The sequence below is a fragment of the Anomalospiza imberbis genome, chromosome 25 (assembly GCF_031753505.1).
Source record: "Anomalospiza imberbis isolate Cuckoo-Finch-1a 21T00152 chromosome 25, ASM3175350v1, whole genome shotgun sequence".
Taxonomy (NCBI): domain Eukaryota; kingdom Metazoa; phylum Chordata; class Aves; order Passeriformes; family Viduidae; genus Anomalospiza; species Anomalospiza imberbis.
This window is the reverse complement of record NC_089705.1, coordinates 4,790,095-5,876,025: the sequence shown is the minus strand read 5'-3', so window position 1 is coordinate 5,876,025 and position 1,085,931 is coordinate 4,790,095. Positions and strand designations below refer to the sequence as shown.

The window sequence follows — 1,085,931 nt, the reverse complement described above, 5'->3', positions numbered from 1 at the left end:
AAACCCTCCACCCAAACAAACCAACGAAAAAAAAAAATCATAAAACCCTCAACAAAAACAACAAAAAAGACACACAACAATCCCCACCCCTAGAAACTAGAGACTGGTAAATACTTCAGAAGGTATTTTCTCAAATAAATAGATATAAAATTAAACCAGATTCCTATAGCTGCTGTTAGATTTTGTTGGACAGAGGCAGAGCAGCTTCGCTTTAGACATAAGCCCCATGTGTCAGTTTTAGCTGGTGATAAAAAAGTAACCAGGACCGTGATTTTTAACAAGTCCCAGATGAAAAGGAGTGATTCCTAAGGAGCGATTCCTCCCCCGAGCAGCACCAGCTCAGGCAGCGACAGAAAATCAGGAAAACCTTCCCGTTTATTTACTGCCCTCACCAGCAGCTGGCCAGGCAGAGGAGCAGCCCAGGAACCTCATCCAGCTCCGGCAGCGAGAAAGTGGGAAAAAGGCAAAAGCCGTGCACTTACTCGAGCTCATTGGACATCCCCGCGGTGGCGGAGCGCAGGCGGCGCTGGCTCTGCTCGGGCTCAGGCAGACATCGCCTGCGAGGTGTTTGATTTATGGCAGCAGCGCGGCCGCGCTCGCACAGGTGGGGCGGCCGCGCCGGGATTGGCTGCCGGGACAGGTGCCCTGGGACAGGTACACCCAGACAGGTGCAGCGTAACCCTGTCCCTGCCGGCCGCCAGGGAAAACCCCCCGGGGGACAGGGTAAAGGGGCGGAATCGGGGATTCATCTCGGGGATAATGAGTTTCAGTTTGGTGGATGGGTTCCGTGCCTGCCGTGCCAAGGAGCTGTCGTTTCTACGGGTTGGTTCTCATCCTTTGCTGTTTCTTTATATATAAATACACTCAAAATACATGTATTTATAAAGGAATGAATTAGGGAAGGAGAAAGTTTCCTCTCATTCCTCCGTGGTAGCTGTACTGACAGGAAAGCCTTTTCCTGCCTCTCCTCACCTCCTCAGCCGCTCACTCCAGAACCACGAGGAGGTTTTTTTCCCTCCCTCTTTAAAAATCAACCTTAACCCTCCTAACTTTAGGTACCAAGTCATTCCCCTAAATATCCTGGCTCAGGGAGCCCTTGCACTGCTCTGGATCTGTCAGGAGCAGGGCTAACCTGTGGGATAACCTTTCTCTATGAGCGTTATTCCAGGGAGGTTTGGGAAGGGGCTGCGGGAATACCACCCAGGCAACAGCTCTGCAGCAACTCCCCTGCACACGGGGAAAAGGTTTGTGCAATAGAACAAAACTCATCAGGGATTCAAGCCCTCTTGCTGGATGGTTTCTGTCATCCGTGTTGCAATGAGGAGGCAGAGGATGGGCTCAGCCGTGACTCACGGTGACTGGATTTGGAAGGCAGGAGAGGATTTTGCCAGGCAAGTTGATACAAGCCTTAAAACAAAGGGAAAAAGAAAGGCTTCCACCCCTCGTTCTCACCCCTCCATCGTGTCTCACTCCTGCCGCCCCGCTCAGCTCATGCCCTGCACGGCTCTGGAGGTGTCACAGCTCTGGAGGTGTCACCCAGCACTGAGTGTGGCTCTCCCTGGGGACACAGGGGCTCCCAGCCCAGCGGGGCAGGCAGGAGTCGTGTCCACACAGGCACCTGTGAGCACAGAGCTCTTTAATTTGGGTACAACACCCTCCAACACCTCCCTGGCTGCTGGCTCAGGACGAGGAGTGACCGTGGGGTATCTGCTGATAACTCCAGGACGTGCTGGGCTCCCACTGGCCAGGATTCAGGGCTGGGCAAAGGCTGAATGAAAACCAAGGGGCTGGAGCAATGCAAACTCCACTGGGGACTGCTGGAGAACACCAGGAGCAGGGGACAGCAACACCCAAAAGCTGAAAGAACCCCTGGAGAATCGTGGAGTGGGTTGGGTTGAAGGGACCTCCAAGATCACCCAGTGCCAACCCCCTGCCAGGGCAGGGCCGTGTCCTGTTAAGCCAAGGACAGCACTAATCTGTGGCAGCTGTGGCAGCAGTTGATCAATACTCTGATTGTATCTCCAAATTAATGAAGCCCTGCCGAGTTCATGGTGCCCGCAGTGGCAGCTCTGAGTCCTTGTCCTTTACCCCATCCAGGCAGAGAGGATTTCACTGGCTCTGGTTATTGCACAGCTGCAACATCCCCTCGGGGGATTTCTGAGTTTCTTCCAACCTTTACAGACTCCAGCAACAAAAGTGAAGGATGAGAAAACATAGCCAGAGCCAGAGCAGGCAGGGGAAGGACAGGGCTCTGACCTCTGCGGGGAAAAGCCCTGACGAAGAAAAGAGACAGAAATGTGTCTGGCAGAGCTGAGCAGGGCCAGGTTTTGTCTCAGTGAAAGGGGCCCTGTGCCACCTCTGGATCTGGTTCAGCCTTTGAGGCTCAGCCCTTTGCAGGGCAGCAGGGCTGGTGCTGTCAGCTCCCCCAGGACAGGCACAGGAGAGGAACAAACCCTGCAGACCCTTCTCCTCTGCTGGCAAAGCCCTGGTGCCACCCCTGCCAGGAGGCTCAGGACCAGCCCAGCCCAGCGAGGCTGTGCTGTGTCACTGGGCACTGCCCCTGCCAGACAGGACCACCCCTGTCCTGCCTCTTCCATGCTTTGGGCACCTTTTGTGTCTTTTTTGTGATAATGTGAGTTTTGTGGCGCCTCGGAGGCCTCCAGGCCTGGACGCCCAGACAATCCCTTTGACTATGATTTCAGGATTTCTAATTATTATTTTCTCTCCTTTTCTTTTCTTTTTCTTTCTTTTTTTTTTTTTTTTTCATTTATACTCCACCCTCCAAGAGTATCTGGTGAGGGGGTGGGATAGAAGAAAGAGACCAAGAGATACATTCTCTGTGAACAAAACCCTCCCACTTCCCCTCCACTCCCCTGTTAAATATACCCTGGAACAAAAGCCTTTTATGATGCTCTAAAAATAAAGCATGCAGCAGTCAAGACAAACTGCAAAGTCTAAAAGAGAGGGCCAAATTTTGCTCACAGCTACACCCTCTCTAAGGCAACAGGGTTGCTCTTGTGTTTGGCTTGTTAAACCCTCTTTAAACATCCAGGGGCAGCCTGGGATGAGCTGCATTTCGTGAGGGACACAGCAGCAGCCCCAGGATGGAGACAGCATCACCCAGAGGGTCCCCAGCCCTGCAGAGCCAGCTGGGGCTGCCCCTGGATGTTTAACTCATCCCAGGAGCAGCGTGGCCCTGTGTCCCTGACACCCAGTGTTCCTGGTTCTCCCTCTGCCACCCATTTGTGGTGTGACCTCACCTGAGCCGTTCCACACTCCCTGTTCCCAGTCTGGCTTCTCTGCTGTGTAACTTGTAAGGAACTTCAAAGCAAGGACTCTAATCCCTTTAGGATACACGGCTTTTCCCACTGACAGCTGTCAAACATCCTTCCCAGCTGTCCTGTGATGTGCCAGGAATTGCAGTTGTCTTTGACCAAGGGTTATTAAAACACTTCAGCAATTAATACAGAGCAAGAGGAAGCAGCCTGGAGCAGGTTAAAGTGAGATGGGGCTGCTTCAGGTGCTTTTCCAGCAAAAAACACACCTTGTGCCATTCAATCCTTTGATATCCAAACCAGATCATCTCTCCCAGTGAGGCTCCCTGTGTCTCCCAGAGCCTTTTCCCCAGGAAGGCAGAACAAAAAGATGAACAGAAACTTCCTTGGGCTGCAAGGCTCAGTCTGGCAGCGCTGCCCTCGCCTCTGTTTGCACAGCTCAGGCACAGCAGAGCTCCACAACGAACAATGAGGCAAAGGAAAAGGAGCATTTGGCCTTCTGGAGAAATCAAGAGGGACGAACCCCTCACTGGCCCTTTCCCACCAGTTTTCCAGCCTCTATCTGCAGGATTCCTGGGAATCCAGCTGGCTCTGCTGGATCCCAGTACCACTAAACAATGTGACCCGATGCTTAAATGTGTTTTTAATAGAGTCAGGCCAGTTTGTTATTATCTGTTGTAGCCCAGGGGGCTTTAGGAAAATTCCTGTTGTCCTCAGCGAGTTCTACCAGTTCTCACCCAGTAACAAGTTTGGGTTGCAAACAACTGACCCAGCTCAGGGACTGCAGGGCACGCAGCTCCAGTTAAACAAACAAACATGACCCCCAGCCCAGCCACCTTCTCCTGCTGGAAGAAGCTTCACTTTCTGTGCATGCTCTGCCCCGAGCTCACGCCGTGCTGTCCCTGGAGCTGGCCTGACAGCTGTCAGTCCAAGGGCAGCAGGGAAGTGGGAAGAGCCCATCCCAGTTCAGTCTGCCAGGGGAGGGAGCTGCCTGGAGATGTCACAAGCATGTTCCCCATTCCAGCCCAGGCTGCTGCCCAGACTTCCTGTGATGTTCAGCTCCAAATATGCACAGGGAAGGAGCCAGGGGAAGGTTTCACAGAGAACTGTTCCTTTCTAACAGGAATTTCAGCCTGGCTCTAAGGAAGCTTCATTTTCTAAGCCCAGCACCCAGCAGGGAGCACATACCCAGCTCACGGGGCTTCCCTCCCACCTGCTGCCTCACACCTGCAACTCCAAACACACATTTCCTCCTGGAAAACACCCAGGAGCTGGATTCCCCCCCAGTGATCCCCATGCCAGGAGCCAGAGGTGCTGGCAGTGAAGCCAGCAGCACCAGGAAGGGCTCAGAGCTGGGCCCACACTTCCTCAGTGCTGCCATTCCTCCCCGAGAGAAACTTTCAAACACGAAAACAGTTTTGAAAATGGACCAGATGCAAAACACCAGGGATTGCTCCCAACCATTTCCCCCAGTGCTGCAGCCTGATCAAAGCTGCCTCCCCTGAGGAAGTTATCTGATGTCAGGCAGTGACGCTGCAGCAGAGATGAGGTTGCTCTCGGGTACCTCAGTTGACTCCGCTCCTCCTTGATCAGCCCTGGCTGAGCAGAGATATGGAAATGCCACTGGCAGAGGTGTCCTGGGCTGCTCAGAATAAATTTCCCTTATCAGGAGTGTGGCAGATCCCAGCAGCACGGCTGGGCTCAGGTTCAGGCTCCAGAGGGTTGGGATCCTGTGTCTGCTCCCATCACCCAGCTGTGGATCCCCAAATCTGAGCACAGCACAGAAATGGGGCTTCATTCAGCAAATTCCTGAGTAACTAATGAAGAAAAAGCAAATATGAATGGATATCAGTCCTCCCTGGACCATAATGAATGTGCTCAGGGAGCCTTGAGAGGCTCAGTTTCTGTCAGTAATTAGAAAAGCTCAGGCCAGAGATATTCATCTGTGAGCAACATCTGGAACTAATAACATCTCAGCCCTGTCAGCCTCCCTGGTTTCATCTCAAATCTGCTGATACTTGCTGTTATTAGTTTATTTAGTTGCCTCTTCAAGCCTGGCTTCCTGTAATCATCCCATCATGTGAAAGTGTTCTCTACACAAAAATCTCAGTCCTTCAGGATCATTGCAAAACACTCCAAACCCCAATTTCTACAGGCTCAGGAATGAAGAGACAGAAAGGAAAATAACTCCCTCACACACCCCACAAAGTGAAGCAATTTTAAAGCCAATCCTCCACCTAGCAAGGGCCTGGCTTGTGGTTTCCAAGCAGAACCAGGGCTCAGGACACATTAGTGCTGTGCTGGTCAGTATTGGACTCATCAAAGCACTGCAAATTTTAATTATTTCTCACTTCAGCTCTACACCTGTCATTACTCATCTGAATCACTCATGGGATACTGGACCGGGGGATGTTTTGGGGTGGCCAGAATGGGCACACAGCAGAACTCATCCTCCCTTTCTCTGCCTCAGCACTTTGCAGGAGATGACTTTCCCACAACAGCTTGAGAAAACAGCTGTGGGACCTGATTACTTATAGAGAAGAGGAAGAAGTCGGCTCCACAATCTTGATTTGACTCTGAAATTGTCCCTGGAATTGGGATTCCATGCTTGGATGCCAGGCCTTGTTTGGAGACACCCCCTGCTCTTGAGGCATTCAAATGAAAAGGCAAAGGCAGAGGCAGGGGAGAGGCTGGGCAGGGGCTGGGGACAGCACCTGTGGGAACTGAATCTCATTCCCAGGGAGCAAACTGGAAAGCCCAAAGGCCCCGTGTGAGTCAGAGCTGTCCTGGGACCCCTCAGGGAACACAGCCCCAGCTCCTGGCCAGGCCCACGTGGGAGAAGCTCCAGGTCCTTGGAGTTCTCAGCTCTCTCCAGGCACAGAGGGATTGGATTTCCCTTTGCAGATCTCTTGGGAGCATCCCAGTGTTGGTCCTGCTCCTTCCCACCAGGGGCTCCAGCTTTGTCCTGCCAGCTGCAGCCACCAGCCCCCCAAAATCCTGCAGGGACAGAATGTGGGTGATGCAGCAAAGGCCAAGCAGAGCCAGCAGGGCTGAAGCCTCCTGTAAAAATTAACAGTAAAAATTAACAGTTCTGGGCTGGAGAAACTTTTGGGTTTTATCTCCTGATTCAAGGGAGCTGCTGCAGTGTGTCCCCTTGTGTGACAGCACGAGGAGCCAGTGGCTCTGGCTGGGCCCAGCTCAGGGAAAGATTTATCAGGGAATGACTCTGGAGTCATTCCAGCCCCCTCCATCCACACTGAGCTGCATCCAGCCCTGCACGAGGTGTGACCCAGGCAATCCCACACTCCTGAGCCCATCTCTTGTGACACCAGAGACCAGAAGCTGCAGGGAACCCAGGCTGTGCCCCAATGGCTCCTGCCAGAGCTGGAGCTCCCCCAGCACCTCTGCCCCAAACATCCTCCCTCCCAAACATCCTGCAGGGCTCTGGAGGAGGCAAGGAGCCCCAGATACCCATCTGCCCCACCCTCTGCTGGTGGGCAAGCTCAGCTTCCTTGCTGGCACCTGTCTGTCATATTTGATCCCAAATAAAGACCCATTCAACCCTGACTCACTCCACCTGCTCCTGCTTCATCTCCCTGGCCAGGCCAGAACCCAACATCTACAGTGAAAAATCTTCCATTTGAAATGAAACCCAAATCCAAATCCTATCAGTGCATCGCCTGCTCAGATAACAAATCTAACCGAAGCTTGTAGGAACTTATTGGATTGTTTTTGGCTTGCCCAGCATGTAGGTCAAATGTACAAGCCAGGAGCCTTCCTGCACAGCAAATCCAGAAGGTAAATTTATTTTTTTCAGCCTCTGCAGGGCTGGAATTTGCTTCTCGAGGCAGGCTGTTGTTGTGGGATTAAGAGAAAGTTCACTGCAAGGTACCAGTTATCCCATGGAGTGGAAAAATAACAGGTATTTTGCAACATTTCCAGAGATGCACCAAGAATGTCCTGGGTGGCAGGGAGCACATGGGAGCTGCTGGCCCTCGGGGCCTGGGGATTTTCCTTCCTCTGAGAAAATGTCTCCTGCAAGAAGCACATGCCTCTTACAAAACCAACTGTTGCTTGGGCTTTGTTAAATCAATCAATCAACCCTCTTTTACTCCGTGATCTGAGACCCTGCCTCCCTTCTGAGCTGACACTGTCATGTTTTCCCCTCACTTTTATGGCCCTGCAAAAATCCCAGGCACTGATGGCCAGGTGGGACCATCGAGAATGGGAAACCTGATTTGTCTGCATCAGTGATACTCAGGGAGGATAAAATGATGGAGTATCCCAAGCTGGAAGGGATGAAGGATCATAGAGTCCAACCCCTGGCCCTGCAAAAATCCCACCCTGGGCATTGCTGGAGTGGTGACCAAACACTCCTGGAGCTCTGGCAGCCTTGGGGCTGTGCCCATCCCTGGGGAGCCCGGGCAGTGCTGAAATGCCTAAAATCCAACCTAAACCTCTCCTGGCCCAGCTCCAGCCCTTCCCAAGGCGCTGTCCCTGTCACAGGAGCAGAGGTCGGAGCTGCCCTTTGGGATTTGAGGATCTGCTGCCATGGGGTGCGTGCAAGGCCCTGCAGTGGGGATCAGGAGCCCCAGACTCCTCCTGCTCCGTGTCCCCGTGCCTGGGCTCTGCCTCCCAGCACCTCTGAGCCTGTTCTGGTGCCAGGCCTGTTTGGGCAGTCCCACACGGAGCCCCAGGACAGGAGCCACCCCCGGGGCTCTCATGGGATTCGCAGCCCTGACCCTACTGGGAGTAATTTCATTTCAGTCTTAGGAAAATTTGCCTACCCTGAGTGTCTCCTCACCCACGCAAACCACTGGGGGAGATGTGACTTTTAGCAATGCATTTTCACCCCAGTTTGAAGCTAGATCAAACAAATTAGGCTGCACCAGCACAAACTGTGTCTCTGCTGCAGCAGGAACTGCTCCTGGCCAAAACCCGAGCACAGCTGAGTCCTAAAAAGGCACAAAAGGAAGCTCAGATTTCACCTGAACCTGGAGGATTTATGGCTTTGACAGTGAGACCTTTTCCTGTGAGCTCCTACAGCAGCTTTAGGATTAATCACTGCCAGTGAAAGCAGTGCCTGCTGCTCTGATTTTCAGCATAGAATGAAATCATTTTAGGATAAATTAGAAAAATGTAATCTGAGACAACACAACCACCTTCAGAGCTCAGTGGAGGGTCAAAGTTGAAGACTGGGCCCAGATAAAGGATGCCAGATGGTTGCTGAAAGCCTTGCTGTAAGATTTTCAATGTATTTTATCCATTCTTGAGTAAAAGGTCAGAGAAATGAGACCTGAGGCTCCCACCTGGCCTGTCTGTGTCTCCATTTGGGTCCCTGCACCTGAAGGTGCTCAGGGGGCAGAAATAATGGGACATTCCCTGCCTTAGGTCGGCACTGCCTTTGCATTCCAGGGATGGGACTGATGGCATAACCTTGCCCAGGACCAGGGATGGGGAACACAACACGACCTGGGGAGCTTCCCTTGCTCCCAGCTACTGAATCCCATCCTGTGAGAGGCTCTTTGGGGAGCCCAGCCTTGAACCTTCAGTAGAGACAAGGCCAGACAGGGCAGTGCAGGGCCCTGTGAGCCTTCCCCAGGGGATTCTGGAGTGGGGATTGTCCTTCCACACAAGGACAAAGTGCCCCTGGCAGTGGCAGGTGAGGGTACTGGGAGCTCTCCCCTTGACCCCAGCGTGACATCTGGCTGACATTGCTCCAGAGCCCATCCCTGCAGTATCTGATCCTTGTCCCTGTGATCTCCCCAGTCCCAGGGACCCCGGGCAGCCCCCATGGCTACCAGGAACCCAGATGGAATTCTGGCCCCAGGGGAGGCTGTAAAACAATCCCAAGAGTGCCCCAAAAGGCAGATGTACCAATTAGAGAAACCTTGGGTGGCAGATCCGAGCACGGCGCTTTTAATAACTGCAGGGATGTTGAGAAGCAAATAAATTATATGATGAAAGTCTAGCAGGCTGCAGAACCCAGATATGTAATAAGCAAGACTGGCACCAAGACTGAAATTTTGCCCCCTGGGCTTGGCATTTGGTCTGATTGCCTTTCCAGATGGGAAGGGATCCGGAGCTTCCGGTCCTGCTGACTGCTTGGCAGGAAAGGATTTCTCAACAACAGCCTGGAGAATGCTCCTGGGAAGGCTGGGATTAGGGAGCTCACTGGCACTCAGGGAAGCACAGCCAGGTTTTCACCAGGAAAGAGGGGACAAGGTTTCCCTTCTTTGACTTTTGGGTTCAAAGTATGGATCTCAATGATACAGAAGCTTTAAATGGGTTTAACATTGGAAGGAGCCAGTGGGGTAAGGCTTTCTTCTTCCCTTTGCTGCACAGATAAGGGCTCCAGGGGTCTGGGTTGATTGATCTCCATCTCCTCTGATCCCATCGAGTGTTCCATTCTTTCATGTGCTCTCTTCCCAGCACTGTCGGGGCAGGGACACCTCCCACTGTCCCAGGCTGCTCCAAGCCCAGTCCAGCCTGGCCTTGGGCACTGCCAGGGATCCAGGGGCAGCCACAGCTGCTCTGGGCACCCTGTGCCAGGGCCTGCCCACCCTCCCAGGGAACAATTCCATCCTAAAGGGGATTTTAATCCCAAAAATCACCACAGCTTTCAGCCAGGGTGGATTCTGCTCAGAATCAAATCTCCCCATGTACAGAGCCCACATCAGACGTCAGGACCAGCTCTGCTCAGGAGCCAGGCAGGCTGGAGATCCTCCCCTGCCTGGGGAAGGAGCACAGCAGTGTCTGCAGCCATCAGAGCTCCCATCCCATCCCAACCCAGCCATACACCGTTCCTGTCCATGGCAATTATAGCTCTTGTTTCCAGGGCTGGACAATGAAAGGAGGAAGAGCTGCCCTGACCTTCCATTGTGTCAAGGAAATCGCTGCTTGGAGAGATGCTCAGCCCGGCTCCAATTCACTTTTAATTCCTCTGTCGGAAGAACACGGGGAGCTTGTGGCCTTTGCAGGGGATTTGCGAGCAGCACCTGTTTTGGGAATAATCAGCCCAGCAGGAGGAAGGTTCTTCTCGGCTGCTCTGGCAGTATTTACATTTTTGACCTCATCTCAGCACCATAATGGTGCACTTTGTCAATCTTGCAGGGGTCTGTGAGTGGCTGCGCTGACTCCTGCTTGGCTCTATTATGATTTCTCAAAAGACCTCCCATAAGGGTTAAATGACCTCACATTAGCGCTAATTTGGGGCTAACTTTCCTATTCAGAACATAACAAAGCCACGGCTGTTTACCCAAGTCCCATAAAGCGACAGGGACCACACACAACCCTCTGCGCTCAGCCTGGACACCGACAAGTCTCCAGAGGGGGATGGAAAATCTTCATCCAGCCTGAATGAACACCCAGCAGAGACCCCGAGGCAGCTCCAGTGCTGTCCCCAGCGGGAAGGGACAGCGGCCACCCCTTTCTTCCCCTGCATGACCCAACTGCAGCCCGCTGAGTCACGGAGCCTCAAGCCACCCTCTGCCTCATTCCTCGGCTGCTTTTCTGCTCCACAGGCTCGCTGAGAGCAGAACTCCGGTTAATGCCCTGGCAGTAAATCACCAACACAGCCAACACATTCAATGTCCCGCTGCCCCGTGCCTGGGAAAGGCTCAGGGAAAGCTGCACCTTGAGACCGAAGGGATCTCCAGCCCCATCCCAGCTCCTGGCCGGGATTAGCGGCACGCGAAGTGGGGCAGGGTGGAAATAACGACAAACCCCACTTGGTGCTCCCCAGCACTGAGACAGACCCGGGTCTTTGCTCCGTGGAATTGGGGCTGAGCACCTGGCAGGGAGCCGGGAGACACCCGGCATCGAGCCCGGAGGTTTTCCCCCTTCCCGCTGCAATTAAAGGTCAAAAAAGCCAAAGAAAGAGGGAGCACAAACATGTTATTGGCCGGGTGAGTAAACATTTCAGGCTCTTGTGCAATCGCTAATGACAGCGCCAGGCGTGTGTGAACTTCCTGTCACTGTCCTGCACTTCATCCTCCATTCACCACGGCAATTAGGCTGCCTTTTATGCAAGGGCTGAAATTCGCCGGCATTGATTTAACGAGGATAATTTCCTCTCTGGGACTGCTGGAAATTAATCATCACCTCTCCGGGCTCCATCTGGAATTCACTCGTCAGCACCACGCGGGGCTCTGGTGGTGGCACCTTCCCGCTGCCCCACTGGGGTTGGCTTTGGGAAGGTATTTCCTACACTGGGACCAGCAAATATCCCAAAAATGCAGCAAAGCCAACGACCCCAGCACAGCACACAGGCAATAAACCCAATTCTCTCCTTGCTCATAGCAGTTTTCACTGAAGATGCAGTTTAATTACACTGACCCTAATTTGCAGCAAGTGAAAGTGGCAGAAGGAACTGCTGGAGTATTTGAAAGATAAAATAAATATACACCTAAGCAGTTACATATCCAAGAAGCTGTACTTGCACATAGAAATGTCAATTTGTGCATGTAGAGTGGGTAAGTAGCAATTCCCTATTTTTAGAGCTCCCTGCCCCGTTTGGGTGTCCAGCTGAAGGATTTGGAGAGCTGCGAGCAGTGCATGTCTCTGAGAAAGCACTGGACTCCCAAAAAACCACCTCAAACTCAATAAAAATCTAAAAACTAAGTCAGAGGAAGGAAAAACAGAACAAATCACAGCATAGGGAGACACAGTCAGAGACTGGCAGCTAAAAGGGCAGAATGCTCTGGAAAGAAAACTGTTTTGTTTATTAAAACAATTACTACAGCTTAAAAGGAAGAGCTCGGGAGGAGTGTGAATGAACTGCCCTGCTCAAAACTGAGGTGTGGCTGCTCCAGAGGTTTTCCCAGCATTTTGGCGTCTTTTGATGTAAACCACAGAAACTAAACTATATGAATTAAAATCAGAGCTCCTTAAAATTCACCAGTTCCAGGATTATTCTCGGGAGCTGACCCATCCCTGAACACCCCACAGGGGTACAGTCACAAAGGAACTGACATGAAAGTTGGAGCAAGTCTTTGTTGACTTCTTCCACCCCAATGTTGACCCATTTCCAGCCATCAGGAGTTTTCAACCTCTCTTGGATGCGGAGCTCTCTACATTTCCCATTCTTGTCTATAAAACCAGTTCAAGCCAACTGACAAGAACGTTCCTTTTCCCAGTTACCATCTGCAGAAGCCATGCAAATCCTCTGGGAGTCTGTGGTTCAAAGGAATTGATCCCCATCCCTTTATTCCTTCTCTCTTGGGAAGAGCCAGGGCTGCCTCCAGAATATTTTTTCTCTGGAAAATAAAAGTTAGCTCTGCCTCAGAGAGCTGCAGATTGGAAATGCTTTACCTAATTAAAGATTCCAGCATCCCTGGGATATTTATCAATTATTGATTCTATTGATAACTGGGAAAACAGAGTCAAAGCTGAGAGAGCAGCAGAGCCAAGATAACAACTCCTGTTTCCAGATTCTGGCTGGGGGACTGGGGAAAAAAAATCCTCAGATCCTCCTTCTGCAAAGCTTCTGCCTCTCTTTGGAGCAAAGACAGCTGGAAATTACATGAAAATATCTTCCTCTTAAAAGACCTCCATCTAGTTTTGCAAATAAACACATGAGCAGCCACCCAGTGGGGGAACAAGATCATAACCAGCTGGGGCTGGGATGCAGAAAGGTGTGGAGGAAAAGTTTTTGAAGGATGGCAAAATGGATGTGTAGGAGACGGAATTACAGACGTTCCTAATAAGGGAAAGGAAAGTCTGAACTTCCTGTGAAAAATGAAAACCACAAACAAATCTGGGAGATTCTCAGAGCCAGGGAGAAAGGGGAGGCGGGGTAAAACTGCCACAGAAAACGGAGCTTTAAACGTCTCCCCTTTTGTCTGGAGGGCTTTGGGTAAGAACGGAGCAGGAGGGACTAATGAGCATAGGTGCTAATGGCGTGGAGCATCTCCATGGAGCTGGCGATTAAAGACCGCAGCACCTCGGGGCTGAGGGCATCTGTTGATCTCGGAGTCAGTTCGTGGGGCAGGCAGCTGCAGCCTTTGTTACCAACCTGCCTCCCTTCCCCATCTGAGCATGGAAATGGGAGCTCCAAATGCTGCAGTTTGCAGCCCCACATGGGAGCTGGCACCTCCGCAGAGATGGATTTATTTACATAAATAATCCGAGTTATCGCTGCCCAGCATCTGAGAGGGGCCCTCCACATCTGGAGAGCCCTGATGAAAGTACAAACACGGCACTGGGGATTTCTGTTTGTGCTCGTGGCACTGAAGGGCAGAGCCTGAGCCTCTTGCACACCCCCTCAGCACCAGCTCTGGTTCCTCTGCTCCCAGAGCACATCCTGACACCGAACCTGAGTTTTCAGGGGACAGCCAGGGCCAGGTTTGGCCTGGTCTGCTTCAGGGGTCCCCCTGCCACGGCAAAGGCTGGGATAGTGGGAGAGCCAAGCAGGAAAAACATCCTCCGCCTTCAGCTGGGCTCTGGGAGTCGCCTGCCTGTCCTGAGAGGTCTCAGAGGTCTCTGGCTGCAGGGTGAGGGCAGCCCAGCACTGCTGGATCCATCGCTGCTCACATCACTCTCTGGCCTCTGCAGCCCGGCCAGGCTGTGCTTTTGGAGAGCCAGTGAACCCAGCAGGGCTTCCCCTGCCAGCAAAGCATCAATCCCAGCCAGCGCCTCACTGCCAGGAGGGCAGCAGGGCAGAAAAAAGACAAAAGCAGGACCAGGAAAACAGAACAAACTCCACTAAAGCAGCCCATGAGAGCCTGTGGAGCTGTGTGTACCAGCAGGGCTGGCAGCTGTGCCAGTGCCTCCCGGGCAGCTGGGCTCACAGGGCCCTGCCCCTCTCCAGCAGCAATTCCCAGCTTTTGCCCCCATCCCAGGCCACCGAGGACCTTCCTTTACTCAATGTCCAGCCCCTTCCCACCCTGGTGCTTCCCCAAATCCAGCAGTCAGCAGCAGAAACACAGATACCGTGGGGGACCCCTACAGCAGCTCCAGTCCCTGTGAATCCAGAAACTCAGGGGAGAGATGGGAGCAAATCCCTGGATCTCTTCCTTCTTTCATCCTGTTCCTTTCCTTTCTGTGTAGATTACTCCAGAGAAATGCCTACTACAAAGTAACTCACACCTGCCCTGCCACACTGGCTGCCAGTCCTGGCTCACAGGACATTCCATGTGCTGGAGAAGCTGCTTGTGCTTCCCATTCCTACCAAAGCAGCCACTCCTGGCCATCCTCGTGGGTGCTCTTGCTTTCCATAGTATTTTTCCTTTGGAATAAAAAGATTCCATGTGCTTCTCTCCACACCCTTGCAAACCCCTCAGCTGGGAAGGGAAAAGGGGGAAAGGAGTTCCCAGCCTTATTTATTGGAAAGGAATATAAAATCTAGAACCAAAGAACAAATAAAGCTAAATTAATCCCACAATTCCTACAGTGTTTCCTGGCAGGGTGGGCTCCCAGCTGTGTCCAGAGCACAGGAATTTGCAGCTGTAGGAAGGAGACTGAGACAAACAACAACGTTTGGGTTTCAAACTTGAGTTGGAAAGTTTTACAACTGCAAATAACACTGGCAGTCCTGTAACCCAAGGGGAAAATGGGGGTAATGAAAGCTCCTGCTTGAGGGCACGAGCTGGTGGCAAGGGAGGAATTTTTCCTCCCATTCACAGCATTGCTCAAGAGGCTGGGTATGTTCTGCAGGAGTTTCACCATCCGTGGAAATACCAGGTAAAAGACAAAGGTCCTGCACTGGACAAGCCACTGGCTGTGGGACTGATTTTAAATTCCCACCTTTGGTGGTTGAAGATTGGATCTGTGGCTGGATCTGGGCTCCTCTTCCTCCTGAACACTCCCCATCTACTGACACAGGGAGGGCAGGAGGTTTGCTGGGTGTCTCCAAAATGTTTCATCTGTGGTGGGCAGAAAAATCTGTCAGTGTCATCCTAAATTCACTTCGAATTCATTACATCACAATTGTCCTTCCTCTGAAAAGTGTCTTTTCTCCCTGCCAGAGCTCAGATCTCACCACAGCACTCCCAGGCCCTTCCCTGCTTTTGTTGTCTCCAAATTAAACGTTCCCTGTTAGCAGCTGATCAGTTATTAATCCCTGAATACCTGAATGTGCATTTTTGTGCTTTGAATGCCATGTGTCTTCTGCTGCTCTGGTCCTGAGGGTGACACTGCTCTTTCCATAGAATGCTCTGACTCTGCCCTGCTTTTGATGATAAAATCTGGACAAGAGTCATCAGATTTTATCAGTCCACACTAAAAAAATGCATAAAATTGAGGCAAAAAAATTATCCTGGAAGTAGCCTTGTTCCTGCCCAGTGCTTTCAACATTTACCTATGGGATGAATCCCTTTGCCTCAGTTTCCCTGTCTGCTTTGAGTGAATTTCCACATCCAGATCAAATCCCATTTTGACGAGGTCTCAGGCACACGCTCCCCCATAAGAAATGGATTAAACCCCAGACATCAGGACTCAAGAGCCCCACAACAGCTCGTGCCCCAGAACACTTCCAGCAGCTCCAAAGCCACCGGGATCCAGAGGGATTAGGTGCTTTTTGGGACCAGCTTTCCCTGCAGGGCCCCAGCTCTGTCGCTCATCATTCCTGTCAGGCCAGTTCAGAGCGTCTCTGCCCTGGTGGGGTGGATTAAGGGCTGCCTGAGCAGTTATTGTCTCCTGCTTTGTTGTTTGGAGATGGGGCTGCAGAGGGGAATGAATTACACCAGGTAAACACATCCAACTGTCACCCCGAGCACTCACTGGGAACCTCCTGGAAATCAGCACAAATGGCAAGAGAGGAAAGTGCCACAGAGGGAATCCCTGCTCTCCTTCTCACGGATGGATCAACACAGCCATTATTTTTCTCCCCAGTAATTAATTTCAGTGTATGGTTAATTGTAATAAGCATCAATTTCTAATGAACACACGGGATCCTGGAGCACAGCTGTCCCAATTAAAGTAACTGTAGTGTGCCCTGAGCAGCGGCTCCGTCCCTCCGGCTCCTCCCTCCAGATCCCAGCCCAAAGCTCCTCATGGCCAGGAAGAAACCCAGGAATTCCAGCATCATCCCAGAGCCCAGGGTCTCTGAAGATGATTTTATACAGGACTTGGAGGAAAAGTCTCTTTCCCTCCATCCCAGCTAGTTTATTTGGAGGTAAATTTGTTCAAAATGCAGGGATGATTCAGATAAAAAAGCAAACAGGATCCACAGGTTTCCAGGATCCACCATGGACTGTCTGCTGAGAAGAAACCTCCTGGGGAATCCTGCTGAAAATGTCTTCAAATAAAAGACCCAACTTAGAACCACAGAGTCACAAAATCATGGAATCATTAAGGTGGAAAAATATCTCCAAGGTCACGGAGTCAACTTGTGCCCAGTGCCCACCTTGTGCCCAGCCCAGAGCTCTGAGTGGCACCTCCAGCCCTTCCTGGGACACCTCCAGGGATGGGCACTCCAAACCTCCCAGGGCAGCCCCTGCCAAGGCCTGAGCACCCTTTCCATGGGGAAATTCCTGCTGCTGTCCACCCTGAGCCTGCCCTGGCCCGCTCCCTCTCCTCCTGTCCCTGTTCCCTGAGAGCACAGCCAGACCCCACCTGGCTGCACCCTCCTGTTAGGGAACTGTGGAGATGTCAGGAGACAATGACACAGCTGAGAGCTTAATCCAGACTCCCAGAGGGGTGTTTGTCACTTCCCCTGCACAGCTTCATCAGCTAGAACCAAAACAAGGGATTGCTCCATGTGCCATCAACCTTCTGCTCCTCACACCACGCACACTGTAATCAAACACAGAGAAACAAGCAGCAATTACAGCATAAATATCTTAGTCACTGGCCTGATCAAAACAAAACCCAGGAATTCTAGCACCAAACACTCCAAGGAGAAGCAAGAAAGCTACAGGAACAGGTTGATGACACATCCCATCGTAGCTGAGCTCTTTGGACAGGGATTTCTGAGCTGGTCCAGCTCCAGACAGGGGTCCTGTGCTACAGCAGCAATTAAGTTCCCATTAAGATACATTTCCTCATTTTCAGAGGTAATAGTTGCCATTATTACAGCAAAATACACAAAGGCAAATCAGTGAACGTATTAATTAATGATTTTCCTCCATGTTGCTTCAAAGAAAACGTTCTGGGAATGGCATCAAGGAGCCAAAGCAGTCAAAAAGATCCATAGTTTTCGGGGCAGAATTAGGGATGTGATGTTGAAGCACATCCCCTACACAGCAGAAATCCTGACTGTGTGAGGCTGTGAGGAGCCCTCCTGCAGATGGGAAGGTTTCAGTCAGGCAGGACCTGCAGTGAGGGGCGTTCTCCCTCTCCAGGATTCCACAGTGCACTTCAGGAAGGCAAAGATTCCAAGTGAGATGTGTTATCTTCCCCAAACCACTCTGCTCCCACTGCAGAGCAGAGATGGGCACTCGGACACACATCTGCATCTGACTCCAAGCAACAAATTTCAAGCAGTTTTCAGGCCAAGAAAATTGTTGTTGAGTTTAGGGAAATTGTGGTGATCAATGAGGCAAACAGAGACAAAGTGGTGGATGTTTGTGCCTGTCAGCACAAGCTCCTGGGATTTTCCTGAGGCTGATGGACTCCCAGGCTGAGAGAGCTGCACTTTTTGTTGGCTCACAGGTGAGGCTTGGGCAAGTGTGGCCTGAGCTGGGCAGTTACCGACTGGTTGGAGCTGTGGGCAGCTCTTCCCTTACTCATTTCCGTGCTCTGACACTGCTGATTTACCTGCTCTCAGTAGGTACAATGTTGTCACCTCCCAGTGTTGTTTTAATGAAATTTTCGGGTTCTGCACTATGACCCAACCATTTGGTTTAGAGCAACAGGTGAATCTCAGGATCTGTGCTGTTGTAACCTCCCTCCTCCCCTGCGAGTCTCCTCCCCTCTGTTTACTGCAATCCCTCGGATTTTGGGGTGGTTCAAGCAGGGCTGTACCACCTTGTTCCTCCTGGGATTCATAAAGAGCCATTTGCATCCAGTGGGAGACTTCCCTGACCCAGGACTCACTCAAGAGCGGTGGGATCAAGATTAAACTCATTTACATACATGTAAATTTTTGCCATTTGGCTGTGCAAAAAATATCCTGTCTCTGAGATACGGGAAAACAGGGTTCTGACTCAGAATTGATGCTATCGTTGCTGTCAAGATTAGAGTCTGAATTGTGCAATCCAACTTAACTCCCAGTATCACTTGCTATGCAAAAGACAGTGTTTCATACAGAGGCGTGGCCTTTCCAGCGATTGCAGCAAATCCACACCACAGCTGGCACTTACATCCAGTACAGTTGGAAAGCACAGCCAATTTTTCAGCTTTGATCCTAAAAGAACTTGATTGTTCCTTGTGAGGTGCAGGGAGAACCATGGGGGAATTAAGAGAATGAAAAGATTTCTAACACCTGTCATGAAACTGTCCTTAGAGGGAAAAAAAAAAAAAAACCAACAAACCAAAAAACAAACAGAAAAGGTGAAAGCACTTAGGGAAAAAAAAAAAAAAAGAAGAAGAAGAAAAAAACCTTTTTTCCCACAGGAAACTTCCATCAATATTGTATTTTCCCTAAGGACGTTTCTGTATCTGTCACTAGAAATTACTGCTGTCAGCGGGAATGCATCAGCCCAAACCAGAGGGCTGGGCTTTGGTGGGCTGAAAAGGGATGTAAACCACAGCTGCTTTTAACCACCAACTCACCTTAGCTATAGTGAACACGTTGTTTATGCAATAAATCAAATTTTGTCTGGAGGAAAAATAATGTTGGAAGGGCAAAGGGAGCTGTTGTTTTCACAAGCAAATGCCTGATGCCTAATCAAGGCTGAGAGAGGCATTTCACTCACGTAGGGCTGAGAAGGTGCCTAAACACAGGTAGGAGAAAGGTATTTCATAGGGAAACAGCTGCAGGTGGATGCCAAAACATCCAGAAACAGCAGAACTCTCCCAGCAGAGCCCCTCAACTTGTGCCCTACAGTTTGAGTGGCAAAAGAAACAAGCCTAAAACAGATTATCTCCATAAAGTGAAATGACACCCTAGAAAATTACACTCCAATAAAAAGCTAATGAAAAGGTCCACTGGGAACAGTTTTGCCCTACAGATAACTTGTCCCTCCTGATTTTAATGAATTCACTGGCAACTCTGACAAGCTTTTATTACAGTGGCACTCAACGCCCTGGAACCTGGGTGCAAGTGCTGTTCAAAGAGATGGTCCTTGTCCCGGGGAACATGATGTAACCCTGCAAAGGCAGGGATGGAGGGTGCTGATTATTCATTGTCTGCACAGGGAATAAAAAAGGTTTATATGGAACTAACGTATGGGTAAGTGTCAGTGTCATTAGCAGTAATTACAGTAAGTGCCTCTATGATCCTCCTCTGGTATATCTGAGGCAGGCTTCATTTCATAACTACAGGTTTGGCTGCTAAAAATCCTCTTTCACAACAGACAGCCCATGGCTGCTCCACTCTGCTCTCCTCTGGGCTCTAACTAGAGGGGAGCCGCAGCAGTCGGTGCCACATTGCTCTCCTCAGATGTGCTCATGGAGGGTTGTACACGGAGAGGTTGAATGCCAGAAATGTGGATTTCAAATCATCCAAGGGAAGGGGCAGTGGAAGACCCTGGCCTTCTGGTTTTGTGCAGGTCCAGCTCTCCTTCAGACAGGAGGAAAGGTTCCCTCTGCCTCCGTGGCTGTTGCTGGGTAAGGGCAGAATGAGATGAGATGGAGAGGGCATGGAGTGGGACAGGGAACGGGATCTGCCCTGACGCAAGAGCATCGCTGGAGGGGCACGGCCCCGGGGGGGCTCAGCACCATCCCCTGCCCCGGGCAGGGACAGAGGCTCCCTCTCCGTGCCTGGAGAGCTCCGGACATCCCTGGGGGGCTCAGCACCATCCCCTGCCCCAAACAAGGACAGAGGCTCCCTCTCTGTGCCCACAGAGCTCCGGACATCCCTGGGGAGCTCAGCACCATCCCCTGCCCCGGGCAGGGACAGAGGCTCCCTCTCCTTGCCTGGAGAGCTCCGGACATCCCTGGGGGGCTCAGCACCATCCCCTGCCCCAAACAAGGACAGAGGCTCCCTCTCTGTGCCCGCAGAGCTCCGGACATCCCTGGGGGGCTCAGCACCATCCCCTGCCCCAAACAAGGACAGAGGCTCCCCCTCTGTGCCCGCAGAGCTCCGGACATCCCTGGGGGGCTGGGTCCGGTCCCTGCCGAGCCGGTCCCCGGGCAGGAGGGCTCTGCAGGTGCCAGGGCAGGGGACAGAGGGGACAGAGGGGTCAGAGGTTCCCTCTCTGCCCGGAGAGCTCCGGACACAGCCCGGCCACTCCGCAGGTGGCCGGCAGGAGCGCTCCGCTGCCCCGTGCCCACCCCGCGGTGCCCAGGGCGGGGCTGTTTGTCCTGCAGGGCCCCAGGAACCCACAAACAGCGCGGCCCCAGCGCCCCTGAGTGCTCTAATGAGGTTAATTAGAGCGGCTAATGGGCTGCTCGCTGCTGATTGTGCAGCCGCTTTTGTAATCCCTCGCCTTGTTTTGCAGAGGCTGCGGGAAACAGGTAAAAAACCCACGTGGCTTTGCCAAGAAAAAAAAACAAAGGACATTTTTATCCAATTCAAGGCAGCGACTCTGTAGAAATGAGGGCTGGTGATATAAAACTGCAAATATATAATCAGCACGCAAACAGCCACATACATGTCCAGAAGAAATCTCTAACATGTAGGGTGGGAAGCAATAAAAAAATTTGATTTTCTGTTTTTGCTCAGAAAGAGGACGAAATTTTTAAAGGCAATTTGTCTTTGGTATTTATTTTAAACAACAAAAGAAAATTATTTTCCCTTAAAATTTTCTTACACCCTTTATATAATGGGGGAAATATTGTTCCGACAGGGTGGTGGCTTGCCCCAAACCAGAAAAAGGAGGAGGGAAAACCCAATGGTTTGATCCATGAGGAACACAGAACTCCCTCTGCCATGTCCAAGCTTCCGTAGTGATAAAAATACAGCGTTTAACGGCACTTAAGTAATGCTGCCTTGGGGGGCAATGCCTCAGTGTAAGGCATTCCCAAAGCAGCCCTTGCTGTTCCCATGCTTTCCACTCCGTTCTGCTTTGGGCTGGGCTGGAAACCAAGCCTGAAAGGCTCTTTCAGAGTTTTCCCAGCAGAACCACTTGGCAAAGGACAGAGCTGCTCTCCTGAGGCTGCAATAACTCTTGTGTCCCTGGCCAGCCCCCTGGGTGTTCACAGTCACTCTCCTGTGATGTATCCCAGGGTGAACAAACACCAGCAGGTTCAAACTGCCACATTTCTGCACTGGGGCTCAGCAGAGCTCAGGGCACAGATCCAATGTTGTCTTTGTGTCTACAAACCCACCGCAAAAAAAATAATTAAAGCACTGAGACCTGATTCTCTTCCCTTCGTTCCTTTCAAGAAAGGTTAGAACTGCAAACTTGAGGCCCCTTTAAAGTCTCCCCCTGGATTATTTTTGCAGGACAGGTGACGCTTTAGATTTCATTTCATTTTCTCAAGACGTGACATTTTTGTTGGCTGGTGTAAGGGGAAGGTGTCTCCTGCCTTTCTAAAGATCTTCTCATGCGTGAGCACGGCAGAGAGCGGGCACAGCCCCTGCCCTGCCCACGAGGGGAAGTGCTGTGAGGGGGACAAAAGGCTTCTAAGCAGGGTCCAGCAAGAAGAAAAAGCAATCTCTGGGGTGAGGGCCCATTTGCTGTAAGATTCTGTGGGAATTGTGTCACAAGCAGGGTGTGAGCAGCTGTGTCCTGCTCCTGTGCTCAGCATTCAGTGGCAATGTCCAGAAGGCTGCTTGGTGGTTGGGCTCCTTCCCTTCTCCTCATTTTCCACCTTCCCCCACGCCTGGGAGGTGCCAGGGGATGTCCTGGCTACCAGAGGCTGCCTGGCTTGGGGACAGGACGCATCTGGTGGCAGCAGTGCTGATGTTCCACTGAGTCAGCTGGGACAGAGCTGTCCCTAAAGGACAGGGACAGGAAACCCCTGCCTGCCCCATGGGAGCAGGAAGAACGACCCCACTCCTGAGCAGTGCCAGCTCCCTCAGGCAGGCTGGGCAAGGCCCCTGTGAGCTGCTGCTGCTCTCTCCCCACTCAGAGGCCACAGGAACTGTCCCTTTCCGCTCCCATGAAGGCACAGTGGCTGTTTTGGGGTATTTCCCAAAGGTCACACCAGCACCTCCTCCACTCCTGGCTGCCTCACTCCTCTCCCAAGGAGCTGAAGGCTGTGAAAAACTCTGGAGGTCCAGAGGAGTCAGTTCAGATGGGTCCTCAAACTCCCTGAGCTTGCTGGAAATCCAGGGGAATAATCTGAGTTCATGAATGTAATTTAAACTAGGTCAGTAAAGTGGCAGTGAACTCAGGGCAGAGGCTCCAGTGCAAAATCATCACCAAGTAATTTAATCTGAAATCACTTTCCATTAAATTACAGCAAATCCAAGGAATTCCAGTTGGATTTTTGATTTTAATTGAGCCTCCAACTCTAATGGAATCCAAAGGGATGTGAGTGGCTCCTTTTGAATTCATACTTCTGAGACACTGCCAGAGGAAGGCTGGGAAACACAAAACACAAAATATTCTCAAAGAAGGGACGCAAAAGTGCAGAATCCCAGAATGGGTCAGGCAGGAAATGACCACTGATAAGCAGCTATCAGGATGAGTTGGATCCATGAGGAACCAGTGGCAGCAGGGAAGAATGATCATATTGGGACCCCACTGGGCTGAGCTTGATGCACCCAAGCCTGGTCATAAAGATTTTGTGTTCCCACAGCTGCCTCACCTCCAGGTTAACCCCACACACCACCTGCACAACAAATCTGTGTAAGAAATGTGGATTTTTAATGCAAACACGTTCCTAGGAGCACAAAGGCACCCGGGAGGACATTTCCTCCTTGCTGGGTGCCTGTGCCCAGGTGCCACTGGCACTCAAGAGCCTGGGAAGACCCATCCTTTTGGGTGGAGATTTTAGGGTGATTCTCAGAGATCAAGACCTCCCATTTCAAATCTCTGACATTTCACACTTCCAGTTCACCTGTGAGCTTGTAGAGCCTCTGAAGAAAGTGAAAATCAGCAGCAAAAGAAGAAGAAATAGGTGCAATTTCCCTCTCAGCATTGGCAATGCCCCTGCTCTCAGTTAACTGAACTCTTGAGCAACTTTTTGTCTCTGACCATTCCCAAATTGGTTTCTTACAACATCAAAACTGATTTTCTTTCGACTTATCTGATAGAGTTAAAAGAAAACACCCTGGCAATGCCACTGCATCACAAGGGAGGCTTTGATCATCTGGGGCTGCCAACAGCACCTTGAAGTGTGTTAAACACATCTGACTTGGCTGATTGCATCTGCCTCTTCCCATTAAGTGTCCCTGCAGGAGCCACCCTCGGGGAAGGGGCACCAAGGGCACAAATGACCTGGGACTGGCTTCCTGGGCACTCCTGGAGGTTTTTCCTAGGAGGAACTTTAGGACTTTGTGCTTAGCAGGTCACCCAGCTCAGGTGAAAGTGCATTTCTGCATTTTGGAAAGAGCAGACCTTTGCACTGAGGCTGTGAACAGAGGAACCTCCCAGCAGTAAAAATCCTCTTTGGTGCTCATGTAAACTCCAGGGATGGGGTTCAACTCCCTGGGTAGCAGATCCATGTGGGGGATCCAGAATTCCACTGCAGTGTTGGGGATTCATCCCTCCCATCCCCTGCAAAGGCTCTCCCAGCTAAAACCCGCTCTAACCCTGCCAGAGCACAGATTTTAGACTCAGCTTTGAAAGATTCAGATTAGGGGAGCAGATACGAGTGGGAGACACGCTGCTGATGAAATGCTGACACTTCCAACTCGATCCCTGTGTCTCAGAAACCACATTTCTGGTTAAAAAAGAAGAGTAACCCATTTGCATCAGCATTTTATTTCCTGATAAGGGTTCAAGACTTCTCCCAGTTATCCTCTGCAGCACGAAACACCAAGGCCACCCCATCCCCTGCCCTCTGGGAATGGGATTCTGCATTTTGTAGGTTATCAGGGGTGGGGGAGGAAGCAGGGGAGAAGAAGGCTGGGGTGCCGTGCAGAGGATCCTCATTAATTTTGGAAGGAGTTTTAAAAAGCGAGCTTGAAAGTCTGTCCTAAAGAGGAGGATTCAGCTGATTGAGAACTCATCTGCTTCTATCTCTTGGCTAATCGTGAATGCGCTTCTGCTGTGTCACTTCAAAGGCCCAGCACAGCTGGGAGGGTTTTCATCAAAGCTCCTGCATGTCTGGGGGAGGTTTTCCCCCCCATGAATATACATCACTGGAGGCTCCTTTTCCCAGCTTTTCCCATGCCTCTCTCTGATTGATCCTCATTTCATTCAGATGAGCTCTTCCTCGCTGGATGGCTAAAGGGCAAGAGACAGCTCTCTCCAGAGCTTTCCCACTCGCCTGGATGCCTCTCCGAAAGACTTTCCTCTCATCAGTGGGGGAGGGAGGGAGCTGTTCAGACAAGAGATTGAGCCTTTAAATTAAATTCTTGTCATCTGAGGGCTGGGCCTGATAGCAGCGGGGGTGGGAAGAGCATTCTCCCAGTATCAGGATTCTGGCCAGACCCTGGTGTGGTGTAAATGTGCCATGGACTGATCTCAGCAGTCCTGTCATCAAAACTCTGAGCTCTCAGAGGTGCCAGGCAGCAGCTTGGCAGTGACAGCAGCCTCGTGCCCTGTGTGGCTGCCTGGGCTCTACCTGGGCTCCCCAGGCTCAGAACACTCGCTGGAATTGCTCAATTCCCCTCTTTTTTCGGTGGGGAAGGAGGGCCGGGCAGCTGGGAGGAATTTCAAGCACTCAGCCACCCTCAGCCAGGCTGGGATTTCACAAGAGCCCGGACCCTGGGTGCACCCAGCACGTGCGGAGTGCCGGTGGAAATCTGGGCCCCTCTGGAGCTGGGATGGGAGCTCAGCCCTCCTGGAAATTCTGGGCCCGGTGCCACTTGGTTACAGCACGTCTGTCTGCTGGCTGGGGGCCAGGCAGAGCAGCTCAGCTCAGCTCTCTGCCCTCCACCCTGTCATTGCCTGTTCCCCAGGGCAGAGTGACCCCAGCCCTGCCAGGTCAGGGCACTGCTCGTTCCTACACCCTGGCAAGGCTGGTCCACAGCCATGGAACGTGATGATCCTTTCTAAAAACGTCACAGATCTCCTGGGCACTGATGATGCCTTATGACACTCAGAGAAGTGAGATGATGGGAGATGGCTGGAGATTATCCATGGCTGGTTGTCCAGTGAGATGTCTCCCCATTCCACTGGAGCCCTCAGCAGTCAGGGACCCTCTCTGGGGGCAGAACTGCAGAGCCACCAGCCAGCGCCACACTTGTGTCCTTACAGCCTCCTCTCAGCTCAGAGTCCCATAAACCCCGTCCTGGACCTTTACCAGGAAGGTCAAACCAGGTCCCCAAGGATGTCACCCTCATGGGGACCCTTCCAGCACCATAACCTCTCCTGGCACCTGTAAATCCTGTCATGCTCCCTCCACAGCAGGATCCTCTGGAGAGGCATTCAAGGCTGGTCAGTTGTGGTGGTGCTTTATGGGATCAGGACCTTCCTTCCCCCCAGCCAGTGATGGGATTTTCCCTCTGCAGTCCCAGAATAGTTAATTGGATTGTGAATGGTTTATCACTTCTTTCACTGGGGTGTGTGGCTGGATTCACTTCGACACAAGCCCCTTTCTGAATTGCAAGTTGGCAACAATAAAAGGGAGAAGTCTTTAATTAGTTATCTGGCTAATTAACTTTTACAGCACTGCATAGCTTTGGCATCCAAATACTGCAATGCAAAACATTGCAAACATTCAAAGACTTCCCACCCCACCAGGAAGCTGCTGCCACTGGTGGTTGCGGGGGAAAAGCATCTCCCAGACTTGGCCTGGAAATCCTCCCTGGGCTCCCTGCACATCCTCCTCTGCAGGTAACTCACCTGCTCCTGCTGGTGCTCGAGTTAAAGACACAGAACATTCATGGCATGCCAGTGTTCTGGAATCCTTAAGGGTGGAAAAGATCTTTAAGATTGTCATTGACCCAGCAGTGCCACCATGTCCCCAAGTGCCACGTTGACCTGATCATTCCAGGGATGGTGACTCCACCTCTTCCCTGGGCAGCCTGTTCCAATGTTTACACCCCTTCCAGTGAAGTTTTCCTTAATATCTGACCTAAAACTCCCCTCTGCAACTTGAAGCTGTTTCCTCTTGTTGTGTCCCTGGGAGGAGATTGAAACCACCTCACTGTACCCTCCTGTCAGGGAGTTGTGGAGAGTGAAAAGGTGCCCCCTGAGCCTCCTTTTCTCCAGGCTGAGCCCTCCCAGCTCCCTCAGCCTCTCCTGGTGCTCCAGCCCCTTCCCAGCACAGTTCCCTTCTCTGGACACCCTGTGCCACACTCCTCCTTCCCAGTGTGTGCATTCACTTTGGTAAAATCCATGCAAGACCAAGGTAATCTCCTGCTTGTGAGGGCTGTGCAGAGATCCCTGCTCCCTCCTGCCACACAGGGCAGGATTTCAAAGTCAGGGCCAGCATTCCAGCACCCACTGTCCTGATCCAGGAGAGAAACCCCTCACAGCGGGGTGATGTCAGATCCCCCAGCCAGGAGATGCTCCCAAAGCTCAGAAAGCTGTGGGATGACCCCCAGGAGCACGGTTTGGCTCAGGGAGCACAGGAGGCTGGTGTTAAGCCTCTCTCTGTCGGGACATGCAGGGTCCCCAGCAGTTTTCCCACGCTGCTGGGGGGAGCGGGGGTTTCGGGAGGCTCGGTGCCCCCGGGCCGTTCCCGTGGGGCTGGATCTGCTCCTTGTGGCCAAGCACGTGTTGTGTTCCCCTGGCTGTGCTCGGCAGTTTCGCCGGGGCTGCGTGTCCAGGCAGGCTCCCTGCCTGCTCCCAGCCCCAGTGGAAAGGCACTGGGAAGGGAAGGGAAGGGACAGGTTTCAGGGGAATCGAGAGAAGCAGCCTAAAACAGGTGATCAGCTGGAGCCTGCTGGCTCATCCACACATCCCAGGGAAAAGTCTGCCTGTGAGCAAGGCAGGATCCAAACTTGTCTCCTTTGTTGTAGTTTGGAATTTAAGTGAGACCTATTTAACTTACCTATTTAGTGGTAGAAAAGGATTCTGCTCATTGGCAGAACTCAACCAGGAGCCCCCTGTGCCCTCTTCCTGTGCCAGTCCCTGTGGGATCTGGGAATCAGCTGAACTTCCAGAGGTGCTGCCTTTGCTCGAGAGTTGTGCCTTTAACGTTCCACAGACACCTCCAGGACTCCAGATTCCGTGTTTGCACACCTCAGATTGCACCAAAAAAACTGCAGGTCCCAGCCAAGGTAAACTGGAGCCAGCTCAGAGCTGCAGCACCAGGAACTGCTGCTGCCAAGGGTGCAGGGCCCTCCCAGCATCCCAAGAATGTGGCCCAAATATTGTCCCATAAATCCTGACCTACAGGGTCCAGGGGTCCTTACAGGATTCCCTGTATTCTCCTCACCTTTAGGAACTGTTAAATGTACAGACTCTTTAATTGTGGCCAGCTCCAGTTCCTGTGCCCAGGCAAAGCCCCAAGTTCCTGTAAAAATCCTTCCCCAGAAGAGAAAATAAAGGAGATTAAATGATTCATAGCATTTGTATGGGGAACAAAATGTATGGGTTTGTTTTTGCTTTTGCTTTTCATTTTAAGTCTTTTCAGACTCAAAAAACAAACCAAGCCCGTTCTCTTCCCTTCCTCCTGGTGACAGGTTGCCCAGATGCCTGTCTGGGTCAAGGGGACACTGCTGTATTTTGTTTTACCATCTGGCATCACCCAGCTCTGCAGATTTTTTAACCTTTTAATTCTCAGTAGCATTTCATCCTTTGCTAATCCCATCATTTCCCCCATGTTTGCTTTGTGAACTTTCCAGAATAATTCCCCTCAACTCCAACCGTCAGCAGCCTGTGCGTCAGGGCTGGTCCTGAGCAGGAGGAGGAAAAAAATTCCCCTGCTGAGCCACAGAAGATCAAGTGCCACATTCAAAGTCAGAACTAAGCCTCCAACAAAGATTTCCCAGGGGTAGAGAAGAAGGTTGAGGTTCCCTGCAGCCAGGATGGGGCTGCTGGAGCTGCTGGAGGTGGCAGTGTCAGGCTGTCACTGGGATCTGTCTCCTCCTGCCAGGGCGGGGCTGTTTCCAGTTCCTGGATGGCTCTGGTGTCGTGGCTGCACAACTCGTCCCACAGAGCCACAGGAGCCAGGGGTAGGAAAGGAGAGCTGGGCACAAGAACTGCCAGAGGTGTCCTCTTGGTGCAAGAAACTTGGGACAGGGGAGAAAACCAGGGGCTTTGTGTTGTTTGAAAACTTTCTGCTCTTCCCCTAAGCGTCCTTGACAATCAGCATGTTCATCATGTTCTCCCCCAGCATTACAAGAGAAAACTCTGGAGCTGAGTGAGGTCTCACTTTCAGTCCCAGAATACGTCTTTCTGTTTTGTTTTGGGGCTAAGGGATATTTTCTCATGCTCGTTCACCTGTTGCACTTATGGATCAGAGGTTTGGTTTCCCGTGGTGCCATCCGTACCAGGCATGCCCGGTTCCAATTTTTAATCTGATTTTTTCTCCCTGGGCTCAGTCTCTGTCCCCAGCTCCCAGCTTGCAGCACACACAGCTCTGCAAGAACAGCTCTTGGGTGGGCTGAGAGCAAAGGGAAGGAGCTGGGGTGACAACACTTGGTGCTGCCTGTTGCTTCCAAAGGTTTCACAAAACCCAACCACGGCCCCAGCTGTGCCCTCCTCACACTGGATTTCCTGCAGTGCCCTTCCTCAAGGAGGGCAGATACCTGCCAGTCTGACTCAGGGAGGGTTGCAGTGTTTGCCCTCCTGTGCTGAATCAGCTGCTGTATGCAGGGAGGGAGGAGGTGGAAAATGGGGGGAGTCCCCTGGGGATCCTGAGTGTCACAGAGCGAGGGGTAGGTGAGACATTGTGCCATGGAATGACAGCCAGCATTCCAAAGCATTTCACAGCACCACAGAGTGACTCAGGGTGGAAAGGACCACAGGGGGGCCAAGCAGGGTCACGCTAAAGCACATTGCACAGGATTGTGTCCAGCTGGTTCGTGGATAAGAATATTTGAATATTTATGCTCCACAGGAATAAACCAGTGGGAGAACACGGGCACAGTTGCGTGATTTGCCCAAGGATGAAGGCTGTTACCTGTCCTGTGCAGCAGCACCACCCCTGCCTGCATCCTAAAGGCATCACAAGGCTCCACAGCAGGGTCCCAGAGCACTGATGGGTACAGCCGGGTGTCCTCCTGTCACACACAGCTCACAGTCCTGCTCCTGCCAGCCCCTGATCCGGCCCCTTCCTGGGCACCCCCAGCCAGAGACAGAGGCTGGAGGGGCAGGAGAGCAGAACCTTGGGTGTGCTGTGCCCCCTGTGCCATGAGAGGATGCTCTGCGAATCGCTCCAGGCTTAGCAGGAGTTTTTGCGGTTCCCGAAGTCTTCAGCCGGTGTGGCGAGGAGAAAAGCACGTTTTGTTTGACAGGCAGCGACACCTCGTGGCATCGGCCACCCCAGCGCGGGTGGGGACAGCGGCACATCGGCCCCTCCGGGGACAGCCCCTCCGGCAGCCGCAGATCGGGGCAGTTCTGCCAGGGCGGCCGGTGGAGCCCAGAGTCCAGCGCGGGTGCTCCACAGGAGACGATGATGATGATGGTGACGTGATGATGATGATAAGATTCACCTCGTGTGAACGCTTACTAAAAATCCCAGTCACCTTGGGGAGGAGCTGCCCGAGGGCTCTGAGCCAGAGCCGAATGAGTGGCCCTGGAAGCGCTGCCGATGCTGTCCAGGCAGCCCCGGGAAGCACGGGAGCCGCGGCGAGGGCGCTCCCCGCCAGCGCTGCCGCTCCCCGTGCCCGGCGGGACGCGAGTGGGGCCGCGGACCGGAGAGCGAGGATCGCCCGCTTGTCCTGGGCAGGCACGGGCTGTGCCAAGAACCCCAAACCCAGGGGTTTCACATTCCCGGGAAAACCTCTCCTTTCCATTAGCCAGTGCAGTTCAATATTCCCGGGAAAACCTCTCCTTTCCATTAGCCAGTGCAGTTCAATATTCCCGGGAAAACCTCTCCTTTCCATTAGCCAGTGCAGTTCAATATTCCCGGGAAAACCTCTCCTTTCCATTTGCCAGTGCAGTTCAATATTCCCGGGAAAACCTCTCCTTTCCATTTGCCAGTGCAGTTCAATATTGAAAACCTCTCCTTTCCATCTGCCAACACGGACCAGTGGTCCTGGAGAGAGTGGCAGGAGGAGGAGGAGGCGTTCAGTCAGGGAGTCCATCCCTTCAGCCACTCCTGCAATCTTCCTCTCCCCGTTCTGGCATGGGGATCTGGGGGAAAACAAGAGACCGAACACGTCTGGGCTCCACGGAGAAATCGCTGCTGCCGGCCATGGCCAGGGCCGGGGCCACCACCCCTGGCCTCTGGCTTCTTGGCCTGCTGCCTTCTGAGAGAAAAGAAAAAAGAAAAAAAGAAGAGAAGAGAAGAGAAGAGAAGAGAAGAGAAGAGAAGAGAAGAGAAGAGAAGAGAAGAGAAGAGAAGAGAAGAGAAGAGAAGAGAAGAGAAGAGAAGAGAAGAGAAAGAGAAGAGAAGAGAAGAGAAGAGAAGAGAAGAGAAGAGAAGAGAAAGAGAAGAGAAGAGAAGAGAAGAGAAGAGAAGAGAAGAGAAGAGAAGAGAAGAGAAGAGAAGAGGAGAAAAAAGAAGAAAAGAAAAGAAAAGGAAAAAAAAGAAAAGAAAAAAAAAAGAAAAAGAAAAGAAAAGAAAAAAAAGAAAAGAAAAGAAAAGAAAAGAAAAGAAAAGAAAAGAAAAGAAAAGAAAAGAAAAGAAAAGAAAAGAAAAGAAAAGAAAAGAAAAGAAAAGAAAAGAAAAGAAAAGAAGAAGAAAAGAAAAGAAAAGAAAAGAAAAGAAAAGAAAAGAAAAGAAAGAAAAGAAAAGAAAAGGAAAAGAAGAAAAGGAAAGAAAAGAAAAAAAGAAAAGAAAAGAAAAGAAAAGAAAAGAAAAGAAAAGAAAAGAAAAGAAAAGAAAAGAAAAGAAAAGAAAAGAAAAAAAAGAAAAGAGCATTGTCTTCATAGATGGCTCGGAGCACTGGAATGTCACCTTCCTTTGCCATTATTTTTTGTGTTCAGATTGTGAGGGAATCTGCTTCCCCTGCAATTTTAGTGGTCTCAGTTGAAAGAATCCCTGCCTTTTCTATGCTGTTAGGGGTGTAATTGACAGGGAATCCCAATTTTCCATTATTTTCCAGTTTAAATAGAAGGGGGAAACCTTGATGATGTTTTTTATGGGTTTGAGTTAAGGGTAACTGCCCCCTTTTTGTTGTCCTTAGTCTTTAATTGAGGGGGAAGCCTAGCTGTCCCTCCTTCTTAAGGGTTGTGTCAAGTACAACCCTTTTTTCAGCAGATTCACCACGTCACAAAAGGGATCTGCCCTGTGTCAAAGATGATGTTTGAGACTGCGGCTTTAGATGAGTTGAAGATTGTGACTAGGAGAGGAAGGGTGAGCAGGGTACACTCTCTTGGAGGGGGCCTCCCCTTGCTCCTTGGGGTTCCCAACGGGGCTCGGGGTGCCTTGCCCCTCCTGCCCTGCAGACTCGAGCTGAAGGGGGATAGACCCTCCAGACCCTTCACTTTGCTGTTTTCCTTAGAAAGGATTACAATTCTGGTTTTTTCACAAGAAAAAGAAAGTCCATAAAAATTTAATGAAATTAAACAGAGGAAGCAAAACAGCCGCAGAAACAGAAGCCCGTGGTAAGAGGAAATGGAGATTTTTGGAGGAAATTGTGACTTTGTACCCAGAACCTGACACTCCCAGGTTCCAAGGGTTGTCAAGGGCTGTCTGCTGGCTGGGAGTTTTCCACCTGGGGAAAACACGGGAAAACCCCTTTTGTCCAAGCTGCTGGAACTCTCCTGTGAGGTGAATTCACTGATCCATTCTCACTGCTGATGGCACAGGCCTGGGGTGCCTGTGATGGGAAGGCAGGAGAGCTGAGGTGCCAAACAATCCCCGATCCAGGGATTTCCTCCCTTCTCCTGCAGTGGCACAGCCATTCCAAGCACACACCTGTGCACCCCACACCTGGCAGCGTGGCAGAGATCCACACTGGGAGGGGGCAGATCCCTGTCCTATCTCTGCACTTTACCCCCCCAGCTGTAAAGTGGAGTAATTCCCTAACTCCCAAAAAACATTGTGGTAGCATAAACTGAGAGAAACTCTTCGGTCTCTGTAAACACCAGGCTACCAGAGCCTCCATCTCACTGTTTTTATTGTTGCTAGGTTATTAATAACTCTCTCCGGCACTGAAACCTTACCGAAGTTCTATTAATATTTCACAGCCACGCAGGTAAGTACCAAAGGTCAGAGTTTTCCTGAGGTGTCCCACAGCTCTTCCCCTGTGCCAGGGCTCAGCCGTGCCCCACTGGAGGGCGCAGCGCTGCAGCCTCTGCAGCCTTTACCTCTCCTGTCCCCCAAAACCCTCTCGCACCTGCTCCTCTCCCCGTCACACGTGCAGGGCTGTACCAGGAAGCGAGGCAGGGCGCATGTGTGCAGCTCCTGAGCTCCTCAATCCTCTGGAATTCACACAGGAAACACGATGAGAACGGATCAAGGAAAAGCATTTATGACAAGTGGGAAGTTCTGCTTTGCCGTGTGTGGCTGGAGAGTGGGAGCCCTGATGGCTCTGTGCCTCCTGCAGCAGGCTCGAGGTACGTGCACACCTGAGTGTTACTTTTCTTTTCACTATATGGCTTTGTTGGTAGGAAGAGAGATAAATTTAAATCCGTTTAAATGGGAATGATTCGCATAAAGTGGAATATTCCATGCTAAAGAAGCGACAGTTTAAAATCTGTCTGTGGAAGGTGTCTTGTTGAGGGCTAGTGATGGACATGGTGATCTACTGGAAAAAATAGGGGCAGGAAAATATACAGGACAATATATAGGATAATATACAGGATATATAGACATGCAGCTCTGAATTCCTGGTAGGATCTGCCCTTGGAGGATTGGGATTGAATGAGAAGCGTGGGACAGCTATGTCTGCCCTGTCCAGAGAGTCAGGAGTTTGTGGGTTGCAAATCAGTGAAATTTGAGAGCACAGGGAAAACCACTCGAAATTATAAAACAGATTGTTCACACAAACACGAGTCCTAATTCTAAAAGCTGTTGAGATGAAGATGTTTTATGAGAGATGAGGAAAACGTTGCATCACATCTGCTTCCAGAGCCAATTTCCAGCCTCTAATGAACGCCTCACCTTAGTGAGAACCAAGTGGTACTTCCTGTCCCCAAAGATACCTTGAAATCATTCACCTAATTTTCCCTTTTGACCAGGTCGTGTTCAACTTCTCCCTCCTCAAAATGTGACCCTGCTGTCAAAGGATTTTGCCATGATTTTGACCTGGGCTCCAGGGGAAGGCTCTCCCCCAGATGTGACCTACACTGTGAGGTATGAAAGGTAAGAGCTCCCAAACCATGTCTGATCAAAGGGCTGGCACAGGGACAACTACTGGGCATCTCTCCTGATTAATGACTGTCCTAATCATCAGTGACCTTCCACCAAAACGACACATGATCCATCTGGGAAGTGTTCCAAACTCTGAGCACCACTTGCTCCCCCCCCTCCCAATTCCTTCCTTCTCTTGCTCTATAAATCACAGCAGAACGTGTTTAATATTTTGGTATGGTTGTTCCTTCCAGCCAGGATCGCCTGGACAAATGGATTAAAGTTCCTCACTGCAGAAACATCCCCAGATCCTTTTGCAATCTGACTTGTGCCCTCTCCAACCTCTACGTTAAAGTCCGGGCTCGGGTGAAGGCGGTTTGGGGACGGTCCCAGTCGCCGTGGGTGAAATCCCAGTTCAAGGATTACTACTCAGATGGTGAGTGCCTGCCAGGTGACAGCCTGGATGGAAGGACATTCCCACAAACAGACAGACTACACCCCACAGGTATCCAGGAGCTTTATGTTTGGCAGAGACTTGAGTGAGCACAAACAGTAACGAGCTGGGATCATTTGAGGATGAATTTTGTAGCAAGTGTCAGAATTTGTTCAGCTGAATAAAGTGGCTCCAAGCTCTCTGGGTTGTTTTAGATAAAGAGGTGTCCTTTGCCTCCCTCTTATCACAAGATAACTGCTGGAAGTGAGGACCAGCCATGGAAAGTGTGACTGCTGGAAGGTAAGAGCCAAGCCAGCTCCATTCTCACACCTGCTCGCTCAATTGCAGTGGAACTGGCTCCCCCCGTGCTGACCCTGAATGTCAGGGACAATTCCATCCATGTCAGTGCCTCCTTCCCTCTGCCCACCTGTGTGGAGAACCTCACTTGGAAGTATGACTTGAACCTCTGGGAAGCAGGATCTGAAGACAAGGTCAGTACAAGTGGCTCTTTTTAGATGAAATGGAGGAACTGAAAGAGCTTCAAAGTTCTGGGCAGAGAGGGAGGGACTGGATCCAGGGCCTGGAGGAAATGAACCAGCCAAACCAGAGCTAAACCAAAGCTGGAGACAAAAAGTAGAAGTGTGTGTATGCAACCTTATTTTTTTGGTAGTTCCCTATTTTTATCAGGAAGAGGAGGCTACATTACAGTCAGTCTAAAGATTTGAGGTTTAAAACACCCAGTCCATGTGCCACTGGCAGCATTCCCTGGCAGAGCAGAGCCCAGCAGAGCTGGAATTCCCACCTGGATCCATCAGCCCTGGGGGAGATGCCAGACATGGGGTCACACAAGGGATCCATGGGGTAAGGTGATACAGAAACACCACCCCAGTAATGAAAGAATCACCTCTCCAATCCTCTGCTTTGTCTCTCCACAGAAGAAATATGAGGGTTACTTCAGGAAGGACACAGTGACCATCAACACCACTGCCCTCAGAGGCAATTACTGCTTCAGTGCCAGGGCTCTCTACGAAAGCATCAACTTGAAGCACAGTGAATTCTCCCAGCCCGTGTGTGTGCTGTTAAACCACAAAGGTATGGCCCTTCTCAGGAAAGGATGTGGGAGACATCCAGTGGGATGAGGGTAAGGCAAAGATTTCCACTAAAATCAGGTTTTCACCACAAAAAAAAAGCTTCCTGTTAAAGGGACTGGTTGGATTTTCTGGTGAGTGGTTCCTGCCTTCTGTAGAAATAATTTCATTTTAAAAAACCTGAAATGTTTTCTGAAAACTCTGAGTATTTTGTGTCAGTGTAGAGCTTATAACTCCTATAAAAATACCACTCACAAGAGATAATTTCTGTCTTTTTCATCAGCACAGTGGAAGTTCCCACTTCTGGTTGTGATCCTTCTGTTTGTCCTCCCCATCTTTGTGGCCGGTCCCTTCATCTGCTGCCTGGTGAAACACGAGGTCAAGCAAAGGAAGATGCCTCAGGTTTTGGTATGGCCTAAGTTCTGAGGTCCCCTCCTGACTCAGAGTCTTGCTGGTTTTCAGAGGGCAGCTGGGGAGGAGTGGGGGGTTCTGCACTTCTCAGTTTTACATTTGTAATTCCCATTTTTGAAATAACCTTTTTGACATCCAAACTTTTCTTCTGAAAGCATCACAGGCTCACTGTCTCATTCCTTCTCCCTGGTAGGATTTCTCTCAATTTAAAGCTGCTGGACCAACCTTCCACTTGCAGCTCAGTGAAAGGGAATTCTGCAGTGATGATCTGAACTGCTCAGAGAAGTCAGTGCCTCAAAGGAGGACAAACAGAGCTTTAGGAGGACACCACCTGCCATGGATGGCTTCTTTCCCATCATCATCATCATCGTCGTCGTCGTCGTCATCGTCATCATTGTCATCATCATTGTCATCGTCATGGTCAGAGGATGAGGAGGAAGAAGATAGCAGTACTTTGATCCCATACCGTGAAATGCCTCGGTATCCAAAGAGACATCTCAGCTCTCAGCCATCCCCAGCAGCTCCAGGGGAAAGCAGCTTGGATTCAGGATCTGGAGGTCTCTCTGTGACCAGTGGATCTGTGCTTGACCTCAGAGCCCTGGGTTTCACTCTCTTTGCAGAGAGGGAGGGTGAGATGGACACCTCGGGATCCCAGGCAAACGAGGAGCCATCCCTTTATCTCTGCTCCTCTTTGGAAAGAATATCCCTCACTGAAGTGAGATTCCCAGGTGCCAGAGAGCAGGGGCAGGATGATGGAAACAGGGATGAGAGGCTGGGAATGACCTCCCTTCCCCCCGTGCTGGGGGGGACTGGTGCTGAACCCGATGAGCACAGGAAGGCTCCTCATTCCTCCAGGGATTACCAGAAATCCATCCTTGATCTGCAGCTCCAGATGGACTCGAGATCCCAGGCCAGAGAGGATCCCAGCGTGCAGCTGCTCATCCCCTTGTGGACACTGCAGGTGGCAGAGGATGAAGGCATTGCAAGTGACTGTGGCAGTGACAGTTTTACAGAAGGGACCCTGCCCGAGTCCACAGTGCTGAGTGAGGCTTTTGAGACTTCAAACACAGAGGAAAAAGGTGATCCAAAGTTGCAATTCCCAGGCTACGAGCACTCCCATTACTTGGGAAGGATCTAAAGTACCCAGCAGGTCTGGGGAGTGCCTGGGAAATGCTGGAGAGCTCCAGATATCCAAGCAAGGATCCTTGAACAAGGACAAAAACCTGATGTCTGGCCTGTCAAGGCAATGGCTTTAGGGACACAAAAGGTGCGTTTTATTGCTAAGTCACCTCTCTACTGTCACTGTCCCTCTGATAAGGTGCTCGGCCAGGGGTGAGGGAGGCAGGGACATCTGAGGGACCACGCAGCAAACAGGCACTGCCTGGGGCTCACCTGAGACTTCAGAACAAGGGAAGTGCTGCCTGTGGGCTGTGAAAGGCAAAAGCACAACCCAGCCCTGGGTGGAAGCATCAGCTGGGGCCTGAAAATGCAGTGGTGTGACTGCACGTGGATTTGGAGCAGATTTTGAACTGCTTTGTGTCACCTTTGCTTCCCTGGAACTTCCTTACAGAGATATTCAGCAAGATCTGTTTTTTTGTGGGATGAAAAGTTCTCCACCTCATCCTGCAGAAATCACCTTCAATGTTCCAACAGAGGGAACCAAAGCCAAAGTGTGCAGCATGTTTGTTTATTTATTTTTTATTTTATATTTATTGAAGCTGAAATTCCTCCTGCTGTGCAGAATGTCTGAGAGCAATTATATTTTGATATAAATCCCCATGTGTACGTGGTTTTGTTTTCCACAGCTACAAAGGGGGACTGCAGCTCATCCTGACAAAAAACATTACCTTTAAAACAAGACCCCATCCTGGGCTGGAGTGGAATTCTGAGACTTCCCAGCCAGGTCACTTTGGTCACTGGAAAACCAGGACTGAACAAAGGATCACAGAATGGTTTGGTGGGAAGGGATCCTGAAGTTCATCCCACTGCAACCCTGCCGTGGGCAGGGACACTTTCCACTGTCCCAGGTGCTCCAAGCCCTGTCCAGCCTGGCCTTGGGCACTGCCAGGGATCCAGGGGCAGCCCCAGCTTTTCTGGACACCCTGTGCCAGGGCCTGCCTACCCTCCCAGGGAAGAATTTCAGTCCAGTATCTAATCTAGAGCTCCCCTCTGGCAGTTTACAGCCATCACCTTTGTCCCATCACTTCATGCCCTTGTACAGGCTTTTTATACTCCACTATCAAAAGGAGCCTTTGTGTAAAGGACTCACAGGAAAGCAAAGCATTAAAAGAAAGAGGGAAACACTCCCCAGCCATTCTCTGCATTCAGGGAGAGGGCTCAGATGAGGGGAGGGTGTTGATGGAGGGTATGAAAGCTGAAATCTTTTGAGAATAGGAAAAAAAGAAGTAAAGGGTGATAACAGGGACTGGGAACTGCTTTGCAGCAAGATGTACTTGTTAAGGTCCTGAATTAAAGTCCAGAGGAAAGGTGGAAGAAAGGCTTCACCAGCTGGACTATTCCTTTTTCCTCTGCAAAGTGTCCTTAGGTACATCCTGCATTGTTATCCCTCCAGTTCATTTGGAAAGACACAGATGATCCAAATATAATCACCACCCAATTTCTTATGCAATCAAGGAAAACCCCCCCAGGCTTTGACTTACAGGAAGCTCAGAAGTTGTGTAACCTCTACAAAATGATTTTGACATGTCCCAGCTCTGCAAACACAGCCTGGGATCCGTTCTTGTCTTGTCCAGGGAACTGAGGGACAGGCTGCTGGCCAGGTGAGCTGCACAGCTGGTGGCAGCATCCAACTCCTCATTTCCTTTCAGCAGGGCTTGAGAGCTGTTTTCCTCTGCAGAAGGGTCAGTCATGGCCAGAGCACAGTGCTCCCTCTCCCAGAGCAGCTGCTCCAGGTCTTATCACAGCATCAGGGAAACATTTCCTTAGGAAAACACCTTGGAGATCATCGAGTCCAACTGGGAACCCACCCTGTGCCCACATCCACACATGGGAGGGCTCATGCCCAGCACTCAGCAGGTTTGCTGCAGTCTCCACACACTGTGAGGACATCGAGAGTTTGGAAGATAGAATCCTAATTTTAAACTTGAAAGTTGAGTTTTGGACATCTTCAGGTCCCCAAAGATTCAGAGAAGTGTTTCCTGGGCTATTCAAAAGGTGACACCTTGCTAGAAATAAGGGCAGAGGTAAAGTTTGAAGTTCTATTCTCAGAACTGAAGGCTCAGGTGCACGCCAAGGTCCCTCAGCTCTGCCCCATCACCCAGCAGGAGCATGAGGGAAGGGAAAATGGTTATTCAGGAAACACCCTAACAAACAGTTGTACCTAATTAGACACTGGTGGATAGGTGTGTCTGGTTTAACAAACCTGAGGCCTCTGCCTTTGTCCAGGTGAGCTGAGAAAGACCAAGTGCCAGTGATGCACCATGGCAGGCTTGGAAGCACAGAGCCCTTCCACACCCAGGCAGGGCAGGGAACAGAAACAGCATCAGGGACAGGAAATCCACAGATGAGGAGAGAAGCAGAAGGGGTTTGTGTATTCTGTCACATGTTTGGCCACAAGGGTAGAGCAGTGAAATCAACATTCAGCCTCAGAAGCACACAGGGTTTGTATTTTGAAACGTAACAACACCTTAAAAGCTGAACACATTATGGAAAAGGGACTGTATCCCTTTTTTCTTGTCCACGCAAACTCCCAGATCTTATCACGTGGATTCAGTAACAGAACTTTACATTGTAAACAGCCACAAAAATAAACATTGTAGGTGTACAACAGTCTCTGTGGAGCTGTGGGACAGCAGGTGCTCCTCCTGTGAAATGGCCACCACTCTTCTACCTCTTGCCCACATCAGGTGAAAAAAAACCCCAGTGCTCTGGCTGACTTTCATACTAAGAAAGTATTCAGAAGTTTTTTTTAAGGAAATAGGTGCATTGCTTGCAGCAGATATTAAACCAACTAGCTGCACAGCACTAAATTTTAATGTCCAGGGTTGTAACGAGCTCAAGTTACCCAACCAGAAAAGCAAACCTCAAACCCCAGGAACCTCAGGGAGAGCTTTCAGGCAGGAAGCTCTCAGCAAAAAGGTATTTGGCTCTTTTTCAGGATCTGGGGATTTTCTCAGCCTCTGGCTCGTGCACCTTTGTACAGTCAGGTGTGCACTGGAGGGGAGAGGTGCTCCTGCTGTCACCCCGCGGTGTCACACATGCGCAGGGCTCCGAGCACCTGGGAGCTCAGAGCCCAGGGAAGGCAGGACAGGAGCTCTGCTCTGTTACTGAGCAACAAATCCAACCTGGCCTGGCGAGAAAGAATTCAGCCAAAAGGTGATTCACCTGCACACAGCAGCAGCTGCCTGCCCTCGCAGCCCAGCCTGCAGAGTCATTCATGAAGGGATTTCTGATCGTCCTGGCTGGAGTTTCAGTGGTCGGTAAGTCCTGAGCTCTGCTCTGCTCTCGCTGATCCTGGGATTCTCTTTGATCTGGAGTCTGCACTTCACTCCTGTTTCCTGAATTATCACCTAGAGAATGAGCTGTTGTCTGAGTTCTCTTCTGTGTCGATCTCTCCTCATAGTAACTCCCATGTGTGGCTGGTATGCTCGAGGGATTAGTAGGGAGAGGGAAAGATTCCTTCACTTCAAAGGGTTTGTCACTGTGCTATGACCCAAACCCTACAGTAGTGAAGGATATTCATTGGTATCAGGGGCTTTGGATCAGTCTCCTATTGTCTTAAGCAAAGGCACAAATTAATACAAGCACAGTCCTGATTTTAAAGGAGGCACAAATAATGTAATCTTAAAATGAGGGAGTCACCATAGAGTGGTTGGGTTGGAAGGGACTTAAAGCTCATCTCATCCCACCCCTGCCATGGCAGGGACCTTCCACTGTCCCAGGCTGCTCCAAGCCCTGTCCAGCCTAGCCTTGGACACTTCCAGAGATGGGGCAGCCCCAGCTTCTCTGGGCACCCTGTGCCGGGGCCTGCCCACCCTCCCAGGGAACAGTTTCTCCCTGATATCTAATGTAGATCTACCCTCTAAAAGCCATTTAATCCTACTCCAGATGTGACAAGCTCACTGCTGGGCGAATGAAGGATAAACCTGCTCTTTCCAGGCAGCTTTTCAGCATTCAGCCGTGTCATTCACCTGCTCCTGTGTGGGATCTCATCCTGTGAAACTCCTCAGCCCAAGGGACTGTCACACTGTGAAATATCCTGGTTTTCCCCTGCCCACACCTGACTGTGCTTGTGTTATGCTGCTTTGCATAACAGTGTTCTAGCATGGATAAATGTGGGAAGAGAGAGATTTCCTACTCCTGATAAGATCGGGGTATTTTGTGACTCAGTTTTCAGGGTGCTCAGGGAATCCCACTCCTTCATACCCACACTGCTGCCTCCTGCTGAGCCTGGGATGAGCAAACGTGGAGCTGCAGATGAAGTCAGGACAAAATCTGGAGTAGCCAGCAGCCCATTTCTGCACCACTTCCCTGCCCAAATGCCACACACAGGACTGAGATGGGATCTGTGCCCTTCTGCCTAGCCCTCCTCCATTCAGCCAGCAGTTTGAGCTGCTCACACTCAGTTCTGGTCCAGGGGGTGGGATTTAGTCTCTGTTCGATGTGATCTTGTCCAAGTCAGCCCCATCCCAGTGCTCAGTCTGCCCATCTGTGCTATTTTCATTTGCTCACCCCACTTTTTCACCAGGGGTCTCATTGTTCACTGGAGGCTGAAGGCCTCACATGCCCCAGGTGTTTATCAGTGCCACAAATCAAGAGCTGAATAATGTATAAATTATTTACTTTTGAGGGTCTGCCTACATTCTGAATTCAGTGTTTATAAATCCTGAAGTTAGAAACTCTCTTGGATCAGCCTTGGGAAAATTTTGCACTGTGTTTTCTTGTGACAAGAGAGACACAAAATCCTCGAGGACTTTTCTTCAGCACCTCAGAGCCAGTTTGCTGCAGGAGGGCCACGGTGGGGTCCTGCTGTCCAGGGACATGTTTGCAGGAACATGTGACATTCCTGACCCTGAAGGAAGAGCAGCAGGGCTCGGGAAGCAGGGAGCTGGCTGAGCTGTGTACTGTCACCCGGCACACCCAGGGCAGAGTCCAGACACCCAGTGTCACTCTGTACAGGCACTTTCCATCCAATAGAACATGGAGCACGAGAGGAGAATGGGGCCACATCTTCAGGAGGTGACACTGAGCTCTGCAGGTCACTTCCTTAAGCAGGGGCAGAAAGCAGAGACATTCCCAGACCTGATTCTGGGCTTGAAAGCAGGTTATTGGCCTTATTTTATCACCCATTTAACAGTGCTTAAAGAAACCCGACTAGAAAATCAAGGATTCTCTTTCTGATTCGAGTTTTTGAGGCTTTTCTGTATAAATTCTTGACTTGTATTTCTTTGGGATGAGTCAGTTGTCTGCAAGAGTGTGATGTGAACACAGTTTGAAGTCTTGTTCTGCTCAAGCTCCTTCTTTTCAGCCCAGGTTTAGGAAAATACCACAGGATCCATTTTCATCTGAGGGCTGAGATATCAGATGCTTTTTAATACCCATTTCTCTGCTCCTTCAGGTTTTGTGGCTACAGAGAGATCATCATGTCTGAAACGTGCAGCATTTTCTTCCACAAACTTTGAGAACATCCTGACATGGGAAACAGAGGCAGATATTCCCCCTGGCACTGTGTTTGATGTCCAGTACAAACAGTATGTGAAGTTTGCTTCTTTTGGGCTGTTCTTAGGGGTCGCAGAGAGAGAAAAGTTGATTTTGCTGTTTCTCCTGCCTGTATTATGGTTCTGCTCAGAGGAGAACTCAGTGAGGGACAGGATTATTCAAAGTGGGAGATGATGCTCATTTAAGCAAATATTTTACATCTTGGGTTGCTTTGCTCCATTACTGAGCTACTCTTGCCTTCAGCAATTTCCTTCTCTCTACGCCGTTTTCCTCCGGTCCTGTTCAACCAAACGACCCCAAAGCCTTGTTTTGTCCTCAGGTATGGAGAGAAATCCTGGCTCACCAAGCACGAGTGCCAGAGCATCACCCAGCTCTTCTGCAACCTCAGCAGGGAGACAGAGAACTTCACGGAGCATTTCTATGGGCGGGTGAGGGCGCGGGGCTGCTCCTCCAGCTGGCTGCGCTCCGAGCGCTTCGAGCCCCGCAAGGAGAGTAGGTACCACCAAACCAACCCTGCTTCCTGCCACCTGCAGGGCAGCATTTCCTCACATTTCAGTCTTGCAAGGCTGTGCTTGGTGGGGGGGACTGAAGGTATTTTGGGCAGCTGAATCAGCTGAGAGCTGAGTAATGTGTTACTCTTCCAGCCAGGTCTTCTGAGCTCGCAGAGAACCTATCACACCCGAGATAGCTCTGCTACTCCAAATGGCATAATATTAGCAGGATGGCTTCTGAGGTAGTGTTGGAAACAGAAAAAGGTTTAATAAAAGGCAAAATAACAAAGCTCTTACAGAAGAAAACCAAGCCAGGGACAAGAGGCTCTTGCTCCTGCTAAAACACCCCACAAAAGCGATTATTTCCTTTGTTCTCTTCTCTGTCTAGTGAATTACCTAGGCAGGACCTCTTGGCCTTTGTCCACTTGGCAGCCCCAGGTCGGAGGTGAAGTCCCAAAGGTCCTATGAGGTGTCTTTGTACTTAATTTGGGAGAGAAACTTCTGGGCTTTTTGCCTTTTTAAGCAGACAAAGAATAATTTGGTCCCTTGGTCAACAGGGGACGCATTCCTACAGTGGGGTCAGAGCAGAAAGGAAAAGCCAGGTGTGATGGAAGGGAGAGCTGCTGGTGAGAGGAATAGAGAAATGACTAAGGGACATGATGGGCAACCTTGAGGACAGCGAGTCCCAGGAGCTGTGAAATGGGAACACTGGGATGAGCATCCATTCCAGTGGATACTTGGTGTCCCAGCCCCAAAGTGAGCCCCACTGCAGACACAGCGCAGCCTTTGGGGACCTCATTGGCTCTGTGGCTAAAATTTCCCACTGAAACACCAAGAATAATTCAAGGTGGCATCAGCAGCCGATGGTTGTGTAGAGCCTTCAGACCTTGGTACCAAGAAGCTGTGAAAACTTGGATCAAAGCCCTTTTCAGTGCTGGGTGTAGCGTGTGCCTGTCACCAGAGAAAAGTGCAGGCACAAAAGCCCTGTAAGTGTGGTGTAGGATGGGAATTGGGATTTGGGCAGCTGTTACCTGAGTACCTGTGGTGGGATTTCACCCCTCACACACACTGAAGGAGGATATCCTGCACGGGGACAGGGAACATGGAGCTGGAAAAGCCTGGGATGAGAATTCCTGGGAACAAACACTGTGAAGGTACAGAACTCCAAACCACCTCTGTCTGCAGTGGCCTGACTCCTGCCATGCTCATACAGCTCAGACACCTTTTTGTAGAAACAGAAGTAACAACTTCAGCGAGTCTGGGGTGTGGTTAAGATATCAGATGGTGTTAACACGGCTGACACTGCCTGTTGTGCCTTTCCCAGCCATCATAGGGGCCCCACAAGTGGAATACATTCCCTATGTCCGCTCCATCAAGTTCCTGATCCGGCCCCCCCTGACCCCCCTGCGGGGTGAGGACGAGCAGCAGCTCACCGTGGAGGACGTCTACAGCAAATTTGGGGCTGTGGATTATCACCTGACAATATTCAACCAGAGGACACACCAGCAGGTAAAGCACAACCTCGGGCACTGGGATGCTGCTGTAAATCCCATTTCAGCTGAGCTGGAGAAGGATCTCAGTTCACACAGAAAGGGGGAGATTTCTGATGTACAAGGGAAAGTCCTGGAGTCTTTGATTCTCAGGACAACAGGAACTCTAAGCTTTCTTCTTAAATTCTGGGGAAAAAAGGACTTTCCAAGAGAGCTGTATAACTAGCCAAAAGTAAAACCGTTGGTGACTAAAAATTACTTAAGTAGTTCAAGTCTTAAGAAACTGAAATGCAGAATTGAATACAGAAATAATGGAAAACAAAGTAATATAAATATGATTCGGGAAAAATCAGAGTTCCATACATACAGAATAATTCGAGCCCTGTGGGACTTCATTAGTAAATAATCTTTTATGCTGAATTTTGCAATCTGAATTGAAGAAAATTTCATCTTGCCCAAATACAGATTTTACCATTCTTTTCAACAGTGGACAAAGAATGAGCACAACAAAGAATTTGAAGTTTCCAACTTGGACCCAGACACTGAATACAACGGGACAGTTTATATCTGTCTGTTCCAGAGAAGGAGCAAACCTCAGGTGTTTTGGGTCAAAACACTGGCAGGTGAGGCTCTTAACTCTGCTGAAAGTTGAAAAGTCCAGCTGACTATACACAAAATGCATTGATTTTCCGCATGGAACAATTTAATAATTTAAAAATTCATTCCTGTGAGACCAAACCTGTGATATCACCTAGCTAATTGTGATATTTTTCTAATCCAGCTCTTTTTCCACTTGTTCTTTTCCCAGATAAGACGTGGATTCTCTACTGTCTGGTGGCCCTGGCGTTCTGTGCCGGGTTGGTTTTTGCTGCTACTGCTTATGTGATCTACAAATACATCAAACAGCGCAGTGCCCAGCCCAGGGCCTTGGTGAGTGCCCTCAGCCACTGCAGCTCAGCTTGGAAATCACAGAATCACCCCTGCCTGGGGCTGGAAGGGACCTGAAAGGTCATTTAGTCCGTGCCCTGTATGGGGCCCACACCTGCCACTGTCCCAGGCTGCTCCAAGCCCCGTCCAGCCTGGCCTTGGACACTGCCAGGGATCCAGGGGCAGCCAGAGCTGCTCTGTGCCAGGGCCTCAGCACTCTCTGAGTAAAGCATTTCTCCCCGGTACCCAATCTAACCCACCCTCCTTCATCTAAAGGGTTAAGGAGCTTGGTCTAGGCAATCACTGCAGATTACTGATACTTTAGGATGCTCAGAACCTGCCCCAGGCTGAGCCCCTTGGGTTAGGCAGCTAAACTTGAGGCATCTTAAATTCCCTGTTCCCCTTGAAACCCTGGGATTCTCACCTATCCCTCATCTCCCGCAGCAAGAACTGGGTTTTCATGCTAATGAGCTCAAGGATTTTCATGCTATTTCCACGCTGCAGGGCTTAGGCTAAATCTTGCAGAAGTGAAAGCAGGAGATTTTCTTCCTCATATTTCAAGACTGCTCAGTTGATACACACTGAGAAATGTCTGCATTCCTCTGAATGGTCATTCTCCAGGAGAAGAAAAAAAGCAGAGTTCTTCTGTTAGCAGAGCAGATCCCTGGTGGTTGTTACTGCCTTTCAGTGACACTTCTCCAAAGAAAATGTTAGAGTAACTAAAGCAAACCTTCGAGGTCACAGCTTCTTGTTATTAACTCGTGCTTTTTTATCTACTCCACCAGGACTTCAGAGGGATTCCATCGTTCCAGCCTCTCACACTGACAGTGGAGCACATCATAAAGCCCCTCAGCTTACCCAAACCTTCCCCTTTCATCCCTGAAGTGCAGCTGGCCCAGATGAGCCAACATTTGGACTGGGCCCTGGAGCCACCACGGCCTTCCTGTCCCTACCAGCAGCAGGTGGATGTTGCAGCATTGCAGCTGCCCCCTCAGCCCTCCCAGGTGGAAATCCCAGCTCCCATCACAGCTTACACTCCTCAGAGAGCTGAGCAGAGCATTGCTGCGCCCACAGGCGGCTCCAGCCTGGCCCTGACCTACGGGCTGTGCGTGGAGGGCACGGACGGGAGCTCACAGCCCGAACAAAGGCTGAAAGAAGCTTCTCCAGATCGTTCTGAGCATGGAGAGCTGCGAACCCATGGGCTGGGAAAGAGCTGCAGCCGCTGGGATTACAAAGAGCAGCAGCCAAAGGTGGGCCTGTGGAAGAGCAGAGACAGACTGGAGTCAGTTGTGATCCAGGGGAGGCCTGGGCAGACCCAGCTGCTGCCGCAGAGTGAGGGGCTGGAAGATCCAGAGCGTGTGTCCCAGCTGTCCCTGTCTCTGCTGGAACAGGGAGGATGCTACAGACAACAGGCAGAGCTGCCCCTGCTGCTGCCTGCAGGGCCAGCTGCCCCAGCCTATGTTGCAGAGGAGGAGCTGCTGGCACCTCTGTCAGCAGCCCTGCTGCTCTCAGTCCGGACTGGGAACGACTTGCCCGGAGAGAAGCACGGGGAGCAGTGGGTGCTGCCAGGGCCATTCCCACACCCTGCAGACAGAGTGCAGCTCCCAGAGACTGCAGCCATGGAAATGTTCCCAGCAGCAAAGGAGCTGGGCTGCACAGAGCTGAGCGTGTCCCCAGGCAGCAGCCCAGGCCAGGACAGGGGCACTCCTCTCACCATGCTCTTCAAAGATTTGGACTTGAAAGTGCAGTGGGATGAGGAAGAGAGCACAGAATTTTATTAGGATGACTTGATGGTATTTAAATCCAGATGATGTTTTCTTGCATGAAATGGAAGCAATGCAAAATCACAGCTGATCCTGGCTGTATTAACACAGCTCAGGGCTGTCAGACTTCCATCGTGGAGTTTGGTGCCTTCACTGATAGAATTGCTCCTTGCTACACTGCCATACTGTACCTTCACACTTAAACAGCAGGTCTTTACTTCTTGCATATTCTCGAATTTATTATGAATTGGATTACTTTAAAAGATCAGTTAAGATTCAGTTTCACATCCCAGATTCAGTTTACTGAAAATTTAGCAAAATTCACAACAGAAACTGTGTTTGCTCTTTACCAACACCAAAGATAGAGGGCTAAGATGTAACTCCCTTTGAAGTAATTCAGGTATGCAAACCTAGAAGTAAAAGATGTAAATAGCTGCTGGTGTTCTACCCTTGGATAAATGACTTGGAAAAGAGTATTCCGCTTCCCTGGAATGGACTTTGCCTTTAAAGGAGTCCTTGAAACTGGGTAACAGCTCCCAATGCAGTAGTTCTGTGAAATGTGTCCTGTCCCCTGTGGTTTTTACAAAGATAAAGCCTTTTTTAATACCTGTACAAAGATAAAGCCTTTTTCATCTCAGCAACAGATTAATGCAGCCTTGGCCCAGTTGTGAGCTTTCTCAGCTGCTGCTCCTTTCTTTCTCTGCAGTAGTCACACGTTCTCTTCCTCCCCTGAGATCCCCAGGGATGAAGCACCTGGGATCACATTCCAGGCAGGCAGGGATGTGAGGATTTGCAGCACTCCCAGTTCAACCCTCAATCTCAATTTATCCCAGTCCCAATCCATGCACTCAGTAATGCACAAAGGAGACCAGGGAGGTCTGGAGCTCTCCCTCCCACCCCTCCCTGCCCATGAGGAACCTGTTCCAGGTTCCTGACACATCCTCCAGAGCAGCCATGACCATTTTTTGGGAGTCAAAATCCTTGGAGCACTTGGACCTCCACCAAAAGGAAGCTAAATTCTAATTCAGGGGCCAGAGGAGGTGATTATTTTTCATTCAGAGGAAAGCACTGTTCAGCCTGTTCATTTCCACTGCTGTGGTGAAAAAAATGTGTCTGAGGACATTGGTTTTAGAGAAGTGAAAGCATTTACAGGAATAAGCAAGGTTTGACTGGTATGGGGAAGTATTTACTCAAAGAGACTGATGATGACCAGAGGTGAATTCAGCTGCTGCCACTCCAAGTGCAGCTGGGGCTTTTCTCAGCCCAGGAAAGCTGAAGCTAAAGGTTAAATTCCACTTGCTTTGGGGTGATTTTGTAAATAAGCCATAGGCTCATGAAGTGAAGATTTTTGATGATTCAACCCAGGATTAAAGGAATAGTCTTAGAAACTTTACAGGCCAAGGTTCAGCTCTGAGCTCCAGCACCAACAACTGCTGAATTACCACAGCCCTGTGAGGCCAAATGGTCAAAATTCCAAGTGTGCTGAAGAAGTGTGAGGGTATCAAAGACTGAAATACGTGCATGGCTTGGGCAGTGACCAGCAGGACATTCCCAGGGAGCTCCCTCCATACCATTCACTACCAAAGGGTTTGTGGAATGTCCTTTGATCTCTTTCCTGTACTCTGTGCCCCAAAAAACAACACACAGAGAAATGCTGCAGCTCCTGGAGTTGTTCCCAAGGACTGGGAGACCCCAGGGGTAACAATTTTTTTTCCACTAAACCCTCCAGGAGAGGCATTTAAAGCCAGTGATGCCAATTACCTTATTCAGAGTTGCCTGTGAGCTGCATATCTTGTGTCAACAACATTCCCAGTGATGCTACTAAGGGAATAATCAACATTTTGGGTTGTGTTGTGAAACACAACCCCCAGCACAGGATGAGTATGGGCAGAGTTGTGTGGAAGGGATGAGGGCCTTGGGAGAGCATCTGAATCTGCTGCTAAAATGATGTTATTTTCTATTTTAAAAGCCCTTCCAAATCCCTCTGCAGAACCCCTGCCACGGGGTCTGATCATGCCCAGACTGCAATAAATGTGTCATCCTGCTGGAGGACAGGTGGGAACTGAGGAGAGTCTGGGAATGGATTTTTAGAATGCACACAGGTGCCTAAAGATGTAAAGTGTCCCCGAGCTGGGACATCCACCTCTCCTTCAGGCCCTTTAATACCTTCAGGTCTGCATTAACCCTGCCTGAACAAAAGGCAGGAATGATTCCAGCCCCAGCCCATCCTCTCTGTTCCACCCTCCCAGCAGCTGCAATGCCCAGGGATCACAGGCAGGAGAGCCCTGTCCTACTGCAATAGCCTCAACTTCCTGCTTTCGTCATGGCTTAGTCAATATTGATCTTTGAGGCCTGGATCTTCTGAACAGAGGGAAACTGATTCCTGTCTCATGAGTCACCTCCTAAATTTAACACACAGAACATCCCTTCTCAAGCTATTTCTCTTTGGAAAAGCTTGGAAAAAAATGTTGATGCTGTTGAATTTTATTGGAGCAAGGAACACGTCACCCCTGCTGACCTCACTGCCTTCCTCTGCTCAGAACCAAAGGGATCCACTTGTGTCAAACAGCTGCTCCAGGACCTCCCTATCTCCATCTCCTTCTGTGTAGGAACATTTCCAGATAAACAGCAGGATTTCAACCTTGCTCCAAAGGGCTCCCCATGCAAGCCACCTGTGCCCAACAACGCTCTCCCCCTCAGCCATGCTGGCTGATAGCAGCTCTGATAGCTCGGGGCAATAAAAGCTGGAGGTGCCTTGCCGCAGGCGGCGTGTGTCCCCAGCAGATGTCACATCCGTGACAGGTGAGCGCTGCAGCCTGTCACAAGGACAGCAGAGGAGCAGGTGGCAGCTGTAACCCTAGAGCAAAGCCCTGCTCTTTGTCTTCTCAGCTAAATCTGGGAGCTGGCACTCGCTCACTCCCCGAGCAGCCCCGCTGGAAGCTCAGCAAGGATCCTTGCCCAGGGGTGAGCGCTCTGCAAGCCAAGGATCCCATTCCCCCTCCCTGTCTGTTCCTTTATTTTGGCACTGGAGGGTGTTTGAACACCATGAAAAATCACTGGCGAGTTTTTAACAAGTTCTGTGAGGAAAATTTTACATGAGGGACAAAAGGAAAGCTCGAGATTCTGCAGACAGGATGAAGGAGAGCTCATGGAATCTCAAAATATCCTGAGCTGGAAGGGACCACAGGGATCATCAAGTTCAACCCCTGGTCCCTCACAGACACCCCAACAATCCCACCTTGTGCTGAGAGCATTGTCCAAACGCTCCTGGAGCTCTGGCAGCCCCGGGCTGTGCCCGTTCCCTGGGGAGCCTGGGCAGTGCCCAGCACCCTCTGGGGGAAGAACCTTTCCCTAAATCCAACCTAAAGCACCCTGAACCAGCTCCAGGCATTCCCTCAGTTCTGTCCCTGCTCACAGTGATGAAAGATCAGTGCCTGCCCGTCTAAATAAAATAAACTTTATAACAGAGGGTTGATGTGACAAAATGAATGAAATGATTAATTTGAAGCAGAATAGATGATAATTACACATTACTTCTCATAATACAATATTCAGGGAAGCACTCGAGTGGCCATGAATTCAAAACCAATGAAACCAGTGACTCCTTCCCTTTGTCAGCTCAGCTCACCCCAAAGTGCTTCAGACATGCCAGCCCAATCCTTCCTGTTTATTGCTCTCCCAGGAATGTCACAAACACAGCCACCAAATGAACTTCACACCTGAACTCCTGGGAGTTCTGGTGCTGATCCTGCTGGGTTTTTTCTTTGTTTGGATGGTGAGGCAAGTAAGGCTCCTAGAAATGGCTCCTACTGGTATTGTGCCAGATTTGATGGTGGAATTCATTCTCACAGGGCACCACAAGAAACATCACCTGCTCCTCACATTGCTGGGAAGGGTTTTCCCCCCATTATGGAACTGCAGGACCGCCTCAAATAAATGGAAAATCAGCAATCTCTGTTCTCTGCCCCTGCCCCAAACTCTCAGACACCACCATGGGCTGCTGGATGCACAAAGCTCCCCTGCTCTGAGGCACCAAGCCTTTCTTTGCTGGAAAAAGGAACTAAAACAGTCACAGGCCACCAAAACCTGAGAGCTGCTGGGGCTCCTGGTGTAATCAGACACTGCCAGGATTTGCCTGGAGCTGGCATTCATTAAAGAGATGTCAAAGCAAATGACATCACTCTGTTAGGCAGCAATGGCAAGGTTACCCCAAGGGCCATTCCTGGACAGGGTTAAAATATTCAAAATTCAGTTTAGATGCTTTGTGAGCTTCTCTCCTTAAAGAGCAGAGCATACCCCAGTGCTCTGGGTTTCGGAGGCACCCGTCCCTCCTCAGATCATCTGGCTGAGGCAGTGATTTGGCAGATTGGTGGGCACTGCAGTGAGCAGTGAGTGTCCCAGCTGGGCCATCCCCATTGTCCGGGGAGGGCCTGGCAGGGCTATATTTGACTGCAGGATGGGCACTCCAACATGGGGAACATTCTTTTGGGGAGAGTCATCCTCGTGTCATCAGCAGGGAGAAGGAAACCTCCTTTGTCCCTTGCCTTGCCTGGGGACAGGGGCTCTCCCTGCAGCCTTCACGGGTGAGTTTGGTTTATCTGCAAATAAACTGCTGTTTATTCTGGATTTTGTAGGATCTTCAGAGCGGCATCAGTTGCTTTGTGTGACAGCTTTGTTTGACTTGCACTGCAGAAGTAGATTTTGCTTTGTGATTTTATCTGTTTTAATGATTGTTTTTCCAGTGTTGTTATGATGAAAATCCTCGTTTGCTTCATGTTTTCTCACCAGAATCTGCTCTGTTTTACTGGCATGTTTAGAAAATAATCTGCATTTGAATTGAAAAGTGTAGGTTTTAACAGTGACTATAAAACAATGAAATTTGTTTAGGGAAAAATAAAATCCATTATTTAGTAAAAACGAGACTGTATCAGTAATTATTCATGAGCATGGAAACAAGGCTCTGATGCTCAGGATGACAGGACTCATTCTGCAGCTGAACCACTTCTGAAGACACCAAAAGCTATGAAATTACAATGATTTTTTTCCTCATAAAAGCCTGCTTTATTTTTTTCTTCTTATCAGCATTTATTGTTTCTACCAAATTTAATGCTGACAAAGGAAACATTATCAAGATAATTCTGTATTTTTATTTGCATGTTGGAATATTTTGCATTTACCACAACAACCCTGCTTTTCCATGGACTGTTTATAAGGAATTTATTTACATCAACAGAAAACTCTACAAGTAGAAAAATTGTATGAGAAAATTATACTGGGAAAAGCTGAGGGTTTGTATTTTTATCAAGTTCAGATTCGAAAGCAGCAACGCTCAAATCCTGGTGGAAGATTTGCCAAGGGAAAATTTCAGTCATGGAACACGAGCTAGGGAAAGATTTGCAACTATGCTTGAACAAATTCTATTCAGCAACAATTACATTTGCAAGGCTGCTTTTCCAAAGTAACCCGAGCTTTTAGACCCTGTGCAAGGATCGTGCTGGGTGGTTGGGATTTAACTGCAGGGAGAGGGAGATGAGGAGGGATCCGCTTTTAAAATTGCCTTTAATGCCCACCCATTAGTCAGAGGCTAAAAGCAGCGAGCTGTGGGTTCCCAGAGCAGGGCTGGGAACAGCCAGGATGGGAGCCAGGAGTGCCAACGTTTGCTCCTGTGTTTCACCTGTGCAATGGGATTTCTCTGGGAAGCTTTCCTGGTCACTCTCTGGGAGAATCCTGCTGTTCCTGAGCCACTCCTTGTAGGCTGACATTTGGGAGGATGCTGTTTTCTCTGTGGTTTTCCAACCTTTCCCTAAGAGCTCGGGAGAAATACGTGATCCCTCAGGATGCAAAGGAGTGGATAAAGCACTCTCCTCTGGGAGTGCTGAGCTGTGACTGTTCTGTGTGCAGCCTGGGCATGGTGAATCACAGATTTGTACATGGAGCATGAGGGAGAGCTCTGTTTCAGCAGCCGGAACTGCTGGAGCACCCTGGTTTGGTGAGAGCTGTCCCTGCCCATCAGATGGGCTTTAAGGCTCCTTCCAACCCAAACCATTCCAGGATTCCTGATGAGATCCTGGAGAAACAAATCTACCCACAAGGGACTGCCTGTTCCCTGCTCTGGGACAGCTCCAGCTGCCTTGAGAGACTCCATTCCTCCCCCTGATCCCACTTTCCACAGAAACATCATGAAGCAAGCCACTCTCATAGCGTGGATGTCAGAAAATATTTTTATATGAACCTCCACTCGCAGCCCCTGAATGCCAAAGCAGAGCAAGGACTTAAAAAGATTCTGTTAAAGTGTCTGATTTGAATGTTTCAATCTATTCCAGCAAGAAAGTTTGGCTTTGATATCCCACCATGGGAACCCGAGCCTTTTTCCACCACAGAGAGGAGGAACAGAAGGAGGAGAGGAAACAGAGCTTGGAAATGACCTCCACAACCAGGAAAAAAAGGTTTAAAACCAGGTAAGTCCCAGAGTCAGGGACAGGTTCAGCCCATCAGGTGCACACAGGGCTTTCTACACATTCATGGATTTGTAGAATTCTGAGTTTGTGAAATGATGGAACCTCATCTGGATTCTTTTCCATGAATCTGCCCCTGCAAGTGAGGAAGAGGAGACCTTCAGCCTTTCAGACCTATCGATAGCAGCTGCCCTTGCCTTGACCTCTGAAACAGCAAAGTAAGTCAGGAATGATTATAACTCCAGTATAACCACTGTGGGCAACATCACAGCTCTGTATCAGGGTCACAGCTTCCAACTTATTCTGCTGGAAGTAAAAAGAGGCTCTTCCTTTAAAAACACCAGGCCTCAACTAAAATGCAGGAAATTAAATGATGCTGCCATGTGATAATGAGGAACATTGCCCTGCTTACATGTAGATTTTATAGGAATACATAGAAAATACTGACAGATTAATAAATGTATAGTTACAGATGGGACTCTCCCTCTTTCCCAGAAAATCTCAGCCACATCTCTCCTCCCTTTGATCCTTTTCCCATCTTCCTCCCTAGGATTAGAAGTGGCCAAACAGTAGGTCCCCGTGGAAGTTTGATCTCTTCTGGGAGTGCTGGTTCCTGTGGGGGATAATTCCCTGACATTCCTACCCACACTCCATCAGCTGGTGTTTCTGTCCTTACCACTCCTCATTTAACCAATAAGTGTGCTATCAACAACAAAAAACACCCTAAAAAAAGAGAAAAAAAGTTTTATCTTGTCTTCTGTCAGCTTTTATCATCATGTAGTTCCAGGGAGTACAATCTAAGAAGGGAAGCTGAGATCCTGGAGCTGGAACAGAGGGGGCAGAAGAGGATTCGTTTTGGGAACGACATGGAGAAGATGGAAGAGGAGCTCATCAGGATCTGCAGGCAGCTCCGAGCGAGGGCTGACCGGAAGGGCCTGCGCAGGAAGGTCAGAGCAGACACCTCTGCTGGCAGCCGGGGCCAACAGGGCTAAAACTGTGATCCTACCTGTTACAGATGGATAATGAGACGAAGGGATGCATATTATGTGAATATTAAGAGAAGCTTTATTGATGTATAGTTATGTTCTTGTGGTTCAGACGTCCTCCATTCTCCCCATAGTTCCCTTTCCCCCCCACTTTGTATTGTGGCCATCAGCCACAACAAACAGCCTGGGTTGTGTGGGACAGGCAGGAAGAAGGTGTGCACATGGGCCCCTTGCATGGGACAGGAAGGAATGGAAAAGCTTGTTGCAAGGGGGGCATGGCATGACAACACCTGACCCTCCAATCAAGTTACAAGAAAGCAGTCTCCACCAGTAAACAACAAAAAAGAGTGAACTAAAAACTCTGAGAGGGGCCAGGGTTGGCTAACACAACTCCCAAGAGTATAAAAGACTAAACATCCATCTTAAAAACAAACCAACCACTTAGTAGGCAACCACGAGGGCAATTCCCAGCACTACAACTTTTCCTTATTTACTCCTTTTAATATTTTTTTTATTAAAGTGTAATAAACCTTTCAAATTTTTAAAGTAAATAATTATCTCTCACATACACCTAAGCAGGTGTTAAGACAACCCCAAAATCCCTCTAACTAAAGGCCTTGCACCCCTGCCACTGAAACGTTACCACAGGTCCCTGGTGCAAGAGAATTTGTGTAACAAATTCCCCCTCTGCAGTGCCTTTGGCACTGCAAACTCCCCCTCTGCAGTGCCCTTAGCAGTGTCTCCCTGGCACAGGCTCTGGAGAAGGCCAGCCTGCAGAAGGAGCTCCTGGAGCTGCGCGCGGGGCGGGCGCCCCTGCTCTGGATCCCGCTGCGGGCACACGCCGTCTGGGAGAGGATGGACGTCACCCTGGCATGCACCACCCTGGGGACCCCTGTGCCACAGGCCACCTGGTATGGCACTGCCAGCACGGCCCACGGGCACGGGCACACGGCAGCGACAGCCCTGTCCTGCCACGAGGAGGGAGGGAGAGCTGCAGAGGTCACAGAAAACGCCTCCGTGTGCAGAGGTGTCAGACCAGCAGGGACACGGGGGCCTGGAGGCAGAGGCAGTCCTGTGGGATCCTTCTGGGACAGGGCTGGTGTTCATGGAGGTTTCCCTGTTTCCTGGACATTCCTGTGGGATCCTTCTGGGACAGGGCTGGTGGTCACTGAGGTTTCCCCATTTCCTAGAGATTCCTGTGGGATCCTTCTGGGACAGGGCTGGTGTTCATGGAGGTTTCCCTGTTTCCTGGACATTCCTGTGGGATCCTTCTGGGACAGGGCTGGTGGTCACTGAGGTTTCCCCATTTCCTAGAGATTCCTGTGGGATCCTTCTGGGACAGGGCTGGTGTTCATGGAGGTTTCCCTGTTTCCTAGAGATTCCTGTGGGATCCTTCTGGGACAGGGCTGGTGTTCATTGAGGTTCCCCCATTTCCTAGAGATTCCTGTGGGATCCTTCTGGGACAGGGCTGGTGTTCACTGAGGTTTCCCCATTTCCTAGAGATTCCTGTGGGATCCTTCTGGGACAGGGCTGATGTTCATGGAGGTTTCCCTGTTTCCTTTGCTTTTCCCACAGGCAAACTTGGGATTTAAGTCTCAAAAAGCAGAACCTCCTTTCAGCACTAAATCAGCACAAACACGCCCCAACAAGGCCTGGCTGCCTTGGACACCATGAGAGTTTCAGCATTAAACTGCTGCTGCTTCTACAGTTTGTAGAATACAACACAACTGTCATTTATTCCCTTTGTATATGAACCAGCCTCAGGGGGAGAGTGTTATGGACTGGGCCTGAGTGCAGCACACTCCATAAATACCAGAAACAAATGAAAGACCACCTCAAAAAAGCAATTTGCAGAGTGTATTTCGATAAGTTTGAAGTGATTGGCCATTGACCTCTGGAAGGTTTAAGTGTGCAAACATTTGCATTACTAATGACTCGTAGGCAGCAGCTCTGCCACTGTGGGAGCTCTGCATGTCCTGTGTCCTTCCAGAACGACCTCTCTGATTTATTCAGAGAGCAAAGAGAATCTGAACCTCCCACACATCCCTGGGAACACAAGGAAGAGACATCTGTGAACTCGCTCACAGGAGCTGCAGGGCAGGGGATGTAAAGCCAAGGCTAAGCAGCCACACAGGACCATGGAGGGGTCTGGCTTTAGCTGCCAGACTGGTTTGGATTGAAGAGGGGGATCTGTAAAAGAGGGAATTGTGTCTACTCCTCTCTGCTGTGGTGGTTGATGTGGGTCCTTTCCTAACAGCATGTTTCCTTCTTTTCCACCAGGTATAAAAATGGAATCCCCATCGATCCCCGCCAAGCCCCAGCAGGAAAATACAAGATCAAGAATCAATTTGGGATGCTGACCCTGCACATCAGCAGGTAATGGCTGTGCCCTTGGCTGAGCTGCTTTTTCAGCTGAGTGAGACCGGCTCACCCTAAATTCCCAGTCTGTGTATGATAAACAAGCCAAGTAATTCTTCTGGAATCTGACCTTGCCTGCCTGTAGGCTGTTGTGTTTGAGCTACACCTTTGCCAATCTCCACAGCAGTTCGCAAGGTTTAAAAAAAATCTATGAAAAATAAAACAAAAACAAACAAAATTTAATGGCTTCATTTACTTCAGCTCCTCTTTTTATATATCAGCAACATTTTTTCCTTCAGGGTAAGGAATGAACATTAAGCACCTCATGAGCAGACAAAAAGTGTGATTTGGGATGGATCAGTGTAATCAAAACAACATTAGTTCTGATCTATGAATTATCAGTGACAGACAAATGCAAATCTTTAGTGCAATCAAGTGTTCCACAGGCCTTTTGCTTCTTCAGTACTTAAAATGTTCTCCTTCTGGGTCTCAAGAGAAAAAATTGACAACAAAGTACCAGAAATCCTTGTAATTGAAAGGAAAAGCAGCTTCTGGATGAAAAGCAAACACCCTTGGGATTAAAGGGGAACCCCTTTGAATTTGTCCTGTGAAATGTGAAGGAAGGGATTTTTTTTTCAGATGCTCCATGGAAGATTCTGCTGAGTACAGTGTGGAGGTAAAGAACCAGTATGGTGAAGCTTATTCCTTTGCTACAGTGCTTGTCAGGAGTAAGTACAAATATTCCTTTGGGTTTAAACTTTCCAGTACTGCAGAGTCTTCCAAATATTTTCATTATTTGATAGGCACACACAGGCACTCTGGAAAAGGCTAGACCAGCTTCTCTTCCTTAAGTCACTTCTGGGCCCAGGCAAAGGTTTTCCTTTCAGATTCCATAAGGACACGGCTGTCCTTTCACTGGGATAAAATTGTACTAAATTTAGGTGCTTATTTCTTCTGGACTGCTATGAAACAGCCCCACAGTGGAACTCAAGAGGCTTACAGAGAGTCTGCTAAAGATCAGCAAGAAATGGTTCCCCAAGAACTGTGGCTTTCAGTGGGACCTCTCAGTGCATTATTGCAGATAATGCCACGTTCTTCCCTGAAATCAGTAACTACCAAGGGCAAATGCAAGATTTTCCTTTTGGATTTGTGCTGTTCTTAAAATAACTGGCACAGACTCCACAGATACACATTGTGCACAGCCAAAGCCAGACGTGGGGAAGGAAGTAAATAAACCACCAGCACTTAAAAAGGGAAATAATCTCAAGCTATAGGAAATATGCAGAGCAGTCTCACAGGATCACAGTTTAGCTCTTCATATTTCATCTATTTATATCTAAATTACGATTTGGTAATAAAAGGCATGGACAGAACAGACCTACAGGACTGTGGACAATTTCACCCTTTAGTGGGACTGACAGAGCCCTCTGCCATGGGTTGTGTTATTATCACACTTATTTTCACATGCCATATTTTGAGCTGAATCCTGTCTGGGATGCAGATCCCTGAAGGAGACTTTGACTCCAGGATTGTAAAAGCAGTGTATTATCACACCTTTCAGGTCCTTTAATCAAACAGTGCCAAAATTCAGCATAACTGGAAATATGCAACAGGCATTTACCAGTTCTAAAGGGACAGGCACAACAGCCCAGAAAAACCTTCTTTTGAATCCTTCCCAGATTCCTAAATTCCCCCTACCCTAATGCAGGCAGACAACAAAAGTTACCAGGAGGTTCTCTCAGTATGGCCACAACAGGAGCTGCCCTTTGCCACAAAGCAGCAGCCTGAAGGAAAAAATTCCATGCCAATAATAACCTGCTTCTCTCAATTCCCTGTGGGATCTTTAGGATCTTTAGGCATGAGGATGGAACAGGGGCTGTGGTCTGGCACAGAAAGGCCTGGCTGGGACAGCTCTCCTCACCTCTGAATGCCTGGTTAACCTGTCCCTCACCAGGGACAAAGCCCTGCAAATACTGCAGACACTGCTCCTCCCCCAGACCCTTCCCAGTAACCCGAGCCTTCCTTCTGCTATCTGCATTTACTGCTCTGAAAATAGAGATTACAGCCAGGCCTTAATCCTGCCTCCCCTGGAAACGTTCCTGGTGCCCAGGCAGGCCATGGCATCTCCTCCCCTGGCCCTGGCTGCCTGCAAAGGCCTCGATGCCAGGGGAGGGTCCCTGAGATCCACAGTTCCCTTTTCCTGAGACATCACTGAGGGTCTCACAGGGCTGCTTTATCTCCAGGGCTTTGTATTTCCCTCCTCTCCGATGGTCACACTCACATCTCATTTTTTGGTCTGCTACTGCCAAACTTCAGCCACTGGAAGATTTTATGGGCATTTGTTGCATTTGTTGTTGAGAGAAAAGTACCTCAGTTTCATCCTAAGTGCATGAGTTCTTGGGTTTCAGCTCCAAATGATTTCACGTGGTGCTGTGAGGCCAAGAGGCCAGAGCAGGTGGATCTGTGATGCCTCCAGAGAAGCCAGGAACAGCTGATTTGGGGATATCCTTCCCTGAGCTCCAGGAACTTTCTCGGTCTCAGCACAAACATCCTTTCCTTTGATTAAATCCTGAAGTCCCAGTCACTGGTAGTTTCCAAGAATCCCACATCATCCTCTGGGAACACTGTTAGAACCCAGGGCGTTGCTTTTATTCAAATCTTGATTTTCTTTGGCTTTAACTTGCCTGCTTGAAAAGGCAGAAGGCAAAGTGACAAAGCCCTCCTTAGCTCAGAATAACTGAGTGCACGTGAGCATTTGGAGCAGGATTGCTTCCACTGGAACAGTCATGGGAACAATTTCCTCTGCAGACACATCCCCAGAGGCTTGTGAAGGGCATCAGCTGTCAAATGAATTAAAGTTTTACCCCATGGTGACACTTTAAAGACTCAAATTAAGGGCTGGCTTGAGAGAAAAACAGTTTGTTGAGCATCACTGGGTGTTATTAAGAAGATAAACACTCCATGAGATTTGCTAAATGTATTTTCCTCTTGTCTTACAGAATATTATGGAAAGGAGTCAGGATTTGATTCAGAAATATACAAAAGTGAGTAAATCATTGATGTTATTACTAATTATTTTTATAGCCTGATGCAATTTGATTATTTTTTCCCTGAGAGCTTTTCCTGTCAGCCTGACTGCACATGCAAAGTGCAAGGCTCACTCTAAATATTTGACAATAAAAATACTACAGGAGGAAGCTCTGGAAGTCTCTTTATCATGCTGACTTTCATTCCACAGGGTCCCTTTTGGCCAGAGAGGCAGATTTTGCTTTTCCACTGAAACCCTTATTTGCAAGAGAAAAGGAGCCTTTCACCCTGTCCTGTTCCTTCTCCTCTGATTTACTGGACCACCAACGAGGCATCACCTGGTTCAGAGATGGTTTGTAGGCAACAGCAGTTCATGTGCATTTATCTGTGGGAATATCCCACTGGAATTCACAGCTGTGATTAAATGTTCACAGGGGAAAAAAAAAAAAAAAAGAAAACTATTAAAATTCAGGATTCCTGAGCTGTTCTCAGCTCTGCTCAAGCTACAGATGTTACAATTTAACGTTTGCCTTTTCCCCGTTTGTAAAGGATGATACATTCAAAATGTTTTGGAGGTAATGACATTCCTGTTCATAAGAATATTTGAAGAGCCTTACTTTGAAAAGGCTGTGGTTCTCCAGTGAGAAAAACTTCTGGCTAGTCTGTGTTGTTCTGCTGGCAATCAAGGATTTGGGTCTTTCTGTGGATCAGAGTCCATGGCTGCAATTTGGAGGCACAAAAACAACACCAGGAATGTCTTAGAGATCCCTTATCTCATTCTGTGCCTTTTTGAGACATTTGGGAATAAATATTGCCATTCCTAACCAGGCAAATGCAGGTGAACTTCCTTCCCCCCTTCTCCTGCTCCACAGGGGAGCTGCTGCAGGACTCAGAAGGTCAGGAGCTGAGGTCCCAGGAGCGTGAGGCCTCTCTGACAGTGCTGTGTGCTCACAAAGAGGATGAGGGGTTCTACACCATCCGTGTCCCCTCGCTGGATGGATACAAGGAGCAGACCACTTATGTGTTTGTTAGAGGTACCTGCAGATCCTACAGATCTCCTTTCCTAAGACCTTGGCATAAAGAAATTCCCCCCTCACACACAAGGAAACAGCTCCTAATTTTGTGTGTGGATACAATTATCACAATGACCAAATCTTATTTTCGCTGGTGATTTCAGTATCAGAAAATTGTGTTACTGGGATAGGCCCTTAGACACTTAAAACTAAACTACTCAGTGAAAATTCTGGAAGAGAAAAGAACAAAATCTACCCCTCCCTCACTTGGTGTTTTGCAGACGCTGCAGCACTAACAGCTGGTGCCCCAGGATCCCCCCTCAGCGTGAAATGCCACGATGTGAACAAAGACTGCTTGGTCCTTTCTTGGGTAGCACCCAGTGATGATGGAGGAAGCCCCATCCTGGGATACCTCATTGAAAGGTGTGTAAGGCATCATCCTGGAGCTAAGAAACCTCATTTTATGGTGGAAATAGAACAAAGGAGCCCCGTGCGCTGTGTGTCCTTGCAGGTGTGTGGCTGGCTCAGAGGAGTGGGTGCAGTGCAGTGCCCAGCCTGTGAAGGGCTGCAGGTGCCCAGTGCTGGGCCTGGCCGAGGGACAGACGTACCAGTTCCGCGTCAAGGCTGTCAACAGGGCTGGCACCAGCCACCCTTCAAAGGCCAGTGACCCCGTCACCACCCACGACCCCAGCAGGGACAGGAGAGTGACAGGTTGGTACCAAACCCAGGAGAATCTGTTCCCTCAGGGAACAGGAATAACTGAGTGCAGATTGTCCAGATCCTCCCCATCCCCACAAATGTCTTTGCTGAGCCCATCTTGGGAGCACTCTGAACAGAAACAGCTCAAAATACCATTGTCTGGGACATAAAATGTCTGTAATTGTGCACAGAACCAACAAGCCAGTCCTGGGTTCTGTCTTTCTCCCCAAGCACCTCCTGTGGGTGGGTAACACTGCCCTGTTTGTCATTGCAGTCATTCCATACGACGAGGGCAGGACCATAGAAATATCCAAGGATGACCTGGAGGGTGAGTTCAAATTTCCCCAAAGTGTTTGTCTCCTTCGTTATATTGAATGATCTGAATTTATAGTGGGAGAACAGAACCTATTTTAAAAGAACTTTTATTTTCCTGCCACACTATCACTAAAGGCTTTTCTGCCTTCCCATAGGACACATTAAAATTCCCTTGCCACCCACCAATGTTCGTGCAAGTGAGGTCAGAGAAGATTATGTGGCTTTGGCCTGGGATGAACCAGATCCAAGAGGCAGAGAGCCACTGAATTATTATGTGGAAAAGGTAAGAAAATACTATCACACAGGAGGGGAGCTGCAGAGCAGGACCATTTCTTCCTCAGGTGGGCCATGGCACAGCTGAGGCCATTCCCAGTTAGGAACTGGGAAGATCCAGCCTCCAACCCAGCTGGCTCAGCCTCCTCCAGCCCCGCAGGTGCCCTGAGCCATGGCCCTGTCTCTGATACCAGCTCAAGGGCTAATGATTAACAAGGAATTTTAACACCACAGAACAGTGGCAGAATTTTAACAGAAAGAACTGTTCTGGCCCTGAAAGATGGAAAAGCTGTGTAGAACTGCACAATACCTCACTGTCCTGTTCCCCACTAATCACTCTGTTGGCTAATTAGTATCTTCTGCCAATCTCCTTTCATGCATTCTTCTTTCTCACCTCCTGTAGCAAAGGGGCCCTCTGCTGCCAAGGGTGGAAAGTGTGGGTACATGAACAAGAAATACGTAATTTATGGCTTTGGTTTGTGTTTTGTTTGGAGCTTTTTTCAATTCCGTTCCTACAAAGCCCAGCTTTGTTATTGATCAGGAGGGTTTTGTGCTCACATTAGGAGTTGTAAATCATCACCTTTTTTCTTGCAGTTGCTCGTAGGCAGCAGCTCCTGGCAAATGGTGAACCTGGAGATGCCAGCGAATTCCCCAAGATTTGCACTCTTCGATCTGGCTAAAGGAAAATCCTTCCGGTTCCGCGTGCGATCCGTGAACAAGTTCGGGATCAGTGAGCCCTCCCTGCCCAGCGCGCCCGTCACCGCCGGGGTACCGCCCGGTAATTCCTGCGACCAGCACCAGCCCTGGGGAGAGGGCATGGGCTGGAAGGAATGAGGGGGATCCCCTGCCCACGCTCCCCTCTAAATTTCATGGTCTACGGTTACACAGCAGTACTTTGATATAAGGAAATCTCTTGAAGCCCTAAATCCTTCTTTAATTGGTTTGCAGTTGGTCAGGGCAGTGTTAATCTGAGCAAGCGGTGAGCGGGGAATTACATTTAATAAAATAGGAACAGTTGAAGCCTGTGTTTAATCCAAGGATGCTTCCAGCATGGTGTGAGGGAGGTGATAGTGTGGAAGGAATGGCAGGAGGCTGCAGCAGCCTGGGCTGGGGGGCTCAGCCAGGACAGCAGCCTCTGCAGGGGTTGTTTTCTCCCTGGACTGGGCTGACAGTAAGAGGGCCACGGGCTCATGTTGGTGTTTCTCTTCTGCAGAGGGATGAGTACCAACTCTTTATTTGTGTATTGTCTCACACTGAAGTTGCTCCAGTGTTCACTCATAAATGGAAATGCAGAGGGAAGCAGGTCCCAGTTCAGGGTAGAGCCAAGGACAATCAAGAGATGAGCTCTGTTCCTCCTCTGCTTCAGAGGAGGTTGTGTAGGGGAACTGCAGAAATCAGTGGGAGAGGAAGAAGACATCTGGCAAATCCAAGCACAAAAACAGATCCTGTAGAGTGGGCCCCTGTCCATGGCATTTTGCTCTAATTTCACAGAACCCCAGAATGGTTTGGGTTGGAAGGGACCTCAAAGCTCATCCATAGGCAGGGACCTTCCACTATCCCAGGTGGATCCCACTATCCCATGGTGGTACCCATCCAGCCTGGCCTTGGGCACTTTCCAGGGATGGGGTAGCCACAGCTTCCCTGGGCAACAATTTGAAAATGGTGCTCTGGAAAAGGTGACTAAGTCAAACAGGCCAACACATTCATAATAGTTTTGTCTTTTTTAAACTATAGATTTTAACCCTCACTACTTTTGTCTCTGTTGTTTGTTTCTTCCCTTTTTTAGCTCCTCCGCCTCCACCATCTCAGGTTTTGGCATTCAGAGACACCAAGACATCTGTTGTTGTGCAGTGGGACAAGCCCAAGGATGGCCTGGAGCCCCTTGGCTATTACATCTACTGCCGGGAGACGGGCACGGAGGAATGGCAAACAGTCAATAACAAGCCACTGACAGGCAATGAGTGAGTGCAGCTCCTCTGCTCCGCTGAGGGATCACAGGGGCCCAACCTGGATTCTTCTGTTTCTGCCTGGAGTCGTGTTTCAGATAAAAAAAGAACTTCCTTCAGTCCCCACACACAGGCTGGCAGGCACACCAACACCAGGGCCTCTTGGCGGGTTCAGGATTGCTCCAAGGCTGTGTGCTCTCCACGGGCTGGGCTGTACAGCCCCACAGAGCCTGGGGCACCAGCAGAACCACATTCCATGGGTTTGCCTGTTTTCCACTGGAGTAAGTCGCTGTCAATCACATGCAGAAATTACAGTCACTCTCCAGCTCTGGGGGTCACATGTCAAGCAGAAAAAGTCCATTAAAAAGTCCTGTTTATCTTCCTGCCAATGGCGATTCCTCTGCATCTGATCCACACTCATCTGGAGCCATTTCATGTCACACATTAATTTGTAATGACAAATAATGATTTTGAAAGAACTAAGCCTCATGAAAGTGTGTTGCTGTCTGTTTCAGCACTGTTTACCTGTGCACAGGCAAACACAAACATACTAATTTGCTCTCCCAGATTTACTGTTCCTGGGCTGCAGCCTGGAAAAGAATATGTGTTTTGTGTGAAATCTGTCAGTGATGCAGGACTGAGTGAGAGCTCACCAGAAACAGATCCCATCGTTGTCAGGCCGGCGATCGGTGAGTAGTGACCCCAGTGAGACCCCTCCAACCCCGTCTGGCAGGCACAGCCACCACTGCCTGCTGTGGTGACAGTGTCTGAGAAATGAAACAAAAGGGAACTCATTTTCTTGTACCCTACAGCTTCTGCCATCAATTACACTTGTCAAGCGTGGACAGAGTTAATTAATCAGTATTCTGACCTAGCAGTGTGTTACATTTGTGGTGTTAATTTGGCTCTGGGTACAAGTGACCATTTTAAGTGCTCAGTTATGTGATGTCTGGAAATCAACATTAGGAATTTCACAGGGAAATTAGAAAACCCTACACCCACACCATCCAGGATCTAACCCTCCATATTCCCCATTTTATCAACCCACTGCTCCCATCTTTTCTGCCACACAAACCATAAAGCACCAGGCAAGAGACCTCCTGAGACACATCCAAGGCTTTTGCTGTGACTTCCAAATGAGAATGTGGACACTGTGTTGACATTGCTGTTCTGTCTGTCCCTCTGTGCCCAGCCTGTCCCTCGGCCCCGCGTGGCTTTGTGCTGCTGCACTGTGGCAAGGCTGAGATGACCATTGGCTGGAAAGCCCCGAAGCACAAAGGAGGAACAAAGATCCTGGGATATTTCCTGGACCAGCACAACCACTCTGAGCCAGACTGGCACGAAGTCAACACTCGGCCGATTCCTCAGCGCGTTTGCACGGTATCCATTTGGAGCACAGCTGGGAACAGCTGCACCAAGGGTGAGCTGGGTTTTTTCTACTTCTTCAGTGTCCTGCTGAACTGACCACGTCTGTCCTTCTGCACCCCAAGGTCAGCAGCCTGCAGGAGGGGCACCTGTACGAGTTCCGTGCCCGGGCCATGAACAGGGCTGGAGTTGGGGAAGTGTCCGAGCCCAGCGACTTGTTCAGATGTGAGGAGTGGACAATGCCAGAGCCAGGTATCCCTCATGTAAAACCACCCAGGAAAATGTCACCAGCTGTATTTGTTATCTCCTTACTCTTTCAAGAGGTTTCTACCTCTACCTCTAGGTTTCTACAGAAAAGCACAAAACATTTCCAGGGGTGTTGTGATGCAGGGTGTTATTCCTGCATTACACAGATAGAGCACCCAGGTATTTTTAATAATATTGTTTCCAGAGAATGAAGAATCAGGATCTAAACTCTAAATCCCTTTTAGCTTACACCACAGCAAATACCATTAAAGCAGCTGGTTATGCTCCTTCATATTCTAACTTCAATATTCTAATTACCATAGAAAGCATCCCCTGCAGACCCACTATGCTCTCTGATCCCCACCCAACTGCATTTTTCCCTGTTCCCTCTGTGCCAGGCCCTCCCTACGACGTCAGGTGCACTGAGGTGAGGGACTCCTCCCTGCAGCTGCACTGGGAAGCTCCTCTGTACCTGGGGGCAGGGCCGGTCACAGGGTATTTCATCGACCTGTGTGAAGAAGGCTCAGAGGAGTGGAGACAAATAAACAAGCAGCCTACACCCACCACCCACATGAAGGTCTGTACCTGCTCTTAGTGTCCAAGTGCTGCTTGTCCTAGTCTGACATTAATTCCTGGCTGTGTTCCCTGCAGGTTTCAGACCTGGAAACAGGGAAGTGCTACGTTTTCCGAGTACGAGCACTGAACAAGGCTGGAGTTGGACCCCCTTCACTCCCCTCAGACCCTGTGGTGGCTAAAACCAAACCTGGTATGAAGCTAAAAGCCATGAGACTGGGACAGTCTGTAAATAAATATATGATTTGGATGAAAATCTGCTTTGTGATGCATCAGCTACTTGTTTCACAGCAAGAAACACCCTCAGTACAACAATGATGAACAAATCAAGCTGCCCAAATTAATTAGCTCTAACTGTGCTCTGTGTGGCTCGGTTTTGGGGGTTGTTTTTGAGTTAGATGTACAGAAGCTCAGCCCTGATCTGCTTTGGTAAGGAATGTTTTGTGGGTTTTTCACATATCCAGGCACAAATGAAATTGAACTCGGGGTGGATGAAGAGGGTTTCATTTATATGGCCTTTGAAGCTCCTGAAAAGAATGACTCCTCTGAATTTATCTGGTCAAAGGACTATGAGGGACCTCCAGATCCTGACCGAGTCCAGACTGAAGAGAAAGGCAATAGGTGAGTATCAAATGCACACTGAGAAAATGAACTGGTGAGTAAAGATCACATTAAACACCAAGAAAAATGTGAAGCCAAATGTTTCCCTATCCTTTCCCTGGTTCCCAGCCCTGGAGTCCAGGAAATGAGCTGGTCAGTGCAATCTGGGGAGCAGCTGCCATCCTTTTCCCAATATCTTTACCTTGCTCCTCAGAGTCACTTATAAATTCCAACGAGTTCTACATTTCCTGTTCCGAGTGTATCTAATTCTGTTACAGGAGACGTCATTTCTGAGGAAAAATATAATTTTTGCTATTATTCTTTTTACTTCTAGATCAAAACTGATACTGAAAGAGCCCTCAGAAAAGGACCTGGGTGTGTATTCAGTGGAAGTCACGGATGTAGATGATGATATCTCTGCCAGCTGCACTTTAACAAAAGAAGGTAAAAATTGCCAACAACAAAAAACTAATGTGCCCTCGTTTTCTAATCTTAGATGTTTAGAGGAAAGTTTCCTGCAGTAGAATAGTGAGTGACTAATGTCACTTAATGGTGTCACTAAAAAGATGTTTCCCATTCCTTGAAGGCTCAAGGGCAGTTTCTTTTACAGTCCCCTAAGGAAAGATTCCGTGCTCCTGCAAAGTCATTTTTCCACTGCAGTTCAGATTTCACATTTGGCTACACTGTCACAGGGATTTACAGCTTCTTTAGCACACTCCCTGAATTCATCCAACCAATGTTTTTTCAGATAGAACCAACAATTCCCTTCACCACCTTTTCTAGTCCTCCTTTTATTGAATGTTTTATCTTCTCTTTGACATAAATAAAGTTTACCAACAAAGTTAATTAAATTGATACAATTAATTTGTTTTGGCCTAGTGTTGACTTTTTCTTCTCTGCATTTCAGATCTGGACAAGTTATTGAAACGTAGCCATGAAATCAGGAACCCATGTAAGTTGAAGCAGCAAAAAGCCACGAGCAGGGGGCCAGCCTGGGAAAAGGGAACCCAGCAGTGCCCTGGCTGGGCCAAATCCTGTAGCGTGCCTGTGATTCCCCTGGTGGTTCTCTCTGCTTGCCAGTGATCAAGCTGATATCTGGCTGGAACATCGACATTCTGGAGAAAGGGGAAGTGAGGCTGTGGCTGGAGGTGGAGAGGCTGTCCCCAAATGCTGAGCTGCACCTGATCTTCAATGACAAGGAGCTCACCAGTACCCCAGTAGGTTTTATTCTGCATTTCATCTTGACTTACTTTCCCACTGCTGAGCATGGCACATTCCCAGTTTTCTGAATTCCCAGATATTTTGATGGGGATTTTGAACTGAATACAGGCAAATCTCACGAATTCTAAGAGCAGATGGAAGTGATTTATTTCTCAGTCCAAAGCACTGGAAATAACCCCATGTGTAACTGCACCCTCCAACCTCCTCAAACATCCACAAAAATGTTCAGGCCTCCTCCTTGTCCTCCCATATCAAATTAATATTAGAACATTTAAAAAATACTTGGAATGAGAGGACCAGAGGGGAGAACAGTTGAGAATGAAGCATAAATATAAATCATGGGTTGTCAGCTCAGTGCAGAGCAGCAATGCCCAGATAACAGCCAGGATCCCCCAGAACAAAGGACAGGTCCAGGCCAGAGCAGTTCAGAGCTGTCAGTGCCCTGTTGGGGGGGTTAAATCAACATGTAACAAGTTTATCCAAGGCTTTATCTCTTCTAAAATCTGTCTCCTCTCCACTGGAGAACTGACAGGGATCTGCACAATTTATCAGGCTCGTTGGAAGGACAATATTTGCTCAGAGCAAACGGGGCAGGGAGGCAGAATGATGGTATTTGTGTTTAGGCACCTGGCACTTTCGGGTGCAGGAGCTCCGTGGTACCTGCACCTCAGCAAGAGGGGGAAATTTTCCTCACCCTGGCCAAATATGGAACTACACGTCACAGATTATGACCAAGTGCAACACTTCCATGCCACTGAAAATCACAGATATTCTGGTTTCAGCTCTGTAATACCCATGAAGGAAGGATGTTTTGGGTTAGGTGGTTTAAAGAACTTTCTCTCTGCTGGAAGCAATTCTACCACTCCTGAACACATAAATAACAGATGAATCCCACAGCCTGGCACAGCACAGTGCTCTGCCTTCCTCATCCTCTAAAATGAGGGGAGTTTATAAGGATACAGGTACAAAATAACTGCAATATCTGCTGTAGAAGATGCTGTGCCAGGAGCAGTTCTACGGTGGAAATCTCTTCAGTTTATCCTATTTCCTTTGTTATACACAGACACACAAAATCAACTTTGTCAAAGAGAAAGGCCTCGTGGAACTGATAATCCAGGATTTCTGTGCTAGTGACAAAGGGATGTACACAGCCCAGCTCAAAGATGGGAAAGCCAAAAATCAATTCACCCTTGTTCTCATGGATGAAGGTAAGTGAAATTCATGATCAAATATAGGCTGCCATGCTCAGTGGAAACTTTGTGAGGCACTTAAGGCCCCAAAGTATTTCCAACAGTTCTAATGGCACACTGGGAATGGGGAGAGCAAATTTTAGCCCAGATTTAAAATCCAGGAATCATTTAAGAAATGATCTGAATCTCTCTTTACCATAAATTAAAGCTTTTGGTCTTATAAATAGGTGCTTGATGATAAAAGCAGTCTGCTGAAGTGGAATGCTTAGTTCTTCCTTCCAAATGTTTTACATATCAGCTTGCAGTGGTGAATTGTGCCTTGGCAGCACAGTGCAGTGTGTGCAGTCATTCATCTCAGGGCAGGAACAGGCTGGAGATTCAGTGTATTTAGCAGCTGGTTCACTGCACTAAAGGTAATAAAGAAAGCATCAGCTGCGCTCCAGGACAAGGCACAAAAGCTCAACATGGAACACACAGCTCCCTGGACATGCAGTACAGAGAGCCTCCTAACATTAATGAAAAATAGGAACAAGATTCTCATCTAAATCCTTCTCCATCGAGTGCCTATCCCTGGTTTCAGTTCTCTGCATTTTGCTTTCAAGTGATCTTCTAAAGCTTCCCAAGTTTATGAATGGAAAATGTCTATAAAATGTCAGATCTCCTTGACTCCTTGGAGAGACACAGGCCTTTCCCAGAGAGATTCAGCACTTGCTGGGTTCAGAGCAGAAATTCATTTGATAATCTGTGCTCTAGAAGTGCCCATTGTCTTTACTGACAATGTAAATGCAGATACTAAAGTTAGATGGGGTTGTGCTCTCTGCTTTCTTCAGTGTTTCTTACTTTTAAAATATTCTAATTTCAGATTTTCTAGCCTACCTTTTTATAAGGTGAAATCCTGTATTTAATTTGCTGAATGCTCAATGGCCGAGTCTTCAATGGCTCTTCTGTTTTAATGAAAATAAATGTTAGGCTCTCAGCATGAACAAACAGCATAGCTCTAATGATAACACCTTTTGTACAGGAAATATCTAATAAAGGGGTGTTGTTGACTTTGTCCTTTGCTGTTCCATAGCTTTTGCTAAAGTGGCAGAAGAAGCTGAAGCAAAACGGAGACAATGGAAGAAAAAGCAGGGTAAGATCAGCCAAAGGTTAAGGACTTGTCAGAATGAGGCCAGGATGGCAAAACCCAAGCAAATTTATTTCATTTCATCATCTTTTTAAACACATTATTCAAGCTGATTAAGACACTGGGATAAGACTCCTTATTTTCAGCTGCTTTCTAAATAATGACTACACAGATTTATCAGTAGAGATTTTCTGCATCAGTGCTGTGGCACTGAACACTATCAAACTCTGAAAATTGTCCAACCTGAATATACATTCTGTAATTAAGATCCACTTGTAAAAAAACAGGATTTCTAGCTAAGTTTGTAAAGACCCATGCAATTTACTTTCACCTCCCACTTTATGCTGATGAATAAATAACTTTCTAAAACAAGTTCATTGGAAAAATAATACAATTTGAAAGTGATTCCCTGCTAGTGAGGATAAAAATATTCACTTGATAGTGACTGTGACAGCACATTATAAATCCAGTCTCCTCGGCTTCAGAGTTGCCCAGTGTGGGATGAAAGGATCTAAAGTAATTTATTTCAGTTTCCCCTCCCTGTTCCCTAGAAACTCGGGAGTTCCCAGGTGCACTGCGGGAATCCAGCACTAGATGGAAGCATTCCCGCAGGAAACACGGCAAAGGCACCACGAGAGAGATTTAATTTCTTTTCCAGGTCCACATTTCATAGAGAACCTGACATGGAAAGTTTTGGAGAGCTGTGAAGTGCTCCTCACCTGCAAGGTAACAGAATTCCTTCAGCATTCCATTTTAGGTGTAATTTTCAGAGGATATGAGCAGTGCTCGTGCAAATGCTTTGCTGCAGTGACAGTAAGGAGATGATGTCTTTTGGGCTGAAATTTTAACAAAGAAGGGAAATTCTCAGATTCAGGAGCAATGTAAGTGATGATTCATATTAGGACATCCAAGAATTAAGAAATCAAATGGATTTTGACTTCTAAATGTTGACTTAAAACAGGCAACAAACCTGAGGAAGGACACCAACTTCCAGTGGTTCTTCAATCACAAGGCACGAGCTGGTGGAGTGTTTGAGCCACAGACTGGGATAGGAACTCTGCAGATCCCAAAGGTGAAACATCAAACAGCTCAGAGGTCGACAGGAAAATGGCAAAAAAATGGGCTGATCTTACTCATATTCCACGTGGGTTTTGGGTAGTGCCCACTGAGTGAAAGAAACATTGAGAAAAGCAAAAGAGACGAGACTTTTAATGTTACAATCAGGATCTGAATCTGAGTTCTAGTGGAGTTAATGGCAGGGGGTTGGAACTAACCAATCTTTAAGGTCCCTTCCAACCCAAACCAGGCTGTGATTCTGAGATCCTAATCAGAAATAAAATGTTTTTAACAGTGGGTGGCTGCTCAAAGTTTAACACATCCTGAGAGGCTGAAAAGAGCCAGTTTCACACAGGGACTGAGGCAAAAGCTGAGCTACTGACCCCCTAAAACCAACAGTTTCCGAACCAGACCCTCCCTATCCTTTCACAGGTTTTGGGGCAAATTGACCCTTCCCCCCCCCCTCTTTCTGCTCAGTTCAACCAAATTCATAGGGAAGGAAGAAGAAAAATCTCAGCTTTTTCCTCTTTTCCAAACCCTGCCCTGTTTCAGTGATATGGGAAATTTCTCTGGGAGAGATGTTGTTTGTTTTGGGGCTTGTTTGGGTTGTTTTAATCAATATTACACAAGCACACATGTATGTGGTAGGTAACCAAAGCCGATGAGGGCCTGTACAAAGCAGTGGTTTCAGATAACCGAGGAGAGGACTCCACCCAGCTGGACCTCACAAAAGGAGGTAAGAGAACCTTGGATCACACAGCAAGACACATTCACACCCCTGCCCTGAGTTCATTTTGGATTTAAACCCAAATATCCTCACTTTCTATGAAACCTACACGTCCTACGTGCTTTTATAGGAGTTAAAACCTGCTTTAAAAAGTTACTGGTCAAATTTAAAGAGTTTCCTGCTCCACATGCTGATGTCATTTCCACTTGCAGTCATTTCTCAAGCCAGGACTGCATTATAAATTCTGCCAAGCCCCACAGAAATATCAGGGATATTTTGGTCACTTCAACGCAGAATCAATCAGACGGTTCTGCTGCCCAAGATTAAATGCTGCCCCGACATCTGGAATCCATCATTTAAACCTGGTACATAAATCTCCTGTCTGGGAGGCACGTGGTGAGTGTGAAGGAAGATAGGAGTATCTAAATTTAGTAAGAAATGCCCAGCATCTGAAAACAAATGAATCAGAGGCAAAAACTCCATTCCCAGGGAGTTTTGCCACAGAAAACGACAGCAAATAACCCGTGGATATAAAACATCCTAACCACAGTGAAATGAATTGGCAGATCGGGTGTGGTTTGCTATGATTTGTATTTATAGACACTTAAATCTTTGTCTTTCAGCCTTTGAGGAGCTTCTGAAGGAGCTGTGCAGGATCAGTGGTAGGTCAGCTCTCAGCATTGCAGCAGAGGGGAAAGGTGGGATGGCACAGCTGTCCCTGGGTGTGGAACAAGCACAGCACCACCCCCTCCCTGCTCCTTTGGCTGGGATTTTGATATGGAACAGGTAAATCTGGGCATCCCTCCCCAGTTTCAGTCTTTCTGTTGCACCACCAGCTCTTTCTGCCACACCTCTGAAAATCCAGCCTACTGAGGAAGGCATCAAAATCTACACAGATGTCAAGTACTACACAGACTACATGAAAACCACCTGGTACCACAAGTAAGTCCCCAAAAAACATTTGCAAAGCTTCTGGAGCACTGTTCCTTGTAACTGTTCATCCAAAATTAAACATTTGGGCCTGAGCCCATACATTTTTCAGGTAACTGTGGATTTGTCTGAGTAAGGGCTGAAATCCACAACTCATTCCCATCCTGGAACATGTCTGGGAATTCCAGAATGAAAAGTCATGTTATTTTTATCACAGCACTGCAGAAATATTTATAAGGGATCATCTTTCCTAGAATAATAATGATGCTGCACTTATGATACTGCTCAGTTACAGCCTCCTTGGTTACAGACAGAATTTTTCAAACACTTTATTTTTACCACTTCATGTTTTCCTAAACCATTCTCTCCCCCCACTCTGAATAAAAAATATTCCCAAAATTACAAAATTCTTCCTAAACACTGACTAATTTAGCCTCATAATGTCTTCCTAAATAGAGAGCTAGTGTTTTATTAGATACCACCTACACATGTAGAGAAGGAGGTGAATTTTTAATAACATTCAAGGGCTAAACACTTAAAAATATTCAACATCTAAATGGCATTTAATCCCTTAAAAAAGAACTAAGAGGTCTTTGCAGAGTTTGTGAGGTTTTGGCAAACTGCCTCAAAGTACAGCCCCATGGGATTTCCTCTCTCCATGAAATGAATCCTGACTCCCACACTTCCAACCACTACAGGTCTAGAAAAAAGTGATTTCTCCAGCTCTGCTAAATATGACTGAAATGACATCACTTGCTTACTCAGGGAGAAACAACTGGAAAGCCGTGACAGGATGAGAGCTGGGAGCACCATGAACCAGATCTGGCTGCACATCCTGGAGCCCAGGGAGGCTGATAAGGGCAAATACACCCTGGAGTTATTTGATGGCAACAGCTCCCACAAACTGTCAACAGACCTGTCTGGGCAAGGTGAGCTGAGTCACACCTGAGCTGCTTTCCAGGAGCCCTTCAAACCCTGGGCAGGGATTCCTCTCTCCCTTACTGGGGCTGATTTCCATGTGGAATTGGGGTGAAGAGGACGGTGGAGAGCCCACAGAAGCACAAGGAGAGGGGAAGGGCAGGAGAAAGGATTGAAGTTTTTAGGGAGCCTTAGCACTGCTGGGGAAAGTATGAGAAGGGGGCAGCTGTTCCTGGGATGTGTCCAATTCCTCCACTGGACGACAGAGCTCATAGGTGGCATCTTGGAAAAGGGAACTTTCAGGTTTATAAAGGCTTTTCCAAACTTTTGGAGTTTTTTTTCCTCCTCTGAACTTCTCTTTGGAAAGAGAGAAGTCAGTCCCAAGTATTTCAGCAGTACTCAAACAGAGCTGAGTTTCCTTAAGGCAGGGACAGATACCATCTAGAGGATAATTACATTTATCCATGTAATCCCAGCACTGATAACAACAACATTATGCTAAATCTACTGAGTCAAACAAAACAAAAGGCAACTTTCCCTAAAACCTTTCATTCTTGCAGTTTTCGAAGATGCCCTGGCTGAGCACAGGAGGCTAAAGTAAGTTCCTGCCTAAACACTTTCACAGCTTAATTTATTTTGATTTGACAATCTAAATTGTTAATATAATGGCTAATAAATAAAACCACAATCATTTTCTCTGCCTTTCAGGGAAGCAGCAATAGCAGAAAAGCGTAAGTAAAAGAATCTCTTCCCTTCAGTGAAACAAAGGCAAGTTTGCTGATAAGAAAAACTAAAAGGTTCTGTTTGTTCATTCCCAGGTCGTGCCAAAGTCGTTCAAGGTCTGCCAGATGTTGCCACCATCATGGAGGACAAGGTAATATTGAGTAACTCCATTAATTGGTCCTTGCACAGACACAGAAGGATCACTGATGGGGAGGAAAGATCCTTGTTTTACCCCCCTGTGCATTGCCAGCAGCTTTTCTGAGCTGCTGCATTGCCAGAGGTGGGAAGTGGTGCCCTCCTGGGTCACCTTCACAGCCAGAGCCTTTCTGTTGTCCTCCCATTTCACAGGATTGGACTTTGAAGGCCTTTAGGTGCTGGGTCTGATTCTCCCATCAGCCCAACTCCCTGCTTTCATTTCTGAGTCACATCCCTCTTTACTCAGGCAGCACAAAACCCCTGCAAAGTAACTGCAAACTCACCACGTGCCTGTTTAAGTGCCACTTTACAGCACAGGAAGCTATAAAAAGACAGTAAGACAAATATGAGTCAGGCAGGTTAATCCTGATTGTACTGGAGGATATCAGGAAAAGGAATATCAGATATCCGTGTTGGAATGTCACCTAAGGAAAACGTGAGAACTGATTTTTATTGTTCTTAATTTAAAAGATGCGTGGATGTGGCACTTGGGGACAGGGTTCAGCGGTGGCCTTGGCAGGGCTAGGTTAAGAGCTCACTTTTAAAGGTTTTTTCCAACCTAAATGATGCTGTGATTCTATGAACTGAATTTCCCTGCACATTTACAGCTCCATAATCCATTTCTGTTCTCTGTTTCACAACAGACCCTGTGCTTAACTTGTTGTGTGTCTGGAGACCCCTACCCAGAGATCACCTGGTTCAAAAATGAGAAGGCCATCGTGTTTAAGGACAGATACAAGATGGATGTGAAGGGCTCAATGGTCACAATCACCATAGAGAGAGTCTGCAATGAAGACACAGGAAAATACAGCATCTATGTCAAGAATAAATATGGGTCTGAAACAGGGCAGGTCACTATCAGTGTCTATAAACACGGGGAGATCCCAATAGGAACAGAGCAGGAAGTCCCAGCTGGGATTACCACAAAAAAGCCTAAATGAATTAATTGTCTCCTTCAATTTGAAAGGAATTTTACTCCTTCAGATGCCTTTCGGTGTCTCTGCCCTAAAATTCAGGCTTGTGTATCCGTGTTTATTTTAGCAATATTTCAGTATTTGTTAGAGAACAATTCTCATGTGTGTGTGTGTGTGTGTGTGTGCTCACACGTGTGTACACTGCATGTTCACCTTCCAGAGAGACTCTGCCCTGGTAAATCTGTGTGGGAAGTACCAGAGGATCCACACATGAGGCTTTCTGTGGAGGGTTTTTGTATTAAATCACTACATGTAACAGATTGCAGCCTGTGTGTGTGTGTCATTAAACTCAAACCCTTGGTGACATCTCAGCACTGCTTTGAGTATATCCATGATGAAATCACTCCACCTGTGGGTGTATGGGAAGTCAGGACACACTCCACACATAAAAATGACCCTGCAAATCAGGAATTCTCCCAGGTAAATGTAATTACAAATCTGGCTCTTTCTGTGTGAATCTTCTTTAAAATTACCTACTAAAAAAAGGGTGGTGAAATGGTAAAAAAAAACCCTGAGCATTGGGTTTCTATTTAAATAGAATGAAAAGTTAACTTGGAAAGGTCACCCACCCCTGGGATACAGGCTCTGTTTGAATTAAGCAATAAAATTGCAAGACACATCTAATGAAAGTCTTCCAAAATCAACAGCCAGGCTTGCACAGACAGCAAGGAACATCACTCAAGGGCTGGAGTGAGTGAAGAATTCCTTGTGCAGCTGGGGAGAAGATAAAATAACACATCCTATTTGCTTCCTGCATTCACTCTCCAATCAGTATTCCATGTTTATCTTTTATCTTCTATTAAAATAAAAAGGAAACTGAATTTAATTCAATTCGGTTAGGTGCGCATCACTGACATCTGCTGGATAAAATAATCACTCATGTCCCACTCCAACATGATTTTGCCTGTCCTCAAGCAACGGGAGGCCCATAATTTTGAAAGAAATAGAATGATTTTATTCATTCTTTATCCACCATTTAAGGTTCAAGTGCCCACAGCAGAGAACACTGTTATAATTAGGAAATTCCCGCTGTACAATACCAATTACCTTGATCTACTACAACTTTATCTGAAGAATTCTACTCAAGACACAGAGAATGTGCTAAACACAGAAGTTGTGAACAAAAAGCAAACAAATGAAGCTGCACTGCAACACTTTCCAACAAGGATGGACAATCACCCGAGGTCAGTAACCCACAACAAACACAACATCCCGGCCCTCAAGGTAAGAGCACCATGAACGAGAGGTTATGATCATTAAGAACAAATAATTGATTAATGATTGCTGTTTCCCAGTTAATAATTCGCCCTCTGACAATTTTGGGCTGGCCTCTCTGTTTCCATAAATAGCACCCCCGTGAGCAGGGGGAGCCCTCGCTGTGTCACACGATGGCGTTCACTGGCACCTGGCAGATCTACGCCCAGGAGAACCTCGAGCCCTTCCTCAAGGCTCTGGGTAAGTGCCTGCTCCCTCCTCCAATCATGGGCACCACAGCTCTTACTGCTGCACTTCCAGGGATTTTGTCCTTTTCTTTCTGTGACAAACTGCCCTGCTTGGTTAAATCTGTTTGATTTCATTTGGATGTGAAAAGAAGGTGAAAGTTGTATAAATTGATGGAGAAAGGTTACAGATAACCCCCAAACCCGTGTCTTAATGTTAGATGAGCTCCTAAAGACGGAAGAGTTGTTGTGTTGATTGACTTGTAATTTTATAAACACGTGTAACTAGAAACAAGCCATCAATGACTTATTCAGCTTCCCAATTATTGGTACAGAAGCCCTTTCTGCAGCACAAATGCTGTCGGTAATCTGTGAATAATTAACACGTGTGAAAAGTGGTCAGTAACCTGTCAGTGATTTTCACGTGTGACAAGTAATCTCTGAGTGATTATCAGGTCTAATCTGTGAGGATTAGGAGGTGCTACACCAATAAACATGCACTTCCCTTTGCCAGCAAAGCGTTCCCATTGGAGTCTTTAAGAGTAAATAGGAGATATTCAGGACAGTAAGATCCAGTTCCAATTGAAAAGCCTGGTCTGACAGTGTGCAGAACCAATCCCTCTCCTGGTGACAATGACACCTTCAAATCACGCCAGGGACACCCCAAAAAGGGAGTTTGAGGTTTGTAGCTCTGACTGGACAGACAGTCCCCCAACTCCCATCTCCCTGGGAAAATAAAAGTCATGCACACGTGGTTCTTTTCATGGAGCATCATCACCCCATGGCCAGCCCTTAGGAAGACAAACTGTGCATAATCTGACACATCACCAAATATAATACCAAAACCTAACCAGACTAGAAGGAATGCAGCAAAAAGCCCATTGAGAAGAGAGGAATCCAAAACAGGATTGTCTTTTAACTTGGACATCAGCTGCTAGTACTGGTTTGGATCTTTTGTGCCTTTGTTGGAAGGCACAATGTGATATTTTGCTATTTCCATAACAAGAGGTCTTGTGTTGCCTATTTTTGCAGGGTTGCCAGATGACACCATCAAAATGGCCAAAGATATTAAGCCTGTTGTTGAAATACAACAAAAAGGCAACGACTTTGTTGTGACATCCAAAACACCCAACAAATCTGTAACCAACTCATTTACACTCGGCAAAGAGGCTGACATCACCACCATGGATGGCAGGAAGCTAAAGGTAAAGCATTCCAAGAATAGGACATCTCTTTATTTACCCCTAAACCTCAGTTTATGTGTGAGTAGAATCTGTTTTTACCATTTCCATTTGCAAATATTTCTATCACTTTAACAAACAGAAATGTTCCTAAAACTCCTATTCAAATGCTGTACTGTCTAGTTTAAATTAACAGCTGTCATCATGAAACATCAGTGTAATTTATTAGTCCTCTACTTACTCAAATTGAATTCCAAAATCTAATTTTTAAAAATATTTTTAAATGTTCCAACAGTGCACTGTGAACTTGGTCAATGGGAAGCTGGTGTGCAAATCAGATAAATTCTCTCACGAGCAGGAAGTTAAAGGAAATGAAATGGTGGAGGTAAGTGCTAGAAAATAAGGGCACTTGCAGAAAAATGCTGAAGGAAAAAATGCTGATTAGCTTACAGTGTGTACAAAGTGTCCCTGTGGATAAAGACTGCTTCAAGGAACACAACCAACTCCAACTTTTCCTTCAAGTAAATGTTGTACATATATTTATAGGCAGGTACTGTGATTGTATTTTCTTGTGGACTAGGATGGATTTATGCATGAGTTACAGATGCTTCTGCCACTTAGCTGTAAATAGATTTCCAAAAGTTCAAATGTGCATTTGTCTCCCACAGACTATAACATATGGTGGAGTAACACTTGTCAGAAGAGGCAAGAAAGTCTAAAGCCAGATGCCCTCCTCTGTGACACCTTTACATACCTGAAATAAAGTGCACTTTCCACAAGGTGTGATCTCTGTTTTATCTGAACAAACAGTACAGGAAGTCATGATGATTTCTGCTCTCCTTTCACACGGCACTTCTTGTTACAGGACTGTTTTCCCCTCTGTCCTCAGAGTGACAGAAATTTGCCTCCCAGACAACCCAACCTGGACATAAATCACACTGTTCCAGTTCACCACAATAATCCCTGGGAGCAGCCAAAAGCTACAGAAATGCTCCTTGATTTCTTACACACAGACTGAACACACTCAGCTTTAGTTCCTGCTCCTACTGAAGGTTAGTCTTTAAGCAAAGCCCGTTCTCTATGACCTGGCCAACAGAGAACAATCAGGCATTTGTTGAGCTGATCTGTACCACATGGCCCGGGAATAGAAACAGCAATATTTTAAAAGCTGTGAAGCACTCACCAGTTATTAGCAATAGAGATGGCTGTTCTTAAACTGAATTACACAAAAGTACAATTAAGAGGCACTACAAGAGCAAAGAGAAGTAAACATTCTTCCAAGTTGCAGTGAACTCCCAGTGTCTTGTCATGGCCCAAGTTTGTGAAGCTCAAGTAAACCAGACTTTGTTCAGACCCTGTGTCTCTCTTAAGTATAAAGCACACAACGGCTGTGCCTAGAACCATTTCTCTGCTGATTAGATGCTATTATTATATCAGCAGCCCCATTTCATAACTTAAGTCGCTGCAGATTTGTTAGAATTGGTTTTAGGTGCAAGACCTCCATGAACAAAGTTGCTGGACTGATAATGCCATTTCAAATCCTCACTGGGAGGTTTTATCCCAGTGAAGAGTGCTGAGTTTCCATCTCCCCATGCCAGAAGAGCAGTTTGTGAGGGGAGAGGTTGTGTTTTAGTTAACAACACAATGTGACACAAGCAATTTGGGAAGTGTATTCTTATTCTGGGATAAGGCTGTTCTCAGGGGGAGTTTCACTGGCATAAAGGATCACTGTGCTCTTTTTGCTTCCCAGGCAGCTCCAATGCCAAGCACAGTCCTGCAGCCAGAATTAAATTCCATGTGAGTTAGAAATAAGATCAACAGCACAGAAATCAGGGCTGGTAAAACTCAGTGAGGGGGAGGAGGAGGAGGAGAAGGAGGAGGCTGCTTCAAGGCACTGGCGCTGGAAAAGCCACCCAAGAACTCAGCACCCTTCTCTGTGGGAGTTGCTGGGTAACTGCTGCAAACACACCCTGAAACCACACGCACGCTGTGGTTTTCCAGCAGGAAATTCACGGAATGCTGCAGGTCTGCAAGGAGCAAAGGCTGTACCTGCAAACTGGAGGATGGAACATGCAAGACACTTCAGGTTTATTTCTAAACCAAGGCAGAGATCCTTCATTGCTCATTTCAAACCCGTCATAAAATGATTGTTGTAGATACTACACACTAAAAGCACACTAACCTTATTTAGAACTTAAACTCATGCTAAGTCATCCTAATGGCAAAAATTCTAAAAAATTAAAAGAACACTTCACCTGGCTTTCTTCACTAGTGCGATGATTTCATTTTTCCAGCAATGGTGCCAATCTTTCCCATCCTTCTGGCAATGTCCTTCTGCCACGGGGCACCCCAGGTTTGGGTGGAATATTCAGTGCAGGTCCTTATGTGAAGCAGTCAAAACCTGAAGGATTTTGATCAGACTGAGATCTGTGTCCCATGGCCCAAGGGAATTAGCATTCCTAGATGGCATTAACAGGCTGGGATGGTAGCTCTGGATTCACTATTCCACAAAAACAAGTGCATTTTTCTGTGAAGGACTCCACTGGAGTATTTATAATCCAACTTGGATCTTGTTCATAATTTTGACTCCCAATCTGACAAGCTCTGACAAGGTAATCCTGGCAGCACGGATTTCTATCCATCAAAGTCCACTCTTTGGTAAATTCACTGTTTGAATGAATTTTACAGAATATGTGTAAAATATTTTTTTTCCTTTTTTGCTTTGTGCCAAGCACTCCCACCACAATTCCAGTCTCTGATGTGCATTCTTGTCTTGATTTTTAGGGTCTTTTAATGATTTGTGTGAGCAGATCTGTGTTTATACTGCACAAGGTAACAACTCTACTTGCTGCTTGCATACAGAAAAATGCTAACGGTAAATATTAAATGCAAAAAACATGGTCAGAGATCCCCATCCCTTCTCTGTCGAGTCCTGCACACAGAACCTGAACATAAAACCACATAAATTCTTTTTTTTTTTTTTTTGGAAGTGTATGTGTCTGCACATCTCCTGTGTTAGTGACTGAACTTCATCTTCCATTCAAACTTGAGTCATCTGTCATTCCAAACCTGCAAAAATCAGGCACTTCTTAGTGTGAGATTGCCAAGATATGAACAGCAATGTCCTCCCACCAGTTTCCATTCATGAATATTAAAAATAACGATGAAAATACACTGGTGGCAGACACAAGCATCAGCTTGATGTCTTTCTGTCCCTGCAGAAGATTGCTGAAAATCCCTCACATGAAAATGCAGATATTTTCATTGAACTCTTCACCAAACCCTGTGGCTGTTGGGTCAGGTGGGCCTTTTATCCACCTTTATGTGAGTCACACACGAGCGTGATGAGAAATAATCTCTCCACCCACCGCCTGTATTGTTTTCATCACACAAACAGCTTTAATGGAAAGGGCTGGTCCTGTGCAAACAGTCTGATGAAAACTCCTGGGGCTCAGCAGGGCTCCGGGTAACCGTGTTCTCCACAAAAATTGGATTAATTACTCCGTGTACAACAATAGTTACACACTCCAGAGAGACACTGGTCATTTATTTCAGTGTTGCACAGTTGGGGCCCAGTGGGATTCCACAGATGGAGCACACCAACGATCAAAATTTATTACTATGTACACATTTTAGCAAACAAAGGAATTAGTGTGCCTTGGCTACAAGTCACATAGTTCTGAATTAGTATTCTATCTTCTGTTGGTTAATTATTCTGCTGTTTCTCATGCTGATTAGTCCTGTTCTCTCCTTTTGGGCCAGTGGTCTGTGGGTTGGTGGTCATGACCTGCCCCTCCAGATGTAAAATTACATTTTACCCAGATGGAGACCATTTCAGCACAGTCGCTGAGTTGGGTTTATTAGTTTCTTCCTTACCTTGGGAGTTCTTGCCAGATGGCCCATAAATTCTGCATTCTTTGTGTCCCCTATCAGCGGGCATCCTTTTTTCTCAAGCTTTGTTAACCTCCCCCTAGGCCTGAGATCATCGAAGCATGTCCAGCCCTAAACCTTAACAAGGCAGTTCTACCAATCTGTTATTCTAACTCAGGCACATCACTTAAAGCTTGCTGGCTGCCGTTTGCGCGGGTTACACCTCCCTTCTTGTTGATTAGGCTTGAAAGCATGAAAACATCAAAGAGCATCTTTTCCTTAACAGAACTCGTACAGCCTCCACATTTCGCAACAGCGAGGCCACAGGACAGCGATCCCCCGAGCCTCGGGAAGGGCGTTACAGCCCGAGGCCGTGTCAGGAGGGAGCCCCGGCGCTCCGAGGCGGCTGCACAAGGGCCGGGCCGCGCTCTGCCCTCACGGCGGGGGCGCGGCCGCCATCTTGCCCCGCGCGCGCTCTCTCTTTTCGGCGGGAAAAGCGAGGCCCCGCGGCCACGGGCGGGGAGGGCAGCGCGCATGCGCGGCGCGCGCCGGGGGGGGGCGGGGGATGGGGCCCGCGGGCTCCCGCGCGGCGCCGGGGCGCATGCGCGCTGGCGGAGCGGGGCAGGATTTTGGCGCCGCGCTTCGCTCTCGCCGGAAGCCGCCCCCCCCCCCTCCCCTCTCCCCCGCGCCGGGAAGTCTCGCGAGAGGCGGCGCGCGGGCGGGCGGGCGGTGCAGCTCCCCCAGGGTCGCCTCAGCCGCTCCCGGGCCGCGCTCGCTCCTTCCCTCCCTCCTTCCTTCCTTCCTCCTTCCTTCCCTCCTCTCCTTCCTGCCGTCTGTCCCCGCGCCGCCGACATGTCCCGCTACCTGCGGCCCCCCAACACCTCGCTCTTCGTGCGGAACGTGGCCGACGACACCCGGTGAGTGGGGGCGGAGCGGGGGCTCGCGCAGGCTTTGGCGGGCTCGCTAGGCCGCGGCCGCGGGGGTCCCCCCGCAGCCGGGGGAGGGAAGGGGGCGAGCCCGGCCCGCTCCCTTCCCCCGCTTTGCCTCTCCTCCCTGCCCTGCCTTCCATTTTCCTCGCGATGCTGCTCGTTCCCCGCCTCTCCACGCGGGTTCGTTTCCAAACAGCGTCCAGAAAGAACAAAGCTGGGCCGCAACAAAGTGAAACTCCCCGCAGCCGCCTTGGAGTGTGTCCAGCGGGAGAGCCGGGCGGGATGTGCCACCGGGGCGATGCTGGACAGCCGCTGGCGTTTGGGATGCTCCTCTGGAAATGCAGTGTTGCTGCTAGATGGCAGAAAATAGAGCATTTATGCCCAAAATTCCTGGCGTGGCCGGTCCCGTTAGCGTGGGAGCTGCTGCCAGTGCAGTTGGAATGTTGCTGCCGTGGTTGTTGTGTATCGGGGCCTCCCGGGACGCTCGGTCCGCAGCCGAGGGAAGCAGTGCTTGGTCTCCGTTGTGATCGCGTGGTTCCGAGAGCCCATAAGGACTAAACACGTGCGGTGAGAGAACTTCCCGTAGGGAATTGAGGCGACAAAAACAGAACGTTGCACAGGTTCTTATTTATTCCTTATATGCTTCCAGTGAGCTGCTGGTTTTCCTCATTTCACCTGGGGCAGGTTAGTGACCAGAAACACCTTTGGTGTTTGCTATCAGCTGTGGAACATTTACCGAGCATCGTTGGCACGGAATGCATTTGTCAGAGCGCTCCTGTGTTGTTATTTTTGTGTAGAATTTGTACGGAGATCCCTGTAAGGTCCAGTTCTATAAAATGTGAGTTTTCCAGCTCTGCCTGGGCGACTTGGACCAAAGTTGTTCAGCAGTCAACACTACTGTGGGCACGATGGAATGGAATGAAACTAAATTTTTTACTTTTTTTTTTCCCCCGTGAATTTGTTCATTTTTCCAATAATTTATTTTACTTTAAGAATACCTGAGGATGATTGCTTCCAAAGTCTTTACAAGGATGTGGATCCTGTTGAGGGTTCACCTTAAGCACAGAGTTCTTGGAGGTTGGTTTCATTGTGAGATCTCCATGCTGGTGGTCGTTCCCCTCTGCCAGCACTGACTGCGGAGACTTGTTTCCCAGCTGGTGCAAGAGAAAGGAAGAAATACTAAAAACCAGTAGTAACTCTCCCATACCACCCAAATACAGTATTGCATCGATCTTCTCATGCAGGCTTTTGTCCTCAAATTAAACGTGAGGAGCTGATGTGAGTAAGAAGCCTCTGTTGAGGAGAGGCTGCTGTTCCAGGGGTAGGAGCAGCTGAACAGTTTTGTCTCAGCTCTCTAAAGCCAACTCTTTGGAAAAACTACCCCGAGGGCATGACTGGCTGCTCACTGAGATCCGTTCTGTTTGATGTGGTTGTAAGTATTGATTATTCTATGGAAATGAGTTCGGGTGACTGGTTTGGTCTCATAATGTTTATTTGGATCTCCTAATTGATGTTTGTGTGTTGCAAAATCCCTGTCGAGGTACTTGAATCATCATAACGATAATTTAACAATCCTTTCTTTCACTTTGTGCCAGTCCTGGCTGCAGTGAGTGAACTGCTGTGGATCACTTCTCAGGTTACATTTTTATTTGAGGGTTAAGCTGAAGGCTGGTTTCAAACTGCCTGGGTGTATCTTGAGCATCCTGAGACTTGAGTGTTTCAGAAAAGCTCCGTGTGCTGCCAACAGGGAACTGCCCAAACACCTTTTCCCCCCAAGAAACATTTTCCTACTTTCATCCTCCACCAGATGCGTCCAAAAACCAGGGATGGTGATATCAATTGTAGATTTGATTCTTGCTTGTTTTGTTTCATTTTGGTGGCTGTTTTGTGGCACCTCAGGCAGTGCCGAAGCCATATCAGGTGTTTGTGGTGTTGCAGGTCCGAAGACTTGCGCCGGGAGTTTGGTCGTTATGGGCCTATAGTTGATGTTTACGTTCCACTTGACTTCTACACCCGTCGTCCCAGAGGATTTGCCTATGTTCAATATCCTTTCTTCAGATGGCTCATTAGTGAGGGGTGTTGAAGTTTGAAATTCAAGTTTGTGTAAGAGGTAACCAATCTAAATGAAAAAGCAGTTTACTTTTGTGTTGTATCTAATAAGTGTCTTACTTATGTCGTGGTGTTTCGTTATTTTTGAAGATTAACTTCTCTCAATTGTTCTTTGCCTTTTTTGCAAAACTTAAGTCCAGTAATCTAAAAGCTTGCTTATGTCGCTGAAATTAATACTCTATGATTTAAATGAAAATTTATCACTGACTCAAAATTGTCTAGCACGTTTTTATTATCACTGGTGTGTAAGTAAAGTTGTGCTTAGCAAAATGTGGCTGCTGTTCATTGTTAATTTAAGAAATGGAAACTGGAATCACTTGATCAAAATCAGATTGTGTAAAAAATGAGGTGAACTTCTTTCTTTAATATTGTCCCCTAATTTGCTGTCCTCTGTTGTTGCCTCAGAATGTAAAGCTGTACAGTAATGGCGACCCCAAAGAGAAAGCATGAAAGAACCTTTAGAGTAGAGTTCAACAATTAAGGCAAGTAGACAAGCCAAAGACCTCTTAAGGATCAGGCTTGAAGAGAAGGGAGAGTTTGGGAAAAGAAAAAATAAAGAAAAGCTGGAAGAAGGACAAGCCATAATGGGAGACAAAGCTTCGCTTTATCTACAAAAGGGGGAAAAGGTTGTTTTTCAAAGTTAAAGATAAAGCCATCTGTCATTTTTGGCCAAGCATCTCATGACAAGTCCTTCTGACAAGCACTTAAAGAGTTAAAGGTCAAGATGAAGTTGAATGGTGGCCAAGATTAAAGGAGTCATACCTGATGTATCCTACAGAATAACAGTTTCTCTTCTGTCTGTCATGTAAGCAGTAATTTGATGAATTATTCTGGTTTAGTCCAGACAAAACCTGTAATATTTCTCTTGTGAGTGCTACTGTAACTGTGGTCTGAATGAAATGGAAGTTTCTCTCCTGCAGAGATGATGCTGCTGAGAAATGAGTGGCCTGGAGGGGAAAGGCAGCTCATTGTTTTGGGTCCCACAAGCTGGAATTAAGGGTGTAAATTCCAGCGTTAAAACAAACGTCTGTCACTGTACCTTGGCCCTGAGTGGCAGTGCAGGGCTCCCAGAGTCTGCTCTTCTCTCACACTGGGGAGGCTCTGCACACAGGGCTGTGACACGACATCAGTTAAACCTAAAATCAGTTGTTTAAACCAGAAAAGGAAACCTTTATTCCAATTCCAAAGTTAATAATTAACAGTTACTGTTGGTATCTTCAACATAATTTAAGAACTAGGGCTTAATTTTAATAAACTCAATGTAGTGGAGAGAACTAAATGACCATTAACAAGTGTGTTTTGAAAGGATACCTTTGTTTTCTTTGCATAAGTACAAGTGGGAGAAGAAAAAAAGTTAAGAGTATCACATAGCAAGTGCTTGCTGATGGATAAATTCATAGTCATATTACAAGATTTTAATTTTATAATAGGAGTTCTCAGATAGCTGGTGGTTAATTAAAAAAAAAAAACACTAGTGTGTAGAGTATCATGACAAAAAAACTTAAAACGTGGCTGTAAAATGAGAAAATAACTTGAAATTTTTTATTTTAAATACCAAATCTGTTAAACTGCTCAAATTCCCAAGTACCTTAACACTGGCCACATTTGAAGATGTCCGTGATGCAGAAGATGCTCTCCATAATTTGGATCGAAAGTGGATTTGTGGTCGGCAAATAGAAATCCAGTTTGCACAGGGGGACCGCAAGAGTAAGTGCCTGGATTTTCTCTCTCCCTGGATTTAGCCTGGGTGTCAGCACCCAGCACTGCACGTGCTGCTAATTGTTGTGAAATGCTCTGATTGTGTATAAATAGCACGTGGATGTTCTGCCTTTCATCCAGTAACTGCTAATGACTCGTTTAATTATAAATGGCTAACTAAGTACAGCAGTCACCACAGTCTTCTTCAGAGCTTTCTGTGCAGCTCTGTGTGATTTCCAGGATTGAGGTCATGTCTTCATTTTCTTTTGGCTTCATGATAAAAGTCAGTTTCAAGTTATCTCGATTTAAGGTGGAGCAGAACTTGTGTTTTTTGAACAGATAAATGTAAAGAGAATTTAGGTCTTTTAAACTGTTGTTTGTGTGCATAGTCTTCATTTGCAGGGAGATACAAATTTGTAAAACCTGGCTCAGCCCTGTTGGTCTAAACCAGGACTGTAATACTCATGTGATGCCTGGGAATAAAAAGAACTTAAAGGTCTTTAGTTACAGCTCTCAGGGAAACAACCTGACTGTCCAGTTCTCCCTCGAGTCCTCACAATTAACTTCAATGGAGTCAATGGAAATTCTACACTCCAAAGGACAAGTTTCTGCCCTGTGTGTATAAACATTGGGATTTCTGACAAGTTTCGGAAAAAAATTAACTAAATCCACCTTAATGTCTTGCAAGCAGCTCTAAAAACTTAAAATTTGAAGCCGTTTAGTACAGAGGATGTTTGTTCCAGCGTGTTTAAAATACTTAGAGCATGGTCTTTGGGTTTGAATTTGATACAGAGGAAGGATAGCTGTGCTGCTTAGAGGAAATACAGTGGAAGACTAATAGTTTCATTCATTCTTAATTACTTTAATAACCAAGCTGTAGAGTGAAAGTGAATTGTTATACTGAGGGGTTCCTTTTGAATCAGACTTCCCTTTGTGTGGCATCCAGCAAAGCTTTTGTATAAGCTGGGCCTTTAATCATTGAAGACAGCTGTGGATCAGGTGTGATGATGGTGCTGTGCAGTCAGGAAAAAGTGTTTAATTAGCTTTCACTCATTGGGTAAATTCAGGAATGTCAGAATGTGTCAGTCATGGGTCTGACCAGCCATACCAGTTTCCAGCTGGCCTGAAATCACCTTGGGCAGCTCTGTGTTCTGGTTTTATAGAGAATTAGTCCTTTCTAACTGGTTTTGAGGGTTTTTTTTTTTGTTTGTTTTGCTTTCTAGATTTACAGTGCCCCCAAGGCTGCATTAATTTGTGTCCAGTGGCTCAAGCAGCACAAAACAAGTGGACAGAGCAGCCTCTCACCTGTCCCTTCATAAACATCAAATCCCAAATGAACCTTTCTGCTGAACACCAAATGCATGGCTTAGACCGTGAGGGCAATAAGTAGGGCATCTTCCTCACCTGTAAATATTGCTATTTTTACAGCACCAAACCAAATGAAAGCCAAGGAAGGGAGAAACCTGTACAGTTCTTCTCGTTACGATGACTATGACAGATACAGGCGGTCTCGGAGTCGCAGCTACGAGCGCAGACGGTCGAGGAGTCGCTCCTTTGATTACAGCTACAGAAGATCCTATAGTCCCAGAAAGTAAGTGTAGTGTGTGGGGCTGGCCTCAGCTGCACAGCACAGACACACCACGCTGACTATTTAATTGTTACGCTTCGGAATAATCTTTTTTTTTTTTTTTTTTTCTATTGTGGGAGTAACCGCTGGGAGTTGCGTACCTTGCATGCTGCATCTGATCAGGAGTAATGAATGAAACGATTCTGTGCTGCATTGGAGAATAACTAAAAGCAAATGCACAGCTTGAAAATAGAATTAAGTGTTAAGCATTTGTACATTTACGTAGGTATTTGTCACCGTTTACTTTTTCTGATGTACCTTTTTAGCAGTAGACCTACTGGAAGACCTCGTCGTAGCAGAAGCCATTCGGACAATGATAGGTAAAAAACCACTTTTTACACCCTTTAAATTGCAAGCTAGATCACTGTATTCCTTTAACTATAGGTTTAAAAAAAAAGTTTCTCCTGCAAAAACGGTAAACAATTTTTGATGTACTAGATGTCTAAGAATAGTGTTTTTACATTCAAATCTCCTCTCTCCCCTTTATTCTGATAGGTTCAAACACCGCAATCGATCTTTTTCAAGATCTAAGTCCAATTCAAGATCACGATCCAAGTCACAGCCCAAGAAAGAAATGAAGGCTAAATCACGGTCTAGGTCTGCATCTCACACCAAATCTAGAGGCACCTCTAAAACAGATTCTAAAACACACTATAAGTCCAGCTCAAGATATGAGAAGGAGTCGAGAAAAAAAGAACCAGCTAGATCCAAATCACAGTCAAGATCACATTCTAGATCTAGGTCAAAATCCAGATCGAGGTCTTGGACTAGTCCCAAGTCCAGTGGCCACTAGCAGTGTATCCATGTTGGTTTAGGCATGTGAGATTCATTTACACACAGTTCAGTTTACTTAAATTATCAGGAATATGATGTTGCAACAGTGCTAAAAAATATTTTCTTTGTCAGTTTTCCCTGTAGCCGACAATGGTTGAAATTAAAACAGTGTTGAGAAGCCACAGAGAGAGAGAGAGGGAGATTGTCCACTTGGTTAAATGTCATGGGCAGCTACTGATTCGGTTGTGGTGTCTCTATGTATATTTTTGTAAAGATTTGCATTTTTAATGCTTAGATATTTGGTGATGACTTGATTGATCGTAACTTGCAACATTGTCCTTTTACAAATGTCACACCCATAGAGAAATTGGTACCAGTTTGTGCTGGGCAGTTAAACCAGCTTTTTAACTGGTTCTTCAACTCTATAAACTTTGTGAGAAAAAGGAAAACTGGACAGCTGTAGTGCAACACTGGCTGCTGGGAAATCAGACTGGCAGTTTGTTTCCATGGCTCCAGGGCAGGTTTCAGTGTTCTCCGTGGCCACCAGCACCAGCAGGTTGGCACATGGAGCTCTGTGGAGGGAGATTTGGGAGATTTCTCTTTAGCCTGCAGTCTGGAGAGATGGTACTAACCTTGCATGTACGACATGGGCAGAGAGCTGGTCTTAGAGCTCGCTCAGAGCCTGTGCAGTGTTGTGACCCCTCGGGACAGAGGCTTCACTGCCTCTGCCCTGGCTGCTGGTGCTGAATGTGAGGGAAAAACCCACCTTGAAACGCAAGATCTAAATTCAGATTTCAGCAAACAGCAGAGCAACTAAATATTAGGTCGTGTGTACATTTTATGCAGTTTTTTGTATCTATTCTCAATTTTAGTGAGCAGTTAACCATAAAGTTGCTTAGTTTTCCTGCTGTTAGATACAATTAGATTGTTTCGAGTTGTGTGTGTACAGTATATAAGAACTAAACTTTTATGCCAATGACTCCTGTGGTTAGTTGGTGTATTCATAGGTATCAAACTGTAGCCATCTCCCTGGGTTACCAGGCTTGCTTGCTTTTTACACAGCAAAAAAGCGGTTGGTCAAGCAAGTCTGAATCACTCCTTCCTCAGAATGGATAGTGGTTTGGTTACAAAATTTCAGTTTCCTTCAGAACAAATGTTTGAAGTTGGATATGAACAAGAGCTGCATCTCTAGTTATGTAGTTTATCACTAATACAGTATATTTAGAAAATTGAACGTGAAAAATAACAAGCCCAGTGTGTAATCTTACCAGTATTTCTAGAAGGCAAGATCCTTTGTTGTGGAAATGGCTTTTGGCATTGTTTTGGTTTTGGTTTTTTTTTTCTCTTTACCTTCAAAAGCCACCATCAAACACTTAAGTGTTCCTCTCTGTCTGATGTCTGTAGCATACAAAGACATTGATTTCCAAAAGTTCCTTTTTAGAGAAATGTTTTAGGGTTTGGGTTTAGTGTTTCAGCAGGGCTTTTCAAGAAGCGCAGATGGCTTTGGGATCTTGTCAGCGGAACGTGCTTAGGGGCTGATCCTAGAACCTTTGTACATTTAATAGTATTTCTAACTTTTTCTTTACTGTTTGCAGTTAATGTTCATGTTCTGCTATGCAATCATTTATATGCACGTTCCTTTAATTTTGTAGACTTTCCTGGATGTATAGTTTAAAAACAGCAAAAAGTCTATTTAAAAACTGTAGCAGTAGCGTGCAGCTCTAGCAGAGGAAAGTTGTGGGATTAAACTTTGTATTTCCTTTCTTATAGAGGCTTCTAAAAAGGTATTTTTATATGTTCTTTTTAACAAATATTGTGTACTACCTTTAAAACATCGATGTTTTGATCAAAATAACTAAAGACCCAGCTTATTTTCTGCTTGCTGTAAATTTAGCAAACATGCTGTAATAAAAAAATGAAGGAAATACTGATCCACTGGAATTATTGTAGCTTTAGAATTTGACTCCAGAGCATGGTTAGGAGTAGAGCTATGCATCCCTTATGGAGTAAAATCCTTACTATGGTATTTCAGTAAAGGCAGGAATTTTTTTCATTTAGTGTCTGAATAAATGTCGCTTCACATTTTTGAAGGGGTACAAGACAAACTGAGAACACTAAGCAAAAGTTGTACTCTAATATATTGAATTTTCTTTGCCATTAACTTTCATTATTGCTGGATGGACTTGCCCCATAGGTTATAATTCAGATATTATTAGCCAGGTTATGAAACTGCTTAAAAGCAATGACCGAAGGTTCATACAGAATCAAAATTACAGTATCACCATAACAATTTATATCAAAACTGGTGCCAGCAGTGGTTCTGTGGGAGCTGGCAGCAGGGATGGAGCTGCCTCCTGGCACTGGTGTGTGCCCAGCTGAAAGACAGAAATGCTCTGTAAAGCACTGAATTGCTTTCATAAACCCACTGTCACCCTTTGGAAGTTGAGCTGTGATTATTTCTGCTTCTAGCAGCAGAAACCCACAGTCTTTTCAGCTTTATAGATTTATTTATATAAATATAGTCTTCATGACTAACTCCTGCTTGAGAGGGGTCCTCGTGACTGAGTGGTGGGGGAGCGTGGCTGTGGCTGTGTCAGGGGCCTGCAGGCACTGCTGTGGTCGATGGTGCTGCTGGTCCAGCTGGAATTGGAGCTGGAAGGGTGGGAGGAGGGAGGAGAAATCTCCATGTCCAGGCCGAGTAACAGTAACTGTTCCTTAACTGTTGTGTCAGCATGTCCTTATATTGTGTGCCTCAGCATTTATGTATAGCACAGTTTAATTTTTTGTTTTGAAAAGCCAGATCATTGCAAGTATAATGTAGTGTCTGCCAGTTCTGATGGTTCTTTCTTTCTCTCCCAGAGGTAGGACTAAACTTTGACTTGACTTGTGTATATGAACAAGCCAGAAAAGCCGAACACAAACCCACGATGTTTCAAGAGTGCATGAATAAAGATGTTGTCCTAGTTCTTGCTCCCATGGAAAAATTGTGAAGAAGCTGTTCTGTGGGCCTTTCAGTTGGGGAAGAGTTAGCAGGATGTGGCCAAAAGGGCAGGGAATGTTTATGCATTCATGCAAATCAAGCCACAGCCCATCTAGATAACATCTCCCTCCCTTGATGCAGGTATCCCAGTCCTGCCCTAAAAAAAGCAGGAGCCTGTCTTGTGCAAGCTTCCTGCAGGTTATGCACAGCTGGAATGCAAGAACTTTGCAGGCTACAAAAGATCATGTCTAGATATCTTTCTTTTGGAGTCTCAAGAATGGTGGGAATTACGTTTTTCTGTGGTAAATCTAGATTTTGTCATTCCTGCAAAATTTGTAGAATTGAAGTAGTGTGTAAAAAAAGAAAAAAAAATAAAAGAAAAAAAAAGAAACAAAAAAAAAGAAACAAAAAAAACCACCACCTCTGCTGAAATGGCTGTGCTCCAAAATATCTGCAGCGAATCGATTGGTGTCAGCAGTCATAGAAGGCTCTATTGGAACTTCTTTTTCACCTAAAGTCCATGCACCCAACTGGTAATTAAAAATCTTCAATTTAGTGGTTAAGTAGCTGGGTGTTTAATTAGGGACTCTGATAGACTGGTCTCTGAAAGCTCAATGTTATCCTTTCTATGTCTTATCAAGATGTTCAATGTACAGTATCATGGTTTTACTCAAAGTGGAATCTTTTGGTTTCAATGTTGTTTGGAGCTCTCTGCTTGGACAGAGCTTTTTTTTCCTGCCTGGTGACAGCTCGGGGTGCTCAGAGGAGGGCAGTGCAGCCACCACAGCGCAGCTGCTCGGGCCTTGCCAGGGACGGGGCAGATGAACATTCTGAAGTACAAAGGGATAAAATTGACACGTTTTTAGGACATAGTCACCCATTAAGAACTGCTGGTTTTCTCCATTTATCTTGTAACTTGCTTAAAAAAGTCTGTAGTCCATTGCTATAATACTTGTCTAAAAATGCTCTTGCTGCTGAGATTATTGTAGGAAGGGAAGACTCTGTACCCTGTAGTGTGTTTGATCGGAGATGCTGATGTTTTATTCACCCACATCCTTTCTTCTTGAGTTTTGTGTTCCATCTGTGCAAATAACCCTGTGAATTGGGAATAAAATGTACAAGTTTTGACTATAACTTGAGAGCACCTTCTGACTTAATTAATCCAGCTGTAGCGTGTGGTAGACGGAGCCCCAAGCTGCTTCCCAGCCTCGCCAGCTTTTGGTTTTGTCAGGAACGTTAATTAGTGTTAATTCTCCAGCCCCGTGTTCCCTAACCACTGGAAAGGCATGATGGAGAAGGCTGCAGTTAAAGAAAGCTCCCTTGGAGAAGGGAACTTCCAAAATGAGGTCATCCCACTTTTCCATTTCCATCTGAAAACAAAGAGATGCTTTTAGGGGGTAAAAAAAAAACTTTATTTAAATGTTTTGTTTCCAATTTGTACACACATCATCAGTAATTGACAATTAGAAGTGGAGAATAGATAATTAACTGGGATACAGCTCAGACTCTGGTGAAGGTCCACGTCACAACACAAGTTTAGAGACTGCCAATTCCATGTGATTTGGAGCAATAGTTTTGTAAACATCCAGATCAGCTGCCACTGCATTTGGAATGTACAGAAAGACACCTCCAAACATTTCACAATCTGCAAAAGGCCTGTTCAAATTAAAGCACTTTTTTTTTAGTAATCCTTGTATTTCGAAAGAACTGGGGCTGCTCCTGTTGTCACCCTCCAGCAGGATCAGCTGGAGGGTGACAGCACAGGAGCCTCCTGCCCTGGCCCTCTGCCGAGGGATTTTAGCAAAGATTGGGAGAAAATGTTGTTTTACAGAGCACTGATGCATTTCAGGAACACAGAATGATTACAATCCTTCCGTTTTATCAAGCACCTGAGCCCAGGCATTTGCATTTCTTGTGAAACACTTGATTTGGAACATTTCGGTGTTTTTTCATCACTGAACACACACCTCTCCTACACATTCACAACAGGAGGATCTGAGACTCCAGCAGCTTTTTTTTTTATCTTTTTTTTTCTTTAATTAAAAAAAAATCTAAATAAGCCTTTTTTTGCACTGGTTTTACTTTAAAAAAATGAGATTAGAATCAAATACAATGTGCATATTCATTGCATGTGAAGTGTAAGGGCACAGCCACAAATGTCTTTTTTTTTTTAAGTTTTTTTTTTTAAACAAAATATCTTTTTTTTTTTTTTAAACCAGGCCACGTACTCAACATGGTCATCTTACATTCAGCAGTTTTGTACTAAAAATACTTCTGTGCAGGAAAGCCCAGCAGAAATTTACATATGCTACAATGTTTTACATGTATTTACATGGCTCTGTCTTCCCTGTGAGAACATCTAACACCTGCCCCAAACTGTTAATTGTTACAGGGGAACCAATTTAAGACCTAACTAAAGAACTACTCCACCTTTTTTTAATAGAAACTGATACAAATATGTGGTTTAGAACTCCTCAGTGCAGCAGGCACACAAAGGATTTGGGGGAGCTTTTTTGGCAGTCACCTGGCAATGCAAGCTCTTTAGTTGGCACTCACGGAGATTCCTGGGAAGCACAGCGGGATCTGCCTGAGGAGTTCTTCCACCCCCTTCCAGAACATTCCAGATGGGAGCCACGGGCTTCCAACGCTCACCCACCACTGCAGGAGTGCCACTAAAGCTCACAGGGACAGGGAGGAGAGTCAGCTGTGCCTCCCTGTGTGCCCAGGTGGAGGTTTCTGCTCTGCAGAGTGTTTAGCAAATCTCACACCAGTCTGAAAAGCAGCAAATAACCTGACTAAAGTTTTCAGTGCGTTTTTAGTTTCAGTTCATGCTGCATTAAGTTAGGTAAAAGGTGGTTTTCTAACAATTCAAAGCCACAATTCCAATTTTGGCACACAGTCCCACTTGTTCTTAAATACAGTAAATGGTGACTGCTCAGGATTTGATTGATTTTCAAGAAACTATTTCACAGTGAGGTGAACACAGCACTGAACTTCTGAGGTAAAAGATGAGGGGAATGTAAACTTTCACCCCTCTCCAAGTGACTAACTACATGCAGCAAGAACACCTGGTCCTGGCACACCTGGAGTTTGGAATAGCAATGCTCAAATCTGAAACCCTGACAGTGAAAATCACTTCTGAAAATCACACAAGTTACACCTCAGGCCTGGACTTTCAGTAAGGTTTTGAGCTGAAATGTCATTATTTCTTTATCAGAAGGTTTAAAAGAAACAGGTACCCAGTGGCTTGGTGGCTTAGGCAGAACACTTGGGGAGGGTGGCTCGCTGAACTTGGCTCCAGCATAGTTCTGGTTGCTCTGAGGGGTGAACAACAGGTTGTGATTGGACAGAGCAGGATTCCAACTGGGATTCTTGGGGAAGTGAACGTTGTTCTTGCCCCCTTTCTGCATGGCCTGCCATGCACCAGGAGAGGAGCTGCAGCTGTGGCCTCTCTCCTTCTTCACGTAGGTTTTCATCTGAGAATTGGGGTCTTTGCTCTTCTGCCTGTTTTTAAGTTGTTGATGGTTCTTGGTGGTATTTCTTGACTGGGGAACGGGAATGTTGTATCTTTCTCCACCACCCATCTTCAACTTAAATGTCACCTGTAAAAACAAGTCAGGGTAAGTCTTTATTATTCTTTTTTTTTTTTTTTAAACAAAGTATTTCAGAGAATGTTTAGATTTCAAGCAAAGGGACAAAAGTCAACCTAACCAAAACACACCACTTCTCTCCTCAGAAAAGGTCTAACTGCAGGAATGGGACTGACAAAACCTTGCTAAGAAAATGCAGAGCCAGATTTAATCAGTCAGTATTGAGTGCTAGAGACACTTAAATTCAGCCTGTTAGCACCTAAAGACTGGGCAAAGTTTGCACTGATAAAGCCACTCCCTAGACTTCCTGCTAAGTTTGAGAATTGCTCTGATAAACTTAAAATGAACTGAAAAGCACCTCAAGTGGAGCAGGTTTCATGCAATTCCCAAAGCCCAGCCCAGACTTCAGCACAGCATACTCAGCACTTCCCTGCCATGTTTATTTCCCCTTTCCCACCTCCATTTACCTCTCAGTGGTCTTCTCCGATTCCACACTCTCCAACTCTTGCCCCCTTTCTTGCTTCCAAGCCTGAAAGAAGAGGTGCTGCCTTGTGCTGGACTCCTTCCTTTGGCTGGGAATAGAAGTTTTCATGGGCTGATCTGCTGTCTTCAGCCAGGGAGCCGAGCCCAACATCGGATTCTCGGCACAGAAGCTCCAAGGGAGAAGTCCTGCTGCAGAAACGAGAAACAAATTTCAATTCAGACTATGGAAACAATTGTTTCACTTTGGGGTGGGGAAAAAAAGGCAAGCAGAAATAATTCAGAGTCAGCTGCGTCTGTTTATATGTTAAAGATGAAAACATGCGACACACAAAACCCCACCCAAAAAGACACAGCTCTGTTTTTCTCTACTTACATAAAGTTCACCACCATACTTAGCATATCCCAAGTAACAACATTTTGCTCATGCTCTGCCTTACAAAGCGTTTTAACAGACAATCAAGACCCTTATCCCTTTCGTTTCAGTACAGAAAAAGTAGAGTACAACAGAAAATACTTTGGGAACTGGGACCAATAGAGGAGCTGCCCACAGTGTGCAAACCCTTCCCCAGCTATCAGAGAGCTCCATTTGTCATCTGTCAGCTGTTTCTTTAACCTTCGTTAGTCAAGTAATTCCTTAATAACTCTTACACTAATTTCCTGTTTTGCTCATGGCTTGCCTTGTCCTGGGATCTCAGAGATTTTAATCTTGACGCACTCGAGTCTGCTCAGCTCCTGTCACTCTCCCAACTCAGCAGCCCCCTGCCCATCCCTCCCAGAGCTCCAGAGGAGCCGCCCATCTCCATTTCCAGCTTCCGCCTTGTTTGGACTGAAACCAAAAGCCGAGATAACGTCACCGGCCCAGCTGCCCTCTGCCCCCGCTGGCCGGAGCTCCTTCGCCTCCGAGCTTTGTGCCTTCTCTCACCGACACCCGGGGGAGCCGGGACCCCCCGTCCCCCCTTCCCCAACAACGGAGCACAACATGGCGGCGGCCGCGCCCGGCCCTGCCCGCGCCGCTCCGCCCTTACCGACTTCTGTCCGCTCCGCTCGCCCACAAGCACGGACACGCGCACGGCCCTCCGGGAACCGACCCCGCGCTGCTCCGCCGTTACTATCCGACCTCCGCCCCCAGAGCTCGCTCCGATCCGCCCCGCTCCGCTCCGCACCGTCCCTCTCTCTCCCTCACAAAATGGCGGCCGCGTCCCGCGCCGTTTAACACCCTCTCCCTCCTCCCCCCCCCCTCCGCGGGGGCCGCGAGCCGCAGCCAATGGGAGCGCGCCGCTCGCCCGCTCCGCCAATGGGAGCCAAGCCCCGCCTGTTGCCAGGCGGGCCCGGGGCAGAGCGGCCGCGGCGCGCGGGCGGGCGGGGCCGCCATTTGAATCCCCTCACGAAGGGCAGCGCGGGAGCGGCCGCCGCCCTTTGTCCCGCCCGGGCCGGCCCCGCCGCTCTTTGTCCCGCCCGGGCCGGCCCCGCCGCTCTTTGTCCCGCCCGGGCCGGCCCCGCCGCCCTTTGTCCCGCCCGGACCGGCCCCGCCGCCGGGCACCGCCCGCCGGCCCCCCGGCCTCCTCTCCGCATCCACCCGGACACGCTGCCAGCCCCGCCCCGCCCGCGAATCAGCACAACAAACACCGTAGGGACCGCCCGCGCCAGCTGCCGCTGCGGGCTTCAAAGGGGTGAAATAATTAACCAGAAAAAAAAAAAAAAAAACAAAAGGAGAAACGCACAAAACAGCCGGCTGTGCGAGCGAGGGGCGTCGAGAGAAGGGATTCGGCGAACAAAGAGTAAAATCCAGCCCCCCGGAGATGGCCGCAGCGTTCTGATGTCAAATGGACGGTCTCGGGTTTGTTGAAGCCATTCCCCAGCCTGCATTCAGTTAAACTATTTCATGTTTAAATTTAAAGTCTTGAAAACGACGTAAAGGGATGTTTCTGGTCAAAAGACAAGGAAAAGATTCCCCAGGTTTAAAACAGCACAGTGGTTGCAGTTAGGGTTTATATTCGCTCATTTTGCCTCAAAGGATCATTTCGAAGAAAAAAACCCACAAGATTTGGCCTTCACCACGTGTAGGATGATTAAAAATCAGGTATACATAAGAAATTGCACGTATGGGAGTGTTCCCTGCCCACCACTGAGAGGCCAGTCTAGCACTGTACACCACATTAAAGGCTGAAAAAAGGAAGTTTCAAAGAAAATGGAAAAGAACGAGTTCAGTTCCAACCCCACCAAGTCACGGCAGTACTTAAAAACAACAGATGAACATTCAAGAGTTTTTATTTTGAAGTAAAGACCCTGGTTCCACTGAGTTACCCTGCATTTTTAGCTACAGGAGGGAAAAAAATGCTGCTTTATCCCTAAAACCAAACGGATTCCTTACTGACCTGATGTTACAGGGCTGTCACCCAACCCAGGACAAGGTAAAGACTCTAAAAAGAAGTTTGTATTCATCGTGAAGTTATTTTAAAAGCCAGCATATATTTTAACGCACAAGACGTGTTGACATACCCAAGCCCAGACCTTTGTTCCCGTTCTTTATTGTATGTTAGCACAAAGCCAGCTGAAATTAATTTGTTTTCCTCCCTTTGCTCGGGATTTCTTGGCACAATGTAGTGGCTGAGGTCCTTACAGCAGCTTTTTTTGTCTTTAGATGGAAGACAACAATATCTGCTGTAAGCCTGGAAATCCCACTCATTAATTAACAACTCTCCTACAATGCACATCAGCAGATTTCTGCTTTGTTTCTATCTCTGGTGTGTTTATTTCTGCTCAAACACAATCTCACCCCTGCATGTGGATGTTCTCAAGCCAGGACATGTCAGTGGGATTAAGAAACAGCATTTTGCAGGCTGCAAATGTTCTGCTCTCTCATCTGGGGAGCACAGCAGCGTGTACTTTTCAGTTCAGAACAAGGATTACACAAGGTCTGGCTGTTTGTCCTCACTATGGTTGAGATAATTAAAGAAACATCTTGTCTTTCTGAGCTGGTTTTGGGGTCAGGCTGACACATTTCGCCTGGGGGAGCAGGAAATGTCAGTGATAAGCCATTCCTGTACTTGTGCAGGAACTGTTCCACTGAAACAAATTGAGTCATTTGGAGGCCGAGCGGGAACACCGAGGGTATTTTTTAAATCAAAGGGACAAATACCCCAAACACCACAAAGTCCAACTTGCAAAGTTCTGTGTTTCACCCTTGGGCGGTTAGAGCCCTGGGCTGGTTTCCTGCCCTGCAGTGGAAGGCAAGGAGATGTTCCCAGAGCTGTGGAAACCACAACAGACACAAGCACTCCACTTCCCGCCACGTCCTAAAGACACGGCACTGACTGAGTCCTGAGGTTCTGTCTCAATCCCTTATCATCACCACCCCAGATTCCTTCAACAGGAGCTTCTTCACTCCTTCAAACACTGATTTTTAAACGCTCTTCCTTTTCAAAGGTCTGGATGTAACATTTGTGACTCCTAAGCATGTGACACTACATCAACCTCAGGTACTCATGGGCAGACTGGGATATTTTAGCTGCCTCCAGGATCACGCTGTGCTTGCCCTGATGTCCTGCAGCCCTGCGGGTGCTACAGACCCACTTCCAGAGGCAGAGCCCTCAAACACAGCGCTTCCAAACCCAGCCTGCTGTGCCACGTGGTGACACAGACTCGGTGACCTCCACTACACCCTCTCATAACCTGTACACAGCGCGGACAGGAGTTTTCTGTTGTGCAAGTGTCTGCTCTGTCTGGATTATTCCACTTCCTCCAGGTAGTCCAAAGATGCCTGCAATAAATCCCAGCTTCCCTCGTGTTCCCAGGGCGCTGCATTACCCAAATCCCCCTCAGCTCCCCACCACGCTTCTGCTGCCACGGTGACAGCACCTCAAGGATTTCCCCAGCCACCTTTATTTTTCACTCAGCACCTCCACTCCCTCTCACAGCAACCATTAATCCAGCCCAGGGAAGCAGCTCCATCTGTGCTGGCACTGCCACAACCAGCAAGTCCCAGTGAAGACAAAGCCTCCAGAGCTTCATTAGCCCCAAATTAAGATGCTCCCAGCTGTGGCAGAGATGGATCTCAGCACACACGTGCTCCTGCCCGAGTGTTTCAGTGGAGCTGCTGAGCGTGAATGCTGCAGGAAGTCTGCAGCTCGGATGACTCATTTGTTAAATCAATAGTGAACCATTGCCCCAGTTTTATTTCACAGTGACGAGTTTCCGGCAGTGGGTGACTTTCAGTAAACCCAAGATGTTTACTTTTAGTGGCTCCAAGAGTCCCATGACACCCTTGAAACTCGTTAGACGTTTCCACCTGAGCCAAACATTAACCAGATTGTTAATCTAAGTTTTCTTATGAGGGAAACGTGCATGTTTTCTGTAAAATCTGCATGAAAGCACCGGGTATACAGCAATGCTTAGAATATCCTTTATTCTGACTGGCAGAGGACCTGTGTTCATTAAATAAAGCTCAGGATATTCACAGCAGTGAGCTACAGGAACTGAGCAGATATTTGAACCTCTGCAGGGTAATTCTTTAAAATTAACCAGATTGTTAATCTAAGTTTTCTTATGAGGGAAACGTGCATGTTTTCTGTAAAATCTGCATGAAAGCACCGGGTATACAGCAATGCTTAGAATATCCTTTATTCTGACTGGCAGAGGACCTGTGTTCATTAAATAAAGCTCAGGATATTCACAGCAGTGAGCTACAGGAACTGAGCAGATATTTGAACCTCTGCAGGGTAAATAGAGAAGAGGCCCAAGAACCCAAACAATGTGATACAACTACACATTTTAATCGCTTAAATCTCCTTATAAGTATATTGATATAAGCTTTAGACATGAATTAATTCGATGTCCACCAGCACCTGAGTTAGATCAGCTCCAGAACACGAGTTCCCTCCTCTGCACTGCTGGAGCTCGTGAGTGTGAGATCCCATCCAGCACTGCGTCGTGCATTGGTGTGTGGGACACAGCACCCAGCAAACAGCACTACGCGTGCACTAGTCCACCCAGCAGAGCAGTTAGCCAAACCCTGAGCCTGGGGGGTTTAAAGGGCTTGTGCTGAAACGGCTCTGTCACAGCTGACAGCTTTTCCCACTCTGGAAAACAAACACATCCAGGCACGACTGCCAAGACACACACCCTGTTTTCTGCCTCAATGACTCCCGTTCGAAGCCACACCGGCTCTGAGTCACAGAGCCCTGCAGGAACCTTCAGCCCATGTAAATCAGTGTGCCTGCTTCAAGTCCTATCAGCAGGGAAAACAGTTTTACCCGAACGCTCCTCATTCCCCAAGAGCAGCACAGGTGTTTGTGCTGCAGGCCAGGGCACAGGAGAATCCCTCAGACAAGCCCTGTTTGTTCTCAGGAGCTGTGCTAGGCACGGCAGTAAATCTGAGGTTTTTTTCTGAGCATTTTCTCTAGGAGTGAGTAGAGAGTCACTCACCGTGGCTCTCTGAGCCACACCTTATCAAGGTGAGCAGTGCCTGACCCTCAGCCCCATCTGCACCACCCAGTTTTCAAATTCAGCCCCAGCAAGAACAGCAGTCAGAGGAAGAGGAGCAAATCCCTGTCCTCCCACAGTGCACAGACACACTTCCAGCAGGGGCTGGTGGTGTCTGAGTGTCCCATCACATGCTGTGTCCCCAGGGCTCTTCACTCTGCTCTGGAGACAGAAAGTCCTGCACTGCTGAGCAGCACCAGGCTCACAGTCCCTTTCCCCAGGACCTGCCCAGCATTGCTTCGACCCAGGGTATGGGGGGGTTCCCAAAGCAGGGTTATTCCAGCAAAAAAACACCTTTACATTACATTAATCAGCTTTGATAGTTTTCCTTTAGTGTGGCAGGACAATTTTTGCTATAAATCAGAGTCAAAAGCTCCTCACTCTGCTGCCATAATAATATTTCTTTCCTATAAGGCATTCATGTGACACAACAGTTCTCCCTGCAGACAGAGGAAACTTGGGTCCATGTTTCACAGGATGCTGCTGGATGTGACGCTGTGTCAGGGCAGGGAATAATTTGGGGCTGGGTGCTGCTGTTGGAACTCAGGACCAGCATTAAGAATCTTTCTGTTTCTCATCTCCTTTTTACAATCTCGTACCTCCTCCTGCAAATTTCTCAGTTTGGAACAGGAATGGAAGAATTATTTTTTGAGACAGAGCTGACAACCCATCATCTCCTGTGCTTACACCACAGCCCGTGATGCCTCTCATCGTTATTGCTGTTTGCAGACCCCGTCCCAGGCCCGGAAGGGTCGGGCAGGTCTCTGCAGAGCCAGGGAACCCCCTTTTCCCGGCCGGGGGCCAGGAGGAAGTGCTGAGTTCCCAGTTCTGCCTCCTTCTCAAGCTTTCCCCGGCCGCTGTCCGGGTTTCCCTGGAGAGGGCAGCCGAGCACCGCTGAGCTCCGGCGGCTCCTGCGCAACCCCTGAGCCGCCCGCGGTGCCCAAGGGGAAGGAGGCAAAGCGGCATTTGGAGAGGACAGGGTGGAACCGCTCGTGATGCCGCCGAATGAGGGAACTGGGATCCCAGCAGGAGGAAAAGTTGAGTTCCCAGCTGGAGAACCGAGTTGCTGGTGCTGGGATAAGGCTGTGGGGTGGCTCTGTGGGTGGCAGAGAGACGTAAGGAGCATCCAGGGGCTAAGGATCACGTCTTTGCTTCACCTCCAAGCCTCCCCACTGCAGCCTGTATGGTCTACATCCAACCACAATGTGGCCGGTTCCTTTGGGATCTGGGGCCAGCTTGCCTGTCCCCACTGACCGGTGATATTGTCCCTGGTGTCAGCCGGCAGGGGAAAGCTGTCCCTGCTTTCCAGCGGCACCAGCACAGCCCAGCCCAGGCAGCCGCTGCCCAGCCGAGGGGGGAAGTGGTTACGGGAGGAAGGATGGATGAGAGCAGGTACAGCAGCGACCACAGCCTCTGCAGCCCAGGGTCCTTCCTGACCACAGGGATTGTGTAGCTGAAGACCTTAAGGCATTTTCCTTCCACTTGAAGAGAGAAAATCACCTCGTTCCTCTGGCATGAGCTGACTGTGTACAGAGAAATTCAGGGACACAGGTGAGGTTTGTGCTGCTCGAGGAGCTGCAGGCACAGACAGCAGAATTCTGAGCTTGCCCTTAGACCTGCACACAACCAGGTACACCCACGTTTTTCCACATCTGCCTCCTAGCTTCTTTCCTCCCCATACTTTTCCATGTTCCCAGAGAAATCAGGAAGAGAACCTGAATGTCTCTTGCCTCAAAGTCTGCCATTACATGGAGAAATGAGAGAGACTGGGAGGATTATTTCAGCAAGCCAGAGGGTTTGGGTGGTTGTAGATGTGGCACGAGCAGGCAGCAGAACACAACACCCAGAGGAGAAGGGAGGAAGGAAAGAAAACCCGACACACATTCTCCAAAAGAATGTGACAGAGAGCAAGGAAGCAGAGGAAGGATTCACACTGATGGATTTCCAACACAGGGGAATAAGCCAGAATGGTTCAACAAACCCAGATGAAACCAGAAGTGCCGTGAGAGGAGAGGGAAGCAGGCACTGTCTACAGCTGCACCAGCTGCCCTGAGAGCCGGAGCGATGGGAAGCCCCAGAGCATGGGTGGGGAGGTGAGTGGTTTGTGTTTGCTGACCCACAGCATCCTGCAGCCCTGGGCCCTTTTTTCACACTGGAGCACATCACCCCTGGGAGCCCTCGGTGCTGCCATGCACAGGGCAGGCTGGGGAGACTCTGCTGCTCGGGGAGATTCCCGGGATTCACTATCAGCTATTCGGGATGAACTGCAAGGCAATGTGCAACAGAGGGTGGGAAATAGGTTTTTAGGATGGATTCTTTCTTAAGGAGAAGGTGAAAGGTAAGTGCTTCATAGCAGGCTGTGGGTTAACTCTTAACAGCTGATTTTGGGAATTGTTAATGTTGGATCAATTCATCAGGAACTGGAGTGACAGGACAAGGGGGATCAGGTTCCATGAAATTCCTCCCTGTGAGAGTGGGGAGGCCCTGGCACAGGCTGCCCCATCCCTGGAAGTGTCCAAGGCCAGGTTGGATGGGGTTTGAAGCAACCTGGGACAGTGGAAGGATGGCACTGGATGGGCTTTAAGGTCCCTTCCAACCTAAAGCATTCTTTGATTCTCTGTCAGAGGTATTTCCAAATGCCTCACGAGGATAGGATGCTGAGTTCAGTGGTTATGATGGTTTTGGTGCAGTGAGAGCAGCGCTGGTTTGCCCTGCTTTGTACCCAAACTGGCATTTGCAGCTGCTCTGCACCCACCCTGTCCTGGGTTTCACTGTCCCCTCCGGCAGTCACACATAGGCAGAGCTGATAAATAATCAAATCATCTTCAGTGTGACATTTGAGGCTGACAGGTCTTACATCAGGGAGGGAATTCCACTTGGTGTCATTTAATGTGGTCAGGACAAACCAGGGTTTACAGGTAATTCCAAAATAATGGAGAAACTTCTGCAACTAAACCAGAAGATCGTGTATAAACTAAAATGTTTGTAAAGCAAAAGATGCTTTGCTTCTTCAGCAAGTGAAATTTGCAAGCATTAGTGACAATTTTTTGCATAAATCACCACACTTGTTCCTAGTAGGTGATAATTTAAGACATTTTATTATATTGTAAAGCTCAAAACCCTCAGATATTCTGAACATGAAATATTCAAGAGCAGTGCTTTCAGAGTGCTGCAGGCACAATGCACTGGCTGATGGCAGCAGGAAAATTTAATTTTACATGATCTAAGCAACTGGTACGTAACTTTTTAATCAGCAGGGTGCTGTGATGGCTCGGTGAAGGCAGAGCCCATCCCAAGTGAAGCAGGAATGGTGCTGCTGCGTGCAAGGCACCGCCAGCCCGACAGCTGGAATCAATCGCAGCGAGGCACTGAGAAGGAAAAGGACTTCTTCATTTGTAAATTTAATTTCCCCCGAAGCCAGTTGGAGCTATTAGGCTGGAGGGAGTGGGCCAGCAGCAGATCTGATGGGAGGGGAGGTTTCTCTGCTGCTCTGGGCACTGTGCAGTCACTGAGGCTGTATCAGGAATATGTTGCATTCCCAAGTATCTTATCTGGGTTCTGTTCCTATCACTCACTCCTCGTTCATTCACTATTGTTTGCTGGGGCTCTGCTCTTGTTGCTGGGGGGGTTCCCTACTGCAGGGACACATTATTTTGACAAAATATTCCCTATCCTGGGCCTTCCTGCTGGCAGGAGATGCTGTGTTTTGATCAGATAGTTTATCCTGTGCAGAAGCCCAGGGAATCTCAGCTCAGCTGCTGCACTTCCAGGGAACCAGCCCCTGGGTGCCACAGCCCCTGGAGCTAAAGGAGGGCCAGAAGGCACTTGGCTCTTCCTTGTTGAGCTGAGCTGTCAGCCCACGGGGCTGGAGCTACCTGGGCTTGCCAGACTGGATGCACAGCCATGCCTGGGGCTGGAATTCCCGAGGAGGTGGAGATGCTGCTCTTGGAAAGGGGGTTTCCACCCTGGAAGTGGGACTTGTCCCATGGAGGATGCTTCAGGTCAGCTCTCCCCCAGGAACCAGGTATGGGCTGGCCCTTTTCCCAGGAGCTAAGCCAGGCAGGGGGCAGAGGCCATGGACAAACAAATCCAGGGGCCCATCTGACAAGAGGAAAATGTCCCCTGGGCAGGAAAAAGCAGCTTTGGGGTCAAAAAACCAAAAAAACAAGGGGCAAGCAGTGCAAGGAGAGGAGCTCTTGGCGCTGCCCGTGTTTTGATGCTCGTACAGAAGAGACCTTTTGCTGGAGCAAGCCCTGTGCTTCCCTCATGGACACAGGAGCTGCAAGGAGGGTCTGGGGGAGCAGAGATCTGTCCTTGTCATTCAGCCTGAGACAGAACATGTGGGAAAGGAAGGCTGGGGCTGGCTGATTGCTCTGAGCCCAGCACAGGACTTTGAGCTGAGGCTTATCTGAGTTTTTTCAGCTTAGTGGAGAGAGCTGCGCCAGGACAGGCAGCACAGGAGTTATTTTAACATTATAAGCAGATTCTCTCCCCAAGCAGCATAACATCAGGGATGGCATTTTGCTGCCTTCACTCCCCTGCCTGGTTTTCAGTGGTTTCCAGGCTCCTAAGGATGTTAGTTGGATATTGCACAACTGCAGGTTTGAGGATTTATGGTGGTCCTGGGAATGCTGGCTTCAGGTAATGGATGCCAAGGTGATGCTGGAGGCTGCTTAATGAAGAAATGTCTTGGTTTGGATGCCGGGGTTTGGCTGGGGAGGTTTGGAAACTCGAGGCAGTTGCTGCTCCAGTTGTCCCTGGTGAGCCCTGCTATATGAGAAGTCCTTCTGTCTGCTAAATCCATCTCTCTCCAGAGGAAGGGATGTTGTCAGGTTTAATAACAGCAGTTGGTAATTCCTGCTGCCTGTGTGGTGTTCCTGGGAAGGGCTGCAGGAAAGGAGAGCACTGAGATCTGAGGGCAACATCCTGCTCCTGTGTTGTTACCCCATGCAAGAGCCTGATGTAAGAGGAGGGCAGCTTGCTGCAACACTCAGCCACACGTCAGCCCAAAGTCCAGGACTCCTCCAGCCTGGAATGCCAAGCAATCCTAATCAGGATTGCCCTGCTCTGCCTGTGATTGGCACTGAACTCCCTACAGCCACCGATGTCCCAGCCCTGACAGGCAGCAGGAGTCAAATGTGAGGCTGGGGCTCTTCTCTGTCACCTCCTGGGCAGCCTCTCAAGTCACTGGGGGTATTTTGCAACTCCTGAAACACAGGAAGAGAGATGAGTGTAGGGGAAGATCAGTGGGGAAGGAAGTCCTCAGGCCAGTTATAAACCCCATGTTTTATAAACCCATCTGCTGAGATGTCACAGACAGAGGTTTGTTGGGCAGTGCTGGCTGTTGTCACCTCCAGCAGCAGCTGCATTTCACACAGCAGGCAGGGGAGCCACAGGTGGAGGGGTACAGGTGGCTGGAACCCACAGCCCTGCCCCTGCTCTGTGGCTGTCACACACCCTGGCCATGGCTCGTGTGTTTGGGACATTTCCTCTTTCACAAGAGAGCCAAGGGCAGGCAGGGACAGTGACTTGTTTGATCTGGGGGAAAGGGAACACTGTCAGCTCAGTGCTCTCCTCCAGCAGAGGGAACTCACCATCCCATTGCCTGGATGAGAGATCCTGGAAGCTTTTGGGAAGGGGGATCCTGTTCCATGGGCTTGGGCACAGCATTTTGCTGTAATCCAGGCAGGTTTGGGGTATCCCACAGCTGCCTCTTTACCTGCTCTCTAACCCAGTCCAGGATGACCTTGTTCCCTGAAATCCAAGGCTGCACAACTTGGTTTAAACACCAGTGCAATCCACAGAAAGGAGAGAAAATAACACCTGAAGGACAGGGTACGAAGATGAAGGGGGTTAAATGCATTGAGCTGCAGAACTGCAGAGAAAAACCCAGCTCTTGTTGCAGGGTGCACAGCATCTGCCCTGTGTAAAAGCAGGCATTTCCCTCCATCACACCTCTGCTGATGCTAACATTATTGATAAAATTAACCTAATTCTGGGTATGGACAGGGGTTCTTAGGCTCAGGTGGTCTCAGTCCTGCATGTCCCCATTTGGATGTCCAAACTGTACTCTAATATCGATCTCTAATTAATCTCTAATTATATCTGTTAATCACTCTGACTGTGGCACATGGAAGATGGAGGGGGAAACACAACTGCAATGAGCTTTGCAAAGCTGCAATGGGCCAGCTTAAATATAAAACCAGTCTTGTTGTTTTATATGTTCAAGCAGCTTTGGTGAGGAGTAGATCCTTCAGAGTGCACTTTGTGTTCCCAGATGAGCTGCACCGAGTCCCTGGCAGGGCAATATCTCCCATCCTCCTCCATCCAGCCATCTCCCAGGGCAGCTGCAGGGGGACAGGCTGTTCTGCAGGGCCTGTCTCTGCCCGTGGCTGTCCCCATGAGCCGTTCCTTCCAGTGCTGCTGGCCCTGAGCGGTGAATCCTGGAGGAGTGCTAAGAGCTGGCTCAGGATTTGTACAATTCTCAGCTTCCCTTGCTGCTTCCCTCTTGTGGTGAGGAACCAGCCTGGGAAACCCGGGTGGTACATCCAGGGTGCCCCTGGGCTGTGGGAAATGGGTCTCAGCCACACGACCAGTGGAACAAAGCCTGGGAAAAGCGTGGAAGTTGGCTCCAGCCTTTGGGCTGTGGACTTGAAAGCAGCTCTCTGTGGGCTGATTTCATTTAGCTTGCTTCCCTCTAAAGGGAAGGAAGTCTGGGTTGAATTTATTGCTTGTTAAGTCCTCTTCACCTCCACCTTTTTCAGAGCATCTGAAGAAATGAAGAAGGAAGCAGAAGGCTCTCTGTGAGCTCCCAGCTCCAGGTAACCACCATGGATACTTGCAGGATACCTGCAAATGCTTCCAAGTGCAGTGGGAACACCATGGAGTGCTTCATGGTGCTCAGCACGCGGGCACAGAAGATAAGCATTGGCATCCTGTGTGGCCTCTTTGGGACAATGTGTGTTTTTGAGAACTCCCTGGTGCTCTACCTGATTTTCTCATCCCCCGGCACCAGGAAGAAGCCTTCCTACCTCTTCATCGGCAGCCTGGCCCTGGCTGACATCCTGGCCAGCATCATCTTTGTCTGCAGCTTCGTGAACTTCCACGTGTTCAACGAGGTTGGTTTCTCCAAGGAGGTGTTCCTGCTGCAGCTGGGAGGGGTGAACACGTCCTTCTCGGCCTCCCTCAGCAGCCTGCTGCTCACAGCCCTGGACCGCTACATCTCCATCAGCCGGCCCTCGGAGTACAAGCTCCTGATGACCAGGAAAAGAGCCTGGACAGCCCTGGCGGTGCTCTGGGTGACCTGTGCCACCATTGCTTGCCTGCCCCTGCTGGGCTGGAACTGCTGCGTGCTGGATTCCGCCTGCTCCGAGCTGTTCCCCTTTGTGGATGAAAATTACCTGTCGGGCTGGATCTGCTTCGTCGTGGTCCTGCTGGGCTGCATCGTCTACGCCTATGCCCACGTGCTCTGGAGGGCTCGCCAGCACGTGGCCTACATGGAGAAGCACCAGGCACAGGCAGGGAAGCAAAACACCCGGATGAGGATGGACGTGATGCTGGCCAAGACCCTGGTCATGGTGCTGGCTGTCCTCATGCTCTGCTGGTCCCCCGTGCTCGTGCTGATGATCTACAGCATCTTCGGCAGGCTGAGCGATCACCTGCGCAAGGTGTTCGCCTTCTGCAGCACCCTCTGCCTGCTCAACTCCATGGTGAACCCCATCATTTACGCCCTGAGGAGCAAGGAGCTGTTCTCCTCCCTGAGGAGGGTGTTCTCCCACTTCAGGAGGCAGCTGAAGGCCGCTGAGGAGAGCCCAGAAGCAGAGAGCACACACAAGTCCTCCGTGATAGAGACCGTCTGCGAGGACACGCACGCCATGTAGGGAGGCACCAGTGGGAAATCCACCCACTCAGCCTGGAAGGAACAGTCTGGATCACTTTTCTTTTTATTTTCTCTTCTGATGGGAGTTGAGGGATCAGCTGTGATGTGGAGACAGCTCCTGCTGATGTTACTCTTCGATGCTGGGACAAAGTGCACAGACTTTGCTCTCAGGCACAGGTTGGGATTGTTGGGGTGTCCTGTGCAGGGCCAGGACTGGATGATCCTTGGGGTGTCCCTTCCAGCTCAGGATATTCCATGATTCTGTGATAATCTCCCACCAGGGGAGGTTCAGGTTGGACATCAGCAGGAATTTCTTCATGGAAAAGGTGGTCAGGCTTTGGAAGGGGCTGCCCAGGGAGATTTGGAGTCCCCGTCCCTGCAGGTGTCACCTGGACATGGCACTCTGGGCTGGTGACAAAGTGGAGACTGGGCACAGCTTGGACTTGATGGTCTGGGAGGGCTTTTCCCACCTCTCACTTCGGCTTAAGGACTTGGCCAGAGCTGAGGCAGACAGGACCTTGCAGGCAGCACATTTCTTCCAGCCGATTTCAGGAGAACTGACTGAACCATGCAGGTGTTTCTTGGATGTTATGTGATTAAACATATAAGCCATTTCCCAGGTTTTTCTTCCTTTTCTTTCCTGGTGTACAAAGTTCTCCAGGTGACAAGTTTAAGCCCAAACTGGGGCAGATACTTTGAGCATGAGGAACTTGATTGGGGTTGTTTTTTTGCAAATTACGCAAAAGCAGCACTTTTAGCTGAATGGACAATGAAGTGGGACAGGGCCCTTCGCCAGTGACCTGGAGCAGCTGGGCTCCTGCCAGCTCCCAAAATGCCTCCAGCAGGAATGAGCCTGCCTGGGGCATGGCCACGAGGCCCTTGCACTCTGCCCTGTGTCCCAGAGGATGCGCTGCCCAGGCTCCCCAGGGAATGGGCACGGCCCCAAGGCTGCCAGAGCTCCAGGAGCCTTTGGACACCGCTCCAGGGGTGCACAGGGTGGATGGTTGGGGTTATTCCTCAATGTCCCTCCATCCCTCCCGGGATATTCCCCGATGGTTGGGGCTATCCCTCCATCCCTCCCAGGATATTCCCGGATGGTTGGGGCTATCCCTCCATTCCCGGGGTATTCCCGGATCGCTGGGGCTATCCCTCCATCCCTCCCGGGGTATTCCCGGATCGCTGGGGCTATCCCTCCATCCCCGGGGTATTCCCGGATGGTTGGGGCTATCCCTCCATCCATTCCCGGGGTATTCCCGGATGGTTGGGGCTATCCCTCCATCCATTCCTGGGATATTCCCCGATGGTTGGGGCTATCCCTCCATCCCTCCCGGGGTATTCCCGGATGGTTGGGGCTATCCCTCCATCCATTCCTGGGGTATTCCCCGATGGTTGGGGCTATCCCTCCATCCCTCCCGGGGTATTCCCAGATGGTTGGGGCTATCCCTCCATCCCTCCCGGGGTATTCCCGGATGGCTGGGGCTATCCCTCCATCCATTCCCGGGGTATTCCCGGATGGCTGGGGCTATCCCTCCATCCATTCCCGGGGTATTCCCGGATGGCTGGGGCTATCCCTCCATCCATTCCCGGGGTATTCCCGGATGGCTGGGGCTATCCCTCCATCCATTCCCGGATGGTTGGGGCTATCCCTCCATCCATTCCCGGGGTATTCCCGGATGGTTTGGGCTATCCCTCCATCCATTCCCGGGCTATTCCCGGATGGCTGGGGCTATCCCTCCATCCATTCCCGGGGTATTCCCGGATGGTTGGGGCTATCCCTCCATCCATTCCCGGGATATTCCCGGATGGCTGGGGCTATCCCTCCATCCATTCCCGGGGTATTCCCGGATGGTTGGGGCTATCCCTCCGTCCATTCCTGGGATATTCCCGGATGGTTGAGGCTATCCCTCCATCCATTCCCGGGGTATTCCCGGATCGCTGGGGCTATCCCTCCATCCATTCCCGGGGTATTCCCGGATGGCTGGGGCTATCCCTCCATCCCTCCCGGGCTATTCCCGGATGGCTGGGGCTATCCCTCCATCCATCCCCGGGCTATTCCCGGATGGTTGGGGCTATCCCTCCATCCATCCCCGGGCTATTCCCGGATGGTTGGGGCTATCCCTCCATCCATCCCCGGGGTATTCCCGGATCGCTGGGGCTATCCCTCCATCCATTCCTGGTATATACCCCGATGGTTGGGGTTATCCCTCCATCCATTCCTGGGATATTCCCAGATTGTTGGGGCTATCCCTCCATCCCTCCCGGGGTATTCCCGGATCGCTGGGGCTATCCCTCCATCCATCCCCGGGCTATTCCCGGATGGCTGGGGCTATCCCTCCATCCATCCCCGGGGTATTCCCGGATGGCTGGGGCTATCCCTCCATCCCTGGGGTATTCCCGGATGGCTGGGGCTATCCCTCCATCCCTCCCGGGCTATTCCCGGATGGCTGGGGCTATCCCTCCATCCATCCCCGGGGTATTCCCGGATGGTTGGGGCTATCCCTCCCGGGGTATTCCCGGATGGTTGGGGCTATCCCTCCATCCATTCCCGGGGTATTCCCGGATGGCTGGGGCTATCCCTCCATCCCTCCCGGGGTATTCCCGGATGGCTGGGGCTATCTCTCCATCCCTCCCGGGGTATTCCCGGATGGCTGGGGCTATCCCTCCATCCATTCCCGGGCTATTCCCGGATGGCTGGGGCTATCCCTCCATCCCTCCCGGGGTATCCCCGCCGTGGCCCCGGGCAGCGGTCGGGCCGCAGTCTCGAACCCGCGGCCCGCGGGGAGCCGCGGCGTTGGTGACGTCACGGGGCCATGGCGGCGCTGGCGCTGCTCGGTGCGGCGGCCGCGCTGGGCCCGGGCCTGGCCGCGCCCCGGTACCGCCCGGACTGGGCCAGCCTGGACGCGCGGCCGCTGCCGGCCTGGTTCGACCGGGCCAAGGTGGGGGTGTTCGTGCACTGGGGGGTGTTCTCCGTGCCGGCCTGGGGCTCCGAGTGGTTCTGGTGGCACTGGCAGGGCCAGCACGATGCCGCCTACGAGCGCTTCGTGCGCCGCCGCTTCCCGCCCGGCACCACCTACGCGGAGTTCGCGCCCCGTTTCACCGCGCACGACTTCCAGCCCCGACAGTGGGCACAGCTCTTCCAGCGGGCCGGGGCCAGGTCAGCGCTGGGATGGCCGGAGTTGGGGTCCCTGAGGGGATGGGGGATCCCTGAGGGGATGAGTGCCATGGCCAGGGGTCCCTGAGGGGATGGTGGGTCCCTGAGGGGATGAGTGCCATGGCCAGGGGTCCCTGAGGGGATGGTGGGTCCCTGAGGGGATGAGTGCCATGGCCAGGGGTCCCTGAGGGGATGGTGGGTCCCTGAGGGGATGAGTGCCATGGCCAGGGGTCCCTGAGGGGATGGTGGGTCCCTGAGGGGATTGGGGGGTCCCTGAGGGGATGAGTGCCATGGCCAGGGGTCCCTGAGGGGATTGGGGGATCCCTGAGGGGATGGGGGGTCCCTGAGGGGATGAGTGCCATGGCCAGGGGTCCCTGAGGGGATTGGGGGATCCCTGAGGGGATGGGGGATCCCTGAGGGGATGGGGGGTCCCTGAGGGGATGAGTGCCATGGCCAGGGGTCCCTGAGGGGATTGGGGGGTCCCTGAGGGGATGAGGGGTCCCTGAGGGGATGAGTGCCATGGCCAGGGGTCCCTGAGGGGATGGGGGGTCCCTGAGGGGATGGGGGGTCCCTGAGGAGATGGGGGGTCCCTGAGGGGATTGGGGGTCCCTGAGGGGATGAGTGTCATGGCCGGGGGTCCCTGAGGGGATGAGGGGTCCCTGAGGGGATGAGTGCCATGGCCAGGGGTCCCTGAGGAGATGGGGGGTCCCTGAGGGGATGGGGGGTCCCTGAGGGGATGGGGGATCCCTGAGGGGATGAGTGCCATGGCCGGGGGTCCCTGAGGGGATGGGGGGTCCCTGAGGGGATGGGGGGTCCCTGAGGGGATGAGTGCCATGGCCAGGGGTCCCTGAGGAGATGGGGGGTCCCTGAGGGGATGGGGGGTCCCTGAGGGGATGGGGGATCCCTGAGGGGATGAGTGCCATGGCCAGGGGTCCCTGAGGGGATGGATGGTGGGTCTCAGCGTCCCTGAGGGGATGGAGGAGCCATTTCTGAGGCAGTGGAGGCCCCTGGTCACTGAGCCGATAGAAGAGCGTGTCTGGGAGTCCCAGAGGGAATGAGGGGGGAGGTCTGGGAGTCCCTGAGGGGATGGAAAAGCTTGGGAAGCATATGGGGCTGTTCCCAAGAAGATGCAGGGGTCTCTGAGGGGGTGGAAGGGGAAAATTCGGGGATCTCTGAGGGACTGGGGGTGCCTGAACAGTGCTGGACATCCCTGAGGGCTCATGCCCAGGGTGCTGAGGAGATGACAGGTCTTGCTTCTTGCTAAGTATTGACTGTTCATTCTTTCCCAGCATTAAAATCCACTAAAATCCTCTCTTATTCTTGTATTTGCTTCTAAATCCCAAGGATAGTGTCAGAGGGCTCCTCACAGCGTGGTTATCCGGTGCCTTGTGTTTTAGTGGCTGGTTTGCAGTGGGGGTGGGAAATATCTCAGCTGTTCCTTTCTCCTCTCAGATACGTGGTCCTGACCACCAAGCACCACGAGGGCTTCACCAACTGGGGGTCACCAGTGTCCTGGAACTGGAATTCAGTGGATACAGGGCCCCACCGGGACCTGGTGGGAGAGCTGGGAGAAGCCCTCAGGGAGAGGTACGGCCCTGCCAGAGAGCTCTGCTTTGAGAGCCGTGAATCCTCCTGGCTCTGCCTGACAAACAGCAGAACACCCCGAGCTCAGTGTGAAAAACAGAGTGCTTGCAAATGATGAAAAATTACAAAGCCAGTAATTTAATTTCCACTGCTTTTTAATCCCCACTGAAGCCTAACTCTTCCCTCTGTGTTTTGTCCTTCAGCAACCTCCGTTATGGGCTGTACCACTCCCTGATGGAGTGGTTTAACCCTCTCTACCTCGCTGACAAACAAAGTGACTTCAAGACCCAGAGCTTCGTTTTAAAGAAGACGATGCCAGAACTTTATGACCTTGTCTTAAAGTAAGAGCCACAACCAGTTCAGAATCACCAGCGTTGCCTGGTTTCAGTCCTGTAGAGAAAGGTGCAAAGTGGGTGCAAAGAAGAGAAATGTGGAGTTTTGCCAAGGAAAATCCTCTTTGCTAAGCAGTAATAATTTGTGGTAATTAGAAAAGGGGTTCACTTTTGATGTGTGGAAGGTCTAATCTGTAGAATAAGGCAGGGACAAATTTTTCCTGCAAAAGCAATTCCCTTTAATCCTGCCCTTGTGCATGGTGGCTGGAGGTGGAACAAACTGTTCAGTATTTAGTAGAACAGAAAATTGTTTTCAGTGTGAATTTGCATCCTCGCCTTGCTTCCCCTTGCTGACAAAAATAAAAGGCTTGGGCCTGTGGCTTGTTGTCCCAGCTCAAGAATGTGCCTTCTAATCTCCTTTGAGTGCCAAATTCTGGGTTTTTTTGAAGAACTGCACCCTCTCTTGAGCTGTGGATCAACACCTTGTTCTTTGCTGCTGCAAGAACCTCCCTTAGAGCTTTGTGTGAAGCAGAAAATGAAGCAAAAGCCTCCTGGTGATGCCAGACAGTGGGAAGGGGAAACGAAACGAGCCCACACCCAAGAAACACAGTGTGGCAGGAGCAGATAAGCCTCCTTGAAACAACATCTATCTCCCTTAGATACAAACCAGACCTGATCTGGTCGGATGGGGACTGGGAAGCTCCGGATTCCTACTGGAATTCCACCTCTTTCCTTGCCTGGCTCTATAACGACAGCCCCGTCAAGGTACCGGTGCCTGCTGCCCCTCCTGGCACTGGGTGGGTGTGGAAGGGCAGGAAGCTGTGGGATGCGTGGTCAAACCAGAAACCTCCTTGACGTTTGGCAAATGTGTTTTATCCTCTGACAAAAAGAGAACCTTGACTGTGCTGCTGTGGCAGCTCCACTGACCTTTGGTGGATGCTGGTGGGAGGCTCAGGCCAGGAGCGAGCAGAGGGAGGGATCCAGCCTTCTCAGGAGGGCTTTCCATTACACTGGGAATTTCTAGGTGCTTCCTCAGAGGGGTGGCTGCCAGCTGGACAGCCCAGGAAGAAAAGGATCTGTGTCCTGAGCTGTTTTTCTCCTCTCAGGACACCGTGGTTGTCAACGATCGCTGGGGTCGGGGCTGCTCCTGCCGCCACGGGGGTTTCTACAACTGTGCTGACAAGTACAGGCCAGGCACCCTGCCAGATCACAAGTGGGAGATGTGCTCCTCCCTGGACAGGCTCTCCTGGGGCTACCGCAGCAACATGAGCCTGGCTGAGGTGATGGATGAAATGAGTATGATTGAGGTGAGAAACCTGAAATGGAAATAGCCTGGGGGAGGGTTGCTGGCAGTTAGAGGCTTCTGGAGTAGCTGATGAGGATAAAACGCTTTAGTTCCTGTGTTGTCTGAGGTGAAGATAATGTTACCTTGCTTTATCTGCCACAGGAGCTGGTGCAGACTGTGAGTTTGGGTGGCAACTACCTCCTCAATGTGGGACCTACAAAGGAAGGGGTGATTGTCCCCATCTTCCAAGAAAGACTCCTGGCCCTTGGGAGGTGGCTGGACACCAATGGGGAGGCGATTTATGAATCCCAGCCTTGGAGGGTGCAGATGGAGAACACCACAGACACAGTCTGGTAAGGGCTCTGCTCTCAGACCGGCTGAGCTGATGTTTATTTCTTCTCTTTTCCTAAATTTGGAGTCAGGGGGAGTAGGTGACCCCTGTGTGGTGACAGAAGGCAAGGCAGTGTTCTCGTGCTGTCTGGAAAGGTCAGGTTTGTGTATGGTGCCCTTCACCCGCTGAACTCCATCTCTCTCAGGTACACCTCCAAGGGACCAGTGGTCTTTGCCATCTTCCTGCTCTGGCCTCTGGACAGTGTCCTGCACCTGTCCTCGCCCATTCCTGCCCCAGGCACACAGGTGAGGGACTTAAGACACACTGAGAGCCCCTTTGGGGGCATTTGTGGGCTGGGAAGGGCCAGCCTGGATTTGTTTAGGAGCTGGGGGCAGTGGGGAGCTGTTCGCTGTGTGCTCCTTGCAGCACCCCAGGCTGTTCCCCAGGCTTTGGCTCACGTGGAACGTGGGACAGGAGTTGCCAGGACAGGCTGATGGCTGCCAGGGAAGATTCCTGTTCTGGAGTGTTTTGATCCTGTTGTTGCAGGGGAGGGAAGCAATACCCCCAGAGCAGGAGTGGCTGTCCTGCAGCCCAGCTCCAGCCCAGGTGCAGTGCCCTGCTCGTGGCAGATGTCACCGTGACGCAAATGTTGCAGTGTCCTTTGCTCTGAACAAACAGGGGCAAAGCATCAGCAACAAACAAACCCCAAACAACAAACTGGAGCCTGGCGTGGCCTCAAAACACCCCCTGTGTCACCCCCTGTGCCACGTGAGCCACGGCTGGGGCCCTGCAGGGCCTCTGGGGAATGCTGGGCTGTGCCGAGGGGGCCTGCTGAGCTCCAGCTGAGTGTCCCCTTCCTTCCTCTGCAGGTGACATTGCTGGGGTTTGGTGGCACTCTGAAGTGGCAGAACCAGCCAGGGAAAGGGATGCTCATAACCCTGCCCTACGTGCTGCCGTCTCCTCTCCCTCCTCAGTCTGGCTGGGTGGTGAAGCTCGAGGGTGTGAAGTGATGCCTGTGGGGGGGACACAGCATCTCCCACTGCCTCTCTTTTTGATTGAACCCAAGAGGATTTTTATGTTTCATGTTGAATACATTATTTTTCACTTGAGAGAATCTCTCCTGCAGTCTCTGTTGCCTTGTGTTACTTTGGTGTTGGTTGGAACAGTTGTGATCAGCTGCTTCCATGATGAATAAATCTAATGGAAGCTTGCTGGAAGTGATCTGGAAGAAATAATCTGTTAAAAATATGATACAAATCCATCAACAAACTTTTATTGATGTTCTGCTGGAGACAGCTACAACAAAAGGATTTGTTATTCATGAACTGAAGAGACTCCACCGTTCTGAGTTGCACTTGTGACTTCTGCTTGCACTCCTGAACTTGTGAACTTTGAGTTCCAGTGAGAGCAGGTTTCCTGCGTGGATGCTGAGCTTCTCAAGAAGGGTTGAACAATGTGTGTGTGAGTGATGGAACTGCTCCCAGGAGCACAGCTTGTCCTGAAGGCAGGCTGTGTTTTGTTCCCGTCCCAGCAAAACCTGCCAGGACACTCGGAGCTGAGCTTGAGCAGAGCCCCAGGGCTGGGCCCCGTGCGGAGCTGGTGCCGTGGGGGCCGTTACTCGCTGACAAACATCCAGAGAACCGGCCGCGGGGGCCGGAGGGACCCGCTCACAGGAGCGCCGCGCGGCTCCGCTGATGACGCCGCTACAAACAAAAAAAATGGGACAAAAAGCGACAACAGAGCGATGGCCTCTTTGCCTCACAACCCCATCACGCCGGTGACCCCTGGCGCGGAGCGGGGCCCGCCCCAGAACAAACAGCGCCCGTGTTTGCTCAGCGCGCCGGGCAGCGCCAAAGCCGCCGCTATAAGTGCGCGGCGGGTGGCGCCGCCGGGCAGTGCCGGAGGGAAAGATGCCGCGCTGCGACACGGGCTCCGCGCCGTGGGACGGCGCCTGGGGACAGGTACGGGACGGCTGCGGACGGCGACAAGGGACCGGAGGGGCGGACGGGACCGGACGGGCCCCGGGGACAGCGCCCCGCCGGTGCCACGTGGGGAGCGCTCACGTGACCGGCGGGGCCACGCCTACCATGCTATCACGTGTTGGGGGTGTGTGCGGTCACGTGAGCGCGGCGGACATGGCGGCGGCGCGGCGGCTGCTGCCGCGCTGGGCGGGATCGCTGCGGCCCGTGAGGGAGCGGGGCACCGGACAGAGCCAGGCGGGGCCGGGGAGGAGCGGGGCCAGCCGGGGGAACCGGCACCGGACAGAGCCAGGCGGGGCCGGGGAGGAGCGGAGCCAGCCGGGGGAACCGGCACCGGGACGGAGCCGGGGAGGAGCGGGGCCAGCCGGGGGAACCGGCACCGGGACGGAGCCAGGCGGGGCCGGGGAGGAGCGGGGCCAGCCGGGGGAACCGGCACCGGACAGAGCCAGGCGGGGCCGGGGAGGAGCGGGGCCAGCCGGGGGAACCGGCACCGGGACGGGGCCAGGCGGGGCCGGGGAGGAGCGGGGCCAGCCGGGGAACCGGCACCGGGACGGAGCCAGGCGGGGCCGGGGAGGAGCGGGGCCAGCCGGGGGAACCGGCACCGGACAGAGCCAGGCGGGGCCGGGGAGGAGCGGGGCCAGCCGGGGGAACCGGCACCGGACAGAGCCAGGCGGGGCCGGGGAGGAGCGGGGCCAGCCGGGGGAACCGGCACCGGGACGGAGCCAGGCGGGGCCGGGGAGGAGCGGGGCCAGCCGGGGGAACCGGCACCGGACAGAGCCAGGCGGGGCCGGGGAGGAGCGGGGCCAGCCGGGGGAACCGGCACCGGGACGGAGCCAGGCGGGGCCGGGGAGGAGCGGGGCCAGCCGGGGGAACCGGCACCGGGACGGAGCCAGGCGGGGCCGGGGAGGAGCGGGGCCAGCCGGGGGAACCGGCACCGGGACGGGGCCGGGGAGGAGCGGGGCCAGCCGGGGGACCGGCACCGGGACGGGGCCGGGGAGGAGCGGGGCCAGCCGGGGGAACCGGCACCGGCACCGGGACGGAGCCAGGCGCGGCTGTGGCTGGGGCACAGCGGGGCCGGGGCTCCGCGGGCTCGGCTGACTCTGCCCTCCGTGCCAGGTGAGCTCCGCTGCGGCGGCGAGCGGGGCGTACCCGAAGCGAGTGAAGGTGGTGGAGGTGGGACCCCGCGACGGGCTCCAGAACGAGAAGGTAGCGGCGGGTCCGGGCTCCCTGCACCTCCCGGGGGGCGTTCTCCGGCCAAATCCCCCAAACACCCCCCTGTGCCCGCCAATGGGCAGTTTTTCTTTAAATGCTGCTTTTTTGATGTCAAAAATGCACTTCTTTTTTTTTTTTTTTTTTTTTTCCCAGTGGTGCAATAGTTGATTGTGGAAACAATAATAACTTTAGGCCATTTTTCTTTTCTTCTTAGAACCTTGTGCCCACCCCAGTGAAGATCAATTTAATCAACATGCTGTCAGAGACGGGGCTGCAGGTCATAGAGGCCACCAGCTTCGTGTCCCCCAAGTGGGTTCCTCAGGTCAGTGTCAGACAGGATTTGCAGTGGTGTGGTCTAAAAGCACAGCAACCCAGTGGTTCTGCTTGCTCCCAAATCCCTGTTACTGGGCAGGACCAGCAGAGGAGTTAAAATGTCCCAGAGCTTCCCTTTGGACCCTGGAAAGAGCGGAGGGACAGACAGGTCGCACACAGAGCTGGCTGTGACGTTGGCCTGGCTGGGTGACCCCTGGCCCCTCACAGGCTGCACTTCTGTTTGCTTGGAGAGGCCCTGATCCCTACATATTTCTGTTCCCTTCGGAAAAAGGAAGTTCAGTGATGATTTTCTGGCAGAAGTGGCCCCTGTGACCCTGAGAGAGCTTTGTGGCTTGCTTTGCAGATGGCTGATCACACCGAGGTGATGCAGGGGATCAATCAGTTACCTGGGATCAGTTACCCCGTGCTGACTCCAAACCTCAAGGGCTTCCAGGCAGCGGTAAGGGCTGGGAAAACCTCAGTATCCACTCTGCAATCCCATCTGATCCTTTGCTCCTGTGGCTTCACCCTTTCCAAGGCAAGCTCAGATGTGTCCCGGTGGTTTTGCTGCAGAATGAGCTGAGGGAAGGATTGGGTTGTTTGGGGGAAAAATGCTTCTCTAAAGTGAGAGAGCTGTGGGCAGAGATTGTAGATCACAGAGACGTGGAGGTGGAGAGGAGCTCCAAGATCTTCAAGTCTAAATGAGCAAGGCAGATTTATTTAGGAACAGAAGAGCCTCTGTAAGGGAGGTGTTTTATGGGGCTGGTTTGAGACATCCCTACCAAGAGATGCCACTGAAAGCCTTGGATCAACTCTTGGCCATGAAATCATGAAGTTGTGGCTCTGTTTGTCATTTCCCTCACAAGAAAAATCACCTGGCTTTGATTTAAGAAGAGCTGGGGTAAGGCTTGGACCTGCTGATCTCAGGGGTCTTTTTCACCCTCAGAGGTCCTGGGGTTGCAGTTTAGGATTTTTTATTTGCAGGTGGCAGCAGGGGCCAAAGAGGTGTCGATCTTTGGGGCAGCCTCTGAGCTGTTCACCAGGAAAAACATCAACTGCTCCATCGAGGAGAGCCTGGAGAGGTTTGAAGAGGTCATGAGGGCAGCGAGGGAAGCCAGCATTCCTGTCAGGGGGTAAGGAGTTCCTGCTGGAATTCGCCCACATTCGTTCTGGAATAACCCAGAACCAGTTTGGATCAGATTTTCTTGGCAAACATCCCACATGGAAGTGCACAGATCACACCCCCAGCAGCCCTGTGGGCTCATCTTGGCAAACTTTACACCCATGGAAGGAGAAATTGGTGAAATCCTGTAACCTTGGGCCACTAGAGTAGAAAATTGATTCTCCCAACTTAAAGACATGGAAATGCACAAGTCCTGACTGGTTTGTCCAGTAGAATCCCACTGCCCTTTCCAGATAAAAGTATGGGGTTTATTTTTTTGACCACAGATACGTTTCCTGTGTCCTTGGCTGTCCCTATGAAGGGAAGATTTCTGCAGCTAAAGTTGCAGAGGTGAGTCAGTCACAAATACAGCCAGAATTCCTGAGGTGGTTTTGATTTATTTTTAGGGATGTGAAGTGGGCACTGGGGGATGCGCCAGACCATTTAACCTAAGGAAGTATCCAGGTTCTCAGAGACTGAATCCAGCTGAAAATGGGGAACTGAGGGAGGTTGGGGCACCTGCAGGATTTTAATCCCAGAGAGGAGTTTCCAGGGGATCGTGGTGCAGCAGGAATCAGCTCTGGGGAGTGGAGGAGGAGTGTCCAGGGGATCATGGTGCAGCAGGAATCAGCCCTGGGGAGTGGAGGAGGAGTGTCCAGGGGATCATGGTGCAGCAGGAATCAGCCCTGGGGAGGATGGAGGAGTGTCCAGGGGATCGTGGTGCAGCAGGAATCAGTTCTAGGAGGGGAGGAGGAGTGTCCAGGGGATCGTGGTGCAGCAGGAATCAGCTCTGGGGAGGATGGAGGAGTGTCCAGGGGATCGTGGTGCAGCAGGAATCAGCCATGGGGAGGGAGGAGGAGTGTCCAGGGGATCATGGTGCAGCAGGAATCAGCCCTGGGAGGGGAGGAGGAGTGTCCAGGGGATCGTGGTGCAGCAGGAATCAGCCCTGGGAGGGAGGAGGAGTGTCCAGGGGATCGTGGTGCAGCAGGAATCAGTTTTAGGAGGGAAGGAGGAGTGTCCAGGGGATCGTGGTGCAGCAGGAATCAGCCCTGGGAGGGGAGGAGGAGTGTCCAGGGGATCGTGGTGCAGCAGGAATCAGCCATGGGGAGGGAGGAGGAGTGTCCAGGGGATCGTGGTGCAGCAGGAATCAGTTTTAGGAGGGAAGGAGGAGTGTCCAGGGGATCGTGGTGCAGCAGGAATCAGCCCTGGGAGGGGAGGAGGAGTGTCCAGGGGATCGTGGTGCAGCAGGAATCAGCCATGGGGAGGGAGGAGGAGTGTCCAGGGGATCGTGGTGCAGCAGGAATCAGCCCTGGGAGGGGAGGATGCCCTCTCAGTGCCCGTGCTGGCTGTGGCCCAGGTCTCCAAGAAGATGTACTCCATGGGGTGCTACGAGATCTCCCTGGGGGACACCATCGGCGTGGGCACCCCGGGCAGCATGAAGGAGATGCTGGCCGTGGTCATGAAGGAGGTGCCCGTGGGGGCTCTGGCTGTCCACTGCCACGACACCTATGGACAGGCCCTGGCCAACATCCTGGTGGCCCTCCAGGTAGGATTCCTGCTCTGCGTCACAGACTCGTGGCCGGGTTGGGTTGGGAGGACCTTAAAGCCCATCCTGTCCCACCCCCTGCCCATCTCCCGCTGTCCCAGGCTGCTCCAAGCCCCATCCAGCCTGGCCTGGCACACTTCAGGGATGAGGCAGCCACGCAAATGAGGCAGCTCTGCTTGGGGTTTTTTGGGCTTGCTTGGGAATTGCAGATTTTGTGCTTCCAGAGCAGCTCCTGACTCGGGGTTTGTTTGCAGATGGGGGTGAGCGTGGTGGACGCTTCCGTGGCCGGCCTTGGGGGGTGTCCCTATGCCCAGGGAGCCTCTGGGAACGTGGCCACAGAGGACTTGGTGTACATGCTCAACGGGCTGGGCATCCACACGGTGAGTGGCAGCTCAGGGCCCTGCTCAGGCCTCAGCACAGGCCTGGGGAGCCTGAGAGGGGTGGGGGCAGCTGGGGGGCCTGGGCTGACAGGACAGGGGGAATGGCTTCCCCTTGACAGAGGGCAGCATGAGATGGAGAAATACTCCCTGGGAGCGTGGGCAGGCCCTGGCACAGCGTGCCCAGAGCAGCTGTGGCTGCCCCTGGATCCTTGGGAGCGTGGGCAGGCCCTGGCACAGCGTGCCCAGAGCAGCTGTGGCTGCCCCTGGATCCCTGGGAGCGTGGGCAGGCCCTGGCACAACGTGCCCAGAGCAGCTGTGGCTGCCCCTGGATCCCTGGAGCGCCCAAGGGCAGGCTGGACGGGGTGTGGGGCACCCTGGGGTGGTGGGAGATGTCCCTCAAGGCATGTCCTGGGCCTTTCCCATGCAGGGGGTGGATCTCCAGAAGCTGATGGACACAGGCACCTTCATCTGCAATGCCCTGAACAGAAAAACCAATTCCAAGGTGTCTCAGGCCTCCTGCAGACTGTGACACTGAGTGGGATTTCTCCTTGGATCAAGAAACTGAGGATCCAGCACTGGCTGGGATTCCTGTCTGACCTCCCGAGCTCCTTCCTGGCTCAGCATTTGAGAGGAAGCTCCAAATCCACCAGAATTAGGAAGAAATGAGAGAATACCCCGTTATATTGTTTAATATTGGACCTTGAGGCTGTCCCCATGTGCCTTGGAGAGGGGAGGACGTGGAGGAGCAGCGGAGAGCTCTGGGCAGAGCAGCAGCTCCTGCCCGCAGAGCCAAGGACAAGCTCAGGTTTGCAGTTAGGGCCCGGCTCCAGCTCAGGCTGTCCCTTCCTCCCTTCTCTGCCCTCCACAAACAGCCAAAGGCTGAGCCCAAACCTCCCCTGGCGCTCAGCCTGGGGCCACCTCCGCCTTCAGGGGTGTGCTGCTGCACTGTGTATCTGTTGTAAGATACCTCGGCACAGCAGGAGCGAGAAACACATTATTTAATAGCCTAAACTACGAAAAAATCGATTCAGCTGGACCAGCAGAGGAGCTTTTGCTGCTGGTTTGGTTCCAAGTGCCTCTTGTACGTGGAAACTGCATCATCGTGGGCTGGGGGGGTCAGGAGTTCCTTCCACCCTGAGAGCTCCTCAGGTGCTCAGGTTCTTGGGAACCGCCCCCAGCTCTTCTTTGTAAAGTAATTTATTGAACAGTTCAGTTGTGGGGGCTGGGGAGGAGGCAGGAACTTCATCCTTTCAGGGGGCAGGGCAGGTGTGAAGGCTGCGTGTGCTCCTCTCCACATGACTTCAATAAACTCTTAACAATTACCAAAGCTGCGCTAATGAACGCTGCAGAAATGAGGCGGAATGGGGCAATATCTGGGGGTTGTGAGGTCACCGTTCGGGGGATTGAGGCAGGAAATCGGGATTTTGGGGCACTGAGTCAGTAATCGGCGTTTGGTGCAACGGCCTCCTCCCGCCGCCAGGGGGCGCTGCGGCACCGGGCTCCCCGCGCCGGCTCCGCCCCCTCTCGCGCGCACCAGCGGCCGCCGTCCCTCGCGGTGTTTTGTCCCCGCTGCCGCCCCGTAGCACTGACACGTTTCCATGGAGGAGCCGCGCGCGTGGCGCCGGGGGGGGGCGGGGCCAAGGCCCGGCCTTAAAGGGGCCGCGCCCCTCACGGGGCTGAGCGGGAGCGGCGGCAGCGGCGGGTGAGAGACCGGGGGAACCGGGAGGGATCGGGCAGGGGCACGGGTGTGCTGCTCTGCCCTGCTTCCTTTGGTAGGGACAGCCCAGACCCCCGCGACTTGGGGTATCCCCGGGCTGCGGAGTAATTCCGGTGCCCGGGTCCGTTCTGCCCCTCGGCCCCCGGGACCCTTCCGCTCGCTCCCGGCCCCGTCCTCGCTCCCCGGCTGAAATCCCCGTGAGCTTTGCCCTCCCCGCCCTCTCCCACCGGGCCCCGGGACGGGGCGGGTCGGGGGGCTCAGGCTGGGTCCGCCGCTCCGGGAGGGAAGTGTCCCGGTCCCGCTGCTGCCCGGCGCTCTGTCCCCGCCCCGGGCCGCAGGGTCCCGCTGCCGTCCCAAAGCCCTTCCTGCGCAGGGGCCAGCCTGGGAAGCGAGGCTGGGGAAAACAGGGAACGGCTGCAGGGCAGAGCTGGTACCCCTGCGGAGACCACCCCCGTTGATTAATTAGTTAATTAACACTGAGAGCCGCTGCCCTGGGGGACTGGGGTGAACCCAGGACCCGGGCTGGTTTTAACAGGAAGAACCAGGGCTTGTCTCCGGGATGTGCCACCTCCGTGTCCGGGAGGTGTGACCGGCCCTGCCCCGCCCGTCCCTCGGGCAGGACCGACCTGGGGCCGCGCTGACGTGACCCGGGCCGGGCTGAGGGCTCCGGGCCGAGGGCTCCGGGCCGAGGGCTCCGGGCTGTGCCCGGGCCGGGCTGAGGGCTCCGGGCCGGGCTGAGGGCTCCGGGCTGAGGGCTCCGGGCCGGGCTGAGGGCTCCGGGTTGAGGGCTCCGGGCTGAGGGCTCCGGGCCGTGCCCAGCCCGGGCTGAGGGCTCCGGGTCGGACTGAGGGCTCCGGGCTATGCCCAGCCCGGGCTGAGAGCTCCGGGTCGGGCTGAGGGCTCCGGGCCGGGCTGAGGGCTCCGGGCCGTGCCCAGCCCGGGCTGAGAGCTCCGGGTCGGGCTGAGGGCTCCGGGCCGTGCCCAGCCCGGGCTGAGGGCTCCGGGTCGGGCTGAGGGCTCCGGGCCGTGCCCAGCCCGGGCTGAGGGCTCCGGGCTGAGGGCTCCGGGCCGTGCCCAGCCCGGCCTGAGGGCTCCGGGCCGTGCCCAGCCCGGCCTGAGGGCTCCGGGCTTTCCGCCGCAGGGAGCCATGGCAGAGACGATCCTGGTGACGGGCGGCGCCGGCTACATCGGCAGCCACTGCGTGCTGGAGCTGCTGCAGGCGGGCTACGTGCCCGTGGTCATCGACAACTTCCACAACGCCATCCGAGGTACGGGGGGCCCCGCCGGGCCCGGCGCCATCCCCGCTGGGCCCGGCTCCAGCGCTCCCTCACTCCCCTCCGTCCCCAGGCTCGGAGGAGCTCCCCGAGAGCCTCCGGCGGGTGCAGGAGATCGCGCACCGGCCCGTGCTCTTCCAGGAGCTCGACATCACGGACGAGGCCGCGCTCCAGGAGCTCTTCAGGAAGGTGAGAGCAGCAGCTGCAGTGCCCGGGGTGGCTCCTGGGGTCCCTGGCAGGGGTGGGAGCCACGGGAGCAGGGAGGAAACGCAGTGCCCCCGCTCCTGTGCGCCGTGGAGCCCCCCGGGCTGGCTGGCCGGAGCTCCTGGGGGAATCCAGGCTGGTTCCTGCTGCCGTGGCTCTGATGCCCAGCCCGCTCCCTGCTGCAGCACCGTTTCTCGGCCGTGATGCACTTTGCGGGGCTCAAGGCCGTGGGGGAGTCGGTGCAGAAGCCTCTGGAATATTACAGAGTGAACCTCACCGGGACCATCCGGCTGCTGGAGGTGAGAGGGGCCGGCAGTGATCCTGGGCTGTTCCCTCTGCCCTCCCCGTGCCCAGGCCCTGCCCTGGGCCCTGCCAGCGCCCGTGGAGGGCTGGCACAGGGCACAGAGCTGGATCAGTGCTGGCCGTTGCCCCTCCCAGACCATGAAGGCCCACGGCGTGAGGAACATCGTGTTCAGCAGCTCCGCCACCGTCTACGGGGACCCCAAGTACCTCCCCCTGGACGAGAAGCACCCGGTCGGGGGCTGCACCAACCCCTATGGGAAATCCAAGTTCTTCATCGAGGAGATGATCCGGGATCTCTGCAGAGCAGAGAGGGTGAGGAGCCGCCCCGCAGGGCTGGAGCCCGGCTGTGTCCCCAGGGGGGTGACCGGGCAGCCCTGTCCGTGTGTCCCCAGGACTGGAACGCCGTCCTCCTGCGCTACTTCAACCCCATCGGCGCCCACGAGTCGGGGATGATCGGGGAGGATCCTCAGGGCATCCCCAACAACCTCATGCCCTACGTGGCTCAGGTAGCGCCCCCACAGCCCTCGGGGTTGGCAGGGAGGGGACTCGGGGTGCTGGGGCTCCATGGGGCTGTCCCTCTGTGCAGGTGGCAGTGGGACGCCGGGAATTCCTGAGCGTCTTCGGGAATGACTACAAGACGGACGATGGAACGGGTGCGTCACGGGACGGGGGAAGTTTGGGATTCCCAAAGCCCTGGCCCTGCCCTCACCCTCTGCGTCCCCACAGGAGTCAGGGATTACATCCACGTCGTGGATCTGGCCAAGGGCCACATCGCTGCTCTGAAGAAGCTCAAGGAGAACTGTGGCTGCAAGGTAACAACCTCAGGGTGCTGCCAGCCCTGGGAGGGTGTGGGGGTCCCAATGGGGGCTGAAGGGGTGCCTGGCCCTTCTCCCCTTGATCCCTGTCCTTTATCCTCCTCCCAGATCTACAACCTGGGCACAGGCACCGGCTACTCCGTGCTGCAGATGGTCCGGGCCATGGAGAAAGCCTCGGGGAGGGAGGTAAGGGCAGAGCTGCAGGCTCACAGGCACAAGGGCAGCTGGTCCCACAGGCCCCCTGCCCCCCAGCCCCCCTGGGAGCCCCCCGAGCTCAGGGTGCTGCTCTCCCTGCAGATCAAGTACCGGATCACGGCCCGGCGGGAGGGGGACGTGGCCTCCTGCTACGCTGACCCTGCCCTGGCCGAGCGGGAGCTGGGCTGGAAAGCTGCCTTTGGCCTGGACAAGATGTGTAAGGGCATCCCCTCCCTGGCACAGCGGGCATTGCCGGCCCCCTGCCCTCCCTCACCTCCTTTCTCCTGTTCCAGGTGAGGACCTGTGGCGGTGGCAGCTGCAGAACCCCACGGGCTTCAGCAAGAACTGAGCCGTGGCAAGGGCTGGCCGGGCCCAGGGCTGCTCTGAGCCAGCCCTGCCTCCTTCCCCGAGGGCTTTCACCATCTTGGGAGGGCACTTCCAGCTCCCCCTCCTGCCTCTGGCACAGGGCAGGAAGGCTGGAGCATCCTCAGCCTCCCCCCTCCTCATCCTCATCCCCATCCCCCAGGTCTTTGCATCTCACAGAGCAGAACCACAACAAAGGGAGACCAGAGCCAGGGCCTGGTGTGGCACCACGGGCATGGAACCCCTCGTGGGAATGCCCAGGGCTGCAGCCAGCCCGGGCTGGGAGCAGGTGCTCCTGGTCCCTCCCTGTGCCCTGGGCATCCACTGGGACAGCTGAGTCCTGCAGCAGAGCCCCTGCTCCCTCCTGGCTCGTGGGCTCAGGGAGAGCCCAAGGCACCTCTGCCCCTGCCCTGGCACAGAGAAGGCACCAGGAACCTCCCACAGGGACCAGTCACATTCCAAGGCTTCCTCCACCCCCCACTTCTCCCTACCCCCAGCATGGTTTTGGGGACCAAATCTCATCTCCCCCCTCTCATGCTGAGCCAGAGAAGCCCCTGTCCAGGGCTGTGCCAGCCTGGCCTGGCTGCCCACAGCCCCCCCGGGTGCCTGGTGTGGCCTCCTGTGGCAGCCACTCCCCAAACCCCATTGCCAAAGGCTGCCCAGGAGCCAGCTCTGCCCCTTGTCCCACACTGCTCCTATTTATTCTGGCAGCTCCCAGGGCAGGGATGACGCAGCCGGCCCTGTGTGCTGTCGGCTGGATGAATAACTTATGCTCCTAAATTATGAATTGAGCTTTTGATTTGTTTTTAAAATAAACTTTCCTACTTTCTAAGTGGCAGCTTTGTTCTGCTTCCCCTCAGCCAGAGCTGCTGCCTCTAAAAATGGCACCCTGGGGCCTCATGGAACACCGTTCCCCCAAAATCTCTTATCCTGCCTGGCCAGGGATGACGCCAGCTCAGCTCCGGGATAAGTTGATTTATTTCACCTTGATTCTCTGTGGAACGCACACACACACACAAAAAAAAAAAACCCCAAACATGTACAAGGAAGACAAGAGAGAGAAGAAAAACAGAACAAAAAAAAAAAACAAAAAAAAACCCCAAAAAACCAAAAGAAAACCCCCAAAGCTGTATTGAGGAATGGAGAGAAGTCCTTCTCCCTCCCGTGTTCCGCACTGCTCGGGCAGGGAGTGAGCAGGAATGCTCTGCAGAGGGGCCCCACGGGCCCCCAGGGATGGTCCCGGGCCCCCCATCACACACGGTTCCAGTTCACAGTCACACAGGTCAGTCTGTCCATCACCAGCCCTTGGTACCCCCAGGGAGCTGCCATCCCACCCCTGCCAGCCCCTGGTGGCCCCAGGGAGCTGCCATCCCACCCCTGCCAGCCCCTGGTGGCCCCAGGGAGCTGCCATCCCACCCCTGCCAGCCTCTGATGCCCCCCAGCCAAGCGTGGGGGGCGGGGGCACAGCAGCATTAAAACACAGCATAGGAGAGCCAGCAGGGCAGAGCCCAGGGCAGGGGCAGAGCTGGGCTGCCCCCAGTGCCAGCAGCAGCTCTGCTGCTTTCGGATTCCCAAAAGGATCAAGAACTAAAAGCCCAAGCCAAGACCCGAGCCGAGGCGGGCCCCACGATCCATTCGGTTATTGCTTTGCGCAGCCCGGGCAGGAAGGGCAGGGCTGGAGCAGAACTGCTGGGGCTGAGCCCCCCCAGAGCAGCCCCCAGGGCAGGCAGGGGGAGCATGGTAGCCCTGGGGCCAGAGGAATGTGGGGGTGTTTTAAAAGCCATGATCTGCCCCGGGGGGGGCTCAGCCCAGGGAAAGAGGGGAGTGAAGGCAGAGCTGCTCCACAGCCACTGCCCCGGGCCCTGTGGGAGGGGAGGGTCAGCCTGGAGCCCCCCCAGAGGAGACATTCGGGGCCCCAGCACGATGCCAGCAGTCGGGAGGGGACACGCCACAGGTGAGGGACACGGGTGATTGTACATGGTGGGGGGACATGAGCCCCCAGTCCCGGGGAGCGCCCCGGGAGCACAGAGGGTGGGGCACAGCAGCACCCGGGGCTCAGATGCTGGTCAGATGATGGCCGGGAGCAAAGCTGCTCCTTCCAGCTGCACCAGGAGCCAAACCCGGGGTCCAGGGCCCTCCCCCTCCTCAAGCCAGCCCCAGGCCAAAGGGAAGGACAGGTAGCAGCAAGAGAAGACATTGAAGATGGGGCCGGAGGCTCCATGAGTGTAAACGAAGCTTTGGGGCTCCGAGGGTGCAGAGCTGGGCTGGGAGGGGGGGAGATGCCTCTGGGATGGAGATTGTAAAAGCAACAAGAGGAGGAGGGGGAGGAGGAGGAGGAAGGAGGTGATTATCTCAGGAGGGCAGAGCTGCCCCAGGCCCATGGCTGAGGGGAGTGTGCGTGTGTGACAGGCGGGGCTGTGCGGGAGGTGCGGGAGCTGCACTGACCCTCCCTGCCGGCCCCGGGCAGCCTTCGGCCGTGCCAGCCCAGGGCAGAGCCTGCCCCGGGGCCTGGAGGCGTCCGCAGGGGAGTCCCGGGTTCCTGAGCTCTCACTGAAAACCCGTGAGTCGCCTGAGCGGAGGCAGAGAGCGGCCACCGAGGGCAGAGCTCCGAGCCCCAGGGGTGCCCCAGGCCCGCCCCGCTCCTCCCACCGCAGCCGGGCGCATCCCGCCCCTAACACTGGTACAAAAACCCCAAACGCAACCCGAGAACCTCAGCCGCGCCGTGCCAGCCCCGCGGCGGGCCGAGGGGACGGTGACCCTCCCCCGGGCACCGCCCGGAGCCAGAGCAGGAGAGAAAAGGCCACTCCCAGACTCGCCTTAGGCAGCTCCGATGATGCCGGCTCCGGGAGCAGCGGGAGAGCCGGGCACCCCCGGCCGGAGGGGACGCGGTGCGAGGACGCGGGCACGGGTGGGTGTGGCGGGAGGTGCGCTGGGGGGGCCATGGCTTCCGTTCGCAGCGGGCGGGTCACAGGGACAGACGGGCGGCGGTGACCTCGGCACCCTCCCCTGCGACAGTCCCGAGGGGCTCGGCTCAGATCCGGGGCAGCAGCTTCTCGATGAACTCCTTCACCGCCATCATCTCCTGCGGGCAGCGCGCGGCCCGTCACACCAGGGCTCCCCAAGGGCCGGGCTGAGCCCCGGGAATGGGAATGGGAATGGGAATGGAGGCTCGGCAGCCTCCCCAAAGGCCGGGATGGGGCACAAGGGCTCTGCAGCCTCCCGGAGCAAGTCAGGAACAAGTACAGCTCGTGTGTTCCCCACCCTGCCTGACCTACAGCGCTGGCGTTGGTCCCAGAGATCCCAAAGGGAAGGGACCCACAAGGATCATCCAGCCCAGCCCTGCCCACACCCCCAACAGCCCCACCCAGCCCATCCCTGGCAGCGCCGTCCAAACGCTCCTGGAGCTCTGGCAGCCTCGGGACCGTGCCCCTTCCCTGGGGAGCCTGGGCAGTGCCCAGCACGCTCTGGGGGAAGAACCTTGCCCTGAAATCCATCCCAGCCCTCCCCTGACACAGCTCCAGGCCATTCCCATGGGCCCATCACTGATCAGCACCCAGGGGGTGCCATCCCCTCCCTCCACGCCCAGCACTGACCTGAGGACAGGAACTGTGCATCACGCCGGGGTAGGTTTTGAACTGCACCTTGGTGGGGGTGACGACAGACTTGAGCTTCTCGGCAGTGAGGGCCCCGAAGCGCACAGGGATCATGGGATCCATCTCCCCGTGGCACTGCAGGATGGCGATGTCCTTGTTCACGCCGTTGTTCGCCGCCTGCCACGAGGAGGGGACGCTCAGGTGAGGGGACGCCAGCGGGGCAGGTGCTTTGTGTCCCCAGCACGCCACCCAGCAGTTCCCCCCGCCATGAGGGAGAGCTGCAGTGGGACAATGCCCATGCCAAGGGGGTACCTGTGGGAAGGCCTTGTGCAGTGGGAGCCAGCAGCTGAGCGCCACGATCCCGGCCAGCTGGTGCTGGCAGGTGAGAGCCGTGTACAGCGACAAGGCACCGCCCTGCAGGGGGGAACATGGGGTCACTGAGGATCCACGGGGGATGCAGGGACACCCTCAGGCCCAGCTCACACCCACCCACCTCCCTGTGACAGGTGGAGCAGGCATTGGGGTCCCTCACCTGTGAGAAGCCCCCCAGGATGATGCGGTTGGGGGGGATCCCGTTCTTCATCTCGTGCTCAATGATTGCTTTAACTGGAAGGAGATGGGAGAAGTGGGTCAGTGGAAGGGGAAAAGGGCTGAAAAGCATCATCCCATGCTTCAGGGTGCACATCAGGGACAGGGAGGTGCCAGAGATCCCAGGGCAAAGGTTTGCTCGGATCGCAGGACAGCAGAAACAAAGGACAGGTGGAAGGAAGACACCTGCTCCAGTGACAGCGAGGGAGAGGCACACAGCAGCTCACCACCTCCCCCTCCCCTTACAGAGCTCCTTACTGTTTTCTGCAGCTTTCTTGATCCCAGCTTCATCCTCAGGTGCATCCGGAGTCAGTCCCATCAGGTCAAACCTGGGGGAAGCAGCAGGGTCAGCCAAAACCTCTCCCAGCACCACGAGTGTGGGGAGGCAGGAGCTGGGTGTGCTCTGCCCTTCCCTGGCCCCCACAGGGCAGTGGGTTTTGTCCCCCCCATCCCTCTCACTCCCCAAAAGGGTCCCACATCCAGCCCTGTCCCCCACAGCACTGACCAGGAGGGCATGACCATCTTCATGTTGAGGGTCACCGGGATCCGGGGCCTGTGGAGGAACATTTTGGGTGGTTCAGCTCCAGTCTGAGGGGAGCAGAAGACTGACACCTCTCCCCTTCTTGCTGAGCCCCCTTCCTGCCTGACATGGGGATGCACAGGGAGCTCCAGAGCCTTTGTCTTTCTTTCCCTGCAGCCATCAGAGATAAACGAGACAGGAAGGGAAAGAAAAGAGCCTCTGGTGCTGCTCACCTCTGTGGGAACAGCTCTGCCTGCAGCAGGAGCTGACCACGGCAGCAGAGCCAGCCTGGCTGGGCAGCCCTGCTGGGCTCAGGCCACCACCCGCCTCCCCCAGCAGCCTTGGCAGCCTCAGGGCCCCCCAAGAAGCCCCCCAGGAAGCCCCCCCAGGGCAGCACTTACGCGTGAGGGCAGATGTACTTCACGTAGGGGAGGCGGATGGAGGAGAGAGCATCTGCCCAGCTGTGCCTGGGGAGGGACAGGAGCAGGTGAGTCCAAGGCTTGTCCCAGCCGTTTTGCCAAGGCTGCTGCCCCCCAACCCCTCCCCTGAGCTTATTTTCCCCACCCCACCAGCCTGAACCCCCCATGAAGCCCTCCCCAGCACCGATCCCATCTGAGGGGAGCACACAAAGCCCCGAAGCTTCAGGCAGGGAGGACAGGGAGGAGGGAATCTCCTGGGGGATGTGGAAATCTTCTGGACAGGGAGGAGCCCTTTGTCACCACCATGGGACCTCCGAGGTGGCCTTACACAGCAGAGATGCCCTCGTGCAGGCCCAGCCCAGCTGCCAGCCCTGCCAAGGCCTGGAAAAGCCGCAGTGCTTATCAGCAGTGCTTATCAACAATCCCCCAGCAATCCCCGAAGGCAGCACAAAATCCACCCGCGGGGGGTGGGGGGCTGCCAGGCTGCCGGGATCATAAATATTCAAGAGCAGACAGCTGCTGGCAGCAATTCCCTGCCATTCCCTGCGAGGCTGGTGCAGGAATGGCTGCAGACCCCAGCCCAAAGCCCCGCACAAATCCTGGAGATGCCCCGAGGGAGAGCAGAGCAAAAGGCTGGGATCTGCATCTGGCAAACCACACATCCCAGCCAGAGCCAGCTCCAGGGACACTCACCCCGTGTCTCCAAGGCCATGTAGGAAAATGACCTGTTAAACAGAGGAGGAAGGGAATTAGCTGGTGTGAGAGTTGGAGGGGGCAGGGCTGGGCCGGGCTGGGCTGGCAGGGAGGTGACAAATGGACACTTAGTCACCAACTCCAAGACGCTCAAATTAGCTTGGAGCACGGCGGATGGGTGGGTCAGGGATGTGGTGTCATCCTGCCACGGAGCTGCCACGGGCAGGTCCCAACTCCTCTGCACAGCACAGGGACAAGGAGTGACAGATCATCCCACCAGGAGTGGCACCAGAGCAGAGGCCCAGCCTGAATCCCAGAATGGGCTGGAAGGGACCTTAAAGCCCATCCAGTCCCAGCCCTGCCACGGCAGGGACACCTCCCACTGTCCCAGGCTGCTCCAAGCCCCATCCAGCCTGGCCTTGGGCACTGCCAGGGATCCAGGGGCAGCCACAGCTGCTCTGGGCACCCTGTGCCAGGGCCTGCCCACCCTCCCATGGAGGAATTCCTTCCCTGTATCACCAAGGACTCACAAATCCACCTCCACAGGCTTTTCATCTCAGGCTCCAGCAACCCCTAAGCCTCGGGGAGCAGAGGGAAGGCAGCCTGCAGATCCCAGGGAAGGACAGAGGGGGGTTCCTTTGGGAGATTTGCTTTTAAAAGCTTAAACAGCCCAATCAGCCCTAAGTCCCACTGCTTTGACAAGCTGAGCTCTCACACCGGAGCAAACAGCCCAGCCCAAGGAATTGCTGGCCCTGCCTCCCGCCATGCTGGAGCTCATGGAAGCAGCTCCCTGTTTCCCACTGGGAGCAGCAGGGAAAGGAGGGAGGGAAAGGAGGGAGGGAGGGGGCAGCCCTTACCGCGGCGGTCTCCCGCTCTGCCCCTGACACGGTGACAGCGTCGGCGAGGAGGGGGACAGACATGTTGTTACCACACATACACCGAGAGGGATCGACACTGGCACCTGCGGGACACAGCGGTGAGGCAGGAAAACAAACCTCTCACCCCCCTTCAGCAGCTGCTTCATCCAGAGGAGCAGCTGTCTGGGGGGAAATTGAAGAGCAGGTGAAGGTTTCGATGGTGGAACACCCCACACTGTGGCCTGGCAGTGCTGGAGAGTCCAGGAGCAGCCAACGCTCCCCGCGTGGCAGCGCGCGTGGGGTGCTGGAAGTGTTAAAATTAGCCTGGAAATGACACCTCAGAGCCAAAGTTATTCCTGTGGCTGCAGCGGCGTGGGCAGAGGGCGGCCTCAGCATCCCTTCATTCCTTCACCCCTCATTCCTGCCCGGAGCTGTGGGCCAGGCTCCTGACCCACATCTGCTCCCGCCGGGAAGCAGGAAACCCTGGGCACGCAGCAGCAACGCCTCTGCTGCACCAATAAAGGTCCAGCCCTGCTTTATGGGGCTGTTTGGGATGAACCAGAGCACTGGGAGCTGGTCTGAGCCCCTCCAGTGATGGAAGACACCCTTGTGGCTCCCCGGGACAGGAGGCAGGGTCACCACCGCTGTCCTGTCACCTCCCAGATCCCACGGAGCTGACAGCACCCACGGCGCTTTAGCCACAGCAGTCCACGGTGTTTGTTCCCATGGCATCACAGGGAGCTCCTGCTCTCCACGAGGCTGCCCTGACCCCACTGACCCACCAGCACTAATTAGATCAGAGCTTGTTTAGGGCACTGCCTTTATCCCCCAGGAACAGGATCAGCCTCCGGAGCACGATCACAGAATATCCCGAGCTGGAAGGGATAAAGGATCATCCAGCCCACCCCTGGCCCTGCCCAGACCCCCCAACAATCCACCCTGGGCATCCCTGGAGTGCTGTCCAAACACTCCTGGAGCTCTGGCAGCCTCGGGGCCATGCCCATTCCCTGGGGAGCCTGCACCCTCTGGGGAAAAACCTTTCCCTGAAATCCAGCCTGAACCTCCCCGGGCACGGCTCCGGCCGCTCCCAAGGTCGCGTCCCTGTCACAGAGAGCAGAGCTGCCCCTCGGGAGGCCTTTCCTCATCCTCCACACTCTGCCCCAGCCTCCATCCCCAGCGGGTCGGGGCGACACAGGATCACCCCAAACCCCCCCAAAAAGCCCGGAACGCCAGCAGCCAGCCTTACCCACGAGAAACAGCCCGCTCTGTCTGCCAGCCCGGCCGAGACCTGCCCGACTCGTTCCACCGACTGCTCGTCAGCAGCTTCCCCACTCAAATAAAAACAGCGGGGACTGAGCTCCCCGGATCTGACACAGCCACACGGCCCACGTGCTCCTGAGTACTCCAGGGGCAAAACAACCGGCCGGGAGAGACCGCACCTGCCAAAAACCCTGGCAGGGAGACAGAGAGGGAGCCAGAAATAACAGCATCTTCCTGCCCTGGCACCGACGGGATGCGCTCCCTGCTGGGGAGGCTCCAGCAGGAAAACGTGGGATGCTCAGAGCTGCCCCGAGCATTCCTCCTGGCAATCCCGGGATTCCTCCCGGGATGCTCCTGCCCAGCTCCGGGAGGGAACACGACGGGAACAGCCCCAGGATGAACGTGTGGGGGCAAAGAGCAAACACAGAGCCAGGAGGTGAATTTGGCTCCGGTCCCGCCGTGTCGCTCCCCAAGCCGACCCCACCAGTGACACCGGCCCGGAGTGTGGGGGACGCGTTCATCACTCGTTAATTAGCGTCAATTACCGTGCCTCAGCCTCCCCCCCCGGGCCCGCAGCCCCGCAGGGAGCGGAATCCAGCGGGGGGCTGGAGGAATCCCGCCTGGAAGCGGATGGAGGCGGGATCCCCACGGCCCGGAGCGCCAGAACCGGGGCTCTGCGGGGGTTGGGGGGGGGTCCCTGCAGGCAGGCTGCGACTCCTGAGGGCCCCCGGGGGGCGGAAAGACGCGGCCCCGTTACCGCACGGGGACGCGCCGAGCCAGAACCGCGGCCGCTCCACCGCCGCTCTCCCCGTTACCCTCCCGTTAAAGGCCCCGTCGCCACCCCCACCCCCCACCATCCCCGCGGCCCTCACGGAATTCCCCCCCCTCCCCCCCCGGCAGCAGTGGTACGTCCCCCCCGCCGCGCCGCTGCCCGGTCAGCGCCCCCCCCCCTCCCCCTCCCCCTCCCCCTCCCCCCCCGAGCCCGGTGGTACGCGCCGCCCCTCCCCCCCCCCCTCCCCGCACCTCTCCCGCGGCCCGGCGCGCGCGCTCCTCGCGGCTGCCCCGACGCGCTCCCACCGGAACTTCCGGCAGCGCGGCGGAAGTGACGCACGGCGGCGCCGGTGCGCGACCGGGCGGCCATGCTGGAAACGGGCACCGGATCGCGCTCCCGGAACCCGCGGCGCGGCCGGCCCCGACCCCCGGCAGGCCCACGGGGGATTATCGGCGACACGCCCCGGCCCCGCCCGTCCCACAGCGCCCTGCCCCGAGCGGCTGACGGGTTATGGGGACGGGCCCCCGCCGCCCTCCCCGCCGGTGCCGCCCGCGAGTCAGGGACAGCGCACAGCTCTGCACCGCAGCGTGTTTATTGTCAGTCACAGCCGGTACCGGGCCCGCACACGGCTCCAGAGCGGCCCCGCCGCCCCCGGGGCCGCCTCGCAGCGCGCCGCCGTGTCCGCCCCACGAACGCGGAGCTGCTCCGGGAAAACGTTCCTGCCCCGGGCAGGCTCCCGTTAGGAGATGAAGTGAGTCTGGGGGGTGATCTGTTCCAGCTTGTGGTCGGCCGGGTTCGCCGAGGCTTCGTAGTTGCAGATGGTGACTTCGTGGCGATGAGCCTGGGTGGGGACGGAATGTTTTCAATCCAGGGGAAGCAGGACTCCAGCCCTTCCCACACCCTGCTTTCTCTCTGCTCTCACTCACCTCCGTCCACTCCCCTTTCAGGCCTATGTAAAAAACCTTGGTTGTCTCCGCTCCGAAGTTCTTTGGGAAGTGCATGGAGAGGTGGTAAACGTTGGAGAAACGGGCAATTCTGGAGGAAAACGCACCCTGAGACCACAGCTGCTGCTGCTCCTCCTCCCCAGGCTCCCACGCTGCTCCCCCAGTCCCAGCCAGCCTTGGCAGCGAGGGGGGTTCCCCTCACACCACCACGGGGGACAGGACACCGGCATGATTCTGCAGCCCAAGGATTCCCGGGAGGGAAGCCAGCCCCAGGCTCTGGGATGGAGGTTTCAGAGGGCAGCACAGAGCTGGGGAGGATAAATCCCCCTGAGGGCAGCTGTGGGGCGCTGCCCTGTGCTGACCCTTCCCTAAATCTGGAAGGCTGGCAAGAGCTCCTGTGGCAGGCAGGAGCAGCCCCCGGGCCCCAGGCTCTGGCTCGTACTTGGTGGGATATTCCAGCTCTCCCAGGGGATCCCGGCTCAGGCTGAACGCCTGCTCTGGTTCCTTGGCTGTGTCATCAAAGGACATGTGAGGAATGTTCCTGAACCTGGCAGGACAAGAAGGACAACCCAGGCAGTTAGGAACAGCAGGCCAGCTAATTGGTTTCCATCCATGAACGCTGCCCAGGTTCTTCTCCACCAAGAAATGGATTTACCTGGTCTCCAGCAATGGCACCAGAGCCCCCAGCCCCGGTGAGGAGGGGGAGCTGCTTTTACTCACAGCCTCATCTCGGCCGGGTGTGTGTCGTCATCCTCGCCCATCACAATGACTCCTTTCAACTTCACGCTGCCCGTGAACCTGCCCAGACACACCGAGCAGGGTTTTCACCCCTGTCCTCTCCAAGGCAGCCCCAGTGCCCCGTGCCCAGGCGAGGAAGGAGCCCTGCCAGCAGCCGGCACGGTGCCAGGGGCGCTGGGGGATGGAACTCACGGGATGTTGAAGAGCAGCTCCTCGTCATCATCGCTTTCCACGAACTGGGGAGAGAGAAGAGCAGGTCAGGGCTGGCCCGGGGTGTGCAGGGGACAGAGCGGGGAGTGTGGGGACAGCTGGAGGGATCACCCCACTGGGGCTCAGGGGGCCCCGAAGTACCCTCGCTCAGAGAATCCCAGGATATTTAGGATTGGAAGGGACCTCTGGGGATGTCCCAGCCCAAGCCCTGCCCGGGCAGGGTCACCTGGAGCAGGTGGGTTTGGGATGTCCCCACAGAGGGAGACTCCAGCCGTCCCCGGGCAGCTGTTCCAGGGCTCTGCCACCCTCATGGAAAGAAGTTCTTCCTCGTGTTGAGGTGGAACTCGTGGTTCACTTTATGGTCTTTACTCATTGTCCTGTCACTGAACAGAGCCTGGTTCCTTGGGGATATCCCCTGGGGATATTTTATGGATTTATGGGATCCCCTCTCAGCCTTCCCTTCTCCAGACTGACCGGGCCCCGCTCCCGCAGTCTCCCCTCATCAGGGAGACGCTCCAGACCCCAAACCATCATTGTGGCCTCCACCGGACCCCCTCCAGCAGCTCCTCCTGCCGTGCTGAGAGGCCCAGGCCGGGGCACCGCACCGAGCTGTGCCTCCCCAGGGCCGAGCCGGGGGACAGGCTCCCCTCCGTGCCCTGCTGCCCGTCCCCTCCCGGATGCCAGCGCCGCTCCCGGCCCCACCTGCGAGCGGTCCCCGCGCTCCTCCCAGGGCCGGAACACGGTGGCTCCGGAGCCCTCGCGGCGCTCGTTGAGGCACTGCAGGCGCTGCCGGTCGATGCGCAGGTACAGCCCCCAGGCCGCGCCGCGCTCCGCCGCCTCCTCCCCGCAGCAGCGGCACCGGCCGGGCCCGTGCCCGTGCGCCATGGCCGCGCCGGTACCGCCCAGCGCGCATGCGCGGCGGCGAGGACACGCCCACAGCGCCTCAGGGCACGCCCCCGTGCCACCTAAGCCACGCCTACTTTGATCATGGACACGCCCAAAGGGGCGTGGCATGGCTCTGCGCGTGCTGAGCCCGCGAACCGCGCGCTGCTCCCGGGGAGGGGTCCCGGGGGTCCCGGGGAGGGGTCCCGGGGGTCCCGGCCCGCCCTGACCCCCCCCGGGGGATGGCGAAGCTGCTGCCTTCCCGCAAAGGCTCCGGGGGTATTATCCGCGGGGATGGTTCCAAGCAGAGCAGGAACGGGAGCAGCAGCACAACCGGGATACCGGGCGGGATACCGGGCGGGATACCGGGCGGGATACCGGAGCATCACCCTCCGAGGAGCCACGGAGTTTCCCAATGGCGTGTTTAACACTCGTCAGTGTCAGGAAAGAACGAGCAGCCACAGTCCAGTGTTTGGCTTTTATTGAGACATGATTCTCCTCTTTTTCATATAACTTATCTAATTAAAATATTCATCTGAGTTACCACAAAAAAAGGAACATAGAAAATTGTATATATACACAGTTTGGGACCAAAATACAAATACGAGTCCGAGTCACTCCCCCCTCCTCCTCCCGTTACTCATCCTGCAGGGATGGGGAGGGGGAAGAGGCAGCTCTGCTCCAGCCTTCAGCGTGTGCTGGAGCACAGAGCAACCGCACGAGTGTCACAGCCCGAGGCCGGGGAGGAGCACTTCCATGCCAGACCTTGCGTAGTGTGTCCCCCAGGGAAATATCCCCGCTCTGCTCCCAGCTGAGGGCCGCTGCCCACCTCTCCCCAGGCTGGATTTAGTGCCCGAGCGAAAGGAAGGGAAGGGAGAGGGGTTGGCATCGCCCCCGTGAGAGCAGAGTCACGCCGGTGTCACCTCCCTGCAGTGCCACAAACAAAACACGGACACAGCTGGCAAAGCCTGGAGCAAAGGGGGTGCTCGGAGAGGGAAAGAGCATCGCCCCAGAACAGCCATGCTTGGGCCATCGCCACAGCTGAGTGTGGAGCTGTGAGATCAATTGATTGGCAGTTTAGCAGTGCCCTGAATCGCTCTTGGGCATGGCCCAGATCCTTTGCTCAAAGCTCCATCGGGTCCGAACAACACCAGGCTCTGCTTCCCTCCCCCTCTGCCCCTACCCCAAGTACAGAGGAGAAATAAACAGTAGCACAACGGTCAGCAGAAGAGGATATATTGTTAACTAATTAAAAATACAGCAAAATTAAATACAGCAAAAACACAGGAGAGTAAGGAGCCATTATTTTACAGCACAACACACACTGAAATGCTGCACGGGAACATTAAAGCATCTGGGACTGTAACAAACTTACAGCACATGAGAGTCTGAGAACATTTTTCCAAGAATTTCAAACTAAACAAAAAACAGGAGACAGGTGTCCAGAATGGTTTTAAAGAAAGACACGTCTTCTAAAGGAGGAGGGAAAAAAAAGAGGAAAGAAACAAACAACCCAACAGAAACCAGAAGCAAAACAGGGATTTTTCTAGAGCCCTCCAGGGAGGACCCTTCACAGCAAGGTTCCCCCCGGTCAGTGCACACAGACAACTCCACCGGTTTGGGATTTGGCAGCCACGGAAAGCCAGCAGCAGAGCTTCTCAGGAGCTGCCAACAACAACAGCATCCACTACCAGCATCTTTTCCACCCAGACAGCAAAGTCCTAGGGCAGCAAATATGGCTTGGAACAGGAGAATCCCTCCCCTCCCCGACCCAGTCGGACCCCGGAGCCCTCCCAGAGAGGCCTGGGGTCTCCCCAGCCCCATCCTCTGCTTGTACCACCCCTGGGGTTCCCTTTGAGGCAGACAAAACACAGGCAGAAACCCTCCCCAGACACACCCCACAAGCAGAAACCTTCCCAGCAGCACAGCACAGCTCCTGGCTGTGTGCAGCCCTGGCGAGCCCAGCTGCCATCCCCACATCCTCAGCAGGGCTCTGACCTCTCCAGGAGCTCCAGGGCACTCCCTGACACTCCCACCAGCCCCATCAAGCCCCTTGTCCTTCCTGAGCTCCAGCTCCTCACACAGCAGGTACAAGGGAGCCTTTGGAACTCCTGCTCTGAAGGACGCACACGTGTTACAACAGCCACATTCTGTTTGCTCACTTCCCTCCAGCCTCAGTCAAGTGGTTTCAGGTTCAAAGACCAAAATCCTTGGATTTTTCCAAAGAAGGGACAGAGCAAAACATACAGGGAAAAGACAGGATTTAGGCACCAGCTTCCCAGCTGGAAATAAATCCTTTGCAATTCCACACAGAAAACATGACAGAAGAATTCCTTCCTTCTTCCCACTAAAAGAGGCAAACAATGCCTTCACTGGTATTTAAAAACAGTTTTCCATTGCAAAGTCCCCTATCTCTCTCCAGATAAAAAGTTAAAATCTGACATGATGCACAGTAAAACTTCTCCCAAATCCCTGGCAGTTTTATTCCCAGTAGCCAGCAGAAGACAACAGCAGCAGAGGAAACGTCCCCAAAGGCTCTTGGCATCCCTGCAGGACCACAAAAGCACCTGTACAGGATCTACAGCAACAGCACAGAGCGGGTCAAGAGCTCAGATTTTATTGACACACACGAGCAGGGAGCAAAGCCTCAGGGCTGGATGCACTTGCCAAAGGACTGGCAAGTGGCTGGGCCACTGGTCCTACCTGTCCCAGCGTCTCCAGGTGAGACTTTGGGCCCAGCAGGTAGCAGAGGACAGGAAAGGCTCCCGTGACACCCAGTGTCCACTCAGATGGATTCCAGCTCGAGTCACCAAGGCTGACCCCGGGACTGGGTTGGCAGGGGAGGGACTACTGGGAGCAACATAAATAATACAACAGGGTAGAGGGGCAAAATATTAATTAAAACCATTTTATAATTTATTAAGAGGTTAAATAGTAAATAAGTCTCTGGATCTTCCACTCTCAGCAGGTGCCAAGATTTCACATTTTCCTGTGTCAGGAGATTCTGTACACCCTTCTTTCGATGGATGACAAAGCCAGAAACAGAATGTTGAGGACAGTAGGTAAAAGAGGGGGGCTTGACACTGAGAAAGGGACCAGAATAAAAGATAAAATACTGTGCCATCATCTTGTGCAGATTGAAGCTTCTCCCAGCAGCTGCAGCCTCCAAAGAGTTCAAAAATAAGGAAGGACTGTTTGGGTACCTTCTCCCCCTCCAGTGCCACTCCTCCTCAAGAGAGAAAGGCCCAGCTCAGCACTGCAAATTTATCTCCGAGAGAACCTGTTTTTGAAAGCTTTGATAGTCTTTGCCATCATTGGTGCAATTTCTGCAAAAGAGAAAGAAAGGAAAAAAAAAAACCACCACTGAATCAAACAGAAAAGCCTCCACATGAAAGGAAAAGTGATAGAAGAAGAGCTGAGAGCAATTGAAAGCCACAGCCCTGGCAGACACGAGTGTTTGAGCAGGGCCCATCAGAGTTTTCAGGTCACAGACTGAGGAGAAGCCACTGCTTTCTGCACTGCACCAACACAGATCCCTGGTGAAACCCTCCCTGCTTCCTTCCCGAGAGAGCTGCACTCCAATTCCGAACAGCTGACAGACACAGGGCAGCAGGAGGGCAGAGGCAGAGGTTCTGCCTCAACGGTACCATTAGGACAGGCTGATACAGTCAGCTCTGAGCCGGTGAATCTGATGTTTCATGCAACAAGTTTGAAGAGATTTCTTAGAAAGAGGAGAGATACCAACATCAACCCTCCTGCACAGCCTGGAATTGTCCCACAGCAGAAGCAGCTGTTTGTGAAGGAGAAGCTCTGCGAGAGCACAGGGATGTCCTGCAGGTTGTACTTACTCTTCACAGGGGGTTTCCTGGGGTCGTAGGAGGAGAAGGTGCTACCTGAAGATGGGACCGAGTGGGCACTGCTGGTGCTGGGCCCATCGTAGGACTGCTCGTCACTCGCCCGAGCGTGGCTTTTGCTGGATGTGTACAGGACTGGTTTTATTCTGCAACAGACACAGGACAGGCATTTCCATAAAGGACTCACCCTGGTTTGGGGCAATTCTACAGACAAAAGCCACGTTTGTAACAGCAGCAGGGCTGATACAAGGTGGAACCAGCAGTGACCTGGATCTCTGCCTTCCCAGCAGGAAACAGGTAATCACAGTTACAAATTTCCCTGCAAAAGTAGCTCCCAGACACACAGTATTCTTTCCTGAGCTTCAGGGGGCAAGCTGGCAGGAGGCCCTGAGCAGCAAGTGCTACAGAGAAACACTCACTTGGTCTTCTCTGGCAGAAGAGGGCCTCCAGTTCCAAACTTCTCCTGTCTCCTCCGGACATCCCGAGGAGGCTTCACTGCAGAGTTCACAAATGCCATCTTGGCCACTCTCCCTGCAAGAGGCCAGAGGGAAACATCACTTACATCCAGCTACCTATAAAGGAGGCTCCTCACTGCTTGTCTTGCTACTGACAGTTCATCCACCTCTCACCAATCCATCCACTCCAAAGAAACAGTGACACAGTGACAGTCTCCTTCCTAAGGTCTGAACCTCTCGCAGTGAGAAATCACACTGATCAGCTCAGCAGTTCTCATTATGTCCACCCAAGAACCAGAAATGTTTTTCCCCACCCTCGTTCTCTTCCGTGCCAGCATGGAGAAGCCACATGGATCAGGAGCCTGCTCATCATTACTGTAAAATATTGAGCTGCATCAACACCATCACGGATGGAAGCAAGACACCGCTAAACCACGAAGCAAATGAGCACACGGAGCTAAGCAGCTCCTAAACTGGACTGGTGTTAAGCCCAAATGGCCTCCCCCAGCCCCACCTTTGGGTTTGTTGGCGTGGGCAGAGCCGATGTTGCGTGCCAGCATGAGCAGGCGCTGCTCGCGCGCGTCGTGCAGCCGCAGGTACATCTCCCGCCACGACTCGAACTCCTCGGGCTTCTCGTTCTTGAAGTCTCGCAGGCAGTGGTTGTGCCACAGCTGATCCGTGTCCTCCACCAGCACCTGAAGCAAACCCACACAGAGCTGGGATCCCTCCTGACTCCTCCAGTCCCCTTTCCCTTGGCACCAGCTCAGTGCTGGTGTCACCGGAATTGCAGCAGGGCCCGCGTGCAGCAAAGCCAGGAGCTCAGGACTTAGCAAAAGCCACGTCTTGCAATGAAAAGGCTTTGTTTGCTATTCTGCTCTCACAGGCCAGGACAGCCCTGCACATCACATCCCTTCTCCCAGGCCAAGGCACTCACATGGTTACATTCCTCGATGCGATACAGCTGCTCCGGGGTGCACCTCTCCAACACCGGCTCCAGCACCGAGAAAGGGACACCACCCACTTCGTAGATTGCTAGAGAGAAGCAAGAAGCACAGGGTATTAATTATCCTGCTCCTTCCTTGCCAAGGAAAGGGCTTGACACCTTGAAACACAGTGAAAAAACTGCAATGTTGCACAATACCATTCAGGATGAGGGGAGGAGAAAGGAACCTCAGGCATGAATATTTCCAAGTTGAGAAATATCTTTGCAAGCTCCGTTTGCCATTGTCCCAGTGCTTTAGCACTGCTTGAAAGCATTCTGGGCGTTGATCCCTGCAGCACCTGGGCTTCCAGTGGGATTTATCCCATATTTGTAACAAGGGGGAACTGCTGGGGTCTGCACCAAGTTGCCAAAATTTCAGTGCACGGTGACTCTGAGATGAGGACAGGTACTTACAGTCGATGTTGTTGCTGAGGACCCTGATACACTGCTGGTACAGGGACATCATCTTCGGGAGGTAGGCAGTTTTGGAGCCAGAGTACACCTGCATTTTGGAATTTAATCGTCGGCCTGTGAAACCAGCTTCGCTCTCCTCCACTGGCGAGGACACTGCTGTGGAGGGAAACGCTTGGAGTGAGGAGGGGACAGAGAAAAGGAAGAGCCTGTCCTGATAAATGGCACAGGAGGCACAAATTGGAGTCACCCAGAAGTGACCTAAATGGCAAAGTCTTCTCCAAGAGACCTGCAGAGCAAGTTCAGGAAGGGCAAGCCCAAAGCCCGAGCCCCAAAGAAGCGTCAGAGAAGGATTCTTCTCATTTCTGATGGAGCACGTGGGAAGCAGCTGCTTTTTTATCTGAAACCCCTGCCCTTGGCAGACCCCACCAGAAAGACTTGAACCCAGCCAGCACCCACCCCTGCTCTCTCCCACAGTCAGGCTCATTCCAAACCCATTTTCCTGCCCAACATACCTTTCCTTTTTGTCTGGGAGCAGGTGATGGACTCGAGCGAGGGAAGAGGACGATAATTGGCCTGGATGGGGGGCAGGGGGATGTCTGGTAACGTCGGTACCACATCTAAAATTATCTGGAAGGAGAGGATGGACATGGAATAAGACAGGAATACAGAAGATGTGACGTTCCACCAGTGTACAAACAGCACTGAACTGTGGGGTTTTTTGCATATTTTGCATAAAACACTCAATGCTGTTCAGTTTGCACCAGGGGACAACCTCAGGGGGTCGCTGCCAATAGGAAGAAGATGAAATTTGGGACATGCTGAATCATTCAGCACCTTCCAGAAAGAGGCACCCATGTTTTTAACCTATACAGGACAAGCAGAAGCATTTCCTTGATCTCAAATACTCATTTACCAGTTCTACCTCTTCTCCTCTTCCTGCAAAAATCTTTGCACTGGTGGAGGAGAAGGGAACCTCAGAAACTGAGGGAAACTGAAAATTTTGATATGGAGTTTTATGAAGCACTTATTAGAATGAATGGCAAAGCGGGATTTAAAATGCTGTTAAACCTTATAAAAACCACTGTGTGAAGAGCCAAGTGTTTCAAAGTTGAGTAAAAAGATGAAACAGTAAAGATTTTACATATTAGTCCCCGTTTATACACCAAACCCTGGCACCCATGTGACAAAGGATCTGTACAGAAATATTGCTCATTTTCCAGGCTTTCACAAAAGAAGGTTTGTCTTCTGGAATGAGCAGCCTTGTACCACCAGTTCTCCCATTTCTGGACACTAAAAAAGGTCAATTTTAGAGAAGCGTAAATACTTGAGAGGGGAGATATGGGAGCCTCTTTAGCAGGAGATGCACTGCAAACTGGGCTGGATTCGAAGCTCACATCCACAGATACTCTGCTTTCTTACCAAACCTTACCCTCTTTGGTTTAGGAGGCTCTGGGGTTTTCTTCTCTGCCTTTTTCTCACTTGCTCTCTTGTGGCTTGGACTCTTCTGACTGGAGCTCGAGCTGTTGGTACTGGCTTTGGATCCGTTCTGTTTGCTGTGTCCTCGGTCTTTGTCCCCAGCTGACCCAGCCGAGGGTTTGACCACTTTCTTTTTCTTTTTCTGGGGCTGGTCATAGCTGAGATATGACTCAAACGACATTGTAGGTTGTTCAAACTCATCCTCTGCTTCCCCCTCCCCAGAATTTGAAGAAAAACCCACTGATTTTTTGTCCACATCGGAGATTTTGCGCTTCCCCTCCGAAGACTTTAAGCTCCCAGAACTCCCCTTTTCCTTGATCCTATTGCCTGAGTCACTCTCAGCTTTCCGTTTCTCTGAGTTAGAGCTCTCCAGGCTCTGCTTGGACTTTTCCAATTTGCTCTTCTCAGAGTCCCGATGCTTTTGCTTCTTGACATGGTTGTCCAAAGATTCCTCCGAGTGCGGCAACAATTGCGACTTCTCCTTCCTGGAGGTGCCGCTTTCCCGATTCTTCTCCTTTTTGGTGCCCTCTGACGTCCTCTGCTTCTCCTTGCCAGCCGCTGCCACGGGGGATTCTCGGAGCTGCTCTTTGAAAGAAGCCTTGTGCAACCTCTCCAGGCTGAAGGCAGAGGTCCTCTCATCCCCTCTGCCATCGAGTCGCTGCTTCTTGTGCGAGGACTTGTGCTCTTTGCTCCGGCTCGCGTTCCCTTTGTCGCAGAAATTGCCGGAGCCGCGCTCCCGGCCTGCCCCGAGCTTCTCCTGGAAGCTGTGCCCTTTACTGGCCTTCTGATGGAATATTGCTGGTTCTTCCTGCTCCTCAGAGGCGTAAGGGTCAGTGTCCACATCCTGAGGGCTCTCACTGGGCCCAGGTGACACAGCCTGTCCACAGTCCGAGTATTCCTGGTCTGAAGAGAGCACTGGGGAGGATCTGCCCCAACCCTTCCCCTGGTGGCTGCTATAGCTGTAAGTCTCATAGGCTCTCTCAGGCCTAGAATATCTTTTGGACTTCTTTTCCCTATGATCTGGGCTATAGGACTGGCTGCAAGAAGGCTGGAAGGGTTCTGAGTATTCCTGATCAGCCTCCTCATCCTCTCTGAGGGAGGATTCCTGATGCCTTTTGCTCGAGCTGCTCCTCTCATAGTCACGGTCTTCAGAGTCCAGGTTATTTCTGAAGGGAGAAGAAACCAAAAAGAGTTAGATTAATACTGCCCAACATGAACTGGAGCACCTCTCACGCAAGACCAAGGTTGTATTTGGTAGCTTTGTGGCAAAAATCCCACTGAATCTCTGAGGAATGGCAACAATCAGGGATTTAAAAATTGCATTTCTAGTGCAAGAATTGATGAAGCACTTTTATTAAAACTAGAGACAGAACCTTGTCTGTGCCTACACACTCCTGGCTGCGTGATGCTGTGGGAAATGTCCCCCAGTTCAACACGTGGGAATATAACTCCTTTAAATTCCCATTAATAACTGGGCTTTTATCACTCAAATCTATTTGATCTCTGCCGGGTTCAACACAGCTTTGTTACTGCCACATGCCTGCTAGCAATAACTTCCAGTTTCCATAGGATTCTAGCTCATAAAAGCATTCTTTCAATTTACTTGGGCCTAGAACATCCTGCCTTCAGAATCATAACATGGGAAGCAAGCAGATTGCATCTTTTGCTTTATTAAGGGCACTTTTTTTGGCATCTCCTGTTAATCTCTTCATCAAACTGCAAATTCTTGAAGGTTGGCCCCAACTTCCACATGAAACTGCAGCTGTCATCATCCCAGCACTCCAGAGCCAGCAAAGGCAGGAAGTTTCTGCCAAAACAAGGCAAAACCCCCAGGCAGAGTTTGAATATTGGTTTTACAAGATTTTCCAGAGCCCTGGCCAGAGAGGTTTGAACTATCCACTGAGAAAACATTCCCAAAACTCATCCATGGGGCTTGCTCACCGCTCTGCCTCCTGGGCCACCGGCACCAGCTTCTTCCACCTGGCCACGAGGTCCTTGGCAAAGTCTCCCACCAGCTCGTGTTTCCTCAGGCTGTTCACAGTCTTCCCAACTCCTGTCTCCTTCAGGAGAGAGCCACGAATCCATCTTAGCGAAACAGGAATTCTCACCCCTGCTAAACTCCCTAAAGAGTCAATGAAATCAACACACTCCCTGCTGCTGCGAGAGAGAAAGTTCCTTGATCTAACAGCAAAGATATCACTTTTATTATGTCTTCAGCTGCTTTACAGCACTCACTGCATGTAAAACAGAGGTTAATTCTACCTTAGACAAACACTAACCATTCGTATTAATAACCCAAGCCAGTATTTACCATGAGAGCTGGCAAGTTTGAAGACAGAAGCTATTAAAAACTGTAAGGATTAGCATTTCCTCATTTCCTGCTGATTTGTTACTGCTGGGATCTGCTCCAACTCTCTTATCCCAGTCAGGTGTTAAGCTTTTGGGAGAACCGAGCGTGACAAACCGTCCTCCACGGCTTCCCTCCTGCCCTGGCACGCTCCTTCCCCGTGCCTGGCACTTCCAGAACCTTATCACAATCACGCCTGTGTCACTGGGCTGTAGCAGGTGGCTGAGGCAACACACCCTGTTCCAGGGAAAGCAGCACTGCCATGGAAAACAGCCCTCCCTGGGACCCGACAGACACGATGAAAAGCCCCAGAGATTTCACAGCTCTTACCACGAGGATGTCAACTGTGATGGGTAACTCTGACAGCCTCTTCAGACTCTTCAGCAGCTGCGGAGACAAGAGGAGAAGGGTTCAGAGTTGTCACACAGAACCACAGACGGGGACTGGGGAGGAAGAAAATGCTGCACTGCCTGAGAGCTCCTTAGGAAGATCCAAGTGGCTGACAGCTGCTGTCTCGCTCCAAAAAAGCTCCTGAGAAGCTGAACACGAGGGCCAACTGCAAAAAAAAAATCTCATCTATGCCCACAAGAACCCTCCAGAAAGTCTTGTAACACACTCAAATATTAACGTTTGCTTCACACGGGACTGCAACTTCAATCTGGCTTAAAGCACTGGGAACAGAAACACACAGCAAGAGGAAGAAAGGACTTGGAAGCCTGTGACTCTGAGAAGGTGGTGGTGGAATCACACCCCCTAGTAATAAAAAGGGGAAGGAAGATTTCTAGATCCTCTTAAAGACCTAAGACGGGAGCCTGTGTCTCCACGCTCTCTTCAATCAGGTGCTAAAACAACACCTGATCCCTTCCAAATTCCCTCCCTCTTGCTCCGCTCTTTTCTCTTCCCTTCACCAAACACCAGAGAAGTGCTTTTTCCTCCACACACCCCCAAGCAAGGTTCTGCCAGCATCTTCAGCTGCTCCATGGGACAGGGTGGGACAAGGAGCTTTCTCCAAAGAGGAGCTGGAGGACTTTGGCAAGGATAAACAGCCTCAAGCTGAATCAGGGGAGGTTCAGGTGGGACACCAGGAGAAACTTCTTCAGGAAAGGGTGGCCAGGCGTGGGAATGGACTGCCCATGGAGGTGGTGGAGTCACCATCCCTGGAGGTGTTGAAGGATTCACCGGACACGGGGCTCTGGGCTGGCTGACAAGGTGGGGATCAGTCACAGGCTGGACTCGATGATCCTGGAGGTCTTTTCCAACCCTAATAATTGTGGGATTCTAAGTGAAGGGGATGTTCCTGTACCTCTGCTAGCCAGGTGGTTTGGGACATGGCCTCTCCACGATGCCCGTTGGCTCTGTAGCTAGAGTACATGGTAGAACACATCTGACAGCACTGTTGCCCCTCACATCATTTCCCACAGCTCAGCTATAGCCACAGTCCAGCCTGATCAGCATTCCCATTATTATAGCCCCTATACAGCCCGGGCTGTGCTCAGCACTCCTATGCTATATGCCATACAAAGGGCTGCCCCTGATCCAGATCTTCTCTTTAAAGCACTGTGCTCGTGCTCAAATCAGCACTGTCAGCCTGAGCCGACACCCAATCACCCTCAGAGCCACCGTGCAAGGACCAGACAGGTTTGCAGGTCTCCTTCCTTCGGAGGGAAACGAGTTCCTTTAACCTATTTGAGGAGCGCTCTTGCTTTCAGAGAGGAAACACTCCTCGACACCCAGAGAAGGGTTCCTCTGACATAAGCAAAACCACAACTTCTGTTCACTAGAAACCACTCCTTTATATTTAGGACCTAATAACTGTGACAGAAGGTTTCGCTTTTCTTGGTTTAGAAGAGTGAAACACTGATACCAAGAGTGGCTGCTGTTGCCTTGCCAGCACAGCTGCTCAACAAGTGCACTGGCAACTGAAGGCATCAAACCAAAGGCAGCAGAGACAGAGCCCAACTCTGCTGCCTCTCCTCGGACTGCCTGCCACAGTTCAGGGATCAGGATCCCTCTGGGAAGGCCAAAATCCTTCAGAGATTGGTAATAAAGGAGTTTGGACTTGTGTACGCAAAGGGGACAGGAAGGGAAAGAAGGATGGATTTTTGTACTGGATAGAAAAAGAGTAAACCAGGACAATATTAAAGCAACAGCATCGCCGTGAGCTAATTAAATTCATAGAAAGGTTTGTTCAGAGCTTACAAAATCCCACTGTGAGAGTAAGAACCAAAGGAGAACTCGTTCTGGTGTCCCTAAATCCTCCCAAATATTTTCTAGCTACACCCCACTGCAGAATCTCCCACAGTTCTGTTTGCTCTTTAGTTATTTGTTGCCTTCAGGGCTGAATTCCAGGAAGAGAAGTGCTGTTCTCAATGGGAATGCTGTTCTCAGTGTGGTTGGAGACCAGGGGAGCCACACACTTGATCCAGAACACGTCTCACGAGGAGCTGAGTTATTCCACAGCCACTGCAGTCGGTTCCTCCGTGGAACACAGGTCCTTGTGCATGAGATGCACCAAGTGAGACAACTTTGATGCAGCGAGGCTTAAAAACTCGTACTAAATGTTATTTCCTTTGGAAACTAGCTGATGAATCCCACTGAGGCTTACAGGGACATCAGGAAGAATTTTGGACAACAGGAGGAATTTCTTCACAGAAAGGTGGTCAGGCATTGGAAGGAGTCCTCATCCCTGGACGAGTTCAAGAAACAACTCAATGTGGAACTCAGTTGATAAGGAAGGGTTCAATCAAAGGTTGGACTCGATCCTGGAGGTCTTTTCCAACCTGTAACAATCCTGGGATTCTAAATCTGGCAGCTCATCTTGGAAACAACCAAGATCATACAAATCCTGCAAGGAAAAGGCAACCAGGTGGGAGACAGAAAACACCAGGCTCGTGTCTTGTGAGATAACAAAGCTCTTCTAAAACACCCCAGCACAGGGCAGGGCTTCTTTTAATCAAGACACAACCCACAGAAGTGAGCTCCAGCTCCATTCGGGTTCTGTTGAACATGGGTGGATGGTTTTCTTTCCCTGAAAGAAGGCAGCCAGACCATTACGACACTAAAAACACACACTAATATCAAATTGCTCCAGCACAGCCCGGCTGCTGCGCCTCCATGAAGATGCTCTCGCTCAGGTTTTCCTTCTCCTCTTTCTCCCCATAGCCCTGGGGCAGAGCTTGTACCTCCTCTGCTGGAAAGAAAGGACATTTTCCAAACCATGTCAGCACTGTCCAAGATTTCCCTCGCACTGTTCCTTGCCAGCAGCCCGATTTTCACCCAAAACCAGGAATAACAGCACTTCACCTCTTCCAGCAAAGCAGTGAGTTGTACATGATACTGGGCAAATATTATTCTTTCACATTCCTGATAAAATATTTTGAAAGGACCAGGCAAGAAAAGTGAGGACTGGAAATGGTGTAAGGGTGGGCAGCACCCAGGGATGCCGTGGATTTGTCCTGAGGATGGGGTAAAATGTCTTCAACAGGAAGGCCCTTACAAGATCCATCAAGACAATGCAGTGGCAACTAAATTCAGGCTTTAAACCACTAATGTTTCCGAGGATATGGCTGGAGAAGTATCAGAAAGAAAGAATATAGGTCACAGGGCCTTTCTGCTGGGGAAGAAAAGAGCTTTTCAAGTGATTACCCTGCTTTACCTCCTCTGCCTGCCCTTGCAAAACCGCCCAGGATCAACAGAGCAAGAAACGACTTCACACCACGAGGTCACTGGAGAAAGAGTCGGGCTGTGCAAACACTGCCCTAGGCTTGCAGTGCTCCAGAAACACACCAGCAGTTCTTGCCCCGAGCTCACACAAGGGGCAGGGAACAGCAGCACAAATTCTCTGTGCAAAGAGCGCTGAGACAATATTCTCTTGCCCATGGTCTCAGCACCACGAAGCTCAAACTCCCTGGAGCTGACTCCTTGGCAGTCCCTCAGCTCCATGTGGGGCTCCACCAGTTAAACCCTGCTCTGGTCGTGGCTGAGAGGGTGAGAAGAGTAACCAGATCCCATCGCATCACCCCCAGCCAGGCTGGAGCTCCTGCAGGGGCTCCCATTTCAAAGGGTCAGCACTCCAGCATCCTCTCCTCCTCCTCCTCCACCTCCTGGGTGGTGGGAGATCTTGGGAAGCGAGTTCTGCAGGTGTTTGTTTCGGTGAAACAGAGCCAGCCCAGCACGGAGCAGCTGCACAGCCCTGCCTGCCTCCTCTTTCACCTGAACTACACAAAACGTGAACCCAACACGTGTGAATACTCTCAACGGATGCTCCCCCTTCCAAACAGGAGAATGGAGCGACAGCATGCCGGACTTCAACCAGAATTCCAAATCTCACTAGAAAAAGCAGCTCTGGTGCCCAGCAGGACAGTCACTGTCACCAGCCGAATGTCACCGAGCACAGCGAGCCCAAGGCAGCTCGGGGCAGCGGCGCAGCCGCTCCACCACAGCTGCTGCGGGCAGAACATTTTGGCAGCGGGCACATTCCCTCGTGGAGAGAGGCAAGAGGAGCCAAGCGAGTCCCCCAAGGCCGGAGGGAACGGAGGCGACAGGAGGCAGCCGGGAGCCGTGTCCCCCCAGCCCCGCGGCGGTGCCTCCCTGCGTGGGCTCGCACGGCACCGCCACCCAACACGTCACCAGAGCAAGGCTCTTCCGGAGAGTTCTCCGCTGCCCGTCTGCCCAGCCGGGTCCCAGCCCTGCCACGGGGCACCCCACGCGGGACCCCTGCTTGCCACTGCCACGGGGGCCCCCAAAAGGGACCCCTGCTTGCCACTGCCACGGGGGCCCCCAAAAGGGACCCCTGCTTGCCACTGCCACGGGGCACCCCAAAAGGGACCCCTGCTTGCCACTGCCACGGGGGCCCCCAAAAGGGACCTCTGCTTGCCACTGCCACGGGGGCCCCCAAAAGGGACCTCTGCTTGCCACTGCCATGGGGGGACCCCAAAAGGGACCCCTGCTTGCCACTGCCACGGGGGGCACCCCACGCGGGACCCCTGCTTGCCACTGTAACGGGGGGACCCCACGCGGGACCCCTGCTTGCCACTGTAGTGGGGGGACCACAAAAGGGACCCCTGCTTGCCACTGCCACGGGGCACCCCACGCGGGACCCCTGCTTGCCACTGCCACGGGGGCCCCCCAAAAGAGACCCCTGCTTGCCACTGTCGCGGGGGGACCCCACGCGGGACCCCTGCCACCACCCCAAGCCTGCCACGGGGGGACCCTAAAAGGGGACGCCCGCCCGCCCACCCACCACTGCCGCGGGGACACCCCACAAAGGACACCCGCCCGCCGCAGCGGGACCCCCAGGGCCTGCGAGCCGGGGACAAGCCCAGGGCAGCCCGCACGACTCAGCCCACGCACCGCGGCCCCGGCCGGGCACGGAGCCGCACGCAGGGAAAGCCCCGGCGGAGGGAGGCCCTGCCCCGCGCCCCGCGCACTCCCGACCCCCGTCCCCACCGCTGGGGCCCCGGCGGGCTGAGGCAGCCCCCATCACCTTCTTGGGCTCGGCGCTGCCCGCCAGCCGCGCCTGGAGCCGGCCCACAACTTCCAGCACCGATTCCGCCATTTTTACTGCTGGAGAGCCGGCGGCGGCGGAAGCGGCTTCAGCGGCCGCCGGGCCCACGGCGCTGCCCCGCCGCCGCCGCCATCTTGGCTGCGGGCAGGAAGCGGAAGCGGCGCGGCCTCGGCCGTGGCGGCTGCGGGCAGAGGGCGGCGGGCGCCATGTTGGGGGCTGGCAGCGGCGCCATGTTGAGTGCTGGCAGGGCAGCTCTGAGGGGAGCGCGGCCACCGCGGCTCGGTCAGCTCCGCCCTCGGGATGGGCTGTCACACCGTCCCGGGGGAGCTGCGGCTGGCAGGGACCTCTGCAGTTCGTCCAGTCCAACCCCCTGCCCAGACAGGGTCACCTGGAGCAGGTGGGTTTGGGATGTCGCCACAGAGGGAGACTCCAGCCGTCCCCGGGCAGCTGTTCCAGGGCTCTGCCCCCCTCATGGAAAGAAGTTCTTCCTCGTGTTGAGGTGGAACTCGTGGTTTAGTTTACGGCCATTGCTCCTCATCCTGTCACTGGGCACCACTGAACAGAGTTTGGCACCGTCCTCTGGCAGCCCTGGGGATGTTTGTATGGATTGATGGGATCCCCTCTCAACATTCCCTTCTCCAGACTGACCAGGCCCAGCTCCCAGCCTCCCTTCATCAGAGAGGCTCCAATCCTTTAATCATCTTTGTTCCCTCTTTTACACCCACTCCAGCAGCTCCTTGTCTTTCTTGACCTGAGGAGCCCAGAACTGCATGCATTTTTTCCCTGAGGAAATGTCACTTCACACGTATTCCTGTTGCCTCCCAATGGCTGCTTTTCTTTGGGATTGTTGAGGACGTTCTTGCAGTGCTGTGTCTCGGCTGAGTCTGGACCTGAGTCCAGTCCATTCCAGGTCTCAGTCTGGACCTGAGCCCAGTCCATTCCAGGTCTCAGTCTGGACCTGAGTCCAGCCCATTCCAGGTCTCAGTCTGGACCTGAGTCCAGCCCATTCCAGGTCTCAGTCTGGACCTGAGCCCAGTCCATTTCCAGGTCTCAGTCTGGATCTGAGTCCAGTCCATTCCTGGTCTCAGTCTGGATCTGAGTCCAGCCCATTCCAGGTCTCAGTCTGGATCTGAGTCCAGCCCATTCCAGGTCTCAGTCTGGATCTGAGTCCAGTCCATTCCTGGTCTCAGTCTGGATCTGAGTCCAGCCCATTCCAGGTCTCAGTCTGGATCTGAGTCCAGCCCATTCCAGGTCTCAGTCTGGACCTGAGTCCAGCCATTTCCAGGTCTCAGTCTGGACCTGAGTCCAGTCCATTCCAGGTCTCAGTCTGGACCTGAGTCCAGCCCATTCCAGGTCTCAGTCTGGACCTGAGTCCAGCCCATTCCAGGTCTCAGTCTGGATCTGAGTCCAGCCCATTCCAGGTCTCAGTCTAGATCTGAGTCCAGCCCTTTCCAGGTCTCAGTCTGGACCTGAGCCCAGCCCTTTCTGTGTCCCTGGGACTTGGCTGACCTCACAGCACCCCAAAAGGCTGCTGTAAGTGTAGAAGTGATAAGAGCAGTCAGCTGGCTGGGAGGAGGGAGGAGGATGTTGTATGGGGAAAGTTGAAGGTCTGTGTGCCTCAACCTGCAAATCCTGGCGCTGGGCAGAGCTTCCCCCTGGACAAACCTGTCTGAGAGCAAGGTAGGAGCAGCCCCAGCCTGTGGGTGAGTCACGGAGAGCCAGGACACACCTGGCAGGATCAGCCGAGACCTTGTGTGGGGCCGGGAGCTGCTGAATAATGGAAAATGGGGAAAAAATCTTTGTTGCTTTCTAAAACGGAGCTAGAGGAATTATTAGCAGCAGAAGAGTGCCTGGAGCTGCAGTGCCCAGGTAGTTTTCCAGGCTGGCTGGGAGTTGGCTGTGACTCAGGCTCTGATTGAACCCACCTGCAGGAAAAGGAGCTGGTGTCAGAACCATTTCACATCCAGAGAGAGAGCAGCAGCTGGGTCCCAGCTTCAGGACCCACTCCAGGATGTGACACCGTGATAAACGAGGTCTCAGGGGTGCAAACTGGGGTAGCCCCGTGAAACACCACAATTCCAGGGATGGGACTTTGCTCCTGAATCCCTGTGGCTTCTGAGTCACCTCTGCTCTCCCTGGCACACTGAGCTTGGCCACGCTGGCACTGCCACTTTCCCACTCCAGCCCAGCCTTGAGTCCTCTTCCCTGACAGGGACTTTTCCTAAACTTTTCCCTTCTCCATGTTCCTGCTGGAGTCTCCTAACGCCCCCCTTCCCTCCCGGTGCTAAATACGAGCTGATTAATCAGTTCCAAGAAACCTGATCTCTGTGGCCAAGCGCAATAGAGCCCCAGACATGTGAGCAGAGCAGTAACAGCTATTTCTGTCCAGATCTGTTCCCTCATCTGCTGCCTGCTCCCAGCTCCCTCGGAGGAAGCGAGGTCACTGCTGAGTTTCAGACTGGACGTTCTAATGGGATTTGGGAACATTCAAAAGCCCACGCTGGCTCTGCTGGAGGGGTGCCTGTGCCTGCTGGGAGGCTGGAATGAGAGAGGGAAGAGGTACCAGAAATGTTTGCAGTGCTACAGCCCCAACCTCCACGAGCGTGCTGAGGATGAGGAGCTCGTCGAGGCCATCGTGGGTGTCTCGTGCTGCACCATCTCACTCCCACCATCCCTCCAGCTCCAGCTCTGTGGCCTCGGCAGCAACCAGCACGTAAAGAGCCGAGTTCCACGTGGCTTCTGCCACCAGCAAGGGAAGCACACCGAGCTCCGGGGTGTGGGACAGCTGGATAAGGAGGCACGCTGATGTCTGGGGTCACTGCAAACTTTGGGAGCTAGGAAATTGTCCCCTGAGCTGCCTCCATCTCCATCTCGAAGCTTAAGCAGGGAATGCAGATAGATGCAGGACAGAAGAGCTTTGCAGCACTGGATTGCAGCATGGATTGGAAAATACAAAGGGGGAAAAAAAGAATAAAGCCAAACCATAGTAGTGGAGAAGGACCCTCACTCCCATCAGCTTCCCCACAAAATTCACAACACAAGTTAGGGGTTAGAAAAATTTATTTACTTCTCTGGTAACAGGAACTGCTCATTTACCAGGAAGGATGATGCCATCATACTGTGAGGGGAAAAAAAACCAAAAAAACAAAATAAAACAAAAAAACAAGTGAGAAATCACCATAGGGTAAAAGTGCAGTGCTGCTGTGCAGAAAACTTGAGTCACTATAGCCATTCCAAGCCAACACAGATATGGAAGCTCAGTTTTCCTGCAGCCAACTGCCTTTGTGCTGGGCTGGAATGTCCAAGGGGGCTGTGCTCAGATGAGCAGGAAGATCTGCTCAGCAGCTCCCTGAAACAAGCAGCCACACCCTCCATGGGCTGGTCTGACCAGCCCAAAATCTGAGCCCTGAGGGTAACTGTGCCACACTGAGCACAGGCAGGATGGGAGAAACAGGAATTCAGCAAGATCAGGCAGGAGGCCTCCCTGCACAGGGTGTGACCCGTGTAGGTCCAGGCAGACTCCACACTTTCTATCAAAAAACCCCCCCCAAGAAACTATCAGCAGTCCCCACCTCTGAGATTTCCAACCCAGCTTTCAGCAGTTCCCATTCTTTATCCTATCATTCATTGTATGGACAGATAAGCCCAAGAATTTGTTTTATTTGTGGATCTCTCCATCCTCCAAGTGTGTCAGACCAACAAATCCTAACCCTGCCTCCTCACTCATGATCCACAAACATGCAGCTCCTCCAAAATCTGTGGGAGCCATTTACACCAGAGCTGGTAATTCCTCCCAGCTCTCCTGCCAAGAGCTGCTCTTTCAGTTCAGCACACCCAAAAAAGCAAAACTTGTGCTCAAACATTTCTATTTAGTAGCAGCAGCTTCCACTGCTGTGGGACAGTAAAAATCTACAATTTAAGCACTCAAGATCTGCCCAGTGATTTGCTCCAGCCTTTCCACGAGGCATTCTGCTGCTCCTTGCTGGGAAACTCTTGGGATACAGAACCAAAGATGGGCTGTACCTTTTGCTGGAACCAGCGCATGGCTTCCTCCTTCCCAATCCTGTGCTTGGCCCCGATGTTGCCAGTCCTGCGTTTCTTGTCAGCAATGCTGAAGCCTGGCCTGCCCAGCACCTGCACGACAAAGCCGACAGCACTGCTTCACCCTGGCACTTTCTGTTTTCTTAAACTAAACAGTTTTCCAGGAGGGAAGCCTGGAATTTCCTCATCAGTGATGCCTTGCTGCTCTCTCCTTCCCCAGAGCCAGCCCTGCCGTTTCTGTGTTATCCCAGGAGGTGCTGTCAGAGCAACAGCATTTGTTTCTAAAGAGGCTTTGTGAGATTTGTCATAAATCAGGGATTTTATGGCAGCTCTGGGAATCTCAGATTAGAAAAATATCAACAAAACCCACGTTCATCTTCCAGCAAGTCCATGGGAGCCAGTGCTCATTCTGGGCTCTTTCTGGAGCTTTCCCACAAGCCCAGAAAACAGGGAGTACTCACCACGTAGAAATCCAGGCCGTAGATACCGATACTGGGGTCATATTTAATGCCCAGGTCGATGTGTTCCTGGATTCCAAAGCCAAAGTTCCCCGTGTCTGAGAAGTTGTTTTTTCTCAACTCGTATTCTCGCACCTGAAACGTTGGTTCTTGGTCATTATTTTGCTCCTGACTGGAAGCAGAACTAAAACTCCTGCCCACTGCTACCAGACCCCCAACTCGCTCACAAGCTACTTAGTCTTTATCCCAAAAATTTTATCCCAACAGCAAAGTCAAAACCCCAAAAGAAATCAGCTGCTGCACCAATTGGTTCTTAAAAAAGGCTGAAACAGCACCCAGATAAACAGGGTGAACACTTCATTCCGTGCATCTGACCTGGACCTAGATCTGCTGCAGCATTTCGGGGCACACACCCCTTCAGTCAGAAAGGAAAAGTTCTATTCTTTCACAAACCAAAGATCCAGCCCGAAATCCTCACCTTCAACCCCTTCTCCAGAATCTCCTCTGCTTTGGCCCCGCGAACCGTGCAGTGAACAGCGATTTTCTCGTTTCTCCTGATCCCGAAGGATCTCACCGTGTACCGGGCTGTGGGCAGCAACAGTCACACTTAGGGGACAGCCACAGAATTCCCACCCGGGGGATTCCGAGCTTCCAAACACCCAATAAAAAGGGAATTACAAAGAACCGAGGCAGCCTCACATCCCGGCTTAAGAGATGCTGACAAAGCAGCGGCCCGAGTTTGGAGAGAGAACTAAAACAACACAAACGCGCACGAGTCCCTGAATATTTAAGCCGCCCAGTTCTCCAGCAGCTCTGCCAAGGAGCCCCTTCCCGGGAACCGCGCAGCCACGGGAAAGGGAAAACAGCCGAGCCAACAGCCCGGGCTCCTCCGCAGCCCCTCACCTTTGGAGAACACGGGGGTCTGCCCCGTGAGCTGCTCCAGCACTTTGGCGGCGCGGGTGAGCCGATCCCCGCTCTCCCCGACGCAGATGTTGAGGCAGAGTTTGCGGATCCGCAGCTCCCGCATCGGGTTCTCCTTCTCACCTTGGTCTTGCTGCGGAGAGACCACACCGGGAGTAACCGGGGGTGCACGGGGCACGGCCCGCCGCTCGCCCCGGCAGCCCCACGACGGTTCGCCAGGGGTCTGGAGAAAGGCTTCCGCAGCCGGACACCGCGCCCCGCTCCCCGCCGGACCCGAACCCCGGCGCCGCGGCCCCTTCTGGAGCACCGCCGCCACCGGGCGGGCCGCGGCCTGTCACGGCAGCCGCTCCCCCGCAGCGCCCCACCGACTCCTGCGCGCCCATCCCGCCCCCGCGCCTCCCCCGCCGGCCTTCCCCGCTGCCGTCCGCACGGTCCGCGGCAGGGCGAGCCCCGCCGAGCGCGGATGGCGGCGGATGGAGACGGCGCGGCCCGGGCCCGGCCCGCGGCTGCGGCGCTCACCGCCATGCTGGAGGCGGGGAAGAGGCGGGCCGGGCGCGGCCGCGGGGGATTGTGGGGGCGCGCGGCGCGGCGGCGCCCCCTGGCGGGCGGAGGGCGGCGTTGCCATGGCAACCGCCGCTCATTAGTGCTCCTCATTGAAAACGGAGTCAGACGCGGTAATTAGGGTAAATATTGCCGCTAATTGCAATTACCCGAGAGGGGAGAAAACAACCCAAACACGCGATGCGCAATGCAGCCCTGGTTGATGGCAGAACCCTTCCTGATCCCCAGTTTCTGTGCTGGGAATGACTTTCCCTCTGTGGGGTATCCCTTTGGCCCGCTCGGATCAGCTGTCCCAGCTACACTCCTTCTCGCTTTCTTCTGGGAACCCCCTCACTGGCAGATCATGAGACCAAAAAAATAGGAGAAATGACAGGTCTTGTCTTAGGATAGACGTGACTTAGCGAAAATCCAAAACAAAGTTCATTCTTTCTTGCAGCAAGGATCGGGGGAAGTCAGGCTCAGATCCCCAGAACTCCTTCAGGAAAGTGTTGGTGGGTTTTAAGAGCCCTGTCTGGCATCTGGATCCTCTTTTTGTACCGTGTGGGAGGGTTTGGGCTGGCAGCCCATTCCCTGCTTCACCCAGGGGACAGCAGAACTTCCCAGCTTCTCTGGGAAGGGGGCAGCCCAAACTCACACCCCTTTGGAGTCCAAGCTTCTCCTCAGTGGCCGCATCCTGAGCAGAAAATGCCGCCAATGAAGCTCCCACTCAGTAAGGATGGCACCAGCTCAAGGCTTTCCCTGTTTATCCCCTTTTCCTGCCTCCCAGAGCCGTGTTCAGGGCTGCCAGCCTGAGCTCTGTAATGCCATCAATTATTTTTTGCCCCAGTTGCTTCTAAACGAGGATGAAGGATAAATGAATAATCAGCTTGTCTCATTAAGGAGAGAAAAAAAAAAAGTGTCAGGAGTCTCCGTGCAGAGGGTGTGAAAAGCCTCTGGTTAAAAAGTAACATTGCTGCTTCATTATGGATTTCCTTGATCCAAGAACAGCCGTGCTGGAAATAGCTGCAGGCTGGGCTGGCTTCCAGCAATCCATGGATGCCGTGTGGCATCTGTCCGTGCTGCAGGGCTGCTCCCCACGGGCACAGCACGGGGCCAGGGGAGCCGGCTGGCACCAGGAGCTGGGCAGAGGGGGCTGAGGGTCTCTGCTGTGCCCCCTCCCCTCCGTGGCTCTCTCTCCTCAGCAGGGCCCTCCTGTGCCCAGGCCTGCATGGCCTGGCTGTGGCCAAGATCAGGCAAAGAGGCTGAGGGCTGCAGAGGGGGAGAAGGAATTGTTCCAGCCACGCTGGCGATCCTGGGGGACCAAACAGAGCTCAGGGGTGTCCCCTTCCCTTTGTCTCCGTGTAGAGGCCGCCCCACCGTGCCACGTGAGGGTGTTAACTCGTCCCTTCCTCTGCTCCTGACTCCTGCCAGCAGCAAAGAGCTTTGCTCAGCTCCAGACACGAGAATCATGGAGTGCTTCGGGTTGGAAGGGACCTTAAAGCCCATCCAGTGCCACCCCTGCCATGGCAGGGACACCTCCCACTGTGCCAGGTGCTCCAAGCCCCATCCAGCCTGGCCCTGGGCACTGCCAGGGATCCAGGGGCAGCCACAGCTGCTCTGGGCACCCTGTGCCAGGGCCTCATCACCCTCCCAGGGAAGGTCTTTCCACCCTCCCGTCTTTTTGGAGAGACTTTTCCTACGCTGGCATTTCTCTGCTGAATTCAGGAAGCTTTTCCTGCCTGGCACAGAGCTTCCCACTCACCCACTCCCTCGACCCTCTCCCCATCTCCAGATACATCCAGACGGGGTCCCATGTGGAGCTCTTCCTGCTTTGAGTCATCCCCGTCCCCAGAATAGTCCAGAGCTCTGTTTTGCCAGGTGCTACGACACATTTTCTCAGGGAGAGGGGGTGGGCTCGGTGTCATTCTTGATTCAGTGCAAGGGAAGGAATGCGTTGCTGACAGCAGGTTTGGGTTTCACCCAGGGATGTGCTCTTGGTTTCTGGCCCCAGATTTTCACCCGGCTGATGAGAAGCCCAGCTGCAGTGGGGGCACTGATCCCTGCCACGGCGCCGGAGGTGTTTGTGATTCCCAGCAGGAGCCCTGCGTGGCTGGGGAGAGAGACAGCAAAGATTTCCTGAGCGAGGCAGGGAGGAAGCTGCTGCAAGGAGGGAGAGGAGCGGCTGCTCCCTGTCCTTTCCCCTCACCGCGGGAATGCTGCCTGCGGTGCTGAGCAACGTTAGCATCGTCCCTGCAAGAACGGGGAGGAATTTAAACCTTTATTTCACCCCCTTCCAATGCCAGCAGAAGAAAAGGGGAGAGCAGGAATTGCAGAGGCCTCGAGGGACTGGGAAAGGGAAGGATGCAGAGCCAGGGAGGGCAGCGATGTGCAATATCCGCGTGGCTGGTATTGATGCCTGCCCCTGGCATGCTGATCTCTGCCAAGGCCAGCGTGGGAAGGAGCACAATGACCGCGGGACTGCAGCCCAGCCGCGGCGAGCAGCATCCCCTGGGAGGAATTGGGAAGTGCTTTACAACAGGCCACGCGAGGCTGTTGGGAAGGCTGGGTGGCAGACGAAGGCTTGTCCTTCCTCGGCGCTGAGAAGAACTTCCTGACGGCTGCTGCGCCGAGCGCCCGCCTCTGCCGGAGGAAACCAAGCCAGGATGTGCCCCAGCGCACTGCCAACGCACGGCGGGGCAGAGAGGATGCAGTGCCGCGTGGGCGACACGCAGGCGGCGGCCTCGTGGCTTTCCTGGCTGCGTGTCCCGGGCGGAGCGGGACAGATTCGGGATTTCTGGGCGCGATCGGGATCGGCGGGACTCGAACCCGCGTACCGGCGGAGCGCCACGCCCCCGCCGTCAAACCACGCCCAGTCTGCGACCCCGCCCCTGCTTGGCCACGCCTCCATTGCCGCCGGGGGTCATGTGACGGGCCAAGATGGCGGCGCTCAGGGCGGCGGTGCCGGTGCTGGCGCTGCTGGGGCTGTGCCTGGGCCCCGCGGCCGCCGCCACGCCCCTGGTGATCTGGCACGGCATGGGTGAGCCGGGACCCTCCGCCAGCGGCCGCGGGGGCGGCGGGGCTTGGCTGGGGGCCGGGCAGGACCGAGGGGCGCTCGCTCCGGTGTCCCCCTCCTCCGGACCGCCGGTCTCCGCGGGGGCCGGGAGGTGCTGCCCCTCCCGGTCCCGTGGCAGCGGGGCTCGCGGTGTGTTTGTGGAGGTGAGGTGAGGCCCGCGGCCGTGGCGTGGTGGCGCATCCCGGTGTTCCCTCTCGCAGGAGACAGCTGCTGCAATCCGGTGAGCATGGGCTACATCCAAAAACTGGTGGAGAAAAAAATACCGGGGATTTACGTCCTGTCGCTCAAGATCGGGAGCAACCTGATCCAGGTGAGCCGGGTGTCACCCGCGGGTCTGCGTGCAGGGGTGGGGCTGACGCTGCAGCCCGTGGTTTTAACAGGATTGCACGAGCATTCCTGCTGTGCTTCCCTGCTCATTTTCTCCTCTCAGTGAGCTAAACAGCTTTGACAGGTAGAACCCGATAAAGTCCAGCTAATACCCGCAGAAAAGCACTGGGGGAAAACAAATCCCTGACCTAAATTGGATTAATATGCAAATCCACTGATTAGCACACTCTAAGCACTGCAGGTAGTACGTGGGATGGATGCTGTGCTGAGGCAGAGCTTCATCCCTGGCCGTGCGTCTCGATTTGCAAACATTTATTTACCTCAGTGTGTAATGAATTACACACTTCTGCACCTTCACGGGTTTTGACAGGTTTTTGTAGTCCTGTGGAATTTCTTTCAATAATAATGTGCAGTGCAGGTGGTTTTCTGGGTTCCCGGAGAAGTGTGATTTTTAAGTTTTATATCTATAGGAACAAAATCTGAAGAGATTCAAGTTGTGAAGGAGTTTGGGGAAATGTCAGTGTCCCACATGAGACAGTTTTGCCGAGCAGAGCAGGAAGGGAAAGGGAAGTGAAGGTAAAGGGAGTGCTCAGAACTGGAATTTCACTTCCGTCCCTGTGAAAGCTCAGGTCCTCTTTCTGAACCACAAATGCCAGTGATCTGTTTGCAGAGCTGCAAACAGCACCAGCCACAGCCAAGGTACAAATGATCCATCCTGATCTGCCCCCCCAGGACATGGAGAACAGCTTCTTCATGAACGTCAACGACCAGGTGAGGGAGGTGTGCAGCCAGCTGGCCACGGACCCTCGGCTCCAGGGAGGCTACAACGCCATGGGCTTCTCCCAGGGAGGCCAGTTCCTGTAAGTCTGCACTCCTGCTCCAGCTCCAGGGGCTCTGCTGCCTTCAGCTCCTCCTTGAAGACCCTTCAGAAGTGCTCAGCAGACACAAAGTGCTCAATTCCTGAAGGCAGCAGCGCTCCAGGGGGGCAGGTTGTGTTTTCCTGCTCTTCCAGGCAGGGTTAAATCCCCTGGCAAACGTTGCACAAGTGCCCAAGCCCACACAGAGGCTGCTCCTGTGGCCTGGGCATGCTCTGCTCAGCTCCTTGCTCTTCCCCCACAGGAGGGCTGTGGCCCAGAGGTGCCCTGCTCCTCCCATGCTCAGCCTGATCTCCATCGGGGGACAGCACCAAGGTAGTGTCCCCTGCAGCTGTCACACCTCCTGGGCACCTTCTGGGGCTCTTTCCTAAACTCTGATCACTTTCTTACCAATTAAATCGTCCCTTTGTTAGCTGTCTGGATCTGGTGATGTGTTTGGCCCAATTAGTGTTTGCTGATTTCAATATCTTGATCTTGCTTAATTGGCAGTGGAAAGGGATCTCTGTCAGCAACTGGCTTCACTGCCTGGGTAGGATTCTTACACACCTTGGGAGCTCTTGGGATGAGTTATTTTGTGGGGAATTTCTGAATCTGAACCTTCTGGGACACGAGGGTATTTTACAATCAGCATCTGGAAGGCCAAAGCCCCAAGGAAAGGGGGTTGTGAAGAGGAATTAAGGATTTTGGAGTTAAGAGTGGCTGGCAATGAATTCCAAATACTCTGCCCTGTGAATCCCACAGCTCCTCGAGGTTGTTTGTAGTGGAGAGGGAGGATTTGTAGGGAGGACCCAGCAGTCCCCATCCCGTATCTGTGCCGCAGCTCCCAGGGCAGGAGGGCTGTCTGAGGAGCTTGCAGGGCTAAAAGCTGCCTGATTTCCTGGCTAACTCTTGCTCCTGCTGTGCAAGGGGTGGTTCTTGTGCAGCAGGAGGGATCCAGGCCCCAGTTAGGCTGACTGAGCTGTGTCCTGCCCAGGGGTGTACGGCTTCCCACGCTGTCCCGGGGAGAGCTCCCACCTCTGCGACTGGATCCGGAAAACCCTGGATCTGGGAGCCTACACAAAAGCTGTGCAGGAGCAGTGAGTACATCCCCCGGGCCAGGCCAGGTCACAGGAGCAGCTCTGCCTTTCCAGGCTGAGCCTTGGTTTGTCCCCTCTGCAGCTTGGTCCAAGCAGAGTATTGGCACGACCCGCTGAAGGAGGAGGACTACAGGAAAAACAGCATTTTCCTGGCTGACATCAATCAGGAGAGGGTAAGGACACTGCTGACCTGTGGGCAGGACAGCAGGGGCCTGGGAAGGTTGAAGCTGAAGAGTTTCCCTGTCTCTGGGCTCTCCAGTGGCTTGGATGTGTTCTCCTGCTTCCCTCCAGGGCATCAACGAGACCTACAAGAAAAACCTGATGGCTCTGAAGAAGTTTGTGATGGTGAAATTCCTCAACGATACCATGGTGGACCCTCCAATCTCTGAGGTGAGGAAGGCAGGGCAGCGTTTGGGGCTTCCTTGTCTCTGGTTTGTCCTTTGGTGGCAAAAGTGGAGGTTGCAGAGGGCAGGCTGGGCACAAACACAGGCCTGACACTGCCCTGGAAGCCCTTCAGCAGCTGTTCCTTCATTTTTTACCCATTTTTATGCAGTGGTTTGGGTTTTACAAAAGTGGCCAAGCCAAGGAGACCATCCCACTGCAGGAGACCTCGCTGTACAAAGAGGTGAGTTCTGGGGGCTGGGGGCTTCTGCTGTGTCCCCTCTTGGCTGTCCCTGGGTCCCACAGCTCTGCTCTCGTCACTCCTGGGGCATTGCCTCCCCCTGCCAGGAGCTGTTTGTTTGGGGGGACATTTCCCTCCAGCCATTCCTGGCACTGGTGGGACCGAGGGGATGACACTGGAGGTTCCTGCCTGGCTCAGGGCGCCCCTCAGTGTTTCATGAGCTCTCCTCCTGTTCCAAGAGGCCCCTGGAATCCCTTTTCCCCTCCATGAGGAGAAGAGCAGAGGTGGAATCTCCCCCTTCTCCCCACAGGATCGCCTGGGGCTGCAGGAGATGGACAAAGCAGGGAAGTTGGTGTTCCTGGGGGTGAAGGGGGATCACCTGCACTTCTCAGAAGAGTGGTTTGACAGCAACATCCTCCCCTTCCTCCAGTGAAGCTCCCCGGGAGCCCTGGGCAGGGTTTTTCACCGTAACTAACACCAGCCACTGTGCAACAGCACTCGGTGCATCCGAGCCTGCGGGGATTTGGGGAGGGGGTTGAGCTCAGGGGGGTTCGCCAGGGTGGAATTCCACTCCCAGCTGGGCTGAGCCTTGCCCTGACTCTGACACACTCCAGGGCCTGGTGAATCCACCTCAGTTCTCAGAGCTGTTCTCCACCCCCTGTTCCTGCAGGGCACACTGGCAGTATTAACCCAACTCAGTGCAGGGATCAGCAAGACTCTCAGGGCTGTATGCAGGGGAATCATGTTACAGCCCATGCTTCAGGATGGGGGAAAAGGCCAAAGTTAGGGGTTTCTGGGGAAAAAAAAAAAAAAAAAAAAAAAAAAAAAAGAGGGTTTGGAATTCAGCAGTAGTAACAGCTTGAACAGTTTTCAACTAATGGCTTGGTTTATGTCCTTTTGTACAACTGAAATCAATAAGGAGCTTGCCATCTAACCAACTAAATAAAAGCTTGGACAACTGCTGACTGTGTTTGGAGGGGAGCTGAGGAAATTCTGGGAAAGTATTCCAAGGAATCAAGGCAGGGTCAGAGGCAGAGAGGGGCACCTTGTCCTGCCTGAGCTCCCCTGTGCCCCCAAAAAGAGACAAGAGGCACAGTAATGAGCAAGTTGGCATTAACTTTATTCTATCTTCTGTATAATCTTAAGTACATAAGAAAGGTTTTTTTCACAAGCCTCAGGAGAAGACAAGTACAAGTCACAGGACAGTTTCAAAATAAAAAAAAAAATTGCATAATTTTTTCTTTTTTTTTTTTTTTTGTAAGTTTTGTACTAGAGAAAAAGAACATTGACACTTTACAGAAGAAATGCATTTAAGATATGCTTATGCCACCCGAGGCATTGGAAAAATGAAGGTCAAAGCACGTGCAGCTCCCTTTATGGGTCAGTACAGTACTGTGTGATCCATCACTCTGCTCCAGGGCCCTGGAACAGAGGCTACGAGCTTCCACCAAAATAAAGAGCCAAGCAACAGGGGGAAAAAAGGGGGAGGATTCAGTGGGGGCTGATTGCAGATGAGGAAGAGAGTGATGAACCGACTTGATCCAACTCGGGTATTTACAGCTCTGCACTACTGACCTGGAATGGAGGAGCTCCTGCCTCTGGGGAAGGGCACAGGTTCAGAAAAGCCATCCTGGGAGACTGAACCTGAGTCCAGCTGCTCCAGGAAGGAAGCCCTGGGGCAAAGGTTCCCTTGTGAAGGTGGAGGGCTCATGGAATGAGAGGTGCTCAGCTCCAAGCTACCAGCCAGGCTGCTGGGTGGCCCTGGTGACACCGCTGCAGCCTTCCTGTGGCACTGGGGAATGAAAGCCTCCTGTCATGGCACAGTCAGGAATGCACTGAGCTAGTGGGAATGATGGAAGAGAAATCAGGGTGGAATTGGCCCAGGTCCTCAGCCTTTGGTCCGACAAAACCGTTCCCATGTCCTGTGATGGCACCAGCTGCTCCAGAGAGCTGGAATGAGCAGCTTAGCAGCTTGCAGGAGCTTCCCAGGACAGCTGCTCTAGGGCTGGGTACTGTGGACTCCGACAGACACCGTTACTCCTTAAAAAGGGGACAACACTCCTCTCACATGAACAGTTTTGCTTAAAGGCAATAAGAAAACAACACTCTGAAAGCCAACTGCCAGGACTGGCTGTGAAGTTCACCGAGACTCTGATCGATTGGTGCAGTTAGATGGGACAAGGGGAGAGAAAAATACACCTTCCTGCTGAGAGAGGTGGACAACCACTGACCCGCCACCTACCCCAAGCCCCAGGCAGAGGAATCTCAGTGATGGCAGGCAGCTGTGTCTCTCGGGTAGAAGAGAAGCAGTTTGAGAGCAGAAAGGTACAAGAAATCTAAGAGAATCATCTGAAAGCAGATTTGTCCCACAGCAGGGCCAGGGGAGGGCGTGAGCCTTGGAGCTTTTCGGCTTAGCCAGCAATTTCTGTCACAGTGGTAACCAACTTCTGACCGTTCCACACTGTCTTGAACTGTTCTGGGACAGGGAATTCAGTCTGGAGGGTAAAAACAGAAAGCTGTTGTCAAAAATCAGTTTATGGCTGACGTTAGTAACCATTCCCACTGCCTCAGGCATTTCCTTTCTCAGCTTTGTGCTGTTACCTCCTGTGCTATCACTGGTGCCTGTTCTGCTCCCAAGAGATGCTGAGGAAGAAGCAGCTCTTACAAACCAGCAATAATCTTATTTACAGCTGTTTTTTTTTTAATCAGACCATCATTCACAACCTCCAAACTCTACAAACTTTGCCCCACTGTAACCAACACTCCCTGCAGGGCTTTATCAAGACACAGCTCCAATACCCCCCAGCCCCACCAGGGCTGCAGGGGCATTCCTAAGCAGCACTTACAAAGTCTCCTCCCTCGGTGGGGATGAGCACGTTCATCTCCGAGGACTTGGCACTGACGATCTCGCAGTCGAGGGAGCTCTTGCTCAGGTACACGTGGCACCCATCTGTCTTGTTGATGGAAATCGTTGGCACTTTACCCATGACCTGGCAGGGCCAGAGCAGAATTAGGTTAAACTGGACAGCCACAGCATTTTTTGGTGTGTTTTCTTTCAAGGCAAGAGGTTTGACTCCAAGCCCTCCCCGTGACGATCGCACAGGATTCAAATATTCCCACCTTTAGCAAAAATCCAAAGGTTTTGTTTGAAATTTTCCCCAATTTCATGTTCTGACCTCTTTAGAGCAAAACTTGAGCCAGCATTGGGCAAAATGACCATCCCAGATCAGATGCCCAAACTGAACTGGAATAAATCCTACTGCTGGCCTCCTGCTTTGGCAGCCAAATGTGCTTTCTACCCCTCAGAGCCTCAGCTCTTACCAAAACCCTGAAACAGCTCAAAGACACGAATTTCAGCCCTTTCTAAAGGGTGTTTCATGGATATTCTCTACAGCTGCACACTCCTGGTCTGGAATACAACTGCTCCAGAGCCAGGAGGGAGAACAGGTCACTCACCTGAACTTTAACATCCCTGCTGTTGATGATCTCTACAATGCCCACCACGTCATCAAACACCAGACCCAGCTTCTTGCAGTTATCTGCAAAGAAAAGCAGATCAGGGCACAGAGATTTTGGAGGCTCCAGCTCCTGCACACACACCAACAGGCAGGAGCAGCCTTCAGGGCTCTCCCCACTCACCAAGGGTGATGGAGTTGATCTTGCCTTTGATTTGGAGTGTACTGTTTGTGCACTTGAAAACATATGCTACCTGCTTCAACTCTGTGTCACTGATGACCAGGTTAGTGGCATTCTCCTGGTTTTCCTGAAAAGGCAGGGGAAACACACTTCATTTTCTGAATGCAGAGCAATTAATCCATTAAAATCCCTTTAAAAACAAACAGGTGCCTTCAGGCTGGTGCCTCTTAGGACAAAGTTCTCCAGAAGAGCCCCTTTTGGTTCTCCAAAGCTCCCATCCCTCCAAACCCACTCCTGCCAGCACCAGGCACTCACCACTCTCCACTTTTTGCCTTCTAATTCTAGCAATGGAGGTGCCTTCGGGGAGGGATTAGCATTACAGGCTGGTTTGGGAGCAGTGAAAGGTTTGGGGCCGCTTCTCACGGGGCCCCCTTGGTTCTTCAGGGCTGGATTCTTGTGGGTTTTCATGTCATCTGAGACGTGCCTTAAGCCTGCAAGAGAAGGCAAACCTGAGAGCCAGCTCCCCTCCAGGAATGCAGCTCCACAAACACCAGACATCAGTGGTTACACCAGTCAAGATAACACTTGTGAAAACACAAAAAAACTCCTGAGGCTGGGGCTAAGTTGAGCCCAAGCGCGAGTGACAGGAAGAGAAGGAGGAAGCAGGAAATGCTGGTGCAATATTGACAAGAACACAACGTGAACCACAGAACCAGAGTGTGCCAGCTCTTCCACTCTGCAGCTGGAAAAAGCCCCAAGCCCAGCACCTCGTGAACTGACGTACTCACCAGGCAACACAAAAAAGGGAAAAATTTGTGCAAACAACACCTGCCAAACTGCACTTTTTGTACCAGGAAGATGCAGGCAACCAAAGGGCTCAGCCTCAGGTATTTACAGCTGGAAGTTCATGCTTTGCCCCGCCTGCCAGATGAGGGTGACAGTTCTTCCCCAGGAGCGCTCCCTTTGTCCCTGGGAAAGCGCTGCCCCTGGCTGCCAGCCCCAGACTGGCACCAGGTGGGTTTTTATGTACTTTCTAAGCAGGTGCATTGAGGGGCAGCAGGAAAACAAGGAGCAGCAGCAGCACAGCAGTCCCTCCCTCCCTCCCTGTGCCCCTGACGTACCCGAGGTGATCCCTTCTCCCCGGTTGATCTGGGCGAAGAGCGCCGAGCGCGAGGCCGAGTCGTCTGTGCTGCAGCTCACGGGGGCAGGAGGAGGGGGAGGTCCTGGAGGTGGGGGTGCAAGCCCAGCCGGGGGGGCAGGTGGTGCTTTAGCCCCTGCTGTGGCTACAGGACCCTGGAAGAGCAGGGAAGAGGAAAGGCGCTCGCACCGGCCCCGTTCCTGCCGCGGGGAGCCCAGGCTCGCCCCGGGGCTCCCTGCTGGAGCCAGCACTCACTGTTTTGCTCCAGGTCAGCCCTGTGGTGTGGTACTCTTTGATGTAGGCCTGCAGCTCTGTCCAGATGCTCAGGTAAGCTTTGACCCAGTCCACTTGTTTTTTATCTCTGAGAACACAAAGAGGAGGAATTAAAGGCCGAGGAAGGCGGCTGTGGTTGGATGCTGGAGCAGCCCCAGCAGTTCAACACCATCCCTGAGAGAAAAGGTGAACTTACACATCCTTGTACTCCTTGAGGATCCGGTTGGTGTAAAACATGGCAGCATCAGTCATTTCCTTCACGTAAGGACCAGGCTTTGGAGCCTAGAGCAGAAAGAACACGTTGGCACTGAGCAGTCCACCAGACCCCCCAGCAGCCCAAGGAAAACCCCTTCCCACTGGAACCAAACCCCTTACCATGGCCACCCAGCAGCCCAAGGAAAACCCCTTCCCACTGGAACCAAACCCCTTACCATGGCCACCCAGCAGCCCAAGGAAAACCCCTTCCCACTGGAACCAAACCCCTTACCATGGCCACCCAGCCCAGGGCTGGGATGCTCTCGCTGACTGCTGATAAGTGGTTGAACAGTTTGCTGCCACGGTTCTTCTCCCTGAAATTCTGCACGGCCTGGATCTGCTCCGAGATGGGCTTGAGAAGCTCTGAGAACGCGTTCTGCACAACGACACACGGGGACAGCAACAATTAAGGAGATTAATCAGCACGGCTCTGGAATGGCTGCACAGCTGAGGTGATGCTGGCTCGGAACAAGATTCCAACTGGCACCAGTGGCTGCTACAGCTCCTGTCCAGGCCTGGCCCTCTCCGAGCCAGGCTGGGTCCCACAGCCCAGCTCCTCCAGGGCTGAAGTCATTGCTCCCATCGGATCGGCGCCGTGGGAGAACGCCAAGAACCGTGACTCATGTTCAATCCAGGAGACACTGACAAAGCTTGTTAGTAACGAGGACAGAAATAGCATTTGCCTTTCCTGGGTTCTTTTGTTCCAACAGAGTTTGTTAAATTTTTCCTCTCCTCCACGAACCCTAGGAGAAAGGGGTGCTGGGCAGGTTTGGTACCTACAGCCTGCCCCACAGCCAGAGTCCCAGCAAGCTCAAAGGTCACTCCCATCAAGCCAAATTTGAGGATTCCAGTTACTTCTCAAGTCAATCCTTAAGTATTTGGATGGTAAAATTTTACTTCTGTGTGCTGTTCCCTTGGAATGCTGACTGGAAGTGCCAGAAGTGCTCTGGGGTCAGAGCACAGCAAAGAGCCAATTCCATGTTTCCAGAGATGCCTCTGAGGCAACTTTTCCATCCTTTAGCATCGGAGAGTCTCCTGCTGGTGGCAGCAGAGAGGGACAAATTTGGGCAAAACTTGCTTTCCAAAGCCTCAGCTTTTGCTTTTGCTGCTTTTTCATCTCTGTTTAGATGAAAACTGAGAGGTCCCAAGCACCGCTGGCCAGGCCACACTTTCAGAAGCTCCAGCCCAGCAGCACATTCCAGTCACAGGATGGGGAAATTCTTCAGCACAAGCACTGAGAGTTCACACATTTTGCATTTTAAACTGGCTGCTCCAGAATTAGACTCCTGCTAGACAACCTGCACAAAGAGCTACCCTAGATTAGGGCTGTTCTTTGTTCATAATCCTTTATTTAAATAACGTGTCCGTGGGATTTGTACGCAGAGTCTCAGGCTAGAGGCTGCACAGAGCTGCACCCCAGCAAGCCTGGTGGAACGTAACAACCCTGCAACCCTGCTGATTTTGGGAAAAGAGATGCAGATCTGTTTTGCAGTGAATAGGAAAGGAGCACAGAAATCCAGCTCCCACAATGTAACAGTAGAAGCCACGACTGAGCGAGATAATAACTGCAAAGAAAAGCAAGGTGGGATCCTGTTGCTCGGGAAAAACAGTTCTCAGCAGGGAAAAGCCAATGCATTCAGGATCAGATTCTCAGCCACACATCCTGCTGAGAAGCAGCAGCCCAGGGTGAAGTGTTAAATTACCTGCTAAGGACAAATCAATCCTAAAAGCCCAGCCATTATTCAGAGGCCATTCAGTAGATTCAAGTGTCTGCTCTGCTCCTGGAGGAGTTGGATGCCTGAAAGTGTCTGAGCATCACGTAATGAAAAGCAGGAGCTACACAAATCCCAGGGTGGCTCCTGGCTCAGACAAGATCCTGTCTGCAGGTTCTCAGGGAGCACTGATTGAGCAGAGCTGGTGCCAGGTGAAACTGGAGACAGAGGCTGCCAGCCGACAGCCCCGGGCTGCTCTGACAGCTCCACAACACGCTGCTCTAACAACTGGGAAACGCCAGTTCTGCAGCTCCCACAACCACCATCCAAGGTTCTGCCCAATGTTGGGCAGCACCCAGAGCAGTTCATGCCTTCAGCAAGTGTCCCCAGTCCTCCTCCAGTTCCTCTTTTGGCCCAGCTGTGACAGCCCAGCTTCCCCCAACACTTGCAGCCACCCCTGACCCCGAGGGCAGAGGTTTCTGATCAGGGATTTCCCCACACTCACCTCTGCTGGCTGCTGATGCTGAGATGCCACCACCAGAAGAGCCCTCTCGCTCATCAAGCCTGCATGGACCATCTCAGCCTAAGGACAGACACAAACGTGAGGGAGATTCCCTTGTGCCACATGAACAAATCATCCCACCAGTGAGGAACCAGCCACAGCGACCCCAAAGCACATTCCTAGAGAAAGCCATCCCCAGAGGAACCTCACCAGAGTGTCACAGCTCAGGGCTGGGGAGTTTCCAGGCCTCCTAAAGGCCTGCCCCAAGGTCTGTACACAGCCAAGCACTTAAGGATTTCCAGGAGAAAGTTTGATTCATCCTGAGTGTGTAGGTGGCAACCTGGAGGTTATCTGGGCATCTGCTTTGAATCCTCAGGGATTATAAAGATCCTGGGGTACAGTGCTAGAGGAATGCAGACTCTGACAGCAAATTTGGCCCTTCCAGCCCTAAGGACAGGCAGCACCTCCAGAGCAGAGGGGGAACAGGAATCCTTACGTGCTTCTGCACGTCCCCACCAACTTCTCTGCTGATCTTGGTGTACTCGGCCACTGGCCCGGCCAGAAGGGCATCGAAAGCCTGCACGTACTGAGCCACTCCTGTGGAAAAAACCAGAGCACAGGAATCACCAGGAGCACCCCACAGGCTGCCACAGCCCTGGGCTGCACCTCCCACCTGCAGGAGGCTGAGCCTGGAGCTGAGGAAGTGCTGCAGCCACAGAGTTTTCATCTCCAAAGGGCAGCCCCCTCCAGCCTGGCTCCCCTGCCCTCCCCAGCTCCCCCAGTGTGCCCTGAGCCAGCTCTGCACGGCTGCTGGCACTGCCCTGGGCCTCACCTTTGGCAGGGGCATCTCCACACATGCCAGAGCCTTGGCACACGGTCTCCAGGCGCTCCACAGCCTTCTCCAACCGCTCCACCAGCCTCTCCATGTCTGCTGCTGTCCACAACCTGCACAGAGAGGAGACAATTACCGCCATCCCCAGGTGCCACAGAGGGTTTATGGCTGTCTGGTACAAGCTCTACCAGTTCCAGGAGAATCGTTCCTGGCCAGCTCTGCACCCTGAGGATGGCCAGCAGTGCACCCTCACATTAGCAAAGACAGCTGGGTTACACAACAGCCTCTTGCTGTTGCCCCACTCGCTCCTTAATAGCTTCTATTCCATTTTAAGGACTCCTTACATGTGTAAGGACATAAAACTTCCACCTTCTAACCTCGCAGTGACACCAGGTTCTCACTGCAGTCAGCTCCTGGCCAAAGTCCCAGCTGTGACCACACAGCTCAACTGCTTTGCTTGGAGCTCACACAGTCCTGGTGAAAACAACCAGGTTTGAATCTCCAAATGCATCTGGAAGGACCTCCTGGAGTCCTGAACTGCTCCCAGGAGCATCTGTAAGCCCAGCACCACTCCAGGACAGAGCCTGAGCCACCCTGGCACACGCCAAGGGGAGCAGCTGCACGAGCTGAGGCGGCAGAGCTGCCTCTGCAACAACAGCCCCTGTTCTTCCTCTGCAGCTCTGGTGTCTGCAGAACCTCCTCTGCAGCCACCGCACAGGAAAGAGACTCAGGCACACAAGCCATTTGCTGCATGTCATCTGGAAAAAGTCTTAAAAGTCACATAAACTTTCCATTAATTACTGCTTTGCACCAAGCAACAAGACAGGTCATGCTCCTGTCGTGCTCCAGCAGAGTAACGCCCAGGGAATGCAGGGAGGGAGCAGCAAAGTCACCAAGGGCATTTTTATCTTATCACCACTCATCAAAAGATTTTACAGCATGAATCACGATGGTGGCCTGGACACAGCCTCCTTCTGAAGGGGTTGCTGCAGCCTGCAGAAGCTCAAACCCCTGCCTGGAGGAGGGGGTCCTTCCCAAAACATCCCCTAGAATGCTCCAGGAGGAAGGCAGGGTTTACTCAGCTGAACTGACACTGGATCCCCTCTGAGAGGAAACCTCAAGTTCTCACTCGAGTTTTGCTTTTGTTCACCAGCCCTCTCAGCCCTGCTGCTTCAAAGTGCACGTTTTCACCTCATTTCCAGAGGATGTGGGGCAGGTCCAGCATTAGTCACGAGCCCAGCACTGATGTCACAGGACAAACAAGGCCTTTTTTCACCCCTTTTCTGCCTGCTTGCAGCAGGAGAGGCAGCTCTGCTGCGGGGGGCAGGGGAGAGGCCACCCCCCTTCCAGGAGGAAGAGAAGCGGTTTCCTCCTGTCCGCGCTGAGCCAGGGACAGACTGTGCACAAAACGCGACAGAGCGGCTGGATGGCTTCCAGATACCCGCACAAAACAAGAGTCCGGAGAAGCTGAGACTCCGCGGCAGTCCCCCCCTGTCATCAGAGTAACGATCAGCTCTGCTTCTTTAATTCTGAGCCATGCAGAAAGCCCGACCGCAGCTCCTCCGTCCGCGGCTTCCCGTGGGAGCGCAGCCAGGAGCGAGCCGCGCTGGCTCTGCCGCCCCCGCTGCCAGCACGCTCGCACAGGGTGGGCTCTGCCCCCAAAGGAGCCACCTGTTAGGGTGGCTGTGCCATGCTCGGAGAGGGATGTGGGTGGCTGTGCCATGCTCGGAGAGGGATGTGGCACAGGGAGAGGACAGCGGGCGCACGGAGCCGCCCGTTCCGCAGCGCTGATCCCCGGCGCATTCCAGGCGAGGCTCTAATCTGATCAGCCCCGTTACCCGGTGGCAAACTGCAGCTCGGGTCGGGATTACCGAGCAGAAAGCCCAGATGGAAAGCTGCTTCCGACCCCCAGCAGCAAAGGAAGCTGCTGCGGGGAGCACATCCCCTGAGCTCTGGGTGGGATCAACGTCCCCAAACCACCGGGCACCGACCTTGGGACTCGCATTCCTCCCTCTCGCTGCCATTTGACAAGTCCTGCCTTGTTTTCCCTGAGCCCTCAACTCCCAGTGCTCCACAGCAGCTCTGCAAACCTGCTGCTGTCAGGCAGATGGTGAACTCATTTTAATTTCCTTTTAATGGGTGGCATTAGGGCAACTTAAAAGATAAGTCAGTTGGCAAATTGGCAGCAAAATGAGAGCTAAGTGCAGGCAAACCAAAGTCCTGGATCTCAGGGCCCTCCTCTTGACTCACCCTCCCTGTGCTCTTTGCCCTGTGGATGCAGCTATTTCTGCTGCCTGGATACCCTTAGGGTGTGAAATAAAAAGATTGAGCTGTAAGTAAATCAGAGATTGCAACGCAGAGATTAACATTCAGCAAGGAAAATATAAACAACCTGCCCGGACTGCACCTAGACACTGTTTTGTCTTCTGGCCTGTTAGAATGTAAAATAATTCGACAGAAAGTGACAAATCGACTTCACAGGTCTCGGTGCAAACAATCAGATGTCATTTCCCTTCTCTGAAGAGGAAGATGAGACAAACAGACCATCCAGGAGGCTTTTTTTTTTTTGTTCTACAGATCATCCTGGAGTAATTTTTGCTCTGCACATCACCCCGTGCTCCAGAGGGATGAGGGAGACTTTTCCAGCTCCCTGCGCAGGGTTGGAGATGCAGCTCTCCCTTCCAGGACCACAACACAGGATTTAATTCTTGTTCAAATTCAATTGAACTTTGATTAGCAGTGGAGCGGAAGCCGCAAACACAGCTTCACCCAGGGCCAGAGGGGCCATTCCTTTTTTCACAGCACATTTGTTCATCTATCAACTGCCCTTTATTCCCATCACAGCCTGGGAACGCGGCTCTGGACACGCTGTGCCACGAACAGGCTGAGCAGAGCAACAAAAGGAAGGGATTTTATTGGTGAAAACATCAGTTTACCCCAAACCCTGCACATCACAGCAAGAGCAGCTTCCTGTTTGGGGAACATCAAGGAGCTGGCCTGTCCCAGCCTCAGAGTGAGCAAATTCTCAGAAAACACACCAAAAATGAAATCATTTGCTTGCCTGAGACAGCGCGTTAACCTGAGCCCTTCCTTAGACATTCTGGAAGACACAAATGCTGGTTTTATAGCCAAAGCAAGTCAAACCTACGCTTCTGCTCACACCGAGCCCGACACACTGCTGTCAGCACCACGGAATTTGCATCAGCTACTTCCTGTTTCTACAGGCAAAAGAAATAAAGATGGGACAACTAAATTAGGAACATACCACAGTTTATTTCTGAGCTGACACTGGAATATCTCAGGGGATCAGCTACCAGATGATTTCCAACATTTATGTCTGCCAAAAGCCCAAAGAAATTTATTTTTTTCCTTTTTAAACAGTTCAGCTCCTCAAGGCAGGAATGATTTGAAGGAAGGTAGGAGTCAAATGCTTGAATTTAGCCAGTGGTCAGGAGCAGCCATGAACACAAGACAGCTATTGCTGGTCCCAGCAGCTGCCAGGACAGAGATCTCAGCTGTTTACAGTCCAACAATACTTGCTGACATTGCGCCAGAACCCGTGCTGGCTGCTCCTGCTATTTCAGATCCACTTTATTTAGAAAGCCAAGAGTGTTTAAAAAAAAAAATAAAAAATCCATCTGGCCCCTGTTCCAGCTTTCCCATACAACAGATCCTCCTGAAGCCATTAAAAATGTTATTTGGTGCTTTAGTCACAGGTTAAGAGGGGGTTAAAGCTTGGCACTGGAGCAAAGGCTCCTTTCTCAGCACAGTTATGTGAATTAGGAGGTTTGTGCCTGCCAGCCTCAGCTGCCACACTCCTCTCACTTCCCTTCCCTGTCAGGGAGATGGATCCAGCAGGGAGGTAACCAAGGATCTGAGCTAGGCTGGATGCAGCAGCGAGCTCCAGATCAGCAATTCCGAGCATGGAAGCTGCTCAGCACCCCTCCTGTGCCTGCTCCAGCACGGGCCGCTTGGCTGAACTTTCTGCATGAATAATTGGGGGTATTTTTGGCTTTCAGAGAGATCAGCAATATTCCAGGGACACAAGGCTGGCCTCTGGAAGAGAACGGGCACACACAGCAGCGTCCTGACGCCACGGATTCCCGGTTTTTCAGGGCATCCGGGGGGATTCCAGGACCCGAGGTGCACAACAACGCCTGAAATTAATATTTTCCCACTTGGCTATCACGAAATCCGATGGAACCACACGCTTATCCCATCCCAAGCACCCGCAGAACGCCGAGGAGGAGCCAGCAACAGGCCGAGGACGGGAACCACCCCGGGGACATGGAGACGGTGCCCGGGGTGTGGAGCACAAAAATCCTCGCGGGGAACAGCAGGATCAGCCAGCTGGCAACCCCTGCCTGTCCCGGTGAGTCGGTGCAGCCCCGGTAACCGAGCCCCCCGCTCCGGTGAGAGCCCCGCGGGGGCGTTCGCACCGTTCTGTCCGAATTAGCCCCAAACCGCCGCCTTTAGGGGATCTACCTCCTCAACCGGGCCGGGGCTTCTCCCGCCTCCCGGCCCGGGATCCCGCCGCTCTGCGGCACCCACCGGCCCGGGGGTCCTTCGGTGCCCGGTCCCTGCTCACGGCTCGCCGGTACTGCCCCCGGGGCTGGGCCGTGCCCCCCGCCCGGTGCCCAGTCCTGATCCCGGTGCCCGCTCTCTCTCGCCGGTACTGCCCCCAAATCTGGCCGTATCCCGGTGCCGATCCGCGCTCAGCCCCGGCCGTGCCCGGTGCCGGTGCCGCTCCCTCCCACGCTCGGATCCCCGTGCCCGGTGCCGGTGCCGCTCCCTCCCACGCTCGAATCCCCGTGCCCGGTGCCGGTGCCGCTCCCTCCCACGCTCGGATCCCCGTGCCCGGTGCCGGTGCCGCTCCTTCCCACGCTCGGATCCCCGTGCCCGGTGCCGGTGCCGCTCCCTCGCACGCTCGGATCCCCGTGCCCGGCCGTGCCCGGTGCCGCTCCCTCCCACGCTCGGATCCCCGTGCCCGGCCGTGCCCGGTGCCGCTCACCCCGCGCCGCTCCCGCTCCGCCGCTCCCGGCGCCGCCCAGCCCCGCCGCGCCCGCCGCTTCCGGCCCCCGCCCCGCGCGCCGGATGTGCGCACGGCGCGCGCGGCGCGGCGCGGCGGGGGGCGGGGCTTCGGGACAGCCGCGCGCGATTGGCGGACGGCGACGGAGGCGTGGTCAGAGCGGTTGAGGGCGTGGTTGGGGCGGAGCTTCGGGTCGAATGCCGCTCTACGATTGGCCGATGGAATGGAAGGCGTCTGCGATGGGCGGGGTCATGGGCGGGGGTCTAATCCATGGGCGGGGCCAAGGGGCCGGATGGGGCCGGGGACCCCCGGGGGGATTTGGGACCCCCGGGGGGATTTGGGGACCCCCGGGGGGATTTGGGGACCCCCGGAGGGGCTGGGGGGGCTCCGGGACCCGCGCGGGGTCACACACAGCGGCTGGTGGGGGGTTCGCGAGCCCCAGCAGGGCCAGCTAGGACCCCCCCGGGGTGCGCTGTCGGGGTAGGGGTGTCCTCAGGAGGTTTGGGACCCCCCGAAAGGGGTTAGGGGTGCTTTGGGATGAAGCGGGAGCCTCTGGGGAGGGGCAAGGCTGAAGGTTGGGGTCTTGAGATGCCGCCAGGGTGGGATTAGGTGGGAGGAGACCCCCTTGGGGAGGGGTCCGTCCCCCTCCTGCAGCGACAGGGTTTGTTTGGGGGGGTGGCCTCTGTTGGGGCTGGGAGGAGGCCGAAGGGGTCACTGGGTCCCCCAAAACCTGGCTGCAACCGCGGGGGCTGAGGTCAAGGCCCCTCTGAGCCTGGTGAGTGCAGGGTGGGAGAAAGGTCCTGTGGGACCTGTCCGGCAGAGGAACGGGACACTGTCCCGGGAGGGCTGGGACACTGCCCCGGTAATGGCTGGGACACTGTCCCGGTGAAGAACGGGACACTGTCCCGGTAATGGCTGGGACACGGCCCCGGTGAGGACTGGGACACTGCCCCGGTAATGGCTGGGACACGGCCCCGGTGAGGACTGGGACACTGCCCCGGTGAAGAACGGGACACTGCCCCGGTGAGGACTGGGACACTGTCCCGGTGAAGAACAGGACACTGCCCCGGTAATGGCTGGGACACGGTCCCGGTGAGGACTGGGACGCTGCCCCGGTAATGGCTGGGACACGGTCCCGGTGAGGACTGGGACGCTGCCCCGGTAATGGCTGGGACACGGCCCCGGTGAGGACTGGGACACTGTCCCGGTGAAGAACGGGACCCTGTCCGGTGAGGACTGGGACACTGTCCCGGCGAGGAACGGGACACTAATGGCTGGGACACGTTGTCAGCCTGGGGAGGAGGAGGAGGAGAAGCCCCGGCCGCCGCTTCCTGCCCGGCTGCGCTACCAAAGATGGGCACGGCTCGCCCCGAGCCGGCGGCGGGGCTCTGCTGACACCTAGCGCGGCTCCGAGCTCCCGGCTCCCGCTGCGGGACATCCAAACCCTCCGCGGCTCCGAGCTCCCGGCTCCCGCTGCGGGACATCCAAACCCTCCGCGGCTCCGAGCTCCCGGCTCCCGCTGCGGGACATCCAAACCCTCCGCGGCTCCGAGCTCCCGGCTCCCGCTGCGGGACATCCAAACCCTCCGCGGCTCCCAGCTCCCGGCTCCCGCTGCGGGACATCCAAACCCTCCGCGGCTCCGAGCTCCCGGCTCCCGCTGCGGGACATCCAAACCCTCCGCGGCTCCCGGCTCCCGCTGCGGGACATCCAAACCCTCCGCGGCTCCCAGCTCCCGGCTCCCGCTGCGGGACATCCAAACCCTCCGCGGCTCCGAGCTCCCTGCCAGCAGCGGGTGCGGCATGGGGGAGCACGCAGCTCGGTTATCCCCTTCCCGCTCCCCTCGGAGCATCCCCGCAGCTCCCCGCACGGAGCCCGGCAGAGCCGCACCGCCCTCGGCCCGTCCTTCCACAGAATCACAGAATGATGGGGTTGGAAGAGACATCTAAGATCATCGAGTCCAATGCCCTGACACCTCAACTAGACTATAGCACCAAGTGCCATGTCCAGTCTTTTTTAAACACATCCAGAGATGGGGATTCCACCACCTCCCTGGGAAGACAATTCCAGTGCTTTATTATTCTTTTGGTGAAGAATTTTTTTCCTAATATCCAACCTGTACCTTCCCTGATGTAGCTGGAGGCTGTGTCCTCTTGTTCTGTCAGTGCTGCCCGGTGGAAGAGACCGACCCCAGCTGTCTGCATCCTCCCTTCAGGGAGCTGTGGAGAGCAATGAGGTCCCAGCCGGGCTGCGGCTCCCGCACTCACCCAGGCTGCTCGCTGGTTTGCTCGGCCCGCTCTCCACCTTGCCCACACCCGCTGTGCCCCCTGCCCTGTCTCCGTCACCATCAGACGTGATGCAAGAGAGAAAAATCAGACACCACCGCTGCCTCGTGTTTTACAGCGTCTAAAAGGCGCTGTAGGGAAGAACCAGCCAGGTCCTGCCTCAGCAGGGCAGGGCAGGGGGAATGCAGGTGGGCAGCATCCATGGGGAGAGGAAGGAGAAATCCCAGAGAACGCGGAGAGGAACAAAAAGTAACTTGAGAATGGGGAAGAGGAGAGCAGGGCTGCCTGGGGATGGCCCAGCCCAGCCCCAGCGCTGTGTTTGCTCCTGGGGTGGGTCTGCTCGGCTGAACGCAGGTCCTGGAGGAAAAAAAAATCGAATTCCTGGTAGGGCTGGGTGTGTTTACAGTCTGGAGAGTCAGCGACCTGACCTGCTCCATCCCTGCCCCGTGTCTGCTGCCTCATACCCCTTTTCTGCAAGCACCATGGGAATATTTGCTTCATGTTTCAGCCATGTTTTGTCTAAAATGTCTCTGCGTCCCTCAGACAGCAGCCTTTGGCTTTTTGCAGCCACAGGAGAGCACTTGTCCCTTGTTGCAGGGTGAGGAGGGCACTGCAGCCCAGCTTCATTCCTGGGAAAATGGATTTATGGGTTTGTTTTGGTGGTTTTTTTTTCAGCAGTAAACCACGCTGCCCCAGCATTTGTGTCCATGTGCAGTAGCCCTGGGGCTGCTAACAAACTTGGCAACAGTGGCTTCTGCAAAATATTAACCAAAGCCCACCAAAAACCCTCCGCCTGTGTTTGCAGGTGACAAGAGCGATGTCAGCCTGGTGGCACAGACAGGGTGACCCCTGGGGACAGCTGTGACACCCATCCTGCACAGCTGGCCTGGGTTAACACTGCTGTCCCCAGGTGGTGACAGAGCCCAGCCCTTGTCCTGAGCACAGCCCTGCTCCAGCATTCCTGCTGCTCCTTCCCAGGCTGAGCTAACTTCCAGCTGGATGTGCCCCCTGATCCAGCCTCCCTGGGGACTCTGGGGTGACACCCCTTCCTGTGGGAACCTGGGCTTGGTTCAGCCTGAGGTGTTTGAAGCCAGCCCTGGGCGATTCCTGCTGCTCCTGGCTCCTTCCAGCCCAGGGAAATCCATCCTCTCCACTGGAATGTTTCACAAACCCTGCTGCCAGATAAACCCGAGGCTTTTTGCCCTTTCCCTGCTGATAAGGATGGGGTTTATTCCTCACCCTCTGCGAGGAGAGACTCTTCACACTTCCACTTTTTCCCTGCAGGATAAATAGACTCAGCGTGGCCGCTGTCACCTCTGGAATTGTCCCTGCAGTTGCTTCTCCTGCCTGAGCCACTGAGGTCCTGCCCCTTGGTGCCAGAGGATGGAGTCCTGAGGCTCATGTGCTGCCTTTTGTTTGTTTGGTTTCGTCCCCGTTGCAGTCATCTGCTCCCCAGAGCAGACCAGAAGCCCTCTGCTCCCCTCCTGCACAGGCCCCCCAAGGTCAGGGCTGGCCCAGGAGCCTGTGGGACCCCTCAGCTGGGATCCAGGGCTGATCCTGAGCCCTGGCAGCTGCTGGTTCCTGGCAGGCACAGCCCAGCCCATCTGCCCTGAGAGGCAGCAGCCCTGCAGGTGTGAGCACACAGCTGAAAATGCACCCTGCCTTTTCCACCTCCTGCCTCTGATTCCCTGCCCCTCACCTGGAGGACACAGCATCCCTGCCAGCCCAGCTCTGCAGGGAGGTGCTTCCCAGCACTTGGATGCATTTTCTCCACATCCAAGGCGTGTGTGGATTAAGCCAGAGCACAGCTGTAGGTACAGGCAACACCTCCCTGTGCGTTTTTTGGCACCCCTTTCTTCTCCATGCTTGGAGTGAAACCCTCTCTAACCAAACTGGAGCACAATCCCTGCTCCCAGGCCGGAGCTCTGCCCAGGGCTCGAGTGTTATCAGCTCTCATGGTCACTTTCCCCCCACACATCTCATTTTCTTTAAAGCCTCAAACACGGGAGGCATGCTTAGTGAGGAATATCCAGCCCCTAGTTCAAGCTCCTCTGGATGGTTTTAGTCTCTTGGGCTGGCTGCAAAAAAGCCCAGAGACTCCTCCTTGTGAACTCCACAGAGCCAAAAAAACAAGGAGGCAAAGAATAAAATGTCCCTGATTCCTGTTGAAACTCTCTGAGAAAAAAACAAAGGCTCACAGCAATCTTTCAAAGCCTTGGAGGCAGCAGCACTGCCCACACTGCTCAGAGACAGCCAGGTCGTGGCCATGGCTGGGAGAACTCCTGGCCAGGAGCAGTGCAGGGGTCAGAACATTCCCAACAACCCTGAGCTCTGTGTTGGCTGGAGCCTTCCTCCTCCTCTTGCAGAGGGTGCTCCTGACACCCACCTGTCCCACCACAGGGGCTGCAGAGAGCGCTGGCTTTGTCCCCCTGGTGTGTCCTGCCCTTGGGAGCTGCTTTTGAGCACAAAACCAGCTCCCATCCCATCCCATCCCATCCCATCCCATCCCATCCCATCCCATCCCATCCCATCCCATCCCATCCCTCTGCCTTCTTTCCCTGGCCACAGGGGCAGAGTGGGGCCCGCTGGAGCATTCCCAGCTGATCCCTCTGGCTATTTTTAAAGCCCATCCTCATTCCTGTCCTTTGTACCCAAATGTGGAACAAAGGATGAGCCACATCCATCCCCCCAAACCCCCCACTCTCAGCTCAGCCCTGGCCCTACCAACTTCTCAGTGTGACCAACAAAAGGCAGCAGCCCTGTCCCCTGCTGCAGCGGCCTTGGGGACAGAGCAGAGCCGGCACAGGCTGGGAATTCACCCCATCCATGGGGGTGGCTGCTTCCAGCCCCTTTTCTCCAGTTCCACTTGCTGCTGGAGGAGTTGGGGAGGGCAGGGCTGTCCCCCTTTCTGCTGCGGGAGCAGGGAATGCGAGAGGGGGGTATAAATATCCAGGGAGATTAGTGCCCCCCAGCACTCTGCCCCGGCAGCCAGTGTTGAGTGTCACCCACAGCCCACATTCCCTTTCTCTCCGCTCCCCAGCTGCCTCTCCTGTTTCCAGCCTCGAGTTCACCATCTCTGCTGGCAGCACTTTGATTTCATTCCTCCCTCCACCCCCTCCCTGTTCCCCTCTTGAAAAGGAGGAAATAATGGAGCCTTTGTTGGGTGGCTGCGACACAGGCACCGAGCAAGGAGCTGCACGGGGGCAAGGGGCTGAGCACAGCCTCCTGCCTGGATTATGGCATTCCTGCACCACGGCTCAGGAAAAGTCAATCCTGCACCCCGTGGTGTCTAAAGGGACCCAGGGCTTGCTGACAGCCGTGAAAAATCCCAGATGAGTGAAAAAAAAAACTCTTCACGCCCGCTACCGACTTCCCCCACTTTTATGTAAATTAATATTAACAGGTCCTCGGGTTTGGGCTCTGTACAGATATATACAAACAGGAAATGGCTCCATATTTACATCATTAAGTTAATTAGGCTCTGTAAAAAAAGCACAGGTCCCACATTAGTGCCCTCTGTAGAGACAGCAGAGGTGAGCTCACGTCCTGGGCGCGGGCACACTGACAGTGTAATGTACACTAACGATCACCCCCAGGCAGGGCACTGGGCACGGCTGATCCAGGCAAAACCATCCCAGTCCAGGCTTCCCTGCCCTCCAGAGCCCGGCAGGGAGAGTGCTTGTTCCTGGTGAGGCACCACCATGTGTGTAATGTACACTACCAGTGCTCTGTGGGCCCCGTGCAAGGCACGGGACGGGCACAGATCCCGAGTTCGAGGCAGTGGATGCTCCACACGGCTCCCCCAGCACCTCCAGTGGCCCCAGGCTGGGCCAGCCCGGAGGGGACGAGCCCCTGGGGAGCCCCAGTGTGAGCAGACATGCCCAGCCCGGGTCACACGATGCTGGCCAGTTCTGTGTTGTCCGACTCCGAGCTGCTGTTGCTCTCCTCCCTGGGGGAAAGAGTTGGGAATGAGGCATGGATTAATCTACAGGAGCAAGGTCTGCATCCCAGTAATATCTGCCTTAGGGAACAGGAGCTTCCAGAGGGATATCAGCACCTCGTGCAGCCCCCACACAAGCAGATGGGGCGGGTTCCTGCTGATCTCCCAACACTTCACACCATCCCTTTGGAAGCTGGGATTGGGAAAACAAGTCAGCCCTTTCCTCACGCCACCACCCACAAGTCCTGGAAGATTCCTGGACGAGTCCCAGTGTGTCCCAACCCGTCTGATCCTGCCCCCAAACACACCCCCACAGGCCATGTTTGCTGCCTGACACTCACCTTAAATCCTGCAGGGCTTTCTTGTTTTTGCTCCGCTTCTCCTCGTCGATGGGATACAGCTTGAACAGCAGCAGGCTCAGCAGGATCAGCCCCACGGGCACAGCAGACACCAGCATCTTCAGGGTGAAGTTCACCTGGCCAGGCTGGGAGCAGCCCCGGGTCTGGTACCCTGCGAAGCTGTGGGCAGAAAGGCACCTTCAGACAAAGGAGACAGGGTTTGCAGGGGCTGAACTGCTCCCTGCGGGGAGAGTTTTGGGGTAATAACCAGATTTAGAGCCCATCAGCCCCCTTCCAGAGGTTGGGAAGTGCCTCCCTCCTGGCCTCCCCTCAGCTCCCACGCAGGAACTCACTCCAGGCTGAGCGTGGAGATGCCCAGGGAGACCCCAGCAGTGAACTTGGTGAAGAAGACATAGAAGGAGAAGAAGATGGCTTCGTGGCCATGGGAGCTGGGGTGCTGCAGCTTGAAGTCATCGATGACATCTGGCAGCATGGACCTGTGCAGAGAGAGGGGTGGTGACCACCAGGACTGGCACAACAAAGCCCCCTCCTCTCTGCTGAGAGCATTTCCCTCAGGAGCCCCACCTGGGGCTGCAAACACTGCAAACAAACCCTTCTGGGGGGGGGGGGTTTAACCCCTCTGGCAGGCTCTGGAAGCCCCCTGCCCAGCCCCTCACACTCACCAGGGCAGGAGGAAGGCAGCTGCCACGCTGATGCCGGCGGCGACGGCCACGACGTAGGTGACAAAGAGGTTACTGTCCAGGACAACCACGGCGATGAGGAAGGGGATGGCAGACTGCAGAGGGGACAGACGCCAGGTTGGCATCCCCAGGGCCTGGCCTAGACCCCCTGGTTTTTCTCCCCTCCCACATATCCCGGCCCTCCAGGGAACCAGAGGTGCAGTGTCCCTCCCTGAGCCCCACGACACACCCAGGACAGCACAAACAGCAGCAGGAGGGACAGGCACCAAGCTGTCATCAGCAGCAGCTCCTGCCCAGCTCTGTGCTCTCCTGGGGGAACTCTGCTCATGCCATGTGGTAAAGACCATCCCCACATGCACCCCACACCTGAGGGCACACTCACTGAGATGCCCACGTAAACAGCTGTCTTCTTCCCAAAACGGGTCAGGAACCACTGCCAGAAGGGAATGGTCAAGGTGGCCGAGAGCTGTGGGAAGAGAAGGGACGTGGTGTTGGCTCTTGGCTGCTGGAAAGGCCCTCCCAGCAAGGAACGGCTCCTGGCAAGGCCTCCTCCCATCCCAATTCCAGCACCTGTGATTGCCACATGCTCCCGGGACTGGCACAAAGCCACACGTGGTGTGTGGGGCCACCTCCTCCCCCAGAGCAGAGCCCTGGCACCACACCTGCCCCGACAGAGGGAGGATCTGGCTCAATCCTCGGTGCTGGGAAGGGACCTGGTCTTGTCACTTGCCCAGAGTGTGGCCAGGAGCCAGGCTCTGCGGGCACCACGGCACCTTGGGCCTTTCCACCCCATTGAGGAGAGGGTGGGACGTGCTTCCAGGAATGAGGCAAGCTGCAAAGAGCTCTCAGGGAGCTGTTTTGCTCCATGTTCCTGGCAGTAAACACTGAGATCCTTTTCTCAAAGCAGGGAGGGGAGGGAGACAAGTGGCAGGATTTGGACAAAGGGCCCCCATGGCTCCTGGTGTCCCCCATCGTTGGCCTTGTTCACACAGGAACAAAGGCCCCGCTGTTCCTGCCAACCCACCCGGCCTTTGCGGGACATTTGGCAGCTTCTTCTCCCTCCCCTTGTCCCACGGGACCCCTGATCACTGTCCCCGTGTGCCTGTCCCTCCCCTCAGCCCATGCCAGCTCCCCCTGGACCCCACCACAGCTCCAGCCCCCCGAGGGCTGCAGGGCAGGGCCGTACCCACCATGATGGCCAGGAGAATGTTCTGGAACTCGTTGCGAAAGCCCAGCGTGTAGGTGCAGAAGAGGGCAAAGTTTCCCTCCAGCAGCTGTGGAAAAGGCAGGCAGGGCTCAGGGGGGGACAGCCAGCCACCCCGGGGGGACACGTCTGTCCTCACACGGCCGCACCCCCAGCGCGGGCAGGGGAAGAAAGCGGCCATTGACCGGGGGCACGGGGCCACATCCTCCGCCCGGGGCAGCTCCGGCTCATCCACCACGTGCTGCCAGCCCTGGGATCGTCCCCACAGCCACCCCCACTGCTGCTCCCTGTCCCCAGCCCTTCCCGCTCACCATGAAGGCCAGCGAGGTGAAGAGAAAGCCGGCGATGAGCTTGATGTAGGGCCCGTGGTTCATCACCAGCTTCAGCCCCTGGAAGAAGGAGACAGGCTCGTCCGACTGGAGCTCGGAGGACTCTGGGGAGCAGAGATCAGCCCAGCGTTAGAGCCCCCCCAGAACAGCACCCATGGGTGCCCCATGCCGCTGCTCAGCACCCTCCACAACCCCTGCCCACCCACAGCATCCCACCCAAAGGAGCCAGGGCAGCTCCTGCCCTCACCCGGGGGTCCCTCAGCCCCCAGGACAGGCAGGGAGAGGGAAGGACAGAGGTTTGGATATCACGTCCCCCCGGGATGCCCTGGTTGGCACTGGCAACCCTGGCCAGCCAAAGATGGGCGAGATAAAGGTTATCTAACAGACCTCAGAGGTGCTCTGGCCTCCTGCAGCACCTCCCCAGACCCAGAGCTCAGCTCCACCTGCCCCTCTCCTCGGGGAGACCCACAAATGAGGGGCCAAAAGCTCAGCCAGGCTCCAGGAGAGGAAGGAACAGCAGCATTTCCACAAGCATTCCCAAGCATCGCAGCCCCTCTCCAGCCTCACCTCTCCTCTCCCTCACACCCAGCAGCAGGATGAGGGCACAGAGGAGGTAGAGCCCCCCGATGACCCCCGCAGCGATCATGTAGGCGTTCCTCTGTGCAAGAGAGGGAGCAGCAGTCAGGGAAGGGACTCATCCCTGCAGTCAGGGAAGGGGCTCATCCCTGCCCTGAGGGCAGCACACATCAGGGGACCCCCAGCTTACGGTGTCTGTGAGAGAGCCGGTGTCGTGGGTCATGTTCAGCTCCTCCATGGCCACCGAGGAGTTGGTCAAGTCGAAGAAGAAGGGGCTCCCAACGCAGGGAGTGTCCACTTTGCCAACGATCTGGCCCTGGATGGCAGTGCCCAGCACGGTGCCCAGCACCTCCACGGTCATTCCTGGAGGGAGAGGCCATGCAGGGCTGAGCACAGCCCGTGCCCACAGCAGAGCATCCCCAGCTGGGATTCACTGCCCTTCCCGGGGAGAAACGAGCCAGCTGTGCTACAGCTGCCCCCAAATCCCCAAGGGATAAAGGGGAGGAAAAGGGGAGGAAAAGGGGAGGAAAAGGGGAGGAAAAGGGGAGGAAAAGGGGAGGAAAAGGGGAGGAAAAGGGGAGGAAAAGGGGAGGAAAAGGGGAGGAAAAGGGGAGGAAAAGGGGAGGAAAAGGGGAGGAAAAGGGGAGGAAAAGGGGAGGAAAAGGGGAGGAAAAGGGGAGGAAAAGGGGAGGAAAAGGGGAGGAAAAGGGGAGGAAAAGGGGAGGAAAAGGGGAGGAAAAGGGGAGGAAAAGGGGAGGAAAAGGGGAGGAAAAGGGGAGGAAAAGGGGAGGAAAAGGGGAGGAAAAGGGGAGGAAAAGGGGAGGAAAAGGGGAGGAAAAGGGGAGGAAAAGGGGAGGAAAAGGGGAGGAAAAGGGGGAGGGGCAGCTCTTACGGTAGGCAGTGGCCGAGTCCCGCTCGCTCTGCTCCCTGCTAATGAACATGGTCAGTGCTGAGTAAGGCACGTGGAAGCACTGCAATGGCACAAGGAGAATTGGCTCAGGGAGGATGCCACAGCCCAAGGGACCTGGGGCAGGGTGGTTTCTGCCCGTCTGTGCAGCTCAGGGATTGGCAGCCTCCATGCCAGGTGTGAGCAGAGCCTGACTCACCGTCACGAGGGTCTGGAAGGCACAGTAGAAGACAAGATACCACATCACTTGTCCTGTGGAGATGTCTGGCACAAACCAGATGAGGAAGTAGGAGATGATGGCGAAAGGGGTGGAGAACATGATCCTTTGAGAGAACAAAGTGTCAGCCTTGTGGGCACAGCCTGAGCAGCCCAGCTCTCCCTGCTTCCCCACATCCTGAGGGGCTTCAGGCATCTGGTCTGGGGGCTCCTGAGCTGCCCCAAGGCTGATCCAAACCAGCCTGGAGGCAGCAGCTCAGGTGTTACAGGGTCAGAGGAGCTGACTCAGAGTTCCAGGGAAGAGCTTTCCTTGCACTAACAGAGGTGTTTCCTTCCACATAAGCGATTGATCTGCTCTTGCCTTGGGCTTCCACCCCCAGTCCCAACCTCTCCCCTAGGCAGCACTGCTGTGTTCAGCAGGATGTAATCACCCCCCTCATGCTGGCAAGGGATGGGGAGCAGCTGGGGAACAGCCAGGCGGCTCAGCCGTGCTCCCCAGCAGCCAAAAACCTCTCACCGGCTTGGCTTTGCTGCCAAGGCCCCCCAAGCCCTGGTGCTGGGGTCAGCCCTGCTCTGCTGGCAGCAGTGGAGCAAATCAGAGGCCAGCAGCAGGCTGGCTCCTTCCTCCACCTCTGTCCAGCCTTCCAGAGCTGCGGGAGCAGGGACATGGGATGCAAAATGCAACAGAGGATCAGAGGGGACTGCTCAAGTGCTGGGCCTTGGCAGCAATTCCTGCAGGATCTGCCAGCAAGGACATCTGCCCTCTTCATGCCGTGGATCTCATAACCCCTGTCCTGCTGCAGGACAGCCAGGGCACAGCTCTGCCCCGCTCCAGCACCCCGGGGACACCACAGGCACCCAGAGCCCCCCATCACTCAGGGGAGGAGGGGAGAAAGGAGGAGGGAAGCGAGCCAGGTGTTGAGGTTAGACCCACATCTGTTCAGGAGATGGATTTTGCTGGGGATTTGTGAGCACCCTGAGCTCCACAAACACCAGGACAGAGGCTGTGAGGTCCTGGGGCAAGTCCAGCAGAACTGGACATGGGACAGAGCCACTCACGGCCCGGGCTGGCCCTCCCCTGCCAGGGTACAGCGAGATCTTTCCATCTGGGCTGACGTACAGGATGCCAAGCTTAAACTGAAAGTCGGGGAGGGAGCGGGGAGAGCGAGCAACAGAAATGGATGGAGAGCAGCGACAGAGGCTGCACAGGACCCAACACATGCACATTTTTCTGCACCAACGTCACCCCGCTGGGGAAGGAGGGGGGAGGAAAGCGCCGAGCAGCTCCAGCCCCTCCTCAGCCCCTCCTCTCTGCCGCTTATCTGCGCGCCCATACGCGGAGCCGAGAGAAACGCGGAGCCAAATGTTGAATGAAACCACCGGAACAGAACAGCGTCACGCTCTCGCCATCGCATGAGCGTCAGATGTGCCAATTCCCCCCAGCATCGGGCAGCTGAGCCTCGGCCAGGGCTGACCACAGCTCCTGGCAGGCAGGAGTGACTGAGAGTAACCCCTGACCCAGGGCGAGGTGATTAAGGAGCACGGAGGCGGCTGTGACGTGCCCCGGGCTCATTGGCCTCGCTGGATGGTGTGTTCCTTTGTGCACACCCCTTCCCAGCCGGCTTGAGCTGCTGGCAAAAGGCTGCTGCCCCCGGAGGAGGTCAAAGCCAGGGGTTTCTCACTCACAGACACCTCAAGGAAAAGTTCAGTCAGCGGGAAGTCCGCTGTGGTCAAGGAAATGCGGATCCCAGCTCAGAGATGGGGACAGAGTGACGTCCACGAGGCTGGTGGGAAAGGAGGAAGCAGACAGTGGATGAGCTGGTGGAAGGAAATGAGCCAAAAAGGTGTTTCAAAAAGAGATGACTGAAAGGGGTGGTCCTCAGGGAAGGTGTCCTCTCCCTTCCGAGGAACTGGAACAGCCACAAGCTTTGTGCTGGAGCCAGCTGGGCTCGGTCCCAGGGATCAGCCCAGCAACAAACCCTCACACACGGCGGGGTCACCTCACAGGTGTTGAGGGTTGGGGTCAGGCAGCAGCCTTGAGACCACCCCAGTGCCTGCAGCTCCTGCCTTTGCACGCAGGGAAACTGAGGCAGCGCCAGCAGCAACACCGGCCTGGGGCTGCGCAGCCCCGCAGAGCCAAAAAAAACTGGGTTTAAGAGGTTTAAAATCAGCTCGACTCCATCCAAATTGGGCTCAGCGGGCAGCCCTTGAGCCGCGCACAATAGCAGCGAGCTGCGGCTGCCCCGGCGCTGCCGAGGGGCCCAGCACGAGCAGAAACTCTGGCTAATTTTAACGAAGCGGGAGCTGCTCGGAGGAATGCGGCCACTTCAGTCCCACCCCCTGCCTGGAGATTAGGGCGAGCGGAGCCATCCCCGTGGCCGTCCCACACAGCCCTGCCGCACGCCCCGCGCTAATCTCCGGACCCCAGACCCTGCTGCAGGCAGGGAGAAGCTATTTCAGGCCACGTGTGTGTGTGTGTGGAGCCTGCCTTCAACAACTGCCTGCTGCTGCTGCTGCCCTGAGCTATTCCGGGAAAGCCAGGAAGCAGAGGGTATAATTCTGTGGGGGAAAGCACTGCGTCCCTCCAGCTCCGCTCCCCCCACGCCCACCCTGTCTGTATTCCAGCCATCCCACAGGCGCACGAGGTTATTTTAGCCACCCCGTCCGCACTCAGGCATTAATGCTGCACATCCCGTGCAGGAACAGGTGCTCAGGGGTGTCCTAAGCCTGCCCCGGGTGCAGGCACGAGCCATTTCAGGGCTCACAAAGCCCACCCCATCCGCTCCCGAGGGCGGAGGCAGCACCCGTGTGCAGACACCCAGATCCAGGACAGCTGTTTCCCTGCCCAGGGAGCATCCTCGTGACTGTCAGCCAGCGCTTCCACCACCACAGATCTGCCCCACACACACCCCCGACCCTCCTCCCTGTGGCTGTGATGCCACCTGCTCTGGCTGTCACCACGGCCCTGCCACCAGCCAGGGCTCTGCAGCCACCACAGGAACAAAGTCCACCATCGCTGGCAGGGACGTTGGAGTTTGCAGGTGCAGTGACATTGAGGTCAGCCAGGCCCAGCTTGGGAACAGCAAAAGCAACAGGCACAAACTTGAGGCCACCCAGCTGTTGGTGGCACCTGGGGCTTTTTGGAGCTCTTGACACCACACCTGGGTGAGCCAGGGCATCAGCACATCCTGCCCTGCCCGCCTCATGCCAGGGGACACCCAAAGCTGACTGGAAGAGCTGTGCCACATCAGGCAGGGAATGCAGGGTGCTACCAGCAGCTCTTACCAGGGCATCAGGCGGCCAAAGCGGGTCCAGGAGGTTTTGCTGATGAAGAATCCCACCATGGGGTCTGTGATGGCATCCCACACTCGTCCAGCAAATAGGATGATGGAGGCATAGAACGCGTCCACCTGCAGGAGGAAGAACTTGTGTCAGGAAATGCAAACCCCCGGCGCTCCCAGCCACCCTTCCTGAGCCCCTCAGGACCATCCCAACCCTACCTGCTGTGACCCCACAACCATTTAGGAGCAGTCCCTCGGTCTCTCCCCCTCGTTCAGAGGGATTTGAAGCTCCCAGTACTTCCGAGCGCTGCCCCACCATGGAATTCCCACACCTCAGAGTCCCCACATCCAGCACAAGGGAGCCCAGGGGCTCTTCTCCCATAGTTTCCTTCCCTCCGTGTTCCACACCGACCCAGCACGCTGAGGGTCTGTAGGACCGGTCCTGTGCTTCCCAAAAACAGCCAGCACGACCCCGCTTTGTCCCGCACAACCCGCGTGGGACCGGCCCGGGGGAAAGCCGCAGCCCCCGGGGGTCGGGGCACTGCCAAGCCCCGCGCAGCTCCATCCCCCGGGCAAAGCGGCACCGGGAGCTCCGGGACGCGCAGCCCCACCGCCAATCCCGCCCCCCGGCCCGGCCGTACCTGCGCCACGTCCAGGAGGTAGATCTGGAGGAAGAAGCCGAGGGCGCAGCCCGTGATCTGGTACGGAGCCCCGCCGACGGCGTAGCACAGCTTGCTGCACACCGACAGCCGCTCGCGGCTCTCCTGCGACCGGGATGGGCGTTAGCGACCCCGGGAAGCGCCCCCCGCCCCGAACCGGCCCGGACCCCCCTCCGCGTGCCCCGGGGCTCACCTTGCGGCGGTGCTGGCGGAGCGCGGGCGGCAGGAGCCCCCCGGCCCCGGCCCGCTCCGCGCCGCCGCCCCCGGCCATGCCGTGCGCGATGAATGGGCCGAGCCGCCGCCGCTCGCCCTTGTACCGGGAGACCCGCCCCGAGCTGGGCCGCACCGCCCCCAGCCGCCTCCTCCTCCTCCTCCTCCTCCTTCCCTCCTTCTGGCCCGGCCCTTCCCCCCGACGCCGCTCTCCCTGCGTCCCGGTGCTTTCCTCACCTCTTCTCTGTCCCACTTCCCTCCATTCTTCATCCCTCAGCCCTCCACTCCATCCCTGCCCTCCATCCCAGCCCTTCATCGCTCAGAATCGCAGAACGGTTGGGGTTGGAAGGGGCCTTACAGCCCATCTCATGCCACCTCCCTGCCACCTCCCACCCGGGTTGCTCTGAGCCCCGTCCTCCCTGGCCTTGAGCACTTCCAGGAATGGAGCATCCAGCACCTCTCTGGGCAACCAGTGCCCCACCGCCCTCATCGTTAAAAACTTTATATTTCACCGAAATCTCTCCTCTTTCCATTTAAAGCATCACCCCGTGTCCTGTCACCACAGGCCCTGCTAAAAAGGATGCAGGGGACACTCGCAGTGTCCCCCTCGCTGGATGGCCACATGGACCTCGATCCCAGCCCCTCTCAGCTGCTCCCGCTGCTGTTTGGCCACGTGAGCACACCCAGACCTGTATCAGTGTCCTGTCACCGCAGTGACAGCCACCAGCTGCCCTTGGCTCAGGCCACCAGGGTTCAAAGATTGCCCTGAGATGAGGCTGTGGAGCAGGGCTGTGCCAAAGGGGCCAGCGTGGCACCAGTGCCATGCCCTGGGTGCCACCTGGAGCTGGGCGTGGGGGTGGGAACAGGCAGGGAGGACAGGACCTGGGATGCAGCAGAACCTGAGAAGTGAGCAGGGTGGGTGGCCCAGCAGCTCCAGGCACTCCCAGTTTTCGGGAGCACCGAGCTGGTGTCACCACTGACTCACAGTTTCTGGCCCCTCATACACCTGCAGTGGGTTCTCCTGGCACTGCCTTGTGTCACCGGGATGCCACCCCCTGGGGATGGGGGCCTGTGTGAGGCTTCAGGGTGTCCAAATCAGTGACACAAAATACCTCAAAACAAGAGAGGAGTGAGTGGATAAAGTCTCCCTTCTCAGGGAAAATCTCTTGCCCAGGAGCAGAGGGGACTCCTGTGGTGGCACTTGACCATGCTCTAGGGACCAGACTCCCCACCGTGTGTGACCCCAGCACCATTAACTCTGTTCCCTTTGTCCCGGGGGCTCCTTAGCTCCCGGGAATGCTTTTGGCGTTCCTGTCCTTGAGCAGAGCTGCCTCCTGGGCAAACAGAGCTTTAGGGGAACAAAGAGAGGCCTTTGAGACCGAGATTGTGCAGAAAGACCACAGATAGGGGAACCCAGCCCTGCATATGAAGAGGAGAAGTAGACAGACCGGGATTTCCCTGGATTAGGAGGATTTTCTCCCCCAGATCTGGTATTGCAAAATTTCCGTTGGGGGATTTGAGCCCTTCCCCCCCAGCAGATGCTCTGGGGGATCTTCATGGTGATGAATGACCCACCGAGGGCTGATCCCAGCGGGAATGTCCATGCAGCAGCTCCTGCCAAGCCTGGGGACTCTGGGGACCCACAGGTGGCTGGGGTTGGGCCACTCACAGGGTTACCCTTGTCACCAGAACCACTTCAGTGACACTACACCAGCCTGGCCTCTACATGTCCCAGCTGGGGACACCACTGGGGCCTGTTGGGGGATGGGACCCAAATGCTGGCCCTGGGGACATGGAAGGATGGGGACTCCAGTGCAGGATGCCACCCCTCCTGCCACCCACACCTCCCACTGTCACACATCCGGCACAGCCTGGAGCGGGTTCTGAGCAAGTGTGAGAGCACCCGAAACCAGACAGCCCTGCCTGGCTGGGCCAGCCCCGACAGGGAGCGTGGGCTTGGGGGCAAACAGCAGAGAGGTGATCCCAGAGCTTCTGGGGGGCCACAGACCTGCCTGAGCGTGGGGATAGCGCTGCCTGACAGCGCAGAGCTTCTCCAGGGCTCAGGGCACCTCCTGCTGTCGGGCAGGGAGTGACAGTGACAAAACGAGTGGAGGGAGTGAGGAGGCAGCAGGGCAGGAACCGGGGGTGCGTTTTCCTCTCCTTTTCTCTGCACTCTCAGAGTGGGTGGCTGCACGCCCAAGGAGCTGGGGCTGGCGTGACCCCGGGGCTGTGGGCACTGTCCCCCTCCCTGTCAGGCTGGGCAGCTTTTAGTGCTGTTCCTGCAGCCCAAAGGGGTTTGGGATGGCATTCTGCAAACCTCCAGCCAGACTCTGTGCCTGCTGCCCAACAGCTTCTTGGGGACAAAGGGGACTCGTTGCAGGGTTACACGTGGCATGTCATAAGGCAGAGGGGGATGAGATAGGGCCAGGATGCTTTGGCACAGCCTCTGCTCCCTCTCTGAGCATCCAAGGCTCCCATGGGCATGGCAGAATGGCTCGAAGGCTGCGGTGGGATGGGGACAGCCAGAGGCAGAGCCCAGGACACCCCTGAGACACCTGCCAGGCTCCGGGGGCGGCCGCCCACTGTGGGGAAGCGCTCCAGGATCTGGAGCTTCAAAGCCCAGCCCTGCTGGAAGTGGGGATCCAAAGGGCACAGGGCCACCAGAAGCTGCCCTTACATCATGTGTGGAGCCGTGCCAACTGCCAGCAGGGCCACGGCAGCTCCCGTGGGGCTGTGCCAGCACCGGGGGCACGCACTCGGCGCTGGCTGGGGACCTGTGCCAGCACCCTGCAGCTTTGGGGCATGGCCAGGGTTATCCTGTCCCTCTGTCGCTGTCACCGCAGCCCCCGGGGCAGTCACCCACCCTGTTTGCACAGTCGGTGGCTCTCGGGTGCTGTTTGCCCAGCGCCTGGAGAGGCCGGAATCAAAGAGCTGCGCGGCCTCCCCGGTGCTGCTGCTGCACCTTCAAAGCATCCGGAGCCCCTTGGAGCCCGGACAAGCTCCTGCCTCGCCTCGCCCTGGGAAAAGCTGTCCCAGAGACCACGGGGAGGAAGGAAAGAAGGGCGAAAGGAGACGTGGCCGGGCGCTGTAGGCTGGAGGAGGGCGTGCTCCTGTTGGAACAGGCGGCTGGGGGCAGTGCCAGCCGTGTCCCCAGCCATGGCCACTTGTCACTGCAGGTGCTGGGACAGCGCAAAGCGGTGTGGCAGCTCGGTCTCTGCCCTCAGTGCAGGGCGATTTGTTTCCTAAAGGGGAAGAGAGGGCTTCACCCGTGCTTCCCAGGGAAGGAGAGGGACACGCCGGGACACACAGGGACATGTCACCCTCTTGGGGACCGCGGGACAGCCGCCAGCCCAGCGCCCGCTCCCAGCCCTGCTCCTCTGCTTGCCCGGTGCCCGCTGGCAATGGGGAAACTGAGGCACGGAGTGATGGGCAGCGCTGTCCCCCGGGCGGGAGGTGCCCGGTGCGGTGTCACCCGCGCGTCCCCGTCCCCGCTGCCCACGGACGCTGCTCCCGGGGCCCAGCAGGTGGCGCCCCGCGCCCGCCGGTGGCGGCGGACGGGGACCGGGACCGGGGGGAGCTGTGCTGGACCGGACCGGGCTGAACTGGGCTTGTCTGTACTGGGCTACACTGGACTGACTGCACTGGCCTTTACTGGGCTGTGCTGGTCCATGAAGAGCATTGCAGCGCTGGGCTGCACTGGGCTGCACTGGGCTGCACTGGGCTGTATTGGGCTGTACTGGTCCCTGGACTGGGCTGTACTGGTCCCTGCACTGGGCTGCACTGGTCCCTGCACTGGGCTGCACTGGGTTGCACTGGTCCCTGGACTGGGCTGCACTGGGTTGTACTGGGCTGCACTGGGCTGCACTGGTCCCTGGACTGGGCTGCACTGGGCTGCACTGGGCTGCACTGGTCCCTGGACTGGGCTGTACTGGGCTGTACTGGTCCCTGGACTGGGCTGCACTGGGCTGTACTGGTCCCTGGACTGGGCTGCACTGGGCTGCACTGGGCTGCACTGGTCCCTGCACTGGGCTGCACTGGTCCCTGCACTGGTCCCTGCACTGGGACAGTTTCCTCCCTCCAGGGCCGCTGCTGCACCCCGGGCACCAGCTCCCAGTCCCCCCAGGGCTGCCGGCTGGGGCAGACCCCGTGGCCTCATCCACACCGAGTGAAGAAAGGAGGGTGCTGGGGCTGAAGTGGGTTCACACACACTGTGAGGGGAATCTGTTGCTTCAGGATGGACTTTGTACCTCTGTGTGTGTGTGTGTGTAACAATGAAGTGCAGGAGGGAAAGCCCTACTGTGTTTTCACATCATTTATTGCCCTTTCTAAGTGGAACTTGCTGTTGGAGAGATGCAGCATCCTGTGCTGCATGGACAAAATGCTGCTGGTGGGAGCTGTGTGTGTCCCAGACACCCCAACTTCCCTCCAGCCCATCGCTCCTGACATCCCCAGGGGCTCCCAACCCTTCCACGGCCCTTCCCGTGTGCACAGACCTTGTTCCTCATGAGCACTGTGTCCCCCAGCTCTGTTTTTCTGGTGTCCCCACGGCCCCTCCTTGTTTCAGCTGGCTTTTTGCTGGAGTTGGTGGCTTTCAGGGGGGAAATGCTCCCAGCTGGGCCTGTGAGGGCTTTTGGGAAGGAGTGGGGATGTCTCTGGGTGGCATCCAGGGTGGCACCCTGAGCTGGACACAAACACGAAGTGACCCCACTGCTGCCCAGTGCCGGGGCCACTCTCCTGCCCGTGGTGTCAGCGTGGGTGTGAGCTGGGCAGCCCAACAGGAGCTGGGGTGACAGCCCAGCAGAGGAGAGGGAGCCCTCAAAAACCATCTGGCAGCAGATGATGCTCCTCGTGTCTTGTCCCCTGTTCTCCAGTTGCCGTTGCGTTCGTCCCCAGCCTGGTGGCACAGCTGCGTGTCCCTCCTCAGTGCTTGCAGAGAGGGGGACCCCCCAAACCCTGCCCCTCCCGTGGGGGCTAAGGACGGCGCTGGGAGCCCCCGGGGGCAGCGAGGAGCCCCCAGCCCAGCGCACGGGGTGGCTGCTGGTCCAGAACGCCGTGAGCATCCCCGGTAGCGACATCGGGGACCCTCGGGGGGGCGGCGCACCCCCCTCACCGTATCCACCCGGGGGGCGGGGCACCTAGCAGGACCACGCCCCTTATGCAAATCATCGCGCGGCGATTGGCGGGGGCGGGCTCCGCGGCCGGGCTATAAGAGCCGGGGAACAATGCGCCCTCGGTCCCGGCTCGGGGGCTGGCGCCGGGGTGGGGGTCCCCCCTCATCCCTGGGGCTGCCCCTCTCCCGAGTGCCCGTTCTTGTCTCGGCCGCCCCCTTCCCCGTGCCGAGATGGAGTTTGACTCGTACCAGCACTACTTCTACGATCACGACGCCCAGGAGGATTTCCACCGCTCCACGGCGCCCAGCGAGGACATCTGGAAGAAGTTCGAGCTGGTCCCCACGCCCCCGCTGTCCCCGCTGGGCACCCCCGGGGACAAGGGGGGCTGCTCGGCGGCGGAGGAGCGCCCGGGATGGCTCTCCCGGTACTGCCTCGCCGGGGAAGAGCCGGAGTATCTCATAGGGACGGGGCAGATCTTCGGGAACCTGAGCGCTTTCATCCTCAAGGATTGCATGTGGAGCGGTTTTTCGGCGCGGGAGAGACTGGAGAAGGCGATGACAGAGAAACTTTCCACGGGCACGCAGAGAGCCACCCCGCACAAACCGTCCTTCGCGCAGGATTTTGGGTTCAGCAGCTCCGTCAGCGAGTGCGTGGATCCCGCTGCCGTGTTCCTTTGCCCGCTGGCCGAGAGCAAGATCCCCGCATCCTCGGGATCCGAGGGCCAGAGCGATTCCGGTAAGGGATGGAGCCGCTCCGCCGCCGAGCTGCCAGCTGCCCCCAGCCTGGCTGGAGCCCGGCGTGGGGAACACGCGTGTCCACACATGTGTGTGCAGGGAGCCTCCCAGCCGGGCTGCGCCTTTGTTGAGACTCCAAGCAAGCCCCGGTCCCGGCCCCACGAACAAAGCGGGCTGGGCTGTTCCCCTTTCCCGCGGGGTTTCTGCTCGGGAAGCCCCTATCCCTCTCGGGAGGGTGCGTGGGGCTCCCTCCGGCTGTTGCGTGGGACTCTGGTGGTCCCTTTCCCTCCTCCCGGCCCCACGCAAACCTCGTGGGAAGGTTGAAGGGCAAGTTTGCAGCTCACCGTGCGAAGTTTGGGGGTTTGAGCGCTGCACCGCGCTCTGCCGCCGGCTCGCGAATTCGGCTGCTCCCCGTTCTTCCTCCCACGGCCCACCCGGGACGGGCTTCCCTCGGGACAAAAGGCAAAATATGCCCTGGGGGCAGCAGGTTTGGGATCAGCGGCGTGTCCCCCGAGGCGCTGGCTCTGTAGGACGGGCAGGAACAGCCGCCCCGGCTGTGGCGCGTCCCAGCCCAGCCGCGGGGCACGTCTGCCTGTCCCGCGTGGGGTGTGTGCGGGTGTTTGGACGGGGATACCGCCGACACCCCCCAGCCAAGGGCAGAGTGGTGCCGCTGCCCCGCATCTCTCCAGTCTCACGCCGATTTTCGGTGTTTTTTGCAAACACCCTGCGGCTCTGCAAACACCCCCCCCGCCCCGTAGCCCCGCCGGGGCCCGTGCGTTTCTTCCCTCGCTCCGGCGGAGGCCGGGCTGACTCCACTGCCGTGGGAGCGCTGACGCGGTGCCGTGACCCCGTTAATAAATCTGCCGGTGGCCGCCACCTGCGCCGGTGAGTCACGGCGCGGGGCTTAATGCCATTAGTAGCCCGGGGACTGTAAGCCAGGTCGCGGGCGTTAAGAGGCTTAACACAAATATGCGGGGGCCGCGGGGATGCCGGTGGGGTCCCGGTGCCGCGGGGGTCCCGGAGGGGTCCGGCCGCGCCACGTGGGCGCCGAACAAAAAGCAACAGATTGCAAACAATGAGAGGGGCGGCCCTGATGGACAGGAGCACGGACCAATGGGATGGCAGAACAGCCGGCCGGCCCCGTGGGACAGCCAATGGGCGCCTGCGGGAGGCGGGGCTAGGCGGTTTTTATTGAGTTTTTATTGAGGAGCGTGTGCGGGGCTGAGGCCGCGCGGGCTGTGACCCTGATGGATGAGCGGCCACGAGCTCCAGCATCGGGGGGAATTCGGGCTTCCTGGGCCGACCCCCAAAGCCTGGAGGGTTTGGGGTGTCGGCTGGGGCCGCTATCAGAAGCCCACCACTTGCCCCCTCAGGCCACCCCAGGCCCACGATGCTGGTGGGGTTTGAGCATCTCGAGGGACCTTTAGCAAGTGGCTGTGTTTCCTTCCAAAGCTTAGGGAAAAGTTGGCGGCCCGTCCCCTAAAGTGAGAGCGATAGTGGTGGATGTGTCTGTAGCCTGCTCTCCTCGCTGTCCCCAAAGCCAGCTCCCTGCCACTGGGCTTTGCTGGGATGGGACAACCGCAGTGCCAACAGGCAGAATGGTGTCAATTATGCTTTATTTAGGTCTTTCTGTTCCTGGGCTTGAGATGCCTTTGAGGTGCAGAGACTGCTGTAGGGACCTCTTCACCTCTCCCTCCCTCCCTGCACAGTGGGGGATTGTCCCCTCTGTCCCCGGGAAGCCGGGGCTGAATGGGCTTTATCACTTGTGAAAAGTAACAAGTCACCGAGGTGGGAAGCTGCAGCCAAGGGGAACAAAGGGTACTTCTGCCCTTGTATCCCTCATTTACAATTCCAATGGGCCATGAAAGCACCCGACCGGGATGAACTTTGGAACTGGGCTGTCCCAGCATCCTGCTCCTCCAGTTCTCCCCCACCTCGCGGGAGCGCTCGGTGTTTCTTTCCTGATGATCCTTTATGATGAACACATGTTGCTCCTGGTGCTGAAGTGAGGCGGAAGTAAAGCCTCCCAGTCCATTTTTGGGGGACCAGGCACATGAAACAGGGAGGGAATTCCACTCCTTCCCACGTGATGGTATTGAAGGGGCACTTAAATCACTCAATCCCTTCTGGAGGTCGCAGAGTTCGCAGTGCACGAGCAATCTTTAGTGGGGACGTTTTCCAGGGAGCTGTGGGGACCCCCAGAAAGTGACAAAGGGTGACTGGGCATTCCCGGCTGATGGGAATTTGTTCTTTCTTTTCCACGAGAGCAGAAGGTGAAGAGATCGACGTGGTGACCGTGGACAAGAGGCAATCTCTCGGCCTGAGGAAGCCGGTCACCATCACGCTCCGTGCCGACCCCCTGGACCCCTGCATGAAGCGCTTCCACATCTCCGTCCACCAGCAGCAGCACAACTACGCCGCCCGCTCGCCGCCGGACTCCTGTCCCCCGCCCGAGTCACCCCAGCAGGACCAGGAGGAGGACGAGCCCCCCAGCGCTGTGGAGCCGGCCCCTGCCGTGACCCTGCCTGAGCCTGGCTTGCCAAAACCCAGCAGCAACCCCGGCTCGGACAGCGAGGACGTGGCCAAGAGGAAAAACCACAACTACCTGGAGCGCAAGCGGCGCAACGACCTGCGCTCGCGCTTCCTGGCCCTGCGGGACCAGGTGCCCGGGCTCGCCAGCTGCCCCAAGACCCCCAAAGTGGTGATCCTGAGCAAATCCTCCGAGTACCTGCAGTCCCTCATCAGCGCCGAGAGGAGGATGGCGGCCGAGAAGCGGCAGCTGCAGCTGCGCCAGACCCAGCTGCTCAAACGGATTGCTCACCTTAAGGGGCACTAGCAGCCGGTGTGCCCCCCACCCTGGTCCCCACAAACCCCCAGCTCCTTCTCAATTTGCACATTTTTTTTTTTTTTTTTTTTTTTTTTTTGGTTCCTTGTTGAACTGTTGGCACCGGGGGCTGGAGCATGTGGCAGTGGCTGTGGGAATGGGTCCACAGCAGAGACCCCAACAGCATCACCTACCTGGGGTTGGTTCCTGGCACTGGGTATTCCAAAATTTCCCTTGTCCCGGCTGTGAAGCTTCCTCAGTGACTGCTCCAGTTCAAGAGCTCAGATTTATTGCCCCTCCCCAGCAGCCCCTGCACCCCTCTCTGCCATTTGCCACCAACAGCGTCGCTGGGATCTACCCCTGGGCATCCACCTCACCCTAAAAATCCCAAGCAACCACGTCAGCCTTGGCTCACCTCTGGATAGATCCCATGGAGGTGGTGATGGCAGGATGTGCCTCTCTCTGGGATGAACAGCACCCCATGGGCAATCCCCTTGCTCGGCTGGACCGTACCTCACTTCCTCGTGTCACTTCATGCAGTAGCTGGTCCTGGATTTTATGTTCTAGAAACTGCTGCTGTAACTGCAAGTCTTATACTGGAGCCTGTGTTTTTATACTGTATTTTTGTACCACTTTTTGAGAAGTATTGGTAAAGAGTTTGCTTTTTTATATATATATATAAAAATATATAAAAACTTTTTTTTTTTAAGGGGAATTTCCTGCTGTGGGGGAGGGCTCAGTCCTGCTGCACTTTAGGGAGATCAGGAAGGGGCTGGCTCCTGCTGGACCCTTGAGCTGAGTCCTCGCAGAGGCCATTCATCCCCTTGCAGCTCTCCAAACCGCCCATTTGCAATAACAGGGAATTTTATCCCTTTTCCCATCCTTGTGACCCCTTTTCCCCACCCTTCTGGGTTCTCCTTCACCAGCAGCCACTTAAAATCCCCAGCGAAGCTTTGGGCTTTGCAGGGGGCTGCTCTGCCTTCCCTGTCTGTGCCCTCCTGCTGCCCAGTCTGTGGTAGGGGTGTGTGGGTGGCAGAGTCCCCTGTCCCCTCCCAGGGGTGCTGGCAGGGGTGGTCCCACAGGATGGCACCCTGGGGTCCCTGCTGACCTGCTGAGAACCGTTAGAGTTAACACTGGTTGGATTTAGCACTTTCTTCATTACCTCATACTTCATAAATAAATAAGTTTGCAACAGCCCGGGTTGGCTTTTTCCATGCAGTTGGCTGTGGGTTTCCATGCATCACCTTGGTGCTCCTGGGGGGGCTGCTCTGGGTTTTGGGGTATCCTGGGCATGAGTAAAAATTAATTAATTAATCTATTTTGCCCCAGGGCTCAGCTGCACCGAGACTGAGCTCTTTGTCCCGGTTTTCTCCCAGTGCTCAAAGTGGTGGTGGTGGGGCCAGGGAAATGAATCACCTGGATTATTTTTCCTCCTTATAAGTGGTTTTAGTGGCAAGGAAGGGCAGAGAGCCCAGGCTGGGCTGGGAGAAGGCTTTGATGTAACTGTAAACCCCCCTAATGGGGTTTTGGGGCAGGGGGCGTGGGGTGATCGCTGCCCCACAGGTCAGGGGCTGTGTCTGGCAGTAACCCTATAGGGAGGGGGGAATGCAATCCACTGGCTTCCGGAGAGCTCCACAGCCCAGATCTGCCAAGCGGATGAAATGATAGATACGTGTGTTCTCCCTGCTGCCCCCAAACCTGACACGTTTGGGTTTCCTTTGTCCTGGCAGCAAAAGTCGCACTCTAAATGCAGGAGGGATGTGGGATTGTGTTACTGCTGAGGAGTCAGGAGCCAGGAGCTGCTGCTGGAGCCTCGGTCACCCGGGAGAAACCAGCCTTAAACAGCAACGGCGGCACACAGAAGCCCGTAAACACCCATCCCCTTCGGTTCCAGCAGCGTTTCACGCTCTGTGTTGCATCACACGCTGTCACAGCCTTTCAGAGCTGCATTAAAAGGTGCTCCCATGACCCACAGCTTAACAGGGAGCGGGGTGACCTAAATCTGACACCTCGCCCATGCGCAGGAGACACAGCCCAGATGTACCAGCCCCTCAAACCGTTGTTTTTGTTGTGGTTTTGTGACGCTCACCCTCGCAGTCTGCTGTCTTTTCTCAGCTCAAGGTGACCCTCCCGAGAAGGTTTTTAGCAAATTGGGTTTTTTTCTTTTTGTGCTGAAGGAAGTTTAAAACATTTAATTATCTTTCTTGGAAGTGATGAGCAGATCCACGGACTGAACTGAGACCGTCACCAGTGGGAGATGTCCCCAAAGCCCAAATGAAACTGAAGAACTGAGTTGCAGCTTGTAAACACCTTTGAGTTCTCCTGCCCAAAGCCTGCATTCATATGTATCTACCTGAAACTTCCCTGGTTACTGGAGCACGTGTCTCCTCTCATATTGTCATGGTCAGGATGAGGGAAGGAGACTGACAGTGCTCTGAAGTGAAGAAAATAAGCACACAGGGCTTTCCTTCTCGCTTGTTCAGCACTGCAATTTGTGAGTGTCAGCTGCAATCATCACAAGTCGGCACTGCCAGGGCCTGAATTAGATTATTTTTAATACACCCTGCTCTTTGCTGTACCCCCCAAACCACTTCTGCTTGCCCACCACATCTTCCCTCCCGTCCCTACACTGGCCCGGGGGTGTTGTGGGCACGATGCCGCCTTCACGCCTGGGCTGGCAAATTTTTAGGACAGTTTCCCGAGGCGGCGATAATCCCTTCCCTGCCGAGGGGGGCCGGCTGCCCGCACCCCCCTGGCCCGCAGCCTCCCTCTCCCTGTTGCCATGGCGAGGGATGTGTGTTGCCAGGGAGAGCAGCACCGCGGAGGTGCCATGGCAACGGCCTCCCCTTTTCCCTCCCCTCTGTTGCCACGGAGACAGCGGCCCGCTCCCCATCTCCTCCTGTTGCCGTGGCGATGGGAAGGACCAGCCTCGGTGGAAGCTGCGGTCGCCACGGTGACACGCTCCTCTCCGTTGCTATGGCAGCAGCCCCGCGCATCATCCTACTCTGCCCCGTTGCTATGGCAACAGCCCCGCGCCTCATCTCTTTGCCCCGTTGCTACGGCAACAGCATCCTTCCCACCCGGTCCTGAAAAAGGGACCACGGGACAGAGCCCCACGCGTGGGCAAGGGCGTGAGGGGCTTGGTTGGGTAACGGGGGACCCGAAAAGGGCCCACGGGAGCGGGGATGGGTTTGGGCACCCGGGACACCGGGAGGGGACCGCGCTGGGCGTGGGGACCCGGGGCACCGAGCGGGGGACAAAGGGGCACGGAGGGGGCCGGGACTGCGGAGGGGAGCCCCGGCGGGCAGCCGCACGCGGAGCTCGGGGCCCGGCCCCGTCCTCCCCGCGGGCGGCCCCGGCCCCGGCCCCGGCCCCGGCCCCGGCCCGCCCCCGTCCCGCCCGCGGCCGGGCCATGGCGGCGGCGGCCGCGCTGTGCCTGGGCCGGGCCCCGCGGCCGCCGCGGCCGCTCGTGGTGATCCTGGGCGCCACCGGCACCGGGAAATCGGCGCTGGCGCTGCAGCTCGGGCTGCGCCTCGGCGGGGAGATCGTCAGCGCCGACTCCATGCAGGTACGGCCGGCGCCGGGCACCGGGGAGGCCGCGGCCGGGCCTGGGCCGGGGAGGAGCCGCGCCCGGAGCCCCGGCGGGGCCCGGGCCTGGGCCGGGGTGTTGGGAGGCGGCTCGGCCTCTACCGGGAGCGGCCTGGGCTGCACCGGGAGGGCTCTGAGCTGTACCGGGAGCGGCCTGGGCTGCACCGGGAGGGCTCTGAGCTGTACCGGGGAGGTCCGGCCTGTACCGGGGGCGGCCTGGGCTGCACCGGGAGGGCTCTGAGCTGTACCGGGGGAGGTCCGGCCTGTACCGGGGGCGGCCTGGGCTGCACCGGGAGGGCTCTGAGCTGTACCGGGAGCGGCCTGGGCTGCACCGGGAGGGCTCTGAGCTGTACCGGGGGAGGTCCGGCCTGTACCGGGAGCGGCCTGGGCTGCACCGCGGAAAGTCCGGCAGGGCCCGGTCGGGGCCTGGAGAGGTTCAGCCCCGGAGGCTCCGGGCAGGTTCCCTCCGGTTCCCCCGGGCCCCTGTCCGGGTGCGTGTAGGGGAGAGCCCACGGGATGGATCCTGCCTGCTGAAGGCGCTCCCGGTGTCCCTGTCGTGTCCCCGGTGCCCCTGTCCCGGCCCTGGAGCCCATCCTGGTACCCCCGTGCCCGCTCCAGTGTCCCTGTCCCAGTTCCCCAGTCCCAGTGCCCATCCCACTGGGCAGGTGTTTGGTTCGTGTGACAGTGCCTCTCTGTCCCCTCCCTGCCCTGTGGGCTCTGAACAACCAAAAACTGCGGAGTTTGTTCAAAGTGTTTGTTTAAGCTCCCAGTCCCAAATAAATTCACCCTTTGGAATGAAACCAGAGCGAAGGTGTTTTAATTTTAACCCACCAGAAGCTACAGGGAGGTGTAAAGGGTTGAGTAAGGGGAGGCAGCAGCTGGAGTAACTTGGTAGTGAGCAACACACAGGGCGGTATCCTCTGGCATCAGCAAAGAGACACCAGGAGATTTGGGGGGGAAGAGTGTTAAAATTTTTACTTTCTACTTGCCAGTGACAGTGTCTGTGGTCTCACATCTCACTGCAAGCAGCAGTGTGGAATATATCAGTTGTGTGGTTGGGATAAGTCAACATCGAGGAGCCAAAACTCTTCTTTTTGGTCTTAATTTTGTTCAGCTACAAGAGCTTTGTCACAAGATGGGTATTTCAGCCACCACAAGAATAACAATTTTGCTGTTGTTTAGCAAAATATTTTCCTTCCTGATCCACACTTTCACTGTTCACTTCCTATAGTGCCTGAACTTTCCATCAAGTTTAATGTTAAATGTGTTTATTTTTCTGTGTAAAAAGGTGTTTTCTGCCAGCAGCACCCTTTGTGCTGCTCGGAGATCAACTCCTGCTGTCCTGTCACTGTTTGTGTCCCACTGAGCTAAATTTAAAACCTCAGTCTCCTGAATTTGGGGCAAGCAATCAGAAACTAATTTCATGGACTATATCCCTTAAGCTCTTGGGGAAGGAGTGAGGCTTGAGCTGAACTGAAATCCTGAGAGGGCAAAACGTGAAGGTTGGGAGCTTTGCCCATCTTTAACACTGGGGAAGCGGCTGCTGGCTTCAACCATGCTGTGGCCACGAGGCCGCTGCTGCATCCCGAGCTCTGCAGGCGCCTTTGGAGCCTCTGGCACGCCGTGAATCCCTGCTGGTGGGGGTTTTGGAGCTGGATCCCCACTGGTGGATGCTGTGGAGCTGAATCCCCCGCTGGTGGCCCTTTTGGAGCGTGCGTTCTGTGCTCTGCTCCTTTCGGGCCCCACCATGGGAATGCAGGCAGCGCGGGGAGGACCCTGCTGCAGGCGCCCGAAGGCATCCAGCCTCCAGTGGCTCTTGTCCTGCTTTCCTTTTAATCTCGTTCTAGCGTGACTGTGGAGCCAGGGCCGAGCAGCTCGGCCGCTTTATCCCGTAATGCAGCGTGCTGGCGAGGCGCCCCGGCACGGCCCCCACCGCGCTCCACCGACCCCCGGAGCCCCCCAGCCGGGGCTCCTTTCCCGCTGCCTCTGTTCCCCGTGGCGTGTCCCCCTGCCACGCCGCGCTGGCTCTGCTGTCCTCGCAGGAGACTTGCCGGGGTTTGGAAATCCCGGTGCTCACTGGGGATTGACAGCTGCCAGCGACCCTCAGCCCCCTCTGTGCATTCATTGCCGGGCTCCGAGCAGCGCTGACAAATGCTGGCAGTGTTTTGGGCAGCTGCTGCAGCGGGAGCCAGGCTGGGGAAGGGGCTGGGGAGCCCTGAGCCCACCTGTTCCCACACACAGGCACCCCTCTATCCATCTCCCGGGTGTTTTCGTCATGGCTCTGAGTCGCTGTGCTCAAATTACAGACTTAGCTGCTGCCTGCTTGCAGCTCAGGAGCTCTGGTTAATCTGCTGGCCTCTTAATCTTTCTTTTTGTCCTTTCTGTTGCTGTTTGTCATCCCAGTGAGTTTGGTTGAGGAGTAAATAATTCCTTGGAGAGCCAGGCAGGGTGAAGCCAGTGCTGTTTCTTCATTCCTGGCAGTGAACATGCAGGGATCCCTGTGCCAGCTTGATGAGGGCCCCATCCAGTCACAGTCCCACTGTCCCTTCTGGATCCCACTGTCCCTTCTGGATCCCACTGTCCCTTCTGGATTTCTGTATCCCACTGTCCCTTCTGGATTTCTGGATCCCACTGTCCCTTCTGGATCCCACTGTCCCTTCTGGATCCCGCTGTCCCTTCTGGATTTCTGTATCCCACTGTCCCTTCTGGATTTCTGGATCCCACTGTCCCTTCTGGATCCCGCTGTCCCTTCTGGATCCCACTGTCCCTTCTGGATCCCGCTGTCCCTTCTGGATTTCTGGATCCCACTGTCCCTTCTGGATCCCACTGTCCCTTCTGGATCCCGCTGTCCCTTCTGGATTTCTGGATCCCACTGTCCCTTCTGGATCCCACTGTCCCTTCTGGATTTCTCCCTTGGGAGTGGTGATGCAGTTGCTGTAGCACACATTTGCCAGTCAGTGTGTGGAGTCAGGACATCTCCAGAGCCTTTGCAGGGATCAGGGTAGGGAATCAATCGTGCTCTCCTTGCACCCTCTCTTGGTTTGGGTCCTCCACGCCCCTCTCCTGCATGGCCCCTGTGAAATCCTGATGTTTTCCTGGACGTGGATGACCTGGATGTGTTTGGGGTCTGTCGTGTCACCTCCTACACTCCTTGCACTCAGGGTGAGCGTGGTGACAGAGTTTGGAATGATGCCCAGAACTTAGTGACAGAACAAAGGTTTGGGAGAGCCTGCCCTTCCCGAGCTGCAGGTCCTGAAAATCACGGGGGGGTTGTGTGTCCTGCCTCAGTTTCCCCACCTTTTCCAAAGGGGCAGCGCTGACCTTCCAGCCCGGCGCGGGGGCTCAGCGCAGAGGTGGGAGGACGCCGTCAAGGCTAAGCATCTTTAGTGCTGCCTTGTGCTCCGTGTCTCGGAGCCCGGCTGCTCCAGGCTGCTGCTAATCTGTTTTGGGGCCTTAGAAAGCAACAAAGGCTTATCTGAGCCGCTGGCTGAAAATAGAAATGAGTGTCAGGAGGACGCCTCGGTGCGAGGCCCTGCCGACAGCCAGCTGGTGGAAACCTTCTCGGGGCTTACTGCCTGTGTGTAAAAGGCTGCCTTTGTTTCCTCCCAGCCCACACACTGACACCGCATTCCTCCCCTTGTTGCCAGATATTCGGGGAGGCTCTCGGTGTTTAATCTCCGGGAGAAGCCGGGGATAGCAGCCTGAGCTGTGTGTCCTCGATGTGCCCGCGCAGGGCACTGGGAGCTGCTCTCTGCGCTCGCTGTGATTTCAGGCAGGCAGTGGGAATTGGAGGAGCTGGAGGGTTGGAAATGGGGAGAGCAGGCACGGAGCCAAAGCTGGCTGAATTCAAAGCCTTTCTGTGCCGGCTGGAGCCCGTGTTGAATGGAGCTGCCAGCCCAGGGATCAATAAGCTGCCCGCAGCCACGGGGCACGTTGGCCCGTCCTGCCTGCTCAACATGCCCTGGGGCGGCTGCCTTTCTGCAGGCTTTGCTTGCCCTCCCTCTCCCCCTGGCTTCCTGCCCCCCGGGCGAGCCTTTTGGGATGGGAGCAGGAGCCAGCCCTGGCTCTCCCAGGGCTGGAGTTAAACAAGGTGGGAGCAGAGCTGGTTCAGCCGCCCCGGCAGCTCCAGCAGCTCGCATGACTGCTCCAGGCAGGGCTCGGGCTTCCCTGCTCCACTAACCCCGAATCGTCCCTCGCTGCGGCTCCTGGTGCCCGTGGGTCACCTCTGTGTCACCTTGTCCTCCTGTCTGGGACCAGGGGAGCAGTGGGTGGAGGCCGTGCTGCAGCAGGAGGCTTGGCAGCTTCTCAGAGGGGATTAAGGGGAAATTTATTTCTTGTAGTCTGGCTGGGGTGGTTTCTGGGGGGGATGGAGGAGGAAATGAGTACAGCCATTTCCAGTCCTTTTCCCCATCATCCCGGTTTATCCCATGCTGGGAGACTTCTCCTAAGCAGGAAGGCTCTGAGAACTAAACACATCTTTCCAAAGCACCTCCTTTGCCATCTCCTGCTCGATCCTGGGCACAGCACAGAGCTGGGCTGGACAGAGAGGCTTTATGTGCCCCACTGTGAGCTGCCAGCTCCCCACGCTGAGGAGGGTTGTGTTTGCATGGGAAGCAGGGTGGAATCTGCTCTCATGGGGAAGGACTTTGCTGGTGGAACTCCCAGCTGAGGCAGCTCCAGCCCTTGCAGCCCCTGGATGTGCAGGCTGAGCTGTGGCCAGTGCTTTACACAGCCTGGAGGGTGGATTTGGTGCATCTCCTGGGATCCAGGTTGCCTTGGCTCTTTACCAGGAACGCTGCAGAGGAGTTGGTTTGGGTGGTTTTGGGTGGTTTTGGTTGGTTTGGGTGGCTTTTCTCCCTGCTCTGCTCTCAGCTGAGGGCCAGCATCTCTCAGCAGTGCTCTCACAGGCTGTGTATCCCCATTTTGAGGATGAAGACATAGGAGATGCTGCTGCTTGTGCTCACCAGTGTCTCCTGGTACCTTGGCCAGGACAGTGCCTCATTCCCCTGGGATCACTGACCTGCTGCCTTCTGTATCTGTGAGGCTCAGGGAGAGCAGGCAGCATGTTACAGGCTTTTTGAGACTGTTTGTGTGTGTTTAGGAGGCTCCATGGAGTTGTGTGTTGCATCCACAGAGATCTCTGTGTGTTGCAGGAAGCAGCGATCCTTGTCCTTTGTGCTGTGCTGGAAACGTTTGGAGTACAGCACACCTGAGCTTTTAGCTGCAGCAACAGACGAGGAGATGGCAGCTTGGAGGCCCTAATTTTGGAGCTCTGTGCTGGGTTGGTGACACTGTCCAGGCTCTGACTGCCCTGTCCAAGAGCTCAATCAGCCCTCCCACCCCTAATTAGAGAGTTGTATCAAAGCAGGAAAGCAGTCACGAGCGGTTGGACTCCACGGTTCATCTCCCGTGGGCAGGAACAAACAGCAGAGAGAGGCGGCTTGGCCCTGGCAGGAGCAGCTGTTGGCAGGATTCCTGCTGCCCTGCCTGAACGTGGCACGTGCCCCTGCCATGCCCTGCCTGTGCTGCCTGCCCCAGCCACCGGCAGGGGCTGGGAGGGGTGACTGGGACAGGGGGAAGTGGTCAGCGCAGGTCTCAGGGGACACAGAGGTGAAGGACAGGCTCTTCTCTTCCCCAGGTGTACAAGGGCTTGGATATCATCACCAACAAGGTTTCCCCGCAGGAGCAGCGTCTCTGCAGACACCACATGATCAGCTTTGTGGATCCCCTTGTCTCCAACTACACCGTGGTGGATTTCAGGGACAAAGCTGTGCCTCTGATATCCTGTCATGCTGCAGCCTGCCTGGCTGAGCAGGAATGGGCTTCCCCCCTCCATGGCCAGAGGGATCAATGTTTGGGCTTTCCACATCCCAACTGACTCTATTTTTCCAGAAGATTTTGCTGGTGAGAGGGGCTTGGGGCTTCTTTTTACCCAGCTAACCCTCAGGACAGCCCAGGGAAGATCTGTGCTGAGAGTTGCCCTCCCTGACAGTCCTGGGGTGTCCCTGAGTTTTAGTGGTGTCTGGCAGAGGTGACAGAGAGGAATGAGAGATGAGGGACACCTTTAACCTTGTCCTGCAGCCTTACTGGTTCCCTGGGGCTGGGAGAGTGGGATCTGAGCCCCAGACTGCTGCTCCCACATCCTGCCCCTGCTCTGCATCTCTGCTTACGCTCCTTGACTCTGGCACATTGAAGATATCTTTGCCCGGGACAAGATCCCCATTGTTGTGGGAGGAACCAACTACTACATCGAGTCCCTGCTCTGGAAGGTCCTTATCAACACCAAGGTACTGTGGGGGGCTGTGAATCCCTTCGGGAAAGGATGAATCCCGGGTTTAGGGCAGACTTCTTGCAATTTGGCACGGTGCTGTCCCTGCTAGAGAGGGGCAAGGAGAACCTAAAACCCCTCCTTCACCCCATGGCTCTGGGGGATCTTGTTGCTTACACAGGGTTTGGTTCAGGGCTGTCCTGTGCCCCACAGGAGAAGCCCAGCAGTGCTCCTGGGCCAGATAGTGACAGGAAAGTGGAGCTAGAGCAGCTGGACAGTGCTGAGCTCCATCGGCGCCTGAGCCAGGTGGACCCGGAGATGGCGGCCAAGCTGCACCCCCACGACAAGCGCAAGGTGGCCAGGTGAGCTTGGCGTGCCAGGGGCAGGAGGTGCCAGGGCCCAGCACCCCTTCCCGAGGGAATTGTGTGCCTGGGAGCACGGCAGGGTGAGCACTCCCACCCCAGGTGGATGCTCCTGGGTTCTTAGCCAGTGCTGGGGACTCGCTGGGATCTGAGCCCTTTGGCCACACAGCCCCAGCCTAGGCTGCCTCTGGGGTGCTGGGCTGTGCTCTGGGGCTGCTCCCGCTCCGTGCCGCAGCAGCAGCAGGGTTTGTCTGGAGCTATTTAAAGAGCAAGCTGCCCTGCTGGCTGAGTAACATAGCTGAGCTCTGTGGGAACAGCACGGCAGCAAGACCAGGCTTGCTGCTCGGTCCCAGCCGAGCCCTGGCCCCGGGGAGCAGAACACCGCCCACCCCATTCGCACGGTGCAGGGGGATGGAGGGTGGGGCACCAGTGCAGCTCCTCCAGCTCCCTCCCTGCATGAGCCGGGCTGGGCTGGTGGTAAAGCTCCACAGCAGCATCTCAGCGCTGGTCCCTTCCCTGCAGCCCCGCCTGGCTGGAAAGGGCAGGGCTGGAGCCAGATCCCTGTCCCCTGCAGGACTTGTCCCGGTGCCAGGCAGGAGTGGGTGGCTGTGCTCTGGGCTCCTTGGGTGCCAGCACTGCACCCCCAGGACCTGGGTGTGCGTGGATGCCGGGCACGGGACGGGGCTGGAACCTTCCCTCCCCCAACATGAGAGGGTTGGATCTCGCGAGTGTCTGTGGCTCCCTTTGCTGGAGCCCCCGGGGCTGCTGGGGGAATGGGAACGCTCATTCTCACCCACCCTCTGAGCTCTGTGTGTCTCTGCTTCCAGGAGCCTCCAAGTGTTTGAAGAGACAGGGATCCCCCATAGTGAAATCTTGCACCAGCAGCAGGAGGAGGAAGGTGGGGGGCCCTTAGGTGGGCCCCTGAAATACCCACATTCCTGCATCTTGTGGCTTCATGCAGACCAGGCAGGTGAGAGCTGAGGAAGGGCTGACTCCCTTGGCATCAGTGGGTGTTCCTCTGGCATCAGTGGGTGTGACAGAGAACTCCCTGACCTGCCAGGCTCTGCCTTCCTCAGCTGGAGCAGCAGCCTGGCAGTGCTGACTCCTGTCCTGGCAGGCTGTGCAGCCCCCCAGGACACGGCTCCCTGCAGCTCAGCGTGTCCTGCTCTCCTCCTGCAGCTCTGGATGCACGGCTGGAGAAGCGGGTGGATGACATGGTGGCTGCGGGGCTGCTGGAGGAGCTGCGGGACTTCCACCGCCGCTACAACCAGGAGAAGGTGGCAGAGAACCGGTGGGTGAGCAGCCAAATCCTCTCTACTCCTCCCTCTGGAGGTTTCCCACTGTGACCCCTGCCTTTGGTTCTCCAGGCAGGATTACCAGCACGGCATCTTCCAGTCCATTGGCTTCAAGGAATTCCACGAGTACCTCGTCAGTGAAGGGAATTGCTCACCCGAGACCAGTGCCCTGCTGCTGGAAAAAGGTGGGAGGAGCACTCTGTGTGCCCCACGAAGCTCCAGGTGACACCACAAGATGCTCTAAACCAAGGTCACAGCCCCAACTGCCCCTTTGTCTCTGCATTTCCCACTTGTGCCAGCCCAGAGGGGCAGGGACTCATTTTCCAGTGGTTGGAGAGCATCTCTGAGCACACCCAGAGCAGCCCCCCCTCCCCTCAGGCCTCCTTGCAGGATGCACAGGGTACAGCACGACTTGGGATCTGGAGCAGGTCCCACTTGGGTGATGGGATCCCGGCCGGAGTGTGGAGAGCAGGGCTAGAAAAGAGGAATGAAGCAGAACTCAGCATGTCAGCAGCTCTGTGGTGACAAGGAATGTGGGGATCAGTCAGCAGGGATGCGGCCTTTGGTGGTGTGTTATTCTGGAATGTCTGCACTGATGTTGGAGGGGAGATGCTCTCCACACGGGGAGGGCCCAGGCAAAGTGCATCTGTGCCAAGGAGGGCTCAGTGTGGAAGTGGAGACTGAAGAAACCACAGAAATGATAAAAAGCTTGAAAACAAGTCTGATGCAGAAGGAGCTTGTTGTGTCTGCTCAGGAGATGATTAGGAGGGATTTGATAAGCCTGGTACTAAATATTGATCAGTTGTAGAGCGGTAAATCATCCTCTGCTGGGTGGGATGAGCAGTCCTGGGCTCCATTTGTGCAGAGAATTGGGCATTATGAGAGCAGTGCAGCACTTGAACAGGTTGTCCTACCTGCTAAAAGCTTCAGGGTGAAGGGTTTGGGCTCTTTGTATCCTCTGTTTATTCAGGGGTGTTCGGGGTACCTTGTCCAGCCTCTTCTCAGTGCAGGCACAGACCCCCCAGACTGACAGTAAAAATAATTCTTATGGTGCCACCCAGCACAAACTTCTTTCTTGTGTGATTTCCCTCCCCTGGAGCTGACAGCCTCTTCTCCCTGACCCTTGGGGTTTTTTTCCTTCTGTTTAATCCCTCTGTTCCAAAGGGATCCAGGCCCTCAAGCAGGTGACCAAGAGATACGCCCGGAGGCAGAACAAATGGGTCCGGAACCGCTTCCTGAAACGTGAGTCCTCTGTTCCCACCTCTCCTCATGCCCCACTCCAGCCCCAGAGGGGACTCTGGTGCTTCGGGGCAGCCTGTGTTTGGGAATCTGCTCCCACCCAGACCCTCCAGGGGCCACCCAGTGTCGCCATCCCCCCACGAGGCTCTGCCTCCCCCAGTTCCTTCCTGCTGGTTTGGGTTGCAGAGCGGATCTCCTGCCCCTCCTGAGAAGTGTCCTGCCCACAGGACAGACACTCAAGAGCCAGCTCCTCCTCCTGTACCTGTGTACCCCATCCCCTCACAGCAGCAGTGCCATCAGGAGGGATAAAACCCCAAGCAGAGGCTCGGCCCCGTGTCAGGCACCGCAGGATGATGATGATGGTCACAACATCCCTGCAGCTTATCCTGCCACATGCTCCTGAGGGGCTCAGGGAGGGGGTCCCCACGCACCCACACATGCTCCTGGCAGGGAGCAAAGCCCATTTGACAGCTGCCCTCCAGATTAGGAGCCGGAGCCCCGTGGCTGCTCCGTGCTCTGTGCAGTGGCAGGGAGCCAGCAGGACTTCCCCGTCCCAGCCCCAGCCTTGGAGCAGGGCCAGCAGCAGCAGCTGGGAGCCGGGCACTTGTTGAAAGGTGCTCAGTAGGGGCAAAACAACAATAAAATAAATAATAAAAATGAAAAAAAAAAAAAAGGGAAGGCGGGGAGAAACTCGAGTCAAAAAAAGACAGACTATGAAGGAGGTGCAGTTTTGGCAGAGCCGTGTGCTGGGTGGCTCGGCTCACCTTTCTGGTGGCAGGTGTGCTTCAGATGGGCCTGTCAGGGGCTTGTTTGTGGGCACAGCAATAAAACCAGCACCTGCTGGGGACTGGCACGTGGAGCCTTTGATGGCTTTGTCCAGGCAGGGACAGCCAGGTGCCCATGGAGGGCAGGTGAGCCATGGAGAGCAGCCAGGTCACCCAGGGAGCAGGTGCTGGCAGCTCTTTCACCCTGTCCAGGCTGCAGCAAGTGCCCTGTGCCAAAGGGGAGACCAAAGGGGTGGCTGTGAACCTGTCCCTTGTCATTAGTAAAGCATCTCCTGCCAGGAACCAGGAGCGTCAGCTCCTGTACAGTCAGTTCCAGCTCTGAGTGGGAATCTGCACGCTCAGATCCCTCATCCAGGCTCCTTGCCTGCATCTCCTTGTAAGCGTGGTGTGGTGGCTTTGTGCCTGGATCCAGCTCTTTCATCCTCCCAGCCTCCTGTGGACCAGGGCTGGGCTGAGGTGCTTGTTGCTGTGATGGGCTGTTGGCACACTCAGATTCCAGAACGCTCTCCCAAGGGCAGCCAGCTGTGAAGGTGCTTCCCTGAGTCCTGAGGTGTTCCTGCTGCCTGCAGGAGAGAATTTTGTCCCTGGAGAGCCTGGTGCTGCTGGCTTCTGGATGCTGATAGGAAAAAGCAGATCCCTCTGCTCCCCCTGGGTTCTAGGAGGGGGTGCTGAGGGTTTCTGGTGCTGACCTGCCTCGTTGTGTTTCTGTAGGTCCTGGGCCCAACGTGCCCCCAGTTTATGGCTTGGAGGTGTCTGATCTCCAGCGGTGGGAGGAGGATGTGCTGAAACCTGCCCTGGAGATCGTGGAGAGCTTCATCCAGGTACTGGGGAGCTGGGCTTTGACTGACTGACTTCTCTGTGGTCTCCAGGCCCCCTCACTTGGCACGCAGTCTGTCCCTGGAGCAGGCCTGGCTGTTCACATGCCCAACCTTGGCATTTCCTTGCAGTAGTAGAAGTTTGTTGTCTCAGCTGAACATTTTCCCCAATGCCCAGTGCTGCACATGGTAAAACTCCACTGTCTGCCTTGCCAGCCTCAGTGTCTGAGTCTGGCAAGCTCCCATCCCAAACTGTGGAAGTGAACACAGGCAAATTTTTGTGGCAAAGCCCGGTTTGAGGCATTATTTGATCTGCAGGGCCGTGAGCCCCCGGCAGAGCCCCTGAGGATGGAGCACGACGAGAAGGAGAACAAGCGGAGCCATCGCGTGTGTGAGCTCTGTGACAGACTCATCATCGGGGACAGGGAGTGGGCAGGTAGGGCCCAGACTGGGCACGGGAGGGCACCTGGGAGGGTTGAGCTTCTGTGGGGTGATGGAGCAGCTGCCCTGTGGCCTGATGACCCCCAGCTCGTGATCCTGGCCTTTCCAGGATTGTTTGCAGGAGCTGTGCCACAGGAGCCATCTGTCAGGATTCCCCCCTTCCCTGGGCTTCCCCCCCTTCCCAGCACCCAGAAAACACAGAGAGCATCACACCAGGGATCTATGGGTGGCATCAAGCTCAGAGCTGCTGTGTTTAGTCAGGGCTTCTGGTCCTTCACAACACTGCGGATGCTTCCTCCAAAAGCACAGAGCAAATCTCTCTCCTCTAAAATTCTGTTGTGTAAGTGAGTGTTTCCTAATGTTTTTAATAGTTTCATTTTGCTCCAATATTTCCTACTTATTTGTGGTTTTTTTTTCCTTTTCTTTTTAAACCACTCCTAGCTGTAATAGTAATAGAAAGGGATTTTCTATTTTCCATAGATTTACTTTAAAAGAGCTCAGCTGGAATCAGATTAAGTCAGTGAATTTATCTGTGCTGGGAGGCTCATGCTGAGAACCAGAAACAAAAAGTCATGGAGAAACTGGCTGCAGAAATGAAACTGGTAAATCTCCATGTGTCGCCCAAACACAGGATGTGCAGGGTCATGGTTTAACCCCAGCATCTGAGCCCCCCACAGCCACTCACCCACTCTCTGTGTCTGGGAGAGAGAATTGCAAGGGTAAAAGTGAGAAAATTGGTGGGTTGAGTTAAAGTTTAATAGAGAAAGCAAAGCAAAGCAAGGAATTAATTCACTGCTTGCCATGGTTGGGCAGATGCTCAGCCATCCTCAGGAAAACTGGGCTCCATCACATCTAACACGACTTTGGGAAGACAAATGCCATCATCCCCATGTCCCTCCCTTTCCTCCTCCTTCCCCCCAGGAAGCGTGAGCTTTGTGGCCTGGGGTAAGCTGGGGTCAGCTCTCCAGCTGTGTCCCCTCCAACCCCCTGTGCACCCCCAGCCCCCTCTGTGTTGCTGTGAGGAGCAGAAAAGGCCTTGACTCAGTTCCAGAACTCCCAGCAACAACAAAACATCCCCAAGTTATCAACCCTGTGCTCAGCACGAATCCAAACACAGCCCCAGAGCAGCTACTGTGAGGGAAATCAACTCTGCCCCAGCCAAAACAAGCAGATGCAGACACAACCAAAGATAAATTTCCCAGGTGGTAGGGTTTGAAGGAGTTGCTTATTCCTGACTGAGGCAGGAAAGTGCTGAAAGCAAAGACTGGAGCTGCTCTGAGTAGGAGGCTCCTTGCAATGAGATCAGTTAAGTGCAGTTGTTATTTTATCTAGTCCCAGCTGTCTCAGGAGGTGCTTTGAAGGAGCTCTGTTTGTCCAGAACTGAAACCTGTCGGGGCCCTGTCATCCTTGAGGTCCAGAAAGTTCTGTGACTGAGTGGGAGCTCCTCGAGGTCCCCCCAAATCCCTCCATGTCCTTAGGGATGTCACCCCAGATACCAGTCGATGGTGACAATGCCTCCCTCAGCCACGACCAGCTGTTATTCTCTGTATCCAGCTGAACTGGGCTCAGATCCCCAGGTGGTGGGAGAAAAATGCTCCAAATCCTGGGTGTTACTTGTGCCTGCAAAATGGAAAAGGAAGGTGAAAACAGTGGTAGGAACTGGGTGGATCTGTACTCTGGTCTGTTTTCTTAGGTCAGGTGACGAAGAGTTTTGGGAACTTCTTCCCAGTGCCCTGCTGGCTCTGGGGGATTTTAAAATTGTATCTGATTTTACAATTTATATTGTAAAAAGAGCACAACTCCCCAGAGAGCAGCAGCAATTGGCGCTTCCTCAGCCAGCCACTGTAGCTTTGGTGTTGCTTGTGACAAATTGCAGGAGGTGAGACTTTATCTCAGGCTGAGGGTGACCCTCCAGCATTGTGATAAAGCAGCAGCTTTGCATGTGATTTCATCCTTTGGCAGAAAAAGAATGGCTGGAAAACACCTGAGGGCCTTGATTCAGCAGAGCACATACCCTCGTTTAATTAAGGCCCTGCTTGAAAAGTTTGTGCTTTAATTGCTGCTCTGATCTCTTGGAAGAGGCAAAACCACCCCGCCAAGATGGTCAGACAAAGCCTCCCCTGAGATAAAACCGCTGATAAGGAGGTTTGGCTGTCCTTAAGGATGTGATTTCACCGGGAAATGCAGCTCCTGCTGCTCCGAGCCGAATCCCTGGGATTACCCCTCTGTTCCCATCTGACTCCTGCTGCAGTGCTTTCATGGCTGGGGCACTGCCCTGGAGTTATTCAGAAGTTTAATTCTGCTCCAGGCTTTTCCCTGGCTGGCCTGTAGGATGCACAGGATATTCCCCGTGCTGTGGTGCAGGGATCCAGGACTACAAATGATCCTGGCAGCTCTCCATGGGGAGCAGGGAGTTGCACAACCTCACCTGCAGCCTGCAAAGTGCCACCTCTTGGGAAACACATTCCCTCTTCCCTGGAGAGGCTGGCAGCAGACTTGTTGGGAGTGACAACCTGGAATCTTCTGCTTACACAGAACCAGGATTTTTCCCTCTCTCAGTTCTTCCTGAGGAGGTTTGGGAGCTTTGTCTTCTTCTGAGCCCTGATAGTTTGGCCTGGAAGTGTCCAGAGGAGCAGCCAGGGCAGGGTTTTTGGGAGTTCACTTTTCTTCGGGAGTGAATTGTGCGGGAGGCTGAGAAGGGAGGGTGCTCTGCCCTGCGTGGGAGGTTTGGCTGTTTCCTCCTCCAAATTCCACAGATTCAATGCTCTGTTTGCCTCTTCCTCCAGCTCACACACGGTCCAAATCCCACCTGCACCACCAGAAGAAGAGGAGGAAGCTGGAGGAGTCCGGCCGTGCCAGAGGGACCGTGGGGGACAGTGGGGACGCAGAGACCTCGGATGAGGATGGCAGCCTGCCTTTGCCTTGAGCCTGGAAGAGGGAGCAGCTGTGCATCCACCTGCATGGAGAGGAAGCTCCTTAGTCCTGGGCAGCCTTGAACCAAGGAGCTGAGTCATTTTTTTTTGGGGTGAGGCAGGTGTGTGACGGCAAAGGCCGCCGGCTGCATCGGATCCTCTTCATGTGGCCTCATCCCGCTGCGTTCCCATGCTCCCCCAGCCCTGCCTGGAACGGGCTGGGCCTGGGGCAAGGCTGCTGGGAGCTTCTCCCATGCAAAGTGTGAATTCCTGCCAGAGCTGCACCCTTGGAATGGCTGAGCTGCTGGTATGTGGTTGTGTAGATCTCAGAGACAGAAATACCCCGACTCCTCCAGCTTGGCCGGGAGCGAAGCTCCGGAGCCGAACGAGCTCTGCCTGCCTTTATTGTGGAGAGGATATTTTTTTTTTTTGTTCTTTTACATGCAAATAAAGCTGCAGGATTATTGTGGGTTCCCCTCCCTGTTAACAAGCGTGGTTTCCTAGCTCTCTGATTCTACCTGGCCCCAGTTCCCTGCTCAGGGCACAGGGCAGGAGATCTGGTTCCTTCTCCCAGTCACCTTTTCCACAGCTCCTGAGGGAGCTGAGCAGATGTTCCCAGCGTGGTGGGGGCAGGGAGCCCTGTGCACACAGCAGGTGCAGGAGGAGCTGGCACCTGTTAAACAGGAACTTGGAAATGATCTCATCGAGTTTGCAACAGATGAGCCTGTCCTAGTTAAGGCAGAATTCCCGGGGGGTTACACTGTGGTTTGGCACTGGGAACTGGCCCCGAATTTGAATCCAAGCTACTGAGCAGCAAATTCCTGGTGCTGTGTCCGCCAGGCAGTTGATGTCCCGTTGTTGTTCCTGGAGGATGTGAGTGCAGTTTGTGCCTGGAATGCCACTCTGGTGAAACCAGGACAGCCTTTCCAGGCCGTTTGGAATTCTCCTGGCAAATGCAAACCTGGGAGGGTGTGAGGGTTGGTAGAACACAAGTTTTGCCTTGTGCTGTGCCATGTGGCAAGAGCCAGGACTCATCGTGCCAGGGAAGAGCTGCGTGGGTGGATTTGCCGGCACGGGCTCTGGAGATTCCTGCTTTGGTGGGGATTAGATTAAACCTCCGGTTTGTGTTCCTCGGCGTGGAATTATTCCTGTAGTGCCCCATGGGGCGGCTGCCTCGGGCTGAGGGATGGCGTGTGGGAGCTCGGACTGAAGGGAATGTGCAGGGAAGAGCTGGGAATTTGGCACTGGGCAGAGCCGGGCACCAGCTTTGGAATGCCGGGCACTGCGGTGCTGCTGGGTCTGTGCAGTGCCAGCTGAGCCTCTTCTCCAGCCCAGACTTGTTTGCCATCCATGCTGACTCAACCCACGGATGTGGGCTCAGCCCAGTGCTGGAGCACGTGGCCACAAGGTCGTGGAATTGTGTTCTCCCAGCCTGGATGGACCAAGTGTGAGCTGGGAATGGAGCCCCCTGTGCTGAGCTGGTTGGTGACAGACAGCTCTGAGATGTTGAGTCATCTCCCCAGGCCAGGCTGGGATCACTGGGGCAGCACTGGGAAGGAGGGCTGGGATTATCTGCTCGGGCTCCTGAGTGCAGTCAGATGTCCATACTGTTAGAGGTGGATTAAATATCCTTAATCGGTTTAATATGAACTTTGTTATCCCCATGGATTCGTGTTATTCCTCTTCCACAGTAGCCTGTTCTCTTCAGGAGCCTGCTCGGGATGGGCTGTGCTGAGCAGGGGGGGCAGGGGCTCCCAGGCCTTTTCCCCCTTGGTTCCCAGGTGTTCCGGGTGAACAGGGAGTGCCACACTTCCTTGTCCATGCAGTGGAGGGAGGACACGTGCCCTGATGCTGTCAGCACCACGATGCAGGATACAGGTGGGGTCTCTTCCTTGGAGAGCTGGGGGCTGCCACTGAGAACAGTTTATTTGAGCAGAGCCAGGGCAGCATTCCTGTTGGGGTTGCTCTCCAAGGGAGGTCACTCTCGGTGTGTTGTACCTCTGCTGTTTTAAGGTCTCCAGGCAGGGACTGGGATCGAGCTCCTGGCAGGGTCACACCAGTTCCTGGTGCTGGCAGCAGCTCCTGCTGCTCTGGGCCCTGCAGAAGGGACAAACAATGCAGGAATCGCTCGCCAGTCCCAGCCAGGGCTCGCTGAGAAAGTTGTTGTGGTCTCAGGTTTCAGGCTGCTGTCAGTGCCGGGAGGTTTGGGGATGGGGAATGGCACTTCACTCCATCTGCCCTCCGCTAATCCCCAGACAAACGCGGCTCTTCCATCTGTGCAGCCGGAGCCGCCGAGCCCATCACACCAGCCACTTAATCTAAATGGCTTTGGCCAAAGATAAGGTCATTAATTACACTGGGATTAGAAAACAGGCCCGGCTTGGCTTGGCTCGCCATCAATTAAAGTCCTCGGCACCCTGGTCTGGCTGAGCACGGAGCCGAGAGCTGGGGGAGCTCCGCGGCCTTGCTGACCGGGCACCGTGCCGGTGGCACTGCCTGTCCCCGGGGCAGCCCCCTCGCTTGGACACCGGCATTTTGACACGGTGCCCGTGTGCTCCTGCCCCCGGCCGCTGGCAGAGGCAGATCCAGGGGTTCCCCTGGCACCGTGGCAGCCCAAATCTTCGTGTCCAGCAGCGAGAGGTGCGCGGGCAGCACCTCCTCATCTGCATCCTGCTGTGTGCTGCCAGGGCTCCACGCCGAGCTGCCCCTGATTGCTGCCCTCATGGGTGGCACTGTCCCCAGAGCTCCGTGATGATCAAGGTGTTGTACATCCCTTTTGGTTCCCTTTTCTCCCCCGGTTTTGGCTCTAAAATGCTCCGACAGGAAAAGCCTCATCCATACAGTGCTGCCCTTTGCCAGGGTGGCATGTGCCACCTGCTCTGCCCTGGAAAGTGCCACGCTGGGGACAGTCAGGGCTGGGATGTGGCACGAATTTGGCCTCATCCGCCCCCTCACAAGCACCACAGCGGGGATGTAATGGGGTCCGCGCCAGGACCCGACCAGCACTGGGACACCGGGACACAGCTGCCACCTCTCCCAGCACCGGTGACCAGCTGGTGTCTGTGCCCGTGCTCACTGGTGGCTTTAAAGGATCCGGCTGTCCCCTGACTCCTGTTGGAGAGTCCCGGGTGGCGACGCTGTCCTGCCTCTTCCCAGCCCAGTTCCCACACTGCAGGGACGCTCCTCGGACGGGCCAGGGACCGTCTGGGGGACAGTGTCACCCGGGGCCATCAGCTCCTGCAGACACGCAGCAGCTGCAGCCTCCGCACTGAGCCGTGTCCTGGCCCCGTCCTCAGCTCCCGGGTGGCATCCTCGTGCCGTGGAGCACCGGGGGGATTTAACGGGGCCCTCGGGGTCCATTTGGGCTCAGCAGGGCTGGCTGGCACCGCTGCCATCACAGCGCCAGTGCGTCAAAGGAAATCGTGGGGAAACTGAGGCACGGCTGGGGCATGGAGCGGCTCGGGAGCAGGGCAGGGCGTTGGGGAGCCTGTGGCCCATCCGATGCCTTGGCAGCACTTCAGGTGGCTGTGGCAAAGCCAAATGTTGCAAGAGCCTAAAAATAAAAGGAGCTGTTGGCCGGGGTTGTGCAAGAGCGTGTCCCCGTCCCGCCCCGCGCGGGAGTTCGGCGGATTTGGCGGCAAACGCGGCCGGGCACGGCGGGATCCTGGCACCGGGCCCGGGAAATGCCAGAATCCAAAGGGCTGGGGGCTGTCCCCCACCCCCGCCCCCGTCCCCTCTGGGCAGCCCTGGGTCTGGGGAAGGGGTCCATGGAGGTTTGGGGACATGGGGGCTGCAGGTGGGTGGGATGGGTGTCCCCATGGTGGCACCCCGAGGAATTCCAGCTCGGGGAGCCGTGGGGACACTGCCCATGTGCCCCCCAGCACACACAGCGGGCAGTGGGGAAACTGAGGCAGAGCCTGCCAGAGCCGCCTTGCACGAGGCTCTGGCTCCGTGGTGTCACGCGTGGGGTGTCCGTTGTCACCCCCCCCCCCGGACGGGCAGGGCAGAGATGGGGCACGGTGCCCGTAGCTGCCGTGTGCCCGGCGGGAAAGGCGGCGGGAAGGAGCGGGCTGGCAGGACACCAAATCCCGGGGGACTCGGCTCTGAGCCACCCTGAGGACAGTCCTGGGGGTCCCCTGGGGGGTGACACAGCCCCAGCCAAGGGCTGGCACGGCGCCGTGCCCTGCGGGGGTCTCCCGCAGCTCGGGGGGCTGCGGGTGGGGGTGCGAGGCCGAGCGGGTGCCCCCAGGGCTGGCTTGGCACGGGTGGGGCCGGCGTGGCTGCGTTGTCGCGGTGTCACAGGGCCATCTGCCGGCAAAGGCACCGGCCCTGGCAGCCAGCACCGGCCTCCAGCAGCCCCAGGCTGCACTGGGGAAGGAGGGGGTCCTGGCCGGGCTGACTCGGGGGGCACCTGGGCTGTTGGCCCTCCTGCTCACTGTGGGAGGTGGGGTTTGTCCCGCAGGTGTCACAGACAGGGGACACGGGCCCTGGGGCGGCACGGGATGGGAGACAGCAGAGACGGCCCCGCTCCGGCCACGAACAGATTAAATGTCATTTTATTTCACACCCAAAAAAAAAAAAAATGTAGAAAAGAAGAGGTGAGTGTGGATTTAATTTCTCATATTAAAAATCTACCAGGTGAGACAGAGCCTTTTCCTCCAGAGTCAGTGCAGATCCACAGGGATACTTCTTCCTTCTCCTCCTCATCCTCTCCCTCCTCCTCCGCTTGGGGACCAGCCTGGGGACAGGGGCACCGCCTGCCCCCTCCCCAAGGTGCCCCCGTGCCATGGGCACCCTGCTGCCAGCCCCATCAGCACTTCCCTTGCCCGGGTCTCTCCTGCCCTGGCCCCGGCCCCCCCGGCGCGGGGTCCCCACGGTGCCACCCCACCTCGTGTCCAGGAGCGGGTGCTGATTTGGGGGTGGGAAGGGGGAACGTGGCGGGGGAGGGCGGCCCGGGGCCGTCTTGATTTGCTTTTAACATTTCTGTGCATTCCTCGTTGTCCCTTTTCCCTCTGTACAAAATGAGCTGTATGGTCATGGGCGTCGGTGACACGGTGACGTGCGGCTCCGGCGGCCGCCCCGCGCTCACTGCAGCAGGGCCCGGATCTGTTTGGACGTGGTGTCGTCGTTGAGGTGCCGAGTGGTGTACCTGGACGGGGAGGGGACACAGGTCACAGCCCCCCAGCCGCTCTGCTGCCACCCCCCAGCGCTGCCGGGGGACGCCACCTCCCCGCTGTGTCCCCGAGCCCCCGTCTCACCTCAGAGCGTTCAGGAGCCCCTCGGTGCTGGTTGAGGGTTGGTCTTTCAAGACTTTAATGCAGCCTTTCATCTGATGGGGGCACAGAGAGGGGCTGTGAGATCCCTGACATTCCCCCTTCCTCCCCATGCTCCTCCTCACTGCTCAAGCCAGGGAGAGGGACCCTGGTGGATCACAGCCATGGCTGTGACCCCACAGCTGTGACCCCAAGGCCACTCACGTCGATCTTGGAGGTCTTGGCGAAGGCCCCCACAGGGTGGACGTGGTCGTAGAGGATGATGACGCCGACCATCACCCTCATGCAGAAGAGCAGGGTCTCGGTGTTGGTGAAGCGGCTCCGGTACTCCCTGGGCCGTGAGAGAGAGAGAGGCTGCCTGAGCCTGGGTAGGGTGGCAGAGGGACCCCAGGACCGAGATGTCCCCCCACACCCCAAAGTGAGGCACTCACGGGGTCTCCAGCATCACCCTGCACACGCAGGCCATGGTGCTCAGGCAGTCGGTCGTGTCCTCGATTGGGAGGGTCTTGTTCTGAAACCCAACAGGTCCCAGTTGCTGTTTTCCCCCCATGTGTAGTGGCTGGAGGGGGTTTCTGCCCACCCTGAGGGTCCCCCCAGCCCCCCTCACCTCCGAAACAAACTTGGTGGTGGCATTGCTGAGTGTTTTCAGCATGGGGGTGGCCTCGGCGTAGAACAGGGACATCCTGTTGGCCATCTCGTTGTTCACCTCGCTCTCTGCATCCAGCTGGGGAGGTGTGATGGGGGTCACTGGGGTGGCTGAGCCCCCCCAAGCCATTCCCAGCCCTGGGAGCCAGCCCCTGGGGGAGGCCACCCCTGGCTGGGGGAGCAGCAGAGTCCTCTCACCTGCAGGTTGTTGATGCGATTCCGGCTGATGGTCCGTCTGTAGTAGCTGAAGTCGTTCTGGATGGCGGGGTTGGTCATCTGAGGGGGGGACACCAGGGTTAGGGGTCCCAAGGGACTCTGCTGGCTCACAGCTTTGGCAGGGTCCCGGCGTGGGGACCCCCCTCGCTGTCGCCCCGCACAGGGAGGCACCTTGAGCTCATCGAAGCTGAGGGTGAAGTGCAGGATCTCGGCGAACTGCTTGGCCAGGGCTTGCTCCCGCTCCAGGTGCTGGGTCGGGGCGTAGGGGGGGCTGGTGAGGGCCTCCAGCAGGCTCCGCAGGGCGTTCTCTGGGGACAGAGCACTCCCGGTCCCCCTCTGCACCTCCAAACCCCCGAGGGGAAACTGAGGCACAGCGCAGCATCCCGAGCTGAGCACACACTCCGCGGCCAGGACTCCCGCACCGGGGAGCTCAAGCACTCACCCAGCCGCAGGGAGAACTCGTAGAAGCGTTTCAGCTTGGCGACCAGGGGGCACACGGCGCTCCAGGCGCGCTCCTGCAGCCGCAGGTCCCCGGGGTTTTGGATGGCCTGGGAGGGGAGAGCGCCCGCGGTTGCCCCAAGGCACGGAGGGCGGGCGGGCAGCGGGCGCCGGGGCTGCACCCACCTCTCGGATCTCCTGCCCGGCGCCCGTGTAGGACTGCAGCTCGGCCAGGATGGTCTGCGCCTCCTCCAGCACGGCGTTCACCTGGTTCCACACCGCCGTCTCGGCCTCCGTCGGCTGCGCATCTGCAGGGCAGCGCCCCGGGGAGAGAAACCCGGAGGGCTCTGAGCGGGGCCCGGGGCGGCGAGAGCCAGAGCGGGGTGCCAGCACCCCACGCCACGGCTCCCCCGCCGGCCCGCAGCCCTTCCTGGCCGGATTGTCCCCCTGCTCCGTTCTCCTTGCCCGAGCTCAAGTCAAGCCGTGGAGCGGGGGGCGGGTGGGGGTGAGTCCTGGCTGCCCTGTGCCCGCGGTCCTGCTCACCGCGAGGGGTCCCCGAGCAGCCCTCGGCCCCAAGAGGCTGCGAAGTGCCCCGGGGGAGAGGTGCGGAGCGACAGCCCCCGGCCACGGGTCTGGCCCCCCTCCCCGGGGACACCCCCGGATGGCAAAGGTGGGGGAGGACGTCTGGGATGGGCGCGATGCGATGGGCGACGGGGGACAAAGAACTCAAAATGGTGTGGATGTGGAACTCAGGATAAGTACGAAACAAAAACGGAAAATAAAAATCCCATCTCACTTTCAAAGTCAAGGAAAAAATTAGGGCCTTGGTCAAGTTCGTTATAAGTCAACACTTTTAGAAGGTTCCCCATGTGAAACCTGCAAGAGAAGAAACAAGAGGAAAAAAGCATGATGGTGAGGTGGAGCCCGGGGAAGAGGTGCTGGGCTGCGGGCAGCGGCGGTGGCCGGAGCCCCGTCCTCCCCCCGCTGCTCCCCGGGGGCTCGGGTGGCTCCGGGGGTGACCCCGCGGCTGCTCCCGGCCCCGGGTGCAGCCTCTTCCCCCCCGATGGTGATGAGCGCTGGCGGATGGGGTGATGGAGAGGGAGGAGCGAAGGGAGGAGAAGCCGCAGGGAAGTCCCTGAAGTCCCTGGAGTCTTGGCTACAGCCAAACCCCCACTCTAGTGCCGAGCCAGCCTCGAAATGAGGGGTCCTGGGGAGCCCCCAGAACAGAGCCCCAGGGGGCTGTGGAGGGGACTGGAGACAGGAGAAGTTTATGACGCCTCAAAGGAGCCAGGAGGAGCAGGAAAGTCCCTCGCTGTGGGAGTGGGGGGCTGTGTGACCCCAGGCCTGGGTATTTTGGGGGGTCCCGGAGTCAGAGGTGGTGTGGGGAGCTGTGCACAGCCTGTCCCCCGCTGGGGATGGAGTTGGGGCGGGGTGCCACTGCACTCTTTTCACCCTCCTCACTCCTGCTCTGAGCTGTGCCCTGGGAGGAATTGCGGGAGGGGGAGCCGGGGGAGCCTTGGGGCTGTGCCCGGCCTGGCATCCTGTCACAGTGGCCACCGTGTCCTGTACCCCCCCGTGTCCAGCCTGGGGGGCCGAGAGCTGTCCTTTCCTGGCCCTTAGCCCGGATCCATGGGAAGCTGAGGCAGGTCCCTGCTCCCCATCCCTCGGTGCAGGCTGCAGCCACCGCACTGACCTTCCCCAGCAGCGCAGGTGGCACGGATCATTCCCTCCTCCTTTCCCAGCCTGCAGGCTGTCCCTGTCCTGGCGGTGTCACCAGACATGCCACACGGCCACCAGCGCCATCAGCTAACAGCAGTGGGTGTGTGCCTGAGGTGGTCCCGGGCCAGGTCCTGCTGCACCCTGCATCCCACCACTCTGCCAGGACATCTGCTCCACTCTTTGAGGGATGGGGCATTTCCTGGGGTCCCGGTCCCCTGCCCCATTTTGGAGACTTTTTCAGTCAGTTGGGGACACGGGGCTGCTCAGGGACACTGTGCCTGTCCCCATCCTCTGGACAGCAGCTGCCATGGCAGCCCTGGCACCCTCCCCATGCCCACCCTGCTCATGGGACTTACTTTCAAAATCCAGGAAAAAATGAGGACAGTTTTCTAAATCTTTGCCCAATACCTTTATCAGGTTGCCCATGGCCAGCAGACCTGAGCGAGAGAAACAGAACAGAGTGGAACAGCACCGGTGCCACCAGCCAGACACCCTGGCTCCCCCAAGCCCCCAAGGGCCACCACCATGGCACCTCCCTGTGCCCACCCCAATCCCCCCTAGCTGGGCACACAGCTGTGAGCATTCCCTGGAATGTGACAGCTCTCCCAGCACTTCTGCCAGTTCCAGAGGTGGGAAGGGAAGAGGGCTGAGGGTCTGGGAGCCTTGTACTCCTGGGGCACCCCTGGCCAGGTTGCCACCCCTGAGACACCCCAGCTCCCCAACCCTGACATCCACAAGGGATGGGGGGCAGCCCCAGGTGACCCCCATGCTGTCATGCCATTCCCCTGGGTTATGGGGCCGGGCATCCCCCATGGACAGGGGAAGACCCCACAGACCCGGTTTGGGGGTCTGGTGCCTGCACCAGAGCATCCCACCCACGCCACGGCCGTGCCCTCGGGTCCTTACCTCAGTGCCTGGTGTGGCAGCGGTGGCTACGGCAGGAGCAGGGGCTGTGCCACCCGCCTGCGTTACTTCATGGGCCGGCGGGGACCTGTGGGCAGGAGGGCAAGCGGGTCAGGGCACCCCACTGACCCTGCCCTGGGGACCCATGGGTGGGTGACCGGGAGGGGAAGCACGGTGGGACACTGGATCTCCCCTCCATCTCATGCTGCCACCAGCCTTCGCCTTATTTACCTTGATTATTTTTTACTGCCACCGGGAGCTCAGCAGGCATCGGGCTGAGCAGCCCCGTCCCTCTTCACCCCTTGTGGGACCTGCTGCAGCTCGGGGATAGCCCCAGAGTGGAGCCATCTGTGCCCATCTCTCCTTGGAGAGGCCAAGATCCCCAGGGATGACTTTCCCAGCTCCAGTGGTTGGGTTTTGCTCTTTCCTGAGCGCTGTGTGATGATCCCTTTATGCCGCCGATGAGCCACAACCCAAATCCTGCAGGCAACGGGATGCTCCCCCAGTTCCCTGCATCCCACCTTTCCTACTGGGATGAGGGGGGGTCGGGATTTGCCCCACGGTGTCAGCAGGCACCGGGAAGCAGCTGCGGGATCAGCAGGTTGTAATTAAGCACTTGGGTTTAATTAATGAGGCTGGGGCAGGGGAGAGGGAGAGCTGGAGCAGCAGGGGAGGGATGGGGTGGCTTCGTGCCTGGAATGGGGTTGTGACCCCCGCCCCCCTCCCCAGCCCAGAGCACCCCGCTCTGCCCCAGCACAGACCCTTGGCATCAACAGTGATGGCTCTGCCTTCCTCCTCCTCTTCCTCCTCCCAGGGCCAGTAAGTGGTGGCTTTGCACTGGGGCTGCACAAGCCCGAAATGCAGCTGGTTTTTGGGGTAACTGGGGTACGCCAAACACACTCAGAGCTGCTGTGGTGCAGTGACCCCGAGGTTCATCCTGCTGAGCACTGGGGTGTTTTGAAAGGGTGCTGGGGGGGTGCCTGGGGTGCTGGGGGGTCCCTGGGGTGCCAGGGGGGGTCCCTGGGTGCTGGGGCAGTCAGTGGGGTGGGAGATCGGCTCCTGCTCTGCTCTGGTACTGGCACACAGGCTGTGACTAGGGTGTGGGCATCCTTGTGCCCGTGCCGCCGTTGTCCTTGACGGGCAGCTTGGGGCTGGGATTTGTCCCTGCTGAACTCTGCCTGTGCCCAGGGAAGGGGCACGGATGGGTTCCCAGTGTGAGGACACCCCGGGGTGACTCCAGAGCCGTGGTGCAGGGTTTTGGTGCCAGGTGCTGGTTTGGGGATTGCTGCAGCCCCTTGGGTTGGGGAGTGGCTCCTCTTGGGGTTCAGCCCCTGTTTTACACCTTTTCCTTGGTCCCAGGTGCTTAAACCCCCCGGTGACACTTGGCCCGGGGGGACACAGCACATCGCTCCCAGGGGCCTGTGGGGGGGGGCGAGGGGCTCCCCCCAGTGCAAGCTGCCCACTGCTGAACTGAGGGAATTGTGCGCCCCAAATCCGCTGGGAGAGTCACCCCCAAACCGGCAGCGCTCACAGAGGAGCGTGCTGCCACAGGAGGGCTGGGAACAGCAGGCTCCCTGTCCCCAGCCACACCCGCGGTGGCCCCGGGGTCTGTCCCTCCCTGCGGTGGCCTCGTTGCACCTCAGCCCTGCTCCAGAACCTGCCCCTCTTCCCGCAGCGCCGCCTCTCCCTGCTCCCCACGAGCATCCCGCCCCATGGGGACCCACGGCGTGTGTCACCTCCAAGGGGACAACCCAGCCGACGGGGTGAACCCCCGCTGCTGCTCCAGGCAGGACCAAATCCCGCATCCAGGAGCATCCTTCCCCCGAGCCGGCAGTGCCCGGGCTGGCCACGCCGGAGGGGCAGGGATGCCCCGGCGCTCAGGCCGGTTTGGGGCTGTGCCCCTTTTGCTGCCGGCGCAGCATCGCCCTGGGCACCGCAGCCTGGTGCAGCGCCGCAGCCCCGGCCGGGGGCTGCCTGCCCCTTCCCCTTGACCTGGCGCCACTCCCCGCAGCCCCTCGCCCGCCGGGCGCCCCCCGCCGCCGCCCCCCTGCCGCTGCCCCCCGCCCATGGCCGCGCCGGCACCGCCGCAGCCGCCGCAGGGTCGGGCGCGCGGTGCCTGAAGGATTCTCCATGGGGGGGCACAGCTTATCCTGGGAATCGGGGTGCCGGGGCCAGACCCCAGGATTAGCCGGGGTACCCCCAGCCCTGAGCAGGGTGGAGTTGGGGGTCTTGGCGCGTTGACACCTCCCCCCCCACCCGCACCCCCGGTTTGCGGAGCTCCCTGGCCGGAGGGATGTGTGAGCCCCCCATGGGGCTGAGCCGCCCTCGAGTGGGGTCGGGGGGGTGCAGGGGGCTCCCCCGTGCCTGGCTGCGGCTGCGGCTGAGCAGCCGGATTTACCGCAGGGCTGCCGGGAGCCGAGCCGCAGCACCCCGCCGGCGCGGGCGGGCACCCACCCGTGCGCCCGCACCCGCCCGGGGCCACGGCGGGGCTGCAGCAGCCCCAGGTGGGGCGAACCCACCCCCCAGCATCGCCCACCCCACCAGCACCCAGCCCACCACCCCCGGTCCGTCCAGCACCGCGCCGGCGGTGCCAAGAGGAGAGAGGGGCGGCTGCGAGGGGCTGCTGGCGGGGTCCCGGGGGACACCCCTCGCCCTGCTCTCAGGCCTGGTGGCAGCCCTGTCCCCGTGGCCGCGGCGGCCCGCGCTCACCGTGGCGGTGGGAGCCCGCGGCGTGGGCAGGCGGTGGCGGCGGCCGGGAGTCTGCGGATGCTGCCGAGCGCGGGGTGCGGGGACGAGCCGCCCGCCGTGTGCGTGAGCCGCCCTGCGCCAGCTGCCGAATGCACCACAAAGACCACCATAGCCCCCCGGCCCCCCCACGCCACTGGTGACGGTGACGTCTCAAGTGTGAGGGAGACGGGGATGCTTAACCCCCTGCGTGCCGGCCGGCAAAGCTCTGCGGCCTGGCGGGGAGAGAGCTCCGGCGGCCGCTCCCTGGGTTTGGGGGACACGGGGACATCGAGAGGGTCGCCCCCACCCCGTCAGATCCAGCCCCAGCTCCCGGCAGGTGGGGGGAAAACCCAGATATTCCTTTGCTGCTGCCCCAGCCCACGGGTGGCACCGCTTCCCCCGGTCCCCTCTCGGGGGAGGGGGACAAGCACCGACCCCACCTGGTGCCACCGCAGCGAGGGCAAACCAGGCCCACGTGCCGGGACCCCTGTTTTGGGCAGGCAGCACCCTCTGTGCCTCATCAGCTCCGCCAGGACGGGGCAGAAGGGGTTTGGGTGGCATGAACCAGCCCAGAGCTGCTCCCGCAGGGGTGATATAGGAGGAAGGGAACCCCAAATTTGGGCTATTTCTTCTTTTCTACCCCGACTCCTCCCTTTTCCCAGGCCAGCGCTGGGTATGACAGTGGGGACAACAAAAGGGACCTCCAGTGTTAGGGTCACCCCAGGTCCAGCTTGCCCAGTGGCACCCAGAGCTGTCTCTCAGGAGCACGGGCTGGGTGACAACAGCTCCTCACCCCTTTACAGGGAGGGGTTCTGGGGGGGTCTCACAGGAGCTGGCTGAGCCACCAGTGCCCCGAGCACCGGCAGTGTCACCGCTGGGTGACCTGGCAGTGCAGAGGGACAAGAGCTGTCGGGATTCTGGGATAAGCGGCCGCGACTCCTGCTCCCCAAGCTCCCCGCGGTTTGTGGGGGGCTGACCCGGCTGCAGCAGCCCGAGGCAGAGGGGGCTGCGGGGTCGCCCCCATCGGGCACAGCCCCCCGGGCCGTGCTGCTGCAGCCCGTAGCCGCTGGGGGAAGCTGCAGCCCTTTGCATTCCTTGGAGCCGCTGGGTAGGGAGGTTTTCAGGAACCGGCAGCGCCCTGGCAGCTCTGCGCCCCGGGGCTGGGTGTTGGGGGACTGCTGCAGGAGTGGGGAGGGAAAAGCTGTCGCGGAGCCGGCGCTGCCTGCACAGCGGTGTCCCCCCCAGACACCCTGTTGTCCCCTCTGCAGACCCAGGGCCAATATCCCATTCCAACCTGGGCTCATGCAGGTTTTGGGGTGCCTCTGTCTGGGTGCTGGGCTCAGCTGGGTGCTCCAGCGGGTGATCTGCCAGTGTGGTCAGTCCTCCATGACCCCCTGGCATCATCCCAGCACCACGACTTTGGGGTGTCAGGGCCCCAAAAAGGAAATCCCAGGACCACAGAGTCACCCTGATCCTCATCCCAAGGGCATCCCCGTCACCTGGGGCTCCCCTGCCTCTTCCAGCCGCCCCACGCCCCTTTGGCTCCCCCTTCCCGTGAGCTGAGCCGGGCCGGTCTCAGCCCTGGCAGCCTGCGCTGCTTCAATTAAACCCTCATTAACTTCTCAGTCCCCCTGAGCACCCCGGGCACGGGAGGTTTGCAGAGCTGCTAATTGGTGTCTTCTCTACCCCACATCCAAGATCCGCCAGCGGGGCCGGGGAGGGGCTCATCCTCCCCCAGCTCTCGGCGACGCTCACGGAGAGGCTTTGGGGCCACGTCCCGTGCCCAGCAGAGGCTGTGGAGGTGACCCAAAATCCCTGGGGCTGAATCACCTCATTCCAGGTGGGGTCCAGCCCTGGCCAGGGACAGGGCACAAGGATGACACGTCCAGCCGTGGGGGGGTCCCAGCCCTCCTGCCCCCAGGGTGGGGGAGGATGAAGTCCTTCAGCCCCACTGCTGCAAATATTTGTGGTTTTTGTAACCCAACCCTGTCTCACCTCCAGCTGGGGCAGTTTCTGCTGCTTCCTGCAGCCACCCCAGCAGAAAAGGTGGGTGCACCTGAGGGCAGGTGCCTTGGAGAAGGGCTGAGCACCCCATGGCACCCCACAACCCCACTGGGATGGGATGGGGAGCAGCCCAGGCAGGCTGGAGACTTCATCCAGGCTCAATGGCCACCAGACGCAGAGGGGCAGCTTAGGACGGGCCCAGTGGCACTGGGATCACAGCAGGATGCCAAGGTCACCGGGAAAAGCGCTCGGCGATCTCCATGGAAACATTCCACCTTTGGTTCTGGAGATCAAAGTGGCTTTCTTGTCCCTCTCTCCTCTGTGCTTCAGCCGTGCCTGTGCCAAGCGGAGAGCCACTGGCGTGTCCCAGTGTCCCCAGTGCAGGGCGTGAGGGACCAGCATCTCCAGGATCCCACTGCCAGCATCCCCCTGCCCCCCGGTGCCAGCACCCCGGCCCCATTTCCCTTCCCAGCATCCCAGTGCCCCCCAGTATCCCACCTCGACCCCCACCCCGCGGCCCCTCCCGCCTGATTGACAGCGCTGCCAGCCAATGGACGAGCGTCGCCGCCGGGGGGGCGGGGGGCCCGCGGCTACAAGAGGGGCGGGAGCGGCGGGGGCTGAGCCGGCGGCTGGACCGCGGCCCCTCCGGTACCGGCAGCGGCTCCGCGCCCCGCCCGGCCCCGCCGAGCCGCCACCTGCCCGCGCCGCACCACAGGTAAGGGCCGTCGGGGCTGGAGCCGCACCCCCGGGGCCGGGAGCCGGCTCCCCCCCGGTGCGGAGCCGCCGTCGGGGCAGGTGTCGGGAGCTGCTCCCGGGAGCCGCTTCCCGCGGGTGCCGGGGCCGGTGGCCCGGAGTTATCCCACAGTGCGGGTGGGCAGAGCATCCCCGAGCCCGTCCCTGCTCCCTGGGGTGCCATCCAGGGGTGCTGCTGCAGGCTGGGGTGCTCTGTGCTGCCCTGGGGGGCACACCCGTAGTGCCACCCCTCTGTCCGGTTTTGGGACCAGCAGCCGCTGGCCAATTGATGCTTTGGGGCGAGCGTGTGGTTCCCTCCTGGGTGCTGTTCCCTGCCCTGGCACGGCTGTGTGCCGCTTGGAAAAGGGAATGGTGGGCTGTGGACTTCAGGGTGCTGCTCTGGAGTCCCGGCCACTGAGGGCTGAGCTGCGGTGAGGGGCTGCATCCTCCTGCCGTGGGAGGACTTGGATCGTGGCAGGTGTGTCCATGTAGAGTGCCTGGCATGGTTCATGATCAATGCCAGCTATTTAGAACCAGACCGTGGTGCTGGGAGGCTCGTGGAGCCGAGCTGGGGTCGCTGGGGAAGCCTTGTGCTCTGTGGGTGTCCGGACATTCCCCGGGCTGCCGAGGGCTGGTGGGTTCGGTGCTGCCGTGGCAGACGGTGACAGATGCTGGTGGGATGATGGGGCAGGAAGGAGCTGCTGCCTGTGGGATTTGCCGGGAGCGGGGCTGGCTGGGAGCACGAGGAACCCCACATCCCCCATCCCAGGGTGTGCCCCAAGCCCACACGGCCAGGACATCAGATCCCTGAGAGGAGACGGTGTTGGTCGGGCTCCAGGTGAACTTCTCCTCAACTTCATGGAGAGAGAAGCTCCAGGAGCTCCCGGAGAACCATCTGCTGCTCCGGCTGAGCGGCGCTGGCAGCCAAGGCTGCGTGGGAGCGGGCACGGCGCGTATCGGAGCAGCTCCGCTCCCTGCCCACACAGCCAGGCCCTTGCCAGGGCTCCCTGCTGCTGCTGCAGCCCCCTGGCCAGACCCCGTCCCCACCAAGGAGCAGGATGGCCGTCCTCGCTGGGTGCTGCGAGGTCAGCGGTGCCAGGGAGGTTTTTATGTGCCCTAATGGCAGATTCTTCACTGTCCCATCCTTAGAGAAGGGCTGGTGAAAGGTGTTCCTGCCCATGGCAGCGTGGCTGGAACTAAATGAGGTCCTTCCCAACCCAAGCCATCCTAGGATTCTATGATCATGCTCTGGCAAAGGCAATGGGAAGAATTCTGAAATTTCAGTTGCGTTTTGAGTGTTTTCCTGCAGCCCAAAACGAGCCCAGGGGATGGGGGTGATGCTGCTGGCTGCTCTGGTGGGCTGTCCCAGGGCCAGCTCCTGGACACCTCCAGCAGCAAAGGCCACAGCCACATTCCCAGTGCCACAGCTGCTGTCCTGCATGGACACCCATCAGCTAGGTGGATCAGCTCCAGCAAGGAGAAGAGGGATGCAGGATCAGCCAAGGTGGAGGACGGCCTGGAAGGACCATCCCTCTCCAGCCTGGTGGGGGTTTTCCTTTCCAGGGGCAGCCATGGGCAAGCACAGCAGCAAGCTGGCCCCAGAGATGCTGGATGACCTGGTGAGGAGCACGGAGTTCAGCGAGCAGGAGCTGAAGCAGTGGTACAAGGGCTTCCTCAAGGACTGCCCCACCGGCATCCTCAACCTGGAGGAGTTCCAGCAGCTCTACATCAAGGTGGGCTCCAGCTGGGGGTCTGAGTGCTGCCTGGGGGGCTGGAGCACCTCAGGTGCAGCCTCCATGCTGAGTTCCCCCTCCTCATTTCAATTCCTCTTCTCTCCTTCCCGCAGTTTTTCCCCTACGGAGACGCCTCCAAGTTTGCCCAGCACGCGTTCCGCACCTTCGACAAGAACGGGGACGGCACCATTGACTTCAGGGAGTTCATCTGTGCCCTGTCTGTCACCTCCAGGGGCACCTTCGAGCAGAAACTCAACTGGGCCTTCGAGATGTACGACCTGGACGGGGACGGGAAGATCACACGCCTGGAGATGCTGGAGATCATTGAGGTACCGGTGCTTCAAACCAGCAGGGATTGGTTGCTTTTTCCAGGCTTTTCACACATATTGGGTCCCTTTTAGCACCAAAGATTGAGTTTTCCTACCCAGAGCCTTGTCGGAAGGGTGCTTGATGTGGATCTGATAGAACAGGGTCCCAACAGAGCAGCAATCCTGTCCCTGTCCCCTGCCTTGCCCTGGGATCTTGTGTCCTTCCAACATTCCCTCTCATTCCCACTCTCACCCTTCTCCAGGCCATTTACAAGATGGTGGGGACTGTGATCATGATGAGGATGAACCAAGACGGGCTGACACCCCAGCAGCGAGTGGACAAGATCTTCACAAAGATGGACAAGGACAAGGATGACCAGATCTCCCTGGAGGAGTTCAAGGAGGCTGCCAAGAGCGACCCCTCCATCGTCCTGCTCCTGCAGTGTGACATGCAAAAATAGAGCCCTGCGACTCAGGGCTGGACTGGCTGCAGCCAAACTTTGCCCCCTGTGATGGTTTCAATCCCCATTTTTCCCCCATTTGGCCCCAGGCATGAGCCACATTCCCTCCCTCCTGCTGCCCCTGCTCCGGCTGCATCCTGGGCAGCCCACGTTCCACTCCCTCGAGGTCAGAGCCTGCTCTGAGCGCTGTCAGCCCTCTCCCACCCTGGAGATGGATGCCCTGCAGCCCCTGGTGTGTCCTGGCTGACCAGGGCCAGCTGTTCCCACATCCCTGCTGCTTTCTCCCTGCTTTCCCCCGCTGCTCTGCCTGCCCCATTCCCTGATCCTAGCTGAGACCAACTGTGTGTCCCCCTTCTGCTGCTTTCCCCCACTTCATGGCTTGTGATGTCTCCAGGGAGGCTGAAAAGTCCCAGGTCCTGCTCCTGGTCCCTCCTTCACTGGCAATTCCCTGGAAGGCTGCCTGGGGAGGCCAGGGCAGGGTCTTGCACCGGCTTTAGCTCTTCCACCTCTATTTTTCCTGCTGGGAACAGCCAGGCTTGGTCAGGACACTTTAGCAGAGAGTAGAAGTGTCCAAAGCCAGCCCTGGATGTGCCCAGTGTCCCATCCCAGCAGCCACGTTCCATCCCATCAGGTGGGTGATGTCCCCAGCTGCCCCGGGTGCTCTGTGGCATTTCTGACCCTCCTGGATATTGAGGTGAGGCCTTCAATCCCAAACTGGAGGCAGGGTCAGGAGTGTGGGTGCGGAAGGCAGGTTCTGGTGCTGCTCCTGGTTGTGTGGCACTGCTGTGGGGACAGCTGGGTGCTGGATGGGGGCTGTAGGGAGGTGTGGATGGGTCCTGTCCCTGATGAGCCTCCTGGCAAAGCTCTGAGGCCACAAGAAACAAATCTGTCTCCTTCCTCCCCCCTCCCAGCCTGCTGCATCCACCCCTCCTGTCCCAGGCTGGTGTTTGGTCTGCACCAGGCTGGTGTTTAGTCTGCACGTTGTGGTGTTGGTGGCTGTGGTGTCTGTTAGGAGATGGTGAAGTCGTCACTTATTTTTTTAATGGAAAAATAAACTGTCCCCCGTGTGTGGTGTCCCCCCTCTGGATGGTTTATCGGGGGGGCAGCTGGCTGGGGACAGTGAGGTGACATCACTGCACTTCTGAGAATATTTTAGGGGTCTCACCTGAGCCTGTGACACCCCAAGGGGTGGAGAAACCCTCAGGGACAGCACAGTGGGGCTTAGGCTGGGGAGCCTCGAAGGTGGGTGGAAATGCTACCCTCCAGTCATGCAGGCAGCTCTGGGGAAGAGAATGTCACTTTTGGGGTGGGGAGACCCAGACCCCAAACCTCTGTGGAAATGGGTTTCATTTGTCAGCCACGAGCTGGCCCCTGGCTGTGCCCTTCCCTCAGGGCTGGTGGCTTTGTCCTGGGCTCCATCTGTCAGCAACTGGGACCTGCTCTCAGTGCATCTTTGTCCTTCTTTTCTCCACCCCCATCTTTCTCGCACAGATTTTCCTCTGGCCTTTCTTCTCCCTCAGCAGCCTGCACAGACAGTGACTGTTGCTAAGGAGCTCTCACCAAATTTTCATCCTTCTCTGGAATCAATCCGGCAGGGCTGGCTCCCAGCTCGCCCCATCCCACCTGCATCCTGCAATCCCCCAGCCTTTGGTGTGTCCTGCAGCAGCCAGCACGGGAGCACGGGGATGGGAGGGTGCCAGAACCACGGCAGGGAGTGTATTTTTAGAAGAGCTCTGCACCTCGGTTCTGGCCGCTGTGCTTTCCAGGAGCGCGCGTGTGAGTTTGCAGCTCAGCAGTGCCTGGGAAAGAGGGAACGGGGCAAGATGTCCCACTCTGTGGGAGCTGGGGACGTGCCAGGGCTGCTGCCTGAAAGGGCAGCAACTCAAAAGCTCAAAAGAGAACTCCAAGAATAGTCTGGTGATCCCGCAGCCCTCCAAGCTTCTGCTTCCCCAGGGGCCACCCCAAAGGAAGCTCAGGTGTTTCCCAGCAGGGAGCTGCAAAGGCCCTGGGGAAAGGAAGTCTGTGAGGCTGAAATGATGTTGAATCCCCAAAGGGTTTGGGATTCCTGGAGCCAGCCCTGCTCACCAGCTCACAGCTGGCTCTGCTCTCCTGGTTGGACCTCGGTGCAGGTGGGGGGGTGTTGGATTGGTCTCATGGACCACATGGGGGTCCCCGAGGCTGTCGTCTGTAGGGATGGCTTTTCTTTAGCCAGGATTTGGGTAAAAGCCTGTTCTGTGACCTCCCCCAGGGAGCTGCCCTGTTCCAGGTGAGATCCTTCATCCCTTGCCCCTTTTCCTGGCTCTTGGGTTTTGGTCTCTGGGATGCACCCCTTGCTCTCCAAAGGCTTCTGGGGGGGTCTGCTGGTGGCGGTGGAATTTTTAGCCTGAGCTGAATGTGCAGCTCTGCGGCTGCTCCCACCAGCACTCCTGGGAGAGGAGAGCCTCAATTAACACCCACTAACCAGTGAATGGCACAGGTCACCCTGGCACGGAGCAGGGTCCCACCACACCTCTGTCCTCCCCTGGCTGCTCCATCCTCTGCAGCTCCCAGCCCTGCCCACCCTGTGCTCCCGAGGATGGCCAAACCAGAGACCCGCGGCTGGCGACGAGCAGGAGCTGGTGTCCCCAGCGCTGCCCCATGGCTCCTGCTCCGTGTCCTCCCGCGGCTCTGCTGAGGCCACCTTTGTCCCCAGCGCCTTCCCCTCGCTCCCGGCCGCTCGCTGCCCCCGCCGCTGGCTCTGCCCTGGAGCGGGGGCTCCCTCCTGCATTCCCCGCAGCTCCCCGGTATCGCCGGGGGGAGCGCGGCGGCGGCGAGGAGCGCTCGGTCCCGAAGAGGTTAATCCGTGCCCCGGTGGACTGAAACCCCGGAGCTTCATGGGATGCCATATAAAGCGCGTTCCGCCGGGCCGGCCCCGGCTCCGGGAGCTCCCGGGAGGCGCGGAGCCGCCGCCGCGCACGGAGCGGAGCCGCCGGTGCCGCGGAGCCGCCGGTGCCGCGGAGCCGCCGCGCCATGGAGCCGCCGGGCCCCGCCGGGGCGCCGGGGCGGCCCTGGGATGAAGCCAAGGCTTTCTACGACAACCTCGCCCCCAAGAAGAAGCCCAAATCGGTGAGAGCCCCCGAGGTGCCGCGCAGCGCTCCCTGCCATGGGGGGCGACCCCCGCCCCGCCTGCCCCATCCCCTGCGGGTGCCCCGGGGCTCTCCAGGTATCCCATCTCCCGCAGGTTCTCCTCATGGATTGCCCCATGGAAACCCCCGGGTGTCTGTGGGTGCCCCATCTCCTCCAGGATCTCTGGGGTCCCTTCCGTTGCCCCATTTCCTCCACGTGTTTTGGGGTGCCCCTGAATTTCTCCATGTTCTCCATCTCCTCCAGGCTCTGTGGGGTCTCCCATGGTGTCTCTGGTGTTTCTTTGACTCCCCCTGCCTCCATCCAGGTCCTTGGGGATGCCCTGGCTCTCTCCAGGTGCTCCCACTCCTCCATGGCATCCCTTGGTTGCTGGGGTCTCTCCGGCTCCCCCTGGTCTCTCTGGGTTCCTGCAGGTCCCTGTGGTGCTCCTGGCTCCCTCCTGAGCTGTCCTTGCAGAGTGGCCCGGTGCCCCATGAGCTGCCTGTCCCCTGTGCCAAGGCGGGAGGCCCTGGCAGGGACAGGAGGGGTGGCACTGGCAGAGCCGGGGGACAGTCAGGAGCCGAGCCGCTGCCTGGGCCAGGGGGTGTCACAGGGGTGTAGCTGCCCCTCGCCTGCTCCGGGAGATTATCCTGCTCCTGTGTTATCTAAGGAGGGCTGAGCCTGCCGGCTTTAAACACGGCCGTGTCCCGGAATGGCAGCGGGAGAGCAGGGCTGGCAGCCCGGCAGGGCTGGGGGCTGTGCCCACCTGCAGCCTCTGAGCCCCCCAGGCACAGCCACAGCCACCCTCGGAACCGTGGGACCCCCAGAACCTGGGGTCTGGCAGAGGCACTGGACCTGGTGACAACTGGCACCTTCTGTGACGCTTTCCTTGCTGGCACCTTCTGTGGCAAAGCTCTGTGTGCCACCTCTCCACGAGGGGACACGTCCAAGCCCTCACTTGGGGCAGCCCTTGTGCTTTCCCTGCTGGGGACCAGACTGCCACCCCTGGTCCTGGACCCGCAGCCAGCTCACGTTGCTGCTGCCTGTGCCCTTCCCAGAGTCTTTCATGCCGTGCTTTGCCCATGGATGCCATCCCGGCCTCCTCCTCTTCCTCTCCTCGCAGCCAGCTCGCTGACCAGTAACTGTACAACTGGGGAAACTGAGGCACGGGGGCAGCCATGTGCTTTGCAAACCGAGATCCAGACGCTCACATCCTGAGGGCTGGGCTGTGCCACCACGGCCTGTGGGGCTGGGGACGATGCCAGGCTCCGTGCCCCTCTTCTGGGGCAGGCTGGGGGCCCTGTGCCAGGCAGCTGGCAGCCTGTGATGGATGGCTGCAGGGCGCTTTTCTGCAGTATAAATAATGTTCTTGGAAAACTCCAAACCACCCCGGCCATCGCCCTGAACTTTAATCTGATCCTGAGCAGGGGGCTGCTGGTGCCCGGGGCTCCTTCAGGAAATGGGGTTTGGTGTTGTCTGTCTGCACCCTTGGGGTGCAAGGTCTGTCTGTCTGTCTGTCCTCCTGGCCCAACAGGAGCAGGAGAGAGCTGTGGGAGCTGCGAGGTGACAGGAGAAAAGGTGATTTTGGGAAGCCATTCCTGCCTGGGGAGCGGGTTAATGGGGCACTCCTGCTTTGCAGTGGTCGCAGCTCTTCCCGCGGCTGCTCCTGCCAGGGAGGTCAGCAATGAGACCTGTCACCCTTCAGCAATGCTGGAAATGTCCCCAGCCTCTCTGGTGACACCGAGTCGGGCCAGAGGGAGCTGGTTTTCTGCTGGCTCCCCTCCTCTGGGCACCCTCTGGGACCCACTCATCCCACCCGTGTGCGATTTTTGGGATGCTGGAGTGGGGACAATGCTTGACCCTGGGGCAAACCCTTCTTCTTCCCTTTCCGTGACCAAAATCTTCTGAACGTTGAATTAATCACAAGAGTTTGGTCTTCTGCAGCATCCAGGGAAGTGCCCAGAATTCCTGCAGGGTTTTAGGATGGAGTTGGGTCCAGCCCCAGGCAGCTCAAAAGGATCAAGGGGTGCAGAATGGGGTCCCCACTGTGGCTCCTGCCAGTGGTGGCCTCCAGGGGTGGCAGTGAAGCTGCTGGGGTTGGGTGGCACTGTGGGCACCTGTGGCTCTCGTGGGAGGGGTGACACAGTCCCACTGCACATCCCAGGAGCCTGTGGGATTTCCAAATATCTGCCTCTAATCCTTGGGGGGCTGCTGGGGATTTACATCTGATTAGAGCGGCGATTTAAAGGCTGCCAGCTGTTGGATCTGCAGGCAGAAAATTGGGCTGTTTCCAGTCACTCCTGAAATACGCCTTCACCCCAAAACTGGGGGGTTTGGGGTCTCGGGTGGGGTTTGCACTCAGTGGAGCTGGAGCCTGCTGGAAAGGTCTTTTTGCACTTCTGAGTGGGGGTTTGGACCTTGTGGACCTCCTGGAGCTGTGCCAGTGGCTGATGTTCCTCTTCAGAGGGCTTGGCTGTCAGGACTTGGCCCTGGTTGTCCCTCCTGCTTGGCTGACCCTAGGGATGGAGCCAGGATTGGGATGGGACCTTCCCCCACCCTGTTCACACTCCTCCTAAACCCATCATTAATCTCTTGCTCGAGGTCCCGGAGGGGGCTGGATCTGACCTTCCCATGGGAAGGAAGAGGAGCTCACCATGAATCCCCAGGCAGCAAATTCAGTTGGATTCGGCTGAGCAGAGCCTGGACTTGTGTTGGATGAGCTTTCACTGACCTTGGCTGACCTTGGATGCTGCTCTGAGGGGAAAACAGAGTTTGTGATTCAGCCCAAACCCTCCAGGGCTGAGGCAGCCAGAGCAGGGGGCTGTGGGACCAAATCCATCCCAGGACTCGGAGTGGGACCTCTCCCAGGCACACATTTCCTCTTACAAAAAAGGAGTGTTTGCCTTGAAACATCTCAATTTCTGGGGAAAAGTGGGGTTGGGTGGGTTGTTAGCAGCACTCAGATGGAGGATTTGAGGTGCTGTGGTTCCTGAGGCTTTTTAAAGCTCATTTTTGAGCGTTGTAATGACCATCTGCAGCACTAATGGGGACGGAGAGGCATCCAAACAACCTTGAGGAGGGAACGCTTCCAAATGAAACCTCCACTTCAAAGAAATGTCAAAATGCAGATCCCTCCTTGCAGTGCAGAATCGCCTCATTTTCCAAATGTCAGCATTTCCCAGGGAACAGCAGGGCCGTTCCAGCCCAGCCGGAGCTGGGAGCTGCTTTAGCACCCGGGTGAGGCTTCCCTGCCCCGAGTGCTCCACAAGGTGCAAATCTTCCTTGGCAGGATCCGGCAGCTCCCATTCCCAGGGGCTCCCTGCCCGCAGGCACCTGGGGCTCCAGCAGCCCACGCTGGGGCAGAGGCAGGCCTGGAGCTGAGGGTTATTTTTATTGCTGTGTTTATTGCCTCTTAAATGAACCTCCCGGAGGGCTGGTGCCTTTCAGAGGCGGGGAAGGGACCTTGAGCAGCCGGGGCTGTTGGGCAAGGTGTGGAAGGTGTGCGCTGGAGGGAGAGGGAGATGGAAATTCCCTTTGGGCACCCGGCTTGGCTTGTGGCCCCAAACATCCTTCTCACCCCCTTGAACACGCCTCAGTGCTGTTACATCTGGGCTGCTGACCTGTTTTCTCTGCTGGGAATCTCCCTCCAGGGCTGACCCTGGCCCAGGATCAGGGAGCAAACACCTGGAAGATTTCCTGCACACCCAGCGCTGCAGGGACTCGGGAGCAGGATGGAGCAGCAGGACTCCAGCTAATGGCCGGATGTCCCAAGACCTTTCAGAGTTATTAATATTTTCAGCTAATAAATGGCCCATGACACCAGAGTTACTAATTAATGAGCTGAAGTGCCAAAGGCTTGGCCCGTGACCAGTTTATAGCTGACACTCCTCGGGGACATGGCTGTGGTTCACTTGGAGCCGTGCTGGTGTCCTAGATCAGGTCCTGCCTGTCCTGGGGGTTGTTCCCCTGCTTTCCTGAAAGAGCCACTTCCCAACCTGATCTGATTCCCCTGAAAATGCTGTGGGAAAGGGATCCCTGTGCCCGCAGTGATCACCCCAGCCCGAGCTAATCTGGGTCTCGTCCTAATCGCTTTGCTGGGGATTTGGGGGATTTTGGGGACGGATGCAGCCTCTGGAGAGGCGCCTGGGACGGACCTGCTGTGGGGCTGGGAACGGCGTGGAGGCTCCCACTGACTCATTCCTGGGTGGGGCTGGGGGCAGAGCGAGCCCTGCGGGGAGCGAATGCCAGTGTGGATGGGGCACCTCAGCCTTGCCAGGCTGCTGCTCCGGGAAAGTTCAGCCCCGGGCAGGGTGGGAGCTTGAACTTTGGAGCACCTGGGTGTGCAGAGCAGCTGGAGGAGGCACCCTCCACCCTGAGCAAATGGCATTGCCGGAGGATTACTCATGGATAGCATGGCACAGAGGATCCTGGAAGGCACAGAGCAGCAGGGGCTGAGGTGTTCCTGCAGTGCTCACAGCCAGGATTTCTCAGAGCCCCCAAGCCCTGTCCTGCTCGCTGGACTCCTCTGTAGGGGACAGAGGAGTGCCACTGTCCCTCTGTAGGATTTGCTGTCCTGGCAGCCAGGGTTTCTCACTGGCCATCGGTAATTAACTTATTTTTGTGCTTGCAAGTGAGTGATGGGGATTAATTAACACCCTCCCTGCCCTGCAAGGGGAGAGAGGGAGGACAGGTGGGGGTCAAGATGAGCTTGACTTTCCTGCTGTCCCCTCTGTCCCTGCCAAGCCACTCTGGAGGTGCCTCGTTGGCTTCAGCTGGAGGAGGTTTTGGATTTGGGTTTTGGACGGAGCCGTCGAACATCAATAATAATGACTCATAAATCGTTGCTTGCACCACCTGTTTGTCATGTTTCCACCCACAATAACTGTATCAAGTGTTTGGAGGAGCTGAGCTGGCACGGGCTGTTTGTCACATCTGGACGGCATCACGGGATGTGGCTCTGGCTCAGCCGCAGAGCGCGCCTCGTTCCTGCCTGGGGGGTGGGAAAAGCCACACAAATTCCTTCTGCACGGGCTTCAGCAGCTCCTCCTGGGGTCTGCACGGGTTCTGGGAGCCTGTTTGCAGTGGGAGGGCTTGGCAGCGGCATCTGAGGTGGCCCAAATGTGTGGGGATGGAGCATCAGGGCTTCATGGAAGCCCCGGGACGTAGCTGCTCTGTCATTCTCCTTGGCCTCGTGGCCTTAAATGCCAGGAGATGCCACCCAGGGGCTGCCTCCCTAATTTGTCCCTCTGCCCACAGCCCAAACCCGAGAACGCCATCACCATCGCCGTGTCCTCGCGGGCGCTGTTCCGCATGGAGGAGGAGCAGAAGATCTACACGGAGCAGGGCGTGGAGGCCTACGTGAAATATCAGCTGGACCACGAGAACGAGCCCTTCCTCCCCGGGGCCGCCTTCCCCTTCGTCAAGGTGAGCAGCCACAGCGCCGTGCTCCCCAGAAATTTTGGGGAGAGGACAGAGCTCAGGTGGGGCCAGGATGGACACGAGCCACAGAGCAAACACAGGGCAGACAAACCTCCCAGCAGCTGACGTGCTGCTTCCAGGGCTGGATTCTCCATCTTGAGCCCAAGAATTGAACAGATCATCTCCTTGGATCACATTTAAAGTGTTTCCTTTAGGGAATTGTCTTTTTTTTTTTTTTTTTTTTGTTATGATTATTATTGCAATTGATTTATTCTTGTAAATTGGCTGAGTTTTGCCTTGCTCCCGAGTCGGCCAATTTCTAATCCTGACGTGTTGAAATGAGGCATTTCAAACTTGAAAAATATTTTCTAACCCCTGTGGCAGTTAGTGCAGTTCTGGGTGCTGGAGTCTGTTCCCCAGTAAACAGATTAATCAGCTCTGTGGGGCAAGACTTGGTTCTGACTGCTTGAAAAAACACTCATCTGTAACTTGGAGCTAATTTATCCTCATTTAATAACTCCAAACCTTTTGTGTTTGAAAACGGAAGAGTAGCTAGGTGGAATTATTCCCCCCCTCTAAGATGAATCTATTTTTTCCCGGCTGATGTCAGCTTGGCTCGGGGTGTAGTTGAGGTGGGGGTTTTGGTGACCAGGAGTGTTTTGTTGGTGGGAAGGGGCGAGGACCGCACCTGGGGCTGGGCAGATTTGTGGATTTGGTGACCAGGAGCCTTTTGCTGGGTGGGAAGAGGGTCAGGACCACGCCTGGGGGGAGCTGGCTGACACCCACCCCCTCTCCCCGGGGTGCTGCAGGCTCTGGAGGCAGTGAATGCTCAGCTCCGTGAGCTCTACCCCGACAGCGAGGAGCTCTTCGACATCGTCCTCATGACCAACAACCACGCCCAGGTTGGGGTTCGTTTGATCAACAGCATCAACCACTACGGTGAGATGGGGACAAAGCTCTCCTCGGTGGCTTTTGGGTGGTGGCGTTGCTTGGCACCAAGAAAAGGAGATGTTTTCTCCCATTTTCCCCCGCTTCTCCCGGATTTTCTGGGTGATGAGCAGAAACTGGCTGGTGGGGAGGAGCTCTGGCTGCTGGCCCTGCTGTTGGGCAGCAGAACCAAAATTAACCTCAGCCCTTCCAGCACCCAGGCTGGGTTTGGGGGGCAGCCAGGCTCACCCCGGGTTCCCTCCTGCCCCCAGATCTGTTCATCGAGAGGTTCTGCATGACGGGAGGGAACAGCCCCATCTGTTACCTCAAGGCCTATCACACCAACCTCTACCTCTCCTCCGACGCCGAGAAAGTGAGTGGGGCCATTGAAGAGGGTGAGTCTGGGGTCCAGCTCAGGGGGGGCAGCGGGGGGAGCCTGGAGCCCTCAGGGGGTTGATCCCAGGAAGGATAAATCCAATATCCCTGTCCCTAAGCCGACGTGCACCTGAGGTTTGCCGAGCCCCACGTCTCTGACGCTCCAAAGAGCCTCCAGTTTCCATAGAAATGAACCTTTCCTCCAGCTCCACAGCTCTCCCGAGGCAAAGGCGGTGTTTTTCCTCCTTAATTCTTGTATGCAAAGGGTGATTTGTCATCTGGGGGTTTGTTTTTGCCGTGGAAGCTCTCGGGGGCCAAGCTGCGGGTGCTCCCGGGCGCGTTTCCTTGGGGTGTTTTGCTCCCAGCCCGTCGTGTTTTGCTCTGCTCCTCGGCGGCTGAGCCACGAGGACGGATCCTTGGATAACTGCCACCTCTTGCCTCATCCTCAGGGATTGCTGCAGCCACCATCTTCAGCCCCAGCAGGGACCTGGAGGTGTCGGAGAAGCAGCTGCGGGTGGCGTTCGACGGGGACGCCGTGCTCTTCTCGGATGAGTCGGAGCAGATCGTGAAGGCTCACGGCCTGGACATGTTCTTTGAGCACGAAAAGGCTCACGAGAACAAGCCCCTGGCACAGGTAGAGCTGGGCTGAGGGCAGGAAAAGGCTCTGGGAGAGAGGCAGCCCTCATGGGATGCTCCCAACCCTGGGGTCAAGCCAGAGTGAGGTGCGAGGTGGGCTAGGGCAGCAGCTGCTGGCCCAGGGGACGGCTTTGGGGTCATTTTTGGGGGGCTCACGGGGTGGAGGGGTGGCGAGAGGAAGGTGGGGATTGGAAGGCTGACAGAAAGTTTCTTCTTGCTCCGGCAGGGCCCCCTGAAGGGCTTCCTGGAGGCGCTGGGGAAGCTGCAGAAGAAGTTCTACTCCAAGGGGCTGAGGCTGGAGTGTCCCATCCGCACGTACCTGGTGACGGCGCGGAGCGCGGCCAGCTCGGGGGCCCGGGCCCTAAAGACTCTGCGCAGCTGGGGCCTGGAGACGGACGAGGCTCTGTTCCTGGCCGGGGCTCCCAAGGGACCTCTGCTCAGGAAGATCCGGCCCCACATCTTCTTCGACGACCAGATGTTCCACGTGGAGGGAGCGCAGGAGATGGGCGCCGTGGCCGCCCACGTCCCCTACGGCGTGGCCCAGAAGCACAAGCGGCCGGCGCAGGAGAAGCAGCAGACCCCAAACAGCAAATAGTGGGGCTGGGGGATCCCCCCAACCCCCAGCACGGACCCCATCCCGTGGGCCACGCTCCCTGCTCGTGTCTGTTCTGGGAAATGGGAGCTCATCCCCCGCTCAGGGGCTGCAGAGAGGAGGAAAATGCCCTCGGTGCCTCTGTTCGTCGGGGTCTTGTGGCATCGTCGCTGTTCCTCGTGGGGCTGGGGGCTCCTCTGTGCCAGGAGATGTTTTCCCAGTTTATCTGTGCACTCTGCACTTGCTTCAGGCAAAACCCCTCGAGGATGGGTCTGCCTTGTGTGGAATCTTTGTGCCAGGAAGGTTTAACCTATTTATTTAAAACCCCCAGTGATTCCCAAAGCCTTCTGGCTTTCCCAAGCAAATGGTGAACTGGAAAATTGGGAGCACTCAAAAACCTTCCAAGCAGCTTTGAAACAAAAGTTTGTCCCTTTTAACTGGAATTAAACCATGATATTGTTCCTTCCCAGCCCCAGCTGCTGCTCCCCGACCAGAAAATACTCAATATCTGTCCTTTCACCAAGATTTTGCCAGCTTAAATTTGGAAAAATAGAAACAAATACTTAACATACTAAAAAATCCTGTTTCCTGCTTGGAGCTTTGGGCTGGTGTATTGTTGGCCCAGGTTTTTGTATTTGGGTTTCACACCTGCATGATTTAGCACTTAAAACTAATAATCTCAGTGAGCATCCAAAGCCCAGCTTGTCCAAGGGCTGCAGACGCATGCCCAGGGCTTGAATTAAGTTAAAAGCAGGACTTGATATATTAGGGACATCATTTGAAGTCCATTTAGGTAAATCTGCAGAGAATTTCAGCCTGGGGATTTCAATTAAATGATTTTTTTTCTCCCTTTCTAGGCTGAGCCCATATGAGTTGATAATCTTTTTCTCCTCAGCTTCTTACAACCTCTGGTGTTTCCTGAAATAGACACCTCTGGTAGCGATGCTGTGAGAGAACCAAATCTCTGATTAAAAAACAGGATGGGAAATCAATGGGAGAGAAACTGGTGTGAAAATCACACTGACATTTCTGCTCAAAGGCCTGTCCCAAAGGAGACACTCGGGAGGAAAATTTAAAGATTATTTCTTCCTTGTGGGTTTTTCTTTTCCTTTTTTTTTTTTTTTTTGCATGACATCCCACGGCTGAGCAGGAAGGGTGCTCAATATTATCAGGCAGTTTTCTACAAATTCCATGGGCTGAAATTTTCCAACTTGTGTGTCTGGCTCTTTCCAGGGACGTTTCAGCTCAAACGGTGGAGCTGGAGCTGGAGTTATCACCCTTTTGAGGAATATGTAAATAACCAAGCTGGTGATGCCTTCAGTGGCTCGGGAGACTTTTCTCATTGCACTAAATCCTGCTCTAGCAGTGAAAAGCAAATTGAAAATTGCACTTTTTCCCCCCCCCCCCAAAAAAAAATTCTTTGGCAGACTGTTAACTGTCACGTCTGGGTGACAAACACCTCGGAGGAAGGTCTAAAATCCAAACAAACAAACGAAAAATCTTGGGAGAAACGAGTGTCTGAGTGTCACATCCGCCAGCACTCAGGTTTATAGAAAGGTCTTGTCTTTTTTAGTGTGAACCCAAGATTTTGGGATCTGGGCTGGATCTTGGAGCCCTTTTTGGCAGCTGGGAGGGGGAGCAGAGCCAGTAAACATTTCCAAGGTGTTTCCTGAAGATGGTGGAAGCCCAGCCAAGCCCGGCTTGTGCAGGGGAGAGGATGTTGCAGGAGGAATGGAATTGTCAGCCAGCCCTGGGGAACAGGGCAGGGTGCCAGTGGGACTGGGGACACGGGGATGTGTCCGTGGGACCATCCAGAGGTGATGCTGGTGTTGGCAGGAGGAGATGGATGCCCAGGGAAGCAGTGGGTTGTGGTTTTGGGGCAGAACGCTGGATTTCAGCAGATTCCTGCTGCCTCTCCAGGCCCTGAGGTGCACAGGGAGCTGGGTGCAAGCTGGGGACAGGGTTTTAGTGACCCTGCTTTGGGTCCTCCTGCTGCCAGGGCAGCTTAGGGCCTCCCTGGGAGGTGTGGGGCTCAGGAACTGGGCCCCAGGTGAGCCAGACCTCCCCAAATCCTTCCCAAGCAGGGAGGATTTTCCATTCCCACCATGGCTGCCCCTTTTTGCTTTTCTCCACGTGGCTTCCTCTGCTTTTGTTTGTATTTTTTTTTTTTTTCTCCTCCATCACTACAACTGGAAGACAAGGACTTGCTGCTTGTGCAGTCCCGTTGGGCTGGGGAGTGTCCCTGGGATCATCCCTTGGGATGGGCACTTCTCCCACAGGGTCCTGCCTCTCCTGCTGTCCTGGATGACAACTGGACTTTTCCTGCTGTGTGTTGTTGCTGTGGATTTCTCTTCATTGTCCTCCGGTGGGTTTTTTTGCCATGTTAATGGGATCCCTCGGGGTGTTTTTCCGTAATAAACCGTGTTGGTCCCAGCCTGGCTCCCTCTGTTCCCACAGTGAGAATTTGGCTGCCTGGTGCAGGCTTGGGACCTCCCAGGTTTTATGGTGATGGGGCGGGCGTGACAAGAAGGACAAAGGGGGTTTGGGGTTTAAGGGGATTCAGAAGATGTGATTAAAGCTCCTGCTTTGGGACTGGAGACCTGTGGGAGAGGTGGGATCCCAGGGGTGGGATGTGCTGTGGTACAACCACCTCCCTCTGCTTCGTGAGCGGCTTTTGTGGGGCACCTGGGCTCGTGATGGAGCCCCGGATAAAAATACAGCTTGGCAGGAGGCTTTTGTCAACTTGATCTTCTCCCAGCCAACAGGTGGGAGGCAGCACAAGCTCAGCAGAGGAGATTTATGGCTGCTGAAGTACCGGCTCCATCCGAGCAGCGACACTGCAGCGCCGGCTCCTCCCCGCCAACGAGGGGAACAGATGGACTGAGGGGAAGTAACAAATTCTCCATCCATCACCAAATATAGCCAAGGAATGTCCGTAGGCCCCAGGGCAGCATCCCTGCTATGGGTGTTCATTTAAGGGATGGATGGCCCTCAGCAGAGCGTTCCTGCTCTGCTGGAGTGCCTTCCCCCAGCCCTGCTGTGTTCTTCCACCAGATGCTTGGAGGGGAAAAAAAAAAAAAAAAAGGAAAAAAAAATAGAATTCCAGCACGGATTCCAGCCTGAGATGCACCAGAGAAAGTCCAGGTGTGTCCATGCAGCCCTGGGAGGTCGGGATGACCACGGCAAAGCCAAAAGCTGCAAGGACAACCCCAAGGCCTTGGTTGTGAGACGCTGAGATCGGGGAGGGACGGGGAGAGCTTTGTGCAGGTGGATTTGGGATGCCTGGCTCGGCTTTGCTGCAAGCGTGAGGTTTTGATTCTGCTGCCTGTCTTCCAAGCTTTTCCCTCGATCAGGCATGGCAGGGCTTTGCAAAGAGCGTGCTTTGAAATAAAGCCCGTGGAGGAGGAGGAGGAGGCGGAGGCAGAGCTGGTGGGAATTATGCTGCCACTCAGCAATTGTCAGCACAGATGTTCCCGAGGTAATCACCACCCTGAATAGCAGGAGCTGCTTTTCCTGACGAACCCAGGATTTAACCCCAAGAACTTGTGGGGTGTCTTGAGAGAGTGGGACACCTCTGGTGAGTGTGGCAGGCAGGTTGGGCAGAGCGTGCACTCTGCTCTCCTGGTCCTTTGTGTGCACCTGGGGAGTTGTGACATGTCCCTGCCTCAGTTTCCCCATCACCATGCCAGAATTATGGAATCCCAGACTGGTTTGGGTTGGAAGGGACCTTAAAGCCCATCCAGTGCCACCCCCTGCCATGGCAGGGACACCTCCCACTGTCCCAGAGTGCTCCAAAGCCCATCCAACCTTGCCTTGAACACTTCCTAGGATAGTGAATCCAGAACTGATGAATGATCCAGAGGGAACAGGGGATGATTCCAGCTCCTTAGGGAGGGAAAGCAGAAACCCAGGAGTGCTCTGAAGTGCAGTGAAACCCCTGCAGATCCTGGTGTGTGGGGACCACGCAAATCCAGGTCTGTCCTGTGGTCCAGGTGGGAACTCCTCTGCAGCACGTTCAGTTTTACATCCTCCCTGGAGGGGGGAACAGGCGCCAACAACCCCGAGCAGGAACCTGCAGCCGTCCCAGGGGGACAAAATGTCAGGGCAGGGGACCTGGTGACAGGGTGACAGAAACACCCGGAGCTGGAAGGACAGATAAGGGGACCTGGCGGCAGGAGAACAAGCAAAGGGCACTTGCTATCAGCACCGGCGGGGCCGTGCCAGGATTTGAGCAGCCCGACCATCTCGTCCCTTCAACACCGCTATTTTTAGCCGTGGTTGCTAACACCTCTGTCACCAGTGCCTAAAATGGTCCCCGCTGAGCACACCCAGGGCCAGCCAGCGCCGCTGGGGCCACCAACGAAGCCGTGACTCAACGGGGCGGGCGCGGAGCCGCTCACGGCCCCGCTGGCCGGCGGAGGCAGCCGGAGCCTCGCGCTGCCAAGAGGCAGCTCCGTGCTGGGCCAGCTCCGTGCTGGGCCAGCTCCTCGGGAGATGCTCCGGGAGGTTCGTGTTCAGGGCCTGGCCCCTCGCCAGGAGGGGTCAGTGGGGTACCTGTGGCCACCTTCCACCTCGCCAGAGCTGGGAAGTGCCCAGCCCTTGTTGTGTTGCACCAAGTGTTTGTTCCAGGTCAATCTCACGAGCCCTGGCTGGGAATTGTTGCTGTCCCTCGGGTGTTGGTGCTGTGGGGATGGATCTGTGGGGATGGATCTGTGGGAGCTCCCAGCCGTGCTGGTGGGAAAAACCCTTTGGCTGCTGGGCTGGAGCTACACGTCAGAGGGCAAAGATCTTGGACCCGCAGAGCAAACCCACCCTGCTCCCTGCCTGGAGATCCCCTTGTAGAAAAAACGGCCTCGTTTTCCCAGCTCTGCCCAGAGCAGCGAGCGACGGGGGATGGAGATCTCCCTGTCCTGGCGCTTTCCCATTCCTGCAGCGAAGGCTCCGTTACCGGGGCTGCACTTCAAAGCTTTGCTGGCAGCGCTGTGCCGGATGGGGCTGTGCCATAATCCTCCCTGGGAGGAGAGCAGAGCAGAGGAGGGGTGTCTCAGGACCTTCTGGGCCTGCAAGAGAGCTGGAGAGGGACTTTGGACAAGGGTATGGAGTGATAGGATGAGGGAGGATGGGTTTAAACTGAAGAAATATAGATTTAGATTGGATATTGGGAAGAAATCCTTCCCTCTGAGGCTGGTGAGGCCCTGGCACCAGTTGCCCAGAGAAGCTGTAGATGCCAGGGAGGATAAATGAGAGAAAATCTGCTCCGATTGCACTAGGAGGGAAGCTTGGCTTCCCCGAGCCGCGCTGTCTTTGGGTGGGAATTGGAGCACGAGTGGACACTGTTGTCCGTGTGCTGGAATTCAGGTCCATCCTGATGGGGATGCGTTTGCCCCAGGGGGAACACTCCTCGTGGGGACGGGGACAGCTGTGGTGCTGAGCAGGTGCCACGAGAGGGCGTGGAGGGCTGTGAGTGCCGCCAGCGGTGACCTGGTGGCCGCTGTCCCCCTCCTTGGTGCCCTAAACTGGCATCACCGCCTTCCCCGGTGCCACCTGGTGCTCCTTCCCTTCAGGTGCGTGTTTTGGGCGGTGTGAACGGGCAGCTCTGCCTCAGCACAGCCCCGGGGCCACCTGAGCCCCCGGACTGTCCCCAGCCCACCCCCCTGCAGGGTTTGACCTCCATGGGGAGGGGCAGCTGCTTGAAGCCCACCAAGCTGTGCGTGCAGAGATTTTCCTCTGCATTTCCAATTCTGGCGTGGGACACGCGTCCTTAAGTGCCACCTCAGGCGATTTGTCACCCAGGGTGACCTGGCTGGGGAGGCTGTGTGGCCACCCCGCATGGCAGGGGTGGGGTGATGGGGGCTTGTCCTGCTGGCTGCACAAACAGGCCCCGCTTCCTCGCTGGCCTCCTCCAGGTGCGGCTGGGAATCATTAGGAACTCTCTGCGCCGGCTGAGTGTGGGAACTGGAAGAGAAAGCTGGAGAGAGGCCTTCTTTCATCTCCCCACTCCCTCCTCCCCCTGCGTCTGCCAAGCCTGGCTTCCTTTTAAATCCTTTAGCTTGTGCCAAGCGAGGGAGAAGAGGAGGGGGGAAGAAAGAGAAAAAGGGGAAAAAAAAAACCCAACAACAACAACAAAAAAAAAGCAACAACCACAGGAATGTGTCCAGGGATCTGGCTTCATTCAGGCTGCCAAGCCCTGAATACCCCAGCTCCACTTGGGGAGCTGGAGGGAGGGCGGCAGTGGGAAAACAAACAGGGAAGCGCTGTGAGTGTCACCAAAGGGAGTGACAAAGGTTATCAGGGCAGGGGACACGTCCCCTGCCATGGTACCGGGGTTTGGGAGCACCCCTGGGTTAGGGTGCCACAAGTCCCATGCTGGGACAAAGCTGCCATGTCTGGGTGAATCCCAGCCGTGTTCCATCCCGGGATGGGGACACGGTGCCCAGCGCGTCCGCATTCCATGGGGCACCGGGGGGACGTGGTGCCCGTGTGCCAGGCCTGTCCCTCCCGACGAAGGCAGCAGGGAGGGCGCCAGGCGAGTCTGGGAGCCTTTTCTCCAGCACGTCGAGAGAAGGATGGTTTTTGACTCGCTGCCGACTTTATTCCCAGCAAATTAATAATTTCCTCTTGTGGCAGCAGCGTTGGCCTGTGCGTGTGCGTGCTGGTGGCTCCCACTGCCCTCCCAGCCGCCTCTCCCCCTTCCCGGAGGGTCAACGCCGCACCTCCCTCCATGCCCGTCCTCAGCTGGGCTCCTTCCAGCTGCGCGGAGCTGTCAGATCCAGCCCAGCTGTGCCGGCCGCGGCCTCGGGAGCATCCCGGCGGGAGCAGGGGCCCGGCTGTGAACTGATGATGCGAGTGCCGGAGGTGGCGGGGAAGCGCCTTGGGTGGCGGCGAGGGAGGCGCAGCTCCAGGAAGGAGCTCTCGCTGCCTCTTGGCTTCGCAGCCGCTCTGGCAGCGCTCGGAGAAACGGGAGAAAAGCAGCGAGGGAGCCACCAACACACGCCGGACTCTGTCCTGGAGACACGGACAGTCTGCCGGACAGCCCCAGCGCCGGATGGGAGCACTGGGCACCCCGGCGTGGCAGTAAGCTGGGCACGGGATTTGTCACCCGAGTCCTTGCAGAGCTCCGCGGACGCGCTCGCCGCCCCTCCCCGTGTGCCGTGCGCTCCGAGCAGCCCCTCCTGGCGCTGGGCGCTCCTTCCCAGCCGCTCCCGGGGCTGTCCGTGTGTCCGGCCGCGGCACAGACACCTCTCCCGTGTGCGGGCACGCACCGTGGCACTCGCTATCGGCAGATCTGCTGGGAACGCCAGCCATTCCTCGGGCAAGCGATTGTGTTTTGTTCCTTATTTATATCCCCGGGGTGGTGCCACAGGTGGGCGATTGTTCCAGCTGACAGCCTGAAAGGCAAAGGAACAAGATTGAACTTCCTGCTATTCAATTAGAGAAAGTGAGCATTCAGCAGCAGCTGCTGGCTGCTGGCAGGAGCCGAACCCCGCCGCGGAGGGCGCAGGAAAAGGCAGGAAAAGCTGCCTGATGCCATGGGCACGGCGGGTTCCGAAGCACCCCTGGCTGTCACTGCTTTCCCCCGAGTTTGTTTTTTAGGAGGAGATTTCCTGATCGAAGCAGCTCCATGGAGCAGAAGTCGGATGAGGAGGAGCTGGGGGAGCTGAGCCTGGAGAAAAGGGGGCTCAGGGGGCACCTCCTGGCTCTGCACGACTCCCTGACAGGAGGGGACAGCCAGGTGGGGGTCAGGCTCTGCTCCCAGGGAACAGGATGAGAGGAAACAGCATGAAGTTGTGCCAGGGGAAGTTTAGGTTGGATAATAGTTTAAAAAAATCTTCACTGAAAGGGCGGTCAGGCACTGGAATGAGCTGCCCAGGGCAGTGGAGGAATCACCATCCCTGGAAGTGTTCAAAAACACGTGGATGTGGCACTCGGGGACAGGGTTTGGTGGAGAGCTGGGTTAATGGTTAGACTCGATTTTAAGGGTCTCTCCCTACTTTCATGGCTCTGTGGGAAGCACCAGCATGGAAAACAGCAGAGTGTGGTGGGGGGGGGGACACTTCAAGTGGGGAGAAGCCATGCCAGGAGGCAAAGCCAGGAGCTCCAAGTGCCCGAGGGAGCAGCTTTCCTCCCGGGCCAGCCCGAGAGCTGCAGCTTCGCCTCTGCCCTGAACTCTGCGTGATCCCTGACCCTGGGGCCTCTGTGGCGGAGGGCTGGTGGCTTTGGAAGCCCTCTGGATGTGCACTTCCCCTCCTCTGTGCTGGAAGGGCCAGGGGGATGATCCCTTCCCCTGCTGACTGGGAGCCTCCTTGTCCCTGTTTCCCCAGACACATCTGCATTCCCTCCCGGAGGCCGGTGAGGGAGGAAGGAGCGTGTGCTCCTGTGAGCTCCACATTGTGAACAAACCTCTCTCCCTCCTCCCCTCGCTGCCTGGGCCCCCTCTGAGGCATCCACAGCCTCGTGGAAACCCCTGCAGCACCCAGGGTGCAGTGAGAGCTTCAGGGTCTCCATGCGCCAGGAGCCCAGGGCATCCCTGCTCCATTTCTTTCCCTCCCTCCTGGGGCTGATCCAATTGGAGAAGTCTCCCGCTGCCGCCTCTCCCTGCCCCTGTCCCCGTGTGCCATCTGTCCCCAGCACAGTGACAACCTCACTGGTGGCGTTGCTGCTCAAGATCCTCCCGTGCACCCCTGAGCTCGCTGTTTTCAATCCATCTGTTTCCACGGGCTCGGGGTGTCTTCCAGGCTGGTTGCGATCATCGGGGCTGCAGTTGGAATCCGTCTGGCACGGCTGCAGCGCACGGAGAGCCCCGCATGCCTCCACGCACGCCAGACCCCGCAGCTCCGTCACCCCGAGGGTGGGACCGGGCTGAGCTCAGCGCCTCGCACGAACATCGGGGAGGTGACACTGCAGCCGAGGCAATCAGCAGCGATTAGCCCCCTTTGGGAACTCGCTGTGAAAGCTGCAGAGGCTTTTCCGTGCGTGCCGATGCTTTGGAAGTGGCGGGGGTTGGGCATGCCAAAGCACCGGCCACGTCTGAGCGGGGCTCGGTGCCTCGTGTCATTTCCAGGAGGCTGGGAGGGCTCGGGGGTGATGTCTGTGAATGTTAAAGGCACTTGTGTAGCCAAGCAGCACAGGCACATGCTGTCATTGCCTCTGCAGTGCCATCTGGCCAGCAGCAACGCAGCGAGAACCAGGGCTGTGTGCAGGAGAACATTTTACAACAGAAAGCAATTAACAGAATAAAGCCCTTTTTAAAATCCAGTAATTAAAAACAGTCCCTCCCCCTTGTTTTCCTTTTAAGCTGAAAGTTGCTGTTTACTCATTTGCTTTACAAAGTGTGCCTTGTTGTGGCTTCAGAAGAAATGAAAGTTTGAAGTGGTTAGAGAAGAAAGGCTTCGGGGCTGGTGCGTTCCAGGCAGGGCGGAGGGGCAGGGGCTCTCCAGCCCGGCTTGTTTGTATTTGTTCTTGTCTACTCACAAGATCGCTAAACACACATTTAACAAGTGGTGAAACTGTCTACCAGCCTGATCTCTCCCAGGGTTCATGAGAAGAGGCCTGGCACATTAGCATTGCTGGGGGAAGGGGAGGGGGAGGACAGGCCTTTTGAAGGGTTGGTGTTTTGGGGCTGAGCGAGGGAAGGGCTCCTTGCAGCAGGCCAAGTCCCAAACAAAGGCATTGTGTTCCCTGGAGCCCCGGGGACTGGCCCCGGGGGAAGGCCAGGACCTTGCCTCACCAACCACGGGTTTTCCCATCCCATCTCCTCGTTTCCTAGCAGTGGTGCAGCCCTAAAGCCATCCGAGGCTTTGCAGTGGCCAGAGGTGGGAGCTGGCACTTCCAGGGCTGCCTCATCCATCCCTGAGAGCGAGAGCCACGGAACCCACGGCTGCCGTGGTCATGGGGACCATCCTGTGCCACAGCAGCTCACCTTGTCCCCACCACCCTCACATTGTCCCCACCACCCTCACCTTGTGCCCATCACCCTCACCTTGTCCCCACCACCCTCACCTTGTCCCCACCATCCTCACCTTGTCCCCACCACCCTCACCTTGTCTCCACCACCCTCACCTTGTCCCCATCACCTTCACCTTGTCTCCATCACCCTCACCTTGTCCCCACCACCCTCACCTTGTCCCCACCACCCTCACCTTGTCCCCACCACCCTCACCTTGTCTCCATTACCCTCACCTTGTCTTCACCACCCTCACCTTGTCCCCACTACCCTCACCTTGTCTCCATCACCCTCACCTTGTCTCCATCACCCTCACCTTGTCCCCACCATCCTCACCTTGTCCCCACCACCCTCACCTTGTCCCCACCACCCTCTCTGTGTACCAGACAGGAGCAGCCCAGTGTCCAGTGGCAACAAGTCTTCAGTCCTCTCTGTGAGGCCACAGGGGAGCCCTGATCTCAGGGGGCTCCTGGACACACAGTGACTCTGTCTGTGGGCAGATTCGGTGCAATATCAATTATCACTCATTGTGGCTTCTCTGTAAAGCAAGTGGCCAGTGCAGCAGCATCATTATGGGTGGGGAAACTGAGGCATGTCAAGGGCCCAACCCACTGTTTGTGCCTGATGCTAAACCATCAGGATGTTCTGCTGATTCCAGAGCAGGATGGTGATCCTGTCCCTGGCTGTCCCTCAGCCCCACTGACCTGGTGACACAGAGTGGCACAGACCCAAGGGGACAGCAGCAGCTCCAAGGTGTCCCAGCCGTGAGCTCGGCAGGTGCAGCCTCGTGGAGCTCCATCCCATGGGATTGCAGGGCTGAGCCACATTCCCAGACCTGCCATGGGGCAATAGGTGTGAAGACACAGACAGCCCTGCCAGGGTGGTGAGGGCAGCGCCGAATTCCAGCTCCAGGATCTGCCCTGTCCCTGCCTGGGGAAGGGTGAGGCCACGGGTTTGTGGGAAAATGTTGTTTTTCCCTCCCCTGGACTGCCCGTAGCAGTCGCCTGGGCGGGCTCTGGATTGCGTGGGCCAGGGAAGTGGGGGGGAGTTTGCAATTGTGGTGCCTCTGGCTTGGAGCAGAGCCACGGCAAACAATCCTCTCCTGGCCCTGCTCCAGATCTGACAGAGCACGGAGGTGATACCGTATTCATCCCTCCACGCTTTCATCCCGAATCACCTCCTGAAAGCCCTGCCTGGTTCCCCCGCCCGTGATGAATCTGCTTAGCCACAGAGCGAGGCAGCCTGTCCACAGCCAGGAATCCTGTCCAGCATCCCCGTGAGGCCTCTGCTTTGGAAATTACAGCTGTGGCTCTGGCAGGCGGCGGCGGCGGTGGGACCTGAGGTTAGGAGGTGATGTTGACTGAAGATGTGAGGACAGGGCATTCCAGGCATGCACGGGGTTAAACCAGAGGTGTCAGTTCACGGGGAGGTAACAGATAAGTCCTGCTCCTCGGCTGCCTCTGGCTTTCCAGAAGCCTTGCCCTCCCTCCCACATTCCAGCTGCTGCAGCTTTTCACAGCTGGCCGCTCTCCTGGGACATTTCCCAGAGCTGGGAAGGCGGGAGGGGAGGGAGCAGCAGCGTGGTCCCAGCGTGGGAGGGGGGCTGGTGGCTGGGCTGACCATTGCCCCTCCTGGGACACTCAGTCTGGAGACCTTCACCCTCAGGACAGGCCCGGCACAGGCAAACCGAAGCAATCCCAGGTCCCTGGCAGGGATCCACCCTCAGCCCTGGCCCGGAGAGTTTTTCCTGCTGTAGGGAAGGGACATCAATCTTTGCAGCTCACTTATTCCTTGGCCTCTGAAGCAGGGTAGCCAATTAGTGCTGGGTGTGATGGATGGCTTAGCCCCGTCCTCGTGACACCCATCCTCTGGAAACAGTTCCCACCGCGGAGAGGCACGGCCAGCCGGAGCGGGGGACAGCTCTCACCAGCTCCTGAGTCCCTGAGGGTCTCCCAGGGGTCCCAGGGATGGGGACACGCATTGCAGCAATGCTCGCTGTGATTCCAGAGGGGAAACAGCCCCGAACACGGGGCCAGCGCTGTTAATTCAGGGACTGGGGAGAGATTTCCTCTGATAATTCCCTGGCTTGGCTGTGGCAAAGCCCGGAGCTCTCCAGGGAAGAGCAAATCAGCTCTGGGCAGAGGTTGGTCACCCACTGCTTGTGGCTCTGCTCTCAGGGTCACGGTGCCGTGGGAATTGGCTGCAAAGATGCCCAGTGAGAGGCCAGGAGGGGCAGAACCCCCATTTCTGCACCCCAGCTCCCCTTGCCCGCAGTGGGGGAGGTCTGGCTGCTCCCTCCCGTGGGACATGGGTGACACTCCTGAAATCCAGCTCCCGTCACGCAGCTAAACTCGTTTAATCCTTCCCTGTCGTCTCCACTGAACCGGCCCGTGAGGGGTCTCTGCTCGGTCTGGGGTGGTTCAGATGTCCCTCACAATCCCCCCGGGGATCCCTGGGGTCGATTATAAACGACTCTCCAGGAGCACAGGCTGGAGAACAGATCCGATTACAGGAGAAGTGGGTTTTGGGGCCCCCGCTCTGTTCATAATGAAGTGTAATCCTAGAAAAACATGTTGCCAATTACACTTCAATTGAACCCAGATAATGATGCTTAGACAGGGCCCAGAAAAGATGGAGTCTGGACAGTGAATTCCTTCCTAATGGAGAAGAAAAGTGTTCCTCTGTGGCAGGTCTGGGCTCGGCTTGGTTCAGGCTCGCTGTGATATGAGCAAGAGCCTGAAACAACCAATCTCAGGATCCCATTTAAATGGTTTTATCGGTGGAAAGAGTATTAATCTCTCAAAAACACATGTTTATGGGAAGTTTGGTTTGGGGATGTATGTGTTTCTAACTGAAATCACTTTGGAAAGGGAGGAGGAACGGGTCTGAAAACTGCTAAAATAACACTTTTCTAATTCTTCTGGTTCAAAGTAACTTTTCATTTGGAAATGTAAGCTAATAACAGCTCGGCTTCTTGACCACTTCTCATAGTGAAAACAAAACAGCAGAATGAGAGTAACAAAGTGCTGTGACCTAAAGCACGGGTTTCACTCCCTTTTTTCAGTTTACAAACACTGCCGAGATGTCAGTTTTCCGCTCCAGCCCAGGACGGCTGGTTCAGGTCCCCGCTGCTTCACTTCAGAAGGGCGGATGGTGTGGTTCAGTCCCAAAAACTGCTCGGTGGGGGGGTCCGTGCTTTGCTCAGCTGGGGCAGGCGTGGGCGAAGGGCAGGCAGGAGCTGGGATTTGGCTTTTCCGGAGCTGCTGGCGAGGTGCTGGGGAATTGCAGACACCTCGGTGTTGGCGGCTGCAGCGTGGGTGAGCTGGCAGAGATGGCTGAGGGAGATAGGGAGCACCCCAGGAGGCCACGGGAGACGGGTGGCTTGGCTGGCCCGAGCGGCGACGGGGCTCTTATCGCCGCCACGGTCTCTGCAGAAGGGCTTTGGGAAACCCACGTGTTGCCAGATCTCAGCGCCGATTATTTTCTTCAAAATAAAAGGCATTATTTTCGTACTGGGAACCTCCACTTCAGCGCTCTCCCTCCTCCCCTCTCTCTGTCTCTCTCCCACACGCACACGTTTTTTGCTGCCTTGGGGGATTTTAGCAACGCAGGGCTCTGAAAAACAGATTCCTGCCTCCTTCCTGCAGGAGCGGGGAAAGGGAGATGCTCGCTCGATGCTGGGCTGTGGCTTAAAGTTTCCAGCTTTGTGGAAAGAGACCAGAAAACAGCGATTCATCCCAGCGTTAGCCTAAAGTTGGGCTTCGGCCGTTTTGTCTCCCGGGGAAGGTGTCAAATGCCCTGGTGAGCTGGCACTTGAAGAGGCTCCAAGGCTGTGGGAGCGTGGCAGGAGGCCGAGCTCCCGGCGGGACCACCGCGCTGCGGTGCCAGGCCTGGCCCGAGTGCGGTGCCACCGCTGCCACCCCGGCCCTCGGCGGTGGCCGCTGATCGATGCCAGCCGAGGGCCCTTTGAGCGGCGTCCTCAAACAGCGCCGCGCTCCGAGGGAGCCGCTTCCCACCCGAGCCGTGAGCCTGCGAGGTGCCGGGCAGACATGTGTGTGCGTGTGGGGCTGGATGTTGATTTTTCCCTGAAACAACTCAAGGCTTTATCAGTCCCATCTCTTTCCCACGGTTTTCTGTTGCCAGTGAGGTCACTGGTCCCTTTAAACTGGGGCTGAGGCCAATGTGCAGCGGGTGGAAGGGGGGCCGTGGGCAGGAGGGGGGGACATGAGACGGTTCACACAGACTGTTCCTTTTACAGGAAGACTTGGGATTTCGACCAGCGAGCGGGAGGAGGCGGCGGGGCGAGGAGGGGGGGCCCTGGGAACCGGGGAGCGCCGGCGCGGCCGCGTAATCCGTCACTCCCGGGAGATGGTGGCTCATTAACCCATTACCCGGGAGGTGGGGACGTGCCGGGAGGGAGCCAGGGAAGGAGAGCCGGGGGTGGGAGAGGCAGAGCGGGCAGGGGAGGAGCCGTGCGGGGCCGGAGCGGCGGAGCCCGGGCAGGGACAGAGCACTGCCCCGAGCACGGCGGGCAAGGACGGCGGCGGCCACCGGGGCCACGCGTGGGGCAACCTCGCCGAGCCCACCGGCCTCTCCCCACGCCAGGATGAAGCGGCTCTGCGAGGAGAGCTCGTCCGACACGGAGTCTGACGGCACCATCGACGTGGGCCGGGAGGAGGAGTACAGGTGAGGGCAGGCTCCGTCCCACGCGGGTTTCTGGGGTCCCGGCACCGCTCCCCGCCAGCTGCTCGGGGCGGCAGCGCCCGGTGCCTGCCTGCCGGGGCACGGCACGGGAAGGGCACCGGTGCTGCCACTGCCGCACCGGCAGTCCCTCGCACCTCGCTTAACCCCTCGGGCTCGGGCTGGTCCTGCGGGGAACAGCAGGATGACCCCAGAGTGCTGGGTAGGGCTGGTGCTGGCCATGGGGCTGACCCCCAAGGAAACCGAAGTGGCCATGCAAGTGTTAAAGCTGCGCTGGGAGCTTCAAGAGAATCCCGTCAAAGCCAGCGCGGTGGCCTTCTCCTGCCAGGTGGCAGAAGGGCACTGGGAGCCCGTTCTCTGCACCCCGACATGGGGCAGCCCCCCCAGAGCAGAGGCACCCACGCTCCTGCGCTCCCGGCAATCCGAGGGCTCCCAGGGAATGTGGAAGAGACGAGAGGTTTTGCGCGAGAAAAACGCTTCTGCTGTGCTGATGCATTCGTAACGCAGCAGCTGGGGCTGCGATGTGTTAGGGAGGGAGCCCGAGCAGGGAAGCGCTGCCCCGGTGCCCCTGGGCAGTGCCGGCTCTGTCCCATCGCTGCTGAGCTGCACTTTCGGCTCCGCGGCTTTGCAGTTTGTGAGGGAATGGTGAGGACAGGACCCGTGTGTGGTTCCCCAGGTGATGCCCTCAGGCTCCCCTGGCACCAGGCATCCCCAGCGATGCCCGGTTCCCAGGCTGGGTCAGCCCTCCCAGGCTCTGAGGGTGCAGATGGCACAGGGGATGAAGGAAAGGCTCTGTTATTTGTTCCCATCCAAAAATCAGCTGCTTTTGAACTCTTGTTTCAGTAGCCAAGTGTTTCCACTCCCTCTGTGTCCAGCAAGGCCTTGGATTAATTCATTCCCTCTTGCTCTTTGGTATCCTGAGTGGAGAAACTGCCTGGCTGGTGCCAAGTTCAGCTTCTCATGGGACTAAATTAAGGAATCTGCTTCTGATACAGTCGCAGCAGAGTCGGGCACGTCTTACACAAAATGTCCTGCAGAAATTCCCCGAGCCCTTATGCGTTTCCAAGTGCATCAATATTTAAGCTGCTTTCCTGCTGCAGCTGAAATGTATCTCACCTCTTCACATCAGTGCAGCACAGAGTCCACAGGACCCCAAGGGATAAAATACTGGAATTGTCATAATATTTTATCTCAGTGACCAGTAATGATGAACTTTTAATCTCCCTCTGGTGCTGCTAATGTGTTTGTCTTCTCGAGCCGGTGGTGGAACCAGGCTGGCTGTGATCTGGTGATATTTGTATAGGTGGATGTTGTTCCTCATGTCACGCAAATCTACGGCCAAAAGAGCTGTTCCTGCCCTGCTGAGGTCACACCCCAAGTAATGCCATCCTGCATGGGATGCTGGTGCACCCAGAAAAATCAAACATTTCCAGGTGGGAAGTGAGGAGGAGTGATTAGAGCAGAGAGAGGCTGCCTGGCTGGGGTTCCCAGCCCATTACCCATCGGTTGAGTGCTTTGGGCAAACCAGTTTCCCTGTAGTGAGGGGATGAGTCACGCCGGGTGTGAGGCTTGGATCGGTTTGTGGAGCAAGTTTAGGCTCCGGGGTCACTGCAGAAGTGCAAGATCTGCCCAGTTCACAGCCAAAGTTATGCTGTGGATGATAAAACCAAGCAAAGAGCAATGCAGAAATGTTAATCACCAGAGAATATACTCACACCATCTTTTATGTGGTTCAAATCCACCAGAAGTATTTTTAAAATACATTTTGTAGTGAGATGGGTGTTGATATCCACATCTGGACCTGAAGCTCACCAAGAGCAATGCATCCAGACAGCTCTACAGAGTTTCAAAAATCCCTATTCCTCTTTGGGTGCCTACTTTGCATTTCCAGGTGAATTCAGCACCTACCCCCTGCACCTAAAACACCCATGTGTCCATACAGAGCCTGTTTTCACACCAAACTTGCTCATTCTGTGTGTGTCTGTGTAGCTGGCGACGCGTGTTAGTACTTGTGGAGCCAGCCAGCACCTCTGCCCAGAGAGAGCCCACCCAGCAGACATTCAAATAGGGGACTTGTATGGAGACGAGCAGAGCAGGCAGTAGAAGAACGTGTTATTGTGTAAAACCACTTCTGAAAGCACCTCGCTTGGGCCTATTTTTAATAGGCTGCGCTGGGTCGGCTCGCTGCAGACAGCAGTGTCTGTGCAGGAAAATCCTTAACAGACTCTTATTAAAATGCTTTGTCAAACTGAAGAACATTAGGATTGGGGTGAACCCAAGTGCCCCTTTCCCAGATTTGGGTGTCTGACACCAGCTCTGGTCCCTGCGGCGCGCTTGGCTGGCCGGGATTGCAGGCGGGTGCGTGTTCACATCCCTGCTCCGAGTTTCGTAAGGCACAGAAACAGCCCTGAGCCAGCTGCCCTTTCCAGAGGGACAAACCCTGCCTGGGGGAGGTGGGAGGTGGCCCAGCCAGCCTCATCCCCCTCCTCGGCCACAGGGTCTTGCTGCAGGGAGTTTCCCACGCCCGGTTATCCATGGTTATGGAGATTTCACCTCCATGGGGACCTAAGGGTTGAACTTTGGTCCCTCTGCATGTCTAGTGCTGACCTTTGGTGCCTTTAGCTGGGCAGGCACAGGGTGGGTTGTGAGGCCCTGTTCCTTAGACTGTCCCCACGATGTCCCTCGTCCCCTGGGCAGAGCTGTGAGCCAGCAGGAGGGTCCCTGCTCTGTCACCTCCTGCCAGGTGTCCTCCCTGCCCAGCTCCCGGCCCCTCTCCGGATGGTTCAGGGGTGTCCGTGAGTTCAGAACATCCCAGCCCACCCCGAAAATTGTGGTTTGGGAAGCGACTCTGTGGGAAGCCCTCGGAAACCACATCAGTGCCACCACTGGCCTCACCCTGAGGAGCAGCCAGCCCTCCCTGGGTGGGAGCTCGGATCCCAGAACTCAGATCCCTCCTGCTATCGCGGCTCCGGGATGCAAAGCCCTGCAGACAGGGCAGGCTCAGACACGAGAGACGGGAGGTTCACACATGGAGGAAGAAAGGCCATGACTCCAGAGCTCAGATCGTTGCTTTCCCAGCTCTGTGGAGATGCCATCACAGGTTGGGATGGAAGAATTGTGCTTGGGAGTGGGTGGACAGTTTGGTGCAGAAATCTGTCCCAGGCTGGTGGGAGATTCTCAGAGGGAAGAGAGTGGGATTGAAGTCTCTGCTTTGCTCCCCATCCCCAATTCCTGAGCTCTGTGTTCTGGGTAAAAATGAGATGGGAACCACAGAAGACATTTTTTGGGGTGGGGGGAGGAAACCGCAGATGGCAAATGTGTGTAGAACATATGTGCAACAGAGGTTGCTCTCCAGCCAGAAATGATCCCCTCTCCTCCCTTTCCAGCCATGTTTCCAGGTCTGTGTCTCCCACCACGACATCTCAGATACAAGCCAGGAAGAAGAGGAGAGGGGTGAGTGTCCTTTCAGGGCAGCTGTGTCCCCTGGTCAGGCTGACCCTGTGTGCCAGGGGTGTCCCACTGTGTGCACTGGGGGGCTCTTGGCCCATCCTTACTGTTAAAATCACCTTTACACCGCTCCTGCTGCACCTCCTGAAGAAGTCTCCCCAAACCCAATTTTTTCCCCAGAGATTTGGCCTCAAACCTGGCAGAAAAGGGGAGAGCCATTTCACCTGGGCTTATCACACCAGTCCACGTTTCTTCACTCAACTTCTGCACCCCAAAACACTCACACACACGGCCCTTACAAAGCACCTGGAGGGCTTTAGATCTGTGAGCTGTGCCTGCAAGTGACTGTGGTTTCTTCTGTCTGCTTGGAAATCTCCCACAGATCATCGAGAAGCGGCGCCGAGACCGCATCAACAGCAGCCTCTCGGAGCTGCGGCGCCTGGTGCCCACGGCCTTCGAGAAGCAGGTGTGTGTTTGTGGGAGCCCCTGGTGCCCCCCGTGAGGCCTGCAGGGTTTGGGGTACAGCCCCCAGAATGAGGAAGTCTGGAGCAAGGCTATGCCTTTCTTATCCTCCTCACTCCGGGGCGTTAAGTAGGTGGTGGAAATGGGGCGGTGAAACGATATTAGCAAATATTCAGGAGCCCTGGGGAGGATAAAATCAATCTAGGAAGCGTTTTGCAGATATGAGGAAGCACAGAAATGGGGATTTTTTTCAATCGGCATTGGGAAGGAGCTCTTTTTCCTGCTCCCTTGATGTAAAAAACAGAGCCCTGGTGGATGCCCTGTGGCATTCTGAGCACTCCTGGGCTTCAGGGAGGTTTCAGGGAGGAAATCATTGGCCAGACCTTAGCTCCTGAGAGGCACAAAGCCCTGGACCATGAAATGACAAATGGCTTTTCCTTTCTGCTCCCAACACAGGGGTCTTCCAAGCTGGAGAAGGCAGAAATTCTACAAATGACAGTGGATCACTTAAAAATGCTTCACGCCACAGGAGGAACAGGTAAGAACAGCTCTTATGAGCACATGGGTGAGGTCAAGGTGCAAACCTGGAGCGAAAATTCCCCAGCAGCAGCAGCAGCAGCAGCAAGCTGCCTCCAGCCAGCTCTGCCTGCTTCCCAAGGGAAATACCTTTTCAGGGAGGGCAGACGGGCATTTTCCTTCAGATGGGTCAGCATCCCATGCATCCATCTGGGAGACTGGGGTATGTGGGATGGCAAACCCCCAGCTCCACAGGGACAGCAGGGGTGTCTCAGCCCCTGCTAAAAGCTGTTTTGCCAGAGACTCTATTCCTGCTCAGAAACGGAGCCCGCTTCCAGAAAAACCATATTAAACTCTTTACCTCCTCCCTGGGATACATTTCCTGCGGAGGCTGGATTCTGCATGAGGACTCTGCAAATAAACAAGGCTTTTTTTTCCTTTTCTGTTCTTTTTTTTGTGTGTGTGTGTCTCTTGGTTGTTATAAGAAGAGACAGGGAGCCCTGTGCAAAATCCAACAAAGGTTTTATTTGTACTGAGACTTCAGTACAGACCCTCTGTCCTGTTCCAGTTAACAGGATGGAGATCACAGCTCCAGTAAAGAAGCCTCTGGCTTGCTTACCACCCAGTTTTGGCTTGCTGGGGACATTGCTGGCATCCAGGCTTTGGTTCAGGGCTGTAACTTGGTCTGGAACATTTGTTTAGATATTCAGTTTGACTGCACTGCAACAAAGGGCTGCATTGTCACGCGAGACCCCATCAAGCACAGTGGTCCAGCGCTTCACTGTGCTGTGACATTCTCTGCTTTATTGCTTATGGTCTCATGAAGCTGCAAGTTGGGAGCAGAAGCCTGAAAATCAGCGGTTGGTTGCTGATTTCTGTGGCTTCGAGCTTTCTCAGCCCAGCTGTTTTGGTTCTGCCACTGCCCTGTGACATTGCTTTAAAGGCAGTGTAAACTTTGGGAGCCAGGCAGAGGGAAGTGGTGCTCAGCTGTGCGTTGAGGAGACACCGTCCTGAGCGGAATATCCCACTGGCAAAGGCAGCCCAATCCCAGTGCCCATCTAGCCCACGGCCACGTCTCCAGCATCACTGATAGAATCCAATAGGGAAAAAAACCCTTCCTTCCTGAGCACAGCTAATGAAACCTCTTTCTGGTCTCACACCAGTGGGAGGCTCCCTGACCCTGGCGGGTTTATCCCGGTGAGATAACCGCAGATGCCGCTCTCATGCACACAAACCTCCAGTCCCTTGGGACACCCACTTGGCTGCCTGCTTCAGGAATATCACACGGCAGCAAAGTGCCTCAAGTGAAAAACACAGTGCATTAGAGAGGGTAGTGAAATCCAGGCGCATTCCTAAGCTCTGCACGGTTTTATTGTCACCCATGTCTTCTCCCTCCAGGCTTCCTGGATGCCCGGGCTCTGGCTGTGGATTACAGAAGCATCGGCTTCCGTGAGTGTCTCACCGAAGTTGTCAGGTACCTGGGCATCCTCGAGGGCCAAAACGCTGCCGACCCCATCCGGCTGCGACTCCTCTCCCACCTGAATAATTACGTGGCAGAAATGGAGCCTTCACCCGTGGCCACGTCCCTGCTGCCCATCCAGACCTGGCCCTGGTCCTTCCTGCACGGCGCCGCCGGCCCTGTGCAGATCCCCAGGAGGGAGGCTGCTCCCGCTCCGGTTGTTTTGACTGCATCTTCCCTGGCTTACCCCAGCCCTGCAGTGAGGCCGGCCCCTCTCCGCCGCGTCCCCGGCGAGATGCTGCCGTCCCGCCGGAGCTTCCTGGCCAGCAGGATGGGCTCCTCCAGCCGGAGGGCCCGCGGCGCCAGCTCGGCCGCAGCCGTGCCAGCCGTGCCCAGGATGCCGTCGCCAGCGGGAGCACTGAGAGAGGGCTCGTCCAAGAGCAGCCAAATCGCCACATTCCTCTTCTCCCCAGCCTCTGCCGGCATCCCTGTGCCGCCAGCTTATGCAGCGCCACCCATCTTGGGCGCTGCCGCGCAGGGACCAGGGATCAGGGTTGGGACATCCAGGATCTGCCGCTCCTGGGCGACGGAAATCGGGGCTTTCTGACCCTCCCTTCCCCTCCGGAGACAGGAGTTCTCCAGCGCTCATCGCCCGCAGGGCTGAGAACAAACTCGGTTGAAAAGGCATCTTTCCTGCTTTGCAGAAGCCAAGGATCCATAGAGAAAATTCTCTCTGCTCTTCCCTCCCTCGTTGCACCACCCTCGTCGCCTCACCATCACATGTCCTCTCCCTCGTGATGCCTGCAAACGTAAATCACATCCAATTCCATGCACTTGTCTGCACGAGGCCACGCTCCAGACCCTTCTGGATACAAGGGAGTGGGCACACGCAGATCCCAACCCCGTTCCTCCTCCAGCAAACCCCTCTGCAGAACCCAGCCTTGCTCTCCTTTGGAAAACAGCCAGCCTTGAAATACTGTCTTTATTTCCCCGGGGACTCGGAGCTGCCAGCCAGACTTGCTCGTGCCGATTCCCCGCGACACATCCCCCAGCTGCAGCACCTAATTTTGGTGTGGTGGGATGAACACAGCTCACACCCCTTGCCCAGCACTGCTGGCACCCACAAGGCAGGCTCCAGGCCCCCCAGCTCCCGAAGAGAACTGGCTGCCTGCTAATCCCTGTGCTTTCCTCTCTGCATTACCAGCTTTTCCCACTTATGTGCCCTTAAGGTGGAGTGAGGCAGCGGCTTAGCAGGGCTCGTTCCCACAGCCCGGCTGAGATCCCGCCGTGGCTGCAGGGCCTGTGCTGGGTTCCTGGCACAAACCCTGCTGGAGCAGCCGGCCAGGCCACCCGGGCACAGCCCCTGCCCCGCACCGAGATGTGAAGAGGTGAGACAGAGGATTTCAAAGGGACGCCTGTCACCGAGGGCAAGGCTCTGACTGCCAAAGTGAGAAGAAAATGCCTTTCCCTCTGCCAGCCGCCCTGCTGGAGCTGTCTCTCCTCCACCCCCTGCTGAACAGCCGTGTCTGCAAAGGGGGAAAATGGGTTGGAGCAGCCTGAATTTGAAGAGCCTCCCTCGTTCTCGCTGAGCCCAGCATCCCTCACCCTCCCCTCCCACAATGTCTCTGTTTTCTTTCTCCAGCACTATGTTTGGGTCTCACACCTCTCATCCCCCTCCCTGGGCTGGGACCAAAACCCACTGAGGTGTCACTGCACTTGTCCCGAGTCCTGAGAGCTCTCCCTGCCTTGCCCTGTGTGCCCCTAGATGACTGTCACAGCAGACCACACCTCTGCTCCTGCAGCTGGCCTCCCCTCCTCTCTTCTTTGGGCCGAAAGAACAGAAGCTTGAAGCTTTCAAGCCACCCTCCCGTGGTGGCAGGGCAGGGTGTCCCAGTGCTCCCCCCAACCTGAACAGCTCCCTGCATTTGTGCCTTGACTTGCTGGGATACACGTGCAGAATATTCTGGACCCAGCTGCATGCCCAACCCTTGCCCACCTCTACAGCACTCCTACACGGAAAGAGAGAAGAGGTCAGTGCAAAGAAAGGTAAAAAAGAGGGAGAAGATCTCTTTTGAATGGGAGAAACTCTTCCCATGCCTCAGGTCAGAGGTGCAGCCGGTTGGGCTGTGTGGATGAGCTGTTGTTTTCCTTCCTGCAGATGGTATCTGCCATGTGCATGTCAATGTATGTATCTGCCATTGTTTGGGAAGTGAGCCCCTCCCAGTTGTTTTGGTGGAAGTCATCGCACTTAACACACAGAAATGCCTCTGCTGCTTCTCACCCTTGTCCTCAAGTGCCGGAATCAGCCAGGAACAACATATTCCTTTTTAATAAAGTCACAGGAGGGAAATCCTCGTGGACCCTGGCCGTTCCTGCAGCTGGTTTGTGCACTAGAGCTCACGGCCTCACTTTACCCTGTGCAGTGCTCTTAGATTCACGAGCTGTGACATCAGCAAAGGTGTCAAATAAAGTCTTTCAAACCCCTGTCCTGGTTGTGAAATTTAGTGTTGAAGTGAATCCCATCTGCTCATCCAGCCTGCCTGGATCACAGAAGGGACCTGGGAAGGTCATTGATGAGTAATTTTGATCCCTGAAAAAAAATAAAGGTAAGATGCAGCTTTTAAGGTGATAGCCCCTCTGATTCTTTTATAGCTCTTGGTCATTCTGGCCCCAAGACTTTTTACTTTGGAAAATGAGTCAAAATCAGATGGGTATTCACCGAGGCTTGCCCTGAGATTGGCAATAACCCGTCACTTGAGAAGAAATAATTTCATTTAGGGTCTACAGAAGTGTCAGGGAACAGATGGGGTCTGGCAGAGCCTTGCAGCCAGACTGAGGGCTCGCCCTGGTCTCCTGACCCTTTGCAGCCAGGACCAGAATAACCCCTGTGGCATCTCGCTGTTGGGAAATGCTTTGGACTAAACAAAGAGCCACAGCTGAGAGCCTGTCTCTGTTTTGAAAAAAGGACCAGTAAATGATCCCTCTTCGTGAAAGATGCTTGGGAGAATTTTACTGGGGAATGGTGGGAATTCAACTTCCTTTCCCATAACTCCTTCTCGCTGCAAAATGCCTTTCAAAACCACCCATTAATCCCTTCCTTAAGTGCTGTGTGGGGAATTGCTGGAAGGGAGCAACTGCAGCTGTGATGGAGTAATGCAGCATCCGTCTGGAAGCTCTGGAAGCGGGGAGAAACTTCAAGAGCAATAATAGGGCTATTGATGACGGGTCGTCCCGCTGGTGCCTGGGCTGCCCTGACCCGGCTGGAGCTCAGGGCTCTGCTGTGACCTCGGCCAGAGATTGGAACCAAATTACCCTCCGTGGGAGGCAGGCACACAAACCGGCCCCGCGGGCTACAGCGCTAAAACAAAACAGAGACAGTGGGGAAAAAAAAAACAACAAAAAAAAAACCCCAAGAAATAAAAAAGCCAACCCCCACTTCCTCATCTCCGCAGATCAAATGGGAGCCAGGGCGGGTGGAAGGGCATGGGTTCAGGCCCGTGGGGTTTTCTCCCCACAGCAACACGGTGATTACAGAGCAGTAGGTCGGGACTGCAGCTTCATTTAATTTTCTTTTCCCAGGGTTTTCTTTAGCCTAAACTCTAATACATCCTGGCAGCTTTTGATCTACCCTGCAGGGGAAATCCCCGAACTCTCCGTGCACTCCCTTCATCCTTGTTCTTCAGGGAAAAAAAAAAAAAAAACCCTGATGGAGAGACCTGTGGGAAGGCGTGGGCTGCTGGTGGCACAGCGGTGTTAAACAAGGCTCCCACCCCGCCACGGCTGGAACAAAACAGGGTCCTGATGAACGAGCTTGGAGCGGACGGGGACACTCCCAGGCTGTGGGAGATCTGCTGTGCAGCAGGTGCTGCAGGAGCCAGCCCTGCTCTCCCAAATTCCCCTGCATGAAAAAACATTGCTTATCTCAGCTCTGCCCTGGGTGAAACGTTCTCCCTCCTTTCTGCTCGTGGAGCAATCCCGCCCTGCCATCTGCTGGTGAAATCCTACAGCCGAGGAGGAGAAATCCTAAACCAGGGGCAGCATTTGGTGGAAAGCCTGCCATCTGTGCTGAGAACTGGGCGATCTTTGGGGGTGACCGCCAGCCACCGAGGCACAGCTCAGGCGCACGGTGGCACGGCAGCTTGGGAGACCTCTGGGTGATGGATGGCTCACCCACCAGCACCATCGAAGGGGATGGATTGGCCAGATAAAACCATTAACAGATGTCCCCACTGCTCCAGGCGCTGCTGAAGGTGCTGGGAGGGCCAGCTGGGAGGATCTCAGGTATCGCTGGTCACCAGGAGCAGCTGCACCCGTGTGTGGAGGGCACCAAGAGCAGGGGGGCCCCTGGGGCAGTTGTGTACCCCCAGCCCGTCAGTCCGTGTGGGGAGTGAAGAGGATGGAGCAGGACGCAGGACTGTGGCTGGCTGCACAGAGTCCCCTGGGAGGGAGCACAAATGTCACAAAATATGTTTCCAATCAGAGCCACAGCGGCTGCTGCAGCCAAAGGGCGTTTTGTGTGGAAACGCGCTCTTTGAGCTGGGCTGTGTTTTGACTTTAGCTGTCAAAGCAGGAGCTGAACACTTCCACAGCGACATGCCTGTGTCAGTCCCTGCTTTCCCAGCGGAGGAGGTGACAGCTGTGAAGGACCAAGCCCAAAACAGTGGCAGGTGTGATCCCGCCAGTGCGGCCTCGTGGCACCGCCAGCTGTTGGGAGAACGATGCGAGCAGGAGGAGGAGGATTTGTGTCATTTGTGTTTTTCAAGACAGAAAATATTGCAAATCACCACAATTTGCTTTGCTATTTTTACCTTTTTTCTGCTACTCTTGATTATTCCACTGTAGTGAAGGGGAAGATATTATATCCCATTTTTATGAAAACGTTGTGTCCCGCTTTTAAAGCAAATTAAAGGCAATTTAGCAACTGAAAAGCCACAATGCCCAGCTAACCAGTGTCTACAGACTTAGTCCCCCTTAACAGGACAACCATGGAGCCTGAAGGTCACTGATGAATCACTGAATCCTGCACCGCCGTGTCCTCACGCTCCACTGAAGATGCTGGAAATAGATAATTACGGATAATTACGGATCTCCCATGAGCTGATCTCCCAGCAGCAGAGGGAGGTGAATCCCTCTCCCATTCCAGCAGCTTTCTGTTGGGAGCCGTTGAAGCCTTGTCCTGGGAAGAGGGACTGACAGCTCGCTTCTGTGAGGAGACCCCAGGACCCTTGGTCCCGCTTCAGGGCAGCCCATGATGGGAGCTGGAACAGGAACTCGCACTTATTTGGGGAGGAACGATGCTCTGAAGAGGAGGAGGCTGTGGGAACAGCTCCAGCTCCGACCGCTCCTCATCCCGCTGCCAGCGACACCTCCAAAACCAGAGCTTGGGAGCCGTGAGAAGAAAAAATCCCAGAGGAATTGTTCGCTCCAGCTCCGACCGCTCCTCATCCCACTGCCAGCGACACCTCCAAAACCAGAGCTTGGGAGCCGTGAGAAGAAAAAATCCCAGAGGAATTGTTCGCTCTCCTGGTGCATTCCTCTGCTCGACCTGCTCCTTGCCCTGTCCCAGCCCCATGGCCCCGCTCTCCACGGGAGGCTTCCCTGGATTTTTTTTGTGTTTTATGGTGGGACTGAGCTGCCCTGTGAGACATCTGCACATGTAGGATGGGGTGGGAGGGAAGACAACCCCAAAAACTCTTCTGGGGTTTGTTGCTGTGGATCCACGTCCCTGCCAGCGGCCCACAGGGGATTGATTGTTCATCCCTAAATCTGTTGAGGTGAAACCTGTGTTCCAGCTTATGGCTGTTGCTCCCTGTTGGGAACACTGAACAGTCTGGCACATTCCTCTGACACCACCTGGGGATATTTTATGGATTTATGGGGTTCATAATCCCACAATTTCTGGGATCCTTCTCCAGACACACCAGGCCCAGCTCCTGCAGCCTCCCCTCATGAGGGCGATGCTCCAGACCCCAAATCATCTTTGCGACCTCTGCCGGACCCCCCTCCAGCATCTCCTTTCCTTTATTTCCCTTAAACTGTTATAAACGCCAATCACTTGTTTCAAAAATTTAGAAAGTTTAATAAAAATAAAATAGTTATAAAAAAAATAATACAAATGTAGTAATAAAGGTTACACAATTAGAGTTAGGACAATTAATGAGACAATAACAGCAAAGAGTTACAGCCCGGGCTGGGTACCCCTCTCTGGACAAAAGTAAGCCAGGAAAAGGGGGGACCCTGTTAAGAGAAATTTTACTCCTTAAAAAGGGTAATCTGTTGCATATACAAAACACTTTATGAATATGCATATATTTTATTTAAAACAAGAAATCCATCTGGTACGTGTCAAAAATTTTCTATAATCCCCAGGTGCCTTCCAATCTAAGTCCAGCTTGAAAAAGTTCGTTTCCGTTGATAAGGAAAACCATAAACTCCTCTCCTTTGGAAAATTTATGGGTTTCTGTAATTGTTATCTCTGTGCAAAGAATTTTTTTATTATCTTCTCCTTTTCTTGAGCTAATTAAAAGAATACACACATAACTTCTATTTTAACTGCTAAAGCTTACAAAACTACATTTACTATATTATTAAAATGTTAATACAACATAACTTTCCAACCTAGCATAACACATGTAGCAAATATCTGCGCAGAGCCATATAACATGCATTTTTCACAAAACTAATTAGGCAAGCCAGACAATTTCCAACAACGAGTGAATTTAACCACCTCCAACGCGGGCCGCTCTCCCCTGAGGCCCCCGAAATGGCGGGAGCCGGGCGGGTCCTCCCGCCCGCTGGGGGGCGCTGCGAGCGGCGCGGGGCGCTCCGGGCCGGGCCCGGCCGCCTCCTCTCGGCGGCACCGCGGCCCACTCGCGCCGCCGCGGCGCCTATAAAGGGCCGCCCGCCGCCCGGACCCGCCGCCTTTCCGCCCTCCGCGGCCGCACCGCGTGAGTCCGGCTCGGCACCGGCGCTGCTGAGCCCGCCCCGGGTCGGCGCCGCGGGGTAGGGAGCGCTTCGGGGCAGCGCGGCGCGCCGGGAGAGCGCGGCCGGCCGCGCCCTGCCCGCCCGCCCTCAGGCCAACGCGTGCCGCGCTGGTTTATTTATAATACCTTTAGGCCATCTAGCCGAGCCGGTTTTAAGAGATGTAGTTGCGTTGGTGCGTGTTACAGCCTTATTTATTGATTTGTTTTTTTTTTTTTTTTTTTATTTCCTCAGAAAAATCAACGGGCCGCCGCTCTGCAGAATCCGGGCTAAGTCGAAGCAAGAGACGTTGGGGTTTTAGGAGGTTTTTTTGGTTTTTTTTTTTTTTTGCCTTAAAGCTCTCGGGAGCCGGCGTATGAGTTTTGTTGTCTTATCAGAGCCCTGCTGTCCAGGAGGCGTAACTTCGGGGTGTTTTTGCTGATTTTCAAGCTTGCACGGGCCTCTCAGCTGCTCTGTGTCCTGGTGCCCACCCTCCCTTATCCCGAGCTTCTGCCGGCCGCAGCTTAGGCTTTAATTAAGAGTTTTGAGTGTTCCCCCCGGAATTAATATTTATAAGGAGCTTCACTTGAGGACCCCCCCCTCAAAGTGAAAAACCCCCAGCGGTTGAGAGCGCCGAGGGGAAGATGAACACGGCCGCCAGCAGTTACCCCATGGCCTCGCTGTACGTGGGGGACCTGCACCCCGATATCACCGAGGCCATGCTCTATGAGAAGTTCAGCCCCGCTGGCCCCGTGCTGTCCATTCGGGTCTGCAGGGATATGATCACCCGCCGCTCCCTGGGCTACGCCTACGTCAACTTCCAGCAGCCCGCAGATGGTAAGTTGACAATTGCAGCCACATCCCTGGCTTTTCCCACCTCGTTTTTCCTCGTTTTTCCCCCCACTAATTCACTTGTTGCCGTGTAGCTGCCCATCACAAGGTTACAGGGTGAGTCGTCTCTTTCTGGTGATTGCAGCTGGAGTATTATTTACTGCTTGGTGACTACAAAATGCTCTGCAAAATGCACTTCTTACTGACATGTCTAATTTTGGACAGGCCTGTTTCTTGCACTGATAGTAAATTTCAGAGATTCGTGATTGCTCCTCGCATGAGAAAATAATCCCTGCTGTGTTTCCCTTCATTCTGGGATAGTTTGGGGCTGTTTCTGTGGGGGTTTGTGCAGCCAGTCCTAGCAGAGAAACTTCAGAGTAGGCTGAGCGCCCGGTTAGGTGACGGATCCTGTGGCTGCTCCGCACACTCCCAGTTTAATAAATTTAATGTCTCCTGTTGTTCAAGCAGCTGGATGTGCCTCCCAGTTGGGGAAGTGGTGTTCTTGCTTTAAAGTGAAATAAAACGCTTTGTTCAACGTGTGGAGAGCCAGATTGTCTCATGTACAGAAGCCACATTTGCTTTGCTCTTGCCAGACTCTTTTTTTTCACACTTTGCTTCCTGCTCAAAGGCAGGTGTTGCAGAGCTGAAGCAGCACATGAAAGATGGGACAGGAGAGGTCATTTTGGAACACGTCTTTTCTGGAAGGAAAATGGGTCAGCGTTTTCTGCCCCAGTTTTCAGAGCTCTGCCTGCTGACTGCTGCAAGTTTATTGCTCCGTGCTGGGGTTTAACAGCATCTCTGTGTGATAGAGGCATCCAAGTGGAGATGAGAGTGAGTTCAGAATCAGTTTACAACAGCACAGGCTTTGTAAGCTTGCCTTTAGCCTGTAGTAGGTTTACTTTACATTTTTGCAGAGCTTCTATCCTCTCCCAGGGCAGTTCCCTGTGATGCCATTTCCTTGGACTGATCTGACTGAGCACTTTTGATCCTTTCCCTTGTCATGGTGATTAAAAGCCGACTTGCACCCTAACTTCTCATTAATGGCACAAAAAAGTTTTTTGTTTTTTTTTGGGGGGCCAGTGTATTTGTGTTTTAAAGATTCTCAGTGAGAAAGAAGGAACCTGTGAGCCTCTGTGTGTGGTCCTACCCTGCCCTGAGTGCCTCTTATAAAACCACCTTGGTACATTTATCAAAAACGAAGTTATCCCAGCCCACCTGCCTTCCTTAGGCTCTGATCTCGTTTTGCAGGATCAGAGACATAAAAACAAGCAGCAGAAACAAAGGCAGGAAGGAACTCCAGCATGGATTGGATCAGTTTTGGGGAGATGGGGTGCAGAAGTGCAGATGAAGTTCTCTCAAAGCAGAGAAGAGTGATCTGAGAAGGGATCAGTGGCTGGTCCCATGTGCTTTAGCAGAAGCATTCTGCACCTCGCACAAAAGGGGGCCTTCCCAATTTATTCCAAGGTAATCTTTTATGGTAATAAATAGGCAGGTATTTAGGGGGAGGCTGCACCATTCTGGGCTGCTGGGGAGGCAGCAGACATTTTAGGAAGCTCCTGGGCTTGAAGCGATACTTGCAGCAAGTAGGTGGTGTCTTGTTACTGGTAGGTCTTAGAAGGTCAAGTGGTTTAAACCTGATCATTGAGTGAATGTTGGGACAGGGAAATAGTCAAACTCCTCCTGCCCTCATGAAGAGATGTGAATTTCTGAATTTCCCTTGTCAAACTGCAGCGTGTGTTACCCTGCATAAATAAAAAACCCAGCTGCTGCCTTCCGTGTGTTGAATTCCAACCACTGACAGTCACAAAAAGACAGCTCAGGGTAATGAAGCAGAGAAACTTCAGTTTGGCTGCAGAGATAAGGTGTTCTGAAAGTGTAGGAAAAACAGAATGTTTCCCAAGCTAAGGAGGATCCCAGGGCTGGAAATAGATACGTGTTTCTGTAGGAAGCTATAGATAAACTTGTTTGTTCTCCTCCTTGAAGACAGTGTAAAGGAGGAGCTGTGTAAGGCAAATTGTGAAGTTAAAAGGGAAGAGTTGGTACTGATGCAAGCTTCATTGCAGCAGCCTTTTGTTGTAACCTCAGTGATTGAGGAATTTAATTCTTTTGAATATGCACCATCTCTTTTTAAAAAAACTAAGTGGCTAAATTTGCACTGTGTACTTTCCTTGTCAGGACTTTTTTGCTCAGTGACCTAAGTGAGAGCCTGGAGGTCTGGGGAGAATGAAACTCCTTGTGTGGAGTTTCTCGTGGGTGAATCTTGGTGATTGATCTTCATGCTGCTCAACCACAGCCACTAATTCCACGTTGTGTTAACTCTGCACCTGTAAGGGAGGCTGATTGCTCTTGGGGCCTGAGGCAGACTGCAGTGAGTGTTCAGGTGCTCTCCCTGTCCAGAAAGGGAGTGAAAAGGAAGCCTGAAAGGGGCTGTGAGTGTGTTTTATGTTCTGTATGAGCCGCAGTTGAGTCTGCTGGAAGGATGACAGGAACCAGTGGGAGAGAAACAGATACAGGAACTGAAATGGCTGAAGCTTTGTGGCTTAAATAGAAGAAAATGAGAAGGTGTTTGCTCAGATGAAGGAAATGAATCAGATGTGCTTGGTGTGAGTCATTCACAGAACTCTTGCAGATCCTTTACAGGTTTTTGAGGTCCTGGTGTGGAGGGGTTGCATCTCCACCTGTGGGTGTGGCACACATCCCTCGGGGAATCCTTGTAGGGCTTTCACCTCTCACCAGAAGTGTCTGGGTGTAATAACGGAGTGGAACAGTAGCAACCCGTTGAAAGAGCAGTGCAATAGTACCTGCTCAGGGAGCTGGGGAGAACCGGGAGGAACTTCCTAACTGCTCTGGAGCTGGGTGGTGGCTCTGGAGCCTTCACACTCCCCCTGGTTACAGCCACTGCTTGATCTGCTTGTCACCTTCCAGCAGGAGCCTGTTCCTGCTGCAAATGGTATTATCCACCCAGTTTGTGCCCTTGCCAGCACATGCTTCTGCAGGACCTCTGCCTGCTATAAATAAACACTGCCAAATTTGACGAGCTGCACCGGGTCGCCTGCTGAGCTGCCTACACCAGGAAAGGACTGCAGGAAGAACCTGGCTTGCATGGACTTGGAGCAGCAGCTGAGGAATCATTTTAGCCTGGCAGTTAATTGCATTTAACACCTTGGTCTAAGCAGAGCTGTTGGAGTCCTTAAATTATGTATTTTTTTTTTCAAGCAGAGCGTGTTTCCAACTGGATTTGTGTGTGGGGAGAACAGTGATGGTCCCATTTCAATTAAAAAAGCAGCAAGAACAAAAAACCACATTTCAAAGCACATGAAAAATTTGGAGGAACTTCCATGCAGTAGTGGAGGCTGGCATTGGGGGTAGGGAGTGCAGGCTTTGGAAGGCAATATTCCATTGGAATTTCCAGGAGGTAGTTTTGGGACATGCTGAGTAGTTAATCAGGCTGCACGAGCCAAGTCACGTGCAAGGTGCTCAGATTGGTCTTTTCCTTGAATTTTCTGCTCCTGAAATCTAATCAGCAAATACCACAGGGTGAAGGTGGCCTGGGAGAACTGAGCCAAACAAATTTGGGGAACTTGAGTTCTGCCCTGTTAATTTTCCTTGATTTTAATGCACGTCTTTCCATCTCTGCCTGCTCCATGCTGGGAATTAAGACTCTTTCTTTCTTCTCTGCTCGCTCCATGCTGGGAGTGTTTTCTGGCACAGAACAGTGCAAGCATCTCAATTTTATGAACAAGATCCTGATGTGTGTATGTAATTATCCTTTTAATACACCAGCAGGCAGCAGAAATAGCCTCGTGGAGGGGGGTTTCAGTGCAGGTTAGAATGACAGTGCTGGCGTTTGAGAGCTTAGATAAACACTTCCCTGTTAATCAGATGGGGTGTACAGACTTTTTCCCCCCAGAATTTTCTCAAGTCTCTTGTCATCTTTAGCTTGAACAACTTGGGAATCATTTTTTGGCCACATAAGTTATGTAGAGGCTGACTCATGTCCTCACAGCCAGCCATGTGTTCGTGCACATTTTCCCTGACCTGACAGGGAGATGATCCTTCTCTCTGAATAGAAATGAGGATGGGGAGATGTGAGCTTCATGAAAAGCAAAACAGCCACACAGTCACTCTTCATTTTTTTTTTTTTTACCAGAGTTTCCTGTTTTTCCTTTCCTTCTTTGGGTGGAGTAATTTACCTTTATAATCATTCTAATAAACCTGGCATTTTGATAACAGTTTTGCTGTGGTGGTAAATATATTGCTATAATGTAAATTTAAAGTCTGTGAAACCTTTTATATACTTATTAACTGCGCTGCAAAGACCTCCCTGGAAACATTGAGTTAAAAGTCATCGATCACCTCTGGTAATACCCCAAATGCCTCCATGAGCTGAGTCAAATTCAGAGAAAAGGATCACCCACCCACTGGATACCTTTATTTTCTAACCAACCACGGAAAATCTGTTCTTGGCTTCTCTTGCAGCTGAGCGAGCTCTCGATACCATGAATTTTGATGTGATCAAAGGGAAGCCCATTCGCATCATGTGGTCTCAGAGGGACCCTTCCCTGAGGAAGTCAGGGGTTGGGAATGTCTTCATCAAGAACCTGGACAAATCCATTGATAACAAGGCACTTTACGACACATTCTCGGCCTTTGGAAACATTTTGTCCTGCAAGGTGAGATGTGGTTGCATTGTCCAGTTCTTTTAGGGTGGGGACATGATCAGAGATTTGAGTGTAGATAGTGAAAGGGACACTTGTCAAGTGTAAGGAGCAGATTCACAGAATTTTCTGAGTTGAGACACACAAGACTCATTAAGTCCAACTCTTTAAATGAACCGTGCCTACAGAGATCAAACCTGGTGTTAAAATAGAATCTCTGAAAGGCAGAGTTGACCCGAAGCTGAAATTACATCAGATTTGGTCGTGAAGTGCAGGAATCTGACACTCAGGTGGTGTCTGCCGGGTGCTGACCCTTGTCAGGAGCTGCCTGGTGCCAACCCTTGGCAGTGACACGTTTTCACCCGTGGCAGAGGAGGGACGCTGACAGCTGGCTTTGCTCCCTCTCCTGCAGGTGGTGTGTGATGAGAATGGCTCTAAGGGCTACGCCTTTGTGCACTTTGAGACCCAGGATGCTGCAGATAGGGCCATCGAGAAGATGAACGGCATGCTGCTCAACGACCGCAAAGTGTGAGTGTCACAGGCGGCAGCAGCAGCGCTCACATGCTCCGGGATGCATCTCGGTATTAACAGGGACACACAAGGCACTGGTTCTCCTGGCCCAAGCCTTGGCCTGCTACCTCTCCACTCCAGGGCTGGTGAGTGACCCTGCCCAAGCCATGGCCTGCTACCCCTCCATTCCAGGACTGGTGGGTTTCCCTGACCGAGCCTTGATTTGCCACCTCTCTGTGAGCGGGCTGGGGTGGGTTCTGCCTAGGACCAGTGGGAATCCTTGGCCAGCCACAGCACAGGTGATTTTTCTGGTTGGTCTGTGGCCTGTTTGTTGTCTTCTGCTGTCACCCTTTCTTGTCCCCATTCCCAGCTCCTACTGCACACTCATTTTTTTTGCCTCGCCGCAAGTCACACATTATTTTTTTGCTCTTGAAAACGATCTGTTTATTGGGATTTTCATTTTTTTTGTCTTACAGATTTGTTGGGAGATTCAAGTCTCGTAAAGAGAGGGAGGCTGAGCTGGGAGCCAAGGCGAAAGAATTCACCAATGTCTATATTAAAAACTTCGGGGATGACATGGATGATGAAAGACTAAAGGAGCTCTTTGGCAAATATGGTAAATACAGAAATACTTTCACTGAGGCTGTAAATTTCATGAAATGTGGTAGTTTGAGTGCTGCTGTGTAGCCCCTACCTGGCTCACTTTAAGGCTGAGGACTGGAGATATTACATGGAATTTAATAATCTTGAAATACTTTTGATATTTTACTAACCCTGTTCCTTGGTAACAGGTAAAACTCTGAGCGTTAAAGTGATGACAGACCCCACTGGAAAATCCAAGGGCTTTGGCTTTGTAAGCTTTGAAAAGCATGAAGAGGCCAACAAGGTAGGACCGACTTTTATGTTGCTTAGATAACTTCAGAGAAGAAAAACTTGGTTTATCTCGGGAGCCTGTTTCTGAAATGGAAGAAAATTCTGCCTTGGGCATGACCTCTTCTCGATGTGGGAACTTGGAAACCTTTTGCACCTTAATAGCTTGACATTCAAGGGTAACTTGGCATCCCTCCAGTTTCCTAGATCCACACAGAGTGCAGTGGTATAATCAAGAATGTTAATTGCCAAAGAAATACTACAGTGCAGGGCTGAAGGAGGAGGAGGGCACCTAGAGTGAGAACATTGCTCAAAAATGGTCTTTTCTGAGCAGAATGCCTGTTAAAATGTAGTTTCAATTACAAGAAAGGGTGGGGATGAATTTCCAAGTTAGTTCAGCACTCCCTGGTGTGTCAGCTTGATCTGTGTGATAACTTCAGCTTGTCTTTAACGAACCTGCTGTTAACAGGAAAAGTGCAAAGGTAACGTGCAAACTCTGGTTTATTGGCTGACAGGCAGGAACACAGCTCTGGGCAGTCCTGCTCTGACAGGATCGGGGGCTGTCCTGCTGCAGCAGCTGAGAGTTTCCTCTTGAACCCTCTGTGCAGGCAGTGGAAGAAATGAACGGGAAGGACATCAATGGGAAAATGCTCTTTGTGGGCAGAGCACAGAAGAAGGCTGAGCGCCAGGCAGAGCTGAAAAGAAGGTTTGAACAGCTGAAACAGGAGAGACTCAGCCGGTACCAGGTGAATAATGTTTCTTTTCTCAATTTAAGCACTATTTCTGGTCTGTTGAAGGAATTGCCAGAGCAGTTATTGTCCTGTGAGACATCCTGGGTTAAAACACAGAGGTGTTTCCGTGGTATTTGGTGGCAAAGGGGGCACCAGAGCTTAGTCTTGGTACTGAAAGTGTTTAGGAGGATGTGAGACAACAGGCATGAAGTCTCCTTGACTTTCAAATGGGGATCCCTGGAGGGATGGGAAGAGACAGCACAACTCTGCACTGCTCTCTGTAATTTGTGGCAGAACTGGGTCGTGTCAGAGGTGGCATCTGAAACTCCCCCACTCCCTGAGGTGCAGTGCTGGACTGGGGACACGTGATGATGCCACAGGAAGGCAGAGGAAATCCAGACAAGCTCCCTTTCACCACAGTGGGACTTGTCTCTACGCCTTTGCAACATTTATCACCTTCGGGTGGTGTGGAAGGAACATGATGCTAAATTAAGAGTTTTCAGATAAATTACAGCTCTGGCAGATGGGTAACAGTTGATGAGATTAAGATATTTTTTTTTAATGTTATGAATGTCATGCTGTTCTCTCCCTTTCCAGGGTGTTAACCTGTACATTAAAAACCTAGATGACACTATAGATGATGAAAAACTGAGGAAGGAGTTCTCACCTTTTGGGTCAATAACGAGTGCCAAGGTACTGTGGGATTTGGGGGTTATTTGGATTTTAAAGCCTGAAGAAGGAGTTGTTGTCTGACATGTGCTTAAAGGGCTGTTCTTGACCTGTGGTTATTGTGATTCTGAAAACACCTTGGCTAGTGAATAGTGGGATTTTACTGGAAACTTCATTCCCCTACTAAAAGGGGAGGCAGGAAGTGACAAACATGCTTGCTTGAGGTGGTAAGCATGAAATGGCATTTTCCTCTGTGCATTTAGGACTGCACCAAATCTTTCCCATTCCTTACTGTGCAGTGTGGGCCTGGGGACACATGGTGCTGACAGCAACGCAGAGCAAATCCAGACAGGTGACTCTCCATGAGAACCTGTCTCTACACCTCTGCAACAAGTTATGTGCTACCTAAAATCTAAAAAAAACCACAGATTCTTCAGCTCAGTTGTACTGCTACTGCACTAGCAATTGATCTTTACTGCAGGTGATGCTGGAAGATGGACGGAGCAAAGGGTTTGGCTTTGTCTGCTTTTCCTCTCCAGAGGAGGCCACCAAAGCTGTGACAGAGATGAACGGGCGCATCGTGGGCTCCAAGCCCCTCTATGTGGCACTGGCACAGAGGAAGGAGGAGAGGAAGGCCCACCTCACCAACCAGTACATGCAGCGCATCGCTGGCATGAGGGCCTTGCCTGCCAACACCATCATCAACCAGTTCCAGCCTGCTGCTGGTGGTTATTTCATGCCTGCTGTGCCCCAGGTGAGCTGCTGTGGGGTTTTTAATCTGTGCTACTCTCACTGAGCCTTTCTCATGCCTGTAAGCAGCAACTCCTAATAAGGGGTGCAGCAGAGGAGTCAATTCTGTGACTTGCCAGCTGCCTGTTCTCTTAATCCGACCTGAGTGTTGAGTCCTGGCAATGGCTGCCAAAACACGTTGTAAAAAATGTTTGTGATGCACTTGGATGTTGCCTCTGAGCTTATCTGATCTTCCTCCAGGCTCAGAGCAGACCCACTTACTATGCACCCAACCAAATGACACAGATGAGACCCAACCCACGATGGCAGCAAGGAGGGAGACCTCAAGGTGAGCGCGCCAGAGGCTGCTTTGGTTGTAGAACCCTTTGGGAGCTGTACTTCCCAACAGGAACAATTAATGCTTTCCTCTGTGGGAATGGTCCTGTGCAGGGCCAGGAGCTGGGCTCTGATCCTTGTGCGTCCCTTCCAACTTGCCATATTCCGTGATTCTCTGATTCTTCCCGTGCACCACCCCTGTAGCTGACTGTCCTGCCTTGCCAGGTGCTTCCCTTTTGAGGATTTCCCCTCTTTCCATCCTCTAGGCTTCCAGGGAATGCCGAATGCCATGCGCCAGTCGGGGCCCCGGCCCGCCCTGCGCCACCTGACCCCTGCCAACGCTCCTGCCTCCCGGGGCCTCCCCGCTGCTGCCCAGAGAGTTGGTAAGAAGGGGTCTCTTCCTGGGCTTTTCCCCTTCTCTGGGAGGGAGGAGGATGCTGTGGAGACTTGGCTTCTCCCGAAGATGCTCATCAGACCTGGGCTGTCTGCAAAGAGCAGAGCCAGCACCTGCTGCTTTCCTGTTCCTCGCTGTGCGGTGCAGGTCTGGGGGCACTTGGTGCTACAGCACAGCAGTGGAAATCCAGATGGGTTCTTCTCCACTGGTTTGGGACTCATCTCTACACCTCTGCAACACCACCCAAAAATCTCTGTAGCTTCTGGGTTTTGCTTTCAGAGGAGAGCAGCCAAATTAATTTTTTCCCCAGTGATCAGCTGTAGAACAAAAGGTGTGGATTCTATGGGTTGGTTCTAGGGAGACCAGCCCTTTCCTGAAGTAGCCAGCTACACTTTGGTTTCTGAAGAATTATCACCATGCCGAGCATAGTTTGAATTAAAACCAGACATCCCAACTTGTTAGCATGTTGCTGCAGGTGTTTGTCACCGTGTTCTGTTCCTTTGCAGGTGTTGGCACAGCAGCACAGAATTTGGCTCCCCGTCCTCCTGTAGCTGCCCCTGCTCCCAGGGCTGTCCCTCCTTACAAATATGCCTCAAGTGTCCGCAGCCCACACCCAGGTGTCCAACCTCTGCAGGTACCACCAGGGCAGGGCTGGGCTGGGAAGTCCCTGCAGTTTCACATGCAACTGAAGTATTTTTGTAGAAACTTCAAGCTCCTTTTATGACCCAGACAGTGTTAATTTGGAATTTAAAAACCTGGCAGCTGTGCCTTTGCCAGGGGCACTCTGGTTGGATGATCTGTCTTGTACTCACAAGCCCTTTTGTAGCCAGACTGGCTGTAAGGATATTTCTCTTGGTTCTTTGTTCCCGTTTTGCAACCACTGAAGTCACTCTCCTCTTTGCCAAGTTCTCACTGGGCTATCTTTGAAAGAAAGAGCACCCTCTACACCTGGCTTTATCAGCATCTCGTGATGTTTGATCCAGTTTTTGTAAGATATTTACGGTGCTCCTGTGTGACATTCCAGGGTTTTGAGCTCAAGACTTGCCTGGAGTGTTTGTGAACCAAGGGCACGTTACCTGCCCTTTTCTGAAGCTGAGGTGTTGTGTAGGCTTGACAAAGATTGTGTTTTAGGAGGGAACATCTTAGAATTGTCTAAATATGAAGCAATCAGCCTCATCCTTATTTCAGAATTGTTTTCTGCCCTTTTCAGGCACCTCAGCCTGCAGTGCATGTGCAGGGCCAGGAGCCGCTGACAGCCTCCATGCTGGCTGCTGCCCCTCCCCAGGAGCAGAAACAGATGCTGGGTAAGTAAAACTCCACTGCTCACCAGTCATTTTTCATCCCCTCAGGTTTCAAAGATCCAAACTCATCCACCTGAACTCCTTTTTCTCCCTCAGGAGAACGTTTGTTCCCTCTGATCCAAGCTATGCATCCCAGCCTGGCGGGGAAGATCACAGGAATGCTGCTAGAGATTGACAACTCAGAACTGCTGCACATGCTGGAATCTCCAGAGTCCCTCCGCTCCAAGGTGAGCTGCTGTGTCCCTTTTTTGTCTTGGGGGGCCTCTGAGAAGGGAGAAAATCTCACTGGATTCGTTGTCCCCAGGTGGAGGAGGCCGTGGCAGTGCTGCAGGCTCACCAAGCTAAGAAAGAAGCTGCCCAGAAAGTGGGTGTGGTTGCTGCTACCTCTTGAACCAGGACGCCTGGTGAGTGTCTCAGGCCTCAGCTTCAGCAAAAAGCTTCCAGAATCAGTAAATAAAACACAGTTGTTAGTGAACAATTCATGTGGGTCTGTGACCAGCACTTACCTGATTGTAGCCCATTCTTCATCAACAAAAAGCTCCTGATGTAGTTTCTCCCAGCAGAATACTTATGTGGAACTTAAGAAATCTTCATTCTGATGCTCATTTAAGGGATCTAAAGATGTTGAAGTCCCTGAGGTGTTCCTTGGAGCTGACATGCTGGGGATGAGTCTTGTGGAACTGCTAGTCTGGGAAATAGCCACGAGGAGCTCTGGTGATTTTTGAGGCTAAACAGGCTCTTAGTGCCCATTCCTTATCCTGGAAACCACCTGCCTTCTGGATATAATAAATGTTGGAAATGTTTCACTGGATATGTCTGTCCACACAAGTGGTGTCACCTGTGTTTGGGCTTGGCTCTTGTTTTGTTTGTGGATAAGGATTTTGATTCTTGGCATGCCTCTTCTGTTTCTCATGATCCACTTTTCTGGGGGTTGTCTGGAATTGCCATCTCCAGGACTTGCTCTGCTGCTGTTTGTGATCAGATGTCACAGCTCAAGCTGGTGAAGAATGATGAGTATTCTTATTTTCACTGGGTGGTCTAGCAAAGAATTAGAGTTTCTTGTGGATAATAACAATTTCTGATCATCTGACCACCACGACCAGCTTCTCTGTACCTTCCCAATTATACTGGAATCCCTATTCCTTGGAATGCTGGAATATTCCCTAGCCTGGAGCAGGGAAGCTGTCAATAACTTCTCTCCCTTTTCCCCCCTCTAGGATACAAAGAAGCCAAATAGCCCCTTCCTAGACATCAGCTCAAGATGTGTGAAGATCCTTCACTGTCCTGCGGATCTCAAGGCCATGCGTTGTATCACATAGTTATATTGCATTTTGTAAATTAATCTTAAAGTTCTTATTTAAAAAGCCAACTCTGAAGCTCGAGGTTTCCAAAACCAGAATCTGGGGGCGTTGCAAGCTTTTCCTTTGCCCCTTGTATCTTCTACAGAGGATGTTGAGGATTTTAGGCTGGAAGTATTTTTGTGAGTTTGTGTTTAATTGAACAATCCAGTTTGGAAAGTTTGGGAAACATTTATCAATAAAGGAATAAACTTGCACTGTGTTTGTCATCATTTCTCTCTGTTGGATAAATAAACGCGGTGTGGCTTTGTGAAATTAAACGGATGGGCAGTTAATTGGGGGGTGAATGCATTAAACAGGGATTTGACTTACTCTGCTTGCTAATTTTGGATAATGAGTATTTAAAGTCATGCCTGAGGCAGTATCTGAAGGGGTGATGGCTGTAAACAGTGACCGAAGAAGGGTTGGGGAGGTACTTTCAAGTGAGGGGTACAATGGTTTGGCCTGTTTCTGTTGGGGGCTGTTCTTTTGTTTACATTTCTCCATTTTCAGCTGGATTTTTAGTGGCCCCGCTGGTATTTTATACCTGAGATTTGCCACTGGGCTCCATGAATCATTTACAGACTTTCTTTGGGTGCTCCTTTGAGATAAAAATCATTATTCAGACGGCACAGACCACGCGCTAAGCTGCGAGAAGTCCTCCGCAGCCCAAGCTCGAGGCTGGAGCTGTGTCCCGCAGTGGATGGGAGGCTTTGGGAAAGCCTGGAATGGGCTGGAAGGAGCGCGCAGGGCTGCACCAGGGGCTCGGCTGGGCTCCCCGCTACAAACGCGAGCCGTGCTGAGCCGTTCCGAGCTGAGCCGTTCCGAGCCGCGCTGAGCTGTTCCGAGCAGAGCCGAGCCGCACTGAGCCGTTCTGAGCCAAGCCGTTCCGAGCCGTGCCGAGCCACGCTGAGCTATTCCGAGCCGAGCCGGGCCGTTCCGAGCCGCACCGAGCCGTTCCGAGCTGCTCCGAGCCGTGCTGAGCCGTTCCGAACCGAGCCGTGCCGAGCCGCTCTGAGCCGTTCCGAGCCGCTCCGAGCCGAGCCGTTCCGAGCGGTGCCGAGCTGCTCCGAGCCGTGCCGAGACGCTCCGAGCCGTTCCGAGCCGAGCCGAGCCGCGCTGAGCCGTGCCGAGCCGAGCCGAGCCGTTCCGAGCCGTGCCGAGCCGTTCCGAGCCGCTCTGAGCCGAGCCGAGCCGCTCCGTGCCGTGCCGAGCCGTTCCGAGCCGTTCCGAGCCGAGCCGTTCCGAGCCGTGCCGAGCCGCTCCAAACCGTGCCGAGCCGTTCCGAGCCGTTCCGAGCCGAGCCGCGCCGAGCCGTTCCGAGCCGTGCCGTGCCGAGCCGTTCCGAGCCGAGCCGAGCCGCTCCGAGCCGAGCCGAGCCGAGCCGCTCCGAGCCGAGCCGTTCCGAGCCGAGCCGAGCCGAGCCGAGCCGTTCCGAGCCGAGCCGTTCCGAGCCGTGCCGAGCCGTTCCGAGCCGAGCCGCTCCGAGCCGAGCCGAGCCGAGCCGAGCCGAGCCGAGCCGAGCCGCTCCGAGCCGAGCCGAGCCGAGCCGAGCCGAGCCGAGCCGTTCCGAGCCGAGCCGAGCCGCTCCGAGCCGAGCCGTGCCGCGCCGATCCGCGCTCCGCGCCGGCCGAGCCCCGGCGGAGGGCGGAGCGATGTCGCCGTTCCGGGGCGGGCCGGGCCGGGCCGAGCCGTTCCGGGGGACCGGGGCACCATGGCGGCCACCAAGCGGGTGCTGTACGTGGGTGAGTGGCCGGGCTGGGGGGACCCCCGAGGGGCCGGGGCCGCCGGCGGTGACCGCTGGCCGCCCCGCAGGCGGGCTGGCCGAGGAGGTGGACGAGAAGGTGCTGCACGCCGCCTTCATCCCCTTCGGAGACATCACCGACATCCAGATCCCGCTGGACTACGAGACCGGTGCGTGCCTGGGCGGGCTGGAGCATCCCCGGGGTGCGGCTTTGGGGTGGGGGCGGTTTTCCCGGGATGGGAGCCCCCCCTCGCACCCCCGGGGCACCGATGTGTCCGTGCTGGCCCTGACCCCTCGCTTCCTTCCCTCCAGAAAAGCACCGCGGATTCGCCTTCGTGGAGTTTGAGCTGGCAGAGGTGAGGAACCAGCAAGTGCTCGAGCCATTTGGGGTTTTTGCCCCGCCTTGGGGTTTTGGGATGGATCCTCTCTCTGCTGGGGAAATCTGTGTGGGTTACCTGCCATAACATTCTGCTCTTCCAAGTCCCCACTTTTCCCATTTTCTCTTGGGCTGAAGTTCCCACTTTTCCTGTTTCCAACCCAAACTGCTCCCCTGCCACCGTCCCTGGCTGGGTTCCTTGGTTTCATGGGCTGTCATATATTTGTCCTCTGATCATCTGTCCTGGGCTTCGTACACAAATCTCTCCCCTCCCAAATGCTCACGGCAGCAATGAAACATCTTAAATATGAGGGGTTAGTGGGAAGATGAGACCCCCATGGGTTTGGAAACCCCACATGGATGGGGTTTGGATATGGCTTTTACAAAACCCATCAGTTCACACATCCCTGGGACAGATGAGGTTTAATAAAACCTGGCAGTTTTCTTTATGCTGAGATGCTGGGACATGGCTATGCTGGACCTTGACAATAAATGTTAATAATGATTTTTTATTGATTTTTCCTTTTGGCAGGATGCAGCAGCAGCTATTGACAACATGGTATGGACCCTGCTCCCGCTCCTGCTCCCTGTTCCTTGGGGATGTGTGGATTTGCTGCCCTGGGTGCTGTGGGTTAATAGAGAGAGCTGTGTCCTCTGAGCTCTGCAGGGCTTTGGGGGCACGGTGGTTTTATACCTTTTGGTGGGCTTTGCTGTGCTTTTTTGCCCTCTGCAGAACGAGTCTGAGCTCTTTGGCAGGACAATCCGCGTGAACCTGGCCAAACCCATGAGGATTAAAGAAGGATCATCCAGGCCTGGTGAGCTGGGGAGCAGAACATCCCTGGGCATGCTCGGAGCTCTGTGCATAAGCTGAGCTGTGGCCCTTTGGGTCAATTCCTGTGCTCTGACCTTTCCTTTTGTGGCCACAGTCTGGTCAGATGATGAGTGGCTGAAGAAGTTCTCAGGGAAGACTTTGGAGGAGAACAAGGAGGAGGGAGGAGCAGAGGCCCCCAAAGCAGAGGCACAGGAGGTAGGAAAAACAACCGGAGCCATCTGTATCCCCATTATCCCAAAGGATGAGAGTGCAAAGCAGAGAGAAATGTCACCTCAACTTGCTTTACTTTCTTTTCCTGCCCAGGAAGAGCCTCCTGCCAAGAAATCCCGGGTGAACCCCCAGGTCTACATGGACATCAAGATCGGGAACAAGCCCGCGGGGCGGCTGCGGATCCTCCTGCGCTCCGACGTGGTGCCCATGACCGCAGGTGAGGAGAAGGCTCAGCCTCCCCTCCTGGCTGTGGTGCGGAGGGTCAAAAATGGGACATCACACCCTGATCAATATGATCAAGTGAAGCCACTTTTGTTATACAGAAGCCTGTATTTATAATAAGTTCTGCTGTTTATGCTCCTTTAGCTAATTCATGATTGGTTAATCCTGACTGTCCACGTGTCTAAAATTAAATGCTGAATTGGATCACCCGATTCTTCACGCGTCCTGGCCCACCCTGAGTTCTCTTTTTTACTTCCTCGAACTTTGCTGACAACTTTTGCTGATTCTCGCTGACTCTTCTTCTTTTCCTGTCTTCAGGGACTCACTGACCCCGTTCCTTGAACTGATTATTTTGTTACCAGCGAGGCTGGATTGTGCATCTGCTGAACGTGTGTCCACTGTCCTGCAAAAAAAGCCTCAACACCTGGTGACCCCCAGGGGGGCACAGCTCTCACCTCCCTCCCCTTTGCCCCCCACACAGAGAATTTCCGCTGCCTCTGCACCCACGAGAAGGGATTTGGCTTCAAAGGCAGCAGCTTCCACCGCATCATCCCCCAGTTCATGTGCCAGGCCGGAGACTTCACCAACCACAACGGCACCGGCGGCAAATCCATCTACGGGAAGAAGTTCGATGACGAAAACTTCATCCTCAAGCACACAGGGCCAGGTAAAGCCCATTCTCCAGGAGAGAAAATGGCTCGGCATCATCCAGGGACCCCCTTTGGGCTGTTTTGGCCGTGTTGATAGCAGCAGCCCTGAATTATAATTATAATTATTATCATCTACATTGGCCAGATTTTTCTGCCACATTCAGACCCTTGTGTCTCACCAAATGCATCGTTCCCTCTCCATCCACTTTATTTGCAGTATTACATAGAGGAAAAACAATTCCAAAGCTGCTTTTCCTGCTTGATTTTTTAAACGAGGGTTGTCACAGCATGACTGTGAAAGGCAGGAGCAAGCAAGCAGGTTTATCTCCATACAAACAGCTTTGCTGTTACTGCAGCTAAAAATAGCTGAGTATCTTTCACATTTGCAAGTGTTTCTCAGCAGAATTGATTTCTGGTAGCTTCTGTGGGTTTTGATACCCAGCAGCTCCCCTGAATCCAGCAGGGGACACGGGACACGGGAACTTGGCTGGGCTGAGGCAGCAGCTCCTGAGCTCAGCCATAACTCTGCGCTCTCTGATCCCAGGGATGGTGTCCATGGCAAACTCGGGCCCAAACACCAACGGCTCCCAGTTCTTCATCACCTGTGACAAAACAGACTGGCTGGACGGGAAGCACGTGGTGTTCGGGGAGGTGACAGAAGGCATGGACGTGGTGAGGGAGATCGAGGTAGGTGAGGGCAGGGGGGAGCTGAGGGCAGAGCCCACTTCCTTCCTGCCCTGAGGATTCACGTCTGGAATTCCTGCTGCTCTTTTCTGCAAGGCTCAGGGCACCAAGGACGGGAAGCCGAAGCAGAAGGTGATCATCTCGGACTGCGGGGAGTGCGCGTGAGCTCGGTGCTTGGAGGGGCTGCAAGGGGGGAGCCTGGCCTGGAGGGACAGGGAACCAGCAGGGATGGGACACCCCAGGGACTCCCCAGCACTGCCCATCCTGCAGCTTCCATAGGAATTCCCCCACAAAGGTTCCTGTGGGCAGGATTTATCCTTCCCGGGATAAATCGCTTCCTAGCCTGCGCTGCCCGAGCTGGGCTGGGCTGGTCCTGCTGCCGAGTTCTGCAAAAAAAATTATGTTTGGTAAAAATAAAGCCTAGTTTTGAACATACTGAGGGCCTGGCTGCTGAATTCCCTCAGTGGGAGGCTGGTCTTTGAGCAAAGATGCTGGTTTTTTTTTTTTTGTATTTGTCCTCATCTTCATGAATCCCGTGCCTAAATCCTGGCACCAGGGGAAGGTGCCTGGGCCAGGGAGAGAAGAGCGGGGCTGAACCTCTCGTGTTTGTTGCACAGCAGCATCTCCTGGAGCTGTTTTTGCCTTTGTAGTGTCCTTTTCCAGCAGCAGAGGGAGGCAGGTCCCTGGCTGGTGCCTCTCCTGCTGGGAAGGCAGGTCCAGCTCCATCCCCACCCCAGAGGGAGGGCGTTCTCTGGGGTGTGTGAGCTGGACAACTCGGTCAGGACAAGGAACACCAGGAAGTGAGGGAGCTCTTGAGGTGATGAAGAAGAAAAAAAACCCAGAGTGATGAGGCTGTAGGAAGGGATTTCCAGCCTGCAGGTTGCAGAGTGGGATAAACCACATGGATTTATAGTTGCTGTGGTGGGCAGCCCTGGCTCTGCACTTAAAGGTGACCAGGAAGTGATGGGTTTTGGGTTTCCAGTGAAATTATGGAAAGGATGTTTGGTTCTGAGCTTGTGCAGGTATTGGCAGGAGGGATGAGGCTGCTGAGGTGGAGAGGAAGAGCTGATGTTTGGATTTTGGGGATGTTTGGAAATGCTTGTGCCATTGGGGATTTGGGGTTTGCCCAGCCCAGCCCAGCCCCTCACAAGCCATGGTGTTTTTTTTTCCGTAAGGGTTGCTTCTTTTTGGTTTCCTAGGGTGCTTGGGGGTTGTGCAAACTGAGACAAGGTGAGATGCACAGATGTGATTCCTGACAGACAAACCAGCCCAGCTTTCCCCTTCCTTGCTCCCTTCTTTTTCCCTAAATCCCACATTTTAAAGCCAGCCCTTGCAGGCAACTTCAGCAAGACCAGAGAGGGAGAGCCCAGAGTCAGTGCACGGCCTGGGTGTTCTCTCTGCAGGAGGCACCACATCCCACAGAGCCAGGATTGCATCCTGAGCTGGATTTCGTGTGGAATTAAATACCCAGACAAGCAAAGACCTTTCCTTGGGAAGCTGGGCACTGACAGGGAGCAAATCTTCCGTATTTTGGTGGCGTTTCATTGGGATTTTTCCCCGACTGTGCCAGCTTCTTTCCTTGTCTGTTGATGTAAGGCTCCCCAGGTATCCGAGCTGAGAACCAGGACAGGCCTTTTCCTTTTAAAATCAGAGCAAATAAATAATTTAATTGTGCAAATAACCTGGGGAAGCTGCCTGGGACTGGTGCGGTCACAGCCCTGCTAGGAGCCCGCGGTATGGGCACAGCCTGACCTAAAACTCACATCAGGGCTCATTTTCAAGCAAATAGCTACAATTTTAGCCAGTTCTGAGTATTTTTTCGTTGCAAAAGGCCCTCTGAACAGAGCCCTGTTGTGCTGTGACATTAAAAAACAAAGAGCAAGAGAAACTCTGTGTTTACTTTCCAAACTTTGCGTTTATTTTATAACAGTGCTGTAGCTCAATATGGATATTTTATTTTTTTTCCAACTGGCTGAGTTTGGTGAACTTTGGGTAAACAGGAGGGGGTTAGTCAGCCAGCTACTTAATTGGCTGATGATATTTTCATTAAGGGAATTAAAAGCACTTGGGTAGAGGAGGGTTAGTGGAGAAATACACAGCTAGAAACAGCTCAGTCCCAGAGCAGCCTGGATGCTGCCTTCCCCCCCGAAACTGCCTCCACCACAGGGAAAACACATCAGTCACAGACAAAACAGAATCAGCCAAAAATCCTCTCTTTCCCATATATATATATGTTTGTATATATCTGTGTGTCTCATCAAGCAGGATAAGAAAAAGGAAGTTTTATATTATTTACATCCACTTCTGGAAAGGGGTGGGAGGGGTTTAATTTTGGTTTTTATTATTGTTGTTGTTATTATCAATGGATTTTGCTCTGATGCAGCCCACAAAGCTCCTCTTCCATGCATGCAGCAGAAACCCAGGGTGACATTGCTCTGGTGGGAACGGGAGGGGACACTCAGGGACGGGAATGGGACATCCAGGGACAGGAATGGGACATCCAAGGGTGGGAATGGGACACTCAGGGACAGGAATGGGACATCCAGGGACAGGAATGGGACACTCAGAGGTGGGAATGGGACACTCAGGGACAGGAATGGGACATCCAGGGGTGGGAATGGGACATCCAGGGGTGGGAATGGGACACTCAGAGGTGGGAATGGGACACTCAGGGACGGGAATGGGACACTCAGGGACGGGAATGGGACATCCAGGGACAGGAATGGGACACTCAGGGGTGGGAATGGGACACTCAGGGACAGGAATGGGACACTCAGGGGTGGGAATGGGACATCCAGGGGTGGGAATGGGACATCCAGGGACAGGAATGGGACACTCAGGGGTGGGAATGGGACATCCAGGGGTGGGAATGGGACACTCAGGGGTGGGAATGGGACACTCAGGGGTGGGAATGGGACATCCAGGGGTGGGAATGGGACACTCAGGGACGGGAATGGGACACTCAGGGACAGGAATGGGACACTCAGGGGTGGGAATGGGACACTCAGAGGTGGGAATGGGACACTCGGGTGGGGATGGGACATCCAGGGGTGGGAATGGGACACTCAGGGACGGGAATGGGACACTCAGGGACAGGAATGGGACACTCAGGGGTGGGAATGGGACACTCAGGGGTGGGAATGGGACACTCAGAGGTGGGAATGGGACACTCAGGGGTGGGAATGGGACATCCAGGGGTGGGGATGGGACACTTAGGGACGGGAATGGGACACTCAGGGACAGGAATGGGACACTCAGGGACGGGAATGGGACATCCAGGGACAGGAATGGGACATCCAGGGGTGGGAATGGGACATCCAGGGGTGGGAATGGGATGTCCATGGACGGGAATGGGACATCCAGGGGTGGGAATGGGACGTCCAGAGGTGGGAATGGGACATCCAGGGGTGGGAATGGGAATGGGACATCCAGGGGTGGGGATGGGACATCCAGGGGTGGGAATGGGAATGGGACATCCAGGGGTGGGGATGGGACATCCAGGGGCAGGAATGGGACATCTAGGGGTGGGAATGGGACACTCAGGGACAGGAATGGGACACTCAGGGGTGGGAATGGGACACTCAGGGGTGGGAATGGGACACTCAGGGGTGGGAATGGGACGTCCACGGGTGGGAATGGGAATGGGACACTCAGGGGTGGGAATGGGACACTCAGGGGTGGGAATGGGACGTCCACGGGTGGGAATGGGAATGGGACATCCAGGGGTGGGAATGGGACGTCCAGGGGTGGGAATGGGACCTGTCCATCAGTGCCACCATCAGTGGCAGCCGCAGGATTTCACCACCATGTTCCGATGCTTTTTGAGGATGACGTTGTTGTTGCTGTCGTAGTAGAGGACAGAGGTGGCACTGAGCTTGGTGGGGGCACAGCACGCCTTGGGCACGGCCTCAGGCTTCATCAGGTGGACCTGGGGGATGGATGGAGCCCGTCAGAGCCAGCAAACGTGGCTCCAGGCAACAGAAAAAGCGTCAGACCGACCAAAAAACCCTGGGTGAATGGGGGGATTATTTCCATCTTTTTGCAAAAATATTTATTCTAAACTCCAGGCAGTCCCTGCTGCGGTTTACATTGGATCAGGGCTCATGGCACTGCGTGGGCCAGGCAGCCCCTTCATTTATTTGGGATTTCAGGGCCCTTTTTCTCACAAAAATAGACAAATGACTAAAATAAACCCCATAAATCAGCGCAGGGTCAGGCTCCGGTGTGGGCGGGGGGCGCTGGGTGTTGTTCCGACAGAGATTCTCCACCCCAAACTTAAAACCTAAAGTCCACAGCAGCTCTCTGACCAGGACTGCACTCTTGGATGGCTTTTCCCTGCTGGGGACATGGTTTATCCCGGTGTTTTCCTGCAGGGCAGGAGCCGGAGGGAGGCTGGCAGGACGCGCTGGCTGCCCCGACATGTGCGATTAATTTACAGCAGGGGCAGCCGAGCTCTCCCAGCTCGGAAGTCCGGTGTTTTTGCGTTCCAACCCTGCTATTTGCAGCTCAGGCTGGGGCTGGCACGGCTCCGCAGCCGCCTTTGCCCTGGCTCTTCCCAGAAGGGCCGGATCCAGGTGATTCACATCCTGCCCCAACGATTTTGGGAACAGCGCTGGGTTTGGGGGCGATGGGTGGGTGTAGAGGGGGGAAAGAGCCCCTCCCTGCCGCTGCCAGGATGGTTCCCAGCCCCTGGATGGGCCCTGGAAGTTTTGTTAATGTCAAAATTAAACCCAGCCAGGCGACACCTTCAAAGGCTCGGCCGAGGGCTCGGCGCTCCCTGTAATTAACCGCGAGCACCGGAGCCGGGGTGGCTCTGCCATTGGGAAACCAAAACACTCACAGGGCAGGAAATTCCAGAAATTAAAGCGCTGGCTGGGATGTGGGGTGGGTTTGGGAAAAAAACAAACCCAAGGCATTAAAGGTTTCTTGCTCGGAATATGCTGAGCCCAACGTTTGGGTGCCGGGGCTGTGGATAAACCCTCGAAGCAGCTGGAGAGGAGGATGCAGGGATGACACAGAGCCTTTTTTGGGGGGCTCTGGTGTGCCCTGGGCTTGTCCCTGCTCCCCAGGTCTGTGCCAGGGGAGAGGGACCATTGACCTGTCAGAAATCATCCGTTTTGCCCCAGCTGCTGTGAAACTGGAGCAGGATCGTGTCAGTCAGAAAATCAAGAGGTGAGGGAGCTCTGGGATCACAAAACCCCACTGGCTGAGGATGAGGGACAGAGCTTTGTGCCCTCACTCTGGGTCTCTCCACGAATGCCTTGAAATTCTGTATTGGAACCTCCCGTGAGCCTGTGGTGGGGGCCAGCCTGTGAGCACCCATCCGGATGTGTGAGCACTCACCCAGATGTGTGAGCACCCATCCGGATGTGTGAGCACCCATCCAGATGTGTGAGCACCCATCCAGATGTGTGAGCACTCACCCAGATGTGTGAGCACCCATCCGGATGCGTGAGCACCCACCCGGATGTGTGAGCACCCATCCGGATGTGTGAGCACCCATCCAGATGTGTGAGCACCCATCCAGATGTGTGAGCACCCATGCAGATGTGTGAGCACCCATCCGGATGTGTGAGCACTCACCCAGATGTGTGAGCACCCACCCAGATGTGTGAGCACTCACCCAGATGTGTGAGCGCTCACCCGGATGTGTGAGCACCCATCCGGATGTGTGAGCACCCATCCAGATGTGTGAGCACCCATGCAGATGTGTGAGCACCCATCCGGATGTGTGAGCACTCACTCAGATGTGTGAGCACCCATCCAGATGTGTGAGCACCCATGCAGATGTGTGAGCACCCATCCGGATGTGTGAGCACTCACCCAGATGTGTGAGCACCCACCCAGATGTGTGAGCACTCACCCAGATGTGTGAGCGCTCACCCGGATGTGTGAGCACCCATCCAGATGTGTGAGCACCCATCCAGATGTGTGAGCACCCATGCAGATGTGTGAGCACCCATGCAGATGTGTGAGCACCCATCCGGATGTGTGAGCACTCACTCAGATGTGTGAGCACCCACCCAGATGTGTGAGCACTCACCCAGATGTGTGAGCGCTCACCCGGATGTGTGAGCACCCACCCAGATGTGTGAGCACCCACCCAGATGCGTGAGCACCCACCCAGATGGGCGTGAACCCACCCAGATGTGTGAGCACTCACCCAGATGTGCGAGCACCCACCCAGATGGGCGTGAACCCACCCAGATGTGCGTTCACCCCCGAATTTAATTCTCTATTTCAATCTGGAGCCCAACTGCACCCTCCCACCTGAACACCCTCAAACCCAGCCGTGCTCATCCCAAAATCTCAGCTCTTGCTTGGGTCCTGCCGGGCTCTGACTGCCCCCCAGGACCCTGGATGTCCCCCCAGGGCTGCCCTCGTGGGCTGCACTGACCAGGGACTGCAGGATGGCGTGGTTGGTGGCGTTCATGCAGGAGTCCAGTGGGAAGGCACACTCCCCCTCGCAGTAGTAGGCTGAGTATCCCTGCGGAGCAATCACCCAGTCCTGCAAAAAAAAAAAAAACAAAAAGGGATTACATGGAGGGCTTCACCCTTCTGTGCCCCCTCATCCATTCCCCACCTGCATAAACAGCTCAGCCACCTCCTCCCCACGGGGCTGTGCCAGCAGCAAGGGTTTATTTTGGTTTTCTGGATCAGCCATGGGTTGTTCGGGGTCACCGGTGGGGTTTGGGGTTGTGGCAGTTCATGTTTGCCTTCCCAGCTCCCGGGATGGTTTCACGGGCAGGAGAATCCAGCCTGGGAGGGAGCCCAGGGTGGGGGAATGGAGAGATGGGTTTGTTTTTTTTTTTTTTTGTCATTTACTTCTCCCAGCAGACAAGTACCAGCCAGCCGAGGTCCTGGAAGCTGACGTAGAGCTCGTGGCGCCGGCAGACCTGCCGCCCATCTGTGGTGTGGACATCATCTGTGGGAAAAGGGATCAGGGATTTCAGCCCTGGAATTCCCCCTCAGAGGTGGGATCCAGCCCCTGGGATTGGGATTAGCCCAGGAGAGCCAAAGGAGAGGAGCCTTTGTTGCTGCACAAAGGGAAAAGCAGCTCCAGACTGGCCTATAAATTGGTATTTCAATACTGGGATGAAGGAATTCAGCCTTGGAAGGGTTAAACCCCAGCTTTGCTCACTTTGAGGGTTTCCCAAATTCAGGCCTTCCTATTCCCCTCCTTCCTGAGCTTTCTGAAGCTGTGACACCTTCCCAGGGCTCCAAAGCCAAGGGCAATGAGGCAAAAATTCCAATATTCAGTAATCCTGACACGCTCACAAAACACCATTTCCTTGAGGGCATCCAACCCAAACCCTCTCTGCACCTCCCAGACTGCAAAAACCTCCAATCCTAAAACCTCAGAACTTTTCTCTCTGTTTCCCTTGGGCCAAAAAATTGGGATTTCAAGTTGCTGACAAGCAGAGCCTCGTGTTTTCCGCAGGGAGATTCCCCCCTCCTCCAGTAAACACCTTACCAAAAATTCCCGGGAGCTTGTTGGGGTGGGGGAGGTCGTTGGATTTCTTGGGCTGTCGCCTCCTCGGGGGTTTGGCTGCTCGTGTGACACGGGAGGGGCTGGGGCTGGCCCGGAAAAATGTCACCATGAAGGGCTGCTTGGAGCGGGGTCCCCGGCGCCCCAGGAGCCCGGCCGAGCCCGGATCGACGCTGTGCCCTGCGGGGACAGGACCGTGGCTGGGTTTGTCCTCAAACAGAACTCGTTTGGTTAAAGCAGAGGTTAGAAATACAGGAAACTTGCAGCAGGAGATGTGGTTTTGGCATCCCAAGGGGTTGGAGCCCCCTGAGGGTCCTGCTCCAGCACGAAATGGTCACACGGGGCTATTCAAGGGTTAAAATGGATTTTCTCCTTCACCCCAAGGAAGGGATGGGGCTTTCCTGGCTGTGATTCCTCCTCCCATGGAAGAGGAGCTGCTCTTTGTGTGCCTTCCTACCTGGAAAAGGCACTGCTGGATTTAATCCCGTGGGGAAAAGAGGGTTAATCCTCTGCCACACACGCAGAGGATCCCTCCAGGTAAGGAGTTCATTAAGTATTAATGAGGTTAATTACAGTCCACGGCCTTCAGAACCTGCAAACCCAGACTGCTGGCACCCATCACAGCTGGAAATTAAAAACTGCACTGAGATCAACCCCCCCACCACATCCATGGCACCGAGAGGACTCCAATTCCTGGGAATTTGTCCCCAAACGCTGCAGGCAGGGCGGGCAGGCTCACCGTCATCTGTCTCCACGTAGAGCCGCAGCCCCAGGTTGTATTTCTGATCCACTGACCAGTGGTTGCTGGCGGCCGTGACATCAAACACCAGCCAGCCCTCTGTCCCAGCACGCAGGTCCTGCACATCCAGCAGGAACAGGTCAGACTCCCTACAGGAGCAGGGGGAAAAGGAGCAGGTGAGTAACAGCACCCAAGGGGCTCCAGCAGGAAGGATAATTAATGGAAATGACTCCTCGGAGCTGTGTCCGGGCAGATCCCGGCTCTCAGTGCCACTGGCTGTGCTGGACACGACTGGGGTGTCCTGGGAAAAGCTCCCTCCCTGCCCAGGTGGAAATGCCAGGGCGTGGCACTGCCCTGTGGGAAGGTGTGGGAGCAGCCGGACACGGTGGTGCCGCTTTGGGTGGGGTGGGAAGGGAAAGCCTGGGGCTGGTCCCCACACCTGTCTCCATCTTCATCCCAATTCCCATCCCCATCATCTTCATTTCCATCGCCATCACCCCATTCCCACCCCCACTCTCCTCTTCTTCACTTCCATTCCCATGCCCATCTTCATTCCTGTACCCACACCCATTCCCATCATCTCCATTCCCATTATCTTCATTCCCATTCCCAATCCCTATCCCCATTAACCTTGTTCCCATTCCCATTCCCAATCCCTATCCCCATTAACCTTGCTCCCATTCCCATTTTCTATCCCTATCCCCATTAACCTTGTTCCCATTCCCATTTTCTATCCCTATCCCCATTAACCTTGCTCCCATTCCCATTCCCAATCCCTATCCCCATTAACCTTGTTCCCATTCCCATTCCCAATCCCTATCCCCATTAACCTTGTTCCCATTCCCATTTTCTATCCCTATCCCCATTAACCTTGCTCCCATTCCCATTCCCATTCCCATTCCCAATCCCTATCCCCATTAACCTTGTTCCCATTCCCATTCCCATCTTCTTCATTCCCTTACCCATTCCCATTTTCATTCCCACTCCCATCATTCCCATCCCCCACATTCTCACCCCCATCCCCATCATCTTCATTCCTATCCCCATTCCCTTCCCATCTCCTTCATCCCCACACCCTTTCCCATCCCCGTCACCTTCATCCTCCCCCCCAATTCCCATCCTCTCCACCCCATCCCCATCACCCCACACCATTTTCTCCACGCCATCCCCACTCCCACCCCCCTCATCCTCACTCCCACCCCCCTTCCCACCATCCCTGCCGTTCCCAGCCCCTCACCTGTTGGAATGCTGGGCAGCTACCTCGTAGATGCTGATGTGGAGGCTGCTGTTGGCGTGGCCGGGGACACCCCGGGATTTGTAGATGCGGAACTCGGCGGCCGTCACGGCCTCTCCCGCCGGCACCTGGGTCAGGTCGAACCTGAACTCCTTCCAGTAGGGCTTGGGTGAGAACAGGTCCCGGTCCTGCTCCACTGAGGAGAAAAAAGGGGTCAGGGATGGCTGAGCCAAGCCTGGAACCTCCCCACTGAGCCCCACCACATGGATTTTGGGGATGAACTCGCTGGTTCTGAGCCGCTCGCCCTTGGTTGGAAGTTCCCATCTCCTGCGGGATTGAATCCGGATCAGCCTCCCCTGTTTCTGCACTTTATTTTGCTGTAAACCCACCAGCTTCCCCTCCCAGCCCTCCTCCTTTGTTATTAAGTAAAACAAATTAAAATTAAAAGCACAAACGCTGGCTGTGGGAGGAGCACACAGAATGTGACGGGCTTTAGGGGCTGCAGCCTTCTGTGCTTCATCAAAAGGTGAAAAACACATTCAAAATGTTGAGGTTTTGGGGGTCAGCAGGACCACGTGGAGCAGGAATTGGGGTTTTCCAAAGTTTTCTTGCAGCAGACAAGCCCAGGACTCATCAGAGCCATCACTGGATATTACAGGTCCACAAGTAAAGATTTGTCCACAAGCAAAAATTTATCCACAAGCAAAGCTTTTCAGCCTGTGTGGTTTTGGGGAGCTGGCTGGGGGATTATCAGGTCACTGCTCTGTAAAAAAAACCCTCCCTTTTTCCTGAAAACACCTTATTTCTCCACCACACTGGGACAGGAAAAATCTGATTTTATTTTGTTCGTCCATAAAGAATAAACCTTCCTTTCTCCATGGTAATGCAGCCTCCACAGTTTTGTTAACGTGCAATTATTTGCTTCAAATTGTTCTTTAAAAATACCCCAATCTTCCTAGTCTAATTAAAGTTTATGATTAAATGTGATTCAATGTGACTAAAGCTTCTCCCGCTTCAGGCGCAAAAGCGACGTAACCTGGCGCTTACTTTTAAAACTAAAACAAATAATTAACTAAATAAAAACCAAACATTTTAAATACATTTTTTAACCAGTTCCAGGGGGGGAATACTCCAAATTTAATCCACCATAAACTTGCCATTCCCATTTCCACGGAGGGAGCAGCGCATCCCTCCAAACCCAACACCGAGATTTTACTGGCCCACAAGTTCTTTTCCTTCTTATTTTTTCCTCTTTTTTTTTTTTTTTTGCCCCCTTTTTTTTGTTTTATTTTTTGTTTTGTTTTTCAAATCCCACATTCCCTCCAGCTCCTGGCCTCACCACAAGTTGTGTTATAAAAAGAGCCCGGGGCCAGGCGGGCAGGGCGGATGCGGAGAGCGCTTCCTGCTCCGGCGGGGCGGCTGCCAGCTGGACAGGAGGATGCTGTGGGGACCTGACCCAACCCCTGCCCCTCTCGGGGGGGACACAGAGCCCCCCAAACCCTCAGCAGTCCCTCAGGCTCTTCCCTCTTTTCCATTTCTTCCACCATCCCGTCGTGGGGTGGTTTTATTCTCCTGGATTATTGGTGCTGCCAAAGCTGCCGAGGCCTCGTGGTGCTTGCAAAAATCCTTCAATTCCCCCCAAAACGCAAGCAGAGGAGTCGCCTCTGGTTTTTTAGCACTGACAAGCCACCAGTGGATGTCCCAGTCAGTCCAAGGGACAATCAGGTACAGAGTGGGGTCCCCTTGGGTGTTTTTGGTCACTTGGGTGACCCCTTTGCCCCAAAATCTTTGGCTGTAGCTGGACCCTCACCCAGGGATGGGCAGAGGGATTGTTTTTTGTCAGAGCCAAGGGAGTCACAGAGACCCGCTGTCAGATAAAAAAGCCAAAAACGTGGGTTTTGTCCCTAAAGAAGAGTGAAAGCCTCTGTTAATTTTTTTTTTTTATGAAAACTTCCTGTTGCTGTGGAGGTGATGGAGGGGTCCAGGGGTGAAGGCAGAGGAGGGGATTTGGTGGGAGGAGAGCCCAGGGACACCTTGGCAGCAGGAAAAATGCAAAAAGGGCTGCAATTAGCTGAGCTCCTTGATGAACCAAATAAGCTGGATCTGACAGCAATCTGTCTGTCTTTGGGATGAAATTCGGGGAGGAATCCCTGAATTCCCCGCTTCTTCAGGGAGGAAAAAAGGGAACCCCTTCGGGAAGGGGAGGACCGAGGGAGAAGCTTCCCCTTCTGTGCCACGACTGGTGCACAAGCTTGGGGAGGGCTCAACATCACCGTGCTTGCTGCTGAAATCCAAAGGGTTGTGGAATGAGAGCCCTGCAGTCCCCCCTGAGCACCCAGCAGAGCCGTGGGTGCTCAGATGCTGCTGGGGGTGTGCTGGGGGTGCCCCCCCCGGCTGGTTTGGGGAGCCCACGGTGCCTGGGAACCTGCCCCTGATTCGGGTTGACTCAGCCACACCAGCAACCCTCAATTATCTGTGGGCGGATTATCCGGATTGCAGAGGAGACGCACTAAAAAAGCCCAACCCAAGCGCTTTGCTCTCCTTTCCCCCTCCTTTGGCATCATCTCCAGGAGCTGCTGCATCTCCCCCCGAAGCTGAGTGTCCCCCTGTGCTCCCATCACCCCCAAAAAATGATATAAAAATTATTATAAACCAATACAAACAGCCTTGGGGCCGTTCCCCAGGCAGGGGATGCCCAGCTCCCTCTCGACTGAGCCTCCTGGTGTCTCCCAGTCCCTGAGCATTCCCAGATCCCTTCCCAGATCCCAGCCTTCCTCCTGCTCCCCAGGTTATTCTTAGCTGCACGTTTTTCATTGTGCACTTTCTGGGCTTCTATAAACTGTGCATCAGGGGTAATTACCGGTCCTGGCTGCTCCCGATGGGTCCCCACGATCATTTCAGACACCAAATTAAAAGGAAATGCCAGGATATTCAACCACATCAAGTGCTCTGGATCCTAAAATAGGTTTAAAGGAGATGCAGGGAAGATGCTATCCTTCACTAGCAAGCAGGAAAAAATAAGCTCTGGAGGCTTTCTGAAGTGGGAAGGGATTTAGGAGTTATCCCAACACATCCAGGCTCCCAGTTTGCCTCATGAGTGCTTCCTCCATCCTCCTGGGAGCTGCAGGACACAGAGCTTGGCTCTGGACACCCCCAGCCCAGCCACTTTTGGCCTTGGCCCCTGCCCTACACTCATCCAGCTGGGAGCACCGTGCCACAGGTGGATCCCAGGATTTATTTGGGAAGCTTTTCCCACTAAAACACACACGGAGGGTCCATAGAGAGCACTGACACCTTGGCACAGGGCTGCCCTCGGGTGGATGCCCAGGAGAGGAGGCTCAAATGGCTGCAAAATGAAGCCAGGGGTGGGAAAATCCTGAGCCAGCTGCTGACAGCAGCTGGATTTCAGTGTAATTGTGTGGGGGTGAGGGCAGTGGGTGATGAACTTCCAGGGTGGAGTGGAGCAGCACTTCCCAACTCCTAAAATTCAATTAAAGAGGCTGCCCTGAGCTCCCGCCCCACACTTAGGGCTCCCTGAAGTGCCCAGGGTGCTGTGGCTGTTTTTGCCAAGGTGTCCTGCGTTCCTCTCCGGTGCTCCCTGGATTTTCCAGGAGGATGTGCGGCTGTGGGCACAGCTTCATCCGAAACAGCCACGGGGGAGTCCAGCCACAGGGAATCACAGACTGCTCTGGGTTGGAAGGAACCTTAATGATCACCTAATTCCAACCCCTTGCCATGGGCAGGGACAACTTCCAATAATCAGGAGCCATGGATGCCAGGAGGGAAAGGGGGGATGCGTGTGCCGTGGTGCCCTGGGCGGCTCGGGAATGCTGTGAGTCCTCACCCCCTTCCCATTACACATCTCTCTGCTCCACAGTTACACCCTGCCCGTATCCATGACTCGCAGCTGAGGAGAAATCCCAAAGCCCATCCTCACCCCGGACTTAAAAACCCACCATCCCGCCCGACTGCTGCAGCCAGGGCACAGAAACAGCACGGGCCGGGCTTCATCCTCGCTCCGGGAGGAGCAGAAGGGGTGGGATGGGTGGATCCAGCATCATCAAACACAGCTGGGGGTGCCCAGCGGCCCTGGCTGCCCGTGCCCCCCCAAAATGAGCCGTGTTTGTGCTCCAGGGAGGTTCGTCACTCCCCCTTGCCAGGAACAAGGAGTGCCGTCGGGAGCCGCGCTCCAGCCCGGCTCACACAGGGATGGCTGCGAGTAAAGAGGTCCAAGCGCCCAATGGGGCACAGCCTTTACCCCATTTGCATGTCCCATCAGGATAATTGTGCAGCTAATTATGTATGCAAATGAGAGCTGGCCTTCTCCCACCAAAAAAAAAAAAACAAAAAAAAACCAAAAAAACCACCAACTCCTTATTTAATTAACATGAAGGGGCTGACGAAGCCGCAGAAATCAAAGCCATTCAAATTGAAGGCTGGAGCTGTGCTCCCCAACTCTCCTGGCTGCTCCAGGAGCACTGGGCAGGGCAGCAGTGCCCCCGTGCCTGCACCCCTGTACCAGCAGTGCCGCCTCCCAAAGGCTCCCCTGAGCATCCCACTCTGGCTGCCCCCAAACCCGACCATTTTAAAGCCCATTTTGGTGCTTGGGTGTTGTCCCAGGTGCTGAGGGGATTTGGTGTTTCAGTTTTTGTCTCCATCACTCTCAGCTTTCCCAGGATGCTGAGCTTCACCAGTTGCCTCAGGACTCTGGAGGGGAGCTGGGTGCCTGCACCTGTGGGCACCCCAAGCACCTGGGTCTGGCCCAGGGAGACTCCTCACACCCACACGTGGCACACGGGGAGTAGGAATGAGTGGGAGACACCCCTACAGCCCCTCCCTCGCCTAAACCTCCTCCCAAGGGTGCAGATCCCCCTCCCTGCCTCCAATCTCCAAGGAGGGATTCTCCCCATCCTCAGAGGTTGTGGTGGATTTTGTACTCGGGGCATCCAAACACCCTTTAAAGCAACGAGCAGGGGCAGGGAAAAGCTCCATATCCGAGCTCCCAGTCTGCGAATCCCACTGGGTTCAGGCCACCCCAGCGCCTGCCCTGGGAGAGGACTCATCTCATCCCGAGGCTTGTGGCCCCGCTGATGCTGGGAACAGCTCTGCTGCTGCCTGGAAATACGAGGGATGCTGGAGCTGGAGCCTGGTAAGCAGCTGGACGGGATTCCAGCAATAATTAGCAGCCTCGAGGATTTTATTTGGAGCCGTGATTCAGTGTCCCATCGAGGGTCACCCAGAGCTGCTGTCCCGCCTGTCCTGAGCCCCGTTCGCTGTCCACCGAAACGGGGAGAGCCTCCCTCAGCTTCCCCCTTGCTGCAGGACATTCCCCTTCTCCATTTCCCCCTTTTAAGCGGAATTGGGATTCAGCCCGGCCACTTTGAGCCAACACTCGTGTCCCTCACCGCCACCGTGTCCCTCACCGCCACCGTGTCCCTCACCGCCGCTCTCCCCGTTACTGAGCTTAACTTTGGGCAAAAGAGCTCCTTATCTGAACAAGGACTGAGAAACCACCCCGAGGGATGCCCGGAGCTGCCGGTGCCACAGTCACGGACCGGGACTTGGGGTTGGGGTCAGCTCAGCCCCGTGCCCGTCCCGCCGGGGCTGTCCCCCGGTGTCCCCTCGGTGCCTTCCCGGCTCTGCGCTGTGCGGGCTCAGCCGCCGCCTCCTCGCCGGTCCTGCCCGTCCACCCCTGTCTGCTTTTGTCCCCCCGGTCCCTCCGTGCGGCTCGGTCCCCTCCGGTCCTGCCTAAACCACCTGGATCATCCCCGTGCGCTCCGATCGTCCCGGTGCCCCCGGTCCTGCCAAAACCGCCGGGATCCCGCCCGCACGTCCCGGTATCCCCTCCCGGTACCCTCGGTGAGCCCCGGTGCGCTCCGGTCTTCCCGATGCCCCGGTCCTATCAAAGCCGCCGGGATCCTGGCCGCACATCCCGGCACCCCCGGTGCGCTCCGGTCCCCCCGATGCCCCGCACATCCCGGTGCCCCCCGGTCCGCCCCGATACTCTCGGTGCCCCCCGGTCCTCCCGGTGCCCCGCAGCGGTTCTCACCCATGTTGACGAGGCTGACCACGGTGTCTGCGCGGCTCACGACGCTGCCGGGCGGGGGGCTCTGCGTGCTGAGCCCGGTGAGCACCGGGCGCGACACCGCCGCTTCCTCGCCCTCCTCCTCCTCCTCCTCGCCGGCCACGGCGTGGTACAGATCGAGCATGAAGAGCGGCGCGGCGGCGGCGGGGGCGCGGGCGGGGGCGCGGGGCCGGGGCCGGCCGGGCAGCCCCAGCACGGCCAGGATCTCCCGCTGCACGTCCCGCCGCTCGCCGCCGCTCAGCCGCCGCTGCGGGACCCCGGCGGCGTGGAGCCGGCGGCGGAGGACGCTGCCGCTGCCCAGCTGGCACAGCACGGCCGCCACCCACAGCAGCGCCACGGCCCCACGCCGCCCCCCGCCCGCCCCGCGCCCCGGCCCCATGGCACCGCCGGGACCCCCCGCCCGCCCGGTGCGGTGCGGCCCCGGGCACCGGCACGGCCCCGGCTCCGGCCCCGGCCCGCCCCGGCGGGGCGAGGGAAAGGGACGGTCCCTCCAGCGGCACCGCCCCGGCCCTCCCCGCCCGGCTGCTCCGGGGCACGGGGAGCATCGCTGGGCACCCAAAGCCGTGGAGACACAAATTCATGGGAACACATCCCCGGGGATGTTTATCCTCGTGGGCACCCAAAAGCCGTGGGTTTCCAGCCTCACTCACACCCAAAACCATGGGGACCCATCCCTAGGGATGCTCCTGCTCGTGGGTGCACGAACGCATGGAAATCCATTCCTAGGGATGCTCACCCCATGGGCGCCCACTTCTAAGGAGGCTCCCCCTTGTAGGCAGCCGAACCCAGCGGCACCCACCCTCACTGGCACCCAAATCCCTGAACATCCACACCTGGGGATACTCACCCTTGTGGGAAACCCAACCCAGGGGCACCCAAATCCATGAATACTCACACCTGGGGACACTCACCCACTTGGGCATCCACTCCCAAGGCCACCCAAACTCTTGGACACCCCCTTGCATCCCTTCCCCTCACAGGCACCCGCTTCCCCACCCCACTGAGCAGCTCACCAGCCCCACCCACCCACCTGGACCATTTCATTTTGGGGCTGGCTGGCTCCCTGCTCCATCCCACAAGAAAACCCAGGTGCGAACACCCCCTGACTTCCACAGCCACTGCCTTCCCACACGGGATAACCAGCTCCAGCTCATCCTTACAAAGCTAACACTGGGGAATAAAGTCGGAGGCAAGATCGTTTATTACCGCAAGCAATTTTAATACAAAAATGTGTCTGGTTCTTTTAAACAATTCATTGGTAGAGCTTCAGTTTTGCCTCAATTTGAAACCAATTGAGAGAATCACACAGCAACACGGTCAGAGCCGGAGAGGAACAATATTTAATAAATACAGGAGCTGTGGAGAGCCCTCGGCCCCGGCCCGTCTCCTGGTCACTTGGTCAGTTGGATTTTATTACAAAGAAAAAGGAGCGTACAAAAGCGAGACAGGACTTGCAGCGAGTGTGCTGGTGAGACTCATTTCAAGGACAAGCAACTGTGCGTGTAAGTCCAGATTTCTCCTAGGAGCAGAGTTCACATCAATCTCAGCCTGGCTGGAAGTGGAATGACCAGTTAAATAATAAATAGGAAACAAAGAGATGCAGATAAAACAGTGATTGTGTAAGGAACGCCTCGGGGAGGGCTGGTCAAGCCATCAATCCAGAAGAATCCTTGATTTTGGAGGGCCCACCACCTCTAAGGGATGCATCCCAGTGATCCAGACCTGCAATCCTACCCCGTATCCTCTGGTGTGAAGCTCCTCCTCAAACCCTTCCCCAAACCCTTCACCCTCGGTTTGTTCTTTAAAAACAAAGTTGTCAGGACAGTATTTTCAAGACAGCAAAATTGTCACGGCCTTTGCTGTAGTGTGTGCAAATTTTATTAAAGTCAAACTCCGCTTTCTTCAGATAAAACCACATAGCTTTAAAAAAAATGGAAACATAAGCCCCAAGTCCCCTCACCTCATGTTTCTCTGGTTGAGGTATCTGTGATTTACAAAAAGAGAGTTCCTTGAACACTGCAGGATTCAGGTCTTTGCTTTTAAATATAATTTACCTTGCTGAGACAGCAAGTTAAGTTTATAAAGATGCATTTAGGAAACAATCCTAAAAGATAAAGCAGGTTCACACCCTGCACCGCGCAGAAATCCTATTTATATTTTAGTTTTTCTTTACACTTTCACATCTTGACCTTTTTTTTTTTTTGCTTCCTTTTTTTTTTGTAATCTTTTTCTTGTTTTTTTTTTTTTTTTTCTTTCTCTCCCACATTTCAGTTTTCCAGGCCCCTCTCTAAACAGGGGTCACCGAGAGGCAATTTTTTTATCTACATAAATATTCACATGAAAATAGTAACTTACAAAAAAGAAAAAAAAACCCAAAAACCAAAAAAAAAAAAACCAAATAAGGCAGCTTCATAACACAACTTTTCTTTTACACTTTTAACAATATAGTTTCTCCCATTTAGAATAAATATACATCCAATGTACGGAGCAGGGTTAAAAACTGGACACGGGTCGGGTGCGTGGGTTTGTTTTTTTTTCCCGCTTTGTTTTGTTTTTCCTTCCTCTCTCTCAGGAGGGCGGCGGGTACAGTATTATCTCTTAGGGCCTGGAGTTTTTGGGGTGGCAGTGGGCGTTTTCTTGGACATGGTGGGGATTTTGGAGGGCTTGGCCGCGCCCCGGCGCGAGCTCTGCCCGCCGGCCGCGCTGCTCTCCGAGGTGTCCGAGCAGGCCGACTGCGTCTCCAGCAGGTCGAAGTCGGAGGCGTCGCTGCCCCGCCGGCTGCTGGCCCGGCTCCCCGTGCGGCTCCCGGCGCGGCTCGTGGGACGGCTGGCTGCTTTTTTAGGGTCTGCAGGGAGAGCCCACAAAGCTGTGAGAAGGAAGGTTTGTTCCTCCCAATGCCCTAAGTTTTGCTCTTCCTGAGATGCCCTGAGTTTTGTCACTCCTCATGCCCTTTGTTTCTCCTGCTGCCTTAAGTTCTGCTCCTCCTGATACCTTAAGTTTTGTTCCTCCCAATACCCTAAGTTTTGTCCCTCCTGATGCACAAAGTTCCTCCTGATACCTTAAGTTTTGTTCCTCCCGATGCCCTAAATTTTGTTCCTCCCATTGCCCTAAGTTTTGTCCCTCCTGATGCCCTAAGTTCCTCCTGATGCCTTAAGTTTTATCTCTCCTCATGCCCTTTGTTTCTCCTGCTGCCTTAAGTTCTGCTCCTCCTGATGCCCTAAGTTTTGTTCCTCCCGATGCCCTAAATTTTGTTCCTCCCATTGCCCTAAGTTTTGTCCCTCCTGATGCCTTAAGTTTTGTTCCTCCCAATGCCCTTTGTTCCTCATGATGCCCTTTGTGCCTCTCGATACCTTAAGTTTTGTGCCTCCTGATGCCCTAAATTTTGTTCCTCCTGATGCCTTAAGTTGTTCCTCCCAATGCCCTGTTTTGTCCCTCCTCATGCCCTTTGTTTCTCCTGATACCTTAAGTTTTGTTCCTCCCAATACCCTAAGTTTTGTCCCTCCTGATGCACAAAGTTCCTCCTGATACCTTAAGTTTTGTTCCTCCCGATGCCCTAAATTTTGTTCCTCCCATTGCCCTAAGTTTTGTCCCTCCTGATGCCCTAAGTTCCTCCTGATGCCTTAAGTTTTATCTCTCCTCATGCCCTTTGTTTCTCCTGATGCCTTAAGTTCTGCTCCTTCTGATGCCCTAAGTTTTGTCCCTCCTGATGCCCTAAGTTTTGTCCCTCCTGATGCCCTTTGTTCCTCCCATTGCCCTAAGTTTTGTTCCTCCTGATGCCCCAAGTTTTGTTCCTCCTGGTGCCCTAAATTTTGTTCCTCCCATTGCCCTAAGTTTTGTTCCTCCTGATGCCTTCGGTTTTAGCTTTCGTGTTTTCCAGATTCTGTACTGCATTAGTGTTTTAACTCTGAACTTCATATAAAGTGTTAACAGTCAGACAGTTCAGTCACACCAAACAAACAATTTCCAGCCCCAGAACCAAGGACACCGCTGCAGCTTCAGCCCAAAAAGTGCAAACAGCAGGGAATGGAGGAGAGCAACCTGGGAGGATGGGGCTGCAAAACCTGGAGCTGGAATTCGACAATTAACCCCAATATTTAAATGGACCAAACTTAGAAAAGTGTGAGAACTCGTGACTCTGAGTCCATCTTGGGTGGAGCCATGGCCAGGCTCTTGTGCTGCCCGAGGTGTATCCTATAAAGGGCTTTTAATAAATCCCTGCTTTATTCCTTTAACCCTAACCCTAATTCTGTCCAGCCTCTGTTCCAGGGAGCCTCTCCAAACATCACTCCCCCATCCCCAGATCAACAGCAAAATCCCCAACCCCTCTCTGGGCGCCTCCACCAGCACCCCTGAGATAGGAGGTTCAACATCAGAGTTGATTCCTGCCCGAATTTCAGCAATTCCTTGGAGTGCAGAGCTGTGCCAGCATCTCCTCCCCCACCGCCCATCCCTCAAATATTCTGTACTTGCTCCACTGCGCCGGGGGGGAGTTTTTCCATCTTTTCCCTTCACTCACCTGCCCGAGTGGCTTTGGCACCTGTCGAGACTGGTGAGGAGCTGTTACTGGTGTCCCCAGCCAGGGAGGTCCGGCTGGAGTGGAAGGTGGGGCGCTTCAGCTTGCTGCCCGCCGAGGGGGTCACCTTGGGAGGAAGCACACACAGGACATCCTTCAGCTGTCACCTGCACCGTGACGGGCCCAGATCACATCCCAGATCAGATCCTCAGCAAAAATTTGGGCACTTAAGGAACACCCCCATCTCAATGGTCAGGGAAGGCACAAGCTGCTGTTTCAGTTTCAGTTCCCTTGTTCATAAAATAAGGGAAAAACCCAAATGCTGAAAATTTGGAGGGGAATGGCAGTTTGTGAGCTGCAGGCTGATGAAAGGGAATTTGTTGGGAAAAAGAAAATTCCAAGCAAAGCTGTTAAGAGGCAGCATCAGCTGGGCTTGAAACCTCCACAAAGGGAATATGGAAAAATAGGGAATTTAGCATCCAAGCAGCTCAGGAGCATTTTGGAAGGTCAAGTCCAACTCGGGAACTCGAGTAGCACAACCCAATGTGGGCAGAGGTGCAGGGACACCCTGGTGCTGATGTCCACGCCACTCCCAGTGCCCAGAGGCAGCCAAACTGGAAAAGGGATGGACAGGGACACAAACCACAGCAGATGAGCTCTGGCTGCATCCCAAAACTGTGCCTTTTCCTGACCTTTAAGATGTTGGAAGTGCAGCTGGTGTGGGGTGAAGCAGCACAACAGGCAACTCTGCTCCCGCCGCTGCTGCAGGAAGCCAAGGGGAAGGTGCCAGCAGGGCAAGGGCACCTGGATCCAGCTGGAAAAGGCAGCTCCAGTTCCAGTTCACCATCCAAAGCTCTGGGTTTGGGGCAGTGCTGCAGGAAAGCGCCTGCCTGTGGCGTCCCCAGCCCTGCGGGTTTTAGGGGTGCTGCATCCCTGGAGAGGTGGACACAGATCCCAGAGGGCATTTGCCACAGCTGGAGGGGTTTTCCTCCATCCCCTGTGATTTTGTGATTTTTGGGAACCTTAGAAATGTTGGAATGTGATGAAACTGGAGCTGCAGGGGGAGAGGGGCAGCTGAGGGAATCAAAATCCATTAACACACGATGTTCGAGGTACCATTGTCATCATCAGAGATTTCGATTCTCCTCCTTGATCCTATTTTAAAATAGGCAGCAAGCATCAATTTGGGGCAATTGGGGAAGTGCTCCTGACCTCCTGGTGAATCAAATTAATCCATTTTCCACATGGAAGCACCGCTGAGCAACACACAGTTACCTCACCAGAGCAGTGAACCCCCGGGATCTACCCAGCGCTTCTCATCACCCACTCGCAAGGGCAGGAAAAGTTCATGAGGAGGCCAAAAACTTTAGGGAAACCAAAGTCTCAGCCCAAATTCATCCTCCTGGGAGCATCAAGGCGGTGGCTGGGCACACCAGACGTGCTTCAACACGGTGAGAAACACAAGCTCTCCATAAAACTGAGGCGGTGTGCTTACGGTGCATGCGCTGTAGCTGATTTTCAAGTCTCAACTCGGCTGCTGGATTTCAATTTTTGGGAAGCCAAACGCGGCCCCTTTCCAATACAGCTCGGAAAATGAACACATTTTTCAAAGCACAAGAGGATTAGCACGGTTTGGAAGCAGGTGAAGGTGGATTGAGAGCATTGTGCTTCGCTCTGAAGCCGATATTTTAATTTTAATCCGAGTTGGAGACCCATGAAAAACGCCAACAGTCGGAGCGTTAGCGGTGCTACAAGCGCTGCTCTACCACGAGGAAAGCGTTAAGAGCAGGCAGGGGAGTGGGATGACTCCGAGCCAGGGGCACTCCAGCCTGCCAGCAGCTCCTTGGGGCTGGCAGACCATACTCTACCTCGGCGCTCGGGAGCTGGAAGTCGGAATAATCGATTCCCCTCAGGGGGGTGCCCGCTTTACTGTTTATCAACCAGGGTTTGTCATAACATCGAGAGAAGTGATGTGGAGTCTGTGAAATGGAAAAGCCAAGGAAGAGGGGGGAGAGGTGGGATGAGTGGTAAAAAAAAAAATAAAAAAAAAGAAATGGGAGAGCATCCGGAAAACGGCACTAAAACGGAGCGAGAACCAAACGGGAATTACATAAATTAAAACAAAGGGAAAAAACCCAAAAGGTGATGAAATAATGACGTGGTGGGGAAGGAGAGGTGAGGGGTGATGGCTTCCTCCTGACACCACAGCCCTGCCCCGGGCACCAGGAGCCTTCGGCTGCACGGCGAGCACTGGGGACCCTCCTGTGGAGCCAATCTGGGCTGGAAACCTGGAAACCCGTCCTGCAGCAGCCCACCCCCATCCCCCTGGACACCAATGAGCACCTTCTAGAGCCCTCCTCAAGCCCCCAAGCCCCAACCTTCCTCCTCCCTACACCTGCAGCTCCTCATCTGGGTTTTGGAGACCGCCGGTTTCTAAAGGGAAGGGAAAGCTTCACCCCTGCCCCCACCTTGGCTCCGCTGGCCGGGGTGGCCGGAGAGGAGGGCATGGAGGCGCAGCTGTGGTTGCTCTGGCTGGCGCTGGAGCTGGACCGGGTCGGGGAGGCTGCCCGGGAGGAGGGTTTGGATCTCCGGCCCCGCGACCGGAACGGGGTCATTCCCTGCGAGGCTCCTTCCGGCAGGATGAACTTCTCCCGCAGCTCCAGGTTGGTCCGTCCTCGTGCTGGAAGGGGAGAAAGGAGAGGAGAACTCAGCTTTGGAGGGACCCAACATCCTCAGTGGGGCTCAGGAGGCTCCAGGGCTGGGAGCAGCTTCCTTGGGCGTCTCCCCACGCCCATCTCCGAGGGCAGCGAGGCCGCCCTGGTTCTCCTGCTCTGCCTTAAAAACACCTCCTGCCACGGATCAGCTCTTTGAGAAACTGGCTGATTAAAAGCTGCCCCAGGGCCTGGAATTCACACGGGATGCTCTGTTCCTCTCTTGTGGAAAAGCATCCTGATGGCCTTTAAACTCACCATGTCACAACAGCGGCCAGTGTGGTATTTAACGTGGCTTAAAAATAGCAAAAGCAGCTTTGAAGGGTTGAGATTCTCGAGAATCTGAGAGAGATTCTGCTCTCTTGCAACTCTGGGCAGCTCTCCACACATTTTTTGGGGAGAGAGGAGAGAAAACCACCTTCCCAGCTTTTCCAACCAGCCACTGAAAACCGACTTTTCAAAAACTTTCATCCAAACGCCTCAAAGAGCTGGAGTGTCTCCCTTCGACAAGCAAGGGGCAACCAAGCAGGGAGGAGGTCTGTGGGCTTCAGCTGACGTGTGCCAGAGTGCTTCATGCTCAGGGGTGTTCAAACAGAGAGCGAGGGCATGCACCGAGCCTTACGGGACACCGGAGGAATTCTGGGGCCGATGGATTATGGACCAGAAAGCCAAGAAAGCAATTGCAGGAGGGAAGCACCACGCTGAGATAACCAAGGGATAGAAACAACCTCGATGTCAGCGCTGCAAAACATCTGCTGCAAAGCGTGAAGGGCGGAGGAGGAGCAGGAAAACCCTGAGGGCTCTCCCCGGAGCTCGCTGTAAATCATGCTGCTTTCAGCAACAGCCGTCGGGCAGCCGGAGCACGGAATACAGCAGCTTGAACAAGACATAGCCGAAGCAATTAACATCCCAGAGACCCCAGAGAAACGTGGAGCACTCTCCAAAACTCGCTCCAGTCCTGGCCAGCCCCTGGCTAATCCTGCTCTGTCCGCTGGGCATGGCTCTTGTCCAGCCCAGTGGCTCTGACCGCTGTCAGACCTCAAGGTTTTGGGGAGGAGGTGACCCCAGCTCCACTTGCTGAGGCCCTTAAAACCAAGGAAAACACAACCCTTCCCTCTTTCCCTGGATAAACACTGCCAGGTTAGCTGCAGCATCACCAAATCTGGTGATTCCAAATTCTTGGTTTGCTTTGGATCTGTTTTCTCCAGCTCCTGCCCATCTGGACAATGGCCCATGCTGGTCACCCAGCCACAGCATCCAAACTCCCCTCCGTGGGTGAGGAGACTCTGACTGCATCAAGCCTTACCTCTGCACGGGTCATTCTTGACTAGAAACTCGTCCAGGGCCATCCAGCCTCCGCCCACACGGACCATGACCGTGCTCCTCAGGATCCGGACCAGCCGCAGCTGCTGGGAATCGCCAAACTGTGGGGCAAGGAGAAGGTCAGGGAAAGGGGAACAACCAGGGCAAGGTGGCTCCTTCCCTCCCCAGGCTGCACCAAAGGCTTTCATCCACCTATTCCACAGTTTAAAGGCTTCTCCAGACAGGTTCTTCTGGAATAAGTGAGAGGTAATCCCAATTGATGAGTTTTCCTGCCTGGCATGGAGATGATGCAACCAACCCAAATCCTTTCATTTTAAAGCTATTTTCTTAGAGCAGCAAAGGAGATTTTAGATTTTGGGGTTGGATGGGTTTTCTCAAGCAGAATTCTAGTTTTTTTCTCCTTTTTTTTTTTTGTTTTTTTTTTTTTCTGTGAAGGAAATAGAGGCTGGCAATGCCCTGACCCTCCTGGTGCAGCCCACGTGGGAAGGAGCCGGCTGATTCAGCAGGACAAGCCGAGCCAGACACCTGTGATCACCACCAAGTCTGAAATCCAGGGATTCCCCTGAGCCTCAGACTTGACCCCACCAGCCACAAAGCCCCTGCTGCAGCAATTGCCCAGTGAGGAGGATGTTTGGGTGAGTGCAGAGTGATGGGAATCCAGGCAGGAACCCCCAGCAATGCTGATTAGTGATTGCGATGTTCATTAGTGGTTTGAAATGCCTGTGATATCAAAAAAGTGCACCCCAGATCAAAAGCATGTGTTTAAAAAGCTCCCCTAAATCTCCTGGACACCTGAGCCCAGGCTCCTGGGTGTCTGGCAGGCATGGGAGGGACATGGAGAGCCTGGCTTGGATGTGGCAGCTCTGCATCCAGGTCTGCAGAGCACCTGCTGGGATGGGAAGACAGGAGAACCAGGTTTTGCAAGCAAGACCCTCTCCAGAATGATTTAAAAATGGGGGAAAAGACCTCAAAAAAGGAACATTTTCCATGGGTGGAGATGCAAAAAATAAGAGATCCAATGAAAACAGGGAGTGCAAAGCGACTGGGATGGGTCAGGGCAGGAGGTGACATCTCTGACCCACAGGGATACGGGACCTGGACCATTGGTGGATCTCCCTGCTCAAGGGTCCCACCAAGCTGTCCTTGTCCCAGTCAAAGAGCTGCCAATGTGCTCACAGGCAGGGAAGGGAGCAGGGAAACTTTTTCCCTCTCTCCAGGCTCTCCATGAGATGTCCTTCAAGAGCCAACCCCAGGGACAAATAAATTCTCATTATTTTTCAGTTTTTGTTGAAGACATTTCTATAATCACTGCCTAAATTAAAGCCAGAGCTCTCAGGAGTCATCTGCTTCCAACATCCAAGTTTGTTTCATTTTGGGCATCTTTTGGGGCATCTTTTTGGGTGGGCACCATCACTGCATGTGAAAAAGAAGCTTTTTTTCATCTGGGCAGGGGCAGTGGGGACATCAGAGGGACACAGGGTGCTCCAGTTCCACTCAAAAGGAGGCTGGGCTTATCTCAGGTCACGACACTCTCAGGATACATGCAGGTTCTGGGAGGGGAGCCTTGCCCCCGTGAGGAGTTACTCAGTGGGAGTAGCAGGGATGAGGGTTTAGTTGTCCTACAGGATTACTCAGCGCTCTCATTCCATGGTGATTGCAGTCCAAACCCACCCTGAGCCTGGTGCAGGTTGTGCCCCCTGGGCTGGCTGTGCCCCTCAGGAGGACACATCCATCTGCGCCCCAGTGCCACGATTCACCACCATGAACCTCCCCAGTATATCCAGGGGAGGATCCCAGAGAGAAAAATCTCTCTGCTTTTGCCAAATCCTGCTTTTTCCATCTGATTTTTTTTCTCTTTTCTTCTGCCCAATTATGTTTTTTTTTTTTTTTTTGCGGGGGTGGGTGGCACTCCTCTGTACCAGGCTCTGCTGAGCAGAGCTCCCAGATCACATCCTCCCACAGCACCACAGGACAGAGCAGCATCACAACACACAGAGCTACGGTGGTTAAAAAAATTCCAGAGGTGAGAGACAGCACCACAAGGTAAACTAAACTGTACCTGATTGCCGAGGAAGAACTATGGAGGGACAGGAGTTGTGTAGGGAGGGGGAACGGGGAGAGGGGAGGAAAGTCCAGAGGAAGAGGAAGGGAAAGAAAAACAAGAAAAACATTTATGGGATTAACAGTGCAATAATCATGAAATCTGTTAACTGCAGGAGTTAGAAATCTGGGGGGGTTTGGGCTGTTTGTGGGGAAGGAGAAGCTCTGGGAGCTTGGGGCCGGTGCTGCCGGAGGGGGATCAGCTCCTGCTGGCTGGAACATCAAACCCAAGCCCAGCTGGGGCAGGAAAGTGGGAATTCTGCCGCCACTTCACCTCGGTGAAGGGTTTGAAACACAACCAGCAGCTCGTTACAAAGAGATTCTGTCAGGAAATTATTCTCCCTTCTTCGGGAGCGAGCTAAGAAAAACACAGGCACAAGGTACACTCATCCAGGAGGGAAACTTCAAGGGCGGCTCCGGCCGAGTGAAAGCGGCGTTTCACGGGGGCCCCCGGGCTGCCTGCCCCAGAACAGGGACACTTTTATGTTCTCCCAATCCAGGGAACGCCCAGGGGCCAAGGATGGAGCTGGGAAAACACATCCCAGCCACCTCTGCCAGTGCCAGGTTCGAGGTCTCTGCCTCACCCCGGGTCCCCCCGCGCCAAGCTGGGCACCCCCTGGGTGATGCCCCCTCCCTCGGTGGGAAGGGGGAGGAGGATTTGGGGAGGTTTCCATCCCCCTCTGCCTTACCCGGTATTTGTTTTCGCCGATCTGCTCCACTTGGAATCTCTTGGCACACTTGCACTGGGCCACTTGCCTGGTGACCTGCCACCACCAACACGAGAGGTGAGGAACCAGGATTTTGGGAGTCTCCCGCAGTACAAATCACTGCTTGGATAAAACAGCCCCAAGCAGCCTTTCCTTCTAAAACACGCTCACTTCCAACCAAATAATTTGGCTCAGCACCGCCAAACTCCTCTTTTAATCGAATTTTTCTCTTCCCTACTGCCAACCCGCAGCCTGAACCACCCCCAACCCTGCTGAGCACCCCCTTTTCTTGGTGCTTCACCTCATCCTCGATCTTGTCAGCATCAGTGGTGGGTCTGTAGGCGTCCTTGTTGGGATGGAGGGCAGCCACAAACTCGTAGTAGTCGATGTAGCCGTCACCGTCGCGGTCGAAGATATCGGCCACCGCCGTCATCTCCAGCTTCGTGGTGGGGAATTCTGGAAGGAGAAGGGAAGGAGGAAAGGACGAGCTCCTCAGTCAGAGACAGGCATGCAGGAGCAGCAAGGCGGTTTCCCAGGCTGCCTGCAGGGACTCACTGGAAGCCAGGATGCCGTCGATGAATTCCTGCCGGGTGATCTTCCCGTCCTGGTCCTTGTCGATGCGCCGGAAGAAATCCATGACCCGGGATTTCTTGTGGTTCATCCAGCGCATGTACTTCTTCCTCCAGACGTCAAAGTCGAAGTTTGCAAACTCCTTCAACTGGAAGGAAAACCCACAGAGAGTCAAGTGGGGGAAATCCCAAAGGGGCAGCACTCACAGAACCACCCCAAAACGCCTTGGGTGAGGCTCCCGGCGCCACCGCTCCCTGCCCGCCCTCCTGGAAAGGTTTATCTGGATTTATCCAGACAATTCCCAGTGCAGGGCTTGCCCAGACTGAATTCCCAGCACAGGACACACAGCGGAGCCAACAGCCAGCACGAGGATTGTGCATCCCAGGAGCTCGGGATGCAGCGCTGCCCACGCTGCTGTGGGGACACACAGGCAGGGAAGATCAGCTACAGGCACACAGACACACACACACCCCGTCTGCTCGGCCTTCTGGGGAGGCTTCCCCACCCCAGGGACATGCCAGGGAGGAATTCCCACTGCCAGCAGCAATCTGGGCACGGATCTCCCCTCTCCCTTTCCCTCTGAGCAGCCAAGAAGGGATTTCTTGCTCATCTTCCAGCTCCACAAGTCCCAGCCTAATTTAGACCCTCCAATTTAAACACCCTTCTTATCTCCCCACCCCAAAAGGACCCCACCAGCTCAAGCAGCTCACACCAAGGTAGGACAGCAATTTTAAGGTTGTTTTTTTTTTTTGTTTTTTTTTTTTTTTTTGTCTCTCTCTAAACACTCTTGGGGTGAAAAGCAACAAAGAAAAAACATGAATACGAAGGAACTGAACTGACCTACAGCAAAAGCAACAGAAAACAAAAAAAAAAACCACTCACTTCTGGGCATAGCTGCTTTGTTAAGCATAAATAAAAACAAAAATGACATTAGATGGTTGGATAAAATAGAGACAGTAATTGTTAAACTAATTACTAGGAGGAAAGCAGGGCCTGGCAATCATTAACTCTACAGATACCAAATACAGGGGCACAAAGCTGGTTAATGTGCAGTTAATTACATAATTACCAAAAGGTGTTTAGCCTTAAAATTTTAGGAATATTTGATTTCTGAAAAGGCAGCAGGAAGAGCTATCTGCAAGAGCTGGGGCAGCACTGATTTAAAATGCTTCTTGCACCTCTCCGGGGATGAACTCCCAGCTCCCCCCCTGCCCAGAGCAGCCAGGGGCCGTTACCTCCTCCAGCCTGTCCAGGGCATCGTTGAGCTTCCTCTGCCTCTCCAGGGCCAGCAGCCAGACCTGCTGCCAGCGTGCTGAGAGCTGGTTTATCCTGGGATTCTTTGTTTCTGACTGGGAGATAATGGGCATGCTGGGGGGAGCAGCCTGCCCCAAGCACTTCCCTGGAAAAGAGGGAGAGAAGTTGTTTGAGGTGCTGTTCATGGAGTCTGAAGAGCAGCAGCAAAATGTGTTTTGATTTTTTTTTTTTTTGGCAGGGAAACCCTCCCACGGCCTTGCTGGCTGCTGTCCCCAGGTAGGAGGACAGGGTGACAGACAGCTCTACACCCACATCCCCCAGCACCCAGGAATTCACACTGGACTCTGGCTTCACGAAACCACGTAAAAAGACCCCAAAACTTCATCCTAAAGCAACTGCAGAGAAAGAGAGAGAGAGAGGGGAGCAGTGCTGGCCCAAGCACCCCCAGGAACAGCACACCCAGCACGGCTGTTTTGGGAAATGTCACCTGGATTCTCCCCTCCCGACGAGGCTCAGCCGCCTTCCTGGTGGCTGTTAGCGCAGGATGCCTTGTTAATTGATAATCAAAGCTAATGAGCTTCCTAGGAATTTCATTTCCTGCCAGGCTAGGACCCAAAGCAGACTCACTGTTGCTGCGGGATTTGTCGATGAAGGGCCCGTGGGGAGGCTCAGTCGCTTTCCTTTTGTAAGTTTTCGTCACCCGGTCCACATCCGGCTGCTTCCGTGTCATCTCCTCCATAAAGGACTGTCAAAACACAGAAAGGAGAAAAAAAAACCTTTTTCAATTTCAGCCTTTTTGGCTTTCCAGCCCTCACCGGGACATGCCAAGCCTGCAGAGGGAGGTGAGCATCAAGCACCAGCGATTGGGGATTGTGGTTGAGCCGCTGCTCAGAGCTGGCTTGGATTTGCCAGGAGATCATCCCTGGGCTGGTTTTGCTCCAGCTGGGAATAGGGAATTCCAGGAGAAGGCAGTGCCTCCTCCACCCAGGGAGCCAGGGGAAGGCTCCCTCCCCTGCCCCTCTCCTGAGCTCAGCTCGGGGCTCACCTGGTGTTCGGAGATGAGCGCTTTGACCTGATCAATATTCTGGGGCATGGGGTCCTGGTCCCGCTGGATCAGGGTGGTCTCAGCCCACTGGATCCAAGCCAGGAGCTCCTCCAGAAGCTCTGCATTGGCCACCAGCTCGGAAAGCGCCGACTCCAGCCTCTGCTGGTGCTGCTTTGCCCACGTGAGAACCTGTTGGAAACACGGGGTGACCACCCAGCGTGGGAAACCTGGAGCAGGACCCACCACTCCGTGGCCATCCCTGGAACCACCATCAGCCTGGAACTAGCCCTGCAGGACTCACCTCCTCGAACCTGGCTCGGATGATGGTGATCCAGTGCTTGATGGTGGTGATGCAGTCGGGGTGGCAGGCGCCCAGGATCACCTCGCCCATCCCCACAGCCGCGTTCACGTCCACCCTCTTCTCCTCCACTTTCTTCATGAACTCCTGGAAGCCCCAAAGGAATTATTTGCTGATGTTCCCCCTTCTAAACTTGGCCTGGGTCGTGTTTTGGAGCTCCCCTTTACCTTGTGGGCATCGATGAGGGCCTGCAGCGCCTCGGCGTCATCCGGCAGCGCTCCCCGAAAGCGCAGGGACTGCTCCGCTTCCGAGAGCCACTCCAGCAGCATGTGCACGGCTGTCCTGAACTCCTCAGCCTGCAGCAACAACAGCACAGGCTTTTGTCAGCCCTCCTCCCCCCCAAACAGGCTGCTGCATTCACTCCTGGCGGCTGGAGTGACAACAGGGCTGAAAAGGGCTTTAAAAATACGTAAAAAAGTGGGGGAAAGCCATGTTTGGGGCTGGGGTTTGGGCTGCCGGGCCCTGCAGCACTCTGGCACCTCCCTCCCCTCGGCATCAGCTGCACTGAAGAAGGAGATGTTTTTAAAAACAGCACAAGTGCTGTATCCTGAGCAATTTGGCACCTGGGTAGTTTATTCTGTAAATTGCCTACTTGAAGTAAAAGCTGCTGAAGAGCCTTTGACCTTTTTGGTTGGTTTTTTTTTTTTCATTTTTTTAGCTTCAGTCGAGTCTCTCTGGACACTGGCAAACACCAGCCTGGCCTGTCTGATCACCGTTGTGCACATCAGTGAGATCTTTCCATCCTCCCTTTTCAAACCAGCCTTTATCTGCTCATTTTTTAGGAAAAACAACCAGTAACAGGCTGATACCACCCCACTGCTTCACAGGAACCACTGCAGGGCTGGCGTGTCCTGCCTGGAGAAGGCAAAACCTCTTCCCTGAGCTTGGTGTGGAACAAACCTGGAGCCCAGCAAAGCACCCCAAGAGAGTTTCCCAGCCACGGATTTCTCCTCACCTGCTTCAGGGCCTGTTCCAGGCGGGTTTGTTTGGACACAGACAGCTTGCACACCGTGTCCCAGCGGTTGCTCAGCTCCTGCAGCTGCACCTTCACCCAGGTGGTGTCGTCCCGGCTGTTGTCGATCAGCTCCCGGCCCGAGCGCTTGAGCACCTGCACTGTGCCCGTGCGCTTCCCCAGCTCCTTCTGGAACACCTGGAAGGACACAGCAGAAGCTGAGCAAGGTCAGGCAGCTCCACTCCTGTCGCCTTCCCAGTAATGTGGAAGTTCTTCCCGTTTTTTTGCCGTTTTTCCCCTTTTTATCCACTGCAGCAAAGCAGGACAGGCATTCCTGCAGCAAAGCACCAACTGCGTGTCCGCTCTATGGCTCCTGGGGAGGACAAGCCCCACTCAGGTCTTGCAGAAGAGCTGGGGAAAGGTGCTCTCACCTTGTGAGCATCCATCAGGTTCATGACCAGATCCAGGTCCCCGTGGACAGGCTGATCCTCAGCCAACTGGGGCTCCACCTTGTAGAGCCAGTCCACCAGAGCCTGCAGCGCATCCATGAACTGCCCAGAGAACAGCAGGGCCTCCTCCAGCTTGTGCTGCCTGGAAAACAAACATCCCAGGGACCTCCCATGAGCAAACTCACCTCCTTTTGTCACATCCCAGGGACCTCCCATGAGCAAACTCACCTCCTTTTGTCACATCCCAGTGACCCCCACGCCCACCCTGTGGCACGCCAGCACCGCTGGTACAACCCTGGGGCTGGGCTCACCTTTCCACGGATTTTCCACACACCGTGTCCCACTTATCCCGGACTTCTCCCAGCAAATTGTCCAGCTTTTGAGTGTCATCTGAAAGCAGGGCTTTTTCTTTGAGGGCTCTGCCTGTCCTGATGGTGGTGTCGTACACAGGCTGCTTCCCACCCAGAGTCTTCTGGAACTCCTGGGAAATGGGGAGAAAACAAAACAGCTTCAGAAAGCCTGGCCTTGGCTGTGAGGATTCCCAGATTTCCACGGCAATGGGAGGCATGGACATGCTTTTCTCCTGTCCTGGCAGAGGAGATACTGCCCTGCTCACCCTCCCAACAGAGCCCCTTCCACCCCGTCCAGCACCAGCCTGGCTTTGGCAGAGCTTCACCTTGTGTTTGGAGAGCTGCAGCTTGATTTTGTCAGGATCATTGGAGATCTCCAGCTCCGAGTCCAGGTGATTCTCTGCATCCTCCAGCCAATCAATCAGCTTCTTCCAGGCTTCGTGGAACTGCAAGGCAACACGAGCAAGCCTGAAACTTCACCCTGGTGGTGCCCCCAGTCCCTCTGTGGTCCTGGGACCTCCTGCTGGCCGTTCCTTGGGGTCTGCCACACCCTTCCCACGCCCCTCACCTGCTTGGCTCTCTTCCTGGCGTCGTCAAGAGCCCGTCCCCGCTCCACCGAGCGCTGCACCACCTTCTCCCAGCGGGACTGGACGCTGACCAGCAGGTTCTTGATCAGCACCACGTCCTGCTTCTGGCTGAGGAACTTCAGCTGGTTCCCGGTCTGATCCAGCTCGATGATGCGGTCCCGGTGCGCGTTCACCTCGTTGGCGAACACCTGCCAACAACAAAGGGTGTCCCACGTGTCAGAGGAGACGGACGTGACCTCGAGAAGCCGCAGACGAGGTGAGGAGCCAGCCTGGCTCCCTCCATCCCGGGGATGGAGCCCTTGGGTACCTTGTGCTCGTCGATCTGGGCCAGCACCGCGGCGAGGATGAGGCTGGGGGGTGGTGCAACGTTCAGGCTCTGCTCAGCCAGGGTCAGCCAGTTGATGAAATCCTGCAGGGAGTTCTGGAAGTCCGTGGCCAGGGCCAATGCCTCCTCCAGCTTCGCCTGTGGCAGCGGAGAGGGAGAGAAAGAGAGGAAAAAACACAACACGGAGGGTGAGAGCTCTGATCTGCAGACAGAGGCAGCCTTTGTGTCCCTGCAACAAGAACCGCATCGCCCCGGCCCGGGAACGCCACTGCTTTGCCAAGGGGAGGGGGCTGCAGTGAAAGGCAAGGCTTTCTCTCCAAACAAGAATGGTCCCTGAAAGAGGAGACCTTCCTCGGCACACGAGCAGCTGCGTCACCCTCAGCTTCCTGGGAAAGGGATCTCCGTGGGGACGGGGCTGGGTGGATGGGGGATGAGGTTCTGATGGCAGCAGCTGCAGTGCTGCAAATTTATTCTGGGCCCAGGCCACCACGGCCCTTGTTTTATCTCATCCCCAGCCAAAAGCTGAGGATGGAGTCAGCTTGGAGGAGGGTTTGGCTCGACCAACAAAGCCTGCCTTTGAGAGCTGCAGGAGGCTTCTTCCCACCTCCCTGAATGAACCCAAAATGCCATTTCACCCTCATTTTCTGTGTGATTTAACCAATTCTGATGACTATCTACAAAAAAAGCCCCACGCTAACAGCTTGACACTCAGCACCACCTGACAAACAGACTCAACCTTTACAGCCAAGGGAGACGGATTAAAAAAACCCCAACTCCCAAGTTTGTGTGGGAAAGCAGAGTGGGAGCAGCTGCTGTCAGACCATGGGGCAAGGCTGGATGCATTTTTCCCTCAACGTTACCTTTCTCTCCTCCATCTTGGTGCTGACCAGACACCACTTCTGCTCCAGCAGGGCCACGCTCTGCTCTGTCTTCGAGCTGGAGCCGGAGTCGTCACGGTTGAGCAGCATCAGCCTCCCCTTGGCCAGCAGTTGGCTGTAGACATCCTCCTTGGCTTTGAGCTGGCTGTACAGCTCCTGCAAAGAGCCACCAGCCAAGGGTTAGGCAGAGAAAAGCTCAGAGAGGGAACATGTCGTGCTGCAAGGCTGCAGGTGATGGGAACATGAGGTTGGGAAGTGACAGCAGAGCGATGCTTTGAGCTGAGAAAAGGTGGTTAAAGCATCCTGATGGCTGTTCCAGGCATCAAGAGCAAAATTATCTGTAAGAGGAGACCAGAGCAGCCTATTCTCCCCATCACACACAGAAAGGAAAAGTTTTGATGCTGACATTTGACAGGAACTTGCTGAATTAAAAGCATTTTAAGGAAAAAAACCAAAAAACCCTCTCCTGAGAAATTACCATGTGGGCATTGAGCTGTTCCCGGGCAGTTTCTGGCAGACCTCCTGTGGGTTTCGACGCCGACAATTGGCTCTCCATCCTCGTTAGCCACAGGAGGAAGTCTTCAATCTCACCATGGAAACCCTGAGCCTGTTGGGGAACAGAGAATCGTCCCCGGATCAGATGACATCAGCCACCATTGATCATGTGCCAGGGGTAACGCTGTGTTTGCTTTGAAAGCAGATAAAGAGGCAGAGCTGGATGTGCCAGCGTGTTCAGGAGGGTGAGACTGGTGTGTCCACAACCCACAGGTGTGCCTGCTCCCCACTGCACTTCTGGGCAGGCACTGAACCACAGCAGTTACAGAAAAACCTCCATAAAAAAATCCCAGCGTCGCCCCAACTCTTTCCCCCCTTTTATTTCTCCCTAAAACAAAGGGAAAAAGTGGCACCCCACTGCACAGGGGGGTATTCCCACTGCCTCTTGCTGACCTGCTGGAGCGTGGACTGCAGCTGCTGCTCCCTCTCCTCTGTCTTCTGCAGCACCGATTCCCAGCAGGAATTCAGCTTCTCCAGGCGGTTCCGCAGGCTGCTGGCATCATCCCCTGCGCTCGACTCCAGCAGCTCGTTCCCTGCTTTGTTCACTGTCTCCACGGTTGCTTGGTGGGCCAGGACGTCGTTCTTCAGCACCTGGACGAGGTGGGCAAAGGTTGGACACCTCTCCTAAACACCCTGCCGTGCTCCCAGGGATCAAAACAGCTCAAACCCTTCATGAGAAATTGAGTCCTGCCACGGGAATGGGCTAAAAATGTATCTGGAGTGGGAAAATACTCACGTGGTGCTTTGCAAGTTCAACCTCGATGACTTTCGGGTCCCCGTTGATGGGTTTTTGGGCATCCAGCAGCTCCTCGGTGTGGGTCAGCCAGGCCATCAGCTCTGCCAGGGCGTGCTGGAACTGGCCCAGTGCCAGCAGGGCGGCTTCCAGCTTGTGCTGGGCAAGGACAGGGATGGAAAAGGGGAGTTTTAAAGGGCTGGGGAGCACCGCAGCCAGTTTCATCCTGTGACAGCCCCAGGTGTTCACTCTACCTGTCTGTGAGCAATTTTCTCGCCCAAGTTCTCCCAGAGATGTTTGAGCTCTGTCAGTGGTTCCTTGATGATGTCTCTGTCTGTCTCATCCGTAGCCTTTTTTAGCATCAGTTCACCTTGGTGATTAAGCTTTTCCATCTCAATCTGCTGCTGGTAAACCTCCATTTTAAACTCCTGCCAAGACAAGCAGGACAAGAACCAGAAGCGAGTGAATCACTGGAGCTCTGTGAGGCGAAGCAGCGCCGCGGAACCGCTCCCTCCCCTCCCAGGTACCTTCATCTCGTTCATCTGCTCCTTGACCGTGCTGAGGTCGGTGCCCACAGGGGACATGTTGCACAGCTTGATCACAGCGTTGTCCAGCCAGTCAAACATGGCCTGCAAGGAGCAAGGACAACGTGAGGGAATGGCAAAGTGTCCCCCCTGCAGCTGGTCAGGGGACAAAGATGGTCCCTCCACCACCCCAGGGCCATGAAGCTCGTCCGTCCGGGCAGCTCTGCCTGCCCAGCTCCCTCTTGCCTTCCCTCATCCTGCTGCTCTGAGCAGGAGTCAAGATTTGGGAAGACCAATGCAATCAAATATCTGCTCCTCCTCGGAGCTGGTGGTTGAGCTCAGGCTCCCTCAGAGCCTGCAGACGCTCGCCCAGGAGATGCTTCCTGCTTTAAGGAAGGGCAAATCCCAGCAGAACTCCAGGGAGAGGGCTCACAGCGTGCTCCCAAGGCCCACCCACTCCACACCAGCAGCCCTGCCTCTTACTTGGAGCGTATCCTGGTACTGCACAGCTGACTGCATGGCTTCCTCCAGCTTCTCCAGCCTCTCCTTCCATGTTTTGTTTAGGTTTTCCCACGCGTTGTTCATCTGCGGAACACAAAATTCGTTAGGCTCCTCAACCAGAGCTCCCACTTGCTCCCACCTGATTTTATCTGGAGGGGAAGCTCTCCCTACCTCATCAATGCTCTTTTTCACTTCTGGCTTCTCAGTCTCACCGCAGGCAAAGATCAGGTCGGTCCCGAGGAGGCGGATGAACTCCAGCTCTTCGTGCAACCCGTCTGTCTCCTCCTTGATAGTCTGCAGAGGCACAGCCACAGAAGAAAAACCTTTATGATCAAACCCTCTTCCAAAATTGCTCCATGAGCAGGAGGGTCCTTCCTGCTCCAGTGCCCCACACCTTGGCCAACAGCCCAACTCCAAACCCCAAGAGCAGGTGACACAGAGTGTTGCCGTTGAGACGGTTGCACAGAAGAACAATTCTGAAAATAATAAATTCTGAAATTGATGCAATTTCGGAAGGCTTCTCTCTTCTCTCTTTGTTTCAAGATTCCCAAATCTTGATTGCAACAGCATGCTTTTTATACCTTCCCACAAAGTTTATACTTTACTAATTGGTTACAACAGATCAACACAGTGTTCATTGGTACAAAGCAGTCTCCACCACTGTTTTCAGCTAACACCCAACTGCAGGTTTTTCTCGTTTATCTTTTTCTTCTTCTCAGTTTCCATGTCAACGACCTTGGTAGAATTCCTTTCGGGGGTAAACGTGAACCTTATCAGCTTCTTCTTCAGCTAACTCTTCCTGGCTCACAGACCAGCTGTCAGCCCCTTCCACATCAGAGGGCAGGTGGCCATTTTTGTCACCACCACCACCACCCTGGTCTGCTCCCACCTCTGGGACTAAAATAAGAACATCTGTATTTAGCTGTGAGCCTGAACTGTCCTGGCTGAAGATGCTGTTTACAGGAGATGTGCTGTTTACAGGAGCGTTTTGTCAATACAGGAGTGAGGCTTTTGAGGTTCAAAAGGTACAAACCAGAGTTAGAATGGTTATGAAAAGGGAGCAGCAAGGCTAAACTTAGCAAAGCATAAAGAAACATCCTGCTCCTCATGGCCTGAGTCAACTCAAATCTACCTGAAGTGGATTTTGCCACTTACTTGAAGCAACCAGCAACAGACAAATCCAAGCACTTTTATCTCTGGTCTGACCAAAATCTAAATATACTCCTCCCACGCCAGCCAGCCTCTGGCTTGGGTTGGGAGCAGAGCCCTGCAAGCTTCCACATCACTCCAAGCAAGTGGGCACAGAGCTCTGACCACACAGTGCTCCGTGTGCTTCCCAAAAGAGCAGCAGATAATGTGATTTAAGGTGAGGGATATGTGAAATCCACTTTTTCCTTGCAGCTCCAAACTGCAATGGAAATAACTCTTCATAATCTGACTGACCGCCTACAAAACTGATTTACAGCCACCTCTGGCCACAGTTATAATCTAAGATCTTCCCAGTTTAGCAGATGAGCTGAGGGCAGACAAGCTGCAGACTGAGGAACAGCCCCATGGGCCTCACCTCTGCTGCTTCCACCTGCTGCTTGATGATGGAGGGGTCAATGCCTGGGCTCTCCAGGTCGTGGACAATGTCCTGGGTGTCCTTGATGGTTGTCAGGAGCGCCGCCATGTCGTACCAGAACTTCTCTGCAAGCTCCAGGACATCAAGGAACTTCATCTCACGTTCCTCGGTCCGAGCCTTGATGTCTTCCCAGAAGAAAACCATCTGATCCAACTTGTCCTGGATGACTGTGGAAGGAAATCGAAGCATTCAGTGAAGAAGGAAACCTTTTGGCAATGCAAGAGCATTTTGAAAACACTCAGGAACAGCCAACAGAATATCCTGAGGGGAATAAAGATGGCCAGGGCTATCAGAGCATTCACTCTGGGAGACGCTGGGGGACGTGAGAAACTCCAGCCTGCAGAAAAGCCTTTATTTATGTGCAAGCTCGGGGCAAATTTGCCCACACACTCTCCCTCCAACAAACCTCTGTTCTGGCCACCTCTAGCATGAAGTCCCTGCTCACTCAGTGCATGAGCTGCCTGTTGCTCTGCCAAGGAAGGTGCCAATTAGTGCCAATCGTGCTGATGGGCTTTTTGTGCTGGGGGATGTTCCTCCCCTCCATTAGATGCTGAAGGGATGTCAACAAATCCTGTCCCAGGGGCCACCAACAAGAGGCCAGCTGGGCTGAGAGGCCACAAATAGTTCTTTTCTCTTCTGACTGATGCCACCCTGTCTGCTCCAGATGGAAGCAGGTGCGTCCGTCCATCCGTCCATCCATCCATCCATCCATCCATCCATCCATCCATCCATCCATCCGACTCATCCTCCCTCCTAAAGCCAGGAGAACCTCCCAAATCCAAACTGAGGACTCAACCTTGGTCCTAAGTCTAGGAGAACCTCCCAAATCCACCCAGAAGACTCATCCTTCCTCCTAAAGCCAAGAGAACCTCCAAAACACACCCCTGGGACATCAAAGCCTCCCCAGCAGTGACGGAGCCATGGTGCGGGGAGAAGTTGGACACTTAAATCCACCCAGAGCTACCTTTGGCTGCCAGGTCCTTGTCTGCTCCCTGGGAGCGGGCGATGAGCTCTTCCCCACGGCGTTTGAGGGCCTCGAAGGAGGGCTGCAGCTTCTCCAGCTCCACCGTGGAGTTTTTGTTCTCGCTGATGCACTCCCGGATCTTGTCGACCTCGGCGGGGATCAGGGGCGGCAGCCGCAGGCGGGAGGAGAGGCTCTCCAGGGTCTCCAGCATGGGCTCGATCTTGTCGTGGAACTGGAGAGGAGCAAAGCCATTAGGGCAGGAGGGAGGGGACAAGGTGACACCGCGGGGCCGCCAGCGCGAGCCACGGCCCCGAGCGCTGCGCCGTCCTGGAGAGGGGACGGACAACGCCTGCGACAGCAGCAACGACGCCTCTGCAGCAGCAACGACACCTCTGCAGCCTCCTGCTCACACCTGCCCTGCTCCAGCAGAGCCCACACAGAGCCACCACCAGCACTTGTCACCCAAACACGGTAGCGCCCTAAAAATTCACTTTTTTTTTGCTGCCGTCTCTGTTTTGGTGGCTGGGCACAAAACCTCAGTGCTGGTTGGGGGAATACCCAGGTAAAAAATGCTGCTGGAAAAGCGCCCGTGTTTGGTGCTGATGGGAATCTCCACGTGGTGCAAGGCCAGTGGAAACCCATCCCAGTTTTTAGGATCAGCAGGAGCTGCATGCGGGTGGGGAGGAGCTGCCATGGAGCTGCGGCCTCAAAAGCAGAACCAGAAAGCCAGGAGTGAGGGAGGGAGGGGGTCTAGCAGGGTTTATTGTTGGGTTTTTTTAGAGAGAAGTCAACTTTGGCCTTAAAGATCCCAAACTGTCTCTGCTGGTGGGAAGGACAGCTCAGCACTGGGGCTGCTCTTGTCCCTCTCCGAGTTCCTACTGGGAACACAGCGGTGCAGGTGCCCACCAAATCCCAGGCTCTCCCAGCAGAGAGGAGCCGGGGCTCTCGGTGCAAAGTTGATCAGGACAGGCTGGCTCAGCCAACAAGCAGGAGCAAGCCAGCACATCCAGCTGGAGCAGTGTGAGCCCTTCCAAAAGCAAAACCTCTGCCCTGCAGGAAGCATTCCCAGCGGAAGCTGAGACCAGGCGGCGACGCAACGAAAGCCATCCCAAAAAATGTGATTCCAGCCCCCGCCCCCGGCGTTAAATTTGAAGCATGTTCTGCTGAGCTGTGCATGGACCAGAAATGAAAGTCTGGGTGTCAAATAGAATCAGGCCAGGGAGGGAAAATGAACATCTGTGGTGGGGGGACTCGCTTACCTCCGAAATCTGCAATGGTGGGGCGCAATCAACACAAGAATGAAATGGGACCATGTGGGGAGGACGGGCACAGGCAGCAACACACACAGACAACACATTCCACAATGGGAGTGAGAGATGAGAGGGGAGGGGAATGTGGGGGGGAAAAACTCGGAGTTAATACAAGTGCAAACCAAGAGAAGTGACTACACAATACAGGAATTAAGAAAATAAACACCCAGGACGTGACAAAAACCAACTGCGCTACGGTAACACGGGGTGAAATGAAACATAACTGGGGGTCATCAACCCTCAGCAGCAGGAGCACTTCACCCCCTTTCTGGACTTTAGCACCTCCAGTCTCTGCCCTTCCTTTCCTATTTCTCCTCCTGCACTCACCCACCTCCTCAGGAGATGCCCAGACCCCGGAGACATCCGTTACCTCTCCCATACAAAGCATCCCATGGCTGCTCACTGCACTCACAGCTTATCAGAACTGAAAATTATCTCTTCAAGCTCTTTCAGGGGGCCCTTCCAACCTTGGGTGGATGCCAGAGCAGCCCCTTTGAACCAGCATCATTATTGAGGCCGTAAAAATTTACGACCCTATTTACTGTGCGGAGCCTCAAACACCTTCTCCTCTGCTCCCACAGCCAGCAGGAAACTACCCTGGAGGTGCCTGACCACGTTATGCCTTATAAAGGGGTTTTACAGGGGGAATAAAACCACATTCCAAAGCATGTGGCTGTCTCAGGGGACCTTGAGAGGAAGATTCAGCTCCCTGGCACCCCGGCGTACCTGGGTGGACTGTGAGAAAGCCTCATCCAGGGCCAGGGCCCGCTGGCAAACCTCCTCCTTGATTTTGGCATACAAGGCCTCAGCCCTGGAGTATTTTTCCTGCACCATCTCTCCCTCCTCGGGGTTGAGGTCCTTGAGCTGGGGCCCGATTTTCAGCAGCTTGTCGATGTGAGGTTTGTGTTCAGCGATGGACTCTCTCAGTTGCTAGGGAATAGAAGGAGGGGGGGAAAAAAAAAACCACATTTGTTTAGAAATCTGCTGCGAGCTGCTGCCTGTTTATTCCAAACAGCACTCCAAGAGCAGTGATGGTATCTGGGAGGAACTCACACCCTGGATTTCATGCCCCAGCATCTGCCAAGCACATGGCACTCGGCTCTTCCCAACATGGCTATGGCACAGCGCCTGGCACGGGTCCTTCCCCAGCCTCCGACCCTCCCCACAGCTCCACGGGGGACCCCACTGGGAATTTTTTTTGCTTTGCAGTCTCTACCCTAAAAGCACAAGGTGCTTTTTTCCTGCCATGAACAGGAAGGAGATCCAAAAGCAGCCAAGGTTTCCTTGGGAGCAAGCTGAATTTTGGTAAGGAGTGCTCCAGCACAACGAGGGATTTTCATGTGGCACTCTTGCACGACACAAGCAAACTCCCCAAAAAGAACAGAAAAGGGGGGCAAATGGAGGAAAATTCAGAAGAAAAAGGTGCTCTCGCCCTCTGTTGATGGACAGGAGGTGCAAACTCTGCATCCTCTTACCCTCATGTCATCCTGCTGCTGCTTGAGCTGCTCGTGGTCGATGGCTGGGGGTGGCAGCTGGGAGATGAGGGCTTGGGTCTCCTCAATCCATGGGTTCAGCTCCTCGTAGGTCTCCCAGAACTGGTTGACCAGGACCTGGGCACGCTCCAAGCGGGCGTAGCGCTCCGAGTTGAGCTGGCTCACAGCCTCATACTGCTGCACCAGGGACTCGGTTTTCTCCTGAAGAAAAAACAGGGAGGAGAGTTATGGGGAGGGATGCAAAAGGGCCCAGAAAAAGGGCCAGCTCCATGCTGAGAGCTGGAAGAGAAGGAGGTGCCTTTGGTGGCCTTCCACATTGCAATTCCAATTAAAGCAGCCTCGGGAATCTCCCCCTTCCCCATCCCCAAACCTTGCAATAAAAATAGGCAATAAAGGAGAGTCATAAATGTAAAGAGATTTCTGCTAACGCTGGTGGGAATTACTGAAGATGGAGTAATTTTAAACTCCTTCAGCCCGTGCAAGGGCTGAGGATTCACCTCTCTGCCCTCTCTGTGCCCCCCCTGTTGCAGTAAATAGCAGAGGGGGCTCACCTGGAGAACAGCTTTTTGCTCCTCGCCACAGGTGCCGAAGATCTCATTGCGCTGGCTGAACAGCTCATCCATGGAGTCTTTGTGCCGGATGATGTCGATGGAAAATGCCTGCAGGAAGAGAAAGGGGAGAGCTCAGAGCTGAGCCCAGCCTCCCCCAGCCCATCCACAGCATCCTCCTGCCAAAGGGACCCCGCAAAACTCAGCCCAAGCGTCCTGTGGCAAACTGAAAGTCTGGCTGGGAGTGCAGATTCCTGCCTGTTTTCCTCATCTACAGCAACCTCTCTCTTTCAAAGACCCAAAAAACAGCTCTTAAAAATAGCTATAATCCACACCCAAGGTCCTCACTGGAGGAAAAGCTCCATCATCCATTTGTTAGTGAATGTTAGCCCACAAAACGATGCTCTCCAGAGCTGCATCCACCAATAACTTTGCCATTCCCAAGGCCCACGAGATTAACAGCGGGAAGCTGAGCTCAATTTGACTTAATGCTCGATGGTTCAGTCCCCCCTCTCTTATAACACTGTCTCATTTTCCTTTTCTTTCTTTAATTTTAAATCCAATAAGCCTGCGTGCTGCTCTGATTGCCCAGGCAGGGGGAAGAAAAGGGCCGTTTATTTAAAGTGCACGTTCTTTCAGGCATGAGCTCATCTCAAAGATACACAGGGAAAAAAAAAACCCCAACCCCTCCAGCACCTCTTTGTTCCACGTCTGGCTGCCGGGAGGGAACTGTGGAGTACCTCACTGCAGGGAACAATGAGCAAAAAGCAAATGGAAACCACCCTCATTAATCAATATATACATTTCTCTAAACCCTTCCTGCTGCCAGATCTGGTGAGACCCTGGCAGGGCTTGCTCTGGTGGCCACCAGGAAAGGCTTCCACAGGAGCAGTTCTCCCAAGAGAGATCAAAACAAAGCACCCATCAAGCCCCAAATGGCTCCTGCAAACAGACGGGAAGATTTTTCATTGGGAAGCCCAACACTTGGATGATTTAGAGCAATTTTTTCCTTTGTTTTTTTTTTTTTTTTTTCCTTTCACATCTCAAGGACAAGTGTTGCATCCCTCCTGCTGCTCTGAGCTCAGCACTGCACACCCCAGGGTAAAGCTGCTCCCCCAAAAATGCATCCCATGACCCAAACTGGACCACCCCTCCTTGCTGCCCACCCCACAGAACCCACCAGGGAGTGCACACAGACCTTCTGCACCTGCAGCTGAGCCGTTGTCTGGTCCTGCTCCAGGCGGATGGGACCCAGAGCCATCAGCTTCCTCTTGGTCTCAGCCACCCAGGCCAGCTCTGCGTCAGCTGCCTGCTCGTACTGGCACAGGGGAGAGGAGGGGCAGTGGTCAGTGCTGGGCAGCAGGGATGGAGCACAGAGCAGGAGAGAGCTGGGGACAGTGGGAACCACAGAGGGACCAACCCAGCAGGGACAAACCCCTCACGCCGGCGTGGGGAGAAGAAGGGGACACTGGGGTGGGGGCTCAGGTTTCTGACTCCATGCTGCCCTCGTGGCTCCTGCTGCTGGTTTTGGGGCAAGCTGGAGCAGCCACCTCTCCCCACGCCCTCCCTGCCTGCAGGGAAAGGGGCATCCCTATAAACAGGAGCATTTCCTTTGCTCCTCCATGGAGAACTGACTCCACAGCACTCCAGCACTCCACAGCCTCCAGTTCATGCAGAACAAGCCTTTTTGGGGAGGACTGTTGGCATGGAACAAATCCCTGTGCTCTCCCAGTGGGGGATGATGTTCTCCCAGCTTTGACAGTCACTCATCACCAGTTTCACACCATCTACATCACCCCTGCAGGCAGAAATCCACAGGCAGGATACCACAGTGCTGCTCCAGAGTTACCCCATCCCAAAAACACACACCAGGACGGGTCAGCCACCATCCCTGCTGCCACATGCTGCTGCTGGGGTCCATCCCATCCCTTGGCATCCCTGATGGGATTTGCCCTTTGTGTGGCTGTGCTTGCCATCCCTCCCACTGCCAGGGCCCCGTGTGACGAGCAGTGCCCGGCTGCTCGCTCCTGCTCTCCCAAGCAAACCCTGCAGGGGCTATTCACTCACCTGCTGAGACCTCTGAATAGCAGCATCGATTTCCTCCACCCTCTGCTTGATGGTGTCACTGACCAGCTTGTAGCGCTCGTTGGTGTCCGACACCAGCTTGTCCAGCCCCTCCCGGGCTCTCCAGGGAACCAGCTCCAGCAGAGCCCGGCTCACCTCATTCACCGTGTCCAGGACGAGCCTGTGCTCCATCACCTCCTTCTTCAGCTCCTGTGGGAAGCACCCATGCATGTGTGTCCTTCCCAGCTCCTCCCCAGCCTCCCAAAGCAGAGAACAAACCATCCCCACCCGGGCTGCCGCTCCCGCACCTTTTGCCGCTGCTGGAACTGGGGGATCTGCTCGCCAGCAGGGGATTGCGCCCCGCTGGAAGCCAGCTCGTCCTCCACCTTGCTCATCCACCCGGTGAGCTCCTCGTGGGTGGACTGGAATTTGGTGGCCAGCTGCCGGGCCTGCTCCAGCGTGCGCAGGGCCTTGGAGCTGGCGGCGGTGATGTCGGAGTAGCGGGTCTTGATTCCATCCAGCTTCTCCTGGATCAGCAGCACCTCCTCTCCTGAGGGACAGCAGCAAGGGGAAAATGATGCTGGGCTCTGGGGGCTGAAGGAGCCACCCCAGGAGGCTTCAGATGCCACTTTTTTCTGTCTCTCCCCCTTTTAAACAGTGAATCCCAGCCTCACTTTTCTTTGTATTAATGCAACTGTTTTTATGAAGAGCTGACACCTTCCACCAGCATGACATCCACTCATCATGGGATGGGATGGGATGGGATGGGATGGGATGGGATGGGATGGGATGGGATGGAAGTGTGCTGTCAAGCCCAGCTTTGCCACAAGCCCCAAAGCCACCGCAACTCAGTTCTCATCAACGTGTCAAAGCTCCAAGGAAAAAGGGTCAGTTCACCCCTCACTGCTGTTTCCAAGAGGACACAGAGCTGCCTGCCAAATCCTTTGTAATCACTCTTCCTGCTCCACAGCTCCCACAAGGACACAGGGCTGTACATCTGCTCTGAGCAGACCACATCTGAAGGAAACGCAGCGCCCCGACCTCTCTTCCCACTCATAAACATAAACTCACACCCACGTGGCAACAGCCACAACTGCTCAGTCTGGGAAAGCAGTATTAGGAGAGGGCTGGGGGTATTTTTAACCTCTTTTCCATGTGATTTAGCAGCTGGCTGCAGTGAGAAAAGCCTCCCTCAGCACTGAGCATCCCCACAGCAGCAGTGGGAATCATCCGCTCCCCAAGCTGTGAGGTTGGGATTTTGGGACCAAGCAAATCCTAAGCTGGAGTGTTTGTGGCTTAGCATCCAAGGCTGGATGCAAACCAGCTACTTTGGGAGTTTCCAAAAGGAAATGAAGACCTGAGGGAGAAAAGCCTCCACCCAACAGAGCATGGACTTCCCAAGGAAAAGCATGTGGAGGATGGATTCCCAGACCCCCCACATTTCCCAGAGCATGCCAAGATCTCCTCTGTGTTACCTGTGGTTTGCTTCAGGAGAGCTTGTCCATTTCTAATGGCTTGGTCCACGTTCTTCTTCCTGTTCACAATTTCCTCATTCAGAGCCTGAAGAAAAAGGCAAATTTGGGTTATCCTGCTGCAGGCAGGTCCTGCCAGCCAGAGATGCTATGGGGGGGCATGAACTTCCCTACTGAGCACAGGCAGGCTGGAAATTGTCCAGTCATCCTGCTACGGGAATTATTGGGATTTCTGGGACTCAAAGACCCAAATCCAGAGCATACCCAACCCAACCCATTGGATCTGTGTCACCAAAGGACTTGTCCTTGTATTAGACAGAACCTCACTCTTGAAAAGAGCCTGCACAGCCTCAGGGAGCGGATGCAGAGGCTTCCTCAGTGGCCAGCCCAGCTCCAAAAACCCACCAGACTTTTCCAGCTCTGTTCTGGAAACAGCATCCAGCTTTCTGAAGGCACAGGGTGGCCAAGCTGGCTCAGACACTGTTCACAAATCAAACAAACCATTTGAAGTTCCCCCACCTCAAGAAACCCATTTTTTGGAGCGGGGGGGGGGCCACAATTGTTGTTTATAACACATGAAATCTCTTTACACTCCTCTCCAAGCCTCACAGAGACCCAGCAGCAGAACTAGCTTCGCAAAATTAAAACCAGGCCAGAAACATAAACAAAACCAGACAAAATGCAACAAAACAAACAACAGAAACATGGAAAAGAAAAAAAAAAACAAACCAAAAAACAAAAACGGGAAATACCAGCTGGTCGGCATGCTGCTTCTGCAGGACGTCCCGTTTGTAATCCTTTATGGACACTGAGCCCAGCTTGTCCTCCACCTCAGCCAGCCAGTTGAGCACTTCCACCTCCTCCTCCCCAAAAAGCCTGGCGTTGGCCAGAGCCTGGTCCAGCAGTGCTGCCTTCCGGCCGCACCGGTCCCGGACCTCGCCGTAGCGGCTCTGCAGAGCCTCTAATTTCTCTGCCAGCAGCCTCTGCTCAGCAGCACAGCTCAGGGAGGACAGCGACTGCCCGACCCCCAGTGCCCGAGACACGTTGGTAGCGTGGCTCTCTATCTCTTCCTCAAGAGCCTGAATGGTGGAGGGTAGAATGGACAACAGAAAGGGAAAAAAAAATAAAAAATGAGTGGAGAATGAGGAAAATGAAAGAAAGGGAACATAAAAGGGGAACACAACAGTGAATGTAACTGAAAAATGGAGGAGACATAAAAGCCACCCGTGAATGGGCAAACTGAGTAGAAATCAAAAAGAAACACACGAATGGGAATGGTTTTTTTCTATCCAAAGCTGCTGGGAGGTGCAAGGACATTGGTTTAATGTTTACCCACGCGGATGGGTCAGGGCTTGCAGCCTTCTCTGTACATAAAACAGCCCGGATAACTCCTCCAGTCCTTGTTTGTGCCAAAAAACCTCTCTGGCTGTGGTGGAAACAACCACTGGAGCGGGACCTGACTCCAACCACCTCCATCCTGCTCCTGCACAGGTCCTACCTTGTGGCGGCTGATCTGCTGCTGGATTTTGGCAGTCTGGGTACCAATGGGCTCAGAGTTGGCCAGTTTCTTCTCAGTCACCGACAGCCAGTCGGACACGGGCTCCGTGGTTTCATGGAACTGCTTTGCCAGCACCAAGATATCCTCCAGCTGCTTCTGCCTATAAAAAGGAATCATAAAATTAGAAGGAAATAATTGTTCAAGGCCAGGTTGGATGCGGCCCCGAGCGTCCTGGTCTGGTGGAAGGTGTCCCTGCTCTCAGCAGGGGGTTGGAACAAGATGGTTTTTCGGGTCCCCTCTAACCAAAATCAGTCTGTGATTCCTTGAGTCAATGAAAACACTAAGGAGCAGCTCCCAGTTGGAGCCAGGCATGGGAAGCAGCTTCAGGTATTTGGAAGAAGCAGCTCTGTTCAGAGCAAGGTGAGACACCATTGTCAGGCAAGCTACAATGGCAAAGATAAAAATCAATGTGGAGGAACTGCAAAATAAGCTTTTCCTGCAGCTGTGCCTTTAGTTCATTGCCCTGTGAAGGTAGCAGAAGGGCTTCCCCATTGTGCAGCTTTTCATGAAACAGTTTGAGATGGAAAGAACCTTAAAGATTATTTAGTTCCATTTATTCCAGCTCTATCACTGTCTTGCAGATCCCTCAGCTTGTGGCCAGGCTCTTGGTCTTTCAGAGCCTCTGGTTAAAGACAATCCTGGATGGACAGTCCAGCTTGCTGGCAATGATTTAAAACATGCAGAAAGGTCCAATCTGGCCTCAGAAGTGACTTCATAACCTCAAACATCAGCTTAGGTAGAAATAAGTAACTCATAAACAAGATTCTGGCAGCATAAAGGTGTCAACAGGATGTTGCTAAACGTTAAAGCTTACAGGAATAAAAATAACATCCCTCCCCTGCAGGGAAATTATTTAATCTCAGCTCTTCCCTGCCATTGTAAACCACTGCTATCAGCATCAGCTCCCAGCCAGCCTTTGATTCCTCATGTTTTCCAGCTGTTTCCAGGATGTATCTGCACCGAAATCTCCGCCAGCTTCCCGAATGCTGTCACCCCAGGCTCCGGGGCACCACAACTGGTGGGATGAGCTGGCCCCAGTGCCTCTCACCTGGCAGCTGCCCTGCCCAGCAGCCCTTCCCAGCGCCGTGCCAGGCTCTCCAGCTGCCCCACGATCTTGTCCCGGTCCGCGGGCTCGGCCGACTGCGCGATCCTGTCGCCCTCCGCCTGGATCATCTCCACCGTGGCTTTGCGATCGTCCAGGAGGCGCTGGAGCAGCTTTGGGGAGGCAAAGGAAGGGGGGAAGTCACCAGATTGGGGCAGCAGAATCAAATCCAGCCCTTGGAGGGGTCAGATCTCTAACCGTGGCTCAGAACTGCTGCCAGCACTGGGCTGAGACCAGGCCCAGCCCAGAGGGGCGGCTCTGCCTTCAAAACCAGTTCAAAAAATTATAGAGTTATATTATATTGTTATATTATATTACATTGTAATAATCACATGCTTTGATTTGGGCAGCCCTGAAGTGGTCAAGCAGCTGGACAGGGTGATCATTGTGATCATCCAATTGAACTTTCATTTTTTCTATTCTATTCTATTCTATTCTATTCTATTCTATTCTATTCTATTCTATTCTATTCTATTCTCTCCTGTTCCGTTCCATTCCATTTTCCTTTCCCTTTTCACTTTCCCCTTTTCTTTCCCTTTCTCTTTTACACAACTCAAGATCCAAACCACTTCTGTGCCAGAAGAGTTTTCCCAGTCTTTCCCACCAACCCCCTCCAACTTATCAAGTTTTTAACTTCCACTTGTAGCACATTTCCTCTTCCAACCTCCACACGCCGGACCAAGCCTGGGTAAGAATTCATTTCTAAAATATTTCCCCATGACCACACTTGACCTTCCCTCCTCCCACTCCAAGGGCAGGCGCCGACCCCGGGCTGTTATCTCAGCAAACACCGGCACACCTTGGGCCTGCTTTGCAACGTTCCCTTTGTCCAAACACCCAAGCCAGGCCCTGCACCACCACCAGCTCGCTCCTGACACAGCAGAATTAGCAGCACAAAGCAAAACTCAGGGCTGGAAAACCACGGCCAACCAGCAAAACCAACTTCAAGAGGCAGCGGGACAACGACGGCGATGGAGATCGTTGAGTGTGGGCAAACTGTTCATTACATCGGGATGTGAGGAACTGAGATCCACCAGGAGAGAAGCATGGACATCCCAGCTGCACCCCCAAAATACTGTCTGGCTGTCCTGAGCTCCCCTCCCATAGAGCCACCCAGTGCTCACTCACCTTCTGCTCTTGGATCTGGGCTTTCACCACCTTGTACTCGGCAGAGGGAGGTTTCTGGTTGGAGATGAGCTCCTCGGTGTCTGCCAGCCAGCTCAGCAGTGGCTCCAGGGCGTCCTGGAACTTCCCGCAGTGCAGCAGGGCCTCCTGCAGCTGAGCCACTCTCTGGGCCACCTGCAGCCCAAAAACAACCCCACTGCAGTGTCAGGCACCGGCACTGGAGCCTCGGCTCCTTGCCCCAGACCCCAGAAAAAGCAGGGACAGCCCCTCCCCACGCTCCCACCTTCTTGTTGAGGGTGTTCCAGCGGGTGTTGATTTCTTCCATGTCATGCTCCAGCCCTTGGACATCACAGTTTTTCCCGGCGCTTTGGATGAGTCCCTGACCAACTCCATTGACTTGCTGCAGCTTTAGCTGGAGGGGATCCACTTGCTCCTTCTGGAATTGCTGTGGGGTGGAAAAGGTGGGAGAGAAAAGGTGATTTATAAGCCATGAGCTGCTCTTCCAGCTGCTCAGTCTTTCCATGGATACTACAGGCTTTCCTCTCTAGGGAAGATGCAGTAGCCACTTGCACTGATTTTATTGGAATTGTGCAAGTTTGCCTAAACTCCTCCCTTGCCTTGACCCAGTGACACAGATGTCACAGGAATCTGCTGGTTTGGAGCACAACTCGGGGTCTATCCACACCCACCTCTGGTTTTAAATGGGTAAATCCCATTTTTCCAAGCACTGGAGTGAGGTAAAAAGAGAAAACTGAGGAAGAAATGAGAGCATTGGCTCCAACTCGCCATCAGATTGGGAAATAATGCTCCTGGGGAAAAACCCCAAGCAATTCTCACAGTGAAGCTATTGAGAACGGAGACCTGACATCATATGAGTTTTGTTAACCACGAAATTACAGGCAGCGAGGAGCTCGCTGTATTTCGAAAGACAAAGGCAATAGGCAATTAATGTGCGAGTCGTTTACCACGGATTTGGCACGGTCCTGCCTGGGAATCCTGTGGGGAAAAGCTTTCTAAACCAAAAAAGATTTGATAGGGAAGGGGGAGGAGAGCGAATGAAGCTCCCCATTGTCAGGAGAGGCAGCAGGGAGAATCCTGTTTCTCCGGAGGAGATAAATGCTCTTTATCAGAGCTGGGGATCTGCTGGAACCACGCGCTGCCCGTGCACCGTCCCTCTGCAGTCCTTCCCCACCGGTCCCAAGGGACAAGCCTGCCCTGTCCCCCACAACAAACACCCCAAAAATAGGGAGCAGATTCCTGGCTCACTCTGCTCCCCTGGCCCAGGAGCCCATGCAGAGCACAGGTCACCCCGCAGCCGGCGCTGGGCAGGAGCAGAGCCCTTGGCCCTGTCACGATGTTTTCCCATTGGGAAGCAGAGGGGATGGCAACCAGCCACCTGCTCCCTGTGCCCAAGAATGCACGGGCACTGCCTGCACTGAAAAATTCCCACTTGGATGCAAGATCTCCCCCAGCAGAGCAGCAGCTCGTGGAGGACACGGCTCTGCGCCTGGCAATTGCTTTGCTCCGGAGGAGCACGAAGCAAAACCCCCTAAAACCACCAAAATCCCCCAAAACACACAGGCACAGCTCCCAGCCTGAGCAAGAGGCACTGCTTTGACTTTCCCTGCCTCATTTCCAAAGGAAAAAAAAGCTACTTTTTCTCAGCAAGAGCTCAGCAACCGGAGGGCAGGGAGGTCCCTCCAGGACATGAGCAAAGGGTGAGCTGGCAGACACTGTCCAGAGCTGTTCGCTCATGGAGAATTCTGCCACGGTTATAAGAAATAAATGGGGACTTGGAATCACCAATTCCCGGGCTGTTCTCCTGTTACTGTTTATATATGGAGCTGCTGGGTAGAAGAGCCAAACCCACAAAAGGATCAGGCTGATAAGCCTGGCATGCCAGGCTGGTCCGAGCTCTCCATGTACTGCAAAACAAACTCCAAAGGAGCCAGGCAGGGAGGGAGCCCTGTGGAAAAGCCTGGATGATCCAGCCAGGGGTACCTGCAACACAGGTATCAGCCAGCCTGAGAGCCCGATGCTCCCTGAGAAGCCTGACAAAAATAATCCCAGCAGCAGCCTGAGGGTGAGCGTGTCCAACACACTTGTTTTCCCTTGCTCATAAAAGATTCCAGTGATTTAGCTCATTAACCTCACTGTGACTCAGCTTGGAAACAAATATTTAACGACTCCCCTTTGCTGTGGAGCAAGGTGTCCTGCCCTGGGGAAGAGCTGGACAGACATTTTGGGAGAGCAGAAGGACATCTGCTCCACCACACCTCCTCCTCCTCCTCACTCCCAGAAAGGCTTCCCAAAGCATCCCCTTGCTTTCTGCTTCCCTCATCTCCCTTAACCCCTCTGCTGCTGGATGTGGAATTCCAGGAAGCATCTCCAGCAATGCTTGGAGCGAGGGGAAGGTTTGTGGGGTTAACAATCAGAGGTGCTGAACCTAAAATAAAGATCCCCCCGTTGAATTTCAAGCAACAGACAACAATGGCAAGAACCCAATGGTTTCTCCCTCACCCAGGTCCCCTCTGGGTGTCCCAGCCGATGCTCACGTGGACCCCCATGTGAAACCACCTCTCCAAGCCCCTCCACGTGGTTATCTCAAAGGGGTGGTACAGCCCAAAGGATGAGTAATTGCCACCAAATCGGGATTTTTGGTGCTGACTAACTTCTGATGTCTCCTTAGTGATATTTCTCCTAATCCAGATGGCAGGAAATCAGCGCTGGGCTGTGGGAACTCCAGCACCGAGGTCTCTCCAGGCAAGAGCCACGAGCAACACAAATCCCCAAAGACCAGAGAGAATCTGAGCCCCTTCCCAAGCGCCTTCCACGCCTCAGCACCTCAATGCTCACAGAAAAAACTACAGACAGCAATGACTGCACGGGACAGGAATTGCTTGCACTTAATTCATTTCACAGGTTTCTCTTTCCTGATATATTTTCTGCTTCAAAAATGGGAACTCCCTGCCAGGAGCCAGCGAGAAGGTTTTTCTAAAGTCCGTGATCTCCATCTGAGTGACCATAATGTACTTTAATAAGCCAAAAAAGTGTAAGTCAACATTTCAGGTCATCGAGCAGCAAGAATCTTTTGCCTCCCTTACTTACACAATCACACAATTCCACCCCCCGCCCGTCCCCCAAAAAACTTTTTGCCTGCCAAATTCAAGCCGATCTCAGGAGGGAGAAGGCTGTTTGGAAGCCCAGATCGTGCGTTACTGAGTGGGCTCCCACCTCCTACCCATCCCTGGAGTGCAAAATAAAGCGATTTCTGTGCCTGAAGCCCCGGCTGCGGGAGCCTGAGCAACAAATACCTCGTTATCTGGAACGAATCCATCTGGGAGAGCAGGGGGCCCTTCTGCCATGAGAGCGGCGCCGAGGGGTCCCTCCGTGCCCGATGTCCCCTCTCCCTCGCTGGGACAGAGGGAAAGGGCACCCCCACAGCTGCGGGGACGGAGGGGGCCCCTCAGCGCAGCCCTGGGGAGGGTTTGTGCCCTGGGTGCTGTGGCAAAGGGTGTCCCCAGCAGCTCTGGGGTGGTGGGACCTTCTGGGAGGGGTGAGAAGGCACCAGGGGGACCCTCCCAAGCTGCCACCCCTGCAGCAGGTAAGCTCGCAACGGGGTCATCCTCCAAAGCCACTACTTCAGCGGGCAGATGCTCCAGGATGGGCGGCACAACCATGATGGCAAAGTCATCTGTATCCCCCAAGGCCACTACCAATGGCACGGGGTCACCACTGAGGTCCCCGGCACCTGAGGCGAGTGGCTCGGCCGCTGGTGGTGGCACAGTGGCAACAGGCACGTCAGCAAAGGGTGGTGGGGCTTCCAGAAGCTCCTCCACCATCAAGGGCATGGCGGTGGTGGTGGCTCCTGGAGGTTCCTCGGCGTCCATGGCAGGATCCCCGGTGGCTGGTGGCATCCCCTGAGCCTGAGGCTCCAGGACAGCCACATCTCCTGCTGAAAGTGGGTGGGTTGGAGCAGAAAGCCCCCCAAAATCCCATGGGATGGCAGACCCTGCAATGGACAATGTGCCAGGAAGCTCTTCAGGGGCGGCTGGGCTGGCAGGACATGGGACCTCCCAGCTGGAGGCAAACAACAAGTCCACATCTCCTGGCTGCAGGATGGCTGCTGGTGTCCCCCCATGTGTGACAGCCACCTCCACGGGGCACCCCTCTATGTGGGCAGCCCCTTCCAGAGACAGGGCACGGCCCAGGGAAACCATTTCCCACGGGGGGTCCTCAACAGGCAACGGGAATGTTGTCGGAGCCTTGGAGCCTGGCTCTGATGCAGAGCCAGCGTGGAAAGGCAGCAGAGAACCACAGCAAACATCCCTACTCCCTGCTGGATGAGTCCAGCCCTCAGCTCCACTCCCTGATCCCAAATCTGTGGCTTCATCCTCAGAAACCAGTTCTGGGACATCCCAGTTGGCGACCTCAGTCCTTCCAGGCAGAAGGTGATGGGTCCTGAATGGATCCATGGCCTCAACGCCAGCCTGGCTGTGCTGTGGGGGGGACCCCAGCTCCTCCATCGCTGTGTCTGGAGCTGGGGGCTGGCAGGGGGACACTCGGCCAGGACAGGTCCCCTCAGGAAGCAAGTCTTGGTTATCTTCACCCCACCCCACCGGAGCACTGGGGTATCCATCTCCCCCCAGTCCAGCAGCTGGATGTGCCCCTGTGCCAGGACACGGCATCCCACCAGCCACAAACTCTGGGTCCATGAGTGGGTCAGGATCAACCTCCCCCAGCAGCACTGGGGAGCACTCCAGGAGGGACCCCAGCCCTGCCATGGCCACGGGGCTGGGGGAGGCCCCTCCGTCCGAGTCCGTCGGGGTGACAGCCAAGGTGTCCCTTTCTGAGAAGGGCTCTGTCAAGGGCTCCAGCGTGCTCAGCACCTGTGAGCTGCAGGTGACATCAAAGTCCTCCAGATCTGACACAACGGCAGAGTCCGAGGCGCTGATATCCAAGGGGGCCCTGTGCTGACCCCCTTCAACCACCAACCCGGCCAGTTTGGCCGAATCTGGGTCCAGCCCCTCTGAGTCCACTGGGGACATTTGAATCTCCAGGCAGCTGGGGACAGCTCCATCACCCCCGTCCTCATTCAGGCACTGCTCTTCCAGCTCCAGGAACATCTGCACCGAGTCTGTGTCGGACAGCTCGGGGCCCGTGGGGCTGGTTGAGCGCTCCAAAACTGGAGCAAAGTCCTCAACCCCACACTGCACCGCCACGTCCTCCGTGCAGCACGCGCTGCCACCACCACCCCCAGGGGACGTGCAGGACTGGGAGGTCCCTGGGCTGGGGGCAGAGCCATCCTCTGGAGCCGTGGATTGTTCCCTTTCTTCAGAAATATCTGCCAAGCAACAGCTCCTCTTCTCCTCTGCCACCAGAACAGCCTTTCCTCTCTCTGACAGCGTCGCCTCCTCCCACTCCTCCATCATCACCCAGCGCTCGTCCTCCTCAAATCTCAGCTCAGACTCCGTTTTCTCCCTGAGATTGGAGGTGATGAGAATATCCAGTCCCGTATCCAGCAGCTCTTCACTAAGGCACGGAGAGAGGTTGACGTTCTCCACCGTAGAGTCTGACTCGGAGGCCTCCAGGGTCTCCTGGTGCCCATCGTTGAAGTTCCCCCTGATGAAATTCTTCCTGGCTCGTGGCCAGGTGGCACTGGGGAGCCGGCGGGCCCTGGCCAGGTCCCTGACACGGCCGTCACCGGCGTTCAGCAGGGCCTGGCGCTCATCCCGGGGACCGCCGTAGCCATCCACGCTGAACTGCTTGGCCACCAGAGCCTCTGCCGTGCCAGACGACTTGGAGACGTGCTCCAAGGTGAGAGACTCCGACATGGGCTCGCCGTGGTCGGGCTGGCCCGGCTGCTCGGCAAGCATGGCACTGGAATCCCGCTTATCCCGCAGGGAAGGGTTGGAAGCGCCTGCCTCCGATACCTCGCTCAGCGAAGCCCCCATCCTTTCCGCAAATTCGGTGAAGTTGGGCGGCATAAAGGACTTCCACGAGCGCCGGTTGACGTTCTCCTTCTTCTCGGGGTTCGGTCGCCTCTTTGGCGGAGCCGGCGCCGGCTTGGAGACGTCGCTGCTGAGCTTCAGCTGGTCGAAGATGACTCGCTCATCCAGCTTTTTGGGTTCCGGCGGCCTGGACTCAAAGACGTTGGCAGCTCCCAGCGTCCCGTTGCTGGATATGGTGCTGCCATCCCCCTTGCCCAGGGTGCTCTTGGAGAGCTGGTTGAGCTTCGATCCCTGATCGATCTGCTCGTTAATTCTCATCGTGTCATATATCGATCTCTGGGGCACGTAGCAATCCTCTATATAACCATCCTCATCCTCGCCCTTCCCCAGGCAAGTGCGGTTCTGCCGTAAACAGTCTGGCCGGCTCAGTGGTTTGCCCATACTCTCGTCCTTATGGATGACGGAACCACCCCGGCAACCTTTCGCCCGCCACGGCAGGAAGCATCACACGGCCAGCAGGTCCCAAACCCTAATCCCAAAGTGACACTACGGGGATGGCAAGGGGGACCGGCAGCACCGCGCCGGCTCAGCAGCCCGACCGGCAGACTCGAGCAGTGAAACGACCCATCTCATCCCCCTGGCCCCCCTAGAAAACCCCATCCAACAGCGGATCATCCAAAATCCAACAGCTCCGGTAAAATATTCCAAGCGGTTTGCGACAGAAAGGGCGGAAGAGTTTGAAGCTCTTAAATTATCCCGTCTGTCCTTCTTTACTAACAAAGGCACTGCTTGTCCCGGCCGTTCCCGGCTGGCAGTGGCGAGCGGCTCCGCGCGTTTTCTGCCCAGCCCCGAGCGCCGTGGAAGTCCAGCTGGTCCGAATTAGCCTCTCCCCCCGACTCTCGTGTTTTCATTTGAACCGAGCTTGTCAGCGGATATTCGTACAACTTTAAACACAGGAAGTTCTTCATTCAGGGCAAACTCGGAGGTTTCCTGTCTCAAAAACATGATGGCATTGGCGCTGCCGTCACCTCGCCCGGTGCCACCGGCAGTGGCGGAACCCCCAAAATCCAGCCGGTGAGTGCGCGGCGGTGGCGGCACGGCCGCGGAGTCCGGCCGTGGAAGAAGGCTGCTGGGTCTTCGCTTTTTTTTTTTTTTTTCGCTTTCTCCCCAGGAAAAAAAAAAAAATTGGCTATAAAACGCATCCAAAAATGGCAAAGGGACGGAGCGGGATGGAATCCCCTGAGTTGCCTCCGGGAGCCGACGGGAGGGACTGGGAGCAGCCGCGGCTGGAGGCGGCTGTTGCCGCTGCTGCTGCTGCTTCTTCTTCTTCCTCCTCCTCCTCCTGCTGCTGCCGGCCCCGCTCGCACTAACTTTCCCGGCGGCCGGTGTCGGGCTGCGGCGGCTCCGCGCCGCCGGGCGGCCCGGCCATGGCGGGGCGGGCGCGGGGCCGGTACCGGCGGCGATGCGGGGCGGACCGGGGCTGGGGACGGGGCGGGCACACACACACACACACACACACCCCGGGGCCGCCCTCCCGTTCTCCTTCCCCGCCGCTCTCGCCCCTTTTGTGCGCGGCTCAGCGGCCGGGCCGGGGGCGGGGGGCTCCGCGCCGCCCCCGCGGGCAGCCCCCGGCCGGCGCGGCGGGATGCATGGCCGCTGCCTGGCTTCCTCCTCCTCCTCCTCCTGTTCCTGCTCGTCCTCCTCCTGCTCCCGGCCGCCGCCCGCCCGCTCTCCTTCCCGCCGGCGGAACAAAAGGCCGAGCCGCACAGGCCGCCGCACGCCCCGGCCCCGCCGCCGCCGCCAGCACCGGCTCCCGCGGAGCTCCAGCCCCGGCGGAGGGCGGGGGGACGCGGGGGCGGGCGGGGGGCGGCGCCGCGGGGCGGGGCGGCAGCGCCGGGGCCGCCCCCTCCCCGAGCGCCGCGGTGCCTCCCGCACCCCCCCCGCACCGACCCCCCCACCGGCCCCGGGAAGGGGGGACCGGAGCGCGACCCGGCTGGGGAGCGGGGGGGATGCTCGGTGGCAGCGCGGGGGTGGTCCCCGCCCGCCCCGCCGGGGATGGCCCCTCCTCCGGGGGGAGGCGGCAGCCCCCGACAAAGAGCAGCAACGCCCTGGCTCGGCGGCGGCTCCGGCTCCGGCTCTCACCGCCGCCGGTCCCGCTCCCCGGGCCCTTTGTCCGCTGTTCCCCGAGCCGGCGCTGGCAGGGAGATGGCGACCCCCCCCCCGCGACACACATCGGGTGTCCCTGCTCCTCACAGCCGTCCTCGCACAAAGAACCGAGTTTCGAATTCACCGGAGAAACCCACCCGAAACACCCCCAAAGTACCAATTTTGCCTTCCCCCATCGCTCTGCCAAAAAAGCCACCCGGCAACTTGCCACCGTTCCCCTCAACCACTGCAGGCTCTTTTCCTAAAAATCATGATTTTTATAGCCCCAGCTCTTGGGTAGCATCCCGCTCCTCCCATCCTGAGTCCTGTCACCCTCTTTTCCTCCCCCAAAACCCTTGGGTTTAAGAGATGGGGAACATTGGAAGTGGGGAGGGAGGCAGCCCGGGCGCGTGAATCACCGCTGCGAAGTGATGCTGAGGGAAGTCACAGACTTGGGAGAGAAAACAGGAGGGTTGGGAACAGCCTCCACGCATCTCCAGGCAACAACCCGCCCCACCAGCCACCCGGCCTGCTACTTTGGGATGAATTATGGCATCGGGATAAAAATACAAGGTGTTTAATACAGAAAAACGTGCAGCATTGCACTCCGAAAGCACCAACACCGGGAGAATCAGATCTCGGTCTGTGCCTTGCTGTGCCACAGCTTCACCAAAAGCCTTCCCACCTGGCCATGGTGAGCCACAGCCAAGGAAGATGAAATCCCGAATATTTTTTGATGCACTGCCATCCTGAAAACGCTGAGGTTTTGCCAAAGTCATGGTATGGTGTGGTGGGAGCCCAGCTCCCACATCCCCAAGCTCTCAGACCCTGCATCCCCACGTCCCGGCACCAACTGCACATGCAGCAGCTCCAGCCCCGCATTCCCGAAGCTTTGTTTTGCTTTGGAGAGATGGGAACGGATGTTTTGTGGAAGGGGAGGGTTCGGGGGAAATTGCCCATTAAATGGCCCGAAGTGCTCCTCAGATGGAGATTTCTTGCCCAGTGGGAAACCTTCGGAACCCCTTTTTTCCACCATCAAATACAACCAAGGAAAAGAGCGGGAGGCGGGGAGGGAGTGGGGACCTGAGAGGGGATTCCAAACATCCCCCAGGGAGCCCCTCTGCCCATGCAGGGCATGTCCCCTCCACGTCCCCCCCGAGCCCTCCTGGACAGACAGCCGGACATTCATCCCTGCAGCCTCCTCCAGCCCCAGCTGCCAACTCTGCCAGAGTGTCCCAACGCCTGGATTTTTCCCCTTGGCGGGGGACACACCGCTGCTCCCGGTCCCTGGTATTAATCCAGAGCAGCTGAAACAACAAGAGGACAACGGTGCCGTGCCAAAAACGCCGCCCCGGCTCCTCCGCTACCACCTTGGCCGGGAGCTGGCGGAGCTGCACCGTTACCGCTCCGGGGCCCCTCCGCCAGGAATCCCAGGCATCCGGGCTGGGGCGAGGAGGCTTTTTTGTTCCACTGCGAAGAAGGAACGATCCCTCTCTCTCTCTCTCTCTCTCTTTCTCTCTCGACGACGTGGAGCTGCCCCGTTTCACAGCCAGAAATTCTTTTCCCATTTCCTCACCGAGTCACGTGCCAGGAGCGAGCCGAGTCTTCCTCCGACACATTCCCCCCACCACCAATTTCCAAAACCATTAGGGAAATACTGGGCAGGGACGAAAGCCAGTTGGAAGCCTGCTGCTCCCGGCCCAAAGATCCCGGCCACAGCTCGTGCAGGTTCCTCAACTCACGGCTTTAAGCCTCCAAGTGCCACTCCAGCGATGGGGACAGGAGCCAAACAGTGCTGGGAATTGCAAGGTCAGGGCTTTGCTTGAGCTTTGTGTCGGTGCAAGGGATGGATGTGGAAGGACAAGAAGGACCTGCCTGATTTTTGTCCTTTCCGGTGTTTCCAAGACCCCTCACTTGGCTTTTGCTCAGTCCCCAAACCTTCCACAAAGAGCTCCTGTCACCCAACCCAGACCTGGACCCACCCCAGGCCACGTCCTGCAGATTAAACACCCTCAGCTAAAACCCACCCAGAGGCTTTCCAAGACCTTCTCCAAGCAGGAGCATCCCCATTTTTCTCCTGAACCTGCTGGTTTCAAGCTTTCCTCACATGGCCACCGGCCCTGGCGCGTGGCGACGCGCGCTGTCCCTGTCACGGGCTGATGTCACCCTGTTTATGGCTGTGCTACATCCTGCCACCTCTGCCACCACTGTTTACACGGCACAGCACTCTTTGGAAACCAATGTATTTTTAGCTGTCTTTTAATGCATCTCAGCAGCTGGAAGCGAGGGACCTGTGTTATGTGACAAGCAAAAGAGCTCAGAGGCAGCTCAAGGTCTCTGATGGACGGGTCATTTATGAGATCAGGGTGAAACCAAGGATTGTCTTCATCCTCAAAGCTTCTTTAAACTTCACCTTGGTGCCCTTCTGCCCTGGGAGTGCAAGGCTGGATGGAGGAGAGCTCCTAGCACTATGAGCTTTGTCCCTGCAGGTCTTGCTGACCGTGTCATAAAATCATAGAATAGTTTGTGTTGGAAGGACAGGAAAACTCATCTTGTCCCACTCTCTGCTCTGAGCAGGGACACTTTCCAGGCTGCTCCAGCCTGGCCTTGAGGGATGGGGTAGCCACAGCTTCTCTGGGCAACCTGTTCCCTGTGTCTGACATTGTGTGGGTCACTGTGTCCCCCATATGTGACTCCACGAGTGCCACCCCTGGGCTGGGACACTGTGCCATGTCCAAGCAAGGCAGAGTGGATAACCCCAAGTGCCTCCAGCCCAACAGAAGGACTGAGGGCGCATTCCACCCTCCCTCAGACACTGCAATAAAAGCACAAAGCCAAATCAAGCACACACAAAATCTCCCTTAGAAACGGCGCTTTAGGTTGCGCTGGGATTTTTAGCAGAGGATTCATGTTTTTTTAAAGCCTTTGCTGTGTTTGTCAGAAGGTCAGAGGGACTTCTTTCTTTCCCTCTTGCTCTCCTAACTCATTCCTTTCCCCAAATCTTTGTGATTGCCATTCCATCTCCTGATCCAGGCAGGAGCACTGGGGCTATTCCCACCCCGCTGTGCTGCTCTGGGTGCTCCCTGATCCCTTTGGCTCACAGCTGACTTCAAACCAACCTCACATCAGGGCTCTGCCACCACTCAATCCCTCTTCAAAGGCTACAGCTGCTCGGGATGCAGGGAGCCAGCACATCTTTAAATCAGCCATTTGGAACCTGGAGCCTGTTCATTCAGGACTCTCCTCCACAGGGCTGTGGGAGGAAACCTCGGCAGGCTCCGTGGGGGTCTGCACCTCCACGGGGAAAGTTTTAGAAAGAGGTTAAAATCCAAACTCACAGAGAAACCTCCTGCACTTTGGATGCACAGCTGCAGTGAGCAGTATGTTAAAAAAAAAAATAATTTATTTTGCTCTTCCAAGAGTGCAGGAGCTGCGCCGCAGCGCTTTCCCTGCAAGGCAGCTAATATAGATGTTGGTATAAATAATTCTCCAGAATGAAGCCTGGAGCCCACGTGTTACAGCAGAGCTCAGGCACAGCCCCACGGCACTCAGCGTTCCCATGGAACCCCCAGAGCGCCCAAAAACTCCCTGGCAGCAAGCTGAGATGGGACTGTGAGACAAGGGTAGAGCCCCGTGCCAGGGCCCTCGTGGCCAGGAGGTGAAAGCTGCTGAAATGCCCATTTTTGTCCTCAGCTGCTCTGTTTCCCTGCAAATTGAAGCACCCTGGGCTCTCTGGGCATCCCACTCCCACCCCAGAGCCCACGAACTGCAGAAGCTGCTCCCCAGAGCAGAGGGGGACAACAGGGATGGGGTGAGTAAGGAACTGTTCTGAGGCTCTTTAGGAAGTGAGGTAAGTGTGTTATCATCCTGAGAATCCTCTGGATGGGAGACATCTAAACCACTCCTGCAGCAGGAGAATTGGCAATTGTTCTTGAAAGGCTGCAGTGACTAATCCAAGCCTGAGTCCTTCCGTGCTTGCTCCCGACCCAGTGGCCACAGTCCCTCCCTTCCCAAGCCTGGCTTGGACGCTGTGGGTGATGGCAATGTCCCCACAGATCCCCCCTCCACGGCTGCATCCTGCCAGGACCAGGCTCCTCTCCCTCCTCTGCTCAGCCCTTGCAGACAAAAAGCTTCCCATCTCCTCCTCCCTCGGATCCTCAGCTCTCCTGGTCTTATGCAAAGCTGGTATTTTTAGTATCTCCTGGAAACACTGTGAAGTGTCATCACCACCAGCTAACGAGCGCTCCGGAGAGAGGACATTCCTCCGGCCATGTCCCTCGGCTCAGACCTGGCAGGGTCACCAAAGCATCTGCAAGTGGGTGGCTTTTGGAGCACTGACCCAAGGCAGCTCCTGAAAGGCACCATTTGATCACAGCCTGATTGTTTCACGGTCAAGAAAAGGAAAGGAAAGGAGGAGGGGAAAAAAAAAAAAAAAGAAAGAAAAAAAAAGCTACGGTTTGGTCGATCTCAGCAACTCTTGGCTTAATTTGCTCTTGTTCTCAGGATCAGGGAAGCCTCTGCTGACACGTCAAGGTCAAAGCCCACCCGTGGTTTGCTGATGAACCAGCACACCAGCAGCATTCTCTCTGGGAAGGAGGAGCTCCAGGGCTCCATTTCTCTCCCCTCACTGCTAAAATTTACTCCCAAGGAGCGAGGAGGCTGCCAGGGCCACTCATGCTCCTGGGCAAGCACAAGATTGCCAGGTTAGAAATGCACCCAGCCCCAGCAGGGCTCTGCAGCTTGGGCCACTCTCGGTGACAGCCCTGTCACCCAGCACAGCCCGTGTTTATCACCCCCATTTATCATCCCCTTCCCCAACGAGGGGAGAGGGTGCCTTTAAGGCAGCTTAACAGCTGTCAGAGAGGAGGCATTTCTGCGTGTGCTGCTGATGCTGAAAATACAAGCCAGAGATACTTTAAGTAGGTCTGGAAAGCTTTCAACGAGAAGACACCGTCACGCAGCCTGTCCCCACTCCCAGCCCAGTCCCACCCAGCTGCTCCCAGCTCCACGACTGTCGGGAGCCGCACGCATTCCTCCGGGGGCACAGAAGGGTTAAAAATACCCCGGGCCAGGCTGGGGCACAGCAAGTGGCAGAGTGTCCCTTCCCTGCCACATCCCATTCTCAGAAACCCACCTCCCCTCGCCCACCTGCCGGGGGCTTGGCTGTTTGATGGGGTGTGGAGTGCCCAAAAAAGCCACCCCGGAGGCGTGGGCTGGGCGCTCGGGCATGGCCTGTGTGACCACTTGTCCTGGCTAAGGATCACTCTTGTCCTGCTGCCTCCAGAAATTAAGGCTCTGAGCGTCAATACCTTGTGACATCAGCACATGGAGTCACTCCTGCCCTGCAATCCCAAAACGGGATGCTGCTTTTCCTCTCTGCCCATCCTCTGCCCTCCTTAGGAGGGCTGGAATGAGGTGATCGTTAAGGTCCCTTCCAAGCCAAACCATTCTCTGATCTTCAAGAGAAGCTCTGCAGTGGCAGGAGCAGAGCTAACAGTCCCAGGGAGAACCACAAAATCACTGAGGTTGGAAATGATCCTCAAGATCACCCTACAAAGGAAGGTCACAAAAAGCCCCTTGTGCACCCAGGGACCACTGAGGGACCACAAGCATCAAACCTAAATGGGCTAAAACTTCTGGGGAGAAACCCAAACTCTGATCCTCCTGCGAAATATCCTCGATGAAAACACTGCAGGATGCTGGGCAGTCCCCATCCCATCCCTCCCTGCCTCTGACATCAATGGCTTAGGAGGTCACAGCAGTGGCAGCCCCCTCTCCAAAACCATCACCCTCAGGCAGCGACACCTGGGAGAAACCCTGGGACACAGGCACTGGGAACAGGCACCAGTGGCACGGTTGAGTCAGCTCCCTGGTGGAAAGGTTGGGGGGATTACGAGTCATAAAGGAAGTGCTGAGAGAAGCTGACATGCCCCAGGCAGGAAGGGGAGCAGAGGAGGGCACGGGAGCTGGCGTGGGCTCCCTGGCCCTGGCTAACTGCTGCCTTCTCCCAGGAGCAGGGTCAGACAGCAGCATTGGGATGGCCAGATGAGTAATTCTGGTTTGGGCCTCACTCAGTGCATCACCACTCCCGGGATTTCTTTCCTGATTTTTTTTTTTTTTTTTAATTGAAGCAGACAAAGAGGGTGCTGGAGGCACAACGGCTGCGCGGGCCCTGGCCGACCTGACCTACTCTAAAATAAAGCAGTGAGGCTTCAGTTATTGCTGTCTAGGGATTCTCCCTCCCCCTCTTCACCATCCAGCATTAAACCTTTATTGGTGTGACACAGCACTGCCAGAGTTCACCGCATTGAGCAACTCCAGTTTCCAAAAACCTCCCCAGAAATGCCAGGAGGAGAGGCAGGATCCCAAAATCCCATCTCTTCCCTCCGCTGCCTTGGCTAAGCCATCACCCACTGAAGGCTGGATGCGGGAGCCCCCTCCTGCTCCTCCCTCCTCTCCAGGGTGGGGTTTAATTAACTCTGGGAGGCGAGATCCGGGATAAACAGCCCGGCTGTGCCAGCTGCAGCAGGTCCTGGCTCGCCACATTCCTGTGCCGTGCCCCAGCGCCACCGAGCTCAGCTGTGGTGACAACGGGAGCCACCAGCCCACGGTGTCCAGCCAAGCACGGACACATCACCAGGTGTCCCCCCCCCGAGCCAACTGCCCCTGCACCCGCCCCAAAGTGACGGCGACCTTTGGTTGTGTCAAGTTTGATGCTTTTTTCCCTTGGGTTTCGTTTTGGGGGAAGCGCCCCAGGTTCTTGCAGGGATCCTTTCTGGCTGTTGAGCAGAGCTCGGGAGGAATGCAGGATTGATCCTGCTCTCATCTTCCTCGTGGGGACAAAGTGTCCCCCAGCAAAGCAGAGCACGCTGGCACGATACAGCTGAGATTCTTCCTGGAGGAAATGCCCACAGAAGCTGTGGCTGCCTCATCCCTGGAAGAGTTCAAGGACATGTTGGACAGGGCTTGGAGCAACCTGGGAGAGTGGAAGGTGTCCTTGCCCCTTCCCACCCAAACCATTCCATGATTCTGAGACTGGGGACGCACCAGGATCCTTCACTCCTGAGCACTGTAAGGCAGAGAGCCCAAAAATCCCTGCCAGCTGACCCAGGGCTGAGCCTTAGTGCTGTGAATTTCGTAGGTGAAATGTGACAACGTTAAGAGTTTGTCCAAAAACAACATCGGGAATCAAAGAGGGTCCCAGCTCAGAACTGCCAACGCCAAGCACAAGCCACGCTTTGAAACCCAAGTTCAAAATCCACTGTGTAAAAGATAAACAAAAGCCAAGCTTAAGCTTGCTTAGCCAGGAGGCCGAGCTACCCCAGCACACATGTCTCCCCCAAAACACCCAAGAATTTGATTCCATCAGCTCCGTGGCCCAGGTTGATGGGTGCTCTTTGGCCAGACAGGACAAGCCCATGCCTGGGGCTTTCTGGCACCTCTACTCCCAACCAGCAAACCTCACCTCTGCTTCTTCAGCGTGTCAAGGAGGACGAGCCACTTGCACTGAGCAGCACAAGCTTCATCCCATTAGTTTCACCATTTTTGGGGTGAGAAGTTCTCATTCACTCACTCACTGATGATGGAGACAAAGCCATGCAGAAACCCCCTTCACGTGAGTGACCCCCCTGTCTCATCTGTACCTGGGGAATCACTTCCCTGGGGAATTCTGCTGTTTGCCAAACTGAATCCACAGAGCTGTTATGTTTAGAAACATCTCAACTGTAGCTCACTTGATTCCAGTCATTAAAATTTAATATTAGCGTAAGCTTTGAGAAACCTGAGCTGACAGCAGAGACAGTGGAGGGGGAAGAAGTGCCCCAGCCTGGAAACTCCTACGAGCAGCCCTTGCTGGTGCCTGGCACTTGTCCCTCGTGCTGAAGAGCCCAACTTGGCTGTGTGAAGCTCAGCACAAAGATTCTCCCGACTTTTAGCACCTTTTTACACAAAACAGAGGCTCCTCAGAGAAGCAGCAATGGAAGGAGAGCCACTTGGGTTAAACTCCTGCTGGAGATCAGGAGTTAAAGCTGAGGATGCTTTGCTCTGACAGCTTAACATGAGCTAAACCCATGTTGTTTCTTCTGTGGCACAGCTGGATCCGAAGCGATCCATCGGGATGTCCATATAAGCACAGGCTCCAAACCACAGAAATGCCTTTCAGCTGCACTTGATCTCACCAGAAAACTCAGGGCTGAATTCGATGACCCCTTGGAGCCTCCTCCAGATGGAGTTTCTTACAATCTTGCTACAACCAACCAGTCCCTGCCTGGTTTTCCCACACTCCCAGAACTCCAGCTCCACCCTGGATCGTTGTCCTGGCTCCTGATGGGAGCTGGTGAGGACCAGTCCCTAAAAATGCATCCACTCGCTGAAGAAAAACCCCTCCTGCAAACAAAGCTTCCCCCTGAGCACAATCCGACAGCTGCTTCCCAGCCTCCTGCCTCGCAGGAACCCGGCCAGGAGGAAAACTTACAGCAGGAGAGGGCTCATCCATCCCAAAGCCAGGATTAGTCCCTCTGTGACCTGGGAAAGGGGCTGGGGGGATAGAGAGGAAATGCACAAATGGCAGCTTTCCAAAAGTTAAGGAGGTTGTGGCCTTTTGGGGAAAGAAAAGGGAAAAGAAAAATACATGGGAAGCTTCAAATATGAGCTGCTTCCAAAGTCATCCGTTCCCAGCCTCCACCAGAGCCTTCAATGTATCTTCTTTATTAAAATCTGGACACAATGAGTCCAGAAGTGCCCACCTTTGTCAGGGCTCTATTGGCAACTTGCCTGGAGCCCTGGGGCCATGCCTAATTTGCATCTCATTTACACAGATGTTCATTAAAATTAATGCCTTAAGACATAATATCTGCCTGCATTTGAGCCTTCTGGACAGACAGAGCGCGACCGCTCCCGGAGAGCCCCGGTCACCCCATCCCTCACCCCATCCTCCCCCCGGAGCACTGCCAGCATGAGGAGCTCCTCTGCTCCACCAGGACACTCCGGGCACGCCCCTGGTTTGCAATCCGAGGAGGGCAAGAGCTGTGATATTGTCTTAGAGAGAGAATTTGTTGAGAAATAAAAGCAAGAGAAGAACCCCGAGCTCCCCACAGAGCACGAGCCAGGCTTTTCCACAGCTCTCCCTCCAGTCCCTGCTGATGCCCTTCCTCGTGCAGACCAGGGGCTGGGGTTGTATTCCCCTTAGGTAGGAGCAGAAGGTGAAGCTTTGCCAAGATCAGCTCTGCAACCTTTGGGATTTGTGTAAAAATCCCTGGGGATGAGCCGTGCACGGGAGGAGCGGAGGAAAGGAGGAATGAAGGAATGCTGCTGCAACCACCATTGCTCCATCCTCCACTCGTGCTTCTCCCCCATTTCATTCCCAGCCATTACATGGCAAAACCTTCCCACCACTGCTGCAACTTTCACTTTCCCACCCACAAAGGCCCCAACTGCTCCACGTGGCCTCGATGGCCAGCGAATGACTCTCGCTAAGGACACCTCAGACCCCCAAACCCCCTCGGCCCAGGTCACCCACGCCTTAAGGGGTCATCCTCAAGGTCACCGAGCTCTGGACCACGTGCAAACCCCACGGTGGGTTAAGCTGCTCCTGCCCAGTCTGGGTTTTGTCATCGTTCCTAATGAGAGCTGCTCAGCCAGGAATAATCCCGTGTTCTGCAGGAAAGGTTCACTGATTTTAAGGAGTAAAATCTCCTTTTTGGATATGTTTGCTCCAAGTGACTCGGTGGTGTTTAATGATGAATTTAAATCCTTCCCATTGACATCAGCTTAAAGCAAACTGCCCAACTCAAGCAACACCATCAGGTGAGGTTGAATTTGCCCCATAAATACACTTCAGCTCTTTTTTTTTTGGGATAGGCAAACCCCAAACCAGAAACACCTTGTCCTGGTGAAGGTTTCGCAGAGCTGCTCAAATGATGGAATGGGATCAATTAGCCATGAGATGAAAAATAAATGGCTGTAAAACTGCCTCTCCCTCCCACCCTCCCATTAACACCAGGAAACAAGCAGCCAGATGTAAATCAGCCCAATCATCAACTCCTGAGCACATCAGGAATAGAAGTTTCACAGCAAGAGAATTTCTAGGCCGTGTTAATGTAATTAATATAGTGTAACAGCATGACCCACCATCATAATACTGTACAGAAATATATCAAACACACTCCAACTCTTCCCTCTCTCAGTGCTTCATGCAAGCCTTGATGGGCTCCATCAGCTCCTTGCTGGAAATGTGAACAGCCACATAAAACTCCACGTTGGTTTTATTTCCTGGGCGCACTCCTTGTCTCACAGTTTATGTGTGGCTCTTTTTATACCCAAGGATCCCAAAATGGATGTAACGTGTGACCCAGATGGAGGGAACAACAAACAGGAACAGCGGGCCAGGCAGATTCAGACCTACAGGATGATTCGATGTGGACTAGACTCTCAAACAGTGCAAATTCACAGCTCAAGTGGACTCAAACCCCTCCCTTCCTCCCCCAAAATCTAAATGCCACCCACCTCTACCAGCCCACGAGGTGCTGGCATGCCAACATCACACATCACCAGGAGAACAGGGATTTTCCTGCCAATCCCAGAATCTTTCCACACCTTTTCACCACAGACTATCAAGTCCACCAGCAGGATTTCACAGCCTCCAGAGCAAGGACGTTTCAGTGCAGACCCACTCACAATCACAGCAACCAAAACAACGGAGACGCCACAGCTTGAAGCCCATCAAAAAAAAAAAAAAACAAACCACAATGCCTTCGTAACGCCAAAAACCACTTAAAAAAAACCCAAACCATCATGGAATTAAACTTACCTTGAAGTCTGCCAGCTGCTGGCTGATGGTTTCCACCTCTGTCCCCACCACCCACTGCAAGGCCTCGCTCTCCTCGGCCGCCGCGGTCATGTGGCTCAGCTCCTTCAGGCGGCTGTAGAAGTCCTCGACGCGGGACAGCGTGGTCTCCACCTGCTCCTGCCGGTTCCTCCCCCTCTCTGTCAGCTTGCTGCACTGCTTGTTCAGCGTCTCCAGCTCCCGCTTCAGCCCCAGCAAGTCGGGGCTGCCCTCGTCCTCCAGCATCTTCTTGCACTCGCTCTCGGAGGATTCGATGTCGCATTTCAGCCGGTGGAGCTTGCCCAGGAAGGCGTGGACGTCCTCGGCCTGGGACTGGAGGCTGTCCGAGTCTCTCCCGATGGGGCCCATGCTGTCCAGCTCATCATCCAGATCCGCCAGCTGGGAGAACATCTCCCTGACCCTGCTGTTGAACTGGCCAATCCCTTCCAGCTTGTTTTCCATGAGAGCACAGCAATCGTTGACTTTCTGCTTCACAGCCGTGAAGTCCTGCTGAGCCACCTCAGCTTGGCTTAAGAGCTGGGAGCAGTCGGATCCATCTGGAGCATCTTCTACCAGACCTTGAGTGAGGTTTCTCAGATAATCCACTTGTGGCTCCAGGGCCTGCAGCACCTCCTGCTGTGCCCTGAGCTTCTCCAAATTCTTGTTGCTGCAGGCTTGTGGCCCCAGGGCATCGTAGATCTCCAGCTGGTGCTTCGCCCCTTCCAGCTTCTTCTCAATGTTCTTGAAGCTCTCCTGGAACTCCTTGAGCCTCTGGGACATTTCTTCAATGGAGCCAGTCTTGGTTTGCAGCTCTTCTGTGATGGCATCCATCTTCTGGTTGATGCTGGCCTTCTCATCCCGGATGTCATCCTCGTCCGTTTGGGAAGTGTCAGTCAGGATGTCAGCAGCACTGTTGAGCATCTCCAGCAGGGACCGGCGCTTCTCCACATCACTCAGCATGGCCTTGGACCTCAGAAGAGTGGCCTCCAGCTGCACTGGATCCAGGGTTACCTCCAGCTCTGCCATCCTCGCCTTGCAGTCCTCCACCCAGGGCAGGAGATCATCCGCGTGCCGCTGGTACTTCTGAGCTTTCTGCAAGCAGTCCTTGAGCTTGGAGTGCCTGTCAGCAGCCTGCTTGCTGAGCTCCTCCCAGTGTGTTTTCAGGCTGACCAGCTGGTTCTGCAGAGTGGTCTTCTCCTCCCCAGGTTGGACTGAAAGCAGCAAAGATTCTCCCTCGGCCACAATCATCTCGTAGGAGCCGCTGTGTTGGTTGAGGCTCTTCTGGAACTCTTCTTGCTCCTGGATTTGGCTCTGCAGCCTCTCCAGTTTAGCAGAGATTGGTTGACTCTGGGCTTGCTGGCACCTTTTGTCATCCAGCCAGGTCCTGAGTTCATCAAACATGTGCTGGAACTGCTGGGAGCTCGCAAGCGCAGTCTGCAGCCGGTTCATCCGGTCGGCTGGAACGGCAATGAGATTAGAAGGCGACAATTAAGCTCAAATCAAATAAGCTAAGTGCAATTATTTAAAATAATCTCAGATGCACCAACTGTGTTTTGATTAACAGGAAGGAGCTTTCCATTGCATCACCAGCCCTTTTTGCTCATTGATTCATAATTTTTTTAAGTAGTAAGAGGCAGCGGTAACGCAGAAGTCTCAGCTCTCCTGACCAGTCTCTAAATGTAATCTCTCAGGAACCAGAAGATGCATCCCAAGGTCACAGGGTGGCCACTGAATTTAGGAACCTGGTTTGTTTCCCAAGCACGTGCCACCCTGCTTGGTGAAGAGTCGCATCAGTGGGGATAAACACCTCTGTTCCCTCTCCAGGCTCAGGTATTTCTGGAGTGGGACTCTCCCATGCTTGGTGCCTCATAAAACACCCAAGAAGAACCCTAAAAAGTGATAAATGGTGCTTCCCCTATTATTTTCATAAACCCAGTGGTGGGAGAGCCCTTTAGCAAAGAGCAGGGGTGCAGCTTGACATCCTAACATTTTAAGCAACTCCTCCTCTATCTCACCTGCCAGATCCTCCAGCCCTTTGAGGGGAAGTGCCACCGTCTCCAGACGTTTCCTCAACTCATCTTTGAGGTACTGCTCCCCAATCAGGACAGAGAGGTCATCACAGAGGGTCTGAGCCTCTGAGATCTCCTCTTCCAGCTGCTCCAGGTCCGAGCGGATCTCGCTGGTCTCCTCCAGCTGCTGTTTGACAGCATCAGGCTGGGTGCTGATGGCAGACTGGCTGCTCAGGCGCTGCCCAACAGCCTTCACCTTCTCTGAGAGGCCCTGGAGAAGCTCCTGGTACTGGGTGCTCTTTACGATGGCTTGGTCGATCTGGCTGGAGCGGGAGTAGAGGCGCTCGGTGAGCTCGGACCATTTCTGGTTGACCCCTTGGAGCTCATCCCGCACCTGGCTGGTGGATGGGGAAACATCTCCAGGGCCAGTCAGGATGCTCTGAGCTGCCTGGTTGAGCTGCTCGTGCTGTTGTTGGCGAGCTTCAAATTCCTTCAGCATAAACTGGAACAGAAATAACATAAAAATGTTTGCATAAACCTGACAGCTCCGAGTACACACAGTCAAAACAAACCAGACCTCCAGGGGCTTTATCCAGCCCATGGAATCAGCAGGAATAGGCCCTGGGGTGGGACAGCAGTTGGGCTGGGTAGCCCAGGATCTACTGTGACCTTGGAGGTTAAAAAATTGGAAGGGATCTGTGACCCCAGGACTTTGCTCTCTCTCTCTTATTTGTCTTATAATGTAGCATAAACCACTTAGATGAGATGAAAATCTAATTATCTCCACTGGGGCTTTTTTGCTCCATGATGTGGCTGGTTACAGCCATGTTAGGATTTGGAAGCAGGAGGAATGGAAGGTCAGGCTGGCAGGCAGAGGGGCAGCATTAGCAAGTCCTGCAGAGCATCAGCACAGACCTTGTTTAAAGCAATTTCACTCTCCAAGAGGGGCCGAGTGATTCACTGCTGAGTCAACCCAGTGCAGGAAGGGAGCTCAGCACTGCACCCATTTCAAGTTCCTCACAGCGGCTTGGGCTCAGCGGGGTTTGGAGGACTTGGAAGAGGAGCCATGAGGTCTCTGAACACTCACTGCACGCCAGAGCGCTCACAAGACAAACACAACCTTCCACCTCCCTCCTGGGCGGGACACTCTGCTCCATCCTGCGCCCACCATGAAGGCACAAACCCCTCTCACCTGCACCTGCTGCTTCTGAGCGTTCAGCATGTTGGGGTCGATGGAGAGGGGGCCCAGCACACTCATCATCAGCTCCTTCTCCATCAGCCAGGGCCGCAGCTGGGCCTCAGTGGCCTGGAACGTGGCCAGCTGGGTCGCTGACTCCTCCAGCTTCTGCTGCCGCGCGGCCGTGGCCTGGCTGGCCCTCTCCCACCTGCAATCTGAAGCACCACCTCTGTTGGCCGTGGTCAAGCTCCTGGCCAGCCCACCCCTCCACCACCAAGGTTGTTTTCCCCTCCCCGTGGTTTTCCCAATGGGAAATCTCTGTTTTTCAGTAAAACCAGCGTGGCTCAATCCACTCTCCATCTAAGAAGCCATTACCCAAATCTAGTGGCTACATGGTCTGGAAGCTCCTAGGAGAAAACCTTGCAAGCAGGATTTCTGTGCTCTAGTCGCTGCTGCCATCACCTTGGGTGAGCCATCTCACATCCCTGGGCCGATAAATGAGGGTACTCTCACGAGTGCCCATCCTCACACAGCACACTCAGATCTCCTGCGATGGAGTCAACACGTTCCTGCTACTTCAAAGAAGGGAATCTCTGGGCTTCTTTCTGAACACACAGCCTTGTTTAGTCAACACCTAATTACCTAGGGTAGCCTCACTAATGACTAGAATTTTATATCAAGCAGTGAAGCTTTTAATCAAAACAATCAACCTGTGCCACTAACACATTTCCCCCCTGCCTCCCCCCCTTTTTTTTTTTTTTTTTTTAAGAAGCAATTTAAGGAGGCAATCCTTTAAAATCCACATCCATCACAGAGATTTCATTAATCACGACAGTGCTCATCTCAGGAACACCTTCCACACCAGACAGCTCAGAGATAGGTTTGCTATTTACTGAATTTTAATTAGAAGTGACTCTGCCCTAGCGTGACTTTGGGATCGCCCCACACTCCTGAACCACATCTAACGTGATGTTTGGAGACAGAAGCCTCATTAATGCTCTAGGCACTTACTCAGGTCTTCCTGCATCTTCTTCCAGTTCGCTGCTTCTGGGGAATCTGGATATTTCTCCAGCAAGCCAGAAAGTGCTTCCTTTACCTTCTGGATCTTCCCAGAATTCTGTTCCAATTCAGCCAGAAATGCCTGGAAAAGAATGATTTGAACTTCCTCAGATACAGGGCAGGAGTATGAATGAATAGCAATGAAGCAGCACCTACAAGCTGGAGCCGGGTAATTTCTGTTCTTTGCTCTTTAGTTAAATCAATTTTTTTAGCACTGTTGTGAGCTAACTTGGCCACAAGGGCAGGGAAATGCTGGGAGTTGCTTTCCAGGAGAAGCTGGAGTGACCCAGCAGCAAGGGCTCCAAATAATCTCTTTTTCCCTCAGCCTGACTTCAAGAGGTCTAAAAGCAAAGGGGAACTTTGGGCTGCTGCTCCAACAATCTGCCTGGAATTCACAGAATTCAAAGAATGACCAGGTGGGAAGAGACCTTCAAGATCATCAAGTCCAACCCAGCCCCAACACGGCACCCAGTGCCACATCCAGTCTTTTTTTAAACACATCCAGGGATGGTGACTCCACCACCTCCCTGGGCGGGCCATTCCAGAACTTTATCACTCTTCCCATAAAAAACTTTTTCCTAATATCCAACCTGTATTTCCCTTGGCGCAGCTCAAGACTGTGCCTGGGAATGCCCTTCGTTAGCCCAGGGCAAACCCTTGTGGCTAATTCTGTGCAACAAAGCCCATCCCTGGGATCCTGTGGGGGATGCATGGCAGAGGGGTGGAACTGGATGACCTTTAAGGGCCATTTTGTGACCCCATGATCCCAAAAAGCCGGGAAGAGCAGTCACCTTGTTGTGCTCAGCCTGGGCTCTCATCGTCTCCGTCTTGGTGGGCGAGGAGGAGGCGTCCAGCTCGGACAGCGTCCGTTCCTTGGACTCCAGCCACTTGAGCATGGAGCTGGCCTCCTCCTGCACCTCCTGCATCCTGTCCAGCATGGCCGAGAGCTGCTGCTGGCGCTCCCGCAGCGCCGCGCCCAGCGCCTGGTACCGCCGGCTCACGTCCGCCACGTCGCACTGGATCTCCGTCAGGTCTGCCCCCAAAAAACCAGCCCGGGGTCAGCACCACTGCCCCCGTTCTCCACCTCAGACTATCAGGCTCTCAGCCAGCCCCAGGCAGCCACAGACAGCTGAGATGAGGAGCAAGAGGCCACGCTCTGTCCGCCCGCCTGCGGAGCGACGTCGCGTTATCCTCGCCTCTCCTGCCACGGGGGATTTTCCTCTTGTCCCCTCTATGCCCTTTGACAGTTTACAAACAAAGCTCTCTGTTGGTGAGCTTGATGCAAACTGAGCCCCCTTTTCATAAAGCCACTGCTAATACAAGGTTAAATAATTTGGCACCAAGATGTGAAGCCATTTTTATGCACCTATTATCTTGTTGAACCGGCGAACTAACAGCAGATAACGGGCAATAATTAAAATTGCTCTTCAAACTGGAGGGTTGGACGCCACTATAATCCCACAGAACCAATAAATTTAATTGCAGGCCTTAAAATGATCTCCCATTTACCAGCTCCTAACACCACCTGACGAGGTGTCAGGGTGCTGTCACTCCCCAGGGCTGCCCCTCTCCGTCCTTCAGCCCGACCTCCACCCTCCATCACAGCAGCTGAGAATCCCCAACCCATTGCCAAGCTCATTTCCCTTCTACTGGGATGCTGATGGTGTCACACTGAGGTTTGTATTCCCAGGGCATGGAAATGCATGGACAAAGAAGGGACAGGGGGACGGCTCAGAGGTGTTGACAGCGAGCTCTCTCACCTTTGCACGTGTGGTATCCGTTCACGCTGCCTCCTGAGCCTCCTGGAGTGGGCAGAGTGGCACCTGGGCAGAGGGGACAGGGACAAGAGGGACAAGACAGAAGTGTTAGGGATGCAGACAGCAAGTGATGAATGGCTGCTGCATGACAGGGACCACCAAGCACTGACATGGCATCTCCACCGCCCACCTGCCCAGCACTGGGCATTAATTTGGTTTGGAGCCCCTTTATCTCTCCTCCTCCTGCTCCCCTCACTTTCCTGGAGCTGTCCCTACCTTTATGGAGCTTCTGAAGCTTCTGGAGCAGCTCTCCCAGCATCCCAACATCACCCAGGGAGCAGGGATAATGTGCCTCCTGCATGGGCTGCAATGCTGGGGACCACAGGCCTGGGAAGCTGCTACCCTGAGCACGATTTTGTGGCTCATACCCAATAAAACTGCTGAATGCCTTCCCTGAAGGGATTAATTCCCCCATATCCTCCTTTTTTTATGGGATGAAACGATTCAAACCAGCCCTGTGCTCATGCTGTCTTTGCCCAGAGATGCAGGATGCACCAGTGTCCCTTCTCTGGACACCAGAGGTCACAGCCAAAGGGAGATTGACATTTTCAGGCAAGTCTCCCTTTTCTAACCACATATTTTAAAGCTTTCATGGACATAAGGGGCTGCACCTTTGGTCACCCACAAGCCTCTCCTCACTTCTCCTGATGGTTTCCCAAAGAACTGCTCGTGAACTTAATCCTAACAAACAAATCCAGACCGTAAATTCCCATAAATTCCCATCAGTGATGAGAGTCCAGGGACTTGTTCTCACAAGCTGGAAGGCATCTTTGAGCTGCTTTCCAAACGAACCAGACATAATCTCATTGCTTCACAGACTTGAAGCCGAAAGGGAGACCAGTAAATCACATCTGACTATTGCAGCCCCAAATGTCATCCAGATACGAAACCCAAATGCTGGAGGTTGATTAAAACACTCCAGCCCTCAGGAGGCTTGAAGAGCATCACCAGGAGAGAGCACAAGCCACTTCCATGAGCTCCCAAGCTCCGTCAGAGTGATATGTGTCCCCACAGCAAACACGGGGCTCGTTAGGCTACAATTAATTAAGCCAAGTGAGGATGATGCATTAAAGCAATGAGTGCCAGCGACTCAACCACTGGGCTGAGCCCCACGATACTCAGATCACCACAGGCCCTCTGAATTTGCTTAAAAGGGGGAAATAACCCATTTTTGGTGAAGGCAGGCTCAGAGAAGATGCAGTGGTGACAGCAGAGCTGTCGTCAGGAGTGCTGGCCACAACTCACCTGCCTTGGGCGGGGTGTTGGGGGCCGTAATCTCCACGATCAGGTTCTCCAGGAGGGTCCCTCTGCGGCCAATCTCCTCCACCTGGGGCCCCTTCCCCTTCCATTCCTCCAGGAGATCCTGCTCAAAAGCAAAGCTTGGGATCGGAGGCCACGCTTGCCCGGCCACAGCCCTTCCTTCCTCGCCTGTCCCCTCTGAGGTGACACGGTGACACCAGGACACAGCACCCAGGGAACCAGCTCATGGCTGCACCGGGGGAAGTGGGTGTGACACATCTATTTTTGCCAGGGGGGAATCAAGCAGCAGAAAAAGGCTCTTCCCAACTGATGGGTCTGTGGAAGGAAACCTTCTCCCTCCCACCATTCCGGGGACATCCCTCCTCCCCCTCCCTGCAGAGCCCAGTCCTGGGTGCCGTGGGGTGTGAGGGCTGTGTGTGACTCAGCAGAGCTGCTCTGCCTCTGAGTCAAAGCCCAGCACATCCCGATTTGTCACATCCCTCTGCTGGAGCACAGCGTGGGCTCGGTGACAGGAGGCCACCTTCCACGGGAAACATTCACAAAAAAACCAGTGTGCTCGGGTCTCCCACTCCCAAATCCCAACCAGAGCAGGCACAGGGAGTGACAGGAAACCAGGCGGTGCCCAAGGAAGCTCTCACACTGCTCCCTGCTCTGCAATCCACTGGATGCACGCTGAGACCATAAACCACCTCCCAGGCCTCTGCTTCCTGGGATTTGTTTCACATTCCAGCATTTCAGCGCTTTCCCAATTTGATTCCAGCTTCCCTTGGCCCACCTGGATCTGCTGCCTGTGCTGCTGCAGCTCCTGGGTGCCCAGGGAGGTCTCAGCAGGTGGAATTTTGCCTTCGCTCTCCCTCAGCCACTTCCTCACGGCGGCAACCAGATCCCGAAACTCATCCAGTTGCTCCTGGCAGGATGATGCATCCTTTTCTCTGGGATTGAAAAGGTTTTGGAGAGTCAGAGCTCGTGCTCTGCCTTGCAATTACCCCCTGCTGAATGCAGCACGGTTGTGTCTCTAGGAGCCCTTTTTAAATTATTATTATTATTAGATGTTGCCTGGGAACAGCACAAAATGGGGTGCAAGCAGTGCCAGCCCCCTCACGGCTGCTGACCCCCTCAAATCCTGGCTGGTAGCAATTTTGGGCACTCCAGTGGTGGCCAACAGCCACGGGACCACCACTGCCAACCTGCCCAGGCTCTTTGTCCTGGGAAAAGCGAGGCTTTTGGGAAGACAGGGCTCATTCATGCCGTGTCCCCCCCAGGCACCTGCATCCCGGGGGAGCACAGGCTGTGCTGCCCCTCCTCCCCGGCCACAGCTCCATCCATTCAGCCCATCCTGGAGGAACAAGGCAGCCCCTGGATGGGAGTCACGGGCCCCTCTGGCTCGTCCTTGCTGGCCACAGCTGCGAGCAGCCTGCACAGCCCTGAATTACTGGGGGTTATTGGGAGTTTCATCTGCTTTTCCCCACCACCTTCCCTGCATTCCGCAGGGATTTTGGAGACACAGCCAGACAGGGGTGGCTCCCAGGGATGCTGTTGCTCTAACCCTGCTCAAGCTCCCTTTTATCCCCATTTCAGGGCACTCCAGGAACAGGCTGCTCTGCTGTCACCTCACTTCCCCATCCTCCCAGCACCCAGCAGGCTGCTCTGGGATGGAGCTGTGGCACCCACACGCCGGGAGCTGGGAAACGCAGAGCTCCTGCTCCTGCTGCAGCACCAGGAATTTTTCACAACGCCCCCAGCCAAGGCTTTTTTTAAAGCGTCAGCTGGAGCAGAGCTGCCTCAGGATCCTGGCGTGGGAGGAGGGCGGCAGGAAGAGCTGGCTCATGCCCCCCCTCCTTGGAAAGGAGATCTCCACAGGGTCTTGCTCGGACCATGAAGCCACCCCCAAGCTCCCCTCGGTGGGACTCACCTGTCTTTTGCCACCTTTTGTAGCTGCAGGAAATCTTTCTTCAGGCTCTGCAGCTTCTCCTGCTGCTGGAAGGCGCTGGGGGCAAAGCCACAGGAGCTCAGCTCTGCAGTGAGGTGCTCCAGGGTGGCCAAGTCCTCCTGGTGCTGCCTCATCTCTGAATTCAGCTCCTGCCAAGAGCAAAGCGTGATGCTGACCACGTTCCCCAGCAGCAGAGGGGATGAGCTGGGCAGTCCCACACCCTGCTGAGATGGACAGACCCTCTGTGGGCAGTGCCATGCGTGGCACCAGTGCCAAATGTTGGGCACAGCTCACTGCCACCTGCTCCTCCAGCTCAGCAAATGCTTTGAGCAGCTGCAGGGGCAAATCCCACTTTCCCCAGTGCTGGTGACTGGGATGGGATGGGGAGCCCTAGACCAAGCCAAATCAACCCCTGCCACAGCACAGGTGTCTGGTTCCATGTCATCTTCCAGCACTTCTGAGGCTGTGGATGAGCCACCCCCTCTAGCAGAACACTTGTGGGAAGCCAGAGGGAGGAATCCTGCACAGCCACCATGGCCCACAGCACCCCTGAAAGTGTCCAAGACAACCCTAAACAATCCAGTCTAGTGGAAAGCGTCCCCGTCCCTGAGAGGGAGCTTCGAATGAGACGTGGTCCCTTCCAACCCAAACCATTCCAGGATTCTCTGGCTCTAAGACCTCCAAGGTCTCTGTCACATCCTGCACTGCCCTCACCGCCAGCACAGGGGTATTTTGCTGTATAAATCCCACAGAGTCTTTAGGTGGTAAAATCCTGCTACATTTGGACTGGATCCTATAAGATCCCATCTGAAAACCAGCCTGGCTCCTGGGAAATGCCAGCCTGGACCTTCCTCAGACACCTGGTGCAGGTAGAACTCCTCCCCCAGGGCCTCACCTGGATGTGCTGGGAGAAGCGAGCGATGTCGCGGTCCGGCTGATTCCCGGACGCCAGCATCCGCGTCCTGCTCTCCGTGAACTGCTGCAGCTTCTCCCACAGCTGCTCGTACTGCTCCACCTTGGGGAGCAGGCCCTTGAGGGCGTCCTCCCGCTCCTGCTGCTGCTGGCACAGCCTCCCAAAGTGCTCTGTCACCTGGGCCAGCTTGTCCTGCAGGGCAGAGGCCGCGGGGCTCTCGGCGGCCTCTGTGAACCGTGTCACCATCTCCCGGGTGGCTTCCAGGCAGCTCCTCTGCCTGGCAATGTCCTGCTTCAGCTTCTGTGGGGAGCACAGGAGGAGAGGGAGGGTTTTCAAAGGAAGTTTCTTGAGCAGAACTAACTGGGCTGCCCTCGGGAGCAGCAGGAGGTGCTTTGACACAACCAGAGTTGGGAAAAAAAATAGTTTTATATCCCAGTTTTCCTTTCTTTTCTGACCTGCCCAACATGCTCCGCTTTTCCCTGTGTCTGAAATCTTGTTAGGAAAGAAAAAAGGAGATTTTCAACAAGTCTGCGACCTTGCACAGTTTGCCCAGAGATGCTGGAGCCGCCCCATCCTTGGAAATGCCCAAGGCCAGATTGCACAGGGCCCTGAGCGACCTGGTGCAGTGGAAGGCGTCCCTGCCCAAGGCAGGGCGTTGGCGTTAGAGGGTCTTTAAGGTTCCCCCCCACCCAAACCATTCAGTGATTCTATGAAAATAAGAACACTCTGCTCATATTCCTTTTTAGGGTTTTTCTGGGCGCTTTCAGCACTCAGTAGTTATCCCTGCACGGTGCAGGTGCTGCTCTGGGGTGTTTGGGGTGAGGGAGCCGGGCCCAGCCTTACCACACTGGTGGCAAGCGAGTCCTGGATGGAGGCAGAGGAGAGCTCAGCTGGCTGGTCCTTCTCCAGGCTCTTCTCAATCTCAGCCACCGACTGGAGGAGGCTCTCCAGGCTCTCCTGGACGCTCTGGGACTGGGCGATGGATTTCTGCAGCAGGTCCGAGCGCTCGGACATCTGCTGGGAGAGGCTCTGGAAGCGGCTCACGATGGCATCTGCAGGGTTCAGCGCAGAGGACACTCAGTGGCACAGAGCTCCAAGTGCTCAGAGAGCAGCCAGGGTCGCCTTTGGCTCCCCCAAAACTCTCAGTGATGACAAATCCCTGTCCCCAAACTCAGCAGCGAGACGGGGCACGCAACACAAGTGGCCACATCCCTCCCCCCACATGCAAGCACAAACCCAGAGGATTGCACTGCCATGTGACTACCCAAAAATTCCCCAAAGAAGTGATTTATCTCTGTGGCTTGATCCCACTCTCTCCAGCCCTCCAACACTGGCAGCTGCTTTGCTCTGTACCTGTTGTTTCCTGAATGTGGCCGTGGTCTGGGGCTGGCTCCCCTTGGATGTCCAGCAGGCTCCGAGCTGCTTTCTGGAGCTTCTCCACTGGCACCTGGTGCTCAGCCAGGTCTCCCTGCAGTTGCTGTTTTCACACAAGACAAGCCAAAATCAGAGATGGGTCCCAGGCAGGATTGCCACACTCATGGAGCTCAGGGCTCCTTTTACACCCTCTGAGGGATCCTCTGCACTTCATCACTAAATAGTTAAGAAATGATGGAAAAATCTACCCCCACACTGCAGGCAGAGCTGGATCAGAGGGTTTGGGCTGTGCCAGTGCTCTGGCACCCTCATGGGGGAGCAGTGTCCCCCTCTGTGTCCCTCGGGGGTGTCTGTGCCTGCAGCCCCTGCTCCTTACCCTAAGCACCTCTCCCAGAAGTTTGACCCCACCTGACCTGCAGCACCAGAACCTGCTGCATCTGCAGGTGCATCTTTGCCCTCAACCAGCAAAAAAAACCCACCAACAGGTGAAGTCTTCTCCCTGCTGCTGACTGCTCAGAGCAGCCAAAATCCCATCCAGGCTCCAGCATTTCCCAGGAAATCCCCCAAGTGTACCTTGGTGCTGGCGAGCTGCTTCTGCAGCACGGCCAGGTCTGACGAAACCGTCTCTGAGAGCAGCTTCCCAAGGGCGGCTTCACTCTCCTGCAGCCACGTCCTGAGAGACTCTGCCACCTCCTGGAACTGCTGGTAGTGATCCAGCAAGGTGTTCAGGTGGGAGCCCAGCTTGGAGCACTGCAAGGGAGCAAGGAGAGGTGACAGGGATGCACACAAGCACTGAGCGACCCGTGGGAAAAGGCACAGGAATCAGCAAGAAAGAAAAAGCAATTTAAAAAAATCAATCTTGCCACAGGCTAAATTAATTACCAGAGGTAACATGCAGACCAAGAGCAACACAAGGGTGTTGCCCAAGCCCTGAAGAAGACAATTCTTGACCTACAATCTATAAATTTGTCCCCTGGCAGCTGGGACAAATATCCCTCCCCAAATATCCTCTGCACAGGAGGAGAAGAGGACGCAGCTCACAGCCCTTCCCATACCTTGGAGTGCAGCGTGGTGTATCTCTGCGTGGCATCCTCCAGCTTGCTCCTGACCACACCCCTGGACATCAACAGCTGGGATTCAGCATCCCCAGCATCCCCACCCAGAAACTTCTCCCCCGACATGGTGACGAAGCGCAGATCACCCTTGTGCGAGATGACATCCTCCGAGAAGCTCCCCTGGCGCCGGAGCAGCTGCCTGAGGGAGGCAGGGTCGCCGTCCCCCTTGCACATCCCCTGCAGCTCCTGCTCCGCCTGCTCCAGCCAGGCCTCGAACTCGCCGTGGTCCCGCAGGAACTTCTGGAGCTCCTCCCGCAGGAGCTGCGCCCGCTTCAGCTGCGCCTCCGCGCGCGCCAGCGACGCCGGGTACCGCTCCCTGAGCTGCGCCAGCTGCGCCTGCAGCCGCTCCCGCTCCTCCCCGGCCAGGCCGGGCCCCTGCTTGTCCAGGAAAGCCTGTGCTGCCTGCGAGGCCAGGATGACGTCCTGCTGCTGGGACAGCAGCTCCTGGTGCTGCGCCTGAAAGGGACAAAGGTGAGGCTCGGCACTGTGGCAGCAGCTCTCTGGCCACAGAGAGCAGGCACAGACTTTCCCAGGTGTCTTCCCGGGGTGGGGGGAGATCAGAGAAAAGAATGAGGAACAAATCTTATCTGCACTTGTTGCACCTGAGGAATGTGCCATGGAGATTTGTGTAGCAAAGGGTGATTTCTTAATGGGACACTGGATGGTGTTGGGATGGATTGACCAATTAGGTCAAAGCTCTATGGGACTGGCTGGAAGGGTTACTGAGTTTCTTAATTAGTATAGTATGACATAGTAAAAGATGATATAATAAAGCAATTGATCAGCTTTCTGCAACCAGGGAGTCAATGCTAATTATTCCCTGGCTGGGAGCCTGTGGTGACACGGCACAGCCCGTCCGAGCCTCTGCGTCCCCCAGCAGCTGTGGCTGGGCCATTCCTGGAAGGGCTCAAGGCCAGAGTGGAGCAGCCCGGTCTACTGGAAGGTGGGAGTGGAACAGGATGATCCTTAAGGTCCTTTCCAAAGCAATTATTTTCATGATTCTGTGACAAAGCACCAGCAAGGTGGGGAAAACTGGGAACGCCCCGGGTTGGGTGACAGAAGTTCTGCCCACAGCAGAGTGACTCCTTCTGTGGCCATCATGGGCACCTTCTGGACCCTGATTACACCTTGCCATGGCACACACCCACCACACATTCTGCATCTCCTGCAGGAAGCCAGGCAGGGCCTTTCTGAGCTTCCCACTTGGAGAATCCCGTGTTTCAGAGCCAGCTAACAGCAGGGTCAGGGCGTGGGCCAGGAGGCTTTGGGGGGGACAAGGTGTCAGTGCTGACCTTCAGCCTCTCATACTGCTCATCCAGGCTCTCAGCAGCACTGTCTGCTCCAACAGCGTGGCCATCAGGGACATCCCCAGTGCTTTTTCCTGCTTGTGTCCCTGTGCCTTGATTGACAGGGTGTGGTCTGTACTCTGGGAGCCCTCCCTTCTGCTCCAGCGATGCCACCCAGTTCAAAAGGGAATCAATCTTATTGCTGTTCTCCTCCAGCTCTTTGGCAGCTTTCACCTGAAAGCACAAAGGCTCCAGATAAGAATGACCCAGTTCTTGCATGTTCAGCAAACTGCTGCATGGGGGAGGGAGACAAAAATCAGCAGAAGGAAAAAACAAAAACAAAAAAAAAAAAAAAAAAAAAAAAAAAAAAAACCACCCAAGGAGTTTCCCAGCCTCAGCAAATGCCTGAGACACCCCCAGACCCTTTGTGGCTCTCTGGAAGGTACAAAGAAGCTGAGAAAATCTCAGCCCCGCTGCTGCACTGAATTTCTCATCCTCATACAGCCCAGGGCCCCCACCTCAAAGGGGCTGGGATGTGATTGACAATCCTCATCCATTAGGGCTCACCCCAAAGGCAGAGTAAGGGACCTTTTCCTCCCCCATTCCCTCCACAACCAGCTCATCCCTGGCTGCAACTCCCCAGGCATTTCATGACAGAAATATCTGGGGGAAACCTCGCCGGGGGAACACCCAGGAAGGAACCACAAATTGCTCTGTGCTGCATCGCCCAGATGGGCTTCCAGGACCTCCCAGTCCCCCTCAAGCAAAGCCTGGAGGCTCTACAGCTCCTGGCACGTTACCTTCTCAGTCTCCTGCTGCACTGCAGCACTCACAGCACTCTCCAGCTCCTTCTGGGCCACCTCTGTCCTCTCCTGCAGGTACTGGTACTGCTCCTTGGCACGCTGCAGGTCCTGCTGCAGTGCTGCCAGCTCCCCGGGCTCCAGCTTGGCCTTGTTGTCCTCCAAAAACTGCTCTGTGCTCTTGAGGACGCCGGCGAAGGAGGCGGCTCTGCTGTGCATGCTCCTCTGCAGCTCCTGGGTGCACAATACCGTGAGGCTCTGGCCACTCCCGAGGTGAAACCTCTCCACCTCTGCCCCCCGAAATGTTAAATATCACTGACCTTAACATCACTTTGCCTCTGCTGCAAGGCAGGCAGGTCCCCTTCTGCTCTCTGCTGCTCTGCCAGCGTGTCCTCTGCCTGGCCCAGCCAGCGGCTCAGCTCGGCCAGGCTCTGTGCCCGGGCTGCCTGCTGCTCCTGCAGGGTCTGTGGGCACAGGAAAGGGGACAGGGGGACAGTCAGTAGCAGCCCTGCACCTGCTCTCACGCTGCTGAAAGGCAAGGTGAGGTTACAGCTGGAGCAGCTCCTGGAGGGGAGGATGCAGCACAGAAAACTTTGTGGCTCTCCAGGTGCTCCCCGTCCGGCAGCAGGTGCCACGTCCCTGCCGAGCTGCTGGCACCTTTGTCACCATTGGAGGTTTCTCTCTGAGGAGCCTGTTGAGCTGCAAGATGGAGCTGCACTGCTCTCCCAGGAAAACTCAGCCACGAGTTTCTGTGCCTTTTCCATTCCCCCTTACAAACATTAAAACAGCAGCAGAAACTCACTGAATGAGAGGCAACAACGACCTGAGTCAGGCAGCGCCACTGTGGAGCCCCAGACAACCCCAAATTAGGGTTTTTTCTAAATGATTTGGGGTTGGAAAGGGAGCCCTGGAGAGTGAAAGTGTTTCTGTGGCTGATCCAGCTCCTCTTTTTGCTGCCAGAGCACAACACAGAAGCGCCTGTTTGAGCAATTGAGCATGATGTGACCTGAGAGTCCCTGTGACACCCCTGTCCCCCTCTGCCACGGGGGATTAAAGGTGTTTGAGTTTTTCACTGGGCATTTCAGCAGGTGATGTACAAACTTGTGCAAAACACTGTTTTGTGCCTGTTTCTCCCAGTCATAAGATAAAACAACAGAAGCAAATTGCAAGAGCCTTCTTAAGAGCTCTTCAGCTGCAAAGCGAGTTCTTCCTGGGTTAGGATGGGCGCACACTCAATCTGAAAAGGCAAAGCAAACTGGTTAATACACACACACACTCCAGAGAGGACAAGCAAGAGTCACAGAGAGCAAATTGTTAATAAAAAAACACATTAATCCTGTCTCGGGTGAGAGGATCCATGCAGTGGTGGGTGCTGCAGCAGTGCAGCACAGATCTGAGCACTTGTTTTTGTCCTTGACGGCTGTTTCCCTGGGACAGCAATGCCTGATGTGTGCAGTGGAAATAGGACATTGGGTGACTGTGGTGGCCCCTCTGCACAGGGATTTTGGGGCTATTTACAGGGTTTATTCCACCCAGCCCCAAACAATTCCACATCTAGCAGAGAACTGCTACCCAGAACTCGGCAGGGCTCCGTATTTTGGGAGCAAAGCAACCTTCTGCCTGGTAGGAAGAAGAAAGACTTTTAGAGGAAGCTCATGATGTGCAGTGAGAACTCCTAAACTGGGAGTGGCATGCAAGGGAAATCCCAAATTTGAGGTGCCTCAGCTCCTGTTCCTGTGGCTGGGAAGCGCTTCAGCGAGCAAAGGGCAGCCAGGGAGGAGATGTCTCACAACCTTCACCTGCTCCGTCTGCTCCACTTGCTGGAGACAGACCTGCAGCACCTCCACCCGTGCTGTCACACGCTCTGACAGGTCCCTGAAGGCTTTCTGCAGCTCATTGAGCAGCCTCAGCAGCTGCCTGCTCTGCTGGGGGGTTAAATCCTGGGCGTGCTCCGAGATGAGGAACTGGATGTCGAAGGCGGTGGTGTCCAGCTCAGCCTTGGTGTCAGCAAGGGGCTCCTTCAGCTCCTGAATGGGAGAGAAAAACAGCTCAAATGACCCTGCAGCCAGGGCTGTGCTGCACTGCTTCCCATCTGCAGGTGCCTCAGGAAATATATTCCAGAAACACCAAACTCTCCCAAAACAACACTCAGCATGGAGGTGAGAGCGTCTCAGCACGGGGATTTTTCCAACTTCCCTCTGCACTGGGTGCTGGATGCACCTCACCAAGAGGTTTCTTGGATGTGTCTAGGGCTGCCCTTGGGTCTGAAGATGACCCAGACCTGGCCACAGTGACTCCATGTGCCACCACCAGCTCTCAAAGCCTTCAATCCCCTGATTTCCATGCCAAGATGCCACCACCAAGCTTGGAAATAATCTTTATTGCTGGAAGATGGATAAGGAGACTGGGCTCCTCGTACAGGTGATGGAGACCAGGGCAGGTGTGATGGAGCAGCTTCCCAGAGGATGCAGCTCTCTCCTCAACAGCCTGACAGGAATCTCCCCAGGTCACTCAACCACTCCCACACCCTTGCACAGGAGCACATCCAAACAACCAAACCAGGCTGTGTATTATGGAAATAAATGACTTTGGAGAACACCCAACACAGCGGCTCCTGCTGCAGCACAAGCTAAGGGCAAACTCTTGCTAGGCTCTGGGAGAGAAGCAGGATTAAAAGCTTCTCCTCTGTGCAGAGGGCAGCAAGTTCATCAGCCTGCAGGATTAGGGGCATTGCCATGGTTACCTTGTAGTGCTGCAGGCAGTGACTCAAGCTGCTGGCATCGGTGGCCTGCTGGAAATCGCTGTCATCCAGCGACTCCGTGGTGCCAGAGACCCAGCTCAGCAGCTCCTGCAGCTTGCCCTGAAGAGTCTCGTGATGGGCCAGGATTTTAGCCTTAAAAGCAGAAATTCATCGTTTAAAGGAGGAATTTTAGGAAGCTTGTGAGGCAGCAGGGGGCAGTTGCCAGCTCTACCTTTTCAGCTTCTGCCGCCCCACGAAGGTTTTGCAGCCGGGACTGCAGGACTTCACTTGCAGAGCTCAGAGACTTCTGGAGGTTCTTGGCATCCTTCTCCAAAGCCTTCAGTAACTGCTCAGGGACTTCTTCAGGGGGGTTGGCCACAATTCTCTGCACAGCATCCAGCTCCTGATTCACTGAGAAGCTCAGCTCCTGCAGCTCAGCTCCCAGGACCTGAGACAAAGACAGCGTCGACAGGGTGACTTCACCTCCCTGCTGCCAAAACCCAGCAGGGGTTTTGGAGAGGCAGCTCCAAACACCGAGTCTAGAAAAATTCATCCCACCCTCCAGCCCTGCTCAGCTGCCAGCACTCTCCTGCCTTTCTCCAGGCTGTAAAATTCATGTCAGCCAAGCTCAGGCTGTTGTCTGGGCAGGGTGGATGGATCAGAAGGAGGGATGAGGTTTGATATAAAAGCCTGTTAAACCTGAGACAAAACTCCCAGAAGCAGGGAAGGGTGCAAGGGCTGTGCAGGAAGCTGGGGAGAGGGGGAAAAGCTCTGTCTAACACCAGCCAAGCCTGGCCCAGCCTCACTCACCTCTGCTTGCTGCCTCAGGTCGTGCAGGGCTGCCAAATTCTGCTCCACTGGCTGCACCCGTTTGATTCTCATCTCGATGTCTCGAAGCATGGAGAGATAAGATATCAGCCTCTGGTCGTGCTCCAGACACATCTTCTTGCTGAACTTGATCTGCAGAATCAGACAGGAAATCAAAGCTTCAAACTCAGGCAGAAAAGGGGACAAAGTGTTATATAAAATTCTTTTTTTTTCCTCCAAAGGAGAAATTTGTTAATAACGTTCCCGCTCATGGACTTGCCACTTGCCAGCCTTATCTACAAGATTTACTACAGGAAAAATAAAACACATGGTTCTTTTTCCGACATAAGCTTATAAATGGCAAGAGATCTCGGAGCTGCAGCAAAAGTGCCAAAAAAAATAAAGAGTTCTACTTGTTAGTCATTTAGCAGTAATGCTCCAGCAAAAGGAGCCACAACTCAGCCCTGAATGTTTCCAGTTGTACATCACCAGTTCCTTTGCCAAATGCACTGCAGCTGATACTGCAACATCCACTCCTCACGCTTCAGCTGCCCTCTGCGCCGAGGATCTCAGACAGATTTAGCACCAAACATCCACAAATAGCTCAGAAAAATTGCCAAAATAGCAAAAATATTCACTGACCTGGGCTGGTCTCGTGGACTCCCTCGAGGTTTCCAGCAGCTCTCCCTCCACGATCACAGGTAAGAGCAAACCCCGATCAACTGGACCTGGCTGCTTGGTCCTCTCCTGGGGGGTTTCTTCTTGGGATTTTGGGGGAGCAGGGGCTTGGTCTGCTCTGAGCTCAGCTCTTTGCTCGTGCTGTTTCTCCTCTCCAAGCTCCAGGACTGCAGAGGTTTCCTGAACTTCTGTGGGTTCCTCTCTGATAATTAAGTCACGGGGCAGTTCCTGTGCCACGGTGGCTGTGCTGGACACATCCCGGGCGGTTTCCACCCTGATGTCTTCCTGAGCCATCCTTTCCTCCGGACTCAGGGTCACCAAGGATCCGTGACCATCCTTGATCCCACCTTTCACCACCTCTTGAGCTTCCCCGTGCTCGGGGGGCACAGGGAACACCTGATCCTCTCTGGGGGTTTCTGTATCTTTCCCAGGAATTGTTTTCTTTCCTTTTCCACCCTTGTGCTTGGCTGTGTCTCGTGCCAACCCAGCAGCAGTCTCAATGCTGGATTCATGTTTTGGCTCTGGCACTCTGGAGACAAAGTGCACCTCCTCACCCTTTTTCCTTGGAATTTCATGGGAAACCAGAGAAGGAAGGAGCTGCTTTTCTGCAGGCTTCTCTGGCTGAGTGCTGTCTCCTGGAATGCTGCCCTGCTTTGCTTTCTTTTTCTTGCTTTTCTTTTTCTGGGTAGGTTTTAGCTGAGTTTCACTTGCTTTTTCCTGATCAATTGGACCTTCTGTGCGAGAGGTTTCTCTCTCTGTGTGTTTCACAGCTTCTTTCCCTCCAAGCTCATCTCCCACAGGCTCCAGAGGAACACCAACCTCTGCAGGACCCATCCCTCCCTTCCCTGGGCCCACTCTGACAGATTCCCTCAGAGCTGCTGGTGTCTCCTGGACCACGCTGATCACCCTCTCTCTTTGCCCAGAAGTCACCACTGCACCTTCTCCACCTGCCACAACTCCCTCTGCACTTACAAACACTCTCCTCCTCCTCCTCTCCTCACCATCCTCCTCCTTGTGAAGCACCTCTGTGCCCAAGAACAACTGCTCCTTCTCCAAGCCCAGTCTCTCTATTTTCTCTGTCCCTCCATCCACTTCTTCCCTGGATTCCTTGCCCCGGGCTGCTCTCACTTGGGAACTGCCTTTTGGGATCCCTTTTTCCAACACTGCCCCTGCCACCACTGCCTCTTTAGGGAGAGATGCTGTCCCCAACACTGAGGGGTGCTCTGGAGCCACCTCAGCCTTTGCCTGGGGGTGATGAAGATGATGATGTTCATCTTGGGGATGGACACCACCCTCTGAAGCTTCCTGGGGTTTTACTTTCCTTTCTGTCTGTGCTTTGGGGGATTTCTCAGTGGCTGCAGCTGCACTCTGAGCTGTGTCATAGCTCACAGGTTCAGGTTGAGCTTTGGGCTCAGCACCATCAGACCTGGCAGATCTGGCAGGGAGGATGACACCTTCCTCTTTTGGAGACAGTTCTTCTACTTTTTCCTGCGAAAGTTGCTTTTTTCCTACTTTGCAGACCTCAGAGCCAATTTCCTCTTCAGATATTTGCACATCCCGAAGACCAGCAGCTAATTTTTGGCTAATCAGTCCTTTTCCAACAGCTTCCTTCACAGTCAACCTTTTCCCACCGGGGGCATCAACAATTCCCCCAGCCCTGAGCTGGTTGGTGGCGATGACTTTGGCCATGGGCTCATCCAGCATCCCCTGCTCCACAGCTGCCCTCAGGGACAGCCTCTTGCTGACACTGCCCTCCACCACCCCTCCACTGTCTGCCTGTGCCTGCAGCAGCCTCAGGGTGGGCAGGGGGTCCACCTTCCCCAGCCTCACCGCCTCAGCACACGGCAGCTTGGTCCCTGTCACCTCATCCTTGATGGCCTGGAAGGGATGGACCTCCAGGTACCTCTGGCCGGATTCGATATCGATTTTACACTTCTTCAGGAACTCCGAGTAAGGAACGATCATGCAGGTCTCGGGGTCTACAATTCCTTCTCTCATTTCTGAAGAAGATGACAGGACTTTCTCCACCACCTGCTGGGGTACCAAGCCCTCCTGCACCGCTTGACTCAGCGCCAGTCGCTGGCCAGAAGCTGGATCAAGAATGCTTCCGCTCTCAGCCTGGATTTCCTGCACTTCCCTCTGGAATTCTGGGCTAACGAGCCCCAGTGACACTGCCTGGGGCAAGGGCAGCTTCTCCTTTGTAGCTGGATGGACAAAGTCCTGCAGGACCACACTTTCAGCTTTCCTGAGCTCCTTGCATAGATCTGGATTGATCAAACCGTGTTTCATGGCGTTGTCCACCGAAAGCCTCATCCCAGACACGTGATGGATGATTCCTCCATCAGCAACCTGCTTGGTCAAGAGCTGAAAAGCTTTTTCCTTCTCCAGGAGCCCTTTTTCAACAGACTCTGCCACAGTCAAAGGCTGTTTGGTTTCAGGATCCACAATTCCACTGGTCTCAGCCTGTAGATTAATGAGCTTCTGCCTGGTCACCTCATCAGTGCCTTTCCCCTTGGAAGCCTTCTCCAGCTTCACCAGCTCTGTCTGACCTGTTGGCTCTATGAGGCCCAGATTTGAAGCCAAAGTCACCGACATTTTTTTGCCACGTTTCAAGTCAACAATCCCCCCAGTAACCACCTGCCCTTCCAAGATCCTCATCGCTGTCTCCTTGTCCAGAAGGCCAACAGCAGCAGCATCCTTGATGGAGTAGACAAAGTTGTTGCCTGGGTCAAGGACACCACTTATGGCTTTGTCGGACGCGAGGACCTTCTGGAGCAGCTTCTCATCCATCAGACCTTCTTCAATCACGTCCTCGGTGGTCAAGGATTCACACACCTGAGAGTCAAAGAAGCCACTGAACATCTTCATCCTCTCCATGAGTTTCACGGCCGTGTGGCCGGACACCACTCCAGAGGCCACCGCCTCGTCCAGCAGCAGCGTCCTGCCCGTCTGCTCATGGATGATGCCACCGCTTTGGAGCTGCATCAGGAGCTTTTCCAAGGTGTCCTCTGCTTCCTGCTCCTCAGGGGCTGGCAGGGATGGTTCCTCAACGCCCTCATCACTCAACACTTCTTCCCGCTCTCCTTCTTCCACTTTCAACACAGTTTCCACATCCGTGCTTTGCCTCTCTGCCGGCGCTGCCTCCCCACGTGCAGGGAGCACAACCTCCTCTCCTCCCAGCACACCATTTTCAACTGTCCCCTCCTTTGGCAAATAAACCTCTCTAACATCTTCTGCCTCTCGTTCAGGTTCCCTCACACCCTGAGACCTCTCTGCCATGATTTTCAGTCTGTCTCTACTTTCTGGAACACCCATTGTTATGCAGATTTCACTTTTCACAACCACTGCCCCACTTTCCAATGCCCTCTTCTGGTGTTCGGGACCTTCCACTCCATCTACGGCAGGAGGCTTCGACTCTTCTTCTGCCTCAGTCATCATTTCCCCTGTTTCTCTGATTAATCCACTGTCGAGGTCACTGGGAGGCTCTGGCATCAGTAGTTTTACCTGATGTTTATCCTTGGTTGTAAAAGTGACCCGTTCTTTCCCAAATTCAGCATCAGTTTCACTCCTGATGGTCTCCTGTTCAGTGGAAATCTGCTCCCGCTCTTCCACACGCAGAAAATCCTCTGCATCCTCCAAGAGGAGACTTTCAGGTCCCACTACCACCTCCCCATTCTCCAAAGCAGTTCTGGGTGGTAGGATCTTCTCGCTTTCACCTTTTGAAGGAGCAAATTGAAGCTCAAGCTGCTGCAAAGCCAAACCATTGCAAGGTTCGCTTTCAAGGGCTGCGTCTGCCTCTGTCTTCTCAAAGCCTTCCAACACCTGTGCACAGGATCCATTTTCTTGGCTTTGGATGACAGCCTTAGTGAGATTGTTCAACTCTCCATCCACTAAGAGCACCTTCTGGCCATCATGGATGTTGATGTAGCTGTGGGTCATCAAGTGGAACATCAGCCTTTCGTCGTCGCTCCTCAGCAGAGGCTCCTCCTGACCTGTGGGGCTCCTTCCAGGGGAGCTCTGGCCGTGGCAGCTCCTGCTTGGAGATCCAGCGAGCTGCACGCTGGCCATGACATCAGGTATGGCTGTTGATTTCAGCTTCTTCACCACCTCTCTCTCCAGGATGCCCTGTTCTACTGCCTTCTGCCAGGACAACACCTCCATGGTTTCCGGTATAAGAACAGCCTGAAGGAGCTGCCTCTTGCTGAGAACCTCCTGAATCAACTCTGTGGAGAGGATCCCCTGCTCCAAAGCATCTGCAACGGGGATGATCTCCCCCGTCTCTGGCCACAGCAGCCCCACGAAGGACCCCAGGGATTCCAGGACCAGCAGTGCAATCCTTGGAGCTACCAACCCCTTCCTTAAGGCTTCATCCATGGTCAGCCTCTCTCCCCTGAGGGTGTCCATGATCCCACCCGTCTGCAGCTGCCGGATCAGAAGCGTGCAGGCCAAATCCTGGTCAATCAAATTGTGCCTGACAGCCTCATCCACGGTCAGCCTGTGTCCTGTCCTGGGGTCAACAATGCCACCAGCAAAGAGGTGGGCTTCCAGCAACCTGATGGTCACCTGCCTGTCTATCAGCCCCTCCTGGACTGCACGGAAGATGCTGACCTCCCTGCCTGACCTCAAGCTCACCATCCCACCTGCCAGCTGCTTGACTGGGAGCAGCCTCAGCCCAGTCTCGTGGTGGATGATGCACCTGTCCAGGAGCTCGGGCAGACTGATTTTCTCAGCAGTGTTGGGGTCAATCAAATCCCTGCCACCTTCCAGGTGAGACAGGAGCCTGGAGTGAAGCTGGGGGGGGAGGAGCCTTTTTTGCACTGCTGTCTCCATGCTGATTCTGCCCTGCTGGAATTTAAAGCCCCCAGTGACGAGCTCAGCCTCAAGAATCTTCAGCCCAACGCTCTCAGTGATCCTCCCCTCTTCTATGGCAGCGACGACGGGGAGGAGCTGCCTCCCTTCACATCTGACTTCTTCCACCTGCTGGAGAGCATCCTTCAATTCCTGCAGCACCTGGAATGCCCTGAGATCAATGATGTTTCTTGCCAGAGCTTTCTCCAAGGAGAGCTTCTCACTGGTCTCTGGGACAACTAAGTCAGAGGAGATCACCTGGGCCTCCAGGAGGACCAGGCCCGTGTCCTGATCTATAAGACCTCTCTGCATGGCACCAAAGACAGGGAATATTTCTACCGTGCCAAGATCGATCACTCCTGCCACGGCTTCGCTGCCCTGGAACAGAAAGAGAAGGAAAATAATTAAATCAGAATCCAGCATTTCCAGCACTCACTGCATGAGTTTCAGGGTGGCCTCATTAAAAAAAAAACAAAAAACAAAAAAAAAAACCCACAAAAAAACCAAAAACCAAACTTAAAATCCCCAAACAGGCTAGAAAGTCCTAAAGTGTTTGAAATCTAGTCCATCACCAGGACAACACCAAGATGCTTCAAATATCCACCAGCAGCAATGCAGCAAAGCAGCAAGCACCAAAACTCAGAATCATTCCTAATGCTCCACAGAAAAGAGGGCAGGAGACCAACAAGCACAACAAAGCCCTTCAACAAGTCCAGCTTTAAAAAGTAAAGACAACACAAATCCCACTGTGCACTCATGAGGAAGAAAACCCCCCCAAAACCACCCACTTTGGGGTAAAGAGGAACCTTTCCCAGCACAGCCTCCATGCTGATTCCTGCCATGCTGAAAATCCTGCACTTCCCAAGCAAATCCCAAGTGCCAGGATGGGTGGGGAACAACAGAGAGCCCCGTGCCATGGAGCAGCTCCCAGCCATGCATCAGGGCAGGAGCAGGACAGCTCCCCAGGCATGACCATGGCCCCTGCTCTGCCACTCCAGCACCTCCAAGTTGCTCCTCAGACAGGGCCAGGGGAGAAATGGAACAAGTTGGAGGTTCCAGCATGGGAACAGTGACAAACTGGGACCACACCAACTACTGTGGTGTTTTTTGGAGGGGCTTTTCTTGCTGCTGTCTCCACAGGGAGGGTAAAAATTTAGGTGATAAAGTGTCTTTGTTCAAAGGCTCTTTGGACGTTTGCGTTTCTCCCAGTGCCACTGGTTGGGTATAAGGCTGGCCCAAGCACTCCACGATTTTTGTGGGGATAGCAAGGAGGGAATCAGGACTATGGAATGAATTCCTTTTGCATCCCAACACCCTGCTGTGGGGACAGGAGGAACCTTCTGGGACAGCCTAAGCTCTCCACCACCATCGCCAGACCCTGACGTGCGTACTCAAGAGATGAACAAGCCGTGGAAAGACAGAGAAGAGGGAAAGGGGGGAAACAAAAGAGAGAGCTATCAAAGGAGATGGATGGGAGGGAGGGGAGTAAAAGGTTTTTACTTACCGACTTGCAGGGTGTGCCTGGAGCAGTTAAAGACAGAGCCTTATGGAGCAGTTCAGCCGTATCACACACAGTGTAAAGCTTGGGGTTAGCGTCCAGCATGCGACTGTTTTGTTTTGCAAAAAGAACCCCCACACACAGGTCCGTCCTCTTTCCCTTTTGTGTGTTTTGTTTGTTTAAATCCCAGGGGGGTTAGTTAAACTTGTAAGCAAGGATGTCAGTTAATCTTAAAAACAGTTGACATGAAACACAAACCATACAGGGACACATCATGCTCAATTTAGCGCGTTCTGCTTTGCATTTTTTGGTCTTTTGTAACTTCTTTCTGACAGTTGGATGTTTCCAGCAAGCAAATGTTAAAAGAGTTCTTCATGCTCCCTCTACAGTGAAGCAACAGCTCTGCACCAGAGCCGCAGGGATGGTTTTGCAGACGGGGATTTAAGGTGAAGCCCCACTGCCATCTCTTGTTTTGCTGCTTGGGCTTCATCGAGTCTGTGAGTGAAAACTGTTCCAGCCCCAAAGCAGCCTCGTGCTGTACCAAAACAAGCCCTGGAGAAGGCTTTTGCTCTGAAATAATTTTCCTGACCAAAAGGTAGGAAAAGGGAAAGGAAAAAAAGCATCCATTCCACAGGGAGGCTGCACCAAATCTGTGATGGCTTAACAAAATTATGTGGTCACCTTTCTGCTGCCAGCAAAAGGGCTAAAGGGCTTGCAATAAAATAAATAATTTCCTGCTCTGAAACACCTGGAATGTGCTGTAAAGTCCAGTCTGGAGCAAAACACTACATATTTAGGTGAAAGCTGGACAGGCAGATCTCAAAAAAAAGCAGCTCTGCCACCTTCTCCCCTTGAGTGGCTTGAACAGGGCTTCACTCACAGACCTGAGAGCCAAAACCTGCGTCTCACAGCCAGATGTGAGCGGGCTGTTGCTTCAGGGTACAGGGAGCCAGCAAGCAAACACACAAAAATATCCATTGACACATGAATATACACTTAGAGAACAGGCACACGTAAATCTGTGAATGACAGCTCGTAACAGAGGCAATAAGGATGCGCTTCCAGCCCTCCCTACAAGGATGGGACCTGGTGGATGTGAACAGGGAGCGGGTCCTGAAGGTCCCCCAGCTCAGCTGAGGGGCTGGATAATGCAGTTGCCTTCCACAAGGAAGAGCTACTTGGTTCAGCCACCACTGAGAAAAAGTCTTGGCCAGACCCTGAGATCCCTGAGGCCACGTGAGTCCCACCTTCCTGCACCCCCTGCCCGCAGGCAGCCTGTGGGACTGAGCCCTCAGAGGACACAGATTTCCTCGAGGGGACACAAATTTCCTCAAGGGGACACAGATTTCCTCAAGGGGACCATTTCCAGGGCAGAATTCCATCTGCCACCCTGCTCACCGAGCACAAACGAGCTTTGTGCAGGGGGCAGAGCCCTGATGGCAACCAAAGGACAACTCTCCCATGGAGCTGGAAGGCAGCAGGAAAACAGCTCCTGCTTGGTCTCCAGGGACCACCAGATGCTTCGGCTGACCATGAATAGGAGAGAAGGGAGGGCAACCAAGAGGCTATGAGTGGCCAGTGGCCAGGAGACACACAACAAAATGAAACCTTCTCCACAGCCTGAGGAGTGAGCAGGGCGGAGCAGGGAGCAGTACCTTGTGCTCTGTCTCCTGAGCCAGCTGGCTCTGGAGCTGCTGGAGCTGCTCCGAGGAGTTGCTGCAGAGAGCCTGGTAGGTCTCCTTCAGAGCACCAATCTGAGCAGAAATCTGGTCCTTTTCTGGCTGGGAAAGCCTGCAAGGGGAAGGGGAAATATCTCAGGATACTGCCCAAACCAGCTCCACAGAATTACCACATCCTTCCAAGCGCAGGAAAAGGCCAAATCCACCAAGAGCCCCTTCCTCTCCCTGCCCTGCTCAGCTAAAATCTTCAAGGATAACTGAGCAAAGGCTGGCCTGCATTGTAAAAATCAAATCCCCAAACATATGGGGCTGCATCTCAACTAAAGAGGATTAATATTGTCCCACAGCATAAATGGGTTGCCCATTTCACAGATCTCATTGCAGACAATAAAGAAGACAACTGTTGTGTGCAGCTCATTGTTTTTAACTGGAGTCAGGCACTGGATCCCATGGATCCACCAGCCCTAAGGAATCCCATCTCCAGCCCCTGTTCTCTCCCTGGTCACACTCACTTGTGGCTGTGTTTTGCCAGGAAGATTTGGGAAGTTTTGATGGCCTCAGAGACCTGCTCCTTCTTCGCAGTCAGCTCCTCATTTAGGGCCTGGAAAAAAATGTGAAAAAGAAAGAAAGGAGCTTAATGCAGCTGTGAAAAAAAGAGCAGAAGTTAAACCTCAGGGTCTGGTGTCAGTCCTGCTTTACCTGCTGCTCCGAGATGGATTTCTCGATATCTCCCAGCTCTCTGCTGCCAGCAGCAGCTGTCCTGCCCTGCACACTCTGCTTCAAGCCCAGGGCCCAGCCCAGGAGCTCCTTCACCTTGTCCACGTGCTCCTGCTTTTCCTCCTCCACCACTTTCTGCAAACAGAGGAGGAAGGAGGAGGACAACCACGTCAAAAGGGGTTTCCGAAGGGGGAGCAAAGGGAGATGCTGCTCCCTCAGCACGGAGCAGCATCCTTGGGGGTGGGGGGGATGTGGGGACAGAGTCCAGGTGTGCCCCACGGCCTCACCTCCTCCTCCTCCAGCCGCCGCAGCGCGTCGCTGATGTACTTCACGTGCTGGGTGGTCAGTGTCACCAGGGCCGTGTAGCGAGTCCTCAAATCCATGAACTGCCAAGGGACAGAGGGGAAAACAGAGGGAAGAGGGGGTGCATCAGTCCTGCTGGCGGATCCAGAGCGTCACCCTTCACAGTACATGACATGGATGAGGCACCTCTGGCTTGGGAACCCCCCAAGGCACCTGGCAGACCCGGGATGGCACCAATGGAATGCAGCAAGTCTGCTGGGGAGGGTGGTGGCCACACAAGGCATGCTGCACGACACTGGAGCGAGGGCACACTCCGGCCACGGACACTGGGGCGGATGCTCAACTCTTACAGAGGGCTACCGGGATCTTTAATATCCACACAGAGCAGACAGGACCTCGGGTCCCTAAAAGGTTCTCATCCCAAAGATGCACACACAGCAACACTGCATGGTGCTCTGGTTATTTACCTCGCAAGGCTGAAGGGCTGAGCCGACCCCGCTGGATTTGACCCAGGGGTTCCCAGGAGTCTAGGTATGGCATACCTGGTGCTTAGGGCACTAAGCCATCCTCTCTGGCTATTGGAAAAAACAGCGAGGGTGGAAACTTTATTTATACAAGAGAGTTCAGCAGGAAGGAGCTCATTTCACAGAGGCTGCTGGGTGGTTTTGCTGGGCGTGGAAGAATCCCCCCCAATGAAATTTCCCCCCTGTTGAGCTTAGGTGGGTTCCTACCTCCTGGGTGATGGCATCTGAGGAGGAGAGCATCCGCCGGCGCTTCATGGGGGACTTCTGCTGCGACTCCACGAAGGCCCTGTAGGTCATCAGCTGCAGCTCATAGTCCTGAAAAGGTGGGGAGATGTGGAGCTTGTGAGATCTGCAAACTCTGCCAGGGCTGCTCCTGCCCAGCCCACCCTACCCAGGAACTGTACCTTGACGGCGGCCGAGTACTGCTGGGAGAATTTCTGACACTGGTCCAGCTTGGCTTGGTTTTTCTCAATTTCTGCAGCCAAAGCCTTCAAGGAAATTCAAAGCAGAAGTGGTTGTCAGAACAGGTTGGCTGAGCTGCTGCCCAGAGAAGCTGTGGATGCCCCATCCCTGGAAGCGTTCAAGGCCAGGTTGGATGGGGCTTGGAGCAACCTGGGGTAGTGGAAGGTGTCCCTGTCCGTGGCAGGAGGATGGAAACAAGATGATCTTGGAGATCCCTTCCAACCCAACCTGTCTGGGGTTCTATGACAGCAGCCATGGGCACATGAGCAGAATTCTGGTTCACATCCCTGCACTTTTGGGTAAAATCTACACTCTCCAATTTTTCATGCAAGACCTCATCTGCACCTCGAGCCAAGCAGAGTTCCTCCACTTCCCACCCAGCTCAGGCCTGCAGCCTCTTCCCTGCTGCTTTTCATATTTCCAAGCTCAGAGATGAAAAGAAGTGACACGGTCACAGCAGCAAGGAGACATCACGAGGTCCTGCCTCACCGTTTGCTGGCTGAGCTGCTCCGACAGCACCCGGCTGTCCTCAGCCTGGCCAGGCTTCATCAGCTCCTGCTGGGCTGTGATCTCCTCAATCCACTGGATCAGGGCGCTGTGGCACTGCCGGTAATCACTCAGCACCTCCTGGATGCTCTCCAGCTCCGTGTGGCTGAGAAAAAAAACCACGACAGGTAAGAGGAGGGGGTGAAACACCACCAGCAGGAATCCCAGGCAGAAAGATTTCACCTCCACCAAGCCTGACCCAAGGTCTCAGCTGAAGGATGAGAGTAAATCTGGGAGAGGAGGCAGGAGGTCTCTCACCGGGTCTCGATCTGGGCGCAGACTCGCTGCCAGCGATCCCACAGCTGGCTCCCCTTCTCCTGGAAGCGCTCCAGGTCGATGCTGCGCTCCTGCCTCAGCCTGAACAGCTGCTCCCCCACCTCCTTCGCCTTCGCCATCTCCTCCTCCAGCGTGGAGAACACGGAGCCCTTGTCCTTCACCTCCCCGAGCCATTGCTGCAAAAGGAGACAGCACCAGGGTCAGTGTCACTGAAAGCAGAAGGGACCAAGACAGAGATGACCTCCCAGCCAGAGGTGACAAAGCTGCAAAGGGGTTAATGGGTTTATTTTTCCCACTCTCCTTAAGCTGCAAAGAACTGGGAGGTGTAGAATGAAGGGGAAATGCTCCCAGGTCAGATTGGTTGAGGCCCTGTCCTACAGCAGCAGACAGAGCACAAGCCACAGCACCTCCTCTACACTCACAAAGCAATCAGGGCCCTCACAAAATCCAATCAAACGTACCAAGGCAAGAAAAATGTCCCACAGCCCAAAGTCAGCAGAAAAAAGGGAAGGACACTGCTTGACAAACCAACAGCACCAACCTGCAAGGCCGTCCTGTGAGTCTGAATGGCTGCCAGGTCAGCAGGAACGGCCTCCTCCTGGCTCAGCTTCACCTCGTAGCCTTTCACCAGGGATTCTGCTCCTTGGGTGTTGCGGATAATGATGTCAACCGTCTTCAACCTGGCAAATCAAACAGAACACAATGACATCCCAGACGTGGCAGGGATCTGGAGGCTGCACCGTGTGCTGCAGGGGGGTGGATTCAGTTACATCCACCACAGGGTGTGTTGGAGGGACAGAACAAGGCCTTTAGTGAACTGGGAACACTCAAAAAGGGTGTTTGGGAACAGAGGCACATCCCTACTCACTTTTCCAGGTAGATGGAAGACAGCCCATGTGTCTGCTCCATCTTGTTCACCACCAAGTCCAGCTCTGAACGCAGGTGGGGCGTGCTGGGCCCCGCAGGAGCTTTGTCCAGGAAGCTGTAGCACCTCTCGGACACAACCCGGAGCTCCGACTGCAGCTGCTGCAGATCCTCCTGCGTGCGCTGCACAGGGAGGGAGACAACGTGAAGAGAGAGCCCAAACGGGCAGGGAAAAGGCAGGAGTGCCCTTGGCAAAGGAGCTGGTAGGAAATGAGGCAGGGAGCCCACCTGCTGAGGCTCCCCGCTGCCTTCTGCGCAGCGAGATTCCCTCAAACCCACGCAGAGGAGCCACAGCTAATTTTGGATCTGTGCCCACCTCAGCCCTCCCTGCCCACCTCCCAGCAGCAGGCCTGACCTCCTGCTCTGCCATGCGGATGGCGTTTTCCTGGATGGTGTCACCGTCTGCTCGGGCGCTGCTCGGGGACTGGATGCGGCTCACGAGCCGCTGCTCGCACTCCTCCAGGCGCAGGCGGATGTTCTTCAGCTCGGACAGATAGGTCCTGGCAACGGTCTCATCCTTGTCTTCTGCAAGCCAGAGACACACAGAAGAGCAGCTCAAGCACCACTGGGCAGTACCTGTCCCAAACGGGACCTGCTGGAATCCCCGGAGCCGAGCGCAGCCGAGCGCTGACGCCGGGATCTCTGCTCAGGTGGAAAACACCTTAATTAAATCATCTCGTTCTGGAAATGAGTCCAGCCACAGGGAACCTCAGTCCTAGTGGGACTCACGGGGTCACAAGTGCCACCAGCACGTGTATTTTCCCAAAGACTAAATGCAGGAAGAGCTCCTTGCTTGGAATGCATCCCCGTTGCCAACACTACAAGGGGAAGAGGGCTCAGCTCAGCAGCTCAGCTGAAGCTGCAAAGCCAAGGCCTCTCTGCAGGAATAGTGCTGGACAAAGGCCGAACACTTGGAGGGATAGATGGAGAAATAAGGAGAGCAGCTGCTCACACCATCAACCAACTAGCTCAGGAAAAGAAGTACAGGAAGCCATCCCATAAATCCTTTGTTTATGAGTTCCCACAGCTCCTGGTTAAACCAGCAGGCCCTTTGAAGCTCACCGTTCTCCATGGACTCCAGCAGCTGCCGGATGCGTTCCTTGGAAGACTCCACTTCCTCCTCCAGGCGCAGCCGGTCCGACACGGAGAAGAGCTCCGAGTCCCGGCTGTCCTGCAGGAAATCCTCGTAGTGGGCCTGCAGGCTCTTCAGGGCTTGCTGACACTCCCCTTGAGCCAAGGATCTGAGCTGTGGGTGGAAAAAGAGGCACATCCAAACGTCAGGAACAACCTCCTGCACACCAACTGAACCGCCTTCATTTGCCCAAGGAGTATTTTCGGAGGGGGAGAGGTAAATCCTCGGTATCAGACCCGTGCCTCCCTCCAGCTGTGCTCACTCCCTAATGAAATGCTTAATCCACCATCTCTCAGCAGCAGCAAACTCCTGATGCTCTTTTTATTGGGAAAAGCTGCAATCCTTTTGCAGAGCACCCCCAAGCTCAGGTTTTCAAGGTGTGAATTGTTCCTCTTTTCCCCGAGGCTGTAAACTTCGACCCTTTTCAAGGTGTGCACTGTTCCAGGTGTAAAGACCCTTGATTTCCCCAGTCTTGCACTCCCTGGTTTTCTCCTCTTTTTGGCCACACAGAGAAGCCTGGAGAGCAGCACAACCCCAGCACCAGGCAGGGAAGCTCCTCTGTACCTTTTCCATGCTGAAGCTCTGCACCAGGGCTATGTCCTTCCTCAGGTAGTTCCAGGAGATGAGGCTCTTTGTGTTCACGTGGAGCTGGTGCCAGAGAGCCATCACTTTCTGGTACAGCTGCTCCACCCTGCAAGGGGAAAGGAGCGGGTCCATCAGCCCTGGATCTTCGCAGCAAAGCCAGCCCTGACCCCGTTAATCCTCCAGCCATCGGTGCCAGGCAGCAGCCCATCAGTGCAGTGACCCCAGTCTGGCAGCACGCAGGGAGTGATGCTCCTGCTGTTCAGTGCCAGAGATCCCTGCGGGGATCCCTCCTCCCAAATTGCCATTTTTTCCATTTTGCAAGCTACTGCAGCAGTCTCTGCAATGGAGTTTGCAGCTGTAGAACCATGAGGGATTCCTTTCCTCACCACAAACCACTTTCATACCTCCATCCCCACTCTTCCCATTCCCACCCCAAATCTGTCCCCTCCCATCTCTCTGTGACTGTCACCAAGTTACCTGTTAGCCATCTCGATGGCCTCTTTGTTGGGTGGGGGGATCAGGAAGCAGACAGAAGGCACCATGGCCTCATTCCCCGTGGGGCTGATCACCTTCCACTTGGTCCTCTGGGAATTGTCCTCCAGGACACACTCGTCGTTCCTGCAGATGGTGATCTGCAACAGCACCAACACCAGGAACCCATCAGAAACCAGCAGCAGAGCCATGCTCACCTGCCCCTGCTGCCAGCCCTGCTCCCGGGGGCGAGCCAGCTCCCAGAAATACACAGATGGATGTGTTTTAATGGAGCAACAGCCTGGAATGGTGCCAGGCAGTGCGGCGCGCTCGTGCCGGGAGAGGAAGGGACAAGGAAGTTACAGGGAGTTGGCTGCCACCCACGTGCTTGTTTGGCTGAGGCTGATGAAGCCCATCCTCCTTGGAAGGGGAAAGTACTCCAGCTCCTGCCCAGAATAAATCTAAGACATGGAAATCTGCTCCAGGAAAAACACTCCTGCTGTTTCCCTCCCCCTGCCTTCCCACTCCGCTCCCGCTTTCCGTTGACAGATCCTATGGCGCTCATCCTAAACCACCCCGGGTGCCACTCCCTTGTCCCTGACTTCCCTTCCCAAGGGCCACCAGCACCCTGCCAGCCCTCACCTCGATCTGCCGGTAGTCACAGACAGCCTTGATGGGGATGGTGCTCTTCACAGCGTGCTCAGGGTTCCTGGGCCGGAGCTGGACGATGGTTTTGGACCGTCCCACCAGGCTGGCCACCGAGCTCTTGGACTGGATCAGCTGCTCCTTCTCATCCTGGCAGGGACAAGGAGGATGGGTTGCTCAAGGATGGTGAGGGGAGGTCTGTCCCGGGCATCTCAGCTCGCCCCCCACCCCAGTGCTGGCCTGCAAGGGCTGAGCAAACACGTCACGAGGATCCTGCTGCCCTGGCAGGGTGGGAAGAGGGCTCAGGAGATGGGATGGGACGACGCTGCTACTCCCACTGCCCTGCAAAGCCACATGCACACCTCTGGCTCTCTGGCTGGTAGGACAAGAAAATGTTTTCTTTCAAAAGGGGAAAAAAAAAAAGAGAACACAACATCCACCAAAGCAAAGTCCCAGCAGCTGTGAGGGGCTGAGAGCAGGACAATGTCCAGCCCAAAGCTGGTTTAGCTGCCTGGAGGAGAGCTCAGGGAAGCATGCTCCCTTCTCTAAAGCAAAGGATGGAGGGGTGTTTAAACCAATGGCTGGAATGGGAGATGATGAATTATGGGGATAAAACATCTCAGGAGAAGGGGCTCGGGGTGGAGCGACCGCACAGGCCTCCGGCTCTGGGGAGAAATTGGCCAGCTGGAGGTAATTGACTCCTACAAATCCCTGCTGGGTTTGGTGATGGCACCAACCCGGGGGGAACGGTGGCAAAGCTGCCCTGGAACAGCCTCTGGCACCGTGGAGACGTGTGCGGATCACAGCACTGGCAGCTCAGCCCCCGCTGGCTGTGGCAAAGGTTTCAAAATTTAAAAAAAAAAAGGATAAAAAGGATCCCAGAAAGGGTTCTTCCCTCATGCTCGGTACTCTGGAGTTGGTTAGTGTGCTACGACAGTGGAGGAGAATTTAATGGTTAAAAAAAAAAATCAAATCAAATCAAATCAAATTAAAAGAAAAGAATAAATGATTAAATAAACTACCTGTGCCTGTCCCAGGGAGCATGATTGGAAGAAATACAACTTTAACTTATTAGGTAAGAAAGAGTAATATAGCTGAGCTCAGGGCAGCTGCCCCAGTCCTGGGTTTGTGGCCACTCTCTGGCTGCCCAGCACAGCCTCTCCCCCCACAGATGGCACCTGCCAGACTCCTGATGTTCCAGGGCCCCCAGACACAGACCCCAGGAGCCAGCCTGGCTGCTCCATGTCCTGGCAGCACCAGAGACAGGCCAGGACAACCCCGAGACCGTGACAGAGAGGATGGGGGAGCCCCCAGGCCTCCAGGAGAGAAGACAGTGCTGATGCACCCATCACCCCCAGTAAGGGCACCCCAGTGCTACTGGGGAGACCCTGATGTGCACTTCTTAGTGACCACCTGCCTCCACACGTTCAGTGTCACCTCCTGACCCTGCCACCACAGCTCAGCACTTCAGCCACAGCCCAAATCCTCCCCTGACCCTGGTGTCAAACACCAGCTGATGCTTTGCTCCTTGAGGGTTGGTTTTAGGTTGGTTTTTTTCAGGCCAAATCAGGCAAGAAGGTGACAGTGCCACGGCCTGGGCTCTGCTCAGCTAAGCCAGGCCACGTGTTCAGAGATCAGCCCCTGGCACAGCCAGGCTGCCCTGGCTCTCCCCCATGCAGCAGGATGGATTAGCACAGGATTTAGGCTGGATAAAGAGCAGGCATTTCTCCACCAGCTCCAAAGCAGAACAAGGAGCATCCTAGAGGCCCTGCCTTTGTCAGCAGGACTCGAGCAGGATGGGCTCGGCTGGGGCAGGAGCAGCTCACTCGTCAGGCTGTGACCCTGCACAGCCAGCACAGGCTGCCTGCTCCTCACCCTGAGGACACAGAGAGGTCAGATGATGCCTCTAAACGACAGTGACCAACTCCAGCTACACCACACAGCTGGGGCCACCACAGCCTGCAGCTCATTCAGCAGCTCCACGGCAAAGCAAATCACTGCCCGAGGTGGAACACAAACCACATCCCACCAAACTGTGGGGATGAGGAGCCCAGTTCTCCCTGGAGAAGAAAGAGGTGTCCCAGGCAATGCTGCTGGACCGGAGCAGGGTGGTGGGGTGCCAGAGAACCCACCATGGAGTCCTGCAGGAGGTCCTCCAGCCGTGTCAGGCTCGTGTTGTGGTCGCAGGAATATTTCCTTTTGATGGAGTCCTGCAGGTTCCGCAGGTACGTCTCCGACTCCCGGGCGTCGCTGAAGAACTGCGAAGGCAAAAAGGGTCACAGGGACCTGGACAAGTCCCCTGAGCAGCCTGAAGGCAGGCAAGGAGCACCCCAAAGGCTCAGCCAGCAGCTCCTGACACTGCTCTGGCTTTAGGGCTGCAAGGGCAGGGTCACCCCAGGTGGATGACCAGAACTACAGGGAAGTTGATCCCTTTTCCCCCCCTAGCAATGCCCAGGGAGCAGCTAACAGATATTCCAGAGAAAACACAAATCCCTCCTTCCCTCTCCATCAAGGACAACAGCAGTGTGAGGAGCTCATGCAGCTCATGGAGTGAGATTCAGGGAATTTGGCCCCAAATACCTGGAAATAGGCAGCGTTCTCCTTCACGTGCTGCTCCACGCACAGGCAGAGCTGCTTGATCCACTGCCACTGGGTGTGCACAGCAGCGCTGTAGGCCTGTGGAAAACACAGAAAAGGGCACTGGAAAAGGACATTCACAGCCGGGAGGGGCACAGCAAAGACACAGAAGATGGAGGGAGGTACAGAAATGACCAAAATCTGGCTGCAGCCAGGAGGGTTTGGACATAGGAGATGGCAGACCCTGTCTCAGTGTCCCCATGTCACCCACGATGCCAGAGGCGGGAACAATTTTGCTTTTACCCCATGGAAAAGGTTCCCACAGCCCTTTGCTTCACCCCCACAGTGTCCCTGGAAGCCTGGATGACCCCAGGGCAGCCAAGGCCGTTCCCTGCATCACCTCTCTGTGGGAAAGGCCCATGCTGTGTGTGTTTGTGTCTCAATTTGAGGTGGCGATTATTTGGGAATGGCCACTTCCCACCACTGCACTGATGTCCTGCCACCATAAAACACTTCATCAGGCCCTGTGGGGTGGGGCAGTGAGTCTCCCAGTTCCAGCTGAGGTGATCTGATCCTTGGGAAGCCCACAGCTCTGCCAGGTTCCTGCTCACCTCTACGGTTTGCTTGGCCGGGTGGTTCTCCAGGGAGAGCAGCTCAGCCGTGTCCTGGAGGGAACGGAAGATGTCCTGCTTCTCTTCCAGCTCTGCTGTCAGCTCCTGCAGGAGGGGAAAGTCCAAATCTCAGCTCTGGGACCTTGCTCAGACCATGTGTCCAACTAACACAGTGTGGAAGTTCTAAAGGAGGTACCAGTGGATGCCAGGGAATCCAGCACGGCACCACAGCCCCATTCCCAAGAGGAATCTGCCTCCTGTGTGCCAAACAGGCACTGGAAACCTGCCCAGGGACCTCCTCACACAGGGTGATTGTGGAAAGATGGGAATTTGTTTATACTGCTGTACAGAGGAATCAATTTTCCTCTTTGTCTCAGACCTACACCCCTCGCCTCCACTAGTTCAAGATGCCTTGAGCTCCAAAATAATGCTAAAAATACATCTTTTGATGCCTTTTTGATTGCAATTCAATGGAACCCACACGTTCATTTCACCTTCTGCTCTGGGGAGAGCTTCCATCAGCTCTGTTCAGGAGCAACAAGCTCAGTGAGCTGGGAGGGAGCATCCAGCCTCAGGATTTCGGGTCTGTTGGGAGCTGAGGGCTCCACAGAGAACCAAAAGCAGCACCTGCCCTCCCAGCACTCACCGAGAAGTAATTCTTCTTGGCTGCAATGTTGGGGTTGTTGTCACTCCAGTCGTAGGCCAGTTCCTCCTCCTCCTTCTCATTCAGCCAGATCAGCTCGGCAGTGGCCCGGGACACGAATCCATGCAAGCTCTGGAGGTGCCTCAGCCTGAAGCTCGAGGTTTCCTGGACACAAAGAATGACTTATTATTCCTCCTCCCTGCTCTGTGGCTGATGGGTTTTTGCCCCTCTCCCCAGCCTTGGAGCAGGGAGGGACCCCAGGCTCCCTGGGCAGTGCTGGGAGCCCGCTCACCATCAGTTTGCAGTACTGAGTCTCCAGCTTGCCCAGCGTCTCCGTGTAGCTCGCGCGGAAATTCGGAGACATCTTACCCTGAAGGATGAGAAACGCTCCCGTTACCCATCACAGGGCAGCATCACTCAGAGCCCCATCCCCAAATCTTCCTCCACAGCTCTGCGTGAGGAAGGGGAGGGTGGAGAGGATGGCTCAGGGCAGCACTGCATCAACTCAGAAGCTCCATCCTTAAAAATCACCTCTGTCCCAGGAATGTGACCCACACGAGCTGATCCTAATGCCCTCAGCCCCCATGTGGGGCCATGCCTGGTGTCCCCCACCATACCTCATACATCCTGGCCTCCTTCACGCTGGAGCCCAGGTCCTCCACGCTGGCGTGGATGTGCCTCTGGCTCTCCAGCTGGGATTCCACGCTCGGCAGGTCGGTGCCCCACTCTGCCCGCTCCAGTCTCATCTGAAACCAAGAGGCTCAGGTCAGCACTGCTCATTCTGCTCTCAGAGGGACACCAGGAATCCTCCCAGGTCACCCCAGAGGGAACAAACACCTCCCAGTCTTGGTAGAAGATCCTAAGCCAATGCTCCAACACTGAATATTTCTGGGACAGCCCACACAAGCTTCCCACCCACGTAAAGACCAAGCGACTGCATCAGCACAGATCTGCTTCCAGCTTTGAAAGGCTCCTCTGATCCCCACTGGCCAGCAGGACCACAAGAGAGAAAACCCAGCTCCAGACAGAAGCCTCAGATCTCCAAAAACTACAAACCATCAAAGCAACTATTCACAGATAAAGGCAGGAAAAGGCCCGGGGCAGCTTCCCACATCAGCCTGAGCACAGGCAGGAGGTTTGGCCCAGCACTCACCTGCATCTCCTCCACCCAGGCCAGCAGCTCGTAGACGAAGCGGAGGCTGCCTTCATCTTCGGAGGAGGAGATGGCCACCAGCTCCGTCCTGGTCATCGGCTTCCGGAACCAGGAGGCCGAGGAGGTGTGGAGCCCCTTGGTCAGGGACTCGCCCTTCAAGTGCGTCGTGCTCAGCGTGGACGTGGGCACCAGCTCCAGGGTGGAGAAGTGGCCTTTCCTGTACAGGTTGGTGCACTCCAACCTCAGCGTCACCAGCTCGTCCTGCAGCCTCATGATCCTGGGGAAGCAAGCAAGGAGAGGGTAAGGAGATGGACACGTGCTCCCTTCCTTGCCCCACACAGAGCAGATGTGCAGCCCCTGAGGAAGCTTCTCCACGGTCACCTGAACACCAGCTCCTCCAGCTGGTAGTAGTTCTCGTCCCGGAGGATCTGCACGTCCACCTGGAGCTGGCGGAGGAGCCCCTCGCACTCCTGCAGGTACACCACCACGTCGGACTCGTACTGCACCGGCTGGCCCGACTCCAGGTGAGCAGCATCCTGAGGGGACATGGGACACTCAGGGCCGAGACCCCTCAGCCCAGGAGGGGCAGGCAGAACACCACAGCAACCCAGCTTGGAGACTGGAAACACCTTTGGATCCACAAGCTTACCTGGAGCAGAACGTGAATCCATCCCCCCACACCACACCCAGGACAGCCCCTTTAGAAAAACTTCTGGAGATGAACTGAAAGCTCCCAGGAATAGATGGGATCACCATTTTTAGCTCTCAACCCTTTCAGCCAACAACTCTTTCTCCCATAACGAAGAAAATCTCTTCAGAAACCTGCTCCCTACCCAGGGCCTGCCACTGAGTCCTTACCACCACTCAAACAAAACAGATTTTGGGGGTTTTAAGCCTCATTATACAACAAAAAACATTCAACAAGCTTTTCCAGAAGTGCTGGTCTCCCCCACACCAGCACCTCTGCAGACGTCTAGCCTCACTTGCTGTATTCCCAGAGACAAGACCATTCCCCATGCCCCTGTCCTCAAGGTGATCTGTGGATCACCAAACATCTACCACCACCCCTACAGCACCTCTGGGACAGGCTCAAGGGCAGAAAAGAAAGGAAAACTTTCCAGGGGAACCCATCACCCCAGGCAGAAGAGAGGAGAGGAGATGGGTACAAAAAAAGAGCAGGAAAACAAATAAATCAATAAAATCAGGAGGGGGAAACCCCACTCCCCACTCACAGCCTGTAGCGTGTTCTTCGCCAGGGTGAGCTTTTCTTCACAGCTCAGAGCACCATTCTGGATTTTGTTAGCGATTTGTAGCAGCAATTCCAGCCTGGAATGACAGAGGGAGATGAGAGAGGGGGTTTGGATGTCCCTCTGGCCAGAGGGAGGAGCAGGGGATGTCCTTGCCATGGGCACAGCACCGACCTCTCCACCGCCGGCCGCAGGAGCTTCTCGCGCTCCAGCATCTCAATGATGAGCTTGCCCCACTCCTCCTCCACATCGTTGGGGTGGTAGCCCTGGGGCAACTTGATGCGTCCAAATTCGATCCAGACCTGGGGGAAACATCAGCAGAATGGCATTTCCCACCTCTGCCTTGAGCTGGCTGGGGATTCCAGCGAGGGAAGAGGGGCTCTGCCTCTGCTCCTGCAGTGCGCTGCTCCCTGCCTCGTTTATCCTGAGGGGTATTCCCACTTCTACACTCCAAAATAAAGCTGAACTGAGCAAGTTCAGTCTTGCTAAAAAAGCACAACATACCCACCTACCAGCCTCTGGGCAGCCATGATGATCCTTACCTCTAGCAGTTTGTAGAGCTCCTCTATCTGTCCTTTCTCCTGCTCTTTTGCTGGGATTTCAGTTTCTTTGAAGTGTATGTACTGGTTATAAAGTGCCTGGGATGAGAAAGGCTCATCAGGAACCACCCTGGGGAATGCCACCACCCACCCCTCAGCACTGGACACAGGACACACTGAGGAGAGACCTTGTCCAGCCCCTACCTTTAGCTCTACAGGGTTCTGGGGGAAGGATTTGTCTGACATGAGTATCGTGTGCTGCTTGATCCACGAGATGAGGGACTCCACACGGGTCTGGTACTCCAGCCACCTCGAATCCACCTCCTGTGGGGCGAGAGTGTCTTTGCAAGCACTGCTGGTGGGCAGATCACAGAGGGAAATGAGGTGCCACAGACAAGCTACAGGGTGGATCATGTGCCAGGGGCTCCCTGCTGTGATGCCATCCCAGGTACAGAGAGGAGGAGGAGGATCCTCCTTGCCAGCTGCTCTGTGGAAGCTCAGCTTTTTTCCTGCAGAGCCTGGGCAGCGCTGTGGCCTTACAGACACCCCAGCAGGTCACAGGGCAGATACCATAATGGGGACTTCCTCCCTCTCCTCAGTCCTCTTCCACAGGGAACAGACCCTTTCCCAAACCCTACCCACAGCCCCCAGCTGCCTCCCAAATGGCTGTCCCAGCCCCCCAGCCCTCAGCAGTGCTTACGATGGCGCTGATCCCTTCTCCTCCCTCGGGGACTTTGGGAAAGGCATCGTAGATTGAAGACACGTAAGTTATCACAGATTTCTCATCTGGAGAGGGAACGTCCACGTCTGGCAGGAGGGAAGCAGAAAGGCAGTGAGGAAAGGGAGTGGGAAGAGAGGCTGGCATCTCCTTGCACTGGTCACACGCCCTGGCCACCCACCTTCGGCGTCCAGCAGCCGCGTGACCCCCAGGCGCTCGGCGATCTCAAAGGCCTGCTCCAGGTTCTCCCGGTTACTCTGGATCTGCACCCTCTCCATGTCCACCAGATCTGGCCTGCAAGACATGCCCCAGAGTCACAACCAGCCCCAGGTGGCCAGGGCAGAGCATCCTGGATGGGCACTGCTGCCATGGGTGGCTCTGAGCCCCTTTCCCAGGGTGGTGGCTCTCCAAGGGGACCTGGGCTGCAGGACTTCCCTGTCTCATCCCCTTTGGGAAGGGGAGTTCAGGCTGCGAAGAAAAACCTCTTGGTCCCAGCTGGGGAAGAAGGAACCAAGAGAGGTTTAACTGCTGCTTGTGAGACCTCGAAGATCCTGGGATAAAAGCATGGGTGGAAGTGCTGCTGTTCATGGAGAGCGAAAGGGCAGCACTGCAGCACTCATGACTTCAAAAGCTTTTCTTTTCTGCCTATCTCCTCAACGTCATTAAGATTTTTTTTTTTCCTGCAACCTGATGTATCTTTTGCTCATTCCAAGTATCCCCCCCTCCACAGCTACCTGGCAGAAGAGAGAATTCCAGGTAAAAAAGACATTGCTCCCTGCCAGCCTCACCCACATCTCCAAGCACTCCAGCCCATCACTGACCACAGCGGTGGGCAGAGACCCCTGGGAGATCCCCATCCCCCCTCCCACCCTCATGACACTCCCCATTGCTTCTTCCTGCCTACCTGTATCTGTGGATGAGGGCGTTGAACATCTTGCCATCGCTCCAGCAGGAGGAGAAGTTGGTGCATTTCAGGCCGATGTAACCTGCTGTCACCTTCTGTGTCCACAGCAGGAGCTTCTCCTTGGCTGACATATCCCCCAGCTCCCCACTGATGTAGATGTCAGAGATCTGTAAGGAAGCAGCACAGCCATGGGAGGATGCAGGAGCAGGGAAACCTCCACCAGGCACATCCAGCTTCTGTGAACTTGCCCCAGACCTGGCTACCAGAAAGGGCAGGAGGCAACTTGTGGTCACCACGGGGGAGAGGGGGCCCTGCGGCCAAGGAACTTGGGAAGGGGTCACAGGACCTGCATGGGGTTTGGGCAGGCTGGAGAGCCAAGCAGGCAGAGCCAGACATTTTCTAACCCCATTTCACAGGAGCACCAGGTGCTGCTTGGCCACACAGCCCAGCCCAGCTGGGACACGAGCTGACCACACCAAACCCCAGCTCCCAACAACCACCAGAGCCGCTCCCTCCACACCATCCCTGTCCCCACAGACAGGGACACACCTCACTGGGAACACAATGTCCTGGAGAGAGGAGGCTCCAGGCAGGTCCCTTCCTGCCTCTCCCTGCTCCAAACACGCCGTGCACCCTCCTGTACCCTCGCTGTCCCTGCCCAGCACCCACCACGAGGAGCCCCAGCATCCTCAGACACCCAGGGCTCCCTCAGGAACAGTCACTGCCACCCAGCAGCACCCAGGGTGGGCAATGAGAAGGGACCACCACCAATATCTCTTGTTGGGGCTGCAGGTGTGGCAGGGGAGCTCCACCTGGAGCACCCTGTTGTAAAAAAAATACCAATTTAACAAGTGAGAAAACACTTGGAGAGGAGGTCTCTCCTTGACCTCCAGCCATGGAGCAGCTCCATGCTGGGGGAAAAGAGAAGGATGGAGAGAAGGATGTGACATCCCTCCTCTGGCTCGCTGGTGCCAGGGGGTGCTGTGACCCAATTCCCAACAAAAGACAGCGACAGTCACGGACCCTCAGACAGGACTGGCTGCGAATCCCAGACTGGCACGTGACTCCACGCACGTGTCCCCACATGCCAGCATATTCCTGATTGGCACGGCTTCCTCCTCACCCTCCCCTCTCCAGCTCCCCACTTAGTACAATCGCCTCCCCTTAACTAAGGGGAGGACAAAGAGGAGGATGGGAGCCACTCGGATTTTCCAGGGTGCCCACGGAAAGGCAACACAGGCTGCTTGCTCCCCGGATTCCTCCACCCGGCACTGCGGGGTGCAGGTGTGCCCTTCCCACCGCCCCGAAAACACCCAAATCCCTCCCCAAAACACCCTCAGCTGGGTGCTGGCGCCGCTCAGGTCCCGGCTGTCAGGCATCCCTTTGCAGGCAGGAGACAGGGACCTGCGGGATTATCCCTCCCGCCGGCGGGGCGGATGCTGCCGGTGTAATTGGTATGCTGCAGCTCACCTCCCTCTCCAGCCTGACACGCTCATCACACATAAAACTGCTCTTTGTCAGCTGCTGCCACACTGCCGGAGCTGTCTTTAACTCCTCCAGCCCCGGGGCTGGCTTTCCCCAGGGATGTCGGGAGCCGGCACCTGGCAGCAGAGCCAGGATGGATGGGATGATGTGCTGGGTGAGCAGCAGGAGGCAGGATGGGACCCTCCACGCCTGCAGGGAGCAGGGGAGGACCCACAAAGCTCCCTCTGCTCAGCACCCCTTTATTAATTACCTGATGGCTCTTAATTAAAGAGCAGAATGAACCCTTCTTTGAACCCACCCACCAGCTGTGCCCCACCCGGGCTCTCCAGCAGTGCTGCCCATCCAGGAGCACCTCACAGCACCCAGATCTGATAAATCCTTTATTTTTAATCCCTGACACAGCACTGGGGTTCTCCAACCACTGGGCCTGTTCCCTGAGAGCATCCTGGAAGGAAACTCTCCTAGAGATGTGCTTATGGAGGTGCAGGGTGCGGCTCCAGCTCCACCCTCCTTTCTTCACATGTCTGTGACAGGACAAAGATTTAGGGAGGCACCAGCAAGAAAAGAGAGTGGAAACTCGCAGGACTCAGGGCCAAACCCTTCCAGCATCAGCTTCGTGCATCAAGCAGCTGCTGGCAGGATGCTGAAGGCCACATGGTGGCTGTGACAGTGATCTCAACCTGGCAAAGGTATCAGGGCCACAGCCCCTCAAACCACACACTTGTCCTGGGGAATTCACAGCTTGACCAGACACAAAGGCACCTTTGCCCACACTGTCACCCCAAAAAGAGTGACCAGCAAACAGCAACAGGCTCTGAAACTCAGCATCATCCCCTCCTGTTCCTCCTGGAGACCCCTCAGAGCAGGCAGAGCCCCCGTGTCTCCAGGTTCATCCTGCTGCCGTTCATCCTGCATAGGCAGCAAGAAGGGGACACCACAAATTCACACCCTGAGGGCACGAGTAGCACTGGTGACAGCAGCCACCAGCCGCACCCACTGGATCCAGGGACTGTCACTCCCAGCCTGCCTGTACCAGGAGCAGGGGACAGGACAGGTCAGTCCCCAAGGGATATTTTCCCAGTGGAGATGCTGGAGGGGAAGAGCTTCAGGAGCTTTCTTCTCCAGCATCCCGCCACCCCGTGCTCAGCACGAGCTTGCCCCTTGCCGAAATGACCGTGCCCAGGAGCCACCAGGATTTGGGGTCCACTGAGCCATGTCCCCCCACCCCGCTCCGGAAAGGGGGCGAGGGCACACTCACACACTGACCATTGCTCCGGCTGTCCCCGAGCTCCCCCTCCAAGCCCGGCCCTCCACAGCGAGCCTGAGGCCACCATCAGAGGGTGACACCGTGGTCCCACCAGCTCCTGTGCCCTTGGCCGGCCGGTCGCTGCCGTACCCCGAGGAGCTCCGGGCCGCGCTGCCGCTGAAGGAGGACGGGCTGCGGGAAGCGGGCAGCCCGTGACCATCTCCCTCCCCGGCCCCCGACGACGGCAAGCCCGAGCTTCTCCCCACGCTGGGGTTTTCCAGCTGATCCACCATGGGGGACGGCGTAGACAGCTCGGACACGGTGCCCGGCTCTGCTGCGGAGGAGCACGTCCAGGCGGCGCCGGAGCTGGGATCATCACTGCCTCCTTTCCCCCAGGCATCCAGGGCACTGGCGGCCTCCGGCTCCCGGCCGGGCGCTGGCTCCTCGCCGGACGCGGCGCTGGCCGGGGACAGGAGTCCCCCCACACGGCCATCGGTCCCTGCGCGCAGCGGCAGCAGCACGGCCCGGCAGCTGCCGCTCCTCTGCAGCTCGACCAGCCGGCTCACCGCCTTCTCGCAGTCCTTCTCGGCCGGGTTCTCCAGCAGGCGGGCGATGACGGTGGTGCCTTCCTCCCGGGAAGCTCCCGCCACACCCGGCCGCTGCGGCTCCAGCACCAGGCGCGCTTTCTGCACCTCCCCCTGGAAGCGCTCCTTCACCTGCACGATGATCCCGGGGTGCAGCGCCGCCGGCTCGGGGTCCCCGCCGCGGGGCCGGCTGCCGGAGGGCTCCTCTCCTCCCTCCTGCCGAGGGGCTGCCTTCGACTTGGGCGCCTCCTCATCCTCGGCCACCTCCAGCGCCGGGGGCTCCTCCTGCGGGGCTGCCTCCGGCATCGCTCTCCTCTTCCCTCTCCGCCTCCGTTTGAAGCGCACCCTTTTTTTGGGAGACAGCGGTGCCTTCCCCACCGCTTTTTCCTTCTGCTCTTTAACGCAGCCCAGCGAATTCCCCATCTCCTCCTGCTCGGTGCCGGCAGGAACGCAGCTGAGCGAGTCGCCGGCTCCCGAATAAATCCCAAGCCGGGCTTCATCGGATCAAACGCCCGGCGCGCAGCGCTCCGCGCACTGCCCCTTGTCGCCGTCCCCTCCCGCCAGCCCTGCCGCCACCGCCGCCGCTCCAGACAGCCATCTTACAGCCTGGGCGCTGCGAGAAGACAAATTCAAAGCATCTCACTGCAGTTCAGAAATCACTTGACCTAAAAGCAGAGGGAGCGGGGATTGGCTGCGGCGTCCTTCTCTCCAAATATGAGGTAATTGGAGCACGGCCCTTGCCAACACAAACAGGGAGCAGGAATCAGGCAGCGGAGCGAGGAGGGGAGTGGGAGAGGGTGGGGAAGACGGGGATAAAACACAAAACCTAAGGAAGGTTGGCAAAGGTAGAATAAAGGAAGGGGTGGGAGAGAAATGGGAAGGAAAAAAAAAAAAAAAAAAAGCAGGGAGGAGTCAGAGTGACTCTGCATGCTCGCCAGCCGGCTCCGCAGGGCTGTTTCTCTCCGGTTCGGAAGGTTTGCTCCTTAATTCTTAATTCCGGGAGCCCCAAAAGCCCAACTCGTGTGCTCACGCTGCTGCCAGGCTCACCCAGTTTGGGGCACAGAGGTGCCCTGGAGACCCAGCATCGCTCCAGGGAGCCGCGGTCGGAGGGTCCCAGCAGGAACGGGAGCGGGATGCTGCCCAGCCCAGTCCGGCCCCAGTCCTGCCTCTCTCCTGTGGCTCCTGCCCCAAGCGCTGCCCAGGGCAGGGGTTTGAGGAGCATGGAGCACCCCAACTCTGCCTGCCAGCTCAGAGGGACCAGGGCAGGGTAACACGCACCAAAAGTGGGGGTGAGACAAAAACTGGGGAGTAGGGGGCATAAAGATGGGGGGACTGAGCTCAGCCCCAGAAAGCAGGGAAACATTCAGTGAGGAAATGCTCAACGGGGAAACGCTCAACGGGGAGTAATCCAGAAGATGACTAAGGGAAACCAGTGACCACAAGAGCTCCCAGGGCACGGGGAAAAGCCCCCAGAGCAGCAGAGCACCCCCCTCATCCTCACCACACGAGAGCTGGCAGAGCCTGAGCTCCACACCAGCACCATCCCACCCCAAACCTCTCCCGGGGCTCTCCCAGCCGCCTGCCCCCAGGCAGCAGCACTGGGACACGGGAGATTAAGAGGTTCACAATGGAGCTACAACCCCAGAAAAAATCCCGTTAGCGCAGCCGGAGACGCGCAGGCTCGCCAGCACCGCCCTGCTCCCGTGTCACCCCACGCCAGGGTGGCAGTGTCCCCTCCCAGCCAGGCATGGAGGGGACCCAGGACCTCCTGATGTCCCTCTCCTGCAACAGAGGATGCACCAGGGCTGGTTGACCACAAGGACAGCAGGGACAAGATGCCACAGCCAGGGCCCCACCGGAGATGATGGTGACTCATCAGCATCCAGAGCCTGCTCAACCCCGGCTGCTTCCCAGGGCCAAAGCCTGGGAAGAGCCTCGTCAGCAGCCTTACACCCAGCTCAGCCCCATGCTCCCCCCAAAAGCCTCTCCCTGAGGCACTGCCCATCCTCCAAAAGATCCAGTCTTCCAGTGCAATTTTCCCTAAAGCTAGCACTACTCCTGTCTGGAAGATGCCAGCAGGAATAAAGCAGGGAGCTGGGATACAGCAGATCCCGCAGGCTCAGGCCCACAGAGCTGATGCCACATGGCCAACGAGCTGCTGACAGCAGCACTGCCCAGCAAACCCCAAATGCCAGCTCACTGATGGCCACATGTCACCCCCCTGAAGCCATCAGAGCTACAATTGGATCATTTGAAGCTACTAAAGACCCAAACTCGCTTTTCCAAGAGCAGCTCTAGCACACAATTTCTGGAGTCCCCGGTCAAGGCACTTCTCCCATCCCTGTGCTGTCACCCAGCTGACACATTCCATCCCAGTGAAAACTTCTGTGGCTGCACTGACCACCCAAAGGGCCGGGAGTGCCTTGGGATAACAGCCTGTGGCCCCTTCCAAATTTGCTCTTCTCCTCCAGAGACTCCAGCTGAGCAAACAGCCACGGCCAACAACCCCAGGAGGCCACGGCACACAACCCATCATTAATGATTTCATTATGCAAATGACGAGGGGAGGCTGTTGCTGTTCTCCCAGCGTGGTCTCCATGACACTGCCATGAACCTCCAGACCCATCCATGTGCTGACATCTCCATGGAAAATGCAGAAAACAAGGATTCCACTGCCCCGGAGAGACAAGGCGCTCCCGATGCCCGCCCCGCGTCCTCCGGCGAGAAAATTCCATGTCCTACCTGGAAGTGGAGGATGATGGTCCAGATGAGCCCCAGGGTGAGCTTGGGGTTGCCATCTGTGATGTCATCATTGCGGATATTCACCAGTTTCACCTGGAAAAAAGGCAAACAGGGTTCAAGTTTCTCCATCAGCCTCACCCGGAGAGCAGTGGGACGCGTCCCCACCGCGCTGTCCCCAGGGCCACCCCGGGCACTCCGGTGAGGAGCAGGCACACCGGAAGATCCCAGTGCTTCCCAAAGAGGCAGAGATGCCACCTCATCTCCTGGCTCGGGGAGGATTTTGCCATGTTTCCAGCACTCTCCATCCAGAAGTGCTTTCCCAGCACTTAATGGCTTTAGTTCAGCTCACAGAGCAGCGTCCCCGAAGCCCTGAGCACTGGTGCATAATTGAACAGCTACAGACCACAGAGAGTGGGGAAAAGGGGATGACCAAGCTTTAACTCCAGCCTGGGCTCAAACCCAAGCTCTAATGAAGGCAGGAACACCCTCAGTCCTCCCCTGGGGGAGTCCCCTCTCCCCAGCACTCCACGGGACCCCACGGATCATTCCCTGGCAGGAGTGTCTGGGGTAAGGCATCCCAGCAAGGCCACCACACTTCAAAGGGAAAAGCTGTTTCATCCAAGTGGAGAAACAAGTTCCCCAGAGCCCTTGGCAAAATGTCTCTATCAAGGAGCTGAGGAGGAGGAGGAGGGGGGCTGGAAGCAGCTCACCCTCCCTGGAGTAGGGAATGTGCTCAAATTTATTCCATGCCCTCAGGCCAGCAGCGAGGGAGAGAAGTCTCTGCTTCAGCATGAACTGGTACCATTTATCATCATCATCACCTTGGCATATCTGGGAGCATCACGGTGGGGAGAACCTGACCCAACAGGCAGAACAGGACACCCAGCCCCTGGGGCTGTGGGGGTTCCACCTGCAGAGCCAACAAGTCTCAGGATGCTCCGGGCAGGACCTGCCCAGGGCTGTGCAGCTTGGCACTGAGGGGCTAGCAGCTCCCAAAAGCCTGGTGGAGAGAGCCTGTCCTCCAAAAACAGAGGGATAATAAGCCCATGCTGATATCCAGAGGAGTGGTGCCACACAGTGCCAGCCCCGAGGTCAAGGCTGCGTGGGCTGGGAAGAGCCAGCTGCCACATCACCCCAAAAGTTGGTGGGAAGGCACAGACGTGCCACAGCCACCCATCCCCACAGCAGGGATCTGCCAGGGAGCCCCAGGGGAGCCTTTTGGGGTGCAGAAGTGACATTTGCCAACCCCTTCTCAGAGCTGGCGTCAGGCCCCTTTTTCACAGTGGTTTTTGTGTGCAGGGGTGGTTTCCAGAGGCACAACACCCACAGGGAAAAATCCCCCTGAAATCCATCCTCCATCAGCACCACAGAGACAGGCACACCCCAGCACAGGCTGCTTCTTGACTCCTTCCAAAGCCTCAGACAAGACAAAGAATGCACAAACCACCCAGCTCTGCTGGAGGAGCTTTTATCAGCCCTCACCTGTCGCTGCTTCAGGAAATCCAGGGCAATCTGCACGTTCTGCAGGCGGTGGAAGCGCATCCGCCCCTTCTCACGCGGCTGCAAGAGACAGGCAGCAGTTTTAGGTCAGGCTCGTGGGGCTGGGCTGGCAGCACCCCACATGCACAGTGACCCCCCTGGGAGGTGTCAGCGTGCTGCTGTGACCCCCTGTGCCCCCACACATCCTGCTCTACCTTGTTCTGGAGTAAATAAGGTCATTGCTATGCACAACCCTGCTGGGAGAAGGTTAAAATGCCCTGCTGGGAGATGGAGGTGGGAAGATGCTGAGATCCGGACCTCTGCTGAGGCCCTGAGGGTCTGGGTGCAGGCCTGGCTCAGCCTCTGAGACCCCAGGGCAGGATCTTGCCCAGCTCATGGACAGACAGACAAGCTGGGAAGAGGGCTCAGCAAAGAGGTGGACTCAAACAGGTACAGAGTCCAATCTGTCCAGGTGGAAGCAGAGGCAGGACAGGGGGAGTCAGGACAGGGGGACTCAGGACAGGGGGACTCAGGACTGCAGGTCCCCACTGATGGCAGAGGAACCCTGACCTCAGCACCAGCCCCTCCAGCTCTTCCCATACCTGGCAGGGGCTGCTGCTCCAGGTACCTCTGAATCCCCTGGGATGAATCCCCTGAATCCCCTGGGAAGGGGCACATGAGACACCCTGGGTCTTGCCCATCTCTGCTGAAGTTGAGGGATTTCCAGAGGTTTCCATCAGCTGAGCCACAGCCAGGGAAAGTGGATGGGAGGCTTTGAGTCAGCAGGAGCGGGAAGAGCAACACCCAAACCAAACCCCAGCCTCAAGATGAGGAACCACCAGGATGTTCACAGAATCAGAGGAGCTTTGGGTAGGAAAGGACCTTAAAGACCATCTCATTCCAACCATGGTGGGGGAACACACCCTACAGCCACGTTCTGAACTGCTGGGACACCCCAAGTGCTCCGAGTCCCCTTCCTTTTCCAGCCTGAAGGGAAGAGCTGTCCCAGCAAGGGAAGAGCTGTCTTTCCAAGGGGAAAAGCTGTCCCAGCAAGGGAAGAGCTGTCTTTCCAAGGGGAAAAGCTGTCCCAGCAAGGGAAGAGCTGTCTTTCCAAGGGGAAAAGCTGTCCCAGCAAGGGAAGAGCTGTCTTTCCAAGGGGAAAAGCTGTCCCAGCAAGGGAAGAGCTGTCTTTCCAAGGGGAAAAGCTGTCCCAGCAAGGGAAGAGCTGTCTTTCCAAGGGGAAAAGCTGTCCCAGCAAGGGAAGAGCTGTCTTTCCAAGGGGAAAAGCTGTCCCAGCAAGGGAAGAGCTGTCTTTCCAAGGGGAAAAGCTGTCCCAGCAAGGGAAGAGCTGTCTTTCCAAGGGGAAAAGCTGTCCCAGCAAGGGAAGAGCTGTCTTTCCAAGGGGAAAAGCTGTCCCAGCAAGGGAAGAGCTGTCTTCCCAAGGGGAAAAGCTGTCCCAGCAAGGGAAGAACTGTCTTCCCAAGGGGAAAAGCTGTCCCAGCAAGGGAAGAGCTGTCTTCCCAAGGGGAAAAGCTGTCCCAGCAAGGGAAGAACTGTCTTCCCAAGGGGAAAAGCTGTCCCAGCAAGGGGAAAAGCTCCAGGGCTGCAGGGGACAATGGGGAAGGTGCTACAGCCCTCTCCAGGGAGGTGACACTGCACAAGGGCATCATCACCCCGAGCACAGGGGCTGAAAAACACATCTGGGCACATTTTGGGGTCTGACCCTCACCTGGGGCTGTGCTGTGCTCGCTCCCACCCCCAGTCCCATGCAGGATCCCAGAAGGTGCCTGTGTCCGGAGCCTGTCCATGCAGTGCCAGGTGTGCAGCCCTCACAGCGGCCCCGAGCGGCGTGCAGGACCCGTCCCTGTCCCCTCCCGCCCCGTGGAGGGGACACATGCTGGCACAGCGGGTGGGTGGCGTGCCCTGCCTGCAGGCTGACCCCGCAGTGCGCACACAGAGACAATCCAGACCCCGGGAACACAGCCCTTGCTCCAGCAGAGCACCCGGGCTGGGTTTTATCCCAAACCCCGCTGGGATGGCACTGGATGATCTGGTGGCACTGCCAGGGAGCTGCTGAGGCCGGGGCAGGCTCGACCTACTTCTTCATCATCATCATCTTCCTCCTCCTCGCTGCTCGCACGGCACCAGGCCGGCGCTGTCACCAGGCGAAGGCTCCGCTGAGCTGGTGGCTCTACGGGCTAAGGAGGATGGGGAGGGTGGCACGGCAGGGACACAGAATGGAAACCAAAATGTGACACCCAGGCACGAGGAGAAACGGAGGAAAAAAAAAAAAAATAAATGACAGCAACAGCACGGGGTGAAGGAGGCTGGGTCTCCAGAACAAAGAAAAATTCCCAGCACTGGAATTTCCTCCTGATTTTGGAAGCTGAGGAGCAGGAAGCTGTCTGGATCACAAGTAGAGTGATCCAAGTTTTCAGCCCCCACAAAATCCGATTTGGCGGCTCCGGAGGGTACGGAGGGACGTAGGAGATCTTTGCCCAGATCCTATTTTTGGGGGGAACTAAAATAATTCCTGCTGTGCTACGGCAATCGGGATCTTCCCAGAGCTGAGGGAATGTGTCAGTCAGAGAGGGAAGAGGAGGAGGAGGAAGGAGGGGGAACTCTACGATGCTCCAGGCACCAATGACTGCTACAAATCCAGGAGCTGAGCATGAGGCAGGAGTGTCACATCTGAGATAAACTGCTGGGCACGCTGCCACAGAAGCAGTTTTTGGTCAAATTCTGCTGTTATCCATGATTTTAAATATGGAGCCACACCTGGAAGGTGAAGGTGTGCAAAACTTGGCAAGAAGAGGGCATTACCCAAGGCACCATAATCAGGTGAGAGACCAGCCTGGGGAAGAGGGGTTTGAGTAAAAATAGATAAATAAAAAATACAGAGATAAATATAATAGTAAATAATAATATTCATGATAATAAAAGAAACAATGACAGACATTTGAAACTGAAACCATGGGGTGAGAAAAGACAGCTGATGGCTGGGGGTGAAGGGGAGCAGGGAGAGGATGGAGGGGGTTTAGGGGGACTCCAGAATCCCTGCCCAGCCCTGGGGACTCACCAGCTTCACTCCTGACAGCACTTCCAGGAGGGAGATGAGGTTGTGACCATCTCTCAGGTCTTCATAGAGGTCATTGATGTGCTTGCGCACCTGGGGACGGGAAAAGCCATCAGTGATGCCAAAATCATCACCAGGGCAAACAAAATGATCACCAGGAAAAGCAGCCTCCCCCTTCCCAAACGGCCTGGCAGAAGCTGCTGCCAATTTCACACACAAAATCCAACCGTGACACCATCTGTAGCCCAGGTAACCCCGCGATACTGCAGGAAGGGCAGCCCCTCCTGAATTTAACTTCTCACATTCCTCACAGCCCCTCCCAAAACACAGCTGCCACCTGGCAGCAGAGCAGCTTTGCATGGGCACCAGGTGCAGCCGCTCCTCCCCCAACACCCAGACCTTGTCCTGGGGTTTTACCCCCTTGGGAATCCCCGGATGTTTTCCCCCAGCAGCTTCAAGATTTTTCTCTGTTTTCCCCTCCTCTGCAAGGTTTAGGAAGCAGCCAAAAGCTTGGCACAGAGCTTTGCAAAGCTGGCAGGAAAACACAGCTGGGACACCTAGTGCTCAAACCATTTTTATTCCCTCCTTTTTTTTTTTTTTTTTTTTTTTTTTTTTTGGCAAATGGAGAATTAATTAAAACCCACCAGCATTAACCAAGAAAGCAGGAGGCACCTCGTGGTGCCATGTTAATCCTGCTTAATAAACTTTGGGTCTTGCCTCCATCCTGGAGCATCCTTCAAAGGACAAAAATGCACCTTTTTCCTGGCAAGGGAGTGTGAGGGGAGATTCGGGATCCCCTCCTTTCCTCCAGGACGCACAAGCCTCGTGTTAAACAAGGATCAGGTGCCCAGGAGGGAAAGGTAATAAAAGAGCTGAGTGGTGATGCTACAGTGCCCTCCAAAGGCTCCAGCACATTTCCAGCACATCCTGCTCTGCTCTGACTCATAGGAACACTCAAAACAAACAGTCCTGGCACAAAAAAAAACCCTTAAAAACCATTAAAAAGGCATTTATCTGCCAGTCCCGAGCTGCAACAGACAGGGAGATGGTCACTCCGGTGGCTTTATAACAAAATCCGTGACTCTTACCTTCATCAAGTGTTTATTGACCCATTTAGTGAAGGTTTTCTTTTGGACTCTGTCCCGTTCATCTGTCAAAAGGAGACAAAGGCAGCTCTTGGTCAGTGGTTCTCATGCAGAAAAACTCAAACGACTTTGAAATGACGGGAAGAGACAGAGGGATCGCCGGCGGTGCCAGCACGGATCCCAGGCGGGCACAGGGAACAGAGGCAGCTTATTCAGGGAATGCTGCGGGATGGGGCCGCTCACGCGGCTCCAGCATGCCCCCCCGGGCAGGGAAATGCGGGTCAGAACAAAATACACCGTGTTTTTACTGGTGAGAATGAGGAGATCTAACGAAAGCAGCGTGGATGACTGGGCCAGGTACCACCGGCAGCACCGACTGAACGCCCGGAATTCATCCCCTCCGTGCCCCCCCACCTCCCCCCGAGGCAGCACAGGGGGGTTTGCCCAATTTTAGGAGGGTGTCCCCCTCCCCTGCCCACTCCCGGAAGGCTCTAGGGTGTTACATAAACCCCCAGATGTCCCGTAACAGGTCCTGGCCGGGCACACCAATTAGCAGCTTATTCTGCCACTGTATTTTAGGTTCATTGGATTGCCAGGATTTAATGTTTATTTCTGTCCCACAGCTCAGCCCCGGCCGGACACTGGGAGCTCTGAGTGCTGCCAGGACAGGGTGACAATGTGGGTGTCATCCCCAGGGGGTCCCAGCCCCCAGGGGTGGCAGGGGGACGGGATGGGAGGTTTGTGGTGAGGCCAAGCAGCGATGGGGGAGCTGTAGGCAGGCTTTTTGCTCCATGAAAAAATAATATCAGAGGAAAAACACAGGCAAACAGGCGAAAGGAGATGGTCCCACAGGGCAGGGGGGACCCACTCAGCTCCCCAGGCAGCGAGGGGGGCTCAGGGCAGCCCTGGCAGCCAGTCCTGTGTCCAGCAGGATTTTAACAACATCATCTTGGAGCACAGAGAGATCCCCAGCACCAACCCATGGCACACAGCCCTGAGCACTGCATCTCCAGCCCACAGGACCCCATGGATATTTCAGTAAAGACGAGCCCTGCTCACCCAAAACTCATCTCTGACATCAGGATCTACCAGGCAGCCACACCCCTTGCCTTGGTTTCAAGTCAAAAATGGAGAAAAAGGAGAAAACCAACATCTCCCAGGCCAAGCTCCCCAGGACAGCCCCAGAACACCCTCCTGGGGTGGCGAGGGTCGCTGGGGGTCCCTGCACAGCCCCAGGGACCCTCGGGTAAACCTCCCGATGTCTCCATCCGCGCAGATTGGAAAGCACCACCCAACGTTCTTCCTCTTCCTCACCCACCCTGCGGCTTCCCCTCCGAAAGCGCACGTGGCACAGGGTGACACAAGAAGTGTCACCTCCCTGTGCCCCACTCCGTCCCCAGGCCACGGCACGGAACCAGGTGCCACAAACCACCCGTAGGCTGAGCCACATCCACCCTCACTTCCCACCCCGCCAGGCTCCAGCCTTGGCACGGCTTCGCAGGAGCCTCGGAGCCGCCGCCTGGCACCGCCGGCCATAGGAACTGTGTCACTGCCACGTGTTTTTAGGGATTTTCCTTCTCCAGACCCCTCCAGAGCCGCAGTGTCGCGTCCCTTCCCAGCTCCGGTGTCCACTCGGGATGGATGAAGCCCGTGTGCCCGGGCAGGGGGTACTAACCGATGCAGCACATCCGGCACACCAGGCAGGCGCTGAGCCGCCTCTTCTCCCCGGAGAGAAGCCGCCTCTCCATCGCCCCGGCCCGGGATGGCGAGCGCTGGTCCCGGCAAAGCGGCAGCACCTGGGGAAGGGTCTCCCGGCGGCACCTCCCGCTCGCCGACCTCGACCCCGGCGGGTGTGGACGGATGAGTTCTGGGCCACAGCTCCTCCCACCGAGCCACTTCCTACCCCCGGTGCCCCCGGCGCGGGCAGCGGCCGTTCCTCCTCCGCGGCATCGCCACCAACCTCGCACCGTTCCCGGCTCCTCCGGGCGCTCCCAGCTCTGCAAAACCCTCACCAGCCGGCAGAGCAGCTTGGAACAGTCCCAGCAGCGAAGGGCAGAGCCGCTGCTCCGTCCGGCACGTGGGGACGAAGCGATGCCGAGCGCGGCGCGGCTCCCGCAGCCCAAAGCCCGGCGGGACCGGGATGCGGGCACAGGCTCGTCCCGCAGAGCCGGGCACTGCCCGCTGGCCGGCTCTTGGCTTGTTTTTCCTCGTCTTGTTTTCCAGTTAATTGCACCAGGGCCAGCAGGGACAATGCCGGGCTGTTCTCCGCGCTCCCGCCCGCCCGCCCGCGGCTTCTGCCCAAATCATGTCCCCGGTCCCAGCGCCGGAGCCGGGACGCGGCCCCGCTCGGCACGTGGGGAGATAACGGGGGCCGCCTTATCACCGCCTCTCTTCCTCTTCTTCTAAATATAATCCCCCTGCAGCCCTTCTGCCGGCTGCTGCCCCGGCCTGGAGGGCGAGAGGAGCCGGGCTGCTGCCCCGGGGAGGTGGGAGAGCGTCCCCGAGCATCGCACGGAGCACGCGGGGACAGAGGATGGATGTCACCATGGATGTCACCGGGTCCCACACGGACAGTCGGCAGCCAGCCACCTCCAGCGCTGCATCCCAGAGGTGCTCACAGCCCAGAGGCTCCTCCACGAGATCCCTCTTCCCATGTCCCGCAGAAATTGGGGGTTTTCCTCCGTTTTTTATTTGCCCTGACTCACTTCCTCCGGGTGGTTCCCGGGCTCTAACCAGATTAAACCTCCCCAGCCCTGGACCCGTGCTATCAGCTGAGCTAATAATAATGCTGGTTACTGCTTACTAACAATATTAAGGCATTGCAAGCTTATCTCTGCCCAGCTAATCTTTACCAGAGTCACCCTGACAAATAATTTGTTGCAATCCCCCCCATGCTCGTCCTCTCCCTGGTCTAGCAGAGGTTTGCTGGCCCCAGCCACCCAAAAACCACCCTGTCACCATCCAGGGACATTCAGCAGAGGCACGGCAGGCAGGTAGGGAAGGGACAGAGGGGGAAAGGAAAGGAAAACCTTTCCCACTCCAAAGACAAGCTGGTGGCAGGAAAAGGGACTGCAGCGCCTCGGGTCCCTCCCACACAGGGCATGGAGCAAGGGCTGGTGGCAGTGACACAGGGAACGTCAGCAGCAAACAGAGACCATCAGCCTCTGCAGGACCACACGTGGTTTAATTCCCTCCCCACCTGCTCTCCCAACATTGCTCATCAGAGCTCACGGCATCCCCAAAAACGGGGATCCCAAAGGAACCAGGGCGCTGTAGCACAAATCCCCCACAGAGGCCCAAGGGGCATTGGTGGCTGCACAAGGGGAAGGTGAGGCTTGGGGGCTTTCCTCTGCTACTGAACTCACCTAGTGAAAGGAAACAGGGAAAACCATCCTGCCCCACAGCTGCTGAGGCATCAGCTGAGCACAGAAAGAAAAACTCCCACTCAGCATCCCCAGGCACTTTCCATCGTCACAGGGATGGCTCCCACAGGTGCTGGGTGCCAGAGAACCCCCCCAGCACCACCACAACGCCCTGCACAGACAATTCCCTCCCTGTCTGCCTGCAGCAGCCTCTGTCCTGGCAGCCTGCCTGTCCCCAGCAGCTCCCAACACGTCCAGCCAGGAGCTGTTGCTCCCCCCCAGATCTCTCCTCCATCATCACCGGCCTTGCTCGCTGTCACTCTCCATCCCTGTGTGCCTCCTCCTGCCTCAGGCTGCTGCCAGAGTCCAGCCCCAGCCCCAGGAACCAGCGGGATAAAAGGTGCCTGGCAGGCACCATCCCTAATCCCAACCCTGCCTTGGCAGCATCCATCCCACCGACACCCGGTGCTCCCTGGCGTGGCCTTTTGCCATCCTTGGGAGGAGACCAGGGGGTTTCATGTTGCCCACCAGCTCCTGGAATAAAGTTGGGAAGTGGCTCTCAAACTTTCTCCTGCTGTTAAATCCAGAGGAACACAGGAGACATCAGACAGGGCACTGATCTCACAGAGATCTCGAGGATAGGTCCAAGCCCACGCTCAGTGTGAAAGTGGGATTAAACAACTGTGGGGTAAAGGAGGGGTTGGTTACTTTAAAAAGCCAACAACTCCAAATTTTTAAGCATTGAAACCCAGAGTTTTCCCTTCAAAACAAGCAAATAACGAGAATGTGCAGGGGGCTTTTTGAACCTGGCACTTTTGAGAGGGGGGGAATATGCAAAAAAAAAAAAATCTGGCTGGCTGAGGAGCACAAGGTATTTAAAACATGCTGGCTGCCAACTTGAGAGCTGACATAATCCATCATGACAACAGAGCCAACAGGGCAGGATTTACAGAGCCTTTCACCCAGGGAGAGGAAACGGAGCCTGATTCAGCCTGGAAGAATGCACAAGAGATACCTGCGGTGGAAAAGTATCCAACACCCGGATATTTAATGAGGGAGACACCTGAGATGTGGTGATGCAAAGGAGAGCAGGGCAGATGCTCAGCAGAGCTGGCTGAGCGTCACAGACCAAAAAAACCTGCTGCAAAATGATTCTGGTCTTCCAGGATTGGGCTTTACCTGCCCTTTTCTGGGGAAAAGTAGCGGAAAAACCCAGGTTTTGAATGTAATGCTGCTTGCAACACTGACTCCAGGATTTTTGCCAAAAGAGGTGGATTTGGGGGAGGGGGAAACATCCCTCCAAGTAGGATGAAGCAGCAGGTCAGCATGGGGAAGAGACAGTCCAGTTGGGAAGCATCTAGGAGGCCCCCAAATGGAGCCAAGAACATCACTGGACAACACTGCCCAGCCATGGAGATTAATGAAGTGGACAGGTCAGCAGGAGGAACTGCAGCAAGGCTGGGTTTAGTGGGTGACAGGGTGCATTGTGCACGACGTGTTTGTGCAATTCCCTCGCAACCTCCCTCTCCCAGTAGCTCAGAGGGAGAAAGGAAGAAGTGTATCCCAAAGCAGCATCCAGGGAAAAGTCTGTGCTGCACAGTCCCGCCCCTTCGCATGGAAAAAGGGAAAGAAAAGAGGGAATCGGTCATGGACGCGGGGAAAGGGCCCCATGCGGAGGCACCGGCGAGAACAAGCACGGCTGGAAAGAAAGAGCGAGGAATCAAAACAAACAGATCCCAAGGGGAAGAGGTCGGGACGGAGAAGGCGTTACCAAGTCCTGGTCTGGGGCCTGGAGCTATCCCACAGCCCTGTAACGAATCCTTGCCCTCCTCGAGCAGTCATGTGCGGGCCCTATTTTGGGAAACTGAGGCAGGGTCAGCCCCAGCTGCTCGGAGAGGCCGTGCCAGCTCCAGGAGAAGCTCCCAGGGCCGCGTCTTGCCGGTGCCGGGAGCTGACGGAGACGCCGCTGTCACGGAGAGGGTTGGGAGCCACCGGGGCAGAAGCGGGAGGCAGAACCCAGCCACGTGTCGGGGGATCGTGCCAGACAAAAAAGCAGCCTCATCCACCCCATCCCAGTCACCCCCAGCCCCACACAGGCCGGGAACGGGTGGTGAGGCCACATTTAGGCTCTCAGACCTCTGTCCCCCCTCCCTATTCGGGTTCAGAGCCCACTGAGGGCTCCCCGTTGCCGTGTCCTCCTCCCTCCTCCCCACAGCCACGCCTGTCCCTGTCCCTGTCGCTGCCACGGCTCCTGGGGAGGGAAAACAATCCGTGCCCCGGTCGTGCCGGCCATCTTAGAGCTCCGTGCCCCCCCGAACACCCCCACCTTCCCTGCCCCTACCTTCCCTGCTCCGGCTCCTCCAGTACAGGACGCCGGCGATGCCCAGGACGTGGCTCAGGACAAAGGCAGCGGGTGGCAGATAGGAGCTCTCCGAAAGAGGCATCGCTTCCTATTCCCGGCCCTTCATCCCAAGCCTGGCTCCGACTTTCCTGCTCCTGCTGGAGCCCGGCATCGCCGGCGGGGGGTGAGGGGATGGGGGGCTCAGCCGCTGCCTGGAGAAACTTCCAAAACTTCCAAAACTTCCCGCCTGCGGCTCTGCCCGCAGCCGGCTGCGTCCTGCGGCGTCCCCGGAGCTGGCGGGGCTCGGGACAGCCAGCGCCGCTGGGACGGGGAGATTTGGGAGCTCCGAGAGGGGGCGGGTAAAGGGAGAAAAAGCGAGCGTCAGGCCGGCTCTAACATCTTTGCTCGGAGTTCTCGCGGCCAAACTTCGTTGTCGTCCCCCCCTCCGCTTGGTGGGGAGAGACGTCATCTCCTCAATATCCATTCCCAGCCCCGCCGGGAAGGAGCCGCAGCCGAGGGGATATCGGCGGCAGCAGCTGCCATGGCGGCATCGCCACAACGTCCCCGGACCCACCGGGGCTTTGGGACAGGCACAAAAGCTCAGTTCCTCCCCCCACGATGGGGGACAGTCAGCAGCGTCCCCTGCCAGCAGGCAGCCGGAGGTGCCAAGCGCAGCCGGGAGCGGCTGGGACGCGGAGGCAGCACTTCCATGGGCTCCCGGGGTACTCGGGATCCAGCCAGCAGTGCCTGCCCGCAGGAAACTCTGCCCAGCAAGGGGCTGAAAGCAACGGTGATAAAATTTGGCCTTCTGGGGGCTGAGGACCACAAGCACATCCCCATCATCACCCTCCCTGGATGCTCTGGATAACGGAAGAACATTCCCCCATGAGGAAACACCCCAAAAGATGCTCTAACAGCAGAGGTTTGTGCACTTCCCCACCCTTCCCGTGGCTGGGTGTCCCGCTTGCCCTCAGCGTGGCAGATTTTGCAGCCCGGCCCCATTTACCAGCGGTTTGCACCGTGTTGGGAGTTACTCAGAGTTTCGGTTCTTTTCGGAAACGCTTCCGCTGCCGGCGGTGCCAGGAACGGCACGGGGAAACCGAGAGCAGCCAGTGCCTGCCCGGCCCCTCGCCCGTTGTAACCACAAGCAAACGGGGTGGGGAGGCTCCCACAAAGCCTGGATTGATCCCACAGCCCCTCACACAGCACTGCCAGCTCCGGAGGGAGAAACTGGCTCCTGGATAGAGGTTATACGGAATTAAAGGCTCATTTTTCGCCGTTCCCGTCTCCCAAAGGCTCAGACAAGAAGGGGTTGTTCTGCTGGGGGCTCAGGGGAGTTGTTCAGGTGAGGGTGGCACAGAGCAGAGCTGCAGAGCATCGGCCTGGCTCAGGATTTACTGCTGGGAGAGCCAGGAACCCCAATCAGGATTTACTGACCAGGAGATGCAGCATCAGATGCCATCCCACAACTCCTGCTCCACATTTGGGAAACCCCATGAGGCCCGGGGTTTCATCCAGGTGCAAACAGATATTTATATTATATTTACAACCCTGAGCAGCACCCCAAACCCAACAGCCACCAACTAGTCAGGCACACAAAGAAAACCATATCAAGCAAAACCTGATAGACCCAAACCCTGCCTGAAACATTCCAAAACCTGGCACAGGGTGCCCAGAGAAGCTGGGGCTGCCCCTGGATCCCTGGAAGTGTCCAAGGCCAGGTTGGACAGGGCTTGGAGCACCCTGGGATGGTGGAAGGTGTCCCTGCCCATGGCAGGGGGGATGGAATGATGGAATGAGATGATCTCTGAGGTGCCTTCCATGCAACCATCCCATGATCCTATGATTGCACCGTTCCCTGGGGTTCCTGCAACCCCCACATCTTTTGGGACAACGAGATGGGTGATAAAAAAATACAGAATTACCCCGGGGCTCGGCGCTGTTGCAATATATTCTCCAGAGCTCCATCCCTGCCTGGATGAAAAATATCCTGGCATAGTTTTCCTCCAAAGACGTCTGCTTTCTGTTAAAGCTGCAGGAGGAATGACCCACCACGAGGCAGGCACGAGGCCACCATAAATGGGCCCGTGGTCCAACCTGAGAGGGGCAAAGAGCCTCCTGCAAGGCAGATGAGAGCTGGTGACGTGATAGAGCTGGGATGTGCCAGCGGAAAAGGGTCCTGGAAGCAGGAGCTGGTTTCCCACATCCCCTCACCCCAGCTGCAACCATGGGGGCTCAGCTGCTCTTGGGCTTCCCCGGGTGTTTCCTGCACAGAGGGGATGATAAAATGCACTGAGAGCTGCCAGCTGCTCCAGCTGGAGAAGGCTTTGGGTGAAATAAATTCTTAAAATATATATAATTGTATGTAAATGTATGTTTTTATTTCTTTTTACACATATAACTATAATTTGATGGAATCGCAGAATGCCCTGACTTGGAAAAGACCCACAAGGATCACCAAGCCCAACTTTTGAATATATTTATATAAATGTATACTTATATCAATACATTCCTCTGCTGCATCAGGACATCCTGGGGATTCCTGTGATCCCAAATTCCTCCAGCCCAGTTTAACACCATCACCCCACTTTCCCCACTTCAGGAAGCTGATAGGGCAGGAAGGAGGTGGCTGACCCGGGGTGTCAGGAGCCGGGTTTTGGGGTGACTCTGCCAGCCTCTGGGGATCACCCAGCCCCGGATGCAGCCACCAGCCCCCACACCCCCCTCTCCCTGCCATGGAAACCACCCTGAGCACCCAAAACACAAACAGCTCATTTTTAGTTCCTTGCAGGGCGGCTTTGCCCAGAAAGGAAAGGGGTGGGGGAGAGGACACATCTCCCGCCCGCGCAGGAATTTGGGGAGAGGAGAGGCCCTGCCCTCCCACAGGGGGGTCCCCACCTGGCAGGGCACCCCCCTTGTTTAACAGGCAGCATTTTGCACCACCCAGGAGGGTGGCACCCCAGCACTGCCCCCACCTGGGTTTAGGGTACCCCCTGGGGGAGCAGGGGGGACGCGGATCCCGGATCCCCTCGCTCCAGCTTCTGTCCAGCCCGGAGCTGAGTCATGCCAAGCTTTGGGTGTCCTGGGCTGTTCCTCCCCCCTCCATGTGCCTCCCCAGTGAGTAATGCTCAGGCGACAGAGATCAGCTCCCAGCTCAGCTCCCGGCTCCGGCATCTCCTTATATGACCGGAGAAGCTGCCGGGCAGCGTCACACGGGAGCGGGGCACAGCCCCCGTGTCCTGGCACCACTCAGGGCATGGAGACACCCTGGCATCGGTGTGGGCAAAGCCACTGGGGTGCTCCTTCATCCCCTGGGTGCTGTGGCCTCGCAGAAGGCAGCAAAGGGTCCGTGATCTCCGGCCAGGGCCGCGTGTCCCAGCCCGGGGAGGTGGCAGCCAGGTGGCACTGTGGAAACGCTGGAGTGGGCATCGCTGTGACAGAGCCAGAGCTGGCACCCGGCAGCACTGAGCCGGGGTGAAGCATCGCTCCGGGGCTGCCTGCACCCCGCCGTGCCCGGGTGGGTGAGGGTGCTGCCAGTGCCCCCCAGCCAAGCCCAGCAAAGCCCCCCTCCACTGCCTGCAGCAGGAAAAACTGGACTTGGGAGCAGCTGGGAGTGCCCTGGAGGGCTTCTCTGCCCCAAAGGGTCATCGGGGTCACCCCACCCTGCCCACGAGGCACCCCGGTTCCCACAGCAGTTAAAGGGCCTGTCCAGCAGCAGTGCTGAGCACGCACAAACTCGTGACTGCAGGACAGGAGCCAGGGTTCCTGCCCTGCTTCCTCAGCAAAGCTTTTCCCCTTTCTGTTGTTTTTTCCTCCTTTCTGGGCGCTTTAGGAGCAAATCTCAGTCGGTTACTGCAGTGGCTGAGAATCGACCAGGAGGGGAAGGAGAGTCCAGGCTTTGGATCAGGGGTGCCCTGGCAAATCAAAGCATCACCCAGGGGCAGGTGGGTCGAGGAGTCTGTCTGGGCTTCCATGGGGGCTGCATGGGGGCACAGGGCTGGAACAAACACAGTTCCTAACCCTCAGCCAGGGGATGGAGCACATGCCCCACCCCAGCGCTCAGCTGCGGTCATTCCCCCTCCGATCACATCTCTTCCCCCCTCCGCAGCATCACACCCTCCTGGCAAACCACAGCAAAGGCGGCTGCGGACGGACAGACAGACAGACAGCTCAGCAAGACACATCCCTGGCTGCCGAGCGCTGCCGCACGTGCCAGGGCACCCCGTTCTGCCGGCAAGCACGGGCAGGGCCCCGCCGGGTGCGGAGCCTCGCTCCACCCTGCCCGCGGCGCCAGGAGCCTTGGGAAAGGAAAGCCAGAACAAAGATGACGTTTCTTCTGATCCGGGCTTTCAAAAACAAGGTGGAACGAGGCAGGTCACAGCTCCCGACGCTGCCTCGGCTCCAGCTCCCGATCCCCTCCTGCTGCCGGTGAATCACCGGCCCGAGCGTGTGCGGGCACAGCCGGGGAGCCCTCGCCAGCCGGCTCCTGGCACAGCGGGCACATTCCCCACGTTCAACATTTCCTTCTGGCTTTCATCATCCCCCGGCGGCCACATTCCTGCTGGGAAGGACAGGGAAAAGCCGGCGGGGTCCCGTGCCGGCCCCTGGGCATCACCACCCAACTCCAGCGTGGCAAAAATCGGGGCTGTGGGAAAGTGCCAGACAGCAAAGCTCTTGTAGCCCTGGAAAACCAACGTCCCAAGCACAGGGGTTTGTGCAAGCAGTGATTTTGGCTCTGAGTATCCCTCCATTGCTCCCCATTTGCACAGCAATAGTGGGAGCTCGAGCTGGGATTCATCTGGATTAACCAGAGCAGCTCCATCCCACCCAGGGCTGGCGGGCTGTTCTGCAGCAGCCCCCCCAGTCTGCACTGTGAGGGCAGCACAAATCAATATTTGCCTGCAAATGCCTCACAGAGGAGCTTCCAAAGGTCAGCAAAACAAGGGGAGAGGGAAGGGGCTGGGAGGGAACCTCGGAACCCCCTCCAGGCACCATCAGTGGTAAAATCGGAACTGAGCGAAAGGAAGCTCCGGTGATAAGAATGGAGATGTTCCCTTTTCCAGCAGACGTCTGGGCACCAAAATTAGAATAATATCTTTTTAAAAAGACAAGACTTCCCTTCCCACAGCAGGGCTGGAAGTGCTGCATCGGGGGGGACGTGGGAAAGCACTCCAGGACCCCCTTGCTGTGGGGATACAGAGGTGGAGGGCAGGGATAAGAAGGTTCGAGGCAAGGCTGGAAGCAAACATCATTCCTGTGGCTTTCATCTTGCAAAGGCAAACAGCTGAGCTGGATGGCCACCTGCTCATGACTTAATCATTCCCCAGCAGCATGAACTCCTGCTGCCGGGCTGGAGGGCAAATCCCCCGGCACACCAGCAGTTATGGGGTCCACGGGAATGTGACATCCCAACGGGGGCCATCCAAAGGGGCCAACTCCAGTGAGATGGACAGAGCCAACAGGAGAACCCAGGGCCTTGAGAACCTCAAAAATAACTCAAGAGGAGACTGTTCCCTACGCAGCAGGATCAGGAAGAGGCTCCCACATTTCCTGCAGGAAGAGCAGTTGGCATTCCCAGGGCATCGCCTTCCTTCCCTTGGTGGGGCTCACTTTTTGGTGTCCCAGATTGAGCACCTCTCCCGGGGCATCCAGAGCCAGCAGCACTTCCAGCCCTGCTGCCCACCCCTCCGTGCATCCCCCAGAGCGACGCCAGCTCCCTGTGTCCCCGACACGGATCCCAGCAGACCCTTGCCCACGAGCCACGTGCACACAAAGCCAGCCTGGACACATCTCATTCCGACTCTCTCTGACACTGCCCGGCCTTTGGAACTCTCCCTGCAGCCTGGGAGCGAGCGTCACCCTGGAGGGGGGGTGATCTCACCGCTGCTTTCCCAGCATGACAAACCTCCCTCCCCAAGGCTGCCGGGATTCTGCTGACGCAGCAGCTCAGGCATTATTTCATCGCTTCCCACTTCTCGGAAGCCTCCCGTGGCTTGTCACCCCTCCGAGGACGCTGGCAGCTCCTGCTCATTGAGTGATGCCATAAAATTCACGGCCACGTAACCCAGGAAAGCACCGGACCCCGCGGAGCTGGAATGGACTCGGTGGCATCGTCCTGCATGGGGAGGGCAGGAGGGAACGGGGACAGGCGCTGGGGGCACAGATCAAAGCTGCACGGGGAGCTTGGAGCCATCCTGGATGCACTTGGAAACGCTGGGTGAGAGGGAAGAGGTGAGGACGGGGATGCACAGGGAAAGGAACAGCAAAAGTCTCCCGGCAGAAAACACCGCGGGCTCTTCGGGAGGGAGCAACACCAGCCCTGGGCAGAGGAAGGCTTGCTCGCACACCCACGTGCAAGAGGACACACACGTCTGCACGCCTTCCCAGGGGCCTGTGCTGACACGAGAGGTGGCTTCTTTCCCAGGCCGGGGGAGGAGGAGGAAGGCGATGCCATCTCCGGGTCCCTCCCTGCCCCTCCGGCCACGGGGACAACGCCGCACACCTCCACAGAGCCGCCGTCACCACACCCGCTCCGCAATTCCCAGCACACCCCGGCACTGGAGGGAGAAAGCCATGAAAAAACAAGTCACCAAAAAAAACCCCCCCAACCAGGAGATTTGATGGAAACCTCGGCAGGCGGGAGAGGCACAGGACAGCAACCCAAATCCCAAATCCCGCTCCTGCTGCCTGCACAGGAGCCGTGCACCAGGAATGCCCCGAACGCTGGAAAAATGCCCCAAATTAAGTCTCAGGCCGCAGCCCCTCTCGGAGGAGGCAGACCCCGCTGCGCTGTGGCTGCTGGGGGTGCGGAGCTGCTCGCCAAGCCCCGGGAGAGCCGTGGGGAGCCGGGTCGGAGCCGCGGCGCTGCCATCATCCCCGGCAGCTCAAGTCCAAGCTCTGCACTTCCCACAGCAGCGGCTCAGGGAGCAGGAAAGCCGGGGGGCGGAGGGATGAAAAAACTCCGGCATCAAAACTCCTTTTCTGCCAGCTAACAAAAGAGCCGGTGTCTCCGCAGAGAGGCTCGTTATTCCAACGCCAAGCAGAGGCTGCTTGGCAGCGGGGGAAATAGGGAAATGTTGGGTTAGTGGGAACTGGCTGCGCTTTGTTTGGGGGCTGCTGTGTTTGCACAGCCCCCACACAATGGGGGTGTTGGGGCCAGAGGGGTCAGGGCTGGGCTCGCTCTCCCCTGGGAATGGCCACCAGCTCTGGTGGCCTCGTCCTGCTCCCCACAAATAAAGCACAGAGGTCACTGCCCAAGGTGCTGTTAGGAAGTTGTGGGTCCCCCCTTTTTTCTGCCTGCAGCTCCCCAGGTGTGCCCCGAAAAGCAGCTCAGGGTCTCCCCACGCTCGCCTCGCTGCGAACACGAGGACGGCGATGGTGGAGCCAGAGATGTGCAAAGCCTCCTCTGAGAAATGGAGGTCAAAGAGAAGGAAGCAGCCGATTCCCCCCTCTTCCTCTGCAGATGGAGGGCAGGCAGCAACCTTGAGCCCTGATCTCATTAGATGTCCCAAACTAAGCAGTGTGAAACCTGATTAGCGCCGGGCGGGAGGCGGGAGAAGGAGCGGCGGCTTGCTCTGCCAGCCAGCCCCAGCCTCTGGAGAGGGGAATCTGGGGAGCACATCACCCACAGCTGCCTCCCCACAGCACCCAGGACCTGCTCCTGGTCCTTCCAAACTCGATCACATCCCAGGTCATGGCCGTGCTGTGCCCTGAAGTGATGCTTCATCCCAGCTGCTCCCGCCAGCTCCCGGCCAGTTGGCCTTGGTGTGCAGCAGCACAGAGAAACGCAGGATTAAAAAAAAAGGGGGGAGGCAGGAGCCCAAAACTTCTGTTCCCTAGAGACCTGCTCTCCTGCAGAGAAACTTAATCCCTGTTAAAAAGCAAATGAAATAATCCAGTTGCTAACACTGCTCTGGCCGCTCCGTTCGAGCCCCAGAACCGCCGGACCCCTCCAGCCTGGCCCAAGCCCAGCAGATTCCCTCAGCAGGGCTGAGCTGGACCTTTCTGGGGCTAAAACCACCCCTGGCACCACAAAGCTGTGGTGGGAGAGCTGTGAATCAGCAGAGATCCTCAGTTAGGGCACAGCCCGTGAGCGTCCCTGCCTGGCAGGGCTGCCCAGGGGACACCTCACCAGGTGGCCGTGCTGGAAAAGTGTCCCCCACCCTTTCCCAGGAGACACCAGCCCCGTCCTCCTCATGCACAGGGACACAGGGCTGGCAGAGCCACGTGCTGGAGGAGCCAAAACTCACCAGGGCCTCCACCCAGGGCAGCCAGGGAAGATGTTGGCCCTGGATCTCTTATCACACCCGGCCACCTTGGGCGGCCCCGTCTGCTCCTCGGGGAAGCCGCCACATGATGGGTCGAAAGCAAACAGTGACACGGGGACGAGCTGTGCCACCACTCCAGCACTGTGGATGCTGCTCCTGCCTCCTGCTCGGATCCCACACATCCCTCAGGCAGCAGAGCCAGCACCGAACACCCAAATCCCTCCTTTTTAACAGCAGAAACTCAGCGAAGCTGCAAAATTCCTCACTGCAGGCACATGCACCATGGTGAGGTGAGAGGAACAAGCATGGACCCACTCCTTGGTCACGGGGGAAAATCTGAGCCTGGTTCCCCTGGGGAAAGCACGTGGCAGCTGCAAGGTCAGATGGAGCCAGATTAGCTGGCAATGCACGGACAGGGCCGAGGAGATGCCAGGTTTGAGCCGGCTACCAAGTAAACAACAAAACTCCTCAGAAAGCGAAACCAGCCGGCCTCGTGCTTGCTGGTAAAATTAACCCAGCAATAAATTTGTAATCTAATGGGTTTCCTCAGCCAAGCCCACAGGATCTGGTCATCTCGGGGCCGTGACCGACGCTGCCCCGGGAAACTCAAGATGGAAACTGTGTGGAAAGTCTGGGTGACCCCACGCCCACCGGGGCAGTGTTCCCCCCGGAGCAGCATCCTTTGTCTCCAGCATGGAGACAGGGATCTGGCAGGGCCCCCCAGCCCCATCCCAGCTGGGCGGGCTGGGGGCACTGGGATGCTCTCCAAGCCCCTTGGAGGGCTGACAGGGATGGATGCTGGCACCGAGCCGGGTGTCAGGGGCCTGGACTTACACACACGAGCATTTACATATGAAATACTCCCAGCTCCAATATCCGCTGCTGCCTCCACCTCCCCGGGGAGATGAATAGAGATGAGGGGGGAGAAGGGAAAAGAAACCTCTCCAGCAATAAAACCTTGTTTTCCTCCAGCTTTGGCCAGCCCCACATCTCAAGGGCAGGCCAGGCTGGCTGTTCTCAGTGCTGGGAGCACACTTAGATCCATGGCAGTGCCAAACAGTGACAGCAGGATGCACGGCACAGCATCCCCACGGCAGTGAGCACCACAGAGCCAACCATTCCCTGTGGGCACCCCTTTTTTGTGCTTGGATGCACTGGGAAGCCCCCCAGCAGCGTGGAAGGGCTCAAACTGTGCTGGTTCAAGCAGCGTTTGGCCTCCTCCAAGCACAGAATGCCAGACTGGTTTGGTTGGAAGGGATCTTAAAGGCCATTTCATCCCCACGGGCAGGAACACCTTCCACCAGACCAGGTTGCTCCAAGCCTTATCCAACCTGGCCTTGGACACTTGCAGCCTCCATCCCCCTGAATTAAAACAACAAAGGGCTGTGGTAAATACAGCTGGTGACAGACAAAGTTGTCATCACTGGGTCTAGAGGCAGCAAAACAGACCAAAACCCACAGACTGAGCTTCTCAGGGACGTGCCACCCGCGCTTCCATGTCCTTGTTCCAGGCTCGCGGGAACAGAAAGTGCCACGAGCTCTGGGATGTGGGAGCCAACACTCCCGGCAGGGCTCTGGGCAGCACCTGGAGAGGGGAAGGCTGCCAGCTCAGCTCCTGCAAGCAGTCACCTTGTAAACACGATTAATAATGTCATCCTGGCTCCCCGGCCTCGCTCTCGCGGGCACGACGGGAATTCGCCGAGCTGCAGCTGGAGACGGAGCTGGAAAGCTCAGTGGGAGAGCTTCAGCAGCAGCACCAAAACACAGAGTGGGGCTCAATGGCACCCAAACCCCACACCCAAACCCAGCACCCACCCCTGCTCCGGCTGCCAAGGGGCTGGAGATGGAGGGGACAGAGCCGGCCGCCAGCCCCGGCACACCCAGCCGGCACATGGCGACTCGGGGCTCCTTTCACGTTGATTCCCAGTGCCAGCTGCAGCGAAGCTGAGGAAAAATGTGTGATGGACACCACGGCAGCATAAGAAAGTGAATTATATTCCTCCCAGACTCGATAACTCAGGGCAGCTGTCAGCACAGAGCTGCGGGATTAACCCTTCGCAGCGGCGGCGGCACGGGAGGGTGGGGACACTGCCAGCCCTGGTGACAACTCCCTTGGCTCCCTGCTAAATTAAACATGGAATTGATTCACCTTTGTTATACAATGGGATCAGCTGGTAAAGCCCAGCTGAGGCCTAGCTGTAAAAAAGGGGCAAGTCAATGACAGCACTGTTGGATGACAGGCAATGGCATTCCAGGTGCCTTCTGTTTCCCTCTCCTCTCCTTCTAGCAGAACTCCTGCAGCAGAATGAGGCTGGCTGGGAATTCCAGAGGAAAAAGCTCCTCTGACAGCAGGGAGGACAAAAAAAAATCGAGAAAGAAAGGGGAGAAAAAGCATTCTCAGAGCACCAGGTAAGCCGAGCTGCTCTCCCGCAGCCCGGGCTCGCTGCTTGTGACAGTGGGACAAGGGCTGCGTGCCTCCAGCCACCTGCCAGGGGCCAGCCCAGCACGATCGGGTGTCCCAGCTGGCTCTCCAGGGACAGCCTGAGAGGCAGGAGAGGGCAGAGCACTGGGAAAGAGCTTTAGAAAGAAGGGAAGTGGGAAAACAGCAATCTGCACCCGGGTGCCACCGTGCACCCGCGGCGAAAGCACCCTCAGCAGAGCAGGATCAGCCCCCATCCCGTGGGAACAGCAGCCTGCTCTCCCCTGGAGCAGGAATTTGAGCTCAATTCCTTTCCCAAGCAGCTTCCCCGGGCTCCCTGAGCTGCTGGCAGGGCCGGGCCGGCCGCTGCCCCAGCGCTGCTTTGTGCCCAGCTCCAAACCCAAGAAGAGGACAAAAGAGGGAAGTGGAGCGGAGCCGTGGAAGCACCACCCCTCCCGGCTGCCTCCCGGGGAAGCCGGCATCTCCTCCGGGCCGTGCCGGGATCCGCCTGGATCGGGGATCGATGACAGATGGTGGCACCCATCTGCTCAGCCTCTCCCTGCCGCGGGTCACAAATACCTCTCAGGGTGCCGAGTCCATCCAGGAACTTCTTGTACTTCTCCAAGTTCATCTTCCAGCCGCGCCGCTCAGCTGGGCGGCATCGGGGCAAGCACCAGCTCCAGCCGCTGTCCCCGGCTCAGCATTCCCGCTGGACTCCTCTCAGTCGCCCTTTGACCACTGGCAGTGTTTCCTTATTTGATGAAAGCCTCTCGGGGCTGAGGCCACCCCCCTTCTTGCAAATGAGCCCAGCAACTGCCCCGCACCACCAGGGCCCCCCGGCATCCCTCATCCCACCCCTCCACGCCGGAGCTCTCCGAGATTGGATGTCCTGGGGATATTTCCAGCAAGGAGAGTGTTCGAGGGAATTGGGAGGGGAAGGAAAAAAATCCCATGGGATTTAAGGCGAGGAAAACGCAGGCAGGGGCAGATGGGTTCCCATCCTTGTGGGAAAAGCCATGCTGACTGACACCAGGCCAACAGTCTATGAGAAGCCATCAGAAAAATGCCATAAAATGTTGGAAGAATGGGCCAAGTGAGACCCAGGAGCAGATGGGGAGCAGATCCCTCCTGTCTCTGCCCCCCGACACTCGCCACATGTTCACCTCGCCCTGGCTGCAAGGGGCTTACAAAGCTGAAAAGGAGATTTACTGGTTTTAAAGGAATTTTTGGCAGCAGGAGCCAGCCCAGAGCGATCCGAGGGGATCCAAGTGCCTGACCCGCTCATTGCTGCCCTTCAGCAGGACTGGTGTCCACCAGGCACGGACCAGGACTTCTGTTAAACCAAATAATAAAGGCAATAATGACAAGGATAATTATAATAATATAATCATCATCAGTAGTGTTGAAACGTGCCGTCATGGAGGTAGATCCTGCTCTCCCCATTCCCTCTCTGGAAAGATCCCAGCAGATTGAGCAAGACCCACCACACGGTGCAGGATCATCCTGCCTGGGCTCCCACACAGCATTTGAGCTTTGCCAGAGGAAGGGGAGAGAAATAGAGCAAGGATGTGCTGCAGGAGCCAAATCTTCCCCCAAAAGCCAGGGCAAAAGCTCCCTGAAACTCAGGGTAGCAAGGAGATTCTCCACATCCACGGGCACTTGAATCCCTGGCTCCTTCACCGTGTGTTGAGATGCATCCCCAAAGCAACTCCCATCCCACAGCAAATTATCCATAAAAACAGTAATAAAAACAAAACACTCATGGAAACAACCCTGTGTCCACCTCCTCCACAGCTCCAGGACAGACAGACACTTCTCCAGGGACGGACACACACCGGGGGTATCACTTTGCATGGTGAGCAGAGCAAACCCAGCAGGCCAGTTGCTGCTTGTGCCCCTGACAGCTGGGAAGCAGGGAGCCAAAAATCCCTCTGGGAGCTTCCAGTTGGAAAGGGGGGCAGTGGCGAGGTGCCTTCTCCACAGCCTGGTTACCCCAGCACCCTCTGCACCCCCTGGGCTCCGGTGGGATGGAGGTGACATCCGTTCATCCCAGCGAGGAGCTGATCCAGGAGCTCATCCAGCCACATGGAGAGCCCGAATTTAGGAGCTGGAGGTGCCTGGTGCCCTCTGCATCCCTGGCATCACAGGGCCATTCCCAGCCATACCCCCGCGCCCGCCAGCAGCGCCGGCAGCAGAATAAAAGTTGTTGGGAGAAGCCAAGTTGTCACCACTAAAAATAGCACAATGGAATTTTCCTCTAAAGGAAGAAAAAAAAAAAAGGGAAGAAAAAAAAATCCTGATCCTTGCTGACAAAGGGGCTGTGAGAAGGAAGGGTGGGAACAGCCCCATGGAGGGGATATGAGGGGACATCAGGTCCTTCCCCTCCAACACCCCCAAACAGGCACGGAGAGCTGAGCCCACCACGAGGGGACAGAGAGATCCAACTTTATTTATCTCCATCCTCTCCTTCCTGGCAAAGGGGAGAGAGCAGACCCCACCAGGATGGCCACTGGACAGGGCAAGCAGGCACTGCTGCTCCAAGGTGACAGCAGCAGGAGGGACATGGGGGGAATTCAGCCCGGAACCCACTGAGCTCCCCCAAACCCTGCCTTGATGGGGACAAGGACACTTCCCTCCTCCCGTCCCCAGGGGGTTAAGGGGAAGCAGGTCTGACGCCACCAGATCCCATCCCCAAGCATCCCAGCTCCTCTCCCCTGTGCCGGGAACGCCAGGAATTCCTGGAGGAGGGAGGATCGCTCCAGCTGGCTCCATCAGCACACTGAGACTGGCGGGGGGGGGGGAGTCAGGGCAGCCCCCAGCTCCAGCAACATCCAGGAATCCCAGATCTCCCGGCACAGCAACTGCCCTCCCAGCAGGAACGAGAAGCATCCCAAACAGCCGGCCAGGATGAAATATCCCCACGATGAAATATCCCCACGGGCAGCAGCGTCTGGAGGCGCCTGCACTGAAACCTCGTGTGCCACCCATGGCTGTCCCCAGCGCTGTCACCCCGGAGCTGGGGGGATGCCGGGACACCCCACCAGCCCCAGGAGTGGGGATGGGGCTGCTCGAGCCACGCCAAGGTTGTTGCCAGAGGCAGGGAATGGAGGTGTGATCCTGGACACGCCTGGGGTGCAGGGTGGATTTATTTAGGGACAGCTTTAAGGCTGCACTGTCACCGCCCTGGCGAGCCCCCAGCGGGGTCACGGGGCCACACCAGCTGTCCCCAGCATCACCGTGTCAACTGAACAGGCCTGAAGCAGAGGGGTGGTGCACGGGGAGGGGGCACTAATTAACGCTCATTAGCTGGTGGGGCAGAGCGGGACCACCAGGCTGGGAAGGCATCCCAACCCCACTGCCCGTGGAAAGGAGCTGCTCCCACAGGATTTACCAGGAGCAAAACTGCCCAAGGTCAGCTGGAATCTCCCAGCCAGGGGAGCCCTTGTATACAGTTTCCTGCAGGGAAAAATAAGCTGCTGGCAAAAGCATTTCTGTAGGGCCACAACGGACCTGAATAATGATTAATAAAAACCCAGACGAGTCCCACCCTGATAGGACACAAAAATCCCACTGGGATCAAGGCACAGCTCCGTGGCTGTGCAGGAGTGGGGCGGATGGCTGAGGGGAGCAAGGGCAGAGCAGAGATTTGGAGAAGGAGATGGTTTCAACCCCAGCCACGCCAGGATTACGCCCCCAATCTGGGCAGGGGTCCCAGCAGAGCTTGAGGAAAGGCAAAAGGCTCCCAGCAGAGCTGAAGGTGGGCAAAACAGAAGCTGGGAAGAGAACACAGCCCACGCAGGTGCTGCAGAGGTGCAAAACACAGCACTCATCACCTGTGGGAGGCTGGAAAAGCTTCCCCAGCATCATTAAAAAAAAAAACTGCTCATCTGTGCAGAGGAGGGCAGGCAGGGCACGCTGGGACTCAGCAGAGGGAAACAGGGCTCAACAGGAAATGAAAAATGGAAATGCAGGCTTGTCACGCACAGGAAAACAACAAAATAAACACAATCGTGGCCTCCCAGCACCCGGAGCTCGCTGGCTCAGAGCGCTGATAAACAGCGGGTGACAAAGGGACGCTCCAGACACGGCTGCAGGGACCAGCACAGGCTCTGCAGCCAGACCTGTCCCACCTCTGCTGGGAGCCACAGAGCCAGGCTGTGCTCTGAGGGCTCTCGGGGAGCTGCAGCCCGTCCTGCCGGGATCAGCATCCTGCTTCTCACCCGGAATCTCCCAAACCATCTTGCCCAACAGCCCCCCTCCCACTTCCAGGAATCCCTGGGCTTATCTGACCCAGGAGCAGGACACACAGATCCCATCCCAGGACTCATTTTACCCTGTCCAGGGCCAAACACACACCGAATCTGATCACTCAGCCTCCCGCCCCACCACACATCCCCACGGGAAGCTGAGGCTGGAGGATCCCCCTCCCCGGCCCCCCAGCCGGGTGAGATCCATCCAGACACACAAAACCCCGCGACAAGAGCTTGGAAGTGAAACTCCCCAGCTCATTAACACAAGCATCCTCCGTGCAGGGAATTTCCTTGGCGGTTTCCCTCTCCAAGCCGGAGGCTGTTTGAACAGCCCCAGACCCCCCAGACAGGGCAGTGCTGAGAGGTTAAATCTGGAGTTTCCCGGCAGAAAGAGCGTCTGGAAGGAAAGGCAGATCCCAAGGACAGCATCCAGCAGGGATGAGGGGCGTGCTGGGGAGTTCAGCTCCCTGCCTCCACCTCCCAGCACCGGCTCTGCTGGTTCCCACCCCACCCGCAGCCTCCGATGGGATGGGATGGGAAAAAGGTGTGAGCAGTCAGGGGTGCGGAGAGGAGCCGGTTTGCTGGTCCTGCCCATGGACCTGGGAGGGCTCACCCACTGCCGGGGGGCACAGCACGGGTGACCAGCCCCAGCAATCAGGGCTCCCGGCCCCATCCCAGGTGTGCCAGCAGCCCTGCACCGCCTCTCCCCAGGGCAGCGATTGCCTCACCTGCCTGGAAAACTCAGCTGGCGTTGCTAAGATCCGGCCACAGCACGGAGCTTCCACGGCAGCAACGCCCTGGGCACGGCAGAGCCACGGAGAGGGTTGGGAAGGGCTGGATTCTTGGAGCTCAGGGAGTGGGGTCCCTTCCAGGGCTTCCCAGCTGCTCCGAGCATCTTCCTGCCACCCCCCACGGCTGTCCCGGCCCTCCTGCTGCAGCCGGCAGAGAAACACTGCCCCGTGCAGGAACCAGCCAGGCTGAGCCCGTGGTCCACGCAGGGCTCACAGCCCCTCTGTGCAGGAGGAGGGAGCTGGATCCAGAGATCCCAGCATGGACCAGCTCCTTGACAGCCACCCCGAGCTCCAGCACAGCCTCTCCCTGCAGGAAGACAGGAGAAACTGGAACCTGCGACACCCTGCTGCTCCCACAGCCTGCATTTATCCCTTTCAGACCCATAAAAAAGGCACTTATCACCGGGTATTCAAACAATGGTGTTAAGGCGCTTGAAATTTAAATAAAACCTCTTGTTTTACTTCCCTCTGGGAGGTTCCTTGCCACCGGCATCGGCCAGAATGTCCAGAGCAGTCTAAACTTAGCTGACACAAGCGAGACGAGCCTGGAAAGGAGGTTGGCTCAGACCCAGCAGACGGAGGTCAAAGACTCCGGTCTCGCCCCGGAGCATGAGCCGGGAAGGAAAAGGCTCCACGGGAATGCAGAGCTGAGCAGAGCAGGCAGAGAACAGCCCCAGCCCTTTCCAAAGGCTGCTCAGAGGAGATCAAAGCCTTCCGGCACAGCCCCGGTCACGTCCCGGTGCCGGTGCCGGTGCCAGCGAGGTACCGGGGGTGAGGCCACCTCGCACCCACCCCCTGCCCTCCCAGGGGATCTTCTCACACGCATGGAAAGGAGGAGAAGCAGCCAACAGCGGCAGGAGCTGCGAGAGCAAGGCTCAGCCACGGTTCTGGTTCACGAGCAGGGCACCAGGACAACGCCGGCCGCGGCTGCCGCTGATGCCGGGGATGCCGGCGGGATGGGGGGAGGCACACGCCGCTCTGCCCGGCAATCCCGGCCCCGGAGACACCGCTGGGCCTCGGCATGGGGTTGACTCCACGCAGAGAGCCAGGCAGGGTGGATCCTGTCACCTGCAACACCACCAGCCCCATTTCCCCGCTGGCCAAAACAAGCCGAGCAAAACAGCTCCACGCACGCAGTGCTGGGGCTCCACCTCGGACACCCAGGGCTGCCCCAGGCTCCTGCCACCTTCCTGAGCCCCCCTTTTGCCTCTGGTCCCCCCCACTCCGTGCCAGAGAAGTCAATGACTCCCCACACAAACCCCCCGAAAGATCAGGGTTATTCACCCAGTGATGGAAAATCCCACGGCTTCCAGCCCAGCTTCCCCCCCACACTTGCTCCAGCCAGGGACTCTCCACTCCAAAAGTGGAACTTGGCCAACCCTCCTCCCGAGGGATGAAGAGGAAGAAGGGCTTCCTCTCCCCCAGCGAGGAGTCACCACCACGCCACCAGCCCCAGCAGTGATCTCACAGGCCACAGAGGCCTCGTGCAGCCCACTCAGCACCAGCCAGGAGCGATGTTTATCCTCGTGGGACGCATCTCCCAGCAATCCCCTGCATCAGGAGGCGGCTGCATGCTGGGAGAGCTGCTTGGCTCAAGGAACAAAGCACCTCCGAGTCCTCAGACACCTCCAGGTGCATTTGTTGTGGCACAACACCAGCCACAAGTGGGGAAAAAACGAGGTTCTTCAGAGATGGGCATGGCCAAGAATGCCACCCACCACCAGGAAGGCTCCAGTCCCAACTGGAATGAATCCTGGTTGATTTATACAAGGGTCCCCCACCTCTCCTGCCCACCCCAGGGTCCCCTCCAGTCCTTGGGAAGTTGTTCCCTCCCTAACTGAAGGCAGTTTACTCAACCAAGGTGACAAACCACCTTGTGCTGTCCCAGTCCAAACAAGCCAGGCCACGTGCCGGGCACCACAGAGCAGGCACAGACAGCGCCAGGAGCGGGGAAAAGCTTTTGAGATGCCACAGCTCCAGGTTTTCTACCCCCAGTCCCGAAAAAAAACAGTTGATTATGAGAAAGAAAGAAAGGATTTCAGCAGGATTCATTAGTTAATGTTTACAGCACTGAGAGCAGGGGAAGCATGACCTGTGTTCTGAGCTTGGCAGAGCTGCCGGCACCCTTGAGCTGCCGGGGGCTGCTCAGCACGGGGCCACGATTTCCACGTGCTGGCTCCTGATTTTCCAAGGGCACAGCGAGGGTCAGCACCCCCAAAACACGACAGGAGGCTGCCATGGGAATGGAGAGAGGCCTCAGCTGCTGGGCCCTGCTCAGGGTGACAGAGCCAGGCTCCTAGCCCAACAGAGAGGTGTCCAAAAAGCTCCACCATCAGCATCACCCCCCGCGCCGATGCCGTCATTCCCACCGGGATCCGCGGCAGCAGGTCCCGGCATGTGCCGCCGCACCGCCATCCCGGGATGAGGCAAGAGGGGCTGGAATCCCCGCGGGGAGCTGGCCTGCTGGCTTCCAACTGGGCCACACAGGTGAAGGTGGTGGCACTGGGCACCTCCCAGCTGCAGGTGTGGGGCTCTCTCCAGACGGGACAGCCCCGACGACGCCGGCGGCTGAAAGACGCGAGAGCAACGAAGCGCTGAGACATCACCCGAGCCACCACCCCCAAAATGCCCACTTTTAGCCCCATCCTCTGAAGCCACCCCCTCGGGAGCAGGGCACACAGCAGGTGGGTGCCCCCGCAGCGCTGATGCAAACGTCCTCCCCCGGGCAGGCCCGGGATCGGGAGCGTCCCAGCGAGCCCCGGCGCCGCAGCGCTGCGGCACAGCTCCCCGGCACCCCGCTGCCGAGGGTGGGTGTTCTTAGAAAGAAAGGAATCACGGGGATCTGCCAGCTGCTTCACTCCTGCTCACCAGGGAGAATCAGGACTCGCAGCCTGCTCCGGGACCTTTCCCGTGCCGCCGCTCTCCTTCCCTCCAGACCTGTCCCGGCTCGCTCCACAGCGGAGGCCTCGCTGCACAAATTGGGATTTTTTAGGGTATTTAGTGGTGCTGAATTAGAGAAATGCATTTGCAGTCCTGGCTCTGGCAGTGCCAAGTGTCCTCCTTGCCCTCCTTGCCGCCGGTGCTGGCGGTGCCGGGTCCTGGATGTGGCAGGTCCTGGATGTGGCCACCACAAGAACACCACAGGTCTCCCCACTGGGCCCTCAGCAGTCACATTTCAGTGAAAACTCTGTTTTTGTAGGATTAAGAGGGGGAGGGGATGAGCCAGTGGAAAACTTGTTCTGGACAGGAAAAACCAAATGGTTTACAGGAGCTGCAGTGGGGAATAACAGGGAAGAGACAACACATCCACCAACTCGAACTCAAACCACCCAAACTGGGGCTCCCACTCAGCCCTTGCTGCGCTGGTGGGATGCCCCAGGAGGGGTGGGGAGCTGGGAAGGGGTCAAAAGCAAAGGAAAGCTTTCATGGGGTATAAAAACTCATTTCCCCTACACCACAAACAAGCTCCGACAACACCCAGCAGGGTATTTCCAAGTTACCCAGCTCTCTACCATATCCCAGTGCAAAAACCAGGTATTCCCTAGGAAAACTCCTTCCCAGAAGAACCCAACTGCTCATGGAAGGCACCAACAGCCAGAGCAGGGAGCGGGCAAGGGGAGCCCAGGTGCCAGGGGTGCTCCAGCTGGACCAAGTGCATTACAGGCCCTGGAATTTCCTTTTTTTTTTCCTGGAACAAAGCAAACCCGATGCAAACAGCAGCTCCTTCCATGCCAGCGTCTCCACGCTGAACCCAACTACATCAAAGCAGCTCTTTATTAATAAAAAAGTTTGTCAAGTACTTGGACAAGCTCAAGTCACGTTTCCCAGTGCCTTTCCAAGGCACCCGAGGAGGTTTCATTCCTTGCTCCCTGCAGAGGCTGCGCGTCTCTCCCACCTCTGGGATGTTGGAGTGGCACCCCCTGTATCAGGGAGCCAGAGAATCCATTATTCCCCTTTTTCCGCAGGAAAAAAAAGGAAAAGGAAACAGCGCCTGGCTCCTCTCGGCCCGGCCATCCGCATTTTAAAGAGACTTGGCTGCTAGAACTTCCAAAACGGAGCACTGGGAGCCCTGTGGGGCTGGAATCTGGGCTCCAGGACAAGCCTAGCGCTGCAGCGGGGAGGAGGGAAAAAAAAAATAATAATAACAAGCAGAAGAATGGGAACGCACACACAGCTGCCGGGGACGAGCCGCTGACATCAAAACTGCACACTCACTGCCGGTACCGGCTCCGGCAGCACCCCGGCCCCTCATCCCCGGGACCCCGGCCGCGCGGGGGGCTCTGGGGACACGGAGGGGTCCCCACAGCCCCGGTGGCACCGCGGGTGAGGGCACGGGGATGAGGGATGCCGTGCTGCTCCGAGCGGCTGGGATGCTGGGCACCCCACGGAAGGGACACGGGGACCCCAAAACTCTGGGAAAGCCCTAGCCAGGGGACGGGGGATGCTCACGCAGGGCTGCCGAGCGCCCCCAGCCATCCCACGCTGGGGACAGCAGTGTCGCTCATCCCCCGGGCACCCCACGCACGGATGCTGAGCCCACGCAGGAGCCGCGGCACCCAGGAACCCCACGCAGGGACGGAGCTCCCCCACACAGCCCACGCAGGAACCGGGGACACCCCACGCAGGGGACACCTGGGACGCCCAGAGACGCTGCCCCCCACTCGGGGGACACTCGGATCAGGACACGCCGCGCGGGGACACCGCGCTCCACGAGGATGCTGCCCCCGAGCATCCACCCCGAGCATCCGCCTCCAGCGCTCGGGCGGCGGGCACCGAGAAAACACCGAGAAAACACCGAGAAAACACCAGGAAGGCGCCGGGAAGGCACCGGGAAGGCACCGGGAAGGCGCCGGTTGAGCCCCGCGGGGCGGCCCCGGCGCGCTCCAGGCCCGGCCGCGGGCCCCGGCGGGCGCGGTACCTTTGTAGCGCTCCAGCACGTCCTCGTAGGCCTGCACGAACTCCTTCTCCTGGCTGCGGTTGGCCGGGAGCAGCCCCGGCACGTACCCGGCCATGGCGGCCTTTGTGCCCGGGCTGGGCGCAGCTGCCGGCGGCGCGGCCAGGGCCCGTCTGTGCCGGGGCCGCTTCCGCCGCGCCGCGCCCGGCACCGACCCGCCCCGGGGACCCGCCCCTCGCCACCGGGACCCGCCCCGGGAACCCGCCCCTCGCCACCGGGACCCGCCCCTCGCCACCGGGACCCGCCCCGGGGACCCGCCCCTCGTCACCGGGACCCGCCCCTCGCTACCGGGACCCGCCCCTCGCCACCGGGACCCGCCCCGGGGACCCGCCCCGCGCCACCGGGACCCGCCCCTCGCCACCGGGACCCGCCCCTCGCCACCGGGACCCGCCCCGGAGACCCGCCCCTCGCCACCGGGACCCGCCCCTCGCCACCGGGACCCGCCCCGGAGACCCGCCCCTCGCCACCGGGACCCGCCCCGGGGACCCGCCCCTCGCCACCGGGACCCGCCCCGGGGACCCGCCCCTCGCCACCGGGACCAGCCCCTCGCCACCGGGACCCGCCCCTCGCCAAAGGGACCCGCCCCAAGGACCCGCCCCTCGCCACCGGGATCCGCCCCGGAGACCCGCCCACTGACACGGGACACGCCCCGGGACTCGCCCACCGACAGGGACACGCCCCTAGACCCGCTCATGGCTCCCGGGACCCCCCCGCCAACACCGGCCCGGTAACCGCCCATGGGTGGGGACACCGCCGCTATGGACACGCCCCTGGACACGCCCCAGAGTCCGAAATTATCATGGCCACGCCCATGGCCACGCCCGCCTGAGCAGTCCCCGCCCACCCGGCCGTGTTTGCTCCGCCCCGTTGAGGCCACACCCCTGAATAGGCCCCGCCCCTTGGTGCCCGCCCCGGGCCCGCCGCGACCCCTGGCGGCCGCTCGGGGCAGCACCGCGCGGGGACAACGAGGGGTGACACCGGGGGTGACACCGGGGGTGACACAGGGGTGACACAGGGGTGACACCGGGGTGACACCGGGGATTACACTGGGGGTGACACAGGGGTGACACCGGAGATTACACTGGGAGTGACACCGGGGTGACACCGGGGTGACACAGGGGGTAACACAGGGGTGACACAGGGGTGACACCGGGGTGACACCGGAGATTACACTGGGGGTGACACAGGGGTGACACCGGAGATTACACTGGGAGTGACACCGGGGTGACACCGGGGTGACACCGGGGATTACACTGGGGGTGACACAGGGGTGACACCGGGGTGACACCGGGGTGACACTGGGGGTGACACAGGAGTGACACCGGGGTGAAATCGGGGATTACACTGGGGGTGACACAGGGGTGACACCGGGGATTACACTGGGGGTGACACAGGGGCGACACCGGGGTGAAATCGGGGATTACACTGGGGGTGACACAGGGGTGACACCGGGGTGACACCGGGGATTATACTGGGAGTGACACTGGGGTGACACCGGGGTGAAATCGGGGATTACACTGCAGGTGATATAGGGGTGACATCAGAGATTACACTAGAGGTGACATCGGCGTGACACCGGGAATTACACTGGGGGTGACACAGGAGTGACACTGGGGTAACATCGGGGATTACACTGGGGGTGACATAGGGGTGACATTGGGGATTACACTGGGAGTGACACAGGGGTGACACCGGGGTGACACCGGGGTGACAACGGCTGTGATACCAGGAACAACACCAGGGGGTGACACTGGGAGTGACACTGGAGGCGATACTAACACCTGGGAGTGACACTGGGAGTGACGCTGAGGACAACACAGGAGGGTGACTGACACGGGCAGTGACACCAGAGGGTGACACAGAGGGGTGACAGCGGGACTGACACCAGGGGTGACACCTTGCACTGTCTGGAGGGGCCATGGGGGAGTGGGGATCTCTCAGCATCACCTGGTGAGGAACGGGCAGGAAAAAGGGGGCCCTGACAATCAGCTGGGGGACTTTGGAGGCGATGGAAAGGGGAACAGTGGGGCAGAGCCAAACCCTGCCGGGTTTGGGAAATGGGGGTTCAGGGGAGCCTGGCGCTCCCATACCCACAGAAACCCCACTCGGCCCCCCCAAATCCCAGCTGAGCTGATGGAGCAAAACCTCCAGTGGAAACAGCTCTTACAGGGGCGTGAGAGTGGCTGTCCCCAGGCCAGGGGACACCCCAGTCCCCCCAACACCCACCCAGACCCCGCTGAGCCCACAGGACACCCCCTCGCCATGACCCCCCCCCCACTGGGGCAAATCCCGGCCCTTTTTTGGCCATCTCAAGATGTTGCTTTTTCACCCCATGCGCCGTTCCCATGGCAACTGGAGGGCCCGGCTGGGTAACCATGGCAACGAGAAAAGCCCCATCCCGCTCAGACAGACACCCTGCGTGTCCCCGCCGTCACCCAGGGACCCCCGAGCCCCCTCAGGGTGGGGGGGCCGCACCCCACATCCCTCCAGGGAATGAAGAGGGACCAGGGGCAGCACCTCCATCTTCCTCCTCCTCCTCCTCCTCCTCCTCCTCCCGCAGCCCCCGGCCTGGGGTGGGGTTACACAAATCACCCCCCTCATCCCGGTTTTGGAGGCGTCTCCCTTTCAGCTTGGCGCCTCAATTAGGAAAAGTAATTAACGTGGCACAGAGTGCGGGTGCGCGGCTGCATCCCCGGCCGAGCCTCCGTTGGGGAGGAGGGTTTCGATCGCGGCGACCTCGTGGGCAGGGCCTTTGTGCCCGGCGGTGCCAGGCACGCATCCTCAGCGGAGCATCCCACTGGGAATGGCCAGAGAATCCCCTGGGAACGGCCCCAGGGGCGCAGCTCCCCCGGCTCTGCCCGCGGAGCCGCCCGGCACAGAGCCCTGCAGAGGTGCCTGTGCTCGCCACATCCCTCTGACCCAAAAACGCGTTCCCAGGGAAAGGGAAATCTGTGCCGGCCAGCTGGCACTCAGCGATTCCTCCTCGGGCAGCGGGAGCGCTGCTCGGAACCTGCCCCGAGCCGGCGGCTTCGCTGCTCCCAAGGCAGCGGAGAACAAGGGGGCTTGTTCCCATGTCCCCGGGGATGAAGCACAGCTCCCTCCCTCAGCCAGCGCCGGCTCTGCCAGCGGCGCGGGTGACGCGCCCGGGTGACAAAGGACTCCCAGGAACCTTTTCAAAGAGTCCTTGGAAAGCCCCTGCGACGCCTCGTCCATCAGCCCTGGCCGCTCACCCCTGGCACCCCGGAGTGCCCCGGCCCCTCCCGCCCCAGCAGCACCCCAGCACGGCCCTGGCAGCACCAAGTGCAAGCAGATTTAGGATGAAAGAGCCCTTTTTTCCCCCAAAAGCAGCCACCCCCGCCCACCCTCACCCTCTGCCAAGTGCCTGGAGCGAGACAGAGCAAGGCAGGGCCGAGGGTCACACTCTGACCCTCCACGTCCTGCTCCCCCCTCCCCTCCCACCGCTGCCTTCCCAGGAGATGCCAGAAAAGCAGGGAACGGCTCCAGAGCTGCCTGGAGACCTGGGCCAGCGTGTCCCAGCCCCCCACAGGCCCTCCCTGGGCTGTGTCCTCCTTTCCTTGGCTCTGATGGCCAGAAGAGATGCAGAGACTGTTGGACCCCATGGAGAGAGAGGAGGAAGAGCCCCCCAGATCTCTGAGTCCCCTCAAAACCAAGGTCCCCGTGTCCCCCAAACCCACAAAGGTGCCACTCCTTCTGTGCCATCTCTACAAGGTCCATGGTGGCACAAGGGTGGGGCTCCCCAGCCCCAAATGATGCCCAGGCTCCATCCCCAGGCCCTGGTGCCCCTTCCTGGGCTTCCCAAAAAACCAAGCCCCCATCGCCTTCCCCTCACCTCACTGAGAGGTGCCAGGTCCCCCAGGGCACACTCCTCAGGCCACCATCCCTGGTCCCAAGCCTGATCCCAGTGGGAAGAGGCACTGGGGCAGCCAGCGCCCCGCAGACATTCCCACTGAATAATGCAAGGACCTGAATCAATATTTCAGCTCATTTTCAAACTTGGTGACACAAAACTGTCTCGGAACTCTTCTTTTTTTTCCCCAGCTCAGCATTGTCTCACTGCACCTCCCGAGTTATTTTTAATGGGCAATCTGCATGAGACCGAATTTTGTGACATCCCCCTGCCTTTCATCACGGGCTGGATCCAGCCGGGTGACGACAAGCACTCGGCATCCCGGGCAGAAATGGAGCTGGGGAACGGCTGGGCTTTGGCAGAATCCATCCCTGGCGTGTGGGAGGATGGGGATTTTGGGGCAGAGCGGGTCCATGAGAAGCAGTGAATATGGCAGGATCCTGGTACCCCTCCATCTCACCAGCCCCAGGGGTTTGGGATTTGGGATTTGGGGCAGGGCCAGCCGCACCCTGCACATTTGCCTATCCCAGCCCCAGACGGTGCATTCTCAAGAACCATCATTTGAATCAACTGGTTCTTCCAGCCCCAAGATTCCAGGGCTGGCACGGCAGCACCGTGGCACAGCCAGATCCCCACGCACCGCCGTGCCATGGGGAAGGCAGGGAGAGAGGGAGAGAGGCAGCAGCACCCCACAGCCACCCCTGACCTGGTGGCACCTGCCCCTGTGCCAGGTGTGTCCTTGCTCCCCAGTGCTCCCAGTCTGTGTGCCCACAGGGTGGGGAGCCCAGCACTGGGGCTGGTTTGGGCACTGACTGAGGGCTGGCTGGGCAGAGCGGGCACCTCAGGGGCTTGTCACCCTTGTGCCCACCCCCACCAGTGAGATTAAAGCCCAGCCACGGGTTCCTCTTGGAGCAACAGCCAGGAACAGCCTGGCCAGGGCTCAGCAGGGGTCCCTCAGCGTGGCCCCGATTCCCAAATCCCCGTTTGCTCCGGCAGGAGCAGATCAAAGGCGCCTGGAGCGCCGGGAGATGTGGACAGACCCCGGCAGACACAGATCAAAGCCCTTGATGGCCATTTGGCCCCAGTGAAGAATCAAATCCCAGCTCTGGTGCCTGGAGCCACCACCCTGAGCAGATTCCCCCATCCTCCCTCCCCAGCCATCCTGGAGCGGGTCCCCACCGCCCCCAGAGCGGCGCTTGGACCAGGAGCCATCGGCCAAGGTGGGTCCATCCCTGTCTTTGTTTCTGCTTCCCAGCCCTGCTCCTTCCCCTGAGCTGTGACTGGGTCAGCAGCACAGCAGGCAAAGGGACACACGGGGCACTGTCCCCTCCACACGGGGACACCAGCATGTCCCAATGACCCCAGCGATGGAGCTGCTGATGGGCACCACAAAGGAGCAGCCCCAGCTCCATCAGCCGGGCGGGAATCCCAAACCTCCCCGGGCAAATTCCTCCCCGGAGTTCACCGAGGGCATTGTTCCACCAAGGAGCCATTCAGTCCTTAATTAAACGTTTTAATGTCACCCAACCCGCGAGCTGGAGGTGCCCAGTCATCCCTTAACCCCAGTGCTGAAGGGATGAACCGCCCGGGGCGAGCCTGGAGAGGACAAAGCCATGGCAGAGACAAACCACCACCCTGCTCCTCGGCCACATCCATCCCTCCCCTCCTCTCCCCAGGCTCCCTGAGGAGCAGCGGGGCACAGAGGTGACCCCAAGAGCATCTCAGTCACCGCGGGGGGAGCCCCGGGAACCCCCGGGGGGAACCAACAAGGCACTGCCTTACCTGCGACCCTGACGACAGCCCTCTCGGCCGGGTCCAGCACCGAATCCTGACTCTTCCTCTTCCTCTGCTCATGGAGGGGTAAATTCCAGGGCAAGGTGTCCCCGGGGGGGCAGGGGGAGAGGCTGCCCGAGCGCTCGCTGCGGTAGGAGCGCTCGCTCCGGCAGGACCGCTCGCTCCGGCACGAGCGCTCGCTGAGGGTCTCCTCGTCGGAGGACGACATGGCCCAGGGCACGGGCAGGAGGGCGGGCAGGACGTCCCCGCGGGCAGCAGCACCCTGGAGAAGGAGCAAACAGCGCGTGACGCCGGGCCACCGGCCGCGGGGCCCTCCCCGCCACAGGTGCTGGGGGTGGTGGAGAAGGGATCGTCCACCATGGGTGTCTCTGCCCCCTCGGCCAGGTGAATCAGCCCTCCTGGAGGTTCTGTATGCTGCCTCAGTTTCCCCCTTGCTGGGGTTCCCAGGGATGGGGACAGTGGCACGGCTGCCCCTCTACCAGCAAAGCTCACACTGGCATCCCTGAGCTCACTCCCACAAAGCCAAGTCCAACCTTTTGGGCTCGATTTCTTTGTGCTCAGCACAAGAAGGAGCATCAGCTCGGCTCTGCCCTTTGTACCTGCAGGTTTTCCCCCTCTGACAACGGGGATGGCTTTAAAAATCTTATTAATCATGGCAGAGGAAGATGGTAGGGCTTTCTGGAGCACGCCGGGAGTGAGCTGTGCCGCGTACACACGCTGGGCAAATAAGCACCTTGCATGAGACATATTTAAAATAAATCTCATTGTGTCCTCTAGCACGGCCAGGAAAAATGCCTGAGACTCCTACAACCGATGTGCCGCGGCGCAGGAGCCGCCTCCATCACGCCGAGCCTTTCCTTATTCCCATCATTTAATCAGCAAAACAGGAACAAAGAGACCCAAAAAAACATTGAAAGAAACGGAGAAAGGATTCCATGAGTCATTCACCCCCCATTGAAAAGCTGCGAAAAAATGAATCGCGGCCCAAAACCGCGGCTCCCCCGGTAGCCCCGAGGGGCTCAGCCCGCGCCCTGCTTTTGGGGGACCCACGGGTGTGGGGCTGGGGGGGGCTTGCGGGGCCGGGCGGGGTTCGGTGCCCAGGGAGCGGCAGGGCCGGGGGCTGCGGGGGTTGGACCCGGGTTTGCGGCACGGGCGGGGGGGCAGCAGGTGCAGGAGGCAGCGGGGTGCGGGCACGGCTCTGCGGGGGCACACGGGGCCGGTGTGGCCCCCCCGGCTCCTGCTCCCACCTGGTCCTACCCTTCCTCCCGGCACTCTCCGGTGCCCGCAGCTCCAGCCCAGCCCCGGCGGCTGCTGCCCCCTTTTCCCGGTCCATCCCCATCCCCACCCGCCGCCCTTCCGCGCTCCATCCCCGCTGCATCCCTGTGTCCTGCCCTTCCCGCTTCATCCCCCGCTCATCTCCCGCTCTGACCCTGCGCTTCCTCGCTCCATCCCCGGCCCATCCCCGCTCCATCCGCCGCCTTTCCCCGGTCCCTCCCCGGTGCGCAGCCCCCTGCCCGCAGCCCCGGTTCCGCTCACCCCCCGCCGGCGCTCCGGTACCGACTCGGCGCGGGCAGGACGCGGCGCTCCGGTGCCGGCCCGGCCCCGCCGTGCGCTCCCGGTCCGGCCGCTCCCGGCCCCGCCGTGCGCTCCCGCCGCCGCGGCGCCTCCCCCGGCCCGGCCCGGCCCTGCCCACCGGGCGGCGGGGAGCGGCGGGGGGGTCCCGGCCGCCTCCCGCCCCACGCAGCCCCGGGACCGGCCCCGCCGCCCGCCCCTGCGCCAGCACAACCGGCACCTCCACCCCGGGCACCCCCGGGCCAGCCCCGGGCCACCCCCTCGGGGCTCCCAGCCTGAGCCCTCCAACCTGCCCGTGCTCCTCAGGGCACCCCAACGCCTGCTGCCTCCCCGCCCTGCACCCCCATTGCACAGGGGGTCCCCTCCAACCACCCAGCAGCTCCCCGCACCCCACAGAGCCCCCCCGGCATCCTCGCAGCATCCCCGTTCCATGCTCATCCTCCGGATCCCCCCAGGCCCAGGGTAATTAGAGCGCCCATCGATCGGGGATCGGGGCCAGCAGCCGCAGCCGCGGCGCATGGCGGGGGACACGAGCAGGGTGCGGGGCACAGGCTCGGGAAGGTGCGGAGGGCCGCGCTGGGAGAGCCGTGAGCCGCCCAGCGCCTCACCTGCGGGCCGGCCGGGCATCCCAGCCGCAGCCGAATGTGTCCCAGCGCCAGCCGCGGCGCGGGCAGGGACACCAGGAGCAGCCCGAAGGGATGGCGGAGCTGCAGGACAGCCCCAGCCGCCTGGCAGGAGTGAAGCAGGCTAAACCGCTCCGGCTGACGGCAGATCCAGCCGCCCCGCACCGACGGCGGCATCCAACGAGCAGCAGCGGCTCCGTGCCACGGCCCCGGGCCAGCGCGGCTGCTCCCGCGGCGCCGCACGCGGCCCGGCCAAGCCCGGCGCCCCAGTGCCCCCGGGGTCTCGGAGCACCCGAGTTCCCCGTGGGCCTCTCTCCCCCGCCGGTTTTCAGATCTCATCCCAACACCTCTGCTTCCCCCGGTGCGTGTTTTCCTGAGTGCTTCCAGCGATGGGGTGGGACGCGGTGCAGGACACACGGCGTGGGGTGTGGTGACACCTGCTCTTGGACGCAGCTTGGGATGTGGCTGGAGAGGAGCACGTGTTGCCCTGCGGCCCGGCCCGCTCCTACATCCCCAGGGATGGGGAGGTAGCACTTGGCCAAAACCTGCCCGGGTGTGGACACACCAGTAGGGTGACCCCACAGATGCAGAGGCAAGGCCTCGAAGCCACGAGGTCCAGCTGGGAATGAGGCTGTGAGTTCTGGGACCTGGGAACCCTCATGGGCTGCAGCCAGGCCAGACTGGTGCTGGGGAACTGCGGGCAGAGTAAAGGGTGTACTGGAAAAGGGTGTGCTTGTGGGCCGGCAGCAGTCCCACCACCCCAATGACAAGGGGACAGTGACAGGGCCATCGCCCTGGTGCCACCCTGACACTGCTGTCTGTGCACACCCTTGGAGCGTGCGGTCAGGGCTGTACCGGACACTGACGGATAAACGCACTCAGGCGGGGGCTGTGGTTCCCATCGTTACGGGGGACCCCAGAACCCGTGAGAGCTGTGGAGCAGGGGAGGCTCATCCCGGCAGAGCCGCCAGCCCCAGAGGCGCTGGGAGGAGGGAAGCGCCTGGAGAACCAGACGCTGCCGCAGCGCCGTTCCCAAAGCTCCCGGACGGGTTGGGCGGCTCAGCCGCGTGTCTGCAGCGCTGCCGGCCCCGGGAGCGCGGCCACGGCCGGGTTGATGCCGTGACACCCTCGGTCACCCCTGCTGCCCGCCTCGGTGACCGGGCACCGCTCGCCCTCGGGACAGCACGCAGGGTTCACGGCCCGCCTGGCTGCGGGAAGTCCGGTGCTGGCTGCGGGGTGACGCGTGCCTTTGTCACCCCGCGTGTCACCAGGTGCCTTTGTCACCCCGTGTGTCACCAGCCGGGCTCCAGCCTCCTCCCTGCCGGTGCTCTGGGAGCAAACCCAGCCAATTCCAGCCGTGCTGAATCCCGGAGGAGCGCGGGCGGCTGGGAGACGGCGCCGGTTGCAGCCCGCGTGGATCTCACACCCGGAACGCGCTTCCCGAAATCCCTCGCAGCGCCGGGAGGCGCTGGATTATTTGTGCTGCGAATCTGGGTTAGGATCGTGCGTTGTTTTGCCTACGTGGAGACAGGGAATTGTTATTTTGGGAGGAAGGGGGAGGCAGGTTCTCCCTAAATCATTTCATTTCCCTGTTCCTGCGCTGCTCAGCAGGATTGAGGGGACCCCTGGGACCCTGAGTGCCGAGACCTTGGACATCCACAGGGATGCAGGGAGATGTCTCCTGGTGTAAATCAGCCAGAACCCAGCTCTGCCCCAAGAACTGTCCCCTCTCCCTCATTAAAACCTCTGCCCAAGCCCAGGGCTGAAATCTGCCTTTTCCCCTGACTTTTGATAAATTATTCATCTCCCGAGAGTTGTTTGTTCCCCCTCTCCAAGGCAGAGAAGAGCTGCAGATGATGCACAGCACATCCAGGGCTGTGGGAGCTGCAGGAGGTGGGGGCTCAGCCCAATCCCAGACCCCAACTCCCACTCCTGGGGGCTAAGGGTTGTAGGAAAATGGGAATGAGGGGCTGGGGGGAGGGATGGTGTTCTGCCCTCACTGGCTCCTGCCCAGCCAAGGCTGTGTCCATGGCAGAAGCAGCCCCCCATGGAGATTTCCCACCCCATCCCAGCCCCGGTGCCTCCCACCCAGCTGGGACGTGGCATCACCCTGTGCCAAAAAAGCGACAAAAAAGGCAAAGAGCAAAATATAAATTTGGAACTACTACAGGCTGGATGTGGATCCTGTTCAGGCTTCGTGGTGAACCACACTGTGGAGCTGAGGATGCTCCAAATCCCTTTGCCCAGGGGAACTCAGTCAGGATCCATTTTCGATCCCTGCTGCTCAGCCAGAACCTCGGCCTCAGTCTCCTCCCAGCAGAGCTGGGACGTGTTTTTATTTTAATCTCTCCATAAATTTGATTGTTTTCATCACGTCTTTGATTATTCCCTTTATTGGTGAAATTCCTGACAGAGCTTTTAACTCAAGCAAATGGATCCTCCTGGCTGTGGCTGCGCCAACGCCGATCGCCGGAGCAATTAGATTTTGAACGGATCTAAAGAGCCACTCGGGAGCCAGGAGTGTTCGGATGCATCCCAATATTTCCTCCGACATCTGGAGTGCTCGATGGGATGAGTCACTCTCCACACCAGCGAGCTGCCAGGCCTTTTGCTGAGCCCGGTTTTTTTCCTTCCTCTCCCGATAAAAGCAACACTTCTAATCAAAACAGGGCTTTTTCCCCCAAAACAGCAATTCCTGGGAGTTTTGGCCCCTGCTGCTGCGTGGCTCCAGGTGCCACCAGCCCTCACATCCAGACTGGGAGGGAGTTGTGATGCCACTGGCAAAGCCTCCACCAGAAAAGTCATCCCCAAAGTCTTCTCTGCACTCCTGGTGCCTCCACTAGTGCACATCTCTTTGGGAAAGGGAATTGATAATAATTAATCATCATCCATAATGAGCGATTGCAAGTGTGGAGGCTCATGAAGATTTGACATCCTGGCTGGCTCCGCTTCCCAAATTTCCATCCATGGCTGAAACCCAGGGACTGACCCTGGGAGCTGTGCTTTGGTGAGGGATCAGCTCCTGGAATAGCTGAGCCCTGCTCAGATCTTCTGGGTGCTCCTTGTGGGTCCCCACATCCACAGTCCCATCCCCTCCCTCACTCCTCCTCCCCAGATCCCCCCAGGAGAGTTCACTGAGGATAAATCACTCCAATGGACAATTCTCTGAGGATAAATCACTCCAATGGCTCCGTGGCACTGCTCAATTTCCCTCCCCAGCACCATTTTCTCTCTTTATCCATCCTTTATTTGTTCTGGCAGCTCTGCGGCCTCCCCAGTTCTTTTCCACCTGAAGTCACTCCCTTTTCCTCACATGTTTCCCATGTTTTTCCTGTGTTTCCCTCCTCAGAGCTCCTCCTTGCCCATTTTTACAGCTGGAATGCTGAGATCCACGGAGCACTGATATCCTGACGTTGGTTTTCCTCTGCTCAAACTCATCACCACCAGAGTTTTCATATTTGAAGCAGCAATCAGAATCCATGAGGATTACCGATCTCCATCAGTTACTGCAAGGACAGCAAGGCCCCAGCCAGGATGGGGTCTTGGGTCATTTATTCCCGCTTTGGGCAGGAAATAGGAGAAAAATATCAAAACTGATGAAAAAAAAATAGTTTAAAGGGCATTATTTCTGGAGCTATCTAAATGAGAGGGAACACACAGGGCAGGGTGTGGATCAGCAGTGCCAAACGAAGGCAGGCACAGGGAAGAGCCAGTCCTTGGGACATGGATGTGCCCCCAGCTCAGAGGATTTGATCCCAGACTGGGAATTTGGAGCTCTCCAGTGCCACCCTCCCCCAGTGCCTGCCCTGCCAGGGAGAATCGTGGCTGCAGCCCCGGCTGTGACTCAGAATCCATCTGGGCTGGAGCAACGGATCCATCTGGGCCTGGGGGAAGGGACAAAGCTCGGGCAGGGCTTGGGAAGGCTGGTTTGGGGGGAGCTGAGGGACAGGGGCTTGTGGGGAGCAGCAGAAATCCCAGGAAAAGCTCAAACCCTGCTGGGATGGTTCCTGAGGGACCATCGCTTCCCTGTGAAATCCAGGGAAGGCTTTTTCCAGTGCACTTTGTTCCAAGGGGAAAGAACAGAGCCCTCCTGGCTCAGGTCCCTGCCCTGGACACCCTGGGATGGCTCAGAGCCCCCAAAAACAGCAGCCAGCTGTGACCCCTCGTATCCAAGGGCTCAGCAATCCCAAGGGCTGCCTGGAGTCAGGGATCCATGGGACTCCTCTCCAGGAGGGTTCCTGTGCCCACCATGGGATTGGTGCCCCAGGAAGCAGGGGTCTGGAATGTCCCTCCTGGAATAATGTCCCTTGTGTCACTTCCCTGCCCCTGGAGGTCACGCTGGGCTCGGCCTTGGTCATGCCAGCAGGGGGATTTGGGATCAGGAATCTCCCAGCAAAGATCCAGCATGAACTCCACCAGCAGCAGTATTAAAGCACAGAGCTGGCCACTCTCCACTTCCAGGGACTCTCCAGCTTCAGTGCTGCTCCAAAACTGAGGGAAAAACTCTCCTTGGCAGGGACAAACCCCCCTGGGCTGTGCCAGGCCCTCCATGGATCCCGCTGGCATTTCAAAGCCCCCAGTGAGGAAATCTGCCTCCCACACACTGAAAAGCCAGGAGAGATCCCAAATCCATCCACTTCCACTCGGAATCTGTGTGGAAACGAGGTGTTTCCCCCCCCCCCCCCAAAAAAGAAAAGACAAGACAGAGGCAAGGAGACATTCCAAAGGGATATTTACTGCCCCAGCAGTGCCCAACCTGTGGCTGCTCCCCTCCAGCCACAGCAGGGCCCCTGCCCCGGGCTCTGTGGGTTTTCTTCCAAGAGGAATTCCAGTGGCAATCACGGCCTGGGCTCCTCCTTGCCCATGTGGTGCTCGGGGGGGGTGTACTTCCCCTCCTTGATCATCCTGTCCCGCTGCTCCAAGATCATCCGGAGCCGTTGAGTCTGCCAGGGACACAGGGGGGGCTCAGGGGGTCCCCAAGGCAGGTCCTGGCAGCCCCACAGATGTGGAACCCTCGCTAACCCCGCCCTGGGGCTCCTCGCTCCAGTTTGAGGCTCTTCTCAAAGACTTTGGGGCTTTCAGGCTGCTCTGCACTGATGGGATTTGGGTTTCCAGCCCCATGTTCAACCAGGGCTTTGTCCTGGATGTGGCTGCTGCTGGAGGAGCGCTGGGGGCAGGGAGAAAAGTCTGCTCCGCGCTGCCCCAAAACACGGAATGGTTTGGCTGGGAGGGAACTAAAACCCCATCCAGTCCCACCCCCGTGGGCAGGGACACCTTCCTGGAACACTTCCAGGAACGGGGCAGCCGCGGCTTCTCCGGGCTCCCGCAGCCACCACAGCCCCGGGGGCAGGGGCTGCTGCGGGGCCAGACCCCCCCTCACTCTGGGAACGAGCAGGCAGCGCTCCCACCCTGGGCTGGAGCCCCCAAACCTTCCCCAGAGCGTGGCCAGGACCCTCTGCACGCTGTCCCCAGCCTGACCCAGCACCTCGAGTCCCCCCAGCCCGCACCTGGTGCCTCCCCTTTGTCAGGACCCGCGGACCCCCACGCCCCCCGTGGGCCCCCAAGGCGCCGCGGTGTCCCCCCGCTCACCCACCAGCTTGGTGCGCTTCATGCACTCCATGAAATCCTCGTACTCGAGCTGACACTCGCGCCGGGCGCGGATCTGGCCCAGCCCGTGCCCGCACTCCACCCACTCGCGCTCGAAGGCGTGGCAGGCCCCGGCCTGGCCGTGCGGCTGCGGCATGCTCTGCCGCAGCAGAAAGCTGTCCACATCGATGCCCAGCTGCTTCTGCAGGCCCCAGAACGGCATGGCTGCGCTCCTGTCGCGACACGGCCGCTGTCGCGCCGCCGACACCGCCGCCCCCCCTCACGGGCCCGCCGCCGTCCTTCACGGGCCTTTCGCGACGCCCCCGCCGTCAAGCGCAACCGACGTCGCGGCACCGTGTCGCGCTCGACGGCTGGGCGGAGCCGGAGGGAGGAACGGCACCAGCGGGGCCCCGCCGGGCGCTGTAGCGCCCCTGGCGGCTTGGAGGACTCGCTGCACGCCGCGCCCCAGCGCCCCCTGGCGGCCACGGTGCTCAAGGCTCTCCCAGGGCTCCCAGTGCCCTCCCAGTTCCCTCCCAGTGCCCTCCCAGTGCCCTCCCAGTGTCCCCACAGTGCCCTCCCAGTTCCCTCCCAGTGTCCCCCCAGTGCCCTCTCAGTGTCCTCTCAGTGTCCTCCCAGTTCTCTCCCAGTGTCCTCTCAGTGTCCCCCCAGTGCCCTCCCAGTTCCCTCCCAGTTCTCTCCCAGTGTCCTCTCAGTGTCCTCTCAGTGTCCTCCCAGTGCCCTCCCAGTTCCCTCCCAGTGCCCTCCCAGTGTCCCCACAGTGCCCTCCCAGTTCCCTCCCAGTGTCCTCTCACTGCCCTCCCAGTGCCCTCCCAGTTCCCTCCCAGTGCCCTCCCAGTGCCCTCCCAGTTCCCTCCCAGTGTCCTCTCAGTGTCCCCCCAGTGCCCTCCCAGTGTCCTCTCAGTGTCCTCCCAGTGCCCTCCCAGTGCCCTCCCAGTGTCCTCTCAGTGTCCTCAGTGTTCCCCCAGTGCCCGCCCAGTGCCCTCCCAGTGCCCTCCCAGTGTCCTCTCACTGCCCTCCCAGTGCCCTCCCAGTTCCCTCCCAGTGCCCTCCCAGTGCCCTCCCAGTTCCCTCCCAGTGTCCTCTCAGTGTCCTCCCAGTTCCCTCCCAGTGCCCTCCCAGTGTCCTCCCAGTGTTCCCCCAGTGCCCTCCCAGTTCCCTCCCAGTGTTCCCCCAGGTCCCTCCCAGTGTTCCCCCAGTGTCCTCCCAGTGTCCCCCCAGTGCCCTCCCAGTTCCCTCCCAGTTCCCTCCCAGTGCCCTCCCAGTGCCCCAGAGTCCTCTCTCTGTCCTCTCCCAGTGCTCCAGTTTCATCCCAATGCTCCCAGTGTCCTCCCAGTGCTCTCCCAGTGCCCTCCCAGTGCTCTCCCAGTGTCCTCCCAGTGCTCCCAGTGTCCTCCCAGTCCCTCGGTGTTCTCTCAGTGCTCTCTCTGAGTCCCCAAACCTGGAGGAGACCAATAAACCCCCCAGTGCTCCCAGTGCCTCCACCTCAGTGGCAGCCAGCGTCCCATTACTCCGAGTGCATCCCATTCCCATGATCCAAGGTCCTCCCAGTGCCCCCAGTTCTCCCAGTGTCCCCCAGCTCTCCCAGTGCCCCCAGTTCTCCCAGTTCCTGGCCTTCAGGGTCTCAGGGGGCTGTACCCAGGGCAGGACCTTCGTGAAGCCTGACGAGTCCTCAGGAAGCAGGGAGATGCCACGAGGCCCGGGTCTGTCCCCCAGAGTCACCCACAAAACCTAAACCCACGCCCTATTTCCACACCCTCCCAAAATCCCAGGGGTCCCTCTGGATCCCTGAACAGAGCCGAGGTTCGGGTGAACGGCCCCGCCTTCCCTAACGAGCAAAGCCTCATTAAAAGCTGATTACAGAGGGATTCTCCAGCACAGGGTGGGGAGAAAGAGCCGGGGCCATCCTCACCCGACCCCTCAGGCCACACTGGGCTACCAATGATCACCACCACTCCTAAAAACAGAGCCCAAACCTGCCAAACCCCTTTGGAAGGCACGCACACCGCACGAGCTGGAGGAGCAGGATTTATGGGACAGGATTTACTTCCAAATCCATGAGAGCAGAGCGGGGCGATGCCAGAGGCAGGATGGCATCTTCCCCCTCCCTGGCACTGCCATGGGATCCTTTCCCCCTCTGGTACCACCCCAAGACCTCTCCTTTCTGGTACTGCCATGGGATTTTTCCCACTGTGGATTTTTAGGCTGTAAAAATCCCGCTTTTTCCCTCTGTAGGATTTTTATCCCTCCAGCACCACTGTGGGACCTTTTCCCCTGGTGCTGCCATGGGATTTTTCCCACCCCGACACCGTGATGGGACATTTCCCCTGGCAGTACCACCACAGGACCTTTCCCACCGTGGCTCCTTCCCCAGAGCTGCTCAGATGATGCCAGCTGGAGCGAAGACAGGGGTGACACAAAGTGTCTCTGCCATCTCCCAGCCGCAGGACAGGGGCGTGCAGAGGCTCTCACGGTCGTCTTCTGGCTGGGGTGGCTTTCCCTGGAAGAGCTGGACAGCTTTCCTGCAAGTGGAGGAGCCCAAGGGGGAGCCAGGGGAAGGAGCAGCCCCTTGAGAATGGGATGGGGATGCTCCAGGGCTCTCCTGTCCCCCAGAAAAACAGCCAGAGGTGAGCTGGCTCTCTTTTCTCCAGTGAAAAACTGCCTCAAATTTGATAATATTAAAAAAAAAAAAAAAAAATAGGATTTTTGCTCCTGGGGCCGTGATTTCACCCTGAATTTCCCGGTTCTGGGATTCAGATTTCCCCCTCTCCCTTGGGCCAAGAGCCCAGGTGGAAGAGAAGCCAGCACGTCCCACGGGACCCAGCCCTGCCCTCCCCCCCTGCCCATCTCTTACCAGGCCATGCGGGACATGGCGTAGGTGACCTGTGCCCGGGGACCCGCCGTGAGCAGGGATGAGCTTGGCACGGTGTAGGCTCCCATGTTCCCAAAAACCAGCCAGTCCCCCACGTGCAGCTGGGGCAGCTCCAGCCCGTCGGCGATGCGGTCCTCGGCGGGCCCCGGCGGGCCCCGGAGGCTGCTGCTGTGCCAGGGCTGCTCTGGGCACGGTCTCTGCGGGAAAAAACATGGGATGAGGACGTCCCAGTGTCACACTGACCCCCAAATTCAACCCCACGGACCGGGTGCAGCTTCCCCTCTGTGGCAGGGGGTTGGCTGACCCAGCGTCAGGGACATCCCGAGCTGTCCCCAAGGCAGGCGAGCCCCTCACCTTGTGCAGCCGAGGCCTGGGGCAGGGGCTGTCGAACAGGAGGCAGCTGAAGGCACCGTAGATGCCATCACTGAGGTGATAGACCAGGCTCTTCTTGCTGCCACACTCTTCCTCTGGAAGGGAGAGGGGAGAGGGCTCGGGGGGCTCAGGGACACGGGGGACACATCTGGGAGCAGGGAGAGGGCTCAGGGGGGCTCAGGGACACGGGGGACACATCTGGGAGCAGGGAGAGGGCTCAGGGACACAGGGGACACATCTGGGAGCAGGGAGAGGGCTCAGGGACACAAGGGACACATCTGGGAGCAGGGACAGGGCTCAGGGACACAAGGGACACATCTGGGAGAAGGGACAGGGCTCAGGGACACGGGGGACACATCTGGGAGCAGGGAGAGGGCTCAAGGACACAGGGGACACATCTGGGAGCAGGGAGAGGGCTCAGGGACACAGGGGACACATCTGGGAGCAGGGAGAGGGCTCAGGGACACAGGGGACACATCTGGGAGCAGGGAGAGGGCTCAAGGACACAGGGGACACATCTGGGAGCAGGGAGAGGGCTCAGGGACACAAGGGACACATCTGGGAGCAGGGACAGGGCTCAGGGACACAAGGGACACATCTGGGAGAAGGGACAGGGCTCAGGGACACGGGGGACACATCTGGGAGCAGGGAGAGGGCTCAGGGACACAGGGGACACATCTGGGAGCAGGGAGAGGGCTCAAGGACACAGGGGACACATCTGGGAGCAGGGAGAGGGCTCAGGGACACAGGGGACACATCTGGGAGCAGGGAGAGGGCTCAGGGACACAGGGGACACATCTGGGAGCAGGGAGAGCGCTCAGGGACACAGGGGACACATCTGGGAGCAGGGAGAGCGCTCAGGGACACAGGGGACACATCTGGGAGCAGGGAGAGCGCTCAGGGACACAGGGGACACATCTGGGAGCAGGGAAAGGGTTCAAGGACACGGGGGACACATCTGGGAGCAGGGAAAGGGTTCAAGGACACGGGGGACACATCTGGGAGCAGGGAGAGGGCTCAGGGACACAGGGGACACATCTGGGAGCAGGGAGAGGGCTCAAGGACACAGGGGACACATCTGGGAGCAGGGAGAGCGCTCAGGGACACAGGGGACACGTCCTGCTGTCACACCTACCGTCAGAGCCAGGCTGCTCCATGGGGATCTCCTCCAAGGCAGTGATGCTGACAGCCAAGGTGAAGGCAGAGGTGACATAGTAACGCCCAGGCCTGGCAACAATGTCCACCCCACTGCCCTCGGGGAAGTACAAATCCAAGGCAGAGTTTATCCCGGCAGCGATCTGTGAGGGGAGAAAAAAGAACCTTCCTCTTGGTTAGCTGGGAATTCTGCAGGGAGCCAGACCCAGGGAGAGCTTCCAAGCTCATTCTCTGCCTGCTGAGGGCAGGCGTTGGAGGTTTGTACCTCTTCCAGCGGGGCTCTGGTGTCCTCGGTGCCGGGGAACCCCCCCCCGATGTCCAGGAGGTGCATGTGGTGTCCCAGCTCCGTGCCCATGTCAAACACCAGCTGTGCTGTGGCCACAGCCTGGGCCCAGGCCTGGGGCTCCAGCCCACGGCTCCCGAGGTGGAAGCTGAGGGCACAGACCCCGTCTCAGCAGGGTTTGATCACCCCCAGAGCAGAGGGGACACGGCACTGGGATTGTCACTCACACAGCTTCCCACACACCATCCCCAGCCAGACCCGCAGAGCCCCACAGAGCCTTTCCTGGGGTCAAACCTGCCCCAAATCGGCCCCAGCAAGGTCAAATCCCTGCCTTCACCTCACTCCCAAGCAGAGCAGCTGGACCACTGTGTTGTTCCAGCAGGGCAGAGCTCCCCAGATCCCGATCCAGAGGGGCTGAGCACCGCTAGGGAAGAAGGCCCAGGGCTGTACCTGATGCCAACAACCTCCACAGCCTGTTCCTTCGCTGTCTCCAGCAGGTGCCGGCAGGATTTCAGCGTGCTCCCAAAGGTCATGCTCGGGTGGGCAGGAGGGATGGAGTCAGCAGTGATCCCCAACAACATCCTGCACAGCAAAGCCAAGCTGTGTTGAGGGGTCTCAGAATAACAGGACCATGAAAGGAAAAACCTTTGAGGGCTGGCAAAGATAACTGGGTCCAAATATTAACCCCAACTATTAAGTACAGCACTAAACCACGTCCCTGAGCACCACATCTACGAGTTTTCTGAACGTTTCCAGAGATGATGAATCCACCCCTTCCCTGGGCAGCCTGTTCCACTGCCCGATCACCCCTTCAGTGATGAAATTTTTCCCCATATCCGATCTAAACTTCCCCTGGCACAGCTTGAGGCTGTTCCTCTTGTCCTATCGCTTGGGGGAAGAGACTGACACCCACCTTGTACAACCTCATCTTGCCCCCCATAGCCCCCTGCCCATCCTCTCCTCCAGCACCCACTCCAGTGGCCCTGCCAGACACCCACCTGGCACGGGGGTGGCTCCTGGCCACCTTGCTCAGCTCCACCTCGTTGTCGAAGGCCATCAGCCTGACCCCGTGGGTGGCCGCGTACCTGATGTGGGCGACCTGCTTGCAGGGGCTGCTGTAGAAGATCCTGTCAGCTGGGACCCCAATGCCTTGAACCCGGGTGATCTCTGCCTGCAGGGAGAAGGGGACACGTGGGGCAGGTCCCCAGGAGCTGTGTGGGGACCAGCCACCAGCTCTGGGTCTTGGCCAGCCTGCAGTGCTGAGGAGGGCGAAGCGCCAGCGTTGCAGCCTGGGCTTTTCCGGGGAAAAGCTACCAGAGCTCAAAGGGATCACAGTGGACTTTGTCCTGGCATGGTCAGGTTTGAAAACACCATGAGAATGGGAGAGGAAACAAGTGGGGTCAGCAGGCCTGGGGCTGAGCCCTGGTCTGAGCTGGGACAGCTCTTGCCCTTTCTCCTCTTGCCCTTTCTCGCCCTATTTAATTACATAAAAGTAAGTGATTTAATTCTGCCTCCTCCCTGGAAGTCTGGCTGTTGCAAATGACAAGCAAGAGGGAGCAAAGAGCTTTAGGCTCAGCCCTAAGGACACCAAGAGTTGGACAGCTGTGGCAGTGACACCCCAGGGATGTGCTGTGCCACCAGGCAGGACAGCAGCTCCAGAGACAGCAATGTTAGCCAAAGGGGACAACACAGATGGGACAAGGAATTCTGCGCTCTGACAGCAGAGGGAGACTCCTGCCCCTGTAAATGTCACCTAGAGCAGAGATTTAGGAAAGGAGGGTGTGCTCTGCCTCTCCCCCACAAACATTTCCCCTGGAGCTGTCCTCCCACAGCCCTACCTTGTTGGCACAGGCAAATCCTGCCCCCAGCTCTGCCAGCAGCCGAATCACCCCCTCGCTGCCGTTGCATTTCACTGGGAAATAGGGTTTCACTCGGGGCAAGGCCTTCAGGAAACGCAGGTGTTTCTTCACGATGTCCCCAAGGTCTGCCACGAAGAAGGCCTGCTGGTCGCTCTAGGAGACAGCTGGAGTGAGCAGCAGCTCCAGGAGTGCCTTTTTCCAAAGGCAGCAGCAGAGCATCAGCCCTCACCTCTTGGCACAGCTCCCCCAGGAGGTTCTCCAGGAGGTCTCTGGTGGTGAAGCCCTCCTCCACCATCAGGAAATTGGATTCGTTCAAGTACCCGTTCATGGTGGGATGTTCTGGGTGTGGTGATGTTCCTTTAGAGCCTCCTGGAGTAGGGGATGGATTCTAAGGATGAGACACACTGTAAAAATGAAAGGAATGTTTAGGGGAAGGGTCCAGAAGCTTCATCAGCATGGACCACCCAGCCCACAGCCCGGGGTGCCCCTGGGTAGAGCTCTGTGCTGCTCTGCTCCAAACCGGGGGCTCAGCAGAGCGATGCTGTGGGTTACAGCATCTTCCCCGGGGGAGGAGACACATTTCTCTGCAGTTCAGAGCTCTGTTTTGGCACACAGCAGCCTTGTCTCCATCAGCAGACACCAGCACAGTCAACAACAAAGCCAACTGCACCACAAAGAGCAGAGATGCCTTTCTAGGCCAGGACAGGCGCCTTCACGCTCTGGAATGCAGCTGGATCTGCTGAGTGTTCAGTGGGGTGAGCATCCTGGATGGATCCCAAATAGCTGAAGGCTGCTGGACCCACCTTCCCAGTGGAAAGCCCCAGGACAAGGCAGACACAGCACAGGCCACACTCACTGACACCATCCAACCTCAGGACAGCCTGGATCCCTGCTGTGGATGCAGTTCCACAGCTCTCCCGTGACACAGGGTGGGGGACAAGGGGACAATTAAGCAGCACGGAGGTTTTGGGCTCATCCTAGCAGAGCTTTAGCTTTGAGCTCACACCCTGAGCTTTAACAATCTCCTGCCCTGGATCCAGCCTGGCCCAGAACCCAGGGAGTTGATGAGCTAGCAGGGAACATTTCCACTCCAATAATCCAGGTCTAGCTCCAGGGCTCTTCCAGGAGCATGGTCTCTCTGACTGGAAGTGCAGGAGGCAGAGGTTTCATTTCTCAGAGCTGCACACCCCCTCCTCCCCACAGAGACCTCCTGACAGCATTCCAGGGGCCACTGGGAGAAAGACCACGCTGACCCCGGAGCAGCAGGATGTTGTAATGCATTGAGCAAGCTCCACCAGCCAATTCCAGAGATGGGGAAAGGGATGAAAAAAACATGTTTTGAAGCTCTTAGAGCTTCCTAAGCAGGAAAGGAGAGCAACTCCTCCAGCTTTACCCTTCACTCCCCATCACCAAACAGCACCCAGCCCACCCTGGTCGGGCACAGAAGGGATGAAATGGGTCACTCCTGTCAGAACTCGTGCCCCAGCCTCGGACATGCCCTCCTTACCACAGTCCAGTTGTCCCTCCCAGGTGCCCTGGTGTGCTGTCAGGGGGGCTCCCTGAGGAACGCCGAGCTCCCACAGCAGCCCGAGGTGTAGCTGTGCCTGAGGGTCCGGGGTCTCTGGGGAGAAGCAGTGCAGGGGCTTAGAGAGGGAGAGGGGCGCTGACAGCACGATGCCCTTCACCCCCATCCCTAAATTAGCAACCACGGGCACTCTACAGATCCCTTCTCACTGTGCCAGGCAAAGCAGCTCCCCCACAGCCCCCCCAAAAGCCCCCTTACCTCAGGAAGCATTTAAACAGATTCTGCCATGGGTATCCCAAGAGAATGAACCGGCCCCAGGGCCGGCTGTTTGTCCTGCCCCAGCTCCCTGCCTGCCCGAAGTCCCTGCAGAGGATGGGGGGGCTCTGCACCCCTTCTCTCCCAGCGCTGCCTCCCTGCTCTGCCTCCCAACCGTAGCCATGACAACCAAATCCAGCCACCCCATTGGCCGAGCCGCCTCCGAGCATCCTTCATCCCTTTTGGACAACGCTCCCCCTCCTCGCCCACCCTCTCCCAAGGCTGGGGCTGCCCCCTGCAGTCACCCCGGCCTCTCACCGAGTCCCCGCAGCTCATCCCCAGCCTGGCAGCCCGGCTCTGCTTCCCGCGGCTGTGCATCTGAGCACGGGGACCCTCAGGGGGGAAGAGAGCCCGAAATACCTCGGAAATGCTGCTGCCAGGGAAACCAGGCTTCCTGCAGATTAAAGGCTGAGCGGTGTTTGGCTGGGACTCCAGAGAGGGTGAGGTAGTTGGGAAGATGTCAGGGACTGATCCTGCCCTTGCTGAGCTGCTGCTGGTTCTGCTGGGTGCCCCAGGGGCAGATCCAGCTCTGCCATCAGTGCAGATGCTCTGTGTGATCCATGAGACCTGGCTCTTGGACACGGTGCCACTGCTCCATCCCACAAACAGGATGGGCTCAGCAGGGATTTTTTAGCTCTTCTTGTTAAGTGTGCAGGTCCCTCTCTGGTGCTGCTGAGGAGCCAATATTCTGTCTGTGGAGGGGTGGCTGTCCCCACTGAGGGGGGAGTGAGAAGGACCGACTTATCCTGGGTTTCTGTATTCAACACCGTGGTCTTGGCTTTGCCACAGACTCTCCTGGCAACCAGGGCCAGGGAAGCTCTTGTCTGCTGTGAGATCCTGGCTGGTTTTGCCTGTGCTCTGGCCCATCACCAGCGCTGGACTGTGCTGTGTGGGATGTGGGGACCATGCAGAGAGGCTGGGAGAACAGAGAGACGCAGAGCCCTGCAGTGCCAGCCCCTCCTGGATGTGCTGGGCAGTGAGTGTTGTGATGCACAGCCCACACAGAGCAGGGCACTGAGCCCAACCCGCACAACGCCAGGGCAAGCACAGCTCAGAATCACAGAATCACTTAGGTTGGAAAAGATCTCTGGGATCACAAAGTCCAGCCACGACCAGACATCACCTTGTTAACTGGCCCACAGCACCAAGTGCCACGTCCATTCTTTCCTTAAATGCTTCCAAGGGTGGTGACTCCACCATCTCCCTGCGAAGCCCATTCCAATGTCTAATCTTCCTAATGTCCAGCCTAAACCTCCCCTTGCGTAGCTTAAGACTGTGTCTTTCCCTGTCACTAGCTGCCTGGGAGGCAAGCCCGACCTCCACCTGGCTCCAAACTCCTTTCAGGCAGATGCAGAGAGTGATAAGGTCACCCCTAAACCTCCTTTTCTCCTGGCTCAGCCGCCCCAACTCCCTCAGCCCCTCCTCATCAGACTTGTACTCCGGCCCCGTTGCCCTTCTCTGGACATATTCCAGCAGCCCAATGTCCTTCTTGAACCGAGTGACCCAAAACTCAGCAGCGCCCAGGACTTGGGGACAGCTCGGTGCGAGCGATCCATGCGGCGCCACAAAGCCCCGCCCACCCCGGACAACCACGCCCACACCACGCGTAACCCCGCCCACTGCATGTAAAACGCGCGCTGTGGTCTGCATGTTACCACCCCTTGATTTGCATAGCCCCGCCCAGCGGCGCTGTCCCCGCCCACGAGGCGCGGCGCGGGCGCGCAGTCGGCGGCGGCCATGGCTCCGAGCGCGCAGGCGGGGGGCGGCCGCGGGCAGGCCCCGGCCGCGGGGATCCGCCACGGCATCCGCGCCGTGCTGCTGGGCCCGCCCGGCGCCGGCAAGGGCACGCAGGTGAGGGCGATGCGGGCGGGAGCGGCCGGCGGGACCGGCCCGCCCGGCCTTCCCCACTCCCGGCGCTCAGCGTGTGACCCCCGCGTGGAGGGACGCGGGTGTCCGGCCTTCGGTCGCCCGCCGAGGGATCGGGGTGTGCGGTGTGTTCGTGTGGCCCCGGGTCTCCTTTCCGCGGGGGCTCGGTGGTATCCCGCCTGCAGGGGCCCGCTCGCCGGGGCTCGTTGTCCCGGATCCCTTTGTCCCGGACTAGGGCCGGCCGCGGGGCCCCGGTGTCGCTGAGCTCCGGGGCTCCGTGCCCGGCCCTGCCACGTGCTGGCCGGTCAACGACTGTCCCGCTGCCGCGACAGGGGGACAAAGCCCCGCCGGGGTGGGGATCCTCAGCCTCCGAGGTCTGGTCTCACCTCTGTCTTCTTCCGCAGGCCCCGAAGCTGGCCGAGACCTACTGCGTGTGCCACCTGGCTACCGGCGACATGCTGCGGGCCATGGTGGCCTCGGGCTCCGAGCTGGGCAAGCGGCTCAAGGAGACGATGGATTCGGGGAAGCTGGTGGGTCGTGGGGAATATGCTGGGAGGGGACACGGGCTGGCAGCATCCGAAATGAGAGCAAACAAAATCCACCTCCTAATTAGAATTCTCTAATTAGTGTAGGAATGAAGATTGCAGGGTGAAGGTAGAGATGGAGTGGGGGCTTTCCTTCTATCACCCTGCAGGAGAAGTATCCTATACAAACATCCTTCCTCTTCAAAATTACTATTTGCTTACCAGCAGCCTGTGGCCCTGGGTTGTTTTTATCTTTTAGGGTGTGCAGTCTGGCTGGCAATTTTCTGGCTCCTGAATACTGAGGTGGCAGTGTATCCTTGGAGCTGCAGGATGTTACAGCTGTGCTTTGCAGCTCCTGTGCCTCTTCATTTGATACCTGAGCTCCAGGTATCACTTCACAGGGTTCATCTGCATCCCAGATCCTGCGTAAGCTCGATTCACCTGTAACTCTAGGATGAAAATAGACCTAAAGGTGTTGCTGTGGTAGTTACAGCAGCTGCGGTGTGAGACACACACTTTGGATCCCCAAGAGACATGAGTTAGAATCTCTGACATTCATTTTCTGAGGGTCTCATTATCTTATCCTAACGACTGAAATATCTCAGGGAAACTCGAAGGACCACAAATTGCAGTGACTTGCCCCAGTGTGGGGCAGATCTCGAGCATTGCTGCGGCTGCCACGGGCTCCTAACACCCTGGGGAGAATCTGCAGGCCCCAGATGGGGAGAGCAGCCTTATCTCACTTCTGCTCAGAGCTCATTGCAACACCGAGCCTGCAATACCCAGCTGGTTATGAAAGATAGGGACGTTATCTGGCCAGGCTGGTGGTATCTGCCACGTGTGTTTGTGTGTGGCAGGCAGCTCCAGGCTGCTCCACGGGCACATCCGGCAGCTCTGTGATAATTCAGCTGGGAGCAGCCCAGCATTTCAGGATGGGGTTTATGCTCAGGATCGTTTTTTCTCCAAAGGGTGTAATCAGGAAGGCACAGAAGTGACTTGTTGCTTACTTCCCCTGCCTGCAGGGCTGTTTGTGTGTTGTGACAGCCTGGTCCCCAGTCCTGGTCCCCAGTCCTGCTGGGTCCCAGCTGTGTGTGCTGGAGAAAACAGCGCTGCTGAGGAGAGCTGCTCCCAAATAAACAGCTGTTGTTGGGGCTGCAGCATCTGTGAGTGCTGCAGTGTGGAAAAGGCATTAATCCCAGTGGTATGCTGAGATTGTTAGATGGGGAAAAAAATGCCCATTGAGGCCAGAGCTTGTCAGCAACTATTGGGCTTTTACCTTATGAAGTTTATGGGAGTCAACGAGCAACTCGCCTGCTCTGCCCTTCCTGCCCAGGCCTGCCTCCCGAGGTGGATGTGTAGGTGAAAGTACAAAGTAACAGGAAATCAAGGTTCTGTTGATACTTTGTATTGTGAACTGGTTAAAAAAAAAATATATAATCTAAGGAGTTTGAGCTGACAGCGTTCCTTGCAATACAGCAGCCTTTGTAACAGTGAGGTTACAGTGCTGGTCCAAGTCCCTGTGCAGGCTGGAGTGTCCCTGGAGTGAAATGTGGCATTGCCTATGTCCTGGTGTTGCAGGGAGTGCTGCCCTGATGTGGGCAGGTCTGAACAGGCAGCCTGGGCATTGACATGAGTCATGGAATCACAGAATATCCTGACACACAAGAATTGGAAGGGACACACAAGAATTATTGAGCCCAACCCTTGGCCCTGCACAGGACAACTCCAAAAATCCCACCCTGTCCACACGGGCAGCAGCTGTGTGTAAATTCAGGGTGCACTTCCTGACAACATACCGGTCTCATCTCTGCAGGTGAGTGATGAGATGGTGGTGGAGCTGATTGAGAACAACCTGGACTCCCCTCCTTGCAAGAATGGGTTCCTCCTGGACGGCTTCCCACGCACAGTGAAACAGGCAGAGATGGTATGGGACCCCCTGCTCGGGGGCTGCTCCAGCACCTCCTTCCCTCAAACGCAGGGGTCTCTGCTCCCTCAGCCCCTCTGAGGTGTGTGTTTGCTGTTGCAGCTGGATGAGCTCCTGGAGAAAAGGAGAGAGAAGCTCGACTCTGTCATTGAGTTCAGCATCCCCGACTCCTTGCTGATCCGGAGGATCACGGGACGGTAATCCTCCTCTCCCAGTGCTCAGTGCACGGGTTGGGATTCCCTAGCCTATGGAAGAGCATCCTAATTTCAGATCCCAGGTTGTCCTTATAGTGCTTAAGGCTGGCTGTGGTGCCGGTCTCTATTTCTGCCCTGATCCTTTGCTTGTTCTCCTATGCCTGGGCCAGCCCTGAGCAGAGCACCTTCCTTGCCCCATAAATCAGGGATTTCTATAGAAAATCGCAGCTCACTCTGTAAGTTCCTCCTTCTCCAAAGCTATTATTGCTCCCTTACACAGGACACTGAATACATTTGGGCACCATGCTCCTCCAGGGTCAGGAGTGTGTTCTCTTGCACTATTTTCCAGACCCCTTTCCCAGCAAAGCAGGATGTAAAACTCCCCTTCTCCATCTCCCAGCGCAGCTGCTTTTCCAAACTGAAGAGGCCCTTGGTACAGAAATAACTGGAGAGAATTTTCTTACCAGTGAAAGGCTAATGGTGTTGCTGTAGCAGATGTTCCTGTGCTGATGAGTGGCAGGTTCAGGAAGTCTTGTCCTGACCAGCTGCTTCGCTGACACTTCTTTTCTGTCTCAGGCTGATTCACCCAGCGAGTGGCCGCTCGTATCACGAGGAGTTCAGACCCCCGAAAGAGCACATGAAGGATGATGTATGTGAGCTCCCAAGGCCACAGCTTACCTTGCTTTGGGTTTAGCTGATGCTTTGCAGTGTCTCCCTGGAAAAACTCATTTCTTTCCTTCTCTTGTACCTTCTTGTCCTGGCTTTCTGGGGAGCGTGGGGAGCTGCTTGGGCAGCCTGAGCCGACGGCACGGCGGGGAGCGAGGCCTGGAGGGATGGATGGATTGGATGGATGGATTGGATGAAGGGGATGGCCAGTCTGCAGAGCTGGCCCAGGCTCTGCCAGCCTCTGAACTTGTTGGACTCTGTCCACAGCTCAAGTTGCGGTGGGTTGTGACTGCTTTCCATCCTGGGGAGCAGCTGTAGCTGGTGCGTGGTCTCGAGGCTCCTTTTAGCAAGCAGAGTGGTGTGTGGGGAAAAAGACCACGATGCTGAGCCCTTCTCTCTTCAGTGACTGCTCTGAGACTTGTTCTGGCTGCCCCGGGTTCGCTCCGTCTCCCCCGCACACCTGGGGTCTCCTCTGCAGCACCACCTTGGAGGAGGGGAGCAGGGAGAGAAGGGGGGAGCATCCCAGGCTGCAGCTCGCTGGAGACTGTCCCCTTGCTTCTCCCAGGTCACTGGAGAGCCCCTGATCCGCCGCTCCGACGATAACGAAACGGCCCTGAAAACCCGCCTGAAGGCCTACCACACCCAGACCTCCCCCCTGGTGTCCTACTACAGCAAGAGAGGGATCCATACGGCCGTGGATGCCTCCCAGTCTCCTGACGTGGTTTTTGCCAGCATCCTGGCAGCCTTCACAAAAGCAACATGTAAAGACCTGGTTATGTTCATTTAAGGCTCTGTCCCAGGATGGGGTTCTCCTTTTTTTTTTTTTTTTGTTTTCCTCTCTCTCTTTCTCTGTCTCTGTCTCTCTGGGGCCAAGGAGGGTGAAGAGCTGAGCAGAGTAGAAGAGGAAAGGATGAGGTGATGCAGCCCAAGGCAGGGCTGTGCTAATTCTCTAATTTAATTAAACGAGCTGTTAACGGTCTCGATGTGGCTATATGTGAACGTCAGTCTGTGTGTAGATGTTGGGATTTTGGCCTCTAGAGGCCGCAGCGAGCCCAGGCTCCAGCTGTCCGAAATGGGCTCTGCACTCCTTTGGGTCAAAAAGCCTTTGTTTCATCCTAGAAATGCACCACCCTGGAAGGAACTGTACTTCCAGCTCCTCCCAGCTACCCCACAGGGGCCTTGGAGAAGGTTGGGGATGTGGGGGAAGGATTTCCCAGGAGATGTGAAGCTGCAGGATTGAAACCTGGGGTTGCTCTCTGTTTGTTGCTGTGAGAGCAGCCTGAGGGACAGCCTGGCTGCTGCCTGGGGCTGGATGATTGTTGCATCCTGAGTTTTGATGTGTTCTCCTTGTATGTGCTTTATTCCCTGTGGGGTAGCAGGTTCCTGTTCTGATGGCACCTGGTGGGGGGGTTCAACCATTATTTATTTGTGGGATTTATAGCAAATTAGTGAGATGCTTCTTGATCTTTTTGATGTGAAATCTGCGGTCAGAGTCTGACAGTTACTGTGTGGCAGGTTGGGATGTCCTGAGGATAAGAAAAGGACTTGGGTTTTAACTCTTCACTCTTGCCTTGGTTTTGACCAAGGAGAGGAAGATGTGTTGAGCTTCTCCTGATCCCAAAGTCTAAATGTAATAAAGCCTTATTGCAAAACAAATGATTTCTCAAGGCTCGAGAGACAGCATTATTAACCACTGGCTCCATGTGCCCTTGAGCTAACGACCTTCGTTTTGAGCTCATGGAAATGTTCCTGTTTCTTGAGCGAATCCAGCAGCTCTGTCAGGCTGTGTTTGAGAACACTGTTTGTGCTCAGTGCCTCGGCCTTTCCAGGGCATTGTGCTGCTGTGTGGTGACACTGCAGGGCTGGCACTGACCTTCGGCCATGAGGGATTCCAGCCCTTCCTAGAGGTCCCTGCTTGTAAATATGGATTGGCCCAGATGAAACTTTGTCCTTTGGCATTCCATGCCTGTTTACTGATTGAGTGTTACTGAGTATCCACCTCTCTCTCTCAGGATGGCCACTCCATCCTGTGCACTGAGCTGCTGTGAGCTCTGTGGCCAGAGCAGATGTTTAATCCTCAGGAATCCCTTGCTCTTTTCCTTGATAATTTCTCTTTTGCCTGACAATCCCCTCTCTGTCCTCATACATCCTTTCCAGGGACAGAACCTCTTCCCTTCCAGCAAACTGGGAACCAAAAGCAGTGGACTTGTCGCTCTAGAAAGCACGTGACTGAGGAGAAAGGCTCTGACAGTAAACAGGGCTGGTTTTGCCAGCAGCCTGTTGTCCCCTGGGATTCCCAGATGGCCTTTGCTCTGTCTCTGGGTTTCCTGGGGAAGAATAACCTGGAGGTGGTGTGCTGGGAGGTTGGGATAGCATTTAGGATAAGACTGGTGTGCCCCAGGGAGTGGGAAAATGTGTGGGTTACAGCTGCCCTGGCATCTTGGTGACTAAAGAAGTTGTGTGGAAGCAGCTCTTATTTTGAGAGCCAAAGGGAGAGCTGCAGCCCCCTACACTCTGGGAAGGGTTCCCAGCCAGTTGGCATTCCTGGATTTGGTCAAGGTTTTACTCTACAGCAAGAGCAAGATGTTCCCCCACTCTTCATTCCTTTCCTCCCTTGTGCTCTCTTCACATCCAGCTCACCAGCCTTTTTATTTTACCATAATCCATGCTTAATTTTGTTTGTTTGTTTTTCCCTAAATTTTTTTTTCTCTCTGTTCCCATTTATTCCAGCTGAGTGACTCCATCAAGCAGATGAGACACCACCAAACGCTGCACACTCTGCTACATCACCCATTGCAGCCCTTCCCTGAGTGCAGGGAGGGCAGCTGGGAGGGGGGTATGATTGATGGGGCGGGGAGGGGGAAGGAGGTGGCAAACAAGGGGTTGGGGGGCTGATTTGGTTGGGTTTTGGTTGGATTTTTTATTTGGCAGAATCATTGTGAAGAAGAGGCAGCCTTCTCCTTAGGAATCATGTTTGTGGAGGCAAAACAATTGTGGAGAGGGAAACATCTCTCAGTGATCAGCTGCAGGTCCTTGACCTGTTGGAAGGCAGGGCTAGATGTTGCTCCAGGCTTCTCCAGGACTTTCAGGGCTTGTCTCATGGGCTCTTGGTACTCTGAGGCCACTGAAAGGTTTGCTGTGCCTTTTTCCTAAAGTTGCTTCCTATCAATGAGGACCAAAAGGAACAAATGCTTCATCATGTCTGAAATGGAAAGGAAAAAGAGATGCCGTGGTCTTTTCCTGGAAGTTTTGTTTTTCTTGTTCTGCTGCATTCCTAAACCCTGGCAAAAAGACTTCTCAAGGGTTCTCTGCTGCTGAACAGAGGGGCTGTGGCTCTAGTCCAAACCTGCCTTACTTGGGAATGGGGTGGCTTTTCTGTGATCGTGACCAAGCTGGAATTCACACAATGCTGAAGAAATGCAAAAGAGACTTTTCTTAATTGCCTGCAAAAATAACACTTAATTGGGGAGGGTTTTTTTTTTGCATTTCTTTTTAGATCAAATGGTGCCTTGTCTAACCTCTGAATCAATAATAAAGTAACCCCTTTACATTTGTATCTGGTGCTGTGTCCTCTTTGACCTGCAGACAGTGTGGAGGATGAGGAGGCAGATGACAGCATCAACTAACAATTGAGCTGGGTGGATCCTGGGGCCTGATCCTATCTCAAGGATGTTCTGTGCAGCTGGAAATGTGGCTTGTAATTCCTTTTATATCTTCTCCTTGCTGAGTGTGTCCAATGCTTTAGATCACCATAGCAATGGTGGTTTTTTGCTGGTTCTCTCTCCTGTTTCTTCCTGTGTGAGGCTGAAAGCACTGAGCCCCTCTGTATCCTCTCTGTCCAGAGCTCCTTGCAGCTTTTTAACTGATGTAATCCCTTTTTTTCCTCCTCCCTTTGAATCTCCAGTGTGTGGAGGAGCTGATGTTACTTCCTTCTCTCCTCCTGCAGCAACTGGAAGCCACATTATTGTCTTCTGTTTCTGCCTTTCATACTTTGCTGCCTCCCTCCCTCTCTCTAAATTCACAGGGAAAATTCTGTCCTAATGCAGGGAATGAGAGCATTTCCTGGCCTCCCTTTCTCCTGCCTCCACAGGGACTCCGACCCTCTGTGGTATCCCAGAGGAGGCTGTTCTGATGGACTGATGGAGGCTTGTTGTTTATCCATGGTTCTTGCAGCCCTGCATGTGTTCAGGCACCAGAAAGGGCTGGGCTGCATGTACCCATTTCCTGCAGAAATTATTGGTTTTCCAGCATAATTGGGCTCTCCTGCTCCTCCGCCATTCTGTCTCTGCTCAGGTGTTTTCATTACCTCTCTGAACCTCCCATTACCATCCTTGTGCCTCTCTGCCCTTTGTGGTGTTCTTCCCTTGTTCCTTTTGATGGTGGATGTTAAACTCTGCTCTTCTGCTCTTCCTTCTTGTCTGGGATTGTGTCCTCTGCTCCTTGCCTGCTGTTGTTTTATAAACCTGTTCTGCCTGCTCCTCCTGGCTTTCTGGTCTGTGGGATGGAGGAATCTTGGCTCCTCTGAGCTGGGCTGCCTCTGTTTGATCCTTACCTGAGTGTGGAGCAGGAAATGGATTGCTGGGGAGCTGTGGGGAGGCTGCAGTGGGGAGTCTGTGAGCTCAATCCTGGATCCTCTGGAGCTGGATCTGTGCTGTGACCTGTCTCTCTAAGGCTGACCTTGAATGTTTTCCACAGCACACGATGCTCTGCAGGTGCTGTAAATTCCTTCTGCTCAACCATTTCGTTCCAGCAAGCTGCTTATCAGGCACTCTTTTGAAAACTGTGTTCATATTTCATACACACAATTATTCAGCAACTATAAAAGGGGAAAATTCCTATTTATAGCACAAGGACCAGCATCAAATAGGACACTGAATTCTCACTGATAGAGGAAGTGACCTGTTCTCTAATGCAGCAGTATTTCTGCTGAAAAGAAACAGCATCTTGAATGGGGGGAGGGATGAAAGCCCTGGGCCATCTCTTTCCATTAAAAATGTGCTGCAGTCCTAAAAATGTATCTGCCCTTCTCCCTTCCCAATGAAACCATTGGCGACAGGGATTGCAGGAAAGCCTTTCACTGTGGATCTGTGGTTAGTGGTAATGAGCCCACCGACTCCTGATGGTCTGGTTTGGAGCTGGTTTAAGTTTCTGATCAATAATCTGATCTCTGACCTTGATGTGGGGGCGAGGAGAAGCCGCTGCAGAGATGTCTGTGGGGACTTTGTGCCATCACGGTGCTCATGTGCACAGCCCTGAAGGAGCGAGCACGTGGGGCTGAGGAACAAAGAACTGCCTGGGAGTGAGCAATGGAGGGAGAGGGAAGGTGGGAAGAGCTCAGGGGACACGGGTGGAACTGCTGCGGGTAAGGTGAGAGCCTGTTTGCTCTGAGCCTGCTTCCCTTGGCTCCCTCTGCTCTCCCTTCCCTTCCAGGTATGTTGAGCCACAAGGCCATCACTGGCCACTCCCTGCTGCTGTCGCCTGCTGTCGCCCTGTCCTTCCCGCGGTCTCTTTGGGAAGAGCTGCAGTGGGTGATACCAAGCGAGGCCCTGGGAGGTGGAGGAGCAGAGGATGGGATTCCCCTGCTGTCGCTGTGGCAACGCTGGGCAGGGAAGCAGCAGCAGCAGCAGCGGGATGCGATGGGCGGCTGCGTGGCGTGGAGGGTGCGCTGGGGAGGCTGCGGGGGCCGGGCTGCGCTGACATCACGCGGGGAGGTGGCGCAGAGGGAAGGGGAGTGGGAAAGGGAGAGCGGGGAGACTGCGGAGGGGAGAGCGCGGCACCGGGAGTGGGCTCCGGGGACAGGTAAGGCATGCCCGGGGGCAGGGGGTGCTCCGCGAGCTGCTGTGGGATCAGCGCCTGCCTCGGCACCTCTCGGGGTGATGTGGAGCTGGGGGATGGCTCCTGAGCAGCGGGAATATTATACAATGCCCGAACAGCCTGGCACAGCAGGGCTTGGCGGTGGGACAGTGAGAGCAGGTCAGAGCCCAGCTGGCTGGTGCAGAAACTGGTGCAGATACTTCGCCCCAGGACAGCAGTGTGTGTGTGTCACTGGTGCTGTACTGAGAAGAGCCAGGAGTACCTGCACTTCCAGAACAGGATAAAGGGACTGGAGAGCAGCCCTGGTTCCTGGCTGGAGAAGGAGAGCAGAGTTCTCCCTAGGGATTACAGCACCGATCATTGATGAAATTAATCAGAAGTTTGAGACTCCATCCCCTGAGCTGCATCTATCTTAGAGGAGGCTGTGAGCAGAGCTGGTGCGCTGGGACTGAGCCCAGCAGCGCGTTTGTGGTGGGAATCCTAAACTGCACACCCCCAGCAGCCTGAGCACTTCCCCTGCCTGTGCAATAGTTCTGGGGAAGGCAGCCAGGTGCATGGGTACTGCCAGGAGCTCTCTGGATGTGGATCCTGGGGATTGCAGACCTGGAAGGCAAAACAACAAAGTCCTTGAAGCCTCTCTGGGTGTCGTGTTGCCTTTTAGCACAAGGGTTGCATAACGGGATCTGTTTTGTTAGCAGAGGGAGTAAGGGTGACAGTCACCTCTGCCCAGCAGCAGCCCAGCAGTATCTGTGTGCTGTGCTGGCCCGTGGTCCTGGAGGGAATTTCATTTTTTCCTTAATCCAAGAGTTAGGCTGGCTCCTTGCTGCTTGTGGTTTCCCAGCTCTGATCCCGCAGCAGCAGGGTGTAGGGACTCTACACCTACACCCAGGCTTCACAGCCTTAGCAAACTAGAAAATGAGTTTGTGAGCACCCCACTCACCTGTGCTGACCTCATTCTGGCCTGTCAGGATTCTCAGTGTGTTTCCTCTTCCCTGACTGAGGAAAACACATTTGGGGTCAAAAGCCCAGTGTTGGGGATCCCTGTGGGTGTCAGAAACCAGTATGGGAGTGGAGACGAAAGAGGCACAAAGTAGAAACCTTGCTTGAAATCCAAGAGCAGGAGAGGCCAATGCTCCTGTCACGACCATTTTGTTGAACACATTTCCCAAGGCATTTAAAGGGCTGGGGGCTGTGACCCAGTGGGGCCATGGAGAAATGCAGCCAGAAGTGCTTGAGAGTGTAATTGCAACAAGAAGCATAAATATGCTTTAATTAGGGAAGCAATTGCTGTGTGATGCACAATCCCTCCCCACCAAGGCACACATGCTGGGTCTACTGGGACCACTTGGGAGTGGCCCAGGTGGCCATACTGCTGCTTATGGGATGGAAACTGCTAACAGCAACAGCTTGTGCTGCTCTGTGAGGTTTCTCTGGAAGCAAGGGGTGGGAGCCCCATGCTTGGAGGGTGACAGGCAGTGCTGTCACCCAGGTGGCTACAGGGCCAGCTGCATTCCAAGCCTCTGGCATGGGCAGGCAGGGAGGGGAGGGCCTGTCAGCTGCTCTGTGCCAGCCCTCAGCTCTGCCCAGGGCAGCTGTGCTGGGAGAGAGCCAGCTTGGGATGGGCCCCTGTGCCCCAAGGGGGGCCTCACTGGACACAGCCTGAGCTGGGCTCCCAGGGCCAGTTTGGGAAGGGTGCAGGGAGGAGTTAACACTGCTGTTCTGCAGTTTCATCCCCCAGGTTGATGTTCTGCATGACCAGCAGCAGGACTGCTTCAAAGTCATGTTCCAACTTGATTTTTTTTCAAGGTTATTCAAAATTCAGGGCAGGAATGGCACCAGGACCTCTTACAAACAGAAAGGCCAAGTCACCCCCTCCTAGTCCTTGACCTTCTCCATGGCTCAGCTGGCTCTCCTTGCTTTCCCCCATATTGCCTACACTGCAAAAGGGATGATCATGTGAATATTACAAAGCCTGGCATCTGCACATCAGCTGCAGCAGCTGAGGGTCTGACATGCTCCCGGTGCCTTGGTGTGACCCTGTCCCCACAGCCATGCTCTGTCACCTGTGTGTTCAGCCCCTGCCACAGGCTGTCACTGCCAGGCACACAATAATACAGAAATACATTAACTGGGAACTCGTGCTCCCTACTGGGAAAAGTGCTATGGATCTGCGAGCCTCTGCAGAGACCCGGAGCATCAGGACGAGCTGCCTTTGTGCCAGGGTCCAGAGAAGGCCCTGGGAGCTGAGCCAGGTCCTGTGAGACATTTTAATCCTGCCTATTTCACGGTCTATCTTGGCCACGACTCTACTGCAGTGAACGTTTTCCCCTTCCTTCGTTTGGGGCACTCACAGGCACCTACTTGGTGTTTGTTTTCACTCCTTATCTGGTGCCACTGGGAGCAGGCAGGGCAGCAGTGCAGCAAGGAGAGTCAAGGAGAGTGGGACTACACATTCCCACTGTTGCCTGGCCACCCTGGAGACCCCTCAATCCTCTCCCTAAAGCCAGGCTGAAATTTCTTTCTGCTGAGGTAGCTGTTTGTTAAATAGTTGAGGTTACTTGAGTAATCAATAGTTCTCTGGTTCCCAACAGAAATATTATCCCTTTGGCCAAATCAGCTTTTCTGTCTCTGCTATAAAGCTGCTCCTGCCTCTCAGCTGTTGAAGGATCGAGGTACATTCCTGATTTATCTGCACAGAACCCCACTTCTCTTCTTTCCTCCTGTTAGCACCACTTTTACTCTGAGGTTGAGCTAGAAGGGCTGGAAGCACACAGAGAAATCGCTGGAGTCACTGGACTCTTCAGTCTCAGCCCTTCTCTTGGCCCTGCCCCAACAGCTCCTTCTCTGTGCTTGCTTCTCCAAGGAGAGAGGTGAGAGTCAATGGGATCCTCATGGCCAAGGGCACTGCTGACATAACTCCCAGTCCATGGACTCCAAAACAACTTGGCTCAGCTGCTGCCAGCTGAAGAAAAATTGTTCCCATCCCACAGCAGGAGCTGTATCCTGGAGAACCAGGGCTGGAAGACAAGGCGCCCATAGTGAAGTTCCATGGCTGCACATAAATTTTCCTTGCAAACAGGCAAAGGCACCAACTCCCAGGAGCTGGATTTCTGGTTCCAGCTGAGGAGCCAAAGGCTGGGCTGTGGCTCTGGGCTCCAATTTCCTGTGACTGAAGGAGGCCACGAGGTTTGTTCTGCTGCTGGGGCAGTGGAAACAGCCTTGCTGTGCATTGTGAGCATCTCTGCACATCTCTGTTCTTTCCAAACCAGAAAAGGTCACAGAGACCCAAGAGAAACCCACTTCCCTCCTTCACTGAACTCCTTCTGCTTCACACATGCTTTTGTTGCCATCCCTTGCTTGCCAAAGGCAGGAACAAACACTGGGGTTTGGCAGGGCTCAGAGCCTTGGCGTGTTGGATGGGAAAGAGACATTCTTGGTCCTCAGCCCGGGGACAGGGCTCTGCTCCACGTCCACTGCCAGATTTTCCAGCTGCGATTTTGCTGCTCATCCCATGCTGAGGGCACCGCTCTTGGGATGGGGAGCACCCCTGGGTGCTGGGCTGTGAATCCTGCAGGAGATCCATGGAAGGGGGGAGGGAATAGCTGGAGCAGGACCCAGAACTATGTGAACCCCTACATGCTGCTGCGGCTGAGCTTCACATCCAGGGCGACGCGCTGGAGGAGCTGGTGCTGCCCTGAAAGGCTTTTCCCAAAGAATGCCCGATTCCAGGGGAGCAGGGAAAGGCAGAGGGAGGCCATGTAAAGCCAGGCTGACCCTGGTTTGGTTAAATAGGGCTGTTTTTGCTGACAGCTCCTCCTGAGAGACTGCGGGGAGGGATTCTGAGAGGCTCTTGGCAGCTACCACTGTTTCAGTGTCAGGCACTGGACTTTCCTCGTGCTCAGGGGAAAGGAGATGGCAGCCCAGATCAGAGATGGCAGGGCTGGGCAGATGAGAGGCTGCTCCCTCCCTGTTAGAAAAATGCTCTGGAGCAACAGCAGGGCCTGATTTCAGAGAAGCATTTGAGGTCTCAGTGCACACTGATCGCCCCAGAAACCTCCTACTCAATTTTCTGCTGCGCACAGCCCAGCCTGAGGCAGCACAGGGGGCAGTTTGCTCCAACACTGGTTAAGACAGCCCACAATGACAAGCCCCAGGGAGGGGTGAGTGTTTCTCATGGTGGTGAAGGACTGAGGGAGAGGAGGGAGCAAGAAGAGCAATTTCCTGGTTGTGGTAAAGGTGGGTTGTGCTTGAAGTTAGAGAGAATGGGCTTGTGGTCATAGCATCAGGTTGTGGAAAGGAAGGTGTGGGTCAGCAGCAAAACCCAGCAGAACAAACCCCATTTGCCCTTCCATGCCAGCACAAGAATGAAGGACAAACTACAACCCCCCTCTCCCTTTGCCCACCTTGTTCTGCTGCAGAGGACAGAGCACAGAGGGAACAGCCCTGAATTGAGCTGGGGGCAGGGGCCTGGCAGTCAAGAGTCAGACTGGGAAAAGATCTCAACTGAGACAAGGGGACCCTGAGCAAGCACATGTTCAGAGGGAGAGGCTCATACATTCCCCACCTGGTTAATGCTGGCTCAGCCCTCTGGAAAATGACACACGTTTTCCTTGCTGTGGGGCCAGAGGGCTGTGCTGGGAGCTCTCTCTGCTCCCCCAGCCCGGCTGCAGGCAAGAGGTGCTGCTGGCAGGGTCCAGAATCACTGTTCTTTCCCCTTTTCACAGCTGTTGCTGGTTATGAAAATGGGAATGTTCCCCAGGCAGTTCTCAGCAGGAACTGCCCTTTCCAGGGCTGACCGCATGGGCTCTTTCTTCCTCTTCCCACCTCCTGACAGCAGTCACAGTTTTGGGTACGTTCTAGTCTTGGCAAAGCACTGCCCTTCCCTGCTCCTCTTCCTCACATGACACACAGGAGAGAGAGGCTGTGGCCTGTGGAAGGGGAATGTTTGTTCCTGGACTGAGATCAATACAATTTTTGAGCCAGTCCTCCTCCCAAAGCTCACAGAGAGAAAGAAGAAAAGTTGGGATCAGTCTCACACAGTGGGGATTTACACCCCAAACTGTCAGTCTGTTCCTAGCACAGAGATCCTGACACCAGCTCTCCTTCCCCCTGTGCAGGATGGGGGGCAGAGCTTGCAGGAACACCAGGGCATGTTGTGGAACATTACTTTTTGTCACATCTGATGCAGAGTGTCCACAGCACAAAGGAACACTGGGCAAAGCTTAGGGAAGTCAGGCAGGAGACAGCGGGGCTTGCTGCTGGAAGATGAGGGCACAGAGCTCAGCAGAGGGGTCAAACACAGGAGTTACCACCGATTTCAGGGTAGGAAACACCAGTTTCTAAGAGAAAAGAGCGGGACTAGCAGGAAAGGGGAATGACTCCAGGCCAGCTTTCTGGCAGTGCTGGATACTCAGAGGACACTGATGGCACAGAAGGGGGTGGATTTGGGCCACATCCTAGCCAGAAGCTTGGGAGTCTTTTGGAAAACCCAAATAATGCAACTGAGCTAAGTCAGAGAGGAGTGGTCTGGCTAAGGCCAAGGTCAGTCTGAATAATTCCTTCCACTCTCTCTTCCGCTTTTGTGCAGTGAGGCAGGAAGCTGAAAATTCTCTGGCTGATTTTGGGAGTCCAGAGGTCAGTGACCATTGATCATCCTGGCTCTGAGGAACAGATGAGTGTGTTAGCACCCAACCCTGCACTCAGCTCCCTCCTGACTCCTTAGCACACATCCACAGAATTTCCTGACTTTTTGTTTCAGAACTCAGGGAAAATTCCTGCCACCAGCGCGGAGTTAAATTGAAAGTTGGTAAATTCAGGAAGCTTCTTTTGACAAGGCACTAACCTTTGGAATTGCCTCAATAGTTGGTAAAGTCAAATAATAACTGGCTTGGAAAATCTTGATGGTTTTATGACCTTTCACAATGTCTGTACTTCTGTACCCAGACAAGGGTCACCACACTGCTCCAAGACATGACCAGAGGGATAAAGGAGGAGTTCTCTTCCTGTCTTTCCCTATCCTGGTGTGATTGCCATTGCTTAGCTCTGTAAAGCAGAGGAATTACTCCAAGCCAGAGCAGCGTGACTGGAGTGCTGAGCCTGTTCCTATAAACCCCACTTTGGGATGAGAATTCAGGTCTCTCCACGACCTCCTGACAAGGAGGGAATGTGGATGTGGCCATTGCTGAAGGGGCTTCAGAAGACCCTGCTGAGGGCAGTTGTGCTCTTGTCCTTGGAAGTTCTGTTGAGACCTTTCCCTTCCCAGGTGCTTTGTGGGATTGAAGCCCAAACTTCCTTGGAGACCAGGCAGACATGGGGACAGGCTTCATCCACCACCTTCCCATGGCAGCAGGTCCCAGTGGTGCTGAGTTCACTGGAGCTTTCTCCCACCAGCAGGTCCCTGTGAGCAGTGGATTATGCCCTGGCAACAGGGACACTGCAACATGCAAACCCCAAAACTGCAGCGCCTGCTCCACTACACAGCAAAATAGGTCGTGCATCAACAAATGAAAAAGGACAGATGGTGTCTGCTAATACAGCTTAGTTTATGGCCTGCAGGATTAACTCACTAGTTGTCATGTCTGCAGAAAATAGGAAATGGGTGGGTCGGCTGGAGGAAACGTGTGGTGTGCCCAGCCCTACCTGTGCTGTGGGATGCACCAGCTGGAGAGGATGTCAGAGATCCTGTGAGGTTTTGAGACGTTGCTGAAGGGCTGCCAGTGTCTTTTGGGGGCTCTGGGCACTGGAGATAGTGCCTTGTACCAAGCCTTCCTGCCCACCTCGGATTCCCACAGTCCCACTGCAAAGGTCGGTGCTGCAGGGATTGACGGGAGCCGAGCAGGGATCTCCAGCAGACACAGGGACACCCTCTGTGGTCTCTGAGGAACCCACAGCTTCCTGTCCTCTGCCAGCTGCAGGACAGTCTCTAGTTCAGCCTTTTGAACTCCAAAGACTCCACGTGTCTGCAGGAGTACGACTGAAAGCTGAGGCAGAACCCTCAGGTCTTTTCAATGCCTTCTCTGTGACACACTGTTCTCCTTTCCTGGAAACCAGGCCAGTGCCTCACTCTGTTCTTGCAGAAATCCCAGCCTGTGCCAGAGCTCTGCCTTGTGCATCTTCTCTCTGAAAGGCAGGACAAACTCTTCCTCAGCTCTCCATGGGTGCTCCTCCTGAAGATTTCACTTTGATCTTGCTGCTTCTGCTGTGGCCAGGTTTGCTCGCGTCCTGCAAGATGCTGAGCATCCCAAAAAACAGCTGGCATCAGGAAGATACTCCAGAGCCAGGAGCATGCCATGCCATGCCATCTCCATGCCTCTTGGCCTTCTGCTGTCACAGGTGTTTGTCACCACTACCTTCTAACCACAGCCAGCCATCACAGGCACTGAGGTTTTCTCCAGTGACTAATTTGCCTGTGTTTATGCCAACACCAAACACTTAATTGTCTATTTAATGACTCAGGTGAGGAGGGAGTCTGGCTCCTTCCTCCTGCCATAGGGATCTGGCAGTACCCTACATTGCTAAACCTTCTCAGTTATAAATCCCCCATCATTAAGGGTAGCAGGTCAGTGGTGAGAGTGACTTGAGAGCGGGGATCATTGTCACTTCTATCCCCAAAGCTTTTCAGTGAGCGTGGAGGTGAATAAAGAACACAGAACAGCCTGTGCTTTTATTACAAAAGGAAATGCTGCTTTTTGTAGAGGGGAAAAGCATGTCAGATTACTATTATAAGTAATTGCTTAATGGCCCCTACCTTTGCGTCATTGCTGAAGTACATCCGAGTCCCTTTTTGGGGTCTCTCCTCACCACACGTGTGTCACCAACGGGGCCAAGCCCGTGGCTATCCTGGCTGTGGGAGCCCTGAAGGAGACAGGATGGGGGAGCTACGTGGGCATGAGAGCCTCCACATTCTTCCCCCTTGAAATCTCCCCACCTCCCACCTCTTTTATCAGCTGCTGACAAGACTTGCCATGTGTGTAGGCGGCTCCCAAGCTTCCAAGACGATTCCCCGCTCCCCCCACCTCCCATCCACGAGAGGAGTGCCCAGGATTTCGGGGAGGGGGAGCGCAGCGTTCCTCCGGCTGCCGGCCTGTTCTGATGCTTTCAGAGAGCTCCATGTGGTAACTCTCTCCCAGGATTTCACATGACAGCCTCTTCCCCAGAAAGTCACAGCAGGGAGTAGAAGATTGCCGTGCGTGTGGGTGTTAGGAGGGAGCAGAGTGGGATGGGGAGATGGAGGGGAGAGGAGGTGTAACCACAGACTAAAGCAGAACAAATCCTCTTGGAAGAGCCTTGCATTTCTGATCCCAAGGCTCCCATCTCCTGCCTCTTCCTCTTCATTTAAAAGAATGTCAATCCTTGTTAAGTCCAGCAGAGAAAAGAGGAGTCAAGCACAATCATCTCCTTCCTTCCCTGAACACATCTCAGGGGACCAGGAGAGGCAAACAGAACACGAACTAACTGGATAGAGGCAGAGATGTGCACACTGGGGAGAGCCCTCCCCAGCCCCGGGTGTCTTCCCTGGAGAGACATGAGCGGCCGGTAATGACATCTCCATCTGACAAACGATCACAGTGCATGTCATTACGACCCAGTGCTTCCCCGGGGCCCTGGCAGAAAATGACCCCAATGAGCTTCAGTTCTTGCAATCACAGCTGCTCCCCATGAACGTTCAGCGTCCCTCTCTGCAGAGCTCCGGGCTCTCGGGGTTAAGCCCCGCCGAATGCCTCGGGCAAGCCGAGATTGACATCCCTGCTCTGGAGCTGGGACCCCTAAAAGAGGAGTAGGGAAGCCCACGTGCCCTTGGCACAATGGTCCAGGGCAGGGAGCTGGGGGGACACCTCGCACTGCACTTCTGAGAGGTTTAAAACTACCTCTGTGCTACTTAAATCTGTCAGTCCCTTCATCTTCCTCCAGATGCCGTGAGTGCAGCACATCTCAGGTGGGTCCCAATGGTGGGTCCTGAAAGACCCCTGAAACTGCTATCTGCATTTTGGCATCCTGAGGCACCTGGATCCCTTTAACAGCCCGGGCTGTCCCACCTTAATAAGGCCAAAGGTCTCAGCCTGCCCAGCAAAACCAGAGCTGAGTCATTCTCGAGTCTCCCTGTGCAAAAACAAGGAAGAATTCCTGGTGTAAACCTGCTCCCCTCCTTCCTGCATTTCATCAGCAAGCAGCAACACGAGCTGGGTTTTCTCTAAACTCCATCTGCTCTGCAATGCAGCCTGTCCCCCTTGAATAACCCCCCATCCTTGCCTGGTAAAAGTGGGAGAAACCCTGAGGAGACCCAGACTTCTAGAGAAAAGAGTCAGTGCTAGGGAAGGGTTCACACCTCAGTGCCTGCATTCCAGAGGTTTGAGGCGGATTGGATCTTTGTGTGTGCTAAAACAGCTGTTTCAACATCCCCTGTGTCCTGCAGGCCAGGGAGAAGAGTACCAGGCAGGTATTTCCCATACCTGTGATATTTGGGTCACCAGGAAGGGGGGAAAGGTGGGCAAAAGGGATGTGGTAGGAGCTGGGATTTCTATTTTATCGGTTGCAAACCCAAACCGACGTGCTTCCTGCCAGTGTCCCACCGCAGCGATATTCCCGGCCAGGCACACCCCGGTTCCTCCATGCAGTCTGACTTTCACAATCCCTTCCCAGCAGCCCAGCCTCTGCTTTCACTCTCTGAATTACCAAGGGGAATTTTCATTACATCACCAGAGGCGCTTCCTCCTCGACAGTGATAGAGCTGTCACTCTGCTTTGCAGGGGGTTTTTGGGGTGTGGGTGACGAGGATATTTCTCTGGAAAGAAAAAGCAGGTCCAGCCCAGCTCAGCCTCCCCCAGTGGCTCCATCCCGGCTGGGAACGGCACTGGGCAGTGTGGGGTGGCTCCAACCGGTGTCTGGACAAAGCCTTCTCCCTGGAAGCTTTCCTGGGGGATACAGCGCTTTCAGGCAGCTTTAAAAGTTGCCTGTGCCAAATCCAGCGGGGTCGGAAGTCAGCAATCTTCCAGCTTTCTGCCAGCGTAAGCAAAAGCAAATTTTCCTATTGGAGCGGGGATTTGCAGAATGATTCGCTGCAGCGTTTGAATCCCCCTCCACGCCCCCGCCTTCTGTATCTTTTTTGTTTGTTTGGTTTGGGTTTATCTTTTCAAATATCCCCCAGTTTAACGGTCAGGCTGGTGGCAGCTTCTCCGCAGCTCCTGGGAGGGGCTGATCTGATCTCACTCCCAATCCGGTGACTTCCCAATCAGCCTCTTTCCTCCCTGGCAGCTTGTTTTCCTGCCCTCTGCTTCCAGTTCCTGGTTGTTTGTCTGGGGGTTGGTTTTGTTTTTTGGGTGGTTTTTTTTGGGTTTGGTTTTTTTTTTTTGGTTTTTTTTTTTTTTTTTTGAATCAAAACAAACTACCGGGTTCAAACTGCTAGTCAGGAACACGCTGAGCAGGAGCCTTTGCTCCTGGCAAGGGCTGTGGAAACTCGCCATGGAGAAACACCTCAGCCATAGAGAACTTGTTTTTAAGTAGCTGGGATGCCTGGACCACAGCGGGGTCCGGACAGTTGGAAATCTGTGTCTCAGAGCTCCATAAAAGCACTGAGTTCCCTCAAATGTATAACCACTGGCAAGAGCTCTGCACAGCTTGGGAGGAGGGAAGATGGCTCTGAAGTCACTTGGATTTACCCTGGCCTCCCCCAGCCTTGCTGGTATCATGATTCCTCATATAAGGCAGTGAAGAGTCATTTCTGCCCCATCAGCCCATCCTTTCCCAGGAGCTCCAGATGGTTTTGCTCTCTGTCTCTCTGTCTCTCTGTGTCTGCACTACTGGTAATTCAGGCCTGTCTCACATTAGCTTTTGAGCTGAAACCTTCCCACAATTAGTTAGAGTCTGCTTCTGCGCTGCAGAGGACGTAGGGCTGAGCTGGCAGAGCGCTGTCTGGGAGATCCGTCCCACACAAGTCCTCTTCAGGTTTCTCTATTTCAGTCAAGAGTGTGATTTTTCTAGTGAAATCATCAAAGCAAGACAGTCTCTGCTACAGATGGGCAGCGACAGCCATTTGAAGATGCCTCATACCTGGCTTGTCTCAAGACAGAAATAGTTATTTTCAATATAATCTCGTTTTATACCAATATAACATCTCTCCCTTCTTCATCTGGCTCTCCTTTCCCAAGGAAAAGGGTCCTTTTCCTCTGGGAGCTCCACACCACAAAGTATCAGGGAAATCTTCATGCCTGCCCAAGGACCACAGCTCAGCAACTCACTGTTCAGGGCAAATGTGCTCCACAGACACCCTGGAAGCATCCGGACTTCTCTTGGAGCACAGCTGTTTGGCCCTTGCCAAATTAACTTGCTAATTAACAGGGTTTTTTGATCCCAGGCAGCAATTTACCACTCTGAGGCCAAACCTAAGTGTGGTCCAAGACTTCCAGCTGGTCCAAAGCCTTGTGTGCTGTGGCAGGAATGTGAAGAGCTGACAAATGTCTGGGGAATGCAATCTCTGGGGAAGGACTTGGGTGTAGCAGACATCTTGGGATAAGCAGTAAGGGAGGGCGTATGGCAGGCACAGAATTAGGGACAAGGAGCACAGGGAAAAGCAGGATTGCTGCAGGGTGTTTAGGAGAGGAGGAAGTTTCATTTGTGCAGGTGATTTACTCCTTCTGTGCCTTCATTCACCCATCAGACAGGGAAGTGTCATCATTATCCCCGCTGTGCCGACAGATCTGGGGTCTTTGCCTACAGCAATCCAGCAGCACCAGCACCGAAATCCTGGTTCCTTGTTCCCATCCCAGCTCTTAGAAGGATCCTGGTAATAATAATCATGCAAACAGGCTTTGCTGAGGAGGATGATTTCAGGAATGGTGATAGCTGGGAGACAGTGATGGAGCCACACTTGTCACATGAATAACCACAGTCTGTCCAGTCAGAGCTGACAGTCTAAGGCAAGGCAGCTCCTTCTGTGCTGATTTAAGAGGCTCTTCGTAGACACAGCAGATCTTTCTGCTTCACCTCCCCTGCATAATAAGAAGCAGCGTCCATCCTGTTAGTTTATCTGCCTTTGGATGGGATGTGAGGCTGGCAGACCCCTCTGGGCATGGGGGAACCCTGGAAGGAAATGAAGGCTTTTAACTTTCTGCATGAGTGCAGTGAGAATGTGGGTTGTAGTTTCAGTTCCTCTAAACCTGGCACTCGGGGAGGAGTTCCAAGCTGAGTAAATCTTTACATGATCTTCAGAAACGTTATCAAGGAGGGACACACAGTGGGGGACAAGGTGGTCCACTGGGATGGATGGATGGATTTAGAGGGGGCTCCTGAGGTTATAGACACCCCTCTCCAATGAGAGATGTTAAAAAGCAAACTGCCCCAGGGTTTTTATAAATAGGAACCTTTTTTTCTGCACAATCCAGCCAGAAGATTTCCCCCATTCCAGGCCCTGGGTGAGGCAGCCATGGCAGTAAGGCCATGTTGACGAGAAGATGTAGAGCTGAAAGGAGAATAATAGAATAAACCAAGTCAGAAAGAACCCATCAGAATCATTGAGTCCAACTCCTGACCTTATGCAGGACACCCCATGAATGCCACCATGTGCCCGAGAGTGTTCTCCAAACATAGAGGGGATCAGGATGCTGAGGGGAAAATGAGAGCGCTGAGGGGACCCAGGAACTGAGGGGAGCCGGGTGTTGCAAGGAGCCAGAGCGCTGAGGGGAAATGGGGAGCTGAAGCAGGACAGGGGTGTTTAGGGGACATGGGGGCACTGAGGGGAGCCAGGGGCGCTGACAGAACCAGAAGGCTGAGGAGAGTCGGGTGCTGAGGGGAGCAATGGCGTTGAGGGGAGCAGGGGCTGAGGGGAGCAATGGCACTGAGGGGAGATGGAGGGGCTGAGGGGAGCAATGGCACTGAGGGGAGCAGGGACTGAGGGGAGCAATGGTGCTGAGGGAAGATGGAGGGGCTGAGGGGAGCAATGGCACTGAAGGGAGCCAGGGGCTGAGGGGAGCAATGGCGCTGAGGGACGATGGAGGGGCTGAGGGGAGCAATGGCACTGAGGGGAGATGGAGGGGCTGAGGGGAGCAATGGCACTGAGGGGAGATGGAGGGGCTGAGGGGAGCAATGGCACTGAGGGGAGCAGGGACTGAGGGGAGCAATGGTGCTGAGGGAAGATGGAGGGGCTGAGGGGAGCAATGGCACTGAAGGGAGCCAGGGGCTGAGGGGAGCAATGGTGTTGAGGGAGCAATGGCGCTGAGGGAAGATGGAGGGGCTGAGGGGAGCAATGGCACTGAAGGGAGCCAGGGGCTGAGGAGAGCAATGGCGCTGAGGGAAGATGGAGGGGCTGAGGGGAGCAATGGCACTGAAGGGAGCCAGGGGCTGAGGGGAGCAATGGTGTTGAGGGAGCAATGGCGCTGAGGGAAGATGGAGGGGCTGAGGGGAGCAATGGCACTGAAGGGAGCCAGGGGCTGAGGGGAGCAATGGCGCTGAGGGGAGCTGGAGGAGATAAGGGGAGCCCAGAAGCAGAGTGGAGGCTCAGCTCTACCTCGCTGAAATGCTTCAGAGCCACTTACAGGCACCGGAGCCGCGGGACGGGCACCGCAGGCTCCGGGACTGCCCGGGGGCGGTGCCCACAACCGAAATGGCGGCGGCGGCCGCGCCCGGTGCGGGGCGGGACGAGGCGGGGCCGCACTCACCCGGCCCCGGCGCCGCTTTCGTTACAGCGCGGCCGAGGCAGCGCCCGGCGGGACGCGGCGCCCGGAGCCCCCGGACTGATCCGCTGCCTCCACCTCGGACCCCGCCGCCGGTGATACCGCCGGGCTAACCTCGCCGCCATGGGCTCCGAGCGGGACTCCGAGTCGCCGCGCTCCTCATCCATCCACTCGGCCGCCGCCAAGTGCCCCAAGCCCGGCCGCCGCCGCCGCCTCTCCTTCCAGAGCGTCTTCTCCGCCGCCGCCGCCTCCGCCGCGGGCGGCCGCCGCCGCGCCAAGGCCGAGCCGCCCCCGGCCGCCCCGCCGCCGCCCCCCGCCGCCCCGCCGGCCCCGCCGCCGCCACCGCCGCCGCCGCCCCCCGAGGAGGCTCCGGTGGTCCCGGAGGGCGAGGAGGAGCTGGAGTGCCCGCTGTGCCTGGTGCGGCAGCCGGCGGAGAACGCGCCGCGGCTGCTGTCGTGCCCGCACCGGTCGTGCGGGGCCTGCCTGCGGCAGTACCTGCGCATCGAGATCACCGAGTCCCGCGTCAACATCTGCTGCCCCGAGTGCAGCGAGCGCCTCAACCCCGCCGACATCCGCCGCCTGCTCCGCGACTCCCCGCACCTCGTCGCCAAGTACGAGGAGTTCATGCTGCGCCGCTGCCTCGCCGCCGACCCCGACTGCCGCTGGTGTCCGGCCCCCGACTGCGGGTGAGTGCTGCGGGGGACAAGGGGTGGCGGTGGGATGCCGCCACTCCGTGCTGGGACAGCCCGAGCAACGGGGGACCTGCTGGTCTCTCCATGCTGGGAGCCCTGGGGGAGTGGGGAACCGCTGTCCTCTCCATCCTGGGACACCGTGTGGAGGGGGAGACTTCTGTCTTTTCCATCGTGGGACAGCTTGCTGTCTCCTTAGGGTGCTGCCCCATCTGTGTGTCCTGGGGCGTGTTGGGGAAGGTAGACCCCCGCCCTGGAGGGATGCTGCCTGTCCCCTACACGTGCTGGGATAGCTGGGTGAAGCGGAGCCCGCTGTGCTGATAGCCTGCTGCCTATCCCCAGCAGGTCCTGCTGTGGCATCCCAGCTGGGATGGCCCTGGGACTCACTGTCCTGCCCGTGCCCACGTGGGTCCCAGGACAGCACAGGGAAGGGTGGCTCACCCTCGGTAGGGTGCTGTTGCTGATGCACTTGTGGTCCTACTGTGTCCCATGGGGAGCCCTCGCTGCAGGGGTTCTTTGCTTATCTGCAGTCTATTCAGGACAGCTGATAGGCCTTGGGTACCAAAATTCCATCTATCCCCGTTATCTCTCAGGATTTGACCTTGGGGATTATGAAAACACAGACAAAACGGGCAGGAGTGAAGGGGGTTTCAGCAGAGCCATTGCTTCCCTAATATAACAGAAACCTTTTTTTCTGCACAAATGGTAAGTGTGGACTTTCCCAGCTCTGCTTTTCACTGCCAGTCCTGGGGACAGTGCATGCGGACAATGCTGCAGCCTCCAGCAGTGGGGAAGAAGAGACTGTAACCAGTCACTTTTTCCCAGTGAGGACGCGAATACACAGCAGAGAGGAGTGATGTTGACTCACTGTCCGTTGCCCAAGTGAGGAAACGTCTGTCTGTCCAGAAGTCAGCCCAGCCAAGCCTGATGACTGTGTAGTTATGAACGTGTTGCTTTCATTTTCTCTTCCCTTTTCTTTTAAACGAGCTCTGTTAGGTTTCTGTTTTGGGTGTGACCCAAAGCTGCCTGGAAAAGGGCTTGGTCGGGGAACTTAAGAGAAGTGCTGTGAAGTTGAGCTACAACTCAGCTTGGATGGCAATTCTGGGTAGCAAGAACATGAAAGGAAAGTCTGACCTAGTAGTCGGAATGGAAAAGGTGGTGGGAGGATTGTGAAGATTTAATCAGAGCCTTGTAATAGGCATCCTATGCAAATCAGTGAACCTGGCTCAGGTTACCCATTTCACGGCCTCTTGAGCATCCTGTATAAGGGCTTGTTCCTTCCGAGGGTGAAGTTAACAGCAAACAACACCTTTGCTCCTTTCTGAAGCCAAATCGAGTGCAAGATCTCGATATTTCAGCAGCTGCTGGGGATAAGATCAGGGAGATAGAGCAGCCACGGAGGGAATGCCTCTGCTGGTAACCCCCTAGAGAAAATCCGGTTCCTGCTCACCGAATCTCAGCTCCTTGCCTGTTGTGATGTTATCTGTGCCCAGGATAAGGTGTACAAACAGCGGCGTCACCTGGGCTGGCTGGTTGCAAGGAGCCAGCTCGGCCCGAGGGCGTTGCCTCTGTGACAGCAACGCAGCTTGAGCCTGGTCCCTTCCTCTGGGGGGGTTTGGGCAGGCTGGTGTCACACACGGCTTTCTCTGAGCGAAAACCTCCTCCCTGGTTAGTCAGGGAGCAGGATGAGCCAGGTGACATGCTGGCATCCTCCTCCCAGCTGCCCAGAAGAGCAAGAAGCGACCCCGGGGCTGTTGGAGATGTTGGAGACAGCTCTAGTGGACCGGCGCTGCTGGTGTGTCTGTAGCGCTCGAACAAAGGCTGTTGGAATCAGCCCTCCGGCAGGGAGAGGAATTAATCACCCTATTCATTCTTCCCAGCAGAGCTTGTGTGGCTGTGCTTATGTAAAATCAGGGTATGAATTATTTACAGCGGGCTTTCCCCGCTGTAGTAGTGCCGGAGTAGTACAGAGCCGTAGGGCTGGGGGCACGGCAGAGTGATGTTTGGCACTGAATGTCACCCACCACTGTCACCCGAACTGAAACTCGCCAGCAGCGTCACTTTCAGTGTCAGAGAATCAAGGCATTCCTTTATTCTGGCCAGGATGTGCAACAGAAATCATTTCATCCACACATGCCTGGCTTGTGCAGTGAAAATCCTTCCATCCCACCTGGTTCTTTACCAGACTTTTCACGTATTTATACATGAAGAACCTCAAAGAATTCACATTCGTTGGTCTTAAATTACACAGTGATTCGATCTCCTATTGGTTATTGATCCCTTCGATGCTAATTCGTCCCCCATTCTTCCATTCTCTTATCGATCTTTTCCCAGACCAGGTGTCTCCAGCCTCCCCAGGGGGTGATGTTTGTTGATGTCCGTTCATTTCCTCTGTTTCTTCTGGCTCCTCCCAATCTGTTGATGTTCAGCTCACCCGGGCTTTTGAAGAGAAACTTCAATTCCCCTCCCCCTGGGCACAGGCGAACAAATCCCCTGAGTGAAGTTAACAACAAAAATGCTGCAAGCTGTATCATTACCAGTGCCACCGAGGTACCCCACGAGGGCTGGGGTGGCCTTGGGTGGTCACCCCCACCGAGGTGACGGCATCAAGGGGCTGCAGGGCTGTGACAGCACCCTAAAAACATCCTGTGCCTTCCTCGCAGCTTTTCCTAAATGAAAGAGCCTGGCTGTGCTGCCCGGGGGGGAGGAGGAGGAGGAGGAGGAGGACCACACAACACCGGTGCGTGTTGCCATGGAAACCCTGGTCAATTGATGCTCCATCAATCGCAAAACAAATCGTTTTCTGTGTTTGCAGCTCCGGGTTTGTTTTTTGGTTTTTTTTCCCTTTGCTACAGTCAGGTGGTATCGCTGTCTAGTGTTTGTCACACTGCAGCCTTCCCAAAAGGTTGGGAGAAAAACAGAACCTTTGAAGAAAACGGAGGTGTGTGGGCTGAGATCCGTGAATGGGCAGGAGGAGGGATGGAGGAAACTCGTGGCCATCCAAGGAGGGGGCTGGAAGCAGAGCTGTGCCATTCCTGGGGTTTCAGGAAGACACTCACATTCTTTGTGGGGAAAACTCAGGGAGGAGAACTCAGTTTCTCTTCTTATCTAAAGGGATCGAGCCTGAAAATGGCCATTTAAGCCAGCAATATGTCAGAGGTCAGTGGAAGAGGAGAACCAGTGTCCATCTGGGTCCTGCCATGACTATTTCTCAGCATTTCACTTCAAAACCCACTTTCTAGTTGACCTTGACGTGGAGATGTGCTATTTCTTTCCCCACTAGACAGTCCTGGAGCTTCATTCCCCACAGCTGTGGGCTTGTGCATGATATTTGTCATTTCAGCTCCAGCAATAAAATATAAATGCTGATGATTTTAATTTCTTGAGTGTTTAAAAAAAAAAAAAAACAACATTTTGAGCGAGGAATTAATTTAGAGTGTGCTTAATATATTACACTGTGCTCTCCTAGGCTGCTGTTACGGTTTGAAATAGCAGTGTCACAACACAGCTGGGCAGATGAAGCTTTTCCTTTCTGTTTTGCCAAGGGCAGGCCGGGGGGTAGTGGCAGGGTGAGGAAATTTAGTGGAATATTCCTTAGACAAGGTGCACAGGAATCAAATTCATCCCTCCCACCCCCCTGGGCCATTTGCATCACAGAATTATCATATAGGAACAGAGTGGTTTGGGTTGAAAGGGACCTTAAAATTCATCCACTCATGGGCTGGGACACTTCCAGGGATGGGGTTTTCCCATCTCTCCTCCTGCTGGGCTCAGGTGCAGGTGTGTGGATGCACAGGTAGAGCTGCAGTCGTGCCTGCCAGCCCTCAGATGTTGTTTCTTTGGCGATGCTGTCGTAGCCTGGCAGAATGAAGTTGCTCAAACTCCCACGGGATGTGAATCATTGTGGTATGACACATTCAGTGGTTCTCACGCTGCTGCCTTGGAGAAGAAGAGGCAAATACAACTCGAGTCACACAAGCTCTAAATATGAAACCTTAAATAGGAGTTATTCTCTTCTGACCACTAACAAAAATACCCTTTTTGCCATATGGGTGTTGCAGGACTGGGAAGGCACTTCTGGGATTGCTCATGTGAGCCCCTGCCAATGGAAACAGCCTCATCCTCAGTGACTGTCAGTCAGATTTCTGCAGCACTGCTTGGCGATGCTGCTTAGGCTTCTGTGTACACAGGACACTTCCTTCTGGGCGTGTCACACTACTGTCACAGTGAACTGGTTGAGCTTGGCGCCTCTCTTTTGCACAGTTGATTATTTTGCTCCAGTTTTGGCTTGTTCCAAAGGCAGGGCATTGTTCTTCACCACTCTTTGGAAAATGAAGCTCTGAAGAGATCCTCAGGAGCTCGCTTGTTGACTTAGCTACGTATGGAGCTGTTGTTCCACTTTTTTTAGAATCATTCAGTTGATAGAAGTGCTGAGGACAAGCTCAACTTTCCTAGACTCCTCTGGACCATACAGCATCCACCCATAGGTCTGCACTAAGGAAATGAGGGATGTGTGTGCCTGGAAAGAGCAGCCAGAGCCCATCCTGGGAGGAAACAGCAAGGAGTTAGCTGGGCACACTGGGCCAGACAAATCTGCCCTGTGTGAGTTGCCAGTGAGAGCTGCCAGCAGTTACTGAGGAGAGAACAACTCAGCATCTCAAGCTGCCTGCATGAAAGCTCCCTGCCCTGAATAACCCAATTAGCACTGCTTAATTTCAGGCCCTGCAGAGCGCAGGAATGTGTCTGGTGTGGTGGCTGCTGTAGCAGTGATCAGGAACGAGATGGGGGAGGTGGGCTGGTGGCTCCGGGTGTCTGAATGAAAGGGCTCTCACCTGGTACCTTTGTGTTTTAATTCCTGCCCGCAGGTACGCGGTGATCGCCTACGGCTGTGCCAGCTGCCCCAAGCTGACCTGCGAGAGGGACGGCTGCCAGACGGAGTTCTGCTACCACTGCAAGCAGATATGGCACCCCAACCAAACCTGCGACATGGCCCGGCAGCAGCGGGCACAGAGCCTGCGGGTACGGACCAAGCACACGTCGGGCCTCAGCTACGGACAGGAGTCCGGGCCGGGTATGGATTTACCCATTTTTCATAAAATATCCCAAGTTCAGAGAGACCCACTAGGCTCCAACTCCTCGCCCTGCACAGGACAGCCCCAAGAGTCATACCCTGCTTTTTTGGTTGCTTGGCTCTGTGTGTGTGTGTGATTAGGAAGCTGCACGCCCGTGCAAACCTCCTCCCCTCAAAGCCTGAGTGTCTCCTGCAGCTGTGAAACTCAGAGTCATTTCCCCTCCTCCTGTGTGTTAGAACACATCTGATCTCTTCCAGCAGCACCAAACAGATCAGTAGGTGATGATGTGCTTTGGGTCCTTTTGTGTCACGGCAACTCCCCTCATCCGCCCCAGCTCTGCTTGTGGCTCTTTTGATCTTGGATGTTCTTGCTTTTTTGCTGATCTAAACCCTGAACAAGCAGTCACTTTTTTACTGTTGCAGCTTCAAAGTTGCCTGGTCGTGAAGAGCAGCATTCATGGCCGGCTGCGTGTGGGGAGCTCTGCTTTGTGCACTGTTAGGTCTTGGTAATGGCAGGTACCAAAAAAATGCCAACCCACACAACTCCTCCGCTGCCTGGTAGGAGCTGCTGTGTCTGCTGAGTTTGTGCTCCTTAAAAATAACTGTATTGACTCTGGAAGTGGGCAGTGAGGCCATTTTTTAAAGCCCTGCTCTACCCCCAAACAAAATACCCTGTTTTTCCTTCTGTGTGAGGAGTTTAAATACTAATTCACTCAGTGTGGAGCCGTTGTGGGTGGTTCTGAGGTGGCTTAGTGGTGTGCCAAGGTCCAACGTGCCCCAGTTTAGAGAACCCTAAGAATGGACAGCATAGATACTGCCCCAGCCAGCAGAAAAACCCGGTTTTTCTATCCTGTTAGAGAGATCCCTGCCAGGAAGGGCACATAGCCACGGGAAGGGAGGTTTTTGAGACAGTGGTTTCTCCCCACCCCGCCATGCTGGATCCAGCCTGGTGATTAATAAGGTGTGAGCTGGGCTCACAGCTGGATTTCATCTTGCTGAGCTTTGCAGGGGCCAGCAGAGCCCCGACCCAGAACCACGGCACAGCCATTGCGTAACCACGATCAGATGATGCCTGAATTATGGAAGGGATGAAAACCCCTTATCCTGCTCTGCCAGCAGCATGCTGAGGCCTGGGCAGCCTCTGCAGCCCCATGTCCCCTAAAAGCCAGGTTTGGGTTTTCTCCAGTGCCTGTTCTCCCAGTTGTTGTGTTGTTCTTGGCCCATGAATCACCTCCGTGGAGCAATTCAGTAATGGCTCATTGTGCTGGGCAGGTATGACTTGTTCCCTGTGTTTAAGCATGAATTCTGGAATACATCCCATTCAAGATTAGAACAAGCTTTTTAAAGTGGCTGTTGTTCCCAGTCCCCGCTGTTGGTGGGGTCTGTCACATCAAAATTATCTTCTCTGAGGTAAATTAAAGACACACCACCCCCTGCGAGCAGCAAAGGTGTTCTGCTGCAGAGAAAATCAGGATTTCAATCCTTAATGAGAATCCCCTGGTTGACTGTTCACTCTCCCAGCAGAGATCCCATCTGAATTCCCTGTTTCCTCCCCTCAGCTGATGACATCAAGCCGTGCCCACGCTGCAGTGCTTACATCATCAAGATGAACGATGGCAGCTGCAACCACATGACGTGTGCCGTGTGCGGCTGCGAGTTTTGCTGGCTCTGCATGAAGGAGATCTCAGATCTGCATTACCTCAGGTGAGCAGGGCAGCAGCACGTGCCTCTCTCAGGCTGTGTGGAGGAGTTCACTGCCCCTGTTGGACTTTCACCCTCCTGCTTCAGCGAAATTGTATTGTTTCTGACCCAAAGAGATGAACTCTGTTCCCAGTTTCCAGCATTCAGATGCTCTTCCCACACCAAACAAAGCTCCTGATACAATTACCTTTGAGACCTCTTGGTGTACTGAGTGTTAAACATAGACCAAATCGTGTGATAATCACCTTTTGGGGGCAAAAAAAAAGACAGAAAACTTATTTGTGTTGTCTACCTGCTTCCTAAATTTTGGGTTTTATTCATGTGCAAGTTGAACTTGGGATTCTCAGGAGCTTATAGGAATTGCTGGAGTGCTAATGCCATTTTTTCCCCTTCCATGAAGCCCCTCTGGCTGTACATTCTGGGGCAAAAAGCCATGGAGTCGTAAAAAGAAGATTCTCTGGCAGCTGGGCACGTTGATTGGAGCTCCTGTGGGCATTTCCCTCATTGCTGGCATTGCCATTCCTGCCATGGTCATTGGCATCCCTGTGTACGTTGGGAGGAAGGTGAGTGTGGGGGCAGAAGGGTTTGGGGTGTTCTCTGTGCTGACCAGAAATTTAGAGCTGATAGGAAGGGTGGATCTTGTCGTAGAACCCAAATTCAGTTTTCTCTTCTAAAGCTTCTCTTATCTCCTGGGCTTTGTGTGGGCAGGGGGAAGGTGGTGGCTGATAGCCCTGGTAGCCCTTCAGGCTCAAGTCCTCTCAAATGCATTTTGCATTTCTTTTGTGCCTCTGCTTTGACCCAGGAGCACCCAAGGGATCCCTTTTGAGCCCATCAGCCCCGTACTTGTGGTTGCTTCTTTTTCTTCAACACACACCCTCCTGCTAGGTCTGCTCTGTGAGGAAGTCTGTGCTCAAAATGAGGTTCTTCAAGGGCTCGAGGCTGTAAAATCACTTCTTAATGTGCCCTGGGTGTCTGCTGCTCTCACCTGGTGCATTTTCTTCCATCAGATCCACAGCAGGTATGAGGGGAAGAAAACCTCCAAGCACAAGAGGAACTTGGCCATTACTGGTGGGGTCACCTTGTCTGTCATTGCCTCCCCAGTCATTGCTGCTGTCAGTGTTGGTAAGTGGGCTCAGCCCTGTCCCTTCTGCTGGCCCAGTAGCCACTGAGACAAGTGGGTAGCCCAGCCCTGTGCTGTGGGGGTAGCCAAAGGGCAATTTGCAAAGTGCAGCACTGTGTGGGTTTGGGCACAATGCTGTCTCGCATCCTGGTGTGCTCAAGCTGGCCCACAGCCAGCACAGGGCTTGTCTGCAGCACCAGTTGGCTGTGCCACAGCCCATCCTGAAGTCCCTTGTCACACAGAGCTGTCTCCTGTCATGGTTTGGTGGCTGATGCCTTGGGGGTTCAGTGCTCTTGGGGTTCCCCCACTCAGCCCACAGGGCTCCTCCGCTGTCTGTCTGCGTAACTGTGAATTGGAACCTTTAAAAGCAACAAAAACATGACTGAGAGAGTCACTAAAAAAAAATCTTTTCTGTCTGCCCAACACATCTTTAAGCTCCTCTTAACCCAGCTCATCCTCCTCTCCAGGAATTGGGGTCCCCATCATGCTGGCCTACGTCTATGGCGTCGTGCCCATCTCGCTGTGCCGGGGTGGTGGCTGTGGGGTGAGCACAGCCAACGGAAAGGGGGTGAAAATCGAGTTTGATGAAGATGATGGACCCATCACAGGTAAGAACTGGTGATGGGAAGGGGGTGAAGCAAAATGCTCTTGTTGTTGCCTCTTGTAATGAAATGCTTTGGGGTCCTGATGTCTCCCAAACCTGAGATGCGACGTCGCAGCCGAGCGCTCCCACTGCCGATTCCAACCCCTGTGCTCTCCTTCCCTGCAGTGGCCGATGCCTGGAGAGCCCTGAAGAACCCCAGCATTGGAGAGAGCAGCATTGAGGGGCTGACCAGTGTGCTGAGCACCAGTGGCAGCCCCACAGATGGGCTCAGTGTCATCCAGGGCAACTACAGCGAGACTGCCAGCTTCGCCGCCCTGTCCGGGGGCACCCTGAGCGGGGGGGTCCTCTCGGGGAGCAAGGGGAAGTACAGCAGGTAACTGGACTGTGGGAAAAGCAGAGGGGATCCCAAGGCCCGTGTGGGTTGTGTGGGTTTGTTTTGGGGAGCTTCCCAGGAGTGGGAGTGAAGCTGCTTTGATCTAGGGGTTGTGTCATGGTGGTTTTGTGCCTTGGTTTGTTGTAGAATAACTGGGTCTAGGAGATCACCTAGGATGATCTGGAACCCAGAGCCACACAGGGTGGGGAGGCACTGGCACAGATTGCCCAGAGAGGTTGTGGGGTCCCCATCCTTGGAGATGTTCCGGGACCAGGTAGGATGGGGCTCTGAGCAGCCTGGTCTAGGAGAAGGTGTCCCTGCCCGTGGCAGGCGGTTGGACCTGGATGATCTTTAAGGTCCTTTCCAACCCAAACCGTTCCACGATTCTGTTTCTGGAGTCAGTGCCAGTCTAGTTCTTGCAAGGAGGACAGATCCCTACTGAGCTCCTTGAGACCACAGAGCTGATGCTTCATCTTCATTGGGAACAGCACAGAGCTCCTGCCTGCCCTGCTTAAAGCTATTCCAGCCCTGTTATCCCAGCCTGGAGGCTTTGTTGCTTCCTGTTCTGCAAGCAGGGTCATGGCTCTCCAAGTCAGGAGGTTATACCACAGTTTTCCTCCTAACTTGCCTGTGAGTCAGTTGGCTGGATAATTAGAGCCACGTGTTGATGTGGCAGCCAGGATGTAATCACGGCTCTGTGCGAGATCCATGGAAATCAGCTCTTCGCAGGAATCGTGTGAGTCATGGGTGTAAACACGGCTTTACCTTCGTCACGGAAAACGGAATGGATTTGCCTAAATGGAGACAAAGATGAGACTAAATGAGAGCAACCACTGGGGTTAAACTCCTGTCACACCGAGCTGGGCCAGCTCACAGGGATTCTTGCATTCCCACGAGGAGCGGGGATGGGTTGGTGCTCCTAAAGCACCTGAAGCGTTTCTGAGGAATCCTCTTCTTTCCTGCAGGCTGGAAGTCCAGGCAGATGTCCAGAAGGAGATCTTCCCCAAAGACTCGGTCAGTTTGGGGGCCATCAGCGACAACGCCAGCACCCGAGCCATGGCTGGTTCCATCATCAGCTCCTACAACCCCCAGGACAGGTAGGAGGACGTGGAGTGCTGAGAGGAGCGTTGGTGGAGGCCGTCCTGGAAAAATGCATGCTCTGTGAGCGCTGCTGTGGGTGGTGGGATGGCTGTGTTTGCACCAGGGATCCATCCTTCTCCTAGCACGGCAGGAGGGCTGGGGACAGTTTGGGAGCAGCCTCCGTGTGTGGTGGGCAGGCTGGGGAGGGGCTCTGCAGCCCAGCACCCTCAGGGGCTGTTCTGGCAGCTTGAGGAGACTCTGGAGCTTTCCCAGCTCAGCCCCTGGCTCAGCCTGGGGGGGATCTTGTCTCTCTTAGGAGGATTCAAGGAGAGCAGCCAGTTGTGGGGTGATGAGCAGCATCTTGCTCGTGTTTGGGAGGTGTGATCCTCCCAGTACAGCCCAGTTGAACCCAGTAACTGCTGCCAGTAACGTGAGGGTGGTTGTTCCTGCAGGGAGTGCAATAACATGGAGATCCAGGTGGACATCGAAGCCAAACCCAGTCACTACCAGCTGACCAGCGGCAGCAGCACAGAGGACTCCCTGCACGTCCACACCCAGATGGCAGAGAACGAGGAAGAGGAGGAGGAGCAGGAGGAGGAGGATGACAAGCAGGAGCAGACGTGCAAACACCAAAGCTGTGAGCAAAAGGACTGCGTTGCCAGCCAGACGTGGGACATCACCCTGGCCCAGCCCGAGAGCATCCGCAGCGACCTGGAGAGCTCGGACAGCCAGTCGGACGACGTGCCGGACATTACCTCGGACGAGTGCGAGTCCCCCCACTGTCAGACTGCAGCAGGCTGCCCACACACCCCCAGAGCAAGAGGTGCCCAGAGCCCAAGTGCCCACCTGAGCCACTGTGCCCAAGCTGAGGGCTGCCGGCTGGATGAGATGGTCCAGCTGGAATGCATCGAAGCCAGAGTGTGACCCGAGCACCTCCCTTGTCTCACTGCAGCTTCTGGGCCAGGGTTGTGTCCCTGTTGGCTTCTGTTCGCCATCCTCCAGCTGGCTCCCCCAGCCTTGCCTCGGGGAGTTGCTGTTTCTTACGTGACAGAAAAAAAAGAAACAACAAAAAAAAAAGGAAAGGAAAAAAGAATAAATTCCCCCCCCCCGCCCTCTTTTTGTTTTAATTTATTGGTTCAAACTCTGTGAGGTGTGTAAGAGTGTAAATATGTGTGTCTGTATGTCTGCAACCATCCTAAGGGACTCTTGGAATAAAGACTCTGGTTGTCATTCAACCTGAATCCAGCTCATCCTTTCCAAAGCTGCAGGGAAATCTTCCAGCTGCCTTTGCCCACGTGAATGCTGTTCCCAAAGGCTTGGGAAGAGGAGGGATCTTTCTTCTCCCTCTCCCTGTGCAGGAGGGCTGGGTACAGGTGCAAGGAGGGGAAGAATGGGAAAAAAGGGCAAATTTCCAGCACTTCTGGGTGTGTGGGAGCTGAGGATGCTGGGAGCAGTGGCTCAGGTGGGACGCTGGGGACAGTGCCTTTCCCCAGAGCAATGCCAGGAGCCAGAGTTGTCCCTGGAATTTGTTGGACCCCACAGCCCCTCGGTGTGAGCTGAGCTGGGGGCTCCTCCCACAGCCACCCCAGCAAAGCCCTGTCCCAGTCCCTGGAATTTCCCTGGAAGCTCCTTGAGGGCGATGGCCACCAAACAGGGCTCCTCCTGAGTCACCACTTGGTGAAGTCACCCCCCGCCCTGACCCCTCTGCTCTGCCCTCCGTCCCTGGCAGTGCTGGCCAGTGCCCTGTGGTCCGGCAGTGTCCCACCCCCAGGGGCTGCCCCTTCCCAGAGCCTCAGCCTGGGGGATCCCTGGCTGGATCCCAGCCTGCTGCCACAGCTTTGGGCTGTGCAGGGGGGTGGGGATGGATGGGGAGGGGGATGAGGAAGCGTGGAATGGTGAATTGGCACGGCATGGCATGGCACGGCATGTCACAGCACGGCACGGCATGTCACTGCACGGCTGCTGGCTTGGCAGCAAGGGGAGGGCAGGGGTGGGACACGCAGGAGAAGGTGGAGTTATCCCTTTGTCCGGGGAGCTGGTCTGACAGGATTTGGAGCAGCAGGCGGGTGGCTCCGGTGTCCTGGCCCCCCGGGGCATCGAGGGGCTCTGATGGGCTGACCCTCGCCCGGTGAAGATGTGCCAAGTGGGTGAGTCCGGCTCTGGGTGGGGATCACAACAGGAGGGCAGGGGAAACTGAGGCAGGGAGGGAGGAAGAGGAGCTGAGGGACTCGATGGGGTCAGGGAAGGAGCTGGGGCTGAGCACTGGGTGGTGATGGCTGTGTGAGGGTGGGTTCCAGAGGGAGAACAGCCCCACAGTCACTCCTCGAAGTGCCGGGTGCCGGAACCCAGCCCTGGAGCTGCCATTTGGGGACAGCTGCTGTCCCAGAGCTTCCTCGTCACCCCGAGGAGCCCCAGCCCTTCCCAGCCCCACAGGAACCCTGTCCTCATGACCACTGGCCCCACACCTTTGCTCCAGTCCCAGGAGAGCTGGCTGGACCAGTGGTCTGCCTATCTGGGCTACCGGTGGCTTCCACATCACCTCCTGCCTCATCCCCCTGCCAGCACGGGGCACGTCCTGTGGGGCTGTCCCCAGATGCCCCATTCCTGTGCCAGGTAGGGACAGCTCGGTGCTGGCCACCCCACACCCTCCTCTCCCCTCGTCTCAGGCCACCTCGATCCCAGCAGCCACCGAAATGTGCTGATGAAAACGGGGCTCATGCTCCTCATCGTCGGGCACCTCAACTTCATCACCGGCGCCCTGGTGCACGGCACCGTCCTGCGCTTCGTGGTCACCGCCCGTGATGCCACCTCCCTGCACTACGGTGTCACCAACAGCGCCTCTGTCATGGCTGCACTGCTGGTACCACCGGCAGCGGGGCTGGGGACACGGGGGACACGTGGGGAGGGGTTGGGGTGAGGGTGGGAAGGAGATGGGATGCAGGATGGACACTGCTGGGTCTCCCCTTCCCCACCCGAAACAAGCCTTCCTTGGGGAATTAAACACTCCGGGGATTGTTACTGGGTGAGGCTGTGGGAGGTGGAGCGCTGGCCCCTGGATGATCTTCCAGGGACAAAGCCAGCAGGGAAAGGGGTCCGGTGTCCCTGGGGCAGGGGCTGCTCCTCGCTGACCTCCATGTGCTTCCCCCAGACCATCTCCTGCGGAGTCTCTGCCCTGCTGCTCTCCCGTTTCCTCGGCCCTGCTGCCCTCGTAAGCACCCCCAGCCCCGCTCCCAGCACCCGGGGGGTGCAGCCCTTCCAGGGAGCCTGCACAGCCCCCCAGCCCCTCTTTTGGGTCCGTCCTGGGATGGGGACATTCCCTAACCCTCACCCTAACCCTCTTCTCTCCCTCCTGCAGAAATGGGCTCTGCTGGCCCTGAGAGCCTGCAGCAGCCTGTGCTGCCTGTGCTGCCTGCTGGGGCTGCTCGTGGCCATCGGGCTCACCCTGGGCAACCAGGGCCAGGTGCTGCTGGCCCCCTGCTCCATCGCCAACAGCGCCCTCGCCCCGGTGTCCCGCGAGTGTCCCTTCGATCCCACCCGCGTCTACGTGAGTGCCCGGTGGGCTGGGGATGGGCATGTGCCGGGGAGGGGGAGGGCGTGCAGGGGGCTGATGCTCCCCCTGTCTCCCAGAGCTCCACGCTGTCCCTCTGGGCCATCTCCCTCCTGCTGGAGGCCATGGGGATCTTCTTCAGCATCCGCTGCCTCCTGCTCACCCTCGAGCTGCTCCGCCTCGGCCGCTGCTGCCGTGGGATGCTCCGCATGAAGGTGATTTCTGCTTCCTGGGCTCAACCCCAACCCCTCTGCTGCAGGGCTGGGACAGACCAGGCTGGGCCCAGGGGTGATTTGTGGATCCAAGGCTTCCACCCCTCTGCTCCCATTCTCATCCTTCTCTCTGCCTTCCAGGTCTCTCTGCAGGAAGCCCCTGTGCAGAGCACCGGCCCCGAGCAGTGCCTGGCCTTGCTGAGACTGGACAGTGGAGAAATTGCCCGGCTCTGAGCAGGGCCTGAGGGATAAATGACCCTGTGGATGTGCCCTGGCCATTCCTGCCACGTTCCAGCCCCATGACAGGACTCGGGATGTGTGGACACATCCCCTGGAGCACGAGCCCATCCCGTGGCCTTGGGCTGCCAGGGGCTGCAGCGAGGGATGAAACTGGGCTGGATCCACACCCTGCAGGGAGGAACTTTCCCCAGGGGCTCCGTGTCCCCTTTCCCAGCACGGACTGCACTGACACAAACTTTATTCTGCAGGTATTAAAGCCCAGAAGCACGGCCCCCGCCGGCCCCACCCCCAGCCCTGCCCGTGGGGAAGGGGCTGACCCAGCCCTGCCCGTGGGGAAGGGGCTGACCCAGCCCTGCCCGTGGCGGTGTCTCCACGTGTGCCTGCATTTTGGGGTCCCCCCAGCCACCGGGGTTTTGTCCCCTGGGCTGTGTCCCCACGCCGGCCAGAGATGCAGCGGTGGCTTGGCCACCAGGCTGGGCTGTCCCCCTGCTCCAAGCCCGGGTGCTGGGGGGGACTGTCCTCACTCAGGGCAGACCCTGCCCCCACCCTCCCACCAGTGAAACCAGTGCAGGAGCCCCCCGGGGATGGGGACTGTCCCCTGGGGTCCCCTCCCCCCAATATCATCCCACGAGGGGCTGTGGGGGCACAGCGGGGACCGCAGGGTCTGGGCAAGGGACAGTGACCATCTGCAGGGTCGGGGGGGGCTGTGGGGGTCCGTGGGGCTCAGAACTGCATGGCCCCGCTGGGGTCACACTGCAGCAGGCGCACGATGGACGGGTCGCTCTTGGCCCCTCTGATGAACTCCTCCAGCGAGAGCTTCCCTGCGGGGAAGGGGACACGGCTCAGCCACCTCCCAGCACCAGAGACCACCCAGAGCAGCCCATGGACCCCCCCACCCCACCCGGGAGGGGCACCCTGGGGTGCCCAGCACCCTGAGCCCCTCCTGCCAGCGGGGCCAGGCCAGGGGACATGAGCCATTTAATCAGCGTGCGTGCGGCTCCTCCTGAGAGCCCTGGATTTAGCCATGAGACCTTTCCCTAATCCCCTGCAGCTCCTCTCGTTTACCATCGTTATTAGTATCCATCTGTCGGAAGATTTTGTCCGTCCTTTTCTCCGGAGTGGATTCGTCTTCAGGCATGTTCATGACAGAGGAGACCATTTTGTAGATGGCCTGGGGGAAGGAGAGGGGGTGAGGGTGGGTCAAGGGTGGGCTCCTGGCATTGCCCACCTGGGACAGGAGCAGAGCTCTGGGCTTTGCCTCCCTGGGAATGGGGCTGGCCTTTGACACCCTTCCCATGGGATCAGGCTGTGGGGGCTTCAGCTCCCAGCACAGCCAGGGCTGGAGCTGCTCCTGCAGGGAGGATTTGGCCACTGAGATGCCACTGCAGTGGCCACGAGCATCACCGGCTTGGGATTTGGGCAAGGAAAGCATCTCCTGCCCATTTGCCAACACCACCAGGCGTGCTGGGGGACAACTGCCCGCCCTGGAAGCACGGGAAGGGTCCCGGGATGGGGTGACAAAGGGACACCCCCAGGCAGGGAAGGACTCGGGATGCTCCAGCATAAAACGACCCCCGCAGCCACAGCTGCAGGCAGCAATGGCTTCATCCCTGCTACTGCAAAACCTTGTCCCGGGGGTCCCACAGGGTGAAACCCCCAACCCACCCGCACCCCGGGAGGTGACAGCCACCGCGCCAGCACGGCGACAGTCCGGAGCTCGCAGCAGAAGCCGCGGCGGCGCGGGGCAGCCCGGTACCTGCACGATCTCCAGCATCTCCTCCCGGCTGATGTAGCCGTTGCCATCCAGGTCGTACATGCTGAAGGCCCACATGAGCTTCTGCTCCAGCTTGCCGCGGGAGGTGACGCTCAGGGCGATGATGAACTCCCTGAAGTCGATGGTGCCGTCGCCGTTGGTGTCGAAGGTGCGGAAAACGTGCTCGGCGAACTTGGAGGCGTCGCCGTAGGGGAAGAAGTTGGCGTAGATCTTCTTGAACTCCTCCACGTCCAGCATGCCCGAGGGACAGTCTTTCAGAAAACCCTTGTACCAGCCCTGCAGCTCCAGGTCGGAGAACTCCGTGTTTTCCCGCAGGTCCTGGAGCATCTCCGGGCGGAGTTTGCTGTTCTGCTTCCCCATTCCGCTGGGACGCGCCCCGGGGGGACGAGCGCTGCGGGGGCAGGGGCCTGGCCGGGCTCGGGGGGTCCCTCTGCGCTACAGGAGGGGACAGGGACGGGGCAGCGCTCGCTGGCAGCCCCCGGACACCCGGCCGGACGCCGATGCTGCTCCCTCCATCCCCGCTGGGCGCTCTGAGCCGTCGGGGCCAGCCCCGGGGACCACCCAGCGCCAGGCAGCGCCAGCCCCCTCCTGTTTGCGTAATAAGCCCTTATAGCTCATTTGCATAATATATAGGTGATATATAGGTGGGATCAGCAGGGCAGAGCGGCCCCGAGGAGGGGAGGGGGCCCCGGCAGAGCGGTGCTGCGGTTCTGGGTCCAGCCCAGCTTTGGGGCTGGCCGGATCTGGGTCACATCCCTCGGAGGAGGGTTATTTTCAGCTCCTCCGCTGTCTCCGTTAATATTTGATGCCTTCGGCGGGCACTGGAGCCCCAGGAAGGGCTGGGGGTCGCAGGGACCTGCTCGGGGCTCTGTCCCTGCCCCAGGGTGCCCCCAGCCCGGGGGGACTCAGCGCAGCAGGATCAGCCCCGAGGAGCTCCAGGGAGGGGGTCCGGCACCCGGGCACGCACCTCAGGTGCCCAGCCTGGGCACTCTGTGGTGACCTTGACCCACTGCCACCGTCCTGGGGTGCCCGGGGTGCAGCAGTGCCTGGAGCTGCCTTTTCCAGAGCAGGGAGAGGCCCCAGCACCCCCAAAGATTCCTTTGGATCTCAGGACTCCCCAGGAGGAGCAGCCAGGCAGGGCTGGACCCCTCAGTTGCAGGGGGCTGGGACCCCACAGGGTCTCTCCTTCCCACCCCCCCCACGGCTCCAGCCCCGCTCCAGCAGCCCGAGGAAGGATCTGCGTGTCCCACCCCACTCAGGGGACCCCGGTTTTGTCTCCCCGGGGTTGGCACGACCCCCACCCCCAATGCCCGGGGTCTGCGACCCCTCCCCACTGCCCGGGGCAGCTCCCGCCGCTGGGGAGGGACCCCGTGGGGGGCTCTGCACCCCGAGAGGGCTCTGCCAGGACCCCCCCAAAGCGGACACCTCCGGAAGGGCGGCTGGGCACCCCCAGGGAATCCTCCCCGGAGTGGGGGGGGCTCCAGGGGATCCCCCCCAAACCGGACACCCTCGGATTGCCGGGACACTCCCACGGGAAGGTCCCTCCCGCGGAGAAGCACTGCCGGGCACCCCCACAAGAAGCGTCGGGGACCGAGGGGGACCCCGAGCACCCCCGAAAGCTGCGGCGGGGCGGGGGTGGCTCTGCAGCCGCCGGCGGGGACGGACGTGCCCGGGGCTGGGTCCGTGCCGGTGCCTCGGGCTCGGCGGTTCCTCAGTGCCCCCCGCTCGTGTGTGTGCGTGTCCCCCCCGGGCCCCGTGTCCCCGCCACCTCCTACCTGCCCGGAGACGGCCGCTGTCGCCGCCGCCACCGCCACCGCAGCCCGGGAGCGCCCGCCGCAGCGCCGGGGGGGCACCGGCACCGGGGGCACCGGCACCGGCAGCATCCCCCGGGACCCCCCACCCGGGCCGGGACACCACGCACCCCCCCGGGGCTTTGCCCCACGGAGGAGAGCTCGGGGTGCAGCCCCTGGTACCCCCGGAGAAGGAGCTGGGGGGGCTCTGAGAGCACGGGGAGGTCTTGGAGAATGGAAACACTGGGAACACTGGGAACACTGGGAATACTGGGAATACTGGGAATACTGGGAGGTTTTCAGGCACTGGGAACACTGGGAACACTGGGAATATTGGGAGGTTTTCAGGCACTGGGAACACTGGGAACACTGGGAATACTGGGAGGTTTTCAGGCACTGGGAACACTGTGAGGTTTTCAGGCACTGGGAACACTGGGAATACTGGGAATATTGGGAGGTTTTCAGGCACTGGGAACACCGGGAACACTGGGAATATTGGGAGGTTTTCAGGCACTGGGAACACTGGGAATACTGGGAATACTGGAAGTTTTCAGGCACTGGGAACACTGGGAGAACGGGAAGGTCTTAGGCAACGGGAAGACTGAGAGCACTGGGAGCACTGGAAGTTTTCAGGCACTGGGAACACTGGGAAGGAGCACTGGGAGCACTGGGTGGACTGGAAGGTCTTTGAGCACTGGGAACACTGGGAACACTGGGACACGCTGTCTCCACTGGCCCCAGAAGGTGCCAAGCCAGGCTTTTTGGGACTAGAAAGGGACATTTTGGGCATGGTGTCCCCAGGACTCGGACGAGGCTAGCAAAGCATCCCCAGCCACTCCAGCAAGGGACAAAGTGGCTTTCAGAGCCCCGGGAAAAGGCTCCAGTGGGGACAGATGCTCTCCATGGGGAGGTGCCGTTCCCAGCAGGTTTTCCAGGCTCCCTCCACCTGCAGAGCCTGGGATGGCCGTGGGCAGCAGATGGCAGGGGCAGATGGGAGGAAGAGCCACTCTCCTTGGAATTACACAAACAAAAATGCATCAAGTGATTAAATCCAGGGCCCCACCGCTGGCCTGGGGGAGCAGGAATGAGCTGGGGTGGCTGCTCCACGATGGGGAGCTGGGGGGAAGGACCCAGCATGGGGCTACTTCACCCCAAAATCTCCTGGGCATTAAAAAACTGTGGCTGGCCCTCCCTGGAAGTGTCCAAGGCCGGGTTGGATGGGGTTTGGAGTAGCCTGGGATAGCGGAAGGTGGCCCTGCCCATGGCAGGGGTGGCACTGGGTGAGTTTAATGTCCTTTCCCATCCAAACCAGTCCATGATCAGTGAGGCCAAGGGGCTTTGGGCACCCACCGAGGGAGACCTGGCACCTCCAGGCCTCAAAGACCAGGCTGAAGCAGGGCAGGAGACAGGGAGCAGTCCTGGCAAAGCATCCGAAACCCAGGGCTGTGTTTTGGAGCACCGGTGGGCAGCTCTTGACCAAACAGAGGTGGAGAACTGGAGCAGCCCAGGCCCTGAGGAGCACAGGGACTGGGCACACCACAGGAATGAGCAATTCTGACTGATAAACCCGGGAAGCCTCCCTGAGCTGCAGGCAAGGGATTTGGGCACTGCTGTCTGGCCCAGTGGAGCATTTTGGGAATGGGATTGGGCTGGAAACATGGGAACTGGGGAGGGGAGATGCTGCAGAGGTGTTTTTCTTCTCTCCCGTTGTAGAAAGAGATTTGGGAAGTGGGGTGGGATGGGACATGAGCAGAAAGGTGAGGAAAAGGGAGATGTTTGTGCCTTTGGGAAGACATCCTGGGGGGCTGGAGCTGAGCACCCCACAGGCAGCAGTGCCAGGGCTGGGGGAGAGTGGGGCCCCCAAGGTGGGGGTGCCACCTCCCCTCTGATAATCTTCACATCTGTTTTAATCCCCCCGGGCATGAGGGACAGAGGCACAACTGACGCAGGCTGATTTGAAAGCATCCCATTTCTGACTCCAACCCGACCCTAAACCCACCTAATCCCCGAGCCGCAAGGGATTGCAGGAGGGAGAGGGAGGATAATGCCCGGGAGGGGGGCACGGGCAGGGACATCAAACCCCCAGTGATCTACAGGGTCCCTGGCACGGGGGGCAAACACCCCCCCGCTCATCCTGCCTGGCTCCCACCCCCTCCACCCCAAAATATCGTGGTTTTATGGCTGGAGCCCCCTCCAGCACCCCTTGCCACGGGGATGGGCAGCACAGCTCCCATGGGAGCGGTCAGGATGCCCTGGGGGTGCCAGGGCGGGCAGGGCTGGTCGGGGCCGGGTCCCGCTGGCCCTGTGGCGCTGCCAGGAGATGCTGAAATAGCCACAAGCGCCGCTGTGACATGTCCCCAAAGCTGCTGGGGACAGACTGGGGCGCTGCTGATGCCTGCCTGGGAGTTCCCCCTCGTTTTCCTCCTGGTTTTCCTCCTCCTCCTCCTCCTCCCTGCGGGGATTTCTGTGGGAATTTCCTGCGTTGTCATGGCAGCCGTGAAGCCCCCCGAGGCTTCGCTGCGGCAGAGCAGGGTGGGGTGGGGCTGCAGGGGACACCCCGGGAGGGGACAGCCCGGGAGGGGACACCGCGGTGTCCCTGTGCCCCAGGACGGGGGTTCAGGGCTCCCAGGGCTCCGCACACCCCTCTGTGTGTCCCGGGCAGCGTGGGGTGGCCTCGGCCTGGCCCTGGCTGTGGTCCCCAAGCTGATGGGGCTCGATGATGCTCAGAGTGACCAGAGCTCGGTGATTTGGGGTCCAGCATCAGCCTCACCGCCCTCATCAGCCCCGAGCGCCCACGGGAGCATCCTCGTGGGTGCCCACACAGCCAGGGGGCCACAGAAGGAGCCCGGGTGTGTCCAGGGAGGTTTGGTGCTCAGCACACAACAGACACCATCCCTAAAACCTTCTGGGGTACTGGGACAAACTGGGACGGGGCAAAGCAGGAGGGGCTCAGCCCCTCGTTGTACCAGTGAACACAACCGGGGTGTCCCCAATTACAGACCCCTCCCCGCAGGCCCACGCTGTCCTCAGAGCGTGTCCCTGTCCCCAGAGCATGTCCCTGTCCCCAGAGCGTGTCCCTATCCCTGTCCCCAGAGCGTGTCCCTGCCCCCCGAGGGTGTCCCTGTCCCCAGAGCCTGTCCCTGTCCCTGTCCCCAGAGTGTGTCCCTGTCCCCAGAGCATGTCCATGTCCCCAGAGTGTGTCCCTGTCCCCAGAGCGTGTCCCTGTCCCTGTCCCCAGAGCCTGTTCCTGTTGCCAGAGCCTGTCCCCGTCCCCAGAGCGTGTCCCTGTCCCCAGAGCATGTCCCTATCCCTGTCCCCAGAGCCTGTTCCTGTCCCCAGAGTGTGTCCCTGTCCCCAGGGCCTGTCCCTGTCCCTGTCCCCAGAGCCTGTTCCTGTTGCCAGAGCCTGTCCCTGTCCCCAGAGCCTGTCCCTGTCCCTGTCCCCAGAGCATGTCCCTGTCCCCAGAGCATGTCCCTGTCCCCAGAGTGTGTCCCTGTCCCCAGAGCATGTCCCTATCCCTGTCCCCAGAGCATGTCCCTGTCCCCAGAGCATGTCCCTGTCCCCAGAGTGTGTCCCTGTCCCCAGGGCCTGTCCCTGTCCCCAGAGCCTGTCCCTGTCCCCAGAGCCTGTCCCTGTCCCCAGAGCCTGTCCCCGTCCCCAGAGCGTGTCCCTGTCCCCACGCCCTGGCCCTGCGGAGGACACGGGGAAGGTAAGCGGGGCAGGGTTGGACAGGGGCTGCGGGAATAGCTGGGGATTAAAAACAAATACCCAGATAATGAGGATCTTTGGTAAAAAGCCCATTTGTATAATTTAAACCTCTAATAGGCTTCCTGGAATACAAAGCCCTTTGTGATGCCCCATCTCATCTGGATCCGGAGGCACTCTCTCGCTAAATCTTGACTTAGCAGCGCGGGGATGCGGGGACGTTTCATAACATTTCATAACGGAGCGGCTCCATCCCGTGTCCCCGTGTCCCCGTGGTGTCCCCGTGGTGTCCCCGTGGTGTCCCCGTGGTGTCCCCGTGTCCCCGTGTGCGGTGCCCGCGGTGCCGCCCTGCAGCACGTCCCGCTCACCTCGCCCTGCCAGCCAAGGTCGGGGCTCCTGGGGACACCGTGCCGGTCGCCGTGGGGCGCTGCCACCCGGACACGTGCGCTCAGCAGCGCCCTGGCACCGGCCTGGGCCCTGGTTTGGGGCACTTTGGGCACAGGCGTGTCCCCGAGCCACGGCCAGGCTCTGCCCCAGCTCCCCCAGTCTGGGCTCTGCTGGGGGCTCAGGACATGCCCGGGGTTGGCTGGGGGCTGCAGCTCGTCCCTGTTGTGCCCCAGCTTGGGGACTGAGGGCTGCGGAGGTGGCACTGCCACCCCGGGAAGGGCACGGCCCCGCTGCTGCAGGAATGGGTGACACTGGGGGGGTCTGGAGCGGGGGGGCAGAGGGGTCTGGACCCAGATTTGTCCCTTGTCCCCCCGCCCTCCTCGAGGAACTCAGGGGTTAAACGCCATCACCAATGCCACCAGTGCCACCAGTGCCACCACTATCCCCAGTGCAACGGCCACGCGCGGGCCCCGGGCTCCCTCTCGTGGCTTCTCGCCCCTTCTCATGGGGTGACCGAGGGACCCTCGGGGACGCGGCGAGGCAGCGGCAGCGGGGACAGCGGGGCCGGGGGTCTCCGAGCCGGGGGGCTCCGAGCGGGGGGACCCCCGTCCTCTCCTGGCCAAGCCCGGCTGCCCCAGCCCCCCGCGGCAGGAGCCGCGGGACGCAGCTGGGCGCGGGCCCGGAGTGCGGGTCCTGTCCCGGGGGTGCCGGGGGGATTTTGGGGGGTCCCGGATGTGCCCCCCATCCTCTCCCGGCGCTCCGCGGGGCCGGACCCGGCGTGCTGTCGGCAGATGGCAGCAGCGGCTTTCGGTAGAGCCGGGATGCGGGGGCTCCCCGCACTCCCCGCACCTCCTGAGCCCCCTGCATCCCGCACTATCTGCACCTCCTGAACCCCCTGGAACCCCCGCATCCCGCACTATCTGCACCTCCTGAACCCCCTGGAACCCCCGCATCCCGCACTATCTGCACCTCCTGAACCCCCTGGAACCCCCGCATCCCGCACTATCTGCACCTCCTGAACCCCCTGGAACCCCCGCATCCCGCACTATCCGCACCTCCTGAACCCCCTGGAACCCCCGCATCCCGCACTATCTGCACCTCCTGAACCCCCTGGAACCCCCGCATCCCGCACTATCCGCACCTCCTGAACCCCCTGGAACCCCCGCATCCCTCACTATCTGCACCTCCTGAACCCCCTGGAACCCCCGCATCCCGCACTATCTGCACCTCCTGAACCCCCTGGAACCCCCGCATCCCGCACTATCCGCACCTCCTGAACCCCCTGGAACCCCCGCATCCCGCACTATCTGCACCTCCTGAACCCCCTGGAACCCCCGCATCCCGCACTATCTGCACCTCCTGAACCCCCTGGAACCCCTGTATCCCGCACTATCTGCACCTCCTGAACCCCCTACACCCCCTGTACCCCGCACCCTTTGCACCCCTTGACCTCCCTGCCCATTCCACACCCCACACCCCCTGCGTTCCCTGTACCCTGCACCCCACGGCACCCTCAGCACCCTCTCAGGATGGCACTCAGCACCCCCTGCGCCCTGCCCAGCACGCCCCGGGCAGGACCCCACACCCAGCACCAGGATCTGGGGGGACCCAGACCCCAGAGAAGCTCCCGGTGGGTGCCCCCGCAGGTGATGAGCTGCGGGTGGGGTCTGCAGTGGGGTGCAGGGAACCTTCCCCCCGAAGGTTTGGGGTGTCACGGGGAGGTGCAGGTGAGGGATGGGGTGACCGAGCTGCTCCGGGGGCACAGTTACACCTGGGTCACCTGGGGAGGAGCAGGAGGGTCCCCCAGACCTGCCAACATCCCTGAGTGCCACCACAATGCCCCAAGGCTGGCACTGTCCCCCTTGGGGGACGTCCAGACCCATTTCCCTCGTGGGAAAAGCCCCTCTCGCCGGCCCCACTGCACACCACTGATTTAGGGACAATCTTTTGGTGTCTCAGGGCTGTGGGCTCGGTGCTCGGCTCCTGCCAGAGCCCAGCCCAGTGAGGACGGGCTGGCTGTGAGGGGTGGGACAGCTGGCGGCCCCCAGGTGTCCGTCTGGAGCCGGGAGAGGGAAGAGGAGCGTCTGCGGAGCCTGAGTGCGTAATTAGAGCTGTGACTTAATTGGCAGACGGGGGACGCGTGACGGGCATCGTGTGACTTGAATAGTGATGGGCTGGGGAGGGGAGGGAGGCTCCGCACTGCACGAGGAGCCCAGGGGCGACCAGGACACCCCAAAAAGCTTTGCCCGGTGGTGGGAAAGGAGAGGGGACAGGGAAAGGACAAGCACAGCGTGGGCTGTCCCATGGACCCCGGGGGCAGCCGGGACCTGAGGCCTCAGAGGGGACCTCAGTGCTGTGGTGACATCCCAGGGCACCTGCTGAGCGTGGCAGAGGTCATGGGGCTGGAAAAGAGCAATGTTCCTCCTTTATTTGGGAAGGGGGAGAGGAAAAAGCCAAGGAATTGTGGTGTTAGCTATGTTCAGCCTCTGGAAAAATACCAGGACACATCCAAAACCCTCCTGTGGGAGTCTGGGAGGCAGCAGGATGACAGGGACCAGCCTTGTCACATCTGCCAGGAGCCACTGGGGCAAAACACTGCCCATCGATGTGCTGGGGCCTAGCCTTGGCTCTCTGTCGGCCCAGGATGGGGTCCAGCCAGGCAGGGAATCATTGGTTTTGTGTGTCATTCCCTCCATCTCACTGCTGGGGGACTTGGAATTCCCTCTGAGGAGATGGGGAAGCACTGCTGCTGCTGCTGCTGCTGCTGCTGCTGCTGCTGCTGCTACGGCGGCACATCCTGCTGGGACCTCCCTGGAGCCTCCCTGGAGCTCTTCTGGCATCACCACTATCAGAACTTGGGGACTGTGATGCTGCTCCAGCTGTGCAGGCCATGGAGGAAGCACCACCAGGAGCCTGAACCTGGCAGAGTCTCCTGCCCAGCCTCGTGTTCTGGCAAAGGAAGGCCCAGGGGAAGCAGCAGCCCAGCCTGGAGCCACCCCTGCAGGGCTGTGCCCAAATCCTGCTCCTTCCAGCCCAGCTATTCCTGCATGGCAGTGCCCAAATCCTGCTCCTTCCAGAGCTGCCATCCCTGCAGGGCTGTGCCCAAATCCTGCTCTTTCCAGCCCAGCCACCCCTGCAGGGCTGTGCCCAAATCCTGCTCCTTCCAGCCCAGCCATCCCTGCAGGGCTGTGCCCAAATCCTGCTCTTTCCAGCCCAGCCATGCGTGGCTGGATTTGGGGGCCCCCAAGCTCAGTGCAGGCAGCTCCAGGGAGGGGCTGAACCCCCCTGTCCATCCTGGGGCTCCTTCTCCTCCCCTACACCTTCTCCAGTGCTCAAGTGATGAAATTTTAATCTGCTGCCAGGCAGGAGATGAAAGGGAGGCACCAGAGGCATTTCCCTGGGATGCAGCAGGCACCGTGGCACAGACACCGTGCTGTGCTGGCAATTGTCATCACCCAGGCTGGGGAAAGAGAGGTGGAGTGGCACAGGTTTGGCAGGACAGGGCTGTCCCCTGGCTCTGGCAGAGGCTTTTTGGCTCTCCCTTGGGTGCCTGTCACTTGTCCAGGAAGAATCTTTGGGGACTCCTCAGCTGGGGGGGTCTCTCACTGTGCCCCCCAAGCAGCACGGCCAGAGGGCAGGTGGCAAGGGGATGGTGGCAGGGGCTGCCAGAGCCCCTCACACCTGATTCACCCCCCTCTCCATCCAGCTGCATGGATGAGCAGAGAAAAACCATCAGGCCATAAAGCAAACCGCAGGGACCAGGATTGCCATAAATGTGGGGACCCCACTGATGCTCCTGGGAGCCCCCAGCACACCCGGGCAGGTGGCAGATGAACACCTGGGACAGACAGACAGTGTCTGTCTGACAGACGCACAGCCAGCACCTCCCACCCACAGCACGGCCAGTCAGGGCTGTCCCTGGGTGCTGGAACATGCCACCCGTGCCCAGAGCCACCCAGCCCATGCCCAGCCCCTCACGGGGCCGGGACACCCCAGTGCTGGTGGGGAGCAGCAGAGGGGTCCCAGCAGGGCCCCCCCTCCAGTGTCGCATGATTTGGCAGCTGAGCGGGGGACTTGGATTCTGCTCCCATCACCAGCGAGCATCAATCAGAGGGTGCCGGTTAATTAACCTGGAGGCGCGGCTAATTCCAGAGGCTCCTGGTGTCCTCTTCCCTCGCACTTCAGCGCCTGCTGACCCGCAGGGGCGGTGTGACACCCCGGCGGTGCCGCGTCCCCGCTGCTGCGCCCCGGGGCTGCTCTCGGTCGGGATGGGACCCCCGGTGTCCGAGCACCCCCGGGACGGCTGTGCCGGGACCCCGGCGGGGGCGGGAGGGGCGGCACGGGGAAACTGAGGCAGCGAGCGGGCCCGTGCTGGGCGGGGGGCCCGAGCCGCCCCCGTCCCGCCGCCCCCGGGGCCGGGGGAGGGACCGGAGCGGGGCTGCCCGGCGCTGCAGCGGGCGGAGCCGGGGCTCGGCGGGGCCGCCTCCCGGTCGAGCCCAGCCGTACCGTACCGTGCCGTGCCGTGCCGAACCGAGCCGAGGCGAGCCGGGCGCTGCCGGGCGGAGCGGAGCCGCGCCGCACCGGGCGGCACCGGGCGGCACCGGCGGCACCGGCGGCACCGGCGGCACCGGCCCCGGCGCTCTCCGCGGTGCTGAACGGCTCCGCCGCGCCCGCAGGACGCGCCGCCGGCGGGGCCCGGCCCGGCCCGGCCCGGAGCGGCTCGGCCCGGCCCCGAGCGGCCGCGGGGGATGGAGCCCTTCCTCGGCTGCACCGGCGCCGCGCTCCTGCTCTGCTTCAGCTACGCCGGTCTGCGCCCGGTGGAGGCAGGTACGGGCGGCCGGGCCCCGGGAGCGGCTGCCGGGATGTGGGGAGGGGGTTCGGTGCCAGGAGAGACCCCCGGGGGGGAGCAGCGTGAGCGGGCAGGGCTGCGCCGAGGGGACGGAGTTTGGGGGCGCCGGGACTTTGCCGGGAATTGGGTGCGGAAGAGGCGGCGATTCGGGACACGCAGCCCCGCGGCACCGGGCTCGGGCAGCGCCGGGCGCTCGCAGCCGGGCATCCCCGGAGAGGGAGATGTGGAAACGGGGAGAGGGAGCGGAGCCCCTCGCCCTGCGCTGGGCAGGGGCAGGGGCACGTTTTGGGCACCCCGGTTTGTGTCACGGGGCTGAACCGGAGTGGAGGGGGCAAAGCCGGGTCTGCTCTGCCAGTGCCCCTTCCCGGCTGCCCAGGGCCCAGCCGGGCTCTGCTGGGAGCCCTGTGAACGCTGGGGAAGCACCGTGGTCCCAGAGAAACCCCGGTGGCCCCAGAGGAACCACGGTGGCCCCAGTGGAACCCTGGTGGCCCCAGAGGAGCCACCTCTCCAGGGGCACTGCACATCCTGGCCACAAAAGCCAGGCCCCTCCGAGCTGAGCAGCTCACCTGGAGCGGGGGATCTTTGGTCAAGGCAGTGGTCCCTTGAGCTGGATCTAATTTTGGAGCTGCCAGGATGGACCCAAGGCCACTCTTGCCTTCCCTGCCCCCAGCTCCCCCTGTGTGGGTAAAGTGGGCAATGCTGGTGGAGCTCCCCAGCCCAAACCAGCCGAGGGCTGTCTCCTTCCCTGGCTGCAAGATGTTGGTGGAACAGCTGCTTTGATTTGCAGACTGCTGATTGCCAGGATATCTCGCATTCCAGGAGGCTGGGGGTGATTATTAGGGATGCAGAGCTCCAGGGAGTGGAAATTCCTTCGCTCCAGCCATCCCTAGAAGTTGCTGGAGTTCCATTTGGGCTGCAGCAAGCCCTGGATGCCTTCAGCTCTGCCACCCGTCCTTGGCCAGGCATCGGTTTCTGAAGTTGCTGTTTCACAAGTGCCAGATCCGGGGAGATTAATGAAACATTCCCAAAGGGAGGGAGCGACGAGGAAAACACCGCGGCACAATGGAGGCGTCTGCAATTGTGACAGCACTCGGGGTTTTCTGTAAACTAGGCCACTTCCCTGCTCTTCCTTATCCTTGGATCACCTCGGTTGGCATCTGAGAGTAAACAGGGAGTTGTGTCCCTGCCCATAACCACCTCCTGCTGCTGCCCGGGCCGGGAGGTGTCCGTGCCACGTTCCCGCGAGCTCACGGTGAGCTGTGTGACTTTGGTGTGGTGCCATGTACCCCCCACTGCCTCCTCCTCCTGTGTCCCCCGTGCCAAGGGTCCTGACGAGCTCTCCCTGCACCCAAGTGAGGCAGAGAAGCTGTGCTGTCCCTGTTTCCCAGAGCAGGAACAGAGGGATGAGGGCATGGAGTGATTTTCCCAAGGTCACACAAAGGTAGTGGCAGTGTCACCACCAGCTCCGTGTCCCCAGCCCTGCTGATGATGTGGCCACAAGGCCACCAAGGCACGCAAGCCAAGAGTCACTGGAAAAGCCCATGGGGAGGAAATCATTCCCAGGCAGGGATGGAGGCTCCAGGGTCTGTCCCCTTTGGACCCAGAGCTTGTGTGAGTGGGTTTCAAATAATTCCTGTCATGAGAGATTAAAGCTGCCATTCCCAGGAGGGACTGCTGCAAATTCCCCGTGGCAGTGCCAGAGCAAGGGCTGGCAAGTGGCACCGAGCACAGGCCCTGCTCTGAATTCAGGGATTTTGGCCAGGCAGGACCATTTTTTTGCCAAGGTGATGCCAAGGTGAGTGAGGAGGGGAAGCATGAGCAGGATGATGAGGTGGTTGAGAAATAATCTTCACACTTAACGCTCTTTGGCAACCCCAAATCCCACCTGGGTGGGTGATGCCCTCCCATGATTCCCACTGCTCCCGAAGGTCCCTGAGGAAACACTCAGGATGGCTGGCAAGTCAGGAATAGGATTTCATTTTGCCCTTGCTCTGCCAGCAGTCCCCTCATTAGGCTGAGCCGGGCTGGGCTCGGGGCACTGCTGAGGGCTCAAAGAGCAGCGGGCTGATGATGGAAGACCCCAAAATAGGCCACAGCCCCTGTGACTTTCAAACAGCCTCACTGCGAGGTGCCAGCCCGTAGAGCAGCTCAGGTCAGGTTTATTTTTGTGAGATGGAGAGCAGAGGTGACACACATCTCAGGTAAAACCTCCCCTGCCCGCACAGCTCTGGGCCAGCCCTTGGGACCAGGACAGGCTCCAGTTTTAGGAGCCCCTTCACAGCTCCCCCACCTCAGCTGCCCAAAAAGGTGCCAAACCCCCCTGGCTGGATTCTGAAGCGTGTCCTCACCCCCTGAGCTACTGCAAACCAGCCTCACCCCCTCCCCAGGCAGCACCCCAGCCTCACGGGGGGAAGGAGAGCAAAGCAAATGTGCCAATCTGCCTCCAGGTGCCGGTCCCCAGCTTGTCCGAGCTGGATGTGCTCCCCCGAGCCCGGGGAGCTGGGATCACCCGTGGATCAGGGTGAGCAACAAGCTCAGCACGCTCAAGAGAGCAGCAAAAGGTACCTCAGCAATTTGGAAACAACAAACCAAGCCACTGCAGCCCTTCCCTCCATCCCAGAGGCCGGGGAGATTCCTGGCTGGCTGTCGAGTGGCGTAAGCACTTTATTGATTTCTGCCTTGGGCGTGGGAGGGATTTAATTGGGATGAGGAGGTTTCTCACCCCAGTGTCAGGTTCTCAGCAGGGATGATGCTGTGAGAGGCAGCCAAGGTTGAGCCATGCTCTTCCAAATGCTGTCTCCTGCTGGGAATGTGCGTGTGGGAAAGGGAGATCCCTCCCAGAGAGATGTGCTTGCCATTATTAGCCACGCACTCCGTGGCAGTGCCATCCACATTCTGGTCCTGGATCCATCCTCACCCTTTGGATGTTCATTGCTAAACAAACTCTTGCTCGTTTATGAAGTGCCCAGGGGCTGAATTAGGGCCTGGATCGAGTGTAATTCACTTAAAAGCAGAAATGTATTGAGCAATGAGGCTGCAAACCTTTATGTGTGCAGTAAAAAGTGGGATACAGGAGCAGAGCTGGGCTGGGAGCAGGCGGCAAAATCCTGGGAGAGGTCTGGTGTCAGCAGCCAGCACTGTCCAAGAAATTCCCAGGCTTCCTCACTCCCTCTGATTGCTCTGATACTACAGAGGTGAGGGATAAGAGGAGCTAGAAAAGCCTGTGGTACCAAATTTTCCGTGGATATTTACATCCTGGATTAAACATGCCATGATGGAAACTACTTTGCTCCGAGTTGGCAACATTTAAACTCAAATTGTGGCACTGGGGAGACCTGAGAGAATCCTGCCTGTCTCTGGGACTCTCCAGTGTAGCAATATTCCTTCTTTCTGCCCCAGGGAATTCCCAATGGCTGGCTGGCCACAGTCTCTGTGCTCCCTGAAAAGGCTCCACACTCCTGGCAGCATTTCCAGCACGTTTGGGCAGCTGCTCGCTGGGGAATCAGCCACAGAGCCAAGGGGTGGGCAGGAGGGGGCTGGTGGCCTATTAATATCCCATTTTTATAGGGAAGTGAGCAGGCAGCAGGAAATAATTGCCTCTTTCCCAGCTGAAGAACCACCAGTTGGCCTCTCTGCTCTTTGAAATCTCAGGATCTTAGCAAACAGCTCTGCTTCCCGTGGGGCCGGGAGCAGGAATGATCCCTGCTCCCACACATTCCCCTCGGGCTCCCTTCATTAAAACCCTCGGGAATGCTGAGCCATGTGCCAGCCCTTCCTACACACCCCATAAAACCCACGAGCAATTACATCCAGGATGGGATCCATGCTGGGAGAGCACAGAGAAGCAGCAAAAGCAGCTCTGTGTGAATCCACACTCAGGGAAAGGACAGAAAACATCACATGGATTTTAGGGATGCTCCTTTCATTGTGGAGGTCATGTCCTTTCATCTCCTGCGACCCCAGGGAATGTTGTGGTGCAGAAATCAAGAGATGCTGGGAATGAAGGCTGGGATTCACTGCTTCCTGCAGGAAGGGGCAGCTGGAAAGCAGGGAATGAGCTGTTTCAGAGCCTCAGCTCACCAGACCATGTCCCTGGGGCTCTGAAGCAGCTCAAGCCTTCCCAGCAGGGAAGGAGCTGCTTGGGAGAGGAGCTGAGTGAACTGGAAAACGCTGGGAACACAGCACAGACTCAGAAAACATGCAATTCCAAGCACCTCCATGGGAGAGGTGAATTCAGGGGGTTTTGGGGACCCCTTGGCTGGAGAGATAAATCCAGAAATACACTTTAATTCCAGACCTGTGGCCTGGACTTGGCTGGCCTGAGGTGACCCCAAGGGTGTGATATTCCCACAGGTTCCTCCTTTCCTTCAGTGATGCCTTTGTGGCCTGGGTACCTCCCTGATCCTACCAGACTCCCCAGGGTTTGGACACCCCAATATTCAGCATCCTCCCCATTCCCAGATGACAGCAGCAGTTGGGTGGAACAAACCTTTTCCCTGCTCTTTTCCCCCACCCCTCCCATCCCTGCCACAGCTCCCACGTGGAATCCAACTCACAGGGAAGCAGGGGGGGCTCCTCTTCCTCGTGCCACTCGTGCCCATAACGAAGCCAGGGACAAGCTGTAAAGCCTGTGTGGGGTTCCTCCCTCTCCAATTAAAGTCCAACAATAACGAGGAAAACATTTAATGGAAGGCTGGGAGAGGTTCTCAGCATGGGGAAGGGATGAAGGATCATCTCCAGGGCTCAGGATTTCTTGGTGCACAGCGGGGGCTCCGACCTGCTCCTGCCAAAAGGGCCCCAGGTGCGGCAGAACCGGGGAGGGCTGGGACACACGGGCCTGGGGGATGGGAGATTTCGGATTCTGTGGGAAGGAAAGCAGATGGGATTTTAGAAATCCTCCGTTTTTAAGCTGCTATTCATGTTTAAAAGTCCAGATTTCAAGCTGAAATCATCAGGTTTTCCCTTAATGAGGGGTGGGGTGGTTGCTGCTGACATGAAAATAGGAATATTTTTCCATCTAAATTTGGGTAAATATCCTCTGCTAGTTTGCAGGGTGGGAGTTGCTCCAGCATCCTGCACTGGAATGAAGTTAAACCAGGAATCTTGCACCATTCCCGTACGGAGCAGACAAGGAATGTGCTGCCCTCAGCAGCTCTGGAGTAAACAGGCACAAAAATAAAAACCTTGATCCACAACCCGTTCCCTGCTATCCCTGCAGCATTCCCACCCTCTGTGCCCACTCCCAGAACACCAGCAGCTTTCCTGGCTGCCACAGGCACAGGAGCAAAGTTTCCAGGAGTTGCACATGACTCTAGAAGGAAACAAAAATTTGGATTTGGCACCTCAAGGCACTGCTCGAGCTGCTGACCCCCTGCAGCCAGCTGGGAAATTAAAGGAATTACACCTTTCCCACCTGATCTCAGCCAGGCTGGCACTAACAAAGAGCTGCAACAGGCCCAGGGAGCCAAAAGTCCTGTGGAATATCTTGGAACAGTGTTTTAGGTCTTAGGAAGTCGTGATCTCATCATTTCATCTCTTGGGAACAGGGAGAAAAGCAACCTCATGGATGAAAATTTTGGTTCCAAATTATTCCTGCAGCTCTGGGAGCAGGAAATTCATTTTCCTGGGTTTGTATATCTGTCAAACACGGTTTAATTCTCTTTTTAGTGTTTTTATGCTGGTTTGACACCGCTGATTTGGGTGTAGCGGTGCAAGGGAAGGCACATTGGGATCTGCTGGATTCCTGGATTTTAGAGCTGCTGACTACCCCATCCCTCTCTCAGGTATTCCTACAAAGAAAGTTTCTAGAATGTTCCTGACCACCCACTGCAGGGGATTTCTCCCTCGCCTCCATCCAGATTCCAGTTTTGGAGGCTTCAAGCTCTGGGTTTCAGCTTTGCCGAGTGCTTCCCTCCTGCCTCACAGCTCTCCACCCTCTCCCACCACTTCCCAGGAGAGTTTTTTGCTCTCCTCCAGCTCTTCAAGGTCTTCCCAACTCCCCCACATCTTATGCCATCAGGAAACTCGGACACTTTTTATGCTGTGCCTCCCTCAAGGTCACAAATTTCAAAGGGGACCTGAACACTCCGAGTGCTGTTCCCTTTTCCCAACTTTTTTCCGTGCTCTCTGCTCTCTGTTCCTGTGGGGTTAATTCATCTCTTTTCAAAGCCCTCCTCCAGCTGAAGCTGGCTAAGTCAGTGGTAGCTCCTAAAAAAAAAATAAAAATTCAGCTCCTAAAAATACCCAGGGAAGACAAGCACGGCGGGATTGAGCCGGGAAGGGCGAAGTGCTTGGCTGCAGCTGGAGACTGTTTTGTCTCCTATCCCTCAACTCCGTCATGTCCTCCGTATGTTCCAGCAAATTCATCAGGCATGACTCACAGACCTTCCCCGTGCACATTCCTGTCTGCTGACCGCCCCTTCCTAAAATTAGACTCGACTTTTGTTGGCTCAGTCACGGGGGAAGGTGAAGAGCTGCAGACCCACGTCCCTTCCTCGTGTCACAGCCGGCTTTGGAAGGGACTTTTATTCCAGGATGGGGAGGGTGATCTGTCTCCTTCCTCGGCTTGACATTGGTCCTGCTGCTGCAGGGAGGGTGAGGATGGTGAGGGATCCCATCCTCCAAGAGGATGGCTGGGGAATTCTGCCTCATTCCATGAGGGCCAGGCACTGGGAGATGAGAATGCTCTGGGTCAACACCAAGTCCATTGTTACTCCAGAGAGGAATGACATCCCTCTGTGGAATCAGAGACTTGCTGCTCCTCCTAAAGTCCTAAATTAGAGTGAATTCAGCCAGTCAGTGACTTTTTTTCTTACTGAGAATCAGTCTGGCTCGAATGGCTTCTCCAGACATTTTATTCCTAAGGCTCTACCTGCTGGCTGTGAAAGGAATGAGGGGTCATTGTGCCAAGTGACCTTCAGCTGGGGAATTCTGTGCTCCTCTGTTCCCAGGGGAACATTCACCAGGAGTGATGTCAGACACTGACACCACAGCTTGAATATTTTCAGCTCCATCCAGGTGGCTGGGAATGATCATAAATCCAGCAAGTGTCACTGGAGATGTGCACCCCTTTGGTACTGGTGACCTGTCCCAGCCCCAAAGGGGTGGTTATAATGAAATAAATGCATTAATTTCTATAAAATTTGGAATAAAACGGCTCTTCATCACCCTGTTGACCTCCTGGGGTTACTCAGAGCATTCACTGCTTTGGGTTCAGAACAAAGCTGAAGATTGTGAATGAAATTTAACCAGAGGAGTGGGAACAGAGTCCAGCTGGAAGAGCTGTGCCAAGCCTAGGAGGCAAAACCTTCCCTTGAGATGCCAGGAAGGGCTTTGGACTGGGTAGCTCCCTTGGGAAGAGGCTCCTGGGGAGGTTGTGCAGGAGCCCAGCTCTCCTTGGCAAGGCTGGGAGGATCCTGCTGGAAATTCAGCTGTGCTCTGGAACTGGGAATAAACACAGAGCCTCAGGCTCCTGCTCTCCTGGCCTGCCCTTTCCACATTACAATATCCACCGTGTCCTGGCAGCTCCAAGTGGATGCTCGCTGGATGTGCTCCGACATCAGCCACAAAACATTGTAAGGAACAGTTTCTGCCAGAGAAAAACAAAATAAACTCTCCCAGTTATTCCACTCTCGCGTTTCAAACCTCCAGAACGCTCATCAAAGCATTCGGAGTGCACACATCCATGGCAGAGCTGGAATTTCCTCCCAGCTGTCACTGTCAGGCTGTAACAGGGAAAAATGTGGCTGGGGAGGATGGCATGAATGAGCTGCTCAGGGCTCGGCTGTGATGTTCAAGAAATTCTTCTCAAGGGTTGGGTATTTCACACATGAAGCCATGGAATGGTTTGGGTTGGAAGGGACAGGAAGGTCAGCCAGTTGCACTCCCTGCCATGGGCAGGGACACTTTGCACTGTCCCAGCTTGCTCCGACCTGGCCTTGGACAATTCCAGGGATGGGGCAGCCACAGCTTCCCTGGGCAATGTCCACCACCCTCCCAGGGAAGGATTTCTTCCCTATATTTAACGTAAATTTCCCCTCTATCAGTTGGAACCCGTGTTGAATGTAACTCATATTCTCAGGTGACATCTCCTAGCTCCACCCTGGGAATTGATACCTGGAGTGCCTGCAATTTCCAGGTCACAAATCCAAAACAGATCCTGAGGAAGGTCCTTTCCCACTCCTTTCCTTGCCCTTGCTGTGTCTCCTGTCCCTGTAAAGGCTCTGCTCTCCCTCCTTGCAGACAGCCCGTCAGCTCCAGTAAATGTCACAGTCAAACACCTGAAAGCCAACTCGGCCGTGGTCACTTGGGATGTCCTGGAAGATGAAGTTGTCATTGGATTTGCAATTTCCCAACAGGTACCGTGCCTAGAATTACCCAGTTTCAGCCATGTCCATCTCCCCCCAGGTGCCCTTGGTTCCCAAATCCTCCGGCTGCAGTTTAAGCCCATTCCTTCTCGTCCTGTCCCTCGTGGTCCTGGAGGGGATTTGGCTCCCCCATCCCCTTTGCAGCAGCGCTTTGTGCCTTGGTGGCTGCAGAGAGGGAAGGATCCTGGTGGTTTCTCCACATCCACGTGGTGGGCAGGGCAGGAATCAGTGGCCTTAGGTGACAGCAAATGCACAAGGGGAGGCCTCTCCACCACTCTGTGCTCTCCTCTCTCGGCTTCCAGAAGAAGGACGTGCGGATGCTGCGCTTCATCCAGGAGGTGAACACCACCACCCGCTCCTGTGCCCTCTGGGACCTAGAGGAGGACACTGAGTACATTGTGCATGTCCAGTCCATCAGCATCCAAGGCCAGAGCCCTGCCAGTGAGCCAGTCCTCTTCAAGACCCCCAGGGAAGCTGAGAAACTAGCCTCTAAAAATAAAGGCAAGTGTGGGTGAGTTCCTACGTGGCCCCTGGGACACAGGGCTCTGCAGAGAAGAACCAGGATCCTCTGTGGTGAGAGGAGCTGGGAGAAACCCTCTGGGATAAATAAGATAAACACTCATGGGGCTGAGTGTCCTCTCAGCATGTGCTGAGGGGACACAAGGTGCCAGGGAGGTGCTGCTGGACGCGGCTGCTCCTTCTCCCTTCAGATGAGATTTAACAAAGTGAGGAGGAGGAGGAGGTTTGCAGCCCTGTGTCCTGCTCCCAGCAAGTGGAGAATGCCAGGGGGAATTCCTGGCCAGCCTATGAACTCATGTGGAACCAGCCCCCCTGGATGGCACTGGGCACAACACTGTGCTCACAGGGCACTTGTGGGATTCACGGCGCCTCCTGTGCTTGGGTTTCAGGGGAAAAATACCCAGAGGCTCCCACTTTTCTTCCATTTTCAATATTTCTGCCAAATCACAGAGAGCTGAGGTTGGAAGGGACCTCACCCAGGCAGGGTCAAGTAGAGCAGGTTGTCCAGGATCACATCCAGCTGCGTTTTCATTACCTCCAGGGAGAAAATCAGGCACGTCCTCACTGGCAACTCCTTCACTTGTTCCTCTTTAGCCAAACCAGGCTCTTGAGAGTTTTCTGTCAGCAAGAATCCTGCTCCAAAGAGGGCCTGGCAGCACAGGGCTGTGGGGACACCCAGGTCCCCCCCTGCCTGCTGAGGGCCTGGCCTGTTCCAGGGCTTTTGGCTGTGGTTCTGAGCATGTGAGTCCTTGACTCTCTTTATTAAACTGGTCTGGAGGCTGTAAATCCTGAATTTCTGTTTATCTGGTAGCACTAAGAGGAGCACTGCTCCTTTCCTAGGGGCCTGAACTGTAATCTCTTTCATGCTTTGAAGCCAAGGAAGCGAATTACGCCTTGCAAAAAGGCTCTGCTCCTTTCTGAATCCCAGGGCTCCGCTGAAAAATATCCTGCCAGGCTCTCCACGCTCCTGAGCTGGAGCTGCTGGAGCATGCCAGGCTTTGTGACAGGTGCAGATGGCACTAGCAGGGACAAGGCCAGCAGAGAGAGCAGCCATGGGGACAGATAACACTGCCCTGTCCCACTGCTCCTCCCGAGCCCCGTCCCCTCAGGGTGCCACAGGATGAATACCGGAATCTCAGACTGGTTTGGGTTGGAAGGGACATAAAACTTATCCTGTTCCACCCCCTGCCATGGGCAGGGACACTTCCACTATGCCAGGTTGCTGCAAGCCCCATCCAAGCTGGCTTTGGACAATTCCAGGGATGGAGCAGCCACAGCTTCTCTGGGAAATCAATTCCAGCCCCTCTCCACCCTCACAGGGAGGAATTCCTTCCTAAATCCTAATCCAAGTGCCCTAAGGAGTCTCAGGATTCTGCCCCTGCCACACTGACTGGGGTTGGTGGCACTCCTAAACCAGGCTCTGAGCTGGGCTTTGGGTCTCACAGAATCTCTTTGCCTCTGTGCAGATGAGGTGACAATGAAGGAGATGGCGAAGAAAAACCAACAGCTGCGAGCGGGGGAAATTCTCATCATTGTTGTGGTGTTGTTCATGTGGGCAGGTCAGTCCCAACTCTCTGTCAAAAGTAACATCCACGGGATATCCTTAGGAATGCCTGGCTGCACGTGGAATCATGGAAGAAACCCTTCCCCCCACAAAAATGATGGAGTTCTCAGCTGTAAGGGCACCTCAAGTTGGGCTTTGCAGCTCGAGTTTGGTCCAGCAGGAAGCAGAAAATGGATTTGATGGAAGCAATTCCCGATGGCTGATCCTGTAATCTCATTTTTTTTTTCCAGACTGCCCTGATTATGATGCCCTCAGCCACAGAATCATGGAATGGTTTGGGCTGGAAGGGACATAAAGATCATTTTGTTCCACCAAACCTTCCACCAGAGCAGGTTGCTCCAAGCCCTGTCCTGGAAATCTTCCAGGGATCCAAATATCCAACAGGATATGCCTTGAGTCCTTCAGATATTACAGGTTGCAGTAATTTTCTGGATATTATATGACTCCAAAGCTCAGGCAAAACAGAGTTTTAAGAGTCTTGCTCTCCACACCCACTAATTTCTATCTACAGTTACCGTTATAACTGATATTTATAATTTATATTTATGTTTTACTTATATTTACATTTAAATTTTCCACAGAAATTTCCCCATCACAGAAAGAGATGGAGGAATCCAGGTGACACTGAATCAGATCCATGTACAATATTTTTTTTTTTTTGCCCTTATTTGCATCTCCAGAGACTGGACAGCAATTATTCCTAAAGCCAACAATCACATGAAAACCAAAATGAACTTAGAAGATTTCCAGAACCTCTAGGCCATTATTTTTTCAGCATTTATGCCATGTTGTAGTTGTGCACATCCCAGTTTCAATGCCCTGCCAGGGAAAATAACCATGAATAATTACATGGGGTGACTGAACAACTGATTCATCTCCTGCTGTAGAATAATCTGAGACTCGGATCAGCTGGGAACAAAGAATTTGTTAATCCCACAATTTCCCTTCCAGACAAATTACTTACATTTAAAAAGCAACAGGGGTGTGGGGAGAATCTCTCTGCATCAAATTGGTTCTTTAAAAAGTCTCAATACACAAAAACCTCCTTCCAGCTTTTAACCTGTTCTGTATGACAATATTTGGGAAAATCCAAATGGAACCAGTCCGTGCCCAGGGCTCTGGACTGAGCCAAGCCCCACCTCTTGTGTTTCTGGAATTTTTCATGGCATTTTCCTTCTTTGTGTGCCAGTTTTACCCACGGAAATCACACAAGGAGTGGCTGTGGCAGATGTTAACACCTTTTCTCCTGGAATCGGCCATTTACCTACATTCCCAAAGAAAGAATTTGGGCCACTGTGTTTATCAGTAAAGCCTGGGGGCAACTGCCACGCTCGTTTTATAGAGCAGTTCATGGAGTGATGCTGGAAGATTTAAATCTATTTGGCTATTAAGGAAGATTTTTCAAGGAGGGAAAAGCAGCATCTGCCTGGATCCACTTCACCTACGTGTCTGGAATCCGCAGGCAGAGAGGTTATTTGGTGGAAACATCACATAAAAGCTTCTCACAGACATTTGCAGTCATCTTACGTGCCACGGCTGCCCCTGCTTCCCTCTCCACGTGCCTGGGTGTGTGGGGGAGGAAATTTCCACTCGCAGCTTGTGCTGGTGCCCATTTGCAGGTGCTGGCAGGTTCAGAACCTCTCTTCTGCCAGCTCCAGAGGACAGGGAGCAGAGGACAAGGAGCAGAGGACACATTTTCACCAGGCAGAAATTCCAGGAGCTCCAGTGCTCGCTGAACCGCGGGGTTGGTGTTGGTCGAGGTCCAAATGCAGGGCTTAAACCACTTCATAACAGGGAGGCTGAAATATAATTAATCTTCTGTCGTCCTGTCTAACTAGTTTAGCATGGAATTAAGGGAAGGGAAGAGCCAGAGGGCAGCCTGGCTGTGGTCTGGGAGGAACTGGGAATGCTGCCGAGGCTGGCCAGAGGGATCTGTGATCTCTGCAGGCTGCTGAGCTCCTTGGTGTGATGGTGATGCTCTCTCCCGGCAGGGGTGATCGCCCTGTTCTGCAGACAGTACGATATCATCAAAGACAACGAGCCCAACAACAGCAAGGAGAAAGCCAAGAGCGCCTCGGAGAACAGCACACCCGAGCACCAGGGCGGGGGCCTCCTGCGGAGCAAGGTGAGTGCCCGATTTGTGCTACATCAGCCCAAAAAAGCCTCGGTTAAAAATCCTCCCCCCCCAGGCGAGATGCGGGAAGGGAACACCTTCCACACCCACGGCTCTGCTGATCAGGACAGCAGCGCTTCACTCCCACCTCCAGGATCCTGCGTGGCCGCCAGAAATCAGATTTCAAGCCACGTTTCTGGATGATCTGAGCATCTCTGGGAGAAAAAAAAAAAAAAAAAGAGTGCCTCGGGTCCTCCCACAGCAGCACGTGGCAAAGGGGACACTGCTCCTGTAATTAACTGGAGAGTTAATGAGCAGGAGCCAAGATGGTAACACACACGATGTTGAAGTGTAAATAGGTCAAGCCTTTAATTTATCCCAAATTATTTCAATTCTTTTAACTTCCTCGTGTTTCTGTTCACATTCCCACCACATTTATTTAGTATTTTAAATAGTTCAGTGATTTATGATGGTTCAGAAGCAGTGATGAACCCCACAAGCCTAAAACCTCAACTCTGACCCTTTTTCATCATCACGAAGGGGTTGAGAAGGAGAATTTTCACGAAACACCAGCTGCAGACTGCACTGATGTGATTTTTCCCTTCTATATATCCATTTCTTCTTTTGTTTCCTCTCCTAGTTTCCAAAAAACAAGCCCTCAGTGAACATCATTGAAGCATGACAGCCTGACACCTGAGAGATGGACTCCATCCCTCGCTCTCACTCTGCCTCTGAGCCGTGATGACTGGGGAGGTGAAACATTGTCGGAGCGATTTGCAAAACATGACCTCGCCATTGTCACTCGCTGGCATCCACCTCCTCATCCGTGTTCTGCAAAACATCTGGCCAGGAAGGGAAATCCTACAAAAAAAAAAACAAACCCTGACATCCAAACAAAGAAGATGGAGAAGAATCAGTGATCCTGGAGTGATTCGTGAATCACCTGGGTTGGAGCAACATCTCCCACGCTCCTTTCCACGCTCACGCTCCATCTTCGGGGACAGTCTTCCTGGTTTTTGGGAATGCACAAGGTTCTGTTGTGTCTTTCTCTGGTCTCACTGTCACTCCATCCCGGCAGTACTCCCAGGCATCAGGCACATCCCCCTCCAAGCAGGAATGGAGGGAAGCTCATGGCAAACGCCAATGAGAAGCCAAATTTTGGCTGCAGTGTGCCCAGGCCTCGCTTCGTTCATCGATGTGTGTCGTGTAACACGTCTTGCAGGTGGGTTTTTCAAACAAAAAAGGCATCCCCCAGTTTCCATTTCCACCAGGAGAACTTCCCTGGCTGCCCTCCAGCCGGGCTGCAGCACATTCTCCACTGCTGCTGTCTCTCCTCTCTCACACTGGTGCTCTTCACCTCAGAAAAATCGGGGAACACTGAGGCACAGACCAACATGAGGGGACACCAGAAGCTGTTATTTAGCTTCCAGGATAATTTCAACCATTTTCCTCGTGGTATTTTCAGCTGGGCCTGAGTCCACCACCAATGGGATGAAAGGTCCATAAAAATGTAGCCAGTCAGCAAAAAAAAAAAAAAAAAACAACAAAAAAAAACCAAAACAAAACCCAGAAAAAGACAAAATACCTGATGATACCGGTTGCTATGCAAGGTCTCCCGGGGCAAGAGCTGTTAACTGTGGAAGGCTCTGGCCTGAGGGGCCTTTTCTGAGGGCTTAAGTTCTTAAAATGCTTCTTTTAGTAAAGTTTCTGTGTGGGAAGGGCTGGTTCTCCTTACACATCCCGCCTGACGTTGGAAGGCAGGAGTCTGCTGGAGACAGCCCTTCCCAAAAAGGGATGAGGATGGAGGGGAAAGGGGCTGGGCTTCTCCTCTCTCTTAGGAAGTGCTGGATGTTTGCAAGCTGACAGGATCCCTGGGGATTGCTGCTGCTCTGGAAAGCTGGGAGATGCAGGACCATGACATGAAAAAGATTTACTCTTTGTAGTGTGCCATGGGGTATCTGTATTTATTTAACTCCTCCACAAGACCACTCCACATGCACTTAGGGGATGAGGTAGGATCCGACTTGTTCCATCAAATGCCAGCAGAGGTTGGCCTGAGGAAGGCTTGGAGGAGCCTGGGTTGGGAGTTCCTGCACAAGGACAGCCTGGCAGTGAGGAGCTGCCATCTCTCCTCTTCCCCTGTCACCAGCTTTTCCCAAAGAGCTGGTTTGGGAAAAAGACACTGGGAGGTTCTCCTGAAGATGTGCTGCTTCCAGCCAGGCCAACCCCAAAGGTGGCTCCAGGATCCTTTGCCTGAACATACTCTTGCATCACCAAGAAGGAGAGGTCACCACCTCTGATACAGACAGAGCAATAAACATTTTATAATGTACAATAAAAGATTAAAGGCATCTCTTGTGTCCTTGTAATGCCTGAATTTAATTTTTCATATTCACCTGCTTTAAGCAGCCCACACACCCTAGAACTGGGGGACTTTGTATTTCCCAGACCTAAAACCTAAACAGATCTACAAAATAAAATATTTTCTCAGTGTCTGGGTGGAGAAACCCAGGGAGGTTCAGAGTTGGTTCTGGCCGCAGGACAAAAAAAAAAAACTTGCACCATAAATAGCACCCCAGCCCTACCTAACAAAATTCTTCAGCCACGTCTGTTATCTCCCAAGGAAGAAATAGCATTTGGAATCCACAGCCCTGCAAAGGGAGATTTAGGACAGATGGTACACCATGTGCAAAATGATAAGGGAGATGCTCTCTCCTAATCCAGGGGCAGACAGCCCTGAGAGAGCTGCTCCAGAGGAAATGCAGCCTGGTAATTTGGCAGGTTTGGGGGTTGTGTGGCTGTTTTTAAAGCCACTTGTCCCTGGGAATTCAGATCATATCCCTTTTTTTTTTTTCCCCACAGTTGTTGTTCCCTAGGGACAGGTTTAAGCTATTTCTTTCTTGACAGAGATGTGATCACTCATTGGCAGAACAGAATTAAATTTAAAGTGTCGTTGTGGGGCAGAGTTCAATATTGACATGTGGCAGGAGGTGCCAGGGTTATTTTGATAACCTGCAATTGATAACCCATAACTGCAGGCTTGGAGAGTAAGGAAATGTTATTTGTGAGGAGAAAGAACTATTGGCTGGCAGAATTCAGCTCAGACAGGGACTGCAAACCATTCAGTTCAAGTGATTCCCTTCAAGGAAAATCTTCAGCCACTCTGAATTGAAGTGATGGAGCAAATCCACACTTTAGGAAAAGGTTATAGGAGAATAAAGTTACTTAAAACGCTGCTGTTCTGAGGGTCATAAACATCAAAGCTTTAACTGCTGTCTGGGCATTAAATTCCACTGTAACCCATGAGAGTCAGCCACTGCGTGAGCTCAACCCTAAACCCATCTTTAGAACAGAGACCTCACTCCCATCAGCAGCTGCCAAGAGATACTCCTGAGGTGTTTTACAGTCAATAAAGGCAAGAGAACAAGCAAAAATAAACCCAAGACACTGAGGGAAGTCATGCTGGGCCACAGCACCACACCCCCTCCAGCCCACCCACGTCCCCCCGCGTGGTTTTGCCCCGACTGCTGATTTTGACTCATTGTTGGAAGCGGGAGCTGCAAAAAGGAGGTTTCAATAAATACTAAAAAGCAGCAAGTGGGAGTGGGCTGCTGTGCCAGGGATCCCAGAGAGGCTGATTCCCTGCCGATCTCTGAAAGCAAAGCCCTCCCAGCTGGCTCGGGATGAATCCCATTGATTTCCAAGAACCAAGTGAGCAGAGATTTGGGGCACAATAGGAGCAGGGAGCTGCAAACAAAACCCTTTGCCAGCACACCCAGGGCGTGTTTCGAGTTAAGCACCGCTCTCCTCCCTCCTTCCCAGCACTGTAATATTATGCCTACAAGTACAATTTAACCAATAGATTCCTCCCCCACGAGTTTAGCAAAGAAGAGCCGCGGGAGGAAGTGTGGAGCAAACAATCCTGCACAGCGTGTCCTTCCAACTCACAACACAGCCCCAGCCGCTTGTCACCCCCTCCCCCGGGCCACCAGGCACCGGCACAGGCTCCTGCTCCCAGGAAAACGGCAACACGAGGCATTTGGAGTCGCTGCCACTTCAATAGAAACCGAGGAGGAAACACCTACACGGAGGAAAGTGTTAGCACAATCTCAGCTGGTGATGGAGATGCCAAGGGAGAGGAACAGGCTGCTGATGGCAGTGTTTGCCAAAGATGGGAGAGGTGACATCACTCCAAAGCCAATGTCACAGCTGCACATCCATTTTCCCCGACAAAACACGGCAACCTCGGCGAGGCCTGAGCTTCCCGAGGAGAGAGCTGAAGATGACACCATATGTTCCACCAAATGTAATTTCCCCCAGATTTGCAGCAAAAAAAAAAGCTTCCTAACGACGTGTAATGAGCTATTACAGCCTCGTCTGGAAGCAGAGCTGACCAAATTCAATCAGCATTTCCATTTGTTAAAAAAGCTGCCCGATCAACGGGCTTGTTATGCTAAAATATCTTCTGTTTGCTCCACAAATCTGGTGTCTGTTGAATTGTCTGGTGACCTCAGGCATTAAAATGATGCTGTTCCCCCTTGCTGGGGCTGCAGCCCGCAAGTCTCGAGGAAAAAGGAGTTGGTTTCTCCTTCAGCCTCAATTTTGGTTAAGTAAGTTCCAAATGAAGAATCTTCATTATTAGTGACAGAGCCGGGGAAGGCACAGCTTGAATTTCAGATTCCCAGATGGAAGCAGCAAAGCTGGCAGCCAGAAAAATCCTCCTTTTCCTTGGAATCTGGGCACGCTGGATACAGAGCCATTGAGTGGCAATGATGACGGAGCCCCACGATGCCATTTGACACTTTGCAGCATCCTTGTCCATTTGAACTCACAAAACCCTCACCTTTAATGCCACCAACTGCTAAATAAAATCTATTTATACCATCCAGACCTGATCCGCACCTAAATATCCCCCCAAACCAAAGGGAGAATTTTATCAGCTTCCACTATTCCCCATTTGAGGATGCAATTTCTTCCTCCTTACAGGCAAGAGCTGGCTCATTTTTGAGGGGAAGGCAGAAAAAAAAACAACCCACTCACAGTGGTTTCATTTCAGTCTCATTGTTTTCCAGCTGCTGTTGGCTGGCTGCAATGCATTGATGAACACTGTTAAATTTTTAATTGTGCGGCATTTCATCAGAGCTCACGCAGGGCCTGCACAAAGCCAGTTTTATTCCAGTTTTTATTGCTATCACTGGGTTCTACTACAGCAAAAATCATCAGCAGGGCCCTTGGCTACTCTCTAACAGCAAACACACAGCAAAACACTCTGTCCTCCCATGGAGGCTTAAGCCACAATCCCTCCCTCCTCTCTCCACCATGCAGATGTGAATCACTTGCAGTGTCAAAGGAGGAAATTCGCAGCCCTAAATCCTTCCCAAAGGGCAGAGCTGCTCCATGGCAGAGTTCTGCACTCCCAAAGAACACAAACCCGAGGGGATGGAGCACCCCTGGAGACACCATCAGCACCTCCCTGGCATCATCAGGAGCTGCTTGCTGAGAATTTCCATCCCTGGAAGTGTCCAAGGCTGGGCTGGACAGGGATTGGAGCAAAGTGGGGTAGTGGGAGATGTCCCTGCCCTGACTGAGATGATCTTTGTGTTCCTTTCAGCCCAAACCATCCTGGGATTCCATGGACATCAGGTGAGATTGTCCCCAGACTACAGGTAAAGGAGTTCTTTCCCAAAGAACTTAATTTATGGGGTTCACATGGCTTTTATGGTTTAAAAGCCATGAACCACCACATGCTGACAACTCTCACTGCTTCCAAGGGATTTCTCCTTCTCCCTCAATGCAAAGCTCTCTGTAAATAAAATTTACAGAGGTAAAACTCACCTGAGAGGTTCTGGTGGCATCAAGGACCTGACCCATCACAAACCCCTGACAGTGGCCATGCCCCAGCCCCAAAAGTGCTGTCCATGGGTTCCTTCCTGCCTGGATTCTGTGATATCTGAGAGTTTGTGCAGTCAGGTTCTGCTCCAAGCTTCACTGCTCATCCTTTGGACAAATTACTTCCATTCTCCCTGTCTCAGTGATTGCACATTCAGGGCAGGGAGAAACTTTGCCTGTTTCCCAAAGCCCTGTCCCACAGAATATAATCTGTGAACCACAACGTTAAAAAAACTTCAGTACTGAGCCAAAATTTTGATTTCTTTAAGATCACATGAGCCAAAAGCATCTCCAAAAATAGTCAGATTGCAATGATAAAAATATGAGATGATTTGCTGCCTGAATAAACTTAATTTGCTCTCCAGAATTCCACTTATAAATACCTAAAGGAGTCATAAGGCCCTGCTGGCACCCCTGGGAAGAACATTGAGAAGATCAACCTATCCACCTCCAACTCATTTGGAGTTGCTCAGTAGCACAGAAAAGAAGAAAATGACATCTAAAAGCTGCAAAATATTTATAAACTCTAGTGCAAATCTCATGAAATGCTTTTGCAGGAGAAGTTACAAATTAAACTCCAAACCACTGAAAACCAGACCAATTAACACCTCTAAATGCAGAATAAGAACCAGCACAGCCCCTCAGCAGCAAAATCCAAAGGGCTTGCACTGGAAGTCTTCAGGAATTCTCTGGAAATTGTGGTGTTGGGATTTGGGTAATTTCTGCAAAAAAAGTTAGCAAAAAAGTTAAGACAAACACGAAAGGAGCATTTGGATGAGGCTGGAGCAGCAGCAGCTCTGAAAACAAATCTCCATTTCCTTGGTGCTCGCAGCTGGTACCTGATTTTCTTGGTAGGAGCTTTTCAAAGTGAAACCACATCCTAAGAAAGCACCTTGAGAAGTGAGAACATCAAAGCTCCTTTCAGGAATTCTGCCTGGTGCTTCATCCCCTTCTTTGCAAAGCTCCTTCTCCCTGGCCCACCACAGGCTGAAGGTTCAACTTCAAACAAAAAGGAAACTGTCCTCCCAAAGTGCTGCACCCACCTTAAATCCTCTCATTTGCATGCTCCGAAATAGCAAGACAAAACCCCACCAACTTTAGGCAGCCTCGGAAAAGCAAGATTAAAACCCAAACTACTTCAAGGGATTTGGTTATCTGCAGGCCTCAGAGTGCTACAAAGCTTTGCCCCCTCTGTGTTTTGAAAAAAAAAATTTGCTACCTTATTTTGATCTTGTTTATGCACAGGGATGAGCCTAACTCAGGAAATCACATTTCTGAACTGAAAAACCATCTGGTTTTCAAAGCAAAATCCAACCATGGGGGTCACTCCTGCAAAACCACTGTCCAAACATCTGGTTTGGAGCAGACCAGTTGCCTGGTACTGGGTTGTCACCTCTGTCACAGCACAGACAGTTTTATTTTCACTGCTCAGCAAGAACAGGCAGTGACCAGAAGGGTTCCAATCAAAGCAGCTTGCTCTGGATTCCACTCAGAGCTCAGGGAAAGGCCAATTCCCTGGAATTCTGCCCTTCCCAGGGGCTCCCAGCACAGCACAGAGCGTGTCCTTGCCAAGTCCAAACTCCAAGGATTTTCCATCCTGCAGTCATGCGATGGATGTGAATCACAGCTCCTCTCCCCAGCAATCCCAGCCTCCTTCATGAACTGCAGGATCAGCTCCTGCTTACCCAAAGGAACAACTTCTTGCCAAAAACTGATACTTCTAGAAGGGATTTTTAGAAGTTTTTCTTGAGAAATCCACGGGCTGTTTGGGAGGACGGGAGGTTCTCCAAGGCAAATTCTCACTGTACACAGCAGTTCCCATTGTCTGCAATAAGTGTAGATGAAATCACAACTTTATTTTACACATTTTGAGCCTTCCTACATCTCAGTTCCCTCACTTGGCCTTCTGAGTCAGAGGTGAAACAGGTCATAAAAACAGAGGGAACATTTCCTACTGCCAGGAGTGCACTTTTCACCCCTGAGGAGAGACAAGGACTTGGACAAACTTGCACCCTGACTCACTCCAGGAAAAGATTTGAGCTCCTCTCCAAGAGGGGAAGTCCCAGGGGCAGATTAATCTCACCAAATATTTGGAGGAACTTATCCCAGTGCCTCACCACCCACCCCAGAGCTCAGAGGCCTTTTGGCCGGAGGAAAGGGGGCTGGAGAAACTCAGCTGCCATAGGACAGTGCTTAAATCCTTTGGAGTTCCTTGGGCACGTCCTCATTCCTTCCACAGCAGTCAAGACCAAACTACAGATTTGGGATGAGGTTTCCAGCCAAGTTCCACTCATTTAGGAAGCAGAAGCTCTGATTATTTCAGCTTTGTCACTAGAGAAGCCCCTGAACCAGGAGTTTCCCACTCTGAACCCAGGGAACTTCTTACTCCCCTCACCATAAACTTAGAAATCCACTTTGTCAATTCTTACCCCATCCCACATCTCTTGAAATTTAGGGTTTGGAGGTGGATTTCATTTGCTTTGAAGTGAAATCTCCCTGCTGAGCTCAGCCACTAAATGGAATTCTTCCTTCATGTCAGCACAGCTCCAGCCCTGCACCTTCCCTGCCCACTCTCCCTCCAAGCAAAATAAATTTGGGCAGGTAAAAACTGCTTCAAGATTAAGTTTTCTTTCTTCCCCTCAGCCAGCTCAGCATCAATCAAGAGACCAGAGTCTTTCAAGGCCGAGTCTGCTAGCAAAGAGTTCATTTGTATTTCACAGATTTGTTTCTCCATCTGTTCCCTGACACTGCTCTCCCTTTCCACCACCTTAAACACACTGTCTGGTTTTTTTAAGATATTGATCTTTGTTATTACAGTAAAACCAGATGGTTTGTGCCTCTTTATAAGGTATTTCCTCCTCCACTCCCTTTGATTGCAGGGAGAGCCAAGGAAATACTTTATCAGGTTACTGGCAGGTTGTGAGAAGTCTGATAAAATTTTTGGAAGCATCAAAAACCTCTAACAAGCACACCAAGCCTCAAGTTCCTGATGGAGTCCTGGTTGGGAAAAAAAAAAAAGGGTGGAAGTCAGAGAGGAGCCAGCTCAGCTTCCCAGAGGTGCCTGGAGCAGTGGAAGGTTCCCTGCTCATGGCAGGGGGTGGAACAGGATCATCTCTAAGGTCCCTTCCAACCCAACCCATTCTGTGATTCTGCTCCAAATAACAGAGTTTTAGGAGCCTCATTATTTGTGCAGTTGATCCAGCCCCAGAATTGCCAAGGAGGATCTCATCAGGAAGGAAATAATTCCATTTACTGCTGGATAAAGGACAATAACAAAGTGCAAACACTGACAATTGGTCAGCTGGCAGAAATCTTGTGTGGTCAATTATCGGCCCCCCCATTGCCAAGCAGATGCTCAAATCACAGCTCATTTTTACATCTGCTCCAGCACAGCCTCAGCCGCATTTAAATTCTTAGGGGAAGCTGCAAATAAATGAATATATTAGGATTTAACAGCATCTAGAAAGCAGAATGAGAGGAAGCACAAGTCGAGCCACGGGGTTGTCTCCCAACACACTGGAGATGGCTCAATGTGAGAAGTTTATTCTGAATATAAAAGGATTTTTTTTCCAACTACTCAGTGTGACTTTTAGCACTCAATCACCCCATATAAGAATATGAATGAGACATATGCAGATATAAAAGTTGATATATGAAAAATGGATTTGGTATATATGGAAGTTGTATTTATATATACAAAAGTTCTATTTCCTGCAAGTGCAAGGCACCGTGCAGATAAGGGAAAAGACAAAATCTCTCCTGTAGCCAGCTTGGAATTCCCTCAGACAGCACAGCAGCAAGAGCCAGGATCCAAGGAAGAACAGACAGATTACATAAAAGATGGGATAGCAAAGCAAACATTACCCTGAGACAAATGCCAGGAGATTTGCAACTCAAAACAGAGCTGAAGATTTGCAGCAGCAATATATTAGTTACTGCTTCCCAGAAGGAATTCCCTTGCTGGCTCTAAACCTGCTGATTTTCCTTCATGAATTCCTTGGGATCCCTCAGCATTTCCTATGCAAATGACACAGCCAGGACACTGCTGCAGGTCCAGGTGCAGGGGCACAGCACCCAGGGCACTGCCAGCCCACCCAGGAGCTTCTCACCTGGGACAACTGGCACAGCCCACGCTGTCTGTCGGGCTGAATTCCAAGCCTACAGCTATTTGCAATAAGAAAGGTTTGCACTAATAAGAAAATCAAATAGTGTGCATCACAGACAATGTTCTTCCCCAGCAAAAGAGAGCTCGGTTTCACTCGGCAGCCTCGCTCATTTAGAGCTCCTTGCCTGATTTTTTGTGACTCACAACATACGTCTTGCATTTTTAATTTGAAAGCAAGAGAAAACAGGCCATTTTAGCTCTCCATGCCTCGTCCCCTCTGCATTACTTATGCTGGATTCATGCTCTGGAAGCAGCCCTGTGGCGATGCAGCTGTTCCTGCTGCCTGCCTAAGTGCAGGCTCCACACACAAAACTGTCAGCTCCTTGTGCCTCGCAAGAAATGACAATTATTGCACCCATGAACACTCTAAATAACCACAGGCAGCCATGGCTGGAAGCTACCAGAATATTTTGCCTCTCAGAACATCCCAGTCTGATGCCTCAGGTTTTAGTTTTTCTGTTTTTCACATTCTGTGCTGCTTTAGGGGGTGGGTCTGAGCTTCATATTAGGGGATGGTGAGCTCTTTGCACAGAGCAGGGAGACAAAACAATTCCTGCTCCAGCTGGGGACCAAGGACAAATTATCCACATCTCAGGCCCAAGAGCACAAACAATGTGGGCTGAAGAGAGAAAAACAAGAAGGATGGGACTTCATAAGCTAAAGCTATAATTGGATAATTAACTCCGATATGCAAATGGAGCAGAATTTATAAAAGTGAGAGACCCTGTGACCAGGTGTCCATTTTGTGACCATTTTGGTTCATCTTGGGTGTAGCCCTGGCTGGGCTCTTGTGCTGCCCTAAGTGCCATTGAGGCCTTCAATAAATCCCTACTTTATTCTTTAACTCTGTCCAGCCTCTGTTCTAGGTCAGCCTCCACAAGGCCTCAGTTTCTGGCGACCACAAAGGGACAGAAGGCACCTGGAAAACCCCCTGGAGCAGAGCCACAGGAACACTCAGCTCTTGCTCCTCCACTCCTGCAGCTGCAGTCCGGAAGGTGTCAGAGCCCAAGAACCCTCGGAGCCGACAGAGACACGTGAGTAGAGGAAGGGATATTCTGTTTAGCACCTAAGCTAGGTGTGAAGGGTCTCTTGGAGCCCAGGTGCTGATGGTGCTCTCCGTGTCCCCCACTGGCAGTAAAGGAAGATGCTGTCTGAGAAGCGGGGTCGGATTGCAGCGCTGCTGCCAGGGAGCCAGTGGTGACTCCCGTGCTGCGACTCTGAACGGTCACGGGTTCCAATCTCACCTCTTCCTCTCCCTCTCACCCTGTTTTTTTTTTTAATTTCTACTCATAACTGTTAAAATATGGGGTGTACATTCTCCTGCGAGTGTTGTAGTAATAATATCCCTAGAGTTGTCCCTTGGGATTAGTACTGAAAAACTGGGGAGACCTTACCAGAGGGGAGCGATTGTTTTTAAAATCCAAATTTATAAGACTCTCAGAAAAGATCTGGCACCACCCCCGCCCCCCATGAGCTGAAATCCAAAATTCTTTGCAACACCTTCCTTTGCACACCCCCGCAGTCGCTGGCTCTTGGATGACACCACTGAGGCAACACAGAGAAGGTGTCAAAAATAAACCCAAATCTCAGCACTTGAGCTCAAGATTCCCCCAGTCTGAGTCCAAATCTCAGCACTTGAGCTCAAGATTCCCAGTCTGAGTCCAAATCTCAGCTCTTGAGCTCAAGATTCCCCCAGTCTGAGTCTAAATCTCAGCACTTGAGCTCAAGATTCCCCCAGTCTGAGTCCAAATCTCAGCACCTGAACTCAAGATTCCCAGTCTGAGTCCAAATCTCAGCTCTTGAGCTCAATTCCCCCAGTCTGAGTCCAAATCTCAGCTCTTGAGCTCAATTCCCCCAGTCTGAGTCCAAATCTCAGCACTTGAGTTCAATTCCCCCAGTCTGAGTCCGAATCTCAGCACTTGAGCTCAAGATTCCCAGTCTGAGTCCAAATCTCAGCTCTTGAGCTCAATTCCCCCAGTCTGAGTCCAAATCTCACCACCTGAGCTCAAGATTCCCCCAGTGGGAGTTCACAGGTTTCAGGGAGGTGGTGGAGTCCTGGAGGTGGCACTCAGTGATAAGATGGGCACTCGATGTTCTTGGAGGTGTTTTCCAATTTTGGTGATTCTGGGATAGTTGTGAACTGACAAAACCAAGTTAAGCCCCAACAGAACAAGGCAAACCTCAGCTCTGCTTTTCCCAGGGAATACAAACCTGCTTTGGTAGCATTCCTGATTTTCCACATCAAACCCCGTTCACAACATTTCCCAGGTGTCTGTAAAACTCCTCTGAGCCAGCCCTGGAGCCAGGCTGAGTCCTGTGCAGGCATTTTGTGCATGGCAGTGCACAAAAGTGTCACAGGCACTTTTTATTCCCCTCTGAAGACATCAATTTTTCCCTCCCCACCAGCCTCATCCCATCCCACCTGGGGGTTACCTGAGGTAATAGCCACACTTTTCCTCACTTGGACTGGCACAGCCTGGAGAGAAACATCTCTTTTGCCCAGGCTGTGTTTCTGAAATGCAGCTCCGTTGTTTCGGCCTTGAAAATAATAAATTGTGTTAATTTTTTTAGGTTATTTGTTAAATTAGGTTACAGTTGACAGAGAGGGCAAAGAGAAAGAGCCCTGCAGAACTATGGCAGATGTGACATTCTTGTAGCACCGTTCTGGGATTGAAAAAATGAAAGTTTTTATTTGAGCAAGGCTGCCAAAGATCAACCACGCCGAGAACAAAGCAGCTGAGCCACCCAGCCGGTCACTGCCCTGCTGACCACAACGGGAACCCGCAGGGAGCTCTCAAAGGCATAAAAAGCTCTTTTTCACACAACAGCGACGCCCAGAATGAGGGGGGAAAGCCCCGATGTGCCGCCTCCAGGAGCGGGGAAGAGCAGGAGCAACATCGCGACCCGCTCTGCTGCTGCCACCTGCAGGGAACGGCTCCGGGCGGAGCAGCCGGAGCCAGAGAAGCACAAACATCCCCCCTCCTGCCCGCAGACCACGGCCCAAAACTGCCTGACCCACCTCCTTTCCCATTTCCCGATATTCTTTCCCCTCTTTCAGTATCTTACAGGGTGAAATATTTATTGTTTCCCTGCTATTTCAGTGCAACTTAATTTAAAAATAGAAATAAACCCAGCAATATGTGGCCAACAAAGCAGTGGAGGGAACAGTTGGGATGGTTTTTAAAGTGCAGATTTCCTAAGAAATTACCTTTCTTCCTCCTCCTGTGGGACAGGAATTACTTGGGCACTTTTCTTCCCACTGGGTGGCTCCTCCTGCCCACTCTGGCCTACAGCTGTGTCCCTTAACTGGAAAGGGAAGGAAAAAAGGGATTAACAAGTAATAAAACTTTTCCATTTAAGTTTTGCTTACAGATTTATATAAAAATCCACTCGAAAACCTCCCCTGTATAAACACAGCACTTGCGTGCACACGGGCAAATCCAAAGGGATGGGATTAAAACCATTCAAGTTCCAAGAATGAAGATGTGAGTTTACTTTAGTGCTGCCTGGTGGCTGCTCAGCTCCTGTGGATTTCCCTTCAGCATCCTCTGGAGAGCCTGATTTCCTTGACAAACAGCTCGTGGTTGCTTTGGGAAGTTGTTTTTTGGGTGGCAACACAGATGCTGGGCTCTCATCCCCTGTGCTCTGGCCACAGGGAAGGCTGGATGAGGGCACGGATTTTCCCAGGCAATCCTGAGCCAGGCTTTCCTGGCCTTTAGGCATCACCCTTTCTGAGGACTTTTCAGGGATGCAGCTCCCAGCAGCTGTGGAATATCCCAAGCAATCATCTATCATGGCATCCAAAATTTCTCTTTCCAGGTTGCTTTCCCCCAGAGCCTCATCGGCGCAGGCGGCGGCGAACGGGCTCAGGCTCAGCAGCTCCTGCAGGTCAAGGTCCAGCTCCTGCTGCAGCCTCTGGGCCTCATCCAGAGCAGCACTGCCACTCAAAAAGCCAGGATCACACCCAGAGCTGCCTGAGGGGTGCTCCTGGGGTTCCTTTGCTTCCTCGGTGACCTCCGAGGCCGCCTTGCTGAGCGATGTCCCCGCGGTGCAGCCGCTGCTCTCGGCCTGCTCGCTCTTTCCGCTCTCACTTTGGCTCAGGTGGCTTTCACCAGCGAGGTGCTGCTGCTCAGCTTCCATGGAATCATCTGCCAAGATTTCCTGGATCTCTTCCTCGGTGTAATCAAAGGGAGAATTCCCTTTCTCACTGCCTGACAGCTCCAGCAGGGAGTCGTCCAGCTCGCTGTCGTCGAAGCACCGGCTGATGTCCAGGGAAATGGCCACGTCGTCGTATTTGGACACGGGCAAACTGGCCCCGAGCTCATCCTGCCCACTCTCATCCAGGAAAAGGGAGCAGCCAGAGCCTGGGGAAGGGAACAGAGCGTTCCCTGCTGGAATTGGAGTGCTGCAGTCACGGCTCAGCACACAGGCTTTCTTAGCTGACTGCAGGGCCTGCACCTGCGCTGTGGAATCCGACAGCCTCTTGGCCCTGGGCACCGGCTCCTGCCCGGATCCCTGACGGAGCCCGGGGGAAGGAGGGCAGCTGTCTGCCATGGCTCCGTGCCTTCCTGCAGCTCTGCTTCCAGCTCTAGAGGCTCATCTGCTGCTGGTGGCCTTTGATCAGCCCTTCCAGAGGAGGAATCAGCAGGAGCCAGCTCCAACCTGCCAGCAAAAGCAACATCCTCAGTGAAAGGAGCTCAGCTGTATCCCAAAAATGCTGGAATTTAACAGGGAAGGCAAAGCCACCACAATTTGATCTCTGTTCTTGACTGTTTTAGGTCCCAACCAATCCTTCATCCCTGAGTGTTCCCTCAAGCAGTGGAAACCCCAATGATTGGAAACCCCCTCAGGCTGTGCCTTCTCCTCCCAAACTGCTGCCAGTGCCCCACAGCAGACCCCAGGAATCCCAAATTAAACTGCAGAATACACCTGAGGCATTAAATAAAACCTCCAAGTGTCTCAACCCCCACCTCCACCCTTCAGAGATACAAATAAACACATAAAAAAAAAAAAATCTTTTTTTTGGGTTGGGAAGAACTGAGCAAGGGAATTAGTCACGGAGACACTCACACAAAACCCTTCATCTTGGGTGTAGCCCCGGCTTGTGCTGCCCAAGGTGGATGCACTGGGACCTTGTAATAAATCCCTATTTTATTCTTTAACTCTGCCTAGTCTCAGCTCTAGGTCAGCCTTCACAAGGCACCAGCTTCTCTGAGCCATCTGTGCCAGGACCTCACCGCCCTCACAGAGAGGAATTTTTCCCAATATCCCATGTCCCCCTGGCAGTGGGAACCATTCCCTGTGTCCTGGGCCCTCGTCCCACGTCCCTTTCCAGCTCCCTCGCCGCCCCTTTAGGCACCGAAATCCCGCACTTGGCGCCTTCCCTGCGCAGATAAAACCCTCAGGAGGCGGTACCGCCCCGCTCTCCCCTCACCGGGGGTTGGAAGCCAACACCGCCCCCGCCTCTCTCCGCCAGGGACCCGCCCGTCCCTCAGCGGGCACCGCCCAACCGGCGCCTCAACGGCACCGCCCCAAGGCGGGGCCCAGCCCGCCCCGCCCCCGGCTCCTCCTCCCCGCCCACCCGAACACGGGGAGCTCCCCGAGCCTCGGGAAAAAAAAAAAAAAAAAAAAAAGGGGTAAAACCGCCCAGATTAAACGAGGGGGAATTAAGCTGCGCTGAGACCAAGCAGCGGCCGCGGCCCGGCCGCGCCTGGCGGGAAAGCGCTCACCCACCGCCATCTTAACGGCGCCCAGGCCACGCCCCCGCGAGCGTGAGGCGCCCTCTGATTGGCGGAGCGCGGGCTCCTCGCCGCGCGAGGCGCTCTCTGATTGGTGGAGCGCGCCCCCTCCCTCCATCTCGTTGCATCGGCAGCTCGGCGCTCGGCAGGCCCAGGCGCGGCAGTCGAGCGCCGAGCGGGGCTGATGCAACGCGGGGCAGGTCGGTGGGACCGGGCGGGGAACCGGGGGGAACCGGGGCGAACCGGGAGAACCGGGAGCTCTGGTAACAGTGTGTCCTGCCCTGCAGCCGCCGCCATGGAGCCCGCGCCCGGCCCGCAGGAGAAATATCAGCTCATCACGCGGAACCTGCAGGTACCGGGAGGCGGATGGGGCCGGGGCGGCGGCACCGGGGCTGGGCCGGGGGGACGAGCGGGGCTGCATGGGGGTCGGGCGGAGGAACTGGGGCTGGGCGGCTTGGCTGAGGCTGGATCGGGGCCGGGGCGGGGGCAGGATGGGGTCCAGGTACCGGGGGGGATCGAGGGGAATGCGGCAGGATTGGGGTCCGGGAGGGGGAACGGCGCGGGATCGGGGTGGGGAACGGGGGATCTGAGCCCGGGCGTCAGCACCGGGACACCCCGCGGGATTTCCCGGCGCGTTCCCTGGCAGCTCGGCGTGCTTTGTGCCCTGGCAGGAGGTGCTGGGCGAGGACAAGCTCATGGCCATCCTGAAGGAGCGAGAGCTGAAGATCTACTGGGGGACGGCCACCACGGGCAAGCCGCACGTGGCCTACTTCGTGCCCATGTCCAAGATCGCCGATTTCCTCAAGGCTGGCTGCGAGGTGGGCACTGCCAGCCCTGCTGGGCGGCAGCCGCGGCGAGCGGGGCCGGCTCCGCCTGACCCGCTGTGCCCTGCCCTAGGTGACAATCCTCTTCGCCGACCTCCACGCTTACCTGGACAACATGAAGGCTCCGTGGGAGCTGCTGGAGCTGCGCAGCCGTTACTACGAGCACCTCATCAAAGCCATGCTGCAGAGCATCGGCGTGCCCCTGGACAAGCTCACGTTCGTCAGGGGCACGGACTACCAGCTCAGCAAGTGAGTCCTGGCCAGCCGGGGAGGCCTTGAGAGGGCTGAGCTGGAGCACAGGCTGCATGGCAGTTACTGGATAATTTTAGGGATTTATTAGCAGTGTCTAAAATTTTATATGTATATTTTATACATGCTTGTACATACTGGCTATATATATTTATCATATAATATATGTTATATACTAGATATTATATATCATAATATAGATAATATTATATATATAATATAATATACAATATATATAATATATAATATATAATATATAATATATAATATATATTATATATTATATAATATATATATTATACATTATATATAACATATTTTATATATAATTATATATTTTTATATTCTATATTAGTAATTATTATTAACCATTACTATAATATATAATATATAATATATAATATATAATATATAATATATACTATATAGAATATATATTATATATATTATATATTATAATATATATAAAAAATATTATATATATTATATATAATATATATAATTAATATAATATAATATAATATCTATAATATATATCATATTTATATTATATTTTATATATATTATATATTCTATATATACATACCTATATATTGAATAGTATTGTAATATATTTATATATTATATAAATATTATCTTTATTATATGTAATATATTTTATATAGAACATACATATATATGTATACATAATATATATTCAATATATACAAATGTATATATATAATATTATTATAATATATTTATATATTATATAAGTATCATTATCTTATTATATTTTATGTAATATACATTAATATAGAATATACATATATATGTATATTCTGTATATATGCAATATATACATATGTATATATAGTGAATGTTATTATAATATATTTATATAGACTATAAATACCATTATTATATTATATTAGATTAGATTAGATTAGATTATATATATATATATATATATATATATAATTATATATTATAATTATATATATGTATGATTATATAATAATATATAATATATATTATATTATAAAATATATATATAATATAATATAATATAATATATATTATATTATATTATATATTATATATTATATATATGTATATTTATATGTATATATAAACATAGATATATTCTATATATATACATATATATGTCTATGTACTTCAATATATATATCCATATTTATTTTTTACATAGATATATATATGTATCTAATATTATTATATATAAAACTGTATTATCCCTAAAAGTAGGGATTTTTTAAAGGCCTCAATGGATCCACCTTGGGCAGCACAAGAGCCCAGCCAGGGCTGCACCCAAGATGAACCAAAATGATCCCAAAATGGACACCAGCTCACGGGGTCTCTCACTTTTTTAAGTTCTGCTCCATTTGCATATCGGAGTTAATTATCTAATTACAGCTCCAGCCCATGAAGTCCCATCCTTCGTCAGCCCACGCTGTCTGTGCTCTTGGGCCTGAGATGTGGATCCTTTGTCCTTGGTCCCCAGCTGGAGCAGGAATTGTTTTGTCTCCTGCTCTGTGCAGAGCTCACCATCCCTCATGTGAACCCCAGACCCACCCCCTAAAGCAGCACCGAACCTGAGAACCACAAAAGCCAAACGCTGAGGCGTCACAGGGACAGCCTCGCCTGCGGCTTTGTCCCTGCAGGACGTGCCTCCAGGCTGTGTCCCCTGTCTGTGTGGCCAGGAGCAGCTGTCAGAGCTGTCCCCGAGCCCGCTGGTGACAGAGCTGTCCCCCACAGGGAGTACACGCTGGACGTGTACCGGCTCTCCTCCGTGGTGACGCAGCACGACGCCAAGAAGGCAGGGGCAGAGGTGGTGAAGCAGGTGGAGCATCCCTTGCTGAGCGGTTTGCTCTACCCAGGCCTGCAGGTGAGGCGGGTGTGGTGGCCAGGGAGGTGCTGGCAGAGCCAGGGCCGCGGGCGTGTTTGGGGCTGAGCGTCAAGGTCGTCGTCGTCCACCCCAATGTCACAGCTGGCGGTGGCACAAAGCGTGGCCTGAGCACGGAGCTGCTGTTCCAGCAAACAGTCTGGAGTGTTCCCGACCTTCCCCGGCTGGGAGTGCCCCAGGAGAAGCTGAGGGACAGGCCAGGACTGCTCTGGGTCCGGCCTCGAGGCTCTGTGTCTCTCCACAGGCGTTGGATGAGGAATATCTCAAGGTGGACGCGCAGTTTGGAGGGGTGGATCAGAGGAAGATCTTCACCTTTGCAGAGAAGGTCAGGAATGGGGGGATTTCTGCCAGACTGGGGCCTGAGGGAGGGCATGGCCACTCCCAAATCCACTGGGAGAAGCGTGTGGCATTTTGGTTGATGTCACAGCTCTCTGTGCTCCTGCTGCTCCCGTGCTCTGTGCAGCCACACATCCCTGGCTCTGACTCTGCCCTTCCTGGGTGCTGTTACCCCAGATCCCAAAGTTACCTGGAGCCGGGAGCAAGCAGGGATTGTGAGTTAAAGCTGAATGAGGCTTGGCTCTGACTTGCCTCCTTGTGTTTCCCCAGTACCTCCCTTCCCTGGGCTATGCCAAGCGCATCCATTTGATGAACCCCATGGTTCCTGGGCTGACAGGCAGCAAAATGAGCTCGTCAGAAGAGGTTGGTCCTGGATCTGGCTGTGCTCAGGGGGCTCTGGGGGACAGCTTGGTGGCTGGGGGCTGAGAGGGAACCACCCCAGGGAAGGTGAGCTCTCCCTCCCCACTCACAGGGGGTTCTAAGAAGGTGCAGCAACTCCAGCATGAGTTTTCTGGGCAAAAGCTTGGGTGAAGGACTGAGGAAATATCTTGCTGCAGGACTCCAAGATTGATCTTCTGGACCGCAAGGAGGACGTGAAGAAGAAGCTGAAGAAGGCTTTCTGTGAGCCAGGGAACGTGGAGAACAACGGTGTCCTCTCCTTCATCAAGCACGTCCTCTTCCCCCTCAAGTCAGGTGAGGGGCTCACCACACTGGGGCATGGATACGAGGAGGGGACAGGAGTGTGTCCCCTGAAACAAGGCTGCCCCTGAGTGCCACCTGCCCAGCCCCTGCTCTTGAGAAGGGTGGGGTGGGTGGTTTGTCTGAGCTTTGAGTTAATCTGAGCTGTAAAACCTGTTTTGTCCCAGAGTTTGTGGTCCTGCGAGAGGAAAAATGGGGAGGAAACAAAACCTACACGGCCTATGAGGCCCTGGAGAAGGACTTTGCTGAGCAGGTGAGTGCTGGGAGGGGCTGGACCTTCTGCCTGAGGTTCCTGGGAGCACTGGGAGATGGAAATCTGCACTGGAAGGAGGTGTGGAGTGTGGCCTGGTAGTGTGGGATGCTCCCAGGCAGGAGAGCCCGGGTGAGAGAGGATGAGTGAAGAGTGTGAGGTCAGGACAGCACCACATCAGCCACATCCTGCACCAGAGCAGCAGCTTAACCCTTCCCAGCTGTTCCCAGCAGAGGCTGGAGGCAGAAGCGTCCAAAAACTTCTGTTGACCAAGGGGAATCAGGTCAAGGGTTTGGGATTCATCTTTCCACCCTTTTTAGTCTCCATTTCCCCCCCGTGGCCTCAGAGAGGAACATCTTTGTCCTGACACAGGTTGTACACCCTGGAGACCTGAAGAACTCCGTGGAAGTGGCCCTGAACAAACTGCTTGACCCCATCAGAGAGAAATTCAACTGCCCAGAGCTGAAGAAGCTGAGCAGCGCCGCGTATCCCACCCCATCCAAAGCCAGTAAGGAGGGGCTGGGAGCCCGGGGAAGTGGGGCCCTGGGAGCTCAGGGAAATGGGGTCCTGGCCATGCAGGGCTCAGTGGGACAGCTCCCTCCAGGCAGCTAAGGTCAGGGAAAAGTTTTGAAGCTCCAGACTCAAAAACAGCCATGGAGGACATTGGGAAAGGTGAGGAAAGCCAGCACAGGAGGGACGCTGCTCTCTGGTATAGGTACAAGCATGGAATTCTCTGCAGGGAATTCCCCCCAGGGCCTGCATCTGGGGCTGACCACCTACCTGGGTTTGTGCTGAGTGTTGTGACCATTCCCTTCACCCTGCAGAGCCTGGAGAGAAGGGCACCAAGAACTCAGAGCCAGAGGACGTGGTCCCATCCCGGCTGGACATCCGTGTGGGCAAAGTGATCAGTGTGGAAAAGGTATGGGCAGAGGGGAGGAACCCTCCTGTGTGGTGACATTTGGGGTGTGCCTCGGGGGACTGCCACCTTCTCTGCCACCCCATTCCCATCCCTGCTCCCCCTGGCAGCACCCAGATGCCGACAGCCTGTACGTGGAGAAGATCGACGTGGGCGAGGCCGAGCCCCGCACCGTGGTCAGCGGCCTGGTGCACTTTGTCCCCAAGGAGCAGCTGCAGGACAGGCTCGTGGTGCTGCTCTGCAACCTCAAACCCCAGAAGATGAGAGGGGTGGAGTCGCAGGGCATGGTGCTGTGTGCCTCCAGGTGAGGGACAGAGGGGACACCGGGGCTGGACCGCCTCTCCTGCCTCAGGGTGCTGAGGGGCAGCTGGGCAGCGCCTTGGGGTGACTCCGGTGTCTCCACACCTCTCCTTAGCGTGGGGGAGCCCCGTCAAGTGGAGCCCCTGGACCCCCCAGCAGGGTGCTGCGCCGGGGAGCGCGTCTATGTGGAGGGCTACGAGGGCGGGGAGCCCGACGAGGAGCTCAAGCCCAAGAAAAAGGTCTTTGAGAAGCTGCAGGTGAGGCCTGGGACAGCTGGCAGTGGCTGGAGTTCCATCCAGCAGGACCACGCTGTCCCCACCTCTGGGTGACCCCAAATGGGGTGTTTGCCCCCTCGGTGTTACTGGCAGCAGAGCTGTGGAGGAGATGAACCTTCCCAGGGCTGACTCTGCTCCCTGTTCTGCTCCCCAGGCTGATTTCCACATCTCCGAGGATTGTGTCGCTCAGTGGAAGCAGAGAAACTTCCTGACCAAGCTGGGGACTGTCTCCTGTAAAAGCCTGAAGGGTGGCAGCATCAGCTAACAAGTGCCAGGGCTGCTCTGGTGCCTCCTGCCTGACTCCTGCAGCTCAGCCAGGCTCCTCCCAGTCATCCCCCCACCAGTGCCCCAAGTCGGAGGCTTGGCCCTGGGGGCTCTGGGACTGAACTTTCAGCCTCTCACCCCGTGAGCTGCCTCCAGCATCCCCCTGGGCCTCTGGGGACTGGAGGTGCCACCACACCCAAGGGACTCATGTGACTCATCCCCACGGCCTTGGGGCCAGGGCTCGCTCTCCCAGCTGTGCCACAGACTGGACTCCCTGCCCGCTGGGGTGGCATGTGTGGGTGCTGCGGTGAGGGCAGAAGGGAAAAGCTGCTTCTCCAACCTTGTGTTGCTGCTACCAGAGCTGGGGACAGCCCAGCAGGCCCCTGCTGCACCCCCAGCCCACCCAGCGCTGTGGCCACTGGTGCTGCTCTTTGGCCAGGAGCCCAGGCAGCACCCGTGGGGCTGTCCTGAGCCCGTGGGGGGTGTGGGCCTTAAACACTGACTCGGGAACCATCTGTCTGTCATAAAACCCAATAAAATGTCGAGCTTACTGCATGTGGCCGTGCCCATCTGTCCAGGGGAGCTGGCAGCCAGCCCTGCTCTGGAGTTTCACTGGGCAGTGGTGCTGGAAGCCAGCCCAAGGGTGTCCCTGGAGCTCAGCAGCACCAGAAGGGAGCTGCAACCATAAACCAGGAAGAACAGGAGGCAGCAAGCTTCGGTCATCATTTTTACCAGCCAGGTACAGAGCTCTGAGCAGCTACTCGGCGGCAGAGGGTCAGTTGCTTTTGGTTTGGTTTGGGTTGGTTGGGTTTGTTGTTTGGTTTTTGTTTTGTATTTTTTACAATCAAAGAAATCAAAATGTGACCCAAGTTTACAGAAAGAGAGTCAAGGCTCTACCCCAGAGCCCAGTGCCATCTCGAGGGGCAACCAGGCCCTTCCCCTTGCCGGGCAGTGGCGAGTGGCCAGAGCCAGTGCTGGCCACGAGCCCCTCTTGCCTTTCCATCAAGAGCCAAAGCCCTGATCCCTCCCATCCAGCACCTCCATCCCCTCCTGTTCCTGTTTGCATCCCCCCAGGTGCTGTAGTGGCCAAAGCCTTCCCATTCCCTTGTCCAAAGTGCTTCCATTCCTCATGGGCCTGTCTGGCCAGCAGCGGTGGCTCCAGCTCCGGTGTCTTCGGCCCCCAAACTCTTCTGGGTGTGGCTGCTCAGCTCCACACACCCACACCAAGCATCAGCTTGGCAGGGAGGAGATGCTGGCTCTGGGCACGGGCCTTGAGTCCAGTAAAAAAAAAAGCAAAATAAAGCTGTAGTACTTAGGAAAGTGAAACCAACACCATTTTTGCATAAATATCATCAAGGCCGTGGAGGCTAAGGCTGTTTGCTTCCTGTATTAAGTTAGTTGCCAGTTCCACACTCGTCTGTTGACCTGCCCAGGTCCCTGAGAGATTTGGATTCCTGTCCGTGGGGGCTCCAGTCCTGCAGTGTCATCCTTCAGGCCGTCTCTCCCCGTCTGTCTGCAAAGCAGGAGGAAAGAGCCCATCAGCCACCCCGAATCCCAGCTTCCTAGAGCCCTACCAGGCTCTGTCCCTGCTGTCCCAGTGCCTCCCAGCTGGAACACAGCCCAGGAGCCATGCTGGGTGTCCTGCCTGGGCGTTTATCCCATGGGAATGTATAGCTCAGGATCCTGAGCAGCGAGGCTGAACCTCCAGCAGCATCATCCCGTGGCTCCCACCCCACGTACCTTGTGCAGGGTGGCTCTGAGCCGGCGGCTTCGTGCCGTTCCTGCCCTCCGTCCCCGCCAGCTCGCTCTTAGTCCTGCTCTCCTCCACCTTGGCTTCCCCGTCCAGCAGCGGGGAGCCCAACGCCTCTGCCCCCGGTGCCTTTGGGGAAGGAGCCGGCCCTGAGCCAAGCGAAGGCTTCTTGGCTACTGGAGGGGGGATCTTGCCGGGTTTTCGCTGGGCTTGTGCCTTTCCGGGGCCCTGCGGGGCGGCAGCAGCCGGGGCTGCCGAGCGCTGCCCCGAGAAATTCATCAGCTCGGCCACCAAGTTCCTCTTCAGGTCGGCCTGTGCCTCGGGGGACGAGGCCGTCTCGATCACCAGCTTCCTGGAGCTCTTGGCGAAGATGAAGCTGGCGGTGGAGGCCGGCGATTTGTTCCTGGGGGACAGCTGCCCATCCCCAGGGGGCCCCTCGGGGCCGGGCTGGGCCGCTCGGCCGCCTGGCGGCTTCTCCGTGGCCTCTCCGGAGGCCAAGGCGGCGGCCTTGAGGTGCACAGCATGGTGGAGCTGCTTGGAAGGCACCACGTCTTGGGCAGGAGGCGGCTGCCGCGTGGACAGCGAGCGCCGGACGGGCTTCTGGGGAGCCGGACGCTCCTCGGGCCCGGCTCCGGCCCCGGCTCCGGCCGCGGCCGCCGGCTCCACGCTGACGGAGCGCAGCCGCACCATCTGCAGCAGCGAGGGGGTGACGATGGGCAGGCTGGCGTCCTCCTTGGCCGCGGGGCCGCTCTTGCTCCGTGACACCGGCTCCTTCTTGGCCTCCGCCCGGGGGCCGTTGGCCGCCTTCTTAAGGCTGATTTGGGGCGGCAGGGCCAGAGCCGAGGGCGGCGGGAGAGGCGGCGGTGGCGGGGGCACGGAGGCCGTGGGAAGGGGCTCGGCAGGGCGTGGAGGCTGTGGAACCCCGGTGGGTGGCTCTTGCTGCTGAGATGGTGAAGAAGCAGCCCCCGGGCTCGGTGTTGCCATCTGCCCGTCCACTGGGGCCGAGGTGGCATCGGGCAGGCTGGAGAGATAGGATTCATCCGGAGGGGGGAAGTCTGCCATGGACAGGTCGTGCTCCTCGGGGGTTGGCGGCGGTGGCGGGGGCCAGGCGGTGTCAGAGGGGGTCTCACTGCTGGTCTGGGAGCTCCCCTCCACCTTCTTGGCCGGCGGGGGAGGCGGGTGGTAGGCAGGCGGCGGTGACGGCGGCGGGGACTTGCCGTTGGGCTTGGTCGAGGGCTCCTGGCCGGCAGTGCTGGGCGCTGGGGGGGTTTGTGAGGGCTGGAGGGGGCCGGCGGGGGCCGGGGGCTGCTGGGGCTTGGTGGGTGGCGGAGAGAAGGGAGCGGGAACCTTGGGGTGCGGTGGGATGATGAACCGGTCTGAGCGACCGGTCAGGGCCTCGGGGGGGGTCGGGTCCGAGGCCGAGGAGGAGATGGAGGTGAGGGAGGAGGACACGGAGAGCGCAGGCGACTGCAGGGAGCAGACCCGGTCCGGCTTCTGGGGCTGAGATTTGCCCGGGGACACAGCTGGGGGTCCCAACCCCTTGGTGGGCAGTGTGGGCGTCCCGCTCTGGCTGGAGTAGCCGCTGGAGGGGGACATGGTGCGGTCAGACCCATCGGGGCAGCTCCACTTGGCCTGAGCTTGGGGCTCCCTCAGCACCACCGTCACGCCGGGGCGGCCCCGAGGGGCCTCGGGGGAGCTGGCGCCGGCCAGGCTCTCGGAGCGGAGGCTGCTGGTCTCGCTCAGCGATGGGGAGAACACCTCATCCTCGCCCGTGGGGCTGAAGGGCTCGGGGCGCGGGGACCAGGGCGCGCTGCTCTCCCGCTGGGGCCGGCGGTCGGGCCTGGGGGGCAGCCCCAGCACCTTGAGCTCCCCGTCAGCCTTCTGGTGCAGCGAGTAGGTCCTGCGGGGAGGGGCCGGGGGCTTCTTCATCTTCCTGAGGGAGACGCTGCGGGCGGAGGAACGCTCGCTGGCCAGGCTGGCCGTGTCCGAGCCCTCCGCCTGGCTGCTCGTGCTGTAGGCGGGGGACGCGCGGCCACTGCCCACGGCCAGGAGCCCGGGGACTGCAGGGGCAAGGCCGGCAGCGGGCTTGGAGCACGAGCTGGCGAAGCTGGTGGAGCTGTAGATGCTGATTTGGTCGGCGTCGGAGCGAGCTGCCGCATCCGCCTCCCCGTGCGGCCCCGCCTCGGGCTGCCGGTGCTCGCAGCCACCCTGGGAGGAGATGGTGGAGCTGTTGGAGACGATGGTCTCCGTGGACTGCGAGTGGCTCCAGTTGTCGCTGGAGGAGGAGGGCTCGCGGCTGCGGGGGCTGCGCTCCGAGAAGCGGGACAGGGAGCGCACCGAGGCCGGGCTGGACGACACGAGGCTGCAGCGGCTCAGCGTCCGCACGCTGCTGCTCGTCAGGGCCACCACATCCACCATGGGCGGCAGGATGGCGTTGGGGATGATCTTGGACATGTAGGTGCCCTGGGGCGAGATGGACATGACGGGGCCGACCAGCATCTCCGGGGGGTTGGCGTAGGTGGTCATGCCCGGCACGGCCAGCGACTTCGGCCTCACCATGGGTGACAGCTTGGCCGCTGTCTTCCTCCCCACCAAGCTGTCGTCGTAGTAAACCTTGTTGATGTGCTTCTGCAGGGCTGCATCTGCCTCCTCCAGCACTCCCAGGCAGACGCGGGCGCCGCCGGCCACGGGCAGAGGCTGCAGCTTCCCGTCGATGGTGGGGATGCGGACGGCATCGCCGGACACCTGGCCCCCGTTCAGCAGGGGCTGCCCTGCCTGGCTGTCCCCGTGGCCCGCTGGCCCTCGCCCATCCACCTCGGGATGTCCCTTGGCTCCCTGGCCGTTCCTGAGACCTGGGAGCAGGGAGAGATGACCTCAGCGTGATCCCAAGGCAAGGCAAACAGATCCTAAAAATCACCCCTTGCCCCCAAAGCTTACCCAGCTCCTTATGGACGTGCTGGGGGATGCCCAGCACCGTCGTCCTCCTCTCCTTCCTCTTCTTGCCAGCCCTCTCTGAGGATTTGGGAAAGGAGTCGTGTGGTCGGAAGGTGGAACCTACAAGAGATGTGAGAGGGTCCATCTGGTGTGAGGGGGAGCCCTGGCCAGGGTATCCCCAGTGTCCCCAATATCCCCAGCACTTCCCACTGCCAGAGGTGCTCTGGGATAAGCCAGGCTCAGGCACTGGAACGGCCCAGAGAGGCACCAACCAAACAGTCTGCGCAGGGAGGAGATGGTGTCTGTCTGTCTGTCCATCCCCCTCGCCCAGCCCCAATACTCTGACTCAGCCAGAGCTGCTCTCATTTCTCCCAAGGGCCCCCAAATCTCTGTGCTGGCTCGTGGCCACACCGAGGCGGAGCCCAGCTCCCTGCCACACTCCCCAGCCCCGCTGGCGAGCCCCCGTCCCACAGCCCCAGCCGGGTACCTTTGCGCTGGATCATCTCGGAGCGGATGGAGAGGGCATCCTCAGAGGTGCTGTCCGTGGCACAGGAGGCTGCCCGGGTCCGGAAGGACAGGCTGTCATCCTCCGAGGATGCACAGGACTGTGGGGACACAGGGGGCTCAGCAGAGCCCGGGCTGCGGGGACGGAGCTACCCGGCCCCGGCCAGGCCCCTTCCCCGCCGCAAACTGACTCTGCAGCCGAGACAAAAGCTCTTCCAAGGGCCAAAGGCTGAGTCAGCCACGCCGGCATCCAGAGTCCTCCCACCAGGAGCAGGGCTGGGAGCATCCCCTGGGACCCTGCAGGGCTCTGTAGCCCCCCGGAGCACAGGAGAGACGGCGCTGGTGCGTGCAAGGAGCACCTGAAGGAGCTGCCAGGCTCGCCCCCGTGCCAAGCCCAAAATGACTCTGTGGATGTTCCCAGCCCGGCTGTGCCCCAGAGCCCAGGGCTGGAGGGCTGCCATGGCTGGGAGAGGGGCGTGGGACAGGGACAGGCAGGATCCCCAGCACTCCCTGGACACAGCCCCATGCTGGACACGGCTTCCTGTGTCCCCATCCCTCCAAAGCACCCCTGGCACAGGCAGAGGTTGGGATGAGACACTTCAGAGTTAACCTGACCTCACTGCCCCCATGGCTCTGCCCATCCTGGGGTTCCCAGTCCCCCACTTCCAAGGGGTTAAAGGGGCTGAGAGCCAATGAGAGGCAGCAGCTTGAGCAAACACACGTGGGTGAGGCACTGGCAGCAGGGTCAGAGCCCAGGGATTGCCAAAGCTCAGCTTGGCCAAAAGAGGGAGAGTTTCTCCTCATCAGCAGCCAGGGAGGGGCACAGGCACTGGGCTGGATATGGCCAAGAGTCCCCATATGCCACCACATCACCCCTCCTCAGTCAGGGCTCCCAGAGGACACCAGTGAGGAAGGGACAGGGGGACAGAGGGATGCAGGCACAGGGGGAGCCCCAGCAGAGCTCCACAGGGCAGAGCAGGACGTGCCACGGCTGAGGATGGGGAAAACAGCTCGTCATGGGGCAAAGGGGACAACACCAAGGGACACACGGCCAGTTCCAGCCCCACATCCCCCCTGGACATGGTCCTGCCACCTTGGCTGGTTGTCTGTCTGCCCCCAAACACCACCCAGAGAGGACAGAAGTGCCCTCACCCCCAGGAGCACCACTTGGCAGGTCTCACCTGGAGGCTGCTGGTGTCCCCGTGGTCCCAGGCACTTTTGGTCTGTTTCTGCTTCTCTGTGGAGGGAAGAAAGAAGATAAATCCCTCCAGGGGATCTGGAGGAAGCAGCTGCCGAGCTGGCAGTGCCCCCTGCACAGCCCAGCCACCAGCACTGGACTCTGGTCAGCCCCGTGCACCGCCCACACCGCCTGGCCAGCCAGGAGCTGGGGACAGCCCTTCCACCGTGTCCCCAAGGCCACCCTGGAGCTGGGGACACCTACCCTGGTGTTGCAGGGACTTCAGCCCCTGCTGGGCCTGGTTGTGCAGCTCCTCCAGGTGCGGGGGCCGCGTGCTGGGGAAGAAGACGTTGTCGGGACATTCCTCGCCCGCCGTGTACTGCACGCTCAGCCGTTTCTCGCCCTCGCCCTTGGCAGCGCCTGTGGGGACAGTGGGGTCAGCTGGGCTGGGGGGGACACGGCCACGCTGCCACCAGTGCGTCCCAACCCACAGGCAACGAGCACCGGGGGGTGACAGCCACCCCGGGGTGACGTTATCCCACGCAGCTCCAAACCGGGCGCTGGAAACACCGAGAGAAATCCCATCCCATAGCTCGGCCCGGCCGGTCGATATTCTGGAGCCAGGATGTCTCTGCTGTTTTTCTCCCTGGGATGTGGGACCACCCTCCTTCCCCAGCGCCTTCGTTAGGAGCTAACGAGGCGGTGAATTGTGTGGGGCTGGGGCAGCTGAGCAGGGAAGGGTCAGCACAGGAGGGGATTAAATGGGGATGGATCAAGGATGACTTTCCCTTCGGAGCACTGCATCATTCCCAGGCCTTGCTCATCACCCCAAGAGCAGGGACTCCCCCCATGCCCAGGCAGGCTGGTAACTGCACAGAAGAGAGAAACTGAGGCACATCCAGCGGCAGAGATCCCAGAGGACCCGAATCCCTGCTGCGAACCCCGCTGGATGCTGAACACCCCTGGGGAAGCACGGAGCCTCCACTCCCTGCCTGGCAGCCCCCTCCCCACAGCCACCACCTGCAGTGCCCATGGCCAGGGGCTACCCTGGCATCACCCAGCCCTGGCATCACCCGGCCCGGGCACTGCAGCACCGTGGCACAGCCCTGCCCTCTCCTACCCACACGCCTGAGCGAAGCCTCAAACTCTTCCTGCCCAGAAAAAAAAAAGCAATTTTGAGGAAGGGAAGGGCGAGCGCAAGAAACCGTCGGGGCTGGCGGCGGCATCTCGGGGCACCTGCTGCTCGGCATCGCCAGCAGCACACACCACCCCTTGTCCCCTGTGCTCCCCGTGTCCCCGGTCCCCTCAGGGCCAGCCCAGGCAGGCGGCGAGGCAGCCGTGCTCTGTCTCCAGCACACAAAGGAGCAGGCCTGGAACAATGGAGCCTGCCGCCCTGCCGCCATGCCGGCCTCTGCCTCCGCCAGCACCCGCGGTGTGAGCGGGCAGCGGGGCACGGCCCGCCCGGCACAGCGGGTGCTGCCACACGGATCCCCCGTGCTGGTGCAAAATCCCTGCAGGGGACACAAGACACCCACAGCCCCCCCACCATCATGTTCCCAATCCCCTTTTCTCCCCCAGTTTCGGCAGCCCCTCGCCTGACGCCCCCCAAACGCTCTCGGAGCTGCCTTGGGGGGAGAGGAGCGCAGTGATTTATTCCGGTAACTTCGCGGCGGGAGAGGCCAGGGCTGGGGTGACCTTCCCTGCCCTCCCCCGGGGATGGCAGCCCCCCTGCCCGCTGCGGGTGGGCGAGCACCCCGGGCCGGGCCGGGGGGTCCCGGCGGGCAGGGGTTGTGTAAGGACAAGGCTCTGCTCCCTGCCTCCCTCCCTGCCCGCTGCTCACTCACCCTTCTTCTTGAAGAAAGCCAGAAGCGAGGAGAGGTTCCTGCCCATGAAAACCACCATGGTGGCCGGGGAGAGGGTCTGGTCCCCAGGGAAGGGGGGCTCCGCCGCCCCCCGAGGAGGCTCAGCCTATTGTGCCGAGGCTGCTCTCACCCGGCGTGTGCCGGCGGGGCGGATGCCGGCGGCCCCCAGCTCCCTCCCTCCGTCCTCATCCGCACGGGCGGGAGGATGCTCGGCCAGGCGAAGACGCTCCGGCGCAGCTGCTTGCGAGCAGGGAGCAGCCTGACCCGGGGACGGCTGCGCGGTGGCAGGAGGGGACAGCCCCAGGCAGGAGGGGACAGTCCCAGGCAGGAGGGGACAGTCCCAGCTGCGCCCACCGCGCTCCTCGGCCGCGAGAGAAGGAAAGAGGGGGCCCCTCCTCTGGCCCCCGGCTCGCTCCCCCCGGGCCTCCCGCCTCCTCCCACGCACAGCACAGACCACAGGGATCTGTTCTTCCAGGCTCGGGGCCAGCATTTCCCCTACTCCTCCCTCTTGGACCCCTGGGACTCCCCAGGACCCTGCTGGGCACAGCAGCGCTGCAAACAAGTTGCTCGCTTCCACAACAGTTCGGCCAGCTGGGAGGAACCGGGAGGCTTTTGCACCTAGGCTGTGTGACACAGCACAGTGTCACATTCCCCATGCCAGCCTGTCCCCAGTGCCCCTCCAGGACCCTGCCAGGAGAGCCCCATTCCTGGCAGGGAACACGAGCCAGGACGGGGCAAAGGGTGTTTGTCCTTAGGGACAGGGCTACGTCACGGTCACAAGGGCTGGCAGCACCGGGGGAAAACCAGGTCTGGGACCAGTCTAACCAGTAGCTCCAGCCGCTGCTGCGGAGGCAGGTGAAAGCAGGGGCAGAAATGCCAGGCGGTCACACAGTGGCACTGCCCTGGCACTGCCGGTCACCGTCCCCACCATGGAGGTGCTCCCAGGGCAGTGCAGTGGGTGCCCAGCGCCTCTGGGAGCTCCATCCCCCCCATTTACAGGTGTTTTACCCCAAAAGGGGAACAGCACCCAGTGTTTACCCAGCAGGCAGCCGTGTCCTTGTGCCAAACCCTCTGCCCCTGCCTTGCAGCTCCCCACAGGCTGTGCCCAGGGTTTGTTCCAGCACCATGCAGCATGGGCTCACCCAGTGCAGAGTGCCAGCAGGCCCCAGGCAGTGACTGTGCAGCCCAAGGGACAGTTTGACCTTGTGAAGGGCATCTCTGTGTCCCCAGCCAGGCAGCTCCGGGCTCAGCGAGGATTTCTTCCCTGGAATTCCAACACGGCCATGGCCCCAAACACCAGCAGCTCCCTGGCTGTGCCTGAGCCAGCACCTGCTCCAGCAGGGGCAGGAGGGGTCCTGTTGCCCACACGCTCCCCCAGAAGGTGCCGGTGGTGGTGGGCAGACGTTCCCCAGCTCTTTCCACAGCACAAGTGGAAAAGGGACATAATTAAAGGGCTGAGGATGCACAAAGCAGGCAGCCACGTGCTGAGCTGAGCACTGCCCTCTGCTCTGGGCAGCCTGTCATGAGCCCAGAAAGGGCCACGGGCAGTGGCAGCCGGCAGGAGCACTGCTCCCAGCTCCACAGGGAAGGGTCCAGCCTTGCAGCTCTGCCCACAGAGATGGGACTGCAACAGGGCCCTCTTCATGGCACCAGGAGCTCCCCCAGTAAAGGGGCACAGCCCCTCCTGTGCTGCTGGTGCAGGGCCCAGGCACAGCTGAGCTTGGGCCCCACAGGTCTGCTGATGGCTACACAGGTGGAAGCTGCTTCCAGGGCTGTGAGGACATTCCCAGGTGCTGGCAGACAGCCTGGCCCTGCTCCACCTTCCTGCCTGTGGCCCATTGCCCACACAGAGGACCTGGAGAACATCCCACACTGATGGAGACGTGTCCCTCTCCAGTGTGACACCACTGAGGAGGAGCTGCAACCTCCCAAAAGATAATCCAGGGCTGAGCCAGGGCACGACGCTGCCTGGCCACGGAGGAGCCTCGTGGCAGCCTCCGCTTCTCCCACTCCCTGTGACCTTCGCTACCTCATCATCCTCACCCAGCCAGCCTCACCCCGGCTCTGTCAACACACGGTGAAATCTGCTAGAAACAGGGGGAATCCAGGAGGGGGAGAGCCCCGATGCTGCAGCAGAGGCTGCAGGTCCCCGTGGGCTGGGGAAGCCGCTGCAGCTGCAGCCGCTGCCGGTAGCAACACGCCCGGTTGGAGCCCGGTTGGAGCCGGTGTCGGTGTCGAGGCCCCTGTGCATTCCTTGCGGTGCATCCCGGATCACCCGGTGCCCTCCGGGCTCAGCTGACACACGTGCCTTGGCCACACGTGGCAGCGGGATTCTCCCAGATAAGGGGACAGGCACCCTCTCGAGGATGGGCTCCCCAGCTCGGAGCTGGTACCTGCTGCTGCCCGTGCCAGGGATGCTCCGGAGGGAGCAGAGCATCCCTGGAGCAAGGCACAGGAAGGGACAGGGAGCCCCAAACACCTGCCTGAGACAGGCTGGAGGTACCAGAGTGGGAATGGGAAGGGCTCCACAAGGGCTGAGACCCCACAGGGACACGGCCAGGGCCGCCCAGCCCGATGCTGCAAACAGAACTCGGTGCTGGCTCAGCTCTCACTGTGCTGCTCTTCACCTGGAGAGAGCCAGCGGAGAAAATCCCAGCTCCTGTCCCCCTCCTCGCCAGGCCTGTGCCTCCTGCGAGCAGCAGGTTTGGCCGGGCTCGGCTGCAAACATCCATCTCTGCCTGCTCGGCACTGCCCCGACTTGCCTGCTCCGCGCACGGCGCGGGTCCTGCGGCTGCAGCAGCAGCTCCCTGCCCGCCCCTCCACCGCCACTGACTCACCGCCGAAAAATGGGGAGGAGGGGGAGCTGCCAGGCGGGCGGGAAGGGGCTGCGAGGTCCCCAGGGGACCCCGCCTGTGTCCTGCTCTCAGCGCGGTGGAGCCTTTGCCAGCGAGAAGCCCCCCTGCCCCACGGGGTTGGTGCTCTCCCGCCGCTCTGGGGGTCCCTCCCAGCATCACCCAGTCCTGGGGACAGCTCTGGTTGCCAGCTGCCACCACGGGCATGGATAACACCAGTGGGGTGCACCACGAACCCCATTCCTGGGATCTCCGTGGAGCTGTGCTCCAGTATCACAGAATATTCTGGTTTGAAGGGACCTTATCCAGCCCCTCTGCTCCAGCACCCTGTCCCTCTGCTCCCTTTGCAGCCTTCAACTCTTTAGGGTGTCTGGGAGCCCCTAAAGACAACCAACCTGTTCCCCAAATCCTTGCCTCAGCACAGGATCCACGCCCTGGGACACGCCAGGGGACCCTGAGCACTCCAGGCAGGGTAAGAGCACAATAATATTGACAGTGGCTCTGGCCACACAGCCCCTGCTGCCAGCCTGCCCTCGGCCACACCTGGGGGGCTGCTTCAGCCAGGAAAACATCTCCACCGAGCAAATAAACACCGCCCCATCCACGCTGCTGGCTCGGCTCTCAAACACGATCCCACGCAGAGGCTGAACTAAAATTAATTTCAACTGGGAAAACAAACTTGAATGGTTTTTTTTTTTTTTTCTTTTCTTCCTCTAAATCACAGCGCAGAAAGCTGCCTGGTCTCACCTCGGTGAGCCAGCAGGCCCTGGAGAAGGAGCTGGTGCAGGGTGAAATCCCACTTGGAGCAGAGCCGTGGCTCCAGTCGCCTCCAGCCATGGCTGCTGTCATGACAGGAGCACTCAGGGTTGTGCAACGGGCCCTGACCTCGCTGCTGTCCCACACTTGCCCCACAGCCAGCCCTGAGGTGACACAGAGTGTCTCCTGCTCCCTGAGTTATCCCAGACCCGGGCGAGGGGCTGACAGCGGGGGGGGTCCCGGGGCAGAACCACCCCAGCGCCCGGCTGTGCCTCATTCCCAGCCCCTGCAGCAGCCCCGCGAGCCTCCATCCCACCACGTCCCCACCCCGCGCTCGTCCCCTCCCGGAGAAGCCACCAAACTGGTTTGAAGGTAAATAACAACCTTCCCCAGCAGGAGCCGGATCCGGGCGGGAACATCCCAGCTGGGGAGCGCAGGGCGGGAGAGGGAAAGAGACACGGGGCCGCAGAGGGTGACACCGGTGGCACTATGACCAGGGGTGGGCCAGCAACACCTCCTCCTTCCATTCTCCAGAGCTCTGTCACTCCCTGGTGCCCTTCCCTCGGTGTCTCCAGCTCCCACGGCGCTCCGGGCTGGCTGTCCCCCGGCCCGTGCCGTCACGCCCGGTGTGGTTTGCAGGGCACCCGGGTGTTCTTGCCACGGCAGGGGCGTTGCCTGTCGCAGCAGGCACCTGGCTCCACGCAGGAGCAACCCCGGCAGACGGATTAAGGACAAGACGTTGCAGGTTTTTTCCGTGCACGGATCCCCCGTCCTTGCAAGCAGCACCCAGCCCCGCTCCCGCCCCGCGGGGCTTTTCCAAGGAAACGCTGCGGAGGTGCCGAGCCTCCCACGGAGATGGACACGGCCATGTGGGATCAGGGAGAGTTTGCTGCCACCAGGATGGGGTGGGGGATAACCCAGAGGCACAGGGCAGGTCCCATCCCTGCCTCTCGGTGACGGGAGCGTGCCAAGCCGGCACGGCACGGCATGTCAGAGCCGAGAGCTGCGGCTGCTGCCTGCCGGGGACAGCCGCGGATCGCCTCCTCCCCTGCTCCGGGAGCGGGAGGGGGCACCGGCAAGGGCTCGGATGTCCCGGACTCAGCAGGATGCTGGCTGGCGGTGCCTGGAGGAAGCGCCTGTGTAAATCTCGGCGTGTCCCCCGCCGGGACCGGCCCCTGCTCTCATCCGCCTCCCGGGTGTTTGCGGAGCCGGCCCAGCGTGGGTCTGGCACGGAGAGAGGCTGCAAAGGAGAGAGCTCAGAGCCCACACTGGAGCTGCCCCGCAGGAGCCGAGACTGCCGAGGGGCTCCACGGCGGCTGCTGCTGCTGCTGCTGGGGACGTTCACAGCCACAGTCACCCCTGGGGAATTCGGATACCCAATCCCTGGAAGTGTTCCACGCCAGGTTGGGGCAGCCTGGGACAGTGGAAGATGTCCCTGCCCATGGAGTGGAACGCGATGAGCTTCAAAGTCCCTTCCAAATCAAACCATTGCATGATTATTTTCCCTGCGAGCCGCTCCAGAGGCCACCGAGGGGACGCGGGTGCCGGGTGACCCCGCACCCAGAGCTCCGCGGCGGCCGCAGCCGCATCCCCGCTGACTCCGCGGGGCGCAGCCTGGCCAGCAGCCACGTTCCTGCGCCCTGACTCAGCAGGGCCCGGCGGGGAGTCCCGATAAGGAGGCGATAAGAGGCTTCGGTCTCCCTGGGGCTCAAGGACCTTCCCCGGCATGGACGAGCCCGGCGACGAGAGGCTGGGGATGCCCCCGGAGCAAGCCAGGCCCCGCTCTGGCACGGGGAAGTGGGCACGGGGTGCGTGGGTTTGGCACTGGTGGGCAGAGTGGGTGGGCTCAGCGGCAGAGCCACCCCGGAGCCCTCGGCTGTGCCCACCCTGTCGCTGGGCACCCCTGCTCTGTCCCCTCAGCACCCAAAGGCGGTGCCCACACCTCTGCACACATGGCACAAGCACAGAACCACCTGCCGGCGCCTGCCCGGGCCTGATGCGCCAACAACCGGGCACGGCAGGGCCAAATTAATCTTCCAGTCACCAGAGAGACAGGAACTGGGGACACTGGTCCAGCCGCCCGCCATATGCAATTATTCTCCAGCCCAACATGCAGAGGCACCCGGGGTCTTGCAGGGGGACACGGCAGCGCCGGCGGGTGCCGGCACACCCTGCCCCCAGCCGGTGATCCCGGCTGCGCCCTCCGAAACGCTGAAGCGACACAATGCAAATTCTTTGGCTTTGTGGCCGCCGCGCCGTTGCCATGGAGCCGTCGCAGAGAACAAACACAACTCGCCCCATGTTTTCTCAGCACCTTCCACCCCACGGCCTTCGGCCCCAGAGCCAGCCCTCGCCTCCCGGGATCTGCCCCGGCTGTGTCAGTCCCACATCCCGCCCATTCCAGGGCATCCAAGATGCAGTAGGGCTTTCCCAGGCAGCCTTGGGGAAGGGTGGCACGGTCCTGGTTCAGGATGGACACGGGACACCCAAGGCTGGCAGGGGATGGAGAGGAGATGGAGGTCTGGGCAGGAGTGGCACGTGGAAAGGGTGAGGATGTGCCGGGGACTGCAGCCAGAGCCCAGCCTGGCCGGTGGCACCGGGCCCTTCCTGCATGGAGAGCACGACCAGAGAGGCAGAGAGGAGCCTGCAGCCACCCGGTGAGGAGAGGAGGATGGTGGAGAGTCTGCAGTGAAGGAGATGCTGTCCCAGCATGGCCATAGGTGATGTGTGACCTGCTGCCTCAGTTTCCCCAGGCACCGAGCGGATGTTCTCAGCCAGGACATTCCAGCACCCTCTCCCTGTGCACCTGCGGGGTGTCCCCATCCCAGACCCCACCTCTGGGATGGTTTTGCTCCGAGTGGTGTCCCCAGAGCTGTGCAGAGTTGACTCCAGGCCCTGTTTACCCTGAGCACTGCTGGGCTCCCACACCTGGGTGGCTGCTGCCCATAAAGGGAAACAGGGCAGGAGGGACAGCAGGGCCCAGGACCCCACAGAGCTGGTGGGGGAAGGAAAACCCCCCCAGTTACCCCTTGGTCCTATGATCCTGCCCAAACACCTCCCAGGGTTCCTCCTTGCCTCAGGCTGGGCTGGGGACACAGGGACACTTTAATGACACCAGCGGGGGAGCCAGCAACCCCGGGATGGGGACGATGCTACTGCGAGAGACCTTCCCTGCTGGCATCACCCTGCTCTGGGGGAGGGAGCTCACCAGGCACCCCACGGGGTTCACTGTTCTTGGTGTGGGACCCCTTTCCCTGCTCCTCGTCCCCGCAGGAAAGATCTCGACCCCTGCCTCCTGCTGGGCTTTCCAGCGGCATCCATGGAGACGGAGCATAAAGCAGCTGGGCAATCGGTGTGTGGACAGACGGACGGACAGACAGACAGACACGCGCAGGGAGAGGGGAGGACGGCGGGGGAGCAACCCCTGCAAACACTCCCAGATCCACCGCTCCCCGCGGCACAGCGAGAGAAACCGAGGCACGGGATGGGAGCGGGGGGCCGGGGAGGAAGGCGACGCTGGCAGCGCTGGGATCCCACTTGGAAAAACAAATCAGTAACTAATTCAGCTGATCCCGTCCTGATAGCGCGGCCAGCCCACGGCTGCTCCCCGGCGCGCCGGCACAGCCCTGCCTGCAGCCAGGGGGGCTCCCGCAGCCCCACACTGGGCTCGGGGGCTGATCCTGCCCCCCCAGCACAGGGAGGGCAGAGCCAAGCCTCCCCTCACCCCCCGCTCCTGCCCAGCCCGGCAGAACACCAGCGGCGAACTTTCCCAGCGCGACCCCTTCCAAGTCCCCGAGCGGGGACCCCCGCGCCCCATCCCCCGCCAGCCCCGCGGCTCCTACCTGCCCTCGGCTTCCCGGCACGGCCGAAGGGCCACGAGGAGCCGGGCTTGGTGCCCGCCGGGCTCCTCTTGCGGTGCGCGTTGCCCATGAGGCCGCTCTCGCCTCCACCGCGGCCGGGTGGAGGGGACCGCGGTGCTACATGGCCGAGCCGAGCGGGCTCCGGCGTGGCCCGGGCGGCCCCGGCAGACGACGGCTCTCAGCCGCCGGTTCCCATCGCTCCGGCCCCGGCGGAGCTGAGCGCTCGCAGGCGGCCGTGCCGGAGCCAATGGTACGGGCAGAGAGGAGGGGCCTGCCGGGATCACCCGGCGGATCGCACAGCACCCTCCCAGCCCCATCCCTCCGGCGGGGATGCCTGGGTGATACAGAGAGGCTGAGCGGGCTCAAGGAGCCGCCCCGGTGGCCAAACATCCCCGAGCGCTGCGAGAGCAGCGCAGGGATCTCGCCTCCAGCCGCTCTCGCACCTCCCTGGAGTTCGCCACGCTGCCACCACCGCTTCTGGCTGTCCCCAGCTCCAACAGCCGCCGCTACAACCCTCCCCACCTCGGTGGGTTTTGGGGACGGGGAGACCTCACCCAGCCCGCCCAAGGTTAGGACAGGACTACCAAGGCTGGAGCAAAGCGCCCGAGGCCAGGGGCTGGGTCCTGCTGCTGCCCAAAGTCAGGGCGAGCACCCGCATGCCAGCCCCACGCAGCCTGGCGTGGGTGGCAGCCCCTGCCGCCCTCCCCACGGCCACTCCTGCCTCTCGGGCGAGTCACGAGCACGTTGCTCACACCGTCCCGTGCCCTCCCCGGCTGCACCTCGGCCTCTCCCGGCTCCAGTCCCTGCTCCAGCAGCAGTCAGGGCTGGCAGGGGACAGGCCACGGGAATTGCTGCTCCAAGAGCTGCCCACACCGCCCGGACAAGCCCCTCCACGGCCCCTTCCTCAAGGCCACTTTTCCCTCCTGATTTTTAATTAGAACATTAAATGCTGCGAGGGCAGGGAGGGGTCAGCCAGGCAGGCAGTGGTGGGCAATTCCTGCTGGCAATGTTTATGTTCCTCAGGTGATTCATCAAAGGCTGGGATAAATAGGAAGGAGGGTTTTGTGGGAAAGGCACAAAACCGGGGAGGTGGTGCAAGAAAGAAAGGAAAAAATTAAAGATCAACCAGCAGCTTTGTCCTGACCTCCCAAGGTGATCAGCACCGAATTAATCTTTGGACTTCAGTCTTCTCCCCAGCAATGGAAATATTGATGGTTCAGCTCCTCACCAGCTTGGTTGGGTGCCCAGGGCACGCTCAGCTGGGCAGAGACTGTCCTCGTGGGTTTGCTGCCCCATCTGCTGTGGGAGCTGTTAAAGAGATGAGGGGATCCAGTGGGAAAATATTCCCTGTTTTCCACTCCTGGCTGTGCCCCGTTCACAGGACAGCCTTTCCACCTTGGGGCAGCGGGGATGAAACAAGGCCTTGGTCACAAGGGCAGCAGATCAGAGGTCTCTGCGTCAGCCAGGGGCATCTCCAGGCTGGGACCTCCCAGCATCCCCGGGATGTCCATCCCAAAACATGGGGTAGACATGCTCCTCAGACCCCTCCGCAGTGCCCCAGGGGGCTCCTCTGCAGCCACCCAGAACAAACCTCCCGGTGCAGCTCTTGCGTTCCTCTCCCCGGGAGAAGCAGAGAGGCTGGAGCCTGCCCCAGATCCAGGGAGACACTTCCCCCTCCACTCCCAAAACAGACGCCCTCTGTGCCAGCACTTGCTCAGGGAACGCGGCCACCGAGGCGTCGCCGCCCCCAGGCACAGCCCGGGATGTGGCAGAGCTCGGGGAGGGAGCCAGCCCCAGGCACCCCGCGGAACCCACGTGTGCCAAAAATACCGAGTGGCTTCTCTGAGCTGCAACAACTGTGATGGGGTAACTCACAGCCACGTGGAGCTGAGCTCCAGCTCCTCCTGGGCCTCGTGGTTCTCAGTCCCTGCCGAATCTGGGGGGCTGGGAGCAGCATGGGGGGCTCCAGCATCCTCACAGACCCCACTGAACTGCCCCATTGCTGCCTCAGGGTACAAACCCCCTGAAATCCTGAGAGCAGGGCAGGCGTGCTCTCATCCTGCATCCAGACCTGGTTGGTGTTGCTGTGAGCAGAAATCCTGCTCAGGGAGCCTGGGGAGTGGGGACAGCTGAGCACCCCAATTCCCTGCTCCCTGTTAGAACCTCAGTGCAGCCCAAAGGGGAGGGGAGGGGAAGGAGGGGAAGCATCCTCAGCCTCCCCAGCACATGAGAATGGGGAGCTGGGGGCCAGAGATGCTGATTCCAGGCAGAATCTCTTCTCCAGGCCAGAAATCCCTGGTTTTATTTGCTGAGAGAACTCTGATAAGAACTTGGAGCAGCAGAGAAGCTGTTCATGAGATACAGATCTAGTCAGCGCAGCGTGACTGCCCCAAGCACATCTGATCTCCCCAAAGTCACACATTCCCTTGGTCAGAGCAGCCAGTGCAGGCATGGGGACCCCTCTGTGCTGTCACAGGGGACAGATCTGTCCCTCCTGGTGTTCTATCCATCCCTCCTGGTGCTCTATCCATCCCTCCTGGTGCTCTATCCATCCCTCCTGGTGTTTCACCCCCTCCTTCTGGAGTTTTCTAAAGCTGATCCCATCTCCCAGCAAGCACAGAGCAGGAGCTGAGCTGCCTGAATGAGAAAGGAATTCAGCCCTTGTTCCCTTCACGGGGAAGTAAAGCTCAGCGAGGCAAAGGTAACACAAAAACCCCACTTGAGATCCCCAATCATTAACAGAAATACATAACCAGAAGGGTTTCAAACGATTTCCTGCTCCAGCCGGAGTCCAGGCCGGCTCTGCTGATGACAGGTCCAGCTCCAGCCCACAGAGGTGGAGGGAGCCCAGCTCCCTGCTCAGGGTCAGGTGGATTTTATCCATGCACAGCACGACCGGCCCAAGGCTCCAGCTCCTGCTTGGCAGGGAAATGGTTTTTCACTTCATCCTTGCCCAGCTCTTCACCTTCCAGCGGGTTATGTTCCCATCGCTGCCAGAGTCAGAGTCAATGATGATATTGTCTTATGAAACCAGACCTCCCTTCCACGGGGGAAACATGACCCCGCTGAAATAGTTTTATCGGATCTTATGGAACGTTATTCTCAGGAGTAATTCTTCCAGTTGTCTCCAGGTGGAATAGCTGTGGTTGCAGACACACCTCTCTTTGTTCGCCGGTGCCAGGCCAGGCCAGCCAGGGGATTCCTGCTGCTCACATTTTCTGAAGTGTCACTCTGTGCCTCTGGCAGATTAGCAAACTCATTCCCACACACGCACGGAACAGTCCCCATGCCTCTCCCCTCTCCTTTGAGCTGACAAGCTCAGGGCTAAATGCAAGCCCTGTGTTTACACCAAACCCGCGCGTGGCAGCAGAGGATGGAGGAAATAATTGTCCAGGGAGATTCCACAGCTCAGCCCCACATTTCCTTGAGGGCTCAAGTGCACCCTGTGGCATCAAATGTCACCAGCGCAGAATCACAGAATTATTAAGGTTGGAAAAACCCTCCAAGATCATCAAAGCCAATCTGTGATCCAACCCCATCTTGTCAACCAGCTCAGAGCACTGAGTGCCACATCCAGCGGTTTCTTGAACGCCTTCCAATGCTTCAAAACTCTTTCCATGAAGGAACTGAGCACGGTCCCCACCAGAGCTCAGCCCCTCCACCCTCTGCTCACCCCGCACATGGCAAATCCCCAGTCCCAACAAGCATTTGCTGCTGTTACAAAGCAGCTGTGAGCATCAAAAGCTTTATTTTTAACATTACTATCCCCCACCCCAGTCAGGAAATCATTGCTGCTGGACTAAGCCGGCATCAAAAAGGGAAAAAAAAAAGTCAACCCTAATTTAATATTTCTGGAACATCGATTCCTTTACTTCATCAAGGAATTAAGAGGAATGTTGTGAAAGCCGGATAAAGCAGCAGCCAAAAAAAAAAAGACTAAAAGCACTGGACCCCGGCACCAGCTCATCCTTCATCCCAGAGCTGTGTTTACAACTCTGCACCCAGAAATCCAGCCCAGGGAATGGCAACAGCCGGGCACCCCAAATCCTCGCTCTGTGTCTGACCCTTGGCACAGCCCAGCTGCTCTCCCTGCCTCAGCTGCACCCCGGGGCTTCATCACTCCTCTGCCTCCGAAGGTTATTGTGGAAATAAACACGGCTGGAATGGCGAGGTGCTGGGATTCCACCTGCAGCCAGCAGGGCCCATCCACCAAACAGGGCAGAGCATCCAGAGGATGCAATTCCAGCTGGGATGGAGCCATCCCCCCACTCCCAGAGCCGCTGGCGTCCCCCGGAGAGGCGGCTGATGCTCGCCCAGGAGCGGGATTACGGAGCCTTTCCTCACAGCTCAGCTGTTTGGGCAGCCAGAGATGGGATTGCTGATAGCCTCGGGACCCAGGGGACTGATCCGAAGTGGAAATGCTCTCATCCTCCCTCTGCCGTGATTTCAGTGCTGAGCAATGCCGGCCTCACCAGCGCCCACAGCGGAGCAGGCAAGATGCTCAGGAATGAGCCCTGACCCACGTGCCCTGGGATGAATTCTCTCTCTCCCATCCCTCGGAGCCATCCTACTCCCCCTCCCCACCGCCAGGGTGGTCAGGCATGCCCTGTCCCAAATCCATGGCCAAATCCACCTGCGGGAAGGGCGGGGTGATGGGGAACTGCCGGCTCCGGGCCTGATCCCAGCCCCACGCGGACACAGGGAAAGCTGAGGGCACTCAGAGCCTGCCGCAGCTCTCCCTTCTCCCCCTCCCACAGCTCCCAGCTGATGTTTGGAAAAATTCCCAGCTGGTCCCGCTGCACGAAGGCTCGTGATGTCTGCGGCAGGGCCAGCGCTGCCTCCGGGCAGGTCAGAGCCGCGTGTGGCACAGCCGATGCCGCCGGCTCCAGCCCCCGGAGAACACCCGGGGCTAACACTCCTTCCTTCCCACAGCCCAGCCCAGCATCTTGAGGCACCGTGACCCCCATCCTGCAGGGAAACGTTACCCCCATCCCACGGGGATGGATGCCGGTAACCCCGGCGTGTGCTGGCGGCGTCCCGAGGACGCAGCGGCCGCAGCGGAGCCGGAGGCGCTGGAGCAGGGAGGGGTTCCTGGCGTGCTCTCCCTGCTGGAGCTGCACGGGGAGGGTGATTCAGTCACGCAGGCAAGCTGCAACCGCTGCACATCCGCGCTGCTTCTCCCGGCACACCGCGGGGAGACACGAGGGAATTTGGGGCACCTCCCATCCCACGGGATGGAGGCGCTGGAAAAAGCGCAGCCCAGAGGGGAAGAGTCCCCCGGGTTGGGGCACTGAACGGCCCCTCCACCACCAGCACGGGCTGTGGGCACTCAGGACAGCTCTCCCGATGGGACAGCAGGGTGGCAGTGCAGCGACAGAGCCCTGGCTGGCACGAGCTGCCACAGCAAGGTCCCCAAGCCGTGACCCTGACAGGCCGTGACTTGGCATTTTGAGGATTAGCTGGTGAACGGTACAACTTCAGGGAAAAAAAAAAAAAAAAGGAAAAAAAGGCCTGGCAGAGCTGCTGGGGGCGTTTCTGCCGTGAAGAGGAACATCACATGCTCCGGCACATCTCGTTTTTTCTGCTCAGGTTTCAGTGCTGGGCTGTGGCAGTGGTGTCCACACACGGAGGGCTGGGAAGGAACCACCAGCAGCATCCGATGGATCGGCCCAGGAGAGAGCTCAGCTCTTCCCAAGCCTCTTTTCCCTTTCCATGGCCACTCCTGTCCTATCACAGATCCCCATGTGCTTCTCCAGGCAGCATGCAGGCTTGGATGCCTGGAGATTCACTCCCTGGAGCAAACTGAGGAAGAAAGTCCCAGCTGGCAGCATCCTGCTGCGCTCGGGTGCCACAGGAGAGGCCTCTCCCTTGGCAAAAGAGCCAAAACATCCCTGCCAGAGGTGCCCGCAGGGAGGGCAGGGGCGTGACACAGACGGTGTCCCCAACAGTCTGGGGTGGGACAGGTTTTTGGGGTGATACCTTCCTTGTTGGGACATCTATGACTGCCAAAAAAGCGCTGAGGAGAGGAGCATGACCAGACAAGCCAGCACCCATCGCTCTGCCAAAGCTCCCTGGCTGAGCCCTTGGGTCCCCAGAACAGGGCTCCAGGATGGCCAAGAGAGGGGACCCAGAGCAGCTTTCCCTGCAGGATTGTCCTGGTCAAGCTGGCAGGGACGTGACTGGGCTGTGGAGGCAGCAGCCACGACCGGGCCGGGGTGAGGGCCCTATCTGGGCCAGGAAGGGCCACACCTGGAGCACGCAAACACCCTGCCCAGGAGGAGGAGGTGGAGGAGGAGGAGGAGGAGGTGGCAGCGGCTGGCATCCCTCCAGATTTCCCTCAGCCCCAGTGACCTTCTGACTCAGCGCAGGGAGAACCTACCCAGTGAACCGGCACCAGCCCTCGGGGCCGGGCGAGATCGCGCCAGGGACTGCCGGATCCATCCTGCTGCCACCACAGCCGTGGCCACCGTGGCCCCCATGGCCACCGCCACCATGGCCACCGCCACCACCGCTGCCACCTCCTTCCCCCGCTGCAGCCACCCCTGCTGCCACCACAGCCAGCAACTCCACCCCACCTGGCCACCACCATGGCCAGCACCTCTGCCCCTCCTGTGCCCCCTCTTTAGCCACGTCCATGGCCACCACCTCAACTATTCAGCCACCATGGTGACCCCTCTTTGGCCGCCTCCAGGGTCAGCAGCCTGACCCTCCTTGGCTTCCACTGTAACACCTCCTCAGCCACCACCTTGACCTCTCCTTCACCACCTCCATGGCCACTGCTGTGACTCCTCCTTGGCCACTGCCACAACGCCTCAGCCACCACCCTGAGCCCTCCACAGCCACAACCTTATCCCTCCTTGGCCACCATTGTCAACGCCACACCAACACCTCCTTGTCCACTTCCACAGCCACCACTCAACACTTTCCCATCACTCCAACACCACTGTGGCCACCACTGTGACCCCTCCTTAGCCACCACCGTGGCTAAGGGTGGGACAGGCTTTTAGGGTGAAAAACCTCCTCGACACCTCTTTGAGCAGCTCCCTGAAATCTCCTCGTCCACCTCCACTGTGACCACCACCGTGACCCCTCCTTAAGTGCCACCGTGGCCACCTCCCCGCCCGCTCCTCACCTGGTCCCTCCGTCCCTGCCGAGCTGCTGCCGTCCTTGGGCGGCCGCCGCCGGCCCCGGAGCCAACTCAATGCCCGGCGCAGCGAGTTCGCCCGGGCCTTCTTCCGCCGGGGGGGAGCCCCGGGAGCCCCCGCCGAGCCGCCGCCGCCCCGCTCCGGGTCCCGCTCGCCGCCCGCCGCAGGTGCAGCCCCGGCGGACATGGCCACGGCGGGCAGCGCCCCGCAGCGCCCCGCAGCGCCGGCAGCCGCTGCCCATAGGGCCGGGCCCGCCCGGCTCGGCTCGGCTCGGCTCGGCTCCGGCTGCAGCCCCGGCCCCGCTCCGGGCTCCCGCCGAGCGCCCGGCGCCGACGGAAAGTTTCTGTGCGGGGCGGGGCCGGGCTGCGGGAGCTCCGCCCGCACCGGCCCCCGCCCCCCTCGCCCGCAGGTGGCCCCGGGGGCGTGGGGACCGGGGACCCTCCCCTTGGTGCCACCGGGGTCACTCCCGCGGCTGCCGGAGCTCCCCGAGATGTTCTTCCCGTTCCCCGGTGGGTCCCGGCTTTGTCCCCTCGCTCTCCGCGCGGGGGCGGGGGGCGGTGCGGGGACAACGGGGGTTGATCCCAGCCCTTGGGACCCTCTGTTGTCCTCGCCCGAGGTGCTGAGCATCAGCGGGAGACAGGCGGAGGAAAACCGGGAAGCACCCGAGCGGGAGCGGAGCGCGGAATTCCAGCACCGTCATCCCCGGGGCGGCGTCCCGCTCATCCCCGGGGGGGCTGGCCCTGGCCCTGGCCCTGGCCCTGGCCCTGGCCCCAGGAGAGAAGCCGGAGCTGGCAGCCGTGTCCTGCCCTTGCCCTCCCGTCCCGCAGCCGCCACCGGTTCCTCACCTGATGGCCCCGGGGGTGACACTCGCCCTGTCACCGCCCGTGGCAGCACCCAGGGGGACACGGTTCTCCGACTCGGGCACACCTGAGGCCACCAAGACGCTGCCTGCAGCCTGTGCCACGCTGCTGCTTGCTGCTGATAACAAATCAGCTCCTGAACATGGAATGACACAGCGTGAGGGGGGAATTCAGCCTCCTGGCGTGGCTCTCCAGGCTCTGCCTGAGGCCGGGAGAGCACCAGGAGCTGCCTGGGAGAGGCAGCGGCTCTGGGAAAGGATTTCACCACCCAGTACAAGCTGGCGTTGCTCAGGAGCATGACCACTCCAATCTGATCTAGATTAGATTTCAGGAAGAAATCCTTCCCTGTGAGGGTGGGCAGGCCCTGGCACAGGATGCCCAGAGAAGCTGTGGCTGCCCCTGGATCCCTGGCAGTGTCCAAATCCAGGCTGGACAGGGCTTGGAGCAGCCTGGGACAGTGGGAGGTGTCCTTGCCCATGGCAGGGGGTTGGAACAAGATGAGTTTTAAGCTCCCTTCCAACACAAACGATTCCATGATTCTGTGATCCAGCTGAGAGGGGACAACAGGACACAGGGACTGGGCTGGAACAGCAGCAGGTCGGTGACAGGACATGTAGCAAAGCCAAGGGAAGGAACCCAGCAAGAACACAGGTGGTTTCTGCTGCATTTCCACGCTCCTGGCTCCAAGGGGTTTGGGTCCCTGTGTTTCCTGCTGGCTGTGTTGGAGCCACATCCTTCCCGGACACTCCCAGGGCCTGGCCGCACGCCCGGAGGAGTTTGCCAGCTGCTGGAAATGGCTGGAAGGGCTTCTAAAGCAAGAAGCTTCTCCATCCCTCAGGCTTCCCAGCACATCAGCATCTCCTGTGGGATTCAGGCACTGGCTCTTGTATCTTGTGGGCTCTGCAAACCTGAGCATCCTGCTGCTTCCCAGTAGCACCAGTGACCAGGGATGGGGATTTGGCTCCAAACCCAGAGCGACACCTGAGGAAAGGCTGGGGTTTGCTGGGCTTTTGTGTCTCTGCCTCACATCCCCCCTCCTTCACCCACCTGAACCCAAACTCAAGATTGAAATGAGCACTGGAAGGAGTTGGGCCGAAATTTCCTGGCACCTCTGTGCCCATCCATGGTGCCAGGGGGTTGATTCCTTTCCAGGATGAAGGTTGAGCATGTCACTGCTCCCTAGGCTTTGCTGACCCACATCAAGCTGAGCTGCACTGAGGAGATTCTAATCCCCAGTTAGGGTGTTTGTGTTGACTTTCTGCTGCCGGCTCCGACTTCCGAGTCATTAGCCTCCAAAAGAAAAAAAAAAAAAAAATATCCCATTTTTCATCTCTCCCCTCCTCGTGTGGCAGCAGAACCAGTTTGAAAAATATTTCTGCCCAGAGAAATGGAGCATTGTCCAAGTAATCACAGTGAGAGAGGGGGAGAGGATCGGTTGCACTGCAGGGAGAGCTCCCATCAGAGGGGCGAGGGAAGCACTGGAGGAAGGTGAAGAGGAAAGCTGTCCCAGCCCTAGAAATTCCAGGAGCTCCCCAAAGCACCAGCACTTTGTGAAGGGCCCCAGAAAGCTCCCAGAGAGCTCCAGGCCAGCAGCATGCGGGGTCCCCAGCTGGGTAACTCATTTCCACCTGCAGGGCCAGGATGACCACAGGACCCCGGGATTCTCCTGGGGACAGCAGCTCCCACAAGAGCTCAGCTCCCACGAGGCCCAGGCACAGGGGAGGGGAGGCAGAGACTCTGCCACATCCCCAGGGATCCCTGGGGAGTGAAACCCAGAATAAAGAAGCCAAACCATCGGCTGCCAGCCGTGGCATCAGGCGCTTGAGCAGCCGCAGCAGCTCCTGCCGCCCGTGCCAGGGTGCAGCCGCTGCCTCGGGCTGTGCCCATCCGTCCCCTGCCCCCATTTCCGTCCCCTCGCGGGGACACGGAGCCCTGGCTGCTCCCTCATTACTCATTAACACCTCCGTCGGGACAAGGTCCTCCCGCATCCCTCTGAGCCCCGCGGGTGCCGCTTCTCACCCCGAGCAGGAGCTGCTCGCCCCAAGCCCCTTCTGCAGGAAGCGCCCCCTGCTCCCCGTTCCTTGCCCCGGGCTATGGAAAAAGCCAGCGCGGAGCCTGGGCCGCGGTGACCCCGCTGGCCATCGTTGGGACACGGGGACTGCTGGTGGTGGTGCTGAAAATCAGCTCAGTTGTAAAAATGGGTTTTTGAAATGTCACAGGAAAAGGGAGGCACTGATGTCCGTGCTCAGGTGCCTGGCACATGGAATGGGATGAATAAACAGCAGTTAGGGTCTCTTCCTTCCCAGATGGAAGGGACAGCTCTGGCACAGCCCAGGAGCATCACCCATGTCCTGGTGACAGGGACAGGTGGCCACAAGAGGAATCTCCCGCTCCTGTGCGAGCATCCTGAACCTTCCTGGGAAGAGACAAGCCTGTGGGAATGTCAGCACAGCCTCGGTGCCATGCGGGATGCCATGGACACATCAGAGCTGCCCCCAGGGTTGGCACAGGCGGGATGGGGCTGACAGCGAGTGCCAGCCTCGGCCTGGGGTGTGAAATCCCCTCGGGTGTGACAGCCCGGGGAGCTGCCGGGACAGGCAGCCTTGAGGCAGATGTTTAATCCCAATACCTGAGCTGAGCAACGCGGGAAGAGCGGGATGTGGGAGCGGACACACTCCAAGAATTCCCGCAGCTGGAACCGCCCCTCAGCCCCTCTGCTTCCCTGGCTGGGCCGGTGTCTCCCTCAGGAGCTGCTGGGATGTTTCCTCATCCCCCTCGCCGCAGGGAAAGCGGGACCCAGCACGCAGATAAGCGGGAGCCGCTGGCGCCTGCGGCACCGGGGCACGGGCTGGCCCTGCTCCCGTGGAGATCCCAAGGTCCCTGCGGGGCAGACGGCGCCTTTGGGCTCCCCTTTCATCCTTGCCCCAGCTGGGCACATGCCCACGTTTCACTCCTCCTCCTCCTCCATCCCTGCTGGGCAACCTCCCCTCCCTCTGCAGGGGCCACCCCAGCTCTCAGCTGGGGAAACTGAGGCAGGAGGTGAAGCAAACCTCCCTTGGGGACAGTGGCATTCCTCCGCCCCTGGGTGAATCCCCCCCACGTGCAGCTAGGGAGTCACCCAGGGACCCCTCACCCGGCCGGGGCCACCGTGCGAGAGCAGGGCAGGGCAGGAGTGGCAGCCGGTGCCACCGCCCTCGGAGCCAGGACCTTCCCTGGAAGCGCTCCCAGCTTCCAGGATGAATCACACTTTCCCCCGGGATCAGATTGCAGCTCCTACACTCGAGGGGCCGGATCTGGCACCGCTCTCCCTGGCACGGCCGGACCCCCGCGCCCTCGGCAAACACAGCGAGCGAGGGCACAGCGCGGGCAGCGCTGCCCGGCATCGCCGCTCCTAAACCCCATCCACGCTGCAATCCCACCGGGAGCTGGAATCCCATTGTGGGCACACCCCACGGAGCTGCCGGCGCTGCCAGAGCCCCAAAGTCGGGCTGGTACCTCCAACCTGTCCCTAAAGATCGTGCAAAGACTGGGAGAAAATGTTGTTTTACAGAGCACTGATGCATTTCAGGAACACAGAATGATTACAATCCTTCCGTTTTATCAAGCACTTGAGCCCAGGCATTTGCATTTCTTGTGAAACACTTGATTTGGAACATTTCGGTGTTTTTTCATCACTGAACACACACCTCTCCTACACATTCACAACAGCAGGATCTGAGACTCCAGCAGCTTTTTATTTTGCACAGGGACAGAGCTGCCGTGGCAGTGCCAGGCTGGTGCCACCGTGGTGCCACCGTGCTGCCGGCTGGGTCCCTGCCCTTGGGGCAGATCTGCCGTGCGTGACGGAAGCAAAAATCCACCAGGAAGGGAGACACAGCCCCAGGGCACAGAGAAGGGGTGCAGCACCCCGCAGCTGCTCTTTGCTCCCCATGACCCCTCTCAGCCGGGGCACGGCGTGTTGGTAGCGCTGCCACTCATGCCAGCAGCCGCATCTCAAACTCTCCGTCTCTCCAACTCTCTCCTGCCTTTCTCCTCGCCTCTGGCAGCACCGGTGCCACCCCGCCAGCACTGTTTACCGGAGCAAAGTCCGCGTTGTTCGCTGCCGGCGGCGTCTCCCTGCCCGGCCCCAGCGTGTGCCCGCGGCCGGCCGGGCTCTGCCGGGGACACCGGGGACACCGGAGCCGGCTGTTGCCTGGTTATATCCACAAAACATCCCCGTGCCGGGGCCTGGGCCGGGGTATCTGCTTACGGAGAGGGAACAGCTGAGCCTCCTCACTCCCCACCCTGCCCTTGGCAGCTTGTCAGATAAACCCCGGCCCGGGCTCGCCGCTGTCATTGTCCCCTCCAGGCCCTACAAGGGTTGTTGGACCCAGCCCCTGTGATCCGCAGGTTTCACCCCTTGGCAGATGCAGCTCTAGATAGATATTTATACACCCAACTTGTGCGAATTAACAGCATTCCTCTCCGACTGAGTCAAAAATAGAGGCGCTTCATGGAAAAAGAGAGAGAAAAAGAAGGTGTGTCACACTGAAAAAAGCAACGGGATCCAAAAAAAGAGAAAAAAACCCCACTCAAATCTCCCTTTTCCTTTTAAAGCTCTGTTCCCGAAGGATGGACCGGCGGTGTTATTTTAAACCTGATTTCTGCAGCCCAGTGGCCAGCAAGCCATGGGCAAGGGGACGGTGACAGTGGCGGGGTGGCACCGGCGATGTCGCAGACTGTGGTGTGCGCTGCCGGGTGCTTTTGGGGCACGTAAACCGGAGACTTCCTGAGAGGCCAGTGCCGACTTCCTGGGCACGGCAGGAGCGGCAGCGGGCAGAGGTAGGCTCGGGGGGCACCACCACCACCAGGCCAAACGGCGACCCCGGGATGATGCACCCATCATAATATATCTAAAACTGGAATTTTGGATTAATATTTGTTGGTGATACGATGGATAAACGTGGGTTTAGGATCCACGGAGTGGGGAGAATGAAGATGGGCACCATGGGAGGGAAGAGATGGGAAACCAAGTGGGTGAGGGCAGTGTTGCTGTTGGGCACCCAGGAGCGTGACCATGGTCACCACGGGGCTTTGCAGAGAGAAACGTCACCTTCTGCATCCCCAAAACAGAGGGAAAAGGGTGGCAGGGATCGGTTATGGCGCAGAAGAGGAAGCAGAGGCTGTGCTCTGCCATTACTGGGGTTTTGTGGCTTTGTGGGGCCTAGAAAAGACCCTGAGATATTGGCATTGAATCCATCGATAATCAATACCTGGGGAGTGCAGCACTGTGCTGCCAGCAGCCTCACAAATCCCATTCCATCCTCGGGATGAGCCCGTGGCATTTGGGGGCCACGAGCTGCATCCTCTGGCATTTCCCCTCCCACCACAGCCAAACCCCACCGCCCCAGGGAACACCACTGTCCCCATCCCAGCCCTGCCCAGGACCCCGGCAGGATGGGGACCTGCGGATCCGCCAGTGGCGCGGGAAGGGGCCACAAAACCAATAAATCAGAGCTGGGAACGGCCGGGGCGGGATGGGGGCTGCTCCCCAGGGCTGCGGGCTGGCTGCAGCCCGTCCCTGCGGCTGCCTCTGCCAGGGATGCAGCCAGCCGGGCCTTCCCCGCCCTCTTCCTCTTCCTCCTCCTCCTCCTCCTCCTCCCCGGGGCGGAGGAAGGCAGCGCCCGCAGCTGGCACTGCAGGCGGTGGCCGGGGGAAGCGGCTGCTCCGGGGAGTCTGATTTCCAGCCCTGTTTATTAATAACCCCTCTCCGCCCCATGCTAAGCCCATGTGCAGCGCAGAGCCGGCGGCGCTGGGCTCCAGGGGAGGAAGGTAAGAGCCCACCCGGGCGAGCAGGGCTGGGCAGGAAGGGGCCGGGGTCCTCCTGGGGGTCCCGTGGGTGCGGGAACCTCGGCGAAGTGCGGGGCGTGGGGCAGGCGAGAGGCCAGGGATGGGGTGGGGGGATCTGAGGTTCAGCATTCCTGGACCCTCAGCAATGATCAGGTGCGGGGGAAGATCCCTCTGGGGCACGCAGGAGTTCTGGGGGGCCTGGGATGAGGGGTGGTGGGAGGGAGAGAGCCCCCCCGGCCCGCTGGGAAGGCAGGACACGGCGCCCTCCCCTCCCGTGCTGCCCATGCGAAACGGCTCCAAGAACTTCCAAAAAGAAGCGCTGGCAGCGGGGAGGGCAAGGGAAATCGGGGCAGAGGAGCCTTTTGCCCACCTTTGTAGGGGCTGCCCCTTCTCCAGCCGCCGGCCGTTGAGTGCGAGGCTGCGATGTGTCAGCAGTGCCGAAAACTGCCTTATTAGGAGAGAAACTATCGGGGAAAATCAGTTCTTTGCTTAAAGCCGTTGCTCCGAGCCGAGGGCTGCCTGTGAGTGCCAGCCTGCGCTCATTCCTCAGGGAATGACTAGACATGAGCTCAGCAGCGTGGTCGAGAGGTGAGAGCATCCTCCCACCGATCCCACCGGCTCCTGGCGGCGGCAGGAAAACCCCGGCTGGTCCCTTAGCGTCGTTGTGTCCATCCCACCCCAAATAGCAGCCGGGAGAATGCGAGAGCGAGGGTTTGGTGCTGGCAGCTGCAGGTGCCGTGCTGGGGACAATGCCGGGATCGGATGACTCTGCAAAGCGGCTCCTGCTGCAGGCGCTGCCGCTCGCCCGGGGCTCTGCGTGCGGGGTTTGCTCCGTCTCAGTCATCCCGGAGCCCGCCTGTGCTTCCAGCAGCGCATTCCCTTGCCGTGAGGTTATGCCACACCGCGAAAATCCCGGCAAGTTTTCCAGGGAGGGCTCGCACGGGTCAGGTCGGTGCCGCTGGGGTGGTTGGTCCTGGCAGGCTGGCACAGGAGCAGTTCTTGGGTTTGGGGTCTGGGTTTGTATCTCTCACTCCTCCTCCATGGCAGTCAGACACTTTAATAGAGTTTTAATGGTTTTTTTTTTTAACTTGTTTTGGACAGTCTGGGCCCAAGGTGTCACCAGAGTGTTGAGCTCAGCCCTGTGGGTGGCACGGGGGTGGTCACAGCAGCAGGGCCATGGCGGGACCCCCTGGCCCTGGGGTCTCACAGGGTGGGGAGGAAAGGCTGAGACCTGTTACACTCATTGCTCCGGTTCACATCCCCTCTCCTTCCCAGGAACCTGATGGCACAGCCCGAGCCCCCTCCAGAGCTGCAGCTGGATGAAGCCAGAGCATCCCCAGCCCCACAGGGAGCAGCTGAAGGAGCTGCTCCACACCCAGAAAGTCCTCACACCCCATTGGATCCAGCAGGGAATGGATCTAAACCCCTGCACAGGGGCAGCCCGGACTCCAGCCAGAATCTGCAGGCTGCCAGCAGGGATCCTTCCTTGGAGATAAACACACCAGGGACTCAGCTGGATGAGGGCGCAGCCGGGGCTGGGATCCCGCTGGACGTGGATGTGGCAGGAGTCCCGCTGGACGTGGATGCAGATGGGACAGGAATCCCACTGGATATGGAGGCAGACGGGGTAGAGATTCCACTGGACGTGGATGAAGGTGGGACAGGGATCCCGCTGGATGAGGATACAGCAGGAATTCTGCTGGATGTGGATGAAGGTGGGACAGGGATCCCGCTGGATGAGGATACAGCAGGAATTCTGCTGGATGTGGATGAAGGTGGGACAGGGATCCCACTGGATGAGGATGCAGATGGAGCAGGGATCCCACTGGCCATGGACACAGACAGGGCAGGGATCCCAGACAATGCAGATGGGACAGGGATCCCACTGGACATGGACACAGAGGGAGCAGGCAGCCCTCTGGATGCTGATGCCACAGAGCACCAGTGCCTGACCCTGGAAGAGCTGGGGAATTATTTCCAGGAGTGCATTGAGGTCGTGGAGCAGCTGGAGAGGGAGAGGGACAGCCTGATCGCCGAGCTGGCCCAGCTGCGGGAGCCGGCGCTGCAGGAGATCCGCCATGCCCACGAGGAGATCCAGGCAGCCTGCAGGCTGCTGGCCAAGGTGGAGCTGGAGAGGGACAACCTGCGGGATGAGATCCGCCAGATCAAGCAGAAGCTCTTCAAGGTGACCAAGGAATGCGTGGCCTGCCAGTACCAGCTGGAGAGCCGGCGGCACGACCTCTCCCAGCACGCCGCCTACCAGGGCGAGCTGGAGAGCCAGGCCGGGCAGCTCTCGGGGGAGCTGTCCCAGCTGAAGGAGACCTGCGAGAAGGAGAAGGAAGTTCTGAGGCAGCGCCTGGAGGCTCCGCCCTGCCGGCAGGACAACCTGTACCTCCAGGAGAGCCGCAGGCTGTCCCTGGAGTTCGAGAGCTTCGTGGCCGAGAGCCGGCGAGGGCTGGAGGAGCACTACGAGCCCCAGCTGCTGCGGCTGCTGGAGCGGCGCGAGGCCGGGGCCAAGGCGCTGCAGGAGATGCAGGGAGAGATCCAGGGCATGAAGGAAGCCCTGAGGCCCTTGCAGGGCGAGGTCAGCCGGCTGCGGCTGCAGAACCGCAGCCTGGAGGAGCAGATTGTCCTGGTCAAGCAAAAAAGGGATGAGGAGGTCGGGCAGTACCGGGTACGTGCCCCAAAGGGCATCATTCCACCTTCTTTGGAGAGTGGGAGCTGTGCTTAGCAACCAGGGAAATGTGGGTGCTGCAGGATTGGCTTGTAGGGCCCAGGGAAGCGGGGTGGATGAGGATGGGGAGGATGTGGAATATCTCCTGCTGGTTGGAATCAAATTTGTCCCACACCCTGGCACGGGCCAGATGAAACAGCAGCCCCTGGGCAGAAGGCGAACCCAGAGATATGGTGGGGCTTCACCCAGCTTGGAAAGTAGGTTTCTCCTGAATATATTCACTTGGTTTTGGCCCCTCAGGAGTAGCTCCAGGGATGAGGTGGAAGGGATGGGGTTTTCCTTCCCAAAGCTCAGTGATGCTGCTGAGCACAGGCACCAGACACTTCCCGCAGCTCCTCCGAGCACAGGACTGAGCCAAGATGCTTGGAAAAGCCAGGTTTAAACACAGGTGACTTTTCTTACAAATCCCTCTCCTGCTGGGGCAGGTACTGCCCCTCCTGCTGCCAGGAAGGGTCTGACCCATGTCCCCACAGCCCCAGGCCAGGCTGCCTCCTGGGAGGGTCATTTGGCTGGGCCAGGCATCCCCTTGGCCTGAGGGACAAGGCAATTCAATATCTCCAAGAGCACATTTGGCAAAGAGGCTCCACAATTAATCTGCCCCCTTTCAACACTCTCTGTTCTCGGCTCGCAGTCGCTGCCTCCTCCCAGCAGTTTCTGGAAGCTGCCATTCCCCTTCCATCACGGCTCCTCCCTGCTGGGATGGGGATCAGAAGCACCAGCACCCACGCCATGGCTTGTCCTGGATTTTCAGGGTCCCTTGGACCCCTAGTGTGCCTCCACGTTTTCCTTTTCCCAGATTCCTTATTTATCTCCTTCTGACTCACGGGTTTATACAGCTCTGGCAGCTTCTCAAAACACACACAAAGTAGTTCAGGGGACAAGACCAAGCAGCCAGGAGAAGCCTAAGGACAAAACGCAGCCCAGCCCAGCCTAAATCCCCACCTTTGTATTAAAACAAAGATTTTTTTGCAGAGGATTTTAAAGAGGGCGGTTGGGCAGGGGCAGCCTGGCTGTGCTTGTCCCGAGCAGCACCATGCCCAGGGAGCTCCCTGAGGAGAGCGAGGGGAGCACTGCTGCTCCTCCCTCAGCTGCTGCACTGATTCTCTCCCCGCAGGAGCAGGTGGAGGAGCTGGAGGACAGGCTGAAGGAGCTCAAGAACGGGGTCCAGCTCCAGCAGCGCAAGAACCAGGAGCTGGAGGAGCTCAGGACCAGCCTCCATCGGGAGCTCTCCATCTACAAGTTCGTTTGGGTCTCATCCCTGTGGGGCAGACGGGCTGGGAAGAGGAAAGGGGTGGTGGGGAGGAGCCCACAGTGGGGTCACACAGCTGGGGGACAGCACAGGCTCCTCCTCCCGGTCCCCAGCAGGAATTCCAGCTCCTTTGCACAACAGCAGGGAGGGATTTGCTGGAAACTCCCGCAGAGGAGTGGAGTGGCTTCCCAAGAAGCAGGTGTGGCAACTTAAGTGGTGGTTTCCTTAGGAATATGTGGAAAGGAGCTGAGGTTTGGCTTTGGGAAGCTGTGCTGAGGATGCTGGAGCTGTCCTCTCCTGCTTTCACTCAGGTCTTCATTGCCCGTGAATCCCTGGAGCTCCAGAAAATGTCCATGAGTTTGTGGATTGTTTTACTCACCCAGCTTGGAGCGGCTGTTAGTCCAGCCTCAGCTGGACACGCTCTTAACCATTTTCTGCAGCCTCACTGCTCCTTTGGCATTCCTTTCTCCCCTTCTCCACCCAAACACACCACAGGACGACATCCCCTACCCCGAAATGTTTTTTTATCCAAGCACAGGGATGAGGTCTCAGCCTGTGCTGTCACCAGCCAAGGGGACAAACTGCATTTAGGATTCAGCCCAGGTCCCAACACCACCCTGTCCTTGCAGCCTTGCTTCTCCTAAATCACAGCCCAACATTTAATCCCAGATACGGCAGTGGAGTCTTTTAACTCCTGGAATTCACAAATTGCCATCCCTGGGAGTGACACCTTTAAATCAGCTTTCACATTCGCTCTGGGGGGCTCAGTTAAGTGCAGCTCTGAGCTGCCTTTTCCATGAGCTCCCACCAAAAATGACATTCCCTTCTGTTAAATCCTGTTTGCCAAGGGCTCTGGAAGGCCTGGGCTGGGCCCACACGCTCAAGGCCACGGACTGAGCCTCTTGAAGTGTTTCCCAATTCCTTTTTCTTCCACGCTATGAGACGAACTTTTCTTTCCTCTTTTTTCCAGCCAAAGCATTGATGTAAATATTCCATAGCCTGAATTTCCTTTCTCCCCTCACAGGAGCTGCTTAGAAATCTACGGCCACCTCTGCAAATCGGAGGAAAAAGCAGAGCAGGACTCTTAGAACCACGGAATTTTCTTCTTTGTAGCAAAAACCAGTGGACAGAGGATACAAGGGATGTCTCCTCATGCTGCTTTACCCTGCCTGATGTGCAGCAGCTGCCTGGAGCTGGGAATACCAGACAATCCTTTCCCTGGCTATTTCCCCAGGTGCTGCTGCTGCTCTTCTAGTAAAACTGCTTTTCCCCAGAGGAGCAGAGCAAACAATCTTTGTACTCGGCAATGGATATGGATGAGGAATAACTGATTGATGTTTTGCTGTGTTTGGGAAAACTTTGTCTTGTTCCAGATTGTTTAAGCCTGCACAGAAAGTTCTGGAAGCTGGTGTTGGGGCAGGGGGGTTAATTTTAAAGTTTACATGCAAGAGAAGCTTTCTCCTTTGAAGAGGATTTTCTTTTGTATTTCAAGAGTTTCTGCTGTACTGGGACATGCTCCACAGAAATGAGGTGGTGGGGAAGAGGTTTCCACTTTATATTGAGTCTCACACTGAAAATAAAAGGTCAGAGTTTAAGGAGCCTTTTCACTCTGAGCTGCGTCTCAAAGGCCCAAATTTGTCTGCCAAACTGAGGTGTTTGTATCAAAAACAAAAAACAGTTGTGGAAGGGGCTAAAGGCAGAGTTAAAATGCAGAAAGCAGCAGGGCTTTGAAGGGAAGAACAATTCAGTGATTTGGTGTCTGCCTGGGGGTTTGAGTGCTCACTAATTTATTTCACAAAGCAGCAGAAATGAGAGGGGGGAAAATATCCAATTTGTCTTAAAAAATTATAAAATATCTCTACCAGCACCCAACCACATGCATAGGTAGAGACCACACTCATCTCCCTGAAAATACCCTCAACAAAGCAGCAAATGCAGAAAAAGCACAGAACTCCCCAACCTTGGCAGCGTTTACGTAGAAAAACTTTATTCCAACTGAAGGACTTACACGCAATTAATTAGTCATGAGGAGATGGAGAGTAACAGGCTGCTGGTGGCACTGGACACCCGAGTGGAAGACGTGCAGGACCTTGTGGTCAAGGACTGAACTCCTAAAAAAAGTGAGTTCATCCACATTTCACTTGTTTTCCACCAGCTGCCAAGGCTGTTGAGGGCACCGGGGTCATCCGCTGGTACAAACAAACACCTTTTACGACTTGAGGGCTCCCCCAAGTTTTAAAAACCATTTCACAGAAAGGAAAGAAACATGATGTGAAAACACAGCTCAAGAAACACACAATAGAGCAAAAAATATGGGAGGTGAAAGAGGCTCTGCAGGAATAGCTAAAACCAAACCGCTGGCACCCAGCAGGAGGGAGGAAAGGGAAAGGCAGGAAGGAATGAAAAACCCAGAATTGCCAGGAGAGACAAAAAAAAAAAAAAAAGGGAGAAATTTCAGTTCAAGTCAGAACTTGCAAGTCTTGTATCTGCAAAGGCAGAAAAAGCAACAAAGTACAGATAACTAAAGGAATTCCAAGGCTTCTGAGTTGTACTGAGGAGGACAAGACCTTCCACACCATTTCTGAGCTGTCAGGGGATTAACACTTGGATCATCTCTGTTGGCTCAAGCCCACTCGGGCAGCTCTGCCAATTTAACTTTTGTTTAAATTAGGCAAAAGCCTGTGGCTGCAGCAAGCAAAAGAGAGAGAAAAAAAACGAATCCCAAGCTTGCTGTGTGATGAAGGCAGTTAAAAAGGGACAGCCAGACCAACAAAGGAGGCTGCTGTAGGAATTCTGGCCAAGGAGCCACAGCAGGCTGAGGGGGCCGAGCCCTTTTTCTTTTTTTGGGTGGTGGGTTCTCAGTGTGTGGGTGGAAAAAGCCTGTGATGGGATCTACAGGAGGATGGCTGAACACAAAGTCTACGTGTGTGTCTCAAAACCAGTGTTAAAGTCAATCTCAGGGCTGAGAGGGAAGAGGAGGAGAAAGACTAAAACCAAGGAGAAGTTGTCATCTAGGATCCTTGACCTTCTGGATCCACGCTTCCTTCGGGATCTTCGTCGTTGTAGATGTTCTCTGCCTGCAAGAGAGGGATGGAGACACTGAGGGAGCATTTCCCACCCCTCTGGACAGGATTCCACCCCCAGAAAGTTCTGGTCTTTTTTTTTTTTTTTTTTTTATTTGCAGATATGGATTGCTGATCCCTGATCACATTTACATTAAAGCAGCAACACAAACAATCTTATCTATAAATCCAGGTCTCAAAAAATGTCCTGTAAAAAGGAAACTGCTAAAGGTGAGTCCACTGCAAGGCTCACAAAAGAGTTTCAAGTATTTGTTTTGTAGATCTTCTACTCAGCAGCACTTTCTAAAAGAGCTACACAGAAAGCTGCCAAGAACAAAATTTAGAGATAAACAAAAAAAAAAAAAAAGGAAAATGGTCTTGTCAAAGGTCAAGATGGTTGATTCCAAAACCTTCAACAGCTGGGAATCTAGGGGCCAGCAAACTGTTCCTGTTCACCAGCACCCTTTTCATCTCTGGAGAATGAAATCTCAAATATTCTTTAAAACAATAATACAGAAACCTCAATTTCATCCTTGGTTCTCACACACTGTTTTCATTCAAACACAGAAGGGAAAAATTTCCTTCTGCACCAGCACTTTTTTTTTTTTTTTAATACAAAACATCTCCTGAGTATTTGGAAACCATTGCTCTAGCCAAAGCTAAAGGGGGTTTCACTGCCCCTTTGAGATTTCAGCAGTGCTACAAACTGGGTAATTCTGAGGGCTGTAAATAAAAGCAGGAATGCTGAAATCCAGGAATTTCAACACCATCACCCACTGCACCTTCCCAAACAACTCACCATTTGCCAGACTTGCATGATATTATCTTCTGATACAGAACAAATGACCCAGGGCTCATTGGGATTCCAGGAGAAATCCGAGATCTTTGCAGTATGACCACCATGGATAAACTAGGATTGGGGAAACAAAAAGGGGAATGGTTTGAAATTTGCACTGCAGGGTGAGTAAAAGGTGAAAATAATTAATGAGAGTGAAAAGACTTACCAGCAGCTCTGGGGGACCATCCTCAGCATCCTCAGGGGATTGCTCCTCTCCAATTTTACTGAAAAAAAAAAAAAAAGTGGGGGTTGGTCTGGGGTTCTTTTGAGGTGTGATGCAATCAATCAGTAATATTTTGAGGAATTTGGGATTTACCTCAAGTCCCAAACATTTAGCCTGCGGTCTGTGCCACTGGAGGCCAGGATGGTTTCATTATGGGGAGACCACTGAACCTGCAGACAGGGTTAAATTTAAAAGTGAGTTTTGAGAAGCTGTGATATTCCCCAACACTTCATTTTGTAGCCTGAAAGCTCAACAAGAACTCCAATTGATACCAACACAAATAGGTGTAAGTAACATTTACCACAGGAAGAACTGTGAATATTCACACACCAAAAAAGACATTTCACCAAAAAGGTGCCACCTGGAACTTTCCCTCTAACAGAACCCACGTGTTTCCCAGTGCAAACAGCTCCCAAGGGTATTGGCTGCTCCTTATCTTAATAAGGATTGCACAAATAGAACCCAGATTCCTTCAGCAGTAGGCACAGCTCTCACATGAAAAGAAATCACTGTAATTAAGCTTAACTGCCCAAAAGCTCACAGTTACTGCTTCTGCTGGAGATAAAGCTCTCCAGAACACACCGCTTATAATAGGATCACAGGATTAGGAAGGAACACAGAATTCTGCACACTAATGTGGCATTTCAGGATTTTGTAATTTTATTTAGACACAACACAGTCTGAACTGATAATCCCTCCACCAAAAAAAAAAAAAAAAAAAAAACAACTCTACATATTTTTCCTCTGATTAAGGCACGAGTTGGAGATGGAAATATTTAATCTTCTAAGCAGGTGCTGCCCATGGTGTGAACATTCTCTATTTACAGCAGCAAAATCAGCAATTATCTTTTGTCAGAGAGTTTTAAAGCTTCCTGCAGGACCAGGCTGAGGAGATGGAAACACTGTAGCCATTTCCCTGGGCCTCCTGCTTCAATCTGCTGCTATGAATAATTTAATGGACTCTGCACTGCTACCATTTCATCCTCCTGCTGTGGTTAAAGCTCCAGAGCATTTCCCTGATCCCTTCCTGGACTCTCTTTCTGCATGGGAGCTCTGCAGGTCCACAACAACAACACCCAGAAAAACATAAGCAGATAAAAGAATAGAATAGGAGTTTTTAAGTGCAAAAACATTGTGGAAGAACTACTTTCCTTTTCCAGGCTGCTGAGTAGAACTATGTCTGTAAGGATAAAAGATAAAGGCTTTTTTAATACCTGAAATATTTCATCTTTATGTGATTCAAAGGAGTGCAGCTTCAGTTTTAGGTTCCTCAAGTCCCATAGAGCAACAGTCTAGGAAAAAAATATAAAAATATTTTGTTGAAGTAACCAACGTGGACATCCACCCCAGAAGGTGAGCAAGGGCACTCCAAGATGCAGGCAGAAGTACCTTATCAGCTGATCCTGTGGCCAGGATAAACTCGCTGTAGGGGTTGAAGGAGAGGCAGTTCACCTCAGCTGTGTGAGCATCCACGGAATGACTGGGTTTGGAGGTGTTGTTTGACCGGGTGTCCCAGCTGGGGAGGGAAAACATGGAACCAACAAAGGTTTGTACCCCGTTTCACTGATTATGGAGATGGGGAAGCTTGAGGGGCAGAAACTATTTGTGAAGGGGTTCCCCCACTTACATCATGAGCTTCTGATCATCAGCAACAGATCCAAAGAGGGATTCATGGAGCAGGTGCCAGGATACATCTTCCACCACCGCTGTGTGTCCCGTGAAGATGGTCTTGGCATCCACCACTTTGCCTTCTTTGGGAACAGCACTGATATCCCACAAGCAAATGGTCTTTAAAACAACAAAGCCGTGAAAAATTATATCTTTGGATTCCCTTTCCCTCTTCCCCCTCAAACCCAGGATGTTTTTGCCCTTCCCAGGGCACAGCAAGTGCAGGTTTACCCCAAGTACTCACGTGATCATCAGAAGCACTCAGCAGGTGCCCGCTGAGGTTTGGGTTCCAGGACAGCCCATACCCCTCCTTCTGGTGCCCACGGAGACGCAGGTCTGGGTTGCACTCTCCAGAAGGATCTGGAACAAGGCAGGGTAAGGCTTCCAGTGCCTGGAATCATTCCCAGCACACCCTGGAATACCTGGCACTAAGTTTATGGAACTTTACTTTAACCCAGTAGCCAGCTCCACGCTTTGGCCTGAGTTCCAGTGGGATGGAGGAAGAGCAGCTCAGCTGTTACTGCTCAAAAAACCCCTCCTGAACACCCAGAAATATAAGGTGGGATATTTTGCTTCCTCCCATCATCTCCAACTGCACTTCTAAAGTGAGGAGGGCACTTCTGATCCTCCCCACAAGCAGCAAAAGGAGTTACTTTAAACAATCTTGATGAGTTCATAGTTAAATGACTGTTAATGTATTTACAGGATATCAGGGGAACAGCTCAGCTACACACCAAGTCAATCATAGTTTCCAAAAATCAACCTTCTACCACCTCAAATACCCCACAGTGAGGTGACAAAACCAGCAGTGGAGGTGCAGGAAAAGGTTTCCTTATCTAAGGATACATTTGGATACACTGGTTTAAACTTCATACAAAATAACCTCTTGAATAAAACACCCACACATCCCTAAAATCCCAAATAAGGGGCAACCCACCCCATTTCTTAGCCTCTTTTTTGTCCCTTAGGGGAAGAGCTGGCTGCTCTTTGAACACAGACCTGGTTTGGAGGGGTGTTTGGTGTAATCAAAGACCAGGACATCGCTGGAGGGAGTCTTGGTGGCGATGATGCAGGGGTTCTGGGGCATGTAACGGGCTCTGTTCACCTCTCCCTCGTGGTTTATCTTGATTTCAATTTCAATTTTTCCACTTACTGAGCCAAAGCCTCCAAACTCTAAGAGTGAGAGAGTTGTGAATAATAAAGCCAGTTTCAGAACAAGGCACAAAGAGCTGATTCAAGCTTTGCTACCAAGCTCTCAGAATAGTCAAAGTTGTGGTAAAAACAAACTGCAGTTTTAGGACTGTGATACAACTTGTTAAAGCTCCCTTATCTTTGTATAGAAAATAACTTAATAATTCATAAAACTGAAAAATTTGGGCAAAAATAATGGGGTTTTGGATTATTTTAGAATTCTTTTAAAATATTTTTGAGAAATATTAAAACAGAATAGAAACACATATTTGTTAGACAACCCCGTGTTCATAAATAACTTTAAGAAGCCCAAAGATCAAAATACTCATTGCACAATCCAAACTTCCTGTAAAAAGCAGAGTAAACACTGGATCATTAAGGACTTTCACCAGGTGGAAAGACTGATTCAGCCAAGTAAACAGGAGAAATGTCTAACTCGGGACAGCCACAAAGGTTACAAAGCATCAAATTCAAGTCTGATACATGGGGCAAAATATAATTTCACCCCAGAGGAACTGGGACAGCCACCAGGCAGGAGAACTCACAGACAAATGGAGAACGTTTGAAATGTTACACTCCTCTGAAATAAAAATATTCTTTTACATGAGTTTGTGTAAAAATATTTTGTGTGACTTTGCAATGTAATGCAAATGTGGTAATAAAAATACCAATTAAGAGCACTGCGTGGGATTCAAGGTCAGTTCCTGAGAAATAGGGAAGGGAGAGGTTTTCCCACATACAAATATTTTTGTAATTAACCTCTACTGTCTGTTTTCATCATCAGAAATATTGGATTTATCGCTTTAGATTAGTAACACATTCAAGAAACAGAATTTGTCTATTAAGGAGGCACCACTTAGAAATAAATTTTTTTAGAAGTAAAATCTGAACTTTGCTGCCTGAACCTTAGGGAAAGACAAAATTTCCTATAGAGAAAGGAAAGGGGAAAATGGTTCAAATCCCCCTTTTTTGGGCTCTTACCTCCTTTCTCACTGTCATAGTGGGAAGCATCGAACTGGGCATCGTCGTTGGGCAGCTGCACACTGGCGATCACCAGGTGGTTTTGTTCATCTGAGGTGTGGGTGCCCAGCACCAACCTGTGGATGCTGAAATCTTTGCCTTCAGGTCTGCAGGGGAAGAGAAACAAAACAGGGATCACAAAATCTCTTCCCTGTGAGGATGGGGAGGTGCTGGCACACGAGAAGTTGTGGCTGCTCCATCCCTGGAAGTGACCAAGGCCAGGTTGGGCAGGGCTTGGAGCAACCTGGGATGGTAGAAGGTGTCCCTGGATGAGCCTTAAGGTCCCTTCCCACCCAAACCAGTTCGGGATTCTGTGATTTCAACCTAAAAGTCAGCACAATCCTGGGTTTGCTGCTTGTTCTGCTTTAGAAAGAGAGCAGAAGGGTCCCTTTACCTTGTGACATCAGGAAGCCACTGAGCAGTCAAGCTGGGCCACTCCAGGGCATGGGTCATCACCAGATCATACAGGAAGGGGGTGTTCTTTTTCCATATCTTATATTCCTCGTTGATCACACGCTCTTCCACTGCGTCATCAAAGGCTGCTGAAGTGTTTTTTTTCAAGAAGTATATGCAATTAATTATTTATAAACGTATTTACAGACACACAGTGCTGTGGGCAGGCAATGGATTAGAGACAAGTACATCAATCACACCCAGGTTTGCTATTTGCTCTACTGGAATAGTTACTAAATGTTTAAAAATCCCCTGTTGTACATGCTAGTCCTTTTTTTCTGCATATATGGCTGGGAATTAACATTAACTATGTCATACTTCATGCCTGGAAGGGTCCCAGGGCAGGCTGGACAGGGCTTGGAGCAACCTGGGATAGTGGAAGGTGTCCCTGCATGGCAGGGTTGGAATGGGACGAGTTCAAGGCTCCTTCCAACCCAATCCATTCTGGGATGATCTGATGATGATGCTGGTAGAGCAGCACAATAAAATTCTGAGACTCAGAGCACAGGGAGGCAAAACCCAGGCTTGTAACGATGTTTAAACGCAGGAGATCCAGCAACTGCTGTTTAACAGACCGGTCTGGGTGCAGCCTTGAACTACTTGCTCCCAAAAATCCAGTTTCCCCAGCCTCCTTCTGCTGCCTTGTGGCTCTCAAACACTTCCCGGGCCCATCTGTCACCAGCCTCCGGTGCAGAGGAGAAGGAGACGGGCAGACGTGGGGGAGCTCACCCGTGGAACGGGGACACCCCCACGGAACCGGGGACACCCCCACGGAACCGGAGCTCGCCCACGGGAGGCGAGAAGCCCTCGCGGAGCCGGAGCTCACCCATGAAACGGAGGCACCCCCGCCGAACCGGGGGTGACACCCCTGTGTCTGCCCGCTCCCCCCGGCAGGGCCCAGCCCGGCTCTCCCGGCCTCACAAACCCCTCCGAGGGGCACAGGGGCGGGCAGAGGGCCGCGGCCCGGGCCGCTCTCCCCGGTCGGTGCCGCGGGCGCGGGGAAGCAGCGGCGGCCATGACCGGGGGTGGGGGGAGGGGGGGGCCCCTCAGGCCCCGCCCCCGCGCGCCCCCTGGCGGCACCGCCCCGCTCCCCTCACGCCGTAACGGGGCGGGGGGGGGGGGGGGGGGCACCCCGCGCCTCACGGCGGAGGCCGCGCCGCCCGTACGAAGCCTTTACCTTCCTTGTCCGCCATGGCGGGGCGGGCTGGGCGAGGCGGGCGGGCGGTTCCTGCGCTCCCTGCTCCGACCCCTCCGGCCGCGGCTCCGTCTATTGTTTCCTGCCCCCGCTGCGTGCGGCTCCCGGCGCCGCGCACCCCTTCGCGCGCCAACGCCGCCCAATCAGCGCCCGCCGCCGGGGGGCGCCGGCCAATCGGCGGAGGGCAAGGGGGCGGGGACGGCAGCGCGCGCCGCGGTCACGTGGGCGGGCTCCCCGTGGGAGCCGCCATTTTCCGGAGCGCTCCCAGCGCGCTCTTAAAGGGGCCGCGCTCCCCCGCTGAGGGTGCAGTGCTCGGTGCCGGTTCCCGGTCCCCGCTCCCGGCCCCCGATTTGGAAGAACCGGTGGCTGCGCCACCTCCGGTCAACACAGACGTGGGCAGTGCGTATCAGGGCGGGGCTAGACCGGATCGGTGCGTGTGTGGGCCGAGGCTTCCTTCCAGGGCCGCCCTGACACCATCGGGCATCCTCGGCGTGCTCTTAATTCTCTGTAATCACGAATATATTCCCTTTTTCCACAATTCAGTGCCGCGGTGAGTTTTAGAGGCGTGATATTTGCTAGTTCTGGTCGGCTGCTGAGGGTAACCCGGGACCCGAGTGTCCACAGCCGAGGCTTTACAGGTTTAAAATCAAATATCAAATCAATATCTGGGTTGATTCCTCAAGGGATACCCCGAGTTCTCAACTTCGGACTTCTCTTTCCATCACACTTCTATTTTTAGCTGAAACTGAAAATTGGAAATCTTATGCCTCGTTTCTAAGCCTTGAAGTAAGAAGCAACTCCTGTGTAAAAGTTCAGGGATATCTGTAAAATATTTTTGTTGTTTGGGGAGGTGCTGCGTTCAGCTGTGGATAATTCTTATAATGCACAAAAATACTAAAGAACCGTCATGATATATGGGAATCTGCAGAGGAAAATTAATTAGCCTGAAGTTAATCGGGTTCTTCGGTTTGTGTCAGGTTGGATTTATAAAAGAACAGGAAAACAGCAATTTGTGAGAATCTGACTTTTAAATGGGGGACTTGATGCAGTTCTTTTTTTTTTTTTTTTTACAGTTCTTTTTTGTACATTTTTTTTTACAGTGGATACAGTTTTTTTTAGTTTGTTTTATTTAAAAAATCAGCCAGAGAAGGAACACAGGAAGCCCCTGGCACTTGGGTGACAGCTGGGTTTGCCACGCACTTGCTTTGAGGTTTGGAGGTTTAAATGTAATCCTTGTCCTAAGAGAACACAGCTTTTTTTTTTTTTTTATCTTCTGTAAGGTCACATCAGGGGTTTTTGGGGCCAGTGCCACTTCAGGTGTGTGGTGTGCAATGGGCTGAGCACCCTCAAAAAAAGAAGTAATTAGAAAATTAAAATTAACCTACAGCATGGAAGTTCAATTCACTTCACCGCTGTCCCCATCAGGGCTGTGTTTTATTCATTGTGAATGATTGGAATGCTCAGTGTACACAAGGAGGAAAAAACACAATTCCTCCCACAAAAGGCCAAAGTCCACAATTGCCATTAGGAATATTTCCCCTTGGCTCTGCTGCCTGACCAAACATCACTTGATGGCTGTGGGATGGAACATCCTCACCTCCCAGTCTGACACAAACCAGCTGCAATTGCACGAGTTGAGCACCGAGAGCAATCCTGCCTGCTCTCCGCAGGTTGAATCACTCCCTGGGGACAGCAGGAAGCGAGGGAGAATTCCTGGGTGTGCCGGGCAGCAGGAAGGGAGGGATTCCTGGGGAGCCCTCAGCGATGGAAGACGAGGACAGGGATTACAACCTGACCCCGGAGCAGAAGGCTGTCAAAGACAAGTACCCCCCTCTCTGCAAGAAATATGAATGTGAGTATTTTTAATTTTTTAAAAATACTATCGTGATGCAGCATGTGGCAGTGCTGTAGTGAGGGCAAGGAAGATAACAGGAAATAGAGAAATGAGAAACCAATTTTCTTCATGTTTCTCCTCCTTCTCTCCTTCTCTCCTTCTCTCCTTCTCTCCTTCTCTCCTTCTCTCCTTCTCTCCTTCTCTCCTTCTCTCCTTCTCTCCTTCTCTCCTTCTCTCCTTCTCTCCTTCTCTCCTTCTCTCCTTCTCTCCTTCTCTCCTTCTCTCCGTCTCCTCTCCTCCGTCTCCTCTCCTCCGTCTCCTCCTCCTTCTTTTTCTTTTCCTCATATTTTCTTTCCTAATGTAAACAATTTTTCTCGCTATGGGCACTGAAAAAAAAATCACGATGGAAATAAATTAGTCCAGTCTCACCCTGAAAGCTTTTCCTCCTCTGAGCCATTTCCTAGCAATTTCTCTACCTCTCATGTAGGAAGGGACATTCAGAAGTGTGCTGGGTTTGTGTGTGGTGCTTTTACTCTCCTTAAAGATGATTCTCTCTCCCTTTCCCCACCCCTGGAACGTCTCCTCAGAGGATGTGGGTGGCAGCCCAAGGGCCAGCTTAAGGCAGGGACCATTCCCTGCCTGTTTCTGTGTCACCAGTGCGTGTCTGGAGGGACAGCTTTTGTTATCTCTGATAGAATTTATATTTTTAGGCCGTGCTCAGGTCTTTATTTGATGGAAGTGCCGAAATTGTGATACATCACAACAGCCATGCAGTTTCCATAACTGGAGGAGGTTTTATCCCTCTTTGGCACGCAAAGGAATTTGTTTGCTTTAGAGACTCTTGTTGAGAACCCTTTAATAGTGTGTGATCTCTTTAAACAGCACCAGAATAATTTTTTTTTTCAGTTGAAGTGAGCATTTATTTCACATCCCAACTTGGTTCTGCTAGAATTTTGCATTTCTTTCATTCCTCTGAATAAACATAAATGAGGTTCATGTACAGCTGGATACATGGCATGTTAATCATGCTCCATGAGTAAAGTTTGCCTTCTGTTCTATATTCCATCCTATGTTTTAAATTCTCTTTGCATAATGGCTGCTTTTGGGTGTGGACAGGTAGATTTCCTCACTGAGCTGGAAATATTTGCAAATCTCATCCTCTGCATGAATAACTTTCAGTCCTGTAGGCTTCAGCATAAACTCTTTATTTCTGGTGAAAGTTTATTTTTATTGCAGTTAACCTGTGGAAGCCCGTTGGGTTACAGCAGCCAAACCCTGCACTGACATAATCACATTAAACAGGGCTTTTTTTGGCAGAAATAATCCAAAATTCCACCTGTGCTAAATTTTTCTAACATACTACAAAATAGATTTATCGCATATGCAGATGAATGTAAAAATGTTTTGTTAAAAATCAGGTATTTATGTGATTTTATTTTTAATCTTCATGTTATGAATACTTTTGGTGACATCATTCCTTTTCTTTTTGCTTCCCCTCAGATTTGGATCACACAGCAGATGTGCAGTAAGTGTGGGCAGCTGGGATTTCTCAGGGTGACAAATTGATTATTTTTTACACTGCTTTAAGCCTGGAGTAACAGCCAAGGACACTTTGCAGATGTAACACCTTGTGGAGCTCTGAAATTTCACTCACTGGGTGTTTTGATATGGTCAATTTTGTTCCTGCTTTTGGGACACCATAGAATTATGTTTGGTTTCTTTTTTAGTATTTCAGTGGTGCTTCTGACTAAGCCCCTGTGTTATTTGGAAATGTCTTTTGAAATCTTCTTTTAATCCCCTCCTTTTAAACAAAATGGTTTACTTTTATAGACACCAATTAGCCACATTAGGAAAGAACTTTCTTGGTGGCTAGTAAAACATTTATTTTCCACATTCTCCCAAGAAACTCTTCTGACAAACTTCTCCTTCTAGACAAACCAGGTGGTGTTTTGCTCATTCACCTCCTCTGCCTGAATTCCAACGTTCTGATTGCTCGTTTGCATGTGGCTTCGGGGCTGTATCTTTTTGTTGTGATCCAGTATTGTATTGCAGTGATTGTTCCATGTGTTTTTAGGCTCCAGTGATTGTTCCATATGTTTTTAGGCTCCATGCCTGGGGAGACACCTTGGAAGAAGCCTTTGAGCAGTGTGCCATGGCCATGTTTGGCTACATGACAGACACAGGCACTGTGGAACCTGTGGATACTGTGGAGGTAGAGGCAGAAGGTGAGGGAGAAAGGCTCCAAAAATCTCAATCTTTACATGTAGCCTTAGTGCAGTTAATTAAAATATAATTAAACATCATTATCTGAATGTCCTGTACATTTGGGGTGCTCTTAAAAATGTTTTTTTGCTGAGGCAATCTCTGCTTCAACCACACAGGGCATGACCTGCTGTCTCTTCTCTTCCACTTCCTGGATGAGTGGCTGTATAAATTCAGTGCTGATGAGTTTTTTATACCCAGGGTAAGTGTTCTGGTTTCAGCTTTTTCCATTTGCAGGACAAAGCTGTTCCCTGATAATCCCAGCTCTGAATGCAATGGTGTTTTAGGGGAAAAAGGAACACAAAAAACACAATGCCAGGCTGGATGGGGCTTGGGGCAAGCTGGGCTGGCGGAAGGTGTCTAAACAGTGGGAAATAACCTTTGTAAGTGGGATTTACTGGGAATTTCTGCCTGAAGGTAGAAGGTGTGATTGACACATTTCTCTTCCCACTCTCTCTTTCACTCAGGAAGTGAAAGTGCTTCACATTGACCGAAGGCAGTTCAAAATAAGATCAATTGGGTGAGCTTAAACCATTGTCTGGAAATGGATTGTGCACTTTTCTTGCTTCCTTTGAGGCTTTAAATGAAAATCTCACTGTTCTGTGCTCATCACCGAAACTAATCATAGCATTTGGTAAATGTTACCAAAATTACAACACCTCTCTTCTATTTTTTTTTTTTTTGCCTTTACAGGTGGGGAGAAGAGTTCTCTTTAGACAAACACCCACAGGTAAGCAGTGGTTCCTCTTTTCCATTTTAGGGGGAGGAGGTGTGGTGTCCTTTCAGTCAGACCTCTGAGTTCTGCAGAGATCAAAATATAAACGTGGCTGAAGTACCACTGAACTCAAGATCTCACTTCCTGCATGGTTTTGTGAATGTGTCCCTGAAGCTGTTGGCCTGAGCATGACATTTCCCCAGCACTAGCAAAACTCAACAAATTAACTCAATTGGCTTCCTTTTGGTGATGTTGATAACACAGAAAATCAATCCATATTCAGAATTTTTGGGTTTCACACTATCAGTACAGATTTCTGCTTAGTCAGGTTTTTTTTTTGCTTTTTTTTTTTCCTTTCTCTTTTCCCTAAAGAATTGTTAGAAGCAAAATCTGTTGTCTTGGCTCTGTGTCACTTTTAGCATAGCAAATGTTGATGGTCTGTCGGAGGTAAGAGAAGGAATTTGTGGTATCAGGAGGCAGTAAAATAAGGGGAGTGTTCCCTTTTCACTATTTGACCTGGCCATTAGTATAACTTCCTTATTCATCAGAAAAATATAGCTACAGCTTTTTTTGGGGGGAAAAATGAATAGCATTTGAGGAAAGCAATGAGAACTGGGGATTCTGAAGTGGTAAAAGGGATAAAATTTAGAAAATCTATGGTTTTGTGTCTCTTTTCTAGGGCACAGAGGTCAAAGCCATAACTTACTCAGCAATGCAGATCTGTGAAGATGAAAAGCCAGAAGTCTTTGTCATCATTGATATTTAAAGCAAGAATGGTGTGGTTGAGTGGGTATTGGTCATCATCTGGCAAAAGCCCCCTAAAACTCTAATCCCTGTGGAAAAAACGAAGGAATTGGCCAGTTAAAATCAGAAATTGAAGGGAGTTAATTGCAGGGAACGTCGGGCTGTTTTCTCTGAGACAGAGAATAAGAATTAATTGAGCTTTGGGGGGTATGGAGAAGGAGAGGTTTGTACAGGTTGGAGGTCTCCCAGGAATGCTGGCAGTCAGCTTTTCAGGCTGGTACATGTGCTAGGGGCTGTATAAAATACAGAAATTGGAGCTGATAACTAAAATACTCCCTTTTTGCAGCGTGGCAGGAGATAATGTTCGTCTAGATTGATTTCATTTGCATATTTCATGTTCTAATTCTGAGCTGACATCCCTCCTCCGTATTTCATAAATCCAAAATGGCTCAGATGTAATGTGGGGAAAAAAAAAAATCTGAGTGTTTAAAATTAGACACCTAAAAGATCATGCCAATTAAAAAAACCAACCAGCACATCTTTTAAGCTCCTTTAAAAAGAAGTCATGCCAGCAGGTGGTGCTGAATTGCTGTAAATAAATTGCCACGTGTGAAATCCTAAAACATGTGACTGTGTGCCTGAAATCCTTTTATCACCTGTGATAACTCTAAAAAGTTGGGAGCTTTGCTGCTGTGGTAGAAGGGAATGGAAAGGGATGTCCCAGGTTCTCCCTGGGTTCACTCCCAGCTATATCTTGTGAAAACTGAGATTTTTTTTAAAAAAGCATGGTTTGGATCAGCCTAATTATCTTTTAAAAAGAACAGTACAGACAATCCTTCAATGTTCAAAGGATTATGGACTTGAAATAATCAAAATTAATCAAAAATAATCAAAAGTGTTTTTTTTTTAAATCACAGGATGGAAAATGTGCATTATGTGCTGTTTTAATTTAATTTAAATGTGAGGAGCACAGGCCTGGCCTGCTCAGTTCCCATAAATGCTCCAAGTGCCTCACTGTGGTGTCTCATCTTGTAAAATCATCTTAAATAATCCAGGTTTTATTTCCATGCTGTGAAGACTGAGGGCTAAAACCTCTGTCATTTTTTTAAGCAAGCCTCAATGCCAAAATAAAACTTGGACTGAAACAATGAATGGCTTTGTCAGTGATCTTGACCGGTCAGTTCAGACACAGATGAATTACGCTTGTGCTCCATTCCCCGCTAAGGTGAACAGACTCTTTTTTTTATCAGTAAGAATTCCAACATGCCGGTTTAATGGTACAAAATAAGTGTGATTTTTGACAGCTTGGGGTTTCTTTCACCTCACGCAGAGCCCCAAGGGCAGTGAGGGCACGGCCGCCATTGCGGCCCCTCAGGCGTCACTCTGGAATATCATTGGCTGGCTGTGTCACGTGACCGTGCTTGGCCAATCAGGCCTCGAGTTGAGGTGGCTTTTGTGCTCCACAGCCTGAGGGGACATGGACACAGACCGAGGTCAGTGGTGAGGGGAGATGGACACGGACCAAGGGTCAGTGCTGTGGGGAGATGGACACAGACCGAGGTCAGTGCTGAGGGGAGATGGACACGGACCGAGGTCAGTGCTGTGGGGAGATGGACACAGACCGAGGTCAGTGCTGAGGGGAGATGGACACGGACCGAGGTCAGTGCTGTGGGGAGATGGACACAGACCGAGGTCAGTGCTGTGGGGAGATGGACACAGACCGAGGTCAGTGCTGTGGGGAGATGGACGCGGACTGAGGGTCAGTGGTGAGGGGAGATGGACGCGGACCGAGGTCAGTGCTGTGGGGAGATGGACACAGACCGAGGTCAGTGCTGTGGGGAGATGGACACAGACCGAGGTCAGTGCTGTGGGGAGATGGACGCGGACTGAGGGTCAGTGGTGAGGGGAGATGGACGCGGACCGAGGTCAGTGCTGTGGGGAGATGGACACAGACCGAGGTCAGTGCTGTGGGGAGATGGACACAGACCGAGGTCAGTGCTGTGGGGAGATGGACGCGGACCGAGGTCAGTGCTGTGGGGAGATGGACACGGACCGAGGTCAGTGCTGTGGGGAGATGGACGCGGACTGAGGGTCAGTGCTGTGGGGAGATGGACACGGACCGAGGTCAGTGCTGAGGGGAGATGGACACGGACCGAGGGTCAGTGGTGAGGGGAGATGGACATGGACCGAGGTCAGTGCTGTGGGGAGATGGACGCGGACCGAGGTCAGTGCTGTGGGGAGATGGACACGGACCAAGGGTCAGTGCTGTGGGGAGATGGACTCGGACCGAGGTCAGTGCTGAGGGGAGATGGACACGCACCGAGGTCGGTGGTGAGGGGAGACGGACACGGACCGAGGTCGGTGGTGAGGGGAGATGGACACGCACCGAGGTCGGTGGTGTGGGAAGATGGACACGCACCGAGGTCGGTGGTGTGGGGAGATGGACACGGACTGAGGTCAGTGCTGTGGGGAGATGGACACGGACCGAGGTCAGTGCTGTGGGGAGATGGACACGGACCGAGGTTGGTGCTGTGGGGAGACAGACACGGACCAAGGGTCGGTGGTGAGGGGAGATGGACACGGACCGAGGTCAGTGCTGTGGGGAGATGGACACGGACCGAGGTCAGTGCTGAGGGGAGATGGACACGGACCAAGGGTCGGTGGTGTGGAGACATGGACACAGACCGAGGGGCTGAAGGTCAGTAGGGTTTTGCGGAGGTGGACACTGGCTGAGAGGATCTGGGCTAGTGGCTGAGGGGAACTGGAGCTATGGGGAGGTGGGCAAGGAGCTGAGGGGAGGTGGGTGTAGGAGCTGAGGGCAGCCTTCCTTTAGCCCAGCTCTCTAAAATGTGAGAAAATAAATTTATGTGGTTAAATTTTAACTCTGCAGACAAATGCTGAGGTGCCCCAAGATCAGTCTCAGGCTATAGTAACATACTGAAGTGCTCTACTTATTGAAATGCTGACAGGAACTTGCTAGGAAAAGATCTGGAATTAAGTAAATGTTATTCATCCTTTTTTTTTTTGTTTGTTTTTCAATATTTATTAAGTACTTACTATAAAACAGGCCTTAAATTCACCTTGTTCCATTTGCACAGCTGTGGCAGTGGCAAGTTTCAGCTCACAGTGCTGCTCTCCCAGGGCTTTACAGGACCCATGAAAAGTGGGTCATTAAAAAACACCCTTAGAATGAAACCCTTCTGGGGGTGCCAGAGGATCCTGCAGCTGTAGGAAGTTCAAGGGTAGAGTGTTGAACTACTTGGAAAAGACCTGCATTGGTGGTTACTAAATGTACAAATCTCAAGGAGAGCTGAAAAAGGCTGGAGATTGGGAGAGCATTGAGGAATTATTACAGAATCCTGCCCCATTCCCACTTTTGCTGAGTTTAATGGCAGCTGTCGGAGGCCGGACCTGGATGTGCCTCAGTATGGCTGTTCTCAAATTCTCTGTGGGGAATTTCTGCTTTCTTGGCAGGAGCCTCACACTACAGATGCTGCTAACGGGAAAGGAAACACAGCATCAAATGAGACATGAGACCAAACAGTGGCTCTTTATCAGGAGTACCCACTGGGAATGCCATTCTCTGCTCTCAGGCAGAAGGTTTCTTTGTGCACTCCTTGAGCTTTTTTAATAATTTAATAGTGAGCATTTTTAGTTTCTTTACCAAGTGCAAGTGCACTCTGATTCAAGGGGAAATAAATATGACTAAAAAAGCTTAAGCGACTCCAGAGCTACAAGAGTTGCTTAACCTCGGAGGGAAATTGTGCTATAAAAAAAAAAAAAAAGTTTTTATGCTGTCAAGCACCCTAAAGTTACACGAGCAGGAAAGCCTTTCTAAAGTAGCTCCATGATCTTAAGCTCTGATCACAAATGTCCCACTGAAATTCAAGGGACTTGGCCTCTTTGTTCCTAGAGTAAGTTAGATGGGTTTAAGCAAATCTTGAGTCAATCCTGGGAAAAAAATGGAAAAAACCTGACAACTGCACTTCCACTGATTGCACTTTTTATTTCCTTGGAACCATGTTGGTGTATCTTTCTATAAAATTCACAGTACAAAAAAAAAAAAAAGGCAAATTCATACTATCCAAGTGCACTACAGATGCTCTGGTCACCTACGCTACTCTGGCTGTGGGAGTTCCTAAATCATGCTTTTCTCAACTATAAGAAGCTGTAAGTACACTGAGAAAACAAAGCTCTGGTAAAAAGGTTCTTCAACAGGAAGAACTCCACTTGTTTCCCTCGCTCCTTTCTTAGGAAGTTTCTAATGTGTTGTGTACAAATTAATTACAATATCAGCGAAAAATAAAAGTGGTTTAACATTTCTCAGCTGCTCACCTCAGTAAGAGTTTTTCCAAGCAAATTAGCAATATTTGGTCTTTAAAAATCTGTATTGTACAGAACCTTTGTAGAACTGTAGACTGGTTCACACTTCCACAACGAGCAGGAGCTCTGAGCAAGTCTTTGATGAAATATAAACCAATTCTCCTAAACAGTTTCCAGATAAGTGAGCAGCTGGACTTCAATGTTCCTTGTGGGTCCCTTTCAACTCAGGCTATTTTATGATGCTCAGTGCTTTCTGGATGACATTTAGAAGCAATTACACTGTTCCATGTCTGCAAAACAACTTGCTTCGGTCCAAATTTTCCTTCTCAGAACAGAATTTTAGCAATACTTCATTTTATTAAATGTAGTATACCAGCATTACTTGGTAGGACACGAGTCGTTTAATCTTGAACATAACAATAACAAATTCACAAAGATCTACCTAAGATTTGGCTTCACCTTTTCCTTTACCTCATCCGGAATATCATCATTATTGTGTCGGACAACCAAATTATAGGGCTCCTCCTCCACTGTCTCTTCATCTGATTTCTGCTCCTCCTCCAAAGCCCATTTGGGGCGTTTGTTCCCCGTGGAGGAGACAGGAGAATGTTCAGATGCATTGAAATCCTCGGGGATGCTGTCAAAATTGGCTTCTGCCAAGCACTTGTGGCACAGTCTGTAGCGCCGTGTCCCTTGCTGCACCACGCAGCCCGTCAGCTCCGTGACGTGGTGCTTGCACTTCCTGCAGATCAGTTTGCCAGCTTGGTGTATCTGAAAGGATTTAAAATTTACAAATTCAGCCTTCATCCTTTTTTTTTTTTTTTTCAGACCATGAAAATTACCACAGCAGCTCTCTGGTCACAGAGACAACTTTCCCAGGCATCATTCTGGGAAGGGCTGTGAGAAGCTCAGAGAAAAGAATGAGAAACAATTCTTAACTTGCTGCACCTGGTGTTGTGAACATGTGGAATGTGTTATGGAGATTTGTTTACCAAAGGGTGGTTTCTTAATTAGCCAACGGTGATGGTGTTTTAATTAAAGGACCGGTTAGGTCCACCTGTATCGAACTAGGGTATAAAAGCATGGGTTTCTTAATAAGAGATTATTATGAGCCTTCTGGAAATGCATGGAGACTATGTCAATTATTACCCGGTCCTGGCCCGTTGCGCTGGCAGAAAATGTGCTAAATCGTGCTAAAAATTTAAATTTAAAATACAATTTGCCACGTTAAATAATGAACAATTCAAGCTGATGCGCTGCTTTTCTGGTGCTGGGTTTGGCGATGCCTACACAGCTACCACCAGCGAATTAATTCACGCTTTCACAACGAGCAGGAGCTCTGAGCGAGTCCTTGCTGAGCTATTACCCAAATCTTCTAAACCCAGGTGGGTTTTCCTACCGTCTGGAAGTGGTTGCGGAGGTGCTCCAGGCGGGTGAACCTCTTCCCGCAGGCCTCGCAGGGGTAGGGCCGCTCCCCGGTGTGACACCGCAGGTGGCGCTTCAGGTCCGCCCGGCGCTTCACCGTGTGGGTGCAGAACGGGCACTTGAACCGCATCCGGGGCAGGTCACCTGGCAGGGACAGGGCACACAGCAGAGCTTTCTTGCTGTACTTTCCAGTTTAAAATACCTGACCGCTCGAGTTTTCTTTAAATTGGAAAAAAAACCCAATATTTGGGATATTTGGATGCTTGTATAAGTATGTATTATATTATATATAGTATATAATGAGACATAAAATACAGGCTTTGGAGGATGTGAAAATAGAAAGAAAATTAGAAAATATAATTGAAAATTTTTGCAAATATAGAAAATATTCAAGGTTTGATAGAAGGTTTACAAAGTATGCATTTATATGTAAACTCTGAGATAAGAAATGTTGATTTAGCAATGTTATGGAATAAGATATTGTTGAGCGAGAAATTGAACTAAAAATAAGTTTTAAAAGATGGTTTTATAAATAAGGGGGATATAGATTTGTTAAATATATATGTATGTACATTCCCTAACTTGCATTTTTATTCTTATTTAACATGTCAGTTGACCACTTGATAGTGTTTTCTTCCTGACAACATTTTTTAGATATAAAGGTTATCATAAATATGCAGCTATTTATACATAGCCATCATATCTGACTCTTCCACCAGCTAATGGTTCATAGCTTTGACATTTGTAATCTCTGTGTGATATATAAAGATGCCTTTAGAATATGCAATTATTATCTACAGATATGTTCATTTCCAAAGGAATGCACATGGGAATAAACGTGTCAGCTTTGTTCCACCCTCTCAGGCAGGTGATGACAGACGTTTGGGCTGGTTGGACCCCAAAATGCAACATCCCAGCAACGCCAGGACCTCTCATGTGAAGGACTTGGGTTGAGGTTGAACACCTTTGTTATTGCCAGATACTGGAGAAATTCAGTCCTTCAGGTCCCCAAGTCAGTTACAGCCCTTAAGGCTTCATTAAACTCCACTGGGGCCCAAATAATCAGGCATGTTTGGGTTGAAATTTACAGAATACCTGGGTCAGTCCCATTCCAATTCCCATGCCCTGTTCTGGCTTGAAAATCTTAGTGTTAGCACCAAAATTGAGCAGATAAAATCACCCATCATCCCAGGCAGGTTTTTTGGTTTCCATGAAGCTGTACAAATTCCTTCCAAATCATCACCTGAATTCTCCTAAACAAAACCAAACTTTTCCAAGCGGTTTCTATTGTTTACCTTCATTCCAGCTACTCATTACCCCTAAAATTGTGGGCATTGAGGTGTACAGTTCTTCTGCCTTTAACTCCATGAACTCAGGAGTTCTGGAAAGTTCTTGTTCTAGCTGAGCAACCGACCACCTCTTGGCTGCGGCCTCTGCTCCGGGATGATACCCAAAATCATCCCGATCCACGTCGTTCTCGGCATCAAACTCAGCCTCCTCTCCCCCGTGGGAGATGTGAGCGGGCTCCGAGGCTCCGGCTCGCTCCGCTCTGTCCGATTTGCACCCTCCCAGCTCCCGGCTCTGCGACAGCCCCAGGTGCTTGCGGCGCTTCCTCGTGGAGCCCTGTTTCCTGCCTCTTTTGGACAGCTGGGTTTCTGCCCGCTGCAGGACCACCTGTGAGGACAGGTAGCTGCTGTAACTGCTCCAGGAGTTTTCATTCCCGTTGGGTTTTTCATCCGGGATCGAGTAGGAACGCCGGGGGTTGCTCTTTGCTTTCCTTCTGGAGCGATAAAGAGCCGGGCGGGCAGGGGTAGGTTCAGTGCTCGCACTTTTGGCCGAGAGGCTGAGGTAATGATCCTTTTCCTTTTCATTAATATCCAGTGAGGACTTAATGAAGGTCTTGCAGACATTGAGGATATCTGTCATCTGCAGATAGCTGGCAGCTGACATGACTTCGATCACATTCTGACCCGTTAAAGACAATATCCCTGAATACACAAAGTCCAGGATGACCATGAACGTCTCTGGAGAGAAGACCTCAAATGTGGCTATGGTTGGCTGACTCGTCTCCTTCGAGCTCTGCGAAAGGAGCATTTTGAAGTAGCCACTGCTGGCAAACAGCACATTGCGATGGGCTTTGAAGACCTTGCCCTCCACCAGGATGTTGCAGTCACAGAACAAGTCCTGCTTCCGCTGCTCGTTCAGCTGCTCCAGGAGGTGAGACTGGTGGGAAGAAATCTCCATTCCAGGCGGGGAGTAAGAGGAAGGTTTGCTGTAAAGGAAAAAACACCATCATCATAATCTAAATCAATGATGCTGAATCCTAATTTAAAGAGATGAGCTCTCGTTTAAAAAAGCGCTATGACATTCCTAATGTATCTCCCATCTCCCTGCGGCCGCTACTCTACATAACAAGAGAGAAGAAACTTAACAACTCCAAAAGAAGTGAAAAGGTGTCCCAGCGGGATTACTCCGCATCCCAAAAGAAGCAAAATGATGTCGACCAAGCTATGATGGTTCTCGGACTCTGTAAGAGAACTTGGCCCTCCCGCCGTGGGCACAGCGGCGACTGACGCGGGTCCACGGCGGGCACAGCCTCCGCCCCGGCGCATCGGGACCGCTCGGATGCGGCGGCAGCGCCCCGGGGTCGCCACCCTCCCGGCCCGGGCCCTCCGGCATTGGCCGCGGCCGCCGTCACTCACCCGCCCGCCCGGCCGAATTGGCCGCTCGCTCCCCGGCAGTCCGGGACGCCCGACGGCGCCGGAGCCGCTCCGCCAGCGCGGAGGCGCCTCCCGGCCCCGCTCCCACCTCGGGGACCGCAGCGCCCGCCTGCCCCGGCCGGCTGCGCGCTCCCCTCGCCCGCTCGGACCGCCCCGGGCCGGGCGTGCCGCCCGCGGGAACGGAGCCGCGGCTGCCGCTCCGCCGGAGCCCCCCGTGTCCTCGCCCGGTGCCGGGCGCCCTTGGTTATCCCGGCCGGTCCCGCTCCCGTCCCGCCGCCCGCTCTCAGCTCCGCCGGCGGCGCCTCCGCCGCCCCCGCTCCCGCCGCCGCCCGCCCCGCGCAGCCCCTTTGTGTCCGCGCCCGGGGCTGCAAATGGCGCCCGCCGGGGACGCGGCAGCGCCGGCACCGGGCGGCACCGAGCGGCTCCGAGCGGCTCCGGGCGGCCCCAAGCGCCCGCGGCCGCTGCGGAGCCCCGCGCCCTCCTCGCCGCCGCCCGCCCCGACGCCCGCCCGGTCCTTCCCATCAGCGCGAGGCAGAACGGCCACTCACCGGCGGGGTGCTGCGGGCGGCTGCCGCCGAGCCGGGGGGAGCGGGCGGTGGCTGCGCGATCCCCGGCTCCGCCTCGGGGCTCGCCGTGCCTCCAGGCGACGCGCCGCTGCTCCCGCAGCCCCGAGCCCTGCAAGCCCGAACGGGAGAGAAACAAAAGGTATTTGCTGACGTGGGCGTTGGACAGAGACGCCCGAGGGCTGGGGACACAATTAAAGGGGCAACGCACCGATTGCAGCCGCAGCCCAGCGCCTGCCTCGGCCCGAGCGCCCCGCGGCCGCCGCCGCTCGCCGCTTCCCACACCCACATGCTGCTCCGCGGCCGCTGCCCCGCTCGCACAAGGCTTTGTTGTTGCTATCTTTGTGTGCGTGGAGGGAAGGCGCCGCCTGAACGGTGAACGGCAGAGATCCGGAGCTCCGCGGTGTAGGATTAATGATATTAACTCGAGATCGCAGCATTTTTTATAACGGGGTTTTTGTATTCGAACAGTGAGGATAATCGGAAAGCAAAGCGGTGCACGTAGGAGTGCAATACACAGATTGTCCTGTTTTCCCTTCTGGGTGGAAAATTGAATCAGGATGCCTGTTAGAAGACAAGTCACTTTCAAATTCGTGCCTGAGATACGATGAGATTCTCATCAGATGGGATTCTTTCAGTTTTATTCCTGGAGACCATGGAAAAATTTTGAGAAGGAAGCTTTGCAGTCATCGGTACAGTCCCCTCCTCAGAGCAGACTGCAAGAACCTGGCAAAGAACAGTTCCCATTTCCACAGCAAGCATCGGGTGAGATCTTCAATAGAATTTAATTTATTCCAGCAGCTAAGCCAAGATAGGGAAGGCTCTTTCCAGCCACTCCTCCCAATTTTCCTTATAAAATCTCTTCTTCTGTGCTCTTGCTCTGTTTAAAATTCTTGATGCATCGAATAAGCCTCCTCTTTGCATTTCATGAGTTAAATAGGATGAAAGGTTACGCCTCCAATGCAGAAAGGTTTTAAGTTAAACAGTATAGAAAATATTTAACTAAATGATATTATAAGCTTTTCTTAGTAGCTTATCAACTTATACCCATCACTCAACAGACAGTGTTGGCACGAATTTGTACCTAATGGAAAAATTCTGCAAGGCAAGGGCTGGAGGATTACAACATCCTTTTCTTCAAAACTCAATCTTTTGGGCTGAATTGGAGATTTTTTTCTTCTATTTCATTTTTGTACTTGTTGCCTCCAAGCAACAGCAATTAAAATATAAGAAAGGTAGACATTGGCATGGCTCTGTAATGGGATAACTCTGACAGTGACCAGATGCTTCAGGGAAGAAATGTATATTTCATCATTTTATATCCAGCAGAGTGTTTTGTGGTGTTTTTTTTTTTTTTCCCTTAAGTTATCATTGAAAACTTGAGATGGATCCCAAAATCCTGGAGGATGGAACATCCTGCAGAGCCAGGAGTAAAGGAAGGATACCTGTAGCAGTCAGCCAGCCCTCTGTGAGATCTGTGGGCTTTCAGGTATTTTCAAAGCCACCCTAAATCATTATTTTTGCTCTTTTTTTTTCTTATGTCAATTCTTTAGAACGGTAATAGAACCCAAATTACAGAAGGTTGGAAAGGGAGATTCGTTCTGAAGATAGTTTGTTTTTTTCTTTTAAAGGGGGGCTACCCTCTGTTTAACATTCAAGTTAAGGACAAGTGACATTTTTTAGACAGCAAATACAGATGTTGAGGTAATTTAATGGCAAACAAAAAAAATTGGGAAATTATGTGAAAGAACTAATCAAGCATCACACAAGTCATAGGTTTTTTGGGGCAGAGAGAATTCTGTAAGAAACACCTGAAAATGAGGAGAGGGAATTTTTTAATTCAGTATTTCAGCCTTTGAAAGGATGGGAAGATATTTTTGGAAAGTAAGGATAGTTAAGAGACATTAATCAGAGGATCATGAACTTTGTCTTCACTCTTGACTGTGGTTTTGTGAATACAAAGTAAACACAAACCAAGCAAAAATAATCACAGAATTCTTGGAAAAGACCCCCTAAGATCAAGTCCAGCACTAAACCTTGTCCCTAAGACATAAAGATGAAATAAATACAAGGAAATAAATAAATTCAGTGGGAATATCCCTATGTGGTCTTTACTTTCCTCCTTGAAGGGAAAGGAAATGTTCCTTGTGTTGATGAGGGGCATGTGATCCTCACAGAAATATGAAGAAGACAATCAGAGGCAATGGAAGGAGACAAAAAGAAAACAAATACTTTCATTTAGAGAAAAAAAAAACCAAGGAAAATATGTGAGTGTAAAATGAAGGACGTGGAAAACAGAAGGCACTTAACATTTATCTTGTCTTGCAATACAAAAAGAAGGAAACAACGACCAAAATGAAGAAACAAATGTAAAAATGGTAACTTTTAAAAAACAGGAAAACATCATTGACCTGTGGGAATCGCAGTCTTGAGCTAAACTCCAAGCTAAATATGATACTTTAAAAATGACTACAGATATCTAGTTATACTAATGAGAATAACAACATATAAATCCAGAAAAAAAGCCCTTATTTGCCCAGCAAATCAACAATTAACCTGCCTGTGTTTAAAAAGTAAAAGTCTTCCTATGGAGAGATTGTTCCATTTGCCCATTTAGAGCCACTTCAGATCTCGTTCTGAAGCATCTGCTCCTCAGTATTGTGAGATTTATGATCTCTAATTAAATTGAGTATTGATCCAAAAATCCCTTTGCTTCTAAAAACACCCCCACTATTAAGAAACACTTAATAGTCTGACCTTTGCAGTTGGCAGTTAAGATTTCAGGCCTGGAGAGAACACTTTATTTTCCCCTCCCCTTCATCCATCCCCAAACAAACACAGACCAATTCCAGCCACGTTTTTACCCTGGGACAGCAGGCACTGATACCTGGGATTTGTTGTCAAACTGTTTAATGGAAAGAGAAATGGAAACATCTATGAAATTTGAGCAAAGTTACTCCATATTCTTTGAAATATTTCTTGTTCTGTGTATTTGATTTAGTCCAGGTTGCTCAGGAATATTTCTTAGCCGTTGAATAACAGGCATTTTTGGAGTTTAAAAGCTCCAAGAAATTAAATGTCTGTTTTCACATCAAGTCCATTTTTGGGCTGCTGACCAAGTGTCATCCATAAAATCGAGTGTAAGTCTTGTTTAAGGTGTTTTCATCTGGGTCATCACAAAGATTTTTTAAGTCACCCCCTCCTCAAACCTAAGCCAATAAATTGTAATTTTTGTAGGAACAATAAAACACCATTTCTTGTGCCCTTGGGATGCTTCCCTTGGAGAGGAGTGTGCTTAATGCTTACACTGAATTTAGCATGAAGTTCTCCAGTTGTCATTTGTTGGTCACCTGCAGCCTGGAATGAAAATGCTGCACTCTCTGGTCATGATGATACAAGAAAGTTATACAGTTTTTACACAACTAAAAATAAAATAGTGACTTTTTAGCTGTCCCTGGGAAAGATTATATAGTATATATATACATATGTATATATGTATATGGATTTGTTGTGTAAGAAACCCCGGGGTTCAGCCAAACATGCTTACAAAGCTGTAAAAAAGAAGAAAATAGATATAATTTTCTAAGTCTACAGCCATTGAGTTCCATGATCCCAAAAATTGGAATAACACTCAGGTGTGTCCAAGGAATGCAGAGCAGCAGGACCCCAGGAGCATCTCCTGCTCCTCTCCGTTGCCAGTGCTGGGTAAGAGAAACTCACTAAGCAACAAAACCAAGCTTATTTTGTTAGAGAAGTAAAATTTCTTCATCATTCCTCATCTCTGTAGCCTAATTGTGGGTGAAATGACACAAATATGGTGTCTAGAACTTCCACTACAGCTTGGTCTCACTGGTACAGACTGGAAAAGGTGTACAGAATTCAATATCCTGAGCTGGAGGGGACCCACAAGGATCATCCAAATTCAACTCCTGGCCCTGCACCCCAACAATCCCACCCTGTCTGGGCACTTTTGAAAGGTTTCAAAATATTAAAAAAAAGAGTATTTTAATAGTGCTTATTAAAACAGCCCTGTCTGAGATCCTAATTTTGAGACTAAAACATCTACTGCCATCAATTAATGATACAAAATTTTAATCAGTTTGTCTCTGATGTGTTAAGCATTTATGTGCTTATTTTTTTTAAATAAATAGGTCTTGAGCATATGATCTACTAAAGATTCACCTCATCCTAATAAATTTTGCGGAAGTCCTTTTCCAGACAAAAGTGCCAAAACATTTTAAATGCTCTTTCTTCATGAATTACCTTTTTCCTTATCATAACATGAAGATTTAATGAAATTTCATGGAAGATTCTCTTCACTTCTGAACACTCAAGAGAGGTTGTCTGGTGTGGGGGTTTTTATACTTTGTTTATAGCCCAGTGATATAAACCCCACCTCTCGACAAGTGTAAAAAATGGGCAATTTACAGTAACCTGTGACTTTTTAAAAGTATTTAGACCTCCTTGCAAGAGGCTTTGAGACGTGCCCCATTGCCTGCTATAAAAATTATCCACATATACTGCAGTTTCCTTGTTTATCCATAATTTCAGGATGGATTCTTTTTAACCAAACAACGCATGGGGGTTCTGCTAACGGACCAGCACGGCCTCAATGACGTGTCCATAAATACATGCAAGTCTGGACCTGTTCAACCACGTGTCTCTGTAGGATCAGCTGGCAGAGGGCATTTGCTCACAGTACATCCTCCCTCTTCCACGGAATTCCCAATCCTTGCCTTCCAACTACCTAATATTTGGTTTCACTTCCTTCTCCTCCGCTTCATCCTCGCTGTCATCCACTTGCTGGATGACCAAGTCGGTCGAGCCGTCCTCCACGATCTCCACGTCGGACCTGTTGTCGTCCCCGTAGTGCCACCTGGAATCCTTGTCCCCATCCTGTGGGAATTCCAGAGGCGCCTCAGCCTCCAAGTCAATGCGGATGCTGTCGATGCCAGCCTCGGCCAGGCACTCGTTGCACAGTCTGTAGCGCCGGGTGCCCTCCTGCACCACTTGTCCCGTCAGCTCGGTGACGTGGCGCTTGCACTTCCTGCAGATGGGCTTGCACGCCTGGTGGATCTGGGGAAATCAGAAGGGATGGATTTGTAAAGCATCCACAAATGGGGTTTTTGGGAGATGACAAAGATCAAATCGCAGCGCTGCCTCAATTTGAGAGACATCAAACACTGAACTGCACCAGCCCTGGCTCGGTAATTGCCCGCTGGAGCTCTCACAGGCTGCAGAGAGCAGAACCTCTGCAAGCCATCAATTACCCAACAAATTCCTCCCCTTTCCTGCAAATTATCCTTCAATTCGACTGCAACCAAACCAAATTAATGTTCTATTCCCCTCTTCTTTACAGGAGTCATTAGATCAACCAGATACACTCACACTGTGTTTAATTAGACAGATTTACATGTTAAATAAATCATGCAGTTGCTAAAAATACCCACAGTTCGAAAATGGCTGCTGAGGTGATCCAGCCTGCTGAATCTCTTCCCGCACGCCTCGCAGGGGTACGGCCGCTCTCCCGTGTGACAGCGAAGGTGACGCTTGAGGTCAGCTTTCCTCTTCACCACGTGGCTGCAGAATGGACACTTGAACCTCATCCTGGCCAGGTCATCTGTCAGAAAATAATGGGATTAAAAAAAAAAATTAAAAAAAAAGTCAAAGTCGTGTCACGGAATGCTCTAGGAAGAGGTGTTTTATGAGAAGAATAGCACATCACTTTTATTAAAATAATATTCACGGGTTGTTTCAAGCACAAAGGTTTTGTGCTTGTCTGTAGATTACACAGGAGCGCAACGAAGGAGGAGTGGATCATTGGCTGTATTAACACAGACCTGGTAAAGCCAGCCTGGACAGAGCTTGAAGCAACCTGGGACAGTGGGAGGTGTCCCTGCCTATGGCAGGGAGTGGAGCAAAATGAGCTTTAAGGTCCTTTCCAACCCAAACTATTCTGTGATTTCATGAAAATGAGCTTAAAAATATCCCAACTTATATTTATTTTTAAATTTAATACCCCAGGTACTTCAAGGTAATGAGTTAAACTTTCCAAACATACATTTCTGGACAATACAGCTGTCTTTTTGGCAGTTGTGCTTTACTATTGAGTAAGACCTATTTTCTGAGAGCCAGAAGAGAGGATTCACAGGTGCCTAAACCCCACTCACCTTCAGCCCAGCTCCCCATGACTCCCAGGATGGAGGGCATGCTCCCGTACTGCTCCTCAGCTTTGGAGGACTTGGATTTACTGGAGGAGCGGGGTGACTCGTGTTCCTGCTGCGACACAGCCAAGCCCCTGGGCATCACCTCAGCCCCTTGGCCAAACTGGTAGCCCACGTGAGGAGCTTCCACCTCCGTGTCGATGTGAACTTGCTCCTCGGGCGGCGCGGCGTGGCCGGCGGGCTCGGCAGCCCTGTCCTCCAGCTTGCTTGATTTATAGTGGGGGATGTCCGAAGGCTGCTGCAGCCCCAGGTGCCGGGATTTCTTGATGGAATCCTGCCGCTGCTCGTGTTTGGACAGCTGCTGCTGGGCATTTCTTTGAGAGCTGGGGTAATAGTTGAAATTGCTCCAAGTGTTGCCGCCCATCATGCAAGTCCCAGGGTCTGGGCTCGAGTGGGAATGCGGGGGGCTGCTCTCTGCCCTCCACCCTCCGCTGTACACGCAGGATCGGTCCACGCCGTTGGAACTCACATCTTTGTCTGACAGGCTGAAGTAGCGATCCTTCTCCTTCTCACTGATGTCCAGCGACGACTTGATGAAGGTTTTGCACACGCTGATCACATCGGTCATCTGCAGATAGCTGGCAGCTGACATGACTTCGATCACATTCTGACCAGTGAGAGACAGTTTGCCTGAATACACAAAATCTAGGATAACTGTGAAGGTGTCAGGAGAAAAGGCCTGGAAAGTGGCTGTCGTGGACTGACTCGTCTCCTTCGAGCTCTGCGAAAGGAGCATTTTGAAGTAGCCACTGCTGGCAAACAGCACATTGCGATGGGCTTTGAAGACCTTGCCCTCCACCAGGATGTTGCAGTCACAGAACAAGTCCTGCCTGCGCTGCTCATTTAGTTGCTGCAAGAGGTGAAACTGGTGAGAAGAAATCTCCATCCCAGAAAAGGTGAAATGAAACGTTCCTCTAAAAAAATGAAGAACATTATTACACTCTTGACTTCACTGCTGTGTAAACCAGCCAAACATGTCAGACCCAATTTTACTGCTATCTTTACAAATAATAGCATTTCTTTCAATCTACAAATATATTTAAACCACGACATGCTCAACCATACAGGACAAGAGGGATGCCAAAGCCAAGACCGCGTTTTTTGGCACGGACGGGTGTGCTACAGCCGGGAGCAAATCCATTCCCGGGGCAGGATGCGGGGCTGGACTCATGCCGCCCGCCGGAGCTGCGCAGCCTTCAGGCAGCTCCGGGAAGACGAGGAGCCAAGAGCAGCTGCGCCTGCGACCGCGGCCGTGCCTCGAACCGGCGATTCCGCCTCGCCCCGCTCCGCCCGGGCCCCGCTCCCGCCGCCGCCGAAGCCTCCGGGAGGGAGGCTCGGCGGCAGCGCCCCGGCCCCGCGGCATTGGCCGCGGCCGCCGTCACTCACCCGCCCGGCCGGTCCCCGGCAGCCCGGGACGCCCGCGGGAACGGAGCCGCACGGCCCCGCTCCCACCTCGGGGACCGCAGCGCCCGCCGGCCCCGGCCGGCTGCGCGCTCCCCTCCGCCCGCTCGCACCGCCCCGGGCCGGGCGTGCCGCCCGCAGCCGCCCGCGGGAACGGAGCCGCGGCTGCCGCCCCGCCGCAGCCCCCCGTGTCCCCGCCCGGTGCCCGGTGCCCAGCGCCCGGTGCCGCTCCCGCCCCGCCGCCCGCAGCCCCCTCCGCGGGCAGCGCCTCCGCCGCCGCCCGCCCCGCGCAGCCCCTTTGTGTCCGCGCCCGGGGCTGCAAATGGCGCCCGCCGGGGACGCGGCAGCGCCGGCACCGAGCGGTTCCGGGCGGCCCCGGGCGGCCCCGGGCGGCCCCGAGCGGCTCCGGGCGGCCCCAAGCGCCCGCGGCCGCTGCGGAGCCCCGCGCCCTCCTCGCCGCCCGCTCGCAGCCGGGCTGGCTGCGGGGCCCGTTCCGCCCCAAACCCAGCGCCCTGCCCGGCCTACCGGCGTGCGGGAGCCGCCACTCACCGGCGGGGTGCTGCGGGCGGCTGCCGCCGAGCCGGGGGGAGCGGGCGGTGGCTGCGGGATCCCCGGCTCCGCCTCGGGGCTCGCCGTGCCTCCAGGCGACGCGCCGCTGCTCCCGCAGCCCCGAGCCCTGCAAGCCCGAACGGGAGAGAAACAAAAGGTATTTGCTGACGTGGGCGTTGGACAGAGACGCCCGAGGGCTGGGGACACAATTAAAGGGGCAACGCACCGATTGCAGCCGCAGCCCAGCGCCTGCCTCGGCCCGAGCGCCCCGCGGCCGCCGCCGCTCGCCGCTTCCCACACCCACATGCTGCCCGGGAGGGGATGGGATGCCCTAGATGCCTCCTTTTCACACCTTTATCTATAGCAGGGGCCTCGATGACCCAAATCCTTCTCCTTTCTCTTGCAGCGTCCTCCAAAGGAGATGTGACATCTTCTTTTCTCTGTTGGTATCTGTTATCTTCTGAAGAAAGCATGGCTGAAAGCGAAACCTGAACCTCTCACCTTCTCTCCCTCGAAGTTTAGTATCTTTCCCCTTCCTCTTCTTACCACCAGGGTCTTTTCTGTGATTTTGACGCCCTAGTTATTTTTCATAAATATTTATTTTCCCATGGAAACCATTCTTCCCTAACCGAGCCCTTTGTGGCATTTTTGGCCTTCCTTTCTCCAACTTCAGACATTCCACCTTGAAACAATTTATCTTTCTTTCCCCATTGTAGCAAAATTGACTAAAACTTTATCTAAAAATAACAACCCAAAGACTCTTTCTCAAAGCCATTCTCCCACTAATTCACATACATTTCTTCATCTCTAATTTTTATCCATTCATATTTTGTAGATATAGATGTATATGTAATAATATTTTTTTCCGGCTTAATTCCCCCTTTTCATAAACTTTCTTAGTTTTGTAGATTCTCCTTTCAAACCCAGGCCATGCTCTTAAAATCTTCATGAGACCCATTCTGCTTCTGTGAGATTCTGCTCTAAATTAACCATTTTTGAACATGAAACATCTGGAATTCACACCAGCTTCTCACAGCTCTTACCACTGAGAAATAAAGAATGCAATCAACTAAACCATCAGATTGTTTAATATATAAACCAGAACATTTATTTGTAGTATCAGGTTTTAATACCATTGGAATTAATTCCTTTAAAGTTTATTTTTGCCTGTCAAGCCAAGTAAGTAGTACCTCCTTTTATTTAACGTGGAATCACAGAATCCCAGGATGGTTTGGGCTGGAAAGGACCTTAAAGACCATGGGCAGGGACACCTTGTTTCTCAACATTTTACAACTTTTTTTTTCCACATTTCTGCCCAAATTATTTCATCAGTTGAAAGCTTCCCTTGGAAAAGAATTATCTGGAGGTATTTGTTCTGTTTGACTTGCCTGGGTGGTGCTTTCACTCCTCTGTCAGTGGGGTTTTGTATCAATGTCAAGAGGAGCTCGAGGGTTCTCCTTCTGCCAGGAACAGGCAAGAGAATTTAAAAAATATGGGGGGAAATGTCAGTGTTATCTGGAGTAGCTTAATTAGAAATTTTAAAGATGCTACAAGTGCTTTCCTCAGAGCACCTCCTGCTCACTGCTGTGCTGTGGATCCAGGAACAGCCACAGAACAAACTTTGGTTTCCTCTTCCACGGGGCTGATTTCATCTTGTGCACAATAATGCATCCCAAACAATCCCAGACATCAGAGAGTTTTTTTAGGTAGTGTTCCTAAATTGTAGAGCCAATTTCAGCTGAGAAGGTTCCACTTGAGATGCTGTTTGGAGAGTTTATCCAGAGGGAATGTGCTTGGCAGCTGTGTGAAGGAGGTGAAGGAGCTGCTCCTCACAGCCAGAGTGTAAAGAGACTGCTGTTCAGAGAATAATCACACTAAAAATTTTTACATTTTTCTTGCTCATAGAAAAATTAATGTACATTTCTCCTTGGGTTTGGTAACCAGACAGGATTAACAGTAATAATATATAATGGTATAGTGTAGTATTTATAATAGTTTAATTAATAATGGCACCAATTTAAAGATTTCAGTTCTCCTCAAAATAAATGTTCCTCAGGAATCACAGCCTTCAGTTATGGTGCATCTTGTAACTTTAATTATCCAGGGATATTTTTTACCAAGGAAAACTCAAGAGCCTATAGTAGAACAACTTAAGGAACTGTTCAAAGCCTAGGAATTAATTAGGCATGAGATTACAATTTTCACATGATCACTGCCAGCTTAGATTTGGGTTGTCTTCATTTGCATCATCATTCCTCTCCTCAGCTTTCCCAAGGATCAAACCAGGAGAGTTGAATCACTCAGGGTTTCAGTTCCACCTTCGTGTTCAAGCTCAAATCCAAATCTCGAGCACAAATCCAAATCTTGAGTACAAATCTAAATCTTGAGCACAAATCCAAATCTCCAAGCACAAATCCAAATCTCGAGCACAAATCCAAATCTCGAGTACAAATCCATGGAGCATCCAGAGCACCAGGAGATCTCTTCCTTTTTCCAAATGAGCAGGAAATTGGAATGTCCTGTCCTAAACCCCCAAGTCCAGGGAGGAATCTTCCCTCTGGCAGCAACATCCAGTTTAGGAAAAGCCTGAGATTTGGTGGAACCCCAAATCCTAATCCTGTTCCAGCAGGACAATTAAAACCCTCGTTAAACTCTTATCTTCACCCAGTTTCCCAGAACACCCAAATGTCCCACATTTGCATACAGCTCATGTTGGTGACTTAGAGCTGGATCCAAACAAATCTCCTTCCGAAATCATTCCTGAGTTCTTTGACACCCTTGACTGCTCTGCTCTCCTGCTTTCCTTCTCCTTCCCCCACAAAGAATCCTTTTCACCAAGGGTGGAGATAACCACCCTCATGCTCTCTGAGTTCTTCAGCATCTCACATCGTTCATGGGGAAAAAAAAAAAAAAAGAAAAATTGTCTTTGTCTACTTGCAGGGAGATTTTTTTTGTCAAATATGGGATGTAATACAAAATTTTCTGGAAAGGATATTTGGGATGCTGTCCTGACCACATACATTTCCTCCTAGCTGGGATCAGTGTCTGCTTCCTAGCAAGAAAAATGAGAAGTTTTAAAAGGAGTTTAAGACATTGAATTAATATAAAACTACAAAGACTGTTAAAAAAAATGCCAGTGTTAATAAAATAAAAGATTTTCTAAAAATCTCACTTGTCTGGGATTTAAGTGAACAGAATCCTTTTAGTCCTTTCCTTCCAAAAACCTGATTTTTCTTGCAAACTAGCTGTCTCAAAAAAAGGATATATTAATTTTCAAAGCAAATTAATTAAATGGAAATAATTATTTAATTTGAATGCCAGAAATTGAAATGTGAGCCTCAATCTAGACACTCTCAGGTTTACTCAGTCAACAATGGAACGGTAAAAAAAATCAAAGCAACCCTCTCAGAGAGTTTTATTTTCTAGACAATCAAAAAACTCCAGAATGCTCCAAGATCCACAAATATAGTTCAGTCACTTCCACAAATAAGGATCAGTTTATAAGAATTTGTCATCGTTACTGGACCAAAGGACTTCAGTTATGAAACTGTCTTACAAAACATCAGGAAATTCAACGACCACATTTGGAAGATTTACAAGGGCTTTGCACCAAGAGGTTAAATGCACTACAAACACCAGTGCAGCATGTATTCCTTCAGTGAAATACAGTGCATTTCTGTGCAAAAATACATTAAAATGTGTATTCCTAAACAAAGTCAAGTACAACGAGCTAAGTTTTAAGATATGTCATCTTCACGGCCTTTAAAAACCTTTGAGAAAGAGATTCTATTAGAATAACTCCCCTAAAAACATGATTTTTGATTCTTCATCAAGCACCGCAGGAAGGTTTTTTTAAACAGCCAACATCATTTTCTCAAAGCTTGTAGAGGCTGGATCTACAAATGGAAGATTTCAGGAAAAAACATCCAGAAAACGAAGTGGAAAGCACAAGCAAACGGATTTACATGAACACCCCGGTCACAAGAATGTGGATAAATAAACTCCATCCTCTTCTACATCCAAAGGCTGAAAAGACTCCACGGAAAACAAAACAAAGCAGCACAAAATGACAATTTAACAGGAAACACCGAGTTTGGTGGAACTTTCCCTGTGGAAAAGCCTCCCCCCGCCCGCCCCGGACCCCTGACAGCTCCATTCTCTAGGCACAAACACACAAGGACAATCTCTAAGACCAAAGACAGCAGGGTGAAGGAAAAGGTCTCTGCAGCCATTCCTGCAGCTTCCAAAGGGTTCATTTTCCCTGCTCCAAGTGTCTCCACAGGCTCAGAGCCAGCAGAGCTCGGCCACACCAGGAACTTCCCAGCCTTGTGGAGCAAAAGCCAGAAGCAGGCTCAGCTGATATTCCAGGTCTGGTGGCTTCTACCAATATTTACAATGAGGTGGAATCTTCATGACCAGAGCTGGGGGAGCCTGGTCACTAAATATGAATTGGATCCCTATTTACATTCCTGCCCCACTTCCATCAGCGAGTCTCCCAAAAAAATCAGATTATCCGTGGCTCTCAAGGCAGGAAGCCCCTCCTTTATCACCTTTATCACCCTGTGGTTTTGGGTGGACTCACCAAAAATCCAGCAGTCCAAAAGACAAGCCCTGGGAGGCTGGAAGGTGCTTTTCCAAACATGCCAGCAAGATTTACAAGCCCCACATTTTGCTCAGGTTTTCAAGAGCACCAAGGAGCCAAAACCACAGCAGGATTTTCAGAGCAGCTCAACTCCAAAAGTGGCACCTCCATGAGCTGTCCCTCCAATGCCCCTTAATTCAGATTGACTAAAACAGGGGGTCTAGAGCAGGGAATTCTGTAAAGGTCTTGTCCTGTGTTCCAGCTCCTACAAACTCAAATTTCCAGCTGACCTGGAACAGGAATGAGTGAAACTCACCCTAATTTGGGACAGAAAATAAAACCAGCACATTACGTGGTGACACTCATCAAGAACTTGGACCAGACCACTCCAAAAGAAGTCTCTTCACCTTCTGCTCTGTTCAGCAACCACCAATAAAGTGAATTCTTTAAAAAGAACTTTGTTTCTTCTTTCCTCATCCTACCTGGGGCAGCAATGAGCCCTTGGCTGCACTTGTGAGAGCAGAATCACCTCTCACAAATAAATCTGACACGACAATGGGACTGTTTCCCTGCTGGATGAAGCAGAAGGAGAAGCTGAATTGTTATTTTTCAACGTGTACAAGAAAAGCACGAGGTATGCAGAAAAAAACCCTGGTTAAATCAGAGGCCTCTTGGGTTTTTTAGGTTCGCCAAGTGGAAAATCTTTACACCAAAACCCTCAGGAAACAGCACCAAGTGGGAGGAACTGCTCACTCTTTGTCAGCCAAATCTGTCTACAGAATTCTGCTCCAGCCAAAAAGACTCATCAAATTTGCCTTTTCGTGAAACACTTAGGAACAGCAGAGTGAAGAAGCATTAACAGTCTTATTTCACAGTATATTTCAGTTTTGTCCCTTTGTCAGGGAACAGGAGGTCACCCCTAAGCAAACAGGCTTCCTGGTGGTGCTGGGTTTTCTTCTAAAGCTTCCCAGCCTGAGTTTTGATAACTCTTAAAAACTTGCTGCTGGAAAGGTGACAAAATCTCACCTCCTTTCTAAAGCTTTAGCTGCCCCAGCTAAGAAACAGGAGGTCCACAGTGGAGGTTTTTTTTAAAAAAATAAATATTGGATAAAATCACAAAACATAAATCATGAGAGGATCCCCGAATTTGAAAAGAAATTACAGGAAAAGAAGAAGAAAAGGATTTCAAAAGGGCATTCAGAGCTCTTTTATAGCATAGCTCAGATATTTCACTGCTCCTCAGCTACACCAGGTGTGGATCTGGTTATTCAATCTGCCACAGTCACAATTCCCATGGAACCTGCCTGACAGCTTTTAACTCCTATTGTAAGAAGCTGAAAAGAATTTGGGCTTTTCTCTTAGTCCTGGCCACTAAAACGTCATTATTTGTGCTTAATATTTAAGCCAAGACTACTGATATCTGATAACCTGAGAGACACTACAGACACAGCTGAAGATCTACAGCCTGAGCTCTTAGGAGAGGAAATGCAGTCAAAATTCAGAAAGAAAAGCTTGATCTCTAAATCCCTGCAATTAATTATGTGAAATAGATTTATTCTTCCTGTCTATCTTTTCAGCAGCAGCATATTTTTATTGGTGTTTTGTTTTGTTTTGTTTTTTGTTATCCTGGTTTTTCTGCCCTGGTTTCCAGGTCAAATCCAGTCTCAGCAAACATTTATGGTTCATAATTTAGATAACACTGTCCTAAGACAGAAGAATCACAGATTAGCTTGGAAAAGTCCCAAGGTAAGAGATGTAAACCACATTTTATGTCATCTTCAGAGAAAAGGTGGCGCCCCTTTCAGATCAGGGATTATGGACCATGCCTAATTATTTGAAGAAACCTGTCCCCAAAACAACCCAGAGGTGTTCCACCTGCAAACCCAAAACCAGCAGGCAGAGAAACTGCTCAAGTCCAACCTCTGTGAGCCCCAGACAGGAGATTCTTCACAGATTTCTGGTGCACAGCACTGAAAACGTTAAAAGTATTAAAAATTCCAATTCTGCCCCGCAATTGAATTAAAAAACAGAATAATAAAAACCAGCACAGTGTCACTGATTGAGCAAATGTGCAGTTTTCTGTCACAGACACTGCCAGGGAACCTCTCAGTGCTCCCCCTCTCCTCTCACTGCTACATCAAAGTCTCTCTGTCTGACAAACTCCGGTGGATTTCCTGCTTGTCGTCGCCATCATCATCCTCAGCTGGGTCATTTTCCTCTCCAGACTCCACATAGATGGGCCAATCATTGTCAGCATCCCCCTTTTCCTGCCCTTCCGAGGCCGTCTCCACGAGGCTGAGGTTGATGGGCAGGGAGTCCTCGTGGGTGGTGGTGACACAGGTGCAGCTGTCACAGAGCCCGAAGCGCCGCAGCCCCTGGGACAGGCTGTTGGTGAAGGTCCTCCTGCAGCCCTTGCAGATGATGGGCTTGTTGGAGCGATGGACCTGCAGGGAAAACAGCAAACTTGGAGGAAAACAGGCAATTTGCTGTTTCCACAACAGGGAAACAGCCACACTTCAGCTGAAGGGGAATGGAAACCCCATCGTGATTCTGACCACAAAGATTTGGGCTATCCAAGCGTAGGAATCATGGACTGGTTTGGGTTGGAGAGATCTTAGAGCTTGTCCAGACCATGGACACCTTCCACAATTCCAGGTTGCTCCAAGCCCTGTCCAACCAGGCCTGGGACACTTTCAGCAATGGGGAATCCACACCTTCACCACCCTCACAGAGCAGAATTCCTTCCCAAAATCTAATCTAATGGATTGGAAAAATAAAATGCCCCTGGGACAGGCTGTTGGTGAAGGTCCTCCTGCAGCCCTTGCAGATGATGGGCTTGTTGGAGCGATGGACCTGCAGGGAAAACAGCAAACTTGGAGGAAAACAGGCAATTTGCCGTTTCCACAACAGGGAAACAGCCACACTTCAGCTGAAGGGGAATGGAAACCCCATCGTGATTCTGACCACAGAGATTTGGGCTACCCAAGCGTAGGAATCATGGACTGGTTTGGGTTGGAGGGATCTTAGAGCTTGTCCAGACCATGGACACCTTCCACAATTCCAGGTTGCTCCAAGCCCTGTCCAACCAGGCCTGGGACACTTCCAGCAATGGGGAATCCACACCTTCACCACCCTCACAGAGCAGAATTCCTTCCCAAAATATAATCTAATGGATTGGGAAAATAAAATGCCCCTGGGACAGGCTGTTGGTGAAGGTCCTCCTGCAGCCCTTGCAGATGATGGGCTTGTTGGAGCGATGGACCTGCAGGGAAAACAGCAAACTTGGAGGAAAACAGGCAATTTGCTGTTTCCACAACAGGGAAACAGCCACACTTCAGCTGAAGGGGAATGGAAACCCCATCGTGATTCTGACCACAAAGATTTGGGCTACCCAAGCGTAGGAATCATGGACTGGTTTGGGTTGGAGGGATCTTAGAGCTTGTCCAGACCATGGACACCTTCCAAAATTCCAGGTTGCTCCAAGCCCTGTCCAACCAGGCCTGGGACACTTCCAGCAATGGGGAATCCACACCTTCACCACCCTCACAGAGCAGAATTCCTTCCCAAAATCTAATCTAATGGATTGGGAAAATAAAATGCCCCTGGGACAGGCTGTTGGTGAAGGTCCTCCTGCAGCCCTTGCAGATGATGGGCTTGTTGGAGCGATGGACCTGCAGGGAAAACAGCAAACTTGGAGGAAAACAGGCAATTTGCTGTTTCCACAACAGGGAAACAGCCACACTTCAGCTGAAGGGGAATGGAAACCCCATCATGATTCTGACCACAAAGATTTGGGCTACCCAAGTGTAGGAATCATGGACTGGTTTGGGTTGGAGGGATCTTAGAGCTTGTCCAGACCATGGACACCTTCCACAATTCCAGGTTGCTCCAAGCCCTGTCCAACCAGGCCTGGGACACTTCCAGCAATGGGGAATCCATACCTTCACCACCCTCACAGAGCAGAATTCCTTCCCAAAATCTAACCTAACGGATTGAGAGAACAAAACACCCAAATCCTTACTGTGCAGTTCAGGAGAAATATCAAACACTTGTGAGGGCAGAATCATCTGTCACAAATAAATCTGACATGGGACAGTGGGACAGTTTCACTGCTGGATGGAACCTCTGCAGGCCTTGACCTGGTGAGCACTAGTCACTCATGAAGCATATTTGTCATTTCACTGTACAGTACTAATTAGATGTTTCATATCAAGGCAAATAAGCTCTGTTTGCTGTGGTAGCGGAATGGGTTATCAGTACTCACTTCTGGTTTTGGTTTTAACAGAACATGAACATAGTTTTAACTTGTTAAATTTAGAAGGGTGTGTTTAGGCTAATATGCACTTATTATGGACAGTAAGACAATAATTCTTTTAAACATGTAAACTCATGTGAATGTTTGAATATATATAATCCTCATATATTATCCTATATAATCCTCATTTTCATTACATTTAACCAATGTAATGAAAAAGCATACAAGAAAATTATTTTAAGCGAACTGCATGCCTCTGGCAGTTTACCAAGCACCTCAGTGCTGTGTTGATGCCTTAAGGAGCTGGAACAGAGGCTGGATGGAGTTAAGTGGAATAAAGAGGAGATTTATTGAAGTGCTTTCAAAGGCCACACCCTGGCAGTACCGCAGCCACAGTCCTGGCTCTGCCTGGGTGGCTCCAAGACAGAAGCAAAAAGGGCTCGGCCACGAGATCTCACATTTTTATAAGTTTTGGTCCATTTGCATATCGGAGTTAATTATCTAATTACAGCTCCATCCCATGAAGTCCCATCCTTCGTCAGCCCACGCTGTTTGTGCTCTTGGGCCTGAGATGTGGATCCTTTGTCCTTGGTCCCCAGCTGGAGCAGGAATTGTTTTGTCTCCTGCTCTGTGCAGAGAGCTCACCATCCCCTCCTGTGAACCCCAGACCCACCCCCTAAAGCAGCACCGAACCTGAGAAACACAAAAGCCAAACCCTGAGGCACCAGCATAAATCCCTTTTATCCCTTCTAAACTTGAAGAAGTTTTTAAGGGTGAGCCCCACTCGGCCCAGGGGTGACTCACGCTCAGGGCGTGGCTGCGCAGGTGCTCCTGGCGGGTGAAGCGCTTCCCGCAGGTCTCGCAGGGGTACGGCCGCTCCCCGGTGTGCGAGCGGATGTGGCGCTTCAGGATCCCCTTCTGCTTGGCCGTGTAGGGGCAGAACGGGCACTTGTGCAGCTTGATGGGCACCACCAGCACGTCACCTTGGGGAGAAGAACACACGGCGTGAGCTCAGGCACCTTCTGAGCTGCTGCTCAGGCTCCTCGTGCTGCTCGCTGCAAATCTGAGGTGGGAGCTGCGCTTTTCCCTCTGCCCGTGCTCAGCTTACCTGGCATTTCCTCAGCTGCAGAATTCCTGCAGCTGCAGTGCCCTGGAAAATCAGCCTGTCTGTTGTTCAAGACAGCAAAACATTCATTTTATTTTAAGTCTTTTAATTAAGTACCAACAATCTGCTTCTAGTGAAGTGAAGTGGGGTCTCTGCTCCATCTCAGCCACTTCCTTTTTTATAAAATTATTAAACCATTAGCATTAAACAGCATCAGAAACTAAAACCTTTAACACAAACTGCAGGCAGGAATAGCACATTTTGTCCATGTTCTTTCATATTTAGATATGAGAATATGACTCTTTTTTCTACTGCCTTCCTGTTGGGAATAACGAGATTAAGGACTCAAATACATTTCCTGACAATATTTTACTGTTCTTAAAAACAAACCTCAAGGAATACAGAATTTATGGGGTCAGGTGCAAGAACAGAATTAAATTTGAAGATCCCATTTCACAGAAACGTGGGCATTGCCAAATTTTTCAGCACCAGCCCAGCTTCCCTTCCAGCAGAAAGGTGGAGATGTGATGCCAAAGGATTAATTTGCCCTGTTCCAGGCTCTGATTCAGGGAAATGTTTTTATGTGTCAAGCAGGTGAGGCTGCAGAGCATCCTTTGTATTAAGGTTTATCCAACCTACTATCAAAAAAGGTGTGTCTGGATTAATGATGTGAGTGAGAGTCAGCTCACCCTGTTTTTGAGCTTCCCAAGGGATTGCAAATCCCTGCTGGGCATTTAGAGCTTCATTTAAACCCAGTTTTTAGTCCTGCCTTGCTTCCAGTGCTCTACAGGTGCCTGTTTCCCCTCCTTCTGCTGTGAAGCATGACTGGAACAGAGGAGGACACTTGAAAAGAAGTGATATTTATCTCCTCTCTTAACCTGAGTGCACCATTCTTTTATCAGGACTTTGTGTTTCCCGTTTCTGGTGCCTTGTGAAGAAACTGAGGCAGCAGCACCACTGAAAGCTGAGAAACTCCCACTCTCCTCACTGCTACAAAGTCCTGTTTTAGCACAGAAACAGAAGGAATGGAAGGTTTGGTTTCTTTTCCCTCGCTCCTACTCAAACCCCATCTCCCACTAACATTTCTGGTACACTGTCAGGATTCCTGATGTTCCCTATCAAACTCTGGAAGCCTTCCCCTTTTAATGACTCATGAACAGCCTGGAGGTGTTGAGAGAGGAAAAAGAGAAGTGAAATTTGTGTGTTGGATGTTCTTGCCTTGCCACACATCAAAAAGCACCAGTGTGAGTGGTGACAGCCCTGCTCTGAGAGTAAACCTGCATTTGTGATTTTATCAGTGCCCTGCTTGAAAGCACTGAGAGGATTTGTCACTTTTATTGGCTTCAAAGTCACACAGGCAGCTTGAGCTGGAGATGACAGGAAGATAAATTTGCTGGCTACAGTCAGTGCCAGCCCTGTGGCATTTGTCACATCCTCAGCACCTGTGGCACTCGCAGTTTGTCAGAGCCACCTCCTGTCCTCACAAGGCTCTTTGGACAAGGCACTTATGAAAAAACCAGATTAAATGCCCAAATCTTTATTGTCCACATCAGGAGAAATGCACATGGGCATGATTTTCTTCTTCTCCAGGTGCCTGAGAGTGCTGCCAGGAAATATTCCTGAGATATTCCAACTGGTGCTGGCCTTGGGGCAGCTGGAAAGTGAAAATAGCCTCATCTTTATACCATACCACAGAGCTGAACGCTTTCAGTGCTCCTAAAGGGCTTGCAGGAATCCCTCAGTGTTGGATAAAACTGATTCCTGTCCCCTGAATTTCAAAGCAGGAGCAAACAGAGCAGCACTGGCAGGAGCTGGGATGGCATGAGCTCCTCCTGCTGCACCAGGTCCTGCAGCAGATCCCTCCTGTGGCAGCTCAGCTCCTGTTGGATTGCTCCTTATGACCATCAGGAGGGAAAAATCCTTTTTAAAAACATTCAACGAGGTCCCAGTGAGTTTGTTTATTAAAGAAGAATCACCCCAAGTGGAGTCTGGGGGTGATTTGGGAGCTGCAGAGCTGTCAGCAATACTCACCTGCCACGGGCTGCACCAAACAAACAAGTACAGCTGCTTTAAAAGTGCACAACAAGAGTTTATTTCACCGTGCCAAAAATTCAGCAAAATATTCTCGGACAAGAGTAACAAAAGAAGCCCAACAAAGCCGTCCCCTCCTCCACTGCACAGCCTGCACCCCCGAGTCCTCTCACCTGTGTCCTCACCATACCAGTCGCTGTGAATGTCCATCATGGAGCTCATGGCTACTCCTGCATCCTCAGCCCTACCCTCAAATCCCCGGACAAAGTGATGCACCACCTCCTCCTTCCTCGGCGCCGAGCTGTTGCGCAGCAGAGCCTCCAGGAACTGCTTCATGTGGAAATTGTTGCAGGCCAGCTCCAGGGGTTGCCCCTCTTCCACCGGCTCCAGCGAGGCGGGCGCGGGGAACTGCGCCAGCCGCCCACCCGCCTCCGCCTCCGCCTCGTCGGGGTCGAACTCCACCTTGGGTTCCACCCCTCTGGGCAGCGAGGAACCATCGGGGGAGCCGCTGGCCGCCGGCTCCAGGGGCTGGCAGCCGCCGCAGTCCCCGCACGGAGGGTCCCGCCGGCATTCCGGAATCTTCTCCTGCAGGGAGGACACGGAGGCAGCGCTCTTGGAGCCCACGGAGGTGCCCTCCCTGGCCGAGCTGCCGCTGTCAGCCTGGTAGAACGCCGCTTCCCTCTCCATTTTCCTGCAGATGTCCAAGGAGGACCTGATGTAGGTTTTGCAGAAGTTGACCACGTCGGTCATCTGCAGGTAGCTGGCGGCGGACATCACCTCGATGACGTTCTCCCCGCACAGATCCAGCTTCCCCGAGTAGAGGAAATCCAGGATGATGGAGAAGGCCTCGGAGGTGACGATGTCCAGCGAGGCCGTGCTGTGCCGCCCGCTGTCCTGGATGTAGTGGATGAGCAGCGCTCGGAAGTAGCCGCTGTTGGCGAACAGGATGTTCTTGTGGGCTTTGAAGATCCTGCCCTCCACGATGATGCTGCAGTCGCAGAAGAAATCCCGCTTGCGCTGCTCGTTCAGCTCCCCCAGCAGCTTGGTGTAGTACGACTGCACCTCCATGGCTGTGCGGGAACAGAGCGAGCCGTCAGCACCGGCACGGCGGGGACACCGGCACGGGGGGGACACCGGCACGGCGGGGACACCGGCACGGCGGGGACACCGGCAGCGTGGGGACACCGGCACCGTGGGGACACCGGCACGGGGGGGACACCGGCACGGCGGGGACGCCGGCATCGCGGGGACACCGGCAGCGCGGGGACACCGGCATGGGGGGACACCGGCACGGCGGGGACACCGGCACCGCGGGGACACCGGCACGGCGGGGACACCGGCAGCGTGGGGACACCGGCACGGCGGGGACACCGGCACGGGGGGGACACCGGCAGCGTGGGGACACCGGCACGGCGGGGACACCGGCACGGGGGGGACACCGGCACCGCGGGGACACCGGCACGGCGGGGACACCGGCAGCGTGGGGACACCGGCACGGCGGGGACACCGGCACGGGGGGGACACCGGCACCGCGGGGACACCGGCATGGGGGGGACACCGGCACGGGGGGGACACCGGCACCGCGGGGACACCGGCATGGGGGGGACACCGGCACGGGGGGACACCGGCACGGGGGGGACACCGGCACGGCGGGGACGCCGGCACGGCGGGGACGCCGGCATCGCGGGGACACCGGCACCGCGGGGACACCGGCAGCGCGGGGACACCGGCACCGCGGGGACACCGGCAGCGCGGGGACACCGGCAGCGTGGGGACACCGGCACGGGGGGGACACCGGCACCGCGGGGACACCGGCATGGGGGGACACCAGCATGGGGGGACACCGGCATGGGGGGACACCGGCATGGGGGGACGCCGGCATGGGGGGACACCGGCATGGGGGGACGCCGGCATGGGGGGACGCCGGCATGGGGGGACACCGGCACGGCGGGGACACCGGCACCGCGGGGACACCGGCAGCGCGGGGACACCGGCACGGGGGGGACACCGGCAGCGCGGGGACACCGGCACGGCGGGGACACCGGCACGGGGGGGACACCGGCACTGCCATCCCCTCCCAGCGCTGCGGGGACACCGCGGCTACCGGGACATGCGGAGACACCGCCAAGGATCGTCCTGCCCGGCCCCTGAGGTCCGTCCCACCCGGTACCGAGGGTTCCACACCCCTCCAAGGACCGTCCCAGCCGGTACCGCGTCTCCGTCCTGCCCGGTACCGGGAGTCCCACATCCCACCAAGGTCCGTTCTGCCCGGTACCAGCATCCCCTAGAACCTCAAGGTACCGGGATACCCCACCGCGCCATAACCATCCTGCTCGGTACCGAGATCCCTCCCTGCTCGGTACCGGGGTCCCACAGCCCGCCAAGGACCGTCCCGCCCGGTACCGAGGGTCCATCCTGCCCGGTACGCACCGGATGTCCCGGAACACCAAGGGCGGTCCTTCCCAGTACCGACATCCCCTAGAACGCCAAGGGCCACCCTGCCCGGTCCCGGGATCCCCCGCCGCGCTAAGGACCGACCTCCCGGTGGCGGCATCGCCCGGCACGCCAAGGACCGTCCTGCCCGGTACCGGGGTGTCCCGGAACGCGTCCCCGCCCGCCCCGGGGAGCGCTCGCCACCCACCGCTCACCTCCGCCCGGCCGCGCTCCCGCTCCCGGTCCTGCCCGGCCGCCGTACCCGGGCCGCGCCCCCGGGGCCGGGCAGGAAGTGACGTCAGAGAGGCACGGCTCCGGGGCGGGGCCCGCGGGGTGAGGGGTCGGTAAATATTGGTGACGTCACACCGCCAAGATGGCGGAGGGGTGAGCGGGGCACGGCCGGGGGCGGCGGGACCGGGAGGGGACGGGAACGGGACAGGGACCGCCGTGGGATGGGGGGCGGCGAGAGCGGGGCCGGGCCGCGGGGCCGGGCCGGGGCCGCGCTTTGGGGGTGCGATCTGGGACCGGGGTCTGGGCACGGAACCTGGGGTCGGGATCTGGGGTCGAGATGTGGGTCTGGGGTCGGGATCTGGGGCTGGGATCTGGGGTCTGGGGTCTGGATCTGGATCTGGGGCTGGGGCTGGGATCTGGGATCTGGGGTCTGGATCTGGGGTCTGGGATCTGAGGTCTGGATCTGGGGTCTGGGATCTGGGGTATGGATCTGGGGTCTGGGATCTGGGGTCTGGATCTGGGGTCTGGGATCTGGGGTCTGGGGTCTGGATCTGGATCTGGGGCTGGGGCTGGGATCTGGATCGGGGGTTGGGGTTGGGATCTGGGGTCTGGATCTGGATCTGGGGCTGGGATCTGGGATCTGGATCTGGGGCTGGGATCTGGGGTCTGGATCTGGGGCTGGGGCTGGGATCTGGGGTCTGGATCTGGATCTGGGGTTGGGATCTGGGGTCTGGATCTGGGGCTGGGATCTGGGGTCTGGATCTGGATCTGGGGCTGGGATCTGGGATCTGGATCTGGGGCTGGGATCTGGGGTCTGGATCTGGGGCTGGGATCTGGGATCTGGATCTGGGGCTGGGATCTGGGGTCTGGATCTGGATCTGGGGTTGGGATCTGGGGTCTGGATCTGGGGCTGGGATCTGGGGTCTGGATCTGGATCTGGGGCTGGGGTCTGGGGTCTGGATCTGGGGCTGGGATCTGGGGTCTGGATCTGGGGCTGGGGTCCGGGATCTGGGGTCTGGATCTGGGGTCTGGATCTGGGGTTGGAATTGGGGTTGGGGTCTGAATTTGGGTTTGGAGTTGGGATCTGGAGTCGGGATGTGGATCTGGGATCCGGGATCGGGGTCTGGGGTTGGATTCTGGGGTCGGGATCTGTATCTGGGTTTTGAGTCTGGATCTGAGTCTGGGGTTGGGATCTGGGATCGGGGTCTGGGGTTGGGGTTGGGATCTGGGGGCTGGAGTCTGGGTTTGGGGTTGGGATCTGGGATCAGGGTCTGGGGTTGGAATCTGGGATCTATGTATGGCATCGAGATTTGGGCCTGGGATCAGAATCTAGGATCTGGATCTGGGGTTGGGATACGGGCTCAGGGTCTGGGAGCTTGGTCCGGGATCCTGGTTTGGGGTTGGGATGCGGGGTCAGGGTCTGGGAGCTCAGTCTGGGATCTTGGTTTGGGGTTGGGATATGGGCTCAGGGTTTGGGATCCTGGTTTGGGGTTGGGATATGGGGTCGGGGTCTGGGAGCTCAGTCTGGGATCCTGGTTTGGGGTTGGGATATGGGCTCAGGGCTTGGGATCCTGGTTTGGGGTTGGGATATGGGGTCGGGGTCTGGGAGCTCAATCTGGGATGCTGGTTTGGGGTGGGGATGTGGGCTCAGGGTTTGGGAGCTCGGTCTGGGATCCTGGTCTGGGATCCTGGTTTGGGGTGGGGATATGGGGTCGGGGTCTGGGTTGGGGCTCGGGCTCTGTGTGTGGCCGTGTGCTGACGCCGTGGCCTGTCCTGCACAGGGAGGACGGAGGCTGGTGGCGGAGCTGGCTCCAGCAGAGCTACCAGGCTGTCAAGGAGAAGGTGGGAACTGCTGGGAACCGCTGGGAACCACCGGGAACCGCTGGGACCGCGGCCCCGGGAGCCCAGCGAGGTTCCTCCACAGCCCGGGGGGCTCTCCCCAGAGTGGGGTTGGGATGGGTTTGCTGGGGATTGATGCTGTTGAGGCAGGGATGGGTGAAGGGACCCGTGTGATTTTAGAAGGTAAATGAATGTTTATTCAAAAGCACTTCTCTGGTTTATAGAGAACGTCGTGAACATTAATTTTATTGGTCTTAAAGCAGAAGCATTTTACTTGGTTGGTACACTGGGGCTTAGGTTAGTGTGGTAGAACGTATTTATAAATAATATGAATGAAAAACAAGATAATAGATTGTTCACATTCCTCTTGGACTTTTTCTCAGGCTTAGCCTGGTAGAAATCTTTCTCTTTTCTCTCTGACTGAACTGAGAATATCCACAGGGGATCTCCTGGCTGAGCAAACACTGGGTCATGCTGGGCTCTGCCGTGTGGAAATCACCCCCTGAGCAGGGGGGTTGTGCTTCCAGCATGGCTTTGTGGTGTGTAACTTCCTGCCTGTGACAGCATTCCTTGTGTTAATTATACACAAAACTTAAACCCAGCCTTTTCCCAGCCTGTGTTTTTTCCAGTCTTGGCTTCAGAACCTCCTGGAATGTGTTTTGGGCATAGCAGATGCTGTTGTTGTTCAGGTTATTCTGGTCTTACGCATTGCCCAGGTTGGGGTGAGGGCTCAGCTGGGCTAAACTCTCACACCTGAGTTTTTGTAACGTGCTGGGAGCGATCCCAGCTTTGTTGGGGAAGCAAAAGCCCGGAGAATCCATGTGCTGTCTCCTTGCAGTCCACAGAGGCTTTGGAATTCATGAAGAGGGACCTGGCTGAGTTCACCCAGGTGGTGCAGCACGACACCGCCTGCACCATCGCCGCCACGGCCAGCGTGGTCAAGGACAAGCTGGCAGTGAGTAGGGGCTGGGAGAGCTTCAACACCATCCAGTGCCACCCCTGCCCTGGGCAGGGACACCTTCCACCATCCCAGGCTGCTCCAAGCCCCGTCCAGCCCGACCTGGGATCATTCCAGGGATGGGACAGCCACAGCTTCTCTGGGAATTCCATCCCAGCACCCTCACAGGGGAGAATTCCTTCCCAGTATCCCATCTAACCCCACCTTCCTTCAGCTTAGGGCCATTCTCCCTTGTTCTGTCACTCCCTTGTGGAGCACAGGAAGGTGCCTGTGGTTCCCTCTCCAATGTGCTGAGCAGGGGGGACACTGGCAGTGTCACTGTAGGGTGACACGGGCTCTCCACACGAGCTGTGAGCCTGCACAGCTGCTGCTGGGACAGCCCCACCCCAGACCAGGCAGCCCCAAGCCTGGCTGTGTTTCTCCCACAAAGCCTCAGCTCAGTTCCCCTCTGAGGCAGGTGCCTCCCACCACACCCTTCCAGCCCAGCACAGGGACAGATCCTGTTTCCTTAAAGATCCCGCTCAGAAATCCTGGGATGTTACTGACACCGTGCTGCCTCTTCCCTTGAAGAGGGCAGAAGGCTCAGGTGCCACTGAGAAGGTGAGGAAGGGCCTGTCTGACTTCCTGGGGGTCATCTCGGACACCTTTGCTCCCTCTCCGGACAAGACCATTGACTGTGACGTTATCACACTGATGGCAACGCCCTCGGGTACCACCGAGCCCTACGACAGTGCCAAGGTCAGTGTCCCACTCTGGCGTGTGGCATCCTGAGCCCCGTGCCCTGTCCCTGCTGCTGTCCCTCCCCTGACAGCTGTCCCTGTGTGTCTCCTCCAGGCTCGTCTCTACAGCCTCCAGTCCGACCCAGCCACCTACTGCAACGAGCCCGATGGTATGGGAGGGTTCAGGGGGTCCAGGGTGCTGCCTCTGGGGGTCTGGGGGCCAGCTGGAATTCCCTGAAGCCTTTGGCCAGCAGGGCTGGCTTGGCTGTAGCTGGGGCCAGCTATGAAGAGCAGAGTTGGCTCTAACCTCAAGGACCAGCTTAGGCTGAATTTACTGGCCCAATTTAAATTGGTGCCACATGGCCCTTGGGATGGCAGAGGAGTTCTGAGCCCTGTATTGTCGCTGTTGGACACGAAATGAGTACACAGAAGCTTGGTGAGTTCAAGAGAGAAAAAAGAACCAGTTTTATTTCTGACCTCACAATATATAGAATTCCAAAGGTGACTGTGGATTGGAGATGAAATTGCCACCTCTCCAACCACACTGGTCAAACCAACAGTCCATTAATTCTCTCCTCCCACCAAGAAGAATGCAAAACAATCATTATTTACATGAACAGCGCGTGAGAACTCCAGGAGAAATATGTAAACATTATCAGAAGGCTAAAGAAGTTTTATGAGAACTTTAAAACTTCCAAAAGCACTATGAAAGAAAACATAACACTTTTAAAAATCAGGGCAATGCTGTATCTCCCTCCTCCTTTGCCCCAGCATCTCTCCAATGAAACTTCCCCAAATTCAAGGGCTGTTATCCCTGTGCTTGTCCCAAACAGGCCCTGCTGAGCTGCTCGAGGCCTGGCTCGCTCAGTTCAACCTGGAGGAGAAGAAAGGGGAGATTGCAGAGCTGCTGGCAACCAGCCCTTCCATCCGGGCACTCTACACCAAAATGGTGAGCCCTGCCTGGGCAATTCCCGACGTGGGGAACGCTGCAGGAAAGCCCTGAGCTCTTTGTCCCCTGCAGCTGGAATGGAAACTATGCAAAAATAGTTTACAATGGAAAAATGGTTGCAATAAAATGGGAGCTGCTTTAGGAGGAGAGAGGGGCACGGCAGCAGCTCTGAGGGGCTCATCCCTTCCCCTGATCCCTCTCTCCCAGGTCCCTGTGGCTGTTTCCCACTTGGAGTTCTGGCAGCGCTACTTCTACAAACTGCATCGCCTGGAGCAGGTGGGTCAGGCTGGGGGCTCCCTGGGGGTGCTTTTCCTGGGAGAACAGGGGTCTGGGCTGACCCTTGGAGCCAGTGGTGCTGAAATGCCTGGGGGAGGAAAGGGATGGGGGATGTGAGCGGCTGCTGGTGTTGAATTCCTGCAGGATGAAGCCCGGAGGGAGGCTCTGAAGCAGCGAGCAGAGCAGAGCATGCACCAAGAGGAGCCAGGCTGGGAGGAGGATGAAGGTGGGACAGGTTTTGGGGCTTGGGGAGGCTTTGTGGAGAACTTGTTGTGGGGTGGTGACTCCTCCTCACTCCCACAAATCCCAGTGGGCAGCGAAGGGGCAGCTCTGATCTCTGCTCTGTGAGCAGTGGTGGGATCTGAGGGAATGCCTGGAGCTGTGTCAGGGTGGTTGAGGTTGGATATCAGGGAAATGCTCTTCCCCCTGAGGATGCTGGGCACTGCCCGGGCTCCCCAGGGAATGGGCACGGCCCCAAAGCTGGCAGAGCTCCAGGACAACGCTCTCAGGGATGCCCAGGGTGGGGTTGTTGGGGTGTCTGTGCAGGGCCAGGGGTTGGGCTGGATAATCCCTGTGGGTCCCTCCCAGCTCAGGACATTCTGTGGAATCCAGCTCCCAGCCCAGCTGCTGCTGCACTTGCTGAAACATCTCTTGCTTCTCTTCTGCCTCCCTACAGAAGAGTTCTTGGGGATGTCCCCCCTGCCTTGTGCAAACATCACATTTCCAGGAGCAGCACAGAAAGAACCCACCTCAGAGGGAAGCCACCCTGCTGCTCCCAAGGGCCCCTCTGGGGAGAGCTGGGCTGTGCTGCCCCCAGAGCTGGTGCCAGTGGAGCAGAGCCCCTCGGAGAGCAGCGAGAGCGTGTCCCTTGTGACTCAGATTGCAAACCCTGCCCCTGTGCCTGCCACCCAGCTACAGACTGCAGCTCCACCCGTGGGCACCGGCCACCTCTCCCAGAGCCTGGTGGAGGCCACCTTGGAAGAGCAGAGCTCCCTGCCAAAGCCCCCAGAAGCTGCTCAGCCTTCTGCACCTGCCCAGGAATCAGCGGCATCCTCAGAGCCGGCGGCTGGAACAGAGCTCAGAGAGCTGGAGAGCAAAGGCCAGGGCAGGACAGAGACTCTGAGAGAGGAAGGGCCCACAGATCTGAGAGTCTTCGAGCTCAACTCGGACAGTGGCAAATCCACCCCCTCCAACAACGGCAAGAAAGGTTTGTGTGGGGCTGGGAACCCACTGGGAGGGGCAGCTTTGGGTTTCTAGTGGTGAGGGAGAGGAAAGGGAAGGAAATCAAAGGTCTGCTGGCTGAGCAGAACAGGCCCTTTGGTCCCTGGATGCCAGGAAAGGCTGTGCTCTGTGGAGGGAATGTGGTGATTCCTTCCCTCTGCCTGCCATCCCTAGGAGCGTCCCTGCTGGAACAATGACAGTGCCCATATCCAAGTCCCTCCTGTCATTCCTTATCTGCTGCATTGTCTGTGTGGCTGGAACCTGACACATCCCAGTTCTCCCAGGCCAGAGGAGAAAATATTTCAGCATCCACCTCTCCCACTGGTCTGCACCAGCCCTGGCTGTGAGGGAAGCAAGCTCAGTCCATCCCATCTCTGTCAGGGAGCTGTTCCTGGGAATGTGGAGCCTTTCCCTCCTCAGGCAGGCTGTGGTAGCTCTGAGCCCTGGGAGTTCCAGGGCTTTGGAGCCAGCTCTGGTGGCTCAGTGGGGATTTTTGTGCTTCCAGGCTCCAGCACGGATATCAGCGAGGACTGGGAAAAGGACTTTGATCTGGACATGACGGAAGAGGAGGTGCAGCTGGCGCTCTCCAAGGTGGAAATGTCTGGGGAGGTGAGTCAGGAGAGGCAAAACTGCCCCCCAAAAGCATCACCAAGCCCTCAGGGTGGTGCTGAGGGGCTGGTGGGATGAGTGTGCAGGTTTCCCAAGGAGAGCAGAGCAGGCAAATCCCTGTTGTGGGAGTGTGAGGATACATCAGGTGCCTTGGGCAGGAGGAACTGTTGATTTACAGAAACAAACAGTTAAAAACAGCTCAGAAACAGTTCAGAAACAGTTCAGAAATGGATTTCCTCTTCTTTGCAGCTGGAAGATGAAGAGTGGGAAGACTGGGAATAAAGCAGCTGCTTCCAGTGTGTGTCACAGGCTCATTTCCACCATCGAATGTGAATTCAATCTCGGACCGGCTGTTCCTTTGTGTGTGACTGTGCTGGGGGTTGCAGTTCCAGGCTGGAGGGAGTTCCATTCCTGCTAAAACCTGGGGGCAACTCAAGTGACCCCTTCAGATCCAGGAGGAAGGAAGCAGGAGGTCACTGGCACTCAGGAGCCCGACTTCTCCATAGGTCCTAGAGACTGGCCAAGCCAAAACTGACCCTGATGTGTTGGGAAGAGGCAGAGTGAGGGGGTCCCTGGGGCCAGCTGGGCACCCAGAGCCCTGCCAGGTGTGCTGGGTGCTGCCAGGCTGCCAGCTGGCTCCTTCCTTGCTTGTGTGTGCACGTGTAACCTACAGCTGAGAGGCTCCTGGACGTGGCTGTGCCTGCTCCGCTCGCTGCTCCGCAATTCCCACCTGGAAAGCAACACCCAGGGAGGGCCTGAGGGCTGGAGGTGCTGCAGAAAAAGGCACTTGGCTCCTGGCTTTGACCCTGGAAGGAGCCAAACCCCCTGCCAAACCCTGAGCTTCTGCCTGGCTTTTTGTCTTGGAAGCTTTTTCTCGTGGAAACTCCCGTTTCCAGCAGTTCCTCGAAGAGCCAAGGCCTGCTGCTCCCCGCCTTTTGCAGCTGCACCACCTTCCTGCACTGGGTTTTGTGTCTTTCTAGTTAAATTCTCCAAGCAAAATCCTCGTGGCTTGCTCTTACTCGAGCCCTGCTGGGCTGGCAGTGGTTTGGGTCAGCTGGGAACAGAACCCCTCGTGTTGGTGGCCACTTCAGCCCTTGCAAAGGCCCAGCCTGACCCACTGACCACTTCAACCTCTGCTTGGCCAGCCTGGGGAGAGAGAGGCTCCCAAATGTGGGTGGTCGCTGCTGGCTGAGGCTCTGTGTCCCCATCTGACCCCTGTCCCACCTGTGCCAGGCCCTGCAGCCACCAGGAGCTTTGCTGTGCTCACTTGGGTTCCTTCACTGCTTGCTTCACTTCCTTCAGCCCCGTGGCCTATTTTTGGGGCAGTTTCCTTGTCACAACACGAGATGTTGCTAATGCACAGTTAACCCAAGGGGACAGTGCCCTCGCTGCTCTCCCTGGCCTTTCGGGTGGTGGGGTGACACTTTCTGCCTTTGTCCTGCCCCTTCCAGGGCTGGGGGTTTCCTGCTGGGTTTGGACAGCACTAAACGAGGTGCACTTGGAAGAGTTGGGGTTTTAAGGTTGGGTTTTCCTTCTTTAGGGTGACTCCTGGTGGGAGCAACCCTCTCCTGCCAAAGCCCTGGGTCCAGCAGAGCCTCACCTCGTCCTGGCTTGGATTATGGTGGGCAGGGGACACAGGGGACACCAGAGGGGACCTGGGGCTGCTGTGAGCCCCCGCTGATCCCACAGCAGAGCTCGAGGGTGCAGCATCTGTGTCACTTTCTTTTCTCTAGTCGAATTAACCGTTGGGTTGGTTGTGCAATATTCTCTGTTCTTGAACTATTCCGCATCTCCCTGAGCCTTTTCTAGCTGGGGTGACAAACCAGGAACAATTCTAACAGCTGGTAGTTTTGTAACGATGACTTTCTCCAAACCTTTTACAGACTTGCAGTTAACAGCAATTAAAGGAGTTCTCAGAGTCTCTGCCTGTCCCAGGTGTTCTCATTTCCTCTGGGGTGGGGATGACACAATTTTCCTTTCCTCCCATCTCCCTCAGGAGAGGGAAAAGAACCTGTAGGAATGTGCCCCTTGTTGATGGAGTAAACAAGTTACCCTTTGTCTCCTTAAAAAGGACAAAAGCCCAGAAGTTTCTCTCCTCAATTTGGTTAAAAGACACCTCATAGGACCTTGGGGACTTCACCTCAAACTTAAGGATAGCTAATTGGGCAGAATCCAAAAAGTCCCACCTAAGCAATTCCCTAAAAATCGCTTTTGTGAAGTGTTTAAGCAGGAGCAAGAACCTCTTGCCCTGGCTCGGTTTTTCTCTGTAAAGAGCTTTTTTATTTTGCCTTTTATTAAAACTTTTTTGTTTCCAACACTGTCACAGGAGCCATCCTGCTTCTTTATGCCACCTGAGGCAGCTGAGCTATCAGGGGTATAATGCTTATCTCTGAGAGCTTAGGAGACCTGGCTCAAAGAGACCAAGTATTAGGAACCCCCACTGCCCCGGGCTCCTCAAACCCTGTCCCCCACTTTTCGGTGCTCTGAGTGACCTCGTAAAACCACCCAGAGCTTGTCTGTGCCTGGCACACCACCCACGAGCCACGATGGGTGGCTTGCAGGGTCACAGGCACCCTGGGCTGCTGGCACCGCAGGGGTTTTGTCCCGAGGGTTCCTTACGGCCCCACGTCCCGGGGCAACGCTGGCCTGCAGCAGCGATTGTCCCTTCTTGCAGCCACGGGGACCGGGCACGGGTGAGGGGACACGAGAGAGGGAGCACGAGTGGCAGGACACGAGTGATGGGACACCAGTGATGGGACACGAGTGATGGGACACGAGTGACAGGACACGAGTGATGGGACACGAGTGACAGAACCCGAATGACAGGACACGAGTGATGGGACACGAGTGACAGGACAAGAGTGATGGGACACCAGTGATGGGACACGAGTGATGGGACATGAGTGACAGGACACGAGTGACAGGACAAGAGTGATGGGACACGAGTGACAGGACATGAGTGACAGGACACGAGTGATGGGACACCAGTGACAGAACCCGAATGACAGGACACGAGTGACGGGACACCAGTGATGGGACACGAGTGACAGGACACGAGTGATGGGACACGAGTGACAGGACAAGAGTGATGGGACACGAGTGATGGGACACGAGTGATGGGACACCAGTGATGGGACACCAGTGACAGAACCCGAATGACAGGACATGAGTGACGGGACACGAGAGGAGGAACACGAGTGACAGAACCCGAATGACAGGACACAAGTGATGGGACACCAGTGACAGAACACGGGTGACAGGACAGAGGTGGCAGGACACGGGTGACAGTACACGGGTGACACGACACGGGTGACAGGACACGAGGGACAGTACACGGGTGACAGGACATGGGTGACAGGACCGAGGTGGCAGGACACGGGTGACAGGACACGGGTGACAGGACACGAGGGACAGGACACGAGGGACAGGACAGAGGTGACAGGACACCGGTGACAGGACACGGGTGACAGGACATGGGTGACAGGACAAAGGTGACAGGACAGAGGTGACAGGACACGGGGGACAGGACACGGGTGACAGGACAGCGGTGACAGGACACGGGTGGCAGGACACGGGTGACAGGACAGCGGTGACAGGACACGGGTGACAGGACAGAGGTGACACGACACGGGTGACAGTACACGGGTGACAGGACACGGGTGACAGTACACGGGTGACAGGACAGCGGTGACAGGACACGGGTGGCAGGACACGGGTGACAGGACACGGGGGACAGTACACTGGGGACAGGACAGAGGTGACAGTACAGAGGTGACAGGACACGGGTGACAGGACACGGGTGACAGTACACTGGGGACAGGACACGGGTGGCAGGACACGGGTGACAGGACACGGGTGGCAGGACACGGGTGACAGTACACGGGTGACAGTACACGGGTGACAGTACACTGGGGACAGGACAGCGGTGGCAGGACACGGGTGACAGGACAGAGGTGACACGACACGGGTGACAGGACACGGGTGGCAGGACACGACTGCCGCTGCAGTTCCCCCCCCGCTCGCTGGGGGCGCCCGAGCGCCGCGGCCGCTCCGCGCCGCTCTCCGCGCGCACAGGTTTGGTCCCGCGCGGCCGCCGTCCGGCCCGCGCCCCGCCCGGTGCCGCCATATTTTGGCCGCCGCCGCCACCACCGGAGCCGCCGCCGCAGCCGCCGCGATGGGTGAGGGCCCTGAGGGGCGGGCGCAGCCCGGGGAGCTCCGGGCACGGCGAGGGGATGGGGTGGAGCCGGAGAAGCCGCCCCGAGGCCGGGCGGCGCGCACAGCCCGTCCGCCCCGCGCTGCCGCCGCCCTCGCCTCTCACCGGCGTCCCGGGCGCTCCCGGGGCTGCGGGCGGCGGGGCCGGCGCGGCCGCTGAGTCATCCCGGGGCCGCTCCTGCCGGCGTGGGGGTCTTCGGGGGCTCTCGGTGAGGGCGGCCCGGGGGTTCTGACCGCCGCCGGCAGCGCCTTTGGGGAGCTCCGGGTGGGGCGGGAGCTGCGGGGGGGAGTTAAGGGCGAAACACCCCGGGTTTGGGGGTGCCGAGGTGAAACACCCCGGGTTTGGGGGTGCTGAGGTGAAACACCCCGGGTTTGGGGGTGCCAGGGCTGTAAGACCCCGGGTTTGGGGGTGCCAGGGCTGCAGTGCCCAGTTTTGGGGGTGTCGAGGTGAAACACCCCGGGTTTGGGGGTGCTGAGGTGAAACACCCCGGGTTTGGGGGTGCCGGGGCTGTAAGACCCCAGATTTGGGGGTGTCAAGGTGAAACACCCCGGGTTTGGGGGTGCCGGGGCTGTAAGACCCCAGATTTGGGGGTGTCAAGGTGAAACACCCCTGGTTTTGCGGGTGCCAGGGCTGCAGTGCCTGGATTTGGGGATGCCAAGGTGAAACACCCTGGTTTTAGGAGTGTCAGGGCTGCAGTGCCCGGGTTTGGGGGTGTCAGGGTGAAATACCCTGGGTTTGGAGGTGTCGGGGCTATAAGACTATGGTTTTGGGGTGAAACACTCCGGGTTTGGAGGTGCCAGGGTGAAACACCCCGGTTTTAGGGGTGCCAGGGCTGCAGTGCCCGGGTTTGGGGGTGTTGGGGTGAAACACCCCGGTTTTAGGGGTGCCAGGGCTGTAAGACCCTGGATTTGGGGATGCCAGGGTGAAACACCCCGGTTTTAGGAGTGCCAGGGCTGCAGTGCCCGGGTTTGGGGGTGTTGGGGTGAAACACCCCGGTTTTAGGAGTGCCAGGGCTGCAGTGCCCGGGTTGAGGGGTGTTGGGGTGAAACACCCCGGTTTTAGGGGTGCCAGGGCTGCAGTGCCCAGTTTTGGGGATGCCAGGGTTAAACACCCCGGGTTTAGGGGTGCCAGGGCTGCAGTGCCCAGGTCTGCGGGTGTTGGGGTGAAACACCCCGGGTTTAGGGGTGCCAGGGCTGCAGTGCCCAGTTTTGGGCATGTTGGGGTGAAACACTCCGGTTTTAGGGGTGCCAGGGCTGTAAGACCCTGGGTTTGGGGATGCCAGGGTGAAACACCCCGGTTTTAGGGGTGCCGGGGCTGCAGTGCCCAGGTCTGGGGGTGTTGGGGTGAAACACCCCGGTTTTAGGGGTGCCAGGGCTGCAGTGCCCAGGTTTGGGTGACGGGAGCTGCGAGAGTCCGGGTTTGGGGTGTCAGTGCCGTCACTTTGGGGTGTCTGGGGCTCTCTGCTCCGTTTCAATCCTCCCACGGGTGCTGGGGTTCAGCTCTGACCTCCCCCCGAGCTCAGGGTTCAGCTGAGACCCCACAAAGCTCGCTGCAGTTCTGATAACCCAGCGGGGCTCTGCAAAATCCAGCTCCAGCCTGTCCCAAAGAAATCCCAGCTCTCCAGCAGCTTTTTGGTTTGATGTGCTCAGGGAGGAGAGATAGACTTTTTTTTTTTTTTAATTTATTTTTATTTTTTTTGAGGAGTCCTATAGGAAGACAAGGTTTGGAAGGATGAGGTGGGAAAGCCCAGCCTTGTAGCCGCTGTGTTTTCCTTCCAATTGAGTGGGGATCTTCTGGAAATAAAGATTAAAATGTTTCCATTTTCCACCTGCAATGTTGTCTTTTAACCAGAGCTGCTTCAGAAACTTAATGGCTTTAAAGTAGCAAGTTTAGGTTGGATATTGGGAAGAAATTCTTCCCTGTGAGGGGCTGGGATGGATTTCCCAGAGAAGCTGTGGCTGGAATTATCCCAGACCAGGTTGGACAGGGCTTGGAGCAGCCTGGGATGGTGGAAGTTTTCAGCTCCTTCTAAACCAGGGACTGAGTGAAGCTTCAAAAATACTCTGTGATCATTTAAAAATGAACATTTTAAAATTACCTTACTTGTCATGATCTCACCAGGAACTTTTCTGCCCCCTCCAAAGCCTCCTGTGGTGCTCCAGGAGCAGTCAGTGACCAGTCTGTGTGTCTCCCAGCTCTGGACAGCTCGGAAATCTTAATTTATGGCTTCAGATGTAAAACCTGGACTGGCAGCTCTGAGGAGAAAAATGTCCTGGGGCCTGGTGGGAGTGTCTGGAAATTCTTGGGGCAGTTTTATGTGGAGCTGAGAAGTTTGTGCACAGGAGCTTCCCCTTCTTCCCACCCCTGTAAGAGTTGAATATCCCCCCTGTTGGAATTATCCTCGTGTAACTTTATTATTTTTAAACAAGGCTGTATTATTTTTAAACCCAGCTAAGGCTGGGTTTGTTTTTTTTTTTTTTTCATTAATTTAAGTTAATGATACTGTTGGAATTTATCATCAGTTCGTTTGCCATGCAAATGACATCTTTAAATGCCTTTTTTTAGTGCTGCTTAACCCACAGAGCCGTGTTCATGCTCAATTCTCAATAAAACCCCCGTGGCTGACGAATTTTACAGTTAATTGGCTGGTTTGCTTTGTTTGCTTTAGTTCAGCAGAGCAAACATGAACTTTGTCAAGGGGGGGGAGAGTTTGATCATTAAAATCCTGCGAGAGTGAAAGTCCTGATTCCTTCAGGCTTTCAGTCCTGGGGCTGGTGAGGTCCGGGTAAATCTGCTTAGCAAATCACACAGTGCTGTTTGTTTCTGAGGCAAAGCACATGTTGGAAGGGATGGATTTATTGGAATTTCGTATCCCTCTGTAATTGTCTCTGAGTGTTTCTGGTCGGTTTTAATCTGGAACTCTCCTGGGTCGAGTTTGAGTGGATTCAGTTCGTTTTTCCCTGGTTTAGGGACTGTTCTCAGCTGACACTTGTGCTCGATCAGTCCATTTTTAAAGGAAGTCACAATGGATAAACCAGCTTGAAGAGGACTTAAAGCCCTCAAATTTTGGGATGAAAAGATCAGATGAGGAGTAGAAAGCATTGAGAGCTGGCCTGAGGAGTTGCTGGGTTCGTTTTCCAGCAGGGCAAGGACATTCCAAAAGGATTCCTAATCTTATTTGAACCCTGGGGAATGGCACACGCTGCCTGCCAGTGAACTTCCCCCAAAGAGCACTTTTTGCCTGTCCCTTCCCCCTCGCAGCGCTGCACATTCCAGCGGTGATATCACATCCCTGGCTGCTGGAGCCCAGCGAGCCGCGGGGACCGGGCATTTACCGGCACAGCCGGTCCCGGAGCCCGGGACAGCCCGGGACAGCCCGGGACAGGCACGGGGACACGGCCAGCCTGCTCCAGGACACCTCTGCGAGAGCCTCTGCAGGGGATTTGTGCTGCCAAACACCCCAGTGACCCCTGGGAGACCAAGCCAGACCTGCCCCAGTGTCAGCACAGCAGAATTCTGCTGGTTTTCCAGGGTTTAAGTGCAGCTGGGGGAATTCCAGGGTTGTAGGCACAGCCAGAGTTGGGATTATTTGACAGGATTTTTTTTTTGTGTAGCTGTTCTCCTGTTTACCTTCATTTGTTGTGTCTGCTGAGCAAAGTGATTTTTTTCCCTTTTATTTTTTTTTTCTATTAATTCGCTGCAGAACTATTGATGACAGTAAAAAAAAAAAGTAGTTTTGACTGATTTCTGCTAGCAGCTCAGAGCTGTTCTTTTACAACTACTTTTATGTAGTTATTAATTTGATTTGTATTTAAATAGCACAGATGATTTAGTCTTCTTTTTCTGGGGTTTCAATTCACTTAATAAAGTTGTCCTGGACACTTTTTTTTTTCTAGAAGAGTCCTCTGGAGATGTTAATGATGGGAAAATCCTCTGGGGTTTCAGGGAATTGGAGGTATATGAGGAATGAGGTGAAACTCGGCAGTTCACTCCATTTATTTTGCTGCAATTTGTCTAATTTAGAGGAGTTTAAATTGTAAATCACCAACTTTATCCCATCCCAGGGAAAACTTGGGTGGAAAGGGCCTTTGGAGGTCACCTGAGAGCTGGGAACGTCCCCAGCGGGCACTAATTGGCAGCTCAGTGCTGCTGAAGTTCCTCAAGTGTATTTATTTACACTTGCATAATTCCCCAAGCAGCACTGCTGTCAGCCCTGCTGTGTGTTCAGAGCCACCTTTGGAAGATTCCCTGTGGAATATTCCCTGTGGGAAGGGACATTTGGCCTCCAAAAGAGCCTTGGCAGTGCCTTGGCCCTGACTCAGCAGCACAAATCCTGCAGTGACTCAGCTCCCAGGGCTTATTCAGCAGCTGAAGAAAACCTTGGAAGCAAATGTTTCTTGTCCTGCAGAAAATTGGGAAGAGGCAGGATTCCCCATCCAGGAGCATCCAGAAGCTGTTAGAGTAACAACTCTGGAATTACAGTTTCCTGGTGTAGCTTGTGCTGGATTTACAGGGATTTGTGTGCCCTGCTGAGCCTTCAAAGTCAAACTTTCACGCCGTTTTTCTTTTCTTTTAAATGGGAAATACCTTCTCATCCTCCTGTTTATGAGTGTGGCAACTTAGACTCGTAATTCTTTGACAGCTGGATGAATTTTTTCCCCTCAGTGAAGGCAAGAGGGGCCAAATTTCTCCCAGCTCCTGAAGGGGGTTTCCTTTGCACAGGAAATTGGGAAGGTTCAGTTCAGTTCCATCCTTAAGTTTGAAATGCAAGTACTGGGGTTTTTATAAATTTGTTTTTTATTTTTTGCTGGCGCTGTGATTGACATTCACTAATCCAGGGAGCTACAAAAGGCACAACCCGGGGAAGTGGGATTCCTAAAGCAGAAGGGATGTTTTGCCCAAGCTGGATCAGAACTCTTTAAAGTGGAATGAATCTTGCAAGATTTGTTGTTTTCTTGAGTGAACTCTCCGAGTTCAGTGCCCACTGGCACTTCAGTAAAAGCAAATCTTTCCAGAGTCAAGTGAAAATCTGTGGCTGGAGTCTCTTCCTTAGGAGCAGAGGATTCCTCCCCCATTCCTGACAGCCCAATTACTCCCAGACCCTGATTCATTTGGATTTGGGGATATTCCTGCAGATGGAATTGGAGTTCAGAGTTAACACAAATGATGTTTGGCACTGAAACATTCCAAACACACAATTTGTCCTGCTGTGTTTCATTCCCTGAGTTTGGTCCTGCTGCAGTCCAGAGCTCACTGTGAGGTCCTGATCCTGCATTTCTCACACCCGTTGCCATGGGAATGGGGTGGAATGTCCCAAATCAGCATTCTCGTGCCATTAAAGCACTGCCAGAGGTGATGGGCTGGGAAGAAAAAATCAATGGAAATCATCTGCAGGAATAAACTGTGGGAGAAAAACCAGGGAGTTTTGTGACTCCCTGAAGAGTTATCTTTGGGGTTTCCCTGCAGGATGAGAGGGACAAAAAAAAAAAAAAAAAAAAAAAAAGGTTTTGATGCTCTGGGACATAAAAAAAACCTTAAAAACCTTAAAGGACAAGGTGCTGAACGTTCCTGAGTCTGGCTTTTCTGGCACAGCTGAGTTTGGAGGCAGCTGAGCTGTCATGTGTCCCTTGGCTATTTATGGGACTGCCTGGTGATCCTGGGCATCCTCACTTCTCCTTCCTCCTTTTCTTCAAAACCACCTTTTCATTGGAGGCTTTGCTTTCCAAAAGGAGGATTAAGATTCTTGAATTGTTTGGAGAACTAAGCTGTCAGCTCTTACTCTTCCGTGTGGCTGCATGAGCCACAATGGGGTGGAAATACAAATAAAAACATAACAGTGGTGCTTAAATACATTTTCTGAATGAAAATCTATATCTAGGTGACACCTGGCTATTTTATGGTCAGGTAAAAACCCCTAAAGCCTGGAGGTTTCTCTCTTTTTGGGTGTCTTTTTAGCTGGTTTTGGGAAATCATAGAACTGGAAGTATTTTGTTTCCTCTCCTGTTAAAATATTATTTTTTTTCCTGTTCTTTTCTCTCTCCTTAGTAATGAAAAGCTGGATATTTGTATTTACTAGATGTTTTTCCTTGGGTTTGCTGTGGAGTTTCGGTTCTGACACTTCTCCAGTTGATCTTGGAAGGGCTCCAGAGTGGCTGGAGGTTGTTGATAAGTGGGACTGAAACTTTCTGTGAGCCACAGGGCTGAGGGTGCCTCAGGCTTGAAATGAAGAGGAGATAAAACTGCAAACTTCCTCCTGCCCTTAGCAGCTGGGGAAAAAAAAAAAAAACAAAAATACTGTTTTTCAAATGAGTTCTGAAGGAGTAACTTGGTTCAGGGCTAGTTGAGCCTCTGAGGTTTATCCTGAGAAAGGATAAACAAATGATTTGTGCAAATAATGTCAGGAATGGGAGAGTTTGGGGAGTTTTTGCCATGCTCAAAGCAGGGGCTTCCAGCTGGGGCACTCAGGGGTTGCCATCCTTCCCTGCTTCAGTTACAGCTTGGCCCTGGCTGCCTTCAGCTGTGCCAAAACCTGGAGTGTCCCTTCCCTGACTGGGAGGGAGAAAAAACAGACTGGGAGGGAAACTCTGAAGGAATCAGGTTGGATTTGCTGCATTTGTCAGCTCTGAAGCAGCAGCAGAAGTAGGTCAGGTCCCGAACACCTGGTGGGACACGGATGCCTGTCCCTCACCTGCAGCTCTGCTCTGTTATGATCTCCATGCCTTCACTCTGCTGGGTTTGTGCTCTCTGGGAATAAATATCTGGGGAAAATGCTGTGCTGATAGCAGGGAAACAAGAATTGCTGCTGGGAACCAGAGGCAACCAAACCAAACTCAGAGTAAATAAATGTACTCCATCTGGTTATGCCGTGCCTTGTGCACACGGGAAGGACACACAGGAGCAGTGGCAGGAGCCACTGACAGAATTCCTCCTGTTTTCACAGAAAACTATCGAATGAAGAGCTACAAGAACAAAGCCCTAAATCCTGAGGAGATGCGCCGGAGGAGAGAGGAGGAGGGGATTCAGCTGCGCAAACAGAAACGGGAGCAGCAGGTAACTCACCCACCTGGGGCAGCCCACACTGCTGGAGGCTGCAGGGATCTTCATTAAAGTTTGTCTGCAGTCATTTTTTCCTGTTCTGAGATCCTGCAGCAGGGAACTCACCCACCTGGGTCAGCCCTAACACAGCCCAATCTGCTGCAACCTTCAAGGATCTGTGCATTAAAGTTTGTTTGCAGTTATTTTTTCCTGATCTGAGATCCTGCAGCAGGGAACTCACCCACCTAGGGCAGCCTGGGTCAGCCCTAACACAGCCCAGACTGCTGCAGTCTTCAAGGATCTGTGCATTAAAGTTTGTTTGCAATAATTTTTTCCTGTTCTGAGATCTTGCAGCAGGGAACTCACCCACCTGGGTCAGCCCTAACACAGCCCAGACTGCTGCAACCTTCAAGGATCTTCATTAAAGTTTGTTTGCAATAATTTTTTCCTGTTCTGAGATCATGCAGCAGGGAACTCACCCACCTGGGTCAGCCCTAACACAGCCCAGACTGCTGCAACCTTCAAGGATCTGTGCATTAAAGTTTGTTTGCAGTCATTTTTCTATTTTAACTGAGATCTTGCAGCAGGTAACTCACCTGGAGCAGGTTCTGTCAGCCCTAACACAGCCCAGACTGCTGCAAGCTTCAAGGATCTGTGCATTAAAGTTTGTTTGCAGTTATTTTTCCTGTTCTGAGATCTTGCAGCAGGGAACTCACCCACCTGGGTCAGCCCTAACACAGCCCAGACTGCTGCAACCTTCAAGGATCTCTGCATTAAAGTTTGTTTGCAATCATTTTTTTCCTGTTCTATCTGAGATTTTGCTTTTTTCTCTTTTTTTCTCTGGACCCAGCTCACATGGAGAGCTTTCCAAGCATTTAGTTCTTGGGTTACTCATGGGGGTTTTTTGTGTTTTTTTTGTTTGTTTGTTTGTTTTTGTTTTGTTTTTTGTTCATAGATCCTTCATTTTAAAGGTGGTGGTGGGGTTTTTTAAGATATAATTAGTGAATGGGATTATTTCCTGGAGAAACAGGAAGAGCAAGTGAAAGTATGGCCTGCATGTATTTCTTAACCTTGAGTGTATTTCTTTTTTGGAACCACGAAGTGATTCCCAAGTGCTTTGTCTGGAACTAAATATTTGCTTTATTAGCACCTTATCCAAGCTACTTTTTTGCCCAGTTTTCCTGATTTTGGTCAAATTCTGCACTTGCCTTCCCTGGTGGCTCAGTGATTTGGACATTTGCATATCTGAGAGCAAGAATTAGTTTGTGTGCCAGACTAACCCTGAGAGTGCAGAGCTGCTGTTAATGACCCCTTTTTGCTCAGGTTACCTTCAGTCCAGGAGGGATCTTGGTTGAGGAACAAGAATGTCGAGTTGTGGAGCCTGTTGGTCCTTGCTTTCTAATAACAATCCCTTGTTCTGGTCCCCACCAGCTCTTCAAAAGGAGGAATGTGGAGCTGATCAATGAGGATGACTCCATGTTTGACAGTCTCCTGGTGGATTCCTACATCACTTCCACAACGTGTGGGGTAAGGCGCCCTCAGACAGATTTCATGCTTTGGGGCTGGTGAGGCCCCACAGAGATTCCCAGAGAAGCTGCCAAACTCCAATGGATTCATTTCCTTACTTTCAGGAATTTTTGTGTAAGTTGGTGCAGGCAGTTGGAACAGCCACAAACCCTTGGCTAAAAATGCAAAGAGGAGATTTATTCCCGAGGGGATAATTTATTCCTGAAGGATCCAGAGGGACACCAATAGAGCCATGAGGCCTGCAAATCTCAGCCCATGCCAGGGAATCCCCATCCCACTGCTCACTCTGGCTTATCAAGGGTTGTTCCCGTGCCAGGGAATCCCCATCCCACTGCTCACTCTGGTTTATCAAGGGTTGTTCCCGTGCCAGGGAATCCCCATCCCACTGCTCACTCTGGTTTATCAAGGGTTGTTCCTGTGCCAGGGAATCCCCATCCCACTGCTCACTCTGGTTTATCCAGGGTTATTCCCGTGCCAGGGAATCCCCATCCCACTGCTCACTCTGGTTTATCAAGGGATATTCCCATGCCAGGGAATCCCCATCCCACTGCTCACTCTGGCTTATCAAGGATTATTCCCGTGCCAGGGAATCCCCATCCCACTGCTCACTCTGGTTTATCAAGGGTTATTCCCATGGCAGGGAATCCCCATCCCACTGCTCACTCTGGTTTATCAAGGGTTATTCCCATGGCAGGGAATCCCCATCCCACTGCTCACTCTTGTTTATCAAGGGATATTCCCATGGCAGGGAATCCCCATCCCACTGCTCACTCTGGTTTATCAAGGGTTATTCCTGTGCCAGGGAATCCCCATCCCACTGCTCACTCTGGTTTATCAAGGGTTATTCCCATGCCAGGGAATCCCCATCCCACTGCTCACTCTGGTTTATCAAGGGTTGTTCCCAGCTGCATGTTCAAAATCCTCCTCCAGTGTCCTTTTATTCCATTTTATCCCCTTTTACCCCGTTCCCCTTACCAGCACTGCAGATGTGAACTGGAGGAGTCTGCTGTACTGGGATCCCCAGTTTTGAATCTTTGGATTTCTGGCAAAGCCCAAATTGTAGCATGTCATGTCTGTGATGTCTGGAATAATCTCAGTCTGAAATGAAACCATTCCTCTGTTCTCCTCTGCCTCTTTTCAGGAGGGATTGATCACAGGAGAGATGGTGGAGATGCTTTTCTCAGATGACCCTGACCTACAGCTAGCAACCACTCAGAAATTCAGGAAATTACTCTCCAAAGGTAAAAATAACTCATCCCTGCCCCAGGATCCAACAGAGCCTGCCTTTTACAGGGGTTTGTGCACAAAAACTTGGCAGGTTGGGGGAAAAAATATCCATAATTGAGAAATATGATAATCTTTTGTATTGCTGATGATTGCCAGCTGTGTGATTTGTACAAAAAATGATTCTGCCAAGCTGCCCTGATGAGTTCAGTCCACTTTGAGATAATTTAATTAACACTTCAGGCTTGTTACTCCCCTGCATGAGGCCTGTTCACTCCCTGACACTGCCTTGCTGTTTCAGAGCCAAATCCTCCAATAGATGAGGTGATAAACACTCAGGGAGTGGTGGAGAGATTCGTGGAATTCCTGAAAAGAAGTGAAAATTGCACATTACAGGTAAAGGAGGGTCTGTTATTAATTCTTTAGGGTGTGGAGCTGTTTATCCTGTGAACCCACAGGTGCTGTGAGAGGAAAATGATATTTTGAGCCCCAAAAATGTGATCTGTAGGAGAAGACAAAACTAGTCTGTAATGCTCAGGCAAAAAAAAGAAAAAAATTTGTAAATCACTCCGAATTAAATTCTTGGAAAAATACTGGCAAAAATTCCTGAATTCAGCTCTAGCAGAAGAGAGTTTACCCTTCCTGTAGCTGATATTTCTGCTGGGAGCTGGGGGAGCCATGGGATAAAGCTGCAGGAAGAAGCTGTGTGAGGAAAAACCTCCATTGCTGGAGGCAGAGAGGCTGAGAAAGGTTAGAAATGGCTTTGGCCAGTGCTGATCCTGCCTGGGGCAGAGAGGAGGCCTGGGTGGCTTCCTGAAATTCCTTCCAGCATGGTAATGAGTCCTGGTTTCTTCGGAGAGGTTGAAGAGACTTCCATACTTGGAATTTAATCCAAGGTGATGACTGCTTTCCTCTTTCTCCCTGCCCTCTGGCCCCAGGCCATGGGCCAAAGGGGCTTCATTTCCAGGAGATCTGGGTGGAAATCTGGTTTGAAACAAAAAAAAAAAAGGCAAAAGGAGGGAATTTCTGCTCAGCTTCCCTTGAACTCACAGCATCTTTGGGATGTAGGATGAAATATAGGAAATTTTCTATCTTGTGTGTTCCTGCACTGTTTCTTGCTGGGAAGTGGTTATGGAAGAGCAATGTGGTGCTGGTGACATCTCTTGCTCATCCTTTGAGCAGCTGTAGCTCTTTTATTGCTCAAGAAAATAAAATCCTTTGAGTACTGAGGCATTCTCTCCTTTCTCTCCCAAAACCTTTGCAGCAGAATTGTAGCCAGAATGTCATGAGAGCTGTTTTACTGGACCAGGCTGGTTTTATTCCTTTATTTTGCTGGACCAGGCTGGTTTTATTCCTTTATTTTGCTGGACCAGGCTGGTTTTATTCCTTTATTTTGCTGGACCAGGCTGGTTTTATTCCTTTATTTTGCTGGACCAGGCTGGTTTTATTCCTTTATTTTGCTGGACCAGGCTGGTTTTATTCCTTTATTTTGCTGGACCAGGCTGGTTTTATTATTTTGCTGAATCAGGCTGATTTTATTCCTTTATTTTGCTGGATCAGGCTGGTTTTTATTCCTTTATTTTGCTGGACCAGGCTGGTTTTATTCCAATTTCTCTCTCCTTTCAGTTTGAGGCTGCGTGGGCCCTGACAAACATCGCCTCAGGGACTTCCCAACAAACCAAAATAGTCATCGAGGCTGGGGCAGTTCCCATCTTTATAGAGCTCTTAAACTCTGACTTTGAGGATGTGCAGGAGCAGGTAAGGATCTCTCCTCACGTTGGGATTTTGGGGAGAAGCACATGTTTGTTTAAATGGAGTGATCCCAGCTGGCTGCAGAGCACAGATTGTCACCTGGAGTTACAGGGAAATTGCTTTCCTGTCTCTCCCTGTCAGAAAATGAATGCTGAAGCTGTTGCTGTTTCCTTCCAGGCTGTCTGGGCGTTGGGGAACATTGCTGGAGACAGCTCTGTGTGTAGAGATTATGTCCTGAACTGTGCCATTCTTCCTCCCTTACTAATGTGAGTAGCCATGAGCAGTTCTGGGAGTGCCACTGTGCCAGGGCAGCAGTGTTGGAGCTGGGCCAAGATTCCCTGGGAATCAAACCTGCTTCAGAGGAGTGGGATTCTGTGGGTGACATTCCTTACAGAGTCCCTGGCAGTGTGGGATTCCTGGGAATCAAACCTCTGGTTCTGAGTGGGATTCTGTGGGTGACATTACTTACAGAGTCCCTGGCAGTGTGGGATTCCTGGGAATCAAACCTCTGGTTCTGAGTGGGATTCTGTGGATAAAATTCCTTACAGAGTCCCTGGCAGTGTGGGATTCCTGGGATTCAAACCTCTGGTTCTGAGTGGGATTCTGTGGATAAAATTCCTTACAGATTCCCTGGCAGTGTGGGATTCCTAGGAATCAAACCTCTGGTTCTGAGTGGGATTCTGTGGATAAAATTCCTTACAGAGTCCCTGGCAGTGTGGGATTCCTGGGAATCAAACCTCTGGTTCTGAGTGGGATTCTGTGGATGACATTCCTTACAGATTCCCTGGCAGTGTGGGATTCCTGGGAATCAAACCTGCTTCAGAGGAGTGGGATTCTGTGGATGACATTCCTTACAGAGTCCCTGGCAGTGTGGGATTCCTGGGATTCAAACCTCTGGTTCTGAGTGGGATTCTGTGGATAAAATTCCTTACAGAGTCCCTGGCAGTGTGGGATTCCTGGGAATCAAACCTGCTTCAGAGGAGTGGGATTCTGTGGATGACATTCCTTACAGAGTCCCTGGCAGTGTGGGATTCCTAGGAATCAAACCTCTGGTTCTGAGTGGGATTCTGTGGATAAAATTCCTTACAGATTCCCTGGCACTTGGGATTCCTGAGAATTAAACCTGCTTCAGAGAGTGGGATTTTGTGGATAAAATTCCTTACAGATTGTTTGGCACTTTGGGATCCCTGAGAATCAAACCTCTGCCTCAGAATGGGATTTTGTGGATAAAATTCCTTGCAGATTCCCTGGCAGTGTGGGATCCCTGGGAATCAAACCTCTGGTTCTGAGTGGGATTTTGTGGATAAAATTCCTTGCAGATTCCCTGGCAGTGTGGGTTCCCTGGGAATCAAACCTCTGCCTCAGAGGAGTGGGATTCTGTGGATGACATTCCTTCATGCTGCTCTGGGGTGCTGCTCCTTCTGGAGTCACAGGGTGTCCCTCAGCTCCCGCTCTCTGCTTGGGATTTTTTGGGATTAGATTAAGATCAGGTCTCTCACACCACCTCCCTCAGCGTGGTGATAACATAGTTCTGTCAGGCCTGGGATCTTGTTGCTCTGGCAAGAATTAATCTCCATCCCACCCTGGAAAAGTGAGGCTTTGTCCCAGTGGCTGATTTTGCTGCTCCTGGTGTCAGGCTGACTCCTCACCCCACAGGTGAGCTCGGACTGAGCAGTTTGTGTCACTTGGTTTGTGGTGATGACTGGGAGTGTCTTCCTGGGCTGAACCAGAGCTAAATGTTTTAGCTTTAATTCTTTTGATTCCCTCTGCTTCCACATCAAGGACAATAATCCTTGGTAATTGTCTGTCCAGGCTCCTCACGACGTCCACCAGGCTGACAATGACACGAAACGCTGTCTGGGCCTTGTCAAACCTGTGCAGAGGGAAGAGCCCACCTCCTGAATTTGATAAGGTGAGAAGAAATGCCCTGTTGGCAGCCAGGTGATGGGGAGACACCCAGTTCAGAGGTTTGTCTGGGTTATTTTGGGCTGTGGAACTCGAGGAGGGCACAGGATGAGGTTTTTCCTGCTGAGGTTGATCTGCTTGTTTAGTTTTTCCCAACCTTTCTGCTGCACCCCTCAAATAAGGGACAGGCCCAGGCTTCCCTAGAAAGTTTCTCTAAACCATTTTCTTATGAACTGTGGAGTTTTAAGACTTCAGTAACGACCCACAACTATTCTGAGACCTGGAAATGCTGAAAACCAGAACTCCTGTGAGCTGTGGTATCTTCCCTTTCCCTGTCCAGGGAACCTAACTAAAGGTCCCGCTGGCTTTTCAGCTATCTCATCCTCCTTTGGCAACACAAAAATGCTTTAAATCAGCATGTTTTCACTTTTTAAAGTGAAACCTCCCATATCAAAGCTGGGAAGCCTGTGCTGAGGGGTGAAACCTGAATTGAGTGTAAATATAAACCCACTTATAAATAATTGAGGCGAACTTGGTGTGAACATTGAGAGTCAGAAATGGAGCAGAGCTCTTTAACAGGAGCTCCCAAAGCTCAGTGTAACCCCTCAGTGTCATTTGAGTGTAGCAACAAAGCTGCTGAGGTGGCTTTGGGGCTGTGGGAAGAAGGGCTCTGTGGCCATGCAGGACTTGAGCTGAGCACTCAGCACGAGGTGTTTGCCTGCAGGTGTGGTGGTCCTGGCCTGGTGACTAACCCTGGGTGGTGGCTGTTGTTGCAGGTGTCTCCCTGCCTGCCAGTGTTGTCCCGATTGTTGTTCAACAGTGACTCTGACCTGCTGGCAGACGCGTGCTGGGCTCTGTCCTACCTGTCCGATGGCCCCAACGAGAAGATCCAGGCTGTGGTGGACTCAGGGGTGTGCAGGAGGCTGGTGGAGCTCTTAATGTGAGTATCTGTCAGGAGACTGAGTGACAATCCATCTCTAAATCCCACCAGACCTCCCGTGCACACGGGATCCAGGCACCTGAGCTGACCCAGGAGGATCTGGAGTGGGTTCACAGCTGGAATTTGCTGGCTTGGCTTCCTGAGCTGAAGGTTTTCCAGTTCTACTCTACACTGTGAAAAGATACCCTGTGCTGGTATCAACATCTGCCCCAAAAATTACAAATTCATTGATAGAACAAACATTATCTCTATAAATTTCTGAAATTCAACCATTTTTTGAGTGTGGGCCAACCACACAGACAACTGGGAAGAACTTTCTCTCGCCTTTCCCAGGTTTCCTTAATGATTGCAGAGTGTTTTGTGCTCTCAGACTTCAAATGGAAGCCTGGTTATGAGGCAAATCAAAGAACGGTGGCTAGGAGAAATTAGCTTGGCTTTGTTTCTCCAAAATCTGTGTGGAAAAAGGCGATGGAGTCGGGATGCAAAGGATCAAGCGGTGTTGCAGCTTTGTTTTCAGTGGCAATATGCTCAGCTTACCCTGTGTTCTGTGTGGCAGGGGATGGAATCCTAAGGAAATAGTGCAGATGGGATAATGGGGAGGGAAGATGGATATCCCACTGATCTGATGGAGTTGGGTTTGTCTTTGCACAATTTTCCTGCAGGCACAACGATTACAAAGTGGCCTCTCCAGCTCTGCGAGCAGTTGGCAACATCGTGACAGGGGATGACATCCAGACCCAGGTGAGAGGAGGGGAATTTCCTGCAGGGAATGCAGTGCCTGGCACTGGTGAGCTCACTTGTGCTTCCTTTCCCCCAAAGGTGATTCTAAACTGCTCAGCCCTGCCTTGCCTCCTCCATTTATTGAGCAGTCCCAAGGAATCCATCAGGAAAGAAGCGTGCTGGACCATATCCAACATCACAGCAGGGAACAGAGCACAAATCCAGGTACAGTCTTCCCCAGCCTGCCTGCAGGGATCCCACATTCCAAGCTCAAGCATTAAGGATTTGCAGCTTTTTCCTTTCCCTGACCCTTAGAGGCTGGATTGGTTCACTTCTCTTATTCTGCAGCCCTTTGCAAATTTGCTGCTGCCAAACGAGCTAAAAAATGGGGATGGGAATGGCAGCAGCACATGGACTGAGCCCCACAGGCTGGATCATTGGAATTAGAGGACATACAGCCCCTATTTCTCCATCCTCAGTCCCTTGGAAGAGCTGGAGCTGGTTGAGGTTTAATTATCCTTTTCCTGACCTCCACAGGGAAGCAGAGCAGAGCTTTCAGCATTCCCACAGTATTGATGCAATTCCAGGGGTTCTCTGGAATCTGTGGTTATTCCACAACCAGCACAGCTGGTTATGGTCATCTGGAATCTGTGGTAATATCTGGAATCTATGGTTATGGAATGTCTGGAATTCTCTGGAATCTGTGGTTATTCCATAACCAGGTGTGCTGGTTATGGAATATCTGGAATCTATGGCTATGGAATGTCTGGAATTCTCTGGAATCTGTTGTTATTCCATAACCAGGTGTGCTGGTTATGGAATATCTGGAATCTATGGTTATATCTGGAATCTGTGGTTATGGAATGTCTGGAATTCTCTGGAATCTATGGCTATGGAATGCCTGGAATTCTCTGGAATCTGTGGTTATTCCATAACCAGGTGTGCTGGTTATGGAATATCTGGAATCTATGGTTAAGGAATGTCTGGAATTCTCTGGAATCTGGTTATGGCACATCTGGAATCTATGGTTATATCTGGAATATATGGCTATGGAATGTCTGGAATTCTCTGGAATTTATGGTTATGGAATGTCTGGAATTCTCTGGAATCTGTGGTTATTCCATAACCAGGTGTGCTGGTTATGGAATATCTGGAATCTATGGTTATGGAATGTCTGGAATTCTCTGGAATCTGTTGTTATTCCATAACCAGGTGTGCTGGTTATGGAATATCTGGAATCTATGGTTTTATCTGGAATATATGGCTATGGAATGTCTGGAATTCTCTGGATTCTGTGGTTATTCCATAACCACATGGGCTGGTTATGGAATATCTGGAATCTATGGTTATATCTGGAATCTATGGCTATGGAATGTCTGGAATTCTCTGGAATCTATGGCTATGGAATATCTGAAGTTCTCTGGAATCTGTGGTTATTCCGTAACCAGATGGGCTGGTTATGGAATATCTGCTTTTAACAGGATTTGGCTTGAGGAATAAACCACAGCAATCACTTCAGCTTGGGAAGTTCTTCACATGGAGCTATGGAAGTGGAGGTTTCTTTCAGGAAGCTTTTTGGGAAGTGCTGCCAATCCCAAGCCCTCTCCCTGCCCTCTCTTCCCAGGCAGTCATAGATGCCAACATTTTCCCGGTGCTGATCGAAATCCTGCAGAAAGCGGAATTCCGCACGAGGAAAGAGGCAGCCTGGGCCATCACCAACGCCACCTCAGGAGGGACCCCTGAGCAGATCAGGTATTCCCTGAGCCTCTCCTCCTGGGCCACACCTGGCTCAATTCCTGGCAGCTTTGCCTTCAGGGGAATTTCCAGGCAAAGGAGGAATTTGGAGGGATTCTGGAGAGTAACTGAGACGGGCAGAGCTGGGTTGTGATTTGTAATTTCCTTCTGGATGAGGATAATTTAATCCCAAATTTTCTCCACCTCTCTTTGGGTAGTTGAGGCTAAATGTCCAAATTTAATGGCAGATTAAATTCCAGTGTGGACTTAACTTGAGCAGCACCTGGATTTCAAAAGGGGCTCCTTTCTTTAAAAAAAAAAAAAAAAAAGATTTCTGAAAATAGGGCTGCATACAAATGCAATTAATGGGTCAAAATGAAGCTTGCAGAGCAGTAAATGTGTATTTTTAGGTAAATTTATTCATTTTAGTTGGACTCCTCTCCTTTGCTTTCCCATGGAGCAAAGGTGATGCTCCTGAGCAGGCAGTGATGTTGGTGCTGCTCTCTCTCTGCAGGTACCTGGTGAATTTGGGTTGTATCAAACCTCTGTGTGACCTGCTGACTGTCATGGACTCCAAGATTGTTCTGGTGGCACTGAACGGGCTGGAAAACATCCTGAGGCTGGGAGAGCAGGAAGCCAACCAGAGTGGGACTGGGATCAACCCCTACTGCAGCCTGATTGAGGAGGCCTATGGTAGGTGGGGCTTTGGGCATTGCAGGGCTCTCTTGGTTGCTTTTCTGCTTTGTTGAAGGGTTTGTTATATCCCAAAATAGCAAATATTTGTTCCAAAATCTTCTCAAACTCATCTAGTGGGTGATGAGAAAATACTTGGAAGTAAAAACTCTGACCTGGAGTACAAGCTGAAAAGCATGGCTTGCACCAGGAGGGAATATGAACCAGAAGTGAGCTGAGCTAAGTAAAAAGTGACAGTTCTGGGTCTAAAATTGCTCTGACTGTGCCCAATTTTATACTGGAAATCCAGGGAAACTTTGCTTTTCCCTGGAGTGACTTAATTTGGTGCTGATGGATTTTTTTTTTTTTTGGTCCTGCTCTCGATGCTTTGAGGAGGAACAAGTTCCTATTTTGGTCTGAAACTCCCTGTGAGCTGGCAGTGTCTGCTTTGCCCTCTCATTACTCTGAGTGTCCTGATTCTCCCTGGAAGGATAATTCCTGGAATTCCTGAGGGTGCACTGTGCACGGACGCTTTCCGTGCAGCGCTGGATTTAACTGGGGCAGCGAGAGCTGGGGGCTCCTGGGACAGGCCCTGCTCCTCCTCCCCACCCCCTGCAGCTACCAAATCCCTCATTTTTAATCCCACTGGAATCTGGGATTAGCCTGCAGCTGCCAGCACATCTGGATGAGCTAAACCTGCCTGGCAGGGCTGAGATCCAGGGGCAGCTTTGGCACAGCTGGGTTTAGGTGTGGATTTATTTCTTTGGAGGGTCGAGAGTGGATTTCTTCGCTTCATCCCATTCCATTTTTTTTTCTCTTTTTCCTTCAAAGGTTTGGATAAAATAGAATTCCTCCAGAGCCACGAGAACCAGGAGATCTACCAGAAAGCCTTTGATTTGATTGAGCACTACTTTGGGGTGGAGGACGACGCCGCCGTGGCTCCCCAGGTGGACGAGAACCAGCAGCAATACATCTTCCAGCAACCCGAGGCTCCCATGGAAGGATTCCAGCTATAATCCTGGGGAAAACCCTCCCCAAAAAAAAAAAACCCAACAAAAAAAACCACCAAAAAAAAAAAAACCAACAAAACAAAACCCACCACGAACTTTCTGGAAAGTTTGGGAGAGCAGCTGCTGGTCCTGGCTGGGAAGGTTGGACACCCACTTCCACCTGTTTAGGAAAACTCTACAAATCCAGAGAGCGCCCGGTGCTCCCGGAGAGAAGGGGAATTTCTGCTCCTTGTTCCTTTGGGCTGCTGCTCACCTTGTCTTTGGAGGCAGGGAGGACACTGAGGTGACAGGTGGCACCTCTTGGTGCCTTCTTCTTTGTGGTGGTGTCTCCCCAGTGCAGTTTTTACCTCGGGTACTCCAGCCTTGGGTTGGGTGAGGACACAAGAGAGGAGGGAGCTGTTCTGGCCACAGTAATTCTGCAAAACCTGGCTTGATCTATTTAAATTTTTCTTTTTTTTTTTTTTTCTTTTTTTTTTTTTGCACATGTTACTCTTTATTAAAGACTCTTTAATATGCCAAGAGCAAAATTTAGCCCTGGCCTTCCTCCTTCAGGTGGACAGTTCTGGTGAACCCAGGACCAGTTCCCTGATGAAAAATACTGAAAATGGACAGAAAAAATGAGAAGTTCTCTCACTGCTGGGAAGTTGTTGTTTTTTTTTTTTTTTCTGCTGCTTCCCTTTGTCTAGATTTTTTTTTTAAGAACTGCTAGTGGTATTTCCAAGGATTAAAAACAAAACAAAACAAAAAAAAAAAGCAACAAGAGCCCAAAGATGGGAACTGGGGTGGATTTTTTTGGAGCAGGAAGCACAGCTGCTGTTGCACAGGTTTGGTTTGCGTTTGACTGATCTCAGAGCTCTGAAATGCTGAAACCCACCTTCATCTTTACTTGAAATACTTTATTTGCCATGAGAAACGTGGGCTGAATTTTGGGTTTTTCCTTCCTTGGGGTGGTTTTGGGGGTGGAGGAAGATTTGGCTCCACCTGCCAGCGGTGATGGGAGCTCCGACAGCACCAGGTTTTCAGGTTTTACCTCCTGCTCACAGTCAGATAATGCACATTTTACTTCCAAAAACGGCAAATCTCTGTATTTTTTTATATCGTAGATAGGGAAATAATTTGTCTAATTGGGCCACAGAGAAAACTCGATGTGAAGTTGCTGTGATTCCTGTAAATGAGCACTGTGAGGCAGGCACACCTGGAAACCCCCGCGCTCAGGGGTGTCCTGCTGCTCCTCCCGCCGCTGAACGCGGAGCTCCCCGCGCCGCTTTTCCAGCGACCCCGCCGCGATGTCGGTAAAAACGGAGGAGCAAACACCCGCTTCTGGGCTGCGGGGCCCTTGTTGTGGAACGAATAAACTCCACCTGTGCAGGTGTCCGGCTGTGGCGTGATGCGGGTACCGGGCCGTGCTCGGTGACCTTGGGAGGGGCCCCCGGTGCCTGGTAGCAGCGGCGCCGCGCGGGGGCTGCTGGGAGTTGTAGTCTCCGGGCCGGCCACGCGTAAGGCATGCTGGGACTTGTAGGCCACCATTTTTCCTTTCCCTCTTCCTCCTCCTCGCTGCTTTTCCTCCAGAGGAGCAGGGCGGGAATTGTTGTTCCCCAGGGCAGCCATGCGCCAGGCATGTCGGGAATTGTAGGCCACAGTTCCCTTTCTTTCTCGTCATCTTCTTCCCCAATCCCGGGGCATGGCGGTAGTTGTAGGACACAGTTTCCTTCCCCTTCTTCTTCCTCCTCCTCCTCCTCTTCTCCTTCCAGGCCTACAGAGCAGGCCGGGAGCCGCGGTTGCTATGGCGACCCCCGCGCGGAGCATGCCGGGAGCTGTAGTTTCCATGGCCGCTCTCTCGCGGAGCATGCCGGGAGCTGTAGTTTCCATGGCCGCTCTCTCGCGGAGCATGCCGGGAGCTGTAGTTTCCATGGCCGCTCTCTCGCGGAGCATGCCGGGAGCTGTAGTCCCCTCAGCGCCTCCCGCCGCGCTTGCCGCTTCTCCCCGGTGCTTCCCGGCAGCCCCCGCGCGGCGGGCGCTGATTGGGCGGCGGCGCGGGCGGGCGCACGCGCGGCCGTTGGAGGCCCCGGGCCGAGCCGCTCCCTCAGCGCCGGTACCGCCGGAACCGCCGCCACACCGGCACCGGGCGGGCACCGCCACCCAGCGCCCCGCCGATGCGCCGGGCCCCCGCCGAGCCCTGCGCGCCCGTTGGCTGAGGAACGCGGCGACACCTGCGTCAGACCGCCGGCGCTGACGTCACGGGGTGCGCGCGTGACGTCACCGCGGTGCGGGGAGGGGGCAGCGCGGGGCTGCTTTAACCGGGGGGGGGTCGCCGGGGGGTGAAGGTGGAGGCCGCACCGGGGGCTGGGCCGCGCCCCGGGGCCATAACGGGGCTGGGGGGGGGGGGGGGCCGGGGCTGCCGGGTCCCGGTGGAACGGGGGCACCACGGGCGGCTCGGGCCGGGGCGGCGGGGCCGGACGGGCCGGGGCTGCCGCTGCCGAGGCAGCGATGGGCCGGGGGCTCCCGGGGTGCTGCGGGGCTGGTTCGCCCCCGAGCCCCGGTTATCGCTCCGGTTATCGCTCCCGAGCCCCGGTTATCGCTGCCGTGCCCCGGTTCTCGGCCCGGAGCTGCGCGGGTGCAGCAGCAGCGGCGGAAAAGGAGCGCCCGAGGCGCGGGGCAGGTGCCGGTGAAGGGCGCTGCCCCGGACACACCGCACGTGGGCGGTGACACGGGCCGGGCTCTGCCGCCGCTTTGCCCTCGGGTTTTCCTTCCAGGAGCCCCGGCAGGGCCGGCCCCGGTGTGACCGGGGAACGGCCCCGGTGAGACCGGGGAACGGCCCCTTCTTTCCCTCCGGACCAGCAGCGGCTGCACCCCCAGCTCCTAATTAGGGTGATAATGGGAAGGCTGAGAACATCCAGACCCCTCAGGGGTAGAGGGGTGAGGATGAGGAGCTGGGATTTCAGGCTCTCCTTAGCCAGGGAATTCCTAGGAATTGTCAGCTGTGCTGTGCAGGCTCTGGTTTCTGGGTCAGGTGTGAAATCCAAGAGTTGGGAAGGGCACAAAGGGCTGTGGGGGTTGTGCCCAGTGGGAAAACTCTGTTCTGCGTGGGTTGGGAGGTGCTGCCTTGCTCCAGAGGGGGATTCCAACGGGAATTATCCTGACACAAACTGGGAATCAAGAGATGCTTTCCTCAGCACAGAATCTCTGCTGAGAACAGGCTCCTTCCTTTCCAGCCAGAGCTGATGACTCCTAAAATCCTGCAGATGTCCTCAAAGCCTCTCCCTTCCTGTTCCTGCAGAGCCTGAGAGGGTGCAAAGGCTGTGATGAAGAACCAGGCAGTGGAGACCAAAGCAGCTCCACGTCCTTCCAGAACAAGCAGCGGGATGGGGCTGGAAGAGGGAGACTCACCAGAGGCTGCAGCTCCCCCAGAAGGTGGGGGACCCCTGGGGACTGGGGGGTTCTGTCCCTGCCCACGGCTGGGGGCAGTGCTGGCATTCCCTGGGATGTGCGAGGGCAGCTTTGAGCCTGGGAAGAGCCAGGGAGCTGCTTTTATCCCAGCTCTTTGTAGGGGCAGAAAATCCTGGTTTTCCAGGGGCAGAAAATCCTGGTTTTCCAGGGGCAGAAAATCCTGGTTTTCCAGGGGCAGAAAATCCTGGTTTTCCAGGGGCAGAAAATCCTGGTTTTCCAGGGGCAGAAAATCCTGGTGTTCCAGGGGCAGAAAATCCTGTTTTTTCCCCCTATTTCTGTGTGTGTGCGGTCCGGAGGAGTTCCCCTCTCCAGCCTGCTGCCAGGATGTTCTTCCTGCTCCATCCCTGTTTGTTCCCAGCTGCTCATACCCAGGTTTAAAATCCATTGTCATGCTAAAAAGCTCAGCCTTGGAGCTGTCAATTCCTGTGGGGGGAAAAAGCTCACACACAACCTGCTTTCCTTAAAAAAAAAAAAAAAAAAAGAGGGGAGAGGGGGAAATTCTCCCTCTTGACAGATGTCAGGGGCTTGGTCATGCTCTGCTGATCAAAGGAGAGGCTGTTGGGAATGCCCTGACAATGGAACAAAGCAGCTTATCCTGCTGCAAGTCCAGCCAGGAAAAACCTCCCATTCCCTGTGTGCTTCCAGCAGGGTGAGAGCAAGGAGGGGAGCCTCAATTCTTTTTTGTGTTCCCTTTTTTTCCTCCCCTTTCCAAGCTCCCCTGACTCAGGAGGATCCCAAATCCTCCCGCGACGTCTCCGAGGAGCTGAGCCGGCAGCTGGAGGACATCCTGAACACCTACTGTGTGGATGCCAGCCAGGAGAACCCGGGGGAGGACGGAGGGCAGGGGGATGCCCCCGAGCCCGAGGAGCCCGAGAAGGGCCGCAGTGAATCCCCCAGGAACGGGGAGCAGGAGCCAGGCGGCCCCGAGATGAACGGCGAGAAGGAGAACTCCAAGGGAAGCGAGGAATTCCGGCCTGGAGAGGAGGCTGGAGACAGGGATCAGAAGAAAGTTCAGGAGAAGAAGAAAGCCAAGGGTTTAGGTGAGGGATTCCTTGATCCCCAGGGGTTTAGGAGAAGGATTCCCAGCTATCCAGGGGTTTAGGGGAAGGATTCCCAGCTTCCCAGGGGTTTAGGTGAGGGATTTTCTGATCCCCAAGGGTTTAGGGGAAGGATTCCCAGCTCCCCAGGGGTTTAGGGGAAGGATTCCCAGCTCCCCAGGGGTTTAGGGGAAGGATTCCCAGCTCCCCAGGGGTTTAGGGGAAGGATTCCCAGCTCCCCAGGGGTTTAGGGGAAGGATTCCCAGCTCCCCAAGGGTTTAGGTGAGGGATTCCCAGCTCCCCAGGGGTTTAGGGGAAGGATTCCCAGCTCCCCAGGGGTTTAGGTGGGGGATTCCCAGCTCCCCAGGGGTTTAGGTAAAGGATTGCCTGCTCCAGCTGTTCCCGAGGATATCAGTGCATGGATAAATGCATTTTATCCCACATTTATCATCCTGGGGGAAGTCAGAGCCTTGGATGTTTTTTGGGAGCCTAACCCTAACCCTCCTGTTCTGTGGGGGTGAGGAATGCACCCAGTGCAGCCTCTGAATTCTGTGGGTTTCTCTTCTGCTGGGCACAGCTGGCTCCAGCGGCCCAGGGTTGGTTTTCCCCTCCAAAATCCAGCTGCTCCAGTTCTCCCACCGTGGGGAAATCCTAGGAGTACACTGGGAACCTGCTCAGCCCCTCCTTTTCCGAGCCAGAACTCTGTGTAAAGCCATTTTTATCCCGTTTATTGCATGATTCCCATTCCCCATCTCCTTCCAGGCAAGGAAATCACTTTGCTGATGCAGACCCTGAACACCCTGAGCACGTCAGAGGAGAAACTGGCAGCCCTCTGCAAGAAATACGCTGAGCTGGTGAGTCCTGGGGCTGGGCGAGGATGTGGCAGCTCGGGGAGGCCTTTGAGAGGGACATTCCAGGGACACACTGGAGCTTTGTGGTGTCCTGGGATCCCTGCAGTGCTGGATCTCTGCCTAGGACAGGGTGGGTGTTGCTGGGTGCAGCCTGGTGGTGTCTGTGAAGCGTGGACAGGAGGAATTTTGGTAAATCTGGGCTCCAGAGAAGGTCAGGTCTGTTTTCACCCACACAAAGCCTGATGCCACGTTTAACCGGAGCCAAGGTGGAGTTCCAGGCATGGATCTGGAACTGGAGGAGGTTTGGGGCTGCCTGTGCTTGTCCAAAGTGTCCGTGGGTGGCTTTTCCCTGTGCTGGGAGAACATGGGGCTCCTTCCAATTCCAGCAGGATGGGAATTGAGGAAGGAGAAAGGCCCTTGGGCTCTGTGTCACTCCTGCTCTGCCCAGAGGCGTCACAAACCTGCTGTCCTTGTGGCGCAGCGAGCTGGTGTCCCCTCAGCGGGGCACAGCCCTGCCCTGCTGCCCCCCACACCCTCTGCTCCCCCCGGCAGCTGGAGGAGCACCGCAACTCGCAGAAGCAGATGAAGATCCTGCAGAAGAAGCAGAGCCAGCTGGTGCAGGAGAAGGATCACCTGCAGAGCGAGCACAGCAAGGCCATCCTGGCCCGGAGCAAGCTGGAGAGCCTGTGCCGGGAGCTGCAGAGGCACAACCGCACCCTCAAGGTGACTTCCTGCAGGCCCTGCTCCTTCCCGACCTCCTGCATCCCTCTCCCGGAGCCATTTGGGCAACCTCACCTTTCCCAGTGGTTGCCCCCACTCTGCCATCGGGGCAGTGCTTGGATTTTGGTGTTGAGCCATCGTCACCTGCAGTATCCGAGTTATTTCAGGGTTTGTGCAGAAGGGAGGGAAGGGGGAAGGGCCAGAGACTTTTCCTGCTGGATACAAGGAATCGTGGGAGGCTGGGTGGGTTGGGAACATCATTTGGGAAAGTTCTCCTGATGGATACAAAGAATCATGAGAGGCTGGGTGGGTTGGGAACATCATTTGGGGAAGTTCTCCTGCTGGATACAAGGAATCATGAGAGGCTGGGTGGGTTGGGGACATCATTGGGGAAGTTCCCATGATGGATACAAGGAATTGTGGGTGGTTGGGTGGGTTGGGAACATCATTTGGGGAAGTTCTCCTGCTGGATACAAGGAATCATGGGAGGCTGGGTGGGTTGGGAACATCATTTGGGGAAGTTCTCCTGCTGGATACAAGGAATCATGGGAGGCTCGGTGGGTTGGGAACATCATTTGGGGAAGTTCCCATGATGGATACAAGGAATTGTGAGAGGCTGGGTGGGTTGGGAACATCATTTGGGGAAGTTCTCCTGATGGATGTAAGAACATAATTTTGGGAAGTTATCCTGATGGAAATAAGGAATAATGGGAGGCTGGGTCATTTTGGGCAGTTTTTTTTATGGATATAAGGACATCATTTTGGGAAGTTTCCCTGATGGATATGAGGAGTCATGGGAGGCTGGGTGGGTTGGGAACATCATTTTGGGAGGTTTTCCTGATGGATATAAGGAATCATGGGAGGCTGGGTGGGTTGGGAACATCATTTGGGGAAGTTCTCCTGATGGATACAAGGAATCATGGGAGGCTGGGTGGCTTGGGAACATCATTTGGGGAAGTTCTCCTGCTGGATACAAAGAATCATGAGAGGCTGGGTGGGTTGGGAACATCATTTGGGGAAGTTCTCCTGCTGGATATAAGGAATCATGAGAGGCTGGGTGGGTTGGGAACATCATCTGGGGAAGTTCTCCTGCTGGATATAAGGAATAATTGGGAGGCTAGGTGGGTTGGGAACATCATCTGGGGAAGTTCTCCTGCTGGATATAAGGAATAATTGGGAGGCTAGGTGGGTTGGGAACATCATTTTGGGAAGTTTCTCCCTTCCCTGACGCAGGAGGAGGGCGTCCAGCGTGCCAGGGAGGAGGAGGAGAAGAGGAAGGAGGTGACCTCGCACTTCCAGGTGACGCTGAACGACATCCAGCTGCAGATGGAGCAGCACAACGAGCGCAATTCCAAGCTGCGCCAGGAGAACATGGAGCTGGCAGAGAGGCTCAAGAAGCTCATCGAGCAGTACGAGCTGCGGGAGGAGGTGGGTCCGGCACAGGGAGCCTCTTCCTGCTGCCAGAGGGGAGGAGGAAGCTCTGGGTGTCCCCTGAGCTGTGCTGTTCCCCCGGCAGCACATTGACAAGGTGTTCAAGCACAAGGAGCTGCAGCAGCAGCTGGTGGATGCCAAACTGCAGCAGGCCCAGGAGATGCTGAAGGAGGCAGAGGAGAGGCACCAGCGGGAGAAGGATTTTGTAAGTGTTGGAGCAGTTGCTTGGGGCACTTTTTGGCTCTGAGCGTGGATCCCAGGGTGTTATCCTAGATCTTGGCATGTCCAGGGGCCAGGCTGGAGCCCTGCTGTGCTCCTTGTGCCTCTCCCGTGCAGGGCTGTGCCAAGAGCATTCCCAGATAACTGCTTTGCTCTTCCCTAGCTGCTGAAGGAAGCTGTGGAGTCACAGAGGATGTGTGAGCTGATGAAGCAGCAGGAGACCCACCTCAAGCAGCAGGTGAGTTCCCTGCTCAGCCTGTTTTGTTTGGGGATTTCCCTCCCTCCCTGAACAACCCAAAGTTCCTTAATCTGGCAAACAGAGGGGCAGAGGATCCCTGCTGGGTTTGGTTTATGAGCTGAGACTTTGTTCAGGGATTGTTTCCCAGTGCTGGGAGCACTCATGGGCTCAGCCTGCCACAGCCAGGAGGAGTTTGTAGAACACTCTGCTCTGAGGATGTTTCCCTAGGACAGAATTTGCCTTTGGCAGAGCAGCTCCTGCTGTTTGTCCATGTCCCAGGGCAGCAGCCCAGCCCTTGGCTGGCCTCTCCCCTCTCCAGGCATTGGTGCCAGGAGCTCCCTGTCTCTCTCCACAGCTGGCTCTGTACACAGAGAAGTTTGAGGAGTTCCAGAACACCCTTTCCAAAAGCAGTGAAGTGTTCACAACGTTCAAACAGGAGATGGAGAAGGTGGGTGATGCTTTTTCCTCAATGCTGCTGGGAGCTGGAAGAGCCCCAGCTCCATAATTTCAGTTAATTTTGGGTCTACACCCAAAATTTGGGGTGACACATGAGGACCTGTGGGATGTCACTGCACTGCTCTCCCTGGGGTTTATTTTGATCCCTGTGGGTCCCTTGCAGCTCAGGACATTTTGTGACTCCATTTGTGCCCTGTCTGTGATTCTGTAGATGACCAAGAAAATCAAGAAGCTGGAGAAGGAGACCACCATGTACCGCTCCCGCTGGGAGAGCAGCAACAAGGCCCTCCTGGAGATGGCAGAAGAGGTGAGGGGAGGCTCTGGAGCAGCTGGGGAGGGTGGGGTGGGGACAGCGCAGCTCCTGCCTCGGTGCTCTGTGAGGGCAAAGGGAGGAAGAAGCTCCTAGGTGCTTTGGGTGCTGAAGGTTTGCTTGGTTTCCCCTCGGGTTTCACTAGATTCAGTCACAGAATGATTTGGGCTGGAAGGGACCTTAAAGTTCATCCCATTCCACCCCCTGCCATGGGCAGGGACACCTTCCACTATCCCAGGTTTCTCCAAGCCTGGCCTTGCACACTCCCAGGGATCCAGGGGCAGCCACAGCTTTTCTGGGCACCCCGTGCCAGGGCCTGTCCACCCTCACAGGGTGGAATTGCATCCCAATATCCCACCTAACCCTGCCCTCCCTCCGTTTCAAACCATGCCCCTGTCCTGTCCCTGATACCCCTCTGGGGTTTCACCTCTCCCTGCAGAAAACGCTGCAGGACAAGGAGCTGGAGGGGCTGCAGGTGAAGATCCAGCGCCTGGAGAAGCTGTGCCGGGCGCTGCAGACGGAGCGCAACGACCTCAACAAGAAGGTGCAGGACCTGTGTGCCCACACGGACCTGCTGGAGCCTCTGAAGGAGCCATCCCGGGACAGCTCCGAGGCAACTCCGGATTCCCTGAGCTCAGGGAAGGCCACGTCCAGCCCGGATCCCGCGGGAATCCCGGCGATCCCGGCAGAACTGAGCGCAGGAGGAGCGGGGCAGAGCGGGACTGAGGAGGGCATTCGGGGCACTGACTGAGCCCCGGGCAGGACACACAGGTGGGGTGAGGGAGGGTGACCTGGGAGCTGCTTTAGATTCCACTCTCCTTGTCCTGGTGGGAAAGGACAGGGCACAGCCCTCCTGGGGATGTGAGATTTCCTAGTTTAGGTTTTTGGAGGGTTTTTTTTAAGATTTTATATATATATATATATATGTGTATGTATATATATATATATAAGATATATAAAAATGTGCAGGGCAACACTTTATCTATGGATATCCATAAGAAGCAGAAGGGCCCAGCTCCCTGCCTGTGTGAATATTGAAAATACGGAGCCTCGACTGATTGTCCCTCTCACTAAAGGACCTTGTCACTGGCAGGCTCAGGAGAGCAGAGCCAGGGATCTGTGCCCCTGCACGGGGACAAGGGACACGCCTCCACCATCACAAGGACTCCACTCTGGAGTGACAGCAGAGCTGGGAGAATTCCAGAGCATTCCCAGTGCTGGATTCTCCCTGTTGCCTCTGCCAGGCAGGAGGGAGCTCCCAAACTGGCTCTTGCCGGCAGCTCGTGTGCGAGCTGAGGGCACAAGAGGCCGTTCCCCTGCTCTCTGTGGGTTCTGTGTCTGCAATGGGGACGAGGAGAAGCAGGAAAGGGGGTGCCTGGTCCCACCCTTGGGAATTTTTGCTCTTCCCAGGCCCTGCCGATCTCAAAACCGCCTTACAATTCACAGTTGCCTCTTTGCTGAACGCACACGTGCACAAAGTGTATTAAACAGTTAACCCAAAGGTCTAATTCCCAAGTGTTTTGCATCGTTGTGCACAGGGATTGGGGAGGTGCCCCCGAGCCCCTCTGCCCCAGCCCTGGAGGCATCCACGGAGCTGGGACTCCAGGAGGATCAAAGCTCAGAGCTGTGTGTGCTCCTCGCGCTGCTGCTCCAGCCAGGATCAGCTCCTGGGGCTGCTCCTTCCACCCCCCCAGCCTGGGGGTGCCTGTGCTGTCCCAGCCCCACTTTTCCTTTCCCTCTCTGCTTGGAAGAGCATCTCCCCAGTGCTGCCTCCCCCCACGGGGCCTGGATGTGCTGGGAGGGAGTTTAGGGACAGACGTGGGACCTGCTGGCACCAGGTTTTGGGATTTTCCTTGGTTTGTCAAGACTTTGTCTTTTTGCTGTTCTTTTGGAAGACTCGACTTGCTTCAAAGCTCGCTGCAGCTTCTCTTTGTGACAGATTTTATTCCCAGCATTGCCTTCCTTGTGCTGGAAGCTGATCCCCACTGTGGACGTACCCAGTGGATCCCTTTGGGATTCTCTTCTGGCATCACAGCTGCTCTCACATCTTCCCTCCATGAAGGACCTGCCTCCTTGTCCCCTTCTCCTCCAGGGGATTCCAGGGAATACTGAGGAGGGCAGTATGGACAGGCTCTGAGGCTCCACAGAGCCGTGGCTGGACATCCACTGGGACAGTCCCTGGAGCTGTGGTGGCTTTGTCTTCCAGCCCCAGCATGGTTCCTCCGGGATGATCCATGAATGTAACCCGGCCGGGCTGAGCGAGGGCTGCTGCCGAGATCTGGACTTCAGTAGAAGCAAAACCCCTTAGAAATTCACCGAACCCCGTTTTTTTTTCTGTCTTTTCCCTGCTAAGGTACAGAAACCTCCTCGTGTGTATCCTGTATCCAATAGAAACACTCCAAACCTCACTGCTGCCTCTGGTGTCTCTCTTCTTTACCACGTGGGGGGGTGAAGTGAAGATTTTGGGCTGTGGGGTGGCCCTGTGGGACACAACTTCCCTGTGTCCCGTCACAGCAGATGTCACAGGTGAGACAGCCACGATACCCAGAGTGTCACCATGCAATTTCAGAAAGCTTCAACCCTTACAGAGTAACATCAGGTCACTTCAGAAGGCTGCAAAGCCAATTGTTCTTTACCCAAATTTTTATCCCCTCCATTCCCCCTGTGTGCCCTTTGTTCCCTTTGGGGGTTCTCAGCACACCTGGGCACTCCATGGCTCCCTGCTGGCAGTGCTGCTCACCTGCCTTGCACAGCTGTGCCCTCGGGAGCAGCCCCACTCCCACTCACCACGAACTCACCTGAGCTCTGCTCCTCCTTCCCAGCGGCAATGAGCTGGGGGAGGCTGGCAGGGACGTTTTGCTGCAGTGGATTTGGGATGTCCCTGCTCAGGGGGGACATTGGGGTGTCCCCAGCGGGACCTGGCATCTCCCTCCCCGGGATGCTGTAGCCACCAGCCCTGAGGGTCCCGGCCCTGGGGGCATCAACCCCCCCCTCCCAGCTGGTCCCTTGTGTCCCCATCGGCTCCAAAATGTCCAAGATCGGTTAAAAATCCGGGATTTACAGGAGCAGCCGCGCTCGGGCTGGAAGGTGTGGTGGGGGACGGGACTTGTTCAATCCCGGCCCTGCGCCAGGGCTGGAGGCCCTTCCCGGCTCCTTCCAGCAGGGACGGATCCTGCGGCGCCGCGGTGACACCGGAGGGGACTCGGGGTAAAGCCCGGGGCCGGGAGGGGGTGGCGGGAACGACCCGGGGGCTCCGCGGGCTCGGGGACCGGATCCCGCCGCATTCCCGATCCTGCGGGATGCTGCTCCCGGAGCTGATCCCGGGGTCACGTCCGGGGATCCTGCGGGCGGCCGCTGTCCGGCGGAGCCTGGAGGAAGCTCCCTTTCCCTTTAAATGCAAATCCCGGGCTGTGCGGGGGGTGTCCATCGGGCGGGGGGTGTCCGGCGGGCTCGGGGTGTCCATCGGCTCCCGGAGGCCGGAGCGGGCCTGGCGCAGGTCAGTCCCGGCCGTGGCGCTCCGGACGGCGGCCGGAGGCTGCGGACAAAGGGGACAAAGGGGCTCCGCAGCCCCCGGAGCTGCCCCGTCCCGGCGCCGCGCGGGGCCCGGGGCTCGGCGGGGCTCGGCGGGACAAAGGGGTGACGGTCCCCATGTGCTCCGCTCTCGCCGGGGTGGTTCGGGGCCGAAATCCTCTTTTCCCTCGAGAGACGGGGCCCGGCCGGAGCTGCGGCTGCGGTTCAGGCCCCGGCCGAGCTCCTGCGGGGATGCTCCGGGCGCGGAGAGAGAGCGGAGCCCCCCGGGAGCGGGGGACCGAGGGACCGAGCTCCTGTTCCGGTCCTCCCGCCGCCACCGAGCCCCGGGTGCGGCTCGCGGTGGCCGCCGGTGTCACTCCTTAACCTGGGGATCCCGGTGCCCCTGACTGCCCCCCCACCCTGTCCCGGGGCTCCCCGAGCCCCTCCGCTGTCCCCCCCCTGTCCCGGGGCTCCCCGAGCCCCTCCGCTGTCCCCCCCTGTCCCGGGGCTCCCCGAGCCCCTCTGCCGTGCCCCGGGCAGCCGCGAATTCTCCCCGAGCCGTCATCTCCGTGCAGGGAAGGAGCCTCCACGCGCCGTGTCCGTGGCACGCAGGGTCGCGGTCCCGCAGCCCCCGCAGCCCCCGCAGCCCCCGCAGCCCCCGCAGCCGCGGCCATGGAGGAGCGGAGGAAGAAGCGGAGCCCCCAGAGCTGCCTGGCCCAGCCGGTGCCCTCCGGGGCCCCGCGGCCGCTGCCCCCGAGCAAGAGCACGTCCTTCGCGCTGCCGCTGCCCGCGCTGCCCTCGCCCCGGCAGCGGCCGCGGCCCCGCCGGTCAGTGCGGCCCGGGGGGAGCCGGGGCGGCCCGGGGGGAGCCCCGGGGGAGCCGCCGGGCCGGTGCCAACGCCGCGTTCCCCGCGCAGGGCGAGCAAGGAGCGGGCGCGGGCGGGCGCGGGCGGGGCCCGGGGAGCCCCGCTCCAGCACAGCTTCCTCACGGATGTGTCCGACGTGTGCGAGATGGAGCGGGGGCTGCTCAGCCTCCTCAGCGACTTCCACTCGGGAAAGCTGCAGGCGTTCGGTGAGGCAGGGGGGTGGGGTGGGATCCGTGGGGTGGGATCCGTGGGGTGGGATCCATGGGGAGGGATGGGGTACATGGGATGGGATCCATGGGATGAGGTGGGATCCATGAGATGGGATCCATGGGGTGGGATGGGGTATATGGGGTGGGATCCATGGGATGAGGTGGGATCCATGAGATGGGATCCATGGGGTGGGATGGGATCCATGAGATGGGATCCATGGGATGGGGTGGGATCCTTGAGATGGGATCCATGGGATGGGGTGGGATCCATGAGATGGGATCCATGGGATGGGGTGGGATCCATGAGATGGGATCCATGGGATGGGGTGGGATCCATGGGATGGGATGGGATGGGATCCAAGGGGTGGGATGGGATCCAAGGGGTGAGATGAGATCCATGGGATGGGGTGGGATCCTTGAGATGGGATCCATGGGATGGGGTGGGATCCATGAGATGGGATCCATGGGATGGGGTGGGATCCATGGGATGGGATGGGATGGGATCCAAGGGGTGGGATGGGATCCATGGGATGGGGTGGGATCCATGAGATGGGATCCATGGGATGGGGTGGGATCCTTGAGATGGGATCCATGGGATGGGGTGGGATCCAGGGGATGGGATGGGATGGGATCCAAGGGGTGGGATGAGATCCATGGGATGAGATCCATGGGATTGGGTGGGATCCATGGGATGGGATCCATAAGATGGGATGGGATCCATGGGATGGGATCCATAAGATGGGATGGGATCCATGGGATGGGATCGGATGGGATCCAAGGGGTGGGATGGGATCCAAGGGATGAGATCCATGGGATCCATGGGGTGGGATGGGATCTATGGGATGGGATCCATGGGATGGGATCTATGGGGTGGGATGGGATCCATGGGATGGGATCCATGGGATGGGCAGGGCATGGGGAAGGAGCACACAGGGGAATTTTGAGGCTGGGGAATTTTGGATCCCTGGGGAAGGGGTGGGATGGGGAAAATGTTGGATCCATAGGGAAGGAATGGACTGGGGGATGGAGGGATGATGGATGGATGATGGATGGATGATGGAAGGATGGATGGATGGGTGGATGGATGGATGGATGGATGGATGGATGGATGGATGGATGGGGGATGATGGATGGATGATAGATGGATGATGGATGGATGATGGATGATGGATGATGGATGATGGATGATGGATGGATGGATGATGGATGGATGGATGATGGATGGATGATGGATGATGGATGGATGGATGATGGATGATGGAGGATGGATGGATGGATGATGGATGATGGATGGATGGAAGGATGATGGATGGATGGATGATGGATGATGGATGGATGGATGGATGGATGGATGGATGATGGATGGATGGATGGATGATGGATGGATGGATGGATGATGGATGATGGATGGATGATGGATGGATGGATGATGGATGGATGATGGATGATGGATGGATGATGGATGGATGATGGATGGATGGATGGATGATGGATGGATGATGGATGGATGGATGATGGATGATGGATGGATGGATGATGGATGGATGGATGGATGGATGGATGGGGGATGATGGATGGATGATGGATGGATGATGGATGGATGATGGATGGATGATGGATGATGGATGGATGATGGATGGATGATGGATGATGATGGATAGATGATGGATGGATGATGGATGGATGATGGATGATGATGGATAGATGATGGATGGATGATGGATGGATGATGGATGATGGATGGATGATGGATGGATGGATGGATGGATGGATGGATGGATGGATGGATGGGGGATGATGGATGGATGATGGATCCATAGAGCAGGGATAGGTGGGGGCTGTGTTGATCCACAGGGAAGGTGCTCTGGGGCTGTGCTGGATCCTGCCCGTGGAGGGGGTGGCAGGGACGTGCTGGAACGTTCTGGATCTCCCCAGGGAAGGAGTGCTCCTTCGAGCAGCTGGAGCACGTGCGGGAGATGCAGGAGAAGCTGGCGCGGCTCCACTTCGGCCTGGACGTGTGCGTGGAGGAGCTGCCCCAGGAGCAGAAGAAGGCGGCGGCCGACAGGAACCTGGACCAGCTGCTGGCACACGTGAGTGTCACCCCTGTGACACTCTGTGTCACACTGTGTCACCCGGGGTCCCCCTGCTCCCTCAGCCTCTGCCTTTGCTCCCACAGCTGGAAGAGCTCAGCAGCTCCATGTATCCTTGGCTGGGGACGGTGACAGTGGCAGGGGTGGCAGTGGTGGTGGGTGGCAATGGTGCCAGTGGTGACGGTGATGGCCGTCACGGTGATGGCAGTGACAGGGTGACAGTGATGATGGTGACAGTGACAGTGGTGGGAGTGGCAGTGGTGGCAGTGATGGCAGTGGTGGCAGTGGCAGTGATGATGGTGGCAGTGGTGGCAGTGATGATGGTGGCAGTGACAGTGGTGACGGTGACAGTGATGGCAGTGGCAGTGGTGACAGTGATGGCAGTGGTGGCAGTGGCAGTGGTGATGGTGACAGCGATGACAGTGACAGTGGTGGCAGTGGCAGTGATGATGGTGACAGTGGTGGCAGTGGCAGTGGTGACAGTGATGATGGTGACAGTGGTGACAGTGATGGCAGTGGTGGCAGTGGCAGTGGTAACAATGCCAGTAGTGACAACGACACCGGTGCCGGTGGCGCTGCTGGCGCTTCCCCTTGACCCGCTCTCAGACAGAAGCTGCACCTGGCCGAGAGCTCGGACCCCGAGGACGCGGCGCCCTGACCCCGGCCCTGTCCCCGTCCCCGCCGCCCCCGGGCCCCGGAACCGGGCCCGGCCGGGCCCCCCCCGCCATGGCGGCGGCGGTCGCGGCCCGATGACGTCAGCAGGCGGCGGCGGGGCCATGGCGGCCGCGCCGGGCCCGCGGGCCGGGACCGGGGCTGAGGCCGGGGCCGAGGCCGAGCGGCGGCGGCTCCTCCGCGCCGTGACCCGGCTGCAGGTGCGGGACGGGAGCGGGGCTGGGGAGCCGGGAAGGGGCAAAGGGAAAGGTGGATGGGGCCTTTGGGGGGCGCTGGCGGATGAGCCCCTTGGGGGGTGGGGGCACATCTGGAGGGGCCGTGAGGGCTCATCTGGGCACATCTGGGCACATCTGGGCTGATCTCGGCACATCTGGGCACATCTGGGCACATCTGGGCTCATCCGGGCGCGAGGGGATGCTGCAGCCGGCGCTGCCGCCGGGGCTCGGCCGCGTTCGGTGCCGCTGCCGGTGGCGGTGCCGGTGCGGGCGGGGCTCGGCGGCACCGCGGGCCCGGCCCGGTTCCCGTGGCTTGGGTTCGGTTCCAGCGCTGCCCGCGGGCCGTGCCAGGCCTGTGCCAGGGGGTTCCTGCTGCGGAGGCGGCTCCGGAGCGTGCGGGAGGAGTTCGAGGCCGTGGTGCTGGAGATCGAGGGCGACCTGAGGCAGCTGCGCTGGAGCGGCCGCGTTCTGCAGCGGCCGCGCTTCGGCCCCGAGGTCCGTGAGCAGCGCGGGAGCGGCTCCGGCCCCGGGAGCGGCTCCGGCTCCGGGAGCGGCTCCGGCCCCGGGAGCGGCTCCGGCTCCAGGAGCGGCTCCGGCCCCGGGAGCGGCTCCGGCCCCGGGAGCGGCCCCGGCCCCGGGAGCGGCTCCGGCCCCGGGAGCGGCCCCGGCCCCGGGAGCGGCCCCGGCCCCGGGAGCGGCTCCGGCTCCGGGAGCGGCTCCGGCCCCGGGAGGGGCCCCGGCTCCGGGAGCGGCTCCGGCTCCGGGAGCGGCTCCGGGAGCTGCGGCCCGCTGGGAGCGCTGACCGCGTGTCCCTGCCCTGCAGCTCGGCCCCGGCCCGGCTCCGGCAGGATTTGTCCCCGCAGGTGCGGCCCAGGCGCGGGGCAGTGCCCGGCCTGCCCAGGTGATTGCCCTGTCCCTGCCCCCGCTCGTCCTGACCCCGGAGAAACTTCCTTCCAGAACCTTCTGTGTTCTTTTATAGATTTTCTTTTGTGTATTTGAATATTTTCTTTGGTATTTCTTTGATATTTCTATATATTTCTTTACATTTTATAATTTTTTTGTTGTATTTTAATATTTTCTTTGCTAATTCTTTAATATTTCTATATATTATTTATATTTTATATTTTTCTTTTGTGTATTTTAATATTTTCTTTGATATTTCTTTATAATTTTCTTTATATTTTCTTTTGATATATTTTTATATTTCCTTGATATTTCTTTCTATTTTCCTTGGTAGATCTTTATATTTCTTTTTCTTCCTATTTTCTATTTTCTTCCTATTTCCTTTTATATTTTCTTCCTGTTTTCTTTTGTATTTTCTTCCTATTTTCTTCCTATTTCCTTTTATATTTTCTTCCTATTTTCTTTATATTTTCTTCCTGTTTTCTTTTATATTTTCTTCCTGTTTCCTTTTATATTTTCTTCCTATTTTCTTCTTATTTTCTTCCCATTTCCTTTTATATTTTCTTCCTGTTTCCTTTTATATTTTCTTCCTATTTTCTTCTTATTTTCTTTATATTTTCTTCCTATTTCCTTTTATATTTTCTTCCTATTTTCTTCCTATTTTCTTTATATTTTCTTCCTATTTCCTTTTATATTTTCTTCCTATTCATCCCCATATTTTCTCCCTATTCCCCTCATATTTTTTTTTCACACTTTCTTGATTTTTTTAAACATTTTTCTCACCTTTCCCCCCTCCTTCTCCCATGATATTGTGATTTTTTTTTTCCCTCCCCCCTCTTTTCCTTCGTCCAGCCCTCTCCAGGGAATCCCTCGGATCCGGGGGAGGCTGCGGAGAACGAGACCATTCCCAGGAAAACCAGGGAGGAGGCGGGTGCTGGTGGAGCAGAGCGGGGTGGCAGCTGGGGGAACACTCCCCCACCCCGTGGGACCCCCCCAAACCCCCCAAATTTGGGGGGTGCAGCTGCTCCAAGCCCCGAGGAGGAGGGAGGAGCCCTGGAGGGGGACAGGGAGAGCAGCGAGAGCCCAGGTGAGCGGCACCAAAGCTCAGCGGGGTTTTGGGGAGGATTCTGGAGGATTTGGAGCTGCTGCCACAGTGCTGATCGTTGGGGTTCTCGTGGTTTTGGCGCAGGAATCCCCGAGGAGCTGCGGGGGCTGCCCCGCTGGGAGCTGCAGGCCCGCAGGGAGCAGCTCCTGCTGGAGCTGCTCTGGGTGCAACAGGCCGTGGCCAGCAGGAAACAGGTGAGGGCTGGCAGGGGGCTTGGGGCTGGTTTGGAAGGGAACAGCAAGGGAAATAGAGAGGAATATCAACGGGAATATCAACGGGAATATCAACGGAAATAGGAAATATCAAAGGAAATATCCAGGAAATATCGAAGGAAATATGAAAGGAAATATCCAGGAAATATCGAAGGAAATAGGAAATATGAAAGGAAATATACAGGAAATATCAAAGGAAATATGAAAGGAAATATCCAGGAAATATCAAAGGAAATAGGAAATATGAAAGGAAATATCCAGGAAATATCGAAGGAAATATGAAAGGAAATATCCAGGAAATATCAAAGGAAATATGAAAGGAAATATACAGGAAATACAAAGGAAATAGGAAATATGAAAGGAAATATCAAAGGAAATAGGAAATATCAAAGGAAATATCCAGGAAATATCAAAGGAAATAGGAAATATGAAAGGAAATATCCAGGAAATATCGAAGGAAATATCCAGGAAATATCGAAGGAAATATGAAAGGAAATATACAGGAAATATCAAAGGAAATAGGAAATATGAAAGGAAATATCCAGGAAATATCAAAGGAAATATCCAGGAAATATCGAAGGAAATATGAAAGGAAATATACAGGAAATATCAAAGGAAATAGGAAATATGAAAGGAAATATCCAGGAAATATCAAAGGAAATATGAAAGGAAATATCCAGGAAATATCAAAGGAAATATGAAAGGAAATATCCAGGAAATATCGAAGGAAATATGAAAGGAAATATACAGGAAATATCAAAGGAAATAGGAAATATGAAAGGAAATATCCAGGAAATATCAAAGGAAATATGAAAGGAAATATCCAGGAAATATCGAAGGAAATATGAAAGGAAATATCAAAGGAAATATGGACGGAAATATCCAGGAAATATCAAAGGAAATATGAAAGGAAATATCCAGGAAATATCAAAGGAAATTGGAAATATGAAAGGAAATATCCAGGAAATATTGAAGGAAATATGAAAGGAAATTGGAAATATGAAAGGAAATATCCAGGAAATATCAAAGGAAATGTGAAAGGAAATATCCAGGAAATATCAAAGGAAATATGAAAGGAAATATCCAGGAAATATCGAAGGAAATAGGAAATATGAAAGGATATATCCAGGAAATATCGAAGGAAATATGAAAAGAAATAGGAAATATGAAAGGAAATATCCAGGAAATATCGAAGGAAATAGGAAATATGAAAGGATATATCCAGGAAATATCAAAGGAAATATGAAAAGAAATAGGAAATATGAAAGGAAATATCCAGGAAATATCAAAGGAAATGTGAAAGGAAATAGGAAAGGAAATAGGAAAGGAAATAGGAAAGGAAATAGGAAATATGAAAGGATATATCCAGGAAATATCAAAGGAAATATCAAAGGAAATAGGAAATATCAAAGGAAATAGGAAATATGAAAGGAAATATACAGGAAATATTGAAGGAATGGAAAGGAAATATAAAAGAAAATATAAAGGAAATATAAAAAAAAATAGAAAGGAATAGCAAAGAAAATAGAAATAAATAGAAAATGCAAAGGAAATATCAAAGAAAATAGAAATAGAAAATGTAAAGGAAATATAAAGAAAATAGAAAGGAATATCAAAGAAAATAAATGTAAAAGAAATAGAAAGAAATTTCAAAGACAATATAAAAGCAAATAAAAAATACAAAAGAAAATCCAGAGATGTGTCAAAGCCAATATAAACCTAAAGCAGGTTTTGTCTCTGGCAGTTCCTGCTGCTGAAGCAGAAGCTGGGAATTCCCCACGGAGGCAGCAGCATTCCCGAGTTCCTGCACTGCTGGGGAGAGGCCCTGGAGCTGCTGCAGCAGCAACAGCATCCCTGAGGGGCCAGGGGCAGCTCCAGCTCCCTGGGATGCAGAAAAAGGGGAGCAAATCCTTTTGTGGATGTTTGCTCCAACTTCAGCAGCCACGTGGAGCGGCCTGGAGGGAGCCGTGCCACCAGCTCCCTGTTGGGTGGCTGAGCTGGCTGGTCCGGGTGGGAATTGCAGGGTTGGCACTGCCAGCAGCGCTCCTGGGGCTGTTTGGAGCCGGGATGGCAGCAGGGAGCTGCAGGAACGAGCTCTTCCCGCACAGCTCTGGGGGTTCCACGTGGGAATCTGTGTTTGGGATGGCTCTGCAGTATCCAGCGTGTCCGAGTGGTGGATTTTTGGGAGCTCTGAAGTGCTGAGTGGGGACAGTTCCCTGACTGTGCTGTGCAGGTGGGGAGGGAGGGCCTGTCCCCCCGATCCTTGGGATGAGGCTCATTCCTGCCTTTCCTCTGCCTCTGGAATTGTCTCCCGGGGCAGAGGCAGGAAAGGACCTGGTGCTTTGTCAATTCCTTCAGCTCAGGGACATTCCAGGTCCCTCCGAAAGGGACTTTCCACGTGGTGCTGTGGTTCCCTGGATCCTTCTGCTCTGGAATTCTTTTTATTTTTTGGGAATAAAAAAACTTTTCCTGATGCTGAGCTTGTTCCTGCCTGGCTCCCTGATTTCTCCAGGTGTGTCCAAGGCTGAGGGGGAGGTGTCCAGGACAGGACAGGACCTTTGGGACTTCCCAAACCATGACAGGGAGGAGACAGCACCTGGGGTGGTGGGGACACAAGTGGCTGATCCAGAAATCCTGGTGGGAACCTGCTGGCTGCTCCTGGACCAGGATTGGATCCTGGAGGATCAAAGAGCCCTGTGCTTCCTGGTGCTCTGAGGGTGTGGGATGTGGCCACAACTTCCCGCTGCTGCCTTTGCATCCATGGAAACTGGGCTGGGCTCAGCACGGAGGGTTTGGGGTGCCCAGGAGGATGCACAGGAGGGTTTGGGGTGTTCAGGAGGGTTTGGGGTGCTCAGAAGGGTGCACAGGAGGGTTTGGGGTGGTCAGGAGGATGCCCAGGAGGGTTTGGGGTGCCCAGGAGGGTTTGGGGTGCTCAGGAGGATGCACAGGAGGGTTTGGGGTGGACAAAAGAGTTTGGGGTGCTCAGGAGGATGCACAGGAGGGTTTGTGGTCCTCAGGAGGGTTTGGGGTGCCCAGGAGAGTTTAGGGTGGGCAGGAGGATGCACAGGAGGGTTTGGGGTGAACAGAAGAGTTTGGGGTGGTCAGAAAGCTGCCCAGGAGGGTTTGGGGTGGTCAGGAGGATGCACAGGAGGGTTTGGGGTGCCCAGGAGGGTTTGGGGTGGTCAGGAGGATGCACAGGAGGGTTTGGGGTGGACAAAAGAGTTTGGGGTGCTCAGGAGGCTGCCCAGGAGGGTTTGGGGTGCCCAGGAGGATGCACAGGAGGGTTTGTGGTCCTCAGGAGGGTTTGGGGTGCCCAGGAAGGTGCTCAGGAGGGTTTGGGGTGCTCAGGAGGATGCACAGGAGGGTTTGGGGTGGTCAGGAGGATGCACAGGAGGGTTTGGGGTGAATAGAAGAGTTTGGGGTGGTCAGAAGGCTGCACAGGAGGGTTTGGGGTGGTCAGAAGGCTGCACAGGAGGGTTTGGGGTGGTCAGAAGGCTGCACAGGAGGGTTTGGGGTGGTCAGGAGGATGCACAGGAGGGTTTGTGGTGCTCAGGAGGGTTTGGGGTGCCCAGGAGGGTGCTCAGGAGGGTTTGGGGTGGCTGGAAGGGTTTGCTTTGGGCTTGGCAGAAGGGTTTGGGCTCTGTGAGGGGCTGCTTGGAAGGGTTTAGGGTGGCTGGAAGGGTTTGGGCTCAGTGAGGGGCTGGTTGGAAGGGTTTAGGGGTGGTCAGAAGGGTTTGGGCTAATCAAAAATCCATCAGTGCCAGGAGGTCACACTGGATAATTTATTAACCATTTCTTACCCCTCCAGTGCTGAAGAAGACAATTGAATCCCTGTGGTCTTCAAAGAGCCACCAAAAACCCCCTTAAGGCACAAAACTGGCTGTCCCTGCACCGGGGCCACCCTGGCACTCAGGGGATGCAATCCATGGGTTTGGCCATCCCAAAACTCCTTCCCAGCTGGGACTGAGCCAGGAGCCCCCTGAGGCACGGGGCAGGAGCCCTGGAGCAGCTTCTGCTGCCCTGGATCAGCTTCTGCTGCTCCCTCAGACCCCAGCCAGGCACAGGGACACGCCCAGGATGGTGAGCAGCATTCCTGCCACAGCTCCTGTGGGAGTGAACACATCAGTAACAAATAAATTGGGATAAACTGGGAATCTGCCTCAAACAACAACCTCCAGCTGGTTTCCCAGGTCCTGGAGTTTGAAATTTCCCAATTTCCTGCTTTTTCCTCACCACCTGAGCAGGGCAGGTTGATTTTTGGGGGCTTTTGGGCCACTCCTTTTCCATGGTGGGCATTTTGTTCATGGTTAAACATCTCCTGAGGGAAAAGCTCAAGCCTATAAATTATTTCAGCTTAAAACAGCCAGTTCTGGCTTTAAATTCACCAGCATTGCCCAAAAATCGGTTTCAATTCCCTTTCAGGTCCTGCAGCCAAAGCTGCTGTGACCCACTTCAAGCCTTGTGTGGTGTTTGGTGTCTTCAGACCAGATTATAAATTAAATTATACATTATAAATTATAATAAATTCTACATTATAAATTAATTATAATCAATTTATAATAGATTATAAATTAAATTATACATTATAAATTAAACTATACATTATAAATTAAACTATACATTATAAATCAAATCCCCCACATTAAAAATCAAATCATCTCAATCCAATAAAAGCTGATTTCTTGAAGAAATGCTTGAGGTGGGACTCACGTTTCCCACCAATGTCCTCTCCCAGGATTTTCCCAGTCACCAGGGTCACAATCAAAGCCAGGGAGTTGCAGAGTGGCACTGCCAGGGACAGGTCTGAAATGCAAGTTCCAAGTGGAGATATTCGGTTTATTTGGGATTATTCCCAGGGAGCTGCTTGTTGTTTGGCCGAGTCACAAAATCCCAAAAAAAGCAGCAGGAGCTGACCTGTGGAGGCCAAGGTGAGGTAGAAGAGGAGGGATCCAGCCTGGTTGAGCAGGAAGGGCACCAGGTACTGCAGGAGAACACAGACCCAGGTGAGGGTCCCCACCCTGGCACCCCAAAGGGGCACCTGGGGGGTGCCAGTGCCAACCCCTGAGCTCACCCCAGCCACAGGCTCGGGGGGTTTGTTGTAAAAGCAGGTGAACCCGGGGGAAGAAATGCTGATGTGTGACTCCAGCTCAGGAGGCTGAATGATTTCTTTATTATAACTGTGCTATAACACATTAATATACCATTTAAAGGAGATACTAAAACTGCAAACCTACTTGTTCTAACTCCCATATCTAACTCCTCACAACTCGTGCCCCTCTCTGAGAGTGCAGCCACAGGTGGGTTGGATTGGCCACCAGGCTCAAACAATCCTCACCAGAACCCAACCAAGCCATCACCCCAGGTGAACAATTCTCCAAATACATGGGAAAAACAAGGAGTAGAAATAGAAATTGTTTTCTCTTTCTTTCTCTCTGTTCTCCTCTATGAAAAAATCCTGAGAGAGACAAAAATGTGCCTGCCGCAGGGGTTTGCCAGGACAGCTGGGAGAGGTGGGAATTCCGCGGGGGAAGAGCAGGATTAACCCCCGAGGCTGAGGAACTGGGGCTGCTGGAGTTTCGGGAAGGAGCCCGGGGAAGGAGGGACTCTCACCCTGCAGTTGAGGCTGAGGAAGCGCAGCTCGGCCAGCAGCCGCCGCGGGCCCCGGCCCCGCAGCTCCTCCGTGCCCGCCGCCGCCGCCCGCAGGAACGGGCCCGTGCCGCCCCACAGCGCGGCCACCAGCGCCAGCGCCAGCGCCTGCCCTGCGGGGCAAGCGCGGTCAGAGCCGTGGGGTCAGCCCGGGACCCGGGATCAGCCCGGGAACCCGGGAGCAGAGCCCGGGAACCCGGGAGCAGAGCCCGGGAACCCGGGAGCAGCCCGGGACCCGGAGCAGAGCCTGGGAACCCGGGAGCAGCCCGGGACCCGGAGCAGAGCCCGGGAACCCGGGATCAGAGCCCTGGAACCCGGGATCAGAGCTATGGAACCCGGGATCAGAGCCCTGGAACCCGGGATCAGCCCGGGACCCGGATCAGAGCCCTGGAACCCGGGATCAGAGCTATGGAACCCGGGATCAGAGCTATGGAACCCGGGAGCAGCCCGGGAACCCGGGAGCAGAGCCCTGGAACCCGGGAGCAGAGCCCGGGAACCCAGGAGCAGAGCCATGGAACCGGGGAGCAGAGCCCTGGAACCGGGGATCAGCCCGGGAATCCGGGATCAGAGCTATGGAACCCGGGTTCAGAGCTATGGAACCCGGCATCAGAGCCATGGAACCCGGGATCAGCCCAGGAACCCGGGATCAAGAGCCCAGGGACACAGGATCAGCTTGGGAACACAGGATCAGAGCCATGGAATCAGCCCCTGGAACATTGGGATCAGAGCCATGGAATCAGCCCCTGGAAATCGGGATCAGAGCTATGGAATCAGTCCTTGGAACACCGGGGTCAGAGCCATGGAGCCAGTCCTGGAACAGCAGGATCAGAGCTATGAAACATCGGGATCAGCCCTTGGAACACCGGGAGCACAGCCCTGGAACACCGGGAGCAGAGCCATGGAATCAGCCCCTGGAAATCGGGATCAGAGCCATGGAATCAGCCCCTGGAAATCGGGAGCAGAGCCATGGAATCAGCCCCTGGAAATCGGGATCAGAGCTGTGGAATCAGCCCCTGGAAATCGGGAGCAGAGCCATGGAATCAGCCCCTGGAAATCGGGAGCAGAGCCATGGAATCAGCCCCTGGAAATCGGGAGCAGAGCTGTGGAATCAGCCCCTGGAACACCGGGAGCAGAGCCATGGAATCAGCCCCTGGAAATCGGGATCAGAGCCGTGGAATCAGCCCCTAGAACATTGGGATCAGAGCTATGGAATCAGCCCCTGGAACATTGGGATCAGAGCTATGGAATCAGCCCCTGGAACACTGGGATCAGAGCCATGGAAACAGCCTCTGGAAATCGGGATCAGCACCATGGAATCAGCCCTTGGAACACTGGGGTCAGAGCCATGGAATCAGCCCCTGGAACACCGGGAGCAGAGCCATGGAATCAGCCCTTGGAACACCGGGGTCAGAGCCATGGAATCAGCCCCTGGAAATCGGGATCAGAGCTGTGGAATCAGCCCGGCCTCAGCTCCCAATGCCTTCAGCTTTTGCTCTGATATTTTCCAGCCGCTGCACTGCCTGGGTCTGTGACTCTGAGCTCCATACGGAGTGTCAGCAGCTCTCCTCACAGCTCAGGCACACAGAGCAATCCTTCTCCAGCCCCAGAACCAAGGACACCGCTGCAGCTTCAGCCCAAAAAGTGCAAACAGCAGGGAATGGAGGAGAGCAACCTGGGAGGGTGGGACTGCACAACCTGGAGCTGGAATTGGACAATTAACCCCAATATTTAAATGGACCAAACTTATAAAAGTGTGAGAACTCGTGACTCTGAGTCCATCTTGGGTGTAGCCAAGGCCAGGCTCTTGCGCTGCCCAAGGTGTATCCCGTAAAGGCCTTTTAATAAATCCCTGCTTTATTCCTTTAGCTCTGCCCAGCCTCTGCTCCAGGGAGCCTCTCCTCAGCAGCGGGCAGTGCCCAAGGCCCGCCTGGATGGCGCTGGGAGCAGCCCGGGCCTGTCCCCGCCCGCGGGACCGGCTGATCCCCAGTTCCTCCCCCACTCCCTTCTCCCATCCTGCCGCAAGAGCCCGACCCCCTCTCCACCCCCCCTGAACGCTCAGGCCCGCCCAGCCACCCCTTCCCCCTTCCAAACAAATCCTCCCCGCCGCCATCGCTCCCCGGTCGCTCACCCACGGTCGCCATGGCAACACCGCGGCACTTCCTGCTTTACCCGGAAGTCCCGGTGTTGCCATGGAGACAGTGACGCACTTCCGCCGCGCCGCCGCCATCCCGGAAGTGCCGCCCTCCTCCCGCCTCAGCGTGCCCGCCATGGTGAGATCGGGATCGCCGCGGGCTCGTGGGTCGCGATTTTTGCTCGCCACCCATGATTTAGCGGCTCCACGCCCCCGGTCCGGGTCTCCTGGGCGTGGGGGGGAGCGGTTTGGCCGCCCCCCCGCGTCCCAGGAGCCCCGGACCGGGGGCCGCGCTCGCCCCCCGCCCCGTCCTCACCCCCATTTCCCTCCCGCCGCTCGTTAATAATTTAATCCTTAATTACAGAAGCCCATCCTGCTGCAAGGCCATGAGCGCTCCATCACTCAGATCAAATACAACCGCGAGGGGGACCTGCTGTTCACCGTGGCCAAGGATCCCGTGAGTGCTCCCCGGCCCCGCTAATCAACGCGCCGATCGTTAATTTTAATTATTAATTTTTTTTCCGCGCAGATTGTCAATGTTTGGTACTCGGTGAATGGCGAGAGGTTGGGAACTTACAATGGGCACACGGGAGCTGTGTGGTGTGTGGATGCCGACTGTATCCTTTGATCCCAAAAACCGGTTTTATTCCATATTTTGGGGGCTGAGTCATCCCCGGTGATTCCTCCCGGCTGCTCCTCGTTTTCCCCTCAAACTGGAGCACTTCACTCTTCTGCTGCCTCTTCTTTTCCCGTCCTTTGGGTGGTTTTCCACTTGGGCTAACATCCCAATGGGTATTTGGGTTCCTTGTGCCTTGTGCTGCTTCCCTGGGCATTTGGGAAGATTTCCCACGGGCAGCAGGGATAAAAGCGCAGTGGGGAAAAAAAATGCAAGAAACGGAGCCTTTTCTTTTAAATTTCACGGGGAAAACGACGGGGTCTTGCAAAAAAAAAAAAAACCCAAAAAAATCCCTTTTTGGGTGCAGAAAGGTTCTCTGAGTGCCCAGCCAGTGGAATTTGGGGCTGATTTTCCCTTAGTGGTGGCCCAGGGGACACCAGGCACGTCCTCACCGGCTCTGCAGACAACAGCTGCCGCCTCTGGGACTGTGAGACGGGTGAGGAACAGCAGAGCTGCTGCCAGCTTCCCCTCGGGGACGCAGCTGGGACGCTCCTGAGCCTGGGGGGACATCCCTGGGGGTGGCCACAGGACACAGGGAATGGCTTCTTCCCCCACCCGCCGGAGCTGTGGGTGGATTCTCCCCTGGGAGGGAATTCCCTGCGTTTGGCCTCGTCCCTGGAAGTGTCCCAGGCCACTTGGAGCCACCTGGGGTGCTGGGAGCTGTCCCTGCCCGGGGCTGGGGGAGCTTTTGGTCTCTTCCAAGCCGAACCGTTCCATGAGGAGAGCTGGGAATGCCTCCCTGAGGGATCAGCAGCCCCTCCTGCTGTCCCTGCCATCCCCCCCTGTCCCAGGGGACAGCTCTGGTGGGGCTGGGATTGGCACAGCGCAGAGATGTGGAACTGAATCCATCCCTAAATTCCCTTCTGAGCATTCCAGGCTCCTATTCCCTGTTATTTGTTTTTAATGAGGGAATCACTTCCCACCTCCCTGAAAATTCCCCTTCCCTTTTAAAATGTGAGTCTCCCCTGAGTGAGGCTGAAAGTGACACAGAGCAGCGACATGGAAGTGAATCCATCCCTAAATTCCCTTCCAGAGCATTCCAGGCTCCTATTCCCTGTTATTTTAAATGAGGGAATCACTTCCCAGCTCCCTGAAAATTCCTCTTCCCCTCCCTCTGTTAAAATCTGAGGTTCCCTTGAGCGAGGCTGGAAGTGACACCTCAGTGCAGGGGTGTGGAACTGAATCCACTCCTAAATTCCCTTCCAAAGCATTCCAGGATTCCATTCCAGCATCTCCCAGGCTGTTTTGAATGAGGGAATAATTTCCCAGCTCCCTGAAAGCTCCTCTTCCCTGTTAAAATCTGAGTCTTCCCCTGAGCGAGGCTGGAACTGACGCAGAGCAGGGACGTGGAACTGAATCCATCCCTAAACTCCCACCCAGAGCATTCCAGGTTCCACTCCATGATCTCCCAGTTTGTTTAGAATGAGGAAAACATTTCCCAGCTCCCTAAAAATTCATTTTCCCCCTCCCTGTTAAAATCTGAGTCTTCCCCTGAGCTAGGCTGGAACTGATGCAGCAGGGACGTGGAAATGAATCCATCCCTAAGTTCCCTTCCAGAGCATTCCAGTGTCCATTCTGTGATCTCCCAGACTGTTTTGAATGAGGGAATAATTTCCCAGCTTCCTGAAAACTCCTCTTCCCTGTTAAAATCTGAGTCTCCCCTGTATGTGGCTGGAACTGACGCAGCAGGGACATGGAAATGAATCCATCCCTAAGTTCCCTTCCAGAGCATTCCAGTGTCCATTCCATGATCTCCCAAGATTCCATCCCATGTTCTCCCAAGATGCTTTGAAGGAAGGAATCACTTCCCAGCTCCCTGAAAGCTCCTCTTCCCTGTTAAAATCTGAGTCTTCCCCTGAGCGAGGCTGGGATTGACACAGAGACGTGGAACTGAATCCATCCCTAAACTCCCACCCAGAGCATTCCAGGCTCCACTCCCTGATCTCCCAGTTTATTTGGAGTGAGGGACTGAGTTCCCAGCTCCCTGCCTTCACCTCCCTCCTCTCCCCCTGCCCCCTGTGCTCCCCCAGGGAAGCAGCTGGCCCTGGTCAAGACCAGCTCGGCCGTGAGGACGTGCGGCTTCGACTTTGGAGGGAACATCATCATGTTTTCCACGGATAAGCAGATGGGCTACCAGTGCTTCGTCAGCTTCTTCGACCTCAGGGACCCCAGCCAGATCGGTGAGGGGCCAGGGAATCTCCCTCCGTGATCCCACAGAGGTTTTTGGGGTTAAATCTCACCCCGTTCCCATGGGCAGGGATTCCTTCCCCTGTCCCAAATTGCTCCAGCACTTCCAGGGATGGAGCAGAGGAGATGCTTCCCTAAAAAAAAAAATCTCTTTGCTGAATGGCTGGGAGTGGTTGGGGGGTGATCACATCAGCACGGACACAATTCCTTCCCTCCCCTTCCCTGTGGGATTCCTTTGGGAACAGCAGAATGCTGCCCCTGAGCTCCCTGGAAATCTGAGCTCCACAAATAAAAACCACCAAGGGATCCACCCTTGAAATGCTGGAAAAGCCCAAATCACCAAGGAATCCACCCTTGAAATGCTGGAAAAGCCCAAATCACCAAAGAATCCACCCTTGGAATGCTGGAAAAGCCCAAATCACCAAGGGATTCACCCTTGGAATGCTGGAAAAGCCCAAATCACCAAGGGATTCACCCTTGGAATGCTGGAAACGCCCAAATCACTGAGGAATCCACCCTTGAAATGGTGGAAAAGCCCAAATCACCAAGGGATCCACCCTTGAAATGGTGGAAAAGCCCAAATCACCAAGGGATCCACCCTTGAAATGCTGGAAAAGCCCAAATCACCGAGGAATCCACCCTTGAAATGGTGGAAAAGCCCAAATCACCAAAGAATCCACCCTTGAAATGCTGGAAAAGCCCAAATCACCAAGGGATTCACCCTTGGAATGGTGGAAAAGCCCAAATCACTGAGGAATCCACCCTTGCAATGGTGGAAAAGCTCAAATCACTGAGGAATCCACCCTTGCAATGGTGGAAAAGCCCAAATCACCAAGGGATCCACCCTTGAAATGGTGGAAAAGCCCAAACCACCAAGGGATCCACCCTTGAAATGCTGGAAAAGCCCAAATCACCGAGGAATCCACCCTTGAAATGGTGGAAAAGCCCAAATTACCAAAGAATCCACCCTTGGAATGCTGGAAAAGCCCAAATCACCAAGGGATCCACCCTTGGAATGCTGGAAAAGCCCAAATCACTGAGGAATCCACCCTTGAAATGGTGGAAAAGCCCAAATCACCAAGGAATCCACCCTTGGAATGGTGGAAAAGCCCAAATCACCAAGGAATCCACCCTTGAAATGCTGGAAAAGCCCAAATCACTGAGGAGTCCACCCTTGGAATGCTGGAAAAGCCCAAATCACCAAGGGATTCACCCTTGGATTGCTGGAAAAGCCCAAATCACCAAAGAATCCACCCTTGGAATGGTGGAAAAGCCCAAATCACCAAGGGATTCACCCTTGGAATGCTGGAAAAGCCCAAATCACTGAGGAATCCACCCTTGGAATGGTGGAAAAGCCCAAATCCAAGCTGAGCAGGGGGCATAAAAGGACAAATGGTGGCTCCAGTCCCTGAGGGTGGCCGATTGCTCCTTCCCACAGAGAACAACGAGCCCTACATGAAGATTCCCTGCAGTGACTCCAAGATCACCAGCGCCGTGTGGGGCCCTCTCGGGGAGTTCATCATTGCTGGCCATGAGAACGGGGAGCTCAACCAGTTCAGTGCCAAGGTCAGGGCCTGGGGCAGGCTGGAGCAGCATTCCTGGGGGGATCAGGGCTGGAATGTGGGATTTGGGGCTGCAAACAGCAGCTTCAGCAAGGATCATTAAAATATGGGGCTGCCCTGAGCGAGGCTGGGATTGGCACAGCACAGAGATGCGGAACTGAATCCATGCCTAAATTTTCTTGCCACCCAGAGCATTCCAGGATTCTATTCCATGTTGTTTTTAGTGGGGGAACCACTTCCCAGCTCCCTGAAAATTCCTCTTCCCCATCCCTGTTAAAGTCTGAGTCTCCCCTGAGGGAGGCTGGAAGTGATGCAGAGCAGGGACGTGGAACTGAATCCATCCCTAAATTCCCACCCAGAGCATTCCAGGGTTCTGTTCCATGTTCTCCCAGGATTCCATTCCATGTTCTCCCAAGGTGTTTTGAAGGAGGGAATCACTTCCCAGATCCCTGAAAACTCCTTTTCCCCTCCTCTTGTTAAAATCTGAGGCTCCCCCAAGCAAGACTGGAAGTGGCACAGTGCAGGGGTGTGGAACTGAATCCATCCCTAAATTCCCACCCAAAGCATTCCAGGATTCCATTCCAGCATCTCCCAGGCTGTTTTGAAGGAGGGAATCACTTCCCAGCTCCCTGAAAACTCCTTTTCCCTTCCTCTGTTGAAATCTGAGTCTCCCCTGAGCGAGGCTGGAATTGGCACAGCACAGAGACGTGGAACTGAATCCATCCCTAAAATCCCACCCAGAGCATTCCAGGATTATGTTCCCTGTTGTTTTTAGTGAGGGAATCACTTCCCAGCTCCCTGATAACTCATTTTCCCCTCCAGTCAGGGGAGCAGCTATCGAATATCAAGGAGCACACCAAGCAAATCAACGACATCCAGACCTCCCGGGACATGACCATGTTCATCACTGCTTCCAAGGATAACACAGCCAAGGTGAGCTTCTCCTGGAGATTTCCTGCCAGGATCTCTGCTCAGGGGGAGTTTTGCTGCTTGGGAATGTTCAGTGAGGAAGGGGAGGTGCTAAATGAGCAGTCAGGCATTGAGAATGAAATATTTGGGTATTTCCATGGAACGTTTGCAGTTTGTCGCCTCTGGAAGATGGGAGATTTCCCTTTCTGGAGGGAATATTTTTGGGATTTGAGCTTGCAGAGGGAGCATCCATGCAGGTGAGGCTCCCGATCTGGAGCTAATTCATGAATTTCTCCTTTTTCCCTCGTAGCTCTTTGACTGCACGTCCCTGCAGCACCTGAAGACGTTCCGGACGGAGCGGCCGGTGAATTCTGCTGCCCTTTCCCCCATTTTTGACCACGTAAGGATGAGCTCCCTCAGGGTGTCACTAATCCTGTGATTCCTGCACTGTGGGTGTTCCCAGTCCAGCCTAAAACCAGGACTCTGGAATGAGCCTGGGCAATTTTGCTGGGTCAGGCACTGGGGAGAAAGTTTTGTGTCCTGTGATCAATTGTGTAAGAGAGGTGGGAATTCCTCAGAGGGTTGGAGGATTGCTGATGGATTTGTGGGATTTCTGGGATTGATGGGAAGTGCTGGAGGCAGTCACCACCCCTGGAGGTGTCCAGAGAACCTCTGGACCTGGCACTCACTGCTCTAAACTGGTTTCAAGGTGGGGAATCAATGTTGGGCTCGATCTTGGAGGTCTTTCCCAACCTCAGTGATCCCAGGATTCCCTAAATCCCAGAGGGAAGCACTGGAGGGCTGTGATTTCTCTGGTTTCTCTCCCCTGCAGGTGGTGCTGGGTGGAGGGCAGGAGGCCATGGATGTGACCACGACCTCCACCAGGATTGGCAAATTCGAGGCCAGGTTGGTCCTTTTCCCCCTGGCAGGGCCGAATCCTCACCCAGAGCACTCCTGACATCCCAAGGATTGCTCTTCCCTTTCTTTTGGGAAGTTGGCCGTGCTGGAGAAGCCCTTGAGCTCTTTTTTTCTTTGGTTTTGTCCCTCCTGGGCTTGTGACAATTTCAATCTTCCTCCTCCCAGGTTCTTCCACTTGGCTTTTGAGGAGGAGTTTGGCAGAGTCAAGGGGCACTTCGGGCCCATCAACAGCGTCGCCTTCCACCCTGATGGGAAGAGGTGAGAGCCTCCCTGGGCATCTTGCAGTGACCCCAGTCCACCCAGTCCCACTTTTGAACTGGGATATGACCAGACTTAGGGGATTTCTGTGGTGGGAATGGAACCAGCACCTGAATTCTCCCGTTCTGAGCCAGCCCAGGGGGTCACCTACACCCTGCCCCACACTTGGGCCACATCACTGATCTTTTTTTTTCCCCTTTGTGATTCCTGTATCAGTTTAAGGAGGGAGTGGTGAGACCAGACTTCCCCTTCTTTGCTGCCAGCAGCATTCCTGACTTTCCCTTTCCTCCCTGCAGCTACAGCAGTGGGGGTGAGGATGGCTACGTCCGCATCCATTACTTCGATCCCCAGTACTTCGAGTTCGAGTTTGAAGCCTGAAGGAGAATTTCCCTCTCCTCTCCTCTCCTCTTCTTTTCCCATCTCCAACCCCTTGCCCAGTCCAGGGGCTCCACCACAGGACTGTTGGAAAGGCCTGAAGTTGTTCTTGGCAGCGATTTTGGGGGCTGTGGGGAGTTGGGGAAGTGGGAACTCCAGCAGCTCCAAAGGGCAGGAATGGCTTTTACTGGAAGAAGAGTGAAGGGAACTGGGTTGGCTGCCTGCCTGCTGGGCATATTTATAAACCAGGGGAGGGGAAAAAAAAGAGGAAATAAATAGAAATCTTTTATAAATACAAGGAAAAGCACCTCTGTGGGGTTTTTTTTCAGGTTGGTTTTCCCCATCTGGACCAAAATTAACCCAAGGTCTTTGTTTTCCCAGCTCTGTTAGTGCTTTGTTCCACACCCATGGAGCACTGCTGCTCCTCCTGGGACCTCTGCCCATCCATGAACTCCTTCCCAGGGAGGCTCCACAGCCTCAGGCCCTGCCCTGAAGTGTGAAAAAGCTGGAAATGCAGCAGCCAGGAATTGTTTTCCAGCTGCCACGCACGCGCCCGGCCCCGCTGCTCTGTTTATCTGCTGGGCTGACCCTGAGCCAGCTTCCCTCATGGAACAGTTATTTCCTGCCCTGGGAGCTCGTGCTGCAGATCCTCACCCTCCTGTGTCTCCAGAGGAGTGTTTTGGTTTTTTTTTTTTCCTCTTTCCTTCCTCAAAACTGGGCCCAAGGGCAGAATTCCCAGGCTGGCTCCTGGCTCGGAGCTGCTGGCACCGCACCGAGGCTGCAGCCTTTGTGATTTTGGGGGAGGTGTTTGTTTTTTGTGTGATCTGGTGAGGGTTTCTTGGTGTGATCTGCTGGGGGTTTTTGGTGTGATCTGCTGGGGGTTTTTGGTGTGATCTGCTGGGGGTTTTTGGTGTGATCTGCTGGGGGGTTTTTGGTGTGATCTGCTGGGGGGTTTTTGGTGTGATCTGCTGGGGTTTTTTTGGTGTGATCTGCTGGGGTTTTTTTGGTGTGATCTGCTGGGGGTTTTTGGTGTGATCTGCTGGGGGTTTTTGGTGTGATCTGCTGGGGGTTTTGGTGTGATCTGGTGAGGGTTTTTTGGTGTGATCTGCTGGGGGTTTTTGGTGTGATCTGCTGGGGGGTTTTTGGTGTGATCTGCTGGGGGGTTTTTGGTGTGATCTGCTGGGGGGTTTTTGGTGTGATCTGCTGGGGGGGTTTTGGTGTGATCTGTTGGGTTTCTGTGTGATCTACTGCCCTTTAGCTCCAGAGCCATCCACGGGCACTGCTGCAATCCCAGTGGGAAGGAGCAGCTCCCTTATGGAAGAGCCGGACTCAGGCAGGGGCTGGGAGAGAGATTTACTGAAACGAGCTCAGGGTGGGCAGCTAAAGGCTGGGAAAGGGGCTGTGTCCCCTCTCCCAGAGCTGTCCATGGGGTCTGTGTCCTGCACAGCCCTTCCCATGGGAAAATCCAGTGTCACCTTGTCCCAGCTGTCCAGGCTTCAGCGTCCATTCTCTGTCCCAGCCGGGGGCTCGGGCAGGGACTGGCTCAGCCTTTTCCCTGTGCTCTCCTTGATGGAGGAGTTGTTTCCCTCCACCAACCTCCGGATCTCCACCCAGGCCTCATCCAGGTGCTGGGAAGGACGGATCCAACGAAGGAAGAAACCTGGGAGAGAAGGGGCTGGGGGTTATCTCAGCCCTGTCAGAGAGGGAAGGGCAGAGCAGCTTCTCCTGAGGGTGGATTTTGGGAGGATCCCGCTCACCCTGCCAGAGCTGGATGCTCTGGGGCTCCACGGAGGGCCAGATCACCAGGGGGTTGTGTGAGTAGAGAGGGTTCAGGTACTTCTGCTTCTCCTCAGGCTGGTTCAGCCAGGCCCACAGCGAGTGTGTGCTTTCCTTCACCTTACACAAGCTCCTGGGGGGACAGGTGGGGCACGTTCCAGTCCCCAAGAGGCTTCGGTGTCACCTAAGCCGTGACAGGAGGGGCTTGGCCCGCACACCGACCTCTCCTTCTCGTTGTTGCACAGGAAGGTGCCGTAGGCCGAGGCGTAGGCGTTGTCGAAGAGGGTGAGGAGCAGCTGCTCCCCGAATTCCAGGGAGAAGGGGAACTGCCGGCTCAGCTGCCACACGCAGTCGAGGAAGAGGAGGAAGATCGGCGCCTCCTGCTTCCCTCGGGCGTGGGAGGAGGCGGAGCGGGCGCAGCGCAGCTGGAAGGGGTGCCCGGCCTGCAGAACCCCCACGGGGAGCTGGGGTGAGGGCGCCCAGCCAGGCCGGGATCCCCATCCTCCTCAGAACAGCTCTCACCTCGATCCATTCCCGCTCCAGCAGCCCCTGGAACCCCTCCAGGGTGCGGCAGGCCGGGTCCAGGATGAGCTGGGCCAGCGCCGTCACCAGCAGCGTGGTGTCCGTCCCCTCCGCGCCGTGCACCAGCACGCTGGAGCCCTCCCTGCCGGGGCGACCCCAGCACTTAGACCACTCCGGGGGCCTGGCCAAGGGGAAAGGCGGGCAAGGCGCAGCCCCCCTCACCTGTCCAGGCACTGGGCAGCCAGGCAGGCCGTGCTCAGGGCGGCCTTGACGTGGCTCAGCCAGCGGCTGCCATCCAGCCGGCCCAGCCAGCGGTCCATGCTCAGCGCGGGCTCGCTGCACACCTCCGCCAGCTTGGTGAAGCTCTCCTGCAGCGGGCGGCCCCTGGCAGAGGGGACAGAGGGGTTGGCGGGGCTCGGTGGCGCTGTCCCCGTGTCACACGGGGGACAAGCAGCCAGCCCTCACCTCTCCAGGGCGCGGTGGAGCCGCCGCCACTGTGGGTAGGAGGATTTGGGCTCGGTGCCGCCGCCGCTCATCCGGGCCTGCTTGGCCGCCTGCGCCGAGCGCGTGTCGATGACGAAGCCCCGCTCGCCCTCGTCCAGGATTGTCCCCAGGAGCTTCTCGTCCTCGCGGCACCGCCGGCGGTTGGGCCCGGTCAGGGGCTGGCTGCTGCGGAGCAGGGCCTGGGGGAGAGGGGGGGACAGCTGGGAATGTCCACCTGGAGGAGAGAAGGCTCCAGGGTGACCTTAGAGAGCCTAAAGGAGCTCCAGGAGAGCTGGAGAGGGATTTGGGACAAAGGTTTGGAGGACAGGACACAAACTGGCAGAGGGCAGGGATGGATGGGATATTGGGAATTAGGAATTGTTCCCTGGGAGGGTGTGGAGGGGCTGGAATGGCTTTCCTAGAGAAGCTGTGGCTGCCCCTGGATCCCTGGCAGTGTCCCAGGCCAGGTTGGACAGGACTTGGGACAAGCTGGGACAGTGGCAGGTGTCCCTGCCATGGCAGGGGTGGCACTGGGTGAGCTTCAAGATCCTTTCCAACCCAATTCTGGGATCCTATGAAGATGGAATCCCCCTTTCTGAGAGGCCCGGGGGCTGGAGGGGGGCTGGCAGAGGGGCGGCACGGACTCACGGTGCCGTTTTTGGGGTGGAAGTAGCTGAGGACGGGGAAGCGCCCGCCCTGCCGGAACCGCGCCGCCTTCGCCACGGTGTCATCGCCCACGGCCGCGGGCACGATCACGGCGGGGGGGTACGAGGGGCAGGCGCTGAAGTCGCTGTTCACGGTGCTCAGCCGCCACTGGCTCGTCTGGGGGAGAGGCGACATCAGCGGCCGGGCCGGCAGGGCGCGGGGGAGGCGCCGGGTCCCTCCCGGGCGGGCTCACCTGCGAGGCGACCTGCTGGAAGTGGCGCTCGGGGGGACAGAGGTGCCAGCCCTGCTGCAGCCGCAGGCTCGGGGGGCGGTAGAAGAACGGGTACATCATCATCACCGAGTCCACCGAGGAGAGCGCCTGCGCCGGGGCACGCCGGGCTGCTCAGGGGCACCGCGGCTGGCACCGTGGCCGTGTGCCAGCGCTGCCGGAGCCGCGTGTTTACCCGGTTAATGCCAGACCCAGAGCAAACACGGCAGCGCTTTTCCCCCGGCCAACCCTTTGCTGGCCGGCCGGGGCTCACCTCGATGGAGCTGGCGATGTTCAGACACTCCTCCATGCCCGGGATCTCCAGCTGCAGCACCTTCAGGTCCTTGCAGCGCAGCGTGATGGTGCCGGAGGAGCCGGAGACCCTGCGGGAGGGGAGGGGGCTCAGGGCTGGCTGGGGGACACACGGGGACAGCACCGAGCTGCCCTCGCCCCCCGGGGACTGTGCCGGACTTCAGGCTCTCATGTGCCACCGCAGCCGGGATGGGGCACGGTGGGTGGGTGGGTGGCAGAGGCAGGAGAGCCAAAAAAGCCAAACCTGGTGTCCCGCAGGGAGCCGCCAGTCCGGGGGGGTTGGTACCAGCCTAAATTCTGCACTCTGGGGAGGAGAGGAGTCAATGCCCGCCCTGCCCCGCGTGGGCCGGGAGGAAGAGGAAGGACACGGCCGGGCGGGGCAGCGCGGTGCCCGTGGGGTGCCCACGAGAGACGGCGGCGGGGGAGGGGATCCTCCAGCTCAGGCACGGTGACAGGGACAGCCCTGGGGACAAGCCCACCTTTTCTCCACGGCGTCCACGTTGCGGATGAGCAGCCAGAGCTCCAGGTCGCCGCGGGGGCAGGAGGAGAGCAGCAGGTGGTGGCTGGTGATGCACAGGGTGCCCCGGACCGCGGGCAGCCCCGGGCGCGACAGCAGCACGTCCTCCACTGTCGCCGTCTTGATCAGCTCCGAGAACTCCATGGGCGCTGCCTCGGCCCGGCCGGGGAGGGACGGGAGCGAGAAAGGGGAAATCCTGCAGCTCTCGGCCCGCCTGCAAACCCCTTCCCTGCGCGTCACGCGGGCTGTCCCCTCTCCGTGTTGACATTGTCACCTCCAGCGCGCGGCAGTGCCACGTGCCCTCCGCCAGGCAGTGGGGAAACTGAGGCACAGGGGGCTGAGCTGGCTGCAGTCTCCCCAGTACCGGCTGTGCTGGAGGGGATTTCTGGGCGGAATGGGGGTCGCAGGGAGCAGCTCCCGGTCCTTCCCCGCCGCGTTGGGCTGCACCCCCGTTACCGGCCCCGACACGAGCCGGCTGCCAGCGTCCCCACGGGCTCTGCTGTCCCCAGTGCCACCCCCGGGGCTGGGGACGGGGCAGGAGAGGAGGAGGAGGGTGGGTGGCAGTGTTCCTGCCCCGGCCCCCCCTCTGCTTACCTGCTCGGGCTGGGTGGCAGGCGGGGACCTCAGAGTGCCAGCAGGGAAGAGCTGGCCATAAGGAGAGAACTTCTGGGGTTGCAAGAGGGAATTTTGGGTGCAAGCAGGGGACCCTGGGGCACAAGGAAGAGTCTCAGGGTGCAAGGAGGGGATCTGGGGTGCCAGCGGGGGAGCTCGGGGTGGGAGGGAGGGGTTTGGGGGTGCAGGAGGGGGAGTTCGGGCACCTCGGGGTGGAAGCGGGGGGTGGCGATGTCCCCGCACAGCCCGGCCCGGCCCGGCCCGGCCGGCGGATGTCGGGTTTAAGGTGGCCCGGCCCGGAGGGACGCGGCGATGCCCGGGATGGGGCTGGGGGGGGGGGTCCCTGCGTGCGGTGCGACAGCGAGGGGACACGGGGTGGCCGTGGGAAAGGACACGCGAGGGGACAGCGGGACTCGAGAGCAGCGCGGGGGGAGCACGCGGGGGATTTGGGGGTTACTCTGGGGGGGCTGGAGGGGACGGGAATGGGCACGCACGGGGCTGGTGGGACCCGGGGGACGCAGGTGAGACCCCTGAGCCGCCCCCGCTGCCCCTGGAGCCCCGCGGGCAGGGGAGAGGTGGCACAGGACACATCCGGACGCGGCTCCACCTTAAGGTCCCGTCCGGGTGCGGGACCCCGGCTGCCCCCCGTGGGCAACCCCCCCACCCCCCCCGTTTCTTTTTCCTTCCTCGGGCTTTTTTGGGCCCCCCCCAAGAAGCGGGGAGGGGCGGCTGAGCCCGGGGATAAATCATTCCCGCTCCTCCGTGCCCGGTGAAGGCTCCGTCCGGGAACGGGGAGTCTCCTCCCAGGCGGAGACAATGATGTTAAAAAAGAAAAGAAAAGGAAAAAAATAAAACAAAACAAAACAAAACAAAAAAACCGCCAACCCAAACGCAACAAGCCAAAAATACTCCACTGGATAAGGAAATTCCTGCCCATCGCAGTTGGGGTGGATAAATAGCCGGGAACCGGGTGCAGCTGGGGCGGGGAGTGGGTGGGTGGTCGTGGTCAGGCTGGGGGCTTCATTTCCCCGTGGGGAGGTGTTGAGGGGGCACAGACCAGCGGGGTTTTGGGGGAGCGCTCTGCTTTGTCCCACCATGGCTTTCAGCCAGCTGAAATTCAAGGAATTGGGCGAGGAGGAGCCCACCTGGGAGGAGGAGACCCTGGAGAGCGTGAAGGCGCTGGCGGCCAAGCTGAAGCTGCAGACGCGCCGACCCTCGTACCTGGAGTGGGAGGCCCGGGTGAGGGGGCAGCGCTGGGGCACCCCCGGGGGCACCTGGGGGGCAGAGCAGAGCCCCGGGCACCCCCAGGAGCGGCAGGACGGTGGCGTTTGTGGCTTTGCCACCACGGAGGCGGCTCTGGAGTGGCTCAGGACGGAGCTGGTGAGTAGGACGGGGACAAGGAGCGGGATGGGGACACCGTGCCCGACCCCGGCGGGCACGGCAGGGCGGCGGGGTCTGAGCTCCTCTGGGTGTACACGGATTTTCCCCAAGATTTTTGGTGGCTCTGCGGTGCCACAGCTCTGCCCCTGACCCCGCACGGCACCGGGGGTCGTGGCCTCGTGGGGGTGAGCGCTTGTCACCCCCCTCCTGCTGCTCTGGGGGCGGCACAGGGGGCACGAGCTGAGCCGTGGCTGTGCCCAGCCTGGCACCGCGGGCCGATCGCAGGGTTTGTGCCCTGGCCGAGCCCCATCCCCGCTGCCCGGGCAGCCGATCCCGCTCCATGCCTGTTCCCTCCTGCCCCCAGCGGGAGATGCAGGCCCTGGACCAGCGGCTGGCGCAGCAGCTGATGCGGCTGCGGGCGCGGCTGCACCGGCTGAAGGTGGAGCAGGCCTGCCACCAGCACAAGGAGATGCTGGACGACGCCACCTTCGGCCTCGAGGGCTGCGAGGAAGACTCGGATCTGCTGTGCACCATCCCCCCCAAGGCCGCCTTCCTGCTCTCCACGCCGCTCAAGCACATCGGCGTCACCCGCATGAACATCAACTCCCGCCGCTTCTCCCTGTGCTGAGCCCCCCCCGGAGGCTGCGGGGGAGCCCCGAGAGCACCCGAGGGTGTTTGGGGTCCCTCAGGACTCGGGGCAGGTCGTGCTGCCCCCAGGGCGATGGCACGGGAGTGGCACGGGAGTGTCACCACCCCCCCGGGGCACGGGAGTGTCACCACCCCCCCGGGGCGTGGTGGGGTTCAGCCCGATGGGAAATGTGGGGAGCAGCCCTTTGAGGTGGAATAAAAGGAGGTGAGGGTGAGAGCTGATGGTTTTCCCTGATCTGTGCCTCCAGATGCGACTCCCGGCCTTTTTTTGGGCGGCTGACAGCTCCAGGTGCCACACGGGGATGCGATTTTCACAGAACCCCGTGTGAAACAGTGCCAGGGAAGCCGTGGCGATCATTTTGGGGGCTGTTTCTCCTTCCCAGGACACGAGGAGAGCCCGAATGTGCCCTCCAAGCTGCCACAGGCCCCCCCTGTCACCTCCGGGCTTCCTGCCTGTGCCTCGCCGAGCTCCCTGTGGCTTGAAGCTCCATCAAAGAAGCCAACACAATGCTGCTGTGGTTGCCGCGCTCCGAGCTGCCTCCAAAACAGCGCTGCCAGCCCGCCGGGGGCACCGCGTGTCCCCTCAGCCGCGGCCCTTGTCACCGCGGCTCTCAGGCTGCCCAGGGCGGCGGTGGCACGGCGGTGGCACGGCGGTGGCACGGCGGTGGCAGCCGGAGGGGGGCTGTGAGCTGTGTCCCACACAGCTGGACCTTGGGGCACAAGGAGGAGGGTGACAGCGCCAGGAGGGGACCCCAGGGCGGAGGGCACTGCCAGGCTGGCCCAGGGCACGGCGAGGGGGCAGCACAGGGCACACAGCGGAGCTGGCAGCGGGTGCCAGCCCCTGAGGCTCTCAGCATCGCCTCGCCAGGGGGACGCGCGGGGCCGGGGATGGCAGGAAGCCATCGGGGTTTGTCACTCGCTCTTGCGGTCGGGGGCGAGCTGAGAACGGGCTCCTCTAGAGTTTGCTCATGAGGCAGGAAACCGGGCCAAGGCGGGGAGGGCGGCGGCGGCGGCGGCGCAGCCGGGCCCGGGGGGCTCCTCTCTGCACCCCACAAGGCTTGGGGGGCTCCTCTCTGCACCCCACAAGGCTTGGGGGGCTCCTCTCTGCATCCCACAAGGCTTGGGGGGCTCCTCTCTGCATCCCACAAGGCTTGGGGGGCTCCTCTCCGCACCCCACAAGGCTGGGGGGGCTCCTCTCCGCACCCCACAAGGCTTGGGAGGCTCCTCTCTGCACCCCACAAGGCTTGGGGGTCTCCTCTCCGCATCCTGCAAGCCTCGGGGGGCTCCTCTTCGCACCCTGCAAGGCTTGGGGGGGCTCCTCTCCGCATCCCGCAAGGCTTGGGGGGCTCCTCTCTGCACCCCGCAAGATTCGGGGGCTCCTCTCCGCACCCCACAAGCCTCGTGGGGCTCCTCTCTGCACCCCACAAGACTCGGGGGGCTCCTCTCGGGCTGCCGGGGATGGGGAGGACGTGACGGGCACAGCCCCAGCGGGACATGGGACTGTGAGAGCGGCCGCTGCTCCCCTCGCTGCCAACAGGTGAGAGCCGGGGCAAGGGCTCTGAGCGCCCAGGTGGGATTTGGGGAGCACCTGTGGGGGCTGTGGGGTGAGCTGCGCTCTCCGAGTGCCCCTCGGAGGGATGGAAATGGGGGTTCGGGCTCGTTCTTTGGGGGATGAGAGCGCTGGAGGCCGGGTGGGGATGGGGGGAGCCAGGCTGGGCTCTCCATCCCTCTGGGGGCTCCCAGGTGGGGGAAAGGCGCTGTCCCCATGTCCCCTGCCTGCCTGGGGGGTCCTGCCGGGGGTGGCAGTGATGGTGCCCTCGCAGGGTTCTCCCCAAAGCTCCATTTCCAGGGCACAGCAGGAGTTTTGTCCCCAGGGCACAGCAATTCTGTCCCCAGGGCACAGCAGGAGTTTTGTCCCCAGGGCACAGCAATTCTGTCCCCAGGGCTGTGCCTGAGGGACAGGCAGCAGCTCGGTGCCGCTCCCTCGGGGTTGGTGCCCAATTTGGGGGTTCAGGAGCTCAGAAATTCCTTTTTTTTGCTGCTGCTGGCTCAGTGCCAACACCTCCCTGCTGCAGTGGCAGCCTTGGGGACACGGTGGCACTGCCAGGCTGTGCCAGCGCTGGGGGTCCGTCCGGAGGGCTCACAGCTGGCTCAAGGTGAACCTGGGAGAGCACCAGGGCTGGGGTCAGCGCAGATTTCAGCGCTCCTCACGCCCACCCACCCTGGTGACAAACCAACAGGACCTGCCCAGGGCCACGTGGGCGGAAGGGCCAGCACAGGACAGGACAGGGAGCCCCAAATGCAGAGGAAAAAAAACACAACGAGAGGGGCACGCACCTGGCAAGGACACCCGTGCACACCTGAACACGCACAGGGGGCACCTCCCTGCCAGGCCCCTTTGGCACAAAGAAATTCGGTTGCACAGATGCAGCCACCAAAAAAAAAAAAAACCAAAAAGCCGACTTCAAACGCCCTTTTTTTTTCCTTTTCTTTTCTTTTTTTTCTTCTTTTTTTTTTTTTTTCCCTCCTCGGCCCTGGCGCAGGTGAAACGGCTGCTGCTGGTGGTGGTGGAAATTACGCTGTGGCTTTGGGCTGTAAGAAAAAAACAGGCACAATAGCAGCACCTCCCTCCTCACCCCGGGAGGAAAAAACAGCTCTCAGCACTGCTGGAGGTGTTTGAAAAGCTCTGGGGGGCTCCTCCATGGGGTCAGGGGGATGGATTTGGGATTTCTCAGCTGTCCCTTTGCTCTGGCCAAGAAATGTGGGCACTTTGCTGTTGTTCTTGTCCATAAAAGCTGGGCTTGAGCTGGGTCCTGCTCAGAAAGGCCCTCAAAATGTCGATGAATTTTGGATTTTTTGCTCTTCTGGCTACCTAGCTGAGATGTAGGAAGTCTTGATGGTGCTGGGAATTACAAGGAAAGAGTCAGCAAAAGAAAGAGTCAGCCTGCAGTGTGGCCAAAACCCTTCCTGGGTGCCAAAATGTGTCCCCAAATGGGTGTCACCAGGAGCTGAAGGCGCCGGGGTGGGATTTGAGTGCCCAAAGTGGCGTTGCAGGGCATGGGGACCTCATTCCTGAGTGTTCTCCTGGCCAAAATTGCCTGTCACCTGCTCCTCTGGCCACTGTGGGGACAGTCCTTGTGTTCCTGCCACCTCTGGAGCCAAGGGAGGTGGCTCCTGCTCTGGAAAATCAAACCTGGAAGCACAGGCTGGGGGGCTTGGACTGGCACCGGGGACTGGCACCTCCCTGGGAACCCCAAAACCCTCCTTAGGGACCCAAAACCCTCCTTAGGGATCCTAAACCCTCCTTGGGGACCCCAAACCCTCCTTAGGGATCCCAAATGCTCCTTAGGGAACCAAAACCCTCCTTAGGGACCCAAAACCCTCCTTAGGGATCCTAAACTCTCCCTGGGGACCCCAAAACTCTCCCTGGGGACCCCAAACCCTCCTTAGGGATCCCAAATGCTCCTTAGGGACCCAAAACCCTCCTTAGGGATCCCAAAACCCTCCTTAGGGACCCCAAAACCTCCCTGGGGACCCCCTGCAAGTCCCAAACAAAGCCCCCACTGCTGTGTCCCCCTTGGCATCGTGGGAAAAGGTGGATTTTTGGGCGTGCTGCTGAAAACCCAGGCTCCCAGGCAGGAAAAGGAAGAAAAAAAAGATCCCAAAAAAGCATCTCTCACTGAAGGGGCACCACGCGGGCCTGCTGCCGTGGCAGAGCTGGCACAGCTGGGGTTGCGACACACCTGGGCTGGCTGGTGGTGACAAAACCCTGTGGAAATCACACCTAAAGAGCGTCTGGGACGAGGGCTTGGGGACAAAGCCGGGCCCCGTGTGAGCAGGGGATTCTGCGGAAGAGCCTTTTCCGGGGCCCACGCGCCGCTGACGGGTTTGTGCCACGCTCGGCGCTCTGGGCAAGGCCAGAGGTGCCCACGGGGCTAGCAGAGCTCGTGACAAAGGTGCCCACGCCCTGGTGGCACCGCGGGGATGCCGGTGTCAGCACGGCTGAGCCGTGAGGGTGTTGCAGGGATTGGGGGTTTAGGAACGCCCCCGACGCAGCGGGAATGGGGTGTGGGGAGGGGATGGGAATTTGTGGGAAAAGGAGTTTGGGAGTGCCCACGTCCAGCTGGGAGCTGATTTGAGGAGCGGGGAGGGGCTTGCCCAGCCAGGCCTCGTTAAAGGCGAGCTGCAGGAGTGTGTTAATTGCTAATGGGATATTAATGATGAGGTGGTTATGTGCAGGGAGAGCAGAGGGATCAGCGCAGAGCTGCACGGCAGGGAGGAGCTGGCACAGGAGGCACAGAGGAGCCTCGGGCTGGGCGCTAATTGCCTTCAGTGGTTTTAATTAACGGAGGCAGGGTAAATTAGGAGGAAATAACGGCTGGTGACAGAGTCAGGGAATGCCCCCAGTTTGGCTGAGGAGCTGGGATGGGCCAGGTGGTGTGGGATGGACGGATGGACGGATGGATGGATGATGGATGGAATCATGGATGGATGGATGGATGGAATCATGGATGATGGATGGATGATGGACAGATGGATGGATGGATGGATGATGCATGGATGGAATCATGGATGGAATCATGGATGGATGGATGATGGATGGTATCATGGATGGATGGATGGATGGATGGAATCATGGATGATGGATGGATGATGGACAGATGGATGGATGGATGATGCATGGATGGAATCATGGATACATGGATGGAATCATGGATGGATGGATGTAATCATGGATGGATGGATGATGGATGGAATCATGGATGCATGGATGGAATCATGGATGGATGGATGTAATAATGGATGGAATCATGGATGGATGGATGATGGATGGAATCATGGATGGATGGATGATGGATGGAATCATGGATGATGGATGGATGATGGACAGATGGATGGATGGATGGAATCATGGATGGAATCATGGATGGATGGATGATGGATGGAGATGTGCAGGAGCAGGAGGAGAGGCAGCCATGGGGGTGCCAGGGCTCCCTGTGTCACCTCTGTCCCCCACAGCCACCATGGGCTGCTGCTGCAGCTCGGACTATGACGAGGACTGGATCGAGAACATCGACATTTGCGAGCACTGCAATTACCCCATCGAGCCCGACAGCAAGCGCCAGGTGAGGAGGGGGTGACAGACCCCGAAACACTCCCAGAGGTGGCCAAATCCCACCAGCTGGGGGCTCACGGGGTTCCTGTCCCCTGGCAGGGGCTGATCCGCAATGGCTCTGAGGTCCGAGACCCTCTGGTGTCCTACGAGTCCTCGTCACCTCCGTGCTCCCCCATGCAAGGTGAGGCATGGCTGTGGCGTGGGGGGGCTGTGACACCCCCAAACTGGTCCCTGCCACCGTGTCCCTCCTCTTGTCCCCACAGACAAGCTGGTGGTGGCCCTGTACAACTACGAGCCCAAGCACGACGGGGATCTGGGGCTGCGGAAGGGGGAGAAGCTCCGTGTGCTGGAAGAGTGAGCGAATTCCAGCGGTGTCCCAGCGCCCCCGGGGGCCAGGGCAGGGTCTGGGGGGGTCTCACGGCGCTGTGTCCTTGCAGGAGCGGGGAGTGGTGGAAGGCGCAGTCGCTCACCACGGGCCAGGAGGGGCTGATCCCACACAACTTCGTGGCCTTGGTGAACAGCCTGGAGCCCGAGCCGTGAGTAGGGAGAGAGCAGGTGGTGAGGGATGGATGGGTGATGGATGGATGGATGGATGGATGGATGGATGGATGGATGGATTGGGGATAATGGATGGATGGATGGATGGATGGATGGATGGATGGGGGATGATGGATGGATGGATGGATGGATGGATGGATGAATGGATGGGGGATAATGGATGGATGGATGGGGGATGATGGATGGATGATGGATGGATGGATGGATGGATGGGGGATGATGGATGGATGGATGGATGGATGGATGGGGGATGATGGATGGATGGATGGGGGATGATGGAGGGATGGATGGATGGATGGATGAATGAATGGATGGGGGATGATGGATGGATGATGGATGGATGGATGGATGGATGGATGGATGGATGGATGGATGGGGGATGATGGAGGGATGGATGGATGGGGGATCGGGGATGGATGGATGGATGGATGGGGGATGATGGATGGATGATGGGGGATGGAGGGATGGATGGATAGAGGGAGGGATGGAGGGATGGAGGGATGGATGGATCCAGGGATGGAAGGATGTGTCCCAGCGGGATCTGAGCTCTGGGAAGGAGCCTGGAGCATCCCACAAAACCCCAGTGGCCGGGTCCCCTCCGCCCCAAGCCCGCCCTGTGTCCCCAGGTGGTTCTTCAAGAACATCAGCCGCAAGGACGCCGAGCGGCAGCTCCTGGCCTCGGGAAACACCCACGGCTCCTTCCTCATCCGCGAGAGCGAGACCTCCAAAGGTGCCACCCGCGGGTCCCTCGGGCTCTGGGAGGCTCGGGAGGGCTCGGGGATCCCACGGGTGCCCCTGTCGCCAGGTTCGTATTCGCTGTCCGTGCGGGACCTGGACGAGAGCCAGGGAGAGACGGTGAAGCACTACAAGATCCGGAACCTGGACAACGGCGGCTTCTACATCTCCCCCCGCGCCCCCTTCGGCAGCCTCAGGGAGCTGGTGCAGCACTACACACGTGCGGGATGAACGGGATGGAACGGGGCGGGAACGGGGCGGGAACGGGATGGGAACGGGATGGAACGGGGCGGGAACGGGATGGAACGGGGCGGGAACGGGGCAGGAATGGGGCGGGAACGGGATGGGAACGGGATGGAACGGGGCGGCAACGGGGCGGGAACGGGATGGGAACGGGATGGAACGGGGCGGGAACGGGATGGGAACGGGATGGAACGGGATGGAACGGGGCGGGAACGGGATGGAACGGAGCGGGAACAGGATGGGAATGGGGCGGGAATGGGAATGGGGTGGGAAGGGATGGGAATGGGATGGGACCAGAGAGGATGGAATGGGGCAGGGTGTTATGGGACAAGATGAAATGGGAATGGGACAGAACAGATGGGATGGGAATATGGCAGGCTGGGATGGGAGTGGGACGGGACATAATTGAATGGGATGGAATAGGGACAGGGACAGGATGGGATGAGGCAGGACAATATGGGACAAGATGAAATGGGAATGGGAGAATGGAATGGGGTGGGATGGGACGGGACGAGCAGGACCCGCTGCTCCCAGTGCCCCAGCCCAGCCCTGGCTAGTGCCGGGTGCCCCGCGCTGGCCCAGCTCTGCCTCCCTGTGGCCCAGGCAGCTCCGACGGGCTCTGCTGCCGCCTGGGCAAGCCCTGCCGGACGGAGAAGCCGCAGAAGCCGTGGTGGCAGGACGAGTGGGAGGTGCCGCGGGAGTCGCTGAAGCTGGTGGAGAAGCTGGGAGCGGGGCAGTTCGGGGAGGTCTGGATGGGTGAGTCAGGTTGAAACTGGGACACCAGCGTGAGCAGCGGGATCCTCCAGCCGGGAAGGATCCAGCTGGGATCTCACGTGGAGCAGCCAGCACAGCCCAAGGTGTGGGACTGCGGCTTTGAGGGTCCTGGAAGAAGGGAGAACCCAGCCCAAACTTCTCTTTTCCCCATTCCTGGATCTCTGCTCTGCTGGTGGGGACGGAGGGGACGTGTGGGATCCTGGAGCTGGAGAGCTGCTGGCTCTGTCCCCACTTGGCAGTGTCCCTTGTGGCTGGAATGCTGGAGCAGCGGTGGGGGCTTGGAGGCAGATCCAGCTGCAAAAAACCCCTCCTGCTCCCTGAGTGCTGCGGTGGGGAAGCCACCGGGGTTGGCCTGCTCCCCTCCATCCCTCCCTATTTCCCTTTATCCCTTCCCACCATCTTTTCTCTCTGTCCCAGCCCACTTCCCTCCATCCTTTCCCTCCATTTTTTCCCTCCAACCCTCCCCACTTCTCTCCATCCCTCTCTGATTCCCTCCATCCCTCCCCTCCATCCCTCCATCCTGCCCCACAGCCCTCTGGAGGTCTCATCTTCCACTCCCAGCACTGCCCAGCTCCCCCAGCCCCACCTCCACCCCAAACCCATCTCCCCCCACCCTCCTGTCCCCCTGAACACCCCACACAGAACCATCAGTGCCTGCTGTGGCTTCCAGCGCGGCCGCAGCACCACCGAGCTGGGATCGCCCCAAAACCCCTCCAGCTGCACCACAGCGGCGTTTTGGGCCATGAAATTCTATCTCCAGCCAACCTTTACAACTCCCACCCAGCTTTTGGAACCTCCAACATCCCCTCCTCAGCTTGGGGTGCTCCTTGGAGCTGCCATCCTTGGCTGGCACCGCTGCCCGGTGTCTGGATCCTGTTTTTTTGCCTGTTTCTCCCCCAAGGCTTCTACAACGGGCACACAAAGGTGGCAGTGAAGAGCCTGAAGGCTGGCAGCATGTCCCCCAGCGCCTTCCTGGCCGAGGCCAACCTGATGAAGAAGCTGCAGCACCGGCGGCTGGTGCGGCTTTATGCCGTGGTCACCAAGGAGCCCATCTACATCATCACCGAGTTCATGGAGAAGGGTGAGGCCACCCGGGGGGCTCCAGGTGCTGCCCCATCCACAGGGATGTGGCCACAGAGCTCTGGAACTTTAAGGCTGGAAAAGATCTTCAGGATAAAGTTCAAGCTGTGAAAAATCCCCACCTCAACAGACAGAGCGCTGGGTCCTGGGCATTGTCCTGGCAAGGGTGACCGAGCCTGGGGTGGTCCCTGTGGCCCAAACTGGGTCCTGGGCATTGACCTGGCAAAGGGAGACCAACCCTAGGCTGGTCCCTAAAACCTGGGGGTGATCCAGCTTGAGTCCTGGGCATTGTCCTGGCAGGAATGACCAATCCTGGGGTGGTCCCTAAAACCTGGAGTGACCCAAACTGGGTCTTGGGCATTGTCCTGGCAGGAATGACCAATCCTGGGGTGGTCCCTAAAACCTGGAGTGACCCAAACTGGGCACTGGGCATTGACCTGGCAGGAATGACCAATGCTGGGGTGGTCCCTAAAACATGGAGTGACCCAAACTGGGTCTTGGGCATTGTCCTGGCAGGAATGACCAATCCTGGGGTGGTCCCTAAAACCTGGAGTGACCCAAACTGGGTCTTGGACATTGCCCTGGCAGGGATGACCAATCCTGGGGTGGTCCCTAAAACATGGAGTGACCCAAACTGGGCACTGGGCATTGTCCTGGCAGGAATGACCAATGCTGGGGTGGTCCCTGCCACCCAAACTGGGTCCTGGGCATTGTCCTGGCAGGGACACGGCGCTGTGCTGGTCATTGCCTAAACTCCTCCAAGGATGTGACTGCAGCACCTCCCAGTGCAGGCTCCAAAACCAGCCAAAATGAAAGACTGGCAGTGTGGAAATTTGTTCATTTTAGAGGTTCCTTTGCCTGCAGCCCTGGGGAAGCTTTGCCTTTATTCTCTCCCACATCCAGCTGGGGCAAAAAGGACTTTCTGTGTTCTCCTGGCCACATTCCCAGAGCTTTTTTGGGGGCACAGTACCCTTGTGACCCCCCCTGGGCCCCCAGGAGCTGAGAACTGCTGCTTTCATCACAGGCAGCCTCGTGGATTTCCTCAAGACCTCGGAAGGAGTCAAGCTCAGCATCAACAAACTCCTGGACATGGCAGCACAGGTGAGGAGGGAGCAGAGAAATGGGGATGGAGCTGGGAGACCTCCGGAGCTGTTAATTACCAACTGCAACTCATTAATAATTACAAATCCCAGATTGCTGAAGGCATGGCTTTCATCGAGGCCAAGAATTTCATCCACAGGGACCTGAGGGCCGCCAACATCCTCGTCTCGGACACTTTGTGCTGCAAAATCGCCGATTTTGGGCTGGCTCGGCTCATCGAGGACAATGAGTACACGGCTCGGGAGGGTGAGCCCCGCCCAGCCCCGGGGGTCACCGGGCTTGGGGACATCGGGAGAGGGACCCGCAGCCAGCCTGCATCCCCGGGGAGCTGCAGGAGAGGGGTGCAAGGATGTTTTTTCCTTTCCCATCTCTCCCCCCGCAGCTGGAGCGGGGCTCCTGCTCTGGGGTGGCTACCGCAGGCTCAGGGGGCTCAGCCACCAAAGCCAGCCGGTCCCCAGGCAGCGACAGATCCCGGCTGGGGGCTGTCACATGGGATTGAAGCTGATTCCAGCGCTTTATCCCCCACCTCCCGCCGCTTTCCAGGGGCCAAATTCCCCATTAAGTGGACGGCACCCGAGGCCATCAACTACGGGACGTTCACCATCAAGTCGGACGTGTGGTCCTTCGGGATCCTGCTCACCGAGATCGTCACCTACGGCCGGATCCCGTATCCAGGTCGGGATTTTGGGGCAGCTGCGGGGCTGGCACGCCCGCGGTGTGTGTGTGCATGCAGCGCCGCACGCACGCTGCTGCCAGCCTGGCGCCCTGCCCGGCCTGGCTTCACCGGGCACGCTCGCCAAAGCCACCCGGCGAGGGGTTAGGGGGGCTGGGAGGGGATGGAAGGACCACCCCCCCATGCGGGGTTTGGGAGGGTGGGGTGGTACCTGCCACCCAAATTGGGTTCTGGGCACTGTCCTGGCAGGAATGACCAACCCTGGGGTGGTCCCTAAAATCTGGGGTGATGCAAACTGGGTCCTGGGCATTGTCCTGGCAAGGGTGACCGAGCCTGGGGTGGTCCCTGTGGCTCAAATTGGGCCCTGGGCATTGTCCTGGCAAGGGTGACCGAGCCTGGGGTGGTCCCTGTGGCTCAAATTGGGCCCTGGGCATTGTCCTGGCAAGGGTGACGGAGCCTGGGGTGGTCCCTGCGAGGTGGGGATGGCACAAATTCGGTGCCACTGGGATTGTCCTGGCAGGAGTGACCAAGCCCGGGGTGGTCTCTGTGACATTGGGGTGACCCCATTTGAGTCCTGGGCATTGCCTTGGCAGGAGTGACCAACTCCAGGGTGGCACCTGTGGCATGGGGGTGACCCAAATTGGGTCCTCAGCATTGTCCTGGCAGGGGTGACCAACCCTGGGGTGGTCCCTGTGATCCAAATTGGGTCCTGGGCATTGTCCTGGTAGGGGTGACCAACCCTGGTGTGGTCCCTGTGACCCAAACTGGGTCCTGGCAGGGGTGACCAGCCCTGGGGTGGTCCCTGTGATCCAAATTGGGTCCTGGCAGGGGTGACCAACCCTGGGGTGGTCCCTGTGACCCAAACTGGGTCCTGGCAGGGGTGACCAGCCCTGGGGTGGTCCCTGTGATCCAAATTGGGTCCTGGCAGGGGTGACCAGCCCTGGGGTGGTCCCTGTGATCCAAACTGGGTCCTGGTAGAGGTGACCAACCCTGGGGTGGTCCCTGTGACCCAAACTGGGTCCTGGCAGGGGTGACCAGCCCTGGGGTGGTCCCTGTGATCCAAATTGGGTCCTGGCAGGGGTGACCAACCCTGGGGTGGTCCCTGTGACCCAAACTGGGTCCTGGCAGGGGTGACCAGCCCTGGGGTGGTCCCTGTGATCCAAATTGGGTCCTGGCAGGGGTGACCAGCCCTGGGGTGGTCCCTGTGATCCAAATTGGGTCCTGGTAGAGGTGACCAACCCTGGGGTGGTCCCTGTGATCCAAATTGGGTCCTGGCAGGGGTGACCAGCCCTGGGGTGGTCCCTGTGATCCAAATTGGGTCCTGGCAGGGGTGACCAGCCCTGGGGTGGTCCCTGTGACCCAAACTGGGTCCTGGTAGAGGTGACCAGCCCTGGGGTGGTCCCTGTGACCCAAACTGGGTCCTGGCAGGGGTGACCAGCCCTGGGGTGGTCCCTGTGACCCAAACTGGGTCCTGGCAGGGGTGTCCAACCCCAGGGCGCCACCCACGCCATGGGGGTGACCCAAATTGGGTCTTGGCAGGCATGACCAACCCCGAGGTGATCCAGAACCTGGAGCGTGGCTACCGGATGCCGCAGCCGGACAACTGCCCGGCGGAGCTCTACGAGCTGATGAGGCAGTGCTGGAAGGAGAGCCCCGAGGAGCGCCCCACCTTCGACTTCATGAAGAGCCTGCTCGAGGATTTCTTCACCGCCACCGAGGGCCAGTACCAGCAGCAGCCCTGAGGGCCCCGCTGCGGGGTGCGGACTCCAGGGACATCACCCCAGGCTGGCGGGGGGAGCTCTGTGAGGATTTGAGGCGCTCCAGGAGCTCGGGAGCTGCAGATTTGTCTCCTTCAGGAGGGGCTGCACGGCCAAGGCAGCGCCCCGAACGCTGAGGCGAGGCGCAGGGTGCCCACCCTGCCGTCCCAGATCCAGGCTCCAGCCCCTCAGGCAAGGATGACCGAGCCTGAGGGACCCCTCAGGGGTCACCTCGCCCCGCTCTGTGCCCCCTTCACCCCCCGGGGGATGGCAGGAGCCCCCCCAGCAGCGCCGGCCACTGCACTCCTCGGCTGCGGGACGCTCCCTCTCCCCCCACGGCGCTCGCAGGACCCGTCCCACAGTGATTTTGGGGGAAATAAAGGCCTTTACAGCGGCGGGGGCCTCGCAGGGCCAGGCTGCCATGGGGTGGGCTACGCGGGGTGATGCCCAGGGCACACGGACCCCAGTGCGGGGCACAGGGACCCCACTGGCACCAACCCACCCCGGGGAGATCCCGGGACCCCCGGGACCATCCCCAGCCCTGGGAGCCCAACCCGGCCCTTCCCTCGCCCAACCTGCCCTGGGGTCCCCCCTCCCCTGGGATGGTTCAGCCCCACCTGCCCCCCCTCCCCCCCCGAGGGAATGGTTCCTCCCCGCCCACCTGGACCCTCTCCTCTTCCCCCCCCCAGCGATGGTACAGCCGCCCCCCCCATCCCCCGCCGCAGTGGTACAGCCCAGGCATCCCCGGCGCTCAGCCTAACGTGCTAGGTGCCGCTGCGGCTTGCGATTGGTCGGTAGGCGGGAGGGGGCGTAACGGAGAGCTGCGATTGGGCGGAACGGCGCGGGAGGCGGGGCCGCGGGCCCGGGGCGGGCAGGGTTGGTTGCGCGGCGCGGCGGCGGGTCGGGCGCTGTGAGGGGAGGCAGGAAAATGGCGCTGACGCAGGGCACGAAGCGCAAAGTCTGCTACTACTACGATGGTGAGGGGCTGCGGGCACCCGCCGGGGCCGCCGGGCCGCGGGGGAGCCGTCCCGGGCCGGGGGGGAGTGGGGGGCTGAGGGGGCATCTGGGATGGAGGAGGCGGGGTTGAGGGGAGGGGTCGAGGGGTGAGGGGAGAATGGGGGGGGGGGGTGAGGGGTCACTGAGGGGGTAATGGAGAGGGGGGTGAGGGTGATGGGGTCACTGAGGGAGGGATGAGAGGTTGGTAATGGGGGATCATTGGGGTCATGGAGGTGAGGGGGTTTAGAGGTTTTGGGATGGATATCTGGGGGCATTGATGGGCGGGGCGGTCAGGGCATGGCGGTCAGGGGTTGTGTGGGGTTTTTAGTGGGGTTGAGAGGCATGGGAAGGGTGTGGGGGGCATGGCAGGGATATGGGGAGCACTGGAGAGGAGAATGGGAAGAGTGGGAGAAGATCGGGGGGGGTGGGATGGGGAAATGTGGGGGTTTGGGGGAAGATCAGGGGGGTGGGGAAATGTGGGGATCTGGGGATTTGGGGAAGGTTAGAGGGATGGGATAGGGAAATGTGGAGATCTGGAGATTTGGGGGAAGATCTGGGGAGTGGAGAAATGTGGGGATCTGGGGATTTGGGGGAAGATCTGGGGAGTGAAGAAATGTGGGGGTTTGGGGGAAGATCAGGGGGATGGGGAAATGTGGGGATTTGAGGGAAGATCAGGGGGGTGGGGAAATGTGGGGATCTGGGGGTTTGGAGGAAGATCATTGGGATGGGGAAATGTGGGGGTTTGGGGGAAGATCAGGGGGATGGGGAAATGTGGGGATCTGGGGGTTTGGGGAAGGTTAGAGGGATGGGATAGGGAAATGTGGAGACCTGGAGATTTGGGGGAAGATCTGGGGAGTGGAGAAATGTGGGGATCTGGGGATTTGGGGGAAGATCAGGGGGATGGGGAAATGTGGGAATCTGGGGGTTTGGAGGAAGATCATTGGGATGGGGAAATGTGGGGATCTGGGGATTTGGGGGAAAATCATTGGGATGGGGAAATGTGGGGGTTTGGGGGAAGATCAGGGGGATGGGGAAATGTGGGGATCTGGGGGTTTGGGGGAAGATCAGGGGATGGGGAAATGTGGGGGTTTGGGGGAAGATCAGGGGGATGGGGAAATGTGGGGATCTGGGGGTTTGGGGGAAGATCAGAGAGGTCGGGTGGGATGGGGAAATGTGGGGATCTGGGGGTTTGGGGGAAGATTAGGGAGTTCGGGTGGGATGGGGAAATGTGGGGATCTGGGGTTTTGGGGGAAGATTAGGGGGATGGGGAAATGTGGGGATCTGGGGGTTTGGGGGAAGATCAGGGAGGTCGGGTGGGATGGGGAAATGTGGGGATCGGGGGATTTGGGAGGTGGGAAAGGCTGGGAAGGGTCTGGGGTTGGTGAGAAGGGCTCGAGGCCAGGAGAGGCTTTGGATGCTGAGATGCTGGAGGGGGATTTTGGGGAGGGCTCCGAGGAGGACGAGCCACTCCTGGGACAGCGTTTTGGGGTCAGGAGGGGACAAAAAGGTTTTGGGAGCCAGGGTGGCTGCGTGGCTGTGTGCATGGAGCTCCTGGCCAGGAGCATCCTTCAGTTCTGGCTCTGCAGTGTGGATTGTGGCTCCTTTTGGGGCTGCCTCAGCATCCCTGTGCAGCAGGGAAGGAACAGATCCCAGACCCCTCACTGGGTGTCCTGTGGGGCTGAGAAATCCCAGTCCCCTTCCCCTGCTCGTTTTTCACGGGCTCTGTGCTCACCTTGTGTCAGAGACCTTGTGCAATTCTCCGTTCCCACACAATTTTTTGGCCTGAAATCAAATAAAACTTCTTCTTGCTACATTTTCCCTCTCTAAGGATGTGCCCAGTGCTGGAGGCTTTTCCAAATCCTATGCTGAGGAGTTTTTTTTCCCTCTAAAAATGTGATTTTTCTCCCCCCTTAAATTGGAGGTTTTCAGCCCTGCTGGGTTATAATTTTTAAAGGCTTTGAATTATATCTGAAATGTGAAATAAGCAGTTGTTTTGTTTGAAATGCTGCTGCCCTGCAGGTCTTTGATGCACAAGAATTTCACAAATTTGGGTTCCATGCTTTGTGGTGAGGTTTTAGTGCCTTTTTTTTTAAATTTTTTTTTCTTTTTCACTGTTCTTTTCTGAGCAGCTTTTGAACATCTGCAGCTGAGGGGTAAAAAGCTGCTTTTACTGAGAGGAAATAAATAATTTGTTCATTGGACCCCTTTATTTTCTACGCTGGGAGGTTGGAACAGCCCAACCTGCTTTGGGAATTTCCTGAATTTCATGGGATGAAGGAATTGGGGTTCTTCCTTGCAATCCTGAGGGGCTGAGGAAAGGTTTGGATGGAATTTCTCCATTCAGAGCTCCTCGCGGAGGGATTTGTTTAACCCCAGCAGAGCCTGCTAAGTTCACACTCCTTAATCTGCTCTGACGTCCAGGAGCAGCTGAGCTCATCCAGGGATCCACAGGGCTTGGGATGTGCTCAGCACAGGGAACAGGAGCTCAGGGTTGGCCCAGGGCATTCCCTGGACAGCTGATGGTGATTTTTTAAAAGCTTCTCAGAGTTCTGTGCTTGTATTTTCTAGGCAGAGCCTCAAACATGTCTTGCAAGTTCCCCAAATCTTGATTTAGAGGTAGTAAAATACATCCCTAAAACTGGCAGGGTGGTTACACCAACATGGATTGTTAAAATTTCAGAAAATAGAATTATTTTCAATGGGAAAAATGTATTAACTGAAAAAAAAATTCTATTTACTGAAAGAACATTCCCCCAGAGCTCCACAGGCAGGTCAATTCCAGCAGCAGACTCGCCTGGATGTGGGATTTGCACTTCTGGCATCTCCTTTTCCTGCCTGAAAATAGATCCATGTCCACAGGAGGAAAAACTGCTTCTGCTGAAGGTGGAGAGTGGTGATGAAATATGAATTCTCCCCTCTGAGTCACCGGCCAGACCGGATTGCATCTCCTGCTTCCCAAAAGGAGCAGGAGTTGTTCTAGCCCAGGAACAGCTTGGTCTGGTTTCCCAGGAAAATGAGGCTTGGGAGACATTCCTGCTTCCTGCAGCCAAATCAGGCAGCAGGCAGAAATCTGAAAGGGAAATTCCTGTGAATTTCAGGGAAATAAGTGCCCCTGGGAAAGGAGGTGGAATAAAAACCCCATTTATCAGTGAGGTGTGAGCTCAGTTTGGAGGAGAAGATCCATGTGGGAAGGTGACTCTGTTCCGCTGGTCCCATAAAATAATTCCTGGGGGGTGGCTGGAAAGGCCTGGGAATCCTCTGGAGCATTTGAAGGAATAAAAAAGGGGTGAAGCCAAGTGTGGAGCTGTAAAAGCAGAGCTGGGTGGTGTTTGCAGAGTCCAGAGTTCCCTGGATCCCGTTTCCCTTGGGTAAACAGGAGGAAAGTGAGGCACAGGCCGAGTGTTCCTGGGCTGAGTCACTGTCTGAGCTGGGATTAACTCCAGGGCTCCTGCTCCCAGCACCCCCTGGAACCTGGGAGACATCCCTGGCACTCAGCCCTGAGCTCCTCTGGCCCAAAATCCTGCAGGTTCTCCCTCGGTACTGCCCCAGCCATGGAGTGGTTTGGGTTGGAAGATGATCCAGCACCAGTGATCCAATTCCAGCCCCTTCCCAAAGGCAGGGACACCTTGCACTGGTGGAATTCCAAATTCCCTTTCTCAAACTTGAGGGTGAACCCTGAATCCATGCATATCCCTGGGCCAGGAAGGTGGGAGATCCCAACCACTGGAGGAGAATCCCCCACGTGGAGGAGAAATAAATCCCAGAGGAGCTGATGATTCCCTCTCCAGAAGTGCTGATGAACTCCTTTCTGCTTCCAGGGGATGTTGGGAATTATTATTATGGCCAAGGACATCCCATGAAACCCCACAGGATCCGCATGACCCACAACCTCCTGCTCAACTACGGGCTCTACAGGAAGATGGAGATCTATGTAAGTGTGGGGCTGCTCATTATTGGATGTCATCATTGTTGTTTCAGGCTTTAACTGGAGCTTTTTCTCTGAGAGGAAAGGAATAAACCCCAGTCAGTTGTGCTGATGTATTTGTGGTTTCTTCTCAGTGGTGAAGTGAGGGGTTCTGTGCTTCAGAGAGGCTTTGGAGACTGGAAAACTGGTTTTTAACCTTGAATTTAAGTTTATATCCATGTCTGCATATGTAACCCTTGCCAACAGTGCCATTCTTGCCTTTCAAATTCAGTTCTTCTTAACACTGCTGCTTTGATACTTTTCACAGTTCCTGGGGGTAAATCTGGGACTGGAGATGGGAGTTAGGGAGGGAATGAATCCCAGAGCAATCCTTGCTGTGTTGCTGTCCTTGCAGCGTCCTCACAAGGCCAATGCAGAGGAGATGACCAAGTACCACAGTGATGATTACATCAAATTCCTGAGGTCCATCCGCCCTGACAACATGTCTGAGTACAGCAAGCAGATGCAAAGATGTGAGTGATGCTGCAGCTGAAAATCTGGCAATCCCAGCCCAGCTCCACAACTTTGGGATAAACTTCTATCAGTTTTTGTTCTCCTTTCTTTGCTTTTTTTGATTTTTCTGGTGAATGAAACATTTAAAACCAGGTTCCTCTCTCAGGCTGAAGGAGCTGAGGGAAATCCTTTGAGCTGGTTGTATTTTGGGTTTTTCTTGTTGCCTAAATTCCTTTCCTGGCTTGGAGATGACAGAATTGCTCCATTTCTGACCCGTGTGGATTTTGTGCTAATGCTCATTCAACCAGAAGAGTTGGGGCATTTAAAACCAGCAAATTTAAAAACCCCAATCCCCCAAATCTGAAGGATTTTCAGGGCAGTGGCAGCTTGGAAATGTGGCAGGGTGAGATACTCATCAATCCCTGATGATTTTGTAGGTTGATTGTGAGCTGATGTCTTGTTCCAACCTCTCCAATCCATGAAGAGGCTCTTTAATGGTACAAAAACCTGGATTTGGTGTCTCAGCCACTCTGAGCTGATGTTTTTTTTTTGGCAAAATAGATTTCTAACAAGCCCAGACAACCAGTGGGGAGAGCTCAAGCTTCATTTAAACAACATTTCACTCTTGGAAACCCCCTGTGAGCTGAAGGGGACAGATATTTCTGCACAGGGTTCATGATTAATACACACTGAAAGCCTCCCCCCAGTCCCTGATATTCTTTAATCCACCAAATGACATCCAGCAAAATGTATTTTTTACCCAAACTGATCTGTTTACCCCTGGAGCAGCCACAGCTCATGAACACTCTGCTCTCTCTGGTGCTCAGTGTTTTGTGTACTGTTTTTATTCCTGAAAAAGCCAAAATGTGAAAATTAAACATGCAAAGGTCAGAGCTTTTCTTCAACAAAACCTGCTGGAAAGGGAATGAACAGTCTTTAATTCCATTTTTGCATGCCAGACTTGGGCAGAGTAAATCAAAGGGCCTGAAGTTTAATTTCTTGTAATGAGTAACTATTTTTAATAGTGGAATTAATTACAGTAAAAATTTATTGAAGCTAAAACTCCAGTTGTGCTGAGAACCCAAAACTGTGTGATTTGAAGTTAAAGGAGTGTGCAAAGTGTCAGCCACACATTTCCATTGCATCATTTGATCACAGCATTTTGTTTAACACTTTTGGCCACTTTTCAAATCCAGATGTTGGTGTAAAATTTGGGTTTTATTTCTGCTTTTATTTTTATGACTCTTTTCCATTCTCTTCCAGTTAATGTTGGGGAGGACTGCCCTGTGTTTGATGGGCTCTTTGAGTTCTGTCAGCTCTCTGCTGGAGGCTCTGTCGGTAAGATCACTAATCCTGTGTGTTTTTTATTCTGTGTTTTATATTATGTCTCTGTGAACCTGTTGCTGATTTAATAATGAAATCCAGATTTCTCCAAGCTTTGCTTATTGAATCCCTTTCCATGTCTTAAGCGCTAATTTGGGTTACCTCACTGCAGGTGTGAATGGCTCTGTAACATCACCAGTGAGTTAAAACAACAACAACAACAACGAAAAAGAGTTAAAAAAGAGTTAAAACAAAACCACAACAGCACGGTTAAATTAAAAAAAAAAATCAACCTGAGCTTTACATTGAAATAAAAGTTGTAAAAGTCTCACTCTGAGCAGGCACAACCTGGAAAGAAAAGACCAGGGTGACTTAGCTGCTGTTTTTAAAAAACCACAACTCTGGACATGAGGCAAAGCAGAAACTGAAAGGTTTGAGAGCTGGAACATTGAAATGTTTTTTTTATTTTCTCACAACTCACAGCAAAGCTGTTTGTGTGCACAGTCTGAGAGCTTTGTGGCTGCTGCTGCCGCAATGACACCTCCAGTCTGTATTTCCTGTGCCAGCTGCACCCCAGCACTGACTGCAGCAGGTTCTGAAGCAGCTCTGTGCTCTCTCTGCTCCCAGGGCTGGAGAATTCCACAGAATTCCTGGTTTATTTGGATCCTGGGAGATTGCAGAACGTGCACAGAGTTGGTGGAAGGGGCTGGGGAAGGAGAACTTCCTCTGCCTGGGTGCATCTCCACTCAGTGACCTGAATTTCTCTCAGCTAAAACCTTGATCTGTTCAGGGCTCTGAGAAATTCCCATTGTCTCCAGCGTGGCCCCAGCTGGCTGCTGGGTTTGTGGGGATTTTCCTGCTCTGAGGCAAAAGCAGGAATGATGAGAAACATTCGATGAGAGAAATATTTGATGACGAGAAACATCTCCCATTTTCCCTTGCTTTGGGGGGACACCCAGAGTCAAACCCTTGAGCAGGAGCTTTGTGGAGCCCCCACAAACCCTGGGGAGGAGCTGGAGCTTCACCTCGGGCTCTTCCTCAGGCTTTCCCCTCCTGCTTTAACCTGGCTGTGATTTCCTCCCGCAGCCAGCGCCGTGAAGCTGAACAAGCAGCAGACAGACATTGCAGTCAACTGGGCAGGAGGCCTCCACCACGCCAAAAAATCAGAAGCTTCTGGCTTCTGCTACGTCAACGACATCGTCCTGGCCATCCTGGAGCTCCTCAAGTACGGGCAGCACCGCTGGCCCCTCTTCCTCTCTGCTTTCCCTCAGTCGTTTTTATTTATTGCTTTTTTTTTTCTGGTTTTTTGGGCTCTGCTCCCCTCTCTCCCAAAAGGGATTTTGGGAGATTTGGGGGGAAAAAAAAAAAAAAAAATTCCAAAAGGTATTTTTGGGAATGGAATGTAAAATATAATAGAATATTATAAATAGAATAGAATAGAATAGAATATTATAAAAATAATAGAATATAATATAATATTATAAATATACTATAATATTATAAATATAATATAATATTATAAATATAATATAATATAATATGGTAAATATAATATGGTAAGTATAATATGGTAAATATAATATGATAAATATAATATGATAAATATAATATACTGTCCTATAATATACTATAATATACTATAATATGCTATACTATAATATACTATAATATACTATACTATAATATAATATGATAAATAGAATGTAATATTATAAATATAATATGTCATATATAATATATATACAATATAATATGACATGACATGATATAATGTAGTATTTACTACATGTAATATTATATTAAAATATATTAGTATATATAATATATTAGTATATATTAGTATTATAGTCTATTATACAATATAGATTAATATTACTATGTTATAGTATTATAGTATGATAATATTATATAATTATATAATTGCAATATATATTAGAGCATATATATTATATAATAATATTGTATATTATCATATACTATTATATGACATAATATAGAATTATATTACATAATATTACATATAATATTGCATGCTTATATAACAATACATTATATATAATATCTATAGTTATAATAATTTTACTGTAGATAATTTTATAATAGAATTATAATTATATTCTTTATTATTTATTAGAAGTAATTATATTTCTACTATTATAATAAATATTCTATTTATAGTATGATAAATAATACATAAACTCGATTATATTTATTATAAATTAATTAAATTCTGATTTTTGAGGTTAGAAATAAAGGGGCTGGGATCTCCCACCTTCCTGGCACAGGGATATCCATGGCTTCTGGGTTCACCCTCAGATTTGAGACAGGGAATTTGGAATGTCCCCAGTGCAAGGTTTGCCTCGGCAGGAGGCAGAGGAGTTTTGGAGCTTTTTGGATGTTACATTTTTCTGCTGCTGTTCTTTGTCCCACCCATGGCCCTGCGACAGCTTCTGGCTCCAGGCAAGCCTCACTGTGGGAGGCTTGGGCAGAAAAATGTGCATAAAAATGTGCCTAAAAATGCCCTTTATTGGCTGAATCTGACCAAAGTGGGCTGAATCTGAAACAACCTCAGCAGCAAAAGTCACTTTATTCTCTGTTCCACTGCTGTCCCTTCCCCTGTAAATCCTGGCCTCAATTCCGTGCTCTCCTCCCACTTTGCTCTGGAGGCACTTTTTCCTTGGAATAAATGCAATTTTCTGATTTTTTTTCCAGGTACCACCAGCGGGTGCTGTACATTGACATCGACATCCACCACGGGGATGGGGTGGAGGAGGCTTTTTACACCACAGACAGGGTCATGACCGTGTCCTTCCACAAATACGGAGAATATTTCCCAGGAACTGGGGACCTGAGGGTGAGAGCCACCAAATCCCCAGGAAATGTGGGGTTTTCTCCAGCTTTCCTGGCTGTCTCTGGGTGACACTGATTTTCTGAGGGCAGAGGGGTGGATGCTCATTTATTAAACCCAAATCTTTGCTCTCAGTCTCTCTGGTGGGGCCGTGCTCAGGAAAATGACTCTGCAGGTGACATTTTGGTCACCTCGCAGCCCCAGCTCGGTGACACAAACTCTTGGGTGAAGGTTTCTCAGGGAGTGGATTTTTATTGGCATTTCCTGCTGGGACTCAAAGTGTCACCTGTGACTTTTGACATTGCCAGAACTTCTGTTTTCGGTGGTGAAAGGTCCTTCACTTATTTTTATAGGACTTTTACAGGAACTGTGGATTTTTGATCTAAATCCTCTCATCTTTCAGGATTTGTATTTTTTCAGCCCTGCCAAGAGCTTGGTGCTGCACCATAAATGAAATAACTATTTTTAATAAACCACTTTGGGTGAGATTGATAAAAGAAATGTTAAAATATATAATATTTTAGTGTAGAATATTTTATTTTTATTTTAAAGTAGAATCCAATGACTGAATAAACTCAGTGACTGCTCTGACCAGCCCAGACCGCTGCTGTGCATCTCTGCAGTGAATCGTTAATATTTAACAATATTAATTACTCTGGCCTAATATATGGATTAGACTGTGTTCTGAGCTTCCTTTCCCAGTTTGGGGCAGAATTTGGGTTTCAGGTGAGCTCTGGTCTCCTCTCTCACCCCACAGGACATCGGGGCAGGCAAAGGGAAGTACTACGCTGTCAATTACCCGCTGCGGGACGGCATCGACGACGAGTCCTACGAAGCCATTTTCAAGCCTGTAAGTGAAGCCTCCTCTGCTGAGGGATCCTCTGTGGCTCCCATTCTGTCCTTAGGGCCATTCTTTGGGGGATTTTATTGATTTTTTTTTCTTTTTCTGTGACAAGACTCACCAAGGGCTCTGTTCCCCCCGAACAATCGGGGCCTGTGCGGGAGCTCCTCGGTGTGAGAGCCCCAGTGTTGGCAGGGCAGCTGTGGAAGCACCAGGGATGGCTTCACGTGCCTGGCTGTCACTGTGCTGCTGTGACAGCGGCCTGTGGGCAGGGGGTGACAGGGCCTTTGTTGTTTAGGTGATCTCCAAAGTGATGGAGACCTTCCAGCCCAGTGCTGTTGTCCTGCAGTGCGGCTCCGATTCCCTGTCTGGGGACAGGCTGGGCTGCTTCAACCTCACCATCAAAGGTAGGAGCTGACCAGCCACGGCCACAGCAGGAGATTCCGTGGAAAAACTGGCATTTATGTGTGAGTGTGACTTTGTTTGTTTGCACTGCAGGCCATGCCAAGTGTGTGGAGTTTGTGAAGAGCTTTAACCTGCCCATGCTGATGCTGGGAGGAGGGGGGTACACGATCCGCAACGTGGCTCGCTGCTGGACCTACGAGACTGCTGTGGCTCTGGACACTGAGATTCCCAATGGTAACTCCCCCCTGGAGCCCTGGAGCAGGGCTGGGCATCACTGATACCCCCAAGAGCTCAGGGACGTGCTGCTGCTGGGCTTCTGTTACCTCGGGATGATCCCGTTTGGATGCCCTGAGTGCTGTTGCTGTTCCTGCTGATAATTTGGTGTTAATTACCATTAATTTCCCCCCAGAACTTCCATACAATGACTACTTTGAGTACTTTGGGCCAGACTTCAAGCTCCACATCAGCCCCTCCAACATGACCAACCAGAACACCAACGAATACCTGGAGAAAATCAAGTGAGTGTTGGGAGAACGACCCTTCCACAGGGGCTGGTGGCCTTGGGTGGCCCCTGGTGACAAAGTGTCCTTCCCTGGCTGGTTCCAGGCAGCGGCTCTTCGAGAACCTGAGGATGCTCCCTCACGCTCCCGGGGTCCAGATGCAGCCAATTCCTGAGGATGCTGTCCAGGAAGACAGTGGGGATGAGGAGGAGGATGATCCTGAAAAACGCATTTCCAGTAGGTGCTGGGAATTGAATTGTGCTGGGAATTGTGCTGGGAAAAGCCCAAAGCTGAGCAGGATCCATGAGCTCTTCATGAGGAGGATGTAGGGTTTAAATGCAATTCTGACTCCAGGATTTAGCCCCCTTGGTTTGTGGGGACATCCAGAGTCAAACCCATGGGCTGCAGCTTTGTGGAGCCCCCAAAAACCCCGTGGAAGGGCTGGAGCTTCACCTCGGGCTCTGTGCCCGGGTTTTCACTCTTGTTTTAACCTCTCTGATTTGAATCCATTCCCACCTCCCTGCTGGATTTTTGTAGGACAGAACACTGCTGGAACTCTCCTGCCAGGTGATTTCCATAATGGCAAAAAACTTTGGTTTTCAAGGGAGAATTCCAGCAGTTGCTGAGTGCTGGGCCAGAATCCTTGGCAGAATCCTGGGTGTGATCCCAGCAGTGAGAAATGGAGTTTTCTATCCAGCTTGGCCCTTGGGATCTGGCAGACAGATTTGGCAGTGGGAGGCTGGTTCTAAACCTGCTGTCAGGTCTAGACATCCCACTGTGCCTAATCCAAGTTGTCCACGTGGAGCAGGTGGGAAGGGACGAGTTCAAAGATGTAGCAGGTCCCACAAAAACTGCTTTTGTCATGGCCTAACCCTGATTTCTGTGAGCTGGGAAACCTCTGGGAACCTCCTGATGTTGAAAATGTGCTCAGCCAAGCTCTGTCCTCTCCCCTTCCAGTCCGAAATTCCAACAAGAGAATATCCTGTGATGAGGAATTCTCTGACTCCGAGGATGAGGGGGAGGGAGGGCGCAAGAACGTCGCCAACTTCAAGAAAGCCAAACGTGTGAAGGCAGAGGAGGAGAAGGAGGAAGAGGAGAAGAAAGGTGAGCAGCAGAGCTGGCACCTCCTGCAATTCTGCCTGGAATTTTTCCTCCTGCACTGCTCTGTGTCTTTAATTTTATTTATTTTTTTTTTTCCAGATGAGAAGGAAGAGGAAAAAGCAAAAGAGGAAAAAGCACCAGCACCACCACCAGCAGCAGCAGCAGCAGCAGCAGAACCCAAAGGGTGAGCCTGGCTCCTGCCCATGCCCAGGGGGCTTTGGGGGGGTGAGCCTGGCTCCTGCCCATGCCCAGGGGGCTTTGGGAGGGTTGAGGGGCTGATGTGACAATTTGGGTGGCACTTTGGTTGGCTTTGTCACAGGTTCCTCATTGGAAGAAGTTTGCAGGTGTTGAGAGGGCTGAAAATTCAAAATACTGCTCTTCCCTTCAGCAATATATTAAAAAAATCAATTCATTTAAATTTTACTACATTTTAGCTGAAAATGAACCAGATAAGCAACACTTTTAAGCCTTATTGTTAGACCCAAACCCAAATTCTTGATTTAAGCCAAATCCTTCTTTCTTTTTTGCTTCCCCAGGGTGAAGGAAGAGACAAAATCCACCTGAGTGGCTGCAGCTGGCTGGTTGTCGTAGGTTTAGCTCCTGGGTTGCCTCCTCCCCACAGGATTTCTATTTTATATATGTTTTCTGTATATATTTCTATATAATTGTATAAATGACTGGAGAACTGTAAATTATTCCTTGCTGCACTCCACTGGGAGCAGGCAGGGGAGGATTCTGCTGAGCAGCCCAGCTTTGGTGACCAGGGAGTTTCACCCTTTGCCTTCCACTGCCCCTCCTTGGTGTGGCTCTGAAAACGCAAAAATCACTTCCTCCCCTTCCCTCTCTCCTCTGAAATAACCTTGAAAAAGAATAATTTAAGTAGAAGTAGTGTCTGCATTTCAGGTTAGGTGGAAAGATGGCCATCAATTCTTGGTTTTCCTCGATTTTTTTTTGGTGTTGTTTTTCATGGGAGAATTCCCAAATGAAGCCTGGGAGAGACTTTTGTGGTCTTCAGCTGGATTCCACCACGACAAAAAACAAGAACCTGCCAGCTGGTGCCACTTCTCAGGGTCAAAATTGTGCAGTTCTTGAACAGAGTTGGCTCCTCCCTGCAGCAAACTTGGGGAAAGAGATGAAGCAGCTGAAAAAAACCCCTGAAAAGTATTTTTTTTTATTTTTTAAGTCAATCAACCCCAGAGCCCAGATCTGGAAAATGTAAAATTAAAATCACCCTCAGGGGGTGGTTCAGTTCTCCATGATCTCCTGGATCCAGGGATTGTGGCAGCATTTGATACACCTCGAGGGAGGGAAGGGATGGGATTTTTTACCTGTTCTTTATTTTTTACCCCTCTCTGGGTGGGGAGAAAATTCCTCCCCTTTTGGCTTCATTTTTCTCCTGAAAACCTCAGAAACCCCCTCAAAGCCAGCCCAGAGCCCCGCTGACAGCTTTTCTTCACGTGTGTCCCTAAAAAACCAATTATTTCCTGATTTTTAAGCCAAGTTTTCCAACTGAATTTCCCTCCCAGGGCCAGTAAATCCCAACCTTTTTATCCTGTTGCCTTCTGAGGGAACAGCAGATGGGGCTCTGAGCGTTTTCACAGCTCCTCTCCCTCCTCCCACACACCCTCAAATCTCCTTTGTGACCTTTTACCTCTCCTTTTGTACAGCTGAGCTTTTTTGGAGGGGGGAAAACAACTTTTGGTGGCGGGGGTAGGGGTTGGGGTGGGGGGAAATCTTAGAATTTTTAAAATTTTTCTTTAATTTTTTTTTTTCCAGGCAGTTCCCACACGCTGCTCTCCTTTCTCAGGGGGATCCCTCTGGAATTCCAGAGGTTCTGCACCCTCCCACGGGAGCACTGCTGAGGGTTTCAACTCCAATAATGCTGCTAAAACTTCACACAGGTTCTTTTTCAAAGGGTTTATTTTTTTAACTCCTTGGTTTTTTTCCACCCCCCCCCCCCACTCACCTCTTTTTTCCCCCCTCACCGTGGAGTTTTTTTAGTCTCTTTGGGGTCTGAGTGAGGTTTTCACTCTGATTTTCAGTGTTTTTACGTGAAGCAAGAGAGAGATCAGTGCAACTTTGTGTCTGGGGAATGTGGGAGGGAGGGGAAAATCTATTGTGGTTTTTTAAAGATGCGTTTATTTTGAATTTTCAGAACCTTTGTAATAAAACTGCTCCGTTTCTATGGTTGGTGTGAGCCTGGCCTGCTTTTTGCTTAATGAATTCATTTTCAGAGCTGTTCTTAGAGCTCACGGAGATCCCAATTAAAAATTAGAGGTGGAATCAGGATTTGGGAAGAAAAAGAAGGCATTAATTCCCTCCTTCTTTGAGGAATGTTGGTTTAATTCCATCCACCAAAACATTTCATTTATTTATTCATCCTACACCTGAACAGCTGCTTAAATCTCTTCTGTAAATTGTTATTTCCTTTGTAAGTTATTTGGGTTTTTGTGTTTATTTTTTTGCCTTTTCCCCAAGTGTTTTTACAAAACAGCCTTGAGATTTTCCCTGGAAAAAGGAACCCAAAATGTGAGAGGCTTCGGGGATTTTTTTCTGCTCACAGCTTCACCTGGGTGATTTTATTCCCAAATTCCAGCTGGCTCCTCATCCCTGACCCTGGCTGCCTTTGTGGTTGGAGTGGAGCAATTTGGGAATAATAAAGTGATGGGCAGGGATGAACTGAATTCATCATTGGGCTGAATTTAAGTGGTTTTATCCAGAATCCAAGAGGATGAAAACTCCTTTATTTAATTAGGAGCAGCCCCATTGTGGAGCTGAGTGCTGATCACACCTGAAATGGCCACAAAACCCCAAATCTGCTCTTTTTGGAGCCCAAAAAAAAAGCAGCTTTTTGTGTGTGCTCAGCAGACTTTGCGTGCTGGAACAGCCCTGGGAAGCTCCATCCTCCCTCCCACCATTAAATCCTCCCCTTTTTGAACAAAACCCCTGGGATTTGAATGGGATCACCACTGAATTCCCCCTTCCCGAGCCCTTCCCTTTTCCAGGATTCCTAAAATGGCTGCCAGGCTGCAGCTCCGCCGGATGCTCCCAAATCCCCTCCAAAACTGGGTAAAAAAACCCATTTATTTCACCCCTCTGCTCGAAGAAAGGAATCCCTTTGGAAAGCAAATCCCTGATTTTGGTTTCCTTGCCTAAAACATGGAATTTTTGGATATTCCCACCTACCCCGAGGCTCGGGAAGAGCCTGGATGCTCTCAAATCCCACTTTGCCTTCAAAATTGGGTTAAAAATCCCATTTATTTCAGCACTCTGCTCAAAGAAATGAATCCATTTGGGAAGCAGATCCCTGATTTTGGCTTCCTTACATAAACCATGGAATTTTTTGGGTATTCCCATCTACCTCGAGCCCTTGCCAGGGTGGCGCCCATTGGGCAAACAATGGTTTGGGGTTTATTTTATTTCAATTTTTTTTTTTTTTTTGCTCTTCTCCAGCCAAAACAGCTGGGCTGGGAAAATTGGGAGCAAGGCCATGAAATGGAGGAGCTTCCATGGAAAAGCCACCCCGATCCCAGTGACAGGAGCAGCTTCCAGGGAAGCTCCTTCCCAGGAAAATCCATCCTTTCTGCTCCTTCCTCGGGAAAATCCATCCCGGGCCCCGCTGCAGGTGACAGGAGCAGGGACAGAGGCTCCATTGTCGCCTCCTTTTCCCTTTGTTCAGGAAATCTTTGCTCCCAGCCCTCGCCTTTTGTGCTCCTTTCAGCCCAGAGGAGCTAATCCCGCTCTAAAAAAAAAAAAAAACAAAAAACCAACAAAAAAACCAGATTAAAATTAAAAAAAAAAAAAAAAAACAAGCTTCAAATCGGGAATTTCGCCTCATCCTGAGTAAAATCCCCAGGGTTTTTCGGGGAAAAAGAGGGACTGGGAGGGAAGCAGGTCCGGAGCAGGCAGCTGAGCAGCGATGGGGCTGGGCTGGGAAAGTCCTTTGTGGCCGGGCTCTGCATCTGCTGCGAGTCAATTAACGGCGAGGCTGATTAAAGGCAGCAGCTGTGGGGCTAAATAAGCAACTGCCATCTTCCTTCCCTGGCACTCAGAAGGACTCGAGCTCTCCCATAAGGGGGTCACCATTTATTCCTTTCAAATGTTACAGCTTTTTGTTTGGTGGTTTGGTTGGGTTTGTTGTTTTTTCTTTTTTTTTTAGTTTTTTTCTTTTTTTTGTCTTTTTTTTTTTTTTTTTACAAGTTAGAAAATTGCAAATCAAGCGGTTTTTTTTTTTTTTTTGGCCATTAAAAAAATTATTTACAGAGGAAAAAAAAAAAAAACAAAAGACAACGTTGGCTTCACATTATACAGCTGGCAGGGCCCCCTCTCTCCACCCCACACCCTAAAAGTTATCCCTTAAAGCAGAATTAAACACAGCGGACTTACAAGCTTTATGGTTTTAAGCCAATAGAAGACATTATAAAAAACTAACCAGATTAGCTTTTTAAACCATCGATTTCTATATAAAAAGCACGAAATACTGGAAATAAAAAGTCAGAACCAGGAATGTAAACTGAGAAATAAAGGAAAAAAAAATACAAAACGGAAAAAAAAAAAAGAAAAAAATCAAAAATCCCATTGAACAGTCAGTGGGAGCAGGAGGAGAGGGGACAGTCTGGAGGCTGGAGAGATCCAGAGCAGGATTTGGGATCCGGGTTCTCACAAACTGTAAACTCCAGGGGCATCCGGGACAAATCTTCCCAAATCTTCCTCCCCAGTTGGTTTTTGTTGTTGGTGGTGGGTTTTTTTTTTTTTTTTTTTTCTTTTTTCCAAGGATTTCAGCTCCAACTACTCCAAGTGGCGGCGGCGGTGGGAATCCAAACCAGTTTTTCTACCAGGAACGGGGAGAGAAATACCTGCGAGGGCGGGGGTGTGCGGGGCGTGCTGTCCGTCCTAGGGGGCCGGGGCGGTGTGGGCGAGTCCGTGGCGATCCGGGCTGCTCGGGGAGGGTCGGAGGGCGGCGTGAGAGTCCCCGGTGAGGACGATGCCCGTGTGGCCTCTACTCTTCCTTCTGCTCCGCCGCCGGGCTCGCTGTGGGCTCCGGCCCCGCGGCTTTCGAGGGCTCCTCGGGTTTGGCAGTGTCTCCGTGGCTCTCCCCTCCCTGCTGCTGCTTCTCCTCCTCCTGGCTGCCCGCGGCTTCTCCTCCATCCTTGGGCTCGCCGCCCTCCTGCTCCTCGGCCGGCCCCTCCTCGGGGGGAGCCGAGGGCTGCAGCCCCCCCGGCGGGGTCTCCTCGCTCCTGCCCTGCTCCTCCGTGGGCGAGGAGCCGGAGGAGTCCCCGGCTTCCTTCTTGTTCTTGCGGAAGGAGATGCCGCTCAGCTTGAAGGGTTTCTTGAAGGAGAACTTCTTCTTCTTCTTGGGGGCGTCCTTGGGGGCCGCGGCCCCTTCGGGTTTGGGCTCGGCGCCGTCGGCGGCGGCCGGGGCGGGCTCGATGGTGTCCGCACCGCCCGCTTCGCCCTCGCTCTCCTCCTTGGGGGGTTCCGCCGAGCCGTTCCCGTTCTGCGGGGCCACCTCGACCCCCGCCTTGGGCGTCATGTCCCCGTTGTAGATCACATGGCCGTTCTCCTGCGGGGGGAGCGCGTTAGGCACCGCCGGGACCCCGTGCCCCTTCCCCAAATCCCCCGCACCCCACAAAGGGCTCCCGGCCGGGAAAACGGGGGGCACCGAGCGCGGGGGGGTGGGGGAGTCCACGGGGGAAAAGGAGACGGGGATGGGGGGCACCGCGACGGGGAGAAGGGGGGGGCTTGCAGCCGGTGGAAACGGGGAGCACCGGGCACAAAGCGGGGTCCCCCGAGGGAAAGGAGCGCACCGGGGGGTGCCGAGCCATAAAAAAAGGGGTGCAGCGAGCCTGGGTTGGGGTCTCACGGGGGGATCTGCTCAGTGTGGGGGGGGGGCCAGCGCTACCACCGGGCGGCGCCCGCGCTCCACTCCCGGTACCGGGGCGCGGCGCGGACGGGACCCGCCCGGTGCCGGGGGGAGCCCGGGGCGCGGCGCGGGCGGTGCCGCATCCCCCGGTGCCCGCCGGGCTGGAGAGTCCCCCCGCGGCTGGAAGGTTCCCCTCGGCTCCATCACCGCGCCCTCCCCGCCGCGCCTTTGTCCGCGCTGCCTCCCGTCCCGGCGGGGCGCACGGTGCCCCCCGGTACCCCCCGGTACCCACCTGCCCGTTGGCCTTGGCGGTGTCGGGGTCGCCGCCCGCCGCTTTGGAGCCCTGGCTGCCCATGGTGCGGCACTTGGGGAGGTGGCGGCCCCGCCGCGGCGGCTGCGCTGGGCGGGAGTGGGGCGAGCCCCCCGCCGGCCGCTGATAAGGCGAGGGGCGGGGGCGGGACGGTGCCGAGCCCGCCCCGGGGGCGGGGGGAGCGCGATGGAGCCGCCGCCCCGCCCGGCACCGGGGGGTTCTGGTGGCTGCCGAGCCCCCTCCCCGCCTGTGCGCCCCCGGAGGTCGGGGCAGGTGGGGTGGGGTGGGGGCGCCCCCGTCCTGGGTGGGGTCTCACGGCAGCTCCGTCACCGCCGGGGCGCTGCTCACCCATCCCTGACAGCTTTGGGGTGTCTCTCCTCCAACCCCATTACCCCAGGGTGCTGCTCACCCACCCTTAGGGCGCTGCTGCCCCCAAGCCCAGAACCCCCGGGTGCCTTTGTCCCCATCACCAACACCCCTGCAGTGCTCGTGCCCCCAGCCCTGTCGCCCTTGGGGTGCTGCTCACCCCATCCCTGTCACCCCTGGGAGGGTCCCATGGTGCCACTTGGCCCCTTCCTGTCCCCCCCCAGGACTGTCCTGGTGCGGGTGGCCTCGGTCCTGTCACCCCATGGTCCTGTCCCCCCAGGGTGTCTCATCCCGGGGTTTTGCTCCTTCCAGGGCCCTGCTCATCCCAGCCCCATCGTCCCCGGGGTGTCCTGCTGTGGGGCCGGGTCCTGCTGTGGGGCCAGGCTGTGCCCTGTGTCACACCCCACCTCACTGAGCGCCCTGGCACACGCACAGGGAGCTTTTCCCCCTCTGGGTTTTTCCTCCTCTCTGATTTCCCGGAATGGGAGAGCTGAGGGGAAAGGAAAACGGGACTGAACTGATGGATTGTTTGCACTGGCTTGGGGCCTGCAGGATCCCTGCCAGGATCCAGCAGTGCCAGCGGGGATTCAGCACCCAGCCACCCCTGCATTTCACTGGGGGCTCCCAAAACCCCTTTTGTGCCAGCCCCGAGCCCCCAGCACTCCCTGAGGACAGCTCCCAGGTGCCATACCCCGAGCTCTGGAGTTTGCCAGGCACCCTGCTCCCACCAGCGCTGCTCCAGAGCCACCACGGCTGACAGGACCCCCTGTCCCCAGCACCCAGCTGTGCCACGAGCCCAGCAGCATCCAAGGCCAGACTCCGAGGGGAAAACAAAGTCCTGCTGTGTGTGCTGCACCAACAAGGTCATGTTTTGTCTCCGGCCTCCCTCCCTCCCCCCCGGCACATCGGCTCACCCCCGGCAGAGCGAAATTGCTGTTAATTAAAACAGGCGGCATCTTCCTTATTGACTTTTGGGTGCCAGTTGATAAAAAGCCCTTGGCCGGCTGCCGGGCCGGCCGTGAGGGCCGGAGTGTCCCGAGCAGCCACAGGAGCTGGGCAGGGTGTTCCCTGCTGGAAAACACGGTTCCAGGGAGGTTCCTGGGTTTGGGAAGATCAGGAGTGCAAGAGAGTGTGGGATTGGCGGGCACATGGTGTTTGTTCCCAATCCCAGCTCCAGGCTGGTGTTCCCAGCTGGGGAGGAAAACCTGGCTGGGGAGCCCTTCCTGCTGTCCCAGCAGCCCTTCAGCCCTGGGAAATATCCACAGCAAATCCACACTTCTCTTCCCACCTTCATTTCATCCTGGAGTGCAAACAGGCCTTGTGCTGCTGTGCCATCCCACCCCATCTCATGCCACGCCGCCATCCCCTTCTGGCTGTGCCAAAACCACCTCAAGCAGCGCCAGCCCTCGCGGGACCCTTCCAAATCCACCCCTGCACACAACAGCCCCAAGACATTCCCATGTCCCATCCCAAAGCCGTGAGGAACCCCAAACAGGAATGGCACCAGCAGCTCATGCCCCCTGGACCATTCCCACTGCTGGGGGGGCTGGTGGCAGCCCCAGCGTGGCTCTGGCTGTCGGGTTGGGGACACCAATGTGTTCCCTGTGCCCGTGGGGAGGTGTTTCCTTGGATTTAAGGGGATTTATGGGGCTGGGGTCGGGGCTGGGGTCAGCAGCCGCCCCGTGGGCACTTCACCTTTTCCATGGTTTTGCCAGAGGGGACAAAGAATTTCATCCCACGCCTCTCCCCTGTCCCGGAGCACCAGGACATGGATGTGATGTGTAAAGGGCAACCTGCAGCAGGGCTGGGCAGGACCAGAGGCACAGCTGGGGGGTGACAATGACACCCCCCCACCCCGCCAGGCCCCCCTGGCAGGCGTTTTTCCAGCAGCTTTCATCCCAAGGAATCCCCGTCCCTCCCGATCCCAGCCTCTCCTGCAGCGCTGTGCGAGGCCTGTGGATATAAACATAAATATAAACATAAAATATAAATATAAATATAAATATAAATATAAATATAAATATAAATATAAATATCCCCACTCCCCGTGGGTGCCCGGGTGTGCCTCCCCTTCCAGGGCACGAGTCTGTCCTTCGTCCTTCCCTGCTCCTTCCAGCTCGGATCCACTGCCCCTGGAGCAGCCACGGCAGCCCTGGAGCTCCGGGGGGTGCCCGTGGCTGTCCCCAGGCACATCCACAGCTGCTCTTCCATCTCCCAGCTCTTCCATCTCCCAGCTTCTCCATCTCCCAGCTTTTCTATCTCCCAGCTCTTCCATCTCCCAGCTTCTCCATCTCCCAGCTTCTCCATCTCCCAGCTTCTCCAATTCCCAGCTTTCCCATCTCCCAGTTTTCCCCATTCCCAGCTTTCCCAGCTCCCAGCTTTCCCATCTCCCAGCTTCTCCATCTCCCACCTTTCCCATCTCCCAGTTTTCCCCATTCCCAGCTTTCCCAGCTCCCAGCTTTCCCAGCTCCCAGCTTCTCCATCTCCCACCTTTCCCATCTCCTAGTTTTCCCAATTCCCACCTTTCCCATCTCCCAGCTTCTCCATCTCCCACCTTTCCCATCTCCCAGTTTTCCCGATTCCCACCTTTCCCAGCTCCCAGCTTTCCCAGCTCCCAGCTTTCCCAGCTCCCTGTGTAGCTGGGGACACGTGGTGACACTGGGGTGGAGGACAGGAACCATCAGGAACCAGAAACTTCTGAATTCCAGCATAACCCAAACGCCATCAAAGCCTCCCAGTGGAATCCAGCGGCCACCAGCCCCGTGGTGGATCCCATCCCCGCCCTGCTGCTGCCTCCAGGGAGCTGGAGCGGGGCAGGAGATGCCTCCAGGAGCTTTGGAAGGGGCAGGAATTTGCAGGATCCCCGCAGACGAGCAGATTATGGTCTGTGTGCTCCTCCAGCAGATGGACAGGCAGACAAATCTCTGCTGCTCCTGCCCGCCAGGCCGGGGGGACGCCAGATCCTTGCGGATGTTGTTTTCCACTTTCCAGACCTACTTAAACTGCGGCTGATTATTAATTTATTGGGTTTTAAGCACTGGAAGGCTGCAGGGCAGAGCAGGGAGCTCAGCCCCGGCCCCGCCGGGCTGGAGAGGGGCAGGAGGGACCGGCCCCAGCCCCAGCCCCTCGTCCTGTCCCGCATTCCCCGCCGCCCTTAACGAGGAATTAAGGCAATTATTAATTCATGGACCCGGATCATCCTCTCCGGGATTTTATCCCGAGTTAAAGGGGCCCAGCCAGGGCGACCGACAGCGCTGGGAATAAAAACAGAGGGATTTCCACATTGATTTATAAATAGCAAGGGAATTAACTAATTAGATCTCTCCGGGGAGGGAATTCCAGCAGGGAGAGTTGTGCTGGATGGACGGTGAAGGCTTCTGCCACCACGGCAGTGATGGGGACAGCCCAGAGCTGCTTTAGGGTCTGGGGGCTGCCCCTGTAGGGTCTGGGGGCTGCTCCTTCCGTGCTGCAGCAGTTGGGGCTTCCCAGGAGGTGGAAACTCACCCGGGATGCTCCGGATGCGCATCCCGTGGGGGCTCAGGGTGAAGGGGCTGGGCTTCCTCAGCTGCAGCAGGAAAATCCTCGTGCAGGGGGATTCCTGATGGGAACAAGGCCCAGCAGGAGGAGCAGGGAATCTCTCCCCTGTGCCAAGCAGAAGCTGGGCACAGCTCCTGGTACCGAGTGACCTCTGAGGTGCACCTGGGAAAAGCCTCCTGGACCAAGCAAAGCTCTCCTGGGAATTCAGCAGGCCCCAGCACCAGTGTCCCCAAATCCTTCCTGCCCTGGGCAGGGCTCCAGCCCGGGAGGCTGTGGAGAGGCTCTGACTTCCCATAGAAACCGTGAAAGGGCCCCTTCTTGTGTTTGCCAGAGCCCCGTCATTTTTGGTTGTGAAGATCCCATGGCAACCGGCGCCTTCTGCAACTGCACTTGCTATTTCTGGGCTCGCTTTTCCCCCTCCTGTGGGATCATCCCGTGGGATCAGCCCCAGCCCTGGGCCTTTCCCAGCCCATCACCCCCTTCCCTGCTCGTGCTGAGAGCCACTGAGCAGGAAGGAGAGGGGAATTTCCTCCGTGTCTCATCTCGGAGCCCGTCTGCCCTTCCTTGGGGTCAGGACTTGGGGTATTTGCAAACAGAGCCAGGCCCCAGACTCAAACCCCTCCATCCTCACCCTCAGGCTGGGCTGTGCACCCCGGGGTGACAATGGGGACACCATGTGACGTGGTCCGGGGCAGTTCTGGCATTTTGGGCATCAGCACCCCCGCACGGCCTTTCCCAGCCTGTGGATCCCTCCTGGCACAGAACGGGAACCCCCCCAGGGCCCTGGCCCGGGCACCCCGCTCATCCCACGCTCCTTATCTCCCTCTCCCGGCCTGAGGCTGATAAAGGGCTGCCTGACCCTGAGCTGCCGGCTCGGGAGCAGGACGGCTGCCAGGAGGTGCCCGCGGAAAACCGGGAATTCAGCATCCAGCCGGGAGCAGGGCTGGGAGCGCTCCGCTCCCCTGACCCCGGCAGAGCCCCCGGCCCGGGCCCGAGCAGGGACAGGTTCCAGAGCATCCTTCCTGGCCGAGAGGGAAGTTTATAATGGAAACAAAAGCCAGGCTGGGTCCAAGTGGAGCTTTTCCCGTGCCGTTTCCTGGCTCCCGCACGCCACGGCCGGGCCAGCGGGACAAGAGGGGTGTGAGTGACTTGGGATCCCAACATCCCAGCCAGCCCTGCCCTCTGGCAGTGGGGAACCATTCCCATCACTCCAGGCCTTTGTCCAAACCCCTCCGGCTCTCTGGGCCTTCCCTTCTCCAGGGGGACCCCCCCAGTTCTCCCAGCCCGGCTCCAGCCCTTGGAGCATCTCCGGACTCGCTGCAGCAGCTCCAGATCCTCCCGGTGTCCCAGCCCAGGTGCTCTGCAGGTGTGGCCTCACCTGAACGGGGCACATGGGGACAACCCCCGCTCCCGCTGGGTGCCGACCCCACAGACCCCACAGACCCCACAGATCCCTACAGGCCCCAGAGACCCCACAGGTCCCACAGACCCCACAAATCCTACAGATCCTGCAGATCCCACAGACCCCACACATCCCACAGACCCCACAGTTCCCACAGACCCCACACATCCCACAGACCCCACAGGCCCCACAGTTCCTGCAGACTCCACGGCTCCCATAGACCCCACACATCCCACAGATCCCACAGACTCCACAGTTCCCACAGACCCCACAGTTCCTGCAGACTCCATGGCTCCCACAGCTCCCATAGACCCCACAGACGCCACAAATCCCACAGATCCCTACAGACCCCACAAATCCCACAGATCCCTACAGACCCCACAGATCCCTACAGACCCCGCAGACCCCACAAATCCCACAGATCCCTACAGACCCCACAAATCCCACAGATCCCTACAGACCCCGCAGACCCCACAAATCCCACAGATCCCTACAGACCCCACAAATCCCACAGATCCCTACAGACCCCACAGATCCCTACAGACCCCACAGATCGCTACAGACCCCACAAATCCCACAGATCCCTACAGACCCCACAGATCCCTACAGACCCCACAGACCCCACAAATCCCACAGATCCCTACAGACCCCACAAACCCCACAAATCCCACAGACCCCACAGTTCCCACAGACACCACAGACCCCACAGCTCCCTCGGCAGGGGGACACCACCCCGCGCCCCTCCCCGCCCCCTTTGCCGTGTCCCCGGGGCCGGTGGCCACCGGTGGCCGGGCCGCTCCGGGGCCGCGCTGCCTCCCCCGGGAGCCGCGGGATGTGAGGGCCCCTTTCTCCCCGCAACTCAAAGCGGGTTTTGTTGCGCTGATAGCGCCGAGCGGGGCCAGACAATGCGTGCCATTGTTCCCTTTCAGCAACATCTGACGCGGAGAAGAGGCCAGTGTGAGCCCGGCGTGAGGGGGGAAGGGACCGGACGGACGGACGGACGGACAGGCGGCGGGGAAGGCGCAGGGACACCCAAACCAATCCTTGGGTGTCGGGATGGGCAGCGCCGGAGGGATGCTGAGCGCCTAAAATCGCCTCGGTTGGGGTTGGGAGGGAGCTTAGGGAGCGTTCGGATGATGGGGGTGTCGTTCGTGTGGAAAGTCATCCCCGAAAGCCACAAACTTCCCGCCCCCCTCGTCCTGATGGAATATTAATTCTAAAACCTCATCAGGAACCTGCATCATCGGCACCACCAACGCCCCCGTTGCTGCTCCCTCTCCGCCAGGTCCTGCCGGCTTTCCTGGGAGTGCCTGAACCCCCGGGAAATCCAGGGAAGAACCTCACCCCAAAATTCCACGCGGGTGGGGCAGGGGCTCGGTGCCTGCGAGGGGGGAGCCGGGAGCAGAACCCGGGGGGAATCCCGGCGGTGCCAGGGCTGTCTGCAACTTTCCACCAGAAATCCCCTCCTTCCCTCTATCCCGGGCTGTCCCCGGCCGGGATTGCTTCATCGCCGGCAGCAGAATTCCCCCTTGGCCTCCGAGCAAACCGGACCACGGAGAGCTCGGGGGTGGCTCCGGGGGGGGGGGGGAGGGCTGCGCCGTGCCCCGGGCTGGGGCTGCGGTTTTTGGGCAGCGCTTTGCCCTCCCAGGCGTTCCAGCCGTGCCCGAGGAGCTCCCATCCCGCTGGGGGCTGGCGGGATGCTCCGGGGAGGGGCACGGAGGGGTTTTAGACCCTCCGGAGTCGGGCGCTGCTCCCACCCCCACCACAGTCCTGCACGGCTTTTCAGGGGTCCCCGCTGGAAGGGGCTCGGCTGCCCCCCAGTCCCACCCGCTCTGGGTGAGCTCCTGGAGGGGTCTCCAGCCGGTTTTGGGGTCTCTCGGGGAGGGCTGGGGGCAGCGGGGCCGTCCCCGCCCCCACGGCTCGCTGGGATGCAGCGGCGGATGCAGCTCGGGCAGACTTGCATGGCCGTAGCCATGGCAACGGCAGGGGGGATGCGGGGGGATGCGGGGAGAACCGGGGGGAGCCGGGGGAGAGGGGGGCTACAGCGCTGCCATCGCACCCAGAGCCGGCTCGGCCGCATCTGGGGTCGCCCCACATCTGGATTTGCACACATCTGGGATCTGGCTTTTCCCGGGTCTGGACTCACCCCACATCTGGTTTCACCCAGGTCTGCCTTCTCCCAATCTCTTTTTTTCCGTGTCGGGGTTCACCCCACACCTGGGCTCACCCCACACCAGGATTCTCCGCACATCTGACTTCTCCCAGGTCTGACTTCACCCCACATCTGTCTTTTCCCAGGTGTGGGCTCACCCCACATTTAGGTTCCCGCAGGCCTGCCTTCACCCCACATCTGGCACCACCCCAAAGCCGCCTTCACCCCTCTCCCGCGTCCCCCCGGCTGTGGCTTCCCCCGTGCGGGTTCCCCCCGTTCCGCAGCCGCTGGACACGGGGATGCGCCCCCGTCCCGGGGTGCCGGGGGTGCAGCGCCCCGGGAGGGGCGGGCAGGGCGCGGGGGAGCCCTGCGGGTGCCACAAAAGCCGCCGCTGTTTGTTTTGGCTCGGCCGCGCTTTGAATCCGCATTAACTTTGAACTCTCGGCTGTTTTTCCTCTCCAGGACTCTGAACCTCGGGGTGCTGCCTCCCAGCCCACCCCCCACCCCAGCAGCACGGGGGGCTGCAGAGACCAGCCCCCCCCGAACCTGAGTGTCCCCCCCCGTGCCTGCTGGGAACAGGACGGGGACGGCTCCGGGCGCATCCCGCTCCTCCCGGCGGTGGGGACACCGGGGACTCTCGGCAGCTCGGGGTGGCCGTGCCAGGCTCGTGCTGCCCACCTGCCCGCCCCCCGGCCGGCCCAGCCCCGCGCCGCCAGCCCGGCCGCGTTTGGCAGCAGAGCAGCTCAGCTGGAGAAAAGCCTGCGGCGCTGGAGTGACCCACTAACCTTCTTCTCCTGAAAAATGCATGAAATGCAGGCAGCTGCCGCGGGGGCTGGCACATGCACCGGGGCTGGCACGGGCGGGGGCTCGGGTGGGCACCGGGGCGGGCACGGGGAGCCCCCCCTGGGGAGGGAGGGAAGGGGCGCGCTGCTCTGGCTACCCAGATTTGAGGGGCTGGCGGTGTTTGAATCGCGGTGCATCGCCGGGCAGGGCGGGGGGTGGCACGGGCAGGGCGGGGGGTGGCACGGGGCCGCTGGCAGCAGGATGTGGGAACGCCGTGGCGGAGCGAAATCCACCCGGAATGCCAGCAGGGAGCTGCCGCTGGAGTGCAAGGACATCCCAAAGAGTCACCCCCGCTCCCTCGGTGCCACCGGAGCGTCCCGCTGGTGGCACGGGCGGGTGGCACCGTCCTCGCAGGCGGGCTCAGCCTCGCCCCGGCGCTGCCATCGCAGCCCTGACCTCGTTTCTCTGCAGCTCCTCCTCGCCTTTAACACACCCCGAGCAGATGGCAGCGAGCCGGGGGGGCAGCGGGGGGGACACGGACCTCGCTCCCCGCGCTCCGAGCGCCCCGTGTTCCCCCCCCCGGGACCCACGCGGTGCCGGGGGGACACGTCCCCGCGCTGGCAGGGGTTAACAGCTCCTGTCGCATGCGGCTGATTTAATTTCGGTCTCGTTTGCATGGCTGATTGCGGCTGCAACACCTCCGTGAAGACGCGGGGATATTTTTAGCTGCTCTGCGCGCAGGCTGAGCGGCCCCCGGGCAGCCCCCGGGCGGTGTCCGACCCCAGCGTCCCCTCGGAGAGGGACAAACAGCCGCGGCCTTCGGTGGGAAGAGAGGAGGATTTGCAGGATTAGAGTTTTGCCTTTGTTTCTGCGGTCACAGCCCTGTCTGGAGAAGGAGAAACAACCCCAGGAACCAACAGCAGCACAAGCTGGATTGAGTAAACAACGCAGCTGCTCCATCCCTGCCGGAGAGGGACTCATTCCTTGGCCGGATCCGTGTTTCCCATCCTTTTCCCTCCGAAATTCCCAGCCTGGCCGCCGCGTGCTGCTGCCGTCACCCAAAGAGCCTCAGAAAGAGGGAGGAGATCACAGCGCAGGGGGTTTCCAGGGCGTTTTGGAAATCCCTGGGGCTTCCTCTGGGGGTCTCAGCCCTGACTCACCGGGCGGGGAAGGCGAGGCAGGGCTGGGAGCAGCCTCAGGGAGCTCCGCTGTCCTGCCCTGACACCTTCAGCCCCACGCATGTCCCCCCAGCCCGGCCCTGCGCACCCCGGTACCAGCCAGGTGGCAGAGCCATCGGTGTCTCCACTCACCCCGGCTAATTAACATAAATTGACACTGACTAATTAACCGTCCCGCCTCATTAGAGCCCGGATGCCGCATCCCTGGGAACAGCAGGCAGCCGAGCCCTGGCTATCAACGCGTGGTGGCCGCGTTCCACCCCGCGCCAGGCACCGGCCACCCCTGTCCCCCCTCAGCGGGAGCGTCCCCACCCCTGTCCCCGTCACTGTCCCCATCCCACGGCCCTTGTGAGGCTGCCAGCAGCGATAACGAGATTGGCTCCTAATCCACTTATTCCTGGCTGGAGCAGAGGGCCGGCAGCCGGCTCCCAGCACCCGCCGGGCGCTGAACCCTCCCAGCCCCGGGGGGAAAAACCTCGCTGCTCTCGGCCGTGGGGCAGCGAGTGATGCCCAGGAGGGGGTGGTGAGCCCCTCGGGGGAAGGTGACACCATCAACAGCACGGCCCTGGGGAGCAGCAGAATGAGCAAACCTTGCATCAGCCTGGAAGGGAGATAAGGAGCCCGGCCCAGCCCTCACCCGGAGCCGGGAGGGAGCGGCGGGGAGGGGGGGGATGCTGGAGGCAGCGGAGTGCAGGGGAAGGTCACCCCAACGCGGTGACACCCAGCTCGGCGGGAGGAAAGAAAAGGAAATTTTTCACTTCCCTGTTTGCTCAGGGCTGCCGGGGAAGCGGGGGCCCCGCACAGGTCCCGTCCTGCCGCCGCCCGGGCTGAGTCACGGCCCCGCGCGTCCGACCGGTTTTGGGGGACACCCTCGGGCTCAGCGTGGGAATGTCCTGCCCTCAGCAGCACCCCCGAGCCGGGAGCAGCCCCGGGGCTCTCAGCTCCCCAAAACCCGCGCGCTGGGTGGGGGGGGGGGGGGTGTGAGGATGCTCCTGGAAAGCTCCCGCTCCTGAGCGGGGATTATAAACTGGCTCAGCGGGAGACCCCCAAAAGTGATTGGAATCGGGGAATTGCCGCTCCCTGGGGTGAGCCCGGGGGCAGATTCGCTCCGCTCGATGCTTTTCCCGCTGAGCTGGAAGGAAGCTGCCGGTGGAACGGGGACCCCCGGGACCCCCGGCAGCGGCGTCGGGGACAGGTCCCACGTGGAGCTTTGGGGACCGGAGGCTCGAGGAGGGCGCAGGGAGCTGGGACAGCGGTTGGGGACACGCGTGGAGGCCAGGTCCCCCTGTGTGGAGCTCGGGAAGGAGCCCCGGGGAGGATGGAAAAGCCGGGAATGCTGAGCGCGGAGGAGGCAGCGCCGGCGGGCAGGAAGCGGGGCCGGGGCAGGAAGGCAGCCCCGGCTCCGGGCTCGGCGGAAAAGCGGAGGAAGAGCGGAGGAAAGGCTCGAGGCCACCGTGGTGGCGGCGGGAGGAAGCCTGGCCCCGGCCAGGAGCTGTCCCGGTGCACGTTGTCCCCGCGGGGAGGGCACGGGACACGGCCGTGCCCGCGGTGGGACCGAAACTCGCCCGTGCCCGGCTGCAAACGCCCCTCGTGGGCTGCAGGTCCCGGCGTGCCCCGTGTCAGCCACACCTCGGGACTCGCAGCCTCGTGGGAGATCCCAAAAGCGGGGAACGGGACCCTTGGGACACCCTTTGGTGGCCGTGGAGGTGGCACTGCCACTCGTGGGGTCTGACCAAGGACCCAGAACCTCCTGGGGCGCAGGGTGGGTTGGGGTTTCCTGTGTCCTTTTGGACTTCTGTGAGGACTTTTAGGGCTCAGTCTGGGACGGGGCCACCAGGGAGCCTGACACCCGCCTGGGGGATGGGCGACATTCCTGACACCGCTCCCCCTCTTCTCCACAACTTTTGGGAGATCTCCCAGCGCTCTCCAGAGCCTCCATTCGCCACCTTTCAGCACCTCCAGCTCAGATCACCGGGAAGAGTCAGCTCAAAGCGCCGTGGGGGCCGTGTCCCCCATGCCGAGGATGTCACCCCGGTGTCCCCAACCCGGAGCAAAGGAGCTGGAGCGCCGGGAGCCGCGGTCCCTGCTCCTGCCAGCTCGGGAACGGAGCTGTTAAATATTTATAGCGGCTGCCGGGGAAAATGGCAGCGGAAGCGGAGGGGGCATCACGGGCGGGAGGGTCCATCTGGCCCCCGCCTCGGAGTCGCCATCTGGTCCCCGCGGGAGCCGCTGCCGGGGGGCCCGGGGTGCTGCGGGCGCTGTCCCCGCTCCCGGGCACGGCTTTGGTGGCCTCAGGTGATGGGAGAGGCTGGGGGTGGCTCGGGGTCCCCTCCAGCTGCTGGGTCCCCACCGCGGGCTTGTTTGAATGAGGAAATGAGGACGTGTTAATTGTTATTGAGGATGCGCGTATGCTAATTAAGGGCTTGTAATTACGGCAGGACGGGGCCTGCCCCGGTTTTGGCCAGGTGGGCGCTGGGCGAGGTCGGGGTTGTTGTGGCCGGCTCAGCTCAGTTCAGCATCTCCAAAATTTGGGTGTCCCGAGGGGACCCCGCGGCCCTGGGCCCGGGGGGGATGCTCAGGGTTTCCCCAGCCCGGGGGATGCTGACAGGATCAGCACTGGGATATTTTTCCCTCCCTTATGCTTTTCCCCCCTTGGTCTCACCCCAAACCTGCTGTGGTGTGAGGTGACAGTGAGTAAATGAATCCCTAATTAACCACTTTGGGGATTTGGCTTTGTTAATGTAAAAATTATTTATTAGGAAGGAATTAAAGCTGCCAGTCTCTGCATACAGAGTGGCACAGCTCAGGTGGGATCACCTTTGATTTTGGGGGATGCTCCTGTCCCCTCCCACTTTCTTGTCCACATCAGGAGCTGCTGGGTGCTGGATTTGGCAGTGAAGCGGCCAGGGATGGGCTGGGGGTTTGGGATGGATGAGGAGGAGCTGGGAGGTGTCTGACAGGTCCCCAGTGAGGGGACTGAGCTGCAGGATCACCCAGAAATCCGGGGTGCAGCAACCCAGGATCACCCAGAAATCCAGGATCCAGCAATCCTTCGTCTGTGCCGAGCTGGGCTGGGAGCAGGCAGGAATTGGCTGCTTGGAGGTCCCAGGAACTGGGAGCCACGGCTTCCCAGGAATGCTGGGACAGGCTTTTAGGGGAAAACAACCACTTCCCATCAGCTGCATCCGCTGGGAAGCGGGAGGGGATTCCCGGCGGGCAGCAGGAGGGTGAAGTTTGCCCATTTTAGGTTTGCAAACGGAGGGAATTTCTGCCGGGAATTTTGCTCCAGAGTGGCCGCTCTGCTGGGGTTCTGTGCTTGGGGGCACCTCAGGATGTGCCCTGGCAGATGGGAGCTCCCTGTCCCCGCTGCCCTGCTGGCCGGGGGACCCCAGCCTCGGGTGGGATTGGCCACAATTCCTGCACTTTGATGCCATCACCTCCTCCCGAGGGATCCTCGTTACCTGCGGCAAACCTGCCCCTGGCATCTGGCTGCTAATCCCGGGATTAGCGGCCGCGGGGAGCGCGGCAGATGGAGCCCGGGACCCCCGGGGGGCAGCCCGGGACCCCCGGGGTGACCACGGCAGCTGAGCCCCCAGCGGAGCCACCTCCGTGGTGCTCCCAGGGGAATTCCCACCGGGATCTCCCCCGGGACATCATCCCTGCCCGGGGGCCCTGGGGAAGCCCCGGTTCAAGGGAAATGAGCCGTGTCACTGCTCCCGGTGACAGCTCTTCCCGGCTGCGGGAGCAGCGCTTCTGGGAAAGCCAAGAACCCCCGTGTCCAGCTTCTTCTCGCCCCCGAAATATCCGCAGCGTTCTCAGGGTGGGAAAAAGGGAAGGAGAGGAGGAAATGGCTGCGTGTCTCCATCCGGTGCCCCCGCAAATCATTCTGAGGGTCGCGGCCAGGCAGAGGGGGATAAGGGAGATGCCCCCAGGGCTGTGTCGGGGGTCTCTGCCCCCCAATTCCCAGCCAGGCCCCCCGTCCTGTGGCCGAGTGTCCCACGGCTGCGTGCTAACCCCAGGGTCCCCGCTCAATGGGAGGAAGGAAATCCTCATCCTCGGGAAAGGCTGGACACGGCCGTTTCCTCCCGCTGCGCTGGGGAGGGGGCCGGGGCCCCGACATCACCCCCCGCCCCAGCCGGCTGGAAACCCCGGCCGGACACCGGGCTTGGTCCTGCGGGAAACAGGGACAGGCTGGGGGCCGCTCTGTGCCCCCTGACCCGCAGGGTCTGCCGGGGGGGATCGGGGGTTCCCGCAGCCGCTCCAAGCAGCGGAGCCCCTCCGTGTCCCGGGAATGGGGGGGTCCCGCTCCCTGCCGGTGCCGGTCCCGGGGTGGGGGTGAGGGAAGGCACAATCCCGTGGGCTCGCCGCGCCTGGCTCCCCTCCAGCCTTCGCTATTCCCGCCGCTCCTTCCTCTTCCTCGCCCTTTGCCCCGCTGACGGCAGCGCTGAGAAACGGCGGCGGCTTCGCTCCGGTGGCCTTTGGTCCTGCTCTGACCCCGCCGTCCCTCGGGGCTCTGCCGGGCACCGACACCCCCTTTCCCCTTCCCGGCGCCACCGACGATGCTGCGACCGGTCGCGGTCCTGTCCTGGTCCTGATCTCGATCCCGGTTCTGCTCCCGGTCCCGGTTTCCCCGGACCCGCTCCCGTGCCTGATCTCCGCTTTCAGCGGCAAGAATTCCCCCGGCGTGGTCGGGGCTGAATCGGGAGCGGTGTCGGGATCGGGACCAGGATCAGCACCGGGAGCGGGACCGAAATGAGATCGGGATGGGAATCGGGACCGGGACCGGGATCGGGATCAGGAGATCGGGACCGGGAGCGCGCGCACCGAGCGCCCCCTGGCGGCCGCGTGGCCCTGCCGGAACAAAGGCCGGACCGGGGACCCCTTTAGGGACCCCCGGGAGCCCTTTAGGGAACCCCCGGGACCCCTTTAGGGAACCCCCGGGACCCCTTTAGGGACCCCCCGGGACCCCTTTAGGGAACCCCCGGGACCCCTTTAGGACCCCCGGAACCCCTTTAGGATCCCCGGGACCCCTTTAGGGACCTCCCGGGACCCCTTTAGGGAACCCCCGGGACCCCTTAAGGGACCCCCCGGGACACCTTTAGGATCTCCGGAACCCCTTTAGGGAACCCCCGGGACCCCTTTAGGATCCCCGGAACCCCTTTAGGGATCCTCCGGAACCCCTTTAGGGACCTCCCGGGACCCCTTTAGGATCTCCGGAACCCCTTTAGGGAACCCCCGGGACCCCTTAAGGGACCCCCCGGGACACCTTTAGGATCTCCGGAACCCCCGGGACCCCTTTAGGACCTCCGGAACCCATTTAGGGACCCTCCGGAACCCCTTTAGGACCCCCGGGACCCCTTTAGGGACCCCCCGGGACCCTCCCGCGGGCAGGGGGAGCCCGTAGCCCTCGCCGCGGCCGCACGGGCGTTGCTCCCGGCAGCGGGGACGGGCCCCGGGCCGGGGCTCTCGGGGATGCGCTGCGTCCGTTCCTCCTCCCCCTCCTCCTCTTCCTCCTCTTTCTCCTCCTCCCCAGACCCTGACGGGCAGGTTGGGCAGGAGGAGCCTGGGGAGAACCCCCGACCCGCGGGTAAAAGAGCAAAGGGGAGCGGCTGGGGCTCCCCCAAAGCCCCTCAGCTCCCCCCGTGTCCCACATCCACAGGGGACCCCTCAAAGCAGGGCGCTGCAGCAGCTGGAGCTCAGCAATTTGAAAATAAACATTTCAGAGAAATGACACCACCCTTCCCTACACAGAGCATGGGGAGGGGGCACAGGAGCTCCTGGGGACCCCCAAAAGGACGTGATGAGGGTTTACCCCCTAAATGAACCCAGCTGGGGGCTTTAACACACCTGTAACTCTCACCTTCCTCCTCCCACCCCACCCCTGTCAAACCTCAGCACCATTAAAAAAACCCCTCCTCACACCCAAACAGCAGCAAACCTTTTGGTGGAGTTGGATCCAAACAACAAACACACAAACAACTTGTTGGGAGTAAAAAAATATGTTTTTTTTTTTCCTTTTAATTACATCAGTTATCAAAGAAAACGACAACAAAAAAAAAGCAGTGGTAACAAAAATACAAAGCTCTGAGGGTTTCCTGTTTTTGTTTGTTCTGTAATAACGCTGAGAGCATCAGTGCAATTGTTTTAATTTAACTTCTGCTCTGAGTCCCTGCTGGCAGCATAGGAGTAGGCTTTGCCCAGCACCAGGCGGTCCCGCAGCAACTTGAAGAAGGCGTAGTAATTACTGAAGAGGATCAGAGCCAGAGAGATCGTCTGGTGCCACTTCTCGGAGGAAATCAGCGAGTAGAGCTGGTAGAAGATGACAGCTCCTTCCAGCAGGATCAGGATGTTGAGGATTCGCAGTGGTTTGCTGAAAAAGAACTGTGGGAGAGGAGGGTGAGGCACCGGGCAGGAGGTGAAACCCTTGGGTGAGGAATGTGACGATTCCTCTGAGGACACACTGGCTCTGGATGGAGCCACCCTTGTGGCACAGGGCTGAACCCCGCCCTGGGCACTGACCCCCCCAGCTCCACCAGCCCGAGGTGTCCAGGCCACCAGGACCACAATCCTGCTGAGTTCTCCCTGCTCCCAGGAAGGAGAGGGGAGCTTACGTGGAATCGGAAGTGCGAGACGTCCGAGGGCACGGCCACGTTGTAGTGGCCCACGGCCTTGTAGACGTTCTTGCTGTGCTTCACCAGCACCCCCTGAGGCCACATGCACTCCTCAGTCCACCTGCAGGGAACAAGAGATGCCTCAATCCCACCTGCAGGGAACAAGAGATGCCTCAATCCCACCTGCAGGGAACAAGAGATGCCTCAATCCCACCTGCAGGGAACAAGAGATGCCTCAATCCCACCTGCATGGGGCACTGGGCTCTGCTGCCTCCCCACCAGCAGTGAGGAGTACGGGAATTCTGCTCCCTGTTTGGAATTGCCACCATGGCAGTGACAAACTGCAGGTAGCTGTGGCCAGGAGCAGCAGGCACCTTGCCAAAAATCAGCTCTGCTTGCCAGGGGACAGTGCCCAGAGTGTCTGTGCTGCTGGATGTGTCAGCCAGCAACTCTGGCTCTCACTTTTCTCTGGTTTACTTTAAGGCTGAGCTCCCCACCCACCCAGCAAAAGGAAAACTCCAGCCTTAAACCCAGGAGAGAATTCCTTACTGATGCTGCAGCACGTTGGAGCAGAGGGCTGGATCCACCTTCTGCCAGCAGCCCAGGTGTGCTGCAGCTTTGTGGAGCAGGTCACAGTAGCGTGCAGGGAGCAGGTACTGCATGAGGATCACCGAGGTGCTGATGGAAACCAGCAGGAAGAGCTCACAGGACCAGCGTTTGTCGTAGTACTGAGTGTTCTGGGGGGGACAGGAAGGTGGGACAGTGTTTGGACACTGTGGGACACGTCTGGACAGCCGCACCTGCCCAAGGCATCACCACACAAAGCACTCGGGCAGGCAGGTAAAACGAGGGCTCTGCATGGAGCTGTTGATCCTGCCTGGAAAGGAAGAGCCCACATGGGATGGGGGATGGAGAATTCCTGCAAAATATTTGTGCCATCACCACCAAAACCAGGGAGGCAGCTCCTGAGGCTCCCCATGCTCAGCGGATGGAGCACCAGCCCCTCAGGGCACAGGGGCAGCCCCACCCCATTTACCACCAGACATTCAGAATTCAATCAGCACAAGGAAGGACTGTCCTCCCTCACTGTGCCACCACAGCCCAGCGTCACCTCCCGGCCAGGCCTCACCTTGACAAACCACACAGGCACGAAGGCCACGTAGTAGGCACTGAGCATGGAGCTCACCAGCACCTCCTTCATGCGCCAGTTGAAGTCCATTTTGAGGAATTCCACCTCGTTGCGGATGAGGTCCGGGGACAGGCAGCAGGCGTGGCTGGGCATGGCCTCCATGCCGTACATCTGCCTCGTGTGCTGCTTCCAGGTCTCCTTGAGCACTGTCAGGTAGTCCCTGCCCCGGGCTGTCACCTCCCCAGTGTCCCTGGGGCCAATGTTGGCCACCTGGGCAAAGAGCCCCGCCTTCCGAAAGTCGCAGTTCAGCTGCAGGAAGGGGATGTACATCCCAAACCTGGAAAAGCACAGGGCTCAGGAGCTGCATCCCATCCCACTGGGATCACCATCCCAAATTTCCCTGTGGGGCTCTGAGCTGGACGAGTTCAAGGCTTGGAGCGACCTGGGATAGTGGAAGGTGTCCCTGCCCCTACTGAATGAATCCCAAACCCGTCTGTGATTCCATGATTCCAAAGGGAAACTCCCAAAAAGAGCTCTGAGTTTAAACACAGGCAGCAAATCTCTGGGGATGTTTCCTCCTGCATCTACCAGGGAGGAGGGAGCCATTTCCACTCCAAACATTTCCTTTCAATAGGTAACAAAACCCAGGAGCTGTTTGAATCCCTCCACCTGGCAGAGGAGCCCAGGAACAAAGGGAAAACAAAGCCCTGCGTTCTGTGAGAGCCATAGGAAAAGCACACAACCCTTTTCAGCAGCAATAATGAGTAATAATTAATGCTCACATCAAGCTGAAAGAGGGGTCAATGTCACAGATGTGTCCTGCCACCATGGAATGTCACACAGCAGGAGGGAGAGGTGCAGGATAAACTCTGTGTCCATGGGCAGGGACACTTTCCACAAGCCCAGGCTGCTCCAAGCCTTGGAGACTCCCAGCTCAGAACCCCACAGGGCTGCAGGGAGCCTCTCCCTGGATTTTGGGTGGATCCCCCAGCCCTGACCCAGGGATACTCACGGGTAGCAGAGGAACAGGAGGTTGAGGAATGAGTAGGTCCTGAAGAGGTGGATGATGGAGCGACACAAACTCCAGCCCGTGCCCGTGAGGACGGCGAAGCGAGTGACCACCAGGAAGATGGAGCGTGGCAGGGAGACTTTGCCACTCTGGGAAGCCTGTGGGACACAGCAGAGAGCTGGGCACAGCCGGGCATTCCTTCTTCTCAAAGGAGAAAACTCAGCGTGTAAAATCACAGCTACGAAGGAAGTGCCAGTGCCAAGCTGACAGCAGGACAGGGAGGCTTTCTGTGGAATCTGGGCTCTCCAAAACCTCTGGAGTCTGGGCCTCATTGCTCAGGGAGTGAGGAGAGTTTCTAGGGAAGGCCTGGTAGTCAGCAGTGCCCAGCACGCTCTGCTGGCACTGCTCCCCATGGGATGCTTCCACAGCGAGCATCCCCGGCCCTTCCCTGGGGAAAGCTGGAGTGATGGAAAGAGCAGGAAAAGAGGCAAAAGGGAGGAGGGAATCAGTCACTAGAGTCTGGCTGAGACACAGAAATTCAGAGAAGGACCCAGCAGGAGCAGTGATCTGGGGAGCTCAGTTCTGTTCCCTGCTCCTCCCACTGGAAACCTCGCCTGGGATTCTGACTTGGGAATATCACAGAGGTCTTTGGGGAAGGATGGAGGGGTTGGGGATGGCAAAAGGGACACAGAGCTTTACAAATCTCCTGGAAGGAGAGCTCTGACTTTACCTCCTTGACGACAGCACCGATGAGCCGCCGTGCCAGGACGATGGTTGTCACCGTCAGCACGTTGAAGTCAATGAGGTGAAAGTTCTGTGGGGACAAAACCAAAATTATTCCATTTCCATCAGCACCAGGAACCCACATTCAACACAGAAAGTCCCAAATTATTCTCTTTGGAGAATCTATCTTCCAAGAGAATGCCAAGCAGACAGCCAGAGCCCAAAATGTGGGAAACAGGGAGTGGAAGGAGCAACCATGAAGAGTCAGATGCAGTTTTGTATCAAACATTATCTCTAAAACTTTACATTTAGTGACCCAAGAGACAGCCTGGGAGCTCCAGCTGCCCTTTGGTGCTTACCAGGGAGGTGTGGGAAGGAGGGTGGGAGGGTGGGTACCACCACACTGTCTTGTAGATGTTGATGTAGTGGACGAAGAGGGCGACGAGGTGGCAGAAGAAGAGCTGCAGCTCGAACAGGACGCTCCTCTCCACGGGCAGCTCGGGGATCTTGCAGTGCCGCAGGGGGACGACTGTCTGAGCTGCCAGAGGGGGGCTGGACAGGCCTGTCCCTGAGCCACTCCTGCCAGGGGGAGCCAAGAGTGAACAGGGGAATGTCCTCCAGCTCCCCCACACAGGTCTGAGACTGATGGGGAAACTCAAGCTATCGGTGGCTGGCACAAATCACAAATTTCAGGCAGATGTGAGCAGGGATTTGCCCACACAAAGCAATATTTGGACCCAGGATGTTTGATATTAAATCCCCTGTGTTGTTCAGACCCAGGGTTGTGTTGTGCTACTCAGTGGCTCTCTTAATTAATTGGAAGCTTTCAGAGCTCAAGTTGGTGTTTACATATCTAAAAGTGCTTGAACATGAAAGGCAGAGCAATTACACACAAACCCTTGCTCATTCTTCACCTTCTGTTCACCTGAGGAGGAAAAACGAGTTTAGCCAGAGGTGCCTCCTCCTGTGTGAGCAGGCACAGGATCCCAGACTGATCCTCTGGATCAAAGGGAATTAATATCTCCCAGATTGAGCTGCAATCTCTAAATAACAACAGGCAAAGGAATCTGCGTGTGGGCCTCAAAGGAACTGCAGAGCACAAAGTGTTGGTGTAAATCCCCAAATGAACTCCTAAGTGTGGAGCGTGGATCCAGGGGGATCAGGCCATGGTTTAAAACAGGAGATGGAGAACCTAAAATAAGGCCATGAGTGAGGGGAAAACCTGTGGAGCCTGAGCTGTCTCCCTGAAATGCTCAGATTCCCCAACTCATGGTGATTCAGATCCTCAGGACTGATAAACCATGGAATCACAGAATGCTTCGGGCTGGAAGGGACATCAAGGATCATCCAGGGCATGGGCAGGGACACCTTCCTCTATCCCAGGTGGCTCCAAGCCCCATCCAACCCAGGCTTGGACACTTCCAGGGATGCAGCAGCTACAGCTTCTCTGGGAATCCCATTCCAGCCCCTCCCCAGCCTCCCAGGGGAGGATTTCTCCCTAAAATCCCAGCTGGCAGTGGGAAGGCATCCCCTGTGTCCTGTCACTTCCCAGCCTTGCAGAAAGCAGAGCTCTGGCTGCCTTGGAGGCGGGCTGGCTGTGGATCTGCGCACCCCCTGCCTGGGATCAGGCCCTGGGTGTGTGCTCTTCCCAGGAAAGCTGGACTGCTCCACCTCCCGTGGCCTTGCAATGACTTGTCTGGATAAATGTATCCCTAAAAATCCCTGGCTCAGGGCCCTCAGCTGAGGCAGACTGAACATTTTCTGTGCAGAGTAAATAAAAATCTCCTGTTCATGCTGCTGCTCCTTGGCTTCTCCCTCCTTCAGAATCCAGGTGATCCTAAAAAACCCCACAGAGCCCCATCACCTGAGCTAAACTCTGAAACTTCAGGGCACAGGAGATGCAGCAACCCCAGCTGGGCTTTGGATATAAAATTGTCTCTATTTTTATTTCTCATTCCCTGGTCACTGAAGGGTTCTGAACTCTCCTGGGAGCCTGCTCTTAAGAGTCTCAGGGACACCCATCCTAATTCCAAGGATGGACAAACTGGGATGCAGGAAAAGGGAACTGGGAGTTCACAGGAAAGTGAGGTAGGAATGGTTTCCCAGTCCCAGAGGGCTGGGTCAGGTGGGATATTGGGGAAAAAATCTTCCTGTGAGGGTGGGGAGGGGCTGGGATGGAATTCCCACAGAAGCTGTGGCTGCCCCATGCCTGGGAGTGTCCAAGGCTGGGCTGGACTGGGGTTGGAACAACCTGGGATAGGAGGAGGTGGGGGGGAAATGGGATGAGCTTTAAAATGAGGGAACGGGATGAGCTTTAAAATGAGGGAATGGGATGAGATTTAAAATGAGGGAATGGGATGAGATTTAAAATGAGGGAATGGGATGAGATTTAAAATGAGGGAATGGGATGAGATTTAAAATGAGGGAATGGGATGAGATTTAAAATGAGGGAATGGGATGAGCTTTAAGATGAAGGAATGGGATGAGTTTTAAGGCTGGGGAATAGGAGGAGCTTTAAGGTTGGGGAATGGGATAAGGTTTAAGGTCGGGGAATGGGATGAGCTTTAAAATCAGGGAATGGGATGAGCTTTAAGACCATGGAATGGGATGAGCTTTAAGATCAAGGAATGGGACGAGCTTTAAGGTCAGGGAATGGGATGAGCTTTAAAATCAGGGAATAGGACAAGCTTTAAGACCATGGAATGGGATGAGCTTTAAGATCAAGGAATGGGACGAGCTTTAAGGTCAGGGAATGGGATGAGCTTTAAAATCAGGGAATAGGACAAGCTTTAAGACCATGGAATGGGATGAGCTTTAAGATCAAGGAATGGGACGAGCTTTAAGGTCAGGGAATGGGATAAGCTTTAAAATCAGGGAATAGGACAAGCTTTAAGACCATGGAATGGGATGAGCTTTAAGATCAAGGAATGGGATGAGCTTTAAGGTCAGAAGACAGGACGAGCTTTAAGGTCAGAGAACGGGATGAGCTTTAAGACCATGGAATGGGATGAGCTTTAAGGTCAGAAGACAGGACGAGCTTTAAGGTCAGAGAACAGGACGAGCTCCAAGACCAAGGAAGGTGAGGTGAGGAGCTCCAGGGCCCCAGCCCCCAGCAGGGCGCCCGGCCGTGCCCGTACCTGGTGCGGGAGCGCACGCCGGTCACCGAGGAGCCCGAGGAGTGGCCGGCGGCCCCGGTGGCCCCGGGCTCGCACAGGGGGTTCCGGCAGTAGGAGCTTCTGTTGGGACCCCGGCGTCCCCCGGCCATCCCCAGGAGTTTGGGGGGTCCTGGCTGCTCACTGTGGGCTGGGCTCAGCCCTCACCACTGCAGGGAGACAAGGAGCACGCGTTCATTAGCATGGGTTAATTAGCATTCCTTATGGAGCCTCGCCGTCGCCACCCGGTCGCTCCAGGATAATCCAAATTTCCCCAGATTTAATTTTTGGAGCTCCAGAATAATCCAAATTTCCTTAAATTTAAGTTTTGCAGCTTGTTGCTCCAGGATAATCCAAATTTCCCCAGATTTAATTTTTGGAGCTCCAGAATAATCCAAATTTCCCCAGATTTAGTTTTTGGAGCTGGTCACTCCAGAATAATCCAAATTTCCCCAAATTTAATTTTTGGAGCTGGTCACTCCAGAATAATCCAAATTTCCCCAAATTTAATTTTTGGAGCTGGTCACTCCAGAATAATCCAAATTTCCCCAAATTTAATTTTTGGAGCTTGCTGCTCCACGATAATCCAAGTTTCCCCAAAATTTAATTTCTGGAGCTGGTCACTCCAGGATAATCCAAATTTTCCCACTTATTTTTACCCTGCCTCCCACATTTCTCCAGGTCAAGGATCTCCAGGTTAAGCAACCCCAGGGAGCCCCAGCCTTGCTGAGGTGCTGGGAATTCATCACCTCACAAGGAATTCCATCTGCATCCCTGTGCTGGAATCATCAGGGTGTGTGGTCATCCCTGTTTTCCATATAAATGAGCATGTATTAATGAGCATGTATTAATTAGCATTCCTTATGGAGCATTCCAGGCCTCTACTTCACTCCAGGATAATCCAAATTTCCCCAAATTTAATTTTTGGAGCTCCAGAATAATCCAAATTTCCCCAAATTTAATTTTTGGAGCTTGCTGCTCCGGGATAATCCAAATTTAATTTTTGGAGCTGGTCACTCCAGGATAATCCAAATTTCCCCACCTATTTTTTCCCTGTCTCCCACATTTCTCCAGGTGAAGGATGCAGCCCCAGCCTTGCTGAGGTGCAGGGAATTCATCACCTCACAAGGAATTCCATCTCCATCCCTGTGGTGTCATCCCTGTCTTCCAGACTCTAGAGATGCTCAACAACTGGCCCCAAAAATTCAGGAATTTGGGATATTTTGGTATCATTTGGCGTTGGAATTGAAGGTAACAGCTTTCTACAATTATTATTTTGTTTTTGGCTCTTTAAGATGGGGAAAAAACAACCCATTTTTAGGGTATTTGTTGTTTTATGTTTTGATGGCACTGAGGTCAGTGGGGTCAGCCCAAATTCAACTTTTGCAGGGCTCGTTTGCCACCCATAAAACTCATCCCAAACTTCCTCTGGATCCTGTTAAGCTCAGGAGAATCCACACAAGTGCTAAAAATCCCCATTTCCAAGTGAAATCTGAGCCGCGAGGGAAACTCAGGCACATTCCTTTTCCTGGTGGATCATTACCAGCTTTGGAATTTGCATCTGGAGCAACAAAATCCGCGCTGAAGATTTAGAAACCGACCTCAAGGGAGTTTTAAAGCTGATGCTGAGCTGGGGAGTTCTCCAAAATCCCCGTCCTAGAGCTGGAGCTGCTGTTTTTAGGAGCTGCTGGGATGGATTTTGGGAAGTGCAGGAGCTCTGGGAACTCCAAGGAGGCTCTGCAGGAGCAGTGGGAGCTGTGAGGGCACAGACTGGGCGGAATTTGGGGTCCAGGAAGGAGCCACGAGGCTCCAGGAGGGAAATTGGAAATGTGGGGGCACAGCGGGGGCTGTGAAGGGAAACTGGGGGGTGAAATTTGGGGTGAAGGGAGCTCTGGGGGAGCAGCCGGGGCTGTACGAGGGAGCTGTGGGAGCACAGGTGGGGCTGCAGGAGAACACGGGGGGCCACGGGAGTTCTGGGGGAGCCGTGAGGGAGAAATCCGGGGGCACAAGTGGGGCTGCAGGAGAACACGGGGGCCACGGGAGCTCTGGGCGAGCCGTGAGGGAGAAATCCGGGGGCACAAGTGGGGGCTGCACAAAAGCTCAGAGGGCCCCGGGCGCTCTGAGGGCGCAGCGGGACCCTCGGCGGCTTTGAAAACCCCACCGCGCTCCTCAGGACCCGCACGGGAGCGCCGTGGAAGGCTCCGGGGGTGCTCCGTGAGCACTCCCCGAGCCCGCGGGGCTCTGAGGGGCTCGGGGGCTCCGGGCGAGGCCGCGGCGCGGGAGCCGCCCCCCTCACCGCGGCGGGGCGGGGCGAGCCGCGGGGCTCTCCCGCGCCCCGCCCGCCGCCCGGGCCGCTCCCCGCCGGCTGCCGGGCGGGTTCCCCCCAGCCCGTTCCGCCCGTTCCCCCCCGCCCCGGCCCGGCTCCCCTCACCCATCGCCGGCCGCCGCTCCGCCTGCACCGGGCACAATATGGCGGGCGGGGCGCGACGGCGGCCGGCGCGGGACAAGCTGCCGCGGGGCGCGAACGCGCGCTAAACCACGCCCCCTCTCTGCATGGCCACGCCCACACGGCCACGCCCAGCGGGGCAGCGCGGTGCCACCCGCCGGTGCCACCCGCCGGTGCCACCCACCGGAGTCACCCACCGGTGCCACCCGCCGGTGTCACCCGCCGGTGCCACCCGCCGGTGCCACCCACCGGTGTCACCCGCCGGTGCCACCCACCGGAGTCACCCGCCGGTGCCACCCACCGGAGTCACCCGCCGGTGTCACCCGCCGGTGCCACCCGCCGGTGCCACCCGCCGGTGTCACCCGCCGGTGCCACCCACCGGTGTCACCCGCCGGTGCCACCCACCGGAGTCACCCGCCGGTGCCACCCACCGGAGTCACCCGCCGGTGTCACCCGCCGGTGCCACCCGCCGGTGTCACCCGCCGGTGTCACCCGCCGGTGCCACCCGCCGGTGCCACCCGCCGGTGTCACCCGCCGGTGCCACCCGCCGGTGTCACCCGCCGGTGCCACCCGTCGATGCCACCCGCCGGTGTCACCCGCCGGTGCCACCCGCCGGTGCCACCCGCCAGTCTCACCCGTCGGTGCCACCCGCCGGTGCCACCCGCCGGTGCCACCCGCCGGTGCCACCCGCCGGTGCCACCCGCCGGAGTCACCCGCCGGTGCCACCCGCCGGAGTCACCCGCCGGTGCCACCCGCCGGTGCCACCCGCCGGAGTCACCCGCCGGTGTCACCCGCCGGTGCCACCCGCCGGAGTCACCCGCCGGTGCCACCCGCCGGTGCCACCCGCCGGTGCCACCCGCCGGTGCCACCGCGGGGGAACGGCGGGAATCACAGCTTTCCCGGCAGCCCGTTGGGGCAGGGAGTGAGTGATGGCTGGCACCTGCGCGGCTCCAGGCTGCTCCGCGCTGGGATGCTCCTGGAGGGGTTTCGGCTCTCGCCCTCGGTTTTGGGGTTTTGGGGTTTTTTCCCCCCAATTATTTGCTTGGTTTTGGGGGGGGGTTGAGGTTTCAGCACAAAGCTGAGAGCCAGACTTGCCTAAGCTGGAGGAAAAAGCGGCCCTGGAATGAATGGACTTGCACAAAGCCAAAATTTGCTGGTTTTTTGGGTCTTTTTTGGCTGCCCGAGGAGGTTTGGAGCGCCCATCCCTGGAGGTGTCCAAGGAATGAGTGGTGGGGATGAGACACAGAGCTTGGAGGGCTTTTCCAACTTAAATTGATTCTGGGACTGTGCAAAAGCATCAAAAATCAGGAGTGGCCAGACACCTGATGTTTAAGAGAATGCTCTAAAGGTACCAGGGCATCCCTAAAAACCCAGTCAGACTAAAAAATTGTATCTGGAGCGTGATGGATGAACCTTTTTTGGTCCAAAATCAGTGGTAAAATTCCAAATTCAGCGGCAGAATGAACACCTCCATCAGGAAACAGTTTATATTGCGGTTTTCCAACAGGCAGCTGGAGATCCAAGGGAGTTCCCAGGATCCAAGGGAGGCTCTGGTGTTCTCCAACACCCCCCAAAAAAAACCTGGCAGATTCCCATTTTCCACTCACAGCAAACAGAGTTTGAACTGATCCTCTGGAATCAGCTCCCTCTTGGCAAAAAGGAGCAAAAGGAGCGTGGAAAAACATTCCCATGGAAACATATGGAAGGCTCAGCTGAGCTGTGCTCACAGCAGGGGGAAAAAAATGAGGGAAAAAACGTCTTCATGGCAGCTGGGAGCCCCCATGGCACTGCCCAGCCCGCAGGAATTCCTGCCCACCACCACCCACAGCTCATCCGAGGTGCTGGAGGTTCCATGAAGGAGGAATTCCCTGAGAAATTTTCCTCCCCAAAAGCTCCAGCTGGAGCATCCCCTGCTCTCCTCTCCCTCCTCCTCCTGGGTCTCTCCAGGCTGCTGGAATCCCCCCGATCCCAAGTTTTCTTTGGGAGAGCAGCAGGAGGGGTTAAGGAGGTAAAAATGCACATTCCAGCTGTTTTTTGGTTGTTTTTTTTTTCCCCTCGTGGCAGATGCTCTCATAGAAAATTCCAATTTGTTCAAATGTGGACAGGGAATGCAGCTGTGCTCTCCAACTCGGCTGGAATTCTGGAGGTAAAAGATCCAACCACTGTGCTTTCAGTGAGGCTGAGAGAGAAGAAAATCCCAGAAAAGCTGTGAAATTCCCATCCCTGGAGTGTTGGGATAGTGGAAGGTGGCCCTGCCATGGGACTGGAGCAGCTTGAAGGTCCCTCCCACCCCAGAGCATTCCCTGAATCCACGATTCCATGGAATGAAGCTCGGAGCCACTCGCTTTATTGAAATAATCCAAACAGAAAATGGAAAGCAGGGGAAAGGAACGGGCAGGGGATGAGGCTCCTTCCAGGAAAAGCTGCTGGGGAGACCTCTGGAATTCCAGCTGCAGGGTTTTCCTCGGATTCACTCCCCACTAAGGATAAAATCCAGGTTTGTGGCAGCTCAGAGCAAGACCAGGCTGGGGTTTTACAGCCCAGGGCTGCCCTGGAGGCTGGAGGAGTTGTTCCCCCTCTGGGAAGATGGGAATGCTGAGACACGGAGCAGGAGGGTGTTCCCAGAGCCAGGTTTCTCCTGACAAAACCAGGTTTTGGTGGGAAACACTTCCAGAGAGGAGATGTGAACAGAGGCAAGAACAACGGGGGATTTTCTCTGGGTTGGGGTCTTGCCCAAAATCCTACAAATGACAAGATGTGGATGAGCCCTTTGGGAAAACAGGGGGAAGAGAAGATCCCTGGCACTTGGGAGCAGAATTCCAGCAGGAAATGAAAGCTTCTCCAGGCTCCTGAGGTGACTCAGACTCCCAGGAATCTCCATCCCTCCCAAATCCCTGCATCACCCCGGAATGTTTGGCTGATTCCGATGCTGAGGGGTTATTTTGGGATCTCAAATGGGCTCTGGCAGGCTCCAGGGCTAAATCCTGCCTGGAAAAGTGCAGGGAGAGGGAAGGAAGGAGGGAGGGAGCTGTCTGATCCAAGGAATGTTTGCAAAACACTGCCAGCACATGCAGTTATTTCAACATATTCACATTTCCATCCTCTCCCATCAGAATCCCACAAAAAGCAAGGCACGAGCTGGGTTATTCCAAAGGCAGCATCACAAGATCCATTTGGGAATAAATTGCTTCCTAAGAGGTGATTCTCTATCAAATCCTTTCCACTTGATCTAAAAGCTGGGCCTATTAGGAGAGAAATGGGAAAGATTGGTGCATTGCCATGAAAAAAATTGATGTTCCAATTCCACTGGAAATGAAGATGGAGTTGATAAGCACAAATCCAGGCCTGTTATCATTTCCCTCCTGGCAGGAGGGAAATTCACTTTTCAAGTGCAGGGATTCGGGGTGAACTCCCTGCTGCAGCATTCCCACAAATTGGCTCTTCCCTGTTCCTGATGCTCCTGAGGTGAGAGGGGCTCCTTTGGGAGCTTTATGATCCCCTATAAAATTAGATTTATCCTTTTATGCCCCCTGCTCAGCTTGGATTTGGGCTTTTCCACCATTTCAAGGGTGGATTCCTTGGTGATTTGGGCTTTTCCAGCATTTCAAGGGTGGATTCCTCAGTGATTTGGGCTTTTCCACCATTTCAAGGGTGGATTCTTTGGTGATTTGGGCTTTCCCACCATTTCAGGGGTGGATCCCTTGGTGATTTGGGCTTTTCCAGCATTTCAGGGATGGATTGTTTGGTGATTTGGGCTTTTCCACCATTTCAGGGGTGGATTCCTTGGTGATTTGGGCTTTTCCACCATTTCAGGGGTGGATTCCTTGGTGATTTGGGCTTTTCCACCATTTCAAGGATGGATTCCTCGGTGATTTGGGCTTTTCCACCATTTCAAGGATGGATTCCTCGGTGATTTGGGCTTTTCCAGCATTTCAAGGGTGGATTCCTCGGTGATTTGGGCTTTTCCACCATTTCAAGGGTGAATCCCTTGGTGATTTGGGCTTTTCCACCATTTCAGGGATGGATTCTTTGGTGATTTGGGCTTTTCCACCATTTCAAGGGTGGATCCCTTGGTGGTTTTTATTTGTGGAGCTCAGATTTCCAGGGAGCTCAGGGGCAGCATTCTGCTGTTCCCAAAGGAATCCCACAGGGAAGGGGGGAAGGAATTGTGTCCGTGCTGATGTGATCACCCCCCAACCACTCCCAGCCATTCAGCAAAGAGATTTTTTTTTTGTTTTTTAGGGAAGCATCTCCTCTGCTCCATCCCTGGAAGTGCTGGAGCAATTTGGGACAGGGGAAGGAATCCCTGCCCATGGGAACGGGGTGAGATTTAACCCCAAAAACCTCTGTGGGATCACGGAGGGAGATTCCCTGGCAGGATTCCATAAAAACCAATCCCAGCAGCCACATCCCATTCCAGATTGCGTGGATGAGAAGTGGAAGTGGCAAGGAAAGATCTGCAGCCTGGAATTTCCCGGATTGTGGGAATTCCTGAGCCATTCCCAGAGCCTGGGGATTCCTGGAGCATGGGGAAGAAATCCCAAAGCTTGGGAAGCACGGAACCTTCCAGGCCTGGCTGTGATTCCATGAAATCCCTGCATCCCACTGCATGGACCTCATCCCAAAATCCCTTAAAATCCCCTAAAAACTCAGCTCAGGAGCCTCCTCCACGCCATGACCTCAGGGAAGCAGCTTCCCCCTTTTTTTTTTTTTGGTGTGAATCCAAGGAAAATTTGAAATTTAGCAGCTCAGATGGTGCCACCCCCACGTTGGGAACTCAACAAGGGGTTGTAAAAAAATCCCCCAAAACTCACCCAGCTGGTGCTGGCCCTGCTCCTCTCCTCCTCCTCACCCCGCTGAGTCACAGCCCCAAATTCCTGCAAACCAAAGAAGAAAATTGTGAGGATCCTCACAAAGAGATACCAAAAAAAAAAAAAAATTAAAAATTAAAAATTAAAAAAAAAAAGGAAAAAGAAAGAAAGATTCCTGCATGCAATTACACATGAAGGAAAAACATGCAACTTCAGCTGAGCTATGGACATTTCACAGGAAACAGCAATACTGGGGGGGCTAAAAATTGGTATTTTCAAACAACTGAGCAGAATTTAGGGTTTTTTTTTTCTTTTTTGGTTGTTTTTTTTTTTGTTGTATTGGCAGTAGCAGGACTAGCTTGGATTCATGTTCATTTTACATCTTTGATCCTTTATAAAAATCCAGGATATTTAAAGATTCCTTTTGGCCCACATTCCATCCCAAGTGCATCTGCCAAGGGCACGTTATTAAAAGTTATTGCTAATTTATGCCACGTGGGTCGGTTTAAACATTTATATTTAAAACATTTTTTTTTTTGCTGTTGTTTTTCTTTCGGGTCGGTGTCTTTTTTTCTTTTTTTTTTTTTTTTTTCCCTTTTACATTAAATTAACATCTGAAGGGTCGGCTGGGTAAAAAAGTTTACGTCACAGGTTTATGGAAAAGAGAAATGTGCTGTATTAAAATCAGACATTTAGGTTACCTTTTGGGCTTTGCGGTGCCTGTTAGCTTTACACATCCTGATTTCTCCTGCTGATAATTTTCCTTTAAAAGGGGGGGCATAGGCTGATCTTTTCATCACATTATGCCCTGAAAGCTGACTCCAAACCAGTGTTGAAAATTCAGTTATTTGCATTTTAATAACAATCTACAAATACAACTTTTGTGTGGTTTTTTTTTTTTTTAATTATTTTTAAATATTCCCCTCGGTTCATGCGCTGCAGTTTTTTTGTTTTGGTTTTTTTTTTCCCTAAAATTCTATTTTTCACCCCCGAGCAGTTTAATCCTCTCCCCCTAAAATTCCAAATTCATCTGTTGGATGGGAAATAACAAACCATGAAGCATTGATTTTTAAATAAGAACTATATTAAATATCTCTACGTCCACACCCTCTCAGAAAGGATTTAAGGAGCAGCCGCAGCACCGTCCACCAACACAAAAAATTCATTTTTGAAGTGGTTTTTCCAAGGAAAAGCTGCTTGGAAGCATCATCTTAGCCAAGGGGGGGTTACAGAAAGCAACTTCCTTGGAATTCTCAGCATTCCTACTTAAACCAGCCTCTGGAATATTCTCTGAGGCCACCTGAAATCTGAATCATCAAGCAAAGAACCATCAAACGCTTTCCAAATTCAGATTTCTGGCTCCAAACTGCTTTCAGCAACTTCCAGGGGGTGAAAAACAAATTTTTTTTTGGTTCTTTTTGGTATTTTTTAAAATAAATTTAAGCTCGACGAGCTCGAAAAACTTTTGTTTTGTCACGAGAATTACCAAAAAAACCACCATTTTTTTAGAAATGCCTCCACGGTTTTAAAAGAAATAATAATAGTAATAATAATAATAGTAATAATAGTAATAATAGCAATAGTAATAGTAATAGTAGTAGTAGTAATAATAATAATAATAATAATAATAATAATAATAATAATAATAATAATAAAGTTTAGCATGGATTTAAAGTTGTTTGAAAAAAAAAAAAACCTCCAAAAACAAATGACAATTCATCACATTTACTTTGATTAAAAAAGGACTAAACTTTATTGACAGATTGAGACAGACATTTTGACACGTTTTGAGCTACCTAGTTAGGCAGACTTTACACAAAATGTAGCATTTTTCTCTTCCAGAACAGAGTGGGAGGACAGTGTAACAAATCCAATTAGGACTTTATCTTATGTACAAAGTGAAATTTGGGATTGTTTTTTTTGTCTGTGGTTTTTTTTGGGGTTTTTTTGTGTTTTGTTTTTTTTTTTTTTACAGCTGCAGTGTCCCTTTTTATGCAAAGCTCGTGCTGAGATACACTTGAACAAGTGGCTGGGACTGCTTGAAATTGAGATTTTTTGGGGTGGGTTTGAAATTTTCATCAGATTTTCTGCCCCAAAGGGCGACAAAAAATGAGAATTTTACAGGCCTACCATGGAATATTCTTTCTATCAAACACTGAGCAATTAGAGCCATATTTTGGGTTTTTTTTTCCCCTTAAGAATTGTTCATTTAGAATTAAAGTAAAATCCCTTTCCACTGGAAAAATATTCCCAAGCATATCTCAACACTGCACGGGGGGCTAGATTTCAAAATCCACATAAGAAAAGTCAATTTTTTACCAACCTAATTTTTTCCTTTTAAGTCAATTCTCTTTAGAAAATGCTATTTAATTTGTTTGGAGGATCCTTTGGGTTAAAATTTAAACTTCAAGATTCACCAGCAATCTCCTTTTAAAGGTTTGGCATCTGAAGTTATTTTTTGTTTTTTTTTAATGGTGGCAGCCACTACTGTTACATTATGATTTTAATTCTTAAAAAAAATAACCCTGAATTTTGAAATGTAGCCTACTTTGGGATTCTGCAACTACAACCTTTATGAGTTCCTTTAAAACAAACTTTAAAAGTTTTAACAAAACCTTAATTTCAGAACTAAGCAAAGCATGTCACTTTTGGAAACTAACATTTTTAAACTTGGTTTTTAGTTTGGTTTTTTTTTTTTTTTCCCCTTAAAAAAGGTACACTTTTTTTTTTTTTTAAACCTAAAACGACAAAGAAAGAAAAGCCATCTACACACTGAAGAAGAAAAAAAAAAATAAAAACCAACAAAACCCCCCCAAAAAAAATAATAAAAATTAAAAAGTTTTCCCCTCTAAATCTATTTAAATTCACCTCCAGAAGTCACTACATACAGAAGCCAAAATGCAGGGTGAGGATGGAGTGGGAGGAAAAAAAGGGCCAGGAAGAAAAACAGGGAGACAATTACTTGTCTGCTGTGGGTAAAGCAACGGGAATCCCGGGAGATACAAGAACCAGAAACAACTGTTTGCTCCTAAATTGGGGTTTTTGCCCCAGGTTTTGGGGTCAGTAGCGGCCGTAGGGGTGCTCTCTGTAGCCCCCCTTGACTGGCCGGGCTGGGGGGGCCTTCAGGGAGGGCCGGGTTCCATTCCAGTCATCTTGGCCTGCGGGGAGAAGGAGACAGAGTCAGGGCTGGGCTGGAGGGAGGAACGGCCCCAAAAACGGGCTGGGAGAGGAGGGGGGAGATGGGGAAGGTGAGGATGTGAGATGGTAGAAGAGCTCAGCAAGAGAGGTGCTGAAAACAGCTCCTCAAAATGAGCTCCCCAAAAAGAGCGCCCCAAAAACAGCTCCTGATCCCCCAAAACAGCTCCTGATCCCCCAAAAACAGCTCCTGATTCCCCAAAAACAGCTCCTGATCCCCAAAAACAGCTCCTCAGAAAGAGCTCCCCAAAAAGAGCGCCCCAAAAATAGCTCCTGATCCCCCAAAACAGCTCCCCAAAAAGAGCGCCCCAAAAAGAGCTCCTGATCCCCCAAAACAGCTTGTGATCCCCCAAAACAGCTCCTGATCCCCCAAAAACAGCTCCTGATCCCCCAAAACAGCTCCTCAAAAAGAGCTCCCCAAAAAGAGTGCCCCAAAAACAGCTCCCCAAAAAGAGCTCCCCAAAAAGAGCTCCTGATCCCCCAAAACAGCTCCTGATCCCGCAAAACAGCTCCTCAAAAAGAGCTCCCCAAAAACAGCTCCTGATCCCTCAAAACAGCTCCTGATCCCCTAAAACAGCTCCTCAGAAAGAGCTCCCCAAAAAGAGCGCCCCAAAAACAGCTCCCCAAAAACAGCTCCCCAAAAAGAGCTCCTGATCCCCCAAAACAGCTCCTCAAAAAGAGCTCCCCAAAAACAGCTCCTTATCCCCCAAAACAGCTCCTCAAAAAGAGTTCTCCAAAAACAGCTCCTGATCCCCTAAAACAGCTCCTCAAAAAGAGCTCCCCAAAAAGAGTTCCCCAAAAAGAGCTCCTGATCCCCCAAAACAGCTCCTCAAAAAGAGCTCCCCAAAAACAGCTCCTGATCCCTCAAAACAGCTCCTGATCCCCTAAAACAGCTCCTCAGAAAGAGCTCCCCAAAAAGAGTGCCCCAAAAACAGCTCCTGATCCCCCAAAACAGCTCCTCAAAAAGAGTTCTTCAAAAACAGCTCCTGATCCCCTAAAACAGCTCCTCAAAAAGAGCTCCCCAAAAACAGCTCCCCAAAACCAGCTCCTGCTCTCCCAAAACCAGCTCCTGATCCCCCTAAACCAGCTCCTGATCCTCCTAAACAGCTCCTGATCCCCCTAAACAGCTCCTGATTCCCCAAAACCAGCTCCTGATCCCCCTAAACAGCTCCTGATCCCCCTAAACAGCTCCTGATTCCCCAAAACCAGCTCCTGATCCCCCTAAACAGCTCCTGATCCCCCTAAACAGCTCCTGATTCCCCAAAACCAGCTCCTGACCCCAAAACCAGCTCCCCAGAACACCTCCTGAGCTGACAGCCTCCACCTGCCAGCGCAGTCCCAGTGCCAGGACCCAGCAGAGCCCAGCGCTGCCCATGCCATGCTGGGACAGTGGAAGGTGGCCGTGGCAGGGGAGGACGTTTAGGGCCCCTTTCACCCCAAACCACTCCAGAATGCCATGAAAAAAGCAGAGTTTGCTTGTAACACCCACCCCTGTGAGCTGTCCCTGCCAGTTCTGACACCAAACCCCTTCCCACCCTCCCCAGCCCTGCTGGGTGATTTATCCCCTAACTCTGTTTCCAGGGAAGCAGAGACCAGAGGAAATTGCAGGGGATGAACAGATCAGATTAACTGAGCCAAGTGTCCCAGGGGCACCGTGGCAGCAGGAGGCACAAAAAGCTCTTTGTGCTCGGGGTGACACGGGCTCAGCGAAGCCAGGCACAGCCAGCAGCTCCTGGCAGCAGCTGGAGGAAAACATCCTGGCAGGCTCCTGGCTTTGGGATTCAACCTGGTCCTGAGGCTCCTGGGTTTGGATTCAACCTGGTCCTGAGGCTCCTGGGTTTGGGATTCAACCTGGTCCTGAGGCTCCTGGGTTTGGGATTCAACCTGGTCCTGAGGCTCCTGGGTTTGGGATTAAACCTGGTCCTGAAGCCCCTGGGTTTGGGATTAAACCTGGTCCTGAGGCTCCTTGCTTTGGGATTCAACCTGGTCCTGAGACTCCTGGCTTTGGGATTCAACCTGGTCCTGAGACTCCTGGCTTTGGGATTCAACCTGGTCCTGAGGCTCCTGGCTTTGGGCTTAAACCTGGTCCTGAGGCCCCTGGGTTTGGGATTCAACCTGGTCCTGAGGCCCCTGGCTTTGGGCTTAAACCTGGTCCTGAGGCTCCTGGCTTTGGGCTTAAACCTGGTCCTGAGGCCCCTGGGTTTGGGATTCAACCTGGTCCTGAGGCTCCTGGGTTTGGGATTAAACCTAGGGTAGGGAACACCTTGAGGCTCCTGGATTTAAACCTGGAGCAGGGAACACCTCAAGGCTCCCAGATTTAAATCTGGAGCAGGGAACACACCAAGGATCCTGGATTTGGGCTTAAACCTGGAGCAGGGAAGGTCCTGAGGCTCCCGGATTTGAATTCAAACCTGGAGCAGGGAGCACCCCAAGGCTCCTGGATTTGAATTCAAACCTGGAGCAAGGCAAGTGGGAGACAACTTCCTTCCTCTATTCTGCCAGGATATGAATTCCCAACTGCCAGGGATCTCCAGCTGGTCAGGAATGTCACCACCTGCACTCAGCTGTGGAAGGGACTGGTTCCAGCCACATGGAATTCCACAACTTTAAGGAGAGCTTTGGGAATTTGGGATGTCACGTAGTCTGGAAAATTCCTTGGGGTCCCCTCCCAATTTCCCTGTGTGAGGAGCAGAAAAGGCCTTTGGATGTGTCTAAGCCCTGCCCAGGAACAACAAAACTCCTCTGGATCATCAGCACAGACCCAGAGTCAATCCCAGAGCAGCCCTGGGGAGGAGAATGAACTCTGGCCCAGCCCAGGCTGCTCTGGGGACAGAGGACAATGACTCCTTCTCATTGCCACATCCAGATGCCATTCCAAGCCTGGATATGGGAATTGCCTTCAAAAATAAATGCAGCCACAGCTGAGGGGAGCAGGAGGCAGGGAGGGGCCTTTGGAATGTCTTCCCAAGGAAGAAGGGAATTAATTCCTTGTTTTACTTTCCTTTTCCTGGGGAACTTTATCCCAACCCTTTCATTCCCTCACTTTTACCCTTCCAGTTCTCTCCCTGTCCCATGGGTGAGGAGTGAGAGTGGGGCGTGGTTGTCCTTTGGGGTTAAATCACCAAATTTTGGCTCAGCCCAGCCTAAATTGGGAGTTTTACATAATTCAGATTAGCTAAGCTTTGCCTACTGAGTCAAAGTGGCTCCACACAGCCAAGGAGAGGCCTCCTCATGACATTTAAATCCAATTTTTGAGCAGATCTACAGCCCAGAGTCAGGATCAGGGATTGTGAGGATAAAAGAAGCAGATGGAACCATATAAAATCCAGCCCATGAAAACCAGACTGCAGCACAAGTGCTGTGGGTGGAAACCCAGACCTCCTGAAATATTCTAAAGCTACAAGGAAATGAAGACATTTCCAGAGTTAAAAAATGGATTTTTTAAAAAGCATCACCTTTGAGACAATCAAAATTGAGAAGAACCTAAATCCACAGAGAGGTTGTTCAGACCTAAATAAAACCACCACGAGGTTCTCCTCAGTTTTTTATCCAGACATTGGAAAACTGCAGAATTGACCAGAAGTAATTCCCAACCCCTTCCTTATCCCAGAATTCCCAGACATACCATAAGCTTCATAGGTTTCCTGTGCCTCCCCGTGTCCATAATCATAATATTCTGTATCCCTGGAAAAGCAACGAGGTGGTTACACACAGGGAAATGCTATTCCCACAGTGCCACAAAAAAAAAAAAAAAACAAAACAGGAAAAGAGAGGCTTGGAGTAATTCCCTGGATTCCAGCAGAACTCTACAGCTCAGCAGTGTTTCCATTTGCTTCAAATTGGATTTAAAAGAGGGAAAAAAAGAGGGGGCAAAAAAAAGAGGGAGAAAAAGAGGGAGAAAAAGAGCGGGGGGAAAAGAGGGGGAAAAAGAAAAGAGGGGGAAAAAGAAGGGGGGGAAAAGAAAAGAAGGGGGGGGAAAGAAAAGAAGGGGGGGAAAAGAAAAGAGGGGGAAAAAGAAAAGAGGGGGAAAAAGAAAAGAGGGGGAAAAAGAAAAGAGGGGGAAAAAGAAAAGAGGGGGAAAAAGAAAAGAGGGGGAAAAAGAAAAGAGGGGGAAAAAGAAAAGAGGGGGAAAAAGAAAAGAGGGGGAAAAAGAAAAGAGGGGAAAGGGGGAAAAGAGGGGGGAAAAAAGAGGGGGGGGAAAGAGGGGGGAAAAAGAAGAGAGGGGAAAAGAAAAGAGGGGGGAAAGGCCATGCAGCATTCCTTTGGGAAGAGGGAATCCAACTCACCCTTGGCCCTGGCTGTAGTAGCCCTCGTACCCCTCGTAGCTCTGCTCTGCGTACGTGTCATCGTAGCCCTGGTGAGGATGGGGACAAAAAAGTGTCACAAAAGGAGCAAAAAGGAACCAAATCCACAGCAGATTCTCTCAGAGGAGCCTGGAAATCCTGGCCTGCCACAGGGAAAGGGCTCAGGCACAGCACTGAGAGAGCCCCGGGGCTGGGAAGGGATGAATCCCGCTCATGTTTAGGAATCATTCCATCTCCAGGGATAAATCCATGTGCCAGGAGAGCTGGGATTGCTGTCAGGGGAAGGTTTTGCCCCAGAAGGTGCTGGGCACTGGACAGGCTCCCCTGAGCTCCAGGACAATGCTCCCAAGGATGCACAGGGTGGGATTTTGGGGTGTCTGTGCAGGGCCAGGAGCAGGGCTGGATGATCCCAGGGGGATCCCTCCCAGCTCAGGATATTCCATAATTCTGCGTCATCCAAACCACACATTTACATCCCCCAACCTCTGAATTTTTCAGTGGAAAAAAAACCATTTTGTGGAGAAGAGAAAGCAAATCTTCAGGGGTATCAGAACTTGTGATGATCCCAGCACCATCCCAATGGTCCCTGGTGATCCCAGAACCACCCTAAAGGCTTCTGGTGATCCCAGCACCATCCCAGGAGTTGGTGGGATCCCAACACCATCCCAATCGTCCCCAGTGATCCCAGCAGCATCCCACTGATCCCTGGTGATCCCAGCACCACCCCACTGATCCCTGGTGATCCCAGCACCACCCCCCACTGATCCCTGGTGATCCCAGCACAATTTCCAGGGATCCCTAGTGATCCCACGGACCCCTGGTGATCCCAGTAGCATTCCCATTGATCCCTGGTAATCCCAGCACCATCCCACTGATCCCTGGTGATCCCAGCACCATTCCCAGCAGTTCTTGGTGATCCCAGCACCATCCCCACTGATCTCTAGTGATCCCAGCACCATTCCCACTGATCCCTGGTGATCCCAGCACCATTCCCACTGATCCCTGGTGGTCCCAGCACCATTCCCACTGATCCCTGGTGATCCCGGCACCACCCCACTGATCCCTGGTGATCCCAGCACCATTCCCACTGATCCTTGGTGGTCCCACTGATCCCTGGTGATCCCAGCACCACTCCCAGGGATCCCTGGTGACCCCACTGATCCCTGGTGATCCCAGCACCACTCCCAGGGATCCCCAGTGACCCCACTGATCCCTGGTGATAGCAGCACCACTCCCAGGGATCCCTGGTGACCCCACTGATCCCTGGTGACCCCACTGATCCCTGGTGATAGCAGCACCACTCCCAGGGATCCCTGGTGGTCCCACTGATCCCCGGTGATCCCCATCCCACCACAACCCTCCCTCCGCCCCACCGCCCATTCCCCCGCCACCACGAACCCCGTTAATCACCGGTAATTAATCACTGCTTACGTATTCCTCGTAGGTCTCCGGCACGGGCGGAGGGGGCAGGGGTATCCTCTGGATGCCAGCTGCCCGTGCCCGGGGGGCAGGAGCGCCCCGCACCGCCGGGGGAGGGGGCACGCCCCGGGCCAGCGTGGCCCCCCGGGCCATGGCCCCGCGCACGGGGGCTCCCCGCACCAGGGCACCCCGCGGGGGAGGAGGAGGAGGAGGAGGGGGAGGACCAACCCCACGGCCCCTGTGGAGGAGAGAGAAAGGTTGGTGAGGAGCTGCTGCTGCTCTGGAGAGGCCGAGGATGGGGATTTTCAGCAGAGCTGGGGGTTGTGGATGGACACGTGTGGTAGGTGCATTTGTCTCTCTTTCAGGATTTTTATAGAGGAGCACAGAGGAAAGAAAGAGAAAACAATTTCTATTTCTGCTCCTTGTTTTTCTCATGTGGAATGTGTTTGGAGAATTGTTTACCTGGGGTGATCGTTTGATTGGATTTTGGTGAGGATTATTTGAGCCTGGTGGCCAATCCAAACCACCTGTGTTCAAACTCTAGTGAGAGGGTCACGAGTTGGGAGTGGGTTAGATATGGGAGTTAGAAAAAGCAGGTTTGTAGTTTTAGTATATTAATGGATTATAGCACAGTTATAATAAAGAAATCATTCAGCCTTCTGAGCTGGAGCCACACATCAGCATTTCTTCCCACTGGTTTCACCTGCTTTTACAATAGGCACGAAGTGAAAATTGCTGTGCAGTGAGAGGCACAGAACTCTCCTCTGGGTGAGAATTCTGCTGCTTGAGGTGGAAAGCTGAAAAGAGCAGGAGGCCCGGGACACCTTTGGAATGTCTTCCCAAGGAAGAAGGGAATTAATTCCTTGTTTTATTTTGCTTTTCTTGTTGGACTTTATCCCAGCTCATTTATTCCCTCACTTTTACCCTTCAAGTTCTCTCCTCATCCCATGAGTGGGGAGGGAGTGAGTGAGGCTTGGTTGTCCTTTGGGGTTAAATCACCAAATTTTGGCTCAGCCCAGCCTAAATTGGGAGTTTTACATAATTCAGATTAGCTAAGCTTTGCCTACTGAGTCAAAGTGGCTCCCCACAGCCAAGGAGAGGCCTCCTCATGACATTTAAATCCAATTTTTGAGCAGATCTACAGAGTCAGGATCAGGGTTTGTGAGGATAAAGGAGGCTGTAGACAAAGAAATAAATCTGATACAGAACTCTGGGCAGGGAATTTCACTCCAAAGGAGCCTCCCACCTACCTGGGATCACTCCAGATCCCTCAGGATCACTGAGGCCATGGGAAGGCACACTCCAAGCAGAAAGAAAATGGATCAGGGAGTGAGGCATGCACTAAAGGAATAGTTTTGCTGCCAATTTATCCCCAGCCCATGGATCAGGGAGTGAGGCAAGCACTGAAGGAACAGTTTTGCTGCCAATTTATCCCCATGCTTTGCCAGAACGATGCCACCCCAGAGCTCTGCGGGGATGGGCATTTCAAACAGAATGCTGAGGGGGCTACAGCACATCCATCCCATTTCTGAGAGCTTCCTTTAGGAAACTATTGCTTAAACCCATCCCAAATCCCCCCCAGTGCTGGGTGACACCCCAAACACGGTGCTCTGAGCCAGCTGGGCAGAACCCCTGTGGGAGTCCAGCACATCCCTCTGGCTGCCCTGGCTGTCTCCAGACCCTGGCAGGGGGCTCGGGGACCTTGGCAAGAAGTCAAGAACACCTGTGGCTTCGATTTTAGCCCGTGGAAAAAACTGCCAACTCTGTGTGAGGAATTACAAGCCACAAGGGTTTGAGCAGTGTAATGGGTGAATTGAAACGGGGTGGAAAAGTAGAATTTTGGGGTTTTTAGAATGTAATTCAGGGGTACAAGATGGAAAAATCTGGGTGTGTGCTGGCCTTCTTTCCCTTCTTCTTGTCCTCCATGTCTCGGTGTGATGGTGACACTTTTCTATTGGTCTAGGATAGGGACACACTGTCCAGCACAGATTTTAGGTATTGGTACAGGAACTGTGAACATGGCACATGTAGTTTTGAGTAAATAATGTGGGAGCTGCCGGGGCTCGGGGCAGACTGCCATGGCTTCTGTACCAGCCAGACCTCGGCAGGTCAGAGAGAGAATGTTATAGATAAGGAAAAATGAACAACCTTGACAACTCGACTTCACACATTCCAGACCTCTTCTTCAGCTGCCGGGCAAGGGGAAGCAGGACTTTCCCACTGACCCTGCCAAACCCCCACATCAGGCCAGAAGCAGCAGCTTAACCTCCCTGAGATCACAGCTGTGAGTGGAAGGCAGCATTCCTAGGGCTGGGATTTTGGGAATACCTTGGGACAGGTGGAGGGGGAGGTGGGGCTGTCCCCCGGCCCCGCCCGGGGACGCCTCGGCCGCGGTTGGGCTCCGGGACCCCGTTGAGATAGGAGAGCTCCAGGAACTGCTCCTGGCAGATATCATCCATCATATCCTGCAGGAAGCACATAAATAAGGATAAAAAGAAAGATAAATAAGGATATAAAGAGTCAGCTCCAGAGAACAGCTCTGGGATATCACGGGCTGCTCTGCTGGGATGAAGGAACTGCACGGACCTCAGTAAAATCTGGTTTTACTGGGATTTGCTGCAGCTTCCTGCAATATTGCAGAACCTGCACCTCCAGGTGATGTTCCCAGAATGCCAGGGACGTCAGGAGGATTTATGGGGGAGAGCCCAGGCAGGTCTCAGCCCACAGCTCCTGCTTCAAGGGGCAATGAGCCCACGGAAGGTAACCCTGCAGTGTTCCCGTTCCCAAAGCAAAGGGCTGGGGCGCAAACACCCTTCCCAAATCCAAGCTGGCTTCTCAAATCCTGAGGGATGCAGTGTGCTCCTGGCAGATCCTTGCAGATCCCTTCCTTGGGGACTAAAGGGGCAGAGGAGATCACCCGAACTATCCCAGTGCTCCCTGGAGATCCCAAAATCATTCCAGTGCTCCCTGGAGATCCCAGCACCATCCCTAAGTTCCCTGGAGATCCCAAAAACATTCCAGTGCTCCCTGGATATCCCAGAACCATCCCAAAGCTCCCTGGAGATCCTAAAAACATCCCAGTGCTCCCTGGAGATCCCAAAATAATCCCAGAGCTTCCTGGAGATCCCAGAACCATCCCAAAGCCCCCTGGAGATCCCAAAATAATCCCAGAGCTTCCTGGACATCCCAGAACCATCCCAAAGCTCCCTGGAGAACCCAAAATCATCCCAGAGCTTCCTGGAGATCCCAAAATCATCCCAGAGTTCCCTGAAGATCCCAGAACCATTCCCAATGCTCCCTGGAGAGACCAGCACCATCCCAGCTCTCTCTGGAGATCCCAGAACCATCCCAAAGCTCCCTGGAGATCCCAGCACCATCCCAGTGATCCCTGAAGACCCCAGAGGTTCCTGGAGATCCCAGAACCATTCCAGTGCTCCCTGGAGATCCCAGAACCATCCCAAAGCTCCCTGGAGATCCCAGAACCATCCCAAAGCTCCCTGGAGATCCCAAAATCATCCCAAACCTCCCTGGAGATCCAAGCAACGTCCCAGATCTCTCTGGAGATCCCAGCACCGTCCCAGAGCTCCCTGGAGATCCCAGAACCATTCCCAGATCTCTCTGGAGATCCCAGCACCGTCCCAGAGCTCCCTGGAGATCCCAGAACCATTCCCAGATCTCTCTGGAGATCCCAGCACCGTCCCAGATCTCCCTGGTGATCCCAGCACCGTCCCAGATCTCTCTGGCGATCCCAGAACCATTCCCAGATCTCTCTGGAGATCCCAGCACCGTCCCAGATCTCTCTGGCGATCCCAGAACCATTCCCAGAGCTCCCTGGAGATCCCAGCACCGTCCCAGATCTCCCTGGAGATCCCAGAACCATTCCCAGAGCTCCCTGGAGATCCCAGCACCGTCCCAGATCTCCCTGGAGATCCCAGCACCGTCCCAGATCTCTCTGGAGATCCCAGCACCGTCCCAGATCTCTCTGGAGATCCCAGAACCATTCCCAGAGCTCCCTGGAGATCCCAGCACCGTCCCAGATCTCCCTGGAGATCCCAGCACCGTCCCAGATCTCTCTGGAGATCCCAGCACCGTCCCAGATCTCTCTGGAGATCCCAGAACCATTCCCAGAGCTCCCTGGAGATCCCAGCACCGTCCCAGATCTCCCTGGAGATCCCAGCGCCGTCCCAGAGCTCCCTGGAGATCCCAGCGCCGTCCCAGAGCTCCCTGGAGATCCCAGAACCATTCCCAGATCTCCCTGGAGATCCCAGCACCGTCCCAGATCTCCCAGCACCGTCCCAGATCTCTCTGGAGATCCCAGAACCATTCCCAGATCTCTCTGGAGATCTCAGAACCATTCCCAGATCTCTCTGGAGATCCCAGCACCGTCCCAGAGCTCCCTGGAGATCCCAGAACCATTCCCAGAGCTCCCTGGAGATCCCAGAACCATTCCCAGATCTCCCTGGAGATCCCAGAACCATTCCCAGATCTCCCTGGAGATCCCAGCACCGTCCCAGAGCTCCCTGGAGATCCCAGAACCATTCCCAGATCTCCCTGGAGATCCCAGCACCGTCCCAGATCTCTCTGGAGATCCCAGCACCGTCCCAGAGCTCCCTGGCTGGGCGGAGCAGGACACTCACAGGGACCAGGAATTTCTTGACCTCCTCCATGGCGTGGGCCATGAGGGCGTAGGCCTCGCAGGGCGGCCCGAAGACCTCGATGAAAACGTGCAAATCCATGTTCAGGTGGGCGTATTTGGGGTCCCCCCCCTTGCGAAGCTCCTCCTCCTGCCACAAAGAGCACGGAGCGTTAGGGAACGGAATTGGGGAGGAACTGCGTACGTCTGTGTGGACACACTGACAGATTTTGGGTTTATTGATTGTGAAAATTGTTATTATCTTCTTGAAATTGATTTTTGTTATTTTTTGTTTTATTTTTAAATTTTTATTTCTACGATATCTACTTTATTTATTCTTTAAATTTTATTTTTACTATTTTTATTTTGGTGAATTTTTAAAATTTTATTTCTTTTATTTAATTTTTTAAATTTTATTTTTGCTATGTTTTATTTGGCTAATTTTTAAAATTTTATTTCTATTATTTCTACTTTATTTTATTTTTTAAATGTTATTTTTACTATTTTATTTAGTTTTTAAAATTTTATTTCTATTATTTTAATCTTATTTCTTTTATTTTTAATTTTATTTTTGCTCTTTTTATTTTATTTATTTTTTAAAATTTTATTTCTATTATTTTTGTTTTATTTCTTTTATTTTTAATTTTATTTTTGCTATTTTTATTTGATTAATTTTATTTTTTAAATTTTATTTTTATTAGTTTTATTTTACTCATTTTCTTTTCTAAATTTTATTTTCATTATTTTTATTTTATTCAAGTTTAAAATTCATTCTATTTCTTACTTTATTTCATTTTTACCATTTTCATTGCATTTATTTTATTTTTGTTGTATTTACTTAATTATTTTAATTTTTATTTTATTACTTTATTTTTTATTTTATCACTAATTTTTATTTTATCACTAATTTTCATTTTTTCACTTTAATTTTTATTTTATCACTTTAATTTTTATCTTATAATTTTTAATTTATTATTTTACTTTTTATTTTAGCACTGTAATTTTTATTTTATCACTATTTTTTATTTTATAACCTAAATTTTTTATTTTACTTTTTATTTTATCATTTTAATTTTTATTTCATCACTTTAATTTTTATCTTATAATTTAAATTTTTAATTTATTATTTTACTTTTTATTTTATCACTTTAATTTTTATCTTATCACTTTTTTACCCTATAATTTTGATTTTTAATTTATTGTTTTCAGTTTATCATTTTTACTTTTTATTTTATCCTTTTAATTTTTATTTTATTATTTTAATTTTTTATTTTATTATTTTAATTTTTTATTTTATTATTTTAATTTTTTTTTATTTTAATTTTTTTTATTTTAAAATTTTTTTTTTTTTTTAGATAAGGTGCGCTGACTAAGGTCTTTTTTTTTTTTAGGTTTTTATTTTGGACACAGATCACAGATGGGATGAGTTTTTAAGGAAAAAAAAATAAAATTTTATTGCTCCCTCTGCAGCTGGTTTATTTTTATTTTCTTTTTTTCCAAATCAGCAATTTTTAATTGGTGCCAGGAAAATTTTTCCCTCCGAATATTTAAAAATCCTCCTCAAGCCCACTTGGTGGAACCCAATGCCTCCAACAGCTCCTCCAGCTCAGCCCTCAGATATCTCGAAGATATTTCGATTTTTTCAGGCTGTTTTGCAGTTTATTTAAGAAGTTACAAAAGTATAAAGTATATATATAAAGTATAAAACCTTTATGTGCTGCTCAAGTAAAATCAGAATTAACAGGAAGAAATAAAAAGTATTTTTTCCCATTCTTTTCTTTTTTTTTTTTTTTTTTTTTGCTGTTTAAAAACCCCTCCTGGAATTTTGTGACTCACCAAAAATTATTATTAACATTGCTCCAACATCTCCACTGATCCAAAACAATTTAAAGATTTCAGAGGGAGCAGCTAAAAAAGGGATTTTTATCTTTTTATAGAGAGGGAAAAAAAAAATCCCTTCAGCAAATTGCTCTTCAGGAGAATAATCCTTATTTGATCAACTTTTAATTAATCTTTCATTGAAGCTTTTTCTGGTTTAATTTGGAATAAAATGCTTTCATTCTCACACCATAAATGGAATTATTTTGTTAATTTTGTTAGTTTTTTTTCCTACCTTGGCTTTATCTCTCATCGAACCTTTCCCCAGTACAGAGATTTTAGCACCAGTTTCTTCCTGGAGTCTTTTAATGGTGTTGCCTTGGGGTCCCAAAATCTTCCCAACGAAATTAAACTGGAAATTAAGGAAAAAAAAAAAAAAACAAAAAAACAACACACCAAATTAAAAAAAAAAAATCAGATCCAGAGCTCAAAAACGTCAACAAATATTTTTCTGAATTTTCTGTCAGTTGACCCAAACAAAGAAAAAAAATCACTTTTGATTTTCTCCTCGCCTCACCAAATAAAAAAATGCACAGGAAAATTTAAGTTTTGGAAAGAAAATTTAAGTTTTAAAGGGAGAATTTAACTTTCAAAAGGAAAATTCAAGTTGATTCAAAAGGAAAATTCAAGGATCAAGAGAAAAATTCAAGGTTCAAAAGGAAAATTTAACATTTAAAAGGAAAATTCAACTTTCAAAAGGAAAATTCAAGTTGATTCCAAAGGAAAATTCAAGGTTCAAGAGGAAAATTTAACTTTCAAAAGGAAAACTCAAGGTGTTTCAAAAGGAAAATTCAAGATTCAAAAGGAAAATTTAACATTTAAAAGGAAAATTTAACTTTCAAAAGGAAAATTCAAGTTGATTCCAAAGGAAAATTCAAGTTTCAAGAGGAAAATTCAAGGATCAAAAGGAAAATTCAAGGTGTTTCAAAAGGAAAAATCAAGTTTCAAGAGGAAAATTTAACTTTCAAAAGGAAAATTCAAGTTGATTCCAAAGGAAAATTCAAGTTTCAAGAGGAAAATTCAAGGATCAAAAGGAAAATTCAAGTTTCAAAAGGAAAATTTAAGTGGATTCCAAAGGAAAATTGAAGTGGATTCCAAAGGAAAATTGAAGTGGATTCCAAAGGAAAATTGAAGTGGATTCCAAAGGAAAATTTAAGTGGATTCCAAAGGAAAAGTCAACGTTCAAAAGGAAAAGTCAATGTTCAAACGGAAAATTCGAGTTGATTCAGAAGGAAAATTTAACCTTCAAAAGGAAAATTCAAGTTTCAGAAGGAAAATTCAAGTTTCTAACCTTTCTTTCCATGAAAAAAAAAAAGCTCCAGCAGAAAAATCAAGCCAAATGAAGTGGTTCAATTCCAACATCTACTCTGCAGCAGCTTTTCAGCAAATCTTTAAGGAGTTAAATGTAAAAAAATACAAAAAAAAAAGCTCCACACACAGAATTGTCTGTTCCAGCAATCCAAGATCCCACCACTTACCCCAAGATATTCGAAAAATTCAATATATTAGAAATAAAACCCCTGCAGCTTTGCAGAGAATCAAAGCAACTCCTCTCTTTTCAGAAGAAATCTCTTGAATTTTGGTTGAAAATAAAGATTTAACTCCTGCTGCCACTTTGCCAGCCACAAAATGCCAGAGAAAAGGAGAAAATCCCAGAGATTTGGTTGATTTTTCCTGGCCCTCACCTTGGGGTACTGCTTGACAGGGATCAGAACTCGTTCCTTCAGCTTCATATTCTTGTGGGAAAATAAATCCAGGTAGTTCTCTTCCTCATCCTTCTTTGTTGCCTCACCCTTCTGAATTTTTTCAATTTCTGAATAAAAAGAAAAGAAAAATAATATAAATAATTGTATTAAAATAATGTATTTTTGTGATAAGGCATGTTTATAACAAATTTTTAACTTCAAATTAATAATAATAATAATAATAATAATAATAATAATAATAATAATAATAATAATAATAATAATAATAATAATAACTATTATAAATTAAATATAAATATAAATATAAATATAAATATAAATATAAATATAGGGCTCCTTTATATTTTAATTAAACAAGCATCAGATGAGAGATGGAATCACAACAAGGACAGAACCCTACAAATACCAGAAGAAATCAGCCCAAACGACATTAAAACTCAATATTTTTGCTAAATTGTAACATAAATCAGCAAGTTTTTATCATCCAACTCAAATTTATTAAATTTACTATATATTATATACTATATTTATTATATATTAGTTTTATTATATATATTTATTATATACTACATTTATTATATATTAAATTTATTATATACAATATTTATTATATATCATATTTATTAAATATAATACTTATTAAATGTCATACTTATTATACATTATCTTTATTAGATATTATATTGTGTATTTATTAAATAAATTATTTATTTAATTTAACTGAAATTTATTACAATTAGTGGTGGCAACACGTCCAGTGACGAGTTGTTGGTTAAACTGAAAATATTCCCAATAGACACCAGTGTGTTTATTTGGAATAGAATTATCCCAGAAATTCTTAATTCAGCAACTACCAATATTTCATCTCCCAAAATTAAGATTTTTTTTTTTTTTTTTTGCTTTTTTAATTGCCGGTGGTGAATTAAATTGAATTTTAAAACCCCACTGAGGCAGCCTGAGGTGACAGTCCCAAAAACCTGCTGGAATTAGGTCATGAAGGGAATTTAATTAGGGATGAAATTCAGTTTTCACTGAGAGAAGCCAGAAGATGACCCACATGGAGATGGAAAATCCTCTTCCAGGCATTTCTGAGTTAATAAAAATGCATTTTCCTGCTGCAGGAATAACCCCCGAGCATTTGCCAGGAGAACACAGCCTGGATTTCCCTCCTCAGGGGTAATAAAATCACATTTTTTTACTTCAAGGCCAACAAATTCCCCCAAATCTGGAGTCAACCCATCGTTAACAACCCCAAATTAATGCTGAATCTTTCCGCAACAGAAAAAAAAACCCAAATTGATCCCATCATAAACATCCACCCCAAATCCTCATTTCAGGATATTTATCAGGAGAGATGGAAAAAAATCAAATTGCGCCATTTCAGCAGCAAACCCAAGGCTTGTAAATTGAATTTCTGAGCCTTTTCCAATGGAAAGGGACACTTCCCAAAATTATAATTAACCCAAATAAAATATAATGAACTCAAAATTATCCACAGCACTGGGAATGAGCTGGGAGAGCAAAGTGCAGCCTGCTCAGCCATGGGCAGCATTTCCACCAGGGAGCTGCAATATTTTGTATTTCCTGGGATTTTTGGCCATGTCAAACCAGGTGTTCACAGCCCCGCGATGGACCTGGTGATCCTGGAGGTCTTTTCCAGCCTTTAAGATGTTGGATATTTGGGATTTTGTCTATTAGGGATCATCCAAGCAAGAATAAAGGGTCACCACCACCCTTCTGAGCAACCCCTGGGCTGAGAAGCACCTCTGACCAAAAAAAATAAATCCAACCTCAAGGAAAAAATCATTAAATCATCTTTTTTTTTTTTTTTTGTTATGTGATCGATGATATAAATTTGGTTTTAATTGGAAGATCTGAACGCAACTCTGAGATTTTGGTGGGGCCTCGTCGTGTCAAACCGTGACACAGAAATTGTGGAAAAAAACTTGAATTTTGTATTTCTACTCCCAGCAGCCACTTGGCTCCCTCACAAAAGTGTTACCAAAAAAATTAAATCCAACCTCAAGGAAAAATCATTAAATCATCTCCATTTCAATTATATTTTTTTATGGGATCAATGATATAATTTGGTTTTAATTGGAAGATTTGAATACAACTCTGAGATTTTGGTAGGGCCTCGTTGTGTCAAACAATGACGGAGAAATTGCGGAAAAAAACCTGAATTTTGTATTTCTACTCCCAGCAGCCACTTGGCTCCCTCAAAGTAGTGTTACCAAAAAAATTAAATCCAACCTCAAGGAAAAATCATTAAATCATCTCCATTTCAATTATATATTTTGTTATGGGCTCAATGACATAAATTTGGTTTTAGTTGGAATATCTGAACGCAACTCTGAGATTTTGGTGGGTCCTCATTGCCTGCTGGGCTCAAACCACGACACAGAAATTGTGGAAAAAAACCTGAATTTTGTATTTCTACTCCCAGCAGCCCCTTGGCTTCCTCACAAAAGTGTTACCAAAAAAATTAAAATCGCCAAAAAAATTAAATCCAACCTCAAGGAAAAATCATTAAATCATCTCCATTTCAATTATATATTTTTATGGGATCAATGATATAATTTGGTTTTAATTGGAAGATCTGAATGCAACTCTGAGATTTTGGTGGGGCCTCGTTGTGTCAAACCATGACACAGAAATTGTGGAAAAAAACCTGAATTTTGTATTTCTACTCCCAGCAGCCCCTTGGCTCCCTCACAAAAGTGTTCCCATGACTCCTTAATTTTAAAAATTAAAAGAAATCTCTTGAATTTTGCCTTAAGAAGTGTTTTTTCTGAAGCTACAAAGCAAAAGTAAAAAACCCTCAAGTTCACACACTGCCAAAGTTATAAAATAAGAGAAAAGAGCTGCCTTGGTTCATTTTATGGAGTTTTTTTTTTTTAATTTTAGCTGCAAGAACAGAGCAGATAATCAAGATTTGGAAATTAAATGCTGTACTGGTTGCCTGGTTAAGGATAACTTAAAACCCTTAAATAATTTGTTTTTCTAAAACCATTCCTGAAAATGTACCCTTGCAGACAAACATGAAATGTTTTTTACACACACATCCAGAATAAAAACACCCTCAAACTTCCTTGATAAAATTAAACCGAACAGGAATTAATTACCGTTCAATTAAAAGGAAATAAACGCGTGCAATAAAAAAAGGAAATAAATTTTCTGCCTCCTGAAAATTTTCTCCTGGGGGAGAACTCTGCAAACCAGTAAATCCCAGTTCACAGGCAGCAAAATCCATTCCTGCCTCCTGCCACAGCTGCAGAAACATCTGGGAATTGGGCGGGGAATGGAGAAATCGATGAAAACGAAACAAAATTGATGAAAATGAAATAAAATTGGTGAAAACGAAACAAAATTTTAAAAGCGGCAGCGGCAGCTCCACGCCTTGAGATGGAACATAAAATACAAGGGAGGAGGAGGAGCAGCAGGGAATTCCAAACCCTGGGAATTCCAAGCTCTGGGAATTCCAGGCTCCTCCAAGCTCTGGGAATTGCAAGTTTGGGAATTCCAAGCTCTGGGAATTCCAGGATCTGGGAATTCCAGGCTCCTCCAAGCTCTGGGAATTCCAGGATCTGGGAATTCCAAGCTCCTCCAAGCTCTGGGAATTGCAAGTTTGGGAATTCCAAGCTCTGGGAATTCCAGGATCTGGGAATTCCAAGCTCCTCCAAGCTCTGGGAATTCCCAACTTTGGGAATTCCAAGCTCTGGGAATTCCAGGATCTGGGAATTCCAGGCTCCTCCAAGCTCTGGGAATTCCCAACTTTGGGAATTCCAAGCTCTGGGAATTCCAGGTTCCTCCAAGCTTTGGGAATTCCAAACTCCTCCAAGCTTTGGGAATTCCACTGAGAATTCCTGGCTCTGGGAATTCCAGGTTCCTCCAAACTTTGGGAATTCCAAGTTCCTCCAAGCTTTGGGAATTCCACTGGGAATTCCTGGCTCTGGGAATTCCAGGCTCCTCCAAGCTTGGGGAATTCCAAGCTCTGGGAATTCCAGACCCTGCAATTCCAAACTCTGGGAATTCCAGGCTCCTCCAACCTTTAATTCCAAGCTCTGGGAATTCCAGGCTCTGGCAATTCCAAACTTTGGGAATTCCAAGCTCTGGGAATTCCAGGCCCTGGCAATTCCAAACTTTGGGAATTCCAAGTTTGAGAATTCCAGGCTCTGGGAATTCCAGGCTCCTCCAAGCTTTGGGAATTCCAAGTTTGAGAATTCCAGGCTCCTCCAAACTTTGGGAATTCCAAACTCTGGGAATTCCAGGCTCCTACAAGCTTTGGGGATTCCAAATTTGAGAATTCCAGGCTCTGGGAATTCCAGGCTCCTCCAAGCTTTGTGAATTCCAAGTTTCAGAATTCCAGGCTCCTCCAAACTTTGGGAATTCCGGGCTCTGGGAATTCAGGGCACCCCCAGATGCAAGGGGGAGGCTGGAAACAGGTGAGGAAGGATAAAATCCTGGCAGTGGCGACCTGGATGTGACACCTGGATGTGACCTGTGGGACACCTGGAGGGGCCGGGGCCCATTCCAGAGTTTTTCTGGGAGAAGGTTACCTGCTTGCCATGGGGAATGGCAGCGTGAGTGGCTTTTCCAGGGTTTCCTGTGGGGCAGGGATGGGCTCAGCAGGATTCCTAGGGGGCAGGTAAAGGGTTGGCAATGCTGCTGCTCCTGAGCTATTCCTTAATAATCGGAATCCACGGGAAACGCTGGCCTGCAGCTCAGCCGTGCTGCGGGAGCACACTGATTTGTAAGACTGAAAACGTTACCTGGAAAGTCAAGTACAACGACCCCTAAAAAAACCCCAGACCCTGAAGAATCTGGGGGTGGCACCTCTGAGGAAAGCAGAGCCTCCTCCATCCTTCCCTGCTTCCCAGCTGGTCTGATTTCTCAGGAAGGTGAAGCAGCTCCTGGCTGGATTCCAAGAATTTGGCAATCCTAATCCCACTATTTCCACCCCAAAACACTCCCCCCCTAGCCTGGGATTCCAGCCTGGGATTCCTGAGCAGGCAGGGCACTGCCAGGAGAAGGGGCACAGGGAGGGAAAGGTGAGGTTTGGGATGTGGCACAGGTGGGAGAAACTCCTGGGAGGCCAGTGGGAACAGGAATGGCCACAACAGCAGGAATGGGAATGGCCACAGCACTGGAAATGGCCACAGAGGTGGGAATGGGAATGGCCACAGAGGTGGGAATGGCCACAGAGGTGGGAACGGGAGTGGCCACAGCAGCAGGAATGGCCACAGAGGTGGGAATGGGAATGGCCACAGAGGCGGGAATGGGAATGGCCAAATCAGCACGAATGGCCACAAAGGTGAGAACGAGAATGGTCACAGAGGTGGGAACGGGAATGGCCATAGAGGTGGAAATGGGAATGGCCACAGCACTGGGAATGGCCACAGAGTTGGGAACGGGAATGGCCACAGCACTGAGAATGGCCACGGCAGCAGGAATGGGAATGGCCACAGCAGCAGGAATGGGAATGGCCACAGCAGTGCCAGCAGTTGAGAACATTGCCACGGTTGAACAAAATTGAAATTGAAAAGTGCAAAGTGAAATGGTTTCAGAATAATCCAGCCTGGGACAGCTGGGGACAATTGCAGGTGGCAGTCTGGGGGCAGGAAATCCACTGGGAAGGACAGGAAGGGAGGGAATCTCCATGTCAGGAGAGCCTGGTCTCCATGGGCAGCGAGCTTCACGGTGACCCCTTCATTTCCAGTGACCTCAGCCCTCTCTAATCCCCGTTTGGGTCCCAGGAGCCACCACCCCCAGTGTGACACTGCCACCCAGCCCTTCCCCATTGCCAGGAATGCACAGCCTGGATCTGGCCTGAATCCAGCAGGGAATTCCGTGGGGGAGTCCCCAGCACCTCCAGCTGCTCCTTCCTGCTCTCACTCCCACCCCTCCTGGGCACCCCACACAGCTCACACATCCTTGGGAAGCTCAGCTCTTTTCCCTTGGAGTTTCTCCATGAAATAAACCTGGCTAAAATTCCCAAAAAACCCAAAAACCCACACCTGGCTAACACACAGGTGAGGTATGTCCCATTTTCCCAAAGCAGGGAAGCAGAGAGGGCTGTGCCCTTCACACCTCCCCTGCTCTTTCCACAGCATAAACCCAAAGGGAAAAAAAAGGATTTTCTTGTTCCTGTGGAAAAGGAGGGTCACACAGACCCCAAATCCCAGGAGGGAAACAAGGATTATATCTGAAAATGCAAGAAATCCCAGTTTTCAGTTTCTCTTTAGGGTAACAGAACCCTCAAGGTAGCCACTTCCATACCAGAGTCCATGGAATCAATAAGAATCCCATCACTGCCAATGAAAAAAAAAAGCCAATTCCCTCTAAAAATACAGAACCACCAGAGTATTTTAGACAACTTTAAGATGTTGTTTGAAAAGAAATGAATGCAGAATTCCAGCAGGGCTCCCTCCCCGAGGCAGGCAGCCTGAGCAACTTCCACTTCTGGGAAGGAAAAAAAGGCTGGAATAAGAATTCTGCTGACCCTCGGGATGGTTTCTGTGTCTGGAAATCATTTTGCTGGAGTTGTGCTGGCTCTGTGCATCACAGCTTTGGCCCAGACTGAAATTCCAAGGAATCCAGAGCACTCTGGAGGTCATCCAGGCAAAAAAAATTCACTTAAACCCACCATTTTACCTCCAATTCTTCCTCATTGTTTTCCTGCTCAGCTCACCCTAAACTGGGACTGGGAATGCTCCTCCAAAAAAAAAAAGTGATTTTCAAAATACCCACAGCTGGAGCTGCTGCAATTCTACATCCCCCAAAGCTGCAATCATGAAATGAATTTAAAAAAAACCCTTCCTAAATCCTCGTTCCACCCCTCAGGTGGTGAAGGAGGCTGTGCAGGATGTGGGAATTTGCAAACTCCCTGGGTTTCCTTGGGCTGGGAGGCGTCACGGCCGAGCTGGGTGAAGAATTTTATTTATCAAAACCGTGGAACCGACGGAAAATCGGATTACAAACCCCAGTTCTTTACATCAAGATGCTGGCGGGTGATGCCGTGACGGGTTGTTCGCACAATGGGAGAGACAGCAATTCCCAAGAATTATTCCCTGCATAAAACAAGCTCCTAAAACCTCCAGAGCTGCACCAAAACTCTGCATTTTTAAGCCCCGATTAAAAAAAAAATAATTTAAAAAAAAAGCAGGCGGAGAAAGAAATAATTTTTTAAAAATCCAACTAATAAATTTAAATTATTAATTAAAATAAATAAATTATCCTTAAATAAATAATTATTAAATAAATTATCGTTAAATCAGTTATCATTAACCAAATTATTAATAAACTAACATTAAATAAGTAATTATTAAATAAATTATTAAATTTAATAAAATAAAAATTAATAATTTACTGAATTAAAATAATTTAAAATTCTAATAAATAATTCTAAAAATCCCAATAAAATTATAATAATAAATACAGTAATGAATCTAACAGTAACTATAATAATGAATCTAATAGTGCATATAATAATAAATATAATAATGAACATAACAGTGAATATAATAATAAATATAATTATAAACCTAATTATAAATCTTATAAATATAATAATATAATGATAAATATAATGATAAATCTTATGAATATAATAATATAATTATAAATATAAGGGTAAATATAATGATAAATAATAAATATGATAAATCGAATGATAAATCTTATAAATGTAATAATATAATGGTAAATATGATAAAGAAAATGGTAAAGATAAGAAAATAATGGTAAAGATAATGGTAAAGATAATGGTAAAGATAATGGTAAAGAATAAATAGGATAAATCCAATTATAAATCTTATAAATATAATAATATAATAAATCTAATGATAGATATAATGATATGATAAGAAATAGAACAATCAATATAATGATAAATGTTATAAATATAGTAATTTAATAATAATAATACAATTATGGCTATAACAATGAATATAGCAATGGATATAATTATGGATATAACTATGGATATAATAAGGAAAATAATATAATAATGCTAAAAATAAATAATAATAATATTAATATTCATAATAATGCTAAAGGTTATATTATATATAATATTATATCATATATTATATATATTATATATTATATGTTATATTGTATATAATATATATTATATATTATATAATATGTTATATTATATATTATACATATTATATGCATAATATTATATTATATATTATATTATAATATTATAATGCTAATAATAATGCTAATATTAATATTCATGCTAATGCTAATAATAATGCTAATAATAATAATAATGCTAATAATAATAATGCTAATGCTAATATTAATATTCATGCTAATGCTAATAATAATGCTAATTAATAATGCTAATAATAATGCTAATGCTAATAATAATAATGCTAATATTAATATTCATGCTAATGCTAATAATAATGCTAATTAATAATGCTAATAATGCTAATAATGCTAATAATGCTAATGCTAATAATAATAATATTAATATTCATGCTAATGCTAATAATAATGCTAATTAATAATGCTGATAATGCTAATAATGCGAATAATGCTAATAATAATGCTAATAATAATGCGAATAATGCTAATAATGCTAATAATGCTAATAATAATAATATTAATATTCATGCTAATAATAATAATGCTAATAATAATGCTAATAATAATGCTAATAATAATGCTAATAATAATAATAATAATAATAATAATAATAATGATGATGATGCTTTTGGACAGCGCTGGGGAAGGACAGCTCTGGGCACAGAACAAAGAGCGCCGCTGCCAGCCCTTCCTTGCCCGGGCTCCGCATTCCCAGCGGGGAAAAAGCCCCGAGTGCCTCCACCCCTGCCGGCTCCTTTGGGATTTTCAGCTCCTGTGTCCCCCGGGGGTGGAAGGGCTGTCCCGATTCCGGCTCCTTTCCTTCCCAGCAGCTGCTTTTAGGGGTTTTGATGGCAGTCACGTTACCAACAGCCCGGTGTTTCGTTTAACACACGACTTGTCAGTAAAGGAGAGGGGCTGTCCCCAAAGCAGGTCACCTGAAGGGTCCAAAGGGACATTCCATCCCCCGGACTGTCCTTCCCACCCGAAAAGCTGGCAGGAGCTCGGGGACAGGGTAATGAAGAACCCTCATGGTAATTATAATTACCCCGGGGAATGGGCACCGCTTGTTTCTGCCCCCTCCGAACGTCACCATTATCACCGGCGGATTCACTATTACCGCCCCGTTTTACTTCAATTATTAAGCTGAAATAATAAAATTATTATTAAAAAATAATTAATACCACTACATTTTGTTTCAACTAATAAATTCAAATAATAAAATCATTATTTTTAAATTATTTAATTTCTGCTGTCTCAAGGGTTTTGATTCTCCTGTCCGGCTGAGGCCACACCACAAGGGCTAACACAATGGAACATAACACCGATAAAACACACGAAAAACTAGCGGCTCTGCGGATGAAGCTGCGATTACGCAGGGAAGTACATCATTTCCCTCTCGCACCGGAGCCAGAACGGCCGCCGGGACGCGCTGCCCCGCCCGAGCCCGCCCCGCCGGGGTTCCCGGTACCTGCGGTGAGGAGCTGCATGGCGTGCGTGAAGGACGGGTCCAGGCTGTCCTTCTCGGCCATCAGCTCGGGCAGGTACTTGTTCTCAGGCTCCATCTTGCCGCCAACCATAGCGGCCGAACCACCGGATCCCCCCGGCCCTGAGGCCCCACCGGCCGCGGCCCCACCGGGCGGCGGCTGCGCTCCGCTGGCGGCCCCGCGGGCCCCTCCGCCACGGGGTGCCCGGCGCGGCGGCGGCACGCGGCCGCCGGGGCCCTGTCCCCGAGATAAACGACCGGCGGGGTCGTCACGGCGCTGCATGAGGCGGTGCCGGGGAGGGGACGCGGGGCCGGGCCGGGGACAGCGGCGGGAGCGCAGCGGCCACACCGCCCGCGCAGCGCCCGGGCCGGAAGTGCCGCGGCGGAAGCCCCGCCCCCTGCCGGTTTATATGTGTGTGTGGGTGAGGGGGGGAATCCGCCGCGGGAGCGCTCCGCGCATGCGCCGGGTGCCGCCACCCCCCCCGCGGGAACGGCGCGCTGCCGGTGGCGGGGTTGGCACCGGCGGCGTGAGGGGAGCCGTGGAAGCGGGGGATGATGGAGGCAGGGAATCGTGGGTGTGGGAAGAGAGTAACTCCTCCGGTCCGTCCTCCACACGGCGCTGCCGTTGGAATCCCTAAGCCGCATCGCCCAGCGCCTCTAAACGCGGTGACTCCATCACCTCCCCATGCAGCCCCTTCCAATGTCTGGTCGCCCGGACGGCGAAAAGAAATCTTAATATCTGCTGTGAATCTGCCCTGTCTCAGCTTGGGGCCGTTTCTCCTCAGTAAGCTCACTCTTCACACAGTAGGAGAGACCGGCCCCACCTCACCACAAGCTCCTGGCAATTTGTACCTGGTTTTATACCTGGTTTTGGCAGGTGCTTGTGGAGAGCCATGAGGTTCCCCTCAAGACTAAACCCAGCTGCCTCAGCCGCTCCTCACAAGCCATTTTCTTCGACCTTTCACGAGACTTTGAGGAGCCCAGAGCTGAACGCAGGACTAGAGTAAATAGAATCATAAAATCAAAGTAAGAAACCCGACGATGGCACGGGCAGCGCGGGCGGGACTCGAACCCGCGGCCACTCGCGAACCGCCGACCGCGGGACTCGAACCGGCGGCTCTGCCGGGTCTGCGCCCCGGCGGTGCTGCGCATGCGCACTTCGAATTCCCGCCCGGCGGCGGCGCTGAGGCGCGGGAAGAGCCTGAGGGGACACCGGCACCGACACCGGCACCGGGCCATGGAGACCGAGACTTTGGCCTGCCCGGATCGCAGCGCTGCCCTGAGGTACAGGGGTAGTGGCGCTGTGAGGGCTCAGCGTGTCCCCGCGGCCTCCAGAGTCCAGCAGGGCCTTGGCAGTGCCCTGTGGGAGCTGAGCCTTCCCCTCCCTGCCCTCACGGTCCTGTGGGGCACAGCTCACTCTGGGGACGAGCCCTCGGTGTCCCTGAAGGACGAAGCTGCTCGTATCAGGTGGTGTCACACAGTGCTGAAGAAGGAAAGACAAGAGCCCTAAGGCCTGTGATTATCAGAGTTTATGTGATTCCAGTTATGACTTTGCAGAGCCATTAAACCCAGCAAAGTGGCACTGAGCAGCTTCTCTGTGTATTTTGAGGGACAAAGGTTTGCTGGTTCCTTTTTTCTCACTCTCATTTTTGCCCCTTTATGGATGATTCTTCGAGTTTCTTTGCTGATGGGTTTGGACAAGGAGTTGGACTTGGTGGCCCCTTAAGCGTCCCTTCCAACTCGAGGTATTCCATGATTCTATAAACACAAAAAATCTTTTTTGCAGGGCTTTCTGTTATTGTGTGTGGAGGCAGCAATTCAGTAGCACAGACACATTCCAATTGCTTAAATTAGTATGAAACACAGCCCTCTATTAAAATTCCACAGTCAGAGCATGGGAAATGGGAAGACAACAGCTTTTATAACTGGGGAAATCACACATCTCCTCCAGCCTGTGCAGGAAACAAGGGATCCTTATTCATCCACCTCTCCCTGAGATGTGAGGAGATGTCACCCGACGCTGGCTCCACTTGGTGGCCCCAGCTGGGACGGGTGGCTCTGAGCAGGTTCTGGCACAATCCCAGCAGGACTGTGACGGGACAGCCTCCCTTTTCCAGGTGGGATTGCTTACACGAGCCCTGTCACACCTGGCCACGTCGCAGGGGTGTCACCCCGTGTCCCCCGAGGGGTGTGGGGTGTCCGGCTGCCAGGCTCCTGCTGCCGGCCGCGCTCCAGCCGGGAGCGGGGAAGCGGATCCACCACGGCTCATCGATTTCCTGACGTTTCACCGAGGGACGCGGTGCTTCCACGGGGGACACGGCTGGACCCACCAGTGCTTCCCCTTGTGTTCTTGACCCAGGAACCGGTTCCCAGATCCCAATCCTGCTCCCCGATCACCGATCCCGGTCCCCGATCGTGATCCTGGTCCCCAGTCCCGGTCCTCGGTCCCCGATCCTGATCCTGGTCCCCAATCCCTATCCCGGTCCCCGATCCCGATCCTGGCCCCTGGTCCGCGATTCCGATCCTGGTCCCCGATCACCGATCCCGGCCCCTGGTCCGCGATCCCCGACCCTGGTCCCCGATCACCGATCCGGATCCCAAATCCCTGATCCCGATCCTGGTCCCCGATCACCGATCCGGATCCCAAATCCCTGATCCCGATCCTGGTCCCCGATCACCGATCTCGATCCTGGTCCCCAATCCCCAATCCTGGTCCTCGATCCCCGATCCCGATCCTGCTCCCCGATCCCAATCCCGGTCCCGATCCTGCTCCCCGATCCCGATTCCGGTCCTGATCCTGGTCCCCGATCCCGATCCCCATTCTGGTCCCTGGTCCCCGATCCCGATTCCGGTCCCCGATCCCGATCCTGGTCCCCGATCACCGATCCCGGCCCCTGGTCCGCGATCCCCGATCCCGATCCTGGTCCCCGATCACCGATCTTGATCCTGGTCCTCGGTCCCCGATCCCGATCCTGCTCCCCGATCCCGATTCCGGTCCCGATCCTGGTCCCCGATCACCGATCCCGATCACCGATCCCGATCCCCGATCACCGATCCCGATCCTGGTCCCCGATCACCGATCTCGATCCTGGTCCCCAATCCCCAATCCTGGTCCTCGGTCCCCGATCCCGATCCTGCTCCCCGATCCCGATTCCGGTCCTGATCCTGGTCCCTGATCCCGATCCCCATTCTGGTCCCTGGTCCCCGATCCCGGTCCCCGATTCCGGTCCCCGATTCCGGTCCCCGATCCCCGGTCCCCGATCCCGGATCCCTGTCCCCGGTCCCGGTCCCACCGCGGGCTCAGGGAAGCGGAAGCGGGCGGGAACCCCCGGCAGGACCGAACCACTGGCCGCGGCGGGGAGGAGCGGGCTGTACCACTGCGCTAGCGGGAGTGGGGGGAGCTATGCTGGCGTGGAAGGCTCCGCGTGCACGTGCGGCCAGAGGGCCGGTCCAAGTGCGCGGGGGCAGGGGGGGGGCGGGCCGTACCAAGGGTGACTGGGGACGGTCCGTGCCTGGCCAGGGCGAGCCGCCCCCGGGCCATACCAATGCCCAAGGGCGGGGGGAGGCCTAGATCATAGGATATAATGGGGGTTGCTATAGAAGCAGCGGGATGGAAGGAGCCCTTCTCCGCTACGTGGAGAAGGGGCACCTCCCGCTAGAGCGGGTTGCTCAAGGTATTGTCGAACCCGGCTTCGAACAATTCCAGGCTCGGGGCATTCCACAACTTGTGCCAGTGCCTCGCCGCGCTCACAGGGAAGGATTTCCTCCTAATACCTAACCTCTCTAGTTCCCTGTGTGGTCACTGCAGTTGGTGACGAAGGATCCCTCCGCTTTCCCTGCAGGCCACTGCAGGCACTGCGAGGTCCTCACGCAAGCCCTCCATCCCCTCCTGTTCCCCACCCCGCCCCCCCCTCCCCGCCTCGAATGGACGCGCCCAGCGCGCTGCCCCGGGGCGGGGGCGCGCGTGGGCGGACCGTACCACTGTGCCGGCCGTGGGTGTGAGGGGCGGGCCGTACCACGGGGCCGCGGGCGGGGAGGGGGGGGGGGGGGGGGCGCGGCCTGTGCGCGAGGAGCCGTGTGGCGGCGCGCGGGCTCTCGGTGTCTCCGGCCGGACCGGGCCCAGCGCAGCCCCAGCCCCGTCACGGGCCCCGCCGCCCGCCCGCGACCCTGCCCGACCCCGCCCGGCCCCCGGCCCGCTCAATGCCCAGGGTGAGGGGGGCAACCGAGGGGCTTCGGGGGAACGGAGGGGACCGGGGGAGGCTGGAGGCGCCGCCCCGGGAGCTGGGGAAGGGGAGGAATCCTGGGTGTTGCTTGGCGTGTTTGGAGGGGATTCCCTGCTCTGGGGGAGCCTCTCCGGCCTGGAGAGTCTCCTTAGGCCCTTGGGGGTGGCTTGGAGGGGCTTTTGTGCTCTGGGGGACACTTTGGGAAGGGTCTCAGGGCCGCCGAAGGCTGAGGCGTTGGTTTGGGGTGGGCTTGAGGGTGCAGGAGGCTCCCTCTGGGTCGAAGGGCTCGTTTGGAGGGGGGCTTGGGGGTCCACGAGGCTCTGCCTGGGTCGAGGGGCTGCCTCGGGGAGTCCTTCCTGTTGTGGAGGAAATTCCCGGCCTGTGGGGTTTGTTTGGGGGATCCTGCGGGGCTTTGAGGGCTCCCTGCGTGCGAGGAGGAGGTTCGGCGGCAGCTCCAACCTCTGGGGTCCCTCCTGTGCTTGGGGGGCTGCTCTGGGGGTCCCCAGGGGCTGCCTGGGGACAGTGGCCCTGCCCTGCAGCTTTGGGGGTCCCTTCTCCCTGCAGGGATGGTTTGCGTGGGGGGTTCTCCCTCACCTGTGGGATGTGGGGGGCTCAGTGCCCACCCCCAGCCTCTTGTGGGTCTCCAGGCCCCCTAGCAGGCGGTTTTGGGGGGATGTTCAGGATGGGAGGGCATTTCCTGGGGGATGGAAACAGTGGGGGGACAGGGAGGGTGGAATGTGGGGTTTGTACCTGGCTTTTGGGGGGAATTTGTACCTGGCTTTTGAGGGGTTTGTACCTGGCTTTTGGGGAATTTGTACCTGGTTTTTGAGGGGTTTGTACCTGGCTTTTGGGGGGAATTTGTGCCTGGCTTTAGGGGTTTTTAACCTGGTGTTTGGGGGCATTTGGAGCAGTATTTTAAGGGGAGGGGTGTTACTGATTCCTGTGTGGATGGGGGACACGTTTGAATAAAGCTGGGGATTTTTTTTGGGGTGGGAAAGGGAAGCCTCGAGTTGGTCTGTAAAGGGTGAAGGTTTGTTTTTTTTTATTGTGTTTAGGGCTGGAAAATGCTGGGGGGGTGGCATTTCTCAGGCTGGAGGGGGGCAGGAAAGGAAGGGTGTCCAGGATGTGGTGGTTTTCCTGGGGTGGGAATTGGGGGCAGGGCTGTGGGGCCGGTTTGTCTGGATAAAGGGCTGCCCCTGTGGGATTTGGGGCTGGGAAAGGGGGAGCCGATGGATTCTGGGCCAAGCAATGCCTCGGGAAAAGTCCTGGCGTGGCCCAGGGTGCTGCGAGTGACCTGCGGGAAGGTCTGAGTCAGGGAGGGGCGGATTTCTGGGGAATGTCAGCTCGGGGCGAGCTGGGGGTTGGGAAGGAGCTGAGCTTTGGGATTTGGGGGATTTGGAGCACAGGTGAGGCTGTGGGGAAGTGCTGGAAGTGGCTTCCTTCGGTCGCATGATGGTTCCTGGGTGTGATTAGTCACGATCTGCATTTTCTCCCGGGGCAGTGTGTGCTCGCTGGTTTCGGGGTGAGGAGGAGGAAGGCAGAAATTTGGCTTTGAAAAGCTCCTGTATAAATGGAAACTCGCCTCGAAACTCCCCGAACGAACCAGGCAGGGTCTGACTCAGAACTGCAGTTAGGATTTAAAGGAGAGGGGAAAAAAATAAAAAATAAATAAAGAGAAACCCACCACTAGCAGCAGCCAGAAAACTCTGTCTCCTTATGACTCAACGTGTAGAAATACTTGGATTTAATCAACTCAGCTGGAGTTAAGGTAGGAGTGTGGATGCACAGCCAGGAATGTGGGTCTTACTCAGGGTCTAGCTGTATTTTTTTCTTTTTCCTCATAAACTTCAGTGAGTGATTCCTACTGAATTCCCTGCAGAGATCCATCCTCCTCTTCCCCACTGCAGTGCTCAGAGCTTTCCCTGTGTCAGGGCAGAGCTCAGGGTGCTCCCCTGGCTCCTGCCAGGACTTTGCCCCCTCTGGAATTCCAGATCTGTTACCTGTGGAGCAGCCTGGGAGGCAGAGCCGGGTGATTCATGGAAAGGCTCCAGGAGGGGGATCCACAGCTGGGAGAGGAGCTCTGGGGGTGCAGGGCAAGCAGGGAGCTCCCTATGAGAGAGAATGGCTTCACACTGACAGTGCGTTTGGAGGTGGGGCAAGAATTCCCTGTGAGGTGATGAGGGATGGAATGGAATTCCCAGAGACGCTGTGGAAGTGCCCAAGGCCAGCTTGGAGTCACCTGGGACAGCTGGAGGTGTCCCTGCCCATGGATGAGCTTTAATGCACCTGAACCATGCTGTGATTCCAAATGATGTTTGTAGCTTGTGTATTTTGGGAGGGGAAAAACCCATTTTCAGCGCTGTTCCTCCCCGGGCAGAGAGCGGCTGGGTGCTCTTGGTGCCTCTGGGTTCCTCTGACAGCTGGAGATTCAGAGCAGCTCCGTGTAAACCTTGGAAATCAGCCCCCGTGCCTTGGAGGTTGCTCTTTTTGAGCCAGCTGAGAGCTGGAGCACCTCTTAAATAAGAAATATCAAATTCCTTTCGAGTGCCTGTGACCCTGGTATCATCTCGCAGCTTTTTGCTGATGGTGAGGGGCTAAAGGAGTGTGAAATGTCCTTTCCCAGCTCTCGGAGCTCTCCAGGTTGGCTCCACTCAGGTCACTGTTACTTGTAGCTTTTTGTTGCTTCTTGTTTCTCTCTGTGCCCTCCCCAAAAAGTTCAGCTCTTTGCTCTCGCCCTGAAAACCGAGCTGTGCCCCTGAGAATGGGCTGTGCCTGGGAACAATTGGGACTTTGTGGCCGGGCAGTGACATTTATCAGTCAGCCCCAGGCTCAGCTGTCAGCCTGGTTTAACTCCTCGGCTCCAAACCGAGGCGTTTTCCCAGCAGAGGTGGATGGAAACTCAAATTAGGGAGATGAGCAAGGTGCAAGTGACTCAACTCTAGAGCTTCTGTGTTTTCTGTGTGATTTTTGAAGTTGCTTTTAAGTCCTGCTCGACTCGTTAATGGGGTTTTGGTGTTGGGTTTGATATTTCGTGTGAGAATATTTAGGCTGAGCTGTTGATCAGGCAGGACCTTGTTTTCAAAGCCTAGCTTAGACAACTCAGCCTTCTGATTTTTAGGAAAGACTTATTGATGTCGCAAACAAATTTCTGAAAGTAATTTTTGATTTCACTTGAATATAATTCCGTGGCTTAAACAGGATTGTAGCTCAAGTTTTAATTTTTTTTTTTCTTAGCAGAGCCTTTTGCTTTTGACTTCAAACACTTTTAGCAACTTGGACTTCAAACACTTTTAGCAACTTTCAACTTTTTGGGCATGGAATGCAAATACCATTCAAACATGTCCTTTAAAAACTTAAGTGATGGGTGGGGAAGGTGTATTTTTTAAAACTAATCCCAATGTCAGAACAGCATTAACAGGGAAGAGTATGAAGGACTTTCCTGGAAGAATTGTGGCAGTGTCCAGCTGCTTCCCAGTGTTCCCAGGGCGATTTCGCCATCCATTCCCGTTTAGCGGGGTGAGCTTTGCCTCAGGGCTGTCCTCCCCCTGGGCAGGTGACAATTGTCACCATTTCCTGACAGTGTCACTTGTCACTCGAGGCTTCTTTGAGCTGCTTGTTCCTGCTCGGGCAGATCCGTATCTGCTGCCACAGAGGAAACGAGTGAGTCACCCCCAGAGCTTGTCAGCGAACTGGGAGGGAACTGGGAGGGACTGGGAAGGAGCTGCAGCTGCCCGCGGGGGTGGACAGGGTGGAACAGTGAAACTTTTTGACCTCACCCCTCTCTGGGCACGTGTCAGTCTGAGCAAGCTTCCTTCAGCCAGGAGTTCATCCAAAGCCATTTAATTCCAGGGTTTTTCTCCTCGAGAGGATATTTTAGAGAAGAACTTTGTTTTGGTTCCGGCTGATTTGTGGTTTTAAGTTTTAAAGCTCGTTTTGGAGGTCTCTGGCTTCTTTCAGGTGGAAGATGTTGCAGGTGAAATATTTTGGCAGTGTAAGGATAGAGAGGGGTCACTCAGTGGGGAATTTTCAGGAAGGGGAAGTAAAACCTGGCATGGGCAGAGTGGCAAGAAAAGCCCAAATCCTGAGGCAGGATGGAAGTTTGATGGTGCTGGTTTCACGTGTGGAAATTCCAGAGATTTCATGGAAAAGGAAAATCCAGCAGCTCATGAATTCAACGTGGATCCTCCCTTAGAGGAACAAAATGATTTGGGATTGCTCGAGGCCTTCCCAAGGATCCTTTTAATTCTGAGTAACAAATTAGCAGGGAGTGCTTGTTGCATCCTGTGCCCTGGGGCGTTGGAAAGGGGATCCCGGTGACCTTTCCAGGGGGATCCTTGTTCTGCAATCCCTGCAAGCTGCAGCTGTTCTGAGCTGTTCCTCTCCCTCCCTCCCTCTCTCTCTGTGTAGTTTTGGTGGAACTGGGAATTCCTCACGGTGTCATTCCTTATTTTTCCTTTACCCTGGGCTGCTGCTGGGATCTCAGATTTAGGAATCCTAAATTCATTGTGGCTGTTTGGGATTTCACTCCCAGCCATCTCCAGCTCATGTCAAGCCAGGAATTAATTTCTCCCCTGATCACTTGTTACCTTGATATATTTATGCTGCTTAATGCCTGCCCTTTCCATAGGTTTTAGCTTATTTTTGCCCATTTGAGAAGAAATTCCTCTCAAATCTACCTCGGATCAGGCTGTGAGTGAAGGGAGGAAATCCTGGTAGGTTCTGTGTGTGTATTCAGTTAAAACTTCCCAAAATCCCTCCCACCTGCACGGGTGGCACCTGGATTGAGCAGATAACACCTGGATTGAGCAGATAACACCTGGATTGAGCAGAATTCCCTGATGACACCACCAGGAGCTGCCCCCCAGCTCCAGGAATGTTCATTCCCAGCTCTTTGTCCTGCTGGGTCTCTGCTTTTCCTCCTTGGGTGCTTCTGCTCGCTTTTCCAGCCCAGCCTCATCATTTTTTGGTTCCTCTCCATGCCTTATCTCGCTTTCTGACTAGAAAATCTAAAGGTTAATTGGCTGAAAAACCATTCCTTGTTTGCTGCTGTCCACAGACCTGGCTACAATTTATTCTCATCGGTTCTCCTGGGGTTTTGAAGTGCAAATTTACTTGGTGACACAGGGAGAGAGAATTTTTAAAATGTTTACTTGGGAAAAATCAGAAAGTGTAGACAAAAAGTTTTAATTTTCCTAATTAGAAGCCTGATTTTTATTTTTAAACTCAATATCTGTCAGCAACCCAAACTTTTAAAATTAGCCTACATCAACTCCTTATCCTGCTGGAAATAACTTTTTTCAGGCTTAAATACAGTGCTTTAGTAAAAATACATTTTTAATCACTCCTGAGCTAGGAGCTAATTAAATACTTCAGGAATATTCCTTTGGGAAGGGGGGCTGGTGTCATTCCTGGTTTTCAGAGGAGCTGGTGACTCCTTGCCACTCTCAGCACACGTGGAAATGAAATATTCCACTTGTTAATCGCTTGGTAAATTGTTTGTACAACTGCCTTTTAAAATAATCGGGGTGAAATTCCCTCTTTGATTCAAAGAATTTCCAAAATGATTTGATACAACTTCCAGGGCAAAAATAGCTCTGGATGAGCCTCTTCCAACCAAATCTGAGAGGAGAAAACCTGGGAATGGAGGTTCTCCTTTCTCCTCGCTTTGCCATTAAATTATTTATAAAACCTTTTTTTATTATCCTAATTGGGCTTTCACCTCTTAATTGCCTGTGCTCTGTGAGGGAATGAATTGATAAATGCAAGGACTCGAGTGTGAGGTGTTTAGAGGGGACTTTTCCATCCTGTGGATGAAACATTCCAGGGTTGCTGGTGGAAATTTGTATTTCAGTCACTCCGAGCAGGAGCTGCCTTGAGGTCGGGGGAGGTGATTGAAAACAGCTTTTCCCTTGCCTCTGGCAAGCTAATTAATATCATTTTTGGCACTGAAAGCTGTACTTTGAGGCAATGATTGCTGTTCTTTGGGTGATTTTTGACTCGGTGGCAGTGAAAAAGGGTAATTTGGTGGTGCTTAATTTGCCTGTTTGAAAGTGAGGACCTCATTAAACACTGGGCACTCCTGGGGGTGGGTTTTTCCCTAATTATCCTCACTCCAGTGTGCCACGTTGACCTTTCCACTCCACTTGTGGCTTTGTGACTCCTGCCTGCAGGCTGGGATTTTATCCAGCTGATTTCAACCTTTTTCCCCCCCTCAAAAAAAAAAAAAAAATAGAAGCATCAGCAGCAATTCCTTGGCTTCATTATTTTTAAAAGCCACGTAGATAATTTAATATTTCTGATTTGAGGTACTTTGGGATAACTCTTGTTTCCATCCCCCTGAATTTCATGACTTTGTTCCATCCCTTAATGCTGAAATTTTGTGTTTGGAATTCTGGCTTTTCAAACTGAGAGCTGTGGCTGCCTTTAAAGCCCAGGTCTGTAAATAGAGATAAGGCAGCGAATAACCCAAAGTTATTATGGTTATAACTGAAATAATTGAGAATAACTAAAAGTTATTGCTGCTAAATGACCATTTGGCCATCACTTTGATGGATTTCTGGGGGATATTTCGAGTTGGGTGAAATTTATCTGCTAGCAGGAGCTGAAATACATGAAAAATTGATTATATTACATTATTTTATTTATTATACCCTTACTTCTGCTCCTGCTGCTGGTTTTGCTCAGAAAAGAGAGCCCCAGCAGTGCTGTTTTTGATATATTTGGGATTAATCCAAGCAGGTGGGGCTGTGCCCATGACATTTCCAAGTGTGTGCTTGGCTTTGTGCTGGTTTCTGTTACTCCAGGACACCTCGCTGGGGAGGGGAACACAGAATTCCTTATTCTTGGTGGCTCCAGGAGCAGGAATTACAACAAATCCCAAGAGAATATTCACTATATTTATGATTAGGCCTATCAGGACTTTGATTTGTTGGGGTTTATTTTAATTTGAGTTTCTCTGTGGGGGGGTCACTGATGGGGACAGAATCCACCAACTTTTCCTGCTTTTTTTCCCCCATTCCCCCATTCCAGGTGATCTGTTGGAGGATATTTGCACAATATCCCAAGAGAATATTCACAATATTTATGATTCAGGACTTTGATTTATTGGGTTTTTTTTTTTTTTGGTGATTATTTTAATTTGAATTTCTCTGATGGGGGTGAGTGATGGGGACAGAATCCACCAACTTTTCCTGCTGTTTTCCTGATTCCAGATGATCTGTTGGAGGATACTTGGCACATATATTTAATTTGAGTTTCTCTGGGGGGATCACTGATGGGGACAGAACCCACCAATTTTCATGCAGTTTTTCCCCAATTCCGGGTGTTCTGTTGGAGGACACTTGGCACATTTTATTTAATTTGAATTTCTCTGGGGTGGGTGTGTGATGGGGACAGAACCCACCAACTTTCCTGCAGTTTTTCCCCAATTCCAGGTGTTCTGTTGGAGGACACTTGGCACATTTTATTTAATTTGAGTTTCTCTGGGGGGATCACTGATGGGGACAGAACCCACCAACTTTTCCCGCTGTTTTTCCCCCATTCCAGATGATCTGTTGGAGGATACTTGGCACATTTTATTTAATTTGAGTTTCTCTTGGGTGGGTGCGTGATGTGGACAGAATCCACCAATTTTCCTGCAGTTTTTCCCCATTCCAGGTGTTCTGTTGGAGGACACTTGGCACATTTTATTTAATTTGAATTTCTCTGGGGTGGGTGCGTGTTGGGGACAGAATCCACCAACTTTTCCCGCTGTTTTTCCCCAATTCCAGGTGTTCTGTTGGAGGATACTTGGCACATTTTATTTAATTTGAATTTCTCTGGGGGGTGGGTGTGTGATGTGGACAGAACCCACCAACTTTTCCCGCTGTTTTTCCCCCATTCCAGGTGTTCTGTTGGAGGACACTTGGCACATTTTATTTAATTTGAGTTTCTCTGGGGGGATCACTGATGGGGACAGAACCCACCAATTTTCCTGCAGTTTTCCCCATTCCAGGTGTTCTGTTGGAGGATACTTGGCACATTTTATTTAATTTGAATTTCTCTGGGGGGATCACTGATGGGGACAGAACCCACCAACTTTTCCTGCAGTTTTTCCCCATTCCAGGTGTTCTGTTGGAGGACACTTGGCACATTTTATTTAATTTGAGTTTCTCTGGGGGGATCACTGATGGGGACAGACCCCACCAATTTTCCTGCAGTTTTTCCCCAATTCCAGGTGTTCTGTTGGAGGACACTTGGCACATTTTATTTAATTTGAGTTTCTCTGGGGTGGGTGTGTGATGGGGACAGAACCCACCAACTTCTCCCGCTGTTTTTCCCCAATTCCAGGTGTTCTGTTGGAGGATACTTGGCACATTTTATTTAATTTGAATTTCTCTGGGGTGGGTGCGTGATGTGGATAGAATCCACCAACTTTTCCCGCTGTTTTTCCCCAATTCCAGGTGTTCTGTTGGAGGATACTTGGCACATTTTATTTAATTTGAATTTCTCTGGGGTGGGTGCGTGATGTGGACAGAACCCACCAACTTTTCCCGCTGTTTTTCCCCAATTCCAGGTGTTCTGTTGGAGGATACTTGGCACATTTATGGCGATTCTGAGCATCAGGGCAGACTTCTGCCAGGCCCAGCACAGCACCCTGGCCGCCAAGTGAGCTCAGGGGGCTCCCCACGTGTGTGTGAGTGCCAGAATTCCCTTTCTTTTTTGGCCTTCAAGACTCCGGGAACGCAGCGGGACGCGGCTCAGATTTATGGGATATCTCCTGCCCCTTGGGAGCACATTCCTGGCACTGACTCTGGCACAGCTCAGCCCCAGGAGAACCAAGTGGAGACACAACCCTGCCCTCGCTGCCCTCACCTCACCAGTGCCTCGATGTAGAATTCCCCAGCCTGGCGTGCAGTGGGAATTTTGGGAGTCTGAAGGATACCACCCCGCCAGGAATTGAGGATTTGGAAGCAAACCAGCTTTTTCTAGGAGCAAAATCCCTGAGGAACAAACCCATCAAAGCAAGCTCTGATCAATCCCAGGCATATTAGTGATCTTTTTGATGTTTTCTGCTGTGAAACGTTTCCAAGGTCATTGATTTTTTTTTTTTTTTGGTTTATTTTCCCCCCTTTGTTTTTTTTTTTTTTTTTTTTTTTTTCTTCTTTTGGGATTTTTTGGTTTTTTTTTTTTTTTTGGCCCCTCACACATTTTCTTTGCCATTATGAACCGTCCAGCCCCCGTGGAAATTACTTATGAGAATCTGCGTTTCCTGATCACTCACAACCCAACCAATGCAACCCTCAGCAAGTTCATCGAGGTAAGGAGTCCAAAACAAAAATCCCAAATTCCTCAAAATTCCTGTCCAGGATTTTGCTGACTAATCCTCCCTCTCCTCTCAGTGCCTGTTACCTGAAATTTAAAGGTTTTTTTGTCTTTATTTTTCACATTCTCTTCACATTATGACAATCACTGCTGATTTTTTTTTTTTTTTGTGAATTCCTGCATTTCTTGACTTGGATGAGCTTCACTTTTGGGATACAAAGACTCCCCCCTTCCATCAAGGATTTACTCCTTGGACAAGAATAATGAATCAAAAAAAATCCCAAATTCCTGTCCAGGAATTTGCTGACCAGTCCTTCCTCCCCTCTCAGTGCCTGTTACCTGAAATTTAAGGGTTTTTTGTCTTTATTTTTCACCTTTTCCTCAGTATGAGAACAGAATTCACTGCTGTTTGGGTTTTGTTTTTTTGGTTTTTTTTTTTTTTTTTTGTGAATTCCTGTATTTCTTGACTTGGATGAGCTTCACTTTTGGAATACAAAGACTCCCCACTTCCATCAAGGATTTACTCCTTGGACAAGAATAATGAGTCCAAAAATCTTCCCAAATTCCTCAAAATTCCTGTCCAGGGATTTGCTGGTCAGTCCTTCCTCACCTCTGGAAGGAAATTTCAGTTTTGTTTTTTTTTTTTTGTCATTATTACTCACATTCTCCTCACAGTATGAGAACAGAATTCACTGGTGTTAGGTTTTGTTGTTTTTTTTTTTTGTGAATTCCTGCATTTCTTGGCTTGGATGAGCTTCACTTTTGGGATACAAACACATCCCCCTTTCCATCAAAGCATCCTTGGAGATGATAATGGGTTCAAAGAGGAAAATGGGAGATTTAGGTTAAAAATACATGGAATTCCTCCCTGGGAGGGGCTGGGATGGAATTCCCAGAGGAGCTCTGGATCCCTGGAAATGTCCAAGGCCAGGTTGGTGTCCCCAACCAGAGGAGTGGAACTGGGTGGGCTTTGAGGTCCCTCCCCACCCGACCCACCCCATGATAAAAATATTTTGATTTTGTGACTCTAAATGTTGTTTTTCATTGAGCAATGCACTGTTTGTAATAAATAAATCAACCATTGCTCGGAAAATGAAACACAAACCGAAGTTTAGGTTCCCAGAATGAGTTACTTAACTCCAGTGTGCATCCCAGAGCTGGCAGGGATTTCAGGTGCCAGAACTGATCCATGAAAAGCAGCCTCTGCTGGGTCACACAGCAAAATTCCATTTTCTGGGCCAGCAGCACAGTGGGTTTCACATCTTTGAGCCCTTCTGGCTTCTCTCAAGAGGGTTTTTATCTGCTGTGTGCAGGGTTTTGTCACTCCAGAGGGATCCTGAGTGTCCCTTCCCATGGAGCTGCTCTGTTTCCCCTCCCACCCTTCTGTTTTATTTCCCCCCAGTTATTGAGAATTTTCTCCCTTTTCCAGCACTCTCTGCAATGGACATTCCTGCTAATTCTGAGGTGCAATTCAGCCCCAAACAGCAGAGGAAATTCTGATTTCTGAGCCTTCAGAGTGAGCTGGAGCAGCTTTTGTTTGATCCTCTGCTTCTTTATCTGGCACTGAGTGCTACTTTTAGTGCATTACCAGGAAGCTGGGGTATGGTGGGGTGTGTGTTCTGTTCCTCCCTGCCTCCAAATGTCAACACTGGCTGAAGCAAACAGTCCCAGGCTTCTATTTAAAGAGGAGAAGAAGCTACACGAAGCATTTAAGCAGCTATTTTAATACTCTTATAATTGCAATTTTACTGTTATAATTGCAATTTTTTTCCCCTCAGAAATGTTTCTCATTTTTTCCGTCGCTTTTAAATTTCCTCACAAATTTTACCCCTTGCCCCTTCCACTTTGGTGCCCTGAAAATGTGGAAAATGTTGAGTTTTAGGGCTGATTAAAAAGAGATTTCTCATTCAGCAGTGCTCAGGTGTTTTCCTTTCTCTTCAAGGAGCTGAAGAAGTACGGGGTGACAACCTTGGTGCGAGTTTGTGATGCCACTTATGATCAAGCCCCAATCGAGAAAGAAGGAATCCAAGTTCTAGTGAGTTGCCTTTAAAACTGGCTAAAAATGTGAATTTTCACCTCTACAAGTTGTGGGGATCTCTTCAATGCTTGGGGCTGGTCCAGCTTGGCCAAAAAAATTTTGAGCACCAGGTAAAGGTGGGTTTGAGAAGCTCACTGGATTTTTGTGTGGTTTTGGATTTGTTGAGGTATTTTTGTTTGCTTTTTAGTGATTATTTTTGTGTGATATTTTGTATAATACGTGGTATAATTTTGTATAATATTTTGTAAAATATTGTATAACATTTTGGTAATATCTGGTGCTCAGCCCTGTGGTTGAAGCCTGGTTTGGTCCTTGTCTTTGGCCACAGCATTTTTTGGCTTTGCTGTTGGTTTTCTCAGGATGTGGATAAAATTCCCTCTCCTTGCTCTTACAGAAAGTGCCACTTTTGAGCCTGTGGGTGACACATTGCTACAAATTTTTGTTGCATGAGTGAACCATGGAATCCTGGAATGTTTTGGGTTGGAATCCTTAAAATTCATCCTCACCATGGCCAGGGACACTCCCACTATCCAGGTTACTCCAGCCTGGATTTGGACACCCCTGGGGCAGCCACAACTTCTCTGGGAATTCTCCCCAGCCTCAGAGGGAAGAATTCCTCCCAAAATCCCATCCTGAGCCCCGAGTGGAGCTCAGCAGGTGGAATTCCTGCCCTGCTTGCTCACATGGTGCAATGGTGTCTGACTGATTCAGGGGGTTTTTTTAAGAGGCGTGTGCTCACCCCGAGCTTCCAGGTGTGAGCTTGCGGGCCCCACGCTGGGCAGCTCCCTGAGGGCTCCCCTGACAGGGGAAACCCTCCTGGAGCAGTTCTGTGTCAGGAAAAGGAGACACACGGGACTTTTTCAGCCTTCAGCTTCTTGTTTTATTGTCATCTTATCAAAACTTCAGCACGCTGTCTGCACCAGACCCTGCATGCAGGAAAACAGCACAACAATGGCTCACAACCTCGTGTCACAAGGCCCTTTAAGCCTAATCAAAAACTAAACTACCCAATTAAGGAGTGACACCTGGATTATTTTCCCTTCCAACCCAATAACTGACCCCTAAAGACCCGCAATGCGGATTTTTCTACCCAATTACAAGATAGCACCAGAACTCAGAAAGAAGGAAGAAGAAGAAAGGAACTCAAGACAACACCCTGTACCCTCCGTCTTGTCCCCATCTACAACATACTAAAAACCCTAAAACCTAAATTTCTCACCCATGTGACATACTAAACTTCTTTCATCTCTACAATCTATTTCACACTTTTGTGATTTCTGGTTTATTTTGGAGCTTTGGAGGCTTCTCCATGAATGAGGGTCAAGGTCAGGGCTCCCCTGGGAGTCAGAGCACCCCAGGGCAGGCAGGGGAACGTTCCCCTGCCCTGGGTTCCCACAGGTGGGGGTTTCAGCAGGTAAATTCCTGCCCTGCTTGCTCACATGGTGCAATGGTGTCTGACTGACTCAGGGAGGTTTTTTTAAGAGGTGTGTGCTCACCCCGAGCTTCCAGGCAGTGTTTTTCCAGGCAATACTTGGAAATTATTAGAGTGTGCCTGATAAAATCAGTTTATTTTGCTGGAGTGAGTAATAACACCCCAGTGTTGTGAGGGTAGAAATTGCACCTCAGCCTTCCTGCAGCTCTCCTGCTTTTTGTGGCTCAGCCACAGGAAAATTCCTGCAGTTTTCCATGAGGAAAAGAAAATTATATCCTGGCGTATCAGTGAAAATTCCACATCCAGGTCAGTCAGGTTTCTTGGCTTCCACAGGGAAACTCCTGCAGTTTTCCATGCAGAAAAAAACCAAAATCTTTTTCCATGGAGAAGAGAAATTTTATCCAGGCATATCAGTGAAAATTCCACATCCAGGTCAGTCAGGTTTCTTGGCTGCCAGCCCTGCAGAGCTTTGATTCCAGTCCCAGGCAGCCACGTGGGCCTTGGTGTGGTTGGAAAAGTCCCTCCCTGCAGGGCTGCCCTCTGCAATTGTGTTTTTCCTCCTTCCAGAGGTGTTTTTGGACACTCCTCAGGCTGCCAGAGGCTGGGAGGATTAAATTTGTGCTGTGCAATCCCTCTGAGCCCTGAGTTCAGCTGGGGCTTGGGAGAGAATTCCTGTGCCAGAGGGGAGATTCTTCCCAGGGCAGCTCTGGGATGGAATTCCCACCTTCTCCAGGAGCTGGGCAGTGCCCTGCAGCCTGTGTTTCTAAAATAATTCAGAATTAAATAGAATAGAATAGAATAGAATTAATATAATATAATATTTTAATATAATTTAATTAATATAATATATATTGTCGTGTGTTATATTGTATTATATATTTAATATAATTAATATTATATTACATTATATTATATTACATTACATTATATTACATTACATTGTATTATATTATATTATATTATATTATATTATATTATATTATATTAATTTCATTACATTATATTACATTACATTATATTACATTATATTATATTCAATATAGAATATAATATAATATGTAATATAATACAATATAGATACTATAATATCAATAATATAATATATAATTCTATTTTAGATAATTATTATGTGGTATATAATATATATTTATAATATAATTGTATTTTATTCTATATCATTATATGTATTATTATTTATTATGTTATGTAATTGTAATTCATTCTTATTAGTTTTAAAAATGTATTAATTTTTGCTTCTCAGGAAGCTTTAAAACCTCAATTCTGAATCAAAAGCTGCTCTTTGAGGAAGCTTTGCTTAAAAAAAAACCCAAAAAAACTGGAAATGAGGTTTCCTGCAGCTGTGCCCTGGTGTGGAGCCTCTCACTCTGAGCAGAATCTCCTGTTTGAAGATATTTCCCTCAGCCTAAAAAGCCTCAGGACACTGCTCCAGGAGGGAGATAAATCCAGCTCCTCTTCCCCATGAATTCCTGCTTTTTTTTTGTTTTTTTCCGGGCTGCTCTGAAATGGGATTGAGTTACCCCCAGCTGAGAAAATAACACCTTGCTATTTCTGGCTAATATTTGCCTGTAAAAAATAACATTCAACATTAAAAAACACAGCCTGGGGGAAGATTAGTGCCTCTTTTAGCTCTATTTCATATCTGTTTTACCACTGCTGAGGTCAAAAAAGTGCTGAAAACCCTGAAAATTGGAGTTTTTTGGCAAACCTGGGAGCAGCTCATGGGTAAAACGTGGTGGCTCCGGAGCTTTTCCCAGATGGCAGAGTGAGAAAATAGGGAATGAGCTGTTCCTGGGGCTGGGCTGCAAGGGATGGCTCCAGGAGCTGGGGTGGATTCCATTCCTGTGGGCTGCTACACTTCAGGAGCACAAAATCAGGAAATCCAGGAGGGTTTTTTTTTAATGAGAGGATTTTTGGCTTCCAGAGGGGCTGTGGTGCCTTTGTCCATCTTCAGTATTTTTTTCTGGGAGGATTTTTGGCTTTTTTGGCTTCCAGAGCTGCTCTGTTGCCTTTGTTCATCTTCAGTATTTTTTTCTGGGAGGATTTTTGGCTTCCAGAGGGGCTGTGGTGCCTTTGTCCATCTTCAGTATTTTTTTCTGGGAGGATTTTTGGCTTTTTTGGCTTCCAGAGCTGCTCTGTTGCCTTTGTCCATCTTCAGTATTTTTTTTTTTTCTGGGAGGATTTTTGGCATTTTTGGCTTCCGGGGCTGTGGTGCCTTTGTCCATCTTCAGTATTTTTACTGGGAGGATTTTTGGCTTTTTTGGCTTCCAGTGGGGCTGTGGTGGCTTTGTCCATCTTAATTTTTTTTTTCTGGGAGGATTTTTGGCATTTTTGGCTTCCAGAGCTGCTCTGTTGCTTTTGTTCATCTTCAGTATTTTTTTCTGGGAGGATTTTTGGCTTCCAGTGGGGCTGTGGTGGCTTTGTCCATCTTCAGTATTTTTTCTGGGAGGATTTTTGGCATTTTTTGGCTTCCAGAGCTGCTCTGTTGCCTTTGTCCATCTTCAGTATTTTTTTCTGGGAGGATTTTTGGCATTTTTGGCTTCCAGAGCTGCTCTTTTGCCTTTGTTCATCTTCAGTATTTTTTTCTGGGAGGATTTTTGGCATTTTTGGCTTCCAGAGCTGCTCTGTTGCCTTTGTTCACCTTCAGGATCCGAGGGATATTTCCTTGTTGTCCTTTTCTCACTCCTTGATTTATTTGATCTGATGTTTTTTACCCTCTGTGCCCTCCAAGAGCCAGCACCAGCATGGCACAGGCAGGTGGGAATTCCTTGGGATTCCAGGATGGAAGTGGAAGCTGTGGGCTCACCCTGCACAGACCCAGCTCCTAATTCCAGTATTTTTGAAGAAAAAGTTCTTTATCACCTGAAAATTCTGTCACTTCACCACCTGCGTTGCCGTTCCTGGAGGTGTTGTGCTATTCCAAAACAAATAAAAAATAGGGAAAAGAGGATAAATCCCTTTCCTGCCTCTCCCTCTTTGTGCAATCCTGGTTATCAATCCCTGCTTTCATTGTGTGCCTCAGAATTTGCTTTTCTGTCCTCCCCAACAGGAACCCAGAAGTGGCAGAGCTCAGAATAAGGAAATTAAAAAAAAAAAAAAAAATCCTGCAAAACTTTGCTGCCGCCAGAATTATTTTGTTCCTGTGTTTTCTCAGTGCTGGGATTGATTCAGGCCAACCCAGGAGTTGTGTGGATACGAAGGAGAAGATTTAATTTCAATTAAGCACAGAAAATCCTCTTTCAAAAGCAGCATCCTGCTGTCTGTACCTCTCTTCCTGGGACAGACCTAAAATAACCCAGCCAGCACTGTGGGATTGAGTGGAAAATCCCATAAAAACCTTTTATTAGAAAGAACAAATTTCAATTTGTGATCTTATTCCTGTGGCCTTTCCCTTTGCTGTCTTGTCCCAGATATTTTTAATTTTCCAAGGACTTTAACAAAGGACTTCTCTGCGCTCTTCAGGCTCGCTGAATTAATCCCATATGAAATTATTTCAGTATTTTTGGGGGGTTTTTGCAGCTCTCAGGCTCAACTCTCACCTCTCAGGGCATTTCTGAGCTGTGTTTGCTCCTCAGGAAGTGCTGAGTGCATCTCAAAATGAAAACTCCGGTGCTCTGTGTGCTGTTTTTGGGTTTCACAGGATATTTTTTCATCACAACCTGTTCTTAAAGTGCTCCAGGAAAGGGTTTTTTCTCCTGATGAGTGGACAGGGCTCTTTTTAAAGCATTTTCCTTCCATTTTCAGAGGTTCTGGAACAAGCCAGGAGTTTTGCTGCTAAAATACATCGCAGTCATCTGAAGAAAAGTGCTAAATATCTACAAAATGCTATTTTTTTCCCCCTTTTTACATCCTTTCTCCAGCACTCCCCACACCCAAGAAAATATAAACTGTGGGATGTTGTGCTTGGGCCTGAAAAGAAAGATGTGAAGCACAAATTCCAAGAAAGCTGTGTGAGGAAAAATGGGAAAGCTGCTTCCATGGCATTTTTGATTATTGATATTAAATACAGCCTGGATTTAAAGGTGGCTGCCCCTTCAACAGCAAAAAATGTGACTTTTTTTGCCATTATTTGAGCACTTTTCTGCTCATAAAAGTGATTTTTTTTGGTTTTTTTTTGTTTTTTTCAAATTGAAAACACCCAGGTGATTGGGAACTCCCTGAATTCCTGGCAGCTCCTCTGGAATTGGGAATTTTTAGGAGCGTTTTGGGAATTTTCGCCCCCTCAGAGCCTGAAGCAGAAATGGGATTTTAAAAGGGTGCCACAAATGGGATTTTAAAAGGGTGCCACAAAGGGGATTTTAAAAGGGTGCCACAAAGGGGATTTTAAAAGGGTGCCACAAAGGGGATTTTAAAAGGGTGCCACAAATGGGATTTTAAAAGGGTGCCACAAATGGGATTTTAAAAGGGTGCCACAAATGGGATTTTAAAAGCTCTGCAGAGTTCTCCTCTCCCAGTTTGTATCTGAAAATGCCTGTTGATTTTCACACCTTTTTTTTAATAAAATGGGAGTCCAAGGGCAGGGATTTTTCTAAAAAAAAAAATCCTTTATTGTAGAGGATTTCACTGCAAAGTGCAATCAAATGGTTGTTAAACATTTCATCTTGCATTATATCGACCTGCAAACTCCAGGGAGAAAACCCCAGAATTGAGTTTATTCTGCTTCTTTTATTGCCTAAATCCAGGATTTTCGTGCCACTGCTGGAGGCTGTGGGTTTCATGGAATTTTTGGGATTTTTCCCCTCTCAGGACTGGCCGTTTGATGATGGAGCACCACCCCCCAGTCAGATCGTGGAGGACTGGCTGAACCTTTTGAAAACCAAATTTCGGGAGGAGCCCGGATGCTGCGTGGCTGTTCACTGTGTGGCAGGGCTGGGAAGGTCAGTGCCCTGCTCTCTTGGCTTTAAATTGGGTTCAAGAAGAATAAATGGAATAATATTGAATTTAATACGAATAAATTTAATAATTATTCTATTCTTGCTGCTGGATTTATTATTTATTTTTCTTATTTAGTATTTAGTGATATAAAATAGTTTATTATTTAATTGTATTTATAATTGTATAATTTATATGCTAAATATACAATTCTATAATTTCTATAAATAGGTAATATATTATATAGTATGTATTAAATAATATATAATGATGTATATAAATATGTATAATGGTATTGTACATATTTATATATGTAAATATGTAAAATATGGTAAATATGTATAATATGGTAAATATGTATAATAAATATGTAAAATATGGTAAATATGTATAATATGTATAATAATATTTACCATATGTAAATATGGTAAATATGTATAATACCATATATATATAATATATGGTATTATATATAATATATAATATATTTATGTATATAATTCTATAATTATAGAATAGATAATATATTATATATAATATGTATTATAATATAGAATATAATATATAATTATATACATAAATATGTATAATATATTATATATTGTATTATATATAATATATTATATATTATGTATATGTAATATATATAATATAATATGTATTATAATATAGAATATAATATATAATTATATACATAAATATATATAATATATTATATATTGTATATAATATAATATATAACAATATATAATTGTCTATATTAAAATACATATAATATAATATAATATAATATAATATAATATAATATAATATAATATAATATAATATAATATAATATATATTGTGGTGTATTATATTGTATTATCACATTATATATTCTATAATTTATTATACATTATATAACTTATTATAAGTAATAAATTTTAATAATATATTATTTAATTAAATATTTTCTTGTTTAATTATGTTAGATAATTAATATAATTATTTAATTCTATTGAATAATAAATGTAATAAATACAACAATAAAAATAATTTCTTTGGCAGGAAGGCATTTAACAACCCCAAATTTCTCTGTTTTCTCCCAAATCATTTAAACCAACATCAAATTTGTGTCGTGAAAGCAACAGGGCCTTAATGCAGCTTTAAAATATTAATTAATTATTAATTTATTACATACATACAATGTATTATATTCATCCATTAGATGGATTAATTGATTAATTTCATAACTGATCCAAAACCTTGGGGGACACTTGTGTCAATCACGAATTCACTCGTTTAAAAGTGGTGGGAATTGCTGAAATTCACCCTTGGAGAATGGATAATTGTATTTCTGCAGGTGCAGGGTGGTAGTGGCAATTATTCCTCCTGAATTTTCTTATTTTAGCCCCAGGAATTGCCCAATTCCTGGCACCCCTTCAATTCTTCTTTACACCACCCTTAGAGCTCCTCGTGCACTGTGGGCTGGAGAAAAATCAATGTATTCTGGGATTCCTGGGTGTTAAAAACCCTTTTTTATTTACCCTTAACTGACCTTTGACATCCAGATCCCAAAGCAGAAAATTCTCCTTAGCCCTGCTCCTTGACAGAATTACTTAAAAAAGAAAAATATATAAATATCTCTAAATCCACAGCTCGGTGTCTGCACAGCTCAAAAGCATTCAGAAGATGTCAAAACCCAGAAAATGAGGTTAAAAATCCAGAATTATTGAAATACCCCAACCACTAAAGAGCTGCTATTGATTTTTATTTCCTTTGGAAGCAGAATCCCTTCCAAAAAAGTCATTTTCCATCAGGTAAAACACCTTTCTGTAGGAAATGCTGAAATGAAATAAAAAAAAAAACCCTTCAGCTGCTTGTTTGGGAGAGGAATTGGATGAATTTTGAAGGATTCCATTTATTATTTCTGGGGATCTTCCTTAAATATTGATTTTTTCCTGCAGGGCTCCTGTTCTGGTCGCACTTGCTCTCATTGAATGTGGAATGAAGTATGAGGATGCAGTTCAGTTTATAAGGCAGTAAGTGAAAATTCACTTTTTTTTAATATATTTTCCCCCACAGGAATCTTTCATTCTGTGGTTTTTCACCTGCCTGAGCCTGTTAAGGAAGAGATTTGGGTTTTTTTTAGGAGTTTTATCCTAAAATTAATAATATCTTGTTAAAATCTGGGTTTAAATGTGAAGAAAAAGCTCAAATGTTTTGAATTTTGTGAGGTAAAAGTGTCAAGGACAGGACTGTAAAAATTGATTCTAATTAAAGATGATTAACAGGTGATCTTGCTCCGTAAAATCTGGGTTTGTATGTGAAGAAAACGCTCAAATATTTTGATTTTTGTGAGGTAAAAGTACCGAGGATGGGACTACAAAAATTGCTATTAATGAATGAGGATTAATGGGTGATCTCTCTTTAAAATATGTGTTTAAATGTGAAGAAAAAGCTCAAATATTTTGATTTTTGTGAGGTAAAAGTATTGAGGATGGGAGTACAAAAATCGCTATTAATGAATGAGGATTAACAGGTGATTTCTGCCTGTAAAATCTGGGTTTCAATGTGTAGAAAAAGCTCAAAAATTTTTATTTTTCTGAGGTAAAAATGTCTAGGCTGGGACTATAAAAATTTCTGCTGATTAATGAGGATTAACAGGTGATCTCTCTTAAAATCTGCCTTTAAATGTAAAATAAAGCCTCAAATATTCTGATTTTTGAGAGGTAAAAGCATCAATGCCGGGGCTATAAAAATTCCTTTTAATTCATAAAATAAAAAATGAAATCCTGCTGAGGCTGAGCCAACAAATGGAGGAGCTCAGCACTTCCCAGGTGAAATTTGGGGCTAATTCCCTGCTCAGAAATCCCAGGAATAAGCCAGGGCAGCAGAAATTCAGTGAGAACACCCCTGGAAATGCAGCTCAGCAGGTGAGATTTGTGTGCAGGGAAGCAATTCCAGCTTTTTGGGTTATTTGAAATTTTTTTTTAATTTTTTTTTTTGCTTTTTGTGGGCCCCTCTTTGTGTCTTTTAACTGATAAGCAGCACCTGGGGAGGGTGACCTTGATGTCGTTCCTTTATTGTTCCAAGGCATGGAAATAAAATCTCCTACTCCACGAAAACAACAACAACAAAAAAGCTGGAATTTGATCAGAATATTCCCCTGAAATAGTTTATTTGTAAAATAAATTTGTGTTTCCCCCTGGGTTTATCCTCCCGGGGTGGGGGGCACCCAAATTCCCACCAAAATTCTGCTTTTTTAGCCCTAAAAAAATCACTAAAATGAATTAAAATTAAAACTAAAAAGCAATTAATCTGCCTAAAGTGAACAAAACAGTGCTTTTTTCCATTGATATCCACTTTCCTTGTGGTTTTTTTTAGGAAAAGGAGGGGAGCTTTCAATTCCAAGCAGCTGCTTTACCTGGAGAAATACCGGCCCAAGATGAGATTACGCTTCAAAGATGCCAACGGTCACTGCTGTGTTCAATAAATGACCACCAAAAAACCAAAAAATTGATCTCAAAAGGAAGGCAGAAGTGAGCGGGGGGCTCTTCTCTGGACTCTTGGCACCTGGAAATGTGAATCTGGAATCAAAAAAAAAAAAAAAAAAAGAAAAAAAAAAGAAAAAAAAAAGTCGTTAAATTAGTGGTGGAGTCAGTGCTCCTCAACCTCTGTCCTTAAAAACAAAATAAAAAAAAAGGTGATGATGATTGAGAGAAAAAAAACCCCAAAATTAGAAAAATATATAATAATAATAATAAAAAAAAGCCAATTAAGAGAAACATTTCAGTGAAGGATTGTTTTCTCCTTAAGCTGCAACCTGCAAGGAGAAAAGCAGTTTCTGAACCTTCTGTATTTTTAACTTTTTAAGAAAAGAAATAAAGTCAACTTTATGTCTAAGGAAAAGCAGCAGAGCATTGCCTTGTGCAGAAAGGTGAGAAAAGCATCCCCCAGCCAGGAATGTGAATTCCTGAGATGTGAATTCCTTGTTAAACTCTTTAAAAAAGGAGATTATTTTTGGTTTTTAACCAGGGACACGAGGAGGAGCTGGCTGGGAGCAGCCTGACAGCCTTAAGGCCCTTTTTGGGCTCATCCCAGGGTTTTTGGGGATGTTTTCCATGGAATTCTGACTCCTGGGGGCTTGAACAGGACCCTCACTGCCTAAACCCTGTGGTGAATCTGTTTTTGGGAGTGTGTGTGTGATTCTCTGCGTGTGTCAGTCTGATTTTTCCCAAAGAATTTGGCTGAAATGTTAATTTTAGACAGCAAATCCATCCTGGCACACAAGACTGATGTTCCAAAGTGCCCTGGGTGAACGAGGGGCGATTCAGACAAGGATTTAAAATTAATTTCTCTGTCAGAAAGATGGAAAAGGCTTTTTTTTTTTTAATTTTTTTGCTGCTGTCTACATTCCCAGCCTTGCTGAGCACGGGAAATTGGGATTTTGAGGGAGGGCCTCACTTGGTGTGAGGGGGAATTTTCTCAGCTGAGCCCCTGATTGCCTTCTTCTTTTTTATTGGGGTTTTTGGGAGGGAGAATCCCAAATTCTACCCCAAAACCCCGGCATCCTTCATCAGCAAACCCTAAAAATTGGGATTTTTGGAGATCGTTTTGTGGGGCTGCCAGGGAACAAATGAAGGAATTTTAGGAGCAGTTTTGGCCAGGCTGCTCCTACCAGACCCATTTTTGATTTTGGCTTATCCAGGGGTTACCTTGAGCACATTTTCCTGGATATTTTCCCATAATATCCATATTTTTTTCCACAATAACCAGCTTTGGAAGGGTTTGGATCCACCTTGCTGAGCACGGGAAATTGGGATTTTGAGGGAGGGCTTCACTTGGTGTGAGGGGGAATTTTCTCAGCTGAGCCCCTGATTGCCTTCTTCTTTTTTATTGGGGTTTTTGGGAGGGAGAATCCCAAATTCCACCCCAAAACCCCAGCATCCTTCATCAGCAAACCCTAAAAATTGGGATTTTTGGAGATCGTTTTGTGGGGCTGCCAGGGAACAAATGAAGGAATTTTAGGAGCAGTTTTGGCCAGGCTGCTCCTACCAGACCCATTTTTGATTTTGGCTTATCCAGGGGTTACCTTGAGCACCTTTTCCTGGATATTTTCCCATAATATCCATATTTTTTTCCACAATAACCAGCTTTGGAAGGGTTTGGATCCACCTTGCTGAGCACGGGAAATTGGGATTTTGAGGGAGGGCCTCACTTGGTGTGAGGGGGAATTTTCTCAGCTGAGCCCCTGATTGCCTTCTTCTTTTTATTGGGGTTTTTGGGAGGGAGAATCCCAAATTTTACCCCAAAACCCCGGCATCCTTCATCAGCAAACCCTAAAAATTGGGATTTTTGGAGATCTTTTTGTGGGGCTGCCAGGGAATGAATTGAAGGATTTTAGGAGCAATTTTGGCCAGGCTGCTCCTACCAGACCCATTTTTGATTTTAGCTTATCCAGGGATGATCTTGCACCTTCTTCTGGGTAATCTTCCATAATATCCATATTTTTTTTCCATAATATCCGTATTTTTCCCATAATACCCAGCCTTGGACAGGTTTGGATCCAGGTTTAGGGCCCTGTTCCCTCAGGATATTTGGAAATTCAGGTTGTTGGGCTGAGGCCTCTCCCCATCCCTTCCTCATCCTCCCTTCCCAGGATTTCTCCTTTTTCCAGACTCCTGCAGGAGCCTTTCCAGAAGGCAGGGAATGGATTTTTAGGAATTCCAACCCCTGGCAGAGAATTTATAAATGGAACTGGAAAATGTCAGTATTTGTCACAGCCCTTCAGGCGAGCTCCCCAAACCCTCCCAGGTGTGTCCCTGCCTCCAGGCTGTGCTGAATTCCCTCCTCCCTGTGGAATATTCCAAGTTTTTCCATGGATCAAGGAGACCTGGAAGTGTTTTTTGGGGTGGGGGGTGGGAGGGAAATGGTGCTGAAATCACAATTCTGCCCTTTGCCTTCCCCTCCCACTCTCAGAGCCTGAGGGGTGAATAAAACCAGACCTTTCTGCAAAGAAAAATGGAATTTTTAACCAAAGCTATCCTGCTTTTAAAACCCATTTGGCAAATTCTGGAATCAGATTCGAGGGGGAGGGTGCTGAACTGGGTGAAAAACCCCAACTCCTCCTGAGGAACAACAAACCGAATTTTGAATGCTCCGTGTATAACTTCCCATTCTTCCCTCTACTCCCCTAATTCCCCTCTTGATTTATAATGTCCTAATTATCATATCCAGCCTTAATTAGAGGGGGGAAATGCAGATTGTCCCGGTGTCCCCACGAGCTGGGGGTGTCACTGTGCCACAGGCACAGCTCCTGGCTCAGCACTTGAACGTGGTGCAATAAAGTTCTTGCAGTAAAATCTCTTTTTCCTCCGCCTCTTGATGCATTTATTGCAGCTCATTCATGATTTTAAAAAAAAAAATCACCTTTAATTGGGTTTAATTATCTCCAAGAGTTTGTGCTCGGTCGTTTGGAATTGCTGCTGGGAAAAGCTGATTTTAACAGGGAAAAAGGAACAATTCTCTTCTTTTATCTCTTAACACATCAACAAAACAAAAAACCTAAAAAAGCAAACAAAAAAAACCCCAAAATACAAAAAAAAAGAGGTGGAAATTTACCTTGAAACAGCCCAAACAACAGCTCTGACCTTTCCCAAGAGCTCTTGCCAAAACTTTTCTGGACAAGGCTTGACCTGGCAGCACCTGAATGGGGGAATTGTTTTGGGGTGAAAACAGGGGAATTTTGGAGTCCTGAATACCAATATTTCCTCTTTTCTTAGCACTGGAATACTGTTGATGTGTTTAATTCATTTAAATGATTTCAGGTGCTTTTTTTTTCCTGGATTTTTTTTTCCACAGCAGTTGATCTGTTTAATTTTATTTAAATTAATTTCAGGTGCTTTTCTTTCCCTGGGTTTTCACTGATAATGATCAGCTTGGCTCTGCTGCCATCAGAGAAATCTCCTCCTTGCAAATGGGTTTTGTATTTCCGACATTTATCAGATTTTTCCCACTCCCAGAACAAATTTTTAGTCCCTGTTGGCTGTGAGAGAATAAAACCCCTGAGAGGTGAGATTGGAAGTTCCAGCTCCTCTTTTTTAGGTTTTTTTGGTTTGTTTTTTTAACACCAAACTCTTGTTTGTTTTTCCAAATCTCTGGGGTTTTTGGGTTTTTTTTTTTTTTGTTATTACCACACCTTAAAGTGAAATGTCCTGCTAATTAAAGGCTATTTAGGAGAAAAATTAGCGTGCCCTTAATTGGAGCTATTCCTGCGTGATAGCAGTCACTTTTTTCCTCTGGATCATTTTTTTCCCCACCAAAACCCAGGCAGCTGCAGGCACTGGGATTTAATTGATATTACTTATTTCTATTTAATTGATATTTCATGATCAATTATCTGGGACACCCTCTGGAAAAGGGGGAGTCTGGTCCCAAAAAGCCGAATCCAAGTTTTCCATTTCTTTCCGAGAGGAACCAAGGCGGGGCAGCGGAATTAAATCTCATTGCTTTCCTTTGGAAATGGCTTTGAATTAATCCTGCTGCTGCCGAGAGCAGGGCTGGGAGGCTTTTCTGGACAGCTCTTTGTCACTTGTCACCTTCCCCTGCCTGGCAGCTGGGTGACAGCTGAGCCAGAGCCCTCTCCATGTGCTGCTGGCACTGCCCTGCTGTCCCTGTGCCCCCCGGGGTGTCCAGGGCATCGTGCTCCAGCTCCTGGGAATTTCCATTTCCAGGGAGGAGGAGATGAAGAAAATTAAGAAGGAAAATAAAGAGAAAATAAAGAATAAAAAGAAAGAAAGAAAAAAAAAATCAAGAATAAAAATAAAGAAAAAAAAAGAATAAAAATAAAGAATAAAGACTTAAAGAATTAAAGTTAAAAATAAAGACCAAAAGAATAAAAATAAAGAAAAAAAAGAATAAAAATAAAGAAAAATAAAGAATAAAGACTTAAAGGATTAAAATTAAAAATAAAGAATAAAGAATAAAAATAAAGAAAAAAAGAATAAAAATAAAGAAAAAAATAAAAATGCAGAAAAAATAAAGAATAAAGACTTAAAGAATTAAAATTAAAAATAAAGAATAAAGATTTAAAATAAAGAATAAAAATAAAGAAAAAAAAAGAATTAAAATAAAGAAAAAAGAACAAAAATAAAGAAAAAATAAAGAAAAAAGACTTAAAGAATCAAAATTAAAAATAAAGAATAAAGATTTAAAGTATAGAATAAAAATAAAGAAAAAATAAAGAAAAAAGACTTAAAGAATCAAAATTAAAAATAAAGAATAAAGACTTAAAATATAGAATAAAAATAAAGAATAAAGGCTAAAATAATTAAAATGTAAAATAAAGACTAAAGACTTAAAATAAAGGATTAAAATAAAGAAAAAATAAAGAATAAAAACTTAAAATAAAGAATTAAAATAAGGAAAAAATAGAGAATAAAGACCTAAAATAAAGAATTAAAGGGAAAAAAAGAATAAAGACTTAAAGAATTAAAATAAAAAAATGAAAAATGGATCAGCGATGCGAGGAATCTCCATTCCAGGGAGATCCAGCAAATGGATCCTGCAGAGTGCAAATGGATCTGGAGATTCCCAGGTGCGAGAATTCCTCTGCCCTTGGAAGCTGCTTCCTTGTCAGTCTGGGCTTGTCCCTCCAAGCAAACCAGCTCCGAGGCAGGGCTGGGAAGCCTCTCCTGTTTGGGAAGGACGCTGTGTGCGCTGGAATTATTCCCGCTGGCTGGAGCTGCTGGCTGGTCGGGAGCGGAGCAGCAGGTGACATTTTTCTCTGGCCTTATCTTGTGGGGACAAAGGCGCAAACTGGCTGCTGCTGCCCGGGGCAGAGGACAAAGCTGCCATTGTGCAAGGCCGGGAGAAAGGGACAGCCCAGGGGATGGGCTGAGTGCCGTGTGTGATGTCCCCCTCTGTCCCTGCTCCCTCCCTGCTCCTTTCCCTTCTCCAGCCCTGCTCCTTTCCCTGCTCCCTCCCTGCTCCTTTCCCTTCTCCAGCCCTGCTCCCTTCCCTTTTCCATCCCTATTCCTTTCCCTCCTCCAGCCCTTTTCCATCCCTGTTCCTTTCCCTTCTCCAGCCCTGCTCCCTTCCCTTTCCAACCCTATTCCTTTCCCTGCTCCCTTCCCTTTTCCATCCCTATTCCTTTCCCTTCTCCAGCCCTGCTCCAGCCCTGGTCCTTTCCCTGCTCCCTCCCTGCTCCTTTCCCTTCTCCAGCCCTGCTCCCTTCCCTTTTCCATCCCTATTCCTTTCCCTGCTCCATCCCTGCTCCCTTCCCCTTTTCCATCCCTATTCCTTTCCCTTCTCCAGCCCTGCTCCTTTCCCTGCTCCTTTCCCTTCTCCAGCCCTGCTCCTTTCCCTTTTCCATCCCTATTCCTTTCCCTTCTCCAGCCCTGCTCCTTTCCCTGCTCCTTTCCCTTCTCCAGCCCTGCTCCCTTCCCTTTTCCAGCCCTGCTCCCTTCCCTGCTCCATCCCTGCTCCTTTCCCTGCTCCATCCCTATTCCTTTCACTTCTCCAGCCCTGCTCCTTTCCCTTTTCCTTCCCTGCTCCCTTCCCTTTTCCATCCCTATTCCTTTCCCTGCTCCATCCCTGCTCCTTTCCCTTTTCCATCCCTATTCCTTTCCCTGCTCCATCCCTGCTCCTTTCCCTTTTCCATCCCTATTCCTTTCCCTTCTCCAGCCCTGCTCCTTTCCCTGCTCCTTTCCCTTCTCCAGCCCTGCTCCCTTCCCTTTTCCATCCCTATTCCTTTCCCTGTTCCTTTCCCTGCTTCATCCCTGCTCCTTTCCTTCTCCATCCCTGCTCCCTCCTTACTCCATCCCTACTCCATCATTACTGCAGGAACTCAAGGTCAGAGGCTGCCCAGCTCTGGGAGCTGCAGGCACAAAAAGCCTCGAGGAGGAGGAGGAGGAAGGGTTTCATTCTTTATCTCCTGGGTATCAATTGATACCCTCCAGGGTATCAGTTATCCCTGGCGTCTCAAAGCCTGGCACGGGAATGGATTTTTCTGCTCTTTTAAGAGAGGTTTTGGCCTGGGAGAGGGGAGGGCCAGGGGCAGCAGCTTCCCCGGGATCTCAGGTGCTCCTCCTGAGGGAAATGGTGCTGCTGGTGGGAATCAGGGAAGTCTGCTGTGCTCTGCTCCACGGGGAGTGCTGAGGAATTGGAGAGGAAATCACCAGCCCCGCGTGGCAGGGAGGGTTAAGAAAAGAGGATCAGCGCTGAACAGAGGGGTTAAAAAAGCCATTTCTGACAGGATTTTGGGGAGAGGAGCTGCTCTGCTGCAGGGTCCTGGTGTGACACTGTCACAGCCTCCTCAGCTCCTCCTGGGCATTCCCAATGCACAGCCTCAAGATCCTCATGGAGTGATGCTCCTGCACCTCCTTGGAATGGACCGTGGTGAGACCCTGCTCCAGCCCCATGGAAAAGCCCAGGAGAGCAGAAATTCCTGCTGAGCAGGGCAAGGGCTGAGCCCATCCCGGCCCTGGCTCCGAGGGGACCCCGTTGTCCCTGCAAATGGATCCTGCAGAGTGCAAATGGATCTGGGCTGCAGCTCGGACACCCCGCAGGGCACTTCACACCCAGCCTGGCCTCAGCATTCCCAGCCTGGCCTCAGCATTCCCAGCCTGGCCACATTCCTGCTGCTGCCAGCTCCTCCTTGGCCCAGAAACACGGCATGGAGAGAGCAGGAGAGGCTCAGAGGTGATTCCTGGGCTCTCTGGGATAACAGCAGGCTGGTTTTGCCTTGAAAATGTTGAAATCAATTCCTTGTTTTGGGGAAAAGCTTTGTGCTGCTGCCTCCTGCTCCTTCCTGCTCTGTGAGCTCTGGGAGTGTGTTCCTGTGGAAGCAGGGGATCTTTCCTCTGGAGCCAGATCAGGATCTGGGCACAGAGTTTTTTAGAGGAGCTGAATCGTTACCTTTAACCCTTTCCAAAGTCTGGGCACCATCCTGCTGTTCCTCACATCCTTTCCTTCCCTGGAATTCCTTCTTTTCTTCAGTTTTACTCCCTGCAAAACCCCACGTGATGGGGAATCACCATTCCAGGCAGGTGGAGGCCTTGGATCATGGATCTCCTGAGTTTGCACCGCCAGAACCAACCTCCCCACTCCTCCCCAAAACTGGGAATGGGTTCTTTGGAGCGGAAGAGCTCCACCTTTTTCTCTTGCCACCTCTTCAGGAATTATCTTTGCTTTTATCCTGTGCTTTTTAAGTCTGGTAGCTCCCTGGAGAGAAGCCTCATCCCTCCTGCCCCTATGGAAAACCAGCAGGCTCCGTGCTGCTCCGTCCCCTTTTCCTGGGATGATTGCAGAGATCCCTGCAGTGCCCTCGCTGTCGCTCATCCAATTTTTGATGCTGGGAATAAATGTGACCTCTCAGGGATCAATCTCCTGTTGGAAATGCAATAACACAGCCAGGAATTGCTCTTGGAGGGCTCCTGACCGTGGCCACGGGGCTTTAATGCAGCAGGAGCCTCTCCCTAATTGATCTGCTGCTCCCAAAACCCGATAGCTGATGGATCCGGGGGCACGGAGGGAGCAGCATTAAATCCAGGCCTCCTCAGAACCTCCCAGGAGAAGGGGGAGAAATGGATTTGGAGCCTCCTGAAGTGATTTCCTGGCTGGAGCCTGGCAGGATATGGAGCTCTGCCTGTTTAGTGCCATCCCCGTGTTCCTGGTGTGCCTCCATTCTCCACGAAACCTGCATTATCCACGAAATCTGCATTATCCATGAATCCTGCATTCTCCATGAAACCTGAATTTACGATAAATCCTGCATTCTCCATGAATCCTGCATTCTCCATGAAACCTGAATTTACGATAAATCCTGCATTCTCCACGAAACCTGCATTATCCACGAAATCTGCATTATCCTCGAAACCTGCATTCTCTGTGAAACCTGCATTTTCCATAAATCCTGCATTCTCCATGAAACCTGAATTTACGATAAATCCTGCATTCTCCATGAATCCTGCATTATCCATGAATCCTGCATTCTCCATGAAACCTGAATTTACGATAAATCCTGCATTCTCCATGGATCCTGCATTCTCCATGAATCCTGCATTCTCCATGAAACCTGAATTTACGATAAATCCTGCATTCTCCATGAATCCTGCATTCTCCACGAAACCTGCATTATCCATGAAACCTGCATTATCCACGAAACCTGAATTTACAATGAATCCTGCATTCTCCATGAATCCTGCATTCTCCATGAAACCTGAATTTACGATGAATCCTGCATTCTCCATGAATCCTGCATTCTTCATGAAACCTGAATTTACGATGAATCCTGCATTCTCCATGAAACCTGAATTTACGATAAATCCTGCATTCTCCATGAATCCTGCATTCTCCACGAAACCTGCATTATCCATGAAACCTGCATTATCCACGAAACCTGAATTTACAATGAATCCTGCATTCTCCATGAATCCTGCATTCTCCATGAAACCTGAATTTACGATGAATCCTGCATTCTCCATGAATCCTGCATTCTTCATGAAACCTGAATTTACGATGAATCCTGCATTCTCCATGAAACCTGAATTTACGATAAATCCTGCATTCTCCATGAATCCTGCATTCTCCATGAATCCTGAATTCTCCATGGATCCTGCATTCTCCATGGATCCTGCATTCTCCAGGTCTCCCTGGCCACATTTGGAGCTGGGGTAGCAGAGGGCTGGGAACGGCTGTCCATGAAGGCTGAGGGAACGTTCCCTGCTCGCCTGGAGTCCAGGGAGAAAAGGGTCCTAAAACACCAGGGCTGTTGATTTCATTCGCTTGGTGAGAGGCAAAGGAAGGGTTTGAGGTTCAATCCGGGTGGGAAATGATCCCTGTTCCCTCCACAAGGATGTTCCAAGGGCAAGCAGGGATGCTGAGGGCAGGGACCTTACAAATTTGGGTGCTGCCCTCTGGCTCTGCACAGTTTGCACTCTGGCTGGACCTCCTAATTCCAACATTTGGGCGTCTCCTAATTCCAACATTTGGGCGTCCACACAATTTTGCACCACAAAATCGGGATTTTTGGACTCCCAAATCCCAATTTGGGATTCCCAGAGATCCCTTGGATCCCTGGCAGTGCCCAAGGCCAGGCTGGACAGGGCTTGGAGCAGCCTGGGGCAGTGGAAGGTGTCCCTGCATGGCAGGAGTGGAATGGGATGATCCTTTAGATCCCATTTGCTGAGGGATTTGATGACGCCTTCCCTGCTTTTCCAGGAAGGGCTTTTTGCCCGGGGTGGGATTTCCAGGCTGATAGGTGTGTCCAGGAATCTCCTGCCCTGGCAGAGATGGATCAGTGGTGCTCCAGCCCTCCGGTTTTCCCAGCTCCTGCTCCCTGAGTGACTTTTAAAAAGCTGTGGAGTGTTCCTGGAGTCACATCCTGCAGGGAACACGTCAGCGGGGTGGGAAGGGATCCTGAAAATCTCTGGATGTGAGGGGAAGGAGGGGGATTGGCCTGTGTGGGAAGGGGCCTTGGCAGAGCCACAAAAAGCTGGGATAAAAAAAAAAAAAAAAGGGAATCTGTGATTTGTTTGGCGTTTCCTTCCCGGTTTTCTCACATTCCTCCCTCTGCCTGACTCATAAACCTGCTGCTCTGCATTTCTGGGGTTCATCCTGGATCTCCTGGAGCTCTGCATTCTCCCTGGAATTGCTCAGCAGGATTGATCCCAGGCCATCGCTGCTCCTCGGGGAGGTTTTTCCCCTTGGAAACAGCAGATTGCTGTTTAATTAACAACAATTCACGCGTTCCTGGAGCCTTGGGAATTGCCCAGAGGAGCTTTTTTCCAGCTCTCTGTGCTTTATTCCCGAGGCTGGGATGAGTTGATCCTGGGGATTCCCATAATCCCTGAGAAGGGCAGGAAAATTCACTTTGGGAAGCGGCCCTGGATAATCCACAAACACAGAAGGGTCAGGGACAAATCCATGACATTTCAGGCAGCGGGGAGAAAACAAAATTTCATCCAAGGGTTTGGTGTTTTTTTTTTTTTAATTCCATAGAGAAACTGATAATGAACCTCCCTTCTTCCCAAAGCGTTGCCACGGCAACCGGCGGGATGCGGGGATGGATGGGAAGTGTCGCCCTTGAGGGGAGTGGGGACAGCTGCTGCCTTCGGGGCACCTGGGATGGGGGGGGGGTTACAGGTGGAATAATGGGGTTACAGGGGGAATAATGGGGTTACAGCAAGGATTCCAGGTGGGATAATGGGGTTACAGGTGGGATAATGGGGTTACAAGGGGAATAATGGGGTTACAGCAAGGATTCCAGGTGGGATAATGGGGTTACAGGGGAAATAGAGGGGTTACAAGGGGAATAATGGGGTTACAGCAAGGATTCCAGGTGGGATAATGGGGTTACAGGTGGAGTAGAGGGGTTACAGCAAGGATTCCAGGTGGATTTAAGGGGTTTGATGTGGAATAATGGGGTTACAGGGGGAATAATGGTGTTTCAGCTGGACTAATGGGGTTGCAGGGGGAATAATGGGGTTACAGATGGAATAATGGGATTACAGGGGGAATAGAGGGGTTATAGGTGGAATAAAGGGGTTAGAGGTGGAATAATGGGGTTATAGGTAGAATAATGGGGTTACAAGGGGAATAGAGGGGTTACAGCAAGGATTCCAGGTGGAATAATGGGGTTAGAGGTGGAATAGAGGGGTTACAGGTTGAATAATGGGGTTCCAGGTGGACTAGACGGCTTACAGCAAGGATTCCAGGTGGAATAAAGTGATTACAGGTAGAATTAAGGGGTTACAAGTGGAATTAAGTGGTTCCAGCTGGAATTAAGAGGTTCCATCAGGAAGTAAATGGATTCCAGCTGGGACAAGTGGGTTCCAGCTGAATTAAAGGGGTTCCAGGTGGAATAATCAGGGTTACAGATGGAAATAGAAGAATTCCATTTGGAATGAGGGTGTTCCAGGAAGGATGCCAACTGGAATAAAGGATTCCAGCTGAATTAGAGGGGTTCCAGGTGGAATAATGGGTTTCAGGTGGAATAGAGATGTTCCAGATGGAATAGAAGGGTTCCAGGTGGAATAGAGGGTTCCAGGTGGGATGAAGGATTCCATCTGAAGGACACCTTGCAGGAGAGCAGTGCTAATCCCAGTTCCTGCTCCATCCAGGGAGGAAGAGGCTCCCTGTGCTTCCTCCACCCCACAACAACCCCTGCGCCTCGCTGATACTCGGGATTTCTGTTTGTTATTTTTTTCCCCACTCCTGGGAGGCGCTTTGGGATCAAACCCAGCACTTTAAAACATTCTCCTGTGAACCAGAGCCAGGTCCAGGAATCCAGGAGGGATTCTGGGAGGATGAGGATGGGATCCACTGGGATGTGGCTCTAAGTCCCTGCTGGGAGCGGGACCGCGCCACTCTCGGCTGTCAGGGCAGTGCCACTTCTGGGGACAAGGAAGGAGCCACTCAGGGAGGGCCAGGCCTGCCTTGTACAGCAGGTGAAACACCCAGGAACAGTTTTTTTCCCTGGGAATGGATGTCAGGAAGCAGCGGGAGATGGAAAGGAGCCAGCCTGGAACTGCTCCGGGCACGGCGGGGCTGGAGCCAGGCCCGGGAGGCTCCCTGAGAGGGGAAGCAGCTTTTCCCTGGCTCTTGGTTTTCCAGCCTTTTCCTCCTGCTAAAAAGGCTGGAAAATTTCCTCCAGAGGCTGGAATTGCAGAATTTGGAAGAGCTGGGGGGGTCTCCTCTGTGCCTGCTCCGTGTCCCTTTCGCTGCTGGGTGGAAGATGGAAAATAAATCCGGGAAGCAGAGCAGGGAGAACTCCAGGAGCTGGAAAATTGGGAATCTCCTGAGGGGTGTGATGGATATTCCTGGTTATTCCACAGCCTGCCAGCATCCCTGCCCTCGTGTCCTTGATTGTCAGGATGGGAGTGGGAATCTGGGAAAAGCTCTTGGATCTCCTGCAGAGCAGGAGCTGTTGCCGAGCCAGAGGCTGGAGGCAGAGCAGATGGTGACCTGGTTTTCCAGGGAAGGGCTGAGGGTGGGAATGCACCGTTGGAAGCAGGATTTGGGGAAGAGGCAGGGCCTGGGATACACTGGGATTCATCCCAGCCAGCTCAGCCCCTGCCTTTTGGAAAAACAAATCCCCGTGGTCCTTAATTTGTAACCCTTGGATTGGGTTTTACGGCTTTAATGTGGACACATCAACCCATCAGGTGTTAAATCTCCAGCTATTCCCACCAAAAACGCCTGGAGAAGTGGCCCTTTCCTAGCCAGACCCCAATTTCCACATTCCAGACCCCCATTTCCCATTCCATTCCCCAATTTCCACATTCCAGACTCCAATTTCCACATTCAATTCCCCAATTTCATATCCCAGACCCCAGCTTCACATTCCATTCCCCAATTCCACATTCCAGGCCCCCAGTTCCACATCCCAGGCCCCCATTTCCACATTCCATTCCCCAATTTCCACATTCCAGGCCCCAATTCCAACCCCATCCCTGTGAAAGTTTCCCCCAAACCAGGAAAAACTGAGGATATTTTCCCCTTGTTTTCCTGTCCTGCTGCGAGCTGATTCCCTGCTCTGCCTGTGAACATCTGTTTCTTCTTGGGTTCTTGGATTTCTTGGCTCCAGGAGTTTCTCCTGGGAGTTTGGCCACGTTTTGCTTCGTGTTCGAGCTTTGTGAGGGCTTCAGCTCCAGGGAAATTGGGCTTGGAGCTGAATTCCTGCATCACATCCTGATCCTGCCTTGGAAATAACTTAATTCCTGGAATGTTCTGCTGGAAAATGGGGATTTTTGGGGGGTGATAATGGGGAGTGTTCCCAGATCTAGGAAAGCAGAAAAACTTGGGAATGGTCTGCTGGAAAATGGGGATTTTGGGGAGATAATGTGAGCAGGGAGCGTTCCCAGGTCTGGAGAAGCAGGAACAGTCAGCAATTTTCTTCTGGAAAATGGGGATTTTTGGGAGATAATGCGAGCAGGGAGTGTTCCCAGATCTGGGGAAGCACGAAAATGGCTGGAATTTTCTGCTGGAAAACGGGGATTTTTGGGGAGGTAATAATGGCAAGCAGGGAGTGTTCCCAGGTCTAGGAAAGCAGGAAAACTTGGGAATGTTCTGCTGGAAAATGAGGATTTTTGGGGAGATAATAACAGGGAGTGTTCCCAGGTCTGGAGAGGCAGGAAAACTCTGGAATTTTCTGCTGGAAGACGAGGCCGTGCAGGGAGGGAGCAGAGGCTGAGGAGGGTTGTGGTAATTAGGGCAGGGGATCCGGGCAGGCAGATGAGTCACTCAAGGATTAGGGAAATCTCGACAGGATTATCCCAAGGGAAAATCCGGCAGCTGTTGGATCTGGGCAGCCTCAGATAGCACGGCAGGGACACCTTCCCCTACCCCAGGTTGTTCCAAACCCATCCTACCCGGCCCTGGACACTTCCAGGGATGTTTGCAGGGCTGGTGTGGATGATCCCTGAATCTCACCTGCGTCCCTGCCCTCCTCTTCCCTTTGGCACCTCCCAAAAAATCCCATCCCGCTCTCCAGAGGGATTTTCCTGCTCCTTTTATCCCTCCCAGGAGCTCTGGCAGCTTTTACTGCTGCTGCAGAGGAGCTGGGTTTGTGCCCCAAGGGTTTTCCTGGAATTTTGCTGCTCCATCCATGGAATTCCGAGCAGAGGATCCCAAATCCAGCAGTGTCCTGGACTTCCCAGGGGTGTCCAGCTGCCTTGGAAGGCGTCAGGAAAATTCCTCCTCTGAACTGATCTCATTTCCCTGGGCAGGATCCGGATGGATGCAGAGCTCCCTGCGCTTGGGAGAGGAGTTTTCACCCTCAGGGAGGACCTGGATCTGTCCCCAGGGTCCCCAGCCCTGGGACTGCGTCACCTTCGGTGTCACCCAGCCCAGCCAAGGTGCTCCCCTGTCCCGAGCGTCCCCCGGGAACGCCGCAGGGATCTGCACTTCCAGGAGTTCTGGGAAGAGCTGCCACCAAGTCCTGGAGGTCCCCAAGGAGGACGTGGCCACCAGCGCAGGGCGGGGGGTGGTCCCGTGCCACCAGCCCTGGGAACGGCAGCATTTTGCTGCCCTCTAGTGAGGTCTGGCAGCCGGGACCCTTTGGGGTCCCCACGCGTCCCCCGGGGGTCCCCGCGGCACCCACACCTCCCTTTGGGGACGTCACATCCCTGGCCGTGGACACATCGATCCAAAGGGTGTTTTGTCTCCAGCTATTCCCACCAAAAACTCCAGGAGAAGTGGCCCTTCCCTAGCCAGACCCCAAATCCACATTCCAGACCCCAGTTTCAACTTCCAGACCCCAAATCCACGTTTGAGACCCCAAATCCACGTTCCAGACCCCAAGTCCACATTCCAGACCCCAAATCAATGTTCCAAACCTCAATTTCACGTTCCAAACCCCAAATTCACATTCCATTCCCCAATTCCACGTTCCATTCCCCAGTTCCACGTTCCATTCCCCAATTCCACGTTCCATTCCCCAATTCCACGTTCCAACGCCGTCCCTGAGAATTTTTTCCCCAAACCAGGAAAAACTGAGGCTATTTTGTTTTCCTGTCCTGCTGCAAGGATTCCCCGAGTCCCCTCCTGCGTCCCTGCCCTCCTCTCCCCTTTGGCACCTCCCAAAAATCCCCATCCCGCTCTCCAGAGGGATTTTCCTGTGCCTTTTATCCCTGCCTGGAGCTCAGAGCGGGGTGGTGGCACTTGGTGACGCTCCCTCCGTGTCCCCCTGCAGGACGAGTCACCAGACGGACCCCAAAGCAGCTGTGCCCCCCTTGCCACCCCCCTCGTTGTGTTGGTGACCCCAAAGTGTCACCTCCTGTCCCTCGGGGGGTGCCCTTTGCCGAGCAGACATTTCCCGTGACTGTGCCGGTGCAGCCGCCGCGTGTAAATAATACAAATTAATTAAAAGGGAAATCAAATCTAGCCTCGTTTATAATTAGATCATCCACAGGCTTAATTAATTATGTTAATAGGGCCTGGGGAGACATGCAGGGATCGGCACAGCGGGTGCTGGATGGGGTTGGGAGCAGAGGGAATTTGGGATGCGTGGCTGGGGGTGCTGAGCTCTGGTCCCCACACAGGGATGGCACCGGCCCTGTCCCTGCTGTGGGGACCAGTGGGGACCGGTGGGGACTGGTGTCCTTTTCCTACTCATGGAATGAGGCTCGTCCCCTCCCAAGGGGGCTCTGCTGAAGGAGTTTCCCACCCCCACGGAGTTTTAGCTCTTTTCCCGTGGTCCCCCCTGGACCTCTCGCTGTGTCCCTGTGCCCCACTCCAGTTCTGCCTCTCCTGGGACTGGGAGATTCCCAGGACATTGATCCCTCCTGCAGAGCATCCCTGAGCTGGGCTGGGAAACAGCCCTGGCTGGGGGAGGGGAGCAGCCTTGTCCAGGGATCCAGATCAACCTTGTCCTGGGATCCAGAGCATCCTAACCATGGATCCCAGAGCAGCCTTGTCCAGGGATCCCAGAGCAGCCTTGTCCTGGGATCCAGAGCATCCTGACCGTGGATCCCAGAGCTGCCTTGTCCTGCAGTGGAACATCTCTGACCCCGGATCCCAGAGCAGCCTTGTCCAGGGATCCAGAGCATCCTGACCATGGAAACCAGAGCAGCCTTGTCCAGGGACCCCAGAGCTGCCTTGTCCTGCAGTGGAACATCTCTGACCCCGGATCCCAGAGCAGCCTGACCCTGGGATCCAGAGTATATTTTTCTTGGGATACAGAGCATCCTTGTCCTGCAGTGTGGGACATCTCTGACCCTGGATTCCAGACCAGCCTCGTCCAGGGATCCAGAGCATCCTGGACCCCGGAGTGCAGGGCATCCCTGTCCTTGGGACAAGAACATCTTTGTCCTGAAGTCCAGAACATCCTTTTCCATGGAGTCCAGAGCATCCTTGTTCTGGGATCCAGAGCATTCCTGACCCTGGATCCCACAGCATCCTTGTCCTGGGGTTTGGAGCATCCCTGGATCCAGGGCATCCCTGGGATCCAGACCATCCTGACCCTGTAGTGCAGGGCATCTCTGTCCTGGGGTCAAGAACATCCTTGTCCATGGAGTCCAGAGCATCCTTGTCCTGGCATCCAGGGCATCCCTGACCCTGGATCCCACAGCATCCTTGTCCTGGCATCCAGAGCACCTTTTCTTGGGGTGCAGAGCCCGCCCGGCGTTCCCGCAGCAGCCGGGCCGTGCCGGGCAGGCCGAGCCCGCCCTGAGCGGCTCGGTCCCGGCAGGAACCTTTCCCAGGGGAGCGGCTTTCCCGGGAGGAGGAAAGAATTCCCTGGCAGCAGCTTCCCCGCGGCAGAGGGCAGCAGCAGCCTGGGCACGGCGGCACCCGCGGCGCGGCCGGAGCCTGCCCCGGCACCCGGCACTCTGGGGGCTCTGGAACACGGGATGAGCACCCCCGGATGGGGTTTGGATTCCCAAAGGGGGATTTGTGGCGGGGAGAGAATTCAGCGCCTGGAGCAGAACAGGGGCTGAGCTTCCCTCTGCTCCTCCCGGGCTCGGATCTGTCCCCTCCTGCCCGAGGAGAGGCGTGGGCACAGCGGGATTCCCTTTCCCTTTCCTTTTTCCTTTCCCTTTTCCTTTCCCCTTTTTCCTTTCCTTCCCTAAAATAATCCCAAATCACCTCCTCCAAGCCCAGCCTTTACTCCAGTTTCCAGGAAACTCCAGAATGACAACTTTATAGCCCAAAACTCCATAAAAACGGAGCCGGAATTACCTCGTTCTCCTTGGGAAACGATTCCAGGTTTTATCTGTGGATATTAAAAGGGGATGATTGTTCCGTGTAGTTAAATATATATATTTTTATATATATATTATTTAATCTTTATGGATCTGGGCAGCTCTGGCAGCCTCCCTGGGATGGGAGAAGGGATTGGGAGAAGGATTTTGGGGGGATTTGGGGTTGTGATAAGGAGCTGGAGACCCTTCCCGGCTCAGCAGGAAAAAGGGGATGGGGAGAAGGATTTTGGGGGGAATTTGGGGCTGTGATAATGAGCTGGAGACTTTCCCATTTTTCTTCATCCCAGCAGGAGAAAAGGAACGGGGAGAAGGATTTGGGGGCTGCGATTAGGAGCTGGAGACCTTCCCAGCTTTCCTCTCGAGAAAAGGACCGGGATAAAGTTTAAGGAATGGGAAGGACCCTGGCGTGGCCGCATCCCACTCCCGGCTCCCCGGCACGGCTCTAATCCCAGGTAATTGGATTTACAGGGAGCGCTGTATCCAATTACAGCGCCCTAATTAACGGCCCGCAGTTACAAGTGCGCCGTGCCTCGCTCGCAGCAATTGGGATTAATTTTTCCAGGACCCACAGGCGGCCGCTGAGCGCGGGATCCGAGCGGAATGTGGATAATCAAGCTGGCAGCAGCAGCAGCAGGAGGCGGCACTGCCAGGGGTGATGGGCACAGCCCTGGAATTCGAGCGTCCTGCTGGCTCCTCCCTGCAATGAGGAGGATGTGGAATTGCTGGAGCAAATCCAGAGGAGGCCAGGGTGGTGCTCTGGGAGCTGGAACTGCTCTGGAGCCAGCCTGGGACAGCTGGGAATGTTCACCGGGAGGGGAGAAGGCTCCAGGGAGAGCTTGCAGGGCCTGAAGGGGCTCCAGGAGAGCTGGAGAGGGACTGGGGACAAGGCATGGAGGGACAGGACACAGGGAATGGCTTCAAACTGGGAAAGAGCAGATTGAGGAGGAATTCCTGGCTGGGAGGGTGGGGAGGGGCTGGGATGGAATTCCTGGGATGGAATTCCAGTTTGGAGCAGCCCAGGATAGTGGGAGGTGTCCCTGCCCATGGAATGAGATGGGTTCTAAGATCCTTTCCAACCCAAACCATTCCATGGTTCCATGATGAAGCCCTAGAATTCCCAGAGGTCCCCTGGGATATTCCCACGCAGGGACACACCAGATCCCTGTGTGGGGCACCCCCTTTTCCACACTTCCCAGCCCCTCTCCAGCATTTCCCACCTTTCCCTGGGGGTGTTTATTCCTTATCCCTCCCTGTTGGATTGAGCTGCTGCCGAGCCATTCCCGGGAAAAGGGCTGAAGGATCAGCAGTTGGGAATTGCTTTATTCCATGGCAATCCTTGGCCGTGGAGCTGCTGCAGCTCCAGGTGTCTGCCCTGCAGCAGTGCTGGGATTCATCCTGTTTTCCTCCTCTGGAAAAAAATAAAATCCCAAAGTTACAGAGCCCGAGGAATCTTCATCGCTCCAGCAGTCCCTGGGATTTTCCTGCATCCCAAGGGGCAGCCAGGGCTCTGGGATTCCCTGCCAGGCATCATCCTGGAATTTCTGGCCCTGGAAAAGCAGTGGGATCGCTTCTCTTCATGGCTCTGTTTGCAGTTCCTCATTATGATGTTCCCAAGCATCCTCCAGTTCCCAGCTCGGGACATTAATCCAGGGGCTTATCCAAACAAGGAATCTTCCCTCGATGCTTTCAAACGAAACTTGATAAATCCTTCATAAAAGAAAAAGGGATTTCATCTCCAAAGGCTCTGCCAGGAGCCGGGGAGGGATCAGGGCTCCGGAGCTGCACGGCTTCATCTGCTCCCAGATTCTCCCTGGGAGCTGCACGTTTGCTCCTCTTCCCAATGGATGTTTTCCTGCTGGTGGAGAAATCCCAGCCTGGGGACCATCCCCAAGGCCCCGCTCCTGCCTTTGGTGTCCCACAGGAGCTGGGATTTGGCGCTGGATCTCAGGGATTTGTGGGAAGCGCTGATGGGCAGGGGGGACTTTTGGTTGTCCCTTCCTGGGATCATCCCAGCCAGCGTGACAAGTGGAGTGGGGACATCTGCCCATGTCCCCATCCATCCCAAGCCCTCGATTCCCGGATTTGGGAGTGGCAGGATGGGAAAGGCACCAAATTTGGCCATGGGGACGTTCCTTGGCCGCTCTATTGGTTCTGCCCGCCCTTGGCCGCGTCCCCCTGGTGCTCAGCTCCTTCCCAGGCACCGGGAAGCTCCAGTGGATCCCTTGGATCCGCATCTCTGGCCTCTCCATCTTTTTATTCCCAGCCTTTGCTCCCTTCCCCTCCCTCTCTGAGCCCCGCCAGCTCCTCACGCAGGGCTTTGATCTCCGGCAAGCCCCTTCCTCTCTCCAACGCCTCTGGAATGCTCGGAGGAGCCTCATTAAAATAGATGAGGCTCCCTTTGATCGCCGTGGTGCTCCCAGGACCTTTCCCAGCGCAGGCCTTCAAGCGCAGCCACTTCCCTTTCATCCCTGCTCCGAGCAGGGGCTGCTCCTCACGTTCCCGGGAAATCTGGGGTATCCTGGCCCGATCCTCCTGGGGAGCACCCCCGGTGAATCCCTGGAAGCTCAGCAGCCGCCAGGGAGGTGGAAAAGATGGAGGGATTTTGGGGAGCTCAGCAAGGACACGCAGAGGTGGTGCTGGAGCTCTGGGGAAAACAGGAAAGGGGAAAGGAAGGGGAAGATAAAAACGATCCTGGGGAGAAAAAAATGAAAAGTTTGGGAAGAAAAAGGAGGAGGAGGCCAAGGGCAGCTGCTCCCCCTGGGGAAGGCTCGTCAGGCCTTTGGAGCTGGGTTGGATAAACCAGGGATAATTAATGATCTCTCCATCCCACCACGGTCCCCTTGTCCCATCATTGTCCCTGCATTCCATCGTTGTCCGTCCCTCTGTCCCACCAGGGTCCCCTTATCCCGCTATGGTCCCTTGTCCCATCACTGTCCCACCGTGGTCCCTCTATCCCACCATAGTCCCTCCATCCCATCATGTCCCTTGTCCCGCCATGATCCCTCCATCCCACCACATCCCTTCGTCCCACCAAGGTCCCCTTGTCCCATCATTGTCCCTCTGTCCCACCATGATCCCCTGTCCCACCATTGTCCATCTGTCCCAGCATGGTCCCTCCATTGCCCCATCATTGTCTCATCATGATCCCCTGTCCCATCATTGTCCATCTGTCCCACCACGGTTTCTCCATCCCACTGTGGTTCCCTGTCCCATCATTGTCCCATCATTGTCCCACCATTGTCCCATCATTGTCCGCTTGTCCCAGCACAGTCTCTCCATTGTCCCATCATGATCCCCTGTCCCATCACTGTCCATGTGTCCCACCATTGTCCCTCCATCCCACAGTGATCCCCTGTCCCACCACTGTCCGTCTGTCCCAGCAGGGTCCGGCTGGCAGAGCCCGCGCTGAGCCCTTAATAAGCCGTGATTCACACCCTGTGCTTAATTAGCAATTCAGTTAACGGTTTGTAATTCAGGCACGACCCTGATTGCATCCGAACGCTGCTTTATTTCTTCTCCGCCGCTCGCATTCTGAGCACTAATTACGCCTCTTTGGATGCTAATTGCTTCCCAGCCCTCTGCCGCTGTCTTTCCTGAGCAACATTTATTTTCCATGCGGCCGTGTGTTCAAACTAAGAAAAGCCGGGAGGGAGGTGGGAGGAGGGAACCGCGTCGCTCCGAGGCTTCCAAGGGATCAAACGTGCCAGGGAAGGTGAGCTGGGAGGAGAGAGCGTGGGAAAGAGCCGGGACACCTCCTCCTCCTCTTCCTCCGCTCCAAACCCCTCTGTGCCCCTTGGGATGGGGGTCCTGCGGCTGGCAGGGATTCACCGGGGCCGGATTCCTTTGGGATATTCCAGCGTGGCTGGGAACAGTGTGAAGGGTTCATTCCATAGGGACGGAGCCCTGGGGGATGGGGAGGAGGCCCTGGATTTAGGGATGAAATCCCGGGGAAATCAGGGTAGGGTGCAGGATTAGGGATGGAGCCCTGGGGGATCGGGATGGGGTGCGGGATTAGGGATGAAACCTTGTGGGATGAGAATGGGGTGCAGGATTAGGGAAAGAGCCGGGACACCTCCTCCTCCTCTTCCTCCGCTCCAAACCCCTCTGTGCCCCTTGGGATGGGGGTCCCGCGGCTGGCAGGGATTCACCGGGGCCGGATTCCTTCGGGATATTCCAGCGTGGCTGGGAACAGTGTGAAGGGTTCATTCCATAGGGACGGAGCCCTGGGGGATGGGGAGGAGGCCCTGGATTTAGGGATGAAATCCCGGGGAAATCAGGGTAGGGTGCAGGATTAGGGATGGAGCCCTGGGGGATCGGGATGGGGTGCGGGATTAGGGATGAAACCTTGTGGGATGAGAATGGGGTGCAGGATTAGGGACGAGGCCTGCAGGAGCCCATTCCTGGGCCGAACCCACTGGGATTTGCCTTTTTCCTGGTGTTCCGTGAATTGTTCACGGCAAGAGGCCACAGGAGGGTCCTACAGCAGCAGGAAAACATCCCATGAATATCTCATGAATATTCATCTTCCGGGAAGATGCGGCCAGAGATGGCTTTGAGTGACAGCTGTCAATCACGCGGCCCTGGGCACCCCTGCGGGGAGGACGTGCCTGGCATGGGGGCAGGCAATGGGGGGTCCTGGCAATGAGGTTTTCTGGGATTTCGGGTCCTGGCTTGGGGATTTGGGGAGTTCCTGGCACGGGGGTTTGGGGGATCCTGGCTCCAGGATTTGGGGGGTCCTGGGATGGGGATTTGGGGTCCTGGCACTGAGATTTGGGGGTGCAGAAGGTGGCACCAACCTTCCAGCGCTGAGATTCGGGATTTAGGCTCTCCGGGCACAGCCTGCAAAGGGTTAAAATCCAGGATGGAGGTGGGAGATGGGAACAGCATCCATTAATTAGCGCCTGCATTGCGGGCCATTAATGCAAAGCTTTATTAAGCCGCTCTTTCCCGGCGATGCTCCCGACAAATCCCAGCTTTTGTAGGACCGAGCTCGGGCTCATCCCGCCGTGTTTGGGCTGTGGCAGAGCCGGCGCTGGGGCTGCGGGCGCACCTGCGAGCCTCCCGCTGCTCTCCATTGACGCAATCGTGTTTATTTATTTAAAATATTTGCCAGCGGCCGAGGCAGCGGAGGAATGCGAAAATCCCATTTGCTTCGGATTCCTGCGGAACGGCCCCGCCAGCCCGGTGGGCGGCGGCCAATTAAAAATCCATCAGGAGCGAGGAAAACAAACTCCTGGATCCACGGGAAAAGTTCATAATAGAGCCGGCACCTGCAGCGGGAGGAGAGCAGGGAAGGGAGGAGGGAGCAACTAACGAGCAGGAAAATTTGAAGGGGAACAATGAGGAGGGGAATCGTGGAATGGTTTGGGTGGGAAGGGACAGGAAACCCAGGGCAAGGGGAATATTTTTCTGTCTGACTCCCAGGGAAGCCCTGACTTTGACCCTCATTTGTGGAGAAAGCCTCCAAAGCCTCAAAATAGAGACCACAAAAGAGTGAAATAGATTATAGAGAGTGGTATGGCATGTCACTTGGGTGAGAAATTTAGGTTTTGGGATTTTTAGTATGAAACTTAGGTTTCATGGTTTTTAGTATGTTGTAGATGGGGACAAGACGGAGGGTACAGGGTGTTATCTCATGTTCCCTTCTTCTCCCTTCTTCTCCCTTCTTCTCCCTTCTTCTCCCTTCTTCTCCCTTCTTCTCCCTTCTTCTCCCTTCTTCTCCATGGGTTTGGGTGGTATCTTGTAATTGGGTAGAAAAATCCACATTGTGGGTCATTAGGGGTCAGTTTTTGGATTGGAAGGGAAAATAATCCAGGTGTCACTCCTTAATTGGGTAGTTTAGTTTTTGATTAGGCTTAAAGGGCCTTGTGACACGAGGTTGTGAGCCATTGTTGTGCTGTTTTCCTGCATGCAGGGTCTGGTGCAGACAGCGTGCTGAAGTTTTGATAAGATGACAATAAAACAAGAAGCTGAAGACAGAAAAAGTCCCGTGTGTCTCCTTTTCCTGACACAGAACTGCTCCAGGAGGCCAACAAAGCCAGACAGGGACAGTTCCACTGCCCCAGGAGCTCCAGCCCGGCCTGGGATAGTTCTGTTAGCGTTCAGGAATGCACATAATATTAGGGTAATACATATAGGGTAATATTAGGATAACACATAATATTAGCATTCAGGATAACACACATAATCACAGAATTATGATTCTGTGCAGGTGCTTTATTATTTATTGCTGTGAGGAGCTCTGGGAGTCAGGGGTACAGACCCAAATCTGACTCCCTCATGGCTTTTGAGCTGAACGTGGTTTATATTCTATTGTTATATAACTTGCATATTAATTATTAAACTTATATTGTTCTGCTGTATACATAGACCTCATTCAAGCATGAATTTCTCGTGACTTCTCTCAAGCCCCTGACCACAGTTTCTCGTGATTGTTCTTATGATTAAACAGTAATTATATTTAATTACTAAACAATCATCGCATCTAACAGTGATTTCATTTACCATATCCTGGTTACGCAGGTGCAGCTCTAGCAAGCACAAGGCTGATATGTCGATTTCTCGGGGTCCTGAGGTCAGGGTGACCCCGAGATCGTAAAGAGTCTTTGCTTCCCTAGCCCGACACAGCCAAGGAAGGAGCCTGGAATGCTTCCGATTGTGCTTTCAAGGTTGTTTATTTCTTCTTATTTAAACATTCTCTCTCTGACCTGCTGAGCTCTGTCTAGCAAGGAAGCCATGGCCATCTAATGTGCTCTCTCGAGCGGTGTTTACCTTTTATATCAGAAGTTACCTACAGTCTGTTTATAACAATGTGCCAATATCTGTCATTTATGTTGGGCAGTGTGTCCCTACCTTAAACCATTAGAAAAGTGTCACCATCCCACCAAGACATGGAGGGCAAGGAGAAGGAGAAGGCCAGGACACGCCCATATTCCTCCATCTTGTACCCGTGAATTACATTCTAAAAACCCCAAAATTCTACTTTTTCACCCCCTGTCAATTCAACTACCACACTACTCAAACCCTTGAGGCTTGTAATTCCTCACACAAAGCTGGCAGTTTTTTCCAAGGGCTAAAATCGAAGCCACAGGTGGTTTTGACTTCATGCCAAGATCTCCCAGCCCCCTGCCAGGGTCTGGAGACAGCCAGGGCAGCCAGAGGGATGTCCTGGGCTCTGACACCTAGACTTTCCCAGGGTGTTTTCCCAGGGCCCACTAAGCCTAACTTTCCTTCTAACTCCCCAGATCCCCATGATTTAAAAACCCTTTTACTATCAATTCCAGGTGTTATAAGTAAAAATTAATCAAGCAAAATTTAATACTTAATAAAAAATAGATATTCATGACACGACCGAAACTGGGTCCGAGATAGCCACAATCCAATCAAAAAGGGTCAGTGCCGAGCCCGGGGATCGGCGCTGGGTGAGACACAGGTCCGACCTCTACAGCAGAGGGTCCCCTGTGCTCGCACCACCCGTCCTGCCAGAGCAGATTTTATACAGTTCGTTCTGCCCGATGCAGAGTCCCTTTTCTTCCTTTCAGAGCTTCACATATCCATGCGGGGCTCTTCCTCTGAACAAAGCACGTCCGGGGAGTGATGAGCACCCATGATCGCGTTCAGGAATTCGGTTTTGAGATGTGTCTCCCCGATGGCTCCGGCTATCTCCATCTCAGGTATTTATCACGTATTCATCGTGCCGGGGCTTCCTCAGATCACCTTGAGGGGCACCCATCTACATCTCAGATATTTATCGTCGGATCACCTTGGGGAACACCCATCTCAGGTATTTATTGTGTATTCATCTTCTGGGCATTCCTCGGATCACCTGGAGGAGCACCCATCTACATCTCAGATATTTATCGTCGGATCACCTTGGGGAACACCCATCTCAGGTATTTTTTGTGTATTCATCTTCTGGGCATTCCTCGGATCACCTTGAGGAGCACCCATCTACATCTCAGATATTTATTCCGACTCATCCTCTGGGAGTTCCTCAGATCACCTTGAGGAGCACCCATCTCCATCTCAGATTTTTATCGCGATTCATCATCCCGGAGTTCCTCGGATCACCTTGAGGAGCACCCATCTCCATCTCCCCGGATGATCCCAAATCCTTCCCCCTGTGAAACCCTCGGGGGAGGAAGGGACGGGGATTCTCCATCCGCCCCTTTTCCCATCCCTGAGGGGGGGAAATTTGGGGCTGGATCCAAAACCCCAAATTTGGGAGGGAAAATGTGGGATTTGGGGCTGGATCCATGTGTTCGTGGGTCCAAAAACCCAAATTTGGTGGGGGAAATGTGGGATTTGGGGCTGGATCCGTGTTTTGGTGGGTCCAAAAACCCAAATTTGGTGGGGGAAATGTGGGATTTGGGGCTGGATCCGTGGGTTGGTGGCTCTAAAACCCAAAGCCCCAAATTTGGATGGGAAAATGTGGGACTGGGGGTGGATCCAAGACTTAAATTTGGTGGGGGAAAATGTGGGATTTGGGTCTGGATCCATGTTTTGGTGGGTCCAAAAACCCAAACCCCCAAATCTGGGGGGAAAATGTGGGATTTGGGGCTGGACCCGTGGGTTGGTGGATCCAAAACCCCAAATTTAGTGGGGAAAATATGGGATTTGGGTCTGAATCCATGTGTTGGTGGGTCCAAAAACCCAAATCTGGGGGGGAAATGTGGGATTTCGGGCTGGATCTGTCTTTTGGTGGATCCAAATGCCAAATTTGGGGGGGGGGAAATATGGGATTTGGGGGTGGATCCAACCCCCAAATTTGGTAGGGAAAATGTTTGATTGGTTTTTTGTTTTAGACTTTGAAAAACACGCCAAAACTCTTCGAAAAAAAGAAAACAACTTTGAAAAACACACTAAATTTTTTTTGTTAACTTTATAAAACACACTAAAAATATATATATTAAAAAAAAACATTATAAAACACACCAAAAGCTTTTTTGTTTTTTTAACTTTTTAAAAAGAGCCCCTCCTCATCCTCCTGACCCCCCCAGCCGCTGCTGCTGCCGGGAAAGGTTCTTTTAATCAGGGCTAATTTGAGGCATCATTAATTGCAGGGCCTTGATTAGAAGGAAGGAAAGTTCAGCCGAGGGGAAGATGAAAGGAGGAGGGGGTTTGGGATTTTTCTGGGGGGTTGGGTTTTTTTTGGGGGGGGGTGGGGGCTTTATTTGGGTTATTTTTGGGGTTTTTTTTTGTTTTGTTTTTCTGGGGGGTTTTGGGTTGGTTTTTTTTTTTGCATTTTGGCTTTTTTGGGGGGGGTTTAGAGGGCTGCTTGGGATTTTTGTTTTTGGGGGGGGAGTTGGGGTTTTTGGGGGGAGCTTTGGGTATTTTTGTGGTTTTTTCGGTTTTTTTGGGGGGGGTTGTGGGGTTAGGGTTTTTTTGGGGGGATTTAGGTGGTTTGTGGGTTTTGGGTTTTTTTGGGGGGTTGGGGTTTTTTGGGGGGTTTTGGAGGTTTTTATGGGGAGGGTTTGGGGGTTTTTGGGGGGTTTAGGAAGTTTTTTGGAGTTTTGGGGGGGGTTGGGTTTTTTTGGGGGGGGAGTTGGGGTTTGTTTTGGAGGGTTTTAGGGGATTTTGTGGGTTTTTTGGTGGGGGAGGTTTTGGGGTTTTTTTGGGTTGTTTTGGGGGGTTTTGGGGACACAGACGTTCTCTCAACACCCTCCTGGCCTGTTGGACCCCGGGCTCACCCCAACCAAGAGGTTCCACCCCAAATCCCGGTGGCTGCTGCGCTCCCCGGGGATGAGTTCCGATGGTTCCCTGAGGACAGCCCCAATCCTCCTCCTCTTCCTCTCCCCGATCTTCTCCCGATTTTTTCCCCTCCGAGCGAGGGCGCGGCCGTAAATTCAAAACCTCCTCGAGGAAAACAACATCTGTGAACCTTCCTTGGATGCACGAGGGGAGCAGGGAAAAGACACCTGAATGGCCCCTCTGGGAGTTATTTTTTAATTATTACTTATTAATTTTTTTTATTTATCTATTTATAAATAAATTTTATCATTTATTTATTACTTGTTATTTTATTATTTATTATTTTTTTAATTTATCCCCATGGAAAAATCCACCCCCAGCTCCTCCAGGCGGGGTTTCCCCTCTCCAGGAGGAGATGGAGAAGGGACAATTCACACGAAAGAAAAATCCCCACTTTTCCCTGTTTTATTCCCCGAAAACACAGGATTTAAAACCTAAATGCCCAGAGCGCCTTTGCTGATGGGCTGTGAATTTATGGGGGTTCAAATAGGGGTAAAACCCCGAGAAAAGTGATTTATAGGGTAAAAACCCCAAAAAATATGGTAAAACCCCTGATAAAACCCGATAAAAGGGGTTTAAAGGGTAAAACCTCCAATAAAAATAGGGTAAAACCCCCAATAAAACCCAATAAAAGGGGTTTATAGGATAAAACCCCCAATAAAAATAAGGTAAAACCCCGATAAAAGGGGTTTTTAGGGTAAAAACCCCAATAAAAATAGGGTAAAATCCGTGACAAAACCGGGAGATTCCTGCATCCCTCGGGGATGGAGAACCAGGAGCTGGAAAGGGGAAAATTCCTGCTGGGATCTCCCAGCGGAGCTCGCGAAACTGCGAATCCCTCGGTGGGGAAGCGCTGATGAGCATGAAATAAATTACGGCTAATTGGATCAGAACATCGCGGCGCCTTTGTTTCCCCGCTGCCGCCGCCAGCTGCCAGGTGCGGGGACAGCAGTGGCAGCAGCGGGGACAGGAGCGGTGCCCGTTGTCACCGCTGTCACCACCGGGCTGGCGTCGCCCGCCGCTGCTCGGAAATGTCACTGGAGTTAAGGGGTGGATGTTTAATTAAATCTCATTTTCCCCCTTCCTTCCCTACGGCCTTTCCCTGGTATCTGTGGGGGCCCGGAACATCCCCCTGGCTGCCCTGGCTGTCCCCAGACCCTGGCAGGGGGCTCGGGGACCTTGGCACGAAGTCAAGAACACCTGTGGCTTCCATTTTAGCCCGTGGAAAAAACTGCCAACTCTGTGTGAGGAATTACAAGCCACAAGGGTTTGAGTAGTGTAATGGGTGAATTGACACGGGGTGGAAAAGTAGAATTTTGGGGTTTTTAGAATGTAATTCAGGGGTACAAGATGGAAAAATCTGGGTGTGTCCTGGCCTTCTTTCCCTTCGTCTTGTCCTCCATGTCTCGGTGTGATGGTGACACTTTTCTATTGGTTTCAGGTAGAGATTCACTGTCTAACACAGGTGATGGGCATTGGCACAAATCTGTAAACACACCACATGTAATTTTGAATAAATAATGTGGGAGCTGCCCGGGGCTCGGGGCAGACTGCCATGGCTTCTGTACCAGCCAGACCTCGGCAGGTCAGAGAGAGAATGTTATAGATAAGGAAAAATAAACAACCTTTACAACTCGACTTCACACATTCCAGACCTCTTCTTTGGCTGCTGGGCAAGGGGAACAAGGACTTTTATGATTTCGGGGTCATTCCAAGCAAAGCAGACCCCGTCACGTATCCATCCACTGTCTGCTGCAAACTTGGAGTAAAATATAAAATAAAATTTAAAAAAAATCCCTCAACATTCCTCTGGAATATGAACCACGATGAGATCAAATTAATTGAACGATTTTATGGTGTTGTCTTCATTTCCCTTTTTAATTAGGTCCTTCTTCTGTGACAACACGGATCCGGGGGATTGGGAACTTCCAGGAGCCACAGGCAGAGCTGGAATTCGCAGGAGAGGCTGGAGCAGCTTGGAGGGAGGGAGCGATGCCCTGGGGGCAAAATTCCAGTGGTTCTGGTGTTTGGAGGGTGGCAGGGCAAGGTGACACCGAGCCCTGTGTCCCTTCTGCTGGGTGCTGTCCCTTCCTCATCCGCTGCCCTGATTGGGAATGAATTGCACTTTGGAACAGAAATAACCCGATAAAATCGAGATAAAAATGGAAATGAAGGGGGTAAAATGGAAAGAAAGAGGATAGAAGGTGAGCTGCGGTTTTTGGGAGGAACTGGGCATTGGGGACAGGGTGTGGCAGCCCGGGGCAGGGCCGCAGGTGACAGAGGGACTGTCACTAACCCTTCCCTGGCACCGTAAGGATCAAGGATCGGGGATGTCGGAGCATCCCTTCCCTGACCCCTGCTGGGACCCACTGGGGCACCAAACACCGCTTGGGGCAGGCCCTGTCCCATCCCTGCCACAAAAACCCAGGAATTCGACTCCTTTTTCCCAGCCTGGCTTTTCCAGGGAACACAGAAATCCCTGCAAAGGGAGAGAGAAAATTTGCCTCCTTTTTCCCAACATGGCTTTTCCAGGGAACACAGAAATCCCTGGAAAAGGAGACAAAATTTGCCTCCTTTTTCCCAACATGGCTTTTCCAGGTTTTTTTTTTTTTTTTGTTTTGTTTTTTTTTTTTTTTGGGTGGAGGGGGAGGTTTGGGGTTTTTCCAGGGAGCTTTTTCCTGTTTTTTTCCAGGGACCGCAGAAATCCCTGGAGACACAAAAGATGCTCAGGTTCAGACACAAAAGATGCTCAGGTGCGCCTGCTCCGGATTCCTGGGGGAGAACCAACACCCAGGCGCTTCCCGCGGGATCTGGGCGGGCTGGGAACTTGGGAAACTCCTGAAAACTTGGAAGTGGGGCAGGGCCGGCTCCGAGCGAGGCGTTTTCCCCGCGGTTTCCTCGCTCCCCGCGGGCTCCGGGCAGGAATTTAGCAGGGGAGAGCACTCAGTGCATTAGCTGCGGCTTCTGCTGCTCTCACGCAGCCGGGCTGTAATTAATCATTTATACAGCTCTGGGACCCCCGGCAGCGATCGCGGGGAGTAATTAAACCTCTCCACTCCTCTCCAGCTCCTCTTCCTCGCTGCCTCAGCCCGGAGAAGTTTGGCCGAGGTGATCAATGAGGGCTGCGGGAATTAGAGCAGAAAAAGGGGCCTGGAGGAGGCGGCCCGGCCTAATGGAGCAAGCGGGCAGGAGGTCCGGGGAGAAAAAAGGGAATAAAAAAAGAATAAAAGCCAGAACGCGGCCGCTGACCCCTGGCTGAGTGCACCAGAGGGAAACTGGGACCAGTTCCACCAGTGCTGGGTTTGCTGCTGGCTCCAAAGATGCTCCAGGGATGCTGTTCACTCCTAGATGCAGTTTGGAGCTGGAGATAGTGGGGAAGCAGCAAGAAAAAAAGCAGAATTTAGGATTAAATTTGCTTCCCCAGCTTCCCCAGCTTCCAGCGAGGACTCACGGGATGGGGCTGGAGGGAGTTTTGGGGTCTGAGGGAGAGGAGCCACGCAGGTGATCACGTTTGAAACGTTTGAAATCCTCACCTCCAACCCAAAACATCATTAGCAAAAATCCCGTGGAGAGGGAAGGGAAAAAAAATCCTCGGTCGTTAAAAATGCAAATAACATGGGCTGCTGAATGTCCTTGTTTGTGGGTAATTGCAAAATTCTTCGACTCAATCAGCCAAAGATAAACTGTGTTATTTAGGAGCAATTTGAAGGCAGACGGATGGAAAACAATGGGCCGGATTGGGCTCAGGAATGACGCCAGGATCCCGGCGGGATCAGCTGGGCCCTGCGGGAATCCCAGCCCGCGGATGGAGAGCGGAGCAGCGCCTGCAATTGCCAAAGGGGATGCCCCGGCCTGCGGGGAGGAATATCCCGGTGGATATTCCCACTTGGAAGGGACCCACAAGGATCCCAACGGCAAAAATCCCACCCTGAGCATTCCCTGGGGAGCCTGTTCCAGTGGATGTTTCTTAGAGAATTCCCGGATTTCTTCTTTCAGCACCCTTCTGGTGGAGGCACGGCCTGGATGGGCTCATCCTGCTCCTGCATCCCTGGAGATGATTGAATTTTTAGGGAAGAGGATGCAGAGGGACTCACCAGGCATACTCTGCTCCCACATTCCTGGAGCTGATTTAGATTTTAGGGAAGAGGAGGCAGAGGGTGCAATGAGCAGGAGCAGCATCCAGGGATTTATAAAGGACAATTTTCCTGGTTTCCATTAAAAACTGAGCTGCTGCCAAATGGGGCTGGGTGCTCACCCTTCCCTGGATTCTCACCCTTCCCTGATTTCTCATCTTTCCGTCGGTGCTCTCCCTTTCCCTGGCTGCTCACCTTCCCTGCGTGTTCACTTTCCCTGGATTCTCATCTTTCCCTGGGATTTCACCTTTCCTGGATTCTCTCCCGTCCCTGGATTCTCTCCCGTCCCTGGATTCTCTCTTTTCTCTGGATTCTCTCTCTTCCCTGGATGTTCTCTTTCTCCTGGATGTTCTCTTTCTCCTGGATGTTCTCCTTTCTCTGGGATCTCACCTTTGCCAGGCTACTTTCCCTTCCTAGGATGTTCTCCCTTCCATGGATTCTCCCTTCCCTTGGTGCCCTCTCTTCCCTGGGTTCTCACCTTCCCTGGATCCCCATCCTCCCCTGGATCCTCATCCTCCCCTGATCCTCATCCTCCCCTGATCTTCATCCTCCCCTGGATTCCCATCCTCCCCTGGATCCCCATCCTCCCCTGGATCCTCTCCCTCCCCTGGATCCTCATCCTTCCCTGAATTCCCATCCTCCCCTGGATCCTCATCCTCCCCTGGATCCCCATCCTCCCCTGGATCCCCATCCTCCCCTGGATCCCCATCCTCCCCTGGATCCTCATCCTCCCCTGGATTCCCATCCTCCCCTGGATCCTCTCCCTTCTCCACCAAACCCACAACCTACAAAACCCCTACAAAACCCCTACAAACCCCAGCAATTCCAGCCCCAAGCCCTTCCCCAGCTCTTCCAGGTGCTCTCCCGGGAGCTGGGAGGCAGCAGGAGCCCACAATAAAAGACGGTGGTTTTTTAATTAAAAAAAAAAAAACAAACCCTCAGTAATTATTTCCCAACCACCCCATTCCCTTTTCCGCGCAGACCTACAAGGATGTAAACACGATTCCCTTTAAACACATGCTTCCCGGCCATCCATCACCTCATCCACACTTTATTATGCTCCACTCTCGACGTTATAAATTACATTTTAATGATAAATTACGCACTCCCAATGCCAACCGCGGCCTCCCGCAGCCGGCAAAAACAATAATAGATTTGGAGGAAGTGAAAATGAGAAAATGCATATTTATGAGGTTGGGTGGTTTGGAGGGGGGGGGAAAGGCAATTGTGTTCTGAAATATTTGGATTTATGGATTATTTCCTGTTTTTAAAGGGCCTCTGTGTCTCGTGGGGCTCGAAATGCCAAGTCATTCCTGGGAAGAAGGGTGGGAATTGCTCCTTTGGGATAGAAACTGGGCTGGGACAAAGCCTTGATGGGCCGAGAAAATTCCAGGAAAATTCCAGGATGGTGGTGGCTGCCGGGCTGGGGTGGAGCCCACAAATTCCTGGGGTGCAGCCGGGAAGTGGGTTGGGAAAATGTCCAGAATTCAGGGAATGATGGGGATGGGGAATGTGTAGGAATGGGATGAGGGGGTGATGGGGGGGGGGGGTAAAAATGGAGAAAGGGATGGGATGGGATGGGATGGGATGGGATGGGATGGGATGGGATGGGATGGGATGGGATGGGATGGGATGGGATGGGATGGGATGGGATAAAAAAGGGGGATTAAAAGGGAAGATGGATGGGATGGGATGGGATGGGATGGGATGGGATGGGATAAAAAAGGGGGATTAAAAGGGAAGATGGATGGGATGGGATGGGATGGGATGGGATGGGATGGGATGGGATGGGATGGGATGGGATGGGATGGGATAAAAAAGGGGGATTAAAAGGGGGGATGGGATGGGATGGGATGGGATGGGGATAGGATGAGGAATCCAAAGGGGGGACGGAGTGTGGGATGTGATGGGGGAATACAGGGATGTGATGGGATTGATGGGGGAGTACAAAGAGGGGATTTGATGGGGGATAGGATGAGGAATCCAAAGGAGGGACGGAGTGTGGGATGTGATGGGGGAATACAGGGATGTGATGGGATTGATGGGGGAGTACAAAGAGGGGATTTGATGGGGGATAGGGTGGGGGGATGAGATGGGAGAACGGGGACGTGATGGGGGGATGAGGTGTGGGGGGGGATATTATGGGATGCCACACAGGGCCAGCATACCCCAGGATTTAGAGCAGAATGACCAGCAGGACACCCCCGTGGGGGCACCTGGCCGGGGAGGGGACACTGCTGCCAGCCCGGTGCCGCAGGGAGCGGGAGGACCCGGGGCCTCTCCATCCCCGGGCTGCCGAGACGGCGCTTTTGACTGCACATCCATTACCCGAGCAGCTCCTGACTCGAGCGGGGATCGCGTCTCTGGCCTTCAGCAAATGGCTTTTTCAAGGTGAACATCAGCGTTCTGCCAGAGCCGGAGCTTTTGGGAGCTTTTCAAAGAGCCGCCTGTATTCGGCTGCGGCGGCAGCTGCGGGATCAGGGCCCCGCGGAGCAAATCCCCGGCAGGAGGAGGGGGAAAAGGGGAAAAACCCAGCCAGGGAAATGAGAGGAGAGGGGCAGGAGCAGGGAGGGCCCTGAGGGTGCATCCATGGGGATGTCCCGCGCTGTGGAGCTGTGCAGGGAGGTCGTACACGGCGCTGGCTCCAGGGAAGAGGATTTTGGAGAGAGGGAGGGAGCGGGATCACTCCTGAGGACAGCCAGGGGACAGTGAGGGCAAGGACAGCGCCAGTCGGTGGCCCAGAGGCTGCACCGGTGGCCCAGAGACTGCTCAGTTCGCAGCGGGGCGAGGGAGAGGTGAGAACAAAACGCGGAGATCAAAAGGGCAGCGAGCGCAGGAGCGAGGAAGAGCCGGCAGGGAGGAAGAGCTGCCAGGGAGGAAGGGCTGACGTTTGCGGTGACATCGGTGCCACTTCCTCCGTCCCCTCCGGGCAGCGGCAGCATGATCCCAACACCATCCCAGTATCACCCCAGCATCATCCCAGTATCACCCCAGCACCATCCCAGCATCTCCCAGCACCATCGCAGCCCCCCAGGCAGGCCCCCCGGTCCCTGCCGAGCCGGGAGCGGTGGCAGCACCTGGCTGCTCTATTTAGGAGGGATGGAATGTAGGGCAGGCTGGAGCATCCCGGGCCATCGCCTTCCCGCACGGAGCGCGGCATGTGAGGGCTGGGCCGGGCGCAGGGGGGCCCGAGGGGGCTGCTGCCCATCCGTGTGTGCCGGCACGCTCCGGCTCCGGCCGGCTGGCCCAGGGCTCGGAGGTTTCTTCCCAAGGATTTTTGCCGTGGATGAGCGGTAACAAGGCTGTGAGGCACCCAGGATGAGCCCCAGCTCTCCAGGGGTGCACGGTGCTCCCCACCCCGCTGTTCCTCGTTTCTACTCCTGCTCCAGTTGCTCCAGGGTTTGTTATTCCAGCTCAGTCACGCTGATCTCCTCTCAAGAGAGGCCTTTGTTCTGCTGCTCGGGAGAGGTTTAATTCCCGTTGTTGTCATTAGCATAGAAGTACAAAGAAAGGTGAAGGGAGAAAATCGCTCTTGTCCCCCAATTCCCTGGATCTCTGCAGTGGAAAGCCGAGCTGGCGGCAGGAGGGAGGTGCCAGCCCGGGGTCGGGAAGGATTTGGCACCCGGGAGGGTGCTGGGAATCCCAGCTGAGCCAGGCGAGCAGGAGGTGCCACCCTGCTGGCTTTAGTCCTGAGTGCTCCACATGGACACACTGCCCTTGGCTGGGCATGGTGGGAGCCCTTGGCTGCATCCCAGCAGCTCCCACATCTCTGGGAAGCTGCTTCGGCCTTGTCTGCATCCCTGTATTCATCCCTATTCCCTGTGTGAATCCCATTCTTTTTGCTCATTCTTATCCCTGTGCCCATCCCATTCTTTTTGCTCATTCTTATCCCTGTGCCCATCCCATTCCCTGTGCCCATCCCATCCCTGTGTCCATCCCTGTGCTCACCCCATTCCTTGTGCCATCCCATTCCCTGTGCCCATCCAATTCCCTATGTCCATCTCATTCCCTGTGCCCATCCCATTCCCTGTGCCCATCCCATTCCCTGTGTTCATCCCATTCCCTGTGCCCATCCTATCCCTGTGCCCATCCCTGTCCTCACCCCATTCCTTGTGCCCATCCCAGTCTCTATGTCCATCCCATTCCCTGTGCCCATCCCTGTCCTCACTCTATTCCTTGTGCCATACCATTCCCTGTGTTCATCCCCATTCCCTGTGCCCATCCCATCCCTGCGCCCATCCCTGTCCTCACCCCATTCCCTGTGCCCATCCCATTCCCTGTGCCCATCCCATTCCCTGTGCCCATCCCATCCCTGTGCCCATCCCTGTCCTCACCCCATTCCCTGTGCCCATCCCATTCCCTGTGCCCATCCCATCCCTGTGCCCATCCCATTCCCTGTGTCCATCCCATTCCCTGTGCCCACGCCATTCCCTGTGCCCACCCCTGTGCCCACCCCCAGCCCCTCCCCTGGCTCTCCATTCCCGTTGTTTTCCATGTTCTTTCCGGAATGGAGCCCATCACCCCCATGTTCCCCCAGCGCTTGGCTTTGGCTGCCAGGAGGTGCCTGGATGTCCCCGGTCCCCGCCGTGGCCATTCCCGCTGCTCCTCTCCCTCATCCCAGCCAATCTCCCTGCCCTGTCCCTCCACCCCTCATCCCAGGCTGTGTCACCTCCTCTGTCACCTCCACGGTGGCCCTGATCCGGTGTCACCACGGGATTTGCTCCACTGCAGGGTCCCTGTGACACTGGGGTCACTCCTGCGCATCCAGGGGTTTGGGATGTCCCGGACAGCGCGGGGCAAATGCCACCAACCCCGAGGCCACCACGCCCCGCTGATTCCCACGGAAGGAGAAGAAATGGCACCGCCTGGGAAGCGCTGGGAGCCCAGCTGGGATTTTTTTGGGAGCTTCTGGCTGCTGCGAAGAGCTCCATCCTTGAAATTCCAGCGAGGGATTTCCCCCCTGCTGCCGCCCTCCACCTCTGCGGGCTCGGCCGGGGCGGAGTGGCCGCTGCAGATGGAGCCGATTGGGGCATTAAATTTAAAGATCTGATTAAGTGCTATGAAAACCGTGTCAGCTCCTTGTCAGCGAGGAGAATGCGCCAGGGCTGAGGATTAGAGGCTGAGTGACGGCCGGGGATTGCAGGCAGACAGGCGATCCATCAGCCGGGGGGATCAGAGGGAAGCATTCCCAATCCTGGCATTCCCCATCCTGGCATTCCCAATCCTGGCATTCCCAGCTGCTCCGTGGTCTCTGTCCCTGCCCCTTGTCACAGGCGTGGTGGCACCGGGCTGAGCTGGGAGCACGGATGGAAATAGGGAAGAGCCAGAGGTTCTCCAAAGGGGTATTCCCGCTCCTTGCTGAGCCTCCTGAGCCCAAAAATGCCCCAAAAATCCCTTTATGGGATTCACCTGCCCATGTTCCCCCAATCCCTGACCTACAGAGATGAGGGGACAGTGTGACAATGGGGACACGTGGACGTGGTGACAGAGGAAGCCCAGGTGAGGCGGATCCGCAGCATTTCCATCTCTCCCTGTTTCCATCTCTCCACCTGGGTGCTCCTTCCCCCACCAAATTCAACCCCGAATTTGTCCCCGATTCCCTGGGAAGGCTCCAAGGATGGCCAGCTCGGGGTGACGACATTCCCCAAGCCCAAGCAGCCGAGCCGGGCTTGGGTTTGGTTGCAAACACGCAGGGATCGGCCCACGCCGAGCTCTCCCTCCAATCCAGGGGCTCATCCAGAGCCTGCGGCTGTTCCCGCTCGCGGCTCCCTCGCTCCTGGCAGCGCTCCTGGATCGTCACCACTTCACACCCTCCCTGCCCACCCCTGGAATTCTCAGCCGGGAAAACGGGGATGGGTGCGGGGCTCAGCGCCGCCCTCCCACCCATCCCATGCGCTGGATCCAGCGTGGAAATGCAGATCCCAGCACCTGCAGCTCTGCTCCTGCCTCGTTCCCCACCTGGAACAGCTGGAGAAGCAGAGGTTGGGATGATGGCTCAGCCCTTCCTGGTGGATTTGTGGATCTGCTCCTCGTGGAGCAGAGCTGGGCTGGCAGCCCCTGGGGCTGACCTGCCGTGAATCCAGGTATTATTTATAACATAAATAATAAATAATAAATAATAAATGCCAAACTCTCTGTTCTTCACGGGGGCTCCAGCCCTTTCCCTGTCTTTCCCTCGGTTAATTAATTTAATGGCTTTATGATTGCGGAGGGATTAGCTGGGAGCTATAGAATCTATATTTGGAGGTATAGAGGGGACTATAGATAGCGCAGCAAAGTGAGAACAGCCCCCACTCCCCTGGAATTGGGAAGTTTGGGAGCGGAGGGGAGGCCGTGGATGGAGCGCCTGGATGCAGCCGGGAGCCCGGGAGATGCTCACTGGGATTTAGGAGGGCTGGCAGGAAGGTGAGTCAGGGGTCCCGGGGGTCGCAGAGGTCGGAATTGGAGCTGGGTGGAGCTGAGGGAGGGGACAGCAGCGTGTCCTGCCCCGGGGGAACGGCACAGGGGGGTCACAGCGCCCTGGAGGTCACAACACTGCTTTGGGGTCCCCTGGGTGCCGGGTCTGGCTGTGCCACGGAGCCTGCAGGGTCCTGGCAGAGCTGGAAAAGCTCTGGCTCCACCCCAGAGGGGCTTTGGCGCTGCTGTCACCACCCCCACGTGTCCCCATTGTCACACTTGTCCCCTCACCTCTCCAGGTCAGGAACCTGGGGGAACATGGGCAGGTGCACCCCATAAATGGATTTTTGGGGCGGTTTTGGGCTCAGGGGGATCAGCGAGGAACGGGGATGACCCCGGGGGGGCTGAGCCCCTTTGGAAGACCCCTGGCTCTTCCCTCTTTCCATCCGTGTCCCAGCCCGGCCCGGTGCCACCGCGCGTGGTGACAAAGCTGCCGTGCTCCTTCCGGCTGGCAGCCAGCGCTGATCCCTCTGAGCCGGGGCTGTCACCCTCCCTGGCAGCTCCCTTTGTGCAGGGAACAAAGCCAGGCTCCCCGGGAGCACAGGAATGTCACAGAATCGGCAGCTGCCACCGAGGGGACACCCAGGAGCAGCCACTGGCCCCTTCCCACGGCGACAGTGACAGTGAGCCCCCCCAGCTGGTGACAGCACCATGGGCTGAGGCTGGAATTTGGGGTGATGCTCCTGTGCTGGTGCTCAGTCCCCTTGGAGCACCGTGGCTCATGCCAGGGATGTCCCCAAGGGACACCTTTGTCCTGGTGTCACCCACAAGCTGGGGATCCTGCCTCCCAAGAGCTTCCTTCCTTGGGGTTCAGGGAGATGGTGGCTGATGTGATGTCCCTGCTCTGGTGTTTAATCCCCTCAGAGCACCCTGGGTCATCCCGGGCATGTCCCTCATCCATGGGGGACAAGGACACCTTGTCCTGGTGTCACCCACAAGCAGGTGGCTCCTTCCTTTCTGCCTCTCAAAAATTTGCACCCCTGGGGTTCAGGGAGAAGGGGGTTGATGCTGGAATTTGGGGTGATGCTCCTGCACTGGTATTTAATGCCTTTGGATGACCACGGGTCATCCCAGGGGTGTCCCCATCCATGGGGGACAAGGACACCTTGTCCTGGTGTCACCCACAAGCGAGTGGATCCTTCCTTTCTGCCTCCTAAGAATTCACATCCCTGGCGTTCAGGGAGAGGGAGTTAATGCTGGAATTGGGGGTGATGCTTCTGCACTGTTAATGCTGGAATTGGGGGTGATGCTTCTGCACTGGTGTTGTGTCCCCTTGGATCATCACAGCTCATCCCAGGGATGAGGGGACACAGGGACACCTTGTCCTGGTGTCACCCACCAGCTGGCTCTTTCCTTCCCGCCTCCCAAGGATTGGAATCTCTGGGTGGAGGAAAATGGGGCCTGACTTGGAATTTGGGGTGATGCTCCTGGTGTTTAACCCCTGATGCTCACTGGTGTTTAACCCCTTTGGAGCACCGTGGCTCATCCCAGGGATGAGGGGACACAGGGACACCTTGTCCTGGTGTCACCCACAAGTTGGTGGCTCTTTCCTCTCTGCTTCCCAGGAATTTGCACCCCTGGAATTCAGGGAAACATGGGCTGATGCTGGAATTTGGGCTGACACTCCTACACTGGTGTTTAACCCCTTTGGATCACCACAGCTCACCCCAGGGATGAAGTGACACAGGGACACCTTGTCCTGGTGTCACCCACAAGTTGGTGGCTCTTTCCTCTCTGCTTCCCAGGAATTTGCACCCCTGGAATTCAGGGAAACATGGGCTGATGCTGGAATTTGGGCTGACACTCCTACACTGGTGTTTAACCCCTTTGGATCACCACAGCTCACCCCAGGGATGAAGTGACACAGGGACACCTTGTCCTGGTGTCACCCACAAGCTGGTGACTCTTTCCTGCCTTCCTCCCAAGGATTTACACCCTGGGGGCTGCACTGGGGAAGGTGCCGGTGCCACCCCGGCTGTGCCCCGGAGCTCTGCCCGTGGGCCCGGATGCCGCCGCGATCCCGCTGGAATCTCCGGAGGCAGCGAGCCGCAGATCGACTTTGACAGACGCGGCCCGGGAGCTGCGTCCTGGCGGATGCAAATTATTCAGCAGCTCCCGGGAAAAACGCGCTGTGACAGAGCGTGCCGGGGGGGGAAGGGGCTGTGCCACCCTGTCACATCCCCTGCCAGCAGCAGCTGCGCTGTCCCCCCGCCTCCGGAGCGCTCCCGGCACAAAGCGAGGGGGGGACAGGCGTGGGGGTCCCCAAAGGAGAGGCTGGGAGGTGACAAAAACGGGGTTTGGCCAAAGGGTGGGGCCATCGGAGGTGACAGCAGATCCATGGACAATGAGCACGCTGAGGAGCTCGTGTGCACCTCCAGGCAGGCTGGGGAGAGACCCAGAGCATCCCAGTGCATCCCAGTTCAGTCCAGGATTGTGCTTTGCCCCATGGAGCTGGGCTGAGTGTGGGATTCAGCTCAGGGCTGTTCGGGAATTGGCCGGGAGCTGATAACGGAGATAAGGATCTGGAAGGTGTCTCGGGGATCGATTTCCCGATCTGATTCCCGGGATCGCTTTCCAATGTGATTCACCAGGTGCCGTGCAGGTGGATCTGGCAGGAAAATCTGTTCCCAGCTGAGATTCAATTCACATTCAGAAAATACATCACTGCTAATAAATCACTGCTGGCCTCGAGCTTGCGGCAGAACCCTCCCCTGGGATGTCCCCAAGTGGGTGACATTGGGATCGGACACCTCAGCTTTTCCCGGGCTCTTCTGGAGCCAAAAATCTGCTGTTCCCATGAAGAAATTCAGCTTTTGAGGCCAACCTCTGCCCCATCCCCAGGCTGATACATTTTGCTTGGCCCCACAAAATGCGAAGGCCTGGTGAATTCCCGGGATCAAGCATGCAAATCCTGAGGAGGAGAATGAGGAGCCAGCGAGGAGGGGAGAAGCTGTTCCGAGCCAATCCCTCTCGGAGGTGGCATTTAAGCAGATGGAGGAGTGGAGTGGAGTGGAGTGGAGCTGTCTGAGGAGGATGTGATGGAAATGTGAATATGGAGAGGAGGCTCCGGCTGCCTGCTGGGAGCTGGGATCGCCCTGGAGCAACATCCCGTGGGCACTGCCCACATCCAGCTCCTCCTGCCGGCCCTTTGGAATGGCAGGAGCTGAGTTTAGGGATCATTAAAGGGTTGGTGGGGCTCTCTTCACTCTTTGGGAGGTGGATGGGGCTGGAGCAGCCTCTGGAAAGGCTCTCACTGCCTTTGCTGCCCTGGCTGTGGGGATCCCTGGGAGCAGACAGGGAAGGTGGCACAGGGGTGGTGCCAATTCCGTGCCAGGAATTGCCAGGACAGCAGAGACACTCTGGTGGCTGCACCACGCTCAGGACCAGGACAGGCTCCCGTGCCAAGCCCTCCACGCTCCAAGCCAGATCTTCATTCCTGAGGGTTTGGAATTAATATTTATCTATCAGTACTGCTAATTAGGCCTCTCAACAATGCTCCTGCTCTGAGTTGGAGCCGATAAAATGCGGATGATGTGCGAGAGGAGCCGCGGGCTGGCTCAGGGATGTGCTTCGCCTCCAGATCAATAGCAGGGCTCGGATAAAATTTTCCATCATGTTTTTCTCACGTTCTGCTTCTCCCGCCGCCGCCTCAGGGAGGGGGACACGTGGTGGGAGTTGTGATTTTCCCCTCCAGGTGTTCCCCCATATTTCCGTGGCTCTGTATCCCGGTGCTGTGTCAGGGCCAGGGATGAGGCGGGCAGGAGGGAGGATTCCTCCCGGATCCCTCTCCATGCTGCTTCCCATCTGCTGGATTATTTCAGCATTTAATTATTTACCGCAGGCTGTGTGGGCAGCTGTACAGAGGCAGTTATTGCTTAATTGAGCTACTTGACTCCAGCACTGCCAAAATAGGAACAGAAATGGGAAAAAAGGATCCCCCCCACCTTGTAGGGCAGCCCGGGAAGCAGGGACAGCACAATGCCCTGGGAAAAATCTGGCTTTTCAGGGGAGATTCAGAATGATGTCACCTTCATCCCATCTCACCCTCGCTCCCGACTCCAAAGCCGGCCCTGAGGGAGAGGGAAGCCCCAGGGAGCAGTGCCAGGGCAGGGATGCTCCAGCCAGGTGACACACGGTGACAATGTCCTGCCGAGGAGGTGCCAGCGTCCATCTGCCAGGTATCCCAAGCCTGGAGCCGGGATGTCTCCAGGAATCTCTGCTCTTCCCGGAGCTCAGGGCATCCCCTCCAGCTGAGGCTGGAAAGGAGCTTTGCAGCGTTTTCCCAACTCCCAGAGGGAATCCAGCCCCTGTCCCCACCCCTTCCACCTCTGTGACCTCCCCATCTGTCACCAAGCCCGGTGTCCCCAGGACCCCCCGGCTGGCAGCAAAGCGATTCCATCCATCTCCATTTCCCGGGGAACACAGAGCTCCGTGGATGAAAGCTTGGGATAATTGAGATTATTATGGAATCCAGCAGGATGCAGACTGGCACCGAGCAAACATCTGCCTGCTGCTCCTCGGGGAGGCAGGAGGGAGAGGGGCCCATCCCATTTTCCTCTGGAGTGCTGGTGGGAACGAGGGTGAAGTGAGGAAAACCCAGGAGTGTGTTTTGGGATGTGAGGGTGTGCAGCCACGGGGGTGTGGGATTTGGGATGGGGTGAGGGGAGTTGTCACATCCAGAGGCTCGGGATGTGGTTTGGGATGGCCAAATGCAGTGGCCACCACCAATCCCATGGGAATTGGGGATTTATCACCCTCCAAAAGCTGTGTGAGGTGGGAGGGAGCACTTTGGGATGCGTAGAGGAGGGATGGGAGCCATAAATGTGCTCTGGGATGCTCCTGGTGCTGGCACAGTGACAAGGCTGGGACCTTTGCCTTCGCTCAGCCGTCCCTCACCGCATCCCTGCTCTGCAGCCTCCTCCTGGCATTGCCAGCATGAGGAACGGGACGGTGGAGGGGACAGGGACAGCGGGGAAGGGGGACAGTGGGGACAGCTGGGAGAGAGGGGACAGAGGGGACAGAGGGGACAGCTGGGATAGAGGGGACAGCGGGGAGAGAGGGGACAGTGGGGACAGAGGGGACAGTGGGGACACCGGGGACACTGGGCAGTCTCAGCTGCCAGGACGAGGTGCAGCTCAGTCCTAGCGGGTCCCTGTGCTGGGGGCAGCCCCGAGAGCTCCGGGGTGGCCGATGGGGAGTGGATCTGTGGGTTGGGGACACAGAGGTGACCCCAGCCTGGTGTCACGGCTGCTTTGGCATTTCAGAGGCTCCGGCTGTCACCTGCAGCCGCCTCGCTCCTGTTCCCAGCCTGGCAGGAGAAATGATATCATTTAGAAATGCTTTTTATTTCCTTTTATTTCCCCCCTGCTGTGACAGAAACACAACCACGCCACCTCCGCAGCGCCGCTCTCCCCGTCCTTGTCCCTGTCCCTCTCTGAGGTGGCCCCGGGGGTTTTGTGGCTTTGTTCCCTTCATGGATTCACTGCTGGGACAGCACAAGGGGTGACGCTGAGCTGCCGTTCCCCTGGGAATTTGGGATGTCACACAGCCCACGGTGGCCCCAGCTCCATCCCTGGTCCTTTATGGATCCCCGTCCCCTCAACGTTTTGGGGTTTGAGCCCAGCACGGGGCAGGGACAGAGCCACCCAGTTAGGGTCAGCACGAAGTGTTGGGACCCTAATGAGACCCTAATGAAGGTAACGAGCAGGACTGGGTGGGTTGGGGTGGATTTACAGGCCCAGCTGTGCTGCCTGGCAGGAGAGGGATGAGGATGATTAGGGTGGGGCTGGAGGAATTTCCTGCCCTGTTTGGGGAAGGTCAAGCCCATGGTGGGAAGCTCCGAGCGGCTCTGTCCCCGCCTGGGACCCCGTGGTCCCCAAACTGGGCCACCAAACTGGGCCACTGGGATCTGGGGACGTGAGGAGGTGGATGATGGGAGCCAAGCTGTGGGGACAGCTTGGAGTCATCCCTGAGCTCCCACGGAGTTGCCACGAGCCCCAAGGAGCACTGAGCCGTGTGCGCAGCGATAAATTAATTAAAGCCATCAAATAAAGCCTCGCAAGAGCCCCAGAGGGACCGGCGCTAATGCAGGCGCTGGTTGTGTTTAGGGATTAATGCCCTGCCGGGATGGGCTCGCGTTTCCCAGCCTTTCATCCCGCTTTTCTCCTCCCCGGCGCGGGTGTCCGCATCCCTCGGGAGCGGCGCTGTCAGCTCGCATCGCTCTCCGGGAGCATCCCGGCAGCATTCCCAGCCTCTCTCGCAGCCCCAGCTCCGCCGGGACCCCGGCGAGGCAGGATCAAACGGAATCAGCGTGAAAGATCCAGGGAAAGCCGAGCCATTCCCGGCCGATCCCCGCCAGAACCCGCCGGGGAGCCGGGGGTGGGGAGGGGGGAGAGCGCGGCGGGGGAAAATTTGGTTTTTGCTAAATTGTTGATTGTGTTGTGGTTTTTGATGAATTGTTGGTAATCGTGCCTGCTCGAGGAGCTGGCGGGATCCTCGGCTTGATGCAGGGAAAGGAGGAATCCCGAATCCCAGAGCTCCGGCGAGGATTGGGAATGGGAATGTTGGGATCGTGCTGCTGGGGCGAGGTCATCCCCAATCCTGGTTTGTGTCCCAGTCCATCCCCAGGCTCAAATCCCCTGGAAAAGGAGATTTCCCAGGAAATCTGGGCTCCCTCTCGCCCGCCACCATCCCGGCTGGTCCTGTCCCCTCCCGGCAGGGCGGCACCCAGGGAAGAACAAGGACAATTTAGCGGGATATTGCAGCTTAATGCCTCGTTCGTGGAGAATTTAGGAATGAGGAGTGGAAAAACAAACCAGGGAAGGGAAGGGAAAAAGCGGGAAAAGAGGAAGGGAAGGAAAACGAAGGAAAAAATGAAGGGGGAAAGGAAGGGAGGGGAGGGAAAGGGGGGAAAAGGAAGGAAGAAAATAAAGGAAGGAAGTGAAAGAGAAGGGAAGGAACGGGGAAAACAACAAGGGAAGGGGAAAACAGGGAGGGAAGGGGAAAAAAAGGAAGGAAATGAAAGAGAATGGAAGGAATGGGGGAAAAAGGAAAGGAAGAGGAAAACAGAAATGGAAGGGGAAAAAAAAAAAAAAAAAGGAAGGGAAGGCAAAAAAAAGGAATAAGGGAAGGGTGTGGTGGAGCAGCTCCAGCGTTGTTTTGGTGCCGGGAGTGCAGCTGGAGTTTCCCAGCCGAAGGATCTCCAAAATCCCATCGGGAGAAGCCATCCCGCCGGGAAGGGACAGCGAGTTTGTCTCGCTGCCAGCTCCTGCTCGTCGCTCCCGCGCGCCAGCTTGTGCTGCTAATTGTCTGTTAATTGTAATGGAGCTGTAGTCAGGGGTGCTTTAATTAGCGCTGAGCCTCATCCAGGGAGCGGCTTACCGGAGCTCCAGGGCTCCTGCGGCACTCAGGGATGGAGATGGGATGGCGTGGGGAGGAACTGGCATTCCTGCGGGATGGGAAGCGCAAGGAATTCTCAGGGAAAAGCGTCGGGATGAGCAAGGGTGTCGGATTAGGCCTTTTTCCGGCCCAGAGATGGGGCAACAGAGAGGCGTTTTAAAAACTGTGATTTTTAAAATAAAAAAGGAGCTGAGATGGCTGGATCCGTGAAGGAGAGTCTCCCCCAGCATCCCCAAAAACAGTTGTCAGGGCTGCTTTGTGCTTTTCTGTATTTTCCCACCCATAAAAGTCCCGCCGCAATTACCCCGTTTGTTATCTTTATGGCCTTGGCCGCTGCGGGAGATATTGGATCCATATCGGAGCGAAAAAAGGACATGAAAAAAGCTCCTAAAAGCCGAGAGGAGATCACTCACGGGGCTTTGATTAAGCATCCGCAGCTAACCCAGGGGAATTTATGGCCCTTAAAATGTGTTTCACCCGGAGCCAGGAGCTGGATCCTTTGGAGAGCCCGGGAATGGTGTCGTGGAGAGCGGGGACACCCCCCGGGGACCCCCAAAAAACCCCTCACAACCTCAGGATTCGGTTCTGGGAGGGTGAGAAGTGATTTGGTTGTGCTGGGGTGGAGGGAGGTGACAATTCCAGGAGCTGGGATTTAATTCCTGCTAGAGGCAGGATCCGTGTCCTGTGGCTGTAGGGGTGCTGTCGCCCCCTGAGCACACCTGGGCGCGTTTTGGGGTGGTTTTAGGGCTGATGTCCAACCCCTATCCTGCTGTTCCCCCATTGCTGGAATGCTCAGCGTCCCTTTTCCATTCATCCCGGGGATGTTTTATGCTCCTCATCCATTCCCTGTGCTGATCCAGGTGTTTGTGATCCTGCCGGGGTTATGATGTGTATTAAAAAAAAAAAAAAGTCAATAGGAAAGGGCCAGCGGGGACGGCAGCGCCCATCCATCACCGTCACCACAGCCAGGATTATCCCGGGAAAAGCAGCCTGGAGCTGCCGGCTCCTCCTGGGAAGGGGGGGTTTGGTCACCCCCTGGCCGCCCTGGCCATCCGTCACCCGGCCCAGGGGGTGGCAGCGGGGCGGGGGTGAGGAGGCAGCGATGGATGGGCTTGGGGATTTGTGGGGAGGACGGGATTTGGGAACGCCAGGACAGCGTGGGAGGGGTGCCCACCCCACTGCAGCCGCTGCAGGAGGGGCAGGGAGACACTGGGGACAGTGGGAGCCTGGGATATCCATGGATAGCGGTGGATGTCGGTGGTTATTGATAGTTATTGATGGTTATTGGTGGATATTGATGGGTATTGGTGGATATCGGTGGGTATTGATGGGTATCAGTGGATGTCGGTGGATATTGGTGGTTATTGATGGTTATTGGTGGATATTAATGGGCATCGATGGTTATTGACAGATAGTGATGGATATCAATGGATATTAATGGATATCAGTGGATATTGGTGGATATTGTTAGATATCAGTGGACATTGGTGGTTATTGGTGGATATTGGTGGGTATTGATGGATATCAATGGATATCAATGGATATCAATGGATATTAATGGATATCAATGGATATCGGTGGATATCGATGGATATTGATGGATATAGATGGATATAAATGGATATCAATGGATATTGGTAGATATTGATGGATATTGATGGATATCCATGGATATTGATGGATATCCATGGATATTGATGGATATCCATGGATATCGATGGATATAAATGGATATAAATGGATATTGGTGGATATTGATGGATATTGATTGATATCGATGGATATTGATGGATGGAGGCCACTGGGAATCGGGGCCAGGCCCAGGTGACCCCACCAGCCCCTGGGTGCTGAGGGTGGGGGGCTGCTGGCTCCACTCCCGTATGCCCTGGGAGGAGGATTCAGGAATTTTCCTGAATTATCCAGCAGAAAGGTGGCATTGCAAGAGCTCCGATGTCTCTTGGGATATCCGCCAGAGCTTGGTGGCTCTGACTTTGTCACTCCCCACCTGTTTCTGGGGGGTTTGGGAGCTCTTTGCTTTGGTTGCTGCCTCTGTTTTAGGGTGAGCAGGGAGGGAGGATGAGGAAAATCAGCCGGGAATGGTGCCGGGGTTGTGCCCAAGTGGCACTGGCAGCCTGGCACCGCTGATTTATCCCAAATCCCACCCCGGAGAGGAGCCTGGAAAGTTCGTTCCTGGTGGGGAAAGAGCCACCCCTGCAGCGCTCCGGGGGTGGGGACTGTCACTTAAAAACGCTTAATGAGCACTTCCAGCATTATGGAAATTCACTTCACCCCGAGGAATCCGAACAAAAGCGGGCGCTTTTTTTTTTTTTTTTTTTTTTTTTTTTTTTTTTTTTTGTCCTTTTTCCCTTTAATCTCGCCACGGATCGCTCTTTTCTTTCCTCCTCTCTGCTCCCTTTCATTTAGCAGCAAAGCAGGCGGGAGATCACAATTCCAGAGGCTGGCACCCCCTGGATACCTGAGACCCCCTGCCTCGGTCCTGATCCTTTAAATCCCTCCCCAAACCCCTCAGCACCTGGGCACAAACAGCAGGAAATGATGGCCAAGCTTCTGGACCCTCAGTATTCGCAGATCCAGGAAAAATCCTGGATGTCCCATCCCTGGAAGAGCCCAAGGCTGGGTTGGATGGGGCTTGGAGCATCCTGGGATAGTGGAAGGTGAAACCAGATGGGTTTTAAGGCCTCTCCCAACCTAAAATTATCCCTGAAGAGCCCCCAGATCCCATCCTGTTGATCTGAGCATGCACGTGCTGGATCAACCCCTTGGAAAAACACTTGGCTTTGTGCACATCCGCCTCCTGGAAGTACTTTTAGCTCCTTCCCTTTGTAATTATTCCTGGGATGAGCAGGCAGCTCGAAGACCTGGGAGGAAATGTGTCAGTCACAGAATGATTTCCTTGAGAGTTTTTTTTCTTTTTTTTCCCCTCTCCCCACTCCCCCCTTCGAATGAAAGTTGGCTAATGGCTCGTTGCGAAAAAAATAATTGCCACTGATTTCTCTAAATTGCACAAAATGTATTAATGACGTGCTTTTTTTTTTTAATTTTTTTTCCCCGAGACAGAAATAACGCAATTTGCATTTAAATGTGGCCGATCTTTGCAAACTCCGCTCGGTGTTTTCTTGCAGCCACATAAAAATACCAAAATACCGAGCGATCTCAGCGCAGGTGCCGGGGGTGGGGACAGCGGGTGGCTTCAGCTCGGGGTTGTGGCACTGCCAGCCCCGGCGCCAGAGGGATTTGGAATTCCAGCAGGAATTCACTTGGGAATCTCCAAACCTGTGCTGCCAGAAGGGAGTTGCTTCTCTTCATTAATAACTTTACCCATCATTTTATTTCTGCCTTATTAGCCAGACCCCACAGGGAAGGGTGAAACCAGGGATTTATGGAGTGGGACACTAATCCTTTGGGAAAGGGAAGCTCCGGGAATGGCCTCATAATGCGGGGTGAGGATTTTGGGGGTTCTTGGTATCTGTGAGTGTTCCTGCCTTTCTATCCCGCTGGGATCCCACTGCGGGGATGATGCGGGAGTGGCACAGGGATTTGGGATCATCCCCTGCAGCCCCGTCCGCTCCTCCATCGCAGGTGCCGTGATTTAATTCCTGATCAGGCTGAAAATCACTTGGTTTTAGGAGATCAGGACGGGCTCAGAACTGTGGAAATTGGACTTTTCCCTGGATTTGGCAGGGCTGAGGAGTTGAGAGCGGAATCCCCCCCCCGGGCAGTTCCAGTGGGAAATGAAGAGGAGGATGAATCCTCGCTCTAATCTTCCTCTTCCCGAGCTCCTCGTGCTCACCTGGGTGGGGGAACTGAGGCACAGGCCGGTGGGGAGGATTTGGGGGTTTGAGGGAAGATTTCCTGGGGGTTGAGGGTCTCCCTGTCCCCTGGGGTTCCTCCCTCCCACCCCTTCTTGTGGGATAAACGCTTTTATCTGGAAAAGGGAAATATTTGCTTTATCCATGGGACAAGAACTTGGTTTTTGCCATCCGTGGGGTCACTGTTTGTGCGCCGGTGCTCCCACAGCGGGCAGGACCCTTCCTGGGGGCTGATTTCCTGGGAATTCCCAGCTCTGCTGTGAGAGGAAAGCTGGGAAGGAGAAATTCCGGGTGGGTCAGGAGGGATTTGCCTGGCTGGGAGTTGGTGAGGCCCTTCCCCTTCCATCCAGGAGGGTTCCCAAGGATCTGTTCATCCCAGAAGGAGCAGTTTTGGGGTGCAGGATGCTGGGAACTGCTGGGAATTCCAGCTGTATCCCCGGCATGGTGGGGGGAGGTTGAATTCACCCGGTTGTGTTTCATGTGTGGCTCCATAAAAAGCAAACACTGCCCTAAAAGCTAAAAGGAGGAGGAGGAAAAGCATTCCCTGCTTTATTCCCTGCTCTCTCCTGCCTGGATCTTTCCAACAGCCTTTCCTCTTCTCCCTCCTCCTCCTCCTCCTGGGGTTGCAAAACCTATGGAGAGGCAAAAAAATCCCTCTTGGGGTTGGTTTTGGGATCATTCCTGAACTTCCCAACATCCTGTGCCGCATCCTGGGGTCAGGGCACATCCCGGGTGTTCCCATTCCCTGGAGGGGAGAGGAGGCACAGGATGCCCCAGCCCATGATGTGTTTCCATGGTGTGCACGATATTCCCTGGAAAGAGGATCAGGATGCAATTCCAAGGATTTTTTTTTTTTTTTTTTTGGAGCCCCCGTGCCCTCGGTGTCCCCAACGAGGCCGTGGCGGGGCGGGACCTCTCCAGGCTCTCTCTCCTCCCGAAGCTCTCCCTCCCTTCTCTCCCCTTGTGTTTTCCTTGCAAACAGCCTCGCCTTTGAAATTCAAATGTTGCCGTGGCCCTTTCCTCACCCTCCGCAGGAATATCTCTCTTTTCATCTGAAAATAATTAACAAATGAACAAAACTCCTGTGTGAAATTAAAATTCATGCCCAGAGGTGACCTTTGAAGCCCAGCACTGCTGCTGGCTTGGGTTGGGTTTTTATATTTTCCCTTCTCTCTCTTTTTTTTTTTTTTTTTTTTTTTTTTAATATTCCTCACACTCTCCACAGCTCCAGAGGGCTCCTTTCCACCTCCTTTTCCCCTCTTTTTTTTTTTTTTTTAATTGCATTCCTCCAGGGATTCTTTGCCTCCCACAGCCACCACCTGGATGGGGAGATGCTCCCACAGGGCTCGGGCACAGCGTGAGGGATTTTGGGATCAATGAGGTCCTCAAATCCCCACCAGCCGGAGGGGCCAGGCTCCATCACCCCCACGCGGGCTCGGGGTCAGATAATTGTAATTAATTACAAAGAGATTGGCAGCTGGAGCCCTGCCCTGAGCAGGGAGCTTCCCGTGGGGATGGAGATGTCTTATCCCTGCTCCTTGGATACTCAAGGATTTGTTGGGATCCACTTTGGGATGCTCTTGCCTGCGGGAATGGGCTTTTCCAGGTTCCCCCATGGAGAATCCAACCCCAAACTGGTTTTCTGCTGGAACAGGGGGGAAATGTTGAGTTTGGAACCATTCCAGGTGCAGCCTGGGGAGTCCTGGTTCACTTTGGGATGGATGGATGGATGGACAGAAGGATGGATGGATGGATGATGGATGGATGATGGATGGATGGATGATGGGTGGGTGATGGATGGATGGATGATGGATGGGTGATGGATGGATGGGTGATGGATGGATGGATGGATGATGGGTGAATCATGGATGGATGGATGGATGATGGATGGATGATGGATGGATGATGGATGGATGGATGGATGATGGATGGATGGATGATGGATGATGGATGGACAGAAGGATGGATGGATGATGGATGGATGGATGGATGGATGGATGACGGGTGAATCATGGATGGATGATGGATGATGGATGGATGGATGATGGATGGATGGCTGATGGATGGATGGATGACGGGTGAATCATGGATGGATGGATGGATGATGGATGGATGGATGATGGATGGACAGAAGGATGGATGGATGATGGATGGATGGATGATGGATGGATGATGAATGGATGGATGATGGACAGGAGGATGGACAGAAGGATGGACAGAAGGATGAACAGAAGGATGGATGATGGATGGATGGATGAGGGATGGATGGATCCATGGATGGATGGAAGGATGAACAGATGGGACACCTCAGTGCCAAGGGTGGGGTTTGAGGAGCAGCAAGACCGGGACAGCTAGGGCATGAGGAGGAGGAAAAGGACAGGAAAGAGCCAGAGCATGAGGTGGAAAAGGTCCTTCCCATCATGGAACCAGCCCAGCTGGCTTTGCCCTGGCAATCCAGGGGGATCCCAGCATGGCCCCATTCCAGGATTGCTCCCTGAGGGGGCTCCTTTGGGGCTGGGTGAGGATTCTCCTCCCATGGGAGCTTGTGGATTCCATCTCCTGTCCTTCATGCCTGGCTGTGGGGAGCAGGGAAGGAGCAGTTATGGAGGAGGGAAGGGGCAGGGAAAGGAGCAGGGATGGAGCAGGGAAGGAGCAGGGATGGAGCAGGGATGGAGCAGGGATGGAGCAGGGAAGGAGCAGGGATGGAGCAGGGATGGAGCAGGGAAGGAGCAGGGAAGGAGCAGGGATGGAGCAGAGAAGGAGTAGGGATGGAGCAGGGATGGAGCAGGGATGGAGCAGGGATGGAGCAGGGATGGAGCAGGGAAGGAGCAGGGATGGAGCAGGGATGGAGCAGGGAAGGAGCAGGGAAGGAGCAGGGATGGAGCAGAGAAGGAGTAGGGATGGAGCAGGGAAGGAGCAGGGATGGAGCAGGGATGAGCAGACCCCCGGCCCCCCCGCGGAGGCACAGCCGGCTCTGTAATTAAGCCAAGTGGGAAAGGTTGCCATGGCACCAACAGCAAAGAAACGAAGCTGCACCTTTATGGCTGCTCCGGAGCCTCGGGGCGTTGCCAGCTCCTCTGCCCGGGGCGCTGGGAGGCCGCGGGGCACAGGGGAAGCTGTGCCAGCCCCTGGCCCCTGCCGGTGCGGGTGGAGGGGCAGAGGCGCTGCTGCGATGTGGCAGCGGGGCCCCAGGGCTGTGCCTCGGCTGATCCTCCGGGATCTGAGGTTGTCCCAGCGGGTTCCATCCTGCTCTTCTCCTCCTGTGCCTCGTGGCCGCGTCCCTGTCCATGCCCGCTGGGTGCAGGTGGCTCTTGGGGGGCTTCTCCTATGGAGCCGAGACTTGGGGGACTCCCCCAGCACCCCAAACCTGCCCCCTGCTGTGGCCCGCACATCCCAACATCCCGGAGCCGGCCCTGCTGGAGGAGGTGGCTCCATCACATCCCGTTGTCCTGGCAACGGGCGAGGATGCTGCCTGCGGAGCCGGGCCTGGCCTGTCCCCTCCGGCTCCGGGAATGTCCCCCCTGCTCCTGGATCTTCCCCGCTGCTTTTCCCAGCCAGGCAGCGAGGGAAAGCCGGGATGTGCTGGCTGTCCCCTCCTCACTGCCGCACCGCACGCGGGACTGGGGTGTTCGGTGGTGTTTGTGTCCCTGTGTCCAGCCCAGCTGAGGAACAAACCAGGGCCACGGGCAGAGCCGGGGGCTGTGACAAAGCAGGACAGATCCCAGCCCTTCCCATGCCCGGGATTTATTTTCTCTCCCTCTGTCCCACATTCCGAGCCGTTCCTTGCCCTTTCTCTGGCCTTGCACTCCTGTTGTGTTTCTGCGGAGACAAAAATAGCCCGAGAGGTGCTAAAATAGAATTAAGGATATGTAAATGCTGTTTGTGCTCGCCCTGTTGCCTCCTTCTTTTCAGCAGCAATGATGATTTTCCTGCCAACCTCAGCCCGGGGAGGCGTTTGGGATCAGGGAATGCTGGGACACGGAGCTTTGCCGGGGGATGGGATGGGTTTATGAACTCCCCTTGGCACCCATTACCCTTTTTCCAGAAGCTCCTCTAAATCCTGGGGTTTTCCACCCAAATTTGGACCAGCTCCCTTTGGTCACCCGGGGGGGAACTCGGCATTCCATGCCGGGGGGAGGCTTTGCACTCAGCATCTCCCCGGCAGGAATCTGGGGGGGATCAAGCTCTGTCCCGAGGCAGGGGTTGGATTCTGGTGGAGGCAGAAGCTTCGCAGCTCCCTCGATCCCTCCTCACGCGGCGAGGGAGGGAAAACTCGGGAGCGCTGCCATGAATCTCGGCTGCTCCAGCGGCTGCCGAGGGGAAGGAATTAAGGGGAAGGAATTAAGCACTTTGAGAAGCTGGCAAGGATCCCTCCGGGAGCCCTGCGGCGGCTTCTTCAAACCCATCCTTCCCCTCCCTCCCCTCAGAAGTTACAACACGCGGCCAGCGCCGATCCCAGCCCCGCTGCTCTCCCACATCCCCGGCTCCACGGGCGTTATCCCATCCCTGAGATCCGGGAGAGCCCCAAATTCCTGCCCACACCGCCTGTCCCCCTTCCCCTGGCCTGGTTTGTCCCCGTGGGTCGCGCTGGGGAGGCTGGCAGGGCTCGGGGCCGTGGGTGTGAGCTCTGCCAGCCGGCGCAGATGCTGCCTTCGCTCACACGACAGCTCCGCTTCCCCTCTCCAGATTTTGCCCTGGAAAAGTAGGGCACAGCCACGGCTGCCCACGTCCTCCTCATCCCCCTCCCATCCCTGGCATCTGCTGCTCCTCGTGCTGGGGACGGGGGAGCAGCCGGGGCCCACTGGAGGGATGGGATTTGGGGGGTTGGGTTTGGGATGAGACCCAAAAGCGGCTCCCTTCGCGGGCAGGGTGGCACTCCCTGGCAGTGCCACCGCTCTGTGTCACCTCCCAGCCTGGCAAGGAGCATCGGGGACCGCCGGGTGCTCCGCCGCTGCCTCGGGACGGGGTGGAGCAGCAGGATGAGGTGCCAGCACGGCCCCGCAGCCACCCCCGGGCTCGGCACCGGGCGGTGCAGGGCGGCAGCACAATCTGCATGTAAATGGGGATATTTAAAGCCGGAGCCGGGTGGGAAGCGAAGGAATCAATTTCCCAAGTGGGAGGGCGGGGTGTTATTTTTACATCGCGCTGGATACGCAGCTTAAATCTGGCCCTGGAAGATGGAGAGGAACCGGGGCGGGTGGGGAAGGCGAATCGTGTCCCTTTAGCAGCGCCAGCCCCGCACGGGGTCCCTCTGGGAGGTGGCAGGAGGGGACAGGGAGCACCGCGTGCTCTTGTTGGTGTCCCCATCGGGTCGGTGCCCTCGGCTCTGAGCGTTCCCTGCTCTCCGAGCGTCTCCAGCTCTTTTAGTGTCACCGCTGGGCACGGCCTGGATCCGTGGGCGTCCTCACGGAGCCGTGGCTGCTCTTCCAGCAGCGCCGCCGGGTTTGGAGGTGGGCAGGGGCTCCTTTTGTGCTCGTGGTTAATTAAGAGGATCATTCAGAGCCACTCGTAGTGTAGCGTGTTGTCTTCTAATTGTTGCGATTCTGTCCCTGTGCCAGCTTCCATTAGCAACAAAACCCACTTATCTTGTTCTTCCCTATCTCTTCCCTTTATATTTTTATCCTCCCCTCTCCCTGCAAGTCTCTCTCTCTCCTCTTTTTTTCCCCAGCCCCAGCACCGCAGCAATAATTCCACCAGTCGTCATCTCGGTTGACAAAACACTGCTGATGTGACAGCTCCGAGCTATGAAATCTCCGTTACCGCTCGATAATTAATTCACTAATTGCGTGCGCTGCTCCGGGCCAGCTCCGAGGCCAGCGGTGCCACCCTGACCCCACCGTGCCCGGGGTAGCCCTCCCTGGGTTGTCCCCTTAGGAGGACGTGGCTCTCCTGGGAATGTGGGAATCGGGATGGAGGAAGGGATTGGGATGCAGGGAAGTGCCCCCAGTGCCACCAGTGCCACCAGTGCCAGTTGGAATGGGGGAATTGGGATGGGGGGAAGGGGTTGGAATGCAGGGGTTGCTGGGGAAGTGCCACCAGTGCCATCAGTGCCACCCGGAATGGGGGAATTGGGATGGGAAGGAAGGGAATGGGATGCAGGGAAGTGCCCCCAGTGCCACCAAGAATGGGGGAATTGGGATGGGAAGGAAGGGAATGGGATACAGGGAAGTGCCCCCAGTGCCACCAAGAATGGGGGAATTGGGATGGGAAGGAAGGGAATGGGATGCAGGGAAGTGCCCCCAGTGCCACCATTGCCACCCGGAATGGGGGAATTGGGATGGAGGAAGGGGATGGGATGCATGGAAGTGCCCTCAGTGCCACCCGGAATGAGGGAACTGGGGTGGAGGAAGGAGATGGGATGCAGGGGTTGCTGGGGAAGGCTGAGTGCCCCCAGTGCCACCCAGTTTTCTGCCCGGGTGAGCTGTCAGCTCTGCCAGCCACGCTTGGGTGACTTAACGTGTCACCTCCATCGCGTCTCACTGCAGAGAAGGTTTCAAAACTGCTCCATCAGTTGAGGAAAAAAACCCAAAAACCAACAAACCGACCCTTTTCTGCCTCCATCCCAGTGGATAAATGAGCTTTTCCTGGTCCCAGTGTGGGATGGGATTTGCCACTGCCTTCCCATGGCGTCCCCAAAACCCCTCCAAGCTGGATGCTCATCCTGTGCCTCCTCCTGTAGGCTGGGAATGTTGATGGAGGGAGAGCAGAGGTTTTTCTCTCCTTCCCAAACCCATCCAGACCCCTCCCGTTCCCACCCGGGGATTCCAGCGGCTGTGGAATGTTTGGATTTGCCCTGATGGCAGGAGTCGAAATGAACAAAATCTGCCGGAGCCAAGTGACATCTCTCACTCCGACACCGCATTCCTGCAGGGAAATGTTGGGTTTTGCCTTGTTTCGCTGGTTTTTCTTGTTTTTTCTTTCCCCTTCACCGTCTCAAAGCCCAGATGGAGCTTTGTCATCGGCAGGAAAACTTTCTGTTGCCGGTGGGAGCGATGGAGCAGGGCCTCAGCCGGGCAGGGGCTTCAATCACTCTGCCAGGGGTGAAACCACCTCTGTTTGGGGTTAAAATCTCCCTATTTGGGGTTAACCCGGGGGGAAAACCCCATATTTGGGCTTAAACTCCCCTGTTTGGGGTTAAAATCTCCCTATTTGGAGTTAAAATCTCCCTGTTTGGGTTTAACCCAGGGGAAACACCCCATATTTGGGTTTAAAATCTCCCTATTTGGGGTTAAAATCTCCCTATTTAGGGTCAATCAAGGGGTTAAACCCCATATTTGGGGTTAAATTCCTTCTATTTGGGGGTTGCACCTCTATATTTAGGGTTAAACCTCCCTATTTGGGGTAAAACTCCATATTTAGGGTTATCCCTCCCTCCCTATTCGGGGTTAACCCAGCAGTTAAAACTCCATATTTGGGGTTAAACCCCCCTATTTAGGGTTAACCCAGGGGTTACACCCCCATATTTGGGGTTATCCCCTCCTGTTTGGGGTTGAGTGAGGAGGACAGACCCCGCTGCTGTCACCCAACCCACGGAGAACCCACCGCGGGCTGGCTTTAGGAACGGCTGGAACTTTCCTTCTCCTCGAGCTTTGCATGCAGGGAGGCGCCACGAGCTGGGATCATTGCAAGGAAAGGGAAACTGAGGCACGGCCGGTGGAATTTGATGTCCCGGCCCCAGGGCACGGAGCTGGCTGTGCCAAATGTCACCGTCACGGCCACTTGACGGGGGGGTTAAGCGCCCTGTCCCCGGTGTGCCAGCAGCATTCCAGGGCTGCCACCTCGTCGCCGGGTGAATAAATAACGTGTCGCCTCCGCCGCCGCGGGGCTGCTGGCACCGTAATTGCTTTTTGGGAGCCGCAATTACCGGGCAATGTTGCGGAACGTGTCGTGCCCGCGGGACCGGAGCGCGCTCCCGCCGGGATCCGAGCGCTGGCGGCAGCTGGTGACACCCCAGAGGGCACCGAGGGCACGGCTGAGCTGTGGGTGCTGCTGGCACCGTCCTGCCCTCAGCCGGGCTCCCAAATCCCCTCCTGCCCCGCTCAGAAATGGCGAGGGAGCTGGCAGGAGCTGCTGAGAGTTCTGAGCATCCCGGTCCTCCCCTGCTTTCCCAAAAAGGGCTTTTCCCCCTCGGCATTGGGGGGGATTTGGGGGCCGTGCCCCGCTGGGACCTGCGAGAATTCAGGAAAAAAAACCAAAAATCCCCAAAATAAACGGGAGCAAAGTGCGAGCCGCGGGGAAGGGAGTGACAAGCGACAAACGGCGCGGGGTTTGATGTCCTCACAAAAGCCCTGCGTGCAAGCGGGACTTTGCATGAGTAATTCCATCCATTTTTCATGGCGGGCCCTGGGGGAAAATCCATCGCGCCATCGAGTTTCCCTCGTGCCAGGGAGCACAAAGCGATTGGGGTGGAGCAGGCAACGCTCCAGAGGCTCCTCTTCCTCTGTTTCCCTGGGAAACACCCCCCTGGCAAAGCCCTGCAGGCGCTGCCTGGGTCCGGGAAGGGTTTTCTGGCTGGTTTTGGGGTGGTTTGGGCATGGGAGAAACATGCTCAGCCCGGTGTGGGGTTGTCCCTACTCTGGGGGTGGGGTGGTGGCTCTTCCTGGCGGCAGCCAGGGATCATCCCTGGGATTTGGGGTCCGGGTTTTTTGGGAGCATCCAGAGGCTCATGTGAACGTCTCTCCTCAAGATTCCCAAAGAATCCAGGCCAGCCAGGGAGAGGGAGAGTGACAGGTCCTGCCAAGAATGAGTTTTTTTTGGGAAAAAATTTCCTATATTTTTATTCCTGATCATCCCAGCTCCGTTCATCTCCCGTGGCAGGACACTCAATATGGATCAGCAGAGCTTCCCTACGGGTGCAGCACCCCTTGCCTAGCAGGATGGTGGCACTTGGGGACCTGGGACAACCTGGGGACACCTCACCATCCTCTGCCACCCCAAGGCTTCCCTAGGAGAGGTGGCAGGAGCCGGGGGAAGCAGCAGGAGGGGGATTTTTGGGATGGAGCTGTGTCCCTGCAGGAGCCAGGAGCTCTGGGGAGCCTCTCCAACCTGTGCCAGGGACATGGAACACCTCATTTACCGGGATATTTCTTCTGCCAGAACGGGAGGAAGCAGCTGCTATCTGTACAAACAAAATTAGGCCAAAGGAGGAAAGTAATTTTGTCAAAGAAATAGGGAGATGCAGGGGGAGATGGAGAGGAGACAGATGAATAAACACAATCTACATAGGAACTGATAAAAATTCAATTTCTGCTCACACACGTCCCGGTCTCACTCACACCCTTCCTCTCCTTCTCTCCACGCGCTCCCTGGTGTTGTCTGCATCCATCTGGGATGTGGGAGGCAAACACAATGATCCTCTTCTGCCTTCAGCATGCTGGAAAATTTTTCCTTTAATTATGGCGCTTTAATTCCCGTCCAGCTCCAGCTTTATGTTCCGCGCTTTTCCCCGGCGAGCAGAGGCAGCCTGGGGGAGGGGATGGCCCCGGGATGGGGGGGTCCCGTGGGTGTGACCCCATTCCCACTGTGATCCCAGTACGGGGTGCCTGGACGGGGATCTGGGATTGGAGCACGTGGATGAGAGGGCTGGAAGGAATTGGCGATTCCTGGGAGTTATCCCGATTCTCCCTGTGGATTCCCGGAGCTGTGGGAGCACAAAGGGCTCTCCTGGATGGGTTTTTAGGGCATTTTGATGTGGTTTATACAAAAAAGAGCACTTCCAAAATCTTCATGGGGGCACTTGTGCCCCGTGGCTCGTCTGGAAGCTGGGATGGTGCGCTCCGAGTAGGAATGATGTTCAGAGGGAAGGACCTTGGGTCCATCAGGGAAATCCTGCCTGGAAAATCATCCATGGGAGCTTCAGGGCTGACCACAGGCCGGGCTGGGAGCTGCAGGAGGCAGAGGCCGTTTTTGAGCCACTCCTCTCCCCACCCCGGTGTCCCTGGTGTCCCTGTGCCCATCCTGGTTCCCAGTCCCTGCCTTCTCTGCCTCCTCCAGATCCATGGGAGCCCAGCCTGGGTTCTTGAAGGAGACTTTTCCTGTCCATTCCTCCATGCTCTGGTCCCAGAGGGAGCACCTGGCTGCTGGGAGGCCCCTGAGGGGCAGCTTTTGGCCAGGCTGATGGTGGTGGCACTTCTGCCTTTCCCAAACCCAGGGCTGGAAGAGCAGGAGGCTCATCCAAATGGATTTGGAGCTGTCCCAGGGCTGTGCAGGGCTGACCCTTCTCCCTTTTCCCCTTTTCTCCTGGCCCCTATCCCACCTTCCTCTCTTCCCTTTCCCACTCATCCTGGCTCTCCAAGGTGTTGCAGAGCCACACCTGGAACTGGGGACATTCCCACGGGGGTGTCCTGCGTGCCCCCTGCAGTGGGTGACATGGGACAGCGCGGTCCCTGTCCCCAGGGAGCGAGGGGATGGATCGATGGGACCAAAGCGGGGGCACTTTCCAGTCTGTTCCAGGGGCAATGGAGTGTGGAAAGGGCCGTGCCTGCGGGGCCAGCCCGGGCCCTGCCCCCTGCTACCTCTCTCCGAGCCCCGGGAAGGCCGGGCCCGCTTCTGAGCATCCCCGGGTGGCACCGGAGCATCCTCAGGGATGCATCGTCCCCAGGGATCCCCGCTCAAGGGATACCCGGGAGTGCGGACTCTGCTCCAGTCTGTTCCTCGGGGGTTTGGGAGGCTCCAGGGAGAGCTGGGAGAGGAGACAGAGGGTGAAGGGCACTCAAGTCCCTCCCTGCACACCCAGGTCCCCCCCTGCACACCCGAGCATCCTCAGGGATGCAGGACCTGCATCATCCCCAGGGATCCCTGCTCAAGGCACACCCAGGAGTGGGGACTCTGCTCCAGTCCCTTCCTCGGGGTTCAGGAGGCTCCAGGGAGAGCTGGGAGAGGACAGAGAGGGTGAGGGGCACCCACATCCCTCTCTGCACACCCCCGTTTCCCCTGCACGCCCCCGTGTGCGGGGGCTGAGCTGAGCTGCAGCCCGGTTTCCCTAGGAAACCAAGCGGAGCCCAAAATCCCACAGGGAAGAGCTGGAGGGGCTCCAGAAGGCGGCTGGGAGAGCTCTGCACCCCGGCGGCCTCGCTGTCCCAGCGCTGCTGCTGCGGGGACACCGATGGCAGTGACAGTGTGGTGGCACTCGGGGAGGTGCTGGTGGCAGGCTGGGGGGTTGGAAAGGGGGGTTTGGGGCTGGTGACAGAGCTGGGGTGCAGCAGGGCTGTCCCCACCGGTGCTGGCATGAGCAGGATGACCCAGAGGATCCCCTCCTGAGGCACAGGGATTCTGGGGGCTGCTCCTGCAACCCCGAGCCTGGAATCCTGCTGCCACGGGGGCATTTTCCTGGGAATTCCCCCTGGGTGAGGGGGAGGAAGGAGTGCCTTGTTCCGGGATTGATCCCTGGGGACCCGAGAGACAAGAGCCTCTCGCGGGTGGCAGGGTCACACCCTCACCTCACTCTCCGTGTGCTTCCTCCGTTCCTCCTCCTCCTCCTCCTCCCCTCCTCCTCCTCCTCCTCCCCGGGCCTTTCGCACGCTGCCAAGCGAAGATGCATTTACCGGGCTGCACGCTCCGAAAGTTGCTCCGCTCCCCTCCAGGCAATTAAAGGGAAGCTATTTCTCCTCAATCAGGCGTATTTGAATATGGAAATGATTTTTAATTACTCAGAGTCAATATCATTTTATCACCCAAATGTGTTTGAACGAGGCTCGCCCGTATTTGCAGGGTGTCTAATAAGCGGAATGCAAATTCCCCCTGATCCTCGGGTCTCCTGTGTCCCGCTGAGCCACAGGAAGGAGCTGCCCTTTGGAAATTTCATTCCCAGGCTCCTGAGGGGACAGGGAATCCCGGTTAACCCCTGCCCCGACGGGAAAATCCAAGGGAAGGGACACCGGGACAACATGTCGTGGCCATCCCCGTCTCGCCTGGCCCCGAACATGCCCGGGGTCAGCTCCGCGCGGAGCCGGTGACAGCTCGGCAGCCTCAGATCCCCGGCTATTGTCTGCTGATTAATTTGCTAATTATGTTCTGCTTTAATCCGAGGGCCTGGCGGCGGTGTGGAAATGTCAGGCACTTGTTTATGCCCCGGGTTGCTGGCGGAGTGACAAAGGCAGCGTCCCGCAGGTGCCACCACTCGTCACCTGGCCCTGCCGGCTCCGAGCTCTGCCGCTGCCACCTCCCACAGCCGTGGCGCTGCCCCTTTGCCTCAGTTTCCCCCACAGGAGCTGGGAATAGCTGGATTCCCCCCTACCTGCTCTGGGGTGGGGAGTGCTGGCACCGCAGCCTCAGTGCCAGCTGTCCCCAGCACTGTGGGGCTGTCACCGGGGCTGGGCATGTCCCAGTCCTCACTGCCGTGGCATCGTGGAGGATTGGCACTGCTCAGAGCTGGCCCTGAACGTCCCCTCTGGAGCCACGGGGGGTTTGGGGTTATTCCAGATCCCCCATCCCGGTGCAGCCACACCCAAAGGGGACTGGGCCTGGCTGCTGTCCCTGTGCCTCTGTGGGGTTGTCACAGGGGGTGACAGGTGACCAGGGTGGTGACCAGGACAGCTTCCCTTGGCTCCCAGTGTCCCTGTTTGGGTCTTACCTGGCTCCAGCCCCCTGGGGAGATGTCACCCCCTCGCTAACAAGGGCACAAAGGAGGCGGCTGAGCGGTTTCCCAACATCCAACCTCTGGGTTTTGCTGCTGTGCAAAACCCATCAGGTGTCGGGGTTGAGCTCCTTCCTGCCAGGCAGAGCAGGCGCTGACACCCCGCTGCCGCTGCAGCCGGGCTTTCTGCAGCCCTCATGTTTATTAATCGAGATGAATATTTATGCAAAGTTCCTCTCTTCTGGAGCGGCTGCTCGAATGCAGGCGTGATGTGGCCACTGCTGCCGGGCTGGGCAGTGAGATGGCTCCGCTGGAAAAGGGGCTGAGGGTGGGATTGCTCCTTGCCAGGCTGCTCTGGATCATGGAGGATCTCCCAGGAAGCAGCTGGAGCTGAAAATCCCAGTTGTTCCACTGGTATTGTGCTCATCACTCAGTCCCACAGGCCCAGCAGGGAGGTCAGCACCTCACCCCGCAGAAATTCCTCCAATTTTCCCCCAAAAACTCTCCCCGGCGTGCCCAGCCTGGCACCTCGGGCCCTTCGTGCTGCCCTGCCCTGTGCCACAGCATCACCTGGCACAGATGGACAAGGATCAGCCCCGCTCCATCCCTGACTGCACAAAGAGCCTGGGAATACCAAGATGGGGATGCTGAGCTGAAATCCATCTTCCTGGGCACAGCGACACATCCAGAGGCCCGGGAGCCACTTGGGAAGCGCTTTTGGCTGTGCTCTCAGTCCGGAACAAACCACAAAGTGAAATTTATTCCGTGGCTTGTCCTTCCTCTGCTTCTCATCACTTGCGTTCTTTTTTCCTGGCCTTTTCTCCCTGACACCAGCGGGAGAAAACTCCACTGAAGGTCCCTGGGAGGGAGCGGTGGCCGCGGGCAAGGCAGGTCCCTCCACCGCGGTGCTCCCATCAGAGCAGATTATCCTGCAACCCCAACTCCCCTGTTTACGGCTGGTTTTGTTTTCCCGCTGGAGCAATTCGCCGCCAAGTTTACGGGAAGCGATTCCGACAAGCGGCTGTCGTTACCGGCTGCGTCCCCTCCCGCCTCGCCCCCTCTTCCACCTTTCTGCAAAGCCGCCGCTCCCTGCCCTGCTCGGGGAGGGGGGGACAATCCCTGGGGATGGAGCCCAGCGAGGGCAGGTTGAGCATCCCCACAGCCGCGGCCAGGGGCTGGACTCAACTCTTCCCTGCATCCTCACCGGGCACGGAGCAGCTGCCACCTCGGTGACTCTCCCTGGCCCTGATTTCTGTGCCAAATGAAGAGGAAACAAGAGCTCTGTGCTGGAAGCAGCAGTGCCGGGTGCCTGGGGAGCCCCTGGCCGGTGCTTGGCTGTCCCGGTGTGCCCGGTCCCTGAGGCGCTGGAGGCCGTTAATGACAGCGGTGGCACCGGGGACCTCGTGTCAGCCTGGCGGGTTATTATGGCCTTAATGGATGGCTCTGATTCCCAGCGAGCCATAAAGCCCCGGTGTCACCACCTCCGCGCGCTGCTCTAATTACACCCTGCGAGGAGCTCTGCTCGTGCCCAGCCCCCGGATCCGCGGGCACCGGAGAGGCCCCGGTCGGTGTTTTCCCACATCCCAGCCACTCACGGATGTGAGGAGGAGGATGAGGGCTCAGACCCCTCACCCTGAACAGCTGGGGACACCCCTGGGGGGGTTCTCCAGTGCTTTTCCAAGCTGTGCCTGGGGGGCTGGGGGGGATGAGCACCCCCCTGGATGAGGATTTGGTGGCAGTGTTGGGGGAGGTTTGCAGGGATGCAGCAGCAGCAAGAAGCAGCTCCGGAGAGCACCCAGTTGTCCTGGTAACAGTGGGTGCCTCCCGCTCCCACAGCTCAGCCCCCCCAGAGCCGGAGCCCCCCAGCTCCTCTTTGCCTGCCTGGGCCAGAGGGGACTTGGTGGCGAGGGGACACAGAGAAGGGGAATGGACAGGCAGCAGCAGGGGGATGGTGGCCTTGTGGGACAGAGTGACACGAGCCAGGATGTGCCACAGCTTCAGGGAAGACCCCATGGGCATTGTATCCCCCGTTGCATCCCGCGCTGCATCCTGCACCACAACCCGTGTTTCACCCTCTGTTGCACCCAGTATTGCATCCTGCATCCCCCTCCGCATCCCATGTTGCATCCTGCATCGCATCCTGCAGTGCATCCTGCAGTGCATCCCACGTTGCATCCTGCATCCCACACCAATCCCACGTTGCATCCTGCATGCCACACCGCACCCCACGCTCCTCGTGGGGCAGTGGCAGCGGGTGCAAGAGATCCCTTTGGAAATCCCCAGTTCCCTCAGCCGTGCTGGGCTGCTTGGCTGAGGGAGCAAACACCTCCTGGGAAGTCGGGAATGACCCAGGGAGCCGTGGTTTTGGGATTGTTCATCCACGGAGCTGTGCTGAGCTGTATTTACAGAGCCAGGGTCGGGAATATCCTCCAGCTCTGGCGGAGCTAATGCTGCTTTTCTCCTCGGGATAAAGACCAGCCTGAAAAGCTGGTTTGCTTTCTGCCAGCTGCGACCCGCGGGGCATGAGTGTCTGTCTGGGGACGCTGGGTCAGGCACCCAGGGACTGCGGGGAAGCGCTGGGAAAAGGGAATGCCAGGAAGGGAAGGAGCTGAGCTGCATAAAGCTCTGGGGTGGATGTGATCCTGCACTTCCAGCGGCGCCGGGCTGGATCAGAGCCGGTGCTGAGCCACAGAACCCCAGGGTGCAGAGCAGCTGTCCTAGAACTCCCTCCTGCCCTCTCCATCCATCGTGTCCGGTGCGGATGGAGGGGACAAGGGACAGCTCTGAGCAGCCCCAGGCTGAGCATGGCTGGGCAGGATGTGTCCGGCAGAGGTGGACAGGCAGCAGCGGGAACGTGCTGCAGTTCCAGCTGCGCTGCTCCCGCAGCGTGGCAGCCAGGCCGTGCCGCATCTTGCTGAGCTCCTCCTGCACGCCCAGGGCTCGGTGGCCCTGACACCCCGTCCCCTGCGAGCCAGAGCTCCTGGCGAGCAGCAGGATCAGGGCTGCAGTGGAGCGTCTGTGCCAGTGGCTCAGTCGCCCACAGACCACCAAGATCCTCAAGTTTATCCTGTCTGTGCTTCCTCTATGGGTGTGAAACCACAGCTCTGCAGCCCCCCGAGGTCCTGGGGGTCCGGCAGGCTCCGTGTCACCCCCGCTAGTGCCACATTAGTGCTTGTGACAGCCCCACTTCTCAGCGCCCCTGCGCCCCACAAACCCCTCTGCAGAACTCCCCGAGGCCTGCACACGTGTGGGGACCCACACGGGACACACACACACGCACACACACACACACACACAGCCCCGCGTGCCTCGCACACGCGTGTGCAAACCCGCACCGCCACGGCCGAGCACGCCCAGCGTTCGCACCCCCCCCAGCCGCGCACACGCAGCCACAACCCCCCACCCCCCCGTGCACGACCCACTCCACGCGTGACACACGGCTGGGGTGGGAGAGGTGGGGGGACACACGCCACCCACACGCCGGAGCGCGACCCCCCCCGCCCCCCGCCGCCCCCCCAGCGCTGCAGCAGCAGCGGCCCGGGGGTCACCTCCCCCCGCACACACGGCGGGGGCGGGGGCGGCGGAGCGGGGAGACGGGAGAGAGGCGGGGGGTGTGTGTGTGGGGAGGGGGTCCCCGCCGTGCCCGGTTGCTGTCACACCGCCCCGCGCCCGGCGCATGCAGCAAGTGCCCGAGCGGCGCGCGCCGCCGCCGCCCCCGCGCCCCCCGCTCCCCCAGCCCCCCCCTCTCCCTTCCCCTCCCCACCGCATCCGCCGCCGCCGCCGCCGCCACCGGGGCCCGGCGCGCTGCGCGCCCGCTCCCGGCCCCGCGCCCGCTCCCGCTCCCGGCCCCGCGCGCTGCCGCCGCCGCCGCCGCCGCCGCGCTTCCCCGGGCGCGCCCGGGCACCGGCTGCCACCGCCACCGCCGCCGCCGCCGCCGCCGCCGCCGCTCGGGGATGGCCAGCCCGCTGCTCGCCGCGCCGCGCCGGGGCTACACGCGCTGCTAACGGAGCGCAGGTAAGGGCGGCCACGACCCCCTTCGCCGGTGCACCGATATCTCCTCCCGCCTCCGGTGCACCGGCACTCGTCCGTTCTCGGTGAAACACCCCTCCCCCCCCCCCCCCCAATCTCTTTCCCGGTGCGGCGGCTCCGCTCCCCCCCGGCGCGGCGCAGCGGGGGCGGCAGCTCGCCGCCGATGCGGGCTGCGGCGGCCGGTGCTGCCGGTTGGCAGAGCCCCGGTTCCACCGGGGACCCCCCCCCCCCCCGCCGCCCCAGCTGCCACCCCAGCCGCGGCCAACTTTCCTGCCCCGGCGGCGGGGCTGCGGGAACGGGAGTTGCGGCCGCGCCGCGACACCGCGGGTGCCCCGCGCCCGGTGCTCGGGGCGGACAGCGGCATCCCCGAGGCGGCCCCGGCCCTGCCGGGAAGTTGCGCGGGGCTGCGGCGGCGCGGAGGGCTCGGCACCGGGGCTGGCTGAGAGCCGCGGCGTGCCCGGAGCTGCCGGTCCTTCCCGCGGGGCTGCCGGTCCCCTCCTCTCCCGGGGCTGCCGATCTCCTCCTCCCGCCCTGCCGGTCCCCCCTTCCCGGTGGTTGCCGCTTCTTCCCCCCTCTGCCGGTTCTCCCCTCGGCGCTGCCGGTTCCCCGGGGGTCCCGGTGCCCCTCAGGTCGCTCGTGCCCCCCGCGAGGCGCCGTTTCCTCCCTTGGGGTGCCAATCCCTGCCTTTAAAACAGTGCCCTGCTCCGGCAGCCCCACGGCGGAGGGGCCGCACGCGTGTCCGTGGGCACATGTGTGTTCCTGGGCACACATGTGGCACCGCGGTGTGTCACACAGCAAGGCCACGGGTGGGTGCAGGGCTCCCTACTGGCATCCCTGCTGTGGGCACATGTGTGGATTGTGCCAGCCTGGCGAGCGTGGGTGCTCGGCGGGCTTGGTCACCCTGCGTCGTCACCTCTCGGGCAGGGCCCTGGGGACTCGGCATGCATCGGGTGGGCGCGTGGGCGAAGCCCCGGCGGTGGGTGGGTGGGTTCGTGGGTGGGTTCGCAGCCCTCCCCCGCGTGCTTTGTTCGGTGCCAGCGTGGGGGGCTGCGGGGGGCCGCCGTGCCACGGCACCCGGGGCCCGTGGGCGTGCGGGAGGGCACACGTGGGCACCCAGCGTGTGCCGCCGCGGGCACGTGCGGCAGGCAGGTGGCAGCCGGGGCTTTGGGGGGACCTGCAGCCCTTCCCTGTGAGCCCTGGGGTTGGTGGCACGGAGCGGTGCCAGGTGTGCCTCACGCGTGTGCCCGCGCCGGTCACTTGTTGAGGACGGGGAGGTTTTTCCGCAGCCGGCGCAGGGGGACTGGCGGCAGCGCGGCGTGTGAACAACCCTTCCCTTTTCTAGGTCATGTCACTGCTGGCTCTGCTGGCTGCTGCCTGGCAGCCGGGGCCGCTGGTGACGCGGGGAGGTGGCCCCGGGGTGGCCGAGCGCCTGGCCGGGGGTTCTGTCCGGGACAAACGTGGAGCTGGTGGCACGGGGCTGGCTCTGAGCTGTGGCACTGGGATTGTTCCCAGTGCTTGGGGACAGATTTGTCCCTCCTTTGAAGGCCGTGGCTGAGCTGAGGGGGGTCGTGGGGAGGCACCCGGCTCCGTGGGCTCACACGGGGAGGAGCGGGGTGGCGCAGCTGTTGTCACTGTCACCGTCACCGTCACCTGGCTGCTCCTCAGCAGGGAAGGTCTGCTCCCCGTTCCCAGCAGGGCTCCTTGGTGATGGCACGGTGGCAGTGGATGTGGAGCTGGCTGTGTGGCAGTGCCAGCCCTGCTGTGCCAAAGCACAGAGCCTGGCAGCAGCTCCTCTCCCAGGCCTACCCAGTTGCCTGTCAAGCCTTGTCACCGGCCCCTGCTTTGATCCAAGGAGCCAGGATCCTACAAATTTGGGCTGTGCTGGAGAAAATGGACACGGAGCGGGCACAGCGGGCACTCGCTCTCCGACTGGGAGCCGCGTGGCAGAGGGGCTCCAGCGCTGGCTGGGACGTGCTGCCAGCTCTTCCCAGCTCCTTCCGCTTCTTCTCAACACCCCCAAGGACCTTTGGCAGTGGAATCTTTTGCCTGGAGTCACTCCCTGCCATGCTGGAGATGGCACCGGGGGTGCTTGGCTCTTCCCGCTGGGGGAGAGCTCTGCCCTGGCACCAAGCTCCTGCTCACCACTGCGGGATGAGATGGGAATTCCACCAGCCAGGGTGTCCCCATTGCTGCCAAATCCCCACATCCTGTGGGGATTTTCAGATGGGATGGGGGCTGCAGGATGGACTCCCCATTTCCTGGAGGAAGATGATGCTCCAGCCCCGCTCCAGCCCTGCGCTGCTGTGGTGCCTCAAGGCTTCTCCATGGGAATTTGGACTGAGGCCCTGCAAACTCATTTCCTACCACGGGCCCATCCTCTAATGGGGACGGGGCTGGCTTGGGGCCACCTGGCTCGGTTGCCAAATGTCAGAAGCTCTACAGCTCCTCGCTGCTCACAAGGGCCATCGTGTCCCCCCTGCGCTGCTCCTGTCTGTTCCTTCTTGATGTCCTCCAAGAGCAGGATGTAGCCAGGCCCCTCCTCTCCCTGGAGCACCTCGGAGGCTCACAGTGGGGCTGGGTCTGGATGAGATGATGGGTACAAAAAAAATCCCCTTTTGGAATGAGAACAGATCCTGCCGCCAGCGCTGGGACTCAGAACCCCGCTTTGGAGCCTTCCCCGATCTCCCAGCCCTTCAGAACGGAGCTGATGGAAAAGAGGGACTCACAACCCAAGGATGTGGAAGAAACTCCTTGGAAGAGGCTGCTACAGCCGAGGGGGGGCTGTGACTCCAGGGACCCCCAGCTGTGCGGGGCCGGGGGGAGGCAGCACACGCCGTTCCCTGGCAGAGCAAATCCCTAATCCCGGCGGAGATTTCTCTTTGCTGTCTCCCGGCCTTGCTTTTGGAGTGGAGTTTTACCAACAGCAGTTAAGTAAAATAAATAAAGAGGCCTGTGCTTGCCAGTGCTCGCGAGGCCGCGCCAGGGATTGGCAAAGCAGCACCATTAATTACAGCTCGGCACCGCTGCCAGCCTGCCGGCTCCAGGAGAGGCCGTGGCAGCACGCCGGGGAGCCAGAGGGAGAAGGGAGACGTGGAATCATGGAAGGGAGGGGAAACGTGGTCCTGGACACTGAGGGAATTGTGCCAGGGCGGGTGGAAGCAGCTGGGATATGGCTGTCCCTGCTGTGTGTCTGCGTGTGCACACGCGTGTGCAAGCGTGTGCCGTGCAGGGATCCGTGTTTTCAGGCTGGAGGTTGGGATTGCAGCGGAGGTTTTCCCAGGAATGGTGCTGGTCTGTTGGGGGAGGGGCTGGGAAGGCTCAGGACACCCCAGCTCAGTGCTGGGGGTCCCCATGGAGGTGCTTTGGAGCAGAATTGGAGTCCCTGGATGCCTTTGGAGGGTGGTGGGAATTGCTCGTTGTGGTGCTGCCCTTGTCACTGTCACCTCTGGGTGGGCAGGGATGGCATCCCGTGGGATGGAGCCTCACGGCTGTGCCGTGCCAGGGGCCAGCCTGTTCCTTTCGGCAGGGAAGCGAGGCTGTTCCACGCTGGATCAACCACCCAGGACACCCCAGCCCCTCCTTACTTTTTATTCCTTTATCCTAAGCCATGCTCATATTAGGAATTTTCCTGGATCAGGTTTTTTTTTCCCATGGATTTTGTATTTTCTACAACCTGTCAAAAATCTCCTTTACTCTGCCATCAATCGTTTCTCAGATTATTGATGCCGAGGGGTTTAGTGCTGCCCGTTTGTCACTTTTTTGGGGACTGGTTGTTTGTCCCCGTCTTTTCCTGACTGGAGACGCTCACGATTTGGGCTCCTGCCGTGCCGGGATGATGGAGCTGGATGGGGATCCAGCCAAAATCCAGGCGAAACATCCTCAGGGAAACAACCTGTTTGTGCGTCGGGAGCAGTGCTGTGCCGTGGCCGGGGAAAGCCGAGCCGGGGAGAGTCGGATCCGGCTCTTCCCGGAGCGATATTCCAGCAGGGATGCGCGGCAGTGATGGAGAGAGACCGCGCTAAGAGAACGGGGAGCCCGGGCTGTCGCTTCCGCCCGCCCGGCCGCTTCCCAGCTCTGTGATGGCTCTTTAAAAGCTTTAATTAAAGCTTTAAACCCACCCCCTTCCCTGCGCCCGGGCGGGAACAAAGGCAGATGGAAGGGGCTGGAGCGGGCGCCTGCGGCGGGCGAGCGTGCCAGGCTGTGCCCGCCGTGCTCCGGGTGACATCGCCGTCCCCAGGGAGCACCAGCCACTCCCCAGCGGGGTGCGGGGGTCCCTGGGTGGTCGCCGGCTGCCCCCAGGGACCCGGCAGCGCTGCCGGGATGCGGTCACAGCTGCCGGGAGGCTCATCCCGCACGGAGCGAGGTGGTTTTGGAGGCAGCGGGGGTGATGCCAGCGCGGCCGTGCCCCGGCACCGCGGTCAGGCTGGGCTCCCCCGAGCCGGAGAGCGCAGACGGTGACGCTGCAGGGCGCGAGGTCCCCGCCGCGCTGCCGGCTGGGGGTGAGGTGACCCCTGGTCGTGCCACCCGGTAGCTCCCGCCGGGTCACTCGGTGGCCCAGATGTTAAAAATCTCCTCGGCCCCCTCGCAGCTCAGTGAAATATTTTCACTGCAGCAGCAGCGGCCGCGGCGGCTCGGGCGCTGCAGGGAGCGGGGCTGGTGCCGAGTGAGCTCCGGCAGCTCTGGCTCAGCCCCGGCCGTGGCTCCGCGCGGTGCCGGGCTCCGGGCAGCCGCAGCCCGGAGGTTTTGGGGCTGGGAGGAAGCTCCCCATATCCCAGAAGAGCCGGATCATGCATGCCTGGAGAGGTGAGGCGTGGGCTCTGTCCGTCCCAGAGCCTTCCAGCGGGCGGGATGGATTGGGTGGATTGGATGGATGGATGGATGGATGGATGGATGGATGGACGGATGGATGGACGGATGGATGGACGGATGGATGCTGGTGCCGGAGCGTCCCTGCTCGCTGCTCCCGGGCGAGGGAAGCAAGCACCATCTTGTGTCCCTGCCAGGCTGCGGGAGCCCCAGGAGCTCGCTGCAGAGCAGCAGCATGTCCCTGCCTGACCTCCTCCTCCTCTCCCTCCTCCTCCTCTCCCTCCTCTTCCTCCTCCTCCTCCCTCCCCCCACTCCCGGCTCTCCCGGAGCAGCGGAGTGGGCTGCGACTTTCCGGGGGACCCCTGGTTCTTGGTGGCCGCTCCAGTAGCACCGGTGGGGGATGCTCGTGGTGCTCCCCGCTCCGGCTGCAGTTGGAATTCGATGCTTTTGGGCCTCTCCTGTTGCATTTCCTGGGGGCTCTGGCTGGAGACCAGAGGAACCGGAGGGTTTTCCTCCGGAAAAGTGGGGATTTCTTTTACCCCAGATCCCCCCGCTTGCATCGGGGAGATCCGCTCTGCTCCCGTTGGCTCCCTCCCGGCCCCTCTCCCCGTGCCCTGGAGGGGGGAATGCCAGCACCGAGCCCCCCCCGCCGTGCTGCCGGGGGCGGCGGGAGCCAGCGCCAGCCTGTTGCATGAGAATCGGGATATTTTTAGCTCTTTAATGTCCCCGGAGTGGCTCCAGCGCAGGCTCGGCCAAGGCTCCGTGTCCCTCCCGATGAGCCGGGGGATGCCCCAGTACCAGCACATGGGCCAGGGGTGGCTAAGGAGCAGGATTTGGTGTTTGAGGGTGGCTAAGGAGCAGGATTTGGTGTTTGAGGGTGGTTTGGGGGCAGGATTTGGTGTTTGAGGGTGGTTTGGGGGCAGGATTTGGTGTTTGAGGGTGGTTTGGGGGCAGGATTTGGTGTTTGAGGGTGGTTTGTGGGCAGGATTTGCTGTCTGAGGGTGAGGAAGAACATCCCCTGTGCTGTGCCAAGCACTCGGCATCCCCAGCACACGGCTGGGCGGGGGCGAGCTGCGACCTCAGCGATTTTAAAATCAACCTCTGCCATGGCATCTGGCCCTGTGGCCACCTCCTGGATGTCCCCTGCTGTCCCCAGGGCTGTCCCCTTGCCACCCCTGCCCCGGGCACAGGCTGAGTGATGCTGACACGTGCACGGCAGCCTCGGCCTCTGTAGAGCTGCGCTCTGGGCTCACTTAATAAGGCCACGGCATGCATTATTTTATTAATGAGGTATTAAAAAACCGTTCATGGTGATGCTCTGCATTCCCAGAGAGATATCCAAGAAATCTGTACTGAGCAGTGACTGCTCACCCCGTGCCCGGCTCTTAGGACAGATGTGGGGACACCACACTGCTGGGGTGTCACTGTGCACCCCCAGCACGTCACCCCCAGCTGCCAGCCTGTCCCCACCATGCTCCAGGGCACCAGAATGAGCTCCAAGGGCTTTTTTTAGCCCTGTCTGGAGTTTGGTGTCTCCATGCCCAGGCTGTGCTTGGCCAGCTCGTGGGGGGTTAGAAGAGGGTTGGGGAGGAGTCACTGCAGGGGGGACCTGTGGGGCTGGGTCTCTCCTCTGGTGTTTTTGAGGTGATGTCCTCGCTTGTGCTGCAGAGTCCCCAACCTGGGGACTCACTGGCACAGCAAGGAGTCCCCTGTAACCCCGCAAGGTGGCAGATGAGGACAGGGACCAGGTGGGGATGTGACCCGGGAGGGCACATGGGGTAACTGAGATGCTGCTCCCACACCAGCCGGGCTCACGGCAGGGTGCTGACCCCCAGACCAGCTCCACAGTGGCCAAGCCTCCGGGTAAGCCTCTGTCCGTGTGTCCATCTGTCTGTCCGCAGGGCAAATGCCATAGGATGACCGCTGCTGGTCCCCTCTTACTGGCTGTGATATCGTCTGTCCTGTGGCTCACGCGGGGCTTCGACCCGGCTCCCAGCGCCTGCTCCGCCCTGGCCTCCGGCGTCCTCTACGGCTCCTTCTCCCTCAAGGACCTCTTCCCCACCATCTCCTCCGGCTGCTCCTGGACTCTGGAGAACCCCGACCCCACCAAGTACTCGCTCTACCTCCGCTTCAACCGGGAGGAGCAGGTCTGCACCCACTTCTCGCCCATGGTGCTGCCGCTCGACCACTACCTGGCCAACTACACCTGCGACCCCCGGGGCGAGGCCAGCCCCGCGCCCACCCGCCAGCACCCGGAGCAGCAGCAGGAGGAGGAGGAGGACGAGGAAGCCGAGCTGGAGCTGTGCGAAGGCACGGGACCCTTCACCTTCCTGCACTTCGACAAGAACTTTGTGCAGCTGTGCCTGGCGGCCGAGCCCGAGGCGGCCCCGCGGCTGCTGGAGCCGCAAGCACTGGAATTCCGCTTCGTGGAGGTGCTGCTCATCAACAACAACAATTCCAGCCAGTTCACCTGCAGCGTGCTGTGCCGCTGGCTCGAGGAGTGCCTGCAGGCTCCTGGTGCCCGCCGCTGCGGCTTCACCCACGCCGGCTGCAGCTGCCAGGCCGAGAGCCCTCCGGCCCCCCGGCGCAACGGCACGCGGCCCCCAGCCCCCGCGCCCACCCCGGCACCCGCCGCCCCCGGCTGCTGCCCCACCGAGCTGCATTCTGCGAATGCCAACGAGCTCGACCTGCCCGAGGTGCCACACGGTGAGTGGGGAGTGGGGATGGACCCCCTGTGTAGGGCTGGGGGTCCCTGGGTGCTGCTCATGCTCATGGAATGGGTGGGTTCTGCCTGTGCGTGGTCCACAGGGAATGGGGATGGTGGGAATTGTGCAGTGGATGGATCAGGCTTGTGCGAGCTCTGTGGGACTGGAAAGTGCCAGCTGGGAACTGGGCATGGAGGAGGAAATGGTGAAATGGATGGATCCAGGGGCTGGAGGGTGCCAGTGGGGCACTGGGCATGGAGCAGGGAATGGTGAAATGGATGGATCCAGGGGCTGGAGGGTGCCAGGGAACAGTGAAATGGATGGATCCAGGGGCTGGAGGGTGCCAGTGGGGCACTGGGCATGGAGCAGGGAATGGTGAAATGGATGGATCCAGGGTCTGGAGGGTGCCAGTGGAGCACTGGGTACGGAGCAGAGAATGGGGAAATGGATGGATCCCACCCATGCACACTGCTGGGGTAGGATTGGTGCCAGCTGGATGCTGGGCATGGAGCAGGGAAGTCATGCCACGGGTGAATCCTACCCGTGCACACTCCACAGGGCTGCAGGGTGCAGCTGCGTGCTCTGTATGGAGCAGGGCATAAATTTTCTCTGAGCCCAGGGCAGGATGGTGCCAGCTGGGCACTGGGCATGGAGCAGGGAATCCACAGGATGGATGAATCCTGCCTGAGCACACACCTTAGGGCTGGAGCTTTCCAGTGAGACACTGTGCATGGAGCAGGGAATCCATATGAGTTCAAATCCCTGGAGCTGCAGCTTGCTCTGCCCTTGCCATGGCCCAGCCATCCCTGGGAATGCCACGGTGACCCCACCGCTGCCAGGGCTGATGCCACGGCTGCTCTGGCACATCCCACGTGGCTCCCTGGCCTCACTCACCGCCTCCCTGGCACGGGGCAGGAGCAGGAGCCAACTCGCTGTGCCCTGGTGAAGACGTGGAAAACAATTTTCAGGTAAAATGACCCTTTGCCGTGGCAAATTACCCTTGACTGCTGCAGCCTGGGCGCTTGTTATTCCAGGCAGGATGTCACGGCACGGCGGCCGGGCTATTAAGCAGGCGGAATGAGGCCATTTGCTCGTTCCGGGATTGTGGGAACGGCTGAGGATAGAGCAGCCGGCAACGGGATCCGCGGCAGGGCTGCTTTGCCTTGATGCTGCCTGTGTCTGCGGTGCCAAGCCCGGCGAGGTGATACGGGGATTTCGGGACACATCTGGCCAGATGTTTTCCCTTCAGCAGCCTCAGGGTGATGCGTGGGTAGGAGCAATCCCCAGCTGGGCTGCGCGGGGTCTTTATCCTGCAGATTAGGTGGTGGGGCCGGGCCAGGCTGGGGGTGTAGAGATAATTTCATTGGGCTTTAGCATTTATTTCAGGAGCTAAATGTCATTACGGGCAGATTCCCCCACTAAATCCCCGGTCCGTTACAGCTGCAGGGCTCTAAATCGCCTCATCCCATGGGGAGCTGCTTGAGCTGATTTCGTTTTATGGGTTTTTTCTTTTCCCGTTTTGTCTCTTTTTTCCCCTTTTAAACGCCACTCCCCGTGGGTGATTAAGGGCTCAGTGCCACGGTCAGGTGCCAGCCCCAAGGTCAGCCTGGCTGACCCCGTGCCCGAGGGGTGGCACCTGCTGTGGCTGGGGCTGCCTGTGGAGAAGAGGGGTCCAGGATGGGATGGAGAATTGGGATCCATGATGGGATGGAGAAACGGGATGCAGGATGGGATGGAGAATTGGGATCCATGATGGAGAATTGGGATACAGGATGGGATTGAGAACTGGGGTGCAGGATGGGATGGAGAATTGGGATCCATGATGGAGAATTGGGATACAGGATGGGATTGAGAACTGGGATGCAGGATGGGATGGAGAAGCAGGATCCACGATAGGATGGTGAACTGGGATCCAGGATGGGATGGAGAAGCAGGATCCACGATAGGATGGAGAACTGGGATCCAGGATGGGATGGAGAACTGGGATGCAGGATGGGATGAAGAAGGGGGATGCTCCTCCAGGGGACCCAGCACATCCCCAGGGGCAGTTCACTGGGGTTATTTCCCCCGGGCCTGGCACAGGGCACTGGCCAGGGGGGTCCCTGCAGAGCTGGCAAGGCTCAGTGCCACATTCCGCCTCTCCGTCTGTGACGGCTGCGGCGCAAGCTCCGGCTCCTTCTCCAAATTCCATTTGACATCCAATTAAAGGCTGGAGCGCCCGGAGGTTCAGTGTTAGTGCGGTGACAGAGCCACGGGGTGACGCGCTGCCTCGGCCACCCCTTGTGCCACGCCGCTGCCACCGTCCCCCCCCGGGTGTCACCGCGCTGAGCCGCGGGGCCGCAGCACAGAGCGCCCTTCATGCAGCCAGGGGGGGTCCCGGGCTCCCACCTGGCCTCCCCCCAGGGTGGAGAATGGTCGCCTTTCAGGGGGATGGTGGCACACAGGGCCGGGGGGCTGAATGGTGCCTGTGAGCTGAGGCTTGGCGGGCGCCCAGCGCTGATCTCAGCGGCTCCTCCGCCGCAGCGACGTGGGGCTGGCGCCTGCCCAGAGCCTCCCCACAGCGGTGACCCCGGGGTCCTCGGCGCCCGCGTCATCCCCGCCACGGGGAGGCTCTGCCAGGGGGATTCGGGGATGAGGCACATGGGCGGGAAGCGTGGGTGGCTTGGAGTTTTGTGCGGTGGCTTTGGGTGTGTGCAACCCTGCTGCTCCAAGCTCCAGGCGGTGTGCTCCCTCTAAAGACCCCCAAAGGTGTGACCCCCCTCTTTTCGATGGCCTCTGGGTGACCTTGCTGTGTCGAGGCCAAGCAGTTCCAGTTTTGGGTTTCCCTCACCCCAAACCCATCCCTGCTCAGAAACCAACCCCGAGTGAGGTGCTGCTGGGACAAGGACACAACCAGCCTTGGGATTCACCCTGACGTCCCCAAAGAACACCCCTGATGTCCCCAAAATCACCTCACCACAGCTGTGCTGTGCTGGGGTGCTGGGAGACCCCCAGGCAGGGTGGGGTGTGGTGTCAGGGTTGGCTGCAGCCTCTCGGCAGTGACAGGCAAGGATTTAATGCTCTCCGAAGGAAATTGAATTTGGTGTCTCTGTCGAACACAGCCAGGGAGAACGCCCTCGTATATCCTCGGGATTTATGGTTTTCCCCAGGCTCCTGCCGTGCCGTGTGTAATTCTGCTGTGGCGCTCCCAGAGGGCGGTGGCCCTGTGGGGAATTCAGCCCGGTGGCCCCACAGACCCCCCTGGGCATCGCCTCAGTGTCCCCAGGTCCCCCTGTGTCTCCCATGCCAGTGGGAATTCTGGAGTGGGATGTCCAAGGACAGGATCTGAGGGTGCCAGTGGGGAGCCCTGAGGGGTTACCCCGAGTTAAGGCAAAACTCGGTACATTTGGGGCTTTTTGACACACAGACAGTGCCAGAGCAGGCTGTGCTCCCTGCCTGGGGCTGGGTGTCCCCACTCGGTGTCCCAGTGGGAGCCACCACGTGCCCAAAGCACCCTGCCAGGTGCCAGGTGTCCCCATGCCACCTCCCCTCCATCCCTTGGGGACACCGCTGTGTTTGGCTGGCAGGTGCTTGTGCCGTCCCTGCCTGCTCTCCTGGCTGTCACAGCAGTGAAGTGACAGAATCTTTGGGGGTGACATCCCTGGGGTGGCATCCATGGTGCTGTCCCTCTGTCCCCCATGGCACATCCAGCAGGAGCAGCTGGGATGAATCCACAGGAACTCCAGGGCTCAGATTTGGGGACAGGAGTCCCTCTGGAGGACAGGGAGGTGGCTCGGGGGTGTGGGGGATGCCGAGGGAGGTGTCCCCCTGTGCCTGCAGCCACGTCCCCCGCCGGGCCCCGCACATGCCAGTTAATTTCACGCCAAGTGCTCTTGATGGATCACTTGTTATTTTTGGTGAGCCGAGCCATAAATTTGTGCCACCTCACTGCAGCGAGCTGATAAGTGGGGACGGGAGAGCACCTCCGCCTGGCACGGTGGGGACACGGGCACCCTGCCTGCACCAGGGACGTGGCAACCTGGGCTGGAGTCCAGCTGCCAGCCCTGGGACATTTTGGGGTAGCTGTGACACGTTTGGGGCACTGGGAGTGTGCTCAGTGATGCTCCACCAGGTCTTTCTCTCAGCAGTGTCAGCATGGGGACAGGCATCCCTGTACCCCCCTGAAATGTCCCGTGCTGTGCTGTCCCCATCCCTGTCCCCTGCCCACTCTCATTCGGGCATTTCTCTCTCCTAGGCAATGCGGTTGAGGAGAACCAGAAGGTGAAGACTCAGTGGCCGCGGTCAGCGGATGAACCCGGGGTCTACATGGCCCAGACAGGTACCAGGAACAGGCAGGGGGACACTGGTGACACCGGGCTCGTGCACCTGGGCAGGGGTGACAGAGATGGAGCGACTCCCTTTAGCTCCCTGCCCACGGACTGGCTTAATTTGCTCCATTTATATATTTTTTCCTCTGCACTTTCCTCCGAGGGTTGTAAAAAAAAAATCTATTAATTGTTTCGTTCAAATGTATTTATTTGGCAAATCCATCTGGGTAATTGGAGCGTGCTGCTCCCCCCTCCCCAGCCTCCCTGATTTATGGTCGGAGGGCTCGGAGGCGAGCGGGAGATGGATGGGCCCCGTCTCTGCTCCATGTGCCTGGCGTGCAGAATTCCCGGCCACACTCACAGGGCTTCTGCCCCACTGGGAGCTCCTGGGTGACCCCAGTGGTGACCCTGTCCAGTCTCGGGGTCCCTGTGTGACACCAGCACATTGTCACCACTGCGGGTGTCACGGAGCCCACGTTCTGTCTGTCTCCAGGACAAACAGTCCCCTTTGGAGCCCTCCCCCATCTATCCCTATTTAATTTAAATGGATGGGCTCTGCTGCTGGGCTGTCCAAGAGCCTCAGAGACATCATCAACCTTAATAAGACCCGCTTGTTGTAAATGTCAGCGTGTGACGGGCTGGGGAGAGGGAGCTGTGGAGGGCTGCCCGTGCTGCCCACACTGCCCACCCTGCCTGTGACTGCCTGTGCTGCCCACACTGCCCGCTGCTCACCCTGCCTGTGCTGCCCACTGCCCACCCTGTCCGTGACGGCCCACCCTGCCCGTGCTGCCTGTGCTGCCCACTGCCCACCCTGCCTGTGACTGCCTGTGCTGCCCACACTGCCCACTGCCCACCCTGTCCGTGACTGCCCACCCTGCCTGTGACTGCCTGTGCTGCCCACACTGCCCACTGCTCACCCTGCCCGTGCTGCCCACTGCCCACCCTGTCCGTGACTGCCCACCCTGCCCGTGACTGCTCATGCTGCCCGTCCTGCCCATGCTGCCCACTGACCACCCTGCCCACCTGGCTCACCCTGTCTGTTCTGTCCATGCTGCCACTGACCACTCTGCCCACCCTGTCCATGCTGCCCACTGCCCACCCTGCCCTGCTCGCCTTGCCCACCCTGCCAGCCCCTCCTGGCATGGATCCTGTCCCTCACACCAGCTGCCATCCCGTGCCCCAATCCCTTCTCCAGCCCCATCCGAGGCCTCACCTCACTGACACCCTCAGTGCCACCCCCTGTCACCCCCACCGTCTCACCCTCACCCCTGCGCTCACCGCTGCCACCCACCCAGCTCCCTGTCCCCTTTGCGGGGCTGCACTGGTGGCATGTCCCCTGTCCCCCGCGGGCTCTCAGGCTCCCTGTTTCCCGCAGGGGACCCTGCGGCGGAGGAGTGGTCGCAGTGGAGCGTGTGCTCCCTGACGTGTGGCCAGGGCTCCCAGGTGCGGACGCGCTCCTGCGTCTCCTCTCCCTACGGGACGCTGTGCAGCGGGCTGCTCCGGGAGACCCGCACCTGCAACAACACCGCCACCTGCCCAGGTACGGGGGACACCAGTGACACTGGGGACACCGGGGACACCGCGGGGCTGCGCTGCCACCTCCCCGCAGGGCTGAGCAGGCGGGTGGGGACAGAGAGAATGCGTTGCTGGGACGTCTCTGGGGTCTCCTCAGGGTGCTGTGGTGGATGAGAAGGGTGGCTTGGCACGGTTGTGGTGCCCACCCTGCGCTGGGGTGCTCTGGGTGCTGTTGGCATCCCTCCATCCTCTGGAGTCCCTCCTGGGGAGGTGTCTGGAATGGGTGCCCTGCACTCTGTGCCCTGTCAGCGGTGCTGCTGCCGGGGATTTGCCTGGGGAACTCCTTTCCATCCTCTCTCCTGGTGAACTGTGGGCTCCTCCTGGATGTCCGCAAGGTTTTGTGCTGGAGCCTGGGGGATTTGGAGCCTGGCATTCTGAGGGGTTCCCCCTGACATGGGGCAGGAGGGGGCTGAGCTGCTCAGTGCCTTGAGGCAGGTGACAGCAGGATGCCGAAGATCTCCTGGCCGTCCGTGGTGGTGTCCGTGCGTCTCATGTGGGACATGGGAGGGACCTCAGGGTGCCACAGTGGCAGCCACACTGCCCTGTCCTAATCTGGGTTGTTTCAAGGGATTTTCACCCCCAGGACATGCAGTGTCCACTCCCCTCCGTACTGGGGAGTGCAGCCCTGTCCTGGCACCCCGAGAATATCGGAGCTCAAGGAGGAACATCCTTTAGGATGGCCCCTGACCTTTTCCTGGAGCGCTGAACTCCCGTGGATGTGAGGGGCAGATCGTGCTCGGTGTGCTGACAGGGATTGGGGTGACCCGTGTGTGGCTTTGGGGGGACGTGCGCCGCCAATGCCAGCACCACAAAAAGAAGGCTGGAGCAGCGCTGCCAGCTCAGGGATCTGGGGTGACAATGGGGCAGGCAGTGCTGGGAACTGTGCCCGGCTGAGCCCTGGGCAGGGCGCGAGGGGTCTGCCAAGCCAGGACCCCTCGGAGGCTGGAGCCCCTGGGCTGTGCTGTGTTGCAGTTCCCGGCACGTGGGAGGAGTGGTCCCCGTGGAGCCTGTGCTCGGTGACCTGCGGGCGAGGGGCCAGGACCAGGACGCGGCGCTGCGCGGCCTCGCGGCACCGGGGGAAGGCCTGCGAGGGCCCCGAGCTGCAGGCCAAGCCCTGCAATATCGCGATCTGCCCGGGTTAGTACCTCCCTCTCCCCACGCTCCTTCTTCCCGCCGGGAATGCCAGGAGACGGCGCCAGCTGAGCGCCAGGGCTGCGCTCCTGGTGCCATGAGGGATGGTTGGCACCGCCACGGGCAGCTGGGACACAGGGGTGCTGTGACACTGGGTGCACCGTCCCGTCCCTGCTGGAGATCCCAGTGGAAACTCGGTGCTGCTGGCTGTGCCGGGGTCTCACGACCCCAGCATGGGCAAGGATCCAGCCTGGGCACCACAGAGGAGGTGGCTCCTTCCCTACGCCTCTGCTGTGCCCGGCACTGGGGTGGCACAGGGACTTTGTGGGGTACAGGGAGGTGACCAAGGGGGTTGGCTGCAGGGTCTGTCTGCGCACAGCTGGCAGTGCCACAGCTGTCCCTCCTGTGTGCCAGGAGTGGCCCTGGTGGTGGCTGTGGTGTTTCTGCAGTGACGGGCAGGGATGCCACGTCTTAGATGTTGCCCCACGTGATACGGGGCAGCAGGAGCAGGAGGGAGCTCAGGAGCTGCTCCTGCAGCAGCTCTGACAGGGCCACAGCACTCATGGCACACCGCTTTGGCCACGGCTGTCCCGTGGAGATGCTGCTGGAGTCTTGAGCTTGGCAGGGAATGATGCCAGGAATGCTGGATTTGGTTGGAAGAGATGCCAGGGATGATGGGTTTGGCAGGAGTGATGACAGGGATGCTGGATTTGGTTGGAAGTAATGCCAGGGATGCTGGATTTGTTAAAAAACAATGCCAGGGATGCTGGATTTGGCCAGAAGTGATGCCAGGAATTCTGGGATTGGTTGGAAGTGATGCCACGGCTGCTGGATTTGGTGGAAAGCAATGCCAGATCTTCTGGATTTGGCAGGAGCGATGCCAGAGGCGCTGGGTTTGGTTGGGAGCACTTCCAAGGGTGCTAGAAACGCTAAGTTCGGCGCGAGCAACACCAGGGTCCCCACCCTGAGCGTGTCCCTCGTGTCTCAGCCAGTGCGGGGGCCAGCCCCAGTGACAATCCCCGCTCCCAGCACCGCCAGCACGAGCCGGCACAGGACGAGCCAGCACATCCGTAGGTTGGACCCATTGCCTGGCGAGCCCGGTGCGGGTCATGGCGAGCCGGGGCCGGCGCGGCCGAGTGGCCGCCGTGCAGTGGGAGCTGACGCTGCTCTCCTTGTCCCCGCAGTGGAAGGGCAGTGGCTGGAGTGGGGCGCCTGGAGCCGCTGCTCCGTCACCTGCGCCAACGGCACCCAGCAGCGGACGCGCAAGTGCAGCGTCTCGGCCCACGGCTGGGCCGAGTGCCGGGGGGCCCACGCCGACGCCCGGGAGTGCTCCAACCCCACCTGTCCCAGTAAGGCCCCGCGCGCTGGGGGGGAGCGGGGGGACGGCCGCGCGTCGGGGCACGGCGCCCAGCACGGCCCCGTCGTCGCGCTGCCGCGGTGTCACCACCGGTGACACCCCGAGTGCTGGCGGCCCCCTCCACTGCGGGGAGCCTGAAGGTGATGCCAGGGATCACCGGGCACATCTCAGCGAGAGGAGACGGGGGTTGGCACGTTCCTCACCCTGGGTCGCGCTGGGGACCCGTTGGTGCCAGGTGGCGGCGGGTCCCGCCGTGCTTTGGGCGTAAAAGCACGAGGGAGATCTCAGGTGTGCACGCGGGGCTGGGGACAGCTCTGGGCGTGGGGACGCCGGGCAGAGGATGGACCATGGGGTCCTCATCCTGTCCTTCGAGCCGCTCCTTGTTTTGTGGGAGATGTGGTGGCACCGGTGGCAGCCACAGAGGGAGGTGGTGGCTGTGCCATGGTGCCCATGGATGGTGGCAGGGAATGAGGGACATCTGCAGCAGGATGGGCATCTGCAGCAGGATGCCGGTCTGGTCTGAAAGAGATTTAAATCACTGATCCGTGTATTTCATACCCCGCGGGATTTCCGCTCACAGCGCGTAGGGCAGCGCCGATGGTGCCCCATCCCCATCCCTCCGCGGGTTCCACTCTCCGTGTGCAGAGCCGGGTGTCCCACAGTGTCCCCATCCCCACAGCAGACAGCAAGTGGGGTCCTTGGAACCACTGGAGCCTCTGCTCCAAGACCTGCGACACCGGCTGGCAGCGGCGCTTCCGCATGTGCGAGGGCACGGGCATGCAGGGCTACCCCTGCGAGGGCACCGGCGAGGAGGTGAAGACCTGCAACGAGAAGAAGTGCCCAGGTATGGGGTACCCCACACCCCCCAGCGCCCCTCACCCCACATCTGGGCAGTGCTGACCCCCCCTTGCCCCCCAGCCTACCACGAGATGTGCAAGGACGAGTACGTGATGCTGATGACCTGGAAGAAGACGGCTGCTGGGGAGATCATCTACAACAAATGTCCCCCCAACGCCACAGGTGACCCCAGATGTCCCCAGGGCTGGAGGAGGGCAGGGAGTGGTGGGTGGTATCAGGGTTGAGCACCCCAAAGCCCCAGGGCAGGCGGTGGCATTGGGGTCAAGCCACCTGGAGCAGGGCAGGGTGTGGTGGGTGACACTGGGGTGGTCAAGCACCCCTAAATCCCCTGGCCCTGGAGCTGCGCAGGGGGCTGTGGGTGGCATCGGGGTGCCAGGAAGGGATTGCAGTGCCAGCCCCAATCCCAAATCTCCCTCACAGGGACTGCCAGCCGCCGGTGCCTGCTGAGCCCCCATGGGGTCGCCTATTGGGGTGTGCCCAGCTTCGCCCGCTGCGTCTCCCACGAGTACAGATACTTGCATCTCTCAGTAGGTGCCCGCTCTGGCACGGCCCCTTCTGTCCCCTGTCCCTGTCCCTGGGGCTCTGCCCCATCCCTGGCACTCCAAGAGCCACCTCACCTCTCTGGCATGGGGAAACTGAGGCATGGCTCTGTGGATGGGCGGGGAAAGGGGATCCCATCCTGTCTGTGTCTGTGGGAAATGGTTCTTGGGATGGGAAGGTTCCCTCAGATCCCCGTGAGGGTGGGAATAGGGATCCCATCCAAGAGCTTGAGGGGGGTTGTGCTCCTGAGTGTTTGGGAAAAGGCTTTTGGGATGGAGAGGATGCCCCCTGACCCCCAGGGATGTCCCCAGACCTCCCTGGATGTCCCCAGACTCCTGTGACCACCCACAGATCTCTGCAGGCATAGAAAAATGTCCCAATCCCTGAGCTGGACTGTTTGAGCTGCTTTCCCACGTGTTTGGGAAAAGGCTTTTGGGATGTGGAGGATGACCCCAGACCCCATAGATGTCCCCAAACCCCGGTGAATGTCCCCAGACCACCCTGGATGTCCCCAAACCTCTGTGGACACCCTCAACCTGTGCGTCCCGCAGCTGCCTTAATTAACTCTGCAGCGTCCCCCGGGCTCTGGGGGCGATGAGGGACACACAGCACTGCTGGGGGGTGGTGGCAGCAGAGTGACACCGCTGTCCCCTCCCCATACCAGCTGCGGGAGCACCTGGCCAAGGGCCAGCGGGTGCTGGCAGGGGAGGGCATGTCCCAGGTGGTGCGGAGCCTGCTGGAGCTCATGGCTCGCAAGACCTACTACAGCGGGGACCTGCTCTTCTCCGTGGACATCCTGCGCAACGTCACTGACACCTTCAAGAGGGCCACCTACATCCCGTCCTCCGAGGATGTGCAGGTAGCGGCCAGGGGGACAGCGAGGGTCCCCTCCCCGGGGAGGTGGCGGTCGCTCGGTCTGTCGCCAGCCCCGCTGAGCCCCGTCCCCGCAGCGCTTCTTCCAGGTGGTGAGCTACATGGTGGACGCGGAGAACCGCGATAAGTGGGAGGATGCCCAGCAGGTGAGTGGCACGGGGAGGGGGCGTGGTGGCAGCTGGGATGTCCCCATCCCCAAGGGGGTGTGTCACCACCGCAGTGGCGCATCCCGGTGGTTCCGGAGCTGCTCCCATCTCCCGCAGGTCTCTCCCGGCTCCGTGCACCTGATGAAGGTGGTGGAGGACTTCATCCACCTGGTTGGGAATGCGCTGAAGGCTTTCCAGAGCTCCCTCATTGTCACCGACAACTTGGGTGAGCGGCAGGGCGGGCGTGGGGACCTGAGGGGGACACAGGAGCGGGGAGGTGACACCCGTGTCCCCTGACAGTGACCAGCATCCAGCGGGAGCCCGTATCCGCCGTGTCCAGCGACATCAACTTCCCCATGAAGGGCCGGCGGGGGATGAAGGACTGGGCCCGCAGCTCCGAGGACAAGCTCTTCATCCCCAGGGAGGTGCTGAGCCTCGCCTCGGCAGGTGAGCGGGAGTGCCCAGGTGTGTGCACACCTGGCAGGGTGGCATGTGTCTACCTGAATGTTCCTGCACGCCCGGGACAGCACACAGGTGTGTGACCTTGCACATCTGGAGGTGTGCACGGTGGGAGTGTGCACATCTGGGAGCGTGCAGGTGTGTGCACACAGGTGTGAACGTGCACATGTGAGTGCACATCTGGATGTGCACGCGTGTGTGACCCTGCACATCTGGAATTGCACACGTGTGTGCACATGTGTGTGAGCCCGCACATCTGGCAGTGTGTAGGTGTGTACACACGTGAGCGTGCACATCTGGAGGCGTCCACGAGTGCACACCTGCTGCAGATGTGGGCTCACATCTGGCTCCCATTCACACACACGTGAGCTGCACCCCTGGGGCGTGTGCAGGTGACCGCGCGTACTCTGGGGGCGTGCGCGTGTGCCAGCGCACATCTGGGTGCACATCTGGCGTGCCCGTGTGTGCCCTGTGTGTCCCCTCCCGCGTGTCACCGAGCCCGTGGCTCTCTCTGCAGAAGCCGAGGAATCGTCGCACTTCGTCATCGGGGCGGTGCTGTACCGCACGCTGGGGCTCATCCTGCCCCCGCCCAGGTGAGCGGCGCGGCCCGCGGTGTCCCCTGCTGTCCCCCGGCCTGTCACAGCCCGTGTCCCTTCCCGCAGGAGCCCCCTGGCTGTCACCTCCAAGGTGCTGACGGTGACGGTGCGCCCGCCGACCCGGCCGGCAGAGCCGCTCGTGCTGGTGGAGCTGTCCCACATCATCAACGTGAGTGTCCCCTCCCTTGGCACTGGGAATGTCCCTTCCCATGTCATCAATGTGAGTGTCCCCTCCCTTGGCACCGGGAATGTCCCTTCCCACCTCATCAACGTGAGTGTCCCCTCCCTTGGCACCGGGAATGTCCCTTCCCATGTCATCAATGTGAGTGTCCCCTCCCTTGGCACCGGGAATGTCTCTTCCCATGTCATCAATGTGATTGTCCCCTCCCTTGTCATTGGGAATGTCCCTTCCCACGTCACTGTGTCCCCCTTCCCATGGCACCAGTGTGAGTGTCCCTCTCCCATGCCACCGTGAATGTCCCTTCCCACGTCACCAGTGTGTCTCCTCCCACAACATCAATGTAAGTGTCCTCCTCCAATGTCATCAGTGTTTGTCCCCCTGTGTCCCCCTTTCCACATCACCGTGACTGTTCATGTCCCTCATCATCACTGAGTGTCCCCCTCCCACGTCATTGTGAGTGACCCCCTCTGTGTCATCCACAAAAGTGTCCCATGTCCCACATTGTCATCGTGACTGTCCCCTCCCTTCCTCATCATCAACCCTCCCGTGTCATGAACGAGTCCCTTCATCGCCACCATGAGTGTCCCCTTCCCCTCCCACGCCATCCATGTGTCACCCTGCTGTCCCATCACCGTGTCCCCTCCCAGTCCCATGTGGGTCCCTGTCATCTGCAGGCACTGAGGGCCAGGCAGGGACCAGCAGCTCCCAGTTTGTGGCATGGTCCCTTTGACCACGGTGGGGCCATGCCAGCCCTGGGACACCCGGGGAATGTCCCCAAGGGCCACATCCCCCCGTGGGGTGGGGACGGGGCTGGGGGCAGCTCTAACGTGTCCCTGTGTCCGCAGGGCACGTCCCACCCGCAGTGTGTCACCTGGGACTACACGAGGACGTGAGTGAGGGGCAGGGGCACGGGGACACAGGGACACTCTGGGGACAGGGCGGGGCTGGCAGTGACAGGGGGCTGCCTGGAGGGAGGGGAGCAGGGATTGGGAACAGGGACAGGGAACAGGGATGGGAACAGGGATAGGGAACAGGGACAGGGGACGGGGATTGGAGCAGGGACAGGGAACAGGAACGGGGATGGGAATAGGGAACAGGGATGGGAACAGGAATTGGAGCAGGGACAGGGAGCACGGACAGACAGCGGGGATGGGAACAGGGACAGGGAACAGGCATTGGAGCAGGGACAGGGAGCAGGGATGGAAACAGGGATTGGAGCGGGGACAGGGAAAGGGAGCAGGGATGGGAACAGGGACGGGGGCAGGGATGGGGACAGGGAACAGGGATGGGAACAGGGATTGGAGTGGGGACAGGGACAGGGAGCGGGGATGGGCGAACAGGGATGGGAACAGGGAATTGGAACAGGGATGGGAGCAGGGAAAGGGGAACAGGGATGGGGGAGCTGGGATGGGAACAGGGATAGGAACAGGGACGAGGAGCCGGGACCATCCCTTCCCACATCCCAGCCCCACTGGCACGGGTGAATTGAGCTCCCACGGGATCGATGTGGCCCCGGAGCCGCGGGGCCGCCCGCGCCAGGCTGCCAGATGTGATTTGTTAATGCTGGCAGGAATGAGGGAAAGTAGGGCAGGAAGGGGGGTGGGCAGCGCTGTGGGCTGCGGGAGGGCACTGCCAGCCCCCTGCCCAGGTAGCCACGGGAGTGCCACAGTTCGGGGTCACTGGTTCCAGTTCATCCCCCGAACCGGTGGGGAGGTGTTGGCTGTGATGAGCGTGGCGGATCCCAGCCCGGCCCCAGGGACAGTCCCCAGCTGTCCCACAAACCCCGTTCCCAGTTTTCCTGATGTGCTGGGAGCTGTGGCTGCTCTCCCTGGGCATGGCAGTGCCACCCCCCTCTCTGCTGGGGTTCCCTGGCAGGAGGGGTCCCTGTGACAGGAAAGGTCCCCATGGCAGGAGAGTCCCCAAGGGGGTGGGTGCCCATAAAAGAGGGATCTCCATGGTGCAGAGTTCCTTCTAACAGGAGAATCCCCATGACAGAAGGGTCCCCACCTGCAGGAGGGCTTCCAAAGGCAGAGGGGTCCCCATAATGGGGGATCCCCATGGTGGGAGAGGACCCCATGGAGGGAGGGATCCCCATGGAGAGAGGGAATCATCACCCCCCTGGGAGGGGACACAGGTGCCAGGGAGCTCTTGGGGCTGTTCCTGCCTGTCCTGGCACTGCCCTGCTCCTCTCCGTGATGTTTCTTCCCCCTCAAATCTCTGTGGGATGATTAAACCCAAAGCCTTCCCACTGGATCAGCCCATGGCTGGGATGGTTTCACCCCCTCCCCGAGCTCAGGGGGGTCCACTGGCAGTGCCCTTCCTGGCAAGGCCAGGAAGGGGTTAACTAACTCCGGAGGAGAAGAGGCGTGAGGGGCTGCGCGTGTTTGATCATTTCAAATTGCTCTCCCTTGCTCTCTTCCCATTAATCAGGGATGCTGGCTTGGGAAACTGGGACACGGAGAGCTGCCAAACCCTGGAGACCCTCCCGGCGCACACCAAATGCCAGTGCCGCCAGCTCGCCACCTTCGCTGTGCTCGCCCAGCTGCCCAGAGACCTGGTAGGGGACAGGCTGGGGACAGCCACCAGCCTGCTGGGGACACGGCATGTGGGTGGGGGTGACCCCCGGGCTGGGTGGGGGCAGTCCTGAGGGAGGGTGGGGATGGGCACGGAGCATTTCCTCCTAGGATGAGGTGGGCACTGGAGGGTGGGGGTGCGCCCCAGCAGCCAGGGGAAGGGTCCCAGGACCCCCCAGCACCCCCAGCACCCCCAGCAGGGTGGGTTTGTGTGGGCAGGGGCTGCCATGGTCCCTAGAGCTCAATACAGGACGCTGCCCCATGCCAGGAGGGGAGGGGGCATCCCATTGTTATTCCACCCACATCCCCTGTTGGCAAGGAATCCCCCCTTTGGCTGTGCCACCACTGTCACTGACCCCATCTGGCACCCGGGGGTCCCAGTGAGGGGGTGGAGGGCCCAGAGGGGGCAAGGGGCTGGCAGGGAGCAGTGGGGAGGGGGCTGGGCTCAGCCAGTCCCCCCGGTGTCCCCCCAGGCCATGGACCCCTCGGGGACACCGTCGGTGCCGCTGATGATCGGCTGTGCCGTGTCCTGCATGGCCCTGCTGACCCTGCTGGTGATCTACGCGGCCTTCTGGAGGTGACCGAGGGCACACGGGCACCTGGGGGGCACCTGGGGCGTGAGGCCGTGTGGGGAGGGGGTGGCAAAGGGGGACACGGCACCGGGGAAGGCTCAACATCAATGGGATAAATGGGAACGGAGAACCTGGGTGCGAGAAGCTGCCTGGGACTATCCCTGCTCCTGTGGCAGCATGGGACAAGGGCCAGGGCCAGGGCCAGGGCCAGGGCCAGGGCCAGGGCCAGGGCCAGGTCCAGGGACAGGCTGGCCCCACGGCGCTCCTGCCGCAGGTTCATCAAGTCGGAGCGCTCCATCATCCTGCTCAACTTCTGCGTCTCCATCCTGGCTTCCAACATCCTCATCCTCGTGGGCCAGTCCCAGATGCTCAGCAAGGTGGGTGCCACCATCCTGCCACCACCCTGCCACCCTCGGTGGCGTCCCAGGCCACTCGCCTGGTCCCCTGCTGGCTCCCAGCATTAGATTGGATTTGGATTAACTCGAGCCCGGGATTAACTCCACACAAACCTCGCCAGGCGTGGGGGTTTAACCGCCGCGGTGCCGGGCATGTGGCCGTGTCCCCCTGATGTCCCCGTGTCCCCACCCTGCAGGGCGTGTGCACCATGACCGCCGCCTTCCTCCACTTCTTCTTCCTCTCGTCCTTCTGCTGGGTGCTGACCGAGGCCTGGCAGTCCTACCTGGCGGTGATCGGCCGGATCCGGACACGCCTGGTCAGGAAGCGCTTCCTGTGCCTGGGATGGGGTAAGAGCCCGGCCTGGGTGGGAGGGGGGCACCCCTCGCCCGTCCCCAGTACCTCCCAGGCTCATCAGAAGGGAAATTGAGGCACAGCGGAGGAAAGCAGACCCAGGTGTCTCGGTTGTGGCACCCTCAGGCCGTGGGGAGCTTTCAGAGGAGTTCCATTGCTGTCCCCACCCCTGGGGCTGGCACAGCGTGGGTCAGTGCCACCTTCCTCCAGCTCCTCCAGCCCCGTGTCCCCTCTCCAGGCTTGCCAGCCCTCGTGGTTGCCGTCTCCGTCGGCTTCACACGGACCAAAGGCTACGGGACAGCGAGCTAGTACGTGGGGACAGGGGACACGGGGTGGGGCACGGCGGCAGCTGCGGGCTGGCTGTGAGCAGGGGACAGGACAGCCACAGGGCTGTCCTCTGACATGCCTCCCTCGGTCCCCTGCAGCTGCTGGCTCTCGCTGGAGGGTGGTTTGCTCTACGCCTTCGTGGGACCCGCTGCTGTCATCGTGCTGGTGAGCTGCCCCCGAGAGACCTGCGCCCCACAAAACCCCCCCGGGGGGGCTTGTGGCAGCTGCTGCCGTGGGCAGGGGGCTCCGTGCCAGCCCTGAGCCCACCCTCCCGCAGGTGAACATGCTGGTGGGCATCATCGTCTTCAACAAGCTCATGTCCCGTGACGGCATTTCAGATAAGTCCAAAAAGCAGCGAGCTGGGTAAGTGCCCTGCGCCCCGCGGGGGGGTCCCCGCGGCTGCCCCCCGACCCCTGCACCCTGCCGGGGGCTGGGCACGGGGGTGCCCCGGCAGCGGGCTCAGGGTGGGGCAGATTTCACCGCACCCGTGGGCGGCGGGGGCCAAGCCTGGGGTGAGCGCAGCCCCTTGTTGGGGGCTGCTGGAGGGGTAGAATTTGGGGGGCAGCCACCCCCACTCCTTCCCTCGGGGAAGGGGGGTCCGCAGGCCGCAGCCCCCCCTCCATGCCCGCCCCCTCCCCTGCCGCTTGGCCACCCCCCTCGCCATTAACAGCTGCCGCCCTCGACTAACCCGGCTCTCTCTCTCTCTCTCTCTCTCTCTCTCTCTCTCTCTCTCTTTCTTCTCCTCCTCCCATTTGCTTCTTGCCTGTGTCCGTCCATCCATCCCTCCATCCATCTGTCCGTCCCCCACGCCCTCTCCCCCGCCGTCCTGCCTTGCTCCCTCCCCTCTCCCCGTGCCTGCATCCCCCCCCCCCCCGCGTGGCCCGGTCCTGGCCGCGGGGCGCCGGGGGGGCGCTGGGCTCGTAGCTCCAAGCCCCCCCCGTGCGGCAGCCTGCTGCTGAAATGCACCAAGTGCGGCGTGGTGTCCAGCGCGGCCATGACCTCCGCCACCGCCAGCAGTGCCATGTTAGTGCCCGTCCCGCGCCCGCCGCGCCCCCCGCCCCGAGCACAGCGCGGGGGGGGGGGGGGCTCTGGGCATCTCCCCGAAGGGGTTGGGGGGCGGGTTGGGGGGTCCCCGAGGGGAAGGAAGGGTGATGCTGTGTGCTCGGGGCGGGGCGTCCCATCACGTCTGCATGGCATGGCTTCCCATGGCAGGTCACCTCATCGCTGGGGTTGGGGGGCTCTTCTGGCCTGGGGGTGGGGGCACGGGCTCGGGGGTGTCCCCGGGACCCTCTTCCAGAGGCTGCCGAAGTCCTTGCTCACGGGGGTTTAGTCACAACAGAGGCAGCCCCAAAATTCGCTGCTAAAAAAAGAGGGAAAAAAAAATCCCCTCTCTGCTCTTCTGGTGGCCGTGGGATGGTGGCGGTGGTCCCGTGTCCCCCAAGCACCCTGTGGCTGTGAGGGGACAGGGACACACCTGGGAGGGCTGGAGCCCACAGGTCGCCTCAGCCCTCAGTTCCCAGCCGGCGCTGGCTTGGGGACACCGAGGAAGAGGGGACAGCTGGGTCACACAGCCCCGGCCATGCTTGTGGGGCGCGGGGCAAGGCTCGGGGGGCTGCTGCGGGGGAGCGGGGCGGTGCTCGGGGTCTGTCCCGGGGCAGCCCCGCCCCGCGGGCTCACCCCGGCCCCTCTCTCCCTGCGCCAGGGCATCGCTGTGGAGCTCCTGCGTGGTCCTGCCTCTGCTGGCGCTGACCTGGATGTCGGCCGTGCTCGCCATGACCGACCGGCGCTCCATCCTCTTCCAGGTCCTCTTCGCCGTCTTCAACTCCGTCCAGGGCTTCGTCATCATCACCGTGCACGGCTTCCTGCGCCGAGAGGTGGGGCGGCGCCGGAGGGGTGCCGGGGGACAGCCCTGGCCGCGGGGCCGTGACCGGCTCTGTCCCCGCAGGTCCAGGACGTGGTGAAGTGTCAGATGGGGGGGTGCAGGAGCGAGGAGAATGAAAACTCGCCCGACTCCTGCAAGAACGGGCAGGTGCAGATCCTGGTGAGTGGGTCCCCCCCTGGAGACCCCGCCGCTGCCTGTGCCGGCCATGGTGCTTCATTTCCCCGTCTCTCTCCCTCTCTCTCTCTCCTCTCTCTCTCGCTCTCTCCCTTCTTTCTGGATTTTTATAGACAGATTTTGAAAAGGACGTTGACCTGGCGTGTCAGACAGGTGAGCTCCCCTCTGTTGTCACCTTGCCACACCTGGGAGGGACAGGCAGCACGAGCCAGGGGGTCTCTCCTGTGTCCCCCACCCTCCGTGGGACCCTCAGGGCCAGCTCTGACCCCGATCCCTGCCCACAGTGCTGTTCAAAGAGGTGAACACCTGCAACCCTGCCACCATCACGGGCACCTTGTCCCGCATCTCCCTGGACGGAGACGAAGACCCCAAGCTCAACACAACCTCAGAGGGTGGCCTGGGCTTCTCCAGCCTGCCTGGGAACATCCCCCCCGCCAGCATCCTGGTGCAGGTGCCCAAGATGACGCCCAACGTGGTGGCGGGTCTGACCGAGCTGGGCGAGCCGCCGGCGCAGCAGCTCAGCCTGGAGGCGCCGGGTCCCGTTTACCTGTGCACCGAGAGCAGCCTGCGGCCCCTGGAATACGGCTGGATCCGGGCCCCCGAGCCCCCCCGCGAGAGCGATTACATGATGCTGCCCCGCCGCACTGGCAGCCTCAAGCCTTTCCCCCGGGACGAGGGGACGCTCGGTGCCGGCACAGAGGAGGCGGTGCCCAGCGGGACGGGGCGCCCGGTGGCCGAGGGGGACGCCTATCCCGGTTTTGTGGCCGTGGATCACGTCAACGTGAACCTCAACCAGCCCTATGCGACGGTGAAGGCACCCTACGGCCTCCAGTTCAAGCAGCATCCCACGGTGAGGCAGATCCTGGCCTCGGAGCTGTCGGAGCGCAGCCGCACCATGCCCCGCACCGTGCCCGGCTCTGCCATGAAAGTGGGGTCCCTGGAGGTGAGCGGGGGGCTGGTGCGCGTGAACACAAGAGTGGGGAGGGATGTGTGTGCCCAGGACACAAGTGCACGCGTAGGGTTGCATGAATTCCCCCCTGGCCATCCCACCCTTGGTGGGATGAGCTCCATGTCCCCAGCCGGGCATGGATTGGGGCTGGCATGAGCCCCTAAACCCTGTTCCCCCTCATCCTGGCCCTGCAAAGACCTTTCCCTTTTCTTCTCCATCTCCTCCCCCTGCTCCTGCCTGTCCCCCCGCCAGAGGAAGAGGTTGCGGTACTCTGACCTGGACTTTGAGGTAAGTCCTGCCATGGAGGGGTCACTGGTGCCATCGTGGGGGACTGATGCAGTTTGTCCCCACTCCCTTTGCCCCGCCGGCAGCTCCTGAGCTCTGAGGGGTTTAGACCAGGCAGTAGCAAGCGTTGGCTCTGGATTAAAACACCGATGATGAGCGTGGAGTGGGCTCTGCTGCTCGTCTGGGGTACAGGGATAGGGACAGGGATGGGGACAGTGTCGAGGGACAGGGGACAGTGCCGAGGGACAGTGGGCAGCACCGAAGGCCACAGGCTCTGCTCTGCCCCCGCAGAAGGTGATGCACACACGGAAACGCCACTCCGAGCTCTACCACGAGCTCAACCAGAAATTCCACACGCTGGACCGGTACCGGGCTCCGTCCACCGGCTCCTCCAAGGTGAGGTCCTGGAGGCCCCGTCCTGCCCTGGTGTGCACCCTGCAAGCATTTACCTCCTCCTGCATGGACTGTGGCACCCCAGGGAGATTGAGGGCACCCAGGGGCTCTGCCAGGGCTGAGCGCTGGGGTTTTTCCGCAGCGAGAAAAGCGGTGGAGCGTCTCGTCGGGCGGCGGGGACAAGAGCGCGGGCAACGTAAGTCCTGAGCCCCCCCTGGGGGTTGTCCCATCCCATCCTGGGGAGGGCAGGAGGTGGCTGTGGGACAGAGCCAGGCATTGCTGGCCACAGCTGCCCCTCACCCTGCAGGATGTGACCAGCCCCGAGGAGCAGCGGCCAAAGGCTCCGGCCGCGCCGCCCAAGCCATGGAGCACATTCAAGGCGATGACACTGGGCTCGCTGCCCAGCGCCCAGCGGGACCGGCTGGAGCTGTGCCGGGCAGACTGGGACAGCCCCTGCGCCGGCCTGGACGCGGCCGATGGCGACTTCCAGACGGAGGTGTGAGCCCCGCGCCCGCCGCCGCCGCCTCTGCCCCGTGCGCGGCCCCGCGAGCCGATGCGCTGGGTTTGCTCCGTGCTCCGGGGCAGCCGGGGGGTCCCTGCCTGGCCGGAGCCGTTTTCCTTCCCCCGGGAGAGCCGCCTCCCACTCGTCCTCGCGTGGTTCCTCCTCCTGCCACCCCTAGGACGCGGGTGTGGAGGGGACCCGCAACTTCCCCCCCCAAAATGCTCACCCACGCTCACGCCTGCACCCCCTCCCCGGGGCAGGACCGGCCATCGAGGCCCTCAGACCTTCGTTCTTTTCTACCGGGATGTTTCTTCACGCCGTGCACCGTGTGCACGCGAGCGGCCGCCCCCCGGGACCCCCCCAACCCCGGGACCCCCGCGGCCGCCCTCTCCCAGCCCTCCCCACTGTCCCCACCCCACGGGGCAGGTGCTGTCGTTGTTGGAAATAAAAGTTCACTCTCTGTGGTGCCGTGGGGCCGCGGCCGCCGCCTCATGCTTCTCCTGGGGGTAGCTGTCACCCGGTGTCACCCTGCTCTGCCCAAAAATTCCACCCCCCCAGCAGGGCTGATCCTGCACCCACGCGCTGCAAACGAGCATCTGATCATGGGAACCGGGAGCAGTGATTACAGAGTAATTAATCTGTGAGTAAATCAGGAACCTCGGAGGTCATCACCACGCGGAGCCGCTCCAGGTGGGCTGCCTGGCACTGCCGGAGCATCCTGGCATCCGGAGCTGGGGGATGGAAGATGGAGCAGCAGGACCAGCAGCTGTGGGTGGGAATGCCCAGAGCAGGAGCTGGGTCAGGACAGCGGTGCTGGAGGAGAGGACATCTCTGCTGGTGGCTCTCAGCACATCTGGGATGAGAGATTTTGATCCATGGTGGGATCACGGCATTGAAATCCTCCTGCTGTGAGTGTCATGGCTGTGCCATGGTGGGAGCAGATCCTGGTCACATCTATTCCTTCCCTCTGGGAAAAGCCTTCCTGAGGGCTTCCTTGGACAGGACAGGCTTGGAAAGAGCAAAGGGCACTGCCCAGTTTGGGCTGGTGGCCACTGCCCGGTTCGGACCATGGGATAGGACAGGGCTGCTCCCAGCCCCAGTGCTGGGACACTGGGACAGGATGTGACCCTTGGAGCGGGGGAGCCTCTCCAAAGCCCCCCCCAGGGGATGGAAGTACCAATTTCATAGCCCAGTTCATCCCAGCAGTGCCCAGTTCAGGTTTGGGGCACTGGAAGAAGCCATTTGGGTTCCACTGTGGTGATGGGAGTGAAGAGGAGCGGGTGGAAGAAGCCAAATTATTCCGCTGCCACCTCCTAAGAGGGATCCAGCTGCACAGGGAGGGGACTGCCACGAGCACAAGGATTTTTGCTGCCCATGCCAGGGGTCAGGACCGTGGGTGACAGGTCCGGGCACAGCCAGGGGCTGCCGTGGGGCTCGGGCGTGGCTCCCAGCCCCCAGGGGCACCATCCCCTCCCTGGGGTGTCCCCCCGCTGGTCCCTAATTCTGCTGGAAATTCTGCTGGAATTCTGCAGCCACATCCTCCAGCTCTGGTTTCTGGAAGCTGCCACGCACTGGGATCCCCCCGCCCCCTGCTTTGGGGGATCCGGGGCCTGCTCCAGCTCCCCTCCTCTCCTTCCCAGCCAAACACAGCGGCGAGAGGCAGCGCCAGGGTTTCCTGGGGCATCTGTTGGCAATTAGCAGCTTTTATTACTCATGGAGACGCCAGATGGGGCGAGGGAACGGAGCCCGGGCGAGAGGCACAGGCTCGTGGTGTGTCCCAGCATAAGGAGACAAGGGACAGCCCCCAGTCCTGCGGGACGGGGGGTGCGGGGTGGGTCGGAGTAGATCCCAGAGCTCTGGAGCCGTTTTCCATCTGCAGCTCCCATGGGAGCCAGCCTGTGTCCCCCCAGTGCCAAAAATGTGCGGTTTAGGGGGCGGAAATGATGGAGAAGCCGCTCTGAGACTGCGCGGGGGGACGGGAACTCCGCGGAGCTTCTCCCTCCGCTCCCCGGGAAAGAAAACTTCATCAAAAAGAGGCAAAAGTGCTGTTCTGGCACCGCGGACACAAATGGCCCGATGAAGCTGGAAAGAATTCCTGCAGGCTCTTTCCTTCCTGACTGGAATTAGGCGGGGAGGGGGGAATTGTGCCTGGATTGGTGCAGAAATTCATGCTGAGCCGCTGAAATCCTCGCCGCAGGAATTCCCTCCTGTGCCTTGTCCAGGCCGGCAGCTGCCTCTGAGCCAGCGTGGTCCGGACGGCGTCATCCCAACCCTCATTCCCTGGATTTGGGGAGCCTTTCGGGGGGGGGCTGAGCTCGGGGTGAGAAGTGGGGAGCCCCAGGGTAACACAACCGCCGCGGTGACGCTTCGGGCTCGGAGGCAAAATTATCTCCAGCCCCAAAATTGTCGGGCTCTGCTCCGGCTCGTGTTTTTTGGCAGGCGGAGCGGCAGTTTCTTGGAAGCACAGCGTGCCTCTGCTTTTTCCATGATGGGATGGTGAGCAGGGGCTGCAGGATCCTGCTTTCCATCCCCCCGCTGGGCGCCGCTCCAAGCCAGAGTTCTGGGGAGGCGGGATCCGGCTCCTTTTTCCCTCTGGAAATGCCGATCCCGTGCTCTGGAACAGCCACGGGAAGCAGGAGCTGCGCGGAGCGGAGTTTTCCACACCGCTGCCACCCCTGGGGGTGTCGGGGTCGCTTTGTGCCACTGGGTTGGGGACAACGAACCCAGGGGAGCACCCTGGGAAGTAAGGGAAACTGAGGCATGGGAAGGGTGCCTCGGTTGTAAACCCTCCGAAGTGTTTTGCAGATGAATTGAGGATCCTGGGAGCTGCAGAGGGTGGGATGAGGCTGCCCTTAATCTCTGCTCTGTTCTGGGGTTGGGATGGGATGTGGGGCCAGTTTTAGGGCCGTGCCCCCCAGGACACACAAACCCAGGTTCACCGCTGCTGGGTGGGCCCCAAACAAAGAACAGCTCGAGGAGAACAATCATCCTAAACGCGAGAACGAGGAAAGTTTCGCTGTGCTTTCGTTCCCCCTTGGTTTAATTACCCTTAATTACCTCAGCAGGCACTTCGCAGGAGCATTGTCACCACGTCGCTGGCGGAGCCGAGCCGCTGGGGTTGCCCACGACAGCTTATTTACTGCCTCAGCATAACCAGCAGTTGTTAATTAGCGAGTTTATTGAGATCCATGCGTCCCTCACGCGTCTCTAAAGCTGCAGCCTAAACAGATCCATCACAATTTGGGAGAAAAAGCAGCTGAGCCATCCTGAGAGTGCTGTGCCACCCCAGCACAGTGGCACAGCCGTGGCGATGCCAGCGGATGCTTTGCACCCTCCAGACCCAAACTTGCATGAGCTGGGCTCGTTCCCTGCCTGGTTTTGGGGGGTCAGGGCGGCCTGGCACGCACGGGAACGGGAGGATGGGGCAGAGTGGGGGCAGCCAGGCCCCGGGGCAGCATTCCAGGCTGGCACGTCCCGGCGGCGCGGGGCTGGATGCGCTGGGATGGGCCCGTATCCCTCCAGGGCTTGGCAGGGCTCTGGGAAATTCAGCAGGGATGGTGGCAGCGATCCCGTCCCAGCGCTCTGACCCCGGGCACCTCGCCCTGAGCCAGACTGTCCCCAAGCCACCTCAAAGCGCAGGGAGGGGACACCAGCTCCGTGTCACACACACAGCGGGCTGGCTGCCCCCGTGCCTCGGGGTCTGCCCGGAGCTGCTCCTGCGGCCGTGCCAGTGCAGGAGCATCCTTGAGGGACATCCTCCTTCCGTGGGGACATTCTGGCCAGCGATGCCACCACCGGTGCCAGCACCGGGTGCCCTCAGCTCCCTGTGGGGAGGAAGAGCCGCTCCACAGGGGTGGCAGCCAGGGAATGGGATACCCCCCCGCCCCGGGATTGGGGTTCCCCTCTTCTGGGCCAGGGGGGACCCGGAGCGGGGGGAAGGAGGGAGGGGAGGCGCTGTCGGGGAGGCGCCCGGGGGTGGAGGAGGAGGAGGAGGAGGAGAAGGGCGGGGATGCGAAGGCGGTCGGCGGCCCGGGCCCCCCCGGGTTTGGGGGGTGGTGCGGAGGGCGGGCAGCGCTTGGGGGGCGGCTCGGGCTCCCCTCGGAGGGAGGCGGGGAAGGCGGCGGGGGCGGCGCGGCAGCTCCCGGTGTCCCGCGGCGGAGTTCCCGGTGTCCCGCGGAGGAGTTCCCGGTGTCCCGCACCCCCCCGACAGCCCCGTCCCCGCCGAGCCCCGCGCAGGTGAGCCCCGGGCAGCCCCGCACCGGGGGCGGAGCCCGGCCCTGCGGCGGGACTGGACGAGGGGGGATTCCCCGTTAATCACCGGAGTTAATCACGCCCCGGGGCCGCGGGGACCCGCCGGTGCGGAGGGTGCGGCGCAGGGAAGGCGGGGAGCGGGCGGGGGGAGCTGCGGAGCGGAGCGGGGGGCGTTGGGGGTGCAAGGGTGGCAGAAAGGGTGGGTGCAGGCAGTGCCAGGCCAGCGGAGCCGGGTGGCAGCACAGGGGACAACCGGTGAAGGGGTTGTGGCTCGGGACTGGGGGGCTGGGAGCCTGGGAAGAGCTGGGGGTGCGAGAGAGCCCCGAGCAGGCAGGGCAGGGGTGGCTGCCGGGGGTCCCGGGGACTGTGCGTGGGGTGAAGAACGGGGCTGCACGTCCCGCTCTGGCAGCAGCCCCTGGAGCCGAGTGTGTCCGGTCTGTCCCGGCCCCAGCTCCCTGCCTGCAGCCCCAGCTTGCCTCGTGGCAGGAAGCAGGAGGGAGGCCAGGTCGGGGTGACCTGCAGGGACACCCCGGCATCCACACGGGACCAGGAGATGAAACAGGAGGCGGTGAGACCTTCCTGGGTGGGTGCACGCAGGAGGTGCCCGGTTCCACTCCGGGGAACCTCAGCCATTGCATTTCCGAATGTTTGGAGTAAATCCGGGTGCTGGTCTTTGACACACAGGGATGCTGGGATGCTGAGGCTTGGGGTGGGTGTGGAGCAGATGGCTGGGGCCACACTGACCCCCAAAACATCACCGAGCCATGGCCAGGAGGGTCAGCACCACTCCATGCTGGTGGCTTTCCTGGTGTGGGCAACCTCATGGGCTGGTGGCCACCAGGTGCCCATCCCGGGGTCTCTGCCTTGCAGGTGGCTGTGTGGGCCCTGAGCCTCTGCCACGGGCACCATGAGGGGTCTCTGGGCCCTGGCGCTTGCCGGGCTCGTCAGCGCCTGCCAGGGGAAGGAGCTGCTCCCAGCGGAAGGTAAGGACCACCCCGGAGCGAGGGCTTGCGAGCCACCTCCTTCCTCGCCTGTCCCTGTCTCAGCTGGGTAAGAGCCAGGGATGGCAGAGCAGAGGTGGCTGCAGACACCGTGAGCTGTGCCAGGTCCCCACGTGCCAGGACCGGAGTGGTGGCTCCAGGCTGAGCGCCGGGTCTTTGCTCAGCATCCCGTGCGGGCAAGGGGCCAGGGAGAGTGGAGCCGAGCGAGCCCGGCTGCGGGGAGCCAGCCCGGGACACCCCGACACCGCCCCCACAGCCGTGGCCAGCAGGGAGGGATGGGGCTTGGCCACTCTGCGGCCGGGGGACACTCGGTGCCAGCTGGCAGCCAAGGCAGCGGCATCCTGCAGCGCGGCTGGAGCCGGGTCCGGGCGGGGCAGGTGAGCCAGGACCGCTCCGGGCAGGGTGAGGATGCACGGAGCTCCCGAGGGAGGTTTGGCCTCCAGCTGCGAGTCGGGAAGAGGTCTGTCCATGATCCACACCATGGTGGAGGGCTGGGGGGTGTCCACGCGCAGCTGGGGACAAGGGGGGACGATGGCTGAGCCCAGCTCTGCCGGGTGTCCCCGGCCTGCGTGTGGCTCCCGGTGTGGGATGAGCCCCGGGCTCCAGGGGAGGAGCCGCTGGAAGCGACACCGTGGTTGCATCAGGCTCGGTGGGGGTGGAGCGGTGGCTCGGCCCGGGGGGAGCCCGGGTTTGCCCGGGAGGGGACACTGTCACTGTCACCCGCTCCTGCTGCCCCGCACGGCGTGGCCTCGCGTGTCCGGGCCTTTCCTGAGCGACAGAGAGTTGGACAGGCGGGATTTTCCCTTGGAATCAGCAGCAGGGCTGGGAGAGGCTTCCAAGGGCTCGCACTGGGGTGATTTATGCTCCTTGGTGACCCCTGCCCCGGCGGGAGGGGACTCTGCCCCGCGCTGTGACGTTCACTGCCGTGGCATTGGCTGGGGTCCCCAGGCCCAGAGCGTGTCCCCACACCACTGCTGGCCCCGTGGTCAGCCTGGGGCACAAGTGGCTTGCCAGTCTCTTGGACAGAGGTGGGCAGGGGCTGGGGGGTCAGAGACCCCCCAGGAACATCCAAGGAAGAGTTGGGAGAATTTCTGGTGCCCGTCCTGCTCCAGGGCCGGTTTGCGTGGAGACAAAACAAATCCCTCTCTCCCTACCCCCTTGTTTACTCCTTTATCTCGCACCTCCCAACATCTGGCACATCTGGAGGTGGGTCGGTGCTGCCGGAGCCGTGATTTATCCTTGCAAACAGCAGCAGCACCCCCGTGACCGCGCCTGACACGACATTTCCTGCTCCTCAGCCTCTGGCTGGACCCTCACGCCTGTGGGGGCAGGAAGGGACAGCTCTCGATGGCACTGTGGGTGTCCCTGGCGCCAGTCCGAGTCCCCTGACGCTGATTCCAGCCGCGGGGCTGTCTGGAGGCAAAACACGCCAGAGCTGGGGAAAGCATTTCTCCTGTGGGAGGCAGCAGGGCCAGCTCTGTCCCCTCCGAAGCTCTGTCCCCTCCGAAGCTCTGTCCCCTCTGAGCTGCTCCTGCAGCGTTTCAGCCTCCCTCCTCCCGGCTCCTGGGAGTGGGATTTGCTTGGTCTGCGCTGCCTCTGGGGCTGGCAGCTCCCTGAGGCCCTCGTGGGCTGGGGGAGCTCTGTGTGGTCCCATCCTGCTTGTCCCATGGCTCCCGGGGACACTGCAGTGACAGTGATGTGTTTGCCTCACAGGGGAGCTGTGCCCGCAGCTCTGGGACGAGGATCTGGTTGGGGACAAGTATGAGAATGTCACGGGTAAGGAAAGACCCTCTCAGGGATCCCCTCACACCCTGGGGTGGGCTCTGTGACCTGCCTGGGGACTGTCATCTGTCCCAGGGCCAGGTCTCATGTCCCCTGCTCTGTCCTGCAGGTTTTAACCTGGTTAAAAGGTTCGACCTGCTGAAGATCTCATCAGTCAAAAAGATCCGCAGCGCCCGGGGGCCGGTGGTGCTGCGCCTGGGCACCGTGCCCCTGGTCCAGCCCACGCAGTGAGTGGCCCTGGGTGACCCGTGAGGTGGCCCTGGGTGACCCGTGAGGTGGCCCTGAGTGCCCCTCAGGTGACCCAAAGCTCCTCCAGGCCATCCCCGGCTGTTGTAAAGTTGGGGTCTGGGTGGGCTTTGCCCTTAGCTCGTGTCAGGGAGTGCCAGGGATGCCAGGCAGCTCTGTGTTACCCGTGGGGACACTGGGGACCCCGAGGCTGCCCCAACACCTTTCTCCTCGAAAGTAAACCCCATTCTGCTGGGTGGTGGCCAAACCTTGCGCAAGCAGGGCTCTGTGGCTGCTCTGTGGTTGGCAGAGCCCGCAGGGTCCAGACGAGCTCCAGAGGCTCTGAGCAGGGTGTTGGGGGGCTGCTGGGAGGTCACAGGGTGACTGGCCCTTGTCCCCTCCGTCTCTGGTGCCCACGGTGCCAGGGCTGGCAGGGACGCTGCGGCGTGGCAGGGTGGCAGCGGATCCACGTCCTCGGGAGCTGCTCCTGCAGGAAATGGCTGCGGTGTGTCCCCACATCGCCCCGGGGCTGGCACAGAGCTGTGCTGGGCATGGGGCTCTCCGGAGGGCCAGGAGATCCAGCCTGGGCAGCCAAATCCTTGGATGGCTTTGGGAGGGATGGTGGATGCTCCAGGCTGGTGTTGCTCTTGGCCGGGGGCTTCTGGCATCCCAAATCCAGCCTTGGGGAGTCTGGAGATGGGGACAGCCTGGGCTGTGAGATCCTATGGGTGCCCACCCACCTCAGTGCCCTGTCAGGGTGTCCCCGTGCCCCATGGAGAGCAGTGGGCACCGCTGGCCTCCTCCCAGTCCCCATCCCTTGGCCGAGCTCCAGAGCAGTGGTTTGGAAAGCCGCGGGTGTGGAGCCAAGGGGAGCGGAGCAGAGCCCGGAGCAAATATTTCCAGTGGTTGAATGGGCTGTGGGCGAGCTGGGAGAAGCTGCCAAGGCTGCCTCGGGCACGATGGATGCATTTTCTGGCTCCCCAGGGACAAGATTTTGGGATAAGAGCGTGGCCCTGGGCGCTGCAGCCTCACCAGCAGGGGCATCTTTGGGGTGCACAGTGTGGGGCAGAATCCACTGTGATGGCATCTGGGGTGCCACCAGTGGGGACAGATCGTGGCAGGACCCACGCGGGGGTTGTTGGGGTGCTGCTGCCACCTGAAAGTGGGTGCTACCAGCCTCGGTGCCAGCTCCATGCCCAGAGCACCCCGTAGGGTCCAGCCACCCCAACAGCTGTCCCCACAGGCAGGTGTTCCCCCGGGGGCTGCCCCCCACCTTCACCCTGGTCCTCACCTTGCTGCTGAAGAAGAACAGCACCGGGGAGCACTGGTACCTCTTCCAGGTCACCGACAGGCAGGGATACCCCCAGGTACACCCCAGGAATGTGGCGGGACACCCCAGGAACAGCCAGGAGCCAGCCCTGAGCGCTGTCCCCTCTGTGCCCAGCTCTCCCTGTCTGTGCACGGCCCCGAGAGAAGCCTGGAGTTCCAGGCCCGGGCTCCGGGGGCCACCTTCGTCAGTGCCGTCTTCGCGGGCAAGGCCGTGGCGTCCCTGTTCGATGGGCGGTGGCACAAGGTGGTGGTGGCCGTGCAGGGCCACGCTGTGTCCGTGCACCTGGACTGCGCCTCCATCTCCTCCAAGCCGCTGGGACCGCGGCGAGCGCTGGCTCCGGAGGGCAACGCCTTCCTGGGGCTGGACGCCGTGCGTGGCACTCCGGTCCGGGTGAGTGCCCCGGGATCAGGGTGGCTCTGCCCGTGGTGTCAGGGCCGCCCCTGACCTGTCACCCGCATCCCGCCGCAGTTTGACATCCAGCAAGCCCAGATCTACTGCGACGCCGAGCTGGCCAGGCAGGAGGGGTGCTGCGAGATCTCAGCCAGTGGGGTGAGTGCCCCGGAGTGCCCCTGAGTCCCCACCCCAACCCCAGCTGGACCCTGGAACTGCCCTGTGCACGCTCATGGTTTTCCCCACAGGGGAAACTGAGGCGCAGTGAGGGCAGGTCTGTCCCCTTTTGTGTCACCGCCCCGTGCTGGCTGTCCCCGCAGCCCCGGCTGTCCCCTGGCAGCCTCCCCGTGACCCCGCTGTCTCCCTGCAGTGCCAGACGGAAACGCCCAAGACTCGGCGGCAAGCGGAGCTGATGCAGAGCAGCAACCTCATCGAGATGGTGCCGCAGCCCGAGGGCCGGGTGTTCACCCGCTGCTTCTGCCTGGAGGAGCCGCTGGGCACCGTGAGCTCCAGCAGCACCAACCCGGCCCCAGCCCCATCCCACCCCCATCCCCGGCCCCATCCTGGTCCCCATCCCCATCCCTGGGCCTGTCCTGGTCCCTGTGTCCATATCCATCCCCATTCTGGGTTTGCATCCTGACCACATCTCCATCTCCATCTCCACCTCCACCTCTATCTCCATCTCCATCATCTCCATCTCCACCACCATCTCCATCTCCATCTCCATCTCCACCTCCATCTCCATCTCCACCTCCACCTCCATCTCCATCTCCACCTCCACCTCTATCTCCATCTCCACCTCCACCTCCATCTCCATCTCCATCATCTCCATCACCTCCATCTCCATCTCCATCTCCATCTCCATCTCCATCCCGTTCCCATCCCCATCCCATCCCCATCCCAGTCCCATCCCAGTCCCCATCCCATGCTTGCCCAGTGCACCCACCTTGATCCAGCCCCATGAAAATCCCTGCCTCACTTTCCCACCCGGTGCGAGGCTCAGGAGGGAGGCGTCGGTGGCTGGAGGGGGTGAGGGACAGGAAGGTCCCACCGCTGCCTCCTCCCTGGATGCCCGGGCAGGACAACCCAGGATTCATGGAGAGGGAGCTCCCAGGGCTGGGATGATCCAGGCAGACGCCACCACGTGCTCTTCCCTCCCTGCAGGAGCCAGGGAGAACCTCGGGAAGGACCAGCCCGAGGGATGATCCCAAGGAAAGGGTGAGCGTGTCCCAGCCCTGCTCCCCTTCCAGTGCCATCCCAGGGTGCCACCCGCTGTCCCAGCCCCAGGCTGGCTCTGTCCCTGCCACATTTGGGAGCTCTGGGAGGAGCGGCTGCTCTGCTCCCCCGAGCAGGAATCGAGGCCCCACTGGCTCCATGCTGCTGCTGGAGCCATCCCAGCTCTGGCCAAGGGCCTCTTTGTTCCCACCGAGCGTCTCCGGAGCGTTGCCAGAGCTGGGAAACGTCTCCAGCGCTCCTGTCCCTCATCCCTGAACATCCCTGGGATCCCTCATCCCACCACAGCTGTGTCCCAGGGGTGCAGAGCGGGGCTGGAGGCCATGGGGACGCAGCCACATCCTGCCTGTCCCCGCTCCCGTGGGGGCTGGTTTGGCTCGGCAGAGCCGTGGTCAGGCCAGAAATCCGCAGGGACACCAGGGCACCTCCCCTGGTGGCATTTCCCTGCTCCACCCAGGAATTCCCTGTGCCTGGGCAGCTCCAGGGCTGCCGGGAAGAGCTGCTGGGGGATCCCCATGGGTGTGGGGGGCTCAGGGGAACGGGGCGGTGGCTGTGGGGTTTGGGGTGTTGTGGGGTTTGGGGTGCTCAGGGGAACGGGGCGGTGGCTGTGGGGTTTGGGTATTGTGGGGTTTTGGGGTACTGTGGGGTTTGGGGTGTTGTGGGGTTTGGGGTGCTCAGGGGAACGGGGCGGTGGCTGTGGGGTTTGGGTATTGTGGGGTTTTGGGGTACTGTGGGGTTTGGGGTGTTTTGGGGTTTGGGGTGTTGTGGGGTATGTGTGCTCTGGGCTTTTGGAGTGCTCTGGGGTTTTGGGGTGCTCTGGGATTTTGAGGTGCTCTGGAGTTTTGGATGCTGTGAGGTTTTGGATGCTCTGGGGATTGGGGTGTTGTGGGGTTTTGAGGTGCTCTGGGATTTTGGATGATGTGGGGTTTTGTGGTGCTCTGGGGTTTTGAGGTGTTGTGGGGTTTGGGGTGCTGTGGGGTTTGGGGTGCTGTGGGGTTTTGTGTGCTCTGGGGTTTGGGGTGCTCTGGGCTTTTGGGGTGCTCTGGGCTTTTGAGTGCTCTTGGGTTTGGGGTGCTCTGGGGTTTTGGGTGCTCTGGAGTTTGGGGTGCCACGGGCTGTGCGTGGAGCTGCTCCAAGTTTCCATCCCTGTCCCTTCCAGTGCCCTCCCTGCTCGCCCCAGATGGCATCAGGAAACGTGAGTGTGGCACTGGCCATGGGCACCCCGAGCTGGCCGGGCTGGGCTGTGAGCTGGGGGTGGCAAAAGCCACCGTGCTGCTGTCACCAGCCCCCCACAACCCCACAGATCCTCCTGGCCCTGCAACATCTGGAAGGCCTCTGATCCTTTCCAGATGTGGCCCCGTTCCTACAGCAACCGCTGGCTGGGGTGTGGGGGGATGGCAGGGGGGTGGCAGGTGACTGGGGCACTTCATGCCCCATGGTGGCACCTGGGGACAGAGTGCTGGGACAATGGGGACCGTGGTGGGCTCAGGGCTCTGCTGCTGCCGCCTTTTGAAGCCTCCATGCCCTTGGGAACACTTTTCTCCTGTCTCCACAGGTCACCCTCGGTCCCCCAGGTCCAAAGGTAGGTTTGTCACTCCCCAGGACACTCAGAGCTCCAGCAGGAATGTGGGAATGCTGTGCCAGAGCATCCCTGCCAGTGGGCACACACAGGCACATGGGGACACCCTGTGTCTGTCCCCCTCCCGGTGCCTGTTTTTCACCCATTCTGTGCCAGTTTGTCACCCTCTCTGTGCCCATTTATCCCCCACCCCGTGCCCGTTTGTCCCCCACCCTGTGCCCGTTTTTCACCCACCTTGTACCAGTTTATCCCTCACCCTGTGCCCATTTATCCCCCTCCCTGTGCCCGCTTGTCCCCCACCCCGTGTATCCCCCACCCTGTGCCCGTTTGTTCCCCACCTTATGCCTGTTTGTCACCCACCCTGTGCCCGTTTGTCACCTTCCCTCCCTCTCTTGCAGGGCACCAAGGGCGAGCGGGGCCTCCCTGGCACCGCCGGTGGCAAAGGGGAGAAGGGTGACCGTGTGAGTGTCCCTGGTGGCCCTGTCCCTGGTGGCCCTGGCCTGTCCCCTTCTGCTGGGGGCTCACTCCCTGCGGGGTCCCTGGCACACGGGGGTCTCGCTGCCCTGGGGGTGCCCCTGTCCCCAACCCCCCCCCTTGTCCCTGAGCCACCTCCCCCCTCCGCAGGGCATGGACTGTGTGCGCACCCACCCCGGCGGCCCCGTGCAGGTGAGACCCCCCAAAACCCTCCCCAAAGCCCCCTCCCCATCCCTGCTTCCCCTCTCACCTCCTCCTCCTCCTCCTCCTCTTCCTCCCAGTGTACTGAGGGGCCGCGGGGTGAGAAGGGGCAGCGTGGGCAGGTGGTAAGTGACACTGGGGACAAGCTGTGGGGACACTGCGGCAGTCCCCCTGACCTGGGCTGGGGCAGGGGGGTCCAGCTCTGAGGGTCCAGCTCTGTGTGGGCATGAAAGGAGCAGGAGGTGACCCTGCACGAGCCCACCTGGGCACCCGCTTTGTCCTGTTTTTCCCGTGCAGGGACTCCCGGGGCCAGCTGGCACTGAGGGGCAGAAGGTGAGTCCAGCCCACCTGTGGGTCCTGGCATGGCAGCAGGGACACCTGGAATGGTGGCAGAGGTGCCAGGACCTGCCAGTACCAACCTGGGTAGCTTGGGTGACACCACAGGTGGCACTAGAGGTGACACCAAAGGTGAAATCTCTCTGTCCTGCAGGGCCAGAAGGGTGAGAAGGGTGATGGGGGACTGCAGGGCAAGCCAGGACGCCCTGGGCGTGATGTGAGTAGTTCTGGGGGTTACCTGGGCACCCCCTGAGTGCCTCTGGGCACCCCTGGGCATCCCCCAGGCCAGGGGGGTCTCCCCACAGGAGCCTTCACACCCCACTCCCCTCCTGGCAGGGCCGTCCTGGAGAGATCTGCGTGGTGGGGCCCAAGGGCCAGAAGGTACCTGGGGGTTTGGAGGTGACAGGTGGGAGGTGGGGCACCTGGTGGCACTGCCAGCACTGCCACCTTCCCCCCTCATTGTCCTCCAGGGTGACCCCGGCCTCGTGGGACCGGAGGGGTTGGCCGGTGAACCAGGACCCCCGGGCAAGCCAGGCTCTCCAGGGGTTGGCATTCCAGGGAAGCCGGTGAGGACCCCTGTGCCAAGGTGGTGTCCCCATGGTGGGCACTGCCATGGCAGGGGCGAGGTGCCACCCCACAGCTAGAGCTGGCCGGCCAGGGCACCCCAGCAGGGCTAACACCACCCTTTGTCCCTTTCAGGGTGATCCTGGTGGCCCCCCAGGTCCAAAGGGAGAGAAGGTGAGTGCAGGGAAAGGGGTCCCAGGTGCCCCCCATGCCCAGAGCAGGCCTAGCAGGGCGGGGGGTTGTGCTGGGAATCCCAAAAAGAGCTGGATCCACCAGGGCTGAGCTGGAGCCATCAACTGCTCTGGGTGGCCCAAGGACCTGGCTTGGGGGGCAGGACACCCCCGGGGGGACAGGGATGTCCCGGGGTCCCCAGGGCTGTGGTGTTGCTCCTTGCTGAGCTCAGCATTTCCCATCTCTGGCTCCAGGGCAGCCCGGGAGCTCCTGGACCCGGAGGATCGCCTGGGACACCCGTGAGTAGCGGGAGCCGGGAGCCAAAGCCGGGGTCAGGGCCGGGTTTTTGGCTCGGGGTTGGGGCTGCTTGGCCGGAGAGGTGCCGGGATCCGAGCCCAGGAGCCGAGAGGGCTTTGGGAAAAGCGAGAGCCGAGAGGGCTTTGGGAAAAGCGGGAGCGTCTCTCGGGGCTGGGATCGTCCCGTGATGGGGCTAGTGGCCAGCTGAGCGTGCTGGGTGGCTCTGATGGGACACAGTGGCCTCCCTGAAGCAGCCCCGTCCCCACTTTGCTCCCGCAGGGTCTCCCCGGCGTGCTGGGGCCGAAAGGAGACAAGGTGGGTGCGGTGACACGGTGGCCATGGGCACATCCCCCGGCCTTGGGGCTGCCTGGGACATCCTGGGGGCCACCGCACAGAGCCCCAGCCTCTGTGTCACTGCTCCCACCGGGCAGGGCGAGCCGTGCGAGGTGTGTCCCACTGTCCCCGAGGGGATGCTCGGTGCCGTCGGAATTCCCGGCAAGCCGGGGGCGCGGGGAGAGCCCGGAGCGCCCGGCAGGGACGGGGTCTCGGTGAGTCTGAACCCGCGGACGGCTGGGCTGGAGGGCAGAGCGGTGTCACCTCAACACCCCTGATGTTCCCTCTGTTTCCCCCTTCCCAGGACACACCCGGCCCCGCGGGACCCAAAGGGGACAGGGTAGGTGACACGGGCTGGGCTGGCTTGTCCCCAGCTCCAGCTGGGGGACACGGAGCAGCGCCCAGCTCCTGCTTTGCCTTCCCAGGGCGATCCCGGCATCCAGGGGATGAAAGGGGACAAGGTGAGTGTGTGACCCTTCATTCCACCCCCGGCTCGGCCACTGCAGCCCCTGAGCTGTCCCCTGCTGCCATCCCAGGGGGACTCGTGCCAGCCCTGCGATCTCCGCGTCCTCGCCGCGCTGCGCCGCGGCCCCGCCGAGGGCCTCGAGGGGGAGCCGGGGCTGCCGGTGAGTAGCGGGGCGGGACCCCCCTGTCCCACGGCGGGGTGACACCCTGGGGTGCTGTGGGTGCCGGGGCAGTGACCACGTTGGTGTCCTGCAGGGCCAGGTGGGGCTGTCCGCGCTGGCCGGGATCAAGGGTGACAAGGTGAGCGACCCCCGCCCCCTTTGGACATCCCGGGGGGAGCGGGAATGGCTGGAGCGTCCCATGGGGGCGGGGCAGGCTTGGCTGATCCTGAGCCTAATTCTGGTCCTGGCCCTGCCCCTGTCCCTGCTCCGTTTCAGGGGGACAGTGGCCATGTGGGACCCACGGGCAGACCGGTGAGTGGGGACATTGTGGGGGCCCAGGGGGGTGCGCGAGGGGTCTGGGGGCTCAGGGATGTCAGAGCCGAGGTTTGGGGACCATGGTGTCAGCTCTGCTGGGGATTCTCGGTGCAGGGAATCCCGGGAGAGAAGGGAGATCCAGGCGTGCGGGGGCTCAAGGGAGAGAAGGTGAGAGCAGCACTGGGGACACCCCTGTCCCTGCCCTGTCCCTGCTGAGACCTGGGCATGGGACAGCGCTAGGGTGAGGGGCGCGTGAGCCCCGCGCCATGTCCCGGTCCCCAAGGCCACCTCCCAGCCGGGATGTCCCTCCGCAGGGCGAGCAATGCGGGCAGTGCCCTCCCACCCTGCAAGCCCTCCAAGGGACAGCGACAGTGCTGGCAGTGCCGGGGCCACCGGGTGAAAGGGGTCCTGGTGGCCCCCCGGGCAGAGCGGTGAGTGCCTCCCGTGCCCGCCGTGCCCGTTTTTGGGGGGGGTTGCCCCACCCTGACCCGTTCCTGCATTTCCCCAGGGCAGACCCGGCGAGGCTGGTGAGAAGGGACAGAAGGTGAGAGGGGCTCGGGGTGGCTCCCGGGGGGATCAGTGGTGGCAGAGGATGCTATGACCTCTGTGTGCCGTGTCCCCTCCCTCCCCGTGCCAGCTCTGTCCCCTCTCTTTGCCAGGGCGACGCTGGCAGCCCCGGCGACCCGGGCACGCCGGGCATGGCCGGTGTCCCGGGGCTCTCGGGTGAGCCTGGCATCAGGGGACCAGCCGGCCCCAAAGGCGACAAGGTGAGAGCCCCACATTTTGGGCAGCTGTCCCCTGTCCCCGCGGTGTCACCCACCCCTCCATGCCTCTCCTGTCCCCTCCCCGCAGGGAGACGCGTGTGAGCCCGGCCCCGCCGTGCTCGGGGACCTCTCGGACGTGGTGGGCATCCCGGGAAAACCCGGCCCCAAAGGGGACCAGGGCCCGCCGGGCGTCGGCCAGCCGGGCAGACCCGTGAGTGTCCCCTCCCCACGGCCACAGCGCCCGGTGGCACCGTGTCCTCGGGGTGACCCTGCTGTGTTTTAGGGGAAGCCGGGGCTGCCGGGGGTGCAGGGTCCTGCCGGGCCGAAGGGGCTGCAGGTGAGTGGGGTGTGGGGTCCTGGGGACACCTCAGTGCCCCTCTGTGTCCCCAGTGGGGTGCAGGATCCTGGGGACACCTCAATGCCCCTTTGTGTCCCCACTGGGGTGCAGGGTGTAGGGTGTGGGGTCCTGGGGACACCTCAGTGCCCCTCTGTGTCCGTAGGGTGAACCAGGACTGTGGGGGATCGGCCAGCCAGGACCACAGGTGGGTTTTGGGGTGCCTGTGTTGTCCCCTGCTCTCCCATGCCGGGTGACTGGTGGCTCTGGTGGCTCTGGTGGCTCTGGTGGCTTTCACACATTCTGCTTTTCCCAGGGAGACCCCGGGAGCAGCGGACCCCCCGGACCCCCTGTGAGTAGGGTTTGGGGTGGGGTTTTGGGGTGCCCAGCCCTGGCTGATGGGGTCACACCCCTGCCAGCCCTCTGTGTGGCTTGTGGCACCTCTGGGGACAGCATTGTCCCCTCCCTGGGGGGAACCAACACCCTGTCCTGCCCCCAGGGCCCCCCAGGACCGCAGGGACCCCCGGGCATGGCAGCAGAGAAGGGTGCCAAGGTAAGGGAGCGTCCCCCAGCCCTCAGTGCCCCCTGTGCTCCCCATTCCTGCTGTCCTTCCTCTGCAGGGATCTCCGGGTCCCAAAGGTGCCACGGGACCCCCTGGACCACCAGGGAGCAGCATCACAGGGCCACCGGTAGGTCCTGCCCTCTGGGGTGGGCAGTGCCACCCTGCTGGCACCTTGATCCCGGTCGAACCAGGCAGTTTCCTCACCCTCCTCTTCCTCGCAGGGCCCCGAGGGGCAGCAGGGGCTCCCCGGCTCCAGCGGGCAGCCGGTAGGTGCGGGGGGTGCCAGGGGGGAGTGCCAGGGGTGTGGGTGGTCACAAGGTGGGTGGGGGGCACCGGGGGCACCCCTAACGCCCATCTCTGTTTTCCTCTGGCAGGGGGAGAAGGGTGCCCAGGGAGAGAAGGTGAGTTGGGGTCTGGGTGCAGCCGTGCCCCCCGTGCCACCCCAAACCCACCCTTCCCTCACCCCCTATGCCCACAGGGAGACCCCGGGGAGTGCTCCTGCCCTTCCAGCCCCCGCCAGGACCCCAACTACAACGGCATGCCGGTGAGTGTCACCCCCCTGGCACTGTGCCACCCTCACGGGCACCCCCTGGCCCCGTTTCACCCTCCCGGATTCTCTCGCCCTCAGGGAGCCCCAGGATTATGGACTGGCATGTCCTGGCAGCCCCAGCCTGGCCCGCAGGTCGGTGCCACCCCCGCCGTGCCCTTGCCGCCCTGCTCACCCCTCGCCTCTCTCTGACTGCTTTTTGGGGTCTTGCAGGGCCCCCCCGGAGCTCCCGGTCCCCCCGGCCCGCCCGGTGCCCCCGGTCGCCAGGTGAGCGATGGGACAGCGGGGCCCATCCTCATCTTTTAGGGCGGGGTTTGAATATTCCCCTTGGATTTAGGGAATGCCGGGACACAACGGCTTGCCCGGGCTGCCTGGACCGGCCGGAGACCTGGTAGGTGGTGCCAGCTGCCATGGCAGTGTCCCCTGTCCCCTGTCCCCACGGCGGGGACAATCCCTCCCTCCATCCCTGCCTCCTTTCCAGGGACCTCTGGCCGTCATGGCTGAGAGGAACATCGAGGTGCTGAAGGTGAGAGGGCGGGGATGGGGTCACCCTCCTGCCCCGGGGGACCCCTCGGGGCACCCCTGACTCCCCTTTTGCCCCTTTCCAGACTCTCTGCGGGGACTGTGCCCAGCTGCAGGCAGCCCTGGAATCTCCCGTGGCAGTGGAGGGGGAGAAGGGGGATGGGGGCATGCCAGGCGCCCCTGGCAGCGAGAACTGTGCCAGGGTGAGTGTTCCCACAGCTCTTGGTGGGAATTTGGGTGCCCGACACCCCCTGGCCGTGCGGAGTGAGGTTGGAGAGACACCCCCGAGTCCCGGGGGAAGTGGGTTTGGTGGGATTTGGGGGAAGCGCCGCGCTCTGGACGCGCTTTGGGGACACTGGGCGCTCAGGGAACCCGGGCACAGCCCCAGCGGGGATCCCCGGGAGGAGGGACAGGCTCGTCCTTTGTCGCAGCTCCGTGACTCCGAGCTTTTCTTGCAGTGCTTTGCCCAGTTCCCGCGAGCGGAGGAGGCTCGGGTGAGTGACGCTGGTGTCCTGGTGCCACCCCTTGCTCCCCAGGGGTGGTCCCTGCCGGGCATCCAGGACTGTCCCCCAGCTGTGGGGGCTTTGGGGAGGCTTGGCAGGGCTCAGCGTGGGTGGCAGAGCCACCGCGGGGTCCTGATGTGTCACCACCCTTCGCAGGGTGACAGCCCTGACTGCGCGGGTCACCCCGGGCTGCCGGGAGCACCGGGGATCCCAGGAGAGCGAGGAGAGCAGGTGGGTGAGCTCCAACCCATCCTCCCCTGCCACCCCAGCCCTTCCTGGGGGCTGGGGCACGTCCCGTGTTGCCCCTCGGGGCTGTCCCCCCGTCGGTGGTCACACCTGGCACCCCCATCCCACCCCCCAAGGGCTCCCCAGGGCTGCGCGGACCTCCAGGACCACCTGGACCCATCGTGAGTACCCCTGCCCGGGCTGGGGGGGGTTCTGGGGGGCTCGGAGCCCCTCAAAGCAGGTTGCCAAAGGGGCCTGGCACCCTGCCATGAGGCCGTGGCAACTGGCAGAGGGTCGCGGCCATGGCGAGGCACGGGTGTGACATGGCACGGCACGGATGTCCTCACGGAGGCTGGAGAAGGAGGTGACGCTGCTGCCAGCCCGGAGGTGGAGCAGGAGCTCTGTGGCACCCCCAGGGCTCAGGCCGGGCTCCCCAGCGCCTTTTCCAAGCTGTGACCTCCCTGTTTCTCCCCTCAGGGCCCCCCGGGCTTTCCTGGAACGCCGGGCGCACCCGGATTGCCCGTAAGAACCCAGCACGGCTCCGCTCTGTGCCCTTGTGTCGCTGCCGCTTGGTTTGGCTGTGTCCCCTGTCCCTGTCCCCGCCGGGACAGCCGCAGCACAGCTGCCCCTCCCCTTCCACTCCATCTCCATCCTGCCATTCCCGCTCCTCCATCCCAGAGCAGGGGGTCCCGGCGGACCCGAATTTTGGGATGGTCTTCCTCAGCTGGGAGACCTGGTGCTGCCGCTCGCCGCCTGCTGGGTCCCTTCAGCACCGCGGGACCTGGCGCGGCTCCAGGTGTGCCAGGGAGCTGCCACCTGGGCCGGGTGACCCGCCACAGCTGCCCTGATGGTCACCAGGGACACCCCTCGTGGGGACCAGGAGGATCCCGTGTGTGGCCTGGGCTCATCCTCCTCCTCCTCCTCCTCCTCCTCTGGTCACTCCTGTGTGGTTGCTCAGCCTCCACCACCATCTTCATCTCCATCTCCATCTTCATCCTCACCTCCACCTCCATCTCCACCCTCCTGCTCCCACCCTGCTCGCTCCCCACAGGAGCTGGTGGTGGGGCTGTGCCGGCGGCTCTCGGAGGATCCTGCACTCCCGCTCGTGTCCCCTCGTCCACTAATGTCACCGTCACCCCGCGGCCCCTCTGGGGCTCTCTGGGGCTCTCTGTGGGCCGTGCTCTGCGGTGTGCCAGCGTGTCCTGTCATTCTCTGTCACTTTGGCACCACGACACCCCACTAACCCACCCCGGAGGTCCCTGTGGTGCTCCGGGCTGTCCCCGTGTCACCCTGGGAGGACGGGGGGCACCAGGCTGGAGCTGGGGGCTGCAGCCAGAGCTGGGCACCCCACGCAGCCCCCCCAGGGGCTGAGATTTCCGTGGCACCAGGGTTTGAGCGTCCCCACCACGCCTGGGCACTGACCCCGGTGCCTGCAGGGGTGGAGGGAGCCCAGGCAGGTTCCCAGCAGGCTGGCAGAGGTCACAGACCCCATGGGCTGTGTCCAGGTCCTGCTGCCAGGTGAGACCCCCCTGCATCTCCTCTCTTCTCCCCACAAAGGGTCTCCAAGGGGAACGTGGCCCTACCGGGCTCGCCGGAGCCAAAGGGGAGCCGGTGAGTGCTGTGGGACCAGGGGACAGGGGGACGCTGGTGGCCCGTGGGGGTTGGCACTTGGCTGGGGCACTGCAGGTGGCTCAGTGGCATCACCCTCACACACAGGGACCTCCAGGACAACCCGGCTACCCCGGGGCCACGGGGCCCCCCGGCCTTCCTGTGAGTACTGGGGGGACCAGGCAGCCCCTGCCAGCCCCCAGCCCCCTCAGGGGTCCCCAAGGCCCTCCTGGGGCCCACTGAGACCCACCCATGTCACAGCTGGGGGACCCTGGTGGGCACAGAGTGCCGTGTTCCTGCAGGGCTCATCGTCCCTGTCCTGCCCATCCAATCCCACCCCACACATCCCCAGTGCCCTGCTCATCCACGCCACGGCCATCTGCATCCTGAGCGTGCTCTACCTGTGTCCCCATGTCCCATCCCTGCCCCAAATCCCATCCATGGCCCAAATCCCATCCATGCCCCATGCCCCAACCCTGCCCCATATCCCATTTATGTCCCATGTCCGATCTGTGCCCTATATCCCATCCTGGTGCCATGGCCCACCCATGTCCCATGTCCCACCTGTACTCCAAATCCCATTCTTGTCCCAAATCCCATCCTTCTGCCATGTCTTACCCATACCCCATATCCCACCTATGCCCCATATCCCACCCATACCCCATATTTCATCTTGTCCCATGTCCCACCTGTGCCCCAAATCCCATCCCTGTGCTATCCATGCCCCAAATCCCATCCTTGCCCCAAATCCTATCCTTGCCCCGTATCCCACCCATGCCCCATATCCCATCCATGCCCCAAATCCCATCCATTCCCCAAATCCCACCCATGCCCCAAATCCCACCCATGCCCCATATCCCACCCATGCCCCAAATCCCATCCATGCCCCATATCCCATCCATGCCCCAAATCCCATCCATACCCCATATCCCACCCATGCCCCAAGTCCCACCCGTACCCCAAATCCCATCCATGCCCCATGTCCCCACCTTGGCCCTTCCTTCCCCAGGGCAGCAAGGGCGAGCGAGGCTACATGGGCCCCCCCGGAGAGAAAGGGGAGCTGGTGAGTCCCTCAGGGCCCTGCTCTGGGGGCAGTGGGTCTGGGGGCTCCCCCAGGTGCCTCTTTCTGTGGGCACCGGGGCTGGCACCTTCCAGCCGCCTCCACCTGCTCCTATTCCCGTCCTTCCCAGGGACCCCCCGGCGTGGATGGGCTGCCCGGTCCCGTGGGGCCAGCGGTAGGTGCCCACCCTGGGGGCTGTGGGGAGGGAGGGGGGTGGCTGGGGGGGTTTTGGGGTGCTCCCACCACCCCATCCCGTCTCTCTGCAGGGTCCCAGGGGTGAGCGCGGGCTCCCGGGAAGCGCCGGAGAGAAGGGGGACCAGGTGAGTGTCCCCAAAGGGGACAGGACCCCCAGGACCCCCGTGGGCTGTGGGGTCCAGCTCAGCTCCTGTCTCTCCTCAGGGCTTCCAGGGCCAGCCTGGCTTCCCGGGACCACCGGTGAGTAAATCCCACCTGAGTGGGAATTCTGAGTAAATCCCACTGGGAATTCTGAGTACACCCCACTGGGAATTCTGAGTACACCCCACTGGGAATTTCGAGTAAATCCCCCTAGGAATTCTGAGTAAATCCCACCAGGAATTCTGAGTAAATCCCCCTAGGAATTCTGAGTAAATCCCCCTGGGAATTTTAAGTAAATCCCACTGGGAATTTTGAGTAAATCCCCCTGGGAATTCTGATTACATCCCACTGGGAATTCTGAGTACATCCCACTGGGACTTCCAGCACCCTGGGAGATGGACCCCATTCCTGGCTGTGTGTCCCCGTGTCCCCGCAGCGCCAGGGATGGGGACAGGGGGTTCTACAAGGGGGACACGAGTGGGATGAGGTGCAGGGAGCAGCCCCAGATCATTCCCATTAAATGAAGCCGGGAAAGAGCGGGATTTATGGGCTGGGATCCCCCCTTCACTCGACGCCCCTCTCCTCTTTAGGGTCCTCCTGGTTTCCCGGGAAAGGTTGGTCCAGCTGGGCCACCAGGGCCTGTGGCAGAGAAGGTGAGTGCCAGGGACAGGTGCCAGGGGCTCTGTGCTGTCCCCGCCTGTCCCTCGGGCTGTGGCCGGGTTTGGTGCCAGCCCCTGCCGTGCCTGTGACTTCCTGCGGCTCTTGCAGGGCAGCGAGGGCATGCGAGGCCCCACGGGGATGCCAGGGCCCCCCGGGCCCCCTGGACCCCCGGGAATCCAGGTATGACCCCACCACGTGTCACCCTTGGGTGCTCCTGGGAGCACCACTGGCTGTTCCCATCCCCAGGGACCTGTTCCCATCCCCAGGGACCTGTTCCCATTTCCCAGGGACCTGTCCCCATCCCCAGGGACCTGTTCCCATTTCCCAGGGACCTGTCCCCATCCCCAGGGATCTGTTCCCATTCCCTGGGATCTGTCCCCATCCCCAGGGACCTGTCCCCATCCCCAGGGATCTGTTCCCATTCCCTGGGATCTGTCCCCATCCCCAGGGATCTGTTCCCATTCCCTGGGGTCTGTTCCCATGGCCTGGGGTGCCCTGACCGAGTCCTTCAGGGACCCCCAGAGCTCCCCAATGCAAACCTCCCTCTGTCACTGTCACCTTGTCCCCACAGGGCCCTGCTGGCTTGGAAGGACTGGATGGCAAGGATGGCAAGCCAGGGCTGAGGGTGAGGCTCCGGAGCTCTCTGGTTTTTGGTGGAACCCAGAGTGAACCCCGGGTTTTTCCTGCAACCCCCCCAGGACACCCCCAACCCGTGTCTCTTTCTCCCTAGGGTGACCCCGGTCCCCCCGGGCCACCAGGGATGATGGGTCCTCCGGTGAGTGACAGCCCTCCTTGTCACCCCTCCCTGCTGCTCCATGCCTGGCATGTCCCTGCAGCCAAGCCGGGGTCCGCTGAGCCGGGACTGTCCCCTCACGTGTTCCTGGGGACACCGAGCTGTGCGTGGTGGCCCTGGACCAGCACTGCAGGATCAGGGTCACTGCTGTGCTCTGCTGGCAGCACCCTGGGACCCCCACCCCAGCTCTTTGCTCTCTCTCCAGGGCTTCAAGGGCAAGACAGGACACCCAGGGCTCCCAGGACCGAAGGTAAGCGATGGTGACACTGGCTGGTGACATCGCCAAGGACCTTGGGCCTGGCCAGAGAAACCACTCACTGCTCTGCCCATGATGTCCCTTCCTCCTTTTAGGGTGACTGCGGCAAACCCGGCCCCCCGGGGAGCACGGGCCGGCCGGGAGCCGAGGTGAGCGAGGGCTGGGTGACCCCTGGGCATACCTCGTCACCACCCCCCCTTCCTCCTCCTCTTCACCTTGCCTTCCTCAGGGTGACCCCGGACCCATGGGACCCCAAGGCCGGCAGGGACCCCCAGGGCTGATCGTAAGTTGGAGCCGCCCCCAGGATGGGGGGATCACAGCGGGGATCCCTTTGGTGCAGGGAGTGGGGACATCACCGGTGACCCCCAGCTGACAACCCCGTCTCTGTCCCCAGGGTCCCCCTGGCAGCCCGGGACAGCCGGGTCCCGCTGGCCTCGCTGGGGTGGTGAGTACTGCCAGGCTGGAGCCTCGCTGTGGGCTTTGGGGTGGGGATGAGCGGGTTTGGGATCCCCTGATCCCGATGCTCCCGGTCCCTCCTCCGCGCAGGGGCTGAAGGGCGAGCGCGGCTCCGTGGGCGAGCGGGGTCTGCCGGGAATGCCAGGACAGCCGGGACCCCCGGGACACCCGGGACCACCGGTGAGTGCAGCAGCACCCTGTACCCCGGAGTGTGGGGACCTAGGGGGTGGCCCCGTGGTGTCACCACCTCACGCTGCCCCTCTTTGACCCCGCAGGGAGAGCAGGGACCAGACGGACCCATTGGGAAGGAGGTGAGCAGGGTTCTCTGGAGCCTTCCTGCCCTGCTGGACACAGCGGTGGATTTTGTCATCCTCTGGCCTGGCCGGCGTGTCCCCAGGGTGGGGACATCCCTGTCTCACGCTGCTCCTGTTTTCCAGGGACCCCCAGGAAAACCGGGCATTGCGGGCCCGGCCGGACAGAAGGTGAGGCTGTGCCACCTGGCCGTGCCACCACGGCCACCGCGCTGTGCCACAGCTGTCCCGGCACGCCAGGACTGACCTTTCCTGTCCGCAGGGTGACGCCGGAGCCCCCGGCGAGCGGGGGTACCCCGGGGAGAAGGGCAGAGCCGGAATGCCCGGGGGGCCGGGCAAAAGCGGCTCCATGGGGCTCGTGGGGCCGCGGGGACCCGCGGGAGAGAGGGGACCCCCGGGCTCGCCGGGCCCCGCGGGCAACCCCGGCCTACCGGGACCCCCGGGGATGATGGTAAGGACGGGTGGCCGTGTCGGGGGGCAGGACGCTGTCCCTGTGGCGGGGCGCGGTGGCCGTGGCCCCTCGTGTGTCCCCTCGTGTCCCCGCAGGGAGATGTGGTGAATTACGACGAGGTCAAGAGGTTCATCCGGCAGGAGCTGAACAAGATGTTTGACGGTAACGGGGTGGGGGAAACAGGGGGGTGGCGACGAGGCCGGGGGACCCTCCCAGTGTCCCCGCCGTGTCCCCACCGGCTGAGCTCGGTCCGTGTCCCCGCAGAGCGGATGGCGTATTACACCTCCCGGCTGCACTTCCCGGTGGAGATGGTGGCATCCCCGGGCAGGCCCGGTCCCCCCGGGAAGGACGGGCTGCCCGGCCGGCCGGGACCCCCCGGCTCCCCGGGGATGCCGGGACAGATCGGCAGAGAGGGGCGACAGGGCGTGCCGGGCATGCGGGGTACGTGTGCCCCCCCCGGGGCGTTCCCGGTGTCCCTGGGATGTTCCCGGTGTCCCTGGGATGTTCCCAGCGTCCCCTGGACCTTCCCGATGTCGCTGGGGTATTTTCCAGGGGTATTTCCCGATGTCTCTGGGGTGCTCCTATTGTCCTCATCACATTCCCGGTGTCCCTGGAGTGTTCCAAGTGTCTCTGGGTGCTCCCAGTGTCTCCATCATGTTCTCGATGTCTCTGGGGTGTTTCTAGTGCCCCTGGGATGTTCCCGGTATCCCCAGGATGTTCCCACTCTCCCTGGAGCATTCACAGTCCCTGAGATGTTCCAGGTATCCCCAGGACACTCCCAGTGTCCCTGGGCTGTTCCCAGTGTCCCCAGGACATTCCCAGCGTCCCCGGGACATTCCCAGTGTCCCTGGGCTGTTCCCAGTGTCCCCAGGACATTCCCAGCGTCCCCGGGACATTCCCGGTGTCCCTGGGCTGTTCCCAGTGTCCCCAGGACATTCCCAGCGTCCCCAGGACATTCCCAGTGTCCCTGGGCTGTTCCCAGTGTCCCCAGGACATTCTCAGTGTCCCTGGGCTGTTCCCAGTGTCCCCAGGACATTCTCAGTGTCCCTGGGCTGTTCTCAGTGTCCCCAGGACATTCCCAGCGTCCCCAGGCTGTTCCCAGTGTCCCCAGGACATTCCCAGTGTCTCTGGGCTGTTCCCAGTGTCCCCAGGACATTCCCAGTGTCCCTGGGCTGTTCCCAGTGTCCCCAGGACATTCCGGTGTCTCTGGGCTGTTCCCAGTGTCCCCAGGACATTCCCAGTGTCCCTGGCACTGGGATGCTGTGGCTGTGCCAGGATCTCACCCCTCCTCTCCATCCTCCTCTCCCCCAGGTGAGCCGGGTGCCAAAGGAGAGAAGGGCGAGAAAGGTGTGGGGCTGATGGGGGACAGCGGCCCCCCGGGACCCCCAGGTGAGCCCCCAGCCCCACGCTGGGCTTTGCTGCCACCCCCTCACCCTGTCACCCCGCTCTTCTTTCACTCCATCTCTTCCAGGTCCCCAAGGGCCACCAGGCTATGGCAAGATGGGTCCCCCGGGCCCCGTGGGCCAGCAGGGCATCCCCGGCATCCCCGGCCCCCCCGGTGCCACGGGGCAGCCGGGCAAGACGGGGCACTGCAGCCCCGCCGAGTGCCTGGGGGCCGTGCCCATGGAGCAGCCGCTCTTCCAGCCCAAGAACGTCAAGGGTCCCTTCGGCTGAGCGGCCCCGCGCCCCCCGGGCCCCCCCGAATTTGCTGTTAATATTGTTAATATTGTTCCCCCGCTGTGCCGGGGCCGTGCCCGTGGCGGGGGGCTCGGGGGCTGTACAGCTCCGTGGCAATCGTGGGGGCGGGTGGATCCTGCCCCAAAAATACACCTGTGCTGGTGCCCCCGCGGCTCCTGGCTCCGTGAGTGGGCACGGGTGGGTCTGTGCCTCCTCCCCAGCCTGTCCCCAGCCTGTCCCCAGCCTGTCCCCTCCCTGTCGCCGAGGGATGCTGCTCGGGCCGGTTCTGAGGCCACTCTGGTTGGGGACACGGTGACACTGAGCTCCCTGTGACCCTGGGATGGATGGGGGAGTCCCAGTCCTGATCCCAGAGGATCCTGGCCCCGTCTCAGGGGCAATCCCAGCCGTGATTTGGGGTTATCCCAGCGCCATTCCTGGGGAGATCGCGCTCTGGTCCCAGCACATCGCAGCCCTGGTCACAGGAGGTCTGTGATCGGGTGGGATCCCGGCCTTGTCTCTGGAGGAATCCCAAACTAATTCCCGTGGTCTTGTGGCGATTCTCGCCCTACTCTCAGGCTGACCCCAGCCCTCCTCTTGGATCATGCCTGGAATTCCCGGGAATCCCAGACCGCCATCCCAGCCCTGCTCCTAGCGGGATCTCTGCCCTGCTGCCAGGGCAATCCCAGCCCTCATTTTGTGGGCTCGCCAGCCCCACTCCCAGGCTGATCCTGGCCGCACTCCCGGGCCGATCCCGGCTGATCTCCAGGGGAATTCCAGCCCCGCTCCCGGGCAGCTCCCGGCGCTATCCCCGCCCGGTGGGCCCCACCGCCCCCTGGAGCCGTTGCCGCTTTAAGGCGCCCCTCGGGCGCGCGCTTCCCGCGCGTCACCGCTCTGCCTCCGCCCCGCCCAGAGGGCGTGGTCACTGCTCAGTGTAGCCAATGGGTGTCGCTCTTTTCTGTGACGTCATCGGGGCGTGGCCGGGGCGGAAGAGGCGCTATGGCGTACCCGGGGCAGGTGCGGGACCGGGACCGGGACCGGGACCGGAACCGGGACCGGAACCGGAACCGGACCCGGACCAGACCAGAAGTGGTGGCGGGGAACTGGGACCGGGATCGGGATCGGGACTGTGATCGGGACCGGGACCGGGAGCGGTGGCGGGGAACTGGGACCGGGACCGGGACCGGGAGCGGTGGCGGGGAACTAGGACCGGGACCGGGAGCGGTGGCGGGGAACTGGGACCGGGACCGGGACCGGTGGCGGGGAACTGGGACCGGGACCGGGAGCGGTGGCGGGGAACTAGGACCGGGACCGGGACCGGGACCGGGAGCGGTGGCGGGGAACTAGGACCGGGACCGGGAGCGGTGGCGGGGAACTAGGACCGGGACCGGGACCGGGACCGGGAGCGGTGGCGGGGAACTAGGACCGGGACCGGGACCGGGACCGGGAGCGGTGGCGGGGAACTAGGACCGGGACCGGGAGCGGTGGCGGGGAACTGGGATCGGGACCAGGACCGGGACCGAGACCGAGACCAGGACCGGGACCGGGACCGGAGGAGTGGGAGCAGCGGCAGAGAGCTCGACCGGGACCGAGGGGCGGGGAATGGGGACCGGCTAGCGGGACCGGAGAGGCAGCGGAGAGTGGGACCGAGGAGCGCGACCGGAACCCGGAGCAGCGCCGGGGACCAGGGACCGGGATCGGGACTGTGACCGGGATCGGGACTGTGACCGGGGCGGGGATGAAACCGGGGCTGGTCTGGGGGTGGTGGCCGGGGGAGGTGCGCACTCCAGGGTGAGTGACACGAGGCCCGTCCCCGTGCCCATCTCGGTGCCCGGTGTCCGGTGCCCGCCTCACACCGGCTCTGTCCCCTCCCCAGGGCTACCCCGGCACAGGACAGCCACCCCCGGTCGGCCCCTACCCCGGGGGTCCCTACGGCGGGGGGCCACCCCCGGGGCCCTACGGGCAACCCCCGCCCGGGGGTCCCTACGGCGGGGGGCCACCCCCGGGGCCCTACGGGCAACCCCCGCCCGGGGGTCCCTACGGCGGCCCCCAGCCCGGGCTCTACGGCGGGCCGGCCCCGGGAGGTGAGTCCGGGGGTCTCCGTGCGGCGGTACCCGGGACAGAGGTGGGGAGTGATGGGGTCCCCAGCTCAGCTGAAGCCACCGCGAGAATGAAATTCCATGTCCCGGTTTATTATTTTGAAATCCTGGAGGAGGAGGAGGAAGAGAAGGAAGAGGAGGAGGAAAAAGGGAAAGAGGAGGAGGAAGTGCCAGGCAGCCCTAAAACTTTCACCCCACATCCATCTCCCGGTGCTGCCGGGTTTGTGGGGCTCCCTCTCCATCCCAGAGCTGCCCCAGGCTCTGGTTCCCAGCCCGCTCCCAGCTCCGGCCACTCCGTGCCCATCCCAGCCCTTCCTGCCCCGTCCTCCCGGGATTTCACCCGCCTGTAAAACCCGTGGGAGGAGAAGCTCTGCCCGGCCCTGGGAGCCACCGCCGGGGCCAGCCCAGCCCGTGGCCCGTCCGAGGGGAAGGTGACAGCGCCGATGGCCTCTCCCCACGCAGGGAATGCCCCGCCAGGGGTGGATCCCGAGGCGTTTTCCTGGTTCCAGACGGTGGATACGGATCACAGCGGGTTCATCTCCGTCAAGGAGCTGAAGCAGGCTCTGGTCAACAACAACTGGTCCTCGTTCAACGATGAGACCTGTCTGCTCATGATCAGTGAGTTTGGGATCTCCTTCCCCTCTTCTAAGCTGGTTTGGTTGGGTTTGGGGTGAAGCCCATCCTGGCAGAATTCCCCTTTTCCCTGGGCATCGCTTCTGGCTGGAGCCAGAGCTGAGCAAACCAGTCAGCTCCCAGTGGTGCAGGACATGAGTGAAGGGCCCAAGATCCTGCTTGGGATAGGAAATCCCAGCTCTGCACAAGCCCCAGATCCCAGAAAAACAGGGAGGAAAGGGAAGGGAAGCCCAAAAAATGTGGAGACCGACCCAGAGCTTGCCCCAGCCTCAGCTTTTGGTGCCGTTTCTCACCAGCCTTGGGGGTTGAACGGTCCCAGTCGATCGCAGTCATGGCGTGGGGGATTTTTGGGATCAGAGCAGGATTCCAGGGAGCCATGGCGTGGATCCTGAGCTCCCTGGAAGTTTCTGCAGCTTTTCCACCCCTCCCTGGCCTGTTCCTGCTCCTCCCTGCCCAGACATGTTTGACAAGACGCGGTCGGGGCGCATCGACGTCTACGGCTTCTCCGCCCTGCTGCGCTTCATCCAGCAGTGGAGGAGCCTCTTCCAGCAGTATGACCGGGATCAGTCCGGCTCCATCAGCTTCAGCGAGCTCCAGCAAGGTGGGTGAGGGGCACAGCCACCAGCCTGACCCCCCCCACAGCCACTGCCAGGCTCTGTTCCCAGCTGGAAACTGGAATTCCTCCTGGAGTGGTCCCTGCAGCCAGGCTGGGGGGCTCTGAGCTCCTGGGATGCTTCCAAAGAATTGGGAATTATCCGTGGGATAAACCAGGCTGGCACGGAGCTTCCCATGGGACAGGAGGTGATGAGCTGCTGCAGGGATGGGGCACAGAGTTCCTTCAGGAAGCCCAGAACTCCCCCTCAGAGATGAGTGGCTGGAACCTGGTTTTTGGGAGGAGCTCTTGGGTGTGTGTAAAAGGGAAAAATGCCTGGAATTTGTGGATTGATTCCTCTGGAGAGCCCTGCCCGTGCACACCCTGAGTGGGAAGGGCGGTGGGAGCGGGAGGTGGGGTGTGTGGGACATGGGGGAGGAGGACACAGCCACTCCCCCTCCCTTTGGGAAGGTTTAATCCGAGTTTTCCTTGCTCCCAGCTTTCTCCCAGATGGGCTACAACCTGAGCCCCCAGTTCAGCCAGCTGCTGCTGGCCCGGTACGCCCAGCGTTCCCCCAGTCCCAATCCCAGTATCCAACTGGACCGGTTCATCCACATCTGCATGCAGCTGCAGAGCCTCACTGACGCCTTCCGGGAGAAGGACACGGCCATGGTGGGAAACGTCCGGCTCAGCTACGAGGATTTCCTCACCATGGTGGTGACCCGGATGCTGTGACATCCCCACTCCAAAGGCTGGGAATTCTGGAGCTCTGCAGGAGCTTCAGCCATCCTCATCTTCCCGTTGGATGTGGCTGAGCCCCTCTGGGAGTTCCCCCCGGGGCCAAATTTCTGGCTTGATCCACCCCAAATCCTGCTGGGGATTTCCTGGCTCGGATTCTTTGTGTCCATTCTGTGGGAGTCGGGATGAATCCCACGCCAAACTGGGACAGCCAAACCAGCTTAGATCCCGTGCCAGCCCCAAATTCCAGCTTCATCCCGAGGTGCCTGCAGCAGAGCATCCCCATTTTGGGGAGGAAAAGCTGAGCCTTGGGTTTGGAAGCAGCAGGAAAGGGGAAAAGTGAGGACAAAGCTCCGTCCTTCCCTCCCTGAGTGCCCTGGGAGCGCATCCCACCCTGGGAATGCTTTCCTGGGGGGTCTCATCCCTGTTTCTCCGGGGGCTGCTGGAATGGGATGTGCTGCTGCAGCCCCGTGGGATCACCCCCTCGCTGTTGCCAATCCTGAAGCCAAATCCAGACAAAGTTTAGAGCTCAATTTTTCCAGCTTTGGAATAAAACGTGTTGTGCTCCGGCTGCTCTGCTCTGGTCTCTGTGGCCAGGGGGGTCTCCTGGGGACATCAGCTGCCTCCTGTCCCCCGTGGTGGCACCAGGGGACACGTCCCAGGGCTGGACCCCATTCCCTGAAATCAATTCTTAGGAATTTCATGCGCAAATATAGAAAATAAAGGACTTGGGGGCGGGGGGGGGCTCCTGAGGCACAGAAAAATCCGATCAATGCCGGAGTTTTCTTCCCGGCTGCTGAAGCTGGAATTTTCCCAGAGGAATCTCCAAGAGATTTGAAGGAATTCTCAGGGAATAAAAGGTTAAAAGGTCTGAGATCAGAAGGAAGAGCCCAGCCTGGTGATTTCTGTGACCTCGGTGTTTTCCAGCCCCGGGCGGGACTGGCTGTTCCCAACCATCCCCGAGCATTCCGAGGATATTTTCCCCCGAGCATTTCCAATATTTCTGTTGAGTCAGAGCTCAGCCCTGCTTGGGCTTGAGGCAGAGGGGTTGGGGGCTGTAAATACATCTATAAATATCTATTTTATAGATGTATTTTATATATTTTATACACATATGTATGTATTTTATATATATTTTACATATTAAAATATTTATATATATATATAAATACATATAAACATAATTAAAATACATACCTGCATGATATATATTTATATATATTTACAAATATACACACATACATGTATATATATAAATATATACATATATACATACATACATATATATATACACATATATATACAGATATATATATAGATACATATATATATATATATATATATATATATATATATATATATATATATATATATATATATATATATAAATATATATATATACACTGGGGTACATATATACATATATAGGTGTGTATACATGCATATTTTCAAGTATAAATATATATATACAGGCATTTTATATATATATATATATATACATAAATGTTTGTATATATAGATACACATAAACATAAAAATCTTTGCATGTATATATATACATGTAAATATATATAAAGGCATGTATTTATATATGCACACACATGTATATGTAAATAGACACATGCGTGTGATATATATAATATATATTATATAGAGTGTAAATTATATATAATATATATTTTTTCTTATATATTATATTTTATATAAGATACGTTATATAAAATATATTTTATATCTTACAGGTTTCTATTATATATTATATATTTATATTATATAATATATATTAAACTGGTGTGGTTACATGGACATATATACATATATAAACATATATACAGGGGTTTTATATATATATATATATATATATATATATATATATATATATATGGTGTATATATATATATATATATATATATATATTATATATATATATGGTGTATATATATATATGGTGTATATGTGTATATATATATAAAGGTGTATGTATATATAAATAAATATATATAAAGGTGTGTATATATATATATACACACACATATTGCATATTGATACATATAGATAGATATATATAGGTATAGATATATATGATATAGATGATATAGATATAAATTATATATAAATATATATATATTAGATATAAATATAGATATTGATATTATATTGATATAGATAACGGTATATAGATATATATAAGGGGAGGTGTTCATGTCTGAAGACAAACAGGCACCTATATACATATATATATATAATATACAGACATATCTATACACATCTATATCTCCATCTGTGCCCAATAGCGATGTTTTTATATATTTTTAAATTTTATAAATCCATAGACACACCCCCCTGCAGTTGCAGGCAGCCACCACCAGGTGGCAGCGCCCTCCACGCTGCCAGTGTCCCCCCGCGGAGGGGACCCGAGGGAGGGGACCCGGACAGGGACAGGGACCGCCAGCAGTGCAGGCCTTTGGAAAAGGCGACAACAGCCCCAGCGCCACCCCAGGGATGGCGCGGGGTGGCTGCGGGGACACGGGGGCTGTGGGCACCCGCGTGGATGTGGTGGCGCATCTCACTGTGGTGGCACTCGCAATGGCGCATTTGGCCGTGGTGGCACACCCAGCTGCGCACGGCGGCTGCGGTGGGAAAACCTGGCTGTGGTGGCACAGCCGGGTGCGGTGGCACTGCTGGCCGCGCCGGCACAGCCGGCCGTGGTGACCCCCCTGGCCGCGGTGGCCCGCGTGGCTGCGCGTGCCCGCGGCGTGGCCAGCGCTGGCCGCGGTGACCGGAGCGGCGGGGCCGGAAGGTGGACAATGAGCGGAGCCTTATCTCACCCCCCCAGCCCTTCCCGAGGCCACGCTGGGCCCCCCAGACGGGGGTGACAGGGGCCATGTGTCCCCCTCGGAGCACTGAGTCCACCCGCTGGGCTCTGAGGCTTCCATAACTTTATTTACAAACAATAAAAAGCAAAATAAATACAAAAAAAAAAGTCTTAAAAGTACAGCCCTTGTGTTGGGGGGCAGGGGGGGAGGTCCCGGGCTGTGCTGGCTGCGTGGACCCCACTTGTGACCCCACCAGGATGGGGACAGCACGGGGCTGAGCCCTCCTTCGTCCCTGCTGTCCCCCAGGGGGGTGGCAGGGCCATAGCACCATAGGGACGGGCTGGGGGGGACGGTGGGGACCCCATCCTGGCGACACCCAGCCCTGGGGGCTCAGGGGACCCCCCCACTGGGTTATTTTACACCCCAGCTCCAGCGCTGCCCTGCTGGGGGGGAGCTGCTGGGGCCCGGACGGGAGGGGCAGGAATATGGGGGTCCCTTCCCTTTGGGAAAAGGGGGGGGAAAATCCCACAGCCCCCAGCCGGGATGGGGGGTGCAGCTGCCTTTGAAGAGCCCCCCGCCGCCACCGCAGCCCAGCCGAGCCCGGGGCGGGGGGATTAGCGGCTAAATCCCATGGGAGACGGGAGCAGCCCCCGGGGCAGCCCCCGCGCACGCCCCAGTGCCCCCAGCCGCTGCGTCAGCACAGCGGGGACCCGCAGCCCCCGGCCCGGGGACAGCGCCAGCCCCCCGCCCGCCGTGCTGTGGCCGAGGGGCTGCGGTGGGGACGGGGACAGGGACATCGGGGGGCTCACTTGTGGGGCATGTCCTCCATGCTGACGCGGCCCCACACCCCCACCACGAAAGTCTCCACCTCGCACTCGTTGACGCCGCGGGCGATGCGAAAGTGGCCGCCCTCGCCCCACGCCGTGCCCCACGAGTTGGCCGCCGTCTGCAGAGGGGACAGGGGACACGCTCAGCGCGGTGACCCCCTCCCCAGCAAAGCCAAGCCGGACCCCACATGGGCGCGGGGAAGCGGCAGCACCCCATGGCTGAGCCCCCCCCAAACTCACCCAGTATTTTTGGGTCTGGCCATCAGGCAGCTGCTCCTCTCCCCACCTGTGGCGGGACAGGATGGTGAGGGGGGGTCTCCAAGCACCCCCAGACTGTGGGGTCCCCCCACCCAGCACCGTGGTGGGATTGGGGGGGGGGGGGCTGCCCCTGCTTATTTCCTGCCCCCGGCACCTCCCCAGGGCCAGGCCGAGGTTGGGACATCCGCTCCCGGAATAGGGGCAGGAATATTTAGCCACGGCAGGAGGAAGGAAACACCGGCACAGGGCAGATCCCCCCCCAGGGCTCTGCCACCCTCCTGCCAGGGTGCTGAGCACCGCGCTTGTGCCACCATTCCCCTCCCCGCTTCCTTTCCCAGCTCGGGGACTCCCAAAGGGGATATTTCTCCCAGGCAGACCAACCCTCGGAGCCCCCCAGGCCACCCCCACACCTACCCGGTGATTTTCACCGAGTGGGTCCCGTGTCTCTGGTGCTTCGGCCCCTTCCCCTCGGCCACGGGCGTGTGCCGATAGATCCCGCTCTTGTACATGAAGAAATCCTCGTGCACCTCCAGGATGGCTGCGGGGAGGGTGAGAGGGTTTGGGGACACGGCCACTGTCCTGGGGGAAGGGCTCCGTGTCCCCCCCGGGTGGAGGATGCGGGCACAGAGGGGCACGGGGGCACCGCGATCCCAGCGGGAGGGAAGGCGGCAGCCGGATCCTCCCCGGGGCGATGCAACAACACTCCGAGGAGGTTTCAGAAAGAAAAAATAAAGTTAAACAAACGCAGCTGCCAAGACGGTGATTAAATCTCAGGAGTTAATGAGCAACCCAGTGCCCGCTGGGGTGGGCAGCGTGACGGGCACTGGGGCAGCACTGCCCGGGCACGCAGGGCGAGCAGCTGAGCGGGGTTCTGGCTGCCACGACAGCTCCCCCAGCCCGGACAGAGCGGTTTTCCACCCCCACTTTGTTCCCCCAATCTTTTGGGGCGCACAAAAGGGTGCCCCCACCAGCTCCGTACCTTGCACCGGGCCGTTCTCCAGCAGCTCCTTCATGATCTCCTTCTCCTGCAAGCACAGAACAGGGTGGCACCGGGTGGCAGCGGGGCCGGGACCCCCGGCACTGCCCTCCCCACCCCCGGGGATGCAGCAGAGCTGCTCCAGCACCCACAGGCGGCTGCGGTGGAGATGCCGGGTGGAGGAGCCGCTCCCTGCGGGCTCCGCAGCGGGGTTTTCCCAGCCGCATTCCCAACCTCGGTTTTCCCAGGTAAAGCAGCCCGAGCCAAGCCCTTTCCTGCTCCCCGCTCCCCGCTCCCCGCTCCAAAGGGCTCCCGCTCCGCCGCCGGGCCCGGCGCTCACGCTGGAGGAGAGGCGGTAGGCGGGGGTGGACTGGTAGATCTCGTTGGAGTGGGTCTGGGGGTTGGGGCACCGCGCTGTCGCCTGTCGCTTGCCCCGGCCCGTGGAGCGGCTGTGCATCATGCAGGGCGGAGCCGCCGGCTGGCTCTGCTGGCTCGTGAACGGGTAGCACTCGTCTGTCACCACCCTGCGCGCAGGGACAGGGATGTAGGAGGGCAAGGACAGGCTTCATCCTCATCCCAAACCAAGCTTCCAGCCTCATCCCAATCCCATCCCCATACCGAACCTACTCTCCATCTCCACACCAAATCCCTCTTCCATTCCCATCCCAAAACCCACTCTCATCCCCATCCCAATCCCCACTTCCATCTTCCCTGCAAACCCCACTCTCATCTCCACTCTGATCCCCACTCCCACCCCAATCCCAAACCCCACTCCCATCCCTATCCCAAACTCCACTGTCCATTCTGATCCCAAATCCCACTGTCCATCCTGCCCTGGCACCCTCATTCCCCACCTGTCCAAGGCACAGGATGAGCACAGGGATCTCTTGGGCTCTCCCCAGGTGACCAGAGCCCCAAACCCCCTTTATCCCAGAGCAGCCCCTGTCCCCCATCCCATCCCATGGATCCCATCCCATGGATCCCATCCCATGGATCCCATCCCATCCCATTCCATCCCATCCCATCCCATGGATCCCATCCCATCCAATCCCATCCCAACCCACCCCATCCCACGGATCCCATCCCATCCCATGGATCCCATCCCATGGATCCCATCCCATGGATCCCATGGATCCCATTCCATGGATCCCATCCCATCCCATTCCATCCCATCCCATGGATCCCATCCCATCCCATGGATCCCATCCCATGGATCCCATCCCATCCCATGGATCCAATCCCATCCCAACCCACCCCATCCCATGGATCCCATCCCATCCCATGGATCCCATCCCATGGATCCCATCCCATCCCATGGATCCCATCCCATCCCATGGATCCCATCCCATGGATCCCATCCCATCCCATGGATCCCATCCCATGGATCCCATCCCATCCCATGGATCCCATCCCATCCCATGGATCCCATCCCATGGATCCCCATCTCATCCCATCCCAACCCACCCCATCCCATGGATCCCATCCCAACCCATGGATCCCATCCCATCCCATGGATCCCATCCCATGGATCCCATCCCATCCCATCCCACGGATCCCACCCCACCCCGCTCACCCCCGCCTGCGCAGGTACCACCAGGCTCCGTCCAGGCGGCCGCCGCTGCAGCCGCGCTGGTTGCGGGTGTCACAGGACAGGAGGTTTTGTGGGGACAGGGCAGGGGTCATGTGTCCCATGGAGTGGATGGAGATGCGGTCCGAGGCCACGGCTGGGGAGGAGCGGGAGGTCAGCGGGCGGCGGTTCTGTCGCTGTCCCCGCTGTCCCCACCCTGCCCGCCCCGCCGCCCCTCACCGGCCGTGGAGAAGGCCCAGGATCCGGCGCAGTTTCCCTGGTCCAAGGGCTCGTGGATCATGCCGGGCCACTTGGTGGCGGCATCGAAGTGACGCGGCAGCACCTCGTTGGAGTCCATGTTCATCTGCGGGGCAGAGAGGGGGGGCTCAGCCCACCGGGACCCCCCCAGCTCCTCCTGCCACCCCAGCCATCCTCTGAGCAGTGTCCCCACCCAGGTTTTGTGTCCCCAGCCCCACTGTGTGACCCCATGTCCTCCTCCTGCCACCCCAGCCATCCTCTGAGATGGTCCCCAGCTGGATTTAGTGTCCCCAGCCCTACTGTGGGACCCATGTCCTCCTCCTGCCACCCCAGCCATCCTCTCAGCAATGTCCCCACCCAGGTTTTGCGTCCCCCAGCCTCACTGTGAGACCCCTCAGGACAGGGACACCACCATGAGTGACAAAGATTTGGGTTCCCCTTTATCCCAGAAAGACCACACCCCTCAATTACCCCTAAATTTGGGCTCCACGGCCCCAGAAGCTCCTTAGACAACACCAGCACCGAGTGTCCGGTCCCGGAGCCCAGCAAGGCCCTCGGTGGCCACCTCGAGGGCACAGCTCTGGGTGACACAGCCCCTCATGGTGGCCTCTGGCCCAGCCTTTCCGCCCTGGAGCGGGGACGGTGCCCCCGCCCTGGCCTTCCTGGGGAGGACACGGCCACAACTGCCCGGCTTCTCCCAGCGCAGGAAGCGCCTCTAAAATTAAACCTCAGGCTCCGGAGCGCGGGGCTGGGCGCGCACCAAGATCTGCCAGCACCCCAGGGACCCCCGGCGGTGCCCACCCCGTGTGTGGGTGCGGGCAGAGGCAAAGAGAGGGAGCAGGCGGCTCTGCTGAGTCAGCAGCGGCGGGGCCGGCGTTCCGATGGGAAACCAACACGGAGGAGAGGGGGAAAAAACAACACTGGCAGCCCGGGGATTGTCCGGGGGAATTTGCTGAGCTGCTGTCTCCAAACACGAGGGCTGCCCTGCCTCCCCCACCCTGGGAGCCCCTTCCCAGCGATGGGGAATCACTGGGATGGGCAGGGAGAACCCCTGGCGTGCCTCAGTTTCCCCCCCCCGCCCCGGCGGGGGACTCACGTGCATCTCGTTCATGTTCATGACGGTGGGAGAGGGACGGAAGGTGCCCAGGCGGTGCCGGATCCCGTCCTCCAGGGTCATCCCCCAGAACTGGCTGTAGTTAGCGGCTCTCCAGCTGCGTGCGAAATGGGGACACGGGGCAGGGGGTTACCCCAAAAAGCACCGAGGGGTGAAGCATCCCTGTGCCACCCTCGCGGCGCCCGGCCCTTACCCGTAATCGCCCCTGTTGATGGCATCGATCAGCTCCCCGTCCATCAGGCAGGCGTGGTCCTCGCACTGCCACTGCCCGCCGGGGCCGCAGGTGCTGCAGAGGGGACAGTCGGTGAGAAATGATGTCCCCAGGGTGACCAGGGGACCCTGAGTGGGCGCTGCCCCTCCCGAACTGGGCAGCCAGCGAGGGGCTCAGGGCTATTTTTGTCACGGGTCACCAGGGCTTGGCACCTTAGAAGCCATGGGCAGCCCCCTGGGTGACCCTGAGTGGCCTTTGGGTGACCCTGGGTGGCCTCTGGGTGGCCCTGGGATCTGTCCCCCCCCCTGCCCCAGCCCCCGCAGGAGCCCCGAGGGCAGACAGGCCATGGGACAGAAAATCAGCTGAAAAGCTGCCAGGGCTACAAACATCAGAGAGGGGCTTGGACAGCAGCCCGGGACCGGGGGTCGGGGCTGGGTGTCCCCATGGGTCACCCACTGTGACCAGGTCACTCCATGGGGACAGCTGGGCCGGGGGGGGCTCTGGGGGTGTGGCGGGTCCCTTGGGGAGCCCCGGGCTGTGCTCCCCCCGTGCACTGAGCAATGCTTGGCATGCTCCCTCCTGCCCAGATCCCGGCACATTTCCCTTTTATGGAGCTGAGCTGAGCCGTGTCCCTCCAGACCCCCCCATCCCAATCCCGCCGGCAGCACCTGGATTCCAGCGTTCCCCCATCCATCCCTGAGCGCTCCCGGTGCTCTGTGTGACACCTGGGGACTTGGGAGCACCTCAGGGTGCCACCAGCTGGGTGCCTACACTCTGTGTCACCCCACCATGGGTTTTGCCCCCTGCCACCCCCCCAGCGGGACCCTGGCAGGGACAGGGGCAGGGGTGACACGCTGCAGAAATTCCTGTTCTCCAGGCACCTACTGTGGGGGAGGAGGGATTGAAAGGGAAGATTTGCTCCTTCCCCAGCGCTGGTGGATCAGAGATGCTCCCCCAGCAGCAGAGACGCGACATCCACCTGCGTGGCTTGGGGACATTGACATTCCCCCGGGAATGGGGACACCGTCCACCCCTGAGTGCTCCGAGCCACGACCCCGGAGAAACTCCGGGCTGCCCCAGAGCTGTGGGGAGGGTCGGGCTGGCTTTTCACCTGCAGCACGCCCGCACACACATGTTCACACACGTGCCCCTGCCCTCGCACACGCCCCAGACACTGCCTTTGATTTCCACTTATCTGCAGCATCGCCCCTCCGGGTTCAATCCTCGTCTCAGGCAGCTTCGCGCCTGCAGGTTCCTCTATTCCCCACCTCCGCATGCCAGTAATACCAGTAATCCCAGCTAACCCCCACACTGCTCCACCAGGAGCTCCGGGAGCTGCCCAGCGGGCAGCACAGCCGGACTCTGGCCGCTGGCCGTGGCTGCCCAAGCGTCCTGTCAGGCTTGGGCAAGCTGGGCTGGGACCAGCGTGGCCAAAACCCCCCTGGGCAGCGCTGGGGAGAGTGGCTCCCACGCAGGCATGCGCTGAAACTTGGGAGCGGCTCAAGGCCCTTGGCTCTGAATTTGTTGGAGCAAAGGCATTTGGCAGCAGCTCCCACCACCCAGCTCGCGCCTCGCTCCGCGGGACCGTGACACCTTCCTCTGGTGACATGCTGGTGACATGCCACAGGTGCCCACACAGCATTCACTCACCACAGGTTGCAGTTCTCCCGGTACGTGGCTCCTGGGGGATAATTGCGTCCAGCACGGGCACAGCCTGCACGGGAATGGGAGAGCCCCTGGTGAGTGCTTGGCTGTGCCAGGGATCCCACCAGCCCCCCAAATTCCCGGGGGTGCAAACCGAAGGGAAAATCAACGCGGTTCTTAAATCCAGGCTGGTGCCCCAAAGTTCTCCTGGGGTCAGCGGGTGCAGGGTGGGAGCGGGGCTGGCTCAGCGCCGGGAGGGTTAAATGTGCTCAGCCTGGCGGGACAGGGATAAAGGGGCTGGTTGTGCCCGGGAGCTGGCTCTGCTCCGCTAGGACTTCTGAGAGAGCCTTGTGCTGTGAGCTGGGGGCTGCCCGTGCCCCCTCCTCGCCCCCGACCGCCCCAGCTGCCGGCAGGGTTAAGCCAGGGCCAGCATCTGCCTGCCCCAGACGTGACCGGACAGGCTGGGATGGAGTCCTCGCACGTCCCCTCACGTCCCTGCTCTGCCCGCAGGCGCTGCTGGAGCGGCCGCTTCCCCAGGGAACGGGCTCTGGGGTCACGGGCTGCTCCCACACCTCTTTTTCAGGGAGTCCATCCCCATCCCGGACACTCTGTAGGAGTTCCCACAGCTTTGAGGGGTCCGGAGCAGCTCTACAGTGAGGCCAGGATCGTGGGGTGCCACATCCATCGCCCCGAGGAGCACCGGCAGCATCACAGAGCGCATGCAGCACCCCAGGGCTGTCCCCCAGCGCCCGCAGCCGGGCTGGGCGCGCCTCACCTGGGGCTTTGGGGAAGGGGGCCGGGATGCCCAGGCAGTATTCCCAGAAGTCGGGGCAGCAGTCGGAGACGGTGCGGTTGCAGAAGAGGTCGCAGTAGCAGAGAGTGTCGTGGTAGGGCACGGTGCAGCCGTCGTCGCGGCCGTGGCAGCAGACGTCCCCCCGCTGGCAGTAGGAGCCGCCGGCGTCGTAGACCCCGTGCTCGTACAAACCGGGGCTCAGCTCCCGGCGGGTGCGGACCCGGGAGGCCAGGGCCACCCGGGCCACCTGGGCCACCAGCCAGAGGCACAGCAGGGCCCGCATGTCCCCGGTCATGTCGCCACACCTGCGGAGGGAGGGCAGTGAGGGCACGCCAGCCCCACCGCGGGGTGGGCGCTGCTCCCACCCTGCCCTCCCCAGGCTCCTCAAAACATTCCGGTTTTGTAACTCCCCTTGTGACCACGCAGCTCAAGCTCCAAAACAGCCTTTCCCCCCAGCTCCGCACGTCCCGGCGTCTGATGGGCCCCGTGCCCGCCCACCCCTTCACCACCGGCTCCAAAACCAAAACCCCCACGGGAAGGGGCTCCCCGGAACACTCGGGGGGGCTACCCGGGGCCCGTTCCCAACGCCACCCCCAGTCCCCACGCGGGCAGTGCGATGAGCTGCCAGGTCTCAGCTCGCGGGGCCCAGAGGGGTGATGGGGACCCCAAAAGAGGCCGGTGGGGACAATCCGGGGACACAAGGGAAGGACCCCCACCTGCCGGCTCCCTCCCCCGGCCGTGCCCCGCCTGCAGCGTGGGGACTCTCCGGACCCCGGTAAAGCAGGGAGGGTGACCCGGGAACCCACGCAGTGCCCACGGGGATCCCACAGGGTGGGAACCCCTCCCCGTTCCCGGCCGTACCTGCCGCGCCCGCCTCCCAGAGACCCCTGAGAGGAGTGCGGGGTCTGGTGCTGGGATCCCTCACGGAACTCGTGGGGCGGGACCCCCGTCTCTCCTCCTGCCTAGCACCCCCCCAGCCCCACCCCGTCCCCCAGAGCCCGTCCCGTACCTGCCGCGCCCGCCGCTCCGCCGCCCCGCGCCCGCCGCCGGCCCCGCCGCTCCTTATAGCCGCGCCCCGGCCGGGGGGGCGCGGGGAGGCGCCGGGGCAGCCGCGACCGGCCGGGGCGGAGCGCAGAGGGGCGGGGGTCGGGCCTGGGGTTGTAGAGCTGAGCCCCGAAATTGTGGCCCCTCTCTGTCCCCGCGGGGCCGCGGTGTCCCCGGTTCCTGATCCTCTCCCGGTGCCCCCCGGCACTGCCCTCGCCAAATGGGGGGGTCCCGGCTGTCGGGCCAGCACCCCCTGCTCCATGCGGGGGGAGCCGTCCTGGGGGGTTTCCCTATTCCTCAGGTGTGCGGAGAGGAGGGGAGGGCTGGAGGAGGGGGAGGGCTGCGTTCCCCCCTCTTCCAGGGGTACAGCTGAGACAGGGACCTCCCAGCCCAGGGCATGGAGCTGGTGTCACTTGGATCCAGCCCCATGTCCCCGCTGCCAGCGCCCAGCCACGCGCTCAGGGACCACAACCAGGGGGGTCTTGGCCACCCCCCAGGCTCCGGTGCCCCCTCCGGTGTCCCCGCGGCACCAGCACCTGCTGGTACAAACCGGGGACCTCGGCCGCCCACGCGGGGCTCCTGCTGGCCCTGCCTCGCCGGGAGCATCTCCTGGCGCTGCCAGAGGATTCCTCGAGGATGCCTCACGGCAGCCAGGACGGGAGCACCGCGGGGTTCCCTGGACGGCCGCGGGCCACGGGCCAGGGGCTACGGGCCACGGGCTCCTGGCTGAGCCCACGGCGGGGATGCCGCGGCCAGGGTGGGCTTCATGCCGGGGAAGTGAGTGGAAGTGAGGAGCACCAAATCCCGCCGGGCACGGGGGCTGCCTGCTCCCCGAGAGCCCGGGGTGCTCTGGGCGCCCGAACCAGGGTCCGGTGTAGCCCCCTCGGCAGGGAGCCCTTCTTCCAAGCGCTCTTGGAAGGGCCTTTTCCTGTCAGCGCGTCCTTGGGCAGCGCACGCAACGCAGATCTGGAGCTGGAGCGCCGCAGGAAGGAACTGAGTCCAGCCCAGAGTCCGGCTGTCTCCAGCATGACTGGACTCGCAGGAATCCACAGTGAGTCACGAATTCCCCCAAGACCCCCAGAGAACAAAGCAAAGCCACTGGCACAAAGGACATCCCCGGCCACTGCTCTGTGTCCTTGTGCCCCCGCCAGCTCCCTGACAGCTCAGAGGACGCAGTGGGGTGCTGCGGGAGCAGCTGACCGTTCCCGTAACAACCCTGTCCCCCTGCCAGCTGATAAGAGGCGCTGCGCGGAGGCGGCAGCGGCGACAGTCCAAGTGTTTGGAGCATCCCCTCACCCCGTTCCTGCGGCTGGGCTCCGGCGGGACGCGGCCAGCTGGCCCTGCCAGGTCACAGCTCCCTCTGTGTCACTCTGACGCCAGCGTCTCCCCCCCGCGCGTGTCCCCTCTGCGGGGAGTGGCAGCCTCGGCGCACGTGGGGCAACCAAGGTGGATGGGGACAAAGTCCTGCCGGGGCACCTTGGGCCCATGTGACGGCGGGAGGCAGAGCCGCGGGCTGGCACACACCCCCTGCCCTGCCTGTGCCACCGTCCCGGCCGTGCTGGGGGCGGGACAAGCTGCCAGGACCCCGTCCCCACTGCTCAGAGCCACGGGAAGACCCCACACACCCGGCTGGGTTGGCCCTGGCTGCCCCATGAACACACCCGGGCTCTGCCGAGCTGCCGCCCCCGCGGGGTGCAGGGTGAAGATCCCACAGCTGCAGGGATGGATCCCTCCAAACCCACTCGGGAAAGCCGCCCACCTCTCTGGGAACACCGCGAGAGGCCGGTACAGAGCCCTCCAAAGCCAGCCCCACAGGGATCGCACCCCACTCATCGGGCACTCCGCGGAACCGGGGTGCTGCAGACCCCGGAGCCCCCCATCCCCGAGCGGGGCACGGAGGTGCTGCCCCCGCAGGGCTCGGCTCCGAGGCGATCCTGGAGCGAGTTTCTTGGCAGGAGGCAGCCAGGAAAGGCAGGGACTGAGCCGCGGCCAGCCCCGGCTTCCTCCCGGGCCAGCGGCACGGGAAGGGGCCGCCTCAGCCCCCGACATCGCAGGCTGCAGGGCGTGCTGTCCCCGGGGGTGCCAGCTCACAGCCATGGGGTGAAGCTTTGCTGTCCCTCCAGGGGTCTGGGGGCTCCTGGGGAAGGGGGCTCCACCCTCACCTCCCTGGGATGGCCTTGGGGACATCGCAGCGACGTCGCCATTTGGAGGGGACACCCCAAATAGACAGGTGGGGCACAGCCCTTCCCGGGGCAGCGACCCTTCCCTGTAAGGTGCCAAAAAAGCAGCGCACGGGTCCTTCTGCAGTGACACCAGCCCTGCACCCCCGGATGCAGGGATGGAGCTGGGGAGGGCGAACGAGCTGGAGCTGGGCTCTCAATCCCATCTCGGTGCGTTTCTGTAGCTTAAGGGGTCAGGGAGGCGTCCGGACATTTGTGTCCCCTGCCGGACATTTGTGTCCCCAGGCCGGACGTTGCTGTCCCCTGGCCGCGGCTCGGTGGCAGGGCTGGAGTGCCACCTCTCGGGAGCGCCGGGAGACAGAAGGGAGCAGGCGGGCAGCCTCTACTCCAAATTTTAATGAAACAAATAAGTTAATAAGTTAATCAAGTGAGGTAACTACCGCTGGCTCGGGGGTCTGCGGGGACCAGCCAGCCCCGGGAGCGGGGTTCTAAGGGTTAATTCCTGCGTGCGGCTGCGGGCAAAGCTGTCACATGCACCTCGCCCCACGGCCACCCACCCAGCGCTGTCCCCTGGTGTGGCACTGCCCGGGCACCCCCGGGTCGAGGGCAGGAGCAGGGTGGGGGCGTTCAAGCAGCTCTGGCATGGCCCGCGCTGGCCACATGCACTAACGGGGCGAGGGAACGAGCAGGGTCAGGAGTCCCCAGTGCCCGGAGCAGAGGCACGGGACAAGGGGTGCGAATCCCACGGTCCCAAGCCCAGAGAGGGGCGGCGCTGGCAGCGGGGGGAGCAGCCCAGGACAGACCCCGGCAATGTGGGGTGACCACCGAGCCCCCCCTGGAGCCTCGTCTGCCGCCCCAGCCTGGCACTTTGGCACAGCCCCAGCGGAGCCGGACTGGGAAGCAGCGCCGGGACTGGGAGCAGGGCAGCGCAGGGGATTGGGGCAGCGCAGGAGCTGTCGCGGCTCTGATGTAGGTGACATGCAAGGACACCGCCCTGTCCCCACCAAGCTGGCCCCCTCCAGGCCCGACCCGTGCTCCCCGGACCACAGAGGGGACAGGGACAGGGACAAACTGAGCACCGCAGGACCCAGCCAGGAGGGAATCCTCTAAGCAGGAGCAGGGGCTGGGACACAGGGGCAGGGATGCTCCTTGGGGACAGCGCCTGTCCCCACAGCCCCTGCTCAGCTTCCTGGCTCCAGGGCCACCCCCTGGGCAGCACAGTCCAGCCCTGGGAGCTGGCAGGGGGTTGCTTATTGCCTATGGCCCCTCGGGTTGCTCTTCCCAGGGGTGTTGCATATTAAGACATTATTGCATAAATATATATATATATATATATATATATATCTTCTATATATATATTGCCCTGGGAGCATGCACGGGCAGGCAGAAGGCTCTGCTGTGCTTCTGGAGAGGTGCAGCCTGGGGAGGGGGGACAGTCCCCTGCTCCCCACACTGGGGACCCCGAGTGACGTGGGAGAACCACCCTGGGTCGTGCCCCCACACCCCTGCACTGGCAGCAAGAGGGAGATGGGACCTTGCATAGCTGGTGGTGGCCCCGGCTCAGCTCTGGGGGACCAGGCAGGACCTGTGCTGAGGGCTGGGGCTGGGATTCAAACCAAACCCCAGGGGATGGGGTCAGCCCAAAGCATCCCCACCACAGCTGGGGAGCACCCAGGACCCCGGAGCTGAGGGGTGCCATCCTGCAGGAAGCCAGGAATATCCCCAGGAACATCCCAGGAACACCCCAGGACCATCCCAGGAATATCCCAGGAGCATACCAGGAATACTCCAGGAGCACCCCAGGCACATCCCCAGGAACATCCCAGGAGCATCCCAGGCACATCCCAGGAATATCCCAGGAGCATCCCAGAAACGCCCCAGGAGCGTGGGCTGGCCATGCCACAGTGCCACGGGCACCCCGCTGCAGCCGTGTCCCCGCAAAGGAAGACTCGGTTCAAGTAACACGCCGAGGGACAGCGAGGGGACAGCGAGGGGACAACGCCACGCCGCTCCCAGTGCCCCGTGCCGGGCGGGCAGGGTCTGTCCCGCTGCCTTCTGCTCAGTCCATGTTGGCGCTGGCCGACCTGGAGATGCTGAGGGTCTGGGCGGACACGGAGATGTCCTCGTGCTCCACGGGGCTCTGGTAGTCGGAGGTGATGTCGGGCTCGCCGGGCGGCGCCCGCACTGCGGCCAGGACGAAGGAATTGGTGGAGCCCTTGCGGAGGCACTGCGAGTAGAGGCCGAGCAGCAGGTCCAGCTTGTGCTCGATGGATCGCACCTGCAAGGGCCGCAGGGCGGGGCTCAGCCGGGCCCACCCCCGCAGGGTGGGCAGGGGCTCGGCTCCTCCTCCGAAGGGTCGGGGACATTCCCGGGGTGTCCCCTCCTGACCTGCCGCTCCACTTTGACCACGCGCCCCATCATGCTGAGCTCGTCCACCAGCTCTGCCTCCAGTGCCGGCTTCTCCCCCTTCTCCCGAACCTTCTTGTCCGCGGGCAGCGCCCGATCCCTGCCCACGATCTGGTCCACGCTGGCAGGGAGGGAAGCGGCAGAGCCCATCCATCACTCCCAAGGGCTCGGGAACCCTCCAGGGAATGTGGGAGAACCCCCAGGGTCACCTGCAGGGCACCTCACCGCGTCTGCAGGCTCTTGATCCTGCCCAGCATGTCCAGGTGTCCGGCCGAGTACTGCTCAATGACATCCTTGACATCGTAGGGACGCAAGGTCTCCTTGAACTTCCTCTTGGCCACCAGGAACTTCAGGATCCTGCGGGGACAGCCGGGCTGGAGGCAGGAACGGGGTGCCCGGGGGGGAGCTCTGTGCACACCGGGGACACGGGAGGGGACAGTATCACCTGACGGCCCGGATGAGGGTCTTCACTGCCGGCATGATGTCCTCGAAGGTCAGGTCGCAGGGGGAGCTCCTCTCCTCACCACTGTCCTCCGGCGGGCAGTCGGCTGTGGGTGCCAAGAGCGGGTGGATGGCAGACCCCGAGGACTGTCCCCAACCCTGCAGCCCCCCCCAGTGTCCCCCAGACCCCCCAGCCAGGGGCTCACCATCAGCCGGGGTCCGTGGCTTGAGCCTCAGGGATGCTCGGAATCGGGTGCGGTCGTTGAAGCTCCAGCTTTTCTGCACCTTGGTGGGGCTGGAGGCCTCGGCCACGTCCTCGGTGCTGGGGGAGCGGTGCAGGGGCGGCCCCAGGTGCTGCTGCCGGCCGCGGCTGCCCTGGCGCTGCGAGCTGCTCAGCCGGATCCGCTCCTTGATGCCCATCTTGTTGCTGCGCGGGGACAGCGGGAGGGTGGTGTCATGGCCGTGGGGACAGGGTCAGGGACAAGGTGGCCCCTGTATGAAGTGTGAGTGGCCGTGCTGAGCTCACAGAGAGCCCCCGGCAGGTGATGGGCACGAGCCAGGCCAGGAGCAGGCGGTTCCTGCAGGGGCAGCTCCTTTAGATCCCTTTTTTTTTTGGTCCCAAGAGCAGAGAAAGGAGGTGACAGACAGGGAGAGAGGGGACAGACAGGCGTGGCAGCAGGGGACACGCGGCAGAGCCATCACTGAGCTGAGCAGAGCTCTGCTCCTGCTCCATCCCTGCTGGCACGGGGTGTCCAAACCCGGCCAAACTGCTCCATCCTCCTCCTCATCTGCCTCCTCCAGGCTGCACCTCCCAATCCAGGCTCTGCTCCTGCCCTACTGCGAGTTCCGCTCCCAAACCCAGCTGCAGTTTCGGGTTGGGGGGGAAACACCAGGCATTGTTTATGCAGGACCTACTCAAAACCCCCATATTTTGCATGATGAGACACCCCAAACACAGCTCAAGGGGACACACAGGGAAGGACCCTAAAGCCGGGGAGGACATGGAGTGAATCCCACACCTGCTGCAGGACAGGCTCCACGAAACCCAGGTGTTTGGGGACATTCCTGGGTTTCCTCAGGCAGGGCAAGGCAGGGTTCTGGCAGGGATACAGGCAGGGCACGGGGCTTGCAGCACTTCCCCACGCTGGCCACACAGGGTGGCTGCCACACATCCCACACATTCCCAGGCTGGGAAGGGCTGTGTCCCGGGAATCAGGCTGCAGCGCACAGCTGGGATTTAAGGGATTTATGGGATTTATGGGATGTATCCACGTGCCGGAGATTGTTGCCACCAGCCCGTGCTCATCCACGTTGCAACGGGGAAACTGAGGCAGTAAGGGACAGCGGGACAGCGGGGACAGCCAGCTCAGCCCAGGCCATGCACAGCCTCCCTGCCCTGCGGAGGGACCCCCAATTCAGCCTCCACCCGCCGTGCCTCGCTCCCCAGCCCTGTCCATGCCGCAGGCACGCAGGCAGGGAGTGCATCCATGCATCCCGAGGCTGCCGGTGCCGCTCTCGGGCGGGACGGGCAGGACACGGTACCTCCGTCTCCACGTGCCCCACGTCTGCAAGAGCCTCCTCTTACCACTAAAGATGGGGCTGGAGGGGCAGGGCAGAGACACAGGAGAAAAGAGAATCAGCCACGGGCGGCAGGGAGCGGAGCGTCCCGGGCCACCGCGCTCCCGTCCCCGCAGAGCCACCGCCAGTGCGACAGCGCCGCCGCCGCTGCCAGGGCAGGATGTTTGTGTGGGTCCTGCATAAACACCTGTGCGCTTCCTCGGCTCTGCCAGAAGCATCTGGGGACAGTCCCCGAGCAGAGGGACCGTGGTGGCCCCGCGAACCCCGCCGGGCTCGGGTGGGGGCTCCCCGCGGCCGGGGGCGAGCGTTACCTGAGGCGTAAACACCTGTGGGGCTGCGCGTCCTCCTCACTCCAGCTTGGGGCAGAGGGGGGGGGCACGACGGGTTTGGGTTGAGGGTGGAGGGATGGAGAGGAGGAGGAGGGTGAGCGGGAGAGGGGAGGAGAGAGAGAAGATGAGATGTTATGAGAGGTGGTGCTCGCGGGTGAGATGGGCGGGCTCAGGCCCCCGAGGGGGGGGTTTGGTCCTTCCCCTGCCAGTTCCTGGTTGGTCACAGAGCCCAGGGAGGAGCCTCCCAAGCCCCGAACTCACCTGGGGGAGCAGGTCCCGCTCAGCCCAACACCTGCAGCCTCAGCCCTGCTGATGAGGCAGCACGGGGGGAAACTGAGGCACGAGGCCTCTCCCCACCTAACCCTGGCGCCGGCCCGATGTCCTGGCAGGGTGGCCGGCGTTGGTGGCACGCTGGGATCTCCTCTTCAGGCAGAGGGGACAAGGGACACGGTGCAGAGCAGCCGCCACCCGCAGCAGGGCAGCCTGAAGCCCTCCCTTCTCTCCTCATGGGCACGGGAGCCCTTCCCAGCCCCAGGCTCTGGGATTTGCTCTTTCCCGGGCTCTGGAACGCTGCCCCGTGGCTCCATCCCACCGGGATGGCACCACTGCCCTTGCCAAGGGGTTTCCTGCCACTCTCGGTTACCCTGTGCCACATGCCGGGGTGACAGCCACATGAAGAGGGCAGCGAGGTGACCTCACGAAGGTACAACAGCCCAGGGCGTCCCTCGGGGTCAAATCTGCCCCTTCTGGAGCTGGAATGGAGCTGGGAGCAGCACCGGGAGCAGGAGGGATGCCCAGCACCAGGAGCAGCGCCAGTTTGGGGTGGTGGCACCTCGGGGTCTGGTGTGGCAGTGACAGTGACATCTCAGAGGAGCAGAGGAGACAGAGCAGAGAGGAGGGAGAACACGGGGGCTGTCCCCTCCTACCTTTCCCCTGAACACACAGCCAGGCTGAAGCTTTTCTGGGCAGGGGTGAAGGAGTGATAGGGCGGTGGGGCTCTGTCAGGCCATTTTTTCACCTCTGAATTCCTAAATCCTCCGTTGCGAACCCGGTGCAAATGCTCAAACATAAGGACCAGCTCTCTGAGGTCAGGGTGAAATAAAAACGGGGAGAAATTAAAAGTTCTGAAGCAAAGAAAACCAGCAAAGCGATGCTGAACAGCGCTGGGTCCTCCTGAGCACGAACCAAAGCAAAACCAGAGCAAAACAAAACAAAAAAAAATCAGCATTTTTTGTTCAAAAGACCTTTTCTTAATTGGGGGTGATGGGGCTGGGGAAGGGTCCTGGGACAGGATTCCACAGAAGGAAGGGTTGGACATGCTGCAGGGGATGGATCAGGCAAGGACAAACCTGGGACGGGGTGGGGACATGGGGACCTGTCACCATCAGATCCTGGGCTCCAGGCAGAAGAGGAAAGCTCAGAGCCAGCAGGGATGGAATCTGGCTCTGTGAGAATTCCACTGCAGGGAAAACGGCTCCTGGCACAGCAGGAGGAACAGCAGAGCCCCCAGAGATGCCCAGGATCTGGGGTGATGCTCGGGAAGTTGGGACTCGGGGCTGTGGCTCTTGAAAGCCCTGCCTTTGGAAAAATCAAGAGTGGGACAGAAGGATGAGTTTGTTACACGGCCAGAGCAGGGCAGGCAGGAGGGCAGGGATGCTCACGGGGATGTGACAAACCCTCAGGATCTGGAAGAGAGGTCTGGAAAGTCTTTGGGGAAGACTTTGATCCACCCACAGTGGCAAAATCCCAGGGATCATGGGGGGGACGTGCTGCAGGAACGGGACATGGGGCTCCCACAGGATCCCCCCGTGTCCAGCTGGGTCCACACCTGGAACCTGCTCCTGTCTGGCTGCAGCTCCACCACCGCAGCCGTGGGGTTCCCGAGGCACCACCCCATTCCCTGTGCTGCTGGAGGAAGGCTATGGATGGGGTGAGACGGGATGGGATGGGCGCTGTGAGGATGATGAGGATGAAGGAGGCTCCTTCAGCAGACTCCCATTTTGGGAAGGTGCCTGTGCCGCTCGACCCCACCGAGCCCCCGGGGGTTCCACAAGGTCCCTCCTGGTTTCCTAGGCTGTTCATCCCCACGGGGACCCCTCGCCCAGCCCTCGCCCCCTCCCTCCTACCTGAAGGCAGGCAGGAGGCTGTCGTAGTAACACCACGTGGCCGTCAGGTACACCCGGCTGACATCCGTGGAGTACAGGCGCCAGGCAGCCTGCAGGGAGCGAGATTCCCGGGAATCGGGATCCATCGGGATGGGAGAGCCTTCCCGGACCCCTCCATCCATCCGGGCCCCCACAGGCGGCAGCGACCAACCCGCAGGATCTCGGTGCTGGATGTGGAGCGGGGAGTCTGGACGGGCAGAGCAGACGAGGGGACAGCAGAGCATTCCCGGGAAGGGCTGGGCTGGGACACGCCAGCCCTGCCTCACCTGGATCAGGTTGGCCGCCGGGGTCCGCCTCTTCTCAAAGTGCTTCTGCCGATGCTGCTCCTGCACTTTGAGGGCAAAGCCGGAGCCCAGGATCCCCTGGGGACGGGAGGGGACAGGGCCGTGGGTGCCAGCACAGACCGGGCCCCACACAGAGGGGGCTGTGCCCATTTCCCCCCCTGTTTTTGCAGAGGGGACCCTCTCCCGGCCCTACTCACGGCAGGCAGGGCGAAGAAGGAGATGCCGAGCAGGGCGAATCCGGCCGCCAGCATCCGGCCCAGCCACGTCTGCGGCGCTTTGTCCCCGTAGCCGATGGAGGTCAGGGTCACCTGCCCGGGGGCACAGCAGCGGGGGGCCTGCAGGGCGCTCCCCCACCACAGCCCCATCCCACCCTCCTGCTCCCCTCCCGGGGCCGGGGGGCCGCGGGGGCCGAGCTTACCGTGCCCCACCAGAGGGAATCGGCGTAGGTGGCGAACTGCACGTTGGCGTCCTTCTCGGCCAGGTAGACGAGGAAGGAGGCGAAGATGAGCACCAGGAAGCCGATGTACCAGGCGGTGATGAGCTCCTGCGGGGCACGGCGGCTCAGACGCGGTGTCTGAGCTCAGGGGATGTCCCTGGATGCTTTTTCTCACCTTGCTGTGGGCGTAGACGACGGAGCCCAGCAGCTTCCAGGTGCCGCCGCGGCGGTCCATGCGCACCATGCGCAGGATCTGCAGGAAGCGCATGCTGCGCAGCGCCGACGTGGCGAAGATGTTGCCCTGTGTGCCCGCGGCGATGACGGCCACCGAGGCGATGAAGACGATGAAATCTGAGGGGACAGAGAGGCTCAGGGCGGTATGTGGGTAATCCCGAATTACGCCTGTAAAGATCAACAATAAAATCCCCTGCAAAGTTGTCGTGTTGTACTGTGTTATATTATTAATGTATTCTCAGATGGTAAAGAGTTTGAACATGAATCCTATGAGGAGCAGTTGAGGGAGCCGGGGTTGTTTAGCCTGGAAAAAAGGAGGCTCAGGGGTGACCTTATCACTCTAGCACTGTGTGAAAGGAGGCTGAGGACACAGGAGTTTGTCTCTTCTCCCAGGCAGCCAGTGAAGGAACAAGGGGAAATGGACTCAAGCTGCACCAGGGAAGGTTCAGGTTGGATATTAGAAAAAATTTCTTCACTGAAAGAGTGGTCAAGCATTGGAACAACCTTATATATTCTATTGTTATATTTTCACTCCCCATTTGCCAGGAACATATTCTTTCCCTAGAAAGTTTCCAAAATGGCTTGCTTTTGCTGAATATAAAATTTGAAAAAACTTCAAAGCCTTAAAAGCTCCAGTAAAGAAAACTGTTAGGCTCTAAATAATCGTACTTTAGCATACACTTTTAGGTGACATTATGTATATTCCACCAAAATGAAGATGTTGACCCAAACACACCAGCGGAGAGATGTGGAATCCTCTGAATGCTCCCGCTCAGGGAAATCCCCAGGGCCTTGCCTTGGAAGAATCTACCATACGGTTTTCCCACCTGGGCTGACAGAGAGGACTCAGCCCGTGGTGCTCTGCAGCACTGCTGCCAATCCACATCAGATTGCCTCCCCCACTGGCCAGTTCACAGAATTTACACAATCACTGGGATGGAAGAGACCTTAAAGATGATCGAGTCCAACCCATGCCCTAATGCAGGAATGTGCCCCTTGTTGATGGAGTAAACAAGTTACCCTTTGTCTCCTTAAAAAGGACAAAAGCCCAGAAGTTTCTCTCCTCAATTTGGTTAAAAGACACCTCACAGGACCTTGGGGACTTCACCTCAAACTTAAGGATAGCTAATTGGGCAGAATCCAAAAAGTCCCACCTGAGCAATTCCCTAAAAATCGCTTTTGTGAAGTGTTTAAGCAGGAGCAAGAACCTGTTGCCCTGGCTCGGTTTTTCTCTGTAAAGAGCTTTTTTATTTTGCCTGTTATTAAAACTTTTTTGTTTCCAACACTGTCACAGGAGCCATCCTGCTTCTTTATGCCACCTGAGGCAGCTGAGCTATCAGGGGTATAATGCTTATCTCTGAGAGCTTAGGAGACCTGGCTTGAAGAGAAAAAGCATCACCCTAACACCACAACTAAACCATGGCACCGAGTGCCACTGCTGACACCGCCCACCCCAATTATTCATCCCTCATCCCCCCTACAGGTTGCTGCCCTTTGCCCACCCCTGTGCCCTCAGATCATCGGTCACTGACCCCATACTGTGCACACCACATGGCTCTGTCTTTGTCCCTGATCCCTTTGGCGTGCTTTGGAATAAACCTTTGCTGGAATACATCATGCAAAGACCCTTCCTGTCCTTCCTCTGCTGAGCTATCCGTGGTGTGCGTGGACTGGAAACGGCTGCTCTGCTGGCCTGACTCCGAGCGCCTTCTGAAGGAGACGCTTCGAAGAAGGTTGCAGCATTTCCACCACCCTGCTGTTAAAAACGGGACCACAGTCCCGCTACTAGAAGTGATTTCAGCATTTATTATAATAAAAAGAAAGGCCTAAAGCAAGGGGGCCTGCAGGCTGAGCAGGAGCGTTCCCATCGAGGATGCTGCAGCGCCAGTGCTGAGTCCTCTTGAGCAGCGACGTCCCCGACGTTCCAGGTGGGGCGGCACGGGCTCAGTGGGTCAGATGCCCCCTTTTTATCCTGTTTTCTATCCCTCTGGATTGGTTTCTTTTAGGATCCTTCATTTGCATGAAGGTTTAAGGCGCTTGATTGGCCCATGACAGTTCTGTCCAGGCTGGCTCGTTTCGCTTGGGGGTGGATATTTCTTTTAGCGATCCTTTTAACCCCTTTGACCACAACCAAACTAACAGTGCACGCTCAACAACTATCAACTATTCTACAACCTATTTTTAACGCTGCAAAAGAGAGACAGAGGTGATGCCGGTGCCAGCCCGTACCTATGACACAGAAGGGTTTCCTGGCGAAGCGGAAGCGGCCGCGCCAGCCGCGGTAGCGGCAGCAGCAGCCGGCGGCCCACACGCGGATGATGTACTCCATGCCGAACACCACGATCATCACAAATTCCTGCCGGGGGGAAAAGGGGGGAGAAAAGGGGGTAGGGAGATGTGACATTCCCATTCTCTGGACAGAGAGACAATTGTGTCTCTCAGGAGAAGCACAGAGAGAAGAAGAGAAAACAATCTTTATCTCTGCTCCTGTGTTTTGCCCATGTGGAATGTGGTGTGGAGATTGTTCACCTGGGGTGACTGCTGGGTTGGATCCTGGTGAAGGTTGTTTGGGGTCAGTGACCAATGGGACCCAGCTGTGTTGGGCTCTCAGCAGAGTCACGAGTTTGAGTTCGTTAGACAGGTAAGTAAGAAGTAAGTATGTAGAATAGTACAGTCTCTCTTTAAATAGTGTATTAATGTAACATAGTATAGGTTTAATAAAGCTATCCTTCAGCCTTCTGGTCTGGAGCAGACATCATCATTTCTTCCCTGGATCCAGAGTTCACCACATTTTTTACTACAAGGAGAGTGGAGGGGCTCAGATTTGAGGGGGGCAAACTAAACTGGGCTGAGCGTGGCACGGGGTGGCCCCACCAAGGCCACCGGAGCCGCACGGGAGCCGTGCCCGTCAGGGCCGTGCGGGAGTTGCCGCTCTCCTCCTCGCCCCGAGCTGGGTCCTTTTCCTCCGCTGTCAGCATTGTCCTCCTACCTCTCGCACAAACAAGCCCCCGTTCTGCTTACTCGCAGGAAAGTCACAAGGACCTTCCCAATTTAGTCTCCGTCACTCGTGAGAAGTCCCTGCGTCAGCTCTTTCTGACAGTTTGGGGGAAAGTTGCCTTTTTTAGCCCCTCGTGCTCTGCCTTTTCCAGCGGTTGGTGCACGGAGGGACAATGGTGGGATGGGCCACCAGGAGCCGCGGTGACACCCACGGCCAGGCTACCCCCGAGGTGCCATCGGACCATCAGAGACTCGTGGTGAGGTCACAGAGGTCCTGCCTGCGGTCTTGCCCGACATCTTTTGGGATATAAAGTGGAGAGAGGAAATCCGAGCACCGGCCCCACTCCTGCATCACTCACCAGGATGAAGAGGCACTCGTTGGCCAACTTCTGGTGCTCCTGGATGGTGGAGAAGACCGACAGCACCAGGCAGCTGAAGACGAGGAGGAATCTGGAAGGACAAAGTGTCAGTGGGGGCACAGGGCCAGCCAGGGGACCCCATCCCAGAGCGCTGCCCCCTCTCACAGCCTGAACCCCGCAGTCAAGAGGTCCCCAGGTGGTGGCAGAGCCACTGGGGACACATTTTGCCTCTAGATGGTGGCATGGAGCCTTTGGGGAGCCCAGGAGCTGCTGTGGGGCTCGGTGCCAGCTCTGCCGCAGCCCTGCAGCTTCTTAATTAAAGGCTGGGAGGGACACGGGGGTGGGTCCTGCACTGTGGAGGGTTCTGGTGCTTGCAGGAAGGGGACCAGAGCTCCTCAGGTCTGTTCCCAGCATCACTCCCACCGCGGGGACCAGCGGTGCACCAGCAACACCTGGGAAGTGTCAACCCAGTGGAAAAGTCCCCAGGAACAGCTCTGAGGCTGCTCTTCCCCGAACAATGGGTTCAGGCACGAGGGGCTTTGGCCTATTTAAAATAAGGAGGGGAAATTAAAAAAAAAAAAAGAAAAGAAAAAGAAAAAGAAAAAAAAAAGAAAAAGGGGAAAAAAAAAGAAAAAAAGAAAGTCGACTCTGAAGCTGAAGCAAATGAAACCTCCAAAAATACTTTTTTTTCCCCTGATCCAGCGATTCTAAAAAAGGAAAGAGGAGGGTTAGTGCCACCGGCCCACGTGACGGCGCGCAAAGGGCCACTCACTGCTCCGTCACCACCGCCCCGGGATGGCACCGGGGGCTCCAGCCACACCACTCTGGGTTGCACTGGCACAGCCTGGCTGAGCCCTGGTGGCCCTGGCACCTTGTCCTCGAGCTGGTGGCACCCATCTCACCCCCAGTGATGTGTCCTCATGGTGACAATGCCCGGGGGCCATCAGGGGTGAAGGAAACCTCCCCAAAACAATGATGAAACCCCGTTGGGGAAGGCGAAACCTCCTCAACTAATCCAGGGGAAATCTGAGGGGGGCTCAGCCCCCGCTCGGGAGGACGTTCCCATCTCTTTTTGATGTGGGATTTTCGGGCAGAACCAGCTGCCTGGGCCATCGGAGGGGTGAATCCTGTCCCAGCTGTCCCAGTGGTCCCAGTGCCACTGGGAAGGCACCAGGGGACACAGCAGAGAGGGAGGGGCCGACGCTCTGTCCCTCAGTGGCACCATCCAGGACCCCTCCCCACTGACCCCACAGCCCCATGTGGGGCCAGGGGCTTCCAAACCCAACCCTGGCATGAGGGGGATGAGGGTGGCACAGCCTAAAGGGGACAGCTGGGTCCTTTTCCCCCAAAACACTGCTGGAGGTGGGACCAACAGCAAAATAAATCCTTGGGAATGGGAGAAGGGCTGGATGCAGAGCAGGGAGGAGGGAGAGCTGGAGCCAGGAAGGGGTCAGGGGTGTCACAGCCGTGTCACCACCCTGTCCTCACCACGCTGCTGCTCTCCTGGGCACTCCCCACCCGCAAGGCAGAAGGTTGGAGCCGGCTCCTTCTCCCTCTGAATTATTAATTGGGTTTTTTTTTCCTCCGGCGCAGCAGTTCTGGAGTGAACCCCCGCAGGGAACAGCGGCACCCCCGCGGCACAGGGCGTGCGGGGCCCTGGGCTGAGTGAGGAGCAAACCACGGCCCAGGGCAGAGCTCGGGGCTTCGTGCATCATCAGCAGTAAAAGATTATCCAAGCGGGATTTCGCAGGCAATTACACGGGTAGCGGAGCACAGAGCAGAGGAGAAGGCAGAAATCTCCCAGCCTGCAAAGATTTGTGCCCCTCGCCTCATCCAGCGAGCAGGGAGGGGGTCCCCGTGCCTGGGCACACGCGGGGACTTTGCTGTGGGTGGCCCTGACGCTGGAGCACCACCGTGATGGAAACCTGGCCCCCCTGAGGGGTGGGGAAACCTCCCAGGTGGATTTGGGGAAGGATAGAGGCATGAGAGGTCCCACGGGGCTGGCTGGGAAAGGAACTTTCTGGGAACACATCACCTGCTAGGAATTAACTTGTAAAGCCTGGGCAAACGCCCCGTCCCGGCTGCCGGCGGCGCTTAAGCGGCTTAGGGAAGGGTCAGATGCCTGAAGGCAGCGAGGGAAGCCAGGAACCAGCATCCCCCATCCCTCCCGGGCTGGAATTCTGCTCTCAGCTCCTCCACCAAGCACCCGGAGGGGGGGTTTATACCCTCAGCCCTCCATCAAACCCCTCTGGGGACCGGCAGTGCCAGGCTCCCATCCCACTTCGCTGCTCTTCCCACCCTCCAAGAGGAGCTGGAAAACCGAGGAATGCTGGCAGGGGAATGGGGAGGGGGCAGAGAGGGGGACAGGAGCTTCCCCATCCCGGGGGATGGAGGGAGCAGAGGCTGAGCCGGTGCTTCACCTCTCCCGAATAAAATTCCTGTCTCCAGCTCCCGCGGGGTGCCCCCCTTTCCCAGCACATGTCACTGCATGGACACGGGGACAGGACCCGGCAGGAGCAGAGCCCAGCCCCAGCAGTAATGAAACCTCCCCAAAACAATAATGAAAACCCGGCAGGGAAGGCGAAATCTCCTCAATTAATCTTCATTAGGGTGGGCTTTGCCATCTGCTGCCGCCCGAGCCGGCCCAGGAACAGGTGAGCCGGGAAAGCTGCTGAGCTCAGGGGAAGCAGGGCCAAGTCGGCCTCCCGGGATGGTCAGGCGGGCACCAGTTGGCTCCCAGTACCCCCCAGACACCCCTGGGCAAAGAGGGCTGCGCCCCAAAACAGTCTGGGACGAGCCGGGGGACTGGGATCCTCGGAGCTCGTGGGGTGGGATGGGGATGGAACAGCCCAGCCCTCCCAGGATTCACCCCCAAACCCCGGGGGTGGCACGGGGCTGACACCGGCCCTGGTGGGGCTGTTCTGGTCCTGTTTTCCCAAACCTCAGGACTGGCATGGGGGTGACACTGGCACTGGCAGGGCTGTCCCGGTCCTGTTTTCCCAAACCTCAGGACTGGCATGGGGGTGACACTGGCACTGGCAGGGCTGTCCCGGTCCTGTTTTCCCAAACCTCAGGACTGGCACGGGGGTGGCACCAGCCCTGGCAGGGCTGTCCTGGTTCTGCTTTCCCAAACCCCTGGGATTGGTACGGGGGTGGCACCAGCCCTGGTGGGGCTGTCCCGGTCCTGCTTTCCCAAACCTCGGGATTGGCACGGCGGTCCCGCTTTGCCCTCACCCCGTGACGATAACTCAGTGGAAGGGAAACACCACACGCCACAAGACGAGCAGCTCAGCCGCGGGATGAGCGAGCAAACCGGCTCTGGGAAGGCACCGATCCCTTCCCTGGCAGCATCACAGGGCCTAGACCCTACCCTCCAGCTGTGCCACGGCTGGAAATTCGGGATTTGGACCAAAACTGCCCGAGCGCGGCTCCAGCGGGGATGGGGATGGTGTTTCACCCTCCCGGCTCCCCAGGCCGCGAGGTTCAGCTCCGCCTGCAGCTGTATAAACAGCGCGTCCCATAAATCCCCGTCCCTCGGCCCCACAGCCCTGCAGGAGAGGTGGAGCGGGCGGCCGGGGGATATAAATAACCGGGCTGTAGCGGCCCTGTTTGCGCCCGTAACCATGGCACGGAGCGTCCCACGGAGCCGCCCAGAAGAGGAGCAGAAAAGCTCCGAGTGTTTCCCCACGGGCAGGGAAGGCGCAGCCGGAGGCGCGGCAGAGGCGCAGCAAAGCCCGGCACACGCTCGGAGCCCGGCCCCCAGGCTGTTAGCAGCGCTGCGGGAAGGAGGGTGCCGCTCCCAGAGCCCTGCAGCCCCCGGGGAGACGCAGCCCGGGATGTCCCCAGCAGCCTGGGGAAGGCTGGAAGCAGAGCCGGGACGCGGAGCCTCTCCCGCAGCCCATGGCAGCACCCGCAGGGTGACATCCCGCAGAGAGTGAGAGCCTGTGGCCATAAAATCTTGGTGCTTTGGGAGGAAAATCTTGCTGGTGGCATCACCTGGCACCCCCGTGGCACCCAGCAGCCCCCGGCCCCGCCGTGCCCACGGGCAGCACGGTCACAAGGCTCCTGCGGCCGCTGCCAAGACGCTCACACGGAGCAGCCGGGATAGTTTTGCTCTTGGATCATCTGGCAAGGAACGGGCTGGAGGGGGGGAAGGAACCGGAGTGTTTTCCGAGGCACCCCAACAGAGGGATTGGGGCTGTCACCCTCCTCCAGCACCTGGGGGGACACGGGGACATTTGGGGACAGGGATGTGCGTGGTCCAGAGAAGTCGCCCCAAAGATGGGACCCTCAAAGAGTGGAGGGGAGGTTTGGGATCGCTGCTGAGGGGGACAAAGAACTAAAAACTCTCCAGCATCACCCCTGCGTGCCACTGGGGCACCCAAACTGGCACCTCCTGTGCCAGCCTGGGGGGTCCAGCAGGAGGGGGAAGAGGGAAAAAGGAAAAAAACCAGAAGGAAAAATCAATGCTCCGTTTCATGTTGCGCCGAAGTCGCTTAATTTTATGCCCTGGTGACACCACATCGGGCTGGGGAAAGTGCTGTGCCGGCTTCTCCTGCCGCTGGCATTGCCCCTGAAGCAGCTCCCGTTTCAGCCCCAAGCAAGGTGGCCCTGGGGGCACAGCCCCTGCTCGAAGGGCATGGCCTCCAGTCCCTCTGGTTGTGGCCACGCCACCACCCCAGCCGGGGGACACAGCGGTGACAGTGAGCTAAAAACCTTCAACGAGCAAAATACAAAGAGGTGGAAGGGTTGAGAGTTAAACTCAGGAGTTTAAGAGAGGTTGAAGAGTTAAATTCAAGAGGTTTTTCCAAGCAGGAGGTGGAGAGTCAGCACTGAGCAGGGCTGGAAGGATTTTCCTGCAATCCATCCCAGCCTCCAGGCCTAGGAATTGCCCCGGGGATGTCGGCAAGGGCTGGGCACTGGCCATGGTGGCACTGCCAGCATGGCAGGGAGGTGTTTTCCGGCTCTCCAAGCAGTGCTGGAGGGCTGTGACAAGGTCAGGGAGTGGCAGGGGTGACAGGCCCATCGTGCCCTCCACACCCGTCTGGAACAGGAGCCAGGCACAGAGATGCTCCGGGAGGGACGGGCTGCCACCAGCCTGCTCCCTGGCCTGAGGGGGACACATCCCACTGCCACCGTCCCAAACCAGCTGGGATTTCCCAATCCTGAGTAGGGGCAGCCTGTGCCTGGCACCCCTTACCCAGTGCCAGGCTTGCCCTGGGACTCTGCCGGGAGCTGCCACCCCTCTGTCCCCACAACCACACCAAACACTCAGCAGGGACAAGGCTCCCTCCGTCCCCTCCCTGCCCTAGGGAAATTCCTCTCCCATATGGGAAATAAACCCCAACAGCAGCGGGCAGGGAGCTCGGCCTGGCACAGGGGATGGGCAGGGAGCTCGGCCTGGCACGGGGGACGGGCAGGGAGCTCGGCCTGGCACGGGGGATGCCGCTCCAGGCGGGGGATTGCGGCTGCTCCTGGTGCTGCTGGCTCAGTCTTCCCTAATTTGCTCCAGGTGAAACAGTTCTGCATGGAAGTGTTCCTCCAGGACAGGCAAAAGTGCTGAGCTGAGCTGCTGGTGCACCCAGCAGCCGTTTCATAACCATCGGCACCAGCTCCCGAATCCCGGGAGCCGCTGGGAATTTGGGGGGCTGGCGGGTGGGCAGGGAAGAGCCACAATGGGAATAGCTGGAATTGGACACCTGGAAAACCGCGTGGAGCAGCTCCAGGGTGCAGAAACCCCCTGGCAGGGCAGCCCCTGACCACGGGACACGCAGCCGTGCCCGTGCCAAGCCCGCGGCAGCTTTGCCGGGAGCAAGGAAGAGCCTTCCCGCCGGCTAACGAGGAGGAGATTGGAAAAAGGAAGTTCTTATTTTGCCTCCTGGCTCTAAAGCCTCTCGCTTAATGCTCTGGGCTCCCTCACGGATTTGCTCCGTAAGCTCCAGGGCTGGGAATTCTCATTCCAGGCGAGCGAGGCACGGCTTGGTGAGGCCGGCCAGCGCCTCCCTGCATGGTCAGCGTGAGGCTGGAGGGGCTGGGCGAGACCTCGGAACCTCGGATTTCCACCTGCACGGGCTCCCATGTCCTCACCACCCCCTTCCCGGAGCATGGGGGACTTTGGGGACATCCATCAGACCCCAAAAGTGGCTCCAAGCCCTCCCAGCCCCCCGGGCCAGAGCTGCTGCAGGAATGATGCAGCCACCAAACCACTGAGCCCAGAGCAGGCGCTGGGATAAGATTTGGGATCAATTCGCCGACAGAAAGAGGCTGAATTCGGTCAATAAACGCGATGGGCTCGGCCCCGCTCCGCGGCTCCGGGAGGGAAGCGCGTCACTTCTCAGCGGGTATTTCCATTTTAGCAGTTTCCAGCCCTGTCTCGGAGCCAGCCTGCTCGGGGGAGGCAGCGCAGGGGACCGGTTTGTGCCACCAGCACTGCCCCGACCTCGGGCCGGGGGCTCCATTCCCTCCCATGCCTCGGGGGGAGGGCGGGGGAAGGGGAGGGGGTAACACCTTCCTCCTCTTTTGTTAAAACCCAGGGATTGCGGCACACAAATCATCCCCGACAACTTCAGAGCCGCTGCAACAGCTTCGCAGCTCCCATCTGCTGCGAGAGAGAGGGAAAAAAAAAAAAAAAAAGCCAACAAAAAACTTGGAAGAAGCCAGAAATGAGCAACATTACAGGAGAGGCTTCACAGAACAGATGTCTGCACCTTGCACCCACTGCGGCGTCTTCCCACAGGATTCAGGGGGTCCCTGGCAGGACTCTGCCCTGCAGCTGCCTCAGCCCTAAAATTAAGCGAGCAAGTGAACAAAAAGCCTCCCCAGAAAAGGCTGGAGACGTTTGGCTGCTGCTGCCGGCGGCTGCACATCTTGTGGAACAAAGCCCAGCACCCAGGAGCTGCGGGCCAGGCACGCTGGGGTGGCAGGGAAGGGACTGGGGGGGCTTGGGGGGCTCTGCAAATGGGGCCGCTTGTGCCATGTGGTTGTTTTTGGGGTAAAACAGGCTCAAAGTGGTGGAGGACGCTCAGGGATGGATATCCCAGCTGGGAGATGAGCAGGGGCATATCTCTTCCACATCCCATGGGTGTGTACGCCGTCAATCCCGGTTGCCTCCCCTGGCAGGGGCTTTGGCTGCCTTTCCCTGCTGGAGAAGCTCTTCCCAAGGTGGGATTTTCCACGCAGGGATTCTGGCTGTGGGAGTCCGCTGAGGAGGTGTCGTTACAAATGGGCCCCGGGCTCGTGTCCCGGCTCCCTGGGGAGCTCAGGTGCCCTTTCATCCAGTGACAAATTCCTGCTGCCAGCTCGATGTGCTAACTTAGGCAAGACCCATTTTCCTGCCTCTTAACGAGCTCCGGCTCCCGCACCCCAGAAACGACGCAGCCCCGCGGCACCGCTCCAGGTGAGAGGGAAGGAGGCAAAATTTTGGCTCATGCCCTCGCAGAAGGTCCGTGCCCACACCTGGCGTGCGCCAGGCAAAGAGGGAAAACACGTCCTGCCCCACGGCTGCAGCTGTGATGTCCGGGCAGTGCCCCCAGCAGTGCCACCGGCTTGGGACAACCCCCCAGAATGGAGCCCTCTCTGTCCCTGCAGCCTCCAGGTGTGTTGGGGACCCCCCAACTCCCTGTCACGGCTCCCCCGAGGCAACAAGGCCGAGGGGGTGAAGCTGTTCTGAGCCCTGAGCTGAGCCCTCATGCCAAGAGCCGTGGGATGCTCAAATCCAGCGAGGGAAGATGGAGCAGCACCTCAGAGCCCAGGAAAACACCCGGAGCAAGGGAAGGAGCAGGTGTGATCCCTCTGGTCCTGGAGAGGGATTTCCAGCGCTGGGGATCGACGGTGACCCAGGAATGGGCGCAGCTCTCGGGGTGCAGCGGGGACAAGATCACCCCCGCTGTCCCCATCCCAGCCGGACACGGCTCTGGGGTGGCACTTCTGCCTTGTCCCAGCAGTGCTACAGGTACGGGACAGCAGAGGGTCCCCGGTTCCACCCAGAGCTGTCACCCCCCGCGCCTCCCCTGCCTTTAAGGGTCCCCGCACGCTCGGAGACCCCGGCCAGGGACAGCGGCAGAGCGGGACGGTGACGCGGTGCCACCGGGAAGGGTCTCTGGGCCACCCCGAGATTGAGTCCCAGCCCCGGGGACGCGCTCAGCTCCTGGCCCGGGACCCTCTGCCACGGACCCTCCGCGGGACCCGCTCCCCCCCGGTGGCGGATCCCGGGACCGGCTCCGGCGGCAGGAGCGGCACCGGCGCATCTCCCCCCTCCGAACGCAGTGGAGAAACTTCCCGGTGGAGCCCGGGGGGGCTCGCTGGGAGCCCCGCGGCACTCCCGGTACCCCCGGTGCTCCTGCGCCGGCAGGGCCGGTTCCCCGCCGCCCCGGGAGCCGCCGGGCAGCCCTGGGGGTGCGGGTCCCTGCGGCCCCCCCGGTGCCCGGTACTCACATGAAGACGTGGTAGATGAAAGCCCAGCCGCGGGGCCGCTCCAGCACGTTGTAGAGGCAGTTCTGGAGGCGGCGGCGGCAGCAGCGCGGGGCCCCGGCGGGGCGGGGGGCGGCCCCGGGGCGCGGCCCCGCCAGCAGCCCCCGGCGGCGGGGCGGGGGCGGCGGCGGGGGTGTCCCGCTGCCGGGGGTCCCCGTGCCCTCGGTCCGCACCGCCGTCAGCGCCGCCCGCCGCTCCCCGCCCGCCGCCGCCGCCGCCCCGGCCATGGCCGCCCCGCTCAGGCCGCCGCCCGCCGCATGGCCCCGGCCGCCGCGGGACCCCCGAGCCAGCCCGGGGCCGCTCCCGGGGCCACCTGCCTTTAGCTGCCCGCCGCCGCCAACGGGCCCTCCCCCGCCGCCGCCCCGCCGGCCCGGCCCGCCCCGCCGTACCTGGCCCCCGCCCCCGGGGCTCCGCGGGACGGGGCGGGCGGGGAAAGCGCCGTGCGGGGCGGCGGCGGCACCGGGCGTGGAGGGGATGGGGCGGTGGGTGGGCTGCTGTCACCCCCGGTCTGGGTACGGGACCCTGCTGGGGACGGGGAGCGTCCTGGGGCACCGCATCCCAATCCACATCCTGCGCCGCGTCCCAGCTGCGTCCCACATCTCATCCCAAACTGTGCCCTACACCGCATCCCGAACAGGATCGCATCCCAAACCACATCCCAAACTGCACCCCACACCTCATCCCAAACGCAATCGCGTCCCGAACCACGTCACTGCCTCCTAAACTGCATCCTAAATTGCATCCCAAACTGGATCCCACAGCACACCCCAAACAGAGGGTGGGGAGCATCCTGGAGCGAGAGTGAGCCTCCCAATTCCCACGGGATGGAGGAGCCCTGGAGGAGGTGGAGTATCCCTGGAGGATATAGAGCATCCTTGGAGAAGATGGAGCATCCCACCCCCACCCATCCTCCGCAGACTCAGCCTCGAGCCGGGCTCCAAGTGTTTCCCAAGTGCAGCCCTTTGCTCTTCCTTCCACCTCAACCTCCCACCAACACAGCGGGGAACTGAGGCGGGGACTGGGAATTCCCTTTCCAAGCTGGATCCCAGCTGGGTCCGTGTGCTCTCACACCTTTGGAGAATCCGTGTGCCCCCACCCCACCCCTCCAGCTTCTCCCGGAGCAGAGATGAAGTTCAGGGCTTTGGACAGTGAATTATTTAGTGGCAGTCAGAGATCCTGGCACAGCGCGGGGCCCTCGTGAGCACTGCGGGATTTGGGAGGTCTCAGGAATCACACACAATAAATAGACAGTTTTATTTACTTGGAGGAAATGGTGCTGTTAAACCCACAATTCCCCTCCAAGGATGCCACAAAAACCCCATGCAGATGGGATAACAGCCGTGGAGGCTGAAATGCTGGAAATCCAAACGAAATTCTCCCCTCCATCCATCCCTAACTCCTGTATCCCCCCAAAAAGTGCTTCCCGGAGCATTCCCCAGCTCGTCTGGCCCCTCTCCCGGCAGAAGCTCCAGCGGGAGCACCCTGACCTTCATCCCGCTGCCTTTGGAGCAGCACATTCCCCTCGCTGGAGGTTTAGGTTTCACCTGGGATTGATTAAAACCTCGGGGCTGCGGAGGGGGCAGGGTTGAGGTGACCTGGAAAGGACTTGGTTGTTCAAAGGGCAGGTGGGAATTGGGTTATTCCTGGGGTTGGGGGTCACCACACGCCGTGGGCAGGTCCCATTCTCACCTTATCACCTGCCCAGACCCTGGGAATCTCCATCGATCTGGGAGCTGGGAGGTTTTGGGATGGAGCCAGGCAGTCTGAATCAACATGGCACCAACCCATCCGTCAGATGGGTGGAGGTTTTGGGAAGGCATTCCAGGATTTGTTGATTTTACCCCACACCTGCCCGGCTTTGAGGGTCCCACAGAGCCACTCGTGTCCCCAGCCCTGATGAGACTTTAAGGAGGATTCCAGAGGCCGGGAATGGCGAGGGGGAGGCCTCTGTGCTTGGAGCCTGCTGCCCTCTCGGGATTGCAGCTCGAGTTCCTGGCACGGACTGGCGGCCAGGATTTGCATCCACAGGATTTCCAGTAAGTTTTGCAGGCTTGGAATGCAGCTGCAGGGCTGCGGGGCTGGGGACAGGGGCTGTGCGACCAGGGACAGCCGGGACCCCTCACCGGGACACAGGGACCGGGGCAAAGCCCCAGTTTGGCTCCCTGGGTGGGGGATACTGGGGGGACACCGTGGAGGGGAGGATTCATCCAACCCTTGTGAGCGGGGGAGCCTGACTGGAGTGACTGGGATGGCAGAGCTGGGGACAGCGGCCTCGGGGCTCCCAGGGGTGGCATTGTCGCGGTGGGGGAAGCGCTGGTGACAGCGGTGACAGCGCCGCGGGGAGTGGGGAGGGCTGCGCAGCACCTGCTCCAGCCGGAGGCTTGGCCTCATCCCAGGGCAATTAACTCCTGGCACCGGCGCTGGCACCGCTCGCTGGGACAAACCAGCGCCTGGGACAGCCCGGGCTCCTGCGGGATGGGGAACCCCGGGCAGGGGGCTGGGGGCTGCTCTGCCCCAAAGCCGCCCCACAGCCCGGAGCTGTCTCTGACTCCCTGACCGGGAGTGACCCCAGCGGCACCGCCCGGAGCTCGGGCACAGCCCGGAGCTGCCCCGCGGGAGGAACAGGGAGCGGCCCCGCTCTGCTGCAGCGGGGAGCGGGACGGGGCAGGGGCTCCGGAGGCGAGGAAGGAAGGATGGATGAGGACGCCGAGAGCTCCCGGGTTCGCCAGCGCTGGGACAGTTCCCAGCCAAACCCCTCCAGTCGTGCCAGGTGCTGCGGAGATGGAGCAGAGCGAAGAAGAGGCAGAGCTGATCCCCGAGGGAACGGGACTTCGGTGGCGCTGGCTGCAGGTGGTGACTCCAGAGCCCTCATCAGGAGCGCCTTTCCCTTCTCCAGTGTCCCTCGGGGATGCTGGAGCCACAGCGGCAGCGTGACCTTCACCGCAGTGTTTTCCTTGGAAAAGGGTGGCCGGAGGTGGCAGCTTTGCAAGGGGACAGCAGCCCTGGAAGGGACTGCAGCCAAGGCCGCAGCAAACCGAGCGTGGCACTGCCCGAGTGCCAGCGGCCGGTGCTGAGCTCATCACCCCGAGGAGAAACGGGATCTCGAACCGCTCCTTGGCAGGGAATCGCTGCCTCCTCCTCTTCCTCCGCCTCCTCCTCCTCAGCTTCATCCCGGGTCCCTGGGGTGTGACCGAACTTGCCCTGTAGAGTGGTGGCACTCACTGCGTCACACAGCAGGGCCGATGTCCCTCCCGCGGGTGCCACCGCTCGTCCGGCCTCTGGAGGGACACGTGTTTGCCTCTGTGTCATCCCATGCCACCCAATTTGTCACCGCGGTCCCCTCGGCAGATCAAAGGAAGCCGTGAGTCCTTGCAGGGAAGGTCTGGCTCCTGTCAATGCCCGGGGTTCCAGTCCCTGTGACAAACAACGCTGGCTGTCCCCAGAGCACCCATTCTGACCCAGTGCCCTCTGGGAGGGCAGGCAAAGCTTTACCTCTGCTATCACCTAAATAAAAAATAACTTTTGCCCCATTAATTTCATAATTAAAATCCACATCTTGTATATGCTAATGAGGTTAATTAAATACACACTCTCACATCCATGATTATTACTCAGCTCTCTGCCCAGATCTGTGTCCGAGGAGAAGATTCCATTCTGAAGCTGCTTCTGTGCCTTCAATAAACCCAATTTTTGTGCATCTGATCAAGAAGGTTTTTATTGAACATGACCACATTTTTCCTGCCCAACTCGACACAATCAGGCATTAAAATAATCAGCCTGGCCACCCCCAGCCCCTCTGATCTCTCAGAACTCAACAGGGTTTATTTCCAGCCAAATTTCATTCACTTCATGCAACAGCTGGAAACTCCCTTGGGGAGCAGCATCTCCCTCCCATTTTCAGTCCTTTAAGCGATTTATTCCCATTCAAATTTAACCAATTTTCCAGCAAACCCAACTGCTGTGGGTAAAGAGCTTTTCCTCAGCAGCCAGGGGCTGATAAAGGTGAGCAGCGCCTGTTCTGCTCTCCAGCTCTTCCTTCCAGGTCTCTCTCCATCCCCACAAGCGGATTCCCAGCTCTCCAAACCCAAGGGATGCTTTTCCAGAGGTGTTTTTGGGGCGCTGGAGGTCACTCATCTCCTCTGGCTGCGGGGAGGGCGGTGAGGCAGCCCGTGTTGGGATGGGAGATCCAAACCCCTATGCCGGCTCTCCCATCCCGCTCCAGCCCTTCCCGCGGCAGCCCGGAGCAGGACAGGGATGCGGCTGCCGGGAGAAGGGACCTTCGAGCCCCCAAATCCAGAAAAAGGGACTTCCAAACTCACAATTTCAGGGAAAGGGACTGCCGAGGTGGCAAATTCCATGGAAAGGGATATCCTAGCCCCCATGCCGGCTCTCCCATCCCGCTCCAGCCCTTCCCGCGACAGCCTGGAGCAGAAACAGGGATGCAGCTGCCGGGAGAAGGGACCTCCGAGACCCCAAATCCAGGGAAAGGACCTCCGAGCCCCAGATTCCAGGGAAAGGGACCTCCCAGCCCCCAAATCCAGGGAAAGGACCTCCGAGCCCCAGATTCCAGGGAACAGGACCTCCAAACCCCCATCCTGGCTCTCCCATCCCACTCCTGCTCTTCGGGCGGCAGTGTGGAGCAGGACAGGGATGCAGCTGTCGGAAGAAGGGACCTCTGAGACCCCAAATCCAGGAAAGAGACTTCTGAGCCCCCGATTCTAGGGAAAGGGACCCTCAAGCCCCCAATTCCAGGGAAAGGGATCTCCAAGTTCCAAGGAAAGAAGGGACCTCTGAGCGCCCAGTTCCAGGGAAGGCACCTCCGAGCTCCCATCCCGGTTGTCCTATCCTGGTTGTCCCACCCAGGCTGTCCCATCCTGGTTGTCCTAACCCAGTTGTCCTATCCTCCCGGTTGTCCCGTCCCGGCTGTCCCATCCCACCTGTCCCATCCCGGTTGTCCTAGCCCGGCTGTCCTATCCTCTTGGCTGTTCCATCCCGGCTGTCCCATCCCGGTTGCCCCATCCCGGCTGTCCCATCCCGGTTGTCCTAGCCCAGCTGTCCTATCCTCCTGGTTGTCTCGTCCCGGCTGTCCCATCCCGGCTGCCCCATCCCGGTTGTCCTAGCCCAGCTGTCCTATCCTCCTGGCTGTTCCATCCCGGTTGTCCCGTCCCGGTTGTCCCATCCCGGTTGTCCTAGCCCGGCTGTCCTATCCTCCTGGCTGTTCCATCCCGGTTGTCCCATGCCAGTTGTCCTATCCCGGCTGTCCCATCCCGCTCCAGCCCTTCCCACGGGGGCCCTCTCGTGGCCGATCCCACGCTCGGAGCTTTCCCGAAAACTCCTTTTCCACCCCAATTCCATCTTTTCCCAGCCCAGGAGATGCTGCACCAGCCTGGCACATCCCAGCTCTGCCCCGTGCACACCAGCGATGCTCCGGGAGCTGCATCCCTCCCTCCCGCTGCTCCCGGGAATCACGGGGTTGGGAAAACCTTGGGAATCAGGAAAATGGATATTTACAAAGCCCAGGAGAGCCAAAGGCTGAGGCAGAGCTTTGCTTCCCTTCCTGCTGGGTCTAGCAAGGGGCACCTGTGCTGGGACAACTGTGCCAGGAAAAAGGGGTCACTTGTGCCAGGGACACCTGTGCCAGGAAAAAGGGACACCTGAGCTGGGACAAGGGGGACATGTGTGCCACAACAAGGGGGGCACATGTGCCAGGTAAAGGGGGCGCTTCTTTCCAGGCAAGGAAGGGGGACAACTGTGCCAAATTTCATGTATTTATCCCCAAACCCCTCACATCACCTGAGCTCTCAGCCAAGCCCTTGTCCAGCCATCCTGTGGCTGATTTCCCTGCTCCAGGAGTAACATTTCCAGGGATTCAGGGTGCTCCTGGCCCTGGATCTCATGGACAGCACACACAGGATCTGACAAAAGCAAATTTATTTCCTTTTATGAAGCTTATATTACATGCATGGACCAAAGCCAGGACAACAGGTAACAGCAGGGCTGGGGTTTTGTCCAGATTCCATCAGTTTTTCTGGAATCCAGAGGCCAAATTCAAGGACTTTTTTGCTCTTAGAAAATACAATCATAATACAAGGAATGTTTTTTTTTGTTGTTGTTTTTTTTTTTTTTTTTTTTTTTTTTTTTTTTTTTGTTTCAATTCAATTCCTCCTCCTCCTCCTATTCCCTGCATACAGCAAATGCTCCAAAAAGGGAGGCAGGAGGGAAAAATCGAAACCACACACTCTCCCCCCCCAAAAAAATTCCCTAAAACCCACTGAGATGGGAGGACCAAACCTAGCTCTATCCAGAGGGAAAAAAAAATACAAACAGAACAGCAGGAATAGAGCTCTGACAGGAGCAGTACCCTCAGGGTTTTCCTAGAAATAAAAACATTTCCCACATTTGTTCAATGAGATGCTCCAAATCCCTCCGGATCGCTTCTCTCGGAGTTTGGAAAAGCAGCTGGATACACAAAGATTGGTTTGGAAAATAAAAATATTGCATTCTTGGCAGAGTCTGCTGGATATTCTGGATATTCCCATACCCAGCAGAGCGAGGTGGAGATGGCAGAGCCTACCCAAGGCTCACTCTCAGGTTTGTTGCTGGGCCCAGGTGGGTCTGGCAGAGATGCTCAGGGCTGGGTTTGGGGACTCGTCACCAGGTCCCTGCTCAGTCCCCTGTCACCTGCGTGGCCTGGGTGTCGGAGCTCTGGTTGGTGGACTGGATGAACATGGGCTGGGTGATGTCCTGGCCCGCGGGCATTGTCACCTGCTGGATCTGGTACAGCTGCTGCAGACACAGAAGGTGAAAAAGGAAACTCTGTCAGTGCTCAGCACATCCAGAACCTCCCCTAGAATCGGTCCCTCTGAGGTACCCAAAAACCCCAAACCCACCATGAGCTGCCACCAAATCTGCTGCTAATTCCCACCAAAGGCCTTCTGGGAATTCCTGATGCCCAGGCTCACATCAGGGCCCTTCTGCCCATGGATTTCCCAGAGCAGCTGTGGCTGCCCCTGGATCCCTGGGAAGTTCCAAAGCCAGGCTGGACAGGGCTTGGAGCATCCTGGGATAGTGGAAGGTTCCTCACCTGGTTGGAAGTGGATGAGCCTTAAGGTGCTTCCAACCCAAACCACTCTATGATTCATGATACTTATGGGACATCCAGATGTTAAAACCTTTATTCCTGAATTGCTTAGGATTTAGGATTTCACCTGGAGTGCCAGAAACTGGATTAATTCAGAGTAAAGGCAGCAGAACTAAGAATCCACCTGAATTTAGACTGGCACAACATTCCCTTATCCTGCTGCAGGCCAGCGGTGTTTTATCAGGAGGAACCTGCAGATTTAGGACAGTCTCTGTGCCCCTTGTGCTCCCCAGTTCTTACCTGTCCATCTGTGAACTGGCTGAACTGCTGCTGCCCCTGCTGCACCTCTGTCTGCGTAATCTACAGAGATAAGAGCGGCTGATCACTGCCAGCCCTTCCCAGAGCGTCACAACCCCACCAACATCATCCTGCTGCTGCCTGGGGAGAGGTTTTTAACCTCAGCCAACTTCTCCAGCGCCCCAACCGCGAGAGGAACGGCAGCCACGGACACCTCCAGACCAAACACCACCTTCCAGACCAAAACCAGGTCTTTCCAGACCCCAAATCAGGTCCTTCCAGACCCCAAAAGCATGTTCTCTCTGCCTCCCCCGAGGAGAACATGGCCTCCAGGCCAGCAGGAAGGATCCCTCAGCCTCAACGCCGCTCCCGACGTTCTGCCTTTCCTGCACGGCTCCTCCCTCACCCAGGCAAGAAGAAGGAAAGAGAAGGCTGATGAGCCCAAAATGTTACCTGCAAGCAGCTCAGAAGCAGCGGGGGCTTCACCCAGAGCCACACACACACACACACAAAAGCTTTGCATGCACCTCTCACGGACACCTAAAGGAGGTTTCCGCTACGCTCCTTCATTTCTTTTTTTTTTAACTCTGACAAACAGGAAGAAAAGAAAAGTAGGAATCCTAACCCAAGAGGTGGTTGAAATCCCCTGGAACTCGCAGCTTCAGGAGCTAGGGAAGAAGCCTTGGAGGCAGCTCTGTGGAGTGCATACCTGCTGTGCATTGGTTGCAAGCGTCTGGATCTGCCCCTGGACTACCTGGGTGCCTGACACGGGTTGGGCTAAGCGGATATACTGCAGCTGGCCAGCATTCAACTGGACCTGGAGACAGGTGGAGGGGGCAGGGAAAGAAAACGAAACAGGTCACTCTGCACCCTCAACACACAGCAAAATTCCCTGCTCGATTCCACCACAGGAGCTGGAGTCATGGGGGAGCTTTCCCCGGGAGCTCCACGGAATTCTGAAGGGTTCCCAGCAGGAATCACCACAAGGGACCCTAAAGGCAAAACCCCAGGGCACAGAGCTCCAGGATATCCCTGAGGCACCACATTCCTCCTTTTTTTTCCAGGCTGGGAAGGGTCAGTTAGTAGCTAAAGCATATTAATGGCTCAGTTTCTCAGGGATTTGGAAGCACTTTTGGTTACAAGGATTAAGTTTTACTCCTTTGAGGCGGCATTTCACATCAACTGTTAGGAGCTGGCAGCACCAAATCATATCCTGCACCCCTATCACATCCTGCACCCCTTTCAATCACATCCTGACAAAAATTAAGGATTAAACAGGAATTTTCACCATAAATAAAGCCAGCAGAGATGGCAAACCCCAAAGATATTTTTGGAGGCTTTGAAGGCAGCTCTCTGCCAGCACCTGTCAAGTCCCACCTGGCAGAAGCTCAGCTTTTTGGTGTCAGTGCTTCATGTGAGAGATTCAACCCCAAATTTATTCCATAAATCCCTTAATTCTGGGAGGTTGGATGCTTGGGAATGTGGGACATGAAGAAAATACAGGTAACACTGTTAATACACACCTGAGAGCAATAAAAATGTCACACTGCTGGATTTTCCTTCTGTTATTTAACTTCACAACACTGAGATTCACAGCTTTGAGGGTAATTTTATACCAAAAAAAAGTAGTTTTTCTTTTTAAGAAGGGGAAAGAACACACAGAACACTCTAAAAAAACTGCTGACTGAGACAGAAGTGCCTGGAACGTGGTCCTGGCATTTCCACTAGAGCCACCAACTCCCTCATTTGTGTCTGAAAGCTCCAAAACGATTTCAACAGCAAATAAACTCCCCCTGAGCAACAATATTTCAATAAAGAATTGGTTTCTGCACTGAGATCTGCAGGGAGGTCAAGTTTTCGATGCTGGGGGAATTAGGTTTTAATTACACCATTAAATGATGATAGAAGAGATTTGGGAAAAGTTCTTCCAGCAAGGAGAGGAAGCTCCAAAGAACCTGCCCAAAATGAGGTCTGGGTAAGACAAAGATTGAATTTAACATAAAATTCAAACAATTATCACTTCATTGATGGATTCACTTCCAGTTTTTCTCTGTTAAAAATTCACTTTTCCACTTTATTTCTGGAATAAAGAGCAACAGGGAGAGTGCACAGCACCAGGAACATGTGGAAAACCAGGAATAAAATAAGATGCTCCCAACACTCCAGAGGCACTTCCAGTTTCAGGAAAGAGTTTCCAACTCTATTTGGGTGATCCAAGACTCTTTGCTGGGCCCTCAGAGTGCACAGAGCAGTCAGAAGATGGCTCTGACTGTGCCAAAAGAGAAAGGAAATAAGGGAAAAAAATAAGAAAAGCAAAGCAGGAAGAGCAGAACAGACCAAGGGCTGGAATTTTGTGGGGCCAAATCCAAGCTTTTCTCCAAGTTTTATTTTATTTCACTCGGTGGAAGCTCCTTCAGCATCAACTGTGGTTCTTCAACAGAAGAATCCTCCTGGTTGCAGCTAAACGGGATCTCTGCTGGATGGGGGGCTGGGAATTGGGATTATTCCATCCCACATTGCTGGTTTGCAGTCTTGGAGATGGCAGAGATCCAGGTATTCCCAAAAAGATTCCACACTCCAGCCCCTGGCAGCTCCTCAGGAGCAGCCACAGCTCCCTGTTCTCCCACAATGCCAGGAAAGAGGGAGGAAAAAGCAAATTCTTGGTCAAAACCAGACCCTAAACCCCCTCTAGTCTGTCCAAAACCATAGAATCATTCCCAAAAGGATCCCCCTGGATTTTCTTCAGGAGGTTTTGGCCCTGAACAGCTCCTTTGTAAGGAATTCTTGCTCCCAAGAGATGTCCAAGCCCCTTTCTGTAGTTCCAGCATTCTCTGGAGACAGCTGGGACAAATCTGAACTGCCCTGCTCTTGCTGAGGATCCACCGGAGATCTCCTTCCACAATTCTTTGAGGAACAAGTCTCTTGGAGAGATTTTCACAAGGAAAAGAAGAGAAAAAAGAAATGGAAAAGAAGGGGAAAAAAAGAAATGGACAAGAAAATGCAGAGAAGAAAAAGGATTCCTTGTAGTAAAAAGAAAGACAATTTGGGAATTTCTTCCTTCCTGATCAACACCTCAAGGCAGCAGGAATCAGATGAAGACTCAAAAGATGAAAAGAGCTGGAAAAATCTGGCAGCTCCCCCAATCCAAACCCTTTCCAAGATGCTCTGACCACGAGCAGCGGGAACATCAGCAAGGATGGAAAGGCAAAATCTGTGTGAAAGCTCCAATTTCACAGCAAAACTGAAATCCAAGTGAAATGTCTGGCCCTGGGTGACCTTTGAGTTCTGGAACACAGAACTGGCTGATATTTTTTTTTTTTTCCTTCTAACAGGTGTGATATTTTCCAGCTGGAAACCAAAAGCCACAGCTTTGTTGTAATTCTAAGTTAATGTGACTTTCTTGACCTCTGTGTTTACTTAGGACACATTTTAGAAAGTTTGGGTTATGTTGGGCACCTAAAATCCCATTTTTAAGTCTGATGTAAAAGTGAGGGTGCATCTCCTGGTTCTGCAAAGCCATTCCTCCGACCAGCTCCAAATATTTTGGAGAAATATTTCTTTTAACATCAAAGTTTATTAATAAACTCCCAGATGGCAACTTTCCCACTCAGCCTGCCAGGTCACGACTTCAGATTGCAGAGGCACAACCAAGTAAAGGCAAAAGAAATGAATTCTCTTTTATTCAAACCAGGCTGTGGTGAAGAACTGAGGTTTAGCCAGGAAATATTTGATTTATTGCTTCCTAATCACAACTGTTTCACTCAGGGGAAGGTGTTTGGGGTGGGCAACGAGTCTGGACTAAATGAGTTAAGATTTATTTCCCCATTCATGTCACACTTGGTTGGTTTTCCTAAGTGCAGGAAGCACACCACTCAATCCAAACTTCCTCTGCCAGTTAACAAAGCAAACAGAAACAAGCCTCATGCTCACAAATTTGCTCAGGGGGACTTTTCCCTTTTCCACTTTTCCTCCTGGCCAAACCTTACCGGGATTTGCTGGATTTCTCCTGTGTTGGTGATGATTTGCTGCATCACTTGCATGGTTTGTCCTGTGCCGCTCTGACCCTGCTGGCTCTGGCCCTGGGGCTGGGCCTGCACGATCTGGACCTGCTGCCCCTCTCCCACCTGCATTGTCACGGGGGTGGTCTGCACAAAAAAAAAAACCAACAGGGATGAGGATCCACGAGGTGGAAAATCCATGTGATGTCAGGATTGGGGCAGACTGAGGCTGTCCTACACCCACAAATTGTGGGGATTAAATCACCACAGATGGAGCTCAGAGCCTGGGTGAGGCACTTTCCTGGAGGATCCGACTCAGGAACCACATTTGGCCCAGGAGAGCCGAGGTTGTCCCACAGAAATGTCCAAGGTAAGGTAGGACAAGGATTATAACAACTTGGGACAGCAGAAGGTTCCTGATCATGGAACAGGGTGAGATTTCAGTTCCTTCTCCCCCAGCTCATCCTATGGGTTAAACCCATGATTTCCACACTGTCACTGATGTTCCTGAGCAATCCATCCCTGTGGATCTCCCACAGCCCCTCAGGCTTGGCTCACCTGGCCCTGCTGGGGCAGGCCTGTCCTAGACCCAGATTAAATCACCACAGATGGAGCTCAGAGCCTGGGTGAGGCACTTTCCTGGAGGATCCGACCCAGGAACCACATTTGGCCCAGGAGAGCCGAGGCTGTCCCACAGAAATGTCCAAGGTAAGGTAGGACAAGGATTGGAACAACGTGGGACAGCAGAAGGTTCCTGATCATGGAACAGGATGAGATTTCAGTTCCTTACTTCCCTCCCAACCCAACCCAACCCAACCCAACCCAACCCAACCCAGGGTTAAACCCATGATTTCCACTGATGTTCCTGAGCCATCCATCCCCCGTGGATCTCCCTGAGCCCCTCAGGCCTGGCTCACCTGGCCCTGCTGGGGCTGGGCGATGATGATCTGGCCCGGCTGGATGGTGGTGGTGGTGGCCGTGGTGGTCTGCTGGCCCTGCTGCTGGCCCTGCACCTGCACTGCTGCCGGCTGCTGGGCCAGGGTGAAGTAATACTGCACAGGCTCGGCCGGGGTGACGGCCTGGCGCACCTCCTCCTGCAGGGAAACACCAGGAATTGGGATGGGAACATGGCACCCCGCCCGCCCCACAGCCAAACATCCCCCCCAGACACATCCTGTGGGAAAGGAGCTTCAACACCCCCCTCAGAACAGTTCAACCAAGTCAGTGTGAGCTGACAAAAGCTCGTTTGCTCAGCTCTGTGGAGATCAGGAACCCAATGAAGTGTGGATTACGCGGAGTCACGGTGAGGAGGAGGAAATGAATGAAATTACCAGAGTTGAAAGCCATGGAACTTCCTCATGGGTGAATTCCAGCACGGGAGCAACTGCAAATGCCCCAGGAAAACTGACAGAGCCTCCTCTGTCACCCAACCCCTCTCCTGAGCTGCGTTCCCAACCCTCCACCGAGCTCTGATGCCAATAAAAGTCATGGATTTGATGCTCGCTGTCGCGCCTGGAGTTATTTATTTAAATCCAGCTTTTCCAGGCTGACAACCATTCCCTGCTGTGGGAGCAGGGATATCTGAGCAGTGGGAAGAACCAGAGGCTCTGCTCTGCCTCCCTGGCAGCAGCTATGATGCTTTCTTTCATCTCAAGAGAGAAAAGCCCCTCATGATCAATGATATTCCAGGATTTTCAGATTATGGGATGTAAATACTCCAGGATCAGTATTCCTGAGCTCCCCAGAGCAGTTGGATGAGGGCAGATGCAGCTCCGAGGCGTTCACTCCATGGCAGAAGGCGTAAACAATCCTCTCCCAGCCACCTCGAGTTCACAGCTGAGAGTGTAGGATGTTTACACGTGCTACAACATGGGACATTCCCACTTCCAACAGCCTGCTGGAATCCCTGCTCTTCTGAGCCTTGCTCATGGATTCCCCTTCAGTTGATCCAGCTGGGCAGGAAAAGGAAAACTCACATTAAACAGAACCATGTCTGGGTGAGCATCGGGCTGGAGTGAGGAGTTTGTTGGCTTAGCAGCTGTTTTTTTGGGGAGCAGAACAACTCAGGAGTTACTCCTGGGAGGTTTCCCAGAGTAAGAATCTCAAAGATTCAACTGATCCCAGCTGGTTGTAAAAAACAAAAAGACAACTCTGAGCCTGGCTTTCAGGGCAAACATCATCACAACCACCACCAAACACAACATGTCCTACTCCTGCAGCTCCCTGTTATTCCGAATCCTCTGAAGGAAGGAGTAAGAATAATGAAAATATATTTTTACCAGGGCAGGTCTGCAGTGAACCAGCAACCCACAAGTGCTGGGGCAGCTCTAAGCCCAGTCCTTAGGTTATTTCTGGAGTGTTCCAATCCCCAATTCCAGCTGAATCCTGAAATAATGAAGACTGAGACCTCCTCTGAGCATCTGTTCCAGGCTCAATCCCGTTTGCCACAAGCAGGAATGGCTTTAAATCCAAATCTGCTTCCACTCCCTCCTATCCCAGCATTTGCCATCTTTGATTTCCAAGCCACAGCTGGATTTCCCAGAGCAGCACAACACCAGGATTTCATTCCCAGCTCCTCCAAGAACCCACACTGCCTTGTCAAATAAGAGATAAAATACAGATTGTAGGGGAAAAAATAAAAAACCCAGGCACAAGCAGCTGTTTTTCCACAGGATTTTCCCTTAACCTACATTCCTAGGGGGCATCTAGTTCTCCACTCAACCTTTCCTGCTAGAAAAAAGCATTTCTGGTGATCACAGATGGGTGAGGAACATCTCCCCAGCCTCATTTCCACCCAAAACTCCCCAGGATTTCCTGGGATGGATCAGCAGTTACCCCAGGTGCTGTAACACACTCCTGAAGTGCTCCAGGAAAATTCCTTGGATTCCAGAGCTTGGATGTTCTGTAATCACTATGTCCTGATGTGAATCAAGCAAGGAGAAGACACAGGGACTGCTCTCCCCTCCCAAACATGGTGCATTGCTAAAAATAGAAAAGTACAGGAATGAGGCACCTCGAGGAAAAAAAAAAAAAAAAAAAAGGAAAAAGTGGATTTCCAGTGCCAGAATGGAAATTTCAATTATTCCAACTGTAAAAGAAGTTAAAGAAGAGCAGATGTGGGGGCTGTTTTGTTTTTTAATTAACACCAAACCATGAGTTTGGGAGAAATAATGAGGATTTACATCGATATTTCTATTTAATGTTGAGTTCCCAGCACACCTGACATGCTGATTTTAACCACAGGAGCAGCAGGATGGACTCTCCTGGATACTGGGACATGGAAAAGTATTTTCCTTATTTTCCAGACCTTCTGGAAGTCAGGATGGGAAGTTAAACCCAGCTCAGGGCACCACCCCAAAGGAAGAGGCGTGGATTCCCTGTTCCCTCCCTTCATTGTCACTCCAGGAGCACCAGGTGGACACTTCCAGGCACAAAATCAAGCAGCAGCCTCCAAAATCCAGCTCCAAATGGGAATGCTGCTCTGTACACTCAGAGCAGACAGAATTTCCCATGCTATCCAGGATTTAGAGTGGAATAAGGGAAAAAAATCCAAGAGACAAACTTCCATGCCAAGATGTTCCACCAAGTCCCAAAATTCCCCATTTTTTTGGGGGGAACAACTTGGTTTTTTCCACACTGCAAACCTTCAGAAGTAGCAGAAAAAGAGTTGTTTTAACAATTATATGGATTTTCTTTTTTTCATTGCAGGAGCAAGGACCAGAATTGTCCAAACAGGGCCTTGAGGGGAACCCAGAGTTTTTATCCACCAGGGAAATTCGGAAGAAAAGGGATGAGGAATCCAGCTCCAAATGGGAATGCTGCTCTGTACACTCAGAGCAGACAGAATTTCCCATGTTGCCCAGGATTTAGAGTGGAATAAGGGAAAAAAAATCCAAGAGACAAACTTCCATGCCAAGATGTTCCACCAAGTCCTAAATTCCCCATTTTTTTGGGGGGAACAACTTGGATTTTTCCACACTGCAAACCTTCAGAAGTAGCAGAAAGAGTTGTTTTAACAATTATTTGAATTTTCTTTTTTTCATTGCAGGAGCAAGGAGCAGAATTGTCCAAACAGGGCCTTGAGGGGAACCCAGAGTTTTTATCCACCAGGGAAATTCGGAAGAAAAGGGATGAGGAATCCAGCTCCAAATGGGAATGCTGCTCTGTACACTCAGAGCAGACAGAATTTCCCATGTTACACAGGATTTAGAGTGGAATAAGGGAAAAAAAATCCAAGAGACAAACTTCCATGCCAAGATGTTCCACCAAGTCCCAAACTCCCCATTTTTTTTTGTGGGGACAACTTGGATTTTTCCACACTGCAAACCTTCAGAAGTAGCAGAAAAAGAGTTGTTTTAACAATTATTTGGATTTTCTTTTTTTCATTGCAGGAGCAAGGAGCAGAATTGTCCAAACAGGGCCTTGAGGGGAACTCAGATTTTTTTTATCCACCAGGGAAATTTGAAGGAAAAGGGATGAGGAATCCCTGCAGCTCAGCTGAGAGCAGCAGCCTGCTGCTGTAAACATCCGACTGAAAGCTCCTTCCAGCACCTTCCAGCTTCCAGTCAAGGATGTTTACAGAGGCACTGACTGCCCCAAAGGATGCAGGAGGGGCATTTTTCAACCCACAAGTCATAAAATGCAGATAAATACATTTTTTTTTCAAGTTAAATTTTTCCCACTGGCACCATTTGGGATCAGAACTGTTCAGGAGTGGGTTTGGTTTGTTGGTCACACTGGTGTGATCTCCACTAAATCTCTATTTCCAGACAAAACCCAGTGGTTTTTAGTTTTATTTATGATTTTTTTGTTTTATTTAAGAATTTAAGAATGTGAAATTGAAGAACTTAAAAACTTGAAATTAAAGAACTTAAAAACTTGGAATTAAAGAATTTAAAAACTTGGAATTAAAGAATTTAAAAACTTGGAATTAAAGAATGTAAAGACCTGAGATTAAAGAATTTAAGAACCTGAAAACCACAGGAAATAAAGAACAAACCTAATTTTTAAATCTGTGTTGCTTGATCACCTCTGTTTCCATCAGAGGCTGAAAGCACGCTGAGAAAAGGACAAAAATTGCCGAATTTTGTGTCTCACCTGCCTTTTTGGAGGTTTCAGCTCATCCCTGGGGACAATATCGATCAGGAAATCAAACTGATCAAACTTGGTGATTGCCATGGCGATGTCATTCCTCTGCAACAACAAAGGGAAGAGCATTCCTCAGCTCCAGGAGGGTTTTGGCACTGGATAAATGAAATTTCAGGTGTTTAAAGCTGAGGGGGAAAAGGGGGGAATGTCTCCTGCAGGTCCCAGCTGGTGGAAATTCAGTTTTGTGCTGAGCAAAGCCTCCAATATGTGCAATAAAAAAGGTTTTTAGCAATTTTAGCACAGTTTAATGGATATCAGTCATGGGTGCCTGCCCTGAAATCAGCAATTCCTGCCCAAGGACAGGAGAGCTGATGTGGGCCTGAATATCCCAATTTTTCCCCTGACCTGAGGGCCTGAATTAATGGTTGTTTCATTTTCCAGTAGTTCTGCTCAGTATGTAAGACTAAAAGTGAAAACCTCCTCTTTTTCTCCATAAAATGACCTAAAAAAGTTATATTTTACTCTTCAACCATTAAAAAAATGAGCATTATTGAGGAAATGGATTCTCTAGAGCCAATAATCTGTATTTTGTTTTATTTTTATTTTCACCTCCACACTTCCATCACCACAAACCAAAACCCCTACAAGTTTATATCACAACTAACAACACCAAAATCAACCAGAAATTCAACAGCTGAAGCTTCACAGAGTCCTTCCAGCAGGTCACAATCAGCTGAGAGATGGAGAATTGTGTTTGGGTGAGTTTATTTGAATTAAATAACAAATAAAAAGCCTTTCAGCTGGGCAGTTCTGTGCTTTGTACACTCGTTGCTGTGTACAAAACACGCCTGGTGTTATGGAAACAAGGAGTTGGGAAGGGATTTGGGAGCAGCTGGGATTTGGGAGCTCCTTTACCTGCAGGGTCCTGCGTTTGTTGTCCTCTGTGTGGATCCAGGCTCGCAGGGTCAGCTCGGTGATGAAAATCTGAGCAGCTTTTGCAAACAGCACAGGGGCTTCTGCACTGATCATCTGCCAGAAAAATCACATTATTTTCAATTTTACCACTCAGTTCTACCGGTGCAAAGAGGAATTTCATTGCCTGAGTGGAAGTTGGGTGGTTAAATGTGGATTTGGGGGAATTTGCACCTCAGGATTTCCTCAGGTCTGACTGAGTTAAGATCATGGAAGAAGAGTTTTGGGTATCTAAAATATTCTCTAAAGAGAATTGCTTGTCTTTTTTTCTTCAGTGTGACACCATCCTTCTGTCAGGACAGCCCTTAATTTAAATCAGATCCTGAAAATTCTCTATTCAGACTCCCAGCAGTTTGGTTATCACCTGCACTGGCATTAATGCTTATTAATTTACCTTTAAATAGGAATATTCCAGAGACTTTCCCTGCTCTCCACTCTGCCTTAAAATCTCCTTTTCCCCTTTACCATCACAAATTTGGCATTTATTTGGTTCAGACATGGAGTTGGGCCCTCAGAAATCTGGGATCATCCTTTTCCAGGGAGTCTGAATAGAGGATTTTCTCATTTTTCTCATTTATTAAGGGCTGTCTCATAAATGAAGGGCTGGCCTGACAGAAGGATGGTGTCACACCGAGGGAAAAATAGAAAAAAAAAAAGAAAAAAAAGACAAACAATTCTCTTTTCCCTCAGGAATTAAGTGACAGTTTTCCAAATTAAAAAAAAAACCAAAAAAAACCACAAAAAAAAAACCAAAACAAAACAAAACAGGGATGAGTTTTTGACAGAGTCCTTCTTTCTGTTTCAGGGAGTTTTCAACAATTTGAAAATTGTCATCAAAATCCCAAATACTGGGATCAACCTCATGTTATCCACCTGAATTGTTGCTTATTTTTTCATAAAAAAAATAAAATAAGTGGCACAAATTTAAGTGATGTCAATCACTGGGATCAAGCTCATGTTATCCACCTGAATTCTGCTTATTTTTTCATTAAAAATAAAATAAATAGCATAAATTTAAGTGATGTCATCTGCTGGGATCAACCCCAGGTTATCCACCTGAATTCTGCTTATTTTTTCATAAAAAAATAAAATAAGTGGCATAAATTTAAGTGATGTCAATCATTAGGATCAACCCCAGGTTATCCACCTGAATTGTTGCTTATTTTTTAATAAAAAATAAAATAAGTGGGACAAATTTAAGTGATGTCAATCACTGGGATCAACCCCAAGTTATCCACCTGAATTCTGCTTATTTTTCCGTAAAAAAATATAATAAGTAGCATAAATTTAAGGGATGTTATCCACCTGAATCCTGCTTATTTTTTCATAAAAAAATAAAATAAGTAGCATAAATTTAAGAGATATCAATCACTGGGATCAAGCTCATGTTATCCACCTGAATTTTGCTTATTTTTTCATTAAAAAATAAAATAAGTAGCATAAATTTAAGAGATGTTATCCACCTGAATTCTGCTTATTTTTCCATAAAAAAATAAAATAAGTGGCATAAATTTAAGAGATATCAATCACTGGGATCAAGCTCATGTTATCCACCTGAATTTTGCTTATTTTTTCATTAAAAAATAAAATAAGTAGCATAAATTTAAGAGATGTTATCCACCTGAATTCTGCTTATTTTTCCATAAAAAAATAAAATAAGTGGCATAAATTTAAGTGATGTCATCTGCTGGGATCAAGCTCATGTTATCCACCTGAATTTTGCTTATTTTTTTCATTAAAAAATAAAATAAGTAGCATAAATTTAAGAGATGTTATCCACCTGAATTCTGCTTATTTTTCCATAAAAAAATAAAATAAGTGGCATAAATTTAAGTGATGTCATCTGCTGGGATCAAGCTCATGTTATCCACCTGAATTTTGCTTATTTTTTTCATTAAAAAATAAAATAAGTAGCATAAATTTAAGAGATGTTATCCACCTGAATTCTGCTTATTTTTCCATAAAAAAATAAAATAAGTGGCATAAATTTAAGAGATATCAATCACTGGGATCAAGCTCATGTTATCCACCTGAATTTTGCTTATTTTTCCATAAAAAAATAAAATAAGTGGCATAAATTTAAGTGATGTCATCTGCTGGGATCAACCCCAGGTTATCCACCTGAATTATTGCTTCTTTTTCCATAAAAATGGAATTAGGTGGCACAAAAACCACTCTAAATCTTTGTGAGAGTGGAGAAAAACAAAGAGGGAACTTGAGAGGAGACAGCTAAGCACTAGGGAAAACAGGAAATAGCCAGAATTATTTTTGTATTTATTATACCCTTAAAGTGGTATTTATCACAAGAAAACAAAACTGCAAAATCAAACCCGAAATCCCAAATGTTTCTGCTTTCCCAGCTCAGTTTAATTACACAAGGCCAAGGGAATTTCGCTAAAAAAACGCTTTAAAAAGAATAACAATGAGAAGATTAATGAATTTCAAAGAACAATGGGTAAAATATCCAGGAAAGGGATCGTAAATCCTTTTCCAGGATGATAAATTCCAGGTAAAAACCCTGAATGTACCTTCACATCTTCATCCAGCTTCATGATCTTCTTAATCCGAGCCAAGGGCAGCTCCTGAACTCTGAAGTCTTTCTGCAGAGAGATTTGAGAGACTTTTTACTGACATTGAACTGAAAAGAAAGGTTCCAAAAATGTTAAAATAATCAGTGTTTTCTAGAATTGAACCGCCTAAAATCAGACTGATTCTCTTTCAGGTGTGGCAGCTCTTCCCGAAGGCTGGAAAGTCTCTTTTTTGTGTTTTATTATTGATTTATTTCTTCTGTCAGACATTTATATTCATGATTTCACTTCCAAGCTGAAGTTTTCCTAAAGAACAGAACATTTCTGATGTCACCCATTTATCCATCTATTTATATTTGAAAAAAACTAATTCAATTCTGTTTCCTGAGCCCCAGAAACCATTGGAATTTACAAGAAATCACAGGAGAAAATGAAGGTAAACAAGAACTGGATGAAATCCTGGCTTTATTTGCACTTCTCTGTCACCAAATCCCAATTTTGGTGATAAAAACCTATCAAGAATCTGGTTTAAAAGATCAGTTTTATGTTTTTAGGTGGATTTCTCCCTGTTTTCCAGGCAGGAATGGTGGTTTAGGAACCTGGATTATTCCTCTGAGACATCACTGAGGCCAAATTTGCACCCAGAAATTCCCTGGAGAGAATTCCTGGGCTCAGGAAACCACCAAAAGGTTTCTCCATTCCATGAAGACAAAAAGAGGAATTAAAATAAATAAATTAATTCAGTATATTCCTGCCAGGTACCTCTAAAAAATGGGAGAAAGGCTGAGGCTACCACATCAGGAATGCAGAATTCCTACTCACAAAAGACTGCTTAATAAAAAATAAAATTAATAATCTTCCTTTCTTAACAAAAATGTCATAGGAAAATAATGGGAAAGTCATTTCTCTGGGGAAAAAGCACAGTGGGATGTGTTAGGGAAACAAAAGAGAGGGGAAAATGCTGGAAATGCTGGGTTTTATTCAGAATTTCTCTTCTGTGCTTCTTTCTAGTGAAGAAAAATGTGGATGTTGTGCATGGCCCAGCCAGCAATTCAGCAGGGGCATTTAATGAAATTAATATTCAGCTCATTTATAAATTTTAATATATTTTATATATTTTATAATATATATAATTATATATATATATAAAAAATAATTATTATAATTATAAATATATATTTATAATAGATGTTTTATAAAGATGTAATATATATAAATATACAATAATTATAAGAAGATACAGTTTTATATATTATAATATATAAAAATATATAAATTAGATTTTACATATAAAAATATAAATATAAAATATATATGAATATATATTATATATATTATAATATATAAATATATATTATTATTATTATTATTATTATTATTATTATTATTATTATTATTATATCTATTTATAATAAATATAATAAATAAAAGCACATTGTGCTTTTTATTCTGCAGAGAAACCTGAGTGTGGTGTTCCTGCTGCAAGGCAGAATTCATTTCCTGTGGAGCTGTCCCATCCTGATGGAAAATGTGGAATTTTGAAGGATTTTGGGCAATAAAAGGGATGGCACCTGTCCTTAAACAGGGAGCACCACATAAACAAGGGAAGGGGTTGCAAGTACATGAAAAAATAACCCAAAAGGGTTTTTTTTGTTATTATTCTTGGGTTTTTTTACTCTTTTTTCCCTCATGTCTTTCCTTTTTAAAGGACCTCGTGAACTTTGAGCATCACAGAAAACTGATGGGAAAATTTTTAATCTGCATCACTAAAGACTTGAATTCAACTTTTATGGACTCTGAGGAGAGCTCAAAATAATAAAATAATAATAATTAACATAAAGTAATAAAATACTGAAATAATAAATAAAATATCAAAATATAATGATAATATAATATACAATAATATAAAATATAACAATATTAAAATAATATTAAATTTAATATTAAATTAATATTAAATAAGAAACTATAATATAAATATAGTATAATATAAAATAACATAATATAATTAATATAATTAATATGATATGATATAATATGATATAATATGATATAATATGATATGATATAAATAATATAATATAATATAATATAATATAATATAATATAATATAATATAATATAATATAATATAATATAATATAATATAATATAATATATAAAACCATAATAATATAATAATAAAAATAATAAAAATATTAAAATATTTAAATTTAGAAGAAAAAAAAAATCAAATTAAATCTTTTTTAATCCTTCAAGGCAGCCAGGCCACATCCCATAAATCAGAAGGAGCAGCGTGGTGGGGAAGGGGAGCAGGACTGGCCCCAAACCAGCAGGAAAAGCCTCAGACACCAATTCCTCATCTTTTCTTTTCTCCAAATTCAGCCTCCCTTTCTCCAGAGGCTCAGCTCAGCCTAGCACTGCTTCTCATTTTTATATTTTTATATATTTTTATATATTTAAATATATTTATATATATATCCTGCTTCTCCAGAATTCTGCTGTATCCTTCCCCCTTTCTTTAAACACATTTTATTCTTGTTTTTATCCTGAATTTTAGCTACCAAAAAAAAAAAAAAGAACCCACAAAACCAGGCAGAAATAGCCCCAAAAATCAGGGGATCAACACAGCTTTTACACCCATAATCTATGGAAGCAATTTTATTAATAAACAGAATAAATTTCAGGATTTGATGATTCCAGTGCTGGGATCTTTTCCTGTTATCCCTGTTCCTCCTCTGCCCTCAGCTCCCAAAAATCAGGAACCAACACAGGAGCAATTTTATTAATAAACAGAATAAATTTCAGGATTTGATGATTCCAGTGCTGGGATCTTTTCCTGTTCTCTCTTTTCCTTTCCTTCCCTCACAAAAATCAGGAACCAACACAGGAGCAATTTCAATAATAAACAGAATAAATTTCAGGATTTGATGATTCCAGTGCTGGAATCTTTTCCTGTTCTCTCTTTTCCTTTTCTTCCCTCAGTTCCCAAAAATCAGGGACCAACACAGGAGCAATTTTAATAATGAATAGAGTAAATTTCAGGATTTGATGATTGCAGTGCTGGGATCTTTTCCTGTTATCCCTTTTCCTCCCCTGCCCTCAGTTCCCTAAATCAGGGACCAACACAGGAGCAATTTCAATAATAAACAGAATAAATTTCAGGATTTGATGATTCCAGTGCTGGGATCTTTTCCTGTTCTCTCTTTTCCTCCCCTGCCCTCAGTTCCCTAAATCAGGGACCAACACAGGAGCAATTTTATTAATAAACAGAATAAATTTCAGGATTTGATGATTCCAGTGCTGGGATCTTTTCCTGTTCTCTCTTTTCCTTTCCTTCCCTCACAAAAATCAGGAACCAACACAGGAGCAATTTCAATAATAAACAGAATAAATTTCAGGATTTGATGATTCCAGTGCTGGAATCTTTTCCTGTTCTCTCTTTTCCTTTTCTTCCCTCAGTTCCCAAAAATCAGGGACCAACACAGGAGCAATTTTAATAATGAATAGAGTAAATTTCAGGATTTGATGATTGCAGTGCTGGGATCTTTTCCTGTTATCCCTTTTCCTCCCCTGCCCTCAGTTCCCTAAATCAGGGACCAACACAGGAGCAATTTCAATAATAAACAGAATAAATTTCAGGATTTGATGATTCCAGTGCTGGGATCTTTTCCTGTTCTCTCTTTTCCTTCCCTGCCCTCAGTTCCCTAAATCAGGGACCAACACAGGAGCAATTTCAATAATAAACAGAATAAATTTCAGGAAATTTCAATAAATTGATGATCCCACAGTGCTGGGATCTTTTCCTGTTCTCTCTTTTCCTCCCCTGCCCTCAGTTCCCAAAAATCAGGGACCAACACAGGAGCAATTTCAATAATAAACAGAATAATTTTCAGTAAACTTCAATAAATTGATGATCTCACAGTGCTGGGATCTTTTCCTGTTCTCTCTTTTCCTTTTCTTCCCTCAGTTCCCAAAAATCAGGGACCAACACAGGAGCAATTTTAATAATGAATAGAGTAAATTTCAGGATTTGATGATTGCAGTGCTGGGATCTTTTCCTGTTATCCCTTTTCCTCCCCTGCCCTCAGTTCCCTAAATCAGGGACCAACACAGGAGCAATTTCAATAATAAACAGAATAAATTTCAGGATTTGATGATTCCAGTGCTGGAATCTTTTCCTGTTCTCTCTTTTCCTCCCCTGCCCTCAGTTCCCTAAATCAGGGACCAACACAGGAGCAATTTCAATAATAAACAGAATAAATTTCAGGAAATTTCAATAAATTGATGATCCCACAGTGCTGGGATCTTTTCCTGTTCTCTCTTTCCCTTCCCTGCCCTCCGCTCCATTTCCAGTGACTCCTGAGCTTGCAAAGCAATAAATAGATCCCAGGGACAGTTCAAAATTAAGCTGCCCATATTTGATAAGCTGGAGAATAAACCCCTTTCATGTGGAGATGAAACTCCAGCTCACAAGAATTCTCTGTGCTGAAAGAGGAGAGTAATTAATTCTGGTTATGCATACAAATTTCTACATCTGTTTCTTTAATCAAATATCTGCACAAAAAGAAATAAAAAAGGAAAAAAAAAATCAGCTTATCCTGGGCCTGGTGGATTGGGATTTTTTTTTTACTTTGAAGAGCCAGGCTTGGACCTGAAGTTTTTTTGTTTTCAGCTGCATTAAATTCACCAGGAGAGTGATTTTTGGATCATAGGAAGCCATCAATCTCCCTTCAAAAATGATTTTTATTACGTGCTCTTGTTCCCACACCTCTTGTGGGGATGGAAAAACACTGATGTTGCTTAGTCCAGTTGTTATTCTCAGCCTAGATGGGATTTTTAAATCAAATGTCTTGAATTTAATAACACACCTGATAAGACACTTGGCATTTGAGTGATTTCAACATTTCAGGGCAGGAGCCTACACTCAAATTCATTCACAAAATTGGAATTAACAGGGAATTTAGGGAGGAGGGAAAAGTCTAAGCTGTATTTTGCCAGTAAAATCTTGCTGTGGACACGGGCTCCCTCGCAGGTTTAGAATTCAGACTATGAACAGCAGCACAAAGGGAGGTTTACCCTCAAAGCCCCCAATCTCTGGTACCTAAAACAGCCTCTGGCAGCTCCGTTTTCACCTGGAGCTGTTTTAGAATCCCACCTCCTTTCCCTCCCAAGAGGAATTCCCCAGGATGCAGCCATGGCCATCCCTGAGCCTGATAAATGAACTTTTAAATCCCCTTTGTGCTGTTGTTTTAGCCCAGAAGGAGCTGCAGGTTTGGCTCTTCCACCTCAGAGAGGGAACATTTCCCTGGAACGTTCCAGGCCAGGCTGGATGAGGCTTGGAGCTTCATATTTCTCTAAACCTAAATATTTGAATTGGGATAGTAAATTCCCAAGGAAGACTCGGAATGGGTTCTATTTTAATTCCACATTTCCCAAGGAATTGAATTTCACAATACCTAAGGAAGACTTGGAATGGTTCTATTTTAATTCCCAATTCCTGTGCCCAAGGCACAGAGATAATCCTGAAGATCTTTTCCCATGATTTTAAGACTCTACTACAATTCCATCTCCATTTTTTTGGAGATTCCTGGCTGAGGGATTATTCCTCACTTCCTAAACCACCTTATCCCATAGAAACACCCAATTTCCCAGATCCCAGAGCAGGAAGCTGAAATTTTCCCCATTTTTTTCTGGGAATATCCCAATTCCTGAGGATGTTCACGTTTCTATTTTAATTCCCAACTCCTGTGCCCAAGGCACAGAGATAATCCTGAAGATCTTTTCCAATGATTTTAAGACTCTGCTACAATTCCATCTCCATTTTTTTGGAGATTCCTGGCTGAGGGATTATTCCTCACTTCCTAAACCACCTTATCCCATAGAAACACCCAATTTCCCAGATCCCAGAGCAGGAAGCTGAAATTTTCCCCATTTTTTTCTGGGAATATCCCAATTCCTGAGGATGTTCATGGTTCTATTTTAATTCTCAATTCCTGTGCCCAAGGCACAGAGATAATCCTGAAGATCTTTTCCCATGATTTTAAGACTCTACTACAATTCCATCTCCATTTTTTTGGAGATTCCTGGCTGAGGGATTATTCCACACTTCCTAAACCACCTTTTCCCATAGAAACACCCAATTTCCCAGATCCCAGAGCAGGAAGCTGAACTGACAGGAATTTTTCCCTGTTTTTTTTGGTGGTTTTGGTTTTTTTTTTCTGGGAATATCCCAGCCCCTGGGGATGTTCATGTTTCTATTTTAATTCCCAACTCCTGTGCCCAAGGGACATGGATAATCCTGAAGATCTTTTCCAAGCTAAACCATTCCATGATTTTATGACTCTGCTACAATTCCATCTCCATTTTTTTGGAGATTCCTGGCTGAGGGATTATTCCTCACTTCCTAAACCACCTTATCCCATAGAAACACCCAATTTCTCAGATCCCAGAGCAGGAAGCTGAGCTTTGGGAGGAATTTTTCCCAGTTTTTCCTGGGAATATCCCAGCCCCTGGGGATGCTCACCACGGTGAGGTTGCGGATCTCCTCCATCACCCGTGGCCAGAAGCTCTGGAGGCTCTGCTGGGCATCGCTGTTCCCTGCCGTGCCAAAGCCACCGTCCGTGGACATCCTGGCACCTGGGAGAGGAAAAAGACACAGGAATGAGCAAGGATGGAAAAAAAAAAAAAAACCATGAAATAAACAGAAATGAGCAAGGGGGGAGAAAAACAACAGGGGAAAAAAACAGAAAAACCAGGAAAAAAACAGGAAAAACCCCAGGAAAAAAGAACCCCAAGAAAAATAAATGGGGAAAGAAAAAAATGGGGAAAGACAAACAGGGAAAAAAAAGGGGGAAAAGGGAGGGAAAGGGGAAAAAACAGGGGGAAAAGGGGGGAAAGAGGATGAAAAAGGGGGGAAAAGAGAGAAAAGCGGGGGAAAGGGGGGTAAAGGGAGGAAAAAGGGGGGAAAAAACAGGGGGGGGGGACAGGAAAAAAAAACCAGAAAAAAAAACCCAGGAAAAAAAAACAAGGAAAAAAAAAAAACAGGAAAAAAATAGGGAAATAAACAGGAAAAAAAAAAAAAACAAACAGGAAAACAGACCCCAGGATTTCAGGTAATTTATAATATAAAATCCTACTAATGGATAAAAAAAAATTCCTATTTTTAAGTTAAACATAGAAGTGATTTCAGAACAATGGGAGAATTCCTGCTTTCCGCGCCTGTTTAGGATCATTTTATGACAAACTGAGTATAAGTAGAAATAGGAAAACCTACAAAATATAAACCCCAAAATAAAAGTGAGACTGCTCAGAACACTACAGGAATTTCTCCCAGTTAAAATATGGATACAGAAATGGTTGGGAGGTGCTGGAGAATTGGGAGGAAAGGGAAAAATCCCAAAAGGCGACACAAAGCTCCAGAGAGAGAAACCTCACTCGAGACCCATTCCTGGGCAATGAGAATTCCTTCTCCTTCTTCAAAACTCATCCCAGGATTAAAAATCTTACTTGGGGTGAGATGAGCTCAGCACAGCCAGAGGAACTCCTGGATTTCACACCCGTGTCTAAACCTGGTTGGGTTTTTCATCTGGGAATTTTTATAGGGGAATTTTCCAACTTCACTCTGCGCCATCCATCCATGGATCCCTCCATTAATCCATCCATCCTTGGATCTGTCCATCTCTCCATGGATTCATCCATTCCTTCATCCATCCATGGATCTGTCCATCTCTCCATGGATTGATCAATCCATCCATCCATTCTTGGATCTGTCCATCTCTCCATGGATTGATCAATCCATCCATCCATCCATCCTTGGATCTGTCCATCTCTCCATGGACTGATTGATCCTTCCATCCATCCATGCATGGATTCCTCCATGGATTCATCCATTCCTTCATCCATCCATGGATCTGTCCATCTCTCCATGGATCGATCGATCAGTTGATCCATCCATGGATTCATCCCTTCCTTCATCCATCCATGGATCTGTCCCATCTCTCCATGGATTGATTGATCCTTCCATCCATCCATGCATGGATTCCTCCATGGATTCATCCATCCTTGGATCTGTCCATCTCTCCATGGATTGATCAATCCATCCATCCATGCATGGATTCCTCCATGGTTCATCCCTTCCTTCATCCATCCTTGGATCTGTCCATCTCTCCATGGATTGATCCATCCATCCATCCATGCATGGATTCCTCCATGGTTCATCCATTCCTTCATCCATCCATGGATCTGTCCATCTCTCCATGGATTGATAAATCAGTCGATCCATCCATGGATTCATCCCTTCCTTCATCCATCCATCCTTGGATCTGTCCATCTCTCCACGGATCCATCCTTCCTTCCATCCAAGTGAGGTGGGAATGGGAATAATGTCCCCATCCAGTGAGGGCTGTGTGACAATTTTTGCTGTTTTTTAAATCTCATTTCATTTTAAATGTGATGGACGAAGGTCCATCCATTCATCCATGGATCCATCCTTCCTTCCTTCCATCCCTGGATCCATCGATCTGTCCATGGATCCATCCATCCTTCTTTCCATCCATCCCTCCACAGATCCACCCATCCATCCATCCATCCATCCATCCACCCACCCACCCATCCCCTCCTTTCCTGGATTTCCTTCCTCAGGATCCCTGAGTTCACCCAACAAAGGCTCCCAAGGGGTTTAAGAGGAAAGTGGCTGCTCCAACCCCAGATTCTGCTGGAAAACAGGGACAAGATCCCAGGGAATGGCTGGAGATGTTCCAGGGGTGATTTAGGTTGCATTTAGGAAAAGGTTCTGGGGTTTTTGGTGCTCGGGGACATTCCCAAGGCTGCCAGAGCTCCAGGAAGGTTTGGACACCACTCCCAGGGATGCCCAAGGTGGGATTGTTCAGGGCTTGGACTGGATGATCCTTGAGGATCCTTCCAAGATATTCCAGGTGTGCTGGGATGAAATCCAGGCTGGGGGAATTCCACTGAGGAGATCCATGGACACAGCTCTGAGGGAAACACCAGCAAGGAAACAAAAAAACCTTCCCAAAAAACCAATCCCTGGCAGCAAGGAACGAGGGAAAAGCTTTCCCAGAGAACCTGTGGCTGCCCTGGATCCCTGGAAATGTCCAAGGCCAAGCTTGGAGCATCCTGGGACAGGGGAAGGTGGAATCCCCTTTAACCCAAACCATCCTGGGATTCTGTACCAAAGAGAAAAACCAGGATTCACCTCCAACCCATCCACCTGGGCTATCTCCAGGCAGGAAAACATTTTATTTTTCCAAACTGAGGGGAAAAAGAAAAGCCAGGAAAAGCTGAGGCCTCGCTGGAGGTGATTCCAGAGCAGATCCCAGGAATATCCCAACAGCTGGCGGAGCTTTTCTGCTCACCAGAGCACGACACCTCTGGCAAACATCAAAATTCCCAAATCCTGCAGCAGCTGACAAAACCTGGGAAGGTTTCGCTTCGTGGGAGAGCAAAGGAAGCGTGAAAACGCCTCTGGATGGGTTTTTGGGAGTTATTTTTTGCACAAATGCTGTTTTCTGCTCTTTTTTGGGTGCCCTGGGAAGGGGGAAGCAGCCAAACGGAGCTGTCTCCCCTTGGAAAATTCGCCACTTCAGCTCCTGGAAAACACAACCTACGGGAAAAATCACAAATAAACCCAAAAGCTCTGAGCCTGCAATTCCACCCTGAGCAGAATCCAGAGTTTTTCCCTGGAAAAACACCAGATCCATGGCACAGCCACATTCCAAGTGAGGTGGGAATGGGAATAATGTCCCCATCCAGTGAGGGCTGTGTGACAATTTTTGCTGGTTTTTAAATCTCATTTCATTTTAAATGTAATTTTATACTTTTGCCAAGATCCTCCTTGTGTAAGAAGCCGAGCAAAGAGGGTGGGGAGCACCTCCAAAGGAAATTTATCCAAATATTCCAAGGGATTTGCAAAGAGGGAATGCCAGAGGGAAGGAATGAGCCCGGAAGGAGGAGGAACTCAGCAGCATCCTGGTGGCATCACAAATTCCAGCTCCTTTCCATACAAAATTCCCACAATTATGGGGAAAATCCCATTTTTCCATGGAAAAAGCAGCACATTCCCCACAATTCCTTCCCAAAATCCCATCTGTCCCTGTGCTCTGGCACTGGGAATCCACTCCCCCTCATGCTGTCCCTCCATTCCTTATCCCAAATCCCTCTCCAGTTTCCAAAGTTGTGCCAATAAAAAAGAAGCAGGAAAAGTTTAATAATTAAATAAATGCAATAAATTAAGAATAAAATAATAATTATTAAAGCTAATCAAGCACCGAACTTACAGCACCATCATCATTCCATTTTAATTATTAAAATATAAAAAAAAATCCCAACATTAAGGACAGGCAACAAATTAAAAACCAATTAAAACCAACCAGAATAATTAAGACTTTTTACTGATTTATTTCTCCGAAAATATTCTATATAATGATGTCATAAAACCCGACAGAACAGTGGGAAAAGGGGATGGTCACAAACTCAGGAGAGACCGAAATTCTGCTTAAAAAAAACATATAAACCCTCCACGTTTTAACAATTTTAATCCAAATTTTAAGAGGTTGAAAGGTTATTTCAAGAATTAAATGCAACCAGTGAGGACATCAGGCTCAAAAGTTTGTGTTGATCTTGGAAAAATCAACACCTGAGCACTCCAGGTGCCTGCCTGCAGGGCTTTTTTCAAGGAATATTCAGGATTTTTCCACCTTCAAACTCCGTAAATTCTCCACCACGTCCCCTCTGCTCCCAGCCTCACCAAAGTGGGCAGGAGGGATCTGGATCCCAACTTCCAAGGAAATTTGGGACAAAAAAAAATGATTTTAATCAATGTTTTTAATCTGTATATTTATATAAATTCATTTATTTCTGTATCTACTGATAAATAGCTCTTTAATCCTATTACAGTCAATATTCCCATTGCTGTCTTCATTCAATTTTATAAATTGAATCATGTAAAAACTAAAATTAATTCTTTTTATAGAAGTTTTTCCCTTCTCCTGCTTAAACCAAACCCAACCTGAAGTGCTCCAAGGCAGCCAGGATGGTTTTAATTCCTCTTTTTTTTCTTATTTTCTTTTATTTTTATTGAAAGAAAAATGCTTTGGTGTTATAAAGATGCAAATCTCCCACCTTCGTGGCATAAAAAGGGACAATTCCTGCTCTGATTGGAGCAGGAAGTGAAATAAAGAGAAAATACCAGAAAATCCCTTCAGCTTTTGGGAATAACTCGCCAAAAAAATCTCCTTTTTTAACTCCCAGGATGCTTTGGAGATATACTGAAGTTTGTTCTTGCTGTGATTTTCAACCCTCTGAAATAAAAAGTAAATTATTCTTGATCATAACTAAAGAGTTTAATGAATAAAAAGCTTAAAAAAATTAAATATTTCACGATTTTAGGTGCAAAACTCACCAAATTTAATTCATTTACAAGACAATAAGCCCTGAAATGAAGATAACCACCTCATGAGGCAACTTGATTAAAATGCAGATGTCATCCTCATTATAGAAATCCAAGATCTTAGCCTGATTAAATGAAACAAAATCCAAATTTCGTGGCTGAAAGGGCACCCAAAGCCCTGACACATTCACTGAGGTGGCTCAAGCTGGGGACAGCAACGTCCCCTCCCCAAAAATGTCCCCAAGACTTTCCTTGGTGCATAAAATACGGGTGGAAAATTAAATTTAAAAGAAAAAAAAATTTAAAAAAAAAAAAAAAAAAAAAATTGTTGTCCAAGCTTGAAGTTCCAGGTTAAAATTTCAGGAGAAATTAAAAATTCAAATGTACAGGAGAAGCAAACTGCTGGAAAATCAAGGTAGAAAAATCAAATTTAGAGAGAATAAAACAAAAAAAAAATCAAACTTATATAGAGAATAAAGCTAACAAACCCAAATTCATAGAGAATAAACTAAAAAATCCAACTTATAGGGGATAAAACTAAAAAATCAAATTCATATAGAGAATAAAGCTAAAAAAATCTAACTTATAGGGGATAAAATTTAAAAATGAAACTCATATAAAATAAAACAAAAAAAAATTTAATTATTAATTTGATAATAGAGAATTAAAAAACCCAAATTCATAGAGAATAAACTAAAAAATCCAATTTATAGGGGATAAAACTAAAAAATCAAATTCATAGGGAATAAAACTAAAAAAATCTAACTCATACAGAGAATAAAACTAAAATAAAATAAATCAACCTTCTAGAAAACAACAACAACAAAAAAATTCCTGGAGCAGAAGGGACACCCAAATTCACTCCATAAAACGGGACCTTCCTATCCTCCAAAGCTGGAAAAAATCCAAAAGAACTGGAATAATAATAAATATTAATTTTTTATTTGTTAATAAATCCATTTTCCAGCTTTCTTGCTGCGCTTGACCTAGAAAGATCAAGCACAACTGATTTTTCTCCAGCCTCCTACAAGCTGAAGGCACCAAAATATTCCAAATTTTGGATGGAATCAAGATTTCTGCAGGGTTTTTATCCTACTTTTTTATTCTTCACGCTGTCCTCGCGTCCTGCCAACGCTTAAAAGCTGGATAAATCCTAATTTTTAGGGAAATAAATTATCCTAGGGAAATTATTGCAGGGAAAAAGAAATGATTATTAGGGAAATAAATGGAAATATCTTCTTTTTGCTTCGAGATGCTGACAATGACCTTCATGCTCACAGGAAATTCTCCAATCCTGGCCCACAGGCGGCTCCAGAAGTTCCTCCAAATTCCTGAATTATTAAAAGCTGATTTTTTTGGGGGCATTTCTCCTCTTATTCCCTTCTTCACTGAAAATGTGACAACGCCAAGGAGTCGAACAAGGCGCTGGGAGCGTTAATTTGGAATCAAAAGAGCCCAAATCACACTTGGAACCAAGCTCAAGCCCAAGAAAAGCCTGACAGGAGGCAAAGCTCAGCTTCAAGGGCTAAACCCGCGTCCTAAAACCCTCCCGAGAAGTTTTCCAAGCGAAATATCCTGAATTTCCCGCAGCAGCGCTTCGAGCCTCAACAATCAGGCGGCAGAGAAGGGGGCAAAGGGGATTTTTCACCCAGCGAGGGAAAGGAGGAGCAGGAACATCCACGATGAGCTCGCCAAACCCGAGTTTAATTCTAATCTCCCCGTGTCCTTGGTGCCCTCGGCCACCGCCAGCGGCTCCGTTTTTTCCTCCTCTTTTCTTTTTTTTTTTTTTTTTTTCTTTTTTTTTTTTTTTCGGTCCAAAGTGCCGCAAACAAACTTTGTCCTTCAGAGTGGCGGCTCGCAGCGCTGGGATTTCAAGGTCACTCGTGCAGGCCCCGCTCCAAGTTGGGCTGAGGCGGCGGCGGCGGCGGAGCGCGCCCGGCCCGGGGCTCGGGGAGACCCCCGGGACCCCTCAGCCCCCGCCGGGCCCCGCTCCCCCCGCGACAAAAACCGCAACAAAGGGCTGCCAGCACCCGCCGGGGGTTCGGGGGTGTCGCGGCTCCGCTGTCGCCCCCCGGCCCCGCGGGGCCGTGGCGCCCAGGCCAAGGGCACCGGGGAGCCCCCGCCGCGCTCGGGGCACCCCCGCGGCTTTGTGCCCCCCACGCCATCGCTGCCCTCACGCCGGTACCGCCGCTGGGGGTGGCTCGGCGGGGAGCCCCGGGGGTTTAACCCCGAACCCCGCACCGGGCACCTCACGCCGCGTCCCCGTCGTCGTCCCCCCGTCCCCCCCCCCGCCTCCCGCACCGGGACGCGCGAGCATCCCCCGCCGCCGCGGCCTGTCCCCGGCGCTCGGGCCGCCCTCCCCCGCCGCCACCGCAGCGGCAGCGCCCCGGACTCACCGCCGGCCGTGCCCGCGGCCGGGGGTTCCCCGCCATGGCTTTGTCTTTGAGTGACCCCGGGAGCCGCGGGGCCCCCCCCGGGCCGGGCCGTGCCCGCGGCCCCTTTAACGGCGGCGGCCCCGCGCGCCCCGCTGCGCGCGCCCGGCCCGCCCCGCGCCCGCGCCCATTGGCTGAGCGCCCCGCCGTCCAGCTCTCCCATTGGCTGCGCGCCCCGCGGCCCCGCGCTCCCATTGGTCGGCGCCGCGGCGCAGCCTCGCCGGCCGCTTCCTGCTTTAAAGTTACCTTGAGCGGCGGCCGCAGGGGTCAGGCAAGCCCCGCCCCTCAGCCCCGCCCCGATTGGCCGCCTCGCCTCCTATTCAAACGCCTGAGGAGGCTGGCGGCGGCGGCCGCTGATTGGCCCGCGCGCCTGTCAATCACGGCGGTTCCCGCCACACCTTCCCGGCGGGGCGCGGGGCCGCACGTGCGCGGGGCGCGGCGGGAGCGCGCGCGCTCGGAGCCCGGAATCGCAGGAATTTTGGGAACTCTCCGGAGATCACCCAGCCCAACCCCCCCACCACACAGCGAGGCAGGGCCACCCGGAGCCGGTGACACAGGGACAGCTCCAGGTGCGGCTGGGATGTCCCCGGAGGGAGGAAGCTCTTGCGCAGGGGGAGGAGGAGCTCGCTGTGGTTTCACCTATGGCCGCTGCTCCTCGTCCTGTCCCTGAGCAGGGCCCGGCACCATCCTCTGACACCCTCGGGGCACGCCTCATGGACTGATGGGATTCTCTCCCAGCCTTCCCTTCTCCAGATGCAGCTCCCAGGTTTTCCTCATGAGGATCCCTGAGAGCTCCGGTTTGGACAAAACGGGTGCTTTTCAGGAATAATTAATTCCAGCCGGGCCACGGCCAACCCACCTCCCGCTGTCTCCTCATCAGGTCCTCCACACCCAAATCCTCTCTGGACCCTCTCCAGCAGCTCCTTGTCCTGAGTTTTCCAGAACTGGATCCCCCAATCCGAGGTTGGTGCTTCCAGTGGGAACAGGGACGTTCCCTGGGATCCCCTGGGAACAGGGATCAGGATCCCACAGCGCTCCCATGAGCTGCACTGCCCCACAAACATTCCACAGGATGAGGGAAAAGAAAAATAAAAGAGAGAGGCAAATTTCCAAGTCCTTGGAACAAAACCCCGAGGCCTGGGCAGGATGAAGAATTCCCAAAATTCCCGTCTGGAAGCGCAGGTGGAGCGTTCACTTCCAAGACCAAGAATTTCCCTTGGCTTTTAACCACACACAGCCTCACTCTGCCCCTTGGATGGGATCCTCCAGTCCCCAAATCCTCTCCGTGGCCTCTCTGGACCCTCTCCAGCAGCTCCTTGTCCTGAGTTTTCCAGAACTGGATCCCCCAGTCCGAGGTTGGTGCTTCCAGTGGGAACAGGGACGTTCCCTGGGATCCCCTAGGAACAGGGATCAGGATCCCACAGCGCTCCCGTGAGCTGCACCGCCCCACAAACATTCCACAGGATGAGGGAAAAGAAAAATAAAAGAGAGAGGCAAATTTCCAAGTCCTTGGAACAAACCCCGAGGCCTGGGCAGGATGAAGAATTCCCAAAATTCCCGTCTGGAAGCGCAGGTGGAGCGTTCACCTCCCAAACCAAGAATTTCCCTTGGCTTTTAACCACACACAGCCTCACTGTGCCCCCTGGATGGGATGGGATCCTCCAGTCCCCAAATCCTCTCCGTGGCCTCTCTGGACCCTCTCCAGCAGCTCCTTGTCCTGAGTTTTCCAGAACTGGATCCCCCAATCCGAGGTTGGTGCTTCCAGTGGGAACAGGGACGTTCCCTGGGATCCCCTAGGAACAGGGATCAGGATCCCACAGCGCTCCCGTGAGCTGCACCGCCCCACAAACATTCCACAGGATGAGGGAAAAGAAAAATAAAAGAGAGAGGCAAATTTCCAAGTCCTTGGAACAAACCCCGAGGCCTGGGCAGGATGAAGAATTCCCAAAATTCCCGTCTGGAAGCGCAGGTGGAGCGTTCACTTCCAAGACCAAGAATTTCCCTTGGCTTTTAACCACACACAGCCTCACTCTGCCCCCTGGATGGGATGGGATCCTCCAGTCCCCAAATCCTCTCCGTGGCCTCTCTGGACCCTCTCCAGCAGCTCCTTGTCCTGAGTTTTCCAGAACTGGATCCCCCAGTCCGAGGTTGGTGCTTCCAGTGGGAACAGGGACGTTCCTTGGGATCCCCTAGGAACAGGGATCAGGATCCCACAGCGCTCCCGTGAGCTGCACCGCCCCACAAACATTCCACAGGATGAGGGAAAAGAAAAATAAAAGAGAGAGGCAAATTTCCAAGTCCTTGGAACAAACCCCCCAAGGCCTGGGCAGGATGAAGAATTCCCAAAATTCCCGGCTGGAAGCGCAGGTGGAGTGTTCACCTCCCAAACCAAGAATTTCCCTTGGCTTTTAACCACACACAGCCTCACTCTGCCCCTTGGATGGGATGGGATCCTCCAGACCCCAAATCCTCTCCGTGGCCTCTCTGGACCCTCTCCAGCAGCTCCTTGTCCTGAGTTTTCCAGAACTGGATCCCCCAATCCGAGGTTGGTGCTTCCAGTGGGAACAGGGACGTTCCCTGGGATCCCCTAGGAACAGGGATCAGGATCCCACAGCGCTCCCGTGAGCTGCACTGCCCCACAAACATTCCACAGGATGAGGGAAAAGAAAAATAAAAGAGAGAGGCAAATTTCCAAGTCCTTGGAACAAACCCCCGAGGCCTGGGCAGGATGAAGAATTCCCAAAATTCCCGTCTGGAAGCGCAGGTGGAGCGTTCACCTCCCAGACCAAGAATTTCCCTTGGCTTTTAACCACACACAGCCTCACTGTGCCCCCTCCAGCAGCACTCTGGGAGCCCCTGGATGGGTTGGGAATTTGGGAATGTTGTGGGTAAAGAATGGGAATGGTCCACAATAACAAAGTTGTGGAGAGCAGGGGATATTTTGACCTCTAGACGCACAAATCCCAGTTTTATCAACAACACCACGATGGATTTTGAGCTGTAATTCCAAGCTATAATTTCCTGCTGACAGGATTATCCAGGGGGAAAAATATTGGGAAGCACAGCCAAGCCCTGCAGATTAATCACTCTGAATCTGATAACGAGGAGAGATTAATTTAAAAATAGATCTTCCTGATGATTTGAGGGAATAGAATTGGTTAAAACATGGCCTTAAAAAAATAAATAAATACACTCTGTTCTCTTCCTGTGGCATTCCTCAGATAAAAACCAGGGCCTGGAAGCTGTGGAACTCTGACTATTGGAATTATGTGAGGTACTTTGGGTGGTATGAAAAACAAACCCAGCACCTTTCCTGCAGAACAGAGGAATGCCTGGCTGGAATTCTGGAATTCTGACTGCCCAAACACATCCCAAAGGACCTAGAGCTGCTCTGCCCTGCTTGGGAATGACCCACAGGAACAGCTGGTGCTCACAGAGTGTTTAATAATTCCTGGTGGCAATAAAAATGGGTTAATTTTGGGAAGTTCTATAATAAAGTGTTTATTTGTGGAGGGAGAAAAACCCCAAATTGGTTTTGGGAAGTTCTACAGTAAAGGGTTTATTTATGATAGAAAAAAAAAAAACACAGGAAAAAAAAAACCAGCGAGGAGAAAAAAAAAATCAGTAAAAGGGTAAATTTATTTATGGGGGGGGGAAACCCAAATTAATTTTGGGAGCCCTAGAGTAACAGGTTTATTTGTGTGGGGAAGAGACCCCAAATTAATTTTGGGAACCCTACAGTGAAAGGTTTATTTATGGGAAAAAAAAACAGTAAAGGGTTTATTTATGGGGGGAAAACCCCCCAAATTAATTTTGGGAGGTCCTACAGTAATGGGTTTATTTGTGCAGGGATAAAAACCTCAAATTAAATTTGGGAAATTCTACAGTACAGGGTTTATTTGTGGGGGATAAAAATCCCCAAATTGATTTTGGGAAGTCCTACAGCAACAGGTTTACTTGTAGGGGGGTAAAAACCCCAAATTGATTTTGGGAGGTCCTATAGTAAAGGGTTTATTTGTGGGGGGGTAAACCCCAAATTAATTTTGGGATGCCCTGCAGTAACGGGTTTATTTGTGGAAAAAAACCCACTAAATGAATTTGTGAAGCCCTAAAGGGTTTATTTCAATCATTGCAGCTGTTGTTGCTCTGAAATCACAGAGGGTTTGGATTAATTTTGGGAAGGAATCCTCTCTTGGGATGCTGGGGAGAGGCTGGGATGGAATTCCCAGAGAAGCTGGGGCTGCCCCTGGATCCCTGGAAGTGTCCAAGGCCAGGCTGGAGCAGCCTGGGACACTGGAAGGTGTCTCTGCCATGGAATGGGGTGGGACTGGATGGGATTTAAGGTCCCTCCCAACTCAAACCATTCCATGATTCCATGAATTACGGAGCTACTGGGAAAACCCGGGGAGAAGGAACGTTCTGAACCCCGTAGCTGTCCCCCTGCCTCTCTGGGGCACTTCTAGGAATCCACCACTGCCCCTGATCCCCGTGGGGCAGGAAAATGTGCCTGGACAAACAGGATTTATCTTGATCAAGCACAAACTAACGAGGCACAGACCAGCCAGGCAGGAAAAATGCCTGGCTCAAGGTCACCAGAGAACTGTTGGGATCACACCTATTCCTGCCTGGAATGAGCACCCAGGGATCCTGCTGGATCCCACAATATCCTGAGCTGGATCCCACAATATCCTGAGCTGGAAGGATCCTCAAGAATCATCCAGTCCAAGCCCTGAACAATCCCACCCTAGGCATCCCTAGGAGTGTTGTCCAAACATTCCTGGAGTTCTAGAGCCTTGAGAATGTCCTCAAGCACCAAAAAACCCCAGAACCTTTCCCTAAATCCAACCTAAATCCCCTCTGGAACACCTCCAGCCATTCCCTGCGATCCTGTCCCTGGTTATGCCACAGCCAGGTGTGACATTTTTGTCACCACGATGCCCAGGTGAGCTGGGGCTGTCACAGAGCACGAGGACAAACAGACCCAGCAGGAACAGCCCAGCCCAAAAGCAGGATCTCATTTCAGGAAAAAAAAAAAAAACCTCAGGAAAGGCCTGGGATGCTGCCAAGGAAATTTGGTGGTTTGGTTTGCAGGGCTGGAGGAAAAGGTAACAAGCTCATGGGCTTTGAATTGTCCATGCTCAGACAAGCAATGGAGACAGGGAAGATTTACTCCCAAATCCATGGAAAAGATTCCACTCACCAAGAGAAACGGCTCAGAAGTGATTTGGAAAGTCATGTTCCTGAAGCAGCCAGGGCTATTGTTCCTTCCTCTGTGGCAACCTGGAATCTGCCAGAGCTCCAGGGTCTGGAGGTGGCCCTGGGACACAGCTCAGCCACACCAAAGCTGCCCTGACACCCCTCAAACACGAGGAACCCACCTGAAGGAAATCCCACCCAGCCCAAAAGAATTCCCGGCCACACCCACACTGCTGGCATTCCTGGGATTTACCTGGGGGCATTTATTTTATTCCCCCAGCTTGAGGAAAAAGCAGGATTTCGGGAGAACAAAGGTGTTCTCACAGCTCTTGCTGCTTTTTGAGCACAGATCAAACAACGCCCAAGGAATCAGCAGAAACCCTTGACTGCCTTGTCACAGTCCTGCCCCTCTTCCTGCCCAATGCTGTGGCAGAGCCTGAAGAAGCTTCTCAAGGCTTGGATGGCAAAAATCCCAAAGATTGGTAAGATAGAATCATGGAAACATGGAATGACAGAATGTTAAGGGTTGGAAGAGAGCTTAAAAATCACCGTGTGCCACCCCCTGCCATGGGCACGGACACCTTCCACTGTCCCAGGCTGCGCCAAGCCCCATCCAGCCTGGTCTTGGATACTTCCAAGGATCCAGGGGCAGCCTCAGCTTCTCTGGCAAATCCATTCCAGCCCCTCACCACTCTCACAGCCAAGAATTTCCTCCTAAAATCGGACCTACACCTAAACACCCGAGCTCCTCTCTACCCCCTGCCACTCTCAGCCAGGTCAGGATCACAACCTGCCTTGGAATCGCAGAACCAGGAACGGTTTGTGTGAAAGAGACCTTAAAGCTCATCCCATTCCACCCCTTCCACTACACCACGTTGCTCAAGGCCTTATCCAACTTGGCTTTGGACCCTTCCATGGATGAGGCACCACAGCGCATCCCCGGTGGCGGCGCGGCAGATCCTACCCGGGAAAACACCGGGAGGCCTCCGCGCTCCGCTTTGCCCGCCGGCCGTGAGGCAGCGCGTTGCCCCGGGCTCCGCCAGCCCCGAATCCCGGCTCTCAGGCCGGGGGTCCCGGGCTCCGCCGGCCCCGAATCCCGGCCCTCAGGCCGGGGGTCCCGGGCTCCGCCGGCCCCGAATCCCGGCCCTCAGGCCGGGGGTCCCGGGCTCCGCCGGCCCCGAATCCCGGCCCTCAGGCCGGGGGTCCCGGGCTCCGCCGGCCCCGAATCCCGGCCCTCAGGCCGGGGGTCCCGGGCTCCGCCGGCCCCGAATCCCGGCCCTCAGGCCGGGGGTCCCGGGCTCCGCCGGCCCCGAATCCCGGCCCTCAGGCCGGGGGTCCCGGGCTCCGCCGGCCCCGAATCCCGGCCCTCAGGCCGGGGGTCCCGGGCTCCGCCGGCCCCGAATCCCGGCCCTCAGGCCGGGGGTCCCGGGCTCCGCCGGCCCCGAATCCCGGCCCTCAGGCCGGGGGTCCCGGGCTCCGCCGGCCCCGAATCCCGGCCCTCAGGCCGGGGGTCCCGGGCTCCGCCGGCCCCGAATCCCGGCCCTCAGGCCGGGGGTCCCGGGCTCCGCCGGCCCCGAATCCCGGCCCTCAGGCCGGGGGTCCCGGGCTCCGCCGGCCCCGAATCCCGGCCCTCAGGCCGGGGGTCCCGGGCTCCGCCGGCCCCGAATCCCGGCCCTCAGGCCGGGGGTCCCGGGCTCCGCCGGCCCCGAATCCCGGCCCTCAGGCCGGGGGTCCCGGGCTCCGCCGGCCCCGAATCCCGGCCCTCAGGCCGGGGGTCCCGGGCTCCGCCGGCCCCGGCCCCGCCGCCCCCCCCGCCCCGCGCCCGCGCGGGACAACGGTCCGCTCGCTGTCCTCTCCCCGGTCCGCGCCCCGCCAGCCAATCAGCGCCCGCCCCCCCGTGCCCGCCTCCCCCGCGCCGGCCAATCGCCGCGCGCGCCGCGGCGCAGCCAATCGCAGCTCAGCCGTTGCTGAGGGGGGGCCGCAGCGACCCCCTCGGGCCGCCCCCGCCCCGCGCCCCCTCACGGGCCGCCGCCGCCTCCCCCCCGCCGCGCTCCCCGCGTACTCACCGGGGCGGCCGGCGCCGCGACCTCCGCCTGCTCCGCCCGCTGCCCGCGCTGCCTCCGGCGCGGCCGGCGGGAGGCGGGGGGGAAAAGGGGGGCGGCCGGAGCGGAGTGAGCGCCGAGCGGCCGAGAAACAAGATGGCGGCGGGGCCGTGAGGCGGCGGGGCGGAGGCTCCGCCTTTTTTTGTGCCCCCCCCCCCCCCCGCTCACTTCCCCTCCCCGCGCTGGGCCGCGGCGGCGCGCGCGGGCGCGTGACCCGGCGGCGATCTCGCGAGATTTGCGGGGGAGGCGGGAGTGGGCGGGAGGACCGTGAGGGACGGGGAGAGACCGGGAAAGACCGGGAGGGACCGGGAGAGACCGGGAGGGTCCGGGAGGGACAGGGCCAGACCGGGAGGGACAGGGCCAGACCGGGAGGGACCGTGAGGGACGGGGACAGACCGAGAGGGTCCGGGAGGGACCGTGAGGGACGGGGACAGACCGGGAGGGAGCGGGAGGGACCGGGAGAGACCGGGAGAGACCGTGAGGGACAGGGACAGACCGGGAGGGAGCGGGAGGGACCGTGAGGGACCGGGAGAGACCGGGAGGGACAGGGACAGACCGGGAGGGAGCGGGAGGGACGGGGACATACCGGGAGGGACGGGGACAGACCGGGAGGGACCGTGAGGGACGGGGACATACCGGGAGGGACGGGGACAGACCGGGAGGGGTCTTGAGGGACGGGGACAAACCGGGAGGAACGAGGACAAACCGTGAGGGACAGGGACAAACCGTGAGGGACCGTGAGGAACGGGGACAAACCTGAGGGACGGGGACAAACCTGAGGGATCGTGAGGGACGGGGACAAACCCGGAGGGACAGGGACAAACCTGAAGGACTGTGAGGGACCGGGACAAACTGCGAGGGGCCGTGAGGGACGGGGACAAACCGGGAGGGACCGGGACAAACCGGGAGGGACCGGGACAAACCATGAGGGACAGGGACAAACCATGAGGGACAGGGACAAACCGTGAGGAACGGGGACAAACCGGGAGGGACCGGGACAAACCATGAGGGACAGGGACAAACCGTGAGGAACGGGGACAAACCGGGAGGGACCGGGACAAACCGGGAGGGACCGGGACAAACCGTGAGGCATTTCAGGGGCGACCGTGCCTTGACGAGCGGCCAAACTCTGGCTCTGTCAGATGTGCCCTGTCCTAAACCCCCTCGTGTCCAGCTTTAGGCCTCGTGTGGGGAGCCTGCCAGTGTTTTTCCTGCTTTATTAAACAAAAAAAGCAGGAATGCTGCGATGTTTTCCAAGCTTGTTTGCATCTCTGTCAAGTATCCTTGTAATAAATTGTGTGGTAAAAGAAACTTGTTAGAGATGTTGGATAAAAAATGCTTTAGGTATATGAGTTGCAGTGGACTTTTTTTCACACCAGGATTTGGCATTTTCTGGGAATTTTTTTTATAGGAGTTTGTTTGAAGTGGAATTTAAACACATCCAGTGTTCCTGAGTTGACTCACTCCCAGAGTCCCATTATGTAGCTTAAATGTATCTGCCCACAAAAGAAGAAAAAGAACTATTTTACATATCTGGGAGACCACAGAGTTCTGATTGTTCACTCTGTGGGAGAAAAATATTCCTGAAATCGACTTAAATAGATAAAGAAATTAAAGATCCTTTTTCTCTCCGAGTGGGGACTCGAGGCAGCTGATAATGAGAAATAAAAAAACAAACCCAAAAGCAGCCCCAAAGGGAGGGGAAGCAAAGGTTGCCTTGACATTCCCCTCAAATCCATCAATTCTGGAACAAGATCCGATGGGAGTTATGAGGAAATTTAGTGCGGGGAATTATATTTCCATGGGAGGTGGAATTTTACTCCTTTTAAACTTTTCCTTGAAGCCACAGAGAGCTGGAGCAGCAGCAGGAGCTGCTGCCTCATTCCCAGCCCCTCATCTGGGAATTGCCATCTCCTTTCTTGCAGGGATCCCATCCCAAAGATCTTCCAGGATCCCTTTCCCCTGGGAGTGTTTCATCCTGTGGATCCTCACAATTCCATGGAGGAGCCCAAGGAATTGATTCCCAGCCATGTTATTATCCACAGTAGGAGTTTCAGGATTTCATGGATTCATGAAGTCAATTAATAGCTCAGTGAAGTAGTTTCCTATTGGATTTTTTTGCATTTCCAACAGAATTTTTTTGCCTTTCTGCACACCCATTTAACAGCAAGTCCACTCCACCAGGATATCCCTGGCAGTGCAGTCCCAGGGATCATCCAGGGACATCCCAGTGAATCCTGCCCGAGCTGCTCCCTCAGCACAGCAAGATTTTCTCCTGCCATCCTGGAGCTGCTTCAAGCCAAAGTCTGTGCCCTGCTCCTGCCAGCTCTCCCAATTCCCAGATTTCCTGGCTCCGGGACACACTGAGAGGTGATTCATGCTGCCTCAGGATTTCTCCCATGAAAAAATTCCCTTTTCCTTAGGAGTGACTCCATCTTTTTGCCTCCTCATTGTCCTTTCTGGTGGCCCAATTTGCAGCCTGGCCAAGTTTCTTTTTTTAATAGCGTTTTTAATATCGTTGTTCAGGTTATAAAAATAAATCCCTTGAAATATTGTTCGGGATGAGAAAGGAAAGTCGGATCCCACGGGGCTGCTGCACTTCCAGTCACCCTTTCCAAAACTGATGGCTCTGCCCTGCTAGAGGACAAAATCCCATTCCCTGCAAGCACAGGGATTTGGGATTTGTGGGTTTTGTGTTAAAAAATGGAGGAAATGGGACAAATTTCTGTGTCCTCTGTGGGCTGGGAGCTCGGCTGCCCTGGCGGCCCCGTGCTGGCACTGGAGTGGGAAACGTCTTGCAGCGAAATTCCTGCAGTTTTATTGGAAGTCTTGAGGCTGAGGGCACTTGCAAAGCAGCCAAGAGCAATAAAAGTCGGGATCATGGAGCGGTTTGGGTTGGAAGGACATTCAGGATCATCCAACTCCACCTCCTGCCACGGGCAGGGACCCTTCCCACTATCCCAGCTTGCTCCAGCCTGGAATTGAACCCTTCCCAGGATGGCGCAGCCACAGCTTCCCTGGAATTCCATTCCCCACCCTCACGGCTGCTCCAGCTTGGAGGTTTGGGTTCTTTTTGTTTTTCTTTTTTTTTTTAATTCCCGAATTTCTGAGCCATTTCCTTCTGTTTCAGCACCGACGCCGACGGTTCATCCCCACAATTCCCTGAAAAACGCCTCATTTATTAATGAATTACCCAGCACTGCTGCTGCTGCCAGGCCCAGCTGTCGGAGCAACCAGCTTGGATCCAGCCCCTTCCCAGGGATTTTTGGACAATCCCCCCTTGCTCCTCCTCCTCCTCCTCTTGCCGCGGATCCTTTTGTGCGGCTCCGTTTCCTCCCCACCTGCTCCCTTTCCCAGCAGCAATGGATCCATTGTCTGGAGCTGCTCGGCTTTTCCCACAGGGATTGCAGCTCCACAGAGCTCCCTGTCAGCCTGCCCGGAACGCGGAGGAGCCAAGGAAAACAAGAAACGGGGGGGAAAAAAAGGAAAGGAGAAAGTGATTTTGCAGCACTTTGGTGGCACTTTGATGAGTTTGAACTCATCCAGCGCCTTCCACCTGCTCATCCCATCCCTCCCACGCTTCCCACTGCACCCCACACCTGGATTTGGGAGCCCTGGATTCGTTCGGCACCAAGGAAAATCAGCTCAGAGCAGCAGGGACCAGGCTGGCCCTTCCCAGCTCAGTCCCTGCCATCCCCCGGGATTCCCATTCTAGCAGGACTCTGGATTTATCCCATACAAGCTGTTGCTTTGGGGCAATAATCCACAAGCACGGGAAAACCTGGAAATCATTTTTTTCTGCACATGGACACGCTGCTTTATGGATCTGCAGGGAAAAGGGGCCCTTTAGGGCCAGATTTTGGGGCCTGACCCTTTGTGTTATATTCCCAGCTGGAAGTACCACCTCCCACCTGGTGCCTATCCCTAGCTGGGATGATCCATATAATATTTAAGGATATTTGGGAATATATCAGTGCCTGGACACTGAATTTTTTAACCCTTCTGCTTTGAAATTGAACCTCTGGGAAAATAATTTGATCTATGTGTGTTGCCAAAGGATTCCTCGGGCACCCAAAATTCCTGAGGGATGATCCAGGGTCAACTCTGGGCTTTTGGGTCCCCTTTTGTGCTCAGGTTTGAACTTGTGTCCTGGGAAACGTTACCTTTTCTGATCCAGAATGGAATTCCCGAAGGAATTCTGATCTCCCTCATTCTCCCAGCCCTCATTTCCTAAGGAAGAGCTGACAGGAATCAGGAAAACCCCCCAAAAATTTAGGATCAGCGCTGGGAGCTGAGGTGCTCAGCCTGGTGCTGACTGGGAAGCCTCATTCCCAGTGAATTCCCACCTTGCTGGCAGTGAAGAGAGGATTTCCCAGGAAAGCACCTCCTGCCCAGTTCAACCCCCTGGCTGTCCCAGTATCCAACTGGTGAGCACTGGTGACCCGATTGCTCCTGCCAGGAGACCTCCCAGCGTCTCCACACGGCTCCTGCTCCTGCCAGAAGTGGGACACAGCCTCCAGCAGGGAGCAGGGAAGGAGCTGACCCAGCTCCAGCAGCTCATCCCACTGGGCACTTCCAGAGGGGCCAGGGCTCATCCCACAGCCAGGGCAGGGACTGGCACCTTCCCAGGGCACGGTTATTCCCCACTGGGATTCCCAATCCTGCCATAAACCAGCCCCTTTCCATAACCCTTCTCCAGGTGCAGCTCCAGGACCTCCAGAGCAGCCTCAGAGCCTCCAGGACAGTCCCAGGATCCTTTTGGGAAGCCTCAGTCCTCTGCAAAGCTCCAGAACCCTCCTGGGAAGTCCCAAAATCTTCTGGGGATCCCCAGGATGCCCCAGAACCCTCCTGGGAAGGCTCAGTCTTCTGGAAAGCTCCAGGAAACTCTTGGGAATCCCCAGCACCCTCCTGGGAAGCCCCAGGATAGCCCAGGACAGCTCCAGGACCCTTCTGGGAAATCTGACTCCTCGGGAAAACTCCAGGACCCCCCTGGGCAGCCCCAGGAGATCCCTGGGAAGCTCCAGGACCCTCCTGGGGAGCCTCAGTCCTCTGGAAAGCTTCAGGACCTCCCTGGGAAGTCCCAAAATTTCCTGGGAAGCCCCAGGATTTCCCAGAGCAGCCCCTAACCGCCCCCCACAGCAGCCCCAGAGCCTCAACATTCCTACCCTTTCCCTGTGTCTCTATCCCCATTCCCTCCCCCTCTCTCCAGGATCCGCTCCGTGGGCATTTTCCACCCTATCCCAAGGAATGGCAGCTCGTGGCACCCACGGGGGCTGCAGATCCTGGGGTCACCCTCGAGGCTCCCCCACATCCAGCAGGATCGTCCCTGTGCCCACCCTGCAGCCGAGCCCCGGGAATCCTCTTAGGGCAGTTTTAGCGGGATAATCGCATTAAGCCGCCCCCGTGGTGCCGGCACAAACCCAAAAGGGAAAGCAGAAGGTGCTGAGGAGCCGGCAAAGCCGAGCTCCTTAAGGAATTAAGAGACATCGGAGATGGGAGAGCTCTGATGGGATCTCAGGACAAGGCTGAGGCTTGGGGTTTGTCCATCCAGGGGAGCAATTCCCAGGAAATTGGTGCTACACAGCCCCAGCCCGGAATGTGCAGCACCAAAGCCTTCCCAGTGTGAGGCTGGTGATCCCAGAAAAAACAAAGGAAGCAAAAAAACTTCCAATGGAAGGGAGAACTCCACTGCTGTGAAACTCCCTATCATCAAAAAGCAGCTGGAAAAAAAATCCCTCGGAGAATCTTTTAGGGATGTTGTTTTCGTTATCTCTTCCCCCCGACAATGTGTTCCCAGGGGTGGCACTTCCTCCACAAAGCTGGAAATTTCATGGAATAGCCTTCCCTGCTGGGAGAATTACAGCTGGTTTTCCAAACTCTTCCTCACCAAGGCCCCTCTGGACAACCTCCCTCCTCCCTGAGTTTGTTTATATGCTTTGAATCCCGTTAGGAAACCATCTCCCTCCTTCAGCGCTGGTTTATCCAAGTTTCCATATTTAGTTCTTTCAGCTATTCCTGTTCCTGAACCAGCTTTCCTGCCGGGACCTGCTGCATCCCGGTTTTTCCCTCCAGCAGCTGCCACAGGGAGAATTATCCCACATCCTCCCTGCACTGATGGATGCTTGCACTCACTGAACCACCCCGATCCCAAATCACTCCCCAGGCCCTAATCCCGGGATTGGGAACGCCCAAGGTGCTGCCCATGGCATGGGGAGCTGGGAATTGCGGGATTTTAGGGAGGGACAGAGTTAAAGGCGGTGAAGGAGGCTTTGCTCCTGGCACGTGGCTCCATGTCAGCCGGCAGAGGCAACGCAGAGAGAGCGCCGGAGGAATTCACCGGGAGCAGGGAGACGCTGCCTAGAGGGAAATCGGTGTTTGGATCCCGGCAGCCAAGGTGAGTCCAAGGGCAGCGATGGAATCGCCGCCTCTGCGCCCAAACCTCCTCCCTCGCCAGGATCCAGGGCACCCCAGTGTCCCCATGGTGTCCCCATGGTGTCCCCATGGCCGCTCCAGCGGGATCGGAGCTGGAGGTTTGTGCATTCCCCGAGCGGGATCGGCTGCGGCTCCGGCTCACCCCGGAGCTCCCGAGCTCCCGGCGGTCTGGCTGGGGACTCTTGGGGTCCAGGTGACAGCAGCGGGGTTGGCAACTGCTCTTGGGGTCCAGCTGGGACAGAAGGGGCAGGTGGCAGCTCCAGAGTCCAACTGCTGGCTGGAGGGTCCAGCTGGAGGGTCTTGAGCTCCAACAGGGGGGTGTGGGGTCCGGCTGGGGGCTTTGGGGTTCGTTTGATGGCTGTAGGGTCAGGTTGTTCAGTGTAGGGTCCAACGGGAGGCTCCTGGGCTCCCATTGATGGGTGTAGGGTCTGGCTGGGGGCTCTTGGTGTCCAATTGATGGGTGCAAAGTCCAGTTGATGGGTGTAGGGTCCTACCTGAGGCTTTTGGGGTCCAGCTGATGGGTGTAGGGTCCAACTGGAGGCTCTTGGGGCTTCGTTAATGGGTGTAGGGTCCCGTTGACAGGTATAGGGTGCAGCTGGAGGCTCTTGGCGTTCAACTGATGGCTGTAGGATCCATTTGGTGGCTCTTGGGGTTGAATTGTTGGGTTTAGGGTCCATCTGGTGGCTTCCAAGCTCTGGTTGATGGGTCCGGACTCCAGCTGAAGGCTGTAGGGTCCAACTGGAGGCTCCTGGGGACCGGCCCCTCCTTCCATCATCCCTTAGGATCCACCTGATGGCTGCACGGTGCTGCCGCTGCCGTTTGGGGTCCGGCCGCCACCTCCCCTCCCGCAGCTCCCGGTCCGCTCCCTCGGGAGGTGCCGGTCCCTCCCCGCTCCATCCCGGGCCGTCGGGGCCGGGCCCGGGGCTCCCCCGCCCGCCGCTCCCAGCAGCCCGCCGGGGCCGGGGGAGGAGCGGGCACGGGCGGCGGCGGCGGCGGCAGCGGTGAGTGCCCGCGGGGTGCGGCGCTCCGGGACAGCGGCGACAACCCCCGGCCCCGCGGCCACCGGCCCGAGCGGGGCCGCACCTGCCCCGGAGCATCCCCGGCCGGCGGCGGGGGAGCGGGGAAGGTGAATTTGGGGATGCCCGGCGCGGCTGCGGTACCGGGGAGCAGCGGGATGCGCGCTCCGGGAGCTCCGGGAGGAGGGATGGAGGGAGAGGAGAGGTCTCGACCCCCGTGGGGACAACGCCGGGGGTCCCCCCCGTGCCCCACGGCTGCCGGCACCCCTAAATCATCGCCCAGGCTCTGAACCGGGATGCGAACCCCCCAAAATCATCGCTGCGCCGAAAACGGCGGAGCTGCGGCCGCGCTCCCCGCGTTCCCGAGAGGTCCCCGGGCCGGTTCCCCGGAGCCTTTCCCGGTGCGGGGCGGGCAGCGCTTCCCGGCCGGCGTTCGGCACCGGGAGTGCCTTCCCGTGCCATCCATCATCCCGCTGAAAGCCCGTTGACGTCAACCCCGTCCCGTGCACGCCGGTCCCAGCGCCGGGAAAACCGGGATAGGGACCGGGAAAAGCGGGGAGGGTCCTGGGGAGGGTCTGCCCCGGAGCACCGCACCGGGCTCAGCTCGTCCCGGGATTCCCGGCGGCTCCAGCCTGGGATTTGTGCGTGGCTTTGCCTCTTCCTCGATCCAGAGCCTCCTCCGCCCTCCGTGGGGTTTGGGGCAGGTGCTGGGGTCGGTTCTGGAGGGAAAATTGTTAAGGAAGGGGTGAGGAAGAGTGAGACGATGCCCTGGGATGGGCAGAGCTCCTGTGCTGCTCCCTCGTGCCACAGCCAGGGGGATAAAGTGTGGACAGCCCGTGGGCATCACCCTGGCACCCCAACGGGCTCAGGCCTGGCTGGCCACAGGGTCCCCTCGGTGGCCCGAAATGGTCCCCAGGGCCACTGCGTGGGAGCTGGCATTGGGGGTGGCCCCCACGGGAGGTGGTGGCTGTGAGGGGCTCTGTGGTGGGCAGTGCCCACCCTCAGGGGTCTGGGACCCACGGGAAAGGGGCTTCCAAGGCTGAACCCCATCGCCGAGTGCCCAGGGAACATCCCGGGGCTGCGCCGCTCATTTCCGTTGTGAGCTGGGAGTGGGAGGCTGCGGATCCTCTGGGAGCACGGGATGGGCTTTGCTGCCAGGCACAGAAGCCTGGGGCTGTTTTTCCACCACAGGACAAGGGAGCACCTGCCCAAACCATCCCTGGCTGCTCCCAAACCGTCCCTGCCTGATCCCCCAGCCATTCCCAAACCATCCCTGCCTGGTCCCCTGGTTGCTCCCAGACCATCCCTGCCTGGTGCCCTGACTTCTTCCAAACCATCCCTGATTTCATCCCCTGGCTGTTCCCAAACCGTCTCTGCTTTCACCCCCCAGCCATTCCCAAACCTGCTCTGGTTTCAACCCCTGACCATTCCCAAACCATCCCTGTTTTCATCCCCTGGCTGCTCCCAAATCCTCGCTGGTTTCATTCCCCAAACCATTCCTGCCTGATCACCCTGGCCATTCCCAAACCATCCCTGGCTGATCCCCTGGCTGCTCCTGAGCTCTTCTCTCCAGCCCCAGTTCTCCGTGTGCCCATTTCTTCCTGCGCCGACACCTCCCCACGGCCACTCCCGCCGTGCCCACACCTCTCTCCCTCCGTTCCATCCCCGACATCCCTTTGTGAGGCCAAACTCCTGCCACCTCCCACACTCCCAGCGCTCAACCTCTCGCTTTGTCCCCATTCCAGCCTTTGTAGGACAGGGACAGAGGGTGACATTGTGGCAGCTTGGCCCCAAATCTGGGGGTGAATCCCCCCCTTCCACCAACCCCGAGCTGCTGCCACCCCTGGAGCTCAGCTCTCCGTGGGCTCCCGCTGCAGCACAGCCCTTTGGGAAGCCTCACACGGATACAAAATGCAGTTTAAGGTGATGAAAATCCCTAATTTTCCTGCTGGTTAAAACTGGAGCTGTGTGACAGCAGCTCTTGGCGTCCCTGTCAAGGCACTTCAAATGTTTTGTCACCACACCTCCATGAGCAGGGAGAGAGCCTCGGTTAGGAATTATTGGGAAGGGATTGACAGCCCCGCTCCTCCCGCTCCCTGCCGGGATCAGGAGCTCCTTCCTCACCCTGGGATGCTCTGCTGGGAGCTTCTCCAGGCTCCTCATCCTTTCCACAGACAAAAGGACTCCTGGAGATGGACGTTTCACCCCGGAAATTGGGAATTGTGCAGATTTTAATTGTTGGGTGGTGAAGCAACACCAGAGCTTTTGGCCTCATCTTCTCACAAGTTCTCTGGCGAGCAGCACCTTGCTGGGATCATCCCTCATCCCAACCTCCTGCTCTTCTGGGGATGCAGGAGCCGCTGCCACCCCCGGAGAGCCGCCCCAGCTCCCCGTGCCACAGCGAGGGGTGTTTGCCGCAGGCTCTGTCCGCTCCTGGCATTGCTCCGGCTCCCAGAACTCTTCCCAAGTTTTCTGCTGATCCCTGAAGAAGCTCAGGAATAATTGTGCAGCCTTAGCTGTTAAAAAAGCAACTTTTTCTGCAAACAAAGCTGCTCACCCCTGGCTCCTGCTGGGCTCGGGAGCCAGCTGGGATCCGCGGGATGGATGCGGCTGGGCAGGGAATGTCGGATCCAGCCAGACAGTTGGCACATCCCACTGCTGGATGTGGATTTGGGGATGTGCCTGGGTTCGGTGACCCATCCTGGAGCTGGTGGCTTGTGTCTGGAGACCCCAGGAGCACTGGGCAGGTGCCAGCGGCCAAGGGTGGAACCTGAGGGATTCCATGCTCCGGAGCTCGTGGAAGGCACAGGGATATTTACCAATGTGGAATGGGGAGGACCAGGGCGATCTGCTGGGTGCTGCTGGAAGGAAATCAGATGTTCCCTGCTGGTAGGAGCAGCAGAAAGCCAGAGCTGAGAGCAGCCCTTCCCCTGGAGGAAGCAGCTCCATGAAATATTGATGGGATTCACACACAGCAGCCGAGCCGTGCGAGCTGCATTGCAGAGCTCAGAGCCGGAAAGGCAGCGGCAGCCGGAACGGGAAAAGCTCCTCTCCACCTTCCCTCTGTGCCAGGGAGATCAGCCCCGGCCCTGGCACGGCCCTGCCAGCCCTCGGTGCCACCGGGACAAGGGCTGGCATCTGAGTGGGGCCATCCCATTCCAAACCCATCCCAGGTTTCTTGCATCCCCATGGAGCTGCCCCACTTTTTGGGGTCACGCGGCTGCAGCATCCCACTGCCCACGGTGCCAGCTCCTGCGTGTCCCCAGCGAGGTCCTGCTCCGTCCCCAGCTGCTCGTGGTGGCCACAACCAGCACCGAGGTGCCACCAGAGCAGATTATCCACGCTCTGTCCTGGGTTATGTCCAGGATGGGTTGGACCATCGGGAATGCCCGGTGCTTGCCGCAGTGTCCCCGTGGCTCTGGTGGCCAGTTGGGCTCGGCGGGCGCTGGCTGTCCCCCAGCCTGGCCCTGCCGGGTGGCTTTTGCTCCTCGGATTCCTTGATGTTGCCAAGGAAACGCTGGGATTCAGCACAGATCTGATTTAACCGGGTGCAGACGTCACGCAGGGACACGGGGGACAGGGACAGCGTGGTCAGGGTGCAGCCTCTGCTGTCCTGCAGCCCCTTCCCCACCGGGAAGGGCTCAGGCATGGATGACCTGGAATTCCACACCTGTCCCATCTTCCCAGTGGAGGATGGGCATGAAGAGGCTGCAGGAGGATTCTGTGTCACGCTGGCTCCCCATCCTGGTGCTCTGGGATGGATCCTCCTGGAGCTGTGGTATCTGGAGATGGACACATCCTTTGGGAATGGGCATGGAAAGGAAATTGCCATGACCAGGGCGTGTTTGGACACGGCAAGCCTCAGGAAGATTCCAGTGGGAAGTTTCTCCTGTGTCTCTGCTGCCTGGAGACCCCATGCTGGGCTGTGGCTCCCAGTCTGGGTCCCACCAGTGCTCCCAGTCTGGGTCCCATGTGCAGGAGCAGATGGAAGCATGGAGAGCACCTGGAGCAGCCCCAGCTGCTTCCAGGCTGGAGGAATGCCATCCCACAAGAGCCATAGCCAGCTCTCTGGAAGAGCTGAGCCCTTGGGGACGTCCCTGGTCACTGTCACCACCGTGCCCTCAGACCCTGAGCTCTCCACCCACACCACAGCCACCAGCGCTTCCCATCCCGATGGAAAACCACTCCAGGCTCCCATCTCAGCACCTGCCCTTTGGAAAACCATCCTGAGCAGAGCCATCCTGTGGGATTTGCTCCAGGACCTTCCTCCTCTTCTTCCTCCCTTGCTAAACCTCGCTCATCCAACAGCCAGGCCTTTTTCCAGAGGCAGCTTCTGTGGGATCCCTGAGCACAGCCCCAGCCAAACTTCCCAACTTTTCCAAGAAATGGAGCACATTTGGACCCATCCTTTAATTTTAAGCGGATGCTGCAGCAATAACGCTGCACCTGCAGCAAATCCCAGCCAGGATGGAACTTTGCTAACCTGCCTGAGCCAGGAGAAGCTGAATTACAGGACCTGGAGTTCCTCCCAAATTCCCAGCTCACGTGCACCCAATTATAGCCCTTGTTGGGCAATTAAAATTATACAAGCAGCTGCCTATCAAAGCTGAAGCAATTAATTAGAATGAAATACTTTTAGGGGAAATAAGCATTGCCTTATTCCCAAGTTCTTGGAGGAGCAGGTGTGTGGGAGCTGGGATGCTGCAGCTTGTCCTGGTGTGTTGTTGCCCAGGCAGAGCCTCGGGGTGGCAGCTCTGGCAACCTTTTTATTCCCAAAAAAGGCTGATTTTAGGACCTACCTTCTACCAGACATCCACGGTTTTCAGTGCTTTCCCTCCAGGCTGGAGGCAGCCCCGGCCTTAACAGGGGACAGGAAGAACCTCCTGCCCCACTGCCGGGGATTTCCAGCCCCATTTTTCCCTGGGAACACCCACCTTGATGGTTTGGAGGGAGCAAACAGCTCCCAAAATCCCTCTGCCTCCTTCCCTAGCAAGGCAGCATTCCCAGCCACCCCCACCGTGCTCATTTAGCACCTTCCTCCTCCTCCTCCTCCTCCTCCTTTCCCACCTGTGTGGGGGCACCTGTGGGGCTGCTCCCTCCTTCTCCAGAGCTTTTCCCAAGGCACCCATTTTTCCCATCAATATTTTGCCCCCCGTTCCTGTTTCTGTGGTGTATTTGGGGCCAGCACTGCCTCCCAGCCCCGGCTTGTCCCTTCCCACACCTGCAGCCCCTGGCACTACCCGGTCACCGGGCTCCATCCCCTCCTGGGGTCACCTGTGACCCTCTGTCCTGCCTCGAGCCCCACTTTTCCCATCCCTGCCATCCCCATGGCATCTGTAGGGATCCAGGTGGGGTCACCAGCTCCCTGAATCCCAGCCCAGGGATGCTCCCAGCACATCCCACCCCGCTGGACCACTGTGGCCCTGCTCGGGGCTGGGAGGAGAACTGGGTCAGCCGGGTAACCATGGAGATGCTGAGGGAGATGCTGAAGCAGCGCCAGCACAGCCCCGGCTCTCCAGAACCCTGGAAAGATTCACCCGCCCTGGCACCCTCCGGATCCGGCCGGGATGGGGCTGGGAAGCTGAGCTGAGCCTCCTCCTCCTCCTCCCCGGCGCAGGGCCGGTAAGACGCCTCCATCTCCTCTTTTCTTTTAATATTTTTTTGGGGTGCCACGAGCGGGGAGGGGCAGAACTCGGCCCCCGCGATCCTAACGCAACAGGGATCCCGATTTCCTGCCGCCTGTGCTCATCCATCGGGGATGCTCCAGCCATGACACGGCTGCCGGCGGTGTCCGTGGGCTCCGTGCATCCCTCGGGATCCGGGTTTGGCTCGCCGGGGAACTTCCCGGGGCTGCCGGTGGTCGTTGTTTCCCGCAAGGACGGAGCGTGGTGGCGGTGAGCGCTGCGGGGGCTGCGGCGCTGCCCCGGGAGCTCGGGAACGCGTTCCCATGGCGGGGCAGGAGCGGGCTCGGGTGCGGCGTCACGGTGGATTGCTCCGAGCATCCCGGTGGTTCGGGATCCAGGGAATAAATACATGGAGGGGAAGGGGGAAATGTGTGTTTGAAGGGAAAGCTGGTGCGGTTCCCCGGCTCCCCCCCGCGCTGCCGGGAAGGAGGAGCCGGGGCAGGGGCAGCAGCGGGGCTGGGGGTTCAGCAGCGGGCTCAGGGGGCTGTGGTGGCATCGAGGGGGCTGTGGTGGCATCGAGGGGGCTGTGGTGGCATCAGGGGTGCCGTGGCCATGCTGAGGATGCTGTGGTGGCACCAAGGATGCTGTGGTGGCATCAGGGGTGCCGTGGTGGCATCAGGGGTGCTGTGGTGGCATCAGGGGTGCCGTGGCCATGCTGAGGATGCTGTGGTGGTACCAAGGATGCTGTGGTGGCATCGAGGGTGCTGTGGCCATGGCAAAGATGCTGTGGTGATGCTGAGGATGCCATGGCCATGCCGAGGGTGCTGTGGTGGCACCAAGGATGCTGTGATTGTACCAAGGATGCTGCGGCTGTGCCAGGGATGCTGTGGTGGCACCCAGGGTATTTGTGGTGGTATCAAGGATGCTGTGGTGACACTGAAGATGCTGTGGCCACGCCAAGGATGCTGTGGTGGTGCCGAGGATGCTGTGATGGCACTAAGGATGCTGTGGCTGTGCTGAGGGCACTGTGGTAGTGCTGAGGATGCTGTGGCCATACTTAGGGTGCTGTGGCCATGCCAAGGATGCTGTGGTAGCCACAGTCTCCAGCACTCAAACCCAGTCTCCAGCCCAGCTAATCTCAGCACCAGGCAACCCCCAAACCCCCCAGGCAGCACCTGCTCCGGGCAGAAACAGATTGTGCAGAGAGATACGGGGTAAAATCACGGGCAGGGGAAAGCAAATCCTCCCTTCGGGCTGGGGAGTGCCTCGGCTTCCTTTGCTGCGGATTATCCCTGTGTGTGTTGCATTGGAAATGATCCCATTAGTGCTCTGCTCTCCTGATCTAATTTGCTCCCACCAGAGCCTGGTGCTCTCCGGGCAGCTGGAGCGGCGAGTGGAAACAGCAACAGGAGCCCTTTGTGTTCTCCTGGCCCCACAGGGGTGGGTTGTTCCGGGGATTTCTCACCTGGAATGTGGAGGGGCCTGGGCTGGGCCTGGCTGAGCCCTGGTGCAGAGGGATTCGTGTTTGTTCAGGCACAGCCTAAGCCAGGTTTGCCGGTGGGGAAACTGAGGCATGGGGTGCAGCGGGACATTGCGGCTGGGGAAGTGTTTGGGATCCATTCCCTGTGTCAGGTGCATCCTAAGGGAAAACTCAGGGATTGCAGCAGGTTTGGAGCCTGAGAGTGGTGGGTGGCATTGGAAAGGTCCCCAAGGCAGCAGATCAGCCTCAAGCCCTCCTCGAGGAGGTGCTGGACATCGGCACGTGGCTGTGATGGGGCAGATCCGGAGCTGGGACTGCACCTGGTGCCAATGGCTCCATCCCTCTGGACTGGGGCTCATCCCACACCAACAGCTTTATCCAAGGGATCCATCCCTCCAGAGCTGGGGGTCAGTGCTGAGCCCCCCCAGGCACAAGGAGTGGGGGGAAGGCCGTGGGTCAATGCCTGGGCAGAGCCAGGAGGGAAAACCCCAGCCAGGAGGGAACTCATTAATGATATTAATGATTAATCACCCACTCACCCCTGCAACTGATAAATCCACGAGTTCAGCGGTGCTGGAGCTGATCCCACAGCTCCTGCCAGGTCTCATCCATGACTCCCATCATGTCTCATCCCAGCTGTGCCCTCTGTGGGGAAGCAGAGCCCCCACCCTGCCCCACTCCCCATCCCCACGCTCGTGTCCATCCCTCTCTCCTGAAAGGGAAACATTTTTCCAGGCGGTGCCTCCATCCATTATCACAAAGTGCCTTCACTTGGCCTGCAGTTAATAATTCACCTTTCCCTGGAAGATGGATGCTCCATCCCGCTGGAGTTTAAATATTCATGGGCAAGGGAAGGCAGCAGGGCCGTGTGGGAGCTCTGGCATCCACCCCCGGTGCTCCAGGGATTCCCATCCCGGGCTGGAATCACCTGCAGCAGGCTGAGCTGGACACGGTTTGGAGAAGGGGATGTGCGGGGAAAACTTGGCTGGATGTGATTTTGGATGTCCTCAGGGGTGGATGGGGCTGTACCCAAGGGACCCCTCATCCCTGGCTGGGCAGGCTGGTGGCACTCAGAGCCTTCTGCCCATCCAGGTGTCTCCTGGATGTTGGGAGTGTCTGGGTCCCGCAGGGAGCTGGGGTAGAGCTGGATGTTCATCCCAGGGTTCCTGACCCCTTCCTGCTGCTCCCACGGGTGGGGAAAAATCTTGGAATATACTGAGATGAAAGGAACCCACAAGGATCATCCAGTCCAACTCCTGGCCCTGCACAGACACCCCAAAATCCCACCCTGGGCATCCCTGGGAGCGGTGCCCAAACGTTCCTGGAGCTCTGGCAGCCTCAGGAATGTTCCCGAGGGAGCCTGGGGAGTTCCCCGCAGGAAAAGCCTTTCCCCGATTTCCAGCCCTTCATGGGTTGTGCCACTTGAATTTCCTGGATTTGGGAACACTCCGATGGCACCACCCATCCCCGCGGGGATGCGCCAGCGATGCCACGACCACCGCCACAGCCCTTCAGCGTCCCCAACTTGTCCCCGCAGCTGATCCCGGGCAGCAGGGCCGGTGCCGGTGCCAGCGGGCGCGCTGACCATGTTCAACGGGGATGCCAGCTCCTCATCTGCCAGGAATGTGGTGCGCAGCTCCAGCATCAGCGGCGAGATGTACAACCTGGAGAAGAGCGCACGCGGCAGCGCCGACTCCGTCTCCGTCACCGTCACCGCCAGCAAGAAGCGACGCTCCAGCCTGGGCGCCAAGATGGTGGCGATCGTGGGGCTGTCCCAGTGGAGCAAGAGCACCCTGCAGCTCAACCAGACCGGTGAGAGGCCACCCTGATCCCCCTCTTGGGGTTTGAGGTGGCCAACAGTCATGCTTTGGTTGCCCGCGTGCGATGGAAGCATCTAAAAATGTCGCCTGAAAATTGGCGCCTAAAAATGACACCCAAAAAAAGACCCTGCAGCTCATCCAGACCAGCGAGAGGACACCCTGATCTCCCTTTTGGGGTTTGAGGTGGCCAACGGTGATGCTTTGGTTGCCCACGTGTGATGGAGGCATCTAGAAATGGCGCCCAAAAATGGTGCCTAAAAATGACACCCAAAAAAACTACACCCAAAAAATGACACCCCAAAAAAGGCACCTAGAAATGACACCCAAAAAACCACACCCAAAAATGACATCCAAAAATGGTGCCTAAAAATGACACCCATAAAAACTACACCTAAAAAATGATACCCAAAAAAACTATACCCAAAAATGACACCCCAAAAATGGCACCTAGAAATTACACTCAAAAACTACACCCAAAAATGGCACCTGAAAAATGGCGCCTAAAAATGACACCCAAAAAACTACACCCAAAAATGACACCCAAAAATGGTACCCAAAAAAACTACACCTAAAAAATGATACAAAAAAAAAACTACACCCAAAAATGACACCCCACAAATGGCACCTAAAAATGACACCCAAAAAAAAACCCCAAAAATGACACCTAAAAATGGCACGTGAAAAGCTACACCCAAAAAATGATACCCAAAAAAACTACACCCAAAAATGACACCCCCGAAAGCGGCGCCTAAAAGTGACACCCAAAAAATGTCACCCCCAAAATGGCACCTAAATGCCTTGCATTACAAAGAGGCATTACAAAATTCGAACACTTCGGTCACTCCCCAGTTAACTTTTCCCTACATTTTAAGGCTGGTCCAGGGAGCTGCCAGGACCGGGCAAACCCTTGCGTGGGCACAGCCCCGAAGGAGCAGGACAAAGCTGGCGCTGCCACCACTCACACATGGTCACACAGCAGGGCCCGGGGACAGTGCCAGGGGCGGCCGCTTGTGCCACCCTCCTCCTCCTCCCGCTGCCATCTGCCACCGCCGGGGACACGTGGTGGGGAGGAGGGTGGAGGAGAGGGGACATCAGGTGTGTTGGGGCTGTGCCCACACCTGTGGCACTGTGGGCTGTCCCCTCTGGCATGGGGACGGGCACAGGGGGGTTCTGGAGGCCAAGGGGATGTCAGGCAGCTTTGGGGTTGTGCCCACACCTGCGGGTTGTCCCCTCCAGCACGGAGACAGGGATTTTGGAGGACAAGGGGACATCGGGAGCACTGGGGCTGTCACATTGTGGATTGCTGTCCCCTCTGTGGCATGGGGACAGGGGCACAGGGAAGGTGGAGAAAGGGGACATCAGGAGAGGTGGGGCTGTGGCATTGTGGGTTGTCCCCTCTGGCATGGGGACAGGGGCACAGGGGGGTTCTGGAGGCCAAGGGGACATCAGGCAGCTTTGGGGTTGTGCCCACACCCGCGGGTTGCTGTCCCCTCCAGCACGGGGACAGGGATTTTGGAGGACAATGGGATGGAGAAAGGGGACATCAGGAGCATTGTCACAGGGGCTGTGGCACTGAGGGTTGTTGTCCCCTCTGGCATGGGGACACGGGGATTTTGGAAGCCCAGGGGTTGGAGAAAGGGGACATCAGGAGTGTTGAGGCTCTGACATCGTGGATTGCTGTCCCCTCTGGCACGGGGACAGGGGCACAGGGGGGTTCTGGAGGCCAAGGGGACATCAGGAGCACTGGGGCTGTGACACCGTGGGTTCCTGTCCCCTCTGGCACAGGGACTTTGGAGGCCAATGGACGGTGCCAGCGCTTGTAGGGTGAGTGGGGCAGGTCTCAGTTGCAGAGGGGACCCTCAGCCATCCAAAGCCACTGGGTGACACTGGGACACGCCGAGGCTGTGGCAGATGGAGTGGGGACACGGGGACACGGGGACACGGAGCCAGCCCGTGGCTCTCCTCTCCTGCCGCACCGGGGTGTGTCCGTGCAGGATCCCGTGGGAATTCACCCAGGGAACGGTGCACAACTCCCTGGAACGACGGAAATCGGGAAGGCAGGGACGGGCTGGGGGCAGGAGCTGGAGCTCACCCCGACTCCAATTCCAGAGGGGGGCCCCAAAAAGCTGCGCAGCACCATCCGCAGGAGCACCGAGACCGGCATCGCCGTGGAGATGAGGACCAGGGTGACCCGGCAGGGCAGCCGGGAGTCCACGGACGGCAGCACCAACAGCAACAGCTCCGACGGCACGTAAGGAACGGGGCAGGGACGGGGAACGGCGCCGGGATCCCCCCCGGCGTGTCCCGCGGAATGGGCAGAGGGATGCTCCATGAAAATCCTTTGCAGGTTCATCTTCCCCACCACGCGGCTGGGAGCAGAGAGCCAGTTCAGCGATTTCCTCGACGGGCTGGGGCCGGGGCAGCTCGTGGGGCGGCAGACCCTGGCAACCCCCCCGATGGGTGAGCAGGGGCAGCGCCCAGGGAGGCTCCGGAGGGAGGGAATGCGGCGGGAAGAGGCAGCGTGGTTCTTCTCAGGGCTCCATCCCAGCACATCCCGCTCCGGGAATGCTCTGCCCCGTACAGGGGAGCAGGGCTCAGGGCAGGGCATCCCTGAGAAGCCACAGCTCTGCCTTTTCCCGGGGCTTCCTTTTCGAGCATCCTGGAACCAAACCCTCACCTTCTGTCCCTCTTTTCCCTTTGAAATCCCAAATGGGGACCAAAAGTTGCACCCTCAGTCTGAATTCCCAGCCAGCAGCAGCGTGTCCCCAGCTGGGGACACACCCCGAGGTGGCCCCCTGATCCTGCTGGTGCTGGAGATGCTGGGAATGGGAAGAGCTGCCCGGTGTCCCCTGTCCTGGCCCCTCTGTCCCTGTAGTACTGGGAGCTGGTCCTCAATTAATCCCAGCAGGAGGGAAGGGACGTTTAGGGAAGGGGAAAGGGAAAGGGGAAAAGGAAAATGGGAAAGGGGAAAGGGAGAGGGGAAGAGGGAAGAGAAAGGGGGAAAGGGGAAAAGTGAAAAGGGAAAGGGGAAAGCGTGGTTGGACCCCTCAGAGTTCCTGGCCCCTGATCCCTCCTGTCCCAGCCTCTCCTTTTCCTGGGGATCACCCGGCCAAGGCCCAGCCTGGGTAAACCCCAGCCTTATTCCCATCACGAGGGATAAAATCCCAGTGACAGGATGGAGCCGATGGGGAGGAGGGGCTCCCACCCCGATCTCTCCTCGCTGCTCAATCCAAGCTCCTTCCCATCCTCTGAGCCCCCAATTCTCTACAAATCAGGCATCCAGTGGGACGCTGGGTGTGAGGATGGCGGTCCCTAATTCCCACTGGTGATGAGGACACAGGGGGGCTGTGGCTGTCCCCAGGGGGAGGTGACCATCAGGCACGGCCCTCAAGGCGTGTCCCCCCCTTGCAGGCGATGTCCACGTGGGCATGGCTGACCGCAACGGGCAGCTGGAGGTGGACGTGATCCAGGCCAGGGGACTCATCCCAAAGATGGGCTCCAAGTGCATCCCTGGTAGGTGGCTGTGCAGGGAGGGGTCGGGTGCCGTGCTGGGCTTATCCCAGGATCCTGCTCCATGTCCCTGGTTGTCCCCATTTCCCACGGCAGCCACCTATGTGAAGGTTTACCTGCTGGAGAACGGCGTCTGCCTGGCCAAGAAGAAGACCAAGGTGGTGAAGAAAACCTGCGACCCCTCGTACCAGCAGCCCCTGCTCTTCGAGGAGAGTCCCCAGGGCAAAGTCCTGCAGGTGGGCAGGGACACCTTCCCCTATCCCAGGTGGCTCCAAGCCCCATCCAGCCTTTCCTTGGACACTGCCAGGGGTGGGAAAGCCACAGCTTCTGTGGGCTGCAATGCCCTCCTTGGAGCTGGGATGTCCTCCTTGAGGTCTGGGTGCCCTCCTTGGGGTCTGGAATGCCCTGCCTGGGGTTGGGATGTTCTGCTCAAGGTCTTGGAATGCCTTGCTTAGGGCTGGGATGCTTTCCTTGAGGTCTGGGATGTTCTCCCCGAGGTCTGGGATATTTTCCTTGAGGTCTGGAATACTCTCCTCGGGGTTGGGATAGTTTTCTCGAGTTTGGGATGCTCTCCTCGGGGTTGGGATGCCCTCTTTGGGATCTGGAATGCCCTGTGCCAGGACCTCCCCACCCTCCTCACAGGGCGAGGGGAGCAAGGCCAGGGATCCCCAAAGCCCTTCCTGCATCCCTCAGACCTTCCCAACCCCGACCACAGCAGGGTTTTTCCAGCTGAGCACAATTTCCCCAGAACTCCCAGCTCCATCACCCCTTCTGTGCCCGCAGGTGATCGTCTGGGGCGATTACGGGCGCATGGACCACAAGTGCTTCATGGGGATGGCCCAGATCATCCTGGAGGAGCTGGATCTCTCCAGCGCCGTCTCGGGCTGGTACAAACTCTTCCCAACCTCCTCCCTGGCCGACTCCAGCATCGGACCCCTGACCCGCCGCCTCTCCCAGTCCTCCCTGGAGAGCTCCACCAGCCCCTCCTGCCCGTAGAGGCTGGGATTGGGAAGGAGGCATCCAAGGAGACCTTGCAGAACTGGTCGTGGAGAGCTGTAAATATCCTTGTTTTTTTTTCCTTTCTTCAGTTTTTTTTTTTTTTTTTTTTTTTTTTTAATTTTCAATCTCCTTCCCCCACAAAAAATCTGCCCTGGACACCCTCCCTGGGAAGGGAGAGGGAGCGAGGACCGGGTGTGAGGCAGGGGGGGAAGGAGAGGAGAAAATTCCCTCTGAGGGCTGCAACTGCCAACGATCCCAGACTGTTCCCAGACCTCGTCCTAGAAGCTCCCGCTTCTCTCCCGACCCTGCTGGGAGCAGCCCAGTCTGGCTGAGGACGAGGTTCCTTTTTCCTCCCATTCCCTTTCCCTGCCTCCGAGGAAAAGGTGGCTTTCCATGGGGAAAACCCCACCGGACTCAGAACAAATCCAACTCAGCACTATTTTTGTTTTCCAAGGAATGTAGCATCTTCTCTTATGTAGCTTTGCCACGTGCTAACAACACACTCACTGCAATATCCAAGAGAACTCCGGATGGACCGGGAACATCTGCCAGTCTCATCCCGTTTGGTCGCTTTCCCAGCACTTTTGGTGGCCATTTCCCTGCCTTTTTTTTTTTTTTTTTCTCCAATTTTTTTTTTTCTGGGGGGTTTTCCCGGGAGCATGTAGCCTGTGACCATTGCCAAAGCAAGAGGGGACAGGGGAAGGGGCGCTCGCCTCCCCTCCGTGGCCGCTGGGCTTCTCCTCGTGTCTCACCGCCGACCGCGGGCGTGTCCGGCCAAAACCAGACCCAAAGGACAAACTCTGGGAATGCCTCGTGGGAGGTGGGAGAAGGTGACCCAACGGAGCGGGAATACCGGGATCCTGGTGGATCGGCTGCCTCCCAGCCCCCTCCTTCCCAGCTGGAGGGCTGGGATGCTCTCCTTGAAGTCTGGAATGCTCTCCTTGGAGCTGAGATGTCCTCCTTGAAGTCTGGAATGCTCTCCTTGGAGTTGGGATGCTCTCCTTGAGGTCTGGAATGCTCTCCTTGGAGCTGAGATGTCCTCCTTGAGGTCTGGAATGCTCTCCTTGGAGCTGAGATGTCCTCCTTGGAGCTGAGATGTCCTCCTTGAGGTCTGGAATGCTCTCCTTGGAGCTGAGATGTCCTCCTTGAGGTCTGGAACGCTTTCCTCGGATCTCGGATGTCCTCCTTGAGGTCTGGCTGTCCCCCTTTGGGGTCTGGGAAGCCCTGCTCGGGGTTGGGATGCTCTCCTTGAGGTCTGGAATGCTCTTCTTAAGGTTGGGATTCCCTCCTCAGGGGTTGGGATACCCTTCCTGGGGTCTGGAATATCCTCCTTGGAGTAGGATGCCGTCCTTAGAGGCTGGGATTCCCTCCTCAGAGGTTGGGATTCCCTCCTCAGGAGTTGGGATACCCTCCCTGAGGGCTGGGATGACCTTCCCAAGATTTTGGATCCCCTCCTGGAGATGCCCTCCTTGGAGCTGGGATCTCCTCCTCTTCCTCCAGACCAGGCTGTCCTCCTCAAGGTGTGGGATTCCCTTCCCAGACTCCAGCACACTCCCCTCGAGGTCTGGGACATCCTCCTTGGGGTTGGGATGCCCTTCTGGAGAGCTGGGATGCCCTCCTGGATACTTGAATTCCAAGCAGGAGCGGAATCCAACCCTGGTTCTCTCCAGGGGGACATCTCAAGAGCAGCCCTGGAATTCGGGGGGCAGACAAAGGTTCCTTAGCGGGATGAGCGTTTTTGGGGTTTTTTTCATTTGTTTTGTTTGTTTTTCCAAGCAGCATTTTGGTTCCCTCCGAGGGATCCAGTTCTTGTAGCAAACCCGGGAATTACGGAAGCTTTTTTTGAAGGTGCCTATTGAAATTTGCTGAAATTACTCAGGGGAGACACCACTAGAAACTCTTGGTTTCTTCATCAAATATTCCTAAATCCAATGACTGTCCTGAAGGATCAGTTCCCAAGAGAGAAGGAACAAAATCCCGACACACCAAAAGATGAGGAGACTGGAAGAGGACAAGAGGTTCATGAGGAATTTCATGGGGCTGGCTCTGACCTTCAGTCTTCACCACAAAGCACCCCACAGCACGGCTGGGGTTTTTATAGGATTATTTCTTGGCAAAACACGGAATTCCACGATGCACAGAGCACAACAAACCCACCTGGGCTTCTCCTGGTGGCACCGGGAATGAAGAACCAGCTCAGCCACAGCAGAACAAACCCAAACCTGAAGGAAAAGACTGTTGGGATGAAGCTGTTCCCTCCACAAACCCAACCCCAAACCTGGGGGTCCAGAAAACCAAACTTGGGAGTCCTCAACCCCCAATCTGGGGTCCACAAATCCAAATCTGAGGAATCATATATCCAAACACAAACCCAAACCTGAGGGTTCACAAATCCATGCCTTGAGGTCCACAACCCCAATTCTGGGGTTGCATAACCCCAAATCTGGGAGCCCAAAAACCCAGATTTGGTGTTCCATAACCTCAAATCTGGGGTTCCACCAACCCAAATCTGGAGGTCCACAACCCCTAACTTGGGGGTCCACAAACCCAAACCTGGGGTTTCATAACCCCAAAGTTCCACAACCCCAAATCTTGGGATCCACAAATCCCCAAACTTGGGAGTCTACAAACCAGATCTGCGGGTCTACAAACTCCAACTTTGGGGTCTACAAACCCACAATTGGGGTTCCACAAGCCCAAAACCGTGGCCAGCAGGACTCATCTGTGCTGTGACCAATTCACCCGGCACTGCCACAATTTCGGCGCCAGCGTGACGGGGACTCGGAGCTGCTGCCATGACTTTGCCAACTCCAAACCACCCAGAAGGGAATTGGCTGGATCCTGCTGAGCTGGGATGGGGAAAAGTTCATCCTTTCCCCCCCGTGAAGGACGAAGGATGAAATCCTCCTCAGAGGAGGCCGTGATTCCTGGATGGAGACCTCTGGGAATGTGGGATGCCCTGAGCCTCGGCGGTTTGGGGAATAAACTCGGTGCCCTGAGTGCTGAGACAGGAACAAACAATGGCCTGGACTCGATGTTCCCTCCTGAGCACGGAGCAATTCCATGAGGCCAACGGAATCATGGCAAACAGAATTCCACAAGGCTCAAACTGGCGCAGCCTGTGCCGGCTTTTTGACTCTCCGTGAGGGAAAGCATCCCAAAAGGAAAAGCTTTCCACTCCTCCAAGCTGCCGCTCTTCCCTCTGGCTTCACCAGCTTGATTCTGATGGGAAAACTCCAAATCTGCCGCGGTGGGATTGTCCCAGACACGGAGCAGGAGTGTGGGTAGAGCAGGGAGCTGAGCAGGGACGTTCTGCTCCCCGGCGTGGGCACAGCCTCCCACCCCCTCTGCATTCCCGCATTCCTCCGGCGGTGCTTCCCTGCCAGGAACAGCCCACGGCTGTGCCTGACTGGGAGCAGAGGCAGGGGACAAGCAGCAGAACGTGGCCACCACGCGCTCCCCAGGGCCACCACGTGCTCCCCAGGGCCACCACAAGTATCCCTGGTTTTCTGCTGGAAAAATCCCTGTGGAATTCCACCTGGGAAAGAGGAAAACCCAAAGATTTCGGCGCATGAGGATGAGCTGGGGGTGACAAGGACAAAGTGCAGCCCTCCACATGGGAGGGGTTCCTCCTGCTCTTGGAGAAGTGGAAACACCATGGAGTGACACCAAAATCCAGGAAAATGTTCCCTCCTTCCCTTCCAGTCCCCCAGGAGCTGCCACTCTCTTCCCAGCAGGAATGACCCACCTTAAACTGGTGTGGGAAACCCAGACTGGGGGAGAAGCCAGGATTGTGCCACGTTGGGGTTGCAACATCAGCTTCTCATTTCTCAACCCCCAGGACCTTGTGTCAGATGTTTTCCTTCCTCAAAAGAGAAAAACACAGCCAAGACACCCAGAAATCCCAAACTGAGCCCGGTGCCAGCTCCCGAGGAAAATAACTCCATCCCAGGATAAATTCCTGCACTCCAAGGTTGGTTTTTTGTTGTTTTTCTGGGGGAACATTTTCTCTCAGAGGGCATTTTTTGATGTGCAATTTGATTTTGCAAAAATTCCCTGGAAGGAATTTTGAGTTTGATGATTTCCTCTATTTTCTATCAAGGAAAGAAATCCAAGTCACTGGATTTGCCAGAGATTTTTTTTTTTTCCTGGAAAGAGGAATTAATATGGAATTACATCAGTTTTGCAGCCCATTTCACACCCAGCCCCCAGCAGAGAGGAGCAGCCCCCACCTGACACTGCCAGAACTGAAATCCAAACCCCCAGCTGGGATCACGAGGATGGATGTGACAAAAAAACCTTGGAATGATGCTGGAACATCCCCTGAAAGCTGACAAAATTCACTCAAAGCACAGAGAACACTCCAAGATTCCAGGTCTGAGTTATCCCTGGTTTTCCACCAGCCTGGAATGGGCCAGATTTGCCAAAGTCCAGTGAAAATTTCCAAGAAATTGGGATCAGCCAGAATGCAGCTGCTGTTTCATCACCTTCAGGGCACAATGAAAACCTGGGAGAGGAAGTTTGGGTGGAGTTTTCCCAAAATCCAGTGGAATACAGCACCAATTCCCTGAACCTACTGCCACAGAGCACTGGAGAGGGGGGGAAAAATTCCCTCCACCACTCCCAGCTCTGCCAACCTTTCCTCCAGGATTCGGAGCTCCTGGTTCCAAACATACCAGGAATTCCTCCGGAATGGGATCAGGATTCCCCTGGCTGACAGGGAATCTCTTCTGTTCACTGCCTGACACCACAGCTTGGGAAATCCAGCCTGGATTCCACAATTCCCACCTGGACTCACAAACCCCAGTGGGGCAGGAACGACTTTTCCTCACACAAAATCATCCCTAAAAAAACTGCACCAGGAATGTTTTTCCAGGTGGAAAATTTTTCTTCCAGTTGACTTGTACATTTCTTTCCGGATGGATGGGAAATGCCTGGATGTGGGAACCACTGGAAGGTGTGGGATTGGTTTGGAAAATAATGGAATTGTGCGGATCAAGGAACAGTGGCCGGGCTGAATCCAACCTAATTGTGTTTTTCCTGATGGATGGGAAGAGCTCTCCTTGCTTTCCCTCGGGATTTCATGGCTGCAGATGGATCTGGAGAATTCCCTGCAGGAACAGCAGGGTTTGCATCCCGCTGTGCCAAGGGCAGCACGGCCTTTTCCAATGTTTTTGTAGCAAAGCTGTTCCAACTGGAAGTCTTCCCTCTGCTCCACAGATCCCAGGCTGGTTTGGGTGGGAAAGACTTTAAAATCCATCGAATTCCAGCCCCTCAGAGGCTGCTCCAAGCCCCATCCCGGGACACTTCCAGGGACAGGGCAGGATTTCTTTTTCATGGAGAAACCTCCTCCCAATCCTTGGCTGGTTGGTTAAAGGTGTGAAAATCGCTTTTAGGAGTTGAAAAGCTGCAGGAAAGACGTTTTAGGGGAAGGGAAAAAAAAAAAAAAAAAGCATCCCAAATGACAGGGTTGGAATTTTGGGAGTCACTCCGTGACCGGGTGGGACAATCCCGCTCACCTGAGGAAGATTTTGGGTTTAAAAAGACACAGAAAAGTGTCCAAGTGTTGGTCTGGGTGGCTGAGGAACCTCCACATTGTGGGAGCATCCCTCAGGAACACCGGGATGGACTCCAGGAATCCAGGAGAATCCAGGAGATCCCAGTGCTCCCCCAGGGCCTGGAGCTCCGGTTGTTGCTATACCTCATCCTTTCCTTTTCCTTGGATCCTTCCCTTTTCCCACTTTTTCCATTCCTTTAGGACCCAGAGCTTGTGCACTTGGCCACATCCAATTTTGGTTTTTTGTTTTGTTGTTTTTTTTTTTTTGTTTGTTTTTGTTATTTTAATTTGTTTTTGTTTCCCTGTGGAACGAAAAGCAATCCATGATTGGGGTGGGCAACTCCCAACCCTGCTCCCTTTGGGATTTGAGCCCAAGGCAAGGGAATCCCGGGGTTGGAGGGATGATCCAGAGGGATCCCTGTGCCCCTTTTCCATCCTCCCTATCCAGCAACCCCTCCAGGGCTGCCCTGAGCCCCTCAAAACCCTCCCAGGGTGGGCGAGGGGCTCGAATCCAAAATCCAGCGCTGCTCCCGCCCTTGGAGGGGCACAAATCCCTCCAAAGTTCTTGGAAGAGCATAAATCCCTTTAAAAAACCCTTGGAAGGGCACAAATCCCTCTCCAAAGCCCTTGGAAGGGCACAAATCCCTTTCCAAAGGCCTTGCAGGGATACAAATCCCTTTCCAAAGCCCTTGGAGGGGCACAAATCCCTTTCCAAAGCCCTTGGAGGGGCACAAATCCCTCTCCAAAGCCCTTGGAAGGGCACAAATCCTTTTCCAAAGCCCTTGGAAGGGCACAAATCCTTTTCCAAAGCCCTTGGAAGGGCACAAATCCCTCTCCAAAGCCCTTGGAAGGGCACAAATCCCTTTCCAAAGCCCTTGCAACGGCACAAATCCTTTTCCAAAGTTCTTGCAAGGGCACAAATCCCTCTCCCAAGCCCTTGGAGGGGCACAAATCCTTTTCCTAAGCCCTTGGAGGGGCACAAATCCTTTTCCTAAGCCCTTGGAGGGGCACAAATCCTTTTCCTAAGCCCTTGGAGGGGCACAAATCCTTTTCCTAAGCCCTTGGAAGGGCACAAATCCCTCTCCAAAGCTCCTGGATGGACACGGAGCCTCTGGAGCAGGCAGCGGGGGTGACCCTCCCTAGGAGGATGGGTGTGGAATGCTGATCCCATTCCCTACAGGATCCCAGCTCCCTCTGGCTCCAAAGGGAATTTTCTCCCACCACAGGGAATATCCCAAAGGAATTCCCGATCCCGAGGGGGAGCCCCCTGAATGTTCAGAGCACTTTGAAGTTGGTGGCCTTGTTTTCTTAAAGGGCTTTGATCTTTTCATGAAAGGAGAGAATCTTCCCCATCCCATCATCCTCCTCCTCCTCCCCAGCTCGGAATTCATCCCTGGAATGCTCAGGATGATCCAGGACTCTGGAATCTCTCATTAATCCCTCAAGTTTACACCTAAAAGGGCAAAACAAAGTTGAGAATTTCTCCTGGAGTTTGGGAAACCAGGGAAATAAAAGCAGAGGGAAAAGCCCTGATGGATTTTTAGGAGTAGGCAAAGTGAAGTTTGGGAATCTTTATCCCATCCAAAAATTCAGGATTTCCATTCCAAATGGAGGGATTTTATCCATAATAAGGAATCTTTCAACCCAGCTTTCCCCTAAAAGGTTTGAGGGGGAATGAAAGGGAATTCTGGAATTCCAGACTAGTTTGGGTCCATTAAAAATGAAATAAAAGGGAATAAAAAGGTGGGAATGATGAGGGATTCGAGGCAAGGAGATGCTCCTAGAGCTCTGCCAGGAATTCCAAACCCTTGGACGCTGAGGCTGAAAGGAGGGACAGGGGTGAGAGTGCAAAACCCCACAAAGACCCCAAAATCCTTCAGATTTTCCAGCCTCAGATCCCCCAAAATTGGCATGGGAAGGGATCACCAGAAGAGGAGGGGGAAGTGTCAGAGCTTAATGAACCAGGAGTTAATTGGCACTAAAGGAGAAGTTGACAGCTGAGGGGGAAGGGAGAGCCAGGGAAGAGTTTCCTTGGATATTTTAGGATTTCTGGGAGCAGTGACTCCATCCCCCTCCAATTTGTGCTAAACTGGGTTTAATGACAGATTCCTCCCATTCCACAACTCCACCCTCCCCAGAAGCCACCGGGAAGGGGGGAACTGGAGCATCCAAGAGAAGGGGATGGGTTTGGGACGGCTACAGAAAAGTGGGAATATTTCAAAAAACGAGCAAATGGAATTTTCTACCTGTGTCCTGTCCCGTTTTCTATGTGTGTGGTCCTTTCTTAAATGTCAAACTCTTGTATTTTTGTGGTTTCTATCTGCGGGACCGACGGCTCTGAGGGCGCACGTTGTTTTGTAAAATATTCCTGACATTTTCCTTCCCAAAAAAAAAAAAAAAAAAAAAAACCAGAAAAAAAAAGGGGAGGAAAAGCTGAATTATTCACCTTTTAATTGGCTTTGCATGTACAGTATTGGGGCAGCAAGTGGAGATGATTAAAGCCAGCTTGAAAACTTTTTGCTTGTGCTTGAGTTGAGTTCTTCCCCCCCCCCACAAAAAAATCATCCCACAACCTCTCATGGATACTCAGGGAAAGAGGGGAATGGGATAAAACAGATAAAACATCTTTTTTTTTCCCCCCTGGAAAAAGCAGGTTTGATTTGAGGAAAGAAATCCCATAATGAACAAAAGATCCCACAAGCACCCCCAAACCTCCCTGCTTCCCAATTTCCCTCCAGCTTCCCAAGACAATTGGGGAGGGACAGGAAAAGGGGGAATGGGCAGGGTTGGGTGGGATTTGGGGATGAAATTCCTCCCTGAGAGGGTGAGGAGGGGCTGGGATGGAATTCCCAGGGAAGCTGTGGCTGCTTCACCCCTGGAAGTGTCCAAAGCCAGGTTGGAGAAATCTGGGATTGGGAAAGGAGCAGGGCGTGGAATGGGACCCAAACCATCCTGCAATTCCACGATTCTCTGATTTTTCCCTGTTCCTTCACATTTTTGGACGAGCCTCGACAAGGTTTTGTTGAACCCGAGTTTAAAATAGATGCAATAATGGAATTAAAGCTGGAATGAGATAATTTCATCCCAGCAGCTGCAGGAATTCTGCTCCACCTTCCCCCCATCCCAAAGCTGAGGGGTTTGTATATAAAAGTGTCAACTTTGGATTCTTCCAGGCCTGGCTGTGCTCCCTCAGCTCCCTGGCATTTGGGACACAGCCCAAGCCAGAGGGAATGTGGGCTGATTTTTGGGATGGAATGCCCTAAATTCCCACACCTGGAGTGACCACCAGCACCAGAGGAGTCCACTGCAATATTTTATTTGGGAATTTACATATCCACAGGAGAGAGCAGACCACAAGTCCGACTTCTTGCTGACTTTTGAAGCAGTTTTGGGTTCTACTGGAGATGAGAAAAGAAATCTGCCTAAGATTAAAATGTCCCAAGCGAGCCAGGAAAGGGGGGAACCAGGATTTTACACAGGAACAACAAGAAGAAGAATGAAACAAAACAGGAAAAAAAAAAAAAGAAAGAAAAAAAAGTATAAATTAGGATGTCAGAGTCATTTTTAAAAGTGTCAGAAAACTTGCACAGGGCTCTGGGCCCTGGAGAATTAACTCTGGTTAGATTGTTAAAAGTGAAATTCCATCAAATCCCAACACCAGCCAGAAAATTCACTCTGGAGTGCAAGTTTTTCACATTCCATCGGCTTTGCCCCCACCCCGGGCGAGATTCCTGCTTGCTCAGGGTGGGTGGGAGAGGGCTTTTCCCAAGGACTTTGGTTCCAAGGAGGGTGGGAGCAGGGAGAGCTCCGCTCGAGGGAGGAGGTAGCAAGGCTTGCTTGCCCCTGGGCTCGGCTTAAATCCAGTTCCTCAGCACCAAACGAGGTTCCCCCCTCCCCCCAAAAAAAAAAAAAAAAAAATCTAACACTGGAGTTGAAGTGAGAAATCCCAGCTTTCCGGGTGGGATTCAGTCCAGATTTCCCAGTCCCACGTGTGCCCAGGTGCCCAGCAGGGCATCAAGTGCTACCCAGGAGCTCTGGTGGAGCTTTGTGCAGGGAGGGAGCCCCTCCCCGTGTGCATTGACTGTGCTGAGGACGGGGCTGTGCTCGTGGCCTGGCCACCGAGCTGTCCCCGTGGCTGTGACAGTGGAAAGGCAGAGATGGAGCTCAGGGATGGAAAAAAAATTTCAGGTTGGGCCGGGTCCCCCGAACCTGAAAGCAAAAACCCTGAATGTCTCATGGAGCAGGTCTGGAGAACAGAACAAAGGCAGAAATGGTCACGTGCGAGCGAGGGCTCATTTCCACAGCGGGGAGCTGAGGGAGGGATTGCTGCCCTGGGCTCCTCCTCCTCCTCCCATGGACTGTCCATAGCCCATCATTCCGTTGGCTCCGTAGAAGTTCATCCCAGCCATCTGCTGGGTCATCTGCAAATGGGACAGGAGAGAGGTCAGAGCTGGGCCTTGGACACTGCCCGTGGCTCCCAAAAACCGCAGAGCCCTGAAGGGGAGCAGGGTGTGGCACCCCAGCAGGGGAGGACTTCAGGGTCCTCAGGACATCAGCAGGAATTTCTCCATGGAAAGGGTGGTCAGGCCTTGGAATTGCCCAGGGAATTCTGGAGTCCCCAGGAATGGGAGGATTTCAGGTTGGATGTCAGCAGGAATTTCTCCATGGAAAGGGTGGTCAGGCCTTGGAATTGCCCAGGGAATTTTGGAGCCCCCACCCCTGGAGGTGTCCATGGAAGATGAGGCTGGGATTGGACTCAACCTCAGAATTCTTTCCCAACCTGACCAATCCTGGGATTCTCCGGCTCTCCCACTTCCCCCCTCCCCCAACCCAAGTCAAGCCCAATTGAACCAATCCCACCCCAAGCACAAACCCCCGGAGATCCCCCTCATTCCCCCACCTCCCCACTCCCAAAAAAACCCTGGGAAAAGCCTCCAGGAGCCTCCCCCTCACCTGAGCGAGGTTCCACTGCAGCTGCTGCGTGGGCTGCACCCCGTACACGGCCTGGGGCACCGCGGCCACTCCGGCCACGTAGCCGGGCTGCTGGGCCCCCATCATCCCGTTGGGAACGCCCAGCACGTTGCCCACGTACCCCGCCGGAATGGCCACGGGCGCCACCATGCCAGGAGCTCCGGGCTGGGCCAGCATGCCCACGGATGGGGCCATCAAGCCCCCCATCATGCTGCTGGAAGGGGGCACTCCCGGGAAGGCGGGGTAGGGAGCGGCGGGATAGCCCAGCTGAGCCGGCGCCATGAACATCGCTCCTGGGAAAGGCAGGGAGGGAGCAGGGAAGGACGGGTCAGTTCAGGGGCTGGGATGTCAAAATTCCAGCCACAGTCTGCTTGGCATGTCCAGACTGAGCTGCTCCTTGGGCTGCTCACGGTCCTCAACAAAGCTGGAGAGGGAATTTGGGCAGGGACATGCAGGAATGGATTCCCAGTGCCAGAGGGTTGGGTTGGATATTGGGAGGGAATTCCTCCCTGATTCCCAGTGCCAGAGGGTTGGGTTGGATATTGGGATGGAATTCCTCCCTGATTCCCAGTGCCACAGGGTTGGGTTGGATATTGGGATGGAATTCCTCCCTGATTCCCAGTGCCAGAGGGTTGGGTTGGATACTGGGAGGGAATTTCCTCCCTGTGAGGGACTGGAATGGATTTCCCAGAGAAGCTGTGGCTGCCCCATCCCTGGAAATGTCCAAGGCCAGCTTGGAAAAGCTGGTTTTCCAATACCTGCTTGGAGCAACCTGGGATAATGGAAAGTGCGTGGCTGGAAAGGGATGAGCTTCACACTCCCTTCCCACCCACCCCATTCTGGGCTTCTCAGGGATCACCCACATTCCCACTTCTCCTGGAAGTTTGTCACCTCCCAGGACACCCCACCCACCCTCCCCGGTGCTCTCCAGGTCCCAGCTCACACCAGGGTTACCTTGTGCTGGCACCTGGGACGTTTGGGAGCCGTACAGGGACAGGATGGAGTCTTTGGAGAGCTGCTTCTTCCCCACTTCCTCCCCTTTGCCTCCGGGCTCCGGGAAGAGATTCAGATTTTCGGGAACGGAGCCGGCGCTTCCAGACGTTGGCATGGAGCCAACGACCTGGGACAAAGAGACAGGGTCAGGGCAAAACCCAGCACGAGGGGAAAATGGGGAATATCCATCCACACACAGGGACGTGCTGGGCTGATGGAAAAGGGAAATTCTTCATTCCTTAACATGGAAGAAGGAGATTTCAGGATTTAATTAAAGGAAATGTAGATGAAGCAAGGTTTAGGGCAGACAGTTGATGTGGGTGGTGAAACACTTCACAGCATTCCCAGATGTGGGAATGGAAGAGGGAGATTCTTCATTCTTCAGCATGGAAGAGGGAGATTTCAGGATTTAATTAAAGGAAATTTAGATGAAGCAAGGTTTAGGACAGACAGTTGATGCGTGTGGTGAAACTGTGGCACAGCATTCCCACATGTGGGAATGGGAGATTCTTCATTCTTTAACATGGAAGAAGGAGATTTCAGGATTTAATTAAAGGAAATTTAGATTAAGCAAGGCTTAGGGCAGACAGTTGATCTGTGTGGTAAAACAGTGGCACAGCATTCCCAGATGCGGGAATGGAAGAGGGAGATTCTTCATTCTTCAACACGGAAGAGGAAGATTTCAGGATTTAATTAAAGGAAATTTAGATTAAGCAAAGTTTTGGGCAGTTGATGTGTGTGGTGAAACACTTCACAGCATTCCCAGATGGATTCCCCATCCCTGGAAGTGTCCAAGGCCACGTTGGAGCACCTGGCAGAGTGCAAGATGTCCCTGCTCTTTAATGCCCCTTCCATCCCAAATTATCCCGTGGTTCTACCACACAACCAGGCTTTTCCAAGCTCTTTCCAAGCATTCCCAGCTCACCTTCCTGGAATCTGAGCTGGATCCCACGGATGCAAAGAGGTCCAGGTCCTTCTCCAGGCTGCTGGGCCGGCCGTTGGTGACGGGCGTTGTCACCGGAGCGTCTGGAGGGACAGAGATGTTCTGGATGTCGCCAGCCTGGGGACATCTCTGTGCCACCCCACCCACTGACCTGATCCCGACTTCCCTCACCCCTCTGGAGCTGGGAAGGGACTGAAGCAGGATTTGGGAAGTGCCCCTGGGTCCTGTTTGTCCCACAAAGCTCCAGCTGCTCCTGGAGCAGCACAGGTTCCAGGGTAAAGGGAAACACATGGAAAACTGTTCCCAAGCAGCTCGAGCTGAATATTCCAGCAGGATTCCTGGAATTGTTCACCCGACAGGGAAAATCAGCACTCAAATTCCCACCATTTCTACACCAATTTCTCTTACCCAGGCCCAGCAAGTCCATGACTGGCTCAGATTTGGGGGAACTTTTCCTGGATTGCTGCGTTTCGTCTTTCTTCTGAGGCTGGGGGAAAAGAAACAACACAAATCTTGTGCAGCTTTTGGGTTCACTCTGAAATGTCACTTGAGGCTTGATCGAGACTAACCCTTAAAATCCCTTTTTTCCCCCAGTGGATTTAAGTCAAAAAGAAAAGCAAAATTCTCTTTGCTCTTCCAAAATGAGAATCTCAGAGCGAATTTCAGAGCGAATTCAGAGTTTTTTATTGTCCCAATAGGTTGTCAAATCCAAGCAGGCTCTAAACTAGGGAGAAGCAGCTGCTGGAGTTGGAAAAACCAGCAGGGAATAGCTGGATTCCACCCTGCACATCTGCTCAGTATCTGGTGAGCAGAGCAAAACAAACTCCCACCAGCAACTCAAAGCACCCAGGGTGTGACTGAGGCCACAAAAATGCTCCCAGAGCAGGCTGGAATCCCTCTGCTCTGCCTCAGGGATGTCTCCACAGCTGCTTCAGGATTTTCTTCCTGATCTTACCATTTTCACCTTCTCAAAGATGATGGGTTCCAGTTTTCTTTCCGACTCATTGGTCCTTTTCCATTTGTCGTCCTTTTCTTTCTGTGAGGGGAAAAAAAAAAAAAATCACTGACATGAGGGGAAAAGTTCCTGGTTACACCAAGAAAAAGCTCTCACCTGGTGCTGTTATTGATCTGAAACCCCTCAGATCTAAAATCCCTCAGAAACAGCTGAATTTGAGGTAAAATTTGCATTTTTCCTGCTCTGAGGAAGGAGTTGGATAAAACCCCTTCCATGTCCTCCTCCAATCATTATCCCTGCAGATTTATTGCCTCCCGCTTCCATCCACACAAATCCAACAGCTCCAAGAGGGAAAAAATCAGGAATTTAAAGTTTTGTTGTCCTTTGCTTTCTGTGAGGGAAAAAGTTCCTGATTACACCAAGAAAAAACTCTCACCTGGTGCTGTTACTGATCTGAAACCCCTCAGATCTAAAATCTCTCAGAAACAGCTGAATTTAAGGTAAGTTTTTGCATTTTTCCAGCTCTGAGGAAGGAATTGGATAAAACCCTTCCAATACCTCCTCCAGTGTGAGATATCCATCCACACAAACCAATCAGTGAGATGAAGAAGAGGGAAGAAAACAGGAATTTAAGCCACCCAAAAACCTCCAACCCCCTGAGCTCTGCCATGTCTGTGATCCTGCTTTTTTTTATTTTTTTTATCTTGATAACCCGGAATCAGTTCCAGAATATTCTGAGCAAAATCCACTCAGCATCTTCAAATCTCAGTGCTGGGCAGGAATTCACTCCATGAAGTGCAAGCAGCCCTGGAGAAGGGATTGCCCCTGCCACAGGGAACATTTTAAGTGTTTTAATCACAATTTTAGGCCTCCAGACTCACCCTGAAGGCGGTGATGTCGATGCTTCTGTCCATGTATTTCTTCTTCTCATATTTATCCCGGATAAAACTCTCCACAGCTCTACAGCAGCTGGTTAAGGACAAAGGATTCCAGAATAGAAGCCTTATTTGACAGGGAGGAACAAGGTACAGGCTGTAACTAAATTAAATCATTGTTTAAAGAGCATTTCCAGCAGTAACTTTCTTAAAATAATTTACTGCTGGATCCCAACTCGGTTTTTGCCCCTGGGTTATTTCAGGTTATTTCAGTGCTATGAAAAGGGAATTAAATCAGGATTTAGCCGCTTGCTGTGTTTTCTCCACTGTTTTTTTTTGTTTTGTTTTGTTTGCCCCAAGCATCCCCTCAGCACGTTCAGCTCACCGGCACAGATCACAGTGGTCACAACGGGATCCTGCACCTCAAAAAGCACCTCAGGTACCAGATGAACTCAAAAAAATGAGGGTGGAAAGGTGCTTTTGTGGTTTTTTTTTTTTTTTTTTTTTCATTATATCCCTGCTTGCTCAGCATTCCTGCCAGGTGGGAGTTACAGCTGAAGCATTAAAAATTCCATCAGAGAATCCCAGCCTGGTTTGGGTTGGAAGGGACCTTGAATCCCACGGGCAGGGGCACTTTCCACTATCCCAGGTTGCTCCAAGCTCCATCCAGCCTGGGGAACACTTCCAGGGAAATCCATTCCAGCCCCTCCTCACCCTCACAGGGAGGAATTCCTTCCCAAAACCCCACCTCTCCCCACCCCCTTTATCCTGCCCTTTGTAAATCATCTCTCTCCATCTCTCTTGCAGCTCCTTCATGTCCTGGAAGGCCACAATTAGGTGTCCACGGAGCCTTTGGAAAATCCAACCCTCTCAATCCCTCCAAAACCTGCAGCTTTTGTGTTCACCCTGAAATGTCAGAGGTCTGAATGAGATTAACCCTTAAAATCCCTTTTTTCCAGTGGGATTTTTTCCATTCCAGTGCATTTTTTTTTCCATTTAAGCCAAAAACGAAAGCAAAATTCTCTCTGCTCTTCCAAAATGAGAATTTCAGAGCGAACATTTCCCTGTTTTTATTGCCCCAATAGGCTGGCCAAATCCAAGCAGGCTCTAAACTGGGGAGAAGCAGCTTCCTCCTGTGGTCACCTTGGTGTCCCAGTTCTCCAACCCAATTCCTTCATTCCCAATCCTTGCCCCAGGGAACTCCTCCTCCTTCTGGGAGGTTTAACCACACAGCTCCAGGATGGAAAAGCTCCATGTTTTTTCCAGGAAAAAAAAGGGATGCTGGTCTGTCTGGGGCCTCCGGAAGTTCTCGGGCAGGTAGGCTTCGTAGAGACGATTGGCTTTGCCATTCCCCATCTCCTGCACGCACTGAAATCCAAAAAAAATCCTTTGAAATTTTCCTTCCCTGGACATTAAAGCTCTCCCACAGCATCCCAGGCTGCCAGGGAAGAGAAATCAAGGGAAGGGAGATCCTCCTGAAAGCCACTCTTCGCCCCCAGGGGATCCTGAGGCAGCTGCTGCAATCCCCTCCCATCCCATTTGCCAATCCTAAGCAAATTTTAGTCCAAGGCAGGATAAATATCCCATTAGCAATCCAAAATCCCTCTGGAAGGAGAGGTGGGAAGCAGGGATTGGTAATTTAACAGCTCCTTGAGCTTTTCTCTCTGCTGCTTGTCCAGCCTGGAATGAGGACATTTTCCCTCCCACCTGGAATTCCTCTTCCTCCTCCACTCCCCCCCATTTTTTGGGCTATCCTAGCTTGGTTTATTTAAATTTATGAAGTTCCACTAACAAAAGAACCCTCAGTGTGTTATCCCAGCCCTTACCTGGATCTGTTCCTGTGTCCACTGGTCGAGGTTGACTGATTTGACCCTGGATATGTGAACTCCCAGGTTCCTGTGGATCCCAGCACAGCGGATGCAGATGAACACCCCAATATTCCAGGATGCCCATCGTGGCCCTGGGAAGAGACAGGAAAGTGTTTCCCACCAATCCAACCTTTTTTTTTTTTTTTTTTTTTTTTGGCCTGGAGCAACTGGGAAACTGCACCAAGTGAACTGGGATTGAGGCCTTTGGATTCTCATCCAGGCTGGGAACTGGAATTCCACATCAGCAGGATGCTCCCACTCGTTATCCTTGGGGATTTATTGCCTCCCTCTTCCATCCATAGAAACCAAACAGCTCCAAGAGGAAGAGGAAAGAAATTGGGGTTTTGAACAATTTTGTTGTCCTTTGCTTTCTGTGAGGGAAAAAATCACTGACATGAGGGAAAAAGTTCCTGACTACACCAGGAAAAAGCTCTCATCTTGTGCTGTTACTGATCTAAAAACCCTCAGAAATGGCTAAATTTGAGGTAAAAATTGCACTTTTCCTGCTCTGAGGAAGGAATTGGATAAAACCCTTCCAAGACCTCCTCCAATCATTATCCCTGCAGATTTATTGCCTCCCTCTTCCATCCACACAAGAAGAGGCAGGAAAACAGGAATTTAAGCCACCCAAAAACCTCCAACCCCCTGAGCTCTGCCATGTCTGTGATCCTGGTTTTTTTTCCTGGATAACCTGGAATCAGCTCCAGAAGATTCCCTACAGCAAAAAAAGAAAAAAAAAACCCCACTCAGCATCTTCAAATCTCCTCAGTGCAGGGCAGGAATTCCCAGCTGAGCCAGGACCAAGCACCAAGCCCAGGATTTGGCCCCAAAACCAATCCCAGCCCAAGGAATGATCAGCTCACTCCACAGTTTCCACGGCTCTGAGGGACATTCCCGGTTTTCATGCAGGACAGCTCCAAGGTGTGGATGGGAGATCATGCCAGGGATAAAAAAAAACACCCACAAGGGAAAGATTAAGGAGCTCAGATGGACTCGGTGCACCCAGGAATCCCAGCAGGGCATACAGAGACCCACAGGAATTCCCACCCCTCTCCCAGGCACACCAGACCCTCAATCCTGCTGAATATTTTAGGAATATTTTAAAATTAAGCCCCCTGCTCCCAGTCCAGGGTTCCAGCTCCCAGCACAAACTGGAGTCCCAGTGCATGAGAAGATGGGAAAGCACAGAATTAGGGATCAAGCAGCCTCCACCAGCCCTTTTCCCAGACATTCTTCTGGATGATGAAGAGTTATCCTGCTTTTCTTGCCACAGCTAAAATAGCAGAGCCTCAAGTTAATGAGAGGGAGGTGGGAGGGGGAAGAGGGGGAAAGTGTAATTTCGAAGCCCTAAAAAAGCAGTGCTGTATTTGAGATGCTGTTAACAGTTTAATTCCTATTCCTGAGGAAAGCCTGGAGCATCCTGAGGGATTTGGAGCTGATAATGCAATCAGGGACCCCTCCAGAACACAGGTATCCAACCTCTAACAGGTAACTCCAGCACCTCTTCCAGGGAATTCACTTAAAAAATGCCTTTATTAAGTTTCCTGGCCTTTCCTGCCACTATTTGCTGCTTTTTTTCCCTCTCCAGGAGTGGCCTCTGGGAATGATATCAATTTAATGGAGCTGAGAAATTCACTTCCCAGACACCCTTGCCTACACCTCAGTCCCTTTATTACCTCCTTCATTATCAGAACAAAACCCACAACTTCAGCACCACCTGATCACGCCCAAAAAATTGGGAATAGAACCCTTGGCCAGGATCCTTCCTGCGATTTTTACACCGAATTCTCTCCCAGATCCACCCCCAGGGCTCTAACGTGAGACTGCTGGAAGGATTATCATGAGATTCAAGGTTAGATTTAAACTCCAGATAAATTTAGCCTTGATAGGACTAAAAGGATTAATGGGCAGCTCCTGGAGTAATCAGCTCACTGGGTTTGTCACATGGAACGGCTCAAGCCACCACAACCTCCCACTAAAACATGACTCAGGGGTAGTGTCACCCCCTCCTGCTGCTCCAGTGTCCCCTCAGGGGTCTGGGACAACAAGGGAAGCACAGCTGGAATGTGCTGCAGCTCCTAAATCCAAGTTCTGGGAGAGCCAATATGGAGCAGCTTCCTTCTATTTAAATTGAAATGAATATTTAGAGCTTTTGAACTTCCCCCCCAGCAATAAACACATTATACAACCAGGGGTGAGCTGCTCCCTGGGGAGATTCCAGCTGGGATTTGGGTGTCCTTGCACAGCCAGAAGGTGCTGCAGGAAAGGGTTCAAATCTGCAGGGAATGGAGGAGTTGGGGGAGGTGGGGTTGGTTTTATGCAGGGATTGTGAGCCCAGCAGCTCAGGGCTCTGCTCTGTGACAGGAGGGACTCCAGAGCCACGCAGGGAGGAAATCTGGATTTTCCAAAATTGCCCCCTGAGCCTGCAGCCACAGCAAACCCTGGTGGGGTCAGTCAGATCCAACACCCTCCAGCATCCCCTTCCCAGACATCCAGCTTAACCAAACCAACACTTTAACCTTCAAATGCCTTCTAAAAATGTCTTTTCAAATGTCTCATAAAGCCCTGCGTTTGTGGGAGGGGGGAAGGGTTTGGTGCAGATGTAAACAACCTCCCACTTCCCTCTTTGGAGCAGCTCACACTGCAACATCTCCCACTAAAAATCTCCCTGCAAGTGCCCAGCAGCTCAGATTTTGCTTTTTAGGGCTTTTTGCAGGCATTTCCTCGGGGTTTCACAGCTCTTTTCAAGGTGATTTGACTCGAAAAAGCTCCAGGTGGCATCTCCAGATGTGACTTTCACCCCGTGCTGCTGCTTTTCGCTTCCCCAAAACCCAACCCCAGCATCTTCAGTGATAAAAGGGGCAAAAACGCCTGGCTTGAAGTTTAGGGGAACATTTTTTCTGAGAAAAATGGGTTTATACCAATAAATAACAAGAGGGCAGCTTTAATCAGCACTGCTGAGCTGCCTGGGGGAATTATCAGCCCTCACAAGAAGTGGGCACACCCTGACACCCACCACTAACTGAGGACAGGGACACCTCACCCTCCCGGCTCAGGGAATTATGGATTTATCTCCTAGAGAGTTGAGGACAAGGCCAACAGAAACACTCCACTCCTTAAACCACTAAAAAAAAAAAAAATTTGTTTCTTGAACAAATCCTCTGGTTGATGTTCTAAAATCAGTTTTCCTGAGGCTGAGCGCCCTCAGGTCAAAATGGAAATTCCCACATGGAAAATTGGGAGTTTGCTCCAGTGCCAGCCTTGCCTGGTGCTGCCACCACTTCTGGCTCAGCTTTAGGGGTGATTTTAATATCCATGGAAAGCAAAGTCATCATGGAAAGCAGAGCTGGCACCAAACTCTGCTTGAGTTTGTGGAGCTTCGCCTCAGGCCTGCACAAATCCCTCCTGGATCGAAGGAAACACCAATGTGGAGTTGGAATCAAGGAAACATCAATTTGGGGTAAGAATCAAGGAAACATCAATGTGGAGCAAGAATCAAGGAAACATCAGTTTGGGGTAAGAATCAAGGAAGCACCAAATTGGAGTAGGAATCAAGGAAGCACAAATTTGGAGTAGGAATCAAGGAAGCACCAATGTGGGGTAGGAATCAAGGAAACACCAATTTGGGGTAAGAATCAAGGAAAGACCAATTTGGGGTAGGAAACAAGGAAACATCAATTTGGGGTAAGAATCAAGGAAGCACCAAATTGGAGTAGGAATCAAAGAAACGCCAAATTGGAGTAGGAATCGAGGAAACGCCAATGTGGGGTAAGAAGCAAGGAAACATCAGTGTGGAGTAAGAATCAAGGAAACACCAATTTGGAGTAAAAATCAAGGAAAGACCAATTTGAAGTAAGAATCAAGGAAGCACAAATTTGGAGTAGGAGTCAAGGAAGCACCAATGTGGGGTAGGAATCAAGGAAACACCAATTTGGGGTAAGAAGCAAGGAAAGACCAATTTAGAATAGGAATCAAGGAAATATCTATTTGGGGTAAGAATCAAGGAAACACCAATTTGGAGTAGGAGTCAAGGAAGCACCAATGTGGGGTAGGAATCAAGGAAACACCAATTTGGGGTAAGAAGCAAGGAAAGACCAATTTAGAGTAGGAATCAAGGAAACACCGATGTGGAGTAAGAATCAAGGAAACACCAATGTGGAGTAGGAATCAAGGAAAGACCAATTTGGGGTAAGAATCAAGGAAACACCAATGTGGGGTAAGAATCAAGGAAACACCAATGTGGGGTAAGAATCAAGGAAGCACCAATGTGGAGTAGGAATCAAGGAAGCACCAATGTGGAGTAGGAATCAAGGAAGCACAAATTTGGGGTAAGAATCAAGGAAACACCAATTTGGGGTAAGAATCAAGAAAACACCAATGTGGAGTAGGAATCAAGGAAGCACCAATGTGGAGTAGGAATCAAGGAAGCACAAATTTGGGGTAAGAATCAAGGAAACACCAATGTGGGGTAAGAATCCCAACATTTCTCAGAGCCTGCATGCCCACTGAGCTCCGGCACAGGATTTGGGTTAGCTCAGGGCCCCCTGGGATGCGCTCCCAGCCTGGCAGGAGGATCACGAGCTCCAAAGCATCCCTTGCTCAGTGAATTTTCATTCCCAGCTCTCCTGAGCACTGAGTGCATTCCCAAGGGAGGAGGATCCAGCAGGGAGGGATTCAGTGCCCAGCCCCTGCTCCAGGAGACAATTCCAGAGCCTGTTTTACATCCCAGCCTGTCAAAATAAACTCCACATACCAAGCTGCTCGTGCCAGCTCCAGTCCCCATCTAAGCCCTGCTCATTAATGCTACAAGGGCTGCTGAATAATCTGAATGACTGAAAAGGATCCTAATTCCCTTTAAAACCCCCAGCCTAATTCCCTTTTCAACTCCCAGCCTGAGGAGCCTGCTCCAAATGAGTCACTTGCTCCAAGTTCACACCCTGGAGTGGTTTTAATTGAGAAATCCCGAGGGGATTCACTCCTCACCCTTTACTCAGGCACCAAATTCTGGCCCAAGCTCCTGAGGCAACTTTTTGCAGTAATAACTCTGCAGAAAGCATTTAAAAATAAACCAGGAGCTGGCTGCAAAACCACAGCTCCTTGGAAAAGGAGGAGCAGGACAAAGAGCTGCTTCCATGGGCAGGACTGAGGGAGCATCACAATCCAGAGCCTGATGAAATATTCCCCGTGGAAATGAGTAGGTTCCAGAGAAATGTGGATCCCAAAACTGCTCCATGCCTGTCTGTGGAGGAAAAGGGATGTGGGGAATTCTCCCTGGAGCAGGAGAATCCCTGCCAGGGGACATTCACACCCTCAGCTTCTCACCCCTCGAGTCCAAGCTGAATAATCCTCTTTTTTCCAGAGCCAAAGGAGGAAAGAAACCTAGGATCCAAAAGGTTCCTCTGCTGTGTGGTTTCCTGGTTCTGGAATGAAATTGCTCAAGGATTTACTGCCACTCATCCTGCTCAGAGCTGTCACAAAGCCTCTCTTGCAAAACAACTTCCTCTGCTCTTTGCTGGAAATGTCTGTTCTGCACTTCCAGGACTTTGGGGAACCCAAGGAAACTCTACAAACCCACTTAAACCAGCTTCAAGGCCTCTACATGAGGTTATTTATTTATTAACACTATTAGTAACCGAGCTAAGCGTGGATCCTGCTGCAGGGATCATGGATCCACTTCGGATTTGGGATTAATCCCAGATTTAGGCCCAGACTGAGAGATTTTTGCAGCTCTCGGGGGATGCTAAAGCCAAACCCTCACTTTAAACACACACAGAAGGTGTTTGATAAATATCTACACCTGATCAAGTAGTTTAACCACCCAAAAATTCAGCTTTATACCATCCTTTGAAAGAAGAAAGGGCTGTTTGGGGGTTTTATTTTCCTTTTTTTTTTTTTTTTCCCATACAGCAATTACAGGCCTCAACCACATTTTGCAAGAGAAACAAAGATGCTGGCTCTGATTTCTGCCAGAAAAGGCTTGAAATCTTCCAGTTTACCAAAAAAAAAAGAAAAAAAATCTAATATTTGAGGGCCTTGGTGCCTTGAAGCCCAAGATTTGTGTGGTTTTGGGTGAAGATGAGCAGCTTTCAGTGCAGCTTTAGCAGTGCTGCCATCGCGTTCTTTGAAGAGCAGGTGGAGGAAATGAAAATTTCTGTGAGCAGCAGGGTGGGGCTTTCCTGCTGCTGCAGAAAGTGGTGGTTGTTCCCCCAGTCAGTGAAAAGGTGACAGGGACAATTTCAAGCAGTGCTATCACCAGGATCCATGGAAAAAAGAACCAGGTGACACAGCGTAAAAATATAAATATACATCCAAAAAAAAAAAAAAAAAAAAAAAATCAGTCGATTCCACAAGGCATGGACTTCTTGTGGCATCATTTTTGGACCAAAACCACATCCTAGAAATTCCAGATTCTGAGGAGGCCTGGATTTCCATGAAATGCAAATAATTCAGGTGATAGGTGCACCTGGAAACAGAGCAGCAGGGTGGAAGCTCTGCCATCACTAAGTTGGACTTTGGATGCTGTAAATAGAATTTTGCTGCTTCTTAAGGTGTTTTTAATTTGTCACTTGGTGTTAAAAATATTTAGACTCTGTTTTCCAATTTAATTTGAGTTAAGGATGTTTTAGAAGCCACCAAGTCCTTAAAAAAGCTCTGAGTAGAGGAAGGTCCTGGGCCAGTTTTTGATGGATTGAGAATTTTTTCAGTATCTGGAGCTAAACATGATAATCATAATAATCTGAATTCATATCTTAATTATAATAATATTGATTTTCAGTATCATGAGCTAAACATCCCTTGAAATGCCCAGAGAATTTCCTTTTCTTTAAACCTACTCTAAACTAAACACCCAAAAAAAAAACCCACCAACAACTCACACCTGTAGCCCAGTGGGCTGGGCCTGGGCCACAACATTTCCAGCAGCAAAAAAACTAATAAAAAACTAAATAAACCAAACTACAGCCCAAAAAAAAAAATTTCTAAATTTATCTCTCTTAAAACAACAAAAAAAGTATTATTTAATATTATTTAAATTTTCTTATTTAATAAACAATTTTTCCACTTTTCCCCAAAAAAAATTTTTTTCCTGAACCAATTAAAAAAAAAAAAATCAATCTACTTTCTAAAAAAAAAACCCTTTAAAAGTTCTCTCCCAAATTTACCCTGAACCAAAACAAATACAAAGGGTCAGGAAGGAATGACATACATTACAAAAACAGGGATAAACCAATTTAATAAGGCCCAGGCAAATCCAGCCTTGCACTACAGCTCCTCCTAAAAGCTCCAATTTTGTCCCAGATTTCCTGGGACACAGGGAACAATCACTACCAGGGACCAACCTGCAGGAGCCCTGAGCTATTCCTGACTTTTTGGTTGCTTTCAAGACCTACTTTGCATTTTGGAGCACGAGCTCCCTTCGCACTGCAGCTGCCATTCCTTACGTAACTCCTGGCAGTTTCTATAGGAACAAACTTTTACTCCAGCTGGGAATCATGTGGCTTTTTTTTTTTTGTTGTTGTTTTTGTTGTTTTGTTGGTTTTTTTTTTTTTTTTTTTTTTTTTTTTTGGGTGGGAGCTTTCTTTGCCCACCTCCACTCCCCAGGTGGGTCAGCACAGAGAGCCCAGGTGCTGCTGCTCTGAGGATTATCCCTATTTCTGGCAGCTGTAGGGCCACAGATCCCAGTGTGACTCAGAGCTCTGCTTAAAAGGGATCTTCCTACAACTAATTCCACACTAAATCCCTGTTGGGAACACTGATGCTTTTTTCCCCCTTGCTTAAGTGGGAAGTTACAGCTCCAGGCAGGCTCAGGGTGGACAGAGCTGTGTCCTCTCCCAGTTTTACCCTGCTGAGGTGAAGATTCCAGAGGGATAAAGTGAATTTTTTCCACTCCATTTGTGCACAAAGCTCGCAGATCTGAACTGGGAAGAGCAGAAAAGCAGAATAATGGAAGATCCCAGAATATTGTGGCTACAGCTGAGGGTCCAAATGAACACACAACCCACGTGCATCCCTCTGGCAAGATTCCCTCACCTAAGGCTGAGCTTTCTCCTCATCCCAGATTTCCAAAGCCGAGCTGAGCAGTTCCAGCCCCACCACTTTGGGTTTTTGAAGGCACAGGCTGCACCACTCCCCCTCCAGCAGCACTGCCATCCTGATCCTCCTTCCTCCCATGCAGCTGTTCCAGCAGCTATTTAAAAAGTTCCTCTTGGAATTGCTCTGACTGCAAAGGAAATTCAGCTGCAGCTCAAGAGGCTGCTGGAGGAGGAGGAGTTGAGTCACGCAGATTTTCAGGGAATATTTGGTTTGGATTAACAGGAGTTAGGCTGGACTAAAGCAGCTCCCCCATAAGATAATTCCCAAATTCCACTGGAAGTCAGCCTCCCCATACCACCTACTCCAGCCCCAAATTTTCCCCATTCCCACCCCATATTTACCCACCTCTGGGCAGGGATTTCCCCAATCCTACACCTTTTTTTTTGTTTGTTTTTGGTGACGAATTAACCTGGATTTATGCCGTGTTCAGCAGCACTTCTCCCATCTAATCCCTCGGGATACAAGGGACGGATTAAGGCCTGGAACCCACGGATCTCACAAGACAAAGGGATGAAGGGAAGAGCCAGACAAACCAGGGGGAGCACAGGGCAACCTGAACCTCTGGGCTGTGCTCCCGCTCCGACGTCACCAGCCCGGGATCCACGGAGCCTGCTGGATGCATGGATGGGACTGGAGAGCAGAGGGAAGAGTTTGGGAGAAGGAGAGAACCAAACACAATTAGCTGGGGGCAGCAGAGCAGCTGTAGAGGCAGCAGTGAATCCACTCCGTGGCGCTCAATGGGAATTTTCCAAGTCCTGATGGAGATTCCACCTCATCCCTCCCTCCCTCGGCCATCCCAGCTCCAGGCTCCCACATTCCAAGCAAGGAATGTGCTGCTGGATGCTCAGCTTAGGCTGTGCAGCAGCCCTGTTATCTCTCACACACACAGAGCAGCAGCACCGTGGCCACCTTTGGAATGGCACCAGGAAGAAAGATCCCACCTGCCCAGCAAGTGCTGCTATCTCCAGGTGTTTTTCCAAGTGATTCCCACAGTGAAAGACCTCCAAGGAGAGGATTAGTACTCAGCAGTGCCCACCCTGCCCTGGCTCAGCTCTCCCAGTTCCCCCAAACACGAGGCTGGCAACAGAAAGAGGAAGAGAGTGAGGAGATTTCACCCAATTTCCTGCAAAACAAGAGCTCTGAGCAGGGCTTGCTGCAGCAGCAGCAGCAAAACCACCCTGAGATTTCACAGAACCTCACGCTGGCTCGGGTGGGAAGGACCTTAAAGCTCATTTAATTCCACCTCTGCCATGGGCAAGGGACACTTCCCACTGTCCCAGGTTGCTCAGCTTTGCTTCCAGACACCCCTGGAAGTGTTGAGGGCACCACCTGGAGCCACCACGGGGCTCCCTTCCATAGGCAGAGTGGAATGTTGGAGCTGTTCCAGGAGGAACATCAGGACTTCCTTGGCATCAGAGCTGGGAGAGCCCCACGTTCACCAAAATTACCCAAACTGCCCAAAAACTGCAGCACATCCCTGGAACTCTGGGCAGAGATAGCTCCAATCACCAAAAGCACCAAAACCACCCCAAAAATGCAGGAACTCCTTGGAGCTCTGGGCAGAGCCAGCTCCAATCACCAAAAGCACCAAAACTGCCCCAAAACTGCAGCAGTTCCTTGAAGCTCTGAGCAGAAACAGCTCCATTCACCAAAACCGCCCCAAAACTGCAAGAATTCCCTGGAACTCTGGGCAGAGACAGCTCCATTCACCAAAAGTACCAAAACTGCCCCAAAACTGCAGCAATTCGCCTTGGAGCTCCGGGCAGAGACAGCTCCCATGGCACCACATTGATCAAAAGTACCAAAACTGCCCCAGAATTGCAGGAATTCCCTGGAACTCTGAGCAGGGACAGCTCCTGTGGCCTGGAGGAGTTTTCCTACTTCCAGGAATCTCATTAGTGCAGGGGCTAATTAGTGGATCAGATAACTGGGGACAACCCCAGCCCGCTCTCCAGGATTGGTGCAACCCACACTCCCAGAAAAGAGCATTTTCCAGCTTTGGGAAGGCTGAACTCCATGCTAGAGCTTCACTGTAATGATAATAATTAATTACCTGGAATCCTACACTTCCAGAACGTGCTGTGACCAGGAGAAGCTCCACCAAGCCCGTCACCCTGAGCTGTGGGGTTGAATTTATTCCCATTTTGGTGGAATTTGCTCTCTTAGGCCCGGGAAGCTGAGATAAAGGAGCTATTTCTGCCCTCGGGGCTGGCAGGAGGTGCCAAGAGATAAAGGATTGGCACCAGGGAGGAACATCCTGATCTCCACCACCACCTTCACCCCAAAGCCAGGTGTGCTCCAGGCAGGTGGGAAGGATGAGGTTATTGTGGTTTAGGGTGAAAAGAAATCCTAATTATCCAATTCTGAACGTTGTTCACGGGGGCTGTGCAGTTTTTGAGGTCACACTGAGGTGACCAAGCCCTTTGTTTACAGATGGATTTGGCCAATCCCTCCTCCAAGTTCAATTCCAGCAGCTCTTGGGAAATGAGGCTCAAGTCCAGATCTCCAAGTGATTATGGCAGCTCATTAAAACAGGATTTTGGGCAACTTTAACTCTTTTGCTGCAGGAAAACAAAGCAGCAACCACAGAGCAGCACCAGGGGACAAGGAACAGTTTCATTCCTTTGTTTTATCTTCTGGAATTCAAACATTTCCTCTTTCAGATAGACCAGGGTCATAACACGCCTTGGAATCAGGAAAAACATGGAATGGTTTGGGTTGGGAGGGACCTTAAAGCTCGTCCTGTCCTTCCACTGTCCCAGGCTGGCCTTGAACAATTCCAGGGCTGGGGCAGCCACAGATTCCTGTGCCAGGGTCTCACCACCCTCACAGGGAAAAACCAGGTGGGAAAGGAGGACAAAAACGTGGAATTCCTCCAGTGCTCGGTGGTGAGGTTACAGCTCCTTCCCTGTGCCTGCAGCACGCAGGGCAGACATTCCAGCCCCAGGTGACAGGAGGTGACTCCTCAGCTGGAATTCCCTCAATTCCACAGCGCCCGGCTTTTCCAGGTCCCTCTTCTTCCCCCTTCAGGGGAGGCCCCCAGCACTCCGGGCTGTTTCCCGGGATTCCCACAGGGAGATCTGGGGCCGTTCCCTCCCCATCTCCCCCCGGCTTCCAGAGGCACCGGGAACCGCAGCTCCTCCAGCAGCGCCTCCCGGTGCGACTCGCACCAAACCCAGCTGTGCTGCAGCCAAAAACCTGGGGGTTTTCTGCCGAAAACCGCCGCGTTCTTCCCCCCAAAACCACCCTATTCTCGTGCCCCAAACCACCTTATTCTCCCTCTCAAACCACAGAGTTCTTCCCCCTAAAACTATCGGGTTTTTTCCACCAAAACCACCCTCTTCTCGCCCCAAAAACCACCCTGCTCTCGATCCCAAAAACCACCCCGTTCTCTGCCCCAAACCCACCGCGTTCTCTGCCCCCAAACCCACCCCGTTCTCTGCCCCCAAACCCACCCCGTTCTCTGCCCCCAAACCCACCCCGTTCTCTGCCCCCAAACCCACCCCGTTCTCTGCCCCCAAACCCACCCCGTTCTGGCCCCCAAACCCACCCCGTTCTCTGCCCCCAAACCCACCCCGTTCTGGCCCCCAAACCCACCCCGTTCTGGCCCCCAAACCCACCCCGTTCTCTGCCCCAAACCCACCCCGTTCTGGCCCCCAAACCCACCCCGTTCTGGCCCCCAAACCCACCCCGTTCTCTGCCCCAAACCCACCCCGTTCTCTGCCTCAAACCCACCCCGTTCTCGGCCCCAAACCCACCCCGTTCTCTGCCCCAAACCCACCCCATTCTGGCCCCCAAACCCACCCCGTTCTCGGCCCCCAAACCCACCCCGTTCTCGGCCCCAAACCCACCCCGTTCTCGGCCCCAAACCCACCCCGTTCTCTGCCCCAAACCCACCCCGTTCTCTGCCCCAAACCCACCCCGTTCTGGCCCCCAAACCCACCCCGTTCTCTGCCCCAAACCCACCCCGTTCTGGCCCCCAAACCCACCCCGTTCTGGCCCCCAAACCCACCCCGTTCTGGCCCCCAAACCCACCCCGTTCTGGCCCCCAAACCCCACCGTTTTCTCCTCCATCCCCCGCGCTGGTTCAGCCCCTGCCCCCGCACAACCCCCGTAACCGCCGGGCCAGCACCGTTGTCCCCCCGCCACCACCGGAGCGCTCCCCTCTGGCGGAAACAGCGCGGGGCCCAGCCCCACCAGACCCAACGGAGGTGCCCGAGAGAGAGCACCGAGCGGCGAGGCCGGTGGGGGGGGGCACCACGGGGGTGCATCCGGTGCGGCGCGGGCTCAGCGGGCCCCGCCGCCCATCCGCGCTACCTTTGGCCTGGCAGTCGGCGCAGAACTTGTTCTCGTCCTCGGCCAGCAGCCCGGCCAGCACCGCCTGGTAGCGCTCCACGTCCCGCACCGATTTTCCCGTCATGGCGCGGCCGGCGCTGCCCGCCCGCGGGTCACGGCCGGCCCGCCCGCTTCCTGCTTCCGCTATGGGCGGGGCTACAGCCGGGGGAGGAGCCAATCAGCGCCGGCCCCGCGCGGGAACGCCTCCCCCGCGCCCCGCCGGTGCTGAGCGCTGATTGGCTGCGGCGCGCGGGAGGGGGCCAATAGGGAGAGAGGGGCGGGGCCAGCGAGGGTATGAATGGGGAGGGTCACGTGATGAGAGTGGGGGGTGTGGGGACAATGGGGGGACAGAGGTGATGGCCTGGGGGGCTGAGGGTGCTGGGTGTGGGGGTTTGGGGGGCCCTGGGGTGCTGGGTGTGGGGTTTTGGGGGGCTCAGGGGTGCTGGGTGTGGGGTTTTGGGGGGCCCTGGGGTGCTGGGTGTGGGGTTTTGGGGGGCCCTGGGGTGCTCAGGGGTACAGAGGTGCTGGGTGTGGGGTTTTGGGGGGCCCTGGGGTGCTCAGGGGTACAGAGGTGCTGTGTGTGGGGCCCTGGGGTGCTCAGGGGTACAGAGGTGCTGTGTGTGGGGTTTTGGGGGGCTCAGGGGTACAGAGGGGCTGTGTGTGGGGTTGGCCCCTAGTCTGTGCCAACCTGTCCCCATCGTGCCAAACTCTGTTCCCATTGTGCCAAATCCTGTCACTATTGTGCCAAACTCTGTTCCCATTGTGCCAAATCCTGTCACCATTGTGCCAAATCCTGTCACCATCATGCCAAACTGTTTCCATCGTGCCAAATCCTGTCCCCATCGTGCCAAACTCTGTCCCCATTGTGCCAAATCCTGTCACCATCGTGCCAAATCCTGTCACCATCGTGCCAAATCTTGTTTCCATCGTGCCAAATCCTGTCCCCATCGTGCCAAATTTTGTTCCCATCGTGCCAAATATTGTCCCCATCGTGCCAAATCTTGTTCCCATCGTGCCAAATCCTGTCACCATCGTGCCAAACTCTGTCCCCATCGTGCCAAATCCTGTCCCCATCGTGCCAAACTCTGTCCCCATCGTGCCAAATCCTGTCCCCATCGTGCCAAATCTTGTCCCCATCGTGCCAAGTCTTGTCCCCATCGTGCCAAACTCTGTCCCCATCGTGCCAAATCCTGTCCCCATCGTGCCAAATCCTGTCACCATCATGCCAAACTGTTTCCATCGTGCCAAATCCTGTCCCCATCGTGCCAAACTCTGTCCCCATCGTGCCAAATCTTGTTCCCATCATGCCAAATCCTGTCCCCATCGTGCCAAATCTTGTCCCCATCGTGCCAAATCTTGTTCCCATCGTGCCAAGTCTTGTCCCCATCGTGCCAAACTCTGTCCCCATCGTGCCAAACCCTCTGTCCCCATCCAGCCCATAATAGCCGCGGGCTCACCTGAGAGAGGCGGGGACCTGTCCTCATCCCTCTGCTCCATATTAATGAGCTCCTTCCTCCTCCTCCTCCTCGACCTCCTCCTCCTCCTCCTCCTCCTCCTCTTTCCCCGGCCCTCCCGGTGTCCCGGAGCGCTGCGAGTCGGGGCGGCCGGCGCTCGGTGCCAGCCGCGCTCGGTGCCAGCCGCGCTCGGTGCCAGCCCGGCTCGCCATGGCCCGTGCCACCCTCGTGTCGCAGCTCTGGCTCCTGCTCCAAGCCTCCTGCCTCTGCCTGGCCCAGCTCGTAAGTGCCGTGCTCGATTCCCGGGCTGGAATGGGGATGGAGAGGGGATGGAGAGGGGATGCAGAGGGGACATTGCCCATCTCCGCTCCCTCGCAGTGCTGAGCACTTTGGGTTTATTCCCCCAGCATTTTTCCCTTGTTTTTCCCAGGAATGCCCCCCTGGGAGGGTGGGAGCAGCCACAGCCCCGACCCGCAGGAGACTTCTCCGTGCGGGAAGTACGGACTTGGAAATTCGGGAATTGTTGGATACACGAGTTTAGTTTGATTTTCCCCCTGGAGCAGCAGTGGGGGGCTCTGTCTTTCCCACTGGATTTTCTGGGAAATTTGCTCCTGCTTTCCTGGGATGTGCTGCAGATCCGGACTGAGCAGGGCTGGGGGGGCTCTGACCCTCCCGGGGTGGTCCCAGGGCTCCCGGGGGCTGTCAGGGGGTCCACCAGGACTCTCCAGACTCACCCAGGGGCAGGAGAAAATGGATCTGGAAAAAGGGAAGGTGAGCCCGGGAGAGGGGCAGGCAGTGGCATTCCACCTGGGAAAACTCTCCTTGCCTTACAACTGCAAAAATAATATCAGATTTTAGAGGTTTTGGGAAATTTTTCCATGTGGTTCCTGAGCTGCCTGTTGGAAACTGGGGGACAACTCCTTCCTAACCCCCCCCCGCGGGATCCCCATGGGCTGGTGGGGCAGGGGAGCTGAGCAAGGGGGATGTGGGAATTTCGGGAACAAGGAACCCTTTGGAATTCTTTCCTTGGGCAGGACAAAGGTGCCATTCAGGGAGATCCCAGGGATGGGGACTGCCGGGCTCAGAGATTGATCCAAGGTGGAGCCAGGGCTCTCCTGTTATGTGCACAAACCAGCAGCACCTCTCACCCTTGTAGATTTACATTGATTCCTACATTTATTCCTTATATTTATTTTTTAAATTAATCCAGCCTGGGAGGCTGGAGGAGCTGCAGGAGTGCAGCCCAGCCACCGTCTGCTTCCCATTTCCAGGAACACCAGGGCTTCAGTCTGCAGGACTGGAATCTCTTCCCCCTGAACTCCCTGGTAGGATAACAGAGGTTTCTTTGCCGAGTCCTGTGCAAACCTCAAAGCCAGCACCGGGCTCCGGGAGCTTCCCTGAATGGAGCTTTTGTCCAGAGCCTGGGAGCAAAGCCAGCCTGGCCCAGGGAGAGCTCACACAGAGGGGCCGGGGGTCCCCACCTCATCCTGGGGTTTTGGGCACCTAAATCCTGCCAGTGCTCCCAGAAATCTCACTCTGATAAAAGGGGGCTTTGGAAGCGCTGCTGTCACCCCATGGACACCCTGTTCTGTCAGGGCAGGAGCTCTGGGAGTGGCAGGGAAAGGGGGCAGAAATGGGGTAGAAATGCTTGGAGATCCTGCTCCATCCAGGCAGGAGCACCAGGGAAAGAGGGAGCAGAAATGGGGTAAAAATGTCATCCCATGGACATCCCTGCTCCATCAGGGCAGGAGATCCTCGGACACCAGGGAAAGAGGGAGCAGAAATGGGGTAAAAATGTCATCCCATGGAGATCCTTCTCCATTGGAGCAGGAGATCCTCGGACACCAGGGAAAGAGGGGGCAGAGATGGGGTGAAAATGTCATCCCATGGAGATCCTTCTCCATTGGAGATCCTCGGACACCAGGGAAAGAGGGGGCAGAGATGGGGTAAAAATGTCATCCCGTGGACATCCCTGCTCCATCAGGGCAGCAGATCCTCGGACACCAGGGAAAGATGAAGGAGGGGTAAAAACGCTGCCATCACCCCATGGAGACCCCGCTCTGTTCCCCATGGACACCAGGGCAGGAGATGGGAGAAATGGGATAGAAACTGGGCAGGGAGTGAGGAGCTGGAGGTGCCAGTGAGAAATCCTGGATTTCCCCATCCATGCCTTTGCTGGGGGATCCACAGGAGGGGCAGAGCTCTGACCCCTCGGGGTCTAACCCACATTCCCCACACAAATCGGGGTCCTCCCTGACATGGATCCCATCCCTTTTTCCCCATAGCGAGGGCCACCAGGAGAGCCTGGCCCACCAGGGCCCCCCGGTCCCCCAGGAGTGCCGGGAGCCGATGGCATCGACGTGAGTGACCAGGAACCTGTGCGGGCTGGGGGAGGGAGGGAGGGGACATACAGCACAAAAGGGACATTGTGAGTGGCACAGGGCCGGGGGTGGCTCTCCGTGCTGTTCCCACTCCTGATTTAGGGCAGACAGAGCAGCCCCAGCTCTGCTGGTGGCAGCAAAGGTGCTGCACCCCAAATCCAGCTCCATCCACAGCTCGGGAGTTTGGCATGGGATTGGTTTTTGGGGAATGCAGGACAGGGAGGTTGGGGTGAGGTGGGGGATGCTCCGAGGGGTTGGGGCAGGGACCACCCCAGAGGTGCTCAGCGAAGGGGGGACCTGGGTGGGGACAGTGACATCCCAGTGGGGTTCCTGCAGAGGGATGTGGTGGGGGACTGTGGGTCTGGATCCTCCACGGGTTGTGGAATGGGGGCCCGGACAGAGGGGAGCCCTGTGAGGCAGCAGAAAGTGCCCTTTCTTCAGGATGTGGTGTTATTTTAGTGGTATTTATACCCAGAGCAGCCACAGCACTTCAGAAACCCCATCAAACCCTCACAAAACCCCACTTCACAAACCCCAGTAAAAACCTCACAAAATCCCAGTAGAACCCTCACAAAAGCCCCCCTCAGAAACCCCATCAAAGCCTAGTACAATCTTCACCAATTCCCCCTCACAAAACCCCAACTCAACCCTCACAAAACCCTAATAAAACCCCTGACAAAACCCAAAAAACCCTCAAAAACCCCAATAAAACCCTGACAAAACCCCAGCTCAACCCTCAGAAAACCCTGCTTCACAAACCCCAATAAACCCCTTACAAACCCCAAAAAACCCTCACAGAACCCAAATAAAACCCTGGCAAACCCCAAAAAACCCTCACAAAACCCCAGCTCAACCCTCAGAAAACCCCGCTTCACAAACCCAAATCAAACCCTCACAAACCCCAATTAAAGCCTCACAAAACCCCAAAAAACTCTCGCAAACCCCGGTAAAACCCTCACAAACCCCAGCCCCACCCTCTTTTTCCAACCCCAGCCCCATCCTGTCCTGCCTGTGGGATCCAGCAGCTCCCTCCTGTCTGAGGAGCGGGACAGGGATCGGGATCCCAGGATGGGCTCTATGGGACAGGGATCGGGATCCCAGGATGGGCTCCATGGGGCAGGGATCGGGATCCCCAGGATGGGCTCTGTGGGACAGGGATCGGGATCCCAGGATGGGCTCCATGGGGCAGGGATCGGGATCCCCAGGATGGGCTCTGTGGGGCAGGGATCGGGATCCCAGGATGGGCTCTGTGGGGCAGGGATCGGGATCCCCAGGATGGGCTCTGTGGAGCAGGGATCGGGATCCCAGGATGGGCTCTGTGGGGCAGGGATCGGGATCCCCAGGATGGGCTCCATGGGGCAGGGATCAGGATCCCCAGGATGGGCTCTGTGGAGCAGGGATCGGGATCCCAGGATGGGCTCCGTGGGGCAGGGATCGGGATCCTGGGATGGGCTCTGTGGGACAGGGATCGGGATCCTGGGATGGGCTCTGTGGGGCAGGGATCGGGATCCCCAGGATGGGCTCTGTGGGGCAGGGATCGGGATTCCCGGGATGGGCTCTGTGGGGCAGGGATGGGCTCCATGGGGCAGGGATTGGGATCCCCGGGATGGTGTGGGACAGGGATCGGGATCCCTGGGATGGGCTCTGTGGGGCAGGGATCGGGATCCCAGGATGGGCTCTGTGGGGCAGGGATCGGGATCCCAGGATGGGCTCTGTGGGACAGGGATTGGGATCCCAGGATGGGCTCTTTGGGGCAGGGATGGGCTCCATGGGGCAGGGATCGGGATCCTGGGATGGTGTCGGACAGGGATTGGGATCCCCGGGATGGGCTCTGTGGGGCAGGGATTGGGATCCCCGGGATGGGCTCTGTGGGACAGGGATTGGGATCCCAGGATGGGCTCTGTGGGGCAGGGATTGGGATCCCCGGGATGGGCTCTGTGGAGCAGGATCCCTGGGATGGGCTCTGTGGGGCAGGGATCAGGATCCCTGGGATGGGCTCTGTGGGGCAGGGATCGGGATCCCCAGGATGGGCTCTGTGGGGCAGGGATCGGGATCCTGGGATGGGCTCTGTGAGGTGTCTGGTCCCTTTCCCACCTCCTCCCCTTTCCCCAGGGTGACAAAGGCCCTGTAGGATCTGCCGGCTCCCCGGTGAGTACCCACCCCATCCCTCAGCCTCGCGGTGATCCCTCTCCTTCCACGGGGCCTCGTTGCAACCTGATCCCAATTTTTCATTTTTCCAGGGTGTCAAGGGCGAGCCTGGAGCTCCTGGTCCAGATGGACCCCCAGGGAAGCCGGGCATTGATGTGAGAACTGACCCCTGTCCCCTCATGCTGTCCCTGCCTGCGGGGTCACAGCAAACTGCTCCTGTCCCCCGTGTCGGCCCCACATAAAAACGTGCCCAAATCCCTTTGGGCAGGAGCTGAAAGCACCTTGGGAATCCCAAATGAGCTCGGGAAGAGCTTTTGCCACCCTTTTCCACCTTTGGGATCCCAGGAGAGCTCAGGAAGAGCTTCTGCCACCCCCTCCCACCTTGGGAATCCCAAATGAGCTTCTGCCACCCCCTCCCACCTTGGGAATCCCAAAAGAGCTTCTGCCACCCCCTCCCACCTTGGGAATCCCAAATGAGCTTCTGCCACCCCCTCCCACCTTGGGAATCCCAAACGAGCTTCTACCACTCCTTCCCACCTTGGGAATCCCAAAAGAGCTTCTGCCACTCCTTCCCACCTTGGGAATCCCAAACGAGCTTCTACCACTCCTTCCCACCTTGGGAATCCCAAACGAGCTTGAGAATTGCTTCTTCCACCCCTTTCCACCTCTGGAATGCCAGCAGAGCTCCTCTTGTTTCCTCCAGAACAAATCTGAAGCAATTCCGTGTCCCCCACTGTCCCCGCTTCCGTGGCACCCATGAGGTGGCAGCGGTGACTTTGCCACTGTCCCCTCCTTGGCACAGCCTGGCGGAGGTGGTGGCAGGAAGGGGACGGAGCTGCCACCTCGGGGCCTGTCCCCAGGTGCCCTGGGTGGGGTCTCAGGGGTGTGTGATGGGTGCCTGGGGAGGTTTGGGTGGGTTCCTGCCCCATCCCAGGCATAGAAGCGGGATCAGGGATGGGTGGAGCTGCCCACGTGTCCCTGCCAGGGCTGGATGTGCCCAGGGTGTGTGTGAGGCTCCCTGCAGGGTGTCCCTGTGCCATGAAATTCCACTCTTGGCCCCTCCCGATGGATTCAGCCCAGCAAAAGTTCCTGGCTGGAGAGCAGGAGGAATGGGAACAACTCGCTGGGTCTCTTCCCTTGCAGGGCCTGACGGGAGCCAAAGGGGAGCCAGGACCCATTGGCAGGCCAGGAGTCAAAGTGAGTGAGGGGCAGCTCCGGCTCCCTCATTCCCAGGATCCCACCTTCCCGAATTCCCACCTTCCCAAATTCCTACCTTCCCATATTCCCACCTTTCCAATTTCCCACCTTCCCAAGCTCCCTCATTCCCAGGCTCCCATCTTCCCAAGATTCCACCTTCTCAAGGATTCCACCTTCCCAATTTCCAACTTTCCCAACTTCCAACCTTCCCAATTTCCCACCTTTCCAAGTTCCTACCTTCCCAAGCTCCCTCATTCCCAGGCTCCCATCCTCTCAGGCTCCCACCTTCCCAAATTCCCACCTTTACAAGTATCCCACCTTCCCAATTTCCAACTTCCCAATTTCCCACCTTCCCAATTTCCCACCTTTCCAAGTTCCCACATTCCCAGGCTCCCCCTTCCTCCCCAGCCCCAGCCTGGGGCCATCCCCATCACTCTGGATGGGATCCATGGATGCAGGAACTGCCTGATGGAGTTTTTGGCCCTGAGACTGCATCCAGGGAGGGGGAATTGGAGCAGCTGCCGGAGCAGATCCTCCTTTTCCAGCTCCTGACTCTCCTCTTGTGTCCTGGCAGGGCCAGCCCGGACTCCCAGGACCACCAGGGCTCCCTGTGAGTATCTGCTGCTCCCATGGGTGGGGTGGGCACCCCCCAAGTCCCCCCTGCTCCATCCTTGGTGGTGGGGTGGGAATCAACCTCCCTGGGACAGGAATTCTGGAGGATTTGGGGAATTTGAACCAATTGTCATTTTCTTTTTGCCACAGGGTCCATCACTGCCAGGACCCCCTGTAAGTGCCACTCTGGGCTGGGATGGGTGGCCTGGGATCCTGCTTGGAATTGTGCAGGAGGAGCTCAAACCTCAGCACCCCCAGGGGGGAGGAATCAGGACGGGACCTCTCTCATTCCATGAATTTCTCTCCCTTCTCCCTTTAGGGGCTTCCAGGCCAGGTTGGACTTCCCGGGGAGATCGGAGTGCTGGGACCCAAGGTGAGGAGCCAGGAGGGGACAGGGAAGAACATCCCCTCCTTCCACCAGGAGCAGCTTCTGTGCCCTCCAGGGCTCCTGGGATAACCAGGGATGACCCTGAAATGTGGGAATGGAGGTTCCCCTGGTGCCATCACCCTGGGGATGTCCCCATTCCTGCTGGGACATCCTGGCTCCCCAGGTCTCCACCTCCCCTCCTCATCCCAAATTCTCCTTTCCTGGCCTTCTTTCCTAGGGTGACCCTGGACCCGACGGCCCAAGGGGTCCCCCAGGTCCTCCAGGGAAACCTGTGAGTATCTCCCAACCGCCTCCAGGAGGGAGAAGCTTCCCCAGGCTCATCCCAGGGTTTGGGGCTGGAATCTGAGCTCTGGCTCTCACCTCCCACCCCCACTCCTTGTTTCCTGCTCCTGTAAAACCATCCCGTTTTAAAATCCTGGAATGTTGATGGTTTCCTTCCCTGCAGGGCCTCCCGGGACACCTCCAAGGCCTGGAAGGCAGCGCTGATTTCCTGGTGAGAGCTGCCATGACCTTGTCCCCTGCTGTGACCAGGGTGTCCCCTGTGGAGCAGGACCCCTCCCTCCCTCTCTTCCCAGGCATCTCCAGGTCATTCCCAACTCATCCTTGTCCTTCCTCTCCTCCCAGTGCCCCACCAGCTGCCCCCCAGGTCCCAAGGGCCCCCAGGGACTGCAGGGACTGAAGGTAAGGAAGTCCTGGAGCTGCCATGGGGGGGAAAAATGGGAATTGTCACCTCCAGGATGTGGTGGAGTGAAGGATCCGTCTCTGGGATCTCTGGAGCACCAGGACAGGGAGGTCTGGAGGAAAAGGTGCTGTGGGAAAGGTCCCTGTTTGTCCCCAGCCCCTTCCTGGGGGTGGCACCCTGTGCCAAAGCCCCGACCCCAGCTCAGGATGTCACCTGTGGGATTCTGAACCTCCCTCAGAATGTCCCCAGTGGGATTTTGAGCCCATTCCATGTCACCTGTGGGATTCTGAACCTCCCTCAGAATGTCCCCAGTGGGATTTTGAGCCCATTCCATGTCACCTGTGGGATTCTGAAGCCCCCCAATGTTCCCATTGGGATTCTGAGCCCCTCAATGTCACCAGTGGGACTCTGAACCCGTTCCATGTCCCCAGTGGGATTCCAAGTCCCCCGATGTCCCCACTGGGATTCTGAGCGCTGCCACGTCCCCACTGGGCACCCCGGGGTGGGATGTGGTGGCAGGGTGGCGCTGTGGGACGTGGCCACCGGGATGGTGCCACCACGCTGCAGCTCTGCCAGGGATTTTCCTCACGGATTTCCTCTCCCCCCGCAGGGACACAGAGGCCGCCCTGGCGCCCTCGGAGAGCCCGGCAAGCAGGGAGAGCCGGTGAGTGTTCCAGCAGGATCCCAGCAGATCCCAGCAGGATCCTAGCCAGATCCAGGCACGATCTCAGCTGGATCCCAGCAGGATCCCAGACGGATCCCAGTAGGATCCCAGCCGGATCTCAACAGGATCTCAGCAGGATCCTGGCAGGATCTCAGTAGGATCCCGGCAGGGTCCCAGCCAGATTCCAACAGGATCTCAGCCAGATCTCAGCATGATCTCAGTAGGATCCCGGCAGGATCCAGGTGTGGCTGTCCCTGTGGGGCTGGATCCAGGGAAGGAGTTTTGGGAAGGGAAAGGAAGAAGGGAAGGAAAGAGGAAAATGGAAAATATGGGACTGGGAGACCAGGGTGGCCTTCCCAGGGTGGCTTCCTGGGCAGGGCCCCCTGTCCCCATCCCTGCCGGGTGCCAGGTGGGGCTGTGTGTCCCCAGGCTGCTTTGTGTCCCCTCTCCCTCCAACATTCCCTTTTCTCTCCATTCCCAGGGCCCCAAGGGGGACGTTGGTGCCTCTGGAGAACAAGGAATCCCAGGCCCTCCGGTAAATCCTTTATTCCTCTTTTCCTCTGTCCCCCACGTCCTGCAGGAACTGGGGGTGGCCTCTTTGTCCTTGTCCCCAGACACCAGGGAGGTGACACCGGCCTGTCCCTGCTCCCAGCAAAGCCTCCATCCCATCCCATCCCATCCCATCCCATCCCATCCCATCCCATCCCATCCCATCCCATCCCATCCCATCCCTCTCCCAGCCATGGATGCCACCACCTCTCCCTCTGGAGAGCTCCAGGGCTGTTCCCAGGGATAATTTGGGATAAATCCCCGCTGTCCCCTGAGTCCCCCTTGCCCCGTGGGGGTGGAATTAAAGCCACAGGAACTCTCGGAGCACTTTGAAGATGAAAAGCAATTACTGGGCTGAGCCCTCCAGGCCAGGAAAGGGCAAAACTGCTTTGAAGCCAAGAGCTCTGGCCCAGGGAAGTGGCTGCAGTTTGGGCCCTCTGGAGTTATGGAATTGACAGCTGGAAAAGCACCTGGTGGGGGGCTCTGGAATTAGGAGGGCCTGGAATTCCTCGTGTTTGGCAAAGTTGGTGGATTCCGGGTTTTGCTGTAATTGCTGCTTCCCCCTGGGCTGCTCCTGGGGTATTTCTCCAGCTAAATTGGCTGTGGTTTCCTTCCCTGCAGGGACCTCAGGGCCTCAGGGGCTATCCTGGCATGGCAGGACCCAAGGGGGAGACGGTGAGTGCGGGTGGCACCCCCTGGCTCTGGGATCGGGGCTCCAGATCCCACCCAGACCATTCCCAGCAGCGTGCTGGGATGCAAGGGTGGATTGGGGTGGGAACTAACCTTTCCATGCTCTCTTTCCAGGGCCCTGCGGGCTACAAGGGCATGGTCGGGAGCATCGGAGTAGCCGGGCGGCCGGTGGGTGCCCCCTCACCCCTGGGCACTCTGGGTTCCCACTGTGCCCTGCTCAATCCTTCCTTTCCTCTCTCCTCCAGGGCAGGGAAGGCCCCAAGGGACCACCTGGGGACCCTGGTGACAAGGGAGAGCTGGTAGGTGACAGTGCCAGTGTCCCCTTTTCCCCAGCTTGGCACCGTTCCCACATGGAAAGGGCTGTGCCCGGAGTGCCCTCGAGGGGCATCTCCACCTCCCAGCTCTGTCCCCTGCGCCAGCAGGACACTGACACTTGTCCCCTCCTGCTCTAGGGTGGCCGTGGCATCAGGGGACCCCAGGGTGACATCGGCCCCAAGGGGGAGAATGTGAGTACAGCCGGTGGCACCTGTGTCCTGCCTGGGCAGAGCCCCTTGTCCCTGGCTGTGCCGTCACGTGTCCTTGTCCCCTCCAGCACACACCTGGAATGCTCCTTTCCCCTCCCCACGGTTTTTTTTTTGTCCCCACCGCGAGCCTTTGAGTCCCTTCGAGGTGTCCCATGGGTGACTCTTCCCCCTTTTCAGGGTCTCCCGGGCATCGATGGCAAGGATGGCACCCCAGGTATCCCAGGAGTGAAGGTGAGGGAATGCCACCCGCTGGCAACAACGGGGATGGCAAAGGGAACAGCGGCCCTTGGCACGGCAGCTCCTGGCCACGGGCTCAAGGGCTGTGTCCCCCCTCGGGCAGGAGCCCCTTGCCCACCTGTGGGCACCCCACTCCTGCTGACAACCCCTCTGTCCCTCGCAGGGTGGCACAGGACAGGCGGGACGCCCGGGAACGCCGGGACACCGGGGACAAGCTGTGAGTGCAGGACCCCCCAGCCTGTCCCCTGAGGGGTGACACCCCTCTGCCAGGGGTGCCAGGGGTGCCAGGGCCAGCACCCTGCGGGGACACTGAGCTGTGACAGGGGTGACACCCCGTGCCAGCACCCTGCGGGGACACTGAGCTGTGCCCGGGGGTGACACCCCGTGCCAGCACCCTGCAGGGACACTGAGCTGTGACAGGGGTGACACCCCGTGCCAGCACCCTGCAGGGACACTGAGCTGTGCCCGGGGTGACACCCCGTGCCAGCACCCTGCAGGGACACTGAGCTGTGCCAAGGGTGACACCCCGTGCCAGCACCCTGCAGGGACACTGAGCTGTGACAGGGGTGACACCCCGTGCCAGCACCCTGCGGGGACACTGAGCTGTGCCAAGGGTGACACCCCGTGCCAGCACCCTGCGGGGACACTGAGCTGTGACAGGGGTGACACCCCGTGCCAGCAGCCTGCGGGGACACTGAGCTGTGCCCAGGGGTGACACCCCATGCCAGCACCCTGCGGGGACACTGAGCTGTGACAGGGGTGACACCCCGTGCCAGCACCCTGCGGGGACACTGAGCTGTGCCAAGGGTGACACCCCGTGCCAGCACCCTGCGGGGACACTGAGCTGTGACAGGGGTGACACCCCGTGCCAGCGCCCTGAGGGGACACTGAGCTGTGCCCGGGGTGACACCCCGTGCCAGCGCCCTGAGGGGACACTGAGCTGTGCCCGGGGGTGACACCCCGTGCCAGCACCCTGCGGGGACACTGAGCTGTGCCCGGGGGTGACACCCCGTGCCAGCACCCTGCGGGGACACTGAGCTGTGCCCGGGGTGACACCCCGTGCCAGCACCCTGCGGGGACACTGAGCTGTGACAGGGGTGACACCCCGTGCCAGCACCCTGCGGGGACACTGAGCTGTGACAGGGGTGACACCCCGTGCCAGCAGCCTGCGGGGACACTGAGCTGTGCCCAGGGGTGACACCCCATGCCAGCACCCTGCGGGGACACTGAGCTGTGCCCAGGGGTGACACCCCGTGCCAGCACCCTGCGGGGACACTGAGCTGTGCCCGGGGTGACACCCCGTGCCAGCACCCTGCGGGGACACTGAGCTGTGACAGGGGTGACACCCCGTGCCAGCACCCTGCGGGGACACTGAGCTGTGCCCAGGGGTGACACCCCGTGCCAGCACCCTGCGGGGACACTGAGCTGTGCCCGGGGGTGACACCCCGTGCCAGCACCCTGCAGGGACACTGAGCTGTGCCAAGGGTGACACCCCGTGCCAGCACCCTGCGGGGACACTGAGCTGTGCCCGGGGTGACACCCCGTGCCAGCAGCCTGCGGGGACACTGAGCTGTGCCCGGGGGTGACACCCCGTGCCAGCACCCTGCGGGGACACTGAGCTGTGCTCAGGGTGACACCCCGTGCCAGCACCCTGCGGGGACACTGAGCTGTGCCCGGGGGTGACACCCCGTGCCAGCACCCTGCAGGGACACTGAGCTGTGCCAAGGGTGACACCCCGTGCCAGCACCCTGCGGGGACACTGAGCTGTGACAAGGGTGACATCCCGTGCCAGCGCCCTGCGGGGACACTGAGCTGTGCCCGGGGTGACACCCCGTGCCAGCACCCTGCAGGGACACTGAGCTGTGACAGGGGTGACACCCCGTGCCAGCACCCTGCAGGGACACTGAGCTGTGCCCAGGGCTTGATCCCAGCTTTGTTTCCCCAGGGATTGCCGGGCCAGCCGGGAAGCAAAGGTGGCCCGGGTGACAAGGTGGGTGACACCTCTGAGCATCCACCCCGCGGCTCTTGTCCCCTCCCTGTCCCCGCTGTCCCCCCCTGTCCCCTCTGACCTCTCTCTCCCTTCACAGGGTGAAGCGGGTCCTCGGGGCCACCCCGGTGTCACCGGTGCCCCAGGGCAGCTTGTAAGTACCGAGATGTCGCCGTGTCCCTCCCGGGGACAGCCTCGGGGCTGATCTCTCTCTTTTTTTCCCTTTTTTCCCCCGTTTCCCCGCCAGCTCAAAGCGGAATCGGGCACTTCATCCCCACCCCGCTCCTCCCGGGACCGCCACCCCTGTCACCACCCTGCGGTGGCGACAAGGACAGGGCCACCCCTCCCTCGGGGAAGGACAAGGAGAACAGCACGCCGCTGAATCCCATCTCCTCTGGGATTTTCTTTCCCGTTTTTTAGGGCGAGCCCGGACCTCGGGGCGAGCAGGGCCCGCAGGGTGTCCCCGGGCCGAAGGTGAGCTGGGGACACCGCGGGGGGGTGGCCGTGCCAGGGGGTGCTGGCCCTGACCGCGCTCCTCTCCCGGCTGTCCGCAGGGTGACAGGGGCGAGCGTGGCCTCGTGGGGCCCCCCGGCGAGCAGGGCAGAGCGGTGAGTTGTCCCCAAAGCCGGTGAGTTGTCCCCAAAGCTGAGCTGGGACACAGCAGATGCTCTAAATTGTCCCCAAAGCTGAGCTGGGACACAGCAGATGCTCTAAATTGTCCCCAAAGCTGAGCTGGGACACAGGAGATGCTCTAAATTGTCCCCAAAGCCAGGCTGGGACACACGCGATGCTCTGAGTTGTCCCCAAAGCCGGTGAGTTGTCCCCAAATCCAGGTTGGGACACAGGGAATGCTCTAAATTGTCCCCAAAGCCAGTGAGTTGTACCCTAAGCCACTCTGGGACATGGGAGATGCTCTGAATTGTCCCCTAAGCCGGTGAGTTTTTCCCAAATTCAGGCTGGGACACAGGACATGCTCTGAGTTGTCCCCAAATCCAGGCTGGGACACCAGGAATGCTCTAAATTGTCCCCAAAGCCATTCTGGGACACAGGGAATGCTCTGAGTTGTCCCCAGAGCCACTCTGGGACATGGGAGATGCTCTGAATTGTCCCCAAAGCCGGTGAGTTGTTCCCAAATTCAGGCTGGGACACACGGGATGCTCTGAGTTGTCCCCAAAGCCATTCTGGGACACAGGGAATGCTCTGAGTTGTCCCCAAAGCTGGTGAGTTGTCCCCAAAGCCAGGCTGGGACAAGGGGCATGCTCTGAGATGTCCCTAAATCTGGTAAATTCTCCCCAAAGCTGATGAATTGTCCCCAAAGCCACTCTGGGACACAGGACATGCTCTGAGTTGTCCCCAAATCCAGGCCGGCACACAGGGGACGCTCAGCCCCGGGATGGGGGATGGATTTGGGATCAGCGGGACACAGCCAGACCTCCTCCTTTGATCCCGGCTCAGTCCCATGCCTGTCCTGCTGCTGAGGGATTAGGGACATCCTGCTGCTCAGGGATTAATGGGACCCCCGCTGGGACAGGAATTTCCTCCTGTCCCAGGAGAGCCCAGCCCCTCTCCAGAGCTTTCCTTCACTGGAAAAACAGCCAAAAACCTGATTTGTGGTGCTTTTCCTGGGGACAGGAATCCATCCCCGGAAGATCACTGCTCTTGGCATGGCTTCTCCATGGTTTTGTGCCCTGTGTCCCCTCAGAGCTGGGATTTAGGGGAGGTTGGGATCAGCTGGAGGATGGGGAGCTGCCTGTGCACCTCACTGCCTTGGGGACAATTCCTTGATGGGTAAAAGTCTTTCCATTGTCTCCTCTCACTCATTTTCCCATATTTCTTGGATTTCCAGGGGCCGAAGGGTGAGCAGGGCCCACCAGGCATCCCAGGACCCCAAGGCTTGCCTGGAGTCAAAGGAGACAAGGTGACAGCTCTGGGGACAGCAAGGTGGCTTCTTGGGGACACTGCTCTGAGCTGGGCTGATCCCACTTTTTCCTTTTCCCAGGGCTCTCCAGGGAAAACCGGCCCCAAAGGCAGCATTGTGAGTACATCCCAGGCTGTGGCAGGGGTTTAACAGAGCTGGGTTTAACACTGGCTCTAGGCACCTTCTCCATGAATTCCCCCCTCATTCCAGAGGGTGGGGGGGGACTTTGGGAATGTTCCCATCTCTCCTTGCCTTTCCTTTAGGGGGATCCCGGTGTCCACGGCCTGGCAGGGCTCAAGGGAGAGAAGGTGAGTGCTTCCAGAGGATTCCTGGAATGCTGGGGGATCCTGCCTGGCATGAAATCCCAGCTCCAGCCCTAAATTCCTGCTGTCTCCTCATCGTTGTGTCCTCTGTCCCCAGGGCGAGTCAGGAGAGCCAGGACCCAAGGGACAGGTGAGAGGTGGGGTTTGGGACACCCCACGACTTGGGGGGATTTGTGGGATCCTCAGCTGGATCCTCCTGGCTGAGGTGCTGAGGGAATATTTTCCCTGGAGATGGGAGCCAGTGACCACCACCAGCCCTGGATTCAGGCTCAGCTCCTCTTTGGGGTTAAACCCTGGATTCAGACTCAGTTCTGGGCTCAGCACCGGATTCAGGCTCAGCTCCATTTTGGGATCCAGCCCTGGATTCAGGCTCAGCCCCAATTTTTGGGATCCAACCCTGGATTCAGCCCCAGCCCCATTTGGGATCCAGCCCCAGGTTTTGGGATCCAACCCTGGATTCAAGTTCAGCCCCAGTTTTTGGGATCCAGCCCTGGATTCAAGTTCAGCTCCAGTTTTTGGGATCCAACCCTGGATTCAGCCTCAGCCCTGTTTGGGATTCAGCCTTGGATTCAGCCCCAGCCCCATTTGGGATCCAGCCCCAGTTTTTGGGATCCAGCCCTGGGTTCAGCCCCAACCCCATTTGGGATCCAGTCCCAATTTTTGGGATCCAACCCTGGGTTCAGCTCCAGCCCCAGTTTTTGGGATCCAGCCCTGGGTTCAGCCCCAGCTCCATTTGGGATCCAGCCCTGCCTGTGGGTTTTGGGAGATTTTGGGCTCTCGGGGTGCAGCCCCCCGTGCTCAGCACAGCCTGAGCCCCTCATGCCTCTCTTTCTCCATCCCTCCTCCAGCAAGGCATCCAGGGAGACCTCGGCTTTCCCGGCCCCTCGGGGGATGCAGGAGCACCGGGAATTCGGGGCTATCCCGGCCCTCCCGGCCCGCGGGGGCTGGTGGGGGAGCGCGGAGTGCCGGGAATGCCGGGCCCGCGGGGCACAGCCGTGAGTATCCCGATCCCACATGCCTCCTCACCCTCCCTGTGCCCTCAGCTGCTCCAGCTTGGCAGGAATTGCCTCACCTTCCCACCCAGCTCCTCTGGGAACACGATGCTGTTCCACTCGGGAGCTGGGATCCCGCATTCCTGGGGAGGAATTCCGTCTTTCCCACTGCGTATGGCAGCCAAAAACCGTCCCTGTATAAACCAGCCAGCAGCAGGGATTTGCAGAGTTGGGATTTTCCCCTAAAAAACTCATTTTGGCCTCAAATGCCGTGAGCACGGAGCGAGCTGAGCGTGGAGCACTTGGACTGGGACAGAGCGGGGAAGAGCAGGGTGGGAAGGTGACCTGGGATGCAGGGAGGGGATTGGGATTGGGATTTGGGCTGGGAGGGCTCTGGGAGGGGACAGGAGGAGCGAAATTCCCTTCCTGGCAGGGCCGGGACGCTGGGGACCAGCACATCGTGGACGTGGTGCTGAAGATGCTGCAAGGTGAGGGTGGAGCAGGGGCCACCACATCCCATGGATCCCACCCCGTGGATCCCATGGTTCCCATCCCATGGATCCTATGGATCCCTTCCTATGGATCCCACCCCATGGATCCCACAGTTCCCATCCCATGGATCCCACCCTATGGATCCCATGGATCCCACCCCATGGATCCCTACCCACAGATCCCACCATATGGATCCCATCCCATGGATCCCATCCCATGGATCCCACCCCATGGATCCAGTGGATCCCATCATGTGGATTGACCCCATGGATCCTATGGATCCCTTCGTATGGATCCCATGGATCCCACCCCATGGATACCTTCCTATAGATCCCACCCTGTGGATCATATGGATCCCATTGATCCCTTCATATGGATCCCACCCCATGGATCCCATCCCAGAGATCCCACCCTATGGATCCTACTCCATGGATCCCATGGATCCCACCCCATGGATCACATCCCAGCCCCTCTCTGCCCCACAGAGCAGCTGGCAGAGGTGGCCGTGAGCGCCAAGAGAGCCGCCCTGGGCGGGGTCGGGGCCATGGGACCCCCCGGCCCCCCCGGCCCCCCAGGGCCCCCTGGTGAGCAGGGTCCCCACGGCCCCATGGGAGCCCGAGGTGTCCCCGGAATCCTGGGAGCTGCGGGGCAGATCGGCAATGTCGGAGCCAAAGGTGGGTGCTGGTGGCACGGTGCCAGGTGCAAACCCTGCTGGGGTGGCCCTGCCGCGCTTGTCCCCGTCCCCGATGGCCCATCCAGGCTTTCCGTGGATTCCTTCCCTCCTTTTTGTACCCACAGGGAAGAGAGGAGAGAAGGGCGAGCGGGGAGAGGTTGGCCGTGGCCACCCGGGAATGCCAGGTCCTCCAGGGATCCCAGGTGAGACCAGGTGTCCCCAGCACCGACACGGCCACGTGGCCTTTGTCACCTTGGAGTGATGAGCCCAGCGTTGGCTGGGGACCTTCTGATCCATCCCACAAAACCTGCCCGGGTTCATCCCACAAAACTGCACGAGCTTATCCCACAAAACCTCAGCTTCATCCCACAAAACTGCACGAGCTCATCCCACAAAACCTCAGCTTCATCCCACAAAACTGCCCAGGTTCATCCCATAAAACCTGCCCGAGCTCATCCCACAAAACCTGCCCAGGTTCATCCTGTCAATTTTCCCAGGTTCATCCCACAAATCTCCCACCTGGATCATCCTTCCCTTCCTTCCTCCTCGTCTCTACCAGCTCTTTCCCTCTCTCTGAAATTGCTCTACCCGAACCCAGCAGCATTCCCAAACACCCCAATCCCTATTTCTCAGGGAAAAGCCCTAATTCTTGGGGAAAATCCCAATTTCTCAGGGAAAAGCCCTATTTCTCAGGGGAAAAAAAATCCCTATTTCTTGGGGAAAAGCTCTATTTCTTGGGGAAAAATCCCTATTTCTCTGGGGAAAATCCCAGTTTCTCAGGAAAAAATCCCAATTTCTAGGGGGAAATCCCCATTTCCTGGGAAAAAATCCTGATTTCTCAGGGAAAATCCCTATTTCTCAGGGTAAAAATTCCTAATTCTTGGGAAAAAATCCCTTTTTCTCGGGAAAAATCCCAATTTCTCGGGGAAAAAAAAAAAATCGCAGTTTCTCAGGGGAAAAAATCCCGATTTTTCGTGAAAAATCCCAATTTCTCAGGAAAAATTCTGATTTCTCTCAGAAAATCCCGATTTCTTGGGGAAGAGCCCTATTTCTCAGGAAAAATCCCTATTTCTCAGGAAAAAAACTCCCTATTCCTAGGGGAAAACCCCAATTTCTCGGGGGGAATAAATCCCTACTTCTCCAGTTGAGTCTCATGACCGCCAACCGCCGCAAACCCCGATTCCCCTTGCAGGTCTCCCGGGCATCCCGGGGCACGCTCTGGATGGCAAGGCGGGCGAGCGGGGCCCGCCGGGCTCCCCGGGCTCCCCGGGCAGGCCGGGCTCCCCGGGGCCGCCGGGGCTGCCGGGGTTCTGCGAGCCGGCCGCGTGCCTGGGCGCCTCGGCGTACGCGGCCGCGCGCCTTCCGGAGCCGGGCAGCGTCAAGGGCCCCCCGTACTGAGCGGTTCCCCGCCGCGGAAAAATCCCTTCCCCAGCGCTGCAATCCCACGGGGAGCAGCTTCCAGAGCACTCCCCCTGTTCTCGGGAGTGCTGGCATGAGGGTGGGCACAGGGAAAAGTCAGCCCTGAAAGGTTGGTTTTGGGAATAAAAGGGTGTCCGCGACGCCTCAAATGCTGTTTCCGTCCGTGGGGGTTTCAGATCGCCCTGTGCCCTTTCCCCCGCCAAAAAAAAAAAAAAAAAAAAAAAAATTGGAGTAAATTTTATAATTCCCTGTGATGTTTGAAGGAGCTGGAGGGAATTCCCTTTTTAGCCTTCCCTTTTCTTTTTTTTTTTAATTGGAATTTTTAAAGCCCCCTCAACCGAAATCATGGTTTGATTATTTAAGAGAATTCCCAGCTCCAACTTGGTCACTCCCAGAGCTGTAAATCTTTGTAAAATAGGGATAAAAATAGGGATATTTTATAACTGTAACGAGGAAAACACCAACTTTTGGAAAAACTGGACAATAAAATCAAGCTGGATTCTTAAGAACTGGAATGATGTGTGGATTTCTTTGGATCAAAACAAGGCCATGGTGGGGTGCGGAATTTTGAGGGTTGAAGTTGGGGATTGGGATGAAGTTGGGAAGAGGGATGAAGTCCTACATCCCATTAGGAAGCACCTTGGATGCCATTCCAGAGAGATGGAAACCCAAATGTGGAGAAGGAACAGCTGGAAAACATCCAACCCTCTCCTGAATCCCAAAAATCCCTGTGGGGAGAGGGGAAGGAAAGGCTTGGCTAAGCCTCGCTTTCCGGGGAGATCCATCCCGATCCTTTTCCCTGGGATTCCCTCTGAATTCCCGTTGAATTCCCATTTTCCAACCCCTCCGCTCCAGCTGTGCCGCGCATCTGGGGCACATCCCAGCTCTTCCTGGCTTTATCTCCCCACGAGAGGGAGCTGCCAGCCCGTGGAATTCGCTCTTCCAGCCGGGGATATTCCCGATAAACTCGGCTTTCCTTCTGAAGGGGCTGCAGCATCCCCCGGCAGCGGGCTGAGGGGGGAAAAGGGGGAATTCCCTTCCTCTGACCCCTTCCCCCTTTTGGGATGGACGTGGAAGGGCTGGGAGCTGAGTTCAGGTCCTGGAGCAGGGAAAAGCCACTTCCAGGTGGGATCAGGGCTGAGTTTTGGTCCTGGAGCAGGGAAAAGCCACTTCCAGGTGGGATCAGGGTTGAGTTTTGGTCCTGGAGCAGGGAAAAGCCACTTCCAGGTGGGATCAGGGTTGAGTTTTGGTCCTGGAGCAGGGAAAAGCCACTTCCAGGTGGGATCAGGGCTGAGTTTTGGTCCTGGAGCAGGGAAAAGCCACTTCAGGCGGGATCAGGGCTGAGTTCAGGTCCTGGAGCAGGGAAAAGCCACTTCCAGGTGGGATCAGGGCTGAGTTCAGGTCCTGGAGCAGGGAAAAGCCACTTCCAGGTGGGATCAGGGCTGAGTTTTGGTCCTGGAGCAGGGAAAAGCCACTTCCAGGTGGGATCAGGGCTGAGCAGGGAAAAGCCACTTCCGAGGACAGACCAGGAAAAGCTCTGCTGTGCCTGTGGAGCATCCTGGGCATCCAGGAGGATCCAGGAATCCTCTGGAGCTCCTCAGTCCTGCACTCAGCACATCCCAGGCACAGATGGGATGGGATGGGATGGGATGGGATGGGATGGGATGGGATGGGATGGGATGGGATGGGATCCAGCACATCCAGGGACGCTGCTCCAGCTGATCCTGCTGCTTCCAGAGCCAGCACAGCTTCCCAAAAATCGCTGAGGGCAGCGGTGAGCGAGCTCCGCCTTGGCAAGGAGCAGCTCTGACCTTCCCGATCCATCCCGGGAGGCACCGGGAATCCAGAGCCTGGCAAAGCCGGCGTCTGGGAAGACTAAAAATCTTGGGAATTAATTAAAATTCCGGGAAGCAGCTGTCTGGAGCTCCTGCCTCTCTCTTCCCCACCTGCTCGTGCCTCATGGATTCTCCTGGGAGCCAGCCCAGTCCTTGTCACCTCAGCTGATCCCTGCTCCCAGACATCCAAACCACAGCCAGGCAGGGCTTCTTTCCCGAGCAAAACCAGGTGGAATCTTTTCCAATTATTCCAAGGGCTTTAAGAATCTGCTCCTGCAGCCACAAAATCCCCGGGAATGCGGCGGGGAGGAGTCCAGCGTCCTGCCTGCCTGCGGTGGGATGGGAAAGGCAAAAGGGAAGAAGGGAAAGGGAATCGAGGAATCCCTTTGGGATTGCACCAGTTCCTCCTCCAGACCCGACACCTCCCGCAGGAGCTTCCCAGCTTCTAGGAAAGCTGTGGAAAAAAAGAGGAAAGGGAGAATCGGGATAAATGATATCCTGGAAAAATTAAATTAAATGGGCAGAGACACCTTCCACTATCCCAGGCTGTTCCAACCTGGCCTTGGATACTTCCAGGGATGTGGCAGCCACAGCTCCCCTGGGAAATCCATCCCAGCCCCTTGCCACCCTCCCAGGGAGGAATTTTTTCCCAAAATCCCATCCAAAGCACCCTTTTCCCCCAAAGGCACCGTGTCCCCCTCGGTTATCCACCGGGACCATCCTGAAATCCCACCCCGGGACATTCCCGTGGCCATGAATAATTCAGGATTACCAGGAAAGTTTCCCGGAGCTGATGAGCCCAAATCACCTGGAGGAGGTGAAGATGAGCTAATCACCGTTTGTTCTCGCTCGATAGCTGATTAACTGCTAATTAGAATATTAAACAAGGGCTTAAATACGTAAATGAGCTTCTGAGGACGGAGTTCATTATTGGAGGTGCCATAAAATTCCTGATTTTTATTCTTGGATTATTGTGTGGGGTTTTTTTTTCCCGTGTGTGTGGGTTTTGTTGTTGTTTTTTTTTCCCTCCGAAAAAGAGGGATTTGTTTTTAAAGTGGTTTGTTCTGCTGGAATGTTGTAGGAGCTGGGATAAATTAATCCCAAACTCCATCAAAACACCGGGAATTACGCTCCCAGCCCCACAGGCAGGATGCCCAAAGTTCAGGAAGATTCTCCAGGGAAAAAAAGGGCAAATTTTGGATGCTCTGCCCCAAATAGCTCCGAGATTCCTTCAGAGTGGGAAGAGGGGAATGGGGAGTCACAGGGAATTAACTTCCACCCATTTCCATGGAATTGCTGCGGGAATGAGGCCGGGAAATTCTGAGAGCTCAAATTAAAGGTGAGGAAGGGCAGGATTGGCCTGGCAGTCACGGGGGGGACAGAGGGGACAGGGGTGTCACTCACGGGGGTGGCACCCAGGCAGAAAACAGGAATGGAAAGCATGGGAATCATGGAATTGTGATGGTTGGAAAAGACCTCCAGGATCATCAAATCCAACCTTCCCACATCCATCCTGCCATGGAGCCCATGGACAGGGATGCTGCTGGTGGGAGGAGGGCTGGGAAAACCCTTGGGGACGTGGCTGGAATGTTGGATCCGGGCACAGACCCCACCCCAGGTATCCCTGCTGGACAATTCCTGGCACAATCCCCCCTGGATGGGAAGCAGGGAACAGCTGCCTCCTGCCTGTAAATGAAATAATATTAATTAGGCCTCTTAACGAGGATTTCTTGTGGCCTTGGCAGAGGCTGGGGGGGCTCAGCCCCAGCACTTCCGAGGAATTCCCAAAACCCCAATTCCCAAGATTCCTGTTGTGATTTCCCCTGCCTCGCCCTCAAATCCTGGCAGCTGTCCCTGCTGCGGTCACCTCTTTGGGCTGCCAAAATTTGGGATGTGATGTCCTTAAACCTCTTCTCTGCTGCCAACACCATTTTGTTCCCATCTGTTTTCCGGGGTTTTTCCAAAGGAGCTCAGCCCAGCCTGGCTTGGCAGCACCATCCTGCTCCAAAACCATTCCTGGGGAGCAGCATCGTGTGAGCCAGAGAATTCCAGAGGGGTTTGGGACGGAAGGGACCTGAAGGACCATCCTGCCATGGATGCCAGGTTTTTCCATGCCGGCCTTGGACACTTCCAGCCACAAGTTGTGCTTGGGAATTCTGCATCCATCACGGGATCATGACATTCCCGTGAGGAATGAGCTGCTGGTTTGGGATGCAGCTGCTCCCTGTTCCCTTCCTGCAATCCCTGCTTGAAACCCCTTCATTCCCGGTGCTCCAGGACCAGCAGCAGGAACGGCAGCACCACCGAGGAAATGCGGGAAAAAAAAAATCCCAAATCCAGCAGGGAGTGGATTTTTGGAGGCAGAACCTCCCGGGGTGGCAGCACCAGCAGCAGGAGCAGCTTCCAGCAGGATTGGGAAGTTCAGAGCTGCGATCAAGGGGCCACAGGTGCTCCAACGATTATTGTGGGAATGCTGCAGTTAGTCCATGGATTTGTGTCCAATTCCAAGGGTTCTGGCCCCCCAGGGTGTGTATTCCCAAGAAGAATTGGGAATTGTGGTGATTGTGGCAGCCTCTCCCAGCTGATCCCACATCCAGGAATTCCAGGGCAAAGCTATTCCACGTTCAAGCAGCTCCATCAGCCTCGCCCTGAGGGTTTTTTATTTTTTGTTTGTTTGGTTTTTTTGTGTGTGTGTGTCTGAACACGGATTTTAAACAATTTCTTCCTTTTTTTTGGCCAGATTTCCTGGCAGATTCCCAAAGGATCGCTCCGGGACAGCGCCTGCAATCCCAAAGCTGTCCCGAAGTGCCCAGCGTTTTGCTCCAGCGATGTTTTCCAGGCGCTGAGAAGTGGCGAAAGCAGGGAAAAAAAAATCAATAGTTACAATCCCAGCGGCTCGGTTCTGCTGAAAAACACGGGAATTGCGAAGGGAAAGGGAAAAGGAAAAGGAGCACAGAGCTCCCCTCGGTGCCGCCTCCCCTTTAACCTCCCGTGCCCTGAATTCCCTTGGGAAGATCCAAGCACGCCCCTCCAGTTTGGAAGCTGATTTTAATCAGCCTTTAATGGGAGAGAAGGGAAGGATTCCCAAGGCTTCCCAACGATTTGTTCCACGATCAGCTGGAATCGCCGCTGGAAAGGGCAAATGGAGCAATAATTCTGGGATGTGGAATTATTGTTATTCCTGACACCCCCTTATCCCTCCATCCTCAGGCTGAATTAAAGTGATCTTTAAAGTGACACTTAATTAAAGAGATATTTCATTTATAATTTAGTTTATAAATCCCAGGTGGAAGAAAGCGCCGATTCCATCTTTTCCATCCCTCCCGCACTTCCACTCTCCTCACGGGGAGTTTTCCACTTGTTTTTACTGGAGCTTGGAATATTCCAGGCTGGCAGATGACTGTTTTGGGAAGGAATTGGAACTCGGGGGGATTAATTTTCAAAGAAAATCCTAATTAAAAATATCTCTCGGATTTGGTTTGGGTTTGTTTTTTTTTTTTTTTTCTGGGGATGAGCCAGCTCATCAGGGCACGGATCCCGCCGAGGAATCCCACGGGATGCTCCTGGAGAAGTCCTCAGGTGTCCTTCCTGCGGCTCTGGAAACAGGGGGATGCCTAAAAAGGCTTTTTGTGGGATTTTCTGCAGCTCCAGCACTATTGGGACCGCGGAATTTTCCCACCTGGAGTTTCCAGCCGGGAACAAACCTGGATCCTCCCCTCCCAGCTCCCACTGGGTGCGGCTGTAGGAATTCCAGGACCCGACTCTTTTCCGCGGCCCTAAAAGCGCCTTGGCCGCGGAATTAATGAGGCGTTAATGAGCGAAGAACCTCATTAAGGAGCCGAACTGCGGCCGCCTGGACCGAGCTGAGCCTGATCAGCGATGCAAATTCATCCCGAGCCCTCTGCTTCTCCCGCCAGCTCTCCCAGCTGCTCTTCCCGGTTTTATTCCCCCAAAAATGCCCGGTGGATGCTCCAGCTCCTGCTGCTCTCTCCCTGTTCAAAAGATTCCCAGCGGATGCTCCAGCTCGCTCTCCCAGTTTCCCTGCTGCTCTCTCCCTGATTTTTCCCCCCCCCAGAAGATTCCCAGTGTTAGTTTCTCCCTGTTTTTTTTCCCCCCAAAAAACGCACAGTGGGATCTCCAGCTCTCCCAGTCTCCCTGATGGTCCCTCCCTGGTTTTTTCCCCCCAAAAGATTCCCAGTGGATGCTCCAGCTCCTTCCAGCTCTCCCAGCTGCTCTCTCCCAGTTTGGTTCCCTCCAAAAATGCCCGGGGGATGCTCCAGCTCATATCCTGCCCTCTCTCCATGGAATTTTTTGCCGGTGGATGTTTTGCTGGTTTTTCCCTGTTTTTATTTTTTCATTTTTTCCCAAAAGATTCCCAGTGGAAGCTCCAGCTCTCCCAGTTTCCCTGTTGCTCTCTTCCTGTTTTTTTTTCCCCCAGAAGATTCCCAGTGGAAGTTCCAGCTTGCTCTCTCAGTTTCCCTGCTGCTCTCCCTGATTTTTTTCCCCAGAAGATTCCCAGTGGCAGCTCCAGCTCTCCCAGTTTCCCTGCTGGTCTCTCCCTCAATCAGCAGCTGCTGGAAGAGCCAAGAGAAGCCGGGGGGGATTTTTGGGATCTTTCCTTCCACGGAATGCTGACAGAGGGGTTGGGAAAGCTTTGGAAAAGCACTAAATCCCTGCTTTGGAGGAGATTCCAGGGCTGGAACTTGGTGGCAAAAAAATCCTTGGGAAATGAGAAATTCTCTCCTGAAGAACAGCCAAAAACTGAACCAGGGATTAAACCCCAAATATGGAGGGAAACCTTGGGAATTGGAAGCAGAAGGAATCCTGGAATGGTTTGGGTTGGAAGGAACCTTTAGGATCATCCGATTCCACCCAAAATTCCATGGACACGGCCACCTCCCACTATCCCTGGCTGCTCTAAGCTCGGGATGCCAGGGATGGGGCAGCCCCAGGTCCTCTGGGAAGCTCCATGCACTCCAAAGGGTTTCCATCCTCTTCCCTCCCTCAGAATCCACGGAAATGCACGATCCCAAACCCTTCCAACTCCACACACTCCATGACCCCAAACCCTTCTAACCCCACATTCCATGACCCCAAACCCTTCTAACTCCCCACATTCCAGGATCCCTCCTGTTGCCCCAAAATCCCAAGGAACGCCCCACCCCAGGCTC

General features: G+C 55.2%; 68 protein-coding genes, 6 long non-coding RNA genes and 3 other non-coding genes across 162 annotated transcripts; 43 read left to right on the top strand and 34 right to left on the bottom strand.

The window, feature by feature from the left end:
• The first annotated feature begins 32,737 nt into the window (after positions 1-32,737).
• On the top strand, positions 32,738-36,900 carry IFNLR1 (interferon lambda receptor 1). The gene is made up of 7 exons (XM_068172579.1): positions 32,738-32,935; positions 33,560-33,683; positions 33,926-34,107; positions 34,453-34,595; positions 35,040-35,196; positions 35,476-35,600; positions 35,797-36,900. The coding sequence occupies exons 1-7, from the start codon at positions 32,824-32,826 to the stop codon at positions 36,739-36,741; spliced, it is 1,788 nt and encodes a 595-aa protein (XP_068028680.1). The 5' UTR covers positions 32,738-32,823; the 3' UTR covers positions 36,742-36,900.
• Positions 36,901-39,498: 2,598 nt separating this feature from the next.
• IL22RA1 (interleukin 22 receptor subunit alpha 1) lies at positions 39,499-47,374 on the top strand. The gene is made up of 7 exons (XM_068172661.1): positions 39,499-40,042; positions 42,181-42,313; positions 42,601-42,773; positions 44,097-44,281; positions 44,750-44,885; positions 45,071-45,192; positions 45,975-47,374. The coding sequence occupies exons 1-7, from the start codon at positions 40,000-40,002 to the stop codon at positions 46,968-46,970; spliced, it is 1,788 nt and encodes a 595-aa protein (XP_068028762.1). The 5' UTR covers positions 39,499-39,999; the 3' UTR covers positions 46,971-47,374.
• Positions 47,375-51,409: 4,035 nt separating this feature from the next.
• Positions 51,410-75,891, top strand: MYOM3 (myomesin 3). Of its 3 annotated transcripts, XM_068172390.1 has the most exons (37): positions 51,410-51,544; positions 53,284-53,410; positions 53,551-53,625; positions 54,189-54,354; positions 55,147-55,304; positions 56,674-56,769; positions 57,391-57,479; positions 59,751-59,795; positions 59,990-60,130; positions 60,651-60,812; positions 61,073-61,214; positions 61,303-61,502; positions 61,765-61,818; positions 61,961-62,088; positions 62,673-62,856; positions 63,865-64,039; positions 64,592-64,713; positions 65,217-65,404; positions 65,515-65,641; positions 66,034-66,212; positions 66,287-66,401; positions 66,673-66,829; positions 67,143-67,252; positions 67,716-67,760; positions 67,889-68,025; positions 69,093-69,237; positions 70,292-70,351; positions 71,004-71,071; positions 71,307-71,417; positions 72,050-72,137; positions 72,752-72,790; positions 72,965-73,070; positions 73,824-73,987; positions 74,537-74,573; positions 74,685-74,707; positions 74,795-74,850; positions 75,539-75,891. In XM_068172390.1, exons 2-37 carry the CDS (start codon positions 53,304-53,306, stop codon positions 75,833-75,835), a joined length of 4,296 nt encoding a protein of 1,431 aa, XP_068028491.1. In that variant the 5' UTR covers positions 51,410-51,544; positions 53,284-53,303; the 3' UTR covers positions 75,836-75,891. The 3 variants fall into 3 exon arrangements, with proteins under 3 accessions (XP_068028491.1, XP_068028489.1, XP_068028490.1); XM_068172388.1 differs by lacking the exons at positions 51,410-51,544; positions 53,284-53,410; positions 53,551-53,625; positions 54,189-54,354; positions 55,147-55,304 and adding an exon at positions 56,330-56,604 and having other exon boundaries at positions 56,671-56,769; XM_068172389.1 differs by lacking the exons at positions 51,410-51,544; positions 53,284-53,410; positions 53,551-53,625; ... (1 more) ...; positions 55,147-55,304; positions 56,674-56,769 and adding an exon at positions 56,929-57,051.
• A 1,276-nt stretch (positions 75,892-77,167) lies between these two features.
• Positions 77,168-79,267, top strand: LOC137462235 (fatty acid-binding protein, liver). Its single transcript, XM_068172387.1, has 4 exons — positions 77,168-77,323; positions 78,340-78,512; positions 78,784-78,873; positions 79,157-79,267. Exons 1-4 carry the CDS (start codon positions 77,257-77,259, stop codon positions 79,205-79,207), a joined length of 381 nt encoding a protein of 126 aa, XP_068028488.1. The 5' UTR covers positions 77,168-77,256; the 3' UTR covers positions 79,208-79,267.
• Positions 79,268-83,079: 3,812 nt separating this feature from the next.
• On the top strand, positions 83,080-94,286 carry SRSF10 (serine and arginine rich splicing factor 10). 6 transcript variants are annotated; one of them, XM_068172887.1, is made up of 7 exons: positions 83,080-83,275; positions 85,226-85,332; positions 87,002-87,103; positions 88,523-88,685; positions 88,988-89,041; positions 89,217-89,318; positions 92,355-94,286. In XM_068172887.1, exons 1-7 carry the CDS (start codon positions 83,211-83,213, stop codon positions 92,371-92,373), a joined length of 612 nt encoding a protein of 203 aa, XP_068028988.1. In that variant the 5' UTR covers positions 83,080-83,210; the 3' UTR covers positions 92,374-94,286. The 6 variants fall into 6 exon arrangements, with proteins under 6 accessions (XP_068028988.1, XP_068028990.1, XP_068028989.1 ...); XM_068172889.1 differs by lacking the exon at positions 89,217-89,318 and having other exon boundaries at positions 88,991-89,041; XM_068172888.1 differs by lacking the exon at positions 89,217-89,318.
• A 200-nt stretch (positions 94,287-94,486) lies between these two features.
• Positions 94,487-97,731, bottom strand: PNRC2 (proline rich nuclear receptor coactivator 2). 3 transcript variants are annotated; one of them, XM_068172896.1, is made up of 3 exons: positions 97,574-97,731; positions 96,533-96,737; positions 94,487-96,077 (listed from the first exon to the last, which is right to left on the bottom strand). In XM_068172896.1, the coding sequence occupies exon 3, from the start codon at positions 96,057-96,059 to the stop codon at positions 95,637-95,639; it is 423 nt and encodes a 140-aa protein (XP_068028997.1). In that variant the 5' UTR covers positions 96,060-96,077; positions 96,533-96,737; positions 97,574-97,731; the 3' UTR covers positions 94,487-95,636. The 3 variants fall into 3 exon arrangements, with proteins under 3 accessions (XP_068028997.1, XP_068028998.1, XP_068028999.1); XM_068172897.1 differs by having other exon boundaries at positions 96,533-96,734; XM_068172898.1 differs by lacking the exon at positions 97,574-97,731 and adding an exon at positions 97,197-97,318.
• Positions 97,732-103,298: 5,567 nt separating this feature from the next.
• On the top strand, positions 103,299-110,523 carry CNR2 (cannabinoid receptor 2). 2 transcript variants are annotated; one of them, XM_068172870.1, is made up of 2 exons: positions 103,299-104,122; positions 108,794-110,523. In XM_068172870.1, exon 2 carries the CDS (start codon positions 108,860-108,862, stop codon positions 109,907-109,909), a length of 1,050 nt encoding a protein of 349 aa, XP_068028971.1. In that variant the 5' UTR covers positions 103,299-104,122; positions 108,794-108,859; the 3' UTR covers positions 109,910-110,523. The 2 variants fall into 2 exon arrangements, with proteins under 2 accessions (XP_068028971.1, XP_068028972.1); XM_068172871.1 differs by lacking the exon at positions 103,299-104,122 and adding an exon at positions 104,133-104,367.
• Positions 110,524-112,691: 2,168 nt separating this feature from the next.
• Positions 112,692-117,705, top strand: FUCA1 (alpha-L-fucosidase 1). The gene is made up of 8 exons (XM_068172865.1): positions 112,692-113,062; positions 114,512-114,646; positions 114,847-114,984; positions 115,635-115,740; positions 116,082-116,282; positions 116,423-116,613; positions 116,797-116,896; positions 117,461-117,705. Exons 1-8 carry the CDS (start codon positions 112,719-112,721, stop codon positions 117,599-117,601), a joined length of 1,356 nt encoding a protein of 451 aa, XP_068028966.1. The 5' UTR covers positions 112,692-112,718; the 3' UTR covers positions 117,602-117,705.
• A 781-nt stretch (positions 117,706-118,486) lies between these two features.
• HMGCL (3-hydroxy-3-methylglutaryl-CoA lyase) lies at positions 118,487-123,803 on the top strand. 3 transcript variants are annotated; one of them, XM_068172875.1, is made up of 9 exons: positions 118,487-118,552; positions 119,687-119,776; positions 119,997-120,104; positions 120,459-120,554; positions 121,079-121,227; positions 121,544-121,607; positions 122,614-122,802; positions 123,057-123,182; positions 123,610-123,803. In XM_068172875.1, the coding sequence occupies exons 1-9, from the start codon at positions 118,502-118,504 to the stop codon at positions 123,709-123,711; spliced, it is 975 nt and encodes a 324-aa protein (XP_068028976.1). In that variant the 5' UTR covers positions 118,487-118,501; the 3' UTR covers positions 123,712-123,803. The 3 variants fall into 3 exon arrangements, with proteins under 3 accessions (XP_068028976.1, XP_068028977.1, XP_068028974.1); XM_068172873.1 differs by lacking the exon at positions 118,487-118,552 and adding an exon at positions 118,711-118,777; XM_068172876.1 differs by lacking the exon at positions 119,687-119,776.
• Positions 123,804-126,014: 2,211 nt separating this feature from the next.
• GALE (UDP-galactose-4-epimerase) lies at positions 126,015-128,594 on the top strand. The gene is made up of 10 exons (XM_068172872.1): positions 126,015-126,167; positions 126,247-126,362; positions 126,563-126,676; positions 126,816-126,992; positions 127,073-127,186; positions 127,267-127,333; positions 127,407-127,492; positions 127,604-127,681; positions 127,793-127,907; positions 127,984-128,594. Exons 1-10 carry the CDS (start codon positions 126,047-126,049, stop codon positions 128,037-128,039), a joined length of 1,044 nt encoding a protein of 347 aa, XP_068028973.1. The 5' UTR covers positions 126,015-126,046; the 3' UTR covers positions 128,040-128,594.
• Positions 128,595-130,384: 1,790 nt separating this feature from the next.
• On the bottom strand, positions 130,385-137,038 carry LYPLA2 (lysophospholipase 2). 2 transcript variants are annotated; one of them, XM_068172891.1, is made up of 10 exons: positions 137,007-137,038; positions 134,724-134,827; positions 133,867-133,898; positions 133,156-133,221; positions 132,740-132,787; positions 132,493-132,563; positions 132,179-132,252; positions 131,959-132,060; positions 131,647-131,823; positions 130,385-131,135 (listed from the first exon to the last, which is right to left on the bottom strand). In XM_068172891.1, exons 2-10 carry the CDS (start codon positions 134,799-134,801, stop codon positions 131,085-131,087), a joined length of 699 nt encoding a protein of 232 aa, XP_068028992.1. In that variant the 5' UTR covers positions 134,802-134,827; positions 137,007-137,038; the 3' UTR covers positions 130,385-131,084. The 2 variants fall into 2 exon arrangements, with proteins under 2 accessions (XP_068028992.1, XP_068028993.1); XM_068172892.1 differs by lacking the exon at positions 137,007-137,038 and adding an exon at positions 135,970-135,993.
• A 312-nt stretch (positions 137,039-137,350) lies between these two features.
• Positions 137,351-139,577, bottom strand: PITHD1 (PITH domain containing 1). The gene is made up of 6 exons (XM_068172890.1): positions 139,350-139,577; positions 138,630-138,673; positions 138,420-138,497; positions 138,142-138,246; positions 137,682-137,790; positions 137,351-137,596 (listed from the first exon to the last, which is right to left on the bottom strand). Exons 1-6 carry the CDS (start codon positions 139,530-139,532, stop codon positions 137,495-137,497), a joined length of 621 nt encoding a protein of 206 aa, XP_068028991.1. The 5' UTR covers positions 139,533-139,577; the 3' UTR covers positions 137,351-137,494.
• A 2,846-nt stretch (positions 139,578-142,423) lies between these two features.
• On the bottom strand, positions 142,424-154,703 carry ELOA (elongin A). Of its 2 annotated transcripts, none has more exons than XM_068172852.1 (11): positions 154,543-154,703; positions 149,388-149,444; positions 148,652-148,770; positions 146,664-147,876; positions 145,747-145,861; positions 145,235-145,390; positions 144,773-144,870; positions 144,353-144,533; positions 143,803-143,914; positions 143,378-143,529; positions 142,424-142,855 (listed from the first exon to the last, which is right to left on the bottom strand). In XM_068172852.1, exons 1-11 carry the CDS (start codon positions 154,612-154,614, stop codon positions 142,794-142,796), a joined length of 2,337 nt encoding a protein of 778 aa, XP_068028953.1. In that variant the 5' UTR covers positions 154,615-154,703; the 3' UTR covers positions 142,424-142,793. The 2 variants fall into 2 exon arrangements, with proteins under 2 accessions (XP_068028953.1, XP_068028954.1); XM_068172853.1 differs by having other exon boundaries at positions 145,235-145,387.
• A 2,902-nt stretch (positions 154,704-157,605) lies between these two features.
• On the bottom strand, positions 157,606-160,601 carry RPL11 (ribosomal protein L11). Its single transcript, XM_068172894.1, has 6 exons — positions 160,503-160,601; positions 159,966-160,116; positions 159,541-159,647; positions 159,066-159,197; positions 158,587-158,697; positions 157,606-157,681 (listed from the first exon to the last, which is right to left on the bottom strand). The coding sequence occupies exons 1-6, from the start codon at positions 160,506-160,508 to the stop codon at positions 157,652-157,654; spliced, it is 537 nt and encodes a 178-aa protein (XP_068028995.1). The 5' UTR covers positions 160,509-160,601; the 3' UTR covers positions 157,606-157,651.
• Positions 160,602-163,435: 2,834 nt separating this feature from the next.
• Positions 163,436-167,456, top strand: PPT1 (palmitoyl-protein thioesterase 1). Its single transcript, XM_068172882.1, has 9 exons — positions 163,436-163,560; positions 163,797-163,906; positions 164,656-164,783; positions 165,043-165,113; positions 165,772-165,874; positions 165,957-166,047; positions 166,166-166,264; positions 166,428-166,499; positions 166,807-167,456. Exons 1-9 carry the CDS (start codon positions 163,461-163,463, stop codon positions 166,927-166,929), a joined length of 897 nt encoding a protein of 298 aa, XP_068028983.1. The 5' UTR covers positions 163,436-163,460; the 3' UTR covers positions 166,930-167,456.
• A 136-nt stretch (positions 167,457-167,592) lies between these two features.
• Positions 167,593-307,231, bottom strand: CAP1 (cyclase associated actin cytoskeleton regulatory protein 1). Of its 2 annotated transcripts, XM_068172860.1 has the most exons (13): positions 307,226-307,231; positions 174,845-174,958; positions 174,509-174,609; positions 174,016-174,093; positions 172,031-172,174; positions 171,740-171,825; positions 171,526-171,631; positions 171,254-171,425; positions 170,448-170,623; positions 170,136-170,259; positions 169,953-170,035; positions 169,343-169,486; positions 167,593-168,991 (listed from the first exon to the last, which is right to left on the bottom strand). In XM_068172860.1, exons 2-13 carry the CDS (start codon positions 174,936-174,938, stop codon positions 168,908-168,910), a joined length of 1,392 nt encoding a protein of 463 aa, XP_068028961.1. In that variant the 5' UTR covers positions 174,939-174,958; positions 307,226-307,231; the 3' UTR covers positions 167,593-168,907. The 2 variants fall into 2 exon arrangements, with proteins under 2 accessions (XP_068028961.1, XP_068028962.1); XM_068172861.1 differs by lacking the exon at positions 307,226-307,231.
• MFSD2A (MFSD2 lysolipid transporter A, lysophospholipid) lies at positions 185,521-194,645 on the bottom strand. Its single transcript, XM_068172859.1, has 14 exons — positions 194,500-194,645; positions 194,289-194,411; positions 193,652-193,776; positions 190,350-190,473; positions 190,136-190,214; positions 189,434-189,606; positions 189,235-189,325; positions 188,650-188,771; positions 188,325-188,408; positions 187,517-187,600; positions 187,117-187,229; positions 186,787-186,930; positions 186,437-186,613; positions 185,521-186,104 (listed from the first exon to the last, which is right to left on the bottom strand). Exons 1-14 carry the CDS (start codon positions 194,575-194,577, stop codon positions 186,047-186,049), a joined length of 1,575 nt encoding a protein of 524 aa, XP_068028960.1. The 5' UTR covers positions 194,578-194,645; the 3' UTR covers positions 185,521-186,046.
• On the top strand, positions 194,246-249,161 carry NT5C1A (5'-nucleotidase, cytosolic IA). The gene is made up of 7 exons (XM_068172868.1): positions 194,246-194,250; positions 241,006-241,154; positions 246,408-246,575; positions 247,379-247,508; positions 247,769-247,891; positions 248,321-248,505; positions 248,734-249,161. Exons 2-7 carry the CDS (start codon positions 241,059-241,061, stop codon positions 249,100-249,102), a joined length of 1,071 nt encoding a protein of 356 aa, XP_068028969.1. The 5' UTR covers positions 194,246-194,250; positions 241,006-241,058; the 3' UTR covers positions 249,103-249,161.
• Positions 199,730-204,379, top strand: MYCL (MYCL proto-oncogene, bHLH transcription factor). The gene is made up of 2 exons (XM_068172869.1): positions 199,730-200,362; positions 202,632-204,379. The coding sequence occupies exons 1-2, from the start codon at positions 199,858-199,860 to the stop codon at positions 203,195-203,197; spliced, it is 1,071 nt and encodes a 356-aa protein (XP_068028970.1). The 5' UTR covers positions 199,730-199,857; the 3' UTR covers positions 203,198-204,379.
• On the top strand, positions 206,573-221,380 carry TRIT1 (tRNA isopentenyltransferase 1). Of its 3 annotated transcripts, XR_010993698.1 has the most exons (12): positions 206,574-206,753; positions 212,412-212,559; positions 212,969-213,060; positions 213,255-213,403; positions 214,231-214,373; positions 214,583-214,694; positions 214,771-214,883; positions 215,863-215,940; positions 217,434-217,543; positions 217,856-217,973; positions 218,459-218,580; positions 220,765-220,902. XR_010993698.1 is itself a non-coding variant. In XM_068172863.1 (11 exons), the coding sequence occupies exons 1-11, from the start codon at positions 206,598-206,600 to the stop codon at positions 220,902-220,904; spliced, it is 1,359 nt and encodes a 452-aa protein (XP_068028964.1). In that variant the 5' UTR covers positions 206,576-206,597; the 3' UTR covers positions 220,905-221,380. The 3 variants fall into 3 exon arrangements, 2 of the variants coding, with proteins under 2 accessions (XP_068028965.1, XP_068028964.1); XM_068172863.1 differs by lacking the exon at positions 218,459-218,580 and having other exon boundaries at positions 206,576-206,753; positions 220,765-221,380; XM_068172864.1 differs by lacking the exons at positions 217,856-217,973; positions 218,459-218,580 and having other exon boundaries at positions 206,573-206,753; positions 220,765-221,380.
• On the bottom strand, positions 225,429-232,846 carry LOC137462470 (CYFIP-related Rac1 interactor A-like). 3 transcript variants are annotated; one of them, XM_068172878.1, is made up of 13 exons: positions 232,794-232,837; positions 230,088-230,172; positions 229,538-229,618; positions 228,259-228,338; positions 227,649-227,770; positions 227,467-227,572; positions 227,196-227,332; positions 227,007-227,084; positions 226,771-226,887; positions 226,595-226,674; positions 226,368-226,494; positions 226,149-226,219; positions 225,429-226,039 (listed from the first exon to the last, which is right to left on the bottom strand). In XM_068172878.1, exons 4-13 carry the CDS (start codon positions 228,329-228,331, stop codon positions 225,976-225,978), a joined length of 975 nt encoding a protein of 324 aa, XP_068028979.1. In that variant the 5' UTR covers positions 228,332-228,338; positions 229,538-229,618; positions 230,088-230,172; positions 232,794-232,837; the 3' UTR covers positions 225,429-225,975. The 3 variants fall into 3 exon arrangements, with proteins under 3 accessions (XP_068028979.1, XP_068028980.1, XP_068028978.1); XM_068172879.1 differs by lacking the exon at positions 228,259-228,338 and having other exon boundaries at positions 232,794-232,846; XM_068172877.1 differs by lacking the exons at positions 229,538-229,618; positions 230,088-230,172; positions 232,794-232,837 and having other exon boundaries at positions 228,259-228,370.
• HPCAL4 (hippocalcin like 4) lies at positions 235,391-239,116 on the top strand. The gene is made up of 4 exons (XM_068172895.1): positions 235,391-235,530; positions 237,111-237,280; positions 237,394-237,609; positions 237,852-239,116. Exons 2-4 carry the CDS (start codon positions 237,119-237,121, stop codon positions 238,047-238,049), a joined length of 576 nt encoding a protein of 191 aa, XP_068028996.1. The 5' UTR covers positions 235,391-235,530; positions 237,111-237,118; the 3' UTR covers positions 238,050-239,116.
• HEYL (hes related family bHLH transcription factor with YRPW motif like) lies at positions 263,537-272,114 on the top strand. Its single transcript, XM_068172880.1, has 5 exons — positions 263,537-263,728; positions 267,130-267,196; positions 267,573-267,656; positions 268,109-268,190; positions 269,567-272,114. Exons 1-5 carry the CDS (start codon positions 263,649-263,651, stop codon positions 270,232-270,234), a joined length of 981 nt encoding a protein of 326 aa, XP_068028981.1. The 5' UTR covers positions 263,537-263,648; the 3' UTR covers positions 270,235-272,114.
• PABPC4 (poly(A) binding protein cytoplasmic 4) lies at positions 276,874-289,171 on the top strand. Of its 4 annotated transcripts, XM_068172854.1 has the most exons (15): positions 276,881-277,424; positions 281,898-282,091; positions 282,489-282,604; positions 283,063-283,202; positions 283,378-283,472; positions 284,065-284,202; positions 284,785-284,880; positions 285,338-285,610; positions 285,847-285,934; positions 286,188-286,304; positions 286,822-286,949; positions 287,526-287,619; positions 287,713-287,843; positions 287,921-288,020; positions 288,834-289,171. In XM_068172854.1, the coding sequence occupies exons 1-14, from the start codon at positions 277,232-277,234 to the stop codon at positions 288,005-288,007; spliced, it is 1,890 nt and encodes a 629-aa protein (XP_068028955.1). In that variant the 5' UTR covers positions 276,881-277,231; the 3' UTR covers positions 288,008-288,020; positions 288,834-289,171. The 4 variants fall into 4 exon arrangements, with proteins under 4 accessions (XP_068028959.1, XP_068028956.1, XP_068028955.1 ...); XM_068172858.1 differs by lacking the exon at positions 287,921-288,020 and having other exon boundaries at positions 276,874-277,424; XM_068172855.1 differs by lacking the exon at positions 288,834-289,171 and having other exon boundaries at positions 276,877-277,424; positions 287,921-288,021.
• Positions 284,503-284,638, top strand: LOC137462527 (small nucleolar RNA SNORA55). The gene has a single exon (XR_010993713.1). It is a non-coding gene; the product is annotated as a small nucleolar RNA SNORA55 (small nucleolar RNA).
• On the top strand, positions 285,124-285,251 carry LOC137462525 (small nucleolar RNA SNORA55). The gene has a single exon (XR_010993711.1). It is a non-coding gene; the product is annotated as a small nucleolar RNA SNORA55 (small nucleolar RNA).
• On the top strand, positions 286,425-286,557 carry LOC137462526 (small nucleolar RNA SNORA55). The gene has a single exon (XR_010993712.1). It is a non-coding gene; the product is annotated as a small nucleolar RNA SNORA55 (small nucleolar RNA).
• Positions 290,619-294,110, top strand: PPIE (peptidylprolyl isomerase E). Its single transcript, XM_068172881.1, has 10 exons — positions 290,619-290,698; positions 290,769-290,867; positions 291,010-291,053; positions 291,606-291,632; positions 291,807-291,888; positions 292,000-292,100; positions 292,209-292,332; positions 292,819-293,004; positions 293,532-293,674; positions 293,768-294,110. Exons 1-10 carry the CDS (start codon positions 290,668-290,670, stop codon positions 293,834-293,836), a joined length of 906 nt encoding a protein of 301 aa, XP_068028982.1. The 5' UTR covers positions 290,619-290,667; the 3' UTR covers positions 293,837-294,110.
• Positions 297,450-309,597, bottom strand: LOC137462464 (bone morphogenetic protein 8B-like). The gene is made up of 7 exons (XM_068172867.1): positions 309,183-309,597; positions 303,137-303,329; positions 301,900-302,048; positions 301,146-301,340; positions 300,517-300,596; positions 300,069-300,179; positions 297,450-297,599 (listed from the first exon to the last, which is right to left on the bottom strand). Exons 1-7 carry the CDS (start codon positions 309,595-309,597, stop codon positions 297,450-297,452), a joined length of 1,293 nt encoding a protein of 430 aa, XP_068028968.1.
• Positions 309,598-310,403: 806 nt separating this feature from the next.
• MACF1 (microtubule actin crosslinking factor 1) lies at positions 310,404-449,229 on the bottom strand. 17 transcript variants are annotated; one of them, XM_068172840.1, is made up of 100 exons: positions 449,078-449,229; positions 447,530-447,803; positions 415,499-415,560; positions 414,414-414,503; positions 411,338-411,415; positions 409,856-409,948; positions 403,799-403,965; positions 403,076-403,188; positions 402,877-402,983; positions 402,381-402,500; positions 402,180-402,275; positions 401,812-401,939; positions 401,623-401,716; positions 400,772-400,926; positions 400,391-400,667; positions 399,855-399,983; positions 399,530-399,607; positions 399,241-399,402; positions 398,595-398,699; positions 397,987-398,082; positions 397,539-397,664; positions 395,404-395,556; positions 394,768-394,922; positions 394,270-394,396; positions 393,636-393,819; positions 392,929-393,098; positions 392,518-392,696; positions 392,191-392,329; positions 391,632-391,825; positions 391,317-391,479; positions 390,770-390,853; positions 390,573-390,680; positions 389,826-389,924; positions 389,521-389,673; positions 389,334-389,422; positions 388,798-388,933; positions 380,761-386,022; positions 380,122-380,271; positions 379,544-379,759; positions 379,315-379,464; positions 378,365-378,598; positions 376,892-377,035; positions 376,572-376,805; positions 375,778-376,005; positions 374,426-374,941; positions 373,944-374,120; positions 373,350-373,473; positions 372,840-373,048; positions 371,979-372,296; positions 371,066-371,232; positions 369,929-370,085; positions 369,139-369,256; positions 367,837-367,899; positions 366,868-367,109; positions 366,029-366,158; positions 365,033-365,232; positions 363,847-364,342; positions 361,817-363,288; positions 343,197-343,358; positions 342,917-343,087; positions 341,735-341,901; positions 340,627-340,786; positions 339,881-340,207; positions 339,132-339,216; positions 337,965-338,206; positions 337,660-337,866; positions 336,791-336,910; positions 335,596-335,703; positions 335,027-335,245; positions 334,278-334,481; positions 332,242-332,473; positions 331,218-331,444; positions 329,825-329,947; positions 329,636-329,737; positions 329,156-329,257; positions 328,883-329,056; positions 328,632-328,787; positions 328,289-328,486; positions 327,819-327,947; positions 327,323-327,496; positions 326,445-326,600; positions 326,119-326,325; positions 325,877-325,996; positions 325,512-325,681; positions 325,183-325,342; positions 324,755-324,949; positions 323,967-324,095; positions 323,743-323,886; positions 323,442-323,630; positions 323,024-323,141; positions 322,378-322,541; positions 321,128-321,290; positions 320,874-321,028; positions 320,555-320,629; positions 319,825-319,842; positions 317,749-317,866; positions 316,200-316,411; positions 315,600-315,710; positions 313,735-313,858; positions 310,404-312,063 (listed from the first exon to the last, which is right to left on the bottom strand). In XM_068172840.1, exons 2-100 carry the CDS (start codon positions 447,747-447,749, stop codon positions 311,810-311,812), a joined length of 22,407 nt encoding a protein of 7,468 aa, XP_068028941.1. In that variant the 5' UTR covers positions 447,750-447,803; positions 449,078-449,229; the 3' UTR covers positions 310,404-311,809. The 17 variants fall into 17 exon arrangements, with proteins under 17 accessions (XP_068028941.1, XP_068028952.1, XP_068028943.1 ...); XM_068172851.1 differs by lacking the exon at positions 319,825-319,842; XM_068172842.1 differs by lacking the exons at positions 447,530-447,803; positions 449,078-449,229 and adding an exon at positions 441,844-442,007.
• Positions 449,230-454,451: 5,222 nt separating this feature from the next.
• Positions 454,452-455,664, bottom strand: NDUFS5 (NADH:ubiquinone oxidoreductase subunit S5). The gene is made up of 2 exons (XM_068172509.1): positions 455,330-455,664; positions 454,452-454,679 (listed from the first exon to the last, which is right to left on the bottom strand). Exons 1-2 carry the CDS (start codon positions 455,543-455,545, stop codon positions 454,575-454,577), a joined length of 321 nt encoding a protein of 106 aa, XP_068028610.1. The 5' UTR covers positions 455,546-455,664; the 3' UTR covers positions 454,452-454,574.
• A 1,698-nt stretch (positions 455,665-457,362) lies between these two features.
• AZIN2 (antizyme inhibitor 2) lies at positions 457,363-463,686 on the bottom strand. 4 transcript variants are annotated; one of them, XM_068172475.1, is made up of 11 exons: positions 463,275-463,370; positions 462,111-462,285; positions 461,861-462,034; positions 461,021-461,193; positions 460,473-460,604; positions 460,005-460,170; positions 459,720-459,882; positions 458,567-458,679; positions 458,195-458,409; positions 457,689-457,862; positions 457,363-457,530 (listed from the first exon to the last, which is right to left on the bottom strand). In XM_068172475.1, the coding sequence occupies exons 2-10, from the start codon at positions 462,207-462,209 to the stop codon at positions 457,721-457,723; spliced, it is 1,377 nt and encodes a 458-aa protein (XP_068028576.1). In that variant the 5' UTR covers positions 462,210-462,285; positions 463,275-463,370; the 3' UTR covers positions 457,363-457,530; positions 457,689-457,720. The 4 variants fall into 4 exon arrangements, with proteins under 4 accessions (XP_068028576.1, XP_068028579.1, XP_068028575.1 ...); XM_068172474.1 differs by lacking the exons at positions 457,363-457,530; positions 463,275-463,370 and adding an exon at positions 463,665-463,686 and having other exon boundaries at positions 457,602-457,862; XM_068172478.1 differs by lacking the exons at positions 457,363-457,530; positions 463,275-463,370 and having other exon boundaries at positions 457,600-457,862; positions 461,861-462,006; positions 462,111-462,240.
• A 1,726-nt stretch (positions 463,687-465,412) lies between these two features.
• Positions 465,413-472,451, top strand: AK2 (adenylate kinase 2). Of its 3 annotated transcripts, none has more exons than XR_010993654.1 (7): positions 465,413-465,572; positions 465,992-466,117; positions 467,925-468,035; positions 468,138-468,232; positions 468,806-468,878; positions 469,003-469,173; positions 469,461-469,623. XR_010993654.1 is itself a non-coding variant. In XM_068172495.1 (7 exons), exons 1-7 carry the CDS (start codon positions 465,459-465,461, stop codon positions 471,631-471,633), a joined length of 723 nt encoding a protein of 240 aa, XP_068028596.1. In that variant the 5' UTR covers positions 465,413-465,458; the 3' UTR covers positions 471,634-472,451. The 3 variants fall into 3 exon arrangements, 2 of the variants coding, with proteins under 2 accessions (XP_068028596.1, XP_068028595.1); XM_068172495.1 differs by lacking the exon at positions 469,003-469,173 and adding an exon at positions 471,626-472,451 and having other exon boundaries at positions 469,461-469,656; XM_068172494.1 differs by lacking the exon at positions 469,003-469,173 and having other exon boundaries at positions 469,461-469,682.
• Positions 472,452-474,624: 2,173 nt separating this feature from the next.
• On the top strand, positions 474,625-500,108 carry RNF19B (ring finger protein 19B). 2 transcript variants are annotated; one of them, XM_068172493.1, is made up of 10 exons: positions 474,625-474,694; positions 488,386-489,059; positions 493,928-494,133; positions 495,693-495,837; positions 496,235-496,397; positions 496,842-496,956; positions 497,422-497,562; positions 497,724-497,931; positions 498,897-499,028; positions 499,464-500,108. In XM_068172493.1, exons 2-10 carry the CDS (start codon positions 488,497-488,499, stop codon positions 499,933-499,935), a joined length of 2,145 nt encoding a protein of 714 aa, XP_068028594.1. In that variant the 5' UTR covers positions 474,625-474,694; positions 488,386-488,496; the 3' UTR covers positions 499,936-500,108. The 2 variants fall into 2 exon arrangements, with proteins under 2 accessions (XP_068028594.1, XP_068028593.1); XM_068172492.1 differs by lacking the exon at positions 474,625-474,694 and having other exon boundaries at positions 488,344-489,059.
• Positions 481,233-487,473, bottom strand: LOC137462289 (uncharacterized). The gene is made up of 2 exons (XR_010993655.1): positions 482,457-487,473; positions 481,233-481,940 (listed from the first exon to the last, which is right to left on the bottom strand). It is a non-coding gene; the product is annotated as an uncharacterized lncRNA (long non-coding RNA).
• A 1,037-nt stretch (positions 500,109-501,145) lies between the features above and the next one.
• On the top strand, positions 501,146-503,004 carry TMEM54 (transmembrane protein 54). Its single transcript, XM_068172383.1, has 5 exons — positions 501,146-501,158; positions 501,678-501,871; positions 502,160-502,219; positions 502,367-502,555; positions 502,639-503,004. The coding sequence occupies exons 1-5, from the start codon at positions 501,146-501,148 to the stop codon at positions 503,002-503,004; spliced, it is 822 nt and encodes a 273-aa protein (XP_068028484.1).
• Positions 503,005-503,636: 632 nt separating this feature from the next.
• HPCA (hippocalcin) lies at positions 503,637-506,624 on the bottom strand. Its single transcript, XM_068172479.1, has 4 exons — positions 506,560-506,624; positions 504,767-505,219; positions 504,076-504,181; positions 503,637-503,831 (listed from the first exon to the last, which is right to left on the bottom strand). The coding sequence occupies exons 2-4, from the start codon at positions 505,142-505,144 to the stop codon at positions 503,734-503,736; spliced, it is 582 nt and encodes a 193-aa protein (XP_068028580.1). The 5' UTR covers positions 505,145-505,219; positions 506,560-506,624; the 3' UTR covers positions 503,637-503,733.
• Positions 506,625-515,199: 8,575 nt separating this feature from the next.
• Positions 515,200-530,428, top strand: FNDC5 (fibronectin type III domain containing 5). The gene is made up of 6 exons (XM_068172760.1): positions 515,200-515,493; positions 523,757-523,872; positions 524,184-524,382; positions 525,867-525,959; positions 527,956-528,089; positions 528,718-530,428. Exons 1-6 carry the CDS (start codon positions 515,415-515,417, stop codon positions 528,757-528,759), a joined length of 663 nt encoding a protein of 220 aa, XP_068028861.1. The 5' UTR covers positions 515,200-515,414; the 3' UTR covers positions 528,760-530,428.
• Positions 520,161-542,700, bottom strand: S100PBP (S100P binding protein). 9 transcript variants are annotated; one of them, XM_068172754.1, is made up of 4 exons: positions 541,627-542,700; positions 541,340-541,437; positions 540,565-540,669; positions 520,161-520,376 (listed from the first exon to the last, which is right to left on the bottom strand). In XM_068172754.1, the coding sequence occupies exons 1-4, from the start codon at positions 542,683-542,685 to the stop codon at positions 520,259-520,261; spliced, it is 1,380 nt and encodes a 459-aa protein (XP_068028855.1). In that variant the 5' UTR covers positions 542,686-542,700; the 3' UTR covers positions 520,161-520,258. The 9 variants fall into 9 exon arrangements, with proteins under 9 accessions (XP_068028855.1, XP_068028856.1, XP_068028852.1 ...); XM_068172755.1 differs by having other exon boundaries at positions 540,583-540,669; XM_068172751.1 differs by lacking the exon at positions 520,161-520,376 and adding an exon at positions 521,144-522,183.
• A 1,277-nt stretch (positions 542,701-543,977) lies between these two features.
• YARS1 (tyrosyl-tRNA synthetase 1) lies at positions 543,978-550,443 on the top strand. Its single transcript, XM_068172964.1, has 14 exons — positions 543,978-544,069; positions 544,157-544,221; positions 544,541-544,687; positions 544,767-544,942; positions 546,701-546,830; positions 547,093-547,173; positions 547,455-547,547; positions 547,742-547,877; positions 548,051-548,136; positions 548,506-548,641; positions 548,958-549,052; positions 549,160-549,353; positions 549,465-549,606; positions 549,779-550,443. The coding sequence occupies exons 1-14, from the start codon at positions 544,054-544,056 to the stop codon at positions 549,887-549,889; spliced, it is 1,608 nt and encodes a 535-aa protein (XP_068029065.1). The 5' UTR covers positions 543,978-544,053; the 3' UTR covers positions 549,890-550,443.
• Positions 550,444-550,602: 159 nt separating this feature from the next.
• NHSL3 (NHS like 3) lies at positions 550,603-572,984 on the bottom strand. The gene is given in 8 exon segments (XM_068172962.1): positions 550,603-551,401; positions 551,629-554,490; positions 554,576-554,692; positions 555,060-555,177; positions 556,258-556,313; positions 556,518-556,673; positions 572,716-572,959; positions 572,961-572,984. Coding segments are annotated over 8 exon segments (3,585 nt in total). The 5' UTR covers positions 572,970-572,984; the 3' UTR covers positions 550,603-551,378.
• Positions 572,985-579,217: 6,233 nt separating this feature from the next.
• SYNC (syncoilin, intermediate filament protein) lies at positions 579,218-584,995 on the top strand. Its single transcript, XM_068172965.1, has 5 exons — positions 579,218-579,399; positions 580,693-580,975; positions 581,036-582,091; positions 583,266-583,390; positions 584,425-584,995. Exons 1-5 carry the CDS (start codon positions 579,356-579,358, stop codon positions 584,486-584,488), a joined length of 1,572 nt encoding a protein of 523 aa, XP_068029066.1. The 5' UTR covers positions 579,218-579,355; the 3' UTR covers positions 584,489-584,995.
• Positions 584,996-585,370: 375 nt separating this feature from the next.
• On the bottom strand, positions 585,371-593,189 carry RBBP4 (RB binding protein 4, chromatin remodeling factor). 3 transcript variants are annotated; one of them, XM_068172974.1, is made up of 12 exons: positions 593,033-593,189; positions 591,797-591,944; positions 591,364-591,509; positions 590,191-590,364; positions 589,436-589,551; positions 589,151-589,311; positions 588,913-589,039; positions 588,738-588,815; positions 587,617-587,693; positions 587,467-587,524; positions 587,262-587,372; positions 585,371-586,477 (listed from the first exon to the last, which is right to left on the bottom strand). In XM_068172974.1, exons 1-12 carry the CDS (start codon positions 593,046-593,048, stop codon positions 586,412-586,414), a joined length of 1,278 nt encoding a protein of 425 aa, XP_068029075.1. In that variant the 5' UTR covers positions 593,049-593,189; the 3' UTR covers positions 585,371-586,411. The 3 variants fall into 3 exon arrangements, with proteins under 3 accessions (XP_068029075.1, XP_068029076.1, XP_068029077.1); XM_068172975.1 differs by having other exon boundaries at positions 591,797-591,941; XM_068172976.1 differs by lacking the exons at positions 585,371-586,477; positions 587,262-587,372; positions 587,467-587,524 and having other exon boundaries at positions 587,611-587,693.
• Positions 593,190-594,746: 1,557 nt separating this feature from the next.
• On the top strand, positions 594,747-599,757 carry ZBTB8OS (zinc finger and BTB domain containing 8 opposite strand). Of its 2 annotated transcripts, XM_068172977.1 has the most exons (7): positions 594,772-594,902; positions 596,385-596,409; positions 596,988-597,109; positions 597,266-597,348; positions 597,614-597,666; positions 597,840-597,876; positions 598,541-599,757. In XM_068172977.1, the coding sequence occupies exons 1-7, from the start codon at positions 594,815-594,817 to the stop codon at positions 598,625-598,627; spliced, it is 495 nt and encodes a 164-aa protein (XP_068029078.1). In that variant the 5' UTR covers positions 594,772-594,814; the 3' UTR covers positions 598,628-599,757. The 2 variants fall into 2 exon arrangements, with proteins under 2 accessions (XP_068029079.1, XP_068029078.1); XM_068172978.1 differs by lacking the exon at positions 597,614-597,666 and having other exon boundaries at positions 594,747-594,902.
• A 3,508-nt stretch (positions 599,758-603,265) lies between these two features.
• LOC137462517 (zinc finger and BTB domain-containing protein 8A-like) lies at positions 603,266-615,906 on the bottom strand. 3 transcript variants are annotated; one of them, XM_068172967.1, is made up of 4 exons: positions 615,811-615,906; positions 605,649-606,625; positions 604,328-604,497; positions 603,266-603,699 (listed from the first exon to the last, which is right to left on the bottom strand). In XM_068172967.1, the coding sequence occupies exons 2-4, from the start codon at positions 606,595-606,597 to the stop codon at positions 603,367-603,369; spliced, it is 1,452 nt and encodes a 483-aa protein (XP_068029068.1). In that variant the 5' UTR covers positions 606,598-606,625; positions 615,811-615,906; the 3' UTR covers positions 603,266-603,366. The 3 variants fall into 3 exon arrangements, with proteins under 3 accessions (XP_068029068.1, XP_068029067.1, XP_068029069.1); XM_068172966.1 differs by lacking the exon at positions 615,811-615,906 and adding an exon at positions 607,622-609,250; XM_068172968.1 differs by lacking the exon at positions 615,811-615,906 and adding an exon at positions 606,789-607,085.
• ZBTB8A (zinc finger and BTB domain containing 8A) lies at positions 609,843-618,091 on the bottom strand. Of its 4 annotated transcripts, none has more exons than XM_068172970.1 (4): positions 616,163-618,091; positions 613,807-614,774; positions 613,087-613,256; positions 609,843-612,712 (listed from the first exon to the last, which is right to left on the bottom strand). In XM_068172970.1, the coding sequence occupies exons 2-4, from the start codon at positions 614,744-614,746 to the stop codon at positions 612,380-612,382; spliced, it is 1,443 nt and encodes a 480-aa protein (XP_068029071.1). In that variant the 5' UTR covers positions 614,747-614,774; positions 616,163-618,091; the 3' UTR covers positions 609,843-612,379. The 4 variants fall into 4 exon arrangements, with proteins under 4 accessions (XP_068029071.1, XP_068029070.1, XP_068029072.1 ...); XM_068172969.1 differs by lacking the exon at positions 616,163-618,091 and adding an exon at positions 615,811-615,943; XM_068172971.1 differs by lacking the exon at positions 616,163-618,091 and adding an exon at positions 615,787-615,924.
• A 1,117-nt stretch (positions 618,092-619,208) lies between these two features.
• On the bottom strand, positions 619,209-633,891 carry ZBTB8B (zinc finger and BTB domain containing 8B). 3 transcript variants are annotated; one of them, XM_068172746.1, is made up of 4 exons: positions 633,791-633,891; positions 627,957-628,853; positions 625,452-625,630; positions 619,209-622,836 (listed from the first exon to the last, which is right to left on the bottom strand). In XM_068172746.1, exons 2-4 carry the CDS (start codon positions 628,849-628,851, stop codon positions 622,525-622,527), a joined length of 1,386 nt encoding a protein of 461 aa, XP_068028847.1. In that variant the 5' UTR covers positions 628,852-628,853; positions 633,791-633,891; the 3' UTR covers positions 619,209-622,524. The 3 variants fall into 3 exon arrangements, with proteins under 3 accessions (XP_068028847.1, XP_068028846.1, XP_068028848.1); XM_068172745.1 differs by lacking the exon at positions 633,791-633,891 and adding an exon at positions 630,432-630,467; XM_068172747.1 differs by lacking the exons at positions 619,209-622,836; positions 633,791-633,891 and adding exons at positions 623,953-624,063; positions 630,432-630,475.
• On the top strand, positions 630,521-638,939 carry BSDC1 (BSD domain containing 1). Its single transcript, XM_068172748.1, has 11 exons — positions 630,521-630,600; positions 632,229-632,289; positions 633,125-633,241; positions 633,815-633,982; positions 634,079-634,133; positions 634,797-634,912; positions 635,120-635,188; positions 635,333-635,414; positions 635,865-636,395; positions 636,915-637,018; positions 637,268-638,939. The coding sequence occupies exons 1-11, from the start codon at positions 630,590-630,592 to the stop codon at positions 637,298-637,300; spliced, it is 1,347 nt and encodes a 448-aa protein (XP_068028849.1). The 5' UTR covers positions 630,521-630,589; the 3' UTR covers positions 637,301-638,939.
• Positions 638,940-641,086: 2,147 nt separating this feature from the next.
• Positions 641,087-659,768, top strand: KPNA6 (karyopherin subunit alpha 6). Its single transcript, XM_068172612.1, has 14 exons — positions 641,087-641,196; positions 648,172-648,281; positions 649,698-649,793; positions 650,935-651,034; positions 651,319-651,413; positions 652,644-652,775; positions 652,947-653,035; positions 654,582-654,681; positions 655,451-655,614; positions 656,277-656,355; positions 656,434-656,559; positions 657,959-658,086; positions 658,583-658,761; positions 659,572-659,768. Exons 1-14 carry the CDS (start codon positions 641,193-641,195, stop codon positions 659,754-659,756), a joined length of 1,587 nt encoding a protein of 528 aa, XP_068028713.1. The 5' UTR covers positions 641,087-641,192; the 3' UTR covers positions 659,757-659,768.
• Positions 659,769-661,854: 2,086 nt separating this feature from the next.
• Positions 661,855-670,867, top strand: TXLNA (taxilin alpha). The gene is made up of 11 exons (XM_068172611.1): positions 661,855-661,992; positions 663,028-663,161; positions 663,911-664,237; positions 664,997-665,088; positions 665,638-665,808; positions 667,039-667,233; positions 667,322-667,441; positions 667,619-667,693; positions 668,049-668,141; positions 668,361-668,456; positions 668,899-670,867. Exons 2-11 carry the CDS (start codon positions 663,053-663,055, stop codon positions 669,208-669,210), a joined length of 1,590 nt encoding a protein of 529 aa, XP_068028712.1. The 5' UTR covers positions 661,855-661,992; positions 663,028-663,052; the 3' UTR covers positions 669,211-670,867.
• An 876-nt stretch (positions 670,868-671,743) lies between these two features.
• CCDC28B (coiled-coil domain containing 28B) lies at positions 671,744-675,946 on the top strand. 2 transcript variants are annotated; one of them, XM_068172615.1, is made up of 5 exons: positions 671,744-671,955; positions 672,886-673,040; positions 674,979-675,133; positions 675,220-675,242; positions 675,740-675,946. In XM_068172615.1, the coding sequence occupies exons 1-5, from the start codon at positions 671,759-671,761 to the stop codon at positions 675,789-675,791; spliced, it is 582 nt and encodes a 193-aa protein (XP_068028716.1). In that variant the 5' UTR covers positions 671,744-671,758; the 3' UTR covers positions 675,792-675,946. The 2 variants fall into 2 exon arrangements, with proteins under 2 accessions (XP_068028716.1, XP_068028717.1); XM_068172616.1 differs by lacking the exon at positions 671,744-671,955 and adding an exon at positions 672,642-672,796.
• Positions 675,883-681,036, top strand: IQCC (IQ motif containing C). The gene is made up of 6 exons (XM_068172382.1): positions 675,883-676,054; positions 676,229-676,515; positions 676,844-676,921; positions 677,776-678,010; positions 678,113-678,222; positions 679,985-681,036. Exons 1-6 carry the CDS (start codon positions 675,883-675,885, stop codon positions 680,096-680,098), a joined length of 996 nt encoding a protein of 331 aa, XP_068028483.1. The 3' UTR covers positions 680,099-681,036.
• Positions 681,037-682,018: 982 nt separating this feature from the next.
• TMEM234 (transmembrane protein 234) lies at positions 682,019-686,126 on the bottom strand. Its single transcript, XM_068172617.1, has 5 exons — positions 686,015-686,126; positions 683,851-683,999; positions 683,155-683,221; positions 682,951-683,043; positions 682,019-682,345 (listed from the first exon to the last, which is right to left on the bottom strand). Exons 1-5 carry the CDS (start codon positions 686,025-686,027, stop codon positions 682,284-682,286), a joined length of 384 nt encoding a protein of 127 aa, XP_068028718.1. The 5' UTR covers positions 686,028-686,126; the 3' UTR covers positions 682,019-682,283.
• On the top strand, positions 686,026-693,200 carry EIF3I (eukaryotic translation initiation factor 3 subunit I). Its single transcript, XM_068172614.1, is given in 12 exon segments — positions 686,026-686,062; positions 686,065-686,156; positions 686,382-686,474; positions 686,547-686,634; positions 687,064-687,129; positions 688,724-688,873; positions 690,319-690,446; positions 691,265-691,375; positions 691,662-691,751; positions 692,184-692,257; positions 692,435-692,527; positions 692,824-693,200. Coding segments are annotated over 12 exon segments (1,104 nt in total). The 3' UTR covers positions 692,906-693,200.
• A 1,040-nt stretch (positions 693,201-694,240) lies between these two features.
• On the bottom strand, positions 694,241-697,620 carry LOC137462357 (myotubularin-related protein 9-like). Of its 3 annotated transcripts, XM_068172610.1 has the most exons (11): positions 697,388-697,619; positions 697,153-697,212; positions 696,871-696,979; positions 696,582-696,707; positions 696,332-696,505; positions 695,666-695,883; positions 695,423-695,584; positions 695,201-695,342; positions 694,901-695,121; positions 694,660-694,811; positions 694,241-694,562 (listed from the first exon to the last, which is right to left on the bottom strand). In XM_068172610.1, exons 1-11 carry the CDS (start codon positions 697,567-697,569, stop codon positions 694,399-694,401), a joined length of 1,710 nt encoding a protein of 569 aa, XP_068028711.1. In that variant the 5' UTR covers positions 697,570-697,619; the 3' UTR covers positions 694,241-694,398. The 3 variants fall into 3 exon arrangements, with proteins under 3 accessions (XP_068028711.1, XP_068028710.1, XP_068028709.1); XM_068172609.1 differs by lacking the exon at positions 696,332-696,505 and having other exon boundaries at positions 697,388-697,620; XM_068172608.1 differs by lacking the exon at positions 697,153-697,212 and having other exon boundaries at positions 697,388-697,618.
• Positions 697,621-699,120: 1,500 nt separating this feature from the next.
• Positions 699,121-700,072, top strand: FAM167B (family with sequence similarity 167 member B). Its single transcript, XM_068172580.1, has 2 exons — positions 699,121-699,417; positions 699,782-700,072. Exons 1-2 carry the CDS (start codon positions 699,133-699,135, stop codon positions 700,043-700,045), a joined length of 549 nt encoding a protein of 182 aa, XP_068028681.1. The 5' UTR covers positions 699,121-699,132; the 3' UTR covers positions 700,046-700,072.
• Positions 700,073-701,485: 1,413 nt separating this feature from the next.
• Positions 701,486-712,108, top strand: LCK (LCK proto-oncogene, Src family tyrosine kinase). Its single transcript, XM_068172496.1, has 13 exons — positions 701,486-701,602; positions 705,085-705,191; positions 705,281-705,362; positions 705,445-705,535; positions 705,619-705,717; positions 706,366-706,469; positions 706,545-706,694; positions 707,321-707,473; positions 708,393-708,572; positions 709,596-709,672; positions 709,765-709,918; positions 710,216-710,347; positions 711,885-712,108. The coding sequence occupies exons 2-13, from the start codon at positions 705,090-705,092 to the stop codon at positions 712,085-712,087; spliced, it is 1,527 nt and encodes a 508-aa protein (XP_068028597.1). The 5' UTR covers positions 701,486-701,602; positions 705,085-705,089; the 3' UTR covers positions 712,088-712,108.
• An 812-nt stretch (positions 712,109-712,920) lies between these two features.
• HDAC1 (histone deacetylase 1) lies at positions 712,921-725,577 on the top strand. Its single transcript, XM_068172938.1, has 14 exons — positions 712,921-713,079; positions 716,917-717,029; positions 717,418-717,535; positions 718,779-718,853; positions 719,925-720,063; positions 721,551-721,692; positions 722,444-722,536; positions 722,826-722,934; positions 723,026-723,166; positions 723,342-723,450; positions 723,539-723,669; positions 724,390-724,536; positions 724,633-724,717; positions 725,070-725,577. The coding sequence occupies exons 1-14, from the start codon at positions 713,031-713,033 to the stop codon at positions 725,095-725,097; spliced, it is 1,479 nt and encodes a 492-aa protein (XP_068029039.1). The 5' UTR covers positions 712,921-713,030; the 3' UTR covers positions 725,098-725,577.
• Positions 722,200-722,832, bottom strand: LOC137462504 (uncharacterized). The gene is made up of 2 exons (XR_010993708.1): positions 722,649-722,832; positions 722,200-722,514 (listed from the first exon to the last, which is right to left on the bottom strand). It is a non-coding gene; the product is annotated as an uncharacterized lncRNA (long non-coding RNA).
• Positions 725,578-726,283: 706 nt separating the features above from the next.
• Positions 726,284-726,757, bottom strand: LOC137462503 (uncharacterized). Its single transcript, XR_010993707.1, has 2 exons — positions 726,496-726,757; positions 726,284-726,463 (listed from the first exon to the last, which is right to left on the bottom strand). It is a non-coding gene; the product is annotated as an uncharacterized lncRNA (long non-coding RNA).
• Positions 726,758-729,532: 2,775 nt separating this feature from the next.
• On the bottom strand, positions 729,533-730,856 carry MARCKSL1 (MARCKS like 1). The gene is made up of 2 exons (XM_068172400.1): positions 730,689-730,856; positions 729,533-730,096 (listed from the first exon to the last, which is right to left on the bottom strand). The coding sequence occupies exons 1-2, from the start codon at positions 730,749-730,751 to the stop codon at positions 729,533-729,535; spliced, it is 627 nt and encodes a 208-aa protein (XP_068028501.1). The 5' UTR covers positions 730,752-730,856.
• A 15,248-nt stretch (positions 730,857-746,104) lies between these two features.
• On the bottom strand, positions 746,105-760,140 carry TMEM39B (transmembrane protein 39B). 2 transcript variants are annotated; one of them, XM_068172636.1, is made up of 9 exons: positions 760,009-760,140; positions 752,734-752,918; positions 749,956-750,175; positions 749,604-749,687; positions 748,877-749,031; positions 747,865-748,201; positions 747,285-747,472; positions 746,736-746,856; positions 746,105-746,505 (listed from the first exon to the last, which is right to left on the bottom strand). In XM_068172636.1, exons 2-9 carry the CDS (start codon positions 752,859-752,861, stop codon positions 746,269-746,271), a joined length of 1,470 nt encoding a protein of 489 aa, XP_068028737.1. In that variant the 5' UTR covers positions 752,862-752,918; positions 760,009-760,140; the 3' UTR covers positions 746,105-746,268. The 2 variants fall into 2 exon arrangements, with proteins under 2 accessions (XP_068028737.1, XP_068028736.1); XM_068172635.1 differs by lacking the exon at positions 760,009-760,140 and adding an exon at positions 755,180-755,243.
• A 2,316-nt stretch (positions 760,141-762,456) lies between these two features.
• KHDRBS1 (KH RNA binding domain containing, signal transduction associated 1) lies at positions 762,457-787,100 on the bottom strand. Its single transcript, XM_068172637.1, has 9 exons — positions 786,712-787,100; positions 777,120-777,247; positions 775,670-775,786; positions 773,561-773,707; positions 771,252-771,388; positions 768,936-769,161; positions 767,487-767,554; positions 766,826-766,884; positions 762,457-763,163 (listed from the first exon to the last, which is right to left on the bottom strand). The coding sequence occupies exons 1-9, from the start codon at positions 787,007-787,009 to the stop codon at positions 763,066-763,068; spliced, it is 1,278 nt and encodes a 425-aa protein (XP_068028738.1). The 5' UTR covers positions 787,010-787,100; the 3' UTR covers positions 762,457-763,065.
• Positions 787,101-799,816: 12,716 nt separating this feature from the next.
• Positions 799,817-812,503, top strand: PTP4A2 (protein tyrosine phosphatase 4A2). 2 transcript variants are annotated; one of them, XM_068172777.1, is made up of 6 exons: positions 799,817-800,020; positions 800,165-800,247; positions 802,195-802,287; positions 808,487-808,617; positions 810,559-810,633; positions 811,979-812,503. In XM_068172777.1, the coding sequence occupies exons 1-6, from the start codon at positions 799,993-799,995 to the stop codon at positions 812,085-812,087; spliced, it is 519 nt and encodes a 172-aa protein (XP_068028878.1). In that variant the 5' UTR covers positions 799,817-799,992; the 3' UTR covers positions 812,088-812,503. The 2 variants fall into 2 exon arrangements, with proteins under 2 accessions (XP_068028878.1, XP_068028879.1); XM_068172778.1 differs by having other exon boundaries at positions 799,826-800,247.
• Positions 812,504-812,612: 109 nt separating this feature from the next.
• LOC137462434 (uncharacterized) lies at positions 812,613-814,448 on the bottom strand. Its single transcript, XR_010993692.1, has 2 exons — positions 813,933-814,448; positions 812,613-813,557 (listed from the first exon to the last, which is right to left on the bottom strand). It is a non-coding gene; the product is annotated as an uncharacterized lncRNA (long non-coding RNA).
• A 5,797-nt stretch (positions 814,449-820,245) lies between these two features.
• Positions 820,246-821,223, bottom strand: LOC137462230 (uncharacterized protein SPEM3-like). Its single transcript, XM_068172381.1, has one exon. It carries the CDS (start codon positions 821,221-821,223, stop codon positions 820,246-820,248), a length of 978 nt encoding a protein of 325 aa, XP_068028482.1.
• A 28,265-nt stretch (positions 821,224-849,488) lies between these two features.
• On the top strand, positions 849,489-905,878 carry ADGRB2 (adhesion G protein-coupled receptor B2). Of its 8 annotated transcripts, none has more exons than XM_068172628.1 (32): positions 849,489-849,584; positions 884,174-884,978; positions 889,212-889,295; positions 890,660-890,824; positions 891,832-891,996; positions 893,175-893,339; positions 894,027-894,191; positions 894,266-894,367; positions 894,626-894,732; positions 895,410-895,604; positions 895,696-895,764; positions 895,882-895,990; positions 896,065-896,211; positions 896,741-896,816; positions 896,886-896,988; positions 897,846-897,889; positions 899,431-899,557; positions 900,047-900,150; positions 900,420-900,522; positions 900,738-900,888; positions 901,131-901,200; positions 901,318-901,384; positions 901,497-901,582; positions 902,144-902,242; positions 902,922-903,093; positions 903,165-903,260; positions 903,389-903,428; positions 903,560-904,218; positions 904,477-904,512; positions 904,801-904,905; positions 905,045-905,098; positions 905,210-905,878. In XM_068172628.1, the coding sequence occupies exons 2-32, from the start codon at positions 884,189-884,191 to the stop codon at positions 905,402-905,404; spliced, it is 4,650 nt and encodes a 1,549-aa protein (XP_068028729.1). In that variant the 5' UTR covers positions 849,489-849,584; positions 884,174-884,188; the 3' UTR covers positions 905,405-905,878. The 8 variants fall into 8 exon arrangements, with proteins under 8 accessions (XP_068028729.1, XP_068028733.1, XP_068028728.1 ...); XM_068172632.1 differs by lacking the exon at positions 849,489-849,584 and adding an exon at positions 877,280-877,451; XM_068172627.1 differs by lacking the exon at positions 849,489-849,584 and adding an exon at positions 881,901-882,269 and having other exon boundaries at positions 894,030-894,191.
• Positions 905,879-910,531: 4,653 nt separating this feature from the next.
• Positions 910,532-931,701, top strand: COL16A1 (collagen type XVI alpha 1 chain). The gene is made up of 70 exons (XM_068172931.1): positions 910,532-910,638; positions 912,370-912,432; positions 912,548-912,665; positions 913,907-914,030; positions 914,108-914,383; positions 914,462-914,542; positions 914,754-914,885; positions 915,548-915,601; positions 916,776-916,811; positions 917,172-917,198; positions 917,594-917,656; positions 917,820-917,861; positions 917,951-917,995; positions 918,168-918,203; positions 918,361-918,423; positions 918,543-918,587; positions 918,677-918,772; positions 918,906-918,944; positions 919,196-919,240; positions 919,518-919,553; positions 919,670-919,786; positions 919,876-919,911; positions 919,997-920,032; positions 920,108-920,197; positions 920,292-920,336; positions 920,474-920,509; positions 920,627-920,680; positions 920,827-920,943; positions 921,021-921,056; positions 921,172-921,279; positions 921,365-921,487; positions 921,560-921,613; positions 921,777-921,818; positions 921,927-921,962; positions 922,110-922,163; positions 922,231-922,299; positions 922,394-922,438; positions 922,547-922,573; positions 922,651-922,716; positions 922,801-922,854; positions 922,933-922,986; positions 923,057-923,110; positions 923,201-923,245; positions 923,328-923,444; positions 923,700-923,735; positions 923,901-923,975; positions 924,107-924,151; positions 924,447-924,491; positions 925,527-925,580; positions 925,686-925,739; positions 926,587-926,640; positions 926,768-926,812; positions 926,904-926,957; positions 927,037-927,072; positions 927,564-927,626; positions 927,742-927,813; positions 928,205-928,258; positions 928,364-928,408; positions 928,632-928,676; positions 928,778-928,831; positions 928,912-928,965; positions 929,077-929,127; positions 929,229-929,318; positions 929,414-929,449; positions 929,576-929,620; positions 929,712-929,900; positions 929,996-930,062; positions 930,165-930,341; positions 931,212-931,289; positions 931,372-931,701. Exons 1-70 carry the CDS (start codon positions 910,563-910,565, stop codon positions 931,572-931,574), a joined length of 4,833 nt encoding a protein of 1,610 aa, XP_068029032.1. The 5' UTR covers positions 910,532-910,562; the 3' UTR covers positions 931,575-931,701.
• Positions 931,702-932,492: 791 nt separating this feature from the next.
• Positions 932,493-936,207, top strand: PEF1 (penta-EF-hand domain containing 1). The gene is made up of 5 exons (XM_068172930.1): positions 932,493-932,591; positions 933,451-933,658; positions 934,136-934,291; positions 934,764-934,907; positions 935,398-936,207. The coding sequence occupies exons 1-5, from the start codon at positions 932,574-932,576 to the stop codon at positions 935,631-935,633; spliced, it is 762 nt and encodes a 253-aa protein (XP_068029031.1). The 5' UTR covers positions 932,493-932,573; the 3' UTR covers positions 935,634-936,207.
• Positions 936,208-938,558: 2,351 nt separating this feature from the next.
• Positions 938,559-948,545, bottom strand: TINAGL1 (tubulointerstitial nephritis antigen like 1). Of its 3 annotated transcripts, none has more exons than XM_068172953.1 (12): positions 948,441-948,545; positions 946,083-946,405; positions 945,314-945,377; positions 943,646-943,738; positions 943,435-943,549; positions 942,321-942,444; positions 942,087-942,237; positions 940,854-941,037; positions 940,517-940,562; positions 939,952-940,075; positions 939,520-939,565; positions 938,559-939,398 (listed from the first exon to the last, which is right to left on the bottom strand). In XM_068172953.1, exons 2-12 carry the CDS (start codon positions 946,393-946,395, stop codon positions 939,258-939,260), a joined length of 1,401 nt encoding a protein of 466 aa, XP_068029054.1. In that variant the 5' UTR covers positions 946,396-946,405; positions 948,441-948,545; the 3' UTR covers positions 938,559-939,257. The 3 variants fall into 3 exon arrangements, with proteins under 3 accessions (XP_068029054.1, XP_068029056.1, XP_068029057.1); XM_068172955.1 differs by lacking the exon at positions 948,441-948,545 and adding an exon at positions 947,110-947,203; XM_068172956.1 differs by lacking the exon at positions 948,441-948,545 and adding an exon at positions 946,962-947,049.
• Positions 948,546-951,140: 2,595 nt separating this feature from the next.
• On the bottom strand, positions 951,141-969,272 carry KCNQ4 (potassium voltage-gated channel subfamily Q member 4). 3 transcript variants are annotated; one of them, XM_068172950.1, is made up of 14 exons: positions 968,987-969,271; positions 960,554-960,644; positions 959,427-959,553; positions 957,139-957,314; positions 956,946-957,071; positions 956,725-956,835; positions 956,510-956,605; positions 956,205-956,293; positions 955,005-955,160; positions 952,378-952,598; positions 952,176-952,278; positions 951,956-952,087; positions 951,713-951,851; positions 951,141-951,602 (listed from the first exon to the last, which is right to left on the bottom strand). In XM_068172950.1, exons 1-14 carry the CDS (start codon positions 969,247-969,249, stop codon positions 951,384-951,386), a joined length of 2,049 nt encoding a protein of 682 aa, XP_068029051.1. In that variant the 5' UTR covers positions 969,250-969,271; the 3' UTR covers positions 951,141-951,383. The 3 variants fall into 3 exon arrangements, with proteins under 3 accessions (XP_068029051.1, XP_068029052.1, XP_068029053.1); XM_068172951.1 differs by lacking the exon at positions 955,005-955,160 and having other exon boundaries at positions 956,725-956,862; positions 968,987-969,272; XM_068172952.1 differs by lacking the exon at positions 955,005-955,160 and having other exon boundaries at positions 968,987-969,269.
• A 5,664-nt stretch (positions 969,273-974,936) lies between these two features.
• Positions 974,937-1,010,297, bottom strand: NFYC (nuclear transcription factor Y subunit gamma). Of its 4 annotated transcripts, none has more exons than XM_068172775.1 (10): positions 1,010,091-1,010,297; positions 995,513-995,625; positions 988,987-989,058; positions 986,402-986,515; positions 985,496-985,591; positions 981,316-981,492; positions 980,387-980,545; positions 977,110-977,217; positions 976,404-976,463; positions 974,937-975,808 (listed from the first exon to the last, which is right to left on the bottom strand). In XM_068172775.1, the coding sequence occupies exons 2-10, from the start codon at positions 995,615-995,617 to the stop codon at positions 975,689-975,691; spliced, it is 1,011 nt and encodes a 336-aa protein (XP_068028876.1). In that variant the 5' UTR covers positions 995,618-995,625; positions 1,010,091-1,010,297; the 3' UTR covers positions 974,937-975,688. The 4 variants fall into 4 exon arrangements, with proteins under 4 accessions (XP_068028876.1, XP_068028873.1, XP_068028877.1 ...); XM_068172772.1 differs by lacking the exon at positions 1,010,091-1,010,297 and adding an exon at positions 1,002,793-1,002,948; XM_068172776.1 differs by lacking the exon at positions 1,010,091-1,010,297 and adding an exon at positions 998,364-998,513.
• Positions 1,010,298-1,015,641: 5,344 nt separating this feature from the next.
• Positions 1,015,642-1,031,114, top strand: RIMS3 (regulating synaptic membrane exocytosis 3). 5 transcript variants are annotated; one of them, XM_068172960.1, is made up of 7 exons: positions 1,015,642-1,016,520; positions 1,026,216-1,026,490; positions 1,028,608-1,028,749; positions 1,028,846-1,028,958; positions 1,029,910-1,030,011; positions 1,030,105-1,030,244; positions 1,030,792-1,031,114. In XM_068172960.1, the coding sequence occupies exons 2-7, from the start codon at positions 1,026,265-1,026,267 to the stop codon at positions 1,031,002-1,031,004; spliced, it is 936 nt and encodes a 311-aa protein (XP_068029061.1). In that variant the 5' UTR covers positions 1,015,642-1,016,520; positions 1,026,216-1,026,264; the 3' UTR covers positions 1,031,005-1,031,114. The 5 variants fall into 5 exon arrangements, with proteins under 5 accessions (XP_068029061.1, XP_068029060.1, XP_068029062.1 ...); XM_068172959.1 differs by lacking the exon at positions 1,015,642-1,016,520 and adding an exon at positions 1,017,451-1,017,559; XM_068172961.1 differs by lacking the exon at positions 1,015,642-1,016,520 and adding an exon at positions 1,017,661-1,017,684.
• A 1,674-nt stretch (positions 1,031,115-1,032,788) lies between these two features.
• LOC137462513 (uncharacterized) lies at positions 1,032,789-1,033,719 on the bottom strand. The gene is made up of 2 exons (XR_010993709.1): positions 1,033,539-1,033,719; positions 1,032,789-1,033,428 (listed from the first exon to the last, which is right to left on the bottom strand). It is a non-coding gene; the product is annotated as an uncharacterized lncRNA (long non-coding RNA).
• A 6,145-nt stretch (positions 1,033,720-1,039,864) lies between these two features.
• SMAP2 (small ArfGAP2) lies at positions 1,039,865-1,059,742 on the bottom strand. Its single transcript, XM_068172618.1, has 10 exons — positions 1,059,578-1,059,742; positions 1,047,128-1,047,261; positions 1,046,584-1,046,669; positions 1,045,308-1,045,386; positions 1,044,427-1,044,507; positions 1,043,880-1,043,958; positions 1,043,454-1,043,554; positions 1,042,490-1,042,655; positions 1,041,518-1,041,828; positions 1,039,865-1,040,985 (listed from the first exon to the last, which is right to left on the bottom strand). Exons 1-10 carry the CDS (start codon positions 1,059,678-1,059,680, stop codon positions 1,040,857-1,040,859), a joined length of 1,269 nt encoding a protein of 422 aa, XP_068028719.1. The 5' UTR covers positions 1,059,681-1,059,742; the 3' UTR covers positions 1,039,865-1,040,856.
• On the top strand, positions 1,044,515-1,047,803 carry LOC137462365 (uncharacterized). The gene is made up of 2 exons (XR_010993677.1): positions 1,044,515-1,044,926; positions 1,047,655-1,047,803. It is a non-coding gene; the product is annotated as an uncharacterized lncRNA (long non-coding RNA).
• Positions 1,059,743-1,061,199: 1,457 nt separating the features above from the next.
• Positions 1,061,200-1,078,908, top strand: COL9A2 (collagen type IX alpha 2 chain). The gene is made up of 32 exons (XM_068172619.1): positions 1,061,200-1,061,331; positions 1,063,335-1,063,409; positions 1,065,543-1,065,578; positions 1,065,671-1,065,733; positions 1,066,722-1,066,775; positions 1,067,350-1,067,385; positions 1,067,538-1,067,561; positions 1,067,707-1,067,760; positions 1,067,993-1,068,046; positions 1,068,221-1,068,268; positions 1,068,400-1,068,456; positions 1,069,068-1,069,121; positions 1,069,603-1,069,656; positions 1,070,292-1,070,345; positions 1,070,475-1,070,528; positions 1,070,606-1,070,659; positions 1,070,813-1,070,866; positions 1,071,062-1,071,115; positions 1,071,285-1,071,338; positions 1,073,067-1,073,111; positions 1,073,209-1,073,262; positions 1,073,529-1,073,582; positions 1,073,663-1,073,716; positions 1,074,955-1,075,026; positions 1,075,108-1,075,143; positions 1,075,290-1,075,334; positions 1,075,447-1,075,479; positions 1,076,198-1,076,344; positions 1,076,775-1,076,829; positions 1,077,319-1,077,507; positions 1,077,632-1,077,709; positions 1,078,699-1,078,908. The coding sequence occupies exons 1-32, from the start codon at positions 1,061,260-1,061,262 to the stop codon at positions 1,078,902-1,078,904; spliced, it is 2,073 nt and encodes a 690-aa protein (XP_068028720.1). The 5' UTR covers positions 1,061,200-1,061,259; the 3' UTR covers positions 1,078,905-1,078,908.
• Positions 1,078,909-1,085,931: the final 7,023 nt, after the last annotated feature.

Coding starts and splice junctions, on each gene's coding strand:
- CNR2 (XM_068172870.1), top strand. CDS start 108,860: ATGGATACTTGCAGGATACCTGCAAATGCTTCCAAGTGCAGTGGGAAC.
- LOC137462517 (XM_068172967.1), bottom strand. CDS start 606,597: ATGGAGATTTCTTCCCACCAGTCTCACCTCCTGGAGCAGCTGAACGAG. Junction 604,498..605,648: donor AATGAGTAGCTGGAATGAAG/GTAAACAATAGA, acceptor TGTCCCTGCCAG/GTGACCTGCCCCGGATGCGG. Junction 603,700..604,327: donor TCCGCAACCACTTCCAGACG/GTAGGAAAACCC, acceptor AAATCCTTTCAG/ATACACCAAGCTGGCAAACT.
- LCK (XM_068172496.1), top strand. CDS start 705,090: ATGGGCTGCTGCTGCAGCTCGGACTATGACGAGGACTGGATCGAGAAC. Junction 705,192..705,280: donor AGCCCGACAGCAAGCGCCAG/GTGAGGAGGGGG, acceptor GTCCCCTGGCAG/GGGCTGATCCGCAATGGCTC. Junction 709,673..709,764: donor TCCTGGACATGGCAGCACAG/GTGAGGAGGGAG, acceptor TACAAATCCCAG/ATTGCTGAAGGCATGGCTTT.
- PPT1 (XM_068172882.1), top strand. CDS start 163,461: ATGGCGGCGCTCAGGGCGGCGGTGCCGGTGCTGGCGCTGCTGGGGCTG. Junction 163,561..163,796: donor GGTGATCTGGCACGGCATGG/GTGAGCCGGGAC, acceptor TCCCTCTCGCAG/GAGACAGCTGCTGCAATCCG. Junction 166,048..166,165: donor CTGACATCAATCAGGAGAGG/GTAAGGACACTG, acceptor GCTTCCCTCCAG/GGCATCAACGAGACCTACAA.
- IQCC (XM_068172382.1), top strand. CDS start 675,883: ATGACGTCAGCAGGCGGCGGCGGGGCCATGGCGGCCGCGCCGGGCCCG. Junction 676,516..676,843: donor GGCCGCGCTTCGGCCCCGAG/GTCCGTGAGCAG, acceptor CCTGCCCTGCAG/CTCGGCCCCGGCCCGGCTCC. Junction 676,922..677,775: donor GCAGTGCCCGGCCTGCCCAG/GTGATTGCCCTG, acceptor TCCTTCGTCCAG/CCCTCTCCAGGGAATCCCTC.
- TRIT1 (XM_068172863.1), top strand. CDS start 206,598: ATGGCGGCGGCGGCCGCGCTGTGCCTGGGCCGGGCCCCGCGGCCGCCG. Junction 214,884..215,862: donor TGCCCTGCTGCTGGAAAAAG/GTGGGAGGAGCA, acceptor TCTGTTCCAAAG/GGATCCAGGCCCTCAAGCAG. Junction 217,544..217,855: donor TCGTGGAGAGCTTCATCCAG/GTACTGGGGAGC, acceptor TTTGATCTGCAG/GGCCGTGAGCCCCCGGCAGA.
- LOC137462470 (XM_068172877.1), bottom strand. CDS start 228,370: ATGCTTTTTTCCTCTTGTTTCTTCTCTTGCAGGTTTCACATGGGGAAC. Junction 227,573..227,648: donor CCGGGCAGGAGATCCGAGAG/GTGGGTGCAGCC, acceptor CTCCCCTCCCAG/GCCATCCAAAACCCCGGGGA. Junction 226,675..226,770: donor CCACCAAGTTTGTTTCGGAG/GTGAGGGGGGCT, acceptor GTTGGGTTTCAG/AACAAGACCCTCCCAATCGA.
- ZBTB8B (XM_068172746.1), bottom strand. CDS start 628,851: ATGGAGGTGCAGTCGTACTACACCAAGCTGCTGGGGGAGCTGAACGAG. Junction 625,631..627,956: donor CTGGTATGGTGAGGACACAG/GTGAGAGGACTC, acceptor CTTCTCCCCAAG/GTGACGTGCTGGTGGTGCCC. Junction 622,837..625,451: donor TGCGCAGCCACGCCCTGAGC/GTGAGTCACCCC, acceptor TTTTCCCTGCAG/GTCCATCGCTCCAACAAGCC.
- PNRC2 (XM_068172896.1), bottom strand. CDS start 96,059: ATGGGTGGTGGAGAAAGATACAACATTCCCGTTCCCCAGTCAAGAAAT.
- NDUFS5 (XM_068172509.1), bottom strand. CDS start 455,545: ATGCCGTTCTGGGGCCTGCAGAAGCAGCTGGGCATCGATGTGGACAGC. Junction 454,680..455,329: donor GCATGAAGCGCACCAAGCTG/GTGGGTGAGCGG, acceptor TGTCCCTGGCAG/ACTCAACGGCTCCGGATGAT.
- PEF1 (XM_068172930.1), top strand. Junction 934,292..934,763: donor GACCTGTCTGCTCATGATCA/GTGAGTTTGGGA, acceptor CTCCCTGCCCAG/ACATGTTTGACAAGACGCGG. Junction 934,908..935,397: donor CTTCAGCGAGCTCCAGCAAG/GTGGGTGAGGGG, acceptor CCTTGCTCCCAG/CTTTCTCCCAGATGGGCTAC.
- ELOA (XM_068172852.1), bottom strand. CDS start 154,614: ATGGCGGAATCGGTGCTGGAAGTTGTGGGCCGGCTCCAGGCGCGGCTG. Junction 145,862..146,663: donor AGCCTCCTAAACCAAAGAGG/GTAAGGTTTGGT, acceptor CTCTCCTTCCAG/ATAATTTTAGATGTGGTACC. Junction 143,915..144,352: donor CCACGCCAACAAACCCAAAG/GTGGGGCTGGGG, acceptor GGCCTCTTGCAG/GGAGAGTGGCCAAGATGGCA.
- AZIN2 (XM_068172474.1), bottom strand. CDS start 462,209: ATGAACGGGTACTTGAACGAATCCAATTTCCTGATGGTGGAGGAGGGC. Junction 458,410..458,566: donor CCAGGCCTCGGCTGCACAAG/GTGAGGGGCTCG, acceptor TTTTTCCCGCAG/AGACCGTGCCCAGAGCAGCC. Junction 457,863..458,194: donor GCCATGTCCCGCATGGCCTG/GTAAGAGATGGG, acceptor CTCCACTTGCAG/GAAAGCTGTCCAGCTCTTCC.
- HEYL (XM_068172880.1), top strand. CDS start 263,649: ATGAAGCGGCTCTGCGAGGAGAGCTCGTCCGACACGGAGTCTGACGGC. Junction 267,197..267,572: donor CCAGGAAGAAGAGGAGAGGG/GTGAGTGTCCTT, acceptor AATCTCCCACAG/ATCATCGAGAAGCGGCGCCG. Junction 267,657..268,108: donor CCACGGCCTTCGAGAAGCAG/GTGTGTGTTTGT, acceptor CTCCCAACACAG/GGGTCTTCCAAGCTGGAGAA.
- GALE (XM_068172872.1), top strand. CDS start 126,047: ATGGCAGAGACGATCCTGGTGACGGGCGGCGCCGGCTACATCGGCAGC. Junction 126,168..126,246: donor CTTCCACAACGCCATCCGAG/GTACGGGGGGCC, acceptor CTCCGTCCCCAG/GCTCGGAGGAGCTCCCCGAG. Junction 126,677..126,815: donor GGACCATCCGGCTGCTGGAG/GTGAGAGGGGCC, acceptor TGCCCCTCCCAG/ACCATGAAGGCCCACGGCGT.
- MACF1 (XM_068172833.1), bottom strand. CDS start 407,536: ATGGGGAATTCGCTGGGCTGCGTTAAAGAGCAGAAGGAAAAAGCGGTG. Junction 373,049..373,349: donor CCACATTCAGGAAACAACAG/GTACAGAGCAAA, acceptor TGAACCCTGCAG/ATGCCATCGTGAGCCGCTTC. Junction 312,064..313,734: donor TGCCAAAGCCACTCGGGCAG/GTGAGTGAAGGG, acceptor CTCTCCCTGCAG/ACCCTAAAAAAGCAGCCAGC.
- TXLNA (XM_068172611.1), top strand. CDS start 663,053: ATGAAGAACCAGGCAGTGGAGACCAAAGCAGCTCCACGTCCTTCCAGA. Junction 667,234..667,321: donor AGTACGAGCTGCGGGAGGAG/GTGGGTCCGGCA, acceptor TTCCCCCGGCAG/CACATTGACAAGGTGTTCAA. Junction 668,457..668,898: donor TCCTGGAGATGGCAGAAGAG/GTGAGGGGAGGC, acceptor CTCTCCCTGCAG/AAAACGCTGCAGGACAAGGA.
- FUCA1 (XM_068172865.1), top strand. CDS start 112,719: ATGGCGGCGCTGGCGCTGCTCGGTGCGGCGGCCGCGCTGGGCCCGGGC. Junction 113,063..114,511: donor TTCCAGCGGGCCGGGGCCAG/GTCAGCGCTGGG, acceptor TTCTCCTCTCAG/ATACGTGGTCCTGACCACCA. Junction 114,647..114,846: donor GGAGAAGCCCTCAGGGAGAG/GTACGGCCCTGC, acceptor TTTGTCCTTCAG/CAACCTCCGTTATGGGCTGT.
- PTP4A2 (XM_068172777.1), top strand. CDS start 799,993: ATGTTTTCTGCTGTGAAACGTTTCCAAG. Junction 800,021..800,164: donor TGCTGTGAAACGTTTCCAAG/GTCATTGATTTT, acceptor TGAACCGTCCAG/CCCCCGTGGAAATTACTTAT. Junction 808,618..810,558: donor TGTGTGGCAGGGCTGGGAAG/GTCAGTGCCCTG, acceptor TTTTTCCTGCAG/GGCTCCTGTTCTGGTCGCAC.
- CAP1 (XM_068172860.1), bottom strand. CDS start 174,938: ATGGAGAGGCTGGTGGAGCGGTTGGAGAAGGCTGTGGAGCGCCTGGAG. Junction 174,610..174,844: donor TGGAGATGCCCCTGCCAAAG/GTGAGGCCCAGG, acceptor TTTTTTCCACAG/GAGTGGCTCAGTACGTGCAG. Junction 171,426..171,525: donor GGCTGACCTGGAGCAAAACA/GTGAGTGCTGGC, acceptor CTGCTCTTCCAG/GGTCCTGTAGCCACAGCAGG.
- NFYC (XM_068172775.1), bottom strand. CDS start 995,617: ATGTCCACGGACGGTGGCTTTGGCACGGCAGGGAACAGCGATGCCCAG. Junction 986,516..988,986: donor AGCTGGATGAAGATGTGAAG/GTACATTCAGGG, acceptor TTTTTCTGGCAG/ATGATCAGTGCAGAAGCCCC. Junction 985,592..986,401: donor ACAAACGCAGGACCCTGCAG/GTAAAGGAGCTC, acceptor TTGTTGTTGCAG/AGGAATGACATCGCCATGGC.
- IL22RA1 (XM_068172661.1), top strand. CDS start 40,000: ATGAAGGGATTTCTGATCGTCCTGGCTGGAGTTTCAGTGGTCG. Junction 42,774..44,096: donor CTTCGAGCCCCGCAAGGAGA/GTAGGTACCACC, acceptor TGCCTTTCCCAG/CCATCATAGGGGCCCCACAA. Junction 45,193..45,974: donor GTGCCCAGCCCAGGGCCTTG/GTGAGTGCCCTC, acceptor CTACTCCACCAG/GACTTCAGAGGGATTCCATC.
- CCDC28B (XM_068172615.1), top strand. CDS start 671,759: ATGCTGCTCCCGGAGCTGATCCCGGGGTCACGTCCGGGGATCCTGCGG. Junction 671,956..672,885: donor CCGGAGCGGGCCTGGCGCAG/GTCAGTCCCGGC, acceptor TTCCCCGCGCAG/GGCGAGCAAGGAGCGGGCGC. Junction 675,243..675,739: donor GAAGAGCTCAGCAGCTCCAT/GTATCCTTGGCT, acceptor ACCCGCTCTCAG/ACAGAAGCTGCACCTGGCCG.
- S100PBP (XM_068172750.1), bottom strand. CDS start 542,685: ATGGCAGACAGCTGCCCTCCTTCCCCCGGGCTCCGTCAGGGATCCGGG. Junction 541,438..541,626: donor AGCCACCAGGCAGCACTAAA/GTAAACTCACAT, acceptor TTCCCTTTCCAG/TTAAGGGACACAGCTGTAGG. Junction 535,792..540,564: donor AAGTGTGGCTATTACCTCAG/GTAACCCCCAGG, acceptor CACTTATTGCAG/ACAATGGGAACTGCTGTGTA.
- TMEM39B (XM_068172636.1), bottom strand. CDS start 752,861: ATGGCCGGGGGACGCCGGGGTCCCAACAGAAGCTCCTACTGCCGGAAC. Junction 750,176..752,733: donor GGCGTGCGCTCCCGCACCAG/GTACGGGCACGG, acceptor TCCCCCTGGCAG/GAGTGGCTCAGGGACAGGCC. Junction 747,473..747,864: donor TGCCTGTGTGGTTTGTCAAG/GTGAGGCCTGGC, acceptor TGTCCCCCCCAG/AACACTCAGTACTACGACAA.
- KPNA6 (XM_068172612.1), top strand. Junction 648,282..649,697: donor AACAGAAACGGGAGCAGCAG/GTAACTCACCCA, acceptor GGTCCCCACCAG/CTCTTCAAAAGGAGGAATGT. Junction 658,087..658,582: donor GGGACCCCTGAGCAGATCAG/GTATTCCCTGAG, acceptor CTCTCTCTGCAG/GTACCTGGTGAATTTGGGTT.
- HPCA (XM_068172479.1), bottom strand. CDS start 505,144: ATGGGGAAGCAGAACAGCAAACTCCGCCCGGAGATGCTCCAGGACCTG. Junction 504,182..504,766: donor AGATGCTGGAGATCGTGCAG/GTACCGGGCTGC, acceptor TCCTTCCCCCAG/GCCATCTACAAAATGGTCTC. Junction 503,832..504,075: donor GATGGATACTAATAACGATG/GTAAACGAGAGG, acceptor CCTTCCCCGCAG/GGAAGCTCTCGCTGGAGGAG.
- KCNQ4 (XM_068172950.1), bottom strand. CDS start 969,249: ATGGCCGGGGCGGCGGCGGCGGCGGGCGGGGAGCGGCGGGCGGCGCTG. Junction 959,554..960,553: donor ACGAGTGCCTCTTCATCCTG/GTGAGTGATGCA, acceptor TCCCCCCGGCAG/GAATTTGTGATGATCGTGGT. Junction 952,088..952,175: donor ACCCTCATCCGGGCCGTCAG/GTGATACTGTCC, acceptor CTGTCCCCGCAG/GATCCTGAAGTTCCTGGTGG.
- NT5C1A (XM_068172868.1), top strand. CDS start 241,059: ATGGAGCCGCCGGGCCCCGCCGGGGCGCCGGGGCGGCCCTGGGATGAA. Junction 241,155..246,407: donor CCAAGAAGAAGCCCAAATCG/GTGAGAGCCCCC, acceptor CTCTGCCCACAG/CCCAAACCCGAGAACGCCAT. Junction 247,892..248,320: donor GAGTGGGGCCATTGAAGAGG/GTGAGTCTGGGG, acceptor CCTCATCCTCAG/GGATTGCTGCAGCCACCATC.
- ZBTB8A (XM_068172970.1), bottom strand. CDS start 614,746: ATGGAGATTTCTTCTCACCAGTTTCACCTCTTGCAGCAACTAAATGAG. Junction 613,257..613,806: donor CATGGGGAGCTGGGCTGAAG/GTGAGTGGGGTT, acceptor ATTTTCTGACAG/ATGACCTGGCCAGGATGAGG. Junction 612,713..613,086: donor TCAGCAGCCATTTTCGAACT/GTGGGTATTTTT, acceptor TGATTTCCCCAG/ATCCACCAGGCGTGCAAGCC.
- LYPLA2 (XM_068172891.1), bottom strand. CDS start 134,801: ATGTGTGGTAACAACATGTCTGTCCCCCTCCTCGCCGACGCTGTCACC. Junction 133,899..134,723: donor CAGAGCGGGAGACCGCCGCG/GTAAGGGCTGCC, acceptor TCTGTTTAACAG/GTCATTTTCCTACATGGCCT. Junction 132,564..132,739: donor AAGATGGTCATGCCCTCCTG/GTCAGTGCTGTG, acceptor TGCTTCCCCCAG/GTTTGACCTGATGGGACTGA.
- MFSD2A (XM_068172859.1), bottom strand. CDS start 194,577: ATGGCCGGGGGCGGCGGCGCGGAGCGGGCCGGGGCCGGGGGGCTCCTG. Junction 190,215..190,349: donor CCTTCCAGACCCTCGTGACG/GTGAGTCAGGCT, acceptor GTGCCATTGCAG/TGCTTCCACGTGCCTTACTC. Junction 187,230..187,516: donor CTGTTTACGTGGGCATCTCA/GTGAGTGTGCCC, acceptor TCCCCTCTGCAG/TCTGCCATCCCCTTCCTCAT.
- LOC137462464 (XM_068172867.1), bottom strand. CDS start 309,597: ATGGGGCCGGGGCGCGGGGCGGGCGGGGGGCGGCGTGGGGCCGTGGCG. Junction 300,597..301,145: donor CAAGCTCCCGGGAATTTTTG/GTAAGGTGTTTA, acceptor CTTTTCCCACAG/ATGATGTCCACACCACAGAT. Junction 297,600..300,068: donor ACGCCATCCTGCAGTCCCTG/GTCAGTGCAGCC, acceptor TCCATCCCCCAG/GTCCACCTGATGAAGCCTGA.
- MARCKSL1 (XM_068172400.1), bottom strand. CDS start 730,751: ATGGGCAGCCAGGGCTCCAAAGCGGCGGGCGGCGACCCCGACACCGCC. Junction 730,097..730,688: donor CCGCCAAGGCCAACGGGCAG/GTGGGTACCGGG, acceptor CTCCCCCCGCAG/GAGAACGGCCATGTGATCTA.
- COL16A1 (XM_068172931.1), top strand. CDS start 910,563: ATGAGGGGTCTCTGGGCCCTGGCGCTTGCCGGGCTCGTCAGCGCCTGC. Junction 916,812..917,171: donor CCCAGATGGCATCAGGAAAC/GTGAGTGTGGCA, acceptor CTGTCTCCACAG/GTCACCCTCGGTCCCCCAGG. Junction 924,492..925,526: donor CGGGCGCACCCGGATTGCCC/GTAAGAACCCAG, acceptor CTCCCCACAAAG/GGTCTCCAAGGGGAACGTGG.
- LOC137462357 (XM_068172610.1), bottom strand. CDS start 697,569: ATGGAGTTCTCGGAGCTGATCAAGACGGCGACAGTGGAGGACGTGCTG. Junction 694,812..694,900: donor TGCAACAACGAGAAGGAGAG/GTCGGTGTGCGG, acceptor CTGTCCCCCCAG/GAGCTTGTGTAAGGTGAAGG. Junction 694,563..694,659: donor GAGCATCCAGCTCTGGCAGG/GTGAGCGGGATC, acceptor CTTCTCTCCCAG/GTTTCTTCCTTCGTTGGATC.
- IFNLR1 (XM_068172579.1), top strand. CDS start 32,824: ATGAGAACGGATCAAGGAAAAGCATTTATGACAAGTGGGAAGTTCTGC. Junction 32,936..33,559: donor CCTCCTGCAGCAGGCTCGAG/GTACGTGCACAC, acceptor CCTTTTGACCAG/GTCGTGTTCAACTTCTCCCT. Junction 35,197..35,475: donor TGTGCTGTTAAACCACAAAG/GTATGGCCCTTC, acceptor CTTTTTCATCAG/CACAGTGGAAGTTCCCACTT.
- SMAP2 (XM_068172618.1), bottom strand. CDS start 1,059,680: ATGACGGGAAAATCGGTGCGGGACGTGGAGCGCTACCAGGCGGTGCTG. Junction 1,043,959..1,044,426: donor TCTTTGAGAAGGTGAAAATG/GTAAGATCAGGA, acceptor CTTTTCCCCCAG/CCTCAGAAGAAAGACGAAAC. Junction 1,043,555..1,043,879: donor CATGGACTTGCTGGGCCTGG/GTAAGAGAAATT, acceptor CTGTCCCTCCAG/ACGCTCCGGTGACAACGCCC.
- BSDC1 (XM_068172748.1), top strand. Junction 636,396..636,914: donor CTCCAACAACGGCAAGAAAG/GTTTGTGTGGGG, acceptor TTGTGCTTCCAG/GCTCCAGCACGGATATCAGC. Junction 637,019..637,267: donor AGGTGGAAATGTCTGGGGAG/GTGAGTCAGGAG, acceptor TCTTCTTTGCAG/CTGGAAGATGAAGAGTGGGA.
- ZBTB8OS (XM_068172977.1), top strand. CDS start 594,815: ATGGAAGACGAGGACAGGGATTACAACCTGACCCCGGAGCAGAAGGCT. Junction 594,903..596,384: donor TCTCTGCAAGAAATATGAAT/GTGAGTATTTTT, acceptor GCTTCCCCTCAG/ATTTGGATCACACAGCAGAT. Junction 597,877..598,540: donor CTTTAGACAAACACCCACAG/GTAAGCAGTGGT, acceptor TCTCTTTTCTAG/GGCACAGAGGTCAAAGCCAT.
- SYNC (XM_068172965.1), top strand. CDS start 579,356: ATGTGCAGCGCAGAGCCGGCGGCGCTGGGCTCCAGGGGAGGAAG. Junction 580,976..581,035: donor GGATCCCGCTGGACGTGGAT/GTGGCAGGAGTC, acceptor CTGGATATGGAG/GCAGACGGGGTAGAGATTCC. Junction 583,391..584,424: donor CGGGAGCTCTCCATCTACAA/GTTCGTTTGGGT, acceptor CTCCCCTCACAG/GAGCTGCTTAGAAATCTACG.
- HMGCL (XM_068172875.1), top strand. CDS start 118,502: ATGCCGCGCTGCGACACGGGCTCCGCGCCGTGGGACGGCGCCTGGGGA. Junction 120,555..121,078: donor TCAAGGGCTTCCAGGCAGCG/GTAAGGGCTGGG, acceptor TTTTATTTGCAG/GTGGCAGCAGGGGCCAAAGA. Junction 121,228..121,543: donor GCCAGCATTCCTGTCAGGGG/GTAAGGAGTTCC, acceptor TTTTGACCACAG/ATACGTTTCCTGTGTCCTTG.
- COL9A2 (XM_068172619.1), top strand. CDS start 1,061,260: ATGGCCCGTGCCACCCTCGTGTCGCAGCTCTGGCTCCTGCTCCAAGCC. Junction 1,061,332..1,063,334: donor GCCTCTGCCTGGCCCAGCTC/GTAAGTGCCGTG, acceptor TTTTCCCCATAG/CGAGGGCCACCAGGAGAGCC. Junction 1,073,112..1,073,208: donor AAGGTGGCCCGGGTGACAAG/GTGGGTGACACC, acceptor CTCCCTTCACAG/GGTGAAGCGGGTCCTCGGGG.
- TMEM54 (XM_068172383.1), top strand. Junction 502,220..502,366: donor TCCTCGGCCCTGCTGCCCTC/GTAAGCACCCCC, acceptor TCCCTCCTGCAG/AAATGGGCTCTGCTGGCCCT. Junction 502,556..502,638: donor TCGATCCCACCCGCGTCTAC/GTGAGTGCCCGG, acceptor CCTGTCTCCCAG/AGCTCCACGCTGTCCCTCTG.
- KHDRBS1 (XM_068172637.1), bottom strand. CDS start 787,009: ATGCAGCGCCGTGACGACCCCGCCGGTCGTTTATCTCGGGGACAGGGC. Junction 771,389..773,560: donor TCAAGAAATTCCTGGTCCCT/GTGAGTGTCCTG, acceptor TGCTTCCTGCAG/GATATGATGGATGATATCTG. Junction 767,555..768,935: donor CGGAGACCTACGAGGAATAC/GTAAGCAGTGAT, acceptor CATCCTCACCAG/GGCTACGATGACACGTACGC.
- LOC137462235 (XM_068172387.1), top strand. CDS start 77,257: ATGGCGTTCACTGGCACCTGGCAGATCTACGCCCAGGAGAACCTCGAG. Junction 77,324..78,339: donor GCCCTTCCTCAAGGCTCTGG/GTAAGTGCCTGC, acceptor CTATTTTTGCAG/GGTTGCCAGATGACACCATC. Junction 78,513..78,783: donor TGGATGGCAGGAAGCTAAAG/GTAAAGCATTCC, acceptor ATGTTCCAACAG/TGCACTGTGAACTTGGTCAA.
- MYOM3 (XM_068172390.1), top strand. CDS start 53,304: ATGGGAACCCGAGCCTTTTTCCACCACAGAGAGGAGGAACAGAAGGAG. Junction 62,089..62,672: donor TGAATTATTATGTGGAAAAG/GTAAGAAAATAC, acceptor TTTTTCTTGCAG/TTGCTCGTAGGCAGCAGCTC. Junction 72,791..72,964: donor GGAGCTGTGCAGGATCAGTG/GTAGGTCAGCTC, acceptor TTGCACCACCAG/CTCTTTCTGCCACACCTCTG.
- MYCL (XM_068172869.1), top strand. CDS start 199,858: ATGGAGTTTGACTCGTACCAGCACTACTTCTACGATCACGACGCCCAG. Junction 200,363..202,631: donor CGAGGGCCAGAGCGATTCCG/GTAAGGGATGGA, acceptor CCACGAGAGCAG/AAGGTGAAGAGATCGACGTG.
- TINAGL1 (XM_068172953.1), bottom strand. CDS start 946,395: ATGACCGGGGACATGCGGGCCCTGCTGTGCCTCTGGCTGGTGGCCCAG. Junction 940,563..940,853: donor CCTACCGCCTCTCCTCCAGC/GTGAGCGCCGGG, acceptor CTGTGCTTGCAG/GAGAAGGAGATCATGAAGGA. Junction 939,566..939,951: donor CACTCGGTGAAAATCACCGG/GTAGGTGTGGGG, acceptor GTCCCGCCACAG/GTGGGGAGAGGAGCAGCTGC.
- PITHD1 (XM_068172890.1), bottom strand. CDS start 139,532: ATGGCGCACGGGCACGGGCCCGGCCGGTGCCGCTGCTGCGGGGAGGAG. Junction 138,674..139,349: donor AGCGCGGGGACCGCTCGCAG/GTGGGGCCGGGA, acceptor CTCTCTCCCCAG/TTCGTGGAAAGCGATGATGA. Junction 138,247..138,419: donor CACCCGGCCGAGATGAGGCT/GTGAGTAAAAGC, acceptor TTGTCCTGCCAG/GTTCAGGAACATTCCTCACA.
- YARS1 (XM_068172964.1), top strand. Junction 548,137..548,505: donor AGAAGGACTTTGCTGAGCAG/GTGAGTGCTGGG, acceptor GTCCTGACACAG/GTTGTACACCCTGGAGACCT. Junction 549,607..549,778: donor AGGTCTTTGAGAAGCTGCAG/GTGAGGCCTGGG, acceptor TCTGCTCCCCAG/GCTGATTTCCACATCTCCGA.
- RIMS3 (XM_068172960.1), top strand. CDS start 1,026,265: ATGTTCAACGGGGATGCCAGCTCCTCATCTGCCAGGAATGTGGTGCGC. Junction 1,026,491..1,028,607: donor CCTGCAGCTCAACCAGACCG/GTGAGAGGCCAC, acceptor CTCCAATTCCAG/AGGGGGGCCCCAAAAAGCTG. Junction 1,028,959..1,029,909: donor CCTGGCAACCCCCCCGATGG/GTGAGCAGGGGC, acceptor CCCCCCTTGCAG/GCGATGTCCACGTGGGCATG.
- FNDC5 (XM_068172760.1), top strand. CDS start 515,415: ATGGAGCCCTTCCTCGGCTGCACCGGCGCCGCGCTCCTGCTCTGCTTC. Junction 523,873..524,183: donor GATTTGCAATTTCCCAACAG/GTACCGTGCCTA, acceptor CTCGGCTTCCAG/AAGAAGGACGTGCGGATGCT. Junction 528,090..528,717: donor GGGGCCTCCTGCGGAGCAAG/GTGAGTGCCCGA, acceptor TTCCTCTCCTAG/TTTCCAAAAAACAAGCCCTC.
- HPCAL4 (XM_068172895.1), top strand. CDS start 237,119: ATGGGCAAGCACAGCAGCAAGCTGGCCCCAGAGATGCTGGATGACCTG. Junction 237,281..237,393: donor TCCAGCAGCTCTACATCAAG/GTGGGCTCCAGC, acceptor TCCTTCCCGCAG/TTTTTCCCCTACGGAGACGC. Junction 237,610..237,851: donor AGATGCTGGAGATCATTGAG/GTACCGGTGCTT, acceptor ACCCTTCTCCAG/GCCATTTACAAGATGGTGGG.
- FAM167B (XM_068172580.1), top strand. CDS start 699,133: ATGGCTTTCAGCCAGCTGAAATTCAAGGAATTGGGCGAGGAGGAGCCC. Junction 699,418..699,781: donor AGTGGCTCAGGACGGAGCTG/GTGAGTAGGACG, acceptor TCCTGCCCCCAG/CGGGAGATGCAGGCCCTGGA.
- AK2 (XM_068172494.1), top strand. CDS start 465,459: ATGGCTCCGAGCGCGCAGGCGGGGGGCGGCCGCGGGCAGGCCCCGGCC. Junction 468,036..468,137: donor CAGTGAAACAGGCAGAGATG/GTATGGGACCCC, acceptor TTGCTGTTGCAG/CTGGATGAGCTCCTGGAGAA. Junction 468,233..468,805: donor ATCCGGAGGATCACGGGACG/GTAATCCTCCTC, acceptor TTTCTGTCTCAG/GCTGATTCACCCAGCGAGTG.
- HDAC1 (XM_068172938.1), top strand. CDS start 713,031: ATGGCGCTGACGCAGGGCACGAAGCGCAAAGTCTGCTACTACTACGAT. Junction 717,536..718,778: donor CAGCAAGCAGATGCAAAGAT/GTGAGTGATGCT, acceptor ATTCTCTTCCAG/TTAATGTTGGGGAGGACTGC. Junction 724,718..725,069: donor GCAGCAGCAGAACCCAAAGG/GTGAGCCTGGCT, acceptor TTGCTTCCCCAG/GGTGAAGGAAGAGACAAAAT.
- PPIE (XM_068172881.1), top strand. CDS start 290,668: ATGGCGGCCACCAAGCGGGTGCTGTACGTGG. Junction 291,633..291,806: donor CAGCAGCTATTGACAACATG/GTATGGACCCTG, acceptor TGCCCTCTGCAG/AACGAGTCTGAGCTCTTTGG. Junction 292,101..292,208: donor CCAAAGCAGAGGCACAGGAG/GTAGGAAAAACA, acceptor TTTCCTGCCCAG/GAAGAGCCTCCTGCCAAGAA.
- RPL11 (XM_068172894.1), bottom strand. Junction 159,648..159,965: donor GACCCCCGTGTTCTCCAAAG/GTGAGGGGCTGC, acceptor TGCTGCCCACAG/CCCGGTACACGGTGAGATCC. Junction 157,682..158,586: donor TGCGCTGGTTCCAGCAAAAG/GTACAGCCCATC, acceptor TTCCCCTCACAG/TATGATGGCATCATCCTTCC.
- ADGRB2 (XM_068172626.1), top strand. Junction 891,997..893,174: donor CAATATCGCGATCTGCCCGG/GTTAGTACCTCC, acceptor TTGTCCCCGCAG/TGGAAGGGCAGTGGCTGGAG. Junction 900,889..901,130: donor CTTCCTGTGCCTGGGATGGG/GTAAGAGCCCGG, acceptor TCCCCTCTCCAG/GCTTGCCAGCCCTCGTGGTT.
- TMEM234 (XM_068172617.1), bottom strand. Junction 683,044..683,154: donor CCTCACCTTGGCCTCCACAG/GTCAGCTCCTGC, acceptor CTTGCATTTCAG/ACCTGTCCCTGGCAGTGCCA. Junction 682,346..682,950: donor AGAGGACATTGGTGGGAAAC/GTGAGTCCCACC, acceptor TCACTCCCACAG/GAGCTGTGGCAGGAATGCTG.
- RBBP4 (XM_068172974.1), bottom strand. Junction 591,510..591,796: donor TGGCTTCCTGATGTCACAAG/GTAAAGGGACCC, acceptor CTTCCCCTGCAG/ACCTGAAGGCAAAGATTTCA. Junction 589,312..589,435: donor TGAGTGCTTCTGATGATCAC/GTGAGTACTTGG, acceptor GTTGTTTTAAAG/ACCATTTGCTTGTGGGATAT.
- RNF19B (XM_068172493.1), top strand. CDS start 488,497: ATGGGCTCCGAGCGGGACTCCGAGTCGCCGCGCTCCTCATCCATCCAC. Junction 489,060..493,927: donor TGTCCGGCCCCCGACTGCGG/GTGAGTGCTGCG, acceptor TCCTGCCCGCAG/GTACGCGGTGATCGCCTACG. Junction 496,398..496,841: donor CTGTGTACGTTGGGAGGAAG/GTGAGTGTGGGG, acceptor TTCTTCCATCAG/ATCCACAGCAGGTATGAGGG.
- PABPC4 (XM_068172858.1), top strand. CDS start 277,232: ATGAACACGGCCGCCAGCAGTTACCCCATGGCCTCGCTGTACGTGGGG. Junction 285,611..285,846: donor TCATGCCTGCTGTGCCCCAG/GTGAGCTGCTGT, acceptor ATCTTCCTCCAG/GCTCAGAGCAGACCCACTTA. Junction 287,620..287,712: donor GGAGCAGAAACAGATGCTGG/GTAAGTAAAACT, acceptor TTTCTCCCTCAG/GAGAACGTTTGTTCCCTCTG.
- LOC137462230 (XM_068172381.1), bottom strand. CDS start 821,223: ATGGAGAATGCAGGATCCATGGAGAATTCAGGATTCATGGAGAATGCA.
- SRSF10 (XM_068172884.1), top strand. CDS start 83,211: ATGTCCCGCTACCTGCGGCCCCCCAACACCTCGCTCTTCGTGCGGAAC. Junction 85,333..87,001: donor AGGATTTGCCTATGTTCAAT/ATCCTTTCTTCA, acceptor CACTGGCCACAT/TTGAAGATGTCCGTGATGCA. Junction 87,104..88,522: donor TGCACAGGGGGACCGCAAGA/GTAAGTGCCTGG, acceptor CTATTTTTACAG/CACCAAACCAAATGAAAGCC.